The sequence below is a fragment of the Manis javanica genome, chromosome 1 (genome assembly GCF_040802235.1).
Source record: "Manis javanica isolate MJ-LG chromosome 1, MJ_LKY, whole genome shotgun sequence".
NCBI classification, from domain to species: domain Eukaryota; kingdom Metazoa; phylum Chordata; class Mammalia; order Pholidota; family Manidae; genus Manis; species Manis javanica.
The window spans coordinates 193425577-194579009 of NC_133156.1; the positions used below are offsets into that span (position 1 = coordinate 193425577).

A 1153433-nucleotide genomic window follows, 5' to 3' on the forward strand; every position below is an offset into this window, starting at 1 on the left:
CATAAGGTGAAGGTTAGAGCATTGACTTGAGGCCTTTCTTTTTTTACTAACAGAGGCATTTAATGCTATAAATTGTCCTCTAGGTATTATTTTAGCTTAACCCTAAAAATTTAGCTTCATCCCCATGACTGTCATTTAGTTCAAAATATTTTTTTTCCCTTCCTACTTTGTCTTTAACCAGTGACTACTTTTGAAGTCTGTTGGTTACTTTCCAAGTATTTTAGCACTTTCCAGATATCTTTTTGATTTCTATTACAGTCAAAGAAGATATTTTGTGTGATTTTTATTTATTTTACATTTGTTACAGTTAGATGGTCCATAGGACAGTTGATCTAGGTGATTTTTATGTGCATTTGACAAGAATATGTGTTCAGCTGTTAGGTGTAGTGTTCAGTAAATATCAATTGTATCAAATCTGTTGATGGCATTGTTCAGGTCTTCTGTTTCCTTGTTAATTTTCTACATGTTTTATTGATAATTGGAAGAGGAGTATGAAGTCTCCAACTGTAATTGCAGGACTTGACTGTTTCTCCTCCTTTCGGTCCTATTATTGTCTCTTCCCCTGAGAATTTATCATATTTTCCTGGTTCTTAAGTTTTTTTAATTATTTAAGGTTTTATCTTGGACATTTTGTAAATTATGTTGTAATCCTCTGGGTGTCATTCAAATCTGTGGCAAAGGTTTATTTAATTATTTTAGCAGGCAATTAACCCAATCAGGCTCAAACTGTAAAGACTCTCTTGCCTTCTGTGGGTGTTGGTTCCAATGTCAGTTAAGATTTCGAAGCCCTTGTTATGTTGCTTTAAGTGTGTCCTATACATGTACCTCTCAACAGTTAGTCTGGGACTTAGGTGGTAGTTGATAGTAAAGTTCAATTCTCAAAGCCTTGTGCTGGTTTCTATCTATTACACACAAGCACAGCTTAGGGGGGAGCCCTGGACTTGCGTCTGTTCATGTACACAAGAAGGGGATTATCTTCTCCAGCCCTGACTTCTCTGAGATTTTCCCTACACACTGTAGCTCTCAGGAAGGCTTGCACCCTCAGAGGTTTTACTATCTCATGATCAGGTCAGAGTTGGGGGGAAAAAACTTGAAAATTTACCCCTCTTATGGTCATTCTTCAAGTTTGGCTTTCTTTCTTATTTGTCTGCTGTTGTTAACTTTTCAGAGTCTTTAGATAACTGCTCTTTAAATGTTCTCTAGAGTTTTTAGCTGTCAGCAGTGGGAGTGATAGGTATTGTGGGCTTCCTCCATTTTGGCCAACACCAGAAGAGCTAACCTGGTTTTAATAAATTATAATAATGTATAGATACAGACATACCTCATTTTATTGTGCTTCTTAGATATTGCTTTTTTTTTTTTTTTTTTACAAATTGAAGATTTGCGGCAACCCTGCATCAAGTAAACCTGCAGGGGCTGTTTTTCCAACACTATTTTCTCACTTCATGCCTCTGTGTCACATTTTGGTAGTTCTCACAATATTTCAAACTTTTTCATTGTTATTATATGTGTTATGATGATCTGTGGTCAGCGATTATGACTTACTGAAAGTTCAGATTATGGTTAGCATTTTTTAGCAATAAACTACTTTTTCATTAAAGCGTATACTTTTCTTTAGAAATAATGCTACTGCACACTTAGTAAACTACAATATAGTAAGCATAACTTTTATATGCACTGGGAAGCCAAAAAATGGATTTGACCCACTTCATTGTAATATTCCCTTTATGTGGGGGTCTGGAACCAAGCCTGCAATGTGTCCAAGGTATGCTTGTGACTCAGGTAGTTTGTAACAGTCTGAGAATCACTTTTTGGCAACATGTTTGCTTGAAAATAGGCATGTAACAGATATCAAGAAATTCTGTTTCCAATGTGGCACCTGTGTGTCCAGAGATTCAATAACTGTCCTAATGAAAGCCCTTAGAGATGAATTGCTTTGGCTTAATACTTCTCTTGGCATGTGTTTGTCAACACTTTGCTGGGCTCCTAATTCCCTCACTATATTTATGCAGAATTAACACATGTTGAAGGACTATTGATGTACAGTCTTGATCCCTTCATTATGGCTGGTGATATAATTCATAGTAACCAAGGTAGTACATTTTCCAATTACACATCCTATTGTCTCATTAGCTGTTATACGTCACCTGCACCTACCTGTCAGCTAGCACCGTTTACTTCATTATGTGCCCAAAGTCACCTTTAGTGACAATCAGCATACCCTGAATTGTCACAGTATGTCCTAATTTTAAACAGCAAATCATGTTTCAGTTGCATTTTAGGACAAGTTTATGTATATAATAGGATTTCAACAAATGTAACTGAGTATACCAGGATTGAATTCATGTCCATCACCTGCCTTCCACATTTGTATATGGTATATTCCTTTAACCACTGTTTGCAGAGTAACATCCAATTCTCCACTCTGGAGAGAGGATTGTACATTTGTGGCCTCAAACATAATGGCTCACAGAGTTTGAATAGCTTGTCCAAATTCACCCGACACATTAAGGTCTTGCTTGTGGTCTTCATAGGTTGGTTCTCTGGAGTAGTTAGCAATTTCAGAAACAATAGAGCAACCCTGAAAAGGGTATGTGAAAAAGTCCCTGAAAGGAGGAAGATTTCTAGGAAAAAGCAGATTCATTCAGCCAGGACTATATTCTCCCTCCTGAGCCAAACTCTACCATTTTCCTTCTTTTTCATTTGGAGTTCTGTTTGTCCAAGACTAAGTATCATTTTCAAACTTCTATCATAAATATACAAATACAAATAGAAATATACAAATCCCATATCTAGTTGATTCCCCATTTGAATCCATAAACTGGAATAGTAAGATGATGCACACTGTCTCCACATCTGAATTCTTGCATGTGATGTGTGAACACTGAAAGTCTCAGCTTCACGATCACTGTCTTTCTGCCGTCTACTATAGATGCCTAAGACCACAGCATCCCTGACTTGAGATCTTGTCAAAGTTTCACTCTCAATTGCAGAGTGTAGTTTCCATCCCACTACAAGCAAACCCAAACTTTAGTCCCTTTTGCTTCTAGCTCTCCCCCAGCATATCACCCTATGTCCTGCTGAAGTCTCTTCTAACTGCTGTGTACTTTCTTAACATAGTCTTTCCCCACTCCTCCCTGGCCTGAAATATTCCAAAACAACACTTCTGGGAATTCCCAATCAGACATTCTTCCTCACTTCTTATATAACCAGTGAAATTACCAATTCAATTCAGACCCTGGCCAATTTTATCTCCTCTCATTCTTTTAGATTTTTCCATCTGTGCTAATTAATCCCCTCTCCCACACCAACCCCCGCCTCCCATATCCATATTCGCGTCTCCTTAGTGGGAGGGAAAGGACATTCAATCCTAAAGGTTTCTACTAAAATTCCTTTTGCCAACAGGAAGAAGCTATGTGTTTCAGCTGGGTTTGCTAGTAATGGGATTTTTTTCTTCCTTTTCCTTAACACAGTTCTATAATTAATGCATGTTTCTTTGATTCTACATTTATATTTAACACATTTTAAAAGGTACAAAATGTGTTTTAAAAATGCTTCTTGTTCCCTTGTGATTATTCAAGTACAGAGGAACCATGTAAGGATTATGAGAGGAACTCACAGGAAGGAGGGGTAGGCTATTGATGGAGACTCCCCAGGGCAGAAGTCATGTGAAGGGGAAGTTTAAGGACTTGGAAACTCTTGCACCACCTGCTGGTAATTTAGGAAAGCAATTAAGCCAGACATGGACTGACACACTCCCTGTGGCATTTGGGAGCAACCACACTCCTTGGTATCATTTTATCATGAGAGTCTGGAGGGCTGGCAGATGCAGCGCCTGTGCTTAAACTTATGGAAAACTTAGTTTTGGCATCTTACATTGCTGGAAAACTGGCTGATTTTAAAAAGAACCCTTTCTCCTTTCCCTTCAATCCACTAACCATACATCAGCCTTAGGAGAGCTTCAGTTCCTTTGCTCTGGATTCCAACACTGCCTCTTTGGCCGGTTCCTAAGTGAGCTCTTTCTCTCCAGCTCTTGGAGCTTATTCCCAAAGAATGTCTACTTTGTTGTTAGTTGCAAGTGCCTTGAGACATTCACTATACACAGAAATTTAAGATCAGGGTGATTTCTACGGACGACAAATTGTGGAAGGGAAGCACTTAGGAGAGAAAGGAAAGAGTGCAAGCCAGAACAAGGGCTTTTCTCCTTGCATCCTGAATGCCCTGATCTGCATCTCTCAGCTGCCTTAGTGAACACCCAGCAGTCATTGCACTGACAGAGAAGCTTCTAGAAGCTACTTAGCATGTAGTTGCTCAGTAACTCTGAGATTGAAAGGATCTAAGTGACTTCTGCAGCCATGGTTCTGAGCCCTTGTACTGTATAAAAATCACCTGTGGAGCTTATTAGATTTGTAGATTCCTGGGCCTTGTCCCAGAAATCCAGATTTAACAGGTCCAAGTAGGGCTCTAGGGTCTGTACTTCTCACAAGAACCCCTAAGAGGTTCTGATGCTCAGACCACACTTTGAGAATGACCAACAGAGTAAAAGGTCTCTCACTGTTTCCATTTCCAGAAATTGTTTCTCCAGTTATATCCTCTGTGTTTTTATCCTGTCTTCTTCATTGTGGCTGTTTTATAAGAAAAGCAGGATTACTGTTAGAAAATACAGATGCATAAAAATAAAAACTAAGTAGCATAATCTATTAACTCTAAGCTCATACCCAGAGAGATAACCCATGTTAAACTATTAAATTTGGTGTGTATTCTTCCAGAATTCCTTCATACACAAATATATATATATATATATATACTCTATAAATTGTTGTGTTCCTTATCAATACATCATGAACGTCTTTGCATGGTGACAAATCCATGATTATCTTCATCATCATATTTTTAATGGCTACTCCATTAAACAGATGTATGATTATTTAGTCAGTGACCTAGTATTGAAAGTGTTGAATGTTTATATATCCCCAATAGTTTCTACCTTTACAAACAAGTCTGTGATGAACATTCCTGAGCATATGCCTACTTGATTTTTTCTTTAGGAAAAATTTCTAGTGATGGAATTGTTAAGTGAAAGGTAAGAGATTTTAAGGCTTTTCATAAATTTACTATATACTACATATATTGCTAAGTATCCCCCAAGAAATGTTTCTTGATTTACCCTCCCAGCAGCACTTAATAAAAGTGAGGAAACACACCCTTGTCAATCTGGATATATAACACTTAAAAAAAGTATTACCAATATGCTCTGATATAAAAAATTATTTTTATTCTTTTACTGTACAATTATTTGACTCGTAGAGAAAATAAACCTTGTTTTTTAACTCTGTGTTTGCCATTTAAGGTTCTTATTTTTATGAAGTGCTTGTTCACATTCTTTGCCCACCATATTCTTGCCACATATGTCTTTTTCTTAGTAGGAAGAACCATTCACACATTAAGTATATATTAACTCTTTGTTGGCTAGATATTAGCAGGTATGTTCTCATGTGTTTCTTAAATCATTTTGTTCATTTTTTTAGCTGGTATATAAAGATATTGGTTTTTATGAGGTAAAATGTATACTTTTTTTTTTAGAATTTCTATCTTCAGTTTCATATTGGAAAAGACCTCTCTTTCTTCAAATTATATTATATATTCACTCAAATTTTCTTTCAGTAGTTTTATTGCTTATTTTTACACTTAGATCTTTGATCCATCTGAAAATGTTCTTGATATGGAAAATTTATTTTATTTATAAGTTGTTGTGTTCTGCCCCTGGCTCTCAAAAAGTAGCTCTCGGTCTCACTACTTTTTATGAGAAAAAGTTCAGAACAGCTATTAGGTTATATATACATGTATCATTCTAGGAGAGACAAAACAAAATGTCTCTTTAGGAAATTTCTCCCTTAAACTAGCTCCATGGAAAATGTCCTCCTGCAGTTGATTTTGAGACTTGCTAAGCTTCATGTCTTCCAGAGGAAGCAACCAAAGTTCCCCTTCTCACTATGTGCATGTCAGTAGGTTTCCAAAGACTGCTGCATCTTAGATCAATCAACAGGTAAGGGAGAAGATAATGTAAGAAACTCAGTATGTTTCAGTATCAGCATTTCCTCTGTACACTCCAGTTGCCTTTCTTTCTCTCCCAACAGCTCCCACATGCCCCAGCTGTAGCGCGAGAGAGTAAGAGAGCACAATGTCAGAGCAGACGTGCATTTCTGCCCCTGACTTTGCCACTGTGTGACCACTCATGTCTCTCAATCTTTTGTAAAATGGGTAGGTGCATGTAGCCATCTACTCCAGCTGCCATAACAAGATACCACAGACTGGATGACTTCAACAGCAGCAATGTTTCTTCTTACAGTTCTGGGGCTGAAGTCCAAGATCAGAGTACTAGCAGAGTTATTTTCTGGTGAGACCTCTCTTCCTGGCCTACAGACAGCCACTTCTTGCTGTGTCTTCACACCTCATTTCTTCAGTGCATGTGCTTAGAGAGAGATTTGTGGTGTCTCTTCCTCTTCTTATAAGGACACCAGTCTTATTGGAGTAGAGTCCCAACTTTATCACCTCGTTCAACCTTATTTACGTCCTAAAGGCCCTGTCTCCAAATACAGTCACATTAGGGTTAGGACTTCAACTCTGAATCTTACAGGAACACAGTTCTATCCCTAACAGTATGGACAGCTAGCTCTCATACATATGCAAAACATTTTAAAAGCACTTTTCAAATAAGTGTCAGGGGCTTTGGGAGAAGGAGCCTAAAAATACAAATTGCATTTCCATTGACACCAGCCAATATGTTTTTAGCATGTCAAATATTCTCAGGGCTGTGCTAGAAGCCTCTGGGTGTTCAAAAGAAGCATCCAGCACAGTTCCTACCCTTCAGTGGCATAGTCTCTTGGTGTGGGGAGGTCACACTAGCCTTTGAAACAATGAGAGCAAAACACAAAACCCAACATGACTAAGGGCAAGATGAGGCTTCAAATAATACACCTCTGTAGAAGGCAGTCAGCTAGGAGATGCCTCTTGAGAGCTCAGATACTGAAGGTAGGGTGAGCCTGTGATCTGTCCCCTAAGACTTCCCATATTCAGAAGCAAAGGAGAAGGGTACATCACAATTTCTCCTGAGAAAATGCTCTTGTTTGAGTGTTGGCTTGTTCTGAATGGCAGCAGGTAGCCCTTGTTCTGAACTGGTGGAGTCAGACTTTAGTTGCATGTATAGAGAGGCCCAGTGGAGTGTCACCAGGTGTATTCAAGCACATTACCTTCAGGGAGACCTAGGTAGAGTACGAGAGTCACTGGAATTTTGGACCAAAGGCAGAAGGAAAAGCATCAGCATTATCATTTCTAAAAAGCAACCTCATTTATTAAATGGAAGCCTGTGGGGACTGAGAGGGCAGGTTCCCAGCTGTCTGAACCAGGCAGTCATTCTAAACAGGCCTCTCACTTCTGCAGAGAAGGAAGAAGGTGAATTTATGGGCATAAAAGGGTCAGTCTCTTCAAAGACAAGTAGTGGCCTTAGCCTTCTAAAAGCAGATAGTCCCAAACCAAAGTGGTGAGAGCCAGGCAAATGTAGCAGGAGGGGGCTGAGGGGGCTGCAATGGGAGTGCACCCTAGCAGGGCTGACAGGGGGAGTGTGCCCCCCACCCCTTCCCTTGGAAAGCAGGGTGCTAAGGACCTGTCTGTAAGCCCCACTGGTGGAGCTACCTGAATTGTTTAACCCACTGCAAGTGTTGTACCAATCATTCAACAATTCCCACGGCTGCTTTTGTGAGAAGCCTCTCTCTTAAGCCTCTGGTTTAAGAATTTAGAGTAATCATGTAAAAATGATACCCCTGTGCTCCGTGATCCGCTGAATCTTGCTAATGCCGGATCCCAGAAGAGGGCTTATTAATGGTGAGACGCAGTGCCTCTCTCCCAGCTCATGTTTCACACGGAGCTCTCTTATGGATTCAGCTGTAAACCTCACTGCTGCTAAAGGGAGTATAATGAACCCCCCTGCTTCACGAGAATGAAATCTAGGGCGGGCAGACTAGGTCCCTGCTCTGCGTCCTGGCTCCCAGGCAGGCATGACTGAAGAGTGCATCATGCCTGTGGGAGACAAAGGGCCAAGGCCACTTCCTCTTACATCCCAGACTCTGTCTGCCGTGGTGAAAGAGGATGGATTTAAAGATCAAAATTTGGAACTGGAGAGGTACCATAATTTCTTAAATAGTTCCATAATAATTGTTATATCGGTTCTGAACTGCTAACAGGATGAAGGACTCCTCATTTTTGTATAATTTCAATAAAAATCAATAAAGCCTCAGAAGCTCTGGATCCCACGAAGTAGGTCACTCGAGTATTTGCAGGCTCAGGACTCCTCCCACTTTGTTGCGACAGTCACCATCAGCCACTGGCCTCTCTAATAGATATCTGAGGGGCCCTGAGCCCAGCCCAACGGCCTCTCTGGGTCCCACCATTCACAGTCCTTCCCCACCTGAAGTCGGCGAGAGAGATGACAGCTCCTATCTGAGATGAAAAACCCCTTCCAGAACCCAGTCTAAGAATGGTTAGCACACATTATTACAAAGCCCATTTTTGAATGTAGAATTTCACACTTACAACAGCTTGACTCTGTACCAAGCTTCATCCTTTCAGACACACCCCACATCTCATTTGCTGACTCATCAAGCAAGATGCTGAGAGAATCTTGTCTAGAGGCGACTAAACCAAGGCACGTGGACGTTAGGCCACTCGCTAAGGCCACTTAGAAGTTCAGCTGTGGCACAAGGACAAAAATACAGGATTTCCAGGCTTCCAGCAAAGGCCACTTTCAAGCATGCCATTTCTAATGAGGTTCCCTTATCAGATTATGTGGTGAAAACTCAGAAAAAAAAAATGGCTCTCTGAAGAGATTAATGATTTTGACCAGACAGTTCCCAAGCAAGACATTTTTCTCTGAGTTTTTATAATAGTACGGGGTGACCCGTGAAACACAAACTTGTTTGTTTCAAATGCCCAAGGAGACAGCTCCTGGGCTGAGGCATCTTTTATGCCTTCTCACAGATGTACGGCTTGGGCCCTGATTGGTTTGGCGCGCAGCCAGGGCTTTTACTTCTGGGGAGGCCACCTCCGTGTAATCACCCATCCCAGAAGAATGTTCTGGTGTCATTCAAAGCATGTTTCAGTCAACGGTGCAAGAACATGCTTACGAAAGCTGCCCTTTGGTGTGGAGTGAGGAAGATAAACACTGGAGAACCGAACTCAGTCCTGGAGGCATAGCCAGGACCCCTGCTTTTCAAACCAGTCTCCCTGCCAGTTTGATTTCTCTGGAAAGACATACAGACCCATATACATAAATACCACAGATGACACTAATTGGAACTTTGTCATTAAAAACCCCACTTTCAGTGGACCCCTCGGATAACCAGTCCTGCCTCATCTGAACCGATGATGCCATTTTAAATTTACTTTTCACTTAACCTGAAAAAAAAAGCACCTCATTTTACTCACTGCTTATTGAATAAAGGATTAGTATTATTTTCCTTCCTCCAGTGAACTTTCTTGCACTTCATTCTTAGTAGATTGCATGTCTTTGTGTTTCTCTCTGCCAAGATGTCACTGTTGAGCAAATCACAGGTCTCAGTGCTGCCCGGTTCATGCAGTGACACCTTTTTATCCAGAATCGCTTGAGGTCATCTCAATGGGACAGATGGGGAGGAATGAGAATTTACCCCCAACTTGAATTAAAATGACTTCCAAGCACTTCCTAAAGCAGGAACAAAGATGAAAGGGACCCCAAATTATGGGAGTGTTTGAAATAACAAGGCAAGGGTGTCCTTTGAAATACACTCAGCCACATTTGTTTGCCTTTAAGTCAGATCACCTTAACCAAGGACATTGGGTAGAAGGAACAAATGGTTAATGGCTTTGGAAGGAACCTGGCCAATTGGCTTTTCTTCCCTTCCCGTTCTTTTACTTATCTTTTCATTATTTTTTTTTAACTTTGGCTAGAATGCCCAGTAGGAGAGCAGCCTGGAAGATCGGCTCTCTTTTGAACTGGAGACATCACAGGAAACTGGGAGCCTCCAAATTGGTAACCTGAGGCCGGAGCGAAAACTTTTTTTTGTCGAAGGGACTGCTTTTTTTTTCTCCCCTTCATCGAATGGCATCCCAAGTCCTGCTGGATTGCAACTGCCTTTGTTCCTGCAGCCAAGCCTTATAGCTGGCTCACACTCTGCCACGCTCATAACCTCACACTAGAAAGGAGATTACAAAGAGGGGCGAACACCCTAGAGGGATCCCCTTTATCAGAACCTTCCCTGTCAGTTGGGCTCCTCATTTCTCAAGCCCTCGTCTGATTATTAGTGTACTGACGGAATAAAAATAACCTCATATTCCTACATGAATCATAAATAAAACCCTTTTATTTCATCAAAGAGGTTGGCAGGTTTATAGTCCTTTGCAATGCAGGCACGATGTGAATGACATACCTTTAATTTTGCTGACAAGCTCATCGGGGTTCGAATGAAAAAAGAGTGAAAAGTGGGTGACTTCGGAAACGGTTGTGCACGAGCTTTTTGGTGAGGATAAATATTTCACCTTGCCACTGTAATCAGGGAGCCAGCTGATCTTAGTAATGAACTCTTCAATTACAGCCCACTTCTGACTCTTCAAAACCGCCTAAGCGACAATACCACAGTGATGATTGCTGACGTTACAGATGGAAGCGACATGCAAAGACAGAAAGAGCAGGGAAAAGGAAAAGGCTCAGCCAGGGTAGTGGGAAAACCAAGACACTGAAAGTTAACATCATTGGATCAGCAAATAAAATTATGGCGAGCTGGGCAATGGAAAAGGATATTCTCCCACCCGCATATCCATTCTTGCCCCTGTCTAGGCCATCTTGATGATCCCGTGAAGGCTCCCAATTTTTATTAATCTAGGCTTGAGCTCTCCAAATCAGAGAACCCAGCAGTGAAAGTCTCCATAATTTGTAAACCCAGTTCATTTGCCTTTGATTTCCATTAAGTGTGACATACGATATTCTGCAGTCCCTTATTTAAAAGGATGGGAAGCATGCATGGTAATGATCTCAGTTCTGACCTTCACACAAGTCAGTTACCTGCTTCCTATTTAGAGTAGGGAAGAATCAGAGGAGAGAAACAAACACTAAATTCTGGGTTCCTAAATTCTTGACCTTAGTTTTTCCAGAACTGCTACAAGGCTTTGCAGATGAGAGTTTTAGTAGGAAAAGCAAGGCAGGGGTGGGAGTGAGGAAGGTTTTGCTTTTATGATGAGATCCTTTTTATGAGTCAGTCCCAGAGACAGGCTGAGAACCTGGTCCTAAATCATTAACTTTTATATGGCCTGGCTTTGGGTCTCCCAACCTAGTTTGGGATTTGTTTTAACTGCCCAGTCTAGATTTTTCCTCCGTTATTTGAGAAATTTTAGCAAGAGTAATAGTAGCTACCAGTGATCTGCAAGCTACTTTCTATAAAAAAAAATACGGCAAACTTTGCAAGACATGCGCTTTTCTTTAAGGCAACTAAGTGAGACAGAAGAGCTGGAATGAACCAGGAGGAAAAAATCTCTTTTTTTCTCAAATGAACTACATCCTTCATGAGGACAAGAGCCATGTTTTGTTCTAATTTAATACCTTCTACAGAGCCTAAAATGGTGCAAGTATCTGGTTTCCTGGGTAACATAAGAAACAGGATAAGGGTTACTTGGGGGCCACTAGAAACCAAGAGGCTCTGACTGTTCTATGAAGTTATGAAGCCCAACTGCACACATTTGGCTAATTCACCAGCCTTCAGATCACCCCAAGTGAGGTGGCTTCATACTTCATGGATCCTTGGGGTATGTTTTTTCCTTCAATTTTTTTATTGTGGTAATACAAAGTTTCATAATGTTGTGCAACTGTCACCACCATTCACCTCCCTAACTCTTTCCATTTTGTAAAACTGGATCTCTGTACCTATTAAACAATAATTCCCATTACCGTCCCCTCCCAACCCCTGGTAACTACCATTCTACTTGCTGTCTCTGTGATTTTGACTACTTTAGGTACATTATATATGAGTGAAAACATATAGACTTGTCTCTTTGTGTCTGGCTTATTTCACTTAGCATGTCCTCAAGCTTTATCCATGTTAGAGCATATATCTGAATTTCCTTCTTTTTAAAATTTGACTTGTATTCCATTGTATATTTATACCACATTCTGCCTGTCCATTCATCTATTGATGGACACTTGAATTGCTTTCACATTTTAGTTATTGTAAATAATGCTATTATGAACATGCATGTACAAATATTGCTTTGAGACCCTGCTTTAATTCTTTGGGGTGTACACCCAGAAGTTGAATTACTGGATTATATAGTAATCCTATGTTTAATTTTTTGAGGCACTGCCATACTTTCTTTTTTACACCATTTTACATTCCTAACAACAGTGCAAAAGGGTTCCAATTTCTCCACATCCTCACCACCACTTGTTGTTGTTTTCTTTTCTTCTTTTTTGATAATTGCCATCCTAATGTGAGTAAACCAGTATCCCACTGTAGTTTTGATTTGCATTTGCCCAGTGATTAGTCATGTTGAACATCTTTTCATGTGCTTATTGGCCATGTGTATATCTTCAGAGAAGATACATCAATTCAAGTACTTTGTTCATTTTTTGATTGGGTTGTTGTTTTTTTACTGTTGACTTTTAGGGGTTCTCTATGTATTCTGGATATTAACCTTTAACAGATATATGGTTTGCAACAATTTCTCATTCTGTGGGTTTCCTTTTTATTCTGTTGGTAGTGTGTTTTGATGCATAAAATTTTTTAAGTTTCATGAAATCAATTTGTTTATTTTCTTTAGCTGCTTGTGTCTTTGGTGAATGTCATGAAACTTTGTCTTATATTTTTCTCTAAGAGTTTTATAGTTTTGGGGCCTAACATTTTGGTCTTTGATCCATTTTGAGTTTTTATGTGTGATAGTAGATGGTGAGTCCAATTTCTTTCTTTTTCATTTAGATACCCTGTTTTCCTAGCACCTCCTGTTGAAAAGACTGTCCTTTCCCCATTAGGTGATTTTTGGCACTCTTGGATCCTCTGTTTTTAAAAACAACTTATACATACTTGTGATTCTGTAAAAAAAAAAATCCTATTAGAAAGGTACTATTTTCCCAAATTTACAGATCAGGACACTGTGCACTTAAATAGGTCAAAGAGGCTAAATATCATGTCAAAGATGATACAGAAATATGTCTCTGAATCAGTATCCCAATTCTTAAAAAAGTGTGTTTATCTTGAGGACAAGTGATGGTTGAAAGGCCTACTCCACACATCTGAGTTTCCACAATGAAATAAGCAGTAAAGAGATACTAGCTGTGTTTCTAGGCAAAGGGTTGCATGGCAGCCTATAGGAGGAAAAGAACTGGAATTAACGATGACAATGTAATGCTTTCATTGCTCTAAGTGAACACACAGATGCTTCCACTGTGGCCAAGAAAACCCTGGCCTCTGAACGATTTCCAGGATCTGTTACAGCTGCCATGGGCTCCTGCACAAGACCCTCAGGTGATGAGAAAGCATCAGATGGGCTGAAGGAGGGACCAGCCTCCGACCACCCGGGAAACTGGGTACTCTCGAGAGCTACGGTAACAGTGAAGAAGTAAATTTGAACATCAAGGCTTTCTTCCAGCATTATGCATTTAATCAGGGCCTGCTATTCCTAGCACATATATGGCCCTGAAATGAATAATACATTAATTTAAAAATACTGTTTAACCTCACATGTAAAGTCATATAAAGGTTGTTTTGAAACAAATGCCATGCAGAGTAAGTGCTCAATAAAAAAAACTGGGGATGGAGCCAAAAATAGGGGCCAAATGGGCTGACATAAAGCAGGTCCTTCAACATCCATATATATTTGACAAACACCTGAGCACTTCAGTGTTCACCAGGCACTGTACTAGATGGTTCACTACTGTAATATCACTACCCCTTATAAGTACACTGACAAAGGTGTATTAGTCAGAATCCAAGCAGGAAAAAGGAAACCCTCTAAGTATAACAGAGAGGATTTAAGACAGAGAATTGATAACACTGAGAATGTAAGATAGTGACTTGATAACACAGGTAATGAAAAAGTGGAAAAGCCAGACAGGAGGTGGTGAGGCCCCTTCACATTGATGGGAAAAGAAGAGGACAGAATTACCACAGCCCAGAGGGAGCCAGAACCACAGGGGAGACACAGCTATGTCTGGGAATGCCAGCCAAGGCAGAAAGCCTGTGGGAGAAACACCCTGGCAGCCCTCTTTCCTCTGCTCTGTGTTCCCCCTCCGGTGCTTACCACCACCCCCACCCCACCCCCGCAAGAAAACAGAGAAATGTAGCTGCAGGGTCAGCACCCTGCAATACAGGGCAGAGCAGAGAAAGGGCAGCAAATGCACCTGAAAACACAGACCAAGGATGAGCCCAGGTGTTATGATGCCCATTTTACAAATGTGGATATGAGTTTAAGAGGCGCTGGGGTTTACCCGCGATCATAAACCTAGTACCTGCAGGATAGAGATTTCAGTCCATCCTTCAGTACTTCCTAGACTGTACCAGACGCGTCCTCTCTGTACTTACCACTGCCCCCTTACAACACCACTGTGAGAAGTCCCAGTAGTCCATGCCTTTCCATGGTACTTTTTCCTCCATGTGTGCTAGGTGGGGCAACGAAAGAAAGGGCCCCAGTGACCTGGGATGCCTCTGGCCGGCAGAATCACACTGAATGTCCAGCCTGTTGCAGATTTTCCCAAGGCTTAGACATTGCCCCTCTGAAATGAGCAGACCGCTTCACAGTGCATTGGTTCAATGGCAACCTGACGGTGTTTTCCTGAGGCCTTAAAACTTCTGCAGCTCCCTCTTTTCTCTTGATTTTTTTCTCTCATACTCTCAGCTTTGACTTTAGAGTCTGGCTTGGTTGCTGGGTCTGGCCTGGCCTCTGTTTACACTCTGAACCCCATGGAGCCTGGAGTAAGGCACCCACTAGATGTAACCAATTAATAAGTGCTGTGCTAGTCCAAATTGGTTAACTCCATGCCTCTTGACAACAATATTAACTGTTCTTTGTGGGTAACACACTTCAGTCTTATCTGTGCTCTGGCTTCAGTGCCCCATGTTAACATGTCAGTGTCTAGGTTCTATTCCTGGCTCTTGATGTAATAGTCAGTTTCCAAATCATGATATACAGACAAATGCCATCTGCCAGGCTAGATCCTTGAAGCCTGTCTAAAATCAGCCACATACCCTCTCCCCAGAATGATACACTGCCCCTTGAATTAAGTCTGCACCAGGTAGTAACTGGTTTTTTGATGGGTTATTGGGAGAGCATGTTCAATGCAAGAGTCTCTTCTTTAAAAGCTTGTATGCAGTCCCTGAAACTGTTGCTTTTGTGCATATAATGAATTTACTAAGAAATGTGTCTCTATTTGAAAGAGACAGAAAGAAAAAGAAATGGAAAAAGAAAAAAAACTGATGAAACCATACAGAATGACAAAATCAACTCTATTGAATTCTAGATTGCCATCTTGTCAGGATTTTTGCAAGATTCCTCTGCCACTCTTTTAATTTTCATTACTTTCTCTTTTCCTTGAATAAGCATAGAAACAGGTTCTAATTTTACCAGAGGCTTTTCATCAAATCAGACTTTTTATTCTCCCTAGGTTATCCTAGTCACAAAAAAAATCTCTCTTTTCAAAGCTTGCATAATATTAGCTAACTCTATGGGGTACAGCTTCTTGAACCCACACTGTGAAGACACAAACATTATTTTTTAACCTCACTCTGGTTATCTTTCATCACAGAGACTGACATTTCTAGTAGCCAGAATCTTCACAGAAATTCTGAGTTTTATGGAAAATTTCCTTAATCACTGGCTGTGCAGACATGAACTTTTTGAACTTAAAGCAAGTGATATTTCTCTTCAGTGTTTTGAGGAACCTCAGACACTTGACACTTGTATTTCTAATCTGGTACAATGAAGTCTTTTCTACATCTGAAGGAGCCTTGTCTCAAGTAGGATTTGCCACTCCTTTTCATGTGTGGTACAATGGCCGCATAATAGGTCACTTAATTCACTTTGCCCTAGGCCACTTGGGATGACCTAATTTTATTGGAGCAAAATGCTGGAAGGTTTCTGTAGAGGGCCAAGCCCAAAGAGCCATTCTGTGTGAATTCACAACGTGGTGTCACTATCCTGTATTTCAAAGCATGAACTGGAACACAGGTGCCTGTATCCTAACCCCAAATCTAATGGTGAAGAGGAAAGGGCTCACAGACCAAATCGAGGCCTCTGTTTGCTCATTGATAGGAGTGGTTTCTAAGATCTTCCTTGTCCCAGCCATGGACAAATCTGCTTTCTTGTACTTAGGAATGAAAACAGGTGTGTCTTTCTGAAATGAAAACACGTGTGTACTTTTGCAGACTCTAAATATAGCTGGACATTTAGAGCCTGCAAGGTGGTTTAAACTCCATTGTCATTCTTTTTTAAAACTGAGGTCACAGAGCACCCTTTAAGTGAAACATTTAATGAATACATCTCCATTAAGGATTTGCACTAGGTTAACTGTTCCTGTGCTCTGAAGAGGTCCTAGGCATAGTTTTTTTCATCAAAGATTTACAGTATGGAGACTGCATGGTCCTGCCATCTGATGGGCCTTGAACTCCAGTCCAGATCTAATGCTACCTAGATGTGACGCTAGATTCGTCAGCTGGAAACGGGCACGTGTGATACCGGTGGAAAAATCAGGATGTTTTACAAATAGTGAAACTGGAGATAGGGAAGAAGATAAGTGTGTTTCTGAGTGTGTAACACTTGGAGAAACTGGGTAAACTGAGGTCATGAGTAGACAGAATAAACTGAGGTTAATAGTAGATAGGAGTGGGAAGAGAAAAGAAAGGCCTGTGGTCGACTCTGACTTTTGCTTTTACGTAACAGGAAAATGCTAACCACCTTAACACAAACAGGGAAGTCCAGAGGGAGAGCTGACTAGGGAAACAGGTGATGAGTTGCCCAGGGTTCACTTCCAGGTGTCCCTTAAAGGTCTGAATGAAGTGAGAACATAGTTTCTGTGAATTCCAACTGGGTTATATAATATATTTTGAATATTAAACAAAATGTAGCATCTTTTCTACTCATGGCAAGGAGGGCTTTTTGCCAAGCAATGCTGGAACAGCACATCTATTTTTTTGGGCTGAGTCACTGTGCCTTCAGAAATAGTTCTAATCTCAGCTCTGCATGATGGCTGTGGAAAAGTTTACTCTCAGTTTTTTTCTGAATCTGAGGTTTTTTTTTTTTTTCCTCTCTCTCTAAAAGGAATATAATGACATCAACTTGTCCTCCACTGCCACTGCAACACATTTTGAGTGAAGTTCTCATACTTGCTGAGAACGTGGTCAGCCCCTCTTGCAGCGGCCCCGCCTCATGCTCCCAGAGGGCGCTGCGGGTGCCCCTGCCCAGGGAAGTACCGCGGAGCAGGGCGGCTTGTTCGCGCCTGTGTCCCCCAGGAGACTGTGAGCTCCTGGACACTGGGACGCTACAGCATCTCAGTAATCCTCACAGTTTAGTACACAGAAAGTGAAAGAATGAATTAACCAGTGAGAAGGTGTGTTTCGTTTGTCTGTAGGAGGGGGATCCCCCTCTTTAAAAATTAAGCTTCTGTTTGATGGACTCAGAGCCTTTCTGAGAAACAGGAAGCAACTGGAAATGGTTGCCTCCTCTTTATACTTTTCTATTTCTTAATTATAAATATGGTAACTTCTCAGTAAATGAAAAGATGTACATTTATGAATTTCAGTAATACCCTCACTAAAGAACAAGGTCAAGGAATTAAGCCTGAACTAGAGGAGTTCCAAGTTAAGTCATGATGCCCTCAGAGCACGAGTCAACATGCTTAGAATGTGCAGGCATTTGATGCATTACGTATCTTCTTTCAGTAGCATTTGCATCTGCATGACATGGACATATGGGTGTTTGGGGAAAAACCAAACACATCTTTGTCCAGGGGTTCAATTTGTTGGAATATAATGACGTGGACTTGTACAGAGTGGGAGTGAGTGGGAAGAAAAGAAATGGAGGGGTCTAAAAGACATTTCTTGGTCATAGATTTTGAAAATCTTAGTCTTACTTATAAGACTAAGGAGTGGCATTTTTATAAACTGTAATTTTTCTTTTTATTTTAGACAAAGACTGGTCTTCAACAACGAACCGGTGTACTAATTGTTAACTTTCTCAACTGTCATTACCTTGTTTTTCCACTTTCTTAGCAAGTACTTGGGATGGTCTAAGAATTTTGTTATATCGGGGAAAGAAAATTAATAATCACAAAAATATTTTGCTGCTCTCTTTGCTAATTGATAATGATTAAGAACAAGATAATTTGCAAACTGGGTAAAAACAAAAGTGAACTCAGTATTTGTAACTCGGAGCCTGAAGAGGATAACTGCATCATAAAATAGCTAAAACATCTCAGAATTCCCAGGGCTTATGGATAGAAGCAGCTTATAAAACTCAAGCTTATGATCTCTTATTAGTTCTGGTTTACGTTTTAACTACAAATACAAATATGTTAATTACAGAAATTATGATGAGACTTGCAGAATAGCCAACAATGATAAAATCCTTTGGTATCATTTTATTACTTCATTACATTGGCATTATTATCAAAATTCAAGCCTAGTTCTTATGTACTTCTTTAGTATCAGCATAAAGAATTCTCCATCAGCAAACCTGTATATGAAAACCCATTCTCAGGTAATGTTAGTCATTGGAAAAGGGGTTGCAAGGTTAATTGAAACCCATAAACAGACACCAAGCAACAGCTTCTCTTTCATCGACCCACCCATGTTCATAAAGCATGTTAGTAAGGAATATGGTGGCAACTTGGAAGTGATACAATGTGTCAGAAGTTTTATTTCTTCTATCTAATTGTTGGTTGAAGAATAGTGAAAGGATTATTCAGAAGAAGAACAAGAAGTAAACAGTTCCATGTTGCCTGGGATCCTTTACTGAGAACCAAGAGCAGTCGTGAAATCCATTTTGTGGCTGTCCTTCTCTGTATTTGGCCCCATGCTCTGTGTTATTGCCCTGATGGACTTACAGCACAAAAGGCAAGAAGAAGACACATGTAGCTCATGTATAACTGATTGGCAGACAGGGTACATTATTCTTGCCTTACAACTGAGTATCCAAACTGTTGTAGCTGTATCCATATTCATATCAGTAACATTTCAGCAGAGGAAATGGAAAATATTCAGAATATTTTAAGCAGAAAGAACTACACACAGGAAATTGGGTTCTTAAAAAATGGTAGAAGAATTGAAGCTCAGCTTCTAGACTGAGCTTTTAGGAATGCCCCCAGAACGCTCCTTCATCAGAGCTGCACCACTGGAGCCAGAAAAGTGCCTGACATTAGGGGGCTGCAACTGCCACTGTCACCACCCCAAGTGCCTGTCAGCATATTCAGAAAACTGGAAAATTGACAATCAGAGCCACCATGGAAGAGCCTCATGTATTCAGGGCCTTATGTCCCTACAGAAACAGACAACAGGGCAAGGCATCCTCCTCATCTCCTTCTTTTAAGTCTCACAAGTATAAATCTGGCTGAACTTAATTCACAGTGAGCATTGTAGCCGCAAGGAAAACTGAGAATTCAGTGTTAATTTTCTAGCCTCTTCAAATAGAAAGATAAAATAGGCTGGTGAGCCAATCCTCTGTATACTCCAGAGAATGGAAACTAGCAACTATTTGTGGCCTTCCAGGTTCAGACAGTGTCCAGAAAAGTTTAACTGCAGCACTTTAATTCATTCAATCAATCAGTTGGTTGATTGACTGATTAAATTAATATCATTTAATAAGAGGTGAAGCAGGTGGTATTTGACTTGGGCAGCAAAGGATGGGTGGATGATTTATGGATGAAGACATTTTGGGGTAGAACAGAGAGGATAAACCAGGGGTAGCAGGCAGCATTACTGCCCCAAGTACCGGGGAGTGAAAACAAAGGACATGTTGTGGGTGGTGTGGCAGCTTCTGATGCCAGGCAGTGGACAGCAACTGAAGTGATGGTGGGCAGAGGCCTGGGCGTCCCCTCACAAGTGCCAAATCTCCCAACAGGGTTAGAGGGACAAAGAGTAGAATGGCTATTGCTCTGCTACTGTGAAAATCACATTTCTTCTTTGAGCCAAGCTTAAGGCTTTTTTTCATCAAAATTTTACCAATGTCTTTTGCCAAGATGTCTTTTCTTGGCTCCAAAATCCTGTGACATTGGCTATGCCCACCACATGCTTAGTACTTAAATATAACTTCCTCATATTGCTCAATAGTTGGTTGTGCTGTATTAGATGGGTGCTTCCCGTTGATGTTCAGTGTTTCTGGCTTCCACTGAAGGGAAGGAAACATAATATCCATTCTTTAGTTCCCCTCACCTCTCCACCCCATTCTAGGCGCCTGAGCTTCCTGGGCAAAGGGGACTTCTGCTACAGTCATTGTGCCTGTGAATTCAAAACAGAATGTTTTATTGATTTTCCTTTCTCCTACAGTGTGTTTGCACCTCCGTTCGTGACCTCACCTCTGCCCCTGCTCTGAGCCTCCAAGGCTCTCTGGCTCCCCTCAGAGTTGCCTTTATTCTTTCACTCTCTCACTTGCTGCCGTTTCTTTGTGTCCGTCTTTACCTTAAGCCAGTCACTCCCCACTTGCCATATTTCCCTTTCCCTCCCTCATTCACAGTCTCCTGCTTTGGCTCAGTTCCCACCTCTTGTATATTTTTATACTTTATCCCATTTGTCTCCTTAATTAGGGTCCCTAGTTTTGTTTGTTTGTTTCTGCCTCTGCATCTGTCACCTTCTGTGCTTCCCGTTGTTTATTTCACTCTATATACTCATAGTGTCTGCATTTTTATTTTTTCCTCTCTGCACTTCACTTACTGTTTCCCATTCTGCACCACTCCCTTCACCGCTCCTGGATACCTCACCTTTCTGCTTATAGAGTCATGTCCACGAAAAGCCTCTAACCCCCTTCCGCTGCACAGAGGAAGACCAATAGGAGACTTCACCCTTTCCCTACTTCTGTGTATCACAGGCTCAGGACCTGTCAAATGCAAAATTCCCAGAACCTACCACCTCTCTGTGCCAGGTCTTCTTTACTGCTGTACTTTTCCATCAAGATAATTCAGTATAGGCACAATTTGTTTTGAATTTCAAAGCAGAAGAGTTTAACAGAAGGACCTCAATGTGAAACTGTCCTATGATATAATTCCATGGTTTGCCAGCTGCTTCTGGAGAAGTCATCAGAGGAAAAATTCTTTAAGTCCTACAATGTCTGGAATGTATACACACACACAGCATGGGACTTCATTCTCCATCCATATGTGTGTATGTGTGCATACACACAATCTATGTAAATAAACATATATCAAAAGTGTATATATATATGCATATATATATATACAAAAACACTGTATATCCATAATGCATGCATATATTTCATATACACAATACATATAACATATATGTAAACATCACACACATGTTTATATATATTTCTTCTACTTGAAATTATGGTAACTGAGTTAAGCATTTAGTAAGGGCTTTATAATGAGAAAAGTTAAGTCTCTATCATATTCATGATTAGCTATTTAGGGAATAAAAACTAACAATGCTCTGAAATTTTCTCATACGTTAAAGATATTTTAGCCATCTCACATATTATTTTATCTCTGCTAGCTGATTCTTATAGTTGCTTTGTCTCTTTATATATTTTCTTTAATCTCATAAAATAGTCCTGTGAAGTGAGAGAAGTATTAGAAGGGCAGAGTGGAGGCAGGCTGTATTATCTAATTATCAAAGTGGAGAAACTAGGGCAGGACCTGGTGAAATCACCTCCTGCACTTGCTCTGCCAGGTAGCTGAGGAGCTGACACCTGCCCGTCCCCCTCCCTCACCTCCTCTCGTTTCACTTTTCATGCATATTTCTTGCTCCAGTTTCGGAATCATCCAAAATCAAAACTGCACCCTTCAGTATCCACTTTAATCGCTAATGGGTTCAAGCTGGAATTACAGGCCTTTATTTTACAGTTAGCTAAACAAAAATCTGACTTCAGAAGCCAACATTATAAAAATGAATGCATTAGGTGCAATGCATCAAACTGTCTTTTAAATGAATACACGTTTAGACATTCAGTGAAGTAGGAGTTGAGGCAAAAGGCATGGGTTGAACCCCAGTTATTTTCAATACCACAAATATAGAGAGCAGAGATTTAAGAGGGCTTTTGAAATTAAATATTAAATATATTTTTCCATACAAATTAACACTAGCTATAATTATAAAAATAATTTACCACCCCTAAATTTAAAAATTAATTATCATACTGTACTTCCCCAGATATGTCAGTAGGAATCATTTATGCCTATGTTTGGAAGTATTAATGTTAGAAAGACTTATTTTGGCTTGACAGAAGCATTGGAATCCCAGAGGGTGTTTGGAAAACTCAGTAAGAATAGAAGAAATATAAATTGTATGTTTAAACTGCCAAAATGCATGTGGCACCAAAAGCTGCCCCCCCTGCTCACCTCAATTTCAGCAGAGTACCTACCTAGCAGAAAGGTAGGAAGTGATTGAAGAATAACTGTAGTGAAAAAATACACTGCAAAAGAAAATTCAGCTTGCAGAATTTCCAGATTGATATAGAGGATATCAGAGGCTCACCCTGTTGGGGATATTGAGGTGAGTCTGCAAAGTATCTTGCTTGGAAGAGAACCTTTTTGCCTTCAGAAGGAGCATGCCTGGCCATGGGTAGACACTGTCCAGCTATGTCTTCACTCCTGTTCCTTACTGGCCTGCTCTTGGGATTCTACTCCAGCCACCTGGCAGACTGGACTGGCTTGACCGCCCGTCAGCCTTGCTTTCCCTCAACAAAGTTGACCCAGATCATTCTGATATCTGGTAAGGTGTAAGTTACTACATTGAAGGAAAAGTATGGTCTCAATTTGGCTGCATGTTAAAAGTGCCGGTCCCTGTTGTCTTACCTAGCTAGCACTCTTAATTGCATACATTTAGCCCTCCGCTGGAGGATAATTTCACTTCAGATTGAAGAGAAACAGCTCTGGCCGTCGTTATTTTGGCATACAAATCTCCAATATGACTCTGTTTTCTAAGCAGACATTAATGATTCTAAAACTAATATTCATTGTTTGAAGAGGCAAAGCGGCCTTGGCATTTACTTAACCTTTTGTCTCATGTATGAGACTGAGTCAGCCTAAATCCTTTTCTTAATTAATATCTTTTCTTTTATGGTCAATGTTATTTATTGAACAATTTGCATGTAACAATTAGAACCAGGAGAGCTAAGAAAAGTCTTCCAGCTCAGAAGTCCATCTTTTCTGATTTTTATTTATTTACTTTTTAAGGTTGTTCCAATTACACAAACTCAGGGAAAGCTTAGCTGAAGCAGTAGGGGAATAAGTTATGGCAGATAAATCTTACGTGGGTGATCCCACCTGGTGGAGCCCAAAGGAAAAGAAGGAAAAGATTCCTTCCTTTTTTTGAAAATTTTATTTATGTAAGAAAACTGTAGCCAATTTTCAGAGTATAGATTTGTCTTATTCTAAATACCTTCAGAAAACTCAGAGTAATATTGGCCACTGCATATAGAGATGAGGCATAGCTGTAAATAAATCAATATGTTCAAAGAAAGGGTACTGTATTTAAGTCTTTGTAAATAACAGAAATAAGTAAAAGAAATAAAATATTTTTTAAAATTTCATCCATGGCCTCAAAACACCCACAAACTGAATGACTATTTGTTATCTTCTCTCAAATTTCTGTCCACATGAACTCATAAATTTGGCATAATTGTAGTCATAGTATAGACACAGCATTTTTATATATATAATGCCCTTCATTTTTGTTGATATATTGTTTTCAATTTAGCATATTGAATAGCTGAATAATATTCAAATAATTGAATACGCTTAATCCAATCAATTCCATTTTGGTATATTACTTATAATGTTTTGTTATTTAATATAACATTACAATAAGCATCTCTGAAGACTATAATTTGTCCTTTTTCTGCCAAAAAGTAAAATTATTGCGTGAAACAGCACGTGTTTTTCCCCTTCTTGGCAAGAATATTTCAAAATGTATTTTGTAATGTATAGTAGATTGGTTTGGTAACCTCACCTTTGATGTATATAATCTAAATTTTGGAAGTTTTGCTACATGGATATTGTGTAAAAAACATATATTTTTGTGATAACTTAGAGTTGACACCCCTAAATCCAGAATTTATTGTTTCAAATCATGTTATTCAAAAGTTTTATTATTCTTCTTAATGAGATAGCACCGTGAGCAAAGCCAATTCTTTTTAATTATTGAGGTGCTTTCAAGACCTCAAGCTTACTATTAAATTACTAAATGCCAATAATCATCTAAGACTTCAGATAGAAATGTAGAAGGTATATAAAATGTTTCTGAAGGCATATTGAGTTATTTTTTGACTAGTACTTAATATGAATTTATGGTGTGATTATTTCCCCCTTTCTGAGAGGAAACCAAAGGGTGTAAACTTCTTATCTCAGGACTCTAGTGAATCAAGGTTTTACTCTAGAAAATGTAATTCTTTCCTTTCCCAACTGGCATTTCAAAGATATTTCAAGTACTCATATTACCAGATATTAAGCACTTCAGCAAGAAATTATCTAAATTTCCCAATTTGCTCCTTAAAGACTTCTTGCAGATTCTTTTCACATTTGCCTGCAAAGTGCAGACTGTCTTGTGCACAACATTAAATTTACTCAGGTGGTAGAAACATATCTGTGTGATTCCAATGCCCCTAATATATGATAGATAAGAATGCCAGTTCAGAAAAGGGTCATGGTAGATTTCTGAACAAAGTAACTTCTAGAAAAAGGAAAGGCTATGGGTCTAGTTAGAGATTAGAAATTGCTTATATAAATATCAATTGGAAGTAAATAACAGATGAATGCTTTTACATGTTAATAATGCTGCAACAAATACCCTTGAACTTATCTCCTTACAGTATAAGAACATGTCTCTAAAGTAAATTCATAGAAATGACATTGCTGGGTGGTAGGAAATGGACATCTTCAATGATTTTCATTATCTTCTCCAAAATGGTTTTAACATTTTTCTTACTTTGTTAGGGAACTTGGTTATAATGCTTCAATTTCTGCCTAAGAGTTTTAAATTGGTATTATGTTATTGCTTTAATTAGCATTCCCTCATCACTACTGGAATGGAGCATTTTTTCCCTCTGTTTATTGGCCAACAGGACTTCCCTTTTCATTCTATCCTTACAACTTTCAGAGAAATGAACTTCCCTTGTTTCAGTCTCCCAAAGCCCTCCCCAAGAATCCTAGAAAAGCCCTGAGCCCTGCCTTCTCAAAGTGTGGTCCTCTAAGAGAGCACTTCTCTAGGGTTGCAAGCCAATCAATTTAGAGTCAACTGTCAAAGTCATTGCACAACAAACCCACCTGTCATTCCACCAACATAGCCCCAAGATTTTAGATGACACTTCTATCTTTAAGCAATCAAAACTTCCCTGGAGTATTATACATTTGTTTATTACCATGTCATATCTTAATTATCATTTAGAACTCTATCAAGGGTTAGTTGAAGCCCAGGTAAGGCTTTGAATAGGATGGGGTGGGATGTTACCTAGAAGAAAGTGAAAGACACTGACTTTAGATAGTAAGCACCTTAGGATAGGAATTATGTTTTACCATAATAGTAGTTGAATAATAGTTATTTATGTAACACCTGCAATTTGTTAGGGATTTAGCTAAGCAGTTTTATTTACAATATCTCACTTCCACAAAAATATTGTGAGATAGGCATTCTCACCATCTAACAGATGAGGAAACTAAATATTTAAATTTTCAGAACAACTCCATAAGAAGGCAAAACCCAGTTTTTAAAGATGGACAAAACATTTGAACAGATGCTTTACCAGAGAGATATGGGTGGGAAATAAGCACATACAGAGATTCTCAACATTATTAGTCATTAATGAAATGCAAACCATAATGAGATACTAGTTCTCATAGATTAGAATGACTTAAAGCAAAATGACTGATAATGCTCAGTGCCAGTAAGAATGTGGATCATCTAAAATCTCATACATCATGGTGGGAAAACAAAATGGTACATTCATTTTGAAAACGTCTAGCAGCTTCTTTTGAAGTTCAGTATACACTTACATATGATCCAACAATTCCCCTCCTAGGTATTTACCCCCCCAAAATAAAAACATGCCCACACAGTTGACAAGACCTGTACACAAAAGCTGTAGTAGCTTTATCCATAATCACAAAAAACTGAAAACAATTCAAAAGCCCAACAACTGGCTAATGTACAAACAAATGGAATACTACTCAGCTGTATAAAAGCACTGACCACTGATACATGAAACAAGGATGAATCTGAAAAGCTAAGTGAAACAAGCTGGAGACAAAGGGTTATAATTTGTATGATTCCATTTATACAGCGTTTGGAAAACCAGAACTAGAGGGAAAAAAACTAGATTAGTGGTTGCCAAAGGCTGCGGATCAGAGGAGGCTATTGACTACAAAGAATCAACAGGGAATTTCTTAGGAGTATAGAAATGTTCTGTATATTAATTATAGTGGTGGTTATGTGCCTGTACAAATTTGTCAAAACTCATAAATGTACCCTTAAGAAAGGAAATTTTTTAATGTAAATTCTATTTCAATAAACCTGGTTTTAAAAAAATAGTTTCTTTTGTGATAATGTTTAAAAATTTTTTTTTAATCTAGGTATTTCCGGCATCTTAGAAGAGGGCCCAATGCATAGTGGGCATTCAATAAATTAATGTTGAGTTAATTAAGAAAAAAAAAGTGATAGTTGACCATGACAATACATAGTTTGTCTATTTCACAGTTTTCTTTAGCACAGTCCAGCCATGATCATTCATGCCTGGCACCATTTCTATAAGCTCACGCTTATGCAAGTGATATTTCTGTGAAGCCGACCCATGAGTAATTTCTGAGTAGGTATTAAAACACCCTCACGTCTACAAGTCTAATATATTAATAAATGTGCTGTTTTCAATAAGACATCTAAATTTGTATGCACCATCCTACTTGTTATGTTCAGTACTCAATTTTTTAATGTTCCTTGGACACTAGCCAGTAAGTCTGAGTCCCTAGTTAGTTCATCTATTACTTTCTCACCACAATAGATTTGGGTCACTGCCAAGAAATGGACTAATATTGCATACAAAAACTCTATAATACATTTCCTGATATTCTGATATTTTCTTTCCAAGTGAGAGGGGAGCATACACATACGCACACACACACACACATGCAGGCATGCACATAAATCCTTTCTATATACACAAGCTACTCAAGTTAGGTAAATATTTTTCATTGCCATTATTAATATCGGATGCCTTCTATGATCCAACTGTTTGCCTGTCCATTTACATGATCCTCTCCCCGTGAGGACTAGAAGGGAACAATGAGTTGTAAAATCTGGTAATGATCAAAGATGATGCCTTTATATGAAAAAAAAGTCAGGATTATAGGAACCCTCATTTTCACAGGAAAAGCACATTTTCTGAATTTCATTTGACCCATTCTCAGTGTCTAAATTTCAGTGACTCCAAAACAAGTTGCTCTTGAAGAAGAGAAAGGTGCTGTGTTGGGGAGGGGGCATTTTCCTCCCCCACCTCCATTTCCCTTAAAACATAAGCACAGAACTAATGAACGCTATTAAAGATACTTGTAGAAATGATTCTGATTTGTATCTGATGACTAACTAACCTATTATTGCACTTCTTGGGCAGAGATTAATGGGAAATTCTTAAAGAATAAAGACTCTAACAAGCCTTAGAATTATGTGTGGGCCCAGACTGTACCATGTGATCCCAGAAAGCCGAACCCTGGCTGTTAATATCCTTGACTAATGAACCAAGGCTACAGTCCGTGCTAGAAAAGTGTCAAGAAATAAGTAACCAGAGAGGTGACCTTTTAACATGCTTCTAAATGTAATTTTTAACAGAACAGTGTCAATAAGTTCAAAATCCCATATGCTTTTGATCTGATATGGAAGTCCGATGCATCAGTATCAGACAGCAAAAGGAAAGGAAAGAAGAAAGCTGGAGAAAAAGGGTAAAAAAGGATCTCAAAGAATAACCTACAACTAAGACACCAAATATCTTTCCTTCACATAGGCAAAAATATAAGTAATCCTGGTTCACTATTTCAACATTATAATCACCATGAAAAAATAATACATAATAATAGTTACAGACTATTATCTTTAACCCCTTTAATAACCATCATCTGTACCTATGCTTGAGATATATTGGATGACCTAGAACTATCCCCTCCATCTTTCAGGTCCTGGATTTTTCATCATTAGATTTTAATCTTAGAGCATAGACTCTGGTGTCCAATAGATTCTGGGTCAATTTCCAGCTCTGGCACTGACTGTGTGAATAGGTATATTACTTAATTCTGTAGAATGTCAGCCTTTCATCTATAAAATGGGGACATTGCTAGGATTTTTATGGATCACTATGAAAATTAAATGGGAAAATATGTATAAAGCTTTTGGCACAATGCCTGATAAATCAGAAGAGTTTTAAGCTATTAGCTTGTATTACCATAACTGCTAATAATAATGTTGGTATTATTACTTGAATTTCATCTATCTATTTTAATGCTTATTGTTTACATTTTCCTCATTTGGGAGCCAACTGCTTAAATATAGTCTCACAGTCCTCTCTGTACCCTTCAAAGGGCTCATCACAGTGCCTACTATGGGGTGGCCGAGAATGTAAAAATGTAAATAAGCACAGGCATCCCATGCTTAGGCAATGGTGATATGTTTCTTCATAATATCAAATATAAATTAATAAAGACATGCAAAGAAAAAAGAGTAAAGTTTCATACATTGGAGAGATGTATTCTTTTTTTAATTTAATCTCTTTAATCAGTGATAATGCCATTATTTAGGTATATACAAGTTTCAACTAACTTGTGTTTAGGACATTAAACATGATAAAAGTGTGTTTAGGATGTCTGTCTAAAAAGTGGTCAGACAGTCAGTCAAATAAAGATTATTTCTTTCATACCAGCAAAACTTTGCCTTTCCAAATGGCTGACCCACAATTTTGGAGTATTTTGGATTCCACAGCCTTTAACATTCACCCTAAGAACAATTCATGGCCCTTTTCTTTTTCAACTTCAGTTGGACCTGCAAATGCTGATGGGTATCCTCGGGGGGACCAGTTCCTGAGCTAGATCCTCACTTTAAGGGGCTTACTGCCTGTAAATGGAACTGAGGTAGAGCAGCTGATTCTTTGCAAAAAGAAAAAGGGCAGTGAACAGTGCTTTAAAGGCTTAGAATTGGAGCTGAGTTTGAAAGTATCCACTTATTCAGCATAGCACAATGATGACCATAGAGTACAGGAGGAAAAGGCAAGAACTCAGGAGTCAGACTGCACGTGTTTGCATCCTGGCTGTGTTGCTTGCCAGCTGTGGGTCCTGACTAGTGGGGATAGTAATAGAAATTTCTTTACAGGTTTGCTATTAGAATTAAATCATTTAACTTTGGCAAGTGTTTATACTTGATATATGGTAAGCACCACAGAAGTGTGCATTATGTAAATAGTTTATCAGGCCATCCCTTTCCTCACAATTCTTCAGTGAATCTACAAAGATTTGTAGGGGACTGGTTTGCAATTTTAAATGAGATAGTCAGTCAGGCTGGGCTCATTGAGGAGACAGTGGAGCAGACAGTGGAAAGAGGTGCAGGAGAGAGCCAGCAGCCCAGGGTGTGTGTATGATAAATGGGGGTGTGAAGGGTGGGGAGAACCAGGTGATGGGTTAGCTCAAAGGAGGGTGGGTAGACTGGCCTGTTCAGGCATCAGCAAGGAGGCCAATATGGCTGGAGTGGAGTGAGGGAGGAAAGAGTGGGAGCCACTATGGAAACTCTAGATTTGGCTAGGTGTGCTAAGGAGCCATTAGGGCACCCTTAGGAGAGGAGCAGAGCAGAGAGATGATCTGACAGATATTTTTAAAGGATCACTCTGGCTGCTCTAATGAGAACAGCCTATGGAAGATGAGCCTGTAAGTGGGGTGACTTGTTATGAGAATTTTGCAGTAATCAAGATCATAACTGATGGTGGCTAAGACCAGGGTACAACAGTGAAGGTGCTGAGAGAGGTCAGATCTGGATGTATTTTGAAGGAAGAGCCCACGTTATTTCCTGATGACCAGATGTGGAGTGTTAGCCAAAGGGAGGAGCTCAGAATGAGTCCAAAATTGAATCAGTGAGCACCAGAAGCAAGAGGCCAATAGAGCCACACCACTCCAACAGAACAAACAGGCATGTGCCTAGACACAGGGCAGAGGGGAGTCATGGAGTGACCGGACGGGTTAAAACAGCAAGTATGACTAGCTGGAAGTAAGATGGTGTAAAGGAAAAAAACACGTGTTTTCTTCTTTACCCTCACAGGACTATACTACATCACTTTACTTATAATAATACATGTTTGGGCTTTTCACACATCATGCGATTCTCTAATACCAGCTTGGTGTCCTACAATTTGACTCCATTCTGACACTTCTACCTGAAGATAGCATCAAATCCAAAGAGTTAAGGGCTCAGTCCTACAAGACTGCCCTCTTGCCTCACCCCTTTAGATGCCAATCAAAAGTCCAAGTTGTTCCTTGTGCTTCTGGCCAACCTGCTATAGGCCCAAGGTTCCCACAAATACCTCCTGGAGTTTGATTAATTTGCTAGAGTGGCTCATAGAACTAAGGAAAACAATTTACTTAAGTGATTAATATTTTATTACAAGAAGATAACTCAGGAATAGCCAAATGCATATGGCAAGGAGCTCAGGGCTTCCATGCTGTCTTTGAGCACATCACCTCTCCCAACACCTCCATGTTTCCACTAGCCTGGAAGCTCTCCAAACCCTAGTCTTTTGGGCTTTTATGGAGGCTTGATTTAATAAGCATGAGTGAATAAATAATTGGCCATTGGTAACTGAACTCAAGCTCTGGGCCCCCTCAACCCCCACACATATAGAGATCAGAGGGGTGGGGCTGAAAGTTCTAGCCCTCTAATCTCAAGGTTGGTCCCCTGGCAACCAGCCCCCATCTTCTTAGGTACTTTGCAAAAGTCATCTCATTAACACAAACTTGGGTGTGGCAGAAAGGGTTTGTTATGAATATCAGAGGACACCCTTATCATTCCAATGGTTTTAGGAGCTCAATGCTGGAAACAGGGACAAATACTAAATATGTATTTCCTATAATAAATCACAGTATCACAGATGGGGAAAGAGTAGGAAATGAGCCTGGAGAAGCAGAGTAGAGCCATATCATAAACCCTATGTGCATGTTTAGCAATTTGGGCTTAATCTCACAGGCAGTGGAGAGTTGCAGAAGGATTTGTGGGCTGCAGTTAGCCTGACTGCATTTGTAGGACAATGCCTTTCAACAGACTGGGTTCTGGGCCAGCAGAGTGGCCAGGGGGCTGCTGCAGTGGTACGCTTTTGACGAGACATGCACAGGTGCTCTGGACTCACAGGAGGGCACACAACCTAGGCTTTAACTGTGGGAGGTGCCCTTTTTACTTTAACTAAGGTAGGGGCAACCAGGATGGAGCTGACACCCTTGGTAACCATTTGGGTTAGACTTGGAGAGGGGTGAGGAGTTATGGGGGGAAAAAAAGGAAACACAAGACAAGAAGCATACTTAGGACATTAAAAAGCCCAGCCATCTTAATTTTTAAAACAGTATGGTATTGGAATAAAAATAGACAGATGAATGGAACAGAATAGAGAGTCCAGAAACAAACCCAAACATCTATGGTCCATTAATTTACAAGAAAATACAAAGGGGAAAGGACAGTCTCTTCACTAAATGGTGATGGGAAAATTGGACAGCCATGCAAAAGAATGAAACTGGACTACTGTCTTACAGCATACACAAGAATTAACTCAGAATGGATTAAAGAACTGAAAGTAAAGCCTGAAACCATAAAACTCCTAGAAGAAAATGTAGACAGTAAGCTCACTGACATAGGTCTTGGTGACAGTTTTTTGAATTTGACACCAAAAGCAAAAAATAAGCAAATGGGACTACATCAAACTAAATGGCTTCTGCAAAGAAAAGGAAGTTGAAGGGTCCCCACCAGTAAGATGGCAAACTTCCGGCTTCTCTTCGGGGTCCTCAGTTCCCGCCGGCGCCACCTGAAGCCCAATCACCTCTCGCCCCCCTCCCAATCCCAGCACCTAGCCAACAGCCACCAGCCCCGTAGAAGTGACACCTCAATCAATTCATGCTCCCTCCTATATAACCCAGCACCTTTCCCTAATAAAGCGGAACTCTCCGGTGAATTGCTGCTATGTGTCGCTCCTTTCCTTTCATTGGTGCCGAAACCCGGGAGACGGGACACCCCAACTGGGCCCTGTCTTCCCCTGACACCAGCAGCAGCTTGCCCTCGTCCTCTTTTTCCGGCGCTGGCTCATCACACTCACCACTCCTCTCTGGCCTTTAGGTAAGTTTTCCCCCAGGAGTGAGCCACTCTTCCCCGAGCTATCGCAGTGCCATTGACCGTGATCCTCCGGCAAGGCCCTGACGCTCGGGGATGAGGAGGGAACGCTCCCCGCCTCAGGCCTTCACGGCTGCGGCGGACCCTCAGGCCCCTCCTCCAAAAGCCATAAATCCCCGCCTCAAGCCTTTACGGCTGCGGCAGACGCTCAGGCCCCTCCTCCGACAGTCAAACGCATTCACCATCCCTTGCATCAGTGCTGAAAGTTTTTAAGCAAAATTTCCCCGGGGTGGGCCACTCTTCCCCGAGCTATCGCAGTGCCATTGACCGTGATCGTCCGGCAAGGCCCTGACGCTCGGGGATGAGGAGGGAACTCTCCCCGCCTCAGGCCTTCACGGCTGCGGCGGACCCTCAGGCCCCTCCCCAAACAGCCATAAATCCCCGCCTCAAGCCTTTACGGCTGCGGCAGACGCTCAGGCCCCTCCTCCGACAGTCAAACGCATTCACCATCCCTTGCATCAGTGCTGAAAGTTTTTAAGCAAAATTTCCCCGGGGTGGGCCACTCTTCCCCGAGCTATCGCAGTGCCATTGACTGTGATCGTCCGGCAAGGCCCTGACGCTCGGGGATGAGGAGGGAACTCTCCCCGCCTCAAGCCTTTACGGCTGCGGCGGACGCTCAGGCCCCTCCTCCGACAGTCATAAATCCCCGCCTCAGGCCTTCACGGCTGTGGCTGACTCTCAGGCACCCCCCTCCAACAGCCATAAATGAGGTGACTCCTTTGTGGATGAGAACGCTCCCTTTTCCCCCCCTCATCCTTCTGTTCCGTCCGCCGAAAATGCCTAGCGCTAGGTACCTCGAGACTCCGGCACTCTGCCTTCTTAGGGAAGTCTGGGTGACGACCCACACTTTCCAAGAAATTCCGACTTGTGTACGAGTTTCCGCAGACCACCAAGGATCATTGGGGATGCCCTTTGTCTCCTTGTGGTCTGCTTCCAGTCCGAGGATCTCCGTTCGTCTTCCCCTGTTTGTCTCCTTCTCTGTCCTTTAGCCATGGGAGCCTCCTCATTCCTCCCTGAAAGTTCACCTCTTGAATGCCTGCTTAAGCATCTGGCTACCCTCTCCCTGATGCCTGATATAAAATCAAAACTTCTCCGTAAATATTGCTCCCAAGATTGGCCGACATACCCCCTAGACAATAAAAACCAATGGCCTGCAGGGGGAACTCTTGATCCTAACATCACTCGCGATCTTTTTAACTACTGCCAGCGCCTGAAAAAATGGAAGGAGATTCCCTATATCGAAGCTTTCCGCCTCCTCCTCTCCCCGCCCCCTCCCAAGTTCTCCTAGCCTGCAAGCCGCCGCCCCCGCAGAAGCCTCCCGTTCACTCCCTTCCCCTTCTTCTCCTACAACAGCCCTTCTCCCTTCCTCCCCAACCATCTCCTCCCCCATCTCACCTCCTCCACCTTCATTCCCTGCAGATTAAGCCTGAGCCTTTCAGCCCCCCTTTAACTAGGTCCCAGGGGCCTCCTCCATCTTTGCCCTCATCACCTGTTTCTCCCGTTAGGGACCGCCTTTGTCTTCTCACATGTTTGTAGGGAGAATGGGAAAGCACCTTCCCCCATGTCTGAATGCAGCATGGGAAGGCACAAGCTAGAGAACAACCGGTGCAGTCCTTAGAAGTTATCTGTCCACAAAAACATATCTTGCCAAGACTCCTCACTCTGAAAATAGGGAGACCTTGAAGATGTGTACAAACGCCGCCCCTGCTTCTAGCTATGCCCTTCCCCCACTTGCCGATGTGGCAGAAATAGAAAACAACGCATTCCATAAGCAATTAACTGGAGCCCTGCTGTAGCTCAGCAGAGCATGGGACTCTTAATTCAGAGTCATGAGTTCAAGCCCAACTAGAGCGGCAGAAGTAAGCAGCTGGGCTGCTAGCTGGCGACATGTGGGTCCGATTCTATCTTTCTTTATTTTCTTTGCCCCCCTTCTGCACTTCAGGACCTGCTCAACTAGGCACGGCTAGACCGCGTCACTCCCCCACAGACTGAGCCAGAACCCTTCAGTCCCCCTCAGACTCAGTCCCGAGAGCCTCCCAAAATTATCGCCCCCCTCCGGGAGGTAGCAAAATCCGAAGGCAGCGTGCGCATTCACATCCCTTTCTCCTTAAGAGATTTAGCCCAACTAGAGAAACGCCTAAGTTCCTTTTCCACTGATCCCATGACATATATCAGGGAGTTTCAATACACCCTCCAGTCTTACAGCCTCACACATCATGACATTTTCATGCTCCTGGCCAATACTCTCCTCCCTGAAGAGCGTAGATGAGTTTAGGACTTCGCCCAAATGCAGGCTACTGAAACCCACAGGACTGACCCCACCTGTCCCCCTGGCCCCACTGCTGTCCCCGAACAAGACCCACACTGAGATTATAACACCGCCATGAGTCTCTGCTCTCGAGATATTTTTGCCTCCTGCTTAATAGCAGGTCTGAAAAAGGGCAGCTTGTAAAGTAGTCAATTTTCAAAAGCTCCAAGACATAATTCAAAAGAGAGTTGAAATCCCCTCCGAGTTCTTAGACAGACTCACTCAAGCCCTATTACAGTATACCAGCCTGGACCCAGAAACACCTGAAGGAAGACATGTCCTTATGACATACTTCCTAGCTCAAGGCTACCCCGACATTAAAGCTAAACTCAAAAAGTTAGAACAGGGCCCTGCTACCCCACAGACTGAGATCCTAACAGTGACCTTTAAAGTCTTCCATAAGCGGGAGGAGGAGAAAGAATGCCGTAAACAAAAGACTGATCAGGCCAATTTCCAGATGTTGGCCCAGCTGATAAAACCACAACCTGGGCGCCCCTCTACAAACAAGCACCCCCAAGAGCTTGTTTCAAGTGCAGAAAAGAGGGACATTGGTCAAGGGCGTGCCCCTCCCCCAGATCTCCTACCACCCCATGCCCCAGATGCCACAAAAAGGGCCACTGGGGGTCTGATTGCCCAACCACCCGAAGGGGAGGCTGGACGAACAACCCCCATCCTAAGCCCGCCGTAGTGGGGCTGGCAGAAGAAGATTGATGGAGCCCGGGGGCTTCTTGCCCGACCATTTCCATCACCAAACAGGAGCCCAGGGTTACTTTAACAGTAGACGGTCACCCCATCTCCTTCCTCCTAGATACAGGAGCCACCTTGTCAGTCTTGTGAGAATACCGGGGCCCTACCACGCCAGCCATTACTCCTATAGTCAGAGTAGGAGGTAAACAGATTTTCCCATTAAACCCCCCACCTACCCTTTTATGCACAATCCAAGACAATCCCATGCCTTTCTCCCACTCCTTCCTGGTTATGCCCCAGTGTCCCATCCCTTTACTAGGACGAGACATCCTTTCCCTCCTCCACGTTTCCATAACTATATCCACTCCCACAGCCCCCAGTACTCCCTTTCTGATGGCCCTCATAGCCGATGACCCCCCTCTACCCAATGAAAGCTCCGGTTCTGCCCTCATACACCCTGTAAATCCCAAAGTTTGGGACATTACAAGCTCCTCCGTGGCCCTATGTCCCCCTGCCTCTATCAAATTATGTGACCCCTCTCAGTATATCTGTCAGGCCCAATACCCCCTGACCACTTCAGCCCTCATAGGCCTCCAACCCATCATTCAAGCAGACCCACTCATTCCCCATTTAATACCCCCATATTAGCTGTTAAAAAAACCAATGGATCTTGCCGCCTTGTCCAAGACCTTTGCCTCATCAACATAGCCATTGTCCCTATCCATCCCTTAGTTCCAAATCCATACAGCCTCAGCATCCCACTTCTCAGTCCTAGATCTCAAAGACATACCCCCATATTAGCTGTTAAAAAAACCAACGGATCTTTCCGCCTTGTCCAAGACCTTTGCCTCATCAACATAGCCATTGTCCCTATCCATCCCTTAGTTACAAATCCATACAGCCTCAGCATCCCACTTCTCAGTCCTAGATCTCAAAGACCCATTTTTCTATCCCTCTAGACCCCTGCTCCCAAGATTTTTTCATCTTCACCTGGACGGACCCATACACAAGACATTCTAAACAACTCACTTGGTCAGTTTTGCCACAAAGCTTCTGAGATAGTCCCCATATTTTTAGACAGGTCCTAGCTCAGGACCTCAAACAGTTTCATCATGATCACTCCAAGTCCACCTTATAATACATAGACAATCTTCTACTCTGCAGTCTCTCGTGGGAACAGTCTCAACTTGACACTGCCTCCCTACTTAACCTTCTAGCTTCCAGAAGTTACCGAGTATCCCCCGTCAAAGCTCAAATCTCTTCCCCTCCTATCACTTACCTCAGATTCCTTCTATCTCAACAAAGAAAGTCCATTATCTTAGACAGAAAATGGCTCCTCTCTGACCTGCCCATTCCCAAAACCAAGACAAAAATCCTTTCCTTTCTAGGCCCTTTCTAAGCCTAGCTAGATATTTTAGAACATAGATCCCTAACTTCTCCCTGCACCCTGTTGGCAAGACCCCTATACAACCTCAGCAAGAGCCCCCCTAAAAAACCTTTATCCTCCTCACCCCAACACTCCTTCATTAAGCTCTGTCAAGCCCTTGTGGAAGCCCCAGCTCTCCATCTTCCTGATTTGTCGAAGCCCTTCTCATTATACATTCATGAGAGGTCCAGTCAAGCTCTAGGAGTCCTAGGCCAATATTATGGCCCATCCTTTGCCCCAGTAGCTTATCTCTCCAAGCAATTAGACTCCACAGTTCGGGGATGAGCCCCCTGCCTACGAGCATTAGCCGCTAGACAGCTCTTACAGAAAGAAGCTCATAAACTGACATTCAGGGCGCCCCTTACCATTCTGTCCCCACATCACCTAAAAGATCTCTTAACCTACAAAAGTTTATAGACTCTCCCTCCCTCCAGACTCCTGACCTTACTGTCCTCTTTCCTCCAAAATCCCATTCACCCCCTTTGCCATCCATACCCGAATCATGACTTTTTCCTCCTTTACTGCTCTCTCACTTTTTTTCCTCATTCCTATTGTCTTCCCCACCACCCCAGCCTCCTTTGTATGGCGATTCAAAGTCAGACAGACTTACACACAGCATCAAACAAAAGTTACTGCCCTCATTGTCACACCAGACTGCCCTCTGAAAAGCTGCTTTGAGCCTTTACACCTCCACTTTCCTCCCTCCACTGAAGTGTTCACTAGCAGCTACCCTTATTCTCCCTACCTCTGCTTCCTCTATGACCAAAAACAAGCCTATTGCAGGCGATGGCCAGATACCTACAGGAGATGTCCCTACTGGTCTTGCACCATTCACTACATGAGTAACTTCCAGTACCCACAGTATTACTCCTCCAACCGTTTCATGAAATATCCCAACAGCTCATTCTCCTTATCAATCCCAGATCCCTGGGACTCTCGATGGGCTGCCAGAGTCACAGCCTCAGTTTACTACGGGGAGTCCTCGACCCCCCACAGTACCCTTCATATCTCTCGAAAGTATGTTCCCTCTCATTCCCAGATCTCTCAAGTTGCATCAGATAGCAGACATTCCGAAAAAGTCATTATCCAAACTCTTGATAGCGCCTCTTCATCTTCTTATCCCCACCCCTCTTCCCATTTCTCCTACTCTTCATTACAGCTCATTCAGGACACCACCATCTTTCTCAACCACACCCTTAACACAGCCAATTGTTTCTTGTGCGCATCACTACAGCGCCCACTGCTGGCCGCCGTGCCCCTTAATATTTCCAACTACTCCTTCCATGCAGAAAGACAACCCCTCTGCCCCCTGGCAGACATACCCCTATGGGAACCAGAATACGCAGACAATCTCACCATCCACCACTGTGTAGGCCCAACTCCACCCCCTTCCAGCGCACTTCACTGCCTCTCTATCTACACCCCTACCTCTGGCTCTAAGACTTTTACGCAACCGGGACACTTCTTTTAGTGTAATAGCAGTCTTTTCAACTCAGTGCCTCTCAACTCCGATACACCCTGCATTCTCGTCACCTTAATCCCACAGTTTACACTTTACAGCATGGCAGAATTCCTTGAGCTCCAACCTCCCTTGCCCTCGTGCACAAAAAGAGCTGCTTTCCTTCCCATCATGGTCAGTAGCTCTTTGATCACCTCAGCCATTGGGGCAGGGTTTCCGGGAGAAGCCTTGGGTCACTCTCTATAGGCAGTTAGAGATCTCAACGCCAAACTTGAGGGAGCCCTGACATCCACTGCCGATTCTCTAGCCTCTCTCCAAAGACAGGTCACTTCGCTAGCTAAAGTCACCCTTCAAAACCGGCGGGCCCTAGATCTGCTTACAGCCGAGAAGGGCGGCACCTGCGTCTTCCTCTGGGAAGAGTGCTGCTATTACATCAACGAATCTGGCATTGTAGAAACTGACATTACCAAACTCACCGACCTTGCCTCCAGTCTCCACTCTGCTTCCAATTCCAACCCATTCTCGTCAATACTAACAAACCCCCTCCTCACCTGGCTCTGGCCCATTGCAGGCCCCATAATAATCATTCTTCTCGCCTGTCTCTTCTTACCCTGTATAATAAAGTTCATCAAATCCCAAGTCGGAAAAATCTCTAATCAAGCTTTCAACCAGCTTTTACTCAGGAACTACCAGCTTCTGGCCACAGAAGATCCCTCACCCTCACGTGACCCCTCTCTCCACTGGAAACTGTTCCTGGAAACAATAGCCACAGACGCCTGGCTCCTGACACCCATATCCTCTTGGCCAACCTATGGTTACAGGGAACCTTCATTGATTTCCAAACCTGAAGAAGTCCACATCTACTCGTCCTTACTGCGGGGAGTCCTATCAACCCTTTCCTCCCAATCCTCAAGCCCTCACTCCCTTCTCCGCCCCTGTTCAGCAGGAAGCAGCCAGAGAGAAAGCAACGTCCACAAACCCATAGAGGAGAAAGGGGGGAATGAAGGGTCCCCACCAGTAAGATGGCAAACTTCCGGCTTCTCTTCGGGGTCCTCAGTTCCCGCCGGCGCCACCTGAAGCCCAATCACCTCTCGCCCCCCTCCCAATCCCAGCACCTAGCCAACAGCCACCAGCCCCGTAGAAGTGACACCTCAATCAATTCATGCCCCCTCCTATATAACCCAGCACCTTTCCCTAATAAAGCGGAACTCTCCGGTGAATTGCTGCTATGTGTCGCTCCTTTCCTTTCAGAAGTCATCAACAAAATGAAAAGGCAACCTACTGAATGAGAGAAAATAATTGCAAATCATATATCCAAAATATGTAAAAAAAGACTCATACAACTCAGTAGCAAGAAAACCAATCAACTGATTAAAAAATGGGCAGGAGATCTGAATAGAAACTTTTCCAAAGAAGACATACAGTTGGCCATGTTCTACATTAATCATCTGGGCAATGCAAGCCCAAACCAGAAACATCCCCTATACCTGCTAGAATGGCTCCTATCAAAAACCAGAGATAATGAGTACTGGCCAGGATATAAAGGAAAGGGCACCCCATGCAGTTTTGGTGGGAATGTAAATTGGTACAGTCACTATGAAAAACAGCCACTATTTAAAAAAATTAAAATTGAGCTACCATATGATCCAGCAATTCCACTTCTGGGTATTTATCCAAGCATAATGAAAACACTAATTCAAAAAGTTTTATGCACCTCCATATTCATTATAACATTACAATAACCAAGATATGGAAACCACATATATATATATATATATATATATACACACACACACACACACACACACACACACAATGGAATATTCAATCATAAAAATGAATTAAAATTTACCATTTGTGAGAACATGGATAGACTTTGAGGGTAATATGTTAAGTGAAATAAATCAGATGAAGGAGGAAAAATACCCTATTATCTCTCTTATATATGGAATCTAGAAAAAATACATTAAAAAGTAAAAGAACTAAGCTCATAGACACAGAGAATAGATTGGTGGTTGCCAGAAACAGGATATGGGTGCAGGTTGATGGAAAGTAGGTGAACTGTCTTTGCTATTATTTTTTCAGTTTAAATAAATTGAATAAAAAAAATAAAGTAAGAAAACATGAGGTATAGAGAGATAAGGATTTTTTAATGTCTCTTGTCTGAGTGCTATATTTCTTCTGAAATATCTCAACATATACTAATAGATTGGGCCTTACACTTTGAAGAGCAAAAATCCTAAATATCAGTGAGGTCAGATCCTATAGAAAATTATTATTTAAGCAACTTGCCAGGGCAGCACAAAGAGTTCAAGAATAAGAGAAAAGCCATTATATAAATATATGACCATTCAAAATAATTTGAAGATACTTTTAGGAGCTACTATCAGGAGTTGGGGAGGAGATCATTAATTAGAAAGTCATTTTGTTGATTCATTCCAATTTTATTTTAATATTAGACTGGAAATGTAACTACTTTATTTCTCAAATGTATACCTTCTCTCTTGTACACATGAAACAAATTCACATTCCAAACATATGTGATCTCTTTCTTATCCAATTGCATCATTAATGAGTTATGTAAGAAGAAAAACCCAAACAACTTATGTAAAACTGGGAAGATAAAAGATAACATTTTTAAAAAGAGAAAAGTAATAACATGTCTATGATTAGGCATTATGTCAAGATCCAGAAGCTGAATCAACTAAAAATTAGGAGGTCATTAGCAACAAAACAAAAACCCAACTATCATAATTTTTCTTGATACATTTTTCCTTGGATTTTTTGGAGAAGAAAAATTTTTCCTCTACTCCTCAAGGTTCTTCTAGCTGGTCTAAGATTCAAATTGACACGAGACATATAAACAGGAGAAAATAAAATTTAATTACTTATGGGGAATCCACACAGACATGAGATTCCAAAGGCAGTCAGGGAAAATGAAGCATAGATGTTACCCTGAACTAATAAGGAGAAGAGGATATGGGTTTAGGACTTCAAAGGAAAGGAAAGCATTCCAAGAATATGAAAGAGTAAATGTTTGGTAAACAAATGTTTGCTTGGCCACACAAAAACAATGGAATGCAGAGAGGAATTTTAACAAAGAGGGTTTGCTAAATTCCTGCCTGTCTCCCACACCTATATCCTATTATATTAAAATTATCTATGGTGATAGCTCTCTTCCTGGAGCAGGTCCTTTATCTAAATTCTTTGGATGCAGTTAGTGGGACGGTCAAAGTTTCTTTCTGAGTCTTTTGGACCTTAATTGTGTTCAGCTCTGACATAATCTGCATACGAAAGCAGCACATTTTCTAGTTGTCAGCTCTTGGCCACTACAGATTTTATTTAGAGAAATCCTTCCCCAAATGCCCAGGTATCCAGGGCTCCCCAACATGAGGGCAAGATAACATGTTCCCCCAGAGGAATGAAGAAGGTCTTTTCATTTGGAATATTTTTTTAATGGCATCATTGTTGGGAGGTAAGGAAAGGGAGTACATGGGAAAAGGAGGGAAACGAAACATTCTCCAGAGCTTCCTGAGACATGAGAAGAGAATACTTTCAGAGCCTCCTGTCCATCCAAGAAGGCCAAGACATTCATCCGTCTTGGCTGCATTTTCCCAGGGTAGACTATGCTGTCTGGAGCTTGACCTGTGACAATTCTAGGCAGGCTCGTCTAGCCTGGGACAGAAGCCAATCCTGCTGGGTCCACCGAAACAAATTCTTAAAATCATAAGAAAGAAAATTGGGTTTGACAAAGTCCATTTGAAAAGAACTGGATTTCTTGTAAAGAACTGTCTTAGATCTATACACAGAGGAAAGCGGGAGGGGGAGAGAATATTTTCTGTCTGTCTTTACCAACCCAGTAAATACATAGTTACAGAAAAGTCTCAGATACTTCTTCCTCACCCCTTTTAAAGTGTTAGCTGATAACAGCTAATAAAATTAAGGACTACCTACCTGAGCGCTGCTTTTGAATTTAATGAAGAAATTCTCAATTAGCAAAGGTGCTTCAAAGCCTGAATTTCTCTTAAAAGAGTAGGATTTTGAGGTCGTGGAGCCATTTTCAGCCAAAATATTTTTCTTTTCACTCTCAAAGGATTTACCAACTCACATCATTATCTTTAACCTCTTCCATTATCATGATCAACAATCATTGTGCTGTACATTTTGAAGCTACGTTGCATACTTTACAGAATTACCTATTATCATGCCCATATTACTGATATAGAAACTGAGTGTTGCTATGGCAGGAGAAGGTCCCCAGCTTTGGGCAAGTTTACTATGAATGCAGTTAGACCAAATAACGACAACAGAAAGGTTGAGGGTTAAAAGGGGTTCATACCAAGTTTATTCTCATGGTGTTCACCCAGCTATGTACAAGCGGCAAAGACATTCTCCGTCTCAGTCTCAGTCGCTCCCGGCTCTAGTGCTCTCCCCACTGCTCCCCACCTTGGGGCTCTCTCCTCCCTCCCTAGCACAGGAGCTGTGTGGCTTCGCCCTCCAGCCTCCTCTCTCCACTCCCTGGGGTCTTTGCTTCTCAGCTTCCACCGCTCTCAGGTTCTCTCCTTCCCTGCCCCTAGCACCCTGGAGGAACTCTGGGCGGGTCTCTATGATGACTGGCAGACCCCGGACCAACTACATCCCGGTGCTTGTGTATTTCCTCTCCACTGTCCCCTGGGCTGGTACTTCCATGACTGATAGTTCACTCCTGGTGGCTCTGTGGCTGGTAAACATATCCTGCTGCCCATAGGTATGCAAACAGCTCCTTTATGTATACAAAGGGTGACATTAAAGCTAGGTGAGAATCCTGGTCATAACATTTCCATTTTCTCTACACTGAGTTTTAGAACTGTAAAGTAAATTTGGCCAACATCTCGAAGTAGGAAAACAACACTACTAAGAGGGTACTGTCAGCCAGACTGGATCAGAAGCTTTCAAACCTCTCTGATTTTATTTTCCCCATTTTTCACAGAAAGAAACTAATGTTCTAAGTGGCTCAGTAATTTGCCCAAGGTCAACCTGTTTGTAAGGTAAGGGCTCTAATTATTGTCAATTTTAAACCAAATGCAATTTCTTCCAAGGTGTTTTAAGCATACAAGGCCCTGTCCCCTTCCCACTAGATATTTGCTGCTTTTCTTCCCCAGAAGATATCTTCACATCAGATAGTCTGTAAAGACCCTAAATAGGCCTCTACCTAACCTCTTGATCTAAATCAATCACCGAAATCTCATTACTTTAGCCAGTAAATAGACTAGATATGGGCATATGACTGACTCACTTCTGGCCTGCAAGATACAACTGGAAGCTTGCCAAGGATGAAAAATCCTGGAATAAAAATACAAAGCTTCAAAAGGGTAAGACCTTTGCCATTCTTGTGTCTGGAAAGCAGAAGTAAAGCCTGGAACTGTAGCATCCACCTTATATTCATGAGGCAACGACCACAGTACACAAGCCCCAAAGCCAGTAGACAGAAGGTGACAGAGCACAGAGATAAATGGCTGTGTTCATAATGGCATTTTTGATCTGCTGTGCTAAACTGTGACTCCCTAAATCTACCATTAGGGTTGGCTTTGTTTGTTTCTTTCCATCTGAATACATTTCTAACTGAGACATTGAACTCACAGTCCTGCCAGTAGCTATAGGACAAAGCAAAGGGGGTACCCATCAAAGGCAACTCATCAGCTAGGATTTAATTACACTAATCAGTATTTTCTAGCCATTCCCTTAGAGTACTTCCTTGTTTGGAGTCCTAGCTGAAAAGCCATTACCAGTGGTCACACCTAAACTGCCAGTGAATTCTAAGGCAGAACAAAAACAAAAGTTGCCACCAGGAATCCTTGGTCAGATTAGATTGCATTAACATTATGACAAAAAGAATTACATGCATTACCTTAATCACTCACCTTGTACTCCATGCCATGCTTAACATTTTACATTCACTGTTTAATATAAATATCACTCTAGGTGATAGTTATATCAGTACTATTTTAAAAGTGAGGAAATTACTTTAAAATAATAGCTGGTTCAACCACAGACCTATAGCTGGAACGTGATACAGTCAGGATTTGAATCAGGTCTCTGTCAGCACAAAGGTGTTTCCCTAGTTGTCTGAAAGTAGAGCATTCTTGTGAAAGCTTTTATAAGCCAAAAAAAGCATAAAGCTAAGATGCAGTTATATTAATTTATATGGAAAAATTCTTTAACTATCCCAGACCCCCAAAATAATCTCTCAGGCTTTTTTGATACTTAAGGACACATCTTTCTAACGGATGCACAATATAAATCAAGGTAAACACAGATGCTCACAGACACAGTTCAAAGCTACAGCAGCTTGAGGCTGAGATGCTGAGAAACTCCCAGGAAGGAGTTTGGCGGTACTGTTCAGGGTGTGCGCTGCCTCTGCTAACGGCTCACTGCAAAACGATCATAGTGAACACTCTTTTGGCTTTTTTTTCCTTTTTTTAACTGAGATAAAATTGGTATATAACAGGTGGACAATATTATAGGTGGACAACATTATTATTTGACGTCTGTATGCATTACAAAGTGATCACTACCAAAAGTCTAGTTACCATTCACTTGACCCCCTTTACCTATTTTGCCTCCCCTCTATTCCCTTCTCTTTTTGCCTTTTTTCATGAAAGAGAAATCCTCTTAGGATTTCTTTTAAAACAGGTACTGATGTAGGTCTTTCATAAAAACCAAGTGACATAATGCAAACTTTCTAAAAGATACCGGTATTCCATCTTTAAAACCAATCAACTGAATGAAATGACTGTCAGTGATTGGATGTTTCATTCAGTTGTGATTACCTTAGTTACCTGTGAACACCTTTGAAAACCATGTCCATGAAAGCCAGTTCATGGTTCAACGGAGGTGCAACTTCCATGTAGACGAAGAGCTTTGCAACCCTGGAATCCCTTGGACCATGTTTCCTTTTGATACTCCTCTCTTCTCTAGGTCTAGTGTAATTCACTTATGCTTAAAGAGTCATTTAGCCTCTGCCCTGGGGATGTAAAGTTGACTAGGAGACATTCATGGTCTTCAAGTTTTTTCAGTGTAGCAGTAGAAACAAACATGTGCCTAGGTAGAGTGCCAGGCACATTGGAGATGATCATTAAATGGTTCCTGAATAAACAAATAACTGAAATCAATGAATAAATGGACAAAGCAGGCAGCTGCCTATTATTTTACTATCAGTAGTTGATTCTCACTATGTTGTCCCCCTTGAGGCTTGGGTATGTGTCTTCCTGCTAAAAGAAACTATCCTCCCCCTACCCCACCCCCAATTTGTCTCTTACTGCAAAAAATTAACTCACTGAAAGAAAACACTTTCCTGTTGAAGAGCACAGTGATTGGTTGTCTCATTGACATCTCTGCCACAGGCACCTAAAATATACAGACGGCAAAACAGAAGCATCAGTGCAGTGTGTTGTCACTTGGTTGTCATTCCGAAAGCAACAGAGGGCTGTTGACCCTTGCTGTTGATGCTTTCAGGGAAAAAATACACAAAGCACTTGAAAAACTACATTGTGGGATGATCTAATGCTTAGTTAGAACACTGAAAACACCAGTAAAGGAATAAAAATATTTATGACGTGTATTTTACTTTGTATTCATATTTGAAAATGTACAGGTAAAAAATACAAGCAATGAATCCTTTGAAAATAAAGGATTTCATCTTTGCTATTTATTAACTACATGTGCATAAGACTAAACTTGCTCAAGTGGAGATATTTCATATTCTCTCTCCTTGTTACATTAATATTTGATTATATATCCATCTGAGTGAGGTGGCGGAGGTTGGAAGCAGGGGAACAAGCATGCTTGTGTACATATCCAGAGGTGGTTTATTTATTAATTGATTTTATAACACAAGCATTTTCTAAGTACCCACCCCAGACAAGGCAACACAAGAACTGAAAGTCCCAGGGTCACATTCCCAATTGCCTATTGAACATACTCCAGACACTTTTTTTTTAATAGGTCCCAAACTCAGCTGCCTAACATTTCTAATTCCCAACCCAACTAATTTCTAGTCCCAGCCTCAGTTAATCTTAGCAGTGTTCACCATGTCACTCAATTTTTTTTAAATGCTTGAAATTATCTTTGATTCCTTGTCCATTATCCAACATATCAAATCCCTATGCTGAACAATGAGACATGAAGGCACTTTTGCTGGAGACATTTGAACTTTCATACATTTTTCAAAATTCCACCCTGCCTTCCTCTCCTATATACCTTGAGAGGCAATGCAGCACTGAGGTCAAAAGTTTCTAGTCTGGATATGAATGTGGATTCTATGTCCGGCTGGCCTAAGCCTTGAAAGCTGTGTGCTTGCCACGCAGTAGTATTCCCAAATACAAGGTGTTACTTGTAGCAGTTGTAGCAGGAGGAGGAGGAGAAGGAGGGTAAGTGGTAGACCCATTTGGATATAGGAAAATTTATTCTCTCTTACAATAGGAAGAGTAAGAATTAATTAACTCAGCAGTTCCACAATGTCATGAAAATCACAGGTTCTTTCTTTTTGCTCTCCTACGTGGTCAGCTGTTTTGTCACAGTTCACAGTATCACATCTGAGAAAGAAAACATCCAGTAGAAGGAGCTGTCCAGCCCAGTGCCTCTTTATGAAAGGAAAGAAACATTTTTTAGATCTTCCCAGCAAAAGTGCCTTCACGTTTCATTGTTCAGACTGTGTCACATGGCACACCCATCACCAATCACTAGCAAATTAAGTGGGTTCCACAATTACCTTAGACTAATCAGGATTTATTCCTGAACTGGGGATGTGGGCACTTCAGTGGGAAGTAGATGCACAAACCCAGTTGGAATGCCATTACCGATGAAGGGGTGACAGTGGGTCTGTTGGACAGGGACTCAGCAATGATCACAATAAATACATAGTTGCAGTTCAGGTCTTCATTGCTTCTTGCTTCCTTCCCTCCTCAATCTCCACATCTCAATTTTCAGCATCTCCACAATGTTGTCAAATCTTTTTAAAATACAGACTCAGTGCCTCCTTAAGCTTTTGCTTCGTTTTCTATGTATATTAACAAAATGCAAATCCCTCAGTCTTCCTCTGTCAGTCCTTTACACAGTGGTCCAAGTTAATCTTTCCAGCTTTGTTTCCTGATGCCTGTATTTCTCCATCTACCCACCACACATGGGCATTGTATGCACTCAGCTACACAAATAAATGTACCAGCAACTTCCACAATTCTAAGCCTTGTACTCACTCCTCCTTTAACCTAGAATAATGTCCTCTCTATTCCCATCTAGCTGGTACAATCTCATTTATCCTTCTACACACTTCTACTGCTACCTCCATGCTGAAGCCACATACTGAATTTGTCACTCACTCCTTTGTACAGCATCCAGGCATCAAAATATCCCCAGAAAAGAGACTAAAGTATGCCTCTGTGGCAAAACTGCCCTCAGAGAGAAAAACAGCTACCATTGTAAGCTTTTTGTCATTATTTGATTTCTTAAAATATAGTCATGATATAGTAAATATGATTATGCATAACTGGTTACATTAAATTAATTTAATTAAATGTAAGAATAATATTATCTATTTGTATTAAATGTATATATAAATATCAAATTAAATATTCCACATGAGATGAGAGTAATACCACCTACCTAATGAAGTTGTTATTACGGTTACATGAAAAAATAGGTACAAAGCATACAGCTTAATATAGGAAAAAAAGTTAATAAATGTCATTTACCTTGACATCCCTTTACATCCCCCAGCTTTACTTGTTCATTCATGAAACAAATATTTATTACTTACTATATGCCAGGCACTGTGCTAGGACACTGTGAAGAAATGAGGCAGGATTGCAGTTTGTGGAAGAGATGGGGGTAAGCAGGAATCAGTAGACAGATTGCTCCCCAAGGGTTGAGTCTGTGGAATTGCAGATGAATTTTAAATGACGGCATACATACATTTATAGTTTTTATCACACTTAATTTCCTAACAAGAAATTGGTGCAATGCCTGCTAGTGGGTGTCAGCAATCTAAAGACATATGGAAATCACTGTGGGATAGTTTCCATTCTTATTAATGACCATAGATTTAAGGTTACAATAGTTACTAATTTCTTCAGGCCATATTAATTTATGAAATATACACATATATGTATGTTATTAGATCACAGAAATGTATATCTTCAAATATAATTCTGTTGAAAGCTTGACACTCTGTGAGAAAATAGCCCCTGAATGGATAATTTGGTAACTTTAATAGAGTTTATTGAGCTTTTTAAAGACAGTTGCTTTTTCTTAATACTATTTGATGATTAATGACACATTGATAGAGAATTAACAGCTTTCTTGTTTATACAATTCATTTAAAGGGCTGTTAAGCCCCAAGCTATGATTTAAAAAATGATCTAGGCTCAGTTTAGCATTCATTACATTAAACGTCTCAGCCAATGGCAGACCAGAAAAGTAAATATTACTTTATCAACAAAACACAGAACCACTAATTGACAGCTGGCAGAGTCCAATCAGATATCTCTGCAGACAACTGACTGGCCTCTTTTGTAGCATCTGTTTTATTTTGCTAAACAACTCTGCTCCTTTCATTTGCTCTTCTAGAAAAGAGAGCAGAAAGGATAGCATGTAAACCAGCAAAATAAAATGTTAAGTCTGTGTCTATATATAGTCTCAGTTTGTGGGAAACAGAGGCCATGGTTTTATTTATGACTTATCCCAAAACTCCTGAGGGAGAAGTATAAAATTTAGTCAAGTGTCAGGGTCTAAGTTTGGACACTCTGATGTCAGGTATGCAGATTTTAACAAACACAACTGAAATGATACATGAAAAAATCAAAATAATTTGTGTAGAAAAAGTTATTACAAAGCTAGGCTATATTGTTAAGTGTTTATGTGGGGAGATGATGTAGGAATTCGGTAATCTCTCCCAAATATTGTTTTTGTTTTTGAAAGGCCCAAAATTCTTTATTTCTTTTCTTCCATTTAATTTGTGATCAGAGGAAATGCTCACCTAGTGGAAAGCACAAGGGAGGAGAATGGTTTTTTAGATTTAGGATTTCTTTTGTTACACACCCATCCAATTTTTATAGTTAGTCACAGCCTCATCCACCCTACCCTGTCCCTCTGCCACAGCCCCACAAACAAAAAAAAAGAAGGAAAGGAAGGGAGAGAAGACAGAAGAACCAGAGGGAGAAGGGAAAAGATCAGTCATTTAATATGTTTGCCTACATGGCATTCTACCCTTGAACCTTCCAAATGCAACTTTATACATTGTCTTTTGACATTATGCAGTTTGGAATCCTGAAAGCTCTCAGTTTAGACAACTAAATTATTGCTTGTCAATTTAGTTTGGGATGAAAGACAGGTGTTTTGTTTCACAGTAAAACTCCATTTAGAGTTTACATAGGCTCTAAATCCAATCCCAGCTTCTTGTTGTGGACTGGCTTTGAAGTGTATCACAGTAGGAATTATCAGTCAGGGCTCCAGCAGTCAATCCACCCAAGATCCTTCCCTGGTTCCTCCTGATGGGCATGCCTAATGCCGTTTAAAAGCAATTGAGATAAAGACTTCTTCAGCTCCAAGGGTTAGAGTTCTTGCTGATACCTCACTACCATTTTGCCTCCAACAAAGAACTAAGCTGAGCAAAGTTGAAAATCCCTATTAGTCTTCCGAGGAACCAATGCGATAGTCTGATTCTTTAGGAAACATTCATTAGGACTGTTTTAATCTATTGAACAGTTACCTGTTTCACATTTCCATTTCAGTGAAATGATGTAGTGGACCTTCTCTTAACAGGAAATTTTCCTGTAGTACATATGCGTGTGTTACTCTGATCTGAGGAATTTAACATAAAAGGCCCAGCAGAGTGGCTACAATTATTTCATTACAAGTTGAAAAATAAAACCTTTCTATACACTTCTTCATTTGTCTACCCTCCTCCACTCTGCTATGGTTTCACCATTTCTAGTATCATCTATTCTAATCTGTGATAATGAAAACCAGTCACTCATACCTATTACCAGGGTATAAGAGAGCTCTCAATAAGTCTAAGGAAAACCATAGCTCTAGTATCACATTGTTTGCCTTCTACAGTGGAAAGTGAGTATTGGGACCATTATTTAACATGGCTGAGACTAGCATATACATAGAACTAATAATATTTACTGTTAACAAATCAATACACTTTTTTTTAGTATTTCCTTTGTTTCCAATGCATGTTAAAGCAATGGAGGTTTTAAGGTGAAAGAAGTCTTAGTTTAATATCATTTCCAACTTTACAACCATTTTAAAGATGAGGTTAAGTAACTTGATAAGATCAAAAATTCAAATAGTTCACAGCAGAGCCAGGATTAGATCCAGCTTTTCTGAATGAAAAACTAGTTCTTGTTAAATCACATAGTCTTGAATTGAATTTTTCATGCAAATAATGTTTAGAATTCTTCATGGGGTTGCATAAGTCTGTTATGATCAAGTTTTGGATCCTATGTAGGCATGGAAAATTTTTAGTTAAGGTTTAATTCAGAGAATATTATAAGCACATATTTATCATAGTTACATAAATTCAGTTCCACTTTGAATGTAATAGTAGCTTTTTTTTTATTTTTTCTTTCCTGAAAATGCTTAGATTAGAATGGAGGCTCTGTGAAAAAGTTCTAGATTAGAATGGAGGCTCTGTGAAAAAGTTCTATATGAGCTTCAATAAATTAATAAATCTCTTTCAATGGATCTGTAAAGCATCTTAAAGATAAAAGCACTATCTTATTTGTTATCAATCTTTCAGTGCCTAGCATAATGCCTTGTCCATAAAAAGTCCCTAATGGATGTTTGTTGAATTTCTAATTTGATGTGTTTGATTCAAGTTATTAATCCTATATTATCTATAATTCATCTGACTAGCTATAAACTATATTAATTTCTTTGGGCTAATTTGCCTGTTAATCAGTCAAACTGTTATTGGTCCATCTTGGCCTTAATGTTCAGCTAGAAGCAAAATGATAAGATAAGGGCATGACTTCACCAAATCTCCTTTATTTGGCTATTATAGGATGTATAGTAGGGGGAGATACAAATAAGAATAGTTGGGTTTTCTTGAAGTCTTAGAATTTCCTATATTGAAATAAACAAAATATCTGACTACAGTCTGGAAATAAATGACCAGATATGTTTTCCATGTGTCAAACGAAAATAGTAATACAAAACTACTGTGAAAAACCAAATGCAATTAGATGTGACAGTAATGAAAATGTTAAAAGCAGGTAAACAGAAGGACATTGGGAGTAGAAATCATAACAAAAATAGTAACCCTGGGGTATACTGCACATTCTGGGGGTCAGAGTAAGGATCTTGGGTTCTTCTAGAGAAAGAGTTCTTCAGGTTATGGGGCCAATGAAATAAGACATAAAACATATAGTAATTGACAAGGAGGGTATCCCTACTGGCCTTTCACTCTTACTCTGCCTATAAAAAAGAACTTCATTCAAATGCATGGTTGACAATGAAATGGAAGTTTCATTATATTGCCCTACTTGTGACTTCACAGTTGACCTCCATGTCACCCCTCAGCCAAAACATTAGAGGATTCATTAAACGCAGTTTTAAGTTAGATTCAGCCAAGTTTTCCAAAAAGAAAGCCAGTGTATTGTATTTTCAGTGGTTGTCTTTTAATTCTGTGGTTAAGGGCTCCTGTGACATGATTAACTTTGATGATATGATTAATTTATCAGTCTACTGCCAACATTTTTTCATCCTTCATTTTCCAGGTATCTCCTAAGCTGTTAGGAACAAGCTATCTATTTTTCCTTGTATTGCAGAAGGTTAGTATTATTGAATTAGTTTTAGAATTTATCTGGATAAAAGGTAAGCGAAGAGGTTAGGATTAAAACCCAAACAGAGAGTGTGGTATGGGTGAATTTTCAGTCTGACCTTTCTCTGCTTATCTGAGGACAAATCAGTTAACTGTTTAAGGAATCAATCAAATCTAGAAGGTACACACTACATAGTTAACCAAATTGTTTGTTTTTGATGATTTTTTTTAAGCACACTTGTTTTCTTTAGCTTTTTTTTTGAAGGCAATAAGAAATCATACAAGCACAATGCAAATCAGTTAATTTATTAAAAGCAGTTCAGTCAAAACTGTCCTTTGGCATTACATATATCAGTTGAGTCCTTGCTTTTTACCATGAACATTTATTTCCCCAGTTTTTTGAAACCTCTGAAACCACATATACCAGATATTACGCAAAAGACTGAATATGGTTTACATACATTTATACTACTATTTTTCTGACAGAACAGCTTAATTTCATTTTAAATGCATGATTACATGCATAACTTACAATGTAGTTATTTGCTACCATGTAAAATGGCCTGAGACTTTTTTGAATTAAAGAAGATATTCTTGAGTAAAAATATTCGAAACAATGGCTTGAATCAAATGTCATTTATTTTTTCAGTCTTTGGTCATTATGCCATAAAGTAGGTACATGTCTGACTTTCCTCTTCAGGAAACTATGTTTGCCAAATAGTCATTTTAGGGACTTTCTAAACAAAAAACTCATATATTTTTTTCTCTTTGACCTATAGATCTTGAAACACATCTGAACTACCTCTTAATTATCTTTAGGAGCTGTAGAGAGTTGTTAGGTATCCCAGTTATGGTTTTGTGGTCACGTGGCACTCATTTGAATGGAAGATTTTATCAACTTAATGAATGCTGGATTCTTCAAAAAGCTATTTTTAATAACATAAAGGTCAACTCTAAAATTTTGTATTCATTGGTTTCTACAAGATGAAGTCCAAATTCATTGAAATAGTATTTAAACTTCCTGACGATTTGGTCTCAATCTATCAGCACTTTATATATTAGAGTAGGTATTGGTCAACTTTTTTTGTAAACATTCAGAGAGTAAATATTTTAGGCCATGTGGGCCATACAGATTGGGTCACTACCATCAATTCTGCTGTGTAACACAAAGGTAACCATACAGAATATGTAAGTGAATGGGTGTCGCTGTGTTCCAATAAAACTTTATTTATGGAAACTGGTATTTGAATTTCATATAATTTTCACATGTCACAAAATTGGTCTTCTTTTGATTTTTTTTTCTACCATGTAAAAGTTTTTAAAACATTCTTAGCTTGTAGTTTGTACAAAAATAGATAATGATCTGGATTTGGCATGTGGAGTATATTTTGCTGAACCTTATATTAGGGTCCCAGAGAAGTTCGTATTTATTCTGAACATACCCCAGAAGTTCCTATGTTTCCATACCTCTCCTTATACAGTTTCTATATTCTACATCTTTCTCTTTTTACTTTGCCTAACTAAATAAACATTATTCTTGTGAAACTGAGCTCAAGTGACACTATCTCTGAGAAGCCTTCCATGATTAGAACTCACCCTTCCATGCCAAATCAAATTCTTATTATTCCACTGGATTTCAATACTACTTTGTACATTCTTGTTATAAGAACATGAAAAACTTAGGTGTTTGCTAAATATTTCTTGAACAAATGAGTACATGAATAAATGAATGATGGAGACACAAATGAAGGATTGGTGAAAAAATTGTTCCCTGAGCTATTTTCCCATCCCGAATATGAGCTTTACAGGGCAGCTAGTTGTACTCATCTTTTTATCCCAAGGCTTAAAAAGTGTTAGGCTCATGATAATATTTTAGTAGCTTTTTAGAACTGATGTTTTGAGGGTATATCTCAGAGACACACCTATGGAAAATAGATTTTATTCTTTGTGGACATTCTTATGTTTTGAGGTTGAAATAGTTCAATTTGATTCTGTACAGAATTGCCATACCTAGATCCCTGAAGCTAAGTTAGGAATTCAGACACCCACTTTTCTGTCACTACTTGTAGACATATGCTTGTTTACGTTTGGCTAATTAAAATTAATCACCCTAGTTGTTCCTTCCCTTCCAGGGCATTACTTCCCATTAACTTCAGTGAAGCTTGTTTGACTTCAATGGAAGTTTTTTTACCTGCATAGGGACAGTGAGGAATCAGGACAAATATCTTTAAGGATGTCATTTGTCACCATGAACAAAAGAATTGAGATCCTTAGGCATGAGGCATGGTAGCACACTTCATATGCCTCTCTTAATTCTATCCTTGCTGACAACCCATGACTGCCACATAAAAGGAAGCATCAGAATTATAATTGAATGGTTCTGAAATATCAGAGACGGGGCCTCTGAAAAGGAGGTTCACAAACTTATTCTTTGGGAAGGTTAGTAATTTGAGTAACTACATGTGTCCTGAACACTGTTGACAGCATGTCCAGCGCAACAGCATATGCATTCACTTTGAGTTGGTGTTGAAGAGGAAAGCATGGTAGCTTAACTTTATTCCTCCAGCACAGTTTTCTTTGACAACTTCCACTATTCAGAACACCCCTGAGAAACAGAAAGTTAAAGAGAGAGAAAGGCATCTGTGCAACCACAGTGATATCATAGAATCCATGCTTTACAACTTGAACATTTTATTGGTAATACAGTCATTTCATGCAGAGTGTGAGATATTAGGAGTGCTTGGTAAAATAGGGGTCCCAGTCTGGTGCACCCTGGTGCTAATGGGATGCAAAATTTCACATATTTTAAAGGCTCTCTAGAAATCAAAATTTAAGTCAAGCTAGGCTTGTTGTTTCTAAGGCACTAAGTTAATTATAGGCACAGCGTGAAGGCCCCCCAAAGATGACTGGTCCAGAATCCCCCCTTCAATCTAGCATATAGCAACTAACTGCTTCAACTGTACCTTTATAAGACTGTTTGCAATATTTAAGTGAGATTTTATGAATATATCCCCAGCTCTAGGGTTTTGGCACTCAGTTCGTTCTTGACATCCTTAGCTCTTTGGAATCAAATAGAATTATTAGCTGAATAACCTGGAAAAAATACACAGCAAAGGATCACAGAGCAACCCACACCCACACAGATGGAGAAGAGGGTGTAAGGAAAAAAACAGTATTTATTCAATTCCAAGTCTTACAGTGGGGGCTTTATATATGTCATCTCATTTAAATGTCCTAAATAGTCCAATAAATAAGGTGTTACTGCCTGTAATGATAGTTGCAGTTTATAATTAAAAATTAAAAAATGTAATTATAAAACGGACTGTTCCCTAAACCATATTCATCCTCTGCTTGTCCTATTTAATTAGTTTCTCTCCATCTAAACAAAATACCTGTTCTTACCCGAAATTCCATCATTAAAGTCACCATCTTAGTTTAAGACACTGTCTCTATAAAAATCTTCTATTGAAGTGGACTTTGCCTGGGTCAGATAAACACTAAGTCATTGCAAGGCAGTAAAACTTTGACAGAAATCAGGTAGTCAGACTCGAACAGTGTTGCCTTTGAGAGAAAAAGGGAAAATGGGACTCTGAGAGAAAGATAGATCTTAGGTGTAGAAACCAGGAACAATCCAGGTACTTGGGGTACTAGCCTGCGCTGGCTAGTGTGTGTGCCATGGTTCGGAGTGGTTGAGGACTGCGTGGATAACATAAGCACCCTGGGTAAGGATGCACCAAAATCAAATTCCATGTGCTTCACATTTCTGACAAGGACAAAAGGCATCACAGCAAACATAAAACCCTCCTCTCTGGTTGGACCAGTCTCCAGCCAGAAGGTTCTCTGCCTTCGCTGGTATTGGCTTCCTGGTGCAGCAGCAGATAAGCATTGTGTGGGCTTCAAGGCAGGCACTCCACTGCAAAACTGAAGAATTATAGTATTAGTCACCGTAATCAATGTTAAAGCCTGAAGCTGGATTTGGATGGGAGGCTGAGCCAATCTTTCAATCAACGAATGAGACATTTCTATTGGCAGAAGTTTCTTAGTTCCATTTCTCAGATCCAGGGAGAGTACTCTCTGGTGAGTTTATTTCTTATTGTTTTAGCTTCTTCTCATTGTTTTTCTCCATAGAGTAGCTTAGAAAATTTCCTTTTAACCTCTGCCTCTGATGCCTATGTAAAGGTAGTAGGACCCCCTATATATATGCATTCATATATAATTTCTCTCTATATGGATCATTTCCACTCATCCAGATTCAAATGTGTTATCTCATACAGTGTTTCCCAGACTCTTCTGATGACAACTGTTAAAAACACCAATCTCTGAGCTCTAGAACCCACACCTCTGAGAGAGAGGCTGGCAGTCTGCACAGTTAACACATAGATGGTTGTCGCCACTGAGAGCCATCGCCACCAGACGTGCTCCTCTTCCTGTGTTTCATGCACAGGGCCTGACACTTGGGGACATACCACTCAATAAAACTTCGATGGAATGAATGAATATATCTCATAGTTACGGTAATATCAAGTGGCCATTCTATTTCTCCAGCATCCACCTGGTTAGTCCTCAAAGTCTGCTGACCTTACCTTTATGAGAATTTTGGATGACCCCCTCCTTACGATTCTTATTCTGCTATACTAATTGAGGTTCTCTCCATCTTCTCCCTGAAGTAGATCCACAGCTGCTTAATTAATCTTTTACTTTATGGCCTCTTCCACTGTTAGCTAACCCTTCAAGTTCCACCAAAGGAATCTTCTTAAAATGCAGATCATTACATTGCTTGAAAGTCTTTCAACAATCCACCCTTCTCCCTGCAAACCTGCAATAGTGTCTCCAATGCCCGGAACCTGGCATAAAATAAACCCCTAAAACTTAGAGATGCAATTTGTACTCAAAGCTCTTCAAAACTTGTCTCAACCTAACTTTCCAGTTCCACCACTTGTCTCCACCTGCATCTCTTTCAGTGCCGCTGCAGCCCCCACACTAGCCCACATCCTGCTCCTTGCATTTCCCTCCCATTTGCATTCTTTTCTCTTCCCTTGTTCAGGATGTGGCTTCTGCCTCACATACCCATTCAGTTCCCTCCTCTTTCCCTCCCCAAGTAGGTAATTTCATTCCAGCCATGGAGGAACTTCCTCAAATTTTTCTAAGCCTCTCTCTCAAGCCATGTTAGCAGGGCTACCTGAGCCAGATCAGGGTCTTTTTGAGTCCTGACCTCTGTCTCTCTTTTGGGGTGCTATGACATTCCCTGCAACCATGGGGTTGAACAGATGCCTCAGGAGGTCTGGGGCTTGAGCTTATGGGTCATCCTGGAGCCCATATGGCCAGCCAGTTCCAAGAGAGTAAGTGGTGAATGGATCTCTCCTGCTGGTCAATTCAGTATTTCTTTTGGGGTACCAGGTAATAAAGGTAAGACTCTAAAGTCAGACACAACAAGGACTACCCATCCTCTGCCAACCTTTGGCTTAAGCCATGTATGTGGCCCATGTGTTAACTCTCATCCATGTTCTGACCAACCACAGATGCCACCTTCAGTCTTTAGTAACTGAAGGTGGTGAGGGTGACTACACCTCGTGCACCCATCATTAGTGCATTCAATTAAGTTACCCTATCCCTTCCTCAGGTTCTGCACTGCATATCAGTCCTGTAGGTGGCCACAACTGTCTCCTCTGAAGGCTTCAAAGATCATTGCTCCACAATGCCAAAAGGTCCTTCCCATTAATGTTCTGATGATTAGCTGTTTAATGGATATGCTCACATCATACTACCCTAGGTAGGTTTAAGCCATGCTGATCCAAGGACAGACATTTGTTCTACAAATGGGACCATTCTTCCTGCTCAGCACCTCGTCCCTTGTTTGCTCCACCTTGCTGGTGGAGGAGTGTGGAAAGCAGAGGTGCAGACAACATTGGAAGAGATCACATTCAGGGAACAGTGACTGCAGCCCAGTTAGTTTAAGAGAAAAACATGCTGGAAGATGTACTGCTCCACATGTGCAAAATAGAATTCTGAACTGAAAATTCATCATGATCAGGAAGTAAGTTATTCTTCACATTTTTTTTGCATACTCTAGGCAAGTCTTATATTTGTGGTTGTCATCAATGAAAAAAACCTCTTTTGAGAGAACTCTCAGAAACCAGGTACTCACAGACAGTGCAGTCAGTGTTGAGGTGGCATAAGTAATATTGCAACTAGTTATACATTTAAAAACAGTACTGAGAACCTGCAGAAGCAAGAGCCATACTGTTTTGATATGTACAGGTTCCAAAGAGTCATGGCATTATAACTAATAACAGCATTGCTATCTTTTTCTCATGGTGGAAATTGTGTGTTTAGTCAGAAACAGCAAATCTAAAAATTAAGAAAAATAGAAAAAACTTGAGAGAAAGTTTCCTGTATTTGATCAGAAAAAAATGGTACATGGGCACTGAAACATTTACAAAGATAATGACTGCACAAGAAAAAAATGCCTACTTTTTTTTCCTACCCCTTTTTCTAAAAATTCAGTGACTGGCCCTTTATTTTGTAATGTTATTTAAATGGTTATATAGAAAGAAGGGTCCTGCATACCTTAGGGACAGTCTTCTTGGTCATGTACTGTGCTAAGCAATTTATGTGCACCACCTATTTTCATGTTCAGAACAATTCTATGAGACAATTATTATTTTACTACATAGAAAATGAAATCTAGAGAAATTAAGCAGTTTGCCCATGTATACAGTTAGTAAATGGCTGAACCAAGATTCTATTCAGGACAACCTGATTCTGATGTATATATATGTCAACCTTAGTAAACCTAGAACAATTCTATCCAAGCCAAGCTGTAGTTCCTGGATTTAGGATTACCCTTTTTTGTTGTGGGGATTATAGTCATTATTATCACCATTACTATCATCAACAAAATATTTGTTGAATATCAGCTATGTGCCAGACACATTCTAAGCATTTTATGTGCATTATTCATTAAACAATTTTGACAACCAAGTGAGGTACATATCGATAACTATATAAATGGAGAAATTGAGGACCAGAGTGGTTAGGTAACTTGCTCAGGGTTACTCGGCTATCATTGGTAGAGTGGAAATCAAACAAGCCGCTTTAGAGCCCATGGAAATCAGAACCAAATATTCTAGTTTGGTGACTTCAACCTATATTTCTGAACTAAATTGCTACTTACTAGACACACAACATCACAAACCATAACATATATGTGACTGGAATTGATCTATGGTTTGCTCTCTGGTCTGGTGATTCTTTCCATTTATTTTCACAGGCCTTGGCAGAATCTGAAAACTTAGCATGGCCAGAAGTACCACTTCCGGTTCTCATAGATACAGCCTTACTGGAAAGAGTCACATAGTCCAAAGGGGCAGATTTCCAGCTGGTTGTGGTGGGGTCACAGGGATGGAGTCACAGCTTCAGTCACCACTAAGGGAGAACACCTCAAATGTGAATACATTTTAATTCAAAAATATGAAATCATTCATTCATAAGGAATTCATGTGTGTGACCTTATGTATGTGTGCAAATATGTGTCTATCCTGTTTCTTTCATATTGATCTTTTGCTTATTACAGTATTTCCATTTCCATATATGAATAGGAGGTTTTATAATTGAAGGTGTATATTTAGACATAACACAGATATAAGGAATTTATAAAATATCATGCTTGCTATAGATGCCTTGGCTTAGATGCAAATACAACAAAACACAAATACCTGGCCAAAATTCAATAACAATAGCAATAGCCATACATGTAGTACTATTTAAAAAATTCAGATAATTGACTAAAAATTCCAATTTTCATTCAGATACCTACTACCATGCTTTTTATCATTTGATTTTTATTTTTCACTACTAGGAGCCACAAATATTTTACTCCTTCAAATACTCTTAGGAATAACATACCTACAAAAAAGCTGTAATAAAAATCTAATGGCTTAGAGATTTACAAATGATCATTTTTATATTAATTTTTTTTTCATTCAGAGCAAAAATTCTGATTCTTTTACCCCCATCAATTCCCGGTTTTGTTTCAAGATTCCACTGATCATTTACAAATGGTGAAAACCTCTTTAGCCTGTCCTATATTTCATCAGGTGACCAAACTCTGCATTTTGATTTCTAAATGGGAGATAGATGTACTGTAATGAAAACACAAAGAAACAGGTTTATAACTTGGTACATTATGGCACCAGGTTCAAAGCAGTGCTGTATGCCTTTGTTTCTGACTCATGCAGATAAACTCTAGCATTTTCTAGGACTGTAACGATGCAGAATATGAAGGAGGAAAAAAAGAGAAGGAAAGAAAATGAATTAAAACAAAGCAAAACTCTAGGGATGGTTTAGGCTGCAGGGTATTTTCCCAGAGTTCCGTCCAAGAATAATCTAGTAAAAATGTGGACAGAGAACCACCGACCCCTGCTTTCCCCCAAACATATGCAGCTCTGATCAGTCTGGTATTTCAAGAGAAACAAGGTCCTGAACCCGAGTCCTCAGACACATAACAAAGCGCACTTCACAGCTGCGATGCACGGCGACGATCGGCGATGAGGCCTGAGTGGGCCCCAAGACAATGCCTCCTTTATCACCCAGAGGACAAATATCTAGACAGCAATATTTTCTGCTTGAATGCTTCAAGCAGCTCGGGCAACTCCTGACTGAAAGGGAAAACTGAGCTCAGAGTGTTTGCTGAGTGATTATTTTAATTTACTACTTGATGTAAATCTAAATGAACTGACAACAGCTCGAGATGGACAGAAAACAATCATTGCAGAGGGTGGGGGGCTGTGGGAATGAAGGGGAGTGCACAGGAGAGGGGCCGATGTTACGCTGGCGTTTGAGGTTTAGTGCAGGTTTAGCCAACTTCCGCAACGGCAGTGTAATAGATGGGGGGCAGGCTCAGCATTGCGGTTCCTTCTCTGTTACCATAATAAGTTCGGTAATTTTGTGCTGTTTATTTATCAGGCGAGGATAACAAAGGAAGCTGAGGAAGTCCGCTCTGGAGGCACCATGACAAAGCACCAGACAGAAAGCAGTCACGTGCGGGGAGATGAACAGAGACGCCACTTCTCAAGCACCTGATTATTCTTTCTCAGTATTTAGAAGCAAAAATTACCCTTAAGAAAAACAACGGCAAGCACAACACAAGCTATGCAGATGAGAAAATGTGGTAAGACAGGCACCGCGGAGAATTACAGGGCAACTTAACAACTAAGTTCTAATTCCTTTATAAAAGGCTATTTTTCTTTCATGTCAATTACTTGCCCAAACTTAGTGGTAGAGAGAGAATATAATTTTTTAAGGAATTGTTTGGTTCTCTCCTCCCCACTGTCACATGTGGCTCTAGTTTTTTAGAGTGAAAAGTTCTTCATATACAATGAATATTTCTGAGAACTAGATGGCAAAATCATAGCTGTATCTGGCTAAGATGAACATCAGATTTCTTTGTGGTGCTTGTAAGATATTATACAAAGCATCATTTCTCTCTCTCTCTCCCCTCATGAAACACTATACTAAATAGTCACAGGACCAAGATATAGATTCCTATTTCTAGGTTTGTCTCTTCTGTCTAAAAATGACTTTTATGTCAGCCATGTCTGCCTAGCATCCCCTTCAGAAAAGTAGCAATGTTTGCTAATGAGCTTAACCCTTGTTGTTTGTAGCAATGTTATAAGTGGCACAGGGTATTCATATAAATCCCCATGCATGATTCTGAAAATATGTCCAATAGAGAAAAAATATATCACCCCTGGTTCTCCACAATCACAGTATAGAACCAATTTATGGTTTCTATCATTTTTCCTTGTCCTTACCAACCAGAGTAGTGTATTTGTATAGATCTAGACAAATAATTGGACAAATATATGTAATATAGTCTTCATATCTTTATTTAGTGAATGCAATATTGATACGCACACACACACACACACACACATCTGTTGGGTACAATGCCAAGCTATTTCTATGGATATGGATCACTGCCTTTCTAACTAGGAGCCTCGGAGTTCTCTGTAACGACCTTGGACACTGCCATGGGGCTCCCACCTATGGTGAGTAAGGAAAAACCAGAAGAGCGGGTCGTCCATAGGTATTTTTATCTTTTTTACATGTTGGGGTTGTTGAAATTTTGAGTAAGATTTTATTTCAGAGAAAGCAATGAAGTCTTTGTTTTAAAAAAAGATTTTTTTAAAGAGAGGATTTTCTTAGAAAAACTGCCCTAGGTTGTCCTTAAAATAGTATGTGAAAAGTAATGGAAAAAACACAGTCACCTGTCCAGATGCTATCACTACGGGATGCCTAATGCCTTGTGGATGAGACACACATTGGTATTGTCTCTGATATAAAGCTAAAACATTTGCAACAATGCCTGTTCCTTTTTTGTCTCTGACCATCTCTATTTATATATTTAGGTACATATATACAGTGTGGTACCCCAGTAAAATTGTTTTCAGTATCCTTCCATGTCTATTTTAATGCCTTTCTGGTGATAGGTCACTTGTTTATCATTTTGTATATCTTAGCAGCTTGTAGGTGTACTTAGGTGCTGAGGATTCAGACGTGATTAGGATAGGACCCCAGAATTAGTTTGATTCATGCTTGTTTTATTTAGAAAGCATAGTAGGATGGGTGAATTATGTCAAATAGATTGAGGCTGGGCATGTAAGTCCTTTCTGTAGCACAAAAAAATGTCATAAATGGCCCCCGTGCCTCAGTTATTGGGGGATTCCCATTTTGTGAATCAAAATTGAAGCACTCCCTTGTCAGTAAGGTTAAAATACACCTCTTTACAATACCATGTCAAATTTGCAGGTAAGATACACAACTTGCAAAATCCAGCTATCAATTCTTAACACATTTCTTTTTCAGAAAACTAATTGATGCTTAGACCCTAGAGCAATCTTTGTAGGAGAAATATGGCTTTCTTCGGCTTTTTTAGTGCATGAAGAAGTTGACTCACAACATGGCCCTTTTGAATGCCTCCAACATTGTCACAAAGAAGAAATTGTTGTCTTGGCTTACAGTTTTATCTGACTATGATTTATAGGCAAAGAGTAGCAGAAAGAGAAAAGAACAGATTTGATTGAGTAATACAAGAGAATGTATTTGATTGAATAATAAAAATAGGAATTTTCTTCTAGATTATCATTCCTCACTGACACAAACTTGGACAAGCCCAAGCAGGCACTTTAACAGGCTTTTAAAATAACTCTTTCGTAATACAGTAGACCATACAAGACTGTTTAGATTATTTTATTTCCATAATAAACCCTCATTAGGTATATTTATCTAATGATATGACAGAACTGAAGGGAAAGGGAATATAAAATAATATGTGTGTGTGTTAAACATTAGCCCTTGCAGATTTATAAATAAATTACAGATAATTTATAGAATCATGCCATATTTATAATTGCATGTTTAAAGCAATCTCTTCTTATGGTAATTGCATTATATGGCTGACTCTAAGAAGGGGGAAATTATAAATTTATATTTCCAGAGTTTACTGAGATGTGCTGTCTTTTATAGGTAAAATTGTATTGTGTAAAATTCAAAGTGGAAAATGGAGCTTCTATTTCAGTGTGACTCATACTCCATTACTAAACATTCAAAAAGCACAGCATAAAAAATTAAATGTTCACTATTTCTCAAAGAGGTCATTGCTTAAATTCCAAATTAATTTTCAAACAAGTCTGCTACAAAAGAATCAATAAACTTTGTATGACAAAGCAAAACTCTACCGGTGACTTCATGAGATATAATATACACATCATGCTTTGAGAAGAATGAAGGATTTCCCACACAGCCTTCCAATACGTGTTGGTTCTCATAATTCCTTCTGAAATTATTTCAACATAGACACAAGAGTGAGGCTATAAAGTGCCCAATGAACCAAAAAGCCAAACCAACTGGTCCCAGATGCATCAGTTATTGTTATAAAGTTTCTTCTTGACACCTTAGACAGGAACAGTTAGGTGAATTAACCTGTCATTGTGCTGAGAAGATAAAACACAGTATACTGTATACTTCTAAAAATATAACATAACCTTATGGGGTAGGTTGAAGGCCCTGTAAATTCATACTTTCAGAGGAGAAAACTGATGTTTAAGGTAATATACCCATATAAATTCATTCATTTAGCAAATATTAATATTCAGTAATTACCTACTCCCGGGCATTGTTCAAGGTGCTGGGAAAACATCTTTGAACAAAATAATGCCCCTGCCCTCAGGGAGTTCCCATTTTAGCTTTAGAGAAAGAAAGTAAAATGATAAAGAAAAACAAGCTAAGGTATGGAGAAGAATAAGAAAGATAAGCATAGAGTAATAAAGGGAAGTACTTTAGACATAGTTAGGGATGTCCTGCCTGAACAGGAAACATTCGAGAGAAGGTGTTTATGAAATGAAGAAGCATGTAAAGATGTAGCCATAAAGCATTTTAAGCAGTGAGCTGGGAATAAAGCTGGTATGTGCTAGAACTGCAGGTATGAAACAGAATGAGAAAGGAGAAGAGAGGTGAGGGAAAAGGTCAGTCAGGATATGCAAGGTCATGTGGCAGTAACACACGGCTCTGCAATCTCAGTGGCTGAAGACACCAGAGGTTTATTTCTTACTCACAGCACATCTACCACAGTTAGGGGGGAGGTCCTGCAGTGTCAGCCTTGACCTGGGAGCCAGGGGCACAACAGCTACTGTCAGGAGTGTTGTCAGTCATAGTGGCAGGGGAAAGGAAACCTCAGAAGGGTCTTCTACCAGCAAGTAATATCCCAGCAAGGAACTGACACATCACTTCAGCAAACCAGTTATTGGCCAGATCTCGTCAAATGGCCACACTCAGTGATGGTGGGATGGGGAGAAGGGACAGCCGTGAGCAGGAATACAATTTTACCATGGGTCCAGTAAGCAGAGACCAATACATAGTTTGTAACCAGTATTAATGAATCCTATGGTAAAAATGCTGGATTTTATTCCAGTGAAATGGGAAGCCATGAGAGGGTTATGAGTTGCTTTTACAGGATCTTCTGGCTTTTAGGTGGAAAATATAGAGTTAAGGGGGCAAGAGGGAAGCAGAAAGATCAATGATTAGATTACAGCAATAACTGGGTGAGAGATAATAATGGCTTGGACTAGGGTGGCATGGTGTGGTGAGAAATGCCTGGATTTGGGATGCCATACAGAGTAAAGTTACGCCTGAGAGTATAAAAATAGCCTAATAAAACATACAGGGAGTAACAGTCTATGGCCCAACTGGGCAGAACAAATTCATTTTTAAATCACAGCATTGGCCAAACAAAACAAAATTTTTCAACTTCTGTAGTAAACCATGCTTCTTAGTTAAGTAAAACCAGTTTAAGTAAAAAATGAGTAAATAAAGCAACCAATTCACCAGTCCTTGGTCTGAAGAATTTTAATGATGCTGTAGATACATGGTAACACATAAACCTGTATTAAAGCACTCACCGACCAGATAAAAAATCAGCTTAATCAGAAGTGAAAGACTGATCTAACATCTATTCAAAACCCACTATATAATTTCTACCCCAACTAAATTGAATTTAATTATGTGAATCTTGTGATTCTAGGCTTAAAACATAGGCTACTAAGCCCTCTCCTTCACTGAATGGTGATGCTACCAACATACTGTGTGCAAAGTTTAGTGTGTAAAGGATTACCTGACATGCATCAACGACGAACCTGTGTGCCCTCAGATCTGGGGCGGGGCATGGGAGCCAACATTTCCGGCAAGCACTCCATTTGGATGTAGGCCATCTAAGGACCATACCTTGAAAAACTGTGGCTCAGCCTAATTCTTCAAACAAGTTACAAATTCGACTTTTATTGAACATGAAAAGAGCTTACACAGTCTTACAATTCCCAGTAAGTTCCTGTACTATTCTTGCATGTGGTCAGCAGCTGTTATTACACTGAGCAGTGAGGGAGAAGTCTCACAGGGAAGTGATCCACCAGACGCCACGGTTGCCTGCTTGTTTCCTTCCCTTTCTCACTCCTGCTTTCCTGCTTTCATTTTTTCCTTCCTGTCTCTCACACCACCCCCCAACACACACATTATTGAGTTCTTCCTGCACAGTCTTCTAGGTGTGCCTAGAAGGTGTTAGGTTCCAGAAACATAGCACTGATCAGAAAGAACAGAACTCTGTCTTTGTGTTGTGTATATTTTATAGGAAGCTGTCTTCCTAGCTCCGAGAAGTGTTATTAACAATACTTCGGTGAATGAACAATATTCACTACTCATGCAAGAATATTTTGACTCTAGTTAAATGGTAGTCACCATGAAAATGAGTGTCAGGAAACTGTACCATTGACTCAGTATTTGGTTGGAGTCTAGAAGAGATCATTTGTATGGATACAATCTAGGGTATTAGAAGGAATCAGATGGCTCACCAGTCTTGCTACCTCCTCCTATTTTAAAGTTTACTGCAAATAACATTTCGTTTCCTAGGGCCTCCACAAATACTCCAGGCAACAACCTTGCCCAGGGTTCCCACAACTCTTTTCCTATGACATATACGCTCTCTATATTGGGGGGGTCAACTCAGAGGCTAAGCAAGTAACATAAATGAGTGATGTGCATGTGCGTGAATGCCTGCCAGACACTGGAGCAAACAGAAGAGGATTAAGTGCTGGTTGTTTCATGTGGAAATTTGGACCACAATGTTTCTAAAGCTAAGGTTTTTTCACAGCTGAAAATCTGGAATATTATATAAATTTCTCCATTTTAAACCAGTAGCTCAAAAATTTCAAATATTATATAAGACAAATAAAACATATCCACGAGCCCTATTGGATCTGTGATTCTCCAGTCTGTGGCCTCTGTATACACCATAAATATTGGCACTTGTCACTTAACATTGAATTCCTGTAGCATCCAGGGAGGCTGTAAATTCCGTGAAGGTAGGATCACTTATCCATTGCATCATCTAGCCCAGTATTGATCATGTGGCAGGTGGCTGGAAGGTAGTGTGCAGTGAGCAGGGACTCAGAACCAGATTACCTGTGTTAGAATCCATGCTACTCCATTTACTAGCTATGTGACTTTTGGCAATTTTCTTAGTTTACTTGTGCTGTACTTCCCGTAACTGTTAAATGAAGGTGATATTAGTTGTATCTATCCCATAGCATTATTTTGAGGATTAAATGAATTCATATTTGTGTAACACCCGGAACATAGTATGAATCATATAAGCTTTTTATGCAAGTTAAATTAAAATAAATACATAAATATTTGTTGTATAGAATTGAGTGATCTACTAATACTTCCAACTTCATTTAATGATAGGAACTCTAAAAAATGAGTTCTTTTTTTCTTATTTATATAAAGAACCAAAGTATACATAGCTGACCCAAAGAATATCAAGAAATGTAAAACTTAACCATTAACCTGTTAACATTTTTCTTTAGACTTGTTTTTTTAAGATTTAAAAAATGTATTTCTGCAAGAAAACTAACAAAGGCACATGAAATAGTCTTTGCTTTTTAATATCAAGCCACAGGTGTGTGTGCTTCCAAACAGCTGATGAACATCTGGGCCGCTTAGTGCACTGGTTTTTAAAGTTTCCCATTATTTATTCATTATGTGCCAACCCATTAAAGCATTTGTGATTCCTCATAAATTTAAACAAACTGATTAATTGCATCAAATGTTCTAAAAAAATATTTTTTAGTGTCATGGATTTCTATGCTTTTTTCCACATTGGAGTCACACTGGTAGACAGGCTACACATAGATTTCCTGTATAAGATACTGAGGCACTTCTTATTTTAAAGAATGCCTCCTATTACTTTCCATTACAGAAAATATATTTACATCAATTGTTATAAAAGAAAAAGGATATTTTGGCACTCAGACACTGCTAACAAGAACCGTAATAGTAGTTATTTTATTTAATCCACATAATATTCCCATTCCCCTCAGTTTTACAATTGCTGAAACTAAGATTTATAAATGTTAGATAATGGAAAAGCTGCCCCAATTTCACAAAGCTAGAAAGTGCCACAAATGGGATTTGAACCCAGCCTGGGGTATGGCTGGAAGAGAAATGTTTGGAACCTGTTCAACTCCATAAATTGTGTTTTGAACTGATGTAAGTAAATAGAGGGTGACATTAAGCCTCAATTCAATCAATCAAAAATATTTATTGAGTCACTAGTACATGCCAGGAACTATTTCATTCTCTGACTCTTTTATTATCTATTTCTATACAGCAGAGGTTAAGGATTTTTTACTTGATAACATACACAGAACATTGCTTCTATATACAGAGCAGTGTTTCTCAAAGTGTGGTCCCTGGACCAGCAGCATCCACAGCATCTGTGAACTTGATGGAAATGGAGATTCTGGGGCCCCACCCCAAACTTGCTGAATTGGAAAATCTAGGGGGGAGGCCCAGCAATCTGCATTTTAACAGACCTGGAAGGTGATTCTGATGAGTGCTTAAGTTTGAGAAGCTCTAGTAGATTGGCAGAGAGCCCTTTCTAGAAACGATGGGGGGTTGTAAAGAAAGAAAAGGGTTTCTATATGCAAGGCCTTTAAAATCCTTGGTATGAACTCCTGTAGAGAACGGAGCATTAGCAAACACATTGCAAACTGATAGAAATGAGAAAATTCTGAGAGGAGATCTGATTCCCTGAGGATAAGTGGTCTTCTCTGATTGCAGCACAGAGGCAAACATGGCCCTTAAAATGTAGTGTTCCTACCGAGTGCATTATTTGATTCTCCTTCAGAAAGTTTCTCCCTGAGGTGTAATCCTGTGTCAATCTGAAAAGCACACACCCCCTTTCCTTACCGGCCCTCCTCCCCTACTCACAAAATGTTCATCTCAGAAAGCTGTCCCCTGAATAACCAAGTCTACCTGTGTAAATGCTTTAATTTATTCTTCTTTGCATTGATTTCTCCTTTTCCCCCTATCCATCTTTAATTATGGGGCTAAAACCATCAATCCATTCAGAAACAGACTGGCCATCACTTGCAATCCTCTGAGCCTCTAGTGTGTCATCTGTTGAATGGGTGAATTTCCTTCCTGGTTCCTCCACCTCTAAATTTGTCTGATTCCAAGGATCTATGGCACCCAGACCAATGGTAAGTGTCTGTGAGTTAGGGGACTCTGGCTGATGTGACCAGTTTAGACACTGCCTTGATTAATGGCAAAAGCCACAGGGAACATAGGCACCCAATGAACCTCTACGTTGGTGCTCTCAACATAAGCCAGATTCATCCCATATATTTTTATGGTCACTGAGTCTCAGATGATCTTTCCAAGAGGGGGAATAAAAGAAGAGCAAGACAATGTGAGGTTGACTTTCATTTGCCCAGATTCCTACTTTGCTCTTCCATGGCTTTATTTATATTTTAAATATGAAGAACGCCATTTATTTGTATGTTTGGGGCAGAGCACTACTTTTAAAAAATTAATTGCAGCTTTTCTAGAGGAAGGAGGATGGTCAAGATGAACCACAGTGGTGCCTTGCAGCCTTTAGGTGCCCATTTTTAAAGCTTTATTTGGAAAATGGCACATTATAATTGACAGACCTGACAAGCATTCTGGTTTCACGGGCCACATGTCAGGATTCCTGCCCTATATTTCCATACTGCCGAGCACCTCCAGTGTGTCCTTGAACTAATTTAAAATCTCCCTGGGTTTCAGGTTCCCCATCTTTGGTGAAGGCCCCACATCATCTGCCGTGCACTTTGCAGGATGTTCCTAAGCATGCAGTACGCTGTCCTCCTGCCTTGAGAGATTGCTTATCTCTTTATCCACAATGTTGATGTCTATTTGCTTATCATTTAGAGAGAGCAGCTCATACTGTATACCGCATTCCCCCAAATAACATGTGAATTGCATCAATCAGTGAAAAAATTTGACAACTGGTGTTTTAGTGCCATAAACCCAGTTGGCTAGGTTATTTTTTCCATTTTTCGACTTTGTTTTTGACATCACACAGGTAGGAAAACAGCTTAAATTTTCTTAAGACTTTTAAATCCAACATTTAAGGCTAGGAGGTTCTGTCTTTACCCCCAAATTCTGTGAGTTTTAATTAATTCCCAGAGGGGGAGAGAGGTGCAGAATATCAGATAGTATCAGACCCAATACCTCCAACTGATCTGTGGCAGAAAGAATACCTTTAATAATGACTTACATGTTTCAAAAGCAGAAATTTATTTCACATACTGCAATAAGACAAAACAAAAGGTTCATCTGCTATAGGTATAAAGAAGCAAAGTGTTAACTGATAATCAGGTTGTTTTCAATAGATTTTAAAAAGAAAATGTCTGAATCCAAAAGAGGACAGATTCTTTCTCCACTCAGGGCTTTGGAAAGGAACAATTGGCATGTATAATCTTGTCCACATTAATTTTTACCTCCATGGTCAAAAAGCTCCACCAGACTGAAACTTGTGTAGAATTTGCTTTCTTTATTTGGTTTGATCATAGAAGAATTAGCTCCCTTGGTGAACCAATGTGAAAAGAAGCTAGTTTGGGGAAATAAGCAGTGTTCACAGGAAAGAGCAAGTTTGAGGCAAACATATGGTTGAAATGCTCTAGTCGATTTCAGATCAAGCTGAGAGAGTTGAGATCTGTTGGTTCAGGGATCCAGTTCACTGCACATTCCTACTGTGCCTGACTGCTAATTGCATCCTATGTTTGTCAATCAAATATTTGCATTTAACAAAAATATTCCCTTAAGAGACATATAACAGAGCTGGCAAAAGATCTGGTGCTTTGCAAAGTAGAGCTAGCTACACACCGAATTTTTTTTTTAATGATATTAAAAATATTCTGCTGCTGCTGACACCACTAGACACTCCCAGTCAAAACATTAACAAGCAGAATAGGTGGCATGGGGGCTTTTCAAAGGGATTTTGTTCAAAGAATGGAAACTTTGATCTCAGTGTCTCTGACCCCTCCTCCACCTCTGATTCTTCAATCTACAAGTACATATAGTGGTTTAATTTAACTCTGCATAATTTGCCTAAGGATAAAAGTTGATCTAGATTTTTTTAACTCCAATTTTATAAATGCTCTACTTTCTCACTCCCCCCTCCTCCCCACACACAGATTTCAAGAGAGAATAGTGAAGAGGAAGGTGACTGGAATATTAAGAACCATGAGACAGTCTGAGGAAACTCTAATTTGTAAATGGGTAGAAATGCCAGTAATTTGTTGGGAATTGAAGACCTTCTCTATTCAAGAGTGAAGCTTGGCAGCTGTGCACTGTTGTTTTATAAATCAATATCACATCTGAAGGTGGTGTTTGAATGTTTGTGTCATTGGGGTTTGTCTCCAACATAGTTCTGTGATAAGAAATGTTCAAACAAAACAAACACAACCCTTTCCCAGTCCTTTAGGATGAAGTCCAAACATAATTCCACAACAGGGATATAACATTCAAATCAACTACAGAACTTCTGTAATTACATAAAACCCCCCGACCACAGAAATGCTATTGAATTGGAGATGCACTGCAATATTCCCCAAGACAGGACTGTGTGGCTGTCAGATTAACAAAAGTCAAGAGGAGGTGAGACAATGCTCACCCCTGCAAAAAGAGCTGCGTGCATAATGAACAGAATATGCATGCCTGTTTAGGAAATTAAGGTGAATTCAAGGTGACTTAGGGTCACATGAGGTGTCACACACGGTCACTAACTGGAAAAGTGAGCATTAAAAATTAGTCGTTTGGTTTAAATAAATTCATCTCAATCATTATTAGATACCATATAGGCTTAATAAAAAATAATTGCTTCAGTGAATTTGTCCGTGTTATCTGGTTATTATCTGGCTCTGAGCTTCTGTGATTCTGGTTGCTACATGAGAAAGGAGAGTTGAAGCTGAGCTCCTATTTGATTGTGGCCAATTCTCCCTAACATTTAAATATAGTCCACTTTCACAGTTATATTAGCATGAGCCATGTAGAATGGGGTGTGTAGTACAAATACATTAATTCGTTTCATAGATAAAACCTGATACAAGATCAGTAGGGGAAAAAAATGAAGTAGTATTGTCAGTCTCATCCTACTCACCCAAAGAACTGTCATTCTCAGAGATATGACGAGAGCAGGCAGTACCAGGGGTTCCACAAACTCAGGTTCTGGCCAGTGATGGAGCTCAAGGCCTCTACTGCTGTGGTTCAGTGGTTTTTGAACATTTTTTTTATCATATGTCCCATGAGTAAAATATTTTGGGACACACCCTTCCAATGTATCCACAGGTACACTAATAAATTAGATACATTATAAAGCATTAGCAAAACAGAACATTTTAAAAGAGTGCATAAAAAGTAATTAGAAATTAATGCTGTCTTCCTGAACTCCATCTTCTGCATATCCTCAGATCAGCATACTCCATTCTTAACAGCGGAGACCCGGATGAACTTGCCAGGGCCCCAGGTGTTCCTGAGTGGTCTAGGCCTTGGCTGAACTGCAACAGGGGCAAGTGGAAAACCCTTGTTTGCCATCACTGAGCACCAGCACTAAGCTGAAGATTAAGTGGGAAGATGGTGGTACTTAGATCTGCAAAACTGCAGAGAGAACACTGTTGGTTCATTTCCATTCCATCTGCAGTGAAGCACAGAACTCAGAGCCTACTAATAAGCAGATGAAAACTGAAAAATTCTCTCAAACAATTCTTTTTGATTAAGCCCAAGTGCCGTCTAATAATGGTTGAGATTTTTTTTAAGCCAAATGATTAATTTGTTTAACACCCTTGGTGTAGGGAAGAGGGAGAGCAATGCAGATGTGTGTGTGTGTGTGTGTGTGTGTGTGTGTAAAATATCCCAGGACGATATTAGCGGAGGGAAGAGAAAGGAAAACTATACTTTGGCAAAGAACACTGGCCCTGCCATTTGCCAGTCATGTGACTTTCAGGCTTAAGTTTGAGCTGACCAGGTAGAACCATTGAGTTCCTTCTCAACTGCCTCTCTGTAAAATAGGAATAATAAAGTCTATTTTGCAGAGTCATTGTGAGCATTAGAAATAATTTATATAAAGGAACTCATATGGTGTTTTTGGAGCAGCTGCTCAATACATGGTGGCCATTCCCATTACAGAGCTGGAGGAGACACTAAATCTTTGGCTTTGCCAAGAATATCCATTCAATTTTCAAGTGGAATGAATAATAATTGTGGCAGTCATGAGAACATTTTCTTTTAGAATTCAAAGTCCTTTCATTCCTATTATCATATTTAATCCTCATGATGAATTTGAGAGATAGATAGGAGAAGTATAATTATCCTCATTTTAAAGATACAGAAAGGTTGATGAATCATGGTCATACAGTGATAGAGCTGAGAGTTGAACTCAGAACTCCTGAAGTTTGAACCAGGGGTGGGAAGGATGCACACATATTTGGCACACATTACTTTCCATCAAACAATTCAACTTGGTAGACTATGTGTATGTATAATAGGTGTGGGGTTTAAAGATTTTTTTCTCTTTCTTAAGTTAATTAATGCTGTTTAGCTCAGTCTTTCCTCTCCTCTCTGTCGTTTGGCAAATTCTTCATTAAAAAAATAAATACCACAACATAATGAATGGTAAAAATGAGAAAAGTACCTTTTACATTTGTCTTCTCCATCATAGCTTGTTTGGGCTGTTATTTTAAGACAATAAACAATAAATATCTTATCTTTTGCTGATGTAAGGGATGATGAGAAACAAACCAGAGGCAAGTTCCACGTCCAACACCACCACCCTTGGCTCTCCATCTAATAAACTCTGCTGCAAGCAATGCACGGCCTTTCAGGAACATTGACTAACTTCCTTGCTGTCTTTAGGCAAGACAGGAAGACTTATGATCTTAATTTGGGTGATTTTGGAGTCTGTACTGGGTAGACTAGTGTTCCCCAAAACTCATGTCGACCAGAACCTCACCATGTGACCCTGTTTGGGAATACAGATATAATTAGTTAAATTAAGATCAATCATACTAAAGTGGGCCCTACATCTACTATCACTAGCATCCTTAAAAGAAAAAGAGAGCATACCTCAATCCAGACTCACACACAAAGGGAAGACAGCCACATGAACACGGAGGCAGGACCTAGAGTAATGCAGCTACAAGACAAGAAATAATAAGGATTTCCGGCAACCACTAGAAGCTAGGAAGACACAAAGACAGATTCTCCCCTAGAGCCTTTGGAGGAAGCATAGACCTGCTGACCTCCTGATTTAGGACTTCTGACCTCTAGGACTGTGAAAGAATAAATTTTGATTGTTTAGCCACCTACTGTGATAGGGCTTACATTGACTCGGTAGATCATTTTGGGTAGTATGACATTTTCTTAACATGAATTCTTCCTCTCCAAGAACATGAGATATTTTTCCATTTACTTTTATCTTCTTCAATTTTTTTCATCAATGTCTTATAGTTTTCAGTGTACAGGTCTTTTGCCTCCTAGGTTAAATTTTAGTTTCTTGGATAAGAAATCAAAAGCACTGGCAACAAATGCTAAAATAAACAAGTGGGACTATATCAACATAGAGAGCTTTTGCATAGCAAAGGAAACCAAAATATTAAAATGGTAGGTTTACAGAATGGAGAAAATATTTGCAAGCCATATATCTGATAAGGAGTTAAATCCAGAATATATAAAGAACTCATGCAACTCGGCAAAAAAAGCAGATAATCCCATTTAAAAATGGGCAAAGAAATTGAATAGACATTTTTCTTTCAAAGAAGACTTATACGTGCCCAATAGATACATGAAAAGATGTTCAGCATCACTAATCTTTAGAGAAATGCAAACCAAACAAAATGAAATAGCACCTCACATCTGTTAAAATGGCCACTACTAAAAAGACAAGAAATAACAAGTGTTGATGAGGATGTGGAGAAAAGGGAACCCTTATACACTGATGGTGCAAATATAAATCGATGTAGCCATTAGAAAACAGTATGGCAGTTCCTCAAAAAATTACGATCCAACAATCCCACTTCTGGGTGTAGAAATGAAAACAGGACATTGAAGAGATATCTGCTCTCCCATGTTTACTGCAGGATTATACACATACACACACACACAGGAATATTATTAAGCCATAGAAAAGAAGAAAATTATGCCATTTCTGACAACATGGATGAATATGGAGGGCATGATGTTAAGTGAAGTAAGCCATACAGAGAAAGACAAATACTGTATGGTATAACTTAAATGTGAAATCTAAAAATAAATAAATAAATAAATAAATAAATAAATAAATAAATAAATAAAATTCATACAAAGAATAGAATGATGGTTGCCAAAGGTCGGGAGGAGAAGGAAATAGGGAGATGTAGGTCAAGGGTACAAGCTTTCAGTTATGAGAAGAATTAGTTCTGAGGATCTAATGTACAGCATGGTAATGATAGTTAATACAACAGTATTATATACTTGAAAGTTGCTGAGGGTAGATCTTAAGTGTTCACACCACACACACACACACACACACACACACACATGCACATTTAACTATGTGAGGTGATGGGTGTGTTAATTATCTTGATCTTGGTAGTTATTCCATAATGTGTATATATGTCAAATCACCATGTTGTACATTTTATATGCATACAATTATATTTGCAATTATTCCTCAATGAAGTTAAAAAAGTAAAAAAATGAGCCAGTCCAGTTGCACAAGCTCTCAAGCCTCTGCTCTATATTTGTGATTAGTCCTTTGGCCAAACAAGCCATGGCTGGGCTCAGTCAGAGTGAGAGGCTACTCTAAGGTTACATGGAAAATCATGGGTATGGGAAGGGGTAAATTATGGGGCAATTAATCAGTCCCTGGTGGTTTTATACAAGCAATGGAGCACGTTAAGGATCAGCCTCAGTCTCACTCGTTTTATCATCTCAGTGTCTGGAATGCCAGTTCAACAAATGCTTTATTCATAAATGAATGAATGAATGAATGAACAGCCCTGCTCTGAAGTAGGCTGGACAATTTTGCTACTTCTTGGAGAAAAAGTCTATTTACCTTAGTCTGTAAACATAGGAAAGAATAACCACGTTCTTTTTTTTCTTTCAGAAAAGTCCCTCCTCTTAGTAAAACAACATGATTCCTGGAGCACTATTTATGTTCGAGCAAGATGGAAACACCCCAGATGAAACAGTACAAGAATATTCAGGGGAAGATAACAGATCAAATTGTGTTGAATCTAGCTTCTAGCTTCAGCCTGATGCTGTGCTGAATTAGCTATGCCCCCATCAGGCAATTATATGGGACTCATAACATGTCTTCAGTTCTGCGCTTATTTTCATAATAAACCTCTGGTTTCACTTTCTCTAGCACTGTTCTCTAAGATTTACCATTTGAGAATAATAAACACTAAATAGAACAAGTATTTCTGCTGAGTTAAAGCTCAGCCACTCAGTTCACATTTTCATGGTTCTATCTCGATGTCTACAGCTTACAACCTAAAATCTATATTTCTTTTGAACAGTAGTTATAGCATCTGTCTGACTCTCACCTAATCCTATATTTTTTAGGAGCACAGAATGAAGGTGGGAATAGAACTAGTACATAAATTTGGCGGGAAATGTGTCTTTCAGTATGTTGCTTCTGTAGAAACAAAAAGAGTATTTTAAGCCTGCTACAAAACACAGTTTTGCTGGTTTGAAAAGAAGTCACAAAGGTGTGTTCTACTTGGAGACACACGTGATGGTGCTAATGAAAGAAATACGAAGGCTTGATCTTTAAAAAAAGTTTGATTCTATTAGTGTCTTTCCAAGAATTAAGGGGCTCAGGTCATAGTAATCTTAAACTTTCAACACCAGGGGAATAGATGGCAACCCCTCTTCCCTGCCAAGCTGTGCTTAAAGTTCCATCCTTGGTTGCCAGCAGTAGTGTGTGGTAAACAGCAATCAGCTGCTTCACACTGGCCTTCGTGGTCACCTGCCCATGGGCTCTAAGGCCACCTACTGAGCTACTTTGGAGGTAAATGATGCATTTTTAAATAGCACATTAATATTAAAAAGAGTTCGGTGAGCAGATCAAGGACAAAGCCATTCATTCCTTCATAGGAATTTAAGCCTTATGTAAAAAGCATGTCATTTCCTCCTACATGTCAGATGATCTTGGCCTCTGCAAACAACAATTTAGCCTGCATGCATTGAGATTAACATATGTGGTAATACTGCATGGGGACAATATCTTGAAAACACAGACAGGTGTTTGGCTGTGGGTGACCAAAGTAGGAAAGAATATCCATGCAAAGAAAATATTTCCTTTGCTATGTCCATAGTTTAGTGCTTTTCTTGAGAGGCCATTTTGTTGTCATAAACAAGTCTCTTGTTACTTGAATTTCACTGTTCCTTTTCTCCCGGGAAGTGGAGAAAAAATGATCTGTACATTTCCCTCAACCTACCTCCCATCTTCCTTTATAATCTCCTTAGTATTTTGTTCTTCCTTGACCATGGTTCAGAAACAGAATGGGCTCCAGCTTAGATCTTGCTTTTTAGCATCTTGACTAAAACCCTTTAGCATCTGTAAAATGTCCCCATGTCTTTGAGTCACATGGCCTTACTGCTGAGTGTAGGCTTTCTGCCAACAGGAAGTGTATCTCACCCCTTTGTGTTGTATTGACGGACTAAATATTAAAGAGAAAGTTCTGGGTAAAAGTCTTGTACATTTAAAAAATTCAATGCCAATTAGAAGTTAACTGACTGGCTATCCTCCCTCCACCGGTTCAGGAAATGTGGGAAGGAAAGACAAGACAGACAAAAGATGACCAGATAGAAAGAGGCTGCCACATATGGGGTTCTCCAGAAGCAGAACCTGAAAGAAAATTTAGGTATGATATGTTTATTAGGTATCAAGACCTCTGAAAAGAAGGGGACAGAAGCAGAATTGGGCAGAGAAAGAACTCTAACAGCTATGTGGGCCCAACAAATCTGTGGTCCCCTGTAGGAGGGAGCTCTGGAGGGAAATGTGGCTGTTGGCATCCCCAGTTTGGGCCAAAATGGCCAGGCCTTGATGCCCTCACCTCACCCAGTCACCAGTGTAAGGTGTAGGCCCTCCAACAGGGTGGTCTTGTCAGCTGGGCAGACCCTGAAGGAGCCCACAGCTGGAGGTGGTCTGCTCACTGTACTCCCCACAGTGGGTCAGTGTGAAGACACACACGGGCAGCGCGGCTCTAGGTCAACCAGAGTTCTCATTGACTGACCCTAAACACCCATAGCTTGTAGAATGAGTGCCACAGAACTGGGAACTGAAGGTGGCTGTGTGTAAGACAGAAGTGTTTTGACTAATCCCCAAGAGAGACCAGCACCATCAACGATGAGGACTTGAAGAAAAATATCTGTGATGTACTGTTCTTCTGTATCTCAGAAGAAAACAGCAGAAAAGGCTGGGGTGGGGATGGGAGGCCATATTCTTAACCCAGCCCAAATCTGACTAGAGTCACTTTTGCTAAAAAGCAAAACAGAACCAAAGAATTTAAAGCATTTGAAGCTGGGATGGAACTTGTCCGCCCCTAAAATTGGAAGTCATGCTCTCTCAGTCATAAATTCACAAATAATGATCAACGGGAATGACATTAGGTTAAGGACTCAGCCTGTTCCCTTTGAAAGCTGCAGAAAAGAGCCTCCCATGTGTTTGATGTGTATTTTATGAGCGACTAAATGTTTCATGTCAGGAAACATGTATACACGTCTGGACATGAGTGTTGTATATTATATACATCTCAGTAGGTATTATTGCCAGTTGGATCCTAATTAATAACTAAACTACAAAAAGTATTCTTTTTAAATCTTCTATCAAAAATATTATTAGGCATGATTGAGAAACCACTTCCTAACATCTCACCCTTAGAGTTACTTGCTGCTTACGCCCATGACATTCAGTCTTCAGGAATTATGCATCTTTAAACACAAGCAGGAAACTGGTCAGCATGTTCATTTTGAGAGCTAAATTTTACCATCATTTCTATAAATGGTAATTCACTTTTAGGGAGACCACAGGATGATCTGGTGAGCTTCAGGCATATAGAATGAGGGCTAAATAACCTTCCTAGGTAGTATTAGCATCTATGAAGTGTCAACATGTCATCAGCTGTGTGCCAGGCATGGTAATCGTCACACTATTCCATAAAGTTAGTGTTTTGTAATGACATTGTCCCAGCTTAGGAGTTTAAAGTTTGATCAATCTAGTCCCTAGTTCCCATATACATATTTCAAGAAAAGCTTCATGAATGTCTATCACACGCTGCATTTATAGGTATGCAGGACCATTTGCAGAATGTAACTCTAAGGGTGAGATGTTAGGAAGTGGTTTCTCAGAGTGTATTTAGAAATGACCAAGGAGAGCTTTGGTTAGCATCTGGGTCCTGTGCCTCCTGGGGCCTAGCTTGGCTCTGACGGGAGGATCTACTATCTCAGGCCTTGGGTAGAGAAGCTGGAGCTGACCTAAGCCCATTTGTTCATTCACAGTTATTAGAGTCTTCCGATGCATATGTGGGGCCTGCAGCTGTTAAAAGAAGCTCTGGGTTCTAAGTCTCTGTTATGGGCTGAATTGTGTCTCCCAGTCCTCTCAGATTCATAGGTTGGAGTGCCTCAAAATGTGACCATGTTTGGAGAGGAAGTCTTTAAATTAAGGACTAAGTTAAAATGAGCCCATTAGGGTGGGGCTCTAGTCCAGTGTGATTGGTGTCCTTGGAAGAAGAGGAAGAGACACCTGGGACATACAGACACAGAGGAAAGACAATGTGCAGACACAGCAAGAAGTGGCCATCTGCAGGCCAGGGAGTGGGGCCTCAGAAGAAAACAACCAGACCAATCCCTCAGTCCTGGACTTCGAGCTTCTAGAACTGTGAGAAAATTAATTTCTGTTGTTTAAATCACCCAGTCTGTGGTATTTTGTTATGGCAGCCCAAGCAAAATAATAGAATCCTCTCCCAGGGTGGTATAATACAGATCGTTTGTTAGGTTAGATATGCCCTTGCTGCCCCATGTAATTACCTGTTGATAGGAAGATGGACTATCTCTCTCCACCCCTTGGAAGCCCTATTGATATGGAGATACACTAAAGTCAGGTGAGAGATTCTGGAAATTTTGCAATTTTACCCACGATCAGCAAGTAGGCATAAGAACAGTTATGCAGTGTAGGTTATACATTCAAGGACTGTGGACTCCTTTAAGATTTTGCCTGAAAGGGTTAGTAGATGTAGATGAGATCTGTTGATTGACAGGATTTGGCTAAATTTCTGGCTGGAGGTGAGCAATGAAAGTTCTCCAGCGAGAGGCTGTCAAATGGACTGCTTGGAATCCTAAGCTTGGGATTCCATTATGATGGGTGAAAGCCTTAGAGGTGGCTAGATTCTTACACTCCCTTCGTGAAGGGTGAAAGTACGGCAAAGTTTTTACAAAATTGAATATACTCTTACCATATGATCCAACAATTATTATTTTCGGTGTTTACCCAAAGAAATTGAAAACATGTCTCCACAAAAAAAGGTTTTGTGGATATTTGAATTAAAAGGATATATGGATATTTACAGCAGCTTTATTCATATTTGCAAAATATGGAAGCAACCAAGATGCCCTTTAGTAGGTGAATGGGTAAATAAACTGTGGTGTTTCCAGACAGTAGATTATTAGTCAGTGCTAAAAAAATTGAACTATCAAGCCATGAAAAGGCATGGAAGAAATGTAAATGCATATTACTAAGTGAAAGGAGCATTCTGAAAAGGCTACATTATGTATGATTCTAACATTCTGGACATTCTGGATAAGGCACAACTATGGAGAAAGTAAAAAGATTAGTGGTTGCCAGGAGTTGGAGTGGGGAGGGAGGGATGAATAGGTGGAACTTGTGGATTTTCATCATGCATTCGCCCAAACTCATAGAATGTACACCATGAAGAATGAACCCTACTGTAAGCTTTGGACTTTGGTGATTCTAATATGTCAACACATGTTCATTAATTATAACAAATCTACCATTCTGGAAATTTTACATGTGTGTGTTTAAATCACACAAGCAAAAATTCTGTGAGATCCTCAGTAAGACATGTGAGAGAGTAGCAGGTATTTGGGACATCTCTAACTTACTCTCAATTTTGCTGTGAACTTAAAACTGCTTATGGGTAAAATTGCAATATTTCCAGAATGTCTTGCTTGACCTAAGTGAATCTCCATATCAGTAGGTGTTTCCAAGAGGTGGAGAGAAGCAGGACATCTCCATATCAATAGGTAATTAAAAGAGGGAGCAAGGGCATATCTGGAACGGAGAGGTTGGGTGGGGCCCTTTTTTCAGCAAGAAACATGGGAGAGCAGAAGTGGACAACTGCTTGTAAATAATAAACAGTTTCTCTCACTTTATTTCTCCCTTTGATTGATTTCAGTTTCAAAGGTATTTTGCCCTGGGACTTTCCCCCGAGAGTTACACTACTCTAGAAAAATAGCCTCTAAAAAATGTGAGTTTTCAGATAATAACTCAGTTTTTTTCCTCATTATTTCTATTGGGTTCTTATTAGCTATCTTTGTTTATACCAGCAATAGCATTTGTGAGTCCTAATATTATCCAATATGTCCATATTTTGAAATCCAAAATTGAATTTTCTTTGGGAGTCTTTTTCTGGAAATGCAACAAGTTTGTAAATCTTGTAGTCTTGCTTGCAATACCATATATCTAAATTTCTCTATTACATATATAATAGAGAAATATGTGTATATGTATACACACACACACACACACACACACATACACCACAAACGAAAGTTGTATGAGATCCTCAATAGTTTCTAAGAGGGTAAAGGAATCCTGACACTATCTTTTTGGGACACAAACACCATGCTTATTTCCAACTTTACATTTTCTTCCCTTTACCAATTTCAAAATCATAAACCTACAATTGACTTAGAATTAAATTGTTACAGTGTATTATTCTAAGATACCACAGGGAAATGAGAATAATTCCTAAGTACTAGTTAAAGTAGTAACTAGTCTACTGGTAATGGAACCCCTCTTGCTTCTACTGCTGATCACCACTTCCTCATGCCAAGGGCCGGGAAGCACCCTCACTGACAGGATTGCCCCACTAGCGGAAGGGGTAATCCAGTGCTCAGTACAACCTCACCTGTTTTGCCAAGAGGCAAATGAGCCTCCCTTACTCCTGTTGTGTGATCAAATGGTGCTAATAAGCCAGGAAACTCTGCAGGTGTTTCAACGAAGCAGCAGCATTTATAAGATGGCAATGCAAGTGTTAGGAGGCAGCTAAATGGCCAACTGCATGCAGTGTAACTGTTTGATAATGAGCAGAGGAGAATAGGCTTTGCCTTCAGCCAAACTTTGTGAATCTTAGCTTTGGGACCAATATCCTGAAACATCATCCTGTCACAGCTGGCCTATTCTCTAGGAAAAGGAATGCCCATGGACACTCATTGCATTTTAGACAGTAAAGAGCTGAACACTAACCCATCTTGATGAGTTAAGTATAAATGAAGCAGACAGATCAGATTACGTTCAACTTCACCTTCCTCTGATAAGCACCCCTCTCCTCTCTCTGTCTCTTTCTCTCTTTCTCTTGTTTGATGTTCAGGGAAAATGTACTTGGCACAAAATCATGTTCCCAAGTGCCAAACATTTGCAAATACTTTCAGATGTATGCTAAAGACAAAGCGCTGTGGGTCTAGCTCAGCTGGGCCTGCTAGTGCCATAGCCGTGAAACAAACACACCACCAGTCCTTCCAACTTTCCAAATAATAGGGTGTTTTTGTGTTTCATTTCTTCCCTTCTCGAACATTCAATAAATAGAAAAGTTCTCTTTACTTTCCCATTTCCAATATCCAGACTTGGCTTCCAAACTGCTAATAAATTGAGGCACATCCAACAGAGTGGCTACAGAATTCCTAGAAGACACTGTATCCAGATGGACCCGGACAGCAGGTCACACCAGCTTGGACATGAAGCCGGAGTTGATTCAGTTCCCCTCCTCCTCCTCCCCAACCTCCAGGCTTTGTCTGTGTCCTAGACTCTCTTTATTTCCCCACTGTCATCTCCCTGGAAATGTGGGGAGAGGCAAAAAGGGTTTGTAAGGGCAAATGGCTAGTGGAGCAGACAAAAGTGACCCGGAGTCCATCCTTTGCACAAACGCCATTGTAATCTCACCCAATTCATCTAGGCACTTGTTATACCTGTGAAACATAGGAAGATTTCAATTAGTTTCCATCCTCTGTACTTGTAGGGGTCCTGCCTCCAGGGTTGAAGTTGGAAAGGTGTTTGTATTTGGTAAGAATGACCCCAGCGGCTCTGCTCATTACCCAGGAAGCCACTTCAGAGTGAAAGATATGTGACTGGTAATGTTCCAGCTTGGTTCATATTTATTCCATCCTTCTCCCCCTTAGGTATTGTTCAAGCCCATCTAAGCCAAACCAAATCTTTAAAAAATCCTCACTACTTTCATCTGAGCTTGGTATTTCAAAGTGTGGGTAATCCCAATGATCATATAACCAGTAGCTCATAAACACACTGTCACAATTCTGGGCTCCTGACTGAATACAAGCTTAGGAATTGAATATCTCTACAGGCCCCAGATATTAGCTATTAGTATATTTTGTCCAAGGTGGCAGTGGAATTGAAGATGCTTATTTTCACCTTCAAATACCAATTTATCTTTATCAATGCTAAAAAAGTCTCATCATTTCTTGATGAATAGGACAGCAAATAAAAATGCTGTTTGTTAGGTCAAAATCTTTAGTAGAAATAGGGGATAGGAGGAGCAGTAGCAATAGTATTAAAAGTAATTATTGGCAGGTACTAATGAGAAACTACTGCAAGCTGTGGCCAACCTCCTGCCCCTTGTTACTGCTCACACTGTACGTGAGACAGGCAAGCATTTCCCTTCTACAGGCTTCCTTACAACAAGGAGCTACCATATAACATACTTTTGGTCCATACCATGTGAAGAAAGTTTCCTGGGGAGTGAGGAAGCCCCTAGAGAAACTTTTCTTCCTTCATATGAAAAGACAATGAACAATGAGTCCCATGTGAACCTTTCCTCTTCATACTGCCTTCAATTGTGACCATGAAGGAAAAGACAAGAAAATGACAGCAGAGACACATTAATGTGGTCAAGCCAGAAAAGCAAGGCCGGTCACCACATGGCTCTGCATTTCTTATTATTTGAGAACAGCAAACTTTGATTTGTTTAATCTGGTGGACATGCTGAAGCTTGGCTTTCTTGTCTGTGATGTGGGGGATAAAAGTAAATACTTGGTTGAGGTTACTGCAAAGATTTTTCTTCTTAAGGCCGTGAATCACATTATAAGTTATAAAATTTGACACAAATGCAAGAAAGGCATTGTTTGGGGAGGGCAGTAGATTGGATTGTTCATATTTTTTTCATCCCTATTCATACATGTTAATTGTGTGTCTAATATTTACTGGATAATCCTCTAGTTTTCGAAAGCGCACAAAGGACCCAATCCTTAAGGAGTTTACAGTTATTAAGTGACAATTTCATGAAGTCATCTAATTTCTGATATAACACTAGAGAGAATAAAACAAAGAATTATTAAACTATTAATTGTGAAATTACAAGATATTGAGTGTTAGTTCTACACGAATTTGAATAATAATCTTTAAGATACATTAAGTGCTTACTATGTTCCAAGCATTACTCTAAATGTTTTACATGAATGGGGTTAATTGAATCTTAGGATAACTATGAATAAATATATTACCCTCTACATTTTACTCATGATTGAAGTGCATGGGGTTACATACGTCAGTGGAATCCACAGATGGTGAATGACAGAGCGCTGAATCCAGGCACACTGCCTTTGACTCACCACTCCCCCGGAAAGGTCAAAATGTCAGATCACTTGTTTGTAACCCCTGCTCTGTTGCTTACCTAGTTTTGTGACCTTGGGCACAGCATTTATAAACCTGTTTTCTCATCTTTAAAATGAGGATAATAGCTATCTAACTGGGTCACTTTAAGGATTAAATCAATAATGTATGTAAAGCACCTTGGGAAATAACTGACACATGATAGAGCATTGCCAGTATTTCTATTATTGGACTGGTGAACCCTCAGCACCTTTTCCATTTCCTTAGCATCTTTTTCCCATTAGCAGCAAAGAGGAGAGGCCATCAGTCCTAAATGTACTATAGATCTTAAAGTTTAAGTCCAGCCCCCAAAATAATCAGAAGTTCTTAGAAAAATTATTTCTAGGTTATTGTTTCAAAATAGGCAAAGTCCTGCTAATTCTTATGAGACAAGCCTTTTTGAGAAAAGGTAAATGCTTATCTTAGTGTGAGTGAGTGTTAGGAAAACTAGTGAGGAAATTAGTCACAGCTCAAACAGGTAGAGGGACTGAATAGAACAGTTGTCATCATTTGTTTATTCGACAAATATTTGCTGAATACACACCATGTACCACAGTTGGCACATACTGTTATCATTTTGGGATGAATAGATATCTGTTCATCCCATAAAACCCTGAGAGAGACTCAATGGAGCTACTTGGTATACAGGAATGAGTTTCTAAACAGATGCCTGAGATGTTTCTCAAGGACAGGCAGAGATGGGTCATAATACTAGGTGTTCAGAACATCTATAGGGCATTAGGAGAGTATGTTCTGGGGGAAAGATCCCAAGAATACAAGAACACCCACCACAGGGTAGTCAAGGGCATTTGAATAAACTACCTGCCTCATGATGTAACTGTGGATGATCAACCAGGAGAGCGGGATCTGAGGATGACTCAGCTCTGTCCCATCAGGAAAAACCCTTGGTCTGCCACAGCAAGACATTCCTTGTTGAAGTGGCCTGCACCAACCCTTGTCTGCACAGGGATAGAAGAAGTGGCTGGAACCAGTGCAAATGTTTCTCATTTGTATTCAATTTGTGTCTTCTGTCTTTCTGTGGCTAATGGGAAGGGGCACCACTAGAGCTTCCATCTCTTAATTTTCACTTTGGAGGAGCTTCAGTTATTTATATAGTAATCAACTCTACTCAATAAAGGAACAGGGACTAAAATTGGCCTTAAGGCAACAAGTCATAGTGTCCGTTTAATAGAGGACAGCTTGGGGTTCTCCACCTCCACCTCCAGGTAGAGAACAGTTGTTACATAATTCATAGGGGCTTCGTTTCTTCAGAGGCCTTCCTCCTTATTTTAAATGAGTCTATAAATGTTTCCTGGTCTAGTCCCTGACATGGGGGACAAATTCCTGCTGTGCCTTTCCCCTACAGTAAAGCTCTCCCTATACTCTTTGTTCTTACGGCCCAACTATACTCTTGATTGAGCTTACGCCCTCAGCTCTACTTGGGGCCATCACTCTAGCCTGTTTAGGTTTTTTATCCTGAATCTGTCAACAAATGTAGAGCCAAACCTTGCAACTTGGTATCAGCCATGCAAATGTAATCTGGATTCCACTTTTTAGCAATATGGAAACTTTCAGCAGAAATGTTGGGGAGACAGAACCAAGAACACAGCCTGTATGTTAGTACCAAACATGACATCCCCAGCTGGAATTTATTATTAACTAAAACACTATGACTCAACAAAGAAAGAGCTGACTAACTATAAAATCATTTTCTACATACCCTCTTTGTCTTTACCCCGTAGAATATTGCCAGTGATTCTGACAAATCTAGATGTAGAAAAATCTGCTCCTCTGGTTTATGTATTCAAGCAACCATGTAACATTTGCTTACTAAGCACCTACCATGTGTCAGACCCTTTCCTACAACACAAGATTAATACTTACTGGCATAGTAATGCTATCAAAAATTAAAATATCTCTCATCTGTCATCACTTACTTTTAGTGAACCTGTGAAGTCTTCAAAGCTCGTAGCTTTTTATTTTTAAATCACTGTTCACAAGCTGGAAATTGAAAAAATTAATTCCAAAACTTCTAACAAATGGATATGAAAAGTACTAACATGTAGTTTCCGGAATGCACATTTCCTATTTTTTGGTTCTCAGAACATTTGCCTATTTCCTATTTTCTTGTACCATTCCTATTCCCATTTTCTGAAAAACTCTCCAAAATATATGAGAGTTCCACAATCATTTTATGCATGTTTTCTCTATGTTGCCATACAGTTCACTCAAAACCAGAGACCAGAGAACCGTGGTGCACTGCATATGCTATCTGAGTAATATCACAGAAATAACACTTTCATATAAGACACATCACTCCTAAAAATGGACAGGTTTCCTGATATCCATTGTGTCAGTCTTAAATTTCCTTGGCTGCCTTACAAGAACTTCCAGAAAATGGTTTCTTCTTACCTGTCCACAGTATTGCTACTACTTCTCAGTTCTTACTTCCCACTTAGTTAAACTAGCTCACACTGTCCATTTTTATTTCTATGCCTCTTCTCATGCTATATTCTCATACTGAAATGTACCCAAACCCTTTTCTCTCTATTTAAATACCAACAATAACTTTAAATTTTTTCCCCTTCATGAAGTCATCACCTGCTATTATCAGCCTACACTGATCCATCTAACCCTTCCTATTCCGTTTAGGCACTCACTGCATAGTTCAACCATTTTATAATTGTTTCATCTACATAAGGCTTGTTTTCTCAGTTGCATGCTAAATGCCTTAAAATGTCTTTGTTTTATCCCCCGTGCCTGGGAGGGGTTGAATACATGTTATACTTGGTACAACAGCTTAACTGATATATAATCAAGTACCAAATATGAGTCTTGAAACACAAAGAAAATTTGAAAATGCAGCTTATTGTGATTCCTAAATGTTTTATAGAAAATCTCATGGAGATTACATCTTCAGCTATTTGACTATAAATGTCAATTTTTACCCAGTATTTTACATCACATTTGATGAGTCATTTGCATAACCCATGGTATCCCCTTTCTGTCCAGGAATATGAAAACTCCCCTTGGGATATCTAATGACTCTTTAATTTTAAAAGTCATATCCAAGCAGGAGGCTAAGTTCTATAAGCCCCAATAATTGTCTCAAAAATCAATACATTCTTATAGTTTTTGAAATGCAAACAGGCAAAGATAATAGAAACATTTCTCACAGGTTATTCAAGACCACTGAGTTCTATAAAAAAAAAAACAACAACCAGAAACCTACATATCTTTGTAGCCTGGCATAGTTACATTTGCTCAATGAACTATTAATATAGAAAAGAAATTGAGCTTCCATGAACCATGTAGATTAGAGTCTGACAGCTACAAACATATCTAGTTAAAATAATTCCAAGTTATTCAAAATGTCTCCTCATGAGGGCTTGAGGTGACCTTGAATGAAAGCTCCAGGCTTGTGCTCCTTGCCCAATACTGTGTCACAGGTGATGATATGATGTGACAGGAAAAAGAAAACTGCATTGTGCTGGTGGTCAAAAAAAATCACTGAGTAGCTTTAGAGATGGAATCATTTGAATTTAGACATTACAAACCCTTAAAGGCAGAAAAGTTCAGTGATAGCAATGACTGAAGCAAAAACTCCTGGAGAGCATCTTAACCTTCAAATACTTTTTCAATCTACTCAGCTTTCTTTGCTGAACTTTCCTTACAGCCATGAGTGAGATCTGGAGGAACTTACATGTCATATCTTTAGATATAAAGGGAGATAATTGTGTTTCTCGCTAATCAATTGATGAACAACAGATTAACGTTCAAATTTTAGATCTCTTCTCTTGATCTCATCCACAAATCATTCCGGTTTTCATTTGCCTGATTATTCAAGGACAAGATTTGGTTGACCTTTTATGATAAACTTCAATGAGCTTGACTTTATTTCTAATCTTATTTGAAAATTTTGCTTCAGCTTAACACTGTAAATCCTTTTCTTCCCCCCTTCAGTGTGTTGTACAACATTCTCTCTAAAAATCTGTTTAATCTTCCACCAGTGGAAATTAACAGTTAGATTCTTTATATCGTAAACTCAAAATTAGATGATGGCTCCAAATAAGAAAACCCAGTGGACAGACCTAACAGTCATTCTCCTGGCAAATGAGATTACAAAAAAGAAAACAATGGAGCAGGGCCAGATGGTGTAATATAGAAATTTACACTCTTATGTGGAAACTAGAGATAGATAAATGTAGACAAGAGTTCAGTAAAGCCACTCACACCTAAAGACACAGATTAGACTTAAGAATATATGGGCGCATCTGTGAGTGAGCACACGTGTATATGCATGTGTGCATGGTCAGAGATGGGAATAGTGTTGGGAAGATGGAATATATATATATATGAAAAACAGACTAAGTGCCAACTATCACAGTTACACACTCAGTATCAGCGCTCAAAGCTATGTCTGTCTCTCAAACAATTATGTCTTAGTTAATTCAGTCTTATATTAACAGTGTACAAAATTTTTTAGTCTATATGCTAATGAACCAATTCCAAACTTTTTTCCTTTCTTTACTCCAAGAACAAGTATTTCTGCATCCTAGCAAATGTATGGCATAAGTATTACATACCCCTCACATTATAGGTGAGGAAACTAAAGCTCAGATCAGTTGATGGATTTTCAGAGAATCTCATCAATAACTAGTGAGTAGTAGAGTCAAGAGTTTAAGCTAGTTACTGCCAAAGTAAAACTGACTCTTTCTAATACATCATAGTAATCCTAAAGGCAAATAATCAGAAGAGACAAAAAGAAAAGTAGAAAGGAAAAAAAATGGAGGGAAAAGTCCTTCAAACAGGAATCTCTGTGGAGGGAGCAAAAATAATGATAAGGCAGGGAGAGGGTATTCATGTGGAAAGAGCCGTTGGGTGGGGAAATTTGTCTTAAAGTCTCCAGTAATGTTTATTTCTCATTTCTACATAAGCAAAGCAAATAGATCAATTTTTCATTTAAACAAAATCCATGCTAATTTTAATAGAACAAAATATGCTATTTTTCTTTAAAAGTGATCTTTAAAAGCCTAGGATCTGTCTTAATGATTTAATTCACTTTGCCAATGTAAACATAGTCTATTAATATGTAGATCTGGTTTGCCTCCATACAGTTTATTAAAATCACGGTAAATCGCTACATTTTTGTATCTTCAAAATGAGTTTGACTGATGTTTCCACTTTTCAACTATTTCTTTTAGTATCAGGAGTTCACTCCAACAGTCTTAGGATATGTTACTTGCATTTTGGCCCATCTAGAACTTTGCAAGATAAACTTCAGCTTTAGCCTTTCAAGTCTTCACGAGTCTCCATGATATCTGAGGGCTTTTGTTGTTATCCAGGTACAGCTGGATTTTGAAAGAGTCCACAACCCTCCGTGAAGGCTATCACCTTTGAGATGTGAAGCCCCCCAGATTAGTCTCTTGAGTGAATTAGGCCAACCTGGAATCTAGAAATCTTCCCTGGGGTTGATGTCAGAGCCTTTACTTAAGAAATGTTTGAGCCCTCTGTTAGTGTGGGGAAAAGACTCAGCAATTCTCCTCCCTGGGTTTGTCCCCAGATTTAAAACGCAGGTATTAGAAGCTGAGCCCTCGAACATCTCCCTTCATTTCTTGACATCTTTATGACAATGTATGGTGCAGTACCTCACTTTGCTGCAATTACTGAACAGACAGCACTGTAGGCAATGTAAGTTGCTCCTAAGTGCAGCAATCCATTCTGAAGAGATGTACAAACATAAACTCTCAGTCGTGGCAGGCTTTGATGAAACCTAAGCATTATCTGAATTTTCTCTCTCTCCTTTTTAATCATTCTGTTAGCTCACCTCTAGAACCTAGTGGCCTAATTTACTAATTAATAACTATTATTACTTAGTAGGATTGAAAACCGAAATTACTGCCTGCCTTAAACATAATAAAAATTGGCAATCCATTCAGAGTTTTTTCGAGCTGCTGCTTCATCTTTTGCACAGTTGTGGCAGCTGGTAGATACCCTTGTTTGCTTGCTACATGGCCCTCATTTCCAAATGGGATGGAGATGGGAGGCTGTGTCTCTGACACATTCAGACTTGGAAGGAACAGTATGTATTGCAGTATATACCTGTAGGATCTTACTAGACAATAAATAACTATACAGTTTAGAAGTGTCTGTCTTCTTCATTTGTGCTTGGTGTTCCTAACCATGGCTTCTCTTTATACTTTGGCAAGTGATTTCTAAAACTCAATGACTCTTCTTTCTTCACTTGTTAAATGAAAAGTCCTTAAAGAGAAATGGGTGAGGTGAGTTCACTCTCTCTTATACAAACGCATTGGTTAGTGATGAGGTAACTCACTTCCAAGGGAAGTTAAGCAGAAATTATTACCATCTGCCTCTTTTTTTCTTCTTGTAGGTATCCTTCCGGTTGGCCAAGTGAAATCTGATTAAAGTAATAAAGTTTATCCATCAAATTCATACTTCATTTTCCTACTACCATTTCCAATAGATAGCCAACATTATTTCCCATTGCCTTGATCTGGGTTAACTTTCTATTGTTACTAGATTTATTTCATTGTTTAAACTAGGGTCTAGTATCTACATATGGCAAATTCCAGTGGAACCACTGAAATTACAGACATATAAAGGTCTTGCTGTCAAGGAACCCAGTATCTAGCAGGAAAACTGAGTATGGAGCTACTATGAAATAAAGCTACTATGAAAAAAACATAGAAGCACTATGAAAAAACACCTTCAAGGTACGCAAGAGACTCCTGAGGAACACACCACCCTTAAAAATTCAGGTCAAGATGCTGCGGTTGTGGCTGCATCCACCCCACCATTTCCTGGACTTGCCATTGGAATGAGGAGGGAGATGTCTAGGCTGGCATGTGCATACAGTGAGACAACGAATTTGACCGGATCTGTACTGTTGGAACTCAACCAGGAGTTGGGAGGGGTGCAAGTTGTAGCACTCCAAAATCTTATGACTATAGACTATCTACGGTTAAAAGAACATATGGGATGTGAACAGATCCCAGAAATGGGTTGCTTTAATTTGTCTGATTTCTCTCAGACTGTTCAAGTACAGTTGGACAATATCCATAATATCATAGACAAATTTTCACAAGTGCCTAGGGTGCCTAAATGGTTTTCTTGGCTTCACTGGAGATGGATGGTAAATATAGATTTGCTTTGTTTATGTCACCATATTCCTATTATGTTAATATGTGAGCCCGAGTTAGTTAGTAGTTTAAAACCTATACATGCTTAAGGTACTCTACAAGAAGATATGTCAAAGAAATAATCAATCCTCCCATGTTTTCTTCCATATGCTACTTCTATAGCTTTTCTTCTTCCTTCCTAATTACAACCCTTAAATAGAATTTGTGCCCCATATCAAATTTACCGAGTATCATAATTCCTCCAGGTGGTAAAGATACCTCGAGACAAGTGCTGGGCATATAAGCCACAGGGCATAAATCTGCAAAGAAGTAAAAAGCTAACCTTTGCAAACAATATGACTTCTCTCTCACTTACCAACTTTACATTTCCCTGTATGGCCCCGGAAGATGACTGGTTAGCCAGAGACGGGTAAGATTCCTCAAGGGAGGAACAACCTAAGACAGGCACAGTCGCAGGGGGGCCATCAGGTGAGAAACTGGGGATCAACAGAGGTGAGGCTCAGAACCTCACCCCCACTGTTTTGAGAGAAATCTTCTGCATCTGTGGATGTTTTGCTGCCCTTGTCTAGCTTGGATTAATACTTAGTCCATAGGCACACACCTGATCATCTACATTTGCCCTCTTACAGCACTAAACTATGTTTTCTACCTTTATCTACCTACCACTTCAGCATTTTATTAAAAATAAAAATAATAATAATAATAAAGGGAGAAATGTGGGATCCACATATAAATCAAGTATAAAAATCAGACGAATATTCATATTTGACCTGATTGTTTATAGTTCATAATGCGTGATCAAAATCGAAAGTTTCTGTGATGAATGCCCTTGTACTGTTCACCATGTAAGAATTTATTCACTATGTAAGAATTCGTTCACCATGTAAGAACTTGTTCGTTATGCTTCAGAAGATTGGAGACTGACGAGAATTAGGCTTGAGATGGATTAATGATTGTACATTGAGCGTTGACCCCCCTATACTGAATTTTATTGTTGTTAACAACCATTTGATCAATAAATATGAGAGATGCCCCCTCAAAAAAAAAAATTAAAAAAAAAATTCAGGTCAAGTCTGGAAAGGTTATAACTAAAAAGAGAAAAGATCACTGCCTCTCAAACCACATAACCTGGTCCAGATACTCAGAAAACCAATCACTAGAAGCTCCCTGCATGGAGGCAAGTTGTCATCAAGAAAGCAGATGTAACAGGCTAGGAATAGATGCCTAAATATGTGGCATGCTTAGTGTGGGTAACCCCTCAGTTAAGTTAGCAGATAATTGGCCAAAATGTCAGTTAGTCTTTAAGGTTGTCCCAGGGATCCCTTTCATACAACCAGACTAAAGAATCAGGTCTTCATGACTGAGAGTTTTTCTTCTGACTTCCTAAAAGAATTGTCATGTCCCTTAAGTTGAATCTCATTCAAATAATCAATCAATCAGCTATGGAGGGCCCACAATTTCTCAGCACACTGGGCAGTGATAGGAGTTACTTCTCTGTTCTGCATTCTCACTCTTGATCAGAAGATGGGACAACACTCACTAAAAGAGCAAGCTTATTCAAAAGAGCCCTTCAAACTTGAGCCATTAAAGTCTTGCTCCATATTGTGTTGTGCAAAACTCAACCTCCCATGAATAGTTTACAAAATTGGTTCACCTTTTTTAGTCCAATTGTATACTTTTCTTTCTAATTGAACACGCACACACAAAAGTAAGCAAGATACTAAGAGAACAAATGCTGAATCTAATGTTTCCAGTCACAGAACTAGAAGTGAACCAGAAATAAGTCATAAACTATGTTTTTTTCCTTAAAATCACTAAGGTGATGATCACTGACACCACTAGATTCTAGCCACTCCTTATTTTCAAATGCTACCATTTGAAAGTCAATGGCAAGTTAAATTCTAGATTGAACTCAGGTCTAGGTACTATTCTAGATTTAAGTACTATATTTGTAGATATTTTTGTGTTGTGAAATTAAGAGGAGATAACAGAATGGGTACAACAAGCAGCAGAGCTCTCTTCTCAAAGAATTTTTCCCATTCTCAAAATATTAACTCAAAGAAATTATTGCTAATTGTTAATTCAAAGGATTAGAAACCTGAGGTACAGAATTTAAAACCGGTGATGACTGTATAGATCAGCGGCTGGCAAACTATGACCCACAGACCAAATCTTGTCCAAAGGCCATTTTGTAAATAGTTTTATTGGAAGACAGCCACACCCATTTACATGTTATCTAAGGGCTAAACAGCGCAGTATGGTAATTGAAACAGAGGCAACAGAACCTGAAAAGCCTCAAATATTTACTATCTGGCCCTTCACAAAAAAATTTTGCTGACCCCTGGTATAGATTAACAACCCCATATTTGCAAAACCCCAAATCTCAAGTTTTTAAAAACATACGTGGCAGCAAAATATGAACTGACCTGAAATCCTTTGGTAACAGTGGCATGATCTTGCCTGAATTGATATGAGGCTATTTGTAGATTTCATTTATCCCACTGGGAATATTTATATGATTCACTCAGAAATATTGATATGTCTTATTATAGGAAGCTGCCCCACCCCTACCAGGGGAGTTATAATATTCAGTATATATCTCTCTAAACTCCAAAATATTCTGAATCCTGAAAAATACCTGGCCCCAAGAATTTTAGATTTGATTTAGTGGGTTAAAGATGCCAATGCTCGGGGATAAAATAACATTTTTCTAAAAAGCTTCATTATTGAACATCATCAAAGGTATCAGGTACTAAGTGAGAATGGGAGTGCCATGAGTGATAACTGCCACTCAGAGCCATAGGACTTCTCAGATGGAAGACACATAGGTGAATTGAAGGGTATGCATTTTGTATAGAGGCTTATGGGCATTTCAAGTGTGCAAGGGCAAGCAGCAATATCACTAATGTTAAAAAGAAAGAACTAAATGAGAAGAGATTTGAAATAAATAAGAAACACAGCATTCTTACTTTCAAGAGCCCTGCTATGTTTACCTCTGGTGCTTTAAAAGGTTCTGTCTTCTAGAATTAGTAATTTTACACTATGAGGAGACAATGTTTCCACCTAAGGAGCTCATGGATCTTGGGATACGACCAGAGAATGAATTAAAAAGCCTTGAAGTGTAAAACTAAAATTTTCAAAATGGAAATCTCAGGGACATCTAAAGGAGGCTGCTACAAGCAAAGAGTTAACATTGATGCCCATGTTTGTGTGTGTCCTTACCACCTCCAAGACAAAAAGCTTAGCTGGCAGCCCAGTGATGGTACTTTATGGCAGACAGAAGAAGTGGACATAAAAACATAATACATCTGAACAGGCCCACAAAGTAAGTAGCAGCCTGAGTCATCAGAAAACAAAGAAGGAGAGATTTTGACAAAGAGTATTTTGATTCCAGAAAGACTATTTCATAGCCCCCCTAGCATGTTCAGAGGGCCTGAGGCAAACACTGGGGTCAGAGAAAGAAACTCAGAAGCATAGCTGCATTTTTAACTCATCCTAAAGTAAAAGGTGCAAAAAATTCTTCAAGTCAACATCAAGTTTCTTCTTGGAATGACCAAAGCCAAGTAGCATGAACCCAGGGTTAAATTCATATTGCTGCCCTCTCTCTCTCTCTCTACATGTCTGGCTATGGGCAGAACAAAGGGACATTCGAGCTGTTTCAACAGTCTTACTGACTTTGGCGTGTGCACCAACCACGCTGTAATTTGGCCCTACCAGCAGACATCACACCATTCCACATGGCTTTTAACTTGGTATTGTATTCCTAGCCTTTCTAGAGAATGTCTCCCTTTCTTTTTAAATCTCAAAATAATTAATGAGAAGTGCAGACATATTCTTAAAAATATGAACACTCAACCTCTAACAGTATCTATAAAGCCAAACTGATAAGTCATATAAAATTGACACAGGTTGCCAAATTTGGAGGTCTCATTTATTTGTCCAATTATCAAAGAGGGTGCATGCCATGCAGAATGGCTAGGCAGATATATTTGATGAACTGTCTGGGTATATAGCCCACTGTGAAATCTAAGAGGTCTTCATGCCAGTGCAATTGTATCAATGTTTTATGTAGTCAGTCACTGGAAGGATTTTTCCCTTGGTGAGCACTCGTGTGTAAAATATCTCTTAATGGCATTGTCTTCCAATGGTGTGTGTGTGGGTGTGTGCACACATACATGTAGCAAAAAAGAAAAGTATCAACATCAGAGTTCAGGATGATCTGTACCAGAATGGATAAAGCTTTTCACTAAAGAGCCATAAAGTAAATATTCTAGGCTTTGCAGGCCCTACATTCTGTGGCAACTACTCAACTCTACAGACTTAGACAATGTGTAAATCAGTGAGTGTGGCCATAATTTTCTGACCCCTGATCTACAACAAAGAGCTCTATTGAGTTTGGAATTGAGGCTAAATCTGTGACTGAGTTCAGTATTCCTGAACCTACCCCTCAGCTATCTCTGCCTCCAGGGAATTAGTAATTCTGAAACCTCAGGGTTAGTATGATTACTCAATATTAACATTATTGCAAAGCAACATGGAATAAGGTCATAATTCTTGTCTATAGGTTTTCCAATCATGTCCGGTATTTTCTTAATTTTCCTGTACTCCTAACCCTAGACTTGTGATTCACCATCTGATATTAACCTCCAGAATAATAAGTTAGAAAGGAACATTGAAGATCCTGGACACCAAAGTTGAGTAGGACTATCTGCACAACTTGAAGATGTTAACATGTTTACATGCACAGAATTAATTTAGACAGATGATAGATGATAGATAGAGAGATGAAAAATAATCTGTATAGATGTGTGACTACAAACATGTTTTGTAGCTCTCTGCTGAAAGGGCTAGAATCTATACCTCAGCAACAGTGAGCATACCTATGGACTAGATCTTGTTAAAGGACATTTTCCAGTAAAAGAAACAAGGACTCCTGGAAGGGATAGATAATTCCAGGACTAAAACTGAGAGTACAAGATTATCTTGGGACATCTTTTGTGCTAGAAATTAAGAACATGCTCCAGGGAAAATAGGTACTTAATCAAAAGGACATAGAAGCATCTTGAAGTGGCCACCACTGGCCAAATTGGGGACAATTTGAACAACAAAATAAATAATGGAAGTAAGAGATTATTATGCATAGAGTAAAATTAGCAACCATGAGTATACACCAATGTAAGTAGATGAATAAATAAGTGATGTGTGGTGGGAGATTTCTCCCAAATGATACAATTGCAGTTCATAGGTAAAAAAGGAATGATAGAATTTTAAAATCACAACAATAATTAGTTTAGGCAAGAATCATCAGTGGATGTCAAGTTATATATAATTGTGCTGAGAAACAGTATATCTATATTGCCTCAAAGTATCTTTCTACAAGACATTATTCATTTGGAAATGGGAAATAGTACTTTTATGGCAGAAAAACCCTGCAGAGAACATCTTAACAAATGGTCCAAGTTAGTATTACTTGTAAGGGGGCATATCAATATCATGTGCCTCCTAATATGTTGTACTGGGAAAGGCACAGTATCTCTTTGTGAAATTCCTGCTAAAAAGGCCCAACCTAAATCCAATTATGAAGAAACATCAGCAAACACAAGTTGAGGAACATTTCAGAAAATATCAGGGCTATACTCTTCAAAAATGTTAGGGTTATGAAAAATTTAAAGATTGAAGATATGTTGAAAATCAAAGGAAACTCAACAGATGTGGCAACTAAATAAAACATAGGACCCTGGGCCATTAGAAATATTTGTTTTTTCTTTATAAAGGACAATAGAGATAGAGGGACAATTGAGGAAATTCTATAAAGGTCTAAGGATTAGGTAATAGTATTATATTCATGATAATTTCTTAATTTTGATAACTTGTACTGTGATATAGAAAGAGAATGATAAAACAAATAATTTGAAATGTTAACATAGGGGAATCTATGTGGAAAATACATAGAAATTCTCCACAACTTTCCTTTAAGTCTGAAATTCTGTTAAAAATAAAAAGTTTAAAAAGAAAAGAAAAAGATATGGCTTTGGAGCCAGAGTGCTCATGTTTGACTCATGGTTATGAAATTGTTTTCTTGAGCAGTATTATGGAGTGAGTTGTGTCCCCTAACAATTCATATGCTGACATCCCAATCCCAGAATGTGATTGTATTTGGACACAGGATCTTTGAAGAGGTTTTGAAGTTACAATGGGGTCATTCGTATGGGCCCTAATCCAATAGAACAGATGTCCTTGTAGGAAGAGGAAATTTGGACACAGATGGGTACAGAGAGACCGTGTGGAGACACATGGACAAGATGACCTGCTGTAAGCCAGGGGAGAGGCCTCAGAAGAAACCTACCTTGTTGGCAGCCTGGTTTTGGACTTCTAGGCTCCAGAACTGTGAGAAAATAAAGTTCTCCCATGGAAGCCACCCACCCAGTCAGTGCTATTTTGTTATAGCAGCCTTAGGAAACTACTACAGGCTGGCCTGTGTGAATCTTTCATTTTTGTTTCCTCCTTAGTAAAATGGGAGTCCTAATTATCTACCCCACTGGATGGTTATGAGGATTCAAGGAGATCATACAGATAAATACCTAAAACAGTATCTCGCATATGCAATTTTTAGAAATCAATAAATTATTACTGCTACTTCTGCTACATAGCCGTTCCTAGCTAGATTATACTGAAGAAGAAATATAGCAGCATAGAATTCTGGAGAAGAGAACACATAAAAATGCCATAATTAGTTGATCTGCTTTTTGTCTTTGGCTAATTGCATTATTTATCTCTAGAGGGTAATGGTATCCTGAGGATTACTGGTCCTACCTATTTGTCTGCTCCATATGAAATAATGATCCACTCTTCAATGGAAGTCACTGTGTAGAAAATCTTGTGTTGGTTCCATCATTATGTAGACAAATACAATTTCTGAAGGGTGCAATTTAGTCACATTAGAAGGCTCATTAAATATTAAATTTTTTATTTTAAGTCAATCACTGAATAGTTACCTAACACTAGACACTGAAGTAAGTGTCCTGCATGCATTATCTGAATCCTCAGATTGTTTAATTTAAACAATTCTTCAAATCATATATTATTTTATCATTCTATTTTATAGATATGGAAACTGAGATTTAGTGAGATTTAAGTAATCTGTCCAATGTCAAATGGACTTGTACTGTGATATACGTTTTTGCTTTTACTTTTGATATACACATATACATCTTTGTTTTTACTTTTGATGGACCTTATAACTATGCAGATGTAGCATTTGAAATTTGAATTCAAATACAGCTTTTTGTGTGAACCAAAGTACATAAAAGATTTTGTATGTCAAATAAACAAAATCAAAGGCCATAACAAACTAGAGCAGAAAGGCTGCAGATATGACAATGTGAATGTGAAAGGAAAACACTCAGTCATCAAAGCAAAATGAGCAAAATTGAGGGGAAAACAATTCCCCAGAGAGGAAGTTCAAATGGCTAGCATGGAAAAATATTTTATTCTATTATTAAAGAAGTGAGGTAAATCTAAACAAGTTGCTAGGTTCTAATTTGGTTCTGTTTTTTTTTTGTTTGTTTGTATTTCCATTACATTTATCTGAAAAATGAGGAATTAAAATAGTTGGTGTAGGTATCATGTGGTCAAACAGGCTTTCTCACACACTGTTGATTGGACTTAATTTTGCTTAATAGTTTGTAAAGAACTTTTCTAATAGAAGTTAAAATACCAAAACGATTTTTATTCTTAGCTCAATTATGTCACTTCCAGGAATATAGCCTTTGAAATTATCAGAAATACTAACAAAGATTTATGCAAAAAGACACTCATTTCAACATGTTTTTAACAATAAAAAATAAACAAGAAACAACCAAGTCATCCAGCACATTAATAGAGAAATTACAGGTAAATATTTTTATGCACAAGCCAAAGCCAGTGAAATCACCATTTTAAGAGGACTAAAAACAACAAAAATTAAATATCAATAATCTTATATGATTCAATATAATATATGCAAAAGGTTCTTTTGCATTTGTTAAATATGTTTCTGAAAAAAATTGGGGTAATGAGGAGAATGTTGTTAATATTACATGAGAATATCAGAACACTAAATTGTTATTTAACATATTATCAACTATGTATCAAATTCAGGAAAAATGAACTGGGAGAAAACATGATACCTGATGGGATTATGGATGATTTTTGTTTTCCTAGACTTACTCTGCTTTCATTAATCTATATGGCAAACCCATATGTTTTTTAAAAAACCTAAAATTTAAAAATAAGAAAAGATAAACTGATTCACTGTTTTTGGCAAGTATTTCATTCAAATATTTAAAATATTATCCTTTTAGATGGATGAAATATATTTTGTGGCAGAAATGTCCATGCTTGTGCTAGCAATTATGTCATTAGAAAATTAAGGCATCTGACTTAGGGAAGCATGGACATTTCTGCCACAAAATATATTTCATCCATCTAAAAGGATAATATTTTAAATATTTGAATGAAATACTCACTAAAAACAGTAATTCTTCTATAGGTTTTATTAATCAAAAGGCATAGATGCTAAGGATGAGGACTATCTCCACAACTATCTCCATAAACTCAAGGTCTGCCAGTATTTTGTTTTGATTCTGTGCTAAAGAACTTGTTTACAGAAAAGCTGACTAGAGTGAATTTTTGAGACTTTCTTATGTAACGATTAACATCTGTTTCCCTGTGTTTGTATATTTATATCCATACTGGAGATGTTCACTAAATAGATATATTTGAACTCTTTCTTCATTCCATCCTTGCATTACAACTACTGAGATTGTACCATTAAAAACAATTTAAGTAGGTATATACTCATAAAGGATGGTCCAGAGAGAATCACCTGGGTGTTATTTCTGATTTCTGTTGGTTTCACTTGGGATCTCTGATCATTCTACATGCAGAGGTTCATCCATCATGGAGCTCTTACCTTTTTTTTTTTGAACCAGATCTAAGAATTTTCTTTACCCTGTACTACAGCAAACAAAAGCACCATAATATAATGGCCTGGTGTCAAGAGAGTAACCTAGTACAAAACAATTCAATGAATCAGATTGTTCTACAGAAGTAAGTACATGTAACTCTGGAAAAATCCCAGGGCAAAATACCTTTGAAACCAAAATCAGTCAAAGGGAGATGTAAAGTGGGGGAGACCCATTTATTTCTATCAAGCAGTCATCCACTTCTCCTCTCCCGTGTTTCTCTGTGACCCAGTGACCAGGCTGCAGACGAAGGGACCCCACCCAACCTCTCTGGTCCATATATGCCCTCCTGGCCCTTGTAATTACCTATTGATATGGAGATGCACTAAAGCCAGGCGAGAAATTCTGGAAATATTGCAATTTCACCCAGAGAATAGTATCATCGTTTGTCCCCATCATTTCTTGAAATACCATAAACTATTCAGACAGGAGTGGGCTGTGTATTTGGGACAAGTTATGCAATATAAGTAAGTTTAGATTGAACTTTCTCCATAAAGGTGTCTTCAGAGTTATGTTATGAAGCTTCCTTGCAAGATTGTCAAAGATTTCTCTTCACAAGAGAGCTCTTGTAAGATTTTTAATATATCACAGAAGCTGAAATTGTTTTAGGGAGCTAGCTCTCAGTTGCTTTGGGAAGAGTACATTCTGGATACTCTCCTCTACCAGCTCATTCAGAACCTTGATTCATCGATTAGTCCCTCTCCAATATATTGTCAGTTTGAAACTCCAATGGCTCTTCATCTAGACTTGAGGCTAAAACATACTCAAGTATAGCCTACTTTAAAAACAAATGTAAGCTTCTTTTGTCTATAAACTTTCCTCTAGCTCCAACCTATCTCTTATTTATTTCAGATTCTAGAAAAAATGCTCTATACACTTCCACTTCTTATTTCCTCCTCAAATCACAGTCTTTCAGGTCCCCACCATCTTCTTGATGGTGCTGTTACCAAATCAAATTGATACCCTTTATTCTTTAGCATACTTATCTTCCTTCCTGTATTTAATTTCATAAGATTCAGCCTAAATGATCCATATCTTTATTTGCTGGATGCCATGTGAAAGGGAGTAAAAAGACGATGAATAAAAGAAAACTTTCTTTAATGTCTTTGTCTTCCTGTGGTTTTCTTTCCCATTCCTCTCATTCATGGGTTCTGCAGGAAGCCAGATCACACACACACAAAGAAAAAGCCTGCTTATTTCAATGCCTGTCCTTGTCTGTCATTTTTGAGTTTGAACACACCCACCTAGTCCCAGGTGTGCCAACAGTGGGGAAATAGATGTGACTGACTGTAGTGGTGATGGGTAGGAATGTTGGTAGAGCAAGACCCTGAGGAATAGCTAGAAGTGGGTCTCTTCCAGAGAAATATCCATTCATTCAAAAGGTATGTCACACCCTCATAGGCACTGGAAAGACAGCAGTGAGCAAAACATACTATAATCCCTGCCCATATGGAATTTTCATTCTTGTGGGAAATTTCTGTTTGTACCACAGGCCTTAAGACTTGCAGGATCAGAAATATGACTGGCTCCCACTGCGGTTCATCCTCCAGAGCTGGATATGAATTAATGAAGCCTAGAGAAAATGATGAATAAAACCAGAAAGTCGAGGCGATAGAAAATAGTTTTAGCTTGGAAGAAAAAAGTTGTGCCACCATGATCGCCATATTCCCTCTTTATTGTCTGTAGTCAAACTACTTGAAAAGCCAACTCATAACCAGAAACATATTTATTTACAATAAGAACAATGAGAAAATGTAGTTTTTTTCCATATAACCATCCTATTTTTTCCTTAGAGAACCAAATCTACCTATAACAAGCACAGACTCAAAGGCAATTAATGAAGTAAACTAGAGGTTAGTATCATCAGACTTAGCGAGACTCATCCATCTCACAACAGAGATAATCTTGCTCATAGGACTTGGAAAATTCAAAGCCTAACAGTCCACAGTCTCTCAGGCCTAGATGAGGATTGGAAGATAACTATCAACATTTCTTCTGTGAAGCTTCCAATTAAGCATATTAGCATTTCTGAAGGAAGAAGATGTCAAACACATCACAGTACAGTCTCAGAAGCCTGGAAGCCATTAGGTCTCTTGAGGGTAACTTTGTTGAACAGGGTTCTAATTCTATGTACAGATTAGAAGAATTAATGCTGAAGGTGCAATCTTATTTGTTTCATGTTCTCTATGAAAACAATATGAACTTAGACAAGCCTTAGACAATCTCTCTGTAAATTAATTTTGCCATCTTCAATTGAACAGATTGAATTTTATGACCACAGAGTTTCCTCTAAGGCAGATGCCAACTAGGTACCACACTTGATTTCACCTGAGAGAGGAATTCCTTCCAGGTCAACGAGGGCACTGTGGCAGGGTTGTGGCCAAGAAAAGGGTATTGAGTGCTGAAAGAATGAGAGAGACTCAAGTCAGAACTGGAGTTAATCACGTATGAGGAAAGTCTGAAGATGACAGTTTAGAATTAAGATAGTACATGTAGAAACTGGACTTATTTATTTATTTATCAGTGGTTGTCAACCCATTCAGACCCAATACTCTTTTTCTAAAACATGTATTTTGTTGTATGTTATGACAAAATAATCATAATGTTTGAAATTATGTAGAATCACTGTGCATGTCAAATAACTATAAATGCAGACTAAGAAGTACGGGTGGTCTAAATGGTAAATACAATACCTCATAAGATGCTCAGTGGTGTGACTGTCCAAAACAGTGAACGATTTCCTGGCATTGCCTCCAATGAAATGAAGTATGCTCTTATTTGACTTCCATGATGGTGACAATTTGGAGAAAGTTACTGTAAGTTAAAATTGTGTTAGGTATATAAATATTAAAGTAGAGATCTTCTCTAGGGTGGTTAATTTTAGACTTATATGCAGTTTTATAAAACTGAGGAAAGGCCAAGGTCATCTAGAATCCTTGCCTATGATCCTTATGTTGACCACTAATGCTCCCTAAGATTTCAAAGTGTTCTGTAAAAGGCAAGATTGCCCTCCATTTCTTGCCCTATCCCCTCAGTGGACACTGTAAAGAATATCTGCAATGAAGAAGGGTGGATGTTTAAAGGAGACCTGCAGGCTTGCATATCCCTGAGATCCAAATTGTATGATGTTTATTGTTTTTGGTAACAACGTCCCTCCACCAATTCCCAACCTTCAGTTATTCCACTGCTGTCTAAACTTTTCTGGGGAAAGGTATACTGTTTGCTCACTGAGACCATACTTAGCCTTCATTTGAACATGGTAAATCAAAATTTTCTATCTGCTCCACTAGGCTTTCCCTAGCTTCCTGGACCACTCCAAGCCCCATGGGAGGTCTCTCTGACTGGAAACTCAGTGCTTCTGTCTCACTGACCGTTTAAGCATATACTTTGGCTTTCAGTTTCCTCAAGTTGACATGAGTAACCCCACAGATAGGGAATTGACTAAAATGTTTTAAAAAGAATTGTGGCAGAAAAGGATATAAAATGCTTATTTTACCACGTTATCTGGTTTCTTTGCGAGCCTGTCATATGAGTCCATATTAATTTTCATGGCTGACCAGTTTTCAAGTGGCATAATCTGTGAGGGGTGTGTGTGACTATGTGTATGTACATGCCAGTGTGTGTTTTTGCTATGCAATATATTTATGAGCTGTATGGATAATTTACTCTTATGTCCAAGAGTCAATGAAAATGGGACAATGTTTTTGCACATTTACAAATTTTGTCAGGTAACTCAAAATGGAAATTTAAAATTAAATGAGGGGCTCTCTTGTCCCCTCCTGCCATGAGCCAGGAGTGCTTCCCTCTCACTTTATTTCTAAATAAAAGCCTGTACATTGCTCTCCTACCTTAAAAAAAAAAATGAAAGGAAAAAAAGACGATTAAAAGTGTTATCAAGATTGGATTAAAGATGGCGGCATCAGAGGGGAGACAGAGGCTTCCTCCTAAAATCACATATAATATGAAAATATAATTAATACAACTAATCCTGAAAGAGCAACAGGAAAGAAGACTGCACCAAACTGCATACACCTGGAGAAAAGAATAAACCTCACAGAACATGGTAACATACCAAAGCCATGGCCTGGCAGGACCCAAGCCCCTCCCCCACCACAGCTCACTGGGGGGAGGAAGAGAAACGGAGGGGGGAGGAAGAGAAACGGAGCGGGGAGGAAGTGGAGGCCTGGGACTGCTGAATACCTAACTCCGGAGATCTGCTCTGGGAGCACAAACCTATATTTCATGGTGCTTGCATGGTATTCTCGTGATTACTGGGCTAGAAAGCTAAGACAGGCAGAATTCCTGCAGAGACTGAGATTCCAGCCACTTGTGGAAAGCAGGGATCCATATCCAGCTGCTCTGGGACAAAAGAAAGGCAAGCAGTCTGAGAGACTTCTTAACAGCAAGAGGGCTGCTAAAGGGACAAGGATTGCAGAGCTTACTGCTCAGGAGAAAGGACACGTAGACAAAATTGTCTGGGTGCACTCTGCCCAGCAGGCTGGGAACTTTCACTATCTTCAGGCGCTCCAGCTCCCTGGCTGGATACACAGCTACAAAGACCCCACCCATGATATGCAGCCTACTGTGCCTTTCCCCCACCTGGCTTACAAACTGGCAAACCCTACCCTGGCATTAGGCCAGCCAGAGGGAAGACCTGTCTACATCAAGTACAAATGCAAAGCATAGAGGTTTATTCCTGTGTGCTTGGCCCACTGGTTCAGGCAGCAGAGACAGGCATAGCAGCCGGGAAGCAGGAAACAGCTCTTTCCTGCCCCCAGGCATGAACACCACACCTCTGTGACCCCAGACATTACTTCAGGGGCTGAGCAGCTCCAGAGAGTAGAGCTTCTGGGCACTAGAGGGAGCCATATACAAATATGAAACAACAAAGGAACCTGGTTCAAACAAAAATTATGAATACAACTCCTGAGAAAGATTCAAATGAAATTGACCTCATGAATCTTCCTGAAAGGGATTTCAAAATAAAAATCATTAACATGCTCATGGAGGTACAGAAAAATATTCAAGAACTCAGGAATGAATTCCGGTCGGAGATCCAATCATTACAGAACACAGTATCAGACATGAAACTTACAATGGAAAGTTTTAAAAGTAGATTAGATATAGTGGAGGAGACGGTGAATGAAATAGAAATTAGAGAAGAGGAATACAAAGTAGCTGAGGCATAGAGAGAAAAAAGGATTTCTAAGAAAGAAAGAATATTGAGAGAACTGTGTAACCAATCCAAATGGAACAATATTCACATTATAGCATTACAGGGGTACCAGAAGAAGAAGAGAGAGAAAAAGGGATAGAAAGTGTCTTTGAGGAGGTAATTGCTGAAAACTTCCCCAATCTGGGGAAGGCGATAGTCTCTCAGGCCATGGAGGTGCACAGATCTCCTAACACAAGGGACCCAAGGAAGACATCTACAGAACTCTACACCCAGAAGTAGCAGAATACACATTTTTCTTAAGTGCACATGGAACATTTTCAAGAATAGATCATATATTAGGCCACAAAAAGAGCCTTGGTAAATTCAAAAAGATTGAAATTGTACCAACCAGTTTCTCAGATCACAAAGGTATGAAACAAGAAATAAATTACTCAAAGAAAATGAAAAATCCCACAAACACATGGAAGCTCCACAACATGCTCCTAAATAACCAATGGATCAATGACTAAATAAAACCAGAGGTCAAGCAACATATGGAGACAAATGACAACAATAATTCAACACAGCAAAATTTGTGGGATGCAGTGAGTGAAGGTCATGCTGAGAGGGAAGTATATTGCAATACAGGCCTACCTCAGAAAAGAAGAGCAATCCCATATGAACAGTCTAAACTCACAATTAACAAAACTACAAAAAAGAAGAACAAATGAGGCCCAAAGTCAGTAGAAGGAGGGACATAATAAAGATTAGAGCAGAAGTAAATAAAATCAAGAAGAATAAAATAGAAAAAAATCAATGAAACAAAGAGCTGGTTCTTTGAGAAAATAAACAAAATAGATAAAACCTTAGCCAGACTTATCAAGAAAAAAAGAGAGTCTACTCACTTAAACAGAATCAGAAATGAGAAAGGAAAAATCACTATGGACACCACAGAAATACAAGAATTATTAGAGAATACTATGAAAAATTTTATGCTAACAAACTGGATAACTTAGAGGAAACAGACAACTTTCTAGAAAAATACAACATGCCAAGGCTGACCGAGAAAGAAACAGAAAATCTGAACAGACCAATTACCAGCAACGAAATTGAACTGGTAAGAACAAAACTCCTAGACAAATGGCTTCACTGCTGAATTTTATCAAACATTTAGTGAAGACCTAATACCCATCCTCCTTAAAGTTTTCCAAAGAGCAGAAGAAGAGAGAATACTTCCAAATTCATCCTATGAGGCCAGCATCACTCTAATATCAAAACCAGGCAAAGATACCACACACACAAAAAAAATTACAGACCAATATGCCTGATGAATATAGATGAAAATACATCAAAAAGATCATCCATCATGATCAAGTAGGGTTTAATCTACGGATGCAAGGATGGTACAACATTTGAAAATCCAACGTCATCTACCACATCAACAAAAAAAAAGGAGAAAAACCACATGATCATCTCCATAGATGCTGAAAAAGGATTTGACAAAATTCAACATCCATTCATGATAAAAACTCTCGACAAAATGGATATAGAAGATAAGTGCCTCAACATAATAATGGCCATATATGACAAACCCACAGCCAACATTATACTTAAGATTGAGAAGCTGAAAGCTTTTCCTTTAAGATTGGGAACAAGACAAGGATGCCCACTCTCTTCACTTCTATTCAACATAATATGGAGGACCTAGCCACAGCAATCAGACAACACAAAGAAATAAAAGGCATCCAGATTGACAAGGAAGAAGTTAAACTGTCCCTATTTGCAGATGACATGATATTGTACATAAAAAATCCTAAAGAATCCACTACAAACATATTAGATCTAATATCTGAATTCAGCAAAGTTGCAGGATTCAAAATTAATACACAGAAATCTGTGGCATTCCTACATACTAACAATGAAGTAGCAGAGAGAGAAATCAGGAAAATAATTCCATTCACAGTTGCATCAAAAAGAATAAAATACCTAAGAATAAACCTAACCAAGGAAGTGAAAGACTATACTCTGAAAACTACAAGACACTCATGAGAGAAATTAAAACAGACAACAATAAATGGAAACACATACTGTGCTCATGGATAGGAAGAAATAATATTGTCAAAAAGGCCATCCTGCCTAAAGCAATATACAGATTCAATGCAATTCCTATCAAAATACCAACAGCATTCTTCAATGAACTAGATAACATAGTTCTAAAATTCATATGGAACCACAAAAGACCCCGAATAGTCAAAGCAATCTTGAGAAGGAAGAATAAAGCAGGGGGGATGATGCTCCCCAACTTCAGGCTCTACTACAAAGAAACAGTAATCAAGACAGTTTGGTACTGGCACAAGAACAGATCCATAGACCAATGGAACATACTAGAGAGCCCTGATATAAACCCAACCGTATTTGGTCAATTAATATATGATAAAGGAGCCACGGACATACAATGGGGAAATGAGAGCCTCTTCAAGAGCTGGTGTTGGCAAAACTGGACAGCTACATGCAAGAGAATGAAACTGAAACTGCATTACTGTCTAACCCCATACATAAACGTAAACTCGAAATGTATCAAAGACCTGAACGTAAGTCATGAAACCATAAAACTCTTAGAAGTCAACATAGGCAAAAATCTCCCGAAGCAACTTCTTCCTGAACACATCTCCTCAAGCAAGGGAAACAAAAGCAAAAATGAACATATGGGACGACATCAAACTAAAAAGTTTCTGTACAGCAAAGGACACCATGAAGAGAACAAAAAGGCATCCTGTAGTATGGGAGAATATATCTGTAAATGACATATCCAACAAGGAGTTAACACCCAAAATATATAAAGAACTCACATCCCTCAACACCCAAAAAGCAAATAACCTGATTAACAAATGGGCAGAGGATAATGAAGAGACAGTTCTCCAAAGAAGAAATTCAGATGGCCAACAGACACTGAAAAGATGCTCCACATCACTAATCATCAGGGAAATGCAAATTAAAACCACAATGAGATATCACCTCACACCAGTAAGGATGGCCAGCATCGAAAAGACTAAGAACAACAAATGCTGGTGAGGATGCGGAGAAAGGGGAACACTCTTACACTGCTGGTGGGAATGTAAGCTAGTTCAACTACTGTGGAAAGCAGTATGGAGGTTCCTTAAAAAATTAAAAATAGAAATACCATTTGACCCTGGAATCCCACTCCTTGGAATTTACCCAAAGAATACAACTTCTCAGATTCAAAAAGATATATGCACCCCTATGTTTATTGCAGCACTATTTACAATAGCCAAGCAATGGAAGCAACCTAAGTGTCCATCAGTAGATGAATGGATAAAGAAGAGGTGGTACATATACACAATGGAATATTATTCAGCTATAAGAAAGAAAGAAATCCTACAATTTGCAACAACATGGATGGAGCTGGAGGATATTATGCTCAGTGAAATAAGCCAGGCAGAGAAAGACAAGTACCAAATGATTTCCTTCATTTGTTGAGTATAAGAACGAAGCAAAACTGAAGGAACAAAACAGCAGCAGACCCACAGACTCTGGTTTAGGGACTAGTGGTTACTAAAAGGGAGGGGTGTGGTAGGGCAGGTGGGGAGGGATGGAGAAGAGAATTGAGGGGTATTATGTTTAGTATACACGGTGTGGGGGATCACGGGGAAAACAGTATAGTACAGAGAAGGCAAATAGTGAATCTGTGGCATCTTACTATACTTGTGGACAGTGACTTCATTGTGGTATGGGTGGGGACTTGATAATATGGGTAAATGTAGTAACCACATTGTTTTTTCATGTGAAAACTTCATAAGAGTATATATCAACAATACCTTAATAAAAAATTAAAAAAGAAAAGTGTTATCAAATCACCAGTCCCTCTATTCCCTCTGGAATGACCCCTGTTCTGGCCTTCTTCTTATATAACCTGTACCAGGTACTATTATATTTTAACATATGCAAAGTAGCCCAGTGGGATCCCTGTACTGTATGTGCCTTAGCAACAACATTAAATAAAATAAAAATGTTTAAAATATCAAGTAATGATCTGAAGAACAGGTGTTATTTTGGAATTTCTTGGGGTTTTAAGCAGAAACCTGGTGTTACAAGGAAGTTATAATTTGAATATTTGATACATCTTGGCATCTGTTTGCAAGAATCAGACCCAAGAGATGGAGTTTGCCCAGCAGAGAAAGTGCTAAAACTCACTAATGCAGCATTCATCAGCAAAAGTCATCACTTTCATACTGTCATACAGTGTATAGACTTTGCTATCAGGATGATTTTTCTCAGCATCTTGAAAACTACTAGACCTTTTTAACCTTGAGGGCTGTCATTGGACATTTATCCAGAGACTGAGGAGAACCCTATACTTAGAGCTTTTTAAGATCAGTTAATAGGAGTCTTGACCCACCCACAAAGAGCTTAGTGCCTTGGCATCCAATACCAGTCCTTGGTCAACATCATCTGGGATCACAGCTCTGTTATCATTATCCTGTACATCTCTTTGGCCAGTGCACTGGGGAATGTTGTGTGTGCAGTAGATACATAATTAATATTTCTCAGTGACTCATTGGCTATTCCCCCATGAAGGGAAGCAAACAATCTCAATAAAACCACACTGTAGTGGCTGAAATGCTCTCTAGACTCAGGATGTTAAATATCCATTTTTAGTGCACTTGCTAAAAATAAATCAACTTCAGCTGGCCAGGGTCAGAAAAGCTATCATTTCTTATGGCTATTTTGAAATCTTTTCAGAAGCTTTTCTATCATACAAGCAAAGCCTATTTCTAAAAATACTCATTCAAGAACGTTAAAACCCCACCCACAAGTTCAATGACCATTTTACTCTGGCCAATAAAACTGCCTTCTCTTGAGTATTTTTTTTCCTCCTATCTCTTGAATAACAGAATGATATTCCAGAACCCAGAATCCTTTGATTTTTAAAATAAGATGAAATATTATCCTAGGGAGAAATGCATGGCTTATTTCATCCCTAGATAATCATTTCCATTTCTCAAAGACTCATTGAGCAAACATTGTTATCACTGTTTATACAACAAAATGTTCTTTCCAAAGGACTTTCAAATAAATAAATAAACTGTAGGATTTCTACACACTGCCAAGTCCTCAAATAGTTAAGTTGAGCAGTTTACTTAGAAAGGCTGACAAATTTGCTTCACTTCAAAATATCATTAACACCAATAACACATTTGCCCAAGCCTATTTCTAAGTTGTAAAAAAGATTGCTACAGATTAAGACCCTTGATATAATGCTATAAGCTCCTAACAATGGTATCTTTTATAGTGAAGAGCAACTGCAGACACAAATTGCCCTCTTTCCTGTACCTTTTTCACAAAAATCAATATTAAAGTAGTATCTGCCTTAACTCTCCCATACACTGCATGAGAAAAAACCACAGCCGTGCTTAGGACAGTTTAGGTCAATAAAGAATCAATACTGTGGTTGAATCTGTAGAAAGATAAAAGACTTAGAACTCTCTACACAGGGACCCATTGTTTTCTCTCTATTCTGTAAAGTAACAGAAGGTCATCATTTGTGCGTGTGTTGAGGGGGGTAGTTTTTCTTCTCTTTTTAAAGTTTTTTTAAGGTGCGTTAACTGTTGGTAAAAAGTAAAGGGGGCACAGTTCATAAAGGGGGGAAAAAGGGATTGTAGACACTATTGCTTCTACTCAATTGCGGGGGGGGGGGCTCTTTTCTGAGCAGTTCCTTCACAAGGATGGGGGATGGGCAGAGAGGAGTATGTTACACAAACCCACCCACAGTAAGTATGAGGTTAGGTGATACTAGAGAAAAGAGTCTGGATTAAAATTTTGGCTATGTTGTGCAGTCTTGGACAAGTTACTTTACTTATGCCTCAGTTTCCTCATCTACAATGACATAAAATATAACAATGTTAGCCAACTTATAGAATTTGTAGTAAACATCTGATGGGCTTATGGATGTCCTAGCACATGGATGACCTCAATGCTCAGCCCTTTTGCAATTTGATAAGGCCACCTGATTAGTTTTGGCTGATGACCATGAAAGGAAGTGGCACATTTAATTTCCAGGCTCATGACTTTCTTTCTCTCCCTGAGATGGCAAATTTGGAGGATGCCTTCTGTTGAGAGGTAGAGCCACAAAATCGAAGCCACCTATATCTGAGTCACCATGCAGAAGATGACTGTCCTAGAGAGTCACTCAAATCTGCAGTTTTTCTGTGAGAAACAAGTAAACATTTATTGTATTAATGTCACTAACATTTTTAGGTCATTATTTGTTGTTCTTACCATATGATAACCTAGCTTATGCTGACTATTAATTATTAATGGGGAATAAATTTAGAAAATGTCTGAAAATTTCTTACCACAATTCTGGGAACAAAATAGTATTCATTTAATGTGGTCCTTAAAAAGGTACATTCCAAGCAGGGGAGCAGTTTGAACAAAGGGGTGAAATGAAACAGCACAGAGCCATCAGTGATTCTACAAATAGAAGGTTCTTAGAAAAGAATCGTAACATACTAGAAATGGAAAACTTCTTTAAAAACATTCAAGTTAGGATTCCTGAAAGAGTGTTGTAAGCAACATCAGTCCTATTAAATATGGGAAAAGTATTTCACTGAAGAAATTTGGAAAATGTTGCCTACTTAATCTCCCACTTAAAGATTCCTAATGTACATTATATTACATTAGCTAAAGGCTAATTATATTACAGAGCTAAAGGCTCTGAGAGGTACTGCAATAGAGAAAGCTGATAAATTTCATTTTTTTCCAGGATGTCTCAAGTTTATTTGACTATAAAATGCTTTTTCCATGTGCTTCCAATTAACTTCCTACAGATGGCCTTGTTATTGTCCTCAAAGAGCTTATCAGATAAATTTTTAATAAATTGTTCAGCTACATTTAACACTAATACTAGTTAAGAATTAGGTTCAGCTATGCATAATGAGAAATCTATATAACAGTGGCTTTAATAATACCAATAACAGCCATACTTACAGCCTTACTTTAAGAGTTATTTTCATAAGCTTTACATATATCTACTTAATCCTCAAACATCCTCCCTTACGTAGTAAGGGATCTGAAGGTCGAAGTCCAAGGTTGATGTGTCAACTCAAAGTTTTAAGTTTCTGTAATACTATTGTCCCTTATCTCATGTTCAAGCCTATGATAGCTCTAGACTTTAGGAAGAAGGAAAACGTGCTTAAAGTTTGCACACTCTCTCCCTGTTAAGACCCATCTTAAAATGTCTATTTATGCCTCTTGTTTAGAGCTATGCACATAGTCATACATTTATGCAAAGAAGTGAGGAATGTAGATTTGATTTTTGTTGATTTACCTGAGCACCTTGTTGCCCCCAGCCCCACGTGCACTTTAGGGGAGGAGGAGAATGGACATTGGGTAGGCAACAAGTCGTTTCTACCACAGTCTGGTGCATGACTGGATTTTTCTCTCTGCTTTTAGGCCGTGTCAATACTGAGCCTTTGCTTATCCATGTATGAGAGGAAGTGCAGACATGACGGAGAGTTAGAAATAATATGTCAAGAATATATCTACAATTAAAAAGAAAAAAGGAATAATTGTCAAGACTGAACCCAAGGAAACACCAACTATTCCTTACCTTGTTCAGAGCTATCCCATAATGGGAGGTCAGTCTCCACAGGCCAAAGAATGAGGTAACACTACAGGTGATATCCCATATGGAATCATTGCTCCTCAGCTTTAAGGGAGGGATAAAAAGAGTCTCCCCTTACTTAGTGTGTAGTGAGGATATTACAAAAGTTAATCCAAAGAAATTCTCAAAATAAAGCATGATCTAGCAAGTGTTCAAAAAGGTTAGCTATTTTAGCTCTCACCACTTTTAAGCTCTCACTGGCTTTTAAATACTTACAAAGTGGCCAATGTACCTCTTTATAGAGTCCAGTTCAAGGACATGATGTGGGCTCCACACACACACAGGAGGAAGCATTCGCAATTTCTGGAAAACACTGCTAAAGCCAGACACATTTCCTTGCTGAAGTAGTGAATCAGAGCCGCCAATATGGATGTCATGGAAGATGTTAGGGTGGGAATTGGAAGTGGGGTACACACTCTTCTCTCTTAGCCTGTAAGTTGAGGGGACCCCCAACATACCTCCAATCCCCAAGGAATACCAATGACACTTATGTGTATGGTAAGACTTAAAATGTATGGAATTTCTGATCAGGACTTATTTTTCTTTTCCTGTTCTTCCCAGGAGGTGCATTTCTTGAACAGCACGTATATCCCAAAGTATGTCATTTGCTTTTCCTACGGGTGCCCAAAACGTATGATAGATTAGGCATTTATACATTTTGTCCCCCAAAACTAAGAATTGAAGAAACGTTTTGTCACAACTGTTCTCACTTTCCAAACTATAAACACTGAGGAACATCCTTCCCCAGGATGTCATTGTTTCAGCATGACTAATCAGAGAAAATTGCAACACATTGTTTAGCTATCCAATTAGGCAGAAGTATTGATTAATTCTCACCTGAGGGTTCCCTGCTCCAGCTGCTGCTCACCTCATCACTCCCTGCTTTCCCCGTCTTAGTTTCTAGAGAAGTTGAGCAAATAAACACTGGGCAGAGGAGGGCAGGTGCTACATGTCTGTACATCCTTCTGTTGCTTTGTGGGTACTCCGCACTCAGCCCAGGGCAGGTATCCCACCTTCTCCACCACCGCCACTTTTCTGGGCATGTGGGTCTGAGCTGAAGCACTGTTCCTGCTGCTGGAGCCACAGGGCATGAACCTGTTCAGTACCCCCCGTGAGCTGTATTATGTGCAAAGTACCCCAATCATCCATACCAGGAAGCTCATGTAGAGCAAATGACAAAGAGATGGGAAACAGAGACAAAACTTTTTGTCCTGGACAAAGCGGGATTGCAGTTGCCCTGGCCATGGCCACAGTAGCTCAGAGGTGGCCTGAGGATTGGTTTGCATACAGATTTCGGCTTCTGACAAGCTTCTGATCATATCCAGGTTGAGCCGCTTTCAAACTGGGTGGCCTTTGGCAACTTACTTCCTTTTTTTCTCCAAATTGTGGTTTCCTCATCTCCAAAGCTGGGATGGCATTATTAACCTCATTGGGCCAGTGGGAAAATTAAATGAGGTGTCAGAAGTAAAGGACTTAAGGTAGTGACAGGAAAACAGCTATTAGTCTTTTTTTTTTCTCTTGAAGACCCTTAAAGTGACACATTGAATCTAGGCTCCAGGTGAGAAAGAGACAAATGGAAAGAAGAAAAGTGTATTCACGTTTATGTACTTCAGTCTATGTCACCGTCATAATAATCCTCATCTTGAGAGAGAAAAGGAGAGAAAATAACACATGCACAATGTCAGAGTCAACATATTTCTGCCAATGAAGAGGGCATTGTACTATTTGGAGGTGGCAGGGCAGCTAAGTGCCCAGTAGCCTTGTTCTGGTCTTTGGGGGCTCATCGGGGCCCAAGGAAGCTGAGGCACACTTCACCTCCTTTGGGGTTAGTCACCTGTCAGTCATACTCCTTTTTTGGCTCACCGCCCAGCAGAAATATTGCTCTTCCAGCCACCCCCGCCCTCTGCTCCCATTCAGTACTTGCATCAGCTCTGCCAACTGGTTTGGGACAGGCTTAACATCAAAGTCTTTTATTTGGATTTTTCCTTCATCTCCGACTGACTCCATCCCAAACTCAATTTCCTCTTTCTTCTTTTTCAATTAACTACAGTTGCCCAGAGCTGGAGAGATAGAAGGAGATACTAGGGGCATACATCTGTCATCATTTATCTGGTAGTGTATGGGGTATGCTGGCATTCAGATCCCTAATATAGCCTGTTGGACTCAAATAATTCTAGACATATTTGATTTTTGTAAAAGATAGAAACAACACACAATGAGCCTTTACATCAACCACCCAAGGGGGCATTTAGGGAGAATTTCCAATCTATTCATGATCTGTTATTTCCAGCCCCAGAGTTTCCATGGTATAGCAGAATACCTAGGGACTCCATATGTTATGGGAACACAGCAGAACCAAAATGAGTTGAAAGAAGAATGCATTAGATTCAAACATGGGATGAAACAGTATCCAAGGACCCCTGTTTCATTGTCTCTACCTGGGACTCTGGGACAACACAGCCATCTCAGCCCCATTCAAGTGTGACACTTCTTTTGAATATGACAGTGGCGGCGACCTTGTCATTAACTGATGCTATGAGCAGCATTTCAGCTTTCATAATTCAGTTAATTTTCAAGCCACTGGATACTGATCCCCCAGTATAATTTTCATATAATTAAACCGCATACACTCACACACATTCTCACCCACACAAAACATCCACAACAGCAGCAAACAGCAGAGGAAAACAAAACTGGAAACCCAGAAAAGCAAAAAGCAAGACTCAAATCTACTTTTTTGATTTCCTTTTATTACAGGCATGTAAGTGCCGAAGAGAAATAAGCAAAAGTTATTTGGGGTTGAAGCAGGTGGACGGGGGAGGGTTTATTTTTCCTTTCCTGTTAGTGTTAGTACGCAAAAGCAGAGTACAGCCCCAGTTCAGCACTCTTTACTGACCAGTTACATATTACACATACACCCGGGGAAGAAAATCTGATTGGGTAAAAGGCACTACATTTTTAACTTAAATAATAGTTCCAAATTTTATGGAAAAGTCTTGCAAAGGACATTTAGGTTGTATCTTCCTAATAGCAAAAATCTCAATGAGAGCTTAAAATTTCAACAAAAATGCTTGACTATTTGGGTAACTAAAATCTGACTTTTAAGGAGAACAACTGGTTATTTCATTTGTAATAGCAGAGGTTTGAATTAATGCTGAAAAAAACCAGTATATCAGAAAATTTATGTGTTTGTTTTTACATGAAGGTCAGGTGAAACCTGCTAGATATGTGTCTTCACCATTGTGTTCTCTGAACTTTTTATTTGCATGAAAAGTAACACAAAATTCAGAAAATTGAGTTTCTTTCCTAACTGGATATGATCTTTTCTCACCTACATAATCGGATTTTTCTCAAGGTGACTTGTCACATCATTATGGGCCCTTCTCTTGATTTTTTTTAAGTAACATCACAATTTTAGGGTATTTTATCTGCTGCTAAGAGAGATTCAAATTAATATTAGCCTGATGCTGATACTGTGTTTCACAGGAAAAATACATATGAAACTTAGGGATTTGAGAGGATGGAAACACTAACCAGATTGTAAATCCCTTGAAATCAGTTTTATTATCCCTCCCTGTTCCTCTTTCTCTTTTTCTCTTTTTTTCTTTTTGTTACCTCTCTCTTTTAATCTCTTACTTTCATAGCCTTGTTTGCCCTTTATCATTCCCTATTTACACTCAGAGGGTAGCGGAAAAATAGGAAAATAGTAAATATTCAAAGAAATGTTGTTCTAAGAGCTTGTGCTCTCATCTCTCTAATATGTAAATAATTTAAACAGAATCTGGCCAAAGTTCTTACAATGGCTCAGTTAAAATTCCACCACTTAGTTGTGGAAGGCAGTCACTTGGGAATTAATTTCAAACTCTGTGTTTGGAGTGACCAAATACGCTATGTGGTAGAAAATATAGGTATTCCAAACTTGGAGTAACTTAAAATGCTAAGAGGAGTGCAAATTACTGAATGTATAAATGATAGTGAAAAAATGATACACACAGACATGTTAACATTATTTATTGTTGTCAGTGGGATTTCAGATGAATTTCTTTGTTCTAATAATGTTCAAAACATTTTACTCACTCCCAAATCAGTATACAAAGTGGGTATTTGGGGGGTATTTTTCTCCTCTATCTTTACCTGTATTTTACTTTATTTTTTAATTTAAAGAACACATTGTGCATGGGTAGGTCCCAGGATACTGGAAAAAGTGATAATGTCTTAGGAGGAAGATGTGGGAGAATCAATAGGTGCGGGTCAGGCCCACCACCATTCAGCCTCTCTTTTTCATTCTTGTCTGTCTTATTAGACATTATTTTGCCAAGACTTGAAACATCAGAATGACAACCCTGCAAAAATGAAATGAAGAACCGAACAAAAGAAAGCTCCCATGGCACAGATGCTCAGCTCTCTGGAGGCTTCCCCAAGGACAGCTTGCTCCCCGGCTGGGCGCCACCTCCGGAGGATGGAAACCTGCCCAGTTCTCCTGAGAGGTGGTCCACCTGCCAATGGGTCTCAGTGTCAGAAAGAATTCTGTGATACCCATCTTGCATTCTCGTTTCCTGAATCTCTTCACATTATCCTCAGTGAGAACCCAGCTTCTAGGTGAGGTAATTCTCTCCTCTCCTGCAGCCCATGCCTTCTGGATTTTAGTAGACGACTGACTATCAGGTGCCCCCACTTTCTGCTTAGCCAAGCTCTATACGTTTAGTTTTTTAATCTTTCCTTGTGAACTAGTCTCTCCAGCCTCTTAATCATTCTTGACAGATGATTTACCCAATAATTTGCCATCAGAATGTGAGATTGTTGTCTGAAAGTATATCAATGTAAATTATTTAAAAAAATTATTAGCACTGAGTCATTGGAGAGAGAGAAGAGCTAGCCAACATAAGTCTTTAATGAGAGAGCTAGGACAAGAATTACAGCCTTCTTAAATGAAAATACACACATGATCGCCCTGTGACCAAGAGCTCTGAGCCAATGCAAGGGAAAGTCTTCCCTACCTCATGGAAAATAAGTGCTATTTCTAAAAGGGCATGTTTGACCATTTAAACCTTCATGCAGTAGTTAAACCAAGGAACTTTTTAAAAAGTTTTATTATCACTCTGTTACAGAACGAACAAGTTCTAGGAATAAAAGCCAGCTCCCCTATCCCAGGCAGTGCTTGCCTCACCTTCACACTTTTGGCAGAGGTTCTTGGGAAGGAGGTGGAGGGAAGAAGAAAAAGAACACTGTATTTTCTGTTCAGCATTGCATATAAACTCCCCAACACGGCCTAGGAATTCTCAAAAGCTTTCCGATCTTGTTACAGCCTGATATCATATTCGCCGACAATGACATCATGACTTTTAAGGGTAGGAATCCACCGGCACTGGTATCCTAACATGTTCCCGACCCATCCAGATCTGGCATTTGATACTTTTCCTTAACAATCTTAAGTTTCAAAAGTTTTCTCTGGGGTTTGAAGACTTCAACCCTAGTTCCTGGATAAGTTTCTATGTGTTTACAAACTGTGAGGCCAACCCTGTGAGTAGCACCTTATAAAAGAGGCCTGGCCGGAAGGGAGCTTTACTGGAGGGAGGGTTGATGGAGAGTTAGAAAAGAGACAACACAGTCTTGGTTTAAGCAGTAATGCTTTCTTTTTCTTTTTCTCCAAGTCCAGAATTTGGCATCTCCTCCATTCCTCGTGTGTCTACTCTGACCAATAATTCTCACCACAAGACCAAAAAAGAAAAAAAAAAAATCCAACCTTTCTCATAGAGCCTCTGGACTAACTTTCCAGAAACAATGGCACAGCCCTTATTTTTCTAAAGTACTGAGAAGACAAATGGAAAGTCTGAATTGCAGGTTCTCAAGCAGGCAGAGTAGAGACCATTAACCCAATCTTTCTTCACAAGAAAGGCAGCTGGGCTAGCAGCTGGGATAGGACACCATATCCTTCTCACCCAGGAGTCTGCTAAAGCAGCTTCTCAAGCCGTCTGTGGCAAAAAACCCATCCATCCATTTTGTACTGTTTTTTTTTAATCCATCATGGACCTATATGTGTCCTACTGAGCATGACCAGTGAACAGCTTCACAGCATGAAATAACCCCACACAAGGTCAACATCTGAACTGGTCTATTCTTCCATCAGAGAAAGTAAGGCACTGCTCATTCACTCGAATACTGTGGCAATGTCAAATTGCTATGAAAGTTTCTAACCACTTACTTTCAATTTCTGTACTTGCCATGTCATGGACCATTTCTAAATCGTTTTGACCTGCCAGCCAGCCACTACACTCTGAGTAGCACTGAATTAGAGCAGGGTCAGCAAAGTAAGCCTGTGGGCCAAATCCCACTCAACATCTGTTTTCGTAAATAAAGTTTTGTCAGACACTTATAAATTGTCTATGGATGCTTCGCACTACCATGGCAGAGCTGGGTAGTTCAACAGAGTGTGTGGCCTGTAAACCAAAAATATTTACTATCTGGCCCTTTAAGAAACAGTTCATGGACCCTTGTTGAATGATAGCACACTAGGTGACAAAACCTTGGGGAATATTTCAGCAAAGCTTACACCACCTATCCTTACACAACCCACTCCCCTTCCAAGAAGAGATGGGATTTGATATTTCTCACAAGCTGCTTGTCCTGGTGTGTACTGTTCTTTCCCCAAAGGAAGAGGCCAAGGCTGCTTTGTACTTCAGCGCACAAGCCTACCTAGAGGAGCTTTACACATCCATTTTTTTTTATATAAAAGAAAGCCTTTCTGGGCCTTCTCCACATGTATGTGTATGTGTGCATGCGCACTTACCTGCACGTGGGTCTAGGAAAGCGCTGCAAGGCGGAACCAAGTCTCTGCAAACTTGTGGTGAGAATCGCCGGGGAGAGCCCACTGACCGCGCTCATAAAGAGAGCCGCTCGGGCAGAGGGAAGGAAGGGGCGTAGGGGAGGCGCTGCCTGCCTGAAGGGCCTATATTGCTTTAATCAGAAACAGCTGTGGCCAGTTTAATGCTATCATAGGGCTCATATAGATGTGACATCACGTAGAACTAAAGCTTGGCCAAGGATTTTACTGACAAAATACCTTAAACTCTGAGGATTTGGTTACAAATTTGTATGTGGCATGTTTTTTGAATGAATTCACAACTGGGAGCCAACACCACATGACATCCCCTTCTAGTAACTCAGAGGGCTGTAAACAGGGTCGGTGGGGTTTTTTTTAAGCTTAGAATTGAGATCTTTATTAATTTTACACTAAAGAGAAGTAAATGAATTTGCCATCATCCCAGTTTATTACATGTGTAACTAGAAAGACTTTCATAATCAGACCAGTATCCTGGCCAAGCAGGAGGAACTGGAAGACACTTTATATTCTAATTTCAAACTGCAGGGTATCCCAGGTGGACTGTATAGGATTTCCTGTAATTTACCAGCAAAATAAGCAGTCTACAGGAATAGGTTTGCCATACTGTACATTTGTATTAATTACCCAGCAGGATAAAGTGATTTCTTTGTGATAGAAAGAGATGTGGATCTACAGGAAAATCATTAAACGAACCCAGGAAAAAACAGACACTTTTCCGTTGTTAAGCAGTTTGGTTGGATTCAGGATTGGGGTCTGGGAGTGTGTAATTGGTACCGTTTTTCTCACACTAAGTTTTCTCCAGGAAAGGAAAGGAAAATAGTCTCCACTGAAACTAGCAACTGGTGAGAGAAGTGCCTGCTGGCCTCTCTGAGCGGTACCAGGAAGTGTAAGGCACAGCACCTTCCCTCAAGCAGTGCTCATTAGAAAATAACATGCAAGATTATAACAAGGATGCAAAGCAATCATTTGCTAAGTGGAAAAGACAATAAGTGCCAGAGAAATTCGGGGGAGGAGAGCACATTGTAAACTAAAGTCATAAAAGAAGGCTTTATGGCTGGGCAGAAATGCGGAAGGATCCCCCAGGAAGAGTGTAATCCAGACAGGTCCAGGAGACAGGAATCCCAGATAGTGAAGCGCAGTGGAGAAGAGGGATTTGAGATGAGGAGCCAGGTATGTGCAACAGGGGCTCAGGTGATGATGTGTAGTCAGGAGCATTCCATATGAGTTCAGTGTGAGGTTGTCGAAAAGTAATGGAGGGAGAGGGGCCAGCAAATTGACAACTGCTGAAGGAGCTAATCTAATCACCACAACTCTTTGAGGTAGGTCTTATCACCATTCCCATTTTAGAGATAAGAAAACTGATGTCTGTAAGAGCTAAATAGCTTGCCCAAGGTCATGAGGCAAATAACTGACTCAAGCATTCAAATTACATCCATTCAATCCAATGTATATTTTTATGCTATCTTAATGTTATACAACTCTACTTGCCCACCAGAATCTTGCTTGGAAATTTACAACCTACCCCAGCAGATTCTGACACAGCAGCTGTCTGGGTGGTGACTTGGGGGATTCTCCCACTGCAGCCTGAGTTTCAGAGAAAGCAGAGCTTAGGACAATGGTGTATGTGCTTCTACTTGATTTGGAAGGTGAAGCCCAGGAAAGCTAAGCAAGGGGAGTGGGAACGAGGCAGGAGAGAGAGTGCATGGCTGAACTGGTCCCTGCTGGGTGGCGAGTGTCACTGCTTGCTCCATATTGTAGATTTTATTCTAGTAGGATACTGGATGATGGCTCATTCACAACCCTTGGCTAATGGGAGGCAGCGGGGAGATACATATGCTGGCTTCTGCCTGCCAGTGGTCAAGTCTCTCCCGTGGGGCATCAGTTTCCCTACACTGGGAGCTATGCACATGAGTTACCAGTGGTCCTGTGGCATCGCATGCTTTGGCATCAACAGGGGTGAAAACCAGGTGGGGGAGGAGGCAGATAAACCTGTTTATCCCTGAAGGGGTAGTTGTGTGGCCAAAAAGTCCACCAATGAGCTGAGATAAACTGAAGTGGCACATGAAGGCATATGACTCATATAATAAGACTTTTCTCCTAATTCCATGAAGAGTTCATTTTTTTATCCTCAGGTTATCTTAAAAACAGTGCCACAGTACTAGAAGAATGCGCAGTAAAACACTGAACAAGAAGTCCCAGAGATCAAAATGCACCTTCCCCCACCCTCTCAGGCCTTTCCCAGGGATACGGAAGGGCACATTTCATCAGAGACCAATGTGGAACAGTGTCTTTACTGTTTAAATAAGAAACTTGTTCTGGGAATATCAACTGATGTCATATAGTAACAGTGCTACAGAATTATTTGCATCCAACTAATGGGGAAGAAAGGCCAGAAAGGATTTTTCTTCATTTCAGTGTTTTTCTTTCTCTTCTGCTAGATGAAGATATGTGCACTGTATAAACAGAAACTGAATATATTGTAAAGATAGACTTCCAGGATGTTCAATGAATGAAAGAATGAATGAATGAATGGATAAACTAAGACCCTGAGTAACTATCCATAGTACAGACCAGCGGTTCTCACGCTTCAGCGTGCACCAGTTACCAGGATGTGGGAGGAGTTATGAGAATACAGATGTTTCCAAATGTTGGTGATGCTGCTCTTCCCAGGGACCATACTTTGAGAACCAGTGGTATAAACTAACTTAAATCTGTCATTTTTAGTCAAGCAAATGCTAACCTGATGATTATGGAAATACACAGAGATTATTTTATTTTTTCTGAGTAATTTAGGTTTGACTCAGAAACCTTTAGGTTGAAGATTTTGGCATGGATGTATTAAATCTTTGATACTTCAGATGTGGTCCAGACCAGCAGCATAAGCATTAGCTGGGAACTTGTTATGAATGAAAATCTTAGTCCCACCCCAGAACTAAAGAAGATTCTGCATTTTAACAAGAAACCCTGCGTAATTTATATGCACATTAAAGTCTAAAAAGCATTGTAACAATCCCCCCTTAGAAGGATGGGGTATGTGTACAATTGGTGTGATCTCGTGGTACCTCTCCGTCAGCCCTGACTTCCAAGATAGAAGTAAGATTTGTAAAGATTGCATTAACTCTACACTGACCTCAGAGCATTCCAATGTAGCTTTTTCTTTTTTTTTTGTAAATTAAATAGGTATTTGAAATTGTCATTAGTCAAGAAAGACCTTGGTACCACCTTATTTTCTTGTTTCTTATCTCAAAGTCCAGTGAGGTCTGCAACCAAAAAGGTAAAAGTTAAAGGTCAAAGCTTATCTCTGTCACATATTTTGGGGGTGACAATAGTGATACTATTCAAGCCAGAGATGGCCAAACTTGTTCTGTAAAGGACCAGATAATCACCATGGCTCTGTAGGCCATACAATCTCTGTTGCAACCATTCAGCTCTACAGAGCTGGCATGAGAGCTGTCAGAGCACACAAACCTACTGGTGTCACTGAGTTCTAATAAAACTTTATTTATTTATTTTTTACAAAAGCAGGTAGTGGGACAGGTTTGGCCCATGGACCATAATTTGCCAGCCTCTGTTTCAAACTCCTTGGGTCTCAGTTCCCATGTCTGTAAAAAGGGCTTGGGAAAACCTCCTGGTAGGGTAGGTGTGAAGATTAACTGAAAGAACTCATACAGAAGGGTCTGGTAGAAGAGTTTGGTGTTGTTAAGTCCTTGCTTGCTACCATTTCTTCTAAAATTCAGGTGCACAAAAATTCTAATTAATTGGCTATTTTGAGTAGACAAGTTCCAGTTAATTCAGTTCCTACACAGGCACACACACAAACTCTCCCTCTCTTCTTTGGCTCACACTCTCGAAAAGCCAGCATATCCCATCCTTCCAAGCAGTGGTTTGGAGATGAACCTGATCAATGAGAGAAAAGAGATAAGTAAAACTGGAATTTTTGACTTGCATCTTTTTGGATTTCTGTATCTTTTCAGGCTGCTCGGATCTAGGAGGCCTTTCACCACTATCACTTGACGATCCAGCCCAGGAAAATGCAGCAGGGGCTACATGAATATGAGTGTTTGCACATATCCAAGCAGCCGTGATGTACCCCAGGAGGCTGCCGCCTGATTAAGCTAAAAACACAGTGATTCAAAGTAAAAGAGAAAAGGACAGGTTAGGAAGGAGGATGGAGAGAAGCTCAGGGAAAAATGAGTGGGTGAAAGAACTGAGCAGGACAGGCCAGGAGTGAACTAAAATGTAAACGCCTTTCTTTTGAGCAAAACCTTCCATGAGCTCACAGGTGCATGTGCCAGTGTGACTTCCCATCCTGAGACTGGGTGCTTGGGATATCTCATGGGCACAAATGTTATTTAAGCTGCACAAGTAGAGGTGGGTCAGTTTCCATCTTGTGATCTGACAAGCTGATATGTCAGGGTGAACATGAAGTTTCCATTCCACCCTGAGGACAGGACTTGGCCCAGTGACTTCACAGATGTGATCTGAGCTTTGTCCTGTGGCTTCCTCACACCCCTCACATCCCAGTGTGGCTCAGGTTCTTCCATGGGAAAATCTACCATGTGTGGAATCTGGTCATATTTCCTGAATAATCTGCACTCTCATATCCACATTTAACCAAATAGAAACCATCTTAGATTTAATATTCTGATTTTGAGCCACACTGTACCCACACTTGAGCTGCCCCCCCAATCTTTTTTTGTTTTTTTCTCCAGAGAGCATTTTACATGCTTCTCCTCAAGGTCATAAAGAAATTAAACCAAAGCTCCACCTCCCTTCCCTTTTCATATATCCTGAACAGTTCTAGAGAAATTTTCTAGAGAAAATAGAGCTTAATTTCTTGGAGGTGTTTTGTTGACAAGAAAATGGAAAGCATGTGTCCCTGCTCCGCTTATTGTACTTCCAAGTAATGAAAGTATTTAAGAAGGTACAATTATGATCTTGGTAAGCACCTGGGGCTCTTCGAGCTATTTTTTTTTTTCATACTGAATAAACACTGCAGATAATCTGTTTACGTTCCACTGTTCTGAAAAGCTATCTACAACAAAAGGCCACAACCATTCTTTAGTTTCCTTTTCTTGGAAGGAAAAAAATATTTTGCACTAATAATTTGCTGAAAATGATTTCATTGTCTCCATTTTCACTCTAGCCAGACAGAAACAGGTTTTTAGTAAAGGAGTTTATGGGTGCCTTTTTTCTCTGCCACTTTTAACTGAATGGCATCATCCATTTTTTTCTAGTTACCTAGAATTCTCCTTATGAATCCCTGGTCACTTGCTTGACCTGAAAAGTTAACTATAATGTTCATTTGAATAACGTATCCCAAATTAATTTCATCTTTTCAACCTGATTGGCTGTCTAACGAGTATACTTAGTTTCATTCAAAACCTGGTACAGCCTCAGAAAAGAGAACACAATTCATTTCTCTTTGAATTGACAAAAAATAAGAGAAGATGGTAGCAAGCCACTGCATTAAGAAGCGCTAGCTAGAAAAATGCACATTTGCAGCTTAGCTGGTCAAAACCTTTAAATCATACAGATGCTATGGAGAATTATCTGCCTAATATGGTAGAACACATCAGAACATCTAAAAAGATGACATAGGAAGAAAAGAATCAGTGGTATGTTCATCTGGTTTGCAATGTTGTGAGAGAGCCAGGGAGCAAGTTTCACAAAGGAGAGAGAACAGCCCTGCAGTATCACGTTTGAGGAAGTCTCATTCTTACACAGAGCAATAGGTGGTCAATATCCCAGCAATTCCGAATAATTGTTTTATTTCTCACTCCATAAATATAAAGGTGTGTCTCCTATTGCCCTTTGTTGTAGGAGTTCAGGGCGGTCTTAATCCTTTCTGAGTTATAGTAAGTCATTTTTTTGTGATTTGTGGCCTGTATGCTATTGGGGTGTGAGACATGAGTTAGATGGGGGAGTCTTCCAGTGCATGGGAAAGTGGTGTTATCTGTCAATTCATTCAAATAGGTGTTAAAGAAGGTAGATTACTTACCCTACCCTGCTTCTCTTCGCTCACTCTCAGAGCATTCAGAGAGGGCACAGAGGCTGTCCGTGGACGGAAGCTTGTGTTTCAAGGGCCACTGTGGGTTCATCCTCTTGTGCTGCCTTTATCTCAAGCACTCTTGAAGAATAAGCTCCCTATCTTTGCTCTCACTTAAATGTGATTGGCCCCTAAATCAGAGACCATCAGGACACAAACTCTGCCTGTTTCCCCCAGGAAACATGTGGGGGACCACAGTGCCACAGGTTGTGGTTCTAGAGTTATGCATCAGTAAAAGCAGGAAGAAATAAATTCTTTGAGATCTAGGCCACCCTTTTCAATTTTCCCGTGTGGAGTCTGGGGTCTTGAGAGCTGAGGTCACACTGCTGGATAACGGCTCTGACGATCCCCTGCGGGATCCTGCTCCACCCAGCTAGCTGCCTCTTCCATTCCATGGTGAATATTCCTGTGGTGCTGAGAACCAGTTAGCTCACGGGGTCCCTAAGCCTCTAACCACTAGGGGGCAAAACCAACCCAGCAGTCCCAGTAATTCAACCCAGCTGAGCAGCCCCGTTTCCTCCCCCATCTCAGGAAGTCTCTTTACTGATGTTTTGAATTAAGAAGTTGCAATAACATTCTCACAGTCCCTTTCAGCTCTGTGGGTTGGCCTCACCAAAGGCTAAAGGAATTCACAGCAGCCCCTTCAACAACGTAGGGCCTGTTTCTCCAACAGTTATAACAAGAGAAACCTATTGTCAGAAATGACAGCCTGATTCTACCCCTCAGCCCAACGTTTACTGCATCCAAGACCATTATGAGAGCATCTGCTTCCTGTTCCTTTAGGTGTACGTGGGTGGGGGCAATCTGCTGCCGCTGCCTCTCATAACTGAGAGTAGATGCAATCAAGTGTGCTGCTGAAAGAGTCAGGGTGAGGAAGTACTTTCAGAGGCAATGTCGAGACTGGCAGAGTTTCTGCACACTCACATAGCCCTTGGGAAGTACCCAGTATACTTCTGTATTTTAAATAATAAATGCTTGATGACTGAGTGATTCTGTGACGAATTTGTTCTCAGGACATTGGTGGGCTATGGACAGAAAAATGTATTAGCCCATCTTACAGACTGGGAGTGAGAGCAAGAGGCCATGGCTGGGACTAGTTGCTGTTGCCTGGGAGTAATTAGGATGACTGCTTTGCAGAATAGTTTCCTAACAAGGGCTTCTCATTGTCCTGTATGGTCAGTCACATGTAAGCAGACTGCCTGCTAACCTACCCAGACTTTCTAGTCACATAAGGGGATGCTACTGGTTGCCATGTCCTCCCTAACATGGTGTGCAAAGAGGCCCTCGACTACCTTTGACTTACTCTGCCTTCAGAAGTTAGCAACTGCATTTCTGATGACTCAGATGAGAAAAGATGTAGCATGTTTGCCTAGAAAAATGTGTTGAAAGGAGAACTTAGTTTTACTGATAATAGGGGATCATTCCTCAGTTATCGACAGCATAGCTCATGTTAGATAGAGTTTGTTATCTGATCAACCATCTGAGGGACTTTCTGGGACATATTCTTGCTCTCTTTCTCTCTGACTCTTAATGCTCACCCACCAAACACTGTCTACCTGTTCCTGGCAGGATGTTAAATACCAGTATTTAACTCAGCCAACCTTCTTCATGGATCAATGATCATTTATCCTATAGGCCCTGGAATACTGGCCTATACATCTGCTAAAAAACAGAATGCTGACCCCAATTTTTTATTTGGATGTCACTTCCCATCTGCTTATTTCTGATCTGACTAATCCGTTTGGACACAGACATTTAGCTACTTACTTTGAATTCACTGTAGCTCCCCTCAGCCTATAATGAAGTACAAGACAGAGCCTCTCAGCACCAGTCAGAAGTGTGCGCCACAAGTAATTTTTTATGAGTTTGGTTGTTGCCCTAAAATAACCTAGCCTAACCTTACAGTGAGCTAAATATTAAGCAAATAGTTTTCAATGAACGAAAGCATAGAAGAGGCAGTGATGAACCCCCCATAAACCAAGAGACCACTTAGGAGGGATTTCTCTGGACCATAGCTGAGCTGGGGTAGGAGGTGGAGGACATGGGTACGGATTTTCCAGGTCCATGGTTTCCATGGGATTCCTGGCCAAAGTAATAACTTGCAGAGAATCATGTATGTCTGGAGAAATTTTAACTATTTTGATAGATATAGAAGGAAGTGCAAGTGAGTAAGTGGAAAAGGACAAGATCTAAAAGTTGGTTAGGACCCAGTTCACACATGCCAGGTTGCCTAGGACAGTCAGCGTGCACCCATTGATGTGGTGTATTAGTTAACAGTTCTCCCTTTTCCTTTCAAAGCTATCCCAGTTTGGATGATGAATTATATGGTCGCCCTACTTATGTGACATGATTTTAAGACTGGCTTTTACTTTAACAGGTGATAGAGAGTCAACAGGAAGGAGACAAGATTAGATTTAGAGCATAGAAATAATTCTCTCACAGCCAAGTTTTGCAGAAACTGCCAGGTACCTCTACATATTCTTTCCACCATTTTTTTTGAAGTAAGAATCCTGATGCTTACCAGGCCCAATATTATCTAGCTAAAAGACTAACCTCTTTTGTAGCTCAGCATGGCCATGTAACTCAGTTTTGGCCAAAGAGATGAAGCAAGAGTGTTACATGGAAGATTTGAAGAGGCTCTTTGAGGAGTGAGGAGGTATACTTAACTGGATCACAAGTGTAGGCTTGTAACATTCGTGATGCAAAGCCATAACAGGAATGGGGAATCTAGGTCCTTGGTGACTTAATGGAGCCACCGTGGGAGCCCTAGATAGCCTCCTTTCAGAGCTCTCTAACATGAGACAAATCAATTTCTATTTTGTTTAGGCAATATTATTTTGGATCTTTCTTTAATGTTGTTTAATGAGTTGCTAACCTATAGGTCAATATTTCACAGAGAGTCAGTAATCATCAATCTACCAGGGAGGTAATAAGAACCTACCATTTGGGTCCAGATCTCAACATTATTGTCTTGTATTGTCCCATATTTTATGAATTACTGGACCCTCACAAGTAAACTGATCATTCTCCCTGTGTTTCCTTGGGTCTCTTCTCCATTGATTAGAACTTGGAGGAGAGGTCACTCCTTTTAGCCAGAAAGCTTTCCTTAGAAACTTAGTTCTTGAATTTGGTTTTGCACATTTTAATAATTTAACTGAAAAAAATCTATTGTATTTTAAAGCGCTCTCTTTTGGCTATAGAGTAAAAATGATTTTAAATGGGATGGAGGTGGGTGTGGAATACAGAGAAAGGCAAGAGGAATAAGGAAGAGGGCAGACATTTGAAGGAACTATTGAAAGAACAACAGCATTCTACACTAATTAATGGCTATCACCAACAAAATGCTTTCTTGTGGATAGTTTCACATTTCTCTCTGCCACTGGATTTGCTGTGTAAAAAGAGCAAAAGCAAAGAAGTCTTCCCCTCATACAAGACTCTTGGTCAGAGGAAATAGATACTTTATGTATATGTATGCATGTATATATACATACACGTGTATATATACACACATATATGATTTAATATATACATATTAAAGCAGCCAAAAGAAGAGCCTAATGCAGGCAAGGAGTAAATGTAAAGAAACAAGAGTGGTTCTAGCCAGATCATATATTAAATAAAAGGCAATGAATAAGCACTGAGTGAAATTTTATATGTGCACATTACACCAAACCAGTCAAAGATTCTGACCCCTGGCACTGCAGAAATGATGCAGCCATCTTCTTCGTTCTGATGCTTTCAATAAAATCATTCCCAAGAGAGCTAGGGAAAAATTCTCTCTCTCAATAAAATGTGAAACCGTCAGTATTATGAAAAAGCATACTAATAATTGGATAGTGTTCTGAAGTCGCTTTCATAAAGCCTCCCTTTTCACTTCCCTCCTCAGGTTTTAATATTACCCAGTGAGTCCATCAGATCACAGGGGTTTTGTTGGAGATAGAAAGTTGTAGCATTGATTGGTGCCCTTGTGAGGGGCAGGTCAACAACAGGCATATCAACAGAGATAACTTGATGAATAATGCACTCTGAGTTCCTAAACACAGGCCACCCGTAATGAGCATGCTGCTCGACAGCCTCTGATGCCAATCAGGGAATAAAGCTGGTGCCTGGGCCCTCCCAACAGGGGGAAAAATAGGTTCCTAGTAACAGGAGCCTTCAGCTAAAGTCTCACTGAGCCCTACAAATCCTGGGCTACACACTGCAGGACTGATGGAAAGGGTGTTGTGATGGTGAAGTACAAGGTTCTGGAAGCTGAACTCATCAATGGCAATGAAGCTACACGGGAATGTGGGACTGGCCCAGAATGTTAAAGGCAGAAGAAGTCTGCAACAGCATCCAAGATAAATGAAAGTTTGCAGTCACAACAATTAGTACCAGTTGACAAGGTCTTTTAGAAACATGTCAGCAGAGGGAGTCCACATATGGTACCTCTTTTACACCTTTCTAAAGTGGGGAGAACAGTGGGAGGAGGAGGAGGGATGTTGACAGTAAACATTCAAGACAAGGGAGGGGAAGAATTTTTTAAAAGCAAAGAGAGAAAGGCAATTCTTCCGTTTCAGGGCAAGCAAAGGGAATGAGTAGGTCTTGCCAGTTGCCAAGCCTCACTGCTCTCTGCTGTCTTTTGGAGGCAGCTGAGTCCCGCTCACCACTGCCCCACAAGCCACAGCACAGATGGCACCGCTCCTTCTGTCGTTTGGTCAAATCCCCTCGATATGTTCACTGACTGCTTCTTTGCAGTCTTCTTGAATCTTCCACCTCCTTCTCCACGCCTCACAGGTACTCTGATATCCCCTCTGCTTACCAAGGAATGCATTCAAGGCAGTACTGAAAATGCACTGTTATACTCCCCTCAGTTTCCAACAGATAAAACCAAGTTGAAACAGATATGCACACAAGGATTCAAAGGGGAGAGAGCTCAGTGTGATGAGTGTGTGGGTGAGGGCGCTGCTGCGGTGGTGGCGTGGCGGTGATGGTGGAAACAGAGACAGCACACCAAGCTGACATGGAGGAGTGTCAGGCTGGCTGCAGCACTCCCAGGCTGAGTTGGCTTTGGCCCAGGAAGTATGGGCTTTCTTCCCATGTTACACTCCAAAGAGTGGGGCCCATCTCAATGAGTATCAGCTTTTCATATCTGGATGATCAAGATGTTTTCACTACCAACAATGCATTTAGATAAGGTAACAAATAAAAAGACAGTTGAACTAGAGCAATTTGGAGGCAGAGAGGAGGACAAGGCAGTGTTTGTGGGACGAACCAAAACATGAGCTATTTCCATCTCTCCTCCTGACAACTCTCCTGCACTGGGAACTGTGCGGAGATGTTTTCCCAGGTGCTGAAGAGTTGGCAAATAGTGAAAGGGCTGGGTGGAGTACTCTTAATCTCAGAGCCAGTAGAAGGCGATAGGATATTCAGATTTAGGATACCGTGTCATTTTATTCCTTCTACCCCCAGCTCACATGACCCATTCAGTCCTCTTCCTCCTGGCACTCAGGACGTTCGTCAATGTGCATATTCACTATTCTGAAATAATAGTGCTTGGAGATAATAAGTCCTTGAAGGGAGGCTTTAATCAGTTTTTCCACTGGAACTAGAAAGCTGAATTTGTAAGCCCCAGAGTAGAAACAGAAGCACCAGCTTAATATGATCTCCACTCGCTTAAAGGTGCTTCCCCTTGCCAAGGAGGTTCTGAATAAGCCCCTACTCCTAACTTCTTTCCTTGGTCTTTACCCTTCCTTATCAGATCTACAACCCCAACAAGAAACCACAGAAGAAAGCAATCTTTCTTCTTAACCTGATCAGAAGACTGACTCATCCAGTGGAATGAGGGAAGCAAAAAGGAATGCTGGGAGGGACACAGGCACACAACAGTATCTGCCTGTCACCGAAATGAGAGGTGGATACTTGTAGTGAGGAGGGTTTGGAACACAACTTCTGGCCATCTGTGCCAGAGATAATGAAGGAGCAAGCTTTTGTTAGCAGAGGGCCATGTGGAACCTCAGGCTTCTCCTCTGTGAGGTATGGCATTTACCTAAGGGCAGTATTTCTGAAGTTCTGTTCTTCAAAGCAGCAGTCCTTCCACATGCTTAGTGAAAAAGGAGGCACAAAGATTACAGGACTTGGTGAAAAATCAGTGACCTTCCTCCACTGTGTAACAAAGCCAAAAAATTTAGGAAAGTCACTGAAACTTTCAGCTTTGACTTCTTTTCGTGAAAATGGAGTTGGAAGATGAGAATTGAACATTAATTTCTAAGGCATCTTCATCTTTAGACTTTTGTGACTAAAATGTTGTCTTTGGCTCCATGTAAACAAGTTTTACCTATATCTTGGGGGAGAATAAATGCTCTCCAAGGGACTTGGGTCCCTCGGTGTGTATATTTGCTTTTTCAGTGCTTTTCATGAAGAGCTGAGCCCAGAGATTCAGGCTATATGTAGGCAGGGACAGAATCATTTGAGTGGATAGTGGTGCATTCGTATCCTTTTTTTAATATAATGGTAAATAGTGAGTCTACTCACTTCAGGAAATGTTTATTTAGTTCCTACTGTACTCAAGGCTCTGAGTCAGTTCTGATAATGCAGTCTTGCATTTTCAAAGCACTTCAAAAGATTTTAAACAATGTCACCATGAGGTATACAACAGGGTCCTCAGAGAAGTTCTGTGAGTAAAGGACCCAGAATTGACTCTGATTTTACCAGTGAGGACACTGAAGCCAGGGTGCATGAGGGACTTGCCCCAGTCTCGGCCACGAAGCAAGGATGCACTCGGGATCACCTGCTTAAAGCTGCTGTGTTTTCCACTCTGTTGTCCCCTATTCCTAGTCAGATAACCATTAGGCAACTTAACTGGGAGTGGAAAGTTTACAGAATGATGATTGGTTTTCAAGCTAATTTGAGCAGACCAGCAGTCTTTCCTATTTCTTTTGTTGTTGCCATATATACATATGAAGGAACAAGTTGTTTTGATTTCTAAATGGATCCACTTAAACAGAGAGTTTGAATTATTCAAAATGGTTAACTCAACCCTGAGTTTCCTTAATATCTATGGGTCAGGGATACTTGGAATGATGAGGTGTGGAAAATGGAAGGCAGATAATATGAAGGTAAGGGTGAACGCAGGGCTGGGGCCCGCTGCAGCCGGCCAGTTCAGTGCGGACACAGGAAGTGAGCTCCTTAGTCTGATAAACATCACAGCAGCAGAAGAAGCAGAGGGAGGGTCTGCTTGCCCTGGGGTGATGTAGAAACCCAGACACAGAGGCTCTCTAAAGACAGGAGAAGTTGATAATAAAGCCAAAGATAACAGCTGAAACTTCTGCCTGGCATCCTTGCTGCTTAACATAGACCCAGCTTCATTTCAGGAAGCGTTTTGTTTTCGATTTACAAATAAAAACAAACCTCTTCCCCCTAGGCTGGTGTGCTGCGCGCGCGCGCGCGCGCACACACACACACTCAGTCATTTAACAAGGAGAGGAGGGCATGATCCCAAAGGCTTTCCCACCTCCTGTCCAAGGAGAGTTCTCAGCCAGCCTAATCACTCTGGCAACAGAGCACCTGAGCATTCCCCTCTCAGCCCAGAGGAGAAGAGAGGGACTGGGAAGCTAGTTCTGCTGGACAAATAGAATCTGAGTCTAAAAACAGCCAGTAGATCGTCTCCCATTTAAGGATCTTAACAAGCGAGTTGGGGAAACTATCTCTTCCAAGGTTTAAATGTGACTCAGCCACTGCCTTGACGTAGGTAAGTCGACAGAGTCTGCTCTCCATCAAAGTTTTTCAAATAATAATAATAAAATTTGAAAATTATGATAATTAGGTGTTCTGTACCCTGGGATAGGGGCAGGCTACAGTGAAGCATATTTTCTAATGTAATTAAGGCTGTCAGCTGATCCCTCCCAATTGCAGTTATTTCCAAAGTGAATTAATAAATCACGTCCAGCCTGCTAAGAACAAAAATTTGTCTTGAGTATTCTTGATGCAACCTATAAACTGTCAGAGCAGAGAGGGGAGGTTCTATTCGACTAGGCTGTACTGAGTCCCAACTTTGGATAAACTTTTAGGGAGAATGTTCAGCTGAGACAACTGGAACCATTTCTAAGCTTTATTGCAAACAATATGCAAATAGGCTTTCCCTATGTTCACTTATGGCTCCCTATGCTAAACTCGAAGCAATTAATGCTGACTCCTCAATGCCCAGGGGACTCAGATCTCCTGTGGTTTTACACAGAGCACTTTAGCTATCATGATGAATTAGTGTAAGGCCTGGTAATGCACCTTTGAGTATGTGAGGCCTTTTAAGGCTCTTGGAGGTCAAGCCTGTGGCTGTATAAAGTACATTTTCCTTGGCAGACCAGAGATTCTGATCGCATGCAAGCTTGTGTTTCTATTCCTCACAGGTTCAGGTTCCAGATTCCAAACATCCAAAATCACCATTTTGCTCCACTGGACAGAAGATGTTTCAGGCCTGTGATAATTCAAGGTAAATATTTACCATGAAGACTTGGCAAGACTGTGCCTGCTTGGTGAAAGAGTGATGTGTCAGTTCCAAGGAGAGGTGTCATTTTTCTTTTTGTCCAAATAGAGAGTGGGTACAAAACTGAGGACAGACACCACTGGTTGGAAATCTCCCTGAACCTAGTTAGGGGCATCCAGCTGGTCTCCCTCTAAAAGGAAAGGCAGCCAGCATGTACCTGCCAGCACCTTGATCTCAGACTTCTAGACTCTAAACTGCGAGACAATATATTTCTGTTGTGTAAGCCACACAGTTTGTGGTACAGCAGCCACAGGACACTAATACAATGAGCAGAAATACAGAGGCACGAATGTACAGGGCAGATCTTAGGAAACACTAAATCTATGGATCCTACTCTTCTCTGTTTTCATTTTCAGGCACATATATCTATGCAATTTAACCATACTCCTTTCAAACTTGTCTAAGAAATGACCTAAGGAAGTCCCAGAACCCCCGAAGTCTGATGAGGATCAGCCACCTTCAGATGAAGACCTGTCCTTTGTTGGTCCAAAACACATCATGTGAACTTCATAATCCTACAAATAAGTGGTTGGTCCTTTAAAAGTTGTACTTCTTGACTAAAACAATAAGCATGGGTTGAAAAGCAAAGCGCATTTGAGCAAATGTGATGACTCTTAAGGTCGACACATAAGAAGGCCACAGAACCTGAGTCACAGGAATTTTACTGAGGTGACACGACAGAACTGAAACCCACAAAACACCAAAGTTTGCCTGATTGGTCATGGTACAGGTACGAGAAGTAAAGGAAGCCGGGCAGCTGCCGTCCTCCTGGGTGTGTTTAATTTAAATTGGAATCAAGTGCTGAATAGACTGAGTGAGAAAAGCTTTGCTTCCTCACACAGATGTTCACAGGGGCATTGGTGGGACAGACTGGTTAGTGTGAACACCTTGAGACCAAATCTGCCTAATGTTCAGTTCTAAACTATTGATCCTTATAGCATCGACAGGTGCTGACAATGAAGCCATGTGAAAGTTGGCTGGCCGTCCTTGGCAGAGGCAACTAACAAGAGTCACAGAACTGGAGTAATATTCACCGACAGTCAGCCACCAAGAGGGGCCTAATGAAGCTGGCTTTAAATTAATAATTTATTTCCTAAACTCTTTATCTAATGTATAGATACATATATATGTACCTGCATATTTCCATTTCAGGCAAACCATGTGCCAGCTGATAATCTGGAGACTCCTCTTTATCTCTATATGTACGTGCATAGACAAAAATACATACATATGTATCCATATATTAGAATGTTTAGACAAATTCTATAGATGGATAGAGATGTCATTGTTGATGTTTAGAAAAAAATACTGCCTCTTTTATAATCTTAAAAACAAACTGTACTGAAAATGTATGCAAAAGGTACCTGCTCCCCCATAGGGCAACATCACTAAATGGCAGCTATCTCCACCCCAGGGAGAGTTGGGGGGTAGAGCTGAAATTCTGCGAGGATGGAGCCGGTCCAATTAGACATACGGAAGGACTGGTGATAATTCACAGTCTCATAGGGAAATCATGTTTCTACACCAACACAAAATGGAAAAACCAAGCCACATCTCCTACATGCTGAATTAATGGAGGGTTTTTTTTTATCTAGTCAAAAGAGATACAGGCCTAAGGAAACCTTAAGCAAACCAAGATCTTGGGGAGAAGTTAGATGACAGCAGGTGAGAGACAGTGAATGTACACTGGGTTTAATTTATAACAAACCCAGGATGGGAGGAAAATGGAAAGTATTAGTAGGCTCCTTCAATTATGTTTATGACTTTCTTCCTTTGTTTTTTGAAGTTGATTGATTGAAAACTCCTCTGAGCTATTTAACAAAGCATTACTTACATTAAGCTTGGGAAAAATACCAAAGAGAATAGCACTTTGATTCCACTAATAACCTCTTACCTTATTAAAGTAGAAATTTAAAAAAAAATCTAATTACCTCTTTGCCAGACTTCTGACTTATTCATGTTTTGCTTTTTGCCCTGTGTAAACTGTTCCCTAACACTCATACTACATGTTTTTGCTGTATTCATGTACACATAGGTTTAGTTGCATGATCAAAAGCCAAAAGGAAAAGATAAAATTTCCATTTTTCTCCAAGGTAAAAAGATGTAAGTTTATTTCTGTCCCAAACAGTATTCTGAAGCTGGTGTAGGGTTGCTGCTCTATGAGGTCATCCAGAGCCAGAATGGTACTTTGCACTAGAAGCCCCAGGATCTAGGTTGTCACTTGGCCATCTCTAGGGTGTTAACTCTTGCTCACAGTCCGAAGAGACTTCTAGCACATCACACTCCAGTCAGCAGCAAGGCAGAAAGAGGAGAAGAAGATGCACATCTGTCTTTAAGGATACATTCTAGAAACTATAGAAACTATATGCCTTCTTTCCCCTTGCATACAACTGGGCAACATTTAGTCACATGACCACACCTTGGCATAAAGGAGACTGGAAAATGTGGCTTTTATTTCAGGCAACCATATGGTCAGCTGAAGGTCTAGAGGGCCCTCTTTATATTTGGTTTTAGTAGTTTGATTATGATGCTCATTTCCTTTCATGTTTATTCCATTTTAGGATTTTCTAAACTTCTTGAATCTGAAAATTTATGTCTTTTGCTAAACTTTGGAACTCTCCAGTCATTACTTCTTCAAATAGCTTTCCTAACCCATTCTTTCCCTTCTGGGGCTCCAATTATATGTAAACTTGACCATGATCTGACCCTAAGACTGCTTATTTTTTTAATCTTTTGATCTCTGTTTTTCAGACTGAATAACTTCTATTGACTTGTCCGCAAATTCACTGACTCTTCTTAGTTGTCTCCTTTTGCTAACCTTTTCTAGTTAAATTTTATTTCATATAGTACAGATTTTTTGTTTCTAGAATTTCTATTTGTTTCCTTTTTAAGTTTTTATTTCTCAGCTAAGCTATCCTATATTTTTATTAATTATAATCATACTGTCCTCTATGTCATTGTGCATAATTATAATTGCCTGTTTCAGCATCCTGGTCATCAAAGGATTAGTTTCCATCAATTGCCTTTTATTTAAGAGTAGATAACATTTTCCTGGTTCTTTGTAGGTCAAATAATGTTGATGTATATTCTGAACATTGTAAATATTTTGTTATGAAGACACTGAATCTGTTATATCCCCCCTGAGAAATAACTTTTTTTTTTTTAAGAGGCAATCAAGTTGGTCAGATTCAACCCAAAAAATTCTGTTTCTTGGGCTATAGCTCAAATCCCAGTTCAGTTCTTTAATATTTAGCTGGATTTTATTCTGCTCATGTATGGTTCAGAGTAAAGCCAGAGATTTGGGCAGAGTTTATACACTGAAATTGGAGTTCCTTCTCTTTGTTTCTCCTTTCTGGGGTGGACCCCACTTTCCAGTTGCTGCATTTGCTTCAAATTCTTTCCTCTGTTCCTTTACATCAGAAAGCCTGTAGGTTTTCTGTAAGCATTTTAACAGTCTACTTAGTGCTAACTGTGGCTTGCTCTCCATCTAAAAGTCATTAAAAAATTGGCAAATCAACCAGTCCTTCTTTTTCATATCATCAACTCCCTCCAGAATCCACTTGCTTGGTTCCATCTCCAGGGGCTTTGAGTCATTGTCCTCGTATTTTGTCCATAGTTTACAGTTGTTGTCTGTGAAAAGTCAGCCAGTAGAAGTTTACTCAGTGATACTAGAAACAGAAACTCATCTGAAGTTTTGACTGGAAGAAAAGGGGAACATACTTATTGGGGAATGATAAGCAGTCTCTACCCACAATGGCCTTCCCTACATTTATGCTTTCTCTTTAGAACACTCTTTGACTCTTGTATCATACTCAATTTTCCTAATCAATTTACCACTGAGTACTTCATGATGAGAAACAAAGGCTTGCTTTGTGATACATGCATTTCCTAAATTTTTTACATAAAATTAATGATTTTCAAATAAAAATTTTAAGAGCTTTACCTGCATCTTGCAGTGGGATAGCTTAGGAAATACAGTTTCTTTCTGTATACACAATGGTTTAACTGTTTGGATAGAATATATTAGCCAATAATCACAGTTTCAGAGCCATAAGGCTTTCTACCTGTGATCAACCTTAAGCATAATCAGAGATTAAAGACCAAAACTCTTGATATTGCCAACATTGAAATGATATAGATGGGCTAAGAGCAGATATTAGCTCTTTCACTTAATGGTATATTGTTAATAATAGCACATCAAACAAATCAGCCAGAGAGCACTGCCTGCCTACTATGTATTAAGCACTGTGTTATGTAGGTTATAAATGAGGGTATTCCTGGGCTGTCACTCTGAAATAATCTCCATTTCTTTGAGAAATTGTTGATACTTCTGTTTTTAACCTGCAACCATAGAGAGAGAATGAATTATTCTAAATACCAATTTTAAGGATTAAATACACAATCTTGTTTTTAGTGTGATACTTGCATATGTCCCAAAGAGTTTCTTTCTTTCCTCTTTCTTCCCTCCCTCCCTACCCCCACCTCTTTCTCTCTCTCTTTCTCTTTTTTTTCTTTCTTTCTTTTTTCCTTCCTTTTCCTTTTCTTTGTTGCAGGAGTTGCAGGCAGAGGTCAAATAGAAGTATAAAGCTCATATTTATGAGTGATATGAATATGAGACATTGAAAATGAAATAAAATATTTTCTGATGAAACATTTCTGTTTTACTATAGATTTAAGAGCCTTTCTCTTTCTTGGTAGGACTAATCCTAAGTTAGGAAAATTGAATTGAAAATTATTAATTTTATTCCAGAGAAATATAGTAGGATATTTAATGAGAGAACAAATACTAAAACACAGATATAAAAAATGTAGAACAAATAACACATGTCCTTTTTTCAAATGCTTTTAGTCCAATGATAATCCAGCTTCAGGAATGGGAGGACCGTAAAGTACTGTAAAGTAATTAGAAATCTATAAGCTCAACAAGAAATATATGAATAACTAAATATGTAAGTTGGGAGTCTGAGAATTTTAAATGTTAAAGAGTACCCACTTTCAAAGAGAAATGGGACCCACTGCACTCAAAGTATAGCCTTTAAGTGTTTGGCATAATAAAGAAATGAGATTTTTCTAAGTAACAGGAATTTAAAACAGCTTTTTCAAAGAACTTTTTAATAAAGCATGTGTGCCAAAAAAATAGGCTGATTATTTATTCATGATTTGAAAGCATCTCTTAACCTTGTAACATCAATGATCATCCCCTTGAGAGGCCAGATAGCAGAGTGGTTAACAGCCAGGATATTATATCCTTCTTTGCCAATAATAAGCTCTGTTATTTGGGGCAAATTACTTGTGAACTTAGTGCCTTAGGGTTTCTTCCTCTGTAAAATGGGTTTAATACACTTACCTTATTGGGTTGCTATAAGAAGTAAGTTATTTAATAAATATAAAGAAGTAACATATCTGGGATATAATGAGGGCTATTTCAATGTTAATTATTATTATTATTACAATAAGTGATATGGAGGTGGACACTTGTGGCACTTCTGTTTTAATATTCTGGAACTCCATTTAAAAACCTTCTGACACTAATGGCACTGAACATATGTAGTATTTGGTTTGTGTAAACAGATAGCAAGCTGTTTATCTGTGGGAAACTTGTGTTCTAACCTTTTCTCCATCACTGATTTGCTATATGTCTATTGGCAAAACCCTTTACATCACATGAGGCATAGCAGATTTCTTACCTGTAATACACTGAACCCAAATCACTAATAGGTAAGATTTGTGTTTTGTTCACTGGGGCCTACCACAGTGACTGAAATGTAGTGTTACTAAGTAATGGTAGTCGAAATAAAGAATAATATAATTTTACTTGCATGAATATGAGACACAGAATCAGAAGCCTTCTTTGAAAGTCCTTACAATTTAAGATTTATGACTACTTATTATACATTTATCATCCATAAAGATTAAAAAAGTATTTCATTTTTAATAATGATGATTTAAGAAATATAATATGTTAGCCTTTATCAACCAACCATCAGTTGATGATGAGCATTATTTTCTGGTAGAAAAGGTGAGTATCAAGTGGTTTGTAATCTCTTCCCTGGTCTTCTTAGTTACACAGAGTGTGGCTAGTTATAAAGGTGTATTTTCTGGTCAGGAAACAGGGTGTTTTCTATTGCAGATAGAAGCCCAAGCAAGATTTTAATGTCATTTCATGTTGCATCTGCAGAATGGAATGCTGGTCCCTGACACAGGAATATTCACCTTCATAGCTATTACTGACTTCCAGAAAGAAAAAGATCTCCTATGCCTAGGTCATGTACTAACTCCATGTATAAATATTTGTGAGGGGTCAGTCTGGATAGTGTGTTTGACTTGCACATGTTTGTGTTCAAACACACCTACACATTTCTAGTCAATGTGTAAACAAATATGCAAGAGGACTCACTCTCAAATCTAGAAAAACTTTTACAATCACTCATTTTCAAAAAATGATTCCAAGACCAGAAAAAACTTGAAAGGCAGCAAGCAATAGAGTCATTCTTTGTACAATAGGATGCCCTAAATAGTGCAGTTTTATATATTGGCACTAAACTAGAACATATTGATAATCATTAGATGGCCTAAGGGTTTTTAGAAGCATCATAACTTCCCACCACATGATTGGGGAGATGGGTAGGTGAATGAGAAGAAGCAAGTTATAGTATTTTTATTGCTCATATGACCAGCTATTCATTTGTTTACTCATTTATTTACACATTCAACCATTCATTATTTACTCATTATTTTACTATTTCCTTGAAATCTGAAGTGAGCATAGCATCATCTTTTCCTCATGCCCTTAAGATGTTTACAGAGTATCAGAAAACTGAAGCTTGATAATGTGTGTGTGTATCATTTTCCTAAAACTTCAGTGAAAAAAGTTTCACATCTAATTCCTAGATGTTTCCCCTATGAAGCCATTAAAATGTGTTATAGAAGGTTATCTCTGAAATATGAAAGATATTATTAATGCACAGTTATACAAAAGTATGCATAATATATACTTTTATAGCATAAGATTTTTCTATATAGTTGGATTAAACTTTTTCTTTTACTTTACTTATCTGGATTTTTGACAATTAACATTTTTAAACATCACCTTAATTTTTTTAAAAAAGAAGGCAAGTTCATTCAAGATGGACTGTAATTTCATGCTTCAATATATATCTCCATTTTAAATCCATTAATACATAAATAATAATAAATGAACAAATCTTAAAAGTTTCATAAAGATAAGACACGTTACCCAGTGGAGATGCTAGTTGTTTTTTGACAGCAGGCTTTTATCAGCAACAATAGAGGTCAGAAGATAGTGGATTCTTATTTTCAATGAATTGAAAGAAATCAACTGTCAACCCTAGAATTTTATGCCTAGCCATACTGTCTTCAAAAAATAAAGACAAAATGAATATATTTTTAGACATAAAAACTAGAAGTGCTTTTTCCCATATAGGCCCTTATGATTGATTAAACATATGCCTTTGCAAAAATAAAATATACAATAAGAAGTGTTTAGAGAGAAATATTAAATTGTGAAGAGCACAGAACTTGACTAAAGTTCCCACATAATTTTAGCCTGTATTGATTGCCTTTTCAAATCCTTGGTTTTATGTTAACATAGATAAAATTGTGATTCTAGACAATAAAATCAACAACAGTGGAACGTTTAATGAGCAGCTAAATTGTGCTAAAATTATTCTACTGGTTAGGATGAAAATAGAAAAAATTGAATTACTGTAGATATATTTTAAAATTACAGTTATATAAGTGTGTTAAAGGTTAAGTGAACTGCAGTGCAATGCATATATTCCAGATCAGCATAGAAACAAAGTTTATGGTGGAGTTTAGAGAGGAATATCAAGAATTTCTTCAGTTTAAAAGAAGGTTGAAATAAAGAAGAAAAGGAAAAGGATAAACAGCAAATACAATATATGGTGGTAGAAATATCCCAAGTCTACCTACCAGTAATCACAGTATATGCACATTGCATGTGCAAATGCACACTAAGTACCTAAACTCCTATATTAAGATAGAGATTATCAGATTAGTTAAACAGATAAAGTTATATTACCTGAAGGAGATCTCTTTAAGCCACATTACAAGGTTAAAAATGAAAGGGAGAAAAAAAGATACACCATATAAATAACCAGAAAGGTGTTAGCAATATTAATACAAGACAAAATAAAATTTAAGGGAACAAAGCCCTAAAAGGCTTAAGAACATTGCATATTAATAATGAGGAATCCACCAAAAAAGATAGTCACCAGGAAGCCTATCCACCTAACTGCATAGCTAAGAACTCTGGACAAAAAAAACCCCACAATGTTACAGACACACAACAGACACACAAGTGCCTTTTGTCCAGCTAGGCTCAGGGTCAGTGAGAGAAGGTCTGAGAACCACCTGGGAACCAGCTTGCAACCTCCTTCAACCTGTACAGAGAGTGGATCCTGAGGTTGGAAGGAGAGAAAATATTTTGAGCCTGATCCATGGATAAAATCCATTCTCCAATATAAGATAGGGATGAGGTGAGACAGTGAAAAGAAAAGAGAGAAAGGTAAAGAGGGGAGGAAGGAAGCAGAAAAGGGGAGATGGATCACACATGCAGATGAAAACAAACTTTGCATGAAGCTTCTTAAACATGCTGTTATAGCCCTATGTTAATGCATCCTCCCAAAGAAGCAATTTTATCCCTGCTGAAGGGAACAGCTGATAGGTAAGTGATGTCTGGCTTGGGAAAGCATGAAATATTTAATCAGGACATGCTTGGTATTGGATACAACTCAAAACACTTTTGACCTTGCCAGATGTTCATTTCCCTTTCCTTGCCCCTTCTCGCCATCTGAGCTGCACTCAGTTAAAGGTGTCTTTGGAATGCAGGCTCTGAGGCATTAGCTACGGACTGTCATCTTTGGTGAAATACATGCAGAATGTATGATTGGCCTTCTTCCATTGAAGTTCAAGGCCCCTGCTAAAACAACATTGCCCAGACCAATTTCAGAGTCCCTTCAAGTTTGCTTTATAAACTATCACATCAAAGAAAAATAGACAACTCAGCTGAAAATGAAATCAAAGCTGGCCTGGAACATAGATGTGGACTTGGAAGGTCAAGCTGATATTAAGCCAGCAGATGAGTTTGGTTTCTGGAGAGCAGAGGTGGGTATCACTGTGTCTTGGGGACTCAGTATCTATGTTCAGAATACATAGCTTTTCTTTCAACTACCTTGAGATGTCTAGGCGTAGAAATAAATGCCCTGGTAAACTCCAGACATCATTCAAAAGATACTGGAGTAAGACCTCTATAGAGAAATGGAGCCCACAAACATTTGGAGGAGCCTGGCCAGACCATTTCAGTGTGGAGCATAAATAACCTTAGCAAATGCTTCACTTCATAGATAAGGACACAAAAGCTCAGAGAGGTTAAGTGACTTGTTTCAAAACACTCAAGTTAGTTGGCTAATAATAGACCTAGGGCTCTTATTAACTTCTGACCAAGGCTCTTTTCTAAATGGCTGATGGAATCTCCTAACTCATATGAGTGGCCAACAGGGAGAAAAAAATCATTATAGAGCAGCTTGCTAATTTAGCTGGTCCTCTGAAAGACATTCAGGTAATGATTGAACTAGACTCGGTTGATGTGCACACCATTCCCATCCTTGCCTTGAGCACGTGGTGACAAAGCAAGGAGTGAGTGGAGGCTGGGGTAGAGCTCTCCGTCTAAGTATGATTCATTATGTTAATAAAGCAGTTGGCTAATGGTTTTTGCTTTGAAATGAAGTCTTTTGAACTTTACAACCAGATTCAGCAACTGATTCAAAAGACCCTTGATAGCATTTAAGAGTAAACCATACTTCAAAAGTTCTTAATGTTCAACCAGAAATACAGCACAGGCATTGGGACGCTTTGATTCTGGGTTGGGTTCCTTGTGAAGACGGAGATGTTTAGCAAGAAAGTCCTTAAATGCGTATAGGCTTTGCATTCACTATTGAAATGCAAGCCAGACATAGAGCCAAGTCAGCAAAATAATGATTACTGCAAATGGGTGTGCTAAGTTGGGTTGTTAGCAATTTATCCAAATTAAGAGTTGGGGCTTTATCATAATCACTAGAGAAGTATGCCAGTCACAGCATCATTTATTTTCACATGTGACGCTCATCCTAATTTCTAAGTTTACCACCATCCTCTTCCAAAATATAAACACACACTATACTCATAGCTCACTTAAAAGAGTTCTTTCGAGTTAGGAGATAAAATAGAGTACAACACTTCTCTTTTTTTCTTTCAGGAAGCCCTCTACATTTTTATTTTTTATTTAGATCTTTAGGGTCTTGAGGCATTTCATCCTCAGTATAATACTATTATAATATATGGTATCAGTTAAAGTCAATGAAAGCACATTCAAGTAGGGTAATTAAAGGAAGATTAATAAAGGGACAATTAAACAAGGTATGAGAAACATAAATGCTTGTGTACTACTTTGGGGCTGGTTATGTTCAGGGTCAATTACCAGTCCTATGACTGAATGGGCAGAAGCAGGAAGTGGGGACAGACACCAGAGAGCCTGGCCGTAGCTGGGGAGAAAGCTGCCTACCGTCAGCTGTGGTCTTCACTTGAGAAGCCCAGTCGCACATGGCGACTTGCAGGATGGAGTTGAAGAACAAACTCCCACGCACTCTCATCTTGCCTGGAGATCTTCCGCTGGCGCTTCCCACGGGCCAAGAGCAACTGTGAGCCTGAGGGTAAGGAGCACAGACCGAAGTAATGCCCCTATCAGGCTTCTCTGCCCAGAACAGGGTGGGAAGGTGGGCAGAGTGGATCTGGGCAGGGGTGGGGGCTGGAGTGAGATGCACAGTGTGTAGATGGTGGGCTTTTTTCCTTTCACATCCTAGTGTCAGTGTGGGTTTGCCAACTGTAGCAAATGTATGGGTGTGGTATGGGATGTTGATAATGGGGAGGCTATGCATGTGTGGGGACAGGGGTATATGGGAAATCTCTATACCTTCTCCATTTCACTGTGAGCCTAAAATTGCCCTAAAATATGAATTTTGTTAGTTTTTAAAAAGTGATATTATTTTAGTAAAGCCCAGAAAACTCCTCTTTACCAGGATCCCTTTCCCAAAATGATCCTTCCATCCATCCAACAAGTATAGTAAAGCCTTTTTGAGATATTCCACTAGGAATTTCAGGAACTGGTTCAAAGCCACATATTCATTACTGTGTAGATACTTCTGCTTTCCCAAGAAAAGCAAGCCCAGGTTGATGGCACAGAGGTGTTCCTTCTGAAGTATTTTCTGGGGATTGGACCTGAATATTCAATTTCATAAAATGACAGAAAGACTGAGCAGTAGGAAAAAAAAGGCATTCTCTTGAGGTTCAGGAGGAGGGGCTTGGTTGAGCAAATTGCCATGGGCCAGGGGAAGGAAGCCCCAGCAAAGGGGCAATAGCCTTGCACGTAAACAGAGTACAGTGGATTCCTTTCCCTTGAAGCACGTGCTTTTGGTCAGTTTCCCAAGCTAGAGTGCAGGAGTCAGTTTACAAAGGGACAGTTAGAGACATGCAAGACTGGTGCAGATGGTGCCTTGTTAGGAAATAAGAACCAGATAAATCTTTCAGATCCCACATCCACATTTCTCCACCCTGCAATCTTGGTCAAGTCGCTTAACTTTTTAAAAAGTCAGATTTCTCAGCTATAATGTGAAAGCAGTAATAATACCTAGCCCAGATAATTTTTTGAGGATTGACTGAGAAAACTTAGGTCAACTCATTAGTTGGTAAATTGATTTATGGTAAATAATAATTTACCAACTATCATTATTATATTTATGATTATAAAATACGTATTATATAGTTCTCAACAATGATGATAATACTAATAATGTTTTAATATTATTACTGTGATAATTGTTTAAACACAATCTATCTAGGCAAAAAGGTTAAAAATCTTACCATGCGCTTAAATGCTTCCTACCAACTTAGTGGAACAGGTCTAAGACTGGGTCCCTCCATAAGGGAAATTCTGATCTAATAGGGGAGATAAGATCACATGAAGGAAACAGAACAGAAAATATGAGACAACATAATCAGGCCAACCCTGTCATACAGAGACAAACCTTTCATACTAGAAAGGTTCGGAGAATAAGGACTGAAAGTTTCAGAACTAATTTTATGGAGGAAGGACCTTCAACTTAGGTGTGGTTTAGTGAGAGTAAAGGGATTGGTGGGGAGAATTCCCTGTGTCATAACAACTGGAAGAGAGGTACCAAGGCAGGTAAGCCCAGCTCTAACTTACACAGGCCTGTGCGAGGGAGTGGGGTGTCCTGCTCAGGTGACAGTGGGCTGGATAAAGAAAGGAGGTGGGGCTTGGGCTTTGGGTCAGGTAGCTGTTGAAAGTTATTCAGGAGCAGAGTGACCTGGTGAGCACATTATTCAAGGAAGATCAATCTAACCAAGTCAGCGATGGAAAGAAAGCACAATGGCTGAAGTCAAGGAGATCAACTAAGGAGTTAGTGTTACCAAAAAACTTCTCTTTTTATTTTGGAAAGTTTTGTAAAGTTTTAATTTGAAAAGTAACCATGTATTGTCTCTGTTATTATGAAAGACGGTTTTGAAAAGGAAATGAACTATAAAAGAAAACTTTAGGATTAAGAAATATTTTTATATTCTCTGTTGAAAATAGTTAAATGAAATGAAGTAAAGGAAACAGTATATTTCAGTTTCTCTTTTTACCCTTGCTGCTAGGACTCTCAAAACTATTTTTAATGCAAATTTATTGACTGCTCAGAAAATAAAATGTTTGATGTGGTGCCCTGTCCTTGTAGCCACGGGCAACACAATGGGAAAACCACACCATTTTTTTGCTAGCACCCTGTTACTCACAGCTTCCAACAGTGTACCTAGAAATCTGTTTTGCCTCTAGGAAATAAACTGATGGAAAAGTGACAGAATAGTCTCTCATGCCTCCCAGAATGTACCCTTGTGTGACTAAGGTCATGAACATAGCTAAAGGAAGGCTGTGCCATTCAGAGGAGTGGCAGGTCAGCCTTTAACCTAAACTAACAGGTGAGGCAGAGGGAAACCTTGACAGTGTCCATCTAAGCAGAGTGGAAAAAGGAAGACAACATATCAGGCTGATGTGGATATGATGATGTTACAATGACATCATAGTATTATTAATACTTAGTATTTACTCTAAGCCAGACTCTATGCTAAAGGCTTTGATTGCTAATGCACTTAACCTTCAACCCAAGAGATAGTCGTGATTGTTATTCCCATTTTATTGGCTAGAGAAACTGAGGCTTGAAGATTTTAAGGGCCATGTTCAAAGTCAGACAGCTAGTAAATGGCAGAGTCAAGGCAATACAACTAGTGGTTTATATCACCATTCCCAGGTATGGGTTCAGATCTCTGCTCTCCTATAGGTTAACTGCATGACCCTGGGCTGCAGTTCAACCACTTTCTAAGTCTCAATCTGTTCATCTGATACTGGGAATACCTATATCAGTAGGTTGTCATGAAACAATATGTGTAATTGGTGGGGTGTTTTCACAGACACATAGTAAGTTTGGTTACAAAATGCAGACCAGCAGGCCTAGCTGAGCAGGAGCTGCATGAATCACAGGGCTGGGTCCTGTTGCCATTAAATGTCCATCATCTCCTAATTCCCCTTGATCTAATTCCACGATTGCCAATCAACTTTCTAATGATACAGCTTCTTTTCTGATAGGAACTGATATGCTGGCAAACCCCTTGTGTCTGCCACATTTGCCAGAAGGGTTATTTGCTTGAAACTTAGATTAAAGAATCAGCATTCCAGCTTTATTCATCACTCACTGACCTTTATTGGCATGAATTGGTACCACTGACCCAGATACTGTCAAGACCCACTTTCGGAACCTGAAGGTCTAAAGGTGAGACAATGAAATGTGATTAATTCCCTAAAGGAAACCTGCTCAGGGAATCCTCTGAGAATGGCAGCAAGGCCTTCCCTTGGTGGTTCCCTCTCTCTTATTATGAGACCCCTTTAAACATCGGCAAAAGGCTGTTGCAGGATGACACATGGGCACAATGCCCATGTTCATCAAGATACCAAGGGAGTACTGAGAACAAAGCCCTGTGTCACAAAAACCGATTTCCCTCCACATAACAATACCCAAGCAGCTCCTTCAGGATTCCCTTCGGATGTCAGAGCCAATGCCCAGCCCTGTGGTGGTTTCCCTCATCATTCCCTGAGTCCATTTGGAGAAGGGCTGGGGCAACCCAGTGTTCATTAATTGGGGCATGTGGGGATTCTCTCTCCCTACCCTAATATCATATATTAAAACAATCATTTTTCCCCTTTTAAATATCCATTGGCTGCTCCTCTTCTCTGTCTAGTCCTTTATTTATTCATTTTTTAATTGTATAATGCCACCAAAGAGTCCTGAACCTTATTCTGTAAAGAAATCTGAATTTTCCTACTGATGCATGTAAAATCTTAGATGCCTGGATTCTGTGCCACGCTGTGCTCTGTGGGGATCAGGAAACAAAGGGGTGAAGGACGGTGGCTGCCTGGTGTCTTAATAAGATGCAGATCAGCTAAGAGCATCAGACCATCAAATCCAGGGTCTGCTGCAATGGCGCACCTTTCGGCAGGCTTGGAATGGGCCGAGATGGATTCGGGGCTTTATTGAAAGATCATACAGGATGACTGCAAAATCCCATTACTTGTTGATTAAGTATTGATTGCCTCAGTATTAACAAGCCAGCTAATATGAAGTGACCTCTGAGGCCAGTGGTTTGGAGGGAGGGGGAAGACAATTTACTAAAACAGGCAGGCAGATGAATAAGAAGGCTAGATTTGCTCTTGGCTTTTAGCTTCGGTTAAAATGTCACACTCGATAGTGCAGATCAATGCCCACTTTATTTCCTCACAGCCGTCTTATTACCATCATGAGGCTGCCTCCTTTGATGCTTTCTAATGACCCTCTGAACCGTCTGCTCAGCTCACCCTCTGCTTTCAACTAAAAGGCCAGCCCTGCCTGCCCCCTCGCTGCTGATGGAGAGGCCACGGATCCGAGGCAGGGCCAGAAGCCCCAGCCAAGCCTTGTCTGGGGTCAGTGGTGTTGCACTCATTGCGCTTTTCCCCTTGTCCTTTGCTTTCCTTCGAGTGTCTACAGCATCAGAGCTCATCTCCTCTTTGCACAATTCCGGATAATGTCGAGGTGGCCGGACAAGAAGCCCTGCCCATGACTCCGACCCGAGGCCACCACCTGGGGCAGGGGCTGTGTGATGCATGCTCTAGAGGGCAATCTTGCCTGCTCCTTGAAACCTGCCCCCTCCCACCCAGAAATTGATGTCCTTGATAATGGCAAAAATTAAGTACATAACTCAAAGAAAACCCCAATTCTCCCTCACTTCAACTGAGCAAACTGTGATTTAAGAAGGTCCCAGTTACACACCTAGGGAACATCAAGCAATCCTCTACTATGGAAATCATAGTTTACTTTTCAGTGTATGAAGAGGAGTTTTTGTGAACATGCTTTACTCTTTTAGGAAAGTGTTTGGCTTCTATGCTGCAAAATACTCTGCAGACCACTTAGTCTAGCTTTCTCCGAGTATAAATATTTTATGTGCTGGCCAGGGTAGTGATTGTCAATGCCCTCCTATTGGCCAGAGGTCTGAGTCCAACTTTCTGTGTCAGAAAGAAAATAGAGAAGTGAGTCTAGTGAAAAACTTTCTCCTTGGCAAACATACTCAACTGGTCTCTGAAATGAAAAGGTTTCCAACACTGGATGGCTAGAGGGAGGAATGAGAGTACAGAGAGGAAACTTCAAACTCTTCAAGGCTGGCATTCAAAGCTGGTGTCGGCCTGCAGATGAAACCCACAATACTTTCTCTGGGGCTTTAATGAAACTGCCTCAGCAAGTTTTGTTGCTGCAAAATTCATAATTTAAAGGCTCTTCCCACTGATTCCAGCCTAAATTGGGTGAGTAAAGATAAGTTCTCCCCTTACATAACTTGATCAGTCTTTTATCTCAGGGTTTTATCAGGGCTCCATAAAAGTCCTATAATTCAGAACCACTGAGTCTAGCCTCAAACAAACCCATTTCCCTTTTTTATTTTCTCCTATTGTTTTCTGCTCTGATAGGAAAAATCTCCTAAAGCCCTCCCCCACTTTCCTTGTTTCTCAACTTCAACCACTAAAAATTTATTCAATGGAAAATGTATATATTGGCAGCATTAAGGTGGTATTCAAAGGTTTGTTGAATGAATAAACTCATTGTTTTGGATTATTTTTCATTCAATTCATGAATTCATTATATGTTTCTGTAATATATGGAGACTAATTCTCTCCACTTGACAAAAATTTAGAAATCATAAGGAAGGCTGGCTTGCATTCTTTCCTCAGTCTCATGACCTCCAATGAATTTGTTTGAAAACTTCTGTAATAATGAGATTGATAATGGTAGAGTTTGGAAAGAAAACATAAAAATCTCAGAAAAGAACATTCCACACTTTCTATACCCAGGAACCCCTGCATGTAATGATATCCTATCTCACATTTCTGCAAACTACTCTTTCCTCAGAAAATTCTTTAGTTTCTAAAAGATCTTAACCTAAGACATTCTGTCTCCTTTTTATTAGTTCAGAAGCACTTTCTCTCTTTTATCAAATAATTATAGAGTGATTACTTCTTAGCACCAGGCACTCTACTAGGCACTGTAAAATACATACATACATGAACAAATTGATGGCAACTGAGCCAAGGAGCTTGGTCTAAGGGAAACCAAAAGATTAGAATCAAGGGACACAGCAGTATAATATGCTTATAGTCAAAGATGACTAAGACTCTAAAACTTATTGACAAAGTGATTCCATTCTGAGTGACTGCCCAGACTCAATTGATGTCTTGATTTCTGGCCTCTTCTCCTTTAACTAGGCATTAAACTAACTAGATTTACTGAACCCAAAGGTGATATCACAACCTTTCATGACTCTCAACTGCCACTAACACAAAAGCCAAACAAGTGTTTTTCTTGCAGGGTTCCTGGGTGAGTTTTAGGTATTTCAAGGCTCCCAAAACAGTAATGTATTTGTGTATACCAATACATTTATTTTCTATGGAAAGACTCTATGGATGCTTTCAGATTTCAAAGGGCTCTGTACTCTTAAAATTCTAGGGACCAATGCTTTGAATTATGCTTTCTCTCAGAATATTGCTTTATGAAAACTTTCATTAATCTACCCAGCCTTCCTCAACAACCTCATTCCCTACCTTCCCACAGCTCCTTATCACCTGCCACATGCTTGTGAAACATTGAAACTCTGAGTCCTTGCCCCAGCCAGCCCCAATTTTCCCATAGCCTTGTGCCTCTGCCTGTACTGATCTTATGTCTGGAATATATTTCTCCCTCTTCCATTCCCAAATCTTTCTGTAAATCTTCCCTGATTGTCCTGATAGAATTTGTTCCCTTAAAAATATACATATATTTAAATGTGCTATTTTCTAGGCACTGTCCTAGGTAACTAGTATATAAAATTGAATAAGAAATGATCCCAGGTTTGAGAACTCCCGTAGGGAAGGAGATAGGTAAACAAATGATTATGATGTAATGTGATAATATGGATGATGTAAATACACAGAAAGGTTACTATTAGTACAAAGGAAATAGTCCTTTCTGGAAGGGTGGGGCATGAATTAAGAATGTTCACATGCAAGATATAACACAGGATGAATAGTTTTTAAAAAAATAAGGTGGTTTTGGGCCAGAGGGAGTAACAGGGAAAAGCAGAGAAATATGAAATTGTCCGGGTCCTTTCATAGACTTTACCACATTTCATTTTTAGTCCCAATGTGACTGTCTCTTCCCACTTGAGAGTGAACTCCATGAAATCAGGTCCTAGTTCTTCTCATCTTGTCTCTACTAAATCGGTACCCACCATGTTTTTGAAAGAATGATTTCATAAAACCCTCTACAGCTTTTCATGATACATAATTTAAAAGATGAAGAAGCAATTGTAGACTTTTTATGTTCCTCAGTATCAGTCGGGTCTACAACACAAGACGACACCTCAAGTGAGATTCAAATATGCCAACCACATCTCCTTAAACAGGTGTATCACATGTGATAATGGTCTGTAGTTGCACATATTTGTAGCCATCATGACGGTGGCATGGGTGGGTTTTGAGTGGTTGGTGGTGTGTTTGAATTGGCAATTGGCATACAGGCTCTTTTTAATATAAAAGCCACACTTTGTCACTGATATCAGCACTCACAGACTGGGTGAGGTGGGTAGGTGAATGTCCCTTGGGAAGGTAAAACAGGCTCAGTGGGTGTGGTGGGGAAACTAAAGACGGGTTTTTAGGGAAAAAAAGGGTGAGCAATGCTCTGTGTTAATAATCTCATTTAATTGGTCAGTATTTTGTGGCTGTGAAATTCAAGATCCAGTTATGCCAGAATGTGGCTGCTAGGGAGTGTCAAGGAAGGAGGGGAGGAGCGATTTGGGTTGTGAGTTCAAAGACTAGCACCCTAACATACAGAGCAGTTTTAAGGAATTCAGCTAAAAACAGACAATATGAGAGGAACAAGTTTTTGCATGGCATTCCCAAGAAGAAATAATACACTTGTTATGAATTACAGTCTGTGCTCAAAATGCTATTTCAGCATTCTGGGTATTAAAAAAAGAACCTTATGTGGTCTTGTGGTGAACGACTGTGAAGGATTATTTAAAGTAAACTGTAGGGAAATATAAAACAAACCCAGCTAATTTATCACAACAGTGAAGATGCATAAATAAGATGTTTATGAATAACAAGGACAGCTTACCTATTATTTCAAAAAAATTTCATTTTTCAGTAGAAAATATGCCACATTTTATTTAAAGGAGAATGACCCCTATTTTGTTCCCCACAGCTCTATAGCCTCTGGTACAGCCTTACTTATTACTAGGAATATAACATGAAAAATATAACATGGAAGTATTTTAACTATATGATGAGCTTCTGGGAATCTTTGTTTGAGGGATATATATATATATATATATATATATATAATAAGCTAGGTGAAAAGAAATGTTTTCATTATTAATAAATTTAAGAGAGGATGAGAGGCTAACTCATAGATACCCTTCTAAGGGTAATATCAAATATAACCAAATCATAGATCCCTACATCATGTAATGTATGTATTTACACAAGATTAACATTGCCTTAAGCCTGGGAGCTCAAGAACTCAATGAATGTGGTTGTCAATCAATTGCCAATCAAGGGAAAAAAATGGTTAAGAGAGTGAAGAATGCCCACATACCTGGTGATTCTTTTATTACTAACACCCAGAAGTCTGTGGTAGAAAACCTCATTGTATCTCTCTGATCAAGTGAATAAACATCATACACAATTTTTTCAATGAATTAACATCCTACACAATCTTCTTAGAAGTCACCAGTGACTGGCTTGGATTTTTCCAGAATCTTTGAGTTTTGCATTGTTTTTCTGGAATTGCACATCATTTTATAGAGCACTGACTGCCAGCTCTCCAACCAAGACTTTCCCCTCTCTTTCTGGACATTCTCAGCCCGCTTTGTGGTTATGTTGTCTCAAATCTCCAGCATATTTCATGGCCAGTAAAAACTCCCTAAACAATCCTTACCCTGCCTTTTTCACTATGTGCTAGGTGAGTGGAAAGGTTTCCAAGGACATGGAAGGTGGTAAAGCCACAGTGTGGGAGGAACCTGGTTCCTGAATGACTACAAAGAGCTTCTTTTCACTTTAACAAGAGGAAGGAGCCATTGTAATTATATAATATCACTCAGATTTGAGGTTGTTACAGTGATTAGCATACTCTCTCTAATTTGCTCAAATACAAAATCTTTCCTGTGTCTTTTTTACATGTCTTTGTTTCTTAACTGAATTTTAACTGGCCCATATTCTTTCAACTAATAAACAAGAGAAAATAAGCTAGGTGAAAAGAAATGTTTTCATTATAAATTTAAGAGAGGATGAGAGGCTAAATCATGGATACCCTTCTAAGGGTAATATTAAATATAACCAAATCATAGATCCCTACGTCATGTTTGGAAATGGGTGGTTGAAGAAAACAACATATAAACAATTCATATTGATTAAAACAAAAAAACTTCTGATTTGATCTACAGAGCGCAGGTGTGACAATGGGCCATGAGTGGTCTGTCAGTGATCATTAATTCATGTCTCCTTGTGTCAAGTGAGAGAGAACCAAGATTATTTAAAACCCCCTTTGGAAACTCTTGTCATCATGGAAACAAGATCAAGCTTTTTGGAGCCGGTTCATTTACCCTAGCTGCACCATCCTGGAAACCCCAGGTAGGTCTAGGTACTTGGAAACATTGAGTGTGTTACAAACTTGAGGTGCCAACATAGTCCAAGTAACCTTTCAGTGAATTCTGCTATGATGTAAAATAAGATGTGACAGTCACAATGATGTTTGTTGAATACTCTCATTACTCACCTTCTACTGGAAAGGTCACATAAATGAAAGTCCTACACCTTCTCCCCCAACACATCCATTAAAAACCTATTGGGTTAGGAGAGCAAACCTTCACCCATAAAAGAGGCTGCACATGAAAATTCATAGAAAGGACAGATTTCAATACATCATCTTCAAGAAGTGATACTCCTAGAGGTTTGCACCACTGCTCTTTTACAAAATTTTTTATTTGCTTTTGATATGCATTTTCAGCCTTTCAAACGCAACCAGATCTCAGTACATATCACATTTTTAATGAGAAGAAACAAGCAGGTGTTGATGTGTTATATATAACTGCAACAATTCCAACTACATTTGTCTAATGGGTATGAATATCACTTTTTAACAATACACTAAGAAAATGAAAAATAGAATCAAAACCTATCCCTGCATTTGGCATCTAGAGAGGACATATTTAAGCAGTAGCTTTCTTTTATTTGGGGAGATGGCTGAAAATTAGCAACAGTTAGAGGTTACTGAGAAGACACTAATGTAAATCTAGCTCACATTATTAATAATTTGTATATTACTTAGTAACCCATGTTTTCTTCTTGAAATATTTATTCCCTAATATACATCACCAGTTGCCACTTCTGTTACTGAACCCCATCCTTACTAGTGGCAAGTCACTACCATCAGTGCTTCAATTGCTGTTTCTATTGAAACGTCTAAAATCAGAATATATATGTACTTTTAAACCACGGAAGAGTTGATGTAACCACAGTGGTTGTAACCTTCGCTCACAATTATCCAAAATTATAACTTACACCATGCTCCTGGCAACAAATTAAATCAGCATCAGCATCATCAACAACAACAAAGCATTTTTCAGTGGGAAGCTTATAAATGTAATGTGGTCCATGTGTTCAAAGAAATTAGATTATTTGAAAATATGAGAAATAAATATGAGAATAATAACTACTAACATGGGTGGCCTTTGCAATAACAGTGCCATAGATTTTCTAACCAAGGTTTATTGAGAGCCAGTCTGGGACCAGATAAAGTCGTTACTTACACAAAGCTGGGCCCACACTGGGGCAGGTCCACAGACCAGGCAGTAGAAGGTGATAAAAGAAGGCATGTCACTGGGTCCAGGGGAGACTGAGTGCTTGGGAACAGGCCTGGCCACATAGGTTCTGATAATTCCCTTTCTCAGTTGAGGAAATTTCCTCCTGTTCCCAGTTTGCTGTCTGTATCATGCATGGATGTTGAATTTTGATTATCACACACACATGACTTACCTCATTTATTTGGGTAGTATGGTGATTCTGCATTGATCAGTGAGTGTTTAACCTTGCCTTTGGGAATAAAGCCCACTTGGTCATCATGTATATACATGTCATATAAATGCTGGATTTGATTTGCTAACATTTTGTTCAGTTTTGCATTTATGCTCTTGAGGGATATTGACCTACACTTTTTTTCCTATAATGTCTTTGTCTTGTTTTTGGTGTCATGGTAATAATGGCTTCATAAGTTTTGTTGGAAAATGTTCTCTCCTCATCTAATACCTGAAAGTTTCTGTAAAATTGGTATCAGATCTTCCTTAAAGGATTGACAGAACTCACCAGTGAAGCTATTGGCCTGGAATTTATATTTGGGGACTATTTTAAAATTCATTTAAAATTCATTAACTGTTTCAATTTGTTTAACACATATATTGCTATTTATATTTTTTATTTATCCTTGTCAGTTTGGGTAATTTTTGTCTTTCAAACAACTTATCTAGTTCATCTAAGTTGTCTACTTTATTGGCTTAGTGTTTTTTATAGTATTGTCTTAATATATATATATGTATGTTTAATGAAGTTAGGGTATACAATGGTGTCACCTCTTTCTTTCCTGATGTTGGATTTTTCCTCTCCAATCCCGCTGTAAACACGAATGTCCCCCAGACCTCTGTGAACTTGGGGGCTGCTCGGCTTTCAGCACCCTGGTGTGTCTTCTCTGCTGCGCACTATGAAGTCCCTGTGCCCCTCCAGTCAGAGACTCATAAAGCCCCTAACAGACTCCTGGAACTCTTTCTCAGGGTTGCTCCTCTGTACTGCCTGCATTACAAATTTTAGCAACATCCTCCTCCCTACATTCCAGAGCTGTCTCCTCGTATCAGTGATAGGCCGTTTCCATCTTTATTTCACACCTTTTCCTGTGCTCCAATGCGTGCCTCAGGCTGAAAGCCAGTGTGATTGGAGGGCTTACCTTGCTGGTTTCCCTTTTCTCAGGGATCACAGTTCTGCACTGTCTGTTGTCCAACTTCTGAAAACATTTATTTCATGTGTTCTGTCCAGGTCAGCAGTTGCTTGTAGTCAGGGTAAGTCTGGTATCGGTTAATCTACCATGGCCAGAAACATCCATGTCATTATAGATGGGGGAAACTGAGACTCTAACACTCATCTTTCCCCTGTATACAACTAATAAATACAATTAAACCTCCAGTAGTTTTTCCACTCTATCATGCTGTATCTCAGCTATTCAGAAGATGATTTGTGGAACATATAGGTAGAATTTTGCTGGATTTAAGAAAATCCCTCAGACTTACCTAATTGGAGTAAAATGATATATTCACATAAAGCAGAATAAGACAGTGAGTCATATAACCTGTGATAATAAAGTATAAAGAACATGGGAGATAATATGTTTTGCAACGTTGTTTTAACAGAGGAATATGACTACATATAATAGAAGTACAAGTAAACCAGAGAGAGAAAATACAACTAGAAAATATCGTCTAATTCAATGGTTGACTTTGGTGAGAACTTTCTGATTTTAACACATCTTGATGTCAACCATGATGGTCTCAGTGGTGCCAAACAAAGTCATTTGTATCTTTTTCCTTCTCTGAGAACCCCTGAGTAAGTCTATTTGGGAATCACTTAGTGTTTCCATTACTAGACAGAGATCCTGGAGGCTTACTTTAATCAGAGTAAAGACCTTAATAGTAAGAAACCAAGCACATTTTAGCATCAGTGGACAACTTAAAATGTTTTAAAGCAACAGCTCCTGCAGAAAGCAATTAAGAGAATGTAAAATGTTCAATGCTATTTAGTTAGTTTTTTAAAGATTAGGTTTATTTAAGGATTTATTTAATAATTTAAGCTCTTTGTATATGAAGGATCTGGACTTGTTAAGATGACCAACACACACACATGTATACCTATGAGATTTATTATCATTAAGTGTCAAAATGTATACCTCACTGCTACAAGAAAGTGACATGCCCAATACATAGCAGAATTCCATGAGTTTAAAGTTTTAAAATAAATATTAGCATCCCATATATTGGTGGGTAGTGTGATATACACAGAAATGGGAGCTTCTTGGCTATTCCCCAGGTCGGTTCCAAGTTTCCTGAATTTGCAGATGTACTAGGAGCTACTTGTAGGCTTCCCTCCCCCAACCCCCGCCTCACCCCAATCCAGCTTTCTAGTTCCTAGGTGTTGGTAGTCATTTGATTGTAACAAAAAAAAAGAAGATAGTTTGTCAACCTTTAGGCACACAGACACACCAAATTGCTGATGTGTTGTTCACAGAACACCTCACTCTGTTTTGCAAGAGAGGAAGCAAGAGATGAAAAGTAAAATGTGCACAGAATGGTTCCTGGAGCAGATGTGTTGAGCACGCATTTGCCTCTAAGCCTAAATATTTGAGAAAGTACCTCTCACTGAACCATAATTTCTAAATTAAAGGTAGAGAAAAATACTATTGTGGATCATTTTCACCCTGACCCATGTGATAAGTGTGATGGCTTATAGCTCATCACTATCATTTTTTTTCCTCAAAGTGCTAATTAAGCACTTTGGTATGTAGAAAGAAAAGCAGTTACTGTAGTCCTGATGGTCTGAGGTGGACAGTCGACAGCACACACAGAAACCAAATACATCTTTCAAACATCTGTGACTAGAGTAGGATATAAATGGGCTCTGCTTGTGTATGACTGCAATCTGAAAGAACCCCTCACTCAAACTTTGCTCAGCTTAGGTAGGGGGTGGGAGTGGGGATGGTTCTGAAGCTAGCTCACAGTATGGTGAGCCTCAGGGACCAGCGCCAGCACCATTTCAGTGTTTGTCAGGACTCGGGAACTTGATTGGCCTGAAATAGGGTTCCTCAAGCTCGGTATTATCTGCATTTTGGATCAGTTGATTCTTCCCTACGGGGGCTGTTCTGTGGACTGCAGTATGTTTAGCAGCTTCCCTGGCCTCTTCCCCGTATGTACCAGCAACACCCCTGCTCAAGTTCTGACAACCAAGAATGTCTCCAAATGCTGCGGAAGTTCTCCTGGGGGGAAAGCTGTCCCTGGTTGAGAATCACTGGCTTAGAGATTAATAACACAAACTGAATAGGTTCAAATTCTGTTTCTATTACTTTTAGCTATGTGACATCAAGCCAGTTACTTTAGGTGTCTGTGCATGAATTTCTTTATCTGTCTAGTGATAATTATAGCATTATCTACAAGATAAGGATATTGTGAGGATTACATGAGATAATGCAAATAATGTATTACCAAATAATGTAGTGTAGGGTTAGGAGAGAAGGCTTTGAGTGGAAGAGAGTGACAATGGCCAAGGCATGGTCTGTTCTGCTTCAGAGTCCCAATTGGAATCTGGACAGAATTCCCCCTTATTTTTTTTTTTTTACAGTAATCCCTGTTTCTCTTTAACATATCTGCCCTCTCCAAACTGCAGCCCAAGGAGGGGCCATCAGGACCCATGACCTCTAATAACTTTCCTTTTCCCCACATTTCATTCTCCCTTTTTGCTGTGTGTTCCAGGGGTAGAAGACGTGGGGTTCCTGACTGCAGCCCTGTCCTATCTCTCACTCTTGATTCCCATAACTTAAACCACTGCGGTCTAATTCTCTGAACACAGCTTTCAATCTTATGTCTTTCTAAAGACGTCAAGAGGTCTTGATTTCCTGCTTTAAGGTACTACTCCAGAGGGCACAGTCTGAGAAAAAAGGGTAGTGAGGGAATCACATTTTTAAGGGAGAATGAAAATGTATCCGGGTGTCTGCAGAAATGCTATTACACACTAATTCCAGATCACCTAGCTGGTGGTAGGAGGCTGATAAGGACCTTTCTGTTTGGGTCTAGATGGGCTCAGGAACTGGTTAGAATAGAACCTGTGCATGGAATGCATGGTGCTCTGCTTGGGTGGGGCTGGTCAGAGCTACAGATGGCAAAACTGCGGTGAAAAATGAGGCCAGTGTTCCCAGACAATGTTTGCAAAAGGCTTGGGGATAGCGCTTTATAGAGTCACCTCATTTCATTCATATTACAACCCTATGAAGTGGGTGCAATCATTAATTCAAATTTTAAAGGTAAGTTTAAGTAACTTGTCCAGATCCCAGGGCAGCAACGTGGTAGAGCCTAACTCCAATGCCTGGCCGTATAACTGCTCCACTTGACTTCCTCTCGGGAATGTAGGAAGACCCCGGGACAAGGCCTGGGAAAGGGGAGAAAACTCACACACACTGAGCACCCATGTGCCAAGCCCTACTTACAAAATCATTTCATCTGAGCCTCTAAATTCTAGGAGATAAATATCTCTATTGACCCCATTCAGATGAGGAAAGACCAGTGAAATCAAAACACTTGTACAGTACCATATGATCCAGCAATCCCACACCTGGGACTATAACCACTGGAATTGCTATCAGGATCTCCTAGCGCTATCTGCCCTCCCATGTTCCTTGCACCATTACTCACAATAGCCAAGACCCGGGAACAACCTAAGTGTCCTCCAACAGAATGGATACAGAAGGTGTGTATCCACATATATACACAATGGAATATTATTCAGCCACGAGAAAGAAGGAAACCCTGTCACTGTGACAACTTGGATGAAACTTGAGGGCATTTTGCTAAGTGAGATAAGCCAGAGAAGGAAAGGTACTATATGATCTCACTTATATGTAGAATCCAAGAAGGTCAAGCTCAGAGAAACAGAGAGGAGAGTGGTCAGATGAGGGCTGAACCACATGATCCAAACACAGAGTAATATCTGTGACACCTTTAATTCCATCAAAAGAATGATTTCATAGAGAAATGAAAGTAAATTCTGCAAGATCTCTTAACTAGGGAGTTCTTTACTTTGTTAGGCTTTGTTTCCTTAAGTCCAAGAACATGTTAACAATATGCCCAAGCTACCTATGGCTGCAGCTGGTGGTTAGGTCTAAAAACAAAAATCAGTATTTCCAGGGTGGGCAGGACATGAAGCAGAATGTAGTGAATGGTTTTACATAAAACAGAGAAGAAAGAACAATCAAGTTGCTGCTCCCTTCTTCTGTACAAGCAGAATCCATGATAAAGAGTTTGGGCTGCACAGAGAGAACTGGAGACCCTAATTCAGGATGTGCCGAGGACCTGTGCCCAGGCAGAGGGGGCTGAGCATACGGGGAAATGGAAGTACTCAGGCTGGGCTAGGATGCCACAGGCAGAGTAGAAACTGCTCTTGTGTTTGTGTGTGTTGGCCTGGCTGTCCATTTCCCTGTGAGACAAAGGTCAACATTGCTGTATGACAGATGAGGGTGGGATTTATACTCTGCCTGTTCTGAGCAAACCGCTCCAGCCTCTGTCACCTTCACATGTGTGAATGTTAGTCCTCCAGGAACACTGTAACCATCTTGAGAGCAGGGACTGCTTTCCACTTCTTTGTAGAAGTGCCAGGTAGGCAGATAGATGCCTTTCAGTAAGTGCCAAATGAAGGACTGGCCCTGCGATGGCCACCCACTTCCATTCACTGTTGCAACTGAAGAGATACGTGGAAAAAGCAGAGTGATTCTGCAGTTCAGTGGATCTCCACAGACACTCAGCCCTAAGTTCTGAGTGTCCGTTTCCCCCACAGGTTTCCCCAACCTTTTCTCCTGCAGGTCCCTCCACATTATCTGTGTTTCTTCCTCTTTCCCAGCCTATCACCTTCCCTTTTTCTCCCTGCTTTGCCTCCCGGCCTTATAACCCGGGGGATGATGCACATTTATGTTCCTTCCTCGCCTGCTCATCTGAGCTTTTCGCTGAGTCCCTTTCAAGCCTAGAGATACTTCTCAGTACTCTGGCTTCAACAATTCTGCCCAGTAAATTCTGAAGAGATCGAATGGTCCTGATACAGCCAGATGCCCTTCTCTCTGACATATATGAATTAGGAAATAGAAAAGGAAGAGAAAAAGGATGGTGGGAAAAGAAGGTGAGAGAAAGTAAAAACAGTCAAAGCAATAATTCAGGTTTGAGAAATATAGATATTGCCACAAATACAGGGAAAATCAAGTATTCTAAGCCTCCAAGTGATTGATGGACAGAATGTGGGGGAGTATTGAAGTTTAAGAAATCACAAAAAAACTCAGGACAATAGCCAGGAGGTAGGGAGGGGAGAGACAGACAAAATGAAATAGTGTTATGTTATTCTTCCAAAGGAAAGACAGAGAATTAGCATGATATGATCAGAGAGAATAGGTTAATCTTGGAGACAGTGGGACTAAGCCTGATTATTAAGAGATCAAAATAATTTAGGAGAAAAGAATCAGGTCCCTTCTGCTGTCCAGAATCCCAGATATCAAGCCCTAGAAGCTGTGACATTTTTCTATGTATCATACCTACTGAAATGCCAGTGATCAGTGATAGAGCACCTTGAGATGTTCAACACTGGGAGCTGTCATGACCACATCTGGGGTGGTGTGGGAGAGGTACCCTGATCACAAACTGCAGTCAGACCTGCCTCTGACATTTCAAGACTAAGGTCAAGAGCATATCTATCGTAGACCTAAATATTAAATTATATCAAGCTGGAAAATTAAAAATGTGGCCTATCCCTTTACCTTGGTGAATACACATTTATAATAATGTGAAAATTCAGGTTCCAAGTGAAAACTTTTGGAGTCTTTGGAGTTCTGTGCTACAATTGGGGGTGCAGAGAAATCTGTTCTTCAGCCCCCAAATCCTACCTCAGGACACAACAGCCTCACTTCTCACACTGGCTTCACCTGGTACCACATTTATGTGGACCTCCCCATTTGCACTTCCAAACTTTCTTGCCTCTTATCTCTGCCCACAGCCACTTCTTGGCTTACCTTGACCACTCCTGAGGCCCAGATGTGCACTTAACAGCAGTGTGGTCTGTCCCCAGGAAGACAGAGCTGGGGGAAACTCTTCTTTGGCCCTGGAAGCTGGTTTGGGATAAGTGGGACATGGTTAGAAGTGAGGGCACAGTCGCTGCTTGTAGCCCTGCGAACTCTTTGCCATGGGAGGAGGAGCTCGCCAGGGGAGGACCGGAGAGAAGACTTCTAGAGCTTGATATCTGGGGCCTGTGTTGCCCAGGTTTAAGGGGAGCATTGCTCCACAGTCATGAGCTGATGTTCACTGGGCACCAGCCTGTAGAACCACCATGCTGGGCTGGAAAATGTGAATAGCAGTGCAAGGGGAGACAGTTTAAATGACCAATGCTTAGTATAGTTAAATAGCTATGTAAAAAAAATAGGTAATCAACTCATATCTCACAAATCTCTACCCCTCTCAGGTTCCTTGTCTCCGTAAACAGTGTCCCCCATTGACCCATGACCATCAGAGACCCAGGAACCAGTCTACATTTCCCCTGCTCTCCTGCTTCACCCACTCCATTTCCCACATGTTTCTCTGGTCAGACTGCTGCATGAGACACCACCAGCTGATGTACGGGCCCTGAGACTGCAAGTCCCGGGAGCTCAGAGGAACAGCCATCCTGCTGGGCCAGTGGGTGGGGAGGGACTCATGCCTACACTGAGCCTCTCGCCAGGAACTTCACACCTTTTGGAAATGCTTGGCTCTTGAAGGAAAGATTCATCTTGGATAAGAGAGGAGGGGTAAGACTACTCTGAACCTGCATGATCTTGTGCAGGAACCTATAAGAAGAAAAAGGAATCAGGTTCCAAATGAAAATTTTTGGAAATTCATGCCTAACTAACCAGAGACACAGTCTTCAATGGAAACACACCAGTACAGGCACAAAGAAACTACTTTGCATCTCTGCTTTGTACTTGTGCTCCTATTGTTCCTCCAAACCCTTAACCGGCTGGCTTGTTGGATTATCTCTCAGAATCTTTCACCTTCCAGGGACCTCAAAGAATCCCATACACAGCAGGGCCTATAGCTCAGGAAAGGCAGGGCTGCACGAGCCTGGGGAGCAGGCTTCTAGCTTTGCTGGACGGAAGTGTGAGAACCCAAGTGCTGCTTCAGTCTACCCCTTGGGCAGCTGGGACTCAGCCCGTATGTGTGCTCAGCTGCCCGGCTCTAAATAGAGTCTTGTGAGCAACAAGGAACCTCAGCTGTTTTATAGCCATCCTCCCAAACTTCAAAGCACTTGGCCCAGATGAGCCAAAGAAATCTGATATATATATATATATATATGTGTGTGTGTGTGTGTGTGTGTGTGTGTGTATATATATATTTATTTTTATTTTTATTTTATGCTTCTCGTGTCCATGCAATTGGAATAAACTGTAAATTAGGTGTTATAGTACTGTAGCTTGGTTACATGCAATGGTTTAGAAATGTAGCTTTAGTTTGTTATAAGATAATAGCTGCTTTGCTTTGTTGTGACACTAGCCATAAAGTAAAGTTATTACAATGTAAAATGTGGTAACCAACCCAAACTACTGAAACAGAGCCGCAAATCAGATGCCATCCAACTCTGAGAACTTTATGTGCAGAAGCAATGATGGGCTCCCGTCTCTGAACACGTAACACAGGGAGCCCTGCCATAGGCTTCAGTGTTATATGGACTCAGATATTTGACGTGGGCCAAGTCATATTCCCCCAAACCATATGGGGTGAAATTCTGTTGAAATAGAGAAAAATTCCATGCCATTTATATTGCCCAGAGGGGAGACTCCACTGAGCCTAAGCTGGCATTCAAATGTGCCTTGGCACGTCTGAAGAACTGCACGTCAGCCAGGGTCCCGAGGAGCTGCCTGAGAAGGCTGGCTGGGGAAGTACTCTTTTGTATGGATGCCCGAGAGAAGCCTGAACTAGAGAAGAGGTATCCTGTCTATGTTGGGTATTGGTCCCTATTTGACCCTACAAAGGCAGGCATGCACCTTGCAGATGGTACTGTAGGCAAAGGATGAAGGTTTTTTTTTAAGGAACTATAAGCAAAGGGGCTACCACAGAAATGTTTTAACGTCCTGGTAATAAAATGTGCTATTAAGTGAGGGAGAAACATTTCACCAAGGGACTCTCAAATAATGAGGAAGCAGGAGGCACAATGCTATCTTGGCTCCTGACAGGTTGGGAACTTCAGCAGCAGCAGGAGAAAGGCAGGGCCTGTGGCACTGGCCTCAACTTTCTCAGATCTTGGCTGCAGCTACCCTGCAGCAAGGCCCTGCCAGTGGCGGCTTTAAGCTGGGCCAACATCAACAAGAAAAGTAAGAGACAACCCCAGGAATACCAGCAAATCCTGGTGGCGTCAGGGGGAGAGGGACGTGCCTGCATCCAGCAGAGTGTTTTATGCCCAAAGGTTAGGCAGACGCTGCCAGTGCCAGCAGAACTAGGCCATCACTACGAATGTGCCGCTGTTTGCAATGGGGAGCTAGCAAGGCTAAGACAACATAAGTTACAAACAGAAAAGACTTTGGTATGATTCTAATAGCTAGTATTTAGTGAGTAGGTATTATGTGCTAGACATTGTCTTAACACTTCTCATGTTTATTTAATCTTTACTGTAACCCTATAACTACCTTTGTTTGCTCCATGTCTTAGATGAATGATTGATAGCATATTAGTCTTACCCTAGATCATAAAGACTAAGTGGCCAGAGCTGAGAAGTAAACTCATAGAGTTTGATCCTCCAGCTGTACTCATGACCATTATGTGATTCCCCCTTATTCACACTATTCTGACAACCACTTTTTGTAGAGCATTGCAGATGGTTTATCTCATTCCACGCAATATTCCTGAGCCCCAAGATACTCACTAACACATTTTCATCATTAAATTTATATAGATACAATGTGCACCTCTTCAAACACATGCACATTATAGGAAAACAATTTCCTGAGCCTATAGCAGAGTCAAATTTATGTAATTTTGTGGAAAAGGGCAAATGTTTTAAGAAACATTCACTAGAGCCCAGAGAATAAAATGTATTTTGTGTACAATGGCCCACTGTGAAGCCACCCATCTTTCTCAGAATTTCATTGACACTCAGGCCAAATGGGCCCTCCCAAAATGGCCTTGGAAATAACCCAAATATTCAGATACCTCATGCATGAAAGGTATATGCAACCAGATACATAAAATTCACTGGGCTGGAGGAGAGGGCTCAACTTTGTTTATAGACTTTCTGACTTTTTTTTTTTGGTTGTTTAAAAAGCTGACAGACTGTGTTACAGTTAACAGTCCCATATTGATTATACCATTTCTGAGGTTGGCCTTTCTGTGACAGCAGGAGCATAATTAGTTTTTTCCTTGTTAAATATTTGTAAATCATTCGTACTTTTATGGGGTACATAACCTGGCTGTTACCCTTCAAATAATCTTCTTGTAACTTGTTTAAACAAGAAATACCTCCTAGAGTGCAGTGTCACTTCTGTCCTTCAACGAGATGACAACATAAGGAAGGACTTCTTGTGAAACGCGAAAGGACATCCATGCCACAGATACATAAAATAGGTCTGTAAGAGGCTCTAGCCAAACAGATTCAAGAACGACAACCAGTGCTGTCTAGTTGCTCTGCTTACACCACTTTGAGGCGGCTAGACTGGGGAAAAAGTTTGATTTTTTTTTTTTTGCTTTTTGTGTATTTTTTAAAGATACTGGTAGCCACAATTATTAATCTCAGCCATTAAAAGCATTGACTTGGGTTTCACAATGGAAAAAGTGAATCCACTTATAATTAATAACACTTATAATTATACCATCAGTGATCTTAAAGTACACATTTCAAGGTGCAACTCCAAAACATGACTTTCTCTTTATTTTGCCCACTGAGAATTGCTAACTCAAAAATAAACAACCTGAGAGGCTATCCAAATAGTCCAACGATGCTACAATTCCTAAAAAGGATCTTGGAACTCCTCTTTGGATATGGACTTTCCGGTCTAATAGCACAGGCTTATGAATAGCTTTAACATTCATAAATCCTTTTTTTTCTTTTAAAAGTTGGAGTGAATTTGTTGTTGATTAAAGGCCGAAGTCACTTGAACATAAATCTGATAAGTTGCATTAAAAAATACTGTGTATGTTAATATAACATTCATAAAATAGCAAGATATAAATCTGAAGTGAGGAGAAGGGTTGTGTCTAGTGATTTGTAAATGAGCCAAAAGTCCATGGAATCAAGAGCAAGGTCCTCGGAATAAGCACATACCTTGAGTGTAAGCCCCATGTTTGTAGGTGACAGAAACCCATTCAGGCCATTTTAAGTAAAAATTACAAGAATGAACAAAAGTTGACAAACCTTAGGGCAGGAGATAAAGCTGGGCCGGCCGGGAGACCATAGGCATAAACCAGAAAGCCCTGGGAAAAGCAGTTCGTGCTCGCTGAGGTGCAGGATCCGGCAGCTGCAGCAGGGCCCGTTCTGTCATTTCTGGGCTGGGCTGGCTGCTCGCCCAAGACCTCCGCCCAGAACCAGCTGCAGCTGAGCAGAGAGCCGCGCACCGCCCCGGCGAGCAATGGAAGAGACTGGGTTCACCTGGGTGTGCTGTGGAACGGATGGAGGCCGCGGAAAAGAGACGCAGTGCGGGAGAGGGTGGGAGGCTGGGAGTCTGTGTGAGGCCCGAAGGGAAGCTTAAGACAGAAGACCAGCTGTTTGGTTACCTGTGGATAATGAAGGTGGTATATGAACCAGAATCTAGTACTTAAATGTCATTGAAGGAAAGACACATTTGGACCATATTTTGAATGCTTTGCATCCAGATGATGGCTCCAGAGAAGCCAGTTCATTAATCTGCCTGATAGGTAAAGAAGGACTTGCAGATGGGCAATGAATCCTTTGCTTGCTATTCAGTCTCTAACTCATATATATACTGTTTTTCTACATATATTCAGTCTATAACTCATATATAACACATATATATATGTGAAGGCCAAATGTTAGACATCTCAATGGAGAAGAAATGAGCAAAGTTGGTTCATGCCATTCCATCCTCTCAATCCTTTTTATATCCCATGCAAATCAATGTGTGGCAATCTGTATCAATTACAGCTGAACCAAATGGTTTTCCTGTGTGTGAACAAACACACACATACACACATATTAGTATAATGTAATATGTTTACATGTGCATGTATTTTATAATATTCCAAAATGTTTCAAGGTTTTTATTTCATGCAGTAACCCTATAAGACAGAGGAGCACTATTAATTTAAACCATATAAAATTGCATTTTTCTTGGTCAAAAGTGGCCAAATATTGGCAGTTCTATATATTTCAACCTAATGTTGGTATAAGCATTTAATACATGTGTCAACCAATTTACAAAGGTGTTAAGCAACCAACTTGAGCTTCCCTGGTTCCTAAGTGCTCGAGACGGAACCAGAATCCACCACGTCTTCTGACCCTTAGCTCAGTGTCATGTCCACCACAATATTACATAGAAGGAAAGAGCCTGTCCATGTGTAATATAAAACAAATGAAAGCATCTTGTCTATGTTTATTTTGTATTAAATTCACTATAGATAAAGATAATGAGAAAAACTTCAAGAAATCTGCTTTAAATGCTCTTCATTAATTTTTTGCAAACTTACGCATTTTTTTCCAAATCAGCGAAGTGCAAGGAATCAAGTCGTTTATGCTGTGAAAAGATTACATATTTAGTTTTCAAATTAGTTGGCTATGGGCAAATTATTTTTTACCTCTGCTGCATAGGGTTCAGGAAACTAAAGAAAAGGAAAAAGAATTATATCTGATTAAGTGGGGAAAAAAGATTATCATGTTATCATGTCATGAAAAGTTATTTTTTTCTTTTTTCTCGACATGTTTTAGTTTTCTTCTATCAAGAAGGGAGCCAAAGTCTCTCCACTTGGAGAAAGATGAAAGTGTATCTTTGGTTTCTGATACAGTCTTCCTAAATATCTGAATTGGAATTCAAATCAATAACCCAATCTCTCTTCTGATTATACTAATGTTTCTTTAAAATACAGATGTTTCAAATGAGTAAATCACATATAACTTGTTAGCTTTTTTTTTAATGCTACAGGGGATTCAAGCATATTATTATATATGCAATGTTTTCCCAAGATTTAGCAAATGACTACCAAACATGGAAATGCAGTTTAACAACTTAAACTAAAAGAAATGTACATCATTAATTTAAATTCAATTAGCTGGCTGCATCCCAGCACATGGCACTAGTTAAGTGCGTCAAGTGTGGCGTGGGAATTCCACTGGTCCAGCCAGCTCCTGATTTCTGCAAGCAGCTCGGCAAGTTGTTTTGTTGCCCTAGAAGGTAGATGCTTACTCCCTATGCACTCACAGCTTCTCAGTGCACAGGGAAGATGGCACTGATTTGTTTACCCATGAATGCTTTTTTGAGAGGAGAGAGGCCTCTGTACTTCAACATTTTCCCCCTAGACAGAAACGTGGGGAGGTGGAAGGAGGGTACTCCTGTGTCATTTCACTGTTTGTTGTGTTTCTTTTTTATCTTCCTAGCTATTTGAGAAGCTTCTTCATCTACCTTCCAAACTTAAAACCCAACAACAAAAAATAATTTTTCCATACGGTTATTAATTATGATTTCCAGACAAAAACAGATTATCCAACAAATTCAGGATGGAAAGAAATCTCCAGAAATGTCCTCTGATTACATGTGTATTTTATCTGATACCTGGTGGATGCAGTCAATGGGGAGACTGTGCGAGAGAGTCAAAAAAATACTTCCATATATAAGCTCTTCTATACCACAGAAATCCCCCGCCAATACACACAAACTAATTTTAGCCTATGACTACACAGAGTTGTCCACGTTGAATAAAATTAACACATCTACAATAATTCTGTGTTAACACATATATTCTCAGCATGGTAATCTTCACTGATTATCATTTTTATGTGTGTGATATAATTTTCTTTCAATAGTCACTGGCTAGCCTTGACTTCATGGATAAGAAATGGAATATGAAAAGGTCCGAAATTAGCAACTGTGTCAGCTGAGAATTACTACATAATTGTAATAGCCCAAAGGTACCAGAACCCCAAAACTCAGTGGCTTCAAACATGAAATGATTATTATTGCTTGCAAGTCAGCTGGGTAGTTCTAGTCTCTGCTGGGCTTAGTATCAACACTGCTGATCATAGCTAGGATTGCTCACATGGTCAGTGGTCAGCTAAGGCTGGCTGGTGTAGGACAGCCTCACTGTTTCATCTCATGGTTGGCTGATTTGTGCCTAGGACAGCAGGGGTGACTAGTCTATTATATCAGCACTTAGCAGCCTAGCCCAAGCTTATTTGCAGGGCTCTGAGAGTGAGTGAAAAAGTTCAAGTCCTACTGAGCTGTAGCCTCAGATCTGGCACACCCTTGCCTCCACCAATTTGCATTAGCAGAAGCAACTCACAGCGTTAGACAGGATTCAGGGGGAGAGGAAAGAGACTCCACCTTTTAAAGGGAGGAGCCACAGAATCACATTGAAAAGGGTGTGGATACAGGGAGGTGTGAACATTTGTGGCCATTGAAAAAATAATTCTATCATAGTAGTTAGTAGAGTGTTTCGAAAGTATGCTTCACAAAACGCTGATTCTACACTATTAATTGGTGGTTTGCAAAACAACACACATGTACACATAAAAAATGGGAGGAGAAGGTGAATGTCTACGGCCAAATGCAACTGGAAAGCTGCATTTATGGGATCCCTATCTGTGATGCCTAGAAATAAGCTAGGAGGAACAGCACTCGACTCCCTCCACAGAGGCAGTTACAGGTCCCTGTAGGTCTAGAAGCTCCTTCTCCCAGCAGCAGGGGTTGCACTGAGACTCAGTTTCTCAAAGGCCCCTCAAGACTCCAGATACTGGGAAATGAATTTCCAGTAATCTCTGATATGACTGGTATGCAAACTCAGACTGCTAGATGTCTGAGCCCCCTTCTCCTCACTAAAGATTGTCCTCATTTCACATTATGCAAAGGGAGAGCACCAGGGTGGCAGATTCCTTTACAGGAATACAGCCTTCAGTATATCCAACTGTGCCCTGCCCCAGCACACTTCTCACATCTCCAAGGACTCTGAGAAAACAGGCCTGTGCACCTGCTGAGATCCCGCACCCAATGCCATTTGCTGGTGTTCCCACACAGGCCCTTGCATGACAGGGTCAAACAAAAATTATCAGGATTCTTTGCTTCCTTTCTTTGATTCTTAGTGCCTTTGTTGATCAACTCGCCAATAGACAGACAATGCAATTTCCAAGCTTTTTGATTAAAGAACCTTTCCTCAAGGAGCATCTTACAGGACTGGTATTACGCAGAGCACATGCTAAGGAATGATGTCTCATTTAAATAATAAATTTCAGTAAGATAAATACATAAAAATGCAAATTCATATAAAACACTCATTGTTTATTTTCTCACATATGTTTATTCTACTTTCAATCCCTTCTGAGGAATTTCTGACAGTCAAAATAAGCAACTAAACAGAAGCAACTAGAAAACAACAAAAAAACAACAAAAAATAAGTTGATGTTAAAGAAGGCCAAGAATGGAAAACCGTTAAAGCTGTCAGATAAAATAGCCCAGTGCTGGTTATATTTTAGGCACCCCACAAAAGTGTGTTGAAACACAATCTGAACACAAAATTTAATTTAAATGAGTAAACAAAGAAAAATAATCGTTTATTATTCAGTCAATGAATCTTAGGGCTCCACTGTCCTTTAGTCACATAGGTTACTGGAGAGACAAAATGAGTAAGACACAGTTCTTGTTACAAGAGGCTCACAGTCTAGAGCAGGAGTCAGCAAACCAGAGCCTGCAGCCAATTTCGGCTCACCACTTGATTTGACAAAATTTTATTAGGACACAGCCATGCTCATTTGTGTATGCACTGTCCGTGGCCGCCTTCAAGCCACACAGCAGAACTGTGTACTTAATAGAGAGACTGCGTGGCTTCCAGAGCTAAAATATTTATTGTTGTTCCTTTCTGGAAAGTTTGCTGACTGCTGCTAGGCTCTAGGTCCATCTTTAACTACTCCAGCTCTGTATTTCTTTTCTCCCTTATAGTTCCAATTATTTCTTCTGCACAAATGACTCTCTAGACTCTATAGCCAGTCATAGGCACTGGAGGTATTTCTATAATTTCTCAGGATGTCCTATGAAAGCAATTACCTGCTGTGCCTACTCTACATGCTATTTCTCTGTGTAGGTCACAGTGGACCCACAGATTAGAAAAAAACGAGAAATGTGACCATTTAGATTTGAAGTGCATATGGAATACTTTAGTATTGCTCTAATAATATCTTGCTTTACTTTGGAAATTCTCAAATTGTTTTGCTGTAATGAGTTTCTCTAATATGCCAGGGAAATTTTTAAAAAATCATTGATATTATTAATGTCCAGTGTGAAAACAGGTACAAGGAACTAAGCCTCACAAAAGGCCTTGATTCCCTGACAGTGAAAGTTACTCTTAAGTTTTAGCAACAGAGCCGCTCCTTCTTTCTGTCACATGCAAGAGCTAGCCTTCATCAAACTGGACTTCCATGGATTCCATCCTCCAGGCCCCAGTTCCAATTTAGCTGCTCTCTGTCTCCAGACGGTGCATGGAGAAAGGCACCCCCCACGTTCAGCACTGTTTAGGTGAAGGGATGGTGCAAACATCAACGCTATTTTTTTCCCTAGATCCCCAAGTTGCTACCTCTGCCTGTGTCCTTCTCTGTGCCTCTATCATGGGTCACTTCCTCCATCCTTTTGCTGCCACTGTTAAGGTTGTTTCTGTCCCTATGCAAAATGACAGTGGTAAATGCAATCAGATCCAAATGATTGCAAAATCTCTAAGTCTGCCCTTTCTCTTCACCAAAGCACTTCCTAAAGGAGGAGGTGACTCCCCTAACCCACTCCACTGCCTAGTTCTGAAAAGCAAATTTCCAGGAATGCAAAGACTTTCGAAGCCAAAGAGATTTTCATATAAGAAATAGAAGGCTGCCTGTTTTTCTCCCAGGACTGCTGGAGCGCAGCTGCTATAGAGCACTGAAACCCCACTCTCCCACTCTGTCCTCCAGGTATTGTATTTCAATAAAAACTTAATAAACAGAATATTAAAGATTTGAAGAATTATACAAAGTATTCCATTTCTAACCCTGCCATTTATTTTATTTTTATGAGATATCAGGACTAGTTTAATAAGTATAATAAACATTAACTCTGGCATTTATAACACTCTTCACCTGATTAATACCAGATAATATTTTCTAGAAGTGCCATTTGAACAGGAATAAATGGATAAACAGATACGTCTTAGACTTACTCCACCAAGATTCCAAGAGCTCAATTTTTGAAAGCAAATTAACAACCAAGATCAATATTTTCCCCATCAATTCCATATTCACTGAAAGAGTTTTACTAGTAGAAGATGGAAAAAAGATATGCTGGTATCAGACCAGTCAATGCTGCCTTTGATGCATGTTAAAAAAGGAAAGTCCTTCTCATTCTTTTCATCTTTGCTGGTAGCTCTGGTCTTGCCACTACAGAGATCTTTACAAAACCCCTTCACCTGCACTTGTGCACAGTTGATGGTCAGTAATATCAGATTCATCTAAGGGAGGGGCAGTAGGATGTGTTTTACTATTAATATTTTTAATTTGTTATTTCCCACTGCCCTTTTCCTTTCTATCTCCCAGCTAAGACCTTGCAAGATGATGATGACTTTGAAGAAGACCCAATGACATACAAAAGAATATTAAGAGAAATGGGTCCTTCTTAGATCTCAAAAGAAGAGTACTCAGGTCATTAAAACCACTTTAGACAAAGGATATATATTGTCACATTGCAGAGAATGTACATTCAATATCTAGTAAGGTACTAGGGATCTAATATTTTTTTAAAAACCAACATTATCAGTGAATAGTCCCCAAACCATATTAGTGTATCATATTCACACATAAAATTACAAAATAATTAAAAACTTTGACTAACATCAAGTATTGGTGAAGGTATGTGGATACTGCTTCACCTCAATACTGCTGGTGGGAGTTCAAATTGTTACAGAAACTCTGAAGATCAATTTTGCAGCATCCATCACAATTTAAAACATACATATACTTGCTACAGCACAATCAATCCATTTTTCAATGTTTAACTTAGAGAAACATTAGTACATGTTTACAAAGAGTCATACGCATGAAAGTTCATTATGGAATTACTTGTGATAGCTGAAATTTGAATCAGTTCTACTAGTAGACTTTGGTGGACAATGATGTGTTCTATGTATCATCATATAGACACATAGAGATTCATTCTTTAGTGAAAAGCAAATGGCACAAACCATCACAGCTACGTGTACTGAAGCATACGTTTGGTACGGCACTTATGCAGAAACATGCAACACACACACACACACAGCCCCATGCACATGCACACACTAAGCTATATTTTCTGTTTGGTACTGATTTATGTATTTGTACAAACAATAGCAAATGACTTGCTATTATTCTCAGAAAACTGATATCTAAGCTTCTCTTTCTCTGAGAAGAGGGGAAAGAAACTAAGACTCTTCACAAGGAGGATATGTTTGTGTAATATTTCCTTACTTAAAAAATAAAATAAGTTATAAATGAAATGCTGATATGTGGATAAATGTCCAATCAGAGTATGGTGATGAGAAAATTCATATTTATTCAGCACCTATTATGTGACAGGTATTCTATAGATCAATATACCTTATTGTGACAGGCAGAATTAGAAGATGATCCCAACCTGTGGAGCACATACACAAACATTAATGTAGGTACTGCTGAGAAGGGATTTCTCAGATTTAATTCAGGCCCCAAGTCAACTTTAAAGTAAGGAGATTATGTGGGTGGCTCTGAATTAATCACATGAACCCTTTAGAAGCAGAAAGTTTCCTCTGACTGGTCACAGAAGAGGAAATCAAAGACTCAAAACATGTGAAGAATGTAACCCTGTGTGGCTGGCTTGAAAGTGGAAGGAGCTTCATGGTAAGGAAAGCAGATGGCCTCTAGGAACTGAGAGCAACCAGCAAGGGAAATGGGACCTCAGTCTTACAAGATCAAGGAAATGAATTCTCCCAGCAATCAATATGCTTAGAAGAGACTGCTAACCCTAGGTGAAAACTGCCATTCCACTAAATACCTCACTTTTAGCTTGGCAAGACCCTCAGCAGAGAACCTAGCTACGTCAAGCTCAGACTTCTGAGCACCACTATCTGTGAGGTAATAAACATGTGTTGTGTTAGACTGCTGTGTTTGTGGTTGTTTGTCACACAGCGATGTGAAACGATGTGTGCTGAAGTAGTGAGCAGCCCCATCCCTCCACAGAGTAACGGAGCCCGCAGCCACCTCCTTCTCACGCTCTGTGCCTCATGTGAATATCTGGGGGAGTGGGCTGGGATATGCTTCCCAGAATTATTAAGAAACACAGCATGAATTAGACCTTACAGAACATATGATCCCTCAGCTTCCCAAGTGATGAGGCACTTGGAAGGTTGCATACCTGGTCCTGTGTGTGTTGGCCAGAAGGGGAAAAACAGTGTTGGTCAGAAGGGGAAACACAGCCTTTGACCAGAACTAGTCACATGGCACCACCAAATTGTAAGGCAGTGAGGAAATGCGAAGGGCAGATAGAACACTGGCCAGCCTTTTCCATCTGCCCTGGGCACCTGATGAGATTCTTCCTATGAGCAGGTGAGGAACATATCGGTGGTTCTGAGCAGATGGGCTAACTGAAGCTGGGAGAGGACAGGCAACTTGCTCAGGGTTGCATAGGTGACAGAGTGTGGATATGAACTTAATTCCATGTAACTGTGAAGCACACAGTCCTTTCACTGCACTGTGCTCCCTCCCCAGCACGGAGTCTTCTGGAGACAACTCAGGAGACTTGGTCTGTGGCAGAAAATAGGTGACTGAGCCAGAAACTGAAAGTCATGACTCACCTCTGAATGAAGTACATAGTGTCTCAGTCTCCCTACCTGTAACATGAGACTAAAACCATATTTCATCAAATCTAAGGTGCCATGGATTGTAAAACAAGTTTGGTACATTTTTTTTTATGTACCATAAGAAAGAAAAATTGTTACCAATTAAGCTATGACATAACAGTGATTATAATAGCCAGATAATGTACATTTCAGAACTGCTGAAATATATCAATATCTATGCCTCTGTACTTGAAATTTCTGTAGGTATAAATACTATGGGGGAGTCTCATTTCAATTTTTAAAGTCTCTATAGGGCTAGATTATGATTACTAAAGAAAAGGATTCATTTGAGAAACTAGGTCCTCTCAGTAACTCGTTTAAGATGCCCCTCTACTGACTTCTGAAGGGGTTTTTTTCAATTAATCAATAAGGATAGGCAATAAGGAAATATTAGACATTTAGAGATGAAAATAGCAACTTATATTTCACTATGTGCAAACACTGTTTTAAGTACCTTAAATAATGTGACAAACCCCACAAGCTAGTGCCAGTATTTCCATTACAAATACACAAATTCTGATGTTGAGAGACATCAGAGGCACTCAGCTGGGAAAAGGCAAAGTGAAGATTCAAATCCAAGAACTTGGTTTTTGAACCCAAGTGTCTAACCCGAGGCTACAATCTACCTACTATGCTTTTCCCCTTCTATAGCTTCATCCAAATCTTCCATTCATTAGGAATTTCTCTCTACCCTTTACAGCCTTCAAATCTATACCTATTTTCAGAGCATAGTTTACCCTTCCCTTTAACAACCTGTTATTATCAACTGTTAGTGAGTTCATTTTCTCTAAAGGCCTGCAGAGAGTGCTGCACTGAGGCTGTGGATGGTGTGCACCCTACAGCATCGATCCTCGATAAGCATTGGTGGTAAGTTGAAAAATGCCCTCCTCCCAGACATCCACATTTTATTCCCTGGATCCTGTCAGTTATCTTAAATGGCAAAAAAGGGTCTTTGCAGATATAATTAAGGGTCTTGAGATGGGGAGATTACCCTGGATTATCCAGGAAGGCCCTAAATGCAATCACACATATCCTTGTAAGAGGGACTCAGTGGGAGATTTCGCGCGCGCACACACACACACACACACACACACACACACACACACACACACACACATGCAGAGGGAGGTAGAGGGGGAGAGTGAGAGAGAAGAGGAGAAGGCGATGTGACTGCAGAGCCAGAAGCTGGAGTGATGTGGCCACAAGCCACAGAATGTTGGCAGCCACAAGAAACTGGAAAGGCAGGAAACAGGTATTTCCTTGGAGTCCCCAGAGGGAGCACAGCCCTGCTGACATCTTGATTTAGGCCCAACAATATAGATGTTGAACTTCTGGTCTCCAGAACTATGAGAGAATAAATTTATGTTATAAACTGTGCAATTTGTGCTAATTTGTTACAGCAGCCACAGGAAGCTAATTGTTTAACATTTCTAAAATAACTTGTTCAAGCCAATTATGTATTTTTTTACTTTAAAGTGGGTCTTTAGGCATAAAATACTGAATAACGAAACTGTATTATAAAGATGTAACTATTTTACATTGTATTTTACATCTGGGCTAATTATAGAGAAAAGTTGTGATCTAATCACAGGACATTATTAAAGGTAAAAAATCTGAGTGTCAGTAATGTCAGTTCAGCTTTCTGTTTGCAGTTAAAGGAACATGATAGGAACATGATATGGTATGATAGTTGATTTCTCTTACAAAAAGTAGAAGATGCCCAAAACAAAAATATCTTTTATATCACTGCTTCCAGTAAATGGGTACATGAGCTTGCTTCAGGGTTTAGTGATGTTTCATTTCTCACCAAAAATATTTCTATTGTTTGTTTCTTCTGGTACAAAAAGCAACACTTTTAGGAACCCAAAAGGCAGCCACTCAAATGTATTACATGAAAAGGGCTAGCACTTTCAGAGGAGAGACAACGCTCTGTATTTTCAAGTACCAAGATTTACTACTGAGAGTCTCCTAGTATTTCTCAAATCCTTAAAAACTGAAGTAGCTTCAACTATTTTCTAAATGAAATGCAAGATCTTTGTAACTTAAGAAAAAGGAGAAAGTCATTTCATGAGACTTTGATCAATATGAAATTAATATTGCAGGTACAATGAAACTCTGGAGTGGGCTCACAGTAAAACACTTCAATACAACCTGTAAGTGCTGCCAAAATAAGCAGGAAGTCACTTTTCATTGGAGCAGTCAGATTTTTTCTTCTGTCTGCAAACAGAGCAAAATTCAGGACATTTCAGTACTGGAGAATCTCTAATGAGTGGGTAGTAAAATACCCACCTTTCTGACTGCCACTGGATATCAAAAAATTACTCACTTCTGACTCAGTAATTACCCACCAAAAATTTAGATCAAGTGGTCGTCACGTCACCCAAATTAGTACCTGACAAGGAATGCTTTTGGTGAGGTTGGCAGCTGAGAAACAGGAAGTGAGTTGCAAGCATTATTAAAACTTGAAAATAACAGCCTTAAAGGTGGGTGATCTACTGCTCAAATACTCAAAAACTACTACAAAGAGAAAAACCATGCCTGGGCAGTAGGGATGCTCAGGAAGCCAGAGGAGGAGACGAAGCAAAGGAAACGCTGCTCACTCTTCACTCACCTGAAGGACCACAGCCGGCTCCCTGCTGGGCCACTCTTACTACTACCACTACCTTTGCGAATGCAATAGAGTCTTGTAATGGTAGCGTTTGGAAGGAGGTAGAAGTTTACAACTGGCTTTGAGGGCCACAACTGTGCTCTGAAAATCTCTTGCCAGTGGTTGGGGTCCTTCCTAAGCCCGGAGTTCAGATTCCTTCACAGCCTGATGTGGGCAGCAGGAGACTCGCCTTAGACTCTGACCAGGCGCCTCACATCTTCATGTCTGAGGAAACCTGGCATGAATCAAAGAACTCAGCTTGTCTTTGTCTTCTTACTGAATGTTATCTGGAAGCGAATGCAGACCTCTCAGAAGAATTGAGTGGTTTCTTGATATTTTGACTTTAAATTAGTTTAACCGGGTCACTGAAATTCAATTTTTTTGTTTGAACATTATTTTTGGTAGGATCATTGCAGTATTCACTCACCACTCAATCCATATTCCTATAATTCAACTTGAGCATTACAAATATAGGCTTTAAAGGTGCAGTGACTTCTGAGTTATATTGTCATTTATTTTTTGTTGATCTATATATAGTGTGTGTGATAAAAAACACTAATAACACTATTCACCAAGGACTGCTCGTGCTATTCAGAAGACTTCAGTCAAATGGTCTTTTTGTTTAGAAGAAAAAGCATCAAACAACATCAGAAGTCACCAAACTATGTCCCATGGGCAAAATCCAACCTAGCCCATTTGCTTACATCTTGTTGGTGGCTGCTTGCCCTGCAAAATTGAGTAGCTACAAGAGACACCAGAAAACAGAAAATACTTGCTACCTTCCTCTTTACAGAAAAAAAAAAACTGTGGGTAAATTGCACTTGGTAATGGCATGGATATTATGTGGATTGAGTCTTTACCACAGGAATGTTCTCTGGTTTCCTACCATTATTGTCTGAGACTGTTTTGACTGTATTCAAGAACCTCCATGATGGGGTCCCCTGTCCTACTACCCTAACGTTTATTGCCCAGTCCTCTCCAGGACTGCATTCCCTGACTGTGCTCGTTCACATTTGAATATCATTGCTAGGCTTCAGGCATACAAAGTCTATTAAGATTTGATCTTGCCTGTAAAGCACTTGCTGTCTATCAGGGGCTCATTACCTAGAAAGCACATGCCTGTGACAGAGTAGGCATCACCTCCATGTGTACCTTACAGGTAGTTGAAACGAACTGAGCCAGATTAAAATATATAGAAGAGAACTGTTGTAGTAAGTGTCCTTCATGCCCCATCCTGGCATCACCTCCAAATCGGACTAAAAGGTCTTTGTATTACAAACTTTTAGAAGAAACTCCCTGATAAATCTTTGAAAAGTTTATTCAACAGCATTTTCTAAATTCAAATCACACAGCAAAATTAATCTACATTGATTAAAACATTTTACTAAGTTACTCTTTCTATATAGGTCTTGAAAAATTTTCAATTTTTTCAGCAAGAGAGAGAGTCTACAATACAGGGCTGATATTCTGAACATTAAGGACTTCTCTGTTTTGGTTGTGGATAATTATTTGTGCCATGTCATAGACTCCATTATGATATTTCTTGGTATAGTACCATTATTGGCATTGCATTTTTCTCCTGAGGTGATACTTGGGGGTCCACTTATGAAACTGTGTTTAAATGAAGACTAATTAATTGTAAAGGGCCTCTTAGCAAAGATTGCTCAAATTAAATAATAATTACCAACTATCCTATTCACTTTATGCTATGTAGACTCAGCCTTTAAGTTTTGCCAAGCTCTTAACAGGTCAGTCCTGGCTGGGAATTACTGAATAATCTCTTCCTTCAATGGAGCAAACCCCTCAGGTTTTTCACAGCTTCTTAAAAAAAAGAAGGGAAGAAAAGAATTTCACCTCTGATTTCCATCTAGACGTATCACCTAAGGACTGAAGGCATTTTTAGCTTGCCAGCTCCTCTGAATTACTCTACTGCTAACTGACAAAAACCATCGGTGGGCTTTCGGGTACCCTACAGATCCTGTAACTGTAAGTTTGGTTTCAAACTGGAATCCTAGACCTTTCTTTTCAGCACTGAGTCCTGAAAACCCTTACCCACTGGACTGCTATGGAATGTTAAGTAAATGTCTGTGAGGCATTAAGTAGAAAGGAGGATTGGTGCAAATGTTCATTATTTTGGATCTGCTCTAGGAACACAGCACATGTGCTTGGGACAAGTGTCCTGATCATTGCAGATGCCTTCACCAAGTTGAGCTGTACCAAAGCAGTTTGCTTGCCTTCATGACAAATGTGCATGGTGTCTGTCTCCCTTGTCTAAGTGTGAGGCACACAGGTAATTTGGGGAGCTATAACGAGATGACTTCCTAAACTCTTAGATAAAATGGAACCAACTCCAAGGACTCATTGAAATATGTTTAACTGAAGATTTGGGAGCAAAGGTGGGGTGAGGGGATGGGTGCAGGGGTTAGCAACAAATATCCAGCTGTAACCTGTGCTATACACTGAATTGTATACCTCCCCAAATTAACCCCTAATGTGATGTTATTTGGAGATGGGGTCTTAGAGAAATAATTACATCTAGATGAGATCATGTGAGTCAGATCCTGTGATGGAATTAGCATCCTTGCAAGAAGAGACACCAGAAAGCATATACTCTCTCTCTGCCGTGTGAGGACATGGCAAAAAGGTGGCCACCTACCAGCCAGGAAGGGAGGTTCACCAGAATGTGACCATGCTGGCAGTCTGATCTCGGGCTTCCAGCCCCTAGAACTGTAGGAGATAAATTTCTGTTGTTTAAGCCACCCAGTCTGTGATACTCTATTATGGCAGCTCTAGCTGACTAAGACACCTTGTATCCAGAAGCTTTCATATTTTTTAGTGAAGGATATATCTGAACGAGCGGCCTGAGCCTGATGCCTTGATTAATACGTAAACAGACTCTGAGTGGCTCTTCTTCTGCTTATCGCCAACATACAATCTGGCACAACAGTTTTGTTTGATAGACAGCATTGGCCCATGCTTGTCAACTAGCCAACGTGAAATAACATTATTACTGTATAATGTCGAGGTAGGCTGCATAATATTTCCATTGTATGACATGCATGATGAAGAGATCTCAGAGTTCTCAACTGTTTACATAATTAGCATTACATATTTATAAAATTAAGCTTCCACTATCACCGTTATTACCATATTTCCTTCCTTCCAGGGTGCTGCTTCCTAAGTGTGTTTCCTTTAGAGAATGTTCAGAAGAAATGCCTGCACCTCCAAAGGCTCTTTGTGCCCCTTGCAGCTCCCATACAAGGCATCTGAACCCCCACTTCATCTTGTGACCTGGCCCAAAAGAAAATAACTGGGACCAGCTCAAGGAATGAGAGGAGAGAACAAGAGGGAAGTGGCCTAAGAGACCAACTCCGAGTGTAGTTTATCACTCTACTGCTGGTTTGAAAGGATTATGTAGCCATAGGCTATCTCCAGATAGAAAGACGGTTCAGTGACATCCCTTTGGTAAATAAGTAGCTATTCCTCCTCCCTCTAAACGTCACATTGAAGTAGGCTGTGTTTTCTGATTAATTCAGTTTGAGTACTGCTGACTGTCTGTCACTATAGTCATATGTCACTGGTGGCAGCTCAGAGAGTCTAACCTTCTCTAACATCAGTGCACACAATTCATTTTAAAATGTGGTCTAATAGTTACTGAATACCTGCAAGGTAAAGGGAAGATGGGATGCATTTTCCCTCAAAATAGCTGGCAACCAAATTTATGAAAGCAAACTTTGTAGGCACAGCAGTGTTCTTTGCAATGCAAAGGCTGTAAGTCCCTTGAAAATTTCCCCAAAGAATTGTCTTTATCTCTTACCAGAGCCTGACCAAGTCCTTGGTACTCAGACACGGGAGGAGATACAGCACCTCCTGAAGTTTCTTTGGTGTAGAATTAGAGAAGGACAGAATACCGTGACCCCTTGTCCTCCGGTGGTCTGATAGCACAGCCCTAGGTTTTCAGAAGAAGCAGCAGACATGAGCAAGCTCTGCTCAGCGCATGTCACTTTTTTCAGTTCTGGAGGGAGAGTGGTATGGTGTGGACTCTGGGCTTAGGAGTCAGAAGTCAGCTCAAGTCATAGCTCTTGCGAATAATTTGCTTCCTACTGTAAGGCAAGCTCCTAGACTTCCCTGTTCCTCAGTTCTCCATCCACGAAATGGCAAATCCCATCACCTCATGACATTGCTGTGATTAGCCAATGAAACCCAGAATGGGGCCCTCTAGCACCTCATCCCTTGCTCTTTGAACACATGTTGGGAAATACTGCTGCTAAAGTCTGGGCACTGCTTTCATGCATGGCCATGTGCAAAAGCGACCAGGCTTTGACCTAATCTTGCCCCAGGCATTGGCCTCCACCTCCTAACATAAATACACTGCTCTGTTTACAACCCCATAAACAGGGACATGTATTTCTGGTAACAATGCATGCTTTGGGCTGTCTCCATGATCAACTAGTTTATATCATTTTCAAATTGCCACGTGTTTACATCTTTCCAAATAGCTGTCCTCTGAATGAAAAAGGCCTGCATGACTTGGCGTGGTCAGAGGGGTTCCCTTCCACTTATCACATCTAGAAAAGCTATGGACAGAAATGCTTCTGGGCTATTTGCTAAGAAAACTAGCATAAGCTGCTTATCAGAAAATATTACATTTTCCCTGAAAGATGAGCTGGTTTGTCAGTTGCTTGGGCTGTATGAAATTCATTTTCTCTCATGACAGGTCACTGCATGGAGCTAGCAGTAGACTGCCATTTGCCTGGTGGGTGCTGGGGCCCTGGGCAAAACCCTGAACAGCTAGCTTTTGCTCCAGAACAAGTGTGCTGTGACTGGAATGCAAGCCCAATTTGAGCCCAAGTGGTGTTTGTGGTGTGACAACTGCATAATTTTTAAAGATGTGTATCAATCGGCTTACCTTGTGGATCCAGACCTGACACAAAGCATGGTGTTCTCTAACTTCTTATACTGGATGAATAATAGGGTGGAAAATATTCCATTCTCTTTTTGGAACACCACAACCTGAGATTCCAGATCCAAAAGTGCCCCAAGGGAGCTCAACAAGAAGCCAAACATCTGAGCTCCAGGTCCTGTCCTATTAGTCACCGGTGGCATTGGGCAGATCATTCCAGATTGCCACACCGCAGTTTCCATATCTGAAAAACATCAATGAAATTATTGTTTATCTCTTGGGGGTTACTATGGGACTTATGCATTGAAGTAAAAATTCTTGCTCACTGTAGATGCCAGGACAAATGAAAGGCATGGAAATGTCTTTGATTATAATCAAATGTGCTGCCAGGCTCTACACAGCCGCGACGTGCGGGCCGAGGCACTGCTGCGCTCAGCTGTCGGGTCAGTGCTCAGGGCTGTGGGCCCAGCCAGTCAGTGCCCTGTGTTTGTGCTGGTGGGTAATGACCTAGTCGGATTGGATGCTCCCTGGTTTAATGGTCTGGACTATACAGTTTGCATTTTGACCAGAGACCTGGAAGAATTTACTGTGCTTCATCAAGTGTTACAATGGAGTCTATTAAGTATAATAATATTAATAATAACAACAACAATAATAGTAATAATTGAGCACTCAAAGAGGTTAAGTGACTTTTTCTAGGTCATAACAGCTAGGAAAGATCAAAATTGAATTTACACCTTACTCTATCTGACTCCAAAGAATGTAATTCACAGGTACGAGGCTTCACAGATTCTGTACCCCGGTAAGTCTTCTGAGAAAGGTAACAGCCAGAATCGTGTAACCTCAGGCCCCTTCTTTTAATTCTCAAGAGCACGTAGAAGTGGTTTACATGTGATTCTTGTTGATGTTGATGTTAGTCAGGCTCCAGTTTGGAACAGACATGTGAAAAACACACTTCCATTTCTTAAATATCACATTTTGTTTTTCAGTGGAAGACTCAAATCCCCTCTCTGTGCTCACTCCGTCTGTCTCTCTCCCAGTCTCCCCCTCTGTCCCTCCCTCCTCTCCTTCTTGTTTCCTGCACTCCTTCACTCTCTCTCCCTTTTCCTAGCTCTACTTCTCTCTCTCTCTGCCTCCCTCTCTAGGAGAAAGATTGGCCAAGGAATAGGAGAGGGAGATTTTAGGCAGCAGAACCGTATTTGAACCATATTTGAACTCTCCCCCTACTAGCTGTGAGACTGGACATTGACCTCCCTGCATAGACCTCAGTGTCCTGAATCTGAAATAAACCTTCACCCCTTCCTTCTATGTAAGACTGTGGTGTGGACCACAGAAAATGACATAAACAAGGCACCTAACAGGATGCTTGGCATTTATGAATGAAAGTTCCTTCTCTAATGTATACATAGTATCTGAACAACTGGTACTAAAGTAGCAAACTCAGATCACTCAGATTTTATCACCTTCTAAATATAAAAGTACTTGTCAAACTGATGTATTTTCAGTGAACCGAATGACTGTTTTCACATCTTGCAAAAGGAGGCAGCATTTTTCTGGATTACAATTTATGGATGCACCTTGCTTGGCCTCTACAGTTCTTTTCCAGGGTTGGCCAGAGGTCAGGCTCAAGGTCTCTTGTATGTGCTCAGGGATCAGTATATTCCAGCCTTGTCCTTCCTCCATCTCTCCCTCTCCCTACTCATCCTGATGCTTCTTTGCAGCCCGTGCTGAATTCCTGTACAGAAGAGGGAAGCTAGGATGGCGCTGGGGTGTATTGGGTCTGCTTTATTTGCAGGAACTGGTGTTTGGCAATTTCAGCATCCAAGCTCATGTCTTTTCCTGAGCTTGTTACAGATCACCTCTATTAGCAGCCTCAGTGTCCAGTATGAAGCAGGAATTAAAGCCAAGAGTGCTGAAAGGCACTACTATTTGAAGCTCAAAATATCCTTCCTGCTAGGGACAGAAACAGCCCCTGACACCCTCCACAGTGCTCTCCATGGACATCTCTGAATTCTCTCCAGCTGTTACGTCCTTTTCTTAAACATAGAGAATATTTCCTGACTATGTAGAATCACAAGCCATGTGTGCACCTGCAAAGCACACCTCTGATTCAAAGATATTTGTTTTCTAAGAATTATTGCACCCAACCATACTGAGTGCATGGGAAAGCAAAGTGATGGAAGAGCTTGCTGGAACCTTTTATTTATTCATTTATTTATTTGGCAAAATGGCAGATGAATCACTTAGCCCACTGTGAAGAATCAAGATAAAGAACTGTTTTTCTGATGATTACCATGGACCAAGCAATCAGAAGGCCAAGCTCTAACCCTCTGAACTCTGTGCTTTGGGCTCACTTTGAATAAGTAAACAGGATCTGAAACACTTAGATCTCACATATTCCAAATTTGTCTGCCTCTTAGATTCGCCATTATTATTATTCCAAAGTATACGCACATATTTGTTTTGAACAATGGTAATAATCCGCATTTTTTAATTGAAGGAAGACTCTATAATCTGCTGCATCTTTTTGTGGTGCATTCATTTGTAATGTGCTTTGAAAAAAACTGTAACACACCATACGGCATAAGGTATTTACTTATGCATGTGGTATGTGTGCTTGTATCTTCACACATAACCACAATAATAAAAGAAGGATTCTTGGCTTGCTTGCACAGTAGCCACGGCAATACTACTTCACCAAATCCACACTCAGCCAGGTTCTCTGCTTCCCTGCAAATTTGCAGACTAGATCTGGTGAACCCTTTCTCATCTGACAAACATCAAAACCCATCCACCCGAGTTACCATATGTGGCTCCAGCTAAGAGTATCACCATACAATCATGCATTTTTACAATGGGTCTATAAAACAACCATTATAATAAATGTCTGCTTAATTAATACATTAGGACATAAAGCAATTTATTATGCTCTTATTTGCTATCATTCTCCCTGCTCAAATTTAATAATGCAAAAAGGTTTCTCAGATGCCAACCCCTGGAAATAATAAAAATACATTCATCATGGATATTGAATGCAGACACGCCTGGCAGTACTGCTGGCAAAGAAGAGGCAGTCAAATGTGGAGAAAGAGACTGGGGGCTGTTTGCACAAGCTTGGCTAGATCAGGGCTGTACAGTAGAGGAAGGAGCCTAGTGTAATGCTTGGCATGGCAGCAAGGAGGGTGCCCAGAATAACTATTATTATAATATGCAACAAAAGCGGGAGGGAGAAAGGAGTTGGGGTGAAAAGCTTTCAAGTCAGTTAAATTCATGAGGGCTATGGAGGCTCAAATTGAAATTATCTCACTCTGTGCTGATAAATAAAGTAGCTCTGGTACCTAAATCATGACACTAACTATACGTTTCGATTTTTTTAAGTAGTGATTAGGTGGATACTCTGGGGAACCTACCAGCCTTCGCAGAGATAACAGACTCAACTTAATATCAACTTAAAAAGAGACTTGAATTCTAACCAATCTCATGTAATGAATTGAAATTCTATAGCCTTCAGAGGGGGGGAAAGATAAAAAAGCGACACGACTCCATTCTCTAACTTGCTGTCAGGAAATATAATTTGTGCTTTCAGTGATTCACCTAGCTCATATGCAGCATGCAAATTTATTTCCCTAATAATCAGACCTGGAGATTGCCCAAGAGGATTAATAGCATCATTCCTTATGACCGCCAGGATATTATGCACCTCTGACATGGAAAAATTGTGTTAGTTCTACAGAGAAAACGCAAGGATATTTGTCCTGCTAGACAATATAATAGGCTGGTGCATCATCAGATTACAATGTCATTTCAAAAACCTTGAATACAAATAATGGACAGTGGGGGAAATGTTGGAACAACCGCCCTTAATTCAGTAGCCTTGAATTCACATGTAGTTTTGTGTGCACTATGCAATGTATGCATATTTTTTTTATTAGAGCTTTCCAACACTGCCTGCAAAAAGGCAAGGGTATTATACATTCCATGAGATTTTGTCATTGTTTCTTGGAAAATGGATGAAAAAGACATGAGGGAAGGGCTCTTTCTATGGTTTCAGTTTATTTTTATCCCACCCATACACAACTGAAAATGGGTTCAGAAATAGAACTTGCATGGTATACACTGATTATCCGGGGTTTATGTGGGGGGTACTCCTTGGTATGTATACAGATAGAGGTATCTAAGAATTTAGTTTCCACTCCTTTCTTTATTCAACCATGGAGTCATTCATACTTTCATTTGTTTAATATTTGATACTCAAGGTAAAACAATGTATTTCACAATCGTTGTTTGGGACGATATTTTACTTTATTTCTTTATCTTTCACAATGAATTGGTCAGAAATTTTCCAGAACAGCAATGTCTCCAGCTGTACTTTAGACCAAAGAACGCTGCCTTGAGACAAGACCAAATTTCATTATTATGCGCATGGGAGCAATAAGATTATCTCCCACTGCTGCCCCTAAGGTGGAGCAGCAGGATGAACCAATGAGATGATGCTAATGTGCATGTTAATAGTATTCTGCTGTAAGAAGTTGGGATAATTAAACATGTACCATCTCTTTAAGATGGAGCTGCACACATTTTCTTCGGATGGGTGTTTACAAGAATTCCAATTTCAGGTCATAGCCATTTCTGAGATTGCTTAAGAAGGAGATGGGTGTAACTTATCTTATTCATGTATTCAAGGAACCTTATAAAATGTGCAAAACATAACAGTTTTAAGGGGCAAAACATGTATCTTATCTTGACAGAGCTGCTTTATTATGTGTACTGTTGTATACTGACCTAATATATGGAGCATTTTTAGCTAATATACCTTGCAGGAAACCAGCCTTTAATGTGATGGATTTTATGGTATCTCATTAGGGTGTGTTTATATAACCTGATGCTAAACACATTTTCAGATTCATGTTCCTTATTAAAATTGTGAGCCACATTGATTTTTAGTTAGAACAGCAAGAGAGTCATTTTTACTAGTAAGAAGTATAGTCCTGAAGTTACTCCCAGAACTCCTGCTCTCCATACAAACTTGGGGACATCTTTCATAGTTTCACTCAGCACGGTCTTCATGGGGATGGCCCACTGTCCTCTGAGTACTTAAAAAGCTCTGTTATGCTATTATCCATAATGCAGAATTTTAAATTTCATAGGAAGTTTTTTTTCTTTTTTCCTGAAGAGAAAAAAGTTCTGATTATTCTCCTGTTGTTTTTCATCAGTATCTTTGATTTTATAAGTTATCCCCAAATCATATTGATAGGCCCCGGAGACATACACATTCTTCACATCTGAGGTTCTGGGGTTTTCATAACCATCACTACCAGCCAAGCAGTGCTTGTGTGACAGTAGCAAATTTAAAACAACAACAGAAAAACCTTAACATGCTAAGGGGTGTTAAGCAAAATAAGGGCTTTCACTTGGTAAAGTCTCCGTTTTGTAAACTGATCCTGTGAGGTAACTCAGAAGTCAGCCATAAAGTGTCCCAGGTTATTTCAGTGGAGTCAGGGGAAACAGTGGCCTAGAGGTACTGTAAACAGTTTAAATTATTGGAAGGTCTTTCTAAGAAATGTAATGTGAGAAGAGAGAGAAATGTTTTTTCTCCACCTTAAAATAAATACCTTTTGGAGGTGATCCAAATTCAGAATGCAAATATTTAGAAAAAAAGGACTATCATCTGAGAAGAGCAAAAACTTTTCTTTTCCTACTTGTTACAGTGGAACGAGTTAACATGATCCAATGAGAATAGAAAAAAAGAACATTCAGACAGAAGTACAGATAGTGGTTTATTTCATTTTTGCATTTTAAAGTGTCAAGACTTTAACAGGGAAATGAGGGAATAGTTTTCCAACAGCAACGTATGGAAAAGCTATGGAATGAAGATTGTTACTCATTATAGACTGAATATTGTTAATCACATGATTTTGTTTTAACCATATTTATAACTTCAACTGTAATTCTGGAATAGTTTACAAGCTTCAAGTAATCTCTCTCTCTATTTGGCCTAAGACATTTTAAGTCAAAACTTGTTCTCTGAAAAGAAGACAGTTTCCCTTTATTTTGCCCCTGGCATGCAATTCATTATTAAGCATTAAAGTTGTGTCAATTATTTTCATATTTGATTATAATCCCACTTATTCTACCAGCTAATCAAGTCTCCTTTAAAGACATGTCAGGCAGTGGATATGTGCTGATGTACAGAATGGAATTATTTGTGCTTTATGTTTCCTGCTTAACCATAGTGATTGGTTACTTAATTCACTCTCCCACCACCACCACCACACTACCCATCACCCTCATCCCCCAGCAAGATGGACGGCTTACCCATTTGTTTTCATCAGTGGGAGATTGAACTTTCAAAGTTACCCTTCAGCTAAATATAAGAACCAGGTTCAAGTACTTGTTTGAAATGGGGATGAACCAAGCTATCCTGAGAACTCTGTTGTTAGTATTAACAGCTTCACAGTTATTTGGCTTGAGGTGTAATTATTTTACCATTATTACATGCAAAGCTTTTAACAAAACAGTCATTCCCTCCATTTAAGCCGAGAGTTTTATAATTTATTACATCTCTCTGGTCATCAACACACTATACAAACAGTTGGCCACTGGTGACCAATTACATTAAGGTTAAGCAACATAACTTTAAATTAGAAATAAGCTAATGTATCTTCATCAAGGGCCTGCTGTGTTTTCACTGCTGTTTATGAGATGATACTAAATGTGGATATAGAGCACGCTCACTGGGACCAATTCCTTTCGGCCTGAAAATGGGAAAGTCTCGGGTGTACCTGGGTCCAGAGCTAATTAATGGGATAACATCTGCTTTAAGCATTCAGCTGGTGTAATTTCTATCAACTTCCCTGCAAAGGTGCAGGGGAAACTGTCAGAGAACTAAGTATCTATCATGAGCTGTATTAATCTGTGACAGGACTGCAAAAGGCGCATTTCGGTCTTGGTTTTATATTTATTTGGGGTGTTGCTATTGTCAGCACGGGGTTTTCTCCCATCCTTCTTCCTTCAGTGCATGAATAACTGTGGAGGTACATAAGCAAGTAACATTACACAGGCCAGGGAACCGTTCCTGTTTTCAAAAATCCAATGTAGAGGAGATAAAAGGCAGGAATAAAACAGCCATGTTCCTTCTGAAACAATCGGTTTTAGCCACAAAGACATTTATGTTGTTTTATCGTATTACTTAAAAACGCAGCAGGATTTGCTAAAGAGAAATACCAGTACTGTAAAACAAGCTTCAGAAGGGATAAGCCCACTTATTTCATGTTGTTTCATGTTATCAGCTCTTGTACAACATGATTCCAGCTTCAGTAGCAACTAAATAAAGGCACCTGTCCTGTGTGGTCATACACAGAAATCTAACCTGCATGGAGGGAAAAGTAATTCGCTGACAACTTAAAATAAGTGACATGTATGGAGGGAGCAAAAGCAGCAACTGCTGCAGCAGAAGTTTCCGACCAACTCTAATTCTTCATTCCGGTATTTATTTTTGTTTGTTCGTTTCTTTGTTTTCTGGGGAAGTGGGAGAAAGTGTTATTTTAATTAAGAGTTCAGAAGGACATATTTCCATGTGTATGCTGTTTTGGAGTAAGCCTCGATCAGTATGCTCCCCATACAGTCATACAACCAGGCAAACAGCACCAAGCTTTATGATCCCAATTGTCAACAGAAAGAGGAGGGGAAAAAATACATTGTTTTTAGCAATTGAGCTGAATTATGCTGATGTCACTTTTTAATAACCATGGACCCAGTAAACGGCATACATAAAATATGATCCTGAGGAAGGAATTACAATAATGACCATTCACCTTTACCTGAAAGCTGATGGGGTCCAAGGCCAAATATCAGCTCACAGTGAGTGTGGGGGAATTCATGGTCTAAAATTCCATAGCCTCCTAAAAAGGTTGTCACTCAGGATTATTTATGGAAATGAAATAGAGAGGAGAATCAGGATATTTTTTAAAAGAACCTTAACACTTACGCCATAGAGAAAAAAAAGACGGCATTTTCTTTAGATACTTAATAATACTATGAAATTTTTAATCTTGCTAAACTGAAATTGTGGTTGTCTCCAATTCACATATTTATGCAATAATCTTGTAGTAAACTAATAAGTTGTGTTGGTTAATTACCAAGCTATTTTACATACAGTTAAGTTGTGCATATAAAAATAGGCATGATGAAACATGTAGTGTTTTATAACCCAAGGCAACTAACATGCTCATACCTAATGCATGCACACACACTGTAACCCAGGACAAATTGCTCATGTTAGTTACTACCACAGGCTGGCAGGCCAGAAAATACATTTGGTGCCTAATATGCATAAGCACAGAAATATGGTCAGGCTCATTACTGTAATAAAGCTGTGATTTGCCAGCAGGATCAGTAGAAACACACTCGAAGCAGTCTGTCCCTTCCACTAGCTCACGTGCCATAAAGCAATAAGGTTGTAACAAGGGTGAATCCTCAATTCAGTTGGGCTACCTTGTCTGGGTTATTTGAGCCCTTATTTGCCTTAAGGGGCCCATTTGCTTGTCCTAATGTGTACACAGTGATAATGTAGCCATTTACGCAATAAGGAAGGTTTGCAAACAGTAGTCGGCTCTGCAATAATGTGGAGTAGCAAGAGTGTGAAGAACTGGCAACGGTTGGTCCAATTACATAATTCCACGGAGGCATCTTCAAATCAGAGAGGTGGCTTTTGAATGTGCTTCAGAGTAAGTAGGGTACTGGACAAGAAAAAAGCCAAATGGATTTCTCTTTAGTGCTTTGATGAAATTAGAAGCGGGTTGATGAAAGAAAATGCCTTGGGTCCTCTGCTTGAAGTTTCCATATTACACAAAAGACTCTTGAAAAATTATAGAATTTACATTGAGTAGCATTTACATTACTTCCATTAAGATGGAAGTTTCCTACTTGGAGAGAGGGCACTAAGCGGTCATTCCCCCTGACAAGGGACATTCATAATCACACAAGGAAAGGCCAAGTGAAAAGATGAAGGTAAGGTAGCCCCAAATGGGCCATGGTGCCCGCAGTGCCCCAAGCATCTTGGAGCCCTATCTTGCTGTCACAGGTCAAGCCACAGGCTCACAGGCTTGTGAAGGACATTCCTTGGCAGCAGACAGCTAGAAAATTGAAATCCAGGTTTGGGGTGCCCTGGCAGAAACTTCAAAGATCGTATAGCATATACTTTGCTCCTAACCCTTCTTTCTGCCTTTTCTAGCTTTAATGAGAGTTAGTTTTGTATTTTTCCATGCCATATAAACAAGCTGAAAAGCTGGGGGTGGAGTACAGGAAGAAAATAACAAAATTAAATACCTGTAAGTCATATGTCTTTCCCAAGATTTGGGAAAGATTCTCTTCTTCAATTAGAAAAAAGAGTCCAGAATCATACACGTTCTACATCCAGGCATTTTTTATCAGACTTTTCTACGATAAATATTAAGAGAGCCAAAGAGCCATCATTGCTCTGGCCAACGCCAAGTAACTGCTTCTTGGAAACTGTGTTGGGAAAGCTTCTGAGGTCACCTGCAGTCTTAGTACACACCGAGAAGAGACTGGGAGTGTGTTGTGCAGCTCTCACCCACAGGTGCCAACTCCCAGGTCCAGATGGCATTCACAGCATTTCCATCTTCTCTCAGCAGAGATGCCTTTCTGCACCCCTCATTCTTCAAGATGCAACTCCACAGAACACTTTCACAGCCTCTCCATCCTGATGCACTATGGACTTGGGTTAGATTATATAAAGAAGCATTACATGTCACATATATTATATATTACATTTATGTTATGTATGTAGTACTAAATATGAATAATTTTTAGTCACACACCTTCACATGGAAAATAGAATATGTGAAAGTAATGTTATATTTATGTTGACTCCATGTGGGAAATGGACTTGCCATGGTGTAAGGAAAATGAGAGAGACCCAGAGAGGGTGAGGAGACGTCCGGGTGGGCCTAATGGGCAAACGGAGGAGACGGCTCTCCAGGTTCCGTAGCATCTCAGACGCCAGCAGAATCATTACTGTGAGGTGACATATCACCTCCAGGGTGCCCCAGATTGAAGGCAAACAAGCTACTAGGCAGGGGTCACCTACTAAATCAATAATATCATTCCCTACTATCAGATCAACTAATAACTTCCAAAGAGAGGGTAGGAGTTAAGGGAGCTGCAAGGTTTTTTGTCTTATTATTTTAAAGAGATGGGGAGTAGATTGAGTAGGAACATAAGCAGCAAAGAACTACCTTGGGAAAGGTCTCTCCAGATAGAGCTGACTGTGAAGGCTCTGGGTTCCTGAGAATAAAAGGTGTCAAATCAAATCAACATTTTCTACATATCTCCTAAATGTGCTGGGCTCTAATGAATAACACAGAGGTACCTCATGAGCAGATCAGATGTTTGAGTCACAGATAGTAGCCTTAGTATGGAAGATCTCTCTCTACTTTTTAAGAGATCACTTATCTTTGTTTTTACTTATTATCATGATTTTTTAAATGTGATGTTTGCTCTGTATCAGAAGAAAGAGAACTACAGCTAGCATTTTTCCACATATATATAGTTCTTGAGTCACATTTCTGAGAATTCAACATTTTCTCCTGTGTGGGCACTCTCGCTATCACATTTTATCCCTGTGAACCTCCCTGCCGATGCTCGGCTTGTAAGCCAGGTCTCTACCCTTGAAGTGCTTATGCTTTCAAGACAGAGGCCAGATGAGACCCATATGCAATATTATAAATTTCCGGAGAGCAGCGAACAGCTAGCTAGCTTGCAATTGGCCAGTGCACCGTCACAGCCTGGGCCAGACACAAGGAAGCACCGCCAGGGACATGTGAGCGGAATGGGCCTAACGTGTGTTTCATAAACTTGCTTCGGCCCGTCTGGAGATCACACTCAGAATGGGGCTGTACCTCATCCTGGGAAGAAAGGATTGTCCCCAGTCCTCCTTCAGTTATACACAAAATTGGTCTGGGACCTTCATATGTAGCCACTTTGATTATCGGTGTACTCTTTTACAGACTGGCCCTTTGAAACTTAAGGTTCCTGGGAGGGAAACCCTGGTCCAAGGAAACCAACACAGCCATTGATGTTCCGTTTAGAGTACTTTGTGTGCTCAGGTTGTTCTTGTCTTCCTTTCCCCATGCTCCCCTTTCCTCCCACCCCCTCTGCAGCCTCCCTAAGGTCTCTCTGGATTTGATCTACTGACCTGGGAGCTGGGGCTGGATTTGAAATCTTCTGAATGGTCCTTAACATGCCAGAGTTAACAGGCCTGCCTGGGCCAGCTGCTGTCTCAGGGCTGCCACAAACTTTGTGGACTGTGTGGCAATAAAAATCAGCTATAAAAGTGTGAAAAATACCAGAGACTCAAATGGCGGAGGGGGGCTGAGGGAGAAGGCTCTTATACCCTCTTAGTGGACATCTGATTTATTTTTTTAAGTGGAAAAGCCATTTTTATAGCTACTGTAGTTCAATTATCTCTAATTTTACATTTTATGCAAATCCTTGCATTTTAATTGCAAATGAGAAGGAAACTTATTTTTTAAAGCAGAGAAACAAGGTATAGTTTCGTATTTTCTTTTCAATTTTTAATTCTTATTCTTGGTTCAGCACCATTAAACTTTTTAAACTCTTTTTACATAGTTGTTTAAAATTACGTGTAATTTAAAGCACACTTGCATGTTCACAAACACCCATAGCCTTAAACAAGCAGCTAATTTTATTCCCAGACCTCACTCTCACTCTTGGAGAAGATATTATGATGTTCTCCTATGTGCAGTTTCAAAAGACTGTAAAAGGATGTACTTAAAAGAATTCCCCAAGAAACCTGGTGTCTTACAAATGAAGCACATTGGAATGTATTCTAAGCATCAAGAAACCTGCTGCAAGTTCTTTGCCTGGGTGCCCAGATTTCTAACCGTATAATGTTTGACAACCATCTCTTCTGGGAGGTGAGTAACGAGCTCCTTCTGACTTGTAGTGTTGCTGATTTGTATGGTGTGAACACTCCTGTCATTTCAGGGTACTAACATAGTATCACTGAACCTGGAAGTGAAAGGGATGGGCTCCACTGGCCCTTGGGAGCAGAGTCAGCTCCAGCACACCACTACTCCTAGCCATCTGGATATGCTTTGGGGATCTCAACTGGCTTTATTCTGATGTGGGGTCTCCAGAGTTAAACAGCCAATAGAAAACATGATTTCTGCACTGGATAAAGGTTTTGAAGATTTTATACACTGACAAGAAACTTAGCATAATGCTTACAAATCTAGAATAAAGAGTTTGAGTTAAGAATCTTGCAGTTAAACCAGCTACCTAACTTGTGCCAGAGCTTTGCCATGGAGTCTGTCTCCTCATGTCTCAAATGAGGTTAATAGTAACAAATTTTGCCCGGCTGTGTGGGTTTATCTTCTAAATAGCAAAGAGCCAGAAGTTGTAGAAGTACTTGGTAAACTGAAAGAGATAAGCAAATAAAAGCTAAATGTCTTCAGGGTTTATTTAACAATTATTGGTTTAGTCACCAAATATGTCCTGATGTCACCATGGGAAACACAAGGATGTACACAACATTAGTCTATGCAGACTGTGATGAGTGATCTCCTGAGGACATTCTGTCATGGCCATTTGTGGGAAACGGAATCTTCCCCGAATCTTGAGAAATATCAGCCAAGAAATCGGGAAAAAAGAAAAAAGTATTCTCTCTTGTGCAGTTTAAAGCTTAATTTTGATCTGTGCTAGTCTCTGCTGGCAAGGACCAGGGGGCCCTGCGAATGCCATAACCGACACTCCCTGGGAGGAATGGGGAGCGCCCACAAAAGGCCTCATCCACGGTGAGGCCTTAGGCGAGCCCTCAGCCCCGGCCCCGACTCTGACAGCAGTATGATGCTGGAACCTTGCTCGGTGGCCCACACAAACGGTCTCTGGCCAAGACACTTTCCCATCCGGGTCCTCCCTTTCCTTACCACCCATATGTCATTCTAGTGTGCTGAGCAGAGGGAACGTAATCGTTTGCCTCCAACAAACCGCCAGACTCCTCTGAAAACAGAAGCAAACGAGAACAGAAAGGAAGGCCGTGAACGTGGCACTTCTCATTAGGCCCTCTGCCTAACAGTAATTAGGCTTGCTCGGGCGGATGTCGGACTCCAGGCAGCTGGTCCAATACTTACTTCCGTACAGGAAAATGAAGAGCACATATGAGTCCCTGACTTCTGCTGCTTCTCTTTCCTCCCTTCCCTTTGTGACTTCACGCTGGTTTACAATTTGTGTTTTCACCACCGTAGTTAATTCTAAGACACAGTCGATCAACTCATAGCCTCCTTAGTAATGGAAGTGCCTCTAAATAAAATTGCGTAAAGCTCAACAATTCAGTGGAGAGAATCCCTACCAGTCCTTTCATCTTATATTTAGCTGGCTACCCTTCACTGATGTTACATTCATAGCATAATTAATGGAAGAAGCTTTTCTTCTGACTTGCCTAAAAAGCTATGCTGGGCGACTTGTAATTTCTCTGTTTATTAGGAAGCACTACTACCTAAATGGTTTGAGACCTTTCCGCATAACCCCTGGCAGCCAAAATACTCCACCTTGAGCATGTGATTGAAACGTGACAGGCTGAAAAATACACATGCCTCATAATGCATGTCAATAATTTTACTATCTGGTACAAATGGAAACTTGCTGAATTTATTCCCTAAAATGCTTTTTATGCTTTTCTTGGTTCTGGCTTAGTGGTAATGTATTTAAATGTCTGGGAGAAATATTCAAAAGAATGAAACACATAACTTCAGTTGAGATGCCTACATTTCAAACCAAATACTGGCAGATCAGCAAGCATCTAGGTTAATACTATCTTTATTTGATTAGGATAATTCACAGAGGCACTGACTCATTCCTTCAGATTCTGCCTTTTAACCAATCAATATTTTTAGGGTTATGGTTTTCAGAAGACAGGTGATAATTTTGGAGAGAACATCTCAAGGTGCTGCTGCCATTGAATGCGTATTTAATATGCTCCTGGAGTGACAGAACACAGCAAGGTTGGCATCTCCCCCCAGAAAACATGCACATGGGCACACCCACGTCCACAATACCACTAACCTTTGAATTCTTGAAGCTCTGAGACAGATTTAGCATACCAGCTCTTATTCATATCAATGACAATTTGAAAATTTAAGGGATGGGCAGTGACCACCTTCCCTCAGATGGTCCTATTTCTTTGCACAGAGGAGCCCCTGAGAAGGCGAGGGAAGAAGCAGCTGTCCACGCAAAGATCACAGTGGGGCCAGGAGGAAGGAGCGGTGAGGGCAGTGAGAGCTGCCAGCTGGTAGTTCACCTAAATTAGCACACCTTGCTATCTACACAGAGTAGGGGGGTCACAAGAAAACCGGAGAAGGTAGGGGAAAACAAAGAGCAAAAAATTAGAGTGGGATTTTTTAGAATGTCATTAAAATATATCTATTTTAATTTCACATGACTAAAATTATCTGCTTGCTTTGTATTAATTTTGCCTTGACTGAAATTAGTTGTCAGTCCTCTGTTTATAGCGTAATTACCTTTTTCCTGAAAAAAAAGAAATAACAATAAATTTGTAAGGCAAAAGCTACACATTCGTAGTATTAGTACAGATTAGGGATGGTTCTAGGAACAGGGTTTGAAAATCATTTAAATGAATCTGGCAAAGCTTTGCATTTCTCAGAAGACAAGAATTTTTCTGGTTCTCTCCTCACTGTTTAGTGCTGTGGTTATGACTCATGGCCACAAACACGTGAACATGAGCAGGGCTCCGTGTGGCGACAGTTTAGTGTCAGCTATTTTATTTGGCTTTCTTATCAAGCCAGCTAGATGATCGAGTGTTTACCCTCAAGACCATGGGTTGGCAAAATTTGCTGTTAAGTGCCAAATTGAAAATATTTTAGTCTTTATGGACCATAGAGTCGCTATCACAACTACTCAGCTCGGCCGTGGTGCAAAAACAGCCACAGACAATAGGCAAACAAATGAGTGTGACTGTGTTCCAATAAAATTTTATTTGCAAAACCAGGCAGGAGGCCAGATTTGGCTTATAGGGCATACTTTGCTCTTTGCTCATTCACAAGCTCTGCCCAAGACAACTCAACCAATGGGATGCGGGAAGAAGCTAATGTATGCAAAGCACTGAACAGAGTAAGTATTAAACAAATATATTTTTAACAAAAATGAGTGTCAATTAAACTAAAAACAAAACCAACTTTCCTCAATACCAGAAACATGGAGCTCCCTCCAAGACGGAATCTATGAGTTTAAAAAAAATCACTGTTTTGGTGACTTCTTGTAATCAACAAAAATAAGTAGTAGGTGAATATGACAAGACACAGGAAAGATAACCAAATGCACCCTGCTTACGAAGCTTAGCTAATTGCTCTGACAATTAGCCAGAGAGCACCACCACGGTACAATACCAGTAATAACTGAGGTTTACAATGACACCCTTCTGCCTTTGAAATAAGGGAACAGTGTAGAAAGTGTTGCCAACATCAAGATGATGTGAAATGTACTTTTTAAAGATCTGCATCAAAATGAGCTGCATTTAAGAGAAATCATCCTTCTTGAAAGGATGAGTTTCAGTTATCTCACAAATGAGCACCAGAAATGGGGAAACAAGTTACTGGTCTCAGGCTTGGTGCTGCTCTTCGCTTTGTGGTTGGTTTTTTCATCTTTATCACAAGGGTCGGCCCAGATGATCCCTGGTACTCAAATCCTGACTCTCAATCTTATGATTCAAATGCTAGCTTCAATTATTTGTGTTTAGGTTAGAGGAGCCTTGACTTATTCTATTATGGTTTTACTTAAGGGTGAAAATATTGAACTAACTTCGTTTTTTCCTCTGTTGAGCAAGTTTCCATTCTACTCGTTCTGCCCCACCCCAGCCACTTCCCAGCAAGAGTCTCATGTTAAAGGTTAAGGTGGCCCATCTACCCCCCAGCCAGCCAGAGACAGGAAGTGCATCCCGGACAGCAGCCAAAGGCCCCCTTCCAGGCCGAGCTGCAAAGTCATGCTGGGCATCCTGAGCCTTCCTCAGCTGGTGGGGCTTTCCCCACTCAGTGCCTGGACCATTGCCAAGAAGATCTGTCCAGCTGTAAGCTGATTCTATATAGTTATTTTCACTTATTTTTTATTTCACAAGATGTAAACGAATCTGTTTAACTAGGAAATCACGTCCCTTGAAAGTGATTATAACCTAATTTGACATGCACTATTTGTAGACTTATTCTAGTGTTATGATGAATTCACTGTGTTTACATAAACAGATTTCTGTGTAATTAGTACATGATAATGTAAAGAGTTAATCACATGAAATCCCCAAAAATCTCATTTGGGTGAATTTTTTTTTAAATTTGAAAGTAAAATTTCCTTTGGAAATAAAGTGGGACCATTTCCAAATTCTATAAATCTTTTTTTAAGAGGCTTAACAAAGCAACTACTTTCCTCATCCATTCCTGTTTTGTTGTTCATTAGTATACTCAGATAATTTACTGTGTACCTAATATGTGCTAGACCAAGAAAGATAAAATAGACATGCGTTTTGCCTTCAAGAGCATTATATCTAAACAAGTTTGGAAGCATTTCGTGGAGAAAGGTGAAGCACTGTTTTGATCTTGTCTGTTTGTCTTTGATAATCACTATGTTTCCTTGATTAAATGGAAGAAAAATACAAGAATGATATTCATAGCAAGAGATATCAAGGGGAGAGAGAGAGACAAAATTAGGACAAAATTCCAGAGGAAGAGCTGCAAATATTTTAAATTTTCCTTCTGTGTCTTATTGGCAAGAAAAGGAATATCCTCCAGATTGGAAAATTTCTCTAAAATGAGTAAATATTCACATAAAGAATGACTCAATATTCTATACTTATATACCAATTTAAGAAAGACCTATTTGTCTATCCTCCTGAGGCTAAATAAATGTTTCTCTTTGCATTTATTCACTTCTATGCATTCCATTTGTACTGTATGCTCAGCTTTGTTTCAGCGCATTTGAGGGTTAAAAATGAAATGGAAGGCCTGCCAAAGTATACCACACTGTGCGTACAGGGAAGAGAGTTGGAAAAGCACCTACAATGGCATCTGTTTTAGAAAGGTGACAACTTCAGTGCATGTGGATTCGTCACAAACACCATCCTCTCTTATCACTTTCACTGGGCACTGCACATTCAGGTGAATCAGGAGGAGAAAGAATTTTGATTTCTCCTCAGAGTGATATTCCTCCATCATTATGCTTCAAACCTTCTCTCAAATCCTTGGGCTCCTTTTTTCATTGTGTTTTCTAGAAAACAAAATGACATTTAGACATAGTTATAAGGTAATGTCTTTAGTGAAATAGAGTACTTTTTTTTTTAAAGAATGAATTCCATAAATTCCTATCCCAAAATTGTCAGAATAAGAGACAGAGATTCATGAATGGAATGGATTACAGGAATTACCTCTAGTCCCCTTAAGAAGTCCAAGTCACTCATTTAAAGCTAGGGTCCCAATGCTTCAATGAAATTTTATTGAAATCAATGGACAGTGACTAAAGTACTTAATATGCTCAATACATGAGTTCAATTTGTTTACTTCAAAAGAAGGAAAAAAGCACATATCACTTAGTAGTGAGGTCCTATAGAATTAAAAAATATTGTTTATTATAATAAGCATGGTGTTATACCACTATTTGTTCAACTATTTGTTCCTAAGCTATTTCTAGACTTGAATTCTTCTTAAATCATCAAGTTAAACTACCCTTAATACCCTACAGGGGAGCTAATGAGCTGGGTAAAGCCTACTTGCTGTGCAGTATTTCATGCCGGTCAAGTTCCTTTTTGTTCTCCCATTACAGATGCAGTATAGGGTCATCACAGTGAAGAATCATAGTAACGTGCTTTGGATCCTAGTTCTGCTATTAGTATCATGTTCCTTTGAGCAAGTTACTCAACTTTTCTGTGGTTGGTTTTACTTTCTGTAAAATGGGAATAGCAATTCCCATTGTTGTGGGGATTCAAATAACATACACAGAGAGGACTTTGAGTATTGCCTGGTACATGAGAAGGATGCAGGAAATGTTGGTGAGTTCCTGTGGAAACAGCAGTGATCACACTGGCCTTGGATGGCATTTATACACTCACTGATATTTTTCTCTATCGAACTCACTGCTTGTTCATTTTTATGCATCCTAAATTCTAAACCCTTGTGAGACATTACTAATGCCAATAGGAGCCTAAGGTAGTAACAAATGATCCACTTAAGGGTGTGTAATCTCCCCACCCCCAAATTCCCACTACGTTTTTCTCTCCCAGTAAGTGGCTAATTATGAAGTGACTGTTCACAACAACTTGCTTATTTGTATATTTGACATTTCCAATGGAAAAACGTCTAGTTTTTTTAGTATCTAAGTAATAATGACACTGTCAACAATATATGAAACTTTCTGATAAAAAGGCTCCTTCTTATTATCTATCTCTCATTTTGACCTACTTTCCCTTCTGACTACTCTCCCAACCCAGCTACAGAAGACGAGCACATAGGAAGTACAAAATTTTCAAGTTTTTCCTCCCCTTCCACTCATCAGTGTTTCCTAAACTCCTAATGTAAGCTTAGTTATTTTTGACATGAGTTCCTTGTTTGTGATAATCATTTTAGGAAAAGAAATAATTTCTCCTGCTGCATCTGTAGCATTTTCATAGTGTCATGTCCAAGCTGTCTTGACATGGTCTCTAGGGAACAACAAGAAGTTTCTGAGGAGAGTCAGAGATGAGGGATTTGGTAAGACTGCCACATGCCCCAGTTCTAGGGTAAAATGTCCCAGTTTTAACATGCTGCCTCCCCTGTGTCCCAAGAGCAGATCTAATGCTCTTGTCCTCCAGGTTTCTGTTGATTGTGATAGTGCTTCTTGAAATGGCAAGAAAATGGGGGTAGAACTGGAGTTATCCAAATCAAAAACATGTTGGATAGACCCACAATCCAATAACAGACACTCTATGAGGCCTCCCTGAGGGATGTCAGGTTTTCCCAGAAGAATATTAGTTGGTTACTGAACAGACTTGAGTGTCTTCAAGATTTGAAATCTATAAGCTTTGCTTAATCTTACTAAATAAGATACCTAGAAAATAGAATCCCTTGTGCTCTCAATTGGTATGTTGCGAGGAAAGCGTGCTCCTGTATCAGTGCTCTTTCCACACTGGAAGAAAGTGCACTCTTATGGATGTCTGTGTTGGTCTGCTTACTAAAATGTCTATTGAATCGTTTAATGCAGATGCTTTTCTTTTCAGAGTTTTCAATGGAGGCACAAGAAAAATAGGTTTTTTGTTTTTGTTTTAATTTTCCCTAAATTCCAAAATGCCACATTTTGGATTTGAGGAACCCAAATAAAAGACAAAAATATCAGAAGTGTCATACTAAGTGTTGTACGGGTTTCTAAATATGTTTAAGAAAGAGCTTTATGTGAAACAAGATTAAAATTTCTCTGGCTCACCTTCTGCAAAGATAGCTTGCTTTTGCTGTCACATAGCTAAAGGAAAACAGGGTGTATGTGAAATTTTTAAAAAGTGACACACATAGAAAAGAAGCAATGCTTCTAATAAACAATGTAAGACAAAAGAATGATTGAGTAATGCCACTCTAATGACTTTTCTTCAGCAGCTAGAACCCCTCCCCCAGCAACGTCTTTGTTCAGGTTTGTGTTCTTTGCTTGCTAGAACTACGTATTGTAAGAATAACCTACCTGAAGTCATTTACCAAGGTGATCAGGCTGCCTTCTGTTAGGGTGTAAGACTGCCCCAAGGTGGAAGACCAAAGAAGAATCTGGATGTTGGAGAGACATGTACTGTGAACTGACAGTTATTTTCACTTACTAACTGTAAGTGTTCCTACTGTGGGCCTCAGACCATCTTTGACGAATTCTCACCAAAACCCAAGGACCATTTTACAGAGTGCCTTTCTTAACTGTTCAGTGAAAACAGCCCAGCCTGGAATGAATCAACATGTGTAAAGGACTATTGGGCAGTACTTGTCTCTCCCTCCATCTCAGTGATCATTACAGAGGTGGGGGGTCCAGCCGTTCCTCCTGCTCTGAGTTGTCATTTGACCTATGGCAAATGTCATCACTCAATGGGGCTCTATTTATTTTTATTGTGTGGGAAGAAGTCTACCTTATTTATCACAGGATCACATAAAGGCAGACATGATGTGGCTGAAAATTTACAAGTGTCCAGTGATCATTATATATTAATAACAATTTTTGGTATTGTTTGGTAAAAAAAAAATTATGAATCAGTATCTAAGAGCAGGCTTGGGGATTGTCAACACATCTCTTATATCAGATTCCTTATTTATCCACTTAATATTTATATGCCATAAAAGTATATAGTCATCTTGATGCCACACATCCTTGAAGCTGACTTCTGCTTTTTCCAGTAAAGCTATTTCCCATAGTTTTCTGTCGTAATACAACTTGTTTCTTAATGGCATTCAACGGGGTTTCTAAAGTAGGATGAAAAATAACGTTCACTTCCATTTTTCTTTCTTCAAAGCCAAGATGCAGCAACAATTACACATCCTTCCTAAAGGAAAGAGCTCTGAATCATTATTTTCATTCTAATGAACAGACCATGGGAATCGTTATAAGAATATGCAATTATATTCTTGAATCTCAATACTTTCATAATTCTATTTCAGATCTATTTAGCATGGGTTGGCCTACATTTACCAGGCAAAAATTAGACACTATCCTGAGCCAGCAGGAGAAACTGGAGCATGGCTACTGACACTTGTGGGGCAGTATTAAAAGGGATCATTTCAATATTCCAGGCTTTCCCACCACCATTGTCTTTGCTTTGGAGTCACAAGACACTGAGATCATATATAGCTTTATCTGTGACAGTATCTTCTGAAACTTCATTTCTGATACATCTGGATAGGTAAGTCAAGTGACCATTTGGAGGTAAGACCTAAACTGCATGTTTATCTGTGTCCTGTATTTTTAGTTATGACTAAGGCCAAAACAGGTACAGCGCCATTTGCCGATGACCTGGCTGGTTGTGGTGCTTTGCCTAGCCGGGAGTGTCTGTGCACTTTATTCTCAATCTGAGGAGCTGTATTTGAAGTGTCTGCAAGTGGTAATTTACCATCTGATGTGTGATACCAAGATTCATAATCTTACACTTGATCAGGTCGTGCAGTATGTTGTTCTTAATAAACTACATGTTTGTGTAGTTTAACTGGATAACCTAACCCTTGTAAAAAACTTAGATGCGCGTCTGGAGCATAGTACGCTTTCAAGTCAGACACTAGTAAGTGTCATGAAAACATACATCTCAGAGAGAAATTAGCTTAAAAGTCATCAAGTCCAGCCTTTTGCTTCTGCATAATGTGTTGTATACTGAATTACTATCTCCAACTCTTCATTCCCCTCCAATACATATTTATATAATTGCCATGGCCTCCCTGTCCACGGACACTGAGCTCGGTCATTGACTTTCAGTAAGTTGTGCCCTTGGACTTGTCATCTTGTGCTTCTATTATTGTCATGAGAAGAATATTGTCATCATCCCTTTAACTTAGTGCTCAGAATGAGTAGAGCTGTTCCAGCAACCCCATAGCATAAAGCAGTTACCCCACGTGACCCATCAAAGCAAGGGTGGAAATAACTTATATGCTGTTGAGTCTGAGAATGACTTGATGTGCATCATTGCAGTGGCAATGGCTGACGGATATTGTCAGTACTTCCCATTAATGTATGATATATCCCAAGCCCTAGAAGATAAATGTACTAGTTGGCTAGAGCTATGATAACAAATAGACCATAGGCTTAAATAACAAAAGTTCATTTTCTCACATTTTGTAGGATGGAAGTCCAAGATCAAGTTGTTGAAAGGACTGGTTTTTTCTGAGCCATAAGGAAAGGATCTGTTCCAAGGTTCTCTCCTTGGCTTGTAGATGGCCATCTTCTCCCAGGGTTTAAGTATGATCTTCCCTTTGTGTATGTGTCTTAATCTCCTTTTCTTTTAAGGACATAAGTCATATTGGATTAGGGTCCACTCTAATATCATTTTAACATAACCACCTCTTTAAAGACCCTATCTCCAAATACAGCCATATTCTGAGGTGCTGGGGATTCGGACTTTAACATATGAATTTTAAGGGAACATAATTCAGTCCATACCAGTAAGTAACGTACAAGTCCATACATGGAAACAAAGCCCACCTTGTCTACTTCCTTTTAATTCAATCTTGAGTTAGTGATTGTTGCATGGGCCCTATAATTCACTCCTTTTCACAGATTAACACCTATGTGTTTCAGCTACCCAATACCACATGTCTGGAAACTTAAGCCTGATGTGTGGAGAAGCATGTTTCAGTGAGCAGAGCCCGCATATAACACTCTTCTGATGCCATTTACTTTTCAAGAACTATAAAACATTAAGCTCTTATTTAGAAGGATCACGGTGGCACTACCACTTTTTAAAACACTAAAACAGCAAAACAGCAATAAATATGACATTAAAGTAAGTATACTAAATTGCAAGCAAATTCGCCTGATAATTGTCAGACAAATGTATATGAGAAAGTTCATCAAACCTAATTGTCTGTATGGTGGAAACCTTGTGGCATCAAGGGAAAACCTGCAAATGTGCCCTGGGAAATATTTTCGGATAAATGAAGTCAGTGGCATATTGTGCTTGACTTGGGATGGAGACCTTGGAAAAGCTGCTGTGTGCAGTTCATCTTAGGCAGACTACTACTTAGCACACTGGTCAGGGTCTGGCCCTGGGCCTTTTGAATTTCAGGGCTGTAGATACAATAATGAAGGAAACTAAGTCCACTGAAATCACTGGAAAAACGAAATATCTATTTTGAGTGTCTGCTTTGCACCAAGTACTGGGCTGTCTGAAGGTGCCTGTCCTCAGTGCTGGTGGGTGGATCAAACTAAGTGATTATAAGGCAGTGTGCTGCTTGATGGAGGCACACACAGAAGAGCATTAGGGGCACATGGGCAGGACCACAAGTTGGGGAGATACTGAGGAAAGCTTAATAGAGAAGTTGACCAGGCCTTTAAACAATGAATCACAGGTAGAAAAGTGGGGCAGATCATGAATATTTGAAAGTGTATGGCATGTTCAGGGATGAGCAAGTGGTTGGGCATAGTTTTTAGCAAGAGATGTGTAAGGACAATGAGAGAGACAGAGATGGAAGTTAAATCTGAAAGTAGGAGAGGGACACATAGTGACAGGCCTTTTATACACATTAAAGTATCTAGATACTGTCTTTTGGGCCATGGGAACACCAGTGTTTCTTTTTTCTTTTTTCCAGTTTTATTGAGATACAATTTACAAATAGCATTGTGTAGTATTTAATTAGGAAAGTGCTGAGTATATATTATTGGACAGAAAATGACATATTACTTCCCTAGAACTTAGTTAAAAGATTGCGATTAACTACAAGTGATGCTAACGAATGTTTTCTCCCTCATGCTCAGGAATTGAGAACATTGAGTTCGTCTACACCACGGTCTCTGCAATGGCCACAAAACCATGAGAGGAAAAATCTTCTTACAAGAAACCAAAAATCTTCCTGCCCAAACCTATTCTTTTCTCAGTCTTCCCCATCAGGAAATAGACTCACATTCAACCAGTTGTTCATGTCTTAAATTGGGGAGGCACATTCCTTCTCCCAACACTTCAAATCCAATAACCCATCAACACTTTCTCTAAAATATGACTTGATTCTTTCATTTCTTTCCATTCCCTCTTTCATGTGCCTGCTCCAAACCCACACAGTCTGTCTCCAGAACTACTGGAGTTGGGAGAGCAAGCTCCCAATTATCTACTCTTTTCTGTCCTTCCTCACTTCACTCTATACCATAGAGCATCCAGGATATATTTTTTTAAATATTAATCAGATTATGTCATCCTGTTTAAATTTTGTTTTCAATTAAGTTTATAATAAAACCCAAATTTCTTAACTTGGCTGATAATGCCCTATAGACTTTAGTCCTATCTCATTCTCCAACCACATCTTGTTCCATTCTCCTCTTTACAAATACTTCAGTCACACGAGTGTTTTTGAGTTTCTTGAACATGTCAGCCTTTGCTTAAGCTATTCTCTCTGCCTGGAATACTCTCATCCCTGTCTTTGAGTTCTCAGCTTATATGTCTCTCCCTCAGAAAGATCTTCCTTCATTGCCTAATCTAAGTTAGGTCCGCCTTAGTACTTTCTTATACAATCCTTAGTACTGATCACAATTCAGAGTGTGTCTTACATATGCAAATATTTAAGTCCATCTCCCCCACTAGACTGACAGTTCACAAAAACCCTATGTTTAATTTGTTCACTGTGGCATAGGCAACACCTATATACTGCCTGGCACATAAAAAGTCCTCATGGAAAGAGGAGAAAGGAAGTAAAAAGAAAGAGAAGACCAGGGACAGAAGGAAAGAAGGGTGGACAGGAGGGAGGAAGGAAGGAAGGAAATAGAAAAGGTAGTCAAGCTAGCATAGTTTTCATTTTTACCCATTTTGTCACTGATAAGAAGATGGCCCTAAGTCACATAATCTCTCTATGTCACTTTTCCTGCCTATAAAATGTTTCAGTCTCATCAGAAGTGGGATGACTTCAAGAACAGAGACAATTCCTCACATTTAAGGGTAGGAGGAAAGTTGGAGTAGGAGGGAGAAAAATCTAAAACCAGGTCCACTGTGCAGTTGGGTCTCTGGAGGTGGGGGAGTGTAGGGTGACAAAATCCTCAGATGAGTTTGTGTGTTCTGAGAGCAAGGAGACCTGTCCCAGGAGATAGCTAATTTATTGAGAAGATGGCAAGATCCCTCTAGACAGACAAGCTTGTGTACTCCCCGCCCCCAGCATTGTAGAAGCACCAGGATTCTCCTGTGAAGAAAAAGAATGCAGAAGAGGTGCTGGGAGGCGCTGAACACTGATGGATTAAGAATGAGGCATGCCTCAGAGCTGGCCTGTATGTACTGGGGACAGTGGCAGGATAGACATATGCTCAACTAGTGGACAAATGCCAACCAAGGGTGATGCCCTGTCATCTCCAGCTACCTCTGTCACCTTGGTACTGTGCAAGGCCTCAGAAATGACAGACAACCTCAGGGACCTGATGAGAGGAAGTTGAGAAGACTCTGCCTCCCATAGAACAGGACCTTGAAATAGAAGGAGAATAATTTACATAAAAATAGTTACTTTTTCTTGCACACCTGGATTTGTGAGTTGAACTCCAAACCTGCCTTCTAATAATTTGATTAATTTCCATTGTCTTCCACCTCATTGACCATGTGCTCTTTGTTCCTCTCATCCCTCAGTCTTGTCTGATTCTCTGTCTCCATCTATCTTCTCCCCAAGTTGTCCTTTTATTCTTTTCTCGTTCTCCAGGGTCCTCCTCCAGACATTTCCTTTGTGCCCTGCACTGCTTTGCAGAACAAGAGAAACTGAACCCAGAAGCGAAGGCCTGGTCAGGTCTCTGCCCTGTCACAGGCCCTTCAAGCTCCGCTGCCGCAGTCGTGTTTCCTGACGTATCATCATCTCTTTCATTTGTACTTTTCCCGCAGTGGCTTTGTTGTAGTCTCCTTTTGTTTCTATATTGGGCCTTAGGACTCCTCTGTGATTTCATTAATAAAAACATATCACCAAGGACACATCTTAAAAAGAAAAACAAAGCAAGACTTCTGTGCCTGTAAGGTAATGGCCAAGAAACTTCGCCTGACTTTCACTCTCTAAAACGGAAGATGCTGCGCCATCACTGCCCTACCAGTCCCTCACAGAAGCCCTTCCCTCCAGATAGAGCTGGACTGCAATTAAATTCATACGACTCTTAATCTTATCGCTGCTTTTGCACATACTAGACCTAAACTGACCTCTCTCATCCTCCTCATCTGTGCTATTCTCCTTTGCCAAGGACAGCCAAAGACCTGCCAGAACCCTTCCCATCCACCTGGCTCATATAACCAGTCCCCCTTCCTTCTAATCCTTGGAGTCTTTATCTTCAGGGACCCTAATCATTCATTGTCATATAAAGTAATTTATCTTTTTACCATACACATTTTCCTCCTGCAAGAGATTATTAGCTCTTCAGAGAGATGTATCCTTTTATCGATACTATTAACAATGAAAACAGTGTTAGATATGTAGCAGGTTCCACCTTAAAGAGGCATGAAATAACATTCAATGAATCAGTGGTATTCAACTTAATATATGTTTATTAATTAAATAATGAGATATGGAAGGAACAAAGCAGTATGTATTGGAAAAGCAAATGTTTGCAATGAAGCCAACAGACTGCCCAGATATTCCCCCCTGTGGGGAAAGCCCCAGAGTTCCAAGTCACAGTTGGATGATATTTACAAGGCTTAATACCATCTTTACTGACTTAACTCAAGTTCTCACTGATATTAGAAATAAATGTTTTTGTCATGCCACCTAATTTAAAATTCTTGGCATATATGAGCATTTTATTCAAAATATGTCTATTTATAATCATTGGTGTTGTTTTAATACAATTTAACTCAGAGTTACTATATAGAGAGCATTAGATTTTTTTTGATGGCCCAGTAAAGCCAAATGTATTTCAGAGGCAAATCTGGGCCAGAGGGCATTATTTTCAGATGAGGACAAAGGCATACAGAGAGGTTAAATAATATGTCCCCAAGACACACAGCTAATTGGTGAAAGGATCTGGTCTAGCATACAGATCCCTGGGGTTCCCACACCTTACTCTTCTGTACATCCTCATGCCTCTATTAGTGGAAGAATGAAAGAACAATATAAAGTATGGACATTTCCCCCTCCCCTCAATTTTTTAATGCTATAAAAGATTATAGTACAGGGGCCTCTCTTGTCCCCTCCTGGCTTGAGCCAGGAGCTCTGTCCTCTCACTTTCTTTCTAAATTAAAGCCTCTGCCTTGCTCTCCTAAAAAAAAAAAAAAAAAGATTATAGTACAATCTGTATTTCGGGAGAGGCATAATCCATACTGTAGGACAAGCATAATTTCTGGCACCCTAAGCAAGTCCCTGTGGCAGTTCAGCTCAGCTTAGGGAGGACTGAAATTGGTGCAAACAAGAGATCCAGGACCAGGCAAACATGGGACACCGAAGCTGAGCTGAAGTGGTGCTGACTCTTCAACCATGAAAGGGTCAGGAGTGGCCAGGTTGAAATGACCACTCCACCCACACTGGCTTTGTCATTAAGATCCTCAAGTAGCCACCTCTCCTTAGTCAAGGGCTTTGCTTACTCCATCCAGTTCACTTTGACTCATCTGACTTTAAATTTGTCTCAGTTCTGTGTTAAGAAGAGGCCCAATGTCCTGGCCCTCCAGTGTCAAATATGTACCTGTTACCAGTGGCCTGCTGGTGACAAGAATTTAATCCATTTGCACAGGTAGGTGATAAAGTAAAAAAAAAAACTTGGCTAATAACCAAAAGATTGGATTTTAGGGGCAATTCTGCTCTTTGCTAACCATGTGGATTTGAGATTATGCATTCAGTCTACATATCTTTACCAAAAGGCAGTTGGAGTAGATACTTACTTTTCATACAGTATTTCCCAGGAAAATAGGGCCTCCCAGGAAAATAGGGCCTCCCAGAAGGGCCTCTGTGGCTTTATCAGCTGACTTACCAGGTTAGCCATTTTTCCGACCTGACTTCAACCAGAGCTGTTCTATTTTAATCTGCACCACTATTCTACGTAATACTTAATCAGAAAAAATACACAAATTCTGCCTTAAAAATAATAGGAATAAAAACAAAATTATGGGTGAAAATCATTGGAGTAGCTAATCTCTAAGGTACCTACAAGTTGTCCATTACCAAATGAGGTGCATGGATAATAAATAGGAGGCAAATTTAAAGCTATGGTCCCTATCTTTAAGGATATACAGCTTATGTGAAAGAAAAACTTCCACACACAACACCAGCAGGTAACAAAAGAAGAGGGCTAAACTAGCTACAACCACCCACCAGGGGTAAACACTAAATTTGCTTGGCAGGATGGAAAGGGTGAGATTGGGGCAAGATGAAGTTTTCAGACATTTGGTCCATTTGTTGAAGGTTAAAAGAATTTGGGCATAAAGAGAGAATGACCAAGGAGAGAAAGTGAAAGGAAGCCCCAAGGGGCACTAAGGAAACCAGCTGCTTTGGAAAGCTGGCTCTGTCAGAGGGCCCGGACACCCAGCCTCTGCTACCACCTCAATGCAGGTTGCCAATCAAGCGACCCACATACTCTGGTTCTCAACCCACCATCTTCCAGCTCCTGGAAATCAGTTCCTGGGTCCTATTTATCTCAAAGATGCCTTTCATTGAAATGTATTTAATGCTTGCCACGTGCCTAGCGCTCACTACCTGTGGGAGAGGCACACATTATTATTACCATAATCATCGTTTACCACCTGCCTGCCTCACTTGATCCCATTACTCATGCCACCCCTCTCCCAGGAGAAGCCTTCGCCATCTCCCAAGGTTCACATACCTGCTCTTTGGGAGATGAATTCACCAAATGTTAAATTTAAAGTGACAACTTCCAAATGCTTGGGGGAACTTGAAAGGGAAAATGGTATTAGATTTGGATTCCTCAGTAAATATGATTATTTTTCAGAAGTTGAGGGTGGTTGAGGTGGGTCAGTTCTCTCCCCAAGGCAATAAGAGAAAACAGCCTACCAGATAATCTAGGGAAGATGAGAGCCAGAGTATTTCCAAAGTAGGGTCTTCCCATATGTGAACCATCTCCCACATCTCCCTAGCTCTCCCGTGATCTCTTTTTCCTAAGCTAGCAATAATAATCTGGGAATAAATTCACATTTTCTAAGGAAGGGAGAAATAGTGCCAAACTTGCTAATTTCATGCAGATGTGATGTTACTTTACTACGCTGTAATATAGCTTCTTAAAAAACAAGTCGGGGCAAGGGGGAATAAAAGCCCACTAAAAAAAAAAACCCCCACAAAACCCAACAAATATTCTCCAACCCATATGGTCAGTAATTGCTGTTTAATAGTCCTCCTATTACAAACCTAAGAGGCAGCAGCCTGAATTACCAGTAGAGTATTAATAAACAGGAATGAGTTAATAGTGCATAAAGACCTTCTAGTGGAACAGTGGGGGAGTTGAATATTCTTTTCTTCAGTCAGCTGTAAGTAATTACTGCATGGTGTGCTTCTGACTATTACCATAACAGAGCAATTGGACGTGAAGAATGGATAATAGTACGGACATGGAGGTATTTTTAGAATATCAGCAGTGAAGCAGGTAACTGGCCTGCTCCAGTAGAAACCTTTAAATAAGTTTAGAAGACTTTTTTTTTCTCCTTATGACATTTAGCCAGGGTAGAATTTTAAAGAGATCAATCTAATAAATTATTTAAAATAACTTTACAAAGAGGATGCCTGTGATATGTAAATAAGAAGGCAAGAAGGGAGGAAGGAAAAGTCTAAAAAGCCCAGGCGGACAGGAGGCATCTAGCCGACGTTACTGTAACTACATAATCACAGGTTCCCTCCCGCTCCTCTGAGAGTACAGCCTGAATGCGAATCTGCTTGACTGGCTCCCACTGGCTGCTCAGGTGAAAGTGAAAATATTCAAATCAGAGCTGTAACTATGATTGCTGGAGTTGTGGGTTTTCTAAAATTGAGTTAGTCATCCTCGGTGATTTAATGATGCATATCATTTATTTTAAAATATTATTACGGGGGCACTGCCTGAGCTGCGGTGCCTTCTTTGTGGGACCATCCATTATGCAATGAGCTGGGGTGTATCTGGGCGGCAGTGGGCTGAGATATTGTCTAACGGCACAACATATGTTCTCAGATGAAAACAGCTTGAGACTTTGATTCAGAAAGTGGTAATTTTGCAAATGCACACAAATATCATTTAAGGAATATTTTGAAAAATTTTTTTTTCAGGGTATAGGTCCTTCTCCTGCCTCCCGGCTGCATGGGCTGATGCTGATTTTTCAATTTGCAGGTTTGTTAAGCATCATGGAATGTTTTGGTTCTCAATCAAGAATATTCTTCCCAAGTGGTTCCAAAGTCCTACGCTTGAAAATAAACGTGTGTCCTCTTTGTTTCCTAGCAGCATGTGTTCCAATGTACAATAGCCACACAGGACAGAGCTGGGCAATGCCTTTGATTGAACCATGGAGCTTTTAAACCTGCCACTCTCACGGGCTGGAAGCTTTCTTCGGGCTGGGCGGCATGCTCTCTTCTTCGAGTGGTGCTGGCAGCTGGAGTCCAGCGGGGATGGTTAGGAGCCAGGACCCAAGTCCTCCTCCTGGCGGGATTCCTGTCCTATCTTGTGGCACAGGAGCTGAACAGAGGATGAGCTGCCTCAGTGCTAATGACCTCAGAGACCCGCCTGTAAAGAAGAGGTACAGCCTGTGGGGCAGGTGGCAATGCTTAACTGATCTCTGCACACCTCTTTGAAATCCTCTGACAAACAAATGTGTGTGAAATAAACACATTCACATTGATTTCTCCTGAAAAACCACATTGTTGTGTCTGAGCTCTGCCAGCCAGTCTATTCTGATTCATCTAGACACAGCCCCTTTCTTGGTAAAAGATGCAGCAGTGCAAATTTACAGCTGTGTATTTCACCAGTTTAGCTGGTTGTTCTTAATAGAATCAAGGGTGCACCTGTAGTGGTGTTACTGTGGCCCAGGGAGACCAGCAGTTTCTCTGTGTCACTGGTTTTGATGTACTTTTTTTCATGTGTTTGAAAGGAGAGTATTTTCTTTTCCTTGAGTCTACAGAAAGGTGAGGACAGAAGAAAATCTGATGAATTAAATGCCAATTGTGAATCACAGAACAAAGATCAATGGTCATTTCTAGAAAGTGTTTAAGACCTCATGATTTTGGGCATTCCACTGTCTAGCATTTTTGTGTTTCTGATTTAGTGAAATTTTGAGGCATTTATAACCAACTTTGCATGGGACTCCACTGTTTGCGGTTAGGAGTGTGCCCCAAATTTAACCTTGTTCTACACCCCTAATTAATGTACTTCCCAAAGGCATGGGGTGTACCCCGGGGTTTTCACTCCAGTTGCCTGCCTACCTGGCCAAGGCACCCCACAAAGACTTCCCCAGGAAGGCATATTGCCAACAAGCAGAGCAGTTGCTATTTCAGATCTAGAAAACCCTCTGGGGAGCAAAAGAATAAAAGGTTTTTCCCAAGAGTGAGAGTGAGGGTGGAAGGAGGCTTCAAACTGTTTCTATCTCCATTTAGCTCTTAGAAGCCCAGGGAGAAGAAATACCTGGAATTGTTAAGAAGCCAAGTAGTTCCAGAGGCCACCACTTTATCTCTTCAGTATTTTAGCTGGTGCCTCTGTAGTCAAGAATTCTTGTATTTTCAGGCTTTCTGATCAAAACAACTTGGCACGAGAACACGCCAATAAGAACCAGTGGAAAGTAAATTATTTAGAATCGATTATACAACTCAATCTGGATATAATTTTCCAGACTGGTTGAATTCAGCTGCCCTCTTCATGGGTTATCATGAGAACCAGTACAACTCACAAACAGTCTTTCTTTTGGCGTTTGGTAAATAATCATCTGAAATGTCTAGTTATATGATATTGTATATAATAATGGTCATAACAGAGGTCTAAATAATCTGGCCTCTATATGCTTCATTGATTTTATCTCCTACCATCCTTCCTGTGGGCTTGTATCAGTTCTTCCATCACTCCAAGCTTATCCCTGCATGTGTGTCTTTGTTCTGTCTATTCCCTTCACCTGCAAGACATTCAGCCTCAGTTTTAACCTCATCTCCAAGAACCAGTCTTAATGGATTTCTAGACATTCTCTAAACACAACTCTTCTTTATTTTCTTTACAGCATTTATATCAGTTGGTATTTTCTTGTTTGCATGTGTGATAGATTGAACTGTTTTCAAATCTTGAATTTCTCCCTGCTGTAATACCCATTCCACATAACATGTAATTATGGGTAGAAAATAGCTGAACCCCACTGATGTTAAGTTTAGCCATTTGGCTTGCACTGGTTAATTAAATTTTGGGAGACTTGATAAGAACAGAGACTTTAAATATGTTGTTTGTCTTGCTTGCATTCTGGGGTTCCTACTATTCCTTATTAAAAAAATATATCTGAAAGGGGCAGAGCCAACATGGCGGCATGAGTAGGACAGTGGGAATCTCCTCCCAAAAACATATATATTTTTGAAAATACAACAAATACAACTAATCCTAAAAGAGAGACCAGAGGACACAGGACAACAGCCAGACTACATCCACACGTGTGAGAGCCTAGCACCTGGTAAAAGGGGTAAGATAAAACCCCCAGCCCATTGGGACCCGAGCACACCTCACCCCAGCTCCTGGCGGGAGGGAGAGGGAGCCCAGGACTGCTAAACACCTAGCCCCAGCCACCCGCACCAGAGCACAGACACAGTGCATGCGTGGAGGGCTGGAAAATAGGGAAATAGGGCAGCAAGACCTCTGAGCGGGTTCCGAAAGCTGATGCTCCTATGACAAAGAAAAGCGAGTGCTTTTTGAAAGTCTTAAAGGGACAGGGACATAACAGCTGGACAGATACAACACAGGTCACAGCCCAGTGGCTGGAAATTACAGGGAAAACCGGGAGCACTAACCCTCTGGGCAACCCCCCCCCACCCCGTCCATTACCCCTCCGGGTGCTGTGAAAGCAGAGAAACGGCCTAAGGCAGACCCCGCCCACAGAAAGGGAAATTCCTCCATATTGCCGGGCAAGACGCAAAGACCCAGTCTACACGCAATTACCCAACACAAGTCACCAGGGGTCGCAGTTGTCCCAGTAAAGAAAGGCCAGTAGCAAGTGAAAAGTTTGGCCCTCCCAGCTGACAGTCAATAGCACCTATCAACAGGAAAGGGCAAAAAAATATGATCCAGACAAGACTAACCCAGACAGCTTCAGCATCTGTGACATCTTCCCCTGAGAAGGAACCTGGGGAGATAGATTTAACCAGTCTTCCTGAAAAAGAATTCAGAACAAAAGTCACAACCATGCTGATGGACTTGCAGAGAAATATGCAAGAACTAAGGAAGGAGAATACAGAAATAAAACAAGCTCTGGAAGGACTTCAAAACAGAATGGACGAGATGCAAGAGACCATTAATGGACTAGAAAACAGAGAACAGGTTTATCTCTCTGATGCAGAGAGAGATAAAAGGATCTCCAGGAATAAAAGAATTCTAAGAGAGCTGAGTGACCAATTGAAATGGAACAATATCCGCATTATAGGGGTACCAGAAGAAGAAGAGGGAGAAAAAGGGATAGAAAGTGTCTTTGAAGAAATAATTGCTGAAAACTTCCCCAAACTAGGGGAGGAAATGGCCTCTCAGACCACAGAGGTACACAGAACTCCCATGACAAGGGATCCAAGGAGGGCAACACCAAGACACATAATAATTAAAATGGCAAAGATCAAAGAGACAAGGACAAAGTATTAAAGGCAACCAGAGAGAAAAAAAAGGTTACCTACAAAGGAAAACCCATCAGGCTATCATCAGACTTCTCAACAGAAACCCTACAGGCCAGAAGAGAATGGCATGATATACTTAATGTAATGAAACAGAAGGGCCTAGAACCAAGACTACTGTATCCAGCACGAATATCATTTAAATATGAAGGAGGAATTAAACACTTTCCAGACAAGCAAAAGTTGAGGGAATTTGCCTCCCACAAACCACCTCTACAGGGCATCTTACAGGGACCGCTCTAGATGGGAGCACTCCTAAAAAGAACACAGAACAAAACACCCAACATATGAAGAAGGGAGGAGGAGGAATAAGAAGGGAGAGAAATAAAGAGTCACCAGACCACGTTTATAATAGCTCAACAAGGGGGTTAAGTTAGACAGTAAGATAGTAAAGAAGCTAACCCTGAACCTTTGGTAACCACAAACTTAAAGCCTGCAATGGCAATAAGTTCATACCTCTCAATAATCACCCTAAATGTAAATGGACTGAATGCACCAATCAAAAGACACAGAATAATAGAATGGATAAAAAAGCAAGATCCATCCATATGCTGCTTACAAGAGACTCACCTTAAACCCAAAGACATGCACAGACTTAAAGTCAAGGGATGGAAAAAGATATTTCATGCAAACAACAGAGAGAAGAAAGCAGGTATTGCAATTCTGGTATCAGACAAAACAGACTTCAAAATAAAGAAAGTAACAAAAGACAAAGAAGGACATTACATAATGATAAAGGGCTCAGTCCAACAAGAGGATATAACCATTATAAATATATATGCACCCAATACAGGAGCACCAACATGCCTGAAACAAATACTAACAGAACTAAAGGAGGAAATAGAATGCAATGCATTCATTCTAGGAGACTTCAACACACCACTCACTCCAAAGGACAGATCTACCAGACAGAAAATAAGTAAGGACACAGAGGCACTGAACAACACACTAGAACAGATGGACCTAATAGACATCTACAGAACTCTACATCCAAAAGCAACAGGATACACATTCTTCTCAAGTGCACATGGAACATTCTCCAGAATAGACCACATACTAGGCCACAAAAAGAGCCTCAGTAAATTCCAAAAGATTGAAATCCTACCAACCAACTTTTCAGACCACAAAGGCATAAAACTAGAAATGAACTGACAAAGAAAGCAAAAAGGCTCACAAACACAGGGAGGCTTAAAAACACACTCCTAAATAATCAATGGATCAATGACCAAATCAAAATGGAGATCCAGCAATATATGGAAACAAAAGACAACAACAACACTAAGCCCCAACTACTGTGGGACACAGCAAAAGCAGTCTTAAGAGGAAAGTATATAGCAATCCAGGCATATTTAAAAAAGGAAGGACAATCCCAAATAAATGGTCTAATGTCACAATTATCGAAATTGGAAAAAGAAGAACAAATGAGGCCTAAGGTCAGCAGAAGGAGGGACATAATAAAGATCAGAGAAGAAATAAATAAAATTGAGAAGAATAAAACAATAGCAAAAATCAATGAAACCAAGAGCTGGTTCTTCAAGAAAATAAACAAAATAGATAAGCCTCTAGCCAGACTTATTAAGAGGAAAAGAGAGTCAACACAAATCAACAGTATCAGAAACGAGAAAGGAAAAATCACGACGGACCCAACAGAAATACAAAGAATTATTAGTGAGTACTATGAAAACCTATATACTAACAAGCTGGGAAACCTAGGAGAAATAGACAACTTCCTAGAAAAATGCAACCTTCCAAGACTGACCCAGAAAGAAACAGAAAATCTAAACAGACCAATTACCAGCAACGAAATTGAAGTGGTAATCAAAAAACTACAAAAGAACAAAAACCCCGGGCCAGATGGATTCACCTTGGAATTTTATCAGACATACAGGGAAGACATAATAGCCATTCTCCTTAAAGTTTTCCAAAAAATAGAAGAGGAGGGGATACTCCCAAACTCTTTTTCTATGAAGCTAACATCACCCTAATACCAAAACCAGGCAAAGACCTCACCAAAAAAGAAAACTACAGACCAATATCCCTGATGAACGTAGATGCAAAAATACTCAATAAAATATTAGCAAACCAAATTCAAAAATACATCAAAAGGATCATACACAATGACCAAGTGGGATTCATCCCAGGGATGCAAGGATGGTACAACATTCGAAAGTCCAACAACATCATCCACCACATCAACAAAAAGAAAGACAAAAACCACATGATCATCTCCATAGATGCTGAAAAAGCATTTGACAAAGATCAACATCCATTCATGATAAAAACTCTCAGCAAAATGGGAATAGAGGGCAAGTACCTCAACATAATAAAGGCCATCTATGATAAATCCATAGCCAACATTATATTGAACAGCAAGAAGCTGAAAGCTTTTCCTCTGAGATCAGGAACTAGACAGGGATGCCCACTCTCCCCACTGTTATTTAACATAGTACTGGCGGTCCTAGCCATGGCAATTAGACAAAACAAAGAAATAAAAGGAATCCAGATTGGTAAAGAAGAAGTTAAACTGTCACTATTTGCAGATGACATGATACTATACATAAAAAACCCTAAAGACTCCACCCCAAAACTACTAGAACTGATATCGGAATACAGCAAAGTTTCAGGATACAAAACCAACACACATAAATCTGTGGCTTTCCTATACACTAACAATGAACCAATAGAAAGAGAAATCAGGAAAACAACTCCATTCACAATTGCATCAAAAAAAATAAAATACCTAGGAATAAACCTAACCAAAGAAGTGAAAGACTTATTACTCTGAAAACTACAAGTCACTCTTAAGAGAAATTAAAGGGGACACTAACAGATGAAAACTCATCCCATGCTTGTGGCTAGGAAGAATTAATATTGTCAAAATGGCCATCCTGCCCAAAGCAATATACAGATTTGATGCAATCCCTATGAAACTACCAGCAACATTCTTCAATGAACTGGAACAAATAATTCAAAAATTCATATGGAAACACCAAAGACCCAGAATAGCCAAAGCAATCCTGAGAAAGAAGAATAAAGTAGGGGGGATCTCACTCCCCAACTTCAAGCTCTACTACAAAGCCATAGTAATCAAGACAATTTGGTACTGGCACAAGAACAGAGCCACAGACCAATGGGACAGACTAGAGAATCCAGACATTAACCCAGACATATATGGTCAATTAATATTTGATAAAGAAGCCATGGACATGCAATGGCGAAATGACAGTCTCTTCAACAGATGGTGCTGGCAAAACTGCACAGCTACATGTAGGAGAATGAAACTGGACCATTGTCTAACCCTATATACAAAAGTAAACTCAAAATGGATCAAAGACCTGAATGTAAGTCATGAAACCATTAAACTCTTGGAAAAAAAACATAGGCAAAAACCTCTTAGACATAAACATGAGTGACCTCTTCTTGAACATATCTCCCTGGGCAAGGAAAACAACAGCAAAAATGAACAAGTGGGACTATATTAAGCTGAAAAGCTTCTGTACAGCAAAAGACACCATCAATAGAACAAAAAGGAACCCTACAGTATGGGAGAATATATTTGAAAATGACAGATCCGATGAAGGCTTGACATCCAGAATATATAAAGAGCTCACACGCCTCAACAAACAAAAAACAAATAACCCAATTAAAAAATGGGCAGAGGAACTGAACAGACAGTTCTCTAAAAAAGAAATACAGATGGCCAAGAGACACATGAAAAGATGCTCCACATCCTAATTATCAGAGAAATGCAAATTAAAACTACAATGAGGTATCACCTCACACCAGTAAGGATGGCTGCCATCCAAAAGACAAACAACAACAAATGTTGATGATGCTGTGGAGAAAGGGGAACCCTCCTACACTGCTGGTGGGAATGTAAATTAGTTCAACCATTGTGGAAAGCAGTATGGAGGTACATCAAAATGCTCAAAACAGACTTACCATTTGACCCAGGAATTCCACTCCTAGGAATTTACCCTAAGAAGGAAGCAATCAAGTTTGAGAAAGACAGATGCACCCCTATGTTTATCGCAGCACTATTTATAATAGCCAAGAATTGGAAGCAACCTAAATGTCCATTGATAGATGAATGGATAAAGAAGATGTGGTACATATACACAATGGAATACTACTCAGCCATAAGAAAAGGGCAAATCCTACCATTTGCAGCAACATGGATGGAGCTGGAGAGTATTATGCTCAGCAAAATAAGCCAAGCAGAGAAAGAGAAATACCAAATGATTTCACTCATCTGAGGAGTATAAGAACAAAGGAAAAACTGAAGGAACAAAACAGCAGCAGAATCACAGAACTCAAGAATGGACTAACAGGTACCAAAGGGAAAGGGACTGGGGAGGATGGGTAGGTAGGGAGGGATAAGGGGGAGGAAGAAGAAAGGGGGTATTAAGATTAGCATGCATGTGGGGGTGAGAGAAAGGGGAGGGCTGTACAACACAGAGAAGACTAGTAGTGATTCTACAACATTTTGCTATGCTGATGGACAGTGACTGTAAAGGAGTTTATAGGGGGGACCTGGTTATACAGAGGATCAAAGCCTAAGTTGGCTACCCTGAAAATGAACTAAGATACGATATGAAGAAGAACTTCCGACATCAGCAGTCTCTGGAAGACCCATGCTAGAAGATGATCATCAAAAAACCCCAACAAAGATCCACGTGCTGCTACAGGTGTAGATGCACTCATCCCACCGGTTCCTGGACTTGCCATGGGAATGAAGAAGGAGATATCTAAGCTGGCCTGTGCATACAGTAAAACAACAAATTTGACTGGATCTATACTGTTGGAACTCAACCAAGAATTAGGAGAAGTGCAAATTGTAGTGCTCCAAAATATTACAACTACAGACTATTTACTGTTAAAAGAACATATGGGATGTGAACAGTCCCCAGGAATTGGCTGTTTTAATTTGTCTGATTTCTCTCAGACTGTTCAAGTTCAGTTGGACAATATCCACCATATCATAGATAAGTTTTCACAAATGCCTAAGGTGCCTAACTGGTTTTCTTGGTTTCACTGGAGATGGCTGGTAATTATAGGTATGCTTTGGTTATGTAACTGTACTCCTATTATTTTAATGTGTGTGCGCAACTTAATTAGTATTTTAAAACCTATACATGCTTAAGTTACTCTACAAGAAGATATGTCAAAGAAATAATCAATCTTCCCATGTTTTCTTCCGTCTGCTACTTCTTTAGCTTTTCTTCTTCCTTCCTAATTACAACCCTTAAATAGAATTCGTGCCTCATACCGAATTTACCGTGTATCATAATTCTTCCAAGTGGTAAAGATACCTCAAGACAAATGCTGGGCATAGAAGCCACAGGGCATAAATATGCAAAGAAGTAAAAAAACTAACCTTTTCAAACAATAAGGCTTCTCTCTCACTTACCAACTTTACATTTCCCTGTATGGCCCCGGAAGATGACTGGTTAGCCAGAGACGGGTAAGATTCCTCAAGGGAGGAACAACCTAAGACAGGCACAGTCGCAGGGGGGCCATCAGGTGAGAAATTGGGGATCAACAGAGGTGAGGCTTAGAACCTCTCCCACCCCTGTTCTGAGAGAAATCTGCTGCATTCATGGATGTTTTATTGCCCTTGTCTAGCTTGGATTAACACATAGTCTACAGGCACACACCTGATAATCTACATTTGCTCTCTTACAACACTAAACTATGTTTTCTACCTACCACTTCAGCATTTTATTAAAAATAACAATAATAAAGAGAGAAATGTGGTATCCACATATAAATCAAGTATAAAAATCAAATGAATATTCATATTTGGACTGATTGTTTATAGTTCATAATGCATGATCAAAACCAAAAGTTTCTGTGACGACTGCCCTTGTACTGTTCACCATGTAACCTATTCACTATGTAAGAATTTGTTCTCCATGTAAGAACTTGTTCTTTATGTTTCAGAAGATTGGAGACTGACGAAAATTAGGCTTGGGGTGGATTAATGATAGTGCATTGAGCATTGACTCCCCTATATAGAATTTTATTGTTGTTAACAACCATTTGATCAATAAATAGGAGAGATGCCCTCAAAAAACAACAACAACAACAACAAAAAGTACATACTTCCAATTGTAAAATAAATAAGTAACCGGGATGTAATGTATAGCATGAGGAATATAGTCAAAATATTGTAACAACTTGGTATGGTGATAGCTGGTACCTAGAATTATCATGTATATAAATGTTGAATCACTGTGTTGTACACCTGAAACTAATGTAATACTGTGTGTCAACTACCCTTCAATAAAAAGTAATTATCTACAAAAAATATATATATATATATCTAAGTCATCACTTTTTGAAGAAGAATAAAGAGATTCTTAGGACAAAACTGAACTTAACCAGAGGCCTAGAACAGAGTTCCCCCATGACCTGAAGTAGTGCTATTTCAGCTGACCCATGGGACCAGGAAGAAAATAAACATTGTTTTCTAAATTGTTTGAGCTTCTGAGATTTGGGTTTGGGTGTGAGGTTTGCCATTCAACTTTAATGTAGCACTTGCTAATTAATACAGAAGTTATGCCAGAAATGGGCCTCTGCTGTCAAAAAACTTTAAAATATGTGTCATTTGGTTTGGGATCATATGGTAAGTAGAGAGGAAACTATAAAAAAATGTAATAAGCTGGAAAAATGATTAACCATGTTATATACAAACAAAACGTTTGTTAAAAATGATTGCAATAACCTAGAAGGCAAAAAGTTACTGATGTACTGACAGCAATGGGCTGGGAAGTTTTTTAAGGCAGAATGCTCATTGTAAGCTGGCTGTTTTTACCCACATTTGATAAGTTACTACAAGAAAAAGATCAGCTTGGAAAAAAATGGACTGGTCTGCAAATAGGATTGAGGGGAATTGAAGGAACCTAAAAATTATGGGAATTGTAGGTTTGAAAAAGTAAGCAATTTCTCTCTGCCTAAAGGTATAGCCATTAGAACATTGCCATATAGCACAGACAAAACCAAGAAACTGGTTGTCACACCCTTTACTAAAAATCCCTGAAAAGATTAAGGAGACTGAGATTTTTAACTCACATATGACTAATACATGCAAGTATCTACACTTATAGCTAGAAAGGACATCTCTAAAAGAATTGCGGGTGAGGCATTTGGCACATGTAGTTGATTGCAATCATTCATAGAAAACCCACAACGTTTTCAAGAGAGTTGTAGTGGAAAAATTTCCATCAGCCTGGGTTTAAAAAGTTATGTCTGTTTGAGATATATGAAGATCTTTAAGCTCTGAAAATTTTACTTGTAGGAAGCAGATTGAGACATCTGTTCAGCTACAAAGGATGTATTCTCCAGTACTCCTCAGAAAAGCCAAAGGAACAGGAGGAAGTTCCAAAAGCAGAGCAAAAGCCCATATGTTTAACAGTAGATTTGTGATCAACTCCCATGGGCAGAACTAGGTTCTAATCAAAATTCATACCAACCTCTTTGTAGGGGAACCTGGAAAAATTTTCCAAGGAGAATTTCAAAATTGCTATAGACCTCTGACTTCTATGTTTCTCCTAGCTTTCTGTGGACTGATGTAACTGTTCATCTTGTCCCTATTTCAACATTGTACATTAGATGTGTGGGAGCAGATAACATCTTTTCAATTTATAGATGTTCAGGTCAAGAGCAGTGCCATCCTTGACCTGACATGGATCCTCAGACAGTGGGTTTCAACCTAATGCCATAATTGGGTGAGCCTTTGTGGGTGTTCTGGGACGGCAGCAAGTATATTCGAAATGCAGAAGGAACCAGAACAATTGTGACCAAGAGGGCAGACTGTGGTAGATACACTGAATTAGTAGATAGAATGAATTATTATTTTCAATTCTTCATGCATTTCCTATTACAAAACTATACATTCAAACTTTTCCATATAACTTGCAGTTCTTCCCTTTATGAGTGAAAACATATCCTTGAACCACTAGAACCTTGAATTAACCATTGCTGAATTCTAATTGGGCTTGACATATGAATTCTCTTGGTTAGTGAGATGTGAGTTACTGTGGCAGAGACAGAATTTCAGACTTGCTGGCATGGTCTGGCTTGTTCTCTTGGTCTCCTGCCACTCCCCGTGAGAAGCAGATGTTCCAGATAACTACTGGTCCAGGGAGAAACCTAACCCCCGTAAAGCAGTAGAAACAGCTCTGGTCCTGAGTTTCAAGTCAAGATAAGCTGAACCCTGCTAAGATCAGTCACCTTCCAACAGACCCACAGAACTGCTAATGAGAGAAATAAATGTTTGGTGTTTTAATTCAAAGATTTTAGAGTCATTTGTTTCACAGCATTACGGTAAGGTAAATGCTGGCTGATACAGTTTACATGTTTGTTTACTGTCTGCCCATGGGAATGTAAGGTCTATGAAACTATTCTGTTCATTTATATGTTCTGGTAGACAGAAACATTCTAGGCACATGGTCATTGTACAATATTTTTAAATGAGTAAATGAAAAATATAATATATAGTAAGAGACTACCAATTTAACATTAATTAGAACCCTATTTGGGTATATCATTTACTGAAAACTTAAGTTCACAGTGGGCAAAGAAGAATGGCATACCTGTAGGAAAAGAAGCCACTGGTGTTCTTTATAAGAAAGTACGACATATTCCTCAGGTGGTGTAATGGATGCCTGACATAAAGACATCCATAGCAATTAGAATAGTTAATTCAGTTGAGAGAAGAGATTATATGAGACAATGTCCTAGTTATTTCATATCTGCAGTTCCTGCACAAAGTGGGTTTCCAGTACATGTGTGTTCAAATGAATTCACTTTCAGAACTCACAGAAGCTTTTATACCCTACTTGGCCTTTAGTTATGGAAGATATTAAAATGATGTCAGCAAGTCATGTAGGCCTGTGCTTAATTCTACACTCTGCTGAAAACTCTCTAATTTGGGAAGAACTAGACTGTGCCTTTGGGGTCAACCATGGAGAACACAGTGCTCTTCTCTTTCCGGAGATAAAAATGCAGACACTCAGCAGATATTCTTAACATTACTTGTTTTTTAGCCTTTTATATTTTCCAAATGAACTTATTTTACTTTCTTATTCTTTCTCAGGAATCCTTTCCTTTCACTCAGATATCCCACTCTTAATTTAAGGTAGTAATTCTACTGAACAATTTGTTTTCTATCTGCTGTCACCCAGCCCCTACTATGTACTACATCCTATGCTGAATCCTGGAAATGTAAGACATAGTTCTTGTCCCTAACATGTCTATTGGAGAAGAAAGACAAAATGATACTGAGAGACCAACACAGAATGGAATTTGAAATAGAAGGAGGAGATGAAAAGGGGATTATGTGAGAGAAATTCCCCCAAATGTGTTTTTGTTTATGCTTATAGGAAGGGTATATATAAGAAAATAAATATCATAAGAAATAAATATGTAAGAAAAAAATCACAAGAAGAAATAAACATCAGTGTATCTCTGAAGATAATTACATGGATGACCAGATACACACTCTAGTCTTAATGGAAAAGGAAAGAGGAATTGGCAGAGTCCTTGAACACTCTTCTGGAACATAGTATACATACCTTACCACAATCTTAAGGGAAGTGATGAAACGACAAGGAAGCACAAAACAGCAATTATTCTGGGAAAGAGAAAAAGCAGAATCTTCTGATCGAAGCAGTTTGTCCACTTGTTGAAAGTATCCTTTTTTTTTTTTTTGAAAGGCACTTGGAGTCAGTAAGGAGAAATTAAAAAGCAAGTGAAGAAAGTCTAGAAAATAAAAAGAAGACCAAATTATATAATATAGGAGAAAAGAGGATGGAATTTGGTCTGCTGTAGCAAGGGCCTGAAGGGACAAAGAATCATCAGTGTCTGGAGCACTTCATAGAAACTCAGAAAATATTCTTGTGGTTTGAATGATCAGACAAGATAAGGTCAAGGGTTCAAGAGTTTATGTGATCACTTTAAAAGTTTTCTGACTTAGTAGAGGGCATTTTGAAGATAGATGGAAAATGCTTAATTAGATTTCTGAAGTAAATGTGTATCCCCAAAAGTGTTTTATGTCTGCTTTCTGTTTTTTAATCTCTCTTATTTGTTGAAACTAAATTGTGCCAATGATGTGTAAAAGTTAGTCTTTCAATGATATTTATCTTTGCTTCTCTACTGTGCCACTGCAGCCACCCTTCCCACCATCCACCACTGCTTGATTCTCACGTATGTGGGTGTCTTTTTTGAAAAAGAGAATTTTAGTGGGAGAGCACGTGATCTCTCAGACAACTTTTCTTTGACAGGGCAATATAAATGGGAATGCTGCCACATTTCCTTATTAACTGAGATAGAAATCATAGAAAATTATAGGTAATTCCCTTCCAAACACAAATTCTAATACACCCAAACTACAAATAATTTTATAATTCTTCTGACAGAAACCAATGACAGAGAATAATGCAAATAGGCAGATGCCATGATTATATCCTCTTCTTTATTTTTTAAGTTTTTATAATCATGAACACATTTCATAATTATTATTTTCCATTGTCTTCCTTCATATATTTTTATCAACAGCACAAAGAAACAAAATCTAACTGAAAATAGAGAGGGAAATATACCTTGGAAAGAATGTGCCTTTTCTAGTGGAAAATAGATCATAGTCTTACATACATGGATATATTTGATCTTCATAACAAATTTGTTAGGGTAGGGCAGGGAAGGGAGGTAGCCCATCAGACCAGATAAAAGGGTGGTCTTTTAGTCATAAGTGCCTAGATAGAGTCCCACTCATTAGCTGTAGGACCTAAGGGAGCTTTAGTTAACATCTCCAAGGCTTAGTTTCCATCATTTTTAAAACAGGAGTAATAAAACCTACCTCATAAGTTTGTTTCTGACATTAAATGAGTGAAAATAAAGGCCTTGATATATAAGACTAAGTAAATAAGTCTATAAAACCCAGCTAGGATTAGTAGTGCAAAGGTGTTACTATTTTTCCCCACCTGACACATAAGAATACTGAGTAAATGAGCAGAGAAGTAAGCCAGTGAAAGAGAGAAGTTAACAGACACACACGTGTATGTAAGTGTGCCTAACCACACTGCTGACCACACTGAAGGGATACGTTCTCTTTTAGCTTTGAATTTTAGAGGTGACCTGTCCATTTTTGAGCACTTCTAATGAAAAAGAAAAAAAAATCATTTGGAAAAATAGTGTATCAATGTCATTTAAACTAAATGATTAAACATCTTGCAACAAATATGTCGATGTACTCATAGTCATTGAAAACTGCAGTGAGACAGTGTGAGCATTGGCAGAGCCCTGAAAGGTCAGGCTCAGTCTACAGGGTTGCCCACTGCAGTCTATTCCCCCACTGCTAGCCAACTCTTACCTTAATGACATAATTAAATGGCTATAAAGTTCCGTAATTCTTGTTCCTTTAATTAAGTGGAGGAAAGTCTCTTTTATTCTCAATGTTGAAGATTATGCTGTCTTACTTTGCCTAAGTTTCAAAAGGCTAATTTTCAGATTCTATAACTATTGGAAAGAATGTTAATTATTTTTAAAAATAGATGAGAATTTGAGTGTAAATGCAAACTTTCAATCAACCCTATAAAACATCAGCTGAAATTAGTTCTGTGCATCATGCTGTGGATTTTCACCAAAAGTTTTTCTAGATAACGAGTATAAACTTAGCAGAAGTCAAAAGCACTGAATCAAATGATTCCCTTGAAAATTCTTCTGAACTCAAGGCACGCAGCATTAAACCAATCTACAGAGCCTCAAGTTTTTTATGAAGAAAAAGTGTGAACTTGGGACAAGACATAGAGCACATTTCATAAATTTTATAAAAGTTTCTTAAAATTTATCCCATTGTTCCTTTGACCTTCCATTATTTTACCAGTTCTAATTCAGGCAGAAGTTGCAATTATCTTCATTAGATGTGTAATGGGGGATGGCCACATAGAAGAAATCCAGAAATGCCATCTAGTAGGAAGGGGAGGATGCAGGATTTATATTCTATAAGCTTTCTGACTCTCTATGTGGCAGAGACAAAACCTGGAAATTCCTTTATGTCCCCCAAAAAAAGGACTCATAGGGGCTGAGTTGAACATAGGGGGCTTAGCTGGGCCCTTTGAGATAAAGGGCTTGGTGCCCTCTCAGCAGACATTGTAGGAAGATTTTCCAGGACAGGACTGGTTACACCATATGGCAGAGACTCAAAAATCGGCAAAAACTAAAATGAGCCAGGGGCATTTGAGGGTTATTGTGGAGTCCTAACCAGTCCCAAGTGAAACCTGCTGTTGACATCTGTGGGGCGAAGAGTAGCCAGGCAGAGGAGAGACCTTGCTAGAGAGACCTGCAAAGCCATTCACAGCACAAGGGTCTAAGGCCCCTTTCCTCTGCTCCCAGAGAAACAGAGCAAGCCCCTGGGCAGGAGGTGCCTTAGGGCTGGGAGACTTTGCACAAATATGCATTCCAAGGTGTCATCTTCACTTGGCAAGCCATGCCCTGGCCTGGAGGAAGAGAGCTTCTTTGACATTGGTCATCTGAGAAGAGTGGACTTTTTGCCTCTCTCTAATTCATTCTAAGTCTGTGCTTAGCAGCAGCCCTATTTCACAGACCCCAAGACATCATCTTGAGGAAGAGAAAAATGGGGGTAGGACAGTCTGAAAGACTGAGCATTTTCCTAAAGAGACTAAGTTGCTCAAAGAAGACTTTATAAGCCATCATGACTTTGAATAGGTTGAACGTTAAAATGAAAGGAGACCTACAAACCAGAAATGACTGAAATATTGCTGTGGATAATAAATTGCTTTTACCATTCAGTGAAGTGGAATTACATGGGCCAGATCAGAGTTTTTAGAAATTAAAGGGCAGCATTTATTTTCTGCATATCTGAGTGTACATGAAGTAATTTCCAGTTCCATTGTGTGTGTGTGTATGTGCAACATAAGACTAGAGGATTGTATTCTAAAAATAATCATGCTTTTTTTCTGCATAATGAGATTATAGATATTTATATTTTTTATTTTTTTCTCTTTTCACATTCTTGAATTTTTCTGTGATGAGCATGTATTAGCTGTTTAGAATCAAAGATGGATAAATGCCTTTTTTAAATACACTATTTATATCTTCTAGTTGTTGTCTAAACCCCAACTGTTTTAAAAAACACACGAAGTATTGGTCAGTCAGTCCTGTATATAAACGCATATATTTTTTTATTCATAAATCCTTTCTAGCTTTACCTTTGCTTCAAACACCATGTTGTATCTCCTTTTATTCCTTAAAAGTTTCAAAATGGCCTTTGGCCAAATGCAATAAAATTTTGCCCTGACCTGACATAAAGAATGCAGTATGTATAGTAAAACACTTTGAAAACTTAAAAGACTTTAAAACATTCATGGTGGTATTGGTGGTGGGAGGAGGGGGAGGTGGAGATGAGGCAGAGGAGAACAGTGGAGGAACTAGGCTTTATCTTCACATCACACAAATGTCAAAGATCCTCTCTGAATAAACTTGCATACAGAAACAAATGAAGTCTCTATGTGGCATTCCTCAATGCTCACAATTTTATAAAGTTAATCCCTCACCTGTGACAACATGGTACACCCCTTCGGGTTGATATTTCTGTGTCATTTGCTGCTGCTTAGAGCAGGGGCCCTCCTTCCAGAGAGTCAAAAGTACCTTGGAGCTATTTGTCTCCCGGTATGAACCCTCAGGCCACCTCCTGCATCTATATTGCTAAAAGCTGTCCTACCAGGCAGTCCTAATTAGGAAAACTTAAAGTCTGGAAACTTCTTGAGCATTTGTTTGGGTTGTTTGTTTGATCCTAGAAGACAAATGCTGAGAATGCTCTCCAAATTTGGATCTCCCTTGCAGCCTTCTCCCCCAGATTACAAGAGAAACTATTGGCAAAGAGTCCTTTTTCCCTTCTGTGGCTCCTGGGTGGAAGCCTAGGGCAGACTAGCATGCTTCACTGGTTTACAGCATATGATGTGCAGTCAGACAGCCTGGACTCGGATACTGGCTTTTGATAGTTATATGACTTCAGAGAAATCACTAAACCTTTCTTTGTCTTAAATTTTTCATCACAAGTGAGGACTACAGTAGGACTGATTTCATAGGGTTCTTGAGAGATTTAAATGCATCAGAATGAGTGAAGTGTGATGTGAACAGCATCTGGCACTTACGAAGTGCCCCATAAATGCTAATTGTTATTATTGAGAAGGAGATCCTCAAGGGTATCCAGACCATGACAAGCACCTGAAGTTCATAATCTGTCCCTCCAAGGAAGGTAATCCTGAGAGGGCCTGGTAACTCTGAGAAAGGAATACTTCTTGTAGTTCTTCCTAGTTCAGAGAGTGTGCGATAGTGACCTCTGCGTGCATGGACAGATGTGTTCCAAGCCTTCTGGATTCCATCTGGCGGCAGCAGGGTTGGGTTTGTGCTGAGTTATCTACACTGTTCTGGCCCTGTGGGCTCTGGGATGACCCCACACTCCTGGATGTGGCTCTGTGACATCCCTTCTGGAACCGGATTCAATGTATGGGTCGTAGGCTATATAGAAAGCAAGCAAAGGAAATTTTTAATACAAGAAACAGTGTTGAGTTTGTGGCTTTACTATTTTCTTGCTAGCCTCTTTGAGTACTCGCGGCTCTCAAACAGGCGTTGGAATGAATGCCATGGGATTATGTAGAAAACAGGAAATGTGAGGCACAGAGGTATGATTTTATCTGAAGAGTCCTTCTCTTTCCTCCTTTTTGGAGCAAAGGAGAAATCACAATGAGGGAAGAGGGAGCAGAAGAATCCCTGGCTATAATGTTAACATTTCTTAAAAACAAGAGCATTATTTCTAGGGTGGCCTCGCCGTATTCTGGAAGGGCAACTTTTACATGATTCCTGGCTTTTGGGGGGTTTAGCCAGATCTTTAGCAGTTTCAGGTAAATTAATGTTCAATGAAATTTTTAGTAAACACATGAAAATTTTCAAGATGGTATTCAGGACTGGTCAGCTGGCCTAATATCACGCCTCACACCTCTGCCCAGAGCATTAGTCCATCTCATCAATACACACTTTGGAAAAATGTTGGAGTTAAGTCTCAAGTCACACCTGCTCCATTTTAATTCCTTCTTCAAACCAGCAGTTCTGGTTATCATTCCTTTTGTCCATTCTCTTCTATCCCCAATTTTCCATTCCCTTCTTCTTCTCCCACCATGACAGCTTATTAAGTATGTACACTATACTAGACCAATAGAAAATGAAACCATTTCCAATTTGTTTTGGGAAGCAGAGTCAGCCTGCACTTCCAGAGTTTAGCTCAGTCCTCCACCACACACACATTTCCTCCTGCTCCAGGGATTGCATTTCATCTTCCATCCATCCAGCTAAGGAGAACAGAATTTAGGGGCCTAATTTAGGGGCCTTTTTATGCCTGTACATATTCAGCCAGAAGGGTCACTGTTGACTGATGCAAGATGCTCTGTCCTAAAAGAGCTTGCTAAGTCCCTGCTGGTCCAGGGAGTGGTAGCCAGCAGTGAGTCACCCGTTAGTGCCTGTGCATTTCTGCGCCTCCAGCTAGAAACGGTCAATAAAAACCAGAGGCAACTTATGTTGCCTTAGATCACTAATAAATGCCTCACACCACCACCTCAGAGACCTTTCACAAAAATGTATTTCTCTACAGATAGATGCCAAGGCCTAGCAGCCAGTTACTACAGAAATGCCTTAAAAGCTTGAAGGAGGAGGCCGGGAGACAGAAGGGGCTCTATTCAAAGACAGGAGTGCTTTCTCCTGATAAAGTTGTTCCCTTCTGTTGAGCACTTCCTCTGAGCCAGAAACGAGGGTATGGCTTAGCCTACATTATCTCATTCATTTCCCATAGTTCTGGGGCTCAGGAAGCTCAAGCCCGTTTTACAGATGAGGACCCGGAGGATCACAGAGCTGAAGTAGCTTCTACTTCCTGCTTCTCCACTTCTCCTGGCTCCCACACAAATAGGCTTATGGATGTGTGTTGCAAAAACAGCTAGGAAATAGCCTGGATGCCAGGCACTTCACGTTGGTGCCTGGGCCTCAGAACACTGCCGTCCCTTCTCGTACAATAGAAAAAGGCTCAATGGCTCCGTTACTCCACGGACTGCCAGAAACATGCCCTACTGTATTCTGCTCATCGTCTAGATGTTCTCAACACTTCATGGTCTTCCACTTTATTTTAAGGGTGAGTGTCGAATATTCTGGCAAATTTCTTTTGGTACCACAAATCTTGGGTGCTCACTCTCTATATGGCACTATGATAGGTTCTGGATAGGTTTCAGGGAGTGGAGTGTTACCTTATAAAAAAAGATGACATGGTCACAGTATTTCACAATTATTTTTAATCATATAACATTCAACAAAGTGAGTCCCTGGGTTAAATTCCAGGGATAAAGAGAACATGCCTGAGCCATAGATTTTATCATTTCTTTTCATTCTTCCTCTGTTCTACCTCTGTTTTCTAAGGAGTTTCATCTCTCTTTATACACACAAATCTCTGGCAGACTTATGTGGCAGGATGAAGCATCTGCATTGACCAGAAATCCATCTGACTACTAACTACAGAAAAGCTAATATTGCCACATCCTGCAAAGATCATAGAGCTGGACACTGGTTATGGTGTGATAGGTTACAGCTGTCAGGTTCCCACTTCGTCATGCTTCTCTCTTGCAAGAACTGAACCACAGAGTATCATGAACTTTTGACTTTCTCCCAACCTTCCCTGGAAACTCATAACACACAAATATTAAATACCCAAGATAATTGCTTATCTTTAATATCTGCAGCATGAAGGACCCTGAAGATGCTGCCTTATATCGTCTCCAACTGAACTGTTCTGCAACACTCTGTGAAGCAAAGGAACAGACATGAGCTGGCCCCAGTTTGCAAGAGAGCAAGAGGACCTCTGGATGTGAGAGATCCAGGCTTGAATTTGGGAATAAGGATTACCACCCTTTTCTGTTGGGAAGAAAAATGACCTACATTTTGAAGATAATATTAATATTAATAATACCATATTTCTACAGTACTTCCCTATTTCTCAAGCACATTCACAATATGGTTTCATTGGCTCTACACACCAAACTACATTTGTATACACATTTTGATATTTTTCTTGGTGATAACACTTCTCTATTTCATTTGATCAGCACAGTCAGAAAGGAAAATATTGCTGTCACCAGTTTATCAGAGAAGAAATGGAGGGTTAGAGAGAGTGATTTTCTCAGATTATAAAGCTAGAATTCAAGCCCAGGTGATTCTTTGCAAAGTTCAGTGTTTATTCCTCTCTGATAATCTTCACCTGGTATATAGGGAACTGAGGCCCTTCCCTAGGAAATCAGGGAAGAAATAGGTCACCTATGTCTCGAAGCCACATATCCCACCTCACAGACAGAAGTCACAGTGTTAGGTATGTGGCCAGGGCCAATGAAACCTCGCCCAAACCTCTGTGAGGACAGCAAATCCAGTCCACTTGCGCAAGCTGGGCTCCAAGACAGGGGTTTCTGTTGACACTTCCTCTGCATGTTCTGTTGTGCTTGTTTTTGTTGGCCTAGAGAACCAGCACCAGGGACAGCAGGATGACTTCGAGCCAAGGGGCGGTCTGTTCACACCCTGGGGACCGGGGCGTCTCACTAAGTTGCTGCCGCTTGAAAGGACAGCTGCCGCACAGTCTTGCTCTCTCCCGGTTTTGTTATCCTTGAGATAATAAATAAAGGCTCATTCTGTTGTGTCCAAAAGACCCTTTTCAAGAGACCTGCTCTTGCTGGAAGTCTCCTGAGCCTCCTCACCTGATTACAGTCAGATGCTGGGTATTTCAAATTAAATTAGAACAAATAACAAAAATGAAAGGAGAGTGGGAAGGAGGAAGAATAGCCAGCAAAATGGCTTTCATTTAAAGTAGCCAATGAGAAAAATGGAGCTTGAAAAACTCAGCTGATCTTGGCAAAGATTGATGTTTATTGCCCTGTCTTAGACTAAAAACAGCCACAAGTAAGAATTTGTAAGCATGACAACTCCAGGTATGTTTTGTCTACAGTATCCTGATACAGATATGGTCCAATAAACAGGAAGGTGCTTTTAAATCTGATTTTTTGTAGCTCTCAGACTGTGCTATGATCTCTATTTTGTTAAATGATGGCATATACCAAGATACGAGGTAAGATCTTGGAAAGTGGTGAAAGAGAGCATTTGTCCCATTGTGCCATTTTTCCCTCTACCAAGTCTTGTCAAGGATGAAGTGTCATTTGAGCTCAAAATTCTGCTTGATATGTACCTAGAAAGACTACTGGAGTTTGGATGTATGGGAAGGCAAGAGATGGATTTTTCTAATATCTGGTCTCAATATGCTCTAATGTCAGTAAGATAGTTTAAGATTAAAAGGAAGAATTCATGGACCAAGACTACAGTGTGTCCATTACCAGAGCAATTTCAAACAGAATTCTTTTCATTCCATTAAAAACAACCTGAAATCAACCAGTCTAACAAGTCCCAGAATCACTGTGGCCTCCTTGATACCATTTTACCTTGGCTACACCTTTGTTGCATTTGCCTGGTACTTTGCTAGCACCTATTTCAGCTGCACTAAATATTGCTGGGTCCTAGAATAACATTAAGATATTTGATAAGACAATCTAACTTCACCATCCAGATGCTGAAAGGACATTTACATTTAACGTGCTTTTTCAATCCTATTAGCCAAGTAATATATTGTACGGTAAAATATATTATCTTATTACAGTCCTCTCATCATGAAGAAACAATGAGCACAGAGAAATATAATTCATATTATAGTGTCTGTCACTAAGGGAAGGCTCTTCAACAAACTCAGACCCAATTTGGAAAAAATAAGCTATTGATGCGAGAGAGTTCACTGTGTCAAAACTAGTTGCATCCAAATATTAAAGGCCATTATTAACTAGGCAAAGAGAACATAATGGATGATTACCTTATAAGAGAGATTCTTGCACATAGCATTAAAAACACAATTCAGTTTTGTGAATGTCCCCTAATGTCACTCCACATTAATTTCTACTGGCCAGGCATGAGTAAAACTTTGAAGTCTCAAAAGGAGTTGGTGCTACTGGGTATTTCCTCAAAAAATGTGACAATCCCTTTATTAAAAAAACAATAAGCATTCAGGAATGATCAGTGAAAATGTCTCTTAAGGCCATTTATTTTTAGCTGAGCGTTGTTGTGACTGTTTCCATGGCTAAACCATGAACATGTTTTCTGCACAAGCCAGGTCAGCTAGTGGCCTTAATTAACTTTCAAACGGAGAACGCTGTGGTTTACCACTTATTAAATATCCACCACACCAAGTTACAGTTTCACCCTTCCACACCTCACTTAGTCAAGGCACTTCGAAAAACCCACAGTGCTGAATAACTGGAGTTTTAAAAATATATACCACACGCAATTATCAGACTGAACCCACGGGCTGTGAAGGAAGTTTACTAAAATCTGGGCATCTTTCATTTCTAGATTGAGTGATATAATTTGTAAATAGAAGCTACAGGATAAGTCACTCAGAATGGAATATGCCATTCTTACACATTCAAAGGAATGCAACAAATATTTGTTAAGTGCTTGCTTTACATTCCATATACTGAGTATTTGTCCAGATGCCTCATGCCTACAAATTGCAGGAGGTGGTAAACAGAGTTCAGGATATGGGGAGGCAGGAAGAGGACAGTCTTGGCATTCAGGATTTCTAAACAGTGTGCCGCCTAGAGAAGGAAGGAAGAGTATGAAATTACCCATCAAGCTAATCTACTCTTAATACAAGTAGAGTAACCAAGCTTATTTCTCCAAGCATTTTATTCATGAGGGAGATGATGCAGTTTGAGATTCAATCGAGACAGAATTAGTTTTTGTGATTAGCTAGGTTGAGTGGTTAAGGTATAGTAATAATGATATTATTATTTCTGCTTTCCTCTCATACTCAGACTCAGACACACACACACACACACACACACACACACACCCTCTATTTCTCTCTCTCTGTCTCTCCCCCCCACACACATCCTTGACCATATCTATTTGGATTTGGCTTGTGAATCTTCAACTAGTGTTGTCTGTGTTTCAACTTGTGTATGCCTAGAAAAAAAGTAAATTTATCTCTCGTTGAAATTCCACTGTGTATACAATGGTCTTGGAATTTGAAGGAAGGAAAAAAAAAAACTTTTACAATGAGAACATGCGAAAAGGCCAAGGGAGAGCATAACTGAAAAAATATATAAAAATGCAAATTTTCCTAAACTTTAGCTTTGGATGGACTGAAGCATAAGTGAGAACTTCAACAAAGCAATAGAAAAAGATGACAGCTCAGAGTTTCAGAAATTTAAGACAGCAGCAGGATTAGACACTTTAGGTTGTCTTCACACACATTTCTTATGGGAGTTAATTCCATTTGACATGCAAGACCAAAGCAAGATTACAGAGGCAGAGCCCCATGGCGAGGTGTGTGCTGTAGCTAAAAGCTGGGATTTGAATAATTGTGCAGGCTTTCTCCAAGAATCAGGCGAGAACAGAATGAATGGATTATTACAAGGAACTTTGTACATTTTTAACTGCTGGACTTAATAAAATACCCTCTATGTGAGAGTAATGTTATGGTAGTCTGCACTCACTCTAACTGAAGTTTGTGGTAGGATCCATCAAAAATGAGGAAAAACAGAAGCAGTTTTTAAAAAAAGGAAGAAAGAAAAAAAAATTGTAATGAATGACTGGGCTGGGTCATGCCCTCATGATTTACAGAGAAATAGAAAATTTGGAAAACTTGAGATCAACACATTTACACTCCCCACTACCCCCCACCCCCAAAAGTAGAGGGAATTCATTTCCTGTGCAAAGAACTTTGAGGAAAGTGGAGAGTAGAGTTCAGGGAAAGTGGGCCACAGAAAGGTGGATTTTTATTTCACTATTTCAGCTGGTTAAGGAGGTCATTTGTTACTGAGAAAAATTACTAACCCACACATCATTTTTTATATATATGTATAAATGTGACCTCTTTCATTGGAATCCATGGAAGCACTTGTCTGTAAAAGGCAGAAAGAGTAACAGTTCTAAAGACTTCTCACTGCTTAATTAACTGTCCAGTGAGAATTACTAAAATTCTTTATATAATTCTTATTTAGCATTCATTAAAGTGAAAGATACAAATGCTGGACAATGCAAGGTTCAGAGAAGCTTTAACAAGGGAAAGTTAGTATTGTAATGACTGAGAATTACGAAAAGCTGTCCATTAATGGTGGCCAAGTAGACCTTTCATTTTAAAAATCACTGATTCAGATCTGAAATAATTTGATTTGATTTTCTCCCTTAAAATAGTCTTCATCTCCTTTCTTTCTTTCTGAGAATCCAATTCTGATCCTCCCACAGCTCTAACCAGACTAGTAGAGAGAGAAGTCACCCCAGAAGAAGGGAAACTGCTCCAGGGCCACAGCACTGGATCTGTGTGCCCTTTGCTGGGAGCTGGTCTGTAGTCCAGCCTGGGGAAACCCGCAAAGCCCGCCCCCAGGAAGACAAGAGATGCATGTTGCCAGTGGTGAAAATCTCTATTGTGAGTAGCATCTCTTTCTCATTGCTGCAAGTGGAGATCAGAGGAGTGACATGACAGGGTGTGAGTGTTTCATTAAACCAGAACTCAAATGCAGCTCTCCTCACAAAATAGTCTGCCAACTTCAACCTGCCATGTGAAACAGCAATACGAATGATGAACACATTATAAATTTGTAGACCCTAAAATTAAACTCCACCTCATTTATTTCACATTTCAGCATGTTGGGGATGGCTGACATTAGAGGCACACACATCTCCTGATAGGCTCTGAGGTTTCCTTCTTGAAGGAGGGATTTGTGCTCTCTATGCATACACTCCTTCTTCTTGAATCCCCAGTTCTGCTGGGTGTAGCTAGGAAAGAGGAGGCACGTTGCAGGGCTGTGGAGAAGAAAGCTGAGAATTGTGCCCAGGGAGGGAAGCCAATGGATATGTGACCAAAGGAGGAAGGGCTAGTCTGCCCCCCTTGCCACTGAGCGTGACTTCGAGCCTTGCTACTGAAAGTGTGGTTCACAGGCCAGCAGCTCTAGCATCACCTGGGAGCTTGTTAGAAAGGCAGGAGCCCAGGCCCCACCTAGACCTGCTGATTCAATGTCTGCATCTTAACAAGACTCCCAGGGTTTATAAGTATGTTAAACTTTGAGATGCACCCCTTCTAGACACTGGAAGAGCTGAATCACATGCAAAACTAGAGCACTGAGCTTTACAACCGTAAGGAAGCCTAGACATTACTGCCTCCTTGGATAAGGAAACCGAAGTCCGGAGATGAACACAGCTCTTCACACATCTAAGAAGGGAATTTTACATAGACCTAAATTTGGTTTGCAATGAAAGCTAGAACACAGCCATCACAGGCTTTTGGCATTAGCCTCCTCACATACTATGGAACACACAGAATGTGACATGGGCAGCACAGTGGCGCAGGGGACCGTTCCCCTTTTGGAGGGACCCTGTCTTCTCCTAATCAGCTCCATACTACTGAAATGACTGTCTAAATTCTGAAGGAATTGACATAGAATGATATTTTGATATTCCTTCTATTCACATAATGATTGATGAAACACATGGGAAAAATAAATTGAATTATGTTATGATCTCCCAGGGAAACATAATTAAGTTGTAGAGCAGTCCCATGAAATCCTAAAAGCCTTATATCATCTAGACAGTGACTTCTACTACATGATCAATAATTATATTAATTAAAGATAATTATTTTGATAAGATGGTATGACTTTGGGGCTCCACTTCTTTTTGATCTGATGTATTGATCAAATAGTGAAAACTTGGTTGGAGCCAGAACTAGATATAAAGAATTCTTTTGGGACCCCATCAAACTTTATGGTATTTATACTAACTTGTATTAATTCATAATTCCTGACCACCAACTGGTGCTTATTCACACAATCCAATGGCTAATACTTGTGTAATATCAGCAGAGTCCATTCACTATTCTTAATTTCATACAACTAGAAGCAAGCTATCTTCAGCAAGTAAGAATAATATATGAAACATAAAATCCAATATTCCTTGAACTTTAAAAATTCTGGAACATTCAATATATTCTTTGTGTGTACATAGGACTCCCAAGCACATTTATGCTAACTCTGGGGCAGTGACCTAAAGAATCTGACCTGAAGTTAACAGGCTTGGTGAGATCACAGATCTGTAAACATTCACTATCCTTCTTTGCAAACACCTGATTGTGAAGATCAGCCCTGGAACACGTATCTGGTGGTGCACTAAAATTTTAAGCACAGGTAAAAAATGAAACTTCTAGCTGATTCTCTCTCTGCACTTTCACAAGATAACCTCAATGGATATGTGCTCATCTCATAAAAGCATCAACAGAAAGTGAAGAGTGAGCAGAGATGTAAATTAAAAGTAGTAATGCAAAGAATCATAACAAATACAACAGATTTAGAATTTTTTTAAAAAGCAAACAATCATTATATTTTGTAAACTTCCCTGAATTCTCTACATCATTCAAGATAACTTGTTAGATTGCTTTTACATTAATGGATAAAATGGTTGAAAGAATCACAAAGAAGGCATTAGGAATGAAATCATTACAATAACACATTATTTCCTCAGCATTTCCTTAAATTATTTCTAAAAGACCTTGCTGACATAATGCTGACTATATGAGAGGTTGTAGACTTTTCTCTTCAGGAGGTGAAAGTGCAGTAATTAAGAGTTAAGACTTGGGAGCAAATGTCACCTGGTTTGAATCTTGGTCTGCCACTTCCCACATAATGGCTTGAACAGGTAGCCTAACTTCTCTCTTTGCCTCAGTTTCCATGTCTGTAAAATAGGCATACTAAAAATACATACCTAATGGAGTTGTAAAGATTTAGTGAATTAATAAGCATGAGGCCACTGGAACATGCATGAATTTACTAAGCACTAAATCTATAGTGATTATCATTGGTATTGCCTCTAGAATTTACATATGCTGACTTATTCACGGTCATATGACAATTTATTAAAGAACAGTCTTCTTTAAACTCACCTTTCAGAGGAACTGAAAGCCAAGTTGTAATCTCCAGCTGAAAATCTACTTTCTTAATAGCATTTATAAATAGAAGAAGGTATTCACAGCAACTTGAAAGTACAAACTTATTCATGTTATAATTTGACAACACACACACACACACACACACACACACACACACACCCAAGCACAGCACAGTAATACCTCACAGCCCAATAGCCCAATGCCGGAAGTTCTCCCACATGGGATCTTACACAAAGGAAGCTAAAATGTGACCCAATATTCTAGTGAAAGACCTTACCATTCAGAGCAAAATGACCTGAAGACAAAATAATGCAGAAAGCAGCCCTGAGGTTCCTTTGTCTTTCCTTGGGTAAAATCGATCTGTATAATCTGCAGTTGGGTATAGATGGCAGACAAACAGCCTGGCTTCAGCCAGCAGTATCTCTCTGAGGGTGGGTTTCATGGGTAATGTTCCACACCCTGATTTACTCAGCATTGTCAAGAAAGAAGAGGGCAGATCCATCTTAGGTAGAAAGATTTGTTCTAAGGAACTATTAAGAGTAGAAAAGACAAGAGGGAAGAAAAATCAGGGCAAATTCACATAGAATCAAATATGGTAGCCTGCCCCCATCCTCTGGCATAGAGTCCAAGGTGATGGGCAGTACTGCCAGGTCTAATATCTTCCTCTCTGCTCTTTTCCAGCAGGATTGATTAGCTGTATTTCCCATGTGTGGGAGGGAAAAGGACTGTGTACATGATGCTGCACATCACAGTGAAAAAGAAAAAGCTTCCCAAAGAAAGTCAGCAGACTTGTGAATGTGGCATTGTGGAAGCCATAAAATAGACGAACAATGACGGAAAGCAGGAAAATGACTTGGTCTTTTTAAAAACTGCAACAATTAGGCAACTGAGCTAACTAATAGGATCTGAGATGTAAATAAGTTGTTTTTTATTAACAAAGGGAGTGAGGAGACAAATTTCAGCCTGAATGAAAGAAGGTAAATGATTCCTCCCCAAAGGCAGAGCCAAGATTTCTTAAATGAGCTTCCTCCTAAAAGAAATAGAAGTAAAATAGATGAAGCAAGATGATATAACGTGCTGCTGCCTAAATGTAGGCAGTGATGGTATCCTATTCTACAGACCAAGCTGTAAGTAACTGAATGCAAGATAAAGCAAAAATACAGAAAAGACCACTCAGTAACAGAGCATAAAAATGCAGTGTGTGTAAAAGTACTGAGAAGGATACAGCTCTGTAGAACTGATTAATAAGGAGACAGTGAACAGAACAGAGTGGATTTACAGAGATTAGGATATGACAAGCTTTGTCCAGAGATGGTATACAGTTCTTACTGGCCCTGAATCTGAAATAAGGTAAAAAACCTACCTCCCATAATGGAAGACCACCTGTGATCTTTTTTGGTATATCTTAGTCAAGCAAATTATCTTTAACTATAAACCATTTCAAAAATAAAACTTACAATAATATTTGTATTCTCCTAGGCATACCATTCCCTATGGCATCTCTCCTTTCTGAGGATTGGGTAGGGAACACATGATACTTGTATTTTTGATGTTACAACGGGACAGAGACACACCTTAAAAAAAAAAAAGCAATTTCATCCACAACAGCTGAGCTCTGGGAAAACAAAGAACTTGATAAAGCCTAAAAGTCGTGTTCCAAGGTGAGCAAGAGTATGCGTCAGAAACGTGAGATTGCCAGGTGGGTGTCAAGAACTTGGGCATTTGTATTTCATAACTCTGAGAACTCCACACCAGAGCTTTTTTCACAATGAAGGGCATTGTCACGTCCTGCAACAGCAAATAATTTCTTGAAGGAAGAAAGGGAAAAAAAACACCTATCCTACAAGTGCTCAGGAATCCCAAACCAAAGGTAACGTTTAGGAAACACAGATGTACAGGCAATGATCGCCAGTGGTCCTGGCTGGGGAAGGCAGAAAGCACCTCGGTCGGTGGGCCTCTTTCCCATCCCAAGACTAAGGTCTGTCATTAAAGAAACAATTAGGTGTGTAGCCCTTTGAAGCTATAAGAGCTACTCCGCGAAGGCTGGTGGTTCCCCCCTTTGTTTTAGTCTGAGTTCCGAAGTCACTTCTGTTGCCAGTGATCTAATTTGTTCTATGGGGACTTTGGAAATCTTGATGTCAGGGGAGGTGTTTGTGTCTCTAGTAATGAACGGGGGGAAAAAAATAGTTCTTTGACCTTTACCAAGGTAGCATCTATGCCACGGATTCAGAAACAGAAGGTACAGGGACATAAAGAAGCCAAAGGACGCCTGCATCTGTGTTCATAGATTACTCCCACTGGCTGCTCCGGGGAGGAAACGAGGACTCACTAGGCAGGCAAGACAGAGAAATAAATAAATAGAAGGAGGAGTGGGTATTGTTAGGAATGCAAATACAACTCAAAATCAGGAGACCTCGGCCAACACAGTTCTCAAACCTTTCACTTGTTGCAAGAGGGAAGAAGGGAAAATTTCCAAGCAATAGTCAGGAATTGGCCAAGATGCAAAGAGGAGTCCCCCATTGCTGTGGGGGAAAGTACTACATACCTCGGAGAGCCTCAGGCCTGCGCTTCTTCTTGCTTTCATTTTGACTCCCTTGGTGAGTGTTCCCCTGTGGTTCTTAGGGAAATTTAAATCCTAATAATAATAATAATAATAATAATGATAATATATACATATACTCACATACACACATGTGTGCATGTTTTTTATATCTTTTTCTATAAATGGAAATAAAGACAAAAGAAAGAAAGTCTAATTTGCAGTTCAGCTTTCCGGCCTCAGTTCTGGCTCACCAATGAATCTTCTTATATACAAAGCTGACTGGAGGGAGGGGTGGGATTGAATAACAAATTTATGTGATACAATCACATCATTTACAATCACATAATGGACCATATCCCAATTTTCAAAAGGCATAAAGTATCCTCATTAATACTATAAGTGCAGCAGTCAAATCAGCACTGTGATTTTATCAGGGTTTTTGACTGTACATGAATTAGAATGTAAAATGCATACAGAATTTTTAATGGGAATGCTTTAACATTCACTGAATGTATTTCTTACTGTCATTTGCATCACATTAAAGTGAAATTCTACATAAAAGGATAAAGAGAATATGTCCTAAATTACAGTTTTTCCATAGTTGTCATGTCCACACATAGAAAAATCTGATTCATAAGCTTGAACATAATCCTAAATCTGAAAAGGCTGCACCAGTTCCCTATTTGTTTGTGGGTTTTATGTGGCTGTCAGAAAGGGAAGAGCTAGCTCAGTAAGGTCAGATTGTCAGGACAAAGCCAATAAAGATCATGGCAGGGATGGGGGCAGGGGTTTGGGGCAGGAGAGAGGAAAATTGTATTCACTGTCTCTCACCCTAGTACGTTATGAAATACTGTGACTGCATTTTTCATTCCATATCGGAGTACTAAAAAGTCACTCATGCTCTTTCAAGGTATTTTGTTGCTCCTTTAGAAAGCTTCTCTCTTCAGTTTAGTTTGTTTCAATAGAGTTAATGGACCTAGACAGAATGTTATTTATGAGTCTATTTCTATACAGTCCACCCTGAATGAGTATGTATGCACTGTTACTTACATAGGACACATAGGAAATGCTTGCTTCAAATCAAACCTGTGCATGTCTACCTGTATGTAGAAATATGATTCATATGCAGAAGTTAGTCTCAAAGTAATGGCAACTGGGAAAGTGTGCTTGGTGGCCTCTGCACTCTGAGGCAAAAAAGAAACTTGTCTTTTCTCACTAACCTCACATCACGCACAAAGAAGTCAATGCTTGGTACATAGCAGCTGATGCAGAATCCTGGCAATCTGAGAATGTTATTTTGCATACTAGAGGAGGCCAAGGCGTCACCTGCTAAGCTGATACAATAGACTGGGAATGGTACATACTATCTGTCCACTGGCTAGCACTCTGTGGATGACATAGCTCTGTTATCATTTGAGAGTCTACACAGAGTATGCTACCATTTACCCAACAGAAATACATGGATGCAACTTGGACTGCAATGGTTTGAATTCACAATAAACCTTGTAAACACATTTGCTCCTAGAAAAAAAGATTTTATGTGTACACATGGCACAGGCTCATGCCCGGGGAGTGATTGGCTTTCAGAGCGGCCAGTCCATCCACTTTAACCATCTTATCATTAGTAAGTTGTTTAATTACTTTATCTCTGATAAAGATCAAAGACTGCATAGTCTGGTGTTTGGCATCATTGGCCACATATTGCTGTCCTTTCTGGCTCATCTCCCTTGAATGTTGATACATTGTATAAATCTTATACCACCGTTAGGAAAATGCACCAGTGCTCTTCCATATCTAGAAACAGTTTTAAAAACATTTATAATGGCCACAGATTCTACCCTAGGCCCATTTCTTTTCTTTCTTTCTCTCTACCTCTTCTGCTCCCTCCCTTCCTCCCTCCTTCCCTTCCTTTCCTCCTTTCTTCCTATTCTTTATATCAACATAGGAATTGTAATTTGGACCAAAAAAAAAAGGAGATATATTCTGGTATCTGGTCCATTTTCAGCCATGATAAAATTCTCTTTAATACCTAGAATACATGAAATGAAAAGAACCCTACGGAGAAGCCATTTATCTATTGATGGATCTTAAGATTAGCAGAAATTTTCTGATAATAATATTACTCAATGCTATGATTTCTGTCCCAAATGTATGCATACTACCACTGTACCCATCATGATGCCCTTGCAGTGGGTAGCCCAGCTGTTGGGATCCTGGTCTTAGCTGTTCACTAGCTGGGAAAGTATTCGTGAGTGACAAGCCTCTTGCCCTCTCTGATGAACAGCTTGATAACTTATAAAGTAAGACTAATAATATGTACTTCTTTGGCTTCTCATGACTATGAAATAGGATGACATACATCAAGTATCCACAGTAGTTCCTGGCATAATGGAAACAGTTCATACATATATAATTTACCACATAAGACATTTTATTTGTTTTTGCCAAAAGCTAAGAGTGTCCACACCTTTTTAAAGAATCAAATTTAGATGATATAAAACCTGATTTCCACCCATGGATTTCCATCCATGATGACTGTATAAACTCAGGTAAGTGAACCACCTTTTCTCCAATAAAATTAGGATAAATATATCTAGCTTTCCTTCTAATCCCTCCTGACTCCCTAAAAATGTTGCTGAAATACAGAAACTATTTTAGAGTAAGAAAGACTATGTTTCTTTTTTTCTTATTTGACTTTGTATAATGAAAATGCATATATTTAAGATGTACAATATGATGACTTGATATGCATATACATAGTAAAATGATGACTACAGTCAAGCTAATTAATGTATCTTGTCCTCACATAGTTACCATTTTTTTGTGTGTGATGGGGACACCTGAAATCTATTTTCTTATCATATTTCCAGTATTCAAACAAAATCTCTTACTTTAATTATAGTCATCAAGCTCTACATTAGGTATGATGTTCTTTATCGCTTATCAGGAATCATAAAATAAAATTTATTTTAAAATCTTCTATAACATCTTTTTTATTTTTCATAATTTCACCAGGAACATGATCATTGGAACTGGTATTATTCTAACTTAAAAAAAGTAAGGCATAAAGTTCTGTAGTTCTAATTCCCCTCCTACCTCACGTTTAACATAATACAAATACATTTTTACCTAACTTATGCAGAGAAAGAATGTTTTCTCTCTATTGTTGTATGCCTGTGAATAATAGCAAAATGGATCAATATTTCCTCAAACTCCACATTTGTCACATAACCCCAGGTATGTCTAAGGCATTGCCTTCCATCTACAGAGGAAATCAGTAATCTATCTCAATGGAATCAAACTTATGCCACTATCTTTTCCTTCCTTTTAAAGGCAGGCTGTTTGTCTTATAGGCCTATTACCCATGCTTCACTGTTTTCACATTTTCTGCCCATAAGAATGGTTCTAGTGTTTTGTAGTACACGGATGTATTAAACTTATTGACAAATAATTTTTTAAACTGCTTGAACTTTTTATTATATATGCTCTTTTCTTCCCTCCTGCCAGTCCATACATTGGTGTAACATTAGTTCTTTCCACAAAACATACTGGTCAGATGCATTACAACCTCAAAGATTTTGTGTCTCAAAAAAATGCCTGACTCCATTTAAATTAGGCATGACAGTTTAACTTAAGTTACTCATCATCATCATTTCATCTCTAGCTGTATTGGAAAGAAATTGCTAATTTGTAATATTTGTACCTAAATCTGCTAAAGATGTCATTAACATTGCTTTCACCTTTCTTTGAGGCTTTGTCTACAAAAAGAGGAGACTGACTGATCTAAATCAGCTATGCAACTAATTTAACTGAACTTAGACTTGTATTTACTCCTTATAACTCAATTATTCAAGTTCAAACTCTAGCCAATAAAATTTATCTATATAAGTAGACAGAGTCATCAATTTGATCTTGGCAGAAATGAGGACTTGCAGATGTCTACTAAACAATTTTCAAGTTACTATACAATCACTTCATTCATGTATAGATTTATTTCAGTCTCATTGTTTACATAACATGGATCTATAGTGAACAAATGATTTGGGTCCTCACAGGGCTTCATCTACTGTTAAAACCTTGATTTATCTGACTATACAAAATCTTCTGAACATACTCTAAAATTATATAAAATTTATAATTTGTGTAACAGGTGACAGATGTTATTTTTTTTATTCTCTCAATCTACCTACCAGTCTTAATCTCAATTAAATTACTGTAATGCCTCAGTTGTCCTTTAAGAAACTATTTTTTCATAGGAGCCTTTTTATCCCATACACTGTATTGTGATGGTCTTTCTTTCTTTATACATCTGGCTTACTCTTTTCCATCCTTTGATTTTTTTTGGCAGGCTATACCTTCTGATAGTTATCAGGCCCATCTATGATATGTCCATCAAGGACCAGGGAGCTACTACACCCAGGAGTGTCCTCTGAAGATTTATGAGGCAAGGAAGATTGTGGCTCACCCACTGCCAGAAGACTGAACACAGAACTTTCCCTCACCCAGTGCATTCCAGAGGTGCTTTTGGAAGCCCCCAAAAAGCAGGAAGTAGGGAATCAGGCTATATGCACTGCATTCATCCAACCTGTTTCTTTCAAACAGCTCACATAATGCTTGCAGATGCTTGACTCAGAAAAAATTAACAGAAACCTTAGCAGATCTTACATTCTCTCCAAGTCCCACACCCCATTCTACAGATGTGGAATTTTCCAAAAGCATCCAAGTCCTGAAGAATGAAATTTAAGCAAAATTTCAAGTTTCCCTATTGCTCCATGACTTCTGTCTTGCTAGACTCTGCCGAAACCCTGCAGCAGTACACTTCTATCGCCTGCTTATTCAGTCAATCACTCCCCATTTCCAAATATGAAAAAGGCCAGGGATATTTGTCCTCTTTTGAATTCTTGGCTTCCCAGGTCATGAAACTGTCTTTCTCCTTATTGTAAGTAGATTTGTGTTTTACCCAATTCCATATCCAACAATCTATTTCATAGTTAAGGTACACCATGAGGTATAATACCTTGAATGTATTTATGGGAAAGTGTGCTGTTTTTCTTTCTTCCCTCCCACAAGAGGATATATAGAAGAGAACTGCTGCTGTTACTTATTTTTATTTCTCCTGCTTACATCCAAAGAATTTCCCAACCAGTCAAGTTGAAGCATAATGTCCTTTCAAAATTGCTACATATTACTGTCTTCATCCCAGTCAATTCCTCTTTTATTCCAGGCATCAGTGCATTGACACCGACACATTGATGTTCTCCTTGTGAGAATTAGCCTATCACATTCATTTACATCCATTTAATTGCTACTGCTATTGTTTAGTCCGTTAACCTCCAGCTAGGGTGCAATTCATATGAACACTGGGGAAGCACAACCATTCGATTAGTTCTGCAAAGTAGATTAAAATCTTCTGGCTAATTGGAGGCTGCCCATACTGCTGCCTTCTTTCCAGTTCTAGGTTGAATAAATGTGACGTCTTCAAGGGAGAGTCCTTTGTTGGAGTATGGAAGGCTTGGCCAGACCCAATAGCACTTTCTAAGTGTGTCTGTGTATAGGACACTGTGCTGGGCACTATGCCAGCAATTATCACCAATCTGGTTTCTGCCTGCAACCTGCAACTAGTCTTTTGATTGGGAGCTTGCCATCTTTCTTTTCACACTGGAGAAACTCCAACTTGGTATGAGGCTAAATTGTTAGTATTCCCACTTGGTAGGGATTTCATTTTGAAAAAAAATCACTAAGAAAAATCCTTACAAAATAGTGTGTCTAGTTTGGGAACAAATGAGTATTAAAAATATGATAGTCTCACTACGTTCAAAGCATAATGCCGTGTATGACATAGCCAATTTATTTAGAACCTATCGCTGATGTGATGGCGAGCATGCTTTTGGAACCTAAGCTGTTGTGTGGTCGTGGGCAGTGAAGCCTCAGAGCTCTCCTTGGCAACATGTCATCCCATGTGTTTTAAGATGGTTAATTATATTTTATCTAAAGAAGATGGGAAGTTTCTGTACCCACTCCAGCAATTCTAAGAAATTGCAGTAGGTCAAATTTCTTCATTTATTCTGAAGTACCTGTCCCAGCAAGGATGCACCTAGAAGGTATTATGCTAAGTGAAGTGAGTCAGACAGAGAAAAACAAACACCGTATGACTTCACTTCTACATGGAATCTAAAAAAACAAAACATGAACAAACAAATGAAACAGAGATAGACTCATAAACACAGAGAATAGACCTGGTGGTTGCTGGTGGGGAGGGGTGGGAGGATGGGTGAAACAGGTGAAGGGGGAAAAATCAGTGAGAATGTTCGGCATTTTGATCTGGGTGATACACATGTCAAAATGCATTAAGTTGTACACTAAAAAATAAAATAAAAAGTTAATTAATTAATTAAAATGCAGATCCCAATGTGTTCTCTCTCTACCTTTCCAGCACATTTTCTGAAAGTACCCTAGAATTCAGTCACTAAAAAAACTAAACCTAGGGTTCTGAATGTACCCTAGAATCCTTCCTCAAATTATACATTTTTAATGTTTGGTGTCTTCATGTTACTGTTTTGGCTACCTGGGGTTTGTTATAGGAATTACGGACACAGAGGAAGAATTGCTTATGCTGACCCAAAGAGTCAACATAGGGAATAGTCTAAAAACATGCCAGGTAGTTTATATCAATTATGCCATCTAATCATGTGGGAATGGTCCTCTTACAGCTGTTTATTGATAGACTGAGGCTCTAAAAGGTTGACTGACCCCTGTAAGGTTTCACAGTAACAAAGCATTGAACTGAAATCTGAGTTATGTGCGTCTAAACCTACTTCCTTCCTACTATCTCAGAGAGGTGTTCCCTAAGAAGAGACAAATCCTCAGCTGCAACCTGAAGAAGACATGCTCACAAGGTAGGAAATAAGGAAATCAACATTTCTGGGGAAGAATCTTCCCTGTCTCAGCAGATGTGGGTGGTGGGTATGTCAAAGGTAACAGTAGCACTGAGCGGGGCAGACAAAGAGGGAAAAGAATGATAGAAGTTGTAAAGACCGCACAGTGTCTCTGAGAGGCGGGTCAAACACTGGCACCCATGCATCAGCGGGAGAATTTCCAACAGGGTGTGGAGCAGATTACGGAGACACAAGGACTGACTAGGGTTTCAGGGACCGTAGGACTTAAGAGATCATACTGCTGACTGTCTCCTCCAAAGATGCCAAAGAAAGCATTTCATTACATTGTGAAGACTGCAGAGGTGGTCATTATGCTGAAGATCATAAAGTAGACATCTTAGGACAAAGGATTTGGCTGATTCATTAGTGTTTTGTTCCTCTGACCTCAGTTTTATCTTTCCTTTGTACATGGAGGAGATAAACAATGGAGAGAAGGACAAACCTATTGGGGATAAAGTCACAAAGTAAGGATTACCCCTAACATTCAAAGTGCCTGAAGGAAGAATACAAAGAGAAGCCTATATACTATATGTCAGTATATTTAACATTACAAATCAAGCTAGGAAACTATTCACTAAAATAGGCTCTATCTTCTTATCTTGATTAATATACTGCAATAAAAAATCTGGAAGTCCAGGTGTCAATTAGGCTCTTTGAGATTCTTGGAGTCCTTTGCTGGAACTGGCAGAAAAGGAAAACCTTAACCCAACCCTGACGCACCTACCCTTCTTCCCACCCCTACACTGTGAAGGTCCTTTCGTGGGTCTGGACACATCTCCCTACATTTCCATGCAGTCCACAGCCAGCTCTCAGGGTGTAGAGGCCAATTATAAGGTCTACCCCTAAGAAAATGACCAAAGGAAAAAAAGACTGCATAAGCCCTACCAGTGGGTTTGGGGCCATTTGGGCAGGAATTTGGGGGTCTAGTATATCTAGAGCACAGTCTAGAAGGGCCTGGTTGGAAAAGTCTTTTGGTACTTCGAATAGTTGACCCCTTAAGAAGAACTAAAAAGGACCAGAGAAGGAACAAAGTAGGCCCAGCACAGCACAGGACTCAAGATGGGGGCAGCTTTTGTCTGGATCTAAAAGCAGTATTGCACAGAATTATTTAAACATGCCTTCCTCCAGCCCACATATGCCTGGTTTGGCACCAAAGTTCCTCTTCAGTGCTTCAGCATGTTCACAGCATCACACAGCTTCAGGCCCCTGTCACATGGGAGCACAGGGCAACAACCCTGCACTTGGCATAGTCGGATTTTCAGGAAGAGTCCTTAAAAAGGGTTATGGTTTTTAATGCTAATCTTTCAAATTTTCTAGCAGCTAATAATCTTTAAAACTCTCATGCAGCTCACATCGTCCATACCTACCAGCTTATATGTGAAGATTCAAATGGCCATAAAACAAAGGAAAATTTTTGAGACTCCATTTAATTTCTCCATGGACAACACACACACACACACACGCACACATGCACACAGTTTAACTAGCTATTCAATACTGTTGTAGTAGAAAGTCGAACCCTCCAGGACGTTGAGTCTAAGAAGCTAGTTCTCTGCCTTAGCTGACTCATCTGGCTATAGAGCTTGCTCAGTCAGAGAATTCTCCATCAGTTCAACATGGAGAGCTTCCCTCTGCAAACTCACTCTACAAACTGCATTAGCTCCACAGCACATCTCCCTTCCTTCAGCCCTAGAGGATAGATCAAGTTTCCCTGAGAGGATCATTTCTGTTGACCAAACTTTGAGTTCCTTTCCCAGATCCCTAACATAAGTTGACTGAATTTCTTGAAGCTTTTGTATGTAAAGGTTGCAGAATGCCAATTCTCTAGTGATGGAATTTGGAAAAGGAATGAAACCTAGAGCCTTTCTTCCGAGTGTGTGAGGAACCACCTTTATTTCTAAGTATTTCATACATAATATTATAGCTATTTGCCATGTTTCTTTTATCCAAGGTTTTGACACAATTTCTCATTGTTCTGAGAGCCATTCTTAAAATTATATCGGTGATCATCAGTAGCATTTGTTACTGTGTATAGATAGATAGATAGATAGATAGATAGATAGATAGATAGATGATAGATAGATACTCTAGATATACTAGCAACATTAAGTGAATAAAGCAAGTGAAATCTGAGAGATTGAAAGTCCAGACATTGTGGCTGGCATTTTCCATGAATTCTCTTCTAACCTTTTACCAACCTTATGAAATGGTTATGTTTATTATTATTTTTATTATTGCTCTGTTATTGTTATTATTGATATTATTATTATTATTCAGATGATAAAACTGAGGCTTGAAGAAGCTAAGTAACTTGTCTAGTCACATAGCTATAAGTTGCAGAAACCTGAGTCAAAACCAGACATTAGGAAAGACTCCAGAAGACTCTATGACACAAATGCCCAGTTGGATTTGTAAAGCACATTTCTAGGAGACACAAAGAGGGGGCAAATATTCTTCTGCCTCAAGTTCTTAGCTCAGAGGGAATTTAAGGAAGGAGAAAGTACCAAAGTTGAGTGACAAGTACCATATTTACCTTCCCACCTGAAATAACTAATAATAAGGAAGAATTTATGAATACATATACAGTATTCAAGACATTGGACATTAAGTGACTAAAGCAAGTGAAATCTGAGAGAATGAAAGCAAATAAGATGAGTCCTAAAATTGCCCCATCTTACTGCCTTGAGAGAGTTCTTGGGCCATATGCAGGAAGGAAACCATTCTACTCAAGAAAAATATAAGTGTATGTCCACACAAAGACTTGCACATGATGTTTATAGCAACAGCTGTATTTGTAATAGCTACAAACTGGAAACAATGCAAATGGTTAAATAAAAGATGGTGTATCTACACAATAGAAAAATAATAAAAGGGAATAGTTATTGATATATGCAACAAATAGATAAATCTAAAAATAATTATACTGAATAAAATACACTAGACAATAAAGAGAATATACGGTATTATTTCAATTTATATAAAATTCTACAAAATGCAAATGAATCTAAAGTGACAGAATGCAGACCAGTGGCTGCTTGAGTGCAGGAAAGGATCGCAAAGGGACATGAAGAAACTCTAGCGGCAGTGGGCCTTTCATCGTCTTGGCTATGGTGGTGGTTTCTTATATCAAAACATATCACATTTTACACTTTAAATATGTGCAGTTTATTATATATCAAGTATGCCTCAATAAAGCTGTTAAAATAACAACAGTTTAAATTCACAGGATGAAAGGTTTCTATCTCGTTTGTGCATTTATTTTGGTTTTGTATCACAGAATTTACAAGTTTCTTAAGAGCAGAGATAAAGTTTATTTTGCTCATTTTGGATCTCTAGTGCCTAAAATTAGGTGTTCCAATGACTGCTTTTCAATAACAAATACTTGAAAATGTAGCAGCATAAAATGGCCATATGTCATGTTCATGAAGTCTGTGCTTCAAGAATTAGGACAGAATGGGAGTAGTTTCTGTCTGACCCATGATGTTTGGGGTCCCACCCAAACTCCGGGGACTGAAAACATTGGGCTCTTTTTCATCACCAGGCTTCCCCGTCCTGTGGCCCCTCCAGCATGGAGGCTCCAGGGCAGCCAGACTCCTGACCTGTCAGTCCTGGGCCCTCATGGCCTGGCACCCAAGAGAGCAACCCAGGAAGAAGCTGTGCTACTTTTTCGTGACCTAGCTCCAGAAGTCACCAGTAGTCACTTCCACTATATTATTTTTAGTTGAAGGAGTTATAAAGATATGCCCAGATTTAAGATGAGTGAACATAGATGCTACCTCTCAATAGCGGGATTTCTCACCGTCTTAAGGAGACCATGTAGGATGGAATATATATTGGTTCAGCCACCCTTGAAAAATTCTGTCTGCTGCATAATGTTTGTGTCCTATGTTAATATATGAACAGGAGTTAGTCACTTCAACTTTATAGTCTTACATGCTACATGAAATTAAATTCAGGCACATATTTCACAGAAAGAATACATCTTTTTATGTAATGTGGATTCAAAGAAAAATGTTATAACTTATATCTCATATGAAAAAAGTTATATTTTAATAAGAAATATATGAGAAAAACAAAGATTAAAATATGGCTAATGGCAACTTATAGAAGGCTGAAGTCTTGGGGAAGGTATTTAGTACTATCACGGTTTTGACAAGGTTTAGGGACTACCACCAGCTAAAGAATGGTAAATGCTGCATGGAATGTATGCTACCACAACTAAAACTTGAAAGATAAGTAAGATTTCTACAGAAAATGGTTGGAGACAGATGTTGAAAGTAAGGAAATAAACAGAAAAGTTTGATTCAAGAAAATTTCTAAACCGTGCATATTATCTGTAATTCAAGGTACTCTTTTAAAGTGACAAATATTACACCTCCCTTCCAAGATGTTACAGTTTATTAAATGCCCTCCTTCCAGAAAATTCTGATGATCAATTCGATTTTGAAACTACTGAATATAAACTTACATAGATGGGAGTAAAGATACCTATTTTAAAAGGCTGGAACCAAATCATGCGGGAGTTGGAATACGAGTCAGTTGGTCTACAGCAGGACCTGATTATTCTACCTGTGTTTATTAATTTTTCACAATACCACATTTTCCCCCTAAACTCTGCACAGTGCTGACAAATTAGATCTTGAATCAGTAAATGATAAATGATAAACAATAGTAGCAATAATTGCTTGATGATACATAGACAAGCCTACAGTATAACTTTAAATAATGATATTTTAAATATGAAATTTTAAAGTCAGGAGAAAGCTTAGCAGTCCTTTAAGTCATTTAGCAATGGTCACAGATCTATTTATTTCTTCCCTAAAAGTCTGTGTGAAGTTACTGAGAGGCACCTTCATGTTCTATGTGGAGAAGACTATGAAAGCAGGTTTCACAGGGACAATTTTATTGGAAAATCTTTTGTGATATGAGATGAAAGCTGCCTTATACACATAAGATGCTATGCCCAGCATATTGCTGTCATATTATTTACAAAGCATAGGCTCTTTGTACACGGTTCTGCTCTGGTAGAGTTTGGCAGTCTATGGTTTTCTTTAGTGCATGATTTATCGTGTCAACTAATCCTGAAAAAATTATCCACAATAAATAAGTAGATAAGTTGACATTTACCTAGTGAGATGGTATGGTATGAAATCTATGTTCATTTGTGGAAAATGGAAGTTATATGAGAAATGCATTCATTGTTTGCCAGTTTTGAGTGACTAAGTTTGCTCTTTGCCAAAATTTCTATTTTCTAATTAGGATTATAGGTAATGTCTCTTTCTCTCTTCCTCTCCCTCTCCCCCTCCCTCTCTTTCTGTCTCTCTCAGAATGGCATCTGTGGGTCTCTTTTGATAATGAAGAGGCCAAGGGACCCAGAGTTAAGTCCAGGCCTCAGAACTAGGAACATTTCCATCAAAGATGGTTTGTTAATAATAAAGTAAGGAGGGAAAAAAGCTATTTGCTTCTTTTGTGGTTCTGACCCTCCCTTGGTCCTGCCAGGCCTGCCTGAGCATCAGCAGAGTTCAGTGGTAATTAAAGCAACAGTGTTGTGAAAAAAGTGTGAATTACTTTTACGGGAAGACTTGGATGTTGCTAGTGACTGACAAAGCGCAGTGGGGGGCTCTGCTGGATATTAAAGAGTGATGGTAGTTCCTGTGTTGGAAGGTGGCTTTTCAGTACAATACAAAATTGTGACTTTTCACAAGTTGATATCTCTGAAACCATTCGACTTATCAGTTTAAAATTTAGTTGGTGTTTTTTTTTCCTTTGGCAAGCTTGTGGAGCAAAACTATGTCACATTTCATGAAATGTGGTGTGGCAGCTGGAAAGATGGAGAGCTGAAGTATATATTTCCTTACTTCTCTTCCCCCAGATTTTTGACTCCATTATGGAATTATTTCAACCTTGAACATTGTTGAAAATAGTGAGGAAAAAGCTGTAAAGGATCATACGTTCAACCCTCTCTTGGCAAGTTATTTCAATGTCAACTATCTAAGCTCTTTGTTTTTGTCAGTTTTAAAGAAGGAGGAAATACAGACCTGCACTCTGTTGACAATGCCAAGCATGCCAGCTCTGCACTGTCAAGCCTGAAGTGCAAATACCCTCAGGATGGTGAGCTCGTTCCCACCAGACCCTGCCAGGAAAGGCTCTGATCTTGCTCTTTGTCGTGGCAAATCTTGCTAAGCCAGCTCCCACACAGGTATGATATAACATTGATTCTACTTCTTATCCAGTGAGGAAAAATGTCTTTAGCTAAATGCAATAAACTACCTTCTGCAGACACGAATCAGGAGAATAAAATAGCTCAATTGGCTATTAATCACTTTTCATTTTTTAAGTTAACAGACACAATGGATATTCCTGAGTGTGGTTCCTAGAGCATATGTGGAATTCCATGTAAAAGGGCCATCGCCACCAGACGGGCATCCTGCTTTGGAACAAAAAAGGAAAAGTTGTAACTGAAAGGCAGGGGAGATACGTATGTAATGTGAGGCTGTATTTGTGACATATTTCTGATATAAATAAGGAATAACAGACTGGATAATATGCCTATGCTTTTTATTGTTCATCCCTTTCTTCCTTAAGGAAATGGATTGAGATGACAGCAATTTTCCTGCTCTGGGCATACTTTCCGTCACCCCGGCCACATCTGACAGCAGTGGGGCACTGTGGGTGAGTGACGCAGCAGAGCAGAAAGCACGATGGTATGGTGGATCACAGCACACACCTGGGTCCTAATGTCCTGACTTACAGGCTGTGCAACCACAACGGCCTCATGCATAAAAGGGTCTAATCCATTCCCACCTTACTTTGAAGATTAAGTTAAAATACAAAAATTGTTTAGCAAAATGCCACAGGCATGGCATAGAGGAAGCAATTGGTAAATGTCATAACTATCATTACCGCCATCACCCCCACCAAACGCGATGCCAGATGAAGCAAGGTGAATCTGGGAATTCCCTTTGCTTGAGATATGCTGATTCTGTTTGATTTGTCAATCAGTGGGTAAGTATTTTTAAAGTAGTGCACGGTTACAAAATGGCATTTAAGGGATGAGGCTGTGACATGACAAACAATAGGCTGTTTAAATAGACAACAATGATATAAACAGAATAACTGGGGTGCTCCAAATGACATTCTTTCACCCCACTAGTGCAAAGTTTAATTAGTATGTAAATAGCATACTCATTTACAATTGACATAATGCCACCTCTTTTCATGCCGAGCTGTCAGGGCCTATGAAACTGCAAAATTCCTGACATAAAACATTTGTTGTAAACTGATCCTTCCAAAAGTAACTTCACTATATAGCTGAAAAGGCAGGAAAGGTGATAATTGCTTTTTTCTAAAAAGCTACATCTCCATTCTTTCTTTCAGGGAAAAGGGTCCAAACTGCTTTTGGGGAGAGATGCACCACATTATGTTGGGTAAGGGTAAGTTCTGTAAAAGAAAAAAACGAAAAACAAAAAACAAAAACACATGAACCACCAACCCCAGAGTGATGAAAAGGAAATGGCTAAGGAAAAAAATACTCTCAATTGACACAGCTATTTTCATCACATCAAATCAGCCATCTGTTCTTGACATAGTTTATTATCATTAGGAAGATTTTCTCAATTCAGACATGGTGATGAGGAAAGATGAAGAATTAACCAGATAAATAGCCAATTTGGAAAATTCAGGCTGAGACCCTTTTCCTCAATTTCTATTCCCTCTTTTCTCCCTGCTCCATCATCACACTTCAATTATTCCAAGAAAAGCTTCAATGACATGATTAGACATGTTTATGGTGTTGTTTTCTCCCACTTGCATAGACATAACAAACTAACACACTAGGTATCAAATGACACAAAGGTGATAGACATTGTACAAAAAAATAATAATTTTCTATTGTTAAAAATGCATAAACTTAGAATGACAGGTGGCTACAGTTATGAGGGAATTAAATACTCTGAATTGAAGTACAAAAATGCTGATGTTTCCCTCCTGGAATTTATTCATTAGAAATCTATCAATTTACCTTGGGATTAGAGTGTTTGGAGAAGAAAATTTTCTTTGAAATCATTATGGAGCAATTCCAACAGCTCTGTGGGATAATCTGGAAGGAATAAGTAAATATTGGAAACTAATAATAAAAAGAAAATATTTAAATCATGTGTTTAATATTGACTTCATAAAGTGAAGTTGGAAATTCACTGAAATTAAGCTCCTAAATTTAAGGAAAAATAGCTAAAAGAAAATGCTTGACAAATGGCAACACAACTACTTAAACTATTTGGTTATTTTATCTCCATAATGTCAAAAAACAACTTTGACTGATACTTCATCAAATAGTTCACAAAATCACTGATGTTAGATTTATAAAAATATAGCTATGGATTCTGGATTATCATTAAAATAATATATTTTTGACTAAAAATTTTAAAATGTTAAGGGCAGTGACTGAAGTTAGACTATGCAAACTCCTTCATAAAGCTATTTTTATATCCTAACATCCAGGTTATTTTTGTGGATATATTATATTCTTTCTCTGATAACAATCCTGTGATCTTTTATTCTTATTTTTTATTCCTCAATGTCTAACTTGCTACTGGTTATCAAAAAAAAATTGTAATTCCTCATCATTTATAATCGATCAGTGTTATCACTCTTGCTTGACTTTTCTTTGTTGGAAAAAAGTGTCCTTTCTTGATTTTGTCTACGTCATAAAATCTTGATTGTTCTTGGTTTTCTTTCTTGCTCCAACAAAGCTAAACATAGGCATAATCATTCCACCACAGAACTCATCAATTCAACAAATATCTATTAAGAACCTACTGAAAGTCAGGTGCTGAGCTAGGTGCTGGGGAAGCTAGTGAGCCAAGGGGACATGGTCCTTCCTTTATGGAGCTTAACCTTCCAGACCAAAGGCCAGCAAGCTCAGGTCCTTGGACCAAATCCAGCCAGCTACCTGTTCTTATAATAGATTTTTATTGGAACAAAGGAACAAAGCCATGTCAGTTCATTTTCATACTGTTTATGGCTGCTGTTGTTCTACAACTGCATAGTTAAGTAGTTGCAGCAGAGACCTTTGGCCTACAGAGCTTAAAATATTTACTCTTTGGTCAAAAAAAGCCAGCTGACCCTAGTAACTCTAGATCCATATTCAAGAGTTCCAGCTCTTCATTCTTTCTCTTAGAGAGTGCATTTTTGGTCTCTTATGGCTTCAATTATTCTACAAAAATACTCCATACCCTCTATCTACAGTCAGGACCTCTCTCTTGAACTTCAATCACATATTTCTAACTGCCTGCTTAGTTAGCATCTCCACCCACCCATCCAGCAAATAAGCCACCATTAGTTCAGGATAGCTGAAACTGACTTCAGCTTTTCCCCAAACACAACTGTTTATTACCATCAACCTGCCAATCACTAGGACTTGAAAACTGGAGTCCCTCATTGTCTTCCAACAATCAAGTGGCAAAAAAATAAGAAAAAACAAATGTACGTGTTTTTTATATCTATCAACTATTTTTGTTTCTACTGCCATACTGAGGCCTGAAACCCAAAAGCTCACAGTTAGAAAAGTGTCAGTATCAAACAGTTTCCCTCTAGTTAGTCTCCTATGTCTCCAGTGATCTTTTGGCCAGTTTTAAAGATATATCACTTTATATATGTTATCACAATCCTTGGTAGCTCCCCGGTACAAATAATAAGAGTTCTCAACCTTGTAATTTAGAGGCTTCATAGAGACTGACCCTCGTGGGGACGCTGCAAATTCAAGGGGGCCACAAATCCCATTGAACAAAGAATTGTCTGGGGCTGAGTGTTCCAAGTAGATGTATCACTATTTCTATTTTTTAAAGGTACATAGTTCTTCTGATAACTAAAATACGGATTTGCTTATTAAAGTTACCAATTTCATCTTAACTTTTTCTCATTCTCTGTTTTCCTAAGCAATTGATTCTAAAGGTAGATCTACTTCTTTTCTGTATTTTATAATAAAAGCGTCTTTACTGGCCATTAAATGCCCACTCCCTCCTCAGGGAGGGTCCATTATGGGTTCACTAGGGAACTATGGGAGCCTAGGATCTCAGCTTTTGGAGGGAAAAAGTGACAGGGGTAAAAATGTCTAAATGCATCTCCTCACCCTCTTCTTTAAATGCATGAAAAGTATGGATTTGGAGGACTCTGTGGGGCTCAGAAAGTCCTTGGGAAAAGAGAAGACTTTTCAGGCCTAACTCAGTTATAGACTTCAAGGGAAAGAAATGAAAAGTTTTCACATATTTCTACACTGTCTGGCTCTGCTTATCACAGAGGTTGGACAGATCAGGATTCTGAACAGAAGCTTTAATAAATAATTTGCATTTGGTGTCTTTGTCCTCTTAGTCTTATTTTTTGCAAGCCTCAAAAAGGTGGTGGAAAGGTGGACATGAGTACAGAGATGCAAGGCAGGGGCAGGAAACCATTAAGAACAAAGTCCATATTCTTAGCCTTAAATATTGGTAACTTCTGGCTTCCTGTGTCAGGTTCCAGGTCTGTCTCCCACCATCTCCCTGTGAACCGTCTGATAAGTGGTGGTCGTTCTCCTCCCTGCCTGGCATATTGTATCTCTGTATCTCTGGCACCCACAGCAGTACTGTCAACCAGCAAGCTGAGAGAAGTACAAAACTGTGTTGCCAACATCCACTGGCTGCAGTAATCCGAAAGCTCTCCTTTTGTTTATGTGTTGATTAATTTGTCATGAAAAAACACTCTGGCTGACTTATGAAAACCATACCTCAGAAACCTCTCTGACATCACAGAACCTAGTGGGAGGTAGGTGGTAAAGTGGGGAGAAGATTTGGAGGTAGAATTATCATCTATTAGTTGTGTAACTCTGAGCTAGTTAATTCTTCAGAAATTTAGTCCCCTCTGTGGAAATTTGGAATAACAACCGTTACCTCATTTCAGTTATAATGACTAAGGGAGAGGAAGTATGTAAGGCTCCAGTATGGGGCCTGCTGCCAGGTTAGCACCCAACAGGTATTCCTAGAAGAGGGAAGGAGAGATGAGGATCTGGGACTCAAACAGGCCCATTGTGCATATTCTACCTGGTTTAAGTTTGAATTATGTTTAGCCTGGGATGGGATTATATTTCAAGGATACCCATAGTAGGGCAGGTTGCTCTGACCAGTCAAAGAGAATTCTTGGATCAGAGGGTGATTAACCAGGAGTGAATTAACACTTACTGAGTTCCTATGGCACATTAGCCAGTTTAGCAGGCCTTTTAGGTATGCTATATTTCACATTCAGAACTACTCTCTGATACAGATAGCATATTTCACGTGTTTATGACTTTAAGAAAAATATGAACAGAAGAAGTTCAGTGAATTGCCTGTGTCCATACAGTTATTAAACAGCAGAGGAAGGGCTTGCAACTGGGTCTAGGTGAGTCTAGAGCATTTCTATATACCAAGCTATCTCTCCTAAAGACTTATCATGAAGTCATTCTTATCAATTTTCATGAAGACCATTTCCATTATCCCTTTTTATGTCCCAACAAATTTAATTTTATTAACAGAAAAGGCAGCAAATGTTTACAAAACTCAATCTTTATATATGTAATGATAGTTCTTGAAATGCCTGAAAAAAGCAAGACCACTGTGAGAATAAGTGCAATGGTTCCACGGAGAGACACTTTAATAGACTCCTAACTACTTGGAGTTAATACAGTTGGGCTCATGATGGGAGCCCTGGCTGCTTGTAGTTGGCTTTGTGCCTTGCTCTAGTTCTTTAAGTCTGTCTGAAGGATAACTTGGATTTCTAGAAAGTTAAATTTCCTTTCCTCACTTGCTGCAGCAGGGACTTGGTAGGAACTGTTTACAGCCAGAACTTGCAGGGCACAGCTCTCAAAAACTGGCTCATATATAAGTAAATAGTAAGTAAAATAAGGATAAAATGATGACATTGTTCAAGAAACAGCTTTAGGTCCTTGAAAATGATTATTTCTGTTTGCCTCCAACTGTAAAAATGAGTTTCAGGTAATAGCTTTTCTTTTATATGGTAAATGATAAATGATCATTTAAACATTGACTCATCCACCAACCAAGATATAAAAAAACAAAAACTTACGGTGCTAAAAGGGAATTTGAAGACTGAAGTCACCTGATTTTTTCAACCCGGTGATTACACCATGGGGACATTTGTTTGTCTTTACTTCAGCTCAGGAATTATATGAAATGTATTTTGCCAGCCAAAACAATCAAGCCCTTTAGCTCCTATATTTTATATTTTTTTCTAAACCTGCACATAAATTAGTAAGTTTTCTTAGATGTTGAAAACTGTGATGTCGAGTCAAATTACCCATTAAAGAACCCAGGAAAGGTGGGAATAACCTTCTTCAAATACTTATTTTATCAAAGGAACATATTATATTCAAATGTAAGGGTCAAGCCTGTTCTACAGCCTAGGTTGGGAAATCATATTCCATACAGAAATCAAATCAAAAGAACCAAAGCAAAGAAAAAAGATACAAGTTCAGTAAGAGAAAATATTTCTGTAAGCACTTATTATTATTTTTATGCTTTCCAAAAATAACATCACAAAAATAAATATCTTCACAAAAATTAATATCCCCTTGACAGCACCAGCAATACAATGAGTTACAGTTGAAATGTTTAAAAGAGAGGAAAGGAAAGACAGTGGAAGTTGGGTAAGAAGAGCATGTAAATATTTTTCTGGCATCAAGGGAAAAGGAGAATTTGACTTTGAAATTTTCAGTAAGTACTTGTTTGACAGTTCATAAAATTCTCAAAATTCAACCAATTCAGTATCTTCCTTTTGTAGGTGCAAGTGCTAGAGGGGAAACACTGGCTTTAGATAAGTTTTAGTATCCTCCTCTCCCACACCCAACCAAGGGTAGGATAAGTTGTTGGTCAGATCTATTATTTTCCTCCATTAATCTATGCTTTTTAAATGGATTTCCAAAGTGTAAAGTAAGTAGTATTGGGGAATTAATGCCAACTTTTACTTTCACTCCCTGTTGATTTCATTCCTTAAATAAGAATGCAAATATGTAACTCTTTCTGGATAGTAAAAGATGATGGAGCTAGCCCCCAACACCAACCCCAAATAAAAACTACTTATCTTCCCTTTTAAATGCATCCTTAACTTTAATTGAAAAACATTTTTATATGCCTAGTTGCATATCAAAAATTTTAAATACATAGTAGTTTCCTATTGCTACTGTAACAAATTACCACAAATTTAGTGTCTTAAGGCAACACAAACTTATTAGCTCCTAGTTCCACAGAAGTCTCATATCTGAAGAAGTCTGAAATCAAAGTGTCAGCAGCCCTCTTCCTGGAGGCTCTAGAGATAAGTCTGTTTTTTTGCTTTTTCTACCTTCTAGATGCTGCTCACCTTTAGCTTGTGGCCCACCTTTCTCCACCTTTAAAGCCAGCAAGGACTAGTTGAGACCTCAGATTGTATCACTGTGGCCTTTTTTCCCCCTCTTCCATTTTCAAGGACCTTTGGGATTACATTGGACTCAACCAGATAGCTCAGGATAGTCTCTAATCTAAGGTCACTGATTAAGATAGCAGCAACCTAATCTCTACCTGCAAACTTTGCCATGTATAGTAACATATTTACAGGTTCTGATCATCAGAACCTGGACATGTTGGGTGTCCATTATTCTGACTACAAATATATATATATATATATATATATATATATATATATATATATATATATATATATATATATATATATATATATATATATATATATATATATATATATATATATATTTTATATGTTACAATAGAAATAAACTAAATAGATATTTTTATGTTGTATTACTTCAAAAGACATACTGCTAAACTTAAAAATAAAATAGAAGAACGCTAGATGTGTGAAGTTTTGTTTTTAGAACAACAAGCTTCATGTGTAGAAAGATTTGATGCTGTTTTTTTAGAAACAAAAAAAATCTTTCCACTTCTTTTGTCTGTCTCCTAGTGTTTAATTCTTACCATATTATTTTTGCATCATTAAGGTATATAACATTTAAACTCAGTCCTCAAAACTAAATTTCCACAACTGGTTATCTGAGGCATTTATATTTAAGTAGAGTCAGCAGTCACAGATCTCTGCTCCATTTTTGAGTTATTCAATTCTTCTCTTTGTTGCCTGATGTTCACCTTCATATATTTCTTCATTTTAAGACAGGTTCACAGGTATACATGCCTAGTCCTTGTGTACTTCAGAATATCTGGTTTTGGTATGGTATTTATACCCAGAAGATGAGCCTCCTCAGTCACACTTTCTTAACAGGACTTTGTAGGTATTTTTCTGTAGTCTTCTGGAACTGAATGTTGTTTGGACAAATCTGAGGCCAGGATGATTTTTCTATATGATAGTTCATTTGCTTTTCTGCCTGGATGACTAAAACTACCTTTAAAAATTACTTGAACTTTAATATTAACCAGGCTAAATTTTATCTTTTTCATGGAACATAGTATTTTTAAATGCACTTCATCAGTTTTTCCCTTAATTTCAGAGAAATTTTCTACTTTTACATTGTAGAATTCTATGTTTCTCTTATAGATTTTCTATTCCAGGATGCTCATTATAAATTATATTAAGTCACCTTTATTTCTTTATTACATCTTATTTCTAATAGCTTTTATTTGTCTTTTCCTCTGCAATTACTATAAATATCTTAAGACCTCTCTATGTTTACAGGTCCACAGGATGGGTTTCTGGAAATGGGAAGGCTAAACTGAGGTGACCTACGCAAAGGAGTTACGGCATAGGACCTTTGAGGTTGTGTTCCTACATCTACATTGACAATCTAAATCATGTTTAGTTGTTTATAGCTTATAGACTAATTTAAGGTATATCATTTCATTTAACTTACACATAATTTTAAGACCTGGACAGGGAAACATTATTACCGCTTTTTAGATGTAAGTAATCAATTGAATCACTGTCCTATAATTAGAACATTATATTTAAAAAACACTTGTTTAGCTGACTCAATCTTTTTCTACCTTGCCCATTTCTACTACAAACAAACAAACAAACAAACAAACAAACAAACAAACAAACAAACAAACTTGTTTTCCCAGCCATCCTTGCAGTTAGGGGTAGCCTTGTGACACAATTCTGACTGATAAGATGAAAGAAAGCCAGCTGCAGGGGTAGATTTGGGGAAAGCTTTGCTTTCTGATAAAACAATGGGCAGTTGAGGCTGTCTCCCTTTATTCCTTCTTACCCTAACATAAACACAGGGCCAAGAGTGGGGCAGTCTTTGTGGACTCATAAGAAAAAGGCCAGGAGCAATACAGTTGACATTAGTCCCAACAGCGTTGAGTCATGCAACCAATGTCATCAGCTGCTTGCCTGTCTGTAAACCCCTTGCCATGTGTGAAAAATAAGTTTCCATTCGTTTATTCCATATTAGCAATATAAATTACTTGTGACCAAAGCATTCCCAATCAACTTACAGTAATGTAAATGCAAGGATGATTAAAGTTCAGTATTATGTATAAATGTATCTTAAATTTAAATAATAAAGAAATAGTTGAAATATTATAAGCATCTTTTTCTTTTTCCTGCTAATTAACAAGATTAAGTTACTTCCCATAAGGAACTGGACACTCACCTGGGAAGAAAAATTTTAGCATTTTAACTCACTGGGCAAGTATTCAAAATTGATTTTCCCAAGAAGCAAAGTTAATTTATGTCAGTTGAATAGAAAATAATATTAGTTTAATTCATTGTGTTTCCAAGTAAACCAGAAGAATGACTAAAATTCTTTGTGTATGAATCTCAACATTTTTCCTGATTTGCAAGACTGTGCTAGACACTGAATGATTATTTTCATTTGCATAGTATAAGCAATTCACTTTCTCATACATCTTAAAAGTCCACCTACAGAGATAAGAATTATGTTGTTTTATATTAAAATTGATATAATTTCATGAATCATTTTCATTGACTGATGATTTATAAACTATTCCCCTTCTAGAAAACCTCATTATTTTTTGAAGCCTCTACAACTCTCCAAAGAAACCTCCCCACTTAATAAGTATCCTACCAAGTTGTGCCAATTTACAAGTTATAGGTGATCTGGGCAAATCTTCTAATTGGTTTTGAATTGTGCACTTTGTCTCACAACTACATAAATACTAAATAATTCAGAGACTAAATGAAACCTTGTAATGAAGCACACCAAAGTTGTTTTGGCAAGTTTTTTTTTTTTTTTGATAATCAGATAATTATATATAACTAGTCATCTTTACTTCAAACAAATTATGTTCTGTTGAAGCATGAGAGGTTTCCTGGCACTACTTTGAGTTCAACTAATCTCACTAACAATAGATGTCTGTCGGCAAAACCTGTTTATTGGTGTTATGGTTTGGTTACATAGCATGTGTAGTTGCTGCTCTGTAGAAAGCTCCTCTTAATTATATCATTTTTCAAATAAATATTTGTATCTTTTATTTTGAAAAATCACAGGTTCAGTAAACTTGGCAAATGTGTGTACACTTTGAATATGGAATGCTTTGTCTCTTATTCACTGTAGGTTATATGTAATAATACACTGCTTCACAAGACAGCACTAGTGAAGAAAAAAAGGCGAGCAATTGTTTGCTGTGCATTAAGTACTTAAACAGAGGAGTCACTCTGCTTGCAGACATTCTTGCTTGACTAATTCACTGGAGTCAAATGGTTTAGAGTGCTGTGGCATGCCAGTGGAGAGCATTAGCGTCGTCTGTGCAGTGGGAAAGCTTGTGTTGAGGGGAGGAGGGATTCTTTGGCTCTGTCTACACAGATCAAGTAAAATGGTGAACTAAAGCATTTATACAACTTAATCTGGTAAAAAGAAACAAAAGTGGGGTCAATTATTCGAGTAGTCATAGATGGTAATGGAGTTCAGTGGGTAAGTACTGCACTCTGTCTTCCCATTTTCTACAACTGTAATTGTTTTTGTGTTTCTGTAGAACGAGGGCCGCACTAGGAATGCCTTCATGGAGCATCACTGAGGGGACTGTCAAACGAAAGGGACATGAAATTCTTTGATAAGTCATCACTTAAAGGCCACAGCACATCTAGGTAGGATGGCGATAAACTGCTTCCACCTCATAGAGTGTACGTCTAAAAGATCAGTGTCCTTTGGCCACTTAACTTTCTGAGGATGATAGTCTGGATTCATAAGCTAGTTATGGTGACTTTGAGCATGCTAATTTATTAGATAATGTTATTTTTGATTATAATAAAACTAAGGCACACTCTATTCAAACCATAAGGACAATAGATTATGCTCACTGTTTTTTGAGTGTCAGGAAGTTTCTACTTCCAAGTTTAAAATATTTCAGTAATTATATTTTTCCAGAAGTAATAAAAATAAATGATGCCACCAGGGAAAATGAGCAGATAAAATAAAACACATTTAAAGAAAACTTCACAAGAGAATTACAGACTAATGTTCATCATTCAACAAACATTTATTTGACAACTTTTGGTCAACATTTTTCTTTTACGTCATCTAAAGTTTATAAAGCGCCTTTATTGGATAACTGCTTTTACCACAAAATCAGTTATTAATGTCTGTCTTTTCCCTGCTAATTTCAATGTCTCTTCATTATAAATGAAGTTTGCTTACAGATGTGGACCTTATTTCTGTGAGTTCCTTATATATGTAAGTTTTTTCTTCTGTTCCATTAATCTGCTGTCTCTCCCTGTGGCAATAACACCTACGTAAATTTCCGTAGCTTTATGATAATTTTCAGTATCTGGAAGGCAAAGCCTCCTCACTTTGCTTTTCTTCTGCAGTAGCATCTGTCATTTCAGCATTAGCTTACAGGTTCGAAATATATTATAGAAATTTTAAAGAGAAAAATATTGATTCTTGTTCTAGTTATCCACTGTTTTATTATAAATCATCCTAAACTTAATGACATCGATGTATAACCATTTTGATTTTTATATAACACGCTTCTGAAGCTTAGTTGGTATGGTTCTTGTCTGACGGTGGTGGAGGCTGGCCCTATTTTAAGGCCACGTGTTGACATTTTTGGAAGTTGAAGCTGCATGTCAGCTGGGACCTCACCTAGGGATGCTGGCTGGAACTACACTATTGTCCTCTCTATGTTGTTCCTCTACTTCCTCGTGGCATGGTGACTGGATTTCTAGAACAAGTAAGATGTCCAAGAGGGCAAGGCAGAAGTCACAATATTCATGACACAGCCTCACTATCACATACCATCATTTCTATAACAGTTCATCTAATTCAAGGCGATGAACATAGACAACCCCTACTATCAGCTCTCTGAGATAGAAATGTCAACAACACATTGGAAGAAGAATATGTGAGAAAGGAGATCTTGCTGTGGCCACCTTGGACAAAAACTATCTGCCACAACTCTGTAGATTAATTCAGGAAAAGTTGACATCTTTGAACTACTGAATCTTCCTATCCCTAATGATGGTAAAATACTGTTTACATTTTTTTGATTTCAATGAAGTTTTATTTTTCCACAAATAGGATATGCATACTGTGTTAGAAGTGTTACTAGGCACCTTATATTTTTACGTCATTATAAAAGTTATCTTTTTAAAAATGTTTTCTAACATTTGTTATTGCTATGTAGTAATTTTACTCATTTGTATATGTTGATTTTGTGTTTAACAAACGTGCTTTACTATCTAATTATAACAAATTACGTCTGTATTGTATTGAATTTCCGACATAGTCTCTGACTAATGATAGTGCCTTTTACCAATCTATTTTATTTAACATATCCTTATATGGTAATTACTATGCCCCAAGCACTGTTTTAAATAATAACTAATTTAACTTGCATAACCTCCAATGAGGTAGGTATTATTATCCCTATTTTCCCAATTAGAAACTGAAGCAAATAGAGGATAAAATAAATAGCTAATAAGTTTTGTTATTAAGCTTATTCATTACTTAGTTCATAAGCAGTTGAAAATAATTTAAACATAGGCAGTCTCCTCCAGGGTCTGTGCTTTTCGACATTACATCAGGTGGTCTGATTCCTCTTCTTTCTTTTTCTTCCTTTACTGCACTAGCTTAGATCTATAATACACTGTCAAATGTAATTGGAAATAAGAGACAACCTTTTGTTTTTATGATCTTAAAGGCAATGCTTTTACCATTCTACTGATAAACACTGTTTTGTAGATTACAGATTTGTTTATTGGAGTAATGTCACTCCCTTCTATTTCTTCTGTGCTAAATTCTCTCCCTTTCTTCTTTCTTTTATCTGTTTTTTTTTTTAAAGACTACGAATAGTTGTTTAATTTACTGAAGAATTTTACTATATTAAGAAAATCATACTATTTCTTCCCATCTAATCCAGATGGGATCAGTGGTGACTACAATGAAGTTGTTTGATTACAATGAAGGAAACAGGAGATTTGAAGTTTATGTGAAGTCAAACATAACAGATACAGCTCTGGATTAGCTCTGCCATTGATGGTTTGTATGAAGCTAGGCAAGTTGCCTCTCCTCTATGGGCTTTATTTTATATATCTATAAAGAAAGGATGCTGATAACATATGAGACAAAAATCTGTGGCGTCTTAACTCTCAATTATTACTTCATGTCTCCTTTTAGGCCACCATATCTCTTCTGGTTATGTGTCCACTTTTCCTAGTGTTTGAAGGATCTTCACTTAGTATTCTAAAATTATGAGTCAGATGATTGGGATTTTACTGCAATAAAGGAAAAAAGAAACCCGGATTATCCCATTCAAGTGTTATTTATGAATGGTAGCCAAAAGATTTAAAAGTAAGATATATCATAAATCATATTCTTTATGACAAATTGTTTTCTATGCTCAAATTACATGTAATTTTTTTATTGCTGGTGTTGTTGTTCTAGTATATTCTGTTAGTCCATCATTGGCTATGTTGTGAATCTAAAGAAGCTGAAGTTTTAGGGTCCCTGATTTGTACATGCTTCTTTCAAAGGTCTTTTCCTCTAATTTTAAATAACCTTAATTAAATTAAATTAAATTAAATAACACCCCTCTAAATCAAATAACATTAACTTTTGTAAATGTTTCATTTGTAACTTTACATATTTTTCAAGAGTAGGTTATCTAAATTGCATACATTTCAGGGTCCACAAAAACTGAATCTGCCCCTTTTATCCCCTTGTTGAATAAAGAATACATATTTCCTCCCCATTTTCTTTGACTTATCACTTACCCTAACTTTCATTAAGGAATGAAAAAAATAAAAACAGGGACTCTGATTCAGGTGTATGTATAGAGGTGCACATTCCAATATAAGCCAGGGGACAATTTCATAATTACGCAAAAACTCTCTGAACAGTCACTCTCCCCCAAAGCTCAAACTTTCTTTTCATTAAGCCTATGTCCTTAGAAGAAAGAACTGGTCACTATAAGGACTATAACAGTATAAAATGTTATGGCCCTATTGAAGATAATGTATGCATAGTATTTTAATTATTTTCCCAGTTCTGAGTGAACAATCCAACTACCTTCACATAGTATCTTCAGTTTCAAAAGCAGTTATATACAGCTGAATTTGGAAAGGGAAGATTTATTCAAGTGCTTTCTGTAGTTTGAAACCTGTAGTAACATGAGCAATTGTTAATGTAAAAATATTCTAGTCTGTTTATACTGTTTTTATATTAAAATTATACTCACTTACATACAGAATGACTATGGCTGGCCATTTCTAGGAATTTGGGTATTTCTGTTAAAGAAAAGCAGCCTATTTTCAGATTTTATTTTACATATTTTATTTTTATTTTGAGGGGAATCCAAATATCTACGCCATGAACTTAAATTCCTATAGCTGCCAGAACCGACAGAGAATTAGCGATGCAGAGCCAAGTTCACGCAAGCCTGTCTACGGCGCTCTTAGAGCTAAAGACAAACCAAAATATTGACTAGTTCTTCTCCAAACAGCATGTATAAGTTGTGGCTGAAATAAGCCTGATGTAAGAAAGAATGCAGATGGCAGTATAATCATAGGCTGGGTCTACAAGATGCCAAACAACCCATTCAAAAGTGAAAAACTCGGTCGATCATTTGGTGGTTTTGTCTACGTGCCACCAAGCAACAGGCTTGACTGATTTCTTCACAAAATTGACGGAGCTTTTGACTAGACTTGAGCAGATGTTTTATCACTATGTATGTTCACTCTTGGTTGTCAAATCTATAACTCAAATAAATTTCTTTATGAATGATGAATTTCTTTCCTACATCAAAACAACCTGAAAGTGTTAAACAAAGATCATCTGCAGTTTTTAATTCATCTTAGAGCCTAGTTTAATTCGTGTGCTTGGCACAGTTTAGAGTATGCCTGGTAAGAAATGGAGTGTCCCCACCTACATGCCTATCTTTAATGTTTCATTAATTCCTATGGTATTACTGCAACTCAAATATCCACTGAAAAGTAACTAAAATTCATTTTACTTTCTTTTCTTTTTTACTCAGTAAGTTCCCTGGCATATTTGTCATGAATATATTAAATTACTATCAGAATTTACAGTGATAGTTTTGACATTTTTTTCCAACTTTTATTTTTAAAAAAACCCTCTTTCACTGAAAGGAAGATTGTAGAACAGTTCAAATATTTCTTGATTAAAAATGAAAACACCCAAAAAGACACTATAAAAATTAATTCTGGATAAGCAGAGTTTTAATGCCTTTGCTCTCCATTGCACCCAGCACCTAATACAGTTTGGGCCTCAATAAATACTTATTAAATGAATAATTTGATGGATTACAGTATGCCATTTTTGTAGCTGTTGACACCCTCTGGCTTGGTAAGAAGGGAGTGAGGCAATGAACCCTTCAACTCACTCCCCAGCTGTCCTACGAATGTAGCACATGTTGTCCATGTTCTATTGTCTAAACCCAACTAGAAGCCAGAAGTCAAGAGAACCTGTTGAGAACACATCTGGTTGGAGAAGGGAAGGCAGAGGATCTAGAGTGAGGCAAATATCCACTTTCTCCTCTACACAATCACCATGGATAAAGAACTTGGCATACATTATAGTTCTTAAAATGTTCACACATACACACATGAAAGGTACATATGTGTGTACATATATATATGTACACACACAAGTTACATATATGTAGTAAGTAGGTAGGTAGATAGATAGATAGATAGATAGATAGATAGATAGATAGATAGATAGATAGATAGGTGAAAATGCTCAAAACCCAGACTCAGGATATTTGATTCTTCTGATTAATTGTGCCAAATAATCTTTAAGTTTCTTTCCAACTGTATTATTCTTTGATGTGGACTAATATGAATGCCTTGAGAGACCCTTTACCTTTAAAAACCTACAACTTCTATTTAATTTAAAATGTAAAACATATTTTAGAGAAGCTGGAAAATACATGAAAGGGTAAATGAGAAGCACACAGTTTACAAATGATGCTTCCAGTAATTACTTTTTTTCTTGGCCTCCACAAGCAGTTGTCAGGCGAGAGAATTTTTCTGGGTCTACCTCTCATCACTTCCCTTCTTTCTGATTTCTGTCCATCTTCCATTCACTACTTTTCATTTTTTATTTTATGCTGTCAGTTCTCTTCTTTTCAAGCAGAAAGAACAGGCAGGAGAATGAATGGGGAAAAAGCAAAGGAATCCACTCTGGAAAAATGTCTATGGAAATGTTTACTGCATCAGCATTAACATCTTCCAAAGAAAATACCACTTGCCTGCCTTCTGAGACCACAGAAGCAACTGCCTTTATTTTACATTACCTGTGACCTGCTCTAGGGCACACAATCCCTACGTGTTTAGTGCACAGGTCCTTTGCAATGTTAACAGTGGGCTGATGGGGAAATTGTACTTTTATCTTTATAAATCTCTATATTTCATTATGTTTTCAGCTAAGCAATGGATGGAGACAAACTTAGCCCAAGGACCTCTTTCCTGTTTGTGGAGATTTTTTTTTTTACTTTTACTTTAAAAGCAGAAAATGGGAAACTTTCTAAATTTATTCACAGGGTATGGAAACAATTTCTTCAAAGCTCTGAGTTTTTTACTATAAAACCCGCCCAAACAGGAGGAATTGAAAGGATTAGGGGAAAAAAAGTCACAAAGTTTCTGTTTTCCGTTTGACTAAGAAATTCTCTTTGGTCAAACAGAAGTAAATTCTGAAGCCTGCCCCACTATCCACATCCATTTCCTTCTGGAATAATGAATGTTTGCCCTATTAAAGAAGATAGATGCAAATTCTTTTTCTATAAGATGATGATCCTTCTTTACATATTATATCAATAATATACACAGGTCAGGGCTACAAATATGAAGAACACTCATACAACTTTCCTGAAATCACCACTCATTTGGATATCATGCTAAAACAAAATATTGTAGGTCTAGAGGAAGAAAACATTAAGTTCCATTACAACTATCTTATTTATCTATTTACTCAAACTCACCTCATTTTTTAAAAATTAAAGCATTTAAAACAGTGATCCTGCGATATATTGTCTTTGCTTAAGGTGATAAAGATCAAATAGAGCTACTTTAAAATCAAATGGGGACAATTCTTTGTTTTACTTTTGTCAGGACTTTTATTTCCCTAGAGTAAATTGTTAATAGATACAGAATATTTCTATTGATTAATTCAGTATATGCTAGCTATGATATGATTCACAGAGAGCAAAAGAAATGCCAGTCCTTTCATGACACAAGAACACATTAGCGAGAATACTGTCCATGGTTCTCTCACAACTGTTAGGCACTTTTTACAGAAAAAGAAAAACCTTTACACATGAAGTGGAGCTAATGGATAATTTAAGATAGCTGTAATTGACATATTCATAACTCTTTTTCCTGTTAATGTTAGGCTAGATCTTACTCAGGAACCCTTTACTATTTGAGAAACTGGATGAAGATTTTGTTCCAACCTAAGAATGAACTGAATTACAAATGATTTTAAGTTAGGACAAGAAAATCTGAGGTTGTATCATGTATTATGAATATTTGGTTATGTTTATACATATAAACAAATGGAAATTTGAAGTAATTAGCCTTAAAGGTCAATAAAATAAAAAGCAAACTGTCTTAACATCCATTACAGGAATGTTGATGGGTTCTTTGATTTTGTTGGTATTAGTCTTGTATTTATTTGGATAATTGCCTTGATTCACCACTTTACATGTCGAGAGATAATTAGTACTATGTTATGCTAAGCAACTACTCTGTGTCAGGGTAGGAATTATAGGAGTAAGGATCCTATTTACCTTCAAGAGCTGCAAAAGGTGAAAACAATGACATTGTAACAGGAAGAGAGCAAGTTTCCTAAAAACATTTGATAGTCATATCACTTATTGAGTTTTTTAAATTTTATTTTGTTTTATTTTTTTTGAAGTACATTATGTTTACTAGGCTCTCCCCTACCCCAAGTCCCCCCAACAAACCCCATTACAGTCACTGTCCATCAGCATAGTAAGATGTTGTAGAATCACTACTTGTCTTCTCTGTGTTGCAAAGCCCTCCCCTTTCCCCCACCCCCAACATTATACATGCTAATCATAATACCCCCTTTCTTCTTCCCCACCCTTATCCCTCCCTAACCTCCCATTCTCCCCAGTCTCTTTCCCTTTGGTAACTGTTAGTCCATTCTTGGGTTCTGTGATTCTGCTGCTGTTTTGTTCCTTCAGTTTTTCTTTTGTTCTTATACTCCACAGATAAGTGAAATCATTTGGTATTTGTCTTTCTCCACTTGGCTTATTTCACTGAGCATAATACCCTCTAGCTCCATCCATGTTGTTGCAAATGGTAGGATTTGTTTTCTTCTTATGGCTGAATAATATTCCATTGTGTATATGTACCACATCTTCTTTATCCATTCATATACTGATGGACACTTAGATTGCTTCCATTTCTTGGCTATTGTAAATAGTGCTGCGATAAACATAGGGGTGCATCTGTCTTTTTCAAACTAGAGTGCTGCAGCCTTACGGTAAATTCCTAGAAGTGGAATTCCTGGGTCAAATGGTAAGTCTATTTCGAGCATTTTGAGGAACCTCCATATTGCTTTCCACAATGGTTGAACTAATTTACATTCCCACCAGCAGTGTAGGAGGGTTCCCCTTTCTCCGCAACCTCGCCAACATTTGTTGTTGTTTGTCTTTTGGATGGTGGCCATCCTTACTGGTGTGAGGTGTTAACTCATTGTGGTTTTAATTTGCATTTCTCTGATAACTAGCGATGTGGAGCATCTTTTCATGTGACTGTTGGCCATCTGTACTTCTTCTTCTGCCTATTTTTTAATTGGATTATTTGCTTTTTGATTGTTGAGGAGCGTGAGCTCTTAATATATTTTGGATGTCAAGCCTTTATCGGATCTGTCATTTATGAATATATTCTCCCATACTGTAGGGTACCTTTTTGTTCTATTGATGGTGTCCTTTACTGTACAGAAGCGTTTCAGCTTGATATAGTCGCACTTGCTCATTTTTGCTTTTGTTTTCCTTGCCCAGGGAGATATACTCATGAAGAAGTTGCTAATGTTCACATCCAAGAGATTTTTGCCTATGTTTTTTTCTAAGAGTTTTGTGGTTTCATGACTTACATTCAGGTCTTTGATCCATTTTGAATTTACTTTTGTGTATGGGGTTAGACAGTGATCCAGTTTCATTCTCTTACATGTAGCTGTCCAGTTCTGCCAGCACCATCTGTTGAAGAGACTGTCATTTCCCCATTGTATGTCCATGGCTCCTTTATCGAATATTAATTGACCATATATGTTTGGGTTAATGTCTGGAGTCTCTATTCTGTTCCACTGGTCTGTGGCTCTGTTCTTGTGCCAGTACCAAATTGTCTTGATTACTATGGCTTTGTAATAGAGCTTGAAGTTGGGGAGTGAGATCCCCGCCACTTTATTCTTCTATCTCAGGATTGCTTTGGCTATTCAGGGTCTTTGGTGTTTCCATATGAATTTTTGGACTATTTGTTCCAGTTCGTTGAAGAATGTTGTTGGTAATTTGATAGGGCTTGCATCAAATCTGTATATTGCTTTGGGCAGAATGGCCATTTTGACGATATTAATTCTTCCTAGCCAAGGGCATGGGATGAGTTTCCATTTGTTAGTGTCCTCTTTAACTTCTCTTAAGAGGGTCTTATAGTTTTCAGGGTATAGGTCTTTCACTTCTTTGGTTAGGGTTATTCCTAGGTATTTCATTCTTTTTGATGCAATTGTGAATGGAATTATTTTCCTGATTTCTCTTTCTATTGGCTCATTGTTAGTGTATAGGAAAGCCAAAGATTTCTGTGTGTTAATTTTGTATCCTGCAACTTTGCTGTATTCCAATATCAGTTCTAGTAGTTTTGGAGTAGAGTCTTTAGGGTTTTTTATGTACAATATCATGTCATCTGCAAATAGTGACAGTTTAACTTCTTCTTTACCAATCTGGATTCCTTGTATTTCTTTGTTTTGTCTAATTGCTGTGGCTAGGACCTCCAGAACTATGTTAAATAACAGTGGGGAGAGTGGGCATTCCTGTCTTGTTCCCAATCTCAGAGGAAAAGCTTTCAGCTTCTCACTGTTAAGTATGATATTGGCTGTGGGTTTATCGTATATGGCCTTTATTATGTTGAGATACTTGCCCTCTATACCCATTTTGCTGAGAGTTTTTATCATGAATGGATGTTGAATTTTGTCAAATGCTTTTTCAGCATCTATGGAGATGATCATGTGGTTTTTGTCTTTCTTTTTGTTGATGTGGTGGATGATGTTGATGGATTTTCGAATGTTGTACCATCCTTGCATCCCTGGGATGAATCCCACTTGGTCATTGTGTATGATCCTTTTGATATATTTTTGAATTTGGTTTGCTAATATTTTATTGAGTATTTTTGCATCTATGTTCATCAGGGATATTGGTCTGTACTTTTCTTTTTTGGTGGGGTTTTTGCCTGGTTTTGGTATTAGGGTGATGTTGGCTTCATAGAATGAGTTTGGGAGTATTCCCTCCTCTTCTATTTTTTGGAAAACTTTAAGGAGAATGGGTATTATATCTTCTCTGTATGTCTGATAAAATTCTGAGGTAAATCCATCTGGCCCAGGGGTTTTGTTCTTGGGTAGTTTTTTGATTACTGCTTCAATTTCTTTGCTGGTAATTGGTTTGTTTAGATTTTGTGTTTCTTCCTTGGTCAGTCTTGGAAGGTTGTATTTTTCTAGGAAGTTGTCCATTTCTTCTAGGTTTTCCAGCTTCTTAGCATATAGGTTTTCATAGTAGTCTCTAATAATTCTTTGTATTTCTGTTGGGTCCGTCATGATGTTTCCTTTCTCATTTCTGATTCTGTTGATGTGTGCTGATTCTCTTTTTCTCTTAATAAGTCTGGCTAGAGGCTTATCTATTTTATTTATTTTCTCAAAGAACCAGCTCTTGGTTTCATTGATTTTTTTCTATTGTTTTATTCTTTTCAATTTTGTTTATTTCTTCTCTGATCTTTATTATGTCCCTCCTTCTGCTGACTTTAGGCCTCATTCGTTCTTCTTTTTCCAATTTTGATAACTGTGACATTAGACTATTCATTTGGGTTTGTTCTTCCTTCTTTAAATATGCCTGGATTGCTATATACTTTCCTCTTAAGACTGCTTTCGCTGCGTCCCACAGTAGTTGGGGCTTTGTGTTGTTGTTGTCATTTATTTCCCTATATAGCTGAATCTCCACTTTAATTTGGTCATTGATCCATTGACTATTTAGAAGTGTGATGTTAAGCCTCCATGTGTTTGTGAGCCTTTTTGCATTCTTGGTACAATTTATTTCTAGTTTTATACCTTTGTGGTCTGAAAAGTTGGTTGGTAGAATTTCAATCTTTTTGAATTTACTGAGGCTCTTTTTGTGGGCTAGTATGTGGTCTATTCTGGAGAACGTTCCATGCGCACTTGAGAAGAATGTGTATCCTGTTGCTTTTGGGTGTAGAGTTCTATAGATGTCTATTAGGTCCATCTGTTCTAGTGTGTTGTTCAGTGCCTCTGTGTCCTTACTTATTTTCTGTTTGGTGGATCTGTCCTTTGGAGTGAATGGTGTGTTGAAGTCTCCTAAAATGAATGCATTGAAGTCTATTTCCTCCTTTAGTTCTGTTAGTATTTGTTTCACATATGCTGGTGCTCCTATGTTGGGTGCATATATATTTATAATGGTTATATCCTCTTGTTGGACTGAGCCCTTTATCATTATGTAGCATCCTTCTTTATCTCTTGTTACTTTCTTTGTTTTGAAGTCTATTTTGTCTTGTACTAGTACTGCAACACCTGCTTTTTTCTCCCTATTGTTTGCATGAAATTTCTTTTTCCATCCCTTGACTTTCAGTCTGTGCATGTCTTTGGGTTTGAGGTGAGTCTCTTGTAAGCAGCGTATAGATGGGTCTTGTTTTTTTTATCCATTCAGTGAGTCTATTTCTTTTGGTTGGTGCATTCAGTCCATTTACATTTAGGGTGATTATTGATAGGTATGTACTTATTGCCATTTCAGGCTCTAGATTCGTGGTTACCAAAGGTTCCAGTTTACTTTCCTTACTATCTAAGAGTCTAACTTAACTCACTTGGTATGCTGTTACAAACACAATCTAAAGGTTCTTTTCTATTTCTCCTCCTTTTTCTTCCTCCTTCATTCTTTATATATTAGGTATCAGATTCTATACTTTTTCTCTATCCTTTGATTGACTTTGGGGATAGTCAATTTAATTTTGCATTTGCCTCACAATCAGCTGCTCCACCCTCCCTACCATGATTTTACTGCCTCTGGTGACAGCTATCCAACACTCAGAACACTTCCATCTATAGCAGTCCCTCCAAAATAGACTGCAGAGATGGTTTGTGGGAGGTAAACTCTCTCAGCTTTTGCTTATATGGAAATTGTTTAATCCCCCTTCAAATTTAAATGATAATCTCACCAGATAAAGTAATCTTGGTTCCAGGCCCTTCTGCTTCATGGCATTAAATACATCATGCCACTCGCTTCTGGCCTGTAAGGTTTCTGCTGAGAAGTCTGATGTTAGCCTGATGGGCTTTCCTTTGTATGTGATCTTATTTCTGCCTCTGGCTGCTTTTAACAGTCTGTTCTTATCCTTGATCTTTCCTATTTTAATTACTATGTGTCTTGGTGTTGTCTTCCTTGGGTCCCTTGTTTTAGGGGGATCTGTGGATCTCCATGGCCTGAGAGACTATCTCTTTCCCCAGATTGGGGAAGTTTTCAGCAACTACCTCCTCAAAGACACTTTCTATCCCTTTCTCTCTCTCTTCTTCTTCTGGTATCCCTATAATGCAAATATTGTTCCACTTGGATTGGTCACACTGTTCTCTCAATATTCTTTCATTTTTAGAGATCCTTTTTTCTCTCTGTGCCTCAGCTTCTTTATATTCCTCGTCTCTAGTTTCTATTTCATTTATTGTCTCCTCCACCGTATCCAACCTGCTTTTAATACCCTCCATCGTGTTCTTTAACGATTGGATCTCTGACCTGAATTCATTCCTGAGTTCTTGGATGTCTTTCTGTACCTCCATTAGGATGTTGATTATCTTTATTTTGAACTCCCTTTCAGGAAGAGTCATGAGGTCTATATCATTTAAATCTTTCTCGGGAGTTGTATTAACAATTTTACTCTGGAGAAGGTTCCTTTGGCATTTCATGTTTGTATATGGTGCCCTCTAGTGTCCAGAAGCTCTATTCTGGAGCTGCTGAGCCCCTGAAGCAATGTCAGGGGTCACAGGGGAGTGGTACTCGGGGTAGGAAAGAGCTGTTCCCTGCCTCCTGGCTCCTGTGCCCATCTCCACTGCCTGAGCCAGTGGGCCAGGCACACAGGTATAAGTTTTTGTCCCAGAGCAGCTGGATATGGATCCCTGCTTTCCACAAGCAGCCGGAATCCCAATCTCCCCAGGAACTCTGCCTGTATTAACTTTCCAACCCAGTAGTCATGCGAGTCTCATGAAAGCACCATGAAATGTAGGTTTGTGCTCCCAGAGCAGATCTCCGGAGCTAGGTATTCAGCAGTTCCAAGCCTTCCACTCCCTCCCTGCTCCTTTTCTCTTCCTCCCGCTGGTGAGCTGGGGTGGGGGAAGTGCTTGGGTCCCACGTGGCCACAGCTCTGGTACATTACCCCATTCGGTGAGGTCTGCTCTTTTCTCCAGGTGTGTGCAGTCTCACGCATCCTCTTTCCTGTTGCTCTCTCAGGATTAGTTGCACCAATTAAATTTTCTAATTGTATCCAGTTTTAGGAGGAAGCCTCTGTCTCTCCTCTCATGCCGCCATCTTTAATCTCACTTATTGAGTTTTTTAAGTTAAAAATAAAACTCTAATGGCACAAGCACCCTTGATCCAAACTCCAAGTGCATTGAAGAGAATGGGTGATCAAGTCAGATTTTCATCTACCTGGAAATGTTGAAACCATTTTAAAACTGTGAGCATGCTCCCTGACAGCTGATTTGTGGCGCTGTGTCTACAGATATTTGACGTGGATTCCTAGATCTCCACCAGTCTCCTGACTAGGTGGCCAGAACCTGGTGCAGGGGCCACAGGAGATTTCCTCATCTTCTGAGACCTTGGGGGACTCTGATGGTTTCTTCCAAATTCTTCCTTTTTTTTCCTCAACATCAGAGGGGACTGAATATCAAAGAAAGAAACCCAGAAGATATGGCAGATGATGATGAGGTGGGAAGAGATGTGAGAAGAGATGTGTGGTTGGCCCAGGGTATTACTCAGCTGGCTTTTCTCCATGTAAGAGAAATGCTGTGTGATAAATTGTAAAGGACCATTAGTCCGGTCCCTAACAGTAGGAATAACAACACATAAACCTCACAGGTTCTCAAGACTAGTTCATATTCTCCTCAGTTTTCCCTGCTGTGGACATCATCTGTGTCCCAGTATAATAAGAAGGCAATGCAAGAGGACTATCAGTTTAAAAGGAAAAAAAACTAAAAAAAAAAAAAAACAGGCCTGGAGAGGGGGCACCACTTGGCATCAGGTCACTGCGTGTATTCATTATTTGTTCCCATTACCATGTTATGTCTTAATTACTCTGGTTTGGCTTCCCACCCAGGGTCACTATGTCACAGCTGGTTTTCTGTCCATCCCTAATTAATAAAGCCTCATTTAGTATCCAAGTTTATTGCAATAAACCTCTGCTGAGGGATACAGCAGAAATAAGGACACAAAAAAACAACCAGAAATGATCAGAGTTGCTCTAACAGTCCCATAGCACCCTAAAGGGGCTCAGTTCAGGGCTTCTTGGGTTGCTTTTAACCTGGAAAGGACATCCATTTGATTTCACTTGGAACTGCTGGCATAAATGGTTAGTGGTCAGGTTTTGCCCATAGGAAGAAAAGTGACAGTTCGTTAAACACTCTACATCATTTGGGACTTTGAAACATGGCTACTCATTTAGGCTTCTGACATTTGAATTAGTATTTTGCAAAACAAAAGGAAGAACTTAATGTTTTCAAATGGCAGCATAAAAAGTAACAGGCATTCATCAAAGGGTCTTATTTTGTTTCTGTGGCACTGCTTCTTCAGTATTTTCACTCAGCAAATAAACACATATTGTGCGTGAGCCTTTTCTAATTTGCTAGAAATAAAAATTTGAGCCAATAAAATTGAACAAATATAAAAAACTCCTTCAAAAATCTCAGCACCATTTGTATAAGCCTGTCCCTCTATCTCTGTCTCTCTCATGCACACACACACATGTGCACACACTACCAATTCTATTTCTTAGAACCCACACAGCTCTTGAACAGATAGTTCATCTGCATTTTATCAGGTGTCTCTATAATTAAAGCTTATTGTAAAGTGAGATAGTATTGGTATATTTTATTACTTGTCTATGAGAGGCTGAATAAAGTAAGAGGCATAAATGAATTCAGTTTTACAGTACTTTGTTTTAAACAAATCACTACCTACACACACATACCTAATTATCAGTTCTTACACATTCTGCCAAATATCAAACCTATAGTTCATAAGCCACACACACGACAGGCAGTAAATATATTCCCCCTAATTTAAAATTTTATTGCAAAATACCCTCTGCACTATGTTAACCTACACTAAATCACACTACACCCTCAGCTTTACTGGTGTTTACCTACTTCTGATTCAAAAAGGAAAACAGTACTAACTCCTATTTCTAGAGACCTACAGTAAAAAAAATGAAAAAGAGAATGACTATATAAGTTAAGGATTCAAAACAATGGCACAAGAGGGTTGACTTCAAATGCAACAACGAAAAACAGACGAAGCTAAGACCCTTTATTATTTGGTGTGGTTTCAGAAGGTTCTGCTTCCAGAACATCAGAGTTGCTGTGTATATTTTGTGCTTTGCAGCCATGCAAAAGTTAACCTAAAGATCAAGGCTTCCACAGATGAACTGGGCAAACCGTTTAAATGCAGGTAGGCTACTGAGGCACTGTGTACAATTTTGCTGTTCAAGGACATGTATGTGAAGGCCAGTCCATCCTTTTCACAAAGGGGAAATTCACTCCGGGGAGGACTCCTAAGAGGAGAGCTCACTAGCGGGGCTTCCTTCTCCCATTTACAGGCACCTGCTCTGCCATCAACCTAAAGGAACGACTTCTCAGAGCTCAGTCCCAACGAGGCTCCATTCCACTTAAACCACAATTCCTCACAGGTGCTGTGTCGTCTTCCAGCAGGTATCACTTACTACCATGGCGGACAATGGGATGTGTTGAAGATGGACACAGTGGTCATGTTTGGTTTGCCAACGTGAATTATCTCCCAATCTTGTCCTCTAGTTGTGCTGGGCTCTGAGTGGCCCATTTTGAAAAAGAGTCTGCAGCCATTAGAACAAAAAGCCCTGGAAGGGCTTTGGGCTGTTAAAGGCTACATCTGGGCTCAGCAACATGCATACTAATAGCATCATTACGGCCGAGTGGCTCAGGGAGTGTGTTTACTTTGTTGTGGTTGCTGTCACCTTCCAGAGCTGAATTGTTAATATGTGGTTTTAAATTCAAATAGCACACAGGGCTAATTTTCTTGTATTTGCCCAAAAAATTAGGTTACATAGTTCATCTAATTCTCCCTCCACTTTTTCATGTGTGGGTGGTACTCCTTGTAGAGAGTACTTCTTTTCCATGACATTGAACTTGAACCTGACTGACCTTTCTATAATGAGTGAATTGAAAACATCTCCCTTTGGAATGTGGCTTGTAGATGCTGGCTACACCAGTTTTTCTGCATTTGATGAATTAAAGGGGCAGAGTCCTTTTCACAGACCTAGATGAGAGGAGTGAAACAGAATAGAAAAAGAAAAAGAGAAAGGGAGGAAAAGAGTGAGAAAAGAAAGGGGTGGAAGGAAGGGAGGGAGGGAGGGAGGAAGAAAAATCTTTTAAAAGCCTTTTGCAGAAGCACTCTGCTTAATTAGAAGGCCTCCATTAATTTTAACAAAAAGGAATTAGGGGAAGGCTTAGGCTGTCTTGAGTTTGCTGGTTTTCTGCCACTGGTAGTAGTGGTGCCTTTTTCTTCCTTTTTTTCTTTTGAATACTTAAGGATGTCCCTGCCCCATTAAAGTTCTCTGTATTTTTAAAAATACCTAAATGACAGATTGAGATATTTGTCTCTTTTGCTCAGATATTGACCCTCCTACTCATTGTGCTTTCTCACACCAATCCTCTTTCCCACCACCTACAAAGTTAAATGGTGAGACACCTGAGATCAGACCTACTGAGTAATCAGGTGGTAAATTCCTTCTCTTACAAGCTCATAGTCCGCGGATTCATGCTTCTTCATTTGTCTAAGGGTGGCGGGGGTGGGGGGGCAGGATACAGAACTGATGGAAGACAGCTGAAAACAGTCAGCAGCAGAAAGTCCAGCACTACCAGCATCTGATCTTAATCATAATATATCCTCTGTCTGGTTTGTCAAAATCTATCACTCAAGAACACCTTCAATGGACCGTAATTTGAGGTGTGGCTTATTAGATCACACGATCTTATGAATAATAAAAAGTTATGGAAAATTGCATCCAGGCCTGCTATCCAATTTTCAGTGGTGTCACCCACTTTATAGTAAGGCAGCATGTTTATGCATGATTTCTGTTTCATATGTATTGACTAGATCATTTTCTCTGTTGTCCTGAGAATTGATGACACACACTGTATTAAGAATGATGACCTCCACAAGGGGGATAACACTTCCTCTAGATTACACTATTGTCAAAACATATTGAAATTTTCTTTACACATGTTACTGCTGTATTTTTCTGGCTGAAAGACCCTGTTAAAGTGGAATCTTGTTGTATTTTTTTTTTTGCTAAATAAGATCCGAGGGACAGGTGTTGAATTTTTCTTCCTTCCTAATACTTTTGTGGAATGACCAATGAAAAATAATCACATCATCCTTCAAAACAATCCCTGTCAGGACTATGTCAACCCTTCAGGGCAATTTTGATAACCTTTTTGGAGGAATTTGCAAGCTACAGCCTCCTTTTGCGTGCTTAAAGATATTACTATGTAGAAGCCAAGGAACTCCATTATGTATGGATTCTAATATTTGGATGGATAATAGGCAGCTGAAGGAAATTCAAATAGCAAAAAGCTTCAATGAAGATTGTTTTCTCTCCCAGTTTCCCTGACAGAATCTCACTGAGGGTGATGTTATTATTCCTCACAGCCTCCACTCCACATACACATTGCCTTTTTTAGGAATCTACAAGGAACTCAACTTGCAGTGATGTAACACCACTGCTGATATGGCGAGTACGTGAAAATAGTGTGCAATATTACTTTCTCCCTGGCACTGGATCAAAATGGGAACCCAGCTTCTGTGAGAGAGTGACCTCTTTGTGGCCAGTGACACCATGCAACACATGGTGGAATGTCTTTGGAAGGAAAAAAAGAACACAATAGTGGACCCAAAGAAAACTAGGTTATTGATCCTGGAAAAAAAATACTGTATTATTTTTTAAACTACCCAAAGACAGGCAATCAAAACTAACTATAACATAGAACAGGGAAATTTTGAAATCAGCTATAAATAAACATTGGGTGAAACTTTTCATGTTTAAGTGCATCCCTATTCCCTCCCTGATCATCTTCCCAAAGATTCTTGATGCATCAATTGTCCCATGATGGTGGATGATGCAACCTGAAGGGGATAAGACTGATTGGAAATCAGCATCTGAAGTATATGTGTGGTGTAGGAAAAAAAGATGTAGTCATCAAAGACTACATGTCCAGAGGCATTAGGAATAGAAAACAGAGACATGCGTGAGGGAAGTTTACATTTTAATTTAATTTAATTCATTGGGACTTTTGTATTGGAGCCCATTGAACTGACAGGAAATGAAGATAGTACCTATCTGGCCTGAGATATGTGAGGCTTGTAATTGAAATTAATTATATGTTCTTTACATTTTCCATTTCCCTTTTAAAGTTGGACAGGTGGGAATGCTTTAGCTCTTAAGTTACAGAGCCGGGTTCCAGGTCTATAAATCCTTTACAGTCAACCCTCAGATTTCCAGAGAGCCCCTCCTGCTTCCCTAGCCAGCTCTGGCCTGAAACATTCCTTCCCGACCTTACCCTGCTTAAAATCAACTGGCCCCAGCGCCAGGTCACCCTGGCTGGCTGCCCATCCACACATTTATGTCTGCCTTTGAGTGTTGTCAGAAGCCCATTATACTGTGTCTTGGCAGGCCAGACACCTTCACCTTGCCCTGAGACCCAGAGAGAGTGGGTTATCAAATTCCCTCACCAGACAGTCAAAGCCTGCATTCTTGAGCCCTGCAAAGAAGCTATGCAGTTGCACAGAGTAAGATGTTAGAACTTGTAAACATGTCATACAATATTATAATATGCCTGTGGGGCACGGTCAAGTACAAAGGTTGGGCGGGCCTGTGGAAACAAAGAATGGCTTTTCCATGGAGCTGTTTAATGCAGGTAAGTTTTTGGAGACAGCACAATGTTGTGTTAACTTCCATGAAAGGGTTGACTCACACCTTTACACCAGCTGGGTCCACACTGTTCTTTGAGATAGCTGGTGCTTCCAATGGCTAGAAAGTCAGAAAGGGATGCCCAGCACCCTCAACTCTTTCTGCATCAAGATGGAGGGCTTTGCTCCCACCAATAGAAAGGCTCCTGTGCTCCCACCCCCACCCTACTTCTAAGACCCTGACACGCTGCGTGTATTCAAAAGACGAAATAGTTTGCATAAAGGAGCAAAAGTTCTGTCTTGGTCTAGCCTCCAAATCTTTGGGCAACTTGAAATAAACCTGGCTGGTCTCTCTTTCTACCAAAAATTACCACTTAATTTGTGCTTTTGTAGCAATGGGATAGCCCTGTAATTTTGGACAATTATTTTTAACCCTTTCCTATTGCTTAAGGCAGAATTAAGATGGAGTTATGGGTTGAATAATAAGATCCATCTGCATCAAACTTATTTCTTGTCTTACAAATGAGATAGACATTGCTGAGTTGGAGGAGATATATGCAACACTGGGGAGAGGCCAAGATTTTACCTGACAAAACTAAATGCCTTCTCCTCCCTCTCATTTTCCTTTCCTTCCTCCCCTCCTTCCTTCCTTCCTTCTTCCCTCTTAATCACAGCACCATGTACCTGCTACAAGGAACCTGATGGAATTTAATCTACAAAATCATACTAAACCGGAAGTTCAGCTGCACAGCAGAAAGGGGCAGGGGTGGGGCTGATATTTTATAACACACAAAACAGGACTGCTCTGGACAGAGGATAATGCAAACTAGCTTTGCTGGAAATGAGCTGCAAAATACCTTCATTTTCTACTACAGTGAAACCCTGATAAAATCATAACTGTTAAGGTCATACAGTATATCAGGTGGAATCACAGTCTTTAGAACTCCATTATTAATGCAGACAACCTTACAATCAAAGAGGATGAGAGCACAGTTTCCAGATGCCAATGATTTGATCCTATCTTATTTGGCTGTTTACATTTAAATAATATGACTGTATAAATTTAAATAATACGAAACACCAACAGATGGATCCCAGTGAAAAAATGTGCCTTCTCTGAGACCCTGAATGTATACTATATAGTGTTTTACAATTTATTTGAGCAGAGCTCGTATTAAAAAAAAAAACTGGGTGGGGAATAAAAAAGAGAGAAAGGGAGAGAGACTAACTTCTCCTGCCATTATGGAAATAAAAGGACTAACGCTCTGGCTGCGGGCTGACTGTGCCAAGGAAACATGCAGTCCTCTAACCTCCAGTACAATGTACCCATAAGGTACCAAGCATCAAAGCATATTAAAAGATATTAACTGCATATTTGCTTATGAACAAGATAAAAAGCTGTAGGGCCTCCAGGTTCTCAAGCTGTGAGTGGAACAGCTTTGCAATTTGCCTGCAAAACTGCATTTTGATCTTAATGAATATAAAATGGCTGCCATTAAAAGTAAAACAGATTATTTCGGGTCTTCCAGGGCCCATAGCTCTTTGCTGGCCTTGGAGGGCCACTATGATCTTTCATTAAAATCTCACAGCAGGGCTCCCTCACCAGCAAATCAAGCCTTGCAGTCTAGGAGATTGGCTACATTTAAAAGTAATTTTCAGAAATCTACACAGATTTTCAATTTGGTAATGAAAGCCATAAGAGAATGCAGGCGGCATTTTGTCGAATATTGTTACTGATCCAGTGCTCACATTCGTTAGAAATTAAACTGCCCTGTAACTATCGCACCGATGGCAGCTTGCCATTTCGGCTGCGTTCTAATCTCCATTTGTTAATGAGTAGCATGTGCTAATTGTTGTCACCCTTACTGCAGAGCAGTCCCTCCCTAACAAACGTATTTTACCTGCTCCAAGGTGGAACCTTCCACTTTATCACTGACCACGCTGGAAGAGAGTGTTGGAGTTGCTTTGCAAAGAGATAGCCGGGCGTCATTGGAAAGAGCAAGAGGGAAGAGAATCTGAAATTGGGTGTTTTGATTTTATTTGGATTAGTCTGTTAGTTTTCTCAGTCCAGCCTGAGTTTTCTAAAGTTCTGGAGTAGGCAAAATGTTAATACCCTCATATTACTCCCAAGAGCAGTCTGTACAAACTAAGAAACTCTGAGGACAACTAAAGTAAAACCAATACTAGTACAAAACGTGGGAGGGGCTTACAGTAAGGAGGCATGGTATGTGGGAAAAGTCCCGGGGATCTTATCTGCTCTCCAAAGCCGGTGTACACCTAAAACCTGAAGTAGATGTCTAACTGCCACTGGCTTTTGAAAGAAAGTTTGACACGTTAACTCTACTCCTAGTTCCTAAAGGCTAGAATGTGGAGGTTGTTCCCTGAAAGTGGATAGTCCTGAGCGAAGTATTGTGTGGACCCTCTGTACTGTGTTGCCTGGAGAAGGAGGGCACCAGAGAGGGAAAAACTAATAAATTCTGCATCTGGAGATGTGGCGCAGGCAGACATCAGAATAGAGAAACATATACAATAATTATAAATGAAAATATGAATGAATAGAAAAAAATTGCATAAAAGTAGTTTAAGACAGAGTGGGTATTTCTGCCTTTGTGTTTCTTTATATAAGAATGAGGAAAGTTATTTTTCTGAGATCTTGACAACAAATGTCAGATGAGACTTTCCTTTTGGAAATGCATTCAATAAATTTTCTTTACTTGGCAATTCTCTTTACCTGGCACCTTTAGGGCAAAGCACTTCCCTGCACTAGAATGTGATAGACAAGAGCTGCTCTTCATCTCCTCACTGACTGGATATAAATTCTTCCTGATGATATAGAAAGAGTCGTCTCCTTTTAAAATAGTTCTTAAGGGAGCACTGGTAGCTACAGAGCATATATGCAAAAGATGTGCTTATTTTCAGGGGTTCGAAGCAGGCATCTTGTGGTTTGGAAATATGTCCTTATCTCCTGCTGGCATTCAGAGGTTCCTGGAGCACCTGGACTAGGCTCCTTTGGTCTCCACAAAGTACAGCTCTAACTGGGTGGCATGCCTATGATTTTAAGGCAATGACACAGGGGCACCTAAGAAGGTGCCACTGCTAATGTGCATTAGTTTTGAAGAGAAAACTTAAGCCAATTCCTTGTCCTTGTGGTCTCTGAGACCCATGGGAAATAGATACAAACAACTTGGTAAGCAGTTTTGAATCTGTTCCACCTGTAGTTGCTATTCTAATTGCAGGGAGCATTCATGTCACATGTTAGGCTTTTAAACACCCAAGTGACACTGTAGGAAATTCTGCTGAGTCCTCCTGAACTTAGAAGTCTGAGGCTTCTTTTATTTCACCTGTTGTCAATTGTTCTAATATTCCTCTGAGAGCTTCCAGGTACATTTTGACAACTGTATACCATAAGGTCTCTTTTATCATTATTTTGGATTATGCTAAATTATGGGCAGAGTAATGGCACATGAACAATTCTGACTCTCAAGTATTAAAATATAACTGATATTATTATCTAATTATTGGAGTCAGAAAAAAAACTTCACTTTAGGTTACAGAAGTTAATGTAATTAGTCTTCAGTTTTTAGTAGTTATAGTAAAGTATAATTACTTTTTTGCTTTGTTCTAGCACCATAATTCTATGGACTAAGCATTGGCCTTGCCTTGTTACTTTGATTTTATTAATTTGGTTGGAAAATGCATATCTGCACACAGACACACACAATCTATATATATTACCTAAAACTACATATTATATATATATATACATGGTATAGGATTTTATTTTTAAAAATCAGATGAAAGCTAAAACATTATGGCATTTTAAAGGGATATACTAAATATTTTCAAATAATACTTTGATAGTATTATAACTTGTTTTTGTCCCCTATCCCTATTTTGGAAATCATAAATAGGGCATTTTTAGTTTTCTACTACAATTAATTTTTTTTAACGAAATACTAAGGCTGAAATAAAATTTGGGGGGAGGAAAAGTGATATAGTGATGATTTGAAAGCACACATCTACTAAATCCACACTTACCTTAAAATTTCATCCTTGAATATAGAGGGTCTAAGTCAAGGTTCAAGGTTACATGAAATTCATCTTTTAAAATCTTTTAGAATAGGATAGACTCTATTTTGATCAAGCAAAGTTTTTTTTATTTTTTTGCTTTGACAATGTAATATACTATATTACATGCTAGATTTAACAACTGGCTTGAAATACAGCACTATCTATAGTACTCACATATACTTCTGTATGTATTTACTTGAATGGAATCCAGAGAGTCAGCTTCCAAGTGACAAATGTGTTTAATTCCAAAAGTTAATTGGTAAATTGCTTTAGAATTTGTAATTAATTTTTCCACAGAAACAATACTTTCATAACAGTTTGGTTCTAAGCCCAGCCCATAAAAAACAAATTTGTCATCACATAGCTGAGCTAAAATCAAAACTGCCCTGTCCTGTTCTTTGATTCCAGGAAACAGAAGAACATGAGATAAAAAATAAGGAAAAAATGAGATGAACTTATAAGGGACCAGCACAAGGACGGTGTGGAGAGGAGCCTGATTTCCTTTTTCCTATTCAAAGTTTGAGTTCTCCCACCTCTATAAGCGAAGGAGCCTAGTCCCAGGCCTAGCCCCCGATGTCTAGGGCCGCACACTACCCCCAAACTCTCTGTAGCTCCTGAACCATGGCTGCACAATTCCACAAAGTGTTCATGGCTCCAAATCAACTACCTCCTCTCCATCCTCCTAGCCCTCTAATCACACTTGAGATACTTCTAACTAGATGTTGGGAGGATGGGAGCAAAGACAAGTAAAATGCAGTGAAGAACTCGCATTTCCAGGTAAACTCTTCTGCTCTGGGCTTGAACAAGGAAGCTTGGTCACTGACTTTCTATAAAACATGCCTATCTAACCCATGCAGAACACTGGGTGGTGGCAGCATTATTAGGCACCCCACTCCCACCACCACACACAGTCCTGTAGTAGAGGCCCAGGGATAATGAGGAACAGCAGTTTATCAGGGGAGCTGCAACAGGCAGCAGTGTCTGGGAGTCAGGACACCCAAGGACCCTGGGGAATATTTCTATGGTCTTTCCCCTTGCCTGGGGCCCTCAGTAAAGTTCATTGTAAAGGCAGCATGGACTTCTATCTTGAGCAGAGAGTAAAGGCACTTTACTTGATGAGTGCCATGCTGTGGGTCCAGCTTATTAAAGATAAAAGTCCTAGAAACGACATGTAAATAAAATAAAATAAAATCCAACAAGAAAGACAGAAGAAAAATGCTTCTGAGGAGCCAGAGGATATCTGAATCTGGTGTCAAGAGGGTAAACAAAAAATTCAGGATTGATGGAATCATGTACTTCCAGGGATGATGAGTGCAGACTTCCCTCCCAGTTCACAGAGAATAAGAAGGATTCTCAGGAAAGTCACACTGGAAAAGTTTTATCAGTTTCTGCAAGACACAGAAGTGGGAGGGTGTGGTTGACTCTCTACCAAGGAAGGACTTCATGGGTTCAGGTTTAGACCTCATGTGACTAAAAAGGAATGAACCGTTTTCCTGGGATGGAAATGCAGAATGTGTAGAAAGAGCCCACTCTCCTCTCTGATTATATGTGCTGATCAATGCTGTGTCTAGGAGATGTGGGCACTGCTCATCTATGACCATGAAAATGTAAGCAAGAAGCTGAAGGGCATGGTCATAGAGTTTGTAAAAGCATCTATCTCCAAGTTTAGTTGAGAACCGAAAAGGGCTTTGGGAAATTACTGGGTGGTGCAAAAGGGGATTTATTTTTTTCTACACTGCCTGACAGTAGAGAGAGGGCCTTCTGCCCAGGAAGAAGTGATCCTTTGAAGACTGGGGCAATGTGATGCCATAGGCAAGCAAACTGTGCTTAAATTTTAATCTAAAAAGGCAAAAACTAGATAAAGTTTTAAACCTGGTAGAAGGCTGTATCAAGAGATGTGATTTAGAGAGGATTAAATTGTAAATGAGTTGACTGGGATTTTTTCATAAGAAAACAACAGCAAAGGTGGGCTGAAACAATGTATTTGCCCTATATGTCCACATATAACAATTAACAGACTAAGAATGTGTACCTTCAATGCAATACAAAAACCTAAATATGATCCTAGACTTATATCAAGGCTTTGTGAGATATGGGGCTCTTACCAAGTAGGGCTCCCTGAATCATTTGTGGTCCTTCCACAGTTTCTTTCTTTCCCTTCTGCTCTAAACTGATAATTATCCACAATGCAATAAAATCTGATACTGGAGAAAGAAAAATTTAAAAAGATAATACAATAATTCAAGCTTCAATTTTTATTATTAAATTCAACATGCATAAAATAATTTTTGTTAAATTGCTTTAAAATTTTTTACATGCTTGCTTTCCATTTCTGTACTTAACTTTTTGGCAAACAAATAATAAAGAGCTCACAGACTGTCACTGCTTTATGAGCCACATTTTGAATGGGTATAATTGGACCAAAAAGAGTTTGTAACATGGATGTGGCTTTAGTACTTTATCAAGCAGACATCAAAATAGAGAAAAAATATAGATATGATCCTATACCTAAATAATTTTAAAGGAAAAAATGAGCCTATTTTTAAAATTCTGACAAAATAATCACAGATTAAAACAAAGATACTTAAAAAAAAGAACATAATATGAAAGGAGCATTCTTTTCCCCTTTTTAAGGCTATTGAATACAGAATAGAAAGGGACACATACCCCAAATGGAAGGCTGAAAACATGATGAAGATCCAATATAAAAAATGCTGTAAGAATGTTGTCAAGAGGGCTAAAGCTTGGCTAGAGGTTGAAAAACTGCCAAGGACAACAGAAAGCTATTTTAAGCTCTGTTTGTAAAGAGGAACAAAGGGATAGGTACATTGATTGGAGCACACAGCAAAATGTTAACAGATGTCACAGGAAAAACAGCACTGTTCAACTCCTATTTTGATCCTATGTCTCTATCTTGAAGAATGATCTTCACACTGGAGAGGGCAGAGTAAACAGAGTTAAGAGTGAACTGGGGTCCAGGATAAGTCAAGACATACTAAAATACAACCTAGTTCCTTCAGAGGAGTTCAAGGCTCCAGGCCAGACACATTATCTCTCAGGTTACTGAAAAAGTCTAAGAAAGGATTCAGATGTGACTCTGGTAACCTTACCAATGATTTTTTGGGAATCCTGGTCTAATCATGGGTGAGCAGGGATTAATGCAGGCTACAGAAGGAAAAACTTTCAATTTGCAAAACTGGAAAAATATCCAGAACGTATCTCCAGAAAAATTCTACAACAAATGATCACACACATGGGTGGTCTGTGCTTAGAGAAAGAAGTAGCAATAATCTTACATCAGCAGGGGTTCACTCCAGATCGCACTAGTCTCTCCCTCCCTCCTATTCTTGCCTCCTTTCTACCTTCCCCCTTCCTTCCAGACCAACCTCACTCCCTTTCTTCCTTTCCCTCATTAAAAAAAAAAAAAAAATTCCTTTTGTTTTTTAGAATGACTAGCCAAATAATTTAGGGGAATGACTCCCAGGTTCACCAATATATTTAACATAATACTGCATAACATATCAGTAGGCCAAAACAAAAGCAAGTGTAATTAGGGCAACTCAAAACTGGTTGAGCAAACGTTTCCAAAGAATGCTTGCTAATTGACTGGGGGCATCCTGCAGAGTTCTCTGGTGTAATGCGCCCTTTGGACTTCATTCTACCCCTTTTTCTTCCTCTTCTCCTTGTATATATAGCTTTACTCTAGGACTTGCCACATTCCTTGAACATATATGCTCTTGCGTTTTTCTTAATTAGAATCCACAGATATGCATTTGGTGCTCACTCTGTATGAATCAGATGGGCTCTGGTAATATGAATTGGTAAGATCCAATACTTTCCTTTAAGTAGCTTATAGTTCAATGGGGAAACAGCAGTGTCAGTCAGCAGTTAGAATGCAGTGTAATACAGAAAGTAGGCTTTGAACATTTGTGTGTCCCAACCTTTTTTCTAGGCACTATGCTAACAGCTTCACATATTTCATCAAATTCCCTCAGAAATGATATGAGGTAGCTTTGATTATCCCAGGGGCATTGATGAACAGGACCAAAGCCCAGAGAGATCAGTTAACATGTCCCAGATCAAAACTCAAGTCAGATATGGAGCCAGAATTCAAAGTCTAGTCCACTGGATTCGAAAGCCTATGCTCTGTTCTAGCCCATGACAAAAGTCAAGAAGACAGGGCAACATCCAGCAAAGGCCAGGTTCCCTGCACGTTCTGGTGATCAAGTGCCACCCAGGAACACTCAGAGGAGGGGAAGCCTAACCTGAGAGAGATACAGACAATAGCCACAGAGGTTGTCAGAGTTTTGAGGAAGAAATTTGGGGTGCGAGAATAACATGTGCAAAACCAATGAGGCTTGAGAGGATGAGGGTGCATATGGCTGCATTTTAGGTGTGGGTGCCAGTGTCTGCAGAACTTGGGAAGAGGCAGGTCACAGCAAAATGGAAAGGCAGACAGGTGATGGCAGGCTCACATTCTCTCTCTCTGTCTCTGTCTCTCTCTCTTATACAAACACACACAGAATAGAAATTTTATGAATTTGTATCATTAACAATTCTTAACTACAAAATACAAAGTTTCAGGGCATCATGTTCTCTTGCTACTTTATTTTTCATATATGTTATTATCTGACTTATTCCTAACTTCCATGTTCTTTCTACTTCAATTTTTTCTCTATACATTCAACAGATGTGCTTCAATTTATGCATGAAATGAGTTCTTGCAAAGTTGTGTGGTTTTTTTCAGTAAATGAAATTTTACATTAAAGATAGAAGGGAAATTCCTTTTTAAAGGGACCTTATGCCAAATAGCTTTGTAAAGCAACTAATGACCCTATAACCAATCTTTCTCGAAGTCTAGATTTCCATATATCAGATTTGACTAAAAAAAGACACATCTGCACTTTATTTTTACATTTGTCCGCTAGCAGTACTGCAACATAATAGTATGCCAATTTGAAATACCATAATTTTTATACTTTTTCAGTTCTTACAATGTAATCTTAGAAAATGTATTATTTTCTGTATCATACTCATGCTTTCTTTTCCATAGCGGATCTTTGGAATTTCCATTCCTCTGAGGAAGGGGAGGTTGGCAGAAAGCCTCAGAGTTAGATAATCACCATGTACAGGGCAATTATAATGTGCTGCGTCTGGTGTGAAGTACCTTGAATGCATTTTTACCATAGACTTCTGAGGTATGAAAATTACCTTGATCACTTTATGAGCTGGCAAATGGAGGTTCAGCGAAGTTGAAGAACTTTTACTAGTGTCCAAGTTATGCTCCAATCTAAGCCAGTCTGTAGAGCCACAAAGTAACTACCATTGCATATATTCTTTTGTTATTGAAATAATGGACATTAAAAAAATTGTTTTCTTACAGAAGATGACAAAGTTTTTTGTTGGATACAGGTGGTTAAAAAAAGCATTTTTATTAGAGTTAAAATAGACTCTAGCAATTTCTCTGCTGTTAGGTGCCCAGACAAGACATTTACTCTGTCAGGCCTTAGCTTTCCCATCTGTGAAATGTAATACCTAATTTCTTCTCAGCCAAGTAGGTTCAAGTTCTACCATCCTGCTATGATGAGACACTGCATGTACCAAATGCACCCCCCTTTTTCTTCCATTGTTTTACTAGAAAGTGAGATCAGATGAACATTTGTATCAGAAGGAACCTCTTCCACTGTCTATCTAAATATGCAACAATTTTAAAGAAGAAAATGGGAAGAAAAATTAGTTTTTCTGTTTTGTCTGCTATGGTTCAGGATGCTATCCCCAGGCAGCATTGTTCTCAAACCCAAGACACCATATCGGTGAAAAAAAGTGAGTACATAGCTATCATTTTGGATCTAAGGGGGAAGATTGAGATCTTTTCTGATTTAGCCAGACCACTAGTTTTGGAAAGACGTGAAATTTCAGAGATAACAGTCTTGAGCCCATCCCTGGCTGTTAACCAAGTGCCATGGACAGCGCCCTTCCCCTGCAGCGTATCCTTTATCTCCAGGACTGAGAGTACAGGCCTTTCCAGCTTTACCTTTCTCCAAGAGAAGAAACTGAGCTTCCAATTACCTCTCTTCTGCCTCTTTTCTTTCATGATCAAGGTGACTTATAAACACCTGCAATAAAAATGATTTTCTTTTCATAAGTGTCTTCTCAATAATGTCTCCAAGAGAGCAGAGAGGCTAAAGATATGTGACATTCACAGATTTTGCCCCTGAAGCAACAAAATCCACACGAGCAATTTCTTCATTTGACCAAAATGAATGGTCATCACAAAAACAAATGTAACTTTGGTATCCCTGATTTGGCTGAGACAGCTTAAGGGCTCAAACTTAATAGACTTCTGACTGATTAGGATCTCAGTGCCGGCTGCATCACCCTGTCACAGCCGATAGCCAAGTCCAAACCACAGGCATGCAGCTGCCCTTGATCCATGACCTTAGCATACAAAAAAAAAAGAAAAAAAAAAGAAAGAAAGAAAAGAAAAATGGCTAGAAAATGTTATAGGACTCTCAAGGAAAGAACTTTGAAGATACTATTCATTTTGCTGGGTGGTCTTTTACAAAAGACAATTAAGCATTAAGAACAGATTGATGCTTAAATAAAATGTCTAACAGTAAAAGCACATTTCTGTATTCCATAGGCCCAAGAAAAGCTCTGCCTAAGAAGGGATTAGCTACTATCAGATGATATTATGACTGGATTAATGATGTTTCACATTCACTGTATTTATAAAAAAGAGGGTGAAAAAGAATAGAAATCTTTAAGGAGCAGATAAGTAAATTTTCTATAAATCTGAAAAGCTAAAAGAAAACTCATTTTAGAAGGACAGTAATTATAATAGTCTATTTATTTATAAATCCTTAATTGGAGTATTTTTTTCTTTACAAAATCAGCCCTACATTTCAGGTAAATTGCTAGACTGTGAGGAATGTGTGTGTTCACATGCTTGAGTGTGTGTGTGTGTGTGTGTGTGTGTGTGTGTGTGTGTGTGTGTGAGAGAGAGAGAGAGAGAGATCCAGAGAGAGAGAGAGAGAGGAAAAAAAGAGAGACAGTCAGTCTCCTGTATGGATGCTTTATATTCCACTAGGTATTTTAAACCATTCTTATGTTAGGCAATTGTTTTTGTAATAGATACACTAAAGGTGATCATTTTATTTTATTGCTAGTCATTGCTGACTGAAATACTTTGCCAGATGAAAGTAATTACTATGACTGTATTACTTTTCTAACCTGTTCTGTGTATTGGATCTCAGGTATTCATAGTATGAAATTCTGTTACTCTGTTTCAAAAAAAAAAGTCATATGGTGCCATGCTCTGACCTCACTTACATAAAGACATACAACAGTTATTCTCTTTTTTCTTACTGTCTGGATCTTTACATCTCCAGAGGTTGCAGGAAAACTCTAACCTTGTGTAGAAATATAAAGATAAGAAAAGTTGAACAATGCAATAGCTAACATCAGTATTATAAGCAGGGAAATGCAACAAATCATTTGAGGTCACTGATAATAAATAAAAGCAATCCATATTATATCCAAAAATGGAGGAAGGATGAAAGGAAGGAAGGAAAGATAGAAGAAAGGAAATAAGTAAAGAAGGAAGAAGGTGGGAGAGAGGGAGGGAGGAATCAACAAAGCAAAGTTGATATCAACAAATTCAATTCCTCCAATAAATTGTTGCCCAGCATTACATGCAGCTAATACTTACACATTTGAAATCATGTGCTACCTATCTCCTTTACTCTAGAAATCAGTCATGCAGACAGAGCTGTACTGCATTTAAGAGCTTTTATTTGGAAACATGGTCAAAGGAAAATACTGAAAAAAATAATGTCTGTTAGCTTTCTGTTCTGACCAACTCGTTAATCATCTGGCAAATTTTACTGGAAGCTTCACATCCTAACATAGCAGCCAGAAAGAATAGCAGCATTAGACCCAGAAGCACTGATTATAGCAGCAGGGCATGTGAACCAATGGCAGTTGAGTTCCAAACTGAGAAGAAAAGAGAGAAATCTTCTTGCTCTCAGATTTTCCTCCACGAAGTATAAATTTCCCATCCTCCCCCCATACCTGCCACCCCACAGTCCTATAGGTGTCCATGAACTTCCCTTGATAAAACCATTCAGCTCTCCATAGGGCTTTGGTATTGATCCCAGAAGAAGGTAGGAGTCAACTCATTTTAGCTGCCAAGTTCAGAGGGAAGCCATGGTTTCAGTGACACATATTAGACACCTGTGGTGCCAACTTGAACTTTTCTGCAGTGATGAAAGACAGACCTAGACAAGGTTCTCATCTCTAGGACACAGATGGAACCTTGACACAAAGTTGTGTGGGTGTGATCCCACCCAAAAGTCACAGTGTGTTGTGATTTTCTGTCTTCATTTTTTAATAATTTTTTAAATTGAAATTATAGACCATGTTGGCCTAGGTCAAACTGCTCAAAAAGGGCTGGCTTATTGGAATCTTGCCAAACATTACTGCCAAGAGTTCTCAGAGTTGCATTTGCTGCCAGAGAGAAGGAAAATCTTAGTCCACAAAGGGAGGAATAGATGTGTTAGCGCAGTCATTCTAAAAGTCCTCAGCGCTTTCAGGATATCCCTTACCATGCCATACCTGCAGAGTCCCAAACCATGTTGGCAAGTGGTAGGTGGGAGGTGCAGACTCTTTCTCCAACATCAGGAGAAACACTGTGTAGAAGGCGATTCTATCACAGGGCTTCCCTTTCAGGAAGTCTTTGGTGTGGTTCTACACCAAAGTCATATAAAGTGAGCAACTTCACAATTGTTTCATTCTGCAGGAATTAAGACCCTAATTCACCTGACTCTAAAACAAAGCTTCCTCAAATCTGGTCACTCTGACAGCTACAGTAACTCCTGCTAGTTGAGGAGCTCTGCACTGCTGCAGCCAGAAATGTGGCCCGGCCGGCGCAGAAGCGTGAGTACCAGAAGGTTAAGGATAAAATGAATGTGAAAGCATGAGAGTGTCACATCTCCTGTGTGAGATGTTGGCAAGTGAAAGGAGGGAAGTATGGGGTTACCCAGAAGAGGCTGCAGGGCCAAGAGAAGGCCGTAAAGTGCAAACTATTTGTACAGGAAAACATTAAAAATATATTCCTAGGCAGTATGGGCTTAATTTAAAGTGAAAAATAGTTGTATGAGTAAACATTACATATTTTTAACACTTATAATGAAAAAGGATATTTTGATATACGATGGAAAATTTGGTGAAACAAAGAATTATAATAGACATTTTTAGCAGTTGCTTTGAAGTTTACATCACTTTCACATGTCCTTCAAAAGCACTTTGAGACAGATCTTTTTGTTATTCCTCTTCTACAGATTAAACCAGTCTGCTTAAGGGTACGGCTGAAGATGGGACTGTGTCTCCTCCCTTTTTTTTCCTTCTATACCAAATCAGTTCTTCAAAAGAAGAAGGAATGACTGAAATTGATTTTTGCAAGACTTTTAACAAAAAAAGTTTTTCTAATGTAAACGGGTCTTCCTACAGATACATCCCACAACTATATACCTTAGCTTTATCTCAAAGGTGTTAAACTACCACCAGCTAGCTTACAATTGCCCTTCTCTATTTCAGCAGTCCCATTTCTAAAAGTTGTGCCTTTCTGCTATCTATCCATTGCAAATGACAGCAGGAAGGAAAAGGCCACTAATGTATAAATACCCAATGTCTACACCAGTATTGCACTTCTATGTGATATACATAAAGACAATTAATTTTCAAAGACATTAGTCTTCTCTACATATCAAGACTGACATACACATTGGTGTGCTAGAATAATCATATCAACTTTTTTAGTATCAAAAAACTAAAGGAAGATTTTTATAAAGGATAATTAAGCAAGCTAATATAGTAAGGAGTGGAATACACAATAAGAATATGTACTAAAATACCTGCTTTGTGTAATGCAGAACTGGTGTTTTAGAAGATTAACAATTATGATCGCCAGTCCTCTTCTGATTCTATAATACTCCACACAATCTTTTTTAAATTACTTTATTAACCTTTCCTCCTCGCACAGAAGTGCCCGATTATAGATAATATTTCAAAATCATCTGAGGTGTAAGTGTGTTTGATTTGCTCAGTAATTATTTGTCTACTTTATTACATTGGCCAAGCACACAAGCTCCTTGACCAGCTTTATTTCAAGTCCAGTTAAGAATAGGGTCATATCGTTTTGTGGATCACTCCCCTTGGGCCCCAATGTACATGAAATTTCCATATTGGAGATGGGGACAGTGCATAGAAACATAGCAAATTAAAAACATGGAGAAATCAGTCCCTGCCCTATCATTAAAGGTTTCAGGCTATGGGCTTAATGGAAAGAATATTGTTCACAAAGAAAGGAAGGTGTTTATTCCCTGTACGATTAGGACGGTTGCAGGGCCTTGAAGTCTGATCATTCAAATGACCGTACATGAAGTCTAAAAGCTATCACTTACACTCCTCTAGTGGCCTTACTCAGGGTCTTTATAATCTGTCCTTTGTCATTTATACTACCTAGGACAACACTTCTATGTCAATCTGAATCATGAACAGAGTTTGGGCTTGTATTTTGACTCACTCAAGGCAAGAAGAAATGGGGAGCTGAGAGCCACAAGAGGAAGCCCCAAACTTTGTCCTCTCAACAGTGGTCTGAAGGAAAGAGTGACATCTGAAATCACACTGGGTCTGCAGAGAGCAAGTTTGCCTGTTCCAACTTTACAACTCAGGGGCAAACGAAACTGATACTTATGTGTTCTTAAAGAGGAAAATGCATTGAAATCAAACAGGGTGCACGGCTTATTCTTGAGAGCCACCACCAGGATAAAAGCACAAAGCTGGAGGACTCTGTTTATTGTCCATAATCAACAAATTCTGAAATTTCCATATGTAGCAGGATTTCAGGCTTCTGGTAAGTAATACAGGCTATGGCTGGTCAGCTCAGTCACCCATGGAATTACAGTGTAGGGTATGGATGCCAGTATTTTAGACCCAAACCAAGCATAAAAAACACAAAGTAAAATTCAGTGTCAGCACAAAGTTGACAGCGAATGATTATAACAGCTTCGAAGCTTGAGAAAGAGTGTAAATAACTAGGATCCCCTGCGGGCTCACTCAGCCTGCATACATAACAACCATGATGGACAGCCGCTGTGGTAAAGTCGGGGAAACGAGGCACTGGGAAGATGCAAAATCCCGCCAGCAAAGAGCCTTAACTGTCACCTTTCTGACTAAATCAGCTACTTTCCTATAGAGAGAGAGACGGAGTAGTAGGCTATGCCTTTGGAAGACCAATTGCCCCTTTGCCTAGGAAGCAGGCATGTTAATTATCAGCTCTCTGTGGTTATCAAGGCACCGTAACCTCACCAGCTTTTGCACTTCACGAACACGCTTCTCCCTGGTCTTTAATCCTTGGTGCTTTTAGTCCATGAAAGATTGTTATTCAGAACAACTCTGCCATTTATAGCGTTTAAAAACAAAGGCGTGAAAGAACATCCCTCCATCCCCAACTAAACTGTTAAGTCATTGGATTGCTTTGACTTGAAATTGACTTTCCTTTTCTGCCGGTATGCTTACGCAAACCGACGTGCACACACATGTACCTGCATCTGACAACGAAGGTTTTCAAGTACAACAAAAAAAGTACACTCTGGCATGTGGTCTCCAGCCTGGTGTGACAGATGCTAGCTTTGTGAGTGAGTACAGAGCCTCAGCATCACTTGTATTTATAAACTCAAAGGGGAAAAGAAAGCAGCTGAGTTCTTCTGTACACACCTAGATAGCACTCCACAGGTTTGTAATTCATTCTCAAGATAATTAATCAATTAGCAAATGATCCCTTTCCCCTTTGTTATTTATGCTGCATAAAAATTGCATCTTCAAATGAAATGGCAGGCCACTCATATTGAAACTTTGCCCTTCAAACACATTGGTCTTATTTATCTGAATTGAGCAGATGCTTTGCAATGCCAGCCCATCATAACTGGACTGTTTGCTATTTGAAACTGAGTAAGATTTAAGCTAAACAGAAGAGCATAAATATGACATCCTATAGACGTTCATGATGATCAACTGTGCTGTATCATTGCCAGCCATTGCTACTTATTCATATAGGAAAAGAGGGAGGAAATATACTTGACATTGCTAAAAGGAGAACTATAGTTTCTCTGGGAGGAAATGTGGAACTCACACAGTTACTGGCTCTAGAGTACAACTCTGGGGTCTTAAACTGCAATTAAATTTCTACAATATATACTCTCTGTTTACAGGTTCAACAGTTTCCACTTCTTTCAGAGCTCCATATATTATACCTGGCACTTTAGAAAGCAAAGATATCAGGCAGCTTTTGCTTAGGGACCAGGGTGTTTATCAAGTCTCCCAGATAACCATCACTGAGAAGAAAATCTGGGCAACAATGAAATGATAGAAATCCCATCAGATCCCACTCTGTTCTAAGACTGGACAACAGAAGGAATACCTGTAAAACTCCTTCACCTCTCAAGGTCTCAGGTGCCTCCACTGTAAAATACACAAGTTGAACTATGTTAATTTTTTTTTGGTTCTTTGCACAACTATTGTATTATGAATCTCTGCATCCTTCCATATTAACACTGCTGCCAGGTGGGATAATAGAATACATCTTCCCCTCTAGTCTGGGCAGGGGTCTAAAAATATTTTAAAAGGAAAAAGGAAGGTCCTCAGAATACAGCAGGCAAGTGAGAAGAAAGTCTGTTTCTGTTGCTGTGTTTTTAAGTCAACAATTATGTATTAAATTACTCCTGTGTACACAGAACAACAAAGGCATTTTGGTCCATTTGTACAGGTGAGAAAATGGGTCAGCTATGTAACACTGAACCCCAGGTGTGCATATGGCAGAAAAATTCTGTCATCTATTGCTTCAATGGAAGACTTCTGGGACAGGCTCAGAGCCCTACGTAGTCACTTGTCAAGGCTTTAATAAAAAAAAAAAAAAAAACAGCTATAAGGGAAACTTCCCTACCCTTTCTCTCTACTGTGAAAAGACTTAAGAATAAAAAGCATTTGAATGCTTTAAAAGGAACTGAGAAACTTACTATATGAGAAAACTAGAGAAAGGTCATTATAATATGAATAAATAGCCTTAAAAACAAACTAACCCCAAACCTTACTGTTCTTTTTTTCTTTCTCAAAAAAACGAATGGTCAAATGTACACAGAAGCAAACTCTACTTGTTAGTCATGCTGAGCAAAGCTGGGTTTGTTCGCTCGCAGGAATAAAAAGCACAATAGCAAATCATGGAGGCATTATTTCTAGCAGAATTAGCATAACCCAGCACATCAGAATATTAAAATTTTAAAAGGATTTCAAACTGTCCTCCTATCATCAGCAGAGTCATGTCACAGATTTTTTTTATTGGTTCAGCAGGCTAGGTGTAATTGTATCAATATTTTAATGCTTGATGCATATTGCCTGTGATATATTGCTTGCATAAATAAAAAGCACCAATATTCAATTGCCAATGAAATAATCACACACTCTAGATCTTTATTATATCATGCATTATTTAATTACAATAATCAGAGTCCTTTTGAAGGTAAAACAAGATTAAAAAGGTTTTGTTTTATTGGATCTATATATTTGATTTAAACTTTACATGTTAGCTTTACATTAAGAATTTATAAGGCATCAATTCAAATAGTGCTATTATAAGAGTTTATTTCTTTTATAATTAGTACAGTACTCTTAAAGTACTCTGACTACGAGAGATAATATTTCAGTGTTTTAATGAGCTTTTTAAGTGTAATTGATATAACAATCATTGAATTACACATTTTACCTGAAGAATAATGAAGGAAACATTTTAATGAGAAATTTAATCATTATTAGCAAATGATCTACTAAACTGCCATTTGCTGACATTTAAAAGCTTAATAGCAGAAAACTGTATTTTCCTAAATCTGCATCAACATCAATGGCAATTACTTTTCTGTTACTCTGATTTCCCAGCTTAACTTTCTACCATCACTAATTTATTTATCATTTTGAGAAAACTTTCTTTAACTCACAGTTGTCAAACCCTTCCAGAAAGTGTGGGACTTGACACTTAGAGGGATAATTTAAATAAATTAGCCCTTTTTCCAGCCTTCAGCAGTTTTCAGCATAAAAGGGCTCTTTCTTGTGAGTATTCATGCTTGCATCAGCTTGGTTTTGATGAATGCCCTGTGAATTCCCTGATAGTACCTCAGACAGAGAGATCTTAGACTGATGTCAATAAGGGCTTCTACAGCTCCTTCACTTCAAGAATGCATCAGCATCCAGAGGGGGACAGACCTGAGCAAGAGGAGCCTACAATGCCGCTTTGCCAACTTCTGGGGTTGGATTTTACTGCTGAGTTTACAGGAATCTCTGTGCACGGGGAGAGAGATTAGAATGGAGACATCATAGTGAAGTCCATAACAATGTGTTTTGGGGTTATAAAAAGAGCCACAAGATAATATCAGGTAGGCAGGATTTATGCAAACAATTGTAGGTTGAGAGTTAGAAGAAAGATCAGCCTTCCAACTGAAGTGTTGGGGAGTCTCACAAGCTTTTGAGAAAAGTCTCACATCTTTACCAGGAGTCCATGCGCTTTGCTAGCTCTGTAGAGGCAAGTCATTTCCAGGACTCCTTAATGGTATACTATTTGTCTCACTGTGTGATTTGTATGATGTGAACAGTCCATCTAGAGGACAGAAAAGAGTATAGGTAGAAAGACACTCTTACATATTCAATGCACAGTGAGATTTTTTTTTGAGTTCTAATTTGGGATCTTGGCAGTGAGTGGGCAAAGGGGAACGAGAAAATGCTCACATTTGACCCCCACTAGTCTCCTGATGATCACTGTAAGTCCCTTTCAGTCCAGATATTCTAGGTTTAGCCCAGCTGCCAACTTTTTCTGTCTCAGAATTCTCTTAGCCCTTCATTGCTTTCTACCTCTGAAAGAACTTGCTGTTTTTCAGTTTGCATGCTGTTATGGACTGAATATTTGGGTCCCCTCAGATTCATATGTTGAAATCCTAACTCCTAGTGTGATGGTATTAGGAGGTGGGGCTTCAGGAACTTGTCAGGTCATGAGGATGGAGCCCTTGTGAACAGGATTAGTGCCCTTATAAAAGGGGCTCTAGAGAGTGCCTTAGCTCTCTTTCTGCCCTGTGAGGACACATGGAGAAGGAAGTCCGTGACCTGTGTTCTCACCAGAACCAAACGTGCTGGTACCCTGATCTTGGATTGCTAGCCTCTGGAACTGTGAGAAATAAATTGTTTAGGAGCCACACAATCTATGCTAATTTGTTATAGTAGCCCACACTGACTACAATACATGCTTTCAAAAGGGTTTTAGAATTGCAAAAAAAAAAAATCCCTTTTATTTCCTTTCAACTGAGGGAGCTAGGGTCAATGAGTAACTGTCTACAGCACATGCCAATGGTTTGGTGACAGCCGCAGCTCTGTCAGGCTGTCCCGGGCACCATGCCTGGGCATCCAACACTGGGTGTTCCTACTGCCTGCAGAGATGCAGACAATGATAATGCTAGTAAATGACCTACAAGGGGTTAGACCCTCAAGGAACTACTGATAGATCATCTTTCAAGTAAAGGGCATAGCTGAGAAGCAGTACTGTAGCTTAGTTTTTTTGTGGTCATGATGCAACAAGTGATTGCTGATGTTATTTAGTATGGATGATATCATTGCTGAAACTCCAAAAAACAAGGCTGACATTCTAAACTGGACTATATTTTAAAGTGTATTCACAAATTACTTCTGATCCTATGGTGAAAAACAAAATTACAATGGATCACTAATAAATACTGCTAATTACCATGTGATAGTTGTCTATAAAGGTGGTCCATGTGTCATGTCATGTCCAGAAAGGATATAGGATGGCACTGACATTTATTTATTGTATTTAAAAAGACTTTTTGACATTTATTTCTTTAAGATCTGGGTATTATTTGTTCACAAGTGCAGTATGAGTTTCCAGAGACACGGTATTCTTGAAAAACTTCCAAATTATAAGTTAGATATTTAAATAAGTATATTTTTTCCAGATGCTCTTTATCCAAGGGAAATAAAATTAAACATCAAGAAAAACACAAGTGAATGTCTATCTGGAAATATGAAGGATATTTTCAAGAGAAACTGGATCAGGATTAGTTATTAGAAATTTTTGTCAAAATAATATTAGGATAGTATTATTCAGTTTTTGTGATACTATATACCTTGAGGCATTGCCATATAAGACACCAAATTTTTATTAATATACAGTACTTTTTTTGTTACAGTTGAATCATAGTGATATCTGTCTAATGGAGCAGTTTCAATAAAGTAGTCTCAGGAAAAGAAGAGAAATACAACTGTTCCAAGGTAGAAAGAAAGAGAGAGAGAGAGAAAGAAAAAGGAGAGTGGAAGGAAGGAAGGGAGGGAGGGAGGGGAGGAAGGAGACACAAGGGAGAAAGTCAAAGAAACTGTAATGTGCAACCCTAAGCCAACATAAAACAGAAACAGAGTGGTTTCTAGAACGTGGAAGAACTTTGTCTCCTGAGAGCATAATGCAGTAGCCCAGAACAATAAACAGTTCTATTTAAATAGCAGCATAGTGATACCGAGCAACCACAGGAACTGAATGATAGTCATGGATGCAGTACTGTATCCATATGCATGCAGTACATGCATCCATAATTCCTTCAAGGGTGCCACCAAATATTCTAGCATTCAAAAGTGTGCCATCACTGCAAAAGGGCATATAGATGGGAACAGGAGAAAACTAGAACAAAAATTAATTCAAATGGAAAGTACTATTTGAGCAAAAGAATCAGTATTCTAAATATTTAATGATTCTCTTTTCCCTTACCACTTCAGCTTTATCCATTGTATTGGAATCCCAAAGACTCTAACTCATCCAGTGAGCAAACAAGATATAAACAAATGCTACATTTAAAAATGCATTTCTAAAAGGATCCATCTAAAAGTAGGGCAGGCATGAGATGAAAACCACAGAGAAGGTTAACAATGCCCTCTCAGAGCAGCATCATGTTGCCGCCAACAAAGGTAGTCAGTGACAAGTTCTCCCAACAGCTGCTGCGGCCTGAGCCCAGTGCAGAAGATTCTACCCATTACATAAAAGCTTATAAGGAAGATCAGAAAGCATATTCAATTAACTGAGCTTCCCCTTCTTTTCCTATCATTCAAGGAGAATTTTTTTTTCACAAAACAATATGAAAGCCTTCTATGTAATCCCAAGTAAATATGTGTTCAATTCAGGCTTGGATCTACTTCATTGGTGCATCATTCCCAGCTTTGATAAAATATTACAAATGCATACATGTACCTATCTTCACATATACACTAAATGCATGTTAATTTGCTTGAAATAACTGAACAATGCTTTTTGGGGGGAAACGCCTGCCCATTTACAGATAAAAGAATCATGACCGAGACCTTCCTCACTCTTCAGTTTAAATTTTCTTGTTCTTTTTATCTGAACCAGTATTTCCTTCCCACTCAGTCTCTGACTCCTCATGTCCTTCTTGTCTTCTTCAAGGCAAGTCCAAGTCCTGCTTCTCAGTGAGACATTTTGGTCATCCACAAATGAAAAGGAAACTCCCTTCCTTGAAAGGACAATGGTCTGTACAATGTATACATATCACATATGGCACACTATTTATTCCTTGTATCAATCAAAACATAATATAGATATATTTTCTGAGCAACTAGATTGTAATCTCCTAAAGGGCAGGGTCATGTTACATATTGCAGCTGTTAGGAGAAAGTGACCCTCTGACTCCACTACTGTGTGCCCTGAGTAATGTCCCAACCTCAGTTTTCTCACCTGTAATTGGGAATAACAAAAGGATATGCTTCTCACATTGCTATGAGAATTGAATAAGAAAATTCATGTGGCTTTGAACATAGAGTTCATTAAAAACTATCATCACTGTTATCGTTAGTTACTATCAGTTGCTCCTCAATACCAAGCTCTATTCCTTGCATACCACATGTGTCCTGAGCTGATATTTTCGATTGCCTGATGAGTACATACCTATGGCTTATACTATGCAATATCTATTTCCCACTCTGCTAAAGGTTTCCTAATTTCTCTCTAGGATAACTTGCCATCCTTCACTTATCAGCTCTACCTATAGCCTTACCTTACCCAGACTTTATACGGTCAAGTATAAACCCATCATTCTATTGGCCAAAGGAAAGGGGCCAAAGGGATTGCCTAGCAACTAAACTTTCATTCAATTTTCTTATCCAGGGTCATTCTAGAATATCATGTGAGCAAGTAAAACAATCACAGTCCTTTCCTAGATTTGAAAAACCACCAGGTACTGAGAGAACACCCCAATGCCATCCCAGAAGACCTAATCTCTGGGAACGCACAGACAGCTCAAAGGACTTACCCAGCTGGTCCTCCTATTTGTAAGCTGCACCATTTCATTGTCACTGGAAATTCAGTTAATCATTTTCAAGAAGATGTCTAGTAAGTTTTGTTTGAAGAATAGTAGTAGTTCCATTTGAACTAAAAGTGTATTCATCTGAGAATCCAGGCTCATTTAGTAGACACTATGGAAAACAGCATGGAGTTTTCCCATAAACTAAAAATAGAAATACCATATGACCCAATAATTCCTACTTCTGGAAATTTACCAAAGGAAACAAAGTCACAAATCAGAAAAGATATATGCACATCTATGTTCACTGCAGCATTTTTTGCAACAGCCAAGATATGGAAGCAACTTAAGTGTCCATTGTTACATGAATGGATAAAGATATGTTATATATACACAATGGAATATTACTCAGCCATAAAAAGAATAATATCTTGCTATTTGTGACAACATGGATGGACCTAGAAGGTATTACACTAAGAGAAATAAGTCAAACACGAAGACAAATACCTTATGATATGTAGAATCTGAAAAACAAAACAAAACAAAACAAATAAAACAGAAATAGACTCATAAACACAGAGAACAGACTGGTGGTTGCCATAGGGGAGGGTGTTGGGGGGATGCGCAAAATAGGAAAAAAGGGATAAAGAGGTACACACTTCCAGCTATAAAATAAATTAGTCATGGGATGAAAGCATAACATAGGGAATATAGTCAGTAATTTGTGATATCTTTGTGTGATGACAGATGGGAACCACACTTACAGTGGTGAGCATTTAGTAATGTATAATCAAATAATTGTCAGATCACTATGTTGTTCACCTGCAATCACTATAATAATGCATATCAAGTATATTTCAATTAAAGAAACAATTAACAAAAATAACTTAGATGTATTTAGGTATGTTTAAGGACTGGTAGTATAAGTTTCTTTCCAGTATACCTAGCTGAACAACCAGGTCCTCCTGGGGAAGTGGAGCAGTTTGTTCTGGAGCAGTGAACTATGTCAAATGGTGGGGGGGGGGCTCCCCTGCCAAGGGAGACAACTGAACCCCAGTACTATGTGACTGCTTTATTCCACAAGGGTTCCAGTCACATGGGCCACTTTTTGTAGTTCTCTGAATAAATCTCGCTTTCCCCTATTTGTCCTCCATGGATCAGCTCACGTGTTACTTCCTTGAATCTTGGGGTGGGATGACTGTAACAGGAGGGAGGCAAAAACAAAGAATGGCTGCACAGAATCTCTCTGAGGCATTCAGGGGTCAGGACGTCAGCAGCAGAGGGAAACTTTATCCTGGATAATGCTGCCCTTGGCAAAGGGCACGGGGAATCTAGCACGGACAGGGGTTGGCGTCGGCTGTCATGGATGTTGCCTGCTCTGGTGCTCTCGGTGCAGAATGTGGTACCGTAGACATCAGACATGGAGAAGACCCATGCTCTCACCACTGGGCATGATGGCTCTTATCTTCACTGACACCAGTAAATAGTCACCCTTTTAAGAGTGGCAGGAGACATAATCTTGGGAAACAGGCATGGAGGAGAGGAAAAGTGAAGATATTCTAAAAGGACTAGTTCAAGCAGATAAAGTGAGGTGCTCCCTGGAATTTCCTAGCACCAGACTTGCAGGAAGCCTGATGCTGTCACATAGCACATAAGGAAGGAATCCAAGCAGAGTCCTGTGACTCTGATCTTCCTCCAGAGATTCAAGGGCTGTGAGCCTTGACTTACAAATGCCTGGAAAAGCAGCATACTTGGAAATATGTGGAAATGTAGCTCTGCTAGCCCTGAAGTGAAAACACTAATATTGAGCAAAAAAAAAAAAGAGAGAGAGCGCAAGTTTTTTTTTCAAACCTGGCATCCATTTCAATGTTAACAACCTAAAGCCTTCAAAACATGGTATGAGGACTTAATGCTGTCTTTTGTAATTGTTGAAATTTCTTTTGAAAATGTTTGGTCCTAGGCTCTGAAGATCAGTCGTACAAAAGTGAGTGACACATTTGGAAGGCAAATAATCCTGTGAAATGTCAGGCCAGTAACAATTTTGGAGCTGCAGTTGGTAAAATATGACGTATATAAGTACTACATATAAGCAGCAAAATTTTTCATGAAGTCCTCAAAACTTTATACATGATTTTTGGAGCCTTAGATTTCGTTGTTTATCTTCCAGATCAAAGCCATGGGTCTGTTGAGAAAAACCTATGCCTTTTTTTTTTTAACAGCAGCATACTATAGAGGTGGTCTATATACAGCTTTAGCCCTAAGTGCTACCAAATGTAGCTAGTTAGTACTATCAGGACAGGCTCTCTAGTAATGTACCTTGTACACCCAATTCTGTCAAGGACCACCAATTGCTTATTTCTAGGAAATGCATGTTGGTCACTAAGGTTGAGAAAGCTTCTGGCCCATCAGTGTTCAAGTTCAAGACAGAATATTCAGACTTTGGGTCCTAAATCTTTGTTCCAAACAAGAAGCCCCTAAATGAGCAATAAGAATGTTAACCTGTCATTGCCTCTGACCAAGATGGGAGTATAAGTGATCACATTTATCCTCCTCCTGAAATAACTAGAAACACAGATAATAATAATGTTTTTTAAGATATTAGATATCAGACAGTGGACAGTGATGAGAATAAATGAGGTGAGCCCTACAATCACCATTCATAGGTTTTGAGAGTTTCCAGGCTGTGGTAGAGGGAGATAGATGCCCAGGCAGAGCCCAGCCAATTCCTCTGTTGAGGAAACAGCATTGAGTATGCAGTGCTAGATGCAGGCAGCTAGAGCTCACAAGAGACAGTACCAGAGTTAAGAGGGGTGTGCAGAGAACTCTTTGGAGAACTGCCGGGGGGCCTCTTGAATATTTAGCAGAGTACTAATCATCACAGGCTTGTGATGAAGCCCTGAGGCCAGGGAAAGAAGCAACCAAGAGGATTAGAGAAATGGTACCTGGTGCCCAAACAGGGCTAGGAGAGTGCTGGCTCCCACCAAGACTGAAAGCCTCATAATTCACAGAGCATTGTGAAGAGCACATAGATATTTCTTCCCTCCCTAGCAGAAAATAGCTAGTCCTAGGCTAACACTGCTCTGAACTTACTTAAACATCTTAATAGTACGACCTTCTAAAATTCAAGTTTCCAGGTAATTTAGTTGTGTCCCAGAACAAAAGGAAAAAATAGTTATGAAACTATAAAAACAACTAGCATCCAACAGGATAAAAGATTACTAGATATGCAAAGAATCAAGGAAATACAACCTTAATGAGCAGTGAAATCAATAAATTAAAATTAACCCAAATAGGCACAGAAGTTAGTATTAGAAGACAGGGACACTAAAATGGTTGTTGTGACTATATTCTGCATGTTCAGAGTTATAAAGAAACATGGAGGATAAAAAGACCAAAAATTCGTAGACATAAACCTAATCCAGATGGGTTTAATAATGTATTAGTCTTTGTAGAAGAAAAATTAGTGAATTTGAAGACAGAGAAACAGAAACAATTCAAAATAAAATGAAGAGAATTTTTTTTTAAAGCATCAGTAAGCTGAGGGACAACATCAGGTTGCCTAATAGATATATAATTGAGATCCTATAACTTAGGAGAAGGGTGATGGGGGAAAAAAAATGAAAAAATGATGGCTAAAAAATATCCAAATTTAATAAAAACCATAGGACACAAATCCAAGAATCCCAAAGGACCTTAGTACAAGTAATATGAATTAAAACTACTCCAAAGCATATTATAACCAAATTGCTCAAAACCAATGATAAAAAGACAATAAAAGCAACCATAAGAAAATCAACATTCCATATGAAGGAGCAAAAATTAGAATCATAGCAGACTTCTCTTCAGAAACAATATAATGGAGAAGCCAGGGGAGCAACATCTTTAAAGTGCTGAAAGTATAAAAACTTCTAAAATCAGAATTCTATACCCAGGGAAAACCGTTTTCAAAAATGAAGGTGAGGTAGAAATTTTTTTTAGATGTAGAAAAGCTGAAATATTTAGGAACAGCAGTTATACATTATAAGAAATGTTAAAGGAAGCCCTTTAGGAGAAAGGAAAATGATACCAGATAAAAATATGGTTGTCTACAAAAGGAGAGCCCCGAAGTGGAAGCAAAGGGTAGATGTTTAACAGTTTTTTTCTTATTATTTAAATCTCTTAAAAGATGACTATTTCAACAAAAAGAATAACAATGTGGTGTGGGTTTTATAACAGATGTATAAGAAATATGTATGACAAAATAGCTTAAAGACTGGGAGGTGGACCCTGGAAGTATACTACTGTAAGGTTCTTATCCTCTATGGGATATGGTATTGACATACTCTATAGAATATGACAGGGTAAAGATATATGCCACAAACCATAAAGCAATCACTAAAAAACAAAAACAAAGACAAAAAAAAGAGTTATAGCTATTAAGCCAGCAAAAGAAATACAAATGGAGTCATAGATAATAATTAACCTAGAAGAAAGCAAAAAAGGAGAAAAAAGTAAACAAAAAACAGATGGGGTAAGTAGAAAACAAATAGGAAGATGATAGGCTTAACCCTAACCATATCAACAGTAACATTAAATGCAAATGGTTTAAACACTCCAATTAAAAGGCAGAGATTGTCAAATTTAATTTTAAAAAAGCATGACCTATATGTCATTTTACATTTTACAAGAAATCCAATTTAAACATAAAGAAACAAATACCTCTAAAAGTAAGAGGAGGAAAAAAAGATACAGCACTCTAATGCTAATTAAAAGAAATCTGGAGTGACTATATAAATATCAGACAAAGCAGATGTAAGGGAAAATAATATTAGCAAGAGTAAATAATGTCATATTTTACCCCACTGGAAACCAGGTTTCTATTTAAGATTTGGGGCATCTCCCCATTTTGTGAGAGGCTTCAACTGTATGTATCTCAGAAAGGCACTGTATATGGGAAATACCAATTTCTTCCCTTCAATTTTTCTGTGAACCTAAAACTGCTCTAAAACAATTAAGTCTTCCAAAAAAGTTAGTATCTGAGGCATAATATATGGGTCCCAAAGCCCAGTGATTTTAAAAATAAATAATTCATTTTAATAATTCAGAAAATACAGGTAGTATGATAATGTTAATATACCAACAAGTAAGGGCGATTGAAAAAATCTTCTCTTATGGAGTAGAGCTAAGGTGTTACACAGATCTGTTAAATCTATAGCAGGGTAAATGGTGCACAGTACAAATCATGAATAATAAAGCATCCTGTAACAAAAACTTGTAATTCCATATAAATGGCTGGGGGGATGGCTGGAAAGGCAGGGAGGAAATGTCCATTTAAATATAGGACCTTGATTAATTTTCTCCTATAGTGGAACCATAATAACCAAAAATAAGCTCCCCGATGTGGCTACGGTGACATATGAGTTGGAACGTGTGGCAGGTACAAAGGTGAGTAATAAAAGTGAAGCAAATGAGGGAAAATATATCAAAAATGACTAAAATTATGTGTTTTCATTGTTAAGAAATGTAGTGAAATTCTCATCTGGTGAATTCCAATTCAGCATTTCCTTGATGTATCTTTTATAATTTTCACTCTAATTATAATGAAAATCATTTTTCATTGTAATTTCATAATAAAAATGTTTCTTTATTTCTCATTACCTAAGAACATGATCTTGTATAGTTACTGAGCAGGCTTACAATATGCACACTGTATCTTCCCTTTCTTACCATTTAATCTCTTCATAGTCTACAGATGTCAAGAGGTTCAGATTAAGCTTGTTAAAGATCTGCTTCACTCGAACTCACTGATGATTATTTATTTAGCAGTTTTATGTAACCCTGTCATTGATAAGCACTCTATTAATTTGCCGAGGGACAAATCAACACTAGTTATTTTTCTACCGGCTATTAGACTTGGTGCTGCTGTTTGTTACAAACCACTTGCCAGTTAATTATAAATTATGGGTCCTCTCTGCCTATATTAATTGATATCTCCTCTGCCTTTGTAATACTAGACAAATAAATTGAAGGCAAGATTTATTAAGCAGTGTATGTCTTGTGTCTCTTGATTAGTATTCTTTACTTTTTTAACATTTATACTGTTTATACAGATTTGACAGACCAATGCATTAGAGAAATGATCTTCGGGGTGTTTTGTAGTAGAGAAAGAAAAAGACTTAATGGGCTTACTACAAATTTATTTCAAATGACCCATGCTTCATTGTTAGGAATTCTTAAAATGCTTTTTGAGTCTGTGCTACAGACTGGTGATGGCAGCTTCCCAATTATGCAAAAGCTAATATTCAATTGGTTTTAAGTCTATGCACACAGTTGCTATAAGATAAACAAATATGATGTGTGTATAACTTGAAATCTATATCACTTTACAAATGCAATGTCCAATGTCTCTTCTCTTCATCTTATTGCATATATGAATTCTAGTACACATGCTTTTGAATATATACAGAGCCCTTTCCTCTTTATTTTTCTCATTTAAACTATGTATAGGTGTAATACATTGTGACAACACAATAAACTATCACCATTCTTAATTTTCAGAAACATGAATTATGGATGACATTTGCCATAGAACGCACCTTTCCATTTTCAGCCCACAGAAGAGCTGGAGTCAGAATTTAGGCCAGGTAGTAAAAAAAAAAAACATTTTACAGAAGAAAGTCTTAATTCGTTTGCTCCCTGGACAGTATCAAACTTTGAAGAACTGCAAATTTAATGGGAAGGATTACCCAAGAGGGTCACTGGACTATATTCTGATTTCAAAGGACTTCAGAAGCCAGATATCTATCAAAAGATCTGGGTCTCTGAAATCCTAATTTTGTATATAATTTCTCCATTTAATTGACAAGTTTGACCCAAGTCACGTTTGCAGTATCTTGGATTCCTAATAATTCCCCAATCTAACATAAATCCAACAAATGGACAGTTAGCCTATTGGGGTAGGTGGGTTGTTTTCCCATTAGTTCTCATGGGAAAGGAGAAATATATTGGTCAAGCAGATCTGTTCCTATTTTCAACTCACACATAATGGAATCCCTTCTCCAACATATTCATGTTAGAAGATTTAAAGACTCCCCAATTAGAGTGCAAAGGAAGACTTTAGAGTAAAATTAGCTAACTCATTCAGAAAACATGTACTCTGCTAATGTGCTGTGAAACTGACCTTGAGCCACTTCTTAATAATGAGATTTCAAGAATCATCTCCTATATACCATGCTACCTTTTGTTAGCTGTTACTGGGCATACCTCCCAATGGATGTCGTAAGTGATAGAATTTCCTGAGAGCCTTGATTCATTTGATTATGCAGAAAATATGCTATTAATCATTCCTCACCAATTTATTATTTTGTCTGTATATCCTCCATGCTATCCTTCCTACCACTTTACCATCTTACTGCTCAAAATCCCTCTCCCCAATGGTCAAAAAAGATCTGAGAGAAGTAAGATTTAAGTTATTAGTTACAATTTGAAATTACCTTGATTAGCAGTGGATTAGAGTTGACACTAAGCACTCAAATAAATCACTCTTGATTATTCACATTTCACATATTCATATCACTTTTGAGTCCAATTGCATGGTTAATCCATTGTTTGCTGAACTACATTGTAATTTATTTTAATGCTCCATACTATTTTACCCTAATCCAATGGCTCTCAACTGGGAGCAATTTTATTTCCCAGGGAAAATTTGGCAATGCCTGGAGATAGTTATGGTTGTGACAGATGAGGAAGGGGAAGGAACTGCTCCTGGCATCTAGTGGGTAGAGATGATGCTAAGCATCTTATGCCCAGGGCAGTGTCCACAACAAAGAATCATTAGTCTCTAATGTCTGTTCGATGAGGCTCAGAAACTGGACTCCAATCCCTCAAAATAAACCTTTTCTTACACGAAGGGGCCTTAATAGGTAGAGCCAGAGTTTGAGGGAAGGAAGGTTATAAACCGAAACATGACTGCACTTCCTCGTTTTGGGAGGCACATAGAGGTTGCCTCATGTGCTCACTGATACAGAGGCCGAATTGAGGTGCTCACACAACAAACACTGGGTGCCAAATGTGCACACTTGGGAACTTAAATGAATCTTCCATGAGGCTCGCTGTGTATCATGACAACATTATCAGAAATGCATTCAAGGGATATACTCAGTTCAATTCTACACAAATTAGGAGCTCTGAGTGGGTCAGTGGGAGAAGTGGCAAGCTATGAGTTATACAGATTGCAGAGATGAGCTGGCGAGCACAGGTGGATTAAAAGGACATGCGGTGGGTTTTAGTGCACCTGGAGAAACCTGAAGATTTACTGACCTGAGATTTGAATGTTTCCATTCGACAATTGTTTGCTGACATCCAGTGGGTATAAAGAACCATGTACTATAACAGTTGTCCTCAAACCTTTATCTCTCTACCTTAGAGGTGTTTTTAGCATATAATTATGTATAATGATATATATGTAATATATGTAAATCCACATATTCAATATTAATAAAACATAATTTGTCATTTAAAAATATAAATAGATGTTCTAATAGCATCTAATGTTCTAATATTACTGAATACATGCCTCTCTTTGAAGGGTGCTGTACTTGGAGACACAAGGTTAATTGTTTACAGTACCCCACTAGATGATGGTCTTCTTGAGGAGAGCAATTGTAACTTTTTCTTTTTCTTTGTCCCTGGTGCTCACAACAAAATAGGGACTTGATACCTGCTTTATTTACAAAATAAATAAAGTTGGCCTATATGGAGCTGGCCTGATAGGATGAAATACAATAGGTGGTCGCATAACTAAACTACAAGGCAGAACTATACATGTAGCAGTGACCAAGAAACAAGCAGGTTCATCTGTCATAGACTTTTCCCAGATCTACTCTGAATCTTGGCCAGGAAACCTATGAATTTTCCTTTTTTAATATTTCTCTATCTTAGGCAGTCTTTGGGTTATGATCGTATCTCCCCTGTATAAGAGTGCTCAATGAAGCTTTATAAGGTCCAATTAAGCTGATTCCACATTACATATAAATCTAATGTTGGACCCCAATGGATTTTTAGTTTCCTCCAGTATCAAGATGAAACTATCCAATTAGGAAACACATAAACCCCTCTCCTTCCAAAGTGAATTTAGTTCTTTATTTAAGTCAGGCAGGATTCTTTGTCTTCTTCCTTCTTAAATTAATAATTTTTCCAGTTAATCTGTAACCATGGTTGACATATCACAAGACACATTTATCCTGCCAAAATTTTGGCCATCATCTTAGCATTTTAATTTTAAGTTCTTTGGGGGAAGTTCTGTCAGTCCTTTGGTACTATTTGCTTGTTGGGGTTTATAAATAATTAGAGCAGGCTGAAAAGTGAGTACGGTCTCACTTTGGATAGGCAGGGAATTTTCTGTACAGTAGTAAAATAGTCATCACCATCCTACTTCAGCAATAAAATAATTTTACTGACTTATTCATTGGTTTAACTCTCAAGTGTTTTTGTAATATGGAACCTCTATATTCAATATTATTTAATACTAAGGGAAACCTGACTAACTCCTGAATAATTAATTAGACTTCTGTTAACTAAAAATAATTGGAAGCAATAACCTTTTACTAATGGAGGCTTTAGCTTTCTCTTTTACCTTTAAGGACCCAGCCCATTACATGCCACATTCTCTCATTCCTTCATTGCCTTTACATTTTTGGGACATTCACCAAGCACCTACAACATTCATTAAGTTGAGACTCTATAGATTCTGCCATTCTTGGAGAAAACTGCTTCCTATGGGTGTCTGAACCCACAGGTATTGTCCAGCCAAGGAATCTTCAGACAGTCTCTCCCTTTGTATAGCATGTTGAATATCACTTGATGACAGAATTGTGAAATCACCAAAAATTAGCTCTGCAAGATCTACTTACTTATTTAACAAAATGTTAATACGGACTGAATTCCTGGCATATAATACATGCTATATAATAACCCTCCAGGAGAAGATACTATTATCTCCATCTTAATGGTAAGGAACCTGATGAATGAGAGATCAAATAATCTTGCCACAGTAGGTCACAAGGTATACGAATGAGCAGGTGTAGTATGGAGCGGAACCTGCACTTAGTTGGAGGTAAATAGAATACTACATTCATTATTACAAAAACTGGTCCATTTTAAAAGTCAATGTACGTCTGATGGGGCTTCAGAGTTTGATTGCAGAATTCTCTGAGAGGGGGTTGTTTGGGATGTAATTAACATGACAAACAAGGGAAAGATACAAGTTTAGCAAAAAGCTCACTTCGAGTGGATTAATTTCTTTTTCCTTTTTTTAAATGAGAAAGGCTGGATAAAAGGCACATTTACAAGAATGCTAGAGGAATGCACATGAAATAACTGCTGACTGAGTGGAGCTCTTAAGCAAAGGACTTGTGCTGTGAAAATTCGACTTGTCTAGTGAACACTATCAAACAGGAATCTTGAAAGAGGAACATTTATTTATCTCATTTTCTAAAATAAAAACCTCCCAAAACAAAACAACAACAAAACCCCAGCTCTGACCCCATGACTTCCCTGACAATGGTCAAAGTCACACCTGGTAGGAAGGGCTTCTGTTCCTTGGACCAGCGGCTCTCTCCCGCCCTCAGCAGTGGACGTTAACTAGGAAAGCTGAGTGGAAGCCTGGACAACACTAGCACCTTTGGGTGGTGGGTTCAGATGAGTAACCCATCTCCTCTTCACATCAGTCAATTCCAAACTCCTCCCATGGTGAAGGCAGGAATTTCACACCGCAGTCTCTTCACACAAAACCAAATAGAATGCATGACTAAATGCCACTCCTATCATTTTTCAATCATACTCACAATCAAGAAAAAACAAACACAGTGACTAGTATTAATATGATTCAGAGGGAACTGCAGTTGCTTCAGAGGAGCTATAGTCTAGTGATAGAGACGTGGGCTCTAGGGCAGAAGAGAACTTTCTTCAAATGGTAACTGCAATTCACTGGCTGTGAATACTGAGTAACTTTACCTTGTTGAGAAAATGCTTTTCCTCTTGTAAAATAAATGCAATGCTTATCTCTTGGGATTTGAGAGGATTAAATGTGACAACAAGGCAGCACATTACTTGGCATATAGTGGATGATGAAATGAACGTGAATTTTGTTATTGCATTAGTTCATATCCTCCAAGAAACAGATGCCAAGATGGGATTCAATGTGTAAGAAATTTATTAGAGGAAACACCTACAAAAGTAAATGGGGAGAGAGGAGGGGAGAGAATGGGAGAGCCTTCGGGCTATGAGGAGAGTGACCCTGAATAAGGGAGACAGGGAAGAAAGGAAGACTGAATGGAAGAATGTTAAATTGCCATGTATTTATTTCTAAGGAAAGTCTGGGCAAGGCAATTATGCAGCCCTTGAGCCAGATTTGCCCATCAGAGGATCCTGAATCTCCTAGGAATGGGCCTCCCTCAGAAGCAATGCCAGGCTGACTCATAGGCTAGAAGCTCCCCACAGGAAGAACAGACACCCAGTGAAGGATCACCAGTGCAGCCAGTGAGGCCCTGGGTCAGCTATGCTCCTTTCCGTCAGAGAGGCATGCTCTCATGCTCACCATTAATATTACTTGATGCAGATCCTTGGGCAAACCACATGTCACTGCTTTAGAAAAGGTAAAAAGGGGCAAAAAAAAAAAAAGGAATATTAAGCATAAGGTAGTAATAAATCAGGGCTTCTTTTAGCTTAGACATTTGTTTTAAAACTATAAATGAAGTCACAGGGGTGCAAAGGGATGCCATCTCAAATTCTAAGATGATCTGTGCTGATTATAAGCAAGTTATGAAGACTTTAAAACACTGTTTTCAATCAGTCCTTTCCTACTTCAAGCTGACTTTTATGAACAACTAGATCCTAGATTTCATTAAATTTGTTATTCATTCTTTTCTTTTTTCTTTATTTTCCCCTTTAGACTACATAATGAAGTGGCTCTTAGCTTCCTCCTGATCTTACACATCTGAGAACCTAAGAAAAGCTAGTGCTCTTCTCCAATGCTCCCCAAATGCACATGCATCCATGTAAAATAAGGGGTACAATTTCAGAGGGTTTGTGGATGCTCTAGCACCCATCAATGTCTAGCAGATATGAGACTTAACAGCACTTAAACAGTGCTTAAATTTATTAAGCTATTAGTTTACATGATTTTAAATGATCTTACCATTCTTGAACCATACATTTCTATGGATTAAAGCAAACACTTATTCATGTGATGTTGGCTTGCTTTTTGAGTTCAAAATCTCAGTATACACTAAGGGATTGTTCAACCAAGCTATAGTGAACAGGGACACCCTATGTGAATATATATTTAAATACACAAACAAAATGCTGGTTTGGGTGATGAGTTCTTTGTTATTCCTTCATTTCCCCATGAAACGTGCCCTGCTGGGGATGGAGGTCCACATGTTGAATAAATTCAATTACATTTTAAGGTCTTTCATTTTAATGTATTTTAATTTGATATTATACTACAATTCTAGGGGTAGCACTGTAAATGTTTGTTACCTCACATTTGGCTTTTTTTTCCTTAGTTAAATGTTTATGTTTAAGACCTCATTCCTCCTCTCACTAGACAAACGTGTTCCCTCTTGCTTTCCTGTGTGGTTCATCAATGCCATCAACCTTTCCAGAAGAAATTATAAATTAGATGAACAAAATGGGGGAAAAAAAGAGAGGCTCTAATGAAAATTCAATCACCACTCTGAATTCACCTGAGCCTAGATAGTCAGGAAGAAGCTGTGTGAAATACAACATTCATCACATAACTGGTGTGGGACCCACACCATACCTGTGCACGAGGGGGTGAATTAGTTATTTTGCAGGGAGCCATTTTTTCTAGCAGTGGATGCCTCCAATTACTCAGTCCCCAAAGTGCCTCCCCAGCCTTGTTGCCTTAACCCTTCATTTTCTTCCTTTTGGGGGTTTGAGCCAACACTTCAACCTGGATGGAGGATTTTTCACTAAAGAACACAGTAAATGACAGAGGTCTGAAAGAATATATTTCCTCCAAAGCTGGTGACCAATTAGTTGCTTGCCACTGATTGTCATTTCACCTCTATGAATGCTGTGTTCTTGTAGCTTGGTGATAGACCCACTGTTTATTTTCCACTTTACAGTCTTTGCCAATACTCTGAGTCCCACAAAGCTGCCTTTAATGCTGCTCTTCTAGATAGCTTGTGACAGGGGAAAAGATAAAAGGTATGTGTGAGTGGCAAAATGGCAACCCTGAACAAACGTATCTGGGGTGCAAAGTAAAGAGAATAGTTATTTTACTACCACACCTTTTATTTTAATGCTTCTAAATGAAGTCGTAGAAAACACCAAGTCCATGAGGTTAACGCTCAAAGACATAAGCAGTGTGGCTAAAGACTTCGTGAGCATTATTAAGCTGTTGACAATATAAGAACCCGACACATTCACCACTGGCTCCATAATTGTCTTTCATATAGGAGCAACGTCCCCTCTCCCCCCACCCAACTTTTATGATTCATCATATTTATTTTTTGTTTCCTCAAGCAACATCTTTTATTAGTTGCACACCCACTGCAGAAATTTAATTTCTGTAAGAGAACAACAAAGCAGTTGATTATTATTATTGAGAATCTGGTACAACATCGAGTGAAATAAAATCTATAAGGCATTAAAATGACAGATTAGGCAAGAGCTGTATTCATTTACAAGTGTTAGAACATCATGCTAATGCCTCACAAGCACAACATAAAATGAAAATCAACTCTTTCATGCTGCTTTACGAACGAACACTGTGAAGCTCCCAGGAACAGAAGCCGGAGTCCCTGTTAAAGAGGCACTGTCCTTTTGTAGTGTGCTCACCGGTACATCCTTGACAAAGCACAAATAAAAACACTCCTCTCAGATGCACAGCCAGAAACACTTCATGCTTATCCTTTGGTCATCCAAAACTAAACACTGCTAATCCCGGTAAGATTTAAACTATTCATATGCACCTCATTGCTTTTTAATGGGGAGTACCACTTCACTTACTAGGCAACCTCCACTTTTATATCTCACCTGGAAACCAAAGAAAAAGCAGAGAAAAGGGGCTCCTGGAATCAACAATTCAGAGAAATTATTCCACACAATAAAGCCCTGATAATTTATATGTACTTTAATCACTCGGAGCCTATTAACTCTTATTTTAGACATAATATTTATGCTTTCATATTACATGTTGCAGCTCAGAGCAGATAAGAAGCAGCAAATTACAAGAATGCTAGAGGATATCAGTCTGAAATTTCTAAAACCACAGTAGTTATCCAGATGAGAGACACAAAAATAATAGACAGAATGTCTCCATCTCCAAGACCACCATACCTGAGAGGATCTTTGTGGGAGAACAGAACAAATAAATTCTGTTGACACTATTGGCACTAGCCATCCAAAGATGCCCAGATAAGTTTCATCTTTCTCTTTACTTCCTGAAAGGGACACATAGAAAACATTTCTTAGGAAATTCCATCAAAATATTTAGTGTTTAAAGAAGCCAAAATTTCACATAGGTAGAAGAATTTATTTTTGAGAATATTGAACCAAAAAATGTGTAGCTTATATATGTTACATATGTGAATGTATATATTGGAGGATATATAATGTACATGTCTTTTAAAAACAAATGTATATTTTTTACTATATTTACTTTCCTATATATTACTAATTATATGTCTAATAGTTCCTATGCCAGATAAACAAATAGCACAATTTTATTAGTGAACTTTTAGAGATTTACTTCAGATAGAGTTAGTTGTTAATTCTCAGAAAGCAACAGTAGATATCAGAGCCTCTGTTCCTTGAGTCAGAGATAGAGAATATTGAAATGTCTTGATTTCTTTCATGGATGGCATTTAAATAATGAAGATCATTAAAGTGACCCTATTGAATAGCTCCTCCTAATACAGTAGACAACAGTAGGTAACACAGCAGAGGGTTCTCAAACTCTCAACAACAGAATCTCAGATCTCATTTGCATGCTATACCCCATTCCCTGGTTGTACCCGTGAGATACTCTGAGGTTCATGTGTCACACACAACTCCTAGCACACATGTAATGTTTCTATCCCTTACCTCTGTTCAAGAAAGCATATTGGAATATAAGTGCATGAGAATGGAACCATGACTTGCTAAAACTGGTAAAAATTTAAAAAGATAACTTATGGACAGACTTTGTTATTTTTGTTATTAATAGCAAATTTCTTGTGACATAGCATGGGCATCAAGGTGGTGAGAGGTGAGAGGTGACGAGCTGAGAGGGAGGAAGGAGACCTTCTTTCCTGACAGGCTGGAGACCTGTCTTTCAGTCCTAACTGTGTAATCTTGGGCAACCCATTTTCACACCTCTAGGAACTGTAGGATCCTATAAAGAAGGGACTGTGATGGAGTTCCAGGCTTAGACAACTCACAGGGTGTTTTGAGAGCTAATTAAGTTCATATGACATGAGAAGGGTGCCATATGAAAATAAAGTGGTATTCACATCAAATAATAGACCATAATTTCCCATAGTCCTCATATCAAATGTCTTTCCTTATGGCCTATGACACACAGAACTCCAACAAACCCTCTCACTGTGAAGAAAAGAATGCAATTGGTAATGCTACGCACCTGTACATAAGTGTCCTTGGAATTAATGATGCGATATATCCTACATGATGAGGCAAAGAATGAACTGGCCAAGAATCATTAAATCACAGATATTATAGCCAGAATACAAGTCTGACAAACACAGGCTAAATAAAATGTCTGGAAATGTGAAGGAACATCAATACCGGAGGTATATACAGATCTCAGGCATATGGTTGCACCTAAAGACATACTAAAGCACAGCCATCCCCTGAAGTGGGCAGGATTAAAAAACAAGAAAGAAAGAAAAAGTGAAAACACACATGTAATTGAGTTCTGGCCTTCTCCCCACTGACTGTCTGCTAATTTCTTGAACTTCACCCAGGCTGTGTGTCCAACAGACCACATGGTGATTGCTAAATTGCTCAATGACCACAAGCTACAACCATGGGGAAAATATTCATGAAAATTAACATCCCATTTAATACTTACCACATTTCCAGCCAACGCTTTGTGTACCAGAAAGTCCTCGAACTCGCTCCAAAACTTTTCAATTCCTGACAAATGCACTGGCCCCTCTCCAAGGAGCTGGGCAGCAATCTGTGCTTTATGTTGGTGTGTGGTGGTGGCAGTACTGCTGATAGGAGAGCAGGCAGGTGGAAAGCCTGAAGACCCGTGGTCTTGGGGATTCACCAAGGCACCAAAAACTCTAATTCCTGACCCAGCAGGGGGCAGGGTCTGAACTGCTTTGCATTTTCTCAAAATGAATGACATATAACACAAGCTAGATCTTTGAAATAGCAACAAATATCTGATTAATTTCATTCTCATTAGAGAGGAAAATTCACGCTTGTTTTCAGTCTGAGGGTATCCTCGGGAGCAAAGTTTCTAAAATATAGACCCTTTAGGGTTTTCTTAAAAGGAAAAATGACCACATTAATAAAAGTAGTCTTGTCTTTTTTTTATGAACTTGTTCACATTCCATCAGTTGTTGACCTTCCCCACATTCCTCATATCACATATACTTTAATCATAACTCTGCCAATAGCTTCAAAAATCTGTCTTTATCCTGTTAAAGTTACATTGTTGTAACCCATACTTACAGGTATAGCCACAATATGTCTACATTAGCCAACATATGTCTGTATTATGTTCTCTGAAACACTAGTTTTGCATAAATGATTGTTTTCGATGGCATGACCACAAAATAAAGTGTGGGCTGGTATCTTAAAGCTCTTCACATCCTCTCATAGACCTAGTCTGTGAATATCTGGCATATTCACCCCATATATTTGATGATGATGATGTAACAGCCTGTGATTAATCCTACCTATGTAGGCATAATAATGTCTATATTTGGAAACAGAATTGTCTAACCAATGTCAAAGGCGGAATAGTCTAGGCACCCACCCTCCTTTCCACTTACAAAAGAAAATCCAGTATGACATCAATGTAAGAAAACTTAATGAGAAGCAGGAGAACTTTATTTCACTGCTGCTTCTGAATGAACAATGTGAGCAAGAGTGGCCAAGTTAGAACCTCATGGACACTTACTCAATAAAGAAGTACATAGATTAGATAATTTCCAAGGTCCCTTTCATCACTAAATTCCTTGCTAAAGATAATCTTTTCATCATCTGAAAGAAGAAAACACCTCCAGAATGTCCAGGTCACTCCCTCCCATTTGGGCCACTGGATTTGCTCCCAGTATGGCAGCAGTGAAAACATCTAGATGGTGAACATTAAAACAGTTATATGACTGGCTGAATTTCCCATGTAAACTTTTTCTTTTTTGGACTAATGGTGTTTAATTGGCTCTGACAATGTTGCCACAAGTTTCTTAGTCTCTTCCAGATCCTTGCGCCTCCTGTTTAGAGATGTTCAGAAGAAAAGGACTCTGAGAGGCTGTGTGCAATCTCATGGTGACTGCAAACCCAGAAGCAGGAGGCCTTTCGGGAGCCTGTGAGCAGCTTGTTCTCCTTGAAGTGTGGTTCTCCAACACCTCGCACAGGTGACTCAACAGGCTTCACACCCAGCAGAGAACCATTTTTAAAGGAGGCACAGAAGAGAACCAGGCTGTTCAGGTAAGCACACCTCAAATGCTCCGAGTATGTAAGACAAGTAACAAAGAGAGTTCTGAACCATAGCCCAAACGTCATCCTTTAGAAGTGCCGTAAAATGGCCTCTAAGCTCCCATCACCCTACATGCTGGACATGGCCTGATTGTGGCATGGCCTGCTTTAGAAAGCTGGGCTCATATGGTGATCTGGAGGCTTGAACATGCTCTGAGAAATTTTCACAGAAACAAAAGGGAGAAATAAGCAGTGGGCTGTTACAAGATGTCCTGATGAAAGTAGATTATTAAGTGAATAGAAGATGCTGTTCAGGATATAAATAATTAAAGATAAATTTAGCTCTGGCCAAAAAAAAAATGCTTGAATCTGTGGCACCTCCCTTTTCCATTAATTAGCTTTAATAGATTCCTAAACCTTACCCAGTACTGACCTAAAATCATGGAGACCATTGGCTCAGATTACATGTGAAGACAGCCCTGAAAACAAGTGATAAACTGTGTAGAGAGGTGATACAGTAGGCGGTTAAGAACTTGTACTCTTGAAATAAAATGACTCCAGTTCAAATCTTGCCTCCTGTTTCTATAACTCTACAAGTCATGGCATCTCGGCACTTCAGTTTTTCACCTGTAAGATGGGTTAACAATTTCCATCGCACAATGCCTGATAAAGCTTGAATAGAAGCTTTTTTAGACAGGGTACCTTGCTAGTACAAAAAGCTTACTATGTCATAGCCATTTGATTTATTATTGCCATACACAACCTTCATCTTGTAGTTGCCTTTTAAATAAGTTAAGGCACTGAAGATGTTGTATTTAAAGGTGGATGGAGAAGAAATCAACCTGCAAATATGTCAACCTGTAAATATGGTGGATTTAATTCTCAAAGGAAAAAATGACTTAGATTCATGTCCATGTGGCATTTATATTTTATGGTATCTGAGAATAAGGAAAGCAAAACAGAGGCCTAACACTTGATTCAAAGATTAGCTTCATTCCTTAGATGGAATAGTGATTTAGGATCCCCAAACCTGGTTTGTTAAGTCAGGAAAACATCAACAGGGGGAAGAAAACATCAGTGTGTGGAGGAAGAAGAGAGAGGATAGGACTTGCTCATTGCTGAACTCTGGCATATGGTCAAACTCAGATGAGACCAGCGGGCAAGATAAGTCGTGAGGAGCAAAATGTGATTTACAAAAACAGGATGACTGGAACCCCCTCCCCTTTCTAGGAAAGCTTCTGAAACTCTCTCAGTGGTAAATGGCTTTATTGAAGAGAGCCCATGACTGGATCTTTTTAGTTGTGCAAAAGTAGATACCTGTGCAAAGTGTGGAGTGGGGAAAAGTAGTGTTCAGTTGCTCTGCAAAACAACTTTACAGGAATTTGTTTTTCCTCTGGTGGGACTGAGAGGACAAGAGTTGGGGGAAGTTTGGTAAAGAAGGGGAGAATAGAGGCAGTAAAAAGACAATAGTAGAAAGAAGAAGCTCCAGTTTAATGGCCCAGTGCTGAGTCCTAGGGAAGACCACAGTCAGGAGGACATGCTGGGCAATAAGGATGTTCAAGGACCTATAAGAGCAGAGATGTCACATAGTCAATTTAAAGTTGTTTTCTGTTCCATGCTGTAATCTCTTTCTGCTATTGGAAACCATCAGCAAATGCATATTATGTGTAATAACTTATTTTCTGTGGTGCTTGAGGGAATGAAAATGGTGCTGATAAGTATGGCTGAGTGTTGTGGAGAGAGTTCAGAGAAAGCATGAATTCGGAATTAGAGGTGCCTGGGAGAACACAGCATTTTCAGTTCTTTCTCAAGTCCCCAGAAACCTTGGGAAAATCTGTATAATAGGGGTTTGAGCCACTTTGTTTTTCTCTTAAAGAAAAGAGTGATACAGGAACACTGGAAGATAATTGTGGACCTCCAAGGTGCCCATTAGGACAAGGTTAGGGGAGGTATTGCAGGAGAACATCTCTCAGCCCTTGCCTTTTACTGAATAAGGTGCCCTGATGCCAGGGTATGAGGGATCAAAGATAAGAGGTCTCAGAAGCTTCAAGTCCTTAGGACAGAAGGCAAAACAAAAGGAGTGGAGAGGAAAAAGAAAATAATTTTGAGAATTTTCTGAACAATAGACCCTAACCTTAATATGGATCAGCATTTTAGCCATTTCCTCATGACAAATGCATTCCTTTGCTGAACAGTGTGGATCTAGCTACTGTATCTTAAAAGCCCTGCCATGTCAGAAGCTGAGCAATAGAGTGGAGAGGACCTGGCTTTTTAGAGGTGGAGACCAGGATTTGGGTCCTGGCTCTGTCACTTGCTGGCTATGTAAACCTGGACATATAGTGAACCCACTGGGCTTCAGTTTGTCCATGTGTAAAATGGGAAGAATATTCTTCACAGTGCATTAATATAGGGTCCAGTGAGATTTGGCACAAACTTTGTGCTTAATAAGTCATAGCTGGGATGACTTTTCCACAAATGCCATTCTAGCCTGCCCACTGCACAGAGCCCTGCACTAGCTGGTGTAGAGATGGTCCAATTAAGACATATGCCCTTGGCTGTCAGTCAGCTTGAGTGAGCTAGCAACCAAAACCCATCCACCAAGTCCAGGGTCTTAGAGGACTAGAAATTCACCATCCTTCCCTGTGTAGCAGCTCCTCTTTGCTCTGCTTTGTTTGGGATTTCCTTTAAAAAAAAACAAAAACCAAAATCCTTTATAATTCCATCAAAAGGACCAAACAGCTCTATTCGTAATAAAATTTTTTTTTAATCCACAGAAGTATTTATCATATTTATCATATAAAAGAGCTATGAACTTTAATCTGGAAAAACAAACTAGGTACAGAGAAGAAAGCAGTTAAGGGCACACAACATTTAAAATAAACTTTAGAAATGGCAGTGTAGGAGGGCTTTTTTTAAAACGTCATTTTATTTAGTAATTCTTTGAGAAAATTAATGATCCTAACTAGTAGAAATGTTAGCACTTTTTTTTGACACTTTCCCATAGACGCTCAGAATGTGTGCCGTCAAAGCTGGATATTGCAACGGGAACATGCTGTGAGAAATAATGCGCCAAATGTGCCTGCTGGAGGACAGCATGTCCCCCAGTGTCCCAGACTCGGGGACCATCTTGTGGCCACTCCATGACACAGAGCAGGGGGCTCCCGACGGTGGTGAGCAGGGCAAGGGCCAGAGGGAAAAGGGTGGCCCTTGCCTCCTGCAGTTCAGTCTCAGGCCCCCGGCACACCTCAGCTTGGGCGGGGAGGAAGGAGAATGGTGTCTGGTCTCCTCTCAGTTGCCTCACCAGCCCTAAAACCACTCTTCCCAGTGAAGCCACAGAGGTTTACTCATTAGGGTGAAGGCCAGAGGTCTGAGGATAAAGAGTCACTGGGGCACAGTAGCAGCCTTTTTGGCCACAGATCCAGCCTGAGCCACAGAAGAATTTGGCAGGCTGGTTCTCTGGGGCTGTCAGGGTACACTGCGACTCCCAGGTACAGAAGCAAGGCCTGGGCCTGCCATCTAAATGCTGCAGAGTGATACGTGTGTGATGGCACAGGAGGATTGCTCTTTCTGTTATCATCAGAACAATTATATTCCATCTGACTAATTGTGCCCAATTTTGTCTGAGGATTTTGGAAAATTTTTATGTTAAAATATAATAAGCTCAAGCTTTCAGTGTGAAAGGGCCCTTTCACATGGTAACATGGCTCAGATGATGCTGTCAAACACCATTCCTGCACAGTATCTTCACAAGGCATGCTATGCATTAGTGTGGACCATATGAAATTGCCATTTCTATAGATCTCATATGGTCACATTTCATAAGACTCATTTAAAATTTGTTGGTTTGCTGATGTCTATCTCCTACCTTAGAATGTAAGCCCTATGAGAACACAGAGTCAGTTGTGTTAGCTGCTGTGTCCCTAGAGCTTTGAACAGTGTCGGCACTTAGTAGGATTTCAAAAACATTTACTGAATGAATAAATAAGTGAATTCCACTGATACTTAATGAAAATCTAGTATGTGCCCAGATTGGGCCAAGAATAAGGGATATAATTATAAAAAAGACAAACTTAGAGGGCTTTGAGTTCTGTTAGAAGAAAGAAGTTTAAACCAATAGTTACCAAACAGCAGGTAAATGTGTGATGAAGGGGGACACAGAATGCAAGCAGAGCATGTAGGTGGGTAGTCAGACTGGATTTGGTCAGTAGGCGAGGAGGTGAGAGAGGGTTGAGGTTGGGGTTCCTAGTCAAAATGACACCTATATTGACATCTGAAGAGCAAATGACAATTAGGCAGATGAAAAGATATTTAGTAAAAGTTGCATAAACATAGCCAGATTTCTGATGTCAGACAGGTTCACATATGGTGTTCCCAATCACAGAAAAATGGGCATTAGCCATATACCCATGAAGTTGACTGCATGTACCAGAGCAAGCCTTATAGTTGTTATCTGGCTGGATTATTTGGACCTTCAGTCTCTGTAGCATCAGAATAAACCAAAAGCATGGAAAACAGGTAAGACTAACTGTGCAATTAGGCAAAAGAATTGTTATTAAGGCCAATAGGGGCAGGACTGCCATCCTAAGAAGAGGTGTGTTTTTCTTCTGACTTCTTGCTTACCTGTACCTACATGCAATAGGAACTAGTGTTGGACTTGTTGTGCTTTTGTTTACTGTCTTTCCATTTAGTGACTCTTCTCTACCTTCTTCTCTCATTCCAAACCTTTTAGGAATACAGAGCTTTTCTTAAGTCAGTGAGGAAATCATCATTGCTACTGATAACATTGGGCCTATTAAATGCATTAAATAGGTGGAATACATCTCTGGGCGGAGGGGAGTTTACAGTCTGCCATGGATCACACAGCTGAAGCTGTTGAGAAGCACAAGACAGGATTCAGGCTCTGTCACTGTGAAGGGAGCACAGCCTTGCAGGTCTTGAGGTTACACACAGAGGACCTTCTAGAGTGTGAAACAGAAAAGAAAGTCGTGGAAGAATGCAACACTCTGCCATGTACCCCCTAAATGCACACTCTTTCTCCAGGACTTCAATTTTTGTTCTTCTTCCCATCCTTCTTCCAGGTAGTCGGGGGAAAGACCACATCATCTTGGGTTTCAAGTCCCTAAACTATTTCCTCATCGTGGCCATCACAGCCTAGCAAGGATATTAGCTACTGTCCTCACAACCTCTCACTGCTTCCAAGCTAGTCCTTCCCTGGAATGGCATCCAACAGTATAAAAAGGAGCTTCTTCACAGAGCAGCTTCAGCCCTGACGGAGCCTTTGGGAATGAATGCTACAAATTGTGGTGCTTCTATTGTATGAGCAATTCAATGGGTGTTTCACTTCCAGTCAAAATCCAAACTAGTTAAAGTCAGCTTGTATAAGCTGCCTTGCTGAGAAATAGCAGCTTGCATTAAAATTACAATTATATTGTTTTGCCATGTCAGAAGCAAAGGTTAAAATCATATCTTGGCTGGACATTGTTTCTATAATATTGGCCCTCTGCAAAGCTGCGGTTCAGATGAGCCCAGAAATGATGTGAAATATTTCTAATACAAATTTTATTTTTATGTGAAACTATTCAAATGCTGCTGTACAACATGAACTACCTGAACCAAATCAAATCCTCAGGTCAATTCCTTCTTCCGAGTGCTCCTTAGATAACAAAGTCTTGTTCTGCGAATCTGTTCAATATATTAAAGTTGATTCACTCGGACAGTGTGTAAGATATAATACATTAATCTGGGCCATTTCAATTTCTGAGGCTGGGACTATAAAACTGGTGTGCTGCATATCTAATTTTTTTTGAATACCTGATTTATGCATTCCTCTGATGCCGAGTGTCGATGGGATGGTGGATGCGGCTGCTACATTAACAACGGGCTGCATCAGCACTCAAATCTTATCTTGTTAAATCAGACAAATGTAGCTCAATGAAAAGGAAGGAATAAATGCCTGGGATGGTTGAAAGGAGTGAATTTTAATCCTGTTTGTTAGGGGACTTTCATGGTTTGCACCGGATGACTAAGGTGGGGAGGGGTCCCCCTGAGACTTTGGGTACATTGATTTATATTTATATGTGATACATATAATGTACATGCACACATGTGAAAATATACACTTCATGCAAACTGGCACACACCCTTTCAGCAGATACAGTGCTGCAAGATGCAATGTCTCTACTTTACAGATGTTGTAAAATCTCTATTAGATAGACAATTTGTAAAAATGGGTCCCTTTTTAATATTTCCATTACAAGTACAAAAACTTCCCCTTTGTGCATAATTCCCTATATATTTTTCATCAAAAGAAGTTACCATGAAGGCTAAATACCAGGAGGATGGAAAAGCTTATCACAGTTGTTATAAACACAATGCTTTCAGGAACTTTTAGGGCATACTGAAGAGTGCAACCATTCTTGAGGCTGATAATATTAATTCTCATTGAAGGGATGTATCCCTGTATTTCACAACCAACAACACCTTTAGAAATTATTATCTTTATGTCATACAAGAAAAAGTTTCACCCATGCATTTAGAACAAATGGTCACAGCATTTATAATAAATGAAATACACTTTAGAAATAAGCTCTTAGGGAAGGCCTGGTATTATCAAAGTCTAATTTAAATCTCCTCTTAAAATATCCATATAGTTCAGCTTCAGATAACAGAAGTCAGTTGAAATCCTTTATTTACCCAAGAAAATATCTTTGGTAGCCCAGGACTACCACAGTACAGTTGCAAAAATGCATTGCCCATTAAAATGCAAGCGTCACAAAACAGGACAATTACAGAAGAGGCCAAGTTGGAGCTAGAATTATTTAATTGGCTCAAAGATGAACTTGCCTGCTCAGTGACACTTTGGGAACATATTATTTAAACGTAAATCAGTTGTGCTTTCATTGGCTTCTCCCCTTCCTTAGTGTTCAATTACAGAAGGTGTGTGCACTGAAGGTGGCAGGGGGAGGAAATCTTGTAAACAATAGATACACTTTCATTCTTCTCTTCCTTGTGTGTGTTAAAATGCTGTCTTGGTCCCCTCTATGCAACATTACTGTAAGTTACAGTGGTCAGAGCTGTGACATACACACATTAAGGACTGCAGTTGATTAGTATATATAACCAAATGGACTGGGGCAAAGCTTTCATGCATATCTTAGAAATAGAGAATGCATTGCTAGGAAGAATCAGAGAGCCTCTTGCCAAATCTAGTCATTTTGTAGATGAAGACATTGAGGCCAAGAATGAAAAAAGCCTTGGCCAAGTTCAAAACCAGGACTAGACCCAAGTTAACTGATATTCAGTCCATTGCTTCCTGATTGTGCCATGCAGCCAAAGCTTCCTACACCTCGAGCAGTCCCTGCCCCCAACAAAAAAGCCTCAAGCCAAAGCGCCTCCCTTTTATACAATCAATATTCCCTTGACTTCTCATTAGCACTAAAATTTGGACTAAATGTTTCTGAAAATGTCATGAAATCTCAGCTCATGTGAGCCTTATATTAATAGTAGTTAGTTGTGAGCCATGTTTGGACAAGATTCAGAGAATTAAAACTTGAATTTATTGCTCTTAATAGAAGGAAATGCCTTCATTATTCTCATTAAAGGACTCAACATTCATCTTTAATTTGATAGGATGTAAACAATTTCTTTCAAAGAATCAATAGAAAGTTTGGTGCAGGTAATGTCAGCAGAATCGGATCCAGAAATGTGGGTGACGGGGAAACCTGGTTCAGAAAGAGCTCGGCCAAAGGATGGGAATCACAGGGCGGAGGTAACCTGTACTCCTGCTCTGTGCAGAGTGCCAAACGACCTCGCCCATGCAGGAAACACGTGGTAAAGAGTGTAGAGCAACTGTGAAAGGGACCTTCAGGCTAGAAAACAATAGCCTCTAATTCAAGTTGTTTCACTGAAGGGCTCTGCCCAGATCCCCAGTTACTGAAAATGGAAAGAAAGTGCCAACTTTGCAGACCAATGTGTCACTGGCAAGGACAGCCTGGGCCCCTGCAACCGAACAGTTGGCAGCAGGGTGGGACAGTGCTTGGGCTACAAGAATTACCTGGAGCTATGAGGAACCTCAGCCATTTCCAGAACATTGTCCTTTCTAAGAGTAGTTTTGGGTCCTAGAAATGGACAATGCTGGAGGAAAATGTAGATGGGGTAGAGGCATAGTGGACACATCAACTGGGTCATTGACTACTAGAAGGTAGGGGAGAACTAAAGGTTGAATTAAAACTTCATTAGTACACATGGGATACTGCAGATGTATTAGGAGCAAATAATGTGAGATCCAGGCCTCACTAGATGCTTGAATTTATGTCAAAGTAGCTCCATTACATATGTGTCCTCCAGGGTCAGACTGCATTAGCTAGTTTCCTCATTCCTCATTCTATACATGATGAAACAAAGAGTCAATGGAGTGTACTTCAAAAATGTCTCTATAAAACATGCTTTTAGTGCCCATACAACTTGGGTTCAGTTTAGGGGGGTATGCATATGTGCACATCACATTGTGTGTGTGTGTGTGTGTGTGTGTGTGTGTGCATGTCTGTGACAAGGAGGGGGAATGCAACATGAAATGTCTCTAAGGTCACAGAACACTGACCTCATTGGTGGGGCTAATTTGATTGTGCAGGAACAATAGCACGGCGTGCCTCTGCCAGCCAAGTGCATGCTAATTATGCGATTTGCCCTTGATAAGACCTTGGTGGGTCATTCAGCAGTTGTGATCTGTCACTGACTTCTAATCATGTATTATCGTCTGGGTGAGTCAGAATGGGACCCTAAGCTTTCTGTCTTTACAGCAATGTGGCACTCTAATTACCTTATGCCAAGTGGATATGCAGCGACTGAATTAAGTGATCAGTGTGATTGCCTTCAAAATCTTCCCTTTCTCCTTTGTGTTGCTTCACGGCAATTTACATTTTAAGATGCCGCGAAGCTTTTGGTGTGACTGAAAATGCCACTCTAAAAAATAATTATTTTATTTTTCATTTAAGGAGGATAATATTAAATTCAAGCCATATTAGCATTTTCCCTTATTTCTGTAGCATAAAACCAGATGCTACAATAAGAATCCTGTGAGCAAACTTGTTGAAAGGCATCATATTGGGAGCCTGGCTTTTGCTTTCAAAAATAAACATAATAAAGGGGGTAGGAGTGGTGTGGAATGTGGAGAGACCCTGGAGAGTGAGAAGACTTTCTAAGACCCTTAAGCTTTCACTGTATTAATAATTTGCACTTAATAAGCAGACCTTAACATTAACCATTATTTTCTGCTTTTAAACAGTGCTTGTGGTCCACCGAAGGGATATATACGCTACAGAAAAAAATTAAAACCCGGGGAATAAAATCTAAGTACAAAGTACTCATTAACTAGGGTAATGATAAACCGACCTTCTAAGTGTTTTAAGGTCAGTAACAAATATCTGACATATTGATTAACTCATTCCATGACTGTGTGAGGGATCAGTGTGACCCTAATTATACAGCTTGTATTATTTTTTTGATACTTCAAAATTTTGTTAGAGCTATGATATAATTCTCTATTGTTGCATAGCAACTCTCCAAAACTACAAAGCAAACTGTTATGCTAAAACAGTTGTATCAACATCTGTATTTTCCTAGAGAATGATCTAATGCCACTGTAAAGAAAATGCACTGTGACATTTATAAATTTGATAAGAAACACTGATGTGGATGATCCTTGAAACTATGAACTCTGAAGTGCTCCTTGAAAGTTGTCATAAAACAGACAAAAAAGAAAAAAGAAAAAGAAAAGAAAACCCAACCATCACCACAACATCATAGAGCGAAAGTTAGTGTTCTACTAACAGGAAACAGAAATGGATTTTCCAAGCATTTCTGCCTTGTGTGCCAACACTGCTGCAGAATTCTTTTATAGTAACTGAAGAATCAAAACCAAAGAGGACAATTGAGAGAAAAATTGCAAGCCTTATTTTCCTTGAATCACATGACGAGGGAAGAATATTATTTGTTGAATCCTTCGTTTGTTTGGGTGGGAGAAGGGAGAGAAAGAGGGGGCGAGGTGGTAAAAGGAATGGGGTTGAAGAAGGAGGGGGACTGAGCGAGCCCCCAGAGGGAGGGAGGGAGGGAGGGAGGGAAAGAGAAGAGGAGCCTAGGAAGAGAGAAACCTAGACTCTCGGAATATTCTGCATTCCCTGGGAGGCAAAACAAAAGAGCCCAAGGAGGGAAAAAAAAAAAAAACCTGTGGAAAGTTGACACAGTCAAGAATAATGGCTAAATCTATCAAGTTTGATCAGGTCTACTATAATGAAGTGAGGCTTCATATTCCAAGCAGGGACAATGAAGACAGGAGTCAGGCTCTAGAAATGCGCTGCTCACTTTGTGCTTGGAATATGCAGCAGCCAGCAGGGAGCCACCAGATAATTACACAGTATTTGTGCGGTTCCAGGAAGCTTCCTGCGCAGGTTGAATGCCCGTGCTATATTAAAAGGCAGCACAGTGAAATGTTTTTAATGAATATTTTTGTCAGAGAAAGAAAAGGCATTTGAATGATTGTGTGTGTGTGTGTGTGAGAGAGAGAGAGAGAGCACGCATGTGTGTGTGTGTGTGTGTGTGTGTGTGTGTGTGTGTGTTTACGCTTGCGCATGGGAGAACCAGAGGTGGAATATCACTGTCAAAATAGAGGTACCTTTATTTATTTTTATTCCATTATTTACCAATTCAAGAGTCTGACGTTCTTTCAATAATACAAATCACAACATTTGGTTAGTGTTATGTAGGGCTAATTGTACATATAATCCCTTAACTAATATTTGCTAATAATATCTTTCAATGAAATAGTACATCAAACATAGGCTTAAAACAACTTTAAAAAATTCCAGTAGTAAATGAAATGTTTAGACACATTGAATCAGTAAATCTAAAGAAGGAACACAGATGTTGATACGTACTAGTCAGTAGCCTTTGGCAGTGATAGCTCTAAAACCTAAGAATACATTACTTCAGGGCTCCTTAATTCTCACCTAACAGATGTGAATAATCCACTGAATTTTAAACCCACACATTCTATTCACAATGCCCTTTAAGTTCATTTCTCAGGGCAAGGCAAGCCATACACACTAAGAGAATTCACTGTAAAAGCTTGTGATTTTTTAAAGTCCAGTCCTACTAATCAAATGTTTATATATATCCGATATTTTTTAAATCTATTTGATGGAAAATATATGATTCCCTTAAATATATTTTTGAGTGTTAGCATTGCTTGGGTAAGAATATCTTTTTAAAGACTAAATGACACTCAACAGTTAGCAAGAAACATCCACAGAATAATTTTCTTTCCCAAATTAAATAAATTCTGCATTTCAAATTCTTTGGGTAACAAAAGCATCTTATAGATATTTTCTCCTTGAATCAAGTGACTTCCATATAATGTAATGACTTATATACCAACGTATTAACTTAGGCCCCAAACCTCCACATTTTAAAAGAGGATATTGTATTTCACATGGCTAAGTACCGATTGTAAACCATTATCACTTTTAACAAGAACATTCTGATGAGGTAACGTGGATCTTTATTTGAAGGGAGAGTTCCTGCCACATTGCATGACACAGATGGTAGGGGTCAACAATTAAGAACAGTGAGAGTCGCAGGATTTGTTGGTTGAAAGATGGGTCTGATGAGGCAATTTTCTCCATTTTTTTTCCCTCCCAAAGAGTAATTTCAAGTAGATTTCTCAGCCAAAAGGCCTGCCACTCCCTCTAGCAACTGACTAAAATTTAATAGCTCTGACCCTCAAAAAAAAAAGAAATCACTGCATTCAACAGAAGTAGAGCCTGGCCCCAGATTATTGTAAGAGAAAGCAATATCCATTCCAAATTCTCAAGGATTCATTTCAAGGTTCCTGTCATTGAAATGTTTCCTTTTGTAAGCTGTATTATTAATAATCGCAAATACCTGCATGGAATCATTTAAATGAAACTGGTTTCTTTTATCACAATGGGGAAAAACTAACTCTTTTAATAAAAAGATTCAAAATGAGTGTACATAAAATAGTGAAAAGGTAATTTCAGTGGGCATATATGGCCATGTATATTTAAGGGGAAAAGGGAGTCAATTACCTTGGCATCTTTAAATCTGACTATCAATCTGTCCTCGAAGACTTTCAATTCTAACAAATAAACAATGGTCAAATATGTTTCCTTCATTTGAATGATAGCTGCTTACACATAACAGTCTATTGTCATGCTCTGGATTAAAAACATAAATAATGCAAGATCCTTTTTAATCATCTCTTCTGCTTTTAACTTTTACTAAAGATACCTCACCAATATATTAAGCAGTTTATGCTCACATAAAATGCATAAAGCATATTGGTCAAAATGGTCTGGCTATTTTTCAGAAGTTTCTATAAATAAAAACTTGATGCCAATATCATTTGACCAGAAAGTGTGAGAGTGGGGAATAGGCTTTGTTCTCCCTTTGTTGGAATTGCTGGAAGTGTATATACAAGGACAGTGCTCAATCACAGGCCATGACAAAGGACTCGAGAGAGGTGGTACTTCCATTTTGATCCTATTATAATTGGTAAATATTCTCAAATATTGGGCAAAAATGGAGAATAATCCTTTTTAAGTTTTGTTCTATATCTTCCTCTGCTAACGACAGTGAAAATGTAAATTTACATACGATAGGATTTTTAAAAACTATTTCATCTACAGATCATCCAATTTAGTTTCCACCTTTGTTGCTAGCTGTCTGTAAATATCTTTCTGAATGGGGCACTGGGAACCAGACTCTGAGTGAAAGGGACCAGGCCAAACACTTCTGCTGGCCTTAGAGAAGGTATGGGGAGGACTTGGAGGAAGGCAGTCTTTGCTTAGGATATCTGCAATCATGCTTCTAAAACTCATGGTGCTCTAAAATTCATACGGCCTGCTCTGCTATGTCAGCCACCTAGAACAACCTAGAAAATTTACCTAGTTTGGCACCATTTGCATTGAACTTCCTCATTCTGAAGTCTGAGAATTAAAAGGCCTTTTTTGTGAAATGAAGAGTAAGTTTTTCATTAATGTGTTAGCTTGGGTACAGTCATAAAACATTTATCTGTGAAAATAGATGAAAAGCCAATAATCTTTCCATGTAAAACTATTATTCTTCCACCCTGGAATCCCATAGGTTGTTGCACCTTCACACACACAAATGCTGCTGTATTCATAAGCAGTATCCTCATATTTAAAGGAATGTTGCCTTCAAGAGAAAGTGGTCCTTGGAAATGCCAATGGTTGCTTTCCACCCCTTTGTGTGCAAAGAGCTTTGTGCCAAAGAAAAGGTTCCTCTCTACCTTCTAAACTTCATTTTATTCAATCGGCTCTTTTTCACATTGTTAGAGCTAGTGAATATAGCAAAGTTGGATTCAGAAGAGAACCTTAAGCATTATCATAACGCTTAGAAGAAATGACTTCACACTGTATAATCTATCAAAGGTGTCAGATTTACAAAATGCAGATTTTCTGTCACATTTGGGCACTCTAAGCACTGTATCTTTACACTAAGGTGCTGACTGCTGTTTTAATGAGGCCCTTTGGTGGCCGTAAAAAACTGAAAGAAGAGGATTAGAGGGGTTACCGTAGATATTGTCTATTTGTCTTACAAATTTCACACTAACTACCAATTACATCGCCATAAACCTTTTGGCTACTTCAAGCTGTATGCCATATAATACATAAAAAATATGCTATGTTAACCCCCCTATATTATACGCATAACTACAGCCACTGATGCAAGTAACATATCTAATGAAGCCAATAATGAGGCTCTTTAAAAGTAGTCTTGTTATAGGAATAATATTAGAGCAGTTCAGTCAGAGGCTAAGGTCCATTATAGAATAGTTCCTATACACTCTGGTCCCAGGTCTGGAAAGATGCTGACACACTAATTCAAGCTCAAGAAAGGCATTAATCTTGCAAGTTTCTACTTGTCATGCTTAATGGGACATCCTGCCTAGGTGAAATGAACCTGATGTATTCAGGTAAACATAATTTAATAAGGAAAGATAAAAAGAAATAGACTTCAGGCATGACCCTAGGGAAATGAAAATACCTGCCATTTTCTTTGAGAACATAAGCCACAAAAAGAATCTACATGATGCCTGGTTATACACAGTAGGCACTCCAAAATGTGTACTGCATTAAAGAATAAATGAGAAAATCGTGGTCAAAGTTTTGAGACATTGTAGTTGTTCCCCCTTCCTCCGAATTTCCTACAATCCACTTTGTTGGTGGAGAATGATAATGCCAAACGGGGAAGACAACTGTGTTCTTCTGGGGGAAGAAGACACATATTAATGTGGGGTTAAGCATCTGAGTGTGAAATCAAGATCCACAACAACACAGCATAGGATTTAAAAGGCAGGCACGAATGTCAGTGAGTAACCGTGCATCCGCTTTCATTTGCAATCACTCTTAAGACTAATGAGCTTCCAAAACTTGTGTCAAGATTTCAGAGAGGCTTACAAAAGGCAGCTGCTAAAGAAAGTGGTAGCCTACCCTGACAAATCAAGCATTAAGTCTGCCTCATGCATATACACATACATGCACGCACACACACACACACACACACAACTTGTACTTGCATGCATGTGATGTGTAAAGAGGCTCTAGTTCCTTCATTCCATACCTTGGCACTGGTCTCCTACTGCTTTGAGAAAGAAAATCTAATATTGCCCCAGAGAACACGTACTGGCCTTAGCACTTGAAGCAGCTAAGTAACATCAAGAATTGAGATGGTTAATATTCTGAGTGATGAATCAATGCTTCAAGTCACTGAATGAGGTTCGTCATTAGGAAATTTGCCAAGTTCTCTTTGGTTCAGAGATAAAATGAACATGGCATCTGGGTCAAGATTTAAAAATTAGATAAGTGGGAGATAGTCAAAATATTTCTAAAAACACCTGAAAACTCTGTTTCCTCTAATCCTTCACCCAGCTCTTTTCAGATAGGTTAAAATACGGTTAAAAGGATTATTTGGATGATAATGTGGTTAAATCCATTGTTGTGAACTTGAATTTATCACATTTCTATGTTTAGCTAGCCAGGCACTTGTAAATCTACAGAGCTCATTTTTACGGAAAAGTCGATGCATTTATTCTCCTTGGATAATATATGTTACTTGTGAAAATGAGTCTTTTATTTACAATTTATTTCTCACAAGGATAGAGAGAAATGTATATGAACACTTAAATGAGTTCAAATAAAAGGATGACGAGAACCCTTATCAACAGAAACATGCTTGCATAGTTCTGAGGTGACAGGGCATCCTCAGTTGTTGGAGTATCTGTAGTATGTCCTACCTGCCAAGCAGCATGTACGTATCACCAGCATTCATTTCCTAGATGGGAATGAGCATCATCAATTCCACTACACATGATTATCCAAGACAGAAGGAAGCTGATCATTCCAGAGGAACCAGTTTGACCTGCACTGATTATCAGAACGGAGGTCAAAGAACAGTATGAACAGAACACAGCCACTCTTGCTGCAGTTGAGTAGACTGCGGTACATGCAGAAAACCAGACATTTGGAGCACCAGAGCTAACTTTTTATTCATATTGTTATTTTTGTCCAAATCTCTTAAGTATCTCATCTGCAAAGTGTTGAGAGAGTTACTTACTTATTCATTAAGTGCTTTGCATAATCTTTGTAAGTAGCACCATGGAAACCAAAAGTTCTGTACTGCTTTGGTCTTCTCCCTGTTTGAACTCAAAGAAAGGACTCCCATTCCTTAGTGAATAAAGGAGAAAGGAATGAATACAAGGAAGGTGGCTCTTACAAATGTTTTCTTAATGATTATGGCCTTGGATCCATCCTTTGATCCTTAAATCAGAACTGGGGTTTCATGAGCTGCCAGTCTTAGAATTAACCACGAGGCCCTTCTCAAATCTCTGAGGCACACCTAATAATCTCCCTGCTTAGAGGCTGCCTTTCAACATCAGTTTAGGGGTAGAGCTTATTGCTGGGCTTTTTGCTTGGCTTGTCCATGATTTTGATCTCCAGGCCCTTATTCTTGCCCTTAGATGACACATAATTCTATGTAGATAGGTACTATGAGGCACAAGAGGAAGAAAATTTACCAGCAGAATATACTAGTGACATTTGGAATCTATGGGCCTGATTCCCAGAAATCTGAGTTAAAATGAGATTTGGAATGAGAAAAAAAAATTGTTGATGTTTCTAATCATTCTAATAAAGCTATCTAGCTTCTGCTGGATCATTTTTTATACCAGGAACTGTGCTCGATTCTGTATGGAATAGACTACGTTAAGCTGGATAAAAAATGTCACCTTAGGCACCTGAATTAATAGTTTGGTTATGTACTCGGTTAAGTCTTTACTATAGATCAGCATAAGTGTGCTAGACAGACAATTCTTTAGAGCTAACATTTAAAAAAGGTGCCAAAGCCCCTTTGAGATCCGTGTGAATTATCCAGATTCAGGGAAAAAAAGTTAAATATACAGTGCTTTCTTACCCCCCTCCCTTTCTTCGTTGCACTGAATAAGTAAAATTGCAGCAAAGTTGGCAAGAATAAATACTTCCTTGGTTTTTCTAAAGCTGCAATTAATGATAATGAAGCTATACCTTATATGGCAAGAAATACAGTACAAATTGGATAAATAAGAAAAATGATCAGCCATTGTGTGCCTCCGATATAGTACATCAAGGTATCGCCACTGTGAGGCTATCTTTATTTTAAACCATTAAACAAAACAATATAAATCTGCAGGCAGGTGTTTCTTGTTGCAGAAGTATTGAAAGTTGTAATGCAAACAATCTAATTTTAGCATCTATGTAGAGTGTGAAGTAAATTTACTGATCATTGATGCATTGAGCATGGGAAGAAATAGTCAGCAGGGGCTTTCAGTGAGATTATCCTATTAAAGCAGGAAGACTTCATGTGGTTGTTAAGGAAGTAGTCAAAAGCAGGTGATGGAAGTGCGGGTTTGACGACTCGTCAGTGGGCCCAGTATACATGTTAAGTTGTTGTTTTCTGCTCAGCTAAGCAGCAGAGAATTGATATGTTAGCAATGAAGTGCAATGACAATTAAATTGTAACTGACCTACATGTTACCGTCATTATGCGTTCTCTTTTTTACTGCTTTCCCTCTTATTTAATCACACAGTATGGGGTTTTTATTAGGCTGTAATGTTAAAATCTTCATCCATTTAGCCATAAATGTGTGACTGGATATCTATCAGACTTCCTTGCACTATACAAACAAAGCCATTTTGCTGAATCACTGTTGACTTGTTTGTGGCCTAATTTAATGAGTGTAATAACTTACATTACTATCCAGTTAACATTTAGGAGCCCAGAAAAGACCTGCTAGCACGCAGTAAGCTACTGTATATATTCGCTATTCATATCACTCCCCTTTGCAGTAAATTTTACACAATAATATGCACTGCTTACAACACAAGCTCAGCTTCCATCAGCTGAGGGTAGCATTCCAGGAAGTTCACTATGCTTCTGGCTGAAATGCTTCTTACACACAACAAACAGCCAATATGAGTCCCTCTTTCTGGATAGCATGGTAGCTGTATCTTAGCCCCTTAAAAAATAATAGACAGGTTATAACCTGCAGATAAAATAGCTTAGTCTTTCCTCATATTTTCTTAATGATATTTTAAACCTCTTCCCATACCCCAAATGCGGGAATTATATTAAAATAGTTACTCAAGGATAGGGAAAGAAAAATCACTGCCAGTTAAGCAAAATGAAGTTCCAGGGTAAAATATAATAGCAAGAAGTCAACAAATAAAAAGGGTTGTCTCATCTTATGATTAAGAAGTCTGTGATCTTGAATTATGTACCATTTTATATTTCCCTATAAGAAAGCTAACCATCCTGCCTCTCAACCCACACATATCTATATGTTGTCTTGTTACATGATGCCTTTACACAAACATGCTGTAATTTATTTGTGTTTCTATTATGTTACTTAAAAAAAAGATACAAAAAAACTTTCGTCACCTGATCTGCCTTAGCCATTTAAGTAGCATCTGAAAATTCAGTGGATCAATTAAGCCACCAAAAAAGCTTCATTATTTTCATACTAACATTATACATAGATCACAAAAATAAAGCTCTTTACTTGCTTGAAATAACCATTATTTAGAAAGCAACATGCACATACACATGCATACACACATACATGGAGTTGACAACTTAAAACAAGTATTTTTCACAGTGAGAGATTTGGAGCAGATGGACTTTATTTTTTCTTTACTCTTTCAGAGCAATATCACTGCATTGCTTGTGTCAGGATTAAAGTCTTTAGTTACTATCTATTAGTAAATACCTCAGATTGATATTAGCAATCCTAGAAGTCTCTAATAATACTGTGGGAAGAAAATCAGAGATGGAAGAAGTACTTTGAAGTTTTATTTCTTTCACTGAAACAGACAAAGGCAACCTTCAGACCCCTTATCCCAGCGGAAAATTTATCACTCTGGACAATTGGGAAATTACTTTGATTTTTATAAATGATGGACTCAGTAAAAATTTGAGTATGCTAATTTGAGCTTTTAATGTATCTTAACTATCAAAATAAAAGGCATTTTATAGACAAATTTATGTAAAATAAGCTCAGGTTCTGGAAATTGGGAAAAGGCAACAATGATATTTTATTTTTCTGTATTGACTTTCTACTAAATTCTATGCACTGGGAAAAAAGACTATTAAGATAAAATATAAAAAACTTTGTTCTCACAGGGCATATATTCTGGTGCAGTGGGAGAGAAAGCATGAACAAAATAATAAGTAGTATATTAGAAGGCAATAATTGCCAAGAAGAAATAAAAATAAAGCAGGAAAGGAAAGGAAGGAGCTCTGGAGGTAAGTCGGATTTTATGTGGGTGGTCAGGGCAGACTGCACGGAGGAGGTATATTCAAGCAAAGACTTGAGGACAACTTGGGTACTTGGTATTAGTGTATAACCTAAGTATATATTATATGTAATACTAATGTGTAGCTTTATACATATCACATGTTATAGAAATAAAAAAGTGCCATATTGAATTAGATTTCAACCAAAGAGAGTTTCAAAGGGCAGCTAGAAAAAACATGGGCTGTAGGTGGTGTGGAGTCAGCAGGAAGACTGTCCTTAGAGTCCCCTCACAACTTTCATTTTGAGTTCATAATTCATTATTTGTCCCTGGAGTAAACCTGTCACTTGGAGGATCTGGAGTGATAGCAGTTCCAAGCCAGGTTGGGTGAGGACTACCTATGTTATCTTGCCTCTGCTACTATGTAACACATGGACAATCAGATAATCACGACCACCTTTTAACACATACTACCAGCCAGCCACTGCCCACCAAACAACCTCCCTAAGTAGGTCATTATTATGTCCAATTCAACACTGAGTAAAGTGGAGTTCTGAGAAGTAACCAATACAGAAAAGTCCAATCACCTACTGAATAGAGAAGTGAATTTTCTGACTCCTGTACCATAGCTCCTTCCATACTTGCTAGTATAAAATAAAAGCAAAAACAAAACCAAGCAAAACAATCTGTACTGTCAATCAAGAATATCAAAAGCAGGGAAGGGTTAACAACAGTTTGGGGTAGAGGCTGAAAACACCATTAACTTTGAAGTTAAATGTTACCATTTATGCAAATTATGCAAACAATGGTGAGAATGATGCTCCTTGATATACACGGTGGAGGCTAGATCAGAGTTTTGGTGAGATCTGCCAAGTTATTAATGCTTCCTCCTTTCCTGAGGGTGGCTTCTGCTAACTCCTCTGGCACTTCTGTATGGGCAGAACATGTGTCCTTTCTTCCAGATGGAGACAGCTCAGTGTTGGGACTAAGACTGTTGGCAAGAATGTTTTGTCCTTACCGGGTGTCATTGTGCACTAGCAATTTTTCGCAGCCCTATACCTTCTAAATTTAAACAGTGGGTACCAGGCTAGTGAAAGAAGTTAAAGAAGCTCCACCTTTATTTGAAGTGGTCATTTTCTTCATGTTCTGGTGTGAATGTGTCTTACAACATCATCTTTCTAGAATGACATTTTAAACAATTCATAGTGACCAGGGTAACTTTGAGGATTTTAATAAACATTTATAAGAAGAAAGCTGTTTATTTTGGTAATGGGACAATTGTAGATGAGCAGGTCTGAAGCTGCTGAGCACTTTCTGTCCACCTTCTTTCTATTCATTTCCTTTCCAATCTCTGGAATGGAGTTAATTCAAGAAATAACATCTTGGGATTATAAAAGAATGAAGATTTTTGAGCCAGAAAGAAATGGTTCTAAACCTAGGTCTGCTATTTGCAAACTGCATGACTTTGGCTAATCTTCATCTTTCTAACTGAACTTTCCTTATAGGTTTAAAAAAAAGGGGGTAATAGCTGTTTTTCAAGATTTTTGTAGGAAAATTAAATTTCTACCTGGATTGGTTTCTCCCTTGACTTTGCCACCCACTTGATGTCTATAGGGAAAGGTCCACATTCCTTGGTCCAGGCCCTCCTGGATGTCTTTGCAGTTCTATTTTTAAACTTCAGGTTCAGTCACCACCATCTTCCAACCCCCACAACCACACATTGTCCTTGATGCTTCCAAAATGACAATACCAAAATGATTTAAGTTTCCCCAAACATATCATAGTACTTCATGCCTCTATACCTTTTTCCTTGCTATTCCCTCTGCTTGGATTAGCCACATTTCCTACAGTCTTTTGGAAAAGTCCTATTTGCCCATAAGTCTTGACTCAGTTTTTGTAAAGATTAAATGAAAGAACACATGCTAAGTGTTCAGTAAAGTGACTGGTAGATAGGAAGAAGTAGGTAATTAGCTCTCTATTCCCTATGCACACCCATCCCACCAAGTTAAATGTGCTTCCTCCTCTGTGTAACTGCACCATTTACCATCTTTTCATACATCTTAGTTTGTGGTGGGAGGTGATATGGATAACACAGTGAAGAAAGCACTGAATTGGGAGTCATTCTGTCTCTACTCTGTTCCCAGCTCTGCCACTTCACCAATTCTGAACTTTGAGTATTTAAGCTCCATGGCCTGTACATCAAGGATAACAGTATTTACTTTTCTTGATGGTTTTAAGAACTAGAATTAATGATTTCATGATACATGGTCAATAAAAATCAGCTACTATTGGTATACTATACAAATCAGCTACTGTTACTACTGCTATACTGTGACACCCCCCATATCACTATGAATGGAGTCCAAGAAATTTCATGTTAAAAATACCAGTTGAGTTATTATGCAGTTAATCTTTGAGTATAGGTGAGTTTGGAGCCAGGAATGAAATCCAATATTCAATCATGTTATGTCTGAATTTGCTTTGTTGCAGAGTACATTACAGTGAGGTTATTTTCATCAATACAACATATTTTCTTTCATGTCTACCTTATTTACTAGACTATTAGTTCCTTAAGTACAGACCATATATTTTTCAGTATACCCTAGAATATAAATTGTTTGGACTGTTTGGGTTTGAATCCCAGCTATCATTTAATTTTGTGACTCTGAGCATATTACTTAGATTCCTTAAGTCTTGGTTTCCTCATTCTAAGATGAGGATGATGATGATGATACTACTACTAATAATAATAATGCCTCTGTTATAGAAAATTATAAGGAGTAAATGGTCTGCTACATGTAACAGAATCTGGCACCTAATAAGTGCTCATTAAAAGTTAGCAATATCATTGTCATCATCATCTTGTTATTATCATTGTTACGATTATTGTTGTTTTGAGCACCTATCAAATCACTGTTTATGCATTAGGAATTTAGTTAATCCTAGTTTAAATTTTATCAAATCCTCTTAAAATTTGGAATTCACCATTTAGGATAGTCATTCCCCTTACAGGCATCTCCAGATGGCTGAGTGTGAAAGGATCACTCTCTAATTGGCCTGAATTCCCCCAAGTCAGCCATTTCCTCAGCACCATACTGAGGGCCTGGGGCCCCCTCACCCAGCTACCTCTCCTTCCTCCACCTCGTTCCACCAGAATTGGCCAGCCTCAGGGCATTTGGCTTCTGCCTGCCTCTCCCACCAGCCACTGCCAAGGATGCTAGCCAGTCCTTCACTGGAGCCAGGCGTGACTGGCAAAGCCAGCTGCTGTCCGCCTTGTGCTGCCTGGACTGCGGGTGCCAATCTTCCTCTCCCCCCCTGCTCAGGAGAAATCTTTGGCATCTTTACTCTTTTCTGCACACCCCAGGCATAGGGTCCTAATTCTCGGGATTTTCTTTGTGGAAATGGTACCATTATGAAAGCGATAATCCTATCGTTCATTTACCTACATTCACTTGTTTGTTTTACTGAAAGCAGATCAATGTAAATGAGACATGGCATGCTTTGCCCTCCAAAATTCAAAGACAATAAACACTCAGATTCAATAAAAAGAGGAGGGGACACCCAAAATATCTAAACAAGCAACTTCTGAACCTTGGTGCCTCAATACTGAATGCTCTAACTCTGGGCACCTCTTCTAGGAAGTTTCCGTTTGTAATTATGCTGAGCCACAAGCTGACGGATCTCTCTTTAGAGGGGAAGTGGAGAAACAGAACTTAAGTGTTTGCAGCGTGCAGCTCTCCTTAACTGCTGGAGCCACGGCAGGCTTATCTGGTGGGAGCTAGCAGGAAGCCCATAACCGCTTCATCCTAACTCTCCAAATGCTGGCAACAATTAAATGAATTCTTAAGAAGAGAATCAAAAAAGCAGGAGGCAAAATGAATGGCTCATCCAAGTGCTGAGGAAGGAGAGGGCTGTGTATTCAAGATGGAAAGAATATAAATACACACACACATGCATATTATGTTACATATCTATAAAAATGTGAAATGTTATTTATTTTGAGAATACCCAGTCATTTCCATCTGTAGTAAGAATCCATAATAACATTCTCTGTTTATATAACTCTTTTCACCTCAAGAGATCCCGAATGCATTTCAGACAGCTCTATATACAAACAGAGGCCAGGAGCACCGCCATCTCTGGAACTGGCAGCGGGAGCCAGGCAGAAAGCACGTGCGTGGCTGCGTGCATCTCGAGGCCACTGACAGAAGAGGGGCAAGTTGGTCAAGGACAGCAGGGCAACCCTTGCATCCTTAAAATAGTGTCAGAGTGACCTTCAAAGTCTGGGTGACACCTCAAATTTTGATAGCTAATTAAGGAAAAAAGCTGAAGAGAACTCCATGTATTGACTTTGGAGGGATGAAGGATGGTGCAGAGCAGAACAAGGTCAGTGAAGCAGTGACTCCAGGGAGTAGAAATAAATCTGAGGCATAGATCACAAATTCTTCTCCTTCAGCTTATATACTCTATTACACCAAATATTCTTAAGGTGGGAGGACACATAAGGAGACTATCTGTTGATTCATTTATACCCCTCATTACACCCACAGTCTGCTTCCCTAGAAAGGACTGACTGAATTACCTGGAATCCTCTGTTTCCTTAACCAGTTCAGCTCACAACAGAGCTGGTCTGGCTTCAAAATAATTCTCATTAAAATCAATGAGAAATAAAATGGCACCAATGATTTACAGGCATTCCTACCTCAGAAACCAAAGCTTGACAGAAAAGTGGATTCCTACATGGATCTAAGAGTAGGTTTCCAGAGCCACTAAAAGGAACACACCAAAAACTTCCAGGTCTCCAGACAATAAATTGGAAAATGGTTCATCCCTGCCCAAAGAAAACACCGTCGACCAAATGCTCAGCTATCAGGATTGCCCTTGGGATCCTTAAATCATGCTTGTCTGAGGAAAAACCTTAGTCCTGGGGAGAGAAGTGGGAGATGGAGTGAAGGGACCGGTCTTTCATGGAGAAGTGAGAAAAGCAATTCTGGTCTAGAAGTGGCATGCAGACAGCTCATAGGAGCCTTCCTTTCCCGCAGCAAGCTTGGACCATTTCAGTAACAACTCTGGTGCCCTGGTATTCCCAGAGTGTCATGGTCCTCCCACCGAGGCACCCCAAGCTAGAAGCTCCAGTCCCTGCCGTCTCAAGCATTAGCTTATCTAGGTCCTGTTACCTCAGGGACTTCACACACAAACTCAGCAAAAAGCCCAGGAAGGAACAAAGGGATCCTGAGTTCCACAGGGATTTCAATTTGAAGCAGGGAGAGAGGGGAAGGTTACCTTGTGCGGGAGACAAGCCTCAATTTTACTCTCTGAGGCTGTGTCTGGTAAAGGGCGATGGAGGGAGAGGTGGCAGGGGCAGAAAGCCAACGAGGCCACCCAAAAATTTTTTGGGAAAATCATCCCTTCCTAAAAAATATGCTTTCACTTGCCATGCAGTCTGGATGAAAAGTAGTAAAAATAATTTAGCACATTCAGAACAGTCTACTTTAGAGGAATGCTTCCTTATTGTATTTGACTCTCAGACACCCACCATCAAGGTAGCTAGAGTAAAATGCCTAACAGCAAAGCCAAGTGGCCTAATCTCCTCTAAAACTGGAGCTAGAACCTTCTTATTGCAGTTTTTCAAGTTCTTTCGATTGTACCTTGCCCAAAGTTATAATCAATAGGTAAGAGATCAAAATGGTTTTCCCACTGAAATACCTGTGATGAGTCCAGTGCTTCACTTGGACCTACAGAACCTACAGGCTTCTTCATCTCTTCACTAGCCTGAATAGGGGCTGGGGAGAGAAGAGAGACTACAAGGTTTCTAGGAGAAGCAACAGGAATTGTGTGTTCTCTTTGTAGTTCCCTTTGAGTTCCTCTTTGCCACTCTTCACACCATCTACACACATATTTAGGTAGAAGCAGAAAAGGAGACACTAACATAGACAAGTAGATGAACGTGTTCTAGGCATAGAAAGAAAAGCTAACTATTCCAGCAAACTCAAGGAGAATTTGGATACATTTAGGTATGGCAGGAACTCAGTGGGAAGATTGAAGAATACCAACCCTTTCCCCCAGCCATGGATGGCAACTCCACGACATGCTTCTTGGTATTCTATCAGAAACAATTCAGGGCTACATAAAATAGAAAACAGACCCAATGTGACATAATCTGAAATAAGCAATGGGTCACATTGTCCTTTTTGGCCTCAAGGCAGTTTTCACTGTCTGTTCTGGACTATTCTGTAGCTGTTGGCAGAGCTGACCATAGGAATAATCATCTTAAGAGAGATTTTGTACAACTGTGTGGGATGGAACTTGTTGCATATTTAGAAAAACATATAAGCATATGTTAAATGGAATTTTATCCCAGTGAAATAAAAAATAAAGAGAAAGGAATGATCTCCAAATGCCAGAAGTGTCAAGTGGAAGTCAGGGTCTACCCATCAAGAACTATGCCATGGTTAACATTAAGGGTATGGAGCAAATGAGATTCTAACAGATCCAGAAGAAGGAGAACAAGAAATATTAGTGAACAATTCCAATGACTATAAGCAGGATGTTAGTTCATTTGACACCATCTGTCGGAGCCAGTATCATTGTGTGCAAAGTGCATGTGGCAGGTACCAAGTTAAGATAAAGAAAAGCTTCTGCTGTAGTAGGATGGGCTGGCTAGGGATGCCGCAAAATCCTTTTCATCAGTTTTATTTTGAAAAAACATAAAGACTTCTCTGAACAATGCTAAAGAAATCCCAGGTGACTACAGGAGTCAGGTAGGTAGCAAATGTATGAACAATCCAGGAAAAAAAATACATTAAACATATGGAAATAATCTACGATTCCATAAAGATATTGCTCTCTTCCATGTGTCTTCATGAATGGAGCATTCCCAATAGACTTTTGAAGGGGCCATAAGAATAAAGCGATGTTAATTTACTTCAAAACAAAACAAAAACTGTAAGAGGAATGAGAGATGGTGGCTGACACCCAGCCTCAGCCCAAGAGCTGCTAGAGAGAGTGGAGGGGACAGAGGGAAGCTAGGGAGTGGATGCCCCGTGGACAGGGAGCACGACTCTAGCTGATTGTTGCTATGTGAGAAGGCCAGCCCAATGAGGCCAGATTTTCCAATTTTATTTTTTTACGAAGGGCCAGAAATTTTGATGTGTATGCACAATCTACCATTTTTAAATGTTGGTGCAATTATTTTCAAAAGACACTCTGGGCCAAACAAAACATAATGTAGGTTGGATCTGGCCAGCGGCCCATCAGTTCGTGACTGCTGCTGGAAGGAACAATTCTGTTTTATGTATGGGTGAGAGTAGGAAATGGGGCATTGTATGGTCTCTAAGATCCTGCTGGGAGCCCAGTCAACAGCACCCCTTTTCCTTCATTCTGAACCAGCTGAACACTGAGACAACAGAGTGAGCTGATGGGGGGCAAAATATAACCTTTCCTACTGAATAAAGCAAGGTTGGGAAAAACGGACAAGTGAGTTCCCTAGAATGAGAGACTTTGGACCAGATCAGGTGTCTCCCCTCTGCTCCGCATGTCCCACACCCACCTGTAGGACATGTGTTCCCTACAGGCAGCTGGTTCCCTAAAAGGAGAGCAGAAGGGGCAGAGCTACCCAGGCTTGGTTTCCCATCCAGATGCTTCCATCTGATAATTCACTCCTCCTCCCACCAAGGGAGATGGGTGTGGGTGGGTGAACGAAGGGCTCGCTAGAATCCAGGGGATTTTCAGATACACAATAGAGGCAGAGAAGACAGGATCCCTATGAACAATTATTTCCAGCCAGGGCCACCCCTAGCACACAGTGCATCTTTGTGCGAGTTACAAAAAGGCACTCCACTCTGGCAGATGAACTGCAGAAAGGTTCTTTCCTCCCGGCTGAGGCAGCCCCAGGCTGGGGCACACAGCTTGGCAAATGGCACTGGGGCTAGATTCCAGCCCACACTTGCCTACTCGGCCTGCTGCCTAAGTACAAAAACCCACAACTGCCCAGAGCAGCCCTGCTTCACATTCTAATAATCCTCTCAGTTTGATTCCAGATTCTTCAGTCTCCAGAGAAACCACATTGTGAACAGCACCCACTCTCTGTCCGCCTCACACAGTTGGATTAATCCTGGTCCAGGCTGTGTCAAGTCTGTGAATGGGGTGGAGCGGAAGAAAGGCTGACTGCCTGGCTTAGCCTGTGCCTTTTTAAAATTATTATTGTTCTCTCAATTTCCCAATCACTAAGTTGGTACAAATTTTCAAAGAATGAACAGCCATTTTTTTTTCAGCATGTCAGAATTTAGTGAGGCTATAATCATTTCTTCACAATGTTTTTTCATAAAGAATATATTAAGGAAGACATTGTTTTAAAAGTTTCCATGTACAACCGTGGCTTGTCCCAAATTCTTTGTACTCAGATGTCAGACTATAATTGTTGGTTAGCAGCAAGGTTACCAGATGGGTTATAAAATGCATTTCAAATGAATATCAAAAGGACTTAAGGAAAATACAATTAACAGTTGGTGTAGTTGAGGCAGGCGACAGTTTTATTGTAAAAAAAAAATTGTACAATCTTCATTAGAGTTGAGCACATTTCTGTGTCCATTATGTAATATCTTCATTCTAAGAGTTCAGCCCAAGAGGGAAGAAAGACACAAGGCTCTAACTGAACAAAACAAAACAAAAAGGAGTAGAAATTTCTACTTATCAGAGATGAGAGACATGCCCAGACTGAAAAACAAAGAATATTTAGTTGAAGCTGATCTCTGTAACATTTTATAACCAGGCAAGTGCAAACAATGCTGTCCCCAGGGAGACCCACACAGGATGGTAGGCTTCTACATCCTTTCATATTGCTACTCTAGCCAGGTGCTGTAGGGGAAAAAAAAGGAATATTTGATACTAGTTAGCTGGAAGTGAGTTCTTTCCTCTACCAATTGCCAACCAACAGAACTCCACATATTGCCAACCTATTTCCAGATCACTGATATGTTTTAAGCAAAGAAAGCAAACACAGCCAACGGGGTAATCTACAAGAGCCCCTCTTTCAGAACTCGGCTTAATTGAGACCCACCCACTCCTTCACTCCTTCATCTGACCGACACCAAAGCACCCTCAGCAGGCAGGGAAAACTGCCTCAGCAGCAACCTTTCTTGCTCTCTGTGCCCACCGAGTACACAGCCAGAACTCTTCCTACGTACAGTTTAAAATCCTCACTTTTTTTTCTCAGTGAGATGAGCAAGTGATAGGTACACTTACCCTTTAATAAGTATTTGAGGAAGAAACAAGCAAACAAACCCACTCCATTCCACATGTAATTCCATAGGAGTAAGAAAAGGGAAAATGTTTTTGTTATGGAGAGCGTGTATTTATTATCACTTTCACCCTAACGTACAGAGAGATAACCTGGGAGGAGACAAGAGCAAATATCCTGCAGCTGGCAACTGTGGTTACACTCATCTCAGGGCTTCTAGAAGGCTGGGGCCGAGCCCGTGGGTGCGGCGCCCGTGGTTTGCTTCATTTCTCTTTTTGATGCTCTCCACTTGGAGACTTGTGGTGGAAAGCGGGCCCACAGATAAATACTCATAACGTAAGATGCCCTAGACGATGAGCTTGCTGTCTCTTCTCTCACAAAGATAACAAACAGAGGAGAAAAGCGTGGCACACAGGGAAGTGGAGTTAAAATGTACTGCACGTTACTAATCCTAACATAACATTGGCAGCTTGCACCATCCCCCTGCCAAAGCCAAATTAACACACTGCCTGACTGGAAGGCAAAGGCTGCAGCTATATTTATAGCTCAATTAACAAGTTTCATAACTAACCCTCCAGAAGTCCTGGGCAAACCTGACAAATGCTATGCATCTTAACACCACAGTGACCCTGCCAGAACGCCACCATCTTCCGACGGGGACCAACTCCTGCTATCACCTTGTGAGAACAATGATGATTGGCACTGGCCCATCTGATAGAGGGAAGCTGGCTGGGCGACTCAGCTCCTGTCAGGGGTACGTCGCCTAACAGCTCCCAACCAACACACATACGGTTGATTCAAGCAGGCAGCTGATTCTTCTTCCCTTTGCAGATGGATGGAAATGCCTGCTCCCCGGGAGCCAATGGCTGCAGAGAACGGCTGCCATTCTATGACTCAGGATCCTTGGTCCTTCCAGGTTAAGGGTAACAGAAACACAGGGTACATCACTGGGCAGGTATTACAACTTCAAAGGAAGCACAAAAGCTCTTCACAATATCTTCTAAGCAGGTTATTTTTGCTTGAGGGAGAAAGGTTCTTCAGAGGATTATTAGTGCACTGGTGTACTGTTAGGATGACTAGAAAGGGTGAAATGATGTTTTTAATACAGTACTTGACTTGGAGCAAACTGCCTTTGGTGTCCATGTGGGCTCTGCCTTTATGCAGGAATAACATACATGTTCACATGGCACAGAGTATTGTGATGACTTGACGTCACATCTGACTCCTCTGTGGGACTGTGAACCCCAAGCCCAGGGAGGAAGGAGCATTCTGCCACCTTATGTCCTCCACAACTCTTAGCTCCAAAATGAGTAATAGTAAGGGTTCAGTATTTGTGACTGAATGAATGATTTAAGAGATAAATTGGATGAATAAATAATTTAACAGATAAACAGTATTATTGTCCTGCATACTATAGAAATTAAAACTCTGCAAGCCTCTTGCTTTAATTTTCAGGCTGGAGTTAAATGCATTTTATCCACCATCCTCACATCTACCTATCAACTATAATCTGTCTCTAGCTACTTTTACCAAAGATTTATTGCCCATTAAGAGCTGATTATTGGGGTCACAAAAATTTGTAATAACGCCTAAAATTTGCTGATTGGAGCCCTCAATCCATTTCTATTGCTTGAAATCCTTGGCTACTAATATGGGTGGGGGGTGGAGAAGTAGATGGTCAACTATTAACTCTATTTTAAGATATCCGGGTACACAACAACTTTGGTAAGTTACTAATTCCTGAGCTTCAGCTTCCTTATCTGTAAAATGAGATGGTTAATCTGGGATTCCTTTAAGCGCCTTTTCAACTTTAAAATATTATGATTTTATTTTTCTGCCATCTAGTCATACTATACATATTAAAGGCAAACTTCTTTGTTCTCCTATTCCCTAACAAGGATGATGCAAAAGCTATTTTTAAAACACCAAAACTTTTGAATCCGGTGTGAGAGAGTCCACACTCTCTGCCTCGTAGGCATTCTTCCTGCTGAGCCTGATTCCCAAGCACAAGGGTATTCTTTCCAAGGAATGCAATTGGACCATTTTCTCAGGACAAATTTGTGGCTACTGAAAAAACAGAGCGCTGTGAGCACAGGACAAAGAGGGATGATATAAAGGTAGACTGGAATGAGACTAATAAAAATCTGCCAGTGTCCAAGCATCTCTTGCCTTTCCCTGATTTTCCAAGGACCAAGCTTTGAAGCAAAGATGCCTGTGACAAATACTATAAAGAGGTAGTCCCCTGGCCAAATCTGGCTCTGAATATGTTCAAGTGGTCCAGGCCTTGTGTAGCTGCTATTATTGATTTTTTTTAATGTGAGTTAAAATAAATGCCTTTCGGTGGGTCATGGTCTGTTCAGTTTATCAATGGTCCTGCCACTCCTTATGTCTTATACCTCTGTCTTACCTCTTTCATTCATTCATGGTAATGGTCCTTTGCCAAATTCACTGTATCTATCTTTTCCCACCAAATAGTATATTATGTCCTAGGGGTCTAAGATATTCCTTTGTTTGTCCAAATTCACTGTATCTATCTTTTCCCACCAAATAGCATATTATGTCCAAGGGGTCTAAGATATTCCTTTGTGTGTCCACTGTTATGTCCAGGGTCTAGAAGAGTACCTGGCTCATAGTAAGTATTCTGAACATATTTGTTGAGTGAATGAATGAATGAATTCAGTCTTTCTTTGCAACCACTGGCTCTCAAGGGCAGGTGTTTCCATCCATCTGCAAAGGGAAGGAGAATTAGCTGCCAATTCTTCTGCCAACTGCTCCCTCTCAGAGTTCCCATCACACTCTGCTCACACAATCACAGCAGCCTTAATTCAACAAACGTATTAAGTACCAGACTCTGGACCAGGTCCTGGAGATACTGAGATGAACGAGACAGATTTCCTTCTCTCAAAAGTTCGCATTTAAGAGAAGGTATCAGGCACACATACAAACAATACAACAATGTAGCACAGCAGCCTCAATGAAGGAGATAAATTAAAAGTGCTATGAAAAGACTGATAGGGAAGTAGGGAACATTTGCAATATGCCTCAGCAGTAGTAGAAGTTCACTACCTGGACCAGAGAGGGCATTCCACAGAGAGAAGAGACTAGGCAAAGTCACAGAGCAGTGAAGGTACACATACCTGCTCAAGGCACAGACTACTTCAGTCTAGGTGGACAGCAGAGCTTGGAGGATACATGGCTAGAGGCAACCTTGGGAAGGTAGCACCTTGGCAGGTTTGGGAAGACCTCTAAGGCTGAGCTGAGGAGTTGAGATGCTATTCTGTAGGACAGAGATGCTATTAAAGTATCCAAACAGGGAGTTCCAGGAAGAGAATGGTGTCTTAGAAGGCTACTCTGGCCTCACTACAGGGTATAGGTTGGCATGAGAATGAGCTGGGGGGCTTTTACAGTTGTCTCTAGGAGAGATGCTGAAAGCCTAAGGTAAGGCAAGAAAAAGTTACATTCCTTTCAGGAGAAATGTATGCACTGGAAATTTTAGAGAGAAAATTAACAAGGCAGAGAGAAACAGAAGTGAGATTCAAGTCCAGGCCTGAGTTTTCTGGCTTGGGTAGACTAGATAGAAGATACTGCTATTGAGAGGAGGATGAAAGGACTAACTAGCAGGGGTACAGCCTGAATTGTCAATATCATGGTCAATGGTGACCTTTTCCAGAGTATTTTCAAAAAATGAAGGGAATGAAAATAAGTGCAGGGGATCAAAGAACATATGTGATGCAAAAAAATCAAAGGCTCATAGAAGAAAGTGTCATTTATTTTTTCAAAATTTGGTGAAGAGGAAGAGAGGGGTGAATAGGTAGATCACAGAAGATTTTTAGAGCAGTGAAAAACTCTTCTGCAGGCTACTACAGAGGGGGAAACATGTCATTCTACATCCATCCAAACCCATAGAATGCACAATACTAAGAGTGAGCCCTAGTGTAAACTATAGACTTGGGCGCTAATGTGTGCAAATGTAGGTTGGTTGTCTCTTACAAATGAACTACTGTGGTGGGGGATGTTGATAATTGGAAAGGTTTTGTGCATGTGAGAACAGGGAGTAGATGGGAACTCTGTACTTTCTGCTCAATTTTCTTGTGAACCTAAAACTGCCCTAAAGTTTATTAATGAAAAGAAATCGGTGGTTCATAAAGGGAAATAAGGTGGTAGCTTGAGAAGAAAGCAAAGTCAGGAAAGATAGTGGGTTTCTTTCTCTTTCTGTCTTTTAGAATGAGAAAAATAAATTCAAGTTTACTAGCATGTAAGTATTTTTAGGCTGTGAATTGGTCTGTAACAAAAATATTTGAGAGAAAATATAGTTGATGCAAATAAAAGTCCTTGGGAATGACTTACTTAGAACAGTGCCTGGTGCATAGTAATTGATCAATAAATGTTAGATGGTTATCACTACTATAATATCCATTTCTTTCTTTATTGTATAGTCATTAGGTCTCTGCCCCAGCTCACTAATGAGACCATTAGCTCATATAGAGAAAGGTTGGGCCTGCTGAGAGTTTGTGTTCCTTATAAGAACTTACTGCAACGCCTCAGACAGAATCTTCATTCATTCATGGATACGTTCAACATAGATATTGAACAAATGGCAGAATATGAATCTTCTCAGGTGGTCATTTTGGCTTCCTCCTTTATTCCAAATATACTTTAAGCATGTTTATCTTCACACTTGAAGTACCATGTAGTGTGTATTAAACCAACGGACCTGGCCTTCTCACATTACAATGCTAAACTTGTCTGTGTCAGTGATGAGACTTTCAGCTACATGTAATATACTTACAGGTCTAGAAGATGTTGCTTGAGGGCTCTAGCTGAGGCAGGATCAGAGGCTCCAAAATGACATCAAGAACTGTGTTCCTTCTATTTTTCTGCTATGCTGGTCTCAGTGTTGCCCTCATCCAAAGGCTAACCTCCCTCAGTGTCACAAGATGGCCTCAGTAGTGTTAGGTGTCACATACAGATAAAACGGTACCCAGAGAACAAGAGATCCTTTCTTTCTGGTACCTCTGTTGTCAGAGGGAACCTTTCCAAAAGGCCCACAACAGACTTGTCTTACATCTCACTGGCCAGAATTGTCTCACAAGTCTGAACCTCAAACCATCTTTAGGTAGATTTGGGGAATGGCACTACTATGATTGCATTGCACTGATCAGGAGCCACACCCTTGGGAAAGAAGCGACCTTTTCAGAAGTACACAGTCCTGCAGAGGAGAGGTGACCCTGGAATAAACAGGATTCTGTTTGGAAGGATAAAGGCAGAAGGCAGAGAGATGAATGTTGGATAGGCAATTAGCAGTGTTTGTTAGATTTGAATCAAAACTGATACACCACAAGAAAAAAATGATATAAAATGGTACCACTCCTAATATGTGGATAAGATATTTGCTTCTGGAAGTTACTGTATGAGCAAATAGATTATATAATAGTGAAATGATGAACAGGTAAGTACACTTCATTTCAATCAGGTGATATGAGAAGGGCATTATCAAAGCACTTGGAGACTCAGCACATTCATTGCACTGCCGTCTCAGTATAGTGCCCACGATGGGGGAGAGTCTTCATTCACCCCACCAACATTTCAGTGTCTGTTATGTCAGACCTAACATAAAAATCTGGAAATAAATATTAATAAATTGGATTTCCTTCACTAAAAGAGTATATAATCTAGAACAGAAGGCTAACAAGTAAATAATTGTCACATTTTTAGATGCTTGATGAGTACTCAAGACACAATCTAGCACAAAGTTAGCAATGGTCGATTTTATGTGGTGGCAGCAGGGATTTCATAAAGGAATGTGATGCTTGAACTGGGTCTTGAAAAATTAGTTACTTGCCAGATGAAAAAAGGGCTGAGAAGGGCATTCCAAGAAGAGGAAATGTTATAACCAACAGCAGAGAAGTGTGAATTGGTATCCTGCCCCCATGAAACTCCAAGTGAATCCAAATGGCTAGAGAACAGAGTTCAAGAAGGAGTGTGAGTGGAAGTGAGCATGCAGATTTTGGCAGGAACTACATGATGGAGGGCCTTCCCCCCCCCCGCATGTATACAAGCTGGGATTTCATGTAATAAGTAACACAGAAGGCTTCCTTAACAGGGTAGATAGGCATTTAAAAATATCCCTGGAAGCTGAGTCTTGGGGAGATTGGGGTGAGAGCAAGTCTAGTGGCAGGGTGCTCGGTTCAGCAATTACTTCAATAGTTCAGGAAAAATCATGGTATTATTTAAGCCAAGGCAGTAACACAGAGTCTGGAGAAAAAGGCAGAATAAAAGAGCTGTTAGAACTCAGTGAAAATTTGGATGTGGAAAAAAAAGAATGGAAAAGTTCAGAATGACTGGGTAGGGGAAAGACAATTAATCAAGACAGAGAAGACAGGAAGAGAAGTTAAAAGGTGGGATGATCAGTGCACTAGCTTTGCCCCAGACTTTCTCAGGTAGAGCGCTGCAAGTTCTACATCCTGGGAACCCCTCAGTCCTGGGCAAACCAGGATAACTGGTTATCATATAAGGAAAACACATTTTCAGGAAAGTATGATATGTTCAGTTTGGAAAATGAGGAATTTCAAACCTATCAGGCAACAGAAGTTTCAGTTAGCATCTACTTAACCCCAAAATAGCTGGCCGGTTCAATGAAAATTCAATAAGTTAGTGTTCACTATGTACCTCCGCGCTCAAAACAAAATACGGTTTTCAAACAATTTCCACATTTCCACTTCATCTGGTAGATACTACCACCTGGCTTTTACACAGTTAAGGTAGGAGGCCTTGACATAGTGGTTAGATAGTTTTTCTCCATGGGGTTGGTGGGTACAGATACAATGTAAAGGGTGACTGATGGACTCCTTTCCAGCCGTTTGTGCAAATAATTAAAAAATTATCCTTAAAAGGCGCATGTCCTATTGTATCCAATGGTCATTTCTATGAACGGAGCTACCTATCTGCTTTTGCTGCCTATAAAATTATTATTCATCAGAAAAAGAGTGCTTCCACGCCTTATTAACCTTTGCATCACAGGGACATACCTGTACTTAAATATATAAGCACTCAACTATTTGTTTCAAAAACGAATTACTTTAAAACCAAACATGTACCTATTACATTTACTACACATTAACCCAAAACAACTATGATCTCTAAATTCCTTTATCATTTTTTTTTAACAAACAAGAATTTGAAAACCAGGAAGTTTTAGGTTTGTACAATAGCTCTGAGAGGATTCTTAATATCCAGTTAGGTTTGTAAAGGCCCAGAAACATCATGGCAGGAAGGAAATTCCATTGAATACATTTATTTGTGCTTTAGAGCAATATTGTTCCATCAACAGTATGCTCTATAAACTGACCCAGTGCTCTGAGAGTCCCCAAATGCCTTATTTAAAACAATGGGGCAGACACTAAGGATGGTTGGTGTTCAACTCTTAACTTAGCAATTCCCACTGCTGATTTAAACCAGACCTTTAGTGTTATTTTAACATAGGTTTTGGATTTAATTATCTTAAATGTCTAAAAGAATGCATACAATTCCCAAACTGTTTATCTCTTTTACGGTAAAATCTCTTCCCCTATCCCTAGAAATCTGTTTTAATTATTTAATCAGTTTGGCTGAAATTCACAAAGCATTAAATTGTTAGTTGTTACTTAACATTCCTTATAAATTGCATTTATTAATTTCTGGATAGAGACTTGTCCATTGCTACAGTAATTTAAATTAGTACCACATGGTTACAGACCGCTGCTGAATGATGATTAAATCTTTGGGGCAAATTCAGTCTTTTAAGATATTTAAGTGGCACTAGAGATAAGCTAACCAAATTTGGGTCCAAGAAGTTACAATTTATCAAAAATGTAATAAACCATGGCCAGAATATTCATTGTAAGCAGCACATAATGTGGTCCATGAAATGACATTTTAGCATCTCTCTCACTGTGGTCACAGGGAAGTGCTGACAGTGCAGACACAGCAATGCTCCATTGATATTTAACAGTTCTCATCTACAAGGTACTTTGCAATATTGTGGCTTTTTATACACTCAAGTCCCCCTGATACTCTATCAGTCATCTTGTTATTCAGCTCAGTGACAAATTCCTTTCGTGGCGCTTTGATTTCACAGGCACAAACAATCAACACAGCACACAACCCTTTGGAATCTTAGCAACAGAAGGAGGAACTGTAGAATCTTGGTGGCATTTGAGAATGACAAATCGCTAGGGGTAAGCACTCTGTAGGGACTACTGACTATTGACTATGATTGAGGGGGAGGCTCTGGAAAAGTTAAGGGATCTCTCCCAGCCACAAACGGAAGAGAAGCTCTAGAATACAGTTTCCTAGCAATCCAAACCTATTTCTTCAACACCTATTACCACCACCATGTTCATTCGATTGGTATGGCCCTGGACCTCACTGAAAGGACCTGATCATTTCTTCTCAGGGAACCAACTGAGAAAACCAAGTGCTAAGAAATTAATCTCTCCACTGCTTCTGAATACTTAAAAAATAATAATAAAAATAAAGAGGGTGATAGGCAGGGCAGAGGGGAGACCATAAGTGTCTCCTACTGGCAAGACTGACTCAAACACTCAGGTAAAATAACAGAATCAACTCATAAAATAATAGATTTATCTTCCTGCAGCTGAAGATAAATATTAAATAATCCTAGCTGCTGCTGGCTGAAAATTAATTTCTGTAAGGCAAATAGTGTAGTCCATATATATATTTCTGTTCGGCAAGGTGCCTGTTTTGAGCATCTGGCACAGACCTTTAAAGTACTTGGGCTGCTCTGATGCTTAAACAAGAATTGCTTCCTCGGGGCTCCCTAGCACTGTAAAAAGTGTTTTGGATCATCCGGCTCCTGACTAATTCCAGGTATTCAGTCTAAAAACACAACATTTTAAAATACATTAATGATACTTTGCAGCCCTTCTGAATTGAATTGTGCCAGAAGATGGGTGTGATATGAACTTATTAGAGAAGTCACAAAGTGCTGAACCACTGCAATTTGTGTTCCCCAAATTATAGTGAGGTGTGGTCGCCCACATGGGGCAGGTTGAAACAGGATACACAGTGAGAAAAAGAAGTGCTTCAGACATAGCCCCTAGCGATTAATTTACAACAGAAAGAAAGATAAAAGGCAAATAGTATACTGTATTCTAAACCATGAAACTATTAGAACAAGCCTGTCTACTCTTAGACCATGTGAGAACTAAACTGTTTTATCCCCCAGCCTGGGATGTTCTTACTACGCTTCTTTAATACTGGTGTTTGACAAAGCATATCGGGTACCCCCAGGAAGCCAAACACACTCAGGACCACTTCCATAGAAATGTTCAGAGATGTTAAAGTAAAAACATTTCTTTAGTAAAAAAAATGTTTTTTTTCCTAAAGTAAAAAAATAAATAAATAAATAACAAGCATCCACAATCTGAACTTCCTCAGAAGTTCCCTAAAAGTCATAATCATTATTTTTTAATCATAAACACTGGAAGAATCTTCTAGGACTATGGGGGTTAGAACATGTAGTATTCAAATGCTATGAGGCAAGGTGCATTCTTAGTGGTCATGAAGAGAAAAGGAAAATCACTGGGGAGTCAATGAATGGAGTAACCCTCACTTCCAAGTCTTCTCAAGTTCTTTTCACAGGTTTTAGCAGAACACTAGATCTATAACTGCAACCAGAGTAGGGTCCCTCACTTTGATATTCTACCAACACTCTACGCCTCTTTCCAGAAGGGACATGAAACCCAGCATACTGACCAAATTCTAACTTGCGTCACTGCATTCTGTCTCCCCTCAATACCTCCTGGAGCTTCATCTGGTCTTCATTCCATGTTGTAAACCCAATATGAGCTGTTGGAAAATTGCCCTTGTAGGTGGCTGTACTTCACTACCGGGCATCATGACTCATGAATATTTTTAACAGTCAAGGCCATATGTTCCTCTCCTCTGTAGAGTGTGGAGCCAAATGGAGCTCCTTAAGTAACGCACAGTGTGGCAGCTACTGCCAAGCACACCAGGAAGAGGCTTGGCTTTGGATGTGTCCTTACATTCAGAGATAGGAAAGGTCCCAGACTTAGAGAGAGAATACCAGCTGACACAGAGCTAAGAAAATATTGGGGGAATAAAGGGTTTCTTTTGCGCTCTGTTTTCATCTTTGTTTCTATGCCTGATTTATCTTGCAAATCAGTTAAGGGAAATGCTTTTTACTCAGTCTTCCAGTTAACTCAAGCCTTCCTCCTCCACCCGACTCTCCATCACCTCTCTGTCAGGATTCCAGGGTATCCAGGAGGTGTGGCTCACCAGCCCACCCATACTCATAACTGCAGTCACAGGAAAGAAAATGTCCCTTTTTACATGATATGACAAACTTTCAAAATGCAAAGACATCTATGGACTGGGGTAAAGTGGAAGCAATTTTTGAAGAACAGCTTTTACAGGGGATGTGGCAAGGGAAAGGATGGAAGAGACAGAAAAACAGAAGCACAGTTGCTTGAGTGAGGATGGAGACCAAGAGGAACCAGCATGGAAAAGGATAAAGGGTACCAAAAGGAGAAACTGGGGAATGCATTTCATTTTATTCTTCACAGCTTCATTTTATTCATTTTATTCTTGACAGGCCCAGACTTCTACTTTCCACTTGGTTTTACTTTTGAATAGCCATCTACTTAGAATTATCCAGCTGTAGTTGACCAACTGATTTATTCTGCAACCTTTCTGGGTAAGTTTAGTAATCTGATATTTATTAAAGAGTCCAGCATTGTCAAGCACTGTGTTAGGGCCAAGGGATCCGGCCATGAGCAGGACTGATGGTGCCTGCCCTCCCAGGTTATTACATCGCTGTACCAGCATTTGATGAGCATTGTGGGAACAGCTGTGTGAGGGGAAGGAAGGGTCCTCAGAAGAAGTGAGAGCTAAGCCGAGACTTGCATGATAGAGGGAAACAAGTCTGATCACCTTTGTGAGTTTAATCACACTGTTCATAAAATTAGGAATCTCCTCCCTGGCACTGCTCTTTGTATGAGAAGGAGGCAACTAAGAAACCATGGGGCCAAGAAGATGCCTTGACCTTGAGGTTCTAAAATGACAGAGGAAAAATACGTAGCTGTGCCTTCTGGCCCTGAACTACTCCTGCCTCTGCCTCCCCGACCTTCTGATTAAATGCCTGCAAAGTAATTGGATGCAAATGGCAATTGATAAATGGGGTTTTCTCTGTCCTTTGTGTAAGATAGTACCAGGCTCACCCTGTGCCTTGCTCTGTCTGGTAATAAGGTTCCTGTGGCTGTGGTTCTATTGCCACATCACCATAAAAGGCATCTGAGGCATCAACTGCCCAACTCTTCATGGGTGGGTAAGCTTGCCACAAAACATGGCTGGAATCACAGGGGATTCATCTGACCTCACACCTTCAGCAAGAGTGCTTAGACTATCTGAAATATCTGTATGGATGATGGGGAAAAAGTGAGTATTTGCCTACATGTAGAAAATTTCTGGGGGATGGATTCAATTTTTGTTTAGATAGGTGCTGTCACACACAGGTTTAATTATTTTCCCCATTTGCTTTTACATGCACTTTCACTCCTGTTGGGACAGGGTTTTAGTAGTGTTATTAATCCCACAAAAAAGGAAAATATTCAATATGGAAAAAGGACAAATGCCATAAAGTCTACTGTAATAATGTGTTCAGTAAGAACCGTGGTCATTGCAGGATAGCACTGCACACCTACTCATTCTTTTGTGATGATCATGTTTTTACTATTTCAAATTTAATACTTTTTCTAATATATTATATGTTACCTCCCATGTATTTAAGCTGTACTTAAAAGCATGCTAAGAACTGGTAATTCTTTAATGGTTGTTCACTTACAAGCGATTGTGGGTCATTACACAATCATTTAAAGGGCATTAATGAGAACCATTTAATGGTTTTAGTAGAATATCATTGTAAGGGACAGGGGAAAAGTTACTGGCTGTAAATTTTTATGGCCATTTCTTACAAAACGTATTACTTTGAAGATTTATGTATGTAACAGTGAGTACAATAAAAGCCATGCTAAAAATAATTTGAAATCAAAGTAATGCATAGAGATAAGTCTGCTCAGCTGTAATTGGGTGGGCCTTTTTAAAAAAAAAAAGAGTTCCTTTTTTCCTTCCTTCCTCTGTTTCTCTTTCTCTCTGCCTTTCAACCTCCCTCACTTTTTTCTCTCTCTACTTTCCTGCCTCTCATCCTTTTCACTACTTCCATTTTCTTTCTTTAAAGACATTTTTAGCAAAATTGAAGATTTGGTTTTTAATGAAAACTATTATAGATTGAATTCTTAACCAGTATGTTTTCTGGCTGGTAGGAGTAGAGTGGGGAACAAAGGGGTAAATATTGCAGGACAGCATTGAATAGAAATGCCCTAAATGTAGTGAATTTTTGTTTACAACCTTACCCCATATATCATTATTTTAAACTATCTCCTCTTATATACTACAGGCCTAAAATAGAAAATCCAATCCTTTCTAAGGACATTGCTCCCTAAGGTAGGCCAGAGGACTAAAAGGAAGAACTAGTTCTGATAGTGCACTCACAGAGATCCATAAAGTACACACAAAACGGGGCCTCGTGCATGCCCAGAGGAGCCCTGAGCATCTTGCTCTGTGAAGCTCACTCTTGAAAAAGAAATGGGTATTTGAGAGGCTCACTCTACTGAGGGAGTAGCCTTATTAAAGTGCTTTAATAACACAACAGTCATCGCATTATGCCTGGTTTTGTCCACTTGTGATTCTCATGGAATACATAATGAATAAGACAATGCCCCTTTCCCAGGATTCTTGCATAAGCAGGAGGATATTTCTAATTAAAAAGGCAGAGTTAGCGCAGCACATGAAATGAACAGAACCATATCTCTAGAAGTGCCAAGATTTTACTGTTCGCATTAAGTAACGCTTGTATTTCTCTCTGAATCTAACCCAATACCCATTACCAATAAGATGAAGATTTAAGATAACTTGGTCAAAAGATGGTGAATTACAACTTTTAATTAAAATGTAGAAAAGAGTAGCTTTAAAATAAACATGATAATACTTTCATGATCATTAATATTTTATGGAGAGAACAACAAAAGCAACCTGAATATTTTAGAATGCGACATTATAAAGTCAGGCGAAGGGGATTTTTAGAAAATTATGCATATCCCAGAGAGAAGACTGTGTAGTTGCTACTCTCCATCTCTAGTCCCCTTGGAAACCCTGGCAGAATGCAACCCACACACCTGGATCCACAGGGATTCCTTCGCTTTACCTAGTCAGATGAAGCAAGTGATGACCGGGACGGTAAGAAAGGAAGGCAAGCATTGGGGTTTACACAGCTTATGGACACCAAGGGGCAATTCAATGAATGAACACAGAGAGGAGAAGAGCTGACTTCCTTATGTAATCTCTCTTGATAAGAAAAAAATTTTAATAATTCTGATGTCGAGTTGAAATACTGTTGCTGTTATGTTCTAGACTAAACATAGTGACATGACTGAGAGACTGCTGATTTTGTGTATGTGCTATGGTTCCCTTCACCATACTGAGGCAGACCTAACTTTACATCACCTAACATGATCTCCAACACTGCCCCTAAATACATGTTCTGTTACTATTAAATCATTTCCAGCTCCGTGTGTGTGCAGAGAATTCTCTCCATTACGTTATTTCTGTGGATTCCTGCCATCAGTCACCTGACTTCTCCCTACCCATGTACTCTTTCTCTTAATCACCTCAAGTCCACCTCCTCCAAGAAGGCTTCCCTGACCATTCTAGCCTAAGACCTGGCTTCAAAAGTCAAAATCTACCACCAAACACTTAGGTGAACCACAGTGAGAATTACAGGGGAAGACAGAACTATTCACCATCTGGGAGGGCAGGCGTTATTTTGGATCAGTTGGCTTCTTCATCTGTAAAATAGGGAAATAATCATGCCTGCAATTTAAGGCTGTTGTGATAATTATGTCAAAAACACAGTTAAAAAGCATCTGAAATGGTTCATAATGAACATTAGTTTTTCTTTTTTTCCCTCCCTTTTGAAGTCACTGAAATTTCTGTCTAAGCAATTCAGGTGTAATGATTTGTTATATTTACTTTCTTGTGATTTTCAATTTGTTTTTGTTTTGTAGGATTTTGTTCTCCCTCATCTCTCCCCATTAGGCTATGATCCTCAAAGGAAGGGGCCCTTATTTATGTATCATCATTTTCCCTGCCTCATCCAGCATAGTTCTATATGCACGGTTAGTATTTAATAAATATTTATTAGAAGAATGAGTATTAGTCACTTTTTCTAATATTTGGGAAAGAAAATCCATAAAATAAAAGCCCCGAATTAGCAACACTGTACACTGTATTCTGTCTTTACATACCTGGTACCTTCTATATGACTGAATTTACATACACTGGGGAGGGAGCATCACACAGTCTGATTTCAGGTCATGTCCTATCACCTGAGCTGATAGCTCCATAAAGTAATAGGTGGCACTAATCAAGTAAGATTATGCATTTATCCCAAAGTGGGTATGTTTACTTTATAGACAGAACTTTTTTATGCCTAAGGACTGAATCTTCATACTTCAAGGCAGTGTTAAAAATTTTTAAAAAGAATGCTGCTGGTCCCCGAGATGGTCTTTGGGAAGTAAGCAGTGAGGATTAATGCAAACAAGGAAAAATAAAAATTGTTACATGCACTATCGATGGAAAGATGCTTTGTACTGTTGGTAGTCAAAGGACAGTAGTTGGTAGTAAAAGGGCAGTAGTCAAATATTACCATTTAACATTTAACTTAGAAGCTTCTTCCATTGATGAAATGGAGTGTGGTACATGAAGGCAGCAGAGCAGTTATAATTTTGGCTTCTGGTACCAGATGGCCTGACTGCTCTGTGACCTAGTCAAATCACTCTCTGCCTCAGTATCCCAGCTGGTAAACCAGAGAGGAGAATAACAGTTTCTGCCTCATAGCACTGTCACTAGGCATAAAGAGGTAACACGGATAAAGTCTTTACAATACAGCCTGGTACAGAGTTAGAGCCATGCAAGGATTAACCTGGCAGGATCTGAAATACCTCTCCATGATTCTGTAGTAGTGTTCATTTCCTCTATTTGGCAATCTGCTTCTTTGTAAGGAGCAAAGAACAAACAGCATGTCAAGGAATTCTGAAACTTACTGCCTGGGCATTCCTTCCTGTCAGTCATAGAGTAAGGGAAGAGTCACAGTGGAAATGACATGGGCAGAAGTTTCCCGAGTTTTTTCTATAATTGCTGCTATGCTTTTAAAGCCGATCAGCAAACATGGATATGTTCTGCTTCTGCAATGCTCTGCATTCTGAGGCTCTCAGTGCTGATGTCCTGAAGTGGCACATCTGGATTTAGAAAGCACCAAACTAAAAGGAAGCTGTGAGATGCAAAATAAAGAAAAAGCTTCCCAAGGGGTGAGGGAACTTCATAGGACACAGGAGAAAAGGGGGATATACCATGTAAATACCTTCATTCCAGAGGTCACAACCAAGCAAGAGCTGTTAAATGCATTATCACATCCGAATGGACAACTTTTAACAAAGTTGAGCTTTTAGGATCAAAATGAAATGGTGGTGCCTTCAGACACTATACATCTGATGAGCAGTAGAGTAAGTAATGATTCTGTGAATTATTCTGGGAGGTTGCTACATCCTTAAAAGATATGTGGTACTATGTGTCATCTGATTTTGATGCAATTCTAAAAAGAGAAAGGTAAGTTCAAAATAGAGATTTCATTTTAATGCATGTTTACTCTCGCCTTTGTCTGGGTCCTGAAGTGACAACGTGTTCTTCCTATTTACTGCAGCAGCATTATTTTTATATGAAGTTTGAAACCATGTGTGCTGCCAAGGCACCCCTCCAAGAAAGCAAGACCAATATTTCCATCTATCACCTAATCCTTTGGACTTTTTTTCACTTACACGCTTGTCATTTCAATGGGGAGGAAGTTCCACCCAATATCAGCCACATGGAGTTTTATTCCTTCACGCTGTTTGTGATAAACTTCAGGGGACATATTTAACATTTAACAAAAAGATGAAATTTCTGGGACCACGTCAGCAGGAGGATAATACCACTGCTCTTACAGCAGCACCAAGCTTTAAGACACTGCCATGCAGCCAGGCACAGAATGTGACAATATAACATATAATTCCTGGGGTGGAGGTGGGGGGGATGGGAACTCCTCAAGCTTCTAACCCACTGGGTGTTAATCTATAGCTCATCCCCCACACTACTGTATTATTATTATTATTTTGTTGTTGTTATTGTTATTATTGCTCTTTGTCTTAGGAATAGTCTCCTCTGGGAAGACAGAACTATTCACCTTCTGGCAGGGTACTCACTCTTTTGGATCACAGGGTATCATTTTGCCAGCTTCTCAGAGTTGCTAAATTGCTAAGAAAACCATGGGGGTTTGGGCTCCACGCCTGGAAGAGGCACAGCTGGGGATTGGCTCTGGGCACATGCTGCCACCATCCTCCTCTGTCCCTTTGGCCCCATTCCCTACAACGGGAATAAGGAGCAAAGTTGCCAGAACCCAGCTTTGTTTTCAAATTCTCTTCAACCATTATTCCTAAGGACCTAATAGGACTCAGGTCTGTGCTTGGGACTATTGGAGATAAGAGACTCCAAGTTTTGGAAGAAAGTTAAGGTTGAGACATGTAAATTTCACACACACTCTCACACACCATCAGGCCTTAAAGAGCAGAGGGTAGAAATACCTTCAAGCTCTCCTGTCCTTAGAAATGAGTTAGAACATCCCTAGCAAAGCCCTAGGGAAAGTGCATTTGCTGGAACATTAACCAAGATATTTGGAGATCTCACTTTTCTGCTGGAAGTAGGAGAGCAGAGACAATGTTAATTGCAAGAAAATGAGCAAAGAAGAGAGAGTTTTAACTTTCATGCTCTAACAGGGCCAGAGAGGGAGATTACGAGGAAAGCACAAAGGCAAAGGCAAAGGCAGTCTCCTGCCTCCCAAGGGAGGGAGCTGAGCACCATGGGATTTGCTGTAGAGGCCCACGGCCAGCACAGTCTATTAAATAGCTCAAGTTAGTCAATGTGGAAGAAATTTTTAGACACACATGCCCAACCATATGTGCACGGCCAAGATTTAAAATAGAAAAGTGAGAGACTGTTGGATGACTGAGGATTTTTCCCTTGCCAGGAAGTCCTCCTTAAGGATTTCATAGCTTGCAAAAGAGAATTGCTCGCCAGACAAGCCAAGAAAAAGACACAGAAGATTGGGACCTGCCTCCTTAATGATGAAATGTCACACTGCTATGTAAATCAACCCAAAGAAAAGAGGCAGGCATGATTAAGATGGCTTTGCAGAAATAAGTGCAGTTTCTCTACATCTCCTTCCTAAACTGCCTTAATTCCTCAAACCTCAGGGCTGGAGGCACACACAGTAGAGCCTTAGTAGTGGTTGCATTAGGCATGAGGGAACCCCTCTGTCACAGGGATTTAATGTTGCAATGAAAAATTACACTGTGTAGCCCCAAAGCAAGAGGGCAAATTCCCCGTTTGTCAAGCTTGTGGCAGATCAAAGAGCTACCCCACTGGGCTTCAGTGTGCCTTGGTTTTCTTCTGTATGTAGAATGTAAGAGAAAAGGCTGTGGATCCCATTAGCCACATGAGAATCAGCAGTATTACTTTTCAATTATACCACGTATTTGTTTTTAAAGTGCTATTTTACCACCAAACACCCATCTCAGTAAGTCTGTGCCTCAGTTTCTCTCCTTGCCTCTTCTTCAGCCTCTTTTCTCTCCTCCTCTTCCTGGGCCCATAGAAAATAACTTAGATAGCACGCCATCCCATTGCATGGTAGAAGAAACACTGACAATCTATGATGGCCAATGTTTTTGTTATGTCATTACTCAATACCTAGGATTGAAAATATTCTTGTCATTTTTGGGAAAAGGGTGGTTTGGGTACAGAATAAAAATAAAGCTATTCTCTCACACTTTGGAAGCTTTGATAGTTCAGATCTCTGACTCTTGGATCATTTGCTTTAATTTATGTGTTTCAGAAAAACTGCAATCATATCTTCTAGAAGTTCCATATCCCAGGAAGTTTCCTTCTAAATTATACCATCAATTTTCAATTCACTTAGATTCCTATAATTTTATGACTACAGGGGGCTTTAGAAGTGATTTAATCAAATTCTGTCATTTTACAGAAGAGAAAGGTGAGGCCCTGAAATGGTAAGTGAGTTGTTATATTACAACCAGCTACTTGGTAGGTAAGTCAGTGTGAGTTTTGCTGTCCTTTGCCTTCTAGTCTCATATTCTTAATGCTACACCAAACTTCAGTGTCATACTATATAATTAACTCTTCCATATTCCTAGCAATATCTCTCTACCAAAAAATCAACCTTTTCTGTTCAAATCTTAGTCTACTAAAGTAAGAGTGATCTCTGATGACCTACTGTAAAGAAAGAATTTCCTACCAGAAAAAAATGGGAAGATGCACAGTTGCTGATGAAAAATCAAAATGGGACTGTGTTGCATTAAATATCATTAAGCACATTACTAATTCATGCTAGGTACAGTACTGTATTATGAAGAAAATATTAACATCATGAAAGATTAGCCCACAGGCCACCTGGAGAATATCTATTAACCATAGTGTTTCTGTACAGTAGCAGGAATTGATGCAGCTACCATACTCCTCAACTACTATCCACCCAAATGAGCATGTTCATCGCCATCAACTGCTAACTTGGGTGTGTCTTCTACAGAAAGCATCAACCAAGTGCCAGGAATTGACAATTTTCATTTACATCCCAGCTGTAAAGGTGGTAGAAAGGAGCCCACCCACTTTTTTCCCAGAGGAACAGAACAACTTCCAGGGGTATGACTTCACGCTAGAAGATGACACATAGTTCTCTTGGGAAACACAACCCATGGTCTTCCAATCATGCTATCGATATCTCTATCCCTACATTTTGATCTCCATCTTTCTTGTCAACCTCAATGACTCTTGGGGCTCTATTACTCTTTAGGAATATCATAGCCAAGCCAAACAACCTGCCTTTCTACCCGTCCTTTAAAATTTTTTTTTTCATATTCTGCCTGTCCCAAGGAGTTCAGGACAATGGAAAGAGGATTAAATAGGAAATTCAGAGACTTGAGTTCCAGTTCTGACATCTTAATTAACTTCATGGCTTTGGGAGAGTCACTTGATCTTTCTGGACCTTACTTCTGCAAAATGGAGGCATCGAAGGAGATGAACTCAAATTTTTCTGGAAGCTTTAGTATTCTGGGGACTTCTTGTAGCCACCCACAGGACTACTGCCAGAGAGAAGATGCCAGAGATTATGAAGTTCCTGGAAAATATGGCTTAAAATTCTCTTAATTACAGTGTCTAGCAAATCCTGAGCCCTGAACAAATAATCAAGTGTCAAGGGAAAGGATCCCTTCGCTGCTTATTGCCCTGCAAGTTGCTGTGAAATATGAATGTCAAGTACTGGTGATAGTACTTGAATTACTGTATGTACTCAGGTAATTACTATATGTAATTTGAAAATATGCAACAGCATGTACATTGTAATGATAACAATACAGTTGATAACCAACATAGGCTTGCATAAGATTATTCTACTTAGAGTTTAAAAGTGTTTCCTTAACATTGGCTCATCTATTTACTGAATAACAATAATGCAAGGTAGAGCTGAGGAAGGAGAAAGGGAGGGGGGTGAAGTGTCTATTCCTACTTTGGAGATGGGCAATCCAGGCCCTGACAAAAGTACTGATTTCCCTTGGGTGACACAAAGCCAGAAACAGACCTGAGAACATGGACCCAGTCTCCGGGTATGCAGCCTGCTGCTCAGAACACAGCCTACTCCAGCTCTCCAATTTACAGTACAAACTTTATGACATGGCATTACCCAGGCACTTTAGGGTGTCAATTTCCTTTACAATTTTGTAAAATATCATTTGGAAGGAGGAAGAAATTTATGCTTATGCACTAAGAGCTCTCCTGTCTGCCCACCCTCTTGGGATAAGAGTTGGTTTCACCTGAACAGAGTTGCAAATATGAGGCACACTCAGTCCTGTGAAAGCCGTGGGGTTTGTTTTTAATTTAAAGAACGGCTCTGATTTGGCTACACATTTTAAGCAGGCACTGTATAATACAAATCCACTGAATTCATTCAGACAGGAACAAGTTATGCCATCCTAATACTGTCTAGAAACCAGATGTATAGTTACTGTTTTCTTTTTCTTTCCTTATTTTTTTTTCTTGCTGCACAAAATTAGTTCCTTGGATACCGAGATTCTAGAGGCTCATTGTCTTGCAAAATATTCAGGTGCCTCACAATGATCTACAATAATAAACCTCCAGTGCTATGGCAAAACACAGATAAAAATGGAAAATATATATATTCATGTATAATATACATAAAATGAAATATAGATGCGGTATGAGAGTGAATCATAAACACAAAGAGGAACCAGGTAGGGAAGCAGGAAGATAGCTTCCCTTCCAATCATGTGAACTGAGGAATAGAATGGCTGCTCATTAAAGTAGTTTACTAGGACTCCAATTTGTTGTGTGATTAAGAGGGATCGGTTGGAGAAGATTGGTGAGGAAGATCAATACACCTGTCTTCACTCTTAATTCTTCCTTAATGTCTCTGTCTCCACAGGGCAGCTGAACCACAGATGTAGAGTCAATCTTTATCCACCAGGGGGCTGCATTTCAGGGAAAAAAAAACAACAAAACAAAACCCCAAACCAAAAACAAAGATGGTTTGGGCGACAGCAGATCGATCAAGTTGACACCCAGCTCCCTCTTCCTCTAACTGCCGACTTTTACTCAAGTGTTGTCAGGTTTCTGGCCAAATGGTGTGTCAGGAATGAGACATGGAAGATAGAGGGAATCCTGGAGAAACCTAGTGCCTGATCTTAAAATGAGATGATGATATAAATCACCTAGCACAGTCTTTTACCCCAAAACATCCCATTGATGTTATTCCTCCACATCCTCATCTTTCTCTAGTACTCAAGCTAAGTGGAATTTTTACCTAAAGCTCAGTGGTGCCAGCATCTGAGGCTTATAGTAATGAGACCCACTATCCTCTCCTCAGATCTCCCAGGTTTTGACTCTGAAAGTGGCTCTAGGCCAGGGGTAATTTTGCCCTCCAGGGCATACATGCAATGTCAGGAGACACTTGATTGTTATAACCAGGGGGAGGAATACTACTGGTATCTAATGGATAGGGGCCACTGGCACCTTACAGTGTACAGGACAGCCCCCAACAGCAAAGGATTATACAGCTCAAAATGTGTATAGTACTGAGACTGGAAAACCCTTCTCTGTAGTGACAGGTGCACCAGTGGCTGGTGACATAGCTCACTGAATCCAGGATCCTTGACCCAGAATTACTTTAACAATCTGAAATGCGGAATTCCTCCTGCTTCACAATGTGTATGTTCTATAGAGCTAAGCATAGGGTCATGCTTAATGTCACATCTCAAAAAGAGTTGGAGATGGTTGATTCAGGGGACTGGAAAGGGGCTAGGAGGCTGGAAAGGAGTTGACATTTTGTTGTTGTTATAAGCCTTCCATGTTTATAACTTTAAGTTATGTGTATGCCATGGGCTGGTATGTGCTCATTAAAACCTGTTCCCTCTACATCTTGGACAGGTAGACATTTCCCAGCCTTCTTTGCAGTTGGATAACCATGTGGCTGAGTCCTAGCCAATGGGATGTGAGAGGGAGTAACAGAAGCATTTCTAAGCCTGATTCATAGACTTATCACATGATGCTTTACCTTCTTTCTTTCCCTGACTGCTGGTCATATACCAACGTTCCAGCAAAAGAACCCAAGGACAAAAGGGGTGGTGGGTCCACCAGATGGAAGGAGCCTTGGTCCCTGAAGGATCACACTGAAGACCACTTGTTAATCAGCAACATTTGCATTGGAATTTACGTGAATAAGAAATAAAATAAGCCACTGAGAATTACAGCATCTAACATTATTTATATTAAATTAATATGCATCTATTATTTTAACAATTATAATTCAAATATAAATAATTAACAGTTTTTACATGTTTGGGGGAACATGTTGCTGTCAACTTTCTATTTTAGACTTTCTATCATGCCACTGAAATTTTTTTTCTAATGTAAACTGACCCATATCACTTACTACCTTAAAATACTTCAGTGGCTTCCTGTCACACTTAGTATAATATTTTTTAAATTCTTATCGTGATTCATATGGCTCTGCACAATTGCAAAAGCATATGGTGCCTGAGGTAGAATAACAGGAGTTTGCTGCTGAAAGTACAAGCTCTACCTCCCACTACAGGTGTGAAGAGCTTAGATACCCCCTTCTACACTGCTAGCAGCTAGAGTGTAGGCTCAGACAATCTAATATTCCTACTCAAAATTTTAAATCTTAAGGAAGTGAAAAAAGACATAGAGATGGTAGAGAAATTATTCAGGCTGACCGCCTTTGGAATGGGGCTGCAATGGCAGCAAATGTCCGGACAGCAGTGGCAGTGGCACATGCTACCCAGATGATTCCTGTAGCAGGACTTCAACTGGTTTGCCCTGCTGCGTAGCTTCCCTTAGAACATGCCCATTTCTGAACTCGAACTTGGGTACTAAGCTTCCTATTGATTCAGTGAGCAATTATAGATTTATTTTCTGCTTTAGTTAACCAATTTTAGAATTTATTGATTCCAAGCAAAAGCCTTGCGTGATAGAATATCTTCATTCACTACGAGGAATGTAAGCTTCATGAAGGCAAGAATTGTAACTGATTCAATATTGTATCTCAACCCTGCTATACAGTGTCTAGTACCTCTTAGAAGCTGATTAAATATTTTTTGGATGTACTATCCTTCCACTTCAAAATTAAGATTTAATAAAGTGGGAAGTCAGGCATATAAGAAAAGTAGGGTTGAAGTGGAGGGCAACTGACACCGGAATAATGAGAGAAAGGTACTGAGGGGAGGGAGTGCTGGTTCAAAGTTGTGTGGCAAATGGAAAGCCAATTTTAACTGTATTGCCTCCTGCTGGACAGTAAGAGTAGTGCTATAACTACAGCTTTCACTGACTGCTGGCAAGTGTTTCTCCTTCCCAAGTTCTCAAGCATTTGACAGCTTTCCCCAAAATGAAAGCTTCGTATTGGAGAGTCACGTTCCTATCATGAAGTGTGATTCCATCACTCTAGTTCTCAGAATCCTTGCTCCAACTGCTTCAACTGCCTCATAGACTGGTTTTGAGAATCCAACAAAATAATGTATTTTATCATGCCTTATAAATTAATAGAGCATTATATGAATGTATAGAAAGATCATTATGTGCACAATTCACCTTAGGAATAGCAACACAAATTTCAAAGGAACACCTCCAACTCTCAAGAAAGCAGCATGTCTTTCCACAAGGTAGGCTGCAAATCCAGTTTCCATTGTAGTGATATTTTTTTTGCCACAGGGAGAAATCATTCTTAGTGATACCTCATTGAGGTATCACTAAGGAAATGAGGGTTTATGCAGAATCGATGAACAAAGAAATCCAAATGAGATTTAGATAGTAGAAATTGTTTTGGAAATCTCAGAAAAGCTTTGCATATACTTGGCAGAGTTGATGTCAGATTTTCTGGGGACTTCGTGTCCTCTCATATACATTCAGGAGTATGACCCTGAACTTTTTTCATGGGGCATAATAATCACTATGGACAGAAGCTAGTTCCGATTTGAAGTTCTCATGGAAGACAACCGGGACTTTAACTAGCATGGCAAATCCTTATGATTCCCAGTGCAGAAAGATCGAGAAAGCATTAAGGACGCCACCACTTGAGGACAGAGCAAGAGGCCAGCCTACATTCTGCAATTTCAGTCTCCAGGGGAATATTGAAGCTGCCATTGCATATACAAGCTACCTGAGTTCATTTATAGGGTTTGATAAATCCTGTCATTGAACATGAACTTATATTTTGATTCCCTTCAAAATGTAAAAGCCCCAAGGGTAGAAAATATTTTGTGCAGGGGGTTAGAAAAGAAAATGTACAGAAGGACGATTCCAAGAAATCTGCACTTTGATTCTGGCTCTGCCACCAAACTAACTTGGTCAAGAATCATAAGCACACCAGGAGTCATTTTTCTCATCTGTAAAATGAGAGTGACAGAACAGAATGGGTGAATTTCAAAGGCATTCTAGCAGGAAGCTTCTTTCCTTAGTCAACATTTAAGTCTTCATGAATGTTCAGTAGATAAAAACGTGTAAGGATGGACGGACGCATCACTCTGCTTGGAGCACAGGGTAGGGGTTGGGAGCCAGGAAAAAGCTCTTCATAGAGCACATGTGGAAAGCAGTGGACAAGCTATTGGAAATAGCACTGAACTCCACAATGCTCTGAAATTGAGGGCTTGTTTTATTTTTCGTTTTATTTATTTTTAATTGAAGTACAGTTGACATACAATATTCTATTAGCTTCAGGTGTAAAACATTGTGATTCAACATTTATATACATGATGAAATGCTCACTATAAGTGTAGTCACCATTCTGTCACCAAGTCTATTACAGTATTATTTCTGACTATATGAACTTGTTGCATATGCAGATTGAGAAAGGCTTGAAGGCAGATGGGGATGGAGTAAAAAGGACCAGGAGCAAGTCTGGGGAAGGCATGCTTTGTCTAGTTCAAACTGGACCTAAACATGGGTTTTTGCTGCTACTTGAGCAAAGGGTGGTTTGTAAGACTGGATGCTGAAGATGGAACACATGATGGCCCGTTAGCGTGGAGAGAGCAAGCAAGCTTCCTGCTAACCACCTGTGGTTGACTGGGCAATATGATAACAGATATCGATGACATTTCCAGAGGCTTGAAGGCAAGTGTGTAATGCAATGCCCACTTCAGCCAGCCTTCTGACCTTGCAGCAGGTGCCCCGGGCTGCACAGCAGTGGCTCAGCCAGCTGAGCGTTCATCCCTGACACTCTGATCCATAGACAGAATGGCTGGCGGGGTGGCGTGGGGACAAGACAGGAACAACCAAGTCATATGCAACGTGTCAGAGACCACCAGCCTCTTACCACAGTTCCCCCAACCCAAATCCCCTTCACGGAAACATCTCTCCCTCCAAAAAATAGGTGTACTTATCAAACTACTCTTAAAGGGAAAAAAAGGAAAAACAAAAAGGACAAGCTCCTTTTGTGGTAAATCCAATCTGTGGTCAATTTGGGGACCCAGATTTAACAGTGAATCCCTGGACTAAGTTCAAATCTAGCCAAACACGATGTTTCCGTTCGAAAGTTTCCACCTGCTGGAGAAAGAAGTTCTTACTTCAGAAACTCAAATGCACTGATTAAAAGCGAGTGCCACAAACACACACTCCAATATCATCAAGAGCGAGTCAGAACCCACACCAGAGTTAACAGGAAACTCGGTAGAGAGTCAGAGTCGCCACTGAAGCCCGAGCGCCGGCTCTGAATGCCCGCTCAGCAGGCAGCGCTCTCCTTGTCAATGGGACTCGCTCTTTGATGTGCGTTTTCTAACCGCGACTTTCATGTGGTGATGGAAGAAGCTAAGAGCAAGGTGGTACCATTATGTGAAGACCAATGCTTTCGAATGCCCTTTGCCCTTCAACAGCACCAGGCAGACAAAGGCGAACCACGCAGCCAGGAGAAGCTTACCTGGGTTTTAAAGAATATGTGTGCTAGCAGAATCTAAGAGAGGGAGAAGGAGCACGCTCTTCAGTGGCAGACAAAATCTTGATGGGGCCGCTTAGAGATATGGCTTAAAATAAAGTCCACCTACAGCTTCATTTGGATTGTAACCCAAATTAAAATTACCTGTGACTAATTAGCTTAAAATAAAATACACCCAGGTGTGGCAAGCCTTTCACCCATTTATTTTCAGTAGCCAAGGAACAAAACAGCAGAAGTAACAAGACCTAGAGTCTTGGGGAACTACAGGTGTGTCTTGTTTTACATAATATACACATTCCTGGGAAAGCTGAGGGGAAGTGAAACAGTTATTTTTTATACATAAGATGCACACCATTTTAAAAGCATATCAGTGAAAACTCTCTTTTTTTACAGGTAGACAGAGTTTTTCATACACTGGGTTTGCCTAATGAGGTTGATTAAAATGGAAGGATCTGAGACCACTCTTTGGGGCCCTCACACAGCAGCAACTTCTTAGAAGGGGTCTTTAAAAAATGTTCTGGGTCAGCTTCCCCAACAAGGCCATAAAGGGAAGAAGCAGAAATGCACCAGCTAATATTAGCAACTAGGAACTCTGAACTGCCACGTATTTCACTGTCTTGAACTGGGATGTGGGCTGACTGTTCTCAGGAGCAGTGAGGGAGAGGTGTGATGTACAGTTGGAAGGGATGTTATCTGGGCCTATGATAGCCTCAACTCCAACATAATACAGCAGTTTTTACAATTCTCATGCCTCCACCACTAATGCTGGCTCCTGCCCACCTTCCCAGGTCCCTACCTGGCTCCACCATTCCTGCAGGGGGACTGACTAAGCGTTCCCCATTCTGTCATGCCCTCAAACCCAGACACCAGCTGCTTTTTCAACTAAAGATCCCTTTCCCCTGCCTTCAGCCTCTGGGCAACTTTGACTGTAAACTCTGAAACACAGCTTAATCTTTCCTTCCCTACGTCACCCTGTCCCCTGGACTCCCTCCTTCATAAAGGGCTCTCTCCTGTGCTTCCTCAACACTCAGAATTTACTCTTACCTAGCACTCTTCAAGAGAAATTGCAACTAAGTATTGATTTTCTGTCCTGCCCACAGGCATTCCGAAGGCAGGGAGAGGGCCTTGGTCCATGTAGTGCCAGCACATCACAGTGCCAGGCACACGCTCACTTGCCGTGGCTCAAAGCATGCCCCCGCACAGGAGCCAGGAGGTGCTCCTCCACTGCCTCCCTCTGCTGCTCTGCTAAGGCCCGGTTTGACTCAAGCAGACATGTTTTATGATCCAAAGCATCAAGTCCAGCACTATGACATGTTTCTCTGTCTTCTTTGCACAAGTTTTATGGGCTGTACTCTGAAGGTAGCACTAAGTGTTACAGAAAACCAGCCACTGCCCACAGAAATAAAATGTCAGCAAGAGCTTTATATTAAGTAAAATTGCATAAAATGGGAAGGAAGGTTTCTTGTGGTTTGAGTAAGAACAACTAAGGAGAGCTTCATTTTACATGGAGTACAAACATGTAAAGTACTCATTTAGTGTGTTAGTTTGGGTTCCCAAGAACCAGATGCCAAAAATGGGATTAACCATGCAGAGAGATTTAGTAGGCAAAATGCCTGCAGAGGGTGAAAGGTCAGGAAGTGGAGAAGGCAGGAAGAGCCTTCAGGCCCTGGTACAGGTCTGACCTTGTGAAGCAGAGAGGGAAAGAGTGAAGACTGGGGTCTCCACTGCAGCTCTGGTGCAAGGAAGGTTTAGCCAGGCCAGTGGGAAGTCTGTCTATCGGTTGGTCTCTCTCCATGTCCCCTTCCCCTTCTCCCTTCTTCCCTTTCCCTCTCTTTGCCTCTTTTCTTGAACCTGTGTTTAGAATTTTGGATTGTTGATGACTTCAGGAAGAGGGCACTGCTTTTATTAAAGCCATCATGAAGTGCAGAAGCACCCTGTTTTAAAAGCCATAACATAGGGAACAAATATCCCATTCTATCATAAGCTTTAATCTTGAATCTTAACAGGAACTGAGGGTTGACTGAACCAGTAACAATTATTGGGTGACTATGGGTGCCATGCTCTATCCTAAACCCTCTGTGAGTTAACTCATTCAGTCCTCACAATAACCCCATCAGGTAGGTACTAAATGGTCTCCATTTAAAGAAGAAGAAATTGAAGGCCACATTATTTAAGTTAATTATTCATCACCATGAAACTAGTAAGTGGCAGAGGTGAATTCAAAAATTAGCCCATGCTCATAACTACATTTATAGTAACCTAAGTAACCTAGTGAGAGAAGCTGTGTGTGACAGAGGCAGAGGTAGCTATTCACCAAAATGTCCTGTTCCTTCAAACCTAAGAGATGTTGCTAGGAAATGGTATTCTCAGCCTCCCAACCCCCCACCTAGCCTTATGAATAGTGTGTGTCAATAGATGGAGAATAAGTGATGTGTGCCACTTCTGGGCCAGGGTCTGTAAGAAGAGGGTATAAGTTCCCCTTATGCCCTCACTCCTTTTGTGGACTGGAACCCTTTGTGCCTTGTGACCTTGGAAAGTACATATTGCCAAAGGCAGAGCTTTTGTAAGCCAAGGTCTTTAAAAGCTTTTGTGGAACAGCATCCTGCTACTTACTGCAAACCAGCTTGGCCCCCGGCCTTGCTGTGCTTGTCACCACTGTCAGGGAATCAGGGTGTTACGGAAGTCATCCTTCCCTATTGAAGGCAGGGAGATATCTCCAGGGAACATTTGGCTGAAGGTCACAGAGAAAGTGATGGCAGAGGCAGAAACCAAACACAGACCAAGTGGTCAGTGAGAGGAGGAGGACCAGGAGGTAAGGCAGCCTCTGAAGTCTAGGCAGAGGCCCGCTCAGGTTGACTGTGGTCTCTGGGGAGCCACTCTAGGAGGTGGAATCCAGAAGACTAAGTGTCAAACACTTAGAATCAAGGGCTGATAAGGAAGATGGGTACATCTGCACTAAAGCAGGACCAGGTACCACTGAGACATGTAAGGTTCAGGAAGTTGGCACAAAATGGGGAGGCACCAATCACCATTGTGTGGGTGTGACAGACTGTCAGGGCTCGCCTAAGTGGGAGAGCTGCCCACTACAGAGAGGTGGGAGGAAAACAGGAGTCAGAGAAAATGCCTGTGCATACTGGGCCCCCATGATTGGCAGGAGGAAAAAGGCCGCAGTTCAGTGGCCATCCTCTGGCTAAAACGCACTAGAATGCTGACGATCGTCAATGCCTTATGGACAACAGATCTTTAGAACACTGGGCACCTCTGAACACAAGTCTCCCTTGGGCCTCTATGCCTTTCATCCCCATCCTTCATCCACAGCTTTGAAAAATCTCTCTTTGAAGTACACAGAATGATCCTTAAGCATTTGGAAATGACTAAGTCTTTCTGTGCTGAGGCTCGGGGATCTTAACCTGTCCCCATCTTGGCTCCTATTGCAACACAGTATGTCCGTGGAATCCCAGGGCAGGTGCATACAATTTAATACGCTTTCTCAAGGGACAAAGGGTACTAACTATCCAAAAGTACATTGCCTACTCAGGGTATATTGTACATTCAAAAACATTTAAGTGCTCTCTGCCTTCATGAAGAAGGTAAAAGCAAGAAAATGGATTAAATGGACAAACAACAGCCTACTTCAGATTTGGATATTACATTGTCTTCAGGGAAGTGTTTCTAATGTTCTTGAAGCTTGCAAATAATGAAAAGGGTATCCCCCCACATTGAAATCCAAGTAAATACGTGGTAATTGGTTTAGAGTGCCTTTAATACTAGTGTTTCCACATTTTAAAATTCTTTTTCTAAGTTTCAATAATGTGTTCTTGAAAGATATACTCTCTAAGTAATTCTTTGTCCTCAGGAAGACACTCAAATCACTTTTCTAAACTGATGGTCTGGCATCCTTCCAGAACTGATTTAGAAGTTATGGCTCACACCCCATGTCTGAGTCGTCTAACCTTGGCACATTCCGAAGTCCCATGAATAGGGTTGGCAGTTGGGAAGGATGGCTATAAAAAGAGAGAAAGCTGCATGTATCTAGCTCTGTTTAGCAAATTTTGCTTTCATGAAAATCCTAGAGAGTGAAGAAGACATTGCCAAGATACCTACAAGATCGCAGTAACCTGTTGGACAATCCCATATGCCGTATCGCACTGAAATTCATTTAAATTTCTACAGTGCTTTACAGTTTGCAAACACTTTCATATTCATTATCTCAACTTGATCAATATCTCATCCGATCGCATTTGCAAAAGATGTAGAGCAAAATTATTATTCCCATTTGATGGATAAGTACTGAGGCACAGAGGGAGTTATATTCAAGGTTATCTAGCTAATTGATGCTGAAACTGAGAAAGAAAGCCTCCAGACAGCAGGTTGGTTCTCCTCGCCCTGTACCACGCTGCCTCCTCAGAAACCTTGGCCCTAGTATATCAGTTTCCGATCTGCTTCTGATGATGGCTAGACTGCTCAGAGCCCTGGTCAAACTAAGCCAGAGAAAAGAGATCATGCCCACTATGAGGAATGCCACGTTAACTAGAATTCAAGTAGGCAACGGCAGTTATCAGTAGAGGAAAAAGCCCCTTTATCTCTTTATCTCAAAATTCCAGCACAAGCTCTCATCATTTTCACTAATGTGCAATTTCTCTCAAAGATCCTTGGAATTAGGGGTTTGCTTTGCCTACTGTGAGAAAGGCATCCACCAAGCTAAATTGGGCCCTCAGGCACGCACCCAGCTTTCTCAGAAGCCAATGCTGTTTAGACGGAGTCCTTCCATGCACATCTCCCAGGACAGTTTTAGACAGCCTATGAGTATACTTTATTTCCTTTAAAACAAGTAACCTAGAAAATGAAATAACACATATTAGATTAAGCTCTGTCCCATTTGGCTAATTCAGAAGTTAATGGAAGGTCTCTTTCGGTCATTGGTATTGGCAGAGACACATTTAGTGAAACTCTCGTGGGACTCTCACACAGGTACAGTAGCAGCTTTTACCCATAAATTAAGAATGGCACTTAAAGGCAGCTTTTTCCTCTCTAAGAGGGTGCTATTCAGGTTTCTCTTGATAAAGGCTCTGCTTTACAAACTCCCTCCAAAATACAAAGAATGACAGTGATGAGCTGGGGGACAGAAAATGAGAGAGAGATGGGGAGAGGAAGAAGGGGTGAGAAAGAGAGAGAGGAGAGAGAGAGAGAGAGAGAGAGAGAGAGAGAGAGAGAGAGAGAGAGAGAGAGAGAGAGAGCGCTATCTTTGAAAAGGTATGGAGAATGAGCCAGATCACTAACAAATACAATGGAGGGGCCCATTGTGCATGAGGTTTATGGCAGCTAACAATTAATTTCATCTCTTTGCGCTACGTGCAGTGCCTAGCCCATGGACTGTTTATGCTAGACATTTAATACAAAACACTGATTTATAATTCCTTCATTAAATAAATATTAACTTTAAAAACAGTATTAGCAATAAAAAATAAAGCTTGACTATTTCATGACTTTAAAGCCAGTGCCTACATTCAAGCAAATATATCCAGAATCAAATCATTTCCTGAAAACACATTGTGTCTAATCATTTCTGTGATCTGTTCCATCACAGAATTAATGAAGCTATTCCACCTGCCTGCTACTTTTCCAGGAGTGAGTTGTTTTCTGATAAAGAATAAAAAATGCAATGATCTCCTCACCTCCTTCTCAAATGCACATTAAGCCTACCCACCATGACTTATTATAAACTGTTGAATCATACTTCATATTTTTGTATCTCTTTTCACAAGTGGAGATTTTATTTTATTATATTGTTATCTTGTTTTTCATAACAGAGTAATGCTCAAATAATAAAATTAAGTAGTTTTCAATATTTTTCTATAATATAACTAGGAACAATTTAAAGTTAATTGGACTTTGAAAGCCCTGAATTTGTTTTACTACTAATAATTGTAATATATTAATCACTTTCAAAAATTTTATTTAGGTAGTTACTTAGTTTCATCTTTGGCTATTCCTTTAATTAGTTCTTTCTAATTATTCTCAACCAATTTTGGTAATTTACATATTTCCAAAATATTTTAATTTTACTGATGTTTCCAAACTTACTGGAACATAACTTTGCACAACTCTTATGATTTTTATTGTCCCTGAATCTATTCTAAAATCCAAACTCCCATTTCTAATTTTCTTTATGGCACCTCCCTTTATTAAAACCAACAAGATTTTATCAATTAATAAAATAACCTCCAAATTTATTAGTAAATGATTTATTGTTATATAAACACATTAGATGATATATAAATATAATTTATATGATAAATAAAGTTTTTTCTGATGTCTAAGATGATTAATTACTTTTACTATTTTTAGGTTTCAGATTCTTTCAGTGTTTTTATCTTTATTACTTACTCCTTATGGTTTTATTATTTGTTTAATATCCAGTTTTACTTTTTATTCATTTGTAGTTACTCTTTATTTCCCCAAAGAAGTGAAATATTTAAGGCTATTACTTCACCTCTGAGTAAAGCTTTGACTGACTCATATAGATTTTGATACATAGCATTCTCATATTTATTGACAAATGAATCATACACAAGTTTATATTTTGTGTCTTAGAGCTATATTAGGTTCAACTGTCTGAAAATACAATAGAATATTTTAAAAACTGTATAATAACCAGAAGAGAATATAGCTATTTATTCTTAATACCATTGAGTCTAACTAAGAGGATGATACAGTTTACCACTATCTGCTGCTTATCAGCATCTCAGTTTTCAGTCAGAGAGTCTTCAATTCTGTCTATATGTGCATTGACACGTTATCCTACTCTGATTTCCTGGAATTTGGGACTGAGTTCTACAGTATAGAAGTCAAAAAACCAAGGACTTCAAAGAAATATTTCTATGTATGATTTTATAAAACTAACAAAAAAATGGACCAACAATTTTCATGTATTCTTACAATAAAGAAGGGCGAGGTTGCTTTAAATAGAGGAATATAAAGAGCAAGAGAGAAAAGAAAAAGTGAAATAAAGCTCTCTTTCCCTTGTGTGTGACTATGCCCAAGACATACAACATAGCTTCAAAAGGAGTTCTTAAAAAATGTGAGTTCCTTTGTGTTTGTATTTTCTTCCTTCCTTCCTCATTTCTTTCTCTTCCTTTCTTCCTTCCTTTTGCTCCCTCCATTCCTCCCTCCTTCCAGTAGCACGCACAAACCACTTTCAGGAAGGAGGGCGGACATCCTTTATTGGCCAGATTTATGTAAAACAATCAGCTGTGTCCACCCACCTCCCACTCACAATCTGCCACTATTCTAGTCATCAGAAATAGAGTTTCCATCATTCCTTAGATGGAATGGGAATCTCTCCTTTCTTGGCATAAATTCCCCATCTTAACAGCACAGTCCCAATCTTTAAGTAGGAAGCAGGTTATCTCCCTCCCACCTCACTTGGGGACGACTCAAATAAAATATAGAAAGACAGTACAAAAATCTGAAACTGCTTTAAAAATCTTAGAAGGAATATTACAATAAGTTCATATAAGGAAATGGCTTACTTAATTGCAATAGGCCAGGAAGCCAAATTCCTCTTAGGCCCAAAAGTAACTGTTGAGGAATAGAACTCCAGTGAAAGCAAAGCAGAGGTTTGGGTGAGAAGCGGGATCATACAGCTGATCATACAGTGGCTTCAACCCCAGGACTCTGCTACTGCTCAGCACCTACCAGGGCAGCCTTAGGGGAGAGTAATGAACTCCATTTTATAAATGGAGTCTAGAGCATTAGAGAGATATAAAATGACATTTGCAAAACTCAGAGCCATGATTTGTGTCCAGGTCTTCAAATCACAAACAGCTCTACCACATCATAGTTGTACCTGCTGACTTTTAAGAGTCTGTCCCATCAGAAAAGATCTATATTCTGACCCCTTATGAAGATGCACTTATCTATCTCTAGACCTTTGGTCTAACTGCTGCAGACTCTGGAATGTTCTCTCCCCCAACTTTGTGCCATGTATCTAAATTCCATGCATTCTTCAGGGAAGAGGCCACATCTCATTTCTGCCACATGTTTTTCTATATGACTGCAGACTCCTCTGCTCTTTCCTCACCATGGTGCCAACTTAAGCAAAGAACCACACATCCGATTTATGACTGTCAGTGGCTTGAGGGCAGGTGCTGCAGGGTTCTTACAGGGTGTAGATATGGTGGGCCAGTGGAGTGGTATACTACACATCCCGGAATATTTTAGTTATTAAAAGCATCAAGTAAGGAGAAAAGAAGACACTGAAATGAGAGAAACGAAGAAGCTACTGACTACAGTCTGTCAAATAATACAGCCCAACAGGTAGGAATGCCAAGGAAACTATTCAGAGGCAAATACTCCAATATTGGAGAGACATTTTCTCTCCAATAAATCACTTTCTATATAAAATTCCAATGCTTCCTTTACAATTGTACCTTTTTCCCACACAAATGCATTGCAAATATCAACAAAAACTTCCCTAAATGATTATTTATTCGTATCCAGTGATATCCTCAAAATCCAACTAATAAACTGGATTATTAATTCATTGGATTTTGAGGATTTAGCTTGAAAATTTTATTAGGATCTCAAACTTCCTTTCAGATGGGCTTTTTTCATTGTACTCGGAATTTTCCAATTTCATGTACATACTTTAATCAATAGTTCAGTACTTATATATGTTTTAGGGATTGCATCATTTTTCCAATTTTCTCCCATGGGACAATGACAGTGTCTCTCTCTCTCTTGTACATTTAAAGTATCCACAATAAACATTAGTCGTATAGGTATTGAGTTTACTTGCTCAAAAAAAAAAGAAGAAAGTTCTCCTGATTTTCTAAAAAATTGCAGTTGCCACACAGGCATAACCAAATATATCTAAAATTTACACAACACCAAGAGAGCTTGTCCTGTGTTTGCTCCCCTAACCTGCCCCAATCATTATTCTATTGTTATGTGAAACATTTGTTTTGAGGAATTTCTGACAACCTTCTAGTTTGTATTGCTCTTCTTCCAGCTCCTGCCTCGTTAGTAGGCAGGGAATCTAATTCCCTAGGAAGCATATTATCTGAAACTTACAATCTGTATATGCCACATGTTTGATTTTTTTCTAAATTTCACCTCATCCTCTTTGTAGATACCTATTTTTAAAAGTCATTATTGCTTTCCAGCTGTCCAAATTTTCTCATTTTTTTCTTAAGAACTGACTTACAGCAGGAGGTCAATATCTTAGCCATCATTAATTTCACACCCTCCTCTTCTCATTTATTCACTGGTCTTTTTTCTCTTGAAGATCACTTTTTTCCTTGATACATTTATAAAAGCCCTTCTTACTCCATCTAACCTCTTTTACTAGCAATATCTCATTTCCTACTTTTGTGCTCCTTATCTTTTCTTTGCTAACTTTAAGTTGTTCTGTCTATTTTTGTATAGTTTCTGCCTTCTCCACTCCCAGGGTAATTGTCCTGTTATGCATGGATCTTGAGCAGCCACTGGGGATGACAGACTGTATTTTTACTAGAATTCTAGAGGCAGAGGGCTCTGCAGTGCCCCGTTCTGCTCTGCCCAGCTCTCTCCCTGCCACAGTGCAATAGAGGCTTTTGCATTTTTATTATGTTGTCTTAGGCTACTTCACACCTATCTACAATTATGCAATCTAAAACCCATTGCATCATACATATTCGATTTCCTTCCAATGTGTTTTTCAACTAGGAATAGTACCTTGTAGTGTTGTTATCAATGATCACATTTCTAAATAAGCAGTGGAGAGAATGGAAATGATTTACTCTATTAGGGGGAGGTCATTTGCATACTATTAAGTGATTTGCATGCTGGCAGAGCCAGAACTGTCTTTCAGAGGCTTTCCCACATTCCTCCCTTAATAGCAAGGTGTAGTTTATTTTACTCACTAAAAAACTGTCCTGTATTTTTCTCTCTCATACCATTCTCTCCCACTAGAGAATAATGCAGACTAACACAAGCATGACATTGCAAGGTAGTTTCTATCTTCTGCGCTAATGCTCTCTGTGGCATAATTCATCATCCCCTTTGATTTCTCAGGGCTGGTGACAATGGTGACTCCCCTAATATCTGAATGAAGTACTTCATAAATATCTTGCTGAGTGATTGATATCTCCTCTAGTTATTTTTCTCACACCTCTTCCCCTCCGTATATAACAGATGGGCTTCCATCATCAGAGCAGATGCTGTGGAAAAAGTACCAGGAGCCTAGAAGGCCCCCATGTAGCCCCAGCTCTCCCATTAGAACCTCCACTGTCTCCATGAGCCACTTAACCTCTCGGGGCCTCCACTTCCATGTCAGTAAATTGAAGATGAAAATGCCTTCTTCAAAGGCACACTAAGGTGATCAGAAAATACACATATACAGGAAAGTGCTTCCTAATATGCAGTAGTCTGATATTTGGATTTCTAATACCTCTTAGTTTTATGATGCTAAGTTTCCAAAATCGGATGAAGTCAGAATTATTTTCTATTTCACCTATCTCCCTTTTTAATTTGTCATAAAATAAACAAACACACTTCTAGGAAGGCCAGCTATGTTTTGAGACATTCCTAATAGTCAGTTGTTAGACCCCTAACAGAAGGATAATTTTAGCCACTCCCATCTCTGTCCCCATCCTTGTCTCATTAGCAACCACATTCTCCACCTTTCTTTTTATAACTTAGGAGAGACCCTGCAGGGAGAAGCAGGGCTCTTGTTTAATTTCTGACTGAGCCTCATTCACTGAGGTAAGGTGTCGGGGCTGCCTGTGGATCTGGAAAGCATTTTGGAAGTAAGAAGCAGACAAATGTAAATCTTTTAAACCCCTATGATAAGCAAACTCTCCTCAGTTCAACATATAAATATAAACACTAAATCAAATCAGATGCTTATACATTTTTTAAACCCATCATAAAACATTTTGTTTTGACAGCTTGGTAATGTAAAGTAAAAACACCGACAGCCAAAAGAATCAGCATCTTTGCCTGCCTACTACCTGAAAGTCTTTCCTGTATATAAATAGCAAAAAAAAAAAAAAGAAAAAAAGTATGTTTATGTAAAGGGAAACACTGATTTACTAGAACTGATTGCTTCATAGTCTAATTACTTTTCAACTGGCTGTTCCAAATTAAGATGTCATTGATGGCTTTTGGTGATATATTTCATTTTAAGCAAATTTATTCTATAATAGAGTACATCATAATGGAAAGCAGAGTTCCTACACTTCCCTCCTCTTTGTAGCCTGATATCTTGACAAGTAAATTAAATTTAGCAGTTAAAATGCTTCCATTAGTAATTTTATTAAGTTAATTAAAGAATCTCTCTTTCTGAATTTTAACTACCTTCCTTTCAGAACAATGTTGATTTCTTTTTTATTTTTTTAATTTCACATATTTAGGGACTGTGATATATTCTAGACCAATCAACAACTCTATCACTATTACATTTCTATGGGCAAGATGCTACCAAGAATATCAAGTAAGAAGAAAAAAGGAGCTCAAAAGACTTAGAAATAAATGGTCTGCTTCATACACAGAGGAGATAGGGTTTTAGTAACTTTAAAAGAAGGAAGAAGAGGAGAAGGGAGAGAAAAGGAGAGTCTATGTTCTCAGGAAAAAGCAGAACTGCTAACTCGTGTCTCCACACATAGACCATAAGTCATAAGCAGTTCAAGTAGAGTTTAGTTTACAGATGGAATAAGGAAAACTCCAACTCTGTCTTTTTCAGTGAGTAGTACCAAACAAGAGACTGAAGTTGGTGAAGGACAGATTAAATGAAATACTGGTCCCTCTCAAAAGAGTGACATTTTAAAAGAACCCAAATATTTCTAAGAGATTTAGGGCAAAAGAGTTGTCTCAGTGACCACTGCCTAATTCTTGTGCTTGGTGTTCCCAAACTCAAGAATTACAGAAATTATTTGTAGAACAGGAAGGGAACACTGCAAAAATTTTATCTAATTCTCTCATGTTAAAGATGAGGAAACTGAGAGCCACCACCACCAATTATAGTAATAGTAACTACAACAGTGGCTAATACTTATCAAACTCATCACTGTAAAACTTCACGTACATTATCTCATTAAAAACCCCCATGAGATTAAAAAAAAAAGGCCCCATGAGAGAGATTCTCCTAATGCCCTAACATTATAGATATGAGAAATAATGACTAACAAAAATTAGGTAGCTTGTGCAAAATCTGTATGACTTCAAGTCCCATGTTCATACTTGTATAAACTCATTACCTCAGATGAATGACGTGGGGCATGCAACTAGTTTGCGGTTCCCTTAGGACTAACTCAGAGAACACCTGCTTCTCAGATCTGCTCTTTAAAAGAAACTAAGCCATATGAAGAGAACTGGAAAGCCAATGGTTGGGCTCTGAGAAGATGCTGATTTATTTTAAAAGTAATCCCACTGCCCAGTGGAGTGTCTGTTTTATGGGTTAACCTTATCAAATGTTACACCTGTGCATTTAGACCCACAGTGACATTTCATTTAAAATTAGGAGATTTCACCCTTTAGTCATTCATTGAAGAAATGGGAACCCAAGAACATATCCATGGCAATTACTAGGAACACCTCCATCTTCTCTCATTTTCTAATCCCCTGCCTCCCTCCAGTATCTCTCTTTGGTTGCTCACAAGCTCACTGTTCAATCTCCATCATGCCTCCCCCAGAATTACTCCCACCACCCACCATCCTCATGTTACATCTGGGATCACTATAGTCTTTTACACTTTTACACTATAGTCTTTGCACTCCAGTACCGCCAACACCCACTTCTGCCTTTTTACTCCTGGGGGTTCAATGCCTTCTGCAGCTATGCTCCTTACTCGCTACTTCCCTCACGAGACTAGGTCATTGTGGCATTCTTCCTTCTACTCTTTCCCTATTCTTCAGATTCTGTTCCAAAAAAGTTCAAGAAAGGAATCTGGCAACTCCTATTTGCTTCCTGGTTGGACAGAACAGATGAAGCCTCTAAACTAAACTGTATAATAGGCTAGAAGGGAAAAGATTGATACTACTTTACTCATATATATATATATATACACACACACACACACACACACACATTTTTCACACCAGGAAATGCTAAAATGGTAGATGCTCACCCCAATGTTCTTTGTATCTTTGAGGGAGTCTTTCTTTCTGGCTGTCTGTCTCTCTCTCTCTCTCATTCTTTTTTTCCAATATCAAGATAAACAGATTTGACAGCTTTATTGCCCTTTGCCTCTGATTTGATCCCTTGTCATCCTGAAGGTTTTCAAGATGGTGCTCCACAATTTCTGAAGCACAAGAAATTGGCACAGGTCCCCTGGAGTGTTTTACGTGGAGGATGTTTCCTTTACTAAGCATACCCCTCCCCAAAATGATGTCTTTACACAGAATCTAGCATTCTGCAATATTTCTCTTATTAATAGTTGGAGAGACCCAGAAGAAAAGAGATCAGCCAGTACATTTTTCTGATTAGAAATGATCCTCCCTGCCCTGACCCTTGGCTGAGAATGAACACTACCTGTAGCCTGGAAGCATGTTTTCTATGTACCCAACCACACAGCAAATAAGTTGTCACTAGAAATTTACCTCTTACCTTCTTGACATCCTGCCATTCATGTTGCATTTGCTCTTTGTTGAGAATCTTTTCAATTATTTTGAGGATCTTGTTGTTTTCTAATGTGGAGTTCAAGTCCAGTAGTGAAATCTGTTTCATATTTGTAATCAGTTTTCAGCTCTGGAAGAAGCCCAGATTGGTAAGCCCCTGTCAAGTGAAAAAGAGAAAAAAAACAAACAAACTAGAATTTAGTTATGCAACCCGAGTTTACAGAAGATGAGAGAAGATAACTCACAGGGGAAGGACTTGTAAAAATAAACATTATGTCCTCTCCTCCAATTCCAGTCCTTCTGGCCCAGCTTTCAACTTGGAGAGTGATTAATTAAATGTATACAAACACAAAAGAGCCATTGGGATTGTGAAATTATGTGCCAAAATCTCCATTATCTGTCACATGAAAGGAAGAATGTGTGATTTAAAAATAAAATACCAGAAGAAATGTAACAAGTTTGATGGAGTAGATGTAGCTGCCCTTAGTTTTGAAAGATTCGATAAGTTTCTTCTTACTTGTCCTTCACCCTGGAGGCTTCTGAAGAGGCCTGAGTATCTGGCTTAAAGTGAGTGATGCTACTTGAAATGAAAAGCCAGGAGATTGCAAATCACTCTCCTGCACAGGCTTGGAATAAGCTATGGCGTGGCTGATGGACAGATGCAGGTATTTAAGTGAGTGTGATTTCCAAGCAACAATTTCTAAACCCTGCGTTGTTGTTGACCTCCATCACGCGATTGGACATGTTTATGAAGGCACCTGCAGTAGAATGAAATGCACTGGAAAAAATGCTTCAGTCATTTTCCAACACGACAGCAGTATTACTGCAAAATGAAGCCACATTACCCCAATCAGTAACAATCCAGCTTCGTACCCTTCATCTGCTTTACGGTCTGAATCCTTTCTGTTTCAGGAATACAGCTGTGAATTCGTTTGGTAGGAACCAAGTGAGGTACGTAATCTAATGTGTGAGCTCAGGTAAGACTAAGAACCAAGAAGGGATGTATAGAATGGTACAAGATTATACTTTTATCATTTCATTTCTCCTTCTGTTTCTTTTCTTCTTAAAGGCAAAGTATCAGGAAGGTAAAATTAACCCCCAAACAATTTTTTTCTCTGTGATTTGATTGGCTGGGAAGCAAAGGCAGTGCAGCCAATCAGCAGCCTTTTAAATCCAACACAGTTAACTGTACATTGATATATACGGTCGACAACTGTGTGTTCAATTAAATAGCCGAAAGCAGTTTGTAAAGGTTGAAAGCCTCAATTGCACACCAAAGCTACACAGGCCTGCTCATATTTCCTGCTTCCTCATGAAGACCTGAGATAGTTACTTCCTCAAAAATTAAAAGCAGACATTTCTGTTGTCTGGTAGGCACTTCTGAAAAGCTTTATTGTAAATGAGATCAAATATTTGCATTGAACCGTTTCTTGAACCTTGTCAGAGAGAGAGAAAAAAAAAACACTACTAAAAAAGCAAAGACTGATCCAACCCCACCTTCTCACTATTGCCCATCAGAATCACTTCTGGGGACTCCACTTCATCTGTTCCCAAGTAATAGTCTGTGATATATTTCATACATATATGCAGTTTTACTAAGGCCAGTCTAGGTTATTTCCATTTGAAACATTGGTGAGAAAATAGAGTTGGTAACACACTCTGGTTAGAGCACAGCTATCTGCAATTACAGCCATTCCAATTTCTGGCAACCCAGTGGTGACATTTTTCACATTCCACTTAATTGTATAATGATTTACATATACATCTCTTAGCTATAAGATACTCCAAGGCGGAGACCATCTTTTTCATCTTTAAATCATTGCAGCATCTGACACAATACTGGGCATATTGATCTTAAATGTTGAAAAAACAGAATGAATGGATGAATGAATGAAGTAGGGAATTAATATTTAAATACAGATTTAAATATTGATAATTTGTGGTACGGTTGCACTACACTGAGAGTTCCCTGGAAGAGTTTTCAGACAGGAACAGAGAAAGCTTGGCTGACTATTCTTGGAGAACACACTGACTGTTTGTTGGATGGAGACAGTTCACCAAGAAAGCAGATTTTGACCCTTCAAGAACTTGAATGTGATGATGAGTTTATGACAGTTCTAAAAGCCAACATACGGTTGGTGGCCAGATTGTGGTTCTGGACCGAGAGGCTTCCATTTGGAAGACAGACAAGCATTTGAATTATGGGTCTAATGAAAGTGTCAATAGCAATCCTGTTACTGGAGGAGCTGTAAAACCCTGCTTAATGAACTAGGCAGGGACACAAAAACACAATGGTCTAAAATGTACTGTATGAGAAAATGATAATTAGCCCAGATTTCATGTACAAGATAAAATGCATAGAGATGATATTACCACTGAGCAATATTATAGCCCTTCAGGGGACTGTTTTGTTAACAGGGTTTGGCTCAGCCCTTTTAATCCTCCTTATATGAGTGGAGATGTACTAAACAATGGTGACCTGTGAGTTGGGGGAAGAATGTCAGATGGTAAAATTCCTACCGTTGACGCTGACAAACACTGATGGCAATAAAAAGGGTTCTGGCCTCATTAAGGGTTCATTCTTATTTAGGAGGCTTATGCAATATAGGATGATAAGCCAAATGGCTCCCTTGCACAAAAGGAATGAAGGGGAAAGAGGAAGTCATTCTCTAATCTTGAAGTCTATTTTTCTAGACCACCAAACATCAACCAGGGAAGAAAGGCAAGACAAGGCCAGATCTGTAGTGAGCAACTGAGCAACAGCCACCTACTTGCACCCTAAGAGTTAGGGAGCTACTAAGGTGGCCCTGAGTACAAAAGTGAGCATTGAATGTGGAGTCAGGGGGCTGAGATTCTAGTCCTAACTCTGCGTGAGCTCTGAGTTTGAACTTTCTCATTTCTTAAAAGGAGGGCCAAGGTAGATTAGAGTGAAACTCCAGTAACTTTAAGGGGCTTGCAAATCACCTGAGGATTCTGTTACAATACAGATTCTGATTCTGTGGGTCTGAAGCGGGATTGAGATTTTTGCATTCTTAAAAAGCTCCCAAGCTATTCCGATGCTACTGGCCCGTGGACTGCAATTTGAAGAACAAGTGACTACACAGTGTTTCTCAACTTGCAAATTCTGTGAATCCACCAAAATCAATAACAATCTTTTGGCTATTTGTTACTGCAAGTGGGCAGAAACAAACAATTGTTGGGCTCTTGGTATCATCAATGCAGCCTTTTTTGTCTTCTTTCTTATCTTTTAAATCTAAATAAGCTCCTTTAAACTAGCTACAAAGCTATATGAATACTCTGTCCTTTATAAAGATAAACTAGTCAGGGATCTTTGCCAGTGGACTGTTAATACTGTTAGCCAGCTAAATACTGTTTTTGAATCAGTTGTTTTATGACCAAATGGACTGCATGTGGAGAAAAAAAATGAGGGAAGCTGAAAATTATGAATTAAAATGGTGGATCCATATCTGCTAAACTAAGAACAAATGATGGAAAGTAAGGCATAGTGACTGTATGAAAATAAGCACGACAGCCATCGGATGGTGTGTGGGATACACCTCGTGCCTTCCACAAGCAGTACCCTAGGTGCTTAGCCTGTTGGAAGTGACCTAGAAAGCTGTAATCCACTGCGTTCTCTCCACAGATGCTTACTTCCTTATTGCCCAAGCTTGTTTTTTGAGATGGCATGTCTACCTGGGGGAGAAAGGGAAGAGTACTGTGTGAATCCTTAACTTAGAAAGTATTTCACAAATCTGCAGACAGGGATTTTGTATTTAATGGATATTTTCTTGATCATGTCAAGCAAACTATCTGGCACATAATAGGACCTCAGCTAATATTTGTTAAAAGGAATGAACTAAAAGCAATGAACATCACAGGATCTTCAATAGTTTAAGAGTTCAGAGTTTGGAGGTAAAAGTTGGGAAAATTTATCCTCAGTTATAAAAAAAGAACTTCTTTCTTTTCCTGCTATCCTTAAAGAAAAAGCTTTGTCTGGAGAAGAATCAACAAATTCATCTTTGAACAAGAATTTAAAGAGTTCATACTATGTACTTTACACTTCCTATAAACCATCTTATTTACATCTTTCAACAACCCTTAATGTTATTACTATTATCATTCCCAGGTGCCCCAGGAACTAGGGGCTTCACCCAAGTTCTTCTGACTTGGAAGGTAACACTCTTCCCAAAACTTGTAATACAGTTGGGGATGGGAGGCAGGGAGGAGAAACAAGGTAATTTTAAAAAACAAGGGAAAAAGAATAAATTTTCTAAGTGCTAAATTATGGAAACCATTAAGCTATAAAGAAATCAAGAGAAGAGGGAAGTGGACATGGGTCTTGATTGGTTTCATGGAGAAGAGCTGGGAGGGGGCCCAAAGTTCACTCATTCACAACATATGTGTAGAGCCCCTGTAGAAAGAAGCTGGAGAGTAGACAGATGAAGTAAGAAGATGAAGTCTCTTGAAGAATAATGAAAGTGATCAGTGTTTGTTTTTGAGAATAAAGGGATCAGACAGACTTTGTAATGTTGACCAGGAGAAAGCAACATATGGGAAACTGTCTTTCATTTCCAGCATATATTGAGCACCCAAAATACACAGCCAACAGGGTGGGGAAAAGGGAACATGTGTTGCTAAGATAACCTAAAGGCAAATCGTGAATAAGCTAAAACCTCCAGCCAGACAAAAGCCTATTTGTAAATTACTCCACTTAATTTCCCAGGTCGTGATTGCCTCTCTCTACAAAGCGGTTTATGACATTCTCAATTAAGAGTTTGCTATAAAAATGAAGTATTCCAAAACTGCTATGAGATATTAAAGATGAGTCACTTTTAAAAAGTGGCTTTGTTTCCTATGTTCTGGATAATGCATTTGAGAATGTAGTTTCCAGCCTCACCCATCACCCCATTGTGAAATCAAATTGAATGACTCTCTGCTCTTAGAATGATCACTCATTCAAATGCATTCAATAAATAAAGCCCAAACACAATGAGGCACTTTTCACAGAGCATCCGGGAGAGCTAGGGCCTGGTCTCTTTCACTATATGAAGCTGAGATTGAAGTAAATAAAGCATTCATCCACACTGACTACATAATACATAGTGACTTATTGTTTACTAAGCTCTTACATGTGCATTATCTCATTTGATCCTCACAACGACCCTATAATAAAGATGTTGTTGGTTATTATCCCCATTTAACAGATGTAGAATCTAGAGCTCAGAGCCATCAGTGATTTGTCCAAAACCACACAGCAATCTAAGAGGTATGTTAAATTTTTTCATCCCCTTCCCTCCCTCCTCCCCCAAACAGGAAACATATTTGAAGTGTAAAACAATTTAATTAGTAGAACCATTACTAAGACTGGGCAGACTATTTAATTCATTCAGTGATGTGCCTTCAGTGATTTTGTAAATACTGAGAAATTCATTTTCTACCTCCTGCAATTCTGCAAATTCTACCATGGACAAAAGGTCATCCAAATATGATCCTTGCTCAGAGTTATGGAAATGTATGCAGTCTAAAAGAATGTGGGCCAAATGCAGAGTAAAAATATCAGTGTAACTCCCAGTGCCATTTACTCTTGCTATCTCAAATCCTTTTTGAAATTAGTCAGGTTATAAATCATATAAAAATATTAAAATGTAAACTCTTGCCCTAAATTCAATTATCATATATCAGAGGGGTCATGAGTGCAGTAGGTTGGAGAGCTAGTAAAACAAGACTGAAATAGGGATTGTGGGCAAGCCAGAGAGAGAGAGGTTTTTTTGAAAAACCTTTTTCAATTCGCATCTATGGAACATACTAAAAATTATCTAAAAGACACTAAAAAATACAATTTCCCCCAAATCAACATCTCTTCAGGCTGCAGTCCTACTCTACCAGAATTTGATTCAGAGAATAATTAGGAGACAGGTGACTAACTCCTCTTAAAGTCCATGTGCAGTCAGAGCTATGCAGAAGCCTTGTCCTCACAGAGGGAGGGGGTTAACAGAATTGGAGATTGCTTCATTTTCTAACATTGCCTTGCAAACACCATTTCTAAAGCAATCAGAGCCAGCCCTCTCTCTCTGCATTTAAGCTCTCCTTGGCTTCCATCTTCCATGTGGCTGTGGGATCACCTGAGCAGCGTGGATCCCTCCAGAAGCTATGGATCTAATGCCCTGGCTGTGCTCCCACATCCACATCCACTGTTGGGAGAACTTGTTGGATCTAAGGGCCCTTTTCCCCAAAATTTTTCATCCCCTTCTCTCCTAAGATGTATTTAACTATTCACCTGCATCTAACAGTGAACAGCCAGAGTTCCTGCAAGGAACAGTTGTTTTATTGTAGACTCTTGTACTCTGTGAGTCGGGGAATTGAGGGAGCCATAATTATATCAGTTCATATTTGAGGCACAGCATTCTTGCATGTGCTTCTAATAACTGATCCATATAATCAAATCATCTAAAGACACCAAAGGCTCTTTACATTTTTCTATTATAAACAAAAGACAGAAATCATAATTCCAAACTTTATTCTTTAAGAGGTAAGATGACTCAGAACCAAGGTTAAATTACATGGTATTTGGGGGGTATGAGGAACTATTTAATAGTTCTTTTAATATTTCTCCATACTTCCAGACTTGGTTTAAAAAGGAAAAACAAAAACAAAAATAATATTGCTTATACTCCAGGATTTACAACCAATTTTCACTAAAAGCCATGTTGAGATCTTTAAGCCATTTTAAGTGTTATGACCAATGGCTTTAGGAATGAATCTATTTCGATAACACAAGACCTTTGTTGTTGATTGAAACCTGGCTTGATGCCTCTATACATCTAAATAATTAGAAAAAATACATTTAAATGAGAAGCAGATGCTGTTTCCAGATTTCTATTTTCACTGTACAGAATAAATAGAAGCTTTCATCTCTGCATTTACTCTTTGGATATGGTGCATACTGTATGAATCATTATTTAAAACATAGGATGTTCCTTTCATAAAGGTAAAGGCAATAGGGGTTTTGTGGAGTACCTATTCCTTCAAAACACTTTCTGTTCCAAGAAACCTAAACAGGATTATTCATTCTCTATTACTCTTTCCTATGCTTCCATGCCTGGTGCTTAGCCAGTAGATCTAAATAGAGTGGGGGGAAGGCTGGTGCTGAAAGCAAGGATGGCAGGCCTGCTGGGGATTGGTAGCTCGTAATTGGCAACAGACAACAAACATACTGCAAATGCTCAACGTTCATCTTATCAGATGCAAAACCAATTACGAAGAAACCATACACAGGCAAGGAAAAATAAAGGACAGGACATCACAGGGTACCTTTGAAAATGGAGAGGAGTTTTCTCAAGTTTCTTTATTTGTTGCTACGTCAACACTCTAGGAGGTAGAGTACATTTTCAGTTTCTCTTCTCAGCTAGGATAGGTATACTCTAGGTTCCTGAGCCAATTTTAAGTGCTTGGAATGTTTAGATGGACGAGGTATTTAAACACAGGGCAAAGGTCTGCACAACTTCAAAGAAGAGCATGTGCACACGGAATCCACAAATTTCAAAGCTTTGATAGCTACAGTGAGACAAGCCCAATCAGCTACCAAGCCCGATGAGAATTGATGGGTAGTGAAACTAGAATGTAAAATACCAAAATCTCTTGTTTATCTCTCTCTCTCTCACACCTAACTCCATGCCGCACCACTCATTAAGTCTGACTCTCTTGCTTACCATTTGCCCCTGGGTCTAGCAGTGTCTGGCACACATAAGTTCTCAATCAATCAATATTTGTGGACTGACATTATGAGTGGATGTAATTTAAATGTTTATTCATTGCTCTAAAATAAGTCCCCTAGTTTATGTGTTGTATGGATACACAAAATAAATACACTAGCTGCCACTTAAGAATCACTTACTATGTGTCAAGCATTATGCTAAGAATTTTACTTGCATTATATTAATTTTAACACCCAAAATGACAATGGAAAGTATTACTCTGTCCATTTTATATGTAAGAAACCAGATGCCCAAATAAGGAGCTGACCTGCCTAAGACACAACCAGTAAGTGATAAACTTTCTAGTCTGTGTTACTCCATAACTCTTACAGATTCTGTAATGTATTATGCCGTCCACTGGATTTCAAAGGTTTTGAAAGTTTGTTCTAATACAATGTGCTACAAACTTAGATTGAATCCAGAAAGAGAGAGTACAAAGTTCTACCCATTAATTAGCCCCTGGAATATCAGAATCCTGTTGTTCCTGAATATGCAGTGAATAAACTCTTCTTAGAGTTGAACCAGTGATCCAGATGAACAATGTAGTCTTTCAACACAGAGAAAGGTTTGAAGGGTTCAGCCTTATGAATTGTGTTGCTGTGAAATAAACCAAGGTGAAAAACTCATCCAGAACTTTTGATCTGCACAGACGTTGAAGCAATTCTATCCCACATGTGTACATACAGATACAAAAGAAAATAATATAATGTTAGAAATAGAAACCATACATATTATCACTGTGGCTGCTGCTGTGGCTACTACCATCATGAATGATGATAATTATTTGTTATCATTGTTATAGTTAAGGTCTACTGGAGCTTGCTATACACCAAGCTTTGTGAAAAGTGCTTTACAGACATTTTCTCATTTAATCTTCAAACAATTCTCCTAAGTTAGCACAATTAGTACCCCATTTTCCACATGAAAAATTTGAAAGTTAGAGAAGGTAAATAACATGTCCATAGCCAATGAGCTAGTAATGGTGGAAAGAGGCACAAAACCAGGTCTATCTGAGCCCAAGACATGATCTTACCTAACACTACATTTTGTTTCATTGATTTCTATACAGTTTTTATGCCTGAGGTCTATAGTTTCAATTTTAGAAAAGCTGTACATTTATCATACCTGGTTATACTGACAACATGGGCTTGGGACAGTAAGTATGCACCATAGGGTCTTCATCTTGCTAATGGCAAGATAGGCAAATATAAAAATTCAAAGGTATGCTCTCCTCCAAATTCCATGGGCTTCTTTTTCTCAAATTAGGAATACTGAGGTGTTTCTTCTTTTTAGAAAGCATATTACAAGTATGCGGATCTTGCTATGAAAATATGTGGTAGTATTTGTTATTGATGGATTCATCCTAAACTAACTTAGCATGTAGCATGTAGTCCATGCTCTCCATTCAACAGTTGGTATTGTATGTGTCTTTGGAGAAATTCTGGTATATTTTCTAGAGTTCTTTTAAACAAACTCTGAATAAAATGGAATCTTCTCTGGCAGCATTTTGAACCCTCCACTACTCTGGATGAAACCTGCAAATACAAGGGATTTCCATTCATGGAAAATGAGATGAAGGATAAAGCTAAGTGACCTTTTGAGAACACTTTAAAATTATATTCTATTTATTGAGTTCATGTCTTGGCCCAAGGTTGAGAATAATGTTCATTTTTTATGAATAGGTTTTCTTTTCAAGTCATTGTGAAGAAAATTATTAGTGTATGAAAATACTATATAAAAGGGAAAGATTCATTTGGATGTTTAAGGACTACATATGCATTTCGGAAATAGGAGCTAACAATTCTCCCTTTGGATAGCTATAGGAATTGGGAAAGTCATTTAAATTTTTTGAGCCTTAGTTTCCTTATCATAAAATGTAGGGCTGGATCTAGCTTGTCTCAAAATGACTATGGAATTATAAATCTATAATTCTTCCAATCTCCTTTAGATTGAGCATCTACATGTGTGTTTATCCCCCAAATGGTCACATAAGAACTCCAGAGAGCCTCTCAATAAATTCCTAGGAAATAATTTGACAATGTGACCAAATTATAAATAGCTCTAGTTGTCTAACACATATAAGAAGGTAACAAGATTTTTCAGCTTGGTGCAGCAGTGATGATTATCTCAGCCTTTTTAGGTTTTTCTCATTGTCCTGAAGCATAAGTATCAAGGAAATGGGAAGTAGAAATTCTGCGTATTTACTCGTAATACTGATAACATCTATATTTGACATTCCAGAATAACAACATCTCTGGCAGCAACTAAAATATGCATGTTTCAGAACTGAGAAACTTTTAAAATCCCCCTATAAGCAATGCAGCCACAGAAGACTCTTAATAATTGATTATAATTGATTTTAACCTTGTCCTAACCTGGGCAAAATGGCAAAGCCAATCATCTTTGTCCAGATGGGGTATGAGAAAAGAGCCCCCAGTCCACATCTTTAAAAGCTCCAGACATGAGTAGAAGATAAAATATTTAGTCTGCCAAAGCCTTGACCTCCCCAATTCCAGCCAGTTTTGAACTTGAATTGATTTCCGACAAGGCATCTGGGAGATGATTACAACAAAATGCACTAAAGCTGGGCAACCTTTATTTTAACATCCCAGCAGCTTAACCTGTTAATAACAGCAATTGTTTTAGATACAATACCAATTTCTGTAACCAACACAAGAAATGGATAACAGCAGTACAGTCTCCCAGGCAATGCAATAACAAGAAAAAGCACAGCCAGTCACAGAGGAGGCACTGGCAATGTTTTTCAAAGAAATCTCAGTTTTCAGGGACCCAGACATCAGACACCATCAGGGACCCACTTCTACAGTGCAAAAACAAGAAAAAGAAATCCTTAGCCAAAGAAAGTTGCAAGTTGAAAGAAAAAAATCACTACAATCTAGGTGATCTGGAATCAAATCTGTGATCTGCCGAAGAGAGGAGAACTGTCCTGGGCAACTCACTGCACATAACCATGCCTAATTTGCTTTGTTTGAAAGAATCATCCCCAAGAAAAACATGATGTGAGCCATAAATGTAAACCCATATGCAATTTTTGTCTAGTAGCCATATTAAATTTTTTAAGACAAATTTTTCTATCTTATTTAAATCTAAAACATAATCATTTTAATATGCAATAAATATTAAAATGTTAATGAAGTATTTTACACTAATTCTTGTACTGTCTTCAAAATCTAGTGTATATTTTATATTTATGGCACATTTCAACTCACACTAGCCATATTCCAAGTGCTCAACAGCTACATGTGGCTAGTGGCTACTCGAAAGCACAAGTTTGACAAATGAGCAGTTTGGACTAATCATTTCAGGATGTCATCATGATTCTAAATATTGCTGCTTCTGCTCTTCGCTTCAAATCAGCTACTGTTTGAAAGTGTAGATATGGCCTGTTGGCTGGCAAGATCAGGTTGTTAGAGTGACTGCAACTGTGGCCACAAGTTTGAGCTCAGCAATCACTAGGGTCTGTGCTAATGTGTGGACGTGGCCTTTAACCCTTTCCCTGGTCAGCTGTGTTACACCTGTCAGTCATAAGTGGTGTAGGTGGGTGGACAGAGGGCGTGGCTGCATATATTCTCATGACAGGGCCCAGCACATTTCATTAACTGAAATGATAAATAGCATCCTCCTTGTTTATTGAGTACTATTTATGTACCATACATATTGCCTATACAAAATAATTTCATCTGAACCACCCTATGAGGTAAAAATTATTAACCTTATTCAGTAGGTGGGTGACTGGGCCTTAAAAAGACTGATTAGTCTGTCCAATGTCAGTCTCCTAGACAGTATGGTGTGTGGATTTGAACCCAACTTTTCCAGACTCTGAGATAAGACTCTTGACTACTATGATATACTGATTAACCAACAAATACCAGCTTTTGGTCTTCTAATAAAGAAAATGCATAGAAAGGATAAAGATATTGCTTTCACTTTTTAATGACTAAGAGAGTCAGAAACAGCACAGAAGATGATTATACTCTGATAAACATGAGTGCCTCTTCTTTCCCAGTAAAGTATACCTGCAATAAAAGGAAAAGGAAGGAAAGAAGGAAGGAGGGAAGGGGGGAAGGAAGGAAAGGAAAGAGAGAGAAAGAGAGAGGGAGGGAGGAAGGAAATAGGAAGGAAGGAAGGAAGGAAGGAGGGAGGGAGGAAAGATTCAGTAAGTTTTGCGACATTTCAATATTCTCAGAGCTCTAGCCAGAGAATCATGGCAACATTTTCCCTCTCTTCAACACAGGCTGCATATCCTTGATTCAAACTCAGACCACAAAACAGAAATTACACCTTTAAGGAAATAAATAATGACACCTGGTGAAATGTGGATGAAGTCTCCTTCACACATTGAGGATGCCTATACCAAGGGACTCACGCTCAAACATAGACTCTTAATTACCATCTCCTTGTCACTAGACTGTCAATGTTAAGATTTTGTATATTTTCAAGATTTTACATAACATCACATTAATCATTTGATAGTTCTTTCTACACTGGGGGAATGGTAACACATAGGAAATAGGATTCTATGGAGGTATTTCTGTTACATTATGTTATTTTTCTTTTCTCGTGTCTGAGGGTATAGAGAGAGGTTAAATTGGTAATTTTGGAGTAAACAGTTTCTTTTGACAACCTCATGTGAGCTTCATTATTAACTTGACTTAAATGAACTTCCCTATAGAGACATTTGGGAAGGGCCCAATGGCCAGTTTACAGACAGCTCTTTGTAGCTGGGCCATGACATGCCCATGGCTCATGAACTAATCTAGAGTCATAGCTTAATCACTCTTGTTTATTGTGTTTTGACTTCATGAGTCATTAAAATCATGACTGCAAAGAGACTTTTCTTCAATTTGGCCAATCACATGTTAATATTTCATATATAGGTTGTTAATAATTTATATTGATCGCATGCTTACTCCGTATCAAGTCCTGTTCTAAGTGCTTATGTGGATCATTTAGTTCTCCTTACTATGCTCATTTTACAGATAAGGAAACTGGGGCACATAATGCTTATAAACAGTAATAAATAATATGGTTCTCACTTTTTCTTATCCTCATCTTCCAGTATATTTCTCAGAGTCTTTTTAGCAACTTCCATCCAGCCATAACTTTAACTTAATCTAGGCTTTCGTCAGTCCATCTTTCTTAATCCTAATGACAAAGTTCTGTGTTTATTGGTGGTAGAATTTTTTTTGTATTTTATGTTATTACTGCAGAGCAAACCAACTCAGAAAAGTTGTGGATTATAGCAGCTAAAATCAATTTTTATGTGTCTTTTGCCACAGGTTTTAAAATTTAAAAACTTAAGTCAGAAACAAAAAAGTAGAAACAATTTTATTTCCTTAGGATTCTGTAGCTCAACAGTTCCTCCTTTAGTCTTACCAGGGGTCATGCCTGCAGCTATAGTCATCTGGTGGCTCAGCAAGGGCTAGATGATCCAGGATAGCCTCATTCACATGCACAGAGGTTGGTGTTGTCTATCAGGTAGGTCACCTGTATACAGAAGGCTAGCCAATGCTTTGTATCATGGGATTTGCATTCCAAGTCCCAATCTGCAAGCACTTTTAAAAATCTCTGCTTGCATCACATTTCTCACATTCCCTTGGCCAAAGCAAATCTCATGATCAGGTGAAACTACACAAGGATATGGATTCCTAACAATCAAACACATAATAAACACCCTACATACTCTTCTTTTCTTTCAAAATGGTCAAAACAACTCAACGAAGAAGAAGACTATATAAAAGAAGGAAATCCAAATGTCCTACTAAGCTAAGAATATATCAAATTCTAAATTTGGCCTTAAGTTTGAGCCTCAGATGTAAATGAATATCAAGTCCCATATTTCCACTGGAATATATTTCTTTTCACAACATGTTTTGGAAAGATGGCCACCTCTTTTGTATTTAAATGAAGAACAGTATTTCACTTGAGGGCAAAACAACATTGAATATTTTTTATAAGACTCCACTGGATGATGACAATAGCTAATGCTGTATTTTTGCCATGGGAACTTTTGTTTTACTGAACCACTAAAATTACAATCAGATGTGCTCATCTTCTGTTGAAGTAATGAACAATGGTATGTCTGAGAGAGAAATTCAAAGTGCATCATTTATCTTATCTTATTTTCAATTAGGCCGAATAAAGTATAAAGTTGGTTCCAAACTACATCACAGAAACAGGGTGAGTAAATTTATTATACCACTAGAGTGCTAATCTTAGCAGATGGTAGAAAAAATATTTTTAGCATGAAATATGCTAAAGCAATAAATCTGAACAAGGTGGATCTTATCAACTAATATCTCCCCAGTGTAAGGTAAAACTCCTGCATGACAACTCAGCATTCTTATGAAGTCTAGTGGATGTGGTTAGATATGGCACTCAGTGGGAAAGAAGAAAAACAACAAAAATGAGGATCAAATAAGAAAACAATCTTTATACCCAGGGCACTGTGATGAATCTAAAAACAGAATAAAGTGGCTATGCTATGCTTTAAATGTTTTTGTGTTTTATTTCTGAAATTATGCCCATCTCAGAGTCTTATCAGTTCTCCATTTGGGAATTTCCAATTTGTAAAATTTACAAGAAGTCTTTATTAGGTCAGTTTTAAAGTAGAGGTGAGCAAATGCAGTCACCCATTGCTGCGCACCAGAGTTAGCTAGGGCAAGCATCCAGTGAGAGAGCCCAGGGTGGGGGCTCTTACAAACTGGGATCTGGCTCAGGATACCTGAATGAGAGCTTCCAGTTTCATGGGTGCATTTGGTTCATGGTTTATCAGAATCCAGATGCTAAGCCCAAGCAAAAGGTTGGTCCCTCAGAATAGACACCCTGCAAGACTCGAGAGTTCTACAAATATGTACAAAATGAAAGAGTAAGAAATAACAGAGTTAAAGCTGATGTATTTGAAAAGTCTGTCTGAGAGGTAGTTAAGCTAGATACTTTTCAGGGTGACCAAAAACTATGTGTTTTATAGCAACCTTATATCTGACGAATGCTCATGTCCCAAAGAAGTGAGTGTTAAAGTAGATCAGAGTGGTGGGTCTAGGGTTAGAAAACAAGGAATTCACACTCAAATCTGCCACAGATCTTCCATGTGACCTTGAACTCTTTACATGATTTTTCTGGGCTTTAAATTAACTATCTACAAAATAAACGACTTGAACTCTAATATCACTACATAAAGAATGAATGTGAAGAAGGAATGAGTCAGAATCATTAAAACAAGTTGCATTTTAGGTGAGAAACAACAGGACCCAGTGACTCAGGAGCTTAGGTTCTTTCCTCTTAATCAATCTTGGCAATATGTTAAATGCTTTGAATTATGCCTTGTTCATTCACTTGAATTAAAAACAAAGCTAAAACCATTAAGATGTTGACAAATTAGTCTGGACAAATTCTGAGATACCATCTTAAATTCTTACTTTCCATGGTAAGAGAGGTATGAGAAATTAATTAAGGGTTGAAAGAGGACAGGAGAGAAACTACTGTGGTTGGTGAGGAAGGGGGAGTGGGTACAGAGCTATGTAGGCCACCCCTGACTTTTCCGCAGTGTTTGCCCCTTCCAGACTTTCTCACTTTAATCTCTGCCGCGTCAGGATTATAGACATTTATAGACATAAACAAAACTCTTGTGGGAATGTGGGATTAGGGTGGGGAAGGTGAAGCCTGTGTTGCTGTCCATGGTTCTGATAATCTTACTACTGTTTCGGCTGTTTCTCCTCACCATGAACACCCCTGATGATTTTCTCCACTTCACCCAAAATGAAGTAAGAATTTCTGAATCAGTCGAAGAAGAGACTAGATCTAAAGGAGTGGATAAAGACTTAGAGAGAGACATAGTTACTGAAAGAATATCAGGGAGAAACAAACAAAAATAATATTTTCAAATAATTACAAATGCCATAAATAAAACCACAAGTTACCTTGGCTAAAATTTGGACCTACTGAAAGAGAGTACAGCATTTGTGCCCAAAGCTACATAATTATGGCAAATCCTCATATAAAGACACACACATGTAGGGGGAGGGTACAGAACATTAATCTGGTTCAAAAGAACTCAGTGGCTGAATTATATCAAAGACCTTGCAGCTTTTTTGGAGGGTTAGTATTTTCCTTCTTAATGACACTAAGCAATTTTACACTGTCATAGAACAAGTAGAATTGTTGCTTATTTTTCATTTCACGTGGCTGATTTCACATATGTTTGACAGTTCTACTATGCTTTCCAAAGAATCCCTTGAAGAAATAAGAGGTAGAACTTCCCTACACCCCTCAGCTGTGTTTTTGTTTCTGAATCAGGGAAATGGCTTGTGACAGAGAGTGATAGTTGTACTCCAGTATCAGTTCTCCTATTCTTCCATAGTAGTAGACCTGTTCAGCCAGGATTGTACAGAATTACATTTCAGTCTTTCAGCAATAATGGGCGACTAACTGATTAAGTTCCTGGCACTGGAATGAAAGTGGAAATGTCCCTCTGCCATCTTAAAGAATCCTCTGCCTCCTTTATTCTCTTCTTAACCCACCCTCTGTCTTGCAGCCTGTATTGCCAGTGCCCCAGTAGAACCTGAGGCTAAGGACTCCAGTTTGGGGGTGGTGGGATGGAGAGCTGGAAGGACAACACAGGAACAGAGCTACTGCACAGCTCTGGCCTTGATTCTGCTAGAATATCATGTCAGAGAGAAATAAGCATGTATTTTTCCCCCTAAGTGACTGCCATTTTTTTTCTGTTACTAGCAGCTGAAACTAATCCTAATTAATACACTATTCATCAACATTTGATGAATGCACAGCAAATACTGGCTCATGCATACTCAATCAAAAAAGGAATATAAAGAAAAATAACAAACTAACAAGCAAAAGAGTTCCTTGAGGTCCTTTAATTTGTACATGAAGCAGGAATCCCCAAATATCTCCAAGCACTGAAACTAGAGTTGCTTTTCATCAAACTAAATAAATTGAATAGCCTTTCCAAAATAATTTATTTATGACATGGTATTTCCTAAGAAACAGTTTTCTTCCAACAAACATTCTCTTCACTCTCAACTCCTTGCCCTGCAGAAATACTGTGAGCTTCCCAATAAACTTTTTGAGTGAATGGCAGTGAGAAACTTGAAGCCACCATCCACTAAAAATGAGTTAACCATCCTAGATTTCTAGGCTCCCCAATGAGATGGGGCTCTCTTTTCCTGGGATGTAAGTGTGCACTTTAAACTGATTTTCCCACAAAACTTAGTATTTTCATGCAGCATTAGGAGTGGCCAGAATCCCATTAACTCTGCCCCTTATGGAAATTGCTGTGACCCTTATTTCCTGCATTTAGACCAACTGTCAATTGTCTTTGATGCAAAAGATGGTGGTGATCTCTTTGTATGCAGGCAGGCTACATTTCGAAATGGACATCCAGTAGAGAACACTTTGCAGAAAGGACTTTGAGAGGCCCCTCCCTTCCCACTTCTTATTGCCTGGAAAATGCCAAGAAAGTTTAAAATTAATGGTGACCAATTGAAAAAGAAAAGGAAATCAGAGAAATGTTTATTCCCTGAGATGCAGTCTTACTTCTTTCACCTTTACATAAGAGCACAGACAGTTTCTGTCAGCTCTGGTTTTTGTAGAGGAGATGGGGTACAGAAAAGCCCATATACAAGATAGAACACATGTTTTTAAGCATCAGTAAAAAAGTTTATGGTTTTAAATCTCATATGAATACAATATAAAGCAGAGCCATACACTTCTCAAACTGTGTTAATGCTATTGAGATATTTAGGACTAAAATCAAATATAAAAGACAGACATGGCAGTATTTTATGTACCACCACCAATGGATTCATAATTCTCCCCTATGAGGCTATAAATACTTCAAGTCCAATCTACCTGGACACACAACTAATATTAGTAGCCACAGGGACTGCAGTCACTGGAACAAGCATCCGTAAGAGGATCGAGGTGCTTGGTGAGTCCACTTCAGGACACTGGTCTAATGAGGCAAAGGAATTTATGCTTCAGGCCCCACAAAGACTCCTCAGCTGTCTATAACTACTGCTCTCCACCAACTGCTTAATTTCAGCTGAGATTTGATATTGACTACAACTGGGACTGAGTGAGGACATACAGATAATTCAGGGCAAAGACATTCCCGTCAGAAAGATAAGGCACAGCATAAGCCCTGCTAATCAGTGCAACTAATACTTTCCTCATTTGCACGGGAGACAGAGACAACTGTTGTTAGCCAGCTGACTTTGTAATCTGAGCAGTTTGGTCCCGAGTCAACTCCAAAAGAAGAGGTGAGAATTTTTCCATTGGTAACATTCTCTTTTCCCAAAGGAGATTTTTTTTCTTGATGTGTTAGAAACAGTAAAGTGATGGGAATAGGAGGAAGAGGGAAAGTGACTCTACTGATGTGGCATATGGAGCTCAAGGCCGACACTGCTTTTTCCAGGCTGTTTCCCCACCTCTGGTGTGTATCAGTTCCCTCCCTCTTAACAATGTTGGTGATTAATCTCACTTAGGCTCTCCAAAGAGGACCAGGGTGAAACAGCTTTAATGAGAAATCTGAGAATGACTTCCCTTTCCTCCTGCTTTTCCCTCTTTCCAAATGGGGCTGGAAACTTTGCTGAAGAGTGTGTGGAATGACAGGAATTCTGTCACCACCACTACCCATGTCCCTGAGTAGTTAGAAAAAAATCCCTGTTCCTACCCAATCTGCAGAGAGGAAAATGTTAATGTTGTTATAATTAAAGCACTTGCAATCCCAGATCATGTTACACTATATCATCAATTTAACTTTATTGTGATTGATCTGTGTCAACTTTAACTATACTCACAAGAAAGTCAATAAATAAAGATCAATAGTTTTTTATTTCTTTGGCTTTTTTATTAGAAAGAATAGATGGGTTAAATAACACCAGCAACAGCAATGACACAGAGCCTCCCGCAGTGCTCCCCTTGGTAAAAACTACACTAAAGCAACTCAGATTTCAATTCACAAATGGGATTGTATCGTCATCTGATCTGTCATTAAGTTGCCTTCAGCATTTTTAAATGCAAATATTGAAACAAACAGGGCTTGGATGTGTCTGTCCTCCCTGAGATGAATTCTCTTCACAATATGCCCATGAATCTCTTATTCTAAAAAGTCCCTCACTTTTGCTGCTCTGGCTGAATGTATTAATGACCTGTCAAGACTGAGTGGCACTCTACAGATGAAGAAGGTTCATGTTTAAATGGACAAATGAGTAATTCCTTGTCAAATAAGGGAGGAAAAGCCTGCACTGTGCTTTGTGTGTATTCAGAGGTGTTATAGACAAGCATCTGGGGATGACCCAGTTGTGCAGAGACCGCCCTCACCACCACCACCCCTGCCCCCAGAGCTACAACAGAGTCCTGGTGGGCTCTTCTTGTCAGGTGTTAACACTCTAGTTGCCAGATCTTGAGAAATTCCAGGGGGGTGGGGTTGCCTGGCGGGGTAGCAGGGAAAGAGTAGCAAGAGGACACTTACAGGATATAGGGCAGAAATGATCTGACTTCCAGTAGAGGAGTTCAATAGTTTATAACTAGAATGACTAGCTCTGGAAAGAACTAAGAATAATCACACACATAAAACCAGACCCCAACTGTGACCATGCCTTACATAAGAAAATAAGACTCCCAAAATCTGTGATCCCTGTAAAAAATACTAGGTGGTTGAAAATTTTTGGCCAGTTTCTTGCCAGTCAATTCTATTTCAGATAGTATTCCCACATAGAAAATAATCATTTATCCTATTTATTACCCGTGCATTACCTCATTCCAGCCTCAAAATAAAAGCAGATGAAATAAATTGAGGAAAGTTTATATCTGTATTCCTAGTTCCGAATTCCTCTAAAGTCAGATCTGCATGCCTGCAGCAGCCTCCTGTCATACCCTGCTACCCAGATGTCCCAATGGTGCCTAAAATGAACCCTGCTCAGCTATTTTCATCTCCAAACTGTGCTCTCCTCTTGTCCCTAATTTTTAGAGAAAGGAACCCCCATGCTCCCAGTAACTCAGGTATGAAATATGCTCATTATTTTTGAATGTTTCCTGTCCCTTGTTCCTTATTCACTGAATACATTGTAATATTTCTTTCATTGATCCCCTTAGTTCATTTGATAAAAAATTTAAGTATCAATATAAAAAATACTAATGAAGAGACAGATCCATCTTAAAAATGCTGCTGTTTAGAATGGGTAACAAGCAAGTACATAAAGAACTGTATATGCTACAGTGCATTATATAAAAGTGCCACAGAAAGACATGAATAAAACATGATGGCTGCTCAAAAGTGGAGACAAACACAGTTAGTTGAAGGTCTTAGGGAGACTGAGGGAGAATGTAGAACTCAGAGAACAGGGAGAAATTTATCAGAATGAGAGAGGTGGTAGAATGGAAGAAAAATCCAAATAGAGATGAAAGAATAGCCTTGAGCAAAGGTTAAAGAATAAGAAAAGACAAACTTGGCTGCAGAAAGGAACCACTTTGGCTAAAGTGAAGAGTTTCTGTAGGACAGAACATTAATGAGGAATAATACTCAAATGTTACACGGAATTCATATTATGAAGGGTCTTGAACGCAGGCTGAGGCATCTGTACATAACTGAAAAGGCAAGAGAGTGCCTAGAAACTCCTGCTAAGTCAGTGTAAGGCACTGTTATGCAGTTAAGGACAAGTGCCCTCTTATACATTGCTGCTGAAATATGGATTGCTAAGCTTATGGAGAAAACATTCTGTCAATATTTATTAAAAATAAACAGACTCTACCTCAGCAATCATTCTTCTGGGAATCTGTCCTGTAGAAACATTAGTTCACAAGGATACATAGAGTACACAAAGAATATTTTTTGGACAATTGTTTCAAATTGTTAAAAAAAAAGCATGAATATAATCTGAATACCCATGGGTAGAAATGACTGAATAAGTTTGTATATCTATGCCATGTCATAGTATGTAATTAATAATATCCAGTACCTATTGCCCTGAAGGGTCACCATGATATATGTTACATGTTATATAAATGTTTAAAAAGCACATTTCTCTCTATATATATATGAAATTACATGTACATGATATAGATGAAATATCATACACATACATATATATGTGTTTGTGTGTATATATATATATATATATATATATACATCCCTATATATACATGTATATATATATATATCCTATTTATGTGAACTAAATAAAAATAAAACTCTTACAAGATTAAATAGGAATGTGCACAGATTTGTGAAAAGTGACCCATGAAACAGTTAAACTTTTGTAGAGGATAGAAAAAGAAAGGATGTTCATCACAGATCCTGCAATTCTCTCTGATCCTTCAGTTGCCCTTACTATAGGAAATTTTTGGAAAAAGAAAACTTTTCACTTACAAAGGAGCATTAAATAAAATTCAGTAGGTATGTTATTAGGAGAAAAAGGATCAGAGTGCGAAAGAATATGTACAGAAGCCCATATATATAATATATATATAATATATATGGACTTCTATGTACATAGACAATAGTCTGAATGGATATACACCAACATTAAAGATCTAAATATGTGTGCATTTCTATATTTTTAATTATACATTTTTTAAGTTTTCTTTTACTCATTAGACATATTTATTGGCTGCCAGACACTGTTCTAAGCTCCTCCTTTCCTGTTTTGTATTACTGTTTGAATTCAAGTTTGCTTAATGGTAAGCTACTTGACGGCAGGTGGTTTTGTTTTCTCATATTCATATTGACCATTGTGGCAAATATAGTGTTTTAAATGTGATAGAAAATCAATAACTATCTATGGATTAAATAAATACATGAATGAACATAAGCAACTTACTCAAGCCTTTTCAGCTAGGATGTAGCAAAGTTTGGATTAGACATCTTTACTTCTCACTTCATTTCCCTCTTAATGGATTTAATTTGACTCTGTCTAGTGAGTCTAGAATAGAAATTTAGCAGAGGAACTTGTGTGATATTTTATAGAGAAGGCCTTCCATAAGGATATATAATTCCCCAAATCTGGGAGGACAAATGGCATGACTTATCCCCTCCAAAGTAATCACAGGTGCTCAGGAAATTAAAAATCAACGTCTATAACTAAAATGGCAGAATAATCATTTACCATGGTATTATGTGTTCTGAGTAATGTGAATCTCCTTTTCTGCTGTTGACCCTCTCTCTTTTTCTGAGTTTTTAGTTCCCACATATAAATGAAATATCTTCCTGAAAGAGCTTGGATCTATTTGCCAATGGGTTTATGATTCATGTTTATATAGGTTGTAAATCCCTTTCAGGAATTACAAAGATACCTTGCTTTGCTTTTCCTAAGCTGTTTGTTTTTGCTATTACTTTACATATTGCTCTGTGTGTCCAAGATCCCAGAGACCCATGCATTCAGCTCAGCAAATGTCCCGTCTACATTTCCTATATTAATGTTGAATACCACAGCTCATAAACTGTAACACCAACATTCCATATTCCATATGGGTTTTCTAACCAACTATTTGTCAGGTATTTAACCCTTAGCAAATATCCAAGGCATTATCTGCACACAGTGAAGTGTAACCTCTTGAAAGGTGGGATTTCTGGATACCTAAATTTGAAGAAAAATAAAATTTCCATACTTGATACCTATAGAGTCAATTGATTAATAGAGGTGAGAGTGTTTCATAGAGTTTCAAGCACTCTGGACACACTATGGAGTATTAACCTGACTGGTGTTTTTTGCTTTGGTCTGTGTCTCCAAAACTGACAGGGACAAAAGTAACATTTGAGATCTTCAACTCACATTCATTTAAATGGAGTTCAATTGATAACAGCCATTTATGATCTGATTGTCCAAAGCCCTTTCACTTTCTAGGGCAACATTCTCCTTTAAGTTTCCTGATGAAATGACTCAAGCCCAGTCCCACACATGGGAAATGTAGTGGAGTCCCCAGTGTATTTGAGAGTTTCTAGAAGGGAAGGATATCTTACTTTCTCAGTCACTTCCACTGGTTTCTTCCCACTTGTGATCCTGTCTTCTTTCGACTGTTCCACTCTCCCTGGTAACTTCATCCATGTGCATCATCTCCTCTGCCTGTTCTGCCCCACAAAGCACCACCAGTACAAAGCAATTGCATGTGACTAACTTTAATTTACAGTTTGGGTAGAATACTAGAGACCGTGGCACAGCACAAAGTAGGAACAATCTAAAATTGAAAACCAAATATCATTAATCTTAGAGTCCTTTGGCTATTCTTATCCCATTTCCCATTGGTTATGTCATTTCTTAAACGTCCAGGCAAAGGTCCTCTGCCCCTCTCTTTTATTGTCTGCCACTGTAAACTCAAATTTTATTATTTTAATTATGCAGAACTATGTGATTATTTGTGTTCATTCTTTCAATAATAGAGCCAACAGAGTTTGTCTTTCTCAAGAAATAGGGCTCCTCAAAGTGTTTTCTTACACAAAACAATCATCTGCCCCTAACTCTCACCATCCTTAGCTACACAAAGATTTTTTTTTTTTCCATAAACTTCTCAAAGGTCAAATTCAAATTCTTAGGCTGGGTGGCAATGGCAGTGATAATGTTACAGGATTCTCCTTAAAAGCACCTTTTCTTTTCTCAAAGAGGAGTTTGGAAAGCTTTCAAAGCTGTAGAAAGTCTTGTCCCCTATGAAAGAAACTCAGCAAGAAGATAAGAAGTGGGAGGGGTATGAGGCTGGTGTATGAGCACCTAAACTTCCCACAGTCCCTGAAGTTACATTAAGGAATAAAAATACCTGAACTGCTTTTGCAATCAGCCTCCTCAAACAATGTCTGCTCACCAAGATCCCAAGGGTATTGACTTTTTAAACTATACAGTTCTATAGATGGTATATCCAGTGATGTAATGAAATTGCCTGCCCAACACAGTGACTGTGCTTGGGAAGAAGCAAAGGATGTCATTTTAATTTCCATTGATTTACTTCTAATAATGATAGTTGCAATTTTTGAGTGTACACCATGCTTAGGCCCATTTTACAAATAGTCTCTCTGATCCCTAAAACTGTGCAAAGTACCTATTATTTAGTATCCTTCCTTTTTTCAGACACTTGACTTTTCCCAAAGCCACCTAGCTGGAAAGTGGTGTGGCTCCAATGCCCCTTCTCTTCCCCTACATCATTCTGCTCCCTGCATGTTATTGAGCTGGAAATAGACTGACTACCCATTCCTATGTTCCCTTCAACTCTGGGTCCTCTTGCCCGAAGAAGCTCTAAGGCAGGGCCCAAGAAGGCATGACTATCCTTTCTGACATCCACCTTAAAGGCTGACTGCATCTCACTTTTCTTTAGAATGATTTATGAATCTGTCATTCATAAATTTGCCTAAACCCCTTTAAAATCCATTTATATTTCCTTCCAGTATCACCTTTTAGGATAATGAGGCCCCTCATTTTATTACCCACTGTGTGAATTAGTGTTATCTTTCATTTGTCCTTAACTGACCTTCATCAAGTTTCAGAGAGCACCACCTCTGCATTTGCCCCAGGCTAATGGACCCTTAACTACCCTTAGATTGTCCACATAAGATGACAGAACATTTAGAAAAGGAAGATGATTATACCAAAAAATGACAGTATTCCTCAGCAACCAAATAGTAAATGTTGGGTAGTATTGGGACTGTTCGAAATGTGTCCTTCCACCTGAAATAAAGTATGCAGTGTCTCTGGGGCTGCTGACTAAGCAGCAGTGCCCTCAATGGTCTTGCACCAGTACATCTCCTAAACCAATTAGCCTGAGAGGTTTTCCACATGAGTCTCAACAGACCCTTAAATTGTTGCCATCAGATTAAATAAAATTTAGGTATGGGATAAGAGTTCCAACAACTAGTGAGTGTAAATTAGGATCATGGCTGTAAAGGTATAAGGTTGTAGGAAAACAGAACAAGACTGAATTCAGATGCAGGAAAAGGGGATAGCCCATCCTTAGAAATTGGATACATGGCAGGCACATGACTAGGAGGAACCTTATTACTGGAAGTGGAGCACAGAGTCAAGCAAAGCTGACTTCCAGGTAAGGAACTTTTTTTAGAGTCATGAGAAAATCAATATGTATTTTGCCTGGAAGAACATATTCTCAGATTACAGAGAAGAACAGGAATCTTCTCATTATATATGCACTAAGTTTATTGAGGAGTTGCAACTCATTATGGTGTGAACACAAAACAGTTCAATTTTTTTTAGAGTTGCTCCCCAACTACCATTTTAAGCTCCTCTTTCCCCCTGATAAATAGTTCTCTTAACATCTTGCTCTCACAAGTCTCCAGTCTCTTACGGTAGTTAGAATTATCTCATTTAAGACTCACTCCTATGTATTTTAAAACTTTAATCTAAAACATGATTCAAAATTCTTCTTTCCCCAGTCCAGGCCAGAGTCATCTATGGCTTCTGACAGCTTAAAGTGAGGATGAGGAGGCTAAAGTAGGAACATCTTATCACATAACTTCTCTTCTGTAGGGCCACTACATACTGCCAAGCTGAACAGTGCACAATTCCAGGGATACCACTCAACAAGACTACAAGGCAGGCAGTACCCTCTCCACCAAAGTTATTCCAACAAAAAGTTACTTTACTGACATTCCTGGAAATGATGCAGTGCACAACATGTACATCTGCTCGTGGCCAACTTGCCAGTTTCTTCCGTTTGTTAGAACAGGGGTGGAGTAAGAAGCTAACGGGTCAATGTCTTCTTAATTAACTGAGAGAGGCTGCAGTGTGTTACTCTGCTTTCTGACTGGCCTTCTGTCTTCTGAGTGAGGAATGACCATCTGCACTCTCACTTTCTCTCTCCTAGGGTACTCATGGGGGCCCTTTGAGGACTGGAGTCAGGAATACATACTGCATGGTTCTCTGCCAAAGAGACTTAGCTTTGGATCCACTGTCCCAAACCTCCCACTCTCATCTTCAGCTTCCTCCAAAAAGTGTTTCAATCATGAGCGGGTGAATACAACAAAATTCCTTACAATTTACATCAGCAAACTCCACCCCCTCCCAATCCTCACTACCAAAATGAAAAAAGGTTTGAGTATAGATATTCATATTCCTACAGATTAAAAAACATAACTTTGAATTTCCTTGAAAAATCATCAAAGATCAATCTTCTTTGATTTAGCATTAGACATTGTGTAGTTTATCAACCTCAGATTTTAAAAAAAGCAGAGATTAGGTTGTATGCATTTATGTAGATTGGTAGAAATGCAGATATGCAAGCCTCTGATCAAGATGCTTGGTTTCCTCTTGCTGTCTGTAATGACACACAGAGCTAAGCTCAAGGTTATAAATCTTTTTCACATGGACTTACTACAAGTGACTAAAAACTAATGTAACCTGTAATTAGATATAGCTACGAATCTGTGGGCACCTTTAAGCTCTCTTTAAGCAACAAATTGAAGCCATTACTCCTGTTAGAAGTTGAATCTGTTCATTGTCTTCACTGATCAAAATTTAGAAAAATCTGCCTAAAATAAATCATTCATGTAAAGTAACCCTCAAGAGTCACTCTCTTACAATCTAGGCACTGTTTACATATCGAAAAGTCTGCCACAGCCAGTGGTGACATCAAGAAGCATTTGGGATGAACAAGTGCTGAGTCACTTTAAAACTAACCAAGTAATACAGGCAGTTATCACCCAAATACATTATTTATCGCCAGCCTCCTGAGGCCTGTGCTTACGGAGGAACCCTCCTGTGATATTGAAGGCCAAAGCATCTCCTCTCCCTAACAACACTGTTGTATCTTTGGCAACTCAAGCAGGAACTCAGAAAATCAATACCACTTCATGAGCCAGGTCTTGGTCTTCTCCTTTTACGAGGATTCTGTCAATGCAAGGGGCCATTACTGTACTTTAAAGGCATGATATAAAATTGCTTCGACAAGATATAAGACACACCGTTTGCAAGAACCTGGTGAGAGTATTTTAGTCAAAGTTAAATAGTTTCATCATGTAATTACTTCAACTGGCAAAGCTCCAGCTGAATGTCCTCTCAGAGGGGCTGGGCCTTCTGTTGTGGGTGGGGGTTGTAAGGGAGACCTGTCGATCGGATTCAGGTTGTTCTAACCAAGGTCAACTTGTTAAAAACGGAAGCAGAGCCCAGCATCTATGCTATTGGCGATGACACTGCAACCACAGGGTTGACAAGTTGCTCTCCCTTTTTTTCCCTCCAACTAAGTAATCTGAAAGTACCTTTAGTTTTATGACTGTAAAATATTTCATCCTGATTTGCAGTCTGGTAATTCATTTTCTAAGGACTGTTTAGAATTTATTCAGGGGAAAAGGAAACCCTGTTGGTTTCTCTAACCAATTCCCATTATATGACAAAATTTAACTTTTGTATTTTATGAGGTTTTATGTGTTCCACTAAAACCATTAGCTAGTTGTCTCCTCATGATAAAATTTAATCACTTATATAACACCTTAAAAGCCAATGACAGTTTTGCATATATTTATGTTTTCTTTCATTTGAAATATGTAGGTGTCATAAAGATAGCTCTTATTGGGGAGAAAAGAGGGGCTGGCACTAAAAAGAGAATATCTGTAAGTACTGAGCCATCATATATCATCACACAGTAAGAATAAAGCACTATAGCCTACAAACTGCATGAGATTTGAGAAAAACTGGATTGCTAATCCATGACAACCATTCATATTTCAATGATTACCTGAGTGTACCCAAGCTCCACTTTTAGCATTACTCTCATATAAAGCTACTTGACTGCTATGAGACTTTGGCAGTTTAACCAAAATTTTAATAATAACGATGAGAAACAGGCTCAAAGGACTTGCACATACACCTTGCAAAAATGTCTCGTACAAACTAATCACATTAGCCTGCCCTTTGTAATCAGAGATGCCCTCACAATTCCACTTCCAAGTAACACTTCCCAAATTTGGGCAGTTAATAAGGACTAGAAGAAAAGCGATTTTCTGTCCCCCTCATCCCACTTCCACCTACAGAGTTCCAATTATGCCATCACTTAATCACCACACATATTTATTTTAGAGTTATTCAAAAGCATTATGAATTTATATGTCTATTATTAGATTTATTGGTGCTAATGATTTGGATTTAAATAGCATTTTTCTTCCTGAGGCTATAACAATTTTTCTTGAATGACCTAATTCATTCTCTCTGCATGCCTCAAATGGGAGGCAGGAAAGGGGCAAAGGCCATTCAACCCATTTGGCGCAGGACAATCTTACCACACAGATCACAAAGAATTAACTAAGGCTCCATATATTCTTATAGTAATGGATCAAAGAATTGGCTAGAGTTTTAACTCAAGGAGTGAGTATGTATTGCTCACTGTGAAATCTCCAGCAACAAGAATAGTATCAAACAAAAGAAATTATGTTAAATGAATGAATAGATGGACCAAATCATCATTCAATCAATCACAGCAAATTTCTGAAGGAAATCTGAAAACTCTCAAAGCTAGTAGAAGTAAAAGTTGGCATTTTTGGCAGGCCATCCCCTACAATTGCAAAGGTGTATGTGCTCCTTTTCAATAGAGGAAAAGGTTATTATAAGGCCAATACATAGATGTGGATTTGCATATGCCACTATAGTGATGGTTTATGGGAAACAGGAATCTTCTCTGGCCCTCAGGGGACTAAGCTTTTCCTTCCATGATGAAATCGGAGTCCTGAGATATTAATATTTCTAGGAAATTGTATCAGAGTAGGTTGAGGTGTGGGAGAGGCAGATTTACTATGAAGCTAATAAGGCTTAAGCTTCAGGGCACCTCAGCTCTCCAGACCCCTACCAAGGCCCAGGGAAGACCCTACCAATGAGTTTTCATGGTCATATGCTTTTGTTAAATTTACAAAAGTAAGTTATTTTTCTGTTCTACATTTGTGAAAACATTCTCTTTTCAAATTGTATAAGTTTCAGACTCCATAAATCCTGGAGATCCCCCTGGCTGTGATGGCAGATTTGTTCTCAAATCTCAGTGGTGTGACAAAATGAAGGTTTATTTCAGGCTTTTGCCTCCTCTTTCACACAGGTAACAAGGTAGTGCTGCTTCATATGGTCTTTCAGGGATGCAGCTGATAAAGGTTCTCACCATCTTATGACACTGTCATCTAAACAAAGGTCAACAAGCATTGTGTTGGCAGGAAGCTAAAAAAAGCATGGAAAATTTATACCAGTTTAAGTCCTTTAGTGAGAAAATACAATTAATCACTTATCTTTCTAGCCCCTTGGCCAGAACTGGTGTGTGAATCAAACTTAGTGCCAAGGGAAGCAAGGGAAACCTTCTGTGTATATAGGAATGCAACAATAACTGAATGTGGTGAACATTGTCAATTCCACCTCAAAGAGCAACCCTTTGTTTTTATGTCATGCCAAAGTGTACTTCAGGTGTATAGTTAAGATGTAAGAGTATTAAGGTATTCAGTTCCTAGAGAGTTGAAAACCAGAACTCATTTTAAGAATGCCAACTGCATGGACATTACATAATGATAAAGGGGGCAGTCCAACAAAAGGATATAACTATTATAAATATCTATGTACCTAACACAGGAGCACCTACATATGTGAAACAAATACTATCAGCAATAAAGGGGGTAATAGAATGTAATGAATGCATTTTAGGAGACTTCAACACACCACTCACTCCAAAGGACAGATCAACCATACAGAAAATAAGTAAGGACACAGAGGCACTGAACAATGTATTAGAACAGATGGACTTAAAGGAACATCTACAGAACACTCCATCCAAAAGTAACAGGATACACATTCTTTTCAAGTGCACATGGAATATTTTCAAGAATTGATCATATACTAGGCCACAAAAAGAGCCACAGTAAAATAAAAAAGACTGAAATTGTACCAACCAGCTTCTCAGATCACATAGGTATGAAACTAGAAATAAATTACACAAAGAAAATGAAAAAGCCCACAAACACATGGATGCTTAATAACATGCTCCTAAATAATCAATGGTTCAATGACCAAATAAAAACAGAGAACAAGCAATACATGGAGACAAATGACAAAAATAATTCAACACCACAATATCTGTGGGACACAGCAAAGGCCATGCTAAGAGGGAACTATATTGCAATACAGGAGTACCTCAGGAAAGAAGAACAATCCCAAATGAACAGTCTAAACTAACAATTAACAAAACTAGAAAGAGAAGAACAAATGAGGGCCAAAGTCAGTAGAAGGAGGGACATAATAAAGATTAGATGAGAAATAAATAAAATCAAGAAGAATAAAACAATAGAAAGAATCAATGAAACCAGGAGCTGGTTCTTTGAGAAACTAAACAAAATAGATAAATCCCTAGCCAGACTTATCAAGAAAAAAAGAGAGTCTACTCACATAAACAGAATCAGAAATGAGAAAGGAAAAATCACTATGGAAACCACAGAAATACAGAGAATTATGAGAGAATACTGTGAAAAATTATATGCTAACAAACTGGATAACCTAGAAGAAATGAACAAGTTTGTAGAAAAATGTAACCTTCCAAGGCTGACACAGTAAGAAACAGAAAATCTGAACAGACCAATTACCAGCAAGGAAGTTGAATTGGTGATCAAAGAACTACCTAAGAACAAAACCCCTATAGCAGATGGTTTCACTGCTGAATTTTATCAAACATTTAGTGAAGACCTAATATCCATACTCCTGAAAGTTTTCAAAAAAATAGAAAAGGGGGAATACTCCCAAACTCATTGTACGAGGCTAGCATCACTCTAATACCAAAACCAGGCAAAGACACCACACACACAAAAAAATTACAGACCAATATCCCTGATGAACAAAGATGCAAAAATACTCAACAAGATATTAGCAAACTGAATTCAAAAATACATTTAAAAGATCATCCATCAAGATCAAATAGGATTTATTCCAGGGTTGCAAGGATAGTACAACATTCAAAAATCCACCAACATCATCCACCACATCAATAAAAAGAACGATAAAAAGCACATGATCATCTCCATTGATGCTGAAAAAGCATTTGACAAAATTCAACATCCATTCATGATAAAAAAACAAAATGGGTACGGAGGGCAAGTACCTCAACATAATAAAGGCCATATATGACAAAACCACAGCCAACATTATACGTAACAGTGAGAAGTTGAAAACTTTTCTTTTAAGATTGGGAACAAGGCAAGGATGCCCACTCTCCCCACTTTTATTCAACGTAGTTCTGGAGGTCTTAGCCACGGCAATTAGACAATAAAAGAAATAAAACACATCCAAATTGACAAGGAATAGGTTAAGCTGTCCCTGTTTGCTGGTGACATAATATTGTACATAAAAAAACCCTAAAGAATCCACTTCAAAACTACTAGATCTAATATCTGAATTCAGCAAAGTTGCAGGATACAAAATTAATAAACAGAAATCTCTTGCATTCCTAAACACTAATGGTGAACTAGCAGAAAGAGAAATCAGGAAAACAATTCCATTCACATTTGCATCAAAAAGAATAAAATACCTAGGAATACACCTAATGAAGGAAGTGAAAGACCTCTACCCTGAAAACAAAAGACACTCATGAGAGAAATTAAAGAACTTACCAATAAATGGAAACACATCCCATGCTCATGTACAGGAAGAATTAATATTGTCAAAATGGCCATCCTGCCTAAAGCAATCTACAGATTCAATGCAATCCCCATAAAAAAATCAGCAGCATTCTTCAGTGATGTAGAGTAAATAGTCCTAAAATTCATATGGAACCACAAAAGATCCCAAATAACCAAAGCAATACTGAGAAGGAAGAATAAAGCTGGGGGATTACACTCCCCAACTTCAAGCTCTACTACAAAGCCACAATAACCAAGACAACTTGGTACTAGCACAAGAATAGACCCATAGACCAAAGAAACAGACTAGTAAGTCCAGATATAAAGCCAAGCATATATGGTCAATTAATATATGATAAAGGAGCCATGGACATACAATGGGGAAATGACAGCGTCTTCAACAGCTGGTGTTGGCAAAACTGGACAGCTACATGCAAGAGAATGAAACTGGATTGTCTAACCCCACACACAAAAGTAAACTCGAAATGGATCAAAGACCTGAATGTAAATCATGAAACCATAAAACTCTTAGAAGAAAACATAAGGAAAAATCTCTTGAATATAAACATGAGCAACTTTTTCCTGAACACATCTCCTCAAGCAATGGAAACAAAATAAAAAATGAACAAATGGGACTACATTGTGCTAAAAAGCTTCTGTACAGCAAAGGACCCCATCAGCAGAACAAAAAGGCATCCTACAGTATGGGAGAATATATTCATATATGACATATCCAACAAGGATATGGGCAGAGGATATGTACAGACAATTCTCCAAAGAAGAAATTCAGATGGCCAACAGGCACATGAAAAGATGCTCCACATTGCTAATTATCAGGAAATACAAATTAAAACCACAATGAGATATCACCTCACACCAGTTAGGATGGCCAACATAGAAAACAATAGGAACAACAAATGCTGGAGAGGATGCAGAGAAACTGCTGGTGGGAATCTAAACTAGTTCAACCATTGTGGAAAGCAGTATGGAGGTTCCTCAAGAAACTGAAAATAGAATATCATTTGACTCAGGAATTCCACTCCTAGGAATTTACCCTAAAAATGCAGGGTCCCAGTTTCAAAATGTCATATGCACCCCTATGTTTATTTCAGCACTATTTACAATAGCCAAGAAATGGAAGCAACATAAGTGTCCATTAGTAGATGAATGGATAAAGAAGATGTGGTACATATACACAATGGAATATTATTCAGCCAAAAGAAGAAAACAAATCCTACCATTTGCAACAACATGGATGGAGCGAGAGGGTATTATGCTCAGTGAAATAAGCCAGGCAGAGAAAGACAAGTACCAAACAATTTCACTCATCTGTGGAGCATAAGAGCAAAGCAAAAACTGAAGGAACAAAATAGCAGCAAACTCACAGAACCCAAGAATGGACTAACAGTTGCCAAAGGGAAAGAGACTCAGGAGGAGGGGGTGTAGGTGGGAAGGGAGGGAGAAGGGGAATAAGGAGCATTACGATTAGCACACATAATGTAATGGGGGGCACGGAGGAGGCAGTATAGCACAGAGAAGACAAGCAGTGATTCTATCGCATCTTACTAAGCTGATGGACACTGACTGTAATGGGGCATGTGGTGGGGACTTGATAATGGGGGGAATTTAGTGACCCCAGTGTTGCTCATATAGTGTATATTAGTGATACCAAAATTAAAGAAATGGCACACTAGGCTTTTAAAAAAAAGAATGCCAACCGCAGAAAAAAGTCAGATTTGAGCACTCTAAAACTCATTTGGAGAGATTCAGTTATAAGAAGAAAGACTGAAGGACTAGTTTCTGTTTTTACTAGTCCACTGCTCAAAAGGATTCCAAGATATTAGGATACACTAGCCCATATTAGTATAAACAAAATGCCCATATTCTTCATGACGAAATAGCTCAAAATTCCTCAATGTTTTTCCCTTGTCTAAAATAATAGCCAAATTCATTAGCATTCAAGGTCCTCCAAAATCTAATTTTTGTTTAGTTTCCCTGCCTCTTGTTCTTTCCATGCCACTTTTAAAATCCCCAGCCAGACTGAACAACTCATTATTCCCTGGGTAGATACACTACTTTACCTGCCTTTTTACTGCACACTTAAACATCATATCATATCCAGATATCTTGTTTATAGACACAATCACTTTCCTGCTAGACCATCAACCTCATTCATGAGGGAGACCATAGCTTTATCCCCAGGACTTAATTCAGTTATGGACAGATGGTCAAAATGTAATGAATAATCGTTTCATGAATAAATAAATGAATGACTATGGAGGCAGCATAATGACTAAAGGAAATCTTAGAATTTTCAAATGAGGATAAGGTACAGGTGATTCCAAAGTTAGAAAGGGGGCAGGAATGACCAATTTTTGCTAAGGCAGATACTGCTTATTCAAGGACCTGTGTCCACATGTCTATGCAGGACCAAGCACTGTAATTGCCAAGTGCTATTTAGTGCAGGTGTTTCCATAATTGGAATGAAGTGAGAAAATTCCATGCTCACTGGCCCTAAAAGTCACCCTTCCACCTGGGTAATGCAATAGTCCAAGCTTTCAAGGATGTATGAATTGCCTTTCCCTAGAGGGACCAAGCAGAGAGGGGATGTACTTTCTAACACTACACAGTTATTGACCTTCTATTGTAGCAAATCAGCAAATGTCAAAGCAATGAGTGTTTCTAAGGTGAAAGCTACTGTTTAAAAACAGATATTTAAGATTCAGCACCTTGAGAGCTGCCCTCTCTCCAGACATAGTTGTTAACAATTCTGAACATAGAATAGCAACAAGTATCATTCCTCTTCTTTCCTCTCCAGGACCAAAGAAAGGATATTGAATGAGTCTCTGCTTTTGCAGATCCAACTTAAAACAGAAGAGTAAATTCCTACGGTCAAGATGAATCCAGAACAAGAGAATGGCACCATGACACTGTGTATAATAATGCTATAGGTTTATGCAGTGCCTTTGATTCTGCAAAGCTCCTCCTCTTCATTCTCATGGGATCCTTAACTAATTCCAACAGGTTGGACTAGACTCATTTGGCAGGTGGGGAAATCCACCACCAGCAAAATCATGACATTCCTAAAATTGGCAAAAATGGAGTTCTCCCATAGGTAGAGGAGAATAAATAACTAGATTATTAATTCCATTTTGAGGGAATCATATCAGCAGAACTTATGCCAAATTAGTACTTATAGATGATGGGAGGGAGGTTTTACCCATTTGAGAGTGTATCTCAGAATCACTTATTCATTTAACTAACAACTTTGAATATCACTCACATTTTAGCACTGTGGTAGGGATAAGGCATACAGAAATAAGTAATGGTCCAGCTATGGGTGAGCTTACAGAAACAGACGAGTGATTATAAAATGATGGAGAAGTTCAGTGATGCTGAGGTATGAGAGAGTCATGGGAACACAAAGAAGCGTCAACTGCACATTTCTGAGGGAAGCAGGGAAGGCTTCCTGGAGGAAGTAGCACTTGAACAGAGGATGCAGAGAAATTAACCATGCAAATAGGAGAAGGACATGCTTTCCAAGCAAAAGAGACCCAATAACAAAGGCACAACACAAAAAAATAAATTATATGTGCAACTCAAATCATTTGGGTGTGTAGATTATAAATGCAAGAAATGTAAAGAAATTTTGGACATCAAGAAATCCAGCAGTCCAGTTATCCACCTCAGAAAACAAAACTATCCTCGGGGGCCTATGGGTGCACTGATAACTGGTTTGGTTGAGAACAAACATTTTAGATATCTGTGAAATAGACCTTTCCCTTCCAGCCCTCTAATTGTGTCAAAACAGAAATTGAGAAATTGCTGCAACAAATCAAGAAAAGTTCTCTTTCCTTGTCTGAGTTCGCTTGAGCAGAGGGAGATGTCTTTGGGAGGAGCTTCCTCTATCTAGGACAGAGAGCTCTCTGCCCCTCTGGCAAGATGAACTCTCCTTTTGCTTGCAATACAGCAAATGTATTTCACAGAAGGGAGAAGGTCTTTTAATCCTATAATAAGAAAGAATCATTAAGATGCAAATGTCCTCTGAGGAGGAAACCAATGACTAAGGGATAAATAGCTAACAGCAGAGCCATTTCTGACAGTCGGCTCTGCGAAAGAAGGCTGGAGGCAGTACAGGTAGGAGGGCTGTGACAGGGAGGGACTGGGGGGCTTTCTATTGCTCAGAGCTGACCTCATCCACACCTCACACCTTGGTCACACTTATTAACACAACTAGGAAGAACAACTAGGGAACGAGTCAGCCAACTTCTTCTGGAAAGACAGAGGTAATAAATCTTTTAGACTTTACAGGCCATCAGGTCTCTGGGGATTAATCGCCTCTGCTATTTTAGCTCAAAATCAACCAGAGACAATATGTAAATAACAAATATGGCTGTGTTCCAATAAAGCCGTTATTTACAAAAACGGGCTGGCAGCAGGTGCCGATAAGCCATAGTTGCTGCCCTTATAGAGCAATGGCTCTCCAAGTGTGGTCCCTAGACCAGCAGCATCAGCATCATCAGGGAATTTAGTAGAAATGTGATTTCTCAGCCACACCCCAAATCTTCTGAATCAGAAACTTGGGGTTTAGCATCCAGAGGTTTGAATTTATTGGCAGTGTAAGAATCAACCTCACTCCAAGTGGTGGCTTGGCTCGGGAAGTTAGTCGTTTGTTAAAGACCAGGTTTCAAACCATGCTGTGAGCATTTATGATCAAAAGGAAATCTTTACTGTTGACTAACTAGAAAGCAGGGATGAAAGCAGGTGCTGTAAAGCCCAAAGACTCTGCAATTTTCCTCACTTATCTGACTGGCAATTTTTATGACTCATCAGCTAAAACCAATATGGCAGCAATACATCCTGCCTAGGTTTAGATTGATCATAGCAAGAATTCCAGAAAACACTAAGAGTAGCTCTAGTTAAGGAGAAATTTGTTGATGACAAGCTTGGTTTCCTTAAAGGAAAACCAACATGGCTTTCTTCAGCAAATGGTAGCTAAGTATTAAAACGGCATTAAGCTGCCTCCTTAGCAATGTCAAGTATGCATTCAAATTTAAGACAGCACTTAAAATATTAAAACATCTAGCAATTTTATTACTAGTTCATTTAAAATGGCAACCATGAAAAATTTAATTTAAGCTACCCAATAGTGGCTCATGAGACACTTTAAAATACAAAGATAACTGAATTTTTAAAGTAAGTTCCTTATTAACTTCTTTCCCCTCATCTATTACCATTGCTATTTTCCAGCTGTATAAACAGTCTGGAGAGTATGCCCTGAATGAATTCACCGTTCAGAAAACAACATAATTACAGCCATTCTAGCAAACCAAGTGCCAAAAAAGTTACAAATTAATTGAAGGTTAGCATTGAAAATTAAATGCTAGTCAGCTTGAAGTCATCTTTTAGGCTACTTTCTATAGAATTAAATAGTGAACTCACTCCACATTAGTTTGGTTGACAGAGTTTTAAAGTTCAGGTGGACAAATAGCCTTCTCTCAACTACCACTTTCATGTGATCTGATTTCGCTAATCCCAAGTGACGCCTCCCAGTAGTACCTTAGAACATGCTACGGTTTATGAACGATACAGGGCCACTTCCTCTTCTCCCACAGATACCCAGACCTTAGAAAAATACCAGTTTATCTTGCCCTATTCTGTTTTGTTAGAAACCACTGAGACACATCATCAAAAAACATTTTTCTCTTTTATTTCATTTTTTAAAATGTACAAGCCATTTGAAAAAAATAGTACAAAGAATCCCCATACTTTTCATCCAGATATGCCAAATGTTAACCTATTTACAACATTAATTAATAGACATAGTTCAATTACTCAAATCAGGAAATTAACATAAAAATTCAAAACTATTATCTAATTGATAGATGTTCAAATTTCACCAATTGTCCATCTAATGCCCTCTTACTGGTTCAGGGTCCAAGCCAGGGTCACTTGTGGTATTTATTTGTCATGTTTCATTAATTTCCTTTACTCTTACCACCAATAAATGTTTAAATACAACAAGCATTCATTGAACACTTAAGCTGTGTTAAAATTGTGGTATGCTCTGAGGATTCAAAGATGATTCTGGCATTTGAAACACTTATACTTATTGTAAGAATCAAAATAAGATCGAAGTCTAGACATGGGAAAATGTATTGAAGTATTGACTCTTTTAGGAAAAAATAAAAGAACATTGTTTGGATTTGAAAAACAATGGATATCATTAATGAAGATGATCTCAACCCAAAAGATTCTTCGTCTTTGCTTCCAAAAAATGACTGTCCCTGGCTGAAAGCAATATCCAGAGAAATTATATGCAAATGTGAGCTACTAGATTTTCTTCGTGGTCAATGTTTTTATTTCTCACACTTTTCCAAGTCTTGGCAAACAGAGAGGGGCTCAGTAAAAGTCAAATAAAGTGGGGATTTGCCATTATCTCTGAAGCCTGCCAGAGGATTTGGACCATGCAGGCTGTCTCCACGTGTCAGCCTGAAAGCCCTCTTGATAGTGAAGAAACTCATTCAAACTCCAAATTAAATAAAAGTTCAGAGGTTAATTACCATTCGAGGGCCTTTTTCTCTTTGTACTGCTTTGAAACAGGGTGTGTGGAAACATATTATAAAATACTTGGCAGGGAACCAGAGATTTTGGCTCCAGGTTTTTTTGCATGCCAACTGGTCTCTCCATTTACTTCATTTATTTCTATCAATTTCATCTCTATAGCTCATTCAAGATGTATTCTGTGGGATTTCTACAATCTGAGAGTAGAGAGAACATCAGAGATTGCTAGTCCAGCACCTTAGCTGATTCCTAAATCCTTTCTAATATCTCTAGCAAAAGGTGCAGCAACTTTCCAATTGTCTAGCACAGCTAACTTTAGGAGTATCTTCCTAATATTGCTACAAAGTCTCACCACTCCCTAGCCCTCACCTCCCACTCTTTATTTTACAAATACTGTCCTAAATTCTGCTATAGTCAGTATAGTTACACATGATAATTCTGGATGTATATCAGTCATCAATGCCTTTTAACAAAATGGGTTCTAGGGGCTCTCTTGTCCCCTCCTGGTACGAGCCAGGAGCTCTGTCTGTCCTCTCACTGTATCTCTCAATAAAAGTCTCCCTGGCTCTCCTAAAAAAAAATGGGTTCTAAAATGAATCAAAATGGTCCAAGGCTGACCTGACCAGCACAGGGCACAGTGAGTCTGTCATCTCACTGTGACTAACACCACATAAATGTCTTTGAGTCAAATAGCTTTTCTAGTAGTCTTATCACAGTGCTGCCACACGGTAGGTTTTCAGAATCAACTGAGCAGTGAGTCTTTCATACAATATGCTACTACTCTTCAGTTTTCTTCTTCTTTTTTTTTGTATTATGTACTAAAGCAGAGGGACTTGGAGGTCCTACACGTATAACTGTATATTTATTTATTTTGGATTCCATTTCATTATATTTGACCCATGGTTGCAGCCTTTTGTGACCTCGCTGATCATGAAGCAAATAAATGACTAATACTGCCTTTTTCTTGCCACCTACCAGTCAGACAAGTAAGCCATTTTTGTCATCACCAAAGTCATTGTTGAAACTATGGAACAAAATAAAACTTATGATAGAAGCATAAGCCTAGTTAGCTCCCTAAAGATAAACTTTGCTTCATTAAGTAGCTCTCTTGGACATATGATTAAGTGGTTAACCAGTATTCTTATCTATTGTCCTACCCACATTTTACCACTTTTGTCCACAAAAATAACCACAAGATTTTACCAAATGTGCTGCTGAAATCCAGATCCATTTTTCTGGTCTATAACAAAATGAAAATGGCATAGCTTGACAAGACTTGGCAGTAAAGAAAACATGAAATGAAATGTAAAGTAAGCAGAGAATGTTTCATATGCACTGCCCAGAATGGCTGAGAATTACATGATAGTCAGGTAGCTGACTTCCACCATCACCAATGACAATTTTTTTTTACCCAGTTGTGCTACATATACTTGAAATGTAACTTCCATGTTCTCCTACTGATACAATTTTTAATTTCTATTTTTTTTACCTTTAACAGAACACTCTACACCATAAGTTTAACTGGTTTCCTAGAACATTCTCTTGGCATTGTGCCTCCTTTTCTCATGCAACGTGCCTTTTTAAACATTATAATATGTTCCTTTCAGGAACCTATATCATGACTTTCACAACACTAAGCCTGAGGAGTTATGCAACCCTCCTTGAGTTAAAAATCTTAAATTTGCTTCAACATATTTTTTCACACTCAACAAAATCAACAACACCCTGGTGTCTATATGACTATTTCTCATTTCCTGACCAGGTATTGTCTTCTTTAACATATCCAATACCTATATCATGTTCCTTTTTTCTATCTGGCTACTTTTGTCTACTTTTGGTATGATGTTTTACATTTCCTGGTGAAAGCAAAGTTAGAATATAGAGTGGTTATGGTGCAAATGCATAGACTCTTTGGAATCAAAGTGTAATGATTTTTATAAGCCACGCAAAGGACAAGAGCAAGAAATGCTTTTGCTGATTAGCATCATGAGGCTGAACTGAACTAAGGACCTTAGGTTAATTCTAATGAGCTATGAGCTAATATTGGTAAGATGCTTTTAGATTTTTAATTTAAAAGCATTTTGCCAATGATAGTTTGAAGAGTACAGATTTCCTGAGCCATCTGGTCTCCTTCATAAAATAAAGATTTCAAAAAGTTTAGATGGATGAATGGACAGACAGACAAAAAGAGAACATACTCCTCTGTCTACTATTCAGAAGGTAAAGTTCTCTCTTCTCAGAGGCCCATTTAAATATTTGTAATTCCACTCACATTTCAGATTGTGGTAATTGAAAAGTACAAATAGCATAAATACAAATATATAAACTGCACTGTTAAAAATACAATGATAAATTCTGGGGACCTAAAGTACAATATAGTGATTATACTTAATAATATTGTATTATATCCTTGAAAATTACTAAGAGAGTAGATATTAAATGTTTTCACCACAAAAAAGAAATGGTAATTATGTGACATGATGGAGGTGTTGGCTATGGTGGTAATCATTCTGCAATATGCGTGTATCAAATCAACAGATTGTACATCTTAAACTTACACAATGCTATATGTCAACTATAGCTCAATGAAGCTGGAAAAAATATATATGCACAATGGAAGCTGAACTGGTCCCTTCTATAACTGACAGGCTACGTCCTAAAAGATTTCAAGAGCAGGATTCATCATAATAATTTTATTACTGACCACAGCCAACTCCTTTATATTCATTAACATATTTAATTTTCAGAGTACTCAGATGAGGCAAGTACTACTATCAACTTCATTTTATAAAGTGGAGACTGAGGCTTACAGAAGTTAAACCTGCCCTGGTGCTGCAAATATCATGAGCATGATCTCGGATTGACACCCTGCAGCCTATTCCCTACTCTCAGCCCGCCACCTGTACACCATAGTGTACATATTGGTGGCAAATGTGGTAAAACTTGGACAATGCCTCAAACACAGGAGGTATGAAAATTACATTAAATGCGTTTCTTGCATTACCTCATTTAACCCTTCTCTGTGGCAATATTATAACCCTCCCTTTGCAGACAAGTGTGAGAGCATTAGTAAGAGAAAGATACATATGTTTGGAGCTTGAGGAAACTACCTATTGTCAGGGTATTTGTCATCATTTCATCATACAATATATTTTGCATGCTTGCTGTATTTAAGTGAAAAAAAAATATTACTAGTCCTGGTTCTCTGTGAAATGATTAAACATTAATCACATAATATGCAATCCCTCTACTCTCTGTGTGCCTCTTTGAGCAAGAAAGAATGTTGGAGTCTGTGGTTCTCCAGCTAACCTCAAGCAAACCATTTGAAAAATAGTAAGAAATTAACTGACTCATTTATAGTAGCCAAAAAGTCCATGCAAATCAGTGAAAGGAAATTTACTCCTAAAGGTATGTTGGGCAGGGTTGGGTGGGTGGGGGAAGAAGATAAAGGATACTGTCTCTATCTTTAAGCCAATTCTCTGATCTGACATGACTAATTCAGTTTTCTCTAAAAGAGTAGTTTCTGACCTCTTTTGTCATCTTTTCAGACCCTACTAGCTAAGCAATTCTCTGAAAGATCTGAGAGGTATCATTCTCCCTAACCATCACCCCTTCCCTTGTTTAGGAAAAAAATGCCATAGAAGTGACAGTAATTCAGCTCCCCAAATGACTTTGTTCCATGCTGATGGACCTCAGTGGTGGGGGAGAGCAACATCATCTCTCACCTCAGATGCTTCCTTTAATGTTGCACTGGTTCTGCCCTTGGCCTGTGGTAGTTTGAGCACAGAGCCTCAGAGACTGGAGCACAGGGGCTTATTCTGCAAAGGGCTGGCCTTTTCTGAATTATCACTCATCCTTCCCCAGCATGGTCCCTGTTTTTTCTAAAACATGAAGGATGTATAAAGGACACATAAAACTTTAGTCAATAGGTCCATTATTATGATTGGCTGAAAACCATAAAATGCATCCATCAAGCCATTGTGTTGCATCTTGTGTTAAATTATGGTGATAAATAGTCCTTTATCTGTGACGTCACCTACTAATATATTCCAAAAACTATTTGCCACAGCCATTATGCATCACTCATACTCCTGCTAGCTTGCTGGAAAAAAAAAATCCTCTACATGATAAAGCCACACACAAGATTGCGATTGACTCTGCAGATGAAAATATTGTCTGTTATTTTCATGTCATACTGTGAAACAATTGCTTCTTCAGTTCCCAAAGTTATCTCAAGTGTACAGTAATGTCCTCAGTCCTCAGCTCTGGGTATTGTAACACATGCACTTTTTAATTGTTTATAATTTACATCAGAACTGGATGGAGTCCGTTTGTACTCATGCTGCTTCATAACTACGAGATGACATATTTTTGCCACCTTGCTCTGAGTTGAATTTAATCCTATTGACAAGCCTTTAACATAGAAATTTGGTGTGGAATGCCTTAATATTCCCAGGAGCTATGTAAAAGGATGTGTGGCAGTTGCTATCAGTATGTCTGGGATTTGGATCTGATTTTATACAAAATGTTCTCATAAAATTAGACTTTTTTTAGTTCTCAGAAAATAATATTTATTAAATGAAATCAAAGAAGGAAAGTGTGAATATAATTTAAATTCCAGTCTCATTGTAGTAATCTGTTTAAATACCTACACACACACACACACACACACACACACACACACACACACACACTAGCGTTATGTAGCTTTCTCTACCTTACCTTGATGGTGTAATATTAGGCGGTCCTCTTCTTAAGAAAAAAAAAAAAAGAACTCCCTAAATTTTCTCAACTTGATCAGACAAAAAGGAGATGAAATACAGAATGAAAGAGAACACTCACTGGAATTCCATTCCAAAAACTGGAGCCTAATATGTTTAATTTACTTTTAGCTTTAATTCAGAGAATCTGGGGAATTATTTCTTGCAGAGCAACACAGTGGAGGTGTTATAGCTCCTCATTTTTTTAATCACATATGAGATGACTGTCTCACAAAGAAGAAATAAACAAATATAAACTGCTTAAGCTTAAATGGGTTACATCCATGTCCATCTGCAATGCTAATTTATGTATTTCTTCAAACTGCTTTTTTGATGGGTGCATGGAAAAGGATTTGCTAATATATTTATTGAGGAGGGGGTAAAACCAGATTTTCTTCCCTTCACTATTCTTAAGTGTCTGACAGAACTGGTAGCAAAGTATCATTTACCTGAAAGTTGCTATTTAATGTATATTCTATCCAGTCATAGAAAACAATAAAAAGTCAAATCTCTTAAAAAATAGTGGCTTTCCTATGTCTCTGACCTCTTCCCAATTATCATCATTTATAGAATCCAGAGGAGTGACATATTGTGGGAAAGAAAGGAGTTCTAAAAACTGAATAATTTTCAACCCAACTTGATGGAAGTTTGGCTTCAGCTCAACACTCAAAGTAAAATCCATTGCATCATCTCCCACTCTGAGGTTCACACTCACATGTGGTGTCTGTAGAAAGGCAAGTGGCTCTTGCCTTCTAACAACCATGGAAGGAGCCTCATTCAAAGGCCATTGTTCCAGTTCTCTTTCTTTCTTTGTAAATTGTCTCCCTTCTAGCTCTTTCTCCTATTGATAAAACTACATTTATTGTTGAATAGAACCATATTTTAACTACATCAAAACATCAAAGTAAGCCTATCCTCACTGCTAAAAACATACCCACACACACACTCATGTATCTACAACCCACTCACACACACACACACCATTTTTTCTCACTCTCGCCTCACACCCATCTTCTGACAAATCCCTGAATCCTCACCATTGTATAGTTACTGCTGTTCTTGCCACCTTTTTGCTTCCTGGTGGGTCCATAATTGTCATCTCATCCCTGGAGCAACATCAGGATCACTCGATAAATTGACTGTCAGGGGATATTTGAAGAACAGAACAGCGTGAGCTCTAGAAGCCAAGTGCCTTATGGCCTCCAGCCCAGAAAAAGGAAGCAATGAGGATGAACAAACCTCATCCCATTGCACTCCTCTGAGAATTAAGCAAGTGAATTTCATTCCCTGTTTCTACTCAGAGCAAATGATGACATGAAGAAGATTAAAGAATTATATAAAACTATCCCTGACATTTCTTTTCATTTAGAAGGAAACTAGGAATACGGTAGCAATTCCTGGATTTGAAAAAGTTCACTTCAGCCCTTTCTCATAAACACGCAATTTGCCACTTCTTTTTTCCAGTGGTAGCATGACCTGCCCATTAAAAAATGATGCTGTGGCAGGTGTTCTTCTATTACTGACCCTTATTTAAAATATTGTTTAAGATCATATTCTCAGGTTCCCAAATCTAAGATTTTATTATACATTCTCTTTCAGAATCCTGTTGTAAAGGTGCCTTCTATGGTAATAGCCTCTATTGGAAGCAGGATGCATCATTTGCTGGGAAAAGCCTGAGTGGAGACAAAGCTGCCTTTGAAGATAGTCCCTGAGCAGCCACCGTTGATTATGCTTATTGAGAAAGATGAAGATCATGGGGAACTTTCAAACTCTTACTAATACAAACTTGAATTTCTGTTAGAAGATCACTGCATCAATACAGGGGGCAGGAGCAGGGATGGGAGAGTATTGGCTGAATGCCTACTCTGATTTAGCCAGTAAAACTCATCAAATCATGCAAAACGTATCCTGTTAACTTCATATTACAGACAAGAGGAAGTGAAGAAAATGAATAAAGTCCCAAAATTTGACTCCAAAGTACATGTTTTTTTCCACCTTATCATGTTTTCAGATATGAATTCTTAAAACAGTATTGGTGGGAATGGTGAAGAGAGAATGTAAGTAACATTCTGGTAAAAATGAGAAGAAAAAACAGTAGTTAATCTGTATATGGTCTATCAGTGCACATGCACAACTGCACTTTCGCTCCAATAATATACCAGCAAGCATATACTAAAGATACTACTGTGCCAGGCCCTGGACCCATGCTGGAGTTATGAAAATGTATTTGTCTTCAAGGAGCTTATAACCTAATGAGGAAGAACCTTAATGGATTATATCTAGGTTGTAAGTGCAGTGACTGAAGTTTGCAGCCTAAGTTTCCTAAAAAAATGGTGGCAACAAAGCTGAGTCTGAACAGATAATTAGATCAGAAGGAGACATCGGAGGCAAAGACATGCCAAGTGGAGGGACAGCAGGCACAAAGTCACCGAGAAGGACTTCTTTATAAGGTAGAATTTTAATGCCTAGCTGCACACTAGCCATTCTCTCCACTATTAAAATGTAGCAATAAATAAATAAATAAAATGTAAATAGGTAAAATCCAAAAGGAACAGCTGTGCTCAAATGCAATGCAGATATTTCTGTGGCCTAAAAGCAAATGTGTAATATAAATCTTCAGGACTTGTCCTGAAACTGTGGGTCTGCTGCTCTTGAGCTATGGATACCAGTAGAGAAGATTAGTAACTCTTGCTTCTGTGAGTAAACAGAGATTAAGAATGCCTTACGCAAGACTAATAATTAGGGCCAGGCTTGAAAACAGAGACCTAACAGTGAAAAAGACTACAACAGGCTGCTGGATTACAAGAAAGCCCAGTTCATAGTACCCCTTTCCTCTTCAAGTTTCTAACCAACTGAGAAAAAGAGAGAAAGGGAGAAGTCAGGATGACAGAGATCAAAATAAATACTTTATTACAGATAAAAGCTACACTGGAGAGTATATCTTCAATGCATAGCCAGTTGGACTTGGTAACAGTCCCCTGAATTAGACAGACTTGTCCACACAATAATAAGTAGTAATACAAAACTGCTGGCTCCCCTGCAAAGGCAGAGTGGAGATTATATCGTGACCAAGAAGGCAGACCAAAATTCTCTCATCTCTGTTTGCAGGCAATTCTGAACCCAGAAGTCCAGACAAGCCTAAGGCACATACACTCACTGCATTTCAAAAACTCTCTAAACAAGTAAGTCACTCGTCTCCCCTGGGGAGGAATGAGTGATAGGATGGGGAAACAGAGTCAGATCACTATGACGTAAGTGGAGTTCGTTGATACAGTCCTTTTTTCCCAACAGCGTCCTTTATGTCAGGGTATTATTCACATAAAATTTGATACCTAAGAATTTGGAAGTGGCAGACACAGTCTCAGCCCTGTGACTAATTCAGTGGCAGCATCTGTTTTCAGCCTCATCCGCACAAAAGTGCCACACGGCTCTTCAAAGATCTAGTTGTAAACTGGACAATCTGAGTGATTGGCTAGAGACAACCTCAAAGGCCTACATCAGGAGAGATGAGTTCAGAGGGACAGAAAGGAAACAGAATGAATCCCACTCAAGGCCAGTGTGGAGACTCCAACTCCAAAACATATGAGAAAAAAGCCAAAAGAGCAAATCAACAGATTCAATACTTAGGAGAACATAACCTGCATAAAGTGAAAATAATTGGACAATTTGTAAGTGGTTTAAAAGTAATTATACTTAATATCCCCAAAGAGACAAAGACATAAATAACATTCAGAACAAGTAACAAGGAAATAAGATATTTTTTAAAAGATAAATAGAAATGAGAATTGGTATTTATTTGAAAAGAGACTTAATAATTAGAATCTTAGAAATGTGAAACACAGTAAATTGAAATTTTAAAAAATGGATATGCTCTAGACAAGTACTAGTAATAGCTGCAGAAAGAATCGGTGAATAGGAAAATATAACCAAGAGATCAACCAGTATTGCAGCACATGGAGATAAAACTTGGAATGGGCAGCTCTGAGGTATAGAGGGTTGAGGACCTTCACTGCACACTCGTAAGCACCAAGCAGAAGAGAACTGAAGGAGAGGCAGACAAGCAATGTTGGAAAAGATGGTAACTGAGAATTTTCCCAAACTGAATAAAAACCTGTCTTGCCAAATGGAAAGGCCACATCCAGTGCCAAATGAGAAACAGAAAACTAAATCTACACCAAGGAACATCACAAAGTCACCAAGGAGAAAGCCAGCATGATGATACGGTGAACTCTGAAGATTAAGGTGCTCGTGGAACAGAGTGAGGTATTGCTTAGCAAGATATGAAAGCAGAACCAGGATCATATAATGACAATTCAAAATAAGTAGTATGTGCTTTATCCCACACACGAGGGGAAGCTAAGAAAGCCACACTGGAAGAAATGACATCAATTGAGCTGAAAAATGGATGCTTAGGCCTAAACCAGCACAACAGGAGGGATAGAGAGGACAGCATGATTTGTATTTTCTAACAGTATTTCAGGAGTTATTGGATGTGGGGAGGGAGAGAGGGAAATGGAGAAATTAAGAATTATGCTCAGGTTTCTAGCCAGGTTGATACCTTTGGAGAGAGTGAATACAGAAGATGGAACAGATTTATGGGAGATGACCAGCTCAATATTATACATGTGTAGTGCGGGGAAACCTAGGGAGAAACTATTGATTTAAAAAATCTGGATATTTATTTTGAAAATTAAAGGAGAGGTCTAGGCTAGAATAAAGATTAAGCCATCATCAACATAAAGAGCTCTAAATCAGCTTCTACAAAGGTTATCAATATCCTAAATTAATCAAGAGGATCTTCTTTTCAATGGCAGCTTGCTGGCTAAATGAGGAGCTATTTCTAGGTGAGGTAGAGGTAAGGCATTGACAAAGTAGGGTGTGTAAGTGGTAGGAAACAGAGACAATTAGGGGAAGGAGGATTTGATGACAGTGGATGTCAATGACAGAACAGCCAGCAAGGCCATGCTGGTATCAAAATGAAGGCAGGCAAAAGGCTAGGCAACCAAAGCTTCCAGTATTGCCATGAGGCATCAGTGCTGAAGTGAAAATGACAGTTGAGGAACAGAGGATATGAAGAAGATGAAAGGATAAGGTTATAAAAATGGAGTAGGCAATTGGAAACACCTGATTAAGGTGAATGTCAGCAATAGTTGATAAAAATTGTTAGATAGATTCCTAGGTTAATTTTGACCATGACTTAAACTTCTTACTGAGTGAGCATCAGATATATTATGCAGTCTTGCAAATAAGAACTACACTTGCCCACAGAATGGAAGTGTATTGCTATTGATTTTGCTCTACTATGACAATAGGTGAATGAATAATGAAATGAAAGTTAGAATTTTTTAAAGCTAACCAGAATAAATCTTCACTTTCCTAGGATGAATGGCTAAGTGGCTCCTTTCAAGACTCAGATAATGTTTCTAAATGAAGTAGTGAATATCAAAAGCTTAGAGTGTTAACTCAAGCTAAGACTTTCAAGAGAACTTTGGAAATATTTAGAAAGATAGATTAATAAAACAGTGAGGCAGAGATTAAGTGAACATGCTTTCGAACTGTCATGTGGCACTGCATCTGCCAGGTTATTTATTTTCCAGTGCCTACTCTATGATGAATCAAAGTCACCTCTTGAAGAATCCTTATTGAGTAACATTGAAAAAAAGTCAGAGATATTGGTTACCAATGTGATTTACTTCTTTGGCCAATAAAGATATTTTTAGTATTTCAGAATTATAATTGCATAATTATTACTTGATATATTTTTGTGGAGATTCTTTATTAATTTCTTTAGTAAATGAGATTCTCAGTGTTTACAAGAAGTTCTTTTCCATTTTGTGCTTATTTCAGAATTTAAAACTAAGACAGAGAAAAAATGCTGTCTTAGAATATCTTTTGTCTAAACTAATCCTTGAGGCAGAGAGGAGAAATGTACTGCCCCCTAAGAAGTCAACATTTAGACTTGAGAATAAGGAAACTGTTCTAAATAAGGCAGAGAGTTCAGGGCTGTCCGTGACTCTGTGCAGACTGCGCACTACACTAAAGGACTGCATGAACATCCTGTGTAGGCCCTAGGTTTTCTGCTTTTCAGCTACACCACCTCTTCCATGGCTAAGACTTTATATGAGGAGAGTTTGGTACAACTCTAAATTGGGAGCAGACACAAAGGGGTGAAAAAAATCCATTTTAATGCCATGGAGGCTTTAGTTGGGGAGTCAGATAGACCTGGGGTTAAGTCTTAATTCTGCTACTTACTGACTCTGTGAATTTAGGCATACTATTTTAATTCTTTGAGGCCATTTTCTCATCTGCGGAGTAGGGATAATAATCCCCTCTAGATAGGATTATTAGGAGGGTAAAATGTGAATATGCAGCAGTTTTCACAGTTCTTTTCTCAGAGTAAGCACAAACAAAATATTAGCTTATCATCATCACCATAATCATCTATGTCAGACCTCTATATGAGCAACTTTTAGAGGTGCCTATTTCCATTCCTTTCATTCATTCATGCATTCAACAGATTTGGAGTGAGATCCCACAGAAGCAAGCCACTTGTAATACAGAGCATGAAGATGAATCAGACAGAACTGAACCTATATGCATACAGCCTCTAACAGAGGTGCTCAGACATCATAACTTTACATAGAGCTCAAAGTCCTCATTGTAATTGAATGCCACAGAACAAGAAAGAAAGAAATTACTTTTGATTGGGATTACTTTAATACAGGTAGTTAGTATGAGCTGGGCTCTAAAGACAGATAAAGTTTGAACATTGAAGACTGGAAAAAGAGGCAGGCATTCTAAGTACAGGAAAGAGAATATAAAACAAGAGATAACTATCATTTCTTTAGGCTTTAGGATAATAACAAAAATAAATGCTTATATCTCCTGTCATGTACTCAGATCTTAAAATGCCTAACCCAAGGTTTTACAAGTTTTAAAATATGTCCTGTTTTTATATGTACTATCAGTGAGCCCTTGACATGGATTTTATGGGACAATGGTTTGCATAGTGGCTGAGGGGTTTAGTGAGGACTGTGGCACCACATAGCCCAGACAGACACTTCCCAGCTCTGGCATATGATAGCACTGCAATCTTAGTAGAGTCTCTTACCATCCCTGAACCTCCGTGTCTTCCTCTATAGAATGAAACTTATGACATTACCTATCTAACTATACAAAATGAGCTATCTAGGGAACTTCAGCACACTGTTGGGTCTCACTATGTGAAGTATTTAGTAAAAGGTAGCCATTGTTATTATTTTATTTTTTCAAAGATTGAGTTATAGAAACACGTAATTAATTGTGTAAAATCTCTAAATATGAAATGCTTATAGACTTGAAATTTTTATTATAGGCCTTATCCAATTATTTTTTAAAGAAACTTAACTGTCTCCTTTTTTGAGTCTCCCTCTAGACAGTAGAAAAAGTACTATGTTTTCAAATTTATCACATCAGGTGGCCTTTGTTGAATTAAATATTCAATGCATTATCTTTCCTAGAACTGCATTTACTCTTCTCTTTCTGCGACCTACTCAAGACTGGGATAGCTTTTGAGTGAAGACAGTTTTGACACCATTGTCTCCCTTCCCCCACCTTGGTCACTCTCTCACTCTGCTGATGTTCTTTGTACAGACTTGAATGTACAAGTGTGTTAATATGAAGAGAAGATGAAGTGGAAGCATCAAAAATCATTTTTACTCTAATAAATACAATGCCTAATAATTTTCAATTTTGAGTACAAACACAGAAAAATATATGAAAGATAAATGGATTTTTTATTTTTCATTACCTCTTTTGACTAAGCATGAAATTCTGTCTTCAGAAAAAAAAGAAAGCCTCTGATAGAAAGAACACGTGCAGCTGAGTTCTGTGAAAAGTAAGATGGAAACAAATAGGCTGACATCAATGATTGACATTTGAGTGGGTAGACTGATAACCAACCTCCCCAAAAGCTGATGTATGATACAGTCCAATTGGGTAAAAAAAAGAGCTTGGTGAGGGGTGAAAAGTTGAATGGAATTGCATAAAATGAAGCATAACATCACTGAGAAGTTAATTTCCCTTCAAACCTGATGTTCCAGGTTTGATACCCTCAAAGCATTTCCATTGTACTCTACATTGCAATATCCAGTCTTCATTTGGCAGATCCTAATATTCATACCTTAAATCGCTCTATAAAATGAAATCTTTTTCTTCAACTGGAGAAGACAATTTCCTTCCTTAATAATAATTTGAATTACAGCAGTTGAAAGCAAAAAATAAGTAAAAAAGAAAGGAAGCTTAATCTATTTTTAATTAATTTAGCCCAACAAAAGAGAAAATTTAGGAACAAAATTAATTTTTGTTATTTGTATCCATATTAATCAAATACTATTTTCTTTTCCTTGCTATGATAAAAGATAGCTGTGTTTGTTCCATATGCTTGTACTCTAAAAAACTCAGACCTGGAAGTCAGAAATCCTGGGGCTGAATCTTACTTTAGTCGCTATCTGTGCTACTGGGTGTAAATCACATAGTCTCACTGGCTCAGCTTTCTGTCAACATGACATAGCTGAATTGGGCAACTGCTACATGTCCTAGAACATGTAATGATGATCTCTTCCATGTGGATTTGTTTCATCTTCCCTATTCTCTCTTTTTCTCCATAGAGACAATAGTACATGACAATTAAACCAACAAGAATAAGAAATTGTTTTTACCAATGGTTCTGAAAGTATGGGGACATAGATGATGATAAAAAACCCTTGGAGAGGGTTCTTTAAAATATGTTTTCATTTTAATTATAATATATACTATAATTATATAAATATATACTTATTGAGATATTATTGACACATTAGTTACAGGCATATAACACAATGATTCAATAAATATACATATTGTGAAATAAATGATCACCAATATAGTCTAATGAGTATTCATCACCACACATAGTTACAATTTTTTGTGAATTGTGAAAAATTTTTTAAATCTGTATTTTTTATATTTATATAAATATATAATATGATCAAAACAAAAACACATTAACTGTTTTCATTTTAATCATATATTATTAAAATGAAAACACAAATGTTTTAAAACCCTCTTAAAGACCTACCATATGGCATATATATATATGTATATATATGTTCCATATACTATCATATATATATATAGATAGATATTACAGTATAGACTGTTAGATTATAAACACCCTTTTCTATTATTGATGGCCATTATGTAACCAAGTACTGCCATTTGTATTTGTGTCTTTGTTACACTATTGGGAACCAGTTACTACCTAAGGGTTTAGCCAATTCATTCTATTTCGTTGGTAAATATGAATAGCTGCTCCATAACTTAAAATGCCCTACATGTAAAAAAATAGCAATTGCCCTATATGCCTTCACATGGATTCTTTTAAGCAGTTACATAAAACAAACTTGTAAAATTTCATATTTGAAAGCTGTTGTCATACCATGTACTTTAAGTTAGGGCTTAAATTTATTACTTGAAGTTAGTGCTTCATAAGAATGTGAATTCTTATGTTAGAGAAACATTGGTGGATAATATATATCATCTGAACAGTGAATTATAATATAAATTTAATAGCTCTTCCTAAGTAGGGTTTTTTCTAAAGTGTTCCTATTTAAATAATTGAGAAAAAAACGTTTCTGTTCCAAATAACTAAACGAGATTCAAAAAAACTTTAAGAACTGAAATACATCTTTAACATGAGACAGACACTGAAAAGTAAACAGAAAATTAAAATGAAAATGAATTCGCTATTTCTGAAAAGAGAGGAAAATGCATATTTGTCAATTATAAAGGTCATGGTACATACTCATAAATAAACACAAATTCTATCCTCTTTGTTTTGAGTAACTCCATACTGGTTTTGGAGATCATATTAACAATGTACCACTCTGCTCTCCAGAATAAAAACTACCCTCATCTGTAATATATTGTTTTCTGGAATATCCATGTAACACTCAAATATTTCTTCTTATAGTTCCCTGACTTCTCTGTTCCATTCAGGTGCTCCAAAATCTGAACTGCACCACACAAGTTATCTAATAAACCTGATTCTCTTCCAAATATCCCAGCAGGCTGCCCTTTTTCCATGATGCTGTCCAGATGGCCTTCAACCCACATAAAACTATTAGAAACACAATAATATTCCTAAAGTCTTTGTCCTATCAACTCCCACTTCTCATGTTCAATTTATTTCCTTCATTCTCACTTGACAAATTCAAATGAGATACAGGAAAAATTTTGTAAAAAATCGCAGGCTTAACAAAACTGAGGGAACAAAACAGCAGCAGAATCACAGTCTCCAAGAAGGGACTGGCGGTTACCAAAGGGGAGGGGTGGGGGAGGGCGGCTGGAAAGGGAAGAAGAAGGGGATTGAGGGGTATTACGATTGGCACACATGGTATGGGGGGATATCATTGGGAAAACAGTGTAGCACAGAGAAGGCAAATAGTGACTCTGTGGCATCTTACTACACTGATGGACAGTGACTGCAATGGGGTATGGGGGAGACTCGATATTATGGGTGAATGTAGTAACTACATTGTTTTTCATGTGAAACCGTCATAAGAATGTGTATCAATAATACCTTAATAATAAATAAATAAACCAACAAATAAATTAATAAAATATTACAGGCTTAAAGACAGCCTCTATGATCTTGTGTGTTTCAATGGGCTTCTCTCTCAAAGAAAATGAAGGAAGAAGAAAAAGATGAGCTTCATTATAAAACATCATTGACCAGTGAGGAAAAACTAAAAGCAACTGGCATGACTTAAACCAAAGAAATAGCTTTAAGTCTACCAAACACACAGCATCACTGCATATTTAAGTGTGCACCTAGAAAGGGGCGTGCCTCAAGATGTCCCCCTATATAAAGAAAAAAAATTCTTCAAAAGCCTATAGCAGTTCTTCATCCTGAGAAGGCAGTCAAGAAGTAAGCCACAGAGCAGTGAAGATACAGCAAGGAGAGTTGTCAGCCACTGGAAGGAAAAAAAAAGAAGCTATTTGGGCCAATAGCTTTGAGCGTCAGGTTAGTCCCTGACCAAAATGAGTACAGGTGAATTTTATGACAGCTCAAAATCTCTTCCAGATCTATATTTCTCTAACAGAATGTGTCTGACCGGGCAGATTTATTAAAGGTCAGTACTTAGTGAGCTGTACTTACCAGTAGCTAGAAGTCTCTAGGGCTTTTATTTCTTTGCCCCAGGAGTGCTCAGGAAGGAAAAAGTTCACCTTGAGGTTCCTAGACATTTGTCCTTCTTCATCTTATCCTGAATTCACACCCATTAGTGACAAGCAGAGGTAAATGCAGGTAAACGTCTAAATGCACACATATAGTACTGCAAGGGAGGTCACTGGATGCAGGTTCAAAAGCAGGGTCAAAAGCTTCCCTACAATCTTAATTAAAAATGCAACTGGATCAAAAACTATCATGCAGATGGGCTGGCTTTTGTCACTTGTTTTTAAAAATGTTCCTGAGCATAAAACCCAGCAATCAACAATTTCTTACTTTGGCCTAAGTACTGTGGGTGTTCTTCCAGTCCATTTGTTGACATATAGCTTCCATGCTAATAATAGCTAATTATTTGGCAAAAACAACCAACAACCTATTTTCCCTCAATATCACATTCAAGTGCCTTAGAAAAGATGATTCTCACACAGCAGTGATTACTTAGTTCTCTAATGATCTACAAAGATTTAGAATTAGACTATTTGATCAAAATCTGAAGACATTCTTCTATAGCATTTTAGTCTTCAAATGTTTTAAGGAAGATACATAGTTTGCTTTCTACCGTTACTCAGAAAAATCAAAGCAAGCTTATAAATTGACACTTTGAAAGGAAACTTTATCTTCTCACTAATGGTCAAAACATACCATTTTGGATTAATTTGCCATTTGCCCTGGTAGGCAGCTTTGGTTTCATTTTCTTGCAGCACCTCCACTTACTTTGGGGAATGGGGCGTAACTGCAAAAAAGATGTATGTACAATATTTGACTGAATAAATTATTTACAGCTAGACCTTTTTGTCATGCTGTAGGAATTTCAAGCCTTTCTCCACTCCAAATCAGTTATGAAACAGAGCTTTAAATACACAGCAAGGTCTGAAGCTAGTAGATAGAGACTATGTAGAAGTAGATACTGACCCTTGAACTATGACCCCCTTATAACCTGGCACCAGTCTTTTGATTCTGCTCTATCAAATGTCCCCAGCATCCACTCTGCCTTTCTTCTAATCAGGGCTAATGATCTTTTGCCATTCCAGGATGATCAGCTTTCCCATAACCGTGAGCTTGGGTAAAGGCTAGGATGTAGGTGCTGTTTTTATCTGATACTGCCACCTTCCTTCTGTCATCCTACATTCTCTGCCAATGTTTCCAAACTAGTAATTCTTGTATCCTTGTCTGTGACATATCTGTTTTACTACCAATACTATTATTTAACTCCATGTTATTCCTCCAATAATTTTATTCCTAAAAGAAACTACATGTCATTAAAAGTGGAAAACAAGTATTTCTCTAATACAGTGGTCCCTATTTTTTTGTTCATATATCCCATAAGTAAAATTTTTGAGCATGTACATACAGCCCTATATTGATTTATAACAATGTATATGTATTACTGTGCATTTATAACAACAGAAAAATGTAAGGGATCAGTTAAGAAAGGATTGTAAGTAGAAGTTCAAATATTATCTTCTTGTACTAAAATTGATCATCTTACATAATTCCTAGAGTATGCATGTCAATCTTTGGTGACATTTTTATAATACACATTAAAATAATATAACTATTAAGAACTTTTAAAATCTATATACTACCTAAAAATCATCTACAGCACCACCAGTACTGCGAATATCACACTTTTCTATATTCAGAAGAAAGCATTAGCATAACAAAGAGAAAGACTTTCCATGTTCTCAAGGAATATACTAGTCTATTCATTTTCAAACCTTTAGCTTACTGGATGACTCTTTCCAGCTTCTGAATCAGAAGATGAGAATAGTGGCCATCACAAAGTTAGAATGTTCATATTACCCTACATCTTCCAAGTACTTCATACTGACCACCACAGACATAGATGTGATCAACATTATGCTGGATAAACAAGTCTATTTTCAATAATTGTACAAAGCAAAGATTTCACTCCCCAAAAGATTATCATTTCTAGTGCTTCAACAACCAAAAAAAGAAGATACTGAGGCTGAGATCTAGAGAAGAGCCTACCACAGGATGCCTTTTTCAATTTATAGAATCAATAGAATTGGTTTTAGGCTTTAGGCATTTGTTTGGTTTGTATTAGTTTTTGCATCTTTAATGTCATAGAAGGGAGTACTTCAGAAACAACTAAATATTATTGACTACTAATCCAAGAGCCCAGTTTTTGTTTCTCGTTTTTTTTTTTAGATAAGAAAATCAAGGGTCAAAGTGGCTGTGGTTGGTCTAAAACCACATGCTGCAGCCAGGATTCAAATGCCAAGTTTGTATGTATTCGAATCTCCAGACTCTTCCCAGTATATAATGGTACCTCTTTGCTTATTCCAAAATAATGCTACAGAGCATTTACAAAGCTTCCTTGTATCTCATATAGCTTATTGATTTGCTTCTGAATTTCACATATTGCATGAACTATATTATAACAAAAAGAATCTTTTAATAAAAACGTCTTATAATATCAAAATTAAGCTGTTTTGATTTTTCTACATTTCTACATCATAAGCATAAAGTTAACTACAGACATAATAACTAAAGATAAGTTTGTATTCAGATTTCTTGATTTCCATTACATCGCATACATCTTCCATAACATCTTCAAAATGGCTATTTAATGCTTGGATAATCTACAGACTTCATGAATTATGATATCATTCTATCACTAGGCAATTAGATTATTTGCAATATCATTTTGGTCCATGAACTTTTCTTCTTCTTTTAATTATTTCCTTATGCTAAAATCTGAGAGACTCTCCAGAACTCTTGATTTATAACTTTCTAAGAGCAGTACCCAATACACTTATGCCAGAGGACCTGCCAGTCTCACCACAACCTTGCCAATATTAGGAACTCACCTTTCTTCCTTCCTTCTTTCCTCCATTCCCTTCCCTTCCTTCCTTCCTTTCTCTCTTTTCTTCTTTCTCTCTTTTTCAAAAGAAGTGATTTTTAAAAAATTTAAGTGTCATTTTACTATACTGCACTTCTCCTTTTCTAAGAAAGATAAACAATGTTCTATATATTTACTTAATAAGGTGTTTCCTCTTTGCAACTTGTAGCTTTATGTCATTTTCCATTCATCATTTGATGGGATAAATCCTTCCTTACTAAGCTCATCTGTACTATGTTCATTAAGCTTTATCACTAATAAATGTATGACCTTGGCAAGTTATTTCAGCTCCCTATTACTGGATTACTTATCTATAAAATGAAAATAATCATCTCATAAAGTTGTTGGGAGAATTAAATAAATCAATACATACCATATTCAGAGAACATTTTCTGGCACAAAGTAAATCCTCAATAATTATAGTTTTGTCTAAAATATTTAGTACATTGCTTGTTTGTAAAGATATCTCCCTAGTCTCTGTTTGGCTTTCTACTTACTGATTCTTTGATCTTCGTATTCATTTATTAATTCATTACCTCACCAGACAGCAAAATTTTGCTATGCTTAATTCTTGGTAGAAATATTTTCATTTAATGGACTACTTTAAAGATTGATGGGCCACTTCAGAATTTTGGAAATTCAGATCCAATAACAATTTGTGAACATTGAACAGAGACACCTTAGAGCTCTATAGGGTGGGTCATCCACTGATGAGTGTCTCTCAAGGCACTGAGGGTGATGGACCAAATTTAAGTTGTGGGTGTTTATGCAGGGGTCCTTCTAGAGGGCCCCTGCACAGGCCACAGAAAGGGTGATTAGATGCTACTTACAAAACATTTCTTACACACTGGCTATGTAATTCATTCAATAAATATTTTCTTAATTCCATGCTTCATCTACTTCCTCACAATAAGGAATACAGAAGTTGAGTAGGTTTAGAGTAAGGGGACAAAAGAAATGTTGAATTAAACTTTGGAAATCTGAGATGGAGGGCAGGAAAGACATACTGAGTGAGGAGATGGAAAAAGTGGCCTGGACATCAGGAGAGGAATACAGACTAGAACAGCAGGCAGCAATAAAGTCATGAGAATGGATTGGGTCAAGCACGGGGTGTGGAAAGAAAAAAAAGAAGATAAAAAATGGAGCCCAGGCAAAACAAACTCCTAGAAGTGATGCCCACAGAAGAGGCTGGGGCAGAGCAGAGGTAAAGAGGAAGAAAGAGCTAAATTGTCACAGATTTCAACAGAAAAGAGAATATTTTAAGAAAGAAGAAACGGTTAATGGCATCATATCATTGCAAGAGGTCAAAGAACACTGGAATTGCAAGTGACCTTTAGATTTATAAAAAATGAAGAGAATTTGCATCCATGACAAGAATATTTTCATCAGAGTGGTAAAAAATTGTAGTAGGTTCGGGAACAAGTGGTAGTTAAGGAAACAGAGCTGACAGAGACAACTAGTTTTAGAATTTTTGTTCTCGAGGGTGGTGGATACACAGAATAGTAGCTGAAGGAGGCTTGTGAGAGGAAGGGTTTTTTTTGTCTGGTTTCTTTATGTGTGCATGTGTGTGTGTGTGTGTGTGTGTGTGTGTGTGTGCTTATAAAATCTCTCAATATATAGCAAACATTTATATGTTTACAAAGACATCAATATGTTTTTGGAAAGCTCAAAAACATGCAATAAAGTAAAAAAAGTTAGATAATAGCATATAGTATTCTTTATAATCAAAATGGATTCCACAAAAAAGTTTCTGGGCACCAATATGTGAAAAAGAAGGAATTTCTCATCAAATATTTCTGTAATCCAATCATAAGTTACTAAGCATGTGATTTGGGATGATTTACTTAAACTTAGACTCAATTTATTCATCTCTATGAAAGGGATAATGCAATTTTTCTAAATGTTGTGCTAAACAAATACTAATCCTGTCCACTTACTATTCACAGACCATGAGCCAGGGCTGTGCCTCACAGTGGCATTAGTTACTGGAAGCACTGTGGATACTGTTGGAGAGACATATATTTGGTAAAGAAATGGAGTTTGAATGGGTATTTTTCTAATCAGTGGCCCTGAAACTCACTTTTTGTAATAGCCCAATATGGCATCTTGCCTTTTCACTAAGACCTAAGTTTATCTAAGTTGGAATGCAGCAGGTGGAGCTAAAAGATTCCCATCAAAGTTTTCCTGGGTAATCCTTCCAACTCGTGTGAAGATACTCATTTTATTACATTTTGCACAAATTTTTTTATAACCATTTTGTCTTTTGCTTTAGTACATGAAAACTGAAAGCCATAATACATAATGGCTTATAGGTAGACCTAGATATGATACTCTTTTACACAAATTATCACTTGGAAATATTACAGCTTAGCATCACATAATGACATCCTATGCCTTCACAGGTCATAGTAGGAAGGTGCAAAGAGTTGTTTACCAGGCCTTCCACAAGCATGCACACTAGAGATGTCCTGTGCTTTCTTCTACAATTTTTCTGGGTTGATTTTTCTTATCCTGATAGTATAGTACAGTTCTAATCTTTGTTATCATCTCTGTGCCATTTCTATGTTATTGTTGTCCTCAAAATTCAACTTTGCGAACCACAACTACTGCTGATAGCCATTAAATTTTATTCCATTCTCCTTTCTTGTCCTTTCCTTTCTACTATCTCCTTTTATCCCCATCACATTTGTCAGTTGTTGGCAGGAAATGGGTGATCTCCTAAAAGCTTCTATCTGCTTATATGGAGTATCTCTGGAGTTACTAGTGTTCCAAAACTTGTATGAGAGAGTTGCGATTTTACTATTGTAACAAAGATGACAGCTCTCATTTATTGAGCATTTACTATGTGCTCAGCAGTGTCCTGCTATATATATATACATATATAATCTGCACATAATCCTATGAGTTAGGTGTCATGATTGTCTCACTTTATTGATGAGGCCATTGAGGTATAGATTGGTCAGTCTGATTAATTTTCTCCAAGTCATCCAGCCAATAAATTGTTGAATAGTCTTAAGCAGTTCTCATGTGCTTTATGATTTTTCTGCCTCTCATGTAACATCATTTATTTAAAGTCTCCAAGAGTATCTCTCCTAGCTAAGCAGTCCTCATTATCACCATCTTAACTATTGTCCTTAGTAAGTTGGGTGGGCTTCTTTAAATGCACATGTCACAAATGCAGAAAACCACTCCTGTACCTGCCTTTGATGGCATACTGACCTCTATTTTCAGGTATACCCCTGAAATCTATCAACCTCTGCATCTAGCAGATCATCTTGCACATAGTAGATGATTCCAGGGATATTCATTAATCAATTGATGGCTCTAGTGCTGGTTTTGAAATAATAGAGGGTGTCACATGCAAGAATTTTGTTATAATGTCTCTGAATTAATTTGACAACACACATAATGAACCAATAAAAAGACATTAAACATTTTTAAACCATATAAAATGAGTGGCCTCGATAGAAAAACTCAGAAGTATTCAGGCAGATAATGTAGAACAACTGAATGACAAGATGGTTAAGAACACTAGATCTCTTTTTAAATATTTACTACTTCTTCACTTAAAAAGAAAAATGGCAATTTTAAGACATTTGAAAATGAAAAGGAAGAATAACTAGAAAATTCCTAACATTATATATGTATCTATGTCACAGGATCATGTTTGAGGATTAAGTTAAACAATGCACATAAAGTACTTGTCACAGTAGCTAACATATTGTAAGCATCAGTAAAATTTCATCAGTATTATTGCTTTCATTTGTATTCCTTGATTAGTGGTATTCAAAATACCACTAATTCTTTTTTAAGTTGTTCTTTTGCCTATTTTTCTATAATTAGGTTTTATTTTGCTTATTTAATTATTTATTTATTTTGGAACTATAGATACAATGACATGATTCAAACATCACAATTTATAAAAATATACTCAAGGATCTCCTTGCCACCTCTCAGATTAGATGAGTGCCCATATCCCTAAATAAGTGATCATTATTCTTTCTTATTTACATTGCCAAAGGACAATAGTATGCAAGCCAAAGACACACAGATAAACACACACATGTGTATCTATTTATTATATATATAGTATATATATGTGTGTGTGTGTGTGTGTAATTTTCCTTTTTCTTCTATGCAAATCATGTACTATATACATTTTTCTATGTCTGTCTAATTCTTCTTCATTGGCCTTCTTTTTTCAGGAATTTCCTGGATGTTCTTGTTGATTTTCATATGAATTATACAATCAACTTGCCTAGTTTGGGGGAAAAAAAGACTTGATATTTTTACCAGGATCATGTTAAATTTATAAGTAAACTCAGGAATGATTAGCATCTTAATGATGTTCTGTCTTTCTATCCAAGAACATACTATGCCTTTCCATTTGCATATAATCTTTTATGACCATCAAAAGTCTTTTACAATTTTCTTCATATAATTCTTGCATTTCTTGTTAAGCTCATACCTATGAATTTTACTTTATTATTATTATTGTAAAACAAGTATTTTTCCCATTATAACTTGTAATTTGTTTATGAATGTGAATACAGACACCTCTGTATTAGTTTAGTATCCTGACATTTGAATGATTTTATCATTGTAGTAATTTAAGTTAATTGTATTGGTTTTTGAAATACTTAAGTATTATTTGTGTAATAATATTTAACCTTCCCATTTCCAATTTTTATTGTTTTTATTTCTTTCTCATCTATTTGCATTGGCCAGTTCACCTACTATGATAATAAACAATGATGGCGGACATCCTTTCCTTATTTCTAACAAAAGTAGGAATGCTTCTAGTGTATTCCTGAAAAGCATAATGATGGGTTTTGGTTTGAGATAGGTATATTCTTTCTTGAGATTTTTTAAAAACTTAAAATGAATAATTAGATTTTGTAACATGGCTTTTTAGAGTGTGTGAAAATGGTTATACAGTTCTTTTTTCTCTTAGTATTATATTACTGGATTTCCTCATATTAAAACATCCTGCCCATATGGTATTATTATTTTAATATGCTGCTGGATTCCTCATGCTAATATTTATTTAGGATTTTTGGACTGATATTCCACAGAGACACTGATCTGCAAGAGTGATTATCCAATCTGACGGCACATTATGGTGAATAGAAGGCTTTAACAACAAAACACGAAACAACAAACCAGTACCGACTCATGCCCGCTGCACACCAACCAATCACGTGAGCCTCTGGGAGGGTGCAGCCTGGGCGTCTGTAGAAACTACAAGAAAGACAAGTCTGAAAACACTGGCACGTCATTTCCTTTTTGTATAAACTCAAATGCGGCTGGTGCTTTAAAATCAGCATTTTGCTCATTTCTTAGAAGTATTTTGGAACTTCTTTTTACCTATGATCTGAAATAGTTTAAGCAGCATTGGAATTATTTGCTTTTTAAAGATGTGGTGGTAATCCTGTGAAAACATCACGGTTGGTTGGTGGGTTTGTGTTTGTTTGTTTGGTGAGAAGAAGGGGTGGAAAAAAAGTGTTATCTATTTCTTCTATGGAAAAATACTTGTTTATACTTTAAACTTCTTTTAGAGTCAAGTAAATTATTCCACCTAAAACTTTTAATTTATTTGCAAAATAATGAGTAAAGCAGTCAAGCAGTCTCTAATAATTTTATTTTCTTCGGTTTTGTAGTTTTTCTACTTTCCTTATTTTGTAAATTGTATTTTAGCCTCTTTTATCTTTAATAATTTAGCTAACAGCTTAACTCTATCATTTTTGTTCCTTGTGTGTCTATTTTTCTAACTCATAAATTTCAGCTGTTCCTTATTATTTCTTACAATTGTTTTGCACCTTCTTAGATCAGATATATTTTTGTGATCTCTATTATTTATTTATGTAAGAATTTAAGGCTATGAATTTTCTTCATACATTGCTTTATCTATATCCTATCAACTGTAATAGGCACTTGTAGTATATAGTCACATTTCTTTACATACTCTGAAATTTCAGTTTATTTCTGCTTTGACCCCAGAGTTTGAGATGTTTTCCTCCAGGAGGTATGGAACTTTATTTTCTGAATTTGTTCATACTTTTAGTTTTGCTATTTTGTGATCACAAATGCCTGCTGTGCTACTTATACATCTGGAGATAATTGCAATTTCCTTGGTTGCTTAGAACATGATCATGTTATTGGAAAATAACACATTTCCCCTCTATTTTTGTGGAATAGATTCAATATATGAGAGATAAATCTACTTTATTTATGTCTCCTGTATACCTACTTTTTTCACTTCACCTAATCATGGACTGGAAGAGGTATTGTTGTGTTTTTATTTTTCTTCGTAGGTCCTGTGCTCTTTATATCTTGGTGCTGTGGCCTTGGTGCTGCCAGCCTCTTTTGGGAACCACCCAGGGTTGGCTAAACGTCCCAGAATGCACAGGACAAGCCCTTCACCCATACACCCACCCAAAGAGTAATCCAGCCCCAAATACCAGCAGCAGTGAGGCTGAGAAACCCTGATATATAAAATGGGTTTGTTCTGTGATCCAAATTGAAATCATTAGTCTTTAAAATTTAATTTTAAATCATCTGTTGTTATGACAAATGTATTTGTTCTTAGTTCTACCATATTATTTTGTTTCACTGTAGTTATTATTCTTTAAGTCTTTCACTATGAGGTCTGTTTTCTATTGCATATTTATAGTTCTTTTAATATTTAAGAACATGGTTTTTAATTTTTTAAATAATTACCTTTATAGTTATATCTTTATATCCTATCTTTGGTCTTCCAATTCTTGGGGTTGTAGCAAATAGTTTCCTACTATGAGCAATGAAAAGGTATCATGTTTTCTCTTCTTTGGCATCCCATCTTGTTCCTCCCTACCTGACTTCGGTCAATAAAATTATATTTCTCAACAGTTACCTTTGTACCTCAAAATGGTACCTTTGTACCTTTGTACCTCAAAACTTTCTATAAGTTGATTTATCAGTGGTAATAATATTCATTACTTCATAGCCATCATAGATGAACAAGTAATCACACTTTTTTCCTGTTTGCTTTCCTCTCTTAATTTTATTGGTTGTATTATTTTTATCATGACATTTTTGCTACTCAAAACATGGTCCAGGGACCAGTATCATGAACATTAGCTGGGAAACTGGTTAGAAAGAATCTCAGGCCTCTCCCAGACCTAATTTCTCAAATTTCATATTTTAACAAGGTTTCTAGGTGGTTTTATGTACCTTAAAGTTTGAGAATCACTACTCTATAAAATTTACACTCTGTCTGTTACTCTACTATCCATATTTAGTTTTAGTCTTACTTCTCTTAACTTTATGTAATATTCACTGACAAACCTTTTGCTTTGTTTCTCTACATTACCTCTTTTCTTAAAGTTCATTTTCTCATAATTTCCTCTAGAAGAGCTCATTGTTAGACTACACTTTAACTTGTATTTTTCCCCTTAAATATCTTACAGATTTAAATGTATTACCTTTGGTGACTGAAAGTTGCTGTAGAGAAATTCAAGGACAGACTGATTTTTAATCCCTTAAAAATGACTCAGTCATTTTGACTGTCTGTTTAAGCCCTATAACTTATCAAGAATGCTCTTGGTGTTGAGTGATATGGGCCAGTTTTCCTGGCATTGATGCCCATTCTGTAAGTAAATTCCTTCTTTTCTTACAGGTATCTTTTCTTAAATTGTACCTCTATATAGTTCTTTCATTTCATTAGTACTGTGTTTTCCTCCATAGGGAATCCAAAAAGACATATGGGTCTCCTTTTCATGTCTTCTATTTCTACCATCTTCTTTCTGATCATTTTTATCTCTCTTTAAAATATATTTGTCTTTTTCATTCACTTGTCTTATTTCTACTGTGTGTGCCCTTATCATGGCCTCCACAGTGTCTTTTGGCTTTATGATACTACTTCTTCTTCCACCTTCCTCTCTCCATTGTCCTTCATCCTTCTCTTTCTATTAATAATATGATTATTATTGGGAAAATGGTTTCTTAATTCTGAAGTAAGTATAATTTTGCTTCTCAGAATATTCTCTTAAACTAGTTACTAAGTCACGTTTTTAAAATACACCCTTCTAGTAATTTAAATTCCTAAAAAAATCGGAGAAAAATGACTTAAAGGAGATGCAGATAGATAATAAAGAGAGAACTGTGAAGCAGAGATCACAAAAATGAAGGCAACACAATAGATTGCTGCCAAAATAACAAGAATAACCAAAAACTTATACTAGTTATTAGTAGTAGTATTTCACTGGCTACCATTCATTGAGCTCCAGCTTGCCCAGCACTGAGCAGAGTTCATGTAGCATTTCATTCACTTTCCTACAGATACCCAGGAGGCAGACGCCTTTATTAGCTCAGTTGCATCAATAAGAAAAGTGGAGCTTTGGGAGGCTAAGAATGGATTTTGGGTTAGCCTGGCATGGAGGTGGGGAAGAAGGATCAAACCCAGACCTGCCTGATTCCAAAGCCTTCACTTAACCACTACACTTACTTGAGGGAATTGTTCATAGAAATGAGTATCTCAGAAAAAAGCCTGCCCAGAGAAACTAGCTTAGCTTTGATGTGCAAACGTATCAGTAGGCCATAACTGCATTTCCCGGTTATTCCCAGAAGCTTACTACAGGGATACAGTTGTCATCAGTCACACAGCTGGCACTGGAAGTATTCCTCTCTTCTCCCCCAGCACAGTGTATTCATTATCAAAAGTATGGCCACAATAGCTACTAATTGTGCTCTTATAAGGGTATATAAGATGGGAAAAGTCAAATTGTAAGATTAGAAAACATCAGAAGAAAGTGGGCAAGTTAGAAGGGCTATAAGTTATTTATCAACATTCAAGAAACATTTATCAAGAGCCTACCCTGGGCTAGATAGACACTCTTAGAGAGCTTGAGATTCATCACCAGACCAGACAAATTCCCTGTCCTCATGGAGTTTGCATCCAAGTAGGGAGATCGAGAAAAAACAGTAAACAGCAAATTAGTAGATTAGAATGTAATAATTGTTACTGAGAACAAACATCAGTAGGTGAGAAGCACACAGCCAGTGCTGAATAGGTACCATCAAAGAAGCTTCTACTGTGGAAAACTCTTTCAAATGCCAAGGGTCTCTGAAGTGATAGAAACACCTGCTCTGTTATAATCTCGTTCTCTGTGACAGCTGCTAAGGTCCTTATTGACACGAGTGTTATCATGATTATTGTCGAGATATTACTATTATTATTATTATATTACTATCATATATTAAGCATATATATATCATATACTATCATATATATCAGACACTGTGATGCAAACCATTTTACAAGTATGATTTCACTTAGCACTCAATTCATATTGTCTTTTCTATTTATCTTGAATTGGCACTCATGTGTAATATTGTTTGGCCTGTGATAGTGGCCACAGTAGGTCACAGAGTCACATAGTTTATATTTCTCATGGGTCTGCACACGACTCTAGGTCCTCGAGCACAGCATACACACTCAGAACATATTTGCTAATGACTGAAAAACAAAGACACATTCATAGAAAAACAGGGTGAGGACCAAAAATATGGATAGACAAATCAAAGGGCCTGTGTACACAGTCCCAGGAAAGCTGTGGGAAGATAGGCAGCTAGTGTTCAGCATGAAAACAAAGGCAGAAGCGCCACTGACCACCAGCTCTTTGCACTCCCACTTTCCTCCTGTTGCCATTTTCTTTTCTTTTCCTTCTTTTCCCCCTCCCAACCTCTTAGACATTTCACTTGCCAGGGATACTGCCTGAACTGCTCCTGAGCAGTCTGTGCTCTCTCATAATTGATAAAAGGAGGCGCTTTCCAATAACCTTATAAATCACAGCATGCAAATGGTTACAGTTGGGATGGGGAAAAGTGAATCTGCTAGGTTACAGAAGCCATGAGTACCTTGAAAATAAAGAATAACCCTTGTAAAATGACAAAGATAATTTCTTTTCACATAATTGCCTGACTAGGTATTAGCCATGAAATTACAAAGAAAAAAATAACCAAATACCAACAACTGATGTATTCTAAGAGAACAAAAAGGCATGATGCATTCCCAAACAGTTTGTGATCATTAAATTACATAAACTGTTATGTTTTATCCCTAAATGGGCTTATTTTTCACTGTGTTGTTCCAGTTTGCTGCCTTGAATTCTCTCAGAAGTAGGTAGAATAAGAATCTTAAATTTAATTCTTTATTACTTAAGAGAAAAAAAAATCACATGCCAAAGCCAAAGAGGTCAAAATAGAAAATTTTGGGGGGTATTTATCACTCTGAGATACAAAGAGTTAACATAAACTTTTAAAAATATATGACTTCTATAATTGTTGAATCATTATTTTTGATTTGGCACTTAACATTCATAAAAGGAGCTTCTTTAATTTTGAGGGAAGCTTTGCTGAGTATTAAATATCTCCAGGATTGTTTACAGCCAGGAATTGTGGATTTTAGTTTACAGCATGCTATTGTTATGATTTAACCTAAAGAAAGGCAAATTAAAACTGATTTACTAAATAGGTTAAGGATAGCATACTTATTCACGATTTCAACCCTATTTCATGCTTAGACAGGCAGATCTTCATTATACACAAAAGAATACAAATGTTATTAGCATGATAATAATTATTTAGAAGATGTCCTCTTTAAAAAAAAATTAAACCAGTATTGTCATTCATGCAGCTACATTTTTCAACAGAATGACAGCTTTGCTAGTCATAGATATGTTCAAAGTACATATACAATATTCAAAGCTGTACAGCAGACATGTTATCTGCATGAGCTCGGATATGCAGTGCCAGCAACGCACTGCACACTAATCATTATGTCCTACCCACGGTACTACATGCAAATACAATCCTTTGTGACATTTTGTCAAATATTTTGAGGATTCTATACTCCTTATCGTACCTCCATCCCCGTGTCCTCATCAACAATCAGGCACCCAGAAATCAGTTCCACGGATGGCATGGACTCCGGCTAGTAACAAGCATAAAACCATGCCAAATTAATGAAAAGAAAATTAAAGATTTACATAGCAGTGGCTAACTGGCAAGGTACAGGCAAGGCAAACTTAAGTTTACATTTACTGCCTTGCTGAGCTGTATACAGCAGAGACAGCCCTGGGAGAAGCAACTTCACCCTGTATTTGTGTAGCAAGAGGTGTAAACATTACATACAGTATTCAGCATATGACATAACAGATAAATCAATTTAAAGGTCCTGCATTTGGAAAGTCTACACCATGGGTCAATACCTATTGTCAATGAGCCCAATATGATCAGATTGAGAAAATGTAGAAATGTTTCAGGACTAAAGAGTTGGCTACAGTACAAACAATGTATTTTTGAACATTGATTTGCCAGAAGTGTATCTGTTGTCTGTTGCTCCAGGCTGGCATTTTTAATTATTTCTGGGACAAATGGATCAGAGATACACAAAAAATCTGTAGGGCTTCTTGTCAAATTAATAAAATAATAATGAAAGTACTCATCTCAGACTGCAAACTGTCAAAAATCCTTGAGAGATCTACAGTAATCTACATGGTTAAACAAACTAAAATGCTCTTGCTTGCTATTTTAAATCCTAAGTGTGGTGACATAAAATAGATTGTGTGGTGTCCAGTGTACACAATGACACCTACTGTGACAAAACCCGACTATGTTTAATGACCTTTTTAAATCTTATACCTAGAGTCCATAAAAGCATTGTAATTCAGTTGTAAAACACACTTTAATAATCAAAATGCAGCTGTTAAAATAGCATTGCTCATAATTCTAACTTGAGGCAATTTTTTTGTTTTTAATGCAGAAGAGCAGACCACAGTTTAAAATTCCTATGAGGTCACTATTGGCCATTACAGTGTTTTTTTGCAACTTAATAATAGATGTTTTAAAGTTTAAGTGCAGCCTCAGGCACTCATAAGCATTTATTACAAATCGCTGGTTGCCTCCCTTATGCAGAGAGGAATAACATTTACATACAGTAGCACGGATTAATAAGATAAAAAATTTGAAAAAGCCGTCAGTCAGGGAGCGAAACTGGTGCTAATAAAGCCCACTATATTCTTCAGAAATATCAAGCCGTCTGTTCCAATATTTTGCCATTCCCCATGAGGTATACAAATCCAAATCAGATAAGTCTCCAGCAATGCCGAAGACATGCTGCTCTGCTCTCCAGTGGCAGCCGGCTGAATCTTTTATTTATCTTCAGAGCAATTGTACATTCTAGTATACTAAAGACTGAAATAAACTGAACATCACTCATCAGAAAGTTTCATAAAACGGGGCTCTTTCCTTCCTTGTTTGCTAAACCATGATTAGTGGGAAAAATGCACTGCAAAGTATGTATCATGGTAAGGAAATATAATAGTAGGCATGGGACCTCTGTAAGCAAGGGCTAGTTAAATAGAACCACATCTTGCTGGAGTTTAAAATGATGCTCACGTGAAATCATACCTGGAAGGAAGAAAACTGCTTGAGGAAAGGGAGTGCACAGCCTCGTGTCCTCTGTTTCGGAGTGGCTCAAACCCAAAGGTACAGGGGAAAACGAAAGCAAAATAACACACATAATTTCACACGATGATTAAACTGCAAAGATCCTTGTTATAACAAATCACTGTGTCACTCTCCCAAACTGCAGCCTAACAAAACTGCACATAAAATCATTTCTGCCCCTCGGAACACTGCTAATTAAAAAGTACAACGCAATGTTCTGATTGGGGATGAGGCTACCCATTATTTCCAGCCCAAGTGAACATTGATAAAAGAAATTTATTTATTTATACATAATTATTATTGTTACCCTACTGAACAGTGCTGGGGATTTAGAGAAATGAGACGCCACGGTTCTAATTTTTCTTCAAGAAGTCTTCCATATTAACTCCATTGAATAATTACTGAAAAGTAATACACTCGTGTAATATTACCTTATGCAAAATTGCATTAATCAAACAGTGAGGCCGCTGCAATCAAGGAACTCGGGGGCGGGGAAAGCATAGATGCAAAGCATATTTTCCTCGGGACTTGGTTTCCTTACAGCAGGGTATTAACTAATAGTGTTTCAGCAATGATCCCATGTAAAAAAGGCAGTAACTCAGGGGGAAAGAACACAGCCCTGCTCTCACACATAGAGGGCCACATAAATGGCAAAGGAATGACCAGTTTCTGTCTTGACAGCCTCCTCCATTGCTCTGACTCTGTACACAATAAAATAAATCCTGCTTGACCTCTCCAAGGAGCCAGACCATTGTTCCCCACACGAAGAAGTAAACATAGACGCTTAATTACACCCAAGCAGCTCTACAGAACATGGGGCTTATGATACAAAATGAACAGTTTCCTGTTATGGCAGGCTTTCTTCGGAAATTAAGGAAAAGGGAAAAAAAAATGTATACACGGGGCAGATCATTCCAGGTGTGCATGAAACGTGGCAAATTAGTAAGGGTTCTTGTGCATACATAATGTCTCATAAATACCGGAGTCCTAACAGCACTAATGCAAGTGCAATCATTTTTATAGCTTTTTGTCTTGTAAGTTTTGCTAAAGAGAGTGGAAGGTGCCTCTCAGATTAGAATCCAGCCCTATGTGATCACCGTGGGGGGTAGGGGGGAATGAAGTAGTGTTCATTAGGGATGTGCGTTTCATTTCTTTATTTTTAAAAGGCCCAGTGGCAGGGTGGCCAGCTGGGCTGCCAGTTATGTTGGGTTGTTATTCTGTTGTTCTTTTTAGTGGCTGTGGCTGTGAAGTGTGGTTTCTTCCACCAGCCTCTCCCAGGCTAGCTGTGAATAGTGCCCATTTTGAGATTAGGAGATTAGGTTATTCATCACTTGAGATGCTCCCCGCTGTGCTGCTACTATCAGAGCGCAGCCAAATCAAAACATCTCTGGAAGGCATTTCAGAATAATTGAATGCATCATAATTTCCCTATTAATACATATCTCATATTACAGATTATGCATGAAATGTTCACATTATCTGTTACTTTTTGTTAACGTCTTGCTCCTTGCCAGTAGATTTAATACACAGAGTGAATCAGCATGCTATGATGAAGGGATAGGTTACTGATAGCCATTTTTTTTTCAGGATTCGGTAGAAAATTAAAGTAAATCGATCATTTTATAGCCCCACTGGAATGGCTAGAAGGGCATGTTGCTAAGCAAATGGTAATTTAAATGTACTGTGTAATTTTTCTACGTAATTTACTGAAGGAAGATTTTATTTCTCAGTTAATATCAGAAGCTCTTTATCTGTTAATGCATGATGTATCCATGATAGACAAATTATTAATCTATGTTTTAATCAAATGCTGCAGCTTGACAACTGATCATGAAGGCATTATAGGAGTTAAATCCTATACCCTGCAAGAATATGACTATTATTAATACCTGAAAAAAGACAGATGATCAATTCAATGTTACCTATATAAAAGCATGCACTAAATTCTAATAAAAAGTAATCAAAGCAAATCCTAATGAAATTTAATTAAAATGCCCGCATCTCATAACAAAAAGTTATATCCAGTATTTTCAAATTGTACATTTGCATTTCATGAGAGTTATCTGGTCACAAAAGATGCCCTATTTAAATATTTTGGCATATTTTAAATGTAATATGGAAGAAAATAACTAAGAACTGGAAAAATAATAAACATTTTAAGACAATTACATTATCCATGGTGAAAACATGTCCTCTCAGGTACATTCAAATAGCAAATAGTTTTTTCTTCTCCTTTTAAAAAAAGCACTTACCCCGAATAGCAGGGTAGTTGCAATTTTATAGTAAATCAGAAGTTCCATATTTTTAAGACAAATAAGAATACATATAAGAATCTGTTTTATGACCCCCATCATTTCTATGAAATTAAAAAATAAAAAGAAGGAGGGCCCCATTTACCCTTCAGGTTGCAGAAGCGAAGGCAAATCCTCCTGCTGCTGGTGTACAAAATGTATTATTGTCATTAATGAAAAAGTTAATGGGCCATTTTCTTATATATCAATTTACATTTTACAATTTGAGTATACAAATGATATGTACAGCAGAGAGCTGATTATTTTTGCTCAAGGAAATAGTTTTAATGTGTTTTTATGGACATCAAATGTTGTGAATAATGATGCATCCACAGAATGCAAATAGGATGACAGCTCTTGGGCTGTGATCAACAGTCCTTGGATAAAAGGTCTGCTGGGACAATAATGTTCTGTGGAGGGCCTGAACAGTAAAAAATGGGAAACAAGGAGGATACTGGGATATTTGAAAGGTAGATCTCCAGATGGGATTTGGAGTATGTCACTCACATATAGACATCAGATAGTATTCCCAGTATTAAGAGAAAATGTATTTAAAGAGAATGTGTCTGTGGAGCAGTGAACTGCAGACAGAAAGATAGTGCTGATTCTGGTTGATAAAATCAGTTTCTGAAATGATATGGCTCAACATATAAGAAATGAATTTTAATAGCACATTTATACTACAGTCTCAAATACCTTTGGTTTACTAACTTGTATGTGTTGGGATCACTTTTCCTTAACACTTAAGGGCAGTCCTGCAGTGGGCAAACAAAAACATCCCCAGGAATACTACACAACAGATTTCTTTGGAGGAGATATGAAGAATGACACAGACTGAATCCCTTTTCCCAGGAATATGGAATAATGTCACATCTGCCGTGACATCACAGTCCCTGAAGAGCAGCCATCTTTTATTGGCCATTGGAATTTGTGTGCAGGTGCCATCTGCACCTTGCAGCCCTGCATTGCATTGCATCCCAACCCACCTGTACCTGAAGGGTAACAGAGTATCTCGGTGACTGGCGGAAGCCACACATATCCACCCACACACCATCCCAGAACTGACCTCACCAATTTCTACCTCGGACTGGAGGGTTACAACATCAGCCTGAAGACATACACTTGTGCACTCAGGCTATTCCGGCAGAATGCCAAGACATCTGGATGGAAGTGAAAAGTTCATTCAATCATTCATTTCCCCTTTTCATTTGCATATTTGGGAAAAGGCACTCAGTAGTGTCTCTTCAGTGAGAATTCTTATTAAAGAAAAAAAAACATTTTAAACAAGAAAACAACACAAGTGAGACTGAGTTACCTACCTAAAAAAATAAACTCTGGGTATTACCTTCCTAGACAGCGAGATGGGAGTTAATTTGGAAGAAATACTTACAAGACCATGTAAAGAGAAACAAAATGTTTCACATTTTTTAAGCTGTTTCTCATAAATTTGAAAACAAAAAGGGCCACAAACTGAAGCCAGCATGGCCTGAAAACAGCACCCAGGATAAGCGACATCAGGAAAATTAAATTAAATAGGAAAAAAAATCCTGCACCAATTACATTTTTATTAAAACATGGGGATTTTCCACACCAACAACAATGGAGCAAGACTGAAAGAGAGCCTTGTGCTTTCTGTTATACTAAGGGACAGCCGACTGTGAAGACATACCTACCTACATGAGAATGTACCTAAGAAACATAAGAGAGAGGGGCAAATTGCTCTCTGGGATGAAATACAGTCATGGAAGTGGAAAGGTACTGCTCTGGGGACTCAGGTTATCAAATCTTCATTTTTATTTTTTTAAACAATGCATGAATTGACAAATTGGCAAAGCTTTTGTTCCAAGATTACTTTCCTGTATATTTCTTTCACCACTTTTCCCTCTCCCGCTCGAGGTTCGCCTTTAGGTGTTGTCCGTTAGCCAATAAGAAGCAAAGTTTCCTGAGCTGCTTTCATAAACACCGGCTAGAAAAGTGCACCATGAGAATGACCACAACCGCCGCAAAAAATGAACGCTGACACTTCCTTCCCCAAAACCAGTACAGTTATAAGATGCAGGAAATGGGGACCCATATGTCTGTATCAAAACCTAGATAACTGGAATTATTTGAAATTTGAAACACTGAGCGCAGAAACATTTAAATTTGGAAAGGCTCAGAGAAACTTATTTAAGCTCCCAACATTACTTCAAAGAGAGCGTACTTCCCACCCACCTCTATGCAAAACAAAGTTACTTCTTTAACTTTTGCCTCTGGTCTGGAAATCAATATGCCTACTTCCTCTTATATTTGAGTTTATTTTCTCTGCCGAAATCAAGTATCAGTGCCTTTAGGCACACAAAGGAAATGAAGTGGGCTGGATCTACTATCTTTAGCTGTCCTTCTATACATAATGAAAAGCTGAAGAGAGTTAACTTACCTCATGATATATATGAACGAATTTTAGAATGAAACTGCCTTCTCTTAAAAAAAAACAAAATATATATATAGTTTCTTTTTTAATATATATGCATACATATACATATATGTTTTTTAATCTGACATGTAAGTATAAATGTTTTCAAAAAATACATTTCATTGCAATGTCATTCATTTAACAGAATTTTATAGCTCAAACTATATTATTTTTAGCATATTATAAAGTATACTTTTTTACTATGATTTACAATTTATCAAGTTTATTTCCTCCACCTGATTATCAAAAAAAAAAATCAAAATGCCAATGGACCCTGAGTATTTTGTCAACATTGGAGAATAGTATATATATAATTTAAAATACAGTGAAAGTTGTGTTTCACCTTTCCAGTGTAGATTGAAAAATCTCACTCTGACTTTCTCTATAGAGAATGTAGAAATAGTCATCTTCAGGGGAATCAGGTATCGCTTGAAAAAAATGCAATACTCAAAACACTTTAACTCAGAAAGTCAGAATATGATAACTAATCCCAATCACCAAAATAAGTCATCATTTTACAAAAGCATCCACATGTCCTTCTTTCCCTCACAGTGTTATAAAATTAGCAAAATCAAAAAACTTTTAAAGTCACCTATTATCTGAACCCCTACAAAATAACTTCTTATTTATTTCATAGCTACCATTTCCAGAGACATACACACATTTTTACATACTGTAGATTGCATGTGCATTAGACTTTTCCACTTAATACTATGGATTGGGCATTCTTCTTGCTTATCATAACTGAATGGTCTTTAAAGAGACTATATTTTAAATAAATAAATAATCTTTCAATCAGAAGCAGCACCTTCACTTTGTTTTTAAAGAGGAAGTTTTACCCTCTGATAGAAAATAAATAAATAAGGACAGAAGGATCATTTTTAAAAGCTTAATATTTTTTGCATTGTCAGTGCCCATGATCAGTCAGGTTTCTGACTTAATAATGAATTGAGGGTTCTAGCCTGGAAGCCAAAACTTTCATTTCATTCATACTCTCAAACTCTTAAGAGAATTTAACCAATCAAGATCACCGAGAAGTGTAGAGGTTGCAGTGATGCCTGCCCATATCTAAGGAACAGAGCTTCCCTCTACAAAAGTCTTCTCCAGTTCTCCCTTTGGAGCTATTCTCCAGGACACTGAAGCAGTACTGCAGCCAGGACCATTTGTGGGTACATTTTGTAGTCAAATGAAAAACACACAGAAAACATCTCACAAAATGGACCAAATCAATAAAGCAAATAAACGCTTCTCTTCAGCACTCAGCAGGTATAGCCTTATTTTCCCACTATTTTAAAGTAAATCAGCAATCTATCTTGAAAACTAAAAAGAATATTTCACCATGAATTGACTGTACTTAATAAAATGCAAAGTCTCCTGCCCAGACAGAGAAAATCTGAAATCAATAGCCAAATTCCCCATCTTCTTTTAAGTGAGTGACACTAACATATAACTTTATTGTTGCCCCATGAATTATCCCATGGTTTTTCATGTTGTGGCAAAAACCCTGTCAATTCTTCACTTTTCTGGTAGAGAAGAAAGGCAAAGTACAGGAACTAAATCGACAAATGACTGTCTCCTTTGGTAAAAGAGAAATTAGAAAGATAATTCCTTGTTAAGAATATATTCAGGACACCAATACTTGAAATGTATTGTTAAAAGAAACCATCATTTTTTAAATTGAAAGTTTCCTCTCAAATGGATTTATGTGGCACCTCCTCTAAAAAACACCAAGCACTGCTGAATCATTTAAGCGGGACAAAAACGGGTGTGGGGCGGGGGGAAGGGGGGCGGTACCGGGAGGAAGACGTTGAATATGGTGCTTCAACCGCCAGGGAGGAGTACTTTCAAACTGGCAACAAGATGGACAATTGGGCAAACACAAACTGGGCAATGTTTTATGATTCCAACCACCATGGTCATGCCTCTGCCAAGTTAGACTAGGATGAAGAATGTTGCCAAAGGACCAGAGTTTCCTGGTCTTCTCTGTTGATGGCAATTTGCACACGTAGAAAGGTCCCAGGGCAAAATTTGTGGCACTTCGGTGCCCCCTTGTGTCCAATTTGACACCAACATGAACTACTTTGGCTCTCTGTAGAAAGTGGAACAATATCTTAAATCCCCTAAGAGTGCAGGGTGGGGTGGGGAAGAATTGAAATTTTATACCTCTGTGTCTGTGAAAAAGTCAGTTGCTGGTGCAATGAGAGATTTCCACCCTGCTGCTTTCTCACAACACTCCAGATGCCCTCCACCTGAACCCCTTGGCTGAATTTCATCTGGAGGTAAACCAGAAAGAACAGTCTTGCATCCCTGGTTCCCAGAGTCCCATAAATAAGGAAAATCGTTTTAGATTGAAAAATGTTATGTTCTCATTACCAAGATGCAGAAAAATTGGAGATAGTATTTAAAGTCTTTTTGATAGAGTTTTGCTTGGCCTCAAATCTCTCCCAAATTTTGAGGCTTGCCAGATAATTTTATACATTTTCATGACAGTAACTATTTTATTCCCTCATCAATATTCTCTTTTTTCTACATGCAAAATGACTTTGTAGAAAATTGGGTTACCAATGGATGCAAGAATGTAACTACATTTATCACCTTCATTCTTACTCACCTACACACTCCTCAAAGCATTAAAAACCAATTCTATATGTAATAAAACTTGGAAATTTTTCAAATTCAATGTTGGGTTGAGGGCAAAGGACAATTTCCCCCATAAATACAAATTTGCTTCTGATGTTTATCTCTATAGATGGCTTAACTGCAGACCCAGAATTGGATTGCAGTTCTGTCTGCAAGAATTACCTGGGAACCATCTATGACTTCTCATCACATTTATTCACACAGTTCCAAAGACATTCCAAAGTGGAGGTTATATGCTTTCTTTGACAGAAACAACTGTTGGAGGTTTCAAACTTCATACTGTATCAAAGGGTAGGGGAATAAGGGAGCCAGTGATAAAACAAAGAAGCAAAAGGCAGGGGAAGTTAAGCAGTAGGAAGCACATGAATGAAGAAGGGAAAGAGAAGAAAATGAATCAAGGCCTCAGATCACGGTAAGAATGCCTTTTCTGTCTGAAGTGGAAACTGAGTACAATCGTGACTCTGTTTATGCTCTTTTCCCGGAAATCGCTGGAAATGGGGCTTACAGGACTGCATTATTGGCTGTCTTTATGCTTTTGGTAACACAGTGGGTCTCATGGGCAATGGACATTTCACTTCACATTCAATGTGAAGAACAATTCACCTTCACAAGCAGGTAACATCTAGGCTGGACCACTACCACTACTGCTCAGTGAATCCCTCCTGTCAATCCTCTGCATTTCCAAGAGGATGAAGAAGAAAATCCTTCCATGACCCATCAGAATAGTAAACTACTGTTGAATGGTACTTCCTTTGAACATTTTCATTAAATAAAAAGGCTATGGATTGAGGAAAGAGCATTGCTTTTTCTTCTCCAAACTCTATCACAATCTCTTTCACATCTTGTAACAAACAGATCATGTGAGTTCCATATTCACCTGCTGTCAACAGTGCGTTGACTTGACATTCTTTTCCATTGGTCAAAATGGTTTGTATTTCCATATCCATGCCCCAAAACAACTAAGGACAATTACTTTAAAAGATTTACTCTAGGGAGGGTTATGAGTCTTTGGGGGAATAGTAACTGCCACAAATAGGGATTGAATCCATCACCTCGACCTCCATGGTTGTCCTTTTCAACCTAGAATTTGCCACTTTGTCTTAAATAGTGCTGTGTCTAGAACACTTGCAAGGTAAGGTCAAAAGTAATGTGTTCTATTATGAGTAATAATAATAATAATTTGTTGAGTGATTTTCTGTACATAATAAATAGATAAATGAGAGTAGCTTCACAGTTACCCATGTAGTAGAAACACCATAAATTGTATTTTTGTTTTGGAGATAGAGAATGTTGGGTTGAGGGCAAAGGACAACCTTTGTTATGATTGGTGCCATTGTTCACACAGCTCAAGACTCAATGTCTAATTCCTTGACCCGAAGACACCCTCATGGATAATCACCAAGTAGAATATTTACCAAAAGAGTTAAACCATCTTTTCCTTTAAAAAGGACCTTCAGCATAGAGTTAGCTGGGAAAGGGGTAGTGATCCTTAGTGACCTACAGCCCAAATGGGAAAGACAAAATACACCCCAAGTGTCTAGTTTTATACATTCTAACTTGAAGAACCTGACAAAGGTATCGCCCACATTCTTCCTAGAATCATCTACCCCAAATTGTCTCATAACCTGTTCCCTTACTTTGCTCAAAAGCTACCTCTTTAGAGAGGCCTTTCCTGATAACCCTGTCTAAAAGACCTAACTCAGACACTCTATACTCTGCTATATTTTTCTGTATAGCACTTTTACCGCTTGACATTATACTATGCTTGCTTATTGGCTATCTTCCTCAGTGGAACATGGTTTTTTTCACTGTTGTGTCTCAAAGCACAGAAGAACGTCTGCATAGTAAGTGCACAGTAAATATTTCTGGAATGGCCAACTGAAGTTTGGGTACATCCAAATAAGTATTCCCCACAAGTAAACATGCTTTCAAAAAAATGTGGAGGTCTCTGCTTCAATCAACTATCTTATGCTTCTCAAATTTGGGAATGATATATCTCAAATTATCACATTAGATCTATTCTAAGCCCCATGGCCAACATAGCACAGTATTTTGATTTATGGCTCTCAAACTTTATAATGTGTCTGAATCACCTAGAGAGCTTGTTCAAAATCAGACAGCTAGGTTCCACCCCTAAAGTTTCTGATTCAGTATGGGTGCCCAACAATCTGAATTTCTAACAAGTTCCCAAATGATGTTGATACAGCTCCTGTGGAGACCACACTTAAACATTACTTTTTCTCTAAAACTTGACAGTCATGGATGGTATCTGGGGATGGTTGTTAAACACTTTTAAAAAATTAAAATACAGATATATTATGGACTACAATATAAAATTTCCCTAAATTTTTAAAATAAAAAGGAGACTGTTAAGAAATGGCTCGCTTGCTTGCTTTGAGTTTACTGGGTATGGACTAAGAATTTTAAGTCTCCTATAAATTAAGAATAATCGGGTGCAAATAGTTGATGATAACTGGTAAAAGCCATGTAGGAGTCCAGGTAGAAGTTACATGAGTGCTGCATGTTCTTGAATGAAGTGACTCTCTCAAGAGTTGATTCAGAAGGAAATACTGGAACCTGGTCTGCGGGTGGGTATGGTAGGGAGGTCCTCCATCAGGCTAATGACAACTCTGAAGTGGTCACAGGAAGCACAGTTTAGCCTGACAGTTAGTGGTGGGCAGCCAGGTGGCTCAGGGCCGCCAGAGCTCAGCACACAGAGTGTGGCTGTAATGTCATGCTGTCAGTTATCTGGGTCAGCCATCTGCAGGGCCTGTTGCTTTTAAATGGTCCTCTTGGGCCCTTAGTTTTCATCTTTTTTTTTAAAACAGGGAAGAAAATAATTGAATGTAATTTAATGTTTAATTAAAAAGCAGATCCTATGTTGTGCACATGCCCACTGCTCACATCTCAGTCCGTAACTATTGTGATAGTTCCTTACCAAAACTGATACAGCGTAAAGCACCATAAAAATCCAAGGCAAAGAGTCCTCTTCTGGTTTCAGACTGTCAAGGAAGTGCATTCCAATCTTTCTGCATCAACTAATTCTGAATGCATTTCCCAAGTGGACAATGTGCATGATGAGCACATAAACTAGATAAAAGCAGCAGCTCAGCAAGGGAAAGAAAATTTCAATGCTTCTGATAGGTGTTGGCTCTTTACCAAGTGATAGGGCTAATTCATGTGTACACATAAAACAAAATCTTGGCTCTGTGTATTACTACAAATCTTTCAAAGGCCAAAGATCCTTTTCTTTATCACTAATGTCTTCTTAAAACCAATCCAGAAAATAATGCTTGGGATAAATTTGATGCACAGACAATGAAACCTTTCCCTAGCAAGTCTCTGCAGGCTGTTTTTTTCATAACTGCAGTATCCTATTCTCCACCTCCAGTTCCCTAACAGTCTTTCTGCACTCTCCCCCCACAATAAAAGCAAGGCATGTCTTTCATGGAGAGAGACACCCACCTGTTACTCTCTTCCAGCCTAAAAGTGCTACTGATCTTTACTTGAGTTTTGGTTAGATTTGAAACTATTCCTCTTACCCGTGCTATTTCCGACCCCAAATCCTTCTAGCAGGAAACCTTCCTCCCATTCTGAAACTTTATTTATTTCTGTTATTCCAGATGTGTGTGCCAATCAGTTTAGCTTCTGCCAATTCTTGTTTATTAATAATGCTAACGAAAGAATTTAAATTCTACCAGATTTCAATCTCTTTTTCATGCCTCAATAATGAATTCTGATATTGTCTCAGCAACTCAAAAGACTAGGTACAAATCAGAAATTTAACTGGCTCTTGCCTACCTTGCATGAACTCAGGAGGGCTATTCCTACTGCTAACTGCCACTGTATATGTGCAGATAATTTGCATTTTCATTGTTCTTTATTTTATGTTATTAGTTATTCATGAGATGAATATCACATTCAACAACTAATCTATAAAGCTTTCACTTTAAATAACAATGTGCCATTTTTGTTGTAGGAGGTAGAAAGGAGGATGGATGTACCATTTAGAAATCCTGTACAAAGAATTGAAAAATGAATGACATGTTAGACTCTTCCTTGCCATATGTAAAATCGAAATCTCAAAGAGAGTGGCATTAGAGTTGGAAGAAACAGACTGTACTACATAGGTTCATACATATAAGGGCCATATGAGCCAGCTGGACCTACTGAGAAAGGTCCCTCACCAGCCAGCCAAAGGGAAGAGAAGGTCAGGTTTAACCATACTACGTACTGAACCTGTAAATGACTAATTATTCCTCTCACCAAACAGCACAATCTGCATGTGAGGCAAAAACCAACACAGAAAGCATATGAACTCATTTTTTTTTCAGTTGGATAGAGCCCAAGTTTCATGTACATCACTTTTTACTTTTCCCAATAAGTCTCATGTCTATATTAACACATACTGAAAAGAAAAGAAATGCAAAGATTCCATGGATTCCATGCTCTTTCTTGGCTTCAGGAAAGAGTTTATTAATTTGGTAAAAACCATCCAAGCATGTGCAGACACTGTGGATGTATGTTCAGTTGTACATCCTTACCTATCTTGATATGAATGTTGGTATAGGTAACCCATAGATAAGTTAGTTTAAAAGCAGATCAATGATTTCATTTACTGAGAGGGGAGCACAGGATCTTTACTATACTCAAAGGATTTCACCACAATCCCACTGTGGTTAGCTAGATAGGGGCTGCTTCACAGTGGAGGCAGTGAATTGCTAGGTTTTGACTTGCTTAGGAAGGAGGTAACTATCTCTCCTAGGGAATTAAAAAATCCATAAGGAGAGCTCCATAATTTTTTCAATAACTTTGAAACTCAGAAATTCTGATAGAAAGATACTGGTGACAGCAGTAATATGACCTAATTCAGTGGGTAAAATAGAGAAAAAGAGCAGTCTAAGATTTAAAATTTTTGAAGAGGAGGAATACATCTTTTTCATCCTTTCAGCCTCCCCTAAGACTTGATATTTGGTAACTATCAAAGAATAATGATATCAACAGCTACCACTGATGGAACTTCCTGTGTTCCAGGCATGGTTCTAAGTAGTTCACAGGTTTTAATTCATATCATCTTCATACAAGATCCTGAGTGAGCTGCTATTATTGTCCACATTGTACAGATGAGGAAATGAAGCACAGAGAGGTTATGAAACTTGACCAAAGTCAGATAGCTAATAAATAGAATGATATTCACCCTCAGGAGGTCTGGCTCCAGAACTCAACCTATAAATTTCTATGCCAAACTGCCTCTTATCCTATAGCACAATGTTGAACAGAACTGCTGAATTTCAGAGGAGGTGAATTCTATTGTCTCAGATTGGAAATGTGAGCTCAAGCCGAACTGAAAAGTCACCCCTAAACTCGAGGAATCCCAGAAACTACACACACACACACACACACACACACACACACACACACATACACACACACACACTCTAAAATTTATGGTGATTATATATATAATTTTATGGCAGCTTTATGATAACAACAGTTTAAATGACTGATATTCCCTGAGGAAATTTAGCTCTTCAAAACTTTAGAATTTATTTGGCCAATAAATTATTTGGAAACATTTCTAGACATTTCACAACTGTAAATACATAACCAACTAAGGATGAAAGTTGTGAAGATGTTGTGTTTCTCTTGTCTACCCCTTTACCCTTTCTTTCTGTATCCAACTCCTCTGCCCTTCCCACACCCAGCTGTCTCACCCTGGCCCACATTCTACGGGCAATACCATTTTTCTTTAATTTTACTATACAAGGAAACTTACATATCACACTTCCCATTCCCCAAACACTCTGAACTTATGTAGATGATGTTTTAGATTTTCCCAAATGGGATTCAATTGACTGCCTCAAATCTCAAATGTATGAATGAAATATAGAGGAATTGGAGCCTCTTTGCTGAGGCCATCCCCCTACTAGCTCCCAAATTGTCTGAGAGTCTGAAAAGATCCTGAGCCACTGCTCAGACCCAAACAGATGCTGACTTTGATGGTAGGGATCTGACCATGGCACATGCATAGGTATTCGAGACACATCCCAAAGAAGAGACTGTACATGATTGACTCCAGCCCAGAAAATTCAGTCCTGCCTCAGCCCTGTTCTCCTGGCCCCTCACCTAGGCCTTTTTTTTTTTCGACAAAAACTGTTTATCCACCAAGGGAGCCAAACGAGGACAATAAGGTCCCCTGAGGAGGAAGGCATTTTTCTTCTCTCTCTCATAATTTCTCTGACCTTAGAGACCCTTAGCTTCCTTTCTGCTATTCCTGCCCCTCCTGAAGCTGCTTGAGCTTAGTCTTGCATGAAGCTACCCAACAGTTGGCCATTACGCTTCCTTTCCAAAGGCCATGCACCTGCTTAAAAAAAAAAAAAAGGTGGGGGGTGTTGCTACCACATAGGTCCACTTCAAGAGCAGCAGTGAACATTAAAAGCCTGACTCCTCAACAAGGCTACTCCTCCCTGATGCCCAGTTGAGCTCAAAGGCCCACCAAGAACCAGAGGGTCCTGGCCAGGAGTAATAGAGAAGAAAATAATTCTTGGGAAGGGAAACTCATTCTTTGGTTGGGGATACACCTACTGAAAATTTGTTGATGCTATTTGAATGCTTCAGAAGTTCTAAACTACTCCCCAATTATGTACTTAAGCTAAAAAAAATTACACAATTAGGCATGTTCATTGTAAGAAAAAATAGAAAATACAGATGAACAAGAAAAAAACTGAGTGATAATTCCTCTAGGTATTTTTCCACAGACATATGCTTACAAAATGGGATAATAGTGTTTTATAGGTTTCAATGTTATCATAATCATCTTTCAATATCAATTACATACACCTAAAGCACCATTTCTAGAGTTTGTAGGATTTTTTTTTCTAAACAAATTCCCTGTTGCCAAGGTTTTAGATTACTTCCAAGTTTCCTCCGCTTTCAGCATCACTGCAATGATGAGCAACGAGCAGGTCAGTGGGAGGAAGAGCTCCAAGTTCAGATATGGGTCCAAATCCTAAATAACTGTGTAACTTGGACATTTGGACATATTTTACAAAATCCTCCCCTGCCTCGTTCAGCCATCTGTTTCAGGGGAGAGTAACTGTAAGAACATAGCTTGTCGGACTGTTCTGAGCCATAGGCAAAAAAAGATCTGTAAAGCACAGAGCACTGAGCCCGGCTTACAATGGACATATAATAAAAGTTGGCTGCCCTTAAACAACTTATCATATGATTACTTCTTTAGAACATATTCCTAGAAAGGGAATCAAAAGGTCATAGGGCCCAAACATTCTTCAGGATTTTTACCGTATTACTAATTGTCTTCCGATTTCCTCTCCCTCCAGTGAGTAACAGGGTAAGTGAAAGCCTGCCTCCCACATTCTCCTCACTTCGGGATGTAGTTCTTCTTTACAGACGGCAGCATGGGAGAATGGAAAGGGCCCTGAGCTTGGAGACAGAAGCTCTGAGTTCTAGTCCCAGCTTTGCTACCATTCAGTTAACATGCAGCTGTGAACCCTCAGCTTTCTGACCCTTGGTGTCTTCATCTATTAAAAAAAAACGGGGTTGAGAGAGCAGATATCAGCAGTCACCCTAAAACATAATATAGCAAATAAAACAATTTATTAAAGTACTCTATCAAATATATCTTGTCATCCACATGTAAAGTGCTTTAGACCATCTTGGATTTGGCTATAGCTACTCCTAGACTCTTTAGAAAGTAAACTTCTAATTCAATTCAGCTCAATTTAATACTTATTGAGCAATTATATGTCAGATACTGAGCAAAACACTGAAGCTAGAGACAGAAACAGCAATGTAAATAGGTACCATGTAAAAATGTAGCTGAGAAGAAATTCTCAGGGGGCCACGGAGGGTACAGCTGTTTAATACAATCTAAATAAAATTGAAAACTTTGTTTTATACTTTTTAATCCCACTGAAGTTTTTTATCCAAGTTGCTGAAATATTACTCCAAAGTTATCCACAGGCAAGAAATGGAAGGATTTGGGGGAGGAGGGGGTAATCCTGAATAATCAGAGCATCAATCACAAAAGGAAAGGTGAAATGAAAGAAAAGAAATAACATAAAAGAAGCAAATAGGAGAATCTCTGCCTTGTTCTGTATCTCAGAGCTTATGTCTCTGAGTTCTCCATATGCACACACTTGATGGTGGCATCTGCCCATGAGTATTGGATTCTGTGGCCAGAGAGAAGGGCCAGTGGGAAGGAAGGCTGCATTGTGCGTCCTGGCACATACATCCCCTTCTCCACTAGAGACCAGCTTCTCCACTGGAGAGACCAGCTTTACCCCACCAACTCCTGCCTCATTCTTATTCCCAGCCCTCACAAGCTCCTTTTCTGTCTTAATCAGCTCTGATCTGCTTTTAGCAGACAATAATAGAAATAAAGAGCAGCATAGATTTTGGCATGTGTGCACTTTTTTTCTCCCTTAATCTTCCATCCAAAAAAGAAAAAGAAAAAAAATATCTCCTTTTTACAGGCTTCTATTGTTTTAGAAAGAAAAAAAAAATCAAGGCAGGAAGAACTGTGACTGTAACAGAGGACATCTCATAGCAAAACTGCGTATTTCATTATCAGCAGGACTGATCTTACTTTACAGTAGACATTGCTGGTCCTGCATTTTATGTTGAAATAACAGAAATGCTTCTTTGTGAAACTTGTAATGAAAAACATAAATAGTATATCTTTCAAAGATTAACATTGACTAATCCTACTGATGCTGAGTAGCATGTGCTGAAGAGATGGATTATCTCTGAAACATAATTTTACTAAGCACTGCTATGTAATTTGTTAAGCATTTAGTAATAAGTATGTCTAATAAAATACGAAAAAAATATTTAGAAAATGAACCATAATTTTAATATAATTTTAATTAATGGGAGTGCAATTGCAGTGGTTTAAATTACATTCCCAGTGGTAAGAAGCCTTTCAAACCTAATTTGTAAGCCAAGATGGTGGCTCTAATGACTGGCAGCAAAGTTTCTTCAACAGATTTCATGGGGCATGATCCAAAGATAATAGGTTCTCAGCCCAATGACAATCCAATTACAATGCCAATCAAAGCCAACTTCATGCACTCTAATTATCAGATTTAGCTGTCAGCTCAAATACAAACATAACACTTTTATTTAAATAAAAATTTAATTTAGAAAAAAAAAAAGACGACTTCATGTGTGATTTATTGAGACTGCCAGAGCAATCTAACTTATTTCCCTGGTAATATAATAAAATCAGTCTTGTACTGGAAAAAAAAGGGGGGAAAGTTTTTCTCCCTCACCCATTCTCCTGTATCTGCTATACTATATTATTTAAGAGTTAATTTAAGTAAAAAAAAGCATAACCTAACATGGCAGCAGATATTTGCCAACTAGAAGTAGGTTAAATAGAGTAGCAAGGTTTCATTGACACAAAATTTCAAGTGAATAAATGACAAAACCTAGTTAGCTTTTACTAGTCAGGAGGAATTGTGTTTCATCTAAAGTACATTTACATAGGCCTGAAGCTGGGGACACTGCTTTTTATTATCTCTGTGCTGAGTCAAAGTAGATTCATGAGCAGGATAGAAAGAAAGGTAAGGCACACATTAGAATGATTTTAAGACATTTGATATTGAAATCACAGTAATAATCTGGAGCATCAATAATGGGTAGCAACCACTCTCTACCACAGCCTCCAGACTGACCTCAGCTTCTGCTGTAGGCTTCCTTTAGGATTAAGAGTGAAAAGTATCTCTTGGAACAGCACTACCCAAGAGAAATGCTGTGTGAGCCGTAAATGCAAGCCACAGGTACAATTTTAACTTTTCCACCAGCCACATTTAAAAAATCAGTAAGAAAAAAACCAGAAAATTAATTTTAATAATATATTTTACTTAGCCCAATAGATTCCAAATATTATTCCAACATCAAATCAATATTTTGAAAAACATTATTCATGAGAAATGTTACATTCTTTTTCTCAAAGAAAGCCTTCCAAATCGGTTTTTGTACACTTACAGCACACCTCAGTTCAGCCACATTTCATGGGCCCAAGGCCCCCAGGCGGGGAGTTGCCACTGCCCTGGGTAATGCGGCCTTAAAGGTTGGCGCAAAAGGAAGGCAAAGAAGAGGCTGCCTTTAAGGCTTATTTTTATGGCTCCAAAGACCACCTACCCCTGGGGAAAAAAAATACGTACTTACTGGTTTTTCCGGAGAACCTAAAATTCCCCTAGTATTTTATTTCTTAAGGCTGGCTGGATATTCTACAAATATATACATATATAAAGAATGGAGAGAGAGCTTGGGGGAGATTTTCCTTTTCCAAAATGTGTCTACTGAACATGTAATACGAAGATATGTAATCCTTTTATTATATATATATTTGCATAAAATTAAGACCTGCCTGAGTCCTTGGAAGGAAGGCAGGGTGTAACAGGAGAAACAGTAATGGTGAGGGGCAGGGGACCAAGGGTAAGCTTTGCTTCTGCCAGCTCCAAGTCCCTGATTACAGATGGATGTGTCAAAACCTTCCTCTGGACCTCCCTTGTTCAGTTAGCGGGTGCTCTGCAAGCCCACACTTGGCGATGTATCTGCCCCTACTGACACTCTCTCAAGAGTCCTGTGGCTTCCTGTCCTCTGCCCTGAAGCCAAGGTGGTATCCTGAATGTCTGCCTCCACACTCCCTAAACTCTTCTGCTGTTTAAAAGGCACTTAAATTTCCAAACCTACCACACAATGTTAGACAAGAATCACAGCAGGTTAAAACAGAGTTAATTTGTTTCATTTTATATACTTAGAGTTGCACGTCACTTGAATTGCACATGCAAATAGATGCAAACATATGCAAATCAGGGTTTCTCCAGATAAACTGAGTGGAATAAAAGCCTTTTGGTGTTAGTAATATTCAAGGGTTTTGTGGTGTTTAAAAGGAAATCATTTCCTTCCTCCAATTCCAAATGGGAGTATCTCTCTCAGTCCTGTCTGAATGAAACCAAAAATTACCAGACTTTAAGGAACAATGACTTTTAAAAACACTGAACCAGATATTAGTCAGATTAAGATCATGTTATATTATAATCATTACATCTTAAATGGAACTTTCCCAGGAAAAACTAAAATCGTCATAACTACAGGATAAAGGAGTGCTCCAAATAAAATTATGCTTTAAATCTAACAATAACATACTGAAAAGTCCTTCTAAGAATAGAGAGTAATAATACACCACAGGCATGTGAAGGTGACACAGAGCCAAACACACAGAGCTATTGGTCATTATTTTCAATAACAGAAAATATTCTACGGTACTTTTACATGTATTATCTCACTCTACTTCCAGAATCAATCCATAGCCTTGTGGTGTTTGATTTTGTTCTTACAGCAATGCCACAGAGTAGTATAACTGGGATTATCATCCCTTATTTGGATATGACTTCCTGAGTTCTAGCTCCTGAGCCTATGTCTTTCTTCACATTAAAACTAGATCTAGCTGCCTTCTGGATAACTGAACCTGAAGAGACCAAAGACAGACACCACACTCTCAACATGTCCAAAGTCAGGCGCAGTCATTCTCCACAAAACCTGTCCTCTGTGAGTACCTTATCTCAGTCCATGGCACAGTCATCTAGCTTGGCAACAGAAACATCAAGTCACATGCAAACCCTGTTCCTTCTCGGCCTCAGACTTCAACAGGTGCCAAGCTACAGCAGATGCCTTTAAAAAGATCAGACTCCAAGCCTTCATAGTAACAAAATGAATAGTCATTAAGAAGTGACGTCTGAACTCACACTATACCTCTACCCTGAGATTTCCTAATGGGAACAGGGGAACTTATGCTAATTATTGTTACTAGGGCCATGAAGAGGGACCTCAAAGGCATGTTTTAGCTCAACATGGAAACAAAGTTTCTTTAATTCCCCAGAGCTCAGCTAAGACAAAATGAAAACAAGATTCCCTAAGCAAAGATAATAAAAAGGAAATGAATACAGAAAATAACAAACAACTAGATAGTCCAATGTATGAAATACAGCTCGGGATGATCATTGCCTAGCTTCCAAATGGCCACCAGTCTTGGGCAGTCTTCTTCTGTTCCTAAAGAGAGTACCACAAAGCTCTAGCACCACTGCCTCCCATGAATGAGATCAAACTGGAACTAGTCTTCTTCTAGCTTGGCTAAGGTCCTTCCTGTGAACTTCATTTCCCTACATAAGGACTTCAATCTCCCATATGTCTGTTAGGGAGACCGCCCCAGCATCCTAAATATCCCCACTATGATAGAACCACAGTACTGCCCCTGCACTACATTCACTTCACGTGGTTTAACATAATTTAATTCAGCAATAACTTTTACTGATTTGCTCCAAAGTATTGGAGACTGTGGGACATTGCTGAAAACTAATTTAGACCCTGTCCTCAGAGAGGGCACAGTCATTTTACTGCCCTGCTTTGGAGACCTTGACTCCCCCACTGCCTTTGAAATACACTCCAAACCCCTCACACACCTTTGTTCATTTCCAACACACACTGCTAGATTAGCTGCCCACACCACCATGGCCTCATGCATTCATTGTGCCCCAGCCACAGTATACCCACTACGATTCCCCCAAGCATGCCTCTGCTTTGTGAACATTATTTCCTCTCCCTGTATCTCCCTCCCTTACATACAACTACCACCACCATACCACCCTGGAACACTAAAACAAGTTATGTTAAATAAAATGGATAAAATACTACATTATACTGGGTTCATCTGAGATCAAAAGATATCAATGTGCTTCAAGCACTTGGAATTTAAAACTACACTTTGATGAGGATAGGGTAAAACTGGAATATACTGTTTTAAAGTTATATTCACAAAAACCCTTTAGGTGGAGCCAAGATGGTGGCATGAGTAGAGCAGCAGAAATCTCCTCCCAAAACTACATATATCTATAAAAATATAACCAAGACAACTCTTCCTAAAATAGAGACCAGAGGACACAGGACAACATCCAGACCACATCCACACCTGAGAGAACCCAGCGCCTCGCAAAGGAGGTAAGATACAAGCCCTGGCCCGGCGGGACCTGAGCGCTCCTCCCCCCAGCTCCAAGGGGGAGGAGAGGAGTCAGCAGGGAGGGAGAGGGAGCCCAGGACTGCTGAGCACACAGCTCCAGCCATCCAGACCAGAGCGCAGACACAGTGCATGCACGGGGCCCTGGATACTAGTGACACAGGGCAGCAGGACCTGTGAGCGGGTGCCTGAGGCCAGTGCCAGAGAACAAAGAAAGGGGAGCGGCCATTTTTTTTTTTTTTTTGGTGAGTGATTTTTAGAAGTCTTAAAGGGACAGGGACTCCAATACTAGGGAAACAGGGCAGCAAGACCAGTGAGTGGGTGCCTGAGACCGGCACCTGAGGACAAAGAAAATCGTGCGTTTTTCTTTTTTTTAATTATTTAATTATTTATTTTTTGTTGTTGTTGTTGCTGTTGTTGTTTTGGTTTGTAGAGTGCTTTTTGGAAGTCTTAAAGGGGCAGGGCAGGACACTTAGTCCAGAGGCAGGGAATCTGGGGATCACTGGATACTCTAAGCCCCTGGGCAGCAGGGAGCATGGAGGCCCCTCATGGAGATAAATAGCCTCCCGGCCGCACCCCCTCCAATGGGGTTCCACCATTTTGGAGCAGCAGCCAGAGCCAGGCCACACCCATAGCAACAGCGGAGATAAACTCCATAGCAGCCGGGCAGGAAGCAGAAGCCCTGTCTGCGCACAGCTGCCCAGCACAAGCTACTAGAGGTCGCTGTTCTCCTAGGAGAGGAAGGCCATAAACCAACAAGAATGGAAGTTCTTCCAGCCGTCACTTGTGCCAGCTCTGCAAACTATCTCTATCACCATGAAAAGGCACAATTTCAGGCAGACCAAGATAACAGAGACAACACCAGAGAAGGAGACAGACCTAACCAGTCTTCCTGAAAAAGAATTCAAAATAAAAATCATGAACATGCTGACTGAGATGCAGAAAAAAATGCAAGAGCAATGGGATGAAGTCCGGAGGGATATCACAGATGTCAGGAAGGAGATCACAGAAGTGAAACAAACCCTGGAAGGATTTATAAGCAGAATGGCTAAGATGCAAGAGGGCACTGAAGGAATAGAAACCAGAGAACAGGAACATATAGAAGCTGACATAGAGAGAGATAAAAGGATCTCCAGAAATGAAACAATACTAAGAGAACCATGTGACCAATCCAAAAGGAACAATATCCATGTTATAGGGGTACCAGAAGAAGAAGAGAGAGGAAAAGGGATAGAAAGTGTCTTTAAAGAAATAATTGCTGAAAACTTCCCCAAACTGCGGGAGGAAATAATCGAACAGACCATGGAAAAACACAGAACCCCCAACAGAAAGGATCCAAGGAGGACAACACCAAGACACATAATAATTAAAATGGCAAAGATCAAGGACAAGGAAAGAGTTTTAAAGGCAGCTAGAGAGAAAAAGGTCACCTATAAAGGAAAACCCATCAGGCTATCATCAGACTTCTCGACAAAAACCCTACAGGCCAGAAGAGAATGGCATGATATATTTAATACAATGAAACAGAAGAGTCTTGAACCAAGGATACTGTATCCAGCATGACTATCATTTAAATATGATGGCGGGATTAAACAATTCCCAGACAAGCAAAAGCTGAGGGAATTTGCTTCCCACAAACCACCTCTACAGGGCATCTTACAGGGACTGCTCTAGATGGGAGCACTCCTAAAAAGAGCACAGAACAAAACACCTAACATATGAAGAATGGAGGAGGAGGAATAAGAAGGGAGAGAAGAAAAGAATCTCCAGACAGTGTATATAACAGCTCAATAAGTGAGCTAAGTTAGGCGGTAAGATACTAAAGAGGCTAACCTTGAACCTTTGGTAACCACGAATCTGAAGCCTGCAATGGCAATAAGTACATATCTCTCAATAGTCACCCTAAATGTAAATGGACTTAATGCACCAATCAAAAGACATAGAGTAATAGAATGGATGAAAAAGCAAGACCCATCTATATGCTGCTTACAAGAAACTCACCTCAAACCCAAAGACATGCACACACTAAAAGTCAAGGGATGGAAAAACATATTTCAGGCAAACAACAGTGAGAAGAAAGCAGGGGTTGCAGTACTAATATCAGACAAAATAGACTTCAAAACAAAGAAAGTAACAAGAGATAAAGAAGGACACTACATAATGATAAAGGGCTCAGTCCAACAAGACGATATAACCATTCTAAATAGATATGCACCCAACACAGGAACACCAGCATATGTGAAACAAATACTAACAGAACTAAAGAGGGAAATAGACTGCAATACATTCATTTTAGGAGACTTCAACACACCACTCACCCCAAAGGATAGATCCACCGGGCAGAAAATAATTAAGGACACAGAGGCACTGAACAACACACTAGAACAGATGGACCTAATAGACATCTACAGAACTTTACATCCAAAATCAACAGGACATACATTCTTCTCAAGTGCACATGGAACATTCTCCAGAATAGGCCACATACTAGCTCACAAAAAGAGCCTCAGTAAATTCCAAAATATTGAAATTCTACCAACCAATTTTTCAGACCACAATGGTATAAAACTAGAAATAAATTCTACAAAGAAAACAAAAAGGCTCACAAACACATGGAGGCATAACAACATGCTTCTAAATAATCAAGGATCAACAAACAAATCAAAATAGAGATCAAGGAATATATAGAAACAAATGACAACAACAACACAAAGCCCCAACTTCTGTGGAACGCAGCGAAAGCAGTCTTACGAGGAAAGTATATAGCGATCCGGGCACACTTGAAGAAGGAAGAACAATCCCAAATGAATAGTCTAACATCACAATTATCGAAACTGGAAAAAGAAGAACAAATGAGGCTTAAAGTCAGCAGAAGGAGGGACATAATAAAGATCAGAGAAGAAATAAACAAAATTGAGAAGAATAAAACAATAGCAAAAATCAATGAAACTAAGAGCTGGTTCTTTGAGAAAATAAACAAAATAGATAAGCCTCCAGCCAAACTTATTAAGAGAAAAAGAGAATCAACACAAATCAACAGAATCAGAAATGAGAATGGAAAAATCACGACAGACTCCACAGAAATACAAAGAATTATTAAAGACTACTATGAAAACCTATATGCCAACAAGCTGGAAAACCTAGAAGAAATGAACAACTTCCTAGAAAAATACAACCTCCCAAGACTGACCAAGGAAGAAACACAAAAGTTAAACAAACCAATTACGAGCAAAGAAATTGAAACAGTAATCAAAAAACTACCCAAGAACAAAACCCCGGGGCCGGGCAGATTTACCTCGGAATTTTATCAGACACAGAGAGAAGACATAATACCCATTCTCCTTAAAGTGTTCCAAAAATTAGAAGAGGAGGGAATACTCCCAAACTCATTCTATGAAGCCAACATCACCCTAATACCAAAACCAGGCAAAGACCCCACCAAAAAAGAAAATTACAGACCAATATCCCTGATGAATGTAGATGTAAAAATACTCAATAAAATATTAGCAAACAGAATTCAACAGCATATCAAAAGGATCAAACACCATGACCAAGTGGGATTCATCCCAGGGATGCAAGGATGGTACAACATTCGAAAATCCATCAACATCATCCACCACATCAACAAAAAGAAAGACAAAAACCACATGATCATCTCCATAGATGCTGAAAAAGCATTCGACAAAATTCAACATCCATTCATGATAAAAACTCTCAGCAAAATGGGAATAGAGGGCAAGTACCTCAATGTAATAAAGGCCATATATGATAAACCCACAGCCAACATTATACTGAACAGCGAGAAGCTGAAAGCTTTTCCTCTGAGATCGGGAACTAGACAGGGATGCCCACTCTCCCCACTGTTATTTAACATAGTACTGGAGGTCCTAGCCACGGCAATCAGACAAAACAAAGAAATACAATGAATCCAGATTGGTAAAGAAGAAGTTAAACTATCACTATTTGCAGATGACATGATATTGTACATAAAAAACCCTAAAGACTCCTCCCCAAAACTACTAGAACTGATATCGGAATACAGCAAAGTAGCAGGATACAAAATTAACACACAGAAATCTGTAGCTTTCCTATGCACTAACAATGAACCAACAGAAAGAGAAATCAGGAAAACAATTCCATTCACAATTGCATCAAAAAGAATTAAACACCTAGGAATAAACCTAACCAAAGAAGTGAAAGACCTATACCCTGAAAACTACAAGTCACTCTTAAGAGAAATTAAAGGGGACACTAACAAATGGAAACTCATCCCATGCTCATGGCTAGGAAGAATTAATATCATCAAAATGGCCATCCTGCCCAAAGCAATATACAGATTTGACACAATCCCTATCAAATTACTAGCAACATTCTTTAATGAACTGGAAAAAATAATTCAAAAATTCATACGGAAACACCAAAGACCCTGAATAGCCAAAGCAATCCTGAGAAAGAATAAAGTAGGGGGGACCTCACTCCCCAACTTCAAGCTCTACTACAAAGCCATAGTAATCAAGACAATTTGGTACTGGCACAAGAACAGAGCCACAGACCAGTGGAACAGATTAGAGACTCCAGACATTAACCCAAACATATATGGTCAATTAATATTTGATAAAGGAGCCATGGATATACAGTGGCAAAATGACAGTCTCTTCAACAGATGGTGCTGGCAAAAACTGGATAGCTACATGTAGGAGAATGAAACTGGACCATTGTCTAACCCCATACACAAAAGTAAATTCAAAATGGATCAAAGACCTGAATGTAAGTCATGAAACCATAAAACTCTTAGAAAAAAACATAGGCGAAAACCTTTTAGACATAAACATGAGTAACCTCTTCTTGAACATATCTCCCCGGGCAAGGAAAACAACAGCAAAAATGAACAAGTGGGACTATATTAAACTGAAAAGCTTCTGTACAGCAAAAGACACCATCAATAGAACAAAAAGGAACCCTACAGTATGGGAGAATATATTTGTAAATGACAGATCCGATAAAGGCTTGACGTCCAAAATATATAAAGAGCTCATACGCCTCAACAAACAAAATACAAATAATCCAATTAATAAATGGGCAGAGGAACTTAACAGACAGTTCTCCAAAAAAGAAATACTGATGGCCAACAGACACATGAAAAGATGCTCCACATCGCTAATTATCAGAGAAATGCAAATTAAAACTACAATGAGATATCACCTCACAACAGTAAGGATGGCTGCCATCCAAAAGACAAACAACAACAAATGTTGGCAAGGCTGTGGAGAAAGGGGAACCCTCCTACACTGCTGGTGGGAATGTAAATTAGTTCAACCATTGTGGAAAGCAGTATGGAGGTTCATCAAAATGCTCAAAACAGACCTATCATTTGACCCAGGAATTCCACTCATAGGAATTTACCCTAAGAACACAGCAATCAAGTTTGAGAAAGACAGATGCACCCCTATGTTTATTGCAGTACTATTTACAATAGCCAAGAATTGGAAGCAACCTAAATGTCTATCGGTAGATGAATGGATAAAGAAGATGTGGTACATATGCACAATGGAATACTACTCAGCCATAAGAAGAGGGAAAATCCTACCATCTGCAGCAACATGGATGGGGCTGGAGGGTATTATGCTCAGTGAAATAAGCCAAGCGGAGAAAGAGAAATACCAAATGATTTCACCCATCTGTGGAGTATAAGAACAAAGGAAAAACTGAAGGAATAAAACAGCAGCAGAATTACAGAACCCAAAAATAGACTAACAGGTACCAAAGGGAAAGGGACTGGGGAGGATGGGTGGGTAGGGAGGGATAAGGGGAGGGAAGAAGAAAGTGGGTATTAAGATTAGCATGCATAGGGGGTAAGGGAGAAAGGGGAGGGCTGTACAACGCAGAGAAGACAAGTAGTGATTCTACAACGTTTTGCTATGCTGATGGACAGTGACTGTAAAGTGGTTTATAGGTGGGACCTGGTATAGGGGAGAGCATAGTAAACATAAAATTCTTCATGTAAGTGTAGATTAAAGATAAAAAAAAAAGAAAGAAAGAAAAGGGGGATTACTCCTTGATAGGATAAAACTAACTGTAAATCAACGATTAATGTATGCTTTAAATATCCTTAATTTTGATCACTTAAAGGGTGTCAGATGATCAGCTATGGAGGTACACTTTTCTGATAATATTCCTTTCTCTTAAAAAAAAAAAAGCAGTTCCTATGTGGTGACCTCTACACATGAGTTCTACACAATGGTATAAAGGGCATATCAAAGTGTGGGCAAAGGTTCTGTTTGTATTTATACAGAGGATCAAAGCCTAATTTGGCTGCCCAGAAGATGATCTAAGATACGATATGAAGAAGAACTTCCAACATCAGCACTCTCTGGAAGAGTCATACCAGAAGATAATCATCAAAAAACCTCAACAAATATCCAGGCAATGTGCAGTTGTAGCTGCATCCATCCCACCAGTTCCCTGGACTTGCCATTGGAATGAAGAAGGAGATATCTAAGCTGGCCTGTGCTTTCAGTAAAACAACAAATTTGACTGGATCTATACTGTTGGAACTCAACCAAGAATTAGGAGAAGTGCAAGTTGTCGCGCTCCAAAATCTTACGACTACAGACTATCTACTGTTAAAAGAACATATGGGATGTGAACAGTTCCCAGGAATGGGTTGTTTTAATTTGTCTGATTTCTCTCAGACTGTTCAAGTACAGTTGGACAATATCCATCATATCATAGACAAATTTTCACAAATGCCTAGGGTGCCTAACTGGTTTTCTTGGCTTCACTGGAGATGGCTGGTAATTATAGATCTGCTTTGGTTATGTAACTCTATTCCTATTATGTTAATGTGTGTGCACAATTTAATTAGTAGTTTAAAACCTATACATGCTTAAGTTACTCTACAAGAAGATATGTCAAAGAAATAATCAATCCTCCCATGTTTTCTTCCTTCTGCTATCTCTATAGCTTTTCTTCTTCCTTCCTAATTACAACCCTTAAGTAGAATTTGTGCCTCATATCGAATTTACCGAGTATCATAATTCCTCCAAGTGGTAAAGATACCTCGAGACAAATGCTGGGCATAGAAGCCACAGGGCATAAATCTGCAAAGAAGTAAGCTAACCTTTTCAAACAATATGGCTTCTCTCTCACTTACCAACTTTACATCTCCCTGTATGGCCCCGGAAGATGACTGGTTAGCCAGAGACAGGTAAGATTCCTCAAGGGAGGAACAACCTAAGACAGGCACAGTCACAGGGGGGCCATCAGGTGAGAAATTGGGGATCAACAGTGGGGAGACTTAGAACCTCACCCCCCCCCCTGTTTTGAGAGAAATCTTCTGCATCCGTGGATGTTTTAATGCCCTTGTCTAGCTTGGATTAACACATAGTCTACAGGCACACACCTGATCATCTACATTTGCTCTCTTACAACACTAAACTATGTTTTCTACCTTTATCTCGCATCTACCTACCACTTCAGCATTTTATTAAAAATAAAAATAATAATAATAATAAAGGGAGAAATGTGGGATCCACATATAAATCAAGTATAAAAATCAAACAAATATTCATATTTGACCTGATTGTTTATAGTTCATAATGCGTGATCAAAACCGAAAGTTTCTGTGATGACTGCCTTGTACTGTTCACCATGTAAGAACTTATTCACTATGTAAGAATTTGTTCACCATGTAAGAACTTGTTCGTTATACTTCAGAAGATTGGAGACTGAATTAGGCTTGGGGTGGATTAATGATTGTGCATTGAGCATTGAGTCCGCTATACAGAATTTTATTGTTGTTAACAACCATTTGATCAATAAATATGAGAGATGCCCTCTCAAAAAAAAAAATGGAATCCATATCAAAAAAAAAAAGAATGAAACATTGCCATTTACAGTGACATGGATGGACCTTAAGGGTATTATGTTAAGAGAAATAAGTCTGACAGGAAAAGACAAATACCATAAGACTTCATGCTTATGTGGAATCTTAAAAACAAAGCAAATGAACAAACAAAACAAACTCATTAAGTATAGAGAACAGACTGGTAGTTGCCAGCGTGGGAAGAGGGGGTGGGCAAACAGGTGAAGGGGATCAACAGGTACTAACTTCCAGTTAAAAGATAAATAAGTCACGGAGGCATAACATACAAAATGGTGACTATAGTTAATGATGGTTCTTAACTATATTCAAGCATTACATATTTAAAGTTGCTACGAGAGAAGATCTTGAAAGTTCTCATCATGTGAAAAAAAAAACTTGTAAATCTACATGTTGACAGATGGTAACTAGACTTAATGTGGTGATCATTCCCAATGTGTACAAATATCAACTCATGTTGTATACCTGGAACTAATATAATGTTATAAATCAATACATGTCAATTTTTTAATGCAAATGTAACCAATAAATAAATAAATAATAAATAAAGCAGAAGGCAAAGAAAAAAAACCCTTTAATATCATGCATAACAAAAGGTGAAGTGCCTACTGGAGGAGACAGGTAGATGGGATGTCATGGTCTTTTGTTTAGATTGGAAGAGCAAGTTGGAAAAAGTTCCATACTTCTTTCAATAAATGTGCCTGGAAGAGATGTGATTTCAGAGATTTGTGACCTAAAGAGATTATTTTGGAAAATGGTACCAGGAGGCTATTTCAAGCAAATATGGAAGCTAGCTGGAAAGCTGAGGTAAAAGTGGTATTTTGGGTTGAATAGAAAAGATGCCCATAAAGAAAGGGGAGGAGAGATGGGGACATGAACGGCCTTGAATAATGTTCAAAGAGCCTTCCACGCTAAGACCTTCTGCCTGGTTCGAACATCCTGGACATCATGCTAGGAAAGTTTTCATTCATTCATAAGTCCTGCATTTGCGCAATTGTCTTCAACTAATCCAACATTTCAGCCAAGCCTTATTTCTCTACTTTTCTGGCTTTCCTCTGCCACTCTTATAATTCTTCCTGCATCCTCTTTATATCCTTGTTTTATCCATGTTAAAGGAATTTATTCTCCCTTATGGCAGGTGTGGTAGGCAAAATTGTAAAATGGACTCTCAAGAATCCTGGCCCCTGGTGTACACATACCTTGAATTTTTCAATCAGGAGTTAATCTTAGTGCTGTTGTGAAAAGATTTTACAAATGGAATTAAGGTCCAAATCAGTTGACATTATGATAGAAACATTGTCTGAGTGGGCCTGACTTAATCATGTGAGTCCTTTAAAGTCAGTTTTCTCCATCAGAAAGGGAGGGCAGAAAATCAAAGTACAAGGGGAATTTGAGCCATGAAAGTTTTCGTTGCTGATTTGAAGAGAGAAGGTGCCCTGTGGTAGGAATGCAATCAGCTTCTAGGGATTAGAGGCAACTCCAGCAAGAAAATGAGGACCTCAGTCCTGTGACCATGAAGAACTGAATTCTTCTAAGAATTACCTTGGAAGTGGATACTTTCTCAGAGCCCCTAGACAAAAACACAGCCCAACTAACACCTTGTTTTTACCCTAGTGAATCCCTAAGCAGAGAGCCCAGCTATATCATGTTGAACTTTTGATTTAAAGAAGTTAATAAATGGGTATTGATTTAAGGTGAAAAATTTGTGGTGACTTATAAAACATCAAAAAAAAACTATAGCAGAAATAATCTCTTATGTTATTATACACTGCAATGCCAAAGTAAGTAGTTTATACATAGGAATATATCAATAAATATTAAACTTCTAATTGCATAAAAAATACTTGGATGTAAACTTGTTAGCAAGGCTAAACAGAGAGGCAAAATAAAAGGCAAACAGGATGATGTGTTTAGTTAGAGAGAATTTGGGTAATTCTTAATTTATCAACTCTGGTAAGACCACATTCTAGCACATCTTGAAACTCCTGAGTCTAAGTACCTAAAACAAACTCAATTCTGAAAATATACTGCTTTTTTTTAAGAAACTTACTTGAAGAAATACACAAGTGGTCATTTGCTGAAAAAACCCTCCTTAGTGAAAGCTTAGTGACTGGCACCCTGTTCTGTACGTGTGGCTGCAAGGAAGACCCTTGCCACCTACACTACCAAACCCAGAACTTCCGCTCTTAAATAAAATTAGTAATTCTTCCTTTCAGTAGTACCACTATCTTCCTGTTAATCTCTTAAAATGACTTTTCTCTCATCCGGTCTCAAAATGTTACCAAACTTGAACACTGCTGACACTTAAACCTCATATTAGTCCCCTTTTTTTCAAACTGAATGCAAAACCTACACCTCCTCACTCTATACCCGCCAGAAAGAGTCTGTGGAGAATAAAACAGCTGTCCAGAAGACAGACGGAGACCCACCTTCCCGGCCAGTTCTCCAACCAAGGAGTTCTGAGGCCCTGAGCGAGTCACTTAACACACTGCGATGCAGCTTTCTCATTGGCTAAAAAAAGCTCTCAACACTGACGTCTCAGAGCTGTTGTCACATTCTAATGAAAAATGCAAAGCAAAAGGCCTTGAACAATTATCCAAAGGGCATCCCCGACCCTCCCATTTGCTCGTTCACTCTGGTAACTGTTTTCAATGAAACAATGGAAAGATTTGTAGGCAGCTAACATGTACATAACTTTTGCCTTGGTACAACCAGACTACTATTTACCCAATAAACCATAACTGCAGTGGAAGCCCAATAACTCAGCATTAAAAAGGGATTTGTTGCAGAAGTTACTGCGGTTTATCAGATCAAAAATTCACTTTTAAAGAAGTGTCCAAATACAGATGTACACAATAGGCTCAAATCATTACAGACTATTTTGCCAAATAATACACATTTTCAAAATCACTATAGTGCCTATCACATACTCACTGTGTACTTATCCCACACACAGAAGGGACTCTGGTGTTTAAAAAAAAAATGAGAGAGAAAATAAAAGGGAAAATAGGATGTAAGCCACCATTTCAAAATACAAAGATTATATTATAGATACAGAGAAACCCAAAAATCTAAAAGGTAGAAACAAGTATTTTCTTTCTAATTCACATTGTGCAGGTTGTTTTATTATTGTTTTTTTTTTTTTCACTCCAAGTCCCATCAGCTGAAAAGACAGTCAGCCTTCCCTCTAAATGTTCTGCATGTTGTCTGTTTATGTTATTTTAAAAGGTCTGAACAAAGAGCTTGCTGTATTGCAGGCAATTTGGAAAACCACCAAAGTTACAGTAGATGGTAAATATCTTTGCTTCTTTCAGTTTTGCTCCACAGAAGGAAATCAAGGCATTCCTCTATGATGTCTGCTTTGTTTTGCTTTTATAATCATTTGTGCACGTGGTGTGTACATACAGAGCAATGCAGGCTCAGGTTCATAGGAATAATGAAAAAATGAAAAGACTCAAAATTCTTAATGTTAAAAGGCTTGATTAGGATAAATACCTCAAATTAATACACACATATAAATAGCTGGGATTTATCAAAAGTTTATTTGTATTAATTAATGCTTTCCATTTAGGGGTAGGAGAGTATGCACTAAAATTAAAATCATTCTACAATCACCAAGTGAGTTCTGTTAATGTTCATATGATAGTTTTGTTCATTTTCTTTTCTCCTCACCACCCCCCACACTGTGTGTTTTCTCTCTTTCCTTCCCCTCTCTCCTCTGCCCCCTTTCCTTCTTGTCTCTCTCCATTTCTCCCCCCACCCGCCCTCACTCCACTTCCCCTCAAACACACAGAGACAACTTCAGATTTTAGCACCCCTAACTTTAGTTTGTTTTAACTAAAGAGACTGAAGGGCACTTCACAGCCTTTCTCCATCTACTCATCCATTTTAGGATTTTTAAAGGCATTTCTCAAAATATTTACTTCCTATTTTATGAAAGCTTAAAAATCAAAACCTGCTTTTTTACTTTCTTTCCCCTTTTTATTAAAATCAGTATTTTTCTTTCTCGCCTATGACTAGAAATGATCCCTTCAAAAAGTCAGCAAAGTATTTTGGCTGTCTTCAGCTGCACTATGGGCTTCTCTGTTACAAATTGTATAAACATTTTCCAGACAGGGGAATTTGAAGGGTTTAAATTATTTTTTTTTAATGATGTCTGTATTTCTGGCACACTCCCATTTGTAAGAGGAAGATGGAACCAAGGAAAGCTACCACTGAACATAATATGTCTGGAATCAGGGGACTATTGAGCTCTATGCAAATATAGCAAGGGAAAATATCTTCCTCATACATTATCCACAGCAAGGATTCTGAGTTTCCCAGGCTGATGAAACAAATGTTCTCTTTAGATGTAGTCTGTCATTCATATTGAGCTCACATATTTTACTTCCTGAAACCAAACAAATACTGGTGAACTACTTCAGTGAGCCTTTAATCAAAACTTGGGCAGCACACAATTGGCGACAGAAAGATCAGTCTAAGGAGCCTGAAACCCTTTCATCATCAAATAAACAGAAATAATAATTACATTTCTCTGTTTGGGTCAGGCGGCACACCAAGATTTACCCTTGCCCTAAGGACATAAAAATCATCACACATTGTCATCTCTAAAGAAAAAAAAATCCTTAATAACTTAGAGGTTAAATGGTTCTCAATAGTTGCGGGGGCTGAAGAAAAGGAAATAAAAATAATATATTACTTTTATCATTTTTCTGTTTTAATGCTATAATAAGCTGTGTTGTGTACTAACCAATTAGCATTTCTTAAAATAACTCTGAAAGCACTAATAAACATCTAGCCTGACCAATAAGCATTTTTTTGAGGCAAAAAGGTAGAGAATGTCCCCTAATTCTGTTTTCCATCCTTTTAGGAGCTGTATATTTCAATCCAATTTATTCCAGTAAGAGTTGAAAAATTAGATCAAATGAACAGAGGAGTTGAGTTTGAAAAACATTATTTGGTGGAAATACTGTGTCTTAATTTGGATGCCTACAAAAGCAAAAACTGAGACAAGGGCTTGGTGAAATGCGGTTATTTGGATGCTAGTCCAGAAAGTTGGAGTTAAGAACAGGAAGAATAAGTCAGGGAAGGAGGGAAAGGAACTAAGGGTGAGCTTTTGAGCCAGTTATCACTGTGGACATCTGAGGCTCATTGCCTCTGGGGTCCGTCAGGAACTGAGAATAAAGGAACTACAGAAATGGAGCCCTGCAGAATTAAAAGGCTGGGGAATTTTATCCTCTGGTCCAGTCCACCACTGAGAGTTGCCTGGACCCTGAGCTTTGAATCCCCATTTTTCAAGACTACACCTAATCAGAATAAACCAACTAAGCCTTAAGAGAAAACCTGGAAGTACAGAAGATGAGAAAAGCAGGAGATAGGAAGCCATCAGCATGCACAGGAAAGCTGTGGGCTGAGGTGGCTGAGGGGGACAAGAGAATGTGTGTGTGGGGGGGGGCACCGATGCTTTCTATCCATATTCTTACTCTAAATAACTTAAGATCATTTTGTTCCTTTCAAAAAGTAAATATAAGCTATCTAGCCATGAAAAGACATGAGAAACCTTAAATGCATATTACTAAGTGAAAGAAGCTAACCTGAAAAGACTACGTACTGTACGATTCCAACTATATGATATCCTGGGAAATGTATAACTAGGGAGACATTTAAAAGCCCAGTGGTTGCCAGGCAATAGGGAAGTGAGGGCGGGGCTGGGAAAATGAGTAGGTCGAGGACAGGGGATTTTTAGGGTAGTGAAAATACTATGTATGACATTATAATGATAGATATATGTCATTATATATTTGTCCAAACTCACAGAGTGTAAAACACTAACAGTGAACCATAATATACACTATAGACTTTGGGTGATAATTATGTGTCAGTGTAGGTTCATCAATGGTAACAAATGCACCCCTTTGGTGGGGATGTTGATAATGGAGGAGACCATGCATGTGTGGGATCAGCAAGTATATAAGAATCCACAGGAAATAAAAGAGTATTGGGCACAGTAATTGACATCACATATTATTTATGCGGAATTACCTTCAGAAAACACTCATGTACTCAAAGAGAGTTCTTCATCATCAGTTTCCCCATTTGCCCCAAGACAAATAAATACCACTACTTTCCTCCCCTGGTTCTCTTTTTAGGTCCTCTTGTCACATTTTTCTTCTTACCTTTTTCTGACTCACCTCGACAGTTTTTCTCCCTGCTCAATGTTTTTACCTTAATACAATCATCAAGAACAATGCCCTTTACCCAGTTAAGGTATAAAAAGTATGTCACTAAAAATACTGTCACTAAAACAATTTTAGATCACTTACTTATTTGAATATATAGCAAGAAGCTCTGTGTTACCTGTTACACTGAATATTTGAAAACAATCTAAATTAAAATTCTGCTTCCATCTATTTACAAAAGGGAGGAAGGGGGAGGGAGGGAAGAAAGAAAAGGGGGAGGGAGAGAGAGAAAGGGAGAGAAGAAGGAGGAGGGGGAGAAGATGGGAGGGTCAGAAGGAAGGAGGAAGGAAGGAAGAAGGAAGATAGAAGTCTTTGTGATTTGTTTGAAATGTTTCCTGATTCAGTTACAATATATCCTAAGCACATCACTTTGGGATATACCTGCCCATTTTGACATTTTCTCTGACCATACATTCCCAACTGGCTTCATTATAATTACTGATTCTCAGAGTCACTGGGATCTCCCGTTAGAACTCACTACAATGTATAGACTTGCCACATCTCTAATTTAAGAGGGCATACACCTGCTTTAATTACAGGGTCTGAGAGATAACAAGATATAAGTAACATGACCAGATGAGAGTGAATTGCTGAAATTGTTTCCTGATAAAATGTGTTCCGTTCCAGAAGCTCGATCTCCCTAACTCTTTCCCATATGGCATCAAGGTGTCCATAGGAACACTGCTAATGAAATGCCTCTCTTCACTAAGAAACTGCCCATACAGTAAAGAAGGCTCACATGACATGGCAGTAGATGTTAGAGTTATTTTTGTCTTCTGTCATCAGAAAAGAATCCTGCAGTGGAATATCCCACAGCAGATATAATCCAACATTTATGTGTCTGCTCAGTGAACATAATCTTGTGCACCTAACTGCCATTGTTAGGATTTAGTCCTCAATTTGTCTGCTGTTTGTTTCTATTTTTTTATATAATTGAAAAATTATCTAATAAAATTTTCATAATTTTATGTCATTGAAAAATTACACAATAAAAGTTTCATAATTTTATATAACTGAAAAATTATATAACAAACATGCATTTTATTTGTGTTCAGCCTGCATTCTTCTATTCATGGGTGAGAGGTTGAACAGAGTGACATTACACAAGGACGAGGAACTGTAAGCAGAGCTTTTCAGCGCATTTCCCAGCTCTAATTCTATATCACCTCATCCCTAGAATAATATCTTTGCCATTTAGTAGATCTTTCTGTCACCAGCTTATCTCACTTTAAGAGTCAGGACAGGACTCATTGGTTTAAGCTAAAAGAATTTCTTTCATGCTCATACAAATTCTGCTGCAGTTCCAAGTATCCCTTCAAAGCAGCTCCTAATGTGAAGTAACTCAGACATACAAGTTGTTTCCATTTGGGGTCTCTGTCACCTCAACCAGGGACCTCGAGAGTTACAACAGGGGAAAAGAGAGCGAAAGGGTCAAGCCCTGACTCTTAGATGCACTGCCTAGAAGTGAAACAGGTCTGTTCACAGCCCATGGGCCAAAATTAGTAACATGGCATTGCTAGTTGGGCAAAGCCTGGGATGTACGGAGGGGCATTCGGATAACCAGGAAGCAGGAAGGGTCTTTGTCACACTTCTCAATTACGCGCTCTTTACACCCACCACAAACTAATAATCCTCAAATCCAATTTTATCCTGTTCCTTTCTCAATAAAAAGCTTAGGAATATTTTCCCGGTGTTTGGCATTTTTAAGCGACTTAACATTTATTAACACTTTCTCAATATATTTACATCTTCAATAGGCCATAATTAAGACAGTATTTTTCAAAGGGGTAATCCTGTAGTCCTGAGGAAGATTCTGTAGATTTGCCACAAAGACAGGGTTCTGGGGAGAAGATCAAAAGATCAGGGAGGGCAGAGCCTATGTTTGTCTTCTTTACTATTGAATCTCCATCATTATCACCTATGACAATATCAGGAACTATTTTTAAAATTTAATTGAACTGCATAGTATTCCTGTGGCTAATTCTATCTCCTGAAGCAAATCTAACCTTTTCACTAGTGAGGGCTTTGTTAGGTTTCATCATCTGCTTCTCTCCAGCACTGCCCAACATACAGTCACATGAGTAACAACTTAGAACACATAATAAAACTTGGATTTACAGCTTACAGAGCACTTTCACAAGCACTGTTTTTGAAGCTATGCACTCCTCTATAAGAATGCAAAGTAGGTGTAAGGATGCCATTATATAGACGAAGAAGCAGAATGTCGGAAATATTAAATGCTTCACGCCCAGGGTTCTTTTCACCACTCCCATGTTCATGGTAACGCATGCCTACATGCCTTTCCCTTATGCTGTTCATATCCCTGCCCCACTCACCTGCTCCCCTCTACCCTGCCTTGCAATGTTTCCTCGCTACCCTTCCTCCTACACCTGGTTCACGTTCTCCCTCCTCCAAATATCTTTTTGACTACTTTACACCAAAACATTCTTCCCCTCCTAATTCTGTTTGGATGTATGACCTATAGCAGGATCATCACCCACATGTGCTCTGAAGTCCTCTGTAAACAGATTGGAAACTCTTACAGGGAGAAATTGTATCTTCCAACTATCTTCCATGACCCAAAGCATCTAGCATCTAGTGTGCTTGGAGCATAGTTTTTAGTTGCTGACTATTTCCAATCTACTTTGGAAACAAAGAAAAAATTCTGAATATCATCCATGTTTATTGAGGAACCTATCTCCAAATACCATCTGGGCTAACTTTGTTTATAGACTCCCATAGTGATATCATACACATATTATAGAGTTTAAAGCCATCCTAATTTACATAGATCTGAAAAATGTTTGTTTATGAATTCAAAGATACTTATGAAGAATTAAATACCTATATTTTACTTTAAGGAACATTCCATAAGGATAGACTAAATGGATCAAGAATTATTAGCAAATATTTTAATAACTGAAAGCCAAAAAATAAATGGCAAGACTAACTACTTATCAATTTAGTTTAGACTCTCTCACAATAAAACTGACAGGGGTTGCAGGGGGAGGGAGATATTTTTGCAGAATGGAGTAGTAGTCCCTAATGGCACCAACTTCAAATAGGTGAATAATTAAATCAATGTTGAAGGGGTTTTTTTGTATTTTTTTTACTTGAGTACTGTATTCTACACCTACCTGTTTTGTAAAGCAGCACTTATATTTATTTGTACAAAGGTTGCCTACAGATCAAATATCTTGAAAATTATTAAAGTTATGTTTATTTGACCTGTATTTTGGGTAACCCCAAAATTTGCTAACAACCCTTGTTATCCAAACTCTGAATCAGTGTATCTTTGGTCTTAGATAGTGGGATTAGAAAAATTTTGTAGTATTTCTGAAATGGCAAAGTACACGAGCTAAATATTTCTAAAAACTATATTGGCTCATATATTAGACATGCTTGCTGTAGTATGACAACACAGACCCAGCAAACTACTATTCCTTTAAGTTGCCAGTGGGATTTTGTGGGTGGTGAGGAAAACACATGACATGCTAGTTAAAGTGGGTAGTTGTAATTCTCCACGCTTATCATCAACATCATCAAATCACACGCTTCCGTAGCCCAGCATTCTCTTGGCTTATGCTCATAATTCTTTTTAACTTTACAGAGTGGAGAAGCTAGTGAATGGGGAAAGAGATAAAGATGTGGGTAAAGTTTCTAAGGGGTTGAGTCAGATAGGTATTTAGATATGCAAAAAGAGAATTTCACATTAGGATCAAGAAAAGGGTAACATACTGACTTATTTTCCCCCATAAAAAGATGGAAATGCTAAGACAAAGTAGGCCACAGTGAAGTTTAAAGTGTAGATGTTTTCAAATTATTCAGGGTATTTATGCTAATTGAACTGACAAAGAGTCTACGATTATTTTGGTTCCCTTACTAAGAATATTAAAAGATCTGGGCTGACATAAAGGGGTATATAAAAGCGAAGTTTTATTACAGATGTCAAATTTGCTGAAGAGTGAGTGATTCATGATAGATTGCTTTATTGAAGTGAGTTTAATTACAAATCTTTTGAAATCTTTTTTCCCCCTTAACTCAATACAGAAAAGGAAGAAGGTATAGTTTATCTTCCAAGGCAAGGCAAAAATTATTTGTGGGAACAACATGGCAAAAATTAATTTAATCCATAGGAGTTTAACATTTGACAAAAAAAAAAAAGGAAATGAAGGATAAGCAAAATATGGCTAGAACTGGAAGTGTATGATTACACCAAGCACTTTTTTGTTGAGACAGGAAAAAGATTTATGTTCTATGGTAAAAGAATGTGTGTAGTGAGAATGATACTGAAAGGTAACTGAACAAAGGCTGATACGGGAGATAAGGGAGCAAATGCTCATAGAGTCATGTGTTGGGTCAGAGACGTGTGGAGGGGGGAATGTTAAATGCCTCTGCACAGACCCTGCAACAATCACAGATGATTTTTTCTAAGTGTACACTTTACCTATCTGTTAGCTTTTTAAAAATTAAAACATATGTACTTACAAGTTTATATACAAATATCCTTGCATTATGATATTTAGTTTTAAAGAAATACGTTGGATGAGGAGAAGCCCATGTTTTTAAGGGCCATCAGAGTAAGTACCTGGATTCCAAGCAGGACAAAAGGAATGCACTGCTTATCTACTCAAGGCTGAGGCTATCCTTTCCATTTCCAGATTAATTTGGTATAGTTTTCCAGTTGCATTTGATGATGAAGCAGTTGGACTAAAGATGGATAGAATGTAATAGACAATTCTCCTTTGTAAAGGAAACCATGTCATTCATTCTTTCTAATTTTCCAAGCCAGATGTATTTTGTTTCCATCTTTTGGATGTCTTGTGTTTCTATTTCTCAAGATGCATTAGGGTGTATTTTGCACCCATTCTTTTTTTTCTGTGTATTTTTTCCTCATTTGGGGGCTTCCCGCATCTCCACATGCAATGTCTTACAAAAATGAGTTAAGCAATTGTTAAACTGACTTGTCCCCCTCTTCTCATGCTGGTTTATAGCAAAGATAAATGAGCTGACAAATAAAAGAAGTATGTACTGCCCAGCCCTATGGGAAATGCAAGAGAAAAAGCCTCCTTACCCTCGAACTGCATACCAGTTGGGCAATAAAGACAAAAAAGAAGGACTAAATGGGATTTGATTATGGATGGCAACTTAGATGCTAAGTATAATGAAAGATTATTTGTGGAACACAAGAAAATGAGTGCAAAATCAATTTGAGGAGAAATAATAGAATGTGGGTTGAATTAATCAGAGGACTTCAAGGAGGAGGTGGAGCAAAAGTTAGGCTTTGAAATATGTGTGAAGAAAGACAGAAGCTAATACATGAAGGAAATTAGCATTCATTGAGAACCAATTAAGGGACAAGACGTACTAAGTCAGTATGATTATACTAACTTCATAGTTGAGAGATAAGGGACTCTAAGAGATTTAGTAATAAGTCTCCCAGGGACAAACTTCTATGAGGTGATACAATTTTGATTCAAGTCCAGGTCTGTCAAACCACAATGCTTGAACACTCTCCACTACACGAGAAAAGTAAATATGGGTGGTGGAGCTAGTTAGATGGTTTGCCTGGCGGGAAAAGCAAAGCATCCTAGACATCATTTATATCAATTCCCTTGTTTTTCAGAGTCTGTGATCCAAAGAGAGTAGAAAATAAGGTTAGATCAGCAGAATCTTGCAAACAGGGCAAAGGAACACACTCAAGCTTTGGAGATGAGTGTGGAGTATTTTAAGATAATTTGTATGCCACAGGCTGAACATTTTTCTATGTTCTAGAGCTCTTCAAATCCAGTCTACACACAATCTTCCCCTCCCAAAGGAGTTCTGAATGTTTGGTGTCACTGGGTTTAAGGGACCACCAGGGTTTCTGAGCAAGAAAGAAGATGCCAAATGAAGGTGACTGCAAACAGAGGTGCTTCAGTAGCCCTGAATGAGGCACTGCTGCTCACAACCCTGAACCCTGTGCACTGCACCCAGAGGCCAGAAAGAGCTGGCTTCTAGAAGCCCTGCACCAAGAAATCAACCAATATTTTTTTGGATCTAGGCCCATCACTATGCTTATAAATCTACAAATCCACGATTGGGAACATCATCTAAGAAACACTGGCCTAAGGAACATAATGTGGGGGTCAAGCACACGGGCTCTGGTGGCTGACTGCCTGGGTTTCATATCTCATATTCTCACTTCCTAATGATGTAACCTTGGGTAACATACCTCTTTGGGCCTCAGTTACCTGATCTGTAAAAGGAGGAAAGTAATACTACCTACTTCACTGGATTATTTAGATTACCCAAGTAAAGCTCTTAGAAAATACCTGGAAGCTGGTGAGTACCTAATAAATATCAGGAGTGAGGAAGAGGAAAGGAAGAAGCCAGGGTCACTGCCACTGTTTCATGGCCCTATTATAATTGGTCCATTTTTAATTTCTTCTTTGATTATTTGTACACTCATAAGTTTTTGCAGATACAAAAATAGAGAAGCCATTCATAACGTTTTCTGGACCTGATTTCATCAGTATAGTTAGTAGTATTCTATAGAAACATGTTATAAGTGAGAACATATTAAACTGAAATTCTTTTGGTTACTTTAATGAACTTTATTCTACAGTGAACCCCTGTACCATTCAGGACAGGCTAATATATGCTGTTGTAACAAATAAACCCTGAAATTTCAGTGGCTTAATATCTCCCCCTGACATATACATCCTTTGTGATTTGGATAATTCTCTGCTGGGTGACTCAGAAATGTGGGCCACTTCTGCCTTGCAGAGAAAGAGAAAGGGAAGGGAAAGAGGAAGAAAGGCAGGATGAAAGAGATGGATGTACAAGGCCCACCCACTTGACCTGGAAACAAATATTAAATCATGGTTAATTTTAACTATTTTGTCAATCAAGTGTGTGTGTGTATATAAAAGCTCTTTTAATGGCCCACAAACCAATCAAGTATGAGGGCAAAATAAAAAATTACTGAAACTGCATCGAATACTTTGGAAAAATAAAGTTTATCTACCTCTATACCACCGACTACCCACCACACACATTCACAGACACACACACTTACAAAGACTATAGTATTAGTTTTGAAAACAGCCACCAGAGATTAAAAAAGGTTGTTTAAGAAAGAATATGAAAGATTCTGCTTTCACATTTCTTCAGAAGCATCTATAATTTTTCATTCTACTTTAAAGAAATCTGTATAAAAAATCAAGAAGTCTAGCTAATTGGCATACTTAATGCAAGAAAGCCTATATGGAATCTCAATCATTGGACCCATAATCACAAAGTTTTAAGTTAAATTAAAATGCTTCCTATATAACATATTATTTTTATAACTCTTGACTTTATCTACTTTTCTAATAATTTGAGCAACTACCAGTCCCAAGTTAGTCAAGTAAGAAGACATTTACTATACACATATGTATGGTTATTTCTTCCATGTAGAACACTATGAGCAAATCAGGGCTATCACATTAACTTGATTTCATTAAAATCAAAAGCAGGAAAATTGTCATTTAAGTCCATGCAGGTAGCCTTATGACAGGTAAATCTACAGTTTCAGTTAAGTTATTGGAAATACTGTAAATAACTGAAGAACCTCCATTGCTACCTTTGAGGCCCTGTAAAATTCTATAGTATAGTACTAGGGAATTTCTCACCTTGGCCCTACCGATTTAGCACAGCAAAACACTATGGATAAAACTTATATAGTTTTATCAAGCAGTAAGCAAAAATACATTTGCATATAAATATTTACTATATATACATATATATACACATATGCAGACATATAAACCATATATATATATATATATATGGTATATATATCCTTCCCAGGTGTAGTTCTCTATGGATCACCTTTTTTAAGGTATTCTAAGATCTTCCATTCACAGCTGAATAGAGGCAAATTTCAGTTATGGATGAGTCCCAGTTCCCCTCAAGTTGCCATGTATTTCTCAAGACTACATTTCCTGGTGAGGCACTGGGCCTTAATGTTTGATAACTCCTGGGCCTAAAACAGGCACTGGGGAGGTATCTGTTTCACGTTTTTTGTTTGTTTCCCAAATACAAACTTGTAGGTTTCACCTAGAGACAAAGGGCCTTATAGGGTCTAGCCTCATATTTTTTTTAAAGCTCCAAGTACTTTCATGTTATCAGACTAAATGCCCTCCCTGCAGGCTTGCTTTCTTTCCAAGCTCACTCACCATGTAGATCACTCTAATAGGCATTTTTGCTAGGCACTGGAACACCTACAAAGTAGAACACAACACAGACTGCTGCTGATAAGCCCAAGCACTATTTATAGACAAATAAACACATTTTCGATACAACATGATTAATCAAGTAGTAAGGGCAGGTATACAATGTTACAGGATGGGGATATAAGCCTGAGAAATTTCAGAGGTAGCACCTCAAGATACTGACGGTACACACTTTGGAAATGCTGATCCAGTCTGGACTTCATTATTCATCTGATCATTCACCCTCTACCTGAATATCGGTAGGGCTAGCATCATCAGAGCCTATTTATTTCATGGGTATAAAGCACTGATCATTATCGTTGGAAAGCTGCTGCTGCAGCTGTAGTACTAGTGCAGTAGTGTTTTTTGTAGTAATAATAATGACGATGATGATAATTCTGATCCAAAATATGCCACCTTGAATCTCCCTTTCCTTTGTCCTAGTTTTGCCTTCTATAGAACTTTGATGAATTGGTAAAAAGAAATATTTGGTTATAGAAGTGGTGCCTAAATTAGACAGACTGAAACAGTGAAGAAACCAGATATTCTACTTTTAAAACTCAAGCTGGGAAATCAGTGCACTGTTTTCTCTTTACATTATGACATTCAAAACTGACTTTTTTTTAATGCATCAGATACGGTTCTTTAGCAATGTTTTATGCAAGTGTGGCATGTCAGGGAGCTGGCCACTCCTGCCTGAGTTCAGAAACTGCTTTCTATAAGCTAAGGGTGAGAGTTCTCTGTCTAGCCATGAAGACTGATCTCTAAGAACATCAGAGATACCTTTGGATTTTGTTTCTTGAGAAGAAAGCTTGGTTTCACATTTGGTATTACAAAAAGATCCTTCCAACAAATATATTAACATCATTCGAACAAAGCACAAACAGCTCTTTCCTTGGAGACTTGAATTCAGCTACAGATATGAAGCTGTACTAACAGCCTGAGAAATACAACTTGCTGCTTTCAGTCATCACTGGTCAAATGGAACTTAATGTGTACTTGACGAGCACCTCAAGGAGGTGACAAAAGGCACCCTCATTTTGCAGTCTTCATCAACATTTGCTCCTGAAGCACCCCAGTTTTTTCCTCTCATAATAATCAAATAATTCTCTAGCCTTTCATGATTTGGTTGTACACATCTTTTTGGCTACCTAATTAACACTGTGAGTTTTGTACTACATATGTTGTGTAATAGTTGATTCTGTCCTACCCTTACAAAACATATTAAGCTTAATAAACATACTTATGAGAATTACTTTGTATAGTCCTTATGCAATCAGCCATGCTGGGTATGATGGCCCAAGACGATGAAAACCCATTGACTTTTTGTAGCAAATTAGTCTACCACCTAATCGGTGAACCCTGCTAAGCTTTTGAATTATGACAAGAACCAGCAGCTCAGTTAGAACACTCAGATGAATTATATCAATTCATAAACTTGTTCATGTCCAGATTTCATTAGCCACACATTAACAGCATTTTATGTTTATTACTGCTCTGACATAATCTATAAATAACTGAAATGCTAATCATAGTGTTCTGCCGGGCATCATCATTTAATCATAAAGAGATACATTATTATAAACTATAATAGATAATAACAAGTCTGGGTCAATGGCTGCATATTAAAAGATCACAATTATATCCTATAAGGGTATGTACCTCATACATTTGGTGACACATAGGTCCATATCTAATCACTTGCAAATGTTTCCCCTATGACATACTTACAGTACAAGGTGACACAATTAAGAAAATATGCTTGTAAAACAGTACAATCCTTGAACACCAAAGTAAACAGAGAACAATTAATAGTGGGAGAAAACAACTTCTTGCCAATGCCAATTCAATTAACTCTTTATCAGCAGAAAGGGAATTCATGTTCCTAATATATGGAAGAATCAAAAGAAGAAGATAAAAAAAGATGTGCAGCTTATCAAATGTAACTAGAAAAACTATTAAATGAAAGCTATATTCAGTTACAATTGAGTTAAAATTGTAAAACAAAGCCTACCTACTGATTAGATCTTCTCCAAATCCTATTAATAATTTATTGCAAACTGTAAGTAGTAATTTTATATTACATTATAAAATAATTTCATGGAAGAATATTCACACTTATTTGCAAGAGGTATTAACTTTCAAAGTCAGCAAAGTTACCAGTTTTGAGTGGTCCTGATATTATTGTTCATGCCATGATGCTGTCATCGCTGTCATGTTTTGACTAGTTGATGACAGACCACTGATCAAGTTTGGATATTGATTTAACAAGATGATGGGGTCATTACCTTTGTAGCTTATGTGATTCCCATGCTTTTGCTTCAGGAAAATATTCTGATGAAATACCAGCTGCAACACAACTAATTTCTAAACCAGATTATCAGCAGAAAAAGTTTCAAATGAGAAATGAGGCTGACCGAGAGTCCAAGAATTAATGACAGATTATTAAACTAAAGTATTTTATACCAAGAATTAGCCACTAATTTAAAGCCTTAGTTGAACAGGACACTGAGACAGAGTCTGTCAGTGTAAGCATTTGCACCTCAGAGCTCAGGGTGAATCGAGGGAGATAAAGAAAGGAATGTAAAACACTATGGAAACCAACCTCTGGAGACTTAATATTCTGATCAGCTCACCTCCGAACATCTGGCTCTTAAATGTTCAAGCACAAAAACAAGAGAGCTAATGAAAGCAGCACATATTATCTCTCCCATCAATGTACCTCACAAACACCTGCTAAAATTAAAACAAATTGAATCTTGATTGCTGATTAAGTACCCCTTCTTTAGCTAGATATTCTGTCATTATTTGCCCTGGCGCACAATGTATAAACTGATGAATGGTGAGTGGTGGGCTGCAGCAGCAAAGGTGGATAAAAGGCGATTCAAAGTAGATGAATACAAATGGTAGCAGATTAACTTTGTGTACTCTAACCCAGCAAAAAAGTGAGTTTTCACTCCCACCCAAGAATTAAAGTGATAAAACTGCATTTAAAATAGAAAGGTAAGTCTGTGCATTTTAATATATCTTCTCCCTCCAGCCAAGTTCCGTTGTCAGGCAGGCCTTGCTGCATTTAATTTACTCACCACGGCTTGGTGACTGAGCCGAAAAAGTACTCTTGACCTTTATTACTGACTGCTTTTATTCAGTTTCTTAGGTGCCTCAAACACTGCTTTTTTTTGTGCTTGTTATTATTTTTTAATATTTTTGGATTTGCAAACCTTTCTAGGCACAGGCTGGTAATACCAAATACCAAACCTTCCAAGACACATTTGGTTTGTCCATATCTGAAACAATACTTGGACTGTGTTTAAGAAAAAAAAAGTTACACAATTTACTGCCAATAAACCAAGAGACTATTCAGCGTGCACATTTCAGTTAGAATAAAAATACCCATTCGAGTTTTCATCACACATATATAAATACCTTCCTATGTGAACACTGATGACAGATGTGTGGCTAATCTACCATGTTAACTTCATTTAAGAAATTGTGGTTTTGTTCAAACTTTATTAGCTAAACTCGAATTTATCCTTTTAAGCTTTAACTCAATATTTTACCTGGCTAAAGTATATTTCCAGAATTCACAGAACTCAACAGCTCCCCTTTATTTGCAATACATTCACATAAATTTTCTGTTAAAATAATCAACTTGAATTTTTTTCAGTGTCTTTTGATTAAAACAAATAAAAAAAGAGTGGGGTAAAAGAGAAATAACAGTGTGTAAATCCTTCATAACACCACAATCTACACACCCTGGTTTTATTTATTTATTTGACTAACACAATAAGGTCACTACAGCACATATGCTTGGCATATGCATTTCATCACTGATGATTATGCTTTATCCAAAAAGTAGCTTCAAAATGATAGGTTACTCCAAAATTTCCTACAGGGCATTAAAACAAAAGGAAAGAAATGTCCATGAATCACTTATTGTTCCTTCACTTTTTTTCTTATTGCATTCTAAATTATTTAAATATACTATTAAGCATCATATTGGAAAAAACAGATGTTTTCTAATTATGAACTGATTTTACAGTGTGAGAGTGTCACATATTTAAATTACAAATACACATTTTTAGCATTCCAGCTGTGCTTTACAAGAGTTTAATTTGCTTCTTCTGATATGTCACATTGCACCTGCCTTTTTAAAACTCCCATAAATGTAAAACATTGCTCAAACCCAATTATTAAGACATGTTGAAGAATTCTAAAGATTCTGAACAGCTTATAGAAGAGGAATTTTATATAAAGATTTCATAATGAATCTACCAAATGTGTATTTGGAGTAACATTTACAAATATTTTTAGAGGAATATAAATTTGGAGTGATGATTTGTATGTGTATATATATATGGATGGATTGGTAGTACATGGAATTCAATTTTATTTTTGTAGCACCTTTCATAATAACTATGTTTTAAGCACACCATACAAACTTGACTTTACAAGACTTGCTTTTATTTTAAACAACATGAAAATAAAATTTCAGTATCTATTAAAATCATAAAGAGTACTTTATTGGATGGGAGGTAAGAAGCTACTGTGCCCAGAGACTGAGCATTAAATTACTATTCCTTCTCTTCTTAAGGACAACTCTATGACATAATCAGATTAGTCAACCATTTCAGAAAAATAAAACTCTAAAATTGAAAATTTAAGTTAATATGAGTTCTCCTACAAAATCAATAACCAAAGAGTCAATAGTGATGGCCCCATTTTTGCTATATGGCCTTTATCTCATTATTGAGAAGAGCTTCTTAGGAACCCTTGAGTTCTGTGGGAAACATTTAACCCATATAAAGTTCGATGACGTCTGAGGGTTTAAACCGCCATGCAATGAGTGCTAAAACGAATCTGATACATGTGTGAATGAATATACATTCACAGGCAAAAGCACCAACAACTAGGTCTTAATAGAAGAAAAATGGAAATGGACTATATGCTTTATTTCTGGAATCCAAAGGAATATTTTAAACTTTAAAATAAATTCAGAGAAACCTACATATGAGATGTATATAAAATTAATATTGCATGTATACTTATTAAACATATTCAAGAGGTACTTATCTCTTGGTATACTCTCTAAAAATAACAACTATTATTTTAGAAATGTATATTCATATTTAAAGTGACTATAAGGGAATAGTTCAAGAAATAAGCCAGATAGAAGTTATTCACCCAACCTTGTTGTTTCATAATAATAAGCTTTTCCTCAACACAATTTTGAAGAATTGACATGTTTAAAGGATAGCGCAGGATGTTTTTCCCCTTTTGCTATTTTCACAATGATAGCTGAAAATAAACCATTTATAACCCTTTCAAATCTTAATATGGCTAAATTATTTATTTCTGTAAAATCTGATTTCACTGTCCTCAGAATAAAATATTCAGGACCAAGCCAGTAAGAATATATACACTGTGTAACAGGACCACCGCCCGCCCCATGTCAGTGTGAATAGCTAACATAATGGTGAATTGACTTTTTTTAAAGAGAAGTCTGAAGATTAAATGAGGATGGTAAAAGTATTATGGTAATAAATTTTACTAGCAAACAAATAAAATCACATTGTAAAGCCTTTCCAAAAAAAGAGGCTTTAACTGCAATGCATAATCATATATAAAAACCTAAAATGGAAATTTTTATCCATTAAAATATGAACAAGCTAATTCAGAATAAATGGGAGGGCATTTGGAACAATAAAGTGTTCCGCCAGCTCTCTTATTGAACAAAGACCTTGTTTTAATAAGAAGGTTACTGACTACAAAGCAAATGTTTCTGCCAAATACAGAATTTTCAAAATGACTCATCTGTAAGTCTACTTTCCATAGGCTTTATGGTCTCTCGCAGCCTGAGACTGCCTATCTTGACTACATTTCTTTTCTTGAGCCTCCTGGACCATCTACCTTGCTCTCTGGGCTTTCTGGGTAAGTCCTGAGCAGCCCTTCTAGTCCTTAGTGTTCTTCAACCTTAACTCGGTCCCTGAGCCACCTGCAAGAGCAGGACAGGTGAAATGAGAACGCTACACCCCTTCACTCTTTCCGGTTACTAACCCTTATCTGTATACCACTTCCAAAATATTCCTCCTTGTTCTGGATTTGGGGTCATGTTTCCCACTATTTAATTGTGGTCATCTCAAGGTTAGAAGACATGAATGTGTATTTTGATTTCTACCAGAGGGAATCCAAGCAATAACAGGAGGGAGACTCAGAGCAGGGGCCCTGATTGTGCTTTGAAAAGGAGCCCTAGACTAAAGATGTACAACAGCAGGCAATATTTAATTCTTTCTGAAACTGACAACCAATACTATATTCTGTCTGCCATAAAATGACAGTGACAGACCTCACTCTAAGTAGTTGAGTCTCCTGCAGTTGCAGAAGCAGCTGCTCTATTCTGAACAGGGACAGGAATGTGAATTCAAAAGCTGCATGAATGAATGAGAGATATATCTTTAAAAATGGCTTCCTTGGGATACTCAAAACTTAAGTCTAAAGACAGTTTTCCTGAAATGTTGTTCTCAACACACAGTTTCCCTCAAAGAACAGATTATTTAATTTAGGGAACAAGCAGGTTAATAAACAGAATTGCAAAGATCTTCTAAATACCATCAGTTGACCCAAACTCCCAGATCATTGACTTCTTAATGCTCCCTGCCAATTCCCCTTTATACATTCCTTTTATTCATAATGTATAGTAAGGCCTCTAGATTCTTTAATATGAACACAATAATTGTATTCAATATTCTCACATGAATGATGGTGAGGCCATCACTTTTGGAGACACAGTGAAGCCTTGGTTCTGATCATCTATAAACTACTTTATACTGAAGATGTACTTGCTGCTCAGTTTTCTCTCCAGTCTTAAAGGAGTGCTTCTCTTTATAGACCATACCATTCTTCTGTGTTAGAACTGAGGTTACTCAGGGGCATCTAATTCATCCTTTTCTTCACAGTCTTGAATCACAGAGAAAAAAAAGATGAGTTACTATAGCAGTGGAAGCTAGATATATGAATAAATAATCTGACAACTCCAGGAGAATTTCATGTAATCAACATGTGGATGAAGCCCTGATACAAGACAGGGAGGTTCAATGAAAAGAAAGCAGGGGATTTCCAGTCACTTCACTGTGCACCTCTTTCCAGAAACATGGCGGCCCTGATGACCACAAAACCAGGAACTGAACAGAAGCTACTTTGGAAGATAACCAGAGCTAATCCATCTTCATTGTGCCATGCCATTCTCAACCTGTCAGTCCCTCTTCTTCTATGTTCTTTCATAGGCTGCAATTTTTAAGGCATACTAAGAGTCGAATGAGTAGTGACACACTGAATCTGAGATAAAAGTGTTTGAATAAAAATAGTCTTAGAAGAGCTGCTGCTAGGACATTACAGATTTTATGTATTACTTCTGAAATGAGAAAATCTGAATGATGCTTACAATTATTCAAACTGAGAATACCAAAAGAGAACAGAAAATTCCTCCCCAGTTCAAAAGAATGTCACCAGATAGATAATTGTTTGACACTGGACATTTAACCATGAGCTTACAATTTAAGAGGAATTCTAATAACAAGGAAAACAGTTGACGTTTCCAAAAAGAATCAACTGACCCAGCATGGTATATCCACAAGCCTGGCCTAAATAGATCATACCTCACTCTTGAATAAACAAACCAGCAAAAAACAGTTCAGCCAAAGATTCTCCAAAATAAAATCAGACAACAGCACACAAGAAGTAGAGAAAAAGTACACACAAAAATGGCTTTTTTCTTAACTAAAAAGAAAAAACAGTATCTCCTTAGTGTTCTCAGTAAGATTTAAGAAAACTTGGTCTCAAAAATAAGAGATGAATGAAAAAATGATCAAGTAATAGACTGGTTTGAAAAGAGAATTAGTTGAGGTGCATGTGTAGGTGATAAAGAAGTTGGAGGAATTAAGAAAAGATTGAAAGGGATCCAGAATCCTGTAACTATAAGAATCTGCATTAAAGAAGCAATGCACGGATTGTGTGGAGAAACTTTGTTCACTGACATCGAAGCCAATACAAGGTGCATTTCCAGAATGTAGAGAAAAAAGGACAACAAAAAGCAGTGAGTCACGAGACAAAAGCTATACAAGACAGAGGATGGAGAGCCCTCCTATAGATATGTGTGAAAAAGGGAAGAAGGAGAGTAAATATATAACAATATCCTATTCATGTCTGAAAAGAAATTGATGTTTACTTACAAAGAAGTAAAAATGTCAAACTGGTCTTACACTTCTGTTGGGCTTCATTAAATACTGGTTGGCATGAAACAACATCTATACAATTTTGTGGGGAACAGTTTGTGACCCAAGAATGCTATACCCAAAGATGCCTTTTTTAAAAAGAGATATTACTTGAAGGTATATTTGAGCTAAGGGAGATTAATTTTTAAGAAGAAAATAGCAAAGTATTGATAAAAAATAAATGGTGATAAATACAATACTAAATCTAAAACCATTTTAGTGTAATCATTAAGATGAATTAATATTTTTAAATGGGTCTTGTGAGAGAAGAAGCATGGTGTTTTTAAAAAATCATTATTTAACATGTATTATCTGAATCTAGCACCCTGGATTATAATAACACAAACTGGGAATTGACTTAAAGGAAAGAAAGTAGGAAAAGGAAGCAATTTCTTTAGCTTACATTGTGGTAATTCAAAAGCAGCCTTTTTTGTTTTATTTTAATGTAAAGTGTGTTAAAAACAGTTGTTGTCATTACAAGTAGCTGTAGGGGAGAAAAAGCAAACACAAGGAAGGAAAGGAAGGAAGAAAGACTAGAAGGAAGGAAGCAAGAATGAAAAGAAAGGGAGAAAAATAGAAATAACTAAAAATCATAAAAGGATACATAAGTAGACATTTTGAGTGTCAGATATGGAAGACTGAATTTGTAAGAATGTCATTTTTTTCTCTATTTTGTGGATTTGGTATTATTACAATTAAAATCTCTGCTTTTTTTAAACTTGCCAAAGTGATTTTACAGTTCAGTTCAAAAAGAAATGTAAGACCATCTCTAGCCTTATGCTGTGTGTCTGGTGAAAACAGAATATATCTATCTTGCCTAGCATCCGTAGCCCAGAGGAAGAACTCTATAAATATTTATTGAATGAAAAATAGCTAAGAAAATTTTGAAAAATATTCTAATTAACGTTTCCAAATAAATGAAACTAATGTTTCTAACATTCTAAGTGAAAACTTGCTTCAATAAAGGTTAATATCTTTGATAAAGAAAAAAAATCCAAATTGGTAGAAGGAATATAAAAAGTCTTTGATGGTTCCAAGGAAACAATTAGACATAAAAATAATTTGTTTATGGAATATTTATTCAAAGGTTATTAATGATAGTAAAAAATTTGTCCCTACCTAATGGTAATAGAGCAGTAAAATTAATTATATCATGCCCATATAAAGAATAATATACAACCTTTTAATGCACTATTGAATATTTAATGACCTTTCTTCAGTTTATTCATTCTCCAAATGCTCATAATATAATGGTAAAAGAAAAAGCAAAATATAAAAGTATAAAAATCAAGGCCTGACTTTTAAAATATATATATATAGATTTGAGAAGCACTGAAAAAAATACTGGAAATAAATATATTAAACATCAACAGTAGTTATATCTGGATTGTGGAATTACTCATATTTTATTTTCTTATTTACTTATTTCTAAATTTTCCATATTTTCTATAATGAGTTTACTTAACTCTTAGAATGAGAAAAAAATGCTCTTTTAAAGACTAGTTTATTCAAGGTAATGGAGCCAGATTACTAAAAGTGAAAATAAATCTGGCCTTACTTTCTATTCTGGTATCTCCAAATTTCAGGGGATGTCAATTTCCATATGCTGTAAAAAATCCTAGGAAAAATCTGACTTTTCAATCTGTGGGACCAAAATAGGAACTTTCCCCAAAAGTAATGTTTTCTACAGTCTCCCTTACACTCATCACCTGAGACTCAAAACACCAAATTGAAAATATTTGTGTTTAAAAAAAAAAAATGAGCATTTAAGATCGTTTTTTAACAGCATTCTTTTTCTCTCAATGCTTGTGCAGTGATAGAAAGAAAGGTTTCACTGAAATAAGGAGGAAAAATGCCCATGAAGCACACAGAGACATTGAGGCATTAAGAAAAACAGTAATCAGAACCAACAACTCCTCAACAACGGGATGAGCAAAATGATGAAAACACTAATTAGTAAAACAATGTTTGGGAAAGACAGTATATTTTTAATGACTTTGATGCTCTTTAATATTTTTTTTTTAAAGAAGGAAATTCAATAATTATAGCAAAGGCTTCTTCTCATGGATGTTTATTAACTGGAACATCATACCTTGCCATTGAGAATTAAAGTTCGTTTTACTGATTAAATTTAATCACCTATAGAAAATATCAGTATTTGAGAAGAGAAACTAACAAAATAAATTTCCACTTGCTTCTGAAGTTTTTAGCAGGAGAATAAATAATTAGGATTATATATTCTCATTCCTTAGAAGAAAAGAGAAACAGGTGCAAATAGTCTCAATAAAGGATTTGTAACCTTTTAATAAAACTTTGTTCTTCTATGTATAACTATATCCTCATTTCAACACTTGTAGATAAGCCTTGTTGCTGATGAGTTCATTTTAGGAATATATAACTTAACAAGTTGTCAGGTTTAAAATAGGAACATGCCTCTTACTCATATGAGCCTTTCATTTTTAATGGATAAGAGATGCAGTGGCTTTTGAAGCTTCTGGATAAGGAAGCCTGGACCAAGGCTTTTAAGGACAGACTCTCGATATGCTCTCACATGCACAGAATTACTCTGGCAACCACCCCAGTGGCGTGGTTTACAATGCGAAATCTAATTTTCACTCAGTAGGTCTGTACAGATAAGGAAATACGTAAATAACTTAAAGCAAGTATTAACAATAATACTTTTAAAAAATAACATACTACGTTATATGGTGCACTGTTATATGATTTGCTGTGATTCTTATGACAGCTCTGAGACATAAGCAGCATTATTCCTATAAAAGGAATAAAAGGCATTATTCTACTTTACATTTGAGGTCACCAGAGTTCAGAGGAATCAGCAATTTATAAAATCTTACAGTTCATTCTATGGGTGGAACTAGAACCTGGGCTCTGGGAAGCCTTTTCTAGTATTCTTTTCACTAAATCATGTGGGTTTTCAAGGAAACAGGTTTCCAAATAAGGCCCCTCCTACTCTCCCTTGGGTAACTTTAATAAACTCAGTGTAAAACAAACAACAAATTGGCTGTTCCCAAGCAGATGGTGCTGCTCAGCTGCGGTTAAGCAAGGAGGCCTCCAACACGCCAAACTTTCACAAACATTACTTACTTACTATTTTATCATGCTGGTGAAGACAGGCAATTCACATTCAGTGTCCTTACTAACAAAGCCCCGGCCACAGCCCTGCTCTCACTTCCCTGCTGGATTGGGCCAGCTCATGTGTCGAACAGGAAGGTGTGGATGCAGCTAGGGACACAGTGGTGTCAGCCAAGGCTTGGCCCAAAGGCAAAATCCTAAATCTAGACAGAAAGGAAAAAGGCAAGGGGAAAGCCAGCATCCATTGGTATGTGGCAAATAGATTACAGCTGTGAAATAAGGTAATAATGGCAATAAAATTTGGTAAAAATACAAAATTATTATTTGGGACTTTCATGAAAATACAGTAATTAATAGTTCCCTGACACTTGATTTTCCTTTACTCACTAGAATTAAACAAAAAAAAAAAATTACTTTTTTTTTTTTACCAAAGCATCATACAGACATCTCCAAGTCCCTTCCAATATGCTCTGATACCAGGAAAATATTATGATTGCTATGTTCTGAGGTGAAAAGTTTGGCAAACATTGGCCTACAGGTTGCCTAGGAGTCCAGATGATGGTGTAACAATTCCATGCGGGAGTTTTATGACATTTATTCATGTATTAAATGATTAAGTACATATTTATGGAGCACCTATTATGAACCAGGAATAGTTCTAGGAGCTAAGATACAGCAAAGCACAAAACGAAAAGCTCAATCACATGACATTTACACTCTAAGAGGAACAGGGCAGTGAAAATATACATGATGCAGGGCGGCCGTAAGGATCAATGAAACTAAAACAGGTCAGAGGGGGAAAGTATCCACTAGGGGCGCTATTTGCAACAGGGTCAATGGGGAAAGACTCCCTCAGCAAGACTGGCAACGAGTACGTTCAGGGAACAGTGGCAAATAGCCCCTAGTCCCTGAAGAGGGATTTTCTTGGTGGTTCAAAGAACAGCTAGAGCTGAGAGAACAAAGCAGAGAATGAGGCAAAAAGTGTTGGACATAAATCATTTTAGAAGACATCCAAGCAGACAGGCAGCATCAGAAAAAGTTGTAATGAGTCCCTAAGAAGCAAACTAAGCCAGAGCTTTCTGGTGCATAAGCCCTAGCCAACACCTGAGCACCGCTGTACCCTGCCTTACACAGGCATTTGTCTCTCCCTCCAAATGTGCCAGCATCTCCCAGTTAGCCCTTCTGGGCCCATTTGTTGCCCATACAACCACATTCACCTAGGTGACCACCATACCTCCACAGGCTCCCCAAAGATTTGCATGGGAGAATGAAATCCCCATACTTACAGGCCCACCACAATATGAAGCCAACCCATGCTCTGAGCTTGCTCTGCTCCCCTCAGCTAAAGCTTAAAGACACTAGTTTATTTGCAATTTCTGACCAAGGCTATGCCCTCTAAAGCCTTCACTCTTCTCTCTGCTATGATGGCCTTTTTCTGCCCTGAGCTCTGTCATAGCTGTCTGCTGAATTTCTACGCATTCTTCAAATCCCACTCGAAGACAACTATTACATACAACTATTCTGGGGAGCCTCTACCAAGCACTTTTGAAAAATGCTCTCTCTTACTATTTAGCACTTACTACTCACCTACTTCTATTCTGGTCTCTCCATCCAACCTTTATAGATGGTCAAATATGTGCCAGAGTCCTGGGACTAAGGTATAAAGATGAAAAATACAGTCATGTTCCAGACTCCTGGGACTGTACTCTGGTCAGAAGCAGATCAAAATAATTTGATATCATATTATTATTATATAAAATGCTGTAGCATGAAGTGTTCTAGAAAGATAAACTTTTTCTTTTCTGCTAGGGAGGAACAGATTGTTAGGAAAAGCAGCAGAGGAGGGATACCACTTGAGTTGGATCCTGAAGGATGCATAGAGACCCATGACATGAATGAGAAAGGACAGGACACACCCTAAGCAGAAGCAGCAGGAGCACAGGCATGGAGACCTTGAGGGGCCTGCATCTGGAGGGAGGAGTGAGCTCCACAGGAGAGTGGAGCCGTGGTGCTGCAGCTTCAGAGGAGACAGAAAAGGAAGGTGGCAACAGATTCCGAAGGGCCAAGAGTTATTTAATAGGCGCTGGCAGTTTTCAGAGATTAAAACCAGGAAGTGACACCATCAGATAGATGAAGATTTTAGAAAAAAACAACTCTGGCGGCAAAGCGGAGGGTGAAATGAACAAAGAGGAGTACTATTGGAACACTTAACCAAACTATACCAAAATAAATCTTTTAGTGCTTTTGTATTTTGTTTTGTTTTATTTTCTTGATCTGGTAGAAGAGTTCTCAAGAGCTCTGATGTGTTGCTGTGTATATAATATTTCATTTAACAAAAGTACACTATTTTGTTAAACGAAGTGAGTGAATGAATGAATACCTATATATCAAGGGGAGCTTTTTTTTTAATTAGAGAAAAATTTCATCCAGGAATCATGTTTCCTGAAAGTGTGACATCAGGATTTTGTTTTAATAGTCCGTCTTGCCTCATTGTGGTACCAGATCTTCTACATGACAAGTTTTTCAAATAGCTTAAGTATTCATTTCCTAACATCAAAATATATCATTTTAATGTTAATAGAACACTTTCAAAAGACATTGCTTTTTTGCTTAAGTAGAAGCCACTGAACTTAATTTTATTTAGGAGGACTCAGGCTCATGAACACCCACTGCAGCACACTGAGGAAGCATGGAAAAACTGGCATCAGAGCTCTGGGAGTCAGACAGAGCAGGGAAACAGTCTAGTATTGCCACTTACTAGTTGTGGTGGTTTTGATAATTTATGATCTCAGCTTAAATTTGTTCATCCGTAAAATGGGAACATTGATGCTAACTTGTGGAATGATGCTAGATGATATATGGAAAAGCACCTGATACATAGTAGATGCTCCAGAGACTGTATTTACCCATATTAATACAGTTATAAAATTTTCAGTTTTCTATTTTCCCAAAATATCAGGCTATCAGTTACCATTTCAGATTATTAGTTGTCTGCATCTAATACGTCCTTCTTCCCTCAATCTTATTTCTAAATAGCTATTTCTAATTTCTTTAGTTATTACCAGATAATACATGCTCCTTAATAAGTATGGATAAAGCAACAAGTGCCTAAATGAAGGAAAGCTATGGAAAGATCACATTGGGGGTGTAGAAGTTTTATGAAACCCAGATGGAATGTTCAGAAGCCTAACTTGTTTATTCCCCATTTTCAAATTGTATCTTAAATTGTTAATAATGTGAGAAGACTGTCTTCCTCAGAATACCTGAGATGTGATTATGTAAAAACTAGATTATTTGGAGCAAATTATCAGTCAGTTAAGGTTCAAAGAGTTTGAGGCAAAATAATAATAAGAAGAAGAAGTAATTTAAAATGAAAACTAAAATTTGGGGCAAAGAAAAATTACATGAGAATCTAGAGGAAAGAACAAAGCCCCTAGATTATGATAAAAGACTTCAGCCACTGGATGGGTAAAGGAAAAATAGAGTTTATTGGAAGTAATTTAGTGACTACTTACGGAATTATAATAAAGGTGACAAAAATCCCAGAATTTGTAAGGCAAATGTAAATATAAATATAAATCAATTACTGGCTTATTATTTCATTAAATTGAAGATGGAAAGGACAATTCTTGAGTCACAGTGTTTGCCTCCTGGGGTCCTAGATAGCTTTCCCTGTCAAATTAAAATAAAAAAGATAAATAAACATGAGAAATTAAGAATGTCGAAGTGTATGAAGGGAAAAGGAAAGAAGGGGGAAAATGATGTTTCACAATTATTATCCAGGCTAAGAGAAACAAAATTACTTGATCATAAATTCAAGATAATCTGGTTTTCTTTATGAGTTCCCATTTTATTAATGAAAGGAAGGTAACACCTTATTGTACCCGGGTGAATTAAAATGCCTATTTGAAGAAGCAATCCTCCATAGGGGTCTTTAATAGAATCTGTGAATGGTTCTAGAACCAGATAATTTAGCTGTAAAAAGGCAATAGTAATATTAACCTCTCCATGTGCACAGACCTACCTTGAGGGGCATAGGGACAAGGAAATGTTAACAGAATGAACCAGGCACATCAATTCTTTAAAAAAAAAAAAAAAACCGAACTATTTCAGGGAAAGAATAAGCCTCTTCTGCAAAATTGCTTGCAATGTGCACTGCTATCCCTTTACACCTCTTGCTCTTAACAACACTGACCAGCAATTCAGCACTTTCAGTGCTGCTCATATTATTTTCTGACTTTGTATTCAGGGTGCATGACTTGTAAGAAGTCTAAAAGCAACGCATTTAATTGAAATAAACAGAATAGAAAATGAACGTCCAAATGCAGAGCCTTCTCAACAGGAGCCATGACAACACCATTTCCAAGTTAGAGGCAGGTGCTCACTAGAGCCTCCAAAGACCATAACTTAATAAAATAAAAACAGATAGTTCAAGGGAAGAGGCAAATGTACTCTCATTGAGCAACTCGTCAGTTGTGAGAAATACAGATAATTACAAATGGCTCTTCTCTTTGCTCCAGACTTGCAGTTAGTTTTTTAGGAAAATGCCAATACATTTCACTCTCTCTTTAGAGCCCTCATCACCAATCCTGTCTCTAGCCTCATCACCGTATTCCAGATGATAATCCTCCTGGCCTTGTTGTCTCCAAACCCTTTCAATCCACCCTAGGTAAGCCAGCTGGATTCCTCTTCCCAATGCCCACTCTGTCCATGTCACTCCCCTACTCAAACACTTCAACTGCTTACCATTACTTTCTAAATTCCTAGTTGAGTTTCCATTACCTGCCATATATGATTGTTCACCATAAAGATTCAATCTACATTTCCAGCCTTCTAACTCTTTAATCCTCAAACATGGATACCTCTCAACTGTATGTGCTATTACCAAACATCCGCTTGTTCTTCATGCCCGAGTTACATTTTCCTAATATCCAAATGTAGTTCTTTATCCCCATCTCCACATATCAGAATCCTACTTCAAGGCCTAATTCAAATGTCACCACTTCCATGATACTTCCCTCTAATTATTTCACAAAAAAGTAGGCTCCCCTAATTCCCAGAGCTTTTATCGACACCTAACAAATTTCACCTTATACTACAGTTACTTATAAATATACATGATTTCCTCTCCCCACCTCACCAAGACAATTTTCTGGAAGAAGCAGTTTAGATTAAAAAAAAAAGGCTTTTCAGTCTAACAAAGCAAAGTGTGATATCAAGATCTCTTATCAACTAGCTATACAAACTTAAAGGAATTGGCTTTCTAAATTGTTTGCTTAGCTATAAAATGTGTGGTAATAATGCCTGACTTAATTCATGCTGAAAGGATGAAAAATGTGTGTATCGTGTTAACACAATAGCACATATACTAAATGCTCAATAAATGATAGCTCTTACTAACATTGAAAGTAGACACTGCTTATTGTCAATCTTTGTGTTTGACAGAGTAAATAATAATCAGCATGTCTTGCATATATTAGGTATCCAACAAATGTGGGTTGAATGAAAGAATTAATGAATGAGTGAATGACTCAAAGATTGTTTCTGATCCCACTGAATAATCTCAAAAGTTAGTAGGTGAGTAAGAGCCTGACCAGAGGGAAAATGTGATCACTACATTCCTTTCCTTTGGAAACACTATTAGCATGACCATCTTTAATCCTGGGGAACTACAAGAGAAATCAGCAATTAAAATATCCAGTCCAATGGAGTGAAGTTGAGGTACTGAGTAATACAGAACAATCCATACCAAAACATTGAAATTTTATGTTGCATTGTTGTTTTGATACTTGTAGTTAATTAAGGAATAATTTGTTATTTTAGAATTCACAAGCCATCTACTTAAACTGACTATCTGCTTACAACTATTTCCTCTTTTTCCTCAAGTGAAATGCCTACCCCCCAACAATAAGTAGAAGCAAGGTACCTGCTTAAAAGGAGTTATTTTTTGCTTTGTATATTTACTTGACTGTACATATATTTTAAAACTTCTCAATGTTGGGTGAAAGGTAATGTGGCAATTTGCACTTTCCAGAAGTGACCACAGCAATATTCGAAGTCTTACTTACTCCTTCAGAATCTTCTCACTCTCCATGAAGAAGTAGAGTCTATTTCCCTCTTCCTTAAACTTGTTAGGCTTATGACTGCTCAGACCTACAGAGTGGGTAGAGATGATGTCATATGACTGTCCAACTCAAAAGAATACAGATTCTGTCCAGGTCTCTCTCAGCATGTTATGAGGGAGCCCAGGCCACGTGGAGAAATCCTGGGTAGATGTCCTGGTCAACAGCCCCTGCCCTGCTATGTCTCTGTCTATAGTCAGCATTGACTGCTGGAAATGTGAGGGAGCTAACTTCAAACAATTCCAGTTCTCAGCTTTGTAGTCTTCCATCTGTGGCCCCAAATACTGTGGAGAGGAGATAAGCAGTCCCCACCACGTGACAGAATTCCTGACACACAGAATCAGTAAGGCTAATAAAAAATTGTTTTATGCCAGTGAATTTGGGGATAATTTGTTATGCAGCCATAGTAACTGGAATGGTAATTAGATATCTTGTTTTTTTTAAGTGTCCAGCTGGATTGTAGGTTTTATGAGTAGGAAAAAAAATAAAGAGAAACAACAGATGAATTGAACAATTTATTTTAAACCTTTAGTATGCTTGACTAGCATGTCAAAAATGTAGAAGTCCATCCTTGGAGAGTTAGAAGTTAGCTACAATAACTTAAGAAATGAATGAAGTTTTGCTCTACATGCTACTCACCAGGAAGCCAGAACAACAATAACCCATCCAGTAAACTAGCAACACGTAGAGTTAATCCAGTACTGGCAATAATTTAGCAACGGTCAGAAAAAGCCCTTTTTTTTTTTTTTTTTGCCTCTCTGAGAGTTTTGAAATGCTTTTTGAAATAAAATTAGATAACTATTAGGGATTTCCCCACTTTTATCTTGTTTGATTGTCTAACATGAAGTCTCTTTATTATGAGACATGAGAAATCTTAACTCTTTACTAAAATCTGGGAATTAGTGGTACCTGGCATAATAAAAAATGCACACACACACCTAGAAATAAAAAAAAAGCTTTGTCTTTTCCCAGTTTGTATTTTCTGGCCCATAAAATATTATTCCCATTACATAGATTAGACAAGTGAAAGCCAGAGGAATTCAGTATCTTACCAGTCAACTCTCTCTGCCTCCCATTCCCACAGGAAAACCAATGGAGAAGGTACCATGTCTATACAGTTTGTAGAGTAGGGTTAAAATAAGAGAGTTTTGTTTTTGTCTTTTGTCTTCTGTCTGCCTGTGTCAGTCTTTTCTGTCTACCTTGTTAACTTTTTTAGTTAAACCAGAATCTTCTATTTAGGCTCTGATATAGCTAATATTTTATCTGGCTAAAGGAGGAAAGAACGGAAGGAAAGGGGAGGGGAAGCGAGGGAAGAAGTTCATTTCTTCTTTTCCCAAACCTTCATGAAATTCACTGAGCCTCACTGATGTTTTCATTACTTTTAGACCATATTTCTACTTGCCTGGGAAGAGGAATACCTGTTGGCTTACTACAGCTTGAATATATACATAAAACCTGTTAATCATAAAGGATCTAAATACTTGCTATAGTTTCTCAATGCAATAGACTTGAATAGAAAGAAAGCTTTAATAGAAAGAGCAAAAAGTAAATTAAAAGTAAATTTTTAATTTGCTTTTTTTTACATTTAAAGTAAATTAAAAGTAACCTCCAGGTGAAGGATTATACCTGAAAAATAACTTTCCCTGTAGTATGAAGTTTAGGAGAGAGGAACAGGAGCCCATTTCTAAAAGCAGTGACTTCCAATCCATTCATTTAGTTCACTAAAATTTAAGTCAGTTTATTTTTGAATCTAGTCATTACACTATAATATTAGTCAGTTTACTGTCGAACCTAGTCATTATACTGTAATATCAGGCTTTAACAAATTGAAGTTTCTTTTATGTATTTGTCCCTCTATCCTGGATAAAAATAGCACTGGGTATAAAAGCCACTCAGAAACCTAGGGATAGACAGAATTGCCCAGGAACATGTCTAGAATCTGATTGTGAGGACGTATTTGCAAACTTGTAAGTGCAAACTTCATTTCTGCACAAAATCTGTTTAATAATTTCTTAACAGTTGAGAAATTACCTAAGTCCCAGTACTCTATGGGTGTGCACCAAGAGCGTGACAGATGATTAAGCTGAAATTTGTGGCACATCTCCTAGTATAAAGACAGGAGGACCTGAAGCTCTTGTTAATTATGATTAGATGACCCACTGTAAAAGGAACAATATGGTGTGAAAGCTGTGTGCTATGTTCACAACTTTATCATTAACCTGCTGCAGACACCTCAGGTCCAAGTAAGACACAAGGAAGCAGGGCTAGAGTTCCCTGATCCTGAATCCCCCTTACCTTGCCATCCAGTCTGAAGGTCCATTTTAAAACCTCAAAAACCCATAAAGATCTTTTGGGGCCATGGGGTTGGGGGTGGGGGTGGGGAGATGGAGCTGAACAGTAACTGTAGAGCTGTGGTCCCTAAATGGCTCACCCTGCAACAGTCTTCTGTGTATTTTGACAGGAAAAATTTTCAAAATCCCCCAATGTGTTCAAAAAGCACACAGAATCAGTGGGAAACATTCTTCCTGCTTCTTTAGATAAGGTGGAACCAGCCTGGAAACTCAGATGGTGGTTTGGAATGCACTGTGAAAACTTTTTCTTACTAGTCAGATAACCTGTCACTGACAAAACACTGGCATTGTTTGCCAGCTGATTAACTCACTTCCTGAAAGGCACTGACCAGATTTGCTTCTCTTCTTAACCAAATAAATGAGTTAAGTGGTTTAAACACATTTGACCAACAAATGATAAAATTATATAATACTTTTGGTTAAAGAATTTCATTTCCCAAATTTAGCTTTGTTTATATTCTCAGAACAAGGAGGCATTTGGGGGGTAGATGGTGGGGGAGGGAAGAAGCCTCCAAGGATATACTTCAAGAAAAAAATTTTCTGAGTATATTTTCCCTGAAATCTTGGGCTACAATAATCCTCTCTTGGGAGAAAGGGTCAGTGCGGAGGCGCTACCCGGCTCACAGGTTCCCCACCGCGATGATAGGGACTCGCTAGGCACTAGCTTTCCAAGGGAGGCTGGACTTAACTGTTGAGAGGAGACTAGACAGAAGTGTGCGTGTAGCCTTTTGCTTCTCTAAGGAGAGCATCAGAGAGGGAACCTCTTTGGGTGGCAAGATCATTTCCTTTTGAAAATGACCTTCTTCAAAAACTGTTGTAGTGAACTGATATCAACTTAGCTAATAATGACAGGGGAATTACTCAATACTCTTATATTAAGTAATATGGCTAATAACTCTAGTGATAATAGCAGTATTATCATTCTCAGTATATAGATGAGGAAATGAGGAAGCGAAAGATCACTACCTTACAAGAGTTCACAACTAAGTGGCTCATATAGAAACATATTATCTTTGTTCCTGATTCAATCCTCTCTAATTGATAATTTGGCATATTTTCTATTTCCAGACTCTTGTTTTTTCTTGCTTTTTAATAACACCTCAGCAATCAGGAAAGAGACTCACTGTAACGTCAGCAGGCCATGAAACTTGGTAGCAGGAAGGGTTGAAGTAAACAGTAAAGTGGTGGTTGGTGGGCTCTATCTGAATTTCATTTATTAGTATTCTCAGTTAGTATATACATAACAGAGAAGTATAGAAGGTTGGCTGTACTACTTTTTCATTGATTTAATGAAATTTGACTAACAAAGGTTCTGTGTTTTAAGGACCTTATACCTCCATAAAATAGAATACATCATCCACGACATACTGCTCTAGAACAGTCATTTTTGATAAGCAATTCAGGTATTAGAAATTAAAAAAAAACACAGCAAATCCCCAGCTGGAAATTATGAGTGAACATTATTCATGTGGAAGTCAAGAGAAACAGAGGAACAAAAAACATGAAGATGTCAGCTCTGACTGTTAGGAGCATGCATCACCAATAAACGTTTGTGGTAGACCTGAGGGACAGAGGGCAAGTGGCTCAGCCTCACCTCTATGCTCTGTCTTCACCTAATAAATGATGTACTTCTCAGGGTCCTACTCTAAAGATACCTCCTTTCCTCAGAATTATCCCTAAGCATCCTGGTTAGAAGAGGACTATTCCTTATCTTCTACTTCCGAAGCAGGAATTGTCATTAAACTCATGTAACATTCATTTCTCTGTATCTTGTGTGGCATTTATCTGGGTATGTGCATCTGTTTATCACCCAAAGTGGAAAACAACAAAAGAAAAAACGGCTCTTGGAGTAAAGCACTCCAGACCTCCAGGGTGGTCTGCCACTGTGTGTCCCTAAGCAAGTTGCCTAATCTCTCCATCACTCAGTTTCCTCACTTGAATAATAAGGGTATTACTCATCGCCAGTGTGTATAAAAATTCAACAAGGTACAAATGCATCAAGTGCTGAGCCGGGGCACTGACACGGAGGAGACTGTCAGTGAGTGTTGGTTTCTCTCCCTTTCTCATAACAAGATTATAAACTCCCAGACTGGGATCACATCTTATGTATCAACACAGCCTTGAAAGAGGCAGTCACTTCAAATATCTGTGGAATTCATATTTTGAATAATAATGAGAGAAATAAAAAGATGTAGAAGACCAAAATAATAAGTGCAACTGAAAGAAACTGATATTTGGACATATGATTTATTTATGTCTTGTTTATTTCAGAAAATATGATTCCCAGCAGCTGCTGGAGGAGAAGAGGGAAATTATATATATCCCCATGTGGACAGGAATTACAGTGTGAGCATTTGACATGGAGGCTGGATGAAGTGGAAGGACGAGAGAGAAAATGGCAGAAGCATCATGGATGGAGAAAGAACAGGTGAGGTGGCAATGAATGCTAGTGTCTGAATGTGATAAAAAGTTAGAATATCCATCTCTATTGTGTTTCCCTTGAAAAAGAGACTATAATTTGTGACAAAAAAAATTTAAACATCACAAGGTACCAAAAAATCATGGTTAAAACAGTTTAAGTCACTTACCACCTTTTTGAAGAGATATATTCCAAACTAAAATCATTCAACCCCCAAATTTTCCTTGGGTAGATCTCAAATCACTGAAAACCAAAATATACCAATCATACTATATTTTCGCTAGCAGATTAGTGATACTGGATTAAGAATTGTTTCCAGCTCAGAGGGAAAACAAATATAAAACTTGAAAGATGCATCCTCGTGTAATCCTTTTTAAATTTGGAAAAGAGACAAGAAGTTAGGAGGTACTTAAGCTCACGAAATGTGTCAGAAACAAAACAAATAAAAACTATCAACTCATATTTGGACTCCACCTTAGAAATGCCCTATTGAGACATCTCAGGTTTTGCTGGACTCCTCCATAATGACCACCCCACCCAATCATGTTTGTCCCACTACTTCCCTGTTTAAAAAAAAAGAAAATCACATTGATAAGCACCCACTCAATTTACTCCTAAGCATCCCGCATGCTAATTTCTCAACAACACAAATTTAATTCGTCTCAGCATTATTCTCCTGTGGTGCGTACCCCTCCATATAAACAAAATGGGGATTCGTTGCCATGGCAGCAGAGTGTGACTTTGATCAGCTTCAATGATCATTGGCAGTCACATGCCTTTGATAGATATCAAATTGTGAGTAAGGTTTGATTATCCAATTTTTCAATCTCTGATTCTACAAGAGGCTATTCCCATTTGCCAGAAGGAGTTGAGAAAGAAAAACAAACAAAACAAAAACTATAAGATAGCTGTCCTTCTGAGACAACAGAGGAAAGTGCTTGGTGAATATCAAATCGATGAGGTAGTGAGTACCTTGAGAATGACTTTTGCTTATCTGCTATATAATTTGATGTATGTGCCCTGCCTAGCCACTAAGAAGGAGAGGCTGCTTCCCTTTTCCTTTCATGGCAGATGTAGGTGATATTTAAGGTTGTGTGTGCAGGTGTTTTGGGGGTTGATTTGTGTGGGAAGAGGAGAGGTGGTAGCCTGTAGCTTGACAGAAGAGGAGGAAAAAAAAATCTGAACAATGTGTTGAAAAAGACTACAGTCTGAGCTGCACAGGACCAGCTGTTTTTGCTAATTAGAATAACAAAAATAGCACATGCTAAAATGTTTTTCTTTTTTTTCTCAAAAGCAATGAATGCTCTAGGAACTATAAGGAATGAGCTTTAAAATCCATTTAAATGGAGGAACATTTCAGGAACCATATGGGGAAGGAACTGAAAAGGAGAAGAGTAGGGAAATAACAGTCCATTTTCAGTTGATTTTTTTTGGAGGAGGATAAATTGGGACTATTTTTCCTTTTTCTTAACATTTAATAGGAAATGTTTTCATCATATCTAGATTTCACAAAAATTCTACTGCTTCTGTGTTTTACAGGGACACGGTATGTAAGCACCATGCCCACTACAAACCAAGGGAGGGCAGGCACTGAAGAGCTGTCTGTGCTCTATCATACATATTGCATTTCTCATCTCCTTCCTCACATTTTCTCTGGAGCAGTAAAGAGTAATTCAAAAACTTTGAATATAGGAATAACACTTGTGATGAGAACAACATTCTGGACATCTGCACTGCTAGCGTACTTATAATAAAGTCACATGGCCATGGGGAAATTTCACAGAATCACAATCACAGTAATTTGCCAAGGTGTGTAACTAGTTTGTTTTCAGCTGTTCTTCTCATGAATAATTATCTAGCAGGAATATCCTAAAGCTAGCACAAGCTGTCACTTAACCAAAATATTCAATATTTAACACAGAATTTAGAATTCCATAAATGAAAATAATTACTGCAAAAGCAAAATAATATACAGTGTGTATATTTGCATGCCGAAATGCACACAGCTACATGTTTAAATTCAGATTCCAAAGCATCCTTACCAAATGAAAGCATGCCTTGAAAGTTGAGGAAGAATAGAAGAGATCTAAGCACAAGCATATCTCAGCCATTTTCAAGTACAGCTTGGTCTTCAGTACTTTGAGGACTGCCTCTCAACGCAAAGCGGAAAATGAAAAGCAGCCTCTGCATATTGATGGTAGCTGATTACAACTATGTTAGAATCTTTATTAGAGTTTTTGAATGTTTGAAAACAAATAGTATATAATGGATATCAAGTAATGTTTTTAAATTAATACCAGTGCATCACTAAACATTTTAGCATCAATTTCTGGAGTGAATATCACAGTTCAATCTAGTTTTCTAAAAATCTTTACCCATCTAGTGAGAATGTGAGAAGAATGTCATTTCTTGTAACATGCATTACCACAGTTTTAAACCTGATTTTATATATATATATATATATATATATATATATATACTTATACACACATATATATATGAATATATATGTCATTTCTAGCACCTCTCGGAAAATTATTTGTCCAGAGCAAATGGAGATATATTTCCAAGTTTCAGAAATTTTAAATGTTTCGTAAGTTTATAAAATGGGTACTTTAAGTTGTTCGAACAATACTAATGTATATTAAGGATTTTTGTTTTATTGTTTACTTTCCCATTAGTAGAAAACTCAGTAATACAGCTTAAGAATTTTTTACTTGAATAAAAGATAGATGATATTGAGGAAGATATTCAAACATAGGAAGCAAATCTATCTAACTGAATTATGGGGTAATAGGAAGGTAGAAATTTCTTTGGGGGACAAATGTTTTCACTTGGATAACTCCATTTGGTTCTCTGGACAGAATATCAGTTTCCTCAAAACTTGAGGGAAATAATTCTACTTTGTCTCTTTTATAATTTATTTTAATCATACCTATATGAAATAAATAAAAGTATGTTCACTGGAACTAGGACTGATTGTAAGTATAACAAAAAATAAAATGGTTTCCATCTTAACTTGTAAATTATCATGAGTTTCCAGATAGTTACATGACTTTTCGTAAGCATGAAAGTAGGTAATTCTAGTAAAAAGATTGAAAATCAAAGAGAAGATTAGTTACCCAAGCAGGCCTATCAGAGATTCTTTACAATTTTTGCCAAGCCCAATTTATGCTTTTCAGTTTCCCCATTACTAGAAATGTGACTATTTGGCACAATATAAAAGATATTAGTACTGCTGCAAAAATATATTACTACTACTTAAAACACCACTTAGATTTATTTGACCATAACCCATACACATAAGTGATAACCCAAAGCAAGCAAAAGGTTGATGTGCAAATGCTGAAAACAGAAATGGTTTATTTTTATACATCAATTATTTTGACCATTACATCACACATGTACCTGAGCATGATTGGCAGATCCCAAGAATCAGTCTTCAAATTAGGCACTCCTTTCCAGTCCTCGTCTCTCCACTTTGGACTTGTAAAGCTGCTACGTAAACCTCCAACCCTGCTACTGCCATTTGACTTCATTCTCCCATCTTTACTTGCCTAGCTGATTTTTAATTGCTCCAATATTGATCTTCCTGCCATACATCTTTCCTCACAAATACACGTTGATGTATTTCCATACATCAATCCACCACCCACACAAACGGGACCTTCATAAACCTCTTCAGTTTAATCACCTACACTTTACCACTACACTCCTGCTACACTCTCGTGTCACCATACTTTTCCTTCTGCCTAGGTTGTCTTGACATCTCTACCCAGCCTCTGAATACTTATTTATACCCCAAGATTCACTTTTCTGTATCCATTTTCTCTGTATAGCCTTTTCTGTTTCCCAAGGAGAAAAGCAGTTTTGACTCTGTTGTACCATAGACATTTCAACATAACTCTGTTGCAGTCCTAATCATAATATACTAGAGCAAAAGCCACTTCTTATTGTACTAGATATTGGGCATATTTTTTAAAATTCATATAGTATATGTTGAATTTAATCTCTAAGAAAATTGGCCCCAGGGTGTTTTAGAATTAGGAAGTAAAGTACTACCAACATGCCCTCATTATTTAAACCATTAAATGCATATAATAGAAGATTTCTGGTGTAAAATGGCATCTGGCTACCAACTCTTGGCAATGTCTCCCCCAATTGTCAATAACATACATATGAAAATGTAAAACTCTAACACAGAAAATTAAGACTGACAGGAAACCCAGTGCCAGAAATCTGGGAAAAATTTTGAGTGATTATAAGGCTGATGCATCAAGAGTGAGAAAACAGTCAATAGCCTATCCAAGTATCACCTCACAAAACAGCAAAGTCTACCTCCTTCAATGAGCAAGTAGGGTTTTTTTGTTTGTATGTTTGTTTGTTTTTTCTGCTCTTATTCTCTGTTGCACAGCTCAGCTCAGAGATTTAGACCCTTTCCAAACAGGAAACGGAGCAGTCTTCATGTTCAAAATGGGTGCTGATTTTCAGACAGACAGAATATTATACTCCCTTCCCATCCTAATATCTCTATGCCATTCAGATACAAAAACTCTCCGAAAATATTTGCTGAGGAAAAGAGAGGTGGAAGGATAATGACAGTACACTGCATCCTGGGAGGTATTATACATACAAATGAAGTGTGGAAGAAAGAACTGGAAGAGTACTGTTCTCAATGAATCCTGAAGGTTACAGTTTCAATAAATGCCATTATTTTTGGTGGCTGGTGGGGGTAGCAGAAGATTCCACTTCAGCAGAGCAAGACCACATTACATGAATATCCACTGGTCACTGGAAATTAGTGAAGGAAAATGAACACATTGATCTATCCAATAGTATGTACAGAAAGTTACAAGGAGGAAAAATGGAAAACAATGAATCTGGTAAAAAGTTCTCAAATGAATGAAAGAAAAATAAAACACCAAATGGACCTGTGGTTATATGTGGTAAAACAAGCAAAGAAACTATGATTCAGAAGTTTTAGATATTTCTTACTCTTCACAGAAACAAACAAAAACATTAGAAAATTGTTATCCTCAATGTACCATAATATGAAAGCACAATCTGAGGTAAAAGGAAAATAGGTTTAGGTGAAAAGATAACTAAATTAAAATTAAAATTAAATTGTATTGAATTAAAATTTAAAACCTTATGAATAGGAAAGTTGGGATAGAAAACATAATGAGTCCTGACAGTTAAACATAAGTGTTAGCCCTAAATAGCCATTGCAAATGTATTATCAAAATGAATACAAATGTAAAAAAAAATAATTCTTATAAAAGCATAGATCTGCAGTACAAATAATTTAATAATATCAATCTAAATTCAATACCCCCTTTGATATGAACACATGGGAACTAGGGGATGGGAAAAGGAATAAAAAGCATTCCTTGTGGATAAACAAGTTATTATTTCTTCCTTGACTTTAATATTCAGAAAAATAGCAGCTGGATATTTTGGAAAATGAGTAGAATAATAAGTATCAAGATGTCTGCTTTCCTAATTACTAGAAAAGATGAAAGCACAGTCCATAAAAAAAAATAGCAACCAAAACAAAGGTAGCAAAAAACTATAGAAATTCAAAAATTGAAGGAAATGAAAGGAAACAAAAGAATGATAACCATAAAAAAAGAGATAGGACCAAATTTATCAGTTTTGAACAAATTGGAAATAGCTAGAAAACTATCAGGTTGAGTCAAAAGACATACTCTGTGTGCTGCTACTATGATATCTCTAATTTGGAAATACAGGTAAGTGTTAAAAATAAAAGAGTAAGTGGAGATTTTTCAAGCAAATACAAATTAAATGAAAGTAGAGGTGGAAATGTTAACTTTGGACAATGTAGACTTTAAGGTAGAAAGCATAAAATGGGATAAAAGAAATCTGTTTGATATTGATGAAAGTTATGATAATGAAAATACAGCAGCCAAGAACTTTCATGTGTCAAATAATGCAATATTCAAATATATTAAGCTAAAACTGTCAGGTAAATATAAAGTGAAAAGTGGACAGAAACAAAGTTATCATGATATATTTTAATACATCTGCAAATCATAAAGAACTTGAGAATATGGAGAATTGGACTATTATAATTAAATAAAGGTAACATGGATAACTGGACTAGTATAGTTAACAGTAAGATATGTATTGAACTGCCTATTCTAAAGAACAGAGTTTATTTGCCTTTGAAGAATCCATCTATGGTATATTTAAAAATTGTTAAGATACTAACTCATGGCCGTGGGGAAAGGGGGCACTCAAATTATCAGCAGCAGAAAAAATACAGATCAAATAATCTGGCTACATGTCTTACAACTGCAAATATTTTATTCAAGCCTAAAAGATTCCCCGGTTACTTAAAAATGTGTGAGTGTGAGTATGTATATATACATACTCACACATGCACACATACATACACATTCACATAAACACCTACACACATATGTAATCTAAAATATAAGTTAATATTAGTGCATTTCATGATATCTAAGATTTGCTTTAAAATACTCAAGGAAAAAAGTTGGGGACACAGGTGAAATGAATATGACAAAATGTTGAAAATTGTTGAAGCTTAGTGATACGTATATAGGGATTAAACTATTCTCTTTACATTTTATGTGTGTCAAGTTCCACATAATATAAGTACTTTAAAAAGTACCACATATCATAATTTATGGATTACTTGACAAGTTGAAAACTGAAGGCAAATTATAATCCTAAATGTTACAACAATAAAAAACAATAAAAAAAACCTAAGAAAATCAGAAAGGAGAAAATATTAAAGATAAAAGTAAAATCAATAAAAATGGTTTAAAGGCCAAAAATGTACCAAAATTAAAAGGTAGTTATAAAAACTGGTTTTTCTAAAAAATATTAAACATTTAACAAACTCAGTCAACAAGAAAATGCAAGTCCTCAAAACTTAAGTAAGTAATAATAATAATGGGAAAGAGAATTTAACATTAAAAAGAAAAGAAACTATAAAAGCATTAATAATTAATAAGAAAAAAGAAACCATAATAATCTAGAAAAAATCTATATAAATATTTAATATTTCATGGTAGATTAGTGCCATCTAAGCATTAAAACAATGGGAGAAATAAAAAAATAAAAAGTTTGATGGATATATTTATAATAAAATTTATACCTGTACATGAAAATGATAAAAAACAAAATTGAAATTCAGATGACAAACATAAGGCCCTAAATTAGGAAAATGATGTAATGAAAGAGAGGAAAATGATTCAAGAACTTCATTAAAATAGGGGAATGCAATAAAATGGAGAAAAGCTTATTATTATTTGAAGATGGAATGATAATGATGCCACTACTAAGAGAACACTGGGATCTAGAGGGAAGACGACAAGTTCAAATTCAGACTTACTGACTTCAAGATTCATCTAAACATCCAGTTGGTTGGCTTTATAAGTCTCAAGTTCAGGGAAGAAATTTGGAGCTAGTGAGATAGTCTGGAGAGTCACCAGCATATGGGTAATAGCTGCAAGCATGAAAGTCAGTAAAAGCATCCAGGAAGAGAGAGTAGATCAAGAAGAACAGAGGGTGGAAATTTTAAACCTGGGGAAACAATCTTTTGAAGTCAAAACTGCAGACATGAAGTCCATGAAGGAAATGAAGAATGAAAGCTGAAAGAACAAGGAGAAAAGAGTATCGTAGAAATCAGTCATTGAAGAGCAAATGCAAGGTTGGGAAGCCCACTGGGAAGACACTGATAGCTGATGGTCCCAAGTGTTGGGACCTTGCTCAGTATCATATACAATATATCCTGAAATTGACTGCCCAGCATACATTTATTCCAGTCCTGGTCTAAGGCCAGCAATGAAAGATAGCCTTGTACTAGCCAATAGAATCAGAATCTTGGGACTACCAGAAATCTGTCATTTTGGATTACCAAACATTTACTGTAGAAACCCAGTGACTGCATACTGACCTAGTACAAATGTCTGGGCTTGCTGCCCATCTTCTGATCTATTTGAGGTTTGGTTACACAGGGCATAGAGCTCACCTGTGAGACAATGATATGAGGGGCTGCAAGTTGAAGAGGTATCCAGTAAAATCACAATGCCATCTACTGACAACAGTAGAAGAGAGGGACCATCACTTACAACCAAGAGACAGCATTCTCTCCAGTCATTTTAGGGAAAATGGAAGTTCCATGGCCAGGATCCTCACCTGATACCCACTGTGTACATGATAAGAGGTAATACTTGCCCACTGTGCAGGCACATGTTTGCATACCTCTTGGCAATAAGCCATCACTGCCTGTGCAGCTATGTAAAGAGTTCCATCTAGTGCTAAGAGCAGAGGGAGGTGGGAGAGTGGAGCCTGGAGAAGAGAGCAGGAGAGAGGGAAGCAGAGGCTGAGCCAGGGACAGAGATGGAGGGGACAGGAGTCTAGCACTCCATCTACTGATATGAGAAGAAAGCTTGCTATGAGCCTCTTTTTACCCCCCAATTCTTTTGTTGTTACTTAGTCTCACAGAATCCAGAGTGGACTTGCCTGGAGCTGGAATCTCCTCCAGCCCAGACTATGGACAGATACCTATTTACTTTTTCCCAAGTAACTTTCCAAAGGAAAAGTTTTCTGAACAAGGTTAGGGTTCGAAAGAGTAGGGATTATGGTAAATATTTCAAGATATTGTCCAGCAATGAGCAGAGGTTGACAGAATAAAGTAAGGTATGCCAAGTGGTTAGAAATAAGGAGCATGCCAAATAAACTAATTAATATGGTTCAAGTGCACTGCTTAAAAAGATGTGTAACGGAGTGCAGAGAGCATCAAGTCAGGAAAAAGAACTAATGACACTTAACCTGACTGCCTAGAGCAAGAGCCACCCAGTCTTTTCTTGTGTAAATTACCCGAGGCTTCTGAGAAATGCGCCCACTCTAAGTTAGATAACTAGAAGTGGGCAACAGCCTGGGAACGCCTGGGGATGTAACACGTGATAAGTCACGTAGAAATGCTTGGGTAAGCAAGAGAGAACAATTGAAGCGGGCAGGCAACTGGCGCGTTCCCTAAAAAGGTTACAATGTTTCCCATTGGTTACAATATAGAGTGTGTTTTAAACCTATTAGTTGTAGAACTGAGCGGGCTTTGATGTAACTGCTGTGAAGATCCTATATAATCAATACCCAAAGTTGCTTCGGGGTCGGCAGCTTGGACTCGGCCTGCGTGTCAGGGGAGGTGCTGTCGACCCCAGCTTGCTGGCTGAATAAAGACTTTGCTTGGATTTTCATCTCCGTGTCCGTGTGTCTTGTTCTCTGGGAAACCCCGGAGTCCTAGACCCTAACATTTGGGGGCTCATCCGGGATCCGTGCGGCTTCCCTGAGAACAAAGGACGGCTGGAGGCAAGGTCTAATTGTCCGGATGGGGCAGTGTAATTCGAGGGTCGCCCCCTCGTGTCTGCATAAATCCATTATAAAGCGGGAGTCGCCATCCCGTGTATGGTCTCCGGTTAGTGACCCCGAGTGAGAGAGTCCGGGTTGGTAGTCCTGGCCCCCGGGTTAGTGACCCTGGGTGAAGTCCAGGTGACTAATCCTGGCCCTAGGGTCTGAGTGACTCGGCCTTAGGAAAGCAAGTCCGATCGGCAGGAACCTGGCGCCCGAGGAGGAAAGGATCGAGCTTGTCACCCTGCGGCAGTCCGAGTGGATGCCTTTCGGGAGAATCACGAGAGTTTTTGAGGATCCTGAAAGTGGTGAGGGTGGTGCGCACCAGAGTGAAAGAAGGACCGGTCCGAACGAGTGCGATCAGATGTGGTGTGTGTGCTTGGTGTTATCATTGATTGTTTTATTGTGTTTTGGTTTCGGTTTATATTTTTTTTTGCGCTTCTCATTTTAAGTTTCCTTGTTCTAAGGTTCTCCTGCTCTCTCTGTTCCTCCTTTCTGCCACTACATCATTCCCTGCGAGCACGGGTCGGGCAATTAAGAGCCATTAGGGCGCCCGCCGCTAGAAGACTCCCATGACAGGATAAGGGGGTCACAGACACGAATCCCAGATAAATTCACGTCCCCGGCAGAAGAAAAACTATGCAACGACAGGCACCTGTTCACAAGCACATACAACAGTCATCTTGTTTGAAGTGGCATCTTCATCCTTCGCCTTTGTCTCCCTCATATTCTTTTCTTCTTCTTTTTCACTATGGGTCAGACTCAGGCTATTCCTAAGAGTCTGATCCTTTCCCATTTCCCGGAGGTCAAGGAACAGGCCTTAAATATGAGCCTTGGCATCAAGAAGGGTAAGCTCGACACCTTTTGCTCAGTCAAGTGGCCTTCCTTTGGAGTAGGCTGGCTGACCCAGGGGTCTCTTTCCCTGGACCTTATCGGCAAAGTCAAAACCATTATCTCCCGACCAGACCCTAAGGGCCACCCTGACCAACTCCCCTATATCTTGGTCTGGGAAAATCTAGCCGAGAACTCTCCATCCTGGCTGAGGCCCTTTTTGGTGGGGAAACCTCATACTGACCCACTAAAGACCTCCGTCCTAGTTGCTCAGGAAAAATTAAAGCCCTCTGATCGCAGGGCCAGAAATCCTGTGCACCCGAGTGCACCGCCTGTCCTCCCCGACAGTTCTCCTCTCTACCTCCTTCTGCCGATTGAGCAGCCACCCCCATATGCGGAGGAGAGGGGTGAAGCTGCCGGGAGGATAGAAAACGAGGCTGGGGAACCCAGCGGGAACCAGGTGGCTGCAGCTTCCCCAGACTCTTCAGCAGAGGGAGGCAGGAGGCCGGAAAGAGCTTCCCCACACTCCCCCGCCCTGGCCCCACACTGGGCACCAGGTAGAACAGGAGGAATGCAGTTAAGGCCTCGGGGGGCCAGGGAACAAGAAGGGGAGGCTCCCTCCTCCACGTCAGAAGGAGCAGTGCCGGTTCTGCCTGTGCGTGCCATCGGTACAGGCATCGCTCAACAATATCAATACAGGTCCTTTTCATCTAGTGACCTCTATGATTGGAGGACTCAGAACCCTCCCTTCTCAGAGGACCCCAAGTGTCTTATAGGTCTAGTGGAGTCCATTATGTTTACCCATCGTCCCACATGGGACGACCGCCAGCAATTGCTCCGCACTCTCTTCACAACAGAAGAGTGAGAGCGTATCCTCAATGAGGCCAGGAAAAATGTCCTCGGAGAGAATGGAAGACCCACTACCCTCCAGCCCATCATCGAGGAGGCGTTCTCACTTACGCGCCCGGATTGGGACTTTGGGACTGCAGAAGGTAGGGAGCGTCTCCGGGTCTACCGCCAGACTCTGATGACCGGTCTCCGGGCTGCCGCCAGACGGCCCACTAACCTGGCTAAGGTAAAAACTATTGTACAGGGGGAAATGGAAAGCCCAGCCGCGTATCTGGAAAGGCTGTTTGACACTTACAGGCAGTATACCCCCATAAACCCGGAAGCAGAGGACCATAGATCAGCTGTAGCCCTCTCATTCATCAACCAGGCAGCCCCCAATATCCGGAGAAAACTCCACAAGCGGGAGGACCTAGGGGAGATCTCTATTAGAGAACTGCTGCAGCAGGCGGAGAAGGTCTTCAATGCTAGGGAAACTCCGGAGGATAGAGAAGAAAGGCTGAGGAAAGAGAAATGGGTAATGCAGGAGAAAAATAGGAAGGAAGACAGAGAATTTCAGAAGAGGGAGCACAAGAAGCAGAGGGAGGAGATGGCCGGGATATTCCTGGCCGGGGTGAAGGAGGGCCCTAGGCCACCTCAAGGAACAGGACCCCGCCAATCCCAACTAGGACGAGATCAATGCCCCCTGTGTAAGAGATATGGACACTGGAAGAGGGAGTGCCCCCAAAGGAGGGAACAAGGAAGAGGGAACCCTGTTAAGACCCTGCACCTAGGAGAGGAGGATTGACGGGGACGGGGCTTGGCACCCCTCCCCGAGTCCTGGGTAACCCTGTGCATGGAGGGGACTCCCATTGGGTTCATAGTAGATACTGGGGCACAATATTCAGTTCTTAACCAGGCCCATGGTCCCCTAAACCCAGGATGCACAAGTATAGTCCAGGGAGCGACAGGGTCCAAGAAATGTGCCTGGACCACTAGCAGAAAAGTGGACCTAGGAAGGCATCAGGTCTCTCACTCATTTCTGGTCATACCTGAGAGCCCCACACCATTGTTAGGTAGAGACTTACTAACCAAGGTTGGGGCGCGCATTCATTTTGAAACCAAAGGGATAAAAATCATGGACAAAGAAGGGCAGCCCCTACAACCGGCGCATGTGTTAACTCTGTCCCTGGCTGACAAACATCGTCTGTTTCAGGCGGATCAAAAAAAGGGGGGCCGGGGAGAAATGGACTCTTGGTTACAGAGGTTCCCTTCCACATGGGCCGAGACCGGAGGAATTGGTCTCGCTAAACACCTATCCCCAGTGGTTGTCAGACTCAAAGCCGCGGCTCTACCCATCTGGGTCCGGCAATATCCAATGCCGGAAGAGGCTAGGAAAGGGATAGCACCCCATATCCATAGACTGTTGGAGACAGGAATCCTTAAAACCTGCCAATCTGCATGGAATACGCCCCTGCTTCCAGTGAGGAAGCCTGGCAGTAGAGATTACAGACCGGTGCAGGACTTGCGGAAAGTCAATGAGAGGATAGAAGACATCCATCCTACAGTGCCCAACCCTTACACCCTACTCAGCCACCTGCCACCCACGCATGTGTGGTATACTACTCTGGACCTGAAAGACGCCTTCTTTAGTATCCCACTCTCTGAAGTTAGTCAGCCTTTGTTTGCCTTTGAGTGGCAAGAGCCGTGGGGGGGGGGGAGAAAAGGGCAGCTTACCTGGACTAGACTACCACAGGGCTTCAAGAACTCTCCCACCTTATTCAATGAAGCCTTCAGCCAGGACCTGGAGCCCTTTCGCAGGAGCCACCCCCGTGTGACACTGCTGCAGTATGTAGATGACCTGTTGCTGGCCACAGAAACCCGTGAAGAGGGCGAAGAAGCCACAGGGAACTTGCTGGCTGAACTGGGCAAACTGGGATATCGAGCCAGTGCCAAGAAAGCCCACATCTGTCAGAGGTCAGTAGTCTACTTGGGGTACAAAATATCTAATGGGGCCAGGTGGCTAACGCAGGCTATGGAACAAACTATCCTGACTATCCCCGTCCCTTCCTCACCCCGGGGAGTGAGAGAATTTCTTGGCTCAGCTGGGTTTTGTAGGCTCTGGATTCCAGGGTACGCAGAAATAGCCCGACCTCTATATGAAGCGACCAAAGAAGGGCCGGGCTGGCAATGGACTCAGGAACAACAAGAGGCTTTTGATAGACTAAAAGAAGCTCTCCTCCGGGCCCCCGCCCTATCTCTGCCAGGCCCAGAAAAACCCTTTATCCTGTTTATAGATGAAAAGAAGGGAGTGTCTACAGGAGTCCTGGCTCAGCAGCTGGGCCCGTGGAAAAGACCTGTGGCCTATTTGTCCAAGCGGCCGGACCCAGTGGCCTCCAGGTGGCCACCTTGTCTGCGTATCCTAGCAGCTATTGCTCTACTGGTAAAGGAGGCAGACAAGCTGACTTTTGGCCAGAACCTGAGAGTAACAGCCCCACATACCATAGAGGGGATCCTCAGGCATCCTCCAGGAAAATGGATGACGAACGCAAGACTCACCCACTACCAAGGGCTCCTACTAGATTCTCCATGAATCGCCTTCTCTGACCCGGTAACCCCAAATCCTGCCACCCTTCTGCCGGACCCAGATCTGACGACCCCCATCCATGACTGTAGAGACATCCTTTCCGAAATTATCCAGGTGCGAGCAGACCTGAAAGACACACTGTTACCAAACTGTGAGCTAAATTGGTATACGGATGGGAGCAGCTTTGTGCAGGAGGGGGTCAGGAGAGCAGGGGCAGCAGTAGTAACCCACGAAGGGGAAGTTGTCTGGAGAGCAGCTCTGCCTCCTGGCACCTCAGCACAGAAGGCGGAACTTATTGCTCTCGCTGAGGCCCTGGACAGAGCAGAAGGCAAGCGGGCCAACATTTACACAGATAGCAGATATGCCTTTGGCACTGTCCATGTCCACAGTGCCATCTACCGAGAAAGAGGATTCCGTTCCGCGGAAGGGAAGGGACTGAGGAATCTGCAAGAAGTCCAAAGACTACTAGCTGCTGTCGAAAAACCCAAAGCAGTAGCAGTTATACATGTACCGGGCCACCGATCAAAGAAGACACCTGAGGCCATCGGCAATAGCCATGCTGATGCGGAAGCTAAGAGGGCAGCCCTCTCGGACTCCCTTGTACTTGCAGCCCTCGAAATATCCATACCTGAACTGCCCGCCTTGCGACCCAATCCTGAGTATTCCCCCCAGGATCTTGAGTCGATTAAGAAACAAGTCTCAGGGAAAGTGTTTGGGGAGGGAAATTGGAGTAGGGACCAAGAAGGTAAGTTGATCCTGCCAGAAGCATTGGGGCAGTACATGCTTGCTAATCTGCATAAGTCCACCCATCTAGGCTGGAAAAAGCTGCTCAGCCTTTTCCAGTCCGCGCAGTTGGTGTTTCCCCACCAGAATGAGGCAGCTCGTCAGATCACGAAAGAATGTGGTAGCTGTGCAATGCTAAGACCAGCCCCAAGAGGGCTGCACCTGGCAGGTACCTGGGAAAGGGGGAGGGCTCCAGGGAGGAATTGGGAAATAGACTTCACCGAAATAAAACCAGGGAAGTATGGATACAAGTATTTGCTGGTTATGGTAGATACTTTCTCTGGGTGGGTGGAGGCCTTTCCAACCAAGCATGAGACTAGCCAGGTAGTAGCAAAAAGATTAATTGAGGAAATCATCCCCAGATATGGGGTCCCTGAAGCAATAGGTTCCGATAACGGCCCGGCTTTCGTTAGCAAAATCCTGCAAGGACTAGCCCTAGCTTTGGGAGTAGATTGGAAGTTACATTATGCTTATAACCCACAAAGCTCTGGGCAGGTAGAATGAATCGGACCCTGAAGGAAACCCTTTCTAAATTGGTATTGGAGACTGGCGGGGACTGGGTGACCCTCCTTCCCTTAGCCATCTTCCGCGCTCGGAACTCCCCCTATGTACATAGTTTAACTCCATTTGAGATAATGTACGGGGCCCCTCCACCCATAACCCAGAGAGTGCAGCTTCCCGGTGCAGAAGACCCATCCCCTGACTATCTGAATGTGTTGCAAGCTCTTGCTAAAGTGCAGCAGGAAATCTGGCCCCTGATCAGAGCATATTATGAGGGCGGGAAAATTCCGAGCCCAGAACATGGCATAGTCCCAGGGGATATGGTATGGGTCAAAAGACACCAAGTGAGGACTCTCGAGCCCAGGTGGAAAGGACCTTACGTTGTATTGTTTACCACCCCCACTGCTCTCAAAGTTGATGGTATCACTCCATGGGTGCACCACACCCAGGTTCGGATCCTACGTCCTAACGATCCAAGGAACCAAAAAGAAGAGTGGAAGGTGCAGCAGCATCCTGCCAATCCCCTAAAACTACACTTAAGCCAAAGATGAAAGAGATCCTGCTAATAAGCTCCTTAGGATGGATCTTCACAGGAGCCACATCTGTGGGGATCAGAGGCACCAACCCCCATCAACCAAGGAACCTGACCTGGATGCTGATTGATAGCGACAATGGGGAAGTCATTAACTCCACACAACACAGTGCGCCAATAGGAACCTGGTGGCCTGACCTGTATTTCTGCTTTCGGCAGATCAACCACGTTTACTGATCCATCCCTCCAAATTTGGCTCGCTCCCATGGGTTTTATGCTTGCCCAGGAACAGGTAAAGGAAGGCACTATGGGGGGGGTGGGCATGACTTCTTTTGTGCCAGCTGGGACTGTGTAACCTCAAACGATGGGGATTGGAGATGGACAGTTACAAAAATCAATTCTGTCAAATTTACTTATGTCAACAAGGGCATCCCTCGTCACCAGCTTATGACCCTTTACAAAAACAAGGCTTGTGACAAAACGGACCAGGATTGGGTAAGAGTTCAATTCACCGAGATGGGCAAAAATACTGAGGTATCGTGCTGGATAAACGGACTAGCGTGGGGAATGGTGTATTATAAATATGGGGGGCATGCTGGCTCGACCCTCATCATTAAATTAACCGTGTCAACTCCCACCGCCGCCATAGGTCCCAACCCGGTTATAAATCCCCAGAAACCTTCAATCCAGGACAAGGGCCTGAGCAAAAAGGATGAGAAAATGCCGACCAGAACGCTTGCTCCAGAGCCCACGAGAGGACTGGGTCCATCGACCTCTGGGTTATGGGCCCAGCACACTCCCTCCGGGTTAGATAATCCCATGTGGGAAATGGTACAGGCAGTAGTAGAGACTCTTAACCACACCACTTCCTCCCTCACCAATCCCTGTTGGCTATGCTACCCAGGTTCACCCCCCTTCTATGAGGCAATCGGGATAAATGGCTCCTACACTATCAACAACTCCCATCCCACTTACTGGGACGGGAGACCATGGGACTTACAGTCGCTCAAGTCTCAGTCGTTGGTACATGTGTAGGCACAGTCCCGACGACCCAGAGCCAGTTATGCTCCTCCTATAATAACACTACGTGGGAGCAGGGAAAGTGGATTATACCCTCCTCGGGCTGGTGGGTCTGCTCAAAGACAGTCCTCACTCCGGCCCTATCCACCTCTGTGTTCAGTGCTAACAGTGAGTTTTGTGTGCTGGTGGCCATTCTACCTCACCTAATGTATCATTCTCATGAATCTCTCCTTTCTTATTGGGAAGAAAGGCTGAGCCCCCACCAGAGCAAGAGGGAGGTTGTTACCGCCCTGACCATTGGGGTCCTCTTCTCCCTAGGGATAGCAGGGGCAGGCACTGGGGTCGCAGCCCTTGTGACACGGGAAAAAGGGCTCACAGCTCTGAGGCTGGCAGTCGACAGGGACCTAGAACAGCTCCGACAATCAATATCAGACCTGGAGCAATCCCTCACCTCCTTGTCAGAGGTGGTCCTACAGAACCGAAGAGGCCTGGACCTCTTGTTCTTAAAAGAAGGTGGGCTATGCGCAGCCCTAAAAGAAAAATGCTGTTTCTATGTAGATAAGACAGGTGCAGTCAGAGATTCCTTAGCCAAACTAAAAAAAGATCTTGACAGGCAGCATAAAGAATATGAAAGCAGCAGCAGCGAAGGCTGGTTTGAGTCTTGGTTCAAGCACAAGCCATGGTTTGCTACCCTCCTCTTGGCCTTTGCAGGGCCACTGGTCATCCTGCTGTTTCTGCTTACCATCGGCCCGTGTATAATAAACAGCTGCTTAAGTTTGTGCAGGAGAGGTTTGACACCGTCCAACTCCTGGACCTTCGCCAAAAATATCAGGCCCTAGACACCGCTGCAGAAGATTCCTTAGTCTGATCAAGAAAAGGGGGGAAATGTAACGGAGTGCAGTGAGCATCAAGTCAGGAAAAAGAATTAATGACACTTAACCTGACTGCCTAGAGCGAGAGCCACCCAGTCTTTTCTTGTGTAAATTACCCAAGGCTTCTGAGAAATGCGCCCACCCTAAGTTAGATAACTAGAAGTAGGCAACAGCCTGGGAACGCCTGGGGATGTAACACGTGATAAGTCACATAGAAATGCTTGGGTAAGCAAGAGAGAACAATTGAAGCGGGCAGGCAACTGGCGCGTTCCCTAAAAAGGTTACAATGTTTCCCATTGGTTACAATATAGAGTGTGTTTTAAACCTATTAGTTGTAGAACTGAGCGGGTTTTGATGTAACTCCTGTGAAGATCCTATATAATCAATACCCAAAGTTGCTTCGGGGTCGGCAGCTCGGACTCGGCCTACGTGTCAGGGGAGGTGCTGTTGACCCCAGCTTGCTGGCTGAATAAAGACTTTGCTTGGATTTTCATCTCCGTGTCCGTGTGTCTTGTTCTCTGGGAAACCCCGGAGTCCTAGACCCTAAAAGATGGAGAGGCAGTTCAACAAATTTCAAAAGCCAAAATTCTGGGATGAAATGAAGTCTGAAAGCTTATAGTTTATAGTTAAGCTCAATAAAATGGATGTGGTAATGTTCACTTTAACAATCACTTTCCTGTGACAAAGAGTACTGCTATTGTGCCTTCTGTGTACTATAATAATAATAGCAATTAATCATAATAATAGCCAAGATACATTTAGGATTTACTGTGTCCTGGGCACTGGGAACTAGACTAAACAGTAAGGTAAGGAGCCAGAATTCATATCAGGTGATCTAGCTCCACAACCATGTTCAGCCCCAAGGCTCTACTACCTCCCAACCATCCTACAATTGAAAAGTATTAGGCTTTGACCTCAGATAAACAGTTTAAATCAGTTTTGCCACAAACAAACTGCAAGGCCCTGGGCAGCGTCTCTTCAGATCCCTCAGGCCCTTTATTTATCATCACAAACTGGAGATAATACCTACCAATAAGGTGCTAAGAACTGGAAGGGTTATACATGTAGAACCTTTAACAGCCCTCCACAAAGGGTAACTGGGAGAGGAGGAGGAGGAGGAGAAAGATAATCATCATTCTCATCACCATTATGACTATTTCTTTGTGTTTTATGGTTGAGCCTGTTAGTTCTGTACTGCTGTTGTAATAAATTACCATAAATTTAGCAGTTTAAAACAACAAGCTATCACTTTACAATTCTCTACCTCAGAAGCCTAAGGCAGGTCTCAATGGCTAAAATCAAGATGCCCAGAGGGCTACATCCCTTTCTGAAGAGCCTCTGGGGGAGAATCTGTTTTCTTGCCTTTTCCTTGTTCCAAAGGCTGTCCACATTCCTTGACCTGTGGCCCCCTCTGTCTTCAAAACCAGCAAAGGTGAGCTAGGTCCTTCTCATTGTTAGCACTCCAAACTACCCTCCGTTTCCCTCTTCCACTCTTAAAGATGTGTGTCATTACATTGGGCCCACCAGATAATCCAGAATTATCTCCCTATTTTCAGATCAGGTGACTCACAACATTGATTGCATCTCCTACCTTAATTCCCTTTTGCCATATAACCTCATATATTTACAAATCCTGGGGATTAGAACAGGAACATCTTGAGGTGGAGCATTATTCTGCTTACCTTGTGAGAAAGGTATTCTCTATCTTCTTGAGGCCTATACATGACCATACTGACCTGGTATTAGCATCATCCGTAAAGTATGTAAAGGATGGGGTATTCTACCACCACATTAATGTATAACCACCCCTACACTTTATTTATTTATTTAAAAAATAAATCTGCATGTGAAAAGTGACAGTCATCTTTGGTGCGGTTGAAAAGGGAGTATGAATTTTTACATTGCCTATTTCTGTCTAATAAAAAAGGGAAAGTACCCAAATAAAAATAATAAAAATATTTTATGCTGTGATGCTTGTAAACCAAAGTACACCTGAAAACAGAAAAATAATCTGTTCAATCAATGGTCATCAACACACATATATTTCATTTTATGTTTTCACAAAAACAGTATTTTCTGTATAATCATCTATAACACCAGTTCATTCATATCACTTTCTTAATCAAAAGTCACCCTTGGCTTTCCATTATAGACAGCAAAGAGCTAAACATTCTTAGTTCATCATTTAATGTCCTCAATGGTCTTACCATTACCTAAGGCCCCCAATCTCTAAGCAAATTTCTAATCACTATGTCATAGGGAGAATAGCCTTGGGCCACACCATTTCTGCCTAGAATGCCCCCCACTGCCATCTAATTATCTGAATTCTTCTTATTCCTCAAAACTCCATTTAAATACAATTCTATCTGTGATGTTTTCCTGATAAATCTACCCATTCAGTGCTCCCTTGCTCCTCTAAACTTTCAATAACAAGAAACGTCAGTACCATCTTTTATCGTTTGTCGTGGACAAATGTCATATGGAAAAGGTCTTGGTGAGCATTCATATGTGCACACTTTCAAAATATTTGAAATGATTGGCTGAATGATCCTTTTAACTTTGCAATCTGGAATATCCCACAATATTGTTTCTGCAGAATTTTCTAAACTGATTCTGATACTTGATACACATACTCTGAAAGTGTATTTCTAAAAAGTATTACACAATTTCATAGACCCAAGTGAACATTTAAAATAGGATAAATTACAATAAAATAGTGCAGTACTTTCCTGCCACCAGATCGCAGGGATACTATTATACTAATAACTAAAAATGGATATGATAAACTGTTTTCAATTATACACTATTTGGAATTATATTAAGTATTCTAATAAGAGTAGAAAATGGCAATATAAAAATGCTTATGGAGAAATGCAACAGAATAAACATTTAATGAAAGGTTCAGAGGGGAAAAATGTATTCTCTTCTATTCTTTGTCTGAGAAACAAAGCTTCTTAATATGAGAGACCAATTCAAATGCAGAATGGGAAGTTGGAGAAGCACAGGATAAAAAGTCAGCCACTGAAGAGGTGGAGGATCCTGGACAAGTTTCTGTGTCTCAATTTACATATTTATAACACTGAGAACTTGGACTACATGGTTTCCAAGATTGACTCCCCATCAGAAATCCTAGGATAATTTGATGTAAGGAACCATCATTCTAGGTAAATACCATAGTTCATGATTCATTTCAAATAATCTTTGTCTTTTTAACAAAACATCATTTTAATGTATACAAACATTATTCTGAGTTAAATCATTATCTTTAAACTTAATTAAAATTAAGTCAAAATAAAATTTTACTTTTTACTTAAAGGAACAAAATATAGCAAATGTTCTTAAAAATGTAACACAATCTTTATTTAAAAATATGTGTTTCAAGTTTATTTTATCATATCAAACATCATTGAAATGCTCCATTTTAATTTCTTTATGACTACTGGATATACTGAATAGACCCCCTGCTTTAGAGCACACTTCCACATAATTTTTCCCATGTGACCTCTCTATCTCTAAGATAGTTACTGAATTAAAACATCTGGTTATGAACATGAGTATTTTAGCTATTTATTCTATTCATTCAAATGGGTTTGTCAATCACATATTCTTTGGAAGATTTGTCAACCACATATTATACACATACTAAAGAATCATTTTTTTATACCACAAGGTGGCATCTTCTTATTTTGATAGAAACCTCTTAATATTAACATAATTTGAATGATTTCATATGCCTGAACTATTTTTTTTAATTTTAAGACAACCATTTAACAGCTGTGCAAATATATGGCAATTGTGTTATCTAAAATCTAAGTAGTACTTGCAGATATTTGTGTTCCTGGAATATTTAGAATATTGAATATTTAACAGAATGATGAGTTATTCACAATGAAAAGTCAATAAACATATTGTCCTCTAAATGTTAAGCTCATAGAGATCAGTAATACAAAACATACACTGTAATATATATGTATTTAAATGGAAGTTTCTTTAGAAATAGCCACAAATGTGGAACAGACTAAGTAAATATCAGTTTGCTAATTGTTTTTAATACCCAGATTAAATAAGTAATGTACATTGTTCAATGCCTATCTGTAACCACCACAATACCAGGCACTTTTACTTATCTTTTCACATTTCATGGTAAATTTCCCCGAACATGCTAATTCTTAACCCAGAAACAGTAGTCTAGTGCTTCTTAAACTTTCAATGGCTATAGCACTCATCTAATGAACCAGATAAAATGTAAATTCCCAGGCCTTGTCTCCTAGAAACTTTAAGTCTAGAACAGTGCAATATACAACAAAAACTGACAAATGTTAATAAGGAATTCTACCAAACTAAAATTAAACTGTAAGATAACTATGAAAAGGTAACCTCAAAAAGAGAGACCAATAATCTAAAATAAATTGGTGAATATATGAAACATATTGATAAAATACTAAGCTTACATCTGAAAATCATGATTCATAATATGGCACACTTAAATTTCATATCACTGATTCCTGTCCCACATCTAGTAATGAAAAATTGAAAATGAGAATGATGAAAGTTTTTAAGATGGGGAAAAATGGAGAACATCTAGGGTAAGATTTATCTCAGTTACTACAGTATCTTATAGCCAATAATGTACAATTTTATAAAGAATAAATGGAAGATATTTCCTATAGGGAAACACAAAATTCTGAGATAATCTTATTAGACACCCCCCCACCCAAAAAAAAAAAAAAAACTATACTAGGGTAGGAAATGGTGCCATCATCTTTCTGCCTTAAATTGTTCACTGATTACAAGATTTGGTCACTTCTTGTTTATGGACATACTCTGCCCTAGCATATAAATGCTCCTGCAGTTAAACACTATTGTCTAGTATTCCTTGAGACAGTGTGATCATTGACTAAAGATGCAGCCATTGTCCATGAAGAAAAATATCCAAGTCTATGAAAATGTGGCTAATAAGATCATAGAGCTGCACTGTAAATGGTTCCCAAACCATAACTGTCACCCCATAGGCATGCTCCCTTGCATGCCCTTGACATATAAATCCACACACATGAAAGCCTCAGGCAACTGTTGTTACATTTAAGTCTGTTTTTTGATAGATGCCAAGTAATTCTGCAGAACCACGGTGATCTATATTGGGTTTACTAGATGTTAAAAGAATAAGTTGTTCCTTTCCAGCCTTTCTAGTCTTTTGCATGCCATCTCCCCCATGTTTAGAAGGAGAGAGAAAAGTTGCATTTTCAACAAAATTGTAAATCTAAAAATAATCCCTGCCTCACACCATACATTAAATTTACTTCTAAAGCTTAAGAAAGACAGGAAGGAAGGAAGGAAGGAAGGAAGGAAGGAAGGAAGGAAGGAAGGAAGGAAGGAAGGAAGGAAGGAAGGAAGGAAGGAAGGGAGGGAGGGAGGGAGGGAGGGAGGGAGGGAGGGAGGGAGGGAGGGAGGACAAACTATAATGGCAAAGAATATATACAATCCCAGAGTAAAAGAACTATAATACATGAAACCAAAAGCATGACATAACAAAAATATTGGTGGATATAGTTACTCAAAAATAAAAACAAAAATGTCAGTATATCAAAAAAGCTATAAGCCAAGTTAAAAGACAAATGATAAATTAGAGGAAACATTTGCAAAATATATGATAACCAAATTGATTATATATGTTGCATACAGTTTTTGTAATAAAAAAGACAAGCATCTTAATAGAAATTGGGCAAAGAGGACAATTCACAAATAACTCCAAATATTAATAAACTTAAGAAACTCATTCAGCATCACTTGAAGTCAAAGAAATTCAAATTAAAACAAAGAAAGTTCTTTTTGATCTTTTAGATTGGAATATTCTTTATTCTAACACCTAATAATGAAAAGGGGAAACAGTTCTCTGGAATATTGCCATTGGGAATGTAAACTGGTACAACACTTCTAGAAGGCAATTTAGCAATGTATGCAAAAAGTTTTTTATTTGCATATTTTTAGCTAGCAAATGCATGTATGTGTAGTAACACATTCAAAGAATAAATGTAAAAAGATGCAATGTCCTTCCAAAATTGAAAACCTAAGGGTCTAACAATTCCTTTAATTGGTTATATTGCTGCTGTTGAATATGAATTGAAGAAATCATTTTAATGAAGTGAGGAGTTTATGTATTTAAGAATTATGAGATAAACACTATATTCTCAACTTTGGAAGAAAAAAAGATATGTAAACATAAGAGAAAGACTCTAGGGATATACACTGAAATGTTAGCAGATCATTGCAGACACAACAATCATTGGATTACAAGTGCTTTTTTAATTCTGTTTTCAGTTCATTTTTATTTTCTAAAATTTCCTTAGTGAGTGTGCTGGTTAATTTTATATGTCAACTTAGCTAGGCTATGGTACCTAGCTTTTGTTTATCTAGATGTTTATCTAGATGTTGCTGTGAAGGCATTTTTCAGATGTGACTAACATTTATGATCAGTAGACTTTAAGTAGATTATCCTCTACAATGTTGTGGGCCTCATCTAATCAGTTGAAGATCTTAAGGGCAAAAACTAAGGTTTCCCTTAGAAGAACGAATTTTGCCACAAGACTGCACCATCAAAAACCCTGACTGAGCTTCCAGTCTGCCCTGCAAATTTTGGACTCAAGACTTCAACGTCGGCTCCTGCCTGAGTTTCCAGCCTGCCAGCCCATCCTGCATGTGTTTCAGAATTGCCAGTCCCCACTACCATGTGAACCAATTCTTTAAAATAAATCCCTCTGTCTCTCACTGTATATATACACATGCATATCTGTACACACACGCACACACACACACCATTGATTCTGTTTCTCTGAAGAACATTGACTAATGCAGTAAGCATATACTAGTTCTTTGGCATAAGAACAAAAATGAGTAGGAAGCTCTTTAAAAATCAAACAATGGAAATGAGGATACAAAAACACCAAATTCTCTTCAAGATAAAGCAACATAGCCAAGAAAAAAGGTCCTGTTTCTCTACTTATTATTTAAGTGTCACTGTCTATTATGCCTGGGGTGGACAAAAAGTTGAAGAAAAATGTTACATTCACCCTGTATAATCATATCTCTACCATCCCTATTATGTGGATGACACAATTTATCAATTGTCTGCTATTTACAGGTGAAATTTTAATGATTTATACTGTATAACCATTTGCTGATAAGATAAACTATAGTCCTGAAGGTATTCCATTTGAAAAATAAGAAACATTTTCCATTTTGTTGCCTTTTCATATTAATATCTGCTAGTCTATCACACTAATTAATAAATGTAGCAGGCATTGTAAGTCTCAGGTTTTTTTCTAATTTTGTTTAATTTATCAAATGGAAAATAATCTAGCAAAGAGTCATTAATTTAATTTCTTCTGAGAGGGAATCATAACTAGATATGTTAAATTTTCAACAATATAGCTTCAAACAGCTGTAGCCATGGAAAATTTTTATAGTTTTAATTGAACATCTGTGCATTTTAATTGATTAATTTGAAGAAAATACAGGGAAAATGAAAGAACAGTAGGTAATACAAATTTAACAAACCACTTTTTTGTTTTCCTTGCTTCTTAATTAATGATTTTTTAGTACAAACAAGAGATTATCAAACAACATTAAATAATTCCCATGACTAAATACATTCATACTGATTTAGCAGAGTAGACAACTATTTTAGGATAAGATTGGTTTCAATCAAAAACAGGGACAGAGATACATCTGTGAATATATATAGTGTTTATTAGGGTCTCTGTTTCTATGGAAAATGTTGGAGCAAGTCACTTCGGACAACATCCAAATAAGGTAAAAATTCTCCAGTACCTACCATCATCACTGCCACTACCAGCCACATAAGACTGAAGAGAACCAAAGACATTTCACCAATTATTGTAACAGCCAAAAGATCACCCTTCCTGGTATTTCTTTTCTTTTTTAATGTACAACTTTATCATTCAGTGTACAACATTTTCTTAATACCTCACCTATTTTACTATCAAAACTTAATCATCACAGACATGGCAATAGATCTAGATTTCCCATTTTTGCCAATATTTGGAGAGAATGTGGCTCCGGAACAGTGTATTATGTATAAAAAGAACTATGAAAAACCTGTCAAGATGCAGTTCTCTGTATATATATATACACACATGCATATCTGTACACACACACACTGAATCTAACTAACTTAAATAGCCATACAGTTCTCTCAGACACTGAGTTAAATGAAAAGCTGAAAAGAGTTTTCTCCCAGTTATCACTGCTATTAAATGCTAAAAGCATTATATTTTATGTAAGATTTAAAGACATTCTATAAACACCATTCAAAAACCAAGAAAAAGGATGGATAAAGGAAATAAATGCACACAGGTGAAAGAAAAGCACTGTCAAGAGATGAAACAGAAGTAAATGTCTCTTTCAGTTTAAAAGGAAAAGTCTCAGTAATTTTAAATATTTTTATATTTGAATAAAAATAATCATCATAGTAGTAAGACTTCATAATGTATGTACAGTAAGTCAGAAATTAGTCCAACTTAAACTTTAGGTAAAATGTTAGTCTTTGTTCTTTTTGTGTTAGAAGAATTTGTAGAGGGAAATATGCCTTTTTTAGAAATTGATTTGTTTCCTAAGTACTTGTAAAACCACATAACAGCCATGCTGGGCAGCACAGTGTTTGACTTATGAGCACAGTAGTTGCTCATTTAGTGTTGAAAAGTACTTTGAGGGCTTTCAATTTAGGAATGTGCTAATTACAGATTAGCTTAATATAGCCATTAAGGAAGATAATAAAGGACCTATCTGGCAATGTATTTTTAGCTACCGATTCTCTACTTACATGAATATAATACACTAGTATTTACTTCACAATAGTTTATACTACCTAACCTGCAAGCAAGTTATTTCCTTTTATCAAGCTGGCATCCCTGCTATGATTACACCTATGCAAAATTTCCCTATCCTGAACAACAATTTACATTCCCAGCATTTTCATAATTTAAATTTATTACCAAATCTTACCTCAAATTTGTAAGATATTCTAATTAGCAGGCCATTTATTTAAAATTGGTGGTGGTGTACAGTATATGTAGGTAGATATTTAATATATTTTTTAAAGATAATCATTATATGTGATGACAGAAAAAACTGCTAATCAGAATTTCTTTCAGGGTGAGCACAATCTTTACTGAAAGGTATCTCTCTGATAAAATTAGAACAGACCTATACAGGGATGCTAATGGATATGAATGGAAATTTTCTTAATGACCTGCCTCTACCTCAAATGATTGAGGTGAATAACAGAAAATAGAAACAAAATTGTCAAAAGACCCTACAGGCTGCGTGATGTGACACTTTCCCCTCTGTCAATCCTACCCCTCCCATCCACTCCACCACAATACATATATACACACATGCATAAACTTATGAAATGCTTGATGCTGATGGATTGTGTGTGTGTGCATGAAAACCAGTGAAGCATTGGGCTTTGGGTCCTAACTGTCCTGTGCTGTGTGGAACAGCAACTTAGATTCAGGAGCATGAAAATTCAGAGAAAGCGAGACAAAGGAACCCACCCAAGGTGGTAGAAGATTATTTATTATCCCAGGAGGTGCAGTTGGTCTCCAAGTGTCAGGAGATCTTATGTCATTGGGGTATACAGCTAGAGAACAAGAACTGAATTCCAGGCTTGAAGAGCACTTACAGGAATACTACAGAGAGAATTTATCTTTCTAAAAAGGAGTTAGCCTTAAGGCTTTTCCAAAGTTGAAAGCCTATGTTTCTATGATTATATCTACAGTTGAGAAAAATGATTGGCATATTAGCCTTCTAATTATACTTTTAGTACTATAAACTAATTGTTAAGTAAATCCAGATGCTGAGATCAAGGTTGACTTAGGTAAAGGTACTCCATTATTTTGCCTTCCTGTTCCAAAACAAAATCTTATAAAATGCAAATGCTTCCTATCTGCGCTAGACTATTAGAATTTCAGCTATGACACATGGTACAAATACAAAATATAATCTTATTAAGCTCCAGACTAGAAGTAGAGAGGTCCAAGTTTCCAAGAGAATTTTTTGGCAGTAAGGACATCCAGCTCACATTTTTAGGTCCAGAAAGCCACAACAAAGTGGATCCAAATATTTACATAATCAAAAACTACTTTTATTTCATTTTTTAAAATTGTTCTATTTATTTTTTATAAAATATGGATTTTTAGCTCAAAAACTTGTAGATAGGACAATGGAAAAAAAGGTAGTAAATGGGAGATGAATAATACAATGAGACAACAATTACATATTATTGGGATAAAGTACTAACCAGAAAGTACTGAAGTGAGGGGAGAAATTTTGAAAAAGGGATTGTGTTTAAATCTCACCACTATGAATACTGGGAATATCTGAAATACTGTCATCAGTATTTGGTGTAACAAAATGTCTCTTTAGTCTCAGATGTCATCATCTGAGTTCCTAATCAATATTACATAACCATTGTTATCACACTGAGATAATATGATTTTAGTGAAGAGCAGAGACATGATTTGTTAGCCATGTACAGCAGAGTTTTTGTATACTCATAAAATAAATTATACCAGGAATTTTGAAATACTGAAAATAGCTCATGAACTTCCATTACAAACCTCATGTCTTAAAAAACTCAAGATTTAAATAATAGCTATTGTTCTTACTATTCTTTACATTCATTTTTCAAATTAAAAATTAAATTCAAAATTTTTTTAAAGTAATTTTATGAGAAAAGGCATAGTAAGACTTTGAATTTCATCAACATGGCAGACAAGATAACCTGAAAGTTCTCTCTGTTACAAATGTCTAGAAAGGCTGGATAAAACATAACAAACAAGCCTTCAATGCATAAGTAAGCAAGGGAGAAATAAAGCTAACTAAATCCCCAAGGCCAGAACTGAAGAAAAACCTGAAAACCAGGGCAAAAAGCCTCTGCACTACCCTGGGAAGGGTTGTATGGAGGTCTGCATGGCGCTCTTTAATGGAAATCCTAGGACTTGGTTTTTAACACATATCCAGACGGAGGAGAAAGAGTCCTAAGCTACAGAAGAAAGGGGTACAGCTATAAACATAAACATAGCCGGCCAATTCGATTTCAAGTCATTAAGTATTACCAGAAATAAAAAGTTATGTACATGATAAACAGAGGATTAATTTATCAGAAAGTCATGACATGACAAACTGTGTACCTAATAACAGAGTTTCAAAATACCTAAAACAAACATTGACAGAAATAGAGAAGTATGAATGGTCTTAGTTGTAGTTTGATACTTCTCTCTCAATAACTGGTAGAAAAAGTAGACAAAATGAAGTAAGAACATAAATACTTTCACAGCTGACCTAACTGACATTTACAGAGTAGTACATCAAACAACTGCAGAATATACATTCTTCTCATGTATACAGTAGGCCATAAATAAACCTAAATAAATTTAAAAGTATTGAAATCTAACAGAGCATCTGTTTTTTAATGACAATGAACTTTAAATCTGCAATCAAATAAAAACAAGGTAAAATCCCCAAATAGTTGAAAATTAAATAATACACTAATTTGACCAGTGAATCAAGGAAGAGAATTAGTACATTCTGCATAAAAGGAAATTAGAAAATTTTCAAACTGAATGCTAATCAACATATCAATAGTTGTGGCATACTGTTCAGCTAGTAGCTAAAAAAGGAATGTATAGAATTATGTTTATATTAGAAACAAAAAAATATAAAGTCAATGATCTAAGTTTCTCTTAAGAAAATGGAAGGGAATTAAACTTTACTCAAGTAGAAAGAAGAAAATAAAAATGAGAAAAGGAGTAATCAATGAAATAAAAAGCATGCATTAGAAAAAAGTGACAAAGCCACATTTCATTTTCTAAAGATTAATAAAATTGATAAACTTATATCAAAACTGATCAAGAAAGAGAACAAAGACCAGAAATGAAAGTGGCAATATCACTACAGATCCTACAGATAATAAAAGGTTATTAAGAAAATACCATGTATAAATATATGCTCATATATTCAAGAACTTAGAATGGATAAATTTCTTATAAAACACAATTTTCCAAAAGTGAGAAAAGAAATGGAAAATCTTCCTAGACTCATAGCAACTAAATAAATTTAAAATTTTACTGAAACCTTTCCCACAAAGAAAATTCCAGACCCAGCTGGTTTAATTGGTGCATTATATAAATATTTGAAAAATAAACTATAACTATCTTACACAAACTCTTTCAAAATAGGGGAGGAGAGTCCATTTGCCAACTAATTTTTTGAACCAATATAACTTTGATACCAAAACCTTGGTAAGAATTCTCTCAGAAAAAAATAAAACATTAAAGTCTGAGATTCTCATGAATAACAACACAAGAATCTTTCATAAAATATTAGCTAATTGAATCCAACAATATATAATGAAGATGATACATCATAATCAAGTGGTTAAGATAATACATTGAAGGCTGGTTTCATGCTTGAAAATAAATTGATGAAATTCATCATACTAAAAGAAGGAAAAAGAAAAATTCTGTAATTTCCCCAAAAGATCCAGGGGTAGAATGACAAAATGTATCATCTGTTCATTATAAAAACTCAGAAAACTAGAAAAAGAAGGGAACTACTTCAATTTGATGGAGGTATCAGGTAAAATCCCACAACTAATATCATATTTAACAGTATGATTGAACATTTTCTCTTCAAGATTAGAAAAAGGCAAAGGTTTCTGCTTTCACCACTTCATTTTACTGGAGGTTCTATATAGTGTAATAAGACAAGAGAAAGGAAAAGCATAAAATTGGAAAGGAATAGGTAAACAGTATTTATTCAGACAATATAATCATATACATAGAAAATTCCACCAAAAAATCTACTAAGTTTAACATGGTCTTAGGATACAATTTTAAAAATCAACTGTACTATATACATGCAGCAAACACTGGAAAAAAAATCAATTTCAAAAAAGCAATGTGGTTAACAATAGCTATACAAGTGATCTCCCTGGGATTACTCCCCAAATAAACCATCCTGCACAAGCCTTTGTTTCAGGCTAACACAGGCAGCTAATGTAATAAAAAAAAAATGCACATGATAGTGTACAAAGAACTCTGGAAGTGCAAATATGTATAAAACATCAGGAGTTACAGATTATTTTTATTTTTTCATTTTGCTCAACCACATTTTCCAATTTCTCTAAATAACAAGTCATACTTACATAAGAGAAAATAGTTATCAACTTCAAAATTCTATTAAGAACAATAGCCAAGTGATTTCACCATTTATGATGAATGAGCTTAATTTGCCAAAAATTGTGACTTAAGTACCAAGATTTCATATACCTACTTTAGAAATTGGGTTGAACATTATAAATATGTTAGATATTCTCCTGAGGTAAAAAAAAAAATGTTATCTTTTCATAAATTAATATTAAAATAGGTAATATTAAAAATATTCAATAAAACATGGAAATATCATTATATAACTTTTCATATGTTTTCAATACATATTTATTGAACATCAACTATATGGAAGCATTATCCTAAGTGAGGAAGAAAATAGATGAAATAGATAAATAGAAAAAATAGATAAAATAGATAATAATAAATAAAATGATTATAAAATAGAAAATAGATAAAACTACCTGTCATAAATATATTTATTATCACATGTATCATATACTTTATTCCCTATAACTACAGTATGAGCAAACACTTAGATAGTCTTGATTTCACATGGGAAAACTGAGCCACATAGGATGAAGCAACTGGTGTGAAATCACACAACAGTGAGTGTCCTTGGCAGCAATGGAAGCCTGGTGTGTCTGATCCCATTCAACAGTTCTAACCAAAATGCTGAACACACGCTCAGGGCTAAACAAGATAAAAAAGTTTGTGTTCTCATGAAGCTCACATGTGGTTGGTGGAATATGGAAAAGAGGCAAATAAATAAAGAAGGAAATAACCAGATAATTACAAGCTTTGAAGAAATAAAATATAGGAAACAGTGTGGGATGTGTGTCAGAAAAGCCTATGTGAGATGGCACTCAAGCTGAGACCAGAATGATATGAAACAGACCGTCCTGTAAAAATCTGGGATAACAATGTTCTAAGTAGACAAAACATCTATGCAAAGGCTCTGAGTAGGAGCCATGCTGATGTGCCTGACAAACAGGTATGAGGGTACAGAAGAGAACACTATGGAGTAGTAGGGCCTCACAGACAGTGAGAAAAAATTTGGACTTTACCCTAAGTATGATGGGAAGCCAGTAGAGGAATGGATTTAGGAAGAAGTCAGCACAATGATTTTATTTACCTTTTAAAAATATCCTTTTATGATAAATCCTACCATTTGCAACAACATGAATGGAGCTAGAGGGTATTATGCTCAGTGAAATAAGCCAGGCAGAGAAAGACAAGTACCAAATGATTTCACTCATTTGTGGAGTATAACAACAAAACAAAACTGAAGGAACCAAACAGCAGCAGAATCACAGACTCCCAGAAGGGACTAGCGGTTACCAAAGGGAAGGGGCTGGGAAGGGTGGGTGGGGAGGGAGGAAGAAAGAAATTAAGGGACATTATGATTAACACACATAATGTAGGGGGTTCATGGGGAAGGCAGTAAAGCACAGAAAAGACAAGTAGCGACTCTATAGCATCTTACTATGCTGATGAACAGTGACTGCAATGGGGTGTGTGGGGGGGGGACTGGATAATATGGGTGAATTGTGGGGTTGTAACCACAATGTTGCTTATGTGAAACCTTCATAAGATTGTGTATCAAAGATTCCTTAATAATATATATACATACATATATCCTTTTATGGAGCTTGACAGAAGCCATGAGGGGAAACAAAGAGACCAGGAGGCTATTGATGTGGGATAAGAGTGGAAGGTGGCTTAGGCTTAGTGGCTAAGGTGGGAAAAGAAAAGGCAGATTGAAGCAGACAGAATCAGATATGCTCCAGAGAGACCCAGGCGTTCTTTCTAATGGGTTGATTTAGTGGGTGAGTAAAGAGAGGAAGCAAGGATGATAACTAAGCTTTTGGCTTGAGCAATTTCAGATGGTGGTAATATTTATCAAAATAGGAATAACTGAGGAATGAGATGGCTCTGGGGAGAAATCAAGCTAGATTTTACATGCTTACTTACATGTGAGGGAGATGTCAAATAGGCAGTTAAGTAAATGAACGGAAGTGGCATAATAAGGGTCACACTGGAGACGGGAGTTTGGCAGTCACCAGTATCCAGGTGAGCTCTAACACCTCTTGGTTGCTTGAGTCACATGGGGAAGTGTGTAGGTGGAGCCATGCTCCTGGCATCCTAATATGCAGGGACTGAGCAGGGGTGGGTGCAAATGGAAAAGTCTGGTAAGGAGCAGTCCCGCAGGCCAGAGGAAACTAAGAGTGGCATCATAAACAAAAGATTAACAACAATCCTACAGACCCAGAAGGAGGGATGGTTCTTCTGGGTCAAACTCTCAAGTGTTAAGTGAAAGGGAGAGGTATCTTACTTTAGACCAACAATATGACCTTGCAAATCCTGAATAAATTTAAATGACTCTTCTTACAGAAAAGCCTGATACCTCAAAGGATTCTAAAACAAAGAATCTTACTAAGTTAAAACACCTTTAATGAGTGAGGAGTGCATCATTTATAAATAATCAAATGAGTGAACCAAGATTCTCATGTACCAGCTTGCTTAAAACAGCCTTTAACTTATAGTACACCAAATTGTGGCTGAAATTCCCTTAAGGTCTGAGCTCAATTTCAGATGCCATCAGGAAGAAATTCTAACAGTTGAGTCATGGTGTGCTATCTTTACCTTCTAGAGCTCACATAAAAATTACCATTATAGTTGCTACATTGATTTAATGTTACTTTATATTAATTAAATACTCACCAGAATTTTAGGGATTAAATGATGTTATTATAGCCACTTTTTTTGTTTTTTTAGCATGAGGAACTAACCATAAGAGAAGCTGAAGTGACTTTCCAACATTAGTTAGAATCCTACATTGGTCCTTAGAGACTTTGTTCCTTATTCTGGTGACACAGTTAAATACCCCAGGATTCTGCCCTTAAAAAAACCTCATGATAAAGTTTGTTTTATCCGTTCTTTGCTATCTTTTTACCTTATACACCCACCCTACCAATAAGAGGGAGCCAAGAAAAACAAAGTAAAGCAACAAGAAAAGAATAGAGGACAAATGGAAGAAGAGACAATCATAGCTGAAAACTCAGTGAAAAAGTGACTATAATTGAGTTTTTGAGTTTCCTAGCAGCACACACAAAAAAGAAATATACAATGGATCACAAAATCTCCGATACCTAATAAAAGAAAACATATCAGTTAGGACAATAGCCCTAATTGTCCCAATCCTTAAGTTGAACAGTATTTCTTATATGTGTTTATTTTAGGAAAACTGAACCATATAATGATCAGTGACTTTAAGAGCATTCACCCAATGGTAAAGAAATATTCTTCATCTAGATGCACTGAGAATTTTCCATTTAAAATGTGGTCCACAGCATTCTCAGAGTATGAGCCTGTTATGTATACATGGTCATCTCAGCTTTTTAAAACAATTTCAATAGTTGACCAATGACTTAAAAAACCACAACCTGAACTCTTACAACTATCACATAGACTCAAAAGAAGCAAGAACCGATCTGCACTCTACACACTCTCTCAGAGGCAGCATTTATGTGACATGAAATCTTGGCAAAAACTTCAACACATTGCTTGTCCCCCAGCCCCAATTTATGTCCCTTCACAAACAAATTGGTATGGGTTTTAACTAAGGAAAATCCTGTTTTTAGAAAACATCCTCATTATTGGCTAATATAAAAGAAATGACCAGGAAGAGCATGATTTAATATGGATTAAATGTGAATACAGCTCAGAAGCTTTCTTCTTGTTGAATTAGATAATCAAAACTATTAAACAGTATTTCAAAATGCTTTTCATAATCCTGGGACCATTAATGTCATGTTCGAATCACTGCGCATTTCTGTTGTTGCTTTTGCTATTCATAGGGACACAATGAGTCACTGGCACATTTCCAGTGCGAGATGCATCTGAATAATACATGACATGCCCTTTAGCTAGCATCATGATGCCAGATTTAAAACAAGGTAAGAAGTTTCCTCCATGTACACTTGCAGTGTTCAGCTGTTCATAATCTATAGCGTTAACAATTTATCATCAAACCCAGCGACTTGCTGCCAACTTATCAAAGTGGCCACTGGATGCATATGATCAAGTCTGAGCATCTGGCTCTTCTCTGTTCCTGACATTAGCACAGACAACAGAATCAGTGGACTATTGAATGCAATTACAGTAAGCGAGACAGACAATAAAGATTGATAGCGCCTTCTCTTTTTATCACACACAAAACTAGTGGGGGTTAAAGCTTTGCCTTGAGCTGCCTTCATTTAACAATGATTGAAAATATGCAATTGTGTTGGTAAAACACTGTAGCCTGTACCACTTCATTTACTGGACACATTATCAAATTAAATGAAAAGTGAACTGCCAAAAGCAACAGTTATTATATATTAATGATGAATATTTACTTAGCATTGTTCACAAATCATACAGAGAACAGAATCCTTCTTGTTATCTTCTTTGCAGGTTACAGTTGAGTAGGTTTAACATTTCTATGTTTACGTTAAGTCTTCTGTCTACAAATCTCTAAATACAGACTTGCACGATTGGTTTTGTGACAATCCATATGATTACAATGTGTAATTAATAAAATGCTCTAGTTGTAGATGAATCCTAATTATTGAAAAGCTTTCTCCCTTTTACAACAATTCCCATTCTTGCAGCTATTTTTATAGCAAGAGAAACTTAGCCAGGGTACATGTTGGGATCAAAAGATTAGGAACTGTAGCTTCCTGGAGCTTCTAAAATCTGGAATGTGAAGACCTTCAAGATACAGACAAAACACAAATTCATATTTTATGTTTCTCTCTAAAGACTATTATTTTAGCAACCATGTGGGATATAACAGTTCACCCATAATTTGACCTCCAAAATAAGAAATACCTAAGGGGCAGAAGGCAAAATGTGTCAATAAAGAATTATTGAACAGACAAGGAGGGGAAAATGGATCCTATTCCATAGTTCATACAGGTTGAAACTTCATTCTAAGCAAATATCACTAGATCTGGGAATACAAAAGTAAGTGTCTCATTGTTAGGGGGACAAACATTTGGTGTTCATACCACGTGTCAAAAAGACATGATGGCAGGCAGGTGTGATTGTTCAAAGTTTTGTAGATTAATTCAAGGTTCTTTTAAAAACACGCACATCTGGACCTTGCTTTCCAATGACAGACTCAGGAAAAATAGCCACTCATATATGAAATGTAGTCACATCTCTATTCTAAGACAGAGCTAAATAGCCTGAAGAGCTTAGTGATGTATCACAAACAACTAGGAAATGAGAAGACGTAAAAGAAAGAAGGGGTGGGCAACCAGACCTGGGTTTTCTAAAACTACCCTGCTAGTTATTCTGTAAACAACTAAACACATACTCAGAAGTGCTGAGCTTGGAATTAGTGCACTAACCATATGCAGTTAATATCAATAGCAGCATGAGGTATAAGATATTCAGCAAGTGTAAAAAACTCACCAAAGTAATAGCATCACCACAGTTGATTGAGAATCTGGAAGCCAAAAGGAGTGCTGAATCAGTGTTCATGAAATGTAAAGAAAACAATTTTATGTTCTCTGGAATTTACCTTCAAGCAAAATTTAAGAGAAATCACCCCTTTTCACACATTCAAATTATAAAGTTCGTGTTGCCTTCAAATTCTTTGGGGATGTGTAGCCTGTAGCAGTTACTCTCAAACCCAGTTAACTGCCAGACTTAATCTCAGAAGCTTTGTAAAATGCAGATCGCCATGTCTCCAATCTCTGGGATTATTTTATTCAATAAATTTTAGGGGGAACAATGGGTACTCACTACAGAATATTTGTCAAGTAAAATAAGACAATGCAGACAGAAAACCTATCACCTATAAAGCCACTGTCTGTGATCTATTTTTTAATCCACATATATCGTTTTATCAATGAATATACCATTTTTCAAGTGAATAATATTTTCAATCACTTTGGGGAAAGTCGATTTACAAAGATTTAAATAAAAAAGAAAGAAATACTTATGGCTAAAAATCAGCACACTACATATCTATACAAGTAAAAACATGAAAGAATGCTCATTATCCCCTCAATAGCTGTCTCTCAAGAATTATTATTAAATATAGATGTGTCTTTAGAGTCTCCTTATATATTCACTCTTAATTTATTTGCATATACATTTTACACAATCAAAATTGGACTACACATACTGGTCTTGATTTTTTTTCACTTCATTTTATTCTGATTTATGTCTAGATCTATCCAAAACTATTTTTCTTATTATTTTAATGGCTATATAGTATTTCATAGTATAAATATCATACTTAATCTTAGCTTTCACCTTGCTTTTACTATTGTTCCTAACTTACCAGTTAGTTTCACATACACATTTAAAAAAAAAAACATGTTTCCTCTACTATATCTTTATTTACATGCAAGTTTTTTTGCAGTACAGATTCTTAGAAATGGAATTTCTCCATCAAAGATATGGGAATTAAAAACTGTAATAGGTCCTGAAAAACTGCCCTTCCAAAAGGGCTCAATCATTTTCTTTTCTTACCTACAAAAAGCAAAAGAGGGCCCATTTCTCCACAACTCACGGATTCTAAATATTTTTCATAATTTAAAAGTTCATCAACCTAATGTATCAAAAATGGTATCTCATTTTTAATTTTCATTTTCAGCTTCATTTAAGATGTTTAATTGCCATTCTCATTTCTTCTATGAACTGCCTGTTCACATCCTACACCCGTTTTTGCATTGTGATTTTTTTCCTTAGTCTTTTCTAAAAGCTCTTCGCTTGACTTTTAACTTTACATATAATGTAAATATACAGTGGCTTTTGTCTGTTCCTTTCCCAACTAATGATTATAAAAATCATCTTGTGTTATATTTTCATACTTTTATGGTTTTTACAGATCAGATTTTGAGTATCTCTGGAATTTATTTTTCTGCACAGTAGGAAAATAACATGCTTTTTAAAAAACTCCAGATATTTCTTATTGCCATCCAAATACAGCCACCACTGCTACAGATAGCCATGGAGCCCAAATACCTAGGTTTGAATCCTGGCAATCCTTTCTACTTCAGTGTTCATCTGTTAACTTGAGATAATATACTTACAGCTCACAGGATTATGGAGAATATCAATTAAGATAAGAAATATAAAGAGAATAGCTCATAGAGGAAATGCTCAATAAACATTATTATTTGAACATAACTCTAACACCTTGTGCTTCCACGTGTCTTTCTATTTCTGGAACTTCTCTCAAAACTGAGGGCCGTGTCTTGATTTAGATTTTCATGGGATGAACCCCGTTATGAAACCAAGGGCTCCTTAAGGAATGGCACTTGGAAACAATAGACATTTTCATTTCCTTGGTGGCCAGAGTATTTCTAAAGTACTTGAGCCCTGAGGGCGTCACTTAAGAGTAAAGTGCTGGCTGATGCAACTTGATTATATCACAGCATTTTGAGTCTGGCTGGCAATGCCTTGCTTAATCCTAAGAATGTGTTGGACACTTAACTATGCATTTTAAAAAGACTTGTGGGTAACCTCTGTCAGACAGCCCAGCCCTGAATGTCCAGTGGCCTATGATGTGTCTGAGAATCCCAGACTTAGAGGCTGAGCCTCAGTGGACAAAGGGACAGCCTAGTGGCTCATCTCTCTGAGAGATCAGAGGACACATGCCTGGTGTGTGCCACTCGTGCTGCACAGGCTGAGATTCCCCAGAGGAAAAAAAGCCAGGTTTCCAGGGACACTCAGGCTGTCAGAAGACCCCCGTCCCTCTTTTCAGCTGTCTCTCTAACTTGTTACTCTACTTTTTGACTAAGGATCTTTAGTTCTTTAGAGGATAGGGAGTGACATTAAAGCCTGCTTGTGCTTTATACACACTCTGTGAACCCAATTCTCTATCAAAGTCCAGTTAAACTAATTTTAAAAAGAATCTCTTCCTAGTTCCATCCTGTGGGTAAAATTGCAATATTTCCAGAATCTCTCACCTGGCCTTAGCTCCATATTAATAGGTGTTCCCAAGGGGTGGAGAGAGGTAGTCCATCTCCATATCAGTAGGTAATTACCAGGGCAAGGGAGGGCATATCTGGACCAGAGAGGTTGGGTGATGGCCTCTTCTTTTGCAGCCAGTTGCAAGAGACACGGGAGAGCAGAAGTGGACTGCTTGTAAGAAATAAACAGGTTTCTCCTACTTTACTTCTCCTTTTGACTGATTTCAAAGGTATTTTGCCCTGGTTTCCCCCCTGCACCACCCCACCACCAAGTTACACATCTCTAAAAGTCTGTAACCCGAGGAAATTGAAGAAGGGCATTATATTTTGTCCAGCACCAGTATACAGTATAGTATTCCATAAATATCTGTGGTTATTATGATTATTAGATACATAATATTGACTTAGCACTGTTTTAATCTGCTAGGGCTACTTTAACAAAATACCATAGACTGTGTGGCTTAATCAACAGAAATTTATTTCTCACAGTTCTCAAGGCTGAGAAATCCAAGATCAAGGTTTGGGCAGATTCAGTCTTGTTGAGGGCCTGCTTCGTGGCTTATAGACAACTGCCTTCTAGCTGTGTCTTAATACAGCCTTTCCACAGTGGGGCTCCTGAATAGAGAGATGTCTCTCTCTTCCCTTCTTTTATAAGGACACTAATCCTATCATGAGAGTCCCACTCTAATGATCTAATCTAATTACCTCCCAAAGGCCCTACCTCCAAATACCATCACACTAGGGCTTAGGGTTTCAACATATAAATCTGGGGAGGACATAAACATTCAGCCTATAGTAAGTACTGTGAGCCAGGCACCATGCTACAGGCTTTACACATATTATCTCAATTAATCCTCCAGCAACCCTTTGAAACTGTTCTATGTATTATCCAGAATATATAGAGGAGGAATCAATCAGAGGCACAGTGTGGCTGAGTAACTTGCTCACAGTTAGAGTTAATAAGTGGTAAAACTGACTTGAAAACCTCCTCTCTGAACCCCTATGATAAAACTGTCTGCCTTGTTGCCATGCTGTTCTAGCAGGAAAAAGAGATAACTTCATTTTTTAAAAAAAATTCAGGAGAGATTTGTTTGTTTTCTTAAATATGCTTTTTTCTCCTTCCCTAATCCTCACTTCTTAAAACAACAAAACAAAACCACCTCTATTAATCATAATAAATTAGTTACAATCAGTTATAATAAAAATGCAGCAGAGAATGAACATTGAAGGATTAGGTAAACTAGTAGAAATGAATGAAAACATTATCATCCTATCAAATACTTTGGAAGTACCTAGCCGTTATAGACTGAACTGTGTGCTCTCAAATTCATATGGTGAAGTCCTAAACCCTCAGAATGTAACCATGTATTGGAGGAAAAAGTCTTTAAAGAAATGATTAAATTAAAATGAAGACTTTTGGCTGGACCCAAATCCAACATGACTGGTGTCCTAATAAGAAGAGGAAATCTGGACATAAAGAGACACTGGACACATGCACTCAGAGGAACAACTGTATGAAACTCAGGGAGAAGGCAGGCATGCGCAGGCCAAGAAGAGGCCTTCAAAGAAAGCACTCCTGCTTGCCACCCTGATCTCAGACCTCCAGCCTCCAGAACTGTGAGACAATAAATCTGTTATTTCAGCCACCCAGTCCTTAGTATTTTGTTACAGCAGTCCTAGAAAAATAATACACTGTTATTATTATCAAAGAAACATGGGAAGGCAGAATGTGGGGTGCACTGGTAATTTTGCTCTAACCCAGGATCTCTGTACAGGCTGCTAGTAATTTGCAAGAATGTTTTAAAGTAGTAAATTAAATTGACAGCGTTAAGGGTACAAAGACAGTCTTAGGCCTAGGGAAAATAACTACATCCCATCCTGTGAACATTTCATTCACCACCCTTGTTGTGATCACCCTTGTATTCTCCAGAAGTGGATGGGTGTGCTGAGTAGGCTAAGAATACATCCAACTATAGAGAAATATCTACAGTTAGCTAGAGACATGGCATGAGTTCTAACCAGAAAACTTCTCCTTAATATACAGTGCAGATTAGATGCATGACAAGGAGCAAGAAATCAACTAACTTCTGCTACATGTGGTTTACCACTCACATTACCTCATCACAGCAATGGCTCCTCTTTGCCATCAGTCAATGGGCTGGGATCAAAATCAAACACTGACCTGAGCTGGAATGTACGAGCACAACCATACTCCCCCAGGAGCTGTGGGATAACTGGCTTTATTCCAGGAGAAGTCAGCCTTCCGTCATCACTGCTCACAAATAACCTTTCTTCTGTTTGTTTAGATCTTAATGACCTCAACCCTTCACAAGAGGCTTGCCTCCTTTATTTGTCTTGATGTGAAGACAAAATGGCAGAGAAGCCAAAGAAATTAATATAACTCAAATGTAAAGTAAAATCTATCTACTAGTGTGTTATGCATGCTTGTGTGCCTCACTGGCATGCACCAGATTGGACTAAATGGCAAGAATTTCCCAAGGGAAGATAACCTCCAGAAACTGCTAGAAAAGCTTTATTCCCTACACTCGGCAAATTATTTAATTTAAACACTATTTGATATGACTCTCTGAGGAGAAGGGTGCTTTCCCAGATCCATTTTTAATTGGTTGGTGTGTATATGCATGTTGTGTGTATGGAACCAAAACCTCAAACACATTCGCTGCTGTAAAGAGTATGCATAAGCTTCTGATTTCAGAATCAGGGACTGCAAATTGCCATCTAAAACTAGGAAAATAATGAAATGCATATGTAATTTCTTTCCCTTTTTTGGTGAGGAAAAATGGGCGGAGGTTCAGTTGTTCAGCAACTAGGGTTCCCACTCCAGGCAGTTTCCATTGTCTTAGATACAAGTAAGTATTTTTTAAAATCGTGTGTGTGTGTGTGTACAGACACCACAGCTAGATAATTTCTCACAGTAGAAAATGGTCACATTCACTGATGCATTTTACCAAAGCAGGAGAAGCAATGCAAAGAGAAACTAATCAGTTTTCATCAGCACTGGGCAGTGCTGTATCATGGGCCAGAAAGATAATTTATGGTATTCTTTTAATCCTTCTGCTTCCTCCACTAGCTTAACTTCTACTGCTTTCCTACTACATATTAATAAGTAAAGGATACCCACTGAAACAAAACCATGAGTGTCCAATTATGTATTTTGCTAAATTTTATCATGAAAAATACTGCTTTTTTAAAGAGTTTACAGATCACATTAAAGGATTCAAATGAATGTCCCTGCTAGAAGAATTTCTTCACATAAGGTTGCACAGAAGGGCTAACCCTGACACAAATGCAAACCTGTACACGCAGTGCCCGTACTGGAGATAGTCTTGTTATCCTGGTTAAATCAATTTAAAAGCAAATAAGCATTAGACAATAATTTCAATATTAACTTACCCTTCCTGCTTCTTCATCAGAGTGAGCTAAAGTATGTGAACTCCCTTTCACTCTTGACCTAGGCTTCCTCTAGTTCTCTCCCTGTGTGGTGCCCTCCACACAGGTAAAATGACCTCCTTTCTGCTACCAGCCTAGTTATTTATTGACATAAGCTTGCATTGTGCAGTATTATCAGCTTAATGCATAATTCAAAATCTCTTGCATGGGGCCTGCACTTTTGCCTTATCCCCTGCATTCTGAATGAAAGATAAGGGGAAGTATTTCCAAAATGGGCACATGAAAGAATTCCTGAACATTAACATCACTCCCCACTGCATGTCAGCCTGCCCCTATCCCTCCAAAAACTGCACCTTGTAGCTCACATACACTCCACAAAGGCACCATCCTGAGAAGAAAACAATCCCACAAGTGGTCCAGAAGTTTACACTGAGTGGGAACCTGAGAACCTTTGGGATAAAGACATCTCTAAAGTGGAAAAATCACAATCATTACCTTAAGAGTCACATTCTAGACTGGCAGCCAGATGTTTTCAGCAAAGCAACAGTTTCACAACTCTGTAATTCAAAAAAAAAAAAAGAAAAAAGAGCCTTAGAATATTTCTTTCCAGTGGGGCAGGGGCAGCTGTGTGTGTGTTGGAAGAGAAGAGAGAGGGGCAAATGGGAAAAGGGGTAGATTTTAAAGGCTTCTTAACATGTTGGAGGGAAGAATTAAAGAAAGGAAGCCAAATGAAAGGGTGGGGCTGGGGAACAAAAGGCAAAGGAATGGAAGTGAAGGGTTAAGGTGCAGACTGTTGGGACAGCAGGAAGGGGAAAAAAAGGTAAGTTTGAGAAGAGAGGGCTTCAAGATCAACTATATTAGAAGGTTAATTCAGTCAAAATCAATTCAGTAAAAGCAGCTCAAGTGATTTTTTTCCCATACTGAATTGACTGCCTTCTGATAGAATTGATTAAATTAACTAGTTTTTTTTTTTTTTTTAAATGATGTGTGAAGAGAGAAAATGAGTGGATAAGCTCACCTGCAAATAGACAGATCCAGGTAACTTGTATGCTCTGATTTGAACACATTAACTTTAGCAGCATAAAAATAATAGACACACACACACAGGCACACACACAAATATGTATTCATTTGCATATGTGTGGCTAGGCTGAATTTTGTCAAAAACTGCCATCACTGTCCCCCAGAGTATTTGTTTACATGCATACTATATACATACACGCATATGCTATACATTAGGAGGTTTTCTCTTTCTATAGTCCAAAAATTGTCTTTTTGGAAAGCAGTTTATCCTTGCTAGAGTAAGTAACCTGTATATGTACCAGCACCATTTGTCAGCACTATTTTTAAAAGGTTGACCTCCCCCCAACCCAGTGAACTTTTGTCAAAGTCAGGACATGATACTAAAAAGCATAAGCTCACCAATATCATTTGGACTTACTACTAAATACGGGATTCTAGTAGATGCTTTTTACATGCATTTTCAGTCCACCAAACAATAATTCCTCCTTTTTTATAAACATAAAGACAAGAATTATTAAAAAATTAAAGACATTTAGAATAATGGCCCTCCACACGCAAAGTATTTATTTCAACTTTCATCATTCATAGTTTATTGCATTGATTTTTTTTCATCAGTTTAGTTAGTATTAGCCTTCTACTGAACTCATCAATAAGAAATGAATTTTGGTAACTCTCAAATCCACTATATTATTTTTTCCTTTTATTTGTAGTCAATTTTTCTTCTCTCCATGGTATTACTGCAATAAGTTAGTCATTATTTCTTTATGCTTTCCCTTCTTTCCTTAGTATTTCATTTCCCTTTACAGCACATCTTGTGATCACAAAGAAAACAGAGATACTTATTTCTTTTAACAGTTGAAATTGCTGCAAGTGATTTAGCTGTCATTTAATTTGATTCCTCTCTTCTGTCTGTGGAGAAATATGTTTAATGTACTGGAAATTATGTTAATAAGAAAAAGCATTATCTCATTTAATGAAACAAATATACAAATATTTCAAAATAAAATAAAGAGGCAATCTTCACTGAGAAAAATGTCTCTTATGGTTTGCATAAATAAACAAATGAGAAAAAACTCATGAATACATTGAAACACTGACAAAAATTATGTCTCACATCCAAAAGGGGAGGGGAAGCTTGGATACTGAATTACCCACAATTTAATCAAATATTTTTTAAATATGGATACATATTAAGGATAAAATTATTAATTTCATACTTATGATCACCTCAAAAAAATATTTTATTTTTCTAGAATGGACACTGAGTTTTTGAAAAGTTTTTTTTGTAAGTTTTTCTCTTCTATTTCAATTGGTCTTTCAATGAGCTATTGCTTGGATTAATAATTATCAGCAATCTCATTGAAAATATGACCCAACCCATGTAACTATAAGAAAGGTTAGAATTCCTTTGATTTTGCTAATCAAAACAGAGTCAATGAACTCGTTCCAAAGCTTTTATATATTAAAATGTATCTAATGCACAAAAAGGTTAAATAAATATTGTTAGTGATTTGAGCAAAACTTGAAGCAATTATATAATAAAAGCATGACCACAGTAACAGAAACACATAATTAGCAACTTAATTACTGGCATGAAGACAAGCTAAAGATGTCAATAAAAAAAAAAGACTTCAGTGACAAGCCGATTTTATTCTCTACTGCAATTTGTGAGAAATGGCCACCACCTGAAGAGCAAAACCATTTTTATACAAACTACCTACTCCTCCACAAACTAAAATATCCAATTTAAAATATTTCTGATTTCATGTCGTTGCATGGTGAATCATTACATTTTCTCCCATTTTCGATTAGCACTTTCTCCTCTCTGAAAATATAATATTTCCAGTCCGCAAGTAAAGAACATTGTTTTTTTTAAATGAGTTAAAGTAGCAGGAGTTGTTTCAATTTCCTTTTTTTTCCTGCTTCAATAATGTGCATGACAGAAATACATCCTTGTATATGCCATTCCAAATATCCTATCTTTTCTCACCCATGCTTCAGCTGAGAAACACGCATAAACCATGGATTATTTTAAAAGGAGATAAGTGCCAATGAGAGTAGAAATACTTAGGCTACTTGGGCATTCCTCTAGGTCTTTCACAATTTCTTTCTTTCCCTCATCTCTGTATTTAAAGTTTTAGGTGAGAGGTAAAGGAGAGAGATGTATAAGTTCAGTTTATTGTGATATGATCTACTTGTATTTTTTCATAATTGCAAGATTCTGATTTTTAAACAGGCCTGACTACTTATTTTAAAGTGTTCAATAAGTGCTTACTACCTTCTATATCACTGGTATTTAACTAGTAGCAGAAGACAGAGACATCTCAAGATAGGACCATACTGAAATTTCTATCTTTTGATAAAAAGTGATTCATCTTGGCTAGTGTTCAATAGCCACTTGTACAAGTTCAATGCATGGAGTAAAATCATAAAAGCCAGACTTGCTAAGAAATTTGGTCTATAAATACCCTTGGAGCATTATGGAATACACTTAGAAAATAAACTCTAGCCACTAAGGATATAACAAATAAGAACTCCTCATGACAATGCCTTTTATAGTTAATTTACTGATTCTAATCATTTTTGACATATAGTTCCAATCAGATATCCTAACTAAATAATCAAGTCTTGAGAGAAGTCTAAATAACACAAAATCACAGTTTCCAAGGAAATTAAAAATGTTTCAAAAAGAATATTTTATTTGGTTATAATTTGATAAATGCAAAAAAAGCAAATAATTAGAAGACGACTTATAAACGTCTTGGCTAATTTACTGCTTACTAGAACCATTCATTTCTTAACATATATTTGGATCAGAGGTCCCTTGCTTCTAAAAAAGTTCTCTTTTCCAGTGATCTCTTGATCACTGTTCATTATATGTATCACCATGAGCTTCTAAATTTCTGTCTTAACCATAAGCCAAAACTTACCTGTGTTTTTCAACTGTAATTATCTAGGCTTGAAACTCTCTTTTCTCCTATATTTTTATGGTCCCAACACAGGTTTACATTAGCAAGCATGTTAATTCACAAACTCTCAAGGAAGACCTCCTATATTAGCCATTATGGAGGATGCTTAAGGAATGGCACCTGGCTTTGGAAAGTTTACAGCCTAGTTAAGATGGTGTGCCCAAAGGTAATGCTACCTCATAATTCAAGTGTAGTTGTGATAAATGCCAAGTAGCTAACACAATAAATATAAGAGGACTCATAGAATAAAGGAAGTACAGTGTCTTTCTAGGTAGACCCCTTTGTAAGTGGGTAGGTATTACAGAGAGAACTTTATAAAGCTTTAAAATATAACATTTTGTTTGAACTTATGAGCTAAACAGCCCAACATAGATGAAGATATGACACTCAAAAAGGTTAATAATTTACCCAAGCAAAAATATATTAGAATAGGGTCTCAATTATAGTTCTGTTGACTCTAAATTCAAGTCATGAAGAAGAAAGCATTTGAGATGAAATAATGATCAAGGAAGTACGTCAAGTAGAGAGGAATGGAAAGTATTCATGAAACACGTGCAGGAAAAAGGTGGGTTGCTTACCTAGGGGAGGGCAGCAGGAACAGCGAGAGCAAAGAGTAGAAATAAAAAAGGAGCAATTGAAAATTGGGAATGTGTTATCTTGGCAGTGAGGGGTCTTTGACAGTTTCTGAACAGATTTCCTGAATACAGAATGAAACATGAACTGAAAAAGCGAGACAAAAAGCAAAAGGTAAATGTTGATGTTGTTCTTCCCAGCCTCATCTCCCTGGCAGCCATCCCCCAGCTGCTGGGAGTGTTGTTTGCTAAAGCCCTCAGCTTCCCCATTTTCTATAGAACTGTCCTCATCTTTGATGATCCACTTCACAGAGAGGTTAGAACTCCCTCTACTATCAACAAAGACTGCCTGATATTGTGGCCTGGGAAAAGTGGCACAAAAGCCAGCTCCTTCAACTTGAGAGACATCAACTCTGTGGGGTAGGCTGAAGCTAGAATTCTAGCTGAGGCCACAGGCGCTATCCTGCTTCCTCACCCTGCTTCTCCTCTTCAGTGCTTCCTTGTCTCAGGCTCTGCTGCTAGGGAACCTGACTGGTGAGGAGGCAGTGAGTGCCTCCACCATCTTCCTCCCCCTTGGGGGGAGAAGGACTCACGATGTTAACAGGGGAGTGAAAGCTGCTTTATCTAACTCACCCAGAAAATAATTAGTGCACAGAAAAAGCAACCAAGGCAAACATGGAGACTATCTATATGTGTTTTGCTTTTCTGGGCTTCCTGGCTTTAATTTGTTCAAAGAATAAAATTTGGGTGGTGTCTTTGGAGGAATAATTCAACCTTTCTAGTCTGCATAGAAGCTATAATGATGACTCTCCTTGGAGTAAATGTGGGTAAAACAAAATAGTCTCTTAAAGTAATAACCCACCAGAAACTCTGGCTTTCCCTACCCAAACCCCATCAGAGCATCACAGCTTAGTAAATTATGAACTTCTATTTCTCACCCAATGGGAAACATTCCCACTTTCTGAAACAAATTCTAGATTTCTATCTGTGTAAACCAGGAAATGAAAAAAAAAGGTAATATTTTATAATATTTGAAAACAAAAGAACTTACATATTTTTTTCTTTAAGTAATCAGATTTCTCTTGCACCCTGACATAAATACCATAGTACCTTTTATTTAATACAATGCATCAATATTCTCCATTAGGGAGAATATCACACCACTTAGGGACATTAAATATTGTTTGGGGCCAGGTGAGATTTCCTGACTTTTCTTAAAAAAAAATCTGGTGCTAGTTAAGATGAGGATTATTTGCCACAGAAGAAAAATTTTGTTCAATGAAATTTCAGAATATAAATTCTCAGACACCTCACAACAGGTCTATGATGAAGTAAGGAAGCAGAGACAGAAGGGGTAGCTATGACCCATGGGAGAAAATGAAGATGTTCTGCCCAAACCACAAAACTTCATGAGTTAATATAGCTCAAATTTTCTTTTCTTCTTAATGAGACTCCTTTAGTTTTCATGAGATTTCTTTAAAACAATGTGGGTCTAATCCTCAACCTTTCTGTCTCTTCCTATACTGATAACTACCTGATAGTCAACCTTCTTTTCCTACCAACAAATTTATGTTCAGAATCCTGCTTGTGCAAAGATGTCAAGGAGAATGTTAAAACTCAACAGGAGTGTTCTCAAACTTGAGCAAGCTTCACCTGGAGAGTCCATTAACACACAGATTCCTGGGCCTTACCTCTGGCATCTTGGATTCAGCAGATCTGAGGACAGTCCAGGAATCTCTTTTTAGCAAGCACTGTGGTTGATTGTGGTGCAATGTCTGCCGAAGAGACCTTGAAAGCCACTTCTCTAGTGAACTCATATTAGCCTTTGAACCTTATTTATGTATAGTTCATAATTTCCTTTCCACAAACCTTTTTTCCAGCCTAGATGACTGGGTTATGGTAATGCCACCAGGGGAGCGACAGAATCTAAAACGGGAATCATTTGGGGAGATTTGGGTTTCAGATCACTTTTGAAAATGGATTCTCATCATTTTCAGTGATGCATATAAAAACTGAGTAACCATTGCCTAAGTGCACATTTAGCAGAGTATAAACTACAAACTTGTTGTTGACTTATTTCCCCTGAAAGTTATGAAGAAATACTCAGAAAAAGATATTTCACCTCCATTTGGAATAAGGTAATCCCTCTTTAGTGTCATGTAAGGTACATAACTATGCACCCAAACTGATAAGCCCAAACTCAGTTTTTCATATTTCTGTCAGTTTCTGAAAATAATCATTTGGGACCACTAAAATAAACCCCAATAGTAATGGCAATAATGAAAATGAAAGGGGCAGGCCTTACCACATCTAAATGTAAAGACAATTACTATTAGATGCTTCCCCAAAGAAATTGTCTCTGAGGCAAGTAAAATGAAGCTGAAACACAAAGGGCTTACGTAATTGTGGGCTGTATGGAAAAAGGTGCCATGGAGAAAGGTGCTTTTTTTAATTGAATGTAATCCAATAAAGATTTGGCTGGCTACATATTTAAAAGGTTGGGAATGCTTGCAGAAATTGATTCATTCACACTGTTGTGAATCATTTAGCACACACTTCAGTAACATCTTAGTCTCTGCCTCCCACTTTTCTAAGAAAGGCTGTTCATCAAAATGAAGACTCATAGATGCAGCCATGGGAATGGGACAGAGATGAGAACAAAAGCCACCCCTTGTGGAATGGGTTTTCCTTCTCTCGGGGCAGATGGGTTTTGCTTTTTGGTTTTCTTATTTTTCTTTGAGGGTCAAAGGTTTGCAGCATCGTCATGTTAGTTAATGTATAGATTATCAAACTGGGATCATTATTACAGTTACATAAAAACAAAAGCAAATCCTATATTTAGCAAATGCTTTTGAATGTGCCTGACTCAAAAAGCACACTACCCACTTCACTTAAATGCAGCTCTCCTCCAAATTATAAGATTATAGAGTAAAGGAAAGCATTACTACAAATGATCTAAATTAAATTCTTAAAAGCCTCTGCATTTGTAAAAATCTTACTGTGATTATAAAAGTAAATGTCTTTCTTCAAAGAAATTCATAAGATATTTTAGGGCATTTTTGAAAAAATTACAAATATGTCAATTCAGTGATAGACTTTAAAAACAATGCAACATTAGAAAAAGCCCATGTAATAGCTGAAATTCACACGTACACACATACATACATAGAACTAATAATTTAATAAAGCAAATAAAATTTGCTAGAATTACCAGTGGCATTTGAAAGTGCCAGTATTACTAGTATTTTAAAAAGCAAAAGATGATAAACTACCATAGAAGTAAAATATGCCAGTGATAAATCATTAATGGTTAGGGCTGACAAAATATATTTTCAACTAATTAAAATAACAAAAAAATCATAGTAAATAAAAATTCACATAAAAAATATGAGTTTCTTTTCTGAAAAATGGATAAAAACAAATGTAGAGATTTATAAAGCCAAAGTAAGATGAAAGAGAGCAGTGGACGGGATCAAGAAGTGTACTAACATTGCCTTATAGATTCTTCACTCACTACACCATGATCACAAGTCACAAAGTGAAGCTAGTAGATATTTGCCCCATTCACAAAAGGGTCTTTTTCTACAATTATTAATTGTATTAATTTATTAATTAATATTAATTATATTAATTTTCTACAATTAGTAATTTCTAATAACTAGCTGTACTAACATCATTTTCATTTAGTGAAATGGTAATAGGAGGGAAAAGTAAGGAGAAGGAATTCTTTTTTCAAGTACCTGTGGTAATATAGAATACACAAATAATCCAAAAAACAGCTCACTTAAAGGTCAGTTACATTTGGTTTTAAGATGCATGATATACGTACTGATATCCACTTAATGCATCTCTTTGAAAGAAGTAAAGGTAACGAGAGACAAATTTATGGCTTTGTCATTTAGACTAAAGCAGAAACTGTGATCCTTAATTCTTTATTTTCAAACACCTATTTCATGTCTTCAATATGTTGATAAGGTCTATTTTTTTAATGTAACTCTCATAACCACCCTATTACTATCACCATTTTATAGATGATGATAAGGGAAGAGAGTAACTTGCCTGGCTTTGAGCTTTCACGCCGCACCTCACCGGTTCTTATTCTAAATCAAAGGCAAAGCAAAGACATCCATGCAGTCACCATTTCATAACACTTGGTCACAGTTTTTGTTCTCGAACCTTGGTCAAATACCTTATTCTCTGTGTAAGGAAGTTACAAAAAGGAATTTCTTACCATGGATTCCCTTTACCTCCGTTTGTATACTTACTTTTCATTTGCGTAAGAGGAACAATCTGTGACTAGTCATCTGAATGCTGAAAAAGTGATTCCTGTAGACTGAGGATGAACTTGTATACCATTTAATTTTAAATGGTGGCTCTCAACCCTGGCTGCACAATTAGAATCACCCGGGAGCCCTAAAAAAAAATCCTTGCCCAGGCCCCATCCCCAGAGATGCCAACTAAATGGGCTCGGGTGGGGCCCAGGCACTGGTTATTTTTTTCAAAAGCTCCCTGGGTGACTCTAATGTGCAGCCAGTGTTGAGACCCACTGATTTTACAGCCTGGGTACTGAAGCCAAGGTAGAACTACATAACAAAGCAGGAGAGTTGATTTCTAACCTGTGGTGTACAACAGATTTATTTGTAAGCAATAACATGGGAATGATAGTGTATTACATATGAAAGCTAAAGAATTAAATTGGAAGCTTTTCTTCTTCCAGACAAGGGTTGAGCTGAAGCTCAAGGCACATGGTTTGGTTTCTTTGAGGAGAGGAAGTGGGACATGAGTACAAAAATAAAAGTATATTATTAGCACCAATTCTTTAAAAAAGTCAATGTTCTCCATTTAGGCAGGGGGAACAAATGTGTTTGATAAATACATGTTAAAAGCTAGCTTAGAATAATTTTTGAATTGCATTTTCTCAACACTTCAAGTTCACATTTACTTTCATACAGTTTAAGATCCTTGGAAGCAATGAGGTATTGTTATAAGGTGGATGGATTCATCTTCCAACATATTAGGATAATGACACTGCCCACATTCAGGTTTCAACCTTTACCTGAGAAATCTCTGCTAGGAAAAAAAACCCAACCCTGAAAGACATGTGTCAAAACTTAATCACTCAACTTATCAAGCAAAGAGTTACAAAAAAAAAAAAAAAAGATGACAGACCACCATTTTCTTTTAATATTTAAATAAAAGTATTCCAAATAGCAGCGACATGCAAAACCATTTTAACTCCACTGATACTTGGCAGGTGTGTAGTCACGGCACTGTGCTAACAGTAGAATTGTGAATGCCCTAAAGTAAAACAGTAGGGCAGATATTTCACTAAATTTTAGATTCCTTTTTAACTCTGGTGGTAGAATTGGTTGACATGATAATTATGTTATATAGAAATTTATTGTATTTTGGTATCAGGCAACATCCCCTGACCTATATTTGTACCTGTGATACACCTGAAGTTTTCATGGAAAGCAAGGCTAGTACAAGAGTGATGAGGAGCTCAAACACAATGCTTGACCTAAATACGTTATGTAGTACTGGGTGTCTGTTAAATAGGTCAGCCTGGGCTCTTAAAAGTTATGCAAAACTTATTTCTGCCACACAGGAAATATGTCACTAGTCAAGCTGTATAAAAATCAGCTTTCTAGGCATGAAGAAAATGCTTCTCTTGTGGAGTGCGGGGAGCAGGAAGGATTATTTTGCCATACATAAAGTGTCTTAAATATTATACTACACTTGTCCTATGTCTTTAGGCCACAGAAAGTAATCAGAGCAATGAAACTGATGAAATGCCTAATGATTCTGGGAATCATTTAAGTGGATGGGAGTTCTTTGAACAGTGCTATAGAAATATTTATTCTTCCAGCAAAAGCAAATGGGATTTCAAAGGTACACAAGTCCCAGGAACAAAACCAAAGTCTCATCAGGACTAAGGTGGTTCTACCTATATCTCCACTCCTACTTTGGACAAAGCTTTCTTATTCTTAACCTATGAGGCTTCATTATTCTTAAAACATCAGGTAAATAGCTTGCAAAACCCTCTGAATGTTCAAATAAATAATATTAGATGGTGCTAAGGTTTCTGCCTGACCACTAGGCACTAAGAACAGGCAATGTTTCTCAAAGTGTGGTCTCAGGGATCAACAGCATCAATATCAACTAAGAAAGTGTTATAAACGCAAACTAAACCCCACCACACAGAGATCCACTGAAACAGAAACTCCAGGGTTGGAGCAGGATGATTTGTGCTTTAACTAGCCCTCCAGTTTGAGAACCCATGAACTAAACTATCAACTGCTTACATCCACTTGAGGGTGGACATAACAGTTCCAACTTAACAAAACAACTCTTACTTATCCTTAACAATTAGGGACAAGAATTAAATAAATTAAAAAACATCCCCCAACCTCATATTATTAGCCAACATTAACCTCTTCCTCCAAATAAACTTTTTATAAACAAGGGGCAAATACAGTGTTTATAACAGGTCCAAAACTCTCTCCAACTTGAACTTACAAACTCTCATGGAACTTTTCTGCTTTTGGAAACATGAATTATAGCAGTGGACTTGTTCAGAAGTAATAAGGTGAGGAAAACAAAAGCAAACTTTTCAGTCCATTCTAATCATATAGTTTAATCCTTAGGGATTAAAAAACAAATTATATAGAGTTTAATTTAAAGAAGGTAATTCATAGTAAGATGCCATTTGTGGGCTTTAAAACACATAGACACACACAAACACACAACTTCTTGAAAGTGTATAAAAATCACTTGGGAATATAAATTCCCCAAATCCCTATAGAGTTGGGAGCATAATCACATATACTAAATTGGATGTTTGGTCCTGATCACTATCTCTTATATGCAAAAATAAAATTAGATACTTTGGACTTCTCATTAAAAGACTGAGATTTTACTTCTCAACTTACTACCCTCCACATATTCTTAGTAGGTTTAGTTTAACATATTTGGGTTCCATTTCTGACAGTGGAAAATCTTATGATTTTGGATGATTGAAAAACATTCATTAAAGAGACAGGAAATGAAGGGTATGCAAATCTGAAGCAAGCTAATAAAATAAATTTATTTAAAGGAAAAAAAAAGCCCTATCTGTTCCTGGTAACACACTAAAAACAAAACTTAGAGCCAAACCAATCACAGCTGCTCAGCTAAACTGTAATACGCTCTGGGAATTAGAATCCACCTTATCCCATTCACCTGTCTGCCGACTGTGAGGCAGCAGCAAAATCTGCATGAGGAAATTCAAAGGCAAAAAGTAAACAAGATTCTTCATTTCACATTATCACACTAGACTCTCAAATAGGTTTTTACTACTAGCTTCTTGCTGATATACTGAACTTCATGGAGGTTAGTCACATACTGCAGGTAGCTTTTGAGTCAAATTCAGTTCCTCTGGGACAAATGATCATTTTCTTCTCTCTCACCTAGTGAATGCAGCAATGCTCAACACATACAGTATTTCTGACCTGGAGGCATTTATGTCCCACCACCTTACCCCCTAATGCATGTAATAATGCTACGCAAAGTGACAAAAATAAGTCTGCCCTTAGTTTGCATATTGAAAACAAAATACATACAATGCTGCTGCTGCTTTTATTGCTTTGTTATTTCATCATTATTCACCACAGTTCTTGCCTTCATTTGCAGAGTTTGGGTTTTAATGTAATGGCCATTCAATAAAAATGTTGCTTTTAAGGGTTTGCATATCATCCCATTTTCTCTTCAACCCTTCAGCAACCATATGGCAAGCAATCAGGTCTGCAATCACTGGGTCCATATTATGTAGAGCATGATTTCGGCATTATGCTATTACCCATCTGTTTCTGTAGAAAAGACATGAACCCGTGTATAAGAGGTCAGTGGTTTCATTGCACACCGTATTCCAGAAATCTATCTCTGTTCACTTGAGATCACTTTTGTGATTTACTCTAGTCTCCAGGCCAGACTTTCTCTCCCTCTTCCTTTTTTTTTTTTAAAGAAGTACAGACAATCAGCACAATTTTTCTGTCTGCCTATTGTATAAAATTATTTGTAACTGTCAAAGTAGGCATTTAAACTTTCTTACTTAAGGATATTTATCCAGAGATTTCTGCACTTAAAAAAAAGGTGGGCGGTGGAGAGAGGAGAAATCAATCTTACCTGATTTTACATTTTTTAACTGTCTATACAATAAAGATGACAGAATTTTCAGGCAGAAGCAGACACAGAGGAAGGGAGAAAGTTCAGGATCCTGCCTCCAATTTGAGGGTCCCTAACATCAACCTAGACTAACCAGTTCTTCTGAGTTCAAAGAAAGATCGCTGTGTCTATACACCCACTTACTTTGCATCTGTGTGTGCACATGCCTGGCCCATGTGTTCACATACATGATTTTTGAGTAGCAGACCAAATTTGAGTGTTGAATGTTAAAATAGTGGAATGCTTAATTGGGTATTTCATCAACAGAGCACTTAGAGTGAACTTCACATGCAGCCAATCACACCTATGGAAAGACAAAGTTTGGAATTTCATGTATTATAATAAGCCAATGACTTTGTTTGGTAAAACTTGTTACAAAATACTTCCATTGTCCTTTATACCGTTTCAAGCTATTACTGGTTTGGAATTGATTTAGGAAGCAGGACAAGAACACACCAAATAGGTCTGAAGCCCCAAGCACAGAATCTTTGACAAAAGCTTTAGGTGCCATCAGGAGTGGCCCAGAGCAGATGTGCTTTTCTACCCCCAGCCAATAGTTCTCAAACCTGGCTGCATATTGGAATCAGTTGGGGAGGTTTAAAAAAAATTATGATACCTGGGTTCAAACCCCAGAGATTCTGATTTGATTAATATGGGTGCAGGATGGATAACTGGATTTTTTAAAGTTCCCCAGATATTTCTACTATGCAGCCCAGAATGTGAACCTCTGGTCCAAAAAAACATTATTAAATAAAGATGATCTTACTTCATTTCACCACTTGAAAAAATACATTAACAGGGTAGTATGTAAATACTACAAAAAATAATGAAAACTTTGAAGTGTTCAAGGTATAACAAGCCAAAAAAATTACAGGCTGACAACCATCAATTACAAAATAAATGTTATTCAACAGTGAAAATAATAATAGTGGTGAGACTTCTATACAGATGTGGCCTACAGCTTTATTTACAACTTCAAGAAACCTGAGTGTCATAAACATGCATAAACAATGTTAATGCTAGAACTTTAGTAAAATACTGCCAATCTATTAAAAAATCTAATTAAAATTATACAATTAAGAAACATAATGTAATAGTTGAAAAAATAAAACTAAATTACTCAGTATTTATTATATACATTCTTATAAGTATTCACATAAAATTGTACAAGAAAAAAGCTACATGTCCCTTTCACAGATCACTTATATTACCGTTAACTCTTAAGGCTTTAATACATGTATTTTGAAATCAAAATTCTTAAGGGCAAATACCTTGGAAAACAAAACTAAATTATACACAGATTTTCAAAAGATGCAGTTTTAGTTATATTAATGTTTAACCCAATTGTCTACAAGCAGGAAAATCTAAAATTAAGGCTGACTCCCAGAACTTAACTCCACAGAACTAACTAAACAGAAAGATGTACAGATACATGGCAAGTAGGTATGTACTGAGGCTGCTGGGATCCTTTTTGAAAATTATCCTGCACACCCCAACAACCAGCCTACAAACAAATAAGTAAATACAAAATAAATTTTTTTAAAAAATTTACTTAATAACTCTTGCTGATCTGAAAGTACCCACTGAGAAAATTGTAGTTTCTCCTCCTCCTCCTGTCTTCTAACACCATCGCCTTCACCACTCTCCTTCTTGCTCCAAGACCATCATTCTTTCACTCCTTCATCCCCTCTCCACACATCAAAATCTGTTCTGAAACTGCATCTGAGCACAGTGAAAACACAGGCACTATGTAGCTTAGCTCCATCTTCCCACGGCCACAGGTATAGCCACCCATAAGAACACAGCTCCATGCAGAGGAAACAGCAGGACTCTAATTTCGCTGGTGCCCCTGTCTACACTGAAAATGGCAAACAGCTGTCTCACCTCCATAGTTTAGACATAAGCACATTATTGAAGTTGATGTATAGAGACTGATTCCAGTGGGGCATGGTACACAGCTACATAAATCCCTTTGAATTTGTTCAACTTCATAGTTCCTCTTCTTTCCTTTAGATATAGCTTTCAATATTATTATCTCTTAATCATTTACTCTTATTAGAATTCACCCTCTACTAGACATGCCCAAAATGCTCAAACCAGCTGAATCAGAGTTTGGTAAAGAGGAAGTGAGCAACCCATTTTTCTTAGTTCTGCTAAAAAGTCACTGTTCATCCTATTCAACATCACTCAGAATGGAAACAGAATGTGTTGATTATGTGTTGATATAATAGTCATTATTCATTACAAAAAAATCATTTCCAAATGTGATTTGAACTGTGTTATAATATAGAACATACATACAGTAAGATTAAATCACCTTAAGTATTCAAACAATGAAGGGAAATATTCCATTTGTGATAGTTAAAATAGTTCCCATGACTCTCAAAAAATTTGGCCCTTTGCTTCCTGGCAGTCAGGAAAAATGAAAGCCATGGTAATTTATTTAGGCTTTATTGTCATAAAGAAAGGAGCACAGGAGTTCTTCAAATTAGATAAAGATTTCCCTGGCACTAAATTTTGGAAGGCTGTCTCATGGGGATATTATACAGATGCCATTGACTAGCATAATGGGCAGAGTCCTTAACCATCTTTTTATTGCAGAAGACACAGAATTAGATTTCTCTGTATGGATTTTGTGTATCCTGCTCTCCCATGGCTTCTGTTTCTTATCCATATTCTCTCTTCACCTTTATTTTAAAAAATATCATTATTATTTTTGTTGAAATATCAATATTATTTTCTTGAAAGTATTATATTACATATACTTTATGAGCTTTCTTAAATATTCTTGGTAATGCAATGTACAGAAAGCAAATAAATATATTTTTAAAGAGTTAATGCAAAAGTATTGATCCATCGGGTTTGGGATCCAATGCTCAGTTGACATTTGCAACTCCTGGTAATTGTAGACAGCTGTGATCTAAATCTTATCCTACTAACATAACAGTCAACAGTCTAGTCTTAAGCATTAGATGCTAAGGTATGTGAGTCATCAGTTAAGGATAAAGATTCTGATTGAGTAGTTCTGGAGTTAGGTCTGAGATCCTACATTTGTAACAAGCTCCAAAGTGATTTTAATGCTGCTAGTCTACAAAACTTTGAATAGCAGGGACAGACAGCCAATCACTGATGTTGCACTGTCTAATGAAGGTACAAAGTATTCTGCATTGCTAACTAGAAGTACACAAGCCTGGGAAACTAAGTGAGCAGGTAGTAGGGTTTCATTCTATGGAGAAAATTATGAAACCTAGCCATATAGTCTATGCAAGCAGTCTGCACTGTACTTCATTTATTATTTTGAGAATAAACAACATAGTTGTTTACTCTTTTCTTTATATTTATCTAAATAAAGTAAGAATGGATATGAGAATATTATATAATTAACATCTTTAAGTCAACCTGTATTACATTGATTATAAGGTCTATTAGTTGATGTGAAGTAAAAATCAGTAGTTTTATTTTTCTGTTTATTCTAAAAGGCTTTTATATATGAGTCAATATTCTATTTTTTGGCAAAAATAATATATAATTCCACACTATCTGATCACAATTTCCCAGTTCAGTATTAAATACGCTAGGGAACATTTTAACTCCGATTCGCTATATCAATCAGATTTTATAATTCATTTTGTTTGGTTGCCTGCATTGCCATTCTGTGGCCAGCCATAGATCAGCTTCCCCTGAGTATAGATATGATTGCCCAGTTTGATGTTCAAAAGAGCCTGGAGGAGCACATTTTTGGTCCCTTGGATTGTCCATTCTCAGGCCCAAGGAGGTACACAGCAGGCTAGGAGGGCACTGTCATAGCTAAACTGTTTGATCTCCGTTGCTGGTTCCCAAAGATACAGAAATAAAAGATGCCTGTGGCTCCTCTATTATTCCATTTTTGTCTTGTTTAAATGTGATGGCCTAACCTTTCACACAAGCAGCAAGGATCTTTGAACTTTTCAGAATTCATTTTAAAATATTCTGCTCAGTATTTGTTAATGATATAAAATTACGTCACCACAGAATTTACCATGGACCTGAAAAATATAAAATAATTTATAAGACTAAAGGAGTCTTTTTCCTTTCAAACCTGAGAATAAAATTTCAAGAGAAAAATCCCTTAAATAAGATCTCAAGATATTACAAGTCAGAAGTGGAGAAAGCTTATGTCAAAACCCAATTCTTATGGGAAGAGGTCAAACTCCAGAGCTAGGAGAAATCTGACACGTTTTTCTGTGATTAGGTCATATGAGAGAATGCATGGGGTAAGGTAGACAGAGGAAAAGCTACATGGAGTGTTACCTCCTTGCTATTAAAGAACGTTTGCCACATTTATACACACACATATATGCATACATATGTATTACATACATATTTCATAAGAATAACAGTGGAATGAGATATTTTCAAACATCTTGTACTCCTCATAATTAAACATTTCAGAAGGTGGACTGAGGAGCCAAACAATCAGCAACAAGCCTTCCTATTCCAATACACCAAGTGCAAACAGGGATCCCGAAATAACTGAGGAAAAGAGAAAAAGAAACAAAAGAAAGTAATCTGTAGGGCAATGACCCCAATATGGATTATTGCTTTTCGAAGAGAGGTTCATGTTTAATTAGGATTACTATATTTCTATATAACTCATGTTAAAACAAAATGAACAAAAAAATTAAGCTAAAGAGTTTCACAATTACTAATCAATATGACTGTCATCTAATTATTACACTGAATTTTACTATTCTATACCCATGTAAAATTACATCAGAATTCTGCATAAAAAAGTAAGATATCACATTTATTTAGGGGTCTTCAGATTATAACCATGGAATCCCATGAATATGCTCTTAAACTTTTGAAAATAACTAAAATAACTAAATCTAGTGGGACTTTCTAAAATTGACATAGAATGATGAAATAATAATGAAAACAGCGACAACTGTCAAGTAACAGCAGCACCAACATATCCTTCTTAAGAAAAACTGTTCCTGGACTTTGATCGCCTAGACGGGGAGGGGTGGCCAGTATATGGCATGCTCTTGTCACTTCACTCTCTTCCCTGCCTGGCATACACTGATGCTCAAAAAGGAGACCCACGCAGTTACTCTCTGAAGTTCCTCAGAAACCTCAGTGATGCTCCAGAAGCAACCACTGACAATCAGTAGGGTTTGGCAGGTGATCGGAAACCTATTTGTCACTGTAGACTTAAAGAATATATTATTTGGAACACTCAATTTAGCACTTGTTTATATAACATTTTAGCTATTATTCTGTGTGTGTGTGTGTGTGTGTGTGTGTGTGTAAGAGAGGCAGAAACAGTCTCATGTGCCTAAATTCATTATAAATTCTATAAGAGCAGAGGCCATGCATCTACTCTTCAAGCACACCCTTAGGCACCTGGCACAGTGCTTGGCTCATATTTGTTAATCAATAAATATTTATTGACTTTTTATTAAAAACCAAACCAAACAAAATATTGGGTCTACCAGCAAATTCTTGCCATATTTGTCCCTATTTGCTTGTTATATTACAGCAATATATCATGATCCTACTGAAATAAAAATTCAAACTATGATACCCAAAAGTAACTGAAATGCCTTGAGTAAGTAGAGAAATACTGGTCCACAGTCTCCCATCTCCAATTCTGGAAACAAAAAGCTCTGAAAGGTTTTTCACAATCCATGTGATAGCAAAACCAAACCTGAACTAATTTCAAGGAGATTATTTCCAGCCTTTATTTATCCCATTTAGTGTGAATATTCATACATTGCAATGCAGAAATATGAATATGTTTGATTATAGGGTGCTGCTCCAGACCCAGCTGGAGGTATTGCAAAATCTGTAGCATATGCACCATATTACCTTTTTAAAATAGAAATTTTCTAAATGCAGAACTATATCTTCTCCAGGGTAAGATGCAATCCCTTTGGGTAAGGGATTGTCAACCTGCATGTATGGACTTTCTGCAACTCATTCCCTGGTCTATTTCACAAATGAACTACATCACTTAGTCTAATTAAACAATTTTTAAAGGAGAGACATTTGGAAGAGACAGCACTAAACAAATCAACTTTTATGCCATATCAGATCTTTCACATTATAAAATGTTGAAGAGATGATGAATCTGGGCTGTTGATCTCTTTACCTTGGGAACTTATTTCCCATCATTTCTGCTTAAAGACATCTTCAATCTATGTATAACCACTGGGAATTTCACACTCCCTCTACTGGATTTTCAGAATAAATCCCATGTTAAAGGCTGATTAAATCACATTAGAATTTCATTTGATCCACAGAATTTCTAAACATATGTAACAACGCACTGTATGGCAGTAGGTTTCCTTGTTTATGTTCCCTTAATGACGTAGCTTCCTTGAAAACACTAACATACGCATATGAAAGAAATGTATTTTCATGAATTATTTTTAATGTCATAAATATTAAAAATATTCAAGTCCTATAAAACACAAAAGCAGAAAAAGCAAAAATGTGATTTTCAGTTATTAAGAACCAGAAGTTGTATACAAAAAAAGATACAAAGGCATTTAACAGGGTCCCTTTAAGCATGCAGCATTATTCACTCATCCTTTGCCAAATGCTTTCCTTTTTTTCCTGATTTTGCTACCTCCCAGCAATGCAGTTTATTGTTGTGTGTGATGGGGAACAGACCTGTTTGTGCTGTCACAATGGCCAATAAAACTGAGCTGGAGTCTCTTCATTTTAAGCCTGAAATAAATAACTAGATTCCATTTAAACCTCCCTGTGTGAAGCACCACAATCTTCCCATAGTCTTCACTTTAGCTGCTTTTAATGCCCAACTACTTAGGAATCACAAGAGTGTTGGAGTGTTTAGTGACTCTGATCATCCCATCAGTAAACTGATCTGGTGATAAAATGGAAAGGGCCGCGTACTATTTGCATTTTTACTCAGTTTAGTCACAGATCACAAAATAAATTAGTAAATTGAGCCACAAGGCTTCCCATTTGTGAAACCCCAATGTTTGAAGTAATCATCTATGCTTAAATTCACAAATCCCTAAAAATGTAATAATTTCCCTGTCAACTAACAAAATAAAAGTGCTTACAAGCATCCATTTAGAACCCCCTCCATGCCAAAGGCCCTGAGCTGTGTTTGAATTTGGAATTTTAAAAAATGTATATATAACATACAGGTTATGTAAGTAAATTTTCCTGACATCCTTCCCTCCTTCAAATGTTTAGGACATATGATGAAGATAGGGGAGAAATTGAGGAGAGGAAACTGCTAACCCAGCAGAGTAACTAGCAGTTAAGTGCAGGTAAATTTAAATGGCTGCTGAAATAATGTCACACATTAAGTCTCTCAAGTCATGAGAAAATTTGCCTTAAGACCCTTTGGCCAATGTGACAGCCCAAACAGGTGTACTCCCCTCCACCCAAGACAAAATACTCCATTGCGTAGAGAGAGCAAGCTCACGCCAAATGGTACAAAAATTTCAAACACAAAATATTATTGCTCTCCAATAGGAGCTGGAATCACTCACAAGGACACTAACTCACATTCTCAGTTCAGAATAAAAAACTTGGTCTACCTTTGGAGCAAAGACTATATTATTGAGAAATATGCAGGAGTTTTTTGTCTACCCTGTGCTCCAGGCAAGGTCTCACCTCACAGTGGCTTTTCCCTAGGAAATATTTACCTTCTCTGTCTTAAGGAGAGATAAAAACAATGTCACCGCTACTGAGATTTTAACTGGCATCCTGGGAAATTTAGGTTTGCAAACTGTGAAACCAGAACCCTAGAACTTTGGTTCTTTCCAACAGAGAGGGCTTTTCTGAATGGAATTAAATCCAGATATCTGGGGTAAGAAAGTCCTTGCCAAATCTTTGAATCATCTAAGCTGAGTTAATTGTAATATAGAGTAGCAACAAGGTTGGGCTTGCTCCCAGGCTATGCAATATCTTTATCAACATCTTGTTGATATACACAACTTTGAGTCTTTTAAATCATGGTATCAGTTAACCAATTAAAGGTAATGAAAAAGTGGAAGCTAAAAAATGAGAGAGAAAAAAGGTCAATACCCAAACTATCTGACTTTGGAATGTCCAAGTTATTGTTTCAACCCAAATCACTGAACACTAGAAAAAAGTCAACAGTGAAATTCATCATCTAAAATCCAAATGTCAGGTAGAACCATTTTGTTTTTATTGTGCTTAATTTCTACCAATGGTTATGCATTATCAAACATGCCACAGGGAACAAGGGGCATGATCTAATACATATAATACAAAGGCTGCCATAAGCACAAATGACTAAATAGCTCATGGTTTAATTGGTAACTACTTTGTTTTTAATAACCAGAGGTTTAAAATATAATCTACTGTTGATTTTTTAAAAGAGCTCTCAGAGTCGAAAATAAATAAATCATAGCAGCAATATAACCCTTAGAATATATTCTTGTTTGGTGAGATATTTTCTTTGTGTGTCATAAAAAAAAGATGAAAAACTACTGTTCCTTGAGTTTTGAAACACATCGTTTCTGAAAATGTAATATAATTCCACATTACCTTCACCAAAGGGTGCAAAAAAGAAAAAACAAACAAAACCAAAAAATTCCTATCCGATTCATCAAAATACATTCCTTCCTGATGCTAATCTCATTTCTTCACTGTGATACTCCTCAATAATAGTGGTCATCTAAGTACTGTTAAGCCTTTCAGCAAGCACTAATAATTATGCATTAGCACAAATAACATTAAAGCCTTTTTTTCAAATAATTACATATATAATGGATGTCTTTTAAAAGTTGTTTACAGCTAATTAACCAATGAATAATTGTTTTCTCTTCCTGAAACAGGGAAAGCTTATCTTGAAGTCACAGTTAAAAATGCTTTTTTTCCAGTTTTACAGATGCTGTTAGCAATTAAAACTGTTAAAACACTATTAAAAAGAAATTCTTGTATTAAAGGGCTTACTCATTCCAGTTGTTGTGATTTCTCAGCTACTGCATCTTTTAAAAATCATTTCTAGTTTGAAAGGGCACTAGTGGCCCGAACACAGGAGACCGCTTTCTAAATAGTTCAGACCCTTCAGTACCATGACACCACGTGCTTGTTGCTATATGACTAGTTTAATTGTGGGCTGTAATAAAGGTCATAATTAATATCCCAACACAGACACTAACAAACAATTTTAAATTGCCAGCATAATCAAATGATGCAAACATCTATGAGCTACAAAAGTTCATTGCCGCAACTGACAATTTCTTAATTGTATTCAGTCATTCATGGAAATTTTATTAACATCGAACTGATGTATCCTGCCCTTACTCTGTCACAACACCAGGGATCTAATTTCATTATTTTCCACAAGATTTGCTTGACTACTGCCATGATTCTAATATTGCTTTAGTCCAGATGTTTATGCTATTTAAATTAGGAAGAAAAGGCTTTTGGGTAAACACAATTAAAGAAGTTTTTTTTCAAATTTAGTTTAACAAACTTCTTTTAATTAATGCATATAGCTGCAATGTTGAGGCTTTTTCACTGGTTTTATGTTCGCTTCCTACTGTGTGCAACATACATTGAGTGTACAGCTACAGCTAAATATAACCACCTTTTAACTTTTCACTTACATCTGACTGCTCATTAAAGTGAAGAATAACAAGCACACAACTGCACTTTTAACTTTAATCAATCTCATGTCTGTGTGTACCTGCACAGCTTGCATGCATACACACATACATATCACACATACACAGAAACACCTACGTATAGGAAGACTCCAAATGTCTCTGATACTTGCTCACCTTCAGAATCCCTATTTTTACAAAATAACCCCAGAGTAGTTAAGGATATTCAATACCCCTTCCAATATTGTCTCACATTGAATGTGTTTTCAAAACCTTGAGAAGCACTTAAAAACAATAACAAAAACTCTGTTAATGGATTACTGATGTGCAATTTATTTGCGTGGGGGCACTTCTGGAATTCACACATCCACCTCAAGGAGCTGAGGTTTAATGAATAAGATCTTTGTTCTCTAAGGCAATCATTATTATTCTTTGGTTTCCTCATTTCAGTTATTACAATAATTCAAAACTACTGGCATTTTGTTTAATAATGGAAAGCTAATAAAATTTGTATCACTTTTGGAAAAAAGGTTATGGGTCAAAATGCCAATATATAGCTAATAGCTATTGATGTACATCAACTCTTAGAATAATGTTATTTATAAACACACCAGATAAATTAATAAATTGACTTACAATGAAAGCCAGCTCCTATTGCATAGTATATGAAGATGTTATAAAATGCATCATGAAAGTCTCAGCCCCTTCAATAATTTTTAAATCAAAGAAATAGTCTTAAATTCAGGCAATCTGAAGAAACCAATGTCTTCATACAAAACAGAACCTCAGAGATACTTTAAAATCATCTGTGACAAGGCAAGTGACAAGAATTTCAAGCTTACCTTGTTTTAATACCTTAATTCAATTCTGATATCAGTACAATCAATTATACAACTTCAACCGACTGATGAAACTCCCCCAAGTATATCTGAGCAAAAACAATAAAATTTCCGCTAAGATCTAGGTTTGAAATGTCTCAATATTTCATAAGCACAGGGATATTTACAAACAATTGCAACATCTGCTGTCACTCTGAAATCATGCCTGCTTCCATTTATCTGGAAGAGTTTAGAATTTTCTCAGTCCATGAAATCGTTTCCTCACCAGGAGTTTGGAAGAAGCATAATATCACTTTATTGATGGGTTTCTCTTACTACTATTATTTCCCTGTGATTGCACTGATTAGGCCTGGCTATTTTTTTGGACGTCTTATATTTCATGGAAAAAACATTCTACTAAGAAACATACATTACATCAAATATTTCCCTTCATTGTAATAACTTCATAATGAAATGGATCCTGGCCTCCTCGCTGCCCCATATGGAATTCAGATGACAATGCCATTTACACTTGCTTAGGAGTTGTTCTTGGGTTTATTTATTTATTTATTATACTCTTACTATTATGCAGAAGGGGAGATTTACAGTCAAGCATCTGGCTATTATCACTCCTACAAAATAATTTAAAAAAAAAAAGAAAAACTGGCTTCTCTACTTTAAAAGACTTCCACAAGAAAACATAATAGGAGGTTTTTTGTTTGTGTGGGGGGGTTATGTATGAATAAGGGAGACAGAGAGAAATCAAGAGAGAGAAATAGTTCATGACAGGCATAATTCATCTGGAGTACTGAAAAAAATTGCCCAGGGTAGGTTCTATACCTTTAAATGTTAGTTTATTTCCCTCATGAGCTCTCTATTTGTGAGAGCTACGTTTGGCAAAGTTTCTAAGTATACCGTGTCAATTTTATAAAAACTAAAAATATTGTTGAAAAAATATTATCCCAAGAACATACGTAAAATTATAAATATTCAGCACATCAAGCTTTTGATATACTTTAGTGCACATGAACTGAGTAGCTGTCAAAATTACAACAGGCAACTCAAGTAATTATGCAGATTTATGCAAAACATTAACAAGAAGAATTAAATGCACAAATGAGGTGGCTACACTTGAATTGTTAAGATTATGAATAATTACCATGAATCTTTTTGCTCTTAATATAACTTGTTTTTGATAAACAAAGCCTTAATTATCAGAATACTTTTGAGAATTTTGGTGACCTTCATTAATCTTACAAAACAAGTCTCTTGTGTTCTGCATTGTAAAAGGCACATGCTCAGAATAAGTACATGAAACCTTGGGAAAAGCATATGTTAATGGCTACTACAAACTGGTGAAGGGTACCTCTAGTTTCAAGTACACGGCATTCTGTACACGTAGCCAAAATAACATTGAGCACTAGATGGTACTTTCAGCTGAAAAAGAAAAACAAAAAAACCCCACAACTCTGTGGCAGAATTGTGGAGGGAGACAGGAGGAAAAGGAGAAACTGAGAAAAAGTATTTCGACTTTGTAAAATATTGGGTTAATTTTGAAACAGAAGGAAAATAGCAACCTATTAATTCTTCCTTTCTAAGATGCAATGAGTTCAATAAATCATTTCTAAAATAACAAAGTACTGAAAACATTCAGTCATAACTCTTTTACATGTTATCTTTCAGCCACCAATTTTCCTTAGGCAAGCACCTCTCCCAAAGACTATGGAAACAGTACCTACCACCTTGACTACAAGGCATAATGTTCTGAATGTGTTGCTCACTCAGTTCCACTGGTAAGTTTTACCCTGCCCTCTTCCTCTCAGATAAGCAGTGGGACCTCTTCATGTCCCCTCAGTTAATTTCAGAATTAATTTGCAACGCTGTCATCAACACTGTAACAATTCACTGATCAACAGTTGCAATTCTTCATAACACTGTCAAACTCCCAGCTGCCACCGTGGCAAGCTGCAGTGCCCCAGCCCCAGACGCACTGCTTTGGGACTGGTGGTAGAAAAGGACTTTGGAAGCATTAAGGATTTAAAGCTACCCACAATATCTCTTCCCAGGAGAGCAAGCTGTCAGATCAACGGTGTTTTTGTCATTAAAAAAAAAAAAAAAAGACACTTTCCAAGAGACTTGAATTTGTTTGGGTAAATGTCAAATAGCTTTGATGCACAAAAATTAACTCAAAGAGGTCACATTCCAACAGGGTACAAGCTTGCACTTTAAGAATGGTTGTATCTTTCTATATCATTACATGACAAAGCAGACCAGGCCAGGAAGGTCTAAATATCCCAGGGACAGTACAGATTGTGCAATGACTCAGAGGAACAGACAGTAAATACTGCTAAATTATGCCCAGACGAGTTAATAATTCTCAAGCATATTTCTGAAGACCATCCTGGCTAAAACACATCACCAGTACATTGCCAAGTCCCTGCCTGCTGTCCCAGAAACTTTTAAGATTTAAAGAGAGGAAGTTATTTTAAATGATTTTTTTTCCCCTAGGACTGTGTCCAAGTCAGCAGAAAAGTAGCCGCCTGGGACAATCTGCTCCCATGTCTGTCCCTCATCTCATCATATGTGTGACTGTGCTATTGGAGTCAGATTGGTGGCTCAACACTGCAGAAACACAGAGGGGTTGACCAACAAAAGAAAGGAAAGGAAAATCCTTTTCAAACTGAGAACAAAGAGACTTTAGCTGTAGAAAATGGGAAAAATTATCTAAGAAATTGGCCTTGACTTGGCCAATCAAGTAATAATAATATCATTTCTTCATTCACAAAAACAGAAAGAGTAAAAGCTGGACTTACCATCTACAGCAAGGAAGATTTTTCTTTCTGCTCATTCATAATTCATAAGCATCTTTCTCATCTGTTCTCACTACTTGTGTCAGTCAGAATTCCATGGTGTCCTTTCCCCTTCTGACACCCACCTCCATCACAGAAACACACAAAGACATACCACTTTCTGATTTTGGCTAGGTGTTCACCAATCTTAATGAGGTGAATATAGAGGTAGAACTCAATAGCATCCTGGTTGCTATTTCATTACCTATGATACATAATGAATGCAACTTTGCCCAAACAGTGCTCAATGAAACAGTCAATATGGGAAGTATATCTAGACTCCAAATTGAGAAATCCACAGATGTGCTCACATGGTTATTCCTCTCAGTGTTCTAGACCAATATTTCATCTTAGTTTTCTTTTCCATGTGTGCTATAAAAAGGTACAAACTTCTATCCAGTGAAATGTCACTTTTTGTTTTTTTCAGTATTATAACAATATCTAAGGGTAGACAAATCTCCTGAACTTTTGGTACATAAATCAGTGTAGAGGAAAATGGTTAAGTGCAGCAGCTCAACATTTCAATTTTTTAAAGAGAAAAACATAAAGGGACATAGAAAGACTTGCTATCAATGTACTACAGCCATTGAGGCAGGGGACTAGGAAATAATTAGATATCCTGTATGTGCAAAGTAGCTCACAAACGATTCCATCCTGTTCCTGAGAGGATGGGCTCTTCCTTCCCCTTTTTTTGATGACCCTGACTAGAACTATCCTGATGAAAGATTCACAGAATACAGAGGGTTTTTTCAGTTTCCTGTCTGTATATGAAATTTCAACTAGACTCTGTTAAAAATTAATACAGAGTAGATGTCCAAATCACTAGGAATGATATCCATTCATAGTGCCTGAATTTGAAGGATGTTTTCAAGAAGAACCCACTCATCCATCCAATATTCATTCAAAATTATGTACTGAGTACCAGCTTCACAACTGACACATCAGTCTCAGAAACCCACACTTACATGGTATGTTAATTGTTGCTGTTTGATGATATTGCTGAACCTTCTCTTGTCTTTCATGGCCAGTTATGGAGAGATTTGGCAAGAGGGATGCAGGGTTATTTGAGCTTGACCTCAGATTAACAAAAGGCCCAAATTTAGACCATTATACATAAGAGTTGGAGAGACATAATGGCAGGATTGAAAGATGATGTTCATCATAGAACATTAAACAATTGTCCCATTATTGGACTAAGGTAAGGATGGTGTTCATCATACTCTTTTCTCCTTCCAAGAACTCAGCAAATTCATTTCTCAGCTCCCTTGCCGTTAGGCAGGTTGTATGACTAAACCAAAAGGATGAAAAGTAAGCTAAAATGACACATGCGTCTTCTGGCTTCTCCAGTATCCCTCCGTCCTTCCCTAGTAGGAGGCTATGTGTCCCTTACAGTGCAGTAATGGAAAAGTGGAGCACTAGTCAGCATAGAATGCTGAATCTCTGCGTCTCCCTGGAGAACCATCCAGATCTGCAGAGGGCTTTGCATGAGAAAAAAAAATTTGTATTAAACCACTGAAACATGAGGACTGTTGGTTGCTTCAGCACACCTTAACCATTCCTAATACACTGACCTTAGTATTTAGTGTTTTAATAAATGCTGTAATTGGGATCTGAGCAATAATATAGCATGTGGGGCTGTTGAGAGTATTTGTTGTATGTATGCTGGGGGGTGGGACTGGTGGCTGTGAAGGTTAACATTTACTTGTAAACATTTAAAATGCACATTTTCAAATATGGTATTTTAAAGTTATAGTTTGCCGGTTCTGTCTGGCATGTTTTCTTCCCCCTCCCCCTCCCCCTCCCCTTCCCTTCCCTTCCCTTCCCCCTCCTCCTCCCCTCCCCTTCTTCCTCCTTTTTTTCCTTACAATTTCTTCCCAACATACGTAAGGATCTTGGGCCTTCCTCCATCCCTAGAAGTTCTGCTTTTGACTGAATGACCTCAAACATAAGAAAAAAATGCACAGGGAAACAATGATTAAGTCACTGTACTGACTGTCACAGATTACAGTGCGTGCCTAGCCTCAACTTTGAGGAAAGGTTGTTAATCTCTTTGGCTTCAGAGTCTTTACTCATATGCTTAGAGACAAGAGTTGCCTATTTGTCCCATTAAAACCATGGTGGTCAAAGAGTCAAAGAATATGAAGGAAATAATATTCCTAAGCAAGTTCTAACTCTTCAGACCCAGAATTGAAGAAAATGCCTGTCAATTACATGAACAAGACTATAAAAATACGCAGTAATTCACTAGGTCAGTTTCCAGCACTTAAGCCTGGGTAGACATGCAGCACACTTCATAGCGCAACTTGTGAACACAGAAATAAGGTGCATACACTTCTTGGTAAGAAGATGAGCCAGAGAGGATGAGCTACCCACTCCCTATCCATTCTCCCCTTCTTTTATTGTAATTATCTTGCATTTTATTTAGGGCAGTAATGTGCTCAGCTAACAGAGTCTATATCCCAGCCTCTTTTGCATCTGCATGTGATTATGTGGCCATGTTTTGTTCGATGAGAAGTTTAGAGAGAAGGCTCTTTAATAATTTCACAGACAGCTGGAGACTATTTTTTTCTTCCCCCTTCCTCTCCTGCCTGGCTAAGAGTTGCAGATTCAGCCATCTTTATGCTAACTGGTGTTAAAGATGACGGAACATAAACATGAAAGAACTTGGGCTCCTGATGCTCCCAGGAAGCCCGTCTGCCTGCCCTGAACTGCCCTTTTACAGGCTTCTTCACATGAGAGAAAACCTCTCACTTACTAGGCCATAGACTTTCCCATCTCAGTTACTATCAGCAGAACACAATTCTAACTGATAGAGCAGTGTCACAGGGCAGGCCCAAGGGACAGGGCTGTGAGAGCCTGGAGCCGAGATAACTGCCTGATGCTGTCAAGTTCCCATGAGCCTCTCCCAGGGGAGTTTCTGACCAAATCTCTGCTTTGAACATGGGCTTGAAACCTCAGGAGACAATATGACATTAGTGGTTAAGAGTATGGTCTTTGGAGTGTGACCATCCCTAGGTTGAACCCAACCTCTGCCACCTACTATCTTTGGTCTTGGCAAGTTATAGAACAACTCTGAGCCTCATGTATAAAGTGAAAAGAATAACAGTTTTCCCTTCATCCCTTTCCTCTGAATAATATAAGAAATGGGATGAGAACATTGCCTAGTACACAGGAAGCCACAAAAGACTCTTGATTACCCGATCCTGCAGATAGAACCCCAATTAGTCATTTAGCCTTACAGGTTTATTTTCAGTTCCTTGAAGAATATCATGGATATGGAGTGTCTTATGACCCAGTGTTGAGCTGTGCAGAAGAGACTATGCAGGTCCTATAGGCACCTGAACATCCATTTGGGCTCCCTGTTGACCTGGACCAGGCAGCATGGCACAGAGCCAGATTAGTCCTTTGCATTAACAATAGAGTCCAGTGACTAAGAGGGAAAGAATTATGCTTATCTTCATTAAAAAGTGAGTAATTTTATCCTTGAGAATTCAGGTTCTGGAAGCTTACAACATGGATTACTCGGGAATCAAAAAAGATCATTGTTATCTTTATCATTATTGGTATATATCTATTATCACCATCATTATAGAAATATAAATAGAAACAGAAACATAAATGTAAGTATATAAATGACTCCATGTTTCTATATGGCATTCTACAGGACTTAGTTATTTTTAAAGTAAGTAATATGCAAATTTTCTATAAGTTTGAAAGTATATCAAAATAAAAACTTACAAGGAAGAGAAAAGCAAGTGAAAGGCTCACCTTCCTAATCTCCTACACATCATTCAAGAACCACTTCAAGTCCTGCTTCTGTGATAAAGCTGTCAGATATAAAGCTCTCTCTTACTTCCAGACTCTCACGGTGGTCAATATGCAATAAATACATTTGAAAGAATGAATTGATAGACAACAAAAAAAGGAAAATCTCCTTCTTCATATTATATTATTATTCATGATTTCTAAACTTGAAAGAACACAAGCACCTCCTCACATTTGGAAAACAGTAGACATTTCCTATTCTGAAAGACTGAGTTTGTTCTATATTGTTGACATAAAGGCCCCCAAGTGGTACCTCAATTCAGTTTCCATACCTAGTAATTGAAGAAGAACAAGAGCAACTTGTTAGACAGAACAGCAGGATGGAGGTTTGCATGCTAGAAAGCAGCCAGTAATTGAGATGTGGTTCCAAACTGAGGCAGCCACGGGGACTAATCTCTTACCCCTTCCTCATGCATTTTTGAGAGTGGATGCATTTTTGAGAGTGGATGCAGAGCTCTAGGTTTTAATTGTGTATGAATTGAGTATCCACGAAAGTTAGTGCTGGTTAGCATAGCTCTGCTAGAATGCATATTTTCTGAGCACCTAGACTGCTGTTGGTTATTACTAGGGTGGGAATTGGGTGGGGAAGTTCATTTGTGACTGATGGGTCAGCTCAAACATAAACATTTTTTTTGACTCCAGGTTACGATACATAATACATGTTTCTTTCCTTAACAATCAGTTCAGTAACCTGAATCTGATTTCATATAACTTCACAAAACACAAAATTACTTTGTATTCTATCTTGATTAAACCACTATAAATCAGGCTGAAAACTCCACTTTTATATAGATTTAAAAAATACCATCAAGTGAGCTTCAGGCTAGTAAATTAATCGTTCATGTAAAGGTGGGACCTGGGTGATTTATAGTTCCTTTGAAACACAGCATGGTATTTTAAAGGAACTATTAAAACAAAACTTTTGTAGAAAAAAAGGTTCAAATAATTTCCTGGTAATATGTCATTTTTTCATTAAAAATGCTCTTTTGGGAATAGCTTTTGGCCCATTATTACAAGATTACAGCTTAAACTCCCAACAAAATCATATTTATCTCACAAAAAAGTAACCTATTTATTAAAAAGGCATCTGAACATAAAATTACTGTCTTCAAATATTTGAAAGCCTGTCATGTAGAAGAGGGAGAAGTATTATTCTAGATTGTTCTGGTGGGCAGCCCTTCTTAATGGTATAAGAGTGGGAGATTTCCAGAGAAATGAAAGAAGTTGTAATATTTAGAGAATGGAAGAATGTTTTCCTGAGATAGATGTTCATCACCTAAGGAGTCAAGCCTCTGATGTTAGATGACCTCTCAGAAAAGTTGCATAGGGGATTTTGCAGTGTGTGAGAAACTGAACCACAGACCTCTAGATTTCCTGGCAACCCTAGGACTATAACTACTTGACAGACATGGGTATTTTGTAAATGACACTTTCTGTAGAAACAGGTATCTGTGGAAGATTTCCAACACTGCCAATTAGAATGACAGCACTAGATTTAGAAAAGAGAATGGTTTAGCACACTCCCTTCCTCAAAAATGAAATTCTTGGAGAGTGGTAAGTCAGCTTTTTGTTCACTAGCTCCAGGAACATAGAACTTGTCTCATGAGGTGATCCAGCTCAATTTTGTGTAATTCTAATTATTAGTAAGTTCTCCTTATACTAGGCTAGCAGTTCTCCAAGTGAGAACTAAAACCCTTTCAGGGGTCCTCATGGTCAAAACTATTTTAATAATAATATGAAAATATTATTTGCCTTTTCATTCTCATCTTCCTACAAGAGAACAGTGGAGTTTTGCAAAGACTAAATGAGATGTGACATCCCAACAGATCAAACGCAGAAGCAAATAGGAGAATCCAGCTGTCTTCTACTCAGCCAGCTATTCAAAAGATAAGAAGAAAAAATAAAAACAATGCCACTCTTCCTATTATTTTTTTGTCTTAGGTAATAGATGTACTTTTATTTAAAATGTTATATTTGTTTTCATGTAATGAATTTATTATTGTTATTTTTAAGTGAATGAAGATATTTTCAATTTCTCATTTTTAATTTCAGATATGAAAATGGTCAATAGATATAGCCACATAAATGTAAACTCACAGGAATCCTCAAATATTTTTTGAGTGCAAAGGGATTCTGATATCAAAAAGTTTGGGAACTGCTCTGCAAGGTCAAAGACTGCTCCTTTCTAATTTTTATTCATGGAACCTAGATCTATATAGGATATGTTCCATACAAGTTTTATCTGAGATCCTTGCAAATACTTGAAGACAGTACATTAATCTCCCTCTGTAAGTGTCCCTTCTGCAGATAAAGGGCCATCAGTTCCTTCAGTCATTCATTATACATAGCATATGATTTTGAGTTTCAACACTATTTGATAGCTCTTTTTTGAATGTATTTCAGTGAGTGATCTTAAATATAGTTCTCAAAATGTACAAAATATTATAAGTCAAACTTTTAATAGTAGAGTGGGGCCATTATCTTTATTATTGGAATTTTGCTACTCTTCATGCTGCTTAAGATTGAATTAACATTTTGGCAATGATTTCAGGATTTTTGATGCATGTGGAGCTTACAGTTAACTATAAGTCTTAAATGCTTTTCAGTCAAGCCAGAACTTCTAGACTGCATTTTTGGAATCTTTTATCACAAAAATTCCCAAATCTTTTTGTAATAATTCTCTTTTCATCCAATGGAAGATTTTACTCCCTATTAAGTTGAATCTTTCTTGATTTAACCTATTATTACAACATGCTGGGGGACATTTGCTAGAAACCCATTGTGCCATCGTCTATTAGTTTTCTCAGCTTTGAGGTGTCCTAGTATTCAATAAACATGGAATCTACATGTTTAATTAAATCATTGATGCCAGACAAGACTAAGGGAAGAGTTCTGTGGTCTATCACTATAGAATTTCTTTCATGTTGAAGATATTTTCCCATTTCATATTTTTCAGCACTTTCCTAAGACATGGCCAAGATATGAATTGTGAGTTCTCTGTGTCCTGAGCAACATGACTCCTATAAAGAGCCATAAAGTTATTGACAACCATCTGGTGCTACTAACTCTCCTGTCACCCATCTTTCCACCTACCATGAAATATGTGTGTGTGCGTGTGTGTGTGTGTGTGTGTGTGTGTGTGTGTGCATGCGCGCACACATCCATGGATATATAAATAATTCTCTTTGACAGAAAAAGCAAAAAAGGGTAAAATGGCTTTCTTTCTGTTATCTGTTATTTTATACCTTCTGCTCCAAGTAGACCCTCTAACACTTTTCATCTTTTTGCTCTCAGTAGCAGTTTAAAGACTTTGTGTTGTCATTGGAGTTTCTCACAAGTTTCCACTCACTTTGGGCTCTCTATTTAAATGACATTGTTCCTCCCCAGAGAGTATTCTGTTCACTGTTAGTGATTTTTACCTTCCTTTCATCTACTGTCTGTACCTTTCAAGAATCTGCAGTTGTCAGGTTGCTCCTGAGCTACCACATGACCTGCTGAGATCTCTCTCCCATCTATATTGCCAGAATCTCATTTTTGAAAGTTTCCCCATTGTCTTGAACAGCTTTTGCTGTTACAAGTCACTGGCCTAAGATCTTGTTTATCTTGCCATTAGCACTTTGAGATCACCTTTCTAAAGTCTATGATGCCAGTATAGCTATGCTTAGCTCTTTCCTGTTTTGACTTCTTAAACTCTGAAATAACATGGTCACTTTAAAAACATCTAATATCCCCAAATTCAAAATTCTTATATTTTTATGACATTTAAATACCACATTTATTTTCAAAATTGATTTCTTGCTACCAAAAATATATTTGTCTATCTCTGGGGTAGAAAGCAAATGTTTTACTTCCATTGCATATTTGTTGGATGTTAGTACAACTTGCCATGTGCTGAGTATGTTGACACAATGCCAACTCTTTCAAATGTAATTTATTTCAATCAGCAAGTATTTTATTAGTATATCCATGTTTTAAGAATTGTCTCAAAATAAAAGTAAGAAAAATAAATTTATTTATTTAATTTATTTACCATATTCATATTATTTATTATATGCTTATGAAGAAAAGGCAGAGTGACAACAAATTGCAAACAATATGCAAGTAATCAGCGTGATAATGTATCAGTTTATTTAGCTACTATTTAACAATGTTTTGTTGAGTATCTGTTATATATACCAAGTTTTTCAGTAGGCACCTATAACACAAAAGAAACCTAAGATATAGGGCTTATCATATTGTGTAATGGGAGTGATAAGAATGAGAGAGATGCGCACAGAGGCACTAAGAGGAGAACGCGTGGTCTGTCCCCCTCGGAGAACACTTTACAGAAAAAGGTAGGAGTTTCAATGATAGATTGGCTTTTACCAGACAGCAAGATGGAGAAGCGAAGTCTTCATTAGGGGAACAAAAAGAGCAAAGTGTACAAGCAAAGGAAAATGTGGGCAGTTCTGCATGGCTGAGTGTTTGCTTTGAACATTGAGAGGCAAGGGCTGGAAGTGAGTGATGAGAAGCTGGGGTTTAATATTAAGTGTTTAAACCAGTGGTTTTCCAGTTTGTGCTCTCTGAAACATCTTAGAGACACTGGGATAGAGTGGTGGAACAAAACAAAGCTGATCTGCAGGGTTCTGGGCCTCTTGCCACCACTTCCACCAGGACAGCTGCTCCTTTATTTGTTTTATGTTTTGGGTTTGAGACAGCTTTTCTTGAAAAAATTATTCTCAAGCATTTAAAAAAAAAATGAAGCCCATTACAATGGACAGAGGAGAAATCCTAATGGAGTTTAAACAAAGGGGCAACATGATCATCTCAACCATGGAGAAAAGGATAAATGAAAAGCAGGAAGACTAGTAAGGGACCATTGCATTTACTCTTTCTTCATTCTTTCAAATGTATTTATTAATTCTTTTCATTTCTGTCAGCATGAAGGGCAGAATGAAACAACTACAGACTGATGCTTTGTCTAAACTTAGAACACTCTCCACTTGAGAAACAAGTGAATTCATCTCTTCCAATGATTGCTCTAAATGATATTTACTTTCCTGTCCATAACCCACTAACACCCTATTGTTTCCTATAAGGTGGGGTCCTTAATCCTTCCATAGTCAGCTTCTCCACTTACCATAAAAGCCTCCCCAATCCCTTTTTTTATTGAGGGAAAATTTACATATGATTAAATGCATAGGTCTTAAGAGCACAGTTTATTTTGATAAATGTATACATCCATATAACTACTATCCCAATCAAGATACAGATAATTTCTATCACCCAAGTATGTTCTCTCACATCTCCTCCCAATCAATCACCACTCCCATAGTTTGGCCAGTTCTTCAACTTCAGGTAACATAACATGTTATCATGTCAGGCTTCTTTCACTCAAGAGAATGTTTCTGAGTTTCATCCATATTGCTGAATGCATTGCTATCTCTTTATATTGTTGGTTTGTATTTCATTGTATGAATATACCACAATCACCTACTCTCCTATTTGTTGGCATTTGGATTGGTTCAGTTTGAGGCTACTATGAATAAAGCTGCTATAAACTTTCCTATGTGAGGCTTTTATTGTAGATGTAAGTTCTCATTTCTCTTGGGTAAATACCTGTGAGTGGCACTGTTGAGTCATAGGGCAGGTCCAAATTCAACTTCATAAGAAACTCTAGTTTGCACGGGAGTTTCAATTGCTCCACATCCCTATCCACCCCCCTTTTTTTAAGGCTACTTTCAATTAAACCAAGTTTCTTACATCAAGTCACTCTTACTTTTTTAATTGTCAGTGCTCATCTAAAAAAATGTTTTGATGTCCCCACCAGTTTTGCAAAGTGGGATGTATAGTTTCCACCGGAAATATATGAGACTTTTGCCTATGTCTTTCCACCCATCCTGACACACATACTTCTTTAAAGGCTTGTTCTCAATTAGATCATGTTTCTTGCATTAGGTCCTTGAAAAATTTTAATCAGCTTTTGTGATCTAAAGAAATGTCAAATAAAATATTCCCAAAGGGGAATAAATTATGATTCTTGCTACATATAGAATTTTAAAACTTGGTCTTTGATATAATCTGCCCAAAGCCCAAATTTTACAGAACAGGAACTTAAGACACAAAGACTTTAAAGAATTTTCCAAAGGAGACATACCTAATAGGGGACAGAGACAAAATTAGAATCTTATTCTCACTGTGTCTGACAACTTTATGACAATTCCACATTGACTTTTATTTTTGTTTCAGACAAAGGCTAACATTCTACTTTAAAAGGCAAATATAAGTCCAAATTATCTTTATGACATTTTTCTCTGAAAACCAATATCAAGTAGTTTATTATAACTCTTTACATTCATGCTGTTAATAATATCTTACTTAATAGCATTCTCAGAAAATATTTGTAATATCTTCTGAGATAATAGTATATCCTTTGTCAACCTTGTAAGTAGGGAAGGATAATTTCCCCAGATTTTTCTATAGGCAAATAAAGTACAAAGAATCAAGAAATGCCCAAGATCAATGAGGCAAAACTCAGGCTTCCTAATTCAGAAGTTTATCACCACAGCAGACTGTTCCTTTTTCAAAGGATTCATTAAATGTCCACTATTTTGATGTATACTGTTGTATTTGGGTTTTGAAAATGTAAAATTGATGCAACTTTTTAACATACCATATTTATTCCTGGAGAACTTTCACCTGGAATGGTTATTAGTATGAAGCAGACATGGCATGAATTGCTTTTTAACCACACTGCTCTGGATGCCCAAGCATAGCATGCCTGCCTGGAGTGCTCCCCTCTCCAGATCACTGTGAGGATGACCTACCTTGAGCATTTTTTGTGTGTCTTTTTTTGTGTGTGGTGATGCTAACCATGCACACAAAAAGATGGATTTTTTTTAACATTATGTCAAAATCAATCATTTTAAAAAGTTGAAAATCAGTTTTTAAAATATTCTGTAACATAAAGAACACTCAATTTGCTATAGATCAAAGAATTGAACACATTTCAGGTGTATTAGATCTACAAAAAAAATGGAAAAAATAAGAACAATGAACATTTTCTAACAGTAAATCCTAAAGAGCCTTTTGGGGTGAGTAGGCGAGATTTATTTTTATGTATGGAAAACTGGGAGGTTTAAAAACCCAGGTATTGCATTGTATCATTTTTTTCTAATACCGTATTTTCATGAGCATTTTACTCTAACATCAAACATTTTTTAACACCACTATTTGGGGCAGATTTTTTTTTTTTGGTATCATTAATCTATAATTACATGAAGAACATTATGTTTACTAGGCTGCCCCCTTCACCAAGTCCCCCCCACAAACCCCATTACAGTCACTGTCCATCAGCATAGTAAGATGCTACAGAATCCCTACTCATCTTCTCGGTGTTGTACAGCCCTTCCTGTGCCCCCTGCCACGGGGCAGTTTTTATAAACAGTTATGTTTATCTTGAGAAAACATGAATGTCCTTTATCTCAGGTATTCAAGTCACTTTGTAAAACTTCTATTAACAGAAGCTAAAACACCTATCATGTGATTTAGTTAGTATTTGAGTTTGCAGAAGTAAAATCATCAGTCGACCGCAGCTGCTCGGGTATGTTAAATCTAGAGCTGGCTTTAGTCTATTAGATATGCAAATATATATATATTCATTGGCTAAGTAAACTGTTCAGCTCTACAGAAATGATAGGTTTGTTTTGGAATACTGTGACTCCCTTTTCTAATAACAGCTATTCTTGTGCTGAAATTCACACTTCTAGTTTGAATTTGCCTAAAATTTCCAACACAAAAACTACGAGAAATCTTTGTACAACTCCAGAAAAAGGAATCATAACAGTTGATATCGGTGGATACAAAGAATTGGATATATTAGATACAGAAAAAAAAGTTATTGCAATTTTAACCTTCAGTTTTCACATATACAAATGAAGGTATCCTTAGAAAACACACAACATTCATTTTTAAAACTTTAAAATGTACACAAATTAGGGTGTGTTAATGAATAAGGATTCAGGTCTTCATTTTTGTGACTGTACCATACTAAGTTTAAATAACCCTTTGTTTTTTGGAAATTCAGGGCATTTTTTTCTAATTTCATATAAACCCATAGTAAATATGATAATGCATGTACCTTTGTGTGTACCTTTAATTTTGCTTCTTTAGGATAGCATTCCCATAAGCGGAATCACTAAGATGAAAGATATCTATAGTTTTAAGAATCTTGATGCTGATTGACACTGATTAGGTCAAACTTTTTAATCTCTTTGAATACCAGTTTCTTAAATTGTAAACTGGGATAAATAAGACATACCTGGTAAGATCATTAGGAAGGCTAGAGATAAAAGATGTCAAAAATGATTTTGTACTATAATGATTTTCTAATTTTTCCTAAAGTGTTGATTTATTCCTAGGGAAAATAACTATCAATGTACTGGGTGAATTTTATTTTTCTCCTTTCTAAAAAAATTATCCTCTCAAAGATGAAAATCATATATGATTTAGGTACTATGGTTAGCAAAAAATATTTACAACCACCAATGATGTCAGGCTCTTTATACATTATTTCCACGTGTATCTCCACCTATAACAGCTTCATGCAACCTTGTGGGGCAGATATTAATATTGCGATACACTGGTGAAGAAATCAAAACCCAAAGAGGTCGAGTAACCCACCCTCAGTCTCCTAGCTATAAGGCAGCTCTGCCCCACTTGAAGCCCTTGGTCCTCTGTGTGCTATGACATTAGTAATGCACTGTGCAATAGGAAAGAGAGATTGCTTAAACAGGTCATCAAAGGGCATTCGAATTAAGTCAAGCCGAGAAGAGAAGAAAGTTTGAATAAGAACAAACAGCAAGGCCTAAAATCTTATGGTGGAAAATTTTGTTGATTCACTGAATAAGTGCCTTGTGCCAGCCACTGTCCCACGTGATAAGAAGACCCAGATAGATAAAATGATGTCACAATCAGCCAGAAGTTCATAAGCAGCTAACACAAACAAGTAAGAAAAATTATTTTACCGATGTGCTAACCATTGTGTTTGGGCTACGACTAGGATATCATAAGGCATGCAGAGCAGGTACCTAACCCAGTCCAAGAAAAAGGGCTGCCTAGATTGAGTGAGGCTTGAAGAGTGAGTAACGGTAGGCTAAACAGAGAAGGCAGGCAAGGGAGGGCATTTCATACAGAAGAAGTGGCACATGAAAAGTTGTAAAAGTAAAAGAGACCATGACTCATCCTCCAAGGTACTAGAGCTTCAGAGTTTCTGAAGCACAGATGAGCTAATGGAGATGGAACAAAATAAACGATGTTTTGGTGCTGGCAGAGCCAGATCACAGTGGTTCTTTTGCACTAAGGCAGGGGCTTGAACTTCATCATGAAAGACGACTTGTTCTTTTACAGTTATTTCTGAATCCTGTAGTTACAATTACTATTACAACAGTGACAATAATGGTAACTAATGCCTAATGTTTATGTTTTATATCCATAATCTAATTTTATCCTTAAAACAATGCTATGAGGTAAAAACCATTATTATTATGTGCCAATCACTGCGTTAGTCTCTGTGGATAGAAAAGTAAACAAAAATGTTATGGATGTTAAGTAGAGAACAGCATATTCAGATTTGCATTTTCAATGATCATTTTAGCAGGGATTTGGAGGATGGTATTGAAAAGGCTCTCTGGCAAGATGACTCTGGTTATAAAGCACCTACATAGCCAGGCAAAACATCATGAAGGCCAGAGTTACCAATTAGTTATGGAGGATCAGGTGAGGGGAGGAAGCTGGGAAGTCAACCAGGTTCTGGCTTTAGCTCTTTAGCTTCTGGGTGGAGGCAATCCTGTTCTCTGAAACAGACAAAAAAAAAAAAAAAGAGGTGGAACAGTTTTTATGCAGGAAAGTAATCTCTTTAGACTAGAAATGTAGATTTTAGATTCATAGGTTAGAGGCAGTATGAATCTGTATTAAGTCGTGAATGTGGGCAGAGTAAGAAGAGAGGAGGGATGACAGTGAACTCTTCAACAATAGTTTAAGTAGCCACTGATCAATTACTGGGAGTGCTGATGTGTATGACAGAAATCTACAACTGAGGGGCAACAATGTATATACATGGAATTATACACACACATAAGTGGAAGTTGAACCTGCAAGTAAAAATGAACCTCCTAAAAGAAAGAATATGAATTGAGAGGGGGGATAAAGATAGAATTAAGGAAAGTATCTATATATGCTGCATATATGGATAAATAACATTCTAATGAAGATATGATAGGGAATCTTCCAAAACATAAGAAAGGACAAAAGGAACATTTCAAAGAGTAGAACATGGCTTTCTGTTGATCCAAATATACTCTCAGCCTTTCCTGTTCCCTTTCAGATCACACCACCCAAAAGCCAGGAAGCCAACTGTAGCCAAGTGTCATACCCTTGACCTTGGAAGAGAGTGGAATAATTGATGAGCAGGAAAAATCAAACTTACGGTCTTCCAACCAACTATAGACTCCCTTTCTAGCCTCATCGCAAAGTTCTAGTTTAAATACTCATTTTTCTATTCCTATTGATATGCAAAGCAACTAGTTAAAGATTTTAATTGACATTTTCAAGAACAAGTCATTGAATCTCACTTGAAGACTTCAAATTAAACTGATATGTTGAAAATTAATCCTACAGAAACTAGAAAGGCTGTTTTACATGTGACAAGGAGAAAAGAAAATCTCAGCTTTACTTAGGCTGAGAAAAAAAAATTTTCTATCAGAAGTTCAGAAGTTTCTTCTTTTTAAGGAGAGATAATGGGTTAGAAACCATTTCCACAATTGCTTCTAATGTTATTGCTGCCTGAGAAATAATACACCAATACTCTCCTCTCTGATCTATTAGCCATGCTTTCTTATTACACTATTCTACCAAGGTGAAAATTTTTAGGGTTCTTCAATTCATAAAGGAATAAACTTCTAACTTGTTGAAGGAGAAACCAAATATGTGTATGTATGTGTGTATGTACGTATATATATCTATATATATACGTACATACACACATACATATAAACAATACTTATGTGCTATATAAACAATCGTTTTTTTTCTACTTTACAGTAGAAGTACTATATGGAGATAGTAATCAACTGTAATTATTGCTTTTGAAAACTCAAGCTTTAAAACCCATAAAAACCTTAAAAATAAATGCAAGAAGCTTCGTAAAATACATTTTTCTCAATTCAACAAAGAAAAAAATCAAAACAGTTTGGACACTCGAGTGTTATTTGCAGCAATCATGATAAGTCAATTTTGGCTTAAACCATGATTGTTATAAACACTCACAAAACATATTATTTACCAGATGGCAATCTTACTCAGGCAAACATATAAAACTTAAGTTTCATTATTATCAAATAAGGATGAACTTGCCACTGGAATAACCTCCAATAGTTAAACAAACACACCTCCACAAAATGAGTGCTGTGGTTTCTATCACTGGATAAGTATATACAGTAAAGGAACTATCTTAATATTTAAAAGCACTACTTATATTCAAGAACCAAGCTTACAACAGAATACACACACATGCAAAATGGCACATTTTCATCTGAGCTTGACTTGTGCTTTTATTTTATTAGTAAAAAAGCTATTGCATTTTAGTATTCAAAAAAGGTATTCTGAAAGTATGACCTAAGCTAAAACACCCATATTACATCATTATTAGTTGATATTATGAAATGTACAAAGTAATCCTAAGACTTTTTTATTAATGCCCACCTCCACCAAATACAATATCAGAATCTATTATCCATGGACGGTGCACTGTAAGAGTTGTACTTTATACATCATAATAGCACAGACTAATGGCAGGATACTAAAAGTTTATTTGTGATGAACACCAGATTACATCTGTGTGTGTGTGTGTGTGTGTGTGTGTTAGTCCATTTGAAAAGTGACTCTTTTGTAACTGAAAATGTTTTTTAAAAAGATCATAGAAATTTTAAAATATTTTCAAAATTAGCTTTTCATTGCATTACAACAACTAAAATGGAATAAAAATTAGGAACTTCTTTTGCTTATTTATTTGCTTCCTGGCCACAAGCACTACTCTCAAACAAGCTGTCACTCAGAAACCCATTGTAATATGAAGCAGAATTCCTTGAACTTATACAAGCATGATGAGGCTCAGAGGTATTACAGCACAGGGAGGCATTGAAATAATCAGAAACTGAGACCATGGACAGAAACATTAGTACTCTAGGAGAGCCAAAAATGACAGATCTTGTCTCCTCACCTCAAGCACTCAAGCACTATGGAATGAAATACTATACAACATTTATGTCCAAAAGACAATAAAAAGTCCCAATTTTCTCTCTCTAGCCTACCTCACCAGTTGCAATGCCTTGTGATGAAAGTTACTGGGTTTTTCTTTATCCCTATATTAGTGGCTGTGGCAGAAGTTCTTCTATATGAAGTTCTTCTATATGAAGGAAGATAACAGAAGTAAAGAAACAAGTTTGGGTCTTTGACAAGTTAAATGGATATATTAAATTAGAAAAGTATTCTGAAGACTTTCCTCTTCTTCAAATTGTTCTTTAAAATTTAATAATTAAGGGCATGGACTTCTCATTGGATAGCACTAAGGTGAAAGACAATCTCTCTCCATACAGGGGAGGCAGGCACTTCACTGGCAGAACATTTCACCATTGAAGGACAGATTGCCTTTAGATTGCAACTTCCTTGAGGGTTGAGTCTCTCTCTCTCTATTACATTCTGAATTACACCTAAAACACTGAGGACTTTCAGAGAATATTGGTTTGTGATAGACAAAATGGATCACTTACACTGTACATCAGTACCAAAAACTTTAATGCACTTAAGCAAGGTCATTTCATCGTTACAAAGGAGCCAGAGAAAAGAAAACTAAAGAGAGAGAGAACCTTTTTAACAGCATTCCTTTACAAGTGTCTCCTAACTTGGACCAAGATTGAACTATGATTGCAGAGACAACAAAAAAATGTATGCAATGTGCTCACAACCTCTAATACCCTGATAAATTTACTTGAGGTGTATTTTTCTTTATAAAGCCTATTATACTAATTTCTTGCCTCTCAGGGAGAAAAAGAAATGATCTGAGCAGGACATGTGGCAACACAACCAATTTTTTAAGTGACGATTTTATACATATAATTGAAATGTATATTGCTATTAGTCTTTCTTCTTACCCTCCCCCACCTCCCACCACCTTAAATGCTGGTGGAAATATTTATAAAACTTCTAACAAAACCATAGCTTCTAATAAAGACTTTTAATACTGTTATTATAAACATACTTCCTTTATATAATTAGTGTAGCTTCACTACAAAATCATTTGGAAAACTATCTCTCATAATTCCTCTACCCTAATTCAGCCCCTCTCAGTTCTTTTACTCTTTCTGTAAGTGATGAACATGTTATATGAGGAAGTAGTTTCTAGTCCTCACTTACCAGCCTACCACCAGTCACAAAGCCACCCTCCTCCTAGTGAAAGAGTGATAGGAAATTCTCTTTGAGATAAACACCAGAAGATCTGTCTTTAAACGAGCCATACTCACATAATTGCCCAACATGTACAATCATTTCAATAATTCTAACTGCATTTCCTCAATTGCAAAGACTGACATTTCATGTCAAATGAAAAAAAAATCATATTGTAGCTACAGAGAACTAGAAATTGAACTTCTTTTCCTACACACTTTACTCCCTCATGAACAGAAGGGATACAGTGAACAGCATTTCTCTCTGTTAATGTGGCTTGAAATTCCACAACAGGACCTCTCTAGCAGACCACTGGGAAATACCATTTATATACATTTGTGCCACTAGTTCTCATATACATCCCTCAGTGCCCCTAGTTAATAATGTGATATTTCCCTAGATAATGAAAAGCATAGAGCCATGACCCTTTCAACCAGGATAGCATGACAATACAAGTTCTGATCTGCCATGAAGGAAGGGTACAGTAACCTGTCCTCTGCAGCAGATTCAAGTGTGTAGGTGGTTAGAGTGGCCTTTGATAGTCAGAATCAGAGCACCGTCCCTGAACTTTGTCTGGAGCTTCTTACTGGAGTCAAAACTGGTCGGCGCTCATCCTCTCCCTAGAGTCTGAGCATGGGAGAGTCTTTGATGTTTCCTGTCTCCATCACTGAGAGGAGGACAACACAAGGATCCCCACTCTAATCTCACCCCTGCCACTTTATGACAGGCCACTTTCTCTTTTACCAAATACCAGCTTCCTTTTCTGAGAAATGGGGGCAATAAAAACACTCATGAGGTTGTTGTAGGAATCTAAGAGATATGTAGCTTTAAGTGTTGTATAAACTCTTGAAGATATCGTACCCTTTTATTATTGAGAATATAATTATGATTTATTAATGTTAGCATACTAGGTTAGGGCTATTTTTTTTGGCATGTTTAGAATGAGGAAAATCAGAAAATAGCTCCTATTGATCTCATAACAAGCATAGAAATATAAAGCTGAAAAAACAGTCACTTGTAATTAAGCAGCTCTGTTCTAATTTTTAGAGCACAATACAATATTGTAACTCTTTACTTTTATTAACTGCCAAAATCAATCTCAGAGCCCATTTTCCCAATATTCTGGAATAAAAAGGACCGGATTTTTTCCATAGACAAATGTGCAGTTTCATTGACATGTGTGCATTTCAGAGGCATTATTTAAGCCACAGTGCATATAATGAACAAACTGTAATCATATCTTTGTCCCAACACAATTACAAAATGAACTCATAACTTAAAGTCCCACAATAAATATCTATTTCCAATTTTAGGCTTATCATCAAATATGGTTCACACTAGGAATTTGTTAAATGAAAGAATGTTAAAATTCACTTATATTACTTAGAGCATATTGATTTTGATGACTATTAATCCACATAAAACAAGTGGTAGATCTACCAAGACAACAGAATTTTAGGAAAATTCCACTCAACTCCCATGAACTAATGGCTGTTTCCTTTATTTCTGCACATACTCTCTCTCTCTCTTCCCTACCACGTACGCCTCTACCCTTTTGTCAGCAGTACCTCCTCTTTTCCTCTTGGACATTGGTGTTCACTTCCTTCTATCATCCTCTCCCTGTCAAAATCCTACTCTCAGGAAGGAAGTAGAACAAATTATTCACATATAGATATGCTTAGTGATAGGCTTCAAAAATTATAATCCCAGGGGTAACTGCATTTTAATAGGCAATGTATGTTGATCCTTTGCTTAGAAATCCCTGAAAAAATAATACCTGTTTTGAGATGTTAGGAGCAATGTTATTTTAATCATGTGAGCAGTTCTTTAGAACTCTACTTCTTTATCTGTGAAATAAAGAGACTGAACTATATGGAGTTTCTAATACTCAGGCATCTTTTAAATGGAAAAAAAGGCAATTTCCTATGATTTTACTCAATAGATTAGAGGTTATAAACATAAATGCTTTGATAGGTGGGGTAGGTAGCAAAAATGGGTCAAGGAGGTAACTGTGAGAAACAGGTAGTGTTGGGGTCTATAGGAACCTGAAGAACACATGCCTCATTTGAAGAGATGTAAACTAAAAACACAAACAAACAAGCAAAAATCATGCTGCCCAAACTAGACAATGCTGGGAGGAGGGCTGGTAACCAACAGTTCGTGAATGCCAAACCAGATGATTACAGAGATTTCCTTCAGCTCCAGTTTTCTATGATTCTATGAAAAACTTCTGGCTAGGGAAGAGGAGTTCTTAAAAATATGAGCTTTTCTCTTCTGAAATCACTGAAACATTGTTAAGGAACTATGATAAAAGGTAATAACTTTAACAAGCAACATTCTGCTACTGTCCCTGTAAAGACAAGCTTTCAACATAGAGCTACCATGATTAGGAAACTAGAGAACAAGAAAACAACACATCAACATGAATGAGAAAGGAAAGTCAATAAACCGCCAAATTTTCACCATGACAAACATAGAGGTTGTGGAATTCTGCTGTTACCTTATCCACTCTAGAAAATGACACACTCCTCATCAGCAGTCATAAAAAATAAATCAAGTAACTGAAATGCATTACATGCTATCATTTATAAAGAAAACAACAACAAGTCAGTATGAATTTTAAAAATAGGAAGAAAAGAACCAAAGGTTTTCTTCCACTATTTCAAAAGTATCTTTATGGATCTCCTATCTATCTTCCAAGAGCTCCACTTCCCCATTCTTGGCATTTGATTGACAATATACAGAAAATCCAAGCCACACAAGAATGCAAATGCCACCATGCAATTTTGGTTAGGTTAAATGCAGACTCATAATGGGTTACAGGTTTAAAAAAATCAATTTTACCCACTTGAATCAATTGTGGAAGTCTTAATATTGACCACGTTTACTCAACTGTCTGCTGCATATATCTTATGGCTATTTCAGGGCTTATTTATAAATAATATGTATATAACACCCTATCTTAAAAAAAAAGTGGCTTAAAAACATCTTGCTTTTCTCTTATCTTTAATGGGGAAATGTCACCAGATCAAAATGTCTCTCTCTACATATGGTATGTAGACCTTTATGAGAACATTTACTGACTACAAGTAGGGCAACAATCATAAACACTACAAAGGAATCTTAAAGTTATATATTTCTTACAATAAAAAGGTAATATATTTCAAAGTTTTATAAGAGAGAAGAGAAATACACTTCTTTTATCTCCTGCTTGCCTAAGATTTTACACATGACCATACCTGGCATCTGACTCCATTTCAAAACCTATATAAATCTGGTAATTTTACTTCTAAGGACTTGAGCTCTGGAGTTACACAACAGTGATAAGGTGTGGTAAATTTTGAACATGTTTTTGCTAATGAGATACACAAAGAAGATGCTATTGAAGTACATGGTAAAATTTCAAATGATTGAAGTTTCTGATGCCTTAGTTACATTTTTAAGTATTACAGGACATCAAATGCCCAAGGAAAATTAATTTGTTTGGGTCTTCTTGCTGTTAAGCATAGGTGCTTATAAAATATCACTGCAATCTGGTTTAAAACACTCCTGAAAGATTTATAAGATATATGATAGTGATTAATTGCTGTCTTACAGTTTCAAGCATCATGCCTTCTGAAGAAAAGCATAAATCTACTCATAAAGAAATAACAGTACTTCACAAAAACAGTTCTTTTTATAAGCAACACCGTGGACAGATGCAATCAGATGTGTGATTATCAATATTAAAAATTTTGGACATAACTAACCTAAAATCATTACAGAATGTTAATGGTTTCCACTCAGTATAAACCCCTACACCTCCTTTGGATCTTCTCACTACTATGGCAAACATGGAACAGCTTAACCACGGGTTATCAGCTAATAATACCATACTCAAAATACATTATATCTAAAATAAAAAAGATAACGTTGAAATTTCATTTATTTGGAAAGGATAGGCAGAAACTCCAATGCTTATACAGAACAGGGAAATAATGATATTGTGAGAAGTGGACTGTGTTGGTCTGTGACAATCAGGAGACCGTATGTACCATCTCAAGGGATAATAGCTACTTTCCTGTTTTGTCATTTATAAAGGTTACTGCCCCTGGTTTGGAGGATTGCAAACCAGAAGTGGAATTTTGAATTGGATGCCCAAATGAGAGGAATTGATTGATAAGCTCATCTAGTTTTTCTAGAAAAGCTGGAAATCTAGATCTTCTGAATCCCCCAAACTTTTAAGTAGTGGCAAGTAGTTCAAAAATTTTAAAACCCAAAAGGGACAGACAGAACCTATCTGGAGACCACGGCCTGCCTCCAGGCCATGGGTTATAAGCTGCACAAATGCTAGTTAGTCTAGGCTATAGGACTTGTATCTCTCATTACCACATTCCTGCCATCCTGCTCTGGCCTGGACTCAAATACTTCTAGCTACAGAGAATTCAGTACTCTTCATGTCATTGCCATATTTTGGACAGCTCTTCCTTCGAGTGTCAAAATTTACTTGTCATTATTGTTTCAGAGCCACTCTTCAGCATTAAAGAAACCTTCTTCAACATGAAAAGTTTTCAAATACTTGAAGACATAAGCATACAATACATATTTGGACGAAAACATAAATTTAAGCACCTCCAGATATATATATATATATATATATATATATATATATATATATATATATATATATATATATATGACTCTCACAATTTAGAGATATCTTTTCAGACATATGACCAATTTTCTTTCATTAAGATTTAATAATAAAAACAGTAACAACCTCAGATCAGGTGTTAGAAAAAATGAAGCATATTGCTAAGGGCAATCTTGCCAGTGGCTCAGAAAAAGAGAGGAGATGTGAAGGGGCCCATCAGAGGCCCAGGCAGTCCTCCAAGCCTTCCCTGTCCTGAACCATAGTGAGCTCATCCCTTTACTCAGGCCAGTGAATCAGCACTTGTGGACAAGGGCACTGTCCATTTCCTCACATTCGTAATTCTGAAATACTACATCCCACTCCCTCATCGTCAATCAATTCCTCTCATTTGCACATCCAATTCAAAATTCCACTTCTGGTTTGCAATCCTCCAAGGACCTAGAGCAGTCTACTCCACATCCGTTCACTTTCATCTCTTCAAATCACCTTCCCCTCCTGCTTTTTCCACAGAAAGTTGTTCCTTTGCCTCTTAGCTTTTGAACAGTCTTCCAATCAGTCTCCATCCTGGCAACTCTCCATTTATTACCATTTCTCAGTTGCCTATCCCCCAAATATTGTTCCACACAAAAGACTGCCAATGATAATTATTGGAGATGTTTTAGAAAATAGTTGTGTAAAACTATTCATTTGCCACCTGTATTTAGCTGTTGAAAAAATCCACATCGGAAAAAAAAAAAGCACTGTGCCTTTTTCTTTTTTTTTCTTTCTTAGGCATGTGAAAATGTGATTTTCTGACAGTTTTGTTAGGGGTGAGAATTTTGTCTACTTTTCCCCTTCATGCAACAGTCTCCAGTGTCAACAATGCCTATGAAGTGAGTAAAGACCCTTGAATTATAACAGCCATATCACTTATTTTTTAATCAAGAAAAGAAGGATAAGATGAAATCTCCCTCAAGTGCTAAAAAAATAGCAGTTTACTTCAAGTATTTACACTCCTTTCTAATTACTTAGGTGTATCACAATGATACAGTGCAGAACTTTATACCCTTCAACCATCTTCAATAAATCATTAAATTAAGTTCATACAGAAATGTGCATTTAAATCAGAAACATGCTTCAATAGTTGAGAATATAATATGCTTCAACTTTCTCACTATTTTTTTAGTAGAAGGAAAAAAAACTAATAGCACCTTTCTTGAAGAACATTTATACAATTGGGAATATATTCTCAGCATATAGTATGACTGCCCTCATCTGATTGAAATTTTATAGCAGAAAGAAGTATCCTATCATCCCACCTTTTTACCATGTAGAATAGAATTTTATCCAATATATATATATTATCCAATATATATATATGTGTGTGTGTGTGTGTGTGTGTGTGTGTGTGTGTGTGTGTGAGAGAGAGAGAGAGAGAGAGAGAGAGAGAGAGACCAGTTTAGAGAAAGAACTCTAAACTATCCTTCCCAGATACAATAATGGAATATTTTTTTACCCCAAATTCACTTCTGAATTTTCCATATCCTCAAAGGAATTCCCTCTCTGTTTCCTTTCTTTCTTTCAATTGATATTTACTGAATGCCTTCTATATTTAAAGAACTATACTAAGCATGGGTGAAAACAGAGGGCAATATGGATAGGTCCTCTACCTTCATGGTTAATGACTATTTCCTCAATTAACAAGTTAGTTACACTTTGTGACATGCTGGATGGATGGTGGTAGAGTGGAAGGGCGTATAGCAGAAGAACCTGGAGGTTAGCAAATGTTTCCTTTAGGAAGGGTCTGGGAATCAGAGCAGAAGAGAGGTTCAAGCTGGTTGGAGAGGCAGCTTCTTCATCATTCTTGAGATTGTGTTAAGTATTCTGAGTTTTAGTTTTAGAGCAATAGGAAGATAATAGAAAAAAGAAAACAGATGACAAATAAATATATTTATTAGACTTATAAAGGTATATGGGAATATCAGTTAAGAGGCCATGTGGTTGAGGGAAAGAATCAGGGTAGCTTCATCTAGAGTAAATAAATCATCAAGGGAGAGAACTGGAAAGAGACTAAAGAAATTCAGAACGGAATACCCAGAGAACATGGTGAATGTGTAGAGTTGGGAGGCGAGAGACAGAATGCAAGGTTGCCATGGGAAGAAGTGGAAGATTTTGTTTAGGGTGGGAAGGCTGAGGAATTCAGTTTTTGAGAGACTGAGTTTGCCCATGAAATGGGTGGCAGTGGGGGTGGGGAGGATCTTACATATAAATCTGAGAGAAGTCTATGCCAGAGATGATGCAATTACAAGTCAACGCAATAGTGATTCTATAATGCAGAACACATTTAAAGCTATAGGCTTAAATAAAATTTTCTGTGGGAGAAACCCAACTTGCAAAGAGAAGAGGGACAGGGACAACGCTTTGAAACTCACAGACATTTAAAAATTAGGGAGGAAAGAGTGAGCTGATAAAGGCAATTTTGTAGAAGTAACCAGACTCATAAAAGAAAAAGCAGACATGGTATCATAAGGCAAAGGGAAAACATGTTCCTTCATTTGGAGAGAGTCATACAATGTCAAATGATGCTGAGAGGGGGTCACAAAAAAATGAAGACCAAGAATGCATGTAGGTTATTGCCAGCCCTTCTAAGAACTGCCCTGGTTCAGTGACGGAAACCCAAGCACAGTGTGCTGAAAGATAAGGAACTAGAGTGTAGAAAAGATTTTAGAGACTTGTCACTAAACTTCATGTGCTATTTTGGCCAAGTCTGGAAGTATCCTATGCTTAAATTTTGAGGGAAAAACAAAACTACAATTTCACACACTGTCAGAGCCACAGTTTCCCAAATCCTGTCTCCCTCTTCCCATTATCTCTAGCATTCTGCAGAGAATTCCTATTCCAATCATCCCTTCCAACTTGGCGCCCATTCACTCTCTCTCCTACCCTTAACTCCTTAGATTTCGAGCGTGCCGAGCAAGAGAAGACTCAGTCGGCAACCCTGGAGGCGGGGAGCACTTTATAATGTGATTGTTCAGACGTATTTAACTCATAAGCCTCACAGTTCAAAAGACTGATGGCTGATAATTTCTTAAGAAAAGGCAGAGGGACTTGATTTTTTAATGTAATAGGGAGTTAAATAAAAAATGTCACTGTTCACTTGTGCTACCTCAACCATAACTGTACTGCATTGAAATTGTCCTTATCTATTCAATAACTAACTGTATCTTGTCATGTAAAAGCTCTGACATGACAATTAACATCTCTGTTATTCTGCAAGTAAAATTAAATCGCTCACTAGTAAAATAGAATAAAGACAACCAGAAAAGGCAGATATGCCACCTATCTTCCTACCCCCATTCTATCCCTGTGTGCCTTTTAATCTATAACTTACCAGGGGGCAGGGGCGGAGGAGAATTTAGACATTCATTCCATGATGTAATAGAGGATTCACTCACTAAAGTATGTGTCAAAGCGAGTCAGATCTATAAAGTTACCTGGCTTATTAGAAGGAGACAAGTATAGGCAAAATGTTACACACTGAGCCCAGCCCACTTCACCTTCCAAAAGCCCCTTTGCGGTCCTTTCCAGTATATCTGCAAGGATCAAATGAAGAAGACACAAACCCCCTCATGTATTCAGTACCTACTTTGCCAGGCACTGTACAGATGCATCCTGTACATTCTCTCCACAGGTGATCAGTTGGAATTTCCAGTCCCACTTTTTAGATATAGCTAAACTAGAGAAGTTAAATAATTTGCCCAAGGTCAGCCACCCATTAAGCAGATAATAGCAAAATGTCACCAAAAGTGTTAAATCTTTATACCATGTTATCTTCCTAAGTGAAAGCTGTTTTCACATTGATGAACTAAATCAATGAGAATTATTACATTAGACTCTATGGGAGGTGTCAGGGTTAGGAGAATGGACTTGGAGCCACATTCCTTAGGTTCAAATTCCAGCTTTGCTTCTTACTAGCTGTGTGACTGTGTGCCCTCTGACAACTGGGTGAGCTATTTATTAAACCTCTTTGTGACTCAATTTCTTCATTTGTAATGGTGATAGCAATGTGCCCAACTTACAGTTCCTGTTTATTATACACACACACACACACACACACACACATATATATATGGAATATTATATATATCTGGAAATACAGTAAGTTAATAGTAAGTACTATATAGTATTTGTTAATATTACCATATTATGAACCCAAATTAGTGGTAGGTACATTTAACTTCAGTGGTTATAGGTTAAAGATTCCTATAAAGAGCCATTAGCTTACTTTGCAAAAGAAAACAAAAAAATAAAACAAAGCTTTCTAGTACAGTTAAAATAACTACACAGACCAGTAATTTCCAACTCCCCGTGTGCATCCAAATCACTCCAAAGCTAGGAATGCTGGTCCTGACTGAAGTATCTCGCCGAGCTGGTCTGGGGTAGGGCTTCGGAATGTGGATTTTAGTCCTCTCCTGCCGCACCACCACGGATGAGAACTACTGGTAACATAGAAATATATCCACTTTGGTCACAATGTGAAAAAAAACAGATTAAAATAGCAGGTTCTTTTTCTTCTTTAAAAAATTCAAGAATGTTATCCACTAAAATGTTAACACCATTTATCTCTGGGTGGTGGAATAATGGGTAAAATTTACTTTTGTTTTATTCTGTAGGAAATCTTTACATTTTTACAAATCATTTATATATTCATTCCACATATCTGTTTTGGAACCATGTCCTTGGCATTATTTTAGGCACTGACTATATCACCCAGAACAAAGCAAAGTCCCTGCACTTGTGCACTTACAGTGTTGTGGGGGAGGCAAGGAACTAAAAAGAAAAAACAATATAATGTTAGCAGGTGGCTTATAGAATGAAGAAAATTAAAGCAAATGTGATTAAGAGCAAATACTGGGTTATTATATTTAGGATGGTCAAAGACGACATCTCAAAGGGGGGATATTTAAGCAGAGACCTGAATGCAAAAAGGGCACAGCCATTGGCACCACAGACAGAGCAGCATTCTAGGCAGAGCTTTGAAAACATACATTTTTTTTTAAGAATCAGGTTTAAAAACAGTGAAGTTATTTCATTTAGGTAAAAAAATTATTTCAAGGCCAAAGAATGTTCCCTGGCCCTGGACCTCCATCATCAGACTGGCTTCTCTAACATCTCTGAATAGCAACTGTGAAATGAGGGTGGAACTGAGATTCTGCCCTTGATTTTAGGGCATTGGTTTCAAAAGCAAATTATAGAAGGGATGAGGGGGTCTCCTTCACTCACCAATATCTAAGAGGAAAGCATGAGTCAGCATCATTACCTTTCCTTGTCAAGGAATAGCTGCTGGCTGCCAGCAATGCGTTCAATAACTGAGTGATGTGGGGAGCATAAGCGAAGCATGAAACATTTTGATGGACATTGTTTAAGCAATCTCAACAAAAATGCTACATATCTGGAAAAATTAGAGATTACTGCAATACAAAGTTCCATTAATGCCCAAACTCTACATGGTGCTGATGACTGAAAGAGAAAGGGAACTAAGACACAGTCAGTTGGTTCCATAAACCAGGAGCTATGTCAATTATTAAGAAGGTAAGAACAGTCATTGATTGAACCCACTTTAGTTCCCTTTCATCAAAATATATTGTTTTATTTTGCCCAGAAAATGCAATATAAGTTCCATGGTCAGGCAAAGCCTTACAGGGGCAAGTTTGGGGGTATTTTGCTTTGCTAGGAAAAGAGACCCCTTTCAAGCTAGAGTTATAAGGATGCCATGATATCACAGACATCAGGACATCCAAGGTCAAGAAACACAATACAGTTGGACCTCAACTTGGAAACTAGGATGCAGTAAGTGAGGTCATTCCCTCCATTCTTTAGGACCTGTGGAGTTTTCATCCTTACTTTTCTCTGCACATTGATCCCTCAACTTTCCTCAGCTACTTCCTCAGGTTTTCACTACCCAGGCCAACATGACTTCAGTGTGCATGTGATATCAGGAAAGCAATTGCACATTAATTCTGTGGGGCCTTAACCTTTCATCTCAAGGGTTTGTTGTAGACTGCAAATTCTCTCTATTCCTGCTTCCAATTCTATAAAGGAAAAAATCTAACTGACTTATCCAGGCCTTACTGTAGGGCACTGGTGTGCTTCAGGGTTAGGAGACCACCTGTGTTCCAACCAGCTGTGGCAGAGTGGTAAAAGGGGCCTTTGGGTACTGCAGTCAAAGAATCCTGCCTAGTTCTAATCAGAACAGGATTATGACTCTCAGAATGCTACCAGGTATTTCTAAGAAAGGTACTAGGTTCTATTGGTGCATAGCTTATGCCATCAGTCACAATCTGTTCTAATCTAAAGGGTATAGATATGCCAGTTGTGGAAAAAACGGATGTTCCTATGGCCAGGATCTTCACCTGACCCTAAACTATGTGATGATGTAATTAGCCTCCTGCTAGGCTAGTATTTCCAAACCCATTGGCAATCAGCTATTATTGACTGAGTCACTACATAAAGAGCTCTGCCTAGTGCTCTCTGGGTGGAGGAAGAGACAGAGGTAGATTGCAGACCTGCAGACTGCCGGATGCTGACATGATTCTAGTACGCAACCTACCACCATGAGAATAAAGCCGGTATAAACCCTTTTACCCCAAGACTGTCCTGTTGTCATTTCTCAGTCTCACCGAACCCATAGTATACTTTCCTGGGGCTGAAACACTCAGGCAAGACACCAGTAAAGAGTTTTGAGAGGCAGATTTGAGGGATTTGAGGGACTTTTATAGAGAAGTTTAAAAAAAAAATCTCAAAATACTAAAAAGTTCCCTTACCAGAGTTTAAACCAAATTTCCTCTATCCAGATGGCTTCCAAGGCCAAGAGGGAGAGAAGTCCTGCTGCCTTTTTATGTTGGTCTTGATTGTTGTTAATGATCCCCAGCTGTAAGGCTCCCACATCTCTTTAACCTCTCTCTGGTTGGCCTCACATCTCTGCATCTCTCACAGGGTAAACAGAACACTAAACACAGCACCCATTCCCCAGTAGAGCATGTGCTGCACAAATACAGGGAGGTCAGCCTCCAAACGACCCCAAGTCTTGCTCAGTTAGCACTGCCAGGACCTTTCATTCATCCTGGAAGAAGCTGGTCTCAGCTTTCTCATTCCTGGAGGCAATGTGGAGCTATGCCAGCTGCCAGCAGGGGAGCTGGGGCATGCTGTCACCTGTGGCCCATGCTAAGATGTTCCCTCTTCTGGATGTATAGGAATCAGAGCCAAGCAAGGGCATTATTTTCAGGGATAAAATATGCATTAGGGATTATGATTTTGAAATGGGACTCTGCCACATAAATTTTCTTACACACAGGCGTGTGCAGCTAAAGTAACAATGAGATGTTCATGACTGTTTTTCAGATATTCTCTTATTCACTCATTCAGAAAACTTTTCCTAAGTTGGCTATAGATTGCCAACACTGTGGAGGCAGGGAGCACAGAGCAAAAACAAGCCATTGTGTTGAAGGAGCTCAGAATCTGGTCAGGATGCAGCATTTGCCCTTCTTTTACTATAAGAAAGGTATGCATAAGTGCTCATGCAACATGAAGGGGTAACACTCTGCTCATGCTGGGGGCAGAGAGGCCAGGGGACAGGCAACAGCTCCTGGGGAAGGCTTCCTAGAGAAGGTGGCACATAAAGTGCATTTTGAAAGATAAGTAGGACTCAATCAGGTTACTTATGAATGAACAATCAAAGGAACAAAGGAACAAATGAGAGAGGAAACTTCCAGGCAGAGGGAAGGGAGCACATACAAAAAGATGCAGAGGCATGAGGGAATATGGAACATGAGAAGAACTGCAATTCTTTCCCAGGGCATATATGAGGACCTGATAAGGATGAGTCAAGAAATGCAGTAGGCACTCCATGTTGTGTGCCGTACTAGGGAGTACCTCTTTTATTTTGATATGAAATCCACTTCCAAGAACCCTCTCTGACTGCTCTAATAAGCACTGGTCATTGACCTTTCTGACTACCCCACACCATGGACTATTTATTGAATTTATAGGCTAGTTAATTATGGCCAAATAAGCACTCTATTTATGTTGTTTGTTTGTTTTTTTAACTGTTTCCTATCTATACTGGCTCTGCCTAACTGTAATACCAGACCCAGGACAGAAGGAAACCCCTTTGCTATCCTCGTCCCACAAATACTAGGCCATTAACAAATACTTGTTGAAATGAATTGAAAATGTTCCTGAGAGGAGACTGCTGCCTCATAAACCACGGTTAGTAAAAGTTTTAACCTTATTTATTTCCTTAATCCTCCCCCACATACACACATTTTATAACATATGTGCCAAGTCTGCACAGTAGCATCCCAGTTGTCTACCCTAGGGTCTTCAGCCAAGTCCAAATGAAAGCCCCCAAGTCCAGGTGAATCTCCTACTCCAGGATTTTAAAAATGGACCCAATAAAGAAAATTCAATTTGCTGGCCTGGAATCAAGTTTCCTTTGTTCTTTCATCTTATTCTAGGCCACAGGGAGCAAGACCCTCCTGGTGCCTTTATTACAGTTCTAAAGAGAAAGAGAAGGAGAAATCTGAATCTTAACCCTGAAAAGCCCAGTCAAGAGGGAGCAACCATGATGGCATCCAGACCACGGAAAAGAAAGCTTGTGAGCAGGCATTGGTGTTCCATTCTACCTAGCACAACAAAGGATCTGCACTGCTTGTTAAACCCTCACCCACCTGGCCTTTTTCTCCTCTCTTTCCTGCCCAACATCTTGGTCCTGCTCCCCGTAATTTCCTCCCTCCTGATACTTCCACCATCTTCTATTAACAAGGCTCTTCTGTCTATCTTTTGTTAGAGCCACAAATCCTTGGTTGTAGATACTGAGGTGGTTTTATAATTAATACATCTTCTTGCAGTGCTTGTGTTAGGACTCTCGTTTTAGTTAAGCCCTCTGTAAAGAGAGGAATGTGTTTAATGACTGTCTGATTCCAATGCCCTTATTTTTGCCTTCTTTATCATGAATAAAATGCAAAAGAAAGCTGCACAATTCATGTAAAAGTTGTATTGAGTTTGCTCTAAATTTTTAGCATATCTGGCATTTATACCAAAAGGAAGAAGCAACCAAAACAGGAAATGGAATTAACCTATTTCAAGAACTTAATACACATCAGCATTTTGCACATAAGCTAATTCACTTACATCCAACATCTCTAGGAGGAAGGTCTCCTTATAACCATGATAAAGATGAGGACTTTGAGATCAAACCAGTGACATTCCAGATTCAGACCCAGACCTGTCTGACTTCCAAAGCCTGTTCCTTTTCCTGTACCACATGGCAAATAAAAGGCAGCTCCCATTCCCATACAAACACTTGACTCCTTTCAGAAGACATTTATTATACACCCCTCTCACCAGCCACTCTTTTAGAGGCCACAGATACAAAGTGGGGTAAGATAAGGAGAAAGGAGGAAAAGACCCCATTTCTAGGCCTCAGGAAACAAGACCATTTGTATACAAAGCCAGAGTATATAAAATAAAATACGAGTACTATTTCAAGTCACACATCAGCTCTGCTGAATGGACAGTTATAAAAATTCTGTCCAGAGAGCTGTTGAGATTTTCCTGAAATGCCAAAAGTCAGTCTGTTAAAAAATCACACCCCTGGGACAGACCCACAATCCCTCCCTGACTCCATGTCATGTTTCCTCAGTTTACTTCTAGTCAAAATGCATATCTTTCCCAAGGCTCCCAGGGCTGAGGATCAGCCTAGCTAATGAAAATCAAGCTGTCTTTTTTTCCCTGCCATCAACAGTGGTCAGATAACAAAATGCAGGTTCTGATCCTGGCATGTTTATTGTTGGTGATGATGTAGAAACTGATGGCCGACAGCTTCATTTTCTCTAAGCTGGGAAGGCCCTGCTGGGAGAACTGGGGAGGAAAAAACTTTTGATTTTGACTAGTAGTAAAACAGTTGGATAAACATGACATGACACGGATGTCAGAGTGCATAATGCAACTGCATGAACCCAGATGGGACTACACAATATACAGACATGGATAGAATACATGTAATGGAGTACAGGCACAGATTTATAACCTTCCATATTCTTACAATATTGTGAAATATTAAATAGAGTTTGACCAAAAGGCCAAAGTGAGAAGGGTCTCAAAAATAAAGAATACTCTTTATAACTTTACTATGTGTTTGTAAAATATAATCAGAAAAAAACTAAAAATCACTACGTAATTTTGGCTCTAAGGGTTTATGCCAAGGACAGGTAGCATTCAGGGCCATTATGGAAAACTGAGCTACAGCATGTCTTTTGAAAGAGTGATATCCAAACTAGAACACTAGGTGAGCATTAGCAAATGCACACTAGATTAGGAGTAAGGAGACCCAAGTTTTCATTGTAGCTCTGCCAGAATATGCTGGGTAAGTTATTTAAACTGTTCTAGGCCTGAGTTTCCTTTAGTTGTAAATGCTCCTTCCTCACCCTCACCTCTTCACCACTCCTTAGCTCAGACAATTCATCCTAGGCAGGCAAACCAGTGTTAATCTTAGTTCCTGCTACTGGAAGATTGGGCTCCATCTTCTCTTTAATATTACAAAGCATTTTCTGAATCAAATTTGAAGTACAAACTAATATACTAGATATCACAGGATACAGCCAAAATTTCCTTCTCTTTGTAGTTCCTTAGAACACTTTTTATTTAGTCTTTTACAGATTGCAAACAACTTTGATATCCTGATAAAAGAAAGGGAACTCATTCTAGAAACAAAGAGTTCCCATATGTGCAAATGCCAGATATGATTTCAGAAGGTTCAGGGATTACTGGAAATTAAGAGAGTTCATGAATCCCATACCTAGAAGCAGAAAAATTAACTGGGTTTCATGGGTACCAGCAGCTAATAGTTTACTTTTAGCCACAGTCTAGTTTCTGAATTCATTCCCATATTCTACTTAACCACTACTTAGAACAGAATTCCACGGTGTTATTTGTTGTTTTGCAACCTCTAATAGACATAGAAGATGAGAAGGGTTCCTTTCCTCCTCCAGTTTTGGAGTTCTTATGTTTCTGTTGTTTATAGTCTTTATAGTCCTTGGGGAACTATACACATTAGAGAGGTTTCAAATATTCCTAAACCCACAGGTGACTATTTTCCTGTGTTTGTTCAACTCTCTGCTCTCCACCAATCTTTGTTCTTCATTCTCTGACCAGATATCCTAGGCCCATCTGCTAACTTCATTAAGTCCATCCACCTTGATCAATGCCCACCTCACCCCTCCTGTATTGTGCAATAGTTCCAACCCATTGGCCAGCAGCATCAATGAAAATGGAGAAAAAAGAAACAAACGCCCCTGTAGGAAGGTGAGGCTCTCCCTCAGGAATCTGTAAAATTGCGGTCAGTGGAATTGTTTGAGAACAATTAAATCAATGTTGCCTTGGCTCCAAGACAGCATTTATTGCTGGAAGGAACTGTCAGCTTAATTTGTGGATGAGATCAGCTGGCTAAGGGCCAGAAATACTAACTTCCCAAGTAAAGGGTCAATACGGAAGAGGGTGAATTAATCCCCTTTGCTGGGTGGTTTTCTCCTGCAGTTGTGGCTCAGGGTTCAGGATGTGCTGAAGCCTTTCATTCAGGGATGAAGTATGACCCTTCAAGCCTGGTTAGATCAATAATGAGGTTCAGTACTCGTTAATGGGGAATAAACAGGACACATGCCACAGTCAACATTTTCTAACTGGAATCTGAACAATCCCGTACGCCTCACTGTCTTTTACTCAGGGGTCGGCATGGACTATATTCATGCATACACTTCAGTGAGTTGTTTTTAGATCCTTGACCTTCAAAGTCTGGCCAGGAGACTTGTTAGAAATGTAGAATCTTCCCTACCCCCAGATCTACTGATTCAGAATCTGCGTTTTGAAAAAGATATCAGATAATTCATATGCACATTGAAATTTAAAAAGCACTTTATAGAACACAAAGAAGATAAGACTGTGTTTTTGGAGAACTCTCTAGCAACCCAGACTGTCATCTCCTCTTCTGATGGATGAAAATAAATTTAACTGGCTTGCTTAGTGGTAAGAATATGGCTTTCAGAACATAGTAGAGCCAGAAGAAATGCGACATCTTGATATTTCTTCTAAGCAAAGAAGACACCCTTCAGTGCATAGGTGCAGGGGTGAGAAGCAGCTTATTTCAGCAGTACAGGGAAAGCAGACTCCAAGCTGCAAGCAGAAGTACCATAGCAGATCATTCTGCAGCCCAGCAGCTTCTGGACTAAAGCTTATTGGGAGACTGTGATTCAATTACTTATGATTTTCACCCCACTTTAGGCCTCCTCTAATTAATATCTGTGCAATGTTTCCAGGTGTGATCAACAGTGACAGAGCTCTGTGATAGAACACCCATCTCTCCACTCGTCATAAGGCCCATAGATTATGGCACATCTAATAAAGAGTCAGACATGATATGTTGTCCATGGAACTGTCACCTGTGATATATGAATAACACAAGTCTTGATGTTTTAGGGACTCCTATGAAGTGTCAGATCAAACAAAGTCATCAAAAACTTAAAGAGACAAAAAGAATACATTATAATAACTGTCCAGCCATTGATGCTGATATATGAAGCAAAAAATTCCTAATTGTTGTTACCACATTTATATTAGGAAAATGCAGTAAAATATGGATTCCAATTACAAAAATTCTTCTGAAATGTCTTGAAAGTGTTTAATCTACCACATAATATTGGCTATACACATCAATGGAATTTTCAGACTCCATACTAGTTCAAGATATTACTCTAAGTGTTTTCACTATTTACAGCATACCATTTCTGTGAGCATCTCTAAATTAATTCATATTCAGTCATTCAAGACAGGTGCATCTTTATTAATAGTTACAAGCCAAAGGTCAGTGGGCAAAAATAAGCAAGGGGCAAACAAACAATCCATCAGATACTTGTTTCAAAGCCACAGATAACCTTAGGGAGAGCAACATAATGTATAGAACAGAGATACAATGTAACAAGTGTGAACCTCAAATAAGAGAAAAGCACTAGGCTAAATGGAAACTCCAGACTCACAATTGGACATTACTGAAAAAGACAGAGTTGGTCAAATACCAACCACTCAGGCTACCCAAGGTTTCCATGCTCTACACCTATTTGAAGATCTGCCTGGCCTCTCATGCAGACCTGCTCAGAGCATTGTATACATGAGCAAAACACAAAAGCAGAGTTGCTTACCTCGTATTGTTTTACTATATGTGTTTTCAAGGCCTAAAGACTGTATAATTGATTTATTACTTTATATATTTGTGATGCACCAGAACACCAAGATTGATTTAAATGCACTTGGGGCCAAGTGTCTAGAGTTCTTCCTTAAATTTTGTGTATAGAGGTTTCCCCTTTACTATTTTTATTCTTAAATGCTTTATACTAGTCTATGCATGAGGTTTGTTCAGAGGAGATTTTGCCCTAATGAAGATGTGTTCTGAAGGCCTGCTCATCTCTTATCTGCTTACTGGTAAATCTTCTAGTGTCCAAGTTAGGATACAGTCTAAAAAACAGTGGTAACCAAAATTTGTGTAAGCAATTAACACAGCCCTCATCCTAGGTCTTAAGGTTCTTAAAATGGACACTTTGAGATACAATGAAGTGTTTGTTGCCACTGTACCGACTCTCATATTCAGATGCCGAGTGGCAGCATTTCTCCTTGAAGCTAACTGAATAGAATGTTAAAAGAGGCAGTATATGTTCCTGTGGTTTGACTAAGTATAAACACATGCTGTAATAAGATTTAATCATAATAATAATTGTCTCAACTGATCCCACTCAATACTAAGATGTTTGATAAGTTTGAAGAATTACTAAAGGGGCATTTAAGTACCCCTTATCCAATAGGGTATCCAAGAAATAGCTATAGGAATCCAGTGGGCTACACCACTGTCAATACTGAGACCCAGTGAGTGGTAAGGAAAAACACCATAGAGACCACTGGAATACTGGGAATAAAGAATTTAGGAAATACCCAGGTCCATTACGAGCATTTACCCATTCTCTTGCTATTCTTGCTGGGAAAAGTCAAAATCTGGCTTTTTCCAAGCTTATCAACTGTTCCTTAACACTGATGGGTCCCAACACAGACACTTGGTTATTATTTATTGAGAAATAGATGGAATTAATCTCTCTAGTTAGGATTTCAGATTTCTGTTCTACGTCAACTAGACATGGAAATTCTGCTGTCCTGGATTTGTAGGGGAAGTAGCTTACCATGACATTAACTTAAATCTAATAATGGATAAACTTAAGCAAAATTCTTGTCTCAACAAGTCGGAAAATTAAAAGAAAACATTAAAAGTGTGAAACTGGAACCCTCTAACTGCCATTTCAGACCTCCTGGTAGGGATCCAAATCAGGATAGTATGGTATGTCACCAGCTGATGACCTCCAAATCCAGACAAGGAATTTCAGAATAATTTTAGCACATCTTTCTCCCAAAAGCCATCAACCTTAAACTACTTCGCTGACTTCCAGAACAAAGTGTTTTATAGATCTGGAATCATTAGCCACTTTCTGAATTGCTATTATTTATTCAACAAACATTTGTTGATTGTCCATCATGTACTAGACACTGTTCTAAGTGCCTGGGTAGATGCAAGATACTAGTTTCAAAAAACATGTAATTTAGCAAAGGGATATAGCCATATAACAAGAATTGTAAGTGATGAGTCTTATACAAATTTAAAGTTAAGATGGAAAGGAGTTTTACCAACAACAAAGAAGGGGGAAGAACACCCTCAACAGAAGGAAGAGAAGCATAAAAGAGCCAAAAAATATGAAATATTCAGAGAATGGCAAGCTGTTCAACTGGTCTGGAGCACACAGTATGTTGGAGCCAGGAGAGGGAGACATGAGGCTGGAGGTGAAGGTTGGGACCAACTTGTGGGAAGCAAGAGGGGAGCCAACCAAGGTTTTTTGAGCAGAGGAATAACATGATATAACTGGGGTTATAGATACCAGAAGGTGTGCTGTTCAGTTCAGTTTTTCTTTCCTTTTGAATTCCTACTAGTGATGTTTCACTCGTTGTATGCTGCATTGATTGAAAGTAGCAGAGCCCAAAGGAGGCTTTGTTCAATAAGATGCTATTACAAATAATAAACAACAAAAAAACTTACACAGAATTATAGAACTTTAGAAATGGTGAACATTTCAGATATTATCTCTATGCTTTCCCAAAGGAAGAAACTGAGAACTAAAGAGACCAAGTAACTTGCAGGAAGTGATTTTGAATATTAGCAGCAGAAAAGATTATAACCCAGCTCCTCCGACTGCAGTTATATAATATATTCTAGTAGGTTAAATATGTTTCATCTCTTTAAGACCTCTCCAACATAACACTGGTCCTTCACCAAGCTAAATGCTGGATAACCTCAGCCTAAAATAGATACACTTGAAAAAATTTTTAAAAAATGGAATGGTATTAAGAGTGTTCATTTAGATTTTAAAAAGAAATTCATAGATTGGAATTTTTGTTAGTCAATGGTTCTCTTTATCCAAAAATAATTTGGGCTTTCATGATTTTATGTGCAAAAAAAGGAGCAATCTCACCACACCCCACAGGCAACAAAACTTGTACTGAAGCACAGAAGCATCAAACAAGTCAATCATTCCAAAGTGTCAGTTTTGGATAATCAAAAGGTATGTTTAAAAATAAGAAGTGGGGGAGGGAGGTGTCTGTAGAAACTAAGGCAAGTCAGCTTTTACACTGCTAGAACAAAAGTGAAAGTGGGCACTGCGCAGACTTAGAATTTTTTTTTTTAATTTTAGCATGTTAAGGCAATAGGATTTCCTTCAGTTTCAGTCAAAACACTTGCCAACACTTTTGTCGATATTGCATTTTGCCTTTAGAGACTATGGGATAAATAAAAGTATTTTTGGTAATGTCCACCACGAGTGTATATATTCCTGCTTGGATTATTTTAGAAGAATTAACTGGTTATAATCCGATGGACAATCTGTTGAAAACATCTGAAATATACTATATACTGGGTCCAGTGGTGGTGTAGTCAGTCTGTCATTCTGCTTCTGGATGTACCCTGGCGAGGTATCCAAAGTATTGATGCACCATGCTCCTTGCTGCTCTTTCCCCATGCCTACTGCTGCTACCCCTCTCAATCGCCCATTTAAAATTACCTCTAATCCTGCTAAATGACAGTTGATGACTTTATGGGATCTAAAACCCATAGAATGAATTCGAGATAACCACTATTTATGGTAAAGTTACATAATTTTAATAGCCATTAAGCAAAAAAAAAAAAAAAGAATCTCAAATCCTCTTCTGCTAAATTTCTTCCTTCAAGCTTTGAGAATTCTCCAGGTTCAATTCTGGAGTTTGTCAAGAAGTTCACTTCCTAGAATCCCGTTAGAAGTCTCTTCTGGTTGCCTCCACTATGCCTTTTCAGGTGCAAAAGTTTAATCACATAGGATGTGAGTAGAAATCAAAAAGGCAGTAAGGGCTTTTCACCTTCCATGATTATATACCTAATAGTCATGGTATTGTCAAACCTGAGTTCTTACCTAAAACACACACACACACACACACACACACACACACACACACAACGTTCAAGACAGACTGGCTAAAGAAGGAATGAAAATTAGTAAGCTAGATAACGCAAATTGGTAGGATCTAAAATGTATGCATGATAATGATGATCTTAGAACTTACTCTTTTTTGAATGTTTACTATGTGCCTGTAATGTGCTAAATACTGTCCAAATATTGTTTCACAAAACAGAGTTAGTAACCCTACAAGTGAATTATTATCCTCATTTTTCAGAAAGGGAACCAAAGCTCAGTGATATTAAGTAACTGACTCAAGGCATACAGCAGATAAGTGGCACATTAGCAGGTCTGTCTGATTTCAAAGTCTATGAGCATAACCTTTACTCTACATCAAGACCTTGGACTCCAGGACACCCTAACATCTCAGCTCCACTGTTACAGCAGAAGGCAGGATTCCATATCCCATAAATTTTGTGGATGCTACAGTTTGTGACAAAGAATGTTCATCACCCAGCCTTACAGGTATATGATGGGATCATAGAAAGATCAGTTAATAACCATTTGTTAGGAAGCATGACAACAGTGGTCTGGCAGATAAGTGGCTCAGGGAAGAAAGTGCTCAGCACCACCCGATCTTCCCTCTCTTAGTAGAGAAATGTTTGATACTAAGAGAGCTCCAAGGGAGAAAAATAAGAGTTCTCTCCATTTAGAAAATAATTTTAGTACACCTAGATTTTTTATCTTACAATAATTAACTCTTTTTGTTAAGCATGCTCTCTTTAATTGGATGGTACGGACTCCTCTGTAACTACACAAAAAAATTCACAGATCCTTAGAGACAGATTTTGAACACTAAGAATCAAACCCATGCTTTGTAAACCTCAACAAGAGATACTGGAGAATCTCATGGAGGTCGGAAATGATTGAATCTGTACTTAACTGTCCCTTTGAAAGTTCATGGAACTTAAAGAGTTTTTCTCATCAACTGCAGTATTCTGTGAGTCTGATATAACAGGTATTGGTTGTTATTCCTGTCATGATGTGCCTGCTCAGTACAACATTATCTGCCTCATTATCTGCTCTGTACATTACCTGTCTGCCTCAATCATGCCATCCATAAAATGGAGTTAACAATATTGGACCTTGTTTACCTTGAATAATACTGCTGGGGAAAATGAGAATATAAATTAAATTGCTTGCTGCTCTTTGGAAGAAAGTTGCCTTAGAAACACAGGCTTATTATTTCTCCACAGAAAAAGCTAAATATATTAGGGTCTGCCCAGTGTTGCTAGCTGTGATGTTGCTCTTTTTTAACCCTAGGCAGAAGGACTACATTAGTTTCAGTCCCTAGGTGAACCTTTTATTCCATTTTCCACTGGAGGGAAAAAAAGTTACTTTGCAAAGAAAGGAAAGAAAGAAAAAAAATGTAGTATTCCCAAACCTCATTTACGGAACATTCTGTTCTCCAAATTACAGCACAGCAAGCAGGCAAGTGGGAACTTTTAGAATCCTGCATCCAAGCCGGTTCCACACAGCACCCACTAATACAAAATGGCTTTAATTACTTTAATATAAATCCTGGAAATGTGCAGATGGATTGTAATAATTATGCAAAACTGCGATGGTCCTTTATAGAAACACAGATCTTGCTAGCTTAAAAGAGAATGAAAGGAACACAAGTTCAACACAATATGTCAGGAAGCATATCTCCTAAGAAGTCCTGTATTTCAAATGCCAAGCTGTACGTTTCATCTGATGTGGCAGTTGTTATGGAAACTATGTTTTTTGATTGAATAGCAGAATAAATACCTACCTAAAATCAGCATGATGGGCTAGTACATAAATTAAGAACTCCTCAAGACAACAATTTCTTGGAGTTCTTCCTTAAGATAAATTTGAAAAGAAAAAATATATATGTATGCAATCTATTATGAGTTTAAATTTTCCTTATCTCGAACAGTCAAACCTGCTTCACTGTGTGTGACTGTGTGTTTAACCCCCAAACACACTCACTCACACCCTTGTACACTTAAGTCTTAGTGAATAAAAAGATCTGAGGCTTTGCCAAAAGGACAGAGTTTTTTTTAATCATATTTCTTCACTTTCCTTCTAAATTAGTACAGGAGAAGCCTTGGGAAACAAATGTTGAGTTATTATCATTGTCATTTTTAAATCAAGTGGGTCATATATAAATGTGGAAAAATCCCCAGGCATGAGAGAAAGGTCAGTAAAACATGGTTTTCATATTTTCATGAGTCTGGTATTAGATTGTTGCTGATTCCTATTGATATTTAACAACCTTTCATAAATCATAACACAAATACTTCTATCTTTCCACATAGACATAATTCACCTATTTGCTGACTTAATTAGAGGTTCACTGTATGTATGAAATAAAACATACTAAGGCTTATTTTCCTCTTTCACCTTTTCTGTGGAATGATACGCCAAGGAAAAGTGTGCGTGCAACAGGCAGAAGTGTCACCACTTCTCCATAATGGGCATGCATGTGCCCATTGGATCAACATCTTTCAATTTATTAGCATGACAAAGGACACAATTATTTTGGATATGCCTGAATGCAATTTTCATTAACTTTGCAATGATTTATTAACAAAAGTGTCAGGAATGTAATAAAAGCAGCAGGACTCCTCAAAATGCCAAAATAAAAAAAAATGAAGAATACAGCAGAATATCCCAACACGCCTTACGGCATCAGGTCAATAAGGTTGCCTGATTCCATCAAAAGCATCACCATGGTGAGTGAACTCTGCAATTAACAAAGAGTAAGCACAAAAAATGCTAATATCTCATTTGAATGTAATTATGCACAGATTACTGTTCACTGGAACAAGAAAAAGGATTTTAATTGTCATCCAAAGTTACATACAAACCCTGGATTCTAGTTAACTTTTCTTTTTTTTTGGTTGAGGAGTTCATGTGAGAATAAAGCATGCAATTCACAAATTCTTATGTTCAGGGAGATTGTAAAAGACATTGCTTTTGTTGAAGGGATACAACTTGCAAAGTTTTAAAATAACATCATTCCATGTATGTTGGCAAGGTTAGTTTGTAATAAGTTTCACCATCGTTTGCATTTTAATACTATTTGATCTCATTTACATGTTTAAATTTGTTCCTGTAATAAAATTCATTAGTATGTTTATCATAACCACATAATGAATATAGCCCTTATGTAAAATAAAAAATTGAAAGTACATTAGAGACATTACAAGCTGTTTGAAATTACTGTGCTTTGCATATTATACCTTATTAATTAAATTATAAATTATTTATTTATGTATTTCTTTAATCAGGGGCAAGCACTAGAACAATATTATATTAGTATAAGAAACACAATACAACTCAAAGCTAATTCACACATGGACCAATTTTACGAAGACACATGCAGATCAATTTTGCCATGGGGTGGCGAATGCCACTCCCCCTACAGAGCATCAAGTGATGCAAAACCACTGTTTAAGGAGAGTGGAGGGCAGAGGGATTAGAAATGTTTCTTATGCAAGTTAAAAACTTCACTTGTTAGTATAATATCTCCCTTTGCCTTCTCATTTTATTAGTATAATTAGATCAGATATGCAGATGGAGACAAAGAGCAAATCGTCATAGGAATTGATACCATGTCCTTTTTTTGGGACTCCATGGGCGAGGAAAAAGTAATCTTCTCATTCTTTTCTTTTTTCTTTTGGTTTCTTTATCATCAGTGATAGAGAATATGAATGAGAAAGAGAGAAAAGAAGAAAAAAGGAGAGAAAAACATATAATAGAAAATGAACACAATATTTAGGGAAAGACCACTAAGTTCATTCTTCTTATTCATTTTTTAAATCATTTTGTAAAAAACATACGCAGAAAATCTTGATCTCTTTCTCATTATGTTCATATGACTTACAGATCTCTTTTTAAGTTAGTTTTCCAATCCCTGGTTTGAGTTCAATAGTTTGATACAGGCTCAGCCAAGGTCTGCTAATACACACAACAGATTCAATTATTTTGATAAGCAATTACTTCTGTCTATATGGGCAAACCTTCAGCTACCGTGGGGAGGCAGCCTGGGGTAAAGGGCCATCAGTGGACTACCTGATGGGGAAAATGCATGGGTTACAGAGTCAAAGAGGTCTGGATTTTAATCAAAGACGTCTCATCTTCTTCTAAATAGGAATAATCCTAATTCAAAGTTGTTATGATGATTAAATTTGATTAATAATTGCAAAGGGTTTAGCATGACTACATAGTAGGTGTTCAATAATATCAATTCCAGAACTGTTTTTGTACAGAAACACAATAGACCAATATGCCAGTATCTCCTTCTCAGAATTCCACAAGCCTGTATGGCATGCTGGAATTCATTTTTAATAGATGCCAGCCTCTGATACAGGGAAAAAACAAACTAAATACTGATAAAGGGAATATTCAAAGCAAATGATAGAAGAGACCAATACAAGCTAGTTATAAATATCCCCCGAAATAATAAAATAATTTTATTTTTTTCATCAGTTTTAAGTGTAGTGTGCAATTCCCTCTCATCTCACAGCTTCCACAATTTGGCAAACACCAGAAGAAAAGGGTAGATGGGGGAAGCAGTAGCTAGTAAGAGAAACTGCAGGATGGGCAGAAGTCCACTACTGTGAGTATTTTTGTTTGCTTACTTAACAGGGTCTTTGGCAGATTCCTAAGATCAAGATGCATCTCTCTTCAGTTCTTGGCACCCAGCTAAACCTCGTTTCTGACTTAACCTGTAATTAGATGGAGCCATATAACTGACTTCTGGCTAGACAGATAGATAACTGGATAGAAGAAGTGATACATGGCTATTTCTAGACCTAGTCTCTAAAAACTCTACCAATTTGTTATGCTATTTCTTTGTACTCTACTGTCTGTCTGAAGAGAAATGAACCAGCCAAGGACACTGAGTCTTCTGGAGACAGAGTCCAGCATGCCAGTGGATAGACAGAAGCTCGGTACCTAAATGACTGTGGGGAAAACTCCCTTCCATCCTAATTACACTTTGACAAGATGGAGGAACAAAACTTTGTTGTTTTACACCAGTGAGAATTTAAACCTTTTGTTACAACTGTTAGCCTATCCTGACTGGAGATTGGACATCATAAAAGATAGGCAATTTCTTTTTCTCAGAAAATTTTTCTTTTATGATAAATGTAATTCTAGATATAACTAATTTGATTTGCATTAGAAAAGAAGATGCCCTAAAATTATTTTTTTAATTTGAATTAAATTTGACAAAAATAATACAGTTATGGAAGATTCTTTTAATAAAGGAGTTTTCTCTAGTACTCTATTTTCTTTTTATCTTACAGACTTTGCTTTTATTTTTTTATTGTATTTTATTGAGAGATGGTTGACATATAATAATATGTAATTAAAGATGTACAACATATTGACTTCATACATTTACATACTGCAATATGATTAACAATTAAGCTAACACCAAATATTATAGGTGTTTTCTAAAATAATAAATAATGACTAAAAATTTCTAACTATATATTGTGTTTTCAAGTACCACTGTATATATAACCACAGGACAGGAAAATTAACCCTTGAGAAAGAAATAAACCAATATAGATAGATGTTCATTATGGAGAAATTAGATTCACTCAACAAAAGGTTTCATCAAAAACACATTTCTAATTCAGTGTGCTCTGTTTTCCTGAGGGCAAATTTCTAGCCAAAATGCTTCATTAGCAAATAATCAAGACACCCCTACTTCTGTGCTACTTCTGAACTGGGAACTGTCAATGGGCCACATGTAAAGGATAGATAAAGGGATACACTGAACACAAAAGCTCCAAAATAAATAAATAAAACTGAAGCTATGTTCCCCTCCATCATGGAGCAATGTGGGATACCATGTAGGAAAGCAATATCAATAGAAAGGAGAAACAAAATTGAATTTTATTACATTTCTAATAATTCAGTAGGTAAAGAATCTCTAGATGGCCTAATATTTTATCAGTTTCTATTTTGATCAGCACATTAAAAAATCTTAAAATATCAATTGCACCTGTCAATACTGGGAATCTTCTGTAGTCTGTGTGTATTTTCTTAGTACTTATTTAAGTGACTAAGTAGTCTTTTTGATCATTAGCCTATTAGCATGAGGCTAAATATTCTTTAACAGTAAGGGCCTAAAGGTCCATTCTAAGTTTATTCAACTTGCTTTACAAAACAGCACTGCTTAATTCAGATGGTCTATTAATGATGTTGAATATAAGTATTACTGTACACTCACCAGAAAAAAGGTACAAAAACACACTGCTTAGTTCAAACAAAAGTAAGCATTAATATTAATTTAAATCAAGAACTAAAGCCTATGGCCTATACAGAATGATACATCTCTTAAATTAAGAAAACACAAACACACATATACAAATAATTTGCCACCTGGACCCTACTAATATCTAGCTATACATAAAAAATGGCATGAAACAGTCAGAAGGTGAAAGAAAAATAAAAGCAGGGCAACTCATGTTTCTTACGTGCCTACTATGTAACAAGTGCTCCCATTCTCATGTCCCCATGCAAACATCTCTTTTCAAGGGTACTGGTGACCTCTCATGGCTTTGCATATCCTGGACTACTTCACTGAGCCCCAGACCAATATTTACCCAACTCCCAGCTCACAACTTCCCTAGGATGTCCCAGAGACTTCAAATTTTAAAATACGTTAACTCATCTGACAATCTCCCTGCCTCTCCCACACTTGTTCTTGCCACAGATTGTTCCATCTTAGCAAATAACAACTCTCTCTTTCCAGTTTCTCAGACCAGAGAGTAGTTGATCCTTCTTGACTTCTCTCTTTTTTCACACACCACATCCCAATCCAACAGCAAATCCTACAGCTCTACCTGTGGAATGCATGCAAAATTCAACTGCTTCTCACACTTCCACTGGCACCAAACTACAGTGGGAGTTCTCTCTTTTACAAATAAACATTAGATCATGTCATTCCCATGCTCAAAACCTCCCATTACACTCAGGAGAAAAACCTGAGTCCTGACAGTAACCCACCAGGCCCTGTGTGGTCTGGCCTCACAGTTATGACCTGACTTTATCTTCTTCCATTTCTTCTTTCACTTACTCCTCTCCAGCCACTCTACCTCTTTGCAGTTTCTTCATACATCCTGGGCACACTCCTATGTTAGGACTTTTGTACCTGCTGTTTGCTCTGCCTAGAACACTCTTTTCAGTAAACTTTTGTTCATACATCATCTTTTCTGATGACCTTATTTAAAATGCCATCTTTACACTTCTTGCCTGGCATTCTCTATCCCCTTCTTTTTTGGCCTATTTTCTCCATAGCAACTTCCCCCATAAGAATGTAAGTTATATGAGGGATTCTTTTTTTCTATTTTGTTTTCTGCTTTAGTTCCAGAGCCAATAAACCCAAAATGCTTAGGAGGATTATATTACCTTATTTAATTCAAATGGATCCTTTGAGTTGGGAATTATCAGCATTATCACTTAATAGTTGAAAAAATTGACAATCAGAAAAAATAAGTAATTTTCCAAGTAGCAAAGGTAGGAAAAAGCAGACAGAAGAAAGAAGTCTCAGTCTGTTTTGCAGGACATCTTGTTCCCATTACACACCCTGCCTTCACATAAAAGAAATTACACCTTATTTAGTAAAGCCTTCTTGGGCTCTGAAGTCTGAGATGAGTCAAATATTTTATTGTTGTTTTATTTTTTCCCTTCCCTAATCCATTTTATAGGGTTTCTTGAACTTATCTGAATTTAAAAAAGTATTTTACCTATAAATTAAAGTAGTATTACCTCAAATTTTAAAAAGTATTTTCTTCAAAGTTTATATATTCTCTAACCAGGAAAAGAACTACAAATGTGAACCAACTTCCTAGGATATATCTGAAATTCATTAAATGTTTCCTTTGATTTCCTGCTATAAGAAAAAAGAAAGGTTGAAAAGTAAGTTTCATGGACTGGTCATATTTTGGATTTTTTTCTAATCTCTCTGCATTGACGATTCATTTTTCATGCAACCAACACATAAAAAGAAAGCAAAAGAGGGAAAGGCGGATGTGAAGGAGAGGAAGTGATGGTCAAGTGTGTTCCACTTCACAAATAGGTAATTGACACTGTTATTCAAATCTGTCTCCCAAAATTTAGAGAAAACTTAAAGCGTTCTTCAAATCTATTTGGGGACCTTTAAAGACTATAATTCAATTCATAGAACAATTGGTAGTTGAGACAACATGCAGAAGAGAAACCAAGAGCCAAGAAATTCAGACTCCATGCCCACAGAAATGAAATAAACTATGTTTTGTTGATCTAATTTAACTTCCAAATAAAATAACACACATGCACACACTATGGTGGTTTACCTTAAACCACAGCGTTTTGTGATTCTGAAATTGGAATCCCTTGTGGAAAGATTCACCCTACCAAAGGTAGAGATGAAAATTAATCCCTCAATCCTAGATGTTTTAACAAAATTAAAGGTAATTTTTAATATATAAAAAAATACATATAAAAAATGTATAAATAACTTACCATCCACTAACTTTTAAACATGAAGTTTAATATATGAAGACAATGAGTATGTTTAGGTCAGGAGGTTGAATTTGAAGCCACACATCCTCCTCCTGTAAAAAAGCCAGTTGCTTCTAAGGGGATCAAATACAGATGTAATTATAAAGCTTTACAAATAAATAAATAAAGAGTAACTTAGAAAAGTTGTATTACCTTAACATCTGGCATTATTACTCCTCTAAAATTTGAGAATAATTTTCCATTCTCAAAAAGGACTAGATGAAAAGACATTAATTCTGATTCATCCCATCTGCCTCCTAGTCATTTTACACTCTTACTACACACTGTGAAGTACGGACTGGCCTATCTGCTTCACCTGAGAAATACAGAATCTTTGGCCCACCCCAAACCTACTGAGTCAGACTGCATCTTATCAAGGTCCCTGAGAGATGCATATGCTCATTAAAGTTGGAGTATTTATGTCTGTTTTTGTGCAAAATAGTTTTGCTTAGTCAAGTTATAAGACTTAGACTACCTTTGGACAACCAAAAAAAAAAAATGGGCGTAAGACTGAGTTACTGAAGAACTGGTATATTAGGAGGAAGAGAAGAGACTCTACCTTGAGGACCTTATTTCCATTGCTTCTCATTTTGTACAGGGAGTAAACACTAATGGGCTATGGCTTCCTCAACATTGACCCAACTAGCCTGAAAGCAGTTTCTGAGCTCAGTCAAGAAGACTGCTATTAGCACCTGAATAAAAATAACTTCATTTTCAAGTCTAATATTTAAATAATATAAAATTTCAATTAATTAGGAAAACAATGTGAAGCCAGCTCAAATAAAAGCAGAAACAATTTTCTAATGGATTTAAATTACGAGCTTGTGACACACTATGACAGATGACATATTTACTTTTCAGGGGAGCTAAATGAATACCTTAGATAAAATGTGAGGTAAAAACACAGCAAATTTGGAATTAATGAATCCATTGACAATATATTTTTAAAGAACACTTTTTCTTGTAAAGGAAAAATAGATTTGTAAAGCCAAACAGTTAGTTAAAATGGCAAAATTCAATACGTTATTGGAGCTTAGTAATGAGTTGGGAATTTGACCTTTCTTCCGAAATTGAAGATGCTCTAATCAGAATTAGCCAGGTGAACACTGAGGTCAGGTGCCATCCTGAAGTTTGACTAAATAGCTTCTGTCTTGTCTCTGACCACAAATGCTTCAGATCCCAAGCTTTGGCATCTTGGTGACCCCAGTATTGTGGTCAGGCAGCTGCCATTTATTTCATTTTCAGTGCATCAAGTTCTGCATGTCTTAACTAGGGGCCTTTTGGCAAAATGTTTAATCTAATAAATTCACAATCTAGCATTTTTGTCTTCCTTATCATGCCCTTCATCTGCTTAAAAAAGAGAGAATTAGAATATGACTGCAGAAACTGAGTGGGAAATGAGAATATAAGTATACACATGCTCGAAGACATCACAGTGAACTAATGAGTAATTCCTGTGCAATTGAATACTAATGGAGAGACTCATGAAATCAACATGAACAGGAAATGAACTCAATATGACCAATGGTTCCACAATTAAAATCAAATAAATGCCTAGTAATAGAAAGACTTAAAAGGTATTACTACAACCAGTCAATTATTCTTCAGGTTACACTTTACTAAAAAATAAGCATAATGCTAGGTAGAAATAGCCAGCTTGATATCTTTTGAAAAGTTAATGTGCATCTGAAATGTGAATTATAATACTGTAATTATCTTCAAATTAAAGTATGTAAAACTAGTTCAATAGCAAGTCACTTATTAAAGCAAATCAGATAAACACGCATTTCAGGAAGGAAACTTGAGAGGTTAAGTTTCTAGGACCTCTTAATTAATTAATTGTCTCTCCAAATGTTTAACTCTTTAAAATCTTGGCAATCCTGTCAGAAAACTGCCAATAAAAAAGCAAGCTTAGGCATTGGGGAAAAAAACAGCACACAAATAAAACAACCAAACAGATTTAAAAGCCTTTTTTACCTACAATGCCTTAAAGGCTGATAACAATTATAAAAAAAATGATTAATACATTTTACCACCACTTTTAAGAAAACTGCATGCATATTTCCTTTAGTTCTGTGTCATTTGCTTCCTTTTCCACAAACCAATGGCTGAATGAGGCAGACTGAAATAAACTGCAATATTTTCTCTTGAAAAGTCTGCTCACTTATCAGCTGTGGATCTAATCAAGGACCTAATAAGTCCATAATGGTACATTTGCTTCCCAGGAGAAACCACTGTTTCTCATCATTCCACAAAATACCCCCTTGCAAGGTGCAACCAAGAGCCACAGACTCACTGCAACAGCCTAATAATTTGATTGGGAGCCCTTAGGCAGGGATAACTTAAATTACAATTAGAGAGTCCTCATACTGGCACTAACATCTGTGTACTGAACCACTGTATACTGATTAAAGGTTTTTAAGAGAGAACTGAGTACTTCCCACATTAGAAACGAGTCTAATTCTAACAGCCGTCATCCTTGGTATGTAATACTTCAACATTCCCTGATGAGCTTCCTGCTCATGAATCTAAAGAATGCACACCCTGGGTAATAACTGTCTTAGAAATGTCAGTAAATGCCCAGGTGTAAATGGGCAGAAGGGCAGAGCTCTGGCAAGAAAAAGAAAGTATTCATTTCATCACTCTTCCTGTGTATACTTTCCTCCCGACTCTATGGCTAATAGTTGAGGCGTTTTTGTTTTTCTGTTAAAAGAGTGATTCTAAAGAGAGGATCAGAACTCAGAAAAATTGCTATGGGGGCACCAATTGATGAAAATTGAAATGAGTGAGTACATGCCCACTGCATCTCAGTGCCCAACTGCTTAGTTATTAAACGAACTGTGCATGGAAGGAGATTGGAGCAAGAAGAAAGCAGAGCCACAGAGCTCTACCCCCACACCCTAGCCACTCTGCTCCTTCCCCTCTGTTCATCAGGACCTTTTTCAAGCACATGGCTGCAGCAGATGTCCCCGAGAGAACATTTTGTTTCCCCCTGCAACCAGGCTCAAACACCTGGGCTCTGACATGACGTCCGGTGGAGGCTATTTTCTTTTTCCTTTTTTAAACTTTCCTTTTATTTGGTTTGCATACAAGACTAATAATGAGGTTTAAAAAACTATACACAATCAGTATACAATTACACTCATTGGGAGCCTGACATGTAATTTCTGATAAACCCATATAACTCTGAACAGCAAAAGGAACCACAGAGCGCACACAATGTGTGGGGTCATCAGAACACAATGCCAACACAATCTCAGCGTCATGTCTTGTTGCATAGTATTAATCAGTGCAAACATTGTTTGGGAAATGAGAGGGGAGAGAAAGAGCAGCTTCCCAGCTGCTAGTGCTTTGCCATCACGTCTGATCATCCCATCTAATGCGAGAGACTTCAGCAATAAAGCTTAGGACCAACTAATGACTCTTGAGGGGTCTACTTAAACAGTTCAAAACAAAATCAAATAAGAGATCCTTGTATATAATCCCACTCTCCTGATAATTTCACATCAGACATTTCTTTAACAATTTATTTTCATAAACTTAGGAAATATATCAGCATCTTTAACAGGTACAATAGGTTGGTTACTGAATAACCATATTATCTAAATGATCAGGGCTCTAGACTAGTTAATCGTTACTATTTTGATTATTTCAAATTTTAAAATCTTACATTAAACATATTATTTTTCTGTTGGTTGTTCTAGGTAAAGGGTACAGTAAGGTTTCATTATGAAAGAATTATCCGGGACCATAAAACGACAGCCCAGGCCACTGGGGAGCAGAACGCAATCCTATTGTCAATACTATTGATATGTCTCAGAAAAAGTGAGTCTGGGAAATGCAGAAATGTCACAAGCTTTGTTTTACCTTCATTTTAATAGAGCACAGGGTGACATGTATGGGAGGCGTTGACTACTTCAATTAGGTTTATGCTATTTTCGATAGGACTTCCAATCAGTGCATTTAGCTGGAAAGTAATTCCTGACTTTATTGTTACTGTTGTCATCCTTAAAATGCGTTCTATTTATTTTTTTAATTCACCAGGAGGGGCAAAATGAAGATGGGAGCAATAAAGAAAAGGAGCCAGTAACATGCCCTCAGGGACCAATAGCAAAGGGAGAAGAATCACAGGAGAAGAGAGAGAGGAGACGAAAATGAAACACGTATCTTATTAAAGCATCATAATTAAGAAGTAATAGGAATTCATAAAGAGACCCCTGCCCAGAGGCCTGGAGACGGCGACAGCAGCAAGGGCAAATGCTTTCTTGTAGGTAATTATCAACAAATAATCCACATTAAAAAGCAAACCGGACCCCACAAGCATTGAGAAAGCAGAGATCTGCCTTCTCACAATGCCAAAACTGAAACAAACTAAAGAAAAGAAAAATTGGTGACCTCTTTTCAACTACACGTAAATTCTGGCAAACACAGATAAAGAGCATTTGATGACAGAGCACCTCTCTTGCCATCACCTGTGGCTTATATTATGGGGTGGATCCTGGCTCTGAATCCTGAGATTACAATTGCTGCCAAAGATCCAAGGGAATCAGGGCCTGATGATGAAACTGACCCCACATTATTCATTTCAGCACAAGACAGGAATTAATTGGATGGATTTTCCCTTAGCTCCTGTACTTAAGTTAGCTGGACCTAGGAGTGCTTGAGACCAGTGTGAAGGGAAGGAGAAACACATTTGGTCCTTGGACACCCCCTAGTGTCTATGTGAGCATGAAAACGCCTCACAGGTATCCCTTCTTTTCCTGCTCATCTAACAAGAGGGATAAGAGTGGCTCCTCAAAGAGAAGTCCCAGGACTCCAGCCCAGTGGGAAATCTGCTTTCCTCTGAGGTCTCAACAAGGTGTCAGACTTGAAACTCCTTTCAGATACTCCCTAGAATTCCTCCTTACCACTAACTTTGTCTCCAGAGAGCCGGGAAAATTATGGGTGGAGCCAGGAGGATTCTGTAATTTGCTTCCCTCCGAAAGAGAGATGAATTTTACAGTTAATATACAGGATGCAAAATGAAAAAGAGAAATGGAGGGAAAATCTAATACAGAGGATACATAGTTTGTCTTTACATAGATAACTTGTGAGTGTTTGAATAAGCGCTGTTGATGTATTTATGTTTAGCAATGTGATTGGATGTGAATACTGGATAAAGTCTGAGAAGGCTGCTTGCCACTTCTCTGTCAGTGGTTCTTTAAGCAATATTTCATTTGTGTGATGAAGATATAATTTAAAAGTGGCTTGGAAAAGCTTTAGTGTAAGTGTCTTTGAAAGTTCCCACACTAATTTTACGTGATTCTCTTTCCGTCCAGGTAAATTAATTTTTTTGTCCCAGAGTTATCTATGGATTAGGCTTTCTCTGTTAAAACACTGTTAAAATTATGATGTGTTACCACAAGTTTCATCCACGGTCACCTCAAAAGTGTAAATGTGCCAGAATGTCATTACTACACTTGGCTGTTGTAAATACCCAAATCTACCTAGGTATTTCTAATTCTAGGAAAAGCATCCTTATATATGACTTACTGGAACTCCAAAAGACACTTCATGTTTTCCTAGTTTTTCTAGCATAATGCTTTCCCCTCAGCTGTTTTGGGGGAAGCCCTGTCATTCTTTTAAACTTTGAGGCATGTATTATAATACTATAGAGCTCCTTTTCTTTCACTGCATCTTGGAGGCTTGTATTTGCAACCTACACAAGATCTGATTCTTTACAGATTCTCAGAATTTTAAAGAACAAGAGACCTGATAGACCACCTGAATAACACCCTATTTAAGGAATGGGGAATCTGGAGGGATTTCATGACTTGCTCAGAGCCACATGGCAAGGTTGCCAGAACACTACAACAGGTACCCAGGAATCTTGCACTCTGCCATTTTTTTGGTTACTGATGGTTGTAAATGCAAAGTTGCATATAAATGTGAAGACATCGTCTATGGCAGGGAAAGAGAAGTCTGACCGCAATGTTTGTGTCCTCCATGTTGGGGACCCATTCCCTGAGAGTGAAGGTGTCTGGCCAGCTCCTATAGCACCCACTCGGGAAGACTGGAAGTTTGGGCTCAACAACTCTTCTGCCCTTGATTTTTCATCTGAGACTCTGATATGTAACTTACACTGTAGAAAGAAGGAGGAAACTAGGAGAGGAATGCTAGAAACATCTTGCCCCACAACCACTAACACCCCAAGTGTGTGAATGAAACAGTTTTGTTCGTTCCCCTGCAGGAAATGCTACTGTTTTAAATACCAAACAAAGATAGCACTTGCTTCTAGGTACAGCCCACACAAAATAAACTCATTTTTAAAAAGGAATTTTGGCATATGGTAACAAAACCTATATAATTCTCTTGATCTTTAATCTCTGTGCCAATGTCTGTTTTACAGATTATGGCCTCGGCCTGACAAATCTGCTTAGTGAATATTTTTTGGCTGACAAATTTGGCAACACAAACTCAGTCTGAAATCCATTCAAAGGGCTAAACATTTTCATAATAACTACTTTACATAGCCTAGTAGGTTTCCCTTTAGGACACCAATTAGATTTTTTTTAAGTGACAGTGTTAATTTTTATGATTACACATAGAACTGAGATTTTTATTTAATACACTAGGCCTTCTTTTAAAGCTTTTCAAGGGGATCATCCACTTTGCCAACAGACGGGTGTTACAGCAGGGGTGATTACAGTAATTTTTATGTAATTGGGAGTCACCATTTGGTTGCTATCTTTCACATGCTTGTTGACTCATCATATAATCCTTTATAAAGGGGGTTTGTTGTATGTCACAGGAACATGCCAAGCAGCCAGGAAATAACAAACAGAGGAACCCCCTGGCTGGTGGGGACCACAAGGATCTTTAACATCTGCTTTCTTTAGACTGTGATAAATTTTACTTAATAGCAGCGACCAAACACTGAGAGAAGGGTTTCAGAGGATTTGAGGAGAATCTGTTTTCTCTCAAAAGAAGATGTCTCAAAAAACATATTACACACCATGAGAGCACAGCTTTAAAAAGATAAGAAGGTGTAAGTACTCATTAGAATCATCGGCCTCTTCCCATAAATTCAACAGTTTTAGATCAAAGCAAATGCACTTGTTCCTCAGGTTCACTTACCACAATTTTACTTTTCGTATCATCTTTTGAATCTCAGTAGTTAGCAAAGTGCTTTAATGGAGCAAACACATGAACAGAGGTTACATGTGAATATTAGATGCTGCACAAAATAATGGGTCAGAGCTAGAAGTAGGGAGACCTGAGCTTTGGCCCAGCTCTGTCATCTTGGGAGTATCGTGTGAACATACCTAAGCCCCACAATCCCTTAATATTAAATTAAAGTGAAGAGGAATGCCACCATGATTCCAACTCTCCCCAAGAAAGAGGTCAAAATAAATAAGAATAAGTCTGAAAATATTTCAAGAGTTAAAGTGCTAATACTAGGCCTTATAGATTGACTTGAGATGATGGTTTCTGTTAACACTGCCTTCTTCAAAACAGTAGAGTTGGCACAGCCATCTATAATGTTCATTCCATCTGACACTGTGTACGTATTTCCTTTGGAATTTTCCAAGAATATTAGAACTAAGCTGCTCATTTTTATGAAAATTATCTGATAAAAAGTCACCTCACCATTTGTTTCTAACAGGTTCAAAGGTAGGATTTATTTTAACTTATCAATGACTGCTTTTTTTCCCATGGAAGGCCCAGGACTAATGACAGCCATGTTGCCTGAGGAGCACTTCAGCAGGACTCAACTCTTGCATATTGATTTAACAAAGTACCTAGATTTGTCTTTCAATTTAGTTATCTAAGTACTAATTTATAACTCAAGCACAATATTAAATATGTCCAATCTTAATTAGTTCCTAAGATCTGTAATGAAAGGTTGTTTGACTCACCTAACTATGTGTTACAAATGAGCCATAATAGGAGTCAGTCCTCGGTTAGTATCTTCAACAAATCCTATAGAATTTTGTATCACACCTTTAAATAAGTGAACATAGGATACAACTGTAAATTAAAACCTAACAATACAAATAGTTTATTTAACCAAGTTTAAATCTTATGACAATGAAAATAAATACAAAATGAGATTATTCTATTATAGATTAAAAATTAATATGTGATATAGTTTTAAATTCTGTTTAACCATAATTATTTCCAGCATTTAATGTCACATATTCATTGCCTTTAAAAGGCCATCAGTGCTATAGGTTTCTGATAGAAGCTAGCTGAATAGCAGGTCACCAAAGAAGACAGTTGGACCTACACGTAACATCATATTCAAGATGAAAGCTGAAACAAAAAGGCAACCTACTGAATGGGAGAAGATAATTGAAAAATCATATATCCAATAAGGGGTTAACATCCAAAATATATGAAGAATTTACATGACTTATATAAAAAATACAAACAGATTTAAAAATGGGCAGAGTTCTTGAATAGACATATTTTCCAAAGAAGGCATATAGATAGTCACCAGGCACATGAAAAGATGCTCAACATGACTAATCATCAGGGAAATGCAAATCAGAACTACACTGAGCTATCACTTCACATTGGTCAGAGTAGCAAATACCAAAAAGACTTAAAGATAACAAGTGTTGGAGAGGATCTGGAGAAAAGGGAACCCTTGTGCCCTGTTGGTGGGAATGTAAAGCAATGTAGCCCCTATGCAAAAGTGTATGGAAGCTCCACAAAAAGTTAAAAATAGAACTACCATATGATCCAGCAATTCTATTTCTGGGTATTTATCCAAAGAAAATGAAAAACACCAATTCAGAGAGATTTGAAAACACCCCTATGTTCAGTGCAGCACTATTTACAATAGTCAATATATGGAAGCAACCTAAGTTATCAATTGATAGATAAATCTCTTTTGGTAGATAAATATCAATTGATAGATATATATCAGAGTATTACTCAACCATAAAAAAAAATGAAATCTTACCATTTAAAACATGGATAGACCTAGAGGATAATATGCTAAGTGAAGTAAGTCAAAGGGAAAGACAAATACCACATGACTTCATTTACATATTCTAAATAAAATAAAACAAAACAGAGACTCATAGATACAGGAAACAAACTGTTGGTTGCCAGAGGGGTGAAGTATTAGGGGCCCGGTGAAATAGGTGAAGGGGATAAGGAGGTACAAACTTCCAGTTATAAAATATATAAGTCATGGGGATATAACGTAATGAATGTAGAGGGAACATAGTAATTATATTGTAATAACTTTGTATGGTGACAGATGGTAACTAGACTTATTCTAGGAATCACTTTGCAACATATAAAAATATCAATAAAAGAAGATAGTTGGTAAAATTCAAATCTATTTGGATCTAATCATTGTCTCAGTTAACAAAAATAAAGCAAGATCCATGAGACAACTTCCTGTACGGTAACTACATCTGTAAATAATCAACCAGATAACTTTATGTTTTCTAGGAACTCCTAACCTTAGGACACTTTAATTAACTAAGTTTTCATATCTGTCCAGTGACACAGGAATTAATAAGTAAATTACTGATCAGTAAACAAACTTTCAGAATCAAGATTAGAATTCATTTCATAAATTACAATCAACTTCAATTTACACAAAAGGAAAAAAATTCCATTGTGAAGTTCAGTTCTACTATTTAGATCAGGAGGAAATCCCACTGATGACTCATTCCACTCCTAATGTCCAGGACTAAAAAATTCACAACATACAAATTTATAAAACTAGCTTACAGGAGATGGTCCATTCTTTTCCTCAACAGAGGAAAATATTTCTCAACTTAATCATATTTAGAAATATTAAATCTGTAAGAATCCCTTCTTTTTAATGGCTTCCCCTTGCTGGGTACACATACTTCCTACTGATGAACTACTTCTATTGAGCCAAATGACACTGATCAAATTACGGAGCAAAAAAAAACATGTCCTCTTTGTCATATTCCTTTATTAAAGAGCTAACAACTCATTTAATTTCATTAATAAATTTGATTTAGTAATGGTTTTTATCATTTTCCTGTTTGTTTTTTTTAAACTTAGAAAAAAGAGGGAGGTAAGAGTATATTAGGATTGATGTAGCTTCTAGTTTTGCTCTTGAGTTTAAAATCATAAACTATTCACTAATGTGAATTCTTAGGAACAGCCTGTCAGATCCATTGTGATAATTAATATAATGGCATACTGTAAATGCCACTGTTGTTAAGGCTGTTATCTGGTGATTGCTGTTGTTTCTGACAATGCTATTAATAACATTACTATGTTGATAATGATACTAACAAACAATGTTAAACACAAACAACACAATGCACTTTGTACTATACATGCATAGTGGAATACTGGAGTAAGTGCATTTCCTGGCTAGAAGCTGAGCATCTAAATTGTAAGTGACACCTACGGTACTTGTCTTCAGAGCATTAATATATTGGATGTAGCAGGTGAGACTTAGCAAAAGAAATGCTGGAAAACCAGGTTTATATAACAGGTCTTCAGAGTACAGACTGGAAGTTGGAGGACTGTATGAAGATTTGAAGAAGAGGAATCTTTGGTGAAATGAGACCAATGTGAATTGAGAAGTTAGTAAGAAGCTAAGATTTAGAATGTTAGAATATTAAAGTACATATTATAGCAGTGACAAAGCAATAACTGGACTTTATTTCCCTAATCTTTTTCTGATGACAAATGCAATATACTAAATTGTTTTCTAAAAATGTGGATGACAGAATGGCATAAGGAAGAAAATAAGAAGTATGTGTAATTAATAGGTAGACAATTTAAATTTTGAGTCATCTATTTTGTAATGGAGAGAATCCTAAATAGAGCAACAGTTTAGTGCTTCTCTAACATTGCATCACAGCCTGTTAGTGGAAGATACAATCAATTTTTTGGTTTGTGATCAGCATCCTTTTTGTATAATAGGAGTTTTTGCAGTATAATAGAAGTTTTCCATGAAACTTATTCATACAAACAATGAATGCAGGTAAAGGGTCATGATGTAAAATAATTTCTAAGTGTGGGTCACAAACACTGAAACTAACTGCTAAAGGCTTCAATTGTCATGGTTTTTGGTTGATTTATTTGAAAAGAGGGTAAGGAATTGGTATAGAGTTTTAAAAAATTAGACATTTTACAATAAACTTAATCTTGGTAAGAAATATCTTAAAAATTCTATTTTATTATGATACTGATAGAGATATCAATTGCCTTCACCTGGTTGCATTCATATATGCCAGATGCCATTAAACAAAAATAGACATTGTCATTAACCCTACAGAGCTCCAAAGTACATATTAATCAAATAATCAAGCAAATACTTGTACAATTTCTGCTGTGATAAATGCCATGGTACTCAGAGGGTCCATAACAAGGGAATGTAATCTAATTTAACCTAAGGGATAATTCAGGCAACTGCCCTGGAAAGGCAGCATCACTGCATTTTAAAGGATAAGTGTAAGGTGAGGAGGAGACATTCCAGACAGAGAGGACAGCGTATCCAAATGCCTGGTCACTGGACGGGTCCCAGGGAGTACAAAGGCTAAATGGACACCCACTGCAGATCTGCTCACAAGATTATCACAGGTGCTCCATCACCTGGATTTAGCAAGTAAGTTATGTCCAGTAGGGAGAGACATCCTCTTTCCCTGATAACATCAAAGAAAATGAGCCCAACTGTCAGGGAGTTTAGATAACTCTCTATTTGAAATATAAATGTGGGTGGGTTAGACGATGTTTTATGAAGTCTTCCAATTCTGCTTTTAATTTTGTTTTTGTTTTTTTTTAATTGTGTTGATAGTTCAGTTATGAATCAGACACCTGCTGAAAAGCTTTAAAATGTAAATGGACATCTTGAAGGTCAATGTTTGTCTGTATATACAAGTGAATATGCATATACCCCTGGTAATAATTTCTTCATGAAACCCAAATACATCCCTCATAATATGAATAGCCCATTAATGTCTCTGCTTAGAAGAAAAGGAACTAGGAAATTTTTAAATACATATTCTATTTACTCAAAGACAGAAAAATAGACTAATTAGCTGTAATTATGAATTCTAAAAACTGTAGGGTGGAGGCATATTTTGTACTCTTGGTTTCTTGTACTCTAAAATCATTGGCAGCTTGCTAGGTACATAGCCTTAGGGAAACTTTAAAGGAAGTTTTCCAAAAAAAAAAAAAAAGCATTTAATTTAAGCAGATAGTTCTGGAAAGCTCAGTCTCTTGAGGTATAAATGCATAACAGAGTAGAAAAACAAAAGAATATTAGGATAGGTAAATTTCATTTTGTCATTAGAACTATACAGTAATACTTCTCAGAGACATTTTAGCAGGTAATTCTCTCTCCAGTATTGGCTACCAACAAATAATTTGTCTTCAAAGTACTGTTCCCCATTTGGACTGCAAATTCACTTATTTACTCATTCATTTAACTAACACAAATTAGATACATATAATTATGACATATATAATTAAAAATAGTTACTGAATTATATAGATATGAAAGAAATCCTTCTAATCCACTCCCAGCAGGGCAACAGGAATAATTTTGTAATTCTTATTATGAAATTCCCTGCTTCAGTGGCATTCCTCTGCACTTTAGGTAGAAATCTAAACCCATGCCATGTCTTTTCATAAAGCTCTACAAAAATCTAGTCCTTCCCTATTTTCCAGCCTCACCTCACCAGACCTCTGTTGCTATGCTGTGGTCATACTGGCTGGCTATCAACTTCCAGTTGGGGCCTTAATATAACAGAGAACAGAAATGCCTGTCTGGTATTACCTCATTTTTTAGGTCTCTACTTACATGTTATGATGGAAACACCAATGGAAATCAAGTCCCCCTCTGAAAATACTCTGTAATCTTTCTTAATTTCTATTGCAATTTAAAATCAAGTATATTTTTGAATGAATCTTCTTTTTGAATGCTGGGTTCCTCCACTAGACTGTGGGCCACCATAAGGCAAAGATCATGTCTGGTTTCTTCACTGTTGTTAGTTCTGGAGCTTAGCTCAATAATTATCTATAGAATGTTTTTGTTTCAATTTTAGGTCCACCACTAATTACTTAGCCTGGCACAAGTTTCTTTACCTTTCTGAAGCCATCCAAAAATGACTACAACAGATAAAATTCAACATCCATTCATGATAAAAACTCTCAAAAAATGGGTATAGAAGATAAATACCTCAACATAATAAAGCCCTTATGTGACAAACAGTTAACATCATATACTCAATGGCGAAAAGCTGAAAGCTTTTTCTCTAAGATCAGGAACAAGACGAGGATGCCCACTCTCCCCACTTATTCAATGTAGTCCTGGAAGTCCTAGCCACGGCAATCAGACAAGACAAAGAGATAAAAGGCATCCAGTTTGGTGAGGAAGAAGTTAAACTGTCACTGTTTGCAGATGATATGATATTGTACATAAAAAACCCTAAGAATCCACACAAAAAATACTAGAACTAATAACTGAATTCAGCAAAGTTGCAGGATACAAAATTAACACACAAAAATCTGTTGCATTCCTATATACTAACAACAAACTAGCAGAAAGACAAATCAGGAAAACAATTCCATTTACAATTGTATCAAAAAGAATAAAATAACTAGGAATAAACTAACTAAGGAGGTGAAAGACCTGTACTCTGGAAACTGTAAGACAATCATGAAAGAAATTAAAGAAGACATAAATAAATGAAAATCTATCCCATGCTCATGGATAGGATGAATTAATATTGCCAAAATGGCCATTCTACCCAGAGCAATTTACAGATTCAATGCACTCTGTATCAAAATACCAAAAGCATTTTTCAATAAACTAGAGCAAATAATCTTAAAATTCATATGGAACCACAAAAGACCCTGAATAGCCAAAGCAACCATAAGAAAGAACAAAGCTGGAGGTATTACACTCCCTGACTTCAAGCTATACTACAAAGCTACAGTAACCAAAACGATATGGTGCTGGCACATGAACAGACCCATAGGTCAATGAAACAGAATATAGAACCCACTATAAACCCATTCATATATGGTCAATTAATATACATAAAGGTGTCATGAATATACAGTGGGGAAAAGATAGCCTCTTCAATAACTGGTGTTGGGAAAACTGGCCAACTACATGCAAGAGAATGAAACTGAGTTACTGTCTAATTCCATACACAAAAGTAAACTCAAAACATGCCAAAGGCCTAAACATAAGGCATGAAACCATAAGACTTTTAGAAGAAAACATAGGTAAAAATCTCTTGAAGATAAGCATGAGCAATTTCTTCCAGGACACACCTTTCCCAGGCAAGGCAAACAAAATAAAAAATGAACAAGTGGGACTACATCAACTAAAAAGCTTCTGTACAACAAAGGGCACCATTGGCAAAACAAAAAGGCATCCTACAGATGGGAGAATATATTCATAAATGATTTATCTGATAAGGGGTTAACATCCAAAATACATAAAGAACTCATAAATCTCAACACCAAAAAATAAATAACTCAATTAAAAAATGGGTAGAGGAACTGAACAGACATTTTTCCAAAGAAATACAGATGGCTAGCAGGCACATGAAAAAATGCTCCACATTGCTAATCATCAGAGAAATGCAAATCAAAACCACAATGAGTTATCCCCTCATACCAGTTAGAATGGCCACTACCCAAAGGACAAGAAATAGCAAGTGTTGACAAAGGATGTGGAGAAAAGGGAACCCTCCTACACTGTCAGTGTGAATGTAAACTGGTGCAGCCACTGTGGAAAGCAATATGCAGATTCAAAATATGCAAAAAATTAAAAATAGAAATACCATATGACCCAGTAATTCCACTTCTAGGAAATTACTCAAGGAAAACAAAATCCCTGATTCAAAAAAACATGTGCACCCCTATGTTTATTGCTGCATTATATACAATAGCCAAGTTATGGAAGCAAACAAAGCGTCCATCAAAGATGAATGGATAAGGAAGATGTGATATATATACATGTGGAATATTATTTACCCATAAAAAAGAGAGAAATCCTGCCATATGCAACAACATGGATGGACCTAGAGGGTATTATGCTAGTGAAATAACCCAGGCAGAGAAAAACAAATACCATCTGATTTCACTTATTTTTGGAATCTAACAACAAAATGAACAAAATAACAGTAGACTCATAGACACTGAGAAATGACTGGGGAATACCACAGGGAAGGGGCTGGGATGGGTGGTTGGGGAGGGTGAGGAAGATAAAGGGCACAAAATTCTCAGTCATAATATAAATTGGTCACAAGGATGGTAGTACACCATGGATAATATAGCCAATGATTCTGTAACATTTCCCTATGTTGACAGACAGTAACTGCATTACTGGGGGTAAGAATTTAATAATACAGGTAACTGCTGAACCATACATTGCATACTTGAAACCAACATAAGATTGTATAATGATAGGTCAATAAAAAAAAAGAAAACAAAAGTCCTAAATAAATGGAGAGATACACTAAAAAAAATGACTACAATACTACCTTCCTTTCATATTTACATTTTTAAAATACTATTGTCTGGAACAGAGTCAGGCTTAATAAATAAACTTCTTTCCCTACCCCTACTCACTCTCCTTCACTTCCATGCACATCTAAAAATGTTTCAAAATCTGACCAAAATAAAGCAATGATTCACAAGTGTGACATTTACCAGCCACTGGTTTACTTTTCCCTTCCTATTCCCCAATTAAGAGAAAGCTCATTGGGAGGTTTAATGGAGAGTGTCGCAGGTTCATCAGAGTTCAATTCAGCAGTCTGGAGTGAATCTGTAATAATCCATGACCACAGACCAGTTTGTATTTTTCCACTAATACAACTCAAGAATGGCTATGTTTAAATGGAATTTTGCAGGTCATTAATCCATTCTAAGGACTGACTCTTTTGGCTGTTTAATTGAGAAACAGTGGTGGTAGGAGCAGATTAAGAATCTGGATTTACCTAAAAGATAAGGTAGTAGACTATTTACATTTTATTAATTTATACCACAAAAGAATTTGTGAATAACTTCAACTAAAAAATTCTAAAAGCCACTTTAGAAAAGTCACATTTCTAAATCAAACAGGGTTTAGGTAGATTTGCAATAACTCCATAAAATGCTAAAACTCTGGTGGGCCAGAGATATTGTGTCTTATTTGAAACTAATGAAAAACTTTTTAGAAAAAAACTGTTTTTTCTTGTTCTGAACTGACCACAGTCTTATATTTTCCTACCTCAGAAAAAGACTCATACCTTTATAAGTGATTGGTTGAAATGCAGGCAAGTGCCATAGTTCTGGCCAATAAAACATGTGAGGATGTCTACAGGGGATGGTTTCTAGCAAAGCTTTTTCCCTCTTTAAATGGTACATGAAAGAGAATCATTCCATTTTTCTGCCTCTGGGTATTATAAACTGCAGAATATCTGGTAAATAACAGCTTGAGGTATGTGGAATAAGAAATATTATTATCTGCATTTAACAGAAGAAAAAAACATACATGTACAAATGCAGAATGACTGGACAGATTTCAGGCAGCTCATGACACAGACTGCCTCAGTTGCTGTAACTATCTGGTAATTCTCTATTCCTCCTCCAACCCCCCTCCCCACTCCTTTTTTTTCCCCCATATTCCAACCAGTCCTGGAAGTTTTAATCCTGGCAAATACCTATAACCAGTGTCCCATTACTCCCCAAACACTACATATTTTTGTAATTCTGAAGTACCAGCTGAAAGGAAGACAGCCATTTATTAATCTCACAGTTCAAAGGGGATGATACATGGATAGATGGTAGGTAAATGAATATAGATATCTCATAATACACTTATTTAACATGTAGGGAATATATGTATATTAGCATATATTTCATATACATGTTTTATATATTTACTTACACATGTTTTTACATATGTTCATTTTGTAGATACATTTTTTATGCATGGTGTGTGTGTATGAGACAAAGAGCATAGTTAGTGGCTTATGGAAATCCAAAACAAGATTGGAAATAATACTCAAGCCCTCAAAATTAAAATTCAATGTTTATGTGAATTCCTCGCACTGTTCTTGTGCCGGCGCAGTGAGGAGGAAAGTCTGTGGAAGCAGTGTCATCAGTCAGCAGTGTCAGTCAGCAGCTCCCTTGCCTCTGCAGAGCTTTCAATAACTAACAGCCGGTATTTATCTAGTTAGTATTGCAATGACTAAACCGAAGACGACGACAGTGTCTAAGTGACTTAACACTATCATCCACAGTAAGGACACAGCTAGAAAAATCTGTCAATGATCAGGATAATCAGGAAATACCAGCATTCTACAAGAAAAGAAAACAAGTGATCACCAGAAATGTTCATGGAGTTTAAACTAGATGCACATGAAGTTACAAACATTAGTCACTCACAGTCTTTTCAGAATTATCATCACCTTGTCTCCATTTTTTTCATGCTGCACAGACGTCAACCACATCTTAAAAAGCTAGAATTTGGAATGGAATGCTTGATTTTGTTTTTCTGCTTTTGTTGAGAAACTTGACGTCTTACCTTTAAAGGTACTATTCCTGTCCCTCAGTATCTAGTTTTACACCTGATAAACAAGTCTGGAAATAGGAGCAAATCCCTCTCTTGATCTGATATTCTCAGAAGGACAGTGGAATTTAGAAAACCAACAATTTGACATGAAAGCTTTATCTCTTTTTAAAAAATATGATTAGCCATACTTCTAACTAATTCATAAATTATGTACCTCCCCTCCCACCTCTAAACCCCAACCAATGATTAAACCATCTTATCACTAAAAGTAAAATAACTTTTTTCTTTGTCTGTTAGTGTATTCCTTCAGGACCGCACTCCCTGCTCAGCGAGCCAGAAAAAGTACCTAAGTTCTAGTATCTAACAAACATCATGGCATACCTCATAAGTGATAGCAGCAGGTTTTCAGAATTAACAAAAAATATACTGATAATTTGTTTTTGCTTTGATAGCATGTTATTTTTAAATTCAGAATAATTGGTTTGCATAGGCAGCCTTTTTACAGGTATCAAGACATTAACAATAAGAAATACATATTGTCTATTATAGGGAAGATGTTAAAACAGAATGCTCTGACATGTAAGACTATATTACTGCCAAAATATGTCATTAAAACCAGGATCATATATATGCATTATGCTGCTTCAAGAAAAATATGGATTTAAAAATTATAGCCTATAAGCCTCCATTTTAAGATGACAAAACAGAGGATATATTAGTCAATGTTTCTTACAAATGAATCAATGCATTGCGTAATTACAATCACATTTAATCATGATAGCAAAAACAGAATCTCTTTTCTATTTGGACAGTTCATTTCAGCTAGAATTAGCTTGAAAGTAAATTCATTGGGGGTTGCTTGTCTGATTATACTTGCCCATTAAATATAAATTAATTTTTTTTTAATTTTGGGTTTGAACAGAAACATGACTTTTTAAAATAAATGTGGGTTTGTCTTTTTTTAATGCAATCACTCAGTGTTTGTTTAATGTTTGATTCCCTCCATAGCAATTCTTTCCTTAAGCATTTGTGAAGTAGTTTGTGGACATGCTTGCAGTAGTATACTTATGTGCAAAAATCAAACATAAAAACTGATCACATGCTCACAGCTGGAAACCGTGTCAGGCTTTATTCAGTAAGGTATCAGGCATTATCATTTAGCTCTCCCACAGCGGGAGGAAAAATGGTGGCACAGAGGAGAACGATCACATCAGACACACTCCAGGGGTTTCCTTTCCCTACATTGTTCCTCTCCCAAATGTAACTCTTTAAATTTTAAATAGGAAAAGAACACACAGAATCATTGCTCAGAACAAAAAACAGGGGAGGGAAGAGTGGATATGGAGGAGGAAACAAGTGACAAAATAAGAAGGAAAACATTTCTCATTAAATAAAGTGAATACTAGAAAGTTCACATATACTTTAATGTGTCCTTAAAACCTAAAAGAACCACATACATCAAAGAAGTTTTGAAGATCTACTTTCGTTCAGATAGAACAGTATTTTGCTGTGCTGGTTTACAATTACTGATTGTGAACACGTTACTCCTTAAAAATCAAGCACAAATGCACTCAATAGTTAACTGATGAGGTTTTGTCTTATAAACCTATGCTTAATGGATACAATATATATTAATACATGTTAAGATAACTGAAATAATTAAAGACATGAACTGGAGCACATTTTGAATTTCCTTTTCCAGAGAAGAAATCATCTCTGGACCCTGTTATCTAATTCTCTTTCTTCATAGATAGAGATGTTTAATTTAGGAATTAATTTTAATCTCTGAAAAATCCCAATTCTCACATTAGTCCTTGTTTAATATAATAATACCATCATTCTTTTAGAAAAATTATTATAGTATTAGCTTTATTTTATTGGAAAGCAAAATTCATGAGAGGTTTCATTTCATCAAGTGGAAGAATTTCTAAAAAAAATAACAATTGTTGTTTCATATTAATAGTAGTCCATGCCAATGCCTTCAGCAGTGGTATAACCAGCTCCTGAAGGCCCACAGATGGATGGTCTACTCAGTGTTTCTCCTTCAGAGTACTTGCTGCACCCATCTCTTGTTGTTGACTCGGCAGGCACTCTGTGTAATTTGCTGTGTGGACTCTGGAGCAGCCCTTCAGGCCCCAGACATTGGCTATCTACCCCGCTCTTGCAATGATCTGAGAAAGAAATCTTTATCAGCATGTAATAGTTAAGTAAAGGTAGAAAGTAGGCCATGGGCCATCCATCCATCCTTTTGTAAATCCCCTAGGATTCGACATAAATAATCTACATCCCTAAATTTCATTCTGAAATATTATGGTGAAATTCTAATGTGTCCTTCTTATAACTCCATCATAAATACTGAAACTAAACCATAAAGAGATTAATTACATGTTTAGCCTGAACTAGATCTTAAATAATATTTAGATGTGACCTCTAGCCTTCTGACTGCAAAATAGCCTGTCCATCAGCCCCTATTCTGAGTCGTATGTGTGTATATGTACGTATGAATATATATAGGTACTATATATGAATATATGTAGTATGCATGTGTATATAGTATATATACATATGAATAGTTACATGTATATGAATATACACTCACATACTCACATATATATGTTCACATATACATGTACACACACACATCTTTTTAAATTTTTTGTCTTTTTCTAAAATGGAAAAAATATAATAGCTCCTTAGGTGGAAAAAAAGAAGGAACAAACAAAATATGTGCGTTTTCTTTTTAAACAGGGAATCAGATCAGCCTAACAAGATGTTTCCCAGAAATATTGGCCTCAAATGAGTCCATTCAGCCATGGCAAGGAAAGGTTTCCAGCCAAAACATTTAATTAGTGCCCAATTAAGACAGCCAGAATGATGTGAAGTCCGGGTTCTGGCCGCGTGCGCGCCTCAGGATGGGTAAGCAGCTTAAGTGAGTCTAGTCTGACTAAAAGCTGTCAACTGTCAAACTGTCAGTGGGCCATATGGGTCAGGCAGCATCTTTCTGAAGAATTCGGCTTGTCCACTCATCAGGGGATAAACACCTCCAACTACCATTGGGTAGACAAATACGGAGCAGTTACTCAAAGTGATAAGGAATTGAAATTATGGTTGGACTAAAGGAAGAGCCATGTCACATCCCTTTAAAAGTTTCCTGGCACCCCATCAGTTATAGGAAAAGGTCCAAACTCCTTAAAATGGCAGGCAACACCCTGCCTAATTATCTGGCCTCATCTCTCATCCCTCCCTCTTCCTGCTTAATCGGTGAGCGACATTAAACTGTTTGACATGCCTTCCATATGCACCAAAGCTTTGCTAATATACCCTCTGCCAATAATACCCTTTTCTCTTCTCCCTCCTCCTCAACTCATTCATCTCCTTCACTCAAATTCATCTTTTTATATTAAACTTTAGAATCAGCTGCTGCAAGAAGCCTTCCCTACCCATCCCCTCTACCATTGACCTCAGACAGGATTATAGACCCCTCTCCCATGCTCTCACAGCAGTCTTAATGCATATCATCATGTCTTTATGAGCCCATTTTCTTCTCTTGACTGTATACAGCCTGATGGAAGGAGTGTGTCTTCTTTGTCTTCATAATCCTAGCACCAGTATTGTTATTGATGAGAATCAACAAATCAAACATGAAGTAATCAAGTTAAAAACAATCTTACCCCATGTTTATCTCCCTCTTTTGTTTCCAAATGTCCCTTTTAGGCAAGCAAATATCACACTGCAATTGGATTGATTTGTCTGTGTGGACATAGTTAAGTCAATACACAGGTGAGTACTGTAACTCTATTGCTCATCCTGTGCTGAGTGGGGACACCATTCTAAGAGGGCACACACAAAGCACAGGAGCCTGAATTAAAGTTGATTAAGGTATTAAGCTGAGTGACAGTAAATGGAGGAGAGTATTGGCAATCAAAGTCAAATGATCTTTAAATTAATTATTTTGTCATAACCAGTAACCAAACAGGATGTGGAAGATGCTGGAGCAATGGGGGAAAATTTGGTTTGTGGCAACACCCTAATCCTCTTCTAGCCTCTTTCCCATGAGAAATGTTTTTATGTGAATATAACAAAGAAGAAATTGTCACAGATAGGGAAGAAGGTACCAGAGTTCAGCTATAGCTTAAAGCTCGTGTGTGTGTGTGTGTGTGTGTGTGTGTGTGTGTGTGTGTGTGTGTGTGTATTCAGTAAACATTAGAGTTGGGATCTTTTCATTCATCTGTCAACTACCTTGTTGAGTAAGTGTACTGTATTAACTCTCTCCAGTGCAAGCCTATCTCTGCCCCCTAATAATCCAGAAACCAAAGGGCACTGCCCTTCCCAACAGTTTTTTAAGGATTTATAAAATTTTCTTTTTTTTTAAATTTTCGATAAAGAATTAGCCTACTCTATATCATTAGAGCAACTGTCTTAAAATCAGATCAAAGATTAGAAATATTAACTCAATTCCAAATGTCACATAAAAAAATTGATAAACAGCCTGTATTAGAAAACAGTAAACATTCTCAAACTTACTACTTTTTAAGCTCAAAATAATGGTAGAACCTGTGAACTAATCATTTGACAGAGGATCTTGAAAAAGAGCACATGTAAATGTTATTATTTTGCAAATATCAACCACTGGTTACACCTCCTAGTACAGCTAAATCAGGCTGTAGCTATTACCAAAAATGTCAAAACAAATTGTTTTAATACATTGATGAATCATTTTCAAAAATCACACTCGGACACAAACCTGGAAGGCTGCTTTCTCTGACTGTAAGGGAAAGGACACTAAAGTTTTGCATTGAGTAACAGCACTATGTGAAGAGTCACAAGCTTCACCTAGGAGTGGGGTCAATTGTGTGGATACATTGATGGGAAGAGCCTTGTCCTAACCAGTAGATAAAAAGAGGAAAAAGGATTAGAATGTAACTATGACCTTCTGTCCAAAGTATCAAAATGTCTCACCCAAAAGTGTAATTTTTGTCTTCATTCCCAAAGGAGAAAAGAACACAAGTGTCTGTTAAGAGGGCACAGAATCACACAGTCCATGAAAGGCTCTCCAGGGTGCCTGAAAACCTGCAGGAGGCGGCCTTTCACCAAGCCATGGTGGTGACTGAGCTAGCAGCTGCGTTGTCCCTATACACTAGCCAAACCACATCAGCTGATAGCACCCACCCCACTTCCTGCAGGAGCCAACAGCCGAAAACACTAAGGTTCCTCCTTGCATCTTTGCCAGCTGCAGGGAAAAGTTTCTGAGCCTCTTCAAAGAGATATGAAGAAAACTCATGCAGCAGGATGGGGCTTCTTCAACCTTTTCCCCTGCCTCTTCTCTCTTTCCTTTGTATTTATCTCCTTCTTGGGAGGAGGCTGTTTGGCAAGACTCAAGAAAGACAGAGAACCTCTTAGTGTAATAAAGGCAGGAAACAAGAAGTGGTGAGAATAAGAGAGATCGTGAGATATATTGAGAAAGAGAGAGAGGCCCGTTTGCTAGCCCACCTCGAGATGCAGATGAAATGCAAATCCTAAGCGCCCAAGGGGTCTACTACTGTTGTCTAGCTAACTGTATCCAGAGAGATAATCAAGGAACATACTGATTAAGAAACAGAGGTCTGGGGAGAAGCAGAAACATAAACAAAAAACAACAAAAAGACACTAGGAAGAAAAAGGGAAAGGAAAGAGGAGCCTGATGTCCATCTGGATTTGTCTATATTCTTGAACATCTGATGGTAAGATTTATTTTTTTCTAATGGTAAGATAATGGACTGTTTACCCCTCAAAGGCAAAAACTTAGGTGTTATGCTTAGAAATAAGTCCCTGAAATCTTTCTTGTTCCCTCCTGGAGATGTGGGAAGAGGTGCAGAAAGCAGCCTACCCTTTCCCTTTTCAGGGAACATTCCTTCCTTGACTCCAAGAGAAGTTAACTGTATTGCACAGAATCCTGAATTTTTTTCTTGCAATGTACTTCATAGATTAGAAAAGAATTAGAATAGGGCTGTTTGTGCAGACAAAATGAAAGTGCTAGACATGGATATTATAGGGGGAAGTTCTCAGATTCCTAGTACTGAGTTTGTATAGTGGGTTAATCATACTTCAGGAAGAGTGAAAGTCTCCAGGTCACCACCAACAGAACAATGACATCTCCGTATGTGAGGGTTTTAATAGCAAGAGCTGAAAGAATAAAACAATCATATTCACATAGGTACTGTTCTAAGATTTATTTTGTAAAGACATGTCACAGTACAAAGACAATACCAAACTGCACAAAGCCTTGTGAACATAAAAACAAGTTTTGTGCTGGTAATCACAAAGGATTGTAATTGGGCATTAACTGATAGGTACTAAATAGAGGAAATCAAGCACTGAACTTGCTATTGACAAATAAATGTTGAACTACAAAAAAAAAAAAACAGCCAATAACAAATAGCCAATTCCCTTGACTTGGATTAACATAGATGACAGGTCTAGTAAAAGCAAACTGAATGAGAACCCTCTAGGTGATAATGATCGTAAGGTCTATAGACTGTGTCTAGAATGAAAGAGGAAAAAAAAAATCTGTAAAGTGTCTAACATGGTGAAACGCCAAAAATCAAATGGGAACTGTCAAATAAAGAAAGTAGTGCAAGTTGGAATTTAACTATATCAAAATTATTCCAGCTTACCTAAAAATAACAGTACTCTTTATAATAATGCTTCAGATTGTATTCAATAGATATTAACATATAAGGCTAAAAATATGGAAAAAACACTATATAGAATGAAAGAGTTTTAACTCTTCCCTTTCAAGGTTTAAAATAGGTACACAAAATTATAAAAACAATAAAAATTTAAAATATCACTTTCTCAAGTATATAAAGTTCAAGAAAGTAAGAAAGAACAAGCGTTTTAATAAACAGTCAACTAGGAGGAGGCATGAAGGGGGTCTTTTCTAGGATACTTGTTATGTTTAGTTTCTTGATCTGGGTATGTTCAATTTATAAAATTTATGAAGTGTACAATTATTATTTGTGCAGTTTCTGAATTAGTGTCATACTTCAATAAAAGGTTTCCTAAAGAAAAAAGTCATCAGTCATAGTCAATGGCCCTAAAACCTGGATTCTTCCCTGATAGGGCATTTAAGAATGAAGCTCAGGATTAAAACCAAAACTGACTTCCGAGGCTATAAAGAAAGTAATTCTCTAAAAGGCTTAAGAATAGCTCACACTTGGTCAACATATGTAAAATCCTGAAAAGCATCTTAAGAGAAACCTGTTTGAATCCTAAAAAAATGGGCAATGGATGTGAGCAGGAAACCTGACTCTGCAATGTGTGAAGCTGAGTCTGCATAACTTGAGTGAACAGATTTCAGGAGAAAAATGTTTGTCCAACTAAGTTCTTTGAGACCAACTTAATAACCCAAAAAAGTAGCATTTATTCTGGTCCCAGATGACACAGCATGTGTCTGCTTATAAAATCAGAATTCCCATATTCAGATCCCAATTCCACTTCTACACTGCCACTCTTCAGGCCGAACATTTAACATCACTGAGTCTATTATTTCTATACACAGAATAGGATAACATAGCACACCTTATTTACCTTCCTGGGGTATTTTGAGTCTTGCACACTATAATGTACAAGCAAAAGTGCTCTGAACAGTTGTAAAAATTTTAACAATGTGTTGAAGTAACTGAACAAAGAGCCATTAGACTGAGGGTAGCTCTGATACCTTTAGCAGCCTAGTAAGCTAACCAAAATCTAAGCCCTGAAATGACTCAAGGTTAAGAGACCAAAACTCAAAGACAACCAATCACAAACCAGCATCCAGGCTTTCCCCCAAAATAATAAAGCAATCGTTTAAGCTACAGCCAAATAGTATCCTTGCTTCGCTTCCACACCTTTCCCCTGGCTCCCCTCTGCAGGGCAAACCTAACCCCTTCCGGTTTGGTGCTGCTCAAGGCAAACCGATTTTTTCTCAGATAAGCTCTTAACATTCGTAATTTGCCTCAGTTTATCTTTTAACAAATATAAAACAGTATGATTCCGTTGGTTCAAAGCCTTGTGAGCTTCTCAGGTGAAATTGGAAACTAGCCCGGGACAGGAGTGTGGCGAGACCCCATAGGCGAGCGGCTGACTCCAGGCTGCTGCAGCAGGTTTCATAAGCAAAGGAACTTAACGAGGTTTGCCTTCAGTGGCAGAAGACGAATAGATGTCTGCGCCAGCCCTCCAAAACCTTGAAGAGTTTATAGAAAGGTCTTAGCGGGATTCAGTCACTCCGCTCTGCATGGTGTCAAAACATACCGCTCTCTCAAGGTTGCATCCTTAAAATGGCTCTGGCTATGGAAACGATGGGCAGAACAAACGTTGCAGGATGAGGGGAGACGGTGAGGAGACTCCGATGGCCCAGGTTGCTCAGGGCTCAGACCCAACCTGTGGCCTCACGTCCTGTCAATGACCTCTTCCAACACATTAACATTTGAACAGCTTAAATTTGATGACCCAGTCTGACTGAGTTCCATTTACTCCTTTCCATCTACCCTGTATGCTACTGGCCACTTTTGCCTTCTTAAAAGCACGTATGTGTTATATTGTGCTCTGGTTTCAAACCCCCAGTAGTCCTCTTCTATCTGCAGCCTCAAATTTTTGATAATAAAGTCCCAGCCTTCTCTGCCACTCTGATTACCTGTAGTACCCCATTCAGAGTCCAATGTAACAGCCTTTCAAATCAGGCCCTGTCTGTCCCTTCCTACCTCTACACATTTGTTCCTGTCATATGCTTCCCTCACTGTGTCCTTCCTACTCCTTTTTCAAATTCAATCTACCCTTTAAGGTTCTGTTCACATCCTTCCTTTTCAATGAAGCTTACCCCAATAATTCTAGTATATTGATCTATATTATCCCTGAATTTCTGTGGATATTATCTTCTGCATCTAAGTTTACAATTTGTCTCTATTTTTCTCAATAATCTGTATACCTAAGACTTCTCTTATCACCAAACTGCAAAATCCCTTTAGAAGGATCATCTCCTGTATTTCTTTCCCCTTAATCTAAGTAACTTGCACAGTATTGAATAAATAATGATGAAACTGGGGCTCAATAAATATTGGGGTTCTCAAAAATATCTGTGTGTGTGAATTAAGTCAGTAATTCCTAAGGAGATAGGAGACAGTTTTGTTGATGTCTACATACCAAAGGCATTGCTTCTCTCACTCATTGCAAGTATACCTTCTGAAGAGTGCCTTGAGATATTACAGACAAATGAAATTCTGTATTAGAAATGGAGAACAAACCTAGGTCACTGTTCTGATATACAAGACTCAGACAAATAGCAAAAATTTAACCCATACACAGAACTCAGATAAGTACAAAATCAATCCAAAACAAATAAATGCAAAAGATTAATAATCCAAACCATGACTGTGCATAATAAATGCATAAGGAATGGTTGAGTTTTGTTTGACAAAGAGAGTTCTGCCAAGTTCTACCATAGATTCAACAAATCAGGTCACTAAGGATGAGGAAGAAAAATGGGTAAGTAGTCCAAAATTCAGCTTCATTTTGGACTTGGTCATTAATGACATCTGCTTAAACTCCTGCAAATAGGTCTCACTGTAGGCGGGTGGTGGCACTGAGATTAGCAGTATGCACAATGTGGAAGGGAGAAAAAAAGAAAAAAAAAGGAAAGAAGGATAGTGAAGAAATGAAAAGAGGTATTTGGAAACCACTTCAGTTGGCTTATTTTGTGATTATGATTTTGGGAGTTTTTTGTTTTTTTACATTTTTCTCCCTCCATTTTGTACTCATGCCCAGATTCAAGGTGATGGCTTCATAATAATAAATAATTAAGTAACCAAGAAAAGATCCAAACAATATGCTAAGAAAGGTTACAAGCTTGGCTCCCAATCTCACTGTAGTGAAAGACAGAAAGTAGGTTTGGATTTGCTTACCTGAATGACTGGAAGGCAATGACAAACATCCAATTATAAAGCTCAGGGGGCATTTTCTCTTGCCACCAATAGATGCCTAGGCTGTCAGGCATTCATATTTTAAAACATTTCTTTAAGGGATAGTAATATTCTGTCTTCCCTTTTAGAGGGCTCAAATGTACACATATCTTCCCACTGAACATTCTTCAAGAATGAGCTGAGCAGGGGGAACACATAGACTCCTGCAGAGCTATTGCCCAAGAGTATTAAGGCTCTAACATTCCCAGCTAAGATTGCATGCTTTTCAGCATTTGCCTGCAGCCTTCAAGATAAGCCCAGTGAACAAGAAGGTAGAGGCAAGAATAGATGCATAGAAAGATAATGATTTGGAAAGAGACTGCTCGCCTAAGTTCATGGATTCTTTTTTTTCCTTTCATGTTTCACATCATCTTATTTGATCCTTATTGATTGTGAAGCCAGCAGAGTAAGGATGATCACCCTTATTGTGTAAACAAGGCAGAAGCTCAGGGTACTACCTGCCTATCTCTTGGTTCACAGAGTTGGTACACTGCCCCAGTGAGACTGGAACCCAGGCACTCCAAGTGCATCCAGATTTTAACAGGCTCCAGAGTTCAGCACTTTGTTCAGCACTGAGAAAATCAACAACCTTTCTGGAAGATAGGAGACAGACATAAAATCCTGAAAATAGAAGGGGACTTAGAAGAATATCTGGGGCCAATTCCCTCATTTTACAGACAAGGTCTAATTTGGTTGAATGACGGGCCCCAAACTATCCATCAAATTCATGTAAAAGTCAGCTTTCCTCCCAGTCCAACGTTCTTTTCCACCCACCATGATGATATCTCCTTCCATTCAATCTGGTTTAAACAAAAACTCAAGAACTTGGTGCAGGTTAGAATCTATTTACTCTAACAAAGTAATTGGAGGTTTGAAGAAATACCCAGTGAAACTAGGATCTGCAAATGGATTAACAGAAAAGACTTCACATTGTAAAACAGGGAAAGCTGAGAACAGGTCTAAGAAGTAGAAAAAGAACCCGATTCAGAATTTGTAGGTTTTCCTCTACCTCCTAGCCCTACCCATCCCTACACAGGATTCTGGAAGCCTGGAAGAGGGTCATTTTACAATACCCTCTGTGAACAATGTCTTTTTCACTGAGTTGTTAAGAGAAGGTAATGAGATAATGAGTGTAAAAGTTCATTGCAAATAATGATAAGGTATTTTCATCCTCACTGCTGTGGTTTGCTTTCCTGAACTGCCTAGCTAACTGTCCTTCCTTTCGCTTGGTTTTTGTTTTTGTTTGTGTGGCCTGCGTTAGCTATCTAGTGGGAGGATGAAAGGGCATGGCATAATCACTCCCAGGTCAGATCTGAAAATTGTCCTTTCCTACCCAGGTACCTCAAACCAGAGAGTGAGTGGATGGGGATCCCAGAATGTTAAAGTAAGATTATCTCTGGGTGGTTGGAAAACACCACCTAATAAATTAGCTTAGCCATCTATGAATAAAAGTCACATAAAAGATTGTTCAGTTATGTATGATAAAGGGAATTTGGAAATATCCAAGTTTCAAAGGAATATGGATATTACTAATAGAGCTAAAACTGAAGAGGCAATAAAAGTGAGTGGAGAACTCTCAGATGAAGGTGTCCCCAGCCCTGTCAAGGACAGACAATACTTAGACATCTGGGCTCCAAGAGTGGAGATAAATCCATAAAGCTATCAGAACTTCATGCTGGCTCTTAAGATGCAGATATACCCACTGGTTCTGAGGCCTTGCTCACCAACAAACATGTATGTTTAAACATTAGCTTTTTAACAAGATTTGCCTAAAAGGGAATGCACATGCTGACCAGTTGACAAAATATCCAATCTTATGTTAAGTGAATAAACTAGCATTACTTATTATATTAGTTTCCTGTGAGCTTGGCTCACAAATGCTTAGTCCTTTGATCCTAGTTACTCTGGGACCATAGAAAAGGAAACAAGAAAACCTCATCTGTTCATAGGTGACTGTGGCAAGGATGCCACTAACAGCAAGTTACAGACCGGAGAGAACCAAAAGGAAAGGTCTGTAGCTTGCTATTTGCTGCATCTTCACCAGTCACCTGTAAGCAAGACAGATTACTTACACATGACAACAGTTAAACTGAATGAAAAAAACATGTTACTCAGAGACCCCCCTCCCCCTCCCCCTTTTTCTATGCTTATAATCAGTGAGAACTCAGCTAGAAAATACACTGACTTGATTTTCTTTTCAAAATAATTTTGGTAAAGGAAGTAAAAGATATGTTGCCAATGCTGACCACTTTAAAAAATTAAGTTATGCATTGTATTAGGTACAACTTCAGTCAATTCTTCCTACTGTCTAAGGCATTTTGAAAATGCCCGAGAAAATAAATGAGGAAGTCCATAAAAGCATATACTTAATGGTATTTTATATAGTTTAGTGTTAAAGTTAAAAAGGGAACACAATATATTCAAGAAAAAACATTTCAATTAAGGTAGTTGGAATTAAGGGAATGACATTACCTTTCAATTAACCAGAAAACTCAGTTAACCAAAGACAATTGCACACTGTGCTTTTCAGTTAATGAAGATTTTGGAAAATTTAATGAAATTACACATCAGAGTTTGTCACAAAGATAATATCCAGTTGTTATAGTACATATTGTGCAGATAATTTCTTTCAGTTGTTATTGTATTGAGTGCTATTTATCTCAGAAATAGTCTAGCATTAAGGAGGGATGACATCCTAGTGATTAATCTTAAATTCTTTCAGGATGGGAACATGGCCCTGGGCCAGCAAAATGTAAGAGATGCACCGCAATAAAAGATCAGCAATTCCTTCCTCAAACTTCCTAATCAAAGTGGCCAATTGCTGGTTGTCATTGCATTAATCTAATTATAACTCTCTCCTATTGAATTTTCAAATACATGAAATGACTGGGAAAAAATAGCAACTTGTAAAAATCGAAGGGTTCCACAGTTAATGTTACATTCAAAGGTAATTACTTAACACATGCAAAGCTGAACTGCACAACCTACAATTCTGCAACTTTCTATAGGCTATTTTGCCTCTACTTTAAATAAAAGAAATTCCATTCATTTTGTCAAGAAAACTTTTCTCTACCTCACTACTGCCTGACAAGGGAACAGATGGCAATTTAAGGGGAGAATTTATGAGAGCCACAATCTTAATGTTGCATAAAGGAAAGAAAAAGACTCGCATCAAAACCACTGACAAATGTACTTGCTAATATTAATGCACTCCCCATTCATCCAATATGCTTCCTAATTGCTTTTCTGTACATAATAATGTGGCACCTGCTGCTCAACATTGCAAACGCATCAGGATTTCTCCAAAGTCAAACAGCTCTGCAACTGGCCCTCTCCCAGTGATAAATGTAGAGTACTGTATCACACACAGTTCCTGTCAGTGGCATAATTAAAATTTTATACTTACAGAAAAAGATAGTAAACAATCAGTTCTTAAATGGATTCACAAGAGGAACTCTTGTTACAGCCAACTTTATAATTAGTATGCATCATGTACTGCTAATATATCCATGACAAGAAAATAGGAAAAAAAATTAGAAACTTGAGTTTTTCCCTTTAATGCTATGCTAAACTACAAAAAGTAAATAAAGAAGGAAAGAAGAAAAGAATATACTGTCACTGCACTATTGTATGAATAACCTTCTCTCATGTTAGCATAACTGTTCCTTCCCTGTAACTTGTCTACACTTTCTCAAGTGGCAACAAGAATAAGATTAGAGATTAGGATGGAGAAAACTTTTTTACGTGCGCACATCAATGAAAGCATGACCCCAAATTCCATGTATTGTGTAGTGCTAGGGTCAGAAAACTATAGTCTTCCAGCCAAATCCAGCCCATAGACTGTTTTGTGAATTAAGAATGATTTTTACATTTTTAAATATTGAGGAGGAAAATCAAAAGAAGAAGAATATTTTGTGATAGATGAAATTACATGAAATTCAAATTTGGGCACCCATAAATAACATTTTATTGAAACACAGAGAAGTTCATTTCATTTACATATTGACTATGGCTGCTTTCCTGCTACAGAGGCAGAGTTGAATAGTTGCAACAGAGCCTGTTTGGCCTGGAAAGCCTAAAATATTTACTAACTGGCTTTGTTCAGAAAAAAAAAAAATTGCTGATCAGTGATCTAAAGCATTTGTACTCTATAAAGCAATTGGAATGTGTAGTTATTTATATGTGTGGGCATATAAAACACAACAATTAGTGATCAATGAGACAAAAGCAGAGTTACAGCAAGCTTGTATCTGTGCACATGTGTACGTGTGTGAAAGGTTAAAAATTATTCTAAGTGTAATTAAAAATTAATGCCTGAGTTGTGATTAAAATCAAGTTATATTAATTATCTATCTGGGCTTTTCTTTTGCCTCTAATTATATCTTGCAAAATCTCGTGCTTCACTTTTGAATCTAAACATTTTACGTTCCTATATCTGTGAAGAGTTCATTGATTAAACAACCAAAACAACAACAGAAAGATTTACTTTGTCTATCATTTCATGTTGAGATAATGGGAAATTTAGTAAAGTAACATCTCTGTTTAAGTCACATTGTGATATTTTGAAATGCTATGACTAAGCTAAAAAAAAAGGTATTTGATAAAATTGCTTAGCACTACACATACACACAAACACACAAATACCAAGTGAATGCATATAACACTGGTAAAATCTGAATGAGGTCCCTGGATGGTATTAATCTCAGTTTGTTGGAGTTGATGTTGTAGTATAATTATATCAGAAGTCTGCAGTGGAGGAAGCTGGGTGATGGGTACATGGGACCTCTCTGTACTATTTTTGCAACTTCCTATGAATCAATAATTCAAAGTAAAGTTTTTAAAAAGTTATTTGAGAACAGAGACTTTCTCTGAACAATGAGTTGACTCCTCTATCTGGTATGAAATCATATTGTCCCCAAAAAGTTGGGAAGGAAAAGAAAATAATGATAAATAAACATACAAACAGGTACAAAGATCTACACACTCTCCATATATGAAATGAGGCTGAAACAACTCAATCAGATAATTTTTCCTAATAAATGCAGTGGGAGGTGGGGAGGGCACAGGAAACCAGCCAAATGGCTGATCAGTTAGGTGGACAAAGTGCCTAGTCAACTAGCTGACCATTTTGCTTCCAGCGGTTGTCAAACACTCCTTTTCAGTAAGCCTGGCCTGTAGGGCCTGATGACTATTTTTTTGCTCCTCTTCTTCATGTCCCCCAGGCACATTCCTATTGGCCAGAGCCTTTTCCTTATTGTACAATTACCATCTTTTACATCTAGATGAAAATCCTTTTCTTCACAGCTGAGAGCTGAAAGAGAAGAGAATTTAAATCGACAGGATTTTCACTTGCTTTGCTTCACTAGGAAAGCACGCCCCGTACGATGCAGTGCCTTTTTAAAATTGCTGTTCCTTTGAGCAAATAGTATTAATTCCAACACTTTTCAAAAGGGGGGAGAACTATCTGTGAATATACATAAAGTGACAAATTCCACAAGTAAAGATCTCAGGCAGGTTAAGGTCTAAATCACAGGCACAGATGCAGATAAAATAATTTGTATCATGAATGAAAATATTACACACTAAACTCCTAGGAAAAACAAAACCTTTTTGAAGATAAAACGGCATAAAAATTGCTGATGTGAATGAGGAAATAAAGTATGTTTTTAGTTTTCATGGCAGGAAGAAGATGAGATTCATTTTTTATACTAGCTCCACAAAGGCTTGCTAGCAACCTGCTTAGAATACAATAGACGGGATTTACATTTTCTTTTCCTTTACGTGGCTTCCTGATTTGCATGCGAGGCCCCAGAATGGCCTTCTCCTGCTGCCAGTTCACAGAAACACAGGGATCTGAACGCTGGGAGCAAACTGAAAGGTTCAAGGGTGCTTGTGAGCTCAGCAGAAAGCTCTTTTATCAGTGTATTTGCAAGGGAAAGTGTAGTCCTATCCCCACTTCATTGGGCAACTTTTCTTTTGAGAGACAGCTTCAAAAACATCCCCAGCACACCTTGCAGCCAGAGAATGCTCTTCTGGATTCCTCAAAAACACAGACGCAAACTTGCCTTGGGGACTGCTAATGAACAAAGGTAAAATTAGTATTGGTTTAGAAGGATTTTTAGAGAAAAGATCACTACCTTTTTCCATCCCGTTGTCAGTTTCTTCAATTTCTTCGTCTAAAATATTATACATGGCTGTTGTTGAAGTTTACAAGAAAGTCCAAGGGGGGCCAAGACACTGAAGGAAAGGACTCTCTGACATTCTTTTCTATGTTAGGATGATTAAAGCGTACACAACTGTCACAACTATCTACTCCAGTGGCTAATAATTTAAAAGGAGAGAAGAAAATAAACAAAAGACATTTAGCAGCTCAAATAGGAAGGATCAATCCAGTCCAATGACGCAGTTTTCAAGCCTGCAAAGCACATTCTCATCATCATAAGACACACTATGAAGAGAAATACTCCCTCACTGCAAAATAAAGATCTCAGACGTGATGCCCAATGATACAATAAAAGGATTATATTCATCAACAGACTTACAACTGCATGTTATTCTGTTACTGAGTGACAACTGCTCAGAGGAACTGGAAGAGGTAGAGATGGCATTCCTATGTAAATAAGAGGGAGTGGTGCTGGAGTGCTGTTTTATCCAGCATTCCAAGAGCCCTCACAGCAGGAAATGTTTTATTGTAATGCAAATATATTTGATTTCCTCCAAAATCCCCTTTCACTGTTTTTCCTGTCTGAATGTATCATCACACCGTATTTGCAATTCTATTAAGCACCATTTTATATTAGCCTAATTTACGTAACCTGCCTAATAGGAATCGGAAATGTTACAGTTATTTTACTGGATCCAATTAGTATTTCATTGTTTTAGCCTGAGCACAATATTGTACAATAGTCCTCAATACTCAGCTAAATGGAATAGGATGTACTCCTCGTAATACGATAAATGGAAGCATATGTTTTAAGCTAATTAAAACGCAGTTAAAACCTGCCTGAACTAAAACCAATTGCATCCTTTAATATGTGGTGAGTGACTATTTCAAAAAAAAAAAATCTAATAACGAAATGTCATATCATGGTGAACTTAAGAAAAAAACACAAGTTAAGTACTGAAAATAGCTGGACTAAATGACTAGTGAATTGTTTCCTGGAAACGCATTTTATCTTTTTATGTGTCACACAGAAGAGTGTGTTTTCCCAAAATACACAAATTCACAAAATATGTAAAATTATTGGTTTAAGTATATCAGTTAACAAGAGGGTGGAGGAATATTTTTAAGTATTTCTATAATTGAAGTATAGTTTATTACCCTATTTCTAATTTTAACATCTGTTCAATTTTAAAAAGTGTATCAAGTGTTGCCTTTTGTGCATATTTGAAATAACATATTTAGAAAAAAAAAGAAATTATGTGATTCTAAATTAAGAAAATTTTGCAAAAATGATCAATTTTACAGGTGTACCAAAGGTAACACAAATATACCAATGGCTTTATATGGAGAACCTATACAGTATAAAGACTGACATACCATATCAAAATTGGAAAATACAAATAGTAACCATTGCAGCTATTAATAATGTAAGTATATATCCTACATTTCCTATATTTCTTTATAATACAGGAAAATACTTTATTGCTAATTACAAAAATTTGCTACTGTTTTTATGCTGATTTGTTATGCTGTTTTTATCTTGGTATTGTTCCCCTAAGAACCACAGGCTCTATTAAAATATAAGTATGAAATAATCAACTTACATCCATGAGGAGAAAATAATGAGTGGCATATAACCCAATTAAAAAGGCATTTGCTTCTTAGACTTTATATAGACACCTGTCAAACCGTATTCCAATGAAGAGAAAATAGGTTTTTAAATTGCAGTGTGCCAAAAATACCTTTCAGGAAACAAAAATAGGTACAGAGGTTTTTCATACATTAAAGAATAGACAAAAAGTTTAATGTTTAGCAAAATATCAAATGCAGTGTTTGGTGATAAATCTTAATCTTCACTCATGACAATAGTAAGAAACAATATTAAAGTGAACTCCCAGGCTTACTGGACATTTTTAATGGTAATATTATGATGGTTGCACTAAACATGAGTGCACTTTATGTCATTTCTTTCGTCTTTGCCATTAACTCCATAACAGCTGGTATCAAATATACTAAATTGTGATATAATGAACTTGTATATTGCTAGCAATTGCAGAGTTAAGTTGAATAAATCCTTAGAGTGCAAAATAAGTGTGCTTTCTACCTGACAATAAATTAAAGGTGACACCTGCCTTAATTTAAAATTGCCTAAGATCACATATAAAAATCGACAGAAAATACTGTGATTAAAACCACATCTCAAAACTTGCCAGGTTTGACTATATCCATTTCATATAAGTTTATGACATCTGTCATCCCAATCTATTATTTAAACAGTTCTTACGCATTGCTGAGTTATGAAGTGTGTTTGCGTTAACAGTACTTCTGAATTTGAAAGCCTGGATTGTGAATGCTATATATCTTGGTTTCCTTGTCAATATATGTTTTTGAACAGAAACCAGATAACCAGACCTATTATTTTAAAGTATGATACCAGAGGGCTCTGTTTTAGAAAAACAATACAGTTAGACCTGTGAGGACCAGATTTTGTTTGGATGCTATTGGTTACCTCGTAATCATCACTTATTCAGGGATACTCATACTTGTCATGAAATTAATTTTATCCTTAATTAATTTAGGAAAAATCTAGTTTATAAGAATATAATTTGTTTTTGTAGATTAATGGATTATATCTAAAAGGAATTCAGATGGCAGCTACAGTTAGACAGAAACTCATAAAACCAGAGGTTGGGGTTTGATCTGTCAGCATAAAATGCCTTATGTAAAACCGACAGAGAGGGATGGGACAGGTACCAATACATGACCCATCTCTACACACACACACACACACACACACACACACACAAAGCAAATATTAAAAGTTAAATAAGAGCCACAGAGCCTTGTGAATTACAAAGAGCTGGAAATGATTTTTAAGATAAGATGAGAGGAAGCCTTTTGGTATTTAGGAGGGGAATAAAACTATACAACCTTTCTCTCTTCTGAATATTTTCAATATAATTTAAGAGGTAGCTCCTTCTTTTCTGAAAATGTGGCATCTTCCCATCTTCAACACCCCATATCTCAAATGAATCTGTTATACACACTAAGATCACTTGGTGATCCAGAAGATGGAAGGCCATCTTATAAAGAGAATATAAGCTTTAGTATTCCAATCCCAACAAAGCAGACTGCCTGTTTGAGGACATTGACCAACCTCATCATTCTCTACAGAATCAATTTGTATTATTAAGTATGACGGTACACACTGACATAGATCCAAAGTACTGAAATCAGATCAGCCCTAAATAAAACTAAATTCATTGGTAGGCCAGAATTTGAACTGAAGTGGAAATCATGAAATATAACAATTAACCATTACTTTCTTAATTGCCTAATCCTCAGACCCTTGTGGGATGGATGCAAAGGTGAAAATCTGAGTTCTAAAGGAAATGTTTCTCAGCTATTTCTATACTCAAGAACAAAATCAAATGCAAAACACTCAATTCAGAATTCTCAAATCTTTTTCAGTTAGCTGTGCATTGATTCCAAAGGATTAGTGTATGTGGTGACCAAAATTGATGGCACAGATTGCTGAGATGACCACAAAGACAGACTTGGATATATTTATTTGCAAAGCTTCTACTGATGCTCATGTTCTCAAACTTACACATTATTGCAATCACAGATTTACTGAAACAGGATCCACAGACAGTAAAAATGCGGGTGGTGGTGTTAATGAGAATTGTTTATCAAATGGTCTTTACCTGTTCTATTGTAATGCAGTTTAGAACCTAAACTCTTCTGCTTACTCAGAGCATCTCAGAATTACTTCCCAGAACATCTCTCTCTCTTTTTTGTGACTAACTTTGAAATGCTATTTTATTAAAAATCATCATCACCTACAACAACAGCAAAGACAATAGTCTGGAGGAAAAAGAAGACTATCTCTAATTGATTTGGAAACAAGAAGTCACTGTTGGAATCTAAACTTTTAAAAAATGTACTATGATGTCTTACATGATTAAATAATTTGCTAGCCAACATGCCCATTAATCATTTACTCCTAACTCATAAAACCATAAGAACCCCATAGCCTGTCATTCCTTCTCTCAATGACCAGTTTCAAACGGGCCAGGCTACTTTAGTTTTGTCCTGAGTGGGATGTGCATTTGTGGACAGATGACAAGGTGCTAATGAGGAGCTAATGTCCCTGCAGCTGGCAAACTGTCAACCCCAGGATGGGAGGATTAGAGCATTTGTCTGCATCAGACCTGGACAAAGGAGAGAGGAGCTGGGGGAAAGCCAACTCCAGGTCGAGTAACTTGACTCACAGTGGATTCTGGGTCCCATTCTTTAGGTAAGGGGCTATTTCAGGATAATTATGCACTTTTCCTAGGTGGCATGGTGAGTTCTCATGTGGATACACTTGACTTGGTTCTCATCTGGAATAAATTAGTTAAAATAGGCAAGTTCAGAGCTTGTCCCACCTCATCACCAACTCAGGATATAATCATATTAATGAGAAACCAGGTGAAATTTCTTGTCCATGTTATATTCATTCATCATGAATGTAAAGTTAGTTTATACAACTGTCTAGCCAGATCATTTCTTGAATTCAAAATTTATTTTTAAAAATAAAGGGCACTTTATTTTCTAATTTTGCCATCAAAAATTCACATCATGAGTTTCTAAGCCAGGCGGCTGATTAGAAGAAAACCCCAGAGAGACTTGAAATTTCAATAGAACCGTACTGCCTGAGCAGAATACAACTGAGGTGCTTCCACCAGGGCCATTTTCACCCCAGGTCTCCCCAACGTTCATTTCAATAACAACTATCCCTGTTACATTTTAAAATCTCACCAATATGCTTATTAATGTAGATTTTCACGTACATAAGGAAAACAAGGGATGTTTTTAATGGAAATACAGGTTTGGAGAGATAAAATTCTTTCTTTCCTGGAAATCATTTTGAAAGGCTTGAAATATGAAAGTCCAGGTTAATAACATGCTAAATAACAATCCTAAACTGCATGCACTTTGTTATATTAATTTTAAGTCATCTCATATTGTATAAAGATATACAAATATGTGTTTGTAATATTTATCTTAGATACATATTCTATATAAGCTCATGGCTTCATTCATGGAGGTAATTTGAATTCCCTGTATGATTTGAAGTATCATTGCCTATATGCTCCTAGTTACACCTGCCCCCATCCCTGCACCACACACATGCATCCTCATTCTTATTGTTTATGCTCCTGCTGTATAACGTGGACTACTTATCAGCCTCTAACTGTAATCCTGAATTCCACCCTTGCCCAGTTTTCTCACACAGTGGACAATTGGACCTTCTTATGAAGTAGACCAGAAACAAGATTGCATCTTCACATAGCAAGATCTGCCTCTGGCCCACTTCCCCACTCTTCATCTTCCCAAATCTCTGCCCTGTTCACCAAGCTTCAGCTCCCCTTTGGGTTGGTTCTTTTAAACAGAACAAATGGTTTCCACCCCAAGATTTCTAGAAGTGCTGTGCGTTTGCCTGGAATGCTCACCTTTGCAGAGTCAGCCTACCTGGTTTCTTTTCATCCTTCAAATCTAAGCTGTACTGTCCCCTCCAAGAGTTTCCCGTCTACTCTGATACTGTCATAAGCATATTTTTCCCGGCGGTTCTCCAGTTCAGTACTCTTTTCACTCGTAACATTTGAACAAAATGTTTATTTCTTTTACAGCTACTGCATTTTCTTTTGTTTGCCTGGGTTTTACCTGCCCCACACACGGTAGGCACTCAAAAACTATTTGTTCAATCAGTGAGTAAGATGTTGAGCAAGACTAAAATATTTTAGGATACAAGTTTTAAGCACAATATCATCAACAAACATGTCATTTTTTTTTAGATGTTGAAGAACACTTGAGTTTTAGACAAAGAAAACTTGTGTTTAAATTTACTTCATGTATTATCAATGCTGCTTTATTGCTATACTGAGATCCAGTATACTACTGAGGACTCTATTTTTGCTTCTGAGAGGTAGCTGAAAAAATATAGATAATTCTAACTAAACACCTTTCAAGGCACTCGTATTAACACATTTAACCCCTACCTTGTAGATTAAAAAATGAGAAAAACAAAGGGGACATGTTAACTGCCCAAGGACATACAGCCAGGAAGTGGAGAACTGGATTCAAATTTGAATGCACTAGCTGCAGAGACCATGCTTGTAACCACAATATGCTGTTGCCCATATTCCTGTGTGCACAGTGGCCACCTCTGACAGATTATCCAAAGGCCATAGGCTCCATTCTTTATGCATATATGGAGTAAGTGGGAGAAAAAAAATGAAAGGAAAAGGACATACAGAATCATGGCATAGCTGCAGTTTGGAGTGGTTGGTTTAATGATTTCCCCTTTCAGATGGATTTGAATTACAAGCTCCTTTTCATCCTCTCACCACACTGCATAAAAAACTTGATTTGTTCATAGCACTGAATAGTCCAGCTTCTGGTGCCTTGTAATCTTTGACCTCCTCTGGCCCTGAGCTATACGTGCACCTTCATAGGTCTCTCCTCTTCTTCATTGCTCGAAAGGATTCTTACCAGTGTAGGGTAGGAAAACCTTTCCTCTGTCTTTCAAGGTTCTTCTAGCTGGTCTAAGAATCAAATTGACATGAAACAGATGAACAGGAGAACATCAACTTTAATTATCTTGGTTTGAGGAATCCACACAGACATGAGATTTCAAACACAGTCAGGGAAAATGAAGTATATATGTCAATCAGGGGAGAAGAAGGGGTTGGGGTCTGGGACTCAAAATGGAAGGAAAGCAATTCACAGGAAGATGAAAGAGTAAATGGTAAACAAATGTTTGCTGGGGCACACAGAAACAATGGGACACAGAGGAACAGAGGATAACAATCAGACTTCGATAAATTCCTGCCTGTCTACCACCCCTTGTTCACATTATAATGTATTTATCTAAGTTGATAGTTCTCCTTCTGGATCCTCTAAATTATTTTAGACAGTTAGGGGGAACAACAATTTCTTCGTGAGTCTTTTGGGCCTTAATTGTTTCCAGCTTGACATAATCTGCATGCTTAAGTGGCACATCTTGAGGTGTCCTACTCTTGGTCCCTACATCAGCAAAAGGACAATTAATATTGGTTAGGTTGCTACTATTGACCATAGGCAAGGAAACTGTACTTGTGTATGAGCTCAAGGAGACATGATATAATATGATAACAACTGCCCATCTACAGCTACACGGAAGGGTGTGTGTGTGTGTGTGTTACTTTCAGAACATGGCTGAATACAAGTTGAGAAACAGCCTTAACAAACACAGATGGTTAACTGAAGAAACTTTCAACAGATATTTGAGAGTCAAAAGTGCTTGTGGTAAATCAATATTTCATGTCTGAAACACAAGGCAGGTATGATCTCCACATGAAGACTGTGATGGTATTCAGGGCAGGCAACCCTAGAATGTGCCACTTTGGCATGTGGATGATTTCTGGTAGAAGAATATCAAGGCCCAAGAGGCTCAAGAAGAGTTTTTACCTCTCCCTTAACTTCTGGAAGAATTTAGATAGATCGGGGGCCTCTACCAGGAAGAAAGCTATAACTGTGTATAACAGACTTATATGCATAGCATAGCAAATATTCGTTTACCAAACATTGCTCTTCTCATCTTGCTGTAAGGCATCTTCCTCCCCTTTGAAGCCCCAGACTCCTACCCCTTTCTCCTGAGATCAGGATGGTATATAAACCACAACTGTCTGACTGACAGCCTCACATCTTTGTGGGGCTCTAGTACACATGAAATTTAATTTGTTTCTCCCCCATTAATCTGTCTTACATCAATTTAATTATTAGGCCAGCCAAAAAACCCATAAGGGAAGAAGGGAAGTTTTCCTCCCCTACAATAGCAAAATATTAACCAGATCACTAGCTTAAGCACATGAACTTAGCAGGATTTTGTGAATGGCTCCATAATGACACTGAAAACTGGTATGACAAAAGGAAGAGGGAAAGTGGCAATATCCCCCCTAAACTTTTTTTTCAAAGAAGTTTCTGGGTCTACTGGTTTTGCTTTTATCACTCAAGTATGGGATCTGATGAATAATGAATATAGATCAAAAATAACTATCTGGGTGCGTGTGGATAATATCTGAGTTAGCCAATACGAATGGGTGGCTAATTTTCATACACCATTTAAATTATAATAGTATCACTCTACCTTTGACCCCAAGTTAACCCTTTTGCAGAGTCAGCAAACCTCTTCTTAAAAGGCTAGTTAGTAAATATTTCAGGGTTTGCAGGCCATATGATCTCTATCACAACTACTCAGCTCAGCCATGCTTGTGCAAAAGCAGCTATAATGCAGTAAAATAGACAACAGAAAAGAGCAGATAATGCAGAAATGAACAAGTATGGCTGTGTTCCAATAAAACTTGACTTTTGGACACTGAAATTTGAATGTTGTATTATTTTCATGTATCATGAAATATTCTAATTTTGATTTTATTTCAACCATTTAAGAATGGTAAAAAACATTTTTAGCTCACAGCCCTACAAAAACAGGCAGATTTCTCCTAACAGCCATGGTATGCTGACCTCTGCCTTCTACTATTACAGAAAAACAAACAAAAAACTCTAGGAGGAACTTTTAAAAGGAGCTAAGTCTCTTGAAATATCAGATTTTCTTAATGAAATAAAATTCCTTACGTTTGAATCTCATTTTTAAACTTTTTACTCAAGTATAGACATACAGAAAAGTGTACAGCTTGATGAATATTCACAAACCAAACAGAATTGCGTAACCAACAATTAGATCAAGAAACAGTACATTATCAACATCTAGAAGCATCCTCAAAGTCCTCACTTGTCAGCTATTCCTACCACCCCCAGTCAAGGGTAGCCACAGCCCTGATTTCTAAATGCACAAATTAGTATGTTGTGGGGTTTTTTTGACATGGTAGTTGGCTTTAAAAAGCAAATTTAAAAATGTTGTAGGATAAAGTATGGTTATACAATAAAAAACAATTAGCTGCTTAACTGAAATTTTGAAATCACATAATCATAGACTCTAGAAATGGAAGAGATTTTAAAGAACATCCATATTTATACCCTCATATTATACCAGATTCTCAGAGTAACATAACTAATATATTTATAATTCAATTGTCTATCCAAATATTAGATAAGCATTATGCACATATGCATGTCATCAAAATCAATAGATCAATAATAATATTGGCACTGAGTATAATAATAAATTAAATTTCTGGTTATGCTATTATTGTCAAAGCTAATATCTCCCTCATTTTCATTACACAATTGACAAAACATTGAATTTTTTTATCCTAAATATCTAGGACTGGCCAATACTTTCAACTATTGGCACTGCTAATGAAGATGAAGGTCTTTAATACAACTCACAAATGATTAGCCGTCACAATAAAGTGCAAGCTGAATAATATTAAATGATTTTAACTGTTTTTTTTTTGCTATATGTATCAAGATATGTCCATGTTTTAGCTGTAATATCAACTAAATATAGTATTTTGCTTATTTTATTAAAGTTACAACATCAACTTTTTTTTTATAGCAACAAAATACATTAAGACTAGGCATTAACAATCTAAGAACAAAAATTTTAAAACTTTGTGCTACATTTCCAAACTATTATACAAATACAGGAGCAAAATCAGATAAATGATCTGGAGCAGTTTTCTAACAGCATTTTTTATACAGCTTCCTAAGCCATTTCATACTAACAGGATCTGAAATGTTTGTTTATGGAGAAAAATTTAAATGTTATTATTTAAGTGTAAATACCAATGTATAATTCATCCTGAAATAATCCACTAGTATTTCTGACTATAAAAACATTCTAATTCCAAAGATTTAATAGGATTGGGTAATCCTGCACAGCTCTATTCTGGTCTTGACTTTGTGACAAAGCTCTTGCTCTTACATGCCAAATTACCTTCAACCTCAGTTTCCTCATCTAAAACTTGATATTGTGAAGTTTCTTTCCTGTTCTAAAACTACAGTTAGTCTAAGAACAAGAAAGTAATTAACATCCAAGCAAAAGAATGTCTTCTTTCCTGAAAAGCCTGAGAATAGCATTGTTAAGAAAGAAATTACGTTTGAAAATAATTTTTCTGAACTGTTATGAATTTCTCTAATATGCCAGAGGCCAAATGTTAAAACATTTGAACATAAGAAATGAATGTTTTAAATAGTTAACTGCATTCTCCCAACAGGCAGTTAAACTTGCCAAAAAACTTTATCAGTTCTTCATCTTTTAAAAGTAAGACTTCTGTGGTTGGCCCATAACGATCAGTATAAATTCAATCCAATTTAAAGCACAGTAACAATGTGGGCAGTCTCAGACTATTACTTTCAATGGGATTGAGTCCCTAAGGATGGCAAGGACTGAGTCCCATTGAAAGTAATGGAGTAAGCAATCACATGCCATTACTTTCAAGGAGACACAGTCTCTACTACCCATAATAACTTGGCAATATAAATCTGCACTGACTCATCAGCATGAAGAATGAAAATGTAAAAGAATTTCAAAGCTGCAAATGTGCACCCTGAGACAAAAAAGAAATCCCCTTCTCTCTTACACCCTTAACTTATCAAAGTCTAAACATGTATTAGGGGAGCTACAAAGGTCAGGCTAGGCAGCCTGAATCCCAGGAATATTTTCTCACATTTCTGTTTGAGCAACTGTTGACATGCTTTTAAGTGTTGTCTGAAATCACATGCCTGTTTTGTGCCCTTTTCATTCCTACTTTTGTTTTTAAGTATTGGTAACTTGGAAAATTGTTTTTGCCCTAAGAATCACAGTTGGTTGAATTTATTATAAATAGATTTTCTTCTGTCTCAATACATGTGTTGATCTACCCCATAAGTAGGAAAATCAAATCTTGATTTCTTTCCATATTACAAGAAAACCTGTATCTTTGACATAAAAGAGTTTGCCAAGATTTCCTCATTTCACTTCCTTTAACTAGAAACTAGTTTTGAGCAAGAAGTTTGCACTTTCAAACTGCCCCTCAATCCTAATCGTTCAACAATTGAAACGAGATTGGAGCTTTTTAGATTAGGTGTAGTTGAGGTTCCTTCTGTCAAAGGAATGATCAAGAGAAGCACAAACAGTTTAAAGCTGTATCTGGAGGTATGTGCTTAAGGGCTAGCTCTCAGAGAGCAAGAGTAAAAAAGGCTCTGATTATAGCATTTGCCAATATTCCCAGTGTAAATACTCCCACCATGACAGACTTTATGTTACCAACATGATGATACTAAATGGAGAGTCTGGGAAAAGAAGTGTAGTATTACATAGCATTTCCATCATAGAGATGCAATAGATGTAAATGACCTCAAGACCATAGATAACAGTACAATGTAATAAGGCAATTAGGAAGTGATGACTTTTGAGTACCAATCACCTTAATTTTAAATATGATTAATTTAATGGTAAGCATAATAATTTTATTTTTAATTATGGCTGTGTTTAACAATGAGCTTACAAAATTCTTGACAATCTAACAATTGGCTCTTGTGAGCCAGGACTGGCCAGTTTCTGCACAACCCCTGGGTGTTTTTCTTGTTAACTTGGAGTAGTCAGGTTCACATTATGTCAAGGATGACAAGGGATTTGCAAATAAGTAAAGACTTTCCCAGACTGTCCTTAGACCACTAGGATTTGTCCTAACTACAAGATCCAACTGTATTAAAAATTCTGAAAAGTCATAGGCAACCTGCTTATTATATGACTCAACCTGTCTGATGCAAATGAATTAAGGTCATAGCTTCAAAGGCTTTGATCTCAAAGTTTTGATGTGGAAAAGACATTTGAGTCTGACAAACCCAGGCTTATCTCAGCTCCCCTTTGCTACTTTTGTGCCCTTGGTATACTTAACATTTTTGTGCCTTAGTTTCTCATTTGTAAAACCAGGCTAATAATAGAGTACACAACTGACAATTATGAGTACTGTAACCAGTTCTTCTCATATTCTTAAATTTCCAAATACCAAAATAGTATATAATTCCTCTAGTGAAATGCAATAATGTTAAATTAAAACAAAAATCAGGCAACCCTCAGAGCCCTAATGAGCTTAGAAATATAGGTTTTATGTCATTTATGAAGTGATTAAAATAAATTCCACCATCTGTAATTTTCACAAAAGTTCCCTCTTTTATTTAAAGGACTTCTGACACTTTGAAACTGTTTCATGCATCACCTTCTCCTCTGCCTTTTCAGTGCATATAGTGGATTCTTCAGTTACAGATTTGGGAGTCACGGAAAAATGCAGCATTGCACTCATAAATGTGCCCAGAACTTCTAATTTTCTAAGACCCATCATTTTCTTAGATTTCTTCACCACGGAACACTGCAGACTCCTTTCTTGGTATGATTAAGAATCCTGCATGCAGCAGACCACTCAGTGACATACCTGTGAATGACTCATTTACAAATGCCAAGGCTCCATGGAAAGCTACCCAATATGATTTTGAGAGCCTTAGATAAGGTGGTATATGTGAAGTACTGGGAACAATGCTTGGGACTTAAACATAGCAGGTGCCTTTCCCTTAGTTCCTCCTCTGACACTGAAATGACTAACATGACCCCGGAAGAAGAGAAAGCAGAGAAAAAACTCTGGGTTGCTTTCCATTCTAACTCTAGAGTCTTCATGTTGCAGAACATCGGCATGTCCATCCCTCCTCAGCACTCAGGTGGTGACGGCCCCAGAAGGAGGAGGAACAGTGCCCTGCCTCCTCAGGTGTCCAGCGGGTGCCTCCATCGACTCGTTTCTGCCTATTTGGAACATTCCCTTTGCTTTCATTAGACTGCCCCTTCAATTTATCTCCCCAGATTGGGGTTGTGGGAGGGAGGATTGCTCCTTTTAACAACTATTGATACGTTTCTTGCTTCCACTCCCTCCTTCCTTCCGTGCCTTCTCATGTGGCTCACAACACAGAGCAGAGCTTCCAATGCTCACTGCCCCAGGGTCGTGGTTCAGGCTGTTGTAACAGAAATACCATAAACTAGGTGGCTTAAACAACAGAAATCTATTTTTCACAGTTCTAGAGGCTAGGGTCTGAGTGCCAGCTGACTGGCTTCTAGTGAGAACCCTCTTCTTGGTTCACAGATGGTTATCTCCTTGTTGTGTCCTAGGAGAGAGAGAGAGAGGAGAGAGAGAGGAGAGGGAGAGGGAGAGGGAGAGGGAGAGGGAGAGGGAGAGGGAGAGAGGGAGAGGGAGAGAGAGAGAGAGAGAGAGAGAGAGAGAGAGAGAGAGAGAGAGAGAGAGAGAGAGAGAGAGAGAGAGAGAGAGAGAGAGATCTACTCTCATGATCTAATTACCTCTTAAAGACCGTACCTCCTAATACCATTGACTGGGGTTAGGGTTTCCACCTATGAGTTTTGAGAGGATGTAAATATGCAGCCCATAATACCTATCTTCTGCCTGTATTCTACCAGATCCTTTGAAATTCCCAGTCTTTAATAACTAAGTATTCTTAGGTTTCCTTGGGTATGCGTTACAATGTCCTTGTGCTGATCAAATTCTGCCTGTCTCTGGCGATGCCACAGAGCTCAAAAGCTTACAAATTAAGTCCTTGTCTCAAAAGGGGGCAGTCCTAGGAGAAAAGTAAAAATGGAAATATTTTTATTAGAAACTTAATATGAGGTATATTAAAGTGGGAACTTTACATACATTTTGGCATAGGAACTCTTTGTTGTTTTTCATGGGATGCAAATATTCTATAAAATACATGGTTAACCATGACTTCACATTTAAAAGAACATACAATGTTTTCAGGAAAGTACCACCAAAGAAGACAATCTCTATAAATTAAATACATAAGATCAGACCTCAGATGCCATAGCCAAAGTATTTCGTGGGATGTATGTCCTATAGTTATTTAATAAATGTTTGTTGACTTATCGTACTAAACTACTTCACAACATATAGAATATTCTGAAATCCAGGGATTTCTCCTAACACAGATAATTTTCGAATCTTTAAGGCCACATATCAGAAAATCAGGAAACCCACAAAAGAATGTGAAACTTAAAACATTTATTTCATCATAAAAATAAAGCTCAAAAAAAAAAGAAAAAGAAAGAAAAGCCCCTTTAATATATGATTTTTAAAACAAAATCTTATTCTGAACAGAGACCATCTAGTTACTAGTCTAGGAAAAATCCCCACTCTTTCCCACCTAACTGCACTTCAATCTTTCTGCTAGCTACCAAAAATAGTTCTCTTTTGGCCATGTGTTAGTCTTACAATCCACATTTTGGACATGCTCTCTGGCATTAACTTATCCTTCATATTTATGTGTTTAAAAGAAGCCCAAAGAATGTATTTGAATAATAGAGAACAATTTAAATGGTGCATGCAAATTGTCATGATGAAATGAAGAGGAAATCATGTCAAAACAGAATGTTTACATTATAATAAAAAAATGGTTTTCAATGCCTACTGACTTCTCAAAAAATATGTTGAGCCCACTAGACCGAACTTTGAAGATGTCACCGTTGCTTCTGAAAACTCTTAAAGCAAAGAAACTATCCTATCTAGCACTTGAAAATAGATAAATATACTCTTTTGAGGAATATCATGAACCTTTTTTAGGAACTATTTTGGCTATATTTGCTATAAGCAATGGAACTGGCAAGAGACACATTTGTATTCATTTTGGTATTCAAGCCTAGAATTTTGCTCAGTTGTCATCTCTTAAACAGTCCCAAGACTACGGACAATTTTCTATATGAAAGCACAAGCTAGGTGATAATATCAACTAAATGGGGAGAGATTTAAACAAAACTGTCCCAGCATTTACCTCTTTAGATCGGTCTTCCTCCTCTTCCCCCCACCATAATTTGCTTCCACCTACAGCAGCTTCAATTTTTTCTATTCATATAAACCTCAATAATTTTTTAGGATTGATCAATGAAGTTAGTTATTTCCTAAAGTGTTGCAAATAGCACAACCAAAAGGAAAAGGCAATGATATATTTAAATAGTTGAAATTTTTCTTATATCTCTTTTAAAAGTTGTTTTATCTGACTAATGCTGGTCATAATATGTAAACCTGTTCAGTAATAGTCATTTTTCAGTCATTTTTTGTTGTGGTTGTTATAACTTTATACCCATTTAACATCTATGAATTCCAGAAAGAGAAAAAGAACAAAGATGGAACAAGATGGAGAGTAAGAAAAAGATTAAGAGATTAGTTATAATGGCATTCTAACTATATGTGTGTGTGTGTGTGTGTGTATGTATATATATATATATATATATATATATATATATATATATATATATATATGTCATTCTTCCTAACTTTATATAGGCAAAACAAGAAAGAGGGAAAATTATCAATAGAATCTTTTAATAAGATTATTGTACTGAGTTGGTGGTCTCATGGGCATGTCCAGCACATGGGTACAAAATATCCACATAAAACAATTTAGTTTGTTTCTCCGATGAATGGTATTGTTAAACCAAACCATATTTATATTTTGTAAAGGAATGCCAAAGTTTTGCTGAATGATGAGAAGAAACTGATTTAAATATGGAAGTCTAGCAAGCCACCTAATCTGCAGAAACTATTTGATTTTTCAACAAATCTAAACGTTTAAAATAGCTATTTATCAATAAGTTGGTGATCTCATGGGCATGTCCAGCACGTGGGTACAAAATGTCCACATAAAACAATTTATTGTTTTACATTTTCAAGGTAGGGATAAGTGGGGAGAAAATTATTTAAGTTCTGTGTTCCTTTCTAGAAAGAGCTTCTGTTTTGTTTGCATTGTTTTACTTCATGGTACATTTTGGCTGTAATTTGCCTTTCATAGCCTCCAACAGGCACCATGCTTTCTTCTAGAAGTTTTATGTGAGTGTTGTATGTGGGTGTGTTTTATTACTTGTAAACATTTGTCCTATGTCAAGTCCCATTTTGGAGTCTGGAATCAGAGGATCAGGAAGTCACGGGGCAGCCTGTCACAGCCATGCAGCTCTGTCAGACACGCTGCTAGGTTTGTTATAGTTATCCTGCACATACAGTAAGTTGAGGAGCAGATCCTATTCTAATCAAGTGGCAGCTACATTCTTTTCTAAATGACCATAGTTCTTCTCTTATGAATTCATTTCACAAATCACACATACAAGTCTCCAAGTGGAGACAGAGTGTTTAAGTTCTAAAACTGTTTTTCACATGGTACACATAAAAACCTAACTCTTAAAGGCACTTGAGTCTATTTTCAGTTTCTGCAAACTACCTTTGCCTTGAAAATACAGGATTCTTTTAGTTGGTACCTCTGAACACCGAAATAATCATAAGGTTTATTTTTTTATGGTTTGCATATTTTAAGAAAAAATGGTAAATAAATCATTCATGCATTAAGAATGATTACTAGCTTGTAAAGCAGAATATAGAATCACCTAGATATATTACGCGCAATGCTTCTCAGAACGGCAGCTAATTTCCAGCAGAAAGGTCATGCAAAAAATAATGTGATTAGAAGAGGTTGAAGGAAAAAAAATAGCCACATATTTGGACATAGACCAAATTCCCTTTTTGTAACTGAAAACCATTGCTTCAATATTTAATGAAACGCTTATGCTGCAGCACCTGGTCACATTGTCGGTGCTGCCTAACCACTGCCTCCCCCGTGGGTCATTACTGCAGCCATCTGAAAGGGGGCAAACTGTTCATCGACGACAATAATGCCAGTCTTTAAGAATCTACAGCTACAAAACAGCAGGAGACAGAGTTACTTTGGCTTTGATCTTGGGAAAAATGGCTGGGGGCAAAATGCTGTTTCCTACCATCAGAGACTACACAGTTAGCAATAATTCTGTTAAGTCAAAGCCATTCACGGGACTCAACTTGGCTGCACTGCTTTGCTTTCTCTCTCCTCTTGCCGAAAACTAGCAGCTCCTGGTGCGAGATCCTTGTCAACAGGAAAACACCAGTTCACGCTACCCTGCTAATGATCCACTGCATCAAGACCTCAAACAATCACAAGCAGATGTCCTAAGTTAATACAGACTTCCCTGGGATTTTCCTGGTGAAACACAGCTTTAAAAGGCATTAGTCTTTTGTCCTCACTAGAGAACTGCTAAATCCTGGCACCAATTCCTTGGGTATGTGAACCTCAGCCTAATGGAATTTAATTACTTTAGTGGTATTAATCATCTGTACAGTAGAGCAAAGAGTATTTTATTACCACTTTTAAGGGTTATCGGCACATTTATTTCAAATGAACTGTCAAACTGCATTACGTGTAAGGCATGCCAGGTTTGAGTTCTGCAGCTCAGGTGAGAATAAATTTACAGTTTAAAATTCGTCCCCTATCATCAGCATCCCACCCATTAACAGTGGTAGCACATATGTAAGACTCTCAAAATTAAAAGAAATTAAGTGTTGAATTAGCTATTCATTTTTTACTCTCTGGTTTTATTCCTTTTTCCAACCATTTTGACTACTCATTTGCAAAGGTTGCTTTATACTGAGGACCCTAGGAACACCAATTGGCATCAAATAGGCTGTGACACCATTACAGGCTTAGTTACAGAAAAGTGACGCTAATCTTTTCCATTATCAGGCAACAAGCTCAAGCTCAATAATATACGATTCCTTCAGTTCACACCATGTAGCAAATGTTTCTGGTTTTGTTCATATTCAGGGAAAATGAATGTGTACTTCTCTCTCCCCTTGGTTGTTTTTAGCCCTATTTGAATTGTTCTATAAAGAACTCTAAGAAACTCTTGCATCATTTATAAAGCTCTCCTCCTGTGCTAAATAGATCCAAAAGCGGATTGCAAGATGCCAAACTCAGGTTAATTCTGTAGACTTCAGTAAACTTTCCGTTCGTCACAAAGCATTCTACAGACCTCAGGGGTACCAAATGAGAAGAGTGGGAGTGGGAAAAGGGCAGGACAAGGGTCCTGATAAAAATGTGGCCAGACAGCTCTCAAGGGCTCTGGAAGCAGATTGCCTGGGCTTCAGTCTCCCAAGTAATGTGATGAATATTGTGGTATTCATCAACACTGTGGTATAATGAATATTGGTCTTTGTTTCTGGCTCCTGGCACAAAATTCCTCAAACTTGGAATTTTCAGAGTGATAGGAATATGTTTCGTCCTGTTTCAGGAGCCCCTTTGGAGTTTATGCTAATGGCATGACCCCCAGATGGCCTCAGGATATGGCTGGTCTGCAGAAAGACCAAGCACTTAGGGGATGGAAGTTTCGGCCCCAGCTGTGGACCTCTGCGAAGAGGAGGGGGAGGAGGAGCTGCAGATTAAGCTCTATAAAAACTCTTGGGCAACAAGATGTGAACATAAGGAGGTGCTAGGTGAGTAGCAGGCCTGGAGAGAGCATGGAAGCTTCAAGGCCCTTACCACATACCTTGCCCTGTGCATCTCTTCCAGCTGGCTGTTCCTGAGTTATAACTTTTTATAATAAGCCCGTAATCTAGTAAGAAAAATCTTTTCCTGAATTATGTGAGCCCCTGTAGCAAATTAATAGAACCTGAAAGTGTAGAAAGAATGGGAACCTCTGATCTATGGCTAGTAAGTCATGAGCACAGGGGACAACCTGGACTTGAGACTGGCCTTTGAAGGGAGGAGAAAGGGAAGTCTTGTAGGTCTGAGCCCTCAAGTAGTGGGATCTGAATTCTTGGTGGTGCTGGGAAAAACTCCACAGATTGGATATAACTTAAGTAAATTTGTTAACCTCCTTGGTCTCTTCATCTGTAAAGTGGGAATGTAATCACAGGCTTATTTTAGGGTTCCAAAACAATATAGACAAATAAAATAATCTTAACACTATGTCTGGTATATAGAGAGCTCTCTTTGCTGTTGTGATTATAAGGAAGATACATACTATTTGAAAAGTCATATATTCCACCTTATCACATGGGTCAATATCACGTCAAATGCATTTCAGTGACTTTTAACACCTTAATTATTCTCCTTCCTCAACCCACCCTCCTCTGCCAAAGTCCTCATAAGCCCCTGACCTGTTCCACATCCACCTGTTTAAGGCATTTTCCACTCATCTCATTTTAGAGACATTCTTCAGTGAGAAGCAAATGAGAGCGATTTGTGACATGAGATACTGCATGTGCAAAAGACACATAATTAGTGTCAAAATGGATGCATTTGCTTTTTAAGTCTATTTGTCCTGTGATTTCAAATGAATCAAGCTGCTGTATCTCTCTCAACAGCTTTATACTACTCCATAATGAATTAAATGGTTCCTCTGAAAAAAAAAAGTAAGCTTTATGAATAAAATTCTCTTTCAACTGTTGGGATAAGAAGGACTTAAGAAGACTCTTATGTCTAGTACTCCTTCACTTAAAGATCTCCAAACTCAGAATCTTTGAAAGAAAAGCATTCTTCAAGGGGGGGGAAAATTATCTTCTTTTTCCTATCTTTCCAAATGTTATAATTAGCAGGGGGATAGAAAAAAGTTACAGTATTCAGCAAAGGCAGAATAGGGCCCTGAATTTCCCTACCCCTGCTTAGTATTCTGATGTCCTAAATATGCAATCAAGCCTCCAAATCCTTTTCAAAGACATTTCATAAGAGAGAAAATAATGCTTCGCTCAAAGTTTAGGTTCTACTATTCTGTTCTTCTGTTCCCACTCTATTTCTCTCTCTCTCTTTCTTTCTTCTCTGAATATCTCTGTTTGGTTTTGAAATAGTATGCTTTCTGAGCTCATTCTCTTAACTCTAAGTTAGAAGTAAGCTTGGTTTCTTTGAGTCTCCCAAACTTTGGTTGTTACTAATCTCCTTACAGATTTAAAAAGAGGAACAAAGAATTTCTGAACCTTTAGTAGTCTATGGTAAAGGTCATTTGAAATTTTGGAAGATCAGAGCTACAGATGGTTGAAGGGCAGAGGGTTAATCAATAACTTAGTCAAGAGTAGTTGAAGATTCAAGAAAACAATGTGCACGGTCCAGCTAGAGATACGCACATCCAGATTACTAAATTCAAGTCCAATTCCTAGTAATAGTGCATGCTTCATATTTCAGAAGGAAGTTAAAATTAATGATAGATTTATGGTACTAATCTTTTCCTATCTAAACAAGCACAAAATAAAGGAAAGGACGTCTCAGATTCTATCCAATGGTCCATGAGGATAAACTTTACTTCACCTGCATTATAAAATCTAATGTCATTGTGAAGACTGTAAACTTGACTTAAAATGAAGGGTTTAGGATTTAATCCTAGCTTCCTTTTGTTCTTCCAACCATTAACTGTTTCTTCACTGTGAAATGAAGATACTGTTAATCATCTTAACAAGCACGTGAGGATAAATGACATAAAATTTATATACCAAGTTAAACTACATAAATCTAACAATCTTTTATGTGAAATGTTATAAAATGACAACTACATTAAAGGAAAAATAAAATAATTTCTTTTCTTAGAGAAAGCCCCTGGCTTCACAACAATGAGCCCTAGCTATTTTTAGTTCTAGGCACAAGGTATCCTTTACAGTGAAAAAGTCTGTCATGTAATCTACATTCTCTAAGCCTAGAGTTCCTGTAGGATAATTTTTCTGTGACACTCAGGTATTTGTCTCTAGAGTTGACTATGACCACTATTTGTTAAGCCCTGTTAGTTATCATGGACTGTTGACTAAGTTCCAAATTGCATATGAAACTGAGCTAATGGAGATATACAAAACCAGTGGATGTTTGTACTCTAGAGGGCAAATGCTAAAGTGTTGTGAATACATGTAACTGAAAATAAACATAGGTGAAAAAATAGCTAGTGGGAATCATTGTATGATCATTAAATTCATCTGTTATTAAAAATATCCTATTCATTAAATTCTTGATAATTTTGTCTCAGAGTACAAAATTGTCAAGATCAGGATCATCAGTATTGTAGAAATAACTGTGTAAATTGTGGCATATCTATTGATGCACTATTATATCTCAAAATTATCACTGATAATTTATAATAACACCGGAATCTGTTTTGGCTAAAATGAAAAGAAACAGAAGACAATTACATTCGTGGTACAATTACATCTATATGCCATAAAGCAACCAAATCTTCATACAGATAAAATGTCGGAAGAAAATGCATCAGAATGCTGTAGCCAGTTTTGGTTGATAACAGTAACAATATTTTCCTTCTTTCTAATTTTCTTACATTTACTAATGTTCTGTAACAAGTATGTTCTTCTTTTATGCTGAGAAAGCACACATGCAATTTGTTTTGCTAATTATTAAAAAAAAAAGACAAGAGACCTTAATTTATACTTTGGTGTCAACATGGAATGGTATAAACCTACAGTTAACATTACATTTTGATTAGAGACAAGGCCAGGTACAAGTGTACAGCTTGGTAAAGAATAAGCTCACTAACAGAGAAGTTCTGCTTTCATCACCGATGCTCTTTTCAGTTCCTTTTAATCAGCAATGCTTTTCTAATCCCAGATTACTAGCTTCACTTCCCAGATAATATTAATCTATTTTTACTTATTGTTTAGGTTTATTTATTATGGCTACTTATTTTATAAGCATCAGTCACCCAATTACAAAATGTCCTTTATTGTGCCTTTTGGGAAAACAAGTGACTTCCCTCTTAACAAAACTTATTTTTTAGAAATAAATTGTCTTTACATGAATTCATCCCCAATTTACTCATTTTTCAACATTCTTCTGAACATTGTCATTCTCTGTTTGACATGTCTTTAGGTGCACTGGCTGAAATTAGACTTGGTATTGTAGATGAAAGTGTATCATTATTTGATATAACATCAATTTAATATTTCCATATTATTTTCCCCCTTTTTTAATGCACCCTGGAGTCCTATTTGCCTTCCTAACTGCCTCTGTGTGATGGGGAGACTTATTCCTTGAGCTGTCTGTGATGACTCCTAATTCATTTAAACAGCACACACTGTTTTAATCATATCTGTTTTCATAGATATTATATCTTTTTATGAGCTGAACTGTTCTTTTGCTAACTTAGCTTTTCTTTCATATGAAATGTTCTAGGTCAGAGAAGTAAGACGGTATTCAAAGATATAATGATAAAAAGTAATGTTAACTCAGAGGCAAAAAAAATTTATGCTTCAAACATAGCACTAATCATTTCTACAAACATGAGAATTATATTAAAAGATTCTCATGTGAATGAATATTGAAATACTTAACACTTACGAGATTTATGTGACTATTTTGTTTTTCATAAATGCCTTTGCCATTTTGCTAATTAACCAAAGATATCTTTGTTTAGACAAATTTTATCTTCATCACAGCCTATGCTCTTTCTACATTATTTCATCCTGCAGTAAAATTAAAGCAGTTTTGTGCAGTAATCATCCTCTAGGTAACAGACTGCAATATTCTGAATGCAAAAGTATAAGACAGGAAGATGGGACATTCGGGCTCTCACCCGGGATCTTCTGCCCAAAGAAGCTCTGCTCCTGGAAATGGACTGCTTTCTCCTTTGCCTCAGTTAACTTGTTCAAAGAATGGATATAGTACTTTTAACTACCTTACAAAATGCTGCAAATTTTATGGTTTTAAAAAATGTGATTCTGATTATTTTCCCCAGATTACATTTGAGTATTCCTAACCACATTTTTTATATCCCCTTAAAATTATGACCTGTGAGAATGTGCCCCTGCGCATAGCCTCAGCTCTAAGCTTCGTGGTTGGCCACCTTTGCTAAAACATTTCAGGTTCTTTTCAGACAGTCTCAGTTTTCAAAGTGCATTCTTAGTGCAAAGTTAAAAGAAAGCATTTTCCCACTAATGCTGAAACTTTTCATGATCCCTAAACCTTTCGTTTCAAAATCAGTCAAGTTTATTTGGGAATATATATCACTTTGCCAACCCTCTGAAGCAACAGTTTAAACCCTTCCTACTTTTGCCCTACTAGCACACCTCTCATCCACTTTCAGAAAAAATGTGCTCAGGACATAAAAATCAGGATTTATATTAGTGGTTAATACAAATAAAGCATAATTAGTAAGATGAACACTAAATAAAATATATACATATTGGAAAAGATTTACATTAGATTAATAATAGATCAGATTTGAATTTAAACTACACACCTTTTTCAAAGAGTTACTCTTTTTCCCTGAAATCATCCCAATTGTATATTAATTTAGTTATGGGTTGAAAAAGATGTTGACCCATTTCTATATAGAGAGATAAAACAGAAAAGAGATTAGATGCAAGGATTGAAACATGAAAAGCACACTGTTGGTACCTTCTAAATATTTCTGACTCACTCTTTAATTTTATTCTATAGATATCTATTAAGTATTATGTATCAAGCACTAGCCTATGAGCTGGGGCTACAAGAGTGAGCAAAACAGAAGAAGGCTCTTCTATCACAGAACTTAACAAATGAAAGGAACTATGAATTAACCTGAACTCTACATATTGGCAGTTTTTGTAGGAAAAAATGGTCATGATCTATAATTTCATAAGGTTCAGCCTAAATAATATGTCAGATGTTAATAAGTGATGTGGAGAACAATAAATCTAGGGTAAAAGAGAAAGTGAGTTTATGTGGGATATTACTTTTTTACATATGGTAGTTGGAGAAGTAAAGGACCTTAAATACACAAGGGAGAAATAAAGATAGTGTAGATACCACTGGAAAGAGCATTCAAAGCATGTGGAACAACTGAAACAAAATCTGGAAGAATTGGATTTAGTTATTGAGAAGCAGTATGGGTGCCAGTGTGGTGGGGGCAGGATGGGCTAGAGGGAAGAGTGGAAGATGGTGAGATGGGCAAGATAGAGAAGGCATTTAGAGGCAGTAAAGTTCACATAGGGCCAGGTGGCCACAATAAGCAATTTGATTTTACTCTGATAAAATTGGAAGATTTGGCAGGGCTTTGAGCAGAGAAGTAACAAGATGCAATTTATGTTTCAATAGGACTCTCCCAGTGTTGGGGTGAGAGCTGCAGCTAAGAGGGCAGAAGCAGAGAGGGGTATTAAGAAACTCTTACAACAATTCAGGCAAGAAGTGATGGTGGCATGGACCAGGTGGGTAAAAGTACTGTTGCGAGAAATAGTCATATTCAGAATGTAAGCTGGAGATAATGCTGACAGGTCTTACATATAGATTGGATATAGGCAGAAAGAGAAAGGGGAGGGATGGGTCAAGATGGCTACAGACTGCAAAGTGTTCGGCCTGAGCAAATGGAAGGATGGAGTTGTTTTTAAATAAAGTATAGAAAACTGCAGATTTGGTGAATACGGTGATAAAACCTGGGTTTCAGTTTGGAACATGATAAATTAATTAAGTATTCAACTGAAGGCATCTTGTACAGACATATATGTCTCAAGTTCAGAGGAGTGGTCTGGGCTGGAGACATGTGTTTTAGGGTCATCAGCTTATAAACAGCACATAAACCCATGAACTAGATGCTGTCACCTGTGCAGTAAGGTGTAGAGAAATGAGGTGGGCTATAGCCTAAGCCTGGGGAGAGTCCAGAAAAGGAGGATGAAGTAGCCAACGAGGCTGAGAAGAAATGACTAGTGAAAAAGGAAGAATCAAGTACAGAGTCCTGTCCCGAAAGCCCACAGAAGGTCATTCAAGAGGAAGAGAGCTGATTACGCCAAATATTACACACAGGCTGGCTCAGCAGAAGCCTGAGAATTAGCCACTGGATTTAACAACATGGAGCTCATTGGTAACTGAGAAGAACTGTTTTGGTGAAACATTGGGAACAAAAGTCTGGTTGGAATGGGTTGAAGAGAGAATATTGGGAGAAACTGATTAAAGACAACTTTTTTTGAGGGGTATTCCTACTGAAACAGAAATGGGGTAGTAGGTAACAGGGCATTTGCAGGTTAAGGGAATTTTTTTAATGATGCGTAAGAGAGCATATTTATTTTGCTGATGGGAGTGATGTAATAGAGAAGTACCAAATGTTGGCATGGGAGAGAAAAAGGAGAATCATCTGGAATAATCTCCTTGAATAGGGGAAAGGAGAGGGAATCTAGTGGGAGATGGCCTTTGAAAGGGCACAGATAGTTTATTCACAGTAATATCCATATGAAAGGAAGAATGTGGAAATGTGCTTCTAAAAGAACATGAAAGTGACTGGACTAGAGAAATGTACCACGATTTCCAGGCACAGAAGGCCCAGTTTGGTTAGTGGTGAAGTGGGACTGCCATCAGGGTTGTGAGTTTTCCTTCCAATGTTCAGCTGTGAGGGTGCAGGAGTGGAGGATTGATCTAACCAGGGTGGGGAAGATGAAAAGAGGGGGAGCATGAGACTTAATGGTTATAATCATTGACCACTGAGCCCAGTGGAATAGGAGTAACAAGGACACAAGGAAGATGATGAAAAAGTGAAAATGATTGATGGATGATGGGGGTGTTGAGATACTAGAAGGAGAGAGCTGGAAAGATAAAAATGGTGATTGGAGGGTGAGAAGCTTGAAATCGAGATGATAGAACAGGCAGAGTTATTGGAATCAGCAAGGTCTGGGGCTGTAGCTCTCAGGATCACCTGGAAGGCTTGGTAAAGGAATTGTGGAACTTCACACCCAGAGTTTCTGATTCAATAGATTTGGGGCTGGGCCCCAAAATTTGCATTTAGTAAGTCCCAGGTAACGTTGAGTCTGCTGGTCTGGGGGCCACATTTTAAGAACCACTGGTCCAGAGTGTGATCGTGGGTGAGGTGGACTGGAAAACAAAATCGCTATGGGAAAGGTCAAGGAAGTTAGAGTCTGGGGTGTTAAGAATCTTCTATTTGAATAGTATATGAACAGAGCTATTCAATCCATGCATAGATTTTATTCAACTACTAATTGTGAGTTCAGATTCAAAAAACAAAACAAAGAAACACCTTCACTTCTGTGAGATTCACATTTTTAAATTATGACTCTCCCATGGAAAGATACAGCATACTTACGGGGTTATTTATTTCATTGTGAAGTATAGAGTTCCTGTTGTGCTTTGTCCAGAGCAAAGAACATGTGTTTCTGAAAAGTGACACCTGAACAAAGTAATTTTAAGGGTCGAGGAGAGCTCATTTAAAAAAAACAAATATTCCACTTAATCATTTCATAAAGTGAATGTCACTTAATTGATAAATTTGGATTTTTAAGTATTGAGTATTTTTATATATTCATTAACGTTGCATATAAAGTAAGGAAAGAGTGAGAAGTAATACTCAAAGCCACTCTCTTGGGTAGTGCTAGCAACATCCAGACAAAAAAGCTTTGTGACCTGTGCTTTGTGACTGAGTACTTTCTTCTACACATCCCTCGTCATATACCCACCTGTGCTGGTACCTTCTAACTCAATGACCCTCATCTATCTTTGCATCACTTACAACCTTTGAGGATCTGATTTTAACTATGGACTCTTTCCCCACAAAAGGAAAAGAAGTCCCCAAACACACAGTATTATTCATATAATTTCAGGGAGTTTAAGGACCCTATAAAGCCCATCCATGTTTATGTTAAGTATCCTCAATATAACTGAAAAGCAAAGATAGAACTGCAGAAAAAAACACTTGTGTACCTTTCCTTCACCCATACCACATGCAGCTCTTTTTATGAAAAGTAAACCTCTTTTATAAAGAAAAAAAATGTATTTTCTAAGCACAAGAAGTTTTATGAATATCTCTTTGATAATCAAAATCAAACCTACAAAAACTGAACTGATCATATATCCTGAGCACTGTGAAGCATCTAAAGAGATATGAGGTTTTAGTTTGGGACCTCAAAACCATCCTATTCTATTTACAATAGCTTTATACTGCAAAAAGGAATATAAAGCACACACACCTGACATTTACCTGAAAATACATGGGTCCAAGTAAGGATTCCAGAAGGTAAAAGGAGGGATGTAATAACATTGATAATAAATACGTTGCAAAATAATAACTCAAATAATAAAAGCCACCGAGACAATGGCCAGACTGGTGAAGAATAGGTTTTCTAGAAGAAATTGGTCTGGAGTTGGGCCTTGTAGGAGATGGCAAGACAAATGAAATTAACATGTAAAACGAGTATCTCAGAAACAGCGCTGGCTGGCTACCTGTTGGTCCGAATTTGACACGTTTGGCAGTACTCCATCAAAATGCACCAGGCTTGTCCTTAGTGAAATGGGCCAAACAATATGCAAGATGTTAGGAGGGCAGATGAGCAGGTTCAAATTAATGCAGAAGCTAAAGTATTAGAAAGTCTTTTCCAGGAAAGTCACTCTCCTGGTTCCCAGTCAGTGGTTAGGGAATATTAAAGCATCTGTCTTGTTCAAAACAACCACTGTTATTCTCATTATTATATATCTATGAGCACTTTACAGTTTACAAAGATGTTTCACATACACGGCATCATTTCTTGCTGTTAATAGATTTGTATTGACCTTCCATTAAGCAACTTCAGGGAGATAAATAAGAAAATTAATGCAATTATTTGATCTATGTAAAATCTCATCCAGCTGAAAAATAAATCATCAAGAAGCTACCCAGATTGACACAATTTATACCTAAAACGTAATACAGCAAGTACCTTTGCTGTTTACTGCCCCTTGTGATACCTGTTAGGTTAGGTTCATGAGACAGAAAGGAGGAACACAATTTGCCTCCAGATAATTAAAAAGGAAAAGAAAGTATCATATTCTTCTGAATGTCATAGGCTGTTGAAACAAATGTTTTGCTTTTGTGTTTCTTTGACAAATTCTCCAAATGACATGTTGTCAAAATTGGAAACATTCAAGGTATTTGATTAATAAGTTTTGGGGTTAACTTGGGAATAGTAAATTGAACATAATTAAATATTTTTTTTAATTTGCAGGCTTGAAAGGTCTTCTGATCATCAGTGACGTGGGGCTGCAGGCAGATGACAAGTCTGAGTTGAACCTGAACAAGCTCAGCACTAAGGTGGGAAAGGTTGGTGCTGAAAAATAAATCCACTTAAATTAATGATTCTTATGAATTAGGATCCAGATTATTAGGCTTTTAAATAAAATAAAAATTTTAAATCCTGCATTTTAATTATTTTAATTATCTATTTCACCTCCTAGACTTGGCCTTGCTAGCCTTAGCACTTTATGCCCTTAAAATATGCTTTATGAAAAAAGTTGAGAAATTCACCATATCTGGGAAATAAATCATGGAAATCTGACACAGTAAGCAAAGCTCTCCTTTCTGAATATTCAAAATGTTCTCTTGCTCAGAACTTTTGCAGCTTTCTAGAGTAAGCATAACAGAGAATGGAATGCTGGCAAGCACCCACCCACACTCCTCACTTAGGCCTTGGAAAATCCTGAGGTCCCTTCTGACTTAGTTTTACTTTTAGGGGAAGTTAATTTGGCTCCGATTATTAGAAAGTTAATCATCTATAAATTTATATGGAATGTATATATGAATATTTGGTTAAAAAAGTATTTTATTTTACAACCATTCCAAATAACAGTTCACTTTAATTTACACTCAAAATTTTAATCATTAATACTAAGCCCTCCTCTCTGCAAGTATTTACCTTGGTGTAGTTGAAAAAAAAAATGGCTCAATTTCCTTTGGCCATGAAAAACAGCATGCATTAGCCTGGAAGTAAAAGATCTAGGAAGAAAACCCTCATAAATCTAGAGCCAAGAAAAAAAGCTTGAGGTGTCTTATTTCATCCAATAGTGATTAAAATCTCCAAACTACATATAAAGTTCTGCTGACTGGATTCAGCCAAAACTTAAATAAGAAAGCAGAAGTTTTTTATACATAGTAAAAAAAAAAAAAATCACAGATAATCATAAGCTCCACTCCACCAGGAAGAAATAACAAGATTTAAAATTGTTGTAATAAGGCAGTGGTTAAGAATACAACTACATTATGCTAATTATCATAGTTAAGCCATTAGCCAATGTAAATTACTACACTTATTAAAGGGACAAAAATGGCTCTCTGCTTGGAAGACACATATAAGTTATAGTAAGGTTTGTAAGCTGAGAGTAAAATTATGCCTCTTTTGCAATAAAAATAATGGTTTTAAATAGAAAATAATAAATAACATGAGTGAACATCCAAGTGTATAATAATTGGTTTAACTTTTATAGAGGGCAGGACCTCAGTTTTATTATCAATAGTGTATCATATTCACTTCAGCTCTGTACAACTATAGCCTTCTTTAGTTAAAGCAAATGTTTGGTGTGTCATTATGGCTTTAATTCCTACAAGGCACATTTACATATTTTTTTCCTTTTGCACCAATGAAGAAAGAACCAAAACAATTTTCAAGACCCTTTGATCCAATTGTTATTTTAAGTGCACATAATCTTCCCCCCAAGCCCAAGCCAAAGCTTGGGAGATATTCTTGACATCTTCTCCGAACCATGAATCAATTATCAAGACCTGTGAATTTTGTTTCCTTAATACTTCTCAAATCCATTCCCTTCTCTCCACCTATATATGAATATCCCAGTCCAAGTCATTCTCATTTCTCACCTCAACTCTATCAACAGGATTTAACTGCTCTCTTCTTATGCCCAAGTATGAACCAGTCAGAGTACTCCAATATAACCATGTCTTCCTGAAGCTTCTGCTCCAGGATAACTTCCAAAATCTTCATGTTGAACTACAAGCCCTGCAAAATTTGTCCCCAACTCTCTGTCTTTAATTTCAATCCAACTTTGCTTTCATACAGCAAAGGCTTTCCTTCTTCAATGCTTTCCCCCAAATGGTGGCATTCTTAGCTTAACAATCAATCACTTCTTTAGAAAAGTTCACTTTGTTATCCATCTAGGTCAGATCAGATATTATGTACATCATATAACAGTCTGCTGTATAATTTTCATAAGTCTATTTGTTTATCTCTCTAATATTCCTGCCTCTCCTGCCCTACACATCTCTCCTGCTCAAAACACATCATATATTCAAAACTTTGTGAGTGCAGGGACCATGGAGGACTTGTTTTCTACTAGATCTCAGTCCCAAGAACAATTTACACTACAAAACAGAATTACCTACCAAACTGCTGAATAACCCCACTCTTGGGGGCAAAAATGTTCAATAGCTTTGTGCTGCAAGCCAAGGATGATTCCACTGAAGAATCTGTGCAAAGAGCAGTAAGAACTAAATGGTCTTCTCTGAAGACTTTAACTATGCTTATTACCTTAAACATCTTATTTTGAGCATCAGAAAATCAGGGGTCAGAATAGCTACTAGACATCATTCACAATGTTGTAGGGATGTTCTAATAAAACAATTTTAAGATAATACTTTCTAAATGATAAAGAACTACACAATACAAATGTAAGTTATTACATGTATACATGTGTGTATAAATGTTGATTTGAAGATGTATTTAGATAGAATTATAAATATTTATATTTCTCCAACTGTGCTGTGATTTTCTCAGGGGTAGAGCCTGTGTCTCCTTTTAGTAAAGTAACAATTTTGTTTTTCAGAGCTGGAACAAGTAATGTCTTCTTTTCCAGGTCTTACCCAGTAATAGGTAAACAATGGGTGCCTACAAATGCTTCATGAATGAAGAGTTCAATGGTCAATGTAATCAAGGAACAAAAAGCCATACATAGCGACAGGCTCTGCAAGGAATTGCTAATAAGCTGATGACACACAGCTTCTCCTGGGAAAGCTTGTGCATCACCCTGTACTTGCATTCAAACACACTCACAGATTATTGCAGTGAAGCTGGATCTGAGAGCAAAACACTCATGGCTTATATAAAACTTAATGGGGGGGGCGGAGCCAAGATGGCGGCGTGAGTAGAGCAGTGGAAATCTCCTCCCAAAAACACATAGAGCTATGAAAATATAACAAAGAAAAATCTTCCTAAAATAGAGACCACAGGACACAGGACAACATCCAGACCACATCCACACCTGCAAGAACCCAGCGCCTTGTGAAGGGGGTAAGATACAAGCCCCAGCCCGGCGGGACCCAAGCGCCCCTCCCCCCGGCTCCCGGCGGGTGGAGAGAAACCGGAGAGGTTTTTTTTTTTTTTTTTTTTTTTGGCGAGCGCTTTTTGGAAGCCTTAGAGGGACGGGCCCCCGTTGCTGGGGAGGCAGGGTGGCGGGACCGGTGAGGAGGTGCCTGGGAACGGCGCCGGAGGACAAAGAATATCCCGCGTTTCTCCCTGCGAGACCTGGGGGCGGGTGCCTGAGACCGGTGCCTGAGGACGGAGGAGGTCGCGCGTTTTTCCCCTTTTTATTTTTTTCTCTTTTTGGCGAGCGCTTTTTGGAAGCCTTGAAGGGACGGGGACCCCAGTGCTAGGGAGGCACGGTGGCGGGACTGGTGAGCGGGTGGCTGGGACCGGCGCCTGAGGACAAAGAATATCCCCCGTTTTTCCCTGCGGGACTGGTGGGCGGGTGCCTGAGACCGGCACTTGAGGACAGAGGAAATCGCGCGTTTTTCCCCTTTTTTTTTTCTCTTTTCTGCGAGTGCTTTTTGGAAGCCTAAAAGGGACAGGGACCCCGGTGCTAGGGAGGCAGGGCGGCGGGACTGGTGAGCGGGTGCCTGGGACCGGCACCTGAGGACAAAGAATATCCCGCATTTTTCCCTGTGGGACCGGTGGGTGGGTGCCTGAGACCAGCACCTGAGGACGGAAGAAATCGCGCGTTTTTCCCCTTTTTTTTCTCTCTTCTTGCCGAGTGCTTTTTGGAAGCCTTGAAGGGACAGGGACCCCGGTGCTAGGGAGGCAGGGCGGCGGGACTGGTGAGCGGGTGCGTGGGACCAGTGCCTGAGGACAAAGAATATTGAGCGTTCCTTCCCTGCGGGACCGGTGGGTGGGTGCTTTTTGGAAGCCTTGAAAGGACAGGGACCCTGGTGCTAGGGAGACAGGGCAGCAGGACCAGTGAGCGGGTGCCTGGGACCGGCACCTGAGGACAAAAAAAAAAAAAAAAAAAAAAATCGCTTGTTTTTTCCTTTTTTTTCCTTTTTTTTTTCTCTTTGTTTCTGTTCCCTCTCTCATTGTTGCTGCTGTTGTTTTGGTTTGGAGAGTGCTTTTTGGAAATCTTAAAGTGCTTTGGAAATCTTCAGGTCACTTAGACCAGAAGCAGGGAATCTGGGGATCTCTGGGCACTCTAACCCCCTGGGCAGCAGGGAGCACAGAGGCCCCTTACGGAGATAAATAGTCTCCTGGCTGCTCCCCCTCCAACGGGGCTCCACCATTTTGGAGGAACAGCCCCAGCCAGGCAAAGCCCACAGCAACAGCGGAGATAAACCCCAAAGCAACTGGGCAGGAAGCAGAAGCCCTGTCTGCGCACAGCTGCCCAGCACAAGCCACTAGAGGTCGCTATTCTCCCAGGAAAAGGCTACAAACCAACAAGAAGGGAAGCTCTTCCAGCGGTCACTTGTACCAGCTCTGCAAACTATCTCTATCACCATGAAAAGGCAAAACTACAGGCAGACAAAGATCACAGAGACAACACCTGAGAAGGAGACAGACCTAACTAGTCTTCCTGAAAAAGAATTCAAAATAAAAATCATGAACATGCTGACAGAGATGCAGAAAAAAATGCAAGAGCAATGGGATGAGATGCAGAGAAAAATGCAAGAGCAGTGGGATGAAGTCCGGAAGGAGATCACAGATGTCAGGAAAGAGATCACAGAAGTGAAACAATCCCTGGAAGGATTTATAAGCAGAATGGATAAGATGCAAGAGGCCATTGAAGGAATAGAAGCCAGAGAACAGGAACGTATAAAAGCTGACATAGAGAGAGATAAAAGGATCTCCAGGAATGAAACAACACTAAGAGAACTATGTGACCAATCCAAAAGGAATAATATTAGTATTATAGGGATACCAGAAGAGGAAGAAAGAGGAAAAGGGATAGAAAGTGTCTTTGAAGAAATAATTGCTGAAAACTTCCCCAAACTGGGGGAGGAAATAATCGAACAGACCATGGAATTATACAGAACCCCCAACAGAAAGGATCCAAGGAGGACAACACCAAGACACATAATAATTAAAATGGCAAGGATCAAGGACAAGGAAAGAGTTTTAAAGGCAGCTAGAGAGAAAAAGGTCACCTATAAAGGAAAACCAATCAGGCTAACATCAGACTTCTCAACAGAAACCCTACAGGCCAGAAGAGAATGGCATGATATACTTAATGCAATGAAACAGAAGGGCCTTGAACCAAGGATACTGTATCCAGCACGACTATCATTTAAATATGATGGTGGGATCAAACAATTCCCAGACAAGCAAAAGCTGAGGGAATTTGCTTCCCACAAACCACCTCTACAGGGCATCCTACAGGGACTGCTCTAGATGGGAGCACCCCTAAAAAGAGCACAGAACAAAACACACAACATATGAAGAATGGAGGAGGAGGAATAAGAAGGGAGAGAAGAAAAGACTCTCCAGACAGTGTATATAACAGCTCAATAAGCGAGCTAAGTTAGGCAGTAAGATACTAAAGAAGCTAACCTTGAACCTTTGGTAACCACGAATCTAAAGCCTGCAATGGCAATAAGTACATATCTTTCAATAGTCACCCTAAATGTAAATGGACTTAATGCACCAATCAAAAGACATAGAGTAATAGAATGGATAAAAAAGCAAGACCCATCTATATGCTGCTTACAAGAAACTCACCTTAAACCCAAAGATAAGCATAGACTAAAAGTCAAGGGATGGAAAAACATATTTCAGGCAAACAACAGTGAGAAGAAAGCAGGGGTTGCAGTACTAATATCAGACAAAATAGACTTCAAAACAAAGAAAGTAACAAGAGATAAAGAAGGCCACTACATAATGATAAAGGGCTTAGTCCAACAAGAGGATATAAGCATTCTAAATATGTATGCACCCAATACAGGAGCACCAGCATATGTGAAGCAAATACTAACAGAACTAAAGAGGGAAATAGACTGCAATGCATTCATTGTAGGAGACTTCAACACACCACTCACCCCAAAGGATAGATCCACCGGGCAGAAAATAAGTAAAGACACACAGGCACTGAACAACACACTAGAACAGATGGACCTAATAGACATCTATAGAACTTTACATCCAAAAGCAACAGGATATACATTCTTCTCAAGTGCACATGGAACATTCTCCAGAATAGACCACATACTAGCTCACAAAAAGAGCCTCAGTAAATTCCACAATATTGAAATTCTACCAACCAATTTTTCAGACCACAAAGGTATGAAAGTAGAAATAAATTCTACAAAGAAAACAAAAAGGCTCACAAACACATGGAGGCTTAACAACATGCTACTAAATAATCAATGGATCAATGAACAAATCAAAATAGAGATCAAGGAATATATAGAAACAAATGACAACAACAACACTAAGCCCCAACTTCTATGGGATGCAGCGAAAGCAGTCTTAAGAGGAAAGTATATAGCAATCCAGGCACACTTGAAGAAGGAAGAACAATCCCAAATGAATAGTCTAACATCACAACTATTAAAACTGGAAAAAGAAGAACAAATGAGGCCTAAAGTCAGCAGAAGGAGGGACATAATAAAGATCAGAGAAGAAATAAACAAAATTGAGAAGACTAAAACAATAGCAAAAATCAACGAAACCAAGAGCTGGTTCTTTGAGAAAATAAACAAAATAGATAAGCCTCTAGTCCAACTTATTAAGAGAAAAAGAGAGTCAACACAAATCAACATAATCAGAAATGAGAATGGAAAAATCACGACAGACTCCACAGAAATACAAAGAATTATTAAAGACTACTATGAAAACCTATATGCCAACAAGCTGGAAAACCTAGAAGAAATGGACAACTTCCTAGAAAAATACAACCTCCCAAGACTGACCAAGGAAGAAACACAAAAGTTAAACAAACCAATTACAAGCAAAGAAATTGAAACAGTAATCAAAAAACTACCCAAGAACAAAACCCCGGGGCCGGACGGATTTACCTCGGAATTTTATCAGACACACAGAGAAGACATAATACCCATTCTCCTTAAAGTGTTCCACAAAATAGAAGAAGAGGGAATACTCCCAAACTCATTCTATGAAGCCAACATCACCCTAATACCAAAACCAGGAAAAGACCCCACCAAAAAAGAAAATTACAGACCAATATCCCTGATGAATGTAGATGCAAAAATACTCAATAAAATATTAGCAAACAGAATTCAACAGTATATCAAAAGGATCATACACCATGACCAAGTGGGGTTCATCCCAGGGATGCAGGGATGGTACAACATTCGAAAATCCATCAACATCATCCACCACATCAACAAAAAGAAAGACAAAAACCACATGATCATCTCCATAGATGCTGAAAAAGCATTTGACAAAATTCAACATCCATTCATGATAAAAACTCTCAGCAAAATGGGAATAGAGGGCAAGTACCTCAACATAATAAAGGCCATATATGATAAACCCACAGCCAAGATCATACTGAACAGCGAGAAGCTGAAAGCATTTCCACTGAGATCGGGAACCAGACAGGGATGCCCACTCTCCCCACTGTTATTTAACATAGTACTGGAGGTCCTAGCCACGGCAATCAGACAAAACAAAGAAATACAAGGAATCCAGATTGGTAAAGAAGAAGTTAAACTGTCACTATTTGCAGATGATATGATACTGTACATAAAAAACCCTAAAGAATCCACTCCAAAACTACTAGAACTGATATCGGAATACAGCAAAGTTGCAGGATACAAAATCAACACACAGAAATCTGTAGCTTTCCTATACACTAACAACGAATCAATAGAAAGAGAAATCAGGAAAACAATTCCATTCACCATTGCATCAAAAAGAATAAAATACCTAGGAATAAACCTAACCAAGGAAGTGAAAGACTTATACTCTGAAAACTACAAGTCACTCTTAAGAGAAATTAAAGGGGACACTAATAAATGGAAACTCATCCCATGCTCATGGCTAGGAAGAATTAATATCGTCAAAATGGCCATCCTGCCGAAAGCAATATACAAATTTGATGCAATCCCTCTCAAATTACCAGCAACATTCTTCAATGAACTGGAACAAATAATTCAAAAATTCATATGGAAACACCAAAGACCCAGAATAGCCAAAGCAATCCTAAAAAAGAAGAATAAAGTAGGGGGGATCTCACTCCCCAACTTCAAGCTCTACTACAAAGCCATAGTAATCAAGACAATTTGGTACTGGCACAAGAACAGAGCCACAGACCAGTGGAACAGATTAGAGACCCCAGAAATTAACCCAAACATATATGGTCAATTAATATTTGATAAAGGAGCCATGGACATACAATGGCAAAATGACAGTCTCTTCAACAGATGGTGCTGGCAAAACTGGACAGCTACATGTAGGAGAATGAAACTGGACCATTGTCTAACCCCATATACAAAGGTAAACTCAAAATGGATCAAAGACCTGAATGTAAGTCACGAAACCATTAAACTCTTGGAAAAAAACATAGGCAAAAACCTCTTAGATATAAACATGAGTGATCTCTTCTTGAACATATCTCCCCGGGCAAGGAAAACAACAGCAAAAATGAGCAAGTGGGACTACATTAAGCTGAAAAGCTTCTGTACAGCGAAAGACACCATCAATAGAACAAAAAGGAACCCTACAGTATGGGAGAATATATTTGAAAATGACAGATCTGATAAAGGCTTGACGTCCAGAATATATAAAGAGCTCACACGCCTCAACAAACAAAAAACAAATAACCCAATTAAAAAATGGGCAGAGGAACTGAACAGACAGTTCTCCAAAAAAGAAATACAGATGGCCAAGAGACACATGAAAAGATGCTCCACATCGCTAATTATCAGAGAAATGCAAATTAAAACTACAATGAGGTATCACCTCACACCAGTAAGGATAGCTGCCATCCAAAAGACAAACAACAACAAATGTTGGCGAGGCTGTGGAGAAAGGGGAACCCTCCTACACTGCTGGTGGGAATGTAAATTAGTTCAACCATTGTGGAAAGCAGTATGGAGGTGCATCAAAATGCTCAAAACAGACCTACCATTTGACCCAGGAATTCCACTCCTAGGAATTTACCCTAAGAACGCAGCAATCAAGTTTGAGAAAGACAGATGCACTCCTATGTTTATCGCAGCACTATTTACAATAGCCAAGAATTGGAAGCAACCTAAATGTCCATCTGTAGATGAATGGATAAAGAAGATGTGGTACATATACACAATGGAATACTACTCAGCCATAAGAAGTGGAAAAATCCAACCATTTGCAGCAACATGGATGGAGCTGGAGAGTATTATGCTCAGTGAAATAAGCCAAGCGGAGAAAGAGAAATACCAAATGATTTCACTCATCTGAGGAGTATAGGAACAAAGGAAAAACTGAAGGAACAAAACAGCAGCAAAATTACAGAACCCAAAAATGGACTAACATGTACCAAAGGGAAAGGAACTGGGGAGGATGGGTGGGCAGGGAGGGATAAGGGGGGGGAAGAAGAAGGGGGGTATTAAGATTAGCATGCATGGGGGGGAGGGAGAAAGGGGAGGGTGGGCTGCACAACACAGAGAGGACAAGTAGTGACTCTACCACATTTTGCTAAGCTGATGGACAGTAACCGTAATGTGGTTGTTAGGGGGGACCTGATATAGGGGAGAGCATAGTAAACATAGTATTCTTCAGGTAAGTGTAGATTAAAAATTTAAAAAAAAAAAAAAAAGAAAGAAAGAAAGAAAAGGGGGATTACTCCTTAACAGGATAAAACTATTGGTAAATCAAAGATCAACGCATGCTTTAAATATCCTTAATGTTGATCACTTAAAGGGTGTCAGATGATCAGCTATGGAGGTACTCTTTTCTGATAATATTCCTTTCTCTTAATTAAAAAAAAAAAAAAAAAAGCAGTTACTGTGTGCTGACCTCCAATGAGTTCTGCACAGTGGTATAGAGGGCATGTCAAAGCGTGGGCAAAGGGTCTGTTTGTTTCTACGCAGAAGATCAAGGCCTAGCTTGGATACCCAGAAAATGAACTAAGATACGATATGAGGAGGAGCTTCCGGCATCAGCACTCTCTGGAGGACTCGTGCCGGGGGATGATCATCAAAAAGCCTCCACAGGGATCCGGACGATGCTGCGGTTGTGGCTGCATCCAGCCCACCGTCTCCTGGACTTGCCATAAGAAGGAGGAGGGAGATGTCTAGGCTGGCATGTGCATACAGTGAGACAACGAATTTGACTGGATCTGTACTGTTGGAACTCAACCAGGAGTTGGGAGGGGTGCAAGTTGTAGCACCCCAAAATCTCATGACTATAGACTATCTATGGTTAAAAGAACATATGGGATGTGAACAGATCCCAGAAATGGGCTGCTTTAATTTGTCTGATGGTTCAAGTACAGTTGGACAATATCCATCATATCAGATAAATTTTCACAAATGCCTAGGGTGCCTAAATGGTTTTCTTGGCTTCACTGGAGATGGCTGGTAATTATAGATTTGCTTTGTTTATGTCACCGTATTCCTATTATGTTAATATGTGTGTGCAAATTAGTTAGTAGTTTAAAACCTATACATACTTAAGGTACTATACAAGAAGATATGTCAAAGAAATAATCAATCCTCCCAAGTTTCTTTCATATGCTACATCTATAGCTTTTCTTCTTCCTTCCTAATTACAAACCTTAAATAGAATTCGTGCCTCATATCGAATTTACCGAGTATCATAATTCCTCCAGGTGGTAAAGATACCTCGAGACAAGTGCTGGGCATAGAAGCCACAGGGCATAAATCTGCAAAGAAGTAAAAAGCTAACCTTTGCAAACAATATGGCTTCTCTCTCACTTACCAACTTTACATTTCCCTGTATGGCCCCGGAAGATGACTGGTTAGCCAGAGACGGGTAAGATTCCTCAAGGGAGGAACAACCTAAGACAGGCACAGTCGCAGGGGGGCCATCAGGTGAGAATTTGGGGATCAACAGAGGTGAGGCTCAGAACCTCACCCCCCCTGCTTTGAGAGAAATCTTCTGCATCCGTGGATGTCTTGCTGCCCTTGTCTAGCCTGGATTAATACTTAGTCCATAGGCACACACCTGATCATCTGATCATCTATATTTGCCTTCTTACAGCACTAAACTATGTTTTCTACCTTTATCTTGCATCTACCTACCACTTCAGCATTTTATTAAAAATAAAAATAATAATAATAATAGGAGAAATGGGGGATCAACATATAAATCAAGTACAAAAATCAAATGAATATTCATATTTGACCTGATGGTTTATAGGTCATATTGCATGATCAAAACCGAAAGTTTCTGTGATGAATGCCCTTGTACTGTTCACCATGTAAGAATTTATTCACTCTGTAAGAATTCGTTCACCATGTAAGAACTTGTTCGTTATGCTTCAGAAGATTGGAGACTGACGAGAATTAGGCTTGAGATGGATTAATGATTGTACATTGAGCATTGACCCCCCTATACTGAATTTTATTGTTGTTAACAACCATTTGATCAATAAATATGAGAGATGCCCTCTCAAAAAAAAAAAAAAAAAAAAAAAAAACTTAATGGGAAGGGGCTTATCTGTGTATTGTCCCCAAGAAGGAGCCCGTTCAAGTAGCAGTCTTTTAAAATGAACAGATTTAGCAAACAAAAATATGAGGAAATTATCTACTCACTAACTTCAGAATGAATTCTTAAATTTATTCCTTTTACGATGCAAAACTGAAAAAAAATTTTTTTTCTTGCCTACAAAAAATTTTTAAGTATGTTAATACAAACTCAGAAAAATAATGTAACAGAGAAAGAAAATTATGAACAATACAAACCATTGTAATCAAAACAGTATGGTATCAGCATAGGAACAGTCAGATCAGTGGAACACACCAGAGAAATCAGAGAAAGTCAAAGGCAGGAATTTAATACACAGAAAGATGAATGTCAGTCAAATGAAAAAAAGGAAAATTTACTTAAACATTGGAATGATGCCAATGTCTATTCCTCAGAAAGAGAGAGAAAAAAAATCACATATTAAAATTACAGTTTGCTTAAAAATTTAAATGTAAACCTAGACTCATAAAAATATTAGAAGAAACTTAGGAGAATGAATTTTCAACCCAAAGCTGAAAGAAAAGCTAGGTATAGTAAAACTACAGTCTTTTGTACAACAAATAAATCAGCAAAATCCATTGGCAGGTAATCTAGTAAGGAAGCTCTGCAATCCAAACAACACAAAAGTTTTAAAATCTAGAATCCGCAAATAGCTTTACACATTGATAACAAAAAGATACACCAGCTGCCCTGATGCATCTTGAAAACATGCTAAGTGAAAGAAACCAGACATAAAAAGGTCACATATTGTATGATTCCATTTGTATGAAATATCCAGAATAGGTAAATCCATAGTGACGGAAAGCAGATTGTTGTTGGCCAGAGGCTGGCAGAAGGAGGAAGTGGGCAACAGCTGCTTCATAGATACGAGGTTTTCTTTTGGGACGATGAAAATGCTTTGGAACTACACAGAGGTATGGTTGCACAACATTGTGAATGTACTAAATGCCACTGAATTGGTTACTTTAGTTTTATGTTATAGAAATTTCACTTCAATTAAAAAAGAAAAATACACCACTCAATAGATGTACAAAGGATTTGAATAGACATTTCACAAAAGAATAAATCCTGATGGCTAATAAGCTTATAAAAAGATGTTCAACCTCCCTAGCAGACAGGAAAATGTAAATTCCATGAGATAGTTTATGTCCATCAGATTCAGAAAAAATTACAAAGAGAAGTAACACCTACTTCTTATGACTTTTTAGGAATTATGGTTACCTTCAACAACTAACTGCTAGAAATGTGAATTGTTACAGAACTTTTTGAAAGTCACCCAGAGACTATGATAGGTCTTTAAAAATTTTAATTGTGTATACCCTAGTCCCAGTAATCCTATTCCTGGGAATCAGTCTCAAAAATAAAAGCATCAGTAAGTAACAAGCATATTTACTGAAACACAAATAATTGAAAACAAACAAACAAAATGCCTTCAATAGAGAAATGGTTGAAGATTAACTGAATCAGAGAGATTTTTCCCCCTTAAGTGACAACATGCAGAGAAATGTATACAATGCAATTCCATTTCTGTAAAGCAAAAGAAATTTTCAATGTTTATGTATGATTATATGAACACAGGGAAAGTCATGACAGCATACACACAGGTTATTATCATTAGCGACACGGTAGGGGTGGGGGAGACACAGACCATCTGAGGAGAAGAAAGGGGAGAGGGAAACAGAGAAAGAGGAGAGAAAAAACTCTCTTAATAAAAACAAAACTCACTTTAAGCAACTATAAAAATAAAAAATCTAAGCACTCAACAGTGAAGGCCCTGAAGCAAGGACACTTCCATATGGACGGAACAAGTTCAGTCTGGGACACCTGGAAAGTCTCCTAGAGTTTTATCAAAACTCCTCCCTTGGCTATAGTGTTTAAGGATTTAGGGGTTTTCAATTGATCTAGAAGGAAGACTGTGAGATTGGTTTCAGAAGCCATGCTACACCTAGTCTGCTTTATAAATGAGGGCTCCTTCCCTTGTTGGCAGTAGACTTTGGGCAAGTTATTTAAATTCTTTCACCCAAAGTTTCTTCACCTTTACCTCTCTACATTTGGAATAACAGTGCCCAATGAATAGGGGTGTTGTGAGTATTAAGTGAGATAATGCATATAAAAGTCTTAGCACCACATCGGGCACATAGTGGGCTTTCAGTAAATGGCAGCTAGTAGAATTGGAGGAAACACACCCAAAACTATAGAAAACTCTAATCCAGTTCTTTCCCACTACCTATACTGATCTTCCATTACTGGAATTTGGAGATGCTTTCCTAAAGTCTCTTTTTTAAATCCACCAAATAGAAGTGCTCACTCTAGGCTATGCATAAGTACTAAACCATCTCTCCCTAGAAAAATACAAAAGGATTATATTATTAATGATTCAAATATAAGAGTGTTTTTTTCAAGATGTTTGTTTTTAAAATAAGAGCTTCATACAGTCTTCCCTTGTGTAAATGGCTGTATCTGTCTCATAATACTGCTTTTAATCTTGTGGTGGCACACATCTTACTAAAAGTCCCGATGACAGCTTTGAAGACCGGACTGCTACATTACCTCCCTTACCGCATCCAAGACTAGTCTCTTCTAGCCTTCTCTCTCTGCTTCAGCCACACTCCTCTCCCGGTTGTTCCACAAACAGACCAGGCCCTTTGCCCCAGGGTCTTTGCACTTGCCTCTACTTTCTTCCCCTATATAGCCATAATAGCCATGTGTCACCTTTTCCATTTATTTCAGTCTTTGTTTAAAAGTCACCCTCTGATCCCCTAAACATCCTATCTAAAATTTCAACAAAACAAAACTAAAAAAACTCTCATATCCCCCTTTTCTGTCTTATTTTATTTATTTATCTTATTTGTTGCCTATCTTCTCTTCTCAAATATAAGTTACTGTCTATATTCCTCACTACAGTGTAGGCAGAGATTTTTGTCTATTGTCTACTCCTCTGTATTTCTAGTACCCAGATAAGTGGCACATTGTAGGCACTTCATAAATAATTGTTTACTGAATAGGAAGTGTTGCTTAAAATTTTTGAGATAATAGATATTACATGCATATATCTATTCAAAAAACAGAACATACACTTATATACAGAAAGATATTATGTACATATAATCATTATTAATAACAAATGTAAAATGTGAAGAATGATATGAGAACTTTAAAAGGAAGATACTTTCAAAACAAGTTTATTGAATTAAAAACAAATTCCTCTTCAAACTTGAAGTAAATATATCAAAGATTTCAAATGGCAGGATTGCATAAAATTAATGAATCAACCAGGAAATCTGAAAATAATCTTCATATTATTGAGGTCTCACAAAAGGGAACTGGTATTTGTAGAATACAGGTGTTTATGAGGTTGAGCTTTAAGAAAAGAAACAGCATATGATTCAAGCGAAAGAGACCTTAATAATACAAGACTGTAACTAATTAAATAACAGGTGAAACACGATATCTTGAACAAAAGATGTCTTCCTACTCCTGTATTTCAGGTTCCACCACAGAAACACGTTCCTGAGAATAATTAATATTGACCCATAGCTACCATTTAGTGCCCTTTGGGTTGTGACCAGAGGAGAGATGGCAGGGCAGGCATGTCTGAGAGACACTCAAAGATGGCAGTGCCACACTGGAATAAGACAGAAGTTAATTCCCAGAGAGACCTAAAATCTTGACTTTGGTAAAAACATTCATTAAAAGAGGAAGTAAGATTGTATTGATGCGAATTCATTTTCTCACAGGTTTGAGGTGAGATATTTTCATTACCATTCAATATAAGAACATATGAAATCTTATAAAGAGATTTTAAAAAACAAGACCATGTCTATTAATTCAGGGAATGTGAACTGGAATATGTGTTCTCAGGCCAAGCCAATTGGTTAATTTGTGTACCCAGTAGCCACTTCGTGCACTGCCCTTTGCTGAGCACTGTGAAGAATACAGAAGAAACTTCTGAAACAATCCTTTCCTTTAGGAGGCTTGCAATCTACTAGCAGGGAAGATAAAACTAACATCCAGGAAATAAGTCAAGAACAATTAAGCCTTGCCAGTGCAATTACAGTAGGGCAGATGTCTCTGTGGAGAAGGTGTGATCTGAAGTGAGCCTTAAAAGGATGGGTGGGTTGGGAGAGCCAAAGGGCAGGAGGTGGAGGAGGTGGTGGCCATGAGTTGGGGGCCAGGGACGAAGGCAGGACAAGTGGGTAAAATGATATTGTGCAGGACTTGAAAATCCAGATGGAGGAACTTGGATTGTAACCAACCAAAGGAGAAACATTAAGGTTAGGGTTTGATCCTTTGCCTTCCTGCTCCATAGTCACTACTCCTTCCAAGAAAGATCTCAGATTTTTTCAGTTTAAGATGAGGGCTATTTGGCCTTTCCAAACTCTCTGAAAATGGCCCAGACAGAGATTTTTGCTATACCTATTGCTAAAACTAAAACTTGTGTCTTTAAAGCACAGTGAATTCCACTCTTGGTATTTGTGCACATTATAATGGAGGTGTCCTTTCTCTTAGTTGCTGCCCATTTCACCTCATACAACCAATGTTACTAAAAATCTTCAATGCCACTCAGCCTGAAACCTTTGAGCCACTCAACGTAGGGTGTTCAAACCTAAATCTTTCCCTGAGATTAGGGTCCATCTGATATGCAGCCTATTTCCCAAAACCTGTGATCTTTGTGCAGGCCATACAACTATCCTTCTGCCTCAGTTTCCAGAAGGTATTCTAGCTCCATGGCCCCTCTTTTCTCCACTGGGGCAGGAGCCCTGTCCTGAACTTCAGCTTATCTGTTTGGGAACTAGACCAGCTTCTCTGATGACCAACATTCTGCTTCTGGTGCCTGGACTCTTCTTCTATACTCACAACACCTGTTTCAGTACAGCTAGAGCTTTCTGGAATAATGACATTGCATATATTGCTATTACTATGACTTCCACCCAGGATTCTTGCTGCCATGGCTTCCCATCCAGTAGATTGAGATTGGATCCCACGGGTATCCTTGCCAGCCTGGGTTTTTGGATCCCAGATGGACAGATGACCCAATTTATGTAGTGAATACTGTGATGTACCATTCAGATCCCCCTTCAATTAAACAACAAATCCTAACTGCCAGGTATGCTTTCGGCAGAAAGTTTCAGTTGTGAGCCCTTTCAGGGATCATCCCACTTTCAAAGAGTAGTCTTACACTCCCCTTCGTGGAACAGTTCATGTACAGTGACTAATCACTGTGAAACTATCAACACCTGGCCATCCTAGTCCAACTCTGACAGGCTATCCTAGCACCAGAGCTCACTACAAGGTCATCCTAAGTAGACATTAAATCTGTATCACAGCTTGACCTCTCCTTCCGCTCAGTCCTTATCGCACAGGTTTTGATCCCCAGGATGTTTTCTTATAAACACTCCGTACACGGAATCCTGTCTCAGAATCTGCATCCTGAGGACCTGACTTTCATCACACTGTGACTGGGTTTCTGTCCCTAACACAAACCCTGTACATTTTTGCCTTTTTCACTTTAGTTCGCAGTTAAGGCATGTCTTTTGGTTAAGGTTATGACAATGTCTTAGCTAAATTTGGGGGGACTTCTTTTGAAGTACAATTCCCAATAAAAAGAATTGTTCTCCTAAAAATGGCAGATCTAGAAATGGTCGCATGCTCATAATTTTAAGATGTTATAATTTCAAGTACATTAAAGTCCAAAATAAAGCTTTTGATAAATATTATATTTTATATTTATGTGAGGTTAGCCCATTTACTTACTGTAATTGAAGCCAAATATGAAAACTCAATGACACTTAGCTTGGAGTAAGCACCACTTACCTCTCTCCCTTATATGGGATATCGTGGTACTCACTGGTTATCATGCAGTTCTCAGTGGAAAGCCCTAGGAGTTATTTTGAAAAACAAGGAGATGCCTTTGGTAGTTACAATGATTACAATAACAGAGAGGGTCTTTTTGGTGTTCAGTAGGTGTAATCCAGGGATATTAAGTATATTGCAATAAATGACTCAATCCAATCTAAAACAAAACACAACCTACATTCTGAGTAATTTTGTATTGTCTTGCAATAAATTCATGTAGTTTAAAAACCCTTTTATAATTATTTAGCCTAAGGTATAACTCCATTTTACACTCAAACCCAAAGCATTTCTGCCACAAATTTAACATAAACTGGATTTTCTGGGAATGCAACTACCATGTAATCAAGGGCAGATTATACACTGTTTTGTTTTTTTAACTTTACCAAGAGTTATTCATCACTTGGTAATGAACTTCAATGACAGCAAAGCCACTCCTATGTCCACATTGCCAACACATCATAGTTCTACCAGCAATGGTCAGTCATGGTGCTCAAGTATACAGGCAAGTCTCCGTCAACTTTGTTCCATTTTCTGGGGTAGTCCTGCCAAGCACCCACATCCTGGGATACATACTACTTTACTATAAATCATGTTCCTTTTTCTTCTCCTTTACATTACAATTAGGGAATTATGTTGATTTTTAAAAAATTTATGTGTGTAGTAAGTTATATTAAGTGTGAATTTAATCTCAAGATAACAAGGGGAGTTATAAAATCTTTATAGTCAAAAGATTATTGGTTCAGATAAGGTTGAGGAACATCCATGCAGAATATTTTGCCAGTTGTCACAAATCAATTTATACTTTTTTTTACATATAAAATACCACGCTTATTTAATGTATACAACTTGATGAGCTTAAAGATAAGCATACACCCATAAAACCTTCACCACAATCTATGTCACAAACATATCCATCGCCTCCAAAAGTTTTCTATTCCACTATTTATTATTACTTTTAGTGATAATACTTAAAAGATCTACCCTTTTAGCATCATTTTAATAAAACTTGAAGTGAAAATATAAGTCTGTGCATAAAATATTGGTCTTAAAATATACCCATGATCACTGTTCATATTTTAATTCATGTTAATTAAAATATGATAATACACCACTCAAGTAAAACAAATAAAGGCATCTATAAAATCACAAAACAGCCTTTGGAATATTTCTCTTCTGTCCATATATTCCAAGTAAAACAAATAAAGGCATCTATAAAATCGCAAAACAGTCTTTGGAATATTTCTCTTCTGTCCATATATTCCAAGGGAAGAGGCAAAGATATCTCCTTAAAGAATCAATGTGTTATTTCCTGTGCCTTTTAATCAGAAATTTACAACATATTAAAAGGTTTTAAAAAAACATTATGCTGTACTAACAGGTTGACTTTCATCTCAAAAGTTATTCAATGAGACAAAATTCCAAAGTAAATGTAAACACTACCTGTAGTTATCAAACCATGGAGACCATGAAAAGTTGAATCCTAAATACTTCCCTATCACATTACTATACTTCTGCTACTAATAAAAAATCAATAATAATAATAATATACAATTCTCAAACATAATATAAGTCAGTCATAGGGACAGAGTACAGCATGGAGAACATAGTCAATGATTCTGTAACATCTTTCTATGTTGACAGATAGAAACTACACTAGTGGGGGTGAGGATTTAATAATATGGGTAACTGTTGAACCACTGTGTTGTATATTTGAAACCAATATAAAAAGAAAAGTTGAATGCTTCCTGTTACTGTGCCATAGAAAGGAATTCACTGTGAAATAAAACATTTCTTTTTGTACTGTGCGTTTAATTTTATATATTGAAAGGGTATCTTGCCATGAACCTCCTTTCCCCAGAACCACTCAGGAGACAGGGGCCTGCGCAAGAGATTTTATTATCTGAAAGAGAAAGTGGCTGCCCCTAGAGAGAGATAGAGAGCAGCGGCGTGGTGCAGAGCGTTGTGCCTTTTGTAGGGGTGGAGTGAAGTACTGCTTGGCCTGTTGCCTTGGGGGCGGGTCGGAATGTTTAGAAATAAGGTGAGGCAAATCCAGGCAAGCCCCAGGCAAGTCCAGGCATGATTTTCACCAGCTTATGTGCTTGGGACCATGGGGTAAATGGAGGATAAATTACTATATTCTTATATATATATATAGTGATCATCTAAATGTAATTTTAAACCGATAGTTAAAAATCCTTTTGAAATTTTGAAATATTAAAATACTATATTTCGGAGCTTTTTAAAATTTAAAATTTTTAAATATTTCTTTCCTTTAGAAACCTATGATTTTTGAAATATTTATTGCAATTTTGTGAATGAGATCAAGACACAAAACAATAATGAAAAAACAAGGGCACAGCTATAGACCACATAGACCCTGTATACTCAACTCAGTCAACTTGTTCTCATTATAGCTCTTGAAAATTAAGAAACACTGTGCCAGAGAAGTATTAGCATTTTGGCTTGAAATTGAAAAGAAAGAAAAGTTAATAGGTGAAAAACTATATAAAAAGGGGTTACTGCAAAGATGGTAGAAAAAAATTTCATTCACCTGGAAAGCTCTTTTCTTAACAAGAGATATTCTGATAATATTCTTAACAAGCCACTTTTAATCTCAAAATAGTCATGGTTGCAATACTGCCCAATAATGTATATGATATTTGTTCATTCGATACATTCTGCTCTTTTCTTCCCTTTGTACCAAGAGGGTGCTCATTTGTGTTTAGAGGAGACCAGCTAGCTTTTACTCTTGATGGCCTATTATTCTCCTTTAAAAGCAGAATTATTTCTGATACTTTATGAAAGTATTTTAATCTCACCTTGACATCAATTGTAGACGTTTTCTTCAGTAAGTCACAGGGGACAACATTGTATTTATTCCTACTAAACAAGGATTCCATTTTTTCTGATCCTCTATTCTGAGTATTGAAACACAATCATTCTTGTCATCACCATCTCCCAAGCCTGCTCCCTACACACACACACACTCACACACACACCTTCCTGATCTTCACTAAAATAGGAGGGAATTTACATATTAATCAAGCATCAATATATGATTTTCATTAAATCATGTGATTCTTACTCCCCTTAAGGAAGAATAGATTCACACCAGTACTCAGCAATCACATGCAAAGTTAGTTGGTGTCCACATTTTCTTTAATACTCTCTCTGCTTTCTGTATTTCTTAATGTTTTTTAAAAGGGTAGGGGGTACTGATTAAAGCCAAAGGACCATTACAGGTGGTACCATAGTCAACCCTCTTGATAATTAAATATTTCTTGAGCAGGTACTAGTGTTATTATATTGCAGAGGTGAGCAAAACCAGCCTTAGACACTAGCTTAATAGACATGGATCAACGCATTAAAAAAAGACATTATACAAACTATGGTACAAGGTGTCATGTAAGAGCAGGAAACAGCAAGATATGCCTTGGAGGAATCAGGTTTTCCAGAGGAGTGAAGAATGAATGGCCACTAAAGTTAAGTAAGAAGTGACCAGATATATGGGAGGAGGTTGATAGAGGGATAAGATTCCCTGCAGAAAAATGAAATATTTTTCAAAGATCACATAATGGCGAAGAGAAAGAACTAGCTAGAGAACTGAGGGGCATCCAATATGGCTGGAGGGCAGCACATGGGTGGGAAGTGATGGAAATGTAGGCTAATTCACTGGAGGGTCTGATTATACAAAGCCATGTGGGGCCAGGAAAGCCTTTGGGTCTTAAATTTTAGAGCACTTAAATCACTAAACTGTTTATTTACATGTAAATTTAGAAGAGCAGCTTGGGAAGCAGAAGAAAAACTGCCCAATTTATAAAAGTAATTAGAAATATAACATTTAAAAATATTTGAAAGATAAATGCAAGTTAATCTTTGTTGCAAAACTTTAAATAATCTAGTCATGCTTTACAGTTTAATGTCAATAGTCATGATTAAAGAAAGACAACCAAAAAATATATGAATATAAGCATGTAAATAGAATTAACTGAATTGAAGAATATATACATAAATTATGCATATGAATTTTGTTAATAATATATTAAAGAATATTATTTAGTTTAACAAAAAACTTACAACTCCACATTGAAAATACAACAGAAAGATACAAAACACAAAACTCATACATTTATAAGCTAATACCCACTACATAGAAGAGAGCAGATAGCAGATTTGGAATCTCAAGGTTTAAATCTATGAAGTTACCTTAAGTTTTCAATGCAACCGCTTTTATCTTTATCTAGACCAGAATCATTTATAGTAGCAGAAAGAAGTAGACTTATTTGTTGAGTGAATTAATGATTTTGTTAAATGTTTATATACACTAAAGCAATCTAGGTAACTTAAAAATATTGTGCCTGTTTATAATAGCTGCTGTTAATAATAAGTTGGAGGAGAAAAGTAATGCACAAATATTTGCCTTTTCTCTGCCTCTAGCATATTGGGAATCCACATTTAAGAAGGGAAGGAGGAAAGCTCAGTTTCATTCCACTATTGATCTATCAGACAAGAACTTAATCAATCTTCTTTATAAGCTATTAAAGCTGAGCCCAAGAAATGAACTCACCTGATGCATTCAACATTGATTGCCTCTTTCTAAGAACTGAATATGTCAGTCTTATCTACTACTACAGCTGTGATTCAATTTTTAAGGGATAAGATTTTTCCTTCATTAGTTTCCCCAAAATGCTCCAATTACGAAAACGCATTTTTTTGTAGTGGTCCCGAGTAAATGACTAAAACAAAATGAAGACTATACCCCTCAATTTCAATCACAGCCTCCAGAGAAAACAAGAGACCAAAAGCATATGTTCATCAAAGGAAATTCAGCCCTAGACCTAGGATCCAGCTCTCACGTGAATTCTGAAGAACACTCTAGCAGCATAAACTAACGATAAGACCTTAAGCTCAGATAAATCTTGGAAATTCAAAGGGAAACTCAAGGCAGCTGTAAATCTGTCTTTACTGCATATACATTTCAGCCAGGGGCTTCTATGTACAGTATTCGGTTATGTGACATCCCATTCAGCATCTAACTACCTCATAAATATAGGCAGAGAGGTCAGTTTTATATTTACAGGGCATCCTGAAAGTGTTGGATGCTATCCACTGGGGGTGGGAAGAGGGAAAAGCCCTACATTTTCAGTTTATTAGGAAAGGTTAATAACACAAATCCTTGATGACCTAAGAAAGTTCCCTTCGGCTCAGCTGTCTGGTTTCCATTTCCTCTTTTTAGGTCCCTTAACAGTGAAAAAATTAAATACTGGGAGAAGCAGCAATAAAGAGTTGTCTCTACAGTGTTCCAAGGCTCTTGAGGCTATCTGCCCACTTCAATATGGAAATATTGCTAACCCCCCAATATGATATGAGGAACATTTTCTCTGGGTTTGCTGTGGCTTGTTTTCCCATGGTAGATAAGAGGGAGAGAATATCTGGTTTCACCCCTCCACCTTCTCCACCCCAACTTCTCCATTATTTCTCTATATTATCTGAAAATATTACAAGTGTTATCACAGGCTGTTGGGTTTCTCTGATTTTCAGTCTCCCCAGTCATCCTTACCTGAATCCTGTCACTTCATTCCTAATGAATTCACCCACAGGCAGGGATTGTAGCAAAGAGCTGAGAAAAGCAGAGGGCCTAAGGCAACATTCCCTATCAGAACTGTCTCCTTACCCTCTGTCCCAACTATCTTCTGGAAGCTTCTCTAAGGCAGATTAGGAAGAAGTTAGATGGAGCCTCACTAAGGAGCCAAACAGACACTGTTTAGGTGAGCTGCTCCCTCAGTCTTCACTCTGGTGCCCCACAAAAGAATCCCATGAAAGAATCAACCTCTCTGCTGTTAAAGGTGCTATTGTATGTGTGAATTCCCTTAGAAATCCAAGGAGTTAATGGCCTCAATATTTCCAGAACACCTAATATGTCCAGGAAAATGGGGATACAGTATGGGGTCTAACGTTTATTTATTGCAAAAGTCAAGAATAGCTGGAAGTCCATTAAGAGGATGTTCAGCAGATTGTATTAATTTGTAATTAATTTTCAGTCGTATTTATGAGAGAACCCTTTAATCAGCATAATTCAGACTTTTAAAATTATAATATTAACTATTAATTAAATACTAATTTATAAATTTCAATCATTTTAATTATCTTTTGATTAAATTACCTGTTAGTCAATTCCACACTGCTTTTGATATTAATTAGCTAACTTAAACATGATCTACTGTAACTACTCCCCTGTGGATTAAGGCTTATTGTCTAAACAGGTCAACACTGAGATACTTAAGTGTGACAATTTGGATTGCATGATTAGCAAAATTAATTGTTTAAGGCACAGGCTTTTTCATTCTCAATTTGCCAGCAGGGAAGGTCTTTAAAATATGCCCTGGGTTTCCCTAAACCCAAATCTGAAACATCCCACATTCTGTTATTGCCTCTCTCCCCAGCCCACCTTCCTTCTCTATCCTGTTACAGAACATCCTAGTCTTCTGAGACTTAAATTAGTGTTAGCCTATTAATCAGCCAACAAAATATGTCAGAGGAAAATGAAGTTGCAACCCTACCTCCCTCTATAGGCAGCGTGCTTGCTTTGCCCTCTCTCAGCACAGTGTCTGTGCCAGTGGAGCTGGGACCTCAGGGCCACAGCCCAATTTAGGTCTCCTCTGTGCAGTGACAACCAGCCCAGACCTCATTTTTTTAAATGTTAATATTTAATTTAAAGCCACCCTCCAGTTCTCAAAGATAAGTGTGTTGTTCACTCTGCGTGTGTCGCTTTCACATCAGCTGGTGCTGTACTCTTCCCACCCTCACCCCCACTTCAGAAGCAAAGCTCTTTTGAAGTAGGTCTTTTGAAAACAGTTATCAAAGTGCAGTTTGTATTAATCATTAACATCATCAAGAAAGGCAGAAGCATATACACTAAACAAACTAATAAGAGAATTTCATCTTTGCCCTGTGAAACAGAAAAGCCTACCAGCTTCCAGAAGCTCCCACTGACAATCTTCTCTCAGGAAACATCACAGGAATTACTGAAACTCCACCAGCTAATATGACATAATTTTGTTCACAGTAATTCTTATTTGGGGGACAAAATCCTCACCAAGAAGGTGTTACAGTTTTACAAATGAAATGCACAAGTGTTCTTTTAGATTATTCATATTACAACATATACTGTAAATAAATTCGTCCCAGAACTCCCTATTTACAGTAACTAATGTGGGTAAGTCATATTTCAGGGCTCTTGACCATTTGATATGAGTATCTTCCACTGGAACAAAGAACAGCATAGTACATGAACATGAAAAGCAATGGCAGTACATGAAGTAAAGGAACGTTTGTTACATCCTGAAATTTTGCAAATAAACAGATTCTAAAAACGGAATTAGTAATGTTCAAGTGTTGGTTGTTATTTCTGACTTACGTTACATAGTTTTGTCATCTATGTAAGGTAAGCCTATGAAATGTACATATGATACAAGAAGGGATATATTCATAGTTCTTACCTACTATGCTTTTCTATAATGCCAGGTCTAGTGATTTTCTTTCATTTTACCTTCTATTGCCTAGACTATTCTTTAAAAAAAGGAATGCATTGTTTCTTTGCCAGACTCAATAAAGAAAATTCTTTCCACCTATATACTTGGAAAAGAAACTAGTTCTTACTTTTTCTTCAAAAATTAATTTTAAGTGACTTGTGATTATTTGAACAGTGGTAAACTTATTTGCAAAATGATATAAATAATATAAATATAAATATCAAAAACAGTTTTACATATATTAAATTCATAGGCAGCAAAACCATGATTTATGAAAAAAGGAATTTACTGTTTGAAAATACTTGATCGAACATGAACCTGAATCTTCAGCTGCACTCCACAGAGAGCACTACCTACCAGGTGGAAGTCATGGGGACAATGTCACTCAAATCTAAATCATATATAAGATGTGAAATATAAAATACCTGAAAATAACCCTGATGAGAAATTCACAGAAATGAAGAAAACAACAGTTTTATTGAGCTATAAAAAAGACCAACCAATTCACCAATAATTATATTTTAGATAGAAATAAGTGCTTTGAAGAAAACTAACGTAGAGTAACAGGGAGGGTTAAACCTACTTGAGATCAAAGAGGGCCATTACCGAGGCGCTAATATTTGAGTGGAGACCTGAAGTGAAAGCACAAACCATGTGTGCCCGGGGGGCAGAGCCTTCCAGCTGGAGGCGGCCATAGAGCAAAGGCCCTGAGAGAGCTTGCTTGTGTATCAGCAGCTGCAAGGAGGCCAGTGTGGCTGGAACATAGAAGAGGGGCGGAAACGAGGAAGCCTGGAGCCAGATCCTGCAGGCCTCATAGGTCTGGGTAGGAATGTACGCTCTGTTCTAAGAGTGATGGAGCAGGGGCGTGACATGACCTAATTTCCATCTTGAAAGAACTACTCTTTGGTGGAAAGTAGACTATCAGAGGCCACTGGGAAAACAAGGAGACCCTCAGGAACTCCTGCTGCGGTCCAAGTGGGATGGATGTGTGGTGTCCATCACTTGGAGGTTAAATGGTGACAAATGGTTGGGTTTAGGACACAGTTTGAAGATAAAACCAACAGGATTTGCTCAATGTTGTTTGTGGGATATAAAATAAATTATATGAATGATGCAAGAAAAAATAACCAAAATAATATCATCATATTGATAATATTTTAGCCAAAAGGATAAACATGGATAGAATACAAAAGAAAGGTTTTTTGATAAATACAAAACTAATTTTTCACTGGTGAAAGAATGGTGGTAGATGATTGTATAAATGACATTCAGAATTTGAGAAGTAGGTAGACAATTACTTGATAGTTCTGTGGGAGACACCACTAATCTATTTAAGTTTAGTTTCCTCTTCTGACCTCTGTCTACAATAGTAGGGGCTACTTGCTGCATTAGAATGAAGATCATAATAAAAAAACAAAACAAATGAAATCCATTGTCCCCAAATCTTATTGCAATAACTCTGTTTAGTCTCAGCAACTACCAGCTGTTTTGCCAGGGATAATGACTAGCTGACAAACTTGATGATTTAAATTTCCACTCCTACTTTCTCTGCTCATATTCTAGAGTAGGGGCTATATCTTGTGAACTGGACCCAAAATTAAACATCCAAATATATAAAAAAAAAAGATGAGATGTTGGCACATATCCATGTGATAAGATCAGTACATTATTCTTAGAATTGTCAAACTTTTAACTATAATGCTAAAGTTCTGTCATATGATTCCTAGAATTTTTAAAGACATTGTGATATATAACCAATGATAACAGTATATAAAAATTTGATCCTTTAAATTTAGTGACAATTATTTTTGAATTAAAAATAAATAAAAATTACAGTAAAAAATTATGTCATGGTATTACATACAATGACTTACCAAATGTCATTAGAGAGATAATAAAAACTTACATTGAAAACTGAACTGAAAATATTGAATTTGAAATAGTGTCCTTTATTTATTTTCATGCATATGCCTATATCCATATCCTTACATATTTCAAATTTTCCTACAATATCTAATTATTTGATGTGTGATATACAAACTTATTTCCTTTCTGGCTTTTATCTAAGGTTATACATAGCCCATAATGATATGTCAACAAAATTGGTGATTGTACTTGACTTGTAAAGTAAAACTCATTTTAACAGTATCATAAATCTAACAGAGCATGTCTTGTGCTCTGATTGGTAGAAAATTGGATATTAAACACTAGGGACAAACTGATCTTCTAATTCTGGTACTTGAGTAAGTACTAAAAGGAAAAAGAAAAGAGAAAAAAATCATTACCTGGAGTTGATAGTTTAAATGATCATGATCAATTTGAAGTGCTTATTGCTTAAGTAAATGACCTTTAGGGTGATTTCATTAGCTCTACATACTGCAAAAGGTTATATCTGAATTCAATTTCATGATTGAGTCTAGGCATATAAAAATCTCAAAATAGTTTGAATGGGTGTTGAAAAAAAACCCAGATTCTTTCTGAGACAAAAAAAATGCACTGTGAAAATCCTGCCTGGTGCTGCTTCTCTAATTGTTCACTTTACATACAAGTAAATATTTGAGAGAGAAATGGCAATACACCCTCCCTTCCCACCCATCCTCCCCAGTCCCTTTGCCGTTGGTAACTGTTAGTCCATTTTTGGGTTCTGTGATTCTGCTGCTGTTTTGTTCCTTCAGTTTTATTGCACTACAATTTATTGAGCTTTGGAGATATTGAGTGCTATATAAATTGAAGATTTGTGGAAACTTTGTGTTGAGTGAGTCTCTTGGCCCCATTTTTCCAACAGCATTTGCTCACTTAGTGTCTCTATGTCACATTTTGGTAATTCACACAATATTTCAATCTTTTCATTATTATTATATTTGTTATGATGATCTGTGATCAATGATCTTTGATATTACTATTGTAATTGTTTTAGGGTACCATGAACCATGCCCACATAAGATGACAAACTTAATTGATAAATGTGTATGTTCTGACTGCTCCATCAATCAGTTGTTACCCTGTCTCTCTCCCTATCCCTATCCCTGAGGCACAACTATTGAAATAAGGCCAGTGAATTACCCTACAATGCCCTCTAAGTGTTCAAGTGAAAGGAGAACTGGCATGTCTCTCACTTCAAACAAAAGCTAGAAACGAGTTAACTTAGAGAGGGAGGCATGTTGAAAGTTGACACAAGCTGAAAGCTAGCCCTTTTGCACCAAACAATTATCCAAGCTGCACATGCAAAGGAAAATTTCTTGAAGGAAATTAAAAGTGTTCTTCCACTGAACATACGAATGATAAGAAAGTCAGGGAGTCTTACTGCTGATATGAAGATAGTTTTAGGCATCTGGAAAGAGTATCACACCAGGCACAACATTCCCTTAAGCCAAGCAAAACTCTAACTCTCTTCAATTCTATGAAGATAAAGAGGTGAGGAAGCTGCAGGAGAAAAGTTTGATGGTAGCACAGGTTGGTTTATGAAGTTTAAGGAATGCAGCCATCTCCATAACATTGAAGTATAAGGTGAAGCAGCAAATGTTAGCAAAGAAGCTGCAGTAAGTTATCCAGATGATCTAGCTCAGATAATTAATGAAGGTGGCTACACTAAACAACATTTCAGTGTGGACAAATAGCCTTATATTGGAAGAAGATGTCATGTAAGATTTTAATAGGTCTATAGGAGAAGCCAATGCCTGGTTTCAAAGCTTCCAAGGACAGGCTGACTCTCTTATCAGGAGCTGATGGAGCTGGTGACTTAAAGTTGAGCCAATGCTCACTGACCATTCTGAAAATCCTAGGGCTCTGTGCTGAATCTATTCTGTCTGTGCTCTATAAATGGAACAACAAAGCCTGGATGGCAGCATGTCTCTTTAGAACATGCTTTACTGAATATTTTGAGCCCACTGTTGAGACCTGCTGATCAGAAAAAAGATTCCTTTCAAAATTTTACTCCTCATTGATAATATACCTGGCCATCCATGAGCTTTGATGGAGCCATATAACAAGACAGTTGATTTCATGGTTATTAATACAACATCCATTCTGCAGCCCATGGATCAAGGAGTCATTTCAACTTTCAAGTCTTGATATTTAAGAAATACATTTATAAGGCTATGGCTATAAACAGTGAGTCTTCTGATGGATATGGGTGAAGTGAATGGAAAATCTTCTAAAAAGGATCCATCAATCTATCTGCCATTAAGAACATTAGTGATTCATGGAAGAGGTCAAAATTTCCACATTAACAGTAGTTTGGAAAACATTGATTCCAACCTTCATGGGTGACCTTGAGGGGTCAAGACTTCAGTGCAGGAAGTAACTGCAGATGTGGTGAGAACAGCAAAAGAACTAGAACTACAAGAGGAGCCCTGAAGGTGTGATGCACTGTCACAATCTCAGGATGAAACTTTAATGAATGAGCTGCTTATCACAGAGGAGCAGAGAAAGTAGTTTCTTCAGATGTAGTCTACTCCTGGTGAAGGTACTGCAAAGACTGTTGAAATGACACAAAGGATTTAGACTATTACATAAACTTACTTGATAAAGCAGTGGGTTTGAGAGGATTGACTCCAATTTTGAAAGACGTTCTGTGGGTAAAATGCATCAAACAGCATTACATGCTACAGAGAAGTCATTCGTGAGAGGAAGAGCCCATCTGGTATGGCAAACTTCATTGTTGCCTTGTTTTAATAAACTGCCAAAGCTATCCCACGCTTTGGCAACCACTGCCCTGATCAGTCAGTAGCCATCAACATCAAGGCAAGATCCTCTACCAACAAAAAGATGATGGTTCACTGAAAGCTCAGAAGATGGTTAGCAATTTTTAGCAAGGAAATTTTTTTAATTAAGGTACATACATTGCTTTTTTAGACATAATGCTATTGCACATTGAATAGATTTCAGTATAAATTTTTTACACTGGAAAAACAAAAAATTTCTTTGACTCACTTTATTGCAATATTCTCTTTATTGCAATGGTCTGGAACTGAACCCTATGTTTGTACACTAGAAATGACATCTTCTTAGGTCTGTCCTTGCCCTTCTGAAGCCAAGAAATTCCTTTGTATTGAATTAAGTTTTTCACATCCTTCTTTGAACTATTTGCCTGCTTAGGAATAGATACTCCTAAGTATTATCTATTTTGTTGTATTTTCTCTGGTCACTTGCTACCTAAAATAGACCTTACACTGTGTTTTCCTTTCATAGTATAAAACCTAAAACATTTTGGGGTACATGGCTCACTGAAATTTCCTTTACTTCCTGACTTTGAAATACCAGAGGCTTCTCATTCATCATTATCCCTTTCTCACCTCACCCCCTCTCTGGCAGCATGATTCCACAGTAAGTTTTAAAGTTCTCTTTCACCAGCCAGCCTCATGCACACAAGAAAGTGCCTTTTAAACCATATAGAAAACATTTCCAAATATTTGAAATAAACTACTTTGTAGCTAGGTTGATTTCTTTGTTGGTTGGTAGAAATGAAGAAAAGGAGGAAAGATGAGGTGACTAAGTACCTAAGGATTCAACCATCACTACAGCCTCCATCTGATGGCGCGAGTCATAGACTGCAGATGCTGGGAGGAACTAGGAAATTATATGGCCTTCTGTTACAGACAAGGACACAGAGTCTCAGGCCACCTCCTTACCCACAACGGTCAGGAAGAAAGACAGAAGAGAACTCGGTTCCATGCCTCTCGTTCTTTCTCTTGTCTGTCTCACATCTCTTAGCCAAGGTGTCCATGCTGTGCTATCTTAGAGGAAAAGTAATTAATAATAACCATCCACACAGCTAAACAACAAAGGTAAATGGCTCTTACATATCAAGGTACCGTCTGGGAAATATCACTTCCATCCTCAGCTGTTCAGACAATTAACATTGTTAGAGTGCTTGAAGCATAATCACATACACTTAATTCCGACAACCCTGTGAGAGTTGGAAGTCACTTCTCTTGCCCAAAGTCACAGAGCAAGTAAGTAGTTAACTCCCAGGCTCAAGCTCAGGTCTTCTTTAAACACTGACTTAACCTTCTTAAATAAATCACTCAACAATTACTGAGGTGATATTAAGGGCTTGGTACAGAACACAGATAAAAGAGCTCAAATCAGGTAAACAACTGCACAAAGTTAAGGTAAGTGCAATGCTAGATGTATGCAGGGGATGCAATGGAAGCCCAGAGGAGAGCATCAGAGAACTTTCTTGGAATACGCAATGCAAACTAAGTTTTAAAGAAAGAGATGTTAGCCAGACCAGGCAGGGGAATGGCAGTTCAGGGACTGAAGAATGTGTAATAGCAATAACAGCTACTTTATATTTAGCACTTGGTATTCTCTGTGCTTCTCCCATTTCAGCCACCCTATAAAGTAGATACTCTATACTGTTATAGACCCCTTCATAGTTGAGAAAAGCAAGGAACAGAGAGGTGAGGTAATTTGCCCAATGTCACACAGAGCCTAGATTTCAACTTACACAGGCAGGCTTCAATAGTCAACACGTGAGAGAACAAGAATAGCGCTTGTTCAAGGACAGGGCACTTGTCTGAAATGCAGAAGTGCAGACTATGCACGATAAAGTGTACTGTATTAGGGCTGGTGGAACGGTCAGGAAGCTGGTCCTGATCTGGGCTTCCTGCAAGCATGCTACGGTGCCTATCCTGCCCTGACAATGATGGGATGCATACCACTAGGGAACATTTACCACAGAAGAGGCGTAACCTGATATACAGTGAGAAGGGTCCTTCTGGAAAACACAAAGGGGATAGACTGGATAGGGTAAAAATGGAGACAGGGAGACCACTTAGAGCTTTATTATAATAACAGGCAAGAGATAGCAATAAACAAAACTACGGTAGTGGTACTGGGCATGGGGAAGAGAAGATGGAGCCAGCAGATACTTGGTGTGTAATATATATATACAAGACTTGGTATTTAAGAGAAGAATATTGACTCACACCCAAGTATTTGTATTTTGTGAAAGGTAAATGGCAGTGTTGTCCACTTGGATATCAACTACAGAAGTGGGATTGGATTGGGGGCATTGCGTGGAAATCAGTTTTGAACATGATGATTTTGTGGTATGATGAGACAGACCAGAGAATTATCTGGCAATCGAGTGGGCAGAAAGATTTGGTGCTCAAAAGAGACCTGAGGTTAAAGTTTGGGTGTGCAATATAACACAAACTGTTCTCTTTCAATCGTATCGATCCTGATCGGTACATTACTATCATTTCCCTTTTCCAGACGAAGAAACCACGGCACAGAAGGGCTCAGAGGCTTGCTCAGGAACACAAAGGCAGTGAGTGTTAGAGCCGGGATTTTAACCTAGACAGTCATCCTGGAGGACAGGCTTCTACAGACCATCCTCTCCTGCCTCTAAATAAGCATCATGGTGGTTCCAGTAAACACAAACATTTATTTCTTGGAGGCAGATGACTGGGTTAGGATAGGCAGAGAGCTTTCCTAACAAGGCTGCTGTCTACTAAGCCGTGTGTGTGTGTGTGTGTGTGTGTGTGTGTGTGTGTGTGTGTACGTGCGAAACAGAGCAGGGTTTTAAGAGAAAACCTAGTTGAGCGACTATGGTGTCGCTTTTCCTTGGTCAAGTCAAAGACGTTTGGGTTGGAGTGAAGTTTAAACTCTCAGCCTTTTCCCCTGCTCAAAAGCGGACACCCTGTCAATCAGCAGGGAGGACTTACCCAGAGTGGAAAGGCAGTCACCTACCTGCTCCCTACCAATTTAGTTACGGATTCATTCTAATTCATTTGCATTGCCTGCGGGCTGGAGGCGCCCCCTGTGAGGGCCACTGAGTTAGGCAGGGAGCTGTATCCAGGGCAACTCAGAACCAAGCTAAAGCAGGAGGAGCCCTTGTAGAGTGGCGCTGGCGGTGGGATTAGGATCTGTTCTGTGAGACCCTGTCCGGCCGATAAATTGAAGTGGTAATTTGGGATTTAAGCAGATAGAGCAGTAAATGTATTAGGATGAGGAAAATACAAGGGGAACCCCTACGGGGGGGGGGGGGGGGGGGAGCCATACAAGTTGGTGAGTGAGGTTTTGTTTTTTTTTTGGATTTTTAAATTCAAGTCTCTCCTTTTAGTTTTTTTGCATGAATCCTTAATTTGAGCATTTTTTTCTGCTACTGCAAATATATTAGTAAAGTGAACTGCCTTGGTTAGTCTAAATTGCTGTGTGTTTGCAAATACATTTCAAGAGAAAGCTTCTTTTGGACCTAAATCAGTGTCTGTAAGAAACTCTTGACCTTGATGCATCTGTGCCCTGTATGTAACTAAAGTAGATGCAGAAGCAGTTGAAATCTTCCCAAACTTTTCATCTCTTATTGATTCACTTGTTGTATTGTGAGCAGAGAGACACGTACACACTAGTTTAAAATTAGGAGCTCCCAAGACTGTGATGAATGAAAGAGACCTGGGTTGCCCTCTGGGATTTCAGAGTACAGAATTTTCTCAGCCAGTAACTGTTGGGAACCTTATTATCCTGACACATTCTAAACACATTCATTAATGTATTTCTTTAGTCTACAGATCCCCAAACCTTGCTAGGATTGCTAGATTTTTAAAGCCCACTTACTTGGCAGTTCTCCAAAAGGCTATATAATTTTTGAGAATTCAAATTAATTGAGGACTATTATGAAGTGTTGGATATGGTGGGGGGGAATGGCAAAATGTTTGGAATTCCTTTCTTTAAATTAGAATCTAGTAACCCTCAAATGACGTTGCACACACCAGAGGGAAAAACCAATCCATTCACATAAACAGTTTGTGAAAGAAGCATGAACTACTTCAAACACACAGACTGTTCTCTATTTCCACTGAAAATACTTCTCCCATTTCTAATATTTTTATTTAAAAATTGGGTAAAATAAAGTCATCACTATGCTCACAGGAAATTTGTCACCTCACTTTCAGAACCAGGGTTTATTTTTAAGCTGCTTCCTCTCTTTGACAGTAATATTTGGAAAAAGCCAAAGAACTCAGTTTCTACCCCCTAAGAGCAGCCCATATTGCAGGGGAAAAGTTGCAGCGGAAAGGTGGAGCTTAAGGTGGTGGGTTTTAATTCTCATTGTAGTGATGGTGAGGAGACTGATTCTCCGTAATTTATACCTTTGTCACTTGTATATTGGAATAGTGCCTGGAATAGTGACAGCAGAACAAGCAAAATCTTCTTTGGTCTTCTGTATGGATAGTTCTATATCCCCTAAAGCATTTTGACCCCTGCTTTGTTGTTCATTTTTTTCCATTCACTCAGAATTCCTCCCCAAAGGCAAATATATCAGGAAGCATTTGCATGGGCCCCTTACAAGACTCTGTATCCAATTTTATATTTGTAATTTTTACTGTTTATCAGAAGAAGGGACCTAACAGTGTATACATGTCAGACCCCCACAAAATCTGGAGCCTTCCTGGACTGGTTTTAGCCTCTCTCCACCTATTGAAATCCTATTCATCCCCTAAAACACTGGTCAGATCATGCTTCCCTTACCTTAACTGCCTCATACCCTGAAAGCCTTGTTACAAAATAGGGAAACAATAAAATTTGGACCATAAAAATACCAGACTGTCCTTTCATTAGCTTAGTCTCCTCTCAATAACATCAGACAAATATAAGTAATAAGAACCATTTTAATTTGCATTTTGTCAAAATATTATATAAATACTAGGCAAATAATGTTTACATTAAAGTCCAGTATCACTGGCCTACATTTCATTGAGGTAAATGTTTTGTCAATGGGGGTCACTTGCTTACACACAAACACATTATTGATTTCATATTGCCTTCATTTGTCTCTAAAATTTTAGATAGAAAATTGATTCTCTTTTGAGCTTTCCACACTATAACCTCAAAACTTAGATTGAACCTATAAAACTAAGCCTTATACAAAATACAGAACTGAAAACCTCCACATTCCAAACAAAGGAGGATCCTTAACATCATGAATAATGTGTGTCTATAATATATTAGTTCATTTATTTTTTTCATAAGATGGCTCTATATTCTTCTAGTGTATAGAGAACAATTTTTTAAAATACAGCATTTTACAATTCTGGGGGAGAGATTTCTTCTAAAGGGTTCTAATGTGTCAGAATAATTTGTAGAAGTTAGGCAGCCACTTTCATATTTTCAGAAAGCCAAATCTTGACAACTTGCTACTTAGAGACTTTTTTGCATGTAAAAAAAAAAAGGAATTGATGGGGGAAGAGCAAACAAAAAATTCACCCTTTTCACTCTGTTGATCTAAAGCAGTGCTTCTCAACAATAATGTGCACACAAATCACACAGATATCTTGCAGATTCTGACTGTTTTGGCCTGGAGCTGGAGAGTCTGCATTTCTCACAAGCTACCTGGTGATGCTGAGGGAGCCCATCCCTCGACTATATCTAGAATGCATATTCATTTCCTTCTTCTACCCCTCCAACACGCTTTTTTTTCTTTAAACACAGATTAGAAATCCTATGATATTCCATCTCATTAATGGCTTAGTAGAACTAGAAATTTTCTTGTAAAGAGCTCCAGTTTATCAATGATTTGGGAAAAAATTCTTACATGAATGGGAAGATATGGCTAAGGAGAAGATCTGACTCCTAGCCTAGAATTAAGAAAACTTGAATTTTTATTAGTGAATCTAAGACTAATAGCAGGGTGATCCTGGACAAGTCATTGGGCCTTTGCAAGTTGTGGTCTTTTCATGTTTAAAATCATGATGCTGGACAAGGTCCTTGTGGAGACCTCTCTCCACTTTCTAGCTTCTGTAACACTGGCCATGTGTTTGTATGTGTCATTAAGGATAACACATAATTAATCAATTTACTTGGGCTATTTTAATAATTAGTGCAGATTGCCAATCAGCATATCTGCACAATTAATATAATGATACTGGGGCTCAGTATCAATTAGGAAGATTGCTGAAAAGAATAAATACTTTGTTTATTTCTTTCTTTGTTCATTTATTGCCAACTATAGACTCTGCTTTTGTGCTTCACTCATAGTAGAGAGTAATTTCCAAAATGAGAATTAAGAGATGTAAATCAAGACTTGTCTGTACTACAATCAGCTATGGGCTTTGGCTGAGTCCCTTAAACTCTTTGCAAATGGGTTTTCCAATCTGCATCCTAGAAAAGTAATATCTGGCCCTACTAACTCACCAGACCATAAGGAGCCAGAATGGGACATAGTGTACCTATGCTGTTTTAGAAAGTTTTTAAAAGTTCCTTGCAAATGCAGGTTATATTTTTATCACTCCCCACTTCTTTTCTAAATAATTTATCAACTGGCAAACAAAAATACATTTTGCATTTTGTTATGCCTGCATTTTCTTTTCATCTATTTATTGACTGAAATAAACACAAAGAGGCAGAAAAAAACAGAAAGATATGAGTAAATGAAAGAAAACCTTTCCCAATAACACACAGAAATCTATGGAAATAGATTTTCTCTGAAGAGTCTATTAGAATATTCTTAATGATCTAATAAAAGAAAGGAAAAAGACTCAAAAGTTTCATAAATCATTTTGCACTTATTTTGTTATTAGGAGAAAAGGGAATTGTGTGGCAATGTGCAAATTATGAGCCAAAGAAATTATAAAGTACACATCTGCAAAGGAAATAGATGTGTACTTCACTGGGAATATAGTTAATAACTATGCCCACACCATTTTACATGGTGATGGAGTAACTACTGAACTATTTTGGCAACAAAACATTTCCTTGACAAAGTTACGTTTTTTAATAGACCCATAACACAGGTTTATTCTATTTTTCTTCTTACTGGATGACTATAATGACAATCATACTAAATGTGATCTGGTTCCATCTCTTTTCACTGTTCTTGAATGCTCAAAATTTATGTAATACATCAAAACATGAAGAATATGGTAACACCATCAAAGAAACTACAGAAATGGTTTTAAGCATTTGTTTGGGCTTTTTCTTCTTCAAATACAAGTAGAAACATAAACCACTCCTCAAAACATGAAATAAATGTAGTCACCTTGCAATCTTGCTAATCTGACTTTGCTGGCCCTACCTTAAAAGCAAAACAAATCTTAAGTCCCTCAAATATAAGTTTCAGTCACATAACTGAATAAAGGTAGAATTTCCACCATATCTCCTTCCTGACTTAAACGAACCAAGTAAGCTAACAAGCAAAAGGCAGAATGTGAGGGCCTGGTTAATCGAAGTTACTACACAATTAGAAAACAATTTTATCGAAAAAACCTTATTCTTTTAGCCCTAACTGAAAGTGTTCTTTAGATCTATCCTAGAAAATGCAGTCTGGTTAATATTCTTATTTTCATAACTGAGGATTTTGCACTACCTTGGGGCCGTCACTTCAAACACCATCTCACTGTCCAGGGTGATACATATAAAAGTTTAAGATGTGTATAGCTCCCAGGGTATACCTGGAGTTTTCTGTTTTTTGCACACAGCATTATTTTCTTATGTCTCTTTAAAGAACTGTTTTTAAAATATGTGATACGGTTTGATCTTTTCCTATTGCTGCAATCACCCTAGTTGAAACCCTCCCCACCTGGCATCTCAAATAGTGTTGTACCCTCCTAACCAGCCTCCCAGACTCAGTTTCTCCTTCTACCCTCTGTCTCCTGGCAGAGCCCTATTTCCAAAGCATGGTTCTGTCAGGTCAGCCCTTGACCTTGATCCCAGCTTGAGAAATAAACCAAGCGCTCATGTCTACCTCCCCTTCCTTTCCAAGTCCCACTGAAAGAGCAGAAGAGGTTGTTTTGTTTTGTTTTCCAAAGAGTAAATTCTAAGAGTTCTGGTCAATAAGAAAAGAAACCAGAAGCAAATCATAAAATTGAAGGAAATTGATTCAAAGAAAATGGAAGTAAATTAAAGGAGAAAAGACGAGAAGGAAAACTGAAGCCCAAGACATCAGAGGAAAGATCAACCTTGAGGGCACAGGTTCGAAGACCAGGCGTGGGCCGTGGGAGGCAGCAGGGAGGGACTAGAAGACTAGTGTTCTGAACAGCTGAACCTCAGAGACTTTTCTCCCCACTCTCCCTGTCTAGAGTGTGAAATGAACAACAGCAAACCATAGTTTTTCCCCAAGAATTTCTTTCTACAGAAAGTGGGTGATATGGTTGGTAAGCAAGCCCAGTGAGAGAGTTGAACTTGAGAAACAGAGCCGCTCTACACATGATAGAAGACCTTCCCACCCAAAACGGAGGAGACCAAAGTGCTCCGAGGCCAAAACCAAGCCTCCTTACTTGCCGGCGTGCCTGGCAGCTCCACACCCCATCTCCTTCAGAAGAGCCTGGCAAGCACGCACACAGTCCCTCCACGTGAAGGGGTGGTCTGTTGGAAACCTACACAGTGCAGAGGGAACATACGTAGAAGATCTCCCTATTGGAGAGACACCAACAGCATGAAAGAAAAGGGCAAGAAGAACTTGCAGAACAGGTGAGTTAGTGGAGAAAAGATATTGCTCATCAAACAAAAGAAAACTAAAGATTATAATTAGTGTCATCAAAGAGATTTGAAAGAACATGATATCCACTAACAAGAATAGGCTGTTGATGGAAAAAAAAAAGGGAAAGGAAAAATTCTTGGAAATTAAGGAAAAAAGAAGACTGCTGCAATTAACATATATGCCTATTGGACTTGGGAGCTTGGGCTCCCCTTCTTCCAGGGGTGGGAATTTAATGAAACATTCTTATGTTTACTTTGCCAAAGTACAACGAGAATACCGGGTTCTGCATTGAACAATATGGACAAAACATAATATCATTTTGTTGGGTTAAATTTTATAGAGTCACCCTAAGTGAAGAAGAATAAGAAGAGGAGGAGAGGAAGAAGGTAGTTTAATTATGACTACAGAACAGAATGTATGTGTTTAAAAGCTTGAAAAAAAAAATCAGAATGCAGAGAAGAGGATGTATGTGCCAAAGCAGTGATTGTGTAAAACGAACGAGCCTTTCGTGGTAAACAAATATCTGAGTAGTCTGAGATTGATAACTCAGCAAATAATAATTTTACCACCCAACAATACAGCTGAATAGAACAAAAAGAGGGAGAAGGAAAAAGAGAGGGCTAGCAGGAAGGAGGGAAAGAAAGAAAGAAGAAAGGAGCTAAAATTGGTTTCCAGTGAGAGTGAAGTTGTTGGGTAGGAGAAACTTCCATTTTTTCATTTTTGTCCCTTCAATTGTTTTAAATTGTTTAAAAGTCATATAGGTATGACTTATATTTGTCACTCATATTAATCAAAATTGCCAATAAATTTATTGCCAACTAGCTGAAATTTCAGTGTCATATAATTTCCCCCACAAAATGTCACTAAGACATAAGATGTTTTCTTTCATAGCCTTTATGACATTTTTCTCATGAAGTTTACTATAAGACTGAAGCTTAAAAGGTACTATGAAAACGTGAATTCCACTGTCATATTTTAACCTTTTATTTTATTCTTAAATTTTAAAAAGTCAGGTTTTACAAATTACTTAGATGTTAGAAAAGATTAATAAGAGAGTTGGTGTGACATAAGACATACGTATTCAACATAACCATTGTTTCTAAAGGAGGCATTACTCCAGACACCATACTCTTTTTGCTTCATTTTAAATTCATGACATATACCCGACTTAGGACACCTTTAAGCTTATACTGATCCCTCACAGACTTGGAAGGGATCCTTTAAGTAGTTATGCAGTTGGACATTCACACACACACAGTTGTGTATTTCATTTTTGATGCTCCTTTATTGGTGTGCATATATGTGTGTTTGCATTCATGTCTATAAAGAAAACATATCTTTACACCTTGGCTGCCTTGGATTGAATCATGAATGATTAGTGCCTCCAGTATTTATATAAATCATAACCACTAAAGGGGCCCCTCTATGAGGGATATGTACTTCCCCAAAATATTCATTCATAATAACTGCTGTCATCCATGAAGTTGTTACCAAGAACTGCCTAAGAGGATTTGCTGTATTCCTGAGAGTGCCTGAGCCCCTGATAGGAGGAACTACTATCAGATCGTGGGAAAGGTCATGGCTTTGAAAACCCCACATTTTCCAAGGCCCAGAAAATACAAGACAGCTATCTGAGGATTATCAGTCCCACTCCCAGACAGAGAGAAAACGGTGCATCATCCAGCATTACAATTATGTTCCAGGTAGTATGGTCGTATTCCACTTTGAAATACAAGATGCCTTATCTAGGACTTGAAATCAAATCATCATTTCCCTGCTAGTAAAATAGAGTGGAGAGTAACATCAGGCTCAAACTGAGACACCATTTAAATCTTTTGAGTTTCAGTACATTTTCTCTCTTACCTGCATGCACATGTCTCATATTGGTTATCACTCTTCTGGTTACTAGGAGGCTCAGGCCCCCATCAAGTATAACTTCTTTAAAAAAAAAAAAAAGATTAAGAGAGAAATCTAAAACTAATTGCAAGAATTCTAAGACCAGTTCCTGATGTTGTCAAAGAACCACGAGTGGAATGATAATGCAGGAGAAAGATATTTTCTCTTCACTTTTGGGGGGGAAAATACAAAAAATTAATCAAACCATGCCTACCATGTGTGGATCATTTACTCTGCATCATGACAGATATAAAATAGTACATGAAACCATCACTATGGAAAAGGAACTTAAAAACCAACTGATGAGACAACAAATATAGATAGAGAAAAAAATTACTGCAACATGGCCATACATGACATGGGCCAAATGAATGGTCCAGACTACAGGAGCTCAATGGGGAAGAAACAAAATTACTATTATTTATTGGATGCCAAGTTTATATATAATGCATTTAATTCTCACAATAACTCTACAGAATTAATAGAATTTTCACTTTAAAATTGGAGTAAATGAGATTACTAAATTGAGGTTAACTAAATTGCCCAAGGTCATGCAGCTAGTCTGTGATATATTCCAACAAAATCTGTTCAACTCCAAAGTCTACATTTCCATTAATGCATATTTAGTGCACAGTGAGCAGGTAACCTTTGGAAGCAACAGTGTGTGAAACAGGGGCTTGAAGGATTGGTAGAAATCGGACAGGTGGAAAAGTGAAAGGAAGGATGGAAGGGTATTTTACCCAGAGGAAGAATGTGAGCAAAGAAATGCACAAGGTGTATCTGGAAACACTTGAAGTTGAAGATTTATTCAGGGGAAGTGCAAGACAAGGGGGAAAGGGCAGGTTGAAGACCAAGTTCCCAGTTTTAAATGCTCAGGAATAGCCTTTCCATTTTGCCCGTTAGGGCAGTGAATAGCCAAGGAAAACTTTTAAGCAGAGGGGAAGCTCCAAGTGGTGGCGATGATGAGTCTCCCAAGAAGTATGCAGAATGCACTGGAGTAGGAAAAAAAAGACAGCAGAGGGGGTGCCATGAAGAGGTTTTTGGGGGCTGCTGTTCTGACTGTAAATGTCTCGAAGACTGAGAACTTCAAAGAAGCACTGAGATCCCTTTGAATTTGCCTTGTGCACACTCTGTATCTATCTATTAAAATCTGGTTCATTTATCTTTCTATTTTTACTAAAAGAGAACCATAACTTGAGAATTGAGCCCAGTTCTAACCAGTACACTTCAGGTCCCTGGAGTTTATGGGTCAAGTCCCCGGAGGGCTGCACATTTAGAACGGACTGTTTGCATATGCCAACAGGGCTCATACATTTTGCCCATGTCCCTGAAACAATTGATGTACTCCAGAATGTGGTGTATGTTTTTTATAATTACACCAGAAGAAAGCATTCTTTATGGAAATAAATGTGCTTTTTAAAAACACATTTCTGAAAAGCAGCAGGCAAGGCATTAATAACAAAGTGAAATGATAAACTGAATGGAAGTCTGAGAAAAATTCTATATTTGTATTATACAGGCATTGTTTTCATTCCTGGCACCTTATTTTTCATGTACATAAAGAGAACGCAAGCTACAGCAGGGTGAGACAAAGATCAATGCTGAATGTATTACTTGGCACTGGTCAGATGCAGTTTAATAAGAAAAAAATTGATCCATTAAGCTAAACCTAATTTTTGGCCAAAAATGGTTGAAATCTCTTCTTTATACTGCTAGCTTCATAAAGACCTATAATATTTGGAAGAAACAACTCAAGTCTGAGTTTAATAAGATTAAATGTATTGCAAATGTACTTAACAAGAATCTATCAAGTTGTTAATGATTGCTATTAATATCAAACAATTTTTGTATAGAATTTTTTATTAGAGCAATTGTAAAATACAGCCATCAGAAATGCAATAGAAAAAGGTTTTCAGGTAATTTGTAACAGCTACAATTTCAGAACTCAAATCTTAACCTACGAGAGATAGTAATTTATTTTATCAATCAGTTTCTAACACCAGTGCAATTCAATTTGTAAAGTATTTAAGTGCTGGTCTGAGGCCTGTGCATCCAAGTTCAGAAGGACCACATCTATAGCTGGCAATAGTGCTGTCATGTATCAGGAGATTATAGAGTGGAGGATTTGGTGTTATAATATTTGGAATTATTTTTTAAAACACAATGCTTATTTCAAAGAAATTATTTTAATTTGGCTTCATCTCAGATCATTAAGAAAGCAGAAGTTTTAGTCTCAAATTTCATAGAATCATGGAATGTAAAAGATAATAGGAAATTCGGTGACTAGCCCAATCTGCCCATCTATAGATACAGAAACTATAGCTACAAACTGATTCTGTAAAATACTCTGCCAAGTATACATACACTGAGGGAATACTGAGTGCTTTTATTCACAAGATGAAAAACGTAGCTAATGAAAACTGAGGCCACAGAAAACTGAGATAGACACTTGTAGCCATAACCACAGTATATCAACCTGAAGAACATATGGATAATAAATATCTTTCAACCTAAATAATAAAGACTGATTCAAATGCTCTAATTCTTTACATCCCTTTATTTTTATGGATGTTCACTATCACATTACAATAAATCCAAAAATAGACACACATGCATGCACACACACACACCTATACACATTTTGCTTAAAACTTAAGTAATCAATATTTAAAATGGATCCATGAAAATTAGAATATTTTAAAGATCATGACTTATATAAGCAATTATACTAATAAAATATTTTTAAATGACCATATTCTCAAAAACTGGGAAAGAAAATTCATATTCTTGTACCTGTTTAAAAAAAAAAACCTACAGCCTAAGCTCTGGGTGATGAGCTATGCATGCCCTTTTACCTCCAGGGTACCAATTTAACTCTCTTCTACATCAGGAATGAGAAAATATTGTTTCCATTTTAATGGCTGTCCAGTCTTCTATGCAAAATGGATAGGAGCTTTCAGTTCAGATCTTAGTAGATAGATGCTTACATTATAGAATTGTCACCTAGGAGAAAGGACAAGAACTGAAAAATTATTATGGAGAGGCCCCCTCTTGCTCTGCATACAGTGCATCCCATGTGTGGGAAGGACATCTAGGGTGCTTAAGAATGCCTTTCAGTCCACGGAAGCTAATTAAGTATCTCTCATAATTACTGGATATATTATAATTTGTAAAATTTGAACATTTGCATGTGTGTATGTTTTTCCACATAAGGCATGCTTGCAGAAGCATGCTGGTGGTCAGATACTATGAATATGAGGTCATGGGAAACTGAGAGTACCTTTTTCCAAATTATAATTCCTGACTATTTTTACTGTATGATATAAGAACTCTATTGGTGATTAATTTGTATTTTAAGCATATAAATCACTTTTTTGTTGCCATGTTAATACCAATTTAGAAAAATACACACTTCAGCTTATATTGATCTGTTTTTTTAATTCTTCATCAGAAGGGCCTAATATGGCTGCTTTTGCAATTTGGTTTCAATGCTATCCTTTTAGGAGATGAAGTAACCAAAAGATAATGACAATCCAAAGTAAATTACATTGTACCAGTTAGACTCCCTGAAGGAACGGATACACCCCTGTAATCCATTCAGCTCACAACTAATAGGCTGGGGATTCAGCTCTGTCTTAATCTTTACTAAACTATGACTTTCTTCTTCACACACAACATTAGTCTTCAGGATATCTATCAAATATTTAGTATATCTTCTAACACAGTTAAGTTTCCTATGAAATTATAATCTACATTATGAATCAGAGCTTTAAAATGTATATAAATCCAACATTATGTTGTGATACTTATCAAGTCACACCAAAAAGGGATGTTTTGAGAAATATTATGCCTCATTTTTGAAGCTCTAGACATGTAATTTAAAAATCTTTTTCAAGTTTAAAATCTTGAAGCTAGCTTTCTTATAGAAGCTGAGTTCATCCATAATTACATAATTTGCTAATGGGGAAAGTACTAAACATACACCACGGAGAAAAAATAAACCCTAATCCTCTAAACAAAACTAGAACTTAAATATTGTCACAGGAGAGCACACACAATTGTCATCCAAATCAAAGTGAAACTGAATCATATCTATGTACACATGTATGCAGACAGAATACATATACACACACAATACTTTCATGAAGACAGATAACCAGATACACATATATTTAATGATTTCAATACTACAAAATGAAAGCTGGAGGAGATACCAAGTGATAAAGACTACTAAAAATATTCAAATTAACTAAATTTACCTAAAAGCTACTGTAAAATACTGACACAATAGGAAAAGCCTGACAGGCCTCCTATACCTCAGTGTCATCTAGAGAAAAAAAATAGCACACAAAACTGTAAACAGTGGACAGGTTATCTAGAAGTAATCAATGCTTCAAAATTCATCAAACTGTGGAAAGGAAATTAAGAAAGCTCAACACCTACAAAAACACAATCATAGGAGAAGCTATCTAAAGGAATCAAGGATGGTGAAGGAGCTTTAAAAAGGAAGTGAGTTTTGGAAATTGCTGTAAAGGTGTAGGATATGCCAGGGAACTCCTGAGAGGGTTGAATGAGTTTAATGCTTGGTCCAACAAGAAAAAATGTGAAAGAAAAGAAAATGAAAATGAAAATTATTAACCATCTCATAAGATAATGTCCTTCCTTTCTATTAATATAAAGGTATATACCCACTAAAAATGTTTCCCTGGTTTAAACTTGACCAGTCTGCTTGAAGTCTTGATTCTATTTCCTGGAAATCTGTTGTTAGGGTTGTTATCAACAAACATGTCTCTGTATTCCTTTAAAATTGTATAACAAACCTACAGAACAAATTAATAACCACTTATTATGTTTACTACTGCTAGTGTAAAACTGTTTTTATAAATTCATATGATATCTAAGTCTGGAAATAGAATCCTGGTCTTCTGATTTTTAGTTTACTTTAAAAATTAATTTTAAATGCTGCTTTCCATGAAGTTGCCTAATAATAGGCAGTTAATTCCCAGTTAATCAGGGTAATGGGGAGATGGAGGTCATAGATCATTGAAATCACCGTTAACACAAAGCTAATAAAAACACATTGTAGATGGAGTCAATGTAAATTTACTTAAAGTTACATCTAGGTTGGCTAATTTAATTGCGATGCATTTAGACAATGGAATACATACAACTATTTTTTAAAAGATAAGGTTGATATGTTTATATTTAAATATGTATATATGAACATATATGTAAATAATGTATATATGCATGCATACTGAAATACAGAAATAGGAATACCTTGCTATTCATATGAAAATTGAGTGGGAATATGTGTGTATGAAATTCCACCTTTATAGATGTATTTTAACATCTGAAAATGATGTTCACCCAAATAAAGTGATTTCCAAAAAATATATCTAATATCAGGATAGTCTAATTTGGTCTTGGTTTTGCTAGGCCAGCTCCTCCTGAAGATGTGGCTCTGATCTCTTCCTCTCAAAACACTCCTTTCCATGTCACAACCCTGTCTCCAACACATCAACTGATTTTGATCGACTCATTAAGCATGAATCTCATGGTGCTTGGATCAGGTTAACCAACCAGAACGTTTTGCAAAGTTCCCTTCCATTCTGAAACCATCAGTTTGCCTTCCCAGCCCAGATTAACACAGATTCCAGCATTCCCTAGGCCCCCTCCTCAGTGGAAAGAGCCCAGGTGGCTTTGTCAAGGTGGTCATGAAGGTGTGCCTCTTCAGGACTCTGGGGCTTCATCTCTCTTTCAGTCTACTTGAAGAGCGTAATCAATATTCAAAAGAAATTAACCTGTATTTTTCTCTTTCAAAAAAAAACCCTTCTCCTTTTATTTGACCTATAAAGCAAATAATTTAACACTTTCCTCTTTTTCTAATTATTTGACAATTATTTGACAATTTCTTGAACGTTAAGCATTATTCTTTTTACATTAGGTTAACTACATTTTTAGCATATGGCTACTCATCTAATGGGTAGGTGGCATAGATTTTTGAATACATCAGGAAACACTGTGTGGCATTGATTAGTTAATATGTATTTCCAAACAGATGTCTTCTAATATCTGGGGTGTTTCTTTTGAGCGTATTTATAGTGGTTCTTTTTCATTTCTAACCACAATAAATTTGGAAGTTGATTAAATTTTCATTAATTTATATGTACTTTTTGACGACTGCCTTTTTTGGACCACTAGCTAGTACAATGTTATATGACTAAATTAAATAGATAGTAGGAATGTACAAAGTGAGGCATTTAATGTGGTGTTAAGAATCTTTGTCTGTACAGTCATCACCCCACCCCTTCGATCCTTTCTGATTCTTCTCCATTGAGAAAATGGGAAAGAACAGAGAGACGGAGAAAGATTGATTTTTTATTCTTTGGTTTGGGTGTTTATTCACTTCATCTAGGACACTGTTAATTAAGTTGCTCAAAATGTTTACAAAAAATATATATTTTACTTAACATTAGTCCTTTAGTCACAGAACACAGATTTAAAATGGAAGTTCAATGATAAAAATGGAAATAGGATATTGAAATGCTAAGACAAAGTCTTTGCAGTGATTGCGTGATTCCTCCAGGTCTAAAGGTATATACAGGATGTTTCTAGCATTTTTTACCTATGTTGACCTAGCACTTTTGGGGAGGGGTCTAATCAAAGAGACAAATGTTATTGTAATTAGTTCCTAAAATTAACTACAATCAAAATGACTAGAATAAATATATATTAACAACTATGTATGCTTAAACAATAATACCAATTTGATTATTTTAATGTAGCTTATATATACATGTGCATTTCAATTATTGAGACACATAGCTCTCCCTAGATCTACAAGATTTTACATACACACACACACACACACACACACACACACACACACACTCTTTTATACACATGTATGTATACCTGTGGAGGTGTGTCTCTAAAATTGTCTTTACAATATTTATGATCCAACTTTGTGTGGTTATGTACTGTGTGGCTTATATAAAAAAAAGTTAGAAATAAAAAATCTTGAATTGTATTCCTGAGTGGATTAGAGTACAATGAAGAAAATAAGGGAATATGGTAGCCACAGAATAGACAGATAGACACTACAGAATGAAAAATTAAATGGAATAAAACAAAGAATGAGATTTAATGGGAAAAGCAAAGAAAAAAGGAAACTAAATTATAAATTCCTGCAGAGAATTATCCTCATTTTCTAGATGTTTTGTATCTACTCTCAACACCTACATTGCTGTTTTACCTATGGTGGACTCTCAATAAATGCATCTGACTTGCTAGGAAGATAGAGCAGTAAGCCTATTGGCTAAGGAGAAAAGAAATGAATTTATAGGCAATATGCAAATTTGACATTGTTCATTTTCCATATTATCTAATGGCTATTTTCACTTACTATATCATTGATGAAATTTTGTTGGTTTTAATATTTTATATCCCTGAATTAGTATCTCAATCATTAACTATTAAAAGAAGTACATTTTATTTAACATTTTATTCAACATTCCAAAATGAAACTTTATCAGGATCCTATCCAAAAATGAAAAAAACAAAACTATAACACAAAGAGATAGTACAAAAATGTTATATACAGTGATACTGGACTTAAAAATGAATGTTTATTTATTGATAATAGGCTTTAAAGATTCTTAAAGTCTACAGACTGAAACAGAAAAGGTCCAATTCTCAAAATATGAAGAGAAGGTATCTGCCCTCTTTCTTTTCTCTACCTGCAATCAGAATAGCAGGCTTATTGCTCAAAGAACTAAGGTTGTATTTTCCAGCCCTGGAAATAAGGGATACTATTTTCTTCAAGGAAACACATATATCAAAGCTGAGGCTCAAGTCTTCAGCCAACAGAGAAATTATTCACTAGAATATTTGGCCTTAAAGAGGCTTAAAAATGTCTCCCTTCTTTCCAAGGTCATTATCTGTTATTCTTACAGGAAGGCAGGGAGTGAATCTGCCAACCTAGTTTTGGCAACCAAAGACCACGAAAGAAATTCTCCTTCAGGAAAACAGCCTCAAAGCATTTTTTTAATTAATCAGGTCCAAGAGTCAAAACTGCAAAATGTTTGGGTTCATGGAAGCACACATGTTTTTTAATTCAACGAAGTAAACTTAGTTATTTTCATTACCATGAAGAGCACAATATTTCAGAGGTGACATCCCCATTACCAACAGGTATGTAAAAGCATGAAAAAAGCACTTGTTTTAATTGATGGAAAAGGAACATAGTTATATATAAGTAGGAGACGAGATCATTTAGGAGATAGAGTCCAGGGCAATGAGAGTGTGGGCTTGAATCTCACTGTGCCATTTGCTGCGCTAATTGTGTAACCATGGGCAAGTCATGTAACTTTTCTGAAACACAATTCAGTAAAATGGGATTATTATTATTAGAAAAATACAGTTACTGAGAGTTTCTATCGGAGATCTGTTCAGGGGAGAAAGTTAATCTTTAGGATTCAAGTTATTTCTTAGCCCAGTGCCATAAATATTCTTAAAATAGAAATAACTGCCAAGGATTTCAAAGAACAAATGTCAAGTACTTTTGGTGCATGAGATAAGATCATGGCTAGATGTGTATGAATATGTTAAATATACATCAAAAATTTCCCAAAGTCTACATAAGAAATGATTAGTAGTATTTCTCTCTGGGAAGTAAGACTGGAAGTTGTAAGAGGGGAAGATATGAGAGATGGAAATTTTCATAATGCTTAAACCTTTAACAATGTTTATTTATTATATATGATTCAAAAAATAATTTGAAAGATAAATTATCTTAAATATCAGCACGAGGTAATATATCTTTTTCAATATATGAAAGTAATCAATCCATACTCCTTTTCTCACATAGACTAAATGATCTATGAAAGTTAAAGTATAAAAAATATTACCCAAAGTAATTCATGTCTAATAGGAGAGTAAAATGTCAATAAATTATTTTTTAATAATGGCTTGGAGGTACATGACACCTTTAGGCTAATGACTAACATTTGTATTGCAAATAGTACAAAATCTTCTCAATGTTTGATCCTTAACATATAATCAATCAGTACAATCACCAACACCATTTTTATAATGAAGACTATAAACACCTTAGAAAAAAATAGAAACACTTTTAGGATGGGGAGCAGAATCATTCTTATTTATCTTCACATTTCCATTGCACACCACAATGCTTGGCACGTGGTAGATCTCTGATGAGTAAATGTTGAATAAGTAAGCAAAAGAATGAATGGATGACACAGAAGCATATCCATTCAATACTTGCCCCAAACTGTAAGTGACCATATTGGAGATGTCCATCTTTTCACCCTCAGCTCCATTCTACCTAGAGAATCTGCCCAAGCCCTTTAGAGTAAATCTCTGCTAACAGGCCAGAATCTAGTGTTAAATATTTACCAGGATACCCTTTCCTGAGCTCACCGTCTTCACCAAGTATCATCCATTTCTTTGCTATTCTTTTTAGCAAAATATATAAGAAGAATTGTATATAAACATTTTCTCCATTTTCTTTTTACTAGAACCCATTACAGTCAAACTTTTGTCCTCACAACTCCACAGAAACTACTCTTATCAAGTTCTCCAATGCTTTGCTAAATCTAGTGGTCAATTCTCAGCCCTCATATCACTTCATCTATCAGCAACTGTTGACCCACTGGATCATTTTTCTCCTCCCTGACTGGACATTTTTTTCTCAGCCTTCTTTGCTAGCTCTTCCTTTTTCCTCTGAGCTCTTAATGCTGGAGTGTTCTCTTCTCCTCAAGGATTCACATACCATCTAGAGACACATGGCTCCCAAATCTGTGTTTTCAGTCCAGATTCTTCTCTTTAATTCCATACTCTTAGATCCAATTAACTTTATCTCCACTTGGATATCTAAAAGATATCACAAATTCAACAAGTCCAAAACTATTCCACGAGCAATTGTATCTCTAAGATGATGTTAACCCCATCTTTGAAGTTGCTTGACACAAATTCTTTGGAGTCATCTTTGATTTCCTTCTTACTTTCACACTGCACACCCAAAACATGAAGAAATCCTGTTGATTCTACTTTCAAACTAGATCCAAAGCATGATATTTCTCACCCTACTCTAGTGTTGCTCACCTAGTTGAAATCTATAGTCTGGATTTTTCTAAGAGTCTTCAATAAGGCCCTGTACTATACTGTTGCTATAGTCCCCATATTGCTTATTCTCAACACAAAATACAGAATGACCTTTTAAAAACAAAGTCACTGTTGGGAGCCAAGATGGCGGCATAAGTAGAGCAGCAGAAATCTCCTCCCAAAACCACACATATCTATGAAAATATAACAAAGACAACTCTTGCAAAAATAGAGACCAGAGGACACAGGACAACATCCAGACCACATCCACATCTGCGAGAACCCAGCGCCTTGTGAAGGGGGTAAGATACAAACCCCAGCCCGGAGGGACACGAGCGCCCCTTCCCCCAGCTCCCGGGAGGAGGACAGGAGACACCAGGGAGGGAGAAGGAGACCAGGACAGCTGAACACCCAGCCCCAGCCATCCGGACCAAAGCGCAGACACAGTGCATGCGGGGGGACCTAGATATTAGAGAAACAGGGTGGCAGGCCCAGTGAGCGGGTGCCTGAGGCTGACGCAGGAGAACAAAGAAACAGGAGCAGCCATTTATTTTTTTTCCTCTTTCTTTTTTTTCTTTTTGGCAAGTGCTTTTTGGAAGTCTTAAAGGGACAGGGACCCCAATACTAGGGAAGCAGGGAAGCAAGACCAGTGAGCGGGTGCCTGAGACCGGTGCCTGAGGACAAAGAAAATAGTGCATTTTTCTTTCTTTTTTTAATTAATTAATTAATTAATTAATTAATTAATTATTTTTTTGTTGTTGTTGCTGTTGTTCTTTTGGTTTGGAGAGTGCTTTTTGGAAGTCTTAAAGGGGCAGGGCAGGACACTTAGTTCAGAGGCAGGGAATCTGGGGATCTCTGGGCACTCTAACTCCCTGGGCAGCAGGGAGCATGGAGGCCCTTACCGAGATAAATGGCCTCCCACAGGGTTCCACCATTTTGGAGCAGCAGCCGGAGCCAGGCCACGCCCAGAGCAAAAGTGGAGATAAAATCCATAGCAGCCTGGCAGGAAGCAGAAGCCCTGTCTACACGCAGCTCCCCAGCACAAGCCACTAGAGGTTGCTATTCTCCCAGGAGAGGAAGGCCACAAACCAACAAGAAGGAAAGCTCTTCCAGCCATCACTCGTACCAACTCTGCAAACTATCTCTATCACCATGAAAAGGCAAAACTACAGGCAGACAAAGATCACAGAGTCAACACCTGAGAAGGAGACAAAACTAACCAGTCTTCCTGAAAAAGAATTCAAAATAAAAATCATGAACATGCTGACGGAGATGGGGAGAAAAATGCAAGAGCAATGGGATGAAGTCCAGAGGGAGATCACAGATGTCAAGAAGGAGATCACAGAAGTGAAACAAACCCTGGAAGGATTTATAAGCAGAATGGATAAGATGCAAGAGGCCATTGAAGGAATAGAAACCAGAGAACAAGAACGTATAGAAGCTGACATAGAGATAAAAGGACCTCCAGGAATGAAACAACACTAAGAGAACTATGTGACCAATCCAAAAGGAACAATATCCATATTATAGGGGTACCAGAAGAAGAAGAGAGAGGAAAAGGGATAGAAAGTGTCTTTGAAGAAATAATTGCTGAAAACTTCACCAAACTGGGGGAAGAAATAATCGAACACAGAACCCCCAACAGAAAGGATACAAGGAGGACAACACCAAGACACATAATAATTAAAATGGCAAGGATCAAGGACAAGGAAAGAGTTTTAAAGGCAGCTAGAGAGAAAAAGGTCACCTATAAACGAAAATCTATCAGGCTAACATCAGACTTCTCGACAGAAACGCTACAGGCCAGAAGAGAATGGCATGATATATTTAATGCAATGAAACAGAAGGGCCTTGAACCAAGGATATTGTATCCAGCACGACTATCATTTAAATATGATGGCAGGATTAAACAATTCCCAGACAAGCAAAAGCTGAGGGAATTTGCTTCCCACAAACCACCTCTACAGGGCATCTTACAGGGACTGCTCTAGATGGGAGCACTCCTAAAAAGAGCACAGAACAAAACACACAACATATGAAGAATGGAGGAGGAGGAATAAGAAGGGAGAGAAGAAAAGAATCTCCAGACACTGTATATAACAGTTCAATAAACGAGCTAAGTTAGGCAGTAAGATACAAAAGAGGCTAACCTTGAACCTTCGGTAACCACCAATTTAAAGCCTGCAATGGCAATAAGTACATATCTCTCAAGAGTCACCCTAAATATAAATGGACTTAACGCACCAATCAAAAGACACAGAGTAATAGAGTAGATAAAAAAAAGCAAGACCCATCTATATGCTGCTTACAAGAAAATCACCTCAATCCCAAAGACATGCACAAACCAAAAGTCAAGGGATGGAAAAACATATTTCAGGCAAACAACAGTGAGAAGACAGCAGGGGTTGCAGTACTAATATTAGACAAAATAGACTTCAAAACAAAGAAAGTAACAAGAGATAAAGAAGGAGACTACATAATGATAAAGGGCTCAGTCCAACAAGAGGATATAACCATTCTAAATATATATGCACCCAACACAGGAACACCAGCATATGTGAAACAAATATTAACAGAACTAAAGAGGGAAATAGACTGCAATGCATTCATTTTAGGAGACTTCAACACACCGCTCACCCCAAAGGATAGATCCACTGGGCAGAAAATAAGTAAGGACACAGAGGCACTGAACAACACACTAGAATAGATGGACCTAATAGATATCTATAGAACTCTATATCCAAAAGCAACAGGATATACATTCTTCTCAAGTGCACATGGAACATTCTCCAGAATAGACCACATACTAGCCCACAAAAAGAGTCTCAGTAAATTCCAAAATATTGAAATTATACCAACCAATTTTTGAGACCACAAAGATACAAAACTTGAAAAAAATTCTACAAAGAAAACAAAAAAGCTCACAAACACATGGAGGCTTAACAACATGCTTCTAAATAATCAATGGATCAATGAACAAATCAAAATACAGATGAAGGAATATATAGAAACAAATGACAATAACAACACAAAGCCCCAATTTCTGTGGGACTCAGTGAAAGCAGTCTTAAGAGGAAAGTATATAGCGATCCAGGCACACTTGAAGAAGGAAGAACAATCCCAAATGAATAGTCTAACATCACAATTATCGAAACTGGAAAAACAAGAACAAATGAGGCCTAAAGTCAGCAGAAGGAGGGACATAATAAAGATCAGAGAAGAAATAAACAAAATTGAGAAGAATAAAACAATAGCAAAAATCAACAAAACCAAGAGCTGGTTCTTTGAGAAAATAAACAAAATAGATAAGCCTCTAGCCAAACTTATTAAGAGAAAAAGAGAATCAACACAAATCAACAGAATCAGAAATGAGAATGGAAAAATCACGACAGACTCCACAGAAATACAAAGAATTATTAAAGACTACTATGAAAACCTATATGCCAACAAGCTGGAAAACCTAGAAGAAATGGACAATTTCCTAGAAAAACACAACCTCCCAAGACTGACCAAGGAAGAAACACAAAAGTTAAACAAACCAATTACGAGCAAAGAAATTGAAACGGTAATCAAAAATCTACCCAAGAACAAAACCCCGGGGCTGGACGGATTTACCTCGGAATTTTATCAGACACACAGAGAAGACATAATACCCATTCTCCTTAAAGTTTTCCAAAAAATAGAAGAGGAGGGAATACTCCCAAACTCATTCTATGAAGCCAACATCACCCTAATACCAAAACCAGGCAAAGACCCCACCAAAAAAGAAAATTAGAGACCAATATCCCTGATGAATGTAGATGCAAAAATACTCAATAAAATATTAGCAAACAGAATTCAACAGCATATCAAAAGGATCATAAACCATGACCAAGTGGGATTCATCCCATGGATGCAAGGATGGTACAACATTCGAAAATCCATCAACATCATCCACCACATCAACAAAAAGAAAGACAAAAACCACATGATCATCTCCATAGATGCTGAAAAAGCATTTGACAAAATTCAACATCCATTCATGATAAAAACTCTCTGCAAAATGGTAATAGAGGGCAAGTACCTCAACATAATAAAGGCCATCTATGATAAACCCACAGCCAACATTATACTGAACAGCGAGGAGCTGAAAGCATTTCCTCTGAGATCAGGAACAAGGCAGGGATGCCCACTCTCCCCACTGTTATTTAACATAGTACTAGAGATCCTAGCCATGGCAATCAGACAAAACAAAGGAATACAAAGAATCCAGATAGGTAAACAAGAAGTTAAACTGTCACTATTTGCAGGTGACATGATATTGTACATAAAAAACCCTACAGACTCCACCCCAAAACTACTAGAACTGATATCATAATACAGCAAAGTTGCAGGATACAAAATTACCACACAGAAATCTGTAGATTTCCTATGCACTAACAATGAACCAACAGAAAGAGAAATCAGGAAAACAATTCCATTCACAATTGCATCAAAAAGAATAAAATACCTAGGAATAAACCTAACCAAAGAAGTGAAAGACCTATACCCTGAAAACTACAAGTCACTCTTAAGAGAAATTAAAGGGGACACTAACAAATGGAAACTCATCCCATGCTCATGGCTAGGAAGAATTAATATCATCAAACTGGCCATCCTGCCCAAAGCAATATACAGATTTGATGCAATCCCTATCAAATTACCAGCAACATTCTTCAATGAACTGTAACAAATAATTCAAAAATTCATATGGAAACACAAAAGACCCTGAATAGCCAAAGCAATCCTGAGAAAGAAGAATAAAGTAGGAGGTAATCTAACTCTCCAACTTCAAGCTTTACTAAAAAGCCATAGTAATCAAGACAGTTTGGTACTGCCACAAGAACAGAGCCACAGACCAGTGGAACAGATTAGAGACTCCAGACATTAACCCAAACATATATGGTCAATTAATATTTGATAAAGGAGCCATGGACATACAATGGGGAAATGACAGTCTCTTCAACAGATGGTGCTGGCAAAACTGGACAACTACATGTAGGAGAATGAAACTGGACCATTGTCTAACCCCATACACAAAAGTAAATTCAAAATGGATCAAAGACATGAATGTAAGTCATGAAACCATAAAACTCTTAGAAAAAAACATAGGCAAAAACCTTTTAGACATAAATATGAGTGACCTCTTCTTGAACATGTCTCCCCAGGCATGGAAAACAACAGCAAAAATGAACAAGTGGGACTATATTAAGCTGAACAGCTTCTGTACAGCAAAAGACACCATCAATAAAACAAAAAGGAACCCTACAGTATGGGAGAATATATTTGTAAATGACAGATTCGATAAAGGCTTGACGTCCAAAATATATAAAGAGCTCAAACACCGCAACAAACAAAAAACAAATAATCCAATTAATAAATGGGCAGAGGAACTGAATAGACAGTTCTCCAAAAAAGAAATACAGATGGCCAACAGACACATGAAAAGATGCTCCACATCGCTAATTATCAGAGAAATGCAAATTAAAACTACAATGAGATATCACCTCACACCAGTAAGGATGGTTGCCATCCAAAAGACAAACAACAATAAATGTTGGTGAGGCTGTGGAGAAAGGGGGACCCTCCTACACTGCTGGTGGGAATGTAAATTAGTACAACCATTGTGGAAAGCAGTATGGAGGTTTGTCAAAATGCTCAAAACAGACCTACCATTTGACCCAGGAATTCCGCTCCTAGGAATTTACCCTAAGAACGCAGCAATCAAGTTTGAGAAAGACAGATGCACCCCTATGTTTATCGCAGCACTATTTACAATAGCCAAGAATTGGAAGCAACCTAAATGTCCATCGGTAGATGAATGGATAAAGATGTGGTACATATACACAATGGAATACTACTCAGCCATAAGAAGAGGGCAAATCCTACCATTTGCAGCAACATGGATGGAGCTGGAAGGTATTATGCTCAGTGAAATAAGCCAAGCGGACAAAGAGAAATACTAAATGATTTCACTCATCTGTGGAGTATAAGAACAAAGGAAAAACTGAAGGAACAAAACAGCAGCAGAATTACAGAACCCAAAAATGGACTAACAGGTACCAAAGGGAAAGGGACTGGGGAGGATGGGTGGGTAGGGAGGGATAAGGGGTGGAAGAAGAAAGGGGGTATTAAGATTAGCATGCATGGGGGCGGAGTGAGAAAGGGGAGGGCTGTACAACACAGAGAAGACAAGTAGTGATTCTACAACATTTTGCTATGCTGATGGAGAGTGACTGTAAAGTGGTTTATAGGGGGGACCTGGTATAGGGGAACGCCTAGTAAACATAATATCCTTCAAGTAAGTGTAGATTAAAGATTAAAAAAAGAGAAAGAAAGAAAAGGGGGATTACTCCTTGATAGGATAAAACTAACTGTAAATCAACAATTAATGCATGCTTTAAATATCCTTAATTTTGATCACTTAAAGGGTGTCAGATGATCGGCTATGGAGGTACACTTTTCTGATAATATTCCTTTCTCTTAAAAAAAAAAAGCAGTTCCTGTGTGGTGACCTCTACACATGAGTTCTACACAATGGTATAAAGGGCATATCAAAGTGTGGGCAAAGGGTCTGTTTGTGTTTATACAGAGGATCAAAGCCTAATCTGGCTACCCAGAATATGAACTAAGATACGATATGAAGAAGAACTTCCAACGTCAGCACTCTCTGGAAGAGTCATACCAGAAGATGATCATCAAAAAACCTCAACAAAGATCCAGGCGACACTGCAATTGTAGCTGCATCCATCCCACTGGTTCCTGGACTTGCCATTGGAATGAAAAAGGAGATATCTAAGCTGGCCTGTGCTTTCAGTAAAACAACAAATTTGACTGGATCTATACTGTTGGAACTAAACCAAGAATTAGGAGAAGTGCAAGTTGTCGCGCTCCAAAATCTTACGACTACAGACTATCTACTGTTAAAAGAACATATGGGATGTGAACAGTTCCCAGGAATGGGTTGTTTTAATTTGTCTGATTTCTCTCAGACTGTTCAAGTACAGTTGGACAATATCCATCATATCATAGACAAATTTTCACAAATGCCTAGGGTGCCTAACTGGTTTTCTTGGCTTCACTGGAGATGGCTGGTAATTATAGATCTGCTTTGGTTATGTAACTGTATTCCTATTATGTTAATGTGTGCATGCAATTTAGTTAGTAATTTAAAACCTATCCATACTTAAGTTACTCTACAAGAAGATATGTCAAAGAAATAATCAATCCTCCCATGTTTTCTTCCGTCTGCTACCTCTAGCAGGAACTTCTAGAGGTACCTCTAGAAGGAAGAAGAAGCTTTTCTTCTTCCTTCCTAATTACAACCCTTAAATAGAATTCGTGCCTCATATCGAATTTACCGAGCATCATAATTCCTCCAAGTGGTAAAGATACCTCAAGACAAATTGCGGGCATAGAAGCCACAGGGCATAAATCTGCAAAGAAGTAAAAAGCTAACCTTTTCAAACAATATGGCTTCTCTCTCACTTACCAACTTTACATCTCCCTGTATGGCCCTGGAAGATGACTGGTTAGCCAGAGACGGGTAAGATTCCTCAAGGGAGGAACAACCTAAGACAGGCACAGTCACAGGGGGGCCATCAGGTGAGAAATTGGGGATCAACAGTGGTGAGGCTTAGAACCTCACCACCCCTGTTTTGAGAGAAATCTTCTCTATCCGTGGATGTTTTAATGCCCTTGTCTAGCTTGGATTAACACATAGTCTACAGGCACACACCTGATCATCTACAATTGCTCTCTTACAACACTAAACTATGTTTTCTACCTTTATCTTGCATCTACCTACCTCTTCAGCATTTTATTAAAAATAAAAATAATAATAATAATAAAGGGAGAAATGTGGGATCCACATATAAATCAAGTATAAAAATCAAACAAATATTCATATTTGACTTGATTGTTTATAGTTCATAATGCATGATCAAAACCGAAAGTTTCTGTGATAACTGCCCTTGTACTCTTCACCATTTAAGAACTTATTCACTATGTAAGAATTTGTTCACCATGTAAGAACTTGTTTGTTATGCTTCAGACGATTGGAGACTGACAAGAATTAGGCTTGAGATGGATTAATGATTGTGCATTGAGCATTGAGTCCCCTATACAGAATTTTATTGTTGTTAACAACCATTTGATCAATAAATATGAGAGATGCCCTCTCAAAAAAATAAAATAAAATAAAATAAAAAAGTCACTGTTACTTCCCTGCTCAAAACCCTAGGATTGGACCCTAATTCAGTTAGAGTAAAAGTCAAAACCCAGATAATTGCCTACAGGTCCATCATGATCTAGCCTGCTGCTGACTTTCTAGTACCATCTCCAGTACTCTCCCTCATCCCTTTCTAGCAACTCTGAGGCTACACCTTGAATGTGCTACACATGCTTCTACCTTTGGGCTTTTGCCCCAGCTATTTGCTTTACCGGAGATCATCTTCTTTTCTGAACTTGGCTAATTCCCTTACTGCCTTCCAGTCTTTTCTCACATCTCCCCCTATTTAATATTTTGCAGCTTATCCACCAACCTCCTACCCTCCTTACCCTGTTTTTACATTTCTTATCACAGTTACCATCTCTTAATCTACTTTATAATTTACTTATTTGTTATGTTTACTGTCTGTCCTTCCTTGTGAAATGTAAACTTCATGAGGGCAGGGATATTGTTTGGTTTGCTCATGATCCAAATATTTAGGGTAGTCTGGCTCTTAGTGACTTCTCAATAAATATTTGTCCAAGAAAATATTAATAACAAAAACCATAAATGGCAAAGACCTTACTGAACTTATAACAGAGAAATAAATCTGTGTTATAAAATTATAAGTTTTAGAATTGTTTCCCTAATGCAATTTTTGCTTCTACAGTTTTCTCATTGAAATTTAAAATTTACAGAAGAAATGCAGCAGTATTCCCACAATTGTACCTAAACCTCTCTCATATCTGGGACTCAAATCCTGGCTCTTATAAGAGCTCACAGCTCCTATAGGAGTTGTGCATTTATCAATGGTGACACAAATGGGCCCACATAGTATTTTGTACATATGGTGTTAACTTTTATGCTTTAATATATATGTGCAATATGTCTGAATTATACTTGCTCTAGGAACCATCACTTTTATTTTACTGACTTTTGTGTATTTAAAACCTCAGGCCTAATACAGTATTGAATTAAAGTTCTTTTTTGTTTGTTTAATTTCCAAATAAGAAAAATAAAAGAAAAAAGAACAATTGCTTAAACATTCAAATTTCTTCATTTGTACAATGTACAATGCAAAATTCTCCCAAGTTCAGAAAGTGCATGAGACCTAAATATTAGAAAATGGATGTGAGGTCCCCAAACATCTCTGCATTGACTTCAAGTAGGTTTCTAATATATACTTATTATGCCTAATTTTTTAAAAATACGTTAAATAAAAGACTAATGTATATAGCTCTTAAAATACTGATAAAATATACTTCCTTAAACACAAATTAAAAACTAATTGCAGCCATAGTTGCAGACATTTCAAACTGAATCTTATTTTATGTTCTTCTATTAATCTTACAGGTACTACAACACAAGAAAACATCTGAGAAAGTGCTTAATTAATTTTAAATGTCATATATCCACTTAAATAACAAAAAATAACAAAATAAATTCAGTAAAAAACTGAATTTGAAAGGAAACATAAAAATCCTTACCACAAAAGAATAAACATTAAGAGCATTATGAATACCTCATGATAGATTAGCATTAACTAAATTAATAACTAGATGGAATAACTTTTAAAAACCTATGTAACTGTTACATTAATGTTATATTAAGTCCACTGATATACCTAAGGAAAACTTTGGAAACTTTGTCAATATATCAAAGTGAAATATAATTCCACAAAATAGGAAGATTGATTGAATAAAACATCTTCAGATACTGTTTGGAATGGATTGTATTCAAGCTTACTTTCATCTATACTACTCAGAAGCATTATCACAATGTGAACACACATCACACCATTAGCCTTAGTTTCTACGCCTACAGACATGAAGAAGGTGGGTCTGGCTACGACCAACAATATTAAAGTGTGGGTAGTGGAGTGGCTCAGATTTTCTAGAATAGTTTCAATTTCAAATATTCTTTCCCTACTTATAAGTTTATATGAAGCAATGTTTTGTTTAAACATGTAACTTAAAATTTTTCTTTTTCTACTGTAATTCTAAATTTATAAAAATTAAGGAATAATTCATATTGACATATACAATCAAAAAAATAAAATTTTAGGGAGGTCATACATGTTAACCTCTTTAACACAACTTGTTTTTAGTACTTTGGATCATCATGTGGATCAACAATGTGCTAGTAATAACAATTCTTATCTCTTTGACCTGTCAGGATCTCTGCTTGAAAATGTTATTGGTGACAAGTTTCTGTGAATGAAAATAAATTGCATTTAAAAAAAATTTTTATAATTCATTTTTATAAACTCACACTTGTCTATCCACCAACCCCTCAGATTAGTTTAAATACTTTATTAAGTAGTGGCTTAAAAATCTAGACAGTTAATCAAATAACAAATATCTCAGCAGAATGATAGAAATCATGTTTACTGACACACTCAGTCATGTCCAGTGACTGTGCTTGTCTTCACCATAGGGAAAGGACTCCCTCAGGGAGGAATAGTTTTTCTAGAACTTTCTGTATCAGTCTACTTTAGTATTACTTAAACTCTCCTTTGAGAATTTCCTAATAGCAAATAAACACAAAGAACAGTTAAAACATCAAGGAAAGATTGACCTAAAGGTATAAAATTGACCCTAAAGGTTTAACTGTTCTGGTTGTTCAGCTTTACTCATACCCCTATGGGTGAGAAACCAAAAGGTTGGCGATAATTACTTGTCCATCAGCTCAGAGCCCAGAATAGGAAGAAGCTGAGAAGACCATAAGGTGAAGTGGGATGATGGGGAAGACCAACTGAGAGTCCAGGAATCAAATGCCCCCACTTGTATAATTATTTGTGTTTGGAGACTTGGGCACCTCACCCTGTTCTGCTACCTTTCATTTCTCACTTTTTTTTCTCTTTATAATTTATCTCCATGATTTTCTGTTAGCTTCCTATTAACATCTATCAGAAAGCCTAGTTCCAGTTATGACCAGCCTAAGGGCAATAGGTTGAATTGGGTTAGGGAAAATATGAAATAACTGGTCTAGTTTGCACAAGGTCTTCATGGACTGAATGGAAATTATCTAAAAGCAGTAAAGGAAATAAATATTCATATTCTGTCTTTCTGTCTGTATTTCTCTCTTTCATGGTCTTTTTGTATTTGGTTTTGATGGCAATCTGTATATCTAAGGAAACCCTTTCTTTTTAAAACCACAGCCAGTATATGAATTATCTTAAGCTAATGATAATATGTCAGACAGAGTAAATGAATGGGTTGAGATTTATAATTTCCAGTGAATATTTTCAGTTTCTCTGTTTTCTGGTTAACATAAATTTTTAAAAAGTCACCTTCAGTAGGATTTATAGTATGGTTGACATATGCCATGTTTCTGATGAGAAAGTGCAGAAATAGAGAAAACAAGAGAGGCAAAAAAATAAAATCAGGTTTAACAAAGAATTTCTGTTTATTCAACAACTATTCATTTGCTCAAAAAATCATGTACCAGGGAACAGAGAAGTAAACAAGTAAGTCCCTGCCTTCATATTATAGCAGTAAGACAGACAATATACAAAAAACAAACAACAACAAAAAAGACCCATTACTTAGCAATAACTGCTATGGAGAAAAAACAAAGCTAGGAAAGAGAGTAGGTGGGGGTGCTGGTGTCAGTAGGGTAGGTGAGAATGTTTTATCTGAGGTGGTGACCTGAAGGTAGAGGATGGAATGAAGGGAGGCAGCCAGCCATGTACCTCTCTACCTGTTGAGGATAAAGGCATTCCAGGCAGGGGGAACAGCAAGTCCACAGTCTGCCAGGGGTCTGAAGAACTGCAAAGCAAGCAGTGGGATGGAGCACTGGGGTTGACAGGAAGAGACCTGAGCAATGAGGTAGGAGAAATAATCAAGGACCAAATCATATGGGGCCTTCTGGGTCATGAAGGTCTTTGGATTTATGCTAAGTGTGATGGAAACTCATTGGAAAATGTGCCATTATTTGATTTCCCCTTTTAAATGTCACTAGTTTGCTGGGTTGAGAAGGTGCTGTTGAGGGGACAACAGTGGAAGCTGCAATCCAATCTGGGGCACATGCAGGACGACAGTCAAGGTCATGGTGACCAGGACTGAAAAGGAAAGGCAGAGGCTGGGAAAAGGGTCAGCTTGGGGATCTACTTTGAAAGGAGAGCCAGCAAAAATTGCTGACAGGGTTGGATGTGCGATCTGAGAGAGGAGTTGAGGATGAATCAATGACCTTTTGGCCGGAGCAACTGAATGAGTGATGGCGCTGGCGTTTTCTGAGATGAAGATCACGGAGGGAGGAGAGCTTTGCAGAGCTGAGGCTAAATGGAAACCAAGTGTTTGGTGTTAAACGGGTTAATTTTGAGATGCCTAGTAAATGATGATAAGCAGTTGGATCGCAGAAGACAGGCAGGTGCTAGAGATAAACATGCGGGGTCATCAACACATAAATGCTACCTGAGTGACAGGAGTAAATGCAATTGCCTCCAGAGTGAATGCAGATCCAGAGAATGAGAAGCCTGAAGACCTGGGCCCTGGGACACACCAATATTTTAAGGTGGCAACGACGGGCAGGAAGATCCAGCAAGGAAAACTCAGGACACAGCAGTGAGGTGGGAGGGAACTAGGAACAGTAGCCAGGAAGCGTTCCAAGGGTATCAAAAGCTGTTGAGATGTCAAAGATGAGTCCTGGAGATTTCAGCAGAGTGACAACTAAAAAAGCCTAACTGGAATTTGGTCAAGAAAGAATAAAAGGAGAGAAAACCAGTACCTTAGCAACAGTCTCTTGCCAGATTAGCAAAGCATCACTTGGAATTGTATTTCATGTTGTTCCTTAGTTCTTCGTTGCTTAATTTTCAGCATGGCCTCCAGTCATTTTAGTACTGAACCACTGAGTTCAGTGTTTGTTGGAGTAAAAGCTTCATTTTGAGCAGTTTAAGTAAGAAATTAAAAAAGGCAGAAACCATGCAGACACTTCAATTTAAGATTCTTCTATAAATGAAATTATGTTGTTGTTAGCATTATATTATTCTAGTTAATCATCTGATGTTAATATCTATGTATTTTTTCTCAAAATTTGTCAAAAAGAAGAATGGCAAAACCTCCAAATGACAGAATTTTGTAAAGCACATGTTGTATTTGATGAATGTTTAGTTAGACTAGGCTTTGAAGACATCAGTTTTCTGAGATCATTTTGAAAGGGTAGGAGGAAAATGATAGACTTAATTAAGTGATTGCTGCAATGATTTTTCTTTTTTTTCCTTTACCAGGTCCTGGAGAGAATAGACCACAAAACAAAATGAACCATTACATAGGTGAAAAGAATGTTACAGCTCTTTTCCTATTTCCACATGTCCTTTATTCTTTTTTCGATGTGCCTCTTACTGACTTTGGCGAGTATTATGGATAAGAATTATAAGACTGTTAAAATAATGAGCAAACAGTTTCAACTAAACAAATTTGCATGAGTCCACATTTTAGTCACATATCAAGATCCAACTCTGATAAATCTCCATTGAGACCTTCCTGATCCCTTAGAATAAATCTTTTACCTGTAAATATAAATAATACTCTATGTATAAGTCATATTCATTTTTTCCCTTAATAACTAATGTTCATTGTGTGCTTACTGTGGGTTGGCACTCTTCCAGGTGCTTGAGCTCCATCAGGGAAGTGCCTTGTGTTATGGAGCTGAGGTTCTAGCAGGGAACAAACAGCAGACAACAAACATCACAAGCAAATCATCACCTCGTATTTAGGTGGTGATAGATTTTGTGGTACAATTAAAGACAGAGCAGAGGAGGGTGTACAGGGTTCTAATTATTTAAAACAGAGGCTAAGATGGGGCTTACCAAGTGGGTGAAATCTGAGCAAGGACCTAAGGACTTGGAAGGAATGGAGTCAGAGACATGGGTATGTGAGGAAGAGCATTCCAGGCAGCAGAAGGGGTCTATAGAAAGAGCTAGAAGAAACACATCTGGTTTGTTTGGTTGGTTTTTGCTTTTTTAATTTTTTAAAAATTGAAGTATAGTCAACATGCACCTGGTGTTTTTGAGGAACAATAAAGAGACCAGACTGGCTTGAGGGAAGTGAAAGAGGGGAAAAGTAGTAGTCGGGGGGTCAGTGGCTCATGTATAGGGGCTGGAGAGGGAAAGATTAGGACCGTGAAATGGGAGCCACTACAGAGTTCTGAGCTGAGGAGTCATATGATCTGATTCAGTTCAAAGGACCCTCTGTCTTCCCTGCTAAAAATAGCTGGGGCAGGGGTGGGTGGGGGGAGAAAGAAGAGTCAGGAGATCAGTTAGCAGACCCTGGCGGTTACCTAAGCAAGAGAGGATGGTGACTCAGACTGAGTGCAGACAGTGGAGCTGGTAAGAAGTGACTGAATTCTTTCAACATCGCACTTTTCAACTTATATTTATGTACACATCACCATTTCTAGACTATACACTCCTTGAAGCCAACAGTTGTGTTCAGGCTTACATTTCTATCAACGGCTGTCCAGTAATATTTTTAATGACTAAATGAATGATTGGCCACTAGACAAAGAATGCACATACCCTGTTTTTCAAGACATATTATGAATGGACAACAGCACCACCAAGAGCATCAACTTTGAATAAAAAGAAGGGGAAAAAAATCTGTATACTGCAAAACTGATGGCAGAATAACGTAAAGGGAAAGCTGTCCTTCATATACATTAGTTTTACTGAATTGCTTACAAGTTTCTGGAAGTAGTCTATCACTACTGTATTTTCTCTGCTTTCTCCTTGAGGTAAAATAGCAGCCAAGGGAGAGAGAAATTTCTAGAGAATACAGGTTCCCAGTTGGTTTTGTCACAGAAATATTTATCACTATAAGAGCCAGTCAAATGACATTCCATAACGCTAACCCTTACTGTAGTTAATACTGCAGGGAAGAAATCTGTCTGTCTTCAAATTCCATTATAATAAAAAGAAAACAACAAATGCATATAAAATAAATAACTTCTCTGATACATACATATTTGGCATTACAATAGCCATGTGATATAATCATTTGCTATTAAATCACAACTTTCTGAAACTTCAATATGGCAAGAGGGAAATTCCTTCAGAAGAAAAATACCCACAATGATGTCCATTCATAGTTATAGCATATAGCTAAAGAACTTTTCTTTTTAAATAAAATAGTCCAGATTTTAAAAATGCAATATTCATGAACATATAAAAAGGCCAGGAAAGGGTTAGATTTCAAATCGCTCCTAAAAATACAATGTCAGAGACTGGGTTCCAGGCTGATGCAATTCCTAACTGGGGCTGTAATCTGGAGGAAAAATTTTATCTCCCTCTAGGAAATGTTCCCTATTTCTACTTTCTTTACTAACCACTGAGAAGACTGAGTTCAACTTATAAAAATTATCAGCCTGAATTGGAGATTAATGTTTTGAGATAGTGGTTCTTCCATCTAATCATTTCAAAAATATATATTGAGCACTTGATATTTCCTGGAAAAAAGATACAGTCACTACCTTTGAGAAGTTAAACCTTTATGAAAGAAGCAAACATGCAGTAAAACAATCTGATAAACATGGTTGCATAGAGCTAGGCTCAAGGTGCTATGGTTACCCAGAGCGAGGACACCTGACAAGACCAGGGGCACTGAAGAAGCCCCACATCTTGTGCTGTGAATGGTGAACAAAGCTGGCCAGAGAAAGCAAAGGGAAAGGCAATCTTTAACAGGGGGCAGGGAAAAAAATTCATCATTTGATTTTTAGAATGAGTGCCAAAGCAATAATGTCAAAGATGGAGTGACAGAGGTGGTTTACAGGGAAGGAAGGTCATTCTAGAGGCTTACAGGAACTAAAATAGGAAATAAGGATCTGGATGTAGAAAATGGCAGTGGGGATGGACAGAAGGGGAGAATTCAAGATATATTTGGGAAATATGCCCTAAAAGACATGGTCTTAACTGATCAGGTAGAATGAAGGAGCGCGAGGGGCTTAGGACAATGGCTCGTTCTCCAGTGTGAGAGACTGGGTGGATGGAGGCAGTGCTCTAAGGAATGCCAAGAAAATGCAGATAAGAGCAAAGGGATTTTTTTTTTATCAGAATGAAAGACCTGGCATGATAGTATTTGAGATGGTGTGAAGATCTGTAGATATTCTATTCATTGAGCTTATCCAAAGTCATGCATATTACAGAGATCATTGAGGAAAACTTAGACAAATTTCCTTTATTTTCATTTCTTCTCAAATGTAAAGTATTGACAAGATGGAGACTAGTACACAATATAGGTTTTAGGTATTTGTATGATAAATATTAATCAATTTTAGACCTTCCATTGTGCAATCAGAAACATGGCCTCTTTTTGAACACTTTTTTTCTGCTCTATATCCCAGAAAATTTAGCATACTGTATTTTAGTGAACTTGACATAAAATGAAAAGGAAAGTGAAACAATAGAAATTTCTAAATTCTTAACTTTATTTATAAATTAACACTGGTGACTTTTTCAATTGAGATCCTAATTTCAAATTAATTTACTAATTAAGATTCAGATACATTTCAATACTCTGTGATATTTCATTATTCAAGAACTTTCTTACCATAAAAAAGATGAAAATCTTCCCCTGATCACTTATCACTTTTGTGGTTGTATTTCCTTTTTTTTTTTGTCCTGCTTCCAGATCTGCACTGGGAATATCAACAATGCCCATAAAACGTCCAAGCAGGACATTCTGAGTCACAAAACTGATGTATAACTCTGCATAGCTACCAGTAAATAATACCTACAGTTTTAATAATAACCAAAACTCTTGAATAATGTACTCTAGGACGCTCTGTTTCAAGTTCTTTAACACTAGAGACATGATGAGAAAACACTATCTTTAGTTTATACACTATACTCATATATGAGTCAACCTTTGTTAGACTATATAACTAGGGTCCACCAATAGAATGCTTCCATTCCAAATCTAACCAGATTTTCTCTACCTGTTATATAGTAAAAAAGCCATGTGTATCCCACAATGAAAAGCATTGTCTAAATCAATGTTTTCCAGATTGCAGGTGGTGACCCATTTATGGATCATAGAATCAATTTGTTGAGCCACAATCAGCTCTTACACAAAATGAAATAGAAAATAGTAGAGTATATAATATGAGAATGCATTACATTTTATAAGGATATGTGTGGTTTCATGAAAGTTGTGTATAGATGCATGTACTGGGTCCTAATGTAAATTATTTCTTAACCAAGAGTTACATTCAAAGAAATCTGAAAGGCACCAGTTTAAATAACCTCATTTGAGGATATTGTTCAGAAATGTCAGGAGTTTTTAGCTCAAATGTGAAGTGAAAATAAATTTTATGAAATCTGAAGACATATTTTGTACAACTCTCTTAAAATCAAGCACTTACTTCAAGCTGTCAAATATCTTACAGAATAATACCTAACAAATAGGATCAAAGGTTTCCCCCATACTGTGTTTTGTTACTAAGAATATATGGTCCAACATCACTAAATGACAGATTCTCACTTGATTGATTTAGCCTTGCTATTTGCTAGCAATTACGGACAGAAGTCCCATTTAGTTGCATTGATCTTGAATTTAACTTAAGAATAAATTCAGAAGTTGAGACACAAAATGCCCAGTATGAATCTTTAACCCATGAAGATCCTTAAAAGATAAGAAAGCAATTATAATCCTCATGAAAAACCTACAGATGCATGTTTTCATTATAGCATCTATGTACATACACCCAAACACCGTGTTAGTATATACAAACTATATGATACTGTACTGTACTTAATGAAGAACACATATACATTTCTAATGCTTGTGCTTCGCTGTAATTTTCTGAGAAGCCTAAAAAACATAAAAGTTATATTCAATGTTTTATTTATGCCACCAAGAATAAGTTCTACCTGTAGAAATGGTGAAAAACTGGGCCTAATATCACAGTACCCAGTTATTCCTTGCTCTTTGTTTCTGTATTTATGTTTTTGCAAATAAGTTTTCTGTATTTAAGTTTTGCAAATAAAAAAGTATCACTCATGAGTTTTAACTGAACTTGAAATAGTCCTCTTTTGAGAAAACTATAGTGTGAGTTTATATTTTATTTCATTTCTATCATTCCATTCCTTAGGTTCTTTATAGTGTTTTAAAAAATCCATAATATAATTCTATGAGAGTTAACATAATAGACTGTAACAGCTGTTATGGTCTATTGTGTAAATAAGTAATTACAGAATTTACAGACTATCATGTAAATATGTAATTATGGACTTTTTAAAATGTGCATTATTTACTCGATAGTCTATCGTTTACATATGTAATTATGGACTTTAAAACATGTATTATTTACTCAGTCTGTAACAGCTCCTTGGGACAGAGTCGTTCTGGCCTATCGGGTAAACATGTAATTACAGAAATTTTTTAAATATGTATTATTTATCTGATAGTGCTGTTACAGATTATCACATCCATATGTAACCACATATTTTAAAAAATGGTTATCATTACTTTGTATAATGCTTCCGCAAGTCAACTCAGAGATTTTTAGTTGAGGGATCAGTTATCCAAAAATAGGCAGTGAGTCCATTGTATAGAAAATTTGCAAAGAATAGTGATTTTCTGCAAATCATGTAAGTAAATTTCAAGTTTCCCAAAGAAATTGAAGAACTGACCCCAAAAAGAACAATTCACTTTGAGAGAAATGCTTTTGTAGTAATCTCTAGCTTATGTTTCTATATTTCATTTTTCCTCAGTTATCTATAGTACCATAATATTTATTTTAAAAAGCTAGAAACTCAATATATTTGGTTTCTCTAAGGCAGTCTATGTGGCATGCATTTCACCTGTTGTCATCCTTCATCTTCAATTATGAACATGTCCTTAGGATGATGATTTAAACCACTTGCCAATTTCTGTGGTGTAAATATTCCCAACAAGACTGACTTCAAGCTACCAAAGCAATATCACTTAACTCAGAGTGTTTTAACTACAGAACCATAATTACTGATAGGAGCCTGCAAACCACTGCCTCTTAGGCCATTTCAAATTTCAGTTATTGACTTGTGATAACAAATCTTTTCTGCCACAGACTCTGAGGAAGTCAGAAACAAAAGCCCAGTTGCTCAGGGCACACATTAGGTGTTCAAAACTTAAAATTCAATGATACACTGTTAATTAAGAGTCAGTAAGAGACCTGAGAGTGACCTCTTCCCTGATTCAGAAAATGTCTCCACATCTTCTTAATCAAGTGTATTAAGTGGCCCTTCTGGGAGTAGAGATGGGGAGTGGGGAGGGCATTGTTTGGTGTGTTAGATGGGAAACCAGACTTGGCATAACTCATTACAATGGAGGTACACCTATAAATGGTGGTTTGGCAAGAATGTTCTAGCAGTGATTTTAGTATCAGATGGGTGATTGGGCTGGAGAACTTTAAGATCTACTCTAATTCTATGATGCTGTGTTTCGTGATTTAATAAATAAGTGAGATAAGGGTTAAATATATCACATCTCAAGAAGCTATCCATAGTTCCACAGTTGTATATTAGCGGATTTTACTGTCATTTTCAACTGAGTAATAAGTTGTAAACGCAGCTAGGTAACTGAGGTCTCCAGAGATATACCATAAAAATGAAATTCAGATACTGCAAATACCAAAACTAAGGCCATTAAAGTTGTCTTTTATTTTAATAACAAACAAATATTGCTCTGAACTGAAATTTTAAAAACTTTGCTTTGGTTGTTCATTCCAGTTTTCTAAGAATCTATGATTGAGTATTCATAAAGACGGAGTGTATATCCATTGGTTATTAATTATTTCAATTACCCCTAATTTCAAATACCCCTAATTTAGTGGAGAATAAACTGATCCCTTTATAGAGCAGAGATAGGATCAGTGTACATACATATGATTAATTCTCTATACAACAGGTAGTGCTATGCACATCATCTGTGTGGTCAATATAACAGACTGCCAGGACAAAAGACCTCTCAGATAATTTCCATCCAAAGGGAACAAAACATTATATACACTTATCTAAGATTCTCACAAGATTTTCTTTCATTTCACTGCTCAAAATACTCTGTGGAATACACTAAGTTTTAGTTATATGGAATCTTTATCAAGACCTGGCACCATGAGTTGCACACCCTCAGGGAGAGACTGTGTTCCCCAATGTTTAAATCCCCATGTAGAGCAAAACTCAAAATATACATTACATTAGAGTATCACATGGCCAACCAGTGACTAGAGCATGCCAGGAAGAGGGCAGGTGCCGCCTGCCAGAGGCTGCAATTTAATATCCTGCTATAAAAGCAATAGGAGGCTCCTGTTCATCTGAAACCTAGAACCTATAATAAAAACAGCGAACAATTCAAAACTGGCATGTTACTCCTACTGGCTTTTTTTGTGCCAGGGTTTTTTTTTTTTTTTTATCATGCCACAGTTGCAAGCTGTGTACAGTCCCCTGAAACAACTGAGCTGTTCTATTTGTGAGGTGGAATTGTGGGGAGTGAGGGATTTGCTATATAGGAAATTCTGTTTTCTTTGTCTTAAACAAATAAGTGTAATATGTGTCCTGACACTTATTGGGGGAACTCACTTATTCTGGGTTTATTAAAAGGCTGAACTACATAATTTTAGGTAGAGTAAGACTTCAACAGTTAACAAGCTGAGGCGCAGAAACAGGAAGGGAAGCCAGAATTTATAAACGTTCATTTCATCCAGGTGCACCCCACCTTAAACAATAAATGCATCCCAGGAGTGAAGTGAAAATAAAATACTTACAAATCTAATCATATTTTAAATTAGGTTGGGATATGGTTACTTAAAGGAAGCTTCAGCTGGTTCTTCGGTAATGTGGATGACTGACTTGCAATTTATCAGTTTATGAAATATGAATTTTTAGATGTCAAATTTTAAAGCATTTATATATGTGCATATGTACTTACAACTGTATGTCCTTATAAATATTCTAAAAGAAATATAGGTAAGATTAAAATACAGTGATGACTTTAATGTTTAGCTTGGTCCATATGGATTTTCTGCATTTAAAGGAACATATGAAATATTTGCTTGAATAAGGATGTATTAGAAAATGAAAAACAAAGGTTTCCTATTTAAAAAGTAATACAGATTTATTTATACAATATAGATGCAAACATATGTAAAGAGAATACACCAAAGTATTAACAATTTAAAATATGAATTAAAGACCTACAATTTTGCTTCTAATATCTGCAATTTCTATTATGACTTGCTATTGCTTTTCTTTATTTTGCTATTATATATATATATTTTTTTGCTTAGTTTCTGTTGTAATTATTTTACTTGTTTATTTTTTATTAAGGTATCATTGATATATACTCTTATGAAGGTTCCACAAGAAAAACAATGTAGTTATTACATTCACCCTTATTATGGAGTCCCTCCCTGTACCCTAATGCAGTCACTGTCCAGCAGTGTAGTAAGATGCCACAGAGTCCCTCTTTGTCTTCTCTGATCTGTATTATTACTTCTTAAATAGCTTTTTCTGATTATAAAAGGTAGCAATTGATCTTCATAAGCATTTTGTAAAATTTCAATAGATTAATTTTTAATGAAACACCCACAATCCCAGTAGTAACACTACTTTTAGCATTTTTCTAAATGTCCTTATGTTTTCATGAATATTTTCATATTGTTGATATACATTGTATATGTCTTTTAAAGCAAACATCAAAAAACACTCAAAGGTACAAGAAAAAAACATGATTAAAGGAAAGGGGCTTATTAAAAGCTAAAAAAAAAAAAAAAAGGGAAAGATAAACAAAGGTTTCCACGATTGCAGTTAGTTATCTGTGAAGTGGGAGTGCCAAGCAGTAAAACTCTGTGTCCACTTAGCTGCAACAATTAATATGGAGCTATTTTCAAGGTGGGATTATGGGCAATAGAACCTCTAGGGATGGGCTGTTTTGCCCATGCGTTAAATCCTCATTTTGTGTGAACTTAATGAAAGATTGCAATATGTTCTGTCAATGGTTCCTAGAGCATGGAGATGTCTCTTTCTTTTTCCCCTGAGTAAATGTAGTGAGATTTGTGCTGCATTTTATGGATGGAAATGTAAAGAAAGTGTGCACTTTTTGCTTTGTTTAGAAGTCCTGAAGGTAAAATCATGTAGGGAAATGCAGTTGGTCTAAGGATGTAACATTGACTGGATCTAAAATCACTGGATTTGTAAATTTTGCTGTGTTTGGGGAAAACCTCTAACATTGTAACATCTCAAGGAGAAAGAGTTTTTCTATAGCATTTTAAATAAGGTAGTAGCTATTTTCAACATAAGCTTGTTGGTCTGCTTTAAAAACATTTTTATTATTCTAATTTGAATTCATACGTATGGTGTGCTACAGCCAGAATAAAGACTTGCTTTGCACAGAAACATTTGGATGCTGTAAAATAGTCCAGTCTATGCTTCTCTCCTTTTGATAAAAGAAAGACTATTTGAACAAATAAATGCACAATACTGGTAATAATAAAAAGCCCAGGATGGAATGGACAGGAACAGAAACCCACAGGTCACTCATACTCGGTATAGAGTCCAGTAGGTGCCCAGTCAGGCTTCAGACACTCCTAGCATGTCCTCCCCAATGACATGTGTACATCAGGGAGGGCCTCACTGCTGCTGAATTGGTGCTCAGACATCTGCTGGAAGCCAGTGACCACCCAGAGATAGTCACACAGTCAGGTCTCTTCTCCCTCCCCTCCCCAGCCCATGGCTTAGATAAGACCACTTGTTTTCCTTTAGGGTTGTTGAATCCCCATCACCTAGGGATTCCTAGGACCACAAAATAATCATTTCTACTAAACAACTCAGAGACTCTTCATAATTAGCTCCACTGACCCAGTCACCTCATCCCTGAATTCTAGCATTACATGGAACCCACCCAGGCCTCAGAAATTCTGGAATCTAAGGAGGTCTTCATTCATCAGGCCAGAGTCTGTTTTTAACACCATAGAATTCTTTGGGTTTCAAAGGAGATCTTAGAAATAATTTAGACAAATCTTTTCCTCCATTTTAAAGTTGAGAAACCAGGAAATTGATACAATTTGGCAGACAGTTGGTTAGTGGCCCAACCATAGGTGGCCCTCCATTCCAAGGGAAAGGCAATACCAGTTACTAAACTATGTGTAAGGTGCTGTGCATATGTTAACACATTTGGTGCTCACAAACCCCTAAAAAGTAGTCACCTATATAATCCCATTCACAGAGTAAAGCATTCAGAACAATTGGCTAACCTGCTCCCAAACTGTATACTTTTAGTACAATCTGCTAAAAAGCCATTCACTGAAATGGCCAATTTAACAAATGATGAATTTGAAGAATGGCTAATTTGCTGAATTTACCAAGAACTTGTTTCTTTAAACTATTACTTTTGCAGCAATTAATATCATACATAATAGTTAAAGCTTTGGAAAATTAATTTTTTTAAGTTTTAGGTGCTGTTTTTGTCTTCATGGCAATATTTTTTTAGGAATTCAAATGTACTTTGTATTAGTACTTAGTATATATCAAATTTGAGGTTCTAATTACATGGCCCATTATAAAGTCCCTCCTGGGCATTCTTACTTCTTTTTCTAATGCTTATTGTATTTCATCTTGACTTTCTGCAAATCAGGACCATGTCAATGTAACAACAAGATAAAAACGTTCTGCATTTTGTAAAATTTCTAGCAAAATGAGTTGCATGAGATGGTTCAACAGTCCTCAATGATATTTTCAAGATTTAGCCTAATTTTGTTCAGTTTTACTTGCAGTTGTTAGTTTGCCATGACCATCAAAGCCCAGCACTTCTGCAGCACCTTTGTCAATCCAAACCAGCCAAATGTCATTTCCTATGTTTCATGTTTTGAGAACTTTTAAAAATGTACAGAATATATTGCAAGTAATCCATTTGATTTTTCTGGTTAGCAAATCAATGAATCAAAAATGCACAAAAGGCAATGGGCCAAATTAAAAATAAGTCCACTGACAGAAACTCATCTTATCCTTGGTTTTAAGACAAGCACAACACTATGATTTGGAATAAATTATAATTCCCAAAAGTCAGAGACCAATTCTCTAAGAAAACTTGGAACACACTGAATTGTAGTCAGAGCCTATTGACTAGTTAATGGACAAATGACTGCAGCAAAAATAAAAACTAAGAAGAGTTCAAACCAAACCAAAACTAAAACTTTGAAATATCCTCCCAAGCTGCTGCAGTCACCTTACACTAAAGGATTTGCTATAAACTTCAGGAAATCTTAACAGAAGCAAAGTTTTGATAAATCAATGATTTGGCAAACTGTCATTCCCTGAACTGCTCCACAGGGGAATTGAGTTTTGGTGAATTGGCTTTCAGAGAAGCAATTTTTGGAGAAACAGCAATTCAAGGAATTAGCCCCTCAGAAAGCTGTTTTTTGGTGGGCTGATTTGGTCACCAGATGGGAAAGCATGGAAACCTCTCAGCTGATTCTAAAACTCACAGTCTAGCCTCCACGGTCTTTCCAATTAACCACATCATTGGATGTAAAGTGGAAGGATTTCTGAAGTTCCCTAAAGCCAAATAAAATAAATGTGGATTAAAAATTTTAGACCACTGAAGTTCCCTTTAAGTGTATTAAAATAAGTATATTAAAGAAAACCTCATAGTTGAGTTCAGTGCAAATCTTGTACTATATGTCCCAGTAGAAAAGTGAGGTACAGTGATTTTGACTTGTCTAGTGAGTAAAAGCTTTCCCTGATACCAAGAACCTTAATTTGAGCAAGACTAAACATTTATATTCATATCACGTGGATCTGTCTGGCCACAGTTAATTTGAGCATGTCACTTTATTCCCTGTACAGAATATCTAAAGCTTTAAGGCAGATTCAGGGAGCCTTTTCTTCCTGAAACACAAACACTTACACAACGCTCTCATTAACTGGGACTTTCACATCTGCACTGAAGTGAAAATAGAACCTAAAGCTCTGTCCTACCTAGTGTATGTCAGATAACACAGATTAGAAAGGGTGTATTTGACAATTGTATTTTATTCAGGCTTTCGAGGGGAAGAGTTAGACAAGCCATAAACCTGAATGACCATAAAATAAAGATAACTGCAGTGATGTTTATAACATACACTCAAACGAAAGTTTTAAAGATAAAGGTAAAATTTTCTCTGCTACTCATTGGACTTTGCCCCAATTTGTCAGAACCATTGAAAAGGTGTGCCTCTACAACTTTAAAACTAAAACCATTTCCAAGTCATCTGGAGCCACAGGTAGAATTGGGAGTGTTTTCAGGGTGGAAGAGAAACATAATTATGTTAGCTTCTTCAGGTTGAAATAGCCTACATCAGTTCTGCCCACAGAAATATAATGTTTGCCAAATGCATGATTTTAAATGTTCTAGTAGCTACATCTAAAGAAGTGAAGGTGAAATTAATTTTAATAGTATATTTTTTAAGTCTCAACATATCCATTTCAACATATAATCAATATAAAATGTTACTAATAAGATTATTTTACTTTTTTTTGTAAAAAAAACCTTCAAAATCCAGTTGTATTTTATACTCACAGCACAACTCAGTTTGGACTAACCACATTTTGGGCATTCAATATCCTCATGAGGATAGTAGTTTCTATTTTGGACAACACAGGCCTAGACCCACAGTCTGATATGAAAAGGGAAGGTGTTTTGAAGATCCTGGAATTGGGTGATTCTGTTTGGATTAGACTGGACTGTGGTTTGTTTATTGTCAAATTCTGCATATTAGACTATTGTGAGGATACAGACTGTCTTGCCTGAGGGTTTCAGCTCCAGGCCAGTTCACTATGATCTCAGTGAGACCAAGAAATGACAACATAACCTTCTTGAGGAAAAAGGGTTTTTACCTGGCTTTATTCTCACAGAGGTAGGTAGAGCATTAGGATCATGTCTTCATCCAGCAGACTACAGGCTCATAATATGTGTCCAACTCTACCTCCACCCAAAGCCCTGGGCCGAGCTCTTTATACAGTGACTCAGTCAATAAGAGCTTATTGCTTACAGGTGTGGAAGCAGTAGCCTAGCAGCAGGCCAGTTATATCATCAAGTAGTTTAGGGTCAGGTGAGGATCCTGGCCATAGGAGATTCCATTTTCCCCATCAGACCAAAAGAGCATAATCACAAAGTCTCCAAATTCTGGGCTGTAATGCATATCCCAGTTATTAATCTCTCCAAACTGTAAAATGTTGGACTGTCCCCTAGTTTTCTAAGTGTTTTTCCTTTACATGTAAAGCCAGGTGGATAAGAAATACAGGAGTCCTTTCCAGTTCTCTGTGACCCACTTCCAGTTGTTCTGAGTACTCCACTATATTTCCTTCCACGAGATTATCAAGAGCAGTCATTCCTGAATGCAGTTTTCCTTCTATTTTGATACACAGGGGAGAGGTATCTCTACTCTGAGCTTTTGCCCAAGAGATTCCCTTTCCTCCTAACACTGTGTGAACAGGGGTGCCTGCATCCCCACACCTCCATCACCTGACTCCTGATTACTGTCTGAATTTGCTTTTATTTTCTCTTAAAACTCCAAGGTCACCCCCAAACCATTCTAAACTACCCCAAAGACCCAAACCCAATACTTTCACCATTTTTCCATAGCAAACACTATGGGTTCTTATGCCGTATATTTGCACTGTGGCTCTTACCCCACAGTATTATCACATCTGTTTACTGTCCCTTCCTTTTCCCCAACTAGACAGTGAACTCCCGGAAAGTATCTCATTCACCTTTGTAGTTATGATCACCAGTACAAAATAGGTGCTCAGTAAAGGCTTATAAACATGAAATGTTGAATGGTCTACAGAAAGTATAATGAAATTCACTTATTCAAAATATAAATTGTTTAAAAGTATATGTCTAACATATTTTATAGCAAAAAATCAGCAAATAGTTACTAGGTGTGGTGCTGGATGTTGATGCTACAGAGATAAATGAAATTCCTGACTCTAGATGGCAGATAAACAATGGTTAAGACGAGGGCTTCTCAAGGGAATTGGAATATCAATCACCTGGGGAAGTTGTTAGAAAGCAGACTGATTCAGGAGGTCAGGGGTAAGACCTGAGATTCTGCATTTCTGACAAACTCCCAAGAGATGCTGCTGGTACAAGGATCACACTTTAAGTAGGAAAGGACTGTGGCCTAGGAGTCAGGAGACCTGAAATTTAGATCTGACTCCTGCTGTATGAATATGAGTCATTCCTCTAAATACTGTCAGATCTGCTTTCTCTACTCTTAGTTTGCCTTTGAGAGGAGCGTAGATGATGGCTGTGTTGTCTACAGACTCTACAATCCACAATCTGCAGAAGATGACAGGGACTAGAGCAGTGATTCTCAGTTTTGGTTGCTCATTAAAGTTACCTGGAGCTAAATTCAGAACACTGATGCTGGGACAACCCAAACCTATTACCTTGGAATCATTACAGGCAAGGCCCAGGCATCAGTATTGTTAAACTCTCAGGGCTGAGAAGTGCTGAAGATTGTTATTAGTAGTACGTGTTGATTAACTCAATTGACTGGTGTTAATGAGGTCAGAGGTAAGCAAATGATGCTCTCCTGCCAGACAACCTTGTTCTGTTGGCAGTACTTTGATCTTTGTTGGTACAAATACTATTTCCAACATTAAAAAGGCAACACAAAACACAGGCCTCGATGTGTGTAACTGTGAACAAGAAAAAAGCTGTACTGATACCATAAAGAATTATTAGCCAAGTTTCCAAACATTTTGCAGCCACCATCTTGATTCATGAGACCAAAATGAAAACAGGGATGTTCTTCCAACGAAAAATAGATAAAAACAGCATCCTAGAAGCCACTAGATATTTTTGCCTTGCAAGTACAGTCTTATCCTAGGTTCTTATTAAATTAGCCTTTGAGGTAGAAAAATTTTAATGAAAAAGGCCAAACATTTTAAAACTGTACTTCATCAGTTTTCAAAAAGGAAAAGATCCTTTGTATTCTCCCCACATCTCTTTGGGTTAGATTGAGAATAGAGGGAAACATCGAAACTTCTAATCTATACTTTTAAGATATCTTAATTTCAAACCTGTTGGTGTCTTTAATTTTTTTTTAAATTTGCTTGGTTGAAGTAAGAAAAAAAAGATTCTTTTATCATTCACCTCAAGTAATGAATTGCTTTGAGGCACAGCAGTAGCATATGTCACTAAAATATCAATTTTTTTCCTTCAATTAGTTTTCACTTTGGTCAAAATAACCTGCTCAGACTTTTAAAAACATAAATTATTTGTTTAACAAATATATCAACAAATAGCTAAAGAGTACACACTATAACCAAAACATTCTAGGATTTGAGAGGCAAAAATATATGATGTTATGTTATCTTCAAAGGCCTTAGAATCTGTCTAAGGATATTCAACTTACATTCTCTGATAAGATAGCTAAAATTGTGAACAAAAAATAATAAAAGCTAAAATAGTAGCTTTAAAGAGTTCAGAGACGAGAGACTCCAGCTGGAATGGGCTAATGGAAGGCTAAACAGAGAAGGAAAAGGTTTCACCTGAACCTTGAAGGATGCACAGGGATTAGATCTTCAGGCCAGAAAAAGAAATTTTATGACCAAGCACATAAACAAAGCATAAGATGGGCTCAAACATATTAATGAGACAAGTACAGAGATTAATCCGACAAGAGGGTTTGACCTGGGTCAGGTGAAAAGTTCCATACCATCCAGGCTTAGTTCCAAAGGGTTAAAGGACTATGAGCAAAGCAAAAACTAAGCAAATTGGATTAATTCCCCTGCTTTCCAGTGTGGATAAAATGAGAGTTCCTGTGCCCAGGATTCTCACCTGGCCCTGGTTGGCTAGCTCACTGCACACCTGTGGGCAATACAAGGCCGTTGACTCTATATAAAGAGCTCCACCCAGTGCTCTGGGCATGACACGGTGGCGGGGCTGCAAGGCTGCAGGAGAGCAGAGCAGAGGCTGGAGTGGTGGCAGTGCTGAGGACAGAGACCCAGAGGACAGCTGTGTAGGACAACTGTGCAGACAGAGAGGCCCAGAGGCAGAGACTGACTTGCTGCATGCAGACTCACTCTGAGTGAATGGGATTCTAGTGACTGACCTGTCACCTGGAAATAAAGTTGGGTATAACCCTTTCACCCCAAGAACGTTTTGCTGTCAATTTCTTTGGTCACATTGAATCCATAGTGACCTTGCCCGGGGCTGAAACCCATTGGCAGGACACCAGGGACAGGATAAAATTGATCAACATAAATTGGCATAAGAGTTGACAAAGACAAGGCTGTATGGGGCCAAAATGTATGTACCTGAAGGCCAGAATGAGGATTTTTAGATGTAAGTTTTCTTATAGATAATGGGATAGTGATGAAGACTTTGATTTGCATGCTTGCTTGTCTGTTTCAAAGTAACACGATGAAGCCATGTTTTCAAGAAGACAAACTTTGAAGTCATATATAGCACAAATTGGAGTGGAATGTAACTCGAGGTGAAGGAATAGATGAGTAGAGTAATGCAAAGGAGCTGATCTGAACTGTAACAATGAGAAGAGGGAAATGTCAGTGAAATTATGGAGAAATCATAAAAGTAGGACTTGGTGATGAATTAAATCTGAGAGGTGCCCACTGGTGTCCCACACATAAACTCCCAGCACTCACTTCTTCAAAACACTGAGGCCTGTTTGCTGTGAATCCCTGGGATCTTTGCTTGAGGCCTGCGGGCTGGCTGGGGGAACATGCTTGGCCCACATTGCAGGACATGCCAGAAGTGGCAGAGAGGATAAACCTTTACAGGAAGCCTGAACCAAGGACAGGAATTTACAGAATAAATGCTGCCAATTCCTTACCCCTCCATTAGAATAACCTGTAGTTCTACACTATCCTTCAGAGTACCTCATGGGGTTAAACTTCAGTTTCCCAGTGGCAACTTGCTTGATTATATGTCAATTCTTGTTTTTCTTTTATTCCTTAACTCTGTTCCCCACTCCCTTATCATCATTTCTTGGTATCTGTGGGGGAAAATAGAAGGTCCTGTAGCCAAGATCCTCACCTGACCCTAAACTACTTGATGGCTAGGCTACTGCTTCCACACCCACAGGCAATGAGCTATTATTGACTGAGTCAAAGAGCTCTGCCCAGTGCTCTGGGCAGAGGTAAGATGGAGGTGGGTTACTGACCTGCACACTGCTTGGATACAGACATGATCCTAGTGCTGGACATACTGTCTTGCCAATGGGTTTCATCCCTGGGCAAGTTCACTATGGATTCAATGTGACCAAAGAAATTGACAGCAAAATGTTCTTTGGGGTGAAAGGGTTTATTACCTGGCTTGTTCTCCTGGTGGTAGGTCAAGTACTAGCATCTCTGCCTCCACCCAGAGCACTGGGCTGAGCTCTCTATATAGTGCAATAATAGTATTGCCTAAAGCTGTGGAAGCGGTAGCCTAGCAACAGGTTAGTTACATCATCAGGTGGTTTAAGTTCAGTGAGGATCCTGGCCATAGGAACCCCGCTTCCCCACCCTCCACCCCTCTAGGATTCTCACCTTACAATCTACACACTTTCAATCTTCCACAATGGTCCCTGTGTGAGAAAGCTGGAGCACTGTAACCAGATTCTACAACAGCAACAGAGGATAACAATAACTTAGAGATAATAACAAAAATTAAGATACAACAAGATTTTGTTACAGGTAACAAAAATTATAATAATCCTCAAGCAAGAGGAAGTTTCCAATCCACAAAGACCTTAGGGGCGATAAGACACATGTTTTAATAGCACCAACATAGGCAAATCTTGTCCATCAGGTAGAATGCATGCAAGAGAGTGTCCCTGTGAGAGGACTGTAGCAGGAAGGGGGTCCCTTCCAGGTCTAGTATACCATACTTTTACTCCTTTCCCCATGGGGGTTACTGAAGGGTCTATATATAGTGTTACTGGAGGTGCATGCACTGGCCATAATAAAACAAAACTCCCCAGTAAGATGCTCCTACCTTCTGGCTGTTCAGGATATACTACTGTGACCTTTGGGGGCTACTCTGCTGTTATTCCAGGAATACACAGGAGGCCAGCTTCCAGACCTTATCCCCAAGGTGTCAGGAGAGCCAGCCATTGTTGGTCCATGTGTCGAAAGGTCCAAGGCCACATCCACTCAATTGATGTGGTAATAGTACTATTATTGCAGTTGGTGCTGGCAGCAAGATGTTATTCTGGTGGCTGAACCTCGGCTTCAGTGATTTTTCCTTGGTTTGTACTTGCAGTTGTATAGGGGAGGCAGCCATATATGTTAACATGTCTACGGGGCTCAGGGCTGCATTTCAGGGTCTCTCATTCAAACGTCATAGCACAGTCCATAAGTGGACTGACCATCCCTGCGGACTATTGGTATCTGACTTTAGTCTGGATTTTAACAAGCCATTGTGCCTCTCTATCATGCCTGCTGCAGTAGGATTATATGGCACATGAAACTTTCATTTGATTCCCAGCTGTCACACCCATTCTTGCAGTGTATGTCCAGTAAAACGGGTGCCCTGATCACTCTCAATTACCTGTGGTTGGCCATAGGCAGCAAAGAGACACTCCAGGCCTCTTTTGGTTATTTGCGGGTCGGCACAATGAGTAGGAAAAGCAACCAGAAGTTCAGTAGCTGTGTGCACACAAGTCATAGCATACCAATTTCCTTCTGACACAGTTAGAGGCCCAATATAGTCTATCTGTCACCTGATGAGGGGTATAGAACCCTTAGCTATTGTTCCATGTTGCTGTGGAACTCTGTGTAAGTCCCTTTTGGAGCACATGACACACTCCTGCTGGGCTCTACAAACTTCTTCAAAGGTCAAAGGCAAGCCCCACTGATGGGCTACAGCCCAAATTGTCTTTTGCCCTGCATGCAACAAATGCTGATGTGACCATTGGGATACATCAGAGGTAAACTTTCCTTCAAACCACCATATCTGGGCCAATTTATCTGCTGCATCATTTCCTGGGGATGCCAGTGGCAAATGACCTGTCATATAGTATACTATAATTATTTTAGTCTGACCACAGGCCCATAAGTCTTGCCAAAATTCTTGCTCCCAAAGGGGTCAGTGACCGACCAGCCAGTTGGCATGGTACCAGGTTGATAGCCACAGGTTCAAGCCCTGATAGACAGCCCAGCTATCAGTGCAAACAACTATAGGGGAGGGCTCCTGGCTGATCAGAAGCACACAGCCCTCAACTCTGCCCATTGGCTGCTGTTTCCCTCACCATCTTCCATCCATATTGTCTCAGTCTTAGAATGGAAAGCAGTGGCCCTCCATTTGAGGGGCTGCCCACAGCTGGAGCCATCTGTGTACCATGCATCTTCGGGTATAGGGGTTCTTCCCTCCTGATAGGGACTCTCTGGTACTAATGGTTCAAAAGCAAGTTCTTCCTACTTTTCACTAGTATAAGTCACCGGCCCCAATGAGCATTGGTGTTCTTCACTCAAGGGGCTACTAGAGAGTGCACTATGCTGCTGTAGGTAAGCACCCCACTTGGCCAGTGTAGGCAGTTGTGCCACACCACTCCTTGGCTTTTGGGTCCAGTCTCATACCCACCCCAAGATGGGATAGGTGGTTATTACCCTTATCAGGGCCATTCCAGTGATGGGTTCTGTAGCCAGCAAGGCATGATACACGGCAGCCAGTTGTTTTTCTATCAAAGGGTATCATACCTCTGCCCCTTTCCAGAGTTGTGACCAGAATCCAATAGGTTGGTGAGTTCTTTCAAGCTGCTGCCAGAGACCCCAGCCATAAGCATCTTCAGTCACATGAACATCCAGCTCACAGGACCTTGATGATCAATCACACTCAAGGACTGCACGACCTTGACTGCCCATTTTGCAGTAGTAAAGGCAGATGCACATGTCTCATCCCAGTCCCACCTGACGCCCTTTGGTACCAACAAATATAAGGGCTTCAGAATTTGTACCAAGTGCAGGATAAACAATCTTCAGAAGCCTAGAAAACCCAAAAACTCCTGTAGCAATGTTACAGTTGTAAGAGTAGGAAAGGCCTGGACTTTATCTATAACTGCTTCTGGTATAACTTTGGTCTTACCCAACCAGACAACACCCAAGAATATGACAGACAAACCAGGTCTCTGAACCTTGGTGCTGTTCACAGCCCATCCTTTCTCCTGTAAATGTTGCAGCAGTCTAGGTGTTGCACCTTCTAGATCTGAAAGAGAATCGGACATGAGCATGACATCATCAATATAATGGTACAGCCGCACTATTGGTGGTTTCTCCCATGTAGCCAAGTACTGGGCTACAAGTCCATGACAGATGGTGGGGTTGTGGAGGTATCCCTGTGGGAGGATGGTGAAAGTCCATTGCCATCCTTCCCATGTGAAGGCAAACTGTTCCTGACTTTCCTGCTCAATGTCAATGGAAAAGGAGGCATTAGCAAGATCTACCACATAATGGTATGTTCCTAGTTCATGGCTGAGTGTATCCATCAGGCCTGAAATAGAGGGGACAGCACATGCATAGGGGGTATGACTTTATTCAGTTCTCTGTAATCCACAGTCATATGCCAGGAGCCATCTGGCTTTTTCACTGGCCACACTGGGGAATTGAAAGGACTATGGGTGGGCTTTATAATACCCACCTTTTCCAACTCCTGTAGAGTTTCTCCAATCTCTTCATGCCCTCCAGGCAGTTTGTATTATTTGGTATTAGTCACCCACCGAGGCACAGACAAAACTATGGGTAGGTGCCTAGCATGTCCCCTCAGAACTGCCTTCACCACACGTACTCTCAGTCTGAACTCACCTGCAGTGGTCTGCAACCATAGACCCTGCAGGATATCAATCCCCAAAATATACTCAGGGATAGGAGACATATATACAGTATACTCTTTTGTGGGTAGATGCCCTATTCCCAAAGGGATCTGGGCTTGTTTCACTCTGACAGCCTTACCCCGGTTTCTATCTATGATAGTGGGGGTCCCAGTGAACCACTCAGGGTTACCATCAATCAGTGAACATTCAGCCCCTGTGTCTACTAGAGCCAGGACATGTTGTATATTCACTGGGGACCAATGGACAGCTATTTCAACATGTGGTCTCCGGTCCCCCATGGTCCTCAGGGTAGATACCCTGACCTTCCCCCTCAGTCAACCGTGTTCCCCAATCACCTTCCTGTGTGGGCTCAAGTGAGGTTGGCTTGCTCTCCAGCAGGAAGTCTTGCAAACACACAGGCCAGACTTGTGGCTTTTTCTCTGACCTCTGCCTATTTGGTCTTAATGGCTGGAGCTGCTGCTCTGGTTTCAGTTGTTGCCATAGCTCTAGTAAGATCCTATTTGACTTCCCATCTAATTTCTTTCTATCTGCTCCTGCCCTTATTAAATCAACCTACATCTGGGTCCTCGTAACCTTCATGGGGCCCTTTAAATTCTTCTTATGAGTACCAGACCTTATTCTTTCTGGGTTCTCATTGCTTCAGCCTCTCCTAAGTCTGCTACTGTATGTGTCACCACACTTATGGGATGCCCTAAGTGAGGGGGAAAGAATGGCCACTAGAGACCCAAAGAGGGATGAAGGAGCTGTTTGAAGTACAATATTTCTCATCCCAGTAGTGAAAATCTCTTTATCTGAGCCATAATTCTCTGGACTATAGATGGCATTTCTCATGCCTCGCTCTCATAACACTGGTTGGAACTCAGCATACATCTGCCATCTAACAGGTGAGGATGGTAGATCACCCTGATTGGGCCACACAGCTTGAAGTGCAGCCATAAGCCAATCGAGGAGGGAGTGACTCCCTGGGGTCTGATGTGCATTTTGTAATCACTGCCTCAAAGCGGGCTGCACTGTCAGGGAAGACAGCTTTCCCATCTCTCATTCCAACAGAACAATTCCATCCACACCTAAGTCCCACAGATGCAGGAGCAAAGCTGATATTGACTCCGAGGGCTTCTGCCTAAACTGGGAGCCCAAATCCACCAGCTCAGCCTGAGTATAGGGGCGGACCACAGAGTGCTCCACGACCAGGGGAGGGGGCTGCTCCTCTCCTTGAGGAACTTTCAGCTGCTGGGTCTTTATTTTCTTTACAACCATTGGGCGTGCTTTCAATACAGGAGGCATCAGTGCCTCTGGCACACCCCTTCATCCTTCCCCAGCTCCTCCATTTCTGGGGCTGATGGTACCTTTCTCTCCCCTTCCCTGAGTGCCTCCTCTGCTACAACCTTTACCTTTTCTACATGCCTCGCAGCAATGCCAGCTCAGTCTTCAGCAGCTCTCTTACCTTCACCTCAATGCTTCGCAGCTGGCATTCTCATGCCACCTCCGCCTGTGCTTCCCTCAGGAGTTCCTCTTTTTCCTTGATGACCTTTTCCTCCTTCAGAGCACCTGGCAGTGCTGCTGTCTCACTCTTTAAGGAATTTTTTACCTCTTCAATGGCACCTTGCTGTTGACATTCTTGTGCTGCCTCCTCTCGCATCAATGCCATTTCCTTCTTCAGGGAATCCACAGATGTCTGCAGCTCGCATTCTCATGCTGCCATTTCTTGGGTCTTTTTCTGGAGCATGTCCTTCTCTTCTGTGGACTTTTTTAATACTGTGAGAAGTAGCCAACCCACCATTTCTGCTGCCTCATGGGCACTCTGTCTCTGAAAAGACCTATTTACTATACCAAGGGCCACCCCTATTGCCTCAGGTGTCACCTCCACTTGCCTCCAGTCCTGGGGTGGGCCCCAGCCCTCTAGGAGGCAAGCCACCTCAGACCACATACCCATTGGGGGATATTCCACTGTCTCTCCATTCACAGGGGGAACCCATTGAAGCACCCCTCCCATAAGGGCAGCCTGTCTTTTTCCTTGGTTAACAATGGACCCTGCTGACTTCCCCAATTGTCTTGCCAATGGTTTCATCCCCAGGCAAGTTCGCTATGGATTCAATGTGAGCAAATAAACTGACAGCAAAACATTCTTTGGGGTGAAAGGGTTTATTACCTGGCTTGTTCTCCCAGCAGTAGGTCAAGCACTAACATCTCTGCCTCTGCTCAGAGCACTTGGCCAAGCACTCTATATAGTGCAATAATAGGTTATTGCCTAAAGGTGTGGAACAGTAGTCTAGTAACAGACCAGTTACATCATCAGGTGGTTTAAGTTCAGTGAGGATCCTGGCCATAGGAACTCCAACTTCCCCACACCTACCATCATGAGAATAAAGCAGGGTATAAATCCTTTTACCCCAAGAATGTTCCGTTGTCATTTCTCAGTCTCACGGAATCCATAGTCAATCTGCACAGGACTGAGACCCTCAGGCAAGACAGCATCAATCCCTAATAAACTCATGGCACTAGGATCCTAGCTGTGGCATCTGCTTCTAGAGGAATTTAAATTAATAAGAAGCATGTAGAATTAAACACTAGGCAGAATAATGGCTCCCTGTGGATAAAATGAAGGTTCCTATGGCCAGGATTCTCACCTGGCACTGGATGGCTGACTCACTACACACATGTGGGTATTATGTCATTATTGACTGTATATGAAGAGCTCCTCCCAGTGCTCTGGGCAACACAGTGGCATAGTTGCAAGGCTGCAAGAGAGCAGAGATGAGACTAGAGTGGTGGCAGCGCTGACTATAGATTGAGATGGCTGCAGGGGTAGAGAGGCCCAGAGAGAGACCAGCTTGCTGCATGCAGACTCGCTCTGAGTGGACGGGATTCAAGTGATTGAATGGAAATAAAGTTGGGTATAACCCTTTCACCTCAAGAACATTCCACTGTCATTCTTTGGTCTCATTGAATCCATAGTGAACTTGCCCAGGGCTGAACCCCATTGGCAAGACACTCCCCAAAGATGTCCATATCCTAATCCTAAGAATCTGTGAAGGCAATAACTTCTTTGGCAAAAGTGACTGCAAATGTCCTTAAGGTTCATTAATGACCATGAGATTGGGAAACTATCCAGGTGTCCAATCAAATCACATGGATCCTTAAGAGCTGAGAACTGTTCTTCTCAGCTGTGGTTAGAGGGAGACATGATTATGGAAGAAGAGTCAGAAAGATGCAACACTGCTGGCTTTGAAGGTGGAGGAAGGGGGCCATGAGCCAAGGAATGTGGGTAGCCTTTAGAAGCTGGAAAAGGCAAGGAAATGGATTTTCCCTTAAAGCCCTTAGAAAAGAATGCAACTCTTTAGACACCTTGATTTTTAGCTTAGTAAGACCTATGTCAGAGTTCTACAGAACTGGAAGATAATAAATTTGTGGTTTCCTAAGCTACAAAGTTTGTAGTAATTTTCTATAACAGCTATAGAAAATGTATACATTATTCTTAAATTATCCAGCCACTGAAAATTTGAGGTAGTCATGAAAAGTGAAATAAAACAGGTGACATTGTCTTTTCAGGAGATGCTGGTCTGAGTCTTCAATATGTTGACTTCTGTGTGTGTTCTTGACTATGTGATATTTGTAGTGATTCACAGAACCTTTTACATACATGTAGCTTCATTCTTCAATTAATTATAAGCATGAGACAGGAAAAATGTTTAATATTTGTTGTGTTTTGTTTTAAGCAGGAAATTATTGTCATTTAATCAATTTGTTAAATTGTACATGAGGTCTCTAGAAAAGATAATTTTCAAAATGTGCTGGTATAGAGGAAACTGCCAATTGATAATCAAATGCCATTGTCAAGCTCACTGTCTCTATTCAGTGCTGTTTCACCTGGACTATATTTAGAAGCTTTCATTTGGGAAGGATGACTGTGTGATACACGTGTTGTGTGAGTATATTCTTAGAATTTAAAAATGGAGTTGTGCCAACACACACAAGATCTTGATATAAAAATTTTGACACATTAATGCAAAGCAAGTTTAGGTAACTACCAGTGCATTGTTTAAAATACATAATCCTGGACACACACTTTTATCCAAGCCTATGGTTTTTGTTTTCAAACTACATACCTTTGGAATATTACATGGTGAATGTTTCATTATATTCTAATCCTGCAGTATCATTGGATTAGTCCATTTTTATCAGCCTCTGCCTTATCCTATCCTGCCCATACAAGCTTTGTAACATGCCCAATCCTCACCCCTCCTCACCAAGTAGGCACAGTAGTGACACAACAGAATCTTAACTCCAATCAACTGGTGAGCTGGATTTGGCAAGGGGGGTGGGTCTATTGACCCTATATGAAGGGTTCTGGGGTACCACCCACACCTCCACCTAAGATGAAGTCTACCTGTCTGATTCATCCTCTGCCTGGTTCTGGTTCATATTCTGGTACTAATGGAGCCCTATTATGACCAAGGCTGGAGCATTGGCCTCTCAGAAAAGTTCTGCCAGCCTCTTACCTCTACAAGGCTCTGCTTCCATTTGGTCTTGTACCAGTTGGCACAGAACTCTGATATATGCATCTGGAGGCCTAGTGCTGAGGGCACTGCTGCTTCTCTGAAACCCTGCCTTCCCTCAAGATGGATCCCACAGATGTGGCTCGGCCTTGCTCTGCAGCCTTGGTTAGGGTTAGAGGTGGACAGGAGTGAAGATGGGGGAGGATCATTTCAGCTGCTCCTTTTTGTTTTCCACAGCCTCTGACTCATAGCAGCCCCCCACTTCTGTTCCAAGCACCTAGTATACCTCAAAGCCACCTTTATGAAATCAAATTCTAATTTAAAAAAAAACAACCTTATCCATCTGCAGATAGTCAGAGCCAAATGTTTTGTTTTGACTTCTCCTTTCTCACATTATATCTTAATAGGCTTTTATCAAACAAAATTTAAATATACACTCACTGTATATACACATATATATACACATTACTCATGTAGAGCCTCTGATCTTTTTATGTATTATCAATTCAGTTCAGTCACTTAAGTGGCAGGACAGGACAATCAATGTTGCTGTCCCCTCTGCTGGGCTGTATAGTCCAGTGTTTCAGAAAGGCATCTGCTTACAACACATTTTCTAACTCTGCAGACAAGACACCAGATGCATATCCCACCTCCAAAAAAAGGGAAAAAAAACCCTTAAATACCATGATAATTTGTAGAAAGGCTAAATGGTTACAAAAGCATTTTGGCAGGGCTTAAGAAAATGAAATAAGGGAGAAGGCAAGTGCAAAATACATTGTACTTCAAGTAAGAATGGGCTCAAATACTTTAAAGCTAAAAATAATCTGTGTACCCTTGAGCCTGGGGACTGTCTGCCTCAGCAGATCACAATCCTATAGCCATACATCCCCGAATAACTAACAAAGGTGATTCAAGAGGATTACCTGTAGGTGCAGGCTTTCAATGCTGACAAATGTGGTTAGTTTGGAAGGCAGGTGCCTTCCACAGTTTTTATTTGCTATGGAGTATTTAATGTACTTAATGCTGTTTTAATTCTGTTTCTATTAAGATTCCATTTTCTTTGTGACTTGGTCTTGTGAACTGAGGATTTGCCAACCACAGTACCTTACAAGAATGTCATTCTGAGACATTCTTTAAAATTATTTACCATACCTTTCTCACCATCATCTTCTGTCTTTGCCCTCCCACAATCTTGCTTTTTATCCTACCCCCTCAATCAGTGCTACCCACCCTAACATTATCAATGCTCTTTTTAAATTCAGTGGCCTCTCAGGATTTTGGGGAGCAATCTTTTGTTGGGGCCCAAACTGTCAGGCTTCCTTGACACCTTTCTTGATTTAAATTTATAAAATCAAGATTTTAGAGATAAAAAAATCTTGATTTTAGAGATATAAAAATATCTTAATACTCTATTCTATATTTTTCTTTAGAATAATTCTTGGGCTTGATTATATTTTTGCTTTTGCCTTCATTTTAGTAAATGTTTACCAATTATTCTATTAAAAACCCCTAACAGAAATTACTGCTGATTTTGTGACCTACCTGACAGAAGAATACTGAGTTTTGAATGAAGCTCCGTGTGAAGTAAACAATCTATGCAACTCCTAATCTATCAAATCATATGACTGGAGTATTAAAATTGCAAGCTTCTTAAGCAGTTTTCTCAGCATTATTGATATATTGATTACCAAATAGTGAGATTAAATCATTGTTGGTACCCATCCCACCAGGATTCCAACTACCTTGAAATCTTCTAGAAATTTCAGGTACGACAAGAAAGAAGAAACACACCAAGGATTGAATAATACGGTCTAGAAATTGATTTCTAACATTTGCTTACAAATGTGTGCCTCATTGGGGCACATTCACACTTTCTGGTAGGCAAAGTCTAGGCTTAGGCAAGGACTACAAAGAGCTATTCCTAGCAAGCAGGTTATGCAAACAACCACTGGAAATCTAAATATCACACATTAAATTTGACAGTCATTCAAATGCACACAGAAGAATAAGAGGGTCAGGGTGCTAACTACTAATGAGAAGGATGTTGATTTTAAATCTGTAATGTTAATATAGTATGTATTTTTCCAATTTGATAGTGTTTCTAATTGGATACTTTTGTGTATGTTGCAATTTCTTTAACCAGATAGTATTTTGTTTGCATCCCAAAGTCATATATAGAGTATTGAATTTTTTTCTCTACCGAATAATTTTTTTAACCTCTTTAGTTAAAAAATTTTAAGGCTCTGATGTATATTGATTAACCTCGGGAACTAAAAAATAAACATTAAAACAATTTCTTACTCTAAATTCAGGTTTAACAATGTGCTAATAGCCCATAATGAAGATAGCAGCCATCAGTTAATCAACCCATTAAGTTAGGATCACAAATGTCAACTCAAGAGCAGTCTACTAATTTACTGACCCTTAATGGGTCAGCAAGATCTATAACCCAAAGACTATCTTTCTGCTTCTGTTAAAGTCACTTTGTAGGCCAATTCACTTCCTTCCATGATTGTGATCTCTGACCTGGTATGTGCAGGGAGTCAACATAAAATCCATTTATGAGAATGTGCTTGGGTTACCAAGTAATGGAATCTCAAGCTAATGAATGAGTTAAGTGTTTGGGTAGACCTCTTTATGGAAGCACCAACTTTGTTTTTCTAATGACTGCACAACCATCAAAATAGGCCTGTATAATCTTGAGTGGGAGCTTCTGATTCCAGTAGATTCTAGGTTCTTGAGTTACTAAGGCTTGCCACCCATTCTCATAGCTATCCTGCTCTGTAAGTCTTAATTTTGAAATGTCAAGGGGTCCAAAAGAACTGAGAGGCAGGATGGTAAGGTGTTGCCAAACAATAATTGTAAATTAAGTTTTGCTTTATTAACGATATAGTGGATTGGAGAGAAGTTGTTTTGGTGATTAACAAGCAAAAAATAGGTATAATCTGGTTGAATCTCATAAATGAGAATCAGTTACCCAATGTTTGCTACTTTCAAGAAGGAGAGAAAAGTAGCATACCATATTTCCAGATGGGCCTTCAAGAGGGTATAATAAAAACTACAAATCAAACAGTCATTCACTTGAATTATATTTGTATAGAAAAGATATAATAATAATTGCTATGATAAATAAGAGCTTTTTTTTTCCCCCTTCTTTTCTTTTTAAACATCAGCATTTTCTTTCTCTGGTAATAAAGCAATTCATATTACTACCAATCACAATGTCCATTAGCAACCTGTCAGCCATGTGATGTCAGAGGCTCAAAAGAACGTGTGGAAGAGATGTAACGGCTTGATGCTGTTGCCCCAGTCCTCAGCCAAGCCTGTGTCACGGCTGTTCAAATGCCACTAACTCCAGTCCTGCTCTGACAGCTCTTGGCTGTGATTTTCCCCCCAATAGAGCACAGACAGATAAGATAAGAGCTATTAACTGAGGTTCTGGAAGGGGAAGGAAGAAAAACAAGAAAAGGCAAACTATTAAATGCTCTAAACATTTCCCCCAAAAAAGTTTTTTATTGGAAGTAAACAAATTAACTTGAAAACCTAAGGATTTGTTTTCCTCTCTACAAAGAAGATGTCAGTCACATGCCGATGGTGCTTGTAGGATTCCTGCAAAGGAAACCATCTTTCCTGGGCAAATAAAGTCCCCCTCTGTTGGTGACATTTCCCTCGGTCTTCCACCCCTGTCATCAGCCAACCTCCTAGTACCGCCGTGCCAACTTTAGCACAAAGACACTCTAAAAAGGCTCTGTAGGAGCAAGAGAGTTCCATCCTATGGAAAAAAGTGATCCCCGAGGCCAAAAAGAGAGGAAAGATTTAACCTCTGGAAAAGCTCTCAGACTTGGGTAGCTTTGGTAAGGTCAGCTTTTGAGGTGACGTCTTGCAACCTTCAGGAGGGCCTCAGAGGAGCAATGAGGGGAGGAGGATGCCAGGGGGAAAGAAAGGTCGTGGGCTGAAGGGGAGGAACGCGGGAGCACATAGGCGACAGCAGGGGCCGCCTGCCCCGGAGGGCGTTAGGCGGCGGCCTCTCCCGGGCTGCGCCGTCCGGGCCCCCTTCCCGCCCCACACTGGCACCGCCGGGGCCACGGCGGCCCCACCCCTGGGCGGCGGCGCGCCCCAGCCGGGTCGGAAGGCGGCGGCGCACGGGGAGCACGCCCCGCGGCCTCTGTCCGGACGCCGCCGACCCCAGGGGGCGACAGACGGGCGGCGGGTCCCGCTCCCCACGCTGCCCTGCTGCCCCTCCCCAGCTCTCCGCACGCCTTGCCCCGGCTGAAGGGACAGCAGCGGTGGCCGCAGAGGAGCAGCCACGGTGCTCCCGGGGCCCGCACGGAGCCCGAACGCGCCGGGGGCAGGGGGCGGGCGCGCGGGCGCCTGCGGGGGCGGGGCGGGGGCGCCGGGCCGGGGGCGGGGCGGCGCGGGGCGGTGCCCGGGGCCGGCGTCACTTACCGGCCAGGGCGCGGGGGCGGCTCGGCCGACTCCTCGGGGCCGCGGCGGCTGGGGCGGGCTGTCGGCGCAGCCCGGTGCTGCCAAATGTAAACAATCCGCCATGATTTCTTTGTTTAGCTAATTGAACCTGCCGCCGTCTGGAGTCCCAGGCGCTCCCTCTCTCCCTTCTTTCCCCATCCCCCCCTTGCACTCTCTTTTATTTATTTGTCTTCCCCCCGCTCTTCAGTCTTTCCCTCTTTCTTGGGTCTTAGTAGCTGCTTTTAATGGAAGTCGAGGCAGGTGGGTGGTTGGTGCAGGGAATGCGGTGGTGGTTTTTATAAATACAGGTAAAATAATACCCAAATCTCAGGCGGAGGTGCAATTTCTGAAAGAGGAGGAGGGTGTTTTCCTCTCTCCCTCCCTCTCTCCTTTCCTGCAATCACCCGTTTATTAGATTATCTTCCGTGGAACGTGCCGGTCAAATGTGGTGCAACTCCCAGTCACCTTTCCTTTCCGCCGAACTCTAGTACCCAAGTTCGCAGGCGGATTTTGGTCTCAGTAAAAGCGCCAGGTTCTTCGTTTACTTTGAAAAACTCAAATATAAGTGGAGTCCGACTGCCTAAGGGCGTGCAGAATAGTTTCCACCACACCAGGGGAGGGATAATCATAATATAGCATGCTCATCAGGGGAGGGATGACCTATTGGCGTCAATTCAACTCCTTTAAAATAACACTGGATTTCTTACACACACACACACACACACACCTAGCACCAGCACACACACACACACACACACACCCCTAGCACCAGCACACACACACCTAGCACCAGCACACACACACACCCCTACCTACCTAGCACCAGCACAGTGGAAAGTTCCCAGAAGAGCGGGACGTTTCAGCCTTCTATTTGCATAAATTATTGGTACTTACTGTTGCGCAAATATTTGGGGACAGGGTAGACGCAGAGCATAATATACTGAGTTTAAAACTTAGAGGAAATATTTAGGTCCTGGTAGGAAGGAAGGCTCAACACCCCTTTATATGTTTTCCTGTGGGTAGAAATGCTTTTGATTACCAGTTTTCACTACAGTTAATGCAAGCATCATTCAAATTCTGTTCTAGACGGATTTATGATGAGATTCTGGATAATCCATGGCAGAAAAATTCTAGGGTTATGGTCTCATTTATTTAAAAAACTACTCCCTCAGTCTCACTTCAGTTTTTAACCACCGTGCTCATGACACCAAAGATGATTCAATATTTTAATTCATAAGGAGGATTGAAAGTCATCTACATCTTACAGTAAAACTGTGCTTCTTAAGTTATCATCAGAATTAATCTCATTAAAGGAAGTTATTGCCTTACCTGTGCTTAATTCTGTGTGAGGAGAACATTATGGAATAGAGTAATGTCATCCTTAAAAGTCTGGACCAACTGCTTACAGGTCACATAATATATTGATTGTACGTATAAAAGGGCTATCTAATCCAGTCAAGAGAACTGAACTAATGAGTGTTTACACTATAGATCAGTCCCTGGAGTTGTTTTAACCACTAGGTCAATTAAAAATTGGTGTTTAAGCATTCTTATTATATAAAAAGAGAAAATAGAATGAGACTATATTGCCAAGAAATATGTATGACGCCAATCAAATCCCCCATTTACATACGGCTTTAGTTTGTTCCCTCAGGAAAGTTCAGTAGAAGTTAGTCATTTTTTCCTGCCATTTGTGATGTTCTTCTCTATACCATGCTAAATTTTACATGTTTCCTTAAATTCTAACCTATATCTAACCTTATGAAATCCACTTTGATATTTCCTCTCTCTCAATGATGGTGACTTCCCTTGGCATGAAATATAAAACTTTTCAGCTTCAAGACTGTGCAGTCCAGAACTTTGAATAGGAGACTCATACTAAAGTACACGGAAGAACTTTTCTAACATTTTGTACTTCTAAAATTAGCTTAAGGAACCATAGTTTAACTGAAAAGTTAGACGAAAAGCAAATATGTCTTCATTAATTTAAATACTTCGCCTGCTTGTATAGAATTGCTACTCCATATTGACAAAAATTATTCTAATACAGCTGAATTTTATATATTTGCATCTTCCCTGTCCATCCTCATATACATATAATCACTTGCCATCACTGAGATTAGTCTTGCAAGGTGGAGGGGAAGGAGCAAGTAGAGCTGTTCTTCAGCGCACTCCAAATTCTCGTATCTCTCTTTAGCCAGATGTATTAGATGAATTCAGCCCTCTATCTGGGTTCCTCCTTTACTCTCACACTACTACCACACTCACAACACTTCATTTCTGACACTTCTGGTCACCAAATGTGTCACGGGCTTTCCCTATGGCAAGCCATTCTTCATGACACCATATATCAGGATCCTACAATTTAACTCATTTCTGACTTTATTTCCCTGGAGATACTGTCAGATCCCAGACATTAAGGTCTGAGTCCCACAAGACTACTACAACCCCAGTTCAGATACCAACTGCAAGTAGTAGTAGGTCCCCAGGCTATCCACAACTTCTCTCCAACCTGCCGACAAATCAGAGGTTCCCATGACCTACTTCCCCTTTGGGTTCAATTAATTTGCTAGAGCAGCTCATAAAACTGAGGGAAACACATACTTAAGTTTACCAGTTTGTGAAAGGATATGTATGATAAAGGACACAGACGAATAGCCAGATGAAGAGATACATAGAGTGGGGTCCGGGAGGGTCCAGATTGCAGGAGCTTCTGTCCCTGTGGAGTTGGGGTATATCACCCTCCTGGTGTAGATGTGTTCAGCAACCTGGAAGCTCTCTGAACCCCGTACTTTTATGGAGACCTCATCATGTAGGCATGACCAATCATTAACTCCATTTTCAGCCCTTCTCAAGAGAATGGAGTTGGGAAAGAAAATTCTAGGCTTCTACCCATGGCTTGGCCTTTCTGGTGACCAGCTCCCATTCAGGAGCCTCCCCAGAGTCACCTCAATAGAATCAAAGTTGCTCCTAGCGCTTTTATCCCTTAGGAATTTACAAGATCAGAGATGGGTCGAAGACCAAGTATTAGAACAAGAGATGCTCCTTGTGCTTTTATCACTAGAAATTTTCAAGAGTTTCAGGAGCCCTGTGTCAAACTGTGGGCTGAGACAAATATATATATTTCTTATTATTTCACACCAGGTAAGACCACGATAGAAATTTGTTTATGTGTGTCTTCCTTCCCTTAGTACCATTCTTTAAATCTTCATACCTAACAAAATATTGATCATATACCAGATACTCATATTGAAAAAATTGAACACTGATACATAGCTGGGTTTTATTTTTAGGCTCTTATTAGCCTGTTTCATTGAGTGAGAGCCACCAAGGAGTCATGCCTTCCTGTGCTCATGCCCTTGTGTAGTCTTTTCCTTGATCATGGGTTTAATCATGTGAATTGCTGTGGCCTCCAGGAAGTGTAATAGCAGCAGAGGCTTGCTAAGCACTTGTACATGGAAACTTGTCCTTTGCGAATGCAGCCACCAAGCTTTAGAGAAGTCTAGACTATGCCACTAGAGAGTAAGGCTACGAGCAGGAGAACCGGAGCACCCCAGCCCAGCTACCCGCTGAATTCAGCCACATGAGTGATCCCAGCCAACACTATGTGGAGCAAAATGACTGTCCAGTCAATTCATGGAATCATGACAATAAATTGTTGTTTCAAGCCACTACATTTTGGTCTGTTATGCAGCAATAGATACAGCTCTCATCAGTTTCAAGGACTAGAGACATGGTCCGATTACTGCTGGAAATAAAGGATTTCTCAAAGCATGTGGGAGTAGGGAAAGGAAACTCTGAAAACAGCCTTGAAGAGCCTCACGGTACTTCATCTGTCACTTCTTAGAACTCAATGACAGTTACGTCAGTGAGGTAAAAGCTGTTCTAGTGATTGTCTTTATGTCATCACTTCAGAAGTAAGCATCTTTGAGGCTGCAAAGCAAGGAGTTCAAAAGACACAGGCTCTGGAGGTTCACTGTCCTGCATTGAAATCCCAACTCCGTCCCCAGGTGACAAAGCAGAGTGAATGAACATGAGTCCATATCAATCCTTGGGACTTCTAGAAATGAGTATATTTAAAAATATGCTTTTTTTTCTCAGGAAGTTTTTGAAGTGAGGCTAGCAATGAGAAGAAATATTGATTAAGGTTTGGAAATTTGGGGCTCAAACACAAACTAATATGTGAAATTGGTTGTCTGGCCTACCTGTAAGTCAAATTATCTTCCTGTATACACTACTCCTTGGTTGTGAATTAGGCATATAAGGACCTGACTTTTGATTTGTTCTCTGTATTTGCTATTGATACACACACGCGCGCACGCACACACACACACACACACTCTAGTTATTCAGATTCCCTACAAATGGTAGGATGAACAAGAGAGTATACATGTCTCGGCATGGCAAAGGACCAAGTTTGCCAAACTTGAGAACTCGAGCAGCGTTTTGTCTACAAAAGATGAATTCTTTCAGACCCCTCAATAATCCAGTTTTGTGCAACCATGAAATAACATACATTTACAAATTAATCAAATCTATAAACGCAGTAAGATCTGAATTAACCAATTAATTTAATGTGATAATATTTTGCCAAAGCCAAGTTACCTCTAGCTTTATGAATATGGTGCTGGCTATTGCTAGCTTTCCCATTTGACCATGTGCCAAGTAGTGGTGCAGTGAGCCCCCATTTTTGCTATTCAGAATTTTGGGAAACTTTCCTTTGCACAGGTCTCCCTCGTCTCACTTAGCAATCACTTGGAATGCATTAAGTTCTTAACCTATTTCAGTCCAAGGTAATTAAAGCTGAGCTACTTAGCACTAACTCTAGACATAAATATGGGCATTAAAATGATCAAGAATATACACTTATTTTTAAGGCTAGCATTGAATTTGAAATCCCACCCTGAGAAAGATTCCCATCAGGTAGATAGCACGGGGGTGACAGAAAGGAAACTTTGGGTTCAAGTTGTGTATTTGACACTAATCATAATGTAACTTGACTAGGACTCTTAGATATTTCAATTTGGGAAGAAGCGGCTTCTGAGAGCTACAAAGATTCTTTTGATAGGAATCATAAATAATGGCTTTTTGTGGTGGAATCTCAGCAATGTGTCAGAGATGGAGAATGTTCTATGGCAGAGCTTTCTAGGGTCTTCCCATCATTGCTTGCTTCCCTCTTTTAATTTTGTTTCTATTAAGCAATTTCTCTTAAAAATTGAGGCATTTAATAGTGTTATTTTCATGGATTCCTTTAAATTATACTGTTTTCTTCCAGAATATGTCTTTTAGTGATGAATAAAATGACTCCTCTATTATGGATCCCAAGTGATCTATAGGTTTTCAGGAAATAAAAGTTTTGTCTCTCAGTTCCAGTAAAAGTTTTGGCTTAAAAAGTTATTTTTCAAATCCAAGGAGAATAAAAATTGGAAACCTCATGCATTCTGTAGTTTTTGGAATGAGTGTAAAGTTCTAACATGCAGCAGAGTTATGAGAAGATCAAATTCTCCTAACAGTTTCATTATCCTTGTTTTTTTGAAAAACTATAACCATAGCATCCATGGCAAACCCAAAGAGAAGAATTGCAGGGTCTTGACAATGCCTCTTCCTGCACTTGGCACAGGTAGTCGGGAAACATGAACATCCCACTTCTAGCTAGGCACTTCTTGGAATGGGTGCAGTATCATCTATGGGCACAGCTGCTGCTATACTTGAGGGGTCCCAGAACCCAGACACAGCTCTTTGAGCAGCCAAATGAGTATCTTCCCAACCACTACCACCTTGTTCACAATTTTTTTTAGCTTGAAATATTAAAATTAGCCCAAAGTGTTTTTAAAATTTAATTATGCCCTTTGGAATCCATGCTTTGGAAACTTTTTTTTCCCTTTAAATACACCAATATCTAGAATACATACATACATACATATGTATATTTACATATAAAAATATGCTTGGAAAACACACTTTATTATAGCATGCAGCTTAGTAGGAAAAATAGAGAAATCCATAGTTAGCTCTTTTGTATGTTTCTTACAGGATTTTCAGAATATACCTAGCAAGTGTTGTCCTGTTCAGTAATGGCTTACACTCCATTATGAAGCAAATTGTATCACTTGTTTACACAACATACGGGGCTGGGGAGAGATGAAAATGATTGCCACCTTTCCATCCTTAAAGCTGGTTCTAGAATTTTCTCTATTCCACACAGAAGTTATAAATACTATCTATATGAGATGGTGGTTATAATAATGATGCTCCCTTGCCAAAAAAAGTAACAAAGGTATTTTAAATTGTATTTTTTATCATGATAGGAAGATTTCAAATAATCTAGCCAATTTTAACTAATAACTACTGAGAATTAACATTATTATTTAATGCAATCAGTGTTTGAATAGAACATAAATCTGAGAACTAGGCACTGGGGAAGATATATAAGAGATAATGCTTAGAGATTTTTAAATCTCAAGGATAGAAAAGGGAGAACCCAAAGGAAATTAAGTGTTGGTTTTCTCAAATACAGAGATTAGATTTCCTTATTTCTTAAAATTGCCCTGCGAAGCATATGTTTTATGACATATGTATAATCTTCCAAAATCTGCGATGTAGATTATATGCATTTTCTATATGGAGATTTTTCATTTTGTTTCTAGTTCCTGTTTCTTTTCCCATACATCAAAATAAAGTGTTATTTTACTTGTTTTCATAGATTATTTAAAAACATAAAATATATTTTAAATGTTTATATATTAGAAATGTTATACCAACTTGTTCACTCTAATAAAGGCACAGTAGCATTGTACTTTCATTTGAGAAATACATAAGCACAATAAAACTTCACTTAATATGCTCTAACATTTCTTCAATAAACAGTGTGAAGTCAAATTCCTATGTCATTTAACAGTTGCCAGCAGCAGCCCTCTGTGATACTAGTTGAAAATAGCTACTCGGAAACATGAAGCACAACACATGCAAATTATTCTATAGGCTTGCTCATTTCCCAGGGTTCTGTCCAGATTGAACCAACCGGTGCAGAAGCATGAACTTGAGAAGGAGCAATGTGAGCAAGCTCAGGAGCTGAGCTATTTTAGCTGTTTGTCTCTCCCCCTCCTTCTGTTCTTTCCCTTGGGTCACTTGAAAACACAAATAACAGTGACTAGCATTTGAAAATGCCAAATAAAGTGGAAAATTATATAATACAGTGTGATGAGAAAAACAACTATTGTGAGTTGCTGCCTAGGCCTTTTACAGTATTGCAAACCTGCTCACCCCCAGAGTCTGGACATTTAGATAAGGACCCGAGGTTAGGATTCCTGCCCCAAGTTCCTACTTTGCTTTTTCCAGGGCACCTTTTAAAATAACCACTTAGATTTTTTTTATTGAAGTATAGTTAACGTACAATATCCTATTAATTTCAGGTGTATATCATAGTGATTTGCTATTTTTCATACATTTTGAAGTGATCACCATAAGTCTAGTTACCATCACCATACGAAGTTACTACAATATTATTGATTATATTCCCTATGCTGCACATTATATCCCTATGACTTACTTATTTTAGAATTGGCAGCTTGTACCTCTAATCCCCTTAACTTATTTTGTCCACCCCTCTCCAGTCTGGTGACTCACAGTTTTTATCTATGAATCTGATTCTGTTTGTTTGCTTTGTTTTTTAGATTTCACTTATAAATGAAATCATATGGTATTTGTCTTTTTCTGTCTGACTTACTTCACTTAGTGTATTATCCTCCAGACCCATTGATAGTGTTGCAAATGGCAGGATTTCATTCTTTTTGATGGCTAATATTCCCTTGCATATATGTACCACATCTTCTTCATCCATTCATCCACTGAGGGACACTTAGGTTGCTTCCATATCTTGGCTATTATAAATAATGATATAACAAAATTAAGGGTGCATATATCTTTTTGAATTGGTGTTCATTTTCTCTGGATAAATACCCAGAAGTGGAATTTTTTGGTATTATGGTATTTTTATTTTTAATATTTTGTGAAACCTCCATACTGTTTTTCCATAGTGGCTGCACCACTTTACATTCCCACCAGCATTGCACAAGGTTTCTCTTTGCTTCACATCCTCGCCAAAACTTGTTATTTTTTGTCTTTTTGGTAGTAGACAATCTGACCAGTGTGAGGTGATACCTCACTGTGGTTTTGATTTGCATTCCCCTGATGATTAATGATGTTGATCATCTTTTCATGTGCCTCTTGGCCTTCTATGTGCTGTCTTTGGAAAACCACTTAGGGTTGAGCCTGGGAAAAGTTAGTGACCTCCATCCCAAAGACTTTATAAAAATAATACATGCTTGCTATTCAGCTCTCTATCTCCTGCTTGCTCTTGATTTGGGATGGAGCACCTGGCTCATTGTTCACCCCTACAACCACCCCCTCCTGAGATTTGTAAGCAGCAAAGTTTTTGACTTCCTTTGTATGGATGTACTGAAACCATGCCTTCAATCAAAATACCCGGGGGTTTTCACTTGCCCAAAGCGGGGGCTTACATGCTAAGGCTCCCTGCCTTCCCCATGTGGGTTGTTTGAATGTCCTCATTCAGGTCATGAACTCCATATCCTTAATTTAATACACCAGCTCTGGCTTCACAACACAAACAGTAATCTCCAAAGTAGAGTGCAAGAAAAAATTACTGGAACTTATACCTGTAGGCACTTGTTGTTATTACTTATTGTTACTTTTTATTATTTTCACCTAAAAATAAAAATAAATAATGCTTGATCTTTAACAAATGAATGGACTTCCATGCTCTGGGTGATCTGTATGGTCAATGGCAGCCTGTCAAGTATGGTACACATGAATCCCGATGGAATAAATGTGTCAAGACAGATGGTGTGTTGATAGGCATTACAGCTATTCTGCCTAACTGATTCCTTGGATGGATTCAGCCCTTTTTTTTCACTGGTTTGGATTAGGAAAAGATGAGTATACAGAGGGCTGAGCCATGTAAAGGAGGAGATGCATGTTCTCTACAGGTGCCAAAAGGAAGGATTTCTGGACCACCAAAGGTTTTCCACCCTGGGGAAAGTGGTGAGAGGATAGGAAGCTGGGCCTTTGGAGCCATTTAATCTTTCCATTTTTGTCCACGTACCATTCCTTTCTTCTTTCCTGCCTCATTCTCTCTTTCCTACTTTCCTTTCACCTTTCTTTTTTGGCCAATGTTAGCTTGATTTAGTTAAACTGTGTCTGAGGAAAAATGAAATTTGCACACATAAGTCATGCTGTGACACTGTTTCAACCTGCTTCTGTTGTGAGTTCTTACACAGTGGTGCCTGTCACTAAGAAAAGATGCTAATGGACTATGAGTTTGGTGTCATTATAATGACACTAACTAAATGTATTTTTATATAGACAATCCAAAGTTTTCAAATGAAAAAAGATACTAAGATAATACATATTTAAAATAATATATATTATTATATGTGATACAAATACATATCATATAATTTATAAAAATATATGAAAACAAATACATTCTATTTAAGTTGTATATTATATTTAATATATAATCTATGTATTTACATGTAAATACATGTAATAAATTATATATTTTGCAAGACAAAGAGCAAATTTTTTAAAGGATAAGAAGTAAACAATGCTATTAAAAATTTTTACTTTATTCTGTTCATCAGTGATAGGTTTACCCTTTTTTTTTACTCTCTCATATGGTGAATATACCCCATCCCTAATATTCTAAACATATTAGTCACAGTCTAAGCATGAAAATAAAGCCTATCTAAGGTTTGTTTTTAAAAAAGGGAATTTAGTACTCAGGGCTGCTTACACAGGAAATAGAAGAGCTGAGAAACTGAGCGAGGAATGGCGAAGCGGCTCAGAGAATAGCAGGTGTTAAGACACCGAGCAAACTTGAATTACAGGATCCCTAGGAGAGGAGGGGGACCAGGGGTCAGAGTTACCTGGTGGGTGCTGAGCAGGAGACACTGTCAGGGGCACTGCCATAGACAAGAGAGCCTGGGAGAAATGCAGTGGCCTTTGCCTGCCTTCTGGTCTGCAGTGTCTGGCCAGGGCCTCCCACTGGCAAACCTAGCCTCCTGAAGATGTCTGGACGGCACAGCCTGCAGGAGCAGCTCTAGCTGTAATACAGAGTAGAGCTGGGCAAAGGGTAAGGATGGGAACAAGGCAAACCAGGCCAGGCCTGTGCACAGAACTTCCCACAGGCCTCTAAGTAACCCCTGTCCTTTTATACATCTATAGCTTGGCATATCTCCATCCATCTGACAGGAATGTTTTCCTTTCTTTTCTCTGCTTATCAAACTATATGTCCTTTAAGAACCAAGTCATTTATTTTAAGAACATTCATGGAGTTTTTATCGTATGCAATACACCGAGTGCTAGATCATCAGACTATCATTTCTTTTGGAAATATGTTTATTTCCCAAACTTTTCTGATCACTATATATTGAGCCAGCATAGTTTAACACTGTGCAAGCATTCAGGGCCCATACTTTATAGCACTTACAACAGTCCTGGCAGATAGTGATTTCTTTATCTGTGTTTATTAAACTAAATATATGGATACTGAGTCACTCCTTTCTCTGAGCCCCTACAGCCTTCCCTCCATATTCCCATTACAGGAGTTCCTTCTGTTGAGCTGTAATGTGCATACCTCTCACTTCTGGTAGAACATGAGCTCTTGCTGGGGAGATGGGATTAATCATCTTCATATTCCCAATGCAAAGGATATACTAAATGCTCAGTAAGTGTTTGTTTAATTAATGAACTACTTTATCTAAACCTTCCCCATGCCACAAATCATGAAATGAAATGATGAGTGCCAAAGGAAAGATAGTTTTAAGTGTGCAGAGAAAAGAGGGATCGTGTACCAGACTGGACATTCATGGAGGTGGCAGCAGCTAAGCTTTCAAAAATTTGCTATGATTAGACACATACAGCTAATCAGAGGAGCTGAAGGAAAACATGAGCAAAGGCCTATAAGAGGGAAAGCATGGGGGCACCACAGGAGCAATAAGTGAAGGGAGCTTGAGCAGCGTGATTTAAAAAACGTAGGTAGGAACCTAACAGTGGAGGGCAGGTGGGAAGATCTGCATTATAATGTAGGCAAGGATCTCAATCTCTGTTTCAGTGTGATAACTGTAATGGACAAAAATTACAGCCATATCACTCACCTAAGCTTACTCAAGATTAAGTATGGCTCCTGTCTTAACATTCAAGAAAGCACATCTATCTATTTATCTGTCTCTGTCATTTATCACAACTGTTTTTAGTATCAAATGTACAGCTCCCCCAAAGTATTCTATGGTTAAGAATTGTTACTGCACATAATGGGTAACAATTGAAACGATGAGTTGAGTATATTCACATTAATCTTCAGGAGATTATTGTGACAAAAATCTATAAAATACTGATTCATAGTGTCTGGAATAGTATTATGTGCTCAAGTTCTCAAAAATGGATGGATGAAGGAAAATCAGGGTAGAGAATAAAATGTATGGCCACAATTCCTAATTCAAAAATTCAGTAAGTACAAAAGGATTATCTGTACTTCATTACAGTTAGAAAATCCATTCTAAAATCTGAAAATTGAGTCTTCTGCAAGCAGCTTTGTTTTTCCTTTTCTACGTGCATGGTGCACTGCAAAACTCCTGAGAGCTGTCGCTCGGCTCTGACCTACTTTGGAGTATGTCCCATTTTTGCTAGGAGCTATGAGAATGCACACTTCCTCAGGACAGTAAGAAACGCCCATCTTTGGGATTAAATCAAATTTCCCACAGGGGCACTCCATGGTGAATTGGTCTCAAATAGTCTAAATCTCTTGCCGTGTGTGATGAGGGTGTTCTTATTGTTTGGTTTGGTTGTGAGTAGCTTCAGGGAACACTGGGTGAGATGCAGTCCACCTTTTGGTTCAAATTACCTTTCTGCCCTTTTACTAAGTTCCTACATGTTTCTCTGCCTCCTTCCTGGAACTTCTTTTCTCTCTTTAGCAAGTGAAACTCTGTGTCCTCCCCTAGCTGTGTTATCAGCAACTCTCTGTGAATTGGTCAGCAGGATGGAGATATTTTCAGAACAATTCAGCCTGCATTTGTAGTATCTTCTGGGTACCAATTACCTCAAACCTCACATGTACCATAAGTCTCCTGATACTAGGAGAGAATGTTTCTCTGCATCTTATGCTTCCTTATTTTACTTGGTTTTGCTTATTTGTTTGTTTGAACCTAAGTTATGGAATTTTAATAGCTTCTTTGCTTACAAAAGTACAAAACAAATGTAAGTTTTGTTCACATGGAGAGTTGCTATGTAAAATGTCAGTATGTTATAATTCATCATGTAGGTAGTGTAGGCACTCACCTTGCACTCTGATCTCAATGTCTACTTGCTTTCCTGGAAGGGCATGTGGTCCAGGGTTATCTTATGGCCAGGGTCCAATAGGGCTCCCAGTGAGTCTTGTCTCCTGGTATTGACGGATGCTTTTGTGTAGACCCCTTCCACATTAAATAACATCTAATATTGCAGAAATGATGGAGTACAGCTTTTGAGGTTAGATCATGAAAGATATCGTGGCTTCCACATTGCTTTCTTGGAAATGATTCACTTGAGGAATGCCAGTAGTTACTTGAAGACACTTAATCAGCTCTATTGAGAGGTCCACATGGTAAAGAACTAAGGCCTCCAGCCACAGCCTGAGCCAGGCATGTGAGTCAGCCAAGTTGGAAGTGAATTCCCCAGCTCTAGTCAAACCTTCAAATAACTGCAGTCCCATTTGACCCCTTGTCTACAAGCTCATGAGAGACCCTGAGCCAGAACCACACAACTAAGCCACTTCTGACTTCATGACCTACAATAACCATGTGAGATAATGAGTGTTTCTGGTCCACAGAAACTTTGTAAGATAATTTTTTATTTTTGCATTAAGCCTCTAAGTTTTAGGGTGATTTGCTATGCAGCATCAGATACTGATAAAAGGGGCTTCTATTCTTAGCTGCAGCTGTTTTACCACTTAAGTATATACATGAAAAAAAATCTCTCCACTATGAGAAAGAATTTTCTTCCCAAACCCTTTCTGCTTTACATGAGAAAATGATATTCCTCTTATTACCATACTCTTGACTATTACAAAGCCTTTAATGTTAACTGACAGTAATTGGTACTCATGCCCCACACTTTCCTTAGTTACTAATTTTTGTTCTAACCTCTATGAGGGGTAAGGAGGCAATCGATATGTAAAAAATTTAATGGCAGCCTGCTGCAAAGGAAAAGCAACACACACCATGTTACTGCACAGCTGATTCTTTTCCCTGAGAAGAAACAAATCTCTAGAGATCACTCTTGGTCTTATCTGCTATATCATTAACCAATGGATATCATATATTTTATATTATCTACATAAATTTCACTGTAATTAATGTATTAAGAGATAGGAATCCTGGGTTCAAATTGTAATTATGCTACTTTATAGCCTGTGACCTTGAACAAAGTCATTTTTCTAGTCCTAGCTTTCTCATCTGTGAAATGAAACAATTAAAGCCCATTCATTCATTCAGCCCTTTACTTCATGTTTATTTAGTATCTTCTGTCTTCCAGGCCCTGCACCTGAGATGAACAAATCAGGCAGGACTTCTGCCCTTGGACTTTTAATATCACATGACTTCATTTTGGAAATAAATGTGGGCTGGGAAGGAGTCTATAAAAGGATAACCACGGAGTTTTCAGCATCTATGATATTAGTTCTGAGTTAGGTACTGATACTCCAGAAACACGAGACCATTTGTAGTTCTTTATACTTTGCAACGCACTTTCTTATTATCATGTGTGAGCCTCTCAAAAACCACTTGCGATTGCTAGGTTTTATTGCACGGACTATCCGCCCACCCTCCTCTCATTCTGCCTTTGATTGTATTACATTCCCATGTTGTACATTCTCAAATGCATTTCTCTAGAGTACTTTTCCCACCTGTAATTAAATAGCAAACCAGGGAATTTATTAGATTCTGCCTCCCTTCTAAATTAAACCATTATCTAGCTCATTGCTTTATCCCAGTATTTAGAACGGAGAACATACTCAGTATATATGTATAGTGTGAACAGTGATAAAGGACCTGAGTCAGAGAGGTTAAATGACTTGCCTAAAGTCACACCTTGAGTTGTGTAAGCATTGGGTTTGGGCCAGCACCTAGACAGATGTTTTCAATGCTACTTGGGTTAGACAGGCAGTAAGTTTATACTAGTCATCCTATGCCTTTTACTTTGATTCCTAACTTTTAAAAAAAGGGAAAAAGAATGAAAACTCTATTTTTTTAGAGAAATTTTAGGTTCACTGAAAAATTGAGAAGAATGCACGAAGATTTACCATATGCACCCAACCCTGCACAGGAATAGCCTGCCCCATTGTGAACATTCCTCACCAGAATGGTGCCTTTGTTACAACAGATAAACTTACCATCATCAGCCAAAATCCAATTTACATTGAGAATCACTTCTCCTTGATTTTTTTTGGATTTTGGTTGTAGCCATAGCTGGGATAAAACATCCATAACAGTGGTGTTGAGCAAAAACCAAGAAATGACCAGGTACACAATCCTGATTATTTGGGTGTCTTGCTCCATATGTGTGGATAAAATGAGAGTTCCTGTGGCCAGGATTCTCACCTGGCCCGGTTGACTAGCTCACTGAACACCTGTGGGCAATACATGGCTGTTGACTCTATAAGAAGAGCTCTGCCCAGTGCTCTGGGCATGACACGGTGCAGGGCTGGAAGGCTGCAGGAGAGCAGAGCAGAGGCTGGAGTGGTGGCAGCACTGAGGACAGAGGCCCAGAGGACAGTTCTGTGCGGGATGACTATGTAGAGAGGCCCGGAGGACAGCTGTGTGGGACAGCTGTGCGAACAGAGGGGCCCAGAGGCAGAGACCCACTTGCTGCATACAGACTTACTCTGAGTGAATGGGATTTTAGTGACTGACCTGACACCCTGAGAATAAAGTTGGGTATAACCCTTACACCCCAAGAACGTTTTGCTGTCATTTTCTTTGGTCACACTGAATCCATAGCAAACTTGCCCGGGGCTGAAACCCATTGGCAAGACAATATGCCAGACTCTCTCAGTAAAAAATTTTTCTAGTGATAAGACAGGAAAATTGAACCACAATTTTTAATTTTCAAGTGGAAGTATTTTTAAAATATTAAATGTAAATTAACTTGGCAGATAATTAATTTATTTGAAAATTAGCTGTATTAAATTTAAATTTCTTTTTGAAATACTAGAAAATGTGAAAAAATGAGATGTTTAATATCTAGTATCTCTTACTATTTTCCTATTCCCATTCATAGAAGACTAATGAGTGAAGTTATCCAAATGGAAAACATGTCTGTATTATAATAAAATTATATTTCTCTTTCCTCCTTCAAAAGCTGGCTTCTTAGTTTAGAAAACTGTATTTACTCACTTGAATTCTGTGTTATTGCTCCAGCGTCAATTTCCCTGTAAAGTCTAACTCTATTAAAATATATTTGCCTGTGGCCATGCCATCTTTAAACTGTCCTTAATTTGCATTCACTTCATATTTCAATGCAAAGCCTCAAATGTCTGACACAAAGTCTATACATAACAATACTTTTGATTGACAGGGAGGTTTATTATGCATTGATATGACATCACATTTATGTATAACAATGACTTTTGACTGACAACTAAGCAATGATAGAATTCTGGACTCCTTCTATACACTATTTCTTATAAGGCAAACTAAAATATCCAGATAATTGGCTGATTTTTTCAGTTTTCATGCCAATTGCTTAGCATTGAGTATGAGAAGTTTCAGTGAGCTATGAGCTCTCTTTCTTTACCTTTTCCAGTCATGAAAGATGATGTTTTTGTCCCTGTAGAAGAACATTATGTGGTTCCAATCACTGTTTTCCTTCTAATGATTTGTGGGTTAAAAGTTGGCAACTCTGATATTAACTGAATGAATTTCTTAAAATAGGCATGCTTACAATGGATCTGTGTAATAATTTTAAAGAACCTGATGCTAAGAATATAAAATCTTAATGGAATTCCTCATTCTGGTCTTATGAAAAGGCTTGTTGAGGAGGCATGATCCACATCAGTGCAGCCAAGTGCCAATCAATTATCACACCTTTCTCAACCGTCTACCATTTCATCAGCATTCAACACAAGGTTCAGACACAAGAATGACTTGGGAGTGCCATTAGGCAATACATAATAAAGTGTTAAATAATTTAGTAGACTGTTAGCATCCAGAGAAAGGCAAAGCCAGGGCCAGTTGGGAAATACAGTGGTCTGCACTGAAAGACACTTGAACTCCTTCTCAACTTTTTTTAACCAGCTGAAAGACCTCAAGCAAAGTTGCCTAACAGTTTCCTCATCTGCAATATGAGCTAGAGTGATGTCCCAGCTCTACTGTTCCACAGCTTTATATAAGACAGGCTTCAATGCAAGCAAGGCCTGCATTGAGCCTGGAGGGTAGATGTTAAAACTGACACTGGGGTGGGCATGAACGGGGGAATGAGGATGCCTGTGTCAGGAAGAAAACCTGCACAAAGCTGAGATTCTGTGATAATAATGACTTTGCTATTTACAAAACCAACATTTAATTTAGCTCAATAAAAAAAGTAGAAGAGTAGCACTACAACAGCAGAATGTTCCTTCTCCCAAATAAATACACAATTTTTAAAAATAGAAAGCTTCTAGCTTATAAAAAATGATTTGGGCACTGGTTGTCTTTATGGTGAAATGATTGGTGTTTCTATGCGGCTCCTTCACACTGGATCACGGCCACCAGATGGGGGAGTCCCATGCCATCTCTCCTCCAGGAAACAGTTGGCAAACAATGTGTTGATGTTGCAGCAGCCGTGAATTGTTTTCTCAGTTCTACAGGTTGCCCAAATTATGTATATTTTCCCATGTTCTTTACAGAAAAGAAGACGGCCAACTCTGTAACAATTTTGGAAATAATAAAGTGGGATATTAGTTTTGTTTGGCTCTGGCCTTGAGAGCATCTGAGAAGGACCATAGATTCCGTACTTGCAAACTGGAGGGAAAAAGCAGCCCTTTGTTCCCATGAGGATGTAACAATAAAAGATATTTAACCTTCTTAGTAAAGGGACAACACTGCTCTTTTTTCCCACGTTGCCTCTTCTCACGCCTTTGGTACCCATAAACTTAGACTCAGGTACTTTGCTTTTACAAACTGTTGCACACTGGAGTTAAAAAGGCACAACCAAGAAATTTGTGTTCAGTAGTTATTTATAATGCACAGTTTGTTTTACTTTAGCTAAATAAAAGCTACTTTAGAATAACTGCAGTATTCTTTGTGGAAACATTGGGCCCCACATAGCTATGGCCATTGGCACTCAAAATTCATCTTCAATTGTAATTAACAAAGAAAATGACATTGGCCTTTTTTTCTCAAGAGAGATTATGCTCAGTGTTACACCTTCAGGAAAGGTGATGTAACCCAGATCCCATGATGTATTTCAAGGAAAAGTGGATGGCTATCTCAGGTAAAAGTCTTGTTGTTCAAAGCTATTCATACAGGCTAGGGAGTAAAAAAGAAATAAATATTACACATTTTATCAGTTTTTTTGTCAAGAGTTAAGATTAACACAGTTTGGGTGATGCTACTTTTTTTTTAAATCTGCATCATGAAAAGAATCTCTTGTCACACTGAAGTTAAAGATTTTCTATGTAGATATGTGTGTCCTTCAATAGCATGGGCTGAAATTTTCGCAAATCTGGAAGTCCACATTCAGAACCAACAAAAGTAACTTAGCACTTCAGAAATATACTGCCATTGCCTACTATTGTAAACAACTGGGAGCAAAATAATAACATTTTACAGACCTAAATTTCTGCAACAAGCACCATGGGGAGTTCCTGGAAACACAGCGGCCGAACACCTGCGTCACTGCTGGCCGCCAGCCAGAGGCACTGGAGGTGGGGTGGGGGGTGCAGCCACCAACAGGCACAAGCTCGTTGGTGCTCCCATGAGACACCCTCTGAGGACTTCCAGGAATACTTCACAGAGGAGCTTTGCCAGGTGCTGGATCCTACTTGACCAGGTTTGCTGTTTTTTTAGGGGAGTGAAGAGGAGGTGTCAAATGTCCAAACAGCAAAAATTGAATATAAATTCTAATAATTTATTTTCACAGTGATGAACTCTGGGAAATAGGATTCACAAAAGAAGCTTAGAATGTCATCAGGCTTGAGGGACTCCAATCTACAGAAAAGGGTCACTTCAAGATGGAAGGTCAGAAAAATGCAGAAGAAATCTGTTGGAAGGCATGCATTATCAGGGAAGGCATGCTAAGAGTGAGAAGGGCAAGCAGCAACTGAACTGTCCACACCTCCTACCCCAAAGTCTCCACACATTTTGGAACTATGGATGATGTTACTTTCATTGAAACTGTGGAGTCTTTTAGAAACAAGACCTCATGCTAATGCTGGACGCAAGGAGAGAATGTGGTAGGAAAAAGGATGTGGCTCAAACAACTTGTAACTGGAAAAACATCTTAAGCTTACATATATGGAATCCACCAACGAATTCACTAATTAGATGATGATGGGAGGAAGTGCAAATGAAGCTCACAGAAATAATGGCCTTGGGGAATCCCAGAAGTGTTCAGTCTCGCATTTCTACCCCAACATCCCTTCCTGATAGCCCACAACACAATAGACATCCTTCCACACGGCCTTCCAATAAGGGGACAAAAGGTCCCAAGGAGCAGTGTTACACATCGTGCCATCTTTCCGTTTAGAACAGGGTCTGCATTCAAAAAGATTTAATATCTATTTATGGAACCAATAGAAAAAGAAAGTTAAAATGGCACTATTCCACTCACTTTCAAATTGTTTTCTCTCCCAAACCTATGCTTTTCACTATAAAACAATTTCTTCAATATTTTTCTTCTCCATAATTTGCCAACTTTTTCCTATTATATGCATACAAGTAGGGCTACATATTATTTTCCATTTTCTCTGCCTTCTATCCCACATCTACCTTCATTAGGTTTAAATTAAGAATGGCCCTATGGGGAAATGCCCTCATTTTGAAGTCTTTCATTGCTCTGTTTCTATTCTTTCTCAGCTTAATACTCAGTTCTTCAGTGTCTCTCTAATCCAGTGAAATGAATTGGTTACTTTATATACATGTGAACACACATAACCACATACATGTACATGTGTACATACATGGCTGCACACACACTGAAATTAGAATGATGTCAAATTTTAACATATATTTCTATAGAAATTTTAAAATTAAGATGTCATTCTGTGTTAAAAAATGGAGAAAATGGTTGAAATGATGGAAGAAATCTATAGCTCCCCAGAGGCAGACGTATTATGATAATCATTTTTATAATTCAAATGAATATAAAATTACTAGACATCAACAGGGAAGATTTACAAATTGCTGAACTAACCAAAAAATCAGTACCAATCAGTACAGGAAAATGTACCCTGTTATATCTGAGGTAAATTAATTTTGTTACTGAGATGTCATTATATTTCCACTCTTATCACTTATTCAAACACATCCATTTTTCCTCCCTAATGTTTCATTGCTAAGATAATTGAACTTTGGTTTTTATCTCAAGCTTATATTACTTAAAAATCTCTGTGTGCATTATTACAGAGAAAGGGCAAAGGTAGAGATAGGACTTATTTAGTTCTCATGGTTTATGATTGCATTGAAGCTCACAATTGATTATAGCTTCCTAACCTCTCTTTTCCTACTCATTACCCTCTTCATTTTATACCAGTATTTCTAGCTATTAGACTATCCTTATTTAGAGGCACAAAAGGAAAGACCAAGAAGAATTTGAAAAATAATATATTTTTGTTTTGATGTTTCAATTTAGTGTGGGTTTGAAAATGCTGAACTGTCGAAGGTATACTAAATATTCATTAGGCAGCTTAGCTTTTACTAAGTTCTAAATGAAAATGACCCAGCAAAATCAAATTGAAATTTCATAGAGTACTTTTCAAGTATGGTTCTAAAACATACATTAAACAAAATGCATTCATTTGAATGCAAGTCTCTCTCCTTCTCTAGAATGCATACACACCCCAGGGTCTATTATGCTTTCAGTTCAATGACTCCAAAATGTGTGTGGTGTGGATCAAATAAATAGTTCAACAGCTTTTGTAAGCAAACAATCTTATGGTCTGGTATATCTACAAACCTCTTGTGCTATTTCTTTATGCTTCCCCACTTACAAAGGTTAATGCAAATTTCATTTGAATGCAAGCAAAATATTCTGCGTATTTTCTACATAGACCAATCTGTTCAGAAAGAGCCTATCAGAATTTATCCATGTGAATCCAACAGCCCTGTATGGACTTGCAGAAACATAGCAAAATGTGCTCACTTTTAGAAATCAGACTTGCCACTGGCCAGTACTAGAATCATAGTACTTAATGCAGGAAGGACCTTAGAAATCATGTAGCCCAACCCTCCTATTAAAAAAAAAATTAGCATACATTCAAATAGACCATTTTGTCACTTCAGAACCTCCTTCTTTACCTTTGGTAATATTCCAATATTCCTTGTCTTGATGCATGCTTTATTTGACATTAATATAAGCACTCTAGCTTTCTTATTCTTAAAGGTTTCATGGTATAGTCGATCCTAGAGCAACACAGGTTTGAACTAGGTGGATCCACTTACACACAGATTTTTTACAGTAAATTTAAAAAACATTTTCTTTTCTCTGCCTTACTTTATTGTAAGAATACAGTATATGATACATGTAACATACAAAATATGTGTTAATCTACTGGTTTCTGGTCAACTATTAGTAGACTATTAGTAGTTAAGTTTGAGGGAAGTCAGAAGTTATATTCAGGTTTTCAAGTGTACTGGGGTGGTCGCCCCTCCACTCCTGTGTTGCTTCCATCAACTCTGTATCTTTTTCCATCTTCTTATTTTCAATCTATTTGTGTCTTTATGCTTAAAATGTATCCACTTTAGAGAACCATTCATCATCCAGTTACTCAGTTGCAGTATGTATGTATACCAGTATCAGAATTGTTTACCCACACTCCCAGGGGAAATGACTTTATCAACAGGAATATAGTGCTTATGTACTTCATTCATATCCGGAGTTACTTAGAAACTTTTTCCCATACTCTCGTTAGTGAAGCTGCTTTAAACATTTGTAATAAAGATATATTGTTTTGTCACTTTCTGTATTCGACAACCTCCTAAAATATATTTTTTAATTTGCATACATTAAAATGTACTCTTTGTGCCATCAGGGTTTACACATCTTGACAAAGGCACAGAGCTGTAGATTTGCTGTCACAATATTTGCACAATAACACAACAGAACACTTTCACTGCTCAGAAATATCAGTGCCCTGTGTTTCACCTTTTCAACCCTTCTCCCTCCCCAAATTCTTGGCAACCAATGATCTGTCTATAGTTTTGCCTTTTCTAGGTTGCATTTAGTTGGAATCACTCAGGATTCCACCAGCCTTTTTAGACTGACTCCTTTCACATAGCAATGCACATTTACAATTCACACATGTCTTTTCAGTAGCTTGATGACTCATTTCTTTTTATCATGGAATAACAATACATAGTATGACTATACCACAGTTTATGTATTATTTCACCTATTGAAGGCAGCTGATTTGCTTCTAGTTTCTGGCAATTATAATAAAGCTATAATAATTATTCATGTACAGGTTTTTGTGTGGACATGTTTTGTGTGGTAAATAAATAGGGGTATAATTACTAGATTGTATAGTAAAATTATGTTTAACTCTGTAAGAAACAGGCAAGCAGTCTTCAAAAATGTTTATATCATTTTGCATTCCTACCAACAAAGAATGAGAGATCCTGTTGCTCATTCTCAACAGCAGTTGATATTGTTAGGTTTGGGTTATTTTGTTTATTTTGTTTTTGTTTTTGTTTTTGTTTATTTCTCTTTTAATAGAGATGTAGCAATATCTCTTTGCAATTTTAATTTGTGATTTTTGAATGACAGGTAATGTTGAGCATATTTCATTTGCTTTTCTATCTGTATATCTTCTTTTGTGAGGTAGCTGCTCAAATCTCTTACCCATGTTTTAATTGGGTTGTTTTCTTATTGTTGAGTTTTGAGTTCTTTGTGTAATTTGGGTACAAGTCCTTTATCTGATAGGTGTTTGCAGATATTTTCTCTCAGAATATGGCTTGTTTTTCATTCTCTTGACAGTGTCTTTTGCAGTGCAGACATTTTTAATTTTAATAAATTCCAATTTATCCATGTTTTTTCTCATGATTCATGCTATTGGTGTTGTATCTAAAAACTCACCACCAAATTCAAGGTAACCTAGACTTTCTCTTATGTTTTCTTCAAGGAAGATATAAATAGTGTTGCAATTTACATTTACGCCTATGATCCATTTTGGTTTATTTTTGTAAAGGATGCAAAATCTGTACTAGATTCACTTTTTTGCATATGGATATCCAATTGTCCCAGCACCATTTGTTAAAAAGACTATCCTTTCTCAACTGAATTACAGTGATAGAAAGAATTATGCCCCCCACTCCAAAGATGTTCATATTGTAATCCCCAGGTTGTGTGAATATTTTGTTAGGTTGCATGGCTAAGGAGATTTAAAGCTGCAGATGGAATTAGGATTACTAATTAGGTGATTTTGAGATGGAAAGATTATCCTGGATTATCCAGGTGGGTCTAAAGTAATTACAAGGGTACTTAATGGTGGAAGGAGGCTACAGAGTCAGAAGTAGAGAAGAAGATGGGATGGAAATAGTGTCAGACTATTGTAATATGAGAAAGAGTTGACTGACTATTCTTGGCTTTGAAGACGGAATTCATCCATAAACCAAGGAATGTAGTGACTCTAGAAGGTGAAACAGGAAGGAAATGGATTATCTACTATAAACTGCTGAAAGGAACTCAGCCCTGCAGACAATCTGATTTTAGCTCAGAGAGACCCATGTCAGGTATCTGAATTCCAGTATCATAACATAATTAATTTGTGTTGTGTAAGCAACTAAATTTGAGCAATTTGTTACACTAACAATAGTAAAATAATACAATTGCCATTGTTCCTTTGTCAAAGATCAATTACTACATTTCTGTAGGTCTGTTTCTGAGTCCTCTGTTCTCCATCTTTATGTTTATTATTTCAACAATACAATACCATGCTGTCTTGATTATTGTAGCTTTATAGTATGTCTTGAAATTGAATAGTGTTCTTGTTCCTTGTTAACTATTTTAGATCTTCTGCCTTTCCATATAAACTTTGGAATAAATTTATTGGTATCTATAAAATAGGTGATTTTGATTAGAAGTGTGTTTAAGATCAAGTTTTTTACAATACTGAGCCTTCTAACCCATGAATTTGGAATATCTCTCCATTTATTTATTCTTTAACTTCTTTCATCTGAGTTTTAGCTTTCTACATATAGATACTATACATTTATTGTTAGATTTTTACCTAAGCATTTGCTTTTTCTTTTTGTTTTTGGTGCTATTGGAAATGGGTTTTAAAACATTTTCAAATTTCAATTGCTCATTGCTAGTATAATGAAAACATTGACTTTTGTATATTAACTTTGTGTCTTGCAACCTTCCTATACTCACTTAATAGGTCTGCAAGGATTTTTTGCTTGGTTGGATTTTTTGGGGGGGATTTTATACATAGACAACCATATCATCTGCAAATAAAGACATTTTATTTCTTCCTTTCCAATTTGTATATCTTTTATTTTCTTTTCTCATATAATTAAAATTAGCTAGGTCTTCTGTTTCAATGTTGAATAGGAGTGATGAGAGATGTAGTAAGGATATGATGAGAAAGAAGTAATTAAATGGGAGTGGTGAGAGATACAGTGAGAGAAGAGTGGTAAGAGATCTCCCTTGACCTATTCCCAGTCTTAAGGGTAAAGCATCTAAGCAGAATGTTATCTGTAGGAGTTTTTGTAGATGTCTTTATCAAATTGAGAAAGTTCTCTATTTCTAGTTTGAGATATATGATTATGGATATCGGATTATGTTAAATGTTTTTTTGCATCAATTGAGATAATCATGTGATTTTTTTGGCTTTAGTTTGTTGATGTGGAGAAGTATATTGACTAATTTTCAAATTTTGAATTAACTTCCTACAATGAGTTGAGAAGTGTTCTGTTTATATTTCTGGAAAAGATTGTGGAGAATTGGTATAATTTCCTCCTTAAATATTCGGTAGAATTCACCAATGAGACCCTCTGGGTCTGGTGATTTATTTTTGGAGGGGATAGTTGTGAACTATTGATTCAATTTTTTAAATAGAGCCCTCTTCAAATGATTTATTTCTCTTTGCGTGAACTTTGGTAGTTTGTGTCTTTCAGTGAATTGTTCCTTTATATCTAAGTTATCATATTTGTGGGCATAGAGTTGTTTGTCATACTTTTTATTATCAGTTAGATGTCCAAAGGATTGGTAGTGATGACCCCTTTTTCATCCAATATTGATAGCTTGTGTTTCCTTCCTTTTTCTTAGTTAGCCAGGTTATAGTTGTATTAATTTTATTGATATTTTCAAAGAACCTGTTTTAGTTTTATTTGTTCTTTTACTCTTAATTTTATTGGTTTCTGTTTTATTTTTTACTATTTCTTTTCTTCTGCTTGCTTTAGGCTTAAATTGCTATTCTTTCTTAAAGTAGTAGATGAGTGAGTTTTTTAAAAACTAGCATTAACATTTAAAATTTTTATTTAGCACACATTCAGTGTATTTATATTAATTTTAATCATATGTATGTATGTAGACTTATTTACATCATCTTATTTTACACTTCTATATATCTCCTTTCTTGACTTTCCTTAGACAGTTAGGTTTTTTTTTTCTCATTTCATTTCCCCCTCACTAGTTTGGATTTCCATTTGGTAGCTCTTACTTTAGGAAGTTAAATTTATGTGCATAAATTTAATTTACATGCATAAAGTATTTTGTCTAAAGTTAGTCAATATTTCTATCCTACTTCTGAACAATTCAAGGACTTAAAATGCTTGATTCTAGTCACCTCTCTCATAGTAAATGCCATTATTGTTGAGTTTTTAAACCCTAAGTTGTTTTCCTTTATTGTTTAATATATTTGTTATATTGTTGTTATTTTGCTTTATATAGTTGATCTTGATTTAGATTTACATATTTGTTTTCATTGCTTTTTGTTTTATTACCTGAGATGACATTTTTTTTTTTTGGCCTGAAGGCATGTCTTTTAGAATATTACCTAGTGAAGGTAGGTTGGTGATAAAAATCTACCAAGTTTATTTTTTTATAGGAAATGTCTTTATTTGATTTAATTCTTGGAGATATTTTGCTGATTGGAGAGTGTAGGATGTATAGGTTGGCAACTATTTTCTTTCACTCCATTTAAGATATTCTCCTGCCTTCTGTCCCCCATTTTTGCTGTTGAGGAATTAGATGGTAGTCTAATATCGAGTCAACAAACTATGGCCTGTCTGCCAAATCTGAATTACCACCTGTTTTTATTAATAAAGTTTTATTGGAACACAGCATGTTCATTCATTTACAGATTTTCTATGGCTGCATATACAACAATGGCAGAACTGAGTATTTGTAGCAGAGACTGCTTAGCCCTCAAAATCTAAAGGATTTGCCATCTATCCCTTTACAGAAAGAGTTCACTGATCTTTGGTTTATTATTGCTTTTGTTAATGTAATCAGTGTTTTAAGATGATATCTCTGCAATTTACTGCTCTGCAGTTTCAATATGATTTGTCTAGGTATGGGCTTTTTTTATGCTTGTAATTTTTGGGGCTTCTTGAAGTTATAGGTTATTGTTAGTTATTGGTTCTGGAAAATTTTCAAACCTTGCCTCTACTATCTCCTCCCTATTTTCTCCCTTTTTAAAGGGAAAATTGTCTCCTCTATATATCTAATATCACTTTTGTATATTTTCCATCTTTTTGCCTCTCCATTCTATATTCCAAATAATTTTTCAGACCATTTTCCAGTCTGCTTATTATTCCTCCAATTTTCTGCTGTGCAGTTTACCTAATCTGCTGAATTTTTAATTTAATGATTATAATTTTCATTTCTAGATGTTCTATTTTTTTTTAAATGCTGGTTCATTTTTCAGATCTTATTTTTCCTAGCTCATTTTTTCTCAAACTACTCTCTTATTTCTTAAACATATTAAATTTCATTATTTCATAATCTATAATTGATAATTCATATGTCTGCCTTCCTTACAGTTTTTCCCTGCTGTTTGTTATCTCATGTAGAACATTATCTATCAGAATTCTTTGAGACCTGTAATGGAGGCAAATTTCTCCAAAGAGCATCTGCATTTGCTTCTGCATGTTTGGGGGCACAACCAGGCCAGGTCTACTTGAAATCACAGTATTATCCATTTGAGAATTTTTGGAGAATGTAGCCATTGTAAGGTGACTATAAGTCCTGAGGGTGTGCATTTCTTTAATAATTTTCAAGGGATAATTTTTTTTCCTTTTTAATTAAACACCGTGGTTTAAGGCAGGTAATTTTTCTTACATTCTGGCTAGGGTTGGGAGGCATTTAGAGATGGAGAAACCTGGTTTTTAATTTACCTTTACCCTCTTACACAGGAACACTTCTGGGATTTGACTTCACTTCATTTTTTATTTGCCTTATAGACATCTTATCAGTGCACTTAAGGGGATGGAAAAAGTTGTTCAACATTCTTAGTTGTTTTCAGCAGAAGGGCAAATTAGGATACCTACAACTTTGATGGAAATGGAATTCTAAATGTCCTTATTAAATATGAGCATACATAGGTCAAATGAAGGCAAGTGACTTGACTAAGGACACACAGTTCTGATTGCCCAGAATAGAGAATTTGCTGGTCAACTCTTGAACAGCAAATTCTTTTTAAAGGATGTTCTTTAAAGAAAAAAATTTTAAGGAAATTAGGATTCAGAAAATAATAAATACTGGGATATATGTAAATATCCATCAATATTCCATAGCAAAGATTCGTTGTTAGATACTCAAATTGCATTTCAAGTCACAGAAGACTGTCATTTGATTAAAGATTTAAATCAGATTCTAGGTAACTTCCACCTCAAATCCATGTGCCTCAGACAATGTCTTCGTTTTCTTTAGAACTTTCCCTACTGCTCTCCTTCCTAAACACCAAGGGAATCTCCAGCTGCTATCCTGGTATTTAAGTCTAAGTTTCTGGCATTTTCTTCACTCTCAAATCTTTCTCTTTCACATGCACTCATTTATCAACTTTAGCAGCTTCCTTTGCTGTGTCAGCCCCCTGTTGGGTCCTGGTTACTTCCTGATTAGAATATTGTGAGTTTCATTTTGGCTTTCTAGTCTTGTACATCTACCTAAAGTTTTCAAGCTTACATAAAACACATACATAAACTATGCACTCACTACATACACTATTAGTCTACCTGTTTTATTTGGGCATCTTTTTATATAAATACAAAAAGACTAGATGGTGGTTCTAAAATTGGAAGAGATAGTAAGAGAGGTTTTAGCTTTATATGTGATGCTTTGATTTTTAACAAAGAAATGCACCTTGTACCTACTACTTAGATAATATAAATTAAAAAATCCATAAAGTGCTTGTGCTTACTATCACAGCAATGTCTTTACACTTAATCCCTTTGCAGTGACTCTCCTCCATGCCCACATACTTTGGGTTTGTCCCTAGTTCCCTCTTTAACCCTTGAATTTTTTAGCCCTTAAATTCTGTGGCCTGGTTCATAGGTCAGGACTTTCTTCTCTATTTTTTCATGCCATCTGTTTTCTGGCTCTGGAAAGAGAAAGATTAATGCAAAGTGTACTCTTTCTACTCACCTGTCAGAGTGAGAGATTGAAATCAACTTTTAAAATGGGTTTCCCATTATTTTCCTTGCAGAAATAATTTTCCAAATGTCTTGAAAGTGTCTACATACTTTATTTTCCTGTTTTCTATACCTGGTTAACATTTTCCATATTGCAACTTGTCCTCTACATGGTGTAGAGTCCTAGACTTTTCAATTCCTAATCTTCACCTCATGGCCCCCAAACACAAACCCTGACTCTGCTGGTGATTGTTTCTTTCAAACAACCATTAGAGTCAACCAATTATCCACAATGAAGCTCAGAAAGACATAGAAATAGAAAATATCAAAGTTGGTTAAAGAAATATAGAAGATAGCATGAGAAAACTCAATACACGGAGTTGCAAAAAAAGATAATAGAAATAATTGTGAAGAAAGACATCTGAAGAGATAATGAATATCAAAGATAGGGATCCTCAAACTGAAGAAACACAACAAACAAAACAAAACAAACTTTTAAAATAAAAAGATCCAGTTAGATATATTACCATGAAACTGAAGATGACCACAGGTAAAGAAAAAGTTTGAATGTAGCCAGAGAGAAAAGACAGAATATCTAATGAAGGATAATCAAATAGTCAAGATGCCTGATTTCTTATAAGACAGTGGAATAGCTTCAAAGTGCTGAGAGAAAATAACTGCCAGCATTGCATTGTATAGCCAGCAGAACTTTTTCAGAAACAAAGACAAAATAAAAACAAACAGAAAACTGAGTGTCCCCCAAACAGACCCTCTGCAAACCACATTTGGAAGCTTACTTCAGAAAGAAAAAAAATAATTAAGGGAAGATGGTCTGAGATTCAAGAATTGTAAACAAAAAAATGATTAATGTACATTACATTTGAACTCTGTCTCCAACAATTATAATACCGTAGTCTATCCTAACAGTATCATAAATACAATGGCTTTAAGAAACACAAATTCGGTACCTTACAGATCTGCGGGTTTGAAATCTGACACAGGTGTCACTGGGCTAGAATCTCCGTGGCAGCAGGACTACCCCCTGCCAGAGGCTCTAGGGGAGAGTGTTTCCTTGCCATTCTCATCTTTAGAGGGTGCCCATATTCCTTGGATCTTGTTCCTCTTTCTCCATTTTCAAAGCATGCTTTGTGGTCCTATTTCCCTCTGACAATAGCCAGGAAGAGTTCTCTGCTTTACGGTTCATGTGGTTAGAATGGGCCCGTGATAATTTTCAGGTTAATCTCCCTAATTCAAGATCCGTAATTCTAATCACATCTGTAAAGTCCCTTTTGTCACGTAAGGCAACATATTCATAGGTTCTGGGAATTAGGATGTTGACGTTTGAAAGGAGGCATTATTTTGCTGACCACAAATACTGTCTGATTGTTGGAGTTCATGCTTTTCTGGATGAAGTTATGAAACCATATTGAAAGATATTAAGTGAGTACTAAACAAATGGATAAAAAGCCTTACTATTATGGGGATGTAGGTTCTCCTCCAGTTTACCTATTGTTTCAAAGAAACTCCAATAAAAATCTCATAAGGTTTTTCATAAATTTATGAGGCTGATTCTGAACTATCTATGGAATAGTGAAGATCCCAGAAAAGTCAAGAAATTCTCCATAAAGTAGAATAAAGCAGGGATTCTTTTCCTGCTATATCACAAGATTTATCTTAATGCCATAATGATTAAAACCATGCCCAGTACTAGTGCAGGGATAAATGCCTGGAATAGAATAGAAACCCTAGCACATTTCCACACATATTTAGAAATTTGATATATGACAGATGTGACAATGAAGGCCCATGCAGAAACTGCACTTATTCAATACCTGAAGCTAAAACTATTGTTTACTCATAGGGAGGCAATGAATTGCACCCTTCCTTCTTACCATATCAAAAATTAATTTCTAGGTTTTATTAGCTGGGCATGCTAGCTTCCTTCATTCCCCAGATTACAACAGATCAACACTAAATGAGTTTATTTCTTCCTTGTGTCACATTCCAGCATCCATTTGTGGGGTAGAAATGTGTTGGTGCTCTGATGCTCATTGTCTTTCCCAGAGCCAGTACCCTTCTAACGAGTGGCACTGCCTTCCATTTGGTTTGCTTCTCTGACTCCTCTGCATCTAGTGGGCAGACAGGGAGTGAAAGTGAGACTGAGGATTATGCAGGAAATTTTAGGGTGCAGAACATAGTCTAATGCTTCACCAAACTACAAGTCTGGCTGGAAATGTAGTTTTTTAAAATACCAAATAGAAAAATAAACTGTGTATCTACTACTAAATAAGTGAACGGAATAATGAAATATGAAAGGCAACACTAAAACTTAAAGGAAAAAATAGAGAATATTTTTAAGAGTTTTGAGCAGGCAATATTTTCTTCAATAAGACAGCTACATACAAGCCATAAAGAAAAGATAAACAGATTTGAGCATATTAAAATGAAGAACTTTCATTAATTAATAGCACTAAGAAACCTAAACGATAGCCACAGAATTGAAGAAATTATTTGCTGCACATAATGGATAAGGGTATAGTTTGCAGAATATATAAACAACTACTAGGAATCCTTAAGAAAAGGAAATACAAAATCTAGTAGTAAAAAAACAAATATGATTTAAAGTAAGATGAAAAGCAAATAGCTAACAAAAATATTAAAAATGTAGGGGGGAACTTGATAATATGGGTGAATGTAGTAACCACAATTTTGCTCATGTGAAACCTTCATAAGCTTGTATATCAATGACACCCTAATAAATTTTTTAAAAGGCAAAAAAATGTTATTTTCTTAATTATTAGGAAACCTCAATGTGGCTTTAATTTCAGATCCACCAGATGGGCAAAAATTGAAAAGTCTGACAATGCTCACAACTGGCAAGGATGTGGGAAACAGGGAATTTTTAAATGATGCTGATGAGTATATATACTGGTACAACTGCTTTGGAAAATAATAAGAATTAACTTGTGGAGTAGAATCATATCCAGCAGTAACACTCATGGGCAAAAGAAAATCACTTGCATGTGTCAATTGGGATATGTTTGATAATGTTCAGAGTAGAATTAATTATAATAGGGGAAAAAAACAGAAAATTAAATAAATCCAAATGTCTACTGATAGGAGAAAGGATAAATAAAGTAAGTTACAGCCATAGAACTCACACAGTGAAAATGAATGAACAACAACTATACACGCACACACACACACACACATACACACAAAACATGGATTCATTTCACAAACATAGGGTTGAGTAGAAAAAGGAAATCATGGGACATATGCAACTTGATTTCACCTATATGAGGTATGAAAACAAGCAAAACTAAATATATTGTTTCAGGATAAACATACATGAAAACAAACTATGGAGAACTGCAAGGAAATGAGAAACACAAAATACAGATCTGTAGCTACATCTGGACATGATGGAAATCAGGATGATGCATTAAGGAGAAATGGGGTTGTAAAACTATTCATAATGTTCTATTTATTAAACTGAGTGGTGAGAACATAGGTGCGCTCATTTTATTATTTTTATTTATAATTTACTTGTCATATTTGTGTAACATATTACATAATAAGAGAAGAAAAAGGAAAAAACTTATTCCATAAATATTTTCTGATAAACTGAAGATATTTTTCAAAAAGCATAGCATACTGCCTAGCACAGGATAAATGTAAAGCATGTTAGGAGTTTATTTTTGTTGCTATTGTATCTTCCTTAAGTCCTCATTTTTGCCAGTGAGTCATCATCTTCTACTCAGTTGTGTTCTCCTTCATTCCTGCCACCACTTGGTAACATATTCTCATACTCTTCTGATGGGAACCCATAACATCTCAAGACCAGGAATCCTGAGACAAAGAAATTTGGATCTGGGAGAGATTTTATCAAGTTTATGTTTCATAGAAAGAGGTAGAACTACAAATGAGGTTGTAAGTCTATCCTCTGAAAGTAATCAGCTTTGCACTGTAATAAGGTGACTGTGGGGTGCAAAGTAAGCTTGGTAGGAACTGTTTAGTAAAAATATGGGATTACAAATAAACAAATAAGAGAACAGATTAACATAAAATTACAGATTATAATGGTTTATATTAAAATACATTTGTATTATGGTTATGTTAATAAAGTAATATATAGAAATCTATGCATGCTATAATTGGGAACTCTCTGAATGTGACAAAGAAAATAAGAAAATTATTTCATTCAATAAATCCATCCCTAGGCAAAATTTATTTCCTTAAAAGTCTTTCTTTAATTCCCAGTAATGAAATTTCCTTAACAGTAAATGCAGATTTTCATTGAACATTCAGAATAAGAAAAGCATACCAACCGCAGGATTCCAATCTACACTGGCTTCCTACTTCTTAGTTCTTTTAGTCTGGGGTGGGAATGGTGTAAATACTCTCAAAGTATGATAACACTAAGTACTAAAGCCAGGCAATAGGGTGTCTCATTAGAGGAACAAAGCCACTTAGAGGTTATATATTTATATATGCTCATATATAATATATACACATAAAAACACACATATGTGTGTGTATTTAAAGGAATTTGACATTATACAGTTGTGCAAACTGACTGGGTAGACTGTAAGGCTGGTGTCTTTGCAACTGATGCTGGAGTTGGAAGTATGCAGGGAAGGCAGAGTTAGGAAGAGCAAATGTTAAGTCAAAGAGTACAAGAACAAGCTGCAAGTCACAGGAGAAGTTGGCTGTACTTATTGCTCAGATATTGAAGATATGAGAGTCTGCAGGAGAAGCTGACATTCTGCACACCCAGCCCAAGAGCTGGAGAAGCTGCAGAATAATCCAGGAGAGAGTGGACCAGTTACAGACCTGGCCAATGTAACCCGTCCATCAGCAACAGCATATCTTCACTTTCACAGTGGCTGCTATTTTACTCTGCCCTTCAAATCTTGCACAAGGACTTATAGCTGACTTAGCGACCAGCCAAACCCAAATCTGTAGAGACAGGAAGCAAACTTTTTCCCTCAGCATCAGTAAGGGTAACAGTGAGAGACACCCACTCTCATTTGCACCTCTTGATTGCTGGACCTGTGAATTCTGACTATGAAAAAAATCATATACTGAACATTTTACCACATCCTGGAGGACATTGCTTCAGCTCCACAAGATGTTGCCTCTCAACTGACGCCATAACTGAAAAGATCGTTCCATCATTCTATTAAGCCAGCTGTTTCAAGATGATAGGAACATGGTATGATCAGTGAATTCTATCAGCATGGCTTTATTCCTGCATTTCATTTGCTGTGAAATTACTTCTTTGGTCATAAGAGATGCTATGTGGAATCTTATGATGGGGAATAAGCGATGCTAGTAGTTTTACCCAAAGACTTGTGGGTAGGGAAGGTAAATCCATATCCAGAGCAACTTTATATTCAATTAAGAATAAGCCTACCGGGGAGGAGAGGGTTAAAGATAGCAGCATGAGACATGCAGCAGATGCTTCCTCCTAAGACTGCATATAATATGAAAATATAATTAAGACAACTAATCCTGAAAGAGCAACAGGAAAGAGGATGGCACCAAACTGCACACACCTGGAGAAAAGAATAAACCTCATGGATCAGGGTAACATACCAAAGCCGTGGCCCAGCAGGACCCAAGACCTTCCCCCACCCCAGCTCACTGGCAGGAGGAAGAGAAATGGAGTGGGAAGGGAGTGGAGGCCTGGGACTGCTGAATACCTAACTCCGGAGATCTGCTCTGGGAGCACAAACCTAGATTTCATAGTGCTTGCATGTACTCTCATGATTAGGGGGTTGGAAAGCTAAGACAGGCAGAATTCCTGGAGAGACTGAGATTCCAGCTGCTTGTGGAAAGCAGGGATCCATATCCAGCTGCTCTGGGACAAAAGAAAGGCAGGCAGTCTGAGAGATTTCCTAACAGCAAGAGGGTTGCTAAAGGGGCAAGGATGGAACAGAGCTTACTGCTCAGAAGAAAGGACACACAGACAAAATTGTCCAGGTGCACTCTGCCCAGCAAGTTGGGAGCTTTCACAATCTTCAGGTATTCCAGCTCCCTGGCTGGCTACACAGCTCCAAGGACCCCCTCTGTGATACACAGCCTAGTGTACCTTTCACCCAGCCAGCCCCACCTGGCTCACAAACAGGCAAACCCTACCCTGGCATTAGGCCAGAGGGAAGACATGTCTTCAGCAACTGCAAGCACAGAGCATAGAGGCTTATACCTATGTGCTTGGCCCACTGGTTCAAGCACTCCCCTGCAACCCCCCACACTGCTTTATGAGCTGAGCAGCTCCAGAGAGTAGAGCTTCTGGGTACTAGAGGGCGCCATATACAAATATGAAACAACAAAGGAACCTGGTTCAAAGTAAAATTATGAATATAACTCCTGAGAAAAATTTAAATGACATCAACCTCATGAATCTTCCTGAAAGGGATTTCAAAATAAAAATCATTAACATGCTCATGGTGGTACAGAAAAATATTCAAGAACTCAGGAGTGAATTCTGGTCGGAGATCCAATTGCTGAAGAGCACAATGGAGGGTATTAAAAGCAGATTAGATATGGTGAAGGAAATGAAAAATGAAATAGAAATTAGAGAAGAGGAATACAAAGAAGCTGAGGCACAGAGAGAAAAAAGAATCTCTAAGAATGAAAGAATATTAAGAGAACTGTGTGACCAATCCAAAAGGAACAATATTCACATTATAGGGGTACCAGAAGAAGGAGAAGAGAGAAAAAGGGATAGGAAGTGTTTTTGAGGAGGTAATTGCTGAAAACTTCCCCAATTTAGAGAAGGAGATAGTCTCTCAGGCCATGGAGGTGCACAGATCTCCCATCACAAAGGACCCAAGGAAGACAACAACAAGACATACAGTAATTAAAATGGCAAAGATCAAGGATAAGAACAGACTATTAAAAGTAGTCAGAGAGAGAAATAAGATTACATACAAAGGAAAGCCAAACAGGCTATCATCAGACTTCTCAGGAGAAACCTTACAGGCCAGAAGGGGGTGGCATGATGTATTTAATGCAATGAAAAAGAAGGGCCTCAAACCAAGATTACTTTATCCAGCAAGATTATCATTTAAATTTGGAGGGATTAAACAATTTCCAGATGAGAAAAAGCGGAGAGAATTTACCTTCCACAAACTGTCTCTACAGAGTATTTTGGAGGGACTGCTATAGATGGAAATGTTCATAAGGTATAATAAATGTCATGAGAGGTAATAAAATCACAGTAAAGAAAGTAGAACAGCTAATTTCTTAGCAAATGCAAAATTAAATAAACTATCCCCAAAGTCAATCAAGGGATAGACAAAGAGTACAGAATATTATACCTAATATATAAGGATTGAGGAGGAAGAAAAAAGAGGAGAAAAAAAGAACCTTTAGATTGTGTTTGTACTAGCATATTAAGTGAGTTAAGTTAGACTCTTAGATAAGTAAGGAAGTTAACCTTGAACCTTTGGTAACCGCAAAATCTAAAGCCTGCAATGTCAATAAGTACATACCTATTGATAATTACCCTAAATGTAAATGGACTGAATGCACCAATCAAAAGACATAGAGTCACTGAATGGATAAAAAAACAAGATCCATCTATATGCTGCCTACAAGAGACTCACTTTAAACCCAAAGACATACACAGACTAAAAGTGAAGGGATGGAAAAGATATTTCATGCAACTAATAGGGAGGAAAAAGCAGGAGTTGCAGTATCAGAGAAAATAGACTTCAAAACAAAGAAAATCACAAGAGACAATGAAGGAAATTACATAATTATTAAAGGGTCAATCCAACAAGAAGATATAACCATTATAAATATCTATGCCCAACACAGGAGCACTTACATATGTGAAACAAATACTAACAGAATTAAAAGGGGAAATAGAATACAGTGAATTCATTCTAGGAGACTTCAATGTTCCACTCACTCTGAAGGACAGATCAACCAGACAGAAAATAAGTAAGGACATGGAGGCACTGAACAACACATTAGAACAGATGGACCTGACAGAGATCTACAGAACTCTACACCCAAAAGCAGCTGAATACACATTCTTCTCAAGTGCGCATGGAACATTTTCAAGAATAGATCATTCACAAGGCCACAAAAAGAGCCTTGGTAAATTAAAAAAGATTGAAATTGTACCAACCAGTATCTCAGACCACAAAGGCAATGAAACTAGAAATAAATTACACAAAGAAAATGAAAAGTCCCACAAACACATGGAGGCTTCACAACATGTTCCTAAATAATCAATGGATCAATGACCAAATAAAAACAGAGATCAAGCAATATATGGAGACAAATGACAACAATAATACAACACTGCAAAATATGTGGGACACAGTGAAGGCCATACCAAGGGGAAAGTATATTGCAATACAGGCCTACTTTAGGAAAGAAGAACAATCCCATATGAGCAGTCTAAACTCACAATTAATGAAACTAGAAAAAGAAGAACAAATGAGGCCCAACATCAGTAGAAGAAGGGACATAATAAAGATTAGAGCAGAAATAAATAAAATCAAGAAGAATAAAACAATAGAAAGAATTAATGAAAGCAAGAGCTGGTTCTTTGAGAAAATAAACAAAATAGATAAACCCTAGCCAGACTTATCAAAAAAAAGAGAGGCTATACACATAAACAGAATCAGAAATGCAAAAGGGAAAATCACTGTGGACACCACAGAAATACAAAGAGTTATTAGAGAACACTATGAAAAATTATATACTAACAAATGGATAACCTAGAAGAAATGGACAACTTTCTAGAAAAACACAACCTTCCAAGGTTGACCCAGAAAGAAACAGAAAATCTGAACAGACCAATTACCAGCAACAAAATTGAATTGGTAATCAAAAACCTACCTAAGAACAAAACTTCTGGACCAGATGGCTTCACCGCTGAATTTAATCAAACCTTTAGTGAAGACCTAACACCCATGGTCCTTAAAGTTTTCCAAAGAGTAGAAGAAAAGGGTATACTTCCAAACTCATTCTATCAGGCCAGCATCACCCTAATACCAAAACTAGGCAAAAACACCACAAAAAAAGAAAATTACAGACCAATTTCCCTGAGGAAAATAGTTGCAAAATTACTCAACAAAATATTAGCAAACTGAATTCAAAAATACATCAAAAAGATTATCCATCATGATCAAGTAGGATTTATTCTAGGGATGCAAAGATGGTACAACATTCGAAATCCATCAACATCATACAGCACATCAACAAAAAGAAGGACAAAAACCACATCATCATCTCCATAAATGCTGAAAAGCATTTAACAAAATTCAACATCCATTCATGATAAAAACTCTCAACAAAATGGGTATAGAGAGCAAGTACCTCAACATAAAGGCCATACATGACAAACCCACAGCCAACATTACACTTAACAGCAAGAAGCTGAAAGCTTTTCCTTTAAGATCAGGAGCAAGACAAAGTTGGCCATTCTCCCTACTTCTATTCAACATAGTTCTGGAGGTCCTAGCCATGGCAATCAGACAACACAAAGAAATAAAAGGCATCCAGATTGGCAAGGAAGAAGTTAAACTGTCCCTATTTGCAGGTGACATGATATTATACATCAAAAACCCTAAAGAATCCACACCAAATCTACTAGAACTAATATCTGAATTCAGCAAGGTTGCAGGATACATACACAGAAATCTGTGGCATTCCTACATACTAACAATGAACTAGCAGAAAGAGAAATCAGGGAAACAATTCCATTCACAGTTGCATCAAAAAGAATAAAATACCTAGAAATAAACCTAACCAAGGAAGGGAAAGGCCTGTACTCTGAAAACTACAAGATACTCATAAGAGAAATTAAAGAGGATACCAATAAATGGAAACACATCCCATGCTCATGGATAGGAAAAATTAATATTGTCAAAATGGCCATCCTGCCTAAAGCAATCTATAGATTCAGTGCAATTCCTATCAAAACACTAACAGTATTCTTCAACGAACTAGAGAAAATCATTCTGAAATTCATATGGAACCACAAAAGACCCCGAATAGCCAAAGCAATCCTGAGAAGGAAGAATAAAGTGAGGGGGATTATGCTCCCCAACTTCAAGCTATACTACAAAGACACAGTAATCAAGACAATTTGGTACTGGCACAAGAACAGACCCATAGACCAATGGAACAGACTACAGAGCTCTGATATAAACCCAACCATATATGATCAATTAATATATAATAAAGGAGCCATGGACATACAATGGGTAAATGACAGCCTCTTTAACAGCTGGTGTTGGCAAAAAGAGACAGCTACATGCAAGAGAATGAAACTGGATTATTGTTTGACCCTATACACAAAAATAAACTTGAAATGGATCAAATACCTTAATGTAAGTCATGAAACCACAAAACTCTTAGAAGACAACATAGGCAAAAATCTCCTGAATATAAGCATGAGCAACTTCTTCCTGACTGCATCTCCTTGAGCAAGGGAAACAAAAGCAAAAATGTACTCATGGGTCTACATTAAACTAAAAAGTTTCTGTATGGCAAAGAACACCATCAACAGAACAAAAAGCATTCTATAGGATGGGAGGATATATTTGTAAATGACATATTCAACAGGGGGTTAACATCCAAAATATATAAATAACTCACATGCCTCAACACTCAATAAGCAAATAACCTGAATAACAAATTGGCAGAGGATATGAAGAGACAGTTCTCCAAAGAAGAAATTCAGATGGCCAACAGACACATGAAAAGATGCTCCACATCACTAATCATCAGGGAAATGCAAATTAAAGCCACAGTGAGATATTACCTCATACCAGTAAGGATGGCCAGCATCGAAAGACTAAGAATAACAAATGCTTGTGAGGATGTGGAGAAAGGGGAACCCTTCTACACTGCTGGTAGGAATGCAAGCTAGTTCAACCATTGTGGAAAGCAATATGGAGGTTCCTCAAAAAACTAAAAATAGAAATACCATTTGACCTGGGAATCCCACTCCTTGGAATTTACCAAGAATACAACTGCTCAGACTCAAAAAGACATATGCACCCCTATTTTTATTGCAGCACTATTTACAATAGCACAGATATGAAAGCAACCTAAGTGTCCATCAGTAGATGAATTGTATAAAGAAGATGTGGGACATATGCACAATGGAATACTATTCAGCCATAAGAAAGAAACAAATCCTACCATTTGCAACAACATGGATGGAGCTGGAGGATATTATGCTCAGTGAAATAAGCTAGGCAGAGAAAGACAAGTGCCAAATGATTTCCCTCATTTGTGGAGTATAACAACGAAGTAAAACTGAAGGAACAAAATAGCAGCAGACTCAGAGACTCCAAGAAGTGACTAGTGGTTACCAAAGGGGAGGGGTGTGGGAGGGCGGGCGGGAAGGGAGGGAGAAGGGGATTGAGGGGTATTATGTTTAGTACACATGGTGTGGGGGATCACGGGGAGAACAGTGTAGTACAGAGAAGGCAAACAGTGAATCTGTGGCATCTTACTACACTGATGGACAGTGACTTCATTGGGGTATGGGTGGGGACTTGATAATATGGGTATATGTAGTAACCACACTGTTTTTTCATGTGAAAACTTCATAAGAGTGTATATTTATAATACCTTAATAAAAAAATTTTTTTTAAAAAAGAATAAGCCGTGCTGGGGGATGATCATCAAAAAGCCTCCACAGGGATCCGGACGATGCTGTGGTTGTGGCTGCATCCAGCCCACTGTCTCCTGGACTTGCCATAGGAATGAGGAGGGAGATGTCTAGGCTGGCATGTGCATACAGTGAGACAACGAATTTGACCGGATCTGTACTGTTGGAACTCAACCAGGAGTTGGGAGGGGTGCAAGTTGTAGCACTCCAAAATCTCATGACTATAGACTATCTACGGTTAAAAGAACATATGGGATGTGAACAGATCCCAGAAATGGGCTGCTTTAATTTGTCTGATTTTTCTCAGACTGTTCAAGTACAGTTGGACAATATCCATCATATCATAGATAAATTTTCACAAATGCCTAGGGTGCCTAAATGGTTTTCTTGGCTTCACTGGAGATGGATGGTAATTATAGATTTGCTTTGTTTATGTCACCGTATTCCTATTATGTTAATATGTGTGTGCAAATTAGTTAGTAGTTTAAAACCTATACATACTTAAGGTACTCTACAAGAAGATATGTCAAAGAAATAATCAATCCTCCCATGTTTCCTTCCATATGCTACATCTATAGCTTTTCTTCTTCCTTCCTAATTACAACCCTTAAATAGAATTCGTGCCTCATACCGAATTTACCGAGTATCATAATTCCTCCAGGTGGTAAAGATACCTCGAGACAAGTGCTGGGCATAGAAGCCACAGGGCATAAATCTGCAAAGAAGTAAAAAGCTAACCTTTTCAAACAATATGGCTTCTCTCTCACTTACCAACTTTACATTTCCCTGTATGGCCCCGGAAGATGACTGGTTAGCCAGAGACGGGTAAGATTCCTCAAGGGAGGAACAACCTAAGACAGGCACAGTCGCAGGGGGGCCATCAGGTGAGAATTTGGGGATCAACAGAGGTGAGGCTCAGAACCTCAACCCCCTGCTTTGACAGAAATCTTCTGCATCCGTGGATGTTTTGCTGCCCTTGTCTAGCCTGGATTAATACTTAGTCCATAGGCACACACCTGATCATCATCTGATCATCTACATTTGCCCTCTTACAGCACTAAACTATGTTTTCTACCTTTATCTTGCATCTACCTACCACTTCAGCATTTTATTAAAAATAAAAATAATAATAATAATAAAGGGAGAAATGTGGGATCAACATATAAATCAAGTACAAAAATCAAACGAATATTCATATTTGACCTGATTGTTTATAGGTCATAATGCGTGATCAAAACTGAAAGTTTCTGTGATGAATGCCCTTGTACTGTTCACCATGTAAGAATTTATTCACTATGTAAGAATTCGTTCACCATGTAAGAACTTGTTTGTTATGCTTCAGAAGATTGGAGACTGACAAGAATTAGGCTTGAGATGGATTAATGATTGTACATTGAGCATTGACCCCCCTATACTGAACTTTATTGTTGTTAACAACCATTTGATCAATAAATATGAGAGATGCCCTCTCAAAAAAAAAAAAAAAAAAAAGAAATAGACCTTAAAGAACTTAGAATTTAGTAGGGAACCATAGAGCTTGTTTGAGTACAGCATAATTACAAATCAGAAGCAGATGAGAATTCCTGGAGGTTTCAATGAATAATTACCCCACTCATTACAGCAGACATAGGACTAGATATCACCTCCCGTGGTTTCCAAAGCATGGAGAGACAGATTGGCTTTGTCTCTGTCCTGCAAGCTGTTGAGAAATGTGTAAAAATCTAGATCATAAAGACAATAAAATCTCATTCATCTGGAAAAAAAAACAAAAACAAGAATAAGCCTACCCCTTCCATATGGAAAGAGTGTAATATGATCAACTTTACACCAGGCAGCTGACTAATCCCTTCAGGAGGTGCCCACTCAGGGTTCCTGTTAGGAACCCATATGTAGGTGGGCTTCATCATAATCTGTTGAAGGCCTACAAAAAAGGCCGAGTGAAGTAAATTTTACTCTTTCTGTCTGACAGTCTTTGCTGGGACATTGGTCTTCTCTTGCCTTTGGCCTGAGACTCAGATTTGAATTTGTACCACCAGCCCTCCCATTTCTCAGGCCTTCGGTCTTGGACTGGAACTACACCATCAGCTTTCCTGGGTCTGCTGCTGTTGACTGCAGACCTTGGGACTTAACCTTCACAGTTGCATGAGCTGTTTCTCTGGAGAACCTGAACTAACACAGGCATTCATTAATTACTATTTAATAGTAAAAGATAGATTTTATGCTAAAAATGGGGGACAGAGAAACATTGATAAAACATTGGGCAAATTCTTGGGCAAGTAATTTGATTTTGGTTTCCTCATCATCAAATGACAGGACTAATAGTCCCTATCCATGGAATATACTGTGAGGATTAAATAACAACATGTTTTCAGAACAATGACTGATAGACCTGGGCCAGTTATCTATGTTTGTTGCCATAGAGAATTGTTCCCCCCAAAAAGAAATCAATAACTGAGACTGGCTGTTTTCCGAGAGAAAGAAGAGCTGGTAAAAGAAGCCAAGAAAGAGTGGAAAGAGAGGAAACATGAAATTTAGAAAAGATAGGCATACCTCATTTATTATGCTTCCCACATACTGTGCTTTTTGCAAAGAGGTTTGTGGGAGCCCCACATCAAACATGTCTATCTGCAGCATTTTTCCTAAAGCATTTGTTCACATTGTGTTTCTGTGTTACATTTGATAATTCATGCACTATTTCAAAGATTTTCATTATTCCTATATTTGATCTGTAATCTGTGACCAGACCAGTGATTATGACTCACTGAAAAACTCAGATGATGGTTAGCGTTTTGTAGCAATAAAGTATTTTTAAATTAAGGTACGTGCAATTTTTTTGGCATGATGTTATTGCACACTTAGTAAACTACAGTACAGTGTGAAGATAATTTTTATTTGTACTGGGAAACCAAAAAGTTCATCTGACTCATTTTTTTGAGATATTTGCTTTATTGCAGTGGTCTGGAACCCAGCCCACAATAACTCTGAGGTAAGCCTGTAATAAGCATCACAAAATCTAAGCAAAAGGAAACGCCAAAGAGGGAGTGGTCAGAAATTCTAAATGCTGCATAGAGAACCATACCCAGGATCTTACTACAATTAAATTGCATACGTTCTCCTCCACTGGCCTTCAACAGTCCTTCCTCCAGTGCAGGCACTTATGAACTCATATATTGTTGTGTTGACTTGCTGTTATATATGCTTCAAATCATATTCATTTACATAATATCTGTGGATCATTTTCCTCTACATATTATCTCCTCAACCAGACTCTAAACTATTCAAAGCTAGAACCATATCTCTTTTTTTCCTAAACAATAAACTTTTTACTTTCTACTCTCCTACCTCCTTTTAAACACACACACAGCCACAAACACACACAGGCACACAAACATAGTATGGGCACAGGAAGTGATCAACAAGGATTTGATCTATAAATGTCAATAAAGAGAGGTACAAATTTTTAAAAATTATTTTTAAACATAAACTGTCTTTTGAAAATGTTTTACAGATCCAAGAGAATTCAAGCATGTATGCTTCTAAGACTTTTATTTTGATAAATTTTATATTGTACACTATCACAGAAAATAATAAAAGAAACACTCTCTTTTGAATTTAACATGAATTGGTTTCTTAGTCTATCAACAGGATATCTTATAGACACGACCTAAAGGAAATTTTTGTACAAATAATTTTCATTGTTTATTTCTATTAACTAATTTAGTAAGTGAAATAAGAAGTTTCCAGTTTTTTTCTTTTTTTTCTGCTTTTTTTTCAGAAATTACTTCTACCCAGATGAGTGGAAATAGTGAAACTCTTTTGCTTTGAAATAGATCACTTTTATGGTTGCAGGCATTATCAAAGTTTTATAAAAGTTTGGCTTATAGCCCATCATATCTATAATGAGCATTTTCCTTTTTAAATCCCAAAAGCAACATTTAAATTTTATATGATGAAGTAAATTATCCCCATTACAATGCCTTCCTTGTTTTCTTAGAGAAACTCAGAAATAAACTTTCACAGTGAAAAATCCAAAGGAGCCTTAAAGAATATTGCAATATAGATTTGCGACTGATGGCATAGAAAATAAGGGCTAAGTGACACACACACAAAAGCAAATCTTCACTGTGCTATATTAAAAAGTGAGGAATTGTATCTTAAGTCTTCATCTTGGCCCTAATTTAGAGGACTCACTTTCAGTTGATATCTCTGCTTTTTATTCCTCTGAGAAAATAGATGCCATTCACATCCATCCACCACCACAGAAGACTTACCTACCCTGAAATCCACATTTATATTCTACTGTTACTAGAGAGGAACTGTAATAGGAGTTATATGCTACCTTAACGAAGGCCAGTGCCCCCCGTAGTACCATCCCATCCTACCCACTCAGGTGTGTCTGCAGTCATCCCCTCTGTCTCCTATATCATCAATTCTTCCCTGTCTACTGGTCATCAAGAAAGCAACTCTTGAACCCAACTCTCACTCCATGTACCTCTCTTTTTCTGTTTCCTTTCTTAGCAAAATTTCCCATCTATATTCAGTGTCCATTTCTTCTTTTTCCATTCCCTTGGACCTACCATAATCAGGTTTTTGCTTCACTACTCTTGTCATTAGCTCTTGTCAATGTCACAAATGACCTTCACATTGCCAGGTCCAATGGTTAATTCCCATCCTCATTTTATTTGGTCTATGTCTATCTATCCAGAGACACAGAGAATTGTTCTTGCAATACTTAGTCACTTGAGACTCAGAAGAATGGTGCTTTGATGCTTTTTCCTACCTCACAGGTCACACCTCAGTTTTTCATGCTGGTGCCTCTTTATTTTTCCAAGCTCAAATTTTGGTGTTACTCATCTATATGGGATCTGTACTCATTCTCTGTGCGATCTCATCCAGTCTTATTCTGAGATCATCTGTCACCGATGAGTCGCAAAGTTGTATTTCCCAGTCCAGGGCTTTCCCAGGGGCTCCATACATGTATATCCAGCTGCTTATTTACCATTTCCATTTGCATGTCCAACACTCATCTTAAATTAATCAAAACTCAAAATCTTGATAAGTCTTTCAAACCTTCAGCCTCTTTATTTGTGCCTCAACAAATGGTACCTTTATTCTTCCAATCGCTCAGACCAACAAACTTCGAATACTCTTGATAACACACCCTACCTATCTACGATTCCTGAAAAATGTGAAATAAGAAGCGTGTAGGATCTAATTACACCCCATATTCCTCCAATTTAGCTACCATAGTACAAGTGACTATAAACTTTATTTCCTTTCCTCTGCTTTACTTTTCTTTGGAATATTTATCAATACCTGTTGTTATGGATTGAATCTCCCCCATCCCCTACCCCGCACCCCCCAAATATTTTGAAGTCCTAATCTCCCTAGATATCAGACTGTGACCTTATTTAGAACTAGAATCATTGCACATATATTTAGTTTAGATGAGGTCATACTGGAGTAGAAGGCTCCTAATCCATTAGGGTCAGTGTCCTGTGACGGCTGTGTGAGGACACAGACAGACACGCAGGAAGAATGCTGTGTGAAGATGGAAACGGAGATCGAACTTAGGTTTCCACAAGCCAAGCAACACCAGGGACGACCAGAGCAGGGGGAGGCAAGGAAGAGTCCTCCCCGGAAGGCTTCAGGGAAAGCATGGCTTGGCCGACAGCTTGATTTTGGATTTCTAGCCTTCAGAACTGTGAGAAAATAAATGTCTGTTGTTTTAGCCACTCAATCTGTAGTACTTTGTTATGGCAGCTCTAGGAGAACTAATACACCTGGCATATTATATTATTATATAGAAAAATATATATAAACCATATATATACATATATATATATATATTTTTTTTTTTTGCTCATTGTCCACCGCATCTAAAATGTAAGCTCCCTGATGACTAATATTTTGCTGGGTTTTTTTAATTGCTGTATTCCCTTACCTAAAACTGTGAGTGGCTTATTGTCACTACTAAAACCTTAACAGGTCTTAGAATCGGTCTTTAATTCTGTTCTATTCAGTTAGGTACAGTGTCTTTTACATTGGCCGTATTTTTAAAGGTTGCTTGAACTTTGAAAGACAAAAAATATTTAAAATGACCTTGGAAATAAGAACAATTTTACACAAAACCAGGAAAAATTTCATTAAGTATAGAACACAAAGATAAAAGTCAATAAAGCACAGGAGTCTAATATCTACAGATAAAAAAAGGGTACAGTGCTGAGGGTGTCATTTTTAAAACGATCCTATTACCTGAGTAAAAATAAACCCAGGAAGAATAAATCAAATGTTAATTTAAGAAAAATGTTTACTGAGAAGAGAAGGGTGAAATAAGGCAGAGGAAACAGGAAGATAAGATATTTCTGAATATTTTATGTTACATAACTTTTACTTTGGAAACATAAGTGTTTTGCTTTCTAAAAAATTAATTAAAAATCCTGAAATAATAGAAAACAAACAAAATTACTTATCCTAAATGCATATCAATTGATGACAAAATCACACAAATAGCTATTTTAAGTCACTTTAGAGTTATGTCCTTAGTGAAATACATCCTAAGACAAATTGGCTGCAAAGAAATGTTCATCTTTATTTAGTAGTCTATGAGTGATAATATTGGTATTGTTATTTTGAAATTATTGTATGTATTTAATTGGATAATGCAAATAAGAAATTATGTTTCTGCTGCTGGGAATCAAGATTTTCAGTATAAAATTAAAGAAGCATAAGTATAAAACCAAAGATGTTAAGTTAAACTCCAATAAGTTTTCTTTTCTTTTTTGTTTGTATTTACACTTGAATTAGAAACAGCAACATGACTTCATTTGACCTAATTTGTCTTTTTCTTCCCAAAAGTAAGCTCTGCATAAACTTGTCCATTGAAAAGGCCTAGAAGCAATGACAGTCTAAGAAAAATAAGCATACCTAGGGCCAGATTGTGACATTTAAATACCAGTCCCCACTAAAAGGGATAAGGACTTCATAGAAAAAAACTAATTCCAGATCAGAGGCAGGAATTATACAATATGAATCTGGGATATCTTGTAGATTGGAAACCAAGGTCTCCCTCAAATCCCATGATATGTCAAGGGGACCAATGACCAACGAGAGGACCTCCAGTTGGAAAGATGGGATAATTTGAGCATCAAAAACAATAATGAATGCAATTGGTCAAAGCCACTTAATGTTCTCAAATCAATTCAAACTGATCTTTTAAAAGAGAGAGTTAAGGAAAGAAAGAGAACTCCAAGGAAAGAAAGAGAACTCCAAGGTGAGGAGATTAGAGCAGCATCTTGTTGGATACCCCTGAAAGAAACTAAACACTAACACCCTACTCTGAAAGCTGGCAATTGGAAGGAGAGAAGTAAGCATTTATTTTGCCTGTCCTGCATAATCTGTTTTGCAGACTAATCTATCAGCCCTATTGATGAGGGAAGGAGAGTTCCTCTTGGTAAGTAAATTCCATAAATTTGCAATGGATGGTAGGATTGGAAAACATCACTATTTTCAAACTCTAATGAAATAAATGTTTCAGGCAAAAACCATTAATAGATCAAGTATTAGCTGAAAAGTTGATGGAGTGATGAGGATGTCAACACCTATATGTATTGATCAGTGTTAGCAGCACTAAAAGTGGGAGTTGAGACACTTTGTGCCTCCTGAATGAAGCACATAGTGCCACTTTTAAATTATCCTTGCTATAAAATGTTGAACTTGAATTTAAACAAGCATATAGGGGTAACCTCTATGTACAGTAAATATGAGGGGTAAAGGAATAGACTAAATGACACCACAAGAAAGCAATAGACAAATCCAGACTGTGGGATGTTCTCCAAATCAGCTAACCCAGTTTCTTTAGTAAGTCAAAGGCAGAGAGGAGGAAGAGGAGGAAGCAGAAGGGGGTGGTGGTGAAATGATTTTGATCATGAAAGACTTCAGGGACATACAGAGAAAATGTCATGTGTGGATCTGGTTTGAATCCCTATTTGAACGAAACACTTACAAAAAGAAATTTTTGAGATAATTGGGGGAAATTAGATTATATTAACAAGTAATTGTTAATGTTGTTAGGTGTGATAATGATATTATAATTATAGAAGAAAATGTCTGTATTTATTTAGAAAAATGTACTGAAATGTGTAGCAGTGAAATAGCATGATGTTTGGGTTTTGTTTTCAAATAATTTAGCAAAGAAAAAAGAAAAAGGGTAAATGAGGCAAATGTGGCAAATGTGGCAAAATCTTGATAATTATTAGATATAAGTGATGGAGATACAGAGATCATTGGACTGTTATTTGCCTGTGTGCTTGAAAATTTTCACAATAAAAAGATTGGGGGACTATTACATCTGAAAATTAGGAGATGATTCTTCAGAGAAATTCCAGCTGGGTAGCAGGGCAGAAGCTAGCCTGAAATATGTGTTAGTAATAGATTGACAATGAAGAAGGGTAGGCAATAATTGTAGATACTTTTATACACAGACTAGTTAAAGAGAAGTAGAACGATACAACAAAGTGGGAGAAGATGGTGTCTGCACATGTGTGTGCACTTGCATTATACACTTCAACAGATTGAAAAAAACAAGTAATTGTTAATGTTGTTAGGTGTGATAATGACATTATAATTATAGGAGAAAATGTCCATATTTATTTAGAAAAATGTACTGAAATGTGTAGCATTGAAATAGCATGATGTTTAGGTTTTGTTTTCAAATAATTTAGCAAAGAAAAAAGAAAAAGGGTAAATGAGGCAAATGTGGCAAAATCTTGATAATTATTAAATATAAGTGACAGAGATACAGGGATCATTGTACTGTTATTTGCCTGTGTGCATACCCATTATTTTCTACCATTTAAAGATTTTGAGACTTGGGTTTATCCAAACAGCATAATCATTTTCTCCCATGTTCACAGAAATCAAACGAGAATAATTATCTAACTTAAACCTGGAAACTAAATGCAGATTTTTTTTTATCCAAATGCACCTCTTCCAAATCCACGTCTCTTCCCTGCACTTCAACATCTATGCCAGCACCCTCTTGGCTTATAGGGTGAAGCTGATGGGCTCTCTGACCCCAGCTCCCTACCAACCATATTTGACCCACCTACCTGACCGTACTACCATCCTATCACCCACTCATACCTTCAGTAACTCCCACTGCCTTTGGCAGAGTAGGTAAATACTTGAATCTTAGTCTTCAAAGCTCTCTTCTAAGGCCAACTTCAGCTTTTTATTTGCTATATTTCATTTCTTATAATCTTCTAGTGAGCCCCTTGCTCCAGTCAAGTTGTTCCACTCATTCTTGCCCTGACATAACTTACTCACCCCACCTTCCCATACTTTACTCCTACTTGCTTCTGTAGGCAAGATAAAAAACCCCTCCTAAAGGAAGCCTTCCAGGACAGGCAGAGCCTAGTGATCATTAAGTTTTTTTTTTCTCTAATTTTCTATGTAAAATCAGACTTACTATGTAAAAAACTCATGAATCGTTTCTTACATTTTTTATAATACAAAAAATTATTTGATATAGCATTTGGTTATATATAAGGTAGCATGAGCAATAGAAGACTAGTTAAGGTAAAGATTTAAAAAAAAAACAACATAGAGAAAGATACATTTGAATTTAGATCCATGGATGGGAGCTAGTTTTTGTTCATCTATTGCACTATATTAGTTTTAAAGGCTCATGTGCCTGCCTGTGTATTTGTCAGCTTTACCAGAATATGTGCTCCTCAAGCAATATTACCAGAGCAATTAAACATTACAATGAAATACATATTGAGCAGCTTGGTGTGTCCTTAGAGATCTTGAACATGAACCACCTGCTTTACATGATGTTCATCTCCTGAAGGCAGGACAGTGTAAAATGACCCCCAAAGTATTTCTAGTTACATTGGAACTTCCTTCTGCCAACAAAGTTCAGTAACGTGTAAAGTACTAATGCTCCAAGTATGGTCCCTTAGACCAACAGCAGTGGCATTATCTGGGAATTTAACAGAGATGCAGAATTTCAGGCCCTATCCAAGATCTACTAAATCAGAATCTGCATTTACTAAAATCCTTTGGTGATTGTGTGCACATTAAACTTTAAGAGCTGAAATAGCGTAGCTACCTCATATAAAGGGTGTGTGTATGTGTATTTACATGTATATATTTTTTAAATACTTTAAAAATTATATTTTAAAAAATACTGTAATGTGTATGAAATGTTTATATATACATATATAAAAACATTTTAATATTGTTAAGGAAAATGTCCCTTTTACTTAAGAAATTTAAGGATTATAGTTTTCTGAAGTATAAACCTTTAATTTCCATTTTTCTTAAAATTGAGTGCATCCAAAATAAATGCTCAGAATTTTCATTGACAGTTGAAAAATGTAGCACTTAGGTATTTAACAGATAACTTTTAATGTGTTCATTGTTTTAATCATAAAACTCCAGCATTTTGTTCAATTATTTTCTTAGCAGTTGTAATTTTACTCTTGGCAATCAAAAGTGAAAGTAAAGCTCATTATTTTCTTGTGTTATTTACCTATTGATAGATTTTAAATGCCAGCAGCTTTGTTCATATTTCCTCACTTGAATTATTTAAGCTACAAAACAATAGCCATATTATATTTTTTAAACTTCCCTCTAGCATCAGAGAAAGTGATTCCTGGTAATAAAGTTGAAGATTTCCATGAAATTTCAACCTCTCTAAAATGTTTCAAATTACCATAAATAAAAAACTGAGATATGAGTCTTTCTATAGAAAGTTACTGATGGAGAAAGTTTTACTGAAACATTGAAAAATGAGGAAATACATTCTGAAGTTTTCTAAACTGATTCTGGAAATTCAACATGATATGAATAGTCTGAAAATGTATTCATTTTTTCATTCCTTACTTCTGTGTATAAATAGTATTGTTCCACTGATATGTGACAGGTGGAAGTCTAGGCAGAACACATCCAGTGTAGAACAAGATAGAACAACCTCCCTGTCCTCATGGAGTTTAGAGACTACTGAGAGAAAACAAAGACACAAATAAATACACAACTGCATGCTACAATATGTTCTATGGAACAAACAGAGAAACAAACGTAGACATAAGAGACAATTTTACGTAATAGAATAGCCCTCAAAGGAAGCTATTTTAGGCTGAGGCCCAGAGTAAGAAGAGAGAACCAGGGAAAGGAAGCCAGGAGTGTTCCTGAGTCAGCAGAGGGAAGATAAGAAGGCCAGAATGACAGGGGCAGAGCAAACCTGGGGGGAGGGGCGAACGGCATGGGAGAAGTGGGGGAGCTAAATTATGCAGGGCCTCTTAAGGGAAGTGTTTGAAGAGTGCTAGGCTAAAAATATATATTTACATATGCAAACATATACATTTAAATACTTTATTATGGAAACTTTTAACCTACACAAGAAAAACGATAGTATAATCACCACTATGTACCCATTATCCATCTGCAACAATTATTAACATTTTGCCATTTTTGTTTTACCTCTACTTTCTCCTACTTCCTATACCCATTTGTTTATTAGTTTGTTTCTTTTTTAGGTAAAATTCTGAAATGCACAGATCGTATCTGTACAAATTTGGCCAATGGATTCAACCCTCTAACCCATATTCCAATCAAGACATAGAATATGTCCATAACCCAAACACTTTAAATGGCATCATTGACACAGCATTCGCAAAGCATACAATTCATCTATTTAAAGTGTATAATTTGGTGGGTTTTGGTAAATTCACACAATTGCATAATCATCACCACCATGTAAATTGAGAATATTTTTGTCTCCTCAGAAAGAATCGCTATATGCATTAGCAGTTACTCCCTGCATCCCTCCACTAATTCACCCAGAGCCCTAGGAAACCACTGATCTACTTCCTGTTTCTATAAATCTGCCAATTTTAGATCTCTTGTATAAGCAGAAGCACACAACATGTGGTCTTTTGCTTCTTTCATTTAGCATACTGTTTCCAAGATTTACCCACGTTGTAGCATGTATCAGTGCTTCAATTCTTTTTATTGACAAGTGTTAATCCATTGTATGAATATACTACATTTTATTACCCATTCATGAATGAACTTTTGAGTTGTGTCCACTTTTTAGATATTATGAATAATGCTGCTATGACCTTCAAGTACAGGTTTTTATGTAGATAGATGTTTTTATTTCTACTGAAATTATACCTAGGAGTGAAATTGCTGTCATATGGTAATTCTTCAATGTTTTGAAGAACTGCCAAAGTGTTTTCCAAAGTGGCCATACAAATTTACATTTCCGCCAGCCCTGCATGAGGGTTCTAGTTTATTCACATCCTTGCCAATTCATTATTGTCTTTTATTATAGCTAGTGGGTATGAAGTAGTGTCTCACGGGGTCTTAATTTCCATTTTCATAATATCTAAGAATGTTGCCATCTTTTCATGTGCTTATCACCTATTTGCACATCTTTGGAGAAATGTCAGTTCAAATCCTTTGCCTATTTTTTAATCTGGTTATTTTTTAATAATTGTAAGGAGTCTTTTTATATTCTAGATACAAGTCACTTACCAAATACATGATTTGTGTATATATTCTATTTTGTGGTGTCTTTTCACCTTAATGATATTATTTGCAGCATGAATGCTTTTAATTTACATCAAGTTCAGTTTATCTGTTTTATCTTTTGTTATTTATACTTGTTGTCTAGCCTAAGATCTTGAAGATTTATTCTTGTTTTCTTCTAAGAGTTTTATAATTTTAGCTCCTATGTTTGAAACCATTGCCTAACCTAAGATCATGAAGATTTATTCCTGTTGTCTTCTAAGAGTTTTATAATTTTAGCTCTTATGTTTGGGTCAAAAGTAATTTTGAGTTAATTTATGTGTATGGCATAAGGAATTGGTCTGATTTCATTCTTTTGCATGTGACTATCTAGTTGTCTCAGCATCATTTGTTGAATACATTTTTATTTCCCCATTGAATTTTCTTCGAACTGTTGTCAAACATAAACTGACCATAAATTTATGGGTTTATTTTTGGACTCTCAATTCAACTCCTTATCTTATGTCAGTGTCTCTCTGTCTTGATTACTATAGCATCACCCAACAATTTATACTTTAAAATGATCACCTGTCAGTGTTGTGTGAAATGGCTTGAAGAAGGCCAAGAGTGGAAACAATGAGAATTATTAGTAGGTGATTGTGGACATACCTGTGGAGAAATCATGTTGACATGTATGGGTGCCACTGAAGGGGAGTAAATATGCATAAATGCATTTTGGAGATAGGTCTTGAAGAAGGATTGCCTGTTGGTAATGAAAGAGAGAAATAACAGAAATAAGCCCTGGGTGGCTCACTTAACCAATTAGGTACATGGTAGAACCATTTACTAAGGTAGAGAAGATCAGAAAAGAGGCACACTTCTGGGGGCTGATCTAGAATCTGGTTTTCAGATTACTTTTGAGATATCTTTGAGATAGCCAATTGGAAATGCCAAATATAGCCTTGATTATAGAATAATTTGTTTCTTAAATTAGTCAAGCCTAGGTTGATCGCACCCAGAAAACGCCTGCCCTAGACCTTAGCTTGGTCCTTCTCAGATTCATTTTAGGGCTCAAATGTTCACTTTCCTGAAAAGACTATTTCTGAGACCTATTTCTCATTCCCTTCAAACACCAGACCCCATCCTATTTTATTCTGTCATATTACCCTGTTCCTTTCCTTGTAGCTTTTATCACTATCTGTTATCATATATTAATATATGATGTATATTATACATATATTTATACATATAAATATAAAAAATTATTCTTTCCTGCTTTTCTGTTTGCTTTCATCAACACATGCTTTTGCATGTGACTATCTAGTTGTCTCAGCATCATTTGTTGAATATATTTTTATTTCCCCATTGAATTTTCTTGGAACTGTTTTTAGAATGTAAGTTCCATAAGAAAGGACTTGTTATCAGTTTTGTTCACTGCCATGTCCTTGGAATGATAAGCTGGTGTTGTGGCTATGGACTGAATTATTTGTCTCCAAAATCATATGTTGAAGCCATAACACCCAATGTGATGGTATTTGGAGATGCGGCTTTTGGCAGGTAATTAGATTTAGATGAAGTCATTAGGGTAGAGTCCTCATGGAAAAGTTAGTACCTTATAAGAAGAGGCACCAGAGGGCTTGCTTCCTCTTTCTGTCTCTCTGTCATGTAAGGATACAGTGAAAAAGGTGGCCATCTGCAAGCCAGAAAAATGGCCCTCATTGGGGAAGTGAATCAGTTGGCACCTCAACCTCGGACTTCCCAGCTTCCAGACTGTGAGACATGAATTCTGTTGCTTTAACCACACAGTGTATGGTATTTTATTTTGGCAGCCTGAGCTGACTAAAATACACTAGGATAGAGAAGATGCATAATTTTTTTTTAAATGAATGAATTCCAGAGCTCAGGAGATTAAAATTTGGTGTAGGAAAGAAATACAATTTGGAGAATTTTCACCATTTAGATAGTATTAAACCTTAAATAATGGATGACATTAACCAAGGAGATAGAAAGAAAAGAGTGTCTAAGGTGAATTCCTAAAGGAGGCAAAGAAGGAATAGCTAGAGAGCAGGAGAAAAATCAGTCAAAACTACAGTTTATTTCTAGAAGGGCAAAGTGTCAATCATGTCAAATATTCTTGAGAGGACAAGTAAATTACTGTTAGCTGGGTCATTAAGTCATTAGATATTCACTGAATGCTTCCTAATAAAAAACTGGGCCTAGTGGATGGGGAACATGCACAGAATATAACTACAGTGTGGGGTGGCTTGTGATCAAAGTTACAGCAGTGAGGGTGAACTCTAATGAGTAAGTTGGATCTTAGGAGGAGGATGTAGCCAGAAGGACCTTCATTTGTGTAATTATACAACGGACAGTTTTTGAGTATCATTCCAGGAAAAGGGAACCATATTAACAGAGATCAATAACCTTAGAATAGTCCAGGCTTTTTCATTAGAATGAAGGGCAGGATACTGCTTTCAGAGTTTTTGATTTGCAAATACTCTAATTCCCTTTAACCTGTCTATACAGAAAACAATGTATTTTCCTGAGAATAAAGAAATGAAATGAATCATTGATATTGTGGAACCCATTTATGTATTACCTGTGCAGGAAAACTCAGAGGGCTAAATCCAATCAAGTACTTTTAGAGTACCTAATATGTATCTAGCATTAAACTTTACCTTACAGTGATACAAAAGAAGTCATAGCAACTGTTATTTCAAGCTTACAATTAGAGAACAACCAAGTGCTAAACAGTGGCATATGGATATATAACATAATTGGCATGTATTAATTTACACTAAAGATATATTTTCCCCAAAATAAATCAAGACATTGTCCAATAATACAACCTGAATCATTAGAGCCTTTTACCTCTAACCATACCTAGCCTCTGCTAAAGATAGTTTTTGTTCCATTATGTGGGAAGAGAGAGATATGCAGCTAGATATGCCATAACTTTATTGTATTTTTTCACTAGGTAAAAAACAAACAAAACTTACATTTTGGGGAGTATAGAAATTTTGAACATTTACATTGAAAACGACTCCATTTTTCTCCAAGGGCAAAATCGGGCTATCAAAGTTCCCTTCCGTGAGCTTGCCCAGGCTATTATCATGAGACTATTGAGCTATAATGAGGGCTGTGTAGCTAAGTCCCCATGCATTGTATGCAATAGTTTTCCCCACAAAGTGTCTGTAGACATAATAAATGTAACAGCCACATTAGAATTACAGGCAGTAAAAAATATTGCAGTATGAATTATTTGTCAAGAAATAAAAGATGCATTGTAATTTGCTAAGAAACAACTGTCTAATGTGTTTCCTTTTTTTAAAAAAAATGTGCTTGCTTGCAAAATATTTGGAAAGTAAATTATCTATTACTATTGCTTGCTTGCTAATTGTCAGTAATAATCCCTTTCAATTACTATGGTGAAGTAGGTCAGCCAATTTTTAGTGCTCATGAAACTTGCAATTTAGAGCAAGGCAGCATATCAGCAAGTTAGGTTTTAATATGATTGAGCATATAGGCTTCCTGTCAGTCCTCCTAACCCTAAATATGGATGCAGACCAGCTGTAGTATCTAAAAGTAGTTATGCTTAATTTTATTTGTATTATTTTTGTAATAATTTGTAATAATGACAATCCTATCTCAATGTTTTTTATTTTACTTTTTTTAATTAGTAGATTTTATTTTTTAGAGCAGTTTTAGGTTTAGAAAAAAATTAAGCACATGTGGGTAAAATTGCAGTATTTCCAGAATCTCTCACCTGGCTTTAGTTAATCTGCATATCAATAGGTGTTTCAAGGGGTGGAGAGAGTAGACCATCTACATGTCAGTAGGTAATTACAAGAGCGTGGGAGGGTTTATCCAGATGGGAGACAGTGGGTGGAGCTCTCCTGCAGCCAGGTGGAGAGAGAGGGGCCTACTGCTTGTAAGAAATAAAAGGGTATCTTTGTAAAGGAGTGCAGAGAGCATTAAGAGTCAGGAAAAAGAACTAATAAAACTTAGCTAAACCTTAACAGCAGACCATTCCGGAATAGTAAGAGATTCAATGTCTAAACTTAGAGAGAGACCAGATCAAAGGAAGAGAGAGCGAGAGGCCAGCCAAGGGCTATTTGAATCCTAGTTTACTAAATCCCCATGGTTTACAACCCTGATATCCACCCTGGCAGGGCCCTTGCTTATTTTTATACTGCTTCTCACTTTAGGTCCCTGTATCTTAAACCGGCTAATAGCCTTTGTTAGGGAAAGAGTGAGTGCTGTTCAGGTGCTAATGCTGAGACCGCAGTATCATTCACTCACACAGCAGGAAGAAACAAACATTCCATGATTGGAATGGTCAAAGGAAAGTGGGGAAATGTAGAATCTAAGCATTAGTAAGATTAGTAAATTAGCATAAGCATAGCCATCTTAGAAACCTAGAAACCATTTTCTGAGAGTGTGACTCAGAGGAAAAAAAAAAAAAAAAAAAAACCCTGGGCCTGGGTAAGGCCTTGAAAAACAAGTTAATCATGAGCACCGGGTGGTGGGCAGCTGTGACCCTTGGTCAGCTAACCTTGGTCAGTTAATCTTACATACCAAGCTTATCGTGCAGAACCTCCCTAACCATTGAGGAGTAGTCTTACCCTGCCCTTGCTTAACCCCAGGATATATGTCTTGCAAGAATAATGTATAGTTATAGAAAATTGCTATGAGTTAAGTGCTTTGAAATTGCTATATAAACCCTTGGCTCTGAGTGCTCGGGGTCCTTGTTGAGACCCGCTGCATCCGGCTGACTTGGACCCCAGCTAGCCGGCTGAATAAAGACTTTGCTTGAATTTACATCTCTATGCCTGTGTAGTTTGTTCTCTGGAGAAGCCTCGGAAGCCTGGACCCTAACAATCTTAACTGTGTTCCTCCCTTTGACTGATTTTGGTTTTAGAGGTATTTTGCCCCAGGATTTTACCCCGGAGTTATAGCATAGTACAAATATACCTGCATTCCCCAATTCACCAACCCTTTTTATTTACCCCAACTCTTCTTTGAGTATTTAATATTCTTAGGTAGCTTAGAAATCTGAGACTATACAGTTTTAGTAATGCCACTCACTATCTTCTTACCATATTTGCTCCCATAATTCCTTGGATGTTTCCAGTACCTTGTCCACCAATATTTCCTGTGTAGTTCAGCTCTCAGCCCCTGAGGAGCTTTAGGATGGCCATTTTGATGAATGGCGCCAGCAGCACCACGTGTGGAGGTTGTGCTAAAGCCCGGAGAGTCTGGGAGAAGGAAAACAGTAGTCCGGACGGAAGTGACGAGGGACTGAACTATAGCTGTGGTAACTGAGAAGAGAGGAAAAGACCCATCTGAGGGAGTTTGGGGGTAAATACAACGTGACCTAGCAGTGCGTTAGATGTGTGCTTTGAAGGAGGAGTGGAAGGAAGTCCCGGTTTCTGGGGTAGGGTGCTGGGGAAATTTCGGGAGAGGAACCGTTGCGGGAAGGTAAGAAACACTGACTCGCCCTACCAGGGACCTCCAAGTGAAGATACCACTTTGCAGTTGCACTAGGGGCGTGTTCTTGCGGAAAGCTCTCAGGACTAGCTTACCGCTGAGTGGATCATGAGTGGTGAAGAACGGAGGTGTGGCCGGATAGGGGACAGGCAGGGAAGCTGTGGCGCCTGTGGAACGTAAAGATCTGTTTAATAGCTACCAAATCCGTGGGGTTTGCAGGCACTTGGAGGCAGTAGAGCAGTGGAAGAATTTCAGTATTAGAACCAGGCATCCCCATTCAAAGCCCAGCCTTCCCGCCTGCCTGGGTGGCTTTAGGCAAGTCATTTCAAACTTCTCTCTCTCTATCTCCCTCTCTCCCTCATCACTCATGAAAAATTTGTGATGATAATGAAGTTTGACTAATTTACTCAGCCAGTCTTCATGGGTCAGTGTAAGATACGATAAATTAATAGGTGTAAAAATTTTTTTCTAAAGTTAAATGTAACACATTGCTGAAGTTGGCAGGGCTTTGGAAATTCTAACAGGGAAGGAAGAGGGGAAAGAGAAGAGGAAGAAGCAGAAGTAAGGGAGCAGGGAGGCCTAGAAGATCACCTGCTTACTAACTGGCATCTTGAATAGCTGGCAGCTTCCTCAGCTTTAACCCTTCCTCCTTTCAAGGATGCTGTGGGCTGAATTGTGTCTCCCCAGAACATACTGTGAAGTCCGAACCCCCAAATGCCTCAGAATGTGACCTTGTTTAGAAATAGGATTGTTGCAGATATAATTAGTTAAGATGAGGTCATACTGTTCCTGGTCCATTAGGGCTGGGGTCCTGTGAGGATGGCCATGTGAAGACATGACAGAAGGGGAGGGTCGCGTAAAGACAAGCGTAGCCTGGAGCTCCGTCGCTGCAAGCCGAGGAATAACAAAGGTCGCAGGGAACTGCCCAGAAGCGAAGCACAGGCAAGGGAGGAGCCCCTCCTACAGGTTTCAGAGAGACCCGGCTCTGCCCACACCTCCGTTTCAGAATCCTGGCTTCCCAAACCATGCGGCAGCAATCCGGGCTGCTTTTAGCCTCCCAGTTGGTGGTACTTGGTTACAGCAGCCTGAGGAAACTGGTATAGAATGAATCACTCTCCGTTTAGGAAAGTCTTTAATATAGCCATGGTTTCTGTTCCAAAGCAGGTGAATTAAACAAATGTAGTAGTGGAATAAATTATATTCAGAAAAAAATAGTAACTGTATGATGTTCCCTCATTACAAATGTTCACAAAATGAAATGTTTTCTCAATGGCATAGAGGGATTGCATACAACAGTAAGTAAGGCCGCTTTCACCAGCACGAGAAGCCGTTTATTTCAGGCATTTAAGGCATAGAGTCAGCTGGCTAGGCACTCTGATCAACCTCAATTTAATGGATCCTCAGGGGTTAAACAAGTGGCCTAAATGTCTTTGTAAAGTGCAGAGATGTGAGATGAATAAATCCTGGGCATCATTTCTGCCCATCTGAGGTTTGGAATTGGCATTGATTAATCATTAGGCAGTCCTGCTTCCCACCACTGTTGCAACAGGACAGAAAGGATCATCACTGATTTGTGTAAGGCATACTGATGAGTACTGGTTAAGGACTTAGAAAATCTGTGTTCCCATCCTGGCTTTGCTACTTTTGTGTGCTTTAGGTAAACATGAGTAGACATCTGTAAGTTTTTGTCAATTTAGTATCTTTTCCCTTCAGGGGTTGTCTCCTCCTCCCCAGTGCTGACATCAAATGGACTCACTTCTCTTATCTTAGATCCAGATGGGAAGCCTTTGCAAGTTCCTCTCTCCAGCTCAGCCAGTCTAAATGGTTTTATATGGACAACATATACATTTTATATGGACAAGTAGAATATTTGTCTTCTGTACTGTGAATGCTAAAGGCCAGGGCTGCCACATGGAGCAAGTCTGCTTGAGGAGACACCAAGAGCAAAGCAGAGCCAAGTGATAGAAATGGAGATATAAGAACATTATTCGAACCTATAAATTCAGCTATGCCTTGAAGCCATATCATCCACTTGGACTTTCCAGCTGTGTAAACCAGTGACTCATTCCCCTGTCTCCTTTTTCCCCTTTACCATTTGAGATGGGTTTTACTACTCAGCCTCTCTGACTTTGTTTTCTAATCTGTAAATTAAGAGGATTAACCTTGAACTTCTACCATCACCATGAGAAGAACATGCCCTGGCTGAACTCTCCAACATTAGAAGCACAAGAGACACCATGGAGCAGGGTCAGCTTAACGTACCCACAGACCAGTGACCTAAAGTAGATCTTCCAGCAGAGTCCAGCCTAGATCAGCCCAATTCCAGAAAACCTTTAGTGCATGGGCAAGAATAAAAAGGTTGATTTTTAGAGTAATAATATGTTAAGAGGGTTAGAGACTGTTTAAAACAGAGTTAACTTTACATATGCTCATGAGTATGAACAGATTATTAATAGATAAATGCTTCCCATCATATAAACTCAACTTTCTCATTAGTACCTCTGGTCTTAACTCTAAATTGATACCATTTTATGCCCCAATTTTTTTCATTTTCTCTAGGAAATACAAAAGCTGCATAAATTATACACCAATGGAAATAGGTCCAAATATCAGGTTGAGCTCTTGAATCTTAGAGCTGGAACGTAACTCAGAGATTATGTAGTTCAATTTCCTCCTTTTACAGATGGGAATCCTGAGGTCCAGAGTGTTTTCATGGTCTATCAAAAGATGTTACAGCTAGTTAATGTCAGATGGGCTAGACCCCAAGCTGTTTAATTCCTACTTCAACACTCCTATTACAAAAAATCTTATGGTGTTTACCAAATTTGGAAGGATTCAAAGCTAATAATCCCATCTGACCTCACTATTTCTAGTTTTTCTATGTATGTTTAGGGTTTTTGAAAGCTATGAGCTTGAATATTAGTTTCTTATCCAAAAATGTAGAAAAAAACGGAAGCAGGCAGTAAGCTTGATGCTTTGTTATTAGCCTATTTTCTGTTGCATACATTTCCTATTCCATAGTGTATGATGCTTCTGCCATTCAAAAAAAAAGGGGGGCAGATTTAAGTCGCCACTCCATCTCTGTCTTTTATGACAGCAATTTTTAAAAGGTTGAGCAGAGTTGCCCCCACACCTGTTTCTTTTAAACTGAAAGGGACCCAGCTGCACTCTGCAGGGAAATCACAAAGACAACTGGAGATCTTGTCAATTTACAGCCAAGCTTGGCTAGAGAAAAGTGGATAGCTGATTTGAGAAGATAAGGGAATAAGTACATTTACCTGAAGATGAGCATGGCCTCGCTGAAGAGACCAGAGATAATGAGGAAGGCTTCCTTTGGTTTGGTGGGGAAATCCATGATTCTGTAACATCAATCAAGACAGTTTATCTGATTGCTAAGTTTCAAGGAAACCAGTGAACATTTAAAGTAACTATATAGAAAGAAAGGAGATCGGGGGAGGTATAATCATTTTCTGTTATGTAAAGGTGAAAACTAAAGCTCTACATGGTATGGAATTAATAATATTACATTCCAATGTTATCACATTGAAGTAGTGAATTTAGGTTAATTTTATAAGAACAAAGGATCTTCTTGTAGATTTTCAGGCCTTCCCTGCAGGGACTTTAACCCCAGTTTGGTGCACATAGAAGCAAAAGCAGTGCAATCGGCATGCGAGGACTGGGATAACATACTGAACTTTAAAATGAATGTTTTAAAAAGTCTCACTGAGGATAATCACACATCATATAGTCTAGCTGTTTAATAAATGTGAGTTAAAATCATTTGCATTCTACTTGTTAGCTAGTCTCATTTTATCTCCTTATTGAAACCTGGAGACTATAGCTGTAAGCAGCTCATCCTTGTACAACAGGCAGCAACAAGGGTACATAATCTAAGAATGTTGAAAGAACCCCTTGTTCCTTCTCCAAACACACACACACACATACATGCTTTGCACAAAAAAAGTCCATATTGACTTGGCTTTAATAATCTGAATCACATGTGGGCAAGAGTTAATCTGTTTGTTTAACCTATTATTGTTGCCAAAAAGGAGCTATTGGATTTTAGAAGACATGGGAGCAATGGAAATACAGAGTTAGCTAGGAGCATGGTACAGGCAGCAAAGATGATTGGATTGGAGTGGGGAGGTAGACAAAGGAGAGGAATGCCTGAGTGCCAGGTGGTGGAAACACAGGCAAAGAGGCACCCCTTTCTCAATTAATATCACTTAAGTATTTTTAAAACACCAATTACATGTAAAGGATATGCTGAAGTATTAATCATTTCTGTATTTAAGGTGGCCACTCTCTCATTAAGGATGTAAAGCATACATATCTAAAATATTAAAACATACAAACAGTGAGTGGCAATGACAAATGACCGGTCCTGGCACAAAGGACCATAAATGTTTGGAGATTAATGATATTTTTTCAAGGTGGGTGTGGAGGGTGGAGTTCAAATAAGGATTCAGTACGAAATGAGTCTTGTGCCAGAGCTCCAAGGTTGGTAGGTTGCAGATAGAGATGGATGGGGAGAAATTCTACATGAGGGGAAAGATGTGAGAGAAGTGTAGCAATGAGGAAATACTGGAAGCACAAGCTGGGAGGAGACCACCACTGACACCAAGAGGAAGATTCTTGAAAGCTTCTAAGTGAGAAATAAGCCAGAAAGATTAAATTGCAGACTTTTTTTCCCACGTAGAATATGGGAAGCCTGTTTTAAAGGAAAAATATCTGATTCATTTAATTCAGATTGACTGGCTTCTGATTTCCTTGGCCAGGCCCCTTCTCTAATAGAAGGGCATTCTGTAACACACCTCCCCTCTGCGAAGTCCTCCAGGAGATGACTGCGTTTAGAGAACCACTGGCCAGATAGCCATGTGGACACTGAGAGGAGCCCGAGGTCAGAGCTGGAGTCTGGAGGACAGGTTCCTGCCAACAACACTGTTTTATTTAATTTCTCATAACCCGGTGTCTTTCTAAAAATCTGTCCTGGTAGCTAGCAACAGTCCATCTTTCTAACAAAGAAAAAAACTCACTTTGCCTGTGTCAGATCACCCAACACTGAGTACTTTTTCTCCCATTTTGTATCAGCAGGAGGATCTCCCTGCTTTTTCTGTTCTTGCCTATTTTGTGATGGGACTGAGGAGGCAGTGACCAATTCAGGATTCTCTCAGGAATGCTGGGAATTGCCTAATTCTGTAAACACTTCCTACATGGGCATTTACCTGATTTTTACACTTTTATTCCCTACTGAATCTTCCTCAAAACAGTCAGGCACTGCCCTACCCCCTAGCCCTTTGCTTGCAATCTCCCACCTCCCCTCTTTCACATTCACAAAAGAAGCAAGCAGTTCTTTTATGTCCTTTCTAGTCACTTCCTGTGTGCTAAATTTTATGAAATTTATATTATTTTGAGGAGTATGAGAATGTCCTAAATACTGAAGCTTCTCTAAAAAAATTACTAAGCTGAGCAGAAATTCTCACAGTGAATACTTCATGAAGGGATAGTGGCATCTTGAGCAAATAATCTGCTAAATTAATAAACCTCATAAATTACAAAATCCCTGAATACCAACTGCTGAAATACAATCACTCTCTGACCTGAACCTATTAAATGAAGAAGTCTGCTGTGCATAATTTACAACAGTGCTATGAATGAAAAATAGCTTCTTAAAAGGGAGATAAAATACAAAAATGGTCTTGCTGTAGAAACAGAATTACTGGTTATTTCAGTTCTTATTTATTCTAATATTGGTTTATGGGTCATCTAATAATTTTTATCTTTATCGTTGTTTTGCTCTCAATTGCTCAATAATCCATGATTGAGACAGTATTACATTTTGTTGGTTGGATGGCAAGAGTGATGGGAAGAAGAAAGTATTCATCATGTTTATATTATACATATGCATAATGTTTCCTTAAAGTTATAAAACACAATTTTGCATACAGCTATCCATGGGTAATACTGTTACCAATCTAATTAGTCATGTTGTCTAGAGAATCAAAGTATTTTGAAGGTATTAAATCAGTGCTTCTCAGCTGGGAACGTTTTGCCCTCTAAGGGACATTTGACAATGCCTGGAGTCACTTTGATAGTTGCATCTGGAGCAGTAAATAATATACATCCTATTCCACACATCCATCTGAGTAAAGAATTATTCAGCCCCTTATGTCAATAGTGCTGGGCTGAGAAACCTTGGATTAAAGTAATAAAAATCAACCCAAATTTCTAGGTATTTGGAAGACAAGGGATCTCCCAGGAACAATTTTTTGACAAATTCTTTTGCAGAATCTTTGCTCCCAAACAGGCTATTCTGGGTCAGAATAAATTCCTAAGGACCCTCTGGAATTTTAAGTAAAAGGATAAACAGTGTCCCTCCTTACTTGTTCAAAGATTGCCTAGTGAATTCCCTTCTGGGGAGGTATAACCCAGACTCTGGGAAAAGCTGGGAGATAGTTGGTTACAGCACATCTCATATGAGGAGTATTTTGGACCTAGATGGGCTGAAAGAAATACAGAGAAAGAAAAACATCTTATGTCCTGCCTGTTACGTGTATTTTGTTAATGAAATCTTATTTAAAACTCAATCTCTATTATTTGAGGACTTTGAGGGTGAACATTTGCTGGGATTGATTGGTTAAAAGAACAAGAAATGAAAAGGGGTGTGTAATTAGAGTGCTCAGGTATTAGTATTGCTGGGTCAAATTGCAAAAATCACGACTGAAATGTGCAAACCTTTCTCCATCTTTTTTTCCTAGATCTAAAATCCGTTTGGTTCAGGAGTTCCTCACCACACACATGCACACACACACACTCACTGTGTTTACAGATAGAAGATTTTTAATCCCACTTCATGGTCATTCTGTCTTTCTAATTTAAAAATATATGTTCTTGTCAAATTCCAGATCCAAACTCAGTCCAACTCAAGTTTCTCCTACTTTCTCTTCTCCTGTTCCCCTGCAAGGAAGATTTAAGTCCCCTGGGATCTGCTAGGCTTGTAAGAGCAAATGTTTGAAAAAATTGTAAATATCAATCAGAACCAGATGATACCCCTCAGGCTGTGGAACAAACGACATCCTGGGCAGAGGACACATGAGGGTCCAGGTCCTGGTACCTCTACCAAATCTATCTGGTGCTTCTCCTTGTCTGGTTTTAACTCTGCTTCTGTTCCAGGGCCTGATCTTGCTCCTTGAAACTGACATCCAAATTCATTACCACAGTTGCCACATAAATTCTGAGTTTCTCTCTGGCCCCCTGTTACTTATTTTATGTTTAGGTTCTTTTGTCACCTAAGAATGAGTCTTTCCTTACACCATTCCTTTTCCTCCAAAGGATTAGAGTCCTGAGTCTGAATTCTAGGTGGTGAAGCCTATTGCCTCTGGTTAATAAAAGACCTGAGTGGTGGATGGAAGACAGGGAGAAGGCAACGCAGGCTGACAAATTCTAACATCTACCTTTGCCCTGATCCTTGGATTTTCCATGGCCTCTCAGTTCAGGTTCTTTTTGCTTTTTTGGCTCATCACTGACAATAAAATCCTATTCCTGGCAATAAACTCTTCAGTTCTAAACTTGAAAAACTAAAGGTAATTTTATGGTGCTAACCACAGACCTGATAAATATATTGGAATTCTGAGGAAGAAATAGACTAAATGACTTATTTCTTTATAAAACCACCAGGAGTTCTAGTCATAGTGTCTAAAAGTTGCTTTTTCAATGTTACACTGAACACTGGACATCCTTTTATACTCTCAATAATTACTTGATATATTTATTGCACAATCTACTCTTAAGAATGTATGTTAGACTATGTTAATAGTAAATTTTCATAATTTAAAAATAGAATTGCCTTCAGGATTTTTAAAAGTTGATTTTTCATTGGCCCAATCCTGAGAAGATACGCAAATCCATTTTTTAGTTGGTTTATTATTAAGTGTGTCAATTACGATAATGTGTGCAAATATCAGGAACTTGAACAAATTGAACTATGGCAGCCGCAACGTATTTTTCTGCCATCTAGTTTGCAAAGACACTTGAATGGTGGAGGTACAATCATCATTATCATATAGAGCTTTTTAAAAATCCAGTTTCATGATCATTGGAAGTTACGAAACACTGCAGATTCCTTAGACCTGAGCTCACCCTACTTCTACCACGAATAGGGGAACCATCAGAAACTGAGCTTCAGTATAGGAAGGTCAGATCATTAGCCTCCCGGCTTAGCTAAAACCTGCAGTGCACTTGCTCACACATGCTTATAAATGAATATGTGAAGGGCATTTTCAAAAAGAAGTGAATGGCTATCAGAAGTGAATGGTAGCCTTCTTCTGATACCAGGATCAATATTTTCAGCAATTTTACCTTTATTTCCACCTGCCTCCCACCCTCAGTGGAAGTTTCTTTAACTACTTTGGGATAGTGGCTTTGACTCTCTTTTATGCATTTTCTACTTTTGTGTTCTCAGTGTCAATGAACCTGGTTGATTTCTTTTTTCACACTCATGCCAGTATATTCTATTCACCTTGAATGTTTTTAACCTCTGCTGCTGTCTTTGCCGTTGCGTTAACCTCTGCAGAAACCTCCACAGTTACTTCCATGAGCTCAAAAGGTCATGCTCTTCTCTGACCTCAACTTCTAATACATAGTTTCTATTTAATTGAAAGGTAAAATGCAGCTTCCAGATAATTTTTTTACAAGACATCTTATCCAAGCACCAATCTGAATGCTGAGTTCCTGGCTTTCCTCACATCCATGCTAATGCTGCTTCCATGGAGTTCTGCTGAAGAATAAAGGTGTGATCCTTTACTCATGTTCATTAAGGCAAGTGCACAGTAACAAAAGTGCATTCACGTCACTATGACAAGTGTAACCGATTTATAGTAGGGAGCTCCCAGAAAGAGGGAAAGCAGATCTGGGGCTAAAACCCAACCCACTCAATTCTCTGCCCAGTTCTCTTTTCACTTTATCATGCTTCTGCAAGGACTAGAAAATGAAAGTGATAGCCTAACTTTCATGAAGAGAGGAGAATACAAAATCAAGAGGGATGGGTTATGTGAAGAGCAGAAAGAGGTGAGACGGAGAACAATGTGGAAAACAGGGTGGGAGAGCAGGCATTGCTAGTGTTGTAGCTCTTAAAATGGGGCCCCCAGAGGAATAGCACCAGCAACCTGAGAACTTGTTAAAAATGCCAATCCGTGTCCCAATCTGGACACACTGAAGCAGAAATTTGGGGGATGGACCCAACCCATCTCTGTCCTCACAAGTCTATCAGGTAATTGGGATTCATCCTGAAGTGTGCGAACCAATATGGTAGAGAAGCCTTTATGAAACTCCTCTGGATCCAATTCTCAGGACACAGAAGTCTTCTGAACAGGAAAACATTTCTATATTAGACACATCTGAAGTGAAGTTGTTCTAACAATGATGATTTACCTGATTACTTTCATAAAACAGTCACAAATTCTTTTTCTATGTATGTTTCAGGTGTACAACTTTATAATGCTACATTCATAAGCACTACAAAGTGATCACTGTCAAGTCCAATTACTGTTCATCATCATACAGTTGACCCCCTTCACACATTTTGTCCACACCACACTCTCTTCTTCTCTGGTAACCATGAATCTGTTCTCTGTATCTATGAATTTGTTTTTGTTTTATTTGGGTTCATTTGTTTTTTGGATTCCACATGTGAGTGAAATCATATGGTATTTGTCTTTCTCCATCTGACTTGTTTCACTGAGCATGATACCCTCAAGGTCCATCTATGTTGTGGCAAATGGCAAGATTTCATTCTTTTTTTATGACTAATATTCATTATATAAATATGCCACATCTTCTTTATCCATTTGTTTATCAATGGACACTTATGTTGTTTCCTTATCTTAGCTGTTGAAAATAATGCTGCAATGAATATAAGGGTGTTTTGAATTAGTGTTCTCATATTCTTCAGATAAATACCCAGGAATGGAATAGCTGGGTCATGTGGTCGCTCTATTCTTAACGTTTTGAGGAATCCCCATACTGTTCACAAATTTAACCATGGGCAACATGTTCATTGAATTCTCCTAATGTGTTCTCTAGCTCTAAAGTTCTTATAGCTATTTCTCCCCAGGTCATTTAGTGCATCTATTTATTTAGGGATCTTTTCCCCTATGGTTCCCATGTATCTGTATCATTCCATATGACAGTACACAGCACACTAAAATTATTTTAATTCACTATATCAGAGAAAGAGCAAATTAAACTGAAAGATATTTATAAAAGATCAATCCGAGTTGTCTTCTTGTTCTTTTAGGTCAACTCCACATTTGTAAACTTTATCATTTAATTGAGCCTGGAAGTTGGTGCAGACAAGTTCTAGTATAAATATAATTTAGCTCTGATATGTAAACCTACTGATTATCAAACATTTTTATTTACTAAACAAAAACAAAAAAGAAGCTCAGCTGATTAAAGTAGGTAAATAATATAGCTGAGGAAGGGAAAGAAGCTAAAAAAAATAGATTCAAGAAGCCTTCCTGTGAACAAGGAGGAAGTGGCGTGGTGGTTTGGGTTAAAGAGACCTGGGTTTGCGTCCCTGCTCTCTCCCTAGCAGAGCCAATCACCTGGAACATATCATGTATCCTCTAGGTTTCTGATTTCTTCTCTCTAAAACAGGAAAAAAGAATACTTTGTGGGGTTTTATTGTAATATCCAAATGAAATGGTTTATGTAAAGTAAATATTAATGGTGTTCATTTATTTCCCTCTCTCTTAAGTTTCTGTCCTAATTTTACCTTTACATATACTGTTCTGTACTTTTAAATGGTTCTAAACTATCTTATATAGTTTAGGGCAGAGAGGGTATCTGAGACTTATTTATAAGTCGTCAGCCCTTTATACAACACTCTGACCATCTAACTGCAGTAGGCCTCCAATTACTGAGAGATATCCAGTGCACAATGGCAGTGAAATAGGAAAGTGTCCCCACCATTTGTCCATGGGATGCTTAGTGTCATTCCTGTTATAAAGGCTTGTACTCTCTCTGTGGTCCCTGCTCTCTGGCTTTCTGAACCAGGCAGCAGTCATAGGGGTTAGCTGCATCAAAAGACCAAGAAAGGTTTTTCCTGTAAATAGAAACTGTAACTTGGCCTGAAGTTCTCATTGTATTCATCACTGGTTCTCAAAGTGAACTCTCTGGAGGAACAACATAACCATTACCTAAGAACCAGTTAGAAATACAATTCTCAGGCCCTACCCTAACCTACTAAATCACCCTTCAAAGTTTCTGATGCACACTACATTTTTGAGACCACTGGCCTAAAATAATACTGTTTCTCCTTCCTAGTTACCAGGGGTCCTGACCAGCATCGATGATATTTTTAAGGCAGTATTTTATCAGAAGTTGATAACCAGATAACAATGTCTGTATTATATCAGCCAGTAATAGTTACAGAATGAAAGTAGAACATGGAATCTCTTAAAGGGTGTTTAATAGATCAATAACTTATAGGATATTAAAAAGTACTATGCTTAAAAAAGAAATTACTTAGGGAATGAATTTAGGGTAACTAGATTACCTAAGATTTCTTCCCTGAGAAATTCTCAGTTTTTAATATGCTAAAACATTTCTAAATCTATAAAATTTCCCCAAACTTCTTTGAAATCACCTTTCTTTTGAAATAAAAATTTACTTTTTACTGATACAAAACCTCTTTTGTGGTTGAATTTTCCCATATCTGAATTTTGTTATAATATAACCTGTCATTAAGAAGTGTTTTACATTACACTATTTTTACTTGGAGCCTTGCAAAGTTATTAGTCCAGTGGTTCTCAGCCAGTTTCTCACACCCCCCACAGGATAATTGGCAATATCTGAGAATATTGTTGCTTGTCACAATGGTGGTGGGCTTGTATTTGCTACTGGCATCTAGTGAGTAGAGGCCAGAGATGATGTTAAACACCCTACAATATACAGAACAGCCCCTCACAACAAAGAATTATTCAGCCCCAAATGTCAGAAACCCTATATTCTCCAATCAAGTATTTATTGGGGGAAAGTGACTATCATGAGTAAAATAACAGCAAGCATCGGAATATAAAAATTGCATTATTTAACACAGTTAGTGAAATCCATGTTCAGGAATGCTTTGAGCAGAAGGGAGGTTGCAAATGATCTTAAATGGTTACCGCAGATTTGTGAGAACAGAAAGCAGAGAGCAATCCAGTCAATGGGGATATTAGAGTGGAACAGGAACAGGGGCAAGTCGAGTGTCATAACACACTTTGTAGGTGAATGACACAGTTTCTCTCATGTGAGTCTACCTGCAGTTTCTACTCCCCTCTTTTGATTCTGTCCATGTCCTTTCACAGATAGCAAGTGACAGAGACTACCACCTGGTGGCCGAAAAGCCAAAGGGTGTTGTTTACCACCCCACGATTTTGTTTGTCCATTTGATTACTTTTAGGAGCTTTGTTTTATTTTTAACTGCTTTTAATTATCTAAGCAATATATTATGTATCAGTGACATTTTTAACAAACAATTCAAATAAAGCTCAAGCTCTCCTTGACCTCCATCCAATCCACTTTCCAATATTTGATACTGTTTGTTTGTTTAGTTGCATTTTAATGCCTTTAGGGGAGCCTTGTCCAGTTCACCAGTTTCCACCTACTCTTATATCCCCAAGCACACTGTAATCATGTACGAGACCTACCTGCCCCCTGAGGTCATTTGCTATGAGAGAAAAAGCACTTCACTTGGAGTCAAAAGATCACCCTTATCTGAACAAACCTTGGCTGACCCCAAAGCACCTTGAGCTTTACTTATGCTCATTTCTAGGAACTGTGCTCCCTATGCGACGAGAAGGCATGAGAATTAAAGCAAATAATACCACTGAAACTACCTGGCAAGCCATACTTTCTTGAGCAGGAGGAGAACATGTATCTCAAGGAAGCTACTAAAGAGAGAAACATCTCCCATCCCATGATCTATCTTTAAAAAATCAACCAAAGCTTGAATTCCACTATAAGTGATAAATTCCATTAGAAGCAATAAGGTATGCACAGCACTTAGTGATTACCAAGACAAACGTGGTTTGTATCATTATTGGTGCTTCAAATGATAGTCAGCCCTGTTTATTTTTATATAAACATGTTTCATTATTTTCTATTCAGTAAATTGATACCACAGGAAAACAGGTCATGTTTGTCCTATAACTTCAGATACTTTCTGACATTAAACAAATGTGAGATGTTATTATTACCAGTGCTTCAAGATCCCACTGAAGTCTTCTCTGACCACCCTGACCTAACTCTTCTCATTTCCAGTTGTGGTTATTTTTCTTTTGTCCTCTTGGTCTTCCTGGGTACACATGGCCTTTGTATTGCTTCTCTTGTCACACTGTTATTTAAATATTTGTGGAATTGAGCTTCTAGTCTTTAATTGTTTATACATTTAAACAGAAATCTCATCTCTTCTTAACTGGATTATTGGCTTCCTTGTGTCAGAGTCCATGTTCTCTGCCACATAGAGTAGGCACCCAGTGTCTTTGATTTCATTTGAAGAGTGTGTGAACCTAGAAGTGCCACAATGTATCTCTTAAAATTCATCACCCATAACCTCCTCCCTTCTTTTATGTAAGCAGAGAATAGCTTTGAAAGGTTATTATATGTTTCTTTCTTACTCACTTCTAGGGAAGAAAGCCCTTGTTGTCTACCCTAGCAAAGTTAGACGACTTGAATCTCTCTCATGCAAAACCCAGTATATGCTGTTTGTTTTTGAAGGTTATCAGCTAGTATCTAAAAGTGTCTGTTGGCAATAATTATTTAAGTAGTGTGTTTATAATCTTCAAAGGGAAAGTTCTATGTTTCAATTAATTTTCTTATTTGTCTATGGTTGCAACTTAAAACACTTTTCCTTATATGCACTATAAAATGTTAATAGCTACATATAGAGTGACTTTACAACTGTAGCGTCATTTTCCTCAGCTTGATCAGCTCTTTTGAATGGCATCATTATGATCAAAGTTGTTTACAGTAATAAAGTATGAATAGTTTCAATAAAAAAGTGGGCACCATTACAATTAAACAGTATCTGGCATTTTAGAATGTAATAACTACTTATAATGCTGTCATAGGATAAGCAAATCTACAGTATAAACATGATCACAAGAATGACCTAAACAAGTCTTTGAAGCACAGAAAGAAATATGAATTGGGGGAGGTGTGGTGCCACAGAGTTGGGGGGAAGCAGAATATTCAGACACATCTGGATTCTTTCAAAGAAGTTGTGAGCAAGTTTATTAACATTTTATTTGTACTGTATAATATTTTATTTAGATTGTATAATATAGTTCTATTTTTGCAAGGAACAAGCAAATTGTAAAATCAGGACACATGCCAAATGTGTCAATAAAACTTGGGCCTTAATACTTTGTGTGATAAGGTATATTGCAAAAATCAGCATATTCATATTTTTAGGGTATTCTTTCAATTATATTACTACACTATTGGAAAATACAACAACTATGATATATAAAATAACTCCATAAATCTTCAACTATGTACTAACACCTCTCCAAACGCAATAAAAATTTCTTGATCCAGGCACTGATTTTCAAGTTTCTGTTCATTTCCTTTCTTCTGAATACTGATAAACTTCTGGTTCATATATTTATATACTCATTCTCATCACTATTAGGGGGGTGGCAGGTAAGAGAAATCTGATAAATTTAAGTTAATTAATGTTGCTAGTGTTGTAAGCTTCTGAGACAAGGTTTGAAGGAGGTTAAAGATGGTAGACTATTTCTTTGCTGGATAAAAAAATGCTGATTTCAGCAATTTTAGGAAGGCGATTGTCTTCATAATGTTAAAATTAAGTAAAGTTGTGAAGGTTAACAAGGAAGCAGCTGAATTTGTTGAAAAAAGGAAATAAGTAATTTTTGACATAATTCTTAGTGCACAGTAATTAGGAACTTGATAAATAAATAAGAGGGTTGTTTAAAAATTTACTTAAACCCATTGCATGTATACCAATAACACTAAAATATAACTCAAGATATATAATCTCTTTATTAATTCATTATTTTTTGTGAATAGCAAAAGTACTTTCTCATGCCAGATTATTTTAATTGGCCCAATGAACCAAGTCCAGACTTCTTAGACTTTAGGCCTTTCCACAACTGTACATTGACATCCTTGAACAAACTTATGGCTCCTCAGCTCTGTATGTGACTTTCCAGCCATATTCAAAAGTGAGACAATTTGAATTTCTCTCATGCAAAATCCAGTATATGCTGTTTTTTGCTTTTGAAGGTCATCAGCTAGTATCTAAAAGTGTCTGTTGGCAATAATTATTTAAGTAGTGTAGTTATAATCTTTCAGCTCCCTGAAAACTTGGTACAAATTTGTGTCTCTATGGAATCCCAAACACATACACACACCAACTTCTGCCATGGAATCCTAGCCTCCTCTCTACATATTTAAACACTGTGTTTCTTGTGACACTTCAGTTTACCCCCACCTCTTCTATAACCAACCTCTCTAAAGCTTCTTCTTTTGTCTGTACCATCCACTTGGTACTTATTTAGGGCTATTTTAAATTTCTGGTTAGCTACTTCTGGTTGCCTCTCCCAAAATATATCCTGAAAAATATTTAGTGGGAATTTTTAATGTTTGTGAGGTGCTCTGATTATAGCACAGAGTTATCCAAGTGATGAAGCAATAATCTATGTCCTTAATCTATAAACTTGGGATGAATTTCCTGTAGTTCTGGCTTTTCCACTTTCCTTTAGAGTTCAAAGTGTTCTTTTGTTCTTTCCTATACTCTCTGCAGGTGATGCCTAAGTTAAAACTAAAAAAGAAAAAAAAAAGACCCAACCACTGAGATATCAGAATGTCAGCTGAAATACCTAAAAAACAGTTTTCATTTGTATAAGCAAGCAAAAAGACAAAAGCCAACTGCCACAGCTCCTATCTGCAAGAAGGACAACAGTCCAAAAGACAGTCAATCCTTTTTGATGTTTTTGATTTCCTCCCATCCCATGGGCAATATTATGTATATAAATTAAACAAGTGATTTCTAGGAAGGGAAAATAAAATAACAACACATGCATTTATCATCACTTTATAAGGCTCAATAAACATCATTTTAAAGGAAAATTAGAAACTGTTAAGTTAGCAGTTACTAGCTTAAAAAACCAACAAATCCATTAATTTTTCAACAAACATGTAAACCATCCATTGCTTGGCCATCACAGATCCTCTTTGGACAAATATAAGCGTAGTGTGTATTTCATTTGGCATCTTTACTTGAAGCAGTGGTGAGGGAGATGGCGAGGTTGAGGACTTTGGTGTCAGACATGCTGATAATGGGTTTCTTGTTTCATTTTATGACAAATAAAAATTCTATATATTTAAGGTATATGATGTGATGCTTTGATATATGTATACATTGAGAAATGATTACACAATCAAATTAACATATCTGTCACCTCCCATAGTTACCTTTGTGTGTGTGTGTGTGTGTGTGTGTGTGTGTGTGTGTGTGTGTGTGTAGTAGGAACATTCAAGATCTATACTTTTAGCAAATTTCAAGTATATAACACATTATTACTGACTATAGTCACTATGCAGTTCATGAAGTCTCCAGAATTTGTGCATCTTAGAACTCAAAGCTTGTACCCATTGATTAATATCTCACCTTTGCTCCCACCCTCACCCCAACCTCTGATGACCTCCATTGTATTCTGTTACTGTGTACTGTTTTTTTTTTTTAGATTCCACATGTAAGTGAAATCATGTGGCATTTGTCCTTTTGTGTCTGGCTTATTTCACTTGGCATAATAACCTTCAGGTTCATGAATGTTGTCTTAAGTGGCAGGATTTCCTTTTTTAAGGTTACATAATATTCCATTGTTTATACATACCACATTTTCTTCTCCAGGCATCTGTTGGCAGACACTTGGGATGTCTCAGTATCGTAGCTACTGTGAATAATGCTGCACTGAATATGGGAGTGCAGAACCTCTTCAAGGTAGTGACATGTTAGTTCCTTTGGCTATATACCCAGAAGTGGGATTGTTGGATCATATGGCTACTATTTTTAATTTTTTGAGGAACTTCTATACTGTTCTCCATAATGACTGTACCAGTGTACTATCCTATCAGTTCCTACCACAAAGGTCCCCTTTGCTCTATATCCTTATCAACACTTGTTATCTTTGACTTTTTGAAAAGAACCATCCTAACAGGGGTGAGGTGATACCTCATTGTGGTTTTGATTGGCATTTCTGATGATCAGTGAAGTTAAGCACCTTTTCACATACCTTTTGGCCATTTGTATTTCTTTTTTGGAAAAATGTCTATTCAGGCCCTTTGCCTATTTAAAAACCAGGTTATTTGTTTTTGCTATTGAGTTGTATGAATCACTTATATATTTTGGATATTAAATCCTTATCAAATATATGCTTTATAAATATTTTCTCCCATTCTGTAGGTTACTTTTTCATTCTGCTGATGTTATCTTTGCTGTGCAGAAACTTTTACTTTGATGTAGTCTCACTTCTTTATTTTTGCTTTTGTTTTCTGTGCTTTTGATGTCAATTCCAAAATATCTTTGCCGAGACCAATTCAAGGAACTTTTCCCTAATTGTTTTTTCTAGTAGTTTTACAGTTTCGGGTCTTTATGTTTAAAGCCATTGTAAGTTGATATTTGTGTATGTAAGTTGGTATTTGTGTATGGCATAAGATAAGGATCCAATTTCATTCTTTTGCATGTGGATATCTAGTTTTCTTACTCCAACTTATTGAAGAGACCATCCTTTCCCCACTGACTGTACATTCTTGGAGCCTTTGCTGAAAATCAGTTGACTGTACATGCATAGGTTTATTTCTGGGCTTTCTGTTTTGCTTTACTGGTTTCTATATCTGTTTTTAGGCCAGCACCATATGGTTTTGATTACTATAGCTATGTAATATACTTTGAGATCAGGGAGTGTGATAGCTCCAGCTTTATTCTTCTTGCTCAAGATTGCTTTAGCTATTTGGGTTTTTTTTGTGGGTGGTTCCATACAAATTTTAGGATTAGTTTTTTCTAATTCTGTGAAAGGTGACATTGGAAATTTGAGAGAGATTACGTTGAATATGTAGATACTTTAGCAAAACGAATTCTTCCATTCCATAAAGACAAGATATTTTTCCATTTATTTTAGATGTATTGATTATGAAATACCTGCAAGTCATGGAAAAAAGAAAAAGTAATTCTCCAGAAAGGACATTTCTACAGACACACACTCTCACACAGGGCCTTTACAGTCAGCCTCTCACAGAATGCTCAAAGCACTACATGAATCAGCCACCAAATTTAGAGCCAGGCCACCACCACCAGAGTTTGTATGATTTGCCCCAGCAACCTCACTTCTGGAAACCTATTTTGAAAAAGTTTTTTCACAAGAATGCAAAGAAAAACTTAACACAGATGTCATGTGAAGTACTCGTTCCTTTGAGATTTTAATCATTTCAGAAATGTATCCTACACTTCTCCCAGTACCACTGGGAACTCTGATGGCATGAGAAGAAAGCATAAATATTTCCTAGTTTTCTATGGTTCCAAGATTCTGCTTCCATGGAATTAGTTCTGTTCATATGCAAACTGTCCCTGTTCCATATGTCATCCCACATGGGAACACAACCCTCTGTTTCTGGGATTGCTAAGAAAACATCACTGACACAAGGCCTTTGTGCATCAGCCAGCTTCACAAAAAGTTTAGAGTGAAAAAAGGATTTTACATCATTACGCTGCTCAGCCCTCTCCTAAAGATATGTGCTTCTCTGTCTTAACGCTTGTAACCCACAATGGGAGCATTTTCTTCTCCTAAACCTGCCGAACAGCTCCATCTCTTTTTTAGAAAAACATGCCCCCTTTTCATAGCAGTGTATGTCATCTTTTTCTCCACAAGCAGGATACTGCATTCTCCAGCAGTGTGTTTGCTCCAGACTGAATTAATCAATGTAGAAAATAAATTGTATTATTAAGTCAAATACACATATTATTAGCTTCTTTAGCTACATAAAGACCAGGACTAAACTTTGAAATTGCCTCTTCCAAGTACTTAAATTTTTAGACAATCTCAAAGTCTATCGAAAGAGGATAGCTAAGTACATTATATGTTATTTTGCTGTTAAGAAGGTAGTTCTTGGTGAAATGACAATAAAGTATGTTGTTACGTTACTGTGAAGTGAAATACTTTTTTAGTTATAAGAAGAAAATTATATAATGTATGTAAGGTATTGTGCCATTTTTGGTAAAAACACATGTATTTTTATAGTCATAGAGAAGCGTCCACATAGATAAGTGTCCCTCTAAGGGAAGGAAAACATTCACTATTTATATAATGTATTATTCAAATAATCATAATAAGTATTTCTTAAAACTCTGTTTGTGGTGCAAATGCCAGAGAGTCTCAGAAAATTTCTACCAAATGTCAAGAAAGACATCATCCCTTTATTCTTGGCTTGTTTACAAACAAACAAAAAAATGGAAGAAATCCTGTTTGTTATCAGGTATTTTTCCTATCTATATTTGTTATTTCACTTCCTCATTGGAAATTATTTGTTCACATTCTTTGGTTATCTATTGGAACATTCAAAATCGATGAGACAGAAATGCTGGTTTAACATATTCTAACCTGAGCTGATGATCAGTGTGTGGCATTGTGTGTAGCCTCAAAACTGGCTCAGGGTGGCTGAGCAATCTTACCCTCTTGTTTGACAGTTGTTTGATTCTCCCACTGGACAAACTCAAGAAATCACAGAGCTTTGTTGACTGCTAGCAGCCTCTCTACAACCCCAGGAGAGCTGGTCTTCAGATGAAGCTGACTTGGGAGATGCAGGGCAGAGAGGCAGAGAGAATCTCTGATGGTGTTTGATGACGCCATTGAGCTGATGGATTGACAACCCTGAAAGCTTCCCTCCTCTGCGTTTCCAGTTTTAAGTTCCCCTTATTATGTAAGCCATTTTGAGTTGTTTTTTTTTCTGTTAGTTGCAATTGAAGACATACTGTTCATATCTTTCTTAATAATCAGAAATGTAGACAAATACTTATGTACAATGAATATCATCTGAAATGTTTTGTAACAGTGAAAAAATATAAATGATCAAGATACTGACTGTTAGGGAAACAGGCATGTAGATTTTCGCTCACTGATACAATGGAGTATTATGTAGCTATTCAAACTGATGTTATCAAGTAGTTTTCAATAGACAATCAGTTCCTATCCATCTCCCTGGCCTTAGCTAACACTCAAGTGTTCTCTGTACTCATTCCACTGTCTCATCAGTTGGCTTTGCCTCATGTGGTTTTCTCTGACTAGAATGCCTCTGAATTCCCCCAAGTTTTTGCTCCATTCTACTTCCCTTTTAAATTTAGCCCTGGCACACTGCCTGCAGGAAGCATTCCCATAGCACTTTCTTCCTTGTCCCTCACATTGGTACCAGCCCCTCCTCTGTATGCCCACAATATCTGTAGTTAGTGTTTCTCTAGATGATGGCATTTCAACTATCTGATTAGTTCATTTCCTCATCATGAGACCATGCACTTTTAAAGACAGATAATAACTGGTTCTTCCTTGGTTGTGTGTCCTAATGCCCAGCCAAAGGTGTAGCATTGCACTGATGCTCTATAAATAGTTACAGACTATTTGGGTAGATGGTTAGGTGAGTAAATGAATGAATCCTAGCCATGGATATATCAAGAATGGAGGTTGGTCAGCTTCTAATTTTTATAATGGTGTTCTATATTTTGCACAGAAATGGGAAAAATTATATTTAAAAAGCAATTTGCTACTTATGAAGACTAGACTTTTAAAAAATACCATCCATCTTTTAAACTCTCTTCATAAAAATGTATTCACCAGTATTCATTAATAAATATTTATAATTGAGGTAGCCAAAGATAAACCCCATACTGTTATATTCCCATAAAATTCAAATTGACTTATTCTTTTGATTAATTTTGAAAGCTCTGGTTTAAGGTTAAATAGGAGTCTGACAGAAAAATTGAGGCCATGATTGATTTACATGACACACTTTTAATGGATAATACTGTAAAAACATTGCAAAAGCTCTCTAACATCTTTAAAAACGAGCTCAGGTGAGAAATGCCAGATGTGTGGGGCGGGAGCAGACCCTCCCTTCCCTTGGACCCCGGTTGGGCAGTGCGCTTTCACTTTCCTAACAGGTCCCTCCAGGGACCCGGAGTTCAGGCAACATCATTCCATTTTACAGTGTTAATACAAAGCTTTAAGAAAGACTTTAAGAAAGAGAGAATGACTGGCAAAATCTCTTTTGTCTATGCCTCTTGACAACAGATCGTGTTAGTCATTTTCGTATCCACACTACCCGAAAGTAGGTGACGTATAGAAGGCATTCCTAGGAATTGCTGAGTAAGTGAAATGTTAATAGTAATTCTACCTAGGTAGTGGGATTATGCATGAGAGTTTTTTCTTCTTTGCATTCTTTAGTCTTCTCCAAATTTTCTCTAATCTTTTCCAATTTTTCAATGGTGTTGTACTTGTGGTGGTATTTTCATAAGCTCACAGTAAACAGAAAGGGGAAGGAATGCAGATATTTTGATACTGAGAACCTCCTCTCTTTCGTAATTCAGCCTGCCATCAGTAATTGGGGCTTTTGTACACATGGGCCAACCAAGGTAGAAACACTTCTCTGACTACTAGCCTGTCAGATGTGTAGCTTACTTGATTTTTCCCCTCCTCTGGGGACCAGAATTTTATACTCTAATATCTACCTATGTAAAATCTGAACTCAGAGGAGAGTTACAGTGAAGAGAACTAATATTTGCTTTGTACCTAGTGAATCTGATGCTTAGGCTACCCAAAAAATCCTCCCACTAACCCTACATCCCTTGGTGATGCCACTGAATGACTTGAATGTGGGAGTGATCTTTGACTTCCGAAAATTTCCATCACTTCAAATAAATTTAAGTAAAAGCAGTGTGCTTATTCTCCAAATGCAGCTTCAACACAAATCCCTTAGCCCCTTACCAACAAGACTGCTACCCAAAGACTCCTCCTAGAAAGATGACACATAGCCACCACCTAGATATTATTATCTTTATTTTACAGATGAGGAAAGGTTAAGTGAACCACTCAAGGGCATGGTTAGTCAGGGGAAAAGCTCAGGAGAGAACACTTGTCTTTAACCTGAAATTCTGTCCTTTTCCTACTATGCCATGCTCCCAGAACTTTATAAAACCACAGAATGACAGATTTGGAGTGATAGACTTAGAATTCAAAATGAAGACTATATGCAGCTTATTATTTAGACAAGTTAAGCAAAATGATAAGGAATTCTAACATTAACTGCTAAATTCTCCTCATTAGAAAATATAAAAGTATCGTTCAGCCAACTGTGGCTAAAAGAAATCCTTCTGTTCTTCCCTCGTTTGATATTTCTTTCAGATTGGTCATTTTGTTCTGTTTTTTACATTAACTGATCTTCTGTAGCCTGTGCTTTTCACATTCTAATGATCTCTATGATGTAATGGTTATATTCTTATTTTTGGACTTAAATGTTAATGCAGAAAAGATTGATTCATTTATTCTCTTTCAGGTAATTACTAAAGGCTCTCATTTTATTGATTTTATATTTTTAAAATTCAAAACAATCTAAAATTTTTTCTTTATATTGAAGTACATACAATAAAATACAAAAATCTTACTGTGCAGCTCGATGACTTTTGACATGTGTATACACTCACATACCCATCACCCAGATCAACATGTCAAACATCCTCATTAATTTTTTTCCCCTTCAGCAATTTTACCCATCTCCCTACTCCCCTCCCAGATGGCAACCCCAGTCTGTTCTCCATGTAAAGGCTCTCATTTTAGATGCAATATTAATCAAGCATATCTCTCCTCTCTCTCTCTCTCCAACTGGCTCTATTAATTATTACTAGCTACTGCATAGATCCATATAATTCTAGAGCACAGAAATATAAGTGGTACTTTGATTGCTCATTTCAAATGACTGGTTGTATTATCTTAAAAATCAGTTATCTGTATTTGAATCATTTCTGGCCTTCTGTTCCTGTATCTAGAAAGGAAAATTTGCATAGTCTTTGCTTTTTTGGAACAATGAGAATATTTATAATCTGATAAAGGCTTCCTACCTTGGAGCTGAATTCTTTACTACTACCTCCAGCATGACAACCTTAATATTCCTGCCCTAAGCAGCTGAATGAGGATTGTTTAAGGTTCAGTAAACAACCAGGATTCTTGAATGGAAAACTTCATTTTATCTTTGTGTCATTTTTCTACCTTACCCCATTAACTTCTTCCTCAGACCCACCTTCTCATATTCTGTTTCTCGTAGAAGCAATGGATAAATTTCATAATTTTCACTCGATTTTGGTGAAATCCCAGGAGTTTCATCTTGAAGACTCCCCCTTGTCTACACCCATATGACCACACTGTAGTGACCCTCACCCAGTCTTCAGATGGGGATTGCCTGGATTTGAATCCTAGCTCTATAACCTACTAAGTATAGTTTTACAATGTAGCTAAATCATATTTACATATATTTTTTGCAACTCCAGGAAAAAAGGAAAAATGAAAAATCGGCCCCTAAATCTGAGTTATTAGGAAAAAAGTTGTTCATTTTTGTTTTTAATTCTGGATTTTACTGCTTTTTCTAGTTTATGAAAGAAAAGGTTTTTCCTATTACATGGAGATTTAGAAATTTAAGTAAATAAAATGTAAGGCCACTTTTTACTTTGATGAAACTTATTTTAAACATCAGGCTTTTGCTTTCCTTTGGTCCTTGCTAGAATCTTGTAAAAGGAAGACTCTACTCAAGGAGAAAGAGAGAGGCCTGTCAGTGAATCTGAAACTGTGATCATTTTTTAAAACAGGTTAATATAATGCCTAATATGTAACCAAGTATGCTATAAATCCAACACATTAACAGATGTTTTTATATTGCCTCTCCAGAAGTAGAGCTTTTGTTCTGTTTTGTTTGCTTTGTGTGAAGGTCATTTATTATTTTATTTGTGGGTGTGTTTAATAGCTTTAATGAAGTATAATTTATGTAACTGTAAAACACACCTATTTAAAATGTTTAATTTAGTGATTTTTAGTTCATTGACAGACCTGTGCAACCATCACCACAATCTCATTTTAAAGCATTTTCATTGTTCTCCCAAGTCTTTTATTTGCACTCACTCCATGTTGCTGCTATCAGCCCAAGCAGCAAATTTTAAGGAGGAAAAAGAAAAAACAACTTTTAAAAATGATCCGCATCTCCTCCACTATCTAATCTTTAGATAGGTGAGCAGCCCAAGGAACTAAAGTTAAAAAAATCATAACAAAGATTTACCCCAAACCAAACTAGCTTATGAAGTTCAGTGCCTCGTCCAGATTTATGTGTTGCTACTGTTTATTTTGTGTAAAACTGCACTGTTTAGGTCTACAGTATGTTGGGAGAGAGATCTAAGAAGTGGAGCTGGCAAGTTACTTAGGCTGCTTCTGTTTGTCCCTAATTTGGACTCAACAAAATGCAGTGAAAATATTTCAGAAAGACAAATATCATATGATTTCACTTAAATGTGGACTCAAAAACAAAACAAAACAAAATGAACAAAACAACAATAGACTACTCATAGACTCTGAGAAGTAACTGGTGGTTACCATAGGGGAGGGGCTGGGGTGAGTGAGTGAAATTGGTGAAGAGTATGAAGAGGCACAAAATCTCAATCATAATATAAATGAGTCACAGGGATGGTAGCATAGCCTAGAGAATACAGTCAGTAGCTCTGTAACATCTTTCCATGTTGACAAACAGTAACTATACTGGTTGAGGTGAGTATTTAATGATGTAGATAACTGGAAAAAATTTTCTTTGAGCATAATTGAAATATATAGAGTATAAGGTATAGAGTTTTTAAGGAACACAAATTCACTTTTAAACATTTTTTTCCAACTCATTAATTTTTATTTAAAAATTTTTATGTTGAATAAACAGGTTTCCCCATAACTTTCTGAATTTTACAAATAATATACAATCATTTCAGCTAAAATTTGAAATTTTGAAGCAAAGGGATCTCAATATAAGTCATTGAGGAGAAGGCCCAATTTCTCTGCATGATTATATACAACCTGGACAACACAAGTAGTTAAAGGTGGCCTTTTGAAAGACAGGCTACAGACCTATTCAGTAAAGACATCTGCCTCATCAACCTTGTTGGCCTTGCAGAATGCTTAGTCCTTACTGGCCACATAGACTTCTAAGTTATTTATTAACTACCTGGAGAAAAGTAATGAAAATATAGGAGTGGGTTATAGGTCTAATATCAGAAACTATTTCATATATTTCCAACCTGCTCACAGGAAATCTAAATTATTTCATTGAATAGTAAAATCTTTATTTCATGGAGGTAAGAATATCTTACCACTATACATACATAAGCAAATACATAATAAGGAATAAAGAGTCTATATTATAGAGAGACACATATATAAACAAATATATAATAAGGAATAAAGAGCCTATATTATAAAGATACATACATAAGCAAATACATTAATAAGGAATAAAGAGCCTGTATTATAGTTTGGAGGAAGAAATTTGAATTGTGTTGTTGAATAGACATGATGAGAAAAAAATACTTACTCTTTTTATAATTAATTTGGAAGGTTTTAGGAAGATGACAAATTTCAAAAATTTGTTGTATATACATGATATATTTACATACTATAAAAAATTGAACCATGAACTGACAACAGGCAGAGCTCTGGTGATATCCAAAAGAATGGAGTTTTTATACCAATCAATGGTAGGAGGCCTATAAAAATATGACCATTTTAATTTCAATTCCACAAATTTTTATTGGAAATTTACTATGTGAAAGCCACTGTGCTGCAGCTATAGGCAATCTGCTGGGCCACATGAGCAGTGCAGTAGGAGAATATTTGCTCAGTTAGAGCTCAGCAAAATACAGTTGTGACCTAAAGCATACTGATCATAGTATTGTGTGCATATCTTTTGGGTCCAAACTTAAAATTGTGCAAGGATTTGTCATCATACATATTTTCTCACTAGGCTCAGCAATCAAGTCTTCAGATAGAGAGGCTGATCTAGGCAATAGTAAAAATAACACAACTAGCTCTAAAATTTCCTGCACAACCTTGAAGTTCTGCAAGGAAATTCAGGTCACTCTGTTTCATCCAGAAAAATCTGTTCATTAGTGAATCAATTGGCTTACTAAGCATCATCTTTTTAAAATACAAGTAATTTTCAAGAGAATAAGAAAACTAAATAGTTATTCACAAATTAGTGAGAAATAGTTTGAAAATATTTAATGTAACTGTTGTCCTCCTAATAATGTAAAGCAACTACATTGTCAGAATGGCAGCTTTTACTTTATTGGAGTAGCTATAAAAATATATATTCATATATATGTGTGTATAGTTTTACATATACAATATATATTTTTATAATGCATATATTTTATAACCACTCTAATAAGTAAAAACTACCATTCTGACATAAATATTTGTTCAGAACTTAAAAAATTAAAAAGAATTGTCACATGTATTAGCTAGTTTGATGCCAAGTATCATGTGCCATAAAAGACATTGGTTGTCTACTACTGGTTTCCGGCATGTAAAACCCTCATTTGGGCTACTCCCCACACCTCACTGTAATTTCAGGTTTAAGCAAGGAAAGGCTAAGACAATTATATTTCATCATTGATTTAGGGTGAGTATGCAATTCATTTCTGACCAATGAAATATGGGGGAAGTCTGTTAAAGGGCTTTCAGAAAACATTATTTTGATAGAAGGAAAAAAAATGATAAGGGATGCACAGGAAGAAATAAATTCCCTTTCTTCCATCAGATGTTGTTATTTCTGCACATGAGGCCACAATCAGAAGGCAATAAAACCAGAACAGCAGGAGTCATCTTACAGCCAGGAGGTTGCTAAGCCACCATGCTGAAAATGGCTGACAGAAAGATGAACGTTCTAGGGTCATTAGCATGTTACTTAGATAATAATTTAAACTGCCAGTAGTTGTCCACCATTAGGATTTGGTATTATATGAATAAATTCATTAGCCTTATTGTTTAAAGTAATTGAGTCAGAGTTTCGATGACTACTAAATAATTGAAAAGATATATGTGAATTGGTTAGAACCCTGATTTAGAGATAGGGCCACTGACATTGAAAAACTTAAGGAACTTGATCGAGACCTCAGGGTAAGTTACAGACATATGACTTTGTTGCAATTTCACATTCCAAGGGTGATATGCCTCCCCTTTAATACTATGTCAGTTTTGTTGAGTAGAAGTAGCAAATTGTTTTGGGGTATTTTATACTTTTGGAAACTAAATAGATTTTTGTTTAACTTCCCGCTAAATGGGAATGTTATGGTAGAGGGGGCATCAGAAAGAACACTGGGAGACAGGAGCTCAGAAAAGGAGTAGAAAGGTATCATGTTTGTATTTTGCCTATTTTGAAATTCTGTCCACAGCTGGCCTAAAACTCACAAGAAAGTTGAGATTCTCCTTCTCTTCCTCCTTCCAATTTCACATGTACTTCTATTCTAGGCCTCTGAGCATTGGTGAGGAGTATTTGAAATTCAGCTATATTTTGTTTAATGAGCCATATTCAGCCAGGTGACTTAGTGGAATCTCTTGGTAAAAAGGAAAATAACCCATTTAAACTAAAGGAAAAAGTAAATTTATTAAAAAATGAATGGGTAATCTCATGAAACAGAAAAGGAGCAAGCACTGCTTAAGGGAGCCAGGAGTTTGAAATCTGTCAGGAACTTGCATGTGCCATCACATAGGAGTCTTGAGGATACCGTAAACTCCCTTCTCTAATATATCTCCCTGTGCAGGCTAGCTTTTCTTTATTGTTCATGCACAGCATCAAAAGATATGTTCTCTTATCCCCCGCCCCCCACCAGTGCCAATTTTACATACCATTCCAGGCAAACACTCTATTACAATGGACCCGTTCTCCTCATCTCTCAATCCTTAATCCTGAACTCTTCAGAGAGAGAATAAGTGTGGCCAAGCCAAGACCCTGGATTGGTTTCATTCTACCTACCTTTTTCAATCAGCTGTTGCCACAGAGTGACAGCCACCTTAAAACATCACAGTCACCTCTGTGGTAAGGGACAGCTCTCAGGAAACAGGCTATGGCTGAGAAGTACCCTCAAACTGAATCTAACCAGTATTTAAAACTTCATTTTACTTTGTTTCTTAATGATTTCAAGGTTTATAATAGCCAATTTGTAAATAAAAACTTAAACATAATTTGGTCACAAGCAGGAAACTCCCTTCTAGTGATGAAAGGGGGAAAAATTATCAGATATCCCTGATGATATGATTATTTATTGTATGTAATGACAAATAAGTGACAAAAACTTCAGAGGTCTCAATTGCTACTGTATCTCCCTCCACTTTTCAAAGTGTAATTTTCTGTGTAATTATAATTACCATTGAACTTAATATATACATACAAATACAAACTATTCTTATATATGTACATGTTTAAGGAGAATTCAGAAATTAACATATTTTATATGGAAAGTACATTAAAAACTAAATTTGTACATAGATTATTTGATTGTATTCAAGTACCTCACAATATGTCTCCAGAACTGTGATATAATGTTAAAATTTCAGATAAACAAGTTGTATGCAATAACATTAGAAAATATATATTTTAAAGTGGTGAAAATGAGTAATGTGAAAGCTATGTCATATCACAAATAACACCAAGCATAAAAATATATAATTTAAGTCAAATAAAAAATGCTCATATGTGAAATAAATTGAAATTTAATGTTAATGAAAGATAGGGAAGTACAGGTATGAAAACTATTAAAAATTGTAGTTATAAATTTTAACCATTTGATATTTTTAAAGCAAAATTCATGTTCTATATGTGTCAACACCAGTATGAGTTTTGTCTATCAAAATGTTTTTTAAGCAACATGAATTTTAGGAGCACATTGACTCAAATCATAAATTCTGACATGATATGTGAATCTATGAAAATATGTATTACGTGTAGTTATATATCTGAAAATATATTAGGAAAAACCTAGCAAACATGAAATTCATTTTTTAAATTAAAGTAGGCAATGATATAATTCTTTATGAGATTTCCAGGGAATTTGAAAAGAAATCCTACAATGAGTAGGCCTTTTTAAAAAGTAATGGCTTAAGATTTCAGAGTAAGATGACAGGAAATGTCAGAGTTAAATCATATGGATTCATGTGCTGTACATAGAGGGGTTGTCTTGGATGGGAACTGTTTCAGCATAAAAATGAAATAAAAATAGTTCTATCCATTTAGAAAAAGCAGAACCGCACAAACATTCACCCATTACTGCAAAAACAAATTTCCCGCTTTTTTCAGAAAATCGAGCAATTTCATTCCTTTGTCAGTTCCTATTTTCACTAATCTCTGCCCTACCTGCGTTGAGTGAATAGGCCAAAACACTATGCAAAAAGCTTTTCTTGTTCCGCTTAATTGGGAACCAGAAACAGAGAACATCTCAAGGGATTCCTGACTGAGCATTACAGAAATGAAATGTTTGGAGGCTTTGGGTCAGATTTTGGATAAGAATGTGAATTATGTTTATTCAAATGCCCTTAAGTCTCCAGAATCTTTGGGCCAAGTCTGCAGTGACTTTGACTGAAGAGTGACATTTTATACTTTCAATGAGGCCGCTTCTTCTGCAGCTGCACCAGAGCACTTCTGGGAACTTGAGCCCTCTCAACACCTCCACCCAAGAGCCAGGCCACAGTGGTTCCTGGAACACCACAGCCCAGACCAAATCATTATAACTCCAAGCAGCCACTGCCATTTTGTCCAGTGCCATCAGGGACTCTAAAGGCAAACCAGCAGGGACCCCATTGGACTGCCAGGAATCCTCAGCCACTTCTAGCACCCTAAGGGCCAGTTAATTCCCTTCTGTCTCTCATGCTTATAATCTTAAAACAATGAACAATATGAAAACTCCTCTAGTCACCTAATTCATCCATACTTGATATGTGCTTCCTGTTCTTTACCTTGTTTTTCTCTAATTTGGCTTTTTCTCTCATCAGTTCCTTTGTTTTGTTTTTTTAAACTGAATTCAGTTGCAAATCATCTCTCCTACGTTGTTGACTTTCTCACTTTCATTCCATGGTGGTGTCTCCTCTTGCATATGTTTGTTTGTCTGTAATAATCTTATCAATGTAAAATTTACATTTTATAGGAGTCTTGGATTTTAAAAATATAACTCTGTGAGTTATCAATACCTTGATCACCTCTCTAGCCAAGATATAGAACATTTCCATCATTCTAGAAAGTTCTCAAAGAGCCTTTGCAGTCATACTTCCCTCTAAGCAACTATTTTTTAATTTCTACCAGCATTGATTAGTTTTGCCTGATCTAATACTTCATTGAAAAGAAAAGAAGCTAGATTGATTGTAGTAGACATAGATCCAGGCTAGAAGTTGTGCAGTAGGCAGTCTGCAAAGGGAGAGAAAAACAAAGATTAATAGTTGGAGCAGAATATAAACCCAGATTTTAAGTCCAGAGGGCAGCCAGTAGAAATTTCTAGATTCTGAGTTCAAAGCATCTTCAGTGAGAATGGTAGTGTCAATGCACAGTAATGGTCGTTTCTTGGAGCAGAGATTGGAAGATGCAAATGCCAGGTAAACTTTCTGCATTGCCCATACTATAAGTGGTGATAAAACCTTTGAAGTTACAGCAAGTCATCCGACTTCAGCTTGTAGGGATTTAGGAAAAAGGAATTCTTAGTTTTCAGTGATGCCAAGTAAGGATAGTGGGAGAAAAATTGGAAACCTTAATTACTGACAAAATGTGCAAGATGGTGGGATCCAGTTTACAAAGAGGTGAAAAATGGCTCAAAAACAATGAACAAGACTAGAATCTGATAATTCACAAGGATGGGTTATAGTTTTTCATTGAAACACAAAATTCTCTCTACAATCACCCCCATTTTGATCAAAGATAACCAAAGTAAAATAATTCTTGTTTACAAAATAAGTGTAGTCTCACTAAATTTGGCCTGATCATTTACGTAAATGCAGCAAGAATAATTATTGACCACAAGCATGTTTAAGTTTGTTCTGCTGGAACTTTTGCAGGGAACCTCAGATTGGACTTTTAAAAGTCTCTCAAGGCTAGGACAGCAAGCTCAGAACTCACCATCAGACTAGATTTCACCTGCAGCACCTACAAATTTGGATGATTTCTTCTCCTCTCAGGATTCCCAAAGTATAGCTTGTTTCTTGGACCTGCCAGGAAGTGATCTTCCTTAGTTCTCTGTAATGCTGGGAACTCTCTCAGTCAGGAACCAGGCGGGTTTTTCCAAGAGAGCTTTATAAGCACTGGCTCCATAAAGTTAACCTTAGTTTCTTAAAACTGTCTGCTCATATCTGATTCTATGCACATTATTCTCAAGTATGACATTCCAGTCAAAGCCTTGTAATATAACTGATTTTCCTAATTATATCCTGTTATAAGGAGAACAGATTCTTACTGAACTTATGCAAATAACTATATTGCCATGGAAATGGTAATACTCAAGAATTTCTGAATTCTGGAGGAATCAGGCATAGAGAAAAATATAAATGTTTTGTTTACAAAGGTATACTCTACTAAATTGCTGTGAGTTACAGATAAAGGAGGAGAGAAGATTCCTTAAATTCAGAAAACAGAACATTAAAGAACTAGTAGTGTTCCAAACAAAAGGTCATAAAAATTATAATAATTCTTTATTAGCTTGTTCAGTCCCCTGTAATTAATTCTTGTTCTGCTTGATCTTGGGTTAGATGTTTTATGAACCCATTAGCTTCTCCACTAGAGTTCTGGATATCCTTACTCCGTCCAATGTTATGATGTCTAAGTTATTTAACCAATGCCATCAGAAGCCTATAATACAGAGTACCTGGCATAATCTTTTCCATGGAACTCTGAGACCATCCCTTTTGTTGAAGACAATGAATTCTGGCTTTATGCTGATTGCAAGAGCTTTCAGGAAAACATTTAAAATAAAACAGTAACTATTTGTAAATAGCAAAAGACTTAAAGTGGCTGTCATTAAAGGATTTGATGAGAGTTCATTATTTTAAAAATAATGCAGTTGGCAAGAAAATTTTAAAACAACATTTTAAGATAACTGGAATTATGACTGATAACAGCCTATCAGTAGATATCATAGACAGGTAGAATACTGACAAATTTCTAAGAGTTTTGTATAATTCTGAAATATATTAACAACATGTACCATACCAATATAACTCAGGGCAGGTTAAGTATCCTTTCTTATTTGATAATATTTTTATGCAATTAAACATAAAATAAACAATTAGTTTTTTGATATCCCTCTTTGTACAATGGCAACAAACAAATCCTCTGAGATTTCCCAGACAACTTCTGAGATTAGAAGATTTTATTTAGGGTTTGGGTTTTGAGAGATAAAATATCAAAGATTTTTAAAAAAATGGCAAGTTCAGACACAATTAAGTAAGAACACATTACTGTGAAACAGTATTTAGTTATCTATTCAATCAAAGTGACAATAAAAGATTTTCGAAGTAAATATAGGAAGTAACATGATTGTACAAAAATATTCACCAGCATCACTCTAATACTAAAACCAGGCAAAGACACCACAAAAAGAGAAAACAACAGACTAATATCCCTGATGAACATAAATGCAAAAATACTCAACAAAATATTAGCAAACTGAATTCAAAAATACATCAAGAAGACCATACACCATGATCAAGTGGGATTCATCTCAGGGATGCAAGAATGTTACAGCATTCAAAAATCCATCAACATCATCCACCACATCAACAAAAAGAAGGACAAAATCCACATGATCATCTCCATAGATGATGAAAAAGCATTCGTCAAAATTCAACATCCATTCATGATAAAAACTCTCAACAAAATGGGTATAAAGGGCAAGTAGCTCAACATAATAAAGGTTATATATGACAAACCCACAGCTAACATCATACTTAACAGCAAGAAGCTGAAAGCTTTTCCTCTAAGATCAGGAATGAGACAAGGATGTGCACTCTCCCTGCTTTTATTCAACATAGTACTGGAGGTCCTAGCCATGGCAATCAGACAAAACAAAAGAAATAAAAGGCATCCAGACTGGTAAGGAAGAAGTCAAACTGTCACTGTTTGCAGATGACATGATATTGTACATAAAAACCTCTAAAGAATCCACACCAAATCTAATAGAACTAATATCTGAATTCAGCAAAGTTGTGGGATACAAAATTAATATACAGAAATCTGTTGCATTCCTATACACTAACGATGAACTAGAAGAAAGAGAAATCAGGAAAACAATTCCATTCACAATTGCATCAAAAAGAATAAAATACCTAGGAATAAACCTAACCAAGGAAGTGAAAGACCTATACCCTGAAAAACTACAGGACACTGTTAAGAGAAATTAAAGAGGACACTAATAAATGGAAATTCATCCCATGCACTTGGGTAGGAAGAATTAATATTGTCAAAATGGCCATCCTGCCTAAAGCAACCTACAGATTCAATGCAATCCCTATCAAAATACTGACAGCATTCTTCAACAAACTGGAACAAATAGTTCTAAAATTCGTATGGAACCACAAAAGACCCCCAAATAGCCAAAGCAATCCTGAGTAGGAAGAATAAAGCAGAGGGGAATCTCACTTTCCAACTTCAAGCTCTACTACAAAGCCACAGTAATCAAGACAATTTGGTACTGGCACAAGAACAGACCCATAGACCAGTGGAACAGAATAGAGAGTCCAGATATTAACCAAGCATATATGGTCAATTAACATATGATAAAGGAGCCTGGACATACAATGGGGAAATGACAGCCTCTTCAACAGCTGGTGTTGGCAAAACTGGACAGCTACATGTAAGAAAATGAAACTGGGTTACTGTATAATTCCATACACAAAAGTAAACTCAAAATGGATCAAAGATCTGAATGTAAGTCATGAAATGATAAAACTCTTAGAAGAAAACATAGGCAAAAATCTCTTGAATATAAACATGAGCAGCTTTTTCCTGAACACATCTCCTTGGGCAAGGAAAACAAAAGCAAAAATGAACAAGTGGGACCATATCAAACTGAAAATCTTCTGTACAGCAAAGGACACCATCAGTAGAACAAAAAGACATCCTACAGTATGGGAGAATATATTCATAAATGACATATCCAATAAGGGGTTGACATCGAAATTATATAAGGAGCTCATGCACCTCAACAAACAAAAAGCAAATAAGCCCATTAAAAAATGGGCAGAGGAGCTGAACAGACACTTCTTCAAAGAAGAAATTCAGATGGCCAACAGGGACATGAAAAGATGCTCCACATCGCTAATCATCAGAGAAATGCAAATTAAAACCACAATGAGATATAACCTCACACCAGTTAGGATGGCCACCATCCAAAAGACAAACAACAGATGTTGGCAAGATGTGGAGACAGGGGAACCCTCCTGGACTGCTGGTGGGAATGTAAATTAGTTCAACCATTGTGGAAAGCAATATGGATGTTCCTCAAAAAACTAAAAATAGAAATACCATTTGACCCAGGAATTCCACTCCTAGGAATTTACCCTAAGAATTCAGGAGCCCAGTTTGAAAAGACATATGCACCCCTATGTTTATTGCAGCACTATTTACAATAGCCAAGAAATGGAAGCTACCTAAGTATCTATCAGTAGATGAATGGATAAAGAAGGTGTGGTACATATACACAATGGAATATTATTCAGCCATAAGAAGAAAACAAATCCTATAATTTGCAACAACACGGATGGAGCTAGAGGGTATTATGCTCAGTGAAATAAACCAGGTAGAGAAAGACAAGTATTAAATGATTTCACTCATCTGTGGAGCATAAGAACAAAGAAAAAACTGAAGGAACAAAACAGCAGCAGACTCACAGAACCCAAGAATGGACTAAAAGTTACCAAAGGGAAAGGGACTGGGGAGGGATAAGGGGGAAAAAGAGGCATTACAATTAGCACACATAATGTGGGGGTGGGGCACAGGGAAGGCAGTATAGCACAGAGAAGACAAGTAGTGATCCTATAGCATCTTACTATGCTGATGGACAGTGACTGTAATGGGGTATGTGGTGGGGACTTGATAATGGGGAGAATCTAGTGACCACAGTATTGCTCATGTAAGTGTATATTACTCAAATTAAAAAAAATTTTTTTTTAAAAAAAAGCTCAGTTTGTTTAAGATTGAGAAAATTAAGGACATTATAAAGACAACACAAAGCACAAAATAAAGACAGCAAATCTTTGTTTTCTATAGGTACTACTCAAATGGTAAGGAAAAATCTTTGACAATCTCTTATTAAGAGCAGTCCAATTATCTAAGAAACTGTGTCCTTTTAAGAGACAGAGAAAAAATCCTCTATATTTTATCAGTACATTATTATTAAAGCTCATTTTAAAACCTTATAATAAATACATTCAATCTTAGCCGGCTTGACCACATGAGATAAGATTCTGTCTATTGCTCTCTTTCTTTTTTATTTTTTTGTTCGTTTGTTCATTTCTTTTCTTTCCACAGACAAATTATATTTTTCTCAATCCATTCTTGTTTTTGTCCTTCATTGCCCTCTTTCTTATTCTAAAACAACCTTCAAATAGTTTCTAAACAGTTTCTTTAGGACAATATTACTCCTGTATTTAGGACAAAATACAACCTACATTCCTTGAATAACTTTCATACAGAGTTTTTTCCCTTCATCCTTATTATTTCTGGTAGTTACATCCTCAAAGTTAGTGTTTTAAAATGCAAATAAAATCATATTCTACCTCACATTCAACATGTCACCTACTAGATAAAGTCCAAATTCCTATCCATGGAAGGTCCTCCTGGACCGAAATTTTGACGAACCCTGCTTTCTTGGCCACCACACATAAGGACTATTCCTTGAATGGACTGTGCTTTTTTATACCTTCAAGTCTTAACACGTAGTTGTCCTGCTTCCTGAAACTCCACCTCCACCTCTGACTGCAGACAAATTTCTTTCCCTCTATTAAGAGTCAATTCAATTGTTTCTTCCAGAGAAGATTTTCCAGATTTCTTTAATCATATATGGCAGCTCTCTCTCATGGCTCCCACTGTAGCCTATGCCCACCTTCTTTTCAGTAACTGTCACATGATTATAATTTTGTCAATTTTCATATTTAGCCTCATTGTAATATAAATTTCTTGACTGAGGGATATGATTTCTTCTATATATATCCATCACCTATCATAGTGCCTTACAATAAGGTGGTTGCCCAATGAGCAGTTGTTGAATGAATGAGTGAAAAAATGAATGAATGAAGTTCTTGAGCAGAATTTTAGCTCAATCCTTTGGGGAGAGACAGCCTTTGGGGAATTGATGCCATGCTAAGGGAAAATAGTATGTGTGGTAAGTGGAAGAATTTTGCTTGAATGTAAATCTAAGAGGCTTATATACGATAGTGCTTCAAAGTACACCACTTTCATATAAGCCTCTTTATTTTTATTTTGAGTCTTATAGGAACTAGTGACAGAAACATAACAGATATTTCCCCTTCATATTTGATAGGTGAGGAAGTAGGCATGGAAAGGTTAAAGGTCATAAAGCTGGCTACTAACAGAGAGCTAGAACTCTCATGCCTAGAAATAACACACATTCCACATTTTACAAACTTCATTATCCTCTTATTTTTGAACTTTGTATACTTTCCTTAACACACACAGACTGAACTAAGTTATCATACTGTAGGACCCAGAAGCTAGAAAGAATCCTAGAAATCACATAACTGCCCCTTATATTGAAAGTGATTACTTATTTTCCTACCAAAAAATAAATACTATCTACATCTCATTTAATCTGAGAAATTGGTCTCCTTGTTACCAGTATTACTGCTCCACAGTTGCAAATGTGTACCTTTCATCTCACAGAAGCTTTACAAGTAAGTAAATGTACTTCTCAAGGATACACATTCCTTACAACATGTCATCCTCCTCCCTTGGCTTTGGATAAGGACGGACTCTCTCTCTCTTTGCAGCATTCTCCTGTCCCCATTACCCAGGCATGGTAGCAGAGAAGTCATTCTTTGCAGATATTTATAGACCAACTCCAGTTTACCTGTATCAAAGGAGGGACAATGGGAATAAACTTCACCTTCAGCCTATCACCTCCTTGATTCAAATACAGTCAAGAACCTCTTGCATTATGTTGCCATAGTGATTTGGTTTTATTGTTACCATTCCTTTGTTTTAGATTTTGCCTCTTGTATCATGATTCTAACCCATCGTCCCTACATCTCTAGCCTAGTCATACAGGGTACAGCAGAGTAAAAAGTTTCAACACAGCATTAGTCAATGGAAGTGATCATGACTGGGCATGAGTAATGTCACAAAGAAAAGAATATCTAAAATCAGGGCCCCAAAGGGTAAATGTATATTGTTTAAAAAGACAGCTCAAAAAAAGGCAATATCATGTTCAAAACTCATTCTCAAAGTTCATTACCACTCATGACTAGGTTACAAGGATTGTCAATTGTTATCAGCAAAAACACAGAATTGCTTTGTGTGTTTTATTTGAGCTCTTCAAGTTTCTGTACTCTTTTGCACACTTAACATATAATGTCTGTTAATATCAAAATTAATATCTGTTAATAGATATTCCCTGGTTTTTATGGGTACTTGGAGTTTCTCAATAAAGAGGTATGGAGAATTTATAGCATAGTTTAAAGATGAAAGCATGCTGTAATACATCCTAAGTCTAGTATACATGCTTGTACTTTCCTGCAGGTGGGAAAAATTATTAAACTAGGAAGTTCTTTTCTGATCAATCTATTTTTCTATCACAGAAGAATAATTTTTAAAATTTATTATGTGAAGTTTAAATGCATTCTTTTTTATTTGAAAATCTAGGTGTGTTTATTTGTGATTTTGACATGACAAAACAAGTTTTCTCTACTTTTTATTTAAGTAAATTACTATTCTAAATTACCTAAAACAGAAGATCTCAATTGATAAGAGTTCTAAAAGATAGAGTAGAGCTGGGAACTGTTTCTTTGGCTGTATCTCCTCCCTACTCCTGAAAGAAAAATAAAAGAAACCAAGCAGTAGAGAATTCTATCATCTGAAAGTAGCCTAATTATTTATGATCGACTATAATCATATTAACTCTTAATTCAAGTCTTTCAATATCATTTTTAATGTGAGTTTACTGTAAGGAGCAGAAGCTCTTGCTATGTAACTTCTTAAAGATAATAAAAGCAATAAAAACTGGATTTGTCTTTTAAGCTTGAAAAAAAAACCCACCAAATTTACACAAAGAAAGTGATATACAGCGATGACACAAGGTATACTCCTGTTATCAGAAAATAACACAACTGAATTGCACTGGGCCAGCTCAAGTTGTCATATCATGTCGCTATTGTTTCTTATAAAATAAATATCTTTGTTTATCATGGGCCAATGTGACATAGTAGTGCAAAAATCATATTCCATGCTGTGGCAGCAGGGAAGAGAGCAGGTGTCACACCAGTCAAGTAAACCTGTGAAATCCTTTAGAGTTCCTATTTATTAAAGCCTACATTCTTTGCACTTTGCTCGCAGGCTACTCTCCATGCTCTGCAGCCAAATTCACAAATATCTTCGCTGATAAACCAGTACAAATGCCCATCCAGAAAAACAAAAGTCTTTCATAAGAAATGCTGGAATACAAATTGATTTCACCAGGGGCAGCCCAACTGCACTGTGTCGTGTACACTTACTTATAACCAATTAAACTGCTCTTTCACTACAGTTAAAATGCAGCTTTTAAAACTTGTTCTGTTTCTTTATATGTAAAAGCATAGTGCAGAAATCTTGCAATGCACCATTCATAATAATCATTTTGTCTACCTGTCTCTCTACCTCCTCTTGATTTTTCTTATTTTATCCTCAGCATCTTGTGGCTTTTCTTTTGTAAGCTGCTCTATAGAATCTTACAGTGAAGGCATGATAATGAAGAAAAACAAAACTAATGGGAACAAATTATAATTAAGTAGTACATAGCACATATCTGCATGAAGTATTAGAGGCAATTTACAGCATTGGTCCTACCTGTAGGAAAGGCTTTTGTTGTGCTAAGACATATTTTTATGCTGATAAACTATTGAACCCAGACTGCATTCAAAATGGCTTTCCCACAACTATATTCTATTTCCTGAGGTAAGATTAAAAGTGAAAAATAAAAATCAAAGTAAACTGATAAGAGGTATATTTTTTTCCACTGAAAAGTGGAAAAATTCATGTACTCCTTGCAGATACACATTATCAATTTACTTCTTTATTGTGTGCATATATGTATCCATGTTATACAGACACATATATATTTCATATATGTACTATATATATAGAGCATCTTGGGAGGGACTATAAGACAAGATGCCATAAGTACAGGATTCATATTCATGGAATACTTTCCCTATATAAATATTAAGGAATCCTTTAAAAGGTTAATTTCTAAAACATGACTATTTTTTAATTTTCCTATCTTAGATATTTGGGACCTATGATAGAATACGGAAAGTGGTTTGCACACTTTAGCATAATAAATAGAAGAGCTAGGTCAGTACAACGTCCATTTCCTCATCTTGAAAACACATCCCGATTCTTTGCCACCAGCCATCTAACTTAGTCTGCATAGGACTCGGAAGCCAATGAGTGGGTCTGTGGACCAAGCTAGGTCATCAGATTAGACTCTTCTTGGAAATAGAATCTTGAGCAGAATGTCATCAGAATAGAAAATAACTGAATCGGCCGCCTCTTGATCACAGAGCCCTGGAAAAATTGTTCATTGGTTTCTGTAAACTATATCCCCATGTCTACCCTGGGACCTGACTTGCCAAGCTTGACAGTTATGCTTTTCCTCCAGCTCCATGAGCTGCCCTAAATACTTCCAATAAATTCCCTTTTTCTTGTTTTTTGGCTAGATTAGCCAGAATAGTTTTCTTCCCCATGAATCCAAAGAACCCTGACTGAAATAGTTAGCAATTATTTTCTACCCTTTTTAGCAATATTTTCTACTCTGTATACAAGCTATTGAGCTGCTCCAGAAATTTCTTCACATACAATATATAGAAAAGGTTTTTAGAAATGTACCTGTGCTACAATAAATAAAGCCTCAGTCAGAAGTTATGAACTTTAATTCTTGTCTTGCCTGATTGATTCTAGACCTTTTCAAATCATTTAGTATCTCTGAGCATCAGTTTTGTCATTTGTACAATGGGGACATGTTCCCTATTTAGTTATGTTGACAATTAATTGAAAATCCTTTGTAAATTATACAGTATCATGCAACGGTTAGCTTTTATTATTAACTCCTTAATTCCAGCTTTGTCACTTATGGCCTGTGGGAATATTGATATTTCTTTACCTCAGCACTCTCATCTATAAAATGAAAAACAACAAGCTCATAGGGATGTTGTTATTATTGAATAAGTTAATAAGTGTAAAGTACCTGGGACAAAGCAAGAGTTATAAACAGTTACCTATTTTTAGCTGGAATATTATTCTTCCAATATGATTTCATGGCAATCTAAATATGCATGTTTTAGGATGGTATCTCTCTTTTTTCCTTTTCTATGATAGACTGTTGTTCATAATCTGTAATAGAGACATCCATATTGAAATGGAAAAAAGCTATTTCTATTTGCAGATGACATGATCTTGTACATAGGAAATCTTAAGGAACTTATTAAAAAATTATTAGTACTAATAAATTAGTTCAGCAAAGTTATGGGATACAAGATCAATATACAACAATCAATTCTATTTCTTTACACTTAAAATAAAGTATCTGAAAATGAAATTATGAAAATAACTCCACTGAAGATAGATAGATCAAAAAGAATAAAATACTTGCCAATAAGTTTAACAAAAAATGTGCAAAGCTTATACTCTGAAAACTACAAAGCAGTATTGAAAGAAATTAAAGACCTAAATAAGTGGACAAACATCTTATATTCATGGATTGGAAGACCAAATATTGTTAGAATGGCAATACTCCCAATATTGACCTATGTATTCAACACAATTTCTATCAGAATCTCAGTGGGTTTCTTTGTAGGAATTAACAAGCTGATTCTAAAATTCTTAGGGAATTGCACAGGACCCAGAGTAGTAATAAAGTCTTTGAAAAAGAAAAACAAAGGTGGAGGACACACATTTCCAGATTCAAAATTCACTACAAAGCAACAGTAATCAAGAGAGTCTTGTATTGGTATAACAATAAGCATATATATCAATGGAATAGAACCATGAGTCCAGAAATAACTCCATGTGCCTATGGTCAACTGATTTTTCAGAAGGACCACAAGACCATTTAATAGGGAAAGAATAGCCTTTCAAAAAATGGTGCTGGGACAACTGGATAGGCATATGTAAAAGAATAAAATTGGACCTTTAATGCAAAATGCACATATGCACACTTTAATGCAAAATGGATCAAAGGCCTAAATATAAGAAGTGAAACTATAAAATTCTTAGAAGAAAGCATAGGATAAATCTTCATGACTTCCAGTTTGGCAATAGATTCTTAGATATAACACAAAAGCACAAGCAACAAAAGAAAAAATAATTAGATTTCATCAAAATTAAAAACTTTCTGTGCTTCAAAGACACTAAAAGAAAAAGGCAACCCAAAGACTGGGAGAAAATATTTACAAATCATATATGTTATAAGAGACTTTCATCTAGAAAAATATAAAGAACACTTATAACTAATAATATAAAGACAAATAACTGAATTATTTAAAAGGGCAAAGGATCTGGATATTTCTGCAGAGAAGATATACAAATGACCAACAATTACATGAAAAGATGCTTGACATCATTTGCCAGTAGGAAAGTACACAAAACCACATGAGTGTAATACACTATCTTTAATAGTATAGTTAGAATAAAAAAATCAAATAATAAGTATTGATGAAGATGTGGAGAAATTAGAACCCTCATACACTACTGCAGGGAATGTAAAATGGTGCAACAATTTTTTAAAACAGTCTGTTAATTTCTCAAACAGTTAAGCATTGACTTACTATATGATCCAGCAATTCCACTCCCAGTTGTATACTTGAGATTAATGAAAACCAAAATGTGCATGCAAATACTTACAGCAGCATTATTCATAACAGCCAAAAGGTGGAAATAATCCAAATGCTCATCAACTGATGAATAATTAAACAAAAGGTGGTATAGCCTTACTATGGAATATCATTAAGCCATAAAAAGGAATGAAGTATTGATATATGTGACAATATGAATGAACCATGAAAACTTTATGCTAAGTGAAAGAAGTCAACAATAAAATTCAGCATATTATATGATTCCATTTACATGAAATGCCCCAGACAAATATATGAAGAAATTAGATTAGTGGGTCCTTACGATTGTGGGTAGGGGTATGGGGAATACACCTAAAGGGAATGGTGTTTGAAATGTTCTAAAATTAACTATAGTAATAGTTGCACATATTTGTGAATATACTAAAAACAGTTGAATTATGCACTTTAAATGGGTAAATTGTTTGGTATGTTAATTAAATTTAAATAAAGCTGTTTTTTCTTAAATCACTATAGAGAAAGGAAATTATAAATCTCAAGGCAGAGATATCCAATTAAAATAAATAAGATACTTCTGGTTCAAAAGTGATCTAGTAAGTGTTAGGATCTACACAATTTTGTTTATGTAATTACAAAGCATATTATGCTCAATATAGGTATATAAATCCTATAGCTTTTATATGGGACTGTGTAGCGGAGCTTATGTGTGCCCCACAATTCTATTCTCTGTACTGAATATAGGACTCAATATAGGACAGACGAAGAACCATTCTTCATTAATCTTGTATGAGCATTTTGCATAGTAAATTGAAGTAACTTGGTGGAAGGTAATAAAACATGTTTTTTGCTTTGGGTTACAGACCCCTTGTTATTTTTCATCCATATTCCAAAAAAGAAAGCAAAAACAAAAATTATCTCCTGGCTTCTCTGTTAAGCTTTTCTACTTTTCTCTTGTTACTGTATCTATTGGGATTGAGTATTATCATGTTTTCTCGTAGAATTTTGTATGTAACTGCATCATAGGACTGATATAATCAGAACCATTTCTTTGTTTACAAATGGTTATTATCTCTACTAGACTACAGCACTTTGAGATCAGAGACTGTGTATTACTTATTGTTATTCTCCCACAGAGATAGATCTTTGCTTAATTTCTGCAGAAAGGATGAAATTTTACATTTGGACACTCTAGAAGATGGACTTTACTAGCATTTATACTAGGAAATCATAGGAATTTAGAGTTGAGAGACCTTAGAAAATATTTGGTCTAATGTCTCAATAAGACATCTTTCTGTAGCATTCCTGAAAAATGTTTCATTGAAGCCACTATTTGAACATTTTTAATGCCACAGAATTCATACCTCAAGAAGGGGTTCATTACATTTCAAACAGCTTTTGTTGTTGAAAGGTTCATCATTAATGTTAAATCTAATCTTATAACTTCTACCCTTTGGTTGGTCTCAGATCTGTCATGTATGGCTATGCAACATTATCTAATTTATCTTCCATGACAGCCTATTAATTATTTAAAGACACTATCATAATCTTCCTTGTCTTCTTTGCCAAGCATCCCACTTTATTCAAATGTTTCTCAGAGATGTGGTTTCTGTACCTTTCACCATACAGATTCAGCTCCTTGCAACATCACCAGATTTTCAATATCCCCTTCAAGTAGTACTTCCCAGAAAAGGAGCCTAAAACGCATGACTGGTGTCAATTATACAGATAGCTTTTCCTTCCATAATCTATAACCTGGGATTCTGTTAATCATTTCTAAAACTGCTTGAGTTACTTTGAAAGTCACATCACATTACAATCTTCTATTAAGCTTGCCATAAACAGAAGTCTCCTTATCTTTCTTTTTTCTGTAGGAATCCTTTTAAGTCAGACCTACTTAGTTCTTAAACTTGGGATTAATCCTTTCAACCTTCAACAAGATGCTCTGTTGATTTATGTAATAAACAAAATGCTCTGCAGAAGTGCTTAACAAGTGTCTGTACTCCTCACATCTCTTATCACCGAAGTCATGTTATATTCATTATGTGAGAGCAGGGCCCATGTGTTTGGTCATCACTATATTCTCATCACTTAGCAAAGTGGCTGATACACAGCAGTTGCTTAAGAACATTATTTCTTGCCATAATTCTTTGACTGCATTTCCATGATGCTGAAAAAAAGCTATTTCAGAGAATAGTTTAATCACATCATCAGTCAAATCAGTCAAAGTAGTTAACCAAGTGGCCTCATGGTGACAATGTTTGAAAGAATCTCCCTAATAAAGGGCCAGAGGTCAGTGTCATTAGAAACTTATGGTGCCAGATTCCCAAATTATGTACCATTTTGCCCAAGAATCTTACCTTTGTGCAAACATATTCCATAGCCTGAGAAGCATTATTTTTACTAAGTAAGCTTTTCACATGCTTCATCTCTACGATACTGCTGTATAATTAGTAGGTTTACAATACTGATGGCCACTGCAGCCACATGTAAAGTTTGAAAGAGAAAGAGCAATGTTTTATTTTCCTTTTTTTACTAACTTATGAAATTTTTTATTTGAGCATGTACAGTTTGTAAGGTACATAATCCACTCTTGTTTCCTTGATAAAGTAAAGGTGAATTAAAATATTTTTTTTTAAAATGTTAAGAATATTCAGGTAACATAAATGAATTAGTAGGTACTATTGCTTCTCTGCAACCTAAAATTTCTAATTGAAATTGGGCTGTCACAATTAGGTGTGGAGGTTAAAGATTCTCTTTTATAACACATACCAACTTGAACACACTATTGCAAAAAGAAAACTTGAAATTCCAAGTGATTTTAGAATTTGAGAAGCTTTTTATCATTTTTGATATCCTCATCCTTACGGAAGAATAGTCAAACAGATCTCCTGTTCCTTAATAGCATAACATCAGGTACTTCTTGGAAACAGGACACAATAGAGAGAGAAAGAAAAAGACTGTTTATGAGTCAGAGAAACATGTGCTACTGTCAACTTGAATAAGAGCCATCAGATATTTCTGGTGATGAAAACCTTTCAGTGAGGTGAAACAGGCCACGTTCCATTCCTTTTATTTTCAGAGATGAGATGGATTTGAAAACCATAACCTGACTTCTTGATGCAAGGACTCGCCACATGAGATAATCTCCAGCACATTACTATTGGCAAGCACATCTTTCACCCCTTTGTCTCCAAGCATTACAGAAAATGTTAAAATCAGTTTGGTGTCCATATAAACTTTTGATCCTAGGAATAGCCCAGGGTACCATCATTATCTTCCTGAAGACCAGGTATAGGCCTTCAGTAGGTAGTACTAATTTAATTTCTTTGCTAGAGGAAAAAGTAGCTGATTTTCTAGATCAATATTTGATTGAATATGTTTGAAATGTTGGCAGATAAAGGCCCCTTTTCTGGTCCAAAGACTTTTTGAACCACAGAGGTATCGTGTTCTAGCTCCCCTGGGATTTGAGTGGAAGGAGGTCTCAAAGATCTGTAAGAAGCCTTCCTGCCTTTCCTTGTGTTCTTCCAGCAAGATTCTCTAAAGGTTGAGATGAGAAAAAGATAAGATCAAGAACTGCAATGTCTTTATACCCATTTTTTAAATCTTTCCTGGGGCTTCTCTTAACTAAAAATAATCGTTTATAACACTAGTTTACAAAAACCTCCTATAATAGGGTGGCAGAAAGAAAGCTCATCTGATCAGCTTTAAGGAGATAACCTAGTGACTTTGGCAAATAATTTGAGACCTCAGATTTTACCACTCATACCACTAATTAAACAAGAATGTTCTCGTATCATCAGATGGGAAATGAATAGAAATTAAAGTGCTGAGATATTAGACACAGATCAGAACTTGAGTTTTCTAGTTAGATTGATAAAGGATTTTACACAAAATGTACTGGCTTTGTAAAGATATTTACAAAGGAAAAGTGAAGATTGGGGAAAAATTCCATCCCTATATTTGCCCGTACAAACAAAAAAAAATCTAGTTCAAAAGTATGTGTGTCATTGTAATCATTATTTTTCCTTTAAAGTTTTACCTAAATTAGCTGCCCTTACCTGAATAACACAGCTTACATATGAATGAAAAGAATTATTCAGAGTAATTTTTAAGTCTACACATGAAATTCAAAGAAAGGTTCTTGAGGAGAATGTTTTCCTTTAAGTTTTCCCTTTGCTGCAGAAAAGCACAGGCATTCCCTAAGCACAAAGAGGAAAGGATGATCTCCAATTCCTTCAACTTTCTTTCCTATCATTGAGCTTGTTTGGCTGAAGGAGACATTTGCTTTCCTCTAGCTACTGATTTGAACACACAAGTTCATTTTATAAAGGAGAACAACCACTACGTGCAAAGCCAACTGCAACTTCTTGGAAATCTGACTCCAGAAGTTTTATTTCCACAGGTTAAACCAAATGATCAGTTCTCTTACTTTGAGATGGGAGGGTTACAGTCAGTTTCATTTTTGTTTTTGTTTTGTTTTTATGCCAATTCCTCACAGCTTCAATCTATATCAGTAAAATCATCTAGGCAAAGTAATGATACTTGCCATAAAAATTAAATAGCTGTTCAGGGCACCATTTTGCTTACTTGAAATGGGATATAATTAGCCAGTGAAAAAAGACTTAGTTTTCTATGTATTTATTTTGTAACACTATGCTCACTGCTAGGTATGAGACAGGTATACAATAAATACTTAAGCTGACCGATTATGCAGATGAATTAAAATTTCTAGTTCTTCTTTTAAAGAAGAGCCATAATTTGAATTGAGTAGACCAAATTTCTGTCTACAATTACATTATGAAATACACAATGCTAATGTCTTCAGAGATTATGATAGAGTATTTCTTTGCGGTGCTTATGCATCAATTGAACATACCACATAAGCTACTGCTATAGGCAGAAGGATCTTAAATTCAAATTGCCCCTGAATGTTGGATTTAGTATCCTTGCTTGAGGATCTTCTTGCAACCCAAACCTCCCTCGTCAACCAGGTAGCTCTGATTGTTAGTTCCTGAGAGAGTTCCATTTTTTCATGGCTTAAAAAGAAGAAAAGAATAATGTCGTGAGGGTTATTAGATGTGAAAATTCAGTGATGCGAACAAAAAATATAAAATATTTCATATGCCTTTCCTTAGTATTATTATTAAGAAAAATGTGACTCGACATTTCCCAAAAACCTCATGTTTTGTAAGGTTCAATTTAAGTACTCCCGTAATAGAAATTCTTTTATATGCTAACATTTAAGGTTTTCAATTTCCTGATAATTTCCTTAAATAAAATCATGGGCATTGAACTAATATATTTCATTGATACATGTCAAAGCTGATTTGAAAAGTGTCTGGTTTTATAGTGCACAAATAGTCGGTTACCTACACACATTGCCTAGCCTTTCAGACACCAGAATTTGGGGTGGAGGAGGTATGTATTACTCCTTCCCATATTTTAGGGAAAGTTGCTACTCCTCCCAGCCCCCCAACTCCAGGAGAATCTCATGCACTTGCTTGAAAACCTTCTCTCTCCCATGTGCTGAAGAGGACACACCAAATTCCACTAAGGCTGGATGTCATCCTGTCACTGCAGGGGGAAGCATTCTTGGGGTGAGGCTCTTAATGTAAGTCACTGAGAACTGCCTAGAGAGGCAGAAAGACACGGAGTCCTTGACAGCATGTTGAACTCTCTGGATCAAGTATCCCTGAAGTCTGCACTACCTCTTGATTTTCCTTGCTGAGGCACTAGTTTTCCTTTATCATTTAGGCTACCTTGAGTTGAATTTTCTGTTATTTGCAGCATTACAGGTGCTGATACTCAATTTTTTAGTATATTTTTCTTATTTTGTCATTGCCACAGGAACTTAGATGATTTGTGGCAAATTACATAGTTTCCTTGTGACAACGTAGTCATGCCAAAATTCTACTATGTGGATTTTTATATTCCTAATTCATTTTCTTAATGGAGTTTTCATTATTTATAACATCATAGTCAATCTAGAAATCAAATTTTTCAAATACCTGTTTTAGACCTATCTCCCAAGTGACTCTGAACCTGGGGACATAAAGCTTTCGTGGAAGACATAGCCCTGATAGAGAATTATTAAGCAAAGTGGTATAATGACAATGTTTGTGTTAATACAAACCAAGGAAATATTTCTCCAAAGAACATGAGTAGTTATTACATGTATTGTGAAGTTTCTTAGCTTACTAACCATTTTTGTTTGTTTATGTTTGCTGATAAATTTGCAGGAGACTTTAAGACAGCTGAGTTTTACAAATGAAATTAACGTATGTCTGGAGGCACTGCAATGCACTTAGTATACTTACCATTTGTTTCGATTATGTGATTAGCATGTTCTTACTTACTCATACTATAAGAAATAGGATAAGGCTAATTACATGACTTTTAATTACAATAAAATAATGCAACTAAAAACTGCCATCTATTTTTCTCTTATCTGCTACTGTTACCTATGTAACACTCTTTTTGGAGATGGGGATTGGATGCTCTTAAAATAGAACAAAGATGAGCTACAGTGGGTAGTATGAATTAACTCCTGACATTTGTGGCAGAGAAATGAATACAATACTTAATGGAAAATTTGAGCAAGTCTGTGATATACATATAAAGTATTCTGTATTTATATATACAAAGTATTCTAAAGAATTTTAAATAGTTTGAATACAGTCATTCTCTTCCTTGCTATTCCTATTCTGGAATATTACATTGGTCTTTCAACTAGCTAGATGAATAATCCTGAGTGAAATAAATGCTGTGATTTAATATTCTGGTATATGTCAAACCTATGATTGAGGGATGGTGGTTTTCCACTTACTGAAGAAATTCCCAGGAGCACAAGGAATAAAGATATAATTCAATGAAAACAGAAGAATTAAAACATGGGACTCAACTAGTCAGAGTTAGCTCTGAGATTGCACCAGATGGATTAAGCCCTGTTCACTAGGTCCCCACTACTCCAGAAAATATTGCCACCAGAACCCCATCACGTAGACAAAACACAGTTGCTAGGAATACAGGAAGCATCCATTTTTTTAAAGTCGGACAAAATAAGTCAGAGGTCATCTGCGAGGTGTCCGTCTCATTTTGGGGATGAGGCTTCTGAATATAACCAAGGCAGGATGGCACCATCTCCATCACTGGATGGCACTTAAGGGCAGACTTTCAAACCAATGGTTATCATGGGTACTGAAGATAGGTTGCACAAGGAAAAACAAACATGATGCCTATTGGCTCAGGAAATCTACCAGAAATGTGTAACACTTTACTCCAGGAAGAAGACTACTACTCATAGCATAATGCTGAATGATTTCTTCAAAAGCTACGATTGGAGAATATTTTAGATGATGTGTTGATATGACTTTATAAATAGAAGCTATGATGTAGGCTTATGGAAGCTGAGGGTATGTATTATGCGGTCCTTGGCAGTTATTTGCATCCACATATTACAGACTAAACATGGTATATTGAATAGAACAAAGACTTAGAAGCTCTGCTTTCCAGTCTTAGCTGTTACCAATAATTGCATTGCTTTGGAACAGCCAGAAACAGAGGAAGGCTCAATTTCCTCATTTATGAAATGAAAATGAGGAAGTCAGTCAGGATGATCTCTAAGATCTCTCAAAAAAGTCCATGGTTTACACATTTCTGGTAGATTTCCCAAAACAAAATCATCTCTATTTTTACTTGTCTGACCTAAGTTTAGTAGCCATGTTAATACTCATTATTGTATAAAGGCTGATTTTCCTAAATCACTGATCTTTTAAAGATTTGAAGCTCTTGCACTATTTCCTTAAGGAAATTGATCGTACCAAACAATGACTCTAAAAAAGAAAAAACTAGGCACCTAGCAGCAACACTGGATATACTATAGTCTCCAAAAGGATAGAAGTAAGCCTGGCAAAATCTTTGTTTTGTACCTGCCTCCAATACATTTGTGAAGGAGTGTTAATGAAAAATGAGGGTGATGTTTCCATCACACATTTTTGGATTACCATGCTGCAACATCAATTGGAAACTTAATGAAACAGAGACCACCTACAGAGGAGGGATATTGTGTTCCTCTGTCTGCATGCATCCAATTTACCAACTGACTGCATGGAACAAGCTGCCTGTTTGTCAGAGGCCCTAGTACTGACTGACCACACCTTTAACATTAATAATTGGCAGTGTCAATTTCCACTGTCTTTCACTGGTAGAAGTAGGTCACAGCACTTTACAATTATGTAGTGATGGTAGCAGGTAACAGACACATTTCCATTTGGGGTGATCTCAAAATTCCAGCACTTACCTCTTACATTGGTGAACTGTTGGAAATAGAAGTATCAAATAAAGTAACTGGTCATTCCTCTCTTTAAGCCTTTTGCTTGACTAGAGAACATGTTTTGTATTAGTCAAATAGAACTTATCCCAAGAAGGAGAATAATAAGAAACCTAGTAGGTGAATTTCTGCAAAGCATATCAGGGACTACATAAAGAGGAAAGCTGATGATGTTCCAAATGGAAGTGTTCTATTCCTTGTTTTTGCACCTGTTCAAACTGGCATCTGGTATTAGGCTTATAACTAGTCAAACATTACTGCTTTTTGTCAAGCTGGCTGGGAGAGAAACAAAAGAAAGAGAACATTAGTTCATCCTTGTGTGTTATTTCGAAATGTAGTTATTGCATTTTCCTTGTCAGGCTCCCTACCTGTGTTTATCATCATCTGCAGTTTATCCTTTTTTTCTTTTTTTAAAATTTGACTTCTAGAAGCCATATGGCATTCAGTCTAATTCCCACATTATGGTTCTCCATAAGTCAGTCTGCTGACTGCTTGTCAGGTTATAGGATTAAGTTTAAGGTTTTCTTAATTCATTGTGAGGTTCTTCGTGGATTTGATCTATTATATCTTTCTGAGCTTGGCCAGTTGTAGATTTCTGCATGTGATTTATGTTTAGCAGGTGTTACTTTGCTAGAGCTTTCTAAATATCAGCTTCACAGTGCAAGGGAGGCTTAGGAAGACACTAGGACTCAAAATTGTATTGCTCCACAACTGGAAAATGGCCTCCCTGCTGAGATTCAATGTTGCAGAGCTATTTATTAAACTAAAAAGATGGATATTTCAATATATGGAAAAGTAAAGAGGCTCAAATTCCATCACTGACTCACCAGTCGCACTTATGCATTCCTGGGGCTCTCAGGATACAGTGTATCATTTAATGGGAAAGACAACTAGGTGAATTTGCAAATACAGACTTACCCTCTTTTGGTGAATTAATGTGAACCTGAGTGTTATTTTGTAATGCCCTACTTTTAGGTTGAATTCCTTTGTATGATATTTGTTTTCCTGGCTTGATGTTTAAGTACATAATGGATTGTTTGGTAGTATTGTTAGGGTATTGTGAGGTATTGTTAGGGAGAGAGGAAAAAAGCCTTCCTTTAAAGAGTATAACTAAAAACATTTAAAAATGCATTATTATTCACTTGAAAGAAAACACAAAACAAGGAATAAAGCTCATTTAGTAATGACCGTCCACATGAGTGCCTGATAGCTATTATAAAATTTTTGTTTCTTATGTTCCACACACCTTAATAAAATTCCTAGATTAGGATACGGTTATTTTCATACTTCTCATGACAATGGCCCATTTGTTTTATCTTTGTGTGAATGACACAACACAATGTTTATTAAACCCTTAAAATTTTTAGCCTCATATTGATCTTTTGCATGGTATATAGTATGGTATATATATATGTGTATATACATATATAGTGCTTTTTTGTTTTAAACCACTCTGTTTCATAGTTATTCCTCAACTCAACTACAGGAAGGAAATTGTTGCATACATATTATAAATGAATAGTCCAAGATACAGGGAGATTAAAGTACCATGCCTGTGGTCACACAGAGGATTAATCAAAATTAAAATGCGCAGCTCTGAGTTTCCAGGTCACTGGTCAGCCCCTGGAGCAATACCACTTTGCACTATAAATGGTCCTTATATTTTAAAAAATTTATAATGTGCTCATCAATTTGCATATCTCAGTATGAATTACAAACATTAAAATTGACTACAACGCCTTATCACCCAGTTACTAACAAGAAGCACCTAAAAGGTTGAGGTCAGGAAAAACCAAAGTAAATAGATATGTGTGCACTTTTGCTAAACACCATGCATACAATCCAACATATATGCATAATTTGACACTAGGAGATAGTTCAAACCATGGCTTATTCATAATAGTTTATTAAAAAGGGCATTTAAAAAATATGTTCATATGATTCACACTTTATGATATCATCTTTAGATAGCAAGTATTTGGGGGAAATACTTATGTACATACAAGTCTGTAAAAAGATATAATGTAATTTATCAATTGGAAATTGTAATTTTTTTCAAAGCCAGTAATATATAAAAACAGTCATGCAGCATTATAAACATGTATTAAGCACTTCCTAAATACATTTTGGTTTTGGAATTTCTTGATTCCTATGGACATTTCTTATAAGTTTTCCACGGTTTTCTACTTTCAGCCATTGTTTTCCTTCTTTGCCCTGTTTGGTTCCATTGTTAGGCTTCTCATAGTCAGTCCCAATGGAGCAATTAACCATATAGCACTGATAAGAATACTAACTCAAGAAAATTGTCAAAATAACATGGAAATTCAGGATCTCTTTTTAAAAGCCTGGTGGTCTCATTGAAAACTGTAATTAAAGTATGTGTAATTCTGCTTGTGTGTTTGTTACACAGTTCTACTAGTCTAGAGTTAAAGAAATGTGGGCCCCTATAGTGGATTGCAATGGAAAGCACTTTAATTCTCTAGTCAATGATAAGAAAGCATAACTCCTTAGGGAGGGGCTTTTCCCTCTAGTATTTGCACCACCTTCCTTTTATATGCTGCTAAGTGTGAAATTAGTGTTGTCCCTCAAAGTGCATAAGATTAATTGTCAGTAATTGAACACAGTTTGGGGGCTAATTATATAAAAATTGATATTAAAAGAATACTACCAGATTGATTTTTACAGTTTGCATTTAGTTTTCAAATTACAGGAGTTGAAAGGCAGTGGTAAGAAACAATAAAAATCCATTCAAAGCTGCTAAAGCAAATTAAGGTTTACTAGTTGAAAGACAAATGAGTCAAATGCTGTAATGTAGGGAAAGCAGTAAAACTGATTCTGAAATTAACTATAGAATTAAAATATCAACTATTCTAAGATTATATGTGTTGACCACAATTTGAGGTGGTGACGTGGCTTTTCCTATGCAGCTATTTAAGGTAGAGCAAACCAGGAAACTAAGTACATTCTTTGAAAATGTAAGTTATTATTTGACTAGAGAATGGGAAAAAGTACATAACTTACTGCCCCCTATTTTTCCCAATTTATCTTCAAATTTTCAGCTGAAGATTTCTGGTTCCTGAAATATGGAGTCGATGCCCTTTGCCCTATTCCTTTAATTCTGTACAACTATAAACCCTGGACATTATATATTAAACAAACATAAAGACTCTGAAAGGTTGAGAGAGGAAGGCAGACTGACTAGAGACCTGGCGACCAAGAGAAGAACACAGGGGTGAGCTAACTGGATTTTCTTCATGCCTCATATATTCCAGACCGGGTGCTGGAGAAATGCCAATGGTTGCAGACCATAAATCCCCAGCAAAACCTCTTCCGCCAAAGGAACAGAGAGAGAGCCTAACAAGACAGGAATTTGTAGACAATGACTACACTACTCTAGCAAACATCACAGAAAAATGCTGCAACTCCTCACCTGTCATCCCCTCCAGCAAAGGCCAAGTGGGAGCCTAAATTCCACCCTTGCCAGGCTGTCCAAGGCACCCCAAACCACTCTCCTGAGACTAGCAGGACAAGATGAGTAGAAAGTAGAGTAAAATGAAAAATACAAAAAAATGAAATTACCTTAATTAGAAACAGAAAAAATAAGGCTTACGACTACAAAGAATCAAATCAATGATAAAGAGGTTAAACTTGAGAAATGTTTTTGGACATCTAAGTGATTACATAAAGAAAGAATGTATGAATTGGAATATAAATAGTTATGAAGAACAGAGCAAATGGATCAAAAATAATAAGCAAAATGCAACAGAAAAATTTGCAGAATCTAACAAGAGATTGGCAAGGCTAGCCATGTAGCAGGCAATCAATACAAACATAAACATACCTTTGCTTTTGGAAATAATTCAAATTACACTGCCATCTGCAAAAATAAATATCAGAAGACAATTGGGGACATTTTTACAGAAGCTTTAGAGGAAAAGGCAATGTTCCGATAATTTTATAATCAACTATGTTGTTATTTGTGTGTAAAAGCAACTAGAAGAAATTCTCAGATACCAAAAGCCACAGAAAATACATCAGCTGGGTATAATTTCTGAAAGGTTACTAAAAGATGTCCCTTTCACTAAAACATGAACCAGTGGTAAATTGTTTTTTGGATAGGGATGAGACATGAGAACCAAAATCAGCAAAAGGTATAGCAACAAGTAGGGAAGAGAAAAGTTAATTGGGAAATGATTCTATTGTCACAATGCTTAAAAAGTAGAATAATCAGAAAAATAAGACATTTTTTAATGATGCTGCTCATGACTCCAGATTAAATTACCAAGAGCTAGTAAAAAGGAAAGTTTTAGAGTGGAATGTGAAACATAAATTTCCTTGTCTCCCTAGAAAAGAGTCACTCATTATTTCAATTTTGCTAATAACATAAATATACATTTAGCTTATAAGGCAAAGTGTACATTTGAAAACAAGATGTTGAGTTCACAAATCACTGAAATATACAACAGAATACAGAATGTAGTACATATCATTAAGGAGCTTTTGCCTTTAAACAACAACTGAAAAATAAATATCAAAGAAACATAAAAATACGAAACGCTAAATAATTATGTAAGTTTGGGTAACACTAGCTGTTATAAGAATTTCTAAGACTTCAGTGTTTTAACACAGTAGATATCTGGTTTTTGCTCACAATACAATACAATGTGCATATTAGCACTGGAAGATTTGAGGGGTCATTGCTCCAGGTCTTTTAGGGAATTAGCTGACAGGGTTCTGCCATCTTCAGCTTCAAATGTCACCATGGGCATTGACATCCAGCCAGAATATGGGGGAACAGTGAATGTGGAGAGGACGTCCACTTTGCTCACACTGTGACACCAGAGATTCAGTCCCTGGCAGCAAAGTCTGCTAGAGGAGCAGACAGCTTCAGTGAACAGCCAGCCATCTCCACCACAGTCACAGATGTAAACGGTTTCATTTAACTAAAAAGCAAAGATTCCCAAATTGAATTCTTTTTTCATCCAAGAATGTTCTGATTATAAAAGACATGGTTTAAACAAAATGATAGCAGATTTTCCAAACCTAAAAAGGGAAATCAAATTCAAGCAAATGGAAAAGAGGTGGTGATGTTAATTTCAAACAAAGTAGAAATTCCAACAAAGTTCACTTAAAAGTAAAGATACTATTTTTTTCTATAAAGGAGAATTAAAATGACCCAAATTCAAACAAGAGTATAGGTGGACCCTCCTTTTCTAATAGGATTTTGCTTCTCCATAGAGCAAAGCACACGGTTATTCTTCCCTGGGAACTTGCTAATACCTTCTTTTTTTTTTAAATTTTTAATTAATTAATTAATTTTGTTATCATCAATTTACAATTACATGAAGAGCATTATGTTTACTAGGCTCTCCCCTACCCCAAGTCCCTCCCACAAACCCCATTACAGTCACTGTCCATCAGCATAGTAAGATGTTGTAGAATCACTACTTGTCTTCTCTGTGTTGCACCCACCCACCACATTATACATGCTAATCATAATACCCCCTTTCTTCTTCCCCGCCCTTATCCCTCCCTTCCCTCCCATTCTCCCCAGTCTCTTTCCCTTTGGTAACTGTTAGTCCATTCTTGGGTTCTGTGATTCTGCTGCTGTTTTGTTCCTTCAGTTTTTCCTTTGTTCTTATACTCCACAGATGAGTGAAATCATTTGGTATTTGTCTTTCTCCACTTGGCTTATTTCACTGAGCATAATACCCTCTAGCTCCATCCATGTTGTTGCAAATTGTAGGATTTGTTTTCTTCTTATGGCTGAATAATATTCCATTGTGTATATGTACCACATCTTCTTTATCCATTCATCTACTGATGGACACTTAGGTTGCTTCCATTTCTTGGCTATTGTAAACAGTGCTGTGATAAACATATGGGTGCATCTGTCTTTTTCAAACTGGAGTGCTGCATCCTTAGGGTAAATTCCTAGAAGTGGAATTCCTGGGTCAAATGGTAAGTCTATTTTAAGCATTTTGAGGAATCTCCATACTGCTTTCCACAATGGTTGAACTAATATACATTCCCACCAGCAGTGTAGGAGGGTTCCCCTTTCTCCACAACCTTGCCAACATTTGTTGTTGTTTGTCTTTTGGATGGTAGCCATCCTTACTGGTGTGAGGTTTTAATTTGCATTTCTCTGATAACTAGCAATGTGGAGCATCATTTCATGTGTCTGTTGGCCATCTGAATTTCTTCTTTGGAGAACTGTCTGTTCAGCTCCTCTGCCCATTTTTTAATTGGATTATTTGCTTTTTGTTTGTTGAGGTGCATGATCTCTTTATATATTTTGGATGTCAAGCCTTTATTGGATCTGTCATTTACAAATATATTCTCCCATACTGCAGGGTACCTTTTTGTTCTATTGATGGTGTCCTTTGCTGTACAGAAGCTTTTCAGCTTGATATAGTCGCACTTGTTCATTTTTGCTTTTGTTTTCCTTGCCTGGGGAGATATGTTCATGCAGAAGTCACTAATGTTTGTGTCCAAGAGATTTTTGCCTATATTTTTTTCTAAGAGTTTTATGGTTTCATGGCTTACGTTCAGGTCTTTGATCCATTTTGAATTTACTTTTGTGTATGGGGTTAGACAGGGATCCAGTTTCATTCTCTTACATGTAGCTGTCCAGTTTTGCCAGCACCATATGTTGAAGAGACTGTCATTTCCCCATTGTATGTCCATAGCTCCTTTATCGAATATTAATTGACCATATATGTTTGGGTTAATGTCTGGAGTCTCTATTCTGTTCCACTGGTCTGTGGCTCTGTTCTTGTGCCAGTACCAAATTGTCTTGATTACTGTGGCTTTATAGTAGAGCTTGAAGTTGTGGAGTGAGATCCCCCTGACTTTATGCTAATACCTTCTTGGTACCATCTCACAGTCCCAAAGCTCAGATGTTCTATCCTCATCTCATGACTCACACCCACCTCTCATCCTCGGCTATTTATTCTTTTGTAGCCACCACTTACCCAAACTCTCCCCTGACTTCATCTCTGGCTTCCTCTTTGACTACCTGGGACTGAACCCTTTTACCTTCTGACAGCCTTGGCATCTACCGGGGCTTCAGCAGTGTCATTCTATCTTCATCAAAAGGTCTTCCTGGTCGTCAGCCACTGATTGCATTCTTTGTGAGCACCCAGTGGCCTGGTCACACAGATGGATTTTGCCCTACTGGAGGCCAGACATCATATGGGAACGGATACTAAGTGCCAAATAACAGAGCCAGAATGACATAATAGCTAAGGAAAAAACTGTTACAGAACCAAAAAGGAAAACACAACTCTGCTAAGACATTTTAACACAGTGTTGTTAATCTAGGATAGGGCAATATAGTTAAAATAAATAATATCTTAGAGAATCAAAACAAAAATTTATAGCTTAGAATTCTAACATATTGAAAATTATATCACCCAAAGGTAATATAATGTTTTTAGAATCCTCTGAAATAATACATAATCAGAGTATTTTATTTTTTTCATTCTGGGGAAAGTGTAATGAGTGGGCATCAGCCTAATTACACATAAAAACAATTCTATACTTCCTAAAACAGAATTTTGGTGTAACAATAGGTCAGTGGGACAGAAAAAGAGCCTCCAAACAGAATGTATTATGTGTAATAAATTAATATATCTAAGGATTTACAACTCAGTGTGGACAAATGGTTTACCTATGACTAGTTTTTGGGTAATGGGTGGGCAATTTAGGAATAGGATTAATTTTGACTTTCACTTTATACTATATGCCAGTACTTTTTAATTAACTTCTCAAAAACTAAAGATACTCTCAAATATAGGACTAGAGATGAAAGAAAGCAGGACAGAGAGAGATGAGAGGAAATGAATTTATCCCCACCTAATGCCCATTCACCAAAACTATTCCACTTTCTCTATATACATTAAATTTCCATGTAAGACTTTGTTTAAAGAAAGAGTTTTTCTCCAAAAAGAAAACAAAAAGTTTGAAAATTTACCATACACCACATTACATTTAGAGGGATGAAATATTTATTATTGGAATAAAACACTGAAAATTCTGAGGACCATGAATAGTAAGTATCTGAAGTCAGTAGGATTTTCCAAACACAAATACAATAACTTCTCAAATACAGATACAACAGAATATAGGAAAGACTGAGAGATAACTAGGTAACAATTTAAACCTTCCTTTACATCAATATAAGTCAAAGTAAAAAAGCAGTAAGAAAACATTTGTATCGTATGCAAATTTTAGCTTAATTCCTTAATTTAGAAAGCCTTTATATAATGAATTAAAAATAGATCTCAACCTTAGAAGAAAACATGTTATTTGGACAGCAATGCCCAAAAGGAAAATACTGATAAATATATCACAATAGTACAGATATTGTAGATAAGAAATCCCAACCAATTTTGCAAAATGGAAGGTGGGTGGAACAGTGACTGTTAACAGAGTGAAGAGGTGGCTGGGGCCTAGAACATGTGGACTGGGCTGGCTGATCTGCCTACTGAGCCCCACAGTCAGGCTCTGAAACACCAGGGGGTGACACATGGGGCTGGAAAGAATGGTTTCACAGGCAGGTTATGTGCAGAATTCAATCACTGAGGTTTCTCTCCCCCTTGTCTCATGCCCTCCTTTATATATATGCACATGCACACACATGCAGCATCCCCACAAGTCAAGCATTTATTTACCAAGTTAGAAGAAGAAAACAATATCAGAGTTTCTCTTCCCAAGAAAATGTACTACTTCTCTGGGGAGAATTCAGGAGTGTCATAAGGCTGTCCTGTTAGCAAAGTCTTCTTACCTTGGGTCAGGCCCTCACAGCATGATGGCTGGCTCCCAACCCTCGGCACCCTGAAGAAGCATGGCAGTGTATAAACTCTGCTCATGTACACAAAGCACACAGTCATTAATTTTTGGTGTCACATTCTTAAACACAGATAGATAGAAAGGGATCACTTGGCATTGAGTGAAGCCTGTAATATGAAAAAGAATGATCACAAAGTCTGAACAGAAGTAACCATTAAAGAAAGATAGAATTCAGGCTAAAGGAAATAAATTAAGAAAAAGAAATCTCTAATACATCATAAATATTTCAGGAAGTATTGTACTCATGAAGTATGAACAGGATGCTATTAAAAGTGAGGGTCACAGTATCATAATTCCTCCAGGTGGTAAAGATACCTCGAGACAAGTGCTGGGCATAGAAGCCACAGGGCATAAATCTGCAAAGAAGTAAAAAGCTAACCTTTTCAAACAATATGGCTTCTCTCTCACTTACCAACTTTACGTTTCCCTGTATGGCCCCGGAAGATGACTGGTTAGCCAGAGACGGGTAAGATTCCTCAAGGGAGGAACAACCTAAGACAGGCACAGTCGCAGGGGGGCCATCAGGTGAGAAATTGGGGATCAACAGAGGTGAGGCTCAGAACCTCACCCCCCGTTTTGAGAGAAATCTTCTGCATCCGTGGATGTTTTGCTGCCCTTGTCTAGCTTGGATTAATACTTAGTCCATAGGCACACACCTGATCATCTACATTAGCCCTCTTACAGCACTAAACTATGTTTTCTACCTTTATCTTGCATCTACCTACCTCTTCAGCATTTTATTAAAAATAAAAATAATAATAATAATAAAGGGAGAAATGTGGGATCCACATATAAATTAAGTATAAAAATCAAACGAATATTCATATTTGACCTGATTGTTTATAGTTCATAATGCGTGATCAAAACTGAAAGTTTCTGTGATGAATGCCCTTGTACTGTTCACCATGTAAGAATTTATTCACTATGTAAGAATTCGTTCACCATGTAAGAACTTGTTCGTTATGCTTCAGAAGATTGGAGACTGACGAGAATTAGGCTTGAGATGGATTAATGATTGTGCATTGAGCATTGACCCCCCTATACAGAATTTTATTGTTGTTAACAACCATTTGATCAAGAAATATGAGAGATGCCCTCTCAAAAATAAAAAAAAATTAAAAAAAAAAGTGAGGGTCAGTCAGAGAACAGGAAAAACTCATAGTAGATTGGGAGGTGAGGCTTAAAATTTCAACCCTCTAAGCATATGGTTGGTTACCATGGCTACTGGGCCCCCATCCTTAGGGACTTTTTAAAAGTTGCCTCACTGACATAAACTCGGGTGTGGTTGAAAGGGGCTCATTATAAAAAACAAGAGACTCTTCTCTCATCTTTTTTGCTCTTGTGACAGCAAATTCTTCTGTGTCAGGAAGAGGGACAAAGACCAAATACATATTTTTTATTATGAATCACAGTACCACACTACAGAAAGAGTAGGACTAAAAGAGGTATGTGTCAGGGCTGGGGATGATGAGTTTATTTTAGAATATGTTACACACAGAGGTTCCCCAACTCATGACGATTCAATTTACAATTTTTCAACTTCACGATGGTGTGAAAGTGATATACATTCAGTAGAAACCGTATTTCCCATTTTGAATTTTGATCTTTTCCCAGGCTAGCAGTATACCATATGAAACTCCGTCACAACGCTGAGCATCAGAAGCTAGCAACAGCTCCCAGCTGGCCACATGATAATGAGGGTAAACAAGCAACACACAACTATTCTGTACCCATACAACTATTCTGTTTTTTTACTTTCAGTACAGTATTCAGTAAATTACATGAGATATTTAACACTTTATTACAAAATAGTCTTTGTGCTTGGTTGTATTATGCCCAAATGTGGGCTAATGTAGGTGTTCTGAGCACATTTAAGGTAGGTTAAGCTAAGCTATGATGTTTGGTAGGTTAGGTGTATTAAATGCATTTTCAACTTACACTGTTTTCAACTTATGATGGTTTTATCAGCATATAACCCCATTGTGAGTCAAGGAAGATTTGTGTATGGTTATTATAGGTCACCTAAAGGGATATGTTCAGTAGGAACTTGGATATATAAAGGGGGAAAGAATAGGTTAGGGCTGAAGACATATTTTTTAAAGTCATTAGCATTATAAATGGGAGTTAAAATTGTGAAAATGATTAGATCACTATATATTTTATGTAAGATAATGTGTAAAAGAAAAAAATAACAGTGAGTAAAAAGTGGAACTTAGTGGGGCACCAGTGTGGAAGAGGCAGGCTAGGAGAAAGAACCCACAAAGAAATGGAAAAGGAATGGACAGAGGTGGGAGAGGAAAATGAAATAATAGTAAACTGTCAACCAATACAGTAGATATTTTTCAAGAAAATGTCAATAGTGTTAAGTGCAGTAGGAGGGTACAATGAGATCTTGAGATGGGAACCAAAATGTGGCCATTGAACTTGGTTACCTGAAAGTTGCTGAGAATTTTTTTCCTCAGCATTAGTCTCTGCAGCACCTAATAAGGAAGGTTGAGTGTTGGAGAGAGAGGAAACAAGAGTCACCTCCCCTTTAAAGGCAGCAGATCAAGCTATAAAGGATTATTGTAGAGGCAGATAGAGGAGTGTACAGTGGGTGTACATGTGTGTGGGATGTATGCATTTAGGGAGGTAGCTGTTGTTACTGCTTTGTTCATTTAAGACTTGGAGACCCTTGAACATATTTATCAGATCAAGAGAAACAAACAAGAGAAGATAAAACATGAAAAAAACATAGGACAGTACAGTCTTGGAGTAGACAGCAAGCCCTGAGATCTAAAGCAGGAAGTAGGGGACTTAAACAGAAAGAAGCAGGTTTTAACTTTTGAAAGTTGAGAAAAACAAGTAAATATGAATGTAGGTAGAGATTAACTAGAGCTTCAGGGGAGGAGGGAGATAAGCTGAGGTCACAAACCTCATAGCCTTAATTTTTCTGTGAAGTAGGAAGCAAGCTCATCCAGGTAAAGAAGTTGGAAATACAGTTAGATTCTGATTAGTCACTGAGTCCAGGTGGGAAAGGGAGCTGGCAGGGTGCAATTTAAGGATTATAAAATGGCAGGGAGGTCCAGGATTAGAAACCATGAATGTGTCAGTCAAGACAGTGCTGAGGTTTTTCTCTAGCTATCTCTGCATCCCAAGTGTGGCAGAGAAAGTGGTCTGTCAGATTGGCCAGAGTGAGAAGGTGATGAGGGATGTGTACAAGAATAGTGATTGATGAGCCTGGAGAGAAAATACTTCAGGTGATGAACCATAAAGGTTAGGCCAGGTGTATAAATTAGTCCGGATGGGGGTTAACAGATTAGGGAGAAGTTGATCAGTCAAGGGATTTTCATCAAATCAAAGAGCAGGTATACTAAGAGTGGGCCTTTACCCATGATTAGTTCATATTATTATTATAAGAAAAAATAATTCACAGTTTTTTTTAAGTCCACCATCAATTGTAAGTATAGATGTACCTTATATTAATACAGCATCCAGAGATTAAAACATACCATTTTCAAGTTACAGTAAGAAAGATAAATTAGAATTAAAGAATAAAATTTTATAATAAAGAAACATCTTTCTGATGTTCATCAAATACATAATATGTATTACTTGTATTATTTGCCCCAGACCAAAAAACAAAGTCTTATTGACAAGTTCATTTTAATTTTCACACATTTCCATTGAAGTGTTAGAGTTACTGTAAGTATCAAAGTAAATATGAGTAATTTCACCATACACCAACAGAGACTTTGGTTCACTTGTGGGCCATGTGTTTAGTTTTAACCAAATGGATAGCTTGGAAAATTATAAGAATTAATTAAAAGGTGTATATTAAAACATTTAAAAGTTAACACTTAATGGAATCATCTTGGTAGGGAGCAATCCAAACTGAAGGGGTAATTTTTCACTGAGATGGAATGTTTTGGGCTTTTTATTACTGATCAGAGAATGTTTGAAGATCTTTCTTTGTCCATTCATTCAACAAGCATATTTTAAATATCTAGTTTATACTTGATACTATGCTAGAGGCTAAGAATGGAAAATTCCTACTTGCTCAGGGCTTACCCAGTTTTAGCACTGAACATCTTGCATTCCAGAAAACCCCTTAGCTCTGGGCAAATCAGGAATACCCTACAAAGGTAAATAAAACACCTTGGTAAATAAAAATACTTGGTCACAGGGCTTCCCAGAAAATTAACCAATAACTAAAATATGACATAGTAATATAAGTGCACAGTTGCTAACTCAAATCCCCTGGGACCAGATGTGTTACAAAATTCTTCAGCTTTTAGAAAAGTTGTATCATGCATATGCCATATATCATTCCAACCCCCTAGTGTGATCTGGGGAAGCACTCCCATATCAACAAGCACATTACTATTTCTGCAGAGACCCTCATAGGTTTAGGTCTTGCCCTTAAATAAATTTGCACTAAACCAGGCTTTTGTTTTTCAGAGGCTTTTAGATTTTGCCGTTGCAGATAAGGATTACAGTTGGGTAAGGAGTGGGTTGTACGCAGGTGGATAGGGTATCATACAAAAGCCAAACAGGAAGAGAAGAATTAGAAAGTTTCCCAGTTATGGTGAATCTTGAGTTCAGTTTTGAAGTATAGTGAAAAATTAGATAGTGAATGAGGAGATAATAGTGTTCAAAATAATAAAAAATTTACCTGTTGCCTTCTGAAATTATTAATACATGTTGTAGACTAATTCTAAACTGGATCTTTTCTGAGTTTCCTCAGAAAACATTTAGCAAGAGTTGCAATGGAACAATTCACACATAATGCCTTGGTATCAATTTCCAGCAAAGTCAGTGTGCTCTGGATCTCCGGAGGAAAACTATTTGATTCTTAAGAGAAGTTTTTTGTTTAGGTGTAGAATGCTATGTGAGAAATGATGGAAATCAACGCAACTAAGTCATATACAGACACAGATTCATCAAAGCATTATTAACTCAAATATCAAAGTTCCTTATTGCTAGAATTCAACTGAATCAAAAGGTGTTTGTATTACAAAAAACTTTTTGCCCTGAGAGCATGTTTTAGGGGGAAAATGCTTACCTCTCATTTTGTGCACTAGCATTAGCATTTGCTAGTGCAAATCTAAGAAAGCCTTCTCCATGAATGCATCATTAATAAAATCTTCCGAATGGCTTCCCTCAACATTTTCTTTTTGATTTTTCATGATTTAATTAGAAGCATCTTAAAAAGGCTGCTTTTACTGTGGTAGTATCATATTTGCATTTTCAGCAGTTTGCTGTTTAATCACTATGGGTTATAAAGCGAAACTCCCAGTACTTATTGTATTATCTAGTAGAACCCACACATTTCCTTTTTTTTAGTGCCCCTGAGTCATCATTTTATATTTGTTCATCAACATTTTAACTGCCCATCTTAAAAAATATAATTTGATAGTTAATTTTCTAAACTTGTTATTCTTTTATTTCTCTTCAAAGTAATGACATTTCATATGGCTTTGATATGCTTCACCCTGCACCTGAACCCTTTTCTCTAACAGTCAAAAGTTATTTCTTTTTTCCTTACATTATTTTTGCTATTTTTTGTTTAGAGACTGGATAAACTCAAATTCTTCTAAGATTTCATGGTCACCAGTAAAAATGAGTTAGCTATTTTATACCATATACTGGACAGTTTTAGTATATACATAAACACTGGTGGTAGTGTTGAAATTGATAGTGTAAGATTTAAGATCTAAGACAAAAACCTTTATATATGCATATAGAGACATATATATATATAAGATGTATTAGTTATCTCAAAAGCAGAAAAATTTTTCTTTCAAGTTATTTTCAAACAAAAGATCTCTTTTTCTAATTAAGAATAATTCTCAGAGTTTTTAATGGTGAAGAAAATGTGTGGATAAAGTGCTGCTTTGAGAGTTTTTCATTCATTGTTGCTTGTAATAAACAGAATCAAAGAGGTATAAAATGAGTCACAAACCTGGTAATACAAAACTAAGGCTGTTTCGCACCCAATGGCTTCTTCCCTTCTTCTCCTGTTCTTTCCTCTGTTCCTCTCTCCCTCACTCTCTATCTCTCTCTCTGCTTTTCTTAAACTTAAGAGAAAAAGAGGGAGCAAGCTTATTCAGATAAGCATGTTTCTTCATTTTTGTAAGCTCCCTTGGAAACAGGAACCTATTCTCTACTGTTCTATCCCAGTACCTTTATCACTGCTGACGTTACACAGAGTAAGAGCTTAGAGTATGTATGGGTTTGGGAGTCCAGCTGCCTTGATTTCAGTCCTGGGCCTGTCTTACTAGCTATGTGACTTTGGGCAAGTTACTGGACCTTCCTTTATTCTGAAATACAGTAGTAGTAGTTGCATTTCACTTACAGGGTTGTATGAATTAAATCTGTATTCAAAGCATTTAGAACTATTTCTGACACACAATAAAAATCTATTCATTGTTAGTTACTATTGTTATATTGTTTCTGTTTCATTTTGTTGGAGATGAATTTAAAAATTTTTCTTTTTTCTTTAAAAAAAGTTTTTTACTTAATTTACTCAAGCTGCTCTCCTTTAAGAAGTTCATTTGTTAATTCATTCTTTCATTCAACAAGTATTATCTGAGCACTTGCCATGCTCCAGAAACTGTACTAGATTCTGGAGACTTAAGAATAAACAAGAGAACACATTGCCCTCCTTTCAGACTGGACAGTCAAGAAGGGGCTTCCCAACTAAACAAGCCATTACAATACAGTTCTATCAAGTGTTAATATAGGAGTGGTCGGGGGTGGTATGGAGCCAGAGAATGTACACCCAACCCATGCTGGAGAATACACCTGGTAAGGAGCTCTGCAGATGACAGTAATATTCTTGTTGGGGAATACCACGCCTTGCCACTCTCCTAAAGCATCCCTCCTTCATCTTTGTAGGTGTCTGCAGATTCCAAACTGGATTTATTTGACTCCAAAGAAGGATGGAGCCTCAGGTATCTGTATTTTAGAAAGTACTACAAATCCTGTCAGAGTTGGATGCAAGAATCTGAAGATACTTTGCCATGACTCTGAGACAAAATAGACAAAACAAGAAATACTGGAATAAAGTCTCAGTCCTACTGCAGCATATCCAAATCACAAACAAATTGGTACATCCTTCTAATAGTGCATTAAAGAAAGAGACTTCTTAGATACAATGCATTTCAAAGAGGTTTATCCTAGACAGGACAATTTATCAAAGTCATCACCTTCTATTCAGTAGTACTCATAAACCATGTGAGAAAGACCCAAATACCCTATTTTAAAAGACTTCCTGGTAAGAGGATTCTGCAGCATTCCTTGATAATACTTTCTAATGATTATAATGTTAATTATCATCACATTCATGAACAAACTCAGGAACTTGATGTCTCTTGCTCCTAAATTTCATTTTTTGCACATTTCTCCCCCTCCACCTCTCCTCTAATTTCTTCTTTTGACTTCTTAGTTCCCCTCTCTTATTCTACTGCTTTTCTAAACTCTTTATCTGGAAGCTCTTTCTCATTAAAAATAATGCAACAACGATGAGGTTCAAAGAATCAGTCACCTGAAGGAATATTTGAAGGTGAGAAAAGCTTTAAAGAAATACAAATTAAATTTTGGAACTTTAGAGAAAACTGGTGGTATACAGCTATGGTTTATCACTGTTCCTTAAACTACACCATCCTGGATAGCTATGACTGACAGCCAGTGCTATTTTTTGGGTGTTTAATTACTAGGGTAATTACTTTTATACTCCTCATTATTGTAGATGGGCTGTCTTAGTTTGAGTGTATATCATGTGCTGAGAACCCTATGCTCTGATCGTTTAAGAAGTATGAGGGGGCAAAATGAAATTGTCCGCAATGATTTTAAAAGCCAATTGTTACTCTTTATTCCTGGCAGAATAATAATAATAATTGTCACCACTTAAATAGTGCCTTTCATCCCCAGACCTCAAGGCACTCCAACATTGTTACTTCACATTATTTGAGTGAATTTCTTTTGGAAGACAGGGCAAACTGAGAGACAGATAATACATGGTTAGCTATGCTAATTTTGTTTGCTTTAACAAATGCAAAAATAAATAGCCTACTAAAAAGCCAGATAATATCTTGACGATAAACCCCTTCCTAAGTAGGTTATTTTAAACAGATGTATTATATCGATGTTATTTTTTAAAAAATTGTATTCACACAGACATAAATCCAAGACTAGACTAATATTGATTTTATTTTTGCCTTCTGTTTTATCAGAGAAACAGAAACAAGCAACTTGCTTGCACACAGAAAAAATGGTTCTAATGAACAGTAAAACTACAGGATTTTAAAGCTTTCCTGCCTTTTAAATTTTATGAGTAAATTTTGTGGAAAACTGTGTAAATAGAACATAATTATTTTAAAAATAGAAGTCTTTGTTATTAGTCATCTAACTATCATGGGTACATAAAGCACCCTGCTGTATAGACAAAGGACTGAAAAGTTACCTGTAGAGAGTTTTTGCTATTGAAAGAATAAAACTAAAGCAATGGGGTGAACTTTTGGTTCACAGACTCAAATACTGAATACTAAACCTGGCTGAGGGAAAATCACTTTAGTCTGATAACCGGATTACTCAGAACAAAAATAGAGAAAATTAAGAACTGAAGAGCAGAAAATTAAGGTGGAATGCAATTTAAATAGTAAGTAGATGATGTAGGCTTTCATTTTCTTCCCCCCCAGTGTCCAGCTAATTAAAATTAGAATCACAATGAAAGAGTCTAAACTTGTAAATATCTTTAGCTAATGATTTTGTCTTTTTAATCATCTTCACATTCAAAGTCTTCTTTTATTCATTTAGGTCTTTACAATAAAATGAAATTGTTTCTCCCCTGTAAAAATCCTCCTTTTAATTTGCCTTATCAGGTTCTCTTATTATTATATATTCTCTAGTTCTTTTTTCCTTGCCTCTATTTATGCCATGTTTTCTCAGCTTTTTCTCTTACCTTGAACATGCTTTACAGAAGGCAAAGTTTGTATAGGTGCTGAGGTTACATAATTTTAGTTTAGAATTTAACTGCTGTTAAAAGTACAGCTTTTCTAGGCTCCCTCACATGCAAAAGGAATAATAATTACTCATTATATAATATATACCTTATAAAATCATACTTTCAAAAAGAAAGTATATTCAATTTTCTTATTGGAAACATTTCTTTATTGCCTTTACCACCAGGAATACACTTTATAACCTAAGAGAAATCTCAGCTAAAGGTGCTACTGATTCATATAAATTTTGTTTTATATCTGTGTTTACAAATGTGTTATGCTTCAAAGTCTCCTGGAATAAATATTTGGGGCCCAGAAAATGAAAAGTCACCTGAAAAGCATGGAGCTCACAGTGATGGAGCCCTAAATTTAAGAAACTAGATTCAATACACATTAATTGAGCACTTCCATTCATACACCTTGTTGGAGGACTTATTCCTGATCCCAGAGGTCAGATCTGGGCTTTACATAGCATCCCATCTCTTGATCAGTTTCTGCTCTAGCTGTTAGGTGGACACTGTCTTTCCTAGCTTGCTAGACTACAAATATATATCAAATCCTGGGTATAAAAGTGTGGGCAGCTGTGTCTCATGGGCTAGGAGCTTGCTGAAAATATAGATATCTCTGGCAGCAAATCAGATGTACTGAATCAGAACGTAAGTGCACATTAAAAGTTGCAAAGTACTCTTTGAGGCAATCACCTCTAAGTACTCTAGACATATGTTTGGCCCCTCTGCACTCTTTCAACCCCCACCTATGCGTGGAGAACATGTATGTCTAAGATAGGAAAGGAAGGGATTGGCTTTCATCCCTTGTTAGCATAGGATCTCCCCCAGGATGTCATTCCTCATGAACTGGGTTTCCTGATTAGCTGGCTAGAATGCCTAGAGTACACAGTCTGATTTAGGTGGTGAGTTGCCATCCAAGGCCAGCTTGCCACTATCAGTGCCTGTCTCCTTAGTAAGAGACCACCAGTGTGGCCAACCACACCCAAGAGTAAGAATGAGAGCAATGTGGGCATATTATTTGGGGGTAGGTATAGTATACTTAGTGCTTCCTACACCCAAGGGTAGATGCCCCCAGTAGGCATAAATGTCTCTATATTATCTGTGATGTCCAGATGCATTACCACGGAACATTTTTATTCTGATGACAGGGGAGATATTACCACTACCTCCTCAGAACTCTTCTACTCTCATCCATTCCCTGAACATGTAGGCCACAATGTAACTGGTTTTCATCCTTCCTCTCTGATAACTTCTTCAAAATCTTTTGCTGGCTCTTTCCCTCTGTCTAACTTTGACATGTTTGAGTTCCTCAAGGCAGCCTCTTCTTTTCTCACTCAATATATTGTCTAGACTCCATTCTGTGTCCATTCCAATAATGGCTTCAATTACCATCTCTGTTGAAACTACTTCCCATATATAACTCTAGCCCTGATCTTTCCTCCATGCTTAAACCCATATATTTAATGGGCATTTTGCATATCACTTGGATGCCTCACCGGCATCTCAATCTCAATATTCAAGACTGAAATTATATTTCTCCATCACTAACCAGTTCTTTCTCTGTTCATGAACCTACTAAACATCTCAACTATGTACCCAGTAAGTTATGACTATCTTACCTCATAGCTAATTAGTCAGCATGCCTTATTGACTCCATTTATATCTTTAGAATCCTTCCATTCTTCCCACCCCCATCACACCACCCCAGTCCAAGCTTCATCATAGCACACCCAGGTTACTGCAGTAGCCTCCTAATTGGTTTTTCTATATCTACGCTAATTTATGCAAAGCACAACTTAAAAGACAGCCCTAGGAAAGCTCATTTCAGATTATTGCTAGATACATCCAACAGCCTAGTTAAAGTGAGCAAAATCCCGTTATCTAACTAGCCTCTTAACTGATCATTGCTTCATCCTGACCCTTCCATTATCAACACTGCAGCCACTGAGTATATAACAAGCAATGGTATATACTAAGTGTGATTTTTTTTTAAGTCAGACTCTAATCATGTCTCATCATGCCAGTCTCCTGCTTAAAATCCTATAAACTTCCTATTATGTTTATGATAAAAGTAAAATTTCTTACACCAACTTCAAGGCATTCTAATAACCGTCTCCAGCCCACACTCCTATATGCTTTATAGTCCAGTTTCTTGAAAGTGCCCTGAACCTTCCTACCTCAGACTGGTACCTCTGTACATATTGCCCTCCCTTTTTTTTCGCTTAATTAACTTCTATCCTTTTTTCATATCTTGAATTAATTACTTCCTATGAGGCTTTATATCCTATATCTCAAAGTAGGTCAGATCTAGGTTATACGCTTTCTTATCAACTTCTTCTTCTGTGTAATTCAGTGATACTGAATCTGTCCCTCCAGTTAGATGTAGGCACCATCCTGGCAAGGACTGTGCTGGTTCTTGCTCACTACTTTAGCTCCAATCAGTAGGCTTTCAATAAATATTTCTGAACAAATAAATAGAGTATTGAATGAGTGAATAAGTAGATTATGCCAGGAACTGAGGATGCAGAAGACTTTGACTGGATGAGATGGCTTTTACCTTCATCATCCCACTACCACAAATCAGCATGATTTGGCTGATGTGGCCACATGTCTTTCTCCCCTCCCATTGTTCCATGAGAGCCCCACCTAAAACTATGGGCTATGCCAGATTCTGACATCTGGTATAAACAGAAGTGCATGTGGCCAGGACTTGTGTGTAAGTCCATACAACGGCAGACTCTGAAGAGTTGGATCACTTCACAAAATAGTGTGGTTAGTTAGTGCTTTATCAAGTTATTCCAGTAGGTCCAGTTGCCAATGTCCCCTAAGAATAGTTCATGACTAATTACATCTGAATTCAGAATGCCTTTTTTTTTTCCAGAATGCCTTTTGATCCAACTCATCAACCATGACTCAAGGAAGATAAAACTAGAGCATGTCCTGAAGCCTACAAGCAATGATGTGATAAAGTCCTCAGCAGTGGTTACTTTCATACTGCATATTTCCCCATGAGTAATGGGCCTGTCTTAGGTCAGTAACCATTAGACCTATCTGATCTACCAAACTAACTCAGATTTTAAAAATACATGTTTGTCTGGATCAAGAGGCAGTTCATCTTAGAGCCAGAACAAATTTCCTCATCAGCTGCAGTTTGGGGCAGTGTGGGGTGGGGTGGATCTAACTTTCTTCTATTACCACAGGGCCATCGGTCCTGGTCAGAATAGGGGCTTTGTAATCCATTTTGCGTAATATATTCCTCAAGGCTCCAGTATGTTACAATTTATAGGAATATATTACAATGTACACAAAATAGTTTGTATTAGACAATGTAAATTATACAATTATACTTCATTGTAACATATTACAATTTATATTCACAGTCCTAATATATTTCAATTTATAGGAAGATATAATATTCACTTTTTTCATTTGTATTTCATTTCTAAATGTATCTGTATATATATATCACTGTAAATGACATTGCAAGTGTAAATGTATAATATCATTTGGTCAGATACTCATTTGCATCAGATCATTTTCAAGATCTCAGATTATGTAGGTTATTGATTTGTCTTTTCCTTAGTAACTTTATGACTAACATGACTGAAAACTGATTAAATTAAGGCAAAATTTGTATATACACTAGTTCACTCAACAAATATTTGAGTTTCTATTATGTTCAAGAGACTCATATAGTCTGATTTCCTAAAATTTTATATTGAAATGTTAAGGCAATTCATCTAAGTACTGTAGATATGGCAGAAAATAAAACAGAATGAATATACTGTTCCATGAACACTATATACACTCTTGAGGGGGGAGACAATAAGCAAAATAAACAAGTTAAATTTACAGTTATTAGAAGATAATAAATCTAAGAGAAAAAATTTAAGACAGGCTAAGGGAGATAGGATGTGGTAGTACAATTTTAAATAGTGTTGATTGAGAGGTCCTACTGGAAAGATGGCATTTGGGCAAAGACTTGAAGATGGGGAGAGAGGCAAAAGCCACCTGGGAAATGAACATTCCAGGCAGCAGGAATCAGTACAAACACCTGAGACAGGAGCATGCCTGGTATATTGAAGGCACAGCAAGAATACTAGTGTAGCTGGAGCAGTGAGCAAGAATACTAAGAGATGAGACCACAGAGGAAAAGGAGGTGGCAGGAGAGATCCTATAGGGCCTTGTAAACTGTTAGGAAAACTTTGGCTTTTACTTGATTCAAAAGAGGGGCTACTGGAGGGATCTGAGCAGCATGGTGATATGATGTGATTTCCATTTAAAAATCATCTTAGAGGCTACAGTGCTGGAAATAGAGGGCCTAGGGTGGAAACAGGATCAGTTAGGAGACTAGTTAAAAAACTATTTTTGCTAACTTCCTAACAAGGCTATTATATGTCTCCAGTGATAATTATAAATGAGCTGTGTTATGGTTATGAATTTTAAGTCTTAGTTTTCATACAGTGGTGAACCTGGTGGAGATGCATTAAAAAATAAATACACAACATAACTGCTCTTTCCTTTCAAAAAATGGCAGTGTTTCCATGCAAAACCTGAGCTAATAATAATTCCTTGGCAGATAAGATAGGGCACTGCTGGTGAAAAAAGTACCTATTCATGTTTTGCAGAGGGCAGAAATGCCCCCATTTTTTCTCATGCTATTCAGATAATCTGGAAACCTGTAATATTCATTCATAAATTCATTACATAGTTCCTTAACTCTTAATGTTATACGACATAGTTAATGCATACTCAGTTGATTTAGAAGATAGAAATATATATGTCCCCAGCCTTAAGGAGTTTTATTTACAATATAGTTAATTTCATGGTGTATAATTATAACAGAGTAAGAATCATTTTCATAGAAGGAATCAGATTTATTACCTAACTTATGATAACATACACATAATTATGACCTAATATAGTCTGATTTCCTAAAATTTTATATTTAAATGTTAAGGTAATCAGATTGTGTTTCAACAAATAATTTTACTGGATTTCATATCTAGTTATTACATGTGGCAACAGAAATTGACCTTCAGTATACATATAGACTGCTCTTCCAAAAAAAAGGACACAGCAGTTAGAGTGTGTATTGCTAGTAGGTGAGATTAGAAAAAATGTTCTTTGGGATATTTTCCTAAAGGTTAAATGAAAAACAGGGTCTATGCTAACACATAAAGTAGCAACCTGAAGCAATTTATCTTGAATTGCCAGATTTAAAATTAAATCCTAAAATACCTTAAAATAGCTAATATTTTATATAAAAGTCAATTTTAATGGAAGCCAGTAATGAAAGCTTCTAAGCTTTGGTCAGTGGCCTATGATTATAGTGCTTCGTTCACCTCATTTCAGAATTTGTTGATAAAAAGTTCCATAACAAGCACCAAACCATGTCATAAAAATCAATGCATATGCCATGTATATATGTGTATGTGTGTACACACACTCATGCACACACACATATATTTGTATATGGGAGATCATAGCTTAGACTGAATCTCCTGCACTTTGTCTCACTCACTTAAAGACTCAGAGAACAAAGGGATGAGAAGAATTATCTGTCTTGTCCAATCTTCCCCCTTACAGTTACCTCTATACAACCCAGCACAAATGAATAATCCATCTACAATCTATAAGTAGCCATTTACATTACATTAAACAGTCTTTTTTAAAAAAATTATTCTAAATCAGACCTAAATGATCTTTTTTGGAATTGGTTAAAATGGACTGGACCAGTTTCTTTATTGCCAAATAATATCCAGGTCCGTATGTGTTGCCACTGAGTAAGTCTTTTAAAATGTAAGGCTCAGAACCTTTAAAACAGCCCAGAAGATACATAATCCTAAAGCAAATAGCATGTTATTTTGAGGGTTGTTTAAAAAAATACTTTATGAAACCCTGACAATATATTTTATGAATGGAGTAAACAAAGTCTTTTTTCCAAAGGAAATATTTTCTGTAACTGTATAAGGCAGCATTTGTCAAAATGAAATATTTTTGAAGTTAAGGGTTCAGTTTGTAAGAGGACCCCATGAAAAAAATGCTATTACTAAATTAACATTGCTAGTATTAAAAGAATAAAATAATTTATGGTGTAAGAACTATCCCATCAGCACCACAGATTAATTTACATTCTTTTCAGTATCAATTTCAGTATTTTTCTACATAATTTTCAATTGTGGATGAAATCTCCTCTAAAAAAGGTTACTATTAATCCTTCTTTAGTAAAATCTTAGTTATATATTTTTCATGTTCTGCTGAATCTCAAGTTAAGGCAAAGCATTCTAAAGGTGGATTATAGTGGTTCCAATATTTCTGGGTTTTAAAGTTTACTGTTTTTGCCTTTTGACAAAACTGCCTTTGCAATATGATTCAGTTTATGTTTTCAAAAAACAGAAATTCAAAATTTAAATTTAAACTTTAACTTTTTCTCTCCAATAAAGATACAAAATTTAGATCTCTCAGTAATATCTTGGATTTAGCAATTCATAACCTATTCCTATGATTCAAATTAAGTTAAACATTTTCAACATCTCTTTTGTATCAATGAGCTCACTGGTAATTACACTATGTCAGAGTACAAAAGAAAAAATAGAGTACTTGCTGGCAACTTTTTAGTTTGGGTAGGGAAAAATAAGAAATGTACATGAAATAAGTGAAAACACTCTCAGGGAAACATTAACAAGTGCAAATTACAATAATACAGAGTTTTCAGACAGCACAAATCAAGGTATAGATTAAGGGCAGACTAAAATTAAGGTGAAATTAGGGTGATTTTGGAGATGAGTTTTGTGCAGGGTTTTCAAAAAGCTATAATGTATGAATTGACAGGGATTTCCAGTGAGAAGAGTAGGGCAAAGACATGGAAAAAAGCAATTACAAGATGGGTCAAGAAAATACGAATGGCTAGAACAGAGGTGGGTTGCAAGAACATACCACTTTTGACCCACGCACTCCTTTAATCTTTTAATCCTATTTCTTTCAGTCCATCACTGATCATGTCTTTGCTTATTCAGCATAGATCCTACAGTATCTTTGCTTATTCAGCATAGATCCTACAGTTCTGTGGCCAGAACACTCAATACCTTAGATCCTGTCTGGTTCCATTACCCTCCAGGCACAGCCAATTTCAGAAATCAGTGGAAGTTTGTAGCCAGACCTGTGTAGTGGTTGCTAGTAAATTAAACAAAGATGGTCAAATTTGAATTATCTTTCTAATGTGACCCACAGTCCTGTTCTCACACTGCTTCCTCCTATGTCTTTTCATCATAATCTTAACAGCTTTCATATTAAATTATTACCTCCGTAGAAAAATTTCTTGAAAAGTTACCAGTGTCAGAAAGTAGAGTTTTCTTGGAGAGAACAACAGTTCCCCTACTACCTAATCCAACGTCTCCTTCAAGCTGTACTTCTAGTTACAGTCACTGGTAAACCCCCAGATTTGAATGAGTGGCCTTTGTCCAAACTTGAGGATCCTTCTCTGTGTCTCCTGCCTGGATATAGCAAGTCCATTGGGTATCTCAGTCTGCTTTAGAAAGTTCGAGTACAATGGGAGGCTACAGGTCATAAGGACCAGTTGACAGTTATGTACACTGAAACCCTGGACCACGTGGTAAGTTTTCTTGTATTATGGACCCAAATTATAAGTAGATAAAATTTGGATCATTTTGTTAATGGTCAGAGTAAGACAAACACATATGCGGCATCAAAATTTAGATACCCATTTTGGAATGTCACAGGACCTTGCACCCAGATCCTTTACTATCATATCAGAGCTCTTTATCTTTACAGAATTCCAGTCACACATATGACTTACAAGAGCATTCAGGAACATTTCTGCTTTCTGATCTTCGTATCCTATCAGCATGATATTTTGTGGGTCTTGGATCAAAGTGATGAACCACTTAGATCAAAGTGGTGACCTAGTGCTTATGATCAAGGTCCCAGCAAGCTGTACTGCAGCATAGAGCCAGAAAGCCCACATATCCCTGAGGCATGACAATAAAGATTTATTGGTATTTATGTCAATGAAGGCAAACTTTTGGTAATGCTGTAAACCAAATTGATAAAAAATGTTTTGGCAAGAACAATAACTGCACTGTAAATTCTAAAAGAGAAATTATATTAGTGAAGAGAAAAAAACTGCAGCAGCAGGCACAACTGGAGCCTCAACTGATTTTGTTTCCAATAATCCACTGTCATTCTCCAAGACCTAGGAGATTACAGAAGCCAAACCAGCCTATTAAATGAATAACCAAACCTACACCTTTCAGGAAGCAACCTTCAGGGTTGTCGTGCTCCTGCTCCTTACCTATTTTGGCAGGGCAGGAGAGTGCCAAATGGCTTCTACTTGGCCCTTCCTGAAATAATACCCTTTACTTTAGAAGTGTAAATAAGAAGCTGTGCTGGATTCTGCCAGTTTCCTAAAATATCCATTTCAACAATTCACTCTGGATCTGAGAAAGTGACCCCAAGAGAGTTTTTGGACTCCCACTGGCCTACCATGAAATGGCCAGGTCAGAATTCTGGGGATCATTGACCACCAGAGCTCCATAGTGATCCCCAGTGTTAAGCAGCTGACTACTGTGAAATTGCACATCCCCAGGAATCAGTGATAACTTTGAGCCAATATTCAGTATTTCCCAAGTTTAAGCATTTCCCTTTTCTCTATGCACAGGTATTTAGGTTAATGACTGCCAGCCCCATTAGGAAAGACAAGCCAGAGGGTTCACAGTATGCCTGTGCAGTGCTACAGCAGGATCTTTCCTCACAGGTACTAGCCTCTCCTTCACCAGGTGATGCTGGGTCTGTGAACCCAAAATTCTCTAGCACGTTGGTTCCAGCGAGGCCTCTGTTCACCAGACCTAGAATAGCTTTGGTTAAATAAATCAAGACATATCTTAATTGGCTGTCTGTCTAGTTCATTCCTGGGGACCCCATGATTAATTAACCACAGCCAGAGATTTCTGCTACAGAAGCCATTCCTGATCCCTGAGTGTGGCATCGGGCTATTAAAACAATACCCACTTTGCTTTAGACTGTTAACAGTCATCACCTGGGCCAGGCCTCAGCTGGATTTTCACATCCCCACTGAGATCAGGAATACCATTTTTATTGTAGATTCTTCCACAAGCATTCCCTGCCCAGAAAAAAGAGCCAGCAAAGCACTTTTAAGTATTTGGGTATTTCCCTTTTAGCTATGTTTTTATTGGCAAGAGAGAAGAGTCTTTAGGGCCCTGCCAGGATACAAGAGTGAGACACACGATCCATTTAATCTACTTTCTTATCTCCCAAAGCCTTTAAATTCTTTCAGCTACCTTATGTCATGGACTTCCTGGCCTTTTATTTTACCAAAAGAGACCAATAGTGGGTTCCTATTTGCTTTAGCCAACCCAGAAAAGCCGTTAAACTAGAGCCAACTGATTGAGCTACAACAGTGAACGCAGCATGTCATTTGAGTAAACGTGTCATAATGAATACAGTAGTTCATTTGTGTTCAGAACAAAAAAATCTTAGTTTTCCAACAGTGGCTACACATTAAAATAATATGAGGAGATTTAAGAAAATATGATGCTTATTACACCTGCCACTTTCAGACATTTAAATCAGAATCTCTGGGGTTAGAGCAAGCATCTGCATTTTCTCAAAACTGCCTGAGTGGTTTTGATCCACAGTGAAGTTTGAAGACCATTGTTGTAGAAGTTCTCATTCAATCCAAGGCTTCTATTACCACCTATCTGCTAATGATATACTTTTATAAATCCTTTTAAAATCTATTTCTAAGCTTCAGCCCCCAAAAGAGTATTTGTCTTTTTGCTTCTCTCCAAGTTTTCCAAGAATCTGGAAGCAATATACAACTTTTACACAATATAAAGGGGATTATCAAATATTTGTAGCTTACCATGTATCAGGAACTGCACAAAGATCAAAGTAAACACATCAGTCCTGGTCTCTACTTTCTTTGTGTAGACATTTGGTTTGCCTACTGTAGGGTTTCTTAACGTCAGCTCTGTTGACATTTGTTCTAGATCATTCTTGGCTGTGGATGGCTGTCTTGTACATTCTAGGGTGTTCAGGAGCATTCTTAGTCTCTACCCACTAGATTCCAGTGTCCCCCTATTTCCTCCCCCTTGTGACAACCAAAAATGTCTCCAGATATTTACAAATGCCTCCTGGACACATCAAACTGTAAGGGAAGTTTGAAAAACTATGGAGCTCGGAGAGAGAGGAATTGGGTTTGATGAGCACAACATGGTCTCCACTATAGTTTACTTTTCTGATCACCAAATATCCTTTCTCTTCTCACACATAAAACATGCTCACCCCATTCCCAAAGTAGACAACCCAACATTCTGTCACTATATCATCTCAAATTCTAGGATCTCAGTAGTATATATCCTCTAAGAATCTGGATTTAGATTGCTCTGGTGACTGTCACTACCTTCCCACCACACACACACATACAGAAGCAAAATACAATGGTGAAATAGGGACAGGATAAATACAGTAAGCTTACCCATTTGGAAAAAGGAATACTAGAAGATTCAGAGCAGTTACTGTGTACGTAGAGATTGGGAAATCCTGCAGGGTAGGCACTGTAAGGCACCCTTACCCTGGCAGCAGAAAATGTTTCTTGATTAGGTTTTCATTCTACTCATTGGACAGTCCTTTACAGTATATGAAGTTGTATTTCAATAAAATTGGGTCTGTTGAAGACTAAATATATACAAGCTGAGGCTATTCTGGGGAATGCAGTGCTTCTGGGGCTTTGCATTTGTTGGATGAGCTTGTTTGCTTATCCAGTGGGTCTACTCAACTTCCTTGTACATTTGCACCTGTTTTTCAGGGTCTCAGGAGAGTTGAATAAGAGTATAATTTAGGCTGTGACTTCTATCAAATCATGCACATGAAGGTAAGATGCTCTTTTTCAGAAAATTGAATAAATTCTAAACATAGAAAACAACTGGTACACTGTTACAATTTATATGAAACAATAGTACAAAAGTATACATGTTATATTTATATTAATATAAGTCTACTGAATACATATCAGTATTCTAAAGAGTCCTGAAAACTTGTATGATTTCATCTTTTATCTTTGTCAGTCAGGCATTCATATGGAATTCCATCTCTGAAATTGTGACCAGACAACCTTTACACATGACACCTATTCGTTTGTGCCTTTTTTCTTTCACAACATTTCCTTTGTACTTTTTTTTAGACTATAAAGGAAAATGAGATTAAAATGAGTCCTCCTCAGATGGATTATTTGAAGAATATAACTATTATACAAAAAATAATTTTATACATTTGGAAGATTTTGAAGAATATTTTTGAAAGTCTTGCTAAGTTTCTAGTTCAAGTGCCTCTGTCATTTTGAAATGACTACATATATATATAAAGTTTCCTTGAATTTTAAAACAATATATAATCATTTCTGAATGATAAGTGCCTATAGAAGGGAGATTATATGCATCTAGATTTGTAAGGTTTTTAGTTCATAACTTGAACATGAACATCTTAAGGATTTGGGGATTTTTAATTCACCAATAAAATAATAAAACCTTATGTAAAGATGTTTCGCTACAACTCTTTGTTGCTGTTCACTCCATACTGACCTGTGAATTTAATCTCCTGCTGTAATAATTGGTTCATAACTTTACTACACTGAAAGCATTATTTCCTGAAAGCATTTATTGTTCAACTAAAAGTATACAAGATTAAACTATCTTAATTGTTGACAAGAGAGTAAAAATATACAATGTCAGTATTCTAGTTTAGATATCACACATTCTTATTAAGCAAAATAACCAATAATATGAATGAGATTTTCAAAGTAAATCTTTTCATATTTATTATTTAGATACTTAATATTTAACTGTAGTTATTGTTTTTGAGCCTATTTATTTCTGACAAAACCATTTTAGAACTGCAAAGGACCTTAGAGATAGTATGTGATTTATACAAAGTCAACCATTTGGACTATAGTTTATTAACTCTTTTCATTATATTGTGCTTCCTCCAAGTCAATGGATGACTTAAAGTTTGACAGAATACATCTACAAAAATATTTGCTATGCCTTATTTTTCAAGGTGCATGGTACTGTTAAGTAACTTGCTTTACATGGAAAAATGGAAGATCCTTTACCTTTAAGATGTAAACTAATTATATAAGTTCCTTCCTCTTGGTGTTGTTTTGCTCTTTTCACAAAGCAGGCTTTCATATACAATTTTTAGGTACCAATACTGTACACACACATACATATACATAATTTTAATGGCTTGTAAACATTCTACCATGTTATTTAACTTGACCATTTTCTACTTATTGGACCATCCCCTATTTCTAGAAACTTTTTTGGATTATTTTTCTGGGATATGCTCCTGTAAGTTGTACTTGCTCAAAATAATTGCTCAAAAGAAAATAATTTTTATGTTTCCTGCCATATATAAGTAGATTGATTTTCAGAAACATTTTCAAATTACATGTAACTATCAGCAAAGTATGACTATATCTGTTTCCCCACAGACCTGCTAATACTGACTTTATATAATTGAGATTTTGAGGAATAAAAAGTGTTACTAATTTTTTGATAAGACTTGAAATGTTTTTATTTTGAAATTACTATATATGTACAATAACTTCTAAATTTTAATTTATTTGTTAATTTAGTTATTTCTCAAACTTTCATAAATCAGCTATATTCATATTACAGCTACATTTCAGCTATATATTACAGCTGTATTTCACATTACTTGCTCTATTTTGTCTACAGATAGAAATAAGCAACATTACATAGAAACCAATTTGCTATTTCAGCAAATCCTATTCCTATCAACAAAGGATTCTTTAAAGGAATGACATAAGCCACAACCATATCTTATTTATTTTTCATAGCTGAAGGACATTTTAGGATGGAAAATACACTTGTAATTTCATGGCTTCCTTATTCTATTTGTAGCATATTTCATTACTATATATATAGTGATCCTGATATAGATCTCTCATAAGTTTCCAAAATGTAAAATTGTTTCTTTATTGCTTATTATGTTACCTATTCATGTGATTTCAAATCCTTAATACTTTCACAGGTGATGTTCCCTTCAGTTAGTCAACAAAATATAAATTAATCTCAGTACTCTTCGAAAAATGATCTTGAGAAAAAAGCAAATATAAGAAAACATACTATCATATCTTTGGAAGAACACATATTTATAATGGATCTTTAGCCTGGAAATTTGTCATTTAAAGTATGCATTTCATTAATAATGCTATGCCAATAAAGTTCAAATCTTTTTTTGTTGTTATGGGGAGGATGGATTTCACAGTATTGCAGGAAACAGAAAGCAGTCCATCTCAACCATACTCTCCTTTATTCTTATTAACAGAATTCTAGGCAATGTATTTAGCTGAAAAATTGCATTTCCTAGACCCTTTGTATATGGGATGGCCAATCCGACAAAAGACTTGTTCAAAAGGCTTCTGGGAAAGCTATCATTGTCCTTCCATATGGTGATGGCTAGAGCTCCAGCCATCTTGGGACCAGGAGAGTAAAGCCAAGAAAATTTCAGCTCCTTAATATCATACCCAAATTGGGATTATCTTTCAGTTTAAAAAGAAAAAAGGTTTTGCTCTTTATAATTAAAATTATCTATATATGCAGGTCTTTTCTTTCAGTTTAAAAAGAAAAAAGGTTTTGCTCTTTATAATTAAAATTATCTGTGTATGCAGGTCTTTTACATAATGATTTGACCCTAATAAACTATGTTGACTCATTTAGCTATTATCTTCTAAATCTATGTGGCCAGCTAACTCTAAACTAACTACAAAAACCTCTCTGACTGAACAATTATTCACTTGATTATTGTAATGACTTTCAACTGGCTGCACAATAGACTCAGATATGGAAATAGAGATTTACTCAATCCGGAGTAATGGTTTTCAAACTTTGGCTTGCCTCAGAATCCCTTCTTAAAACAGATTTGTTAAACATATGCTTATTACAACATAGATTACTCATCTCTCATTAGCAAGATTTTTTAATAGGTCTGGGGTGACATGTTCCCAGGTGATGCTGATGATTCTGGCCTAAGGACCACACTTTTTAAGAACCACTAGCCAAGGATACAGCTTGGGCATGGGTGTATTTAAGTAATTTAACTTGAATTAGATGGTCAAAGCAGTATCAGAAGCCCTTTGCTGAGAACTGGTGAGATGACAACTGTCCTCTCATTTCCTTTTATTTATCAGCTTCAGTTTTCCAGAATAAAAGTGAGGGCTTTGGGCATCTTCTTTCCTCTTTGGATGCACTTTTCTCTTGCTTTTCTTTTAGTGTCTTTGGATAATGAGATTGAGTGACCTCAGGCAGTATTTCAAAATAAAGCCATTTTTCCCTTCACTTTTTCTTTCTGTATGCTTCATCCTCCTAACAACTGCTCTTGTATAGTGCTGAGTATTTATTATTTTCTTCCTCCCTGCTACATTGACTGTTGTGGCCTTTCAAAATGTGCACCTTTTGTGAATTATTTTTGTCTATTCTCCCATCCTCAAGTACAATATTATCTGAGTTGTAATCTTGGTTAGGTGGTAGCTATCTGAAGATTTTTTTTCTAGTTGTTCATCAAAAAACATAAGCTGTTAATCTCTTTTACCGGTGGCTTTGATGTGGGGATGATGTTTCCCAGGAAGAGGGTCATGGTGTGCTTTGCTTGTGAGGACAGTCATGTAATAATCTGGAGTCTCCTGTTTCACAGGGATTCAGAAGTCTTTAGAGACTTTTTGAACAACCCACTTACCTCCTTATCCCTTCTTTAGATGATGAACACATATTCTCGATTCCAGTCCACCCCAGTAACCCAGTAACTCTTCTAGCAGACCTAACCCTTAAATGCTCCTTTGTTCACCTTGCATTGGGTTGGGTTGTGGATGTTATTGCTCCTCGAGTTTATTGTCTGGGTTCAGGCAAAAATTATATTATTCGGAGCCTGCCATAGATCTACACTCAATATTGGTGAAATCTACCTAGGAGGGAGTTTGCATAGGGATGCAGGGGCTAGGACAACTCTTCTATGCATTACCTAATGATCTCTGGTCGCATAACTCTTCAGTTTATTTATTGTGAAAATGTCCTCAAGGCTTAAAAGCTTACAAATGCTTTCTCGTATTTGGGACAGGAAAAACAGGCAAGAGCAAAATGCTCTTTAAAGTTAATCAATACTTTTGCAATAATCAAATCCAAAGGCCTCCCCATAACTCTCAACTTTTCAACCTTTATGTAGCATTTACACTGCTGACCATGACTTAATCCTGCATATCTGCCCTCTTTTCCTATGATACAGTGCATAGGATGTTAGTAATATTATTGCTCTGCTTTTACAGTCTTTCCGAAGACTCCTTTGAATAGCTACTTCATTCTTCCTTAAATTTGGCACTTCCCAAGACTGCCTACATCCCTCAGTATACTAAAGCAATCTCTCCCTTGTTAATCTCAATGTTAATGGATGACATCCTATCTTCTTCCATTACTGATGGGAACAGGGAGAAGAAACACTGGGTCAAAGCTGAAAATGTAGTCAATAAAATAGATAAAGATGCTAACTGTAATGGTATATTTTCAATTTTAGTTTAAAAATTTAAGACTATTCTCCTTAAGAAAAAATTAAAATATTACAGATGAGAAAGTCTCCTCAGGCCATCACTCCCATTCTTTGTTCTCTAGCTCCCTACTCCAAAAGCAACCACTGCTAGTAATATAGTGTGAGTTTATTTTAAACATAAGTGGTATAGAAGTAAACATATCATTTTCGAACTTGTTTATTCATTTAAATGTTTTGAGATATATATATATACACGTATTTGTGCATCACTCAAAAACAGTATCTGATTAAAGTTGGTAAGCCATATAATTGTAATATGTTGTATGTGACATATTAACTGGGTTATAAAAGATTAAATATAAATACAGAATAATATATTCTGTATGCTGAGGAGACCCTATAGGGTAGGCCAATACTAGATGAATTACAGAAAAGAGAGGGGGTTGAGGCAGGTTCATGGTAAAATAAGAACTACAACACCTAGAGCGTAAAAACCATCTTATAATGGAAGAAACGCAACCCCAAGATTGTAGCAGTCCCACTTTGTGCTGGAAGAAATGCAACTCTAACATTCTATCAGTCTTTCAGTAAAATCAAACGAAATTACCAAACGGGTTCCCAGGAAAATCACGGCTAAAACGATCTTGTTTAGTCAGTTCCGTGACCTCCCCCATCTCTCCTCCTGCGGAGCGGCATCTGCTCCGGCTGGGCGGGAGCCCAGGAGGCCCTACCAGCCCCAGCCCTTCATTTCCGCCGGCAGAATCTCGAGGCTTTTCCCGCCACGGCCGGGGGTTCCGCCTCTCCTGCGTGCTGGAGGGAGTGCGCATGTGCCGAGCCGGCCCGCTGGTAATTCCCTGGCGGCTCCACGGACGCCTAGCAATGGCGGAGACGGACGCCAGCCTGTTGCGCCAGTTCCCGCTGCTGTTGCCACAAAACCGGGCGAAAACCGTGTATGAAGGATTCATTTCGGCTCAGGTACCCGCTCGGTTGTTGCCCTCTTGCTGGGAGAGCCTCCGTTTCTTTCGCCGCGCAGCTCTGTCCCCGGATGTCTGTGACTGGAGATTTCGGGTGCCCCGACTCGTGGGGATGGAGAAGGGCGACGCGTGACGGCTCCTCCCAGCGCAGAGGCCCCGGACCCGCCGCCGTTGCTGGGCCCGGGTCACCGCCCGGAGGAGGCGCGAAGAGGCGCGCGCGCGGGCGGGGCGGAGAGCTACGCCCCCGTCCCCTCCCCTCCCGGAGTGCCTTATCCCTCCTAAACCAGCGTCTGTCCCGCTTTCAAGTCTTCCTTTTTTGTTGTTACAAATTTTTGCCTACAAAATTCTAACACCTCCCTCGTTCTCGGAGGTTGGTGGCTGTTCAAAGGGAAATCTATGCTAATTATATACGTGTTAACTGTAGAAAAACATTTTGAACGAAAATCTCATTTTGACTTTGCTAAATCGTTTGTACCTGAGCACATCCAGTAACGATAGTTGTTGGGAATCTTGACAGCATTAATTATCTTTGCGGATTCCCAGTGGCCTTTCTTGTGGAGTCTCTTAACACGTAGTAACACACGTGTACGCTTTTGAAGTTTACAAAGCGCTTTCCAAGTACACTATCTTACTTAATCCTCAGCCCTTTGAGGCAGAAATTGTTTAAAAAAATCATTATTCTCGCTTCATAGTTGAGTAAACCAAAGCGTGGGAAAGTGGAGAGGTTAAGTTTATTGTCCGTGATTGCAAATAGAATCCCTTAAAGTCAGACTGATTAAGCTTGTGCATTTTTATCTTCTACACTGCACGTTACGTTTGAATTTTGAGTGCAGACTTTTGCTCCCTGACCATTCCACTCCACATCGTAGCTCCTCCTCGACCCCCTTACATACTGGTTTTTTCTTTTGGTCTTTTAAAATTACGAAATTCTGGAGGACAGCGCACCCAAATTAACCACCTGCAATTTGTAATGTGGGTCATATTGTTAGCAATACCTTCTGTCTATAAAATATAACACATGATCAACTGATTTGATTTGTGAAGAAAGGAGAAATTTCTGAAGAGGAAAGAAAAAAGTGTGGTTGTTTTAAAACAATTTAGCTTTGAAACGGACCTCTATTTTCTTGGAAAGTATGTGAACCTCTTATAGACGTGCACACTTTCAATTAGTTGAACTCGATTATCATATAGAAACCCAAATTGCTCAATTTTGTCACAATAATAAATTTAAAATTTAGTAATTAACTGGACAATTTGAAAAATATTGTAATGAGTAGAAATTTTCTATTCCCAGAGTTCTATTATTTTTATTTCCTGAAAGGAAAATGAATAATTGTATTGCCCCACCTTACTTTTAACACTTACCTCATTTAACAGTGCTCATCAAAACACATACTATATTAAAAAGATTGGAGGTAAAATTTAACTCAATAGTAGTGATTAAGTTAATGGTCTCACCTTTCAAACAAATGTGAATATTGGTTATTTGAAAGCTTGACAGTTTAACATAAAAGAGGAGCATATTTCATGCCTCTTTTTTTGAGGTACAGCTTATGTATCACAGTTTCAGGTGTACAGCATGATGATCTGGTATTTGTGTATAGTGCGAAATGATCACTGCAATGTCTGGTTGTCATTGGATTCACAATAAAGAATTTTTTTTCTTTTGATGAGAAGGTTAAGATAACACTCTTAGCAACTTTCAAATATGCAGTAAGATATTACTAACTATAGTTGCCATGCTGCACATTACATACCAATAACATTTATTTTAACCGGAAGTTTGTACCTTTTGTTTCCTTTCCTCCCATCCCACACCAGCACAGTTTTTAAGGATATGGGCCATATCCTACCATATGTTTTGAAGTCTCCTTGAAACCTAATAATTTCTTAAAAATACTGAGTAATTAATCAAATTTACTTGCTAAGTGAAACTTATCTACCCCTAAAAGTAGTCTCTGTAGAACTAATGAAAATACACTGTTATTAGGAAAAGTAATGGACAGTACATTTGGGCTTTTTCATTTGTCTTCAGATTCATTATGACTATCACAGAAAGTAGAAGTTAAAATTCACTGTTACTCACTCACTGTTCCTAATCTGCTTTTTCCTTCCCCAGTTGGAAGTATTTGTCTTGAATTACCTAATTGAAAACATGATTCACTTTCAGATAACATTTAGAAAAATTGAAGAATATTACTAAGTTACATTTTTATCAGGACCTATGTTATGCCTAATTTTAGGAACTTGAAGGGAGTACTTTGTATTGTGTTTTTGTGTCTGCTAAAGCCACTTAGACAACATGTGTAGCAATCAGAATTGAGATTAGATGAAATTTTAAATTTTCTTAAGACCCTTGTTGTAGTTACAATTCTACTGTATACTTGTGTCTTGCCAATGGGTTTCCAACCCGGGCAAGTTCACTATGGATTCAATATGACCAAAGAAATGATAGTAGAACATTCTTGGGGTGAAAGGGTTATACTCAACTTTATTTCCACGGTGGCAGGTCAGTCACTAAAATCTCATTCAGGAGTCTGCACGCAGCAAGCCCGTCTCTCTCCCTCTGGGCTTCTGTCCTTGGTGCTGCCACCACTCCAGCCTCTGCTCTGCTCTCCCGCAGCCTTGCAGCCCTGCCACCCCGCCGCCCAGATCACTGGGCAGGGCTCTTTATATAGGGTCAGTAACAACATATGGCCCACACGTGTGTAGTGAGCTAGCCAACCAGGGCCAGGTGAAAATCCTGGCCACAGGAACCTACATTTTATCCACACTCCACCCCTCCAGGATTCTCACCTTTCAGTCTATGTGCCCTCAATCCTCTGCAGTGGTCCCTGGTGAGAAAGCTGGAGCCTTGTAATCAAATTCCATAATCTATGACAATATACAAATAACAGAAACTACAATAAATTATAATAACCCTCAAGCCTTAGGAGATCCATTGCCACCAAGTGGTCATCCTGGCTGTATTCAAACCAGTTCTACTCAAATGAGTTAACTAAAAGGACTGTGGATGGGCCTAAATACCCACCTTCTCCAGCCTCTCCAGCAAAAAGTCTTGCAGACACACAGGCCAACCTTGTTGCTTTATCTTTGCCTTCTGGTTTGTCCTCAGCAGCTGGAACTGCTGCTCTGATCCCAATCGCTGCCACAGCTCCAGTCATCCAATTTCTTTCTATCTGCTCCTGCCTATTCAGACCACCCCACAGCTGGGTCCTCGCAACCTTCCCAGGGCCCTTTAAATTCTTCCTTCGAGAAGCAGACCGTATTTCCTTCTGTGCTTGCGCCTGAGGATAGAAGAGCCTGGAGTGCTCCACGACCTGAGGAGGGGGCTGCACCTCTCCTGAAAGAACCAGCCATTGCTGAGTCTTTCTGGCTTTCCACCAGCTTTCATCCAGGTGGGGTCTCAACTGAGGAGGGGCCGATGCCTCCAGCAAGGCAGGCCCTCCACCCCCACCTGTTCCTCAAGCCTCCGCTCCTCCATTTCTGGGGCTGACGGCTCCACATTCTTCACCTGCCCCACCTGGCAGCCTGCACGCCCATACTGCTTCTCGGGCCGCGCCTTCTTGGGCCACAGCACTTTGTAGTGATGCCATTTCAGTCAGCAGTAAATTTTCTTTCTCTTGGGGTGGACCCCAGTTCTCCACTCCTTCCCAGTACCACACGTCCACAGGGGGATACTTGAATTTTCATCTCCCCGTCCACAGGTGCAGCTGTTGAAACACTCCTCCCATGAGGGCAGCCTGTTCTTTTCTGTGGTCAACAATGAACCCTGCCGACTGGGTTTCCACCATGGGCAAGTTCACTATGACCAAAGAAATGACAGTTGAACATTCTTGGGGTGAAAGAGTTATACCCAACTTTATTTCCATGGTGGCAGGTCAGTCACTAAAATCCCGTTCACTCAGAGTGAGTCTGCATGCGGCAAGCTGGTCTCTGCCTCGGGGCCCCTCTGCCCTCACAGCCGTCCTCTGGGCCTCTGTCCTCTGCTCTCCAGCAGCCTTGTAGCCATGCCACTGTGTCACCCAGAGCACTGGGCAGGGCTCTTTATATAGAGTCAGTAACAACACATTGCCAACACGTGCATAGTGAATGAACCAACCAGGGCCAGGTGAGAATCCTGGCCATAGTAACCTTCATTTTATCCACAACTTGCCTTAAGTAGTTTATTGAAATCTTAACCTGAAAACTTTATTTAACATGGTTTTGTTTGGGGAAGCTGATTTTGTCTTGTATGCAATTTAAAACTTACAGAAAAATAGCAAAGATGTATGAAGAATTTGAGTATACTCTTTACACAGATACACCATTTTACCTTTGCCCCATTTGATTTAGTACTATGAGTGAGTATATGTGGGTGTGTATATATACACATTCTTCACCTGCTCAGTTTAAGTTGCTGACAGAGCCCCCTTTATTTCTGAGTACTTCAGCATAAATAACATGGGGACAAGGATACACTCTCATGTAACCTCAGTAGTTATCCAAATCAGGAAAATTAATCATAATATAGGACCATTATATATGGAGTCCAAATTCAGATTTTGTTAATGTTACCATTATATATTTTAGACTCCCTCCCAGCCCTCTACCATCTAACATAAAATTTTCATGTTATATTTGGTTGTCATGTCTCTTTAGTCTAGATTAGTTCCTTAGTCTTTCCTTGTGTTTCATGAACTTGACTCTTTTTTTTAAGAATACAGTTTGGTCATTGGTAGAACATCCCTCAGTTCAGATTATGCAGTTTTGGCAGAGATGACAGAAAAGAATGCTGTGTCCTTTTCAGGGTAAATGAAGTCAGTGGTCTCATTATTGATGATGATAAATCTGATCACCTGTTTAAGGTGGCATATTAATAATTAAAAAATTATTGTTGGCATGACATCTTTTTTTTCATTCTTTGTATCTCTTTGTGTCTTTATATTTAAAGGGGATTTCTTCTGGGCCTTGCTTTTTTATCCAATCTGACAATCATTGCCTCTTATTTGGGCTGTTTAGACCATTTACTACGATTATTGATATGGTTGGATTTAAATCTAATTTCCTGCTGATTGTTTCTGTTTGTCCCATAATTTTCCTTTTATAATTGATAAATATTTTAGGGAGCTACACTGAGACATCAGACTTTCACACATACGCCAGTTTTAGCATCCATTGACTCTTCCTTGAGTCAGTTAATACTGTGATGGCTGCCAAATGATGATTTTTCTAAGCCCATCATTTCTTCTGTAATTGTTAATTATTATTATAAGAGTAGCTTTCTCTTTTTTCCCACTTATTTATTTTAGAATGGACTCATGGATTTTAAAATTTACTGCATTATAATCATTACTTCCCTTATATATTTTAATGCTTAAATTGCCCCACATTTGGTCAGTGACAGCACTTTTTTATTGATACAAGTTTTTAAGGCTTTACCTTTTCTTATCACGGTTTTAAAAGTATCCTGCAGATGCTGACATGTAGCATTTTATTGTTTTTTAGAATTCCCATAATTTATATTTCTGCTGTACCCCAAAGTTATTTAATAGAAGATTTTAAAGATTTTTCTCTTTTTGAAGGTCTTCTTTGATTTTTAATTTTGTTATTAACTTTTAGGTTACTGCACTGTGGTTAGACAATGTTTTTGTAAAAATTCTACTTTGAAACTTATCCTTTTTCTGTGTAATTTGTGTGTGGTTAAAAGAAGGTGTTTTCTGTGTTAGGTTATTCCTTTTCCTCTTGAGTGAGCTTGATAGTTTGCTTCCTTCAAGGAATTTGTTCATTTTGTCTTGGTTTTTTAGTGTATTGGCTTAAAAGTTGTTTTATGATATTCCCTTTTATCTTTTTAATGTCTTTAGAATCTGTAATCATGCTCATTTATTGATGATCTTTTGCTGCATCACTAATTATCTCAAAATTTAGTGGCTTAAAACAACAAACATTTATTACCTCGTCTTTTCTCTGGATCAGAAATTTGGAAGTGAGTTAGCTGGCTGGTTCTGGATCACTGTTTTTTCATGACCTTACAGGGAAGATGTTGGCCAGGTTGTCAGTTATCTACAGGCTTGACTAGAACTGGAAGGTTTGCTTTCAAGATGGTTCATTCACATAGTTACTGGCTGGTGGCCTCAGTTTTTTTCTGCTCTTGATAGGAGGCCTCAGTTCCTCACCACATGGACCTCCATAGTGTTGCTTGACTGTCATCACAACATGGCTGCTAGCTTCCCATGAGAGAGCAACAGAAATCAAGAAGAAGGCTGCACAGTTCCATTTCTCCCCTAGCCTCTGAAGTTACACATTTTTACTTCTGCTTTATTCTGTTTGTTAGAATCAAGTGTCAATTGCAGTCCATACTCAGAAGGGGAGAGATGAGGCAGCAACTCTGAAAGGTAGAATTATCAAAGAAATTACAGAAATATTTTATGGATACCTCTTGCCCCTATTCCTGTTACTGGTAGTTTGTGTCTTCTCTCTTTTTTCCTGATGCATCTGGATAGAGGCTTAGAAATTTTATAGATCTCTTCAAAGAATCTGCTTTTGACTTACTTGATTTTTCTTTATTATTTTTCTTTTTCTGTTTCATCAATTTCTGATGTAGTTTTTTAGTTTCTTTAGGTGGAAGATTAGTTCATTGATAACAAGAACTTTTTTTTTTATAATACAGGTGTTTAGTGCTATAATTTTTTCTTTAGCTGTAGCACACAAATTTTTGTATGTTGTATTTTTTTCTTCAGGTCAGAGTACTTAATTTCTTCTTTAACCCATGGATTACTTCAAAGAAATATCTTTCTAAATATTTGAGGATTTTCCATATATCTTTTTTGATACCGACTTATAATTTATTTTCATGTTAGTCACAGAACATAATTTGTATGATTTGAATTCTTTTATATTTATTGGGACTGATTTTATGAGATAGCTTACAATATGTCTTGTTGAATGTTTTTGTATACTTGTAAAAGATGTGTATTCTTGTTGGAATGTTGGGTGGAATGTTCTATAAATGTCAGGTCAAATTGGTTCATAATGCTATTCAAGTTTTTTATCTCCTCACTGGTTTCTGTCTACTTTTTCTGTTAACATAAGAGGGTATTGAAATCTGTAACTATAATTGTTGATTTTTCAATTTCTACTTTCATTTCTATCAGTTTTTGCTTCATGTATCTTGAAGTTCTCTTATTAGGTACATCCTTTAGGGTTTCTAAGCATTCTTGATGAACTGATTCCTTTCTGATTATGAAATGACCCTTTTTTATCTCTGGTTATCTTTGCCCTGGAGTCTGTATTCTCTAGCATTAATATGACTCAAGCTTTTAAAAAATTATTGTTGGCATGACTTATCTTTTTTTCATTCTTTGTATCTCTTTGTGTCTTTATATTTAAAGGGGATTTCTTCTGGGCCTTGCTTTTTTATCCAATCTGACAATCACTGCCTCTTATTTGGGCTGTTTAGACCATTTACATTTACTGCGATTATTGATATGGTTAGATTTAAATCTAATTTCCTGCTGATTGTTTCTGTTTGTCCCATGTGTTCCTTTATTTTTTACTTTTTCCTATTTTTATGCATTTTACATTATACATCATACAACATTTTATCTCTTCTGTCAGCTTATTAGCTTTTTTTTTCCTCCTAAGTAATTACTTTATGGCTTATAGTATATATCTTAAAACTGTCATGATTTGCCCTAAAGTAATATTAGGATCCCATTTTATGTGCACTGTTGGTATTTAATTTTTGACTTTTTTTTTCTGTGGTTTCCAATATGCAACTTTCACTTAAACTCTTTTACATATGCCATTACCCTTATAGTATAAGGATCTTACAACAATATACTTCTCTTTTTCTTGGTGTTTGTGCTATTGTCATATATTTTATTTCAGTTCATCTTATAACCCTCCCAATGCACTCTTTTTTTTAAACAATGAACTTTTTAAAAAATTAAGGTTTATTTTTTAATAAGAGTTTTAGTCGCAGAAAAACTTAGCAGATAGTACAGAGTTCCCATGTACTATTTCCTTCCCTTCACAGTTTGTCTTCTTAACATGTTACTATTGTACATTTATTACAGTTAATGAGCTAGTATCGATACATTTATTAACTCAAGTCCATCTTTTATGCAGATTTCTTTAGTTCTTACCAAATGTCTTTTTTCTGTTCCAGGATCCCATCCAATATACCACATCATCATGTCTGCTTAGGGATGGGTTCCTTGTTTCTGGTGACCTTGTCTCCATTATGATTGTGAAATGACCCTCTTTATTGAGGAGTAATAGGCAAGTATATTGTAGGATACTGATCTTTTGGAATTTGTTTTTCTCAACGATTAGACTGGTTACATGTTTTTGAGAGGAACATTAGAATTTACTATTTCATCACATCATATCAAGGGTGCCTATAATCAGTATGATTTATGACTGTTGATGTTGACCTTGATCACTGGCTGAAGTAGTGTTTGTCAGCTTTCCCTATTGTAAAGTTATTCTTTTCCCCCTCTGTCCATACAGTACTCTTTGGAAGAAAACCGCTAGAATCCCCCACTTCAGGAATGGGAGATGTGCTTCTCCTCCTTTAAGGTGTAATATTTATGTAATTTATCTGGAATTCTTCTCTATGGGACATTAGCTTAACTCCCCCATTTATTAATTCAATCATTTATCAGTGTGGACTCATGGATATTTTATACTTTGGGTTATAGTCCAATACTACTTTATTCAAATTGTTTCCAGCTTTGGCAGTCAGTTGTCCTCTAAAGAGATTTTTAAAAAAGAAAAATATTTACTGTTTCTGGTACCGTGTATTGTATATCCATCTCATTTCATTCATTTCTGCCTGAAGTTATTCCTTTAATATTTGTTATAGTGCTTGTCTGCTACTGATGAATTCTTTCACCTGTTTTGTGTCTGAAAAATTGTTTATTTGGCCTTTTGAAAGATATTCTCATGTATGTAAAAATCCAAGTTGACTTTTTTTCCTTTTAGTACTTCAAAGATGTTGCTTCACTGTCTTGCATTATTTCTTATGAGAAATCTCTACTTTTTCTTTGTTCCTCTGTAAATAGTGTATTGCATTTCTTTGGCTGCTTTAAAGATTTTTCTTTTTATCATTGGTTTTTGTGAATTTGATGTATCTTCATAAAGTTTTCTTCATGTTTTTTCTCCATAAGGTTTGCAGAACTTTTTGGATATGTCAGTATATGTTTTCATTAAATTTGGAAAAAACTTAAGCCATTACATCAAAAAATTTTTTTTCTTTGTCTTTCCTGTATTGTTAACTCAAAATACATGCATATTAGGCCACTTTAATTTGTTCCATAATTCACTGATGGTCATTTCACCTCCCCCACCTCCCTAAGTCTCTTTTTCTGTTTTATTTTGAATGTTCTGTTTCTGTTTTTAGTCAGGTATACTAGCATCTTCTTTTGTATAGTATGATCTGCTATTAATACCATCTAGCATATTTTTTATCTCAGTCATTGTATCATTCATTTCTGATTTGGGTCTTCATATCTTTCCTGAGTCTAGCATACTCATGCTTTACATTCTTGAACGTATCTAATACAGTTATAATTGTTTAAATCTTTAAAAGCAGTTCTCTCATCTGCCATTTTCAAATTTTCTCCTGATTTTTCTCTTGATTGTGAATCTTGTTTTCTTCTTTCCATTACTGGTATATTTGATTGGATGTCAGACATTGTGCATTCTGCCTGTTGTGTGCTAGGCATTCTTTTTTTCTCTTACATATTCTTGAGATTTGTTCTAAGCTGCAGTTAAATTATTTGGAGACAGTTCGATCTTTTCAAGGCTTGCTTTTAAGCTTTGTTAGGTAGAACCAGAATACATTTTAGCCCAGACTGATTTGGCTCTATTGCTGAGGCAACACTCTTCTGAGTGCTCTATTTGATGATGGCTCTTACATTACAAGGTTTTCTTCTCTGGTTGGTTGGAATGTGACAACCTCCAGCTTTGTGTGAGCTCCAAGATTGTCTTTATTTTCCATTCTCATGGTTTCCCAGCTTTGGGTGGTTTTCTCACATCCATGCAGCAAGCAGTACTCAGGAAGTCTCCTTTTGAGGAATGCTCTTTAGTATTATAGTTCATGAATTCTATATGAGTTGGCCTTCCCAAATCATGGAGCATTTAGGCTCTGTTTAGTTCTCCATCCTTGCCCTGTAGCCTGAAAAATTCTTCACGCAGTAAGGCTGGACAGTACTATTTTCTCATTTGTTTCTCTTCTTTCAAGGATCACTGTCCTGTGCTGCCTATTGTTTAATACCTGAAAATCATTTTTTTCATATATTTTGTCTGTTTTTTTAGTTAAGGTGGGAAAGATAAATCCTGCCCCTGTTATTCCATCATGGTTGGAAGCATTTCTTTGTTCAATTTCTTAAAGTTCTAGTCCATTTGTTTCTTGCTTTGAGAAATCTGATGCCAATCTTATTGTTTCCCATATAAATGATTTGATCTTTTTCTTAGAAGCTATAGACCTTTTCCTTATTTTTAAAATATGTAAACTAAGGTAGTTCTCTGAGTGGGTCATTATGAGTCACTTTTCTCATGTTCAGTTGTCTTTTCCAGCATGTGAATTTCCAGAAAGCATACTTGGATCGTAATTTTAAATACTCTTTTTTTTTTCTTTTTTGTTATCCTGTGGTCTCCAATTCTTTGTATATTGGATTTTCTTTGCCTGTTTCCACATCAACTGCTTTTCTCTGATGGTTTTAACTTTTTTTTCATTTGATAATTTTCTTACTCATATCTTGTAGGAAATTTTAATTTTATTCTATTCTTTCTTAACTATTTATTCTTCCATTTTAATATAATTTTGCTTTTTTCTTAATTAAAAATTTCTTTTTATGATTTGTTCTTAATTGTAGTTAAGTTTTGAATGTCTGAATGTGGGTGCAAAATGCTCAGTTAGTAATAGCATGCATTGTAACTCAGTATTGTAACTTGGTTATGGCATGTGGTTTTTATTGCATGGGGGGTTGTCATCACCTGAAATGTTTTGATTCTTCTAGTCTGTTTTTGTCTCATGGTAGCTTGGCATGGATGAAGGCAACTTTTTTGTATTTGTGAATAGTTTAGCTGTTGCAGTGACTTACAAAATCTGTAGTTCAAGAATAGCCTCTTTTGTCAATGAAGTGAAGTGCAATTTATTTATTGGGTGATTTTTTGGGTAGTGCTGAGGGAGTTATTGAGTGTTTATATCTTGTTATATAAATGCTAAGTTTCCCACTCTTACTCCTAATTTTCTGTTTTCCAAAGGATGTCTCTACCTGCTTTTTACTATCTTCTGCAATTCTTTTCCATGATGAGCTCCTTGGCTTTTGTGTTCATATTTAAGTCCCTTCCCTGTAGCCTGTGCTCTGACCTACCAAATCTTTTATTATTTTTTTACTTAGTCCAATCCTCTCTTCTCTCTTCCATGCATTTTTTTCTGAACCCTATAGTTCTCTAAAAGCACTTGCTATGGGAACTCCAGAGTAGAAACCACTGGAAAGTGGCTTATAATTTACTTCCTACGGGTAATTTGAAGTTTATGGTATTCTCTGTCTTCTGATTTTTATGGTTTTAGTTTTTCTTAATATTTATCTATTTGGGAGGATGTGTGTTTTGTTCCCTGCAGACCTGGAAAAGCTGCTTCTTGAGAGTGATTAACATTTTGCCTTAACTAAAAAACAGCTGATTTTGGACATTTTCTTGAATCAGAGAAGTATCATGACATGTAACATGGCATTTGACCTTTTAAAATGGTTGGATTTTGCAAATAAGAGACTTTGAAATTTTGTTCTTTCAGATAACAGGTCAGTAGAGTAGTTTTACTATTTTTCATGTACATTTTGAATTTCAGATTGTTCTTACACATATGTGGGGGATGTCTATAAAGTTAGGTTAAAGTTACTACATAATACCTTTAGTGCTTTAATGAAATAGTGAATTATTGTTACCTGACCTTTTGAAAAGGTCAGTAGTACATTTTGTTTCATTTTTTTAAAGGACATTTAAATGTAATGAAAGTCAGAACTGTAATATTATCATGAAAGTAAAGGTTATGGGGTACATTTAATTGTGTTCCTCTAGTTTTGAAACTGCTTTGAGGGAGACTGTGCTAAAATTCTCATGGTGATTATTTTTCAAGAATTTTATTACTCTCTTTCATTTTATACTGTTGGAGTAAAAGATTATATTTCTGTTTGTCTTGTTCTTAACTTTGCTCAGTTTTCACTTGTATTATTCTATTTAAGGTACAAAGTTTAAGCTGCTTACCCATCACTTTCTCAAGAAAGAAAGTGAATATGTTTCTCAGAGAATAGCTCTTCTTTCCTTAGACTCCTGAGCAATATTTTGTATATTCAAATATGTAGCTAGTGAATATTTAAATTTAAGTAATGTTATTATATGTTAGTGATTTTATTAATTAATTGTTCAAGGGTGTGGGAAAATTAAATACACTCTAAGAAAATATTTTTGTAATGTCTGTATGTTTAGATTGTATAACTATATTTTCATTTTATTAAAGTTTAAAAAATTGTACTATGAAGCCTATAATGTATTACATATTATTTTACATTGTGATTTGATTTTTTTTTGTATATTCAAAATAGTTTGAAGGAATTCCTTTTTCATTGATTTTCTAAGAGAGATATAACATTTAAGACTCTTTTGTCTACATTAACAATTTAATATTCCTTGTGTTTATGTAAGTGACTTTGTTTTTAAAGAGAATGTCCTTAGTGTTTTGATTTCCTAATAATTAAAGTTTCCAACAGACATTTTTTGAGTCACTTTCCCTCAAATGCAATATTCTGTTGCATCTATTTAATTAAGTGTAAATATTTGGGTAAAGTTGATAACTTTTAGAAAATTAAGGAAACCATTGCCTTTCTATGTCATTATATATTTAACTTCCCTTAACATTAAGTGAAAGATGGAAATTTGAGTAAATCTTTTCAATATTTTCCACAGGGAAGAGATTTCCACCTTAGAATATTATTGCCTGAAGATTTACAGTTGAAGAATGCAAGGTGATATGGTATTTTGTTATACATATGATAGGATGGGCAATCTGTTTATCTGGTATAAACTGATTCCAGTCATTAGAGTTTTGCTTAAATTGCTTATCAGTCAACCAGAAACATTTCTGATTTTTTCAAATCTGTGCATTTATAAATTATTTTCCTGGCACTTTTCAAGGTAACACATTAATTCCCTAATCTTTTTTTCATTTAAATCAATAAACAACAATTTTGTAAACTTCACTAACAAGTACTGAACTGAAGTATAAAAGGAGAATACAAATGAATTAGATTTTGTTTCCAACTTTTGACTGGTGTTAATTATGTATATATTCAGTCTGTGGAAAGACCCACATTTTCAGTTCAGTCCTGGTATAATATAAATTTATGTCAGCCCTGGTATAAATCAGCATGGGCTGTTGGTACAGAAAGTTCATCAGGAATGTCAAGAGATGAGACTAGAAATTAGGTATGGCCTGAAATCACATTTCTGTTCCTAAGTATCTCTGGGCATAGAGTGGAGGATGAATCCAGAGATATTTATGAGTATAATTAACAAGATTTGTTACTGATTAAAAGTGGGAGATAAGAGGGAAAGAGGAATGGAGGATGTGGTCCAAGTTCCTGGCCCAGATCACTAAGCTAGAGAAGAGGTCATGAATGGAGAAGTAGAAGAGAAATTGTTTTAAAACATACTGGGATTCTATAGCATTTTACTACGCTGATGGACAGTGACTATAATGGGGTTTGTGGGGAGCACTTGTTAATAGGGGGAGTCTAAGAACCATAATGTTTAAGTAATTGTACATTAACGATACCAAAATAAAAAAAATAATAATACATGAAAAAACATACTGGGTGTGAAATATGAAGAAAGATTTAGTAGGTAGTACTATATTGATGTGGAACTCAAGTCTGAGACTAGAAAAGGAGATGTGTGTGGAAGTCACAGTAGGTGTGGGATTTGAGGCTATGAGGATGAATAGACTTTTCAGTAACTGCATGTATGGAGTGAAAAGAGAAAGCCAATGATAGAACTCTGAAGGCATACCAACATTTAAAGGACAAGTAAATAGAGAGGAACGTGGAAGAGGACTAAGGATAGACCAGAGAAATAAGAGGAAAAGCTGAACAGTTGTCTCTGAATTCAACTTCAGAGAAGCCAGTGAAGATAGGCTTACATGTGGAAGGAGGATAGAGCAATGGGCAAAATAGGTAAAGGGGATAAAGAGGTACAAAATTCTTAATTATAAAATAAGTCTCAGGGATGAAAAGTACAGCATAGGGATATAGTTAATAATATAATTTTGGATGGTGACAGATGGTAACTATCCTTATCATGTGGTACTTTGTAATGTAGATAATCTTTGAATCACTGTTTTACACCTGGAACTAATATTTTATGTCAACACCACTTCAGTTAAAAAAGAAAAAGAGGCTTAAGGAGAGAATAGTTAGCAGTGCTGAGTGTTGCAAAGGGATCAGTTTAGTTATGGATAGATTTCATGCAGTGGCAGAAGCCAGGTTATATTGGGTTTTGAAGTGGGTGAGTAGAAGAAAATGTAAGCAGTATAAATTGTTTTGAAGAAAAGGAGTGGCTAGAGGAGGTTATGCAGTTAAGGAAGAGTTATAATAATGTTTTAAGATGACATTTGCTTGAGCAAATTAATACATTAAAGAAGAAAAAAAACAGTAAATTACAGATAACCACAGTAAACATATAATTTATGAACTGATATGATAAGGTGGGTGACAAGGGATGGAAAAGTACATTTGGATAGGGACTTTTCCCATGGGCCGTTGAATGAACTACTCTGCCACTAAGACAGAATATATGGTGGGAATGGGTTTAGCAGACCAAGGATAGAGTCATCATGGTGTGAAAAGGCTGTGGCTGGAAAAACTCAGAGAGGCTTCCTACTTATAGGTAAGTAAAAGCAATTCTTAGAAGAGTTACTTACCTAGCAATATTGAGAGCACAGGTGGGGTGAGCCAATAGATAAATAAACATTAATTTAAACTACTCATATAATTAAAATATGTATCCTTTTAGTTATTTTAATCTGGAATTTGAAGAAGACTGTTTTGCTACATATGCTTTCTCAAATACAAATTCTGTGTATTATGATCAAAACTGTTGGTTTTATTTAACATACCTTGGAGAAGAATCTAGTTCAATAGAAAATGTTGCTTTGGAGATGTTAGAGTTAAAAAAATATGTACTGTTTGCATATGATTTACTGATTACAGTTATTTATATTTTGAAATAAAATTAGTACTGACAGTTTGAAGACAAGACTTTCAACAGTATCAGTGGTAAAAAAATTTAACTTGCCAAAATTATGGATGTGTCATTCTTTTCTATGCATGTGCATGTTTGTGTTAGCATACAAATAAGTTTTTTTAATGCTGAACAATGAACAAACCATTTTATTTCATTAAAATTTTAGATTGTTATGTAGTTGGCAACTGAGAACAATACTTAGTGGATACCATCAAATAGTACAACAGGTAAGTTCTATTTAAAAGTTTTACGTTTTAAGGGAGAATAAGAAATTACTAAATTTATTCTTTTTTAAGTACCTACTTTGCAGAATGTCATAATAAATTGGTTTAATAGTTACTGAATTTTATAGGCTTCATCTCTCTCAAATATTCTAAGGATTTATACATTATGTAAAATGTTTTTTATCTCCAGGCAGCATTTGTGTTGAAACTGAGACTTTAGGGTCTTTAATGCATTTACTGTATCCACCACTTTTTGAGTGATTTTTCTGCTAAAACTTAATAGTGATGGTATGAAAAAAAATCCTAGGACCCATTTCGGAGTTCAGACTGTGGCCAAAATGAGATTGTAGTGCTAGATTAGCAACAGAAAAGATGTGGTGGGAATCACTTAGGATCATGTATATATATATATAATGAGAGTAGACATGAAGGCAGCATAGGTGAGATACAGGCAGGATTAATTTAGTATTCTTTTATTACTTGATTTTATATCTGGAAATTTGTGCTTTTAACCACCTACATTGATTTCACACACACACACACACACACACATACACACACACTTAGTTATATTTGTGCTTTTAACCACCTATTTTGATTTCACACACACACACATATACACACACTTAGTTATATTTGTGCTTTTAACCACCTACATTGATTTCACACACACACACACACACATATACACACACTTAGTTATATTTGTGCTTTTAACCATCTACACTGATTTCACACACACACACACACACACACACTTAGTTATATTTGTGCTTTTAACCACCTACATTGATTTCACACACATACACACACACACACTTGGTTATATTTGTGCTTTTAACCACCTACATTGATTTCACACACACACACACACTTAGTTATTCTTAAAATGTTTAGGTTCCAAAACAGTTAAGCAATTGAAAATAATGAAATGCCTCTTGTAGAAAAATAAATGTAAGTAAAACTACATTTCTTTTGATGGTTTATTCATTTGTATGTTTTTCCTGATTTCCTGTATTTTCTCTATCTTAAAAGCAGGTTATTATCTATAACTGACAGTGACACTCACTCTCACATAAGGCATTACTGAATCACAAAGGAATATAGGAGGTAAATAATTTGATTTGTAGAATAGGTTGTCATTGCTGGCAGTATAATTACAACAGTTTTATAAGGGGATGTTTAAATTATTTCTGTTTTCTCCCCATTGCCTCCTACCCATCCATTGTGATTATTTATACTGTATACTAAAGTTTAAGAAAGGAATCTATTTTATGAGATATTTAAATAGCCTGAAAAAATCTTCTTAATGAAGACTAAGTATAATAATACCTGTAACTGTTTTTCTTCACCAATTTTTCCTAGAAAAAGTACCTCCCTCTACTTGATCATGTAGAACCCAGTATTAGCTTGAGTCTTTGTTTTGTTTCAAAGTCCAAATAACTATTACTATTCTTGTATCATTTTAAATTAGTAAATGTGCTCAGGGGGGTCAGCACTTTTTCTGTGGCTTTATTTACAAAAATAGGTATTGGGTATAGTTAGTCTCTGAGCTGTAGTTTGCAAACCATTGATGTCATTTATTGCTCATCAGTTGTAAACTAGGTGGGGAAAATACTGTTATCAAAGACGGGAAAGTCAGAAGATTTGTTCTACAAACACATGCCCACTCAAAGTTATGTTAAGATGTGAATTGTCTGTGTTATGCATTATTAAAATATCTCAGATTGTTATTTTCTCATCTAAAGAGTGAACAAATTCACATATTGACTTTGTTCAGAATCGTGTGGTAGTAGTGCAGTGTATCACAAAAAGTAACAAAAGTACAATATTTTTGACTCCAAGTAGAGAAATGCTAGTTTTATCAAAGGAAACAGTTTTGAACTTGAGACTGCTTTCTTTTATTGTATTGTTATTTTAAGAATCAAAGACTTTTAGGAAATGGAACCATGACTCTTAAATATTCATTCTATTTTGGAAGTTATTTCCTTTGTCATTTTAACAGTTTTATCTTACTGAGAGATTGACTCCTTCTGAATTAATATGGGTTAGCCGTGAAAGGACAAAGTTACAGTAACATGTAGTCTTTAAGGTCAAGGAAAAAAAATTAAAAATGGTATTATTGATCATTGTTAATTCAGTGCTCTAACTAGATATTCTTAATTGTATAGATTTGCCTGGTTTCTATATTTTTGCTTCTCTTCTTACTCTCTTTACTCGTTACCACTTTTTTGAAGCTGTGGTTTGCTGGATTTGCTAAACTTGACAGTAATCAGTGCTGAAGGAACAGAGAAGGCTGAGAGATTTTAAGTGACATTCTTACACAGTATATCTCACCAAAACAGGCTTGAGGGCTTTAATTACTCTTTTAAAATGAAATTAGGAGGAGTAGTAGGGGTGATGACCATACTTCAGTTCTTACATCTTTAAGTTGTAGGTGCAGCTAATATTTTTTCCACATTCACGTGGAACTTTATTTCACTTTCAGTGCATGGAATATTCATTATACAAATGAAATTAATTGGAAATGTTGTTTTGATCTAGAGAATGCAGCACTCTTCTGATCTAATGAGCTTTATGATGGAGTTAAAGATGCTTTTGGTAAGAATTTGTTTTCTAACACTTAACCATATTCTATGACTCTTGATTTGTTTTGTAATTCCTTTAAAAATTAACATGATTAGAATTTAAAACTTCTCAAGTCCCAGTCATATAATGTTTTATTTTACTGTGGGCATAAATGTGGATGGTACTTTTCTCAAACTGCATGAGGAGTCAAAACCAATTTGATTATATCATAAGCTGGATACACTTGACACTAGTCTTGGACAGGTGGTGAAGAAATAAAATGTACTCTTGGGCTGTCAGAGAATTTAACATTTCTGGAGAGATTAGATGGTCACACTTAAAAATACAGTATTAGGTATAAATTTGTATATAGTCGCAGATTTCTGAAAAACTTGTAAGCCTTTATTATGTACTTATAGTTATGTACAGTAATGGATTATTCAGTTAATCAACTATGTATAAAAAACTTGATTATTTCATTTACCCTACTGAAGTTGTATTTTTTAAAAATTTATTATGCAGTTTTCAACATAATCAGAAAAGAGAAGACTATAGGGAATACCTATGGCCCATGAAGTAACTAACATTTTGCCAATCATATTTCTTATACTCTTTTAGGAGAAAGGGACTGGAATATTTTTAAGGAAATCTTGGGCATTGTGTCCATTCAACCATAAATATGTCAGTGTATACTTCTAACAGCTAAGTGTTCCTCTCTTTTTAAATATGCTCTTATAACCGCAACAAAGTTAATGGTAATTACTTATAGCTACTTTGTATCAGTGTGCAAACAAGGTCAGCCACATGTTTAGTTGATAATCAAGTCTCTTAATTTATAACAGCAGCACCTCTTCCTCCAAACCATTTATTTTCATGCCTCCACTTGTTGAAAAAACCAGAGTATGTGACCTATAAAATTTCCAGCATCTGATTTCATTTATTTATGGTATCTTTTAACACATTTTTCTACTTTTTTGTGATCTGGCAGTTAGATCTAGAGGTTGCAACAGAGTTGATTGAGTTCATTTGTTCTGGTCAGAATACTTTGCACCTGTACTTACATTGTGTCAGGAGGCACATAGTGTCTAATAGTTATTCTTTTAGTAAAGTTAAGACTGATCTTAGGTTTAGATCCATCCAGTAGAAAGTTTTGCCATCAACCTATCACCTAATGATTTTAGCATCAAATTATGGTCATTGCCTACATCTGTTATTTCATTAGGGGTTACAAATAGTGATTTTAAAAATTCATAATCTGAATTGATTAGTCAAAAATCTACAGAGAAAACTTACCCTCATCAGGTATTTGGTTAATTAGAGACATGGTTCATACTGGAGAGATAGGATAACAATACTGATTGTTTCTTTTAAAAAAATCAGATTTTAGAATAATGAATTGGTGCCTAGAAACTGTCAAAGGGAACTAATGGTATTTGTTAGTATCATTACTAATGCATGGGTTTTTATATATTGGATAAATTAATTTTTTTATGTATTAGATTAACTTCAACCCATTGCAGTCGTAATTCTTTTTGATGCTTGAATTGTACCATTTTTGGTCAGTGTAAGATCCTTTCATGTTCACTCCTGAGTTCTTAAAGAACAACCCAAGCTTTGCTTTCTGACTCCAGTTGCTCCAGATTCATTTACTCATCCGATTGCAGAACAATAATCAGTTATTTCTCCAAAGAGCCATGGTTTCTTTGTGGCATTTGGATGCCACAGTATGGAAACTAGAGCACTCATTGCTATTACTTCTAGGACTCTTCAGTGGCCAAAGCTAGGAAAAAAATACTTTCTAGAAAGAGGATAATTATCATGAGTTCATATTGATATTTCCAATTCAAACATGGCATTACAGGATTTTACTTTGATTTTTATGCTTGTATTTTTTTGAATATGGAAATCTAGGTTTCTAATAGTAACATATTCTTTATTTTATTTTTTATGTTTTCTGCTTTTCCTATATCTATATATATTTATTTATATTGGCTTTACAAAATTATAATGCTAATATATTGTTACTAACAAGTGAAGGCAGTTTGATATTTCTTTGTGGTTCTTTTAAGATTTCAAAAAATTTTTAATAGCTGTCACATATAGAGAGCTTAGTTGCTAGATTGGTTCTGAATAATATTTTTAATCCTCATAATAAACCCATGAGATAGGGCTTTGGTTAAATAGGATCAAAATAGAGTTTAAAATCAATTTCTAAACTTTAAATTTTGACTTATAAATATATAAATCCTAAATAAGAAAGGTTATCAAAGTTAATTATGAATTTTATCAAAGGCTGAAATATGATAACATTAGAGTAAGGTGAAGGTTAAAGCATATTTTGGTTTACATTCCCTTGACATTGGGAAAAAGTCTGAAAAATTTTAATATCTTTTTATCATAATTTTAATATGCTAAACTAATAGAGGGAAACCAGAATTAAAACTATATATACCATGTCCTATTAAGCTCTTACTACTAAAATTATTAGCTTGTAAGTCCAACTCTATTGGTCATTTAACCTTGAATAAACTCATTAGTTTAAAATACTGATCTAGTGCATTTGTTACTGCATTTCTGAGTAAAATGAGATCCTATATCATAGCTTTCTAAAGAAATTATGGACAGAGTTGGTGATATTGCTATTTATGGCAGTGTACCTAAAAATGTAAGAATTATTAGTTTATTTGTTGGGTTGTGTTATCAGTAAGAGGGTTCCTATAAAATGCCAATGAAAACATTGAAAATGATGTCCAAATGAAATCAAATAATTATTGAACTTTTTCAGGAAATTTTGTAAATCTCCTACAGAGTTTCCTAGTAATAATAGGAATATAATAACAGTTCAGTATGTATTTAACAAATGACCAATTACCTATATTTTAAAAGAATTCTGTGAGATAGGTTATTGTATTTCTATTTTAGAGCTGAGTCACTGAGTGCCTTAGCCTCAAACCTGGGAAATGTTAAGGTTAGGATTTAAAACCTCTGTAAAGCCTGTGTTCTTTACTATGTACCTTTGCCTCTTCACAAAAAATGCCTTGGTTCTCAGCTTTGCCCATTTTCCTGTTATGGTCCTAGAAGGAGTAACTTATCAGCCTAAGATAGAAGGCAGAATTAAGAAATGTCATAAACCTAGGATTAAAATATATTTTTATTATTATCCAAGTTTATTTTTACCTTCAGTATATGTGGATAGTAGTAGTTAATATTTCTGAATTATAAAAATTCAAAAATACAGTGTAGTTGCATTTAGAAATATAGGAACTATATTGACTTTTTTTTAGTAACAGAGGGTGAACTTAATAGTAAAAATTTATTTTTATGTACCATCAGGATATTTACAGATAACATTAGATGTTTATAAGAAAAGCAGTATGCTTCTTGTCATCTAGGACCTTATCTTCTAATTAAATCCAAATTGATTGACATTCTTGGCTTTACAAACCTGCTTTAACAGTTTCTTTACTTTGTTACTTTTTTAATCCTAAAGAAGATTTAGAACTATTTTAAAGTAGTTTCACTTAATAGTCCTGATTTTGAAATGCTGTTTCATAAAATCTTTTCTTTCTAGTAAGGACTAACAAATTAAATATGCACTTGAAGTAATAAAACTTTATACCTTTTATTAGGGTTACCTGTACCAGAAACATAGTTTTTATACTTGTTTGCAATTGGTTTTTTTAAATTTTGATATCTGACTTCTTTTTTTATTTTACTTTTTATAATACCTTTTGATAATCCAGACCATATGAACATATATATAATTTGTAGATAACATTTATTTTTACTTTCCACATAAAGATATTTGTCTGGATTAGTGTTTTGAAGTAATGGACATATTTCAACCTCAGCAATTCTAGTGGTTTTTGTATTGATTGCTTAAAAATTTTTTTTTTCAGTTTTGTTTGGGGGAATTTCAAAATTATATCTACAGGAGTACAAAAATACTGGCATCTTGAGGTTTTTTTTAACTTTTTTCATCTCTGTTAGGCATAAAAGTCTAGGAGAACATTGAAGTCTTAAGTTTTAATGGTATAATAATTGACATTTTTACATGACCATCAATGCAGTCCTTTTAACTTTTTTATATCTCCTTTTTATATGAGAAGGGGAATAATTCAGCTGGATTTTCTACAAAAGTAATGGACATTTTAGTTAGGCACAAAGATGATTATGAAATTGTTTTGTACTCAGGTACTAACAACTTATGTAGCATTCCACACTGATTCGAGTTTTCTCTTTTAACAGGAAGTTGCCTTAAAGAATAAACAAGAGGTATATGCTCCACTTCCTCCTCCCCAGTTCTACTCAAGCATTATTGAAGAGATAGGAACTCTTGGTTGGGATAAGTATGTCTATTTTAAAATGTTTTAGGAATGCATTTCTTTTATACATTTCAGCTTAATATATTTGCAGTATCAGTAATTTGTTTTATACCAGTTTTTTGTCAGAGTGTTGCATTGTAACTGGAGTATCTGAACCTTATTTTGGCTGTGGATTAAAGGGACATCATCATAAACAAATTTTACCTACAAAGTAAAATACTAAATGTAATTTGGAAAAAATAATATTTTTATGTATATAATAAGATGTTACCATATTTTCACTGAATATATGTCATTATTTTTTATTGAGGTGTAATTGACAAATTAGAATTAAAGTGTACAACACAATTACATTGTGAAAAGATTCCCACAATTGCATTAACTAACACATCCATCACCTGATAAATCATCTTTTTTTTTTTTTTCTGATGTTTGTTTGGGTCCGTTTCTTACTGCTGTTTTGGAAGGGAGAATTTTAGGAATTTATTCCATTTCCACTGATGTCATTCAGTATAGTTTTATATCTGCTATCTTGCTATATGGTTGTATTTTACCTGTTTTCTGTTTTGTGTTTTTTCTCTACATCTGCCTTCATTTGAGTTAATAATTTTATTTTTAGTTCTGTTAACTTGTTAGTTATACATGCTTTTATTATTCTTCTAGAAAAGAGCTTACTTTAGAGATTACAACATACATATAGCAAAATATACATTCTTACTTTTTCCAATTTCTTTATAATGTGATGATCTGAAACTTAATGCATTTTTACCCACTTTGGTTGTTATCATGTGTTATAATTCTATACTTTATTAATATTTGTTTGAAGTTAATATTTATATATATATATAAACATACTAATTGTTTCCTCCCCTGTTGTTCATTCCTTCTTGCATTTTTATCCTGTTTAGAATCATATTCCTACTGGCTAAAGAATTTCCTTTATAATTTTCTTGAGGTATAATTGACATGTAACATTTTATTTGTTTTTTTAGGCATACAACATAATTATTCAATATATATATATATATATTATGAAATGATCACTACACTATAAGTCTAATAATATCCATCCAGTATCACTACACAGATATACAGTTTTTTTTCTTGTGATGAGAACTTTTAAGATTTACTCTCTTAGCAACTTTCAAATATACAGCACAGTATTATTACCTGCAGTCATCATTGCTGTATATTACATCCTGATACTTATTTATTTTATAACTAGAAGTTTGTACCTTTTGATCCCTTTCACTTATTTTGTATCCCTCCCTGCCTCTGGCAACACCAGTGTGTTCTTTATAGTTCAGTCTTTCTTCTTTTTTTTTCCTTTTTTTGATTCCACATATAAGTGAGATTATACAGTATTTGTCTTTCTATGTCTTATTTTGCTTAGCATAATGTGCTAGCATAATGTTGCCACAAATGGTAGATGTCCTTTTTTATGGCTGAATAGTATTCCACTATGTGTATATGCATGATGTATGTGTATATACATATATACATATATGTACATGTACATATATATGTCACATTTTCTTTATCCATTCATCTGTCAATGGACAGTTGTTCCCATGTCTTGCCTATTGTAAATAATTCTCTAGTGAACATGAGGGTGCAGTTATCTCTCTGACACTGTGATTTTGTTTTCCTTGGAGAGATACACTAAAGTGAAATTACTAGATTGTATGGCAGTTCTATTTTTTTTTTGTGTGTGTGTTATCGTTAATCTACAATTACATGAAGAACATTGTTTACTAGGCTCCGCCCTTCACCAGGTCCCCCTCACAGACCCCATTACAGTCACTGTCTATCAGTGTAGTAAGATACTATAGAATCACTACTTGTCTTTTCTGTGTTGCACAGCCCTCCCCGTGCCCCCTCCCCCACATTATACATGATAATCGTAATGCCCCCTTTCTTTTTCCCCACACCCTTATCTCTCCCTTCCCACCCATCCTCCCCAGTCCCTTTCTCTTTGGTAACTATTAGTCCATTCTTGGGTTCTGTGATTCTGCTGCTGTTTTGTTCCTTCAGTTTTTCTTTGTTCTTATACTCCACATATGAGAGAAATCATTTGGTACTTGTCTTTCTCCGCCTGGCTTATTTCACTGAGCATAATACCCTCTAGCTCCATCCATGTTGTTGCAAAAGGTAGGATTTGTTTTCTTCTTATGACTGAGTAATATTCCATTGTGTATATATACCACATCTTCTTTATCCATTCATCCATCTATTGATGGACACTTAAATTGCTTCCATTTCTTGGCTATTGTAAATAGTGCTGTGATAAACATAGGGGTGCATCTGTCTTTTTCAAACTGGGCTGCTGCATTCTTAGGGTAAATTCCTAGGAGTGGAATTCCTGGGTCAAATGGTATTTCTATTTTGAGCTTTTTGAGGAACCTCCAATTGCTTTCCACAATGGTTGAACTAATTTACATTCCCACCAGCAGTGTAGGAGGGTTCCCCTTTCTCCACACCCTTGCCAACATTTGTTGTTGTTTGACAGTTCTATTTTTAATTTTAGAGTGCATGCATATTTATAACTGCTGCATCTTCCTTGTCATGTTTCCCTTTTATCATTTTTAAATGTTTCTTTTCATCTCTGGTAATACTTCTTGCTTTAATGTCTACTTTATTAGATGTTAGTATGTGTATACTAGACTTTAATGCTCTGTTGAAATTTTCTAATTTTTTCTCTGTTTTCTTTGATTTTTGTTTTAAAATATTTTTCTGCTAACTCCCATGATCTAGATCCCCTTGAGTCTGTTTTTATTTTTTTCTTATGATTTTCTGTCATATAATCCTAGTCTTGATATTCCTAGTACTTTTTTTCTAAAATAGGTTGTATGTTTTTTTTTTAGAGCAGTTTTAGGTTCACATCAAAATTGAGAGGAAGGGACAGAGATTTCCCATATACTTTCTGCCCCCACAAATCCCCAACAGAGTGGTATATTTGGTTTAATGGATGAACCTACAATGACACATTGTTCCATTTTTTTGTGTTCCACTAGATCTAAGTTCCATGAGGAGTGTGACCATAGTTTGCATTAGGATTTCAATGATGTACGTTTTATGAATTTGGACAAATATATAATGACATGTGTCTGCCATTATAGTATCATCCAGAGGAGTTTCACTGCCCTAAAAAGTCCCTATTCTTCATCCATTCATCCTTTCCCCTACCTTAACTCTTGGCAGTGACAGATTTTTGTACTGTTAACATAGTTTGACTTTTCCAGAATGTCAAATAATTGGAATCATACTTTATGTAGCCTTTTCAGATTGGCTTCTTTTACTTAAGTAATATGCATTTAAATTTCTTCTCTGTCTTTTCGTTGCTTGTTAGCTCATTTGTTTTTAGCCCTGAATAATACTCCATTGTCAGGATGTACTAGTTTATCCATTCACCTACTGAAGGACATCTTGGGTGATTCAAGTTTTGGCAGTTATGAATAAAAGTGCTATAAACATTTGTATGCAGGGTTTTGTATGGATATAATTGTGCATGTCCATTAGGTGATAGCAAGGCCTAGTACTTTTTTATCTGTGAAGAGTAAAAGGTTTTTTATTTTTACTATTGAATCAAAGAAAATTGAATACTCTAACAAGTATAAAGTCTGAAGTATTGTCTCTGTTAATTTAGATGACTCGTCTTTCTTTAAAAAAAACTGGTCAAAGGGGAGAAATGAAGAACTGGCTTAATTTGGAGGCATTCTAGTTAATGTACCTTTTCTCACTGTCTCTTGCTGGCTGTTCTTCAGTATTTGCTTTTGGCATTTAGGCTGCAGTGCTGTGCCTAATAATCTTTTGTTGAGTATTGGAAATTGTGTATTAAAATTTTCAGAAGCTCCACATCATATTATTTTCTTTTACAAAGGTTGTATTGTCTCCTGTGCTCAGAACATAAGAGTGGAGGCAGGTTGCCAAAATCCTGTTAGAGACTGGACTGGTTAAGGGTGGCTATAGTTGTAGTAGGGCTAAATCTACCTCTTACTGCTCCTTCTCTCTCCCAAGCTGCAACTCTCTAGAGTGTTCAAGCACGAGGCAGGTGTATACTTTGGGATTTCTCCATTGTAAATCCTGAATTCTAATCTTTGTCTCTTCATGAGGCCAGTTTACCTCCCAGTGAGAGTCCAGGGTCTATTTTTGACGACACTTCACCTGTCTCTTGTTTGCTTTGCTCCTAGCAGTAGTCCTCCAAGGGTTCCTACTGAGAACTTGGGGATATTCTCTGGGTCTTTTTCCCATGGGTGAGTTTTAAATTCTAATTAATTTCTCCTCAGTACTGTGAGATTTCTAAATATTCTGTTTTTCCTTGGCTTTCTGCTTAGCTTTTATCTTCTTATCCCTTGCAGTTAAGGATTTATCAAAAGTTTTGATGGGAAATTGCCAGAATATTTGGCCAAGGTCTCTACTGGTTGCCTTGGCAATTCTTGGATACCTTCCAACTTTGTTTTTCTTTTCCCTTTTGTCAGGCTACTGTAGTTATCTGTGTAAGTGTTGGTCTGTAGCAAACTATCACATTTTAGCCAGAAATGGATGTTGTGTATAATATTAAATGTACTACTATGGTGATATTGAACACTGGTTAATATTAATTCATGGATTAGGTTTTATATATGATAAGGTGCCATTTCTGAATAGGATTTGGGATGGATGGAACCATTTCAATAAAATTTAATGTAGCAGTGGAGAGATGAGACAAAGAGGAGAAGAATTGAGATGCACTAGTAGCTATTTGGCTAAAGTTAATAATTTGTTTCAAGGCATTGATGTCATGGACCTAGTTATTCTTTCGACTTAAGGTGATATAATGGAGAAAAATAATTTTGACTTATATTCAGATGCTTAAATGTTAAAATCTTAGTGTGTAGGGGATAGTTAGCAATGTAGGAAGTATTTGGGACAGGAAGCAGAATTGTTCTTCCAGTTTTATTTTTGCTACATTAATGCACAGTGAGTTTGAGACAGTTTTCTAAGTGAATATGACATGTTTGGGAGAGCTCCAGTAATAAAAATCAGTTGAAGCAATGAGAATGCAGATATGAGATTTTTGAATCATTCATTCTCCCCACCCCACATTATTTCCATCAATATTATGGAATCATTTCTATGTCTATTATGTAAAGCAGTGAAGACACATAGGCAAGACTTAAGATTCCTCATGGAACTTAGATCTAGTGGAAGAGTCAGAATTTAAATAGATGATTGCAGTACTACTTAATTCTAACTCTGATAAGTAATAAAAAATAAGATTTCTTGAGAGCTGTTAGCAAAAAAGTTATAAGAGAAATAGCGCAAGTATATAAAATACTTTATAGAATAAATGTTTTTAAGGATAAATAGAAAGTATTGACTTTTGCTTTACATTGTATAAATTGTTCTAATGTGGGAGAAAAACGAACAGATCTCTAACTTGGATAATAGATGAAGGCTAAGAGTAAGGCTACAAGTGCCTCTGCCATAGCATTCATCACAAAATAAATGTATCCCCCTTAGACTAAGATTGTACATATAGGAACTTGTATTTATGAAGTTTCTGTTGCATAATTCTGACTGCTAGCTACTATATATAGTTCTTAGTTAATTTTCAGAATAAATTTCGAGATACACATATTTTTATTCCCAATTTTCTGTATAAAATGAGTTTATACAGTCTGTCTATGTAGCAGTCCTCAGGTGTTCTGTGCGAATGATATTCTCTGGAATTGTCCAGAAGCAGCTTTGATGTGAAGCCTTTGGTAAAGTTCTCTCAAGTACTTGGAGATAGTTGTTAATAGTTTCACCCTCAGTGTGTGACTGTTTATCCTTAGAGATAGTTTCTTAGAGATAGTTGCTTAGATTTGTGAAAGATCATAGTGTAATTTATAGGATGCATGATTAATCAGGAATACAGCTGCCAATACCTATTCATTTATTTCATAGTCCTTACAAATAAAGAATGTGTTAGCAGAAGAGAAGTTGTTTACATGGATTGTTAGAAGCCAAAGAATAAAATTTTGCCAGTTTACTCATAAGCTACCTGTGATAAGAAAATGTCCCATCCATTTTATGTCTGACCTAATTCTTAAATAGGGTCTGGTATACTCGACACACAGACAATATGGGGTTTCAGGACTCTTAGAGCTAAAACTCAGACTTGAACTGTGCTGTCTCCATACTAGAAATGCTACCTTTTGAGACCCTGTGTGGACAGCTGGCTAGCTTCTTAAATTAAAATGTCTTTTAAAATGACACACGTAGTGATTTGTATGACACATTGATTTAAATGGATTTTCAGAATCTTAATGACTCCTAGACCATGTCAACATGTCCACATTTTCCTTACATTCTAAGTAAATAATCTCATAGATTTGTTAGTGTAATAGTAAAATCTAATAAAAGAAAAGTCTTTTTTTAAGGTAATGAAGGCCTTGCTGTGTTTTAAATTATATACTTGACATACCCAATCAGCCATATAGGATCAGACATTATAAAAAACTTAAGTTCGGGAAAAAAAGAAATATTTAAAATATGATTGAAGTCTTTCCTTTTGCCCTATATTCACATGCCTTTTTAAAATAGAAATGACACTGAGAATTAGTTGCTGACCTTAAGTTTGGTTGCTTTTGTTGTAATTTCTTTACTTGTTTCAACTTCTGTAAAAAGAATGAGCTCTGAGAAGGATAAGGCGAAGATGATGACACCAATGTGGGTGATTTTGGTGGTCATGGCTCACAAAGGTGAGTGATGCAAAAAGATGTCTTCATGGGTTTCTGTTAATTTCTGTTTGTGTTGTTTTACAGAATGCTCATTAAAACAGTAAGAATTAAACAGAATTCTTGGGGTTTAACAAGATTTCCTGTTTGGTGTTAAAAAGTACTGGAGTTGAAAATGCTGAGTACTTTTTGCTCTATTGGCAGGTTTATCTTCATCCCACTTTACTGAGGATGGTCCTAGTTTATGCCTTTTATCCTGGTCCTTTACATTCACAGAAGTGTCCTAGTTTGGAAGAAATGCACATTTATAGAATATTTTACATTTATTTTAATAATCACATGGCCCCAGATAATTCAGAGATTAAAGAGTTCTAACAGGGGAAGTGATTTGATTGTTTTGTCCTTTTTAGACAGCATATTATTTATCTGTTAGAGTGAGTAGAATTCAGCTATTTGGCTTTTCAAATTTGTACTGGGGAAGAGCTGAGTTTTACTAAATTTTTTGTGCTGCTGAAAAATTGTTAATGTATATTAAGCTAAATTTTTAATTGTTATTTTGGTAATGGACTTAATCCATTAATTGTAGTTTTATATATATTTTCAATCTTGTTGGTAGAAATAGAGATACTTGTTAACACTAAATAATTCCAGTAACTAGACCAGGGCTTTAAGTTTGGCTTATCAGCTGTGTTTGGCTTATCAACTAGATGTTGGGCAAGTAACAGAACCTCTCTGAGACACATTTTCTTCATTTTCAAACAAAATTAGTAATGCTTAATAATAAGGATTAAAAAGAAACATGTTATGTGATTCATGTAATTCTTTGTGTAAAGTAGGTATAAACTTGTTGAGATACTAATTCACCCAAAAATGTCATATTATATATGAGTTTTATAGGACTTAGTCTTATGATTTAATTATAACCAGTAATGATAATTTTCACTACATAACACGTAAGAAACACAGATGTTAATAAGTATGATTTTCATTCTAAGTTATCTTTATAAATAGATTGCTTTTTCCTCGTACATACATCCAAATCAGTGAAAAACTGCAAATTATCTAACAGTGAAAAAATTATGTTTTTCTAAATTGGTAATGTGTTTATAGTATTTAAACAATTTACATTCAGTAGTTTAAAACTTACGTGTAAACTAATGAATATGAACTAGCCTGACAGCAGCTTCTCCATGTTTATATAATGCATAGAGCATAGATACTACATAGAAGTATAAAATGTTCATATTCTTTATAGAAAAGTGTTTTTGATAGAGAAACAAAACTTACATGAAAAGGAACTATGTGAGAGTTTAGAGAAAGGTGAAGTCCTTTGGGCTACAGATATTTTAGGAAGGTTCCTAGAACAGGTGCATATTGGGATAAGCTTGGAAGGAATATAGAGGTGCAATATAATGAGTTATAAGAAGAAATATATATTTGGTCATTCAGTTGACTAAATGTGTATTTCCCAGGTAAACTTGGTCTTCATCCACAGTTCCTGAAAACACATCAGATCTTTAAAGGTGAAATGGGTTTCTTGTCATGTTGATGAGAGACATTTGGGCCCTACCCAAGGGCAGAGGCTAGAGGTGGAATCAGCCAGTGGTCAATGATTTAGTCAGTTGTGACTATGCAAAAGCCCTCACAAAAACCCAGGAGAAGAGAGAGCTTCTGTGCTTGGGGAACCAGAATGTGTCCACATGCCAGAGCCAGGCCCCAAGCTCCATGAGGATAGAAGCTCTTTATTTGGGACCTTGCCCTATGTCTCTCTCCATCTGGCTGTTAATTTGTATCCTTTATTAAACTTGTAAATATAAATGTTTTTCTGAGTTCTGTGAGCTGTTCTAGCAAATTAATCAAACCTAAGAGGGAGGTCACTGGAACCTCACTCTAGCTGGTGGTTAGAAGCACAGTTAAGCCTGGGGCTGGTGAACTGTGTCTGGAGTGGTGGTTGGAGGGCAGTCTTGTAGAACAGAGCCCTTAACCTGGGGAACTGTCTCCAGGCTGATAGTGTCAGAATTGAGTCTTTGGGCACCCTGCTGGTGTTTGAGAATTGTTTGGTGGTGTGCTTGGGAAGACTGCCTGCTACATGCGTTCATTGCAGTGAGCCCCAGGAACCTGAAAGGAGTTGTACTATTGTTATGAAAAAAACAGAAACAAAAATGTAGAAGCCTTAAAAGGGAGGGGATGGCAGAGGCAAGGTTCTAGTGGTGGAAATGTAGAATTCATTTTTGGACTTTTGAGTAAATCTGCTGTTCATATAAAAGGATTAATATCCGGGGCAGATTGAGGGGTCTTGACTGCTAGACTAAGGATTCTTTAGAAGAAGAAGATGGGAATTCATTGACTATTTTTGAACAAAGAGTAACTATGATTAAAATGATGATTCAGATTAATTTAGTCATGGAATGCACGGTAGACTGGTAGAGGTGTAGGAAGTAAAGACTAATTAAGGAGGTTGAAGTAGTTAATGTTTAAACTTGAGAGTAGTGAAAATGGAGACTTTAATGCTTTATTAAATCATGAAGCATGCCTTTTGAAGTTATTAAATAAATGTATCTAGATATTTAAAGAAAAACTATATAACTACTAAAGCTGTTAGTCAAAATAAGCTCAGTATTCTAATATATGAAGGAAATTTATTCTGTTTCTCTGTACTGATAACATTCGGCTCTTAGTAAAAACAAGAAAAACAAAAACTCCCTGAAGCTTAAATATTGATATCTTTTTCAAGTGTTTAAAAAACTTTCAAGTTTAGTGCATTTTAATTATTGCAAGCAATAATTTATAAAGAAATGCAGCAAATGGTAAATACGGAGTAAAGGGCCCAAAGTATATTTTATTTCTTTAGATTTTGTAACTATGTTTTTATATATTTTTCTGTAATTGAACTACGGTTAATATACATTAGTTTCAAGTATATACCACAGTGATTTGACAGTTACCCATGTTACCAAGTTCTCAACCCCCACCAGTACAGTTACTATCTGTCAACATAGAAAGATGTTACAGAATCATTGGCTATATTCTGCATGCTGTACTACCATCCCTGTGACCAATTTGTGATTGAGATTTTTATGCCCTTTTGTCCCCCTCACTCTCACTCCTCACTTTCCCAAACACCTCCCCTGTGGTAACCACCAGTCACTTCTCAGTGTCTCTGAGTCTACTGCTATTTTGTTCACTTTGTTTTATTTTGGTTTTATCTTCCACTAATAAGTGAAATATGGTATTTGTCTGCCTGACTCATTTTATGTAGCCTAATACTCTTTAGCTAAGTCCATGTTGTCAGAAATGGTATGATTTCTTTCTTTTTTTATGGCTGAATAACATTCCATTGTGTGTATATACCACATCTTCTTTGTCCATTCATCTATAGATGAACACTTAGTCATTTCCATAACTTGGGTATTGCAAATAATGTGGCAGTAAACATAGGGGTGCATATATCTTTTCAAATCAGGGATTTTGTTTTCTTCAGGTAAATTCCTAGAAGTAGAATTACTGGGTTTTATGGTATTTCTCTGTTTAGTTTTGAGGAACCTGCATACTGCTTTCCACAGTTGCACCAATTTACATTCCCACCAACAGTGTAAAAGGGTTCTATTTTCTCCTCAAACTCGCCAACACATAGCAATAACAGTACAGTTATTTCTTGTCTTTGAATTGTGGCCATTCTAACTGGTATGAAGTGATACCTCATTGTGGTTTTGATTTGCATTTCCCTGATTATTAGTGATATAGAGCATCTTTTCATGTGCTTGTTGGCCATCTGTATTTCTTTTTTGTGAAAATGTTTGTTCAGGTCCTCTGCCCATTTTTAATTGGGTTATTTGTTTTTTTTGGTGTTGAGGTGTATGAGTTCTTTATATATTTTGTGTGTTAACTCCTTATCAGATAAATCATTTATGAATATATTCTCCCATACTGTAGGTTGCCTTTTTGTTTTTTGGATGGTGTCCATTGCTGTGCAGAAGTTTTTTAGTTTGATGTAATTACACTTGTTCATTTTTTATTTTGTTTGTCTTGCCAGAGGAGATGTGTGCAGGAAAAAATTGCTCATGCTTATGTTCAAGAGATTTTTGCCCATGTTTTCTTCTAGGAGTTTTATTGTTTCATGTCTTATGTTTAGATCTTTAATCCATTTTGAATTTTCTTTGTGTATGGAGTTAGTAATCCAGTTTTATTCTCTTGCATGTAGCTGGCCAGGTTTCCCAACACCAGTTATTAAAGAGACTGTCTTTTCCCCATTGTATATTCATAGGTTCTTTATCATATGTTAATTGACAATATGTGGGTTTATATCTGTTAGGCTCTCTAATCTGTTCCATTGATATATGGGTCTCTTCTTGTACCAGTATCATATTGTTTTGATTACTGTAGCTTTGTTAACTTGAAGGCAGGGAGCATAATGTCCCAAGCTTTGTTCTTGTTTCTCAGGATTGTTTTGGCTATTTGGGGTTTTTTGTGGTTCCATATGAAGTCTAAAGCTACTTGTTCTAATTTGTTGAAAAATACCATTGGTATTTTGATAGGTATTGCATTGAATCTGTAAATTGCTTTGGGCAGGATGGTCATTTTGACTATATTCTTTCTATCCATGAGCATTTGATAGATATCTATTTATTTGTGTCTCTAATTTCTCTCGTGTGTTTTATAGTTTTCAGAATACGGGTCTTTCACATCCTTGGTTAGGTTTATTTCTAGGCATTTTATTCTTTTTGATGCAATTGTAAATGGAATTGTTTTCCTCATCTCTCTTTCTGCAAGTTCATCATTAGTATATAGGAATGCAGCAAATTTCTTGTATTAATTTTGTATCCTGCAACTTTGCTGAATTCAGTTATTAATTCTAGTAGTTTTGGAGTGCATTCTTTAGGGTTTTTTATGTACAATATCATGTCATCTGCAAACAGTGACACTTTAACTTCTTCCTTGCCAATCTGGATGCCTTTTATTTCTTTGTGTTGTCTAATTGCCATGGCTAGGACCTCCAGAACTGTGTTGTATAAAAGTGGGGAGAGTGGGCATCCTTATCTTGTTCCTGTTCTTAGAGGAAAAGCTTTAGCTGTTTAGCGTGATATTGACTGTGGATTTGTTGTATATGGCCTTTATTATGTTGAGGTACTTATCCTCTATACCCATTTTGTTGAGAGTTTTTATCATGAACGGGATTTGAATTTTGTCAAATGCTTTCTCAGCATCTTTAAGGTGATCATGTGGTTTTTATCCTTCTTTTTGTTAATGTAGTGTATCACATTGATTTTATGACTATTTTACCACTCTTGCATCCCTGGAAGAAATTCCACCTGCTTATGATGGATGATCCTTTTAATGTATTTTGAATTCAGTTTGCTAATATTTTGTTGAGGATTTTTGCATCTATGTTCATTTGGGATATTGGTCTATAGTTTTCTTTTTGTGTAGTGTATTTGTCACATTTTTGTATTAGAGTGATGCTGGCCTCATAGAATGAGTTTGGAAATATTCCCTCCTCTTCTACTTTTTGGAAAACTTTAAGAAGGATGGGTATTAGCTCTTCTTTAAATGTTTGGTAGAATTCAACTGTGAAACTATCTGGTACTGGAATTTTGTTTGTTGGGAGTTTTTGGATTACCAGTTCAATTTCATTGCTGGTAATTGGTCTGTTCAGATTTTTTGCTTCTTACTGAGTCAGTCTTGGAAGGTTGTACTTTTCTAGGAATTTGTCCATTTCTTCTAGTTTGTCCAATTTATTGCCATATAACTTCTCACAGAATTTTCTAATAAGTCTTTGTATTTCCGTGGTATCTGTTGTGGCTATTCCTTTTTCATTTCTGACTTGGTGTACTCTCTTTTTTTTCTTGATAAGTCTGGCTAGCGGTTTATCTATTTTGTTTATCTTCTCAAAGAACTAGCGCTTAGTTTCATTGATTTTTTTCTATTTTATTCTTCTGTATTTTAGTTATTTCTGCTCTGATCTTTATAAACATCTCTATAAACGTGTCCCTCCTTATACTAACTTTAGGTCTCATTTGTGCTTCATTTCCTAGTTTCTTTAATTATGAGTTTAGACTGTTCATTTTAAATTGTTCTCATTTCCTGAGGTAGGCCTGTATTTCTGCTTCTCTGAGAAATGCTTTTGCAGTGTCCAACAAATATTGGACTGTTGTGTTTTCGTTTTCATTTGTCTCCATGTATTGCTTGATTTCTGTTTTAATTTGTTCATTGATCCATTGATTATTTAGAAGCATGTTGTTTAACCTCCATGTGTTTATGGGCTGTTTTGCTTTTTTTGTGTAATTTCCAGTTTCATACCATTGTGGTCTGAAAAGTTGTTTGATACAATTTCAGTCTTTTTGAATTTATTGATGTTCTATTTGTGGCCTAGTATGTGTTCTATTCTGGAGAACGTTCCAAGTACATGAGAAAAATGTGCATCCTATTGCTTTTGGTTGGAATTTTCTATGGATATCTGTTAGGTCCATCTGATCTAATGAGTTGTTTAGTGCCTCTGTTTCCTTATTTTCTGTCTGGTTGATCTTTCCATTGATGTAAGTGATATGTTAAAGTCTGCTAATATGAATGAATTGTAGTTTATTTTCCCCTTTAGAATTTGTTTTACATATTTAGGTGCTTGTATGTTGAGTGCATAGAAGTTTATAATTATTTTACCTGTTGTTGGACTGATCCCTTTATAATTATGTAATGTTTTCATTTGACTCTTGCTACTTTATTTCAAAGTCTAATTTGATATAGGTATTGCTACTCCTGCTTTTTTCTCCCTATTATTTGCATGAAATCTGTTTATCCATCCGTTTACTATCAGTCTGTGTATGTCCTTGGATCTGAAATGAATCTCTTGTAGGCAGCATATAGATGGGTCTTGTTTATCCATTTGCTACCCTAAATCTTTTGATTAGTACATTCAGTTCATTTACATTTAAGATAATTATTGATAGATATGTACTGATTGCCATTTTATTTATTGTTTTGTGGTTGTTTTCCTCTCTGTTCCTTTCTTCCTCTCCTATACTCTTGTTACTTGATGGTTTTCTTAGTGTTAGTGTTCTCTTTTTAGATTTTTGCATATCTATTACAGGCTTTAGGTTTGTGGTTACCATGACATTCAAGGATAGCTTCCTAACTATATAACAGTCTGTTAAGTTGATTGCTGTAATTCAGACACTGCCTAAAAGTACTTTTTTTTCTTCTTCTTCCTCCTCCACACTTTATGTATTAGATATCATAATCTGTACTTTTTTGTTTCTTTGATTTTGTGTGTAGTTGTTTTTACTACTTTTGTTTTACTTTTGTACTTACTTGGTAAATAATTGGTCTATTACCTTTACTGTGGGTTTATTTTCACTGCTGAAAACTATTTGGACTTAGGAACATTTCCCTCTATAGAAGTCCCTTTAGCATGTCCTGTAATGCTGGTTTCGTGGTTATAAATTCCTTCTGCATTCATTTACCTGGGAAATATTTAATCTCTACTTCAAATGTGAATGATAATCTTTCTGGGTAGAGGTTCTTATTCAAAAGTCCTTCTGTTTCAATACATTAAATATTTCATGTCATTCCCTTCTGGCCTATAAAGTTTCTGCTGAGAAATCTGATGAGAGCCTGATAGGGTTTCCCTTATAAGTTATTTTTTTTTCTCTCCCTGACTGCTTTCAATGCTCTCTCCTTATTCTTAATCTTTGTCATTTTCATTATGTCTTGGTGTTGTCTTCCTGGGGATCCTTTTGTTAGGGGCTCTCTGTACTTCCATGACCTGAATGTCTGTTTCATTCCCCAGATTGGGGAAGTTTTCAACAATTATTTCCTCAAAGAGACTTATTATCCTTTTGTCTTTCTCTTCTGGTGCCCCCATTGTGTGAATATTGCTTTATTTAGATTGGTCACACAGCTCTCTTAATATCCTGTTTCTAGAGGTTCTTTTTTCTCTGTTCCTCAGCTCTGTGTGTTTGTTGTCTAATTCCATCTCATCGATTGTTTCCTCTACTTGCAGCAGTCTGTTATACATTCCCTCCATTGTATATTTCATTTCAGTTGTATTATTCTTCATCTCTGAGTGGCTCTTTTTCAGGTCTTCTATCTCTGTTGAAGTCCTCCCTGATACTTTTCTGTAAATCAGTAAGCAAGTTTATGAGTTTTACTTTGAAATCCTTATCTAGAAGATTGGTGATCTCCATTTTATTTAGCTCTCTTTCTGGTGTCTTCCTGTAGTTTTTTTCAGAACAGATTCCTCTGCCTTCTTATTTGTCAGGGTTTCTGTGTTCCTTCCTCTGTATTAAATGGATCTGCTATGCTTCCTGGTCTAGAGAGTAATTGCTTTGTGAAGAAGGCATCCTATGGTACCCAGAAACTCAAGACTCTTTACTGTCCATTGCCTGCTTCTCCTTTGTGGTGGAGCCCCATTGCTATTTGTGGGCTGTGGGCAGGGCCACCTTTCTGTCTGTCTATCTCCGTCTGTCACAGATGGTAGTTTGTCTCAGTCAGCCCTTTGTAAGTCCAGCAGAGTCACTTATTTTGGGAATGTTGTGGGCAGGGCCACCCTCTGCCTGCCCTGAAGCAATGGGCACACTGCTGGGCTAAGAGGATGGGTGGGGTAGGGGCATTGCTTTTGGGAAGGTGAGTGGTTGTGGGGTGTGCAGCACTGGAGTGGGCTGCTGGTGGCTCCTGCAGGCACCTTCCCAGCTGGGCTGCAGTAGGGAAGGCTTTCTTGGTCTTGCCATGCAGCAAAGTCTGACACTGCTGGACTAAACGGGCTGAGCAGGACCTGGTGGGTGGGTTCACAGGGTAGTGCCTTGGGGTGAGTTGCTAAGGAGAGCGATGGAGCGTTTGGGGCTTCCATGAGCTCCTTACCAGTTGGGCTGTGGGAGGGCTGGTGAAGTGTCATCCACTGCCCTTTCTCCTGCATAGAGAGCTCCATCCAACCCTCCCCCCTTGGCACCCTTCCTACATCTGGCAACTCTTTAAAACTTCTGCTTCTGTGTGTGGTCTCTGTTTGGACTGGTGGAGTGTGCTTCTTCTCTACAAGTGGCAGGAGTCTCATCCTCCCAGAGTGTTCCAACTATCCCTGGTATCCAGCCCATAATCATCAGAAACTGATGCAATGTGGACTCGTGTTCCCAGAGCAGATCTCCAGGGCCTAGTGTGCAGAGTTCCTGAGTGCTTATCCCCTCCCTGCTCCATTCCTCTTCAGCCTGTGGGGTGGGATTGGGGAAGGGCTGTGTCCTGATCATGGCACTGCCACTTTATCCTTCTCTGTGTGGTCTTCTCTTCTTCACCAAGTGTAGGTGGACTGTTCTGCAGTCTTCAGGTCATTTTCAGGGTTAGTTGTATTTGCTGTAGTTGCATCCTTGGTGTGTCTGTGGAAGGTTTCCGCCTTGCCTTCCTACTCTACCATCTTTTTACCCCTTAGCATGTTTTTGTATTTTCTTTCAATTTTAGAATACACCTAGCTATTATAGCACCTCAGCTACTTTTAAATATAAATATTGTGTGATTTCATAACAAAAATTTGAGCTTTTTGATTGGTTTCATAAGTTTCTTATTTATATGGATTGTATCTTATTTAAATGAATAAAAATTATTTATCCCATGAAGATACCCAATTAACAGTAAAGCAGAGCATTTGATGGATACTTTTATTTTTAGAAAAACTGATTTTGATATTATTTGTAAGAGCTTATTTTTCCCCCACTTATTTTTTTTCTCTTCTATAGACCAAACGCTAATATATTTTTTCCTGCCATGAATAGAGAGAATATGTTATATCAGGGTATAGGATAGGTATTAAAAAGAACCCCAAATCCTCAATGTTTCAAACAAGGTAGAATTTTATTCATCTCCCATTTAACAGTTCAGAGGTAGGCAGATGATCAAGAATGAGTTGGTGGCTTTATTCCACAAAGTTACCCAAGAGCCCAGGTTTCTTTGGTTTCCTCAACCTTCCACTGTGGCTGCATTGTTCAGTACAGTAGTTACTAACAATGTGACTGTTGACATTCATACTTAAATTAAAAATTCAGTGTCCATAGTAGCTATATTTTAAGTCTTCATAGTTACATGTGACTGTGGCTACTACTTAGTTTAGTCATAGAATACCTGTCTCATTGCAAAATGTTACTGGTTACAGCTGCACTAAGAGTGTTGTTCTTGTCTGCATGGTCTTTGCTGGCTCTTATTGGCTCTTAAGTTCTAGTCTACAGGAAGGAAAAATGAGGGGAGCCAGCAACAGGGGAAGGCACAGATATTTTATAAATGATCCAAACAATGCTTTTGTTTGCATTCTGTTGGCCCAAATTTAGTACTATGTTATTACTCAAGGGCAGCTGGAAGAGTTGCAGCTGGGTGAAGTGTAACCTGCTAAAACTTGATTTAATTGGGGTTCTGTGGAGGAAGGGGAGCTGTTAGCAAATGGAAGTAGGTGAGAATAAATACTAGAGGATATTTGGTAGTCAATGTTAGGTCACATGTACTTAAGGAGTTAGTAATTACAATGAGATTTCTTCCTATTCCCCCAACAAAGTAGACAGGAATTGATATGGGTAAAATGCTTAATCTTAAATGACCATGCTGAGATTAACCTGAAATTATAGATATTATTTTCTATTTATTTGAATAAAGTTTAACGAAAGCGACTTGTAGTCATTTTGACTCTAAGGCCATATTTTGAGCATGGCACTGTTTTCCTCCAGTGTGTTACCTCTATGCCTTAAACTTTGTGGAAAGATGATAATCTTTTGTTTGTGAAATTGCAAACAGAAAACTTGTTTACTTCAGTCTTATTTTATAAATGTTCAATAATGATTTTGAACATTTTGATGCTGAGCAGCAATGTGAAGTGTGAGAAATACTAGTTGGTGATTTAGTTGTTCCTTCTTTTTCCTACCCCTTCTTGTTCTCTCTTTTCACACATTTATTGTGGTCATAAATGATTTGGAGTTTAGTGAAAAAAACAGCTTTTTTCCATACCATTTCCTATCCCTGGTCTTATTCTTTGTGATAGACACTCTGAAATTTTCATGTTTACAACTTGCTTATTTCTAAATAATCTGTTTAAATTCAATATTGCTTGATTTATTACTTTTAGGAATTATATACTGAGTAGTATAATAAAAAAGGATTTAACTATATACAATCTTCTGTTCCCTTCACTATTATTTTATTCTTCTGTTAGCTTTAATATTTCTTAAACTTCTTTCATGTCCATGCAATTAAAGATAGTATGTCTTACTCTCAAATTAGCAATTACAAATTTTAATGTTCCTAATCTTCCTTCTCATATCTTTACCCTTTCTACCTATTGGTTTTTGTCATCTCTTCCTTTTAAATTATAATGGTCAAATATATTTCATTAGTTTTTGTAACTACAATTAAGCTTTTTAGCTTTGTCCATGGCTAGATTCTAAAAATTGTAATTAGTAAGCAGTTAAATTTTTTATGACTTCATAAATATTTTTCACTGAAAGCCTAATGGTAAAGCAATTACAATTTTCAATATAGCTTTATTGTTTATAATTTAGTTTAAAATTTCCTCCTCCCTTTTTTGGTTTTCTTGTATTTTAAAAAAACCTCCTTAATTTCTTTATGTATATAAGTCATAATTCTACATACCGCTTTTCCTGCCATTTCCCTCTTGGAGCCAGCATCTTTCTCTCTCCTAATCTGTTTTGTCAGCTCGTGCTCTTCTAACTACTTTCCATTTTTATAAAATTTATTGAAAATGTGCTTTAGAAATGCTATTCCTTCTTGTTCTTTTTGTAACTGTGGGTTTATGTACACTTTCATAAATTCCTTTTTTTTTTTTTGAGAGTAAGGATATGAATGTGCTCATCACACTATCTTGAATCTGAAGTTGTTTTCAGAGTCAGATGCCTATATATCTGAATCTTAGAGTCATATCAATAAAACAGGTGATAAAGTCTCATATTCTGAGTTTTGGCAGGGAGGGACATTTGAGGTGTTTACTACTATAGATGAAAGAAAATAATGATTATATATATAAAATAATTTATCTTCATGTAAATAAATATTTTTTCTAGAATAATTTTACTTTCATTTGCTTTCTTAGACTCTAGACTTTTTATAGATCATGATAAAAATTTCATCTGTTGATAAAGATTGTTTTGTTTTACTTTTTATTCTATTATTGAAGATATGTATCTTCTTCAGATTTTTTTTTTTATTACAGTGTTCCACAACTTTATTGCCCAGCATTTCTTGAAATTGACCCATTTTACCATTATACCTGGCCAGTGATTAACTGGCACGTAGTGACGTTAAAAAATGTTTCCTAGGTTAGGAGGCTAATGTTAGTTCTGAACTCTAATGGGTCTTACCATCCATCTGGGTGATAAACTATACAATATTCTTAGGCTACTTTTTGTCTTTACAGGAGAATTATATTGTAAAAATGTCAAAAAATATCCACATGCCCAGTTCACTAGTAAATATACTGCTAAATTTGAACCTTTTTGGCAGTAGCTTATGCTACTCAAGGGACCGTATTTTTACAGAATGATGTATTTCAAAGGGTATTGGTTTCCCTTGTAGAAAATTCATGCATTTACAGCAACTTAAAGCCAAAACAATTGTGCTTGTGCTATATATTTAAAATATTAGTCATTTTGAATACATGGCCAGCTTAAGTGTCAGAAGCTATATCGCACAAAAAGAGAATTTATGGTTAACAGACTAGGTTGTACCTTTGCTTGCTTGTACAGCATTTTCCTTACAGGATCAATTTGAGTATATGAACTAATATCAGCTAGATTTTTGTACAGTTACATTATTGATAATAAAGGAAAGTTCATCGAAGAGAAAAACAAATAAAGGAAGCATAAAAGTCTCATACTGTATGAAACTACAGAAATGGATCAAAGAGTTTGACAGGAAGTTTAATGTGTACATAAGTAGAGGCTGACAGGAACATGCTGTGTGTGCCAAAGGTTCCGGTGATGGAAAACCGAAACATAGTGCTCACTGACCACAGCATGAGCCTTGACACACATTGTAAATAATCCAGAGATCTATGACTGCATTAAGCACTGAGCTGGTTTATTAACAGCGGTAAATCTATAGCAGCATAAAGGGCTGGCATGCAGATATTCCTCTTGATTAATGTTGGTAATGGATTAATAGGAATATAGCAAATATTTTCATTTTGAATCCTGCCATTCTCCAGCTTTCCCCTCCCTCCATTCCCACTCTCTTCAGTGTTACCATTTTTTATTCCTTTTACTCACTAGGCTTGTGTATGTGGATATCTGCCTCAGTACAATCAAGTTAAAAGCCGAAGATGCTTCTGGTAGAGAGCATCTAATCACTCTCAAGTTGAAGGAGAAGGTATGTGCTCCATTAAACTGTTACTGTGGTCAGGAATAACTTTATGAAATAAACTCTGTGAATGTTTTCAATGTAAAGTGCTAGATGCTTCTAAAAAAAATAATAAATGATGCTTTTAAAAACTTACTTTGGAAATTCTCAAAAATTTTACTCATCAGGTTTCCAGAAGCCTGATATAATTGCATGTCATTCATTATTTTAGTTCAAATTTGGTCAAAATACAGACTTCATAATAAAGAAATAGTATAAATATGATTTGGCAGCTTCAAAGTTCCATAATGTTATTTTTGTAACATTCTATATAAAAGAGTTGCAAGTTTCCACTATCCCAAATAAAGTTTTACTGAATAAGTCTTTTGTCTTCAACTCTTACTATGAATTCCGTTTGTAGTTCTTGTTTCTGAACACCTTCCCACCCCGACAACACAGACGTTCATGTAGGCATACTTTTTATCATTTGTTTTCTTCTGCTGAAATTTTTTTACTTTTTTACTTTAAAAACTTACAAATGTAATGTCTCTGTTTATAGAGTCCTTACAGGCTAGTGATCTATAACTATTCACTAATGTTATTAACACCAAACATAGCTGTTTTGTCTTTATTTTTGGTTCTCGATTGTGAATTTTGAGAAATAAGTAGAACAGCCAAGTTTCTTATATAAGTCATTTATTTAGTAATGACTAGGGAAACATTAGAATTTAAGAAACCAGGACATCTAATTTTTTTATTGTTCCTAGGAGTCATCAATCAACTCTATTTCAGAAGATTGTAATGATGAAAAGATCAATTGTGTTTGTCCTTTTTAAAAGTGTGTCTGGCATTTAAGCTTTCCATGAGAGAAAATTAATATATATAAACTGTACTGGGTGACACAGAGAGGTTGCTATCTTATAGTGCCACTATATCAGACAAGTTGAGAAATGAATAATTCTTTTTATCTTACACAGCGTTTAGGTATAATTTTAAGACTCATATGTGATAAATGTTGAAAAGAAATTAGTGGGATAGAAATATTATTTGTGAAAGAGGCTAGATGGGTGTTTTTGTTAAAATGAAAATTTATTTTCCTTTTTAATTTAATTTTAATTGTGCTTTGTTTAAGATCAGGGAGAAGTCTGTCCAAAGGTCATGTACTGCCAGGGGCAAGGGTACTGTCATTTCCTTCAAAGTTTTGTTAATATTTTGTACATTGATAAAAGTGGCTTTGCTCCTATGAAGATCAAAATGAAAAATTTTAAGTACATCCTGTCCTGATTCTGGGTGGTAGTTGTGTTTTTTAATAGCCTCATTTTTTACACGCTTTTCTACTTACTAAGGAGATCATGCTTTAAGTCTACTCTGCCTATAATTACACTTACAAGAATTTATTATTAATTCTGGCTAATGACATTATTGATTGTATTGAGAGTGAGGATGTAGCCATAGTATAGTCCACTCTGTCTTTTTCTTGTACTTTTTCAAGGTTGATGAAGGTAACACTTTTAATTTATCTTTGGAGAATAGTTCCAAGTATCAGTTTCTGTGGCATCGATAGCTATGAAGCACTGGTAAGGGATGCCCTGGCAAGAGTGAAGAGAAAACTTTATTTGAATTAGGAAGAAAATCAGATTGTTTAGGAAAAGAAAAAGACAGATGTAACTGAATGAGTCTTATGTTGGTATGATTTGTTAGAGTCTTTAATTGTCCATTTAGTTCAGTTGCCATTGAGACCAACTTGTGTTTTAGATGTGGTAATTAATTTTTTAGGAGTATGGGGGTCTGGTATTGTCAGTTAAAAATAGTGATAGTTAAGACTGTCTGTTAAGAGTCTTATAACAAAATCTTAATCCAAACTAAATTTTAAAGCTGCAGGCTTTTTTTTTTTAACCTTAAAGCAGGGTTATTTTCCTAATACACAAACCTTTATTTCTGTGATATTTTTTGATATATAGTAAAGAAATGCATTCTATTTTTATTCTTGAATACATTCTTGAATATATTTTCACCCAATTCTGCCACACACCCCCATCTCAAAAAACCCAAAGGAAACAAAACCAATTTTAGCTAGATATCACCTGTTAAAAGTAAATATATAAATCAAAAAGAAATATAATAAGGGAAGCAGTTGAATTTTTTAGTTTTTATAGGTACATTTTTATGCAGTATGTATAATACATCCTGAACTGTGGGATGGAATTACTATCTTTAAAATAAAGAAATAGCCCAAGGCTTCCTCAGCTTTGTCCAAGATCAAAGCCACTTGAAAAAGAAATCACAGATGTGTTTCGGAAGCTGGGCATACTATCTCTGATGGCCATTTTTTTAATGTGCAATTTGTATGTATTCACTTTGTGGGGAGCCTTACTGGTTAAACGGTCCAATCACAGAAGAGGTTGGGTTAAAATTTTCCTTAGAACAGTGTACTATAGAGTCTAAAAATATTGTGACAAAAATATATATCTAATATATAATTATATTCATTTATATTTATTTGAATTGTTTTGAGTGAAAGTTGAAAAACTATTTTAATTGAAAGTAATTATTTTCCAATTGATTTTCCTTTATATGGAGATTTTTGTTAATTAGATGTTGTTAATTAGACTTTTAAAGTAAAACTTTTGGCAGTTGGTGTCTGGTGATTTTATATACACCTCTACAACTTACTATTGAAAACTCTGAATTTTGATGAAGTTATTTTACAATATTGCATTTAGTTATCTATGTTGTAGTTAGTACTATAATACAAGCAATTTTAGAAATTATTATTTAGGATGCTACTTCATAAATTATGTTGAATCATCCAGAAGTAAATAAACTTGTGCTTTTTAGGTTCTATACAGTAACGTAAAGTTTACTATGTAACAAAATTGATCTTGAATATGATTTATACACACACACACACACACACACTTATATAGTAAAGCCACCTACATATAGGTCAGTATAATTTATTATATATATATTTGTATATTTGCATAATTACACATAAAATATATTGGAAACGTATCTCAGAAACTATCTGGAGAACTCATTTATGTATGTGCATCTTTTTATATTTGTTATAACCTGCTTTTTAAACTCTCAGTGCATCTCTTTCTATGTCAGTACATATGTACCATTTACTATACTGTATCCTATTTAAATGCAGGGTTATATTCTCTTTTAATAAAATCTGCTGAATGTACTTAATGACTTCCAGAGTGACAGATATTTTGCTTGGTTTCATCTACTTAAATACAGTAAACGTTTACTGTATTTCTCTCATTAACTTCATATTCTCTCCTAGATTGATGATTTGCTTAAGTTAGAGGGTTGATATTGTTCATTGTCAGCCTCAGTAGGAGATAAATAACATCAACTCAAAGTGAACTAAATATTCCATTTTTAACCCATGGATGTTTCAAGTATGCATTCTTTTTACAGAATTTTAACATGCTAGAGGGAAAAGAGATTTTACAATACTCTTCGGTGGGTTCCATCATTTTTACATATAAAATAGCCAGTGACATTAAATGACTTAAGATCATCTAAGTTAGTTAGCAGAGGTGGAAACCAGAGAAAGCTAACGTATCTGCCTGCATTTACTTTAAGATAATCACATGAATTGTAAAATGGTGTACAAATTGTTTTTCTGGTGATTACAGCAATTATACTCTGAACTACCTCATTTGGTATTTTGAATTGTCTGAAATAGAGCTCCCTCCTTCGTCTCAGCCTGGCCTTTCTTTATTTTTTCCAAATTAGAGCATCATTATATTTCTATATGATTTCCTATATATTTGCCAGGAAATTTTGTATTTTCGGTATTACATAGCCAGATACCAGCAGAGCGAATGTAGATAAGTTTATTTTTAGCCAGCCATTCATTATGACTAAATGTTAATTCTTTTCAAACCATTAGTTTCAAAGGGGCTGATGTTTGTTAAATACTACAGTGAAAATTATTTGTCCCTGCTTATTTAGTGAAGTTGAAATATAAGAGGCTTAAAAAAAGTGAGAGTCTAAAACTTATTTTAAACTTTGAGTCAAATGAGAGAAAATTTTCCTACAACTAATTTTCATTTAGTAAGTTTTGCTTTTCAAAGGAAAGAAATGGGTATTTTCAATTACATGTGACTTTTAAGATTGTAGAATTGGGTTTTAAAGAAATCATGTAGTACAAATCTCTAACAAAATAAATTTGATTTTAAGAAAAACTACTTTTATCTTTAATTTAGACACCTATTTTATTAGTCTTTATGACTATCATTTTTCTTTGTATAAAACTTGAATTTTTTAATCAGTCATGAAAAGACTTTCTTTAAACTATTGTTTTGTTTTTCCTTAATAAGCCAGAAAGAATTTCATTGTTTCTTTTTATTTATCTTTTGCTGAAAGTAATTGCTTTAATGTGGAAGATACTTCTTTAAATTGAATCTATCAATTTTTGTGTATTTCTTATTTTAACAGACACTGCCTCTTTAATTAATGGCTGAGACTATTTAGAATTAAATTTTAGACTGAAAAGAAATTAAATATCAATGAGTTTGATCTCTCATTTTAAATATAAAGTGAGATCCATTGTGGTTTACCCCTCAGATCACATTAGCAGCTGACCTGATACTGATTTAATTCATTATTCTTTATTCAAGACTGATTGCTTTGGCACCCCCAAATCATCAAACTTTGTACGTCCTGAGTATAACTTGACCTAACCATCTCTTGACATCTCTAGAATATTAGAATCAAAATATTATATGTTATAAATTTGAATTTATAATATTTTTCCTATATGTTCAGTTTTTTCAGAGTATTTCATGTGAAATTGTCACACAGAAGCAAAAATGGACTAATTTTATGCTTTTTCATAGTACCCTACAGAATCACCAGATTGTTTTGTGGATTTTCCTGTTTCATTTTCATTTTCCTGGACACCACAGGTAAATTCTTAAATTCAAATAGTGATACAGCATATTGTGTTTACTCATAAGTGGGCATTATGTGTTTTATATAAAGTGATTTTTTTCCAGTTTTCTTTAAACATATATTTATAAACAGGACTTCTAGAGTGCCTCTTTGATATTGCCTAGTAGTTAATGTCTATTCTCTCTGTCTCCACACACACAAACATAAGCATATCCAACCTTTAGGTCTTTATTCTTCAGTTTAGATAAACATGAAGCTCCATTGATGAAATTTCCATTTAAATCGTGAAGAAGCCTTTGTAAAGCAATGAGTTGTAAGTGGAAAATTGGGTGGAATTTTTCAGGTTCCTAAAACTTTTAACATTAATGACATAGTATCAGACAGTCTTTTTCAGAGGAGAATGAGGTATTACTGAAAATATAAATCCTGCTATATCCACTCAGTTTTATTGTTCTCAAGTGTTCTTAGTTCTTCCTTTATCTTACACTATATTCTTTTTGTATGTGCTTTGGAGTATTCATACTTTGAGTAAAGGATATAGGAGATTGTTTCTCTTGCTCCTGTCAATTTAATTTCTCAATACAATAATGATATCTAACAAGATAATGTATTTAGAAGTGCACTATAAACTGAAACATTATATAGGCATAAGGTGTAATTATCAGTAGTACTGTTATCAACATGTGTATGTGGCTTTTAAAGATCTGGCAGAATGGTGATTAAATTTAAAGAACAATCTGATGATGACAGATGTGATCCTTCTTTCATCAAATAATTGTGGCAGTTGATAGCAAATGGAGGGAACATTTCTGTTATGCAGAGAGAAAAAAAATTCCTAGTGATATTTTACAAATATCCTTTAAATGGAGGCACCCATATTTTTAATAGAAAATTTTGGTGGGTTCAAGTGAAAACTTATGCTTATATTTTAAACTATGCTTAATTTTCTTGTATATGAAGTTAGTTTTTAAAAAAGCCTAAAAGAATTTAAATAGTCTTGTAAAGGTTCAAATGTCATTTTAATTATACACACATACTTGAAAATTATTTTTCTCATTTTCTTTAAAAACAAAGTATCCTACCTCCCAATGGAAATTAAGAAAATACAGCAAATTAAAGGCGAGAAAATACTTTGTTTCCTTTTGGTATTCTGATACATGTTATAACTATCTAAGAAATACTGTGATTTAAAAAAAAATTGGAATTGTGTATAAATCGTATACCTTTCTTGTTTTGTAGTATACATTTTCTATTTGGCTCTATAAACTTTTATGTAAGATCATGAGATCTTGAGATAATGAGATCATGAGATAATGTTATACCTCAGTTGTATTACTCTTTCCAGATATGCAATCTCAAAACTTTAATATTTATCAAAATCCCACAATTGAAGAACATATATTTGATTAGTTTCTAGTGTTTTGAATGCAGTGAACTGCACAAGTTTTCCCCGGACTTTAATCTGTGATAAAGTTTGCATCTCCATAAAAGAATGGTTAAAGCATTTATATTCTGCCACTTAGCAAAAGTAGTTTGTGACTGTACTACACTGGAAAATATTTGAGAACAATTCTTTTAAATTTTGTATCCTACTTAACATCACTCAGTACCTTGCACATATAAGCATGGAATAAGTTGTAGATTTAATTGGGTCATACAAAACATATTCTGTTTTGTACTACCTACAGGAAAACAGAATTAGCAGTTGTTGGAATGTCATAAATTCTTTTTTAAAATGAAGGAATATACCAAATTCTTAGTACAGATAAAAATTTGTACACCTTTTTATCCACCACTCAAATTTGACAGTTGTTAGTATTTTATTAAATTTGCTTCAGATACATCTCTATTTCTGTGTGTCTCTTAAGAATAAAATGTTCTAGGAACATCTAAGACATTACTCCTCTTCCCTCTCTCCTTTTCTCCCTTTCTACAAGTTACCACTTTCATGCAATTGAGGTATTTGCTATCTACACATATTTTTTGGGGGGCATTTTATACCATATTCTGTAACATTTGCACTTACTTTTTTAATACAGTGTTGTTTTTCAGATATACCCTTGACCTATACATGTCTAATACATTTATCTTAAATGCTTTTATGGTCCACAAATCATTCCGTTATATGAATCCACCAGTTAATTTACCCATTGCCTACCGACGAGGTTGTTTACAATATGTTGCACAATTTCTTACTTAAATAGTGTCGCAGTGAACATCCTTACATGTTTCCTTGTACACTTGTGAGACTTTTAGTGTGAGTTACACCTGTAAGTGAAAATGCTGGATTATAGGAAGTGCTCCTTTTTGAGATTACTAAATATTGCCAAATTCCCTTCCCAAATTGGTTGTGTAAGTTTATACAGCTACCCAGTAATTCATAGTAATTCCTTTCCCAAAATCTTTCCAAGTCTTCATCTGATTTTAGTCTGACCTTAATTGTTATCAAAGATTAATAATCATTATTATTGTTTATAATGTTTGCTTATTTAAATATTTTTTTATTATAAGCATTCCTTATATATTTTGGATACTCATTTTTTTGCTAGTTGCGTTTCTTATATATTTTTGGATATTAAGTTTTTGCTGGTTATATGGAATATAAGTATCTTCTTCCTGTGATCATATCTTTTTATATGATATATTTTGTTAGTAAACTTTCAGTGTGCTCACATTTATCATTCTCTTCCTTGTGATTTCTGCTTTTCATGTCTTGAATGAGAAAATCTTCCATATCTTGCTCTGAAGAGATACTCTCCTATAGTTGACTCTAAAAATTGTACTTTTTTCATATTTAAGTACTTAAGTATGAAATAGGAATCTGCATTTGTATTAGTCTTGTATATATGCTCATTGAATCTGGATGTGTCTCACTTGTGGTCTGTGGGTGATTTCAGTTTTTCTTTAACTTATGTCATTGAAATTCAGAAAACTTTCAAAATATGTTGTTATTTCAGGAGTCTAGTTGTACATTGTAACCATTTTGGTGGTGCTACCAGTGGTATGAACTCTCGTGTCTTTTAGACATGAGTATCGGCAGTATTAGTTTATGTTTTGAAAGTAAGCAGTGTCAGACTTTGCTGTGTATTATCTCTTCATTGACTTGGAAACATTTCTGCTTGTGGTAGTTATTTTTCTTTCATTTTTAACAATTTTTAAACAATTGTGTTTCTTAAGCAAAATGTTACTATTGTAGTCTAGTAGCAAACATGTATTTAAGAGACCATAAATAGGTTCCAGATAATTGATTTTTAAAAATATTCCTTATCTGCTTTTATACATTTCCTCTCTGGATTCAGTTTTTCTGGACTTTAAACTTGGAAGATCTTTGTTTTCCTTTCTTTTTGTAAAATAATAGGCATGGCTTTGTGGCATCCATATTAAAAATGGGTAATTTCCCTTATGGTCCCTGTCTTCCTGCTGGGCTGGTAATGTTTTGATGTATTTTCCTTTTGCTCTGATGAGAGGTCTGCCGCTGCCACTCTGACATACCCATCGGGATGAATAATTACAACTCGCACAATGTCAGGCTAAAGATGGTAGGGTGTTGTGCATCATGACAGGCCCAGTAGCCAGTGCAGGTGTCTCACAGCGTGATCAGCCGCAGCCAGTGTGTTCTGGCTCCGAGGAGGCGTTCGGAGCAGCGAGAAACCAGCACAAGGGCAAGGCTGCCGCTGCCGGGTATGCGCCAGAGACGGCGCATCTTGGGGACGAGTGCCTGCCCGCCTCTTCTCGGATGCTTGCTTTTTATTTGCTTACCCAATTTTTTAAATAGATTTTAGCAGAGTGTAAGAGCTTCTCATGATTTTTACCCTGTTTTACTTCCCAATATCACAAATCCCCCAAAATGTATCTTTAGCAATCTACTACCTTCTGGACTTGACGTACAGGTCATATATATTATGAATATTGTTGACTGATGAGACCATAGAATGTAAGATCTTAAGTGCACTCATACTAGTCAGTCTGTAAAAGCAAGAGTCATTTTCTCCAAGTTGCTGACTGTCCCAAACTGAAATTGTAGTTATAACTGTGCCATTAATTGCAGGCTTGGTGAAGTGACCTTGCCATGATGGTTGGAATGAACAGATTTGGTATGATACAGTAAGCAGTGGTCTCTATATTTTTTATCATGGATATGTCATATTTTTGGAATAATGCCTTGTATGCAAGAAGAGCAAAACTAATGATAAAGCCTCTGGCTGATAATCTGATGGTGAATGAAGAATTTGTAATTAAAGGAAACAGTCACTATTACATAGCAGGGAGCATGATCCATTAGTTAGAGCAGCAGATTAGCAGTTGGGTATCCTAGGTTCTGTTTACAGTTCAACCATTGACTTAATTGTGTAGTTTCAAACAAGTCACATGACTGTCCTCTGCCTTGGTTCACATGATTAAGGAAATACTGAACTTTTTCTCTCTCACAGAAATGTTAAGAAAAGTAAATTTGGTTTAAAACAAACAGAGTATCAGGAGAAAAAGCCCTCAATATCCACTCTGAAGATCCTGTGAAAATTCTTTATTTGATCTACTAAACTGGATTAGCTTCCTGAGTTTCCTCTTTGCTGTCTTTGTTGGAGAATTTATAATACTGGATTTTTGTTCTTTCTTAAATTGGTTAACTAAATATGCTTTTGCCTTCTTGGTAGTCTTATTGTTGCAACAATGCTGTGGATAAAAATACATCAAAGGGATTTTAAAAAAATTCAGTTGAAATTATGTGATGTGGTAGAAAAATTATCAACATGACCTATTGACTGCCCTTCTTTTTTCTTTTTTCAATAATTGGTTTATTTTTAAAAGTACCCTGCATTCATTTTAGGGAAAGAAAGAGAGAGGGAAAACACAAATTAGCAAAATTGAGAAAATATAAAATCACATTTAATGCCTTTATTTTGATTTGGGATCTCACTAGATAATAGTTTTGAAACTATGCTTGTCACTTAACAAAATATTTCATTTCTGGAAACATCATTGATAATGCTGTGCATTTATTATTATAGGTAATCTTTACAGTCATTTAGGTTTTAGGTAAATTTAGGTTTACATTTATCCATCTAATGAAGAACTGGTAAGCTCACAGTCTATGAACTGCTTATCTCTGCACTTATTTAGGCTCCTATATTAAGTTTATTAGGTCCCTGAGTAGTTTCTTAATCCACATGATGCACATTTTTACTGAATTTATTCCAAAGTATTTGAAAGTTTTTGTTGCTACTGTGAATGCGATCTTTTCTACAATTTTTAATTTTTTTATATTGAGGCAATACAATAAAATGCACAAATTTTAGTGTATGGCTCAATGAATTTTGACATATGTGTATACTCATGTAACTATCACCCAGAACAAGATATCAAACATTCTCACTAATTTATATTTCCCTTCATTTATTTCACCTATCCTTCCCACCCTCTCCCCATGGCAACTACCAAACTGTTCTGTGTTTATGAGTCTGTTTCAATTTTGTTTTTTAGATTCTATTTGTAAGTGAAATTGTATGATATTTGTCTTTTTGTGACTTCTTTCACTTACCATAATACCTACCCTTTAGGTCCATCCATGTTGTTACAAATGGCAAGATTTCCTTCTTCCTTGTGACTAATATTCCATTGTATGTATGTACCACATCTTTTTTATCCATTCATCTATTGATGGACATTTAGTTTGTTTCCATATTTTGTCTATTGGAAATAATGCTGTGATAAACATAGTAGGGCATATATTATCTTCCAGATTAGTGATTTTGTTTTCTTTGTATAAATTTCCAGAAGTGGAATTGGTAGTATTTCTGTTTTTACTTTTTTGAGAATCCTCCAACTACTTTCATAGTGGCTGCAATCCCACCAGTGGTATGCAAGAGTTCCCTTTTATTGACATTCTTGCCAACACTTATTCTTGCCTTGTTTATATTGCCTCACAGTACTAAGAATGGTTAGTATCTCATTGTGGTTTTGATTTGAATTTCCCTAATGATGAGTGTCTTTTCTTGTGTCTGTTGGCTATCTGCATGTTCTCTTTGGAAAAATGTCCATTGAGGTCTTCTGTCCATGTTTTAATTGAATTCTTTGGGCTTTTTTTTGCGTGTGTATGTGTGGAGGTTGAGTTTTTAAAATATATTTTCGATATTAGCCCTTATCAGATAACATTATTTGCAAATACATTCTCCCATTCAGTAGGTTGTTTTTTCATTTGGTTGGTGGTTCCCTTTGCTGTCTAGAAACTTTTTTGTTGATATAGTCTCTACTTGTTTATTTTTGCTTTTGTTCCCTTGCCTGGGGAGACATATTCAGAAAAAAACTATAAATGCTGATGTTCAAGAGTTTGCAACCTATGTTTTCTTCCAGAAATTTTATAGTTTCAGGTCTTATATTTAGGTCTTTAATCCATTTAGATTTTATGCTCTGTGTTGAAGATAGTGATCCAGTTTCATTCTTCTGAATGTAGCTGTCCTTTTCTCCCAACACCATTTATTGAAGAGATTGTCTTTTCCCCCTTGTATAATCTTGCCTCCTTTGTCATATATTAATAGACCATATAGGTGTAGGTTTATTTCTGGTCTCTATTCTGTTCTAGTGTTCTATGTACCTTTTTTTGTGCCAGTGTCATACCATTTTGATTACTGTAGCTTTGTAGTATAGTTTGATATCAGGGAACATGACACCCCCAGCTTTGTTCTTCTTCCACCAGATTTCTTGTATTTGGAACTTTCTGTAGTTTCATACGAATTTTAGGATTATTTGTTCTACTTCAGAAAAAAGTGCAGTTGGGAGTTTCCTTGGGATCCCATTGAATCTGTAGATTGCTTTGGGGAGTATGGCCATTTTAACATTACTTTTTCCTGTCCATGAGCATGGAATATCTTTCCATTCATTTGTACCTTCTTCAGTTTCTTTCATCAGTGTCTTAATGTTTTCAGAGTACAGGTCTTTCATTTCCTTGGTTAAACTTATCCCAAGGTATTTTATTCTTTTTGATACAATTGCATATGGATTGATTTCTTAATTTCTTTTCCTGCTAGTTCATTATTTGTATACAGAAATGCAACAGATTTCTATATATTAATTTTGTATTCTGTGACTTTACTGAATTTGTTCATTACAATAGTTTTTTGGTAGAGTCTTAGGGTTTTCTCTGTTTAGTATCATGTCATCTGCAAATAGTGACAATTTTACTTCCTACCAATTTGGATGTCTTTTGTTTCTTGTATGATTGCTGTGGCTAGGAACTCTAGAACTATGTTGAATATAAACAGTGAGAGTGGATCCTTGCCTTGTTCTTATCTTAGAGGAAAAGCTTTCAGCTTTTCTCAGTTGAATATGATTTTAGCTGTAGGTTTGTCATGGCCTTTATTATGTTGAAATATTTTCCCTTTAGGCCCAGTTTGTTAGCAGCTGTTATCATGCATGGATACTGAATCTTGTCAAATCCTTCTTCAGCATCTGTTCAGATGACCATATCTATCCTACGTTTTGTTAATGTGGTGTATCACATTGATTTGCAGATATTGAAACATTTGATATTGTTCATCAGGGATATTGTTCTCTAGTTCTCCTTTTCTGTAGTGTCTCTGATTTTGGTATCAAGATGATGCTGGCCTTGTAGAATGAATTTGGAAGATTTTCTTTTCAATTTTTTGGAATAGTTTGAGAGGGACAGGTATTAAACTCTACATGTTTGGTAGAATTTCCTGTGAAGCCATCTGGGCTTGGACTTTGGTTTGTTGGGAGGTCTTTGATTACTGCTTCAATTTTGCTACTACTAAATTGGTTTAGATTTTCTATTTTTTCCTGGTTCAGTCTTGGGAGATTGCATGTTTCTAGAAATTTACCCATTTCTTCTAGGTTGTCCAATTTGTTGGCAGATAACCTTTCTTTTTATTTTTAATCATACTTTCTAGCTTTTCAGAACATAGGCAGGCTATTTTTCTAAGTTTTTACTTTTTATACATGAACATGTTAAAGATTTAGGTTTACAAGTTTTTTTTGTTTTGTTTTGTTTTTGTTTTAAGACAAAATGTTATTTCCTAGCCTCCTTCCCACTTTTTTCTCCTCTGTGGTCAACCACTTTTGTTAGCTGATCCTTTGGTGTATTTATAATTTTATAATATTACATGGTCTTCAACAGAACAAAAAGGCATCCTACAGTATGGGGGAATATATTTGTAAATGACGTATCCGACAAGGGGTTAACATCCAAAATATATAAAGAACTCACACACCTCAACACCCAAAAAGCAAATAACATGATTAAAAATTGAGCGGAGGATATGAAGAGACAATTTTCCAAAGAAGAAATTCAGATGGCCAACAGACACATGAAAAGATGCTCCACATCACTAATCATCAGGGAAATGCAAATTAAAACCCCAATGAGATACCACCTCACACCAAGTAAGGATGACCAGCATCGAAAAGACTAAGAACAACAAATGCTGGCATGGATGCAGAGAAAGGGGAACCCTCCTACACTGCTGGTGGGAATGTAAGCTAGTTCAACCATTGTGGAAAGCAATACAGGGTTCCTCAAAAAACTAAAAATAGAAATACCATTTGACCCGGGAATCCCACTCCTTGGAATTTACCCAAAGAATACAACTTCTCAGACTCAAAAAGACATATGCACCCTTATGTTTATTGCGGCACTATTAACAATAGCCAAGATATGGAAGCAACCTAAGTGTCCATCAGTAAATGAATGGATAAAGAAAAGGTGGTACATACACAATGGAATACTATTGAGCCATAAGAAACAAATCCTACCATTTGCCACAACATGGATGGAGCCGGAGGACATTATGCTCAGTAAAATAAGCCAAGCGGAGCAAGACAAGTATCAGATAATTTCACTCATCTGTGGAGTATAACAACGAAGCAAAACTGAAGGAACAAAACAGCAGCAGACTCACAGACTCCAAGAAGGGACTAGTGGTTACCAAAGGGGAGGGGTGTGGGAGGACAGGTGGGGAGGGAGGGAGAAGGGGATTGACGGTGTTATGTTCAGTGCACATGGTGTGAGGGGTCACGGGGAAGACAGTGTAGCACAGAGAAGGCAAATAGTGACTCTTTGGCATCTTACTACACTGATGGACAGTGAGTGCAATGGGGTATGGGTGGGGGCTTGATAATATGGGCAGATGTAGTAACCACATTGTTTTTTCATGTGAAACCTTCATAAGAGTGTATATCAATAATATCTTAATAAAAAATATTGCATAGCCTTGTAATTATACTATCTTTTGTTTGTTTTAGGCATCATCTGTTAACTTTCCACCATAGACATGAGTTTGCTATTTCCTCTGCCTGCCCCTACTCCATACACTTGCACGCTTCCTATCTTCCTGTTCTCTCCAGATAATTTTGATTATATCAATATTCAGTGTTTACATTATTATGAACATATATGTATATTCTGCTGAGTCAAGCTGTGTAGTTAACTGTTTTTGCTTTGTTGACCTGTACTTTTTGTTACCCCTAGAGTTAACAGTTTTCTTTTCATTTCCTTAGTTTTCTATGTACTTGAAAATCATTCAACCCCAATTTTCCATCAGTTCTCTAAATCTCTTAATTTTATATGTTGGTTCTGTGTAAGCTTTTCTTTCTGGGAAGTTTCATCAACCTTGCCCAATCACCTTCCTATTGAATTATTTTCAGTTTTTTTATCATGTTGATTATTGAGAGATTATTTCATAGATGTGTCTTCTTTTGTCCCCAGAGATATTGATAATATATTTTTGTCTTTTTTTCCCCTCAGAGTTGTTTCTGTTTCTTTGAATTGCCTATTTTCTAGGCTTATTGTTGGGTTATCTGTTCATGGTTAAAAGTCAGGTATAAAAAACTGTTTGAAAGCTTGGAGTACGTGAATGAGGCTTGTCAAATGTGAACTCCATTGTCAAATGCAAACTCTATTACCTGAGTAAATCTCATCATGAGGAACCCCAAATTTTAATATCGTTTTGATACTTAGATATTTTTGAATTATTGATTGGTCAGATTTCTTGTAAAAGGCTTATTTCAACCTTCTTCCTGGCATTCACTGAGCAAGCAGAAAACAGTCCTATCTGAGGTACAAATGGACCAAAGCTGGTGGGCAGGAAACTGCAGCCTGAATTAGTATGTAGTTAATGGCATCCAGTACTGATAGGGCTGAACATCAGGCACCTGTAAAAGAGAAATGCTTACAGGGTAAATCTGTATTATCACAGTGCAGGTAATAAGGATGGATTTGGAACTGAGAGGCAAAAGATAAAACCCTAGTATCACTGGGTATTTTTAGACTTTATTTTGGCCATTCTTAGTTGTATGTAGCTGGGTTTTTTAACTCCTAATTTTATTTTTTGTTGCTGGTATATACAGATAAATGTATTTTTTAAATGATTTTCTATTCAGTTGTCTTGTTAAACTCTTACCTAATAATTTATCAGTAGATTCATTAATTTTCTATGAACATAATCATATAATCTGTAAAAGACAGTTTTATTTCTTCCTTTCTGATCTTTACACCATTTTTTTTTTTATTGGCCTACTACTCTGGCTAATAGTCTCTAATACAATGTGAAATAGACTAAACACAAGAATTCTTGTCTTATTCCTGATCTCAAAGGAAAACCTTTCAGTTTTCATGATGTCAATTTTGCTGTATATTTCTTGTACTGAAATCTGCTATCAGTAATTAATGGGATTTATTCATATTTCTAGTTTCGTAAGAGTTTTGTTATGAATGAAGTTTCAGTTTTATCAAGTGTAGTCTCTTTTAAGATAGTCAAAAGGTTTTTCTTCTTTAATCTGTTAATGTGGTAATTTACTTGGTTTGATTTCCTAATGTTAAACCAATTTTGCATTCTTGAAATAAATCAAGTCATGGTATATTTTATATCTATCTATTAGTTGATCCAATTGCTCAGTAGATAACACACACACACACACAAAATCTCTTATGTATATTACATATTGCAAGATTCCATTTCTTAATATTTTGGGGAGTTTTGCATGGAAGCTCAGAAGAGAAATCCCTTTGCTTTCTAGCTTCCAAACTTTTGTTTTTTCCAATTCTCTCTGTTTTTGTGAGGTTGTGTCTTAGTGAGTTTTTGGGGAGAGTGAAATTAGATGTGTGTATTTAATCTGCTTGTCTTACCTAGTAGCTTTAATCCTTGTTTTATATAATATTAAATATGTAGTTTGTACTTTGATTCTGATGTAGTTGTGAACTTTGAATATTAAAAATCTTTTCATTGTTTTCATCAATAGGCTGCTTATTAAAGAGAAGAAGTATTGAAATTTCTAAATAAGTATGCTAAATATGAATGGGGTTCCACATTTCCAACTCGAAGCAAGTGGCAAAAGAAATACATCCTGTGACTTATTTTCATGCTCACTTGTATAATTTGTAGGGGATTAGGTGGAAAGTTCATGGTTCTTTGGACATTTTTGAAGCTTAGGTATGATAAGCAAGAGCAATTACAAAGGTCTAGGGAAGTTATTCCTGTTTTTAGTGCTTTATTAGATGAATTATACAGCGGTCATGGTCAAGTCTGTCTTAACATTTACCTTGAAAAAGTACGTAAACAGAAAAGCAAGGAGGAACATTTTTTTCAGAAGGAAACAATTATTTATTATCTACTATATGTGGAATACTGAGCTGGATCCTGAGAATGTTAAGATGAATCATACAGGTTCTACTACCATAGGATAACCTTTCAGGAGTAACTTTCAGCCTGATGAGGAGAGAGAGATTTAAAAGCATAATTTCAGTAAAATGTCTTGAGTGATATGCCATTTTTTTTATTGAAGTACCATTGATATATAATCTTATATTGGTTTTAAATACACAACACAGTGGTTCAACAGTTACTCATATTACTAAATCCTCACCACTGCTAGTGCAGTTACTATATGTCAACATAGGAAGATTTTACAGAATCATTGGCTATATTCTCCATGCTGTACTACCATCCCTGTGACCAACTAATTGAGAAGTTTTGTGCTCCTTTTTCTCCTTTTACTCCCAGTCACCCATCCTAGTCCCTCCTCTGTGGTAACCACTGGTCACTTTTCAGTGTCTATGAGTCTACTGCTATTTTGTTCATTCTATTTTGTTTTGTTTTTATAGTCCACAAATAAGTGAAATGATACAGCATTTGTCTTTCTCTGCCTGGCTTATTTCACTTAGCATAATATCCTCTGGATCCATCCATGTTGTTTTAAATAGCAGGATTTCTTTCTTTTTTATGGCTGAATAATATCCCATTGTATATATATGTACCACATCTTCTTTATCCTCATTCTATTGATGGACACTTAGTTGCTTCCAGATCTTGGCTTTTATAATGTTTCAATAAACATAGTGGTGCTGTCTTTCTGAATCAGGTATTTTGTTTTCTTCAGGCAAATTCCTTTAAGTGGAATTACTGGGTCAAATGGTATTTCTATTTTTTAGTTTTTTTGAGGAATCTCTCTACTGCTTTCCACAGCAGTGGCACCAATTTACATTCCACCAACAGTGGAGAAGGGTTCCCCTTTCTCCACATCCATGTCAATGCTTGTTATTTCTTGTCTTTTGGATAGCGGCCATTCTAACTGGTGTGATATCTCACTGTTATCTTAATCTGCATTTCCCTGATGATTAGCACTGTGGAGCATCTTTTCATGTGCCTGTTGGTCATCTGTATTTCTTCTTTGGAGAAATGTCTGTTCAGGTCCTCTGTCCATTTTTTAATCTGGTTATTTGTTTTTTTGGTGTTGAGGTGTGTGAGTTCTTTATATATTTTGGGTGTTAACCCCTTATCAGATAAATTGTTTATGAATATATTCTCCCATACTGTAGTTTGCCTTTTTATTCTGCTGATGGTGTCCTTTGCTGTACAGAAGCCTTTTAGTTTGATAAGCCATTTTTATAAGGTGGAGAAGAGGCACATAATCTAACCTGATGTGGTCAAGCAAGTTTTCTGGATAAGATGTTACTTGATCTCAGTGAATCTTAAGAAATATTAGGCTTGGGAGGAGAACTAAAATACTAGGCTTTAGAAGAGAACTGCAATAGCCAAAAAACAAACGCATGAAATTATAGGAAATAATGCAGGAATTACATATCATTTAGTATTCTATGGTCAGCGTTAGAGATAAGACTGGAGCCTTTGTTAAAGTAAGGCAGGGTTTATTATGTAAGAATAACTTGTTTTTTTTGTGCTTCACAGATACTGAGTTTTTTACAAATTGGTTTGCGGAAACCCTACGTCAAGCAAATCTGTCAACACCATTGTTTTTTCATTGTTTTTTGCTCACTTTGTGTTTCTGTGTCAAATTTTGATACTTCTTGAAATATTTTAAATGTCTTCATTATGTTTTTTATGGTGATCTGTGGTCAGTGATCTTTGTTAATCATTGTAATTGTTTTGAGGAATCACACACCATGCCCATACTTCCTACTCAGCCATCTGCCCAGAATCCTCTCTTATATTGGTTTGAATTTTTAATTTTTTTTAATTTTTATGGTCTTCAACACAGGATAGCCAAGGACTAGACTGGAAGTGCCTGCTTAAAGATGCCCTGACAGCTGTTTCTTTCTTTCTTTTTAAATCTCCTTTTTTGTTTAAACAGAGTTGTTACAGTCATTCCATGAAGGCTACCCATGCAGTGACTGTTTCATGTGACTGTGGCCAGATACCCTTTTACATGACTTAAAAATAGTAGCAAATCTTTTAAATTATCAGTAGTCAGTTACAGTCAAAATAAGTATAAGAAGCGGTGATACATTTGCTATGGCGTGATTGACACAGAGTAGCATTTGATTAAATACATTTAGTTATAGAGGTACCTATAAAGAGTTGAGAATATCAATGAAGCTTGCAAATAAGATCAAATGAACTGAATAGTTAAGAGATTTATCATCTCTTTAAAGATATCTGATTGGAAATGTTGTAATTAATATTAAAATTGAATTTCTTAAAAAGCTTAATCTCGCTATTTCCTTCTATTGAAGCCTTTTGAATCCCTCAGAGATAAAGACGAAAATGATTGAGGATTTATCTTCACATATTATAGCAAAGTATAAAAAAATCAGAATGGAAAGCAACTGTTGCAAGTACCAGAAAATTATGCTATTAATTTAAGTGTCATCAGAGCACAAAAGATCACATTCCGGGACTATGAGAAAATTATTAAAATACTGGAAATAATAGTACTTAAAATGAAGATATTATACTCAAAGATCTGGTTAAGTGACTGACATTATTATATCACTTCAGGTATTATAAAAGTAACAAAATGCTTTTAAAGATAATAAGCGTTACATTTTGAGATCGGCAGTGTTCACACTTTTCTGCTTAAGTGCTTTTCTATTTTAACATAATTTAATAACAGTTATGAAGGAATAGCTAACATCTGAGTTCCTTTATATATCTTTTCTCCTTCCTCCTTCAATATACGCATTTCATATAGCTCTATATATGTGTAAAAGTGATAAAATTTCATTCTGTAAGTGGTGGGTTTATGAGCAGTGGCTCTCCTGCCTTTAACCTGGCTGTTAGAAACATTGCTCTTTTGTAATTTTGTTAGCTCATAATTGTTGAGAAATCCAATGCAAAGAAAGTACTGCTGTGTAGATCCATTGCTATCCAGAAGTTAGAATAAGTGTTTAACAGCTTTCTTGGAGCATAATTGATACACAATAAGCTGAACATATTTAAGATGTACAAATGTTTATACCCATGAAATCAACCCCACAGTCAAGGTAGTAAACGTTCCTGTTACATTGAGGTTTACCCCTTCCCCTTGGTAATCCTTCCCTTTTGTCCCTTTTGTCCTTCCTGGTCTCTAGGAAAGTACTGATTTACTTTCTAGAATTTTATGTAATTCTATATATGTACTTTCCTTTGTCTGGTTTCTTCCCTCAGCTAAAGCTTCATACATGCTATAGCATGTAATAATAATAGTCCATTCTTTTTATGCTGAGTAGTACTCCCATTGTGCAGATACACCATATATTGCCCATTTGTTGATGGACATATGGGTTGTTTTTTTTCAAGATTTGGCTACTATAAATATGCTGTGAAGATTATGTGGACGTCATCTTATAAAGATGTGTTTTCACTTCTCCAGCAAATACCTAGGAGTGGAATGGCTGGATCATACAGGAAGTGTATATTCATCATTTTAGGAAAGCTCTAAACAGTTGTCTGAAGTGATTGTACCATTTTACAATCCCAATAATAGTATTTGAGATAGACAAAGATTTTGTAATACATCAAAAACAAGATCAACAAAACAAACTGATAAATTGGACTTCACAGTATTTTTCAAGAACAGAAACTTTTAAGACAATGAAAAGACAAACCACAGACTAGGAGAAAATATTTTCAAATTATTAACCTGCAAATGAATTTGTGTTTAGGATATATAAAGAGCTCTCAGAGCTCAGTAATAAGACAGTGCAAGATGAACAGACTTTTATATATAGACATATATTTTTGGATACTTTAAAGATGTCCCTTTTATTACCATTAAAGCTTTATATTAATGATTCCATGCAGAAAATTTTTTCAAAGCATATTTAACTCTTAGAGAATTGACCATATGTCACTTCCTTTTTTAGCAAATGACTAGGAATCTGATAATTCTTGATCCCCAGTTCACTTTCTTTGTGTCCACCTTTTACTCAGCTATATTGCTTCCATCAGCTTATGGTGGTGTGTCTGTCTTTTTTTTCATAGAAGTAGAGGTGCTGTGCAGTATTCATTTCAGGTATGCAACAAAGCTATTCAGTGATTTTGTATTTATAAACAAAAGCTCAGCATGATAAATGTAGTTACCATCTATCACCATACAGTTATTACAGTATTATTACTTATATTCCCTATGCTGTACATTTCATCCCTGTGACTTATTTTATGATTGGATGTTTGTACTGTTTTATCCTCTTCACCTGCTTTGCCATCTAATGGCAAACTTCCAGTTTTTTTGTCTGTATTTGAGTCTATTTATTTTTTTAGATTCTACGTATAAGTGTTATATGGTATTTGTCTTTCTCTGACTCATTTCATTTAGCATAATATTGTCTAGGTCCACCCCTGTTTTTGCAAATGGCAAGGTTTTATTCTTAATATTGCTCAGTACATACATACTGAGTAATATTCCACTGTGTATATGTACACATCTTCCTTGTCCATTTATGAATGGACAGACACTTAGGTTGTTACTTATGTGTCTTAGCTGTTGTAAATAGTGCTGCAGTGAACATGAGGCTGCGTATTTCTTTTTGAATTAGTGATTTTGTCTTCTTTGGGTAATACCCAGAAGTGGAATTACTAGGTCGTATGGTACTTCTATTTTTAATTTTTTGAGGAATCGCCTTAATGGCAGTAAAATTTTACATTGCCTCCAACAGTGCACGAGGGTCCCCTTTTCTTTGCATCCTTGCAAACACTTGTTTTTTGTTGTTTTGATACTAGCTATTCTGACAGGTGTGAGGTAATACCTGGTTGCAGTTTTGATTTGCATTCCTTGAATGATCAATGATGATGAGCATTTCATGTGTTGGTTGGCTATCTGTATATCTTGGAGAAATGTCTGTTCTGGTCCTCTGTCCATTTTTTAATTGGATTTTTTTCTTTTGGTACTAAGTTATATTTCTTACATATTTTAGATGTTAACCCCTTGTTGGATTTGCAAATATGTTCTCCCATTCAGCAGGCTGCCTTTTCATTTTGTTAATGCTTTCCTTTGCTGAATACAGAAGCTTTTTAGTTTGATACAGTCCCACTAGTTTATTTTTGCTTTTGTTTTCCCTTGCCTGAGGAGACATATCCAGAAAAAAATTGCTAGTGCCAGTGTTGAGGAATTTACTGCCTATGTTTTCTTTTAGAAATTTTTATGGTTTCAGGTCTTACATGTAGGTAATTCATTTCAAGTATATTTTTGTGTATGGGTAAGAGAGTGCTCCAGTTTCTTTTGCATGTAGCCAGCCTGTTTTCCCAGCACAAGGTGGTGTATCTTGACAAAATATCTCACTTCACTTCTACAACTGCTTTTTTCTTTCTTTGCCCCAGAGCTTTTTTTAATGCTGGGGCTAAAGATGCCTGTGGGAGCCACCAGGGATACACATGTATGCAAATCTGGAAATGTGAGAGAATGAATAATCCCCTTTAGGGCAACTTGACCAATGGGGAATGGAAGCCAGTGAATAAATTCTCCTGGCCTCTGTTTCTTGGGCAGCAGTTCTGAGGAAGCTTTATAATTTTTCACAGAACTACCATTGGCCATGGTGACCAGCTTGAAAGCACACCCTTACTTTGACTCTCTCTTCTCTGTTTCATTCTTTCCAACCCTCACTCACTCCCAGTCCCTAAGATTACTTCCAGTAACCTTTTTTCAACAAGCCCTTGTCTCAGGCTAGGTTTTCTGGGGGAGATCCCAAGCTCAAATTATCATTGCATGTGTCAGTTATTGTTATAGATGCAGATAAAGAAAAGACAAGCGTCAGTATCTATCAATCAATACTTGTGGCCCAGAAATTTAATCCTTAAAAAAAAAGAAACCAGATATTTGCTTTTTGCTTATTTGATTTGGTTTTCAAGATTATACAAAACCCATGCAACTTTATTTGCCCTTCTAAGCAGTATAACTTGACAGGACTTCTTCAAAATAGATTTTAAGTCAAAAGACTGTACTGGTCTTCTCATATGGTTTACTTGCCCATAGAAAATTTGTAATTTTAATAGTTGTGATTAACTTCCTTTGACTTGTCATCACCACACAAAAAATTTTATGCACCTTCTACATAATAGGCCTTAGGCACTAAACTTTTTAGTTCCTATCTAGTTTCTTCATAGAATGTAATAAAAAAAAGTTTCTAATTTCAGTAACTGGTACTAGCATGTTTTGAAAAGAGTTTAGACTTAAGCATGTAAACAGTTCATCAGTGGATAATGACACTGTGGAAACCAGATCACTGATCTCTTTCACTGAAGGTACAGCCTTTATCCATGGAGCCAACAAGAACATCTTCATTTACTTCCTTTTTGGCTATGCTTCATAAGAAAATGTGATACTTTCTTATGGTTTTTGGAATAATGATATTACCTAGTTTTCTAATGGTTTCTTTATTCAGCGTGAATAAGAATAACCACCCTAACCTTCTCTACTTAGATATCGTGGTGCTTGATTTATGTACACCTACCAGAAATAAAAGTTGGCAAGCATTGCCAAAATAAAGTGATTATGCTTTAGCATTATAGAACTAGTCAGGGAATAGAATAAGCCTCTTAGTATTTTTGTAAGGTCATGATTTAGTGACCTTTGATCGGATGAACTTTCTAATGGTTCATGATCTGAAGGTTTAAGTGTCAAATCTATCATACTGAATGGACTCTTCAGTGATCTTTTCAGTTGTGTTTGTTCAGAAGCTTTTGTTGCATCAATGCAGGGATCCCACATGCAGGTCTTTCACTGAGAAGCCCATACACAGAACAGTCTGGGTATTCTAATTTCAGTGCAGAGAATTTCATTAAGGGCATTAGATGAACCTTTTATTAGACTGATCTCTTAATAACTTTATGCCTGCTCTTTTCAAATCATGTTATCTATTTTTTCCCTTGAGATTAATACATGCTTTTTATTCTTTGACCTTTGCTTTTCACAAGGAAGATTGGACTCCGTATCAGGGACTATCTCCCGTTAAGCTTAGCTCTTGTGCTCCCTGTGCATGTAATGTTAAAGAGGTCATTTTCCAATTTATGGTGTTTAGTCTGTCCCTTTTTTTCCTGTTACGGCCCTACCCCACATAAAAATACATATAGATGGAAAAATACAGAGGCAAAATAACTTGTGGTTGGTATGCCTTCAACAGAGGCCCTTGCTGCAGATCTTTAAGTAGAATGTATTCTTCCCATCACCTTGCTTAGTATTTTTTAACTTTCTCAGGGTATCTTTCTTTTCTTCTTTTTTATATGTCTTAAGAACAAAAGATTGTTTAGCATCCCATCCCTTCTCTCTCCTAACTCTGCAAGGCTTAGGTGAGAGACTTCTGCATCATTGTCTTGGTTACTAGGATACTTCTCTGTGAGACAGTTTATCAGTCTTGGAACACTAAGTCTTCTGTGTGTGTGTTTATGGGTTTTTTTGTTTTGTTTTGGTTACTGTTGTTTTTTTTTTTTTTGCTGCTAATTTCTATTGTCTTTTTCAGTTTTTTCTGTCTTAAATCTTTGTTCATCTATATCATTTCCTTTAATCACGGTATTATGTGTACATGCCAGAAAGGATGGCACTGAACCACTTGTAATATTCTGGGTACAATTTTTGGACCTTCACCATATTACAGCTATATAATTGCTTTGCTATTCCTGATAGGAATTTGTGGTTCCAAATCTATTCCAAAAACTCAAAAGTTTTGGAAGATTTAAATTTTTCCCTATATTTTAGAAAATAATGACAGTTGTATAATGTATTTTTGACTTCTTTTAAATGGGGATACAATATGTAATCTAAATATTTTGATTCTGGTATGAAAGTTCTCAATTAGAGGAAATGATTAGTGTACATTGAATCATATAAATTGTTTATATTTAATGGATATATATTTATATATATAATTTGGATGAGAAAATATGTTTTCAACCACAAATTGGGACCAAATGGGAGTATATTATAGTAATTGGCATCTTAAAAGGAACTACAGGTACTTTTAGTGTAAAGAAATACCTACTTTATGGATTTTCAAACAGTTATATCTAAAATTCTTGACTATTAGAGCTGGAAGTCACCTTAAAAGTTATCTCCCCCACACCCACATGTATACATGCAATGTTAAGGCTTTGAAAAGCTGAGTAAGTCTTGATTGAATACCTCATTACCATCAAGATTAGAGTTGTGACTTCCGTGTGAACTAGGTGCTGTTATTTTTGTGTCAGAGATCTCAACATAGTCCTGACACATTTAAAATACTAGTTTCATTGAATTAAGTTTGGTATATTTTTCAAAGTACTGGGCATATCATGAAATGAAAGAATGGCTAACTATTTATTTCCCTTACATGTTTATGATTATACATATAATACATGATATTGTAGGAAATACGGAACAATACAAAGAATAAAATAGAAATGGTTGTAAAAAGGTTTTTTTTTTTAAACTACACTAGCTTAGGGACCAGTGAAGCATTGGAACAAAGTCACTGGAGCTGAGGCAGAGCAAAACCACTCTTGATGATTTTGGAATGGATTTAGGGATCTGCAGCATGGCCCCTCAGGGCTCACCTCTTCAGTGAGGCTCTGTCATAAGGCAGGGACAGCGGGAGTGCTGTAAGAGAGAAGCCGAACCCTGGAACTGAACCACCTCAGTCACTGAAGGTGCAAGCAGATCCCCATCCAGTACACCTCATTTTTCTCACCGTCTTCTGATTCTGAGGCTTTGCTTATCTCTTTTTTCTCTCACCTGAAGGTTAGCAGTTAGAGAAATGATGTCTAAATTTATGAGGCTGACTTTTTTGATCATGTGTTATTTTTCTTTGGGGTATTACCTCTTTAGCCCCCATTTTAAAACTAATGTATTTTTTTATTGATTTTTTCAGTAGTAACCCTTTTAAGAGTATCAGTCCTTTGTCTAAGATGATACAGATATATATATATATATATATTTTATTTGTTATTTCCTTTAATAGGCTGTGAACTTCTCTAGGTCAAGGACTATATATGTCTTATAATAATTTCAATTAATTTTTAACATATACTATATGCTAAGACTTAACATTCTATATATCTCACTTGAAGCCTTTAAGAGCTAATACTATTTCCATATTACAGAAGCAATTGAGATTAAGTAATTTGGGAGAAAGGTGCAACTAGCTTTGAGAGGTGGAGCTATGAATGAGATCCAAAATTTGACTATGAAGTCTGTGAATCTAACTAATGTATTGCATCTTACATTTTCTTAGATCAACCAGTGTCAGATGCTCATAGATGTCTACAAAAACCTTCCAAGTGATGAACAGTCTTGATTAAATCCTGTGCTCATAGATTTATATTAGTATTTGGCACTACTTCGCAGTTATTTCACACAGTACCTAAATGCATGAAAAGACATCTTCAAAGATGATACATGTAAAATTTCATTATAGATAAGCATTAACAGATAAACATTTGCAATTGATTTTGTTAGGGAACACTACCTTTCAGCCCCAGTAAAACATTCCTCTTCTACCGAAAAAGATGCATTAATCTCATTAGATCCATATTACAAACATGTACTCAATTATTATATTTTGAATATATTCAGTAAAAACTTTGTGGGAAAACTGTGTAAAGCCTTTTGCCTTCTTCAGTTGTCTGCAAGTTACTAATGTTTAAAACTAATCTGATTACAAACAGCACTGTATTTAACTTGATAACTACAGCAAAAATGAAAATTTTCATAAAATTTTAGATACTATGCCCAATATATTTACATATACATTAAGTCAGTCATACACATGATCTTGATTAAAAATTAGTACTCCATATATGGAGTATGAAATGCATGACAAAAATATGGCACTTAAAAAGCAAGTCTTCATAAGATACGTAGTCCAGCAACTAAAAAAGAATTGTCACTGCTACTGGAGGTGAAGAGATGTGAAGCAGGGAGAGCTGAACCTTGTTTGCTTAAGTCTAATTTTAACTTAAACACAGCTTAAAATTTCTAAATTGAATTGTATTATAAGTGAAAGCTTCTCTGCTATTGATGGTGTAATACATCTTAACTCAGCTTTTCTTTGCTTTTCACAGAGCTCCCTAACAGGCATTTATAGCCAGTTCTTGGCAGCGTTAGAATCACTGAAGGTGTTCTGGGATGTAATGGATGAAATTGATGAAAAGACCTGGGTACTCGAGCCGGAAAAACCTACACGGGGTGCGACAGCACGCAGAATTGCATTAGGTAATGAAAAGGGGTTAAGGAGTGTTTTGGGGTTTTTTTTAGGTGTTTCATTGTATTTTGTATTACTTAGGAAAATGACTCTAAAGGTGACTTTGGACTCTCAGGTGAGACTTTTTTGTATGAAGTCAACTATTATAACTTTCTGGGATGAACTATGATTTATTACCATGTATTTAAATATAAATATTTCAGGTGAAAAGGGCAAGTATTGAGGTGTTCCATTATAAAAGGTAATCTGATGGAAATTGCAACAAAGAGTGTTTAATTTGCTTTTAATTAGCACAGAAATGGTGGAATAGGTTTTTCAAAACTTACATTGCTTAGGAAAAAAAACAGCAATAATGATGACATCCTTCATCTGTGACAGTAGACAAGGTTAATATGCACAAATCTGGAAATATTGTAAGACAAAAATAGAGAGGAGAATAAAAGAACCTGAAGTGGGCTGTATGTGTGCCTTTCAAAAGAGTAAACAGAAAGCGCAAAATAATAATCGAATGTATTTTAAGTATTTACTATAAAAGTGAAATTAATGAAAAAGATGTGGTTATTTTTATGACCATAAATATCACCCTTGCAGTATTCATATATTTTTACAATAAAATGATTGTTTTGTGCATTTTCATTATGAGTAAACAATACATAAAATCAGTTTTAGAGTTCAACCTCCCTTGAGTTCTCAGTATTTCTGTAGTTAGACAGTTACAAGAAGCCCTGTGTATATTTTCTCTGTCCTTACTCCTGGTCCATATAGATGTGTTTCACCTTTTAGCATATATTCTGAAGGGTGTTTTAAAATTCTGATGTGAATCATATTAGTGAGGAATTTTTATAGTTTCTACCCAAACATAATAGATCATCTGGGGAAAAAGTGACACATTATAAGAAGAGGAAAGTATAATTGTGCAGCAATTCTATAAGTAGTATTGTTATTTAACCAGTTTGAAGAAGTCCAACAGTGTTTAATTTGGAATAATTAACCAAATTATGGTATATCTGTGAACAAGTAGATATTAAGAATGAAAGTATTTTCTTCAAAGAATTGTAGTAGTTTATTATTTTCATGGCCCCATTAATTATTTTTATCAGGTTGTGATTAAATACACCTTTTATCATTTTTCAGCATAAACAACCTGGTTTTTATTTACTATACATTTTTCTTTTAGCTCCATTTTTTTCCTTTTCATTTTTTTGCCTTTGTAGGACCAAGTGTTTAGCAAGTTAACTGAAAGTTAATTGTAGCCACTGTTGTTAAGTCAAAGTACTTTCTGGAGCCATTAGGAGATGACACTGCTAAAGACTAAAAGGGAATTTGTGTTCATTGTAAAAAATACATAGAAAATGAGATTATAAGTTAACTTTTTGTGTTTTTGTTTTTCTCATTTCATGATGTTGTCATTTTTTATTTCATTATACCTTTTTGCCAGATCTGTAATATTATATATTGTTGCCAACCCTAGCTGGAGGCTTATGCTGTGGTATATACAATGTATCAAGAAATTTTTGCCATAAAAATGAAACTCAAGTTGACCTTAAACAATTACACTATGTAGTTTCAAGAAATAGTAAAATTTCTGAAATTTGTACTATTCAAGTACAGTTAAATTTATGGAAGAATCTAGAGCTAAGTAGAAATAGCTTTTTCTTAGATTCTACAAACTAGGTTGGGTGTGTTTATTATTAAATGAACAGTTTCCAATTTAATATGAATTGAGCCCTCTGTTAACATATAGGGAAAAGCTTCACATGGAGCCAAAGAATTCAGAAAATGTTTTTCTAAAAGTTCAGAAAACTCAAATCTTAAACATGTTTACCATTTGTTTTTTTTCCGGCCTTTTTATATTTGACCATAGTTGTATTACTTTTCAATGAAGTCATTTAGACTGTTTCTTAAGATTGTTTCTTAAACTTGTGTTTTTCTTTTTATATTAAATTTATCACTCTATAGGAAATATTTATTTAAACTAGAATTCTGACCAAAATTCCAGTCTAAACTAATTATATTCCTATAGATTGGTTGTTTTTTGGAACTTTGGGTTCCCAAAATCTTTAGTCATAATCATAATTTCAAAGTTTCTTTCTTTTAAACTATATAATGATATCTTTACCTTTATAAAAAACTATCTATAAAACATTTGGCTAATCCTTCCTTGGATGTACAATGAAATAAGTACCCAAACAGATATTCTTTTATTTTTTGTTTGATGAACTGTTGTTCTTCTAAAATTTTTATATTCTTTTACGCTAGGAATGAATGCTTCAATAAACATAGAGGTAGACCCCCGGCATCCTACTCTGCTTCCTGAGTGCTGCTTTCTTGGAGCTGACCATGGTGTGAGATGTGATTTAAATGTTTTTAACAGAATCATAAAATTATCTACTACTGTTAAAATACTATTCTAAAACATTAAGGTATTAATGATAATTATTTTAAATGAAAATGTCTCATTCTGAACTGTGTACCTTTTTTGATACACATGACTTAGATTCTTATCAAGTTGTTAGGAAACAATTCCATAGATAAATTATATATTTCAGAAGTGCTAAGAAAGTAGATGCTAAAAGTATTTATCACAGGAAAAAATTTTTTGTAACTGTGTGTGGTAATGGATGTTAATTCAACTTGGAGTAATCATTTTGCAATATATACATATACCAATCATTATGTTGTACACCTAAAACTAATACAGTGTTATAAGTCAGTTATGTCTTGGTAAAAAAAGAAATTCTGTTCTAAATGTGGCTTTTAACAAAATGTGGGCAGCAAATACTAAATTATTAAACTTTTTTTTTTTAATATCTGAAGTGGTAAAACCTCTGGGAATTAAGCTGAGCAGAAATATACATTTGTGGTAGGTATCACTGCAGTATAATTGTTACTTTTCTATGATTTTACAAATTTCATAACAATTTTTTTTCATGCTTTCAGGGATCCAGAAAATAGTCTGTTACAAAATTTGAAAGATGTTTTAGAAATTGATTTTCCAGCTCGTGCTATCCTGGAAAAATCTGTAAGTTTTATCAGTGCTTTGATAATCCATACCATACCAATGTGCATAATGAAAGTGAAATGTTCTTCTAAGCACCAGAGAAAATATAAGGCTGAAATGGAGGGAACTGGAAGAATATTGTAACAGACTTCTGGACTGCAAGCAACAGTACCAACCACCAAAGACCTTGTTAACCTTTGGTGCTTATAAGTGTACTTTTTCTGTTGTCTTCACACCAGGACAGTGGTTACTGACAGAGGAAGAAAATAGGAAGAAGGGCCAGAGCTCATCAGATTTTGGGGTTTTTATATGTCTGCTTATGGGTGACTGAAATAAAGTTCTAAGTAGCTTGATAGAAGTGTCTGTGAAGGATGGCAGTACAATTTTTCAAAATTTAATAGACACCACTGCATTAGAAAAATAAATTTAGAATTGGTTTTATACAAAGCTGCTAGGGTTGTAAACTACTAAAGTGATGGGATGTCTTTGTCTTTTTCCTTTAGTTACATAATTTTGAAGTTTAGTAATACCTAGCTAATGTCAATTCCTAACTTTACATACTGTGTTTTTATTGATACACAATAGGGGAAAATTAGTTAAGTTTAAACATCTGAGCCAATAAGAATCTGCATTTTAGTATATGTATTTTGGATGAAAAAGGAAACACTCTTCCACAAATAGCTTTTCTAAGGTGTTAAATAGTTTTGTGACTATTTTCTAAAATACAGCAAGTTACTTTTATAAAAATTTCAATATTGTCTATGTCAGATTCATATCTCACCTTATATGTTTTAAGCTCATATGCTTATATCTTTCTTTTGAAGGATTTTTCAATGGATTGTGGAATTTGTTATGCCTATCAACTTGATGGTGCCATTCCTGATCAAGTGTGTGATAATGCTCAGTGTGGACAGCCTTTCCATCAAATATGCTTGTATGAGGTAAAAATAACATCAGCAAGACTTTTTTCAGCTAACAACGTAGAAAATAAGTTATTCAAATAATAACAGAATCTAGACTCTGTTTCATCGATAGTGATCTGATCTTTTGCTGTTGGCATCTGTGCCAGTTCATTCCAGAAACCCATGTGCTTCATTTCTTCCTTACGGTTACTAATGAGTGAAGAAATGTCATGGTGACTAATGAGTGAAGAAATGTCCTGATGTATCCAAGAAGGTGGAAAATGTATCCAGAATATGGTGTCAACTAGTTATTGACATACACAAAAATAGTGCATTGGAATCTTTCAGTAACCATCTCATGTAACCATAGAACAAACTCTGTAGAGTATCCAAGTGGGAGCAGTGGTGGCAGTAAGGTGAACGGGAGCTAGTGCTATAGAGTAACTGTTATGTTTCAGACTAAAGTATAGAATAAATGTAATAATTCTTTCGACATTGAGAAGAATGCATTTTGTGATCTGAATATCTCACAGCACTCTAAGCCCATGACATCACTATTTACTATATGTGAAGTCTGTTTAATTCCTATCTGTAGTTGTTTGCTCCCTAGAGCACTTATCTTAGGGCACAGTTGACATATGATAACTCCATGTATATCTACATACAAAACACCTTGCAATTGTATAGGGTTTTAGTCTTCCTTAATATCACTTTCCTGATTTTTGTGATGAGAGAGAGCAGTAGGTGCTATCTGCACTTAACAGTGCAGAACTTAGGTACTGAGATGTCAGTTTACTTACATAAAATCATAAAATACCAGGTGTAATTATAGAGATACTCTTTAGGGGATGTGTTTTCTTTGTAATAATGAATATTTAATTTTTAAAAATGGACTTCCTCAATCTTGTAATTAATGGGTTGAAAATTAACCTATTATTGGTGCTTAACACCAGAATAAACACCTAAATTCTCAAGAGCCTGTGTTATCTTTTACAACAGGAGTTCTTAATTTGAGATTAATAGATCTAGCTGGGGTCAGTGCACCCCATGAACTTGGATGCATTTTGTCTGTTTTTGGAGGGAGAAAAGCTGCATCATTTTTTTATCAGCTTCTTAAAGGGGCCCATAATTTGGCTATAAACCAGTAGTATAGACCTTGAAGTTCATGTTGGGTTCCTCTTGTTATTCAGCATATTCGTAGTCTGATATTGGCTAAGGAAATGTTCCCCTTACTCTTGAAAAATAAAATTAAAGAAGTAAATCTTGAAATAAAAATACAATGTACTCAAAAAGAAAGAAAATGATATTTGGACTATCTGTTTATCATGCTGACACTGTTCCCTTTTTCTTCTCTTTAAAATCTTCAGTGGTTGAGAGGACTACTGACTAGTAGACAGAGTTTTAACATCATATTTGGTGACTGTCCCTACTGTAGTAAGGTAAGCAAATTATTAATCACATTTCATAAAATGTGCCCAGCTTTTAGTGATATTATGGAAGATCAGCTTATCTAAAACATTTTGAGAAATCTGTTATTTCTATTTAAAAAGAAACAGAAGGAAAGTTTCTGTAAGATAAATTATCCTTATCAATAACAATTTTAAGGTGCTCCATTGATCAAAAAACTTTACAGCCCCTTTCCTAGGTGATCTGAAAATTCAGAAAAGTAATTTTCCAAACTGTATCATGACACCATTTCTAGCATAAAGCAATTTTATTTAGAATGTACACAAACTCTAAAATGTAACTTTTTTATAGCCAATTACCTTGAAAATGTCTGGAAGGAAACCCTGAATATAACATTTCTGTGGAGAACTGGAAACTTTATCAAAAGGATTTTGATATCTTCAGAGAAAACATAAAGACAGATATACTAATATCAAAAGGAAAAGAATGGTGAAGCCATAATAATAGATATCTGCCTTTGTCTTTTCGCTAAGAGTAAACTGGGAATTTGTAAGCCAGAATCCTGTAGTTTCTTCTAAGTCTGTAGCCTCCATATCAGCTGTAGAAGTGTATTTGTACCAAGGTGGAGATCTTGACCTGTCAAATATATCTGGACTGGTACAGTCTTGATGGGATTCATAAGATGCATTTGGAGAACTTTCTACTTCATTCAGAAATTGAGACTCACAATATTTTTGCCGCCTTCTTGTGCTTTCCTATGGAAAAATATGTATATAAAATAGTTTGAGTTTTCCAAATATTTATTTTATGTCCTCTATAAGAATGCTAAATAAAACTTGTTACACAAATCAAGTTCTTTGTGTGTTTATTTTTCCTGAGAAGAGTTTCTAATCTGGTTGATTGGTTTTTTTAAACCAGTAAGTAGGGCAGAATGTGAAAACTGAATTTTCTTGGCAAGGAAAAAAACCAGAGATAATCTCAGAGAGTAAGATAGAAAGCTTTTGGTCATTAATGATTTAATACAGTGATTCTAGGGGAGCTGAGGCACCAGCACAAGTTGGTGGCATGAGTGCTGTGTGCCCACAGAGCAGCCTCGGCTCTAGAGATTGATGTCTTCCCCTGTTAGACCTCAAGAACACAGCTGGTTAAAATCCTTCTTTGTTCAGAAAGTTGATCCAAGAAAAGATGTTCCCTCTCTTCTCCTAGCCAAAAGGAAATAAACTGTCTATACACAAATTACAGCTTTACAATGTTAAAGCAGAATGCCTAACAGCATATGTAACAAAATCTGTCAAGAGGAGTTGCCAGTTTCATAAAGATCACCCTTGCACTTGGGTGGGAACTTGGAACACATGGTATGGCAAGCAGGATCAAATTGTCTTCCCTCCAGAGGTATGAAGGAGGCTATCCAGCCCTCCTGAAGGTCACGAACAAATTCAGAGAAAATCAGGAATTTGGGGCATTATGTAAGGCAAGAAGCAACATACCTCTTTCTAGGAAGAATCAGCTGCTATTAACGTTCAGTTTCTGGAATGTCAGGACCTAATTTATGAACCCAGATCTTAGCACTAGATCTCTGACCAGGAACTATGATTGAATGAGGCAATTACTGTTTTAAGTGCAAAATACCAATTTTTCCCCAAACTGATCTATAGATTCAACACAATCCCAGTCAAAATCCTAGCAGCTTTGGAAAAGCAAAGGACCCAGAATAGCTAAAATCTTGAAAAAGAACAAAGTTGGAGGGCTCACATTTCTAAATTTCAAAACTGACTATAAGCTAGCATAATCAAGACAGTAAGGTACTGGCATAAAGGCATACACATCAATGAAGAGAATTTTAAGTCCAAAAATAAACACATATATGAGCAATTGTTTTCTGACAACTGCACTAAGGAAATTCAATGGGGACAGTCTTTTCAATAAAAATCCTGATACAACTAGTATCCTTGCAAAAAGATACATTTAGACCCCCTACTTCACATTATATATATTGACCAAAAATGCAGATCAAATATAACAGCTGGAATATAAAACTTTCAGAAGAAAAGAAAACAAAGGAAAAAAATCTTTGTGACCTAGAATTAGGCAAAAAGTTCTTAGATATAACACCAAAATCACAATCCACAAAAGAAAAAAAGAAAAATTAAAATTCAACAATTCATCAAATTAGAAACTTTTGTAAGTCAAAGACAAGCCACCATACTGGGAGAAAATTTTTCAGATCATATATATGATAAAGGACTTGTATCCAGAATATGAACTCTTAAAACTCAATAGACAACCCAGCTGAAAAAATGGGCAAAGGATTATTCTCCAAAGATAAACAAGTGGCAAAAAAACAGGAAAAGATGCTCATCATCCCTACTCACAGGGGAAATGCAAATCAAAATCATGAACAGATACCATTATCAGGATAGCCATTATCAAAACAGAAAACAAGTGTTGGTGAAGATACAGAAAAATCAGAACTCTTGTGTACCATTGGTAGAAATGTAAAATGATATAGCATTTATGGGGAACAGTACAGAGGTTACTCGAAACATTTAAAGTAGAATTACCATATGATCCAGCAATCTCACATACAAAAGAATTCAAAACAGCATCTCAGAGATGTTTCACACTCATATTCACTGCAGAATGATTCACTGTAGTCAAGAGGTGGAAGCAACCCAAAAAACCAAGGACAAACATGAATAAAATGTGATATATATAATAGAATATTATGCAGCCTTCATAAAGGAAATCCTGCCACTGATCAGGTTAAATAGCATTTACATATAAATTAATTAGATGTGGTGGTGATGGATGATATCCCCACCTAGGTAAGTCAAGCTACTAAAATTTCAAGATAGAACTGTCTGTGACGAGACCTGTATACCTCATCTCTGAGCAACAACTGATACCAAATGGGAAGGCACTCAAAGGATTTAACCACCAGTTTTCAGTTCACTGACAGATCTGATTACAAAAGATAGTCTGTGGCAGTGGCTGGAAAAATGTGAGTCATTAGCTGGCTGCCTGTTTTGTGAATAAAGATTTATTAGAACACAGCTATAGCCGTTTGTTAATGTATGCCTATGGCTGCTTTTACATGACAGTGGCAGAGTTGAATTGTTCTGACAAAGTCGACCATAAGCCTAAAATATTTACTGTCTGGCCCTTTAAGAAAGAAGGTCAGTGGTATTATTTTTCATATTAGAAAAAGCACACAAATTATTTTGGGATATTGTTAAAAATGCAGGTATCATTCAGGTCTAAGGTAAGACCTTAGATTCTGTGTTTTTAAGAAGCTCCAGGTGAAGTCAGGCAGCTGATTGGCACAGCACACCTGAGTTGCAAGGGATTAAGGTATGCAATAATATTTTCTACCAGAATAGTGGTTCTCAACCTAGGACAGTTTTGCCTGATAGGGACACTTAACAGTTTCTGGAGACCTTTTGGATTGTCACAACTGGGAAGAGGTACTGTTGGCATCTACTGGATAGAGGCCAGAGATGCTCTTCTACAGTATTCAGGACAGTCCTTTAAAACAAATAACCAAGCCCCAAATGCAAATAGTGATACTGTTGAGAAAACCTTCATTAGGAGTAATTATTAGCCTGAATGCACATAAGAATGAATTAAGAAGCTATGAAAAATATGTTTACTATCTATGAAAAGTACCTGTAAAATACTCGTACGTCTGGCCCTGAGTAATGGGTATCAGACCTTCCTGCCTGCTGTAAAACCCATGAAATGAATATAGAACAATAAAGTTGGACAAAATATATGAAGTAACTTACCAGGCTTAGAAAACAAGTCTGATTTCTTGAGGAAAGGAAAACCACCCAGACCCCAGAGAGGCTACAATTTAAAATGATACTTCCTTTAGAGGAGTCCTCAAATTCCTAAACAAAAGTCATGACATGATCAAGGTGAACCAACAATAAATTAAGTGTCTGCAAAGACAAACTTGAACATTCCTTAAAGGAATATAGTAAAATACTGAGTTCCAAGAATTTAGCACCTACAATGTTAAGCATACAATAAAACCTTACATGAGGAACAGGAACATGACCCACAACTAGATCATAGAAAAAGAATAAAAATAGGCATGACCTATATGGTAGAATAATCAAACAAGGACAATAAAACATCTATATAAAAACATATTTAGTGAAAAGATGAGGGACTCTAAGCAGAGAAATGGAAAATACAATAAATATACTTACAGAACTGTAAAATTCAACATATGAAATGAAAAATTAATTGGCTACTGATCTGACAACTAGATGCCAGGCAAAAGGAACTATCCGAAATGAAGTACAGCAAGATAAAAGACTGATTTGAAAAATGAACAGCCTCAGAGCCTGTGAGAAAAGTTAAAATATTCTAGCTTGCATGTAGTTAGATCTCAAAAGGAGAAGAGGTAGTAGAGCATGAAACAAATCATAGCTGAAACTTTCCCAATTTGATGACAGATATCAATCCACAGATAAAAGAAGCTCAATGAGCTCAAAGCAGAATGAACAGAGACAAATATCCCTAGAAAACCGAAGATAAAGGAAATCTCAAAAGCAGCCAGAAGAGATTCTCAATGGTAAGAATAAATCAGAAGGATGACTTCCTCCCAGAAAAAAGCACATCCTAGAAGACAGAGAAACAACATCTTTAAAGATGTTGAACAATTCCATACACATGAAGCCTTCAAAATGAAGGTGAGGGGCATCTAGTTTCACAAAAGACAGAGTTAAGTATATTCTACTGTATTCCTCCTGCTAATTAAAACTAAAAGACTTTACAAAAAGCAACTAATAGAACATTCTGAAAGTTGTAGAATAGAAGGCAGACTGGATAGGGACTTAAGACATAAGGAACGACCTACCCACAAGTCTAATCCCCATAACCCCTTCTTTTTGGTGCCTCCTATATCCCAAACTGAGTCATAAAGCAGCCTATAATCTGAAAACAACAATATGTGCAAACAAAAATAAGTCAAAGGAAAGCCTGCTATCTTTAAGCAATGGACCAGGTGGTGGGCAGGTCTACAGTTCCTAACAGTTTTGACTATACCTCTTCTGCTCTACTGAACACCATCAAAGAAACTGCATCTCTCCCATTTCCCACGAGCTGCTATGGAAACTGGGGGTAGAACCCTGTCAAGTATCACCACCCTGAGCTAACTAGGGAGCACACCTACTCCTCCCTACCAAGCAGTGAGGAGACTAGAATGGAGCTCTTTTGACAAGACCATGCCCATGCTAACAAAGCAGTACCCTAACCCACTGGGTGTTATGAAATTATGACACAGTCATGTCAGCCATTCCCAGCCTGCAGTACTGAGGTGGCAACTCTCTCTCCCCACCAGGTACAGGCAGAGCCCTTGAGACTGTCCTTCCCTGCACTAACAGAGGCAGAAGCAGTGTCTCTCTACCATCCTGCACTGCAGAGACTGAAAGAGAGTGCTAATGACCATGCCCTCCTGCAGTAAGTAAGCATCAGTAAAGAGATATCAACCCTCGACTTCTCATTGGCCTCAGATATTGCTGGGAGAAGACCTCTTGACCATCACTGCCATGCTTTAAGCAAATGACAGCAAAGAGGCAGTACCCATTACTCCTAACTAGAAAACCCTGTTCTTGGTAATTAAACTACTAGAGAGAAAATCAGCAAGGTTATAGAAGAAATTGAGACCACAAAACAATGGCATCTGATATTTACAGAACACTTCACCCCAAAACAGGAAAATATATGTTCTTTTCAGTTGGAACATTTGCCAACAGAGACCATATCCTGCATCATAAAAATAAGTCTTAACTTAAAATTATACACAGTATATTTTCAGACAATAATTAGGACAGAGAAATTAAAAAAAAATATTCAAACACTTGGAAATTAACACATTCCTACACCCAAGCCATCAAAAAGTCTCCTGGAAAAGCACATTAAACAAAAATACAATTTTTATTTTATGTATTTTAACAAAAAACATAAGGATTTATGGGGTGCAATTAAAATGGACGTTAGTAGGGCATTTAGAGCATTAAGTGCTTATGTTAGAAAAAAACCAAGGCCTAAAAGCCTATCCTTCCAACTAAACTAGAAAAACAAAACAAACCAAGTCAAGCTGAAGGAAAGAAAGAATGGGAAAATCTCCAAACATATGCAAATTTCAGAACACTCTTCTTGGGTCAGAGAGACCCAAGAGCAGGTTAAAAATATTGAACTGAATGAAAATGAAAATATATCAGAATGTGTGGGATATGGCTAACAATGCTAGAAACGAAACCTGTGTACTCAATACCTGTATTAGGAGAGAAGTCAATTCAATAATTGAGACTTAAGGTTCCACCTCAAGAAAGGAGAGAGAAAATAAATCCATAGCAGAAAGAAATAAAAATAAAAGCATGAACAAATGAAACTGACAACAGAAAAATGAAAAGATTCTGTGAGAAGACCAATACAATTGATAAATCTGACCAAAGATGAAGAGAAAACAAACTACCAATATTTGGAAAGAAAGAGAGATTACTGTAGCCCCCATAGACATTTAAAAGATTTGAACAAGGATATAATATAGTGAACAACTGTACACATAAAAATACAGCACCTTAGATGAAATGGACCAATTCTTAGAAAACCACAAATTAGCAAAATTAACTCAAAATGAAATAGATTAGGGGCTGATAAACTGGTCTGTAGGCCAAATCCAGCCCACAACCTGTTTTAGTAAAGCCTACTAAGAATGTTTTTTTATATTTTAAATGGTCAGAAAAAATCTGTGACAGTTGAAAACTGTATGGAATTTATATTTCAGTGCCATAAATAAAGTTTTGTTGGAAGTCAGTTATACTCATTTGTTTATACATTGTGCATGATACTTTTGTGCTACAATGCAGAGTTGATTAGTTGTAAATGACTATATGACACATAAAACATAGATATTTACTATCTGGCTCTTTGCAGAAAGGTTTGTCCATTCTTGAAATAGATAATCTTAACAGTCTTAAAGAAATTGAATTCTTAATTAACAGGGAAAAGAAATCTTCAGACCCAGATGGTTTCACTGGAGAATTCTCTAAACTATTTTTAAAAGAAACAAAACCAATTATACTCATTCTCATCTAGAATTTAGAAGAAGTCTTCTTAACTCATTTTAAGAGTCAAGCACTTCTCTGATACCAAAGCCAAAGATAGTAGAATAAAAAGAAAATACAGACCAACAGTCTTCATTAACAGATTAAAAGTCTTCAACAAAATATTAGCAAATTTAATCCAGCAACATATGAAAATAATAATAATACACCATGACCAAGTGGGTTTGATTTGAGGAATTTAAGATCAGTTCAGTATTCAAATGCTAATCAGTATCTATCTTGGTAACAGTATAAAGATGAAAAGTTGTATGATTATATTAATTTATCAGAAAAAGCATCTGACAAAACTCACTACCCATTCATGATAACTCTCAATGCACTAAAAGTGGAGGAGAGTGTTAACATACCAATAATCTACAGTTAACATCATACTAAATGGTGAAAGGTAAAAAACTAGAAACAGGTCACATGTTCAACACTACATCCATACTTAATAATACTGCTTAGCAATAAAAAGGAATAAACTTTTGATACATGCAAACCTTGTATGGATCTCAAGGGGGTTAATGGTGAATGAAATAAAGCCAATCTTAACAAGTTATATACTGTATAATTTGGTTTATACGATATGCTCAAAGTGACAAAATTAGAGTAATGCAGAACAGACCAGAGATTAGGATTGGCAGGAGGGTGGCACTATAAAGCAACATGAGGCAGTTTCTTTGTGGTCATAGAACAGTTCTGTAGAATGATTGTGGTGGTTACCCTATACATGTAATAAAATTTCATAAGAACACACACAAACACAAGTGCATGCAAAAACATGATCGAGTATGTTCTGTATTTCAGAGGAATATACAAATGTCAGTTCCTGATTTTGAAAGTAATTCTATGGTTATACATGATGATTTCATTGGGGGAAGCTGGGTAAAAGGTACATGAGAGATTATTTTTGCCATTTCTGAGTCTACAGTTACTTTAAAATGTTAAAGAAAATTCAGAAAAAAATATAGTTCCAGTTTTCCTTATAGAACAAAACAAAAAAAATACAGGTGACATAAAGATATTTTCAGAAAGACAAGAGGTGAGAGAATTAGTTTTCAGGAAATCTACACTGCAGTAAATGTTAAAGGGATGTCCTTAAGCTGAAGGAAAATGGTATCAAGTATAAATTCAGATCTATGTAGTATCTGAAGAATACCAAAACAGTAAATATGGGGGTATTTAAGACTTTTTCTTCCTAAATTTTTTGAAATAAAACTGACTTTTTAAAGCATGATAATAAAATACAATATGGAATTAATTACATATGGAAAAAGCTAAATGTATGACAACAGTAACACAAAGGTTGGGATAAGTGGAAATACATTTCTGTTAATGTTCTTATATGTGAAGTGGTGTATTAAGTCAAGGTAGCTTGTGGTATGAGAAGTTAAATGTGTACATTGTAATTTCTAGAGCTGTGCTAACAGTAGCTACTAGTCAAATATGAATTACACTTAAAATATGGCTAGACTGAATTGCTGAGATATGCTATTTGTGTATAACACCAAATACCAGATCTTTGAAGACAATATGAAAAAATAATGCAAAAATATTAAAACTTTTTATAACAATTACAATATTTTGAATAGTGCTTTAATTAAAGTATATTATTAAAATAAATTTTAACTTTCTATTTTTTTTAATAGGGCCACTAAAAGATTTAAAATTATATCTATGGCTCAAATTATATTTCTATTAGAGTGGTTTTAGAACAGTGGTTTCAAACTTTTTCTTTAAAAGGCCAGACAGTATTTTAGAATTTTTGGGCCATACAGCCTCTGTTGCAAGTACTCAACTCTGCCACTGTAGCATGAAAGTAACCATAGATAATATGTAAGAAAATGAGTATGGCTTATTTTTAATAAGAATATAATATATAATAAGTTTAAATATTTTAAAAATGAGTAGCTAGCTGAATTGGCTCATGAGCCATAGTTTGCTAATAACACCTCCTCTAAAGTAGCCACTAAACAAAAACAAAGAAATCCCCACAAAACCCAAAAAAGTATAGTTCAAAAATCCAAGAAAGGAAAATTTTCAGGCCAAAAGAAAGCAGAAGAGAAGTAAAATAATAGAGAATAAATGGCTCAAGAAGAAAGCAAACAGCAAGATTATAGATTAAAGCAATTTACACTAATAATTACATTCAATAGAAATGGACAGATTAAAGGTGAGTTATGTCAAATTGTATACAAAACTAAGACAAACTATCTGCTGTTAACAAAAGCATACAAAGACACATTAAACACTAAACATAAAAGGATGAAAAATAATATATCATGTAAATATTAACCATAAGGAAGGCTGTAATTGCTAAAATAAGACAAAGTAGAAGAAAGATGTTTCATATCCTGACAAACAGAATAGTTAACCAAGAAGATGCAACAGTCCTAAATCTGTGTCTAATAACAGAGTATCCAAATCCATGAAGCAGGAATTTAGAGATAAAGGGAGGAACAAACAAATCCATAATTATGGTTGAAGATTTAACACTCCTTTATCATTAAGTGATAAAACAGGAGGACAGAATAAAGCATAACAATAAGGATACAGAAGGTTTGCACAGCACTATCAAACAATTTAACCTAATTGACGTTTATAGAATGGTGCATCCCAAACTTCAGAGTATACATTCTCTAAAAGTACACAAGGAGACAAAGATTAAAGATGGTGGCATGAGAGGTAAGACAGAAAACTTCTCCCAAAACCACATATAATATGAAAATATAGCAAATACATAAAATCCTGAAAGAGCAACAGGAAAGAAGACTGTGGCAGACTGTCTACAGCTGGGGAAACCAGCAGACCTCAAGTAAAAGGGTAAACTACCAAAGCCATGATCCGAAGGGACCCAAGCCCTTCCCCAACTGCAGCTCACCAGAGGGAGGAAGAGAAATGGAGAGGGGAAGGGGTGGAGGCCTAGGACTGCTGAACACACAGCCCTGGAGATCTGCTCTGAGGGCACCAACCTACATTACATGGTGTTAAAGCTAAGACAGGTAGAATACTTGTAGAGACTGAGATTGCAGCCGCTTGTGGAAAAGAGAGATTTACATCCAGCTGCTCTGGGACAAAAGGTGGGTAGTCTGAGAGACTTCCTAACAGCAAGACGGCAGCTAAAGGGGCAAGGATTGAACAGAACTTGCTGCTCAGGAGAAAGGATAGGTGGAAAAAATTGTCTGGGTGCACTCTGCCCACCAGGTTGGAAATTTTCAGGAGCTTCAGGCACTCCATTCCCCTGGGCTGGCTACGCAGTCCCAAGGCCCAACACTGCAAAATGCAGCATGCTGCACCTTCATCCCGGCCAGCACCACCTCATAAACTGACTCTGTCTGCCATTGTGCCAGGACAGCCAGAGGGTGGCCCTGCTTACAGCAGTTACAAGTGCAAAGCACAGAAGCTTCTCCCTGCATGCTCAGCACACTGGCCCTGGCGGTGGAGACAGGCACTGCAGCCGGGAAGCAGGAAAGACCTCTTTCCTTCTGTCAGGCACCAGTATCCCTTGCCTGTAACCCCTGCCATCACTCCAGGGGCTGAGCAGCCCCAGAGAGTAGAGCTTCTGGGCACTAAAGGGCACCACCTACAAATATGAAAAGTCAAAGGAACCTGGTTCAAACCAAATCCCACAAACACCAGAAAGAGGGCCAAGTGAAAATGAACTAATCAATCTTCCTGAAAGATATTTCAAAATAAAAATTATAAACATGCTCACAGACCTACAGAGGTATTCAAGAACTCAGGAAGGAAGTCAGGAATGAGATACAAACATTGTAGAATACAGTATCTAAAATGAAATATACAATGGAGGGATTTAAAAACAGACTAGATGAAGTACAGAGTAAATAAAATAGAAATTAGAGAACAGGAATACAAAGAAGCTGAGGCAAAGAGAGAAAAAAGAAGATCTCTAGAAATGAAAGAATATTGAGAGAATTGTGTGACCAGTCCAGACAGAACAATATTCCAATTACAGGGGTACCAGAAGAAGAAGAGAGAGGAAAAAGGATAGAAACTGTCTTTGAGGAATTAATTGCTGAAAACTTTTCCAATCTGGGGAAGGAGATAGTCTCTCAGGCCATGGAGGTGCACAGACCTCCCAACACAAGGGACACAAGGAAGACAACACCAAGACATAATAATAAAAATGGCAAAGACCAAGGATAAAGACAGACTATTAAAAGCAGCCAGGGAGAGAAAAAAGATCACATACAAAGGAAAACCCATTAGGCTATCTTCAGACTTCTCAACAGAAACCTTACAGGCCAGAAGGGAGTGGCATGATATATTTAATGTAATGAAGCAGAAGGGCCTTGAACCAAGAATACTCTGTCTGACAGGATTATCATTTAAATTTGAAGGAGGGTTTAATCAATTTCCAGATAAGCAAAAGCTGAGATAATTTACTTCCCCAAAACCATCCCTACATTGTATTTGGAGGGACTGCTATAGATGGAAGAGCTCATAAGGCTAAATAGCTATCACAGGATGAAATAAGGCCACAGTAAAGAAAGTAGATCAATTAATTACTAAGCAGATGCAAAATCAAATCACCCACAAAGTCAGTCAAGGAATAGACAAAGAGTACAGAATATGATACTTAAAATATAAAGCATGCAGGAGGAAGAGAAAGGAGGAAAAAAGAAAGAACCTTTAGATAGTGTTTGTTATAGAATACTAAGTGAATTAAATTACACTGTTAGATAGTAAGGAAGTTACCCTTGAATCTTTGGTAACCATGAAAGCCTGCAATAGCAATAAGTACATACTTATCAATAATCACTCTAAAAATAAATGGCCTGAATGAAACAATCAAAAGACATAGAGTCACTGAATGGATTAAAAAAAAAAAAGACCCGTCTATATGCTGCCTACAAGAGACTGACTTCAAGCCCAAAGACATACACAGATTAAAAGTGAAGGTATGGAAAAAGATATTTCATGCCACTAATAGGGACAAAAAAGCAGGAGTTTAAGTACTTTTATCAGGCAAAATAGTCTTCAAAACACAGAAAGTCACAAGAGACGAAGAAGGACATTACATCATGATAAAGGGGTCAGTCCAACAAGAGGATATCACCATTATATTTATGCACCCAACACAGGAGCACCTACATATGGGAAACAAATACTAACAGAATCAAAGGGGGAAAGAGTGCAATGCATTTATTTTAGGAGACTTCAACACACCACTCACTCCAAAGGACAGATCAACCAGACAGAAAATAAGTAAGGAGATAGAGGCATTGAACAACAGATTAGTACAGATGGACGTAGCAGACATCTACAGAAAATTCCACCTAATAGTGGCAGGATACATGTTCTCAAGCACATGAACATTTTCAGGACTAGGTCATATACTAGGCCACAAAAAGAGCCTCAGAAAACTCAAAAGTTTGCAGTTGTACAAACCAGCTTCTCAGACCACAAAAGTATGAAACTAGAAATAAATTACGCAAAGAAAACAAAAAGGCTTACAAATACATGGAGGCTTAACAACATGTTCCTAAATAATCCATGAGTCAGTGACCAAATAAAAACAGATCAAGCAATGTGTGGAGACAAATGACATCCATAACTCAACACTGCAAAATCTGTGGGATGCAGCAGAGGTCTTACTAAGAGGCAAGTATATTGCAATACAGGCTTACCTTAGGAAAGATGAACTATGTCATATGGAAAACTAAACTCGCAATTCATGAAACTAGAAAAAGAAAAATGAGGCCCAGTCAGTAGAAGGACAGACATAATAAAAATTAGAGCAGAAATAAAATCGAGAAAAGTAAAAAAACAGACTCAATGAAACCAGGAGCTGGATCTTTGAGAAAATTAACAAAAGAGATAAACCTCTAGCCAAACTTATCAAGAGAAAAAAGAGAGTCTACACATAAAAACAGAATCAGAAATGAGAAAGGAAAAATCACTATGGACACCACAGAAATACAAAGAATTATTAGAGAATCATTATTAGCATATGAGAATTATATGCTAACAAAGTGGATAACCTGGAAGAAACTGACAATTTTCTAGAAAAATACAACTTTTCAAGGCTAGAACAGAAGAAACAGGAAGAAACAGAAAATTTTACCAAACCAATTACCAACAACAAAACTGAATTGGTAACCAAAAAACTACCTAAGAACAAAATCTCTAGACCAGATGTCTTCACTGCTGAATTTTATCAAACATTTCTTGAAAATATAATATCTATCCTTCTTAAAGTTTTCCAAAAAGTAGAAGAGATGGGAATACTTCCAAACTCATTCTATAAGGCCAATATCACTCTAATACCAAAATCAGACAAAGACACCACAAAAAATAAAATTACAGACCAATATCCCTGAAGAACATAGATGCAAAAATACTCAACAAAATATTAGCAAATCGAATTCAAAAATACATCAAAAAGATCATCCACCATGATCAAGTAGGATTTACTCCAGGGATTCAAGGATGGTACAGTATATGAAAATCCATCAACATCATCCACCACATAAACAAAAAGAAGGATCACATGATCTCCATAGATACTGAAAAAGCATTTGACAAAATTCCACGTCCATTTATGAGAAAACTCTCAACAAAATGGGTATAGAGGGCAAGTACCTGACAAATCCACAGCCAACATCATACTTAAAAGTGATCAGCTGAAAGCTTTCCTTTAAAACTGAGAACAAGACAAGGATGCCCACTCTCCCCAGTTTTATTCAAAATAGTTCTGGAGGTTCTAACCATCGCAACCAGACAACACAAAAAAATAAAAGGCATTAGTAAGGAAGAAGTTAAACTGTCACTGTTTGTAGATGACATGATATTGAACATAAATAACCCTAAAGAATCCACCCCAAAACTACTAGAACTAATAAGTGAATTAGTTTTGTATCCTACAACTTCGCTTTGGTATTAGAGTGATGTTGGCCTCATTGAATGAGTTTGGAAGTATTCCCATCTCTTCTACTTTTTGGAAAACTTTAAGAAGGATGGATATTATGTTTTCAATAAATGTTTGATAATACACAAAGCAAAGTTGTAGGATACAAAATTAATAGACAGTAGTAATCTGTTGCATTCCTACACACTAACAAATGAACTAGCAGAAAGGGAAATCAGGAAAACAATTCCATTTACAATTGCATCAAAAAGAATAAAATATATAGGAATTAACCTAACCAAGGAATTGAAAGACCTATACTCTGAAAACTATAAGACACTCATGAGAGAAATTAAAGAAGATACCAATAAATGGAAATTCATCCTACACTCATGGATAGGAAGAATTAATATTGTCAAAATGGCTATCCTGCCTTAAGCAATCTATAGATTCAATGCAATCCCTATCAAAATACCAATGTCATTCTTCAATGAACTAGAACAAATAATTGTAAAGTTCATATGGAACCAGAAAAGACTCCAAATAGCCAAAGCAATCCTGAGAAGGCAGAATAAAGCTAGGAGGATTATGCTCCCCAACTTCAAGCTCTACTACAAAGCCACAGTAATCAAGATAGCTTGGTACTGGCACAAGAACAAACCTCTAGATCAATGAAACAGAATAGAGAGCCCAGATATAAACCCCCCTATATATGGTTAATTAATATATGATATAGAAGCCATGGATATACAATGGGGAAATGACAGCCTCTTCAACAAGTGGTATTGGCAAAACTGGAGAGCTACATGTAAGAGAATGAAACTGGATTATTGTTTAACTCCATACGTAAAAGTAAACTTGAAATGAACAAAGAACCTGAATGTAAGTCATGAAACCATAAAACTCTTTGAAGAAAACATAGGCAAAAATCTCTTGAATATATACCTGAGGAACATTTTCCTGAACGCATCTCCTCGGGCAAGGGAAACTAAAGCAAAAATGAACAAATGGGACTACATCAAACTAAAAGACTTCTATACAGCAAAGGATACCATCAGTAAAACAAAAAGGCATCCTACAGTATGGGAGAATATATTTGTAAATGACATATCTGAGAAGGAGTTAACATCCAAAATATATAAAGAACTCACATGCCTCAACACCCCAAAAGCATATAACCCTATTAAAAAGTGGGTGGAAGATATGAAGAGACACTTCTCCAAAGAAGAAATTCAGATGGCCAACAGGCACATGAAAAGTTGCTCCACATATCAGGGAAATGCAAATTAAAGTCACAATGAGATGTCACCTCACCCCAGTTAGGATGGCCAACATCAAAAAGACTAAGAACAACAAATGCTGGTGAGGATGCACAGAAGAGGAACTCTTCCTACACTACAGGTGGCAATGTAAATTAGTTCAACCATTGTGGAAGGCAATATGGAGGTTCCTCAAAAAACTAGAAATAGAAATACCATTTGATCCAGGAATCCCACTCCTAGGAATTTACCAAAAGACAACATTTCTCAAATTCAAAAAAACATATGCACTCCTATTTTTATTGCAGCAGTATGTATAATAGCCAAGATATGGAAACAACCTAAGTGTCCATCAGTAGATGAATGGATAAAGAAGAGGTGGTACATATACACAATTGAATACTATTCAGCTATGAGAAGAAAACAAATCCTACCATTTGCAACAACATGGATGGAGCTAGAGGGTATTATGCTCAGTGAAATAAGCCAGGTGGAGAAAGAGAAGTACCAAATGATTTCACTCATTTTGGAGTATAACAATGAAGGAAAACTGAAGGAACAAAACAGTAGCAGGCTCACAGATTCCAAGAATGGACTAGGGGTGTGGTGGGGTAGGGTAGGGTGGGTGGGGAAGAAGGGAGAAGGAGATTGAGGAGTATTATGATTGGTGCACATGGTGTGGTGGGGGTCACGGGGAAGCCAGTCACACATAAAAGACAAGTAATGACTCTGTGGCATCTTACTACACTGATGGACAGTGACTTCAATGGGGTATGGGAGGCACTTAGTAATATGGGTGAATGTATTACCCAGAATGTTTTTCATGTGAAACCTTCATAAGTGTGTATATCAGTGGTACCCTAATAAAAAAAACATGAAATAAAGAGTACACAAGGAATATTCACCAAGGTAGACATTCTTCTGGGCTATAAAACAAGTTTTAATGAATTTAAAGGATAGCAATAAATACAGGATATATTCTGATGAAAACAATTAAATTAGAAATTAGTAACAAACAGGTATCTGGAAAATCTTAAAATTACTTAGCAATTAACATACATCTAAATTATATATGGGTCAAAGAATAAGTCTAGAGTAATCAGAAAATAAATTTAACTGAATAATAATGAAAACAACATATCAAAACTTGTGAAATATAGCTAATGCACTGCTTAAAAATTTATAGCTTTAGCTATATTTTAGGAAAGAGAAAAGCCTTAAAAATCAATGATTAAAGCTTTCAATTATGAAGACTGAAAGAATAAATTAAATCCAAAATAAGTAGAAGGATAGTGCATGGAAAGAAGTGAAATAGAAAACTAATAGCAGAAAAACCAACATATCCAAAAACTGGTTCTTTGAGAAGATAAATAAAAATGATAGGCATGTGGCTGGTCTATTAAAAAAAAAAGAAAAAGGAAAGAAACTAGGTTACCATTTATTGGAATGAGAGGGGCATCAACATGGATATTGATGATGCTAAAAGGATACGAGAGTATCATAAACTACATAGTGCTGACAAATTTGACAATTTAGATTAGATGGACAATTGTTTTGAAAGATACACAGTATCAAAACCTATATAAGAAAAAAATCTAATGATCATTCCATCTGTTATAGAAAACTTGTAATTTAAAATTTACCCATAACAAAACTTTACACCAAGATGGATTTATGAAAGACAAATCTTACAATATTTTTGAAAACAGACACTTCCAACTTACATAACTCTTACAAGAATAAGATAGTTAGTTACACACTATTATTTGTCATCAGTGTAGAGATAGAAATCTTTAACAGAGTAATAGCAAATTAAATTCAGCATGACAACACTGAACAAAAGTAAGGATTCCCACTTTCACTGCAGCATTAGAAGTGCTGGCAGGTGTAATATGCCATGAAAAAAATAAAGGCATACATGTGGGAAAGGAGAAAGTAAAACTTTAGTCACAGATGACATGACTGACTGTAGAAAAAACTAAGAATATACAAAAAAAAACTACCAGAACTCATAAGTGAATTTAGGTATCTCCCAAGACACAAGCCAATATACTGTATTTCTATATACCAGCAATGGATAACTGGAATATGACATTTGTAAAAAACATATTTACAACAGACTAAGAAACAAAATAAAGATAATTTTAGTGGAAAATATGTAAGGTATCTACACTGAAAACTATAAAACGCTGTTGAGAGAGATTAAGATTTACCTAAATGGAGAGAAGTATCATGTTAATACATTAGAAGACTCAATGCTATTGGGATTTCAGTTCCCCCTAAACTGAGTTTTAGATTTAGTGCAGTCCCAATGAAAATCTCTGCTTTTTAATGGAAATTGACCATCTGGTTCTTAAATTTTATGGAAGGGACCAGAACCTAAAATTGGTATGGTATTCTTAAAGAAAAACGTTGAAGGACTTGTACCACCTTACTTCAGAGCTTGCTGTAAAGCTGCAGTAATTGTTGCAGTGTGATTTTGGTATAAGGATAGACAAATAGATTGGTAGAAGAGAAGAGAGAGTCCAGAAACAGACAAATACTTATATGGTCTGCTGACTTTTGAGAAAGGCTCTAAAGAAATAGAAAAAGGAAAATATTTTAACAAATGGTGCTGAGACAACTGGCTTTCTGTATTGAACAGAATGAACCTCAATCTATAACCTCATAACCATACACAGGAATGATCTCAGATAGCTGATAGACCCAAAAGTGAAAAGTAAAACTATAAGCCTTCTAAAAAATATATAGCAAAATAACATTGTGACCCTGAGGTAGGCAAATATTTCTTAGATTTCTTTACAGAAAAGGGAAAAAAATTGATAAATTGAACTTAAAGTAAAAATATTAACATAGTTTCTGCTAATTGAAGACACCTAAAGTAAATGAATAGGCTGGCTGCACACTTAGAGAACAGGTCCACAGAACAGATAGATATTGGACAGGACACATGCATTTAGAATATGTAAAGAATTCCTATAACTCAATAATATAAAGACAATCATCCAAATAAAAATGAATCAAAACATTTAAAAAAAGACTTCACAAAAGAAGATATATAAATAGTAAGCACATGAAAGATGCTCACAATTATTAGTCATTAGATGAATGATAATTGGAATCACCAGGAGATATTGATAGACAAATGTTGCTATGACTAATATTAAAAAGACAGACAACACCAAATGCTGGGAAGGATATTGGATGGCTGGAACATGACTGATGGGAATGTAAAATAGGAAATATTTGTCAGCATTTTATAGAATTGACCATACTTCTGTTCTATGACTCAGCAATTCCACTTCTTAGGATAAAAAATATGTATCCATAGAAGGAACTTGTGTCAGAATGCCCACAACAACTATTCTTGGTGGCTGCAGCCAGGGGCAGCCCAGATGTCCCTTAGTAGAAGAACGGAATGCACACTGTGATGCAGTTACACAATGGAATATCACTCAACACAAAAAAGAATTACTAATACATGCAACAATGTGGAAAAATTTCAAGAAAACATGCAGAATGAAAGAAGCCAGACACAAAAGAATGCATATTGTATGACTACATGTACATGAAATTCTACAAGATGCAAAACTTATCTAGTGATGAAAACCAGAGTATCAGAACAGTGGTTGTCTCGAGTCAGGGGACTGACTGAGAAAAGGAGCAAAGAGCTTTCTGGAATAATGACATCTACACACATGGGTCATCCGATATTAAAATGAACCAATTTCTTTGTTTGGAACCTGTGCATCAATATTTTTATAGTCCCTCCCTGCCTCCATATACAGGTGATTCTGGTACACAGTAAATGTTAAAAAAGAACCCTCAAGAATCTCTAAATTTTGTCACCAAAGAATATTTGTCATAAATTTTACAAATTTGCTTTAATTTTGACATCATATAACATATGTCCACTTGAAGTAGATTCCTTTGTATATCAATTTAAAAATAAAAAAACAATTATGCTGTTTTATAATATAATAAATGCAACGGATTCCTATTAGCACTAAAAAAAACACATTCCTCTCTGCATAAACTTGTATGCTTGCTGGTTAGATAAGAAATGCCTAATTTGTATGCTTCTAATTTTTGCCTTGGCTGCCAAGAAGTTCAGAGCCAAATTTAGTGCTCAGCTTAGTGATTATCATTTCAGCTGCCTAATATACCAGTTTGTGGGGGAAGGAGGTTGGGAAATGGAAGGTAGGGACATTAAATTATCCTGTTTCACACTGTAAACTACCTCAAATCATTTGGGGAAAATGACCATGTATAAATCATAAGAAATGTTGGCCACTGGGAAAAAAATTTTTTTCACTGCAGATATAAGTATTGTATGCTTTCAAGAGAGGTTAGAGTAGGAAAGACTTTTGCTTTGCCTGAATGAGTCATCTGCTAAAGGTGAGTCGCTGTCCAACCAAATGATCAAATGATGTAAAAATACATCAATTTAAAATACAACCATATTACAGAGATACTTCCTTACATTTGATTATAAGGGTGAGACTCAAGGAACCAATGTAAAAGTATGGAATATGTTAAGAGTTCCTAATGGTTCATAGATGGCATAAAAAATTTAAGTGCACTGAATTACATTCTTAGGCTAAAGAAAGAAAGCAGATCTGTACCCAAATGTGCTATCATTCTGTTTCTATGATAACTGGTGTCACCTGCTTTGATTTTTATCTACTAGATAGGATATTTTCTGTCCCTTCTCTTTTAACAAAACCATACAACCTTGGCCCTCAGAAGAAAGTAAAATATCTATTCGCAAAGGCCATATTCTAATGTAACATTGAGGGGAAAAAAAGCCTACAAAAACTCCTTCACCTGAGCGTTTTCATTGTGAAGCAATCCAATCAGCGCCTCCTCTTTTAGCACTTTTCTCCACATTGCACAGGACTCAGCACTTCTTTCACTATGGACATTTTTTTCTCTTAACCTCTTTTGCATCTGATTGACTTGCTTTGCTGCAGCCTTTCTCGAATCAACCTGTTGATACAGAGTAAGTAATAATATATAATAAAAACTTTTGACACTTGTAAAAAAAATGCATTCATGTCTAGATTTTTGAAAACTCTAAACTTGCCAAGCTTTGAAAAAAGGAAGGAATAAAAAGGAAACCAACAAATGGGTGTTACAGAAAAAAATACTAGTTGGCAAGATCCAGACCCTTTCTCATCAATAGAAGACCAATTAAAATTAGTGTCACTGTTGTACACTTTTTAGAAATTACTTCTACAGATAACTTGCTTATTGATAACGGCATTTTTACAGAAAACTGTCACATTTTAAGACTGCACATGAATTCATTATTAACCTTTGCTAGAAGTGGATCCAATATACCTTTTTAATTTAAATTCTTATTAATTAGAATCTTAGTTTTCTATCTTTGAAGTGAGCCTAATTAATGTGAATGTATAAAAGCAGCTTAGGATGTTGCTTATTTTTTCATAAAGGTAATTTTTAACCTTTGGGCAGATGATTAACAGTTTATGTCATCTAATATTGTATGTATCAGAGGTTAACTTCTACAACAAGCTTGCTGTCTGTAAGGTTTCTTTTTCACACCATGGTCTTATTTGGGAGATGACTGACTCTCAATAACCTTGAAGTAGACATGGAAAAAGAAGGGCAGTTCCCTCAGTACAGGTGGAAGATTGAAAGCCATAGTGAAGACCCTTATGTGAAGTATTTGTTCAGCAGCTTCATGTTTATCACAGCTGAAAGTGCCATCACCTTTTTTCATGGGCTAAATAGGGGGCAGAAGATAGGAAGGAACAGCACAAGGGGAAATAATGGAGTAGCGAGAGCCAAACCAAGAATGAACTCCATTGGCTGGGCAAGCAGAGCCTTAATTTGTACTCTCTCAATTTTTAGCTTTTGTTGCCAAGTGTGTTCACTCCTTCCGTTTAAAATATGCTGGTGTTTTGCGGATAGGGCTAAGCTGTCACAACACTATTTTCTATTCACCCCTCCTCCCAAATCCCAGCTTCTCAAAGGATAGCAAAGTCACTGCTTTTCAGTAACCTAGAAATTGGAATTATTTCCTAATCACTCAGGGGTTCTTTATTTCCACCACTCAGTGATCCCAAACTGCATGAACCACCTTCTGAGTCACTCTCTTCCACTGAAACTGTTGTGGTAATAAATGCTCATCATACCACTAGTGTGAAACAAAGGGTTTCCCAAAGCTGTTGTACATGGTTTTACCCTAATAAAACACTGGTTTGCCAATCACTGTGAAAATGTGTTCTGTGATATAAAGGATTAGTTGAGATATTGATTGAGGTTTTTAGTGCCTCCTATATGCTAGGCACTTTAGTTTAACAGTTTTTGGCCTGGGAGCCTCTGATGTACAAACAAAATTAGATTGAATATATTCAATCCTCTGTGAGGCTTCCTGGAAGAGATGATGGCTCCTGGATCTGCTGTCAGTTGGCCAGATGGTTAGGTTGCACTGCCATAGCATTTCTAGCTAATAAACAAAATAACTGTTGATAGAAATTCCTATTTCAAGGAAACTTTTAAAATGGTAGGAATAAAGTGGGCTGATTAAGTTTAAATCTTGATTGTAACTAAAGTAAAACTTTTTCTCAAAGATATAGAAGTAAATACAGAAAACACCCTGGGTATCCCACATAATCAAATAAGAGGATACTGTCCAAAATGTGTGTCATTTTCAAGAAAGTGGCTATTCGAATAATGTGTTTTTTATTTAATTTTTCATTGGCACTTCACAGTTCTGCAAAATCAGGAATACTTTGGACTCCTAAAATTTAATAAGCCAAAAATATAATTCAGAATATCTATGCTACTTTTTTTACAGATAATAAATACGAAGTTTAACAGAATTATTTTGAGAAAGCTCAAGAAAGAATTTTGTCAGCTTTTAAGCCCAATACAAAGATTACTATAATCAATAATAATATACCCACCCCAGGATTTGATGTGGGGACCTCAGATTTAGAGTAAATAAGGAACAAACTTTTACTTGTCTGAAATTAGGATTGCTTGAACATTCAGCTCTGACCTATGACTACTTCTCTGCCCTGTCAAGTATTTAGGAAGGATGGGTGGCTCATTATATCCAGGTGTCTATACTGTTACAATGTGGATTCAGCCATCATAATAAAGAGGAAAATATGGATAAACTGATCAAAGGATCCACTGCTGGCTCTTGAAGAAACAGCTTATTCAATTGTTGAATTGAGGCATTCAGTGCCGCTGGTTTTCTGAGTTGATTTTGGCATTTTCATCTGGGAGTTCTAGAGCTTTAGCTTACCTCAATAAACATTCTTACTGAGACATAGTTTCCTTCAGTGAATTTTGGACAATAAATCCCAGTGGATGGAATAAATAGACTGTGGTAATTCTGATGATAGATTCTTCTAATTTGACAGTGCTACCTCAGGAGCCATCAGAACTACTGGAGAGTGATTTCAGCTATACAAACCGTCATTCTGATTGAGGCAAATATTCTAAGCAAAAGATTTGCTTTCCAGGAAAAAATATCAGTGTCTCTACTCTCTTGACAAAAATTCATTTCCAATTTAACACTAGTAACAGTATTTGAGGACTTCAAGAATAAGGCTCAGTTTACGTGGAGCACTTTATGATGACTAGTAAAACCCAGTATTAGAAAAATACCTCATTTTTCTTTTGCAAAAGGATGGTGTAAGTTTGCTGATATTCTTGTGATGTGCTGTTTTTCTAATACCCAACCAAAATGCATTTTTGTTAATACTAAAAAGACACAACCACTTACACTGAAAGAAATAACATTTTAAAAAAATCAAAATTTGTTAACTCCTTTGAATACTGAATCATAGAAACATTTTATTTATCTAACTATGTTTTCTTATCCACTGACTTCTTTTTAAGTATCTATCCAAAAAGAACAAGCCAGAGACCATTCGTTATTTTGTTAAGTAATCACGAACAGAATAACAAATGCTTAATAAGGGATTTCTGTGACTAAAAATCGAGAAATTTGGGGCCATTCAGAATGATTGACATTCATTCTGGATTTAAAATGATTTTTGTTATAGAACCAATCAATTGGGGAAACTATGCTATACTTGTATCATTCAGGGGAACTGAGTACAGGACAATTTATATTGTTATATTTTGCTTTTGAACATTTTCAAGTTTGGTTTTCACGGCATTATAAAATCTTTAAGCTTTAAAAATAAAGATACTTAAGGTTTAACAACATGCTGAACATATAATTTTACTATAATTATTAAATATATTTGTGCACATTAAAAAACTAGAAATAAAGTCATTATTCAATAAATGTTGATCCACTGAGAAACATACCCTGAAATCATCTTACTGTCTGTACATTGAGGTTGATCATATAATGCTAACAAAAATTAACTAAGGTCTTAAGAATGCATATTATTGTTAGTATTTGCTTTTTACTCATTTTCCAAGTGTTCTAGTCAAGAAGGAAGAATAAAGTATTTTTGATTGAGGCTCATTGGAAAAAAAATGTTTTATAATCTATTCTCTGAGTATAACAATGGTTTTACAACAAATATCATTTGAATTTAATGAAACTGAAAATTCTAGTGGATAACAATTTTATATCAGAGGATATAGCTATCAGTTTTTAAAATGGCTTCTTTTATATTTCAATTAAGTTTATGAAACTGAGAAACTACAAAAAAGGAAAAAAATCTACTTAAATTAGTGTAGATTAACTGGTGACCATTATTGCAAGAGAAATACTGTGTCAAGGAAATGGCTCTTTGTTTTGTTGCAAAAGTGATAAAAACACAAAAGTCAATAAAACTGTTAAAATAAGTCTCAGTAATTACCAAGATCAAAATCCAGTGGCTTTTTATTAAACATGAACTTTTGTTCTGCCTTCTGCAATACGTAAATAGTGCTGACAATTGGTTTGTGAGGCACTTGCAACAATAAAATGTAATTGTATCATGAGAGAAAGGTGACAATCAGGAGATCATGAAAAAATTACATATTCTCACTGGTAGTTAATTAGCCATGCAAAACCTCCTCAAACAGATATTCTCTTCTATTAGGAATGATTACTATGCAGGCCTACAGATGTCAATACCACAGTCATTCAAATACTTCTTTCCCTACTAATTGAAGGTTGTAAAGCTCTGGTGCCAAGGTTTTGCTTCCAAAGAGCTAATTTATGAGTAGAAGGATATTTTATGTCTTCAGTTGCAGCAGCTACAAAATTCAGCAAATCAGAACCATCTGTGCACTGATACTTGACTCACCATTCATCTAGCAGCCTATCAGTCACATTAGTTTGCATCCTGCATTCTTGGCTCATGAACACTTGTGATGATCCAAAGTTCATAACAAATATTAAAAATGAATGGCATCCTGACCTCACCTTATTGTACTTGCATCAGGAAAAATATTTTTTACATATGGATAGTGTCAAGGAAGGACTGGACATTTAGTTGCCTGTCCATTAATGCTGCTGACAGAAGTCTCAGCTTAGCCCCAACCCTTTTAAAAGTTAAGCCCTAATTCTTTTATATTCTTTCAAGTTCTAATTTTTTTTTTCTGTAAGTTGGTGTATGGGAGTTTGTTGGAAGATAAAGGAGCAGTTGTAACTTTAAAAACAAAACTTTTTAAAAAGAATTACTTCTATAGATTGAAATATCAGCAGATGCAAATAATCAGGTTAAATCTAAGCATATCACTATCAAATTAAAGAAAAGCGTAAGAAAAAGCAGTAAATGAAAGTTCTTATGAATAAAATCATAAACTAAAATAAAAATAAAATAACTTTTTATCTTGCACTATTCATATCTCTATGACATCAGTGATTGCTTTATTTCTTTAATAGTACATTAAATAGGCCACATATCCTACTATTTTTCTCTAAGAGACAATAGGTCACAACTTTCAACAAAATTTCTTGGAGCTGAATTATGGGAAATATGAATTAAATGTAATAAGAAACTGGGTTGTCAGACTTATGATGAGACCTATAACAACTTCATTTGGTAGAAAAGCGTAATTGTAGGATCCCATGGACTACATTACTTACTGTTTGATTGTTTGGAGTATACACATTTATACTCTCTCCTTTGGTGGAAAATTCCAGTGGTCCTAAAGGCATTCCACCTGGGTTCAGAATTTTCTTGAGCATTTGGTAATTTGGTTTTTCATCATATGCTAAATTATAAGCACATGCCAAATATTGGGCTATTTCACCTGTGAAATATTAAACATGTCATTCATAATTGGCAAGAATTGTCAATTCATATTTCCTCTAAATCTCAGTCTCAAAATCTCTGTTCTCACACACGTATGCATGCATATGCGCGCACACACACACATCCTGAACAAAGAATGAACAATTCAATGAAAAGTCCTTTTTAAATGATATCCCAAATGGCTGAAATATAGTAATCCAGATTTCAAAAGATGGGAGAAACTAGTATTTTTTATGAACCTTTATTGATATATTTACAATACATAATCTTATCGGAGGAAGCAAATTAAAAATACAGTTAGTGATTTTGATTTATTGGATACAACGACTAAGAACTACATGAATAATATAATAGACTAGACTTAGTTCATACTTTTATGCTGAAGCATTAAATCAGTTAAAAACAAATGTTACTTACAAACTTACCTGAAAGGAAAAATATGACTGCAAATTTTAATTAAGGTTTTCATGTTGGGATGATGAACAGGACATAGATATGACCTTGAATTCTATGTTTTTAGGCATTACTGACTTTATAATTCACCAAACCTCCCTTAGGTCCTCCTTACTTAGCTAGCCCAGTGCATCTGCCACATTGTCTTCTGAGAAAGCAGGAGGATGAGAAGTTACCACCTTTGATTTTTTCTATAACGTAATCTCTGCCCTAAGACTATACAGTAAACCACCACGCCCATCCAAAAAGTTATGAACTACAAACGTAAGTACAATGAGTAGCCAGAAATTATAAACAGTTGCCTTGACACAGATGTAGTTTGCATTTTTGTTTCAGGTTGAGGTTCAATCTAGAATTGAGACATATGTAAGTGATAAGACCATATAGGGTTTATGCACTGGCATGGTTTTCATGTGTTCACAGAGATGTTTAGATATTCCACAAACTAGTTTTACATGCCTTTCTCTTTCAAAAACTTATTACTGATTCAGGTTATAAGTACATCTTACTTTCTCACTAAATTGTCTATATCCCATGCTGGGAAAATCTGGGAAGCTTTGTGGGTTGATAGGGCTAATAGGAGTGATTTCCTAATCCTTCATTTCCCCTTCAGGGCCTCCCTCAGTTCAAGTAGGGAACTGTAGAGACACTGGGTTTCACTCCCTACAGGCAAAAACTCCAAAAGGAATGGTCATTACCTCTTTTCTCCATGAAAGTCAGAGAGTGACCATTTTATAATACCCTATTGCCCACAGCTGTCTTCTGGGAACCTAAGGCTGTTGGAGCTGAATGAGGACTCCTGCCTCTAGGGTGGTGGTGTTGATACTGTGGTAACTGAACCCACTTTCTTCCTCTCTGGTGTCCATCAAATTCTGTTACCTACCACTTGGCCCACCAGACCTCTGCTAACTAGCAAATGCTATGGCTTCATCAACTGAAAACTCATGCTTCCAGGAGCCCACCGGGAGCATCCAGTTCTTGAAAGGATGGCCAAAGAGAAAAAATGTTAAATTAACAGTCACTGCCATTTTAATATATATATCTTATGTTATTCTTTGGTTCTTTCAGGATTGGTATGCCAAGTTTTTGTATGTATTACAATTCTATTAGCCAAAATATCCCAAATGGAGGAAAAAGATAAATATGTTGGGAACACTCTACACAAATTGTTGTTGGAAGACAATGGAAGACTTGGCAGCAGTACTGCAAAGCCTTCGTGCTTCTGGGCTTGAAAAAAAATTAAGTACCAGTGAGACAGGAGAGGGAGAAAAAAGCCACCTCCATTATAAATTTATTATTATAAACCTGAAGTTTAAACTATTGTGATGTAGTACTAGTTTAAGTGCTACCCTTCCAAGAACTGGATTTATTATATTAAGTACACTTTTTAAATTTGCTAGCATATTTCCAGAGCTTATAAGACAAAATGCTGTGAGCAGTATGAAATTAAGATATTCTTGAATATAAGCAAGTGAAATTATTATTATTACTGATTATCATTTCAAGAGATAGAAACTTTTCAAACATTATTACATTCAGTTGGACATGCAGACTATAAACTTCAGGCTGTTTAATAAAATGTCTTAGTATAAAACTGAAGGTGTTCAAAACAAGTGTCTCTAAAATATGCCACTTTGTCCTGTGGACTGTTTGAGCTGAAGGCAATCAAGACCCTGTGGATTCATGAGAAACTTCTGCCCCTCCTGTAAGCACCTAGAAGAATCTAAATTGGGGCCTTTACCAAAATGAGTTTGTACCAGAGATAAATTTCATCTGAGTGACCCATCTGTATGGCAGGGCAAACATCTAATTACCAAATACCTGCTTTTCTTATTGGTGAATTGCCCTCCTCCCCTTTAAAGCCCCAAGCCCCTATCCCACTCCTCAGCCCAGGAGGGCATAAGTATCTCATTTAACCTTTCCATCTTTAAACCTCTCATGTATGTGGGGTTCCTGTATATACAAAATTAAATTTCATTTTCTCCTATTAATCTGTCTCATGTCAATTTGATTTTTATAACATCAAGAAGAACCTTGAAGGGCAGAAAATTTTTCCTCCCCAACAAACTTTTTGTAAATTGGATTGATTTTCATGCTTGCAATACCCACTCTCCTAGGCACAACCAAGTAACTTAAGAGACCTTTAGAAGTTAATATTAAAGTTTCAACATTTTGTGCTTTAGGAACAGATACCTGCATTTTATAAAATAATAGCATAGACTAAAATAAATGGTTTTACTGAAAAATAGGAACCTGGCACTCTTCCTATCATTTATCACTCAATCTTCTTATCTCAGGCAGCAAAAGTGTCACAGAATATACAGGGGCCCACAAGCATTTACTCCGTACAACTCTGAGCATCTAGGTTTTCTTTTTTCTAAGCCTAAACTGAGCAGTTATGTTATGTGTAGGAGGAACAGGAAAAGTAAGGGAGATATACACTTAAAACGTTTTTTGACATCTCCCCATCTCTCTTTTTTGCTCTCCTATTGAGTAAAATAAAAACTGTATGACTTGGTAAAAATGCTAATAAGAATATTAGCAAAAAGGAATATTGGCATTCTGACCAGGGTACTCAGTACAGTTAGAAAAGTGAAAAACTTTCATCCTTTAGCCCATCCCCACAATTGAAAATACTCTCCTGATCAACCCCTCCAACAGAATAAAAGGGACTATACAAAGCAGGACACAGAGGACTCACACTGGGGCAGACTTATGGGGCTTGGGAAATGGAGATAGGAAAGCAGGACTGGTTTGTCCTCTTGTTACCTATGGAAATGAAAACTTTGGTTTCTTGTCAAAGAAGGGCTGTAAATATAAGTTTAAGATGATTTAACGCAATTTTTTAACTCTCAGATGGAAACTGATATTATTTGACCTTAGCAAGAGGGTCATTTGTACATATTTACTTTTGTAAGTCAGCTAAAAGCTAACGTTGAGATTGTCCAATATAAATAGAGAGCAAGAGTCATTCTGTTTATCTGTATCTGAGAAAAAGCAAGCAAGACAACAGAAGTGGGCTCTTTTCTACAAGACAATCAAACTCAGTTGTTAGATTGGTGCTGAACACTGTACCGTGCATGCACATGAAAAAGATGAAACAGACAGGCACTTGAATAATTCTGAATTGACTATTTTTACTGATAATATGGTCAATTAAAGAATTATCAAACACTCTATATTAATTTGAAAAAGAAAACCGTTTAATGATAAATACCTCCAAGTTTCAAAGTTATATGCCTTTGCCAATCCAAAATTATTTTGCTGGCTGTTAAGTTGGTATAACCCAAGTCTAAACAGTATTCAAGTGTTTAAGTAATGATTTAGGTTTTTGAATTACTGATTTGAAAGTAGTATTTCCTTAGATCAACTTTATTTTATTTAAGCAATATACAGAGGAACAAAACCAGAAAGTCAACTTGAGAAATACTAGATACAGTTGACTATTAAACCTATGCATGATTCTCAAAATATGTATCTAAAATAAAACAATCAGCAAAGCCTAGAACACTGCCTAAATATTTTCATGTGACATTGTATTTGAATGTCAAAGAGAACCTAAACACCCCCTTCTCTAGCAACCTATCTGTAACCCTGAAGAGTTTCCTCTTACCCTGTGGAAAGGAGGAGGTGGGTTAAGCAAAATCTAAAAACAAGAATGACACATGTAGTGACCTGTAAACCACACAGGAAACAGCAGAAGTTACCATTTGACTTACAGCAACTGCTTCTGGAAGGAGCCCATTGAAGCACTGACTCAGGGAGTTCATCCAACAGCCTGAAACAAAGTAAAGTGATGCACAATTGTTTGTAATCCTGTGATTCACTGTTTTGATTAGAAAACAAAACTAGAATTCTATGTTGGTGTGTCACCAATATTGTGATTTCCAATACTTTTTTTCACCTACCCGTAATGAGTAAGAGGGCAAGATGGGGACAGGGGTGAGAGAATCCCTCAGTTCTCACTGATCGATTTCATAGCAATCACTAAGAAACTAAATGTAGAATTACAGCTTAAATGCTTTAATTCAGTTTGTAGATGTAGAAATGTAGAAGTAGGGGTATCTATCTTAAAAAACAAAAAATATATAGAAAAAATCTGAATTTTCAGGATATTTTTCTTCAGGTACTTGCCATTGTGGAGGGGTAAATTATTTAATTATTTATGTATATTGTTCTCCATTGGGCAGTGTTTTATGCCATTCTATGATTAAACAGGTTAACAAGAAATATCCAAAGGACAAAATAAAAACGCATTATTCTAATACGTTCCAGTGTTTTAGATGGACAGTTTTCATGACAAGATCAATTTTCTTAAGTTGCTTCATGCACAAATATATATACATTCAACTAAAATAATGGATATGAATTTTTGATTCACAACTCTGGCAGAGGCAGAATTGCACAACAAATGCACTGATGTAATATCAACCTATGTCAGGAAAATAAAGGGCATAAGGGAGAAACAGTATTGTGGTTGTGTATGCAAGCATGACCTTACAGGGAAATCAGTGTTATGCCTTCTCAGCAAGCTGAGTAAATTGTGATTATGTATTATAAGAAGTTTAAAAATATCTATGGATTACCTTAATTATAAACTTTATAATATGATAATAGCTTTAATGGGTTGTAGGTTTATAATAAACATATCAAAATAAAGATATTAATACCCCAAAATGTAAATGGAGGTTGTGTTTATTAGCATTACATTTTACTATTATACATGATGTCTTATTGTTTGGGCATATTCATTAAATATCTACAATGAATGTATCTATATATGCATATTAACAGGGCTAAAATTGTATTAGTCTTAGTAAAAAAAAAGATACATCATTAGAATTAAAATGCTAGTCTTTAAAATAAAGTACATTATTCAAATTAAATTGAGGAGAAAAATTGGATATGAGACTGTTTATATGTGCCGATTACTATGCTTTGACTTGACCCATTTATTGAAAAATGTCAGTTACACGAGGGTTAATATGGGCACACCAATTACTGCAGTAAATAACTGATTGGATTGTTCTAATATTGACTTATATAAATGTGTTAGTTTTAGAAGAGGGGCTAGGATGATCAAAATTCCATGTGGAGAAATATTTCATATAATGTATGTCAGTATTTAAAAACGTAGTCTGTATTATTCTGCATCTGCAGGCTAGCCTTTCTCTCTATAAAGAACTAATGCTACACTGAATTTGAAGATTGATTTCTAGGGAGCAGCTATTCCTTTTGTAAACTTCTGTTGTGTCTTGCCCTACTTAAAACATGGCTGCCTTTCCTAGTTGTGATATATCTGTGGATAACTACTGTTATGCATATCTTGGTATATAATGAAAAACTGAAAATTCTATGCTACATGCAATTGACTTTTTCTTTGGCCTGATCAATGAAAAAATGGTAAAATCATAACGTATTCTATTCTCAATCTGACCTAATTCTCATGCTAACATATTCTAGGTGATAAAAATTGAGTATGAATATTGAAAATGTTTATGTGGCTGCAAGATTCTCGTTTATAAACACCTCATATAAAAATTTTGTTTCTTCCTTAAGAAACAAAATACACTCCCTCCAAGATACAGGATTAAAAAGGAGGTATGTTGTTTTTCACTTGAAAAACATAAGCCCTATTTGTCCCATTTCACATTTCTGCTTTGCACAGTTAATATGAATCCGACTGCCTCCATATACTTACATAATGCTAATTTGAAAATATTCTTCCTTGAAAATACCACCACCTAGAATATAAGCTATAGAAAACACCATGTAGAGGAACAAATATTTCACTTTATATTTTACATTACAACTTATGTACATGTGATTTCATAGGTGTTAATTTAATGGAATTTATGTCGGTAAACTGGTTTTTCAAACATTTTTCATATTTAAGAAATTTGCTTTGGTTATCATCTTGGGTGAATGACAGTCTTCTCTAGGATATTAACTCCCTTTAATGTATTCCTTCAGACCTGTTGCTGTACATGATGGAATACTTGAAAAGCTGTACTTTGTTTTAGCAGTCTGCACAGCCACAGGGTCCTTCAGGTTCCGTTCCCAGGGCAGTTTCCCACATAACCACCGCAGCAGGCAGTAGCCAAGGATTTCAAGGTCACTTCGTCTGGACAGAGCTAGAGAAGCAAGCATTAAGAGAGAAAGAAGTGGGATAAGCAAGTTTTGAGAAATAGAGAAATCAGTGAATGAACTACCACTGATGAAATATGTAAAAGCCAAATGGGCAGTATGTTTTGTTTGTTCAGCTGGAGTAAAACTTAAACGCCCAGGCATTTGGCCCCAGTCCACAGTCAGTGACTTGTTGCTGTTGAAAGTAAGGGTCAGTTTCCTCACCTCCTCCAACTTCATCCTTCCTTAGTCTGGCCTGTCATATGGACTTGATCTCCATGGCCTCTGACATGATCCAGACAACCCATAACCTGGCACCAACACTTTCTCAAAGAGCCAAGCAGTAAAACAAAGAAATAAATGTCTGCAGCTAAATTGCTAACATATGTTACAGGAAGTCCATGGGGTCTGCATTGGTCATGCAGAGACCCTCTGAGCGCAGACTAAACACTGATGGCCTTTCCTGTTGCACTCACACTACTACCATTTGAAGTTGAAGAATATGGCAAAACTGCCATCTAGTGTGCAGTATTAAAACACAGGTCTGTCTGAAGAGTTTTCAACTAAATGAAAGTACAAGATAAAATACGCTTACAGTTTGGGGTACACGGTTCTAAAATTTTGCAAATACTGTTTTGAGATAAAAGGAATGCTAAGGTAAAATTCTAGTCATGTATCCTGAAAATAAAATAAAGGTGAAGCAATGATGTGCATGGAAGTGGTGGGAAGTAGATTTTGAAGCAAACAGATGCTTTCAGAATTGAATGTAAGATGGCTTATAAATAAAATAACATTTTTAGGCCACTGTAAATAGTTTTATTGAACTATTAAATGTTGAAGACCAGTTTTATCATAACTTACTATATTTTTTAAAGTGCCTTCTTTCAAATGATTGACAATGAAATCTAAGAAACATCAAATATAACAAATATTACTGAAATAAAGATTAAAACATTAACAAAATTCCAAAACATTAACAAGAAAGACTCATTTTTATAACCATTACAAATTGTTGTGAAATGGGCCGGTATTTACATTTCTACCATTGCTTGAATGTTCATCTGTGTAGGGATATAAAATCTCCTAAGTGCAATATGTGGCTGTTAAATCTGCTGTAAACAGGTACCCTATTTTATTATTTTTCATTAAAGAAACTCTGAAAAGTCACTCAGTAAATGTAGTTTTTAATTTAAAAAGTCTTCTACTAAAGAACAATGCTACTAGCACATCGTAACTACTTTTGGTTACCATACCTAAGCTAATATAACAGCAGAAGACAAGATTAGCTCTTGCACACACTCTATCTTAACTACATTACAGTACTGGATTATTAGAGGCCCTTCCATTTAGCAGAATGCTGTAGTCCCATGGGTGCCATATACTTCCTGCACAAGCTTCAACAATGTCCTAATGCAAGACTTGGCTCTCCTATGAAAATACAAACAATCTTCTACCATGCTGTTCTGTAGTGATTTCTTCAGTAATAAATCTCCCACTAATAATGGAATGGTTCCATTTGTACATATGTGTTCACTGGTCCCTTTTCCATTATGGCAATTCCTGATTACCCACTTAAAAAAATTCAGATCCTTTAATTTTCCAAAAATTATATTCTGGCACCTGTTTGGACTACATAGGCTACACACAAGAAGGAGGCCTTTTGAGGGAAAAGCAATCAGAATTAGAATGGAATGAACCTTCCCAGACACTTCCCCTCACCCCTTAAATGAGGGATTAATTGATATGAAGCTGTAAGTAATGACAAGTCATTTAGATTTCTGAAGTCAGTCTTTCATAAACTGGTCTTCATCTGAAATAGCCCTTCGAGAGTTAACTTTACTTCACTATCATAGTTTGGACTTACCCAAATTAAAATACATGATCACACTTTTCAGCCTTTATTTTTCTTTTAATACATATATACACTAATGACTATGATTAGGTAAATGTTTTATCACTGTTTCCACTAAATTCTGTAGAAATACAAGGTAATGTTAAAGAAAAAATCCTGCCTTCACTCCTCCCACCATTAAAGAGTGAGTATACTTCTCCCTGAGATTCCCTCCGGGAGGATAAATGGCAAAGTTTCATGTGTTTCAGTGAAGTTAAATTGTAAGATTCTACCAATGATTTTATCTTCTTTACAGCTACTGCACACAGAAGATAACTTTAATATCTGTTAAATTAATTAAAAATAAATATTTTGTATGACAATATTAGCATCTATGTGTGTGTAATTAACAATGAATTGATCATATATCTAACTGACTTTAAAATACATCATCAAAATATAGGTGATATGACAATTACTGAATCTAGGAAGTGAATATTTATATATTCACTATATTATCCTATTATTTCCTGTCTGAAAAAAATTAAAATGCTGAAAATAAAAAACAGGAATTGATCATAGTTGAAGAGGTCTATTAATATCTAATGATATAAAATATTTTTTTATTTGCAAGTTGAAAAATATGGATTTTTTGGTAAAGTTTGCATTTCTGTGTAATTTTAAATAGGTTCTTCAGTTACATTTGATACTTAATATAATCTTTAATAGCATATTTTCATATAGGTTTCTTTTAAGATGAAACTTTTATTTATGGTGCTACTCCTTGGAAATGTAGCAAGATTCAGTTATTAATGTTTTTTTCTCCACACTCGTTAGTTTCTAAATAAAATTTTGCATCTAATTTTAATTAGCTTATTAATATGGAACATGTAAATGACTTCTTTCATTGAAAGCCTGTAGTGTTCTCAACTGCTCAACATTTCTAAAGTACTGCTAAGAGTACCAATAACAACAAGAAAAAACAACAGCACAGGTGAGAATCTGAATTCTATTCAGTAGAAAGCAGATTCCAGAAACACCTGACATTAGAATGCATAAGTAAAATGAAAATAATTGACTTAACTTACAGAACTGCTACTGTGCAGATCTCTCTGCTTTTATATTATCTCATTTAATCATCTAAGCATTCACATAGGTAAGTATGATTAACCCTCTTGACAAGTAGGAGTCTCAGAAAGATTAAATAACTTGCTCAGTATCAGAGCAAAAATTGACAGAGCTGTGGCTTGAAATCCAAGCCTTTCAGAATCCAAAGCCTACACTCAATTTAGTAATTACTTTGCTTCCATCGTTAGTTCTTACACCATTTAAACAACATATGTATTCTACTTCAGAGTTAGGGAAGTATTTGAAGCAGCCATTTTAACTTAAAAACACCAAAAGACACACTGACACAAAGACGGTTGTTTTGGCAAGGAGTAAACAAGCAGCAGATCCTGAAGTCTAAGCTGTTAACACTAAAAAATTTTTCACAACTTTCATGAAGACTTTCTTTTAAACTACTCCATTCTGATGAAGAAGTGTGTCTAGTTTAAACATTAACTTATAAAGTGTTAAGTGTTCTTCCAAGCTGCTATGAGAACAACAGACAAGTTACCTTAGAGAATTTATCCTTATTGTAATGATAAACTTGAATAAAATTATCTGGGCCCAATTCACTGAATGGAATGAAAGAGACATTGGGAGATAAAGTAAGGGTTAATCTCAAGATGGATCAGGTTATTTCCCTAAAGTATTTCCTGTTTACTTTTATTTCTTATATAGAGTAACATTGTGAAGTAAAACAAGGTTTGGTAGGAAATAATAAAGCAAATTTGAAAAAGTAGAATATATCTCAGTAAGATGCCCAACTGATGAAGTGAATGGTGACTAAGGAATGAAGTTTTTTTAAAATTTTTCCATCTAGTAACCTATATTATTCAATATTTTGCCAATTCAGATGTATAAAGAGCTAGAAAATTTCATGATGGTTACAAATTATTACAACTTTAAAAAGGATGTTAGGAAAGTAAAATACCGTATGTCATATTTCAAATAAAATATTAAAACCAGGTCTCATTTTTTTTCAGTATCTTTTATATTTTAAGGTTTAGTTTTTTGTGAAACATTACTGTGTGAGGCTTAGGAAAAAGTTACTCAACAGAGCAACAGTATATCCTACACTAGGCCAAATGTATATTCTTAACCCAACCAACCAGTCTAAGACCCATTGTCAAGACTTCAAAAGTCATGTTGAATGTCAAAATTGGGTTATGCCATATAGAAGGAACAGGGTCTCATTACTGTTTATATCAACCAAAGACTATTAATAGCAGTCAAATCAACACTATATTCTTCTGACTATAACAGATACAACAGAGCACATCAGTACCACGATGGTTTACTATAATATGCTATCATAATTGAAAATGGGTTCTCTTTTTTGAATTATTGTTTAAGAAGATAAATATTGTGTAAAATATGTCATTTTCCCAAGTGTGTTAACATGAAAATACATTCTCAGTTTATTTCACATATATTTTGTAAGCTGGAGTGCTAGATTGGAATGAAATGAAACTAAGCAAGAAATAACACAAGACTTGGATCACACATACTGTAGAAATTGACAAAATAAAAAAGTATGTAATGTATTTCTTTCCTTAATATTGAATATATTAAACAAATGGACATTTAAAATGCAATTTAGATATATTTTATGGTCATCAATGTTATCAAATCCTAACAAGTATTATACACTCAAAGCACAGGCCTGAAGTATTTAAAAAAGCTCAGTATGTTAAATGTAGTATATCTCTAGAGAAATTAGGTATTGACTGCATGCCTCAGTGAGTAGAAAAATCTACAAAAATCCATACCACACATTGATCCAAATACTGCTTTTTAACATTACTAAGAATGTAACAAATTTTAAAATAGTGTATCTGACACAGATATGTCTCTTTAATTATCAGACAACAAACCCAAAATATGTCAATGTTTATACATGTTAGTTTTTATGAAGTATAAATTTATGAAGTAAAAATTCATAATAGAAGAGATAGGCCCAACATCTATTATTCTTATTTTATACTATAGGAACTACTTCAGCCACTCAGAAAATGCTTTAGATTATACAAGAGAACTGAATCTGGATAAGAATCACTGCAAGTTTTAAAACATACAGGTATGTACAGAGATGTATGATATTTCCAGGGATGGTTACCTGCCTGTTCATCCATCTGTCCATCTACCACTATCTATCCCTACTCATATTTCTTGGTTTGTAATAATATAAGCTACCCTCCTTTTACATAATGCTGAACTAGAAAATGCTTAGGTGAGACTGCTGATTGGCACCTTATACAAGTTCCTTCATTTAAAAAATCCAACTAATCTACAAGAAAATGAGTTAGCTTCAGTTTCTAAATAACCACTACAAAAAGTAGCCTGATCAGACTGTCTGATCTCTGCTAACAGTCTCTGTTAAATGTCTAATTCATAAGTCAGTTTTACATTGAAGCCTGAATATTTCTTTGGGTCTAACCAAACAAATATCCCTGACACATATGCAAATGTTTTGACAACTAGAGGTTATATTTCCTAGTGATAACTTGTTTTGCTCTTTATGTTTTCCTTTGCATTACCTTTCTCAGTATTTATTTGATCTCAGAGCTGGACTAGTATAGAAATATTTTTCTGAGATTAAACTACATAGTGACTGTACTGAAAGTAAACACAGAAAATATTCTGCAGGATTTATGGCCTTATGTATTCTGGTTTCCAGATATGACTAAATGATTATTTTATTTCTAATAAAATTCTAAAGTAAAATGTTTTATTTTGGAAACCTAAATGTAAAACTTTAGGAATGAGTAGTATTCAAACATTTGAGGATTATATGTATATGATGTATAGCTGCATATTAAAACTTCAGCAAATAACACATATACTTACATGTACCTATGTATTACACATATACATCTGTATATATGCATGTATGTATGTGCATATATGCATATATGCATGTGTGTATATGGATGTATATGTGTATATATATAGAGAGAGATATGTATCTATATATAGAGATATGCCTAAAAGTTTAGTGTAAACTCTATTTTAAATGCATTAGGGGAATCTACTTTTCATAGGAATCCTGTGAAACCTATAGCAAAAATGAGTATTCACACCAGCATATAACTTTGCAGCAAATACCAAAAAAAAGAAATGTAGGTTCTCCTCTGAGTAGTCCTCCCAGTATTAGCATCTTTCTACCATTATTTTTAGTTCAATCTTCTCCCCAAAGACCTAGCATGGTGAAATCTACCCAGCTCATCAACATCTATTATTATTTAGGGAGGAAAAAATGTAAATGGACCACAGAATGAAAATTTGTTCAAAGCTTTCACAATGACAGCATCATGAAAACACTTTGAAACTATGAAATGACTGTAGAGGGCTTTCAGAATTATCTCACAGTCCAAACACTGACTAGACCAACATGTAGCAACTTTATATCTCATTCCACAATCACAGTGGTTTCTTAGCTATTTAACAGTGAAAACCAGATTATATCAGTATTAGAGCTATCAGTTGAAGTAAGTGGCCCAACTGTTAATATCATTATTAACAAAACTGGACCAAAATTCTGTATGATGAATTTCCAGTTATACCACTATCAAAACAGTACTTCCAGGTTTCTGAAAATTCTTTCATACTAATACATCTGGCAAAAGTGAAGAACAAAATTCATTAAGAGTGAAACTACTTTAAACTGAAAGAAAAAACACTACCATTGAACATTTGACTCAACATTTCTTAATTTTGTCCCATTTGTATCTTTAAATGCTCATTGATTCATAAACAATGAAAATGGTGAAATAGTACATACTACTATAAATTTCAGTGATTGTTATTTTCCTAACCAAACTATCTTTGAAAAAAAAATGTAGTGACTTCTTCTACTCTTATCTGAAGTATAAAAGCTAATTCCCATTTCAGAAAATTTAACCTGTGGTTCTTCCTTGTAAGGCAGAAAGTATACAATTGACACACTTGTTTCACTTTTACATTGGCCTACCTTAAACTAATGTGGGTTTTAATTGCTCTGGAAAATGATCAAGACCCTCTGTATTACATGGTCAGTGGTCCTTTTAATAGAAAAGACAATAATATACAGTTGTTCACACCAACTAAAACTCATTGGAAAGTATCTGTTTAGGGTAACAGTTCAACAACCATTAACAAGTGCAAATGTCTAATTGCCTGTAAGTGAAAATATGGTTCTTTCAAAGCCATTTAAAAATTGTTTGTATAATTTAGTACATTTGAAAATACTTTTATAAACAAAGTTTACAAAGAATATAATTTTGTAAGCCAAAGTTTTTCAATAATCACCATTTTTTCTAACATAACATTAGAATTGACTTTTTGTCTTGCTGACAGAGCAACTAAGAAAGTACAGTTGCATTGACCATATTGATTGTGAACAAAGCAACCATCAGTGGGACTCTGTACCATATATTTTCAATATTGACCTCGTACTTCCTTTTCTATGGTTTTCTGGGTCGGCTATTGGATTTGGACTGCAGTGTAATAAACAGCTAAGGTTTAATTAATGGTAAATGAATACAAGACATAGGTTATGACTTTAACTAATTAGGGAATTGTTGAATTAAGTTTGCCTTGGAATGCAAGGCAGTACAATCAATATCCAATAAAAGGACTATGTATGTAATTTACCTGCAAATGTGTTTCCAATACTATCAAAGTGAGTTTAAATAAGTAAGATATATGAAAGGGGACTAGAAGAGATTTGCACAAGTTAACACTTTATAGTTTCAGAATAGATTTCCTAATGTTGAGAGATGGCATCTTCTAAAGCTCTGATAAGGATACAGTGAAAAACAAGAATATTTCCTCATATGTGCAACTTTACTGAATCTGTAATATTCAACAGCATAAAAATTTCAACTGCTGACAACCAAGCTTAACCTCTACAAACTAGTGATTTCCTGCTCAAAAGGAGTATCAAGTTTTGCTTACTTGACACCCTTTTGCTCCTTTCTCACTTATCACAGTCTACATCTTCTTCATTAGAAGAATATTTATCAGCATAACAGGAATTCACTATTTTGATAAAAATCTCACCAATGTTACTCTCACTCTTCCAACTGACTATGCAAAGGTCATTTCATGGAGCCTTATTACTCTTTACTAAAATCATTTTTCTGAAATATAAGTAAGAAAAAAAGAAACCTACCTACTCCCTTGTGGGCATCCAAGCTAGTAAACTCTATTGTCCCATTATGGCCTTTCCTAGGATTTTCCTGATAGTGTTTGTGGTTCCCATTAGGACAATATCTGTAGGCAAGTCCATAATCTGCAAGATAAACCTGGAACACATGAACAAATGAATAACGTTTTTGTCCTCTGAAAATATAGCCTTTATAATTAAGTCTAAAGAAACTGATAGGTTAAGAACAGCCTCAGATCTTCATTTTTTTAAACCAAATGGTGCCTCAGGATAAAATATATACAACTGGGGGGCCATAACAACTAACTTTCCAACTTAAATCCTTTCTTCATCATAGGCATATCTTGTTTCTGAGTTGACTTAAAATTTTTAGTCTTTTTTATTTTGCTCCTAAATTGCCTTCCCTCCAGGTGGGCATCTAAACATCATAAACCACAATATGTCTTTTTATCTATATTCATATAGCTTATAAGGTCAGCCTTTTCTTGTAATCCCTCCCTGTAACATAGAAGTTTCAAGCAGTGATAGGAAATGAGAGCAAACACTCTAAAAATATAAACCTAGTGTTACAGGAATCTACATTAACAGGAAATACACAAACAGTGAACAGACTGTATGAGGTAATGACTCTTAAAACCAACCAAATAGAAATCACCATCATACTGTATTTAAGAATGGCCTATCAGTACAGTACTTTTGGCTTTTCTGATGGATCCATATCATTACTTTATCTTTGTAAGTCAGTCAGAAATGCCAGCAGGGTCCCCCCAGAAGAATACAGACTGTTAAAAGTCAGCAAGTCAATTTTTCTCAGATTACTTTTGGAGAAAGAAAAGGGGGGCAGAAGTTGTTTTAAGATACAGCATAGACTGAATAGAGAACTGTTATGATTAGACATTTATTCTACTTAGGTTATTTAGAATATAGTAATTCCCAAGTATATGTTACCATGCTTCCCACAAAAAGAAAGCAGTCTCAATTATAAAATGTATTGTTCCGCATGTGTTTCTTTACATTTGAGGGACTGAGACAAAATTTCATGATGTAGATTCAAGATAAGAGAGTATTGCAATACAACTTGTATTTTAAAATATACTATCTATTAAAAGATTTAGTATTTCAATTTTAGTTAAAGCTTCTAGTTTTAAGGTAACCTAAGTAGGAGATATTTTGAAATTTAAACTATAAACAGCACAGAGCTTTCTTTACTTGTTGGAGAATAAAGCTTGCTACCATATCTGAAAATACATTTCAGTTTTGTCTCTCTTTCCCACAGATGCTGTTTCTCAACACAGCCTCCCTCTGCCCTATAAGTAACTTTACCTCAGGATCCAATGCATAACAGGTTTGCATCCTTTCACCATTTTTGATGCATTTTTATTTTTTTTAAAGTACTAAATAGACTTCCCTTTGCAAAACAGATACTCCCCAAATGTAATATTGATAATTAAACAAATGGAAATAATTTAAATACATGAATAACTTTTATTTTTTAAAAGCTATTAAGAGTCATTTTATGTAGTCATTAGCAAAAAAAAAAAGACCAAAAATTTATGGAGTACCTAATAATGCACCAAACAGCAAGCTAACAGCTTAACATTCATTGACCTATGCCATCCTCACAAAAACCATGTAGGTAGATATCATTATCTCCATTTTAGTCATGTGAAAACTAAAATACGTGACTTGTGTAGTAAAATGGAGCCAAGTCTGACTCCAGATAGCTCTCAATCACTGTCAAAGAAAAATGCACTGGACAAGTTAAATAGATAAGAATTTATTAAAGGCTACTGCAATAGAGGAGTGAGACTATGGTTAACAGGGTAAAAAGAATGAACTCTACTAAAACAAGAAGTGGGAAAGTTTTTAAGTGCTGGGTTGAATAGAGAAAAATACTGGTAGATATTAAGGGAGATTGGTCAATGTGACTAGGTTATCTATGTTTGCTAATTGGTGCTTAGATTTCTACCCTCCCTCAGGGACTCAGAGGATAGAGGCACAATCTTTCTTGATTACATTTTTTAAGGGATGACTCCAAGCTGCTTGAGATCCCTGAGAGACACTCCTGGGTTGTAAAACTGGCAAGAGGCTGGGAGAAGACTTATATCTCAAGGCAGCTGAGAAAGAATTTACCATTTCAAGTTTTCTTAGGTAAATGCTCTTTAAAAAGGTAGGACATAGGGTCAAGAAGAAACATGTCTAAAATTCAGACAAGCTGAGGGGAATGCTAAGACCTTCTTGGTCATAAGTGAGCTCAAGGTTTGATTGGTTATGTGGTTTGCAAATGTTCTTTCCCATTTTGTAAGTTGTCTAATCAATTTGTTGGTGGTTTCCTTTGCTGTGCAGATCATTTTTATTTTGATACAGCTCCACTTACTTATTTGCTTTAGTTGCCTTTGTTTTTGATGTCAAATTAAAAAATCATTTCCAAGACCAAAGTCAGGAGCTTTTCCCTATGTTTTCTTCTAGGAGTTTTATGTTTTCAAGTCTTACTTTCAGTATTTAATCCATTTTGAGTTATGTGAGAAAGGGGTCCAGTTTCATTCTTTTCCATGTGGACATCCAGTCGGCCCAACACCATTTATTGAAAAGACTATCCTTTCTCCATGTATATTATGAGCTACTTTGTTAAAAATCTATAGAATGTATATGCATAGGCTTATTTCTCTGGTCTCTGGTCTGTTCTATAGGTCTGTGTGTCTGTTTTCATGCCAATGCCATACTGTTTTGATTACTATAGTTTTGTGGTATAGTTTGAAATCAGGAGTATAATGCCTCCAGCTTTGTTCTTTCTTAGAATTGCTTTGGTTATTCAGCATCTTCTGTGGTTCCATACAAATTTTAGGATTGCTTTCCTATTTCTATGAAAAATACCATTGGAATTTTGATCCAGATTGCCTTGGAATTTACAGAGTGCTTTGGACAGTATGGGCTTTTAAACAATATTAATTCTAACAGTCCATGACCATGCAATATCTTTCCATTTACTTGTATCTTCTTCAGTTTCATTTATTAGTGTTTCATGGTTTTCAGTAGAGATCTTTCATGTTCTTGGCTAAATTTATTCCTAAATATTTTATTCTTTTTGAAGCTACTGTGGGGCTGTTTTCTTAACTTCTCTTCTCAATAGCACCTTGTTAGTGTATGGAAATGCAATTGATTTTTTAAAATGAAGCCTATTTTTTTATTGAGGTATCATTGATCTTATATTGGTTTCAAGTATACAACACAATTGCTTAACAGTTACACATATTATTAAATCCTCATCCCCACTAGGGCAGTTACTATCTGTCAACAGAGGAAGATGTTACAGAATCATTGGCTATATTCTCAATGCTGTACTACCATCTGTGTAACCAACTTATATTATGATTGAGAATTTTTGTTCTGTTTTATCTCCCTCACCATCCACCCACCCCAAACTCCCCACATGGTAACTGTCAGTCACTTCTCAGTGTCTATAAGTAAAATCATATGCAACTGATCTTTGTATGTTGATTTTGTATCTTGCAACTTTACCAAATGAATTTTTGATGGAGTCTCTAGGTTTTTCTCTATATGTCATCCACAAGCAGACAATTTTACTTCTTCCTTTCTGATTTGGATGACTTTTATTTATTTTTCTTGCCTAATTGCCCTGGGTAAGACCTCCAGTACTATACTGAGTAAAAATGGTGAATATGGGCATCCTTATTTTGTTCTTAATCTTAGAGGAAAAGCTTTCACCTTTTCACTGTTATGATGTTGGATGGGGCTTGTCATAATTGGCCTTTTTTACATTAGAGGCCTTTCTACACATTTTTTGAGATTTTTTAATCATGAAAGGATGTTGAATATTATGAAATGCTTCCTCTGCATCTATTTGTGATCATATGATTCTTTGCCTTCATTTGCTATTGTGAATCACACTATCTGATCTGCCTATGTTGAACTATCTTTGCCTTCTTTGAGCATGATGCATTATCCTTTTAATATACTGATGAAATTGGTTTGCAAACATTTTGTTGGGGATTTATGCATGTGTGGTCATCAAGGATATTAGCCTGTGATTTTATTTTCCTGTAGTGTTGTTGTCTGGCTTTGGTACCATGGTAATGCTGGCCTCTTAAAAAAAAAAAACAGAAATGTTCACACTCTCATGTTTTTTCGGAAGGGTTTGAAAAGGACTGGTTTTAATTCCTCTTTAAATGTTTGGTAGAATTCATGAGTCGAGACATCTGGTCCTGGACTTTCCTTTGTTGGAAGGTTTAAGATTATTGGTTAAATCTCCTTTCTGCTAATTGGTCTGTTCAGATTATATATTTCTTCAAGACTCAATCTTGGTAGGTTGAATGCTTCCAGCAATGTATCCATTTCTTCCAGGTTATCTAATTTGTTGGTCTATAACTGTTAATAATATTTTCTTATAATTCTTAGTATTTCTGTGTTATCAGTGTCAATGTCTCCTTTTTCTGATTTCCTTTATTTGAGTCTTCTCTCTTTTTCTTAGCTAGTTAAAGGTTTATCAATTTTGCTCATCTTTTCAAAAAAGCAGCTTGGTTTAAGTGATCTTTTCAATTTTTTTAAGTCTCTTTTCATTTACTTCTGCTCTGAAATTAATTTTTTTCCTTCTACTATCTTTGTGCTTTGTTCTTTTATCTAGTTCCCTTAGGTATAAAGTTAAGTTATTTGAGATTTTTCTTTTAAAATGTATTTATACACTTCCCTCTTAGAACTGTTTTTTTTTTTTTTTGCTGTAGCCCATAAGTTTTTGTATGTTGCGTTTCCTTTTTTTCACTTGTCTGAGGTATTTTTGTTTCCCATTTGATTTCTTCTTTGGCCAATTAATTATTCAGGAGGATGTTGTTTAAACTCTCTCTGTGAATTTTCCAGTTTTCTTCCAGTAACTGATTTTTTAGTTTTATACCACAGTGATTAGAAAAGATTTTGATATGGTTCCAAACTTTTTAAATTTACTAAGACTTGTTCTGTGACCTAACAGATGATCTAGCCTAGAGAATGTTCCTTGTGCACTTGAGAAGAATGTGTATTCTGCTGATGTTTGATGGAATATTTTGTATATGTCTGTTAGGTCCATCTGGTCCAAAACATCAAGTTTAAGTCCAATGTTCCCTCACTGATTTTCTCCCTGGATGATCTATCCATTGTTGAAAGTAGGATGTTGAAGCCCCTACTATTATACTGTTGCCTATTTCTCCTTTAAGATCTGTTCATAAATACTTTATATATTAAGTGCTGTGATACTAGGTGTATAACTGATGGTCTTAATAGAGAGTTGTGATTAACAGTAAAATAACAGGAAAAGGCTACTGAACAAAGTACTAAAATGAGCAACTATCCATCACCATCCCAAATATAAACCTTTTTTCTGTTTGGATTTTATCTTGTAGCATATGGTTCAAAATATTTATATTCGATAAATTCTCTAAAATTCTCATGAAAGTTTTACCACTAACAATTATCAATATATATTTTTAAATTATAGATTGTGGGGCTCTACTGAAGAAATTTAGGAGTGATTGCATTTGGTAGGTAGAGATCTGATGTAAGAGGAAGTAAAGTCAATAATTTATCTCAAGCAATCAAAATGTCAACAAATTAATTTGACACAATTAGGTCCAAGTGAGATAACTTGGTAGAAATACAGTCTAGAATTTTGTTAGAATAATTCAAAGAAAGAAAAAAAAGCTGGGTAATGTTATCACACAAGATAGTAAAGGAGGAAAGGAAATAACATTTGTTGAGGTTCTAATTACATGATATCACTGGGCAAAGTACCTTTCACAAATTATTTCATTAAATCCAGGCAATGACCCAGCCAGAGAGCACTGGTCTCATTTTACATATGAAGAAATTAAGTATTCCTAGTTAAGTAACTTGCCCAAGTCACAGAGCTGATAAAAGAAACACTATTCAAACCTGCACTGATACGAAATCAAAGCCTATTCTCTCTTTTTTCATACTATGTGGAATTTTGGGTTCTTCCATTTCTGAAATGTTGAAGTAAAAAGTTTAAGCAGAACTAAACCTACAGTAGGGTTTGCAGTCTAGGTCCTATATTTGTGTGCCCTTGAGCTAAGAATAATTTTTATATTTTAATAGGATTATAATAAAAGAAAGAAAGGATGGAAAGGAAAGAAATAGGGTATGCAACAAAGACCTATATATATGGCCCACAGTACTCATAAAAGCCTAAAATACTTACTTTACAGAAAAAGTTTACCACCCCTTAATCTAAAGTAAAATTTGGTTACCGTTAACTTTTAAAAATATTTTCTTTTTCTGTGAAATTAACAATAACTAGTTAATATTGTTCATTTTAAGTAGAAATACATACATAATATCTCTAGTTTTAGACAAGCACATAGTAGGAAAATCAAGATCACCAGGTTCAGGTATGGGGCAATTATTTTCATTGTAATAATGCTAGACATAGCAAACATTAAATAACTAGCTCCCTAATGCATTTTAAATTATTTTTTATAACATTTCTGAGTTTAGTAACCATTTCCTTTCTCCATGAGTGAAAGGACAGCCCTGTCTGCCTTCCTTTAATTTCATAGATTTTTCTATTATACTGTACTGCCTCTTACATTTCCACATGGTTCTCAGTTTAATATTATTATTTTTACAACTCCATGTGATAAGTAGGGAAGATGTCATTATCCACATTTAACAGATTAAAAAAAAAAAGATAAGCCCAAATAATGCAAGTCACCCAACATTCACTAAGTCCAGCTTCTACTTAGAGCTGCCTTCCCCCATAAAACCACCTAATCTGAACTGATGCTTTCATGGACTTTCAATTTTAATAGTTTTTATTGAAAAGGTAGTATGGCAGCCATTGAGGTGCAATCTCATTAAGAAAAGAACTAGCCTTTCACCTGTGAGGAGGGTAATAAGCAGACAACCTCCAGTAGCAGGACCATTAGGAACTGCCACAGTTTTGAGCCGAGGCCACACTCTTGGGCAGCCCCTGCCAAAGATGATCATGATGAGGATACTGCAGTCATTCAGTAAATAGTTACTTTTTTAAAAAAATTCAATTGGAGACTCTTTAGTGGGCACTCTTTGCTCTGGTGGTTGACTTCATCAGAATTGTTTCATAGTCTGAGCTCTCTGCCTAATCCTTCTTGTCCCTTTTCCTTTCATAGGTGTCACGTAACATCCCACACTGAAAGCTTTCCTTGTTCAATCCTGCTTCCTCTTCTATCTCTTATAGGTAATATACTCCCATCCTCCAATAAAAACCCTTGTGTTCCTAATTCTGTGTTAGTATCTGCCTCTCTCAGAACTGTATTTGACACAGGTGGTCAGTAAATTATGGCCTTGATTAAAAGCGCTGAACAAATGAAGATAAAAAACAAATTGGGCTCTGATGACCATGAAAAACACAACTTTCCTATACAAAACAGGCCAGTCTCAAAAATCAACTTATTTTGTCTAGGCAGATATGTACCCATAATATGCCACATTCTCAAGTTCTGCACTTAAACCTTTACTTCCCATCTCCTTTGCTTCCTGTTGCTTGTATGCTCTTACCACTGCTTTATTTTTCCAAATAGATGGGTGAAACTAATGATTAGAGTACATCCTGTGGTTAACTCTTCTTTGCAGTGAATTGCATCGGAAGGGCCTTTGTCTTCAGTTCAGCACCCCTCCAGGGATACCCAAGTGCTCTTTTTTACTTCCTGCTGCACCTCCTGGACTCACCCTTCCTATTTGAATCCTATTTTGGTATGTAACCCTTTTAACCACAAGGCAACTTACTGGGTTTTCATTTGTGTTCACATGGATTTACTATTTTAAAATGCATAAAGTTATTTAGCTTTTCTTTTATTTTTGCCTTGGCTCCACATTTATAGGCTGAAAACTCCTAGGGGACAATGGGCCAGGATAAATAATGTTATATACATTTCTGTATCCATGACAGTGCCTACTCTAAGGCCTCCTATACAGTAGGTTTAAATACATTTTTATTGATTTCACTTGATGGTAATAATTGGAAAAAATGAAGTAAATTCTTTTCAATAGATACCTGAGTACCAAGCATGATAAACTACTGAGAATCATAATTTTAACAAGAAAAAAAATAACAAATATTTATGAATATGTGCTATGTAAAAGCACTAAGTGCTTTACAGAAGTCAAATCATTTAACCCTCATGACACTAAGAGGAAGTTATTTTACAGTATCTTGATAATGAGAAAAAAAGATGAGTAAAATCAGGTACTCTGTGCAAAATAAGTAACTTATAGTAACTGGCAAAGTTGAGATTTGAACCTAAGTCAGTCTAACCAAGAGGCTGATTTTTTTTTTTCCGTATGTCCCACAAAGAGGAAGGAGTGATGACTTAAGCACATCAACAGGTCTAGAGATAACACGGACTCTGAGAAAAGTAAACTAGATTTAAATTTAATAATATTTTAGAACAAGAGGAGGTTATTTGCAATTGGGGGACTCAGAGAAAGAAACAAATCTTTGAGCTGGGCTTTGAAAAATATCTAAAATTTCCAAAAATAGAGAAAGGGAGAAAGAACACAAGAAGGCAAACCAGGGCCTGGGGTCAGTGTGTATTGGGAGTAGAAAGGTTACTGGATATAACACAAGCTAGAAAAACTGGTTTGCAGACATTTGCAGAAATCTTTGAGAACCATGCTGAGAAGCTGGGACATGAGTTTTATATGCAAATAGAGTCACCAAAGGTTTTTTTGGCAAGGAACAATGTTATCAGTGCCAGCAGTATCATAACAAGGAAACGGACAGAGCGAGTCTGTTTAAGAAAATATAATAGTCCAGGCCTTAAAAAGGCAATGGGAGGTGGGACCAGGGCACTGAACAAAAGGCAGACAAAGCAGAAGCCACAATTATTGGATATGAGGTTTGAGAGAGTCAAAGATAACTGAAAATGCTGTGGCTGGCTGAGCAAGTGAGGATTCAATAAACACAGAAAAGAGAATAGGAGGAGGAAGAGGAGGCTTGGAAAGAAAATGATTTATTCATTTTTGTACCAAAAGCAAATGGGTTGATTGGTGGCTAACACCCTAATCCAACCAGTTCCTGGTTCTTCCACTTTTTACAGGACTAAGTGACAGACTCAGTTGATGGAAAATGTAAAGGATCTCTTCCCCATCAAGATTTAAATCTGCTGCCTTTCTGCTCCTTGAGCAACCAGGAGTCCTAGTCACCGAGCAGCCAGTCTGGCTCAAATGGTAATGTTTCTCAACACCTGATATGACAGACAGGAAAATGTCAGCTAGAGAAGGGATGCAAGAGATTATGCAGCTGAAAGAGAGAAGCAAGATGCTAATGTGAACAAATGTCACTGCCCACTGGGATGTGATCACCCATTAAGTCACACACTACTTTACTTCCAATGTGCAGATTCACATTAGAAAAAAGATGTATATAGAGCCCCAAAAAGGAGATTCATTTTTCAAGAACTTAAATTTTTATTGTTATACAATCTAATACCTTATCATAATTTACACTGTTTTATACAATTACATTCTTTTAATTAGCACACCCTGTTGTAGCAAGAAATGTGTCTGTTAAGCTCTCATTATCAAAGACTGATGAAAATTATACTATCAAGGAAGATAGTCATTATTCATGACTTTTAAAATAGCAACTTAGAGAACACTTCTGCAACTTTAGCAAGGATATATATACTTATTCAGCAACTCTAAAGGCTCTCATGAAAAAAAGGGCTACCATTTATCTTATTTGAATAGGGTATAATATTTTCCTATTCTTTCAACAAGATACTGTAATGTGAAAATCTTTACAATAAACTAATGCTTACTGATTAATAATAATCACTATATACCAAAAAGGGAATGAAGCATGTAAGCAGCATGTTTATGTTCACAAAAATCATTCACATCTGTTAACAACCGATTATGTAGCCTCATAGATGCTACTAAGTTTTGATATAAATCTGTGGGTTTTTTTCTTTTATTAGACAGTACTTTTTTGTTCCTCCTCAATTTCCCTACCTTGTTTTTGCCAGTAACAAAATGCCACCAATGACACATGTGCATCACCACTATTCAGCCTAGACAAAATAATGCATCTTTTAAAAATAATGCATGGCTTCTAAATGCATCTTTTAAAATAATGCATATTTTAAAATAATAATAAAAATAATTTGAAACATCATGTTTATTAGAATAAGCGTGAAGGTATATTTTTCAAAAATATAGTTTGACTTCTTTATCTCTTAGTGAGTTGTAAAAGGTCTGCAGTTTGTTTTCTGAGGGATGCAACATGCACTTATTCTTAAAAAAATCCTCTTTATATGTTGAAATTTCTTTTCCCTTCTAGATCTCAAAACTACCTACCTACTCATATTTCAAATCTAGACTTTTATCCTTCTTTCTTTATATTTAATATTCATTGAGAGTAAGAGACTTAGAGACACACCCATGGGGTTATTATATGAAGAAACAGCAGAAAACCTGTGCCTCGTATTGTCCTTTTGCTCCATCTACTGCTACATCAGGCCCCAGTCTATGAATCCCTAAATGGCGCCATAAATTCAAGCATCAAAATAAAATACTGAAAGATATTTGGTGTGTTCTAAATGATATTAGCATTCTAACCCCATCACCTGCTTTTCTATTCCAACCCAGTTCTTTTAGCAATATGTGAAAGCCTATTTGATCAATAGGTCATAAGTCAATTGTGGCTTAATATGCTTCCAGACTTTTGGGGAAAATACCCTTAATAGTTCACAGGCTAGCAACTGCTTCTTTTTTTTTTAAATTTTTTATTAAGGTATGATTGATATACACCCTTATGAAGGTTTCACATGAAAAAACAATGTGGTTACTATATTGACCCATATTATCAAGTCCCCACCCACACCCCAATGCAGTCACTGTCCATCAGTGCAGCAAGATGCCACAGATCTACTATGTGCCTTCTTTGTGCTACACTGTTCTCCCCGTGATCCCCCACACCATGTGTACTAAACATAATACACCTCAGCAACTGCTTCTTTTCTAAAAATGACTTTATCTACAAAAGAAAATCTTTCCTATTATACTCTATTTCCAATTTGTCCTTTTGACGCAAGTTCTCAAGCATTTCATGAATGAACCTACAATACCCCCTCTAATTTCCAATGTGGTATCAAAGGACATAATCATGTCTGTCCTTAAAATAAATAGGCAATGGAAGAGAATAATCTGAATTGCATCCCATTTACTGTATCTTCCTCTTTGTCTAAATAAAATCTGAACTTAAGACTTTTCAACATGTTGGTAAGTATTCTCAGAGCTTGGTATATCTGCAAACAACAGATATTCCACAAAGTTAGCTGATATAATTTGACTGTCACTGCTACAATGTCATAATCAGGTTCACCACACACATGTAAGCTATGTCTACAAAAAAACACAGCTAACCAATATTCAAAGTAGCCTCCCTGTTCCACATTAACTACAAATTCTTCTGACTTCAAAGACAGTGTGTGAGGTTGCCAGCAGTAATGCCAATCTTACATGCACAGCCTTGGCTTTTTTTTTTTAACAGCCCCTAAAAAGGGTTACCCATTAACACAACCAATTTATATAGCTCAGTGAGTTGATTCAGAATTCAAAAATGCCATTTCCCCATATTAACTGGAAAAATACACAAAAACTATATATAGCTCTTTGTGAATCAGGATGCTCAAATATTTTGGTCATAAAGAGTTCTTTAGTCACATATGCATCTGGCTTTCAGAAATAGAAATAATATGACCAGTGGAACTCAGCAGGCACTCAAACTTGTATTGGTTATAGACAAACACTAATTTTTCAAGAGCATCAAAACTCTCTTGGGAATAAATTTGTTAAATAGACTATCATATTCTACAGAGAATATGCATTTCTATAATGTGAACACTTTTTCCCTTATATAAAAAACAGACCCTGAAAGTACTGTACTCTTCAACTTGAGGGGCACCTATCATCAAATTATGTACCTGGGGAGACCTACACCCATTAAACCCAATTTGTTACCATTCTCTTAACATCTAACCAGAACATTGTATGTTTCTTTTCATAAATCTAAACAATTATTTGGTAGAAAAAGCATAAAATACTTTTGTCATAAGCATAACAATAATAAAAATAATCTCTAACTATTACTTACTGAATTCTTATTATGGTGCCTGATATTGGCCTAAGCCTTTCACATGTTTAAATCATTTGATCCTTATAATTCCTCTTTGCGGGCAGTACTATTACCCTTATTTTTAGATGTGGAAATGAAAGCACAGAGATTAAAATAACACAGCTAAGAAACACAGAGCTTATAAGAGGTAGAGTCAGAATTCAAAGCCAGGGACTAATTCCAGAGCTGAACTATTAGCTATTAACCCTTAACTATTCAACACTGATTCCCCAACATAATGGAAAGTATTAAAAATAGTTGCCATCTTCTTCTATTAAATCTTTTGCCTAGGATTAGGAGAAGGTAAATACCCTATTTTTATATCTTATTCCTGATCCTTAACAAAGATATTTAGCCCCAGAATAAACAAGTAGAATGTATCACAAAGTGGATAACTCACTACATATGTTCAAGAACCAACTGTTTAGACATACTATGTATATGAATAAATCTTGTAGAAACACTAATTGATCTGGCTTCATGTGGAGTGGTTCTAGGCACAATAAAAGAAAATACTTCTTTCTGATCTCTGTTATTAACTTTTGCCCCTTTCTTTTTTCTTTCCCTATCTCATTGCCCAAAGCTCACATATGGCCAAAATCTACTGGTAATCATAGTAAAGTATTAGCAACTTAGATGGAATACAACATTATCCAGAGATCTTTATTAAAATTATTTGGAAAGTTTATTATCTCAATCTCTACCCAAAGATTTATGTCTAGGTCTCTGTGTTAGTTCTGGATGGCTGCTAGAACAAAGTACTACAAACAGTGGCTTAAACAATAGAAATGTATTCTCTCACAGCTTTGGAGACAGAAATCTGAGATCAAGGTGTTGACAGAGTTGGTACCTTCTGAGGTCTATGAGAATCTATTCCAGGCCTTTATCCTAGCTTCCTGTAGTCTAAGGTGTTCTGGGCTTGTAGAAGCATTCTCTCCCTGGCTCTTCACATCATTTTTCTTCTAATACATGTTCAATCTCTATGTCCAAATTTCCCCTTTTGTAAGACCACCAATCACACTAGATCAGGACATTCCCTGGTGACCTCATCTTTAAAATGCCCTCTTTCCAAATAAGGTCACATTCAGATACTGGGGTTTGGGACTTTACCATCACTTGAGGGAATAAAATCCAATGCATAGCAGCCCCCATTCTCAGTTTCTCTTTAAATATGCTGACAGAGTTCTACCTATAAGAAAGCAGTCATAATGGCTATCATAAGTAGTAAACATCTCTTCACACAGTGGATATATTTCTCCTAAAAGGAACTTAAGAAATGTATAAATGGCTTAGTTGCTGTACTTGGCTATATTGTATCCAGCTCTACTTGGCTATATCTGTTATTACTAAACACTGAATGACTAATTAATTGATTCATTTATTCACTAACCTATTCAATTACTCATGGTTCACTCATTACTTTTTTATTGAGTGCTTGCTGTATGCTATACCCTGTGCCAGCTGCTGGATATACATCAGTGAATAAAATGCAGTCCTGTTTTCCTGTTTATAAGACTAGAAACTCACTCTCCTGATGGACATTTAATAAGAGAAATAATGCTCATCCAGATCTGTACCAGTAGTTTCCTAAGTCAGACTGTCACTCACAACCAGTTCTATCCAGGAAGTCGGAGACTATGAGAACTAAAAGGGGCCAAAGAGATCACATGATCTAGGCTACTCAACTTATGGAAATGGAAGCTATGGCAGAAAAGTCTACTGCAATAATTTTTTTTTTAAATGACAAGACAGCTTAAGTACAATTAGAATATAATTGTATTCCCATTTTCTCATGAATTTTACAATACAAAAGAAAGTGATAAAACTGTGCCTGATATTAAGGAAAGATGTTGATTTTGTTAAGTGTAGTAATGGCATTCTGATATGTGGTGAATTGTTCTTGTTTTTTTGGAATGCATATGTACTTAAGTATACAAAGGTAAAAATGTCATGATATTTACACATTTAAAAAAAAAACTTTTCAGCCAAAAAAATAGATATACCCATTTTCAAAATGTTAATTTTTAAGTCAAGGAGAGATAGGTTTGGACTTCTCTATTAGTCAGTATGTTTGAAATGCTTTTCAAAGAGTCTCAGCTCTAGGAAATAAGCATCACAAAATATTAATTAAAATATGGAGACCATGGCTTCTAAATTATAATTATTATGCTGTTTTCTTAATTATTTTCCACCCATCACCATCCTCCAATTTGAAAGATTCTAGTAGTCCATATTCACATGGCTGTTGTTTGCATAGTATTTTCAAATAAAAATTTTTCCTTTTATATGAATCTAATCTGATTTAAAGTCAGACATCTTTACATACACTTGATAAAAAGAAAAACTTTAATAATATTAAGTATCAGATAACAGAGCTAAAAATACATTTGATTAAACAATTTTAAAGTAATGTGGTAAATTAGAATGTAATAAAACAATACTATTAACACATTATATTAGAATATTAGATGGAAATAAAATTTGGGGCTAACTTTATTTTTATTTGAAAAATCACACTGCAAGAATCCCAAAATAGCAAGTTTGTAAAACAGACCTATGAATACCAGATAACTACAAGCTATTAAATCTCAAAAACAACATATTCATATGACAAATAATTACACTGAGACAAAAAAAATTCAGTGTAAGAGTGTTTTAAAAATTATATTAATGTAAAAATCATAAAATTTTAAAAGTTCAAATAACTAAAATCATGGGAACAGATTTTCAAAGACTCTTTGCTCAACTAAAAATTATAGGAGAGCCTAAGAAGAAAATAACATGCATGTTATTACATGTTATAAGTGATTATAAACACCACCATGTTATTTAAGCTACAGTATGACTCTATCCATGTGATATCAAAATACTTTAAAGAAGCCTTACTAGATGTATCATGCAGTAATATTTTGATATCATCAATATTATGATATCATTATGTAGTAGACATACAACACTACTCTGGAGATAATGAAATAGAGAGGTATGTTAACAGGTCTAAATTTTATATTTGTCCAACAAAGGAAATGCTACTTCTAAATGATAACAATATTATGTGCACACACCATGCAAAATTCTTACAAACATATTCACACTATGTCTTATAAGTAACTGTAATTGATAAATGACTTATGTTAGAATTCCCTCTAGCAAACAGTACACGAGCATTTTTAATGAGGCTTATGGCCCTACCCTATGCATATCCTAGGGAATCTGAAAGTAAGTATTTTGCTACCAGATACAGGTCAGATGCTATAATTTCTGTCTCCAGATCATTACATTTTTTCTAGATTTAAACTTTTTAACTTCCTTAGTTATGTAACAATAGGCAAGATGCTTTGGAAAAATTATAAGAAACATTACATTCTGCACTGAGTGTTAAGTACTTGGAAAACACGTTTTCAGAGAATCACAGAATTTTAGAGCTAGAGGAACTTTTGAGATCACTTAGTCAAAGTCCCGCATTTTATAGACTTGAAAGCTCAAAGTCCATACAGGTTCATTCAGTTGCTGAAAGCTCAGCTCTACTCAATGTCAGAGCCAGGTCTGGAACCTTGTCTGCTGACTTACAGTCCAGCCCAACTCTCAGTAGTCAAACTAGGTATCTTTAAAAATCACAAGTTTTCTAACTCATACTTTTCACTTCAGATATTGACATGAAGAACTGTTCTTCTCCACATATGAGGGGACTTCCTCTTTAACTCAGCAAGCAGCTTTGGAACAGAAACTCATGGAGCACAAATAGGGTCAAAGAGCTCAAATATCAAGTACTCTGGGCACTAAGTGAGATGATTGGTATTGCATCAAGACAGGCCCTCACCTCCTGAGAAATCGAAGTATTTCTTGAAGGGTTATTACAGAAGGAACACTAACCTAGGTGCTGCGAGGAATACAAAAGAAGGAAGAGAGGTATACCTACCTATAAGCCTCCAAGAGTTCATTCTAGCTCAGAACATAAGTCAGCACAAGACCAGTAAGACGTGAGTACTCATGTTTAATACACACATCTGAAGCTAAAGGAAGTCAGGAAAGACTTCATGTAAAAGCAGAGATACAAACGGGTGTGTATAAAAACAATGTGCTTCTTATCAACAAAGGGGTACCTCTCATATGTGAAGAGAGCATCTGTGTCATTGAAATAAAAAGCCAAAAGGAGGTGTACAAATTCTGATTTTAGTTAAATTGTTTCAACTTTCTTTCCTAGTGACATTGGGAGATACAGCCAAATGGGTGATACTCAATGGCAAAAAAAAAACAAAAACCACTCAGTATCATTTCTAGTAATACCATTGTAAAGTAACAAAAACAGAAAGAAAAATTCATTTTCTAAATACTGCATCAGCACCCATACGACTAATGTTCCAGTAATCAATTGTACACCACCATATTATATCCCAAAGTCAGTGAGGTTTCAAACAAAAGTTGGAAAACTTAAGTTAGGTACTTGAAGAAGATAATATTTGTCTACTTAGCACAGTCACATTAATTTAAAAACATTTTATTTAAATACTGTAACAATGCCTAGTACACAATAAATGTTCAAAATATCAGTTGAGATTGACTTATGTTGTCTCTCCTGAAGATGCACCTCTTCTTTAAGTAGATATTTCTTAATATAACTTTAATTTTTAATGCAAAGAATTTCTTAAACCAAATCAGCACACTTGATTTTTTTACTCTTCTTTTGAATATAATATTACCATGGAAACACTTTCTTTGGTCTTTTACCTAAAATAGGATTTTTGAAAAAATCTTATTAAAATGAAGATAATGTAAAGAAAAACATAAGAAATCCCAGATTTTAACATTTAAGTAACATTTTTCCACAGATAAAGTTGAAATTTTCTTTTCTTTCAAACAAAAATGTTGATGACAAAAAAAGAAGGGAAATAGTGTACACTTTGAGAGTTTTCAAAACTCCAAATTCAAAATATATCAGATGAGTTATCAAGAAATGGCCAAAATGCAATGAAGATATGGGGAAAAGATGAGAAGAATCTAAATAATCTATAATGAGCTATTTGCACTCTCAATGAGGCTGTCTGATTTTTAAGGAAAAACTTTGTTTGATCCCAGCATGAACAGTATTTATGGAACTGTTTCAAATAAAATGAAAATGCCCCAGAATATCAACTGTGGCCCCAACTGGCTCTTCAGGACCTACTTTGACTATTATCCCTATCAAGACCCTTTCTATTCCAGCCTAACCAAGGTGGCTTCTATTCTTCCCCAATACCACTTAGTCTCTATTTCTCAGTTTTACCTCAGTCCTTACAACTCTACTGCTTTAACAAAAGCTGTACAGATGTCAACTTTTCTTGCCTTTCAGTCTTGCCAAATCATTCAACAATGTCTTCCCTCTCTAATCTTCAAACTTCTTTTTCCACTCATTTTTTCTCTTCAATAAAGAGCTTATTTCTAAAGTTCCTTTCTCCATATTTTTATTCAAAACATACATGATGGAAGAACTAATATTTAAAACTATAATCCAAGAAAATGCTCTGGAAGTAAAAGGCCTAACATATATCAAAAGGGCCTAGCAGACATCTAGGAAAACTGATACATGATGATCTACTCTAAAAAGCATCCTGGTAAAATTACTGGACATTATTAATAAAGAAAAAAATCCTAAAAATAGCAAAGCAGAAAGGGAAAATAACATGAACTCAAAGAGAATTAACATGGAAGCAGACTTCTTAAAAGCAACATGCAAAACAAGGCAACAATCAGTATTTTCAAGAAATTCAAGGAAAGTAAGTGTGAACTAAGTGTTTAAAATCCATCCAAGCTATCCTTCAAGCATCAATGCTATTGAAAAAGTTTTGCACATGTAAGGGAATGCTGTGCCCAAGAGCACTTCTTGAATAATCTCTACTAGGAGATCAGTTCATCCAAACAATAAAGTGGGTTACTTTAGCAGAAAGGACAAAAAGGTGAGCATTTACTCAGATAATTATACCTAAGACTAAAACAAGGCTGGGGGAAGTGAAGAATATACAAATAATGTATGTTCTGACAAGTCAAGTAGTGCAACTAAAAACTGAGACAGACAGTGGTAAGGGAAAAAAAAGTAAATTAAGTTCAGTGACAGTTGATAAGTAGTAGGTGGAGGTAAAAAAAATACCACAAAAGACTACCATGGTAATAGGAAAAGATTAAATATGGGAAAAGTGGGCAAAAGCATCTTTAACACATATCAAGAGGTGAAGAAAAATATTTTTAGAATTTTTAATGTCTGGATCTTGGTGATGGTTACCTAAGTGGATACTGTCGCTCTGGGAAAAGGTGTTTCCCTGCTCCAGGCACGTTCACTATGAATTCGCTCAGAACAAATTAAGACAACAGAAAGTTGGAGTTTAAAAGGGAATCAAACCAAGTTTATTCTCATGGCAGTCACCCAGCTGTGTATAAGCAGCAAAGACAGCCTCCGTCTCAGGCTCTCCTGGCCCTGGTGCTCTCACTCTTGCTCCCCAGCATGGGGCTCTAGCAGCAGGGCTGTGCAGCTTCCTCCTCCTGCTTCCTGTCTCCATGTCCTAAGCTCTTCAGCTTCTCTGCTCCCACCACTCTCTCAGCTCTCCTTCCCCACCCCTAGCACAGGGAGGAACTCTGTGGTGACTCAAGGACACCCAACCAATTACTCTAGGCGTTTGCCTGTTTCCTCCCCACCCTCCCCTGGGCTGGTACTTCTATGACTGACGTTCACTCCTGGTGGCTCTTCCACCAGTTAACAGTTTAAATACATTTACGATGAGTGACATTAGAATCAGGTGAGGTAAGAATCCTGGCCATAAAATTTCCATGTTCTATACACATACACAAGTCAAAATTCATACATATGTCAAAATTCATCGAGCTGTACACTAAAATTTGTGCATTTTATTGGATGTACCCACGTAAAAATTCCAAGAATTGTTAAAAAAAAATTAAAGGTATAAATACCAAGGTAATCACAACAGAAATAAAAACTTTCATAAACAGTCTCCCCACCCCACAAAACAAAACCCTTCAAGAATATAAGATCAAAGAAAACACATATCACAGCAAATATAAATAATGCATATTTACCATGGAGCACAGCAAAGATTTTTATAAAACAGAAACTACAAGCAAATCAGAACTGAGTCAAAGGAGACAGACAGAAATGTACTACTAATAGAAAACTTTTAAATACCACTTGAGAAACAATGAGTTATAAGAAATATATATTTGGTCATTCAGATGGCCAAATATGTGTTTCTCAGATATATTTGGTCTTAACAGTTCTTGAAAATGCTTCAGAGCCATAAAGGTCAAATGGTGTCCTATTATGTTAATAGAGTAGCTTTTGGATGCCTCCCAAGGGTAGAGGCTTGGTTGCCAGGGAGACCAACCTAATGGCTGGAGGGTGGAAACTCCCAACCCCTGAGAGAGGAGAGGGCACAAAGAGGAGTTGGAGGTTGAATCAGCCAAAGGCCAATGACTTAGTCAATCATGACTACGCAATGAAGCCCTCACAAAAACCCAAGAGAAGGGCATTTTGCTCTCGTCTGCATCCTGCTTCTCCATCAGAAAAAGCTTAAACACTTGGGGAACCAGAATGCTTCCATGTGCCAGTGAGCCAGGCCCCAAATTCCACGAGAAGTTCATTTAGGACCTTGCCCTGTGTATCCATCTGACTATTAACTTGTACCCTTCATTAAACTGGTAAACATAAGTGCTTTCTAGAGTTCTCTAAACTACTATACCACATTAAATGAACCTAAGGGGAAGCTGTTGGAATCTCCAATCTGTAACCTTTCGATAAGAAGCACAGGTTGCCTGGGGCTTATTATTGGTGTCTGGAATGGGGGCTGGAGGGCAGTCTTGTAGGACTGAGCCCTTAACCTGGGAATTTGATGCTGTCTCTGGGCTAGTGTCAGAACTGAGTCAAATTCTCAGATGCCCTGCTGCTGTTTAAGAATTGCTTCATGTTAAGTGTGGGAAAACCCCCTCCCACAAATACACATTGGAATTGGGCCCAGTGCCCTGAAAGGACCACTTTTGGTACAAAACAGATCAAGAGGACAAAAAGTAAGTAATAAGTAAAAATAGAGATGATATAAATAATATAGTCAATAAGGTAGATCTTTTGGACAGTTTTTAAATTTCACATTATGAAAGTAGAGACTACCTTTTCTCAAGTAAACATGAAGGACTAATAAAAAGTAACCATTTTTTAAGTCATAATAAAATTTCTAAGAGTAAAATTATTATAACAATAACCTGACCATCTTGTCACAAATCTAGACATTAATGACAAACATTTTTTTAAAAGGTCTTCTGCATGAAAATTAAAAGACCTTCTATTGCATGACTTTCTGTTGCAGGATAAATATCTATTTTCTAAAAAATAAAGATAATAAAAACACTACGTATAAAAATCTGTGATGTACGATATAAAGCAGTGACCAGAGGAAAAAACATCTCAAAACACTTAAGTATGTAAAAATATGAAAAATTAAGATAAAATAAATAGATCCTAAATTGAAAAAGATAAAAAGCGTAAAGTTAAAAGGGCACAAGAAAAGACATAAAGGCAAAATCAGAAGTTAATGAGACAGAAGAGAAAAAAATTTAACTCATTAATAAATTTTAAAAATCCAAGTGTGTTGAAAAATTAACAAAAATGAACAAACTTTAGCCATTTCATCAACACAGAAAAAAGGGTGAAAGAATAAAATAAAAAATAACTAGAAGGGAACAACCATTAAAGTAGAAGAAATTTAAAAGTCCTAAGAGTCCGTAGTGCATACTACCAAATAAATATGAAAAACTAGACAAAAATGGGTAACTACTAAAATTGAACCAATTAGAGATAAAAGGCTGAAATTTCCACAGGGAAAAAAAGGGAGTTACAAGAAACTTCATCACAGTAAAGCAGCAGAACCAGATGGTTTATGTTAAAAAACCAAACAGTTCCAATATGATAAATAGTTATGGAACACAGGAAATGAAGTAAAACTTCCAAATTCTTTTTATGAAGCAAGTAGAATGTTGATAACTTAAATCTGATAAAAATAGTACAAAAACAGAAAATTATAAACAAATACCACTTATAAATACCAATATGAAAATACAACATAAAATACTAGTGAACAAACTTCAACCACTATATTAAATAATATACCATAAGAAAGTGGTATCTATTCCTGGAAAGTAAGGTCAGTTTAATATTAGAAGCACAACAATACATTATGCCATGTTAATAGATTTGAGAAAAACATGATTATTTCCATACATGCTGAATATGCCTTTGACAAAATTCAATATCCATTCAATAAAAAAAAATCCATTTATGAGTATAGAAATTAATGGTTTTTTACTTATTGCAACCATAAAAACACACATACATTCATGTGCACATATTCACACATACATTAACACATTTGTAGATGCATTTTAGTTCTAAAGCCAGTGTCACAGTTAATGAGATAATATTTAAGGCATGTCCACTAAGATGAGGTAAAGGCAAAGATGATCACTCCCCTCACTGCTGATCACTATAGGCAGTGATGTAGTAGGCAATGCAATTATACAAACAAATCAGAAATATAAGAACTGAGAAAGATGGAAAACTATCAATTTGCATATATGATAGTTTCCTAAGAAGATCCTAGAGAATCATTACTAAAATTACCTCAAATTCAGTAAATTAACAGAATATATAATGAATGCATGAAAACCATACACACAAATAACTTTGATATATACAAACAATAACCACTTAGAAGACAAAATGGTAGAGTAAAACTGTACTGACAATCACTCAAAAAATGGTTTAATATTTAGGTGTCAGCATAATAACAAGAAATGTGCAAAACTAATAAGAGGAAAAATTTTAAATACCCCATAAAATAGAGATGTACAACGATGAAATACAAAAACATTCCTTGTTGTTGAACAGAACATCTATACAACATAAAGAAGTCAGGTCTTCCTCAAGTAAAAAATGTAACAAAATTCAAATGAAAATGCCAACAAGTATTTTTTAAACAAAGCTAGACAGAATATAGAAAAATGAGAATAGCTAGAATAATACTGGAAAAGAAAAGCTGCAAGGCACTACCAGCCTTACCAGATATTAAAATACATTACAAAGCCTCTAAAATTAATACACTAATATGGCAATGAAGCATAGATAAACCAGAAAGATTCAAAAGAAAGTACAGACTACCAAATAAATTTAGCAAATGATAAGGGTGGCATCTTCTATCATCCAAGTAAATTTTTTTTTTTAATAAACAGTGTTGGAAAAACTGAAAAACCATTTAGAAAAACATTAAATTGGGCCCATATTTCTTCTTATGTAAAAGAGTAAACTCTAAATGAATAAGAGATTTAAATGTACCAAGTGAAACCACACATTAAAATTTGTATGAAATCAGTCTGTAGAATCAGGTTATTAACCATGACTCAATATCCATAGTAAACAAAAGACAGTCAAATTTGATGACATTAAAAATTTTAAAATCACCTTCTACATGGCAATAAAAAACATCACAAGTATAATCAAAGGACAAAAGGCAAACAGAAAATTCTGCAAAATATGTAACAGCTTCATATCTAAAGAACTCTTCAAACTTGAGGAAACAAAAACCAAAAAAAAAAAAAGAGAGAGAGAAAAATGGTCAAAAGACAGGAGAAGACAAATGCATAATAAAAAAAAACTTTAAAACTGACCCCGTTTGCTTTTGGCAATGAGGGAATACAATGGCTGGATTTACACTACACTGCATGTGGGAAACTGGATAAAAGATACAAATGTTTTTGGAAATTTAACAGGCAGCACAAGGCTAAGATACTTGAGAAAATCAATAATGACTAGGTGAGCCCCACAAATGTCCCAGCTTTCTGCCTGATGATGATTCCAAACGCAGGAACTGTAGGGAAATCCTAACTGCAGTACAGCAATCGCACTGAGGAGACAGTGACTGAGTTCAGAGAGGTTCCAAAAGAACTTGACCAGAGGTGTTCAGAAGAGCTCCAGAAAAAAATAAGTCCAGAAAAATCTGTAAACGGATCTCATGTCTTATCTGCAATGTAAAATGTGGAGCAAAGGAACAATGGGGAGGAGGGAGAAGAACAATTCCCAAGTTTCACACAGAATTGGGAGATGTTTAAGGTCTGAGCAACCAGAGTAGTAAGTCCTCACATGAAATTCAGTAGAAATCACACAACTTCATAGCCTAGAAGTAGGAATAAACTGTCCATAGAGTCTAGGCTACTGTAGACCAATCTTATCAAAGTTTAAAAATAAGCTTCAAAATGAATGTACTGTCTCCAAGAGACTTAACTTGTACAGACAAAATAGATTAAAATAAAAGGATGGAAAAGACATACAATACAAGCACTAGTCAAAAGAAAAGTGGTATGATTATACTAATACTGGACAATGTTGATATAGGAGTAAGAAATATTACTAGAAATAAAATTCCTATTTACAGTAATAAAGGAGAGAATTTATGAGAACACATAAAAATCCCACACATGTGAACTAATCACAGAATTCCAATATATGTGAAACAAAACCTGACAGGAATAACAAGATAAATCCATAATTATAATTAGAGGTTTCCCTACTATGTTCAGTAGGGATGCAGAAAATTTCAACAACTCAACCAACTGGACCTAACAGATATTAAACACTCTGCCCTAAACAGACAACAGAATACACATTGTATTCCAGGGCTCATGAACCATTTGGCAAGTTAATCCATATGTTCAAGCAATAAATAATTTTCAGTAAACAAAAGAATTAAAATCACATAGAATAGTCTTCTAACTACAACAGATTTAAATAAAGATTTAACACCAGAGAGAAATTTGAAGACCTCCAAATATTTGGAATTTAAATAACATACTTCCAAATAACTCTAGGATCAAAGAGCAAATCACAATGGAAATCAGAAAGTACTGTAACAGAAATGGAATAGGAAGAAATAAAAATGAGTGTTAAAAAGGTCATTCTTTTCCCAGTGAATAAACTTGGCTGCTAGTCAAAAACATTCAACATTAAGATACCAATTTATTCAAATTAATCTATAGTTCAACAAAATATCAATCAAAATCCTAGCAAGTGTTTTGGTATAAAATGACAAATTGAGTCTCAAATATTGTATATGGAATTGTAAAGCAGTTAGACTAGCCAAAATAATTTTGAAAAGAAGAACAAAGTTGGAAGACTCACACTAATTTCGAGACTATGAAGATACAATTATCGAGACAGCGTGATATTGACTGTATGATTAGAACAGAGAGAATCCAGAAATAGACTCATTCATAGATGGTCAACTCATCTTGACAAAGAAGCCAAAGCAGTTCACTGGGGAAAAGACACTTCACTCACTGCTGGGACAACTGCACATATGTATACAAAGAAAGAAGAACCTTGCACGAATTACAAATATTAACTTGAAATTGACCAGTAATCTCAATGTAAGAGCTCTACAGAACTTTCTACAGAACTTATGAGAAAACATTTTGTGATCCTGACTTAGAAGAGAAGCAGCACAAATCGTAAGAGGAAAAAAAAATCATAAATTGGACTTTATCATAATCGAAAATATCTGCTTTTTGGAAAATACAGGTAAGAGAATGAAAAAATAAGCTACAGATGCAGAAAACATGTGCAAAGAAATATCTGACAAAGGGTTCCCTTCTTTAAAACATTAAGCTTTTCTTAAAAAAGAGAAAACAATTTCAAAATGGGCACAATCAAATCACCAAAAAAGATAAATGAGTAGCAAAAAACACACAAAGATGCTCGATATCACTATTCATTAGAAATAACTGATGCAAACTAAAACTACTAAGTACGACCACACACCCACTATAATAGCTAATTTTAAAAACTAATGAAGCCAAGTGGTGACAAGATGTAGAACAACTGGAATTATCACACATTTCTGGCTGGAATATATAACATTACAACCACTGAAGTCTGACTGTTTCTTTTAAGGATAAACATACACTTACATATGATCCAGAAATTCTACTCCTAGTTAATTACCCTGAAGAAGTTAAAACATATACCTATATAAAAACTGTATGTGAGTGCTTATAGCAACTGTACTCATAATTGTGAAAAACTGGAAACACAAATACCATCAAGGGGTAAACAGATAAAGAAACTGGTTTTCAATGGAATATTACCTATTAAAGAGGAATGAATTACAGCACAGATATATCTCAAAACATTATGCTAAGTGAAGAAAGCCAGACACAAAGAGTACATGACATTCCTAAAAATGCAGAAAATATACAAGAAGAAATCATCGCCAGGGCCGGGGGTGAGAGAAGGGCACTGACTATAGAGGGGAATGAGAGCACTTCTGAGGACAGAAATGCTCTGCATCTTGACTGCAGTGCTGGTTATATGATATACATGTGTCAAAACACATCAAACTGTACATCTGAAAGGGTGAATTTTGCTGTTTGTAAATTATACTTCAGTAAGCCTAACCTTAGAAAGTATGCAGTCTTTTAAAGGCTTTTAATATATATTGCCAAATTGCCCTTCCATTAACTTAATTTCTTCTCCTACTCCCATTTAATTTACATTCCCACTGGCATTCTACAAGTGCCTGCACCCTCATCAGCTTCAATATCATCAAATTATTACTTTAGACTTTTCCAACTTGACAAGTTCTTTAAAAACTTTGCCTTACTGTTTTGATCTGTGTATCTCTTACTATTTAGTAATGGTGAATTTTTCTTCATCCATTTCTTGGACAAATTTTTTCTGTTCTGTTCATTACTTTCATCATTGTTTAAATAAGTACATGGTATTTTTCTTATTAAGTTTTTAGAGCCAAATATACTCAAATATTGGTCAAAAATATATTTCCCATATGTCTTTCATTTTTTGTTTCTAATATATTTTGCTTTTAATACTTTAAAATTTTAAATTTCTCAATATTTTCTAAGATTTTTTTCTTCTATATTTTTATGAATTTCTTCATGTAGAGTTCAGGTAAATATTCAACTATTTTTTTTCTAACTTTCTATACACAATTTTTGCTATCTTATAAAATGGCTACTAGCCACATGTGGTTACTTAAATTAAAATTTAAAAATTAAGCTTTTCCTCCATACTTTCTTTTGTTTTATGGCTTCAAGTATTATGTAAATCTTTAGTCCACCTTTAATTTTTGGTGTAAGATAAGAATCCAATTTCATCTTTTTGCATGTAGCTGTCTAGTTTTTCCACGACCATTTATTGAGGAGACTATCCTTTCACCCATGGTATATTCTTGGCAGCCTTGTCAAAGATTATTTGATCACAGATGCACAGGTTTATTTCTGGGCTCTCTATTCTACTCCATTGGTCTGTAACTGTTTCTATGCCAACAGTAAGTTTTATTTACTATAGCACTGTAGTATAGTTTGAAATCAGTAAGTGTGATGCCTCTAGCTTTGTTCTTCTTTCTCAAGACTGCTTTCACTATTCAGGGTCTTTTGTGTTTCCAAGAAAATTTTAGAATTGTTTTTTTCTCTTTATTTGAAGAATACCACTGGAATTTTGATAGGGATCCATTGGTTGACTGCTTGGGTAGTATGGACATTTTAATAATATTAACTCTTCCAATCCATGAACATGGGTTTTGACAATGATTTTATGCAATTGATACCAAAAGCACAGGCAACAAAACCAAAAATAAACAAGCAGAGCTACATCAAACTAAAAAGACTCCACATAGCAAGGGAACCATAAACAAAATGAAAAAGCAATGGGAGAATATAAATGGGAGAAAATCAATGGGAGAATATATTTTAAAACATATATCTGATAAAGAGTTAACATATAAAATATATAAGAACTCATACAATTCACTAGCAAAAAAACCAAATAACCCTATTAAAAATTAGGTAGAGAACCTGAATAGACATTTTTCTAAAGAAGACATAACATGTCCAAAAGGTATATGAAAGGTATGCAATATCAACTAGTCATCAGGGAAGTGAAAATCAAAACCACAATTAGATATCACCTCACATGTTAGGATTGTTATTCTAAAAAAGGCAGGAGGTAAGTGCTGGTGAGGGTACAGAGAAAAAGAAATTCTTGTCCACTATTGGTGGGAATGTAAATTGGTACAGTAATTATGGAAAGCAGCATGGAGATTTCTCAAAAAAATTAAAAATAATAATACCGTATGACCCAGCAATCAATTCTGGGAATACATATCCAAGGTAAAAGAAATAATTATCTTGAAAAGATTTCTGTACTACCATGTTACTACAGCACTATTCACAATTGCCAAGAAACATAAATAACCTTAGGGTCCACTGATGGATGAATGGATAAAGAAAAGGTAGTGTATGTATATGGCATGGGATATTACTCAGCCATAAAAAAGAAAAGAAATATGTAATTTAAAACAACATGGATGAACCTAGAGGATGTTATGCTAAGCAACATTATGTTTATTAACCAAACAGAAAGATAAATACTGTATGATCTCACTTATATGTGACATATAAAAAAAAGTGAAACATAAAATCATGGAGAACAGTGGTTGTCAGGAGCTAACAGGGTGGAGGAAATGGGGAGATATCGATCAAAGGATACAAACTTAGAAGATAAGTTCTGGAGATTTAATGTACAGCATGGTGACAATAGTTAATGCTACATATTTCACATTTGCTAGAATTATAAATCTTACACAATCTCACTGTAAAGCAAAACAAAGGGTAACTATATGAGGCAATGAATGTGTTAACTTGATTATGGTAATCACTCACAATGTATGTCTACTAAATCATCACATTGTACACCTTAAAAAAATAATACACAGCCTAAATCTATGCAATTTTTTTTTGGTCAATCATACCTCAATAGAACTAGGGGAAAAAAGCACACTGAAATTAAAAATTAATAATTAATTAAAAGTTAAATTAACAATTCAGTTCCTCAGTCACACTAGCCACATTTTTTAAAGACTCTTTTAGAGCAGTTTCAGATTTTGGTAAATTTAGAGCAATTTAGGTAAAAATGAATGGAAAGTTCAGTGAGTACTCATACACCCATTGCCCCTCATCCCCAGTACAACCTCCCCCACTATCACAGCAAAGTATTACACCATACACCACAGTATTACATCTATTACAAGGGATAAACCTACATTGATAGATCATTATCACCAAAAGTCAATAGTTCACATTAGGGTTCACTTTTGGTACTGAACATTCTACGGGTTTTGACAAATGCATAATGACAGGTACCCACCATTGTAGTACCATAGAGAAGAGTTTTACTTCCCTAAAAATACTCTGTGCTCCACTCATCATCCCTCTGTCCCCTCTAACCCTTGGTAATCACTGGTCTTTTAGTGTTTCCAGAGTTTTGCCTTTCCCAAAATGTTATATAGTTGGAATTATACAGATTTTCATTTAGTAAGGTTCCTTCATGTCTCTTCATGTTTCACCTGACTACTCATTTCTTTTTAATACTGAGTAACATTGCATTGTTTGGATGTACTACAGTTTATTTATCCATACCTTTTAAAGGACATCTTGGTTGTTTCAAGTTTTGACAATTGTGAATAGAGCTGCTATAAACATCTCTGTGTAGGTTTTTGTGTGGGTATAAGTTTTCAGCTCCTTTGGATAAATACCAAGGAGTGTAATTGCCAGATCATATGTTAAGAATATGTTTGTTTTGTAAGAACTAGATCATATGTTAAGAGTATGTTTGGTTTTGTAAGAAACCGCCAAACTATCTTTCATAGTGACCGTACCATTTTGCATTCTCACCAGCAATGAATGAGGGTTCCTGTTGTTCTCACCAGTATCTGTTGGTGTACAATCCACATTTCAAGAGCTCACTAGCCACATGTGGCTAATGGTTACCATACTGGGCAGTAACATACAGAATGTTCCCATTATCACAGAAAGTTCTATTGTAAATGTTGCTGTGTTTAAAACTTAATTGTTGATGCAATGGAACAGGAGCAAATATGACAGCTTTTAAGGTTTTTTCTCTGTATAAGTCCATCCCCTCTCACATTGGATTTTGATGTTGTTTTGTTGATACTCAGAAATTCAGATTCCTGCTTGGACACTTCTTAACTATATGCCCCTTAGCACATTACTTAACCTCTCTGAGTCTCAGTTTCCTCATCCTAATTACTAATTAGTTTAGTGCATTAAATTAGATAAGCAAGGTAAGATAAATTTACAACGTTCATCACATTAAGTCCTCATTTGTAAACTCTTTTAAGTTAGGAACTTATTTTTTGAATGTCACAGTATCATATTTTGAGGACCTTCACTGAAAGAAAAAACTTAATGCTATATTTACCTGATCTGGATTTCTGTAACCCAAAAGTAGATTTGCTGCCTTTATATCACCATGAACATACTCATTTTCATGTATAAATTCCAGTACATCCAACTGTGGAAAGAAATATATAAGGTTATTCTCATGTCTATTTAGAACTAATAATGAACTTGAACATTTTGAATATAGAACATGCATTTTTTTTCATATTAACAATGACAAAGTGTATCTTGCATGCTATTATGTATTCATCTGTTCTAAAATTTCACATGTACTGGTCACTAATCCTAGGAAAATGTTTAATGAAATGACCCTCAAATATCAAGTATTTTCACTGAACCTCCAATGGAAGGAAACCAAGATTCAACAACACCTATCCTTATGCTTCTGACAGCCTGTTGGCCAAATCACACTGTACATAAAGGAAAAACACAATATAATCAGAGGTCTAAAATAAAATCATGAAGCTCACTCAGCAATTCCCCACTCAAGCAATTATTATAAATCAAGTTTGGGGGACCCCAGAACCAAACATGAACACAGAGAAAGGCATTTTTCCTCTGTATAATAATAGAAAACACCTTACCTTCATCTTTGAAGCCCGTGAGCCTTGCACGTTACCTATACCTAGTGCCCAATAAAGATTTGCTGGCTGGCTAAATGGATGAATGAGAAAATTAATGAGTTTTACTTGCCACATCCCAACATGGCATGAGTAGTTTCATTCCATTTAAAATGGAAAAAATAAAATGGACCTTAGGCAAACCAAATACAAACAAGATAAGACAAATATGTGTTATGAACAAAATAGCATGGGTGCTATTAAGATTTCATTGCTTCTTATTTGGCAAAGTATATATTATTCATTGCCACACTAATTACTGCCATCAGCCCAAATGCATAATGAAAACTTTATAGAACCCCTCGTGTTTAGCATGAAAAAATAATACACTTTGCCATAGTTTGTATTATTATAAATATAACTGACAAAAAAGGTTATTCTTATAGCAATTTAAACTTGTTCTGATATGTAAAACAAAGCTGTGAGGAAAAAAATATTACACTGTAGAACCAATGCCTAATTGAGTTTGTAGTGCCAAACACAGCACATTCTGTCACTTACAGAGCCCATTCTTATCAATTTTACCAAAATACCCTCTACTCTCAATAACTGACATTTCTAGGGCAAAAATCCTTCATTCTTTAATAATTCCACAAAGGGCAATGATTTGTATACTGTAACAAGTAAATTAATTTGAAAATGAAGCATGTGAAATAAGTCATTCCTTCTTACCATTCGGATACCTAGCTGCAGGACAGTTGACTTTTTAAAAGTACCATTCTGGTCTGAGATCTTCTGCAAATCTTTTCCTAGTCTTTCCATTACCATAAATCTGTAACTATAAGAAGGAGACGTAAAAAAGAGATCTTAAGATAGCAATACTTGAAACTGTCTATTTATTAATTTGAAACAAGGAAAAATACCCCCAACCTAACAACAAAGAATGATGAAATCTGAAACATTAGAAAATGAATGTACATTAATAATCTTCCTGGTTTTTTGTGGGATTTTTTTCAGAAAGATACTACTCAGTGTTTACTTTTCAGTTAGTTTTCTAGCAGAAGAGAATGCCGAGCTGTACAACTCACACAATAGTCTTTCTAAATTAAATAGTCCTGAATTTAATTCATTTAAATCATTACCTTCTTGCCATAGAACATTATTTGTCCATACAGAAAAATGTTACTTATATTTGTTTCTTGACCTTACACATTATATTTATTTTGTCTACATATTTATAAACATGCCATTTTTAATATACTTCTTCCTTTACTGTTGGGTACCTCTGCCCCTCTTATTCTCTTCACTTAAGTCCCCATATTAGCCCCTAATTCTGTATCTATGTATGTGTACACACATGAACACAGACATATAAGAATTTTTGTCCTTCTTTAAAAAAAATGTGATATTATATGCACCTTTCTGCATCATACTTTTTTCAATAGTATCTCACTGAAATCCTTCCAAGTCAACTGGGACAGCTGTAACTGATTTCTGTAGTAGGTTGCATATTACAGGATATGGATGTACCATGATTTACGCAGCCTTTCAATCCCCTACTGGCCAGCCCTTCACCTGTTTCAAGATTTATTTGCTCATTTTTATTTTCTTTATAGCATTTGAAAGACCATTTGAGCAAAGCACTGACCTATTTCCTCACCTAGAGAAACAAATAACATCATCCTAAAGGGCTAATGAAAGGACAAAAGCAGTATTTAACAAATGACAGAATTTTTCCTTTTTTTAAATCACTATTATTTATATGTGATGATTAGCCATATATGGTCATTTAAAAAATATTTATACAAATTCTCTGTTGTGCCTCTCCTTAAAAGATGGATAGATCTTAATTCTTATCTCTTCAGTATAGGATAGACTTAATGACTTGCTTCTAGAAAAACAACATAGTAGAAATGATGGGATATCACTTCTAAGATTAGATTTTAAAAACACTGTGACTTTCTTCTTGGATGTGTGTTCATGTGTGTGTGTGCGTATGTTGCTCTCTCTTTCAATTATCTGCCGTAGAAGAAGCAAGCTGCCACATGTTTATGTTACCTGATAACGTAAGCTTATGGAGAGACTTAGATAGTGAGGAAGTGAGGCCTGCCAACAATCACATGAGGAATGTAGAAGCAGATCTTCCTAGGCCTGCCAATACTGCTTAAGGGACCTTGAAAGCAGATCCTTCCCTAGGCAAGCCCTGAGCTGACTACATACTCATGAGAAGTCCCACCATCCAGGTAAGCCAGTTATAGATAAATGACCCATGAAAACTAAGATAATATTAGTTTATTGTTATAACCACCAGGTTTTGGGTAATTTGTTATATGGCAGCAGATAACTAATACATCACATAAAATAGTAATTCTTACATGCTAGTTAAATTTTTAAATATAACATTTTAAATATAAAATAGTAATAGGATAATATCTGATTATAAAAATCCCCTCTTACCTTCTTCCCTTGAATTCAGTAAGACCAGATCCATAAAACAGTGGAATTCCTAAATAATCAAGTTGTTTGACTTCTATCCATTTTTTGACTGCAGAGACAAATTTAGCAGGGAAAAAGATACACAGGTTTTAGAAATATTTCTTACTTTTTTAAAAAATTAAAGTATCACTGATATACAATTTTATGATGGTTTCAGATACACAACACAGTGGTTTAGCATTCACCCATATTATCAAGTCTTCACCCCCTCCATTGCGGTTACTGTCTGTCAACATAGCAAAATGTTATAGACTCATTAATTGTATTCTCCATGCTGCACTACCAACCCCATGACCTGTCTATATTGTGACTGTGAATTATAGTGCCCCTTAATCCCCCCTCCCTCCCCACCTACCCTTCCCAACCTGTCACCTTTGATAACCACTAATGTCTATTGCTGAAATATTTCTTACTTTTCATAGAGATAATACATATACCTAACCTAAATACAAATTAGACTTTTCAAGAGAATTTTTTAAAAAATCAAATATATATCTACCTAATGCCTTAAAATCCTATTACTATATAGATCTATGTATACATAAAATTCTATCACTATAAGTAATACAATTCTATCACCATAATTAATACAAAAACATACAGAACTTTTAAACTAAATCAATTATACCAAAAGTAGCCAGTCATAAAATGCCCTGGTCTCATATATACAAATGTTTCTATTTTTTCATGAAAAAATTCATTCTTATATGCTACTTAAATTTTTAAATATAATATAGGTTAACTACCAACAATAACTAGAAAAATGGCTTTTCTTCCCTATGAAAAATCTAAAGCCATGGTAGTCAAGAAAATGAACCTGGGCAGAAAACTCATCTTACTGTGAAATTGTTAGGCAGAAATTATTTTGATTAAATTTAGTTAAAAAAAATAAAATCCACTTAAACAATCAGGTAGATTACTTAATTTTTCACTTTTCTACCATATATGTTTACAGTTTAAGATTGCTCTCCTGATAAACAATCAAGTTTAATGGATTCTATTCGTCACCCTGATATAGTTTAAGCAGTTAGTAAAGACTACAGTCTTAATGTTTAGAAGGTTTTATTAAGGAAAATGAAGTTAATTGAAGCTAGACTCATCGTTCTTTTTCCTAAACGTAATGCAAAGACCTTCAATATATAGTTACTACTGACACCAACCTCCTTAAAACTTTACTTAATCCACGTATATCACAGTATTTATAAAATGTTTTTATTCTTTTTCAGCTTGACTGATAATCATTTCACATTCAAATTCTCTAACTGGTATTAGCAGTTCTAACACATCTGCTATCCAGCTCCAATTAACTTACTGAAATTCAAGTGTCTCACACTTTTAACTTATTTTCAAAATCATCTTAATGTTTTATCATTTCTATACACTTTACCCTAATCCATTCTATGATCATTCCTTTCATTTATATATCTACTGCCCATTTTAATGTCTTTTCCTTAAATCCTTCCTATTCAAATAATTTTTTGTGCAAAGAACAATTTCATTGTATCTTTTACACTTAGAGAACTCGATAACTTAGATCGACAACCCAATATTTGGTCCAAAGTAGTAGAAACAACTTTGCCATGAAACATATAACCCATTATATATATATAATACCAGGATTTGTACAGCTTTATTTTTATACATTATGTTTATACTATTGTACAGTAAAATTCCTAATTTAAAAGAGTTTTCAATAAAGCCAGAAAAAAGACAAAAATAATAAGCTCACATTAGCAAGCATATATATGGAAGTAGTTTGCTAATTTTACTTACTACAGTTTCTTTTTGCAACTCTTTGATAAAACTTAAGTTCTGAAAATAACGGGCCATTTTCTTGATATTCCTATAAAAGAATTATTAATTTTATTAGAAAAATATAAATTAATCTTAAAGGTGGAATTGATATTTCAATGGTGAGAATGTATATACATATGTAATATATAATAGTACTTAAATCATTTATTATAAAACAAAGGCATCAGATTTCTACTAAATACCTCTAGATATTTTTAGATAAAATATAACTCTAATATCACTAGATATTTAGAAAAACACTAAACTCAAAGAATCTCATTTTAAAATTTAACATACTGTAGTGCTATCTCCATGCAGTCTTACTCATGAAAGTAGTCTTCTTATGGAAAGAACTTCAGGAAAGCACTGAGAATTGCATATACACACATACACAGACACTCAATGTGCACCAACATGTACATCAGGGGAGATACACTGCAACTATTCTGGTGGTTCATTCATAAATGATACCTTTACTGAGTGTCTACTGTATTTCATTCATTGTACTAGACACAGGAGATACAAACAAAAATAAACACATCCCTGCCTTTAAGGGCCTTACCACCTAGAATAGAGAGAAGATAAATAGGGAAGGGAGAAGACAGATAGTAGTAAGATACAAGGATGATAAATGTCAGTACAGAAGAACAAAATTCTCCAGTCTTTACATTTTAATAATGTGAAAATACATCATTACATTAGGTTTATTGATAAGTAAAATTATGAAAATTAAGCCGAGAAACATTTTGCAAAAATAAAGTAGAAAAGAAAAGTGTCAAATATATGTGAAGTACAAATTTAAGAGCATTACTTACCACTTTTATTACATGTCTTGCATCTTTTTCTGGTTTATTCATGGGGAAAGCTGCAGAACAGAACACAGTGGGGAAAAAAAGAATAGTTGTTCCCAATTACTAAATGCCTACTGTATCCCAGACACTGTGCTAGGCACTTAACATATATTAATTTTTCATATTCTCCCCCAAACCTCTTTTGATAGGTATGGTTTCCATTTTACACAAGATCCTATTAAGGGTTGACAAGTTGAATAATTTGGTCACTAAGTAGTAGTAGATTGGGGATTGAAACTCAAATCTGTGTGACACCATAGCCTACCCTCTTATCATAAACAATTGTTCAAAAATTCAAACATGGAAACCAAAGATGATATTAATCACATAGTTTGAAATGTAGGGAAAAATATTTTCTATATTTATTGTATTAAACCCAGCAAATGATATATAGTAAAATCCACTGATATAATTTTACTAAATTAAAATCTATGATAACTCATAAATGAAAACTGATTATAAGTGGAAAGCTCAAAACAATTTCTACTTGGCAAAATCCTAAAATAAATCAAATCAGTCTTCTAAGAATCATATTCTGAGTCTACTAATCAATTATTTCTAAATTAAAGAATACATATCTCATAAGATCATTTCATTATCTTACTTCATTTTATTATTTACCATTTGCACTTTAGATTTGGTAATTCAACTTCTGAAAATTCCACTGCACAAATTTTTAGATCAAATCAAATCTTCCACCTACATTATCTAAATTATTAAAAGATTACTCTTTTAAACTTTGATCAGAGAATGTGCATATTTATTTGTACTGTGAAGTCTAGAATTGTCATTCATCTATTCACTCTCCATCCATTTATTCCTTCCTTCATTCAACTAATATTTATTTATTAAGAAGGCACTGTGTTGACTTTTAGTTTGGATGATGTTTAAAGGAATATTAAAGGAAAAAAGGTGGAACTAGTTCTGACTATGTTTGAAATGACTATGACTGAATGATGTCACATAAGAGATTGAGAACAAGAAAAATTCTTCAGGTATATTTTCAGTATCTATCAAAACACTGCCCTCTTAATACTACTCCTAATATTTTTCCTTTTCTTTCTTCTCACTCTATCAACTTTTCTCTATTAATTCACATGACAGATGTAAAAAATATAACACTAATTACTAAGTGTATAAATTCTACTTTCAGTTGAGGCAATCTGTGCACAATTTTCTTAACCATTTTCTAAAATCTTTGATGTCAGCAATGCAATTAGCCAGTTGAAGAAATTACTTCAATTTTAGCTGACATTAGATACAAATTATGAATCCGGACCTCTTTAGGTAACAAAGAAACTAAACTTATTTATGTCAAATAAAGTTATTTTTTCATCTTTATTCCTGTAAAGTCACTCCATTTTCACCCATGCCATAGTCCCAGGGGAACTGCAAGATGAGTGGATTATCCATATCTAAGGAAGAAAAAAACTTAAGAAAGTATATACAGAAGAAGGTGTCCAGTCCTTATAGAGAAGAAGGGGTGAGCAAAGCTTTTCTTCCACCCTATAGCAAACTATTTTTACTAGTATGGTGCCCAAGGTTGGGGCAAAATACCCCCACCCTAACCCTTGGTCCAGTTAGTATAGTACTGCCTCTAGGCGATGGATGGTCTTTGCATCCTGAAGTAGACATTGGCAGAAACTTCCTACTTCTTATCTAAAAGCAAGTGGCCCCAGCAGCAAACAAATTTTTAAGTCCAATAGAACGTAAGAAGCAAAAAAGCACAAAAGGAAATTGGGAATTTCAATTAGATAAATAACTTATTTATGTTGCTGCTGGGAAAAAAATATCCAGCTAGCCCAATCTCCTGCTCCCTGCTGACTGCAATGAGTACATCCCAACCACTTTATAATCTGAATCTTTGTTTCATATCATTTCACACAAACATAATCATGTGTTAACATATTTGTGAAATACACCACCCTTGTCATCTGATAGCTACACAATATTCTCTACACACTTCTAAATCAGATTATATTGGAGGCTCTAAATCCAAAACCAATTGACTAGAAAGCTCCTGCAGATGAATGTTGAATAAATAAATTGTCCTAGTTACTACGGAGGTCTATTTACAGTAATCAATCAGTTAATTAATGAAACAAATATTTTCTACTGTAAGCCAAGCCACATTCTAGCTAGTTAAGTTAAATGATGACAGAAAATAGACATGGTATCTGCTTTTATAGTCCAGTAGAGGCATCAGACATTAATCAAATACTCATACGCAAGTGTGAAACTGTAATTATAATAAATGTTAAAGGGACAGTTAGATAGTACTAAGAGAATGAATAATTTAATCTATATGAAAGAGAATGAACAAGAGTAGTAGAGAGGTGGTGACAGGCCAGATGTCAATCTAGTTAATAATTTCTGTATAATGAAAGGTTTTAAAAGCTTTAAGTGTAGCTAGAGGATAGGAAACACATATTTAGATTTGCATTCTGAACAGATCACAACTGCAGTATAGAGAACAGACTGAAGGAGAAACAGAGTAGACACTGACATATCAGTACATACTTAATTATGATCAGAGAACAGAGGACTATAGCCTGGACTAGAGTATCAATGGTAAAAAAAAAAAGAGAAATGAGCAGATTCCAGAGATTTCAGAAAGTGAAACCGATAGTACTTTATGATAGAAGGAAAGGGATCTAGTTTGGTTGGTTACAGCTGATTCATGTATCAGGGGTTAAAAAGAATGATCAACAACAGACAGTGATACTGTTGAAAGTATAGTAGTTTCGTTATCTTCATTTAAATTTCTGAGGCCTAATGACCTGATATAGAATACACTGTGTACACTTATGATATCTGCCTTCCTAGCATTTATTTTCTATTCATTGGGAACTCATATGATTTTTCCTTTGAGGAATCAAACTTCCTATTGGCCATGTGGATCTTGTACAGCTGCCTATCACAGTGTACCTTCCCTTTCCTCCCAGAGTTGGGCACATGACCAAGTCTGGCTAATTGGAACAGACAAGCCCACTAGCCACAGTAACCAGTTCAGAAAGGGAAAAATGTTCCAACGAGATAAAAAAAAAGTCTTCCCTCAGATTTGATGCTAAAATGTTAAGTAACATAAGATGGATCATAATCTGTAAGGATACCAAAACCCTAGAAATAGCAGTGGTCACTATCCTCAGCTAAATGTGAAGTCTGAATATCGAACAGTGAGGAAAGTATGGTAAAGGCAGGGAGACAGTAAAAGCCTTAGTGAGACTGCTTAAACCCCAGATCTATCCATACCTGAGGCCAGAAAAGCTCTGTACTATCAGTCACAAAAGTTAATAAACCCCTTTTTGCTTTAACTTCTGATACCTGCAACCAAAGACTTACATAGAATGCAACTGGAAAAACTAAAATAAACAGTGATAAAGAACGTCAACAGACCAGAACACTTATCGCACAGATTAACTATCTGCTTAAAAGACACAAGCAGAAGTATCAATAACGTATTCAGTTGTTTGCTCCTTGCAAACAACTGAATAAATCGGTTGTCATCAAAAAGCATCAGAAATCTAAAAGATAATGACTACGGGAATATATTAGAACTCAGAAAGAAAATCTGGGAGTAAGTTTGAATTTGGAATAGTCAAATACTGTAAACTACACATACAGATCTTCAATAGAATGTTCAAAAAATTGTATTATAGTATGGAATACACTGAAGTAAAGAAAATAAATGAAATGCAAATACTGTAGCAATATTGATACACCTGAGACATAATATTGCATGAAAGAAATCATGAAAAACAGAATGCATACTTAGGATTTTATTTATATGAATTTTAAAACCCACTTAAAATTGTATTTGTTTAGGGATGCATACATACATGTTATAATTATAATGAAAAATAAAATTAAAACCATTATCTAGAAAGTGCTGTTACTACTACAAGGGAGGGAAGAGATGTTGGAGCTTCTAGTTATGTTATGATACATGCTTGACCTGGATGGGGATTGTGAGTGTTTTGTTATAAGTTATACTTATTTGATAAATTAAATGTTAATGTTGTACGTACTTTTCTAAATATTTATATAATATATATGTAAAACCAATATTTAAAATCTAATGAATAGACAAAATGGTAGATTAGAGAAAACTAGAAAGAAAACTTGTGAGCCAGATTAAATAATCCAGAATTCAGTGACCAGAGATAAAGAGACATAAAATATGAAGAAGACATTATGAAATACCAAGGGAACATGTGACTGAAAAACAATTTTCTAACAAAAATTCCAAAACTATAGAATAGAGAGAATGGAGGACAGGTACTTTTGAATAAATAATGTCTGATAACTTTCTAACATCAATAAAAGTTATGAACCCTCATATTTAAGATCACAACAAAATATTTAGTTCCCAGCAAAATAATAAGTCTGTACTTCAGCTAAGTGTAGTCAAACTGTAGAATATTAAAGACAAAGTTCTAATAAGCAACATGATAGAAAGGAAACTATTACACTACATGCAAAAAATGACTACAGACTTTTCAATAGCAAGGGAACAAGAAAACAATTGAATAATACCTTCAAATGCTGAGCGAAAGCAATTATCAATCTAGAATAATATGCACTGAAAACTGACAGAAATAATGTATGGGCCAGAATATGTGACTAGAGTTAAAAAGTATTACAATGCCCATGTATTTATCCAGAAGAGATACTGATTAGCTTCACAGTTTGGTGAATCAAGACAGTATGCTAAGTTTACAGATAACCAATAAAATAATAGAAATAAAATTAATAACTTCAAAACCAGCATAAAAAAAGTTTAAACTAAATAAACACTTTTAATAAAGACAAGAAAGGAATAGTTTACAAATAGAAAAGATAATAAATACAATAGAAAATATGATAAAAGTAACAAATTAAAATATCTGAGCACATCAAGTTTTAGCCACACCTTTTCACATTTTAATCTCCCTGAAAACTAAATGCATCTAATAACTGAAGGCATCATACAGATGCTATTGACCACAAAGCAATTTGACAGTTGTCACTGCCTGTACAGTTATAGACTCAAGTCCCACATGTCTGTTTGTCTTCACTGAAAATGAGCCACGTACATTCTGATAGTTTCACATGTTATGTTTGTCATTTCCAATGGTTTGTACAATACAGAAAAAGTAACTAATTAACCAGTTCCAAAAAGAGGAGTAGGGCATAAATTTAATGTTAGTGAAAAAAATGTTCATGAAGATATGACTGCAAAAACTGAAAGTTCTATGAGTTCCAGATATAAGATTTTTTTAGGTACAGTATCATAGTCTAATGGGTAGTATTAGGTATTTAGAAAGAAGCAGGTCTTACATAAACACAAAAGGCATGATTCATGAGGAAGATAATTACAAACTTTTAAGCATCTAATGGAGACTCAACATCTGTATATAAAATAATGATGTATTTTATAATCAGTGACATCTTAGATTTGAAAAAATATACCAGTAATAATAAATTTGAGTAGACTTAATTCACCAGCTAAGGAAAGAAACTGTAAGACTGTATTAAAAAAATAATAAATGCATAATAATACTTATGAAACACAACTAAAATTTAGTGGTGCAGAGAAATAAAAAGATAAAAAATTAACTGATTATTTCACTTGTTTTTGTTAAGAAAGATTTCATATTGCATTATTTTTACAATAAAAAAGCTTCTATTGAAAAAGTAAATAAGTGATAACCCTAAAGTAGCTTTAAAAAGGCTGACATATAGATTTTTCAAAACTATATAAATCTCAGGAAAGAATTATTAGATACAGTATTATTCCAACCTAATCATAACAGGAGTGATGCAATGAAAAGACAAAAATTATGAACTTGAAGGCATTTGATAATGAACCTTCATAATATATATATCCAACCCAGCAGAATTACAAGGAAAAAAAGTGACAAAAATCATGGAAGATTTCAATATAATTCTATGATGCATAGTTAGCAGACAAAAACAGAGACAATACAATTAACAATTTTTATCTAAACGCCACATAAAATCAGAAACAAAACAAAAAGCTAACATTCTTTTCCAGCTAGCAAAACATTTTTTTTAACTGTCCATAATTTTACCCAGAAAGCAGGTTTCATCAAACATCAAAGAATAAGAACTAATAAGAGTACACTCTGTGACCATAATGCCTAGTCCCTAGGCCAAAAAAGAAATAATAATGGAAATTAGAAAACACATGGACTGAATAATATTGAAAATATCATACCAAAACTAGTTATTTCGGATGCAGTTAAAGTGAATATTTATTGTTTTTCCCTGATAGAATGTTAAACTTCAAGACAGAATGATTTGGTTTATTTATATGTGTCCCATGTACCTAGAAAAGGGCACAGTAGACATTCTTTAAATATTTGGTGAGTAATTTAATGAATGAAAGTAGTACCCAGAAAGAAATCTATGGCATTAAAATTTTTATTTTAAGAAAACAAGAGGTCCCAACATGGTGACACAAGAGGCTCCGGGCTTCCCTCAAGGATGCACCAAATACAGTCACACACTGAGCAATTCTCTCTGTAAGAGATTCAGAAACTAGCTGAGTGACTCTTACACATCAGGCAAATGAGAAAATATGCACATGATAAGGGATATTGACTGTGATCCCCCCCTGGCACTTCTGAAACAATGACTGGTCTTAGCACATCCTCAATGACTAAGAACAAAGAAGGCAGGTTGGAGAATCACAAAAATTTGGCTTGGAATTGTTTGACTGACAAATTTTATTTTCTACATGAGACTACTCTGCCAGGCCTGGGAGAGATGGCTTTTTTATATAATGTACAGAAACCAACAGAGAGTCAAGGAAAATGAAGAAACAGAGGAATATGTTACAAAAAATAATAATATGATGAATCTCCAGAAACAGATCTTTATGAAAGGAAGTGACTTACTCGATAGTTTGAAACACTGGTGATGAAGATGATCAAAAAGGTCAAGTGAGCAATACTAAACACAGTGAGAGTTCAACAAAGAGAGAGAAAATATTACAAAATACCAAACAAAAATTACAGAGCTGAAGAATAGAGTAACTGAACTAAAAAATTCAAATAAAGGGGTTCAACAGCAGACTAAATAAAAGAAAGGATCAGTGAACTCAAAGACAGGGTGATGAAATTCATAAAAGTCAGAGAACCAGAAGGAATGACAAAGGGATCAATTCATCAAGAGGATACGACAACTGTAAATATTTAAGCACCCAACATATGTGCACCTAAATATATAAAGCAAGTATTAGTAGATCTGAAGAGGTTAACAGATGGCAATACAATAATAGTAGAGGACTTTGATACCCTACTTTCAACAATAGATAGATCATCCAGGCAGAAAATCAATGAGGGAATACTGGAGTTCAACTACATATTAGATAAAATAATCCTAACAGACAAGTACAGAACAGTCCATCCAATTACAGCAGAACAGACATTCTTTTGAAGCTCACATGGAACTTCCACAGGACAGATTATGGTAGGTGACAAAACAAGTCTTAACAAATGTATGAAAATGAAATCATATCAGGTATCCTTTCCAAACACAATTTTATGGAATTAGCTATCAATTAAAAGAGGAAAAGTAGAAAATTCACAAATACGTGAAGATTGAATGAACAACATGCTCCTGAACAACCAATGGCTCAAAGAAGAAATAATAAATAACTTGAGACAAATGAAAATGGAAACACAGTATATCAGTACTTACAGGATGCAGCAAAAGCAGTTATAAGAGGGAAATTTATAACAATATATAAACTTTCACACTAAGAAAAAAGAAAATCCGAAATAAACAACTTAGCTTTATACATCAAGGAAGCAGAAAAAGAACAAAGCTTAGTTAGTAGAAAGAAGGAAATAACAAGTATCAAAGTGGAAATAAATGAAATAGAGACATGAAAAACAATTGGAAAGTTCAAGCCAGACAGACAAGGACACTACAAGAAAAGAAAATTACAGGCCAATATCCCTGATGAATACATCTGCAAAGATACTCAACAAAATATTAGAAAATTGAATTCAACAGTACATTAAAGGGTCATACACCTTCATCAAGTAGGATTAATTCTTGGGATGCAAGAATGGTTCACATATGCAAATCAATGTGATACACCAAATTAACAAAATGAAGGATAAAAATCAGAAGTCCATTTCAATAGATACAGAAAAAGCATATTACAAAATTAAACTATGTTTCATGATTAAAAACTCAAAATATTAGGTATAGAAAGAATATACCTCAACAATAATGAAGGCTAGTTATGAGAAACCCACACACAACATCATTCCCAACTATGAAAAACTAAAAGCCTTTCCTTTAAGAACTGCTTTTATTCAACATGTACATGAAGTCCTAACCAGAACTGGCAAGAAAAAAAATAATAAGCAGCAGCAGCCAAACTGAAAAAGAAGAAGTAAAATTGTCCATGGATAACGTATTATATAGAGAAAACCTTAAAGACTTCACCAAAAAACTGTTAGAATAAACAAATATAGTAAAGTTCCTGGATACAAAGTCAACATATAAAAATAGAAAACAATTATAGAACCTACAATGACAAGCTACCAGAAAGAGAAATTTAAAAGCAATCCCACTTAGAGTAACATCAAAAAAGAATAAACTACTTAGGAGTAAATTCAACCAAGGACATGAAATTTCTATACACTGAAAACTGTAAAACACTGATAAAAGAAATCAAAGAAGACACAAATGGAAAAATAATCCATGCTTAGGGATCAGAAGAATTAATATTGTTAATATGTCCACACCACCAAAAGCAATCAACAGATTGTAATGCAATCCCCATCAAAATTTCAATATTTTCATAGAAATAGAAAAACAATCTTAAAATTTGTATGGAACCACAAAAGACCCTGAATAATCAAAGCATATTGAGTAAAAAGAACAAAGCTGGAGCACCCCACTTAATTTTAAACTATATTACAAAGCTACAGTCATCAAAAGAGCATGGTATTGGCCTATAAACTGACTCATACATCAATGATCAATAGTACAAAAGACAGCCCAGAAATAAACCCATTCATACATGGTCAATGAATTTTCAACAAAGTTGCCAAGAAAATACACAGGTAAAGGATAGGTTTTCAATAAATGCTGTTGGGAACACTGGACAGCCACATGCAAAATAATAAAATTGGATCATTTATCTTATACTAAACACAAAAATTTACTAGAAAATGGCTTCAAGACTTGAATGTAAAACACCAAACCATTACACTCCTAGAAGAAAACACAGGTGATAAACTCCTTGACATAGGTTTTGGAGATATTTTTGGATTTAACACCAAAAGCAAAGGCAACAAAAGCAAAAATAAACAAGTGGACCTATACCAACTTTAAACGCTTTAGCATGGCAAAGGACTCCCATCAACAAAATGAAAAGGCAACCCATAGAATGGGAGAACACATTTCCAAACCACATATCCAATAAGGGGTTAATGTAAAACTATATAAGGAACTGATCCAACTCAATAGCAACAAACAAAAAAACAGACAAGCCACTTTAAAAATGGGCAAAGGACCTAAGTAGACTTTTTTTCCAAAGAAGACACCAATGGTCAACAGGTATGTAAAAAAGCATTCACCGTCACTAATAATCAGGGGAATATAATTTGAAACCACAATGAGATATCACCTTAAACCTGTTAGCAAGGCTATTATAAAACAAAAAAACAAAAAACAAAAAACATGAGATAACAAATGCTGGTGAGGAATTGAAGAAAAGGAAACCCTTGTATATTATTGGTGGGAATGTAAACTGGTATACGACCTATGGAAAGCAGTATGGAGGTTCCTCAAGAGAACTACCATATGACCCAGCAATCCAACTTTTGGGTATATATCCAAAGGAAAAAAAAACATTATCTTGAAAAAATACCTGCCCTCCCATGTTTATTGCAGCATTAATCACAATAGCTAAGGCATGGGAACAACCCAAGTGTTTGTCAGTGGATGAATGGATAAAAAAATGTAGTGTGTATACATACAAAGAAATATTATTCAGCCTTATCAGAGAAGGAAATCCTGCCATATGACTACATGGATGAAACTAGAGGATATTATGCTAAGTGTTATAAGATAGGACAAAACAAATACTGCATAGTATCATGTGGAATTTTAAGAAAAAAAAAAAGTTGAATTCATAAAAACAGAAAGTTGAATGGTGGTTGCCAAGAGCTGGGATAGGTCGGCAAAAGGATACAAACTTTCAATTATAAGAGGAATAAAGTCTAAGGAACAAATGCATAACACAGTGACTATAGTTGATAGTACTACATATGTAACAAATTATATTGATAATTTATAATTGAAACTTATTAAGAGTTGAACTTATGTGGACTTAAAATAAAAATATGTGAGGTGATGGATTTGTTAATTAACTGTGGGAATCCTTTCAAAATAGTATGCATATCAGTCATTATGTTGTACACTTTAAATGTATTACAGTTTTGTCAATTGTACTTCAATAATGCTGAAAAAACACTTCAAAAAAAGAAACACAAGTATAAATCTAACAAAATATGTACAATATCTATATGAGAAAATCTATAAAAGTCTAATAAAAGATATCAAAGATTTAAACATGTGGATAGCTGTTACGTGCTCATGGATAGGAAGACTTGTATTCTGAAGACATCAGTTCCTCCCAACTTCATCTACAGTCAGTGCAATTCTTAATATACCAACCAACAAGTTATTATATGCATATTGATGTAATGATTCTAAAATTTATATGGAAAGGCAAAAGATACAGAATAGTCAACACAATACTAAAGGAAAACAAAGTAAGAAGACTGACACCACCCAACTTCAATGCTTTCTATAAGCTAAATAATTTAAAACAGTATGGTTGTTTCAAAAGGAGACAAATAGATCAATGGGTCAAAATAAAGAGTCCAGAAACAGACCCAAGCAAATGCAGTCAATTCACCCTTACAAAGTAGCAGAGGCAAGTTAATAGAGTAAGGGCAGTCTTTTTAGCAACAGCACTGGAACTGAATATCCTCATACAAAAAATGAATGTGGACACTGACCTTACATGAATATTAACTCAAAATCATGTAAAAACAAAATTATAAAACTTCCATAACATGGGTAAAACCTAGGTGACCTAAGCTGATGTGTTTCTAGATACAACACTGAAAGTATAATTTGTGAAGCAAAAAATTGGTTAGTTGGACTTCATTAAAATTGAAAACTTCTGCTCTGCAATACACTATTAAGAGAATGAACAACCACAGTCTAGGAGAAAATAGTTGAAAACATATATCTGATAAACAAAACTTGCATACTAAATACACAAAATACTCTTAAAACTCAACAGTAAGAAAATCAGCAACCCAGTTAAAAAGTATGTAAAAGATCTGAGTAGACACCTTCACAAAGAATATATACAGATAAGCCTATGAAAAGATGAAAAGATGCTCAACAACATATGTCATCAGGGAATGGCAAATTAAAGCAATCAGATGCAATTACACATTTAGTAGAATGACTGAAATCCAAAACACTGACAATACCAATGCATACAAGGATGTAGAGCAACCGAAACCCTCGTTCTTTGCTGGTGGGATGCAAAATGGTACAGCAACTTTGGACAGCAGTTTAGCAATTTCATACAAAGCTAACCATGGTCTTACTATATGATCCAGGAATCATACTCCTAGCTATTTACCCAACAGAATTAAAAACTCTGTTCACACTAAAACCTACCCATGAATGTTTATATCAGCTTTATTCATAATTGTTAAGAAATGGTAACAATCCAGACGCCCTTCAACAGGTAAATGGATAAGCATTCCAGGGTATATTCATACAATGGAATGTTATTCAATAATAAAAAGAAATGTGCTACTAAACCAGGAAAATACATAAAGAAAATAATTGTATGTTGCTTAAAGAATTTAGTTTGAAATGGCTACATAATAATGTATAATTCCATTTATATGCTCATTCTAGAAAAGGTAAAACTATAGAAACAGTAAGAAGACCAGTGGTGTTGCCATGGGTTTAGGGACAAGTGGTAGAGGAATAAATAGGTGGAGAACAGGGGAAATTCAGGGTACTAAAAACACTTTGTATGATATTTTAAAGGTAGATACATAACATTATACATTTGTCAAAACCCATTAAACTGTACAAGTAAACCCTAATGTAAACTATGGACTTTAGTTAATAATAATGCATAGATATTGTTTAATAAATTGAAACAAATATACCACACTGATTCAGGTCACCAATGACAAAATTATATAGATATCAGAACTATCTGATAAAGAGTTTAAAGCAGCTATCATTTAAAAAAAAAATCCAGCAAATGAAGGCAAACACTTTTGGAACAAATAATCTTGAAGAAAAACAAAACTGAAGGTGTCACAGCACACAAATGTCCTTCAAGGGCAGAATAAAAAAAAATCTGCTACATCCATACAATACTACTTAGAAACAAAAACAAATGAACTACTGATATGTATTTGTTATTATGCTAAGTGAAAAATCTAATTTTAAAAGTTTACATACTGCATGACTTCATTTTTAGGAATTCCCTACATTTTTCAAAAGACAAAACTATAGTGATGGTACAGTGATAGAGCACAGATCAGTGGCTGCCACTGGCTAAGGGTAAGGAAAGTGTGCAACTCCAAAGGGATAGTATGATGAAGATTTTAGGGGAAATGAGTCTGTTTTGCATCCTAATTATGGTGATGTGTTAAAATTCACAGAAATGTACACACACACAGAATCAATTTTTCTCTACATTACTTTAAAAATATATTTACAAAAAAGAAAGAATATATAATGACAATACAAAGTATAATATGCTTCATGACAAAAGCTAGGCAAAAATATTGTTGAAAACAAATACACAATGTACAACTGACAGAGAATGCAAAAAGGAAAACAAGCTTCAAGGGTGGGGGGTATTTTAAATAAAAATAATTTGAGAATGTCATAACTAGAGATAGAATGCAGGTGATAAAGAGAAACAGAACAAGAAAGATGATCTTGGTCTTTATTTCTAGCAATGGCCACAAAAACTGTAATTTATAAAATTTCTGTGTTTTTTAATATTTACTAATCACTACACAATTTTTAACATGAATTCTTATATAGTTGGAAGAAAAGCTTATTCTCTATAATGCTGTTTAAATCTCCAAATATAAATTCTTATTAATTGCACATTCAACTTTGTGGCTTATTAATTATTGTAGCATAACCAGTTATCTTCAAACTTTCTAAACACACTACGTTTCTCGGAAGTCTGATAAACAGAACAGATCGAAGCAGAAATGCCCAGGTTGAAACACAGCTGGCAGGACCACTGCCTCTACTCTACCACTTTCACCTGTATACCTGGGTTCCCTAGAAATGATCTGTCAATTTTCTGAATATGTTTAGAATACCTCGTTATAATTTCATTTGTAATAATTTCTTGTTAACTACTCTTTTTTCTATAAAATAGTTGTTTAATCTAGATGTACAATTTTAATATACTTCTCCAGTTCTGAACATTAGACTACTATAAATGTCAGATGCTCATGTTTTTTTGTGAACATAATATTAAAACCTATCACTGATGCTCTCTACACCTCAAGTTGTCAATCTGAATGAAAATGACACCATTACCAGCAGAGTACTAACAGATTTCTTAAATGAGCTGCCAATACTATCAATTAGATATTTCACGGTTATTTTAGAATGAGCATGTCATAAGTATGTCAGTTGCCACTGTTTTTCCTGGCTAGCAATAAATTTAGAATGTTCTTTGACAAAGGACTTCAATCAGAAGAGCAGAGACCTGAGTTCAAATGGAGATGGAGACAAAACTGTGGCATGAAAGCAAATTAATCTCTTTAAGCTTCAGTATCTACCTTACTAAGTTGTTGGGAGGACTAAATTAAATAATGCATGCAAAGCATCCAACAAGACACCTGGCATACACTACATGAATGATTTTAATACTAGTAGTTGATGATGATTTCCTAAAAAAGATTTCAAGCACTATCCCTAGCAGTTATCAGATGCCATAGACATGTGACTCATTTGCTGCTCTTTACTGGAGATTCACTCTTGGGTTCTATTTTACTTTTCTATGTTCTATGTTCATGGCGTCTTCAGTGAGGCTTTGGTAACATTATTTCTAATAATTTCATTAGGTGGCACTGAGAACACCCACAAGGAATGCTATATGCTCTCCATGAGCTTCTTTTCCACACATTGTAGCTTCTGATTGCTCCTGCTTGAAATAAATTGCAGGAAGCTGCCTTTCACTCCATACCAAGCACAGGAGAGAAAAATGGCCAGTGTCTCTGGGGAATAATTAACAAAAGACAGTTTGTTTCATCTTCATGATAAAATACAGCATCTCTATTAAAAGGCAAATTCATCATTCCCAAAAGTTAAATAGAATGACACTTTAAATGTGATTTCAGCTGATTAAATTTAGAGTTCTGGAAAAAAAAAATTAATTCATGAATATACTCTGAATCTTTCATTTGATTTTAGAATGTATAAATGTTCATTTAACTTTGAGCCCTTGCCTCTTAGTGTTCTATTCTGAGCTAGTCAAACAAGTGGTAGCAGGCATGCTGGGCTCAATAATACTGCTTCTCATATTTAAATACTCTTTTTCACTTGGATTGCAAATTAAAGACAGTCTCCTGAACACTGACACATTTTTCAATGATTGATTTTGCAAAACGTGTTGATTTTTTTCTACACTGTTTTGCCTCTGTGTGTGTCAACTTTGGCCTTCTTTCCTTGCTCCTTTGCAGCACTGCTGTCTCTTTGAAACCATTGTCTGCCTAATATGAAAAATGTACATTAAACCTCATGACTAATTACATAGATGGAAAATTCCTGATCTCAAATATAAAATACTTATGCCCAGACACCATAACAAAAGCTTCTCACCATGCACAAAACTCTCAAGCATTTCATTCACATCAATTAAAAGAAATTCCAATAACTTGTCTTCTGTTAAAGCTGTGTTTATATTCTTTGATAAGTATATTCCTTATGCATGTTACTTGCCTACAAGTCAATTCATTTAACAATAAATGCCATCCATTTCCTCCAGAAAAGTTTATACATGCTGTTAGGTCTACTTCAATTAAGTGCTACTCAGTAGAATTGTTTTATTCTAGACGCAAAACTGTTCAGGGTTAATAGAATGCCCATTTTTTAACTCCCTACACTGTGCATTAGCAAAGAAGACTTTTCCCAATAAATGCTATAATGTATGAATTAAGAATACATGTGTTCTTGTATTTTAAAAATATATATGAAAGAAACTGAACAGATACTTCTCTCCCACAAACCTCCAAATATACAAAATAATGTCTCAAATTCTAAGTGCAGTGCTTTATATACATGACATGTTATAGCATATAGAGCACAAATTTCATCTCAGACAACATAGTTGTTGGGAAAATTACTTCTCCATAACAGACTAGTTCTAAAGTTAATTTAACCAATCATTTTTGAAAAGTCATCACATGCAAGATCTTGTTTAAGCACTCAGAGAATGCCTGCAAGGGGGCAAATAAAACAGAATAAAAGTAGTAATCGTATGAAACAAAAAACACTGAGCACGCACTCTGGAAACAAAGAGAAGATGTGGATTCTCCCCTGCTTGTCTCATCAGCATGTTATAATTTTTATAAGGCCTATTAGCCACCATTTTTTTCATCATCCTAGCAACAGACTCTTCTAGCTCATTTGACCAAATCTAGGTACTCTGCTCTATTTAGCTATTGCTTGCCTTTTTGTTAGACCAACTCCCCTCTACCGCTAGCTGTTCATCTCATGTACTTCCCAAGTGCAATAAATGCATCACATGCCATCACATGACTATTTTGAGAAACTCTACAATGAGTTCCAGTATACTAATTGACTAGTCCAACCCTGGATATGAAATTTTAGTTGCTTGAAGTTTCAGAATGGGAAAATGAGAGGAGGAGGGAGGGAAATAGCCACATTACTTTTCAAAAATGGCCACAATACCTAAGCAGAGCAAGTTGGATTGAGGTCTGCACATGAGCCAAAGCTTAGAATTTGCCTTTGTTGGCTCATGTCACTTCTTTAATTAATGTCACTTTCTCTGTTTTAATATCAGAGCAAGTGACAAGAGTGCTTCTGGATGAATTGTGTTTTCTGAGGACTGTATGGCATACTCTCCCGCAGTCTGACAGAGGGACGTGCCAGTTTTACTTGGCAGTTACAATGCACCAGCTTTAGTTTTAGTAGTTTAATTTGTGGCAGTTATATGTTTTGAATACGTTGAAGTATTCACAACGGTCTCATGGAATCTGTTCCATAGATAAAGTTTACACAGTGGAAAAGAGAAAGCAATGGCTATAAGGTGATTAGGAAAAGCTTCCCTTGGCCACAGCTGGTCTTATAGCCATTCCTGTAAGTTTAAGAGCATTTAGGGGTTATGATTAAAGTGATCACAAAGAATGATGCCTTCTCTTATTTTGCCCAGTTCTGTAGTTGGTGTGAGACGATCATAAGGAATATGATATTTAGAACTCAATTTTATGCAAAATCCATTATTCAAGAAGGAAGGTTTATATACATGATAGACATGCAATGAAATAAATGTTAGAATAGAAAGCTTTGTTATTTATGCATTAAGTTGATTCTAACATTTTGGTAAACTAAGTTTTTATTGATATAAAATTCAAAAGAATTTCTGCATTGTGAAGAAAGGACTAAACTTTTTCCTTTGGTTTGTTAAAGATGTTGCTGTTTCAGGCTGAAGTATTCTGAAGGTTTTTTATTTGGAAGTTCTTCCTTCATCCCCTTTATACAATTTTGTGAAGTCTCATCACCTCATGGTCAGAGCTACCACCAAGAAGTTTTTCCAAAGTTTGCCTGCCCTTTCTAAATTTAGGGTTCTTTACTGCAGCAGGTTGAAGATCTGGCTTTGATTGCACCTGGCTCTGCTGGAGAATGGAAATATTCATCTCCACTGAACGCATGCTGCTTAAGTGTTGCAGGCACTTGCAGGAGAGTAACTCTCATTGGAAACTTCATTACAATACTTTCTCTTCCCTACATGAAGTAGTAATTCTCATTCACCAAAGATAGAATTTTGCTTGATGCAGCCACAGGAGCTCCTGTTTGACTTTCAAAATTAATCAACCTCTAAGCTGGAGTAGAAATGGCATGTCCTTTAACCTTAAGCACAAAAAAGCTCTCAACAGACTGCAGTTTTATATCCCTGGATGGGAGTTTGGGCCCCTAATACTTAAACTTGATGCACATACTGGGTTTCTGGCATGCTTTTGCCCATACCCATCTGCTAGCCTGGCACTGTGCCCTTTCAGAAGGTGTGATGCCAGTTTCAATAGGGCATAGGTGCCAATCAAAGATGGGTTTGGAGGGGCAGCATGCAGAACACAGCAAAAGTCAGCTCCTCTGCCAGAAGATCCTCCTGTTATCATATAATGCCAATGAAGGACCACATGCTTCATCGCTTGGGATCACATTGCATCTGTAGATGTTTCTGGCCTTCAATGGATGCCTTTCTGTGGAATCATTTTCCTCAAGTATTACCTGATTGGAGATGTTAAAGAAAAGAAATGGCTACCTGACTAATTGAAGGCCATCCTTTTAAAAGAAGCCATAGAAATCTTCAATTGTCTTGAATTAGTTGCTGAGTTTTCTGTATTTTGTCCTAAAATACTCTTTCACAGAGAATACTGTATATTGTACTCAGTGCATATAATGAAGCTTTGAGGGACAAACTTTCTGCAGAAGGACTAACTGCCACACCAAGTACCTAGCAGCATAAAATACATGAACACTTTTTTGTCATTAAGTGTGGATGGTTGACAAATTTTCATCATCCAAATAGCTAATTTCCAGTGAATTCTCCCATTAAGATCTTTAGAGTTTCTAAACTTTCTTCTCCTTTATTTTATAAACATGGGTATTCCTGTATCTTAAAAGAAGGACCATACCTATTATTTATTCCGCTTCTTCCATATCTAAAGGAAAAAAACTGAAACACTTCAGAAGCAAAAGTCTATCTATATTTCATAAGGAATCCAGAAGCTCTCAAAAGCTGAGAATTCTTTTATTGTATAGCAATAGAGGTGAGATCATTTCATGAAGAAACTTCCCTATAGCAATAAATTAATAATTTTGAGTGTTTAAAGAGAGAGCAGTGCTCTTTTACCTATCAGTTAAGAAATCTAAGTATTTATAAAAGTTTGGGTTCTTTGTATAAGGGAGAGTTCTTCTAAGGCTTAGCCTTTGCTTGTCTTTTTCATTTTTTAAAGTACCCAACCTTTTAAACAAATTTTATATTATCGTTCTTCATTTTCAGCATTTTTTACTGTCAAACTCTTTTGCCTGAAAGGAAGATTTATAAACTGTTTAGTTCTTCAGTGATTTATATATTATGTCTCTTCCACTGCATCTATTATTATCTTGTAACTGTTACAATGGTCAAGGATTTAAAATTTGAAGTCTATGGATAGCACGTACAGAATTAAAATACATCTTCTAGAGACTTTTATTTCTTGTGTATTAAATTCACAAAATTCTAAGTGATCGCTCCCACCTTTGAGTTTCCATCACCTATTATCTCTCTACACTTTCATCTGTGGATTAATTTATCAAAAATACTATACTTTCCAGTACAAGTTATCCTTATTCATGTTTCTTTCTTTCTTCTTTCTACCACTGTATCATCTGCAAAATTTCCTACTAACAGTTGTGGTCACACCATAATGTGGCAATATGTTAGATAAGATTAATAACTTATTTCAAAGACTTTTCTGTAAAACAGTACCAAAATAACATTTAATACAGCAATGTACAATGAAGTAATACGTGTACCAGTAACTCTACATTTTTGGGCATTATCATTAGGCTCTTTTGAACATGATTCTTCATACCTTAAAAATCAATCCTTTACAGCTAACAAAAAGTAAAAGAAGTTAAAAACCATACATGTATCTTTTCTGTTTCTTCATAAGCAGAAGTCTGTTTCCTTACCAATAAAATGAGTTAAACTTTGTTAATTTCTAGAAGTCCTAGTCTCTCTACCTTCACCCCACCCCTGCAAAAAATTTCTTCCATGTTTCTGAAGAGCAAAATTGAGCTAATCTGAGAGCATGACCCAAAAATATGTACAACAGTCACTTAGATGAAGTCTAAACATTCATCCATGGATAAATGAGTTGATCTTAAGACTTTCCCTGAGTTAATTTTAGTTATAATAATGTATGGTTCTTCATAAAAGATAATACTATTGATTTACTGTCAGTAAAGAATACACATATTGTTAGATGGCATCATGATAGTTGTCAACTTGTCAGCTTTTCTTGTGACTAAGAGTATATTTCTATAAGATTACAGGCTGGAATTAAGGGTGACATTGTAAATTATGGGAAAGAATAAAGCAAATTGGTTTGTGTGGATTAAGTATCCCAAACTTGTCTCAGTCTCTCAGGCAAACAATGTGGAACATGAGCCTATGCTTGATATTCCAAAGATACTAAATGGTCTTCACTATGCCCAACCTCAAAAAACTAATGCTTCCACAGATAAATCACTTCTGTTATTACTCAAATAATAAGACTTCAAAGGAATCTGGCTGAAGCTTATTACCTATAATTCTATTTTTCTGGATTTCCAATTTCTGAAACCCAGTATCTTTCAGATCTGAAGCAGATAAGATACAGTGTAAATAAGTTTTCACTCTCATTATGGCCACTCTTGTAAATTGTAGGGGGAAAATAGATTTAGGTTGGTAAGTAAAATGTTATAGTCTTCCACTGACATTCTCTATGTTCTGAGTTTTACTACATTAGTACCTAAATGTATCACAATCCATGTATGAATAAATGAATGGAAAGTCTCTCCAACAGATGACTTTGTCAGCATCCTAATCCACCGTGGCACCAAATACTGAACCTAGTTTTCAACTATCATTCAGAATGGGAAATTCTAAATAAGTAAATAAATTACATTTAACTGCTTACCAAGTTCCAAGTTCCTTAAAAACATTATCTCATTTACTTCTACAATTACTATTATCCCAATTACAAAGAACAGAACAAAGACTAGTGACGAGGTGATGTGAGGTCAGAATTCAACTCAGATTTAAACCTCTTATTTAAACACTCTTATTTATCCAATTCTCTCTTAGTTTGCCTGGTTCTATGTTACACATTTCATTAACGTAGAATTCAAACTCTCAGTTCTCCTTCCCTGGAATTTTAGAAACTTTTTCACTTATTTGTTACTAAAATAACAGCAATTTTTTCCATCCCCTAAACCAGTTTCCTTTCTTCCTGTATCCCCCTTCTCTTTTCATATACAAAAAGAGAACCTTGACTTTGTTCTTGTATTCAGACTTTTCTTTTCCCTCTTATAACTACTTCTATTAATGCTACAGGCACATTATTTCTCCAAGTCATAAGTAAACACCAAACTTCTCTGCCCCTTCCCCTTTACTGTAAGTTGCTGATTATTGAAAGGCCCTGGCTATTGATCTCAAAGATAGAGGACACTTGTACATGCACAGTGAGCTAGACATAGCGGCTAGTTTCTTCTCAGCCTTAGGCATCAAATGCTGATGAAGTGTCTGCCAAAACAGTGTATCTGGAAAGAATAATATCTGAAAAGAAAACAGTTGGGCACAACGGTATTAAGGAAAGCTTGAGTTTACCTGCTGCTTCATTTATTTACAGGAAGTGATAAAAACCATGGTAAAATGCAAAAACATGATATAATTTCATATGGATTTACTTAGCATTTAAAACAGTCAGTAAAAACTAAGTCTCATGAAGTTATTGCTGATGGCATCCAACAAAAGAGCTGATCCTATTATTTATGAGTGCCACTTTTGATGAAACTGACAACATTTGGAACATACACCTTTTTTATATATCTGAAGTATAGGGACTTTTACTAAAATAGTTATACATTTCCTTAAAGCTTTTCTCCAATGGTGTACACTTGCTAATATTCCTTGGATCCATGTTCTAAAATTCAGATAGTAGCAGGTACTGCCTAACATATGGAAGATTGAAAATTACTGTAAAACAAATATTATTTTGGTAATGAGAAAAAGTAGGTAAAATATGTGACACCTATTTAGACTGAAAGAAGTAAAGATTTTTCTGTGTTTGGATAGGGACAAATAAATCACATGTCTGAGCAAATAAATTCCTTTCTCACAACAGGAATCACACAAGCAGTGTGATTCACACATACGTATACATATACATATATGTGCACAGGCATATATTTAATTTTAAACATGCACTTAAATTTAAACACATATTAACACAAATAGTATTTATATTTTAAAAAGAGAAAAGGAATAAAAAGATTACAATCAATGCTTTGCTGTACTTCTTTGAAATTACTCAAGTAATTAGAATGTTAAAAAACTGAACGTATAACTGATAAGCTTTGGGATCCAAAGCAATAGCTTTCTTGTATTCAGACTTTTCTTGTATATACCATTTCTCCTGTTAACCTGCTTGCTCTGTTTATGTCATAGACCCAACTCTTGAACCCAGGAGGGGAGGGAAAGTCTTTACCACTCTGCAGTTTGAAATGCTTAATGAAGAACCCAAGATTCCCCCAATGAAGGTCTTTTACCACCTTTTAAACTTCAACAGAAACATATGTAATGAGACAATACATTTAGAATTTATCCTTGAGGATAATTTTTTTAATCACTAATATTTAACTTGTATATCCTTGCATCATTAAACTAAGGTAATTAGTAGAATGTGTAGGTTCAGGACATAACTGACCCTACTTGTTGCTGTTCATGTATTTTGGAATGACTCCTAGAGGTCTTTTCAGAATACAATCACACAATTAAGTTAACCCTGAATGATCCTTTTAAGTTCAGTATAATTTTTAAACGTTTAAGTGTAGTGTAAAAGTATACTCAGCTAGGTTCCTTACCTGCCCAAAAAAAACCCACAAAAAATTAAGTTTCTATTTTCTCAATTATCTCAGTGATGGTACATATCTAGTACCACTCCAAATGCACAGGAGTGATGTTTAATTCATTCCATGCAATAAATGCCTTGAAGGTATTAAGGCTCAGTTCTCTAGTGAAGCCTAGTTAAGAAATGACTAGAATCTTGTATTACTTAAATATTAATGATTAAGATTCACAAATGGAAAGTGTTTTTGTTTCAGTTGTGATTTCTGAGCTGTAAAAAGCAAGGTTTCAAGGAAGACACACCCTCAAAAGGGAACATTAAAATTTTGTCTGGCAGATTATGTCATTATACTCTGAAAAGACTTCTAAGAGTCATTGAGAAAAACATGGACAACAAGGAACAGGGTCAGTCATATCCTGAACCTACACATTCTAATAAACATTAACTATCTTTATATTCCTTAATAAAGTATATTTATGAATTCTATTTATTTCAAAGTTTCAACTTTCAAAATATTTTTAAGTGATTATAGTTACAGTCACATATATAAAATTATCTGATAACATATACTTTACCTAAGTATATCAGTCCAAATCCTCCAGAGCCAATTATCTTGCCCAGCACCCATTGGTTTCCTTCCATATCATACAAAACCTTCCCTTCTGGAAGTGGGACAGGAAGTCTGTATTTCTCATTTCTTCTTGGTGGCATTACTTCTGTTGGCAGAAGGGGTGAGATAAGTGATTAAAAATAAAAAACAAAACGCCAGTTTAAATACATGTCTCAAAACGTCTTTCTCACTTCCTATATAAATTAGGATTCTGAAATCACTTGGGATTGGAAAAGCCTATACACCATATTCAAACTGGAGATTCACATACATTACAACACTGAAATCTAAGAGATACTGATATTTAAAACCTGTTGAACTTCCCCTAACATTTCCAGAATTAATTTAATGGGGAGTGGGGGAAGGGTGGATGTCTATAATACTAACAGTGCAGAATACACCTTAAGAAGTTTACAATTTCCAATCACAAAGACTAAATAAATTTCATACACATGCAAATATGCTTTCCATTGAGAATGCTAAGTGTCAAAGATGAGATCTTCAGTCAGGAGAAAATACAGTTGTGCACTGGGAAAACATGGAGATGGTGGCCATGTATATCATGGCCAATCACAACTGACATAGAGGAGGTACTCAGTATTTTTTAAATAAGCCTGGGATTTTCATGGATATATAACTTAGCAGAGCACTAGGCCACTGGGGTTTTAAGGCTGGCATGCTACTCTTTCAGCTTTTTCCTGTTTCTCTATACTGTGTCCCTTCCCACCCTCACCAAAGCAAAAATTAACCTCCCTTAGAGATTAATGGCAGTACTGCCAAAAACAAAAGCATATACTCCATAATATAGTCATACAATTTTAATCAATTGATTATACTTGTACACAGGTTAGTGAATTTCACAATGAGAGATTCTGAGTTGGAAGAGAAAATTTCTCAGGAGCGGAAAAAAAACCCCAATTATGCCTGAAATTAATTTAAAATGTGAAGGTAACTTTTCCAAAGAATATTTAAAAAACCGGTGAATGTTTTTGAAATGAAAGTTAATGTAAAGTATTCCTTGCATAATCTTCCATCTCCGAAATGAGAACGTTTGTTCCTTTTAATACATTTTCCCTCCTCCACTGAACTTCCATCCAATGTCCTGGGTTACTTAGCACGACCCAGGTAAAGCAAAGGAACACAGCAGAAATCTTTGACAGTATTCACCTGTCCTCCTCCTAGCAAGAATACAAGAGAAGCCAGGTATTTAGATGGTGGACCATGCCTAAAGTCGAAAAAGTTTGGGGGGTTCTTGGAGGAGAGGTTCCCCTTGACCAGTGATTTATATATACTGGTGTCTAATACGTATTTGTTGTTCTAAAACCTAAAGTCTTCAAAGAACAATTTTTCAGCAGGGAATAAATTCTAAATAAGTATAGAGTACAAAAACGGCGTCGGCTAAAGTCCGCAGCTTCAGAATTTGAGACCTGACAGGTGACTGATAATAAAATGTACACCGTGGGCGAGCTCAGTTCCCTAAAGGAGGCGACGGCCTCCCCTCAAGGCCAGTCCCTGACGCGGACGACCCTTCTGCTATGGGGCTCCTCCCCAGGGCTATGAGGAAGACCTCTCCACCCTAGTTTCCGCGGACACACAGGGGCTCTGGGGGCCTGAACCCGCGCCAGCGGTGGCTCGGGGCCGCCACGACGACCCGTCCTGCGGGCGGAGGCTGCCCTGCGCGACCCCGTCGGCGGCCCCGGGACTCCAGGCCCGGCCCCGCCAGCACCACCGCAAAGCCAGCAGCTTCCTGGAACGGACTTCCCGCCGCAAGCTCTCTCTAAACCCGAGAAAAGAGAACCTCGCCCCGTGTGCCCCCAACGCCTCCAACCCGTGCTTTGGGCAAACGCGAGTTGAAGAGGACGCCAGGTTCTCGCTCCAAGTCGGGAAAAGTAAGGAACCAACCGCGTTAGCAGGGAGCCCGCCCGGACGGGGTTTGAGGCGCGGCCGCGAGGCCCGGAGTCTCACTGCGACCGCGCTCCTCCCGGGGCCTGCGGCGGGGGCGGGCAGGCCGAGAGCGGGGCGCGGAGCTGCCGGGTACCTCCCGGACCCCAGGGCTCGTTGCTGGAGAAGGCTGACCCCGGCCCTCGGTGTGCCCGCCGCCAGTCCGCGCGCGACGCCTCCCACCGACCTCTCGGGGCGGGCGGGGCCAAGGACCTTTACTCCTGCGGGAAGGCGGGCCCTGCGCCGAGCCGGCCCTCGGCAGCGGCTTAACTATGTTCACTACTGCCTGGCGGGCCCGCCCCGTCTCGCTGGCGGCGCAGACACCGGCAACGCCGGTCATGCGGCCCGAGGAGCCTCAGGCAGGCGGCATCCCGCACTGTCGTTCCCACTGCCTGTCTGCCCGCAGGTGATACCGACGGGAAGAGGGAGCTGTATTATTGCCACACACCCTCTCCCGCCGGAGTCTGGAGGATGAACCGTCAGATCAGTTTGGTGTGAAACAACCACGGCGAGGTAGGAGGAATTTTAGGTCTCCTGTGGCATGATCTCAGCACCAGAGCTTCCAAATAAATGGGCAAGCCCTTACTGAGCATCTACCTGGCAACTGTTCATACTCGCCAGGCTTTCTGGAGCAAGAAGCGTAATGTGAGTAGGAAGGCCTGTAACCCAGCATTTAAGTTCTCAGGCATATGGCTTAAGACCTATTTACTAGCTGGATAAGCTTAATTAAACGCAGTTATTTTATAAAACTTCAATTTCCTTTGACTATGAAGTGGAGATAACCCTAGTTATTTAGGTTATTTGTTTAGTAAATAAACCCGGTTTATTAAAGAGAAAGTCACTATGAAATGAATAAGGAAGTGAAAATGGTAAGGAAGACTTCTTTCAAAACTGTTGTAATAGAACGAAAGAACTGAGCTGCTTTTCGCGTACAACAAAGGGGAAATTTATAGCCGTCGAGCGGTGGATAGAAAATTACTAAGTGAAAATCATCAGGGTTAGTAAAGAGAGGATTCTGGCTAAGCTGAGCTAAAAGGATTCTTAGCCGGCCAGGTGATCAGAACTCCCCTGGGGGAAGGTGGAAGATAAAAGACTGTATCAGGTATAGAGTGTGATCAGTTACAGAGGATGGGCTTCTCTGCAACTGACTTAGCAGGATTCTTTCCAAAATTGCACAATGTGGAGGATATGGAAGTCCAAAAGTCAAGGCCTAGCTGAAAAAGAGTAAGTAGAATGTGGTCTAGAAGAGGATCCTTACCAGCTTATAAATTGTAAGATATTAGGATAAATAAGTGAGACAAATATATTAAGTAGTTTTCTAACATTTATTAAAGACTTATGATGAGCTTATATACATAATATTTTAGAGTAGACAAAACAATGTTCAAGAAGCAATTATTAAACTGTATCAACATCCTTTGTAGAAAATAATTGCTTGGGATGTCAATACTGGAAGGAATAAAGGTTTTAGGTTTTACTACATCTATCAAATTGTCACCAAGAGAAAGATGGCATGAGAAGACATTTTTAAAAAGCAACTGGTGCTGAGGATATAAAAACATTTTTTAACAAACCCAGCATTATCTATATGTAGAATAATTGTGCCCTTTAAGGTAGCCATTCACTAATCCAACAATATCTATTCTTATTTCCATAAGACACCTATGTAACATGCTATCCGTTGCCTATCCAAACATCCATATGGGCATTTTTTTCTCCTATTCAAAGGCATTCAGATTTCTACCCTCTTCACCAGGTTACTTTTTTGGAAAGATGAAACTGTAGCAACAGCCACAACTGATTACTCTTGAGGGGTCATATATGGCTCTTCTCTTTCACACCTGTATCTTTCGTATGTCAGTGTTTTTGTTCAGGCTGCTATAACAGAATACCATAGACTTGGTGACTTACAAACAACAGAAATTTATTTTTCACAATTCTGAGGACTAAAGAGGTTATGACCTAGTCACCTCCCAAAAGCCCCACCTCCTAATACCATTTCTTTGAAGAATTTCCAGAGGACACATTGAGTCTATGAAAGTTAGTAAATCCTATTAACTCAACCTTCAAAATATATCCACTTCTTACCACGCCTATGCCATCATCCTGGTCCAAAACATCATGGCTAACTGTAGTACCCTCCTAAATTCTTTTTTTAAAGCTTAAATTAGATCTCCCTCTGTTCAAAACACTAGAGTGTCATTCCAATTCATTAACTGTAAGCCTGTCCTTACTATGACCTAAAACAGCATTTTTCAATCTTGGTGCTATTGATGTTTGGGCCAGATAATTCTTTGTTGAGAGGGCAAGGAGGGTCCAGTGGTGAGGTCCCCTGTGCCTTGTAGGATATTTAGCAGCATCCCTGGCTTTCCCATGACAAAATCTCCAGATATTACCAAATTTTGTAAATTTTGGCAAAATGGCCCCTTGATTGGGAATCATCTACAATCGTCTACATGTTCTGCATTTCCTATTACTAGGAGTATCCCCATTTCCTATTATTCCTTCCAATCACGGCAGCCTTCTTATTATTCTCAGGACTTCCTCCTGCCCGGACCACTCTTCAATCTTGTATCTGTATGGCCTACTCTATCACTTTCTCAGTTCTTAACTCAAAAGTCCACTCAATGAGGCCTTTCCTTACTAATCTATCTAAAATTTCAACCTACCCACAGTATTTCATAGCCCCTCTTCTTTTTTCCCTCCTAGTACTTACTATTGTACAACAATATATACAGGTTACTTATTTATTATGAAAAGAGACAAATAGTTTTCCTCAGAAGATTGTGTGCTCCACGAAAGTAGACATTTTGGCTGTTTTAGTCACTGATGTATTCCTGGTCCCTAGGAAGCATATAGAAAACATACCATTTTCTTGTTAAAGCATATTTGTTTCTTGAGTAAATGAATTATGGTTGGCCTATTCCCATTTCCAGTGATCGGTTTAGATAGTAAGCATGTATGACGTTTAGGTAACGAGGTGAAGAAGAGTTTCCTGGACACTTCTATAAAGAGATGGTCTTTTCTAGTTATCATGCTGGATGTAATACATAGAATTTCTGCAGTCATTTTGTGACCATGAGAAAAGGACAAAGTATAAATCTAATTCACCAGAAATGGCAGGACATTGAACAAATGAGGTTAGCATACTTAGATATCCAAATATACAAAAAGACAAAAGGGAAGGAGGACAGAAGAAAGAAAGAAAAGAACCTCAATCCTTAACTCATACCTCATATTAAAAACTAACTTGAAATTGATCATAATATAATCTTAAATCTAAATATAAGAGGTAATACTATTAAAACATTTGGAAGAAAACCTACAAGAAAATCTTTATGGTCTTGGATTTAGTAAATCTTTGTGACCTTTGACTGTGTTGAATTAGAATGTACAAAAAAAGCTGAAAGCCTAAAAGAAGAAATTGATAAATTAACTATCAAAATAAAAAATGTTCTTCAAAAGCACTGTTAAGACACCACATTTTGGTCGTATGTGGAGTAACTGAGGCTCATAGATTGCTCATGGTGATCCAAACTGGTACAGCCACTTTGGAAAACAGTTCGTCAATTTCTTACAATGGTAAGCATATAATTAGCATATGACCCACCATTCATATTATAACTTCTAGGCATTTACCTAAGAGAAATGCAAACATATATCTACACAAATACTTGTATGTGAATGTTTATAGCAGCTTCATATAAATAGTCAAAAACTGGAAAAAACCTCTAATTCCCAACAAATAGAAAATGGATAAACATATCATGGTATACAGTATATCTCCTAAACAGTGGAATATCACTCGGCAATAAAAAGAAACAAACTACTGACACAAGCAACAAAAAAACAAACTACTGACACAAGCAACAATCTGGATGGATCTCAAAAGCATGGTGTTATGCAAAGGAAAGAAGACACAATGAGTACATACTATAATTTATTTAAATTATGAGGGACTATGTTGGAATAGGACTGACTGCAAAAGAACTAATGGAACTTTTTGGAATGATGGAAATGTTTAATATCTTGATTGTGGTAGTGATTACATGATTACTGCTGTGCCATTACTTACCTACTTATACACTTAAAGTTTATGGATTTTATTATATGTAAATTGTGTATCAATAAAACTGACTTGAAAGAAATGGTGGGAAGGACTTGAGATTTTAAGACCATTTTTGAACTACTCATTCAGCTAACCGTGAAACCACCATACTTTTCATATTCATACATGAGGTGTTAAGTGTCCTTATTGTTTAAGCCACCACATAGCATCATGTTTCTTGTAGCCAAAATCTTCCTAACAGATGAAATGAAGTTTCAAGTGCCAATGAATTTAAAATGTTAATAAATTTGTACTAAATAAAAATGGGAACAGAAGTGCAGGTAAACCTGAATTGAGAATAAGTGGGGTATTTTTAAATGTTGGGATTTAATGTAGAATTTTATGATTCAGAGCATATTGCTGTGTGTATGTTTCAAGATGAAAACTGACAGAATATAGAAATTCACATTTTGGAACTAGTGAAAGAACTCCCTCTGAATGAACATGATGAGAAACAAGAAAAGAGAATCTAACATGAAAGTATTAAAGTATGAGTCATCAGAAGGAAAAAAAATAGGTAAAACCAGGTTTTCAAACAACGCTGTTTTGATAGATCTTACAGACTATGAATGATTCACCACAAACACACACAAAAAGGCTTTCTTGGCATTGTGCCAACATTGTAGGTATGGCATGAGTTATGCTTTTTAAAGAACCAGGTGCTGTAAAATGTTCTCATTGGTTCAAAGAGAAAGGAAAAACCTAGCCATTCAGTGAGAATACTTTACAAGGCCAAGATCATTTCAGATCAATTAAAGTGTTAAAGATGTTGCATAGACAAAACATTTAGAAAAATCCAATCTTTGTTATTTAATGTGAGAAAAGAAGATCACTGGAAATGTTTTGCTGCCAAAGAAGAGCTAGTTTTTGTTTTCTAAAAATCAGGAGGCCATTTGCACTCATAAACGCACAATCTCTGCATAGCTGAGCAGTTACTGACAGAAATTTTGTAAGTAACAGTATTTAGGTAAATGGAATCTCAGATATACAATGAGATATACAATATCAGATCTATAAGCAGACTAAATATCTGTCCTTTTCATTCTTTACATATTAGAAGACCATTACAAAGTATGAACTATTGTCCAAAAGACATAATTCTTGATTGTATAAATGAAAGACAAAGATACAAAAAATAAATAAATAAAATGTCATCTGTCAGTATGTTAACAGGCTCCATAAAATCATTTCCAGAGATACTAATTAGTAGAGCACTGCTGCCAAGCAAATGGAAGTAAATATGTATCAAATTACCTCTCCACCAACTGAGTGTGGTAAAACCTAATCTTGGTTAGCCAAAAGTGGTATTAGTCCTACCCTGTCCATTCTTCTCATATAAGCATCATAAAAGATTAATCAATCAAAAGACTATATGCATACTTTACATCCTCTTTCTTCCCAACCAACATGGCTGCAATAATAAAAAACAAGCTGGAAAAACAGGGAACAAAATAGCAGTAGACTCACAGACACCAAGAAGGGACTAGTGGTTACCAAGGGGGAGGGTTTGGGTTAGGGGGGAAGGTGAAGGGGATAAAGGGGAACAATAATTCTCAATCACAATATAAGTTGGTCACAGGGACAGTAGTACAGCATGGAGAATACAGTTACTGATTCTGTAACATCTTACTATGTTGATAGTAACTGCACTAAAGAGGGTGAGGATTTAATAATAGGGGTGACCTTTAAACTGTTGTTTATTTGAAACCAACATAAAATTGTATATCAACTACTTAAAAAAATGACCTGAAAAATGAGGAGGGGGAACTGGCTGAATGACTTTTACTCAGAAGCTGTGCTTTCAGGAAGAATGTATTCAGAAAATGTGTGAACAATTTTCCTGTGTAATATTAACCATGCTTTTAGACTTTCATGCATTTGCAGCACACCCTCTTTCAGTTTTTATCTTAGACCCTATAGGCCTTGAGCTAGTGTTGTCTGAGATAAAATTATAGAGGATCTTAACGTGCTTGATAAGAAGTTTGGGTTTGACATAGAGCTGTGCTGTCCAGTGCAGTAGCCACAAATCACTTGTGTCCATTTACATTTCAATTAATTGAGATCAAGCACAATTAAAAATCCAGTACCTTAGTTTCACGAGTCATGTTTCATGTCCTCAGTAACTACAGATAGCTAGTGGCTACCTGTTGGACAGATCAAATTACAGAATATTTCCATCATCATAGAAAGTTCTGTTGGGCAGCACTACTACAGACAATGAAGAATCACTGGAAACTTGAGCAGGAGGCTAACACTAAATACTCATGTGTGATAGCCACACAGAATATAGTGGTATATGTGTGAAAGGTCTATTCCTCAGCCAATACCATATTATTTTGATTATAGTAGTATTATAAAAGATTTGGCTCAATTTTGATATTGTCTTAAATATTTTCATATATTCTATCAAGTTAATTTTATTTGTATAAACATAGAGAGGGATGTAGAAGATAGACACTATTTTGATACTGATTATGTTGGGTTATCTTAGTAGGAAATAGGAAAAGTAAGAGTAGGTTAATATTTTATTTTAGACCTCTGAAATGTTTTACTTACTATGACAAGAAAAGTCCATGTATATTATCTCTATATAAAATGAAATTAGTGTTATAATTTCTCATTGTCTCATCACATTTGTGTTTTTCTTTAAAGTCCAAAGGGAATATAATTAGGTACCCAATAGAATGTAAGTATAGTTTAAAGGAATATATATTCTCTTTTTCAATATATAGGGCCCAAAATAATATTATTATATTAAATATACTCCCTTGGTAGAAAATTAAATATGATGTTGCTTATATTCTACTTTCTGCTTATGAACTATATTAGGTGAAGCACTTTAGGAAGTGCTTTGGGAAGCAATTGGATAAAAAAAAAAACTTTAGGAAGCAATTGGATAAAAATTGATGATGTATTGGTTTCAGTTCTGAAAAGACCACACTTCATTTAGTTGTTTCAGACTTTAGGAGAAATATTAGTGTTTCTAAGAACATACTAATAAGCCACTCTTACAGTCATTCTAGTGGATAACAGCCATAACTAGTGCTGGAAGTTCCTTTTTTCCAAGATTATTCCCCAATGATACAGTTCAAAAGAACAACTCTATTTTGATGATAGTGTTTTTTACACAGTAATCTCATTTTATATCTGAATGTTCTCCACACCTTAGTGTTTCATATTTTCACATATATGGGTTGGGTTTCCTCTGATGCCACTTGAGTTCACTTATAAAAAGGAAGAATTCTAGCACTCTTTCATACCTCATGGAGCTTTTTCTCCACTCTTCCTCCAAGTTATGGAAAAGACTACAAAAATCCCATTCCTAGAAGTGAAGTTAGTAATGCTGAATTGATTTGATAGAGGTGGTGAACATTCAAATGCCAATATATTGGAGTAAATCAACAGTGTGAAGTATTCATGAAAGTGCTTATTCATTTCATAAGACTATTCAATCAACTATGAAATACAAATGTTACTGGAGTCATGAAATCTTCCTCTGAAGTTCTCTGGACAACCTATTGCAGGATATTTCATGCTGTACAGATACTCCTGAGTTTTTAATATACATAGTAATTTCCTGGAATGCAGTTCCTACCCATAACAAAAATAAACTGATAAAGACACAACAGAAAAGAGAGTAGGAGGACCATAGTTTGGTGAATAAATTATTAGAAGCTTCTGGGCAAGGTAATGACAAGAGCAGACATTTATCTCCCTCTCCCAAATTCCAATTGCAATGCCCAGTATACTTTTAAAGGGGAAAGAGGGAAAAAAAATCCTACATTAACACCAGAATGTAAAGAGATATGCTGGTCATATGCAAGAAATTTTGAGGCATTTCTGTTGGTACAGATAGAATTTTATTAAAGGACAGCATGGAGTACCAGTGGCAAACATCCTCTTTTAAGAAAGCAGTGAATCCATAATGCAGTAGAGAAAGCACTGACCAATTAATACCAACACTTTCTGTATTTGAAGGTATTAGGTAAAAATGAAATTCAGGCATTGTATCACCAGGAGCATAACCTCACCTGTACAGGTCCAAAACATTTGGACCATATAATTGGCACTGCAAGGCCTTATGGAGCAGCTTGCTCCCCATGACATGCCACTAAACATTTAGAATAGTGCCTAGTGCATTGTTTCTCAAAATATTTTGAATGAATAAGTGATGTTAAAAAAAAAAAAGACCTTGCAACCTGGTGTCAGCCTTCTTTTAGCACTGACTTGGGAAATGAAAAACAAAGTCATATTCATGTTCTGAGGCTAAGACAAATTAATGGACTAGAACACAGGATAAAATGAAAAGGCCAGAAATCACCATGGAAAAGCCATGAACAGCAATTCAAATTGGTTTACTTCCTCAAATATTACTTGAACTTTGCTCTGGAGATAGATTTTTTTGCCTTCTTTGCCTTCTTAAAACTTACATCCTTTTGGAGGGAACAAGTGTGAAATAACCACTGAGAAAACTTAAAGGATTCTATCAGAAGCTGTAACAGGAGGAGCTAATTTCAATTGGCTGGCAAGATCACTAGAAACCTCTGAGGGAGTGATGCTTAAAACAAAACCTGAAGGAGTAAGAGGTGTTAGGAAGCAGAAACGGGGAAGGAAGAACATTTCATGGAGGAAAGGATAGTTGCCAAGGCCTAAGGTGGGAAGGAACTTGGTGTGTTTAAGTCACCAACAGGACAACAATGAGAGATAGCACCCACAACCCCAGAAAGGTAGGCAAAAGACACATAATGCTAAAGTTTGTGTTTAAATATTTTTGTCTTTTACCTAAGTGAAATGAAAACCTGCTGAAGGATTTAAATAAGGGAATGACATGATACTTTCTACATTTAACATCACTCTAACTACCAGGGAATCATTCTCTAAGTGATTGATAGTAAAAAGATGGCAAATGGTTATTAAAATTTGCAACTACTTACCTGGAATCTCAGAAATTATTTGAGAAACAACTCTATTATCTGTATTCACATTAGATGCAAGTTTGAGTCACTTTATTTCTGCAGTAGAGGAAAGAGTTGTCTCAGAAACCTTAAGAATTGGGAAGACTTCAGAGTTACACTATTTTTTTTTTCTGTCCCCATGGACTAACAGTTATTTATTTTTGTCCTTCCACCCCTTCAAATTTATTTTTTTTTTAATTGAAGGGTGGTTGACACAGTATTACATTAGTTTCAGGTGTACAACAGTGATTTAACGTTTATATACATGATAATTCTAGGTACCAGCTATCACCATACCAAGCTGTTACAATATTTTGACTATATTCCTTATGCTACACATTATATCCTGGTTACTTATTTATTTTACAATTGGAAGTGTGTACTTTTTTTTTTGTGAGGGCATCTCTCATATTTATTGATCAAAAAAAATTCTGTATAGGGGGGTCAATGCTCAATGCACAATCATTAATCCACCCCAAGCCTAATTTTCATCAGTCTCCAATCTTCTGAAGCATAACGAACAATTTCTTACATGGAGAACAAATTCTTACATAGTGAATAAGTTACATGGTGAACCTTACAAGGGCAGTCATCACAGAGGCTTTTGGTTTTGATCATGCATTATGAACTATAAACAGTCAGTTCAAATATGAATATTCATTTGATTTTTATACTTGATTTATATGTGGATACCACATTTCTCTCTTTATTATTATTATTTTTAATAAAATGCTGAAGTGGTAGGTAGATACAAGATAAAGGTAGAAAACATAGTTTAGTGTTGTAAGAGAGCAAATGTAGATGATCAGGTGTGTGCCTGTAGACTATGTGTTAATCCAAGCTAGACAAGGGCAATAAAACATCCACGTATGTAGAAGATTTCTCTCAGAACAGGGGGGGGAGGTTCTAAGCCTCACCTCTGTTGATCCCCATTTTCTCACCTGATGGCCCCCCTGCGACTGTGCCTGTCTTAGGTTGTTCCTACCTTGAGGAATCTTACCCGTCTCTGGCTAACCAGTCATCTTCTGGGGCCATACAGGGAAATGTTAAGTTGGTAAGTGAGAGAAAAGCCTTATTGTTTGAAAAGGTTAGCTTTTTACTTCTTTGTATATTTTATGCCCTGTGGCTTCTATGCCCAGCATTTGTCTTGAGGTGTCTTTACCACTTGGAAGAATTATGATACTCGGTAAATTCGATATGAGGCACGAATTCTACTTAAGGGTTATAATTAGGAAGGAAGAAGAAAAGCTATAGAAGTAGCAGGTGGAAGAAAACCTGGGAAGATTGATTATTTCTTTGACATACCTTCTTGTAGAGTAACTTCAGCATGTATAGGTTTTAAACTACTAATTAAATTGCACACACACATTAGCATAATAGGAGTACAGTTACGTAACCAAAGCATAGCTGTAATTACCAGCCATCGCCAGTGAAACCAAGAAAACCAGTTAGGCACCTTAGGCATTTGTGAAAACTTATCTATAATATGGTGAATATTGTCCAACTGAACTTGAACAGTCTGAGAGAAATCAGACAAATTAAAACAACCCATTCCTGGGGACTGTTCACATCCCATATGTTCTTTTAACAGTAAATAGTCTGTAGTTGTAAGATTTTGGAGCGCTACAGTTTGCACTTCTCCTAATTCTTGGTTGAGTTCCAACAGTTTAGATCCAGTCAAATTTGTTGTTTTGCTGTATGCACAGGCCGGCTTAGATATCTCCTTCTTCATTCCCATGGCAAGTCCCGGAACTGGTGGGATGAGTGCATCTACACCTGTAGCAGTGCATGGATCTTTGTTGGGGTTTTTTGATGGTCATCTTCTTGCATGAGTCTTCCCGAGAGTGCTGATGTTGGAAGTTCTTTTTCATATCGTATCTTAGTTCATTTTCGGGGTAGCCAAATTAGGCGTTGATCCTCTGTATAAACACAAAAAGACCCTATGCCTACACATTTATATGCCCTTCATATCATTGTGTAGAACAGAGTTACACTATTATATTGTAACTTTTTCAAATCTATCACTTGATTTAGACAGGAGAGATAATAGTAGGAGATCATATTAAGCTAATAGAAACGATATCCATTTTTCTATTTGGTCATAAAACAAGACTAGAAAAGCATAGGTAGCCCTCAATGGATGACCAAATGAGAAAAACTATCATACTTAAGGGAAGATACTATAATTTTGATTACATTCCTTTGAAAAATCCAAACTATCTTCTTTTAAAAATAATATTATTGCAATAGCCAGAAAATAATTCTAAAAATTTTTTATTTATATGTATCAGAAAATTAGAGATTTTTTACTATGAAACTGAACATTACCACAAAAAATGTGATGTAAACAATATATATTTATTCTCTTGCAGAGCTAGGGCTGGAAATCTTAAAATCAAGATGTCTCTGTTCCTTCTAGAGACTCTAGGGGAGAATCCATTTCCTTGACTTTTCTAGCTTCTGCAGGCTTCCTGTATTCCTTGGCTTGTGGCCCCTGGCTCCATCTTCATATCCAGCAATACAGCATCTTGCAATATTTCTCTCTGACTCTGACCCTCTTGATCCCTCTTAGAAGGACCTTTTTTGATTACACTGAGCTCACCCAAACAATCCAGGATGACCTCTCACCTCAAGAACCTTAATGTAATCACATGTGCAAAGTACCTTTTGCTTTGTAAACTAACATAGTCTTAATTGCCAGGGATTAGAATACGGAAATCCTTGGGGCAATGGTGGGGGCAGGGGTGGAGGGTGAGAGTTATTATTCTGACTACCAAGAAGGATTCTAAAAAAAATCTCTTACAACAGAAAGAAAGAGATGACATAATTTTAAATTATAAACTAAAGATGAAAGTAACCTGATTTGTTACAGCTGAAGAAACAAACTTAGTAAGATTTTTTAAAAAGCAAACTATATGTAAAAGATAAACTTATAAAATTCTTTTAGAATTCAAAAGAAATGATAGGTAATAAATATTTCAAAGATGAGAGAAACATCCATAGAAAAAATATCAGGGCAAAATATCTACTTACCTGCAAAATTATGAGTGTCTCAAATATTCTATTCTATGTCACTAAATAAAAGAAGGAAAAGTGTGTCAACCAGAGTTGTAAATAAAATGACTGACTTTAAGCTAAACATACCAAGTCATCTTTATTCATGAAGGCAAAAATTGTGATAATTTCAAATATGTACAAGAACATATTCCAAGAAGACTTCCTGAGTAAAGTAACTTAAAAATCCTGGAGGAGAACAATACTAAAAATGAGTTAGAAGTAAGGGCAGAGTTTCTTTTCTGTCTGTTCATAACCACACCACCTTCTATAGGGAGGGAATTTCACTTGCAGGACACCTTGAAGGGAAAATTTCTCTGTAGAATTGAGAAAAAATGTGGAGTTCCTGAAATTTTCTAAAAGTAAGAGAGGAGGAGGCAAGACAGAAAGTGGCAGAGAGCAACCAGAGAGATGGTACAAAGCTTGTTGCTGGGTGGGAAGAGGTAATTGTGCAGACATTGGTTATAGGACTGGCAAAAGACCATTCAAGAATAATAATGTCTACCATTTCACTCAAAGTTGCTTGGGTTGTTAGGATTTCAACTCCTTTTCTACCTTCCTTCCATTTTTTTCAGTTTGTATGGGTGAGTGTGTAAACTGAAGAGTTCATGTTCTATATCTTAGGTGATACGACAAGTCATAGCTAGCACGTGAAGCCGCAGCAGTCCAGAGGTAACAGTGAGAACACAGCACAACATGCCTGTACAGAGAAAATCCATAGAAATTTTAGAAATGGGCTTTGAGTTCATTTTATCTAGATATTAGAAGACTGGGAAGTGCCTGCCTATCACCTAGATTCTACATAAATTATGGAAATTATAGCTGGAAGATACTGATGGCAAGCATTAATGACCTGAGTCTAAATAAATATTTTAAGTAACATTTCCAAATGTATTTAAAAGTTTTCTTTATTTGATCTCTCAACTTGTGATTTTTTTTTCTCCACTTCTACTGAAGTCAATTAACTGAAGACACTTGCTGAATAAAGGGAAGAAATGGCATTTATACTCTTGATCTCACTATAAAAAAGAAAAAAAAGACATCATTTGCAATCTCTGTTCTCCTCCTTGGACTTCCATGACACCACACATCCCTGGAGCTCCTAGCCCACAGGCTATTTGATCTAAATCTCCTTTGCTTAATCAGTCTCTGCTCAGTCTCTGTGCAGGGTGCAAACACCAACTGTCTTTCATCCCATCTAGTTTCAAGGCTTTAAATGCAATATATGTGATGTGACAAACATTCCAAATTTAGTATCATAAAACAACAGCTAGATTATTATGCATACATATTCTGTGCATCAGGAGCTTTATAAGGGCACAGAGAGGATGGCTTACCCGTGCTGGGATAATTTATAGACTAGGGGTGACACATAGCCTGAGGGCTAGAATCATCTGAAGGTTTGATCACTCATATAATTGGACTAGGAGACCTGACAATAATTCTAAAGATCAAGAAATATTCAGAAAAGGCAAACAACAATGATAAATGCTATGTGGGATGTTTCCTTTAGAACTTCAGAAGGCATTATTAGGAGCCAGATAGAAAAATGCCATCTTCATCCAGATATTCAAGGAAAAGTCAGATGACTGTAAAAAAGTAATGGTCAACAGTCAAAGATAACTGTAGACAAGGAGCTCAAAAGAGTCCATAACCAAAGTGGCCATTCTGATACAAGATCAAAAACAAAAATTCCTAAGAACCTCAAAATACGACAAGGGAGGCAGCCTATGTCTGCCTCAGCCTTGCAATCTGAATAATTTAATCTGGTTATAAGTAAAGATGGTGCCAAAGAAAATAGAGCAAGATCTTACAAGCTATGCCAGCCAAACTTAGTTTGAGTTAAGTCTATATTTGGTCAATACAGAATCACTTGACTTTCCTCTTAAATGTTAGTAAAAGTTCTTTTTGGAAAAGTCAGTTTCTCCTTGAATTGCTGCAAAGCAAAATGGTCCTGCCTAAGTGAGATTAGAGAAGAAAACCAGAGACCTCCCAGAGATTAAGTCCAATGGTGCTTGTTAGGAAACTGGTTGAAGACAGAGAAAAATGGTGGAAGTAGGTCAGATAAAGATACTGAACGTGGAAGAAAATTGGTGATGCAAAATTATGTTGATCACTTAATGACTGAACATTTATCTTTTATTTTTTTCCCTCTTTTTGGTTTGTAATAGAAATAGAAAATAGCTGATCAGTTTCCACAGAGCACTTTATGTTTTTAAGGAAATTTATTAAGTAGACTTCTCAGCTGGCTTTTTTGGAATTAAAGGATGACTACAGTGCAATTAGATCCCTCATCTTCCAGAAGGTCTACAGGTATTTTTCGGGAGAGATCAAATTACCAAGTGTTATAATGTAACTGTCAAGAGTTTCAAAAACACGAAACAATTCTGTTGGACTACACTGAAAGACACTGCTTCTCTTTTTTAATATTCTTAACCCTTGCTATAGAGCAATACTAAGTAGGAAATATGGATAAGACCAGGAAAGGTTATTACTTGTCATTCTTAAGTGTCACCTCTTTCTGGGAGCCCTGGAGTACACAGTAGTAAATCAGAACCAATGCAAGTCAAAGATAAAAATAATGTCCCCTGCATGCAGTCCTACAAATAGCTGGTGAAACCAGGTGCAGTATTCAGACATTTTCCATAGAGATTAAAGACCTAAATTATGGGATAGTTTAGCTCTATTTAGTAACAAATAGGTACTGTAAGAAGTTCTTCATATGTGTGCCTTAGCATGGTATTTCCCTCCTCCACCATATAGATAAATATTGTAGTGAAGGTCACATTTTACTAAAACTGTCATTTAGCCATACCCAATTCCTCTTCTTAAGACTTCTCTATAAAAATATTGGTCATATTGGTGGAGGATTAAATATGGCAGCATGAGAAGTGAGACAGAAACCTCCTTCCAAAACCACATCTAATACAAAAATGCAGAACTAATCCTGAAATACAACTAATCCTGAAAAAGCTACCAGATAGAAGACTGTGACAGACTGCCTACATCTAGGGAAAAGAAGACCTCATAAAATGGGTAAAATAGCAAAGCTGCCATCTGATCGGACCCAAGCCCTCCCCTCACCCCAGCTCACTGGTGGGAGGAAGAAAAACAGAGCAGGGAAGGGACGGAAGCCTAGGACTGCTGAACACACAGCCCTGGGGATCTGATCAGGATGCATGAACCTATATTACATGGTGCTTTGGAGATTAGTGAGGTTGGAAAGCAAAGACAGGAGGAATATTCAGAGAGACAGATTCCAGCTGCTCATGAAGAACAGGTACCCAAGATTGGCTGCTCTGGAACAAAAGGAAGGTTGACACTTTGAAAGACTTCCCAACAGTGAGAGGGCTGGTAAAGGGACAAGGATTGCACAGAGCTTGCTGCTCAGGAGAAAGGACAGGCAGACAAAATCGTCCTGGCACACATAGCCCAGCAGGTTGGGAACTTCCAGGAGCTTCAGGAATTCCATCTCCCTGGCTGGCAACGTGTGCTGAGGTGCCCTGCCACAATACACAGCCTGCTGCTCCATCCACCCAGCTGGCATCAGTTCACAAACCTGCTACCCCCGCCATTACCCCAGGCCAACCAGAGGGCAGCTCTGCCTACAGCAGCTACAGGGGTGTATGCAGAGGCTCCTGCCTGTGTTCTCAGCCCATTGGCCCTGGCAGTGGAGGCAGGCACTGTGGCTGGGAAGCAGGAAAGAGCTCTTTCCTCCCAGCAGGCACTGGAACCGCTTGCCTGTGACCCCCACCATTGTACCAGGTGCCAGGAAGCTCCAGATAGTAGAGCTTCTGGGCACTAGGTGTCATCTACACAAAGTTATTATTCCTTAATAATCATTACAAATATGAAACATCGAAAGAACCTGATATAAACCAAAATCCCACAAACACCAGAAGGAGGCCAAAGTGAAACTGAAATCACCAACCTTCCTGATGAATATTTCAAAATGAAAATCATAAGCATGCTCATGGAGCTACATAAAAATATTCAGGACCTCAGGGAGGACTTCAAGAAAGAGAAACTTCGAAAATTACAGTATCCAAAATAAAACATACAATGGAGGGATTTAAAAGCAGATTAGAAAATGTAGAGGAGACAGTAATGAAATAGAAATTAGAGAACAGGAATACAAAGAAGCTAGGGCACAGAGAGAAAAAGATCTCTAGAAATAAAAGAATATTGAGACAACTGTGTGACCAATCTGAACAGAACAATACTGTATTATAGGGGTAACAGAAAAAGAAGAGAGAAAAAAGGAGATAGAAACTATCTTTGAGGAGGTAACTGCTGAAAATGTCCCCAATCTGGGGAAGGAGATAATCTCTCAGGCCATGGAGGTGCACAGATCTCCCAACACAAAGGACATAAGGAAGACAAAACCAAGACATAATAATTAAAATGGTAAAGATCAAGGACAAAGACAGAGTATTAAAAGCAGCCAAATAGAGAAAAAAGATCACATACAAAGGAAAACCTATCAGGCTATCATCATACCTCTCAGCAGAAACCTTACAGGCCAGAAGGGAGTGGCATGATGTATTTAATGCAATGAAAAAGAAGGGCTGTCAACCAAGAACACCCAGCAAGATTATCATTTAGATTTGAAGCAGGGATTAAACAACTTCCAGATAAGCAAAAGTTGAGGGACTTTACCTCCCACAAGCCATCTCTACAGTGTATTTGGGAGGGACTGCTATAGATAGAAGTGTTCCCAAGGCTAACTATCTGTCACCAGAGAAAATAAAACCACAGAAAAGGGAATAGACCAAAACATTACTAAGTAAATGCAAAATTTTGTCAACTACCCCAAAAGTCAGTCAAGGGATACACAAAGAGTACAGAATATGACAGCTAATATACAAAGAATGGAGGAGGAAGAAAGAAGAGAGAGAGAAAAAAAGAACCTTTGGATTGTGTTTAAAATAGAATGCTAAGTGAGTTAAATTAGACTGTTGGATGGTAAAGAAGCTACTCTTGAACCTTTGGTAACCACAAATCTAAAGCCTGCAATGGCAATAAGCACAAAACTATTGATAACCACTCTAAATGTAAATGGTCTGAGTGTACCAATCAGAAGACATAGAGTCACTGAATGGATAAAAAAAACAAGACCCATCTATATGCTGCCTACAAGAGACTCACTTCAAACCCAAATACATACAGAGACTAAAAGTGATGGGATGGAAAAAGATATCTTATGCAACTAATAGGGAGAAAAAAGCAGGAGTTGCAGTAGTTGTATCAGACAAAGTAGACTTCAAATAAAGTAACAGACAAAGGACATTACATCATGATAAAGGGGTCAGTCCAACAAGAGGATATAACCATTCTAAATATCTATGCACCCAACACAGGAGCATCTACATATGTGAAACAAATACTAACAAACTTAAAGGGGGAAATAGAATGCAATGCATTCATTTTAGGAGACTTCAAAATACCACTCATTCCAAAGGACAGGCCAACCAGACAAAATAAGTAAGGAGACAGAGGTACTGAGCAACACATTAGAACAGATAGGCCTAATAAACATCTACAGAACACTCCACCCAAAGGCAGCAGGATACATATTTTTCTCAAGGACACATGAATTTTCAATACTATATAATATACTAGGCCACAAAAAGAGCCTCAGTAAATTCAGAAAGATTCAAATTGTACCAACCAGCTTCACAGACCACAAACCTATAAAACTATAAGTAAATTATGCAAAGAAAACAAAAAAGCCCACAAACGCATGGAGGCTTACCAACATGTTCCTAAATAATCAATGGATTAATGACCAAATAAAAACAGAGATCAAGCAATATATGGAGACAAATGAAAACAATAACTCAACATGGCAAAATATGTGGGACAGAACAAAGGCCATGCAATAGGGAAGAATATTGCAACACAGGCTTACCTCAGGAAAGAAGAACAATCCCATCTGATCAGTCTAAACTCAGAATTAATGAAACTAAAAAAAGAAGAACAAATGAGGCCCAAAGTCAGTAAAAGGAGGGATATATTAAAGATCAGAGCATAAATAAATAAATAAAATCAAGAAACAATGGAGAGAATCAATGAAGGCAGGTGTGGCTTCTTTGAGAAAATAAACAAAATAGAAAAACCCCTAGCCAGACTTACCAAGAAAAAAAGAGAATCTATGTGCATAAACAATCAGAAATGGGAAAGGGAAAATCACTATGGACCCACAGAGATACAAATAATTATTACAGAATACTATGAAAAATTATATGTTAACAAACTGGATAACCTACAAGAAATGGACAGATTTCTAGAAAAATAAAACCTTCCAAGGCTGACCCAGGAAGAAACAGAAAATCTGAACAGACCAATTACCAGCAATCAAATTGAATTGGTAATCAAAAAACTATCTAAGAACAAAACTGAACCATATGGCTTTACCGCTGAATCCAGATCAGTAAGGAAGAAGTTAAAGTGTAACTGTTTGCAGATGACATGATATTGTACATAAAAAAGCCTAAGGAATCCACCCCAAAAGTAATAGAACTAATATCTGAATTCAGCAAAGTTGAAGGATATAAAATCAACACACAGAAATCTGTTGCATTCCTATGTAGTAACAATGAACTAGCAGAAAGAGAAATCAGGAAAATTGACAATTGCATCAAAATGAATAAAATACCTAGGAATAAACCTAACCAAAGACGTGAAAGAGTTATACTCTGAAAAGTACAAGACACTCATGAGAGAAATTAGACACCAATAAATGGAAATACATCCCATGCTCATGGAGAAAGAATTAATATTGTCAAAATGGCCATCCTGCCTAAAGTAATATACAGATTCAATGCAATCCTTATCAAAATACCAACAGTATTCTTTGATGAACTAGAACAAATAGTTCTAAAATTCATACAGAGCCACAGAGGACCATGGATAGCGAAAACAATCCTGAGAAGGAAGAATAAAGGTGGGGACATTATGTTCCCTGACCTCAAGCTCTATTCCAAAGCCACAGTAATCAAAACAGTTTGGTAGTGGCACAAGAACAGACCCATAGATCAATGAAACAGAATAGAGAGCCCAGATATAAACCCAAGCCTATACAGTCAATTAATAGATGATAAAGGAGCCATGGATATACAATGGGGAAGAAACAGCCTCTTCAACAACTGGTATTAGCAAAACTGGACAGCTACCTGTAACAGAATGAAACTTGTTTATTGTCTAACTCCAAACACAAAAGGAAACTTGAAGTGGATCAAAGACCTGAATGTAAGTCATGAAACCATAAAACTCTTAGAAGACAACATAGGCAAAAATCTCTTGAATACAAACATGAGCAACTTGTTCCTGTAAGCATCTCCTCAGGCAAGGGAAACAAAAGTAAAAATGAACACACAGGACTACATCAAACTAGAAAACTTTTGTACAGCAATGGACATCATCCGTAGAACAAAAAGGCATTCTATTATATGGGAGAATATATTCATAAACAACATATTTGACAAGGTGTTAACATCCAAAATATATTAATAATTCACATGCCTCACACCCAAAAAAACAAAGAACCTGATTTGAAAATGGGCAGAGAATCTGAACAGACCCTTCTCCAAAGAAGAAATTCAGATGTCCAACAGGCTCATGAAAAGATACGCCACATTGCTAATCATCAGGGAAATGCAAATTAAAACCACAATGAGATATCACCTCACACCGTTTAGAATGGCCAACATCCAAATCAGAAGCAACAACAAATGCTGGCAAAGATGCGGAGAAAGGGGAATCCTCTTACGCTGTTGGCAGGAATGTAAATCAGTTAAACCAAAGCAATATGGAGGTTCCTCAAAAAACTAAAAATAGAAATACCATTTGACCCAGGAATTCTACTCCTAGAAATTTACCCAAAGAAAAGATTCCAGATTCAAAAAGACAGTTTACCCCTATGTTTATCACAGCACTATTTACAATAGCCAATACATGGAAGCAACGTATGTGTCCATCAGTAGATGAATGGATAAAGAAGAGGTGGTGCATATCCACAGTGGAGTATTATTCAGCCATAAAAAGAAAACAAATCCTACCATTTGCAACACTGTGGATGGAGCTAGCGGGTATGATGCTCAGTGAAATAAGCCAGGCAGACAAAGACAAGTATCAAATGATTTCACTTGTTTGTGGAGTATAACAACAAAGCAAAACTGAAGGAGACAAAACAGCAGCAGACTCACAGACTCCAAGAAGAGTCTAGCAGTTACCAAAGGGGAGGGGTTGGAGAGGGCCAGAGAGAAGGGAGGGAGAAGTGGATTAAGGGACATTATAATTGGCACACATGGTATGTGTGTGTGGGGGGGGATCACGTGGAAGACAGTGTAGCACAGAGAAGACAAGTAGTGACTCTGTATCATCTTACTATGCTGATATACAGTGACTGAGGTGGCTTGTGTGTGGGGGGAGTCACCTTTCATTTCATTTACACATAGTTTTATAGAGCACTACTTAATGCATGAGTAATATTCACCTATATTGAAATCACAGGGACCACTACAAATTGATTAGTGCTTTGTTCATCTTATAAAGTAGATTTAAAAAGGACTAGGCATATAGGAGCAAAAGTTAGATATTCATGGAAAGGGAATACAGGCAAATGTTTGTTCAGGTGAAAGACATCTTTTCTATTTATTAATGTAACCATTCCTATTATCCTGTCTTTGTCACCTTCTATAAATCTCATAGATGGGGCCAGTATTATATTTCCAGTCTGAAACACTTGAAGAAAGTTCAGCCAATATTTCTATCTATAATTAGGTTTGTATTATATACATTGACTCAAATGTATAAAAAATCATTTTTATTTATATAATTCTATAACTAATTCTATAACTGACTATATTCTTTAGCTCTGAAGATGTTTTAGTTCCACAGATGGCTAACAAATCCACCAACCCCTTTCCAGTCCTTTCTACTACTTCCATCATCATACCACTAACATACGACCCTCCAAAAATTATAATTTGTTAAGTAGGGGCAGCCCAGTCTCTTTTTAAAAAGACTTCTTTGGATTTATATTCAGTCATTTTAATGGTTATAATATCATTCAAACCTGTTGTTCTCTCTCTATAGAAGTCTTCTCACCTTTACCCATTCCTCTTATCTTTCCCCAGATGTAATTTGGATACTCTGAGGTCTAATTTATAGAGGGAGGGAGAGGCTTTTTGTCTTTATATCATACTCTGGATTCTCACTGTCTTCAAATGAGGTTTCTCTCATTCTGTTGAGTCACTGGGCATCCTGGATTGGTGGCGATGTTTGGAGTTTGACCAGTTTGGTGTATGATGGGAGAAGGTGCTAGATAATTAGGAAGGAAAAAGTTTAAAAAGGGAAGAGTACTCTTAGTTTGCATTAAATGGTATATTATTAATGATATTATTACTTTATTTAATTATAAGTTTAAAACTATATAGCCAAACCCATTAAAATTTGTAGATTCATATTTATTTTGCAGTCAACAAAGAAAGGCTTCCCTTTTGCCACCAGCCTATAAGAAAAATTATTAAATGATCTTTTATTCCATTAAGGTCAATGCATTCTAAAAATGAAGCAGAATCATACTCAGTCTTCTAATATGCTGTACATGCCTATACTGTCAAGCTTCACTCATGAACTCCAAATTATTTGGGAATCTGACTTTCACATTCATAGGAGGAATATTGTGGATCTGGAGTTTTCAGGAGTCATAATCAACATTCCTTAGCTGAATATATAGGATGTTTCCATGTTACAGAAATTAATTACATGAATTAGATATTAAACTCTGCCCCTTTACCTCCCCCCACCTCTCTTTTCTCCCTCACACACACACTACTGGTTTCACTGACAACACTTGCTCTTAAGTAATAAACATTTCAATAATCTCAGCAATTCAAAGTTTTCATTATTCTCTCAGAAAGGAAAATATGTTCGGCAGTTTCGCTTTGTTCATCTCCATGATGTAATGGAACAAGTGAGACAGAGTACATTGAAAGTGAGAAGACTGCAATATTTGAAGCATTAAAACCCCCCAGTAGAGTCACCTTTTATTTCATTTACACATAGTTTTATAGAACACTATTTAATTCATGAAGAATAGTCACCTATACTGAAATCACAGGGACCATTACAAATAGATTAATGCTTTGTACATCTTGTAAAGCAGATTAAAAAGGACTAGGCATATAGGAACAAAAGTTAGATAAAGGAGACACTGCTTGGAAAGGCTTACGCAGGAGCCAGTAATCCACAAAGGTTAGGGGAAAGGTTTTTGAGTGTCTCTAGCAGAAGCTTACCTATTCCATAAAAGCCACCCAGCTGGCATCCTTTCTCTGTTAAATCGAACCCACCTTGAAAAATACCAGGATAAAGCCATCCAAAATAGAAGAGCATCTTTAATCCAGCTAGAGGATTCATTCTGTCCCTGAAAAAAAGCTCATGCCACAGTTGTTGGCTGTCAATCAGATCTAAGTTAGGCAGTAAGATAAACCATGTCTTAAGCATGAGCAGAATTCACAGAATAACCCCAGACAATGAAAAAAAAATAGATAAAAGGCATTTAAGTTAGCAACGACTGAAATATACAAATATGCTAATTTTAAAAATTAGCCTGTGATTTTCTTCCTTTGGTTCTTCAATTTGGGCTTTTTCTAAAATTAGCCCCTGCATTCTTGTTAAGATGTCAAATGAAGGAGGCCACAGTGATAGCAATAGTAAGGGCTTGCCACATATTGAGCTATTACTATGTCTCAGGCCCTCTTGGAATTGTTTTACAGGTATTAACTCATTTAACAGTTAAAAAAAGAAAAATGTGAAATATGTATATCATTGTTCCTATTTTATGGTGGATAAAGCTGAGGTTCCAAGCAGTTCAGTTACATGACTGAGGTCACACAACTTGGAAGAAGCAGTGACAGAATTTGAACCCAGGCAGTCTAGCTGCAGAATCCATGCTTTTAACCACTCTACTACACTGAATACAATGTTCAATGCAACATGGGATTAATAGCAGGGATGGCTTAACTAAAGAGTGGCCATATGAGATGTCCTTTGACCAAATGGAAGTGTTACCACCTAGTCTTTCTAACTTCATTCTACAAGCTAACCACCAGGCAGGTAATCCAAGATCCATCACCCACATTTACAAATTTGGTTTACAGTGAAGGTTTTTTCCTTTTTATTTGATTCTTTAGATAATCCTTGGTTCCAAAATTTATTGAGCCTTTTCATAAAACTGCTGTTACATTAACAAACTAAATTCAGCACACTCAGTGTGCATCAATACTTGAGATTAAGAAACCATTAAGAGCTGAGTACTTTAGGAGTCAGGTCTTGCATCAAAACCTGAAATAAAGTGTTTAGGGTATTTGACCTTCATACCAGAAGTTTAGATTTGCTTCAGTGTGAACTATGGATAGGCTGGCTAGGAATAATGTTGGTCAGATCCAATTATTAGAAGGACAAACAATTCCAAAATAAAATATAAGTCTCTTTCCCACCAAAAATAAAGTGTTAAAGCCAATGGGAGTGTCTTCTCAAAAGGGCTCATTGATGAACATTGTATATCCACTAAATTTAGACTCTCACTACCAATTGAGATTACACTCAAGTGTTTTAATTCTTCTAAAAGAATAACAGAAAACCTACACACAAACTTTTATTAATTCCTGATTTATTCTGCTTTCTAAGCCTGTAATTCAACCTCTATATTGGAAATATCTGGAACTGTCAAGCTATTCACAAGTGTGAATGGTGCTTGGCAAACTTTAGACCCACTCACACCACCTTCAATCCCAGCCTATACGTATATTTATTTCAGAAGCTGCTCTTCTTTTTCCCATCTCTAGACTTTTCCTAAAAGATGAAAATATTTCTTACTGGCTAGTTAACTGTTCAATGTTAGTATTTAATTCTGGGACTGGAGACTTCTTCCAGTAGACCTCCATATTTCAACAGTTTGGTTGTTTATGTCAACTTGTGCATGACCACTCCCCTCCAAAGCTTCTATACTGAGTTTGTAATGGTGTTCAGGTGTTGTCTCCAGCTGACCCAGCTTGGCTGCTATGATTATCATAAAATATACACAGAAGATTTTTACTTCTAATATTTATCTTTGGCTGTTATGTAAAGAAGCCAGGAAAATGAAAGGAACTGGTGAGCTTTGGGGATTTCCTCTGTTTCAGTTTCAAATTGATAATTTTAATTGCCAACATTTTAAATTATGTAGTTGGTAATTTTTAGGTACTTGTGCAGAGGGTAGGATTTGAAAATGCTCATTTACTCTTTTGACCTTTAAAAATAACCTTTCAGAGTTGAAAGCAGGGACGTGAACATGTATTTGTATACCCATGTTCATATCAGCATTATTCACAATAGCCACAAGAAGGAAGCAGCCCAAGTGTCATCAACAAATGAATGGATAAACAAACAAACAAGCAAACAAATAAATAAATAGGAATATTATTTAGCCTTAAAAAAGGATGGAAATATTGACACATACTGTAATATAGATAAACCTAGAAGACATATGCTAACTGACATAAGCTAGTTATAAAAGGACAAATATTGTGTGATTCCACTTATATGAGGTACCTAGAGTAGTTAAGCTCATAGAGACAGAAAGTAGGATGGCAATTGCCAGAGGCTGGGAGGAAGAGAGAAAGGGGTGTTATTGTGTAGTATGTACAGAGTTTCAGTTTTGCAAGATGAAAAAGTTCTGGAGATAGATGATGGTGATAGTTGCAGAACAATGTGAATGCATTTAATGCCACAATACTGTAAACTTTAAAATAGTTACAATAACTTTTATGTATTTTACCACAATAGAACAATTTTCAGTTATTTAAAAATTTTTTTCTTTCTCTTCTCCCCACCTCCAGTATGTGAACTTCTGACCTCTTGTATTTGTTTTGTGATATCATCACAGTTTCTCACAGACACAATGGTTTTTTTATATTTATCATTTTCTCATTCATTTTTAAAAATTATCTGCCTCCTTGCTCAAAGTACTATACCAGATTTACATTCAAAACATAATCTCTAAACAGTAACCTTAAAGCATTCAAATTTTTGCACTTTCAGCTCTTGGCAATCTATCCATGATTGTCAAGCACTGTAACATTCTGTTGCTTAATCAATTCTCAGACTGTTTCTGGCCTTTTCTCAGAACTTTTCAAGTAATTACTTTTTGCCTATCAAGGGACTTATAACAACCAAAGAGCATGTTGCTCATCTCAGTCATTGTCTGGGTGCATTGACACTCATTCTAAAGGCACTGACACTATTTTGTGAGCCCGGTCTCATGATTAAGATCACATAATTGCAATAATTAGGAAACTCACCTCAGGATATTATCAAAATGACCCACCCAAACCCAAGTCCATATGGTTTGAAATAGCTAATGAGTCAGTTAATGTGCTATGTCCAGGAGTAATGGGCACTCAATATGGATAGTATGAAGGTATAATTTACCAACTTTCTGACTGATTAAGGTTTTCAAGTGGACATTTTGCAACTTAAAGAGGGTTCAATGTATTAACAGCTTTATGGTTGAGCCAAAAGGAGGAAGCAATGATTGTTTAAAACTCAGGAGCATTAGAATTTTAGTAATTTCTTTCAATCCATATCCCAGGATGAAAAATGTGATGCTACATAAAATCAAGTGAAATACAGGTTTCAGGAGCCATCTGTCATAGTGTAGTATGACATAGGTATGGGAAATCCTATTTGCCGAATCCTCAGCATTAAAGAAAAGTAAAGAAAATGCTATAAACTGTAACACACTGACTTTTTGGTTAGATAGAAGAAAGGAAGCTCAATTAAAAAAAAGAGAGGTTAGTATCAATATTAGCAGATGGCTACATGGAAAAGATTTCCTGGTGATTGATATTTTTCATTTCATACATTTATATAAATTCAAACAAAACTGTCATAGTATTTCTGACTAATCTGTTGGTTGTGGTATCTTAGAGAAAACTAATATCCCAAGCAAATTTATAAGTTGTAATTAAGAAAAATTCTACAGTAACATATCAGCTATTTATCTGAAACCCATATTATGACAAAGATCTGTGTTAAATTTTTTATTTTAAGTATTAAAGGATTTATATCCAGAGGATTATTTTGAGAAAGGATTCTTAATTTGGAATCCATAGTTACTCAGTGAATTCCTTGATAGACTTCAGGAACAGTTAGTGAACTTGGAAGAGGGGGAAAAATATCAAATCTTTATTTTCACTAATTTTAACTGGAATTTAGCCTTTCCTGTGGTAACATAACCAACCATGTAGTGTTAGAATTAATTATGATTTTTTTCACCAAAAGAAATTAAAGAAATTGAAGATATTTTTATATCATAACAGAGCTGTTAAAAATGTCTCAAAATATCACTTATGTTCAACACTATTATAAAAGTTTGAACCAATGTTGGGTCTAGTTTTTAAAATAGCTATTCCAATAACCAATTTTAATAGATTGTATTTCCTTTATGATACTATGTATTTAACTTTTTGTTTATTTAAATTTTTTATTAAGGTATTATTGATATACACTCTTATGAAGGTTTCACATAAAAAAACAATGTGGTTACTACATTTACCCATATTATCAAGTCCCCACCCATACCCCAATGCAGTCTGCTCATTAATCAGTCTTTTGGAGTGAGTGGAGTGTTGATGTCCCCTAGAATGAATGCATTGCAGTCTATTTCCCCTTTTAATTCTGTTAGTATTTTTTCACATATGTAGGGGCTCCTGTGTTGGGTGCATGGATATTTATAACAGTTATATCTTCTTGTTAGATTGACGCCTTTATCATTATGTAATGTCCTCCTTTGTCTCTTGTGACTTGCTTTGTTTTGAAGTCTATTTTGCCTAATACAAGTACTGCAACTCCTGCTTTTTTTCTCCCTATTAGTTGCATGAGATATCTTTTTCTATTCCTTCACTTTTAGTCTGTGTATGTCTTTGGATTTAAAGTGGGTCTCTTGTAGGCAGCATATAGATGGGTCTTGGTTTTTTTATCCATTCAGTGACTCTATGTCTTCTGATTGGTGCATTCAGACCATTTACATTTAGGGTGATTATTGATAGGTATGTGCTTATTGCCATTGCAGGCTTTAGATTTGTGGTTACCAAAGATTCAAGGTTAACTTTCTTACTATCTAAGAGTCTAACTTAATTCACTTAATATGCTATTACAAACATAATCTAAAGGTTGTTTTTTTCTCCTCCTTTTTCTTCCTCCTCCATTCTTTATATATTAGGTATCATATTCTCTATTCTTTGTCTATCCCTTGATTAACTTTTGCGCATAGTTGAATTAATTTTGCATTTGCATAGTAATTAACCATTCTACTTTCTTTACTGTGGTTTTATTACCTCTGGTGACAGCTATTAAACCTTAGGAACACTTCCATCTATAGCAGTCCCTCCAAAATACACTATAGAGATGGTTTGTGGGTGGTAAATTCTCTCAGCTTTTGCTTACCTGGAAATTGTTTAATCCTTCCTTCAAATTTAAGTGATAATCTTGCCAGATAAAGTGTTCCTGGTTTGAGGCTTGTCTGCTTCATTGCATTAAATACATCATGCCACTCTCTTCTGGCCTGTAAGGTTTCTGCTGAGAAGTCTGATGGGCTTTCCTTTGTATGTGATCTTATTTCCCTCCCTGGCTGCCTTTAATAGTCTGTCATTTTCCTTGATCTTTGCCCTTTTAATTACTATATGTCTTGGTGTTGTCTTTCTTGGAGCCCTTCTGTGCACTTCCATGGACTGAGAGACTATCTCCTTCCCCAGATTGGGGAAGTTTTCATCAATTACCTCTTCAAAGAGACTTTCTATCCCTTTTTCTCTCTCTTCTTCTGGTACCCTTATAATGCAAATATTGTTCTGTTTGGATTGGTCACAAAGTTCTCTCAATAGTCTTTCATTCTTAGAGATTCTTTTATCTCTCTGTGTCTCAGCTTCTTTGTATTCCTCTTCTCTAATTCTATTTCATTTATCATCTTCTCCACCATGTCTAATCTGCTTTTAAAACCTTTCATTGTATCTTTCATTTCTGATATTGTGTTCTGTAATGTTTGGATCTCAGACCAGAATTCATTCTTGAGTCTTGAATATTTTTCTGTACCTCCATAAGCATGTTAATGATTTTTATTTTGAAATCTCTTTCAGGAAGGTTCATGAGGTCTATTTCATTTGAAATTATTGTATTCATAATTTTGCTTTGAACCAGGTTCCTCTGACATTTCATATTTGTATGTGGGGCCCTCTAGTGCCCAGAATCTGCTCTACTCTCTGGAGGTGCTCAGCCCCTGGAGCAATGTTGGGGGTCACAGTGGAGCCATATTGGTGCCTAGGGGGAGGAAAGAGCTCTTTCCTGCTTCCTGGCTGCTATGCCTGTCTCTACTGCCAGCACCAGTGGGCCGAGCACACAGGTATAGGTCACTATGCTTTGCATTTGTAGCTGCTGTAGACAGGTCTTCCCTCTTGCTGGCTTAATGTCAGGGTAGGATTTGCTGGTTTGTGAGCCAGGTAGGTCTGGCCGGGAGAAAGGTGCAGTAGGCTGCATATCACGGAGGGGGGCCTTGGAGCTGTGTAGCCAGCCAGAGGTCTGGAGTGCCTGAAGATTGTGAAGGTGCCCAGCCTTCTGGGAAGAGTGCACCTAGACGATTTTATCTACCTTTCCTTTCTCCTGAGCAGTAAGCTCTGTGCAATCCTTGCCCCTTTAACAGCCCTCTCACTGTTAGGAAGTCTCTCAGACTGCCTGCTTTTCTTTTGTCCCAGAGCAGCCAGATATGGATCCCTGCTTTCCACAAGCAGCTAGAATCTCAGTCTCTCCATGTATTCTGCCTGTCTTAGCTTTCCAACCTCCTAATCATGAAAGCTCCAGGAAAGCACCATGAAATGTAGGTTTGTACTCCCAGAGAAGATCTCCAGAGCTTGGTGTTCAGCAGCTCCAGGTCTCCACTCCCTCTCCACTCCATTTTTCTTCCTCCCACCCCATGAGCTGGGGTGGGAGAAGGGCTTGGGTCCCTCAGGGCCACAGCTTTGGTATGTTACCCTGTTCTGTGAGGTCTATTGTTTTCTCCAGGTGAATGCAGTCTAGCACAGTGCTCTTTCCTGTTGCTCTGTCAGGATTAGTTGTATTAATTATATTTCCATATTATATGCGGTTTTAGTAGGAAGCCTCTATCTCAACTCTCATGCCGCCATCTTTAATCTGTAAGTATTTTATTTTAGCATTTAAGAAACATCAAAAATTTATGTGGAATGGGTCCATATCTCTCCTAGACAGTCAAAGAGATCCATGGCACAGAAAAGTATAAGAACTCCTACTGTATAGTGGCTTCATAATGTCTAAATGGTTTGGGCTAGACCAGTGGCTTTTAACTCTAGTTATTAGAATTGCTTCCAATATTTTACTTTATTATTTTTAAAAAGTTAAATTACATGAAAATTAAAAAGTGTTCAATTGTACCAAAAGTTATGCACTGAAAATAAGTCTTCCTTTTACCCTTTCTCTTACCAGCTCTACTCCCCAGAAACAACCACTATTTCTTATCTGCCTTTCTGGAGATATCCTTTGTATTTAAGCATATTTATGTGCTTCATTCTAAGCAGTAAGGGAATTAGTATACTTGTGAGTAGTAGTTAGATGCCCTGGTCTTCCTTAGAAATTCAGCTGTATTAACAATATCACACATGTTATGTTGATGTGCAAAGATTGACAAACATTGGTTCAAAGGGCAAGACTGCAGTAGAACAAGAAGCAGGAAGCCTGGATGATTCTGAATTAACTGCAGTGATCCTTCTTTTCCTGTCCAATTTGAAAATCAAAGCTACATTAAATTGTACACTCAATATCGTTTAGGTCAAAGTCTCCTATTCCTATCACATGCTTAAATTTCCTGGTTAATTGTCTCATTTCTCTATGTCACATTTGCTGTGAAAACCTGGTGTGAAAATGAGTCATGACTAAATTTTAACTAATGTCAACATGATGTAATGTTGACATTTACATGATTACTGCTAAATTCTTCAGAAACAAACTCAGAGATACTTATTAACTAGTCTTAAAACATATTATAAAGTAATAATAGTTACTGATATTCTTAGTGTTGCCAGTTTTACGATAGAACTGTTAAAATTTTCTCTTTGTTGTTGTAATGTTGAACATGGCCACATTATTTAGCAATTAATTCCACAAGTACTTTTGAGAGCTGATATTATGGTTGGTATTATAAGGGTACCAACTTGAGGAAGACATAGTTCTTGTCTGCTATGAGTTTAGTTTATTTACCTGGCAGGAAAGAAATTTAAAGAGGAATTTTCAATACTGTGTTAAAAGTACTAGAATAGTGATGAACATATATAAGGAATATAAGCCAAGTTTGGTTGTTTAGGAAAACTTTCTAGAGAGGGGGCATATAACCCATGCATGAGTAGAGGTTATTTAGATAAAATGAGTGTGTAGACTAGGTAGTGTTAAAGTCCTGGGGCTGCAGAAGCCTTCAAGGCATATGGAAGAGAACCTGTCATGTGGTGAGAATCTGTGTGGTCTGCTATGCCTCAGTCATATAGAGGAGAGTTAAAAGGAAAAATGTGAGTTTGGTTCTTAGCTCACCAATGTCTTTATTATAAAATAAAGTAAATGCAATTTTTCCATGTAGATCAGAGGAATTAGAGAGAAGTCAGAGGTATACTTAGGTAGCCTGGGGGTAATATCAGAATTTCTGCAGGAGTGTTGTAATTTGTAAATAGCATAACTCAATATTACAACATTACATTATATTTATAAATGAAAAATACCTTTTGAACTATGTGTTTTAGGAAAATAAGACAAACTAGATTTGCTACAAATGGAACATGAACTTTAAAAGTAGAAAAACACAGATATACATTATTCACAATATAACAAGTTAAAATGAATGAAAAAATTTTTCTTTGAAGAACTAGACAGTGTAATGGTTTTAAAGCTCTTGTTTTTAAGAATATATTTTCTAATATTCAAGTGAGATTATCTTCTTGTACATATTTGTCTCTATTGTAATGAATATGTGCTATGAATATTTTCATGTAACTATCAAGTAGCAGCTTAAAAAATTCATGTTATCTGGCTTATTTATTTGTTGAACAGAAATTCAATGACAAACCCAACAGAGTGGCTTTGCTATAATTAACAAAAAATTAGGTAGTTGACTTCTCTTTTAGGGAGATGTATTACATATTTAATCATGTATTTCAAATCTGGGTTCATTATACACTAATGTCAGTGCCTTGAGAAAGTAAGGATCTCGCCTAAAAAAAGAAAAGAGATTTACATTCCAGGATTTCAGGATAGTGATGTGAGCACTTATATCTAGTGCTCTTTCCCTAAGTTCCAACAAATTGATTAAAAAAACGTACATAGTGGGAGAAATAAAAAAAAATCAGTAACAGTGTTTGGTGATAGGAAAGAATTCCATTAAGAGTTCCCACCTTAGAGACTGTCCCTACAAAATCTAGTGCAGATGGGATCAGATTGAGGGCTATAATAATCAGTCTGTGATTAGGCATTTATGATAAAAAAGTAAGAAAATAAAATAAGGAAACAGGATTGCCTAACACCTCCTCTTCAAAATCTTATCTCATAAGAGAAGCTCAGAATTGAGTCCCATGGAGGTAAATAATAGAGGGCACCAATGGAACAACTGCAGAGATGGGCAATGTCCCAACAGGCCACCAGTGAGATTGGTCACGTCAGGTGGAGAAGGTATGTACTCAGCCAACTTTGGTTATTCAACAGCTGTGGAAAAGAAACACCTTATCAAATCATCAAATAATTTTCTGTCATGGAAGCCTCCCCAGAAGCTTTTGCACATTCACTATAGCCACTTGGGATTCCCAGATCTAACAAAAGAAAGCTACAGAAAATGAAAACTTTTCCTTTACTCTGACTGAAGTTAAAAGTTACAGATGAAACCCATGTAAATTCTGCCTGATCCCATATCTACTCCCCCATATGTGTCTACTCCCCCAGACACATATGAACAAAGTGTCTCTTTCTGTGAAGTTAAACAAACAGAAAAATCACCAGGCAAATGGGAATATTTAGGAGTTCTGGGAGGAAAATGATTGTGAGGAGATAAAACCAATGTTCTCTGGGGAAAATTGAACAGATTCACTCCAAGAAACAGGAGCAAATTTTCAAAACTCTCTAGTTCATATTCTCCATGAGAGCATAGAAAATATGGTATCTATACAAATGCAGCAATTTAAATATTAAAGAAGAAGATTGCATTTAGATGCAAAACTCTACTCCAAAATTAAAACACAATGGAAAATCTGTAAATTAGAAATTCTACAGGAATATGATTATTAAAGTACTATCAATAATAATTAATGATTGTTGAACACTTATTGTGTGCAAGAGATTTATTCTTTATATGCCATAACATATTTTATACTCACAACAATACTACAAGGTGAATACTACTATAGTCTCCATTTTACAGATGAGGAAACTGAGGCACAGAAAATTTAAGCAACTTGCCCCAAAATCAAAGATTTGTAAGTGTTAGAGCAAGGCAATGCTACTAAAAAACCCATAGTTATTCTAGAAAATAAAAAGGAATAAAAAGTACACAGAGAACCAATAATCAAAGAAAACCTTACAATAGGAATTGCATTAGATATTCAAATATAGCAGAAAGGTTATTCTGTTAATCAGAATTATCCTTGACCATGTAGTATTGATAATTTACAAAACTGTTGTTCAATGTACATTGTACAGTTGTGATGGTTTCTCTTTTTATGTAGAGGAAATTACCACATAGTATGCTCCTACATTGTGCACAGTTTTTAGTACACATATCAATGTAAAAACTGGTAAAATTAACCAATTAGCAAAGAATTATCTCTGCTAAGAATAGCTGCTATCAAATTCCTGCTATGAGAAAGTGGAAACGTTGTGATATTGTTACTGCCTAGGTGATATTTCTGTTGTCTTCTGAAAGTGTTATAAAAGGAGTAACCTATTACATATGCAAAATGTAAGTAATTTGAGAAAATATTGCAGTCCAATATAAAAGTATAAAAAATTTAATTGGTTTGTACTGCTTAAGGAACTGTATCTATCTTTTTTACAAAACTCTTTAGTAACTACTACTTATTTTAAAAATATAGGCAGGGAATTTCATATTCAAAAGATTTTAGATAAATAAAAAATTAAATTCTTTACAAGGTAACCATTGAAAGAACATTTTAACTTATTTATTTCAGCATTACTTAATGTAGTAACAACTACAATATGTAAATATATTACCTAGAGCTGAATATTCATCCACTGCTCTCTCATGCAGTTTGATGACCTTAGTAAATCTGCAAAGAATAGATGTAAGTAAATTTAGCTTAAAGTTACATAAATGCCTCTATGAGTATACTTATGCAGGTTATCTAGTGGTGATGATCAAACTTTATAATATTTGAAGATTTCTTTATACTATGTCTATTTTCATATTTTACCATTAAAATATTTTTATTGGAGCAGAGACACCAATAGATTTTTTTTTTTTGCATCTGGGTTTTTTGGTTTAATTTATTCATCTAAAATTGGAATTAAAATGATTTAAAAAATATAAAATAGAATGCACCTAAAATTAAAATTTATTGTTTTTAAAAAATTATTTTTCTCTATTAGCCTACTTCTTCCTAGTTATGAATTATAAAACATTACATAACTTGAATTTTCATAGAATGTTTAAAGTTTTTGTCACTTTAAAACATACTAGAAGATTTAAATTTTAATTTTCTAATTAAAAATACCTAGTGGTAGCTAAAATATTTGGTATATAGTTATACAAAATGTCTATTTAGTAAATATGATTTACCCACTGTTATGTAATAAAAAATATATTTGACCTTTGTGGTTCCTGGCACAGCACTCCCAAAACCCTTGGAATTTTCTGAGGGATCGAGTGTCTTTTGTTATTTGTAGAATAAGCCCCTTTCCTCTGTGAGTTTATGCTAATGATTCAAGGTGGCCCCTTAGTTTCAAGGGAGAGACTGGTTACACATGTTGGAGGGTTGGAGGGTTGGAAGGTTGGAGAACCTCAATCTATAGAGAGGAGAGCATGGCTGGAAATGAAGCTCAATCACCAAAGACCTTAGGAATGTCTAAAGAATGAAATCTTAAGATTGAGGGAGTTTGAGTTGGTGAATGCATTGACTTGTTGGGAGGGTTATACTTCTGGAGAAGGCATAGAAATTCTGCCTCTTCTCTGTAATACCTTGCCCTAGGCATGTCATGCATTTGGCTGTTCCTGACTTGTATCTTTTATAACTGGTAATCCTAAATACAGTTGACTCTTGAACAGCTCAGGAGTTAGGAAGTGCCAATAACTCCCATCCCTACAGTCAAAAATCCCCGTGTAACTTTTGACTGTTCAAAAACATAAATTCTGTAATTGTCTAATGTTGACTTACTGATAACATAAACAGCCTTAGTGATAACATAGTCAATTAACACATTTTGTATATGTATTTTGTACTGTATTCTTACAATAAAATAAGCTAGAGAGAGAAAATATTTTTTCAAATTGTTGCAAATCTCCAAAAATTTTTCCAATATACTTACTGAGAAAAAGAATTCACATGTAAGTGAAACTGCACAGTTCATACCTGTGTTGTTCAAGGGTCAACTGTACAGTCATTTCCTGAATTCTACTAGTTGTTCTAGTAATGAAATTGAGGGGATGGGTTGTGGAAATCCTAATTTTCATTGAAGATGAACAAAAGTGGGGACCCAGGAATTACTATTGGAGTCTGAAGTGAGGGTAGTTTTGTATGATTGAGCCCTTAAACCTATGGAGTCTGATGCTAATTCTGGGAAGTTAGTGTCAGAATATGTTTGAATTGTAGGGTATCCAGCTGGTACCAGAGAATCAGAGAATTGTTGTTGGAAAAATAACAGACCCATTGTTCTTCATATGTTAAGTGATATTTAATTCAGATAATAACATTTATGTAATAGCAAATAACACTGATTTGAACCTGTGGTATAACAGTGAGAACACCTGCATGTCAACTATTACAATTTCATTTTATTGAACTGGTTTTGATCTTCCTGTATATTAACAAGGCCCAAAATGAAATGTCAAGAGGAGTAAATACCATGAACACATCTGTCTTAACAATTTAAGTTCTATTATTTGCAAGAAAAAAATTCAAGAGGAAAAGCACATGATAATGTGGGTGAGTGTTTTATGTGTGTGAAACTATTATAAGATTGCATATCAATGATTCTTTAATTTTTAAAAAAGAGGAAAAGCACACTAGGCACAATGTGTTTATTTCTTCTACAGTTTGATATGATTTAATAGAGGGATGATGTGAAATCATTATTTACAAAACTGTTAATAGAATTTCCAGTTCAAGGATCTTTTCACCTAGCAACTTTGGATAGAAGCTTTTTGACTGGCAGTTTGAGTCATCATAAATGGAGGCAGAACTTTAGAACTGAAAGGAATTGGAAGAAACCCAAAAAGGAATGCCATTAATATTACTGGCTAAAACCAATGTCATTGGATTATATATGTAGAATAGGATCTGTGACCAATCAGGTCTTTTATCCCAGTTTAACCACCATTGCTGAAGTTTTGCCCTTGCCCTAGGATAGCTATTATTTGGAGGAAAGTTGCTGCTCTTAGTGCAAATTCAACGACTACAACATTCTTCTCTGACATTACTAAAAAAAAAAAGATGCCCTATGCTGTTAAATGTGTATTTTCAAAAGCTTGGCATGCATTGGAGGAAGTCCAAATGATTGTCTCGTAAGGCAATGCATTCGACTTCCAAGTTATGGTGACCAACTAGATTTGCCTGATGGAGTTGCCTACTGAAACTCCTCTGAAAATGCAGGAACTCTTAGAGCATCACAGTTGTACTAAAAAGTAAATTTATTAATGCATTAAAAATATTTATTTGAAGGACTATTCTGGGTCAGGTATAGTTTTAAGTAAATGCAGGGAAAATTCTCTGCCTTTATAGACATATTATTCTAGCTGGGTGGGGGTCAGACAATATACAATTAGCATATTATGTTAGGAGCAGTAAGGTAAGGAGCACTATGAATGGGACGAACATGTAGAGTTGCCAAACTCTGAGGAGTATTAACTATGTAGAAGGATCAGATCAAGAAACTATAGCACTCATGCCTGGGTCTATGAAATTGCCACATGTAAAGGTAGGCAGGAGATGGGAGAGAGTCCCTGCATATCCTTTCTCCCTACTCCTACATTAGAAATGTAAGCCTCCCTATTTAGAAATGGAGGCCTGTGTTCCAAGCAAAATGAGTGGCAGTTATTGCTGGGGCAAGCAAAATTGATCAATAAGTTAACTTGCCTTTACCCATTGAGTATCTGAAAGTCATAGTGTGTAAATTAGCCAAGAGTGAATAGGGACAGGTAGGCACACTGATGCTTAGATATTAAATCAGCTGTAAGAGTAGAAATAAGAAAAACATAGGGAATTGGTACCCTATCAGGATTTTTATTTCCATCTAGTATTTTTAGTAAAAAACAGATCCAAACATAAGTTCAATAAGAGCTCACATTCATTTGCCACAGAATTATAACAAATGCTGTGAGGTAGATATCATCTCCATTTTAGAGATATGTTAACTAAAGCAGAGACAATGTGAGTGATTTACCAAGTTCACATTTCACTGGGATTTGAGCCCAGGCAATATGATTTGAGAGAGTATGGTCTTAAACAATACACTAGAATACCTTGCCATGGTAAAAGAACCAGGCAGGTATGCCTCAGTCATACCAAATAAGTATTTGTTAGAAGTCACAAATCTGGGAATGCTCTGCACACATCTCTTGTTCTCAGCTTAAGGCATGAGAGGAGAATTTTGGCAGCATCTCAGTAGACATTAAGTAGGAAAAAATTTGAAATACACATTCACATTGTCAATTTACAACCAGTACTCGTGGATACATTAATTGTTCCTCAGTTAAAGGATAAGTGATCCAGAAAAAAATCACATGAGGAATCAATGAAGATATTCTCTCACATAATGTAAGCAAAACAGATCTAAAGATAATAAGCAAAGCATATTTAAACACTGCTTACCCTAGGAAACAAAATTTTGTAAGTAATTAGTACTCAGATACTCCTTATGTAAGAATAAGTTGTACTCTGTA

At 37.3% G+C, this 1153433-nt stretch overlaps 3 protein-coding genes and 2 long non-coding RNA genes across 16 annotated transcripts; 2 read left to right on the plus strand and 3 right to left on the minus strand.

Moving 5' to 3' along the window:
- Positions 1 to 48310: 48310 nt before the first annotated feature.
- Positions 48311 to 168563, minus strand: LOC118968046 (uncharacterized). Of its 3 annotated transcripts, none has more exons than XR_012132297.1 (3): positions 168435 to 168563; positions 158215 to 158347; positions 48311 to 48411 (listed from the first exon to the last, which is right to left on the minus strand). It is a non-coding gene; the product is annotated as an uncharacterized lncRNA (long non-coding RNA). The 3 variants fall into 3 exon arrangements; XR_012132275.1 differs by lacking the exon at positions 48311 to 48411 and adding an exon at positions 124488 to 124868; XR_005055422.2 differs by lacking the exon at positions 48311 to 48411 and adding an exon at positions 146128 to 146265.
- A 21874-nt stretch (positions 168564 to 190437) lies between these two features.
- LOC118968048 (uncharacterized) lies at positions 190438 to 800053 on the minus strand. Of its 4 annotated transcripts, none has more exons than XR_012121169.1 (6): positions 799388 to 800053; positions 571879 to 571940; positions 565460 to 565493; positions 395122 to 395289; positions 198760 to 201963; positions 190438 to 194961 (listed from the first exon to the last, which is right to left on the minus strand). It is a non-coding gene; the product is annotated as an uncharacterized lncRNA (long non-coding RNA). The 4 variants fall into 4 exon arrangements; XR_012121171.1 differs by lacking the exon at positions 190438 to 194961 and having other exon boundaries at positions 195857 to 199016; positions 201757 to 201963; XR_012121168.1 differs by lacking the exon at positions 190438 to 194961 and having other exon boundaries at positions 195857 to 201963.
- A 140991-nt stretch (positions 800054 to 941044) lies between these two features.
- FANCL (FA complementation group L) lies at positions 941045 to 1112278 on the plus strand. 6 transcript variants are annotated; one of them, XR_012121174.1, is made up of 17 exons: positions 941046 to 941807; positions 954761 to 954819; positions 957261 to 957321; positions 959863 to 959919; positions 964135 to 964235; positions 984154 to 984250; positions 989080 to 989148; positions 990209 to 990253; positions 1010887 to 1011037; positions 1013286 to 1013369; positions 1013844 to 1013889; positions 1013967 to 1014048; positions 1014852 to 1014968; positions 1016297 to 1016368; positions 1053302 to 1053389; positions 1057735 to 1057803; positions 1108388 to 1112278. XR_012121174.1 is itself a non-coding variant. In XM_073212874.1 (16 exons), the coding sequence occupies exons 1-15, from the start codon at positions 941658 to 941660 to the stop codon at positions 1053359 to 1053361; spliced, it is 1251 nt and encodes a 416-aa protein (XP_073068975.1). In that variant the 5' UTR covers positions 941046 to 941657; the 3' UTR covers positions 1053362 to 1053389; positions 1057735 to 1071417. The 6 variants fall into 6 exon arrangements, 5 of the variants coding, with proteins under 5 accessions (XP_073068990.1, XP_073068975.1, XP_036876343.1 ...); XM_073212874.1 differs by lacking the exon at positions 1108388 to 1112278 and having other exon boundaries at positions 1057735 to 1071417; XM_073212889.1 differs by lacking the exons at positions 954761 to 954819; positions 1108388 to 1112278 and having other exon boundaries at positions 941045 to 941807; positions 1057735 to 1071417.
- Positions 1016625 to 1116322, minus strand: VRK2 (VRK serine/threonine kinase 2). 2 transcript variants are annotated; one of them, XM_037020445.2, is made up of 13 exons: positions 1116086 to 1116322; positions 1114149 to 1114289; positions 1091588 to 1091637; positions 1090752 to 1090821; positions 1088940 to 1089027; positions 1087215 to 1087320; positions 1085942 to 1086034; positions 1056465 to 1056597; positions 1048262 to 1048382; positions 1045956 to 1046026; positions 1041627 to 1041793; positions 1036415 to 1036576; positions 1016625 to 1017091 (listed from the first exon to the last, which is right to left on the minus strand). In XM_037020445.2, exons 2-13 carry the CDS (start codon positions 1114282 to 1114284, stop codon positions 1016777 to 1016779), a joined length of 1512 nt encoding a protein of 503 aa, XP_036876340.2. In that variant the 5' UTR covers positions 1114285 to 1114289; positions 1116086 to 1116322; the 3' UTR covers positions 1016625 to 1016776. The 2 variants fall into 2 exon arrangements, with proteins under 2 accessions (XP_036876340.2, XP_036876342.2); XM_037020447.2 differs by having other exon boundaries at positions 1045968 to 1046026; positions 1116086 to 1116320.
- On the plus strand, positions 1017312 to 1021498 carry LOC108396883 (nipsnap homolog 1). The gene is given in 4 exon segments (XM_073212896.1): positions 1017312 to 1017553; positions 1017555 to 1017716; positions 1017718 to 1017869; positions 1017871 to 1021498. Coding segments are annotated over 4 exon segments (543 nt in total). The 5' UTR covers positions 1017312 to 1017445; the 3' UTR covers positions 1017992 to 1021498.
- Positions 1116323 to 1153433: the final 37111 nt, after the last annotated feature.

What these genes read in the sequence shown, in the direction of transcription:
- FANCL (XM_073212874.1), top strand. Translation starts at nt 941,658, where the DNA reads ATGTGCCGAGCCGGCCCGCTGGTAATTCCCTGGCGGCTCCACGGACGC. An exon ending in TTACAGTTGAAGAATGCAAG is followed by an intron (nt 954,820 to 957,260) that starts GTGATATGGTAT and finishes TTAAAATTTTAG; the next exon opens with ATTGTTATGTAGTTGGCAAC. An exon ending in CTTTCTTGGAGCTGACCATG is followed by an intron (nt 1,013,370 to 1,013,843) that starts GTGTGAGATGTG and finishes TAATATCTGAAG; the next exon opens with TGGTAAAACCTCTGGGAATT.
- VRK2 (XM_037020445.2), bottom strand. Translation starts at nt 1,114,284, where the DNA reads ATGCCACCAAGAAGAAATGAGAAATACAGACTTCCTGTCCCACTTCCA. An exon ending in TGCAGCTAGGTATCCGAATG is followed by an intron (nt 1,086,035 to 1,087,214) that starts GTAAGAAGGAAT and finishes TTCTTTCCACAG; the next exon opens with TTGGATGTACTGGAATTTAT. An exon ending in GTTACAGAAATCCAGATCAG is followed by an intron (nt 1,056,598 to 1,085,941) that starts GTAAATATAGCA and finishes CATGTGTTCCAG; the next exon opens with GTTTATCTTGCAGATTATGG.